Below are 1,153,433 nucleotides of genomic sequence, written 5' to 3' on the forward strand. Positions count from 1 at the left end.
GGGTCGAGGGAGGCCCCGAGCCACAAGCTCCCCGCCTCCCTGCTCCCGGGCTGCGGCTCCTGCAGGCCCAGCGCAGCTGCACAACCCATCGTCCCCAGACACCGGCGGGTCCCTGGAGGGGAAACGATTGATACAGCTGCCTGCACTGCGCCCCCCGCCCACCCTCGCGGCACCTGCGTCTCCCGGCGGGGCTGGGAGCTGCACGCGGCTCCCGAGCCCGGGCGGGCCAGGCCCGCGGCCACCTCGCCGCCCGCCGCCCTGTCCCCCGCCAGGTTCTCAGCACCGCGACCTCGAGGACCAGGACTACAACTCCCGTCGGGCCCCGCGGCCGGGCCAATGGCGGGCGCCGGAGCATGCGGGGCGCGGCGCCTGCGCGGCGGTTTGAGTAAGCGGCCGCGCGATTGGCTGCGGGGTCGGGCGGTCGCGCGGGGCCTGTGGGAAGCGAAGTGACGGAGCGAGCGGCTGTTGGAGGAAGGAGGTGGGGGCCGGGAGCGCAAATGGCGTTGAGATGGTTCAGGGCCCTGTTCAAACTCCAGCGCTGACCATTCACTGGCGGAAGCGGCGGCGCAGGAGGCGGTGGCGGCCCAGTGGGGGCACGTAGCGGGCTCCGGCACCAGCTCCGGCGGCGGCGGCGGCCAGGGAGGGCTAGGCCTGGGCCCGGCCGGCGGTGTTTGAGGCGGGGAGGGAAGTTGCGGGGCCGCCGCTCCTCCCCCCCTCCACCGGGCTTCCTATTTACCGAAAGCGGAGCCCCTTGCCTCCTTTGGCGCACCCGCCGGCCCTGCTCTCCCGCGCGGGGCTCCCGCGTCCGCCCGTGGGCCGTTGGGAGCGGGAGAGGCGGAGGCGGCCCGTGGCCAAAGCACCCGCCAGGCGCCGAGGGTAAGTGAGGTGTCGGGCGGCCGCCTAGGCCGGGAGGGAGCCAAGGAGGGTAGGGGAGCCAGGGGGCTGGAGGGGGCGCTGGAAGTCTCTCTGCCTTGCCCACCCGGCTTCTGAGGAAGTTGGGAAGGGGGACGAACCGAAGAACTCTTTTTCCTCTTTTATTTTCCTTTTTTTGAGTTTTTTTTCGGGTGGCTACTGATTGACTTCCCTCCCCAAACCCAGTCAAGTGTGTTGATTTCAGCCCTGAGTCCTTTCCCGTGGTTTCCTCCGCCCCTGGCCGCCACCGAGGCCTTGCGCTGCCCTAGGGATTCGGTGGCAGAGGCTTCCGGGGCGTCGAAAGCAACATCCCTTTCCTGGGCGGTGGGGGTAGGGAGGAGAAAAGTTGCGTGAGCTTCCAGCCCGGGGGGGCGTCCTCTTCCACTGCCTCCTGGCTCACCGGCCGTCCCCAGGTGAGAATTTCTGGGTGGTTAAGTTTCGCCCTTAAAGCCCCTGGAAACTGGGAAGACGGTAGATTTGGGTGGAAGTTAAGTGCGAAGACTTTTTTTTTTGGTCTGTAATAACCCCAGCTCACTTTCCTCAAAAATTCGACCTGACTTTGGGCTGAGGCAAAGGCCTAACGACTGAAAAGATCTAGTCGTGAATCATTCTTTCCTTTTTAGTTAGGACGGTTTTTGGAGTTCGAAGCCCGATGAGGCAAGATAGCTTGTGTACTTAAAATATAATGTAAAATATGTCTGCACACTTACTTTCGAGTTTATTAGTACTTTACGCTTAGATAATGCCATTTTAAAAGTCTGCTGACTTTTTAAAACAGACATTTTATTATGGGAAACGATAAAGACAATCAAAAGTAGGGAATATTATATAATGAACTCCCATGTACCCATCGTTTGGATTCAGCAGTTATTAACTCCTAACCAAACTTATTTCATCTGTACACTTCCCATTCCTTGATGTTGGAAAATTGCTGACGTTATTTTCCATATTTCAGTATATATTTGTAAAAGACATGGACTCTTTTTTAAAAAACTACAATTTTCTTATCATACTTAAAACAGTTAACTCCTTAGTATCAGATATTCATCTGCATTCTTTAAACTTTTAACAGTGAATGCTTTGTGATTCTAGGACCATTTTTACGAGTTTTTCTGATGATGGCTTAAAGGATCTCAAGTCTAGATTTTTGGTTTGGCTTTTAGTCAGCATTTTTAGATGATTACCACGTAAATGTATCCAAAACATTCCAGCTTTGTTGGTGTATATGTAAATGTAGGTCTGCAGATCTCTACTTTACATCCTTGAAGGAATGAAGAGAAATGACTTTATTTTGTTGTCCTGGTAGCTGCCCAGTGTGGTTTTGTTTAGGTTATACTTGACAAGAAAGACATTAAGATTCGTTAAATCTACAGTCGAAGGGGAAATAAATCTCCCTCAGGAAAACTATTTTTTTTGTAGCACAGATGTGTATGATGACTATATATTTTTGTCAAATCAAAATTGGCTTTTTACTGAACATTGGGGGGGGGAATTCTCCACTGAGTATACATAAAGCTAACTTGGACAATGATTCATTGTAAGTTGTAAGAATTTAAGTTAATAAAGGGAAAACATTAAAAGTATAGATGAAAACATATTCAAAAGTATAGGTCAAATATCATTTCAATTGTTAAGTTTCAAAGTAATGAAGTTTTTCAGGCACTAGACTATTGTTCATGTTTTTCAGTTGTATTTGATGTATTGATATTTAAACTGTAGGTCAAAGTGTAAGAAATGGATAAGGATTGATAGTGTTTAAAAAGTACTGTAACTTGTTTTTAAAAATGTTTGACTCTTGATTTACTGCCCTGAAAATTTTTTTTGTCTTGCCTGATTATGTGGTAATAATCAGATAAATCAGATGAATTGATTTGTCATTTATAAATTGGAGAGGAAAATAAAGGTTGCTTGTTTCTATTCTGTAGTAATCCATGGAATTGGGTAATATGCTGGAGTTTACCAGCTCCAGAAAATGTAACTCGGCAAATGAGCACAGCACTATAGGGACAAGGAAGATAGAATAAGGATGGTTTTTTTGTGCTTGAGGGAGATGACCACCTAAGGAATATTTTTTAAATCACAGTCCAGATTATATTACACCAAGAATCAGAATCTTCAAGGTTGGGTTAAGAAAATAGCACCATTTTTCTGACCTTTTTTCTCATATGAATAAGTGCTGTGAAATTTCAAAGAGCTAAATGTAGTGAACTATTTGACATTTCTGCAATCCTGAAAAAAATTAACATTCTGTGTTTAAAATTTTATATTGGGGTAATTACCCAATTCAAATTATTTTTTTAAGGTGAAAATGTTTATTAGAATAGTTAGTTGATTCATTTGGAACTTAAAAAAAATGTTTCATTATAAGTTGGTTTTAGGGATGTTGTTTTAAAGTTGGCTAATCGTTAAGTTTTTTTACTTTGTAAGGAGCCTATGAATATGTGCTCATTGTAAAAAAAAAAGTTGACATATAGAGTAAAAAATGAGCCTCTTTATCCCCTTCCTCGTATTTATATAATCATTTTTAAAGGTTTGTATAGTGAATGTCAAAAAGTGATATGGGAGAGAATCCCTAGTTTCTTATTTTTATATGCAGTGTTTAACACTTGTTAAGTATTTATGATTATGTATTTCCTTAAATTTTTTTTCACAGAGAATATGAAACAGGTGTCAAAATGACATCCAGATTTGGGAAAACATACAGTAGGAAAGGAGGAAATGGCAGTTCAAAATTTGATGAAGTCTTTTCCAACAAACGGACAACCCTTAGCACAAAATGGGGAGAGACTACATTTATGGCTAAATTAGGGCAGAAGCGGCCCAATTTCAAACCAGATATCCAAGAAATTCCGAAAAAACCTAAAGTGGAAGAAGAAAATACTGGAGATCCTTTTGGATTTGATAGTGATGATGAGTCTCTACCAGTTTCTTCAAAGAATTTAGCCCAGGTTAAGGGTTCCTCTTATTCAGAATCTAGTGAAGCTGCTCAGCTGGAAGAAGTCACTTCAGTACTTGAAGCTAATAGCAAAAGCAGTCATGCGGTGGGTGAAGACAGTGTTGTATCTGATAAATGCTTACCGTTGGAGGATACTTTGGTTGGGAAAGAAAAGAGCACAAACCGAATCTTAGAAGATGATGCAAGCATAAGTAGCTGTGCTAAATTAATGACTTCAGGTAAGTTTTGATTTTCTTTATTCTGAGCCAAGAGAGCTTTGTACAAGCAATTTATTTGAATGATTTGAATTCTAAAATACATATAACTTGTGTTTTCTTTCTGCATTTATGATTGAGGACTATTGATAGTTTTGTAAAAGGTTTAAAAATTTTAAAGAACCAATTGAGTGTTGAAATTTAAACAACTTGGATATTAATATTTCTAGATTATTACCCAGGGTACATTTTGGGAACAGTCTTTCATAAATCACTAACCTCCATTCCAATAAAAAAACATTTCTTTTTGTTGTGTTGGGATTACACAGTATCTCATTTCTATTACTGTTGAGATTTGGATGCTTACTGATAATGAAAATGAGATCAGCATTTACAGTGAGGATTAGGTAGGAATGTTAGACCTTTCCTCCAAAACTGTTTCAGAAAGATTAAGGAAGTATTGAGTGGAGATGGTAAAGAATTGAACTTACCGCAAATTGAGATTAGTTTGAAATCTGGGGCCAATACCAACTTGTATTGATAGATTTTAATCCACAAAACTTGTATGTAAATTTGTAAATATGAGGTCTGGTATCCTTGCCTAAAACAATATTTTGTTAGTTAATACCCCCCACTCACTTTTGTAAGGGGTTTGATAAATGATAATGGTGAAGGTGCAATTAACTAAAAGACTGAAGAACTAAGATTGAAGGTGGCAGGGTAGAGGTGGGGCAGGAAAGCCACCCTATCAGCAGTAGGATTAGGATGGCACTGTACTGTAATTGAAAATAAACCTTGGTTTTTGATGACTTGGCAAAGTTTAGCAATAATGAAAGGTTATATAGATCTCATGTTTTGAAAGGAAGTAAAGAAACTTTCCTAGTACTTAAGAGGAATTTGTCCTTTGGAGGCTTAATATGAGGCACATCAAACAGTACAATGGGATGTGCCTTGCATAGTTTTACTAAAAATGCTGAGCATTTTTTAACTTTTTTCTCACCCTTGGATGAGAGGATGAGCCAGCTGTTATTGTCATTCCCTTGATCCTCTGGGTTAATTCTAATTTGGCTGTCCTTACTGCTTTGCCGACATTTCTCCTAAAGCATTGTTTATGAGTTTAGGTTAAATTTTCATTAAAAAGAACACCATAAAACTGATTCCAGGTCAGCTCCTAAAAATGTATTACAGTTGTAGGACTTTTGAGTTAAAATGAATTTTAACTTAGCTCTCCTCATTTTATAGATGAGGCTCACAGAGGTTAAGTGACTGTCCAAGGTCAGCTAGTGGCAGAATTGGAACAAGATTCATTTATTGATTTTCAGTGTTATTGGGCACCTACTGTTTGTCAAACCACTGTGTGTGACTCTGGGAATGCGGTTCCACTTGAGTTATCTAGTATTTTTACTGCCATTTCTTGTTGTTTCCAGGCAGTTAATCTACAGTGTGGGGCAAGTAGGCTGGAGGAAGGTGAAGCTGGGCAGGTGGTGGAGGTGCTCAAGGAAGGCTGACACTGGCTTCCCTAAGTGTGCTGTCTTTTGGGGAATCGGGTTTCATTGGCAGGCAGAGGACCTGGTGGCAGAGGGTATTAATAAGAATGAATGTTTAGGTAAGGAGGAACAGGGCTGTAGAAGTTAAAAATATGCAGCAAAAAAATTGCTGATGGTATTTCTCTGTGTCCAGACTGCTGTTGGAAGTTGGTTGGTGGGGAACTGGAAAAACAGTTTTTTGTAGAATGAAATAATAACTTTCTAGTCTAATGTAACCAGAATGTAGTTCTGGTACTGATGCTGTGGACTGACTGTGAATCCAAACTTCATTATCATGGGTTTGTGAGGAGAAAATGGATACTAAAATACAGAAAAATAGGTGGTTCCCTCTTGCTTCTTTACAAAGGGACCCTTAGTGGGAAGGGAATGGTGTAGCACTATGAATATTTCTTGTTTTCCTCCTCTCCCTTGGCCACCCAGAGCTGCAACAACCCTGACAGGGCAGTTCCCTGTAGGATAAGAAGCAAACTTTGAGGAAGTGCATATACTAATTTTTATTTATTTATTTATTTGTCCTCCTGTTAGTGGTAGGAGTGTATTTAATTTTCATAGCAGTCTTATTCTTTCCCTAATGTGTGCATATTAGTTGTTCTTAATGAAACATTTATAAATTTGTATGTTGGTTATATTTGTGGGAATGTTTTTGTATTTTATGACTTTTTTTTTTTGGCCTCCTTTAAACTTTGGATACTTCCCTTGTGCCTACTTTTCTTACATTATGTCTATCAGATTGTGATTGCCTTTTCTCTCTTGGAAAACCGTGTAATTTTAGTTGAAATTTAGAAACCTAAACCTAAGTTTTTGATAAAAGGGGTCTGTAAATCTTAAGTGGTTCCTAACTTTTTTGCTTTAAGGGTCTTTCTGAGAATGGTAAAGTTTTGAACTTTTTTCTCCAGATACAAGCACTTGTGTGCTTACTTGGGTCTGAGAAACCTAGCAGTCTTTAGCAAGTCATGTTCAGGCATTTTATTTAAGAATCTGTTAGCAGTTTTATCAATGACTTGTTTAAAGTGCACAGGTTAAGTTGCGTTGTATCCTTCCAGTAGAATGTCCCTGTTCTTTCATACCATTGTTTGCTGTAGAATTATATCACATCAGTGAAAAGGGCTTATCCAAGCTCAGAATCACTGTATCATTTGTCGTGGCATTATGTTTTTAAGTGCATCTCTTTCTCTATAGGGAACTATATGGTAAATCCTTTGACACTGTTAAAATTCTTTGTTTTTAGTACTTTTAAAAAAAATTGTGGCTTATTTGAAGAGGAAACTTAGGATGAGGTCATGATGAAAGTAATGGTTGCCATTTTGCAAACAGACGCTTGATGGATAAGGGAACCAGAAGCAAGATTATAGACTGAATAAGTACTACAGGGAAGGGTTGAGTTACAAAAATGTCTTAATCCTTAATTTAAACAATAACAGGAAAACTTTTATAATGAAACTTTTATAATGAAACTTTTCAGACGTACAAAAATATTCAGTATAAAAACCTCATGTACTCAACAGTTGTTAGTATATGGCAAATCTTATTTCATCTGTTTCACACTCTGCTCTCTCCACCTCCAATCCTTTACCCCCAGATTATTTTAAAGCAAGTCCAGGATTTTTATTTTTGTCTGCAAACACTTCCCTATTTAATCTTTAATTTTAAAAACAAAGGATTCTGATTGCAGTTGCTATTAAAGCCATTGAATTCTTGGCCAGACTGTTAGCAGGAACTAAAAGTTCACCCTTCTAAGAGATCTTTTATTCTTTAAAGTTTGGAATCCAGGGCAGTGTGTATTAGGTGTAAAAGAAGCCTTTTCTTGCCCTTTATGTGAGGCTACTTCCATTTTCTGTCTTTTTACTGTCTGCTACAGGTTTTTAATTTGGACTCTAGAATAAAGTGTGCAAAGACTTATATTTCTGCTTGTCACACCTTGCCAGCCAGCTAGGATTCCGTCTACATACCCTGCCAAATATTGAAATAACTACAGCATAGGCTGTTAATTTGCGTGACTGGTTTTGTAGCCAATGAATTTTTTTCATTTGCTTAAAGCTGTAATGAGTATTTATGTAAGTTAGAGGGATGATTTTGTCAGGAAATTATGAACTTTGATTAGAACTGAAGGTGATTTTTAGAAAGGGAAATGAATTGTTCTATTACTGAAAGGTTAAAGTAGGCCAAGAACTTGTGACCTGAGATGAGATTGTCATCTACTCATTGGATAAAGTACAGGTGATTAAGGAGGATTATTTTTAAGAACCCTGAAAGGATAATAGCAGCAAGAGTTACTTGCCTTTATTTGCTGAATATATTTGTTGTATAGAATATATTTAAGTTATACCTAAAATCAGCTGCTTTTTAAGGGAAGTGGATAAGCGACCTATTTAAGTTCCTACTTTTACATCAGTTGATCCTTAATGACAACCCAGTAAAGTGAACTTTATTCCCATTATATAGAGGGTAAAGCACAGTTCAGAGGTTGAATAACTTGAACTATTAAGTGAAAGCTCTGTGAAACATCCAAAGTGTTCTTATTCATACAATGCAGCTGTATTCTTATATGAATGAGATTAATTTTGTCATATTCAAAGCTATATGTTTAAAACACTGTCAGCATAAGATCAGTTTTCTGTTGATGTTGGAAATAAGTTATTTTGACAAGGGGCAAATTACGGATTCCCTCTTGTCTTTAAGTTATTTTCTTTTTAATAAGAATGATGGCCAAACTATTCTTAATAGTACCTAATGAAGCTGACTTTAATTTTATAGATAATATCTTCCACTTTTTAATTTTTGTGTGTGTGTATACAAATGGAAATTAAACAATATGCAAATTCTGAAAGGGGCACTATAATTCTAAATAAATTCATTTTGTTTTAAAGCAGAACTTTCACTTATAAAAGATTTTCTGAGTAAAAGAATGATCATTCTCAAGGTGTGAACATTAATAAAAGCATGGGAGACCACTAGCGGGTTTTTCTTCAGATCCAGGTTGAATACCAGCCATGGGTTAATATATGAAAACTATAAATATAGTCACTGCCCTCTAGGAATAGAGCTGTTGACTTCTACTGGTCATGATGAATAACCAGCTTTAAACACAATGACAGTACATTTATATAAGATTTTATGCTTTTCAGAGCATTTTCCACATGTATACTTTTAGAATCTAGGGCCAGATGATGATACTTCATGAATTTTTCTGGTCCAGCCCTTGTTCCTTTAGGAAATGGTCCTCAACTTTCCTAGACTCTTGATGGTAGAGGAGAGTGAATTTGTTCATAGGAAGGTCTGGGGGATACTTTGTGTCCAACCATCCACTTATTATTTTAGTGTCTATGAACAAGATGGACTCAGTTCTTGCCTTTTTCACACTCTAGTGGGGAAGACAAAATAAAGAATAACAAATGTGCTGAAAATTTGGAAAAATACAGAGTCTGTGGGAATGTGTAACAGGCTTATTCACCTGGTCTGGGGGTGGGGGTTTGTAGGCAAGGCTGACATTGTAGGCAAGGGTAACCTGAGACATGTTGGTGCATTGAGAAAGGATAAAAGTGGCAGAGCTTGGTGACACGAATGATGAGGAAGACGGAGACATCAAGAGTGATTCCAGGGCTGGGGTGTGGTGGCTCATGCCTGTAGTCCTAGCACTCTGAGAGACCAAGGTGGGAGGATCACTTGAGCTCAGGAGTTCAAGACCAGCCTGAGCAAGAGCAAGACCCAGACCCCATCTCTACTAAAAGTAGAAAAAATTAGCCAGGCAACTAAAAATAGAAACAAAAAGATTAGCTGGGGATGGTGGTGAGCAGGGAGTGCCTGTAGTTCCAGCTACTTGGGAGGCTGAGGCAAGATGGTCGCTTGAGCCCAGCAGTTTGAGGTTGCTGTGAGCTAGGCTGATGCCACTGCACTCTAGCCCGGGCAACAGAGCAAGACTCTGTCTCAAAAAAAAAAAAAAAGGAAAATGTAAAATTAGATGAAGTCATTAAGGAAGAGTGTAGGAGGACAAAAGTACTAGGACTGTGCTGTGAAGAACTTCCAATGCACTAATGGATGGAGAGAAGAGGAAAAAACTAGAATAGGAAATTAAATAGGAGTAGCTAGAGCTGCTAGAGGGAAATCAAGGAAGTGATTTGTTATAGAAGCCAGCAGAAAAGTGTTACAGAAAAGATCAACTGAATCAAAATGCTGCTGCAATGTCAACTAAAAGGAGGACTGAAAAGCAGGCATTGGATTTGCATCTTGGATTAGAGTGGTCTGAGGAGTGAGGAAATGGGGGTAGCAAGTGTTTACAAATTGTTAGAAGTTTGAAGTAGAGAAGAAAAAGGGCAGCTAGAGGGATATGAGGGGTTCTGGAAGGTTTAATGCCTGGAAGGGTCTTGAAGCATGAGATCCAAAACACAGGAGAGAATGGTCTTGAAAGAAGAGATGCTGCATTTCCTGGATAGGAGGAAAGGTGGAGAAAAATGTGAGCTTAGTGGGAGGAAGGAAGATAAAGTGGTTTATGGCTGAAAGCTTTTTAAATTTTTTTCATAAAGTGACAGAAGAGGTTATTTCTGAACGAGAGAAAGAAGGGCAGGGTAACTTGGGGGATTGAAGGGAGCAGGAAAGGGTTCAGACAGATGTTACCTAATTTGGAAGAGCAGGCTGTCTAGAGAGAAAGTAGAATTTCTGGACACTACGGAGGCCTTAGTTGAAGTTGATGTTACTAAAAACTCATAGTCACTAATCTATCCATTGTGACTATGGTTTTCCCCCCACCTTTAGTAGGCTCCATTATCCAAAACCTGCACAGAATATAGAATAGGATAATTAGAATTATGCTCAATTGGCATTTTGTCAGCATGTGGAATGAAGAGAAAGAGATGGAAGAGAATTTAGGATATTGCCCAGAAAGTGAAGTGATGGATTGTGGAATTTAAACAGTTTAGCACCCAGACAAGGCTGATGGATAGTAGAAAAGAGAGAAGAAGGGCAGTATACTGAGAGTCTTGTTAAATAAAAGTCAAGAATAGGAGTACCAGAACAAGCAAATTGGATGGTTGATAGGCAGTGGGTTATCTGATTTTAATATTTAAGAGGTGAAGTATTTTAGGGCGTAACAGATTTCTAGATGAAACTGAAAACTGGTATATAAGGTGGAATGTGGGTGGGAGAAGATTGTCGATGATGAGATAAGGTTAAAGAACTGGGAGGTCAGAGGGTTGGAATTTGTATGATAGCAAAACTGGTGAGTAGATTATAAATCTAGTGTAAAATCCTTTAATAAATGAAGGGTGAATAACAGGTTGTTGGATGATAGATATTAGGAAGATGGTAACTGCTAGATGGGACAAGCCACAAAAGAAGGGGCTTTTATAATAGTTTTATAAAGGGGCTCTGAGATGGTAGGGAGGGCTGCAGGAGAAGAGGCACCTTTAGTCGAGTGTCAGCTAGGGCAGGGAAGTCGTAGAGAGAATGAACTCCAAGTATATGCGTGTTGGGATATGCTGATGACAGACCTGGGTACTCATGTGGTTGGTGGTAGTGGGTTGGATTAGGAGTTGGGAAAGAAGTACAGATATATTATGAGAATTACAGTGTAGGAGAAGGTAGGTGACAAGCTGTGTTTTATATTTTGGATCATGATGAGCATTAGAGTGAATGAGAAGGTAATCCATAGTATAGGACAAGCTGTGTTTACATGTTGGATCATGACCCAGAGAAGCAGATGAAAGTCGTGGCTTTGGCACCACATTTTCCTGAAGTTGTGGTTATAAATCTTTTTTGTTCACACATCACCTAAAAAGTTTTAAAAAACTGTCTGCCATTTCATACATTTTACCCTCTGTCGTATATATTTAAAGCTCATGGTTGTATCAGTCATGGTCCCAACTGGAAACAGGTGGCATGCCCAAATTAGAGTGATGTGAGGATTGATTTATAAAGGGGCTATTTACAAAGGGGTGGGATGAATGTAGGAAAACCACACTGGTGGTGCCCTAGCCTTGGTTAGTTGAAGTGAACCTGTTATCACCCAGGCCCAAAGGGCAAGGGATTACCTGGGCTGTGCAGGGGAGGTCACCTGAAGAGGAGCAGTGTCCTTCTGTTGAACAGCCTGGAGGGATAAAATGCTGGAGCCTAACTCTCCTCCTTTTCTTTGTCCTGCTGGAACTCCTCCTGGGTAGAACCCAATGGAAGCCTGAGAGTAAGGAAACATTTTGATACAGATCAGCCTCCTGGGGCTGAGGTCAAGGTGGAGAGAGGATCTGGAAGGACAAATGGAAGATACCTGGTACAATATCTGAGAAAAAACATAGTAAGGTTCTATGGGAATGTCTACAGTTATGTAATCACTGCACCACCCTCGAGATACAGACTATTTCCATCTCCATCACCTTAAAAAGTTCTCTTACGCTTCTTCACAGTCAGTCCTTTCTTTCCGCCTCTAACCCCTGGCTTCCTCTGATCTATTTTCTGTCCCTGTAGTTTTGTCTTTTCATAATGTCATATACATGGGATCACACAATGTGTAGACTTTTAAAATCTGGTTTCTTTCATTTAGCATAATTTTTTTAAGAGTGTCAGATGCTTTGCATGTCAGCAGTTCATTCCTTTTCATTGCTGAGTAGTATTCCATCGTATGTATGTACCATGATCCGTTTGCTAGTTGGCCATTTGGGTTGTTTCCAGTCTTTGACAATTGTGAACAAAGCCGCTATTATAAACATTCACATTTAGGTATTTGTGTAGATATATGTTATCATTTCTCTTGACTAGCTACCTAGGTGTGAGATTGCTGGTCATGAAAATATTCATCTTAAATTTAAATACTTGCAGAGGGTATAATTTCCTGTAAATATTGACATTTTAAAATAAAACATGCAATTTTGGTATCATAGTGATTTCTTTTAACTTTTATATTGTAGAATAAAACAGACACAGAGCAGCATTCCTGTAACCACCATCAAGGTTATGAAATAGAACTCTGCCAGCCAATTCAGAAGCTCTTGCGTGTATCCCTTCCCTCTTCTTCACCCTTAAAGTAGCTGTTGTCCTGTCTTCTATCATAATAACTTTCTTGCTTGCAAATGCCGTAATTACTTGCTGTTCACTTTCATACATTAAAAAATACAAGAACAAGCACTTATTTAATAGCCAGAAGATTTACAACGCTCCTTTTTCTTTTTGAAATTGTATTTCTATCCAACTTCCCCTTTAGAATTTTATTCTAATGAATATAGTATTTGTTTAGTCTTTAGTGGCCATCCTTTTCATAATTTTGGCATAAAAATATGTATATGGATTTAGATTTGCATTTAGATTTAAACTCTTAAGAATTTTCTGTCACTATAATGCTCTAAACTATTTAAAAAATTATTTGGGCCTACATTGTGACCACAATTAGTGCATAGTTGATCAAGCAATATAAATGCAATGCCTATTAAAGGTAAAATTTATTGGAAATGTACCTTTTAAGAGATGGTTGGGGGTTTTTCAGTTAGTTTATGTATATGTGGATAAATATTGCTAGAATAAGAAAAGGTTTTGGAACAAAGGTTTTGTCATCACTTCTATTCTTATTTTATAATAATACATGTAAATATTGAGAAATCATAAATTGACAAAATAAGAATGGAAAGAGTTTTGTTATAGCAGTTCCTTTCCTTTTTTTTTTTTTTTTTTGAGACAAAGTCTTGCTCTGTTGCCCCAGGCTGGAGTGCAGTGGCATGATCATAGCTCACAGCAGCCTCAAACTCCTGGGCTCAAGTGATTCTCCTCCCTCAGCCTCCCAAGTAGCTGGGACCACAGGCACACCCCCCCATGCCTGGCTAATTTTTCTATTTTTAGTAGAGATACGGGATCTTACCCTTGCTCAGGCTGGTCTCGAACTCCTGAGCTCAAGTGATCCTCTTGCCTTGGCCTTCTAGAGTGCTAGCAGTTTCTATTTGAATTCTTAAGTGCCACAAATCATGAGGTAATAAAAAATTAGTTTTAATAATGAACCAGTTTGTTGGGTCTTTTCAATTTTGTGGAAAACAATTAATGGAAACCACCTGACATGAAAGGATTTGTTACCCAGACATGAGTTACTTAATTATGAAGCACAGAAACCAGCAGTCTGTTGCATTCTTTATAGGTCCTGCCAGAGTTGTAGAAATGTACCATAATAAGATTAGGGATAGGTAAGTGATATGGCATTATTTGTAATGTAGGAGTGATTGATCCCAGGTGTGTTGGCAAATCAGTTTTTGGACCAGACTACATGAGGAGATTGGGGATCTAGAAATGAATTTCCTTAAAATATAATTATACGTATATGTTTTGGAACATCTATGTGTACCTCCAGGGGTATGTGTATCTAGTTTTTTTATTTTATTTTATTTTAAGAGACAGGGTCTTGCTGTGTTGCCCAGGCTGGCCTTCTGGGCTCAAGCAGTCCTCCTGCCTCAGCCTCCTGAGTAGCTGGGACTAAAGGCATGCACCACTGGGCATCTCCATGCCCTGCATATGTGTAACTAGTTTGAAGAGTTAATTGCCACCTGGAAGGGAGGCCCAAGGCCCATTGGTTGAGGAGTGGCTGGGGTGTGTGGTGTGTTTCCTGTTTTCCTACTGCTGCAAGAATGGAGTAGAGGTGAGGCGGCTTCAGCTGGAAGCCATAGGGAGCAAACAAGCACCTCCATGTTCCTATAAGCTGTGGCAGTTGTCAGTTAGGCTCTCCACAGACTGTGTTGATGTGGGTGAGGGGAGGTTACATTAACTTGGACTGCAGTGTGTAAAGGGCCCAGCTAAGTAGTACTTTTGAAATTGTTTTTAGTTTACTGTTTTATTTTTAAAATTGCATGTAAATCATCTTTAAAATTGCATGTAAATCTTGTGCTTTATAGGTATGCTTTATAAAATACAAAAATATTTTAGATTACCAATGGAAATGTTTAAAACTTTTAAATACTTTTTACTTTTCAAATCTCTTTTTTTTTTTTTAATTTAAAAAAAAATCATTTTTCCTTTTTTTTGGAGACAGTCTCACTCTGTTGTCCTGGATAGGATACCGTGGCTTCAGCCTAGCTCACAGTAACCTCAAAACACCTGGGCTCAAGGCATCCTCCTGCTTCAGCCTCCCCAGTACAGACACGTGCCACCACACCTGGCTAATTTCTCTATTTTTAGTAGAGATGGAGTCTTGTTCTTGCTCAGGCTGGTCTCAAACTCCTGAGCTCAAGCAGTTCTCCCTCCTCAGCCTCCCAGAGTGCTAGGATTACAAGTATGAGCCACTGTGCCCAGCATTTTTCAAATCTTTTAGTAAAATTGATCCACTGAGGAAGATGTGCCATGTTTTTCCTGTGGCTTTTAGGTGCCTCTGATAAACAGCTGTATGCTCTTGTTGACAGTGAAAAGTCAGTTCCCTACCACTGAAACTAATGCTGTTAACAATTTCTTACACATCTTTTCACAATCTTTAATATGCAGAACATGCATATCTATGTATGTACCCTTAAAAACACACAAATGTAGACACACACTGTGTATTATGCCTTTATAAGGATTAAGGAATAATCTTTAAGATGTATGCCTGTCAGTATTTATATTATAGATCTACCTGAGGTTTTTTTTTTTTTTTTTTTTTTTAGCAGTTTTATCGTTTTTCTGTTGTATTGATTTACCACACTTTAGTCTTTTATGGATATTTTGGCTATTTCTAGTCTTTTGCTATTACAAATAAATGTTACATTGAACATCATTTTACTTAGGTCTTTGAGCATCATGTCATGTGTCCTCACATATTGGTAGGAGATGTTTCTAGAAGTGGTACTGATGGGGCATTTACATTTAAATTTAAAGTTGATGTTGCCAAATCTCCCACTGTGTGGCTTTTCTTTTTTTTTTTCTTTTTCTTTTTTTTTTTTTGGTGTCATCTTCCTACTACCAAACTTTGAACTTTGCCTAGCCTGAAAGATAGAAAAATGACTGTGTTTATTTTTGGTGTTTAATTTTTTTCACTTTAGATTATGTACCATTTTTACTTTTAAGAAATTTTATTTACACATGGTTCAAAATGATATTGGTTAAAAGCTTCCCTCCCAGCCCTTTTCCCCAGCCAGCCCAGTTCTCCTTGGAATGTTAGTAGTTTTAGCCTTTCTGATATATGCTGTGCACATACAAGCAATATAAGCAGTTACATATGTGTTTATGGATATGTGTGCATGTATGTGTATCTAAATCCATAGACTGTTGTTTTGTACTTTACTCTTTGACTTCATATTTCTTGGGGACAATTCCATATCAGTATCTAACAGTTTTGTTTTTGGTCCTTTCCCTCTACTTTGAAAAAATACTGCTATATGTTGTGTCAATTTGTATATGTCTTATAAATTACTTAACCAGTTCCTTGTTAATATCAGACTTTTGGGTTGCTTCCATTGGTTTTTTTTTTTTTTTTTAGTTGCTTTATTTTTCAGAGAATAAATACCATTTAATAACTGTGTAACTGTCAACCAATAACATAAGCCCACTGTCCGTCATCTGTCAAATGAGATACAGGTTCACATTTCCTTATCTGAAACCTTTAGGGCCAAATGTATTTTGGAATTTAGAATTATTTTGGATTTTGGAAAGTTTACATTATCACCCCATCAGGATCTGAGGTGGTGCTCTCAATCAAAGACAGTGTTTCTTCAGAAAAAGAAAATACCATCCTTAAGTAGGGTAAATATTATAAATAGCCTCACTTCAGGTGGGGTCAGGTTTTGCTTCTAAATGTATTATGAGAAATCTTAGTTTTTAGAGCTTTTTGAGTGTAGGAATGGGGGAATAAAGAATTACGAACTTGAAGTATAATAGTACCTGCCTAACTCAGATGATTGGCTAAGAGATCAAATAAATTAATACATAGAAAGTATTTAGAACAGTACCAGGTACATACTCAGGGCTTAATAAGTATAAATATAGTTCAACTTTGTTTTACTTTGAGTTTTAATTGTGAATGAAATCAAATATCTTTTTGTAACTTAATTCTTTTGTATTTTGTTTTTTATGAATTGCCTCTGTGTTCCTAGCTTCATTTTCTACTGGGACATTGGACTTAATGACATCTAAAGATTCTTTTTTCTTTTTCTCTTTTTTAAGACAGGGTCTTGCTTTGTTACCCTGGCTGGAGCACAGTGCTGTCATCACAGCTTAGTACAGCCTCAAACTCCTGGGCTTAAGTGATCCTCTCACCTCAGCCTCCAAGTAGCTAGGACTGCAGGTGTGTGCCTCCACACCCACCTAATTTTTTTTTTTTTTTTTTGTGGAGATGGAGTCTCTCTTTCCCAGGCTGGTCTCAAACTTCTGGCCTCAAGCAATTCTCCTACCTTGGTCTCCCAAAGTGCTGGGATTACAGACATGAGCCACTGCACCTGGCCTGTTCATTTTTAATTCAATTATTTTCTTATTGAAATCTGAGTTCTTTTTATATTCTGGATGTAGCTTCTTTTTTTTTTCTTTTTTCTTTTTTTTTTTGAGACAGTCTCTCACTCCGTTGCCTGGGCTAGAGTGAGTGCCATGGCGTCAGCCTCTCTCACGGCAACCTCAAACTCCTGGGCTCAAGCAATTCTCCTGCCTCAGCCTCCTGAGTAGCTAGGACTACAGGCATGCGCCACCATGCCCGGCTAATTTTTTTCTATATATATTTTTAGCTGTCCGTGTAATTTCTTTCTATTTTTAGTAGAGATGGGGTCTCACTCTTGCTCAGGCTGGTCACGAACTCCTGAGCTCAAAACAATCTGCCCGCCTCTGCCTCCCAGAGTGCTAGGATTACAGGCGTGAGCCACCGTGCCCAGCCTGGATGTAGCTTCTTTATCTGATATATTTATTGTAGATATTTTTTCAAGTCTGTAGCTTGTCACTGCATTCTCTTAATGGTGTTTTTTGTTGAGCTGAAGTTATTCTCATTTTATCAAATATTTATTTTATGACAAGGGAGCATACCCTCTTCGTAGGCATCATCTTTGTTGGACAGATGTAGTTGATCTTTAATACGTTTGTTCATCAGTCCTTATAGTTTCTTTGAATTTCAATGATTTCCTCACATTGAATAAGTTTGTTCCTTCTTCTCATGACAGCCACTCAGATAAAGGCAGCATTTATATAATGGCAGCTCCTGCCACCCCCATTAAACCTTTCTAGTTACCTCAACTATTTCAAGGGTTTGATCTCTGAAGCCACGTTGTCATCTGTACAGACTTCTTAGAAGTAAAAGGCTTTGTTTAAATTTAGAATATCATGGGTAAATATTTGCCATTTGATACATTAGATTTTTAACTTCTTCATCCAGATCTCTTTTGTTAATGTGGATTAAGATGGGTTTATCTGCTTTAGTATTTCAGTTTTTAAGCACTATCACTAGAGATAGTGTACTATAATATAACCCAGTATGGATCTTTTTATGAGGTCTCTTTTGACCATTGGTTTAATTAGCAACCTTTTTTATAAGAAAGTGAAGTCAGTATTTACAGACTAGCATACAGTTATACAGAAGTATACATCTTTGTGTGTAAGTCTCTCTCTCTGTATTCTGCTTTAATAAACATAAATTTGTAGTCAATCTTTTTTTTTTTTTTGGGTGAGGGGAGACAGACTCTTGCTCTGTTGCCCAGGCTAGAGTGCCGTGGCATCAACCTATCTGACAGCAACCTTAAACTCCTGGGCTCAAGCGATCCTCCTGCCTCAGCCTCCCCAGTAGCTGGGACTACAGGCATGTGCCACCACACCTGGCTAATTTTTCTATTTTTAGTAGAGAATGGGTCTCACTCTTGCTAAGGCTGTTCTCAAACTCCTGAGTTCTAGTGATCCTCCCACCTCAGCCTCCCAGAGTGCTAGGATTACAGGTGTGAGCCCCCACGCCCACTTGGCTAGTCAATTTTGTTTTCATTTTTATCAATACCAAAGCAAATTCCAGACACTGTATTTCATCCATAAGTATAATTCTTTAACTGATAAGGACTCCAAAAAAGGTAACTGCATACCATTGTTACATTTTAAGGTACTTAATATGTAACTTTGGCATTTTTTTGTTTTAGTTTTTGACTAGACAACTTATATATGGTGTAAAACTCAAGAAGGATGAAAGTAAGTCTTTTCCCTTATCTTTCAGTTATTTAAATTCATAAGGGCAGCAGTCTCCAACCTTTTTGGCACCAGGGACCGGTTTCATGGAAGACAATTTTTCTATAGGCAGTGATGGTGGGGAGGCAGAGCGTGCAGGCTGCTGTAAATACAGATGAAGCTTCCTTGCTCAGCTGCCTTTCACCTCCTGCTGTGTACCCCCACCCCCAAGTTTCATGGAAGGCAGTTTTTCCACAGATGGGATGGGGATGGAGGGGAGGTGGTGGAGCTCTGTGGATGGGGATTGGGGATCAAAGCCTAAGGGCATCTATATCTGTATGTAATATAGAGATGCCTCATTCTTTGTAAAAACTACACAATGCTCAGGTGTGTGGCTGTATGATAGCTTAATTAGTTCTTTTTTTATTGGTGTTCGTATTTTTTATGAAAGTGAAAATCAGGAAACAGTGTTGTAGTGAGTTTCCTTGTTATTTCATGCTTATGGAAAGTTATTTGTAGAGCAAATACTTGTAAATGAAATTGCTAGCTTTCAAGGATAAGTCCATTTCTTTGACCATGCGTATTTTAAATTTTAAAATATATCATCAAATTGCTCTTCAAAGAGGTTATTTATACTAAGATATGCTCCCACAGAAATGTAGTTTTGTTTATTTTTATTGCTCTGTAGTATTTCTTTGTATGAGCAGACCACAGTTGATTATACTTTTAATGGATATATGGGTTTCATTTATTGGGAATGATGTTATGAGCATACTTCTATTATGTTGAACCATGTGAAATTGCTGATACTCAAAAATTTTAAAAATGAAAGTTTCATATGGTTGAATTTAATAATGCTTTTTGTTTTGCATATGCTTGCATTTCTGTTAGGTAAGTATACCTTGAAGTGGAATTGCTGGGTCATAGGATAAGCATTATGTTTAGCTTTGTGGATAATGCCAAAGTGTTCCAGTTTCCACTCCCACAGTTGAATTGATTACTTCCTCTATAACACTTGGCATGTCTTTCATTTTTAGCTTTTTTAGTGATTGTGTAACGATACCTCATTATGGTTTTAATTTGTATCCGTCTAATGATTAGTGGATATAAGCACCTTATCATATGTTTATTGGCTATTTGAATGTCCTTTTTAAAATTCCTTTTCATTTTCTAATATGTATCTAGTTTCCTTTTCCATGTGTAAGTCTATTCATCTAGAATGTGTTTTCATGTTTGAGGTACAGAACTAAATTTTTCCCCAGATGTTCCAATATTGTTTGTGAATAATCTGTCTTTTCTGTAGAGATTTGAAATATCCACAATCAACATACACTGATTTCCTGTGTATATTTTTCTCCTTCTCTTGTCTTTGAAACCAATAAAAAAATTTTCTTAGAGTATTTGAAAACCTGATAAAACTTAATATTCTCCCAGAAAAATGTGCGCACATTTTTTTCAGACAGTTTCACAAGATTTGCAGAACCTATGAAACTCATTCATATATCCCAGATCAAATCTCTCTCCCTACTTTTTGATTACTTCAAAGAATTCACTTCATTTGAGGAAGCCACAAATAATCCCATTTTTGCAGTCTGGTTCCTTTATAAAACTATGTATACTCATATCATTGTAAGTGCTGATATAGCTTGGGTGTTTATTTTTAAAGGAATCATCTATGTTCTTACAAAATTAAGTGTACTTCAGGAAATAATAGGCATTTAGTTAATCTTTTATTTAAGGTTGGTTATTGTTTTTTAGATAAGCAAAATGAGGCTTAGAGGCTTATATCACTTGCCAAAGTTTCTTTTTTTTGGGAGACAGAGTCTCTGTTGTCCTGAGTAGAGTGCCATGGCATCAGCCTAGGTCACAGCAACCTCAAACTCCTGGGCTCAAGTGATCCTCCTGCCTCAGCCTCCCAAGTAGCTTGGACTACAGGCATGTGCCACCACACCTGGCTAATTTTTCTATTTTTAGTAGAGACGGGATCTTACTCTTGCTCAGGTTTGCTCAGTCTGGTCTCAAACTCCTGAGCTCAAGTGATCCTGCCACCTCGGCCTCCCAGAGTGCTAGGATTATAGGTGTGAGCCACCGTGCCCAGCCACTTGCCAAATTTTCATACATCCAATTATGGCCTTAGCTATGGTTCTGCCCCATCCATGCTTCTCAATTTCTAAGTTCCATGTAGTCAGTCTTCTTCATTATGCTGAATTACCTCCTTTACATGATACCTCATATACAAAAGATTGAGTACTAATCTAGTGATTCTAAAAATTAAAAGAATTTAATAAGTATCTGATTGCAGATGGTGCTGAGTTCTAAGTCTTGTACTGAGAGCTTTCTGCGTGTCCAGTCTTCAGTCTGTAGCTTGAGTGAGAACAGTAAGCCCTAGAATGTGGCTTTAGCTTCCCTGCTTGAAGCTGTAGCACACAGGACATGAGGGACTATTGATGAATTTACAGATTAAGATTCCAGTAAGAAGAGTCTTACTAAAAGACTTGTTAAAAATATGTCCTGTATTGTGACAAATTTGTAATAACTATAATAATTTGCATTCCTGTGATGATCTATAACCTGCAAAACATCCTTAAATGTATTATCTTTTTCTCTGTTCAACCTGCCCGTGAGGCAGATTTTATCTAATTTTTTTCAGGTGAGAATATCTGAACTGTTGTTTTTTGTTTTTTACCCAGACCTTTTCTGCTCATGAACTGCTTTTTTTTTTTTTTTTTTTTTTTTTTTTTTGAGACAGAGTCTCGCTCTATTGCGCCTGGTAGAGTACAGTGGTGTCATCATAGCTCACTGCAACCTCGAACTCCTGGGCTCAAGCAGTCCTCCTACCTCAGCCTCCTGAATAGCTGAGACTACAGGCTCACACCTTGACGCCTGGCTAATTTTTCTATTTTTAGTAGAGATGGGGTCTCACTCTTGCTCTCGCTGGTCTCTTGAGCCTCCTGCCTCACCCTCCCAGAGTATAGGAGTGTTAGGAAGATTACAGGCATGAGCCACTGCCCTGCCTGGCATGAACTTCTTAAGGTGACTTGCCCCAAGGTCATTTTAGCCAGGAAGTGTCAGAGCTGGGACTCAGTCCATTTAACCCCTGATCTGTTAGTTTTGCTAGAAATATGCTTCTTTTATATAGCCGATTTTTAAACTGAGTAGATACTTAGCCTCTCTGTAAGAAAAGAAAAACTTATCTTTGGTTCTTTCTCTTTATGTACTTGATGTTTTGAGATGTTAAGTGGTTTTATCTGACAGAAAAGCTGGGTGGTTGAAGGTAGTTGGTATTCTGCATTTTAGGATAAGATAGCTCTTGCTCTATTCTGAGAGTGTAGTTCAGAATTTTTGTTGGGATGTTAAATGATGGAGGACTATAGAAAGAATTTGTTTTATATATTAAAATATTGTTATGGAGAACTTGGACAGCTTTTCTTACGTAGAACTCTTTGTTGACTAAATTAGATTTTATCTACGTAATATGTTTCAGAAGTTAAAAAAATATGTACTTTAGTTATTCACCTGTAGGATTGTTTATGTTTTATATAGTTGAATACATGGATAGATTACGTTTGCTAATGACACAACTCCTTCAGTGAGAATACTTTCTATAGGGCTCCTTATTATTCTTTGTACTTAAAATGAATTTATAAGATAGGCTCTTAGAAGTTAGATTGTTATCACATGAGAGGTAACCTATTGATAAAGATAATGACTGTTGAAATGCACAAACACAACACACTCAGAATTTAGGGGAAATAGCAGTAATAAATAAAACTTGGCAGTAGTAATTTTTAAAACCATGGACAATAAAGTTTATTGTTCTCATAAATTTTTTTAGTCAGAAGGATGTTTATTACATACAACAATTAGAAACAGTCTAAATAAATTTTGCGATATTAAGACAGTGGAATGCTTTACAACTGTAGAAATTATTTAGTTGAACATTTAGTGATATAGACTTTTATGTATCATCCCAAGCATTTATTAAGCATTTCCATAGGTATTTATTCCCAGTATTTCATTCTGAAATGCTGTAAAGTAGACTAGATTAGTCTTGTGAAACATGAGGAAATTGAAACTCTTAGGAAAACTTACAAAGTTAAGGGGTCTTGCCTGAGATCTGCAGAGGTAGTTTAACCAGGGCAATACAAGGGTCCAGACTCAGCTACCAGTGCTCTTTCTACTTGCTACGAAGTAGTAGTATTATTTCTTTAGGTTTGTTTTTATAATTGATTTTGCTTGTACCCCTTTTAAAGTGTCAAATACCAGAGTCACCTTTTAATTTTTAGCTTTTCAGTATCTTATGATTAGTGATTGGTGCAATTATGAAAACTGTAGTTCCTTGCCTTTAGCTAGGAAATATCTATGAATAAAACAGATATATTTTGTTTACAAATGTACTTACCTTCCAAATTCCAAAGGTAAGTAAATACAAATCTTAACAAGTTAAATTATATTTAAACCCATTGAGTAGCATTAAAAATTATACAGTGAATTAGTCCATGTAAGCATTCCTCTTCCCTGTATTTGATGATTTGTCAGTTGAGATTTGTAAATAACTTTTCATAAATGTGGGTGCTTTTTTTAATAAATTAATTTTATTATTTGGCATAGAGTAAACAATTTGCCAGTGTTTTTCTGTAAATATGTGTTGAGGGAATTAATCATAACACCAGTTTGAATCATACTTCCATCTTTTATTTGGAAGGTCAAAAAAGTTTCTGATGGTAAAAATTGAAGGCGACAAAAATGAATTGTCCAAGTAAAAATTGAATAGGCAGATTAAGATTTACTACTGGCTAATATGTTTAAATATCCACTGTAGTCACTTAGCTACCAGAACTACTGTTAAAAATTCCTTGAGGTTATTTGGCTTTTAGGATTAGAAAAAAGAACAGAAATAGCTAGAGAAACCTGATCCTGTGGGCAGGTTTCTAGATAGAACTAGTATGCCTTATGGACAGCTCTAACCTGTATAAATGCAAACACTGCTGGAAGTTTTTCTTTAATTGTGTTAAACTGGCTTAGGTTCTACTAAATAATTTTTTTTTTTTTTAAAAGACATGGAGTCTTGCTCCGTCACGCATACTGGAGCCCAGGCTGGAGTGGAGTGGCACGATCATAGCTCACTGCAGCCTCAAATTCCTGGGTTCAAGTGATCCTTCCCCTTCAGCCTCCTGAGTAGCTGGAGACTGTCCACTATGCCCAGCTAATTTTTAATTTTTTTTTCCCTCCCAGAGACAAGATCTCTCTCTATTGCCCTGGCTGGACTCAAGCAATCCACCTGCCTTGGCTTCCCAAAGTGCTGGGATTACAGGTGTCAGCCATTGCGTCCTGGCCTTAATTTTTTTTTTTTTTTTTTGAGACAGAGTCTCACTCTGTTGCCCGGGCTAGAGTGAGTGCCGTGGCATTAGCCTAGCTCACAGCAACCTCAAACTCCTGGGCTTAATTGATCCTACTGCCTCAGCCTCCCAAGTAGCTGGGACTACAGGCATACGCCACCATGCCCAGCCTTTTTTCTATGTATATTTTTAGTTAGCTAGATAATTTCTTTCTATTTTTAGTAGAGACGGGGTCTCGCTCTTGCTCAGGCTGGTCTCGAACTCCTGACCTCGAGCTATCCTCCCGCCTCAGCCTGCCAGATTGCTAGGATTACAGGCGTGAGCCACCACGCCCGGCCTGGCCTTAATTTTTAATTTAAGCATCTTTATATGGGAAACCCATAATACCCCTGAGAAGGTTGGGCTAAGTCATTTGCATGTCACTCTGAATTGATTCAGTTCTTTTGAGGAGTTCAGGGTGACAATTACAAGGGACTCAGATGCCTGGAGAAAGGTCCCACTAGAAGACATGAGAGCTATATCCTGGAAGGGTAGGACGAGAAATGTCTGATGTGTAAACATTAATTTATTGCAATTATTTCAAGATTAATTGATTCTATATTAATTTGCCAGTGTCCCTGTTATTTGTTAACTTTATATTGATGCCACTCATGTTTTTATCCTTTCATTTATTTTTATAGAGAAGATGGAGAATTTTCATGAAGAACATGAAAAGAATAGTCACCACATTCACAAAAATGCTGAAGACAGTACTAAGAAACCCAGTGCAGAAACTACAGCGGCTTCTGGATGTAAAGCTGATGAAATCAAGGAAACAAATGACACTTGGAACTCCCAGTTTGGGAAAAGGTCTGAATCTCCATCAGAAACATCTCCAGTCAAGGGATCTGTCAGAACTGGTTTGTATGAATGGGACAATGATTTCGAAGATATCAGATCAGAAGATTGTATTTTAAGTTTGGATAGCGATTCCCTTTTGGAGATGAAGGATGAGGATTTAAAAAATCGATTGGAAAATCTAAATGAAGCCATTGACGAAGACATTGTGCAAAGTGTTCTTAGGCCAAGCAACTGTAGGACGTACTGTAGGGCCAATAAAGCAAAACCCTCACAAGGAGCATCAAATTTTGATAAGCTAATGGATGGCACCAGTCAGGCCTTAGCCAAAGCAAACAGTGAATCAAGTAAAGATGGCCTGAATCAGGCAAAGAAAGGTGGTGTAAGTTGTGGGACCAGTTTTAGAGGGACTGTTGGACGGACTAGAGATTACACTGTTTTACATCCATCTTGCTTGTCAGTTTGTAATGTTACCATACAGGATACTATGGAACGCAGCATGGATGAGTTCACTGCAGCCACTCCTGCAGATTTGGGAGAAGCTGGTCGTCTCAGAAAAAAGGCAGATATTGCAACTTCTAAGACCACTACTAGATTTCGACCTAGTAATACTAAATCCAAAAAGGATGTTAAACTTGAATTTTTTGGTTTTGAAGATCATGATGAGACAGGAGGTGATGAAGGAGGTTCTGGAAGTTCTAATTACAAAATTAAATATTTTGGCTTTGATGATCTCAGTGAAAGTGAAGATGATGAAGATGATGACTGTCAAGTGGAAAGAAAGACAAGCAAAAAAAGAACTAAAACAGCTCCGTCACCCTCCTTGCAGCCTCCCCCAGAAAGCAATGATAATTCCCAGGACAGTCAGTCTAGTACTAATAATGCAGGTAAGAATTTTTAGAAAATTATAATAAGTACAGTAATCTCCCTTATCTGCAGTTTTTCTTTCCACAGTTTCAGTTACCCCTAGTCAACTGCAGTCTGAAAATGGGTGAATACAATACAATAAGATATTGACAGAGACCACACTCTGCATAAATTTTATTATGGTATATTGTTATAATTGTTATATTTTATTCTTAGTTATTGTTGTTAATCTCTTACTGTGCCTAATTTATAAATTAAACTTTATCATAGACATGTATATATAGGAAAAAATGTACTCTATACTTCTGTGTACTGTCTGTGGTTTCAGTCATCCACTAGGAGTCTTAGAATGTGTCCCCTGAGAATAAAGAGGGGGACCTTACTGTAAATGTGTTTTTCAGGCTCAGATCAACAGCTATTTAGTATCTTCCTAGATACTAATTTTAGCTTGCTATATTTAGTTTTAATAAAGTACCTGTTTAGAACCACAAATTACCTTATTCAAAGGTACATCATTTTAGATGTTAATGATCAAGTTTCAAGTTGTATGGGACCAGTTTATAGATTGGAAAGTCTTTATATTTGTGTTTTAATTCAGCCATTAGCACTTGAGAATTTTAAAGTATATGTGGGGCAGGGATACCAAACATCTTGATATTTGAAAATCCAAATGCTGAGGAGACATAAGGATAGTTTTGGACATTCAGAACTGTACTGATAACAGATGGTTGTAATGAAGGAAATACCAGATGATTAAAATTAATAAAAACCTTTTGTAGTTGGTTTAAAACCAATAAACATTTAAAACATTGTTAAATCCTCTCACGTTGGTTTAATAAAATTGAACAGTGCTAGGTAAGTATTTCACTCTTAACCGTGAAAATTTAATTTGTCTCAAGATAGTAGACCCAGTAATGACTAGAGGTCCTCAAAGAGTTCAGTCGTCACTATGAGAGACAAACAAAAGAAACAGGTTAGCACTGCTGTAATTAAGTCATTACCTGACAAGGGCTTTGTGAAGTAGATGGACTGTCTAGTGAGGAAGAATACGTGAAAGCCTCTGGATACAGGGTTTCGTAACCAAATATAGTTTTTCTGGATCAGTTTACATGTTAAATAAAGCTTTTGTCCTGGTAGGGTCATAGAAAAAGTGTCGTTATGGTGAATTAGAATTATAACAGTATTCTTAAATATAGATTCTTTTGTAGAGTACAAATCATGCCTGAGACTACCTACCATTTTCCATATTTGGCCTAAAAATAGCCTTGTTACATTAGAATCATTAGAATGATTCTTATCTTCAAAACTAGAATTATATAGGAGTAGCCCTTAGGAGTTTAGGGGCTTAACCCCTACTCCCTGCTGCCAAAACAAAAACAAAAAAGAGTATTGTCAGTATTCATACAGTGTCATCTTGAATCCTTTCTGAAGAATGGAAGTTTGCAGCACCCTTATTAGTCACTTGAGATCTCACTGGGCAGAAAGCTTTGTAGTTGCTTTCTTAGGAGGATGATAAGTAACATTGTACAATAACTGAGCTCTTGTCCTGCTGTAGTTTACTTGGTTGTTACACTAACCTGGATAGCAAGTTATCTTAATCTGCACTTGAAAATCTGTGGCTGAAATTTGCATCTTGGAGTAATGAAACCTTTTAAACTTTAAAATGTGAAATTCGGTTCCCTTTCAGAAACTTGAAGTAGACACTAAATAACATTTGACTATTAGAGACCAATTTAGTTGATATACCCAAAGTTGGAATTTGAATCTGTAAATAACGTGTGAAATATCACACATGTGAAACAGCAAGTATTTTTAAGGCTTGGGATAGAGAAAAGTCTTCCTATTTTTCTTTTTTTGTTTAGGTTAGGAAAAAAATATTTTTAACCATTTAAGAAGAAATCTAATTCTTTGGTTAGTTTGTATGAAGACCCACAAATCACTGAACTGTGTTTTATTAGGCCATTTTATATCTTTTGCCAAGGATAACTATCCTTTTTTTTGTTTTGTTATGTGGCCTTGGTAATAAATGCAAACAAGCATTTTTTTTTTTGGAGATGGTCTCCCTCTATCGCTCTGGCTACAGTGCAGTGGTGTCATCATAGTTCACTGCAACCTCAAACTCCTGGGCTCAAGCCATCCTTCTGCCTCACCCTCCCTAGTAGCTGGGACTACAGGTGGGCACCAACACATTGGCTAATTTTTCTATTTTTAATAGAGATGGGGTCCTGTTTTTGCTTAAGCTGGTCTCCAACTCCTGAGCTCAAGTGATCCTCCTGTCTTGGCCTCCCAGAGTGGTAGGATGACAGGCGTGAGCCACTGCACCTGGCCAAGCAAGCATTCTTTGAAGGCCAAAAAAATTCAGTGGATTTAAAGTCCAGAAAAATATTAAAGGTAGATACCACCTGATGTTTTGTGTGTGTGTGTGTGTGTGTGTGTGTGTGTGTAAACTAGACTATACAAGTGTCATTATCCACAGATTTCCAGCAGTTATATGACCTATGAATTAAGAACATTATTTTGGAAAAGATTTTGTCATTTACACAAAATAAGACTATTGCGCATACACAGCAACCAGGTTTCTCTCAGGGGGAGGGACAAGCAGGGAGTAAGAAAGGGAGAATGAAACAGTGTTTTGGGGAGTATTTTGTCAACTCTGTGGTGCTTTTATTCCTTCATTCTTTTCTCCCCAGAATATGTCAAAAAAAAAGCTTCATAGGTTATCTAGTAGATAATTTGGAATATTAGTAAGCTAGCTAGTTTTGATTACCATTTCAGAAAACTTGGATTTTACAGAGGACTTGCCTGGTGTGCCTGAAAGTGTGAAGAAGCCCGTAAATAAACAAGGAGATAAATCAAAGGAAAATACCAGAAAGATTTTTAGTGGCCCCAAACGGGTAAGTAAAGTACTACCAGTGGTTTTTATTATTGGAGGGCTCAACTGTTAACTTTTTATTTGAAAGTTACCAGTAAGCATCGTAGCAAATGTCTTTCAAAGGATATTTGTAAGTCATTTTTTCAAACATTATAACCATTTTTTAAAATTTGTGGTAAAATATACATTATATTTATTATTTTAATCATTCTCAAGTGTGCAAGTCAGTAGCACTAAATACTTTCACAGTGTTTTGTAACCATCACCGTTATCTATACCCAAAACCTTTTCATCATCCCCAACAAAAACTCTGTACTCACTAACTAATAAATCCCTTCTCTCCTTCCCTCACCTCTAGTAAACACTATTCTACTTTCTGTTTCTATGCATGTACCTATTTTAAGTACCTTATATAAATAGAGTCATATGTTCTTCTGTGTCTGGCTTATTTCTCTAAGATAATGTTTCCAAGGCTTATCCATATTTCATTGCTTTTTATGGCTGAATAATATTCCATTGTGTGATACACACACGTACATATACATACACATTTACCACATTTTGTTCATCTATTGATGGATGCTTAGATTTTTTTTTTCTCCTTCTGGCTATTGTGAATACCGCTGCTATGAACATTGGTGTATAAATATATTTGTGTCTCTGCTTTTGATTCTTTTGGATATATACCTAGGAATGGATTTCCTGGGTCATATGATAGGTCTAGAACTGTTTGAGGAACTGCCAAACTGTTTTGCACAGTGACTGTACCATATTGCATTCCTACTAGCAATGCACAAGGGCTCCAGTTTTTCCATTTTCTCGCCAATATTTTCTGTTTTTTTGATAATAGCTATCCTAATGCACGTGAAGTGGTATCTCATTGTGGTTTGATTTCCATTTGCCAATGATTAATGATATTGAGCATATTTTCATGTGCTTATTGGCTATTGTATATTATCTTTGGAGAAATGTCTGTTTAAATATTTTGCTCATTTTTGAATTGGGTCTCTCTTTTTTGTTGTTGCTTGTTGAGTTGTAGGAGTTGTTTGTATATTCTGGATGTAATTCCTTATTAGTTATATGATTTGCAAATATTTTCTCACATTTTGTTAGTTGTCTTTTCACTTTCTTTCTTTCTTTCTTCTTTTTTTTTTTTGAGACAGGGTCTCGCTCTGTCACCCTGGCTAAAGTGTAGTGGTGTCATTGTAGTTCACTGCAACCTCAGACTTCTGGGCTCAAGCGGTCCACCTACCTCAGCCTCCTGAGTAGCTGGGACTACAGGCACATGCCATCACACCTGGCTAATTTTTCTATTTTTTGTAGTGACAAGGTCTCACTGTCTTGCTCAGGCTAGTCTCAAGTTCCTGGCCTCAAGTGATCCTTCTGCCTCAGCTTCTCAAAGTGCTAAGATTATGGGAGTGAGCCACTGTTCCCAGACTCACTTTCTTGATACTGTCCTTTGATGCAAAAAAGTTTATATTTAGGTATTTGATCTGTTTTGAGTTAATTTTTGTATATGGTGTAAGGTTAGGGTCCAGTTTCATTCTTATGCATTAATATGTCCAGCATTTAATACGGTCCAGCACACATATTGGGAATAATTTGCTTGATGTTACCTTTTTTAAAAAAATTAATTCTTTTATTTAAATAGCTTATTACATTGTTTTGTTATTGAAAGTTACAATTAGAGGTTATCAGTACATTTTATTCTTGTAAATTGAATTACTTTTAAGTAACTAAAGACTGAGTCCACCTATTCTTTCTGTTCTTAATTTTTTTTCTCCTTTTACCTATGTGAAGAGTCCTTTGGTGATCTTTTCAAAGTGGTTGTGCTGTACTGTTGCACTCCCAGGTGCTTGAGTGAGGCTTTTAGTGTCTATAAAATTGTGTATGACATGTGTTAATTTTCAGAGCATTATCTATCAACTTTCTTTGTAAAATAATAAACCCATTGCATGTTAATATTATGTTTTTATGCAAAATTAATTCAAAACAAAAAAATTAGAAGAGTAGCATTGTTTTACCTTTTTTGGGGGCAAATCTCTTTGAAAGCTGACTTAAAAGGCATCTGGGCCAGCATGGTGGCCTGTCCCTGTAATTCTAGTACTCTGGGAGGTCCAGCTGGGAGGATCGTTTGATGTCAGGAGTTTGAGACCAGCCTAAGCAAGAGCGAGACCCCGTTTCTGCAAAAAATAGAAAAATTAGCCAGACATGGTGGTGCACGCCTGTGGTCCCGGCTACTTGGGAGACTATGGCAGGAGGATCACTGAGCCCGGGAGTTTAAAGTTGCAGTGAGCTATGATGATGCTGGGGTGACAGAGTGAGACTCTGTCTCAGAAAAAAAAAAAAGACACCTGGATTCTCATATCTTCTGTATTCAATATGTATTGTATGAAGAAAATCAGACCTCACAGATATTTTATTTTATTATTATTTTTTTCTTGCCCTGAAGTCTGAATTGACTGACAGATATTTTAAATACTTGTATTTTAAATAGCCTTTTCTGGTAATTCTGGTTATTCTTCTTTGATAGTACTCCAAAATTCAGCAAGTGGGAGTTTCTTAAAGATCAGTTACAATTTGTAATCTAAAACCATGCTAGTGAACCTTTCTTACTGTTACATTAAAATCTGTTACTCTGTCCTGCATTTTGAATGGGTATTTTACCCATGCATGCTTTCTGATACTATACTTTGGTCATTTGGAAAATACTGGTTCCGCTGAGTTATGCAGATCTGTCAAATGATGACTTATTTCATTATCCAGTATCAAAAAATCACACTAATATCACTGTCAAACTCATTAGAGAAGTTTGTAAGTGTTGGGAAACTATCTAGTTCACAGTGGTAGGTAGAAACCTTTTAAAATTTTAGATTTTACTTGAAAGTTCAAAGTTTTTCATTGGAAGCAAGTACTTCAAGGAAAACAGCTGGTAAAGCGACAGACCTGTTTTGTTCGTTTTTGAGAAAATGTCTGCCAAATACCCAAGTCTGAATATGCATAGTTTGTCAATCTTTCAAGTAAAGAATGATGTTCCAGAAAAAAGTGGCTAGTTTAGCTTGTAACTCAAGCAGTGGTGTTTTTTTCCCCCTTGATATAATCACCATATTTTATATGCAACAGAAGTGTTTTATGCATACTTGTATTTAAGGCATAGAGATTTAATAAAATTAACAGTTTTTATTCCTTCATCATGGGGTTTAAGTGAAATTGGCATTTCGTTTTTTAATTGGCATAGTATGTGGCAGTGAAGGAAGGATATGACTGCTAGTATAGTTCGGAGGCCTTGCCTTGATTCATGCTAAGGTACTAATAGTTTTACCCACCGTTACTTTTGTACCATCCATATAAATGTCAACAGTGAAAAAAGGAAGTAACATTTTATTGTATTTGTGGAATTAGTTTTGACTTATAGACATACAGTTTATAGACTTACAGACTTATAGTTTTGACTTATAAACAAAGGGTTTTTTGAATCCCTAGGGGTCAATGAACCACACTTTGAGAACTGCTGATTTATAGCATTCTACTCTTATTCTACCCCCCCCAACATTTTATTATGAAAAGTTGAACTACATAGAAAATGTGAAAGAGCAGTACAATGAATACCCCATATCTCTCTGCCTACATTGATTTCCAGTTAACATTTTGTCATAATTGCACATACATGGTCCCCTCCCTCCCCCTCTCTATATAACATATACTTTATAATACATAAGTGTATACTTATTAAAAATATATGCTTTCTTATTTGAGAGTAAGCTGTAGTAAGTTGCATGCATTTCTTAAGAAAGAAGATATGAGACATTCTCATACCTAACTGGTTATATGATTACAACACTTAAGAAAATTAATAGCAATTCTTTGATATAATCTGATATCCTGTTTATGCTCAGTTTTTCCGCAATTGTCTTCAAAATGTCTTCTAGTGTGTTTTTTCCAAACCGTAATCATTAGTTGTTATGTCTCTTTTAGTTTTGAACAGTCCCCTCATTTTTTTTTTTTTTTTTTTGAAACAGAGTCTCACTCTGTTGCCCGGGCTAGAGTGAGTGCCGTGGCGTCAGCCCAGCTCACAGCAACCTCAAACTCCTGGGCTTAAGCGATCCTACTGCCTCAGCCTCCCAAGTAGCCGGGACTACAGGCATGCACCACCATGCCCGGCCAATCTCCCCTATATATATATATTTTAGTTGGCCAGATAATTTCTTTCTATTTTTTTTTTTTTTTTTTTTTTTAGTAGAGATGGGGTTTCGCTCTTGCTGAGGCTGGTCTCAAACTCCTGACCTTGAGCAATCCACCCACCTCGGCCTCCCAGAGTGCTAGGATTACAGGTGTGAGCCACCGTGCCCGGCCAGTCCCCTCATTTTTAAAAAATTCCCTTTGGCAGTGATTTTTTTAAGAGCTCAGGATATTTGTTTTATAGAATGTTCTACATTCAGAATTTATCTGATTGTTTCCTCGTGATGTCATTTAACTTGTTTCTCTACTATATTATAGTAGTATAGTGTCAGAAGCCTGATCAGATTTAGGCTGAACATTTTTTGGCAAGAATACTTAAGTGGTGATATTGTGTATGTTGCTTTATATCAGAAGCTAGGTAATACCTGGTTATCCCACTCTTAATATTATTTGTCCACCTAATAAAGTTGTAATCACCAGCTCTCACCAAAATAAAGGTACATTGTTCCTTTTATAATTTAATTAGTGAATAAGCTTCAGGGTGCTAGTCTGGTACCATGCAAATGTCCTATTCCCCATTACTGTCTCACCTCATCATTGTTGAGCTTTGCTTACATCCTATACACTGAGAGTTGTGGAATGGTGGGTTTTCTGATTGTTATTTCTTCCACATTTAATGGCTGGAATTCTGTAAAGAGGAGCCTTCATCCTTCCCCTCCCTCCCTCCCTCCCTCCCTCCCTCCCTTCCTCTTCCTCCTCCTTCTCCTCCTCCTCCTCCTCTTTCTCCTCTTTTCTTTTTTCGCCCTCCCTTGTCACTATAGAATCAGTAATTTCTACTTATTGCCTAACATTAAATTATGCCAAGTGAAATAAGCCAGACAGAATATTACTTTGTGATCTCACTTGTATGTCAAATCTAAAAAAATGTTGAGAACATAGAAACAGAATAGAATGGTGGTTACCGGGTATGGGAAGGCGGGGAGGAGATAGAAGTTGGTCAAAGCGTACAAACTTGCAGTTATGCAGGATGAATAGATCTAGAGGTCTGATGTACAGCAGGACTATAGTTAATAATATCGTAATGTGTATTGAAAATTTGCTAAGAGAGTAGATTTTAGGTGCTCTTACACACAAAAAAAGGCAACTATGGAAGGTGATATATATATGAATTTGCTTACCTTTAGTAATCATTTCATTATGTGTATGTCAAAACATTACCTTTTGTACCTTAAATATACATAATAAAGAATAAGTAATTTTTACTTATTAAATGTATTACAATAGATTTTTGCTTTTTAAAAAAATGTTAAAAGTTGTTTTAGATTTGGCCAGTGTGAACCATTTCATGCGCTCTCTTGTGTACTTTTGATAAAACCTATCATCTTTGAGCATGTTCCTTGCCTTCTGTGTGATAAGATGGCTCAGGCTCATCTTGCAGTTTACCTGTTTCAGTCATGAAATCACTCATTTCTCCTGTGACGTTGGTTCTTTTTGTGGAGATGAGTGCTTAGAAACCAAATCTGAGTGCTGGATGTACTCGTTGCTTCTAGGCACTTTCATTGGACAGAGCTAAGAAATATGTTGAAAAATAAGCCATGAGTTTATATTGATTGTTTCATTTAAAATTTGACATTACAGAATTTTGTAGTTATTTTGCCTGCTTTATCATAGCATACATAAATATCAAAATTATAATACCAATATTACTATGAATAGTAAATATACTGAGTGAAGTGTAAGATTTCTTTGCAATTCTTTTTGTCCTTAGATTATAGTTCACTAAGCAGCCATAATAATGTTTCAAAGATGCTTGAAATAATTTTTCTCTTGTCTGCTTATGTTAATTTTCAGTTGAATTCACTTCTATCTATTTGTGTTCAATTTTTTAACTTAGTTTTAAACTTAATATTGGAGCCAATTCTTTGCTGCTAACATAGCTTAGAAGGCTGCAGTGTGCATGTACTTGACCTGATTATGAAGGAATCTATCTGGCCTAAAGTAAATCAGGTCATGGCAACCGAGTTGGCAGCAGACCTATTTACCGTTGATGGATGCAACATGATAATGTCAGTGGAAAATTAAGAAAATTATTGCTAGTTTATAAATCTAAGCTATGGAATTGAACTCATTTGAAAGATGTAATATGGGTTAAAGTTGTGTCTTAACATAGTAGTGCTAACATTTTATTCTCTGAAGAGACTTATACTTAAGTAAATGTCACAGATTTTTTTGATGTATGACAGATTTGGATTCATGGAAAGCTCAATTTGCCAACAAATTTTTACATAGGTTATCCCCCAAATACCAAGAGAAAAAAAGAGATGGGATAGGTAGGAAATATTCTCACAGTCATTCTAGAAACACCCTCATATAGCTGATAGGCCAGTGGAAGTATCTGGGTTTTCTGGAATTCGTTCTCGAATCTGATTAGATTTAAAGGCACCAATGACCCAGTTTCCCAGGTGGTAAGGAGGTGGCTAATGACTTGTAGTGGCAAGAGTTTTCCTCCTTCTCTATCAGGGTTTGTCAGCCTGAGCATTATTGACATTTTGGACTGAATAATTCTTGTTTGTGGAGAGTGACTCTGTACATTGCAGGATATTCCTCTGGCCTCTATCCACCAGTTGCCAGCAGCACCCGCCTCTTCCCCAGTTGTTACAACCAAAAATATCTGAAGACATTGCCTAATGTCTCCTGGGGGGTGAAATGCACCCCTTTCCTATTGATGTGTATGTGAGGGAGTGAGTGAGTGAGAGAGAGAGAGAGAGAGAGAGAGAGAGAGAGAGAGAGAGAGAGAGAGAGAGAGAGAGACTTGAGAATAAATCAGACATGATGCCCGTTACTTCTGGATACCTCAGTTTGCACTTTCTATAAAAAGAGGAGCACTTGACTATATTGCTACAGGATGCTCATCATAAACTAGGGAGTTAACATTGATGTCATCCATTGTCTAATCCAAAGATCCCACTCAGATTTCACCAGTTATCCTAGTAAGGTTCTTTATAGCAAAACAAATAAACCACACCCCCATATCTCCTAAATAAAGAGCCCATGATCCAATCCAGAATCACATGTTGCATTTAGTTGTCACAAGTTTCTACTCTCCTGCAATCTGCCATGTTATCTGTGTTTCCTAGTCTTTTCATAGCTTTGACATCTTTGAAGAGTTAAGGCCAGTTAATTTCGTGGAGTGTACCTCAGTTTGAATTTGATACTTTCTCATGATTAGATTCAGGCCACCCATTTTTTGGTGGAAATATCACAGAGGAGATGCTATGTTCTCACTGTGTCATATCAGGTGGTATACAATATCAATTTGTACTGTTGATGGTAAGTGATTACTTAGCTAAGGTGATGTCTATCAGGTTCATCAACTTTTCTCATCACACTTTCATCCACTGGTTTTAGCATTGATTCTTGCCTGAATCAGTTTTTACTGTGATGCTTGCCAACTGTGATTTCCTAACTACAGCATTCCTTTTACAGTTATTAGTATTTGGCCTTCTATCGTAAGGTAGATCTTCTTCCTCTCCATGTATTTAAGAATGTATGTATGTATTTATATATTATTCATTCCTTATGTCAGTGCAAACATGACTACTTTATCCAGTCATTTGTTACTGCTATTATATTTTTTTCCTTTTTTGAAATTTTTTACTGAGCCATATATTTCCTATTTTTTCTTTTCTTAATCTTTTTTTCTTTTTAAAAATTTTGTTGCTCTTATATATTTACATGGTAAGTCTATTCATGAATTTGATATTCAGATTTTCTTAGATTCAGTCTAAGAAGTCTAAGATTTGGTCTAGATTTGGTGAGATTTGGTAGATGTTCTTTCACACTGGCTTTTAACATCTCCCACCATTTTGGATTTCCCTGCTTACTGACACCCTAAGATGTTCCAGGCTTATCCTATACTTTCCCAGTCCTAGAATCAGCCTTTTTTCTAAGAATTCCTGTTTGTATTTAGTGGAGAATGATATTTAGAAATAAAGATCTGGTCACTAGGTATGATTATTTCTTCTGAGGTATCATTGCTGCTAGGCTGTCTTCTAGTAGACAGAGCTAGAAAACATGTAAAAATCTGCCTGTACTCTTTCACATGCACATGGGCACATACCTATTTCTTAATCATTCTATGTATATATAGAACCATGAGTTCACACTGATACTTCCAGTTCTAGCCTAATACCGTGTTTTATCCTGGCCTTCCCATTTTCCATATTTTACTTCCTTTGCTAACAGTGAGAAAGAAATCTGGTTCCCATTATCCTCCACATGTTTACTTATTGGCTCAATCCCTACATATGTAATCAATTTCCTGACCACACAGGTCATCTTTCTCATCTTAGTGCCGTGCCACTGACATAGTCTGACCAAGAGTTCCCCTTCCCTTTCCCCACCTTCTTATTAGAAAGCATTAGCTTCTAAAGCATGCTATCTGTGAGAATTTTCTTTAACACCTCATCAGGGATATAGAGAAGGGTTGTTTATATATATCAGGATCGAGGGCTGGCTGCAGGAATACATACAGCAGAAAGAAGAGGAGGGTGAAGAAAACTTCTGGTAAGAACAAAGTTGAAGTGATGACTCAGAAAAGTTGTCACTTGCTAGTGAGAAAAGTAAAGATAGAATTTGGTTGGAACATATGTGGATTTAAGTACTGTCATTTCTAGGTAAAGTTTTACTGATCATTTGGGAATTCTAGTGCTTTTATTGTTAAAATGTCATCCTGTTTCTGATTTCTGGCTATGGTTTCCCTACATTCCATTATTTGCAGCTGGTCATGTATGTGCTGATATATTTAGATAATATCTTCTGCCTGTCCTGCTTGTGGTTTAATTTCTCCGTTTTCATTCAACTACTGCCTGTTTTTCCTGCTTATAAGGCACTCACTACCTGTATATGATCAGCCTAACTTCAGTACTTAGAAGCTTGTGTTTTACCTGGGATGTTGGCCATCTTGTTCTGCAGTTAAGACCGCTGCGGGGTCATTGATGGAACTAATCATAACGTCAGTCTCAGTTTCAATTCTCAAATATTTATACCTTTACTTTCATCATTTCCCTAGGGTTTAATGCTAGGCCCTTCTGGCATTATCTTTTTATCTGACTCGTTAAGGAACATTCTGGACTTAATTCTTTATTCCCATCTGTCCTTCAATATGACAGTGGATAATGTGCTTTTGGGCAATTGAATTAAAATGTATTTGTCAGTATAAATCATGATTACATATTTAGTTATATTAGAATGTTGTAATTACGTACACCTGTAGTTTTAAAGTTGTATGTAACTTTACAGTTTTATAGACTCATTTTTTTTGTTTCATAAAATGAGTGCATGTAGGTTGTCAGCTTAAAAGCAGAATCTTACAATTGAAGAGACTTTAAAGGACAAGTACTCCCACATCTCACCCAAGAACAAATGTTCCTTCCAACAGTATCTTCCTTTAGCAGTTAGAACCCACTCTCATGAAACAGCTTATTTTTCTGTGCAACAGTTTTACCCAGTGTTACCTTTGTTCTTTGAATGGAGATTCACTGACCATCTTGGGATCTAGTCATCAAGATGGTATTATGATATCCACCATATTCTCAAGGACTAGAAAAACCTGAGATACTAATTGATATGAAGCCTGAGAAAAGAAGAGAGACTCTAGTCATTGATCTGGTGATTAGGGAAACTGGCCAAAGTGTAAAAGTTAAAAGCCACGGCCATTCATCGCCTAGATTGGCAATCTAAAAAGTTGTTGAAACTGAGCAGGTTCTGGCTGAGCCTGGTAGGGAAGACAGAGGCAGTCTTAGTTGTCATTTCTTTGTCATTATTTTTGTTTGGTATACATGCTGCATGACCTTCAACGTGTTAAGTGGTAGGTATACAAAAAGGACTAAGAAGAGCATCTTTAACAGGCTGTCTGGTGAGGTAGAATGTTTTTCCCCTTTGGAATTTTGAGTTAGTATTTCCTCAGTGTTTTGTTTTCTCCCCCAAATCAGAAGTATCTGTCTTCCTTTTATATAGGTAGCAGGTAGTTAACTTAAATATCAAACCAGGCATATAAACCATTGATTTAGGAAAATGGAAATTGTTTTCTCTATGTGATCTCATTCTGGTGTTTTTTCCTTTAATATTTTATTCCAGAAGGATTTTAATAAGGAATGAAAGTACTGTTACCAAAGGTGCCTTTCAAGTTTGAAAGTTCACAATATTCCACTATAATTGATAGGCCTGAAATGAAAAAAATGTAGCCATAGGTTAATCAAGAGCCTGAGAACGGACATCCATTTGACACTTAGCCAGAGAGAGAGAGAAAAAGAGAGAGAATGTGTGTGTGTGTTAGGGTGTTTATAGTTTGGAATTTCATTTGCTTCTCCATTTTGTAATACAGTCATGCATTGCTTAACGATGAGGATATGTTCTGAGAAATGCATTGTTAGGTTATTTCATTGTTGTGCAAACATCATAGAGTGTACTTACACAAACTTAGGTGGTATAGCCTACTACATACCTAGACCATATGGTTATAGCCTAGGCTGTATTACTCCTAAGCTACGGATTTGTACAGCATGCTACTGTAGTGAATACTATAGGCAGTTCTAACACAATGGTGGTAAATATTTTTACATAGAAAAGGTCCAGTAAAATAGAATATAAAAGATAAAAAATGGAACCTGTCTATGGGGTACTTACCATAAAGTGAGCTTGCAGGACTGAAAGCTGATTGCTCTAGGTGAGTCAGTGAGTGAGTGGTGAGTGAATGTGAAGGTCTAGGACATTACTGTATACTACTATACACTTAGGCTACACTAAATTTATAAAGAAGTATTCTTCAGTAATAAATTAGCTTTAGCTTACTGTAACATTTTAACTTTATAAAAATGTTTTAATTTTTTAAAACCTTTTGACTCTTTTGTAATAACACAGCTTAAAACACAAACATGCGGTTCAAAAATGTTTTCATTTTTCATCTTTATTCTTTAAGCTTTTTTTGTATTAAAACATTTTTTTTTCTCTTTAAAACTTTTTTGTTAGAAACTAAGACATAAATACACACATTAGCTTAGGCCTACACAGGGTCAGGACCATCAATATCACTGTCTTCCACCTCCACATCTTATCCCACTGGAAGGGCTTATGGGGCAATAACAATAACATGCATGGATCATCTCTCTTGATAACAATGCTGCCTTCTAGAATACTTCCTCAAGGACCTGCCTGAGGCTGTTATACAATGAACTTTTTTTTTTTGCTTTTATATGTAGAAGGAGTACACTCTAAAATAACCATAAAAAGTATAGTATAGTAGGCTGGGTGTGGTGGATCACACCATAATCCTAGCACTCTGGGAGGCCGAGGTGGGAGGATTGCTTGAGGACAGAAGTTCAAGTCTAGCCTGAGCAAGAGCAAGATCCTGTCTCTACCAAAAATAGAAAAATTAGCTGGGCATGGTGGTGCGTGCCTGTAGTCCCAGCTACTGGGAGACTGAGGCAGGAGGGTCGCTTGAGCTCCAGGAGTTTGAGATTGCAGTGAGCTCTAATGACACCACTGAACTCTAGCCTGGGAGATAGAGCAAGACCTGTCTCAAAAAAAAAAGTATAGTAAATACATAAACCAGTAATATAGTCATTTATTATTGTTATCAAATATTAGGTACTGTACATAATTTTATGTGCTGTGTACCCTTATATCACTGGCAGCCCAGGTTTGTTTACATCAGCATCACCATAAATACAAGAGTAATGTGTTGCACTAGGATGTCTGTCACTAGGTGGTAGGTATTTTTCAGCTCCATTAGAATCATGGGACCACCATAATATATGCAGTCTGTCATTGACAGAAACCTTGTTATATGGTGCATTACTGTATATATTATTAAAGTCACCATGTTATAAGTCAGATCTCCAGAACCTAATCATAACTGTAGGTTTGTACCCTTTGACCAAAATCCCATTCCCGCTACCCTCCAATCCCTGGCAGCCATCTTTCTACTCTTTGTTCCTGTGAGTTTGACTTCTTTAGTGAATCTCTCCCTATTTTTTTCATCAATGGTTTATAATCCATTACTGTACTTAATTATTTTGGAGCTAAATTTGTTCTGATTTGGCTAGTAGATCCTCTTCAACCTGGCCATTTTGTTCCTGTGCCATGCCCATATCATTCTATAAACACTTTACTTTCTGGCATAACACAGTGTTCCAGATATACCTTCCTTGTACCTGCTCAACTCTTCCAGGTTTGAGGCTTGTTCTCTGAGGAGTACTGATTCCCTTTAGTGGAGAATGGTATTAGAGATCAAGATCTGGGCCCTAGATGTGCTCATTGCTTCTTGGCCCTTTTAGCAGACAGAGATAGGAAATGTGCATGCATATGTATATGCGTTCACATACATACAAATATACATTAACATAGGTATAAAGACTCATGCATATCACATATTTGATTTAGAAAGCATGAGTTCATACTGATATCTTCAGTATTAACTCATCCCCACAGAATTATTTCTTGCTTTATGTTTTTTTCACAGTACACAATAGCATCATACTAACTCAAACCTATTAATGTAATACATTAAAGTAGGTACAGAATTGTTTTGCCCATTCTGTTACAATAAGTAAATACATTAAAGTGTTCAGGATTTGTTTGGAATCCTGCACTTGCTCCCTGCCTAAGATTGAGGGTATAAAGTCAAATACTGTGTTTACAAATTACTTGGATTAGTTCTGCCTGCCTACCTCTTGATTGGTAGGTCTGTCTTTTATTTTTTCCCTCCCTTTCCTATGTTTGCTCTTCCATTTGAAGTACAGTAGGTTTCTTCATTCTGCTTTGCTTTACGTTTTAGGGTTTTTCCTCTTCCATTCTTATTGATGTTAGTTTTTTTTTTAATTTGAATATGTATAACATTACCATGCTTCCAGAAGTCAAAACTGTACAAAAAGGGAAGTTCAGTGAAGGATTGCTTCATCTGAAATCTGTTCCAGTCTATCACCTACCTCTTGCAGGGTATAAGTTTTATTGCTTTCTGGATTTTCTTATCTGTACTTCTTTTTATAAAAATAAACAGATGTTTTCTATTTTCTTTCTTACATAAAAAGTAGCATGTAAATGTGTTCTTTTGCACTTCATTTTTTTTTTTTTTTTGGAGACAGCTTTGCTCTGTTGCCTGGGGTAGAGTTCCATGGCATCAGCCTAGCTCACAGCAACCTCAAACTCCTGGGCTAAAGCGATCCTCCTGCCTCAGCCTCCTGAGTAGCTGGAACTATAGGTGTGTTCTGTCATGCCCAGCTAATTTTTTCTATTTTTAGTTGCCTGGCTAATTTTTTTTCTATTTTTCCTTAGAGACAGGGTCTGGCTCTTGCTCAGGCTGGTCTCGAACTCCTGACTTCAAGTGATCCTCCCACCTCGGCCTCCCAGAGTGCTAGGATTACAGGCATGAGCCACTGCGCCCGGCCTTGCACTTCACTTTTTAAATTTAGTTATGGCTCTTGCAAATCATTCTATTGGTTCATAATAGATCTTCCTCAGAGTGTATATTTTTATAATTTAAAAAGTTTGCTTTAGATTTTATTTTTTCTTTAGTTTCTATCTTCTTCCATTTTCTTACAGGCTGGTTGTTTATATTTTTTAAATTGTTTCTTTTTAATGTTATATGTGCATTGTTTACTCACATCCAGCATTGGCAACATTTTATATATTCTGCACGTCTCCCTATTGTTACTTGTTTCTGATCTCAATTGAACATTGTTCAAAGGTGGTGTCTTAGTTAACTTTTGGTGCAGTTGTAAAAGGAATCCCAAATTAGTTTTAAATAGGTAGCTTATTTTCCTCTGTCTTGCCAGTGTCTGGCTGTTTATCTGTGGACTGTTTTCAAATTGCTGCAGTGTAGGGGGACCCAGGCTTCCTTTGTGTGGTGGTGATCTACCACTTTAGACTATTGACTAGTATTAACCAGGAGAGGAGGCAGTGAACCATCCCTAGAAGGCCAGGATCCAGAATGTGTACGCTACTTCTGTTCACACTTCATTGACTAGAGTTTAGTCATGTGCCCACACAAGCAAGCATTAAGAGATGTTGAGAAATCTGGGTGAGCATGTGTCCAACTTAACCTTCTTAAAGGAAAACGAAGGGGAGAATGTATATTTTCTAATCACAGGTGTTGTCTCAAAATATTTACAGCTTCTGATTTCTTATTTCTAAATTTGGTAATCATCTCCCTGATATAACTGGTCCATATATACTTAATGGTATTTTTAACATACTAACTGTCATGTGAGTTGTATTTAACCATTAATATTTGACAAATTAATTCTAAAAATGAGGATTAAATGAATAGAAGTTAATAAATTTTTTTGTTAAATTTTTCATTAAAATAGAAAGGATCATTTTGTTTTCTAAGTTTTTATTCTATTTTTGTAATAAAATACTGTATCCCCAGGGGACAGTGTGGCAGTCAACGTGTCAGTTACAAGAACTGCTTATTTTAGCTGATTGATGATTATGGCATATTCCAGTATCTTTTATTTTATAATTGTTGAGTTATAGGCTGAGTTGTACTCTGTCAAAGTACCAACTACTGAACTTTATGTTTTTTACGTGGACTTTTTAGAGTTTGTAACCAAATTATACTATTTCCAGGTGATATTCTGAAGTGAAAGTGATCTGTTTTTATAAAACCATGGCTGTCAATTATTCTTTTGAAGTTATGCTCACAAACAGCTGTTGTATTATGTATTATTTGTTCATAAAAATAGCAGCTGTCTCTTTAAAAGACATTACTACCTGATTCAGGCAGAGAAGAAAGATTTTCCAGCTTTATTTCTCCCCCTGAGCTGTGGATTAGATTCTCTACTCAGTGCTCAGTATTATATATCACAATGTTTAGTTCTTAGTATAGGCATAGTTGGTTTTAATTTCGGGATTTCTGTAGTTTTACCTCAAATAAATTAATATTTTGAATATTTAACATGTTATGTTTTTCGTAGTTTAGGACAATTTGAGATTATATGATTATGCTTGGAAGGAATATCTAAAGTACTAAAAGATACCCTAATCACTGTAAAACTTTTTTACTACTTCCTCTGATTCCACCACTTATCTTTTATAAAAAGCCTTTAAAGAAAAATTTAAAAAAACAAGTGCAGATTTTTTTTTTATTAAAAATTCATTTAATACTTTTTTTAAAATTTCAGTTTATTATGGGGGTACAAAAGTTCAGGCCACATACACTGCCCATGTCCCGCCCATCCCCCTGAGTCAGAACTTCAAGCGTGTCCATTCCCCTTACAGTGCGCATTGCACTCATCATTTAGTTATATCCCCATCCCCCCCACCCCCCCCAGTCAGAACTTCAAGCGTGTCCATTCCCCAGACAGTGCGCATTGCACTCATCATGTAGTTATACTCCCATCCCCTCCCCCCACCCCTCAAGTCAGAACATTCAAGCGAGACCATTCCCGAGACAATGCCCACGCACTCATCACGTAGGTATACACCCATCCCCTCTCCCCACCCCCCACCTCAGTCCGATACCCAACTGGTGTTATTCCCCAATGTGCATTTAGGTGATGATCAGGGAAACCAATTTGCTGGTGAGTACATGTGGTGCTTATTTTTTCATTTTTGGGATACTTCACTTAATAGAATGGGTTCCAACTCTCTCCAGGAGAACAAAAGAGATACCATATTACCATTATTTCTTATAGCTGAGTAATCCTCCATGGTATACATATACCACAATTTACTAATCCATTCATGAATTGGTGGGCATTTGGGTTGTTTCCACATCTTCGCAATTGTGAATTGTGCTGCTATAAACATTCGGGTACAGGTGTCTTTGTCATAGAATGACTTTTGTTCCTTTGGGTAGATGCCCAATAATGGGATTGCTGGATCGAATGGTAGGTCTACTTGAATCTGTTTAAGGTATCTCCATAATGTTTTCCACAGGGGTTGCACTAGTTTGCAGTCCCACCAGCAGTGTATGAGTGTTCCTGTCTCTCCGCATCCACGCCAACATGTGTTGTTTTGGAACTTTTTGATAAAGGCCATTTGAGACAGGGCCTCACTCTGTTGCTTGGGCAGGAGTGCAGTGTCACAATCATAGCTCACTGCAACCTCAAACTCAAGGGATCCTCCAGTCTCAGCCTCCTGAATAGCTGGGACTGCAGGCAGACACCATCACACTCAGCTAATTTTTTATAGTTTTTTAATAGAGATGGGGTCCTCAGTCTCACTCAGACTGGTCTTGAACTCCTGACCTCAGGTGATCCTCCCACCTCAGTCTCCCAGAGTGCTAGGATTACAGCCTGGTCCATTTTTCTTTCTTTCTTTTTTGTTTTTTTTTTAAGAGACAGATTGTCACCCAGAGTGCAGATCACAGCTCACTGCAACTTTAAATTCCTGGGTTCCAGGGATCCTCCTACCTCATCCTCCCACAGTAGCTAGGACTACAGACAGGCACATGCCACCACACCTGGCTAATTTTTCTTACTTTTTGTAGAGACAGGGTCTTGCTATATTGCCTAGGCTGGTCTCAAACTCCTGGGCTCAAGTGATCCTCCCTCCTCAGCCTTCCAGAGTGCTGGGATTAAAGGTGTGAGCCACTGTGTCTGGCCCAGATTGTGGTTTTTTTCCCTGTTTAAATTGCCAGTAAAATACTATGCACAGACACAAACAGTTATGTGGCATACTTTACTTCTTCAGAGTTCATTTAGTTGTACTGCATGCTGACTAAATTTCTGGTGAGAGTGTAATTCTGTTTTCATGATATCCTTGTGTGGGTAAGGCTGGGTGAATTCTAATCAGTTTACTATTTTGTCCTCATTTAGTACATAGTCTTCTGTAAAACTCATAAATAAATTTGGTCCTGTTTAAAAAGGTTATGTGGTTTAAAAAACAGTTATTCTGATTTTTTTCCCCCTTTTGGGAGCCAGATCAATGGAGAATAGTAAAATATTGTCATTTCTTTTTAGCTTTTCAGGAAGGAACTCTTTTCTCTGGTTTATAGTTGTGATTCAGCAAGCCAATCTGTTAACCACAGCCGTGGCATTGTGATTGTAAAAACCAATTTTTATCCGTTTTCATAGAAACTAGATTATCTTTTGTGGATAAACACCCCATTGGTCTGTCATTGGCATATTTTTTCCTTAGCTGTAATAGAGTGTTACATTTGAGGCTTTTCTTGTTTGTTATGGCCCTGGAGAACTGAATAAAAAAGAATAGTATATTTAAGTACTGAAATATGCTAAAATGGTCAGTATTCTTAAGAGCTTTCTAATTATTTTTTTCTAAGTATTCTCACTAGCTTACAGAGCAAACAGAATCCACAAATTCTTTAACACAGAGAAAAGTTAAGGAATCTGGTTAATATGACTATATCTGCTTTTTAAACCAGAATAAAATTAACAAGATTAAAGGCAAGCCTGGTGGTACAATCAGAATGACCTAGTTAAAGCTTAGCTTAGATTGCAAAGTGGTGAGGGTAATTTGATTTTCCATAAAAAGTTGATTGCTATATGGTATTTTTACAGATACTGTACACAGTCACTTTCACAGAGTGAAATTAGCATGTGACATACCATCTTTGTGTGTTTTACATACACAAATTTTTTTATCACCTTGTCATTATCAAGCATACACACACAATTTACTTAGCTTGGGAAATTATTGTACCATTTTCGAATAATGTAAAGAGCTCAGAGTCAGTGTTCCTTCTTTTTCTCCTTCCCTGTTTCTTCCTCCCCTCCACCCCGTGTGTATATTAGCCACATACAGATATTATTAATTTTAATTTTTAGATCGTAGGCTGCTTCAACAGCCCCCTTCTCTCCATAATAAACACTATATTAACCTTGTAAGACATCGAAATGAGTCAAGGAAAAGTTAATTATATCTGCTTTTAGATTACTTATTAGCATTAAAATCATAAAAAACTTTAAAAATAATAGTGTTACTGACTTGCCTATTCAACAGAGTATAAATAAGTTTACTCAATATAAGTTATTCGATGATTCTGCATATAGCTTCAGTGGCTTTTTCAGAAACTTTATTTACTTTTAAATATTTTATGACATTTATTTACTTTTTATTGTGATTTATCTTTTAAGATTTGCACATCCTATTCAGTGGCTTTTAAGATGACTAGAACAGTGTGTTCCAAGTCTGCTTATTTATAATAATAATAATACTTGTTAACGGAGTATTTTCATGTCAGTTATTCCATGTGCTTATCATAGTCCCTGTTAGGTAGGTAGACCATGTATTCTGATATTTTTATAAAGGTATTAGAATCAAACAGTGGCACACCATCACAACAATTATTATCAATAATATTTAATACTTACATAGTGATATTGTTTCAAGTACTCTTCTAGTGTTTTAATTTAGAACTTTGATCTGCCCTGCTATTTTGTTACCTGTGGAACTAGGTAACTTGGATTGTTCATTACCTGTAATCAGTGCTTTTTAAAAAGAAGTAAAATGCTTGACCATTGAGGCACTTTTTCTTACTAAAAGGCTATTATTATAGCCTGGGCTCTGACTATTCTTAGAGTACTAAAGGCTGCTCAGATCAGTGATCTAATAACTAGCAGAGGAATGTAAGGAATAGAGAGCTAAGTTTTAAAATTTATGTTGAGTCCATCCTATTGCGTGTGCCTCAGGAAGCCAGATCAAGTCATTGCATGAGCACATAATTTGTTTTAGATTACTAATGCATCATCATTTTATGAAAACCTGGAGTATAACAATAATGAGTTTGTATATACAACACAAATGAGGGTTTTTCTACTTTATTTTTTGGCCAGTCTTGAAGGTAGTCTCTTATTTTTTGTGCACAGTGCTGAAAATATGAAGATTATAGTTTTATAAACAAAGAAAATCTCTAATTAGGTCAAACCATTTATTTGAAATTTAAAGGACATAATTTAACATCACTTTTTTAGAGGATGGAGAAGATGAGGTGTTCCTTTTCCATGTTTTCAGTCTTTGTTTAATCAATTTCCTCTTGAAAGTGAAGGGTTTTGTTTTGTTTTGTTTTTTTGAGACAGTCTCACTTTGTTGCCCTGAGTAGAGTGCTGTGGCGTCAGCCTATCTCACAGCAACCTCAGACTCTTGGGCTCAAGCAATCCTCCTGCCTCAGCCTCCTGAGTAGCTGGGACAGGTGTGCATCACCCTGCCCGGCTAATTTTTCTATTTTTAGTAGAGATGGGGTCTCGCTCTTGCTTAGGCTGATCTCGAACTCCTGAACTCAAGTGATCCTCCTGCCTTGGCCTCCCAGAGTCCTAGGATTACAGGTGTCAGCCACTGCACCCGGCCAAAAGTGAAGGTTTTGTTACTTTACTTTCACACAGATTAAATCCTATGAATTTGATTTTGCAGGTTGACAGTTATTTATTTTCAGTTCTGAAATTTAGAGTATTAAAACTGAAAGGTTTTTTTCCTTTGTCAGTTTAAGTAAATTGATTTGGTAGCACAATATCCTGAATTGATGTGAGGCACTTTACATCTTTGTCCCACTTACTGTGAACATTTATACATTTTGCTGCAGAAATCGTGTATGTATTACCTGATACTCCTTTAGACCCTGCTGTATCTTGTAATATATGGTAAATACATCCCATTGACCTTTGTAAAGTTTGAAAGCTTCTGAATGACGGCACATATCTGGCCCCAGTGGTTTTGCTTAAGTGAGCATGGTCCCGTGTTTACCTGTCATAAGGAACCTGATTCTGATTGTTGGAAGATTATGGGACATGAATCAGTAGTATGAAGAATAAAGTTTTGCCAAAGAACATGTTGCATTAAATATATTGATTACTAAGTTAAATTGCAAATCTGGCAAGAGGTTTACTTTCAAGCGCCATCTTTCCTTTTTTTTTTTTTTTTTTTTTTGAGACAGAGTCTCATTCTGTCACCCCATCTAGAGTGCAGTGGCATCATTATAGCTCACTGCAACCTCAAACTCCTGGGCTCAAGCAGTCTTCCTGCCTCAGCTTCCTGAGTGTCTGGACTGTAGGCTCATGCCACCATACCTGGTTAATTTTTTCTATTTTTGGTAGAGCGGGGGTCTCTTTCTAGCTCAGGCTGGTGTTGAACTGCTGACCTCAATCAAGTGATCTTCCAGGCTTGCCCTTCCAGAGTGCTAGGATTACAGGCGTGAGCCACTGTACCTGGTCGCCATCCTCTCTTGGTTGGTCATAGTTGCACAGAGCACTAATTGCTGATTTTGTGGCTGAGTACCACAGTGACTATGTCTGTCATAGGCATTGGAGAATGATAGGAATACACCCAGATAGCATCTGTCCTTATCCATCTAGGATATGTGTTTATGCCTTATTGTTATTGTCATTATTTTATTTATTTTTGAGACAGTCTCACTCTGTCACCCAGGCTAGAGTGCAGTGTGTCATCATAGCTCACTGCAGCTTCAAACTCCTGGGCTCAGGCAATCCTCCTGCCTTAGTCTCCCAAGTAACAGGGACTATAGGTACGTGCCACCACTCCTGGCTAATTTTTCTATTTTTTGCAGAGATGAGGTCTTGCTCTTGCTTAGGCTGGTCACGAACTCCTGGCCTCAAGTGATCCTCCCACCTTGGCCTCCCAGAGTGCTAGGATTACAGGCGTGAGCTGTTGTACTCAGCCATTATATTATTCTTTATGATTTGTAGTTTATTAAGTGAGACACTTACACAAGGATGGAAGCAGTTGATCTTTTTCTCATTTCTCCAGTCGCCTACAAAAGCTGTATATAATGCCAGACATTGGAACCATCCCGATTCAGAAGAACTGCCTGGACCACCAGTAGTAAAACCTCAGAGTGTCACAGTAAGTGAACTGTATTTCATTATTTTGTGTTTAATAAGTTATAAATTAGTTAAGCAGTTACTATCTTAATTCATAATTTATAAGTCTTAGACTTTTCTATTTAACTGTTTATCTTCACTGAAATTTAGTGTTATTAGTTTAATTCATTGGAAAAGTGGGGATTTTCGGTAGGATAGCAGAAATTCTAGTGCTGGTAGGTTAAAAATTAAAGCTTTAAAAAATCAGGCTTTTTTTCCCTCATGACCCACATTTTATGGAACTTTAGTGTTTAAGAGCAAATTAGTCCTTATTTGATGTTTGTATCAACCATTAAGAGGATTATTGTAAATTACATCCTACATGGATCTCCAAGTGCCTTTCAGTGCTTAATTTGCTTTCCACAGACAAACCTCTTCTTACATTCCAATAGCACTTTTCAATTGAAAAACACATTTGAGAAAAATTTTTTTATTTTTTTTTTTTGAGACAGAGTCTCGCTTTGTTGCCTGGGCTAGAGTGAGTGCCGTGGCGTCAGCCTAGCTCACAGCAACCTCAAACTCCTGGGCTTAAGCGATCCTACTGCCTCAGCCTCCCGAGTAGCTGGGACTACAGGCATGCGCCACCATGCCCGGCTAATTTTTTCTCTATATATTTTAGTTGGCCAGATAATTTGTTTCTATTTTTAGTAGAGACGGGGTCTCGCTCTTGCTCAGGCTAGTCTTGAACTCCTGAGCTCAAACGATCCACCCGCCTCGGCCTCCCAGAGTGCTAGGATTACAGGCGTGAGCTACCGCGCCCGGCCTTGAGAAAAGATTTTTAGCAAATTATTTGCTTCAGAAGGACTAGTAGTATCATACATTAATACTTGCAGGTTAACTGTAAAGCCTCAGTTATCTGGAGCTGTCAAATGAGTTCTTTGTAACAACATAAAAATGGAGATAGAGGTATTTCTAAAACATAATGTACAGTTAGTTCCCTGTCTTCTTAGATTGATTATATTAAACTCCTTTTGATAGTATAAAATCATCATTGTGTATATTAGGAATTATGTATTGTGAGGTGCATACCATGATCTTCTTATAGCTATTTCTGCCCTAAACTACTAACTAGTTTAGACTCCTGTGCTATTTAAATTCTTTTGTCTGTCTGTTTATAGTCCCCACCTCTGCTCTTGTTCTGTTGCCAGGGCTAGAGTGCTGTGGCAGTGGTGTCATCGTAGCTTACTACAACCTCAAACTCCTAGGCTCAAGTGATCCTTCTGCCTCAGCCTCCTGAGTAGCTGAGACTATAGGCATGTGACACCACACCCAGCTAATTTTTCTATTTTGTTGTAGAAATGAGATCTTGCTATGTTGCTTAGGCTGGTCTGGAACTCCTGGCCTCAAGTAATTCTTCTGCCTCTATTATGGTTTTACTTTTCCATTCCTAGCTGCTTATGAAAGCTATTTTATGCTTGCAGTTGTGGTTCTTTAGTCTTTCCAATGGTACTGGAGACACAAAACAAATTGTGTGTAATATAAGTTTGAAGAAGACCAGAAGAAATATGTCTTAACCTACTAGTGCATGGAATATAAAGTATCTCTGAAGACCTTTCAGAGGCTTCCTCCTCCTCCTTACTTTTTTTAAAGCTAAATTTACTAGATAGACAAAATTTTCCTATTTTTATATATGTATTTAAAACAACTAATTTAATACCTTTATTAATAGGTGAGGCTGTCTTCAAAGGAACCAAATCAAAAAGATGATGGAGTTTTTAAGGCTCCTGCACCACCATCGAAAGTGATAAAAACTGTGACAATACCTACCCAGCCCTACCAAGATATAGTTACTGCACTGAAATGCAGAAGAGAAGACAAAGAAGTAAGCAGCCATATACAGTTTTACAGCACGTGGATAGATTTTTGTATGTAAGATTTAGCCTTTTGGTGTCTTGAACAAATAGCAGTACACTGATAATCACAATTTTGAACCACAAACGTCCTACCACTGTCATTGTTTTAAACATATTTTTTGTTGCCATCCAATAAAGTATTTTATATATTTTTATATAAAATATGATGAGCCCATAGATTTAAATATGCTAATTCAGAGTTACAAAAGAGGTGGACTTATTTTTTTCTTGGCAGTTATATACAGTTGTTCAGCATGTGAAGCATTTCAATGATGTAGTGGAATTTGGTGAAAATCAAGAGTTCACTGATGACATTGAGTACTTGTTAAGTGGCTTAAAGAGCACTCAGCCTCTAAACACACGTTGCCTTAGGTAAGATATTTTATATTTTATAATTATGTATATGCTGCGTGTTATTTTTCCAACTAGGTAAAGCCAAACATTTTTTATTTTGTTATCATGGGTGTAGTATATAGCCAGTGATATGTTAAAATATGCTCAGTCTCTTCATAAAGGACTTGATTCTGTATGATGGAGGGAAAGGAGGGTGATCAGAGCCTTGTTAGCATAGTATAGGCTTTAATTTCCAGGTGCTTAAAAGGAAAAACATTATGCTGAAGAATCTAAGTTCTTTTTGAGCTCAGAATTTCAAACATTCAAATGATAAATTAGATTAATTAAGCATGTTGGGATCTGAGTCATCTTTTTCGTATTATAATGGATTGATTGTCTTATAATGGATTGATTGAATACTATAATTTGATTGAACTGTCCTGTTAGAGTATATCCAATCAAATATAGTTATTTATATTTGTAATTTTTATATATCAGAAACATCATGAAAGGTAGCTAAGACTTTATGCTTTTAATGGTGTAGTGGTGATTTAAGGAATGCACTAAAGGTGATCATGTGTTATTTATATTTTTAAATATAACATACCTAATCATATACTAGGCATCAGTATGTTTTTATTAATTTGGTTTGCCCATGGTTTTTGCATTGTAATCTGTATGGACAGTGCTTTGACCCTTCTACCCCATCCCTATTTGCTTGCTTGATATTCCAAAAAGTAATGTACTAGCTGTTTTCAGTCCTTCTAACTTAGTCTTACTTTCTTTTAGTGTTATTAGCTTGGCTACTAAATGTGCCATGCCCAGTTTTCGAATGCACCTGAGAGCACATGGAATGGTAGCAATGGTCTTTAAAACCTTGGATGATTGCCAGCACCATCAGGTATTTTTAAGTTTCTGGGATTGAGAAATTCTGCTGAAAAATTCTTGTCTATTGGGCTACCAAAAACTACCTTTGCTGAATAGTCTGTAAATATATCCTAATTATAGATTGGGTTCATTTTATTTGCTGAATATGTAGAGTTTGATGCCACAGATTTTTGGTTAATAAGTTATTTGATTATTTTCTTATGACAACTTTTTTTTTCTAAATTTGTCAATTTATACTATCAAACTTTTATTCAGTTATCATAGCTAACATAAGCATAGTTGAATATTTGATTCTTTTAGTATGATTTCCTCTAATCAGAAAGTACTGAGAAGGATCTTCTAACATAATTTAACATTAATAGCATGGCAAAAAACTGGTTCTGAAATATAGTCCAAATTTTTAAAAAATGTTGTGGAAAGTATATAAATTCTTCATTTTCGTTGCCTTTGACACTTTACCTTAATAATAAAGCATATATGACAAAAGGTAGATTTAACGTTGTCCACAGTTAGAAGAAAGTAATCATTATTGCTCATCATTATCAATAGTGGTGTTTTTAGATGTCGTAAGTATATTTTTGCTGTGGCCTTTACTATGGCATCCTAATTTCCAAAAATAATTTGCTATGTAAACATTTAACCAGACACCTAGTCTGAAGTGGTTCTACTTTTGGGGGCACAAAGTTTAAATCTTTAGATAGTTGTGTTTTTGTTCATTGAAATAAGTACAGAAAATCTCAAATGTTGGAATATCCCAAACATAAGCCCTTTTTGTTATATTAGCATTTATCTGAAGGTACTTGTAGTTACTTGGTTCAACTAGACTTCATTGGTTTATTTTAAAGAAATGAATGCAAATATGTTCATTTCAGCATCCTAGGTTATATACTGATGTAAATATATGCTAAATTTTTAATGCAGATTTTAAAACAAATTTATATTATGGGTTTTAAACTAAAATTTGACTACTATATCATGAAGTATATGATAATAGGGTTTGTGTGTGTGTGTATAAGCATAGCGAGAGCGTGCACGCACGCATGAGCGGTAAAACATTTCTATAAACTCTTCATTTAGCACAAAATGGCCAAAGAAATATGCAATTAAGCTTATATTCTTTCAGCTTTGGGATATTCATGTAGCGAAGGTCCATAGAAAGGAAAATTTTAAGCAATAGCTATTTATCTATTAATCAATTAACCATGTTGTCCTAGAATATTTTAAGGGGACCTCTGACTAAAACATTTTCAAGGTTTCCAACATGGTCAGCGATAACAGTTTTAGGTGTTTTAACTTGTAAACAAAAGTCAGTAACAGGCTGGGCACAGTGGCTCCACGCCTTTAATCCTACCACTCTGTGAGGCTGAGGCGGGAGGTTCACTTGAGCTCAGGAGTTCAAGACCAGCCTGAGCAAGAATGAGACCTCATCTCTACTAAAAATAGAAAAATTAGCTGGTTGTGGTGGTGAGAGCTTGTAGTCCTGGCTACTGGGGAGGCTGAAGCAGGAGGATCACCTGAGCCCAGGAGCTTGAGGTTTCAGTGAGCTACAATGACACCATTGCACTCTAGCCAGGGCAAAAAAACAAGACTCTGTTGCCAAAAAAATAAAAAGTTAATAACAATCTTATTTCCTAAGATTGTCAGTAATCGCTTACATGAACTTTTTCCCTTTTCTTTTTTGGTCTTTTGAAGAATCTATCCCTCTGTACAGCTGCCCTTATGTACATACTGAGTAGAGATCGCTTGAACATGGATCTTGATAGAGCTAGCTTAGATCTAATGATTCGACTTTTAGAACTGGAACAAGATGCTTCATCAGCAAAGCTACTGAATGAAAAAGACATGAACAAAATTAAAGAAAAAATCCGAAGACTCTGTGAAACTGTACACAACAAGCATCTTGATCTAGAAAATATAACGGTAGGTTCCTTCTTCTTCCTTCCATTGTAAGATGAAAATTACTTTCATGCCTTGATTAGTCACAACAGCTGTGTGACTTGGGATAAATCATTTAACTTTTCATAGCCTTGGTTTACAATTTGGCAAGTTCTTGTAAGGTGTAGTTGTGAACATATTTTCATTCCCCACCTGAAATTCCTAAACTAGCTCCTCTGTATTTAGGTTTTTGGCCAATATGTAAATTTTCTATTGTGTTTTGCCTAATCTTTGTCTAGAGTTTTTTTCGTTTAAAATGTAGAAACTACATTTAGGCTATTAGGAATTTGAATTCTTATTCTCTGTGGGTTTCAGGAATAAAAATTCCAAAGGATTTGCAAGGGCCATTTTCAATGAGCAAGCTTTTGTTTATTCCACAGTATCTCAGGGTGTCTGACTAAGTGCTTCAAGGGACCTGAACAACCCCAAAGAATCGGAGGGAAGAGTCCTGGTTACCTCCTTTCCTGGGTGCAGTGTCCATCCTAATAGGGACATGGCCAGTGGCTACCCTTATGCTCAACACAACTCCCCAGTTTAAGGTGGTCGTGCTGCTTGTGCTTGATTCCAGTTCTGCTTTCTTCTGGCCTTTTTACTTGTGGAATCAATAATCCATTGTTTACTAGGTTTTGAAAAAATAAGATTATTCATCATATAATAACTTGGTTTTCAGACATTTCCAACATCAAAACTAATATAAACATTTTTTTTATTGCCTACTTAAGAGGGTAGCGTTTGCTGCAAAAATTGATGGAATGCTTGTGCTAGCCAGATATGACTTAAGGCTATTGCTTTATTGAATTAAGGTAGATTTGTAATAGATTCTGGGAGGTAGGGAAAGCAAGTTAACTTTAAAAAAGGCAAGATATAAAACTGATATATATTTAGTACTTTTCCCTTTATAAAATTGAGGGAAATAGCTATTGTGCTCAGATGACACAGTGATCTCTCCATGTTACCATACTTCCTGTGTACTACCTTTAAAACATATCTGTGGCTGAGCAAGGTGGCTCATGGCTGTAATCCTAACACTAAGTGTGAGGATCACTTGAAGTCTGGAGTTTGAGACCAGCTTGAGCAAGAGCAAGACCCTGTCTCTACTAAAAATAGAAAAAATTAGCCGGGTGTGGTTGCGCACGCCTGTAGTCCCAGCTACTTAGTAGGCTGAGGCAGGAGGATGGCTTGAGCCTAGGTGTTTGAGGTTGCAGTGAGCTATGATGATGCTATTGCACTCTAGTCAGGGGGACAGAGTGAGACTCTGTCTCCAAACAAACAAACCCATATTTGTAATTTTTTACTTTCAACATTTTATGATGCTTACTAATTTTTTCATGAGAGTAAATCTGAGCCTGTAATTTTTATTTGCTGCATAATTGAATGAATGTACTTCTATTATTTGTCTTGTATATTGTTCAACTTTGAGATTCATTTCAGGTGTTCACTGTTAAAGAACATGGTGATAAATCTGATCACTGAATTTGCTCTATGTTCTGTTGAATTTATTAGGAGGTAAATACCAGTATAAAAACTTTCCTACATTGTGTTAGTTTACTCACATAATTAAAACCAGAGCACTCTAGCACTCTGGGAGGCTGAGGCAGGAGGATTGCTTGAGTTTAGGAGTTCCATACCAGCCTCAGCCAAGAGTGAGACCCTGTCTCTACTAAAGATAGAAAAATTAGCTGGGTGTGGTGCCACGAGCCTGTAGACCCAGCTACTTGGGAGGCTGAGGCAGGAGGATCGCTTGAGCCCAAGAGTTTGAGGTTGCAGTGAGCTAAGATGATACCATTGTATTATACCCTGGGCAACAGAGTGAGAGACTCTGTCTCTAAAATAAAATAAAATAGAATGGAATAGAATAGAATAACTAGAGTACTACTGCTCATTTTAGAATGCCTCTTTTGTTCTCACTAATATTAGTTATTCTTGCATATTATATTTGTTTTAAATTATACAGTAAATTTAGCACATTATTTTGTACAGCGAATATGCCCTACACATTAGTTTTGTTTGTTATATTAGTTACTTTTTCCTTGAAATACGTTGGTACTGCTGATGTGCCATGGAGAGATAATTTAAAATAGTAATACATTCATGTGTCACTTAATGATAGGGATATGTTTTGAAAATGCATTGTTGGGTGATTTCATCGTTGTGCAACATCATAGTGTGCATTTACACAGATTTAGATGGTATATCTTACTACACACCTAGACTATATGGTATAGCAGCTATAAACCTGGACAGCCTGTTAGTGTACTGAATAATGTAGGCAGTTGTAACACAGTGCTGGTAAGTATTTGTGTATTTAAACATAGAAAAAGTTTAGCAAAAATACAGTATTAAGGATAAAAAATGGTACACCTGTAGAGGTACTTATCATGAATGGAACTTGCAAGACTGGAAGTTGCTCTGGGTGAGTCAGTAAGTGGGGAGTGGCCTAGGCCATTACTACAGACTACTGCAGACTTTATGAACACTGTATATACTCAATGCTACACTAAATTTAACTTTTTTACTCTTTTGTAGTAACACTTAGCTTAAAACACAAATGTGTACAGCTGCATAAACATGTTTTCTTTATATGCTTATTCTAAAAGCTTTTTTGTATTTTTAAAATTATTTACTTATTTTCCTGTTTAGACTTTTTAGTTACAATTAGCCTAGGCCCATACAGGGTCAAGATTATCAATATCACTGTCGTCACCTCCACATTTTGTTTCACAGGAAGGTTCTCAGGGGCATAACACGCATGGAGCTCTCATCTTTTATGATAACAGTGCATTCTGAAATACCCCCTGAAGGGACCTGCCTGAGGCTATTTAACAATGAACTTTTTTTCTAGTATATGTAGGAGTACACTCTGTCATAATCATAAAAAGTGTAGTATAGTAAACACATAAACCTGTAATATAGTTGTTTATCATTATCAAGTATTAGGTACTGTACATAATTGTATGTGCTATACTTGCATATGAGCGGCAGCACAGTAGGTTTGTTTTTCCCTGCATCATCACAAACACATGAGTAATACATTACACTCCGATGTTGTTAGACTAAGAATTTTTCATCTCCATTATAGTCTTATGGGATCACTGTTAAATGTCGTTTGTTGTTGACCAAAGCATCATCATGTGGAGTATGACTGGATTATAATTAAGACAGAATTTTTAGATAGAATTAAAATATCTGAGAGCTAATAATTGCAGTGTAATGTTCTGATTAATGAATTGTACTTTAACTCTTGGAAGACTTTTCAAGTTTTCATATAATGTGCTTGAATAGTAGACTGTTTTTAAATGCTAGCTTATAGTATACTGAATAAAGACTAAAATATATCAAAGATTCCTTTTTATACCGATAGAAACAAACAATAACATCCCTTTTTATCATAAAATGTATGAGTTTTTACTATGTTAATATCAGATTTCTGTCACCTTTCTTTCTAAACAAAGATTGCCCTATCAGGTTTCAGCTTTACTGCTATGACTCATGAGCTGATACACCTGAACCAGTCTAATTAAATTACTCGTTGAGGGACAGAATGAATCTGTTCTTGAAATATTGGATTCTGGTTCTGTATTTGTCACCTTGGATAAAATAGACTGAAATCTTCTAGATCTCTTCTAAATCTGTAATACTAAGATTTTCACTGGTAATATCTGTTGTTTATATTTTTAAATATCTAAATTATATGCAGGAGGACTTAATGTAAACTAGCTTCTTTCTTTGGGGTGGGGTGCAGCAGGGACAGAGTCTCACTCTGTTGCCTGGGCTAGAGTGCGGTGGCATCAGCCTATCTCACAGCAACCTCAAACTCCTGGGCTCAAGCAATCCTCCCACCTCAGCCTCCCAGAGTGCTGGGATTACAGGCCTGAGCCACTGCACTGGCCATAAATTAGCATATTTTGAAGGGCAGAAGCTTTGGGAAGAAAAAGGGGTCTTTCCCATCTTTGCTAATTAAAGCATTTCTTTTGTCATGCTGAAGTTCCACAGGAGCCAGATTGCTCTTTATTGGGAGATGGCCGTATGCTTTCAAAAAGAAAAACAATAGAATGTCAAAGGGAAAAGAAAAACTAATCTGGTTATAAATATGGCTCTTTTGGGCTCCCTCTAGTGGTGGGCCTGAAGCCTTATTTATATATAATTCTGTCACCATTGGTTACCGCCCCATGTTGAATATCCAAGCTGCCAACCCTACAGTAGAAAGTTTTAAGGCCGGTCAATATGCAACACTAAAATGAACAAAAGATTTGCATGCAGAATAGATGAGAAAATATACTGAACAATAAGAAAAGACAACCTTTTAGGAAAATAAGGAAAGAATAGTGAACAGGGGTCTTGTAGTATAAGAAATACAGCTAACTAATAAATCTGTGAAAAAATTTTCAGGTTTACTGTACTCAGAAAAATATAAGCAATAACTTACCATTTTGTACCCTTGGGCAAAAATTTAAAGTGGTAACACGTGCTTTTGAAGATTCAGGGCAACTGTCACTCCCGCACTTTGTTCCTGGGAATGTTACTTGTTACATCTTTTGTCTTAAATTAATCCTATATGTATAGAATTTATTTATTTATTCATTGATTGAATGACAGGTCTCGCTTTGTCATCCAGGCTGGAGTGTAGTGGGGCAATCATAGCTCACAACAGCCTTGAACTCCTCCTAGGCTCAAGAGATCCAGCCACTATGTGTGGCTGATTTTTTGTTGTTAATTTTTTTGTGGAGATGGGAACTTGCTTTGTTGCCCTGGTCTTGAACCCCTGGCTTTACATAGTCCTCCTCCCAAAGTGCTGGGATTACAGGCGAGAGCCACTGTAGCTGGCCCCGATATATTGATTTACAGTTTAAATTTGTGTACACTTTGATACAATAGTGTCCCACTTGAGCCTCTGTACTGTGGAAATAATAGTACCTGTATATATTATATTGAACTGACAAATGGTAAACTACTTTTTTTTTTGTTTGTTTTTGAGACAGAGTCTCGCTTTGTTGCCCGGGCTAGAGTGAGTGCCGTGGCATCAGCCTAGCTCACAGCAACCTCAAACTCCTGGACTCAAGCCATCCTACTGCCTCAGCCTCCCAAGTAGCTGGGACTACAGGCATGCGCCACCATGCCCGGCTGATTTTTTTTTTTTTCTATATATATTTTAGTTGGCCAGATAATTTCTTTCTATTTTTAGTAGAGACGGGGTCTCACTTTTGCTCAGGCTGGTCTCGAACTCCTGACCTCGAGCGATCACCCGCTTCGGCCTCCCAGAGTGCTAGGATTACAGACGTGGGCCACCATGCCCGGCCTAAACTACTTTTAATAACAAGTTTTCTCTATGAAAACAAGCTGTGTGGTTAAAATCATTTGTTCAACATAGACTATTCTGATAAGATTAAATTAGTTTAAATTTTTTTTTTTTTTTGGTGACAGAGTTTTGCTCTGTTGCCTGGGCTAGAGTGCTGTGGCATCATCATAGCTCACAGCAACCTCAAACTTTGGCTGAAGTGATCTTCCTGCCTCAGCCTCCTGAGTAGCTGGGACTAGAGGTGTGCTAATTTTTTTCTATTTTTAGTTGCCTAGTTAATTTGTTTTTATTTTTAGTAGAGACTGGGTCTCTGTCTTGCTGAGGCTGGTCTTGAACTCCTGACCTCAAGCGATCCTCTTGCTTTGGCCTCTCAGAGTGCTAGCATTACAGGCGTGAGCCACCACTCCTGGCCAAGTTCAATTTTACTTGTAACACTATTCTATTAAAAAAAAAAAAACCTGTGTTTTGATAGTATATAGTAAATATTTGTAAAGAGAAAATCTCTAGAATTGCCTCAGAATTATTGCTAAGAGTAAATATTCATTAATGATGCTTCTGATTTTTAGACTGGGCATTTAGCTATGGAGACATTACTGTCTCTCACTTCCAAACGAGCAGGAGACTGGTTTAAAGAAGAACTCCGGCTTTTGGGTGGTCTGGATCATATTGTAGATAAAGGTATGATATGCACACGTTTAACATTTTTATATATTATTTAAAGCCTGAAAAAATATCCACACACTTCAAAAAATAATTACATAAGGTTGAAAAGGTCTGTTCTTCTAGTAGCATCCTGCAAATCTCTCACTTTAAAGAAGAGGTTATTAACACTTTGGTATTGGGGGTTATGGAAATAAATTATATATAGAGTATGATACATTGCAAAGTCTCACAGTATGAAACCTAGAATAATGTTCAGAGATGCTCTATTCATATTATGTGTACAGATGGCTTTTAATGTTAGCTAAGGGGTAAGTATTGAGGTGCTAGATACTAACTCGTGTCCGTTTTTTTCCACCTAGTTAAAGAATGTGTGGATCATTTAAGTAGAGATGAGGATGAAGAGAAACTAGTAGCCTCCTTATGGGGAGCAGAGAGATGTTTACGAGTTTTAGAAAGTGTAAGTATGGACAGCTATTTGGAGAAAATTATTCAGTCGTAATTGTGATAGTGTGTATGTGAGAGAGATAGTGCCAAATATTGTATATAGGGTTTCACCTTTGTTTTTCCAAATTGAATTTGCAGTGCATTGAACAACCAGTTGTTAATGAACGAGTTAAATGAGGTTTATATTTTAAGACTACCTATATTATTGTTGCAAATAAAATGTCAAGTTTGCTTATATGTGCCAAACTTTATTATTCTTTCTTTAATGTGGATTTCTGCTTAAATACTTTAACTTGTTTGCAGAAGACAATGGTTAAATAAAGTCAGCTTTTGTTTGTTTTTTAATTAATGAGCATTTTCTTTATTTAGCAGATTGTAGGCATAGCTTGTTATAATATTTTGCTTTAGAGAATGATACTGTTGGATTGCATTAAGTATATTTTGTTCTTTGGCTTTTATGAATAACTTAACCCAGTTCAGTATAGATTAGAATTTATATTGCCAGTGAATTTCAGAATGCATAGGTTGTTGACCAGGTTAGATTAGTAACAACATCTGTGGTGAAAATAATGTAGTGTCAGTTAAATGCTGCTGGCATAGATGAAATTGTTCCTTATTTTAGAGTGCTTCAGGTACATTACATAATAGATACTACTCTTTTGTAAAAATATATTCTAAGTGAATTCACTTACGAACTTTAACATATTTGTTTGTTTATACGTTGAGGACTGCTCTTTTCTGACATTGAAAGTAATGTCAGAATTACTTTCAGTAATGCGTTACAGTGAATCTAGAGTATAGAGTACATTAATTATGAATGAGCAATTATAATAGTGGTCTTAATTTTGTACTAAAGCTCTCTTATTTTACATCCTGGAACACATGGGTTGTGAAGTCATTCCATTAGAGAACAAGGGCTATTATTTCCTCATCTTTGTATCTTTTAGGCCACCAGCAGTGTTCCCCAACCTTTTTTGGCACCAGGGACCGTTTTCATGGAAGACAATTTTTCCATAGACCAGGGACTGGGTGGGGGAATGGTTTGGGGATGTTTCAAGCGCATTACATTTATTGTGTACTTTATTTCTATTATTATTACAGTGTAATACATAATGAAGTAATTATGCAACTCACCATAGGTTGGGGACCCCTGTTTTAGGGCACCGGGCAGAATGTGGTATTATATGAGTGAATGAAAGTTACGGATTGCCACAATTATATTTTTCCCTTTTAGGTAACAGTGCATAATCCAGAGAATCAAAGCTACTTGATAGCATATAAAGATTCACAACTCATTGTTTCATCAGCTAGGTAAGTTTTTCTAAAATTTAACATATTATTTATTTAAAACACTTGGATTGACCATAACAGAAGTAAACTTGCATTACCTTTCTCCAGAAAATGCTCTGTTGAGTTCCGTGAATCAGAGTACATTATGGAGCAAAAGTTAAAGATTACAGATTTTGGTTGCCAAAATGATTGGGTGTGGATTCTAGTTTTTTAACTTAAGCTGTATAACTATGGACAAGTCACTTATTGCTACAAGTTCTTTACAAGGGGTTTAATAATTATATCTGAGCCACTTACAATTGTTGCTACAATAAAATGACTTAATGTATATTTACATATTATATATAATAGATTTTAAAATAGTATATATTAAATATATGTATATAAAACATTTTAGAATTTTAAATGATTTTAAAGTATCTCTTGTATATTATGGATATTATGTTAATGACTTAAATTAGTTAATATGTAAAGCCTAGAACAATGCTTGATATATAGTAAACAAAAAGCATTAATCTTTTTTTTTGTTATAAGTGGACTTCTCTAGCCTTCTTCTTCTGCCCTTTATTTATATTAATACTTGTTTTTCCAGATCTGTATGTAGTTTCTCCCATTCCACTTTTCTCCTTGCCCAATTTTCATCACAATTAGGCTAATATTATCACCTCAGTGCATGTAAAATTCCCAAGTACGTCTCTAGTCCTGGTTCTACCTTATTACAGCAGCCTCTTCCTGATATCTCTGTCCTAGTTCTTGGTATCCCTGCCCTAGTTCTCTGGCCTTTAGCCTATCCAGCACAATACCACATGGAATTAACTTTCGCCAAATCTCTACTTTGGAAAAATAATCATTTACTCCAAATCTCTTTGATCCCTTACTATCTTTGGATATATGTGCAATTTTCTTAAGAAGTGGGCCTTATGAAAGGCCCACAGCAGTCTGACTCCATTTTATCTATTTTTTTAACCTCTTATTTTGGAGAATTTCAAAAATAGACAAAGTAGTATAATAAACCCTTATACACACTTTACTCAGCTTAATTGTCAATTTTGGGCCTGGTGCTGTGGCTCATGCCTGTAATACTAGCACTCTGGGCGGCCAAGGTGGAAGGATTGCTTTAGCTCAGGAGTTCAAGACCAGCCTGAGCAAGAGTGAGACCTCATCTCTACTAAAAATAGAAAACTTAGCTGGTCATTGTGGCACGCACCTGTAGTCCCAGCTACTTGGGAGGCTGTGGCAGGAAGATCGTTTAATCCAGGAGTTTGAGGTTGCAGTGAGCTCTGATGATACCACTGCATTCTACCCAGGGTGACAGACTGAGATTCTGTCTTAATTAAAAAAAAAAAAGAGGAAATTAAACCCCCTTCTTCACTCTCCCCATTATAAAAAAATGTTATTATGGCCAGTTTTATTTCTGTCTATAACCCTGTGCATTCTGTGCACTTCCCCTCCTGTATTATTTTGAAGCAAATCCAGATGTCATTATCATTTCATCTATAAATACTTGAGTATATGTTGTAAAAGGACTCTTTTAAAAAATATAAGCACAATACCATTTTCACAGGATATAAATTATTAATTGCTTAATATGTTTAGTCAGTATTCAGATTTCTGATAATCTTAAATTACCAGTAGTCTCAAACTTACCAGTAGATTTTTTTAATTTGTAGATTTCTTCTCCATCTCTTCATTTACCTTTCATGTGAAAATTTTATATCACAATTAGTACTCTTAATGCATACATTCTACTTGTTTTATTACCACATTTTATTCTGCCTTTCCAAAGAATGTTCTTAAAAATTAAATCTGTTTCTGATTTTATATTATTTTTTATTTTTTAAATTGACAAATAATTGTATATATTGTTTCTGATTTTAAAAGGTCTCTTGTATACTTCAGAAACCATGACAGGTGCCTTGTAAAAGGAGGTATTCAATATGACAGTTTTAGCTCTTTGATTGTGATTAGGAAATTTAGGTCAAATGTCTTGGAAGTGGCAGGAGAGGTCAGAATTGGATATTTGTGAAAGAGCATTCATCTAGCTATTTGAGCTTTTCAGTAGAACCACAATTTATGCATAGATAGCATATTGATAGATTAAATAGTGTATGCTGGACGTCCCCCTACCTTCGAAGCCACAGTTTAGCTCAGTATTAAAGACAGTGAGTTATCAATAACAGCATGGTAATTCTGGCCAACATTCCCAAACATTAGAACAAATTATTTTAGGTTAGTCATGAGGAACACCTTCCTAAACAAAGGGTTAGGAACCTTATAGAATTTTCTCAGTGTTCTAAAGGACACCTAGCGGTGGATTAGATATGGTGTGGATTTCTTTAATGGTTTTGTATGGCATATAATATTAATACATGAAGAATCAACTTGACAGAGTCAGCTTACTTGATTTTCATTAGACTTAAATTAGTGGTCTTGGTGATTTAAAGAGATTCTTTAGAAATACTAGACTGGTTTAAGGGTTATATTTTCTTGTTATTTGGGGTAGTATCTTGAGAGTCCTTGGATGCAGCTCAGTATATACCCTTGGATGGCTGCCAGGAGACATGTCGGTTTGAGTGACTTCTAGTTCAAAAATAATGATTTGTAGGCTGGGCGCGGTGGCTCACGCCTGTAATCCTAGGACTCTGGAAGGCCGAGGCGGGTGGATCGCTCGAGGTCAGGAGTTCGAGACTAGCCTGAGCGAGACCCCGTCTCTACTAAAAAAAATAGAAAGAAATTATATGGACAACTAAAAAAATATATGCAGAAAAAATTAGCCGGGCATGGTGGCACATGTCTGTAGTCCCAGCTACTTGGGAGGCTGAGGCAGTAGGATCGCTTAAGCCCAGGAGTTTGAGGTTGCTGTGAGCTAGGCTGACGCCACGGCACTCACTCTAGCCCGGGCAACAAAGTGACACTCTGTCTCAAAAAAAAATAAAATAAAATAAATAATGATTTGCTCTAATGCATATGAAGTATTTAATACCTATCTTTACAAGGTTATTTATCATGTAATATTAGTATATATAACAATCCCTACCTGCTAAGAACTTGCTTTCTAAATGAAAAATATCTAAATGAGAGCCAGAGGTGTTCAGCATTAGCTCTTAAAGGTTTACCTATTTGGGGAAGGGTTGTGGTCTGTCTGTTGTATTGGAGAGATCAGTAAAATGGAGGACAATTCCTGGGAAGTACAGATATAAACTATTGCCATGAGTTTTAATTTTACCTTTTGTTAGAGAAATTTTTAAAATTATCGTATTTTGCAAAATAAAATGAGATTTAATCAGACAGCATTTAGGTTCAAGTAAGTAGAAATTTATTGTGTACTATTATTATTTACCATAATAGTCCACATTTTATTTTCTTTTAAGAGCATTACAGCATTGTGAAGAATTGATTCAGCAGTATAACCGTGCTGAAGATAGCATATGCTTAGCTGACAGTAAGCCTCTGCCTCACCAGAATGTAACTAACCATGTGGGCAAAGCAGTGGAGGACTGCATGAGAGCCATCATTGGGGTGTTGCTCAATTTAACTAATGATAATGGTAAGTAGTATTTTCTTCATATTTTCTCATTGAAAGATTGTATATTACATATAAAAACAAATTAGTCCCCTTTATTTCTTTTCTTGACGTAGTAATATTTTTATTTTTATTTTTATTTTTTTGAGACAGAGTCTCACTCTATTGCCTGGGCTAGAGTGCCATGGCGTCAGCCTAGCTCACAGCAACCTCAAATTCCTGGGCTCAAGCAATCCTCCTGCCTCAGCCTTCCCAGTGGCTGGGACTATAGGTGTGCACCACCAGGCCTGGCTAAGTTTTCTGGTTTTGTAGAGACGGGGGTCTGGCTCTTGCTCAGCCTGGTCTTGAACTCCTGACCTTAAGTGATTCTCCCATGTTGGCCTCCCAGAGTGCTAGGATTACAGGCATGAGCCACTGGGCCTGCCCAATGTAGTGATTTTTTTAACTACCATAATGTACTTGACTTACCCGTATGTAGGTTCAAACTGCTTTTAGGAGTTGATGATTTTAACTTTGTTGTTGTTTTTTTTGTTGTTTGTTTGTTTTGGTTTTTGAGACAGTCTTGCTCTGTCTCTGGGCTAGAGTGCAGTGGGTCCCTGTAACCTCACACTTCTGGGCTCAAGTGATCCTCCTGCCTCAGCCTCCCATGTAGCTGGGACTATTAGGCACACACCACCATGCCCAGCTAATTTTTCTATTTACGGTAGAGATGGGGTCTTGCCCTTGCTCAGGCTGGACTCAAACTCCTGGCCTCAAGTGATCCTCCCACCTCAGCCTCCTAAAGTGGTAGGATTACAGGCATGAGGCCCTACACCCGGCCAGGAGTTGGTAATTTTAGAACTAGCCTAGTAGCTTGGCCCATAAGTATAACTGTGTATTTCCATAAAAGAATAACTATATAATCCTAAGTTAATATCCATTTTAATAAATACTGACTTATTATTTTCATAAGAAAGAATCAGTAACAATTTTTGTATTTCCATTTCTTATGTCAGAGTGGGGCAGCACCAAAACAGGAGAACAGGATGGCCTCATAGGCACAGCAATGAACTGTGTGCTTCAGGTTCCAAAGTACCTACCTCAGGAGCAGAGATTTGATATTCGAGTGCTGGTAAGTTGAAATGACTGTTTCAAAAATGTGTATTTTATCTAGTATGATGAAAACATTCATCTTAGTTTAAGAACCAGTTGTTTAATATGTTATGGGATTGTACTGATAGATTCTGTATGAATGTACCTCTTATTGTACAAAAGACAGTGGTGAAGGACTCTATGTAAAAATAAAAAGTATGGAAACTAACAGTGGTGATTAAAAACCAAAGGAATGGTTCTTTTGGAATCTTTCTTATGTTACATAATGGTTTTTAGCCATATTTCAGACGATAAAACACTGATTAACAGGTTTTTGTAAGCTGCCAATAAAAATTACATATATTGTGTTCATTTGTTTTAAGTTCTACCTGTGATAATATGTATCTTTTAAAATTTTTGTAGGGCTTAGGTCTACTGATAAATCTAGTGGAGTATAGTGCTCGGAATCGGCACTGTCTTGTCAACATGGAAACATCGTGTTCTTTTGATTCTTCTTTCTGTAGTGGAGAAGGAGATGATAGTTTAAGGATAGCTGGACAAGTTCATGCCGTTCAGGCTTTGGTGCAGGTAAGCAACAACTTAAAAAAACAAACTGACACCTATAATTTGTTGCATCTTCCAATTCCTTTAGCAATTGCACCCTTTTATCTCCTTTCCCTTATTTTGTTTTATTTTTTTAATTTAGAACTTCTGAAGTATATCTTTGCTGGGATAGGGAGGGAATGTCTTTTAGACCTGACCAATTCTTAAATATTCATAGTTTCCAGGATGAAACTTTATTTTAACCAGTATTCTTAACCAATTAAAAATGTGGTACAATTTCTCTGTAGACCAGTAAGAGGTACACTGGCTTTACTCAGCTATTGTAATCATTCCTCAAGAAGTGTTCACAAGGCTCATTTGTTTTATGAATCAAATTGGAAATGAAACAAATTGGGAATCCAGCCCCATCCCATCCAGTCCTCCAGTATTTACTTACTGGTCTGGTCTGTGTCCAGAACACTGTTAGTGCTTTGTCACCCGTTCTTTAACCAGTACGGAAAGTGACAAAGTGACTGAGCATGAGAAATCCTGGGAAGAGACTGTTTTCTTTGAGCCATTCAAAGTCTTAATTTTTCATTATCCTCTTATTCTTCTCTGTTATGTGCAATTGAGTGTTGACCCGTAGATGAGATGTAATCCCTAGGCTTTTTTCCTAGGATTCAGAATAATCAGTCTTGAATAGCCTTGAAATTGTAGTTCTTAGTTATTAAAAATTATATGTGAAACCAGTGATAAATTATTATGGTACTTAATAATAGCTAAACAGTAGTAGTAATTTACTAACAATAATTGGTAATAATAGACTATTTTTTCTTTTGTAAACCTCATTTACTCATGGATTTATATTTCTGCTAAAAGAAACATTTTTTTCTTGTGTAATTTATTCAGTTTTTAAGCTTTTTATTTTGAGATGAGTATAGACTCACAGGAAGTTGCAAAAAAATAGTACAAAGATTCCCATTTACTCTTTACCTAGCTTCGTCTAATGGTGATGATATCTTATATTACATAGTACAATATCAAAACCAATAACTTGACATTCTTACATTTCCATTAACTAAACTTCAGACCTTATTCAGTTTCACCATTTTAATCTGCATTCATTTATGTGTGTGTGTAACATACATACTTTCATGCAGTTTTATTCCATGTTTAGATTCATAAACTCACCACTACACTAAGGTACAGAACTATCACCACAAAAGGATTCCCTTGTGCTACCCACTACCAAGCCTGCTGGCCCTCTCTGTCTCCTAGCTACCACTAATCTGTTCTCCATCTCCAGTCTTATCTTTTCAAGAATGTTATGTAAATGGAATCCTATGTAACCTTTTGAGTTTGACTTTTTTTCATTAATCATATGTCCTTGAGTTCTATCCAGATTCTTGCACATGTCATTATTGCTGAGTAGGTATTCCCTTGTATGGTTGTACTAGAGTTTTTTCAGCCATTCTTGCGCCTGCCTAATGGAACCTAAAATGAATAAAAATATACCATCAATGGCTTCAGGAGTTGTTTTTGAAGAAATAGATGATTGATCTGCATTATTCACATAGTAGGGGTTAATCTGCAGAAAGTATTCCCACACTCCAGGAGACCCCTGTTTGTGGGTTTAGGAATAGTCTCAAATTTTCCTACTCTGTCTGACCTGGGAATGTTTGGTATATGCAGCCCAGTATTCCTCTTTTATACTACATGTTGTAGAAGTGGCTTGTTCTTCAGGGTAACACTGTATATCATGCCTGGCTTTCTTTTACCTGCTAGGATCTGTCAGTTTTTGGTTTTCTTTTCTTTTTCTTTGTTTTTTTTTTTTGAGACAGAGTCTCTCACTCTGTTGTCTGGGCTAGAGTGCCGTGGCGTTAGCCTAGCTCACAGCAACCTCAAAGTCCTGAGCTCAAGCAATCCTGCTGCCTCAGCCTCCTCAGTAGTTGAGACTACAGGCATGTGCCACCATGCCAAGCTAATTTTTTCTATATATTTTTAGTCGTCTGGTTAATTTCTTTCTGTTTTTTAGTAGAGACGGGGTCTTGGTCTTGTTCAGGCTGGTCTCGAACTCCTGAGCTCAAACGATCCGCCTGCCTCGGCCTCCCAGAGTGCTAGGATTACAGACATGAGCCACTGCGCCCGGCCTGACCTCTTAGTATTAGGTCATTAAATGTGAAATGTCCAATTTTGAATCAAAAGTTATAGTTTATTATATCTCAAACAAGAAGTAGTACAATTAATCAAAATATGTGCCTAAACTATCAGCGTAGTTTTGCCATCTTAACAGTAGCTTGTTTATGCCAGTAGTGAAGAAGCCTGGAGAGTGAGTGGCAGTGAAATCATAAAAGGTGTTTTCCACAGTTTGTTGAGAATTGAAGATTTTTCCTTGCAAGAAGTGGTCCAAAGCTTGGAGGTAGTGGCAGTCAGTTGATGCAAGGTCTGGTAAATAACGGTGGATAACAGAGAGTTTCCAAGTTCGGCATCTATAGTTTGAGCAGCATTGTTTTTTGCAACATGTGGTCTTGCAAGAGGATTGGCCTGTCTCTGTTGACCAGTCTAGTCTCACTGCTTAATCGCAAACATCCTAATCATTTCATCCAATTGGTTGCAGTAGACATCCACTGTAATGGATTGACCAGGTTTCATGAAACTGTAGTGGATAATACCAGTGCTGGACCACCAACCAGACACCATTAGCTTTTTTCTCGATGAATATTCAGTTTTTGACTGTATTTTAGCACTTCATCTTTATTGAACTATTGTGCCAAATGCATGTTATTATCAAAAATAATCCGTTTTTCATCACACATAATGATACAGTATAGTACTGGTTCACCTTTATGTCATGACAGCAAAGAAAGGCAAGCTTGGAGATGATTTCTCTTTTGATACTTGTTTAATTCATGGGTACCCATCTATCCAGTTTCTTTACCTTGTCCATTTGTTTCAAATGGTCCAATATTATTGGGATAGTAACATCAAGCCTTGCTGCTAATTCATGCATAGGTTGAGATGGATTCGCTACCACTGTAGCTTTCAGCTCATCATTATCTGCCTTTATCTCAGGTTGCTCACATGGCTCATTTCAAGATTAAAATCACTAGAACAGGCCGGGCATGGTGGCTCACGCCTGTAATCCTAGCACTCTGGGAGGCCGAGGCGGGTGGATCGCTCGAGGTCAGGAGTTCGAGACCAGACTGAGCAAGAGCGAGACCCCGTCTCTACTAAAAATAGAAAGAAATTATCTGGCCAACTAAAATATATATAGAAAAAAAAAAATTAGCCGGGCATGGTGGCACATGCCTGTAATCCCAGCTACTTGGGAGGCTGAGGCAGTAGGATCGCTTGAGCCCAGGAGTTTGAGGTTGCTGTGAGCTAGGCTGACGCCATGGCACTCACTCTAGCCTGGGCAACAAAGCAAGACTCTGTCTCAAAAAAAAAAAAAAAATCACCAGAACAGAACTCCTGGAGCCATCGACATACTGTGTGTTCATTAGCCTCATCCTTCCCAAACAGTGCTGATATTTTGAGCTGTCTGTGCAGCATTGGTTCCATGATGGAACTCATATTAAAAATAATACGAATTTTTAACTTATCCATGGTTTCAGACAGAAATTGCTCTAAAATTTTTTTTGAAAGATAATCACAAGCGAGAAACCATGCATTTGAAAGAATGAAGATGTACCTTCACAATAAAAATAAAACAAGAAGTGTCAAAGTGAAAATGTCAGAGATACCAGCTGTCAAATTTAATACTTAAGGAAATAAGACATTTCATATTTAATGATCTGATACTATTATGAATGTAAGTTTGACTTCCCAGAGTCTTTGATAGGGTCCTGGGGACTCCCAGAGATTCCTGGACCAATTTTGAGAATTGCTTTTCTATATAAAGCTTAAACTTTATTTTCTCAAGGGTATTATCTTGTACTAGCTGTCTTTGAAGTTTATATACCATTCTTCTATATATTCAGCAAATTTTTGAGGTCTGCTTGGCATTTGATCTTCAGGTAGTTCTTTCTAATAATTCAGAGCTTTTCCCAAACCATGAAAGTGAGTATATTCAATGCTTTCTATGTGTTCAGCACTGTACCAGCATAGAGAAAATAAAGTAAGTGAAGGGAAGGAATTTGGTGTGCTCCCCCACCCACCGGCTAGAGTGCTGTGGCTTCAGCCTAGCTGACAGCAACCTCAAACTCCTGGGCTCAAGTACTCCTCCTGCCTCAGCCTCCTGAGTAGCTGGGACTATAGGCGAGTACCACCATGCCCAGCTAATTTTTCTCTTTCTAGTAGGGACAGGGTCTCTTGCTCAGGCTGTTCTCAGACTCCTGATCTTAAGCAATCTTCCTACGGTGGTCTCCCAGAGTGCTAGGATTACAGGTGTGAGCTACCACATCTGGTCTGGTGTGTTCCTTTTTGTTGTACAACTTTTCCTATGTACTTCACTTGGTAAAAATGCTAATAATGTTAGTTGAGATCCAGTTCTTTCTGAGATCTTTTGCTTTTGACTTTTGCTGATTGTTTATCTCTTAAATTCTTTAAAAGAACCCATGTTTCTTCTCCCCCCCCCCCAACATCATGTTGTTTAATTCAGTGTCCTTCCTTTCTCGTTAACTCATCTAGTCTGCCTGGGCTAAAAAAAATTTTTTTTTTAATTAAGTCCTTTTTTTTTTTTTTTTTTTTTTTTTTACTTGAAGTTGTTAGTATTATCCAAATTAAAGGAAATTGAAACTTTCATTCTTGCAAACAATACCTCCATCATTTAATAGATTACTTGATTAAGTCTTAGCAGCATATAGTTTTGTTTTGGCTTTCAGTAAGATATAGACTAAAACCTTTTACTTATACTCACTCTTTTTACCAGACAGCCTTCTTGAGAGTTAGCGATATATTTAAAATCAATTCAGAACCTTGAATTTAGGTGTATATATGTTAGTTGATGATCTCTTTTTAATGATCTTCAAAAATAATTTTTATTAGCTATTCCTTGAACGAGAACGAGCAGCCCAGTTGGCCGAAAGTAAAACAGATGAGTTGATCAAAGATGCTCCCACCACTCAGCATGATAAGAGTGGAGAGTGGCAAGAAACAAGTGGAGAAATACAGTGGGTATCAACTGAGAAGACTGATGGTACAGAAGAGATACATAAGAAGGAGGAGGATGATGAAGAACTTGACCTCAATAAAGGTATATTTATTTTGAATAGTCAAATTGAGCATAATGGTTTGATTTTGTTTTCTTCAAAATATTTTAATCCACAGATTGTCATAATCTAGCTATTACTTTAAGGGCCTTTCTAGTTCAGTCCAGACAGGCTTTGATACTTTAGTATTGTAGTAGTTCTTCCTAGCAGTGAGGAAGGTGGATGTCAGTGGCACACATGCTAGCAACAGCAAAGATCGAGTCACTTTTCCTTCCTGGGCTCTTCTTTCTTTTACTCATCTTTTTAAAAAGCAGCTACAAAAAATGGTTTTTCCAGTTTTGAATTTTTGAGATTGTTTTGTCAGGTTCACTTTAAACTGAACTCTATTGTCATAAATTCTAGGAATAATTCTCAAAGGGTAAGTCCTAGGTGGTAAACACAGTAAGGATTACTTTGGAAGTAATATCTTCACTAATCAAATCTTTGAGTATCTACTATTGTCAGTAATTTTGGTATTTGTTTTACCATTCATACAAGTTCTGCAGAATAGCCATTTGTAATCTCCTGTCATTAAGGTTAGGAAATTTAAATTGTCAGCTCTCTCTATATTACATGGATTCCACATCCTCAGAGTCAGCCAACCTGAGTGAATCAAAAATATTTGGGAAAAAAAAACCCAATAAAAATAATACGGATAACAAGTATAGTATAACACCTATTTGCATCACATTTACATTGTATTGGGTACTATAAGTAATCTAGAGATGATGTAAAGTATACATATAGAGGCTGTGCATAGGTTACATATAAACACTATGCCAGTTTTTATCAGAGACTTGAGCATTCTCAGATTTTGGTATGGGAGGGTGTCCTGGAGCCAGTCTCCTGTGGATTCCGAAGGACAGCTGTAGTATGTTCAGCTTCACCTAGCTAGGAAAACCCAGCAATGTCTCATTCTGAGCTCCTCCTCAAATCTAATGCCTTTAGTTCTGATGTTGTAAGACATTTCTGTTTGTTTTTCTCAGTTACTAGGTTTTGATATTTTGGGGGGACATAATGATATTTGTGGTTGTTTAGCAATCTTTTAAAAACTGTAAACAGCTTATTGAAATATAATTCAGTAGTGTTTAGTACATTCACAAGACTGTGCAGCCATCACCCCCATTTTCCCTTCCCCCAGCCACTAGCAACCACTAATCCACTTTCTAATTCTATGAGTTTGTCTATTCTGGACATTTCATATAAAAGGAGTCATACAATATATGTGGCCTTTTGTGACTGGCTTCTTTCAAACAGAATGTTTTTAAGGTTTATCAATGATAATACCATATGTTAGTACTGCATTCCTTATTATAGCCAAATAATATTCCATAGTATGATTGTACCACATTTTGTTTATCCCTTTGTCCATTGATAGGCATTTGGATTGTTTCTACTTTTTAGCTCTTATGAATAATGCTACTGTGAACAATTGTATACATTTTTTGTAGACATACTTACATTCCTTTTGGGTATATACCTAGGAGTTGCAATTATTGTGTTACATATTAACTCTGTATTTAACATTTTAAAAACTGCCAAGCTGTTTTCCATTGTGGCTGCACTATTTTACATTCCCTCAGCAATGGATGAAGGTTCCGTTATTTGTCTTAGGTCATCCCGGTGGGTGTGAGATGATACCAAGTTGTGGTTTGATTTGCAGTTCCCTGACTACTAGTGATATTGAACATCTTTTCATGTGCTCATTGGCCATTTGTATGTTTTCTTTGAAGAAATGTCTATTCACTTCCTTTGCCCAGTTTTTAATTGGGTTGTCTTTTTGTTGTTGAGTTGTAAGAATTCTTTGTATATTCTAGGTACTTGATCCTTGCCAGATACATGATTTACAAATATATTCTCCCATTCAGTGGGTTGTCTTTTCACCTTGTTAATGGTGTCCTTTGTAACACAAAAGGTTTATGGTTTTTAGCCCTTATATTTGGGACCCTATTCAATTTTGAGTTAATTTTTATTAATTTGTGGATATCCAGTTGTCTTAGCACCATTTGTTGATGTTTAGTAGTTTTGAAGAAAAGATAACTAATAGAAATAGTTGATTCTGTGAGATGGCTATTAATTGATAGACTGATATAATTCTTTATTCAAACATTTTCAGCCCTTCAGCATGCTGGCAAACACATGGAGGATTGCATCGTGGCCTCTTACACGGCACTACTTCTCGGGTGTCTCTGCCAGGAAAGTCCAGTGAGTAAATAGTTCAGTAATGTTTTATCTTTCTATCTTTAAAGTCTTTTATTTAAAAAATTCCGGTGGACCAGTTTCATACCAACCCATTTCAATTATTTACTTCTTTAATTCTTCCCCATTTATGTCCACATTATTCCAGAAAGACTATTGGTTGGCTATCGGGTTGTTTAAACAATTTTTAAATTATTTTCCTATGGAAAAAAAATGTCAAGAAAATGTCTTAATATTTCTTTCGAACAGTTTTCTTTAATTTGGTTTTAAGTAGAAACCAAAGTAGAATCTATGTTAGAAAGGGAATAAACTTACATTCTAGACAAGTTTATTCCCTTTCCAATATAAGTTTTACTAATTGAGGTTTGGAGTGAAATAAATTGATTTTCAAGTTTTAAAAGTAATTTGTTGATCTTTATGGCTTTTTTAGAACTGATGTGCCTGTCAGAGTTAGGCTGTTTGAGGTTTAATAAAAAGCAGATGTCAAAAACAAGCTGGTCTCATGAAGTAAAGGAAGAAAAAATTAAGATAGCATATAATGTTAAAAACTTTTAAATATTTGTTGAACTTTTAAAGGTAGTTGGGGAGTACATTAGTCTAATGAAAAAGTTCTTATTTGGTGGATGACTCCGTTCAAGATGCCTTTGGCTGAAATAAAAGAAGAGATAGTATAAAACCTGTACTTAGCTGGCTTAACCAAGATGGCAAAATCTAATTTGGGTTATTTCAGTGCCTCAGCAAGGTCATTAGGAACGCAGATAATTTGTCTTTAAACTACTGTCCTTCACATGTTGTCTTGTCCTCTGCTAGTTCTCATGGCCCTGTGCTGACTATAGCTAGATCTCTCATTATGGCCAGCAGTAATAGCTGCCTCTTCCTCTACGTTTCTTTTTAAGACAACAGTTTTTCCCCCCTAGGACCTTACCCCACCCCACCCCTCACCAAGTAGACTTCCTCTTGTCTGGGCCAGCACTGGGTCACATTACCTATGAGAAATATGAGTGTCTAGATAACCTGAGCATCACAGAAGTGGAAGGTTATGGCTATTGGGACATCTGCTGCCATGGGAAAAAACAAAGATGAGGAGTAAATCAGTCTGTAAAGGGGGTGGCGGAATCATTGTGAGTGTTCCCTTTAAAATGGGGGGTTCACATGGATATTTCTAAATGGAAGGTCCGGTATGGTAAAGCCAGATTTTAAAGAGAGTTTTCTTTCCCTCCCTCCTGCCCTCCCTCCCTCTTTCTTTCTTGTAAGAGCATTCAGGAGGCAAGAAAAAGTTTAGCAAGAGAGTTGGCTTTACTAGGAAGTCAGGGCTATCTCTCTTTTTGAAGCTAGAGGATTAGAAGAAAAGATGATGTTACATGAATAGCTTCATTTAGGGAGTAACTCATGCAGGCTTCTTGTGCCTGGGACTGTCTGCCCACTCACATTTCCGCCATCTAGTTCTCTGTGTTGTCTTTTTTTCACTTTTTGTATCTATTTGTGTAAGTCTTGTGTAGTTTTACAAATCAGTCTTAATTCATCTCTTCCATGCTTATATTCAATGTATTCATGTATTCATGTATTCATGTATTCAATCTAAGTGCATACCATCCTGCTCCGTGAGCCCCCTCCGGACACCACCGCTTTCAGGATTAAGACCAAGGTTCGAGTCATGGCTCTGGAGAGGCCCTTTCCTGTAGCCTCTTCAGTTCCGTCCTTTTCCTTATTTCCAATGTCAAGATTTTAAGAACAAATGAGACACATTAAAAAGAAAAAAAAAAAAAAAAAAAAAAAAACAAAGAGGAAGAGGCAGGCCTCAAATAATGTAATATTTAAATCTTTTTATGTATTCTTTTTTGCACACACTAGGTTTAATCATACTCAGTCATGTTCTTCCTTATTAATGGTTTTTGAAATTGTGTTATTACAACATGTGATTGATCTTGGGCCATCTTTTCCATGTTAAATCCTATTTATGTTTGTATCTTATCTGTAATGAGATAAGGTTCTTCTATTGTGGGCAGTGTTGTGAATTCAGAAAGCTAGCTGATTGCACAAAATGTAAAGGAGATTGGTTTGCCCAGTGTGTTAGTGGAAGAAATAGACAGGAAAGCAGGTGGTTGTATGTAGCAAGCACTGCTTTGTGGTCAAGGGTAACATACTTAGGAAGCCTAGGAGAATCTGGTCTCATTTTCAGTTGTCCACCTTGACTTCTTACCACTTTGCATCTGGTGCACTGCAGTGGTCAGTCTTCTTCCAGCTCTTCTGCTCTCTTGCCTCTCTCCATTCCTGGGTCTTGTACACTGCCCCCAGGGCCGTCTGTCTGCAGAGTACTTGCTGATCACATCGCTCAGGACAGCAAACTTAAGACTGCTTCCCAATTTCCAAACCAGGCATACCCTTTGGATATTTAAAAAATTTTTCAAATAGTCCATGCTCTATCAAGCCTTTTCTTTTTGTACCTGCTGTGCTATTTAAAATAAATGCTATAACTGTCCTTCCTCTTGCCTCAGCCATTGTATGTATTGCATTCTGTAATGTGTTGACAGAGAAGGGTTTGATATAGATTAATGAAGGGCTATTGGCTGGGACTGGTGGCTCATGCCTGTAATCCTAGCACTCTGGGAGGCCAAGGCAGGAGGATCACTTGAGGTAAGGAGTTCCAGACCAACCTGAACAAGACTGATACCCCATCTCTACTAAAAATAGAAAAATTAGCCAGGTATAGTGGCACGTGCCTATAGTCCCAGCTACTAGGAGACTGAGGCAGGAGGGTCACTTGAGCCCAGGAATTGGAGGCTGCATTGAGCTATGATGATGCCACTGTACTCTAGCCTGGGCGACAGAACAAGACTCTGTCTCAAAAAAGAAAAAAAAAAAAGCTGGAATGAGGGACTTCCATCCAAAACATAGGAGCACTTTATTTTGCTTCTTTATAATTTCATAAGTGCCCTGGTGAAGGAATAGAAAAAAGGGAGGGAGGGGCTGATGGCAGATTGCTAAAGAGTAATATGTAGTTTCTTCTTCCTTGCCCCCACTAACAAAAGTCAAATTGGAAGCCATCTCACACTTTTTTTTTTTTTTTGGCCCATTACTTTGCGTCCTCAAACTTGGGATAACATTGTTTTGTGCCCTTTATTATAGGTGCACCTTACTAGAGGAGCTTTTCTTTTTATTCTTCCTGAAGCTTTAAAACATTTTTTAATGTAATGAAATAGAACAGTGTTTTAAGCAGGTCATATAATATTTACCTTCTAATAGATTTTTATATATATTAATAGTTTAGCTGTTTCTTGCTTATAATGAAGGGAAACACTTTAACTCTTGTCTGCTGGCATTGTTCGAGACTCTTTATCAAAGATCCTTTAGTTAATTCCTGTCCTACATAATTGGCTTTGTAGGCTTTGCCAGCTGTGCCTTTTCCTTTCTTTCTGAGGGTGGGCTGGGAGGTAGGGAATGGATGCTAGCGCAGAGTGAGTGAGTGTGGAAAGGGAATAACCTAGGTGTTCCAAGGACCTTGTAGAAGTTTGTTTTGCAACAGAGTGTGTGCCAGAACCAACAACACAGGGTGCAATCTCATGTCTTCTGCCCGCTGACCAATATTTCTTTGATTTATTTCCTCAGATCAATGTAACCACTGTGCGAGAATATCTGCCAGAAGGAGACTTTTCAATAATGACAGAGATGCTCAAAAAATTTTTGAGCTTCATGAATCTTACTGTAAGTAGCTTTTATTGTAGCGTATGTGGTTTTTACTTTTAAGAGTAATACATTGACACTAGAAATAAAAATACTATGGCCATAGTGAGTGGAAGCAAAAAGGGATTGTCTTTTAATTTTAATAATTTTATTTTAGTTCTTCAAGTTATTAATAATTATTGCATGTTATGGCAAAACACTTTATTATCAAAGCCACAATTTAATATCGGTGTACTTTTGATTTGTGGTGATTTCATTTTAGTAACTAAAAAGGAGTTAAACTTTGATTTAATACTTTTTAATGTTTGTTAAATATTAACTATTACTTCCTTCCCTCCTTCACCCCCCGTTTCAGTGTGCTGTTGGAACAACAGGCCAGAAATCTATCTCTAGAGTGATTGAATATTTGGAACATTGCTAGCTGCTTTACCTTTGCTTCAGGTGCTCAGTAATGCTGGAGCTATCCTTAGACAAAGAAAAGTCATGAAAGAAGTCCTTGAAGATATACCAAGAACATTCATCAGTATCATTTGTGTTTGGATTTTAAGACCACCTGATTTCTTCGTCATGCATTCTGCATTTGCTAAATGACAGTTACTACATCAATCTGCAACTATCAAAAATGAGGGAAAAGGTTCAGGCTGTTAACAATTCCATGCAGTATTTAAATACATTTACTTTGGCAGAGTTTATACCCTCCCCTTGTTTTCTTGCTTTATTCTGGGCAAGATTTCAGGGGAAGATTTGTGCTGCTGTTAGTGCAACTGCTGTGTATGTTGAGCCACTGTTGTCATGCCAGCCAGGTGCAAAGGCAGCTTAGCTACTGAGGTATCGAATGTTCTGAGGACATTCTAGACAACAGCTTAGTTCCTTTTTCAGGCTCATTTGCTTTTGCTTTTTTGTTGAATGATTCCAATCGTAAATAAAGCTTTTAATAATTTTGTGAATTTTTTGGTTGTTGTTCCCTGAACTACTGTCTATATTTAAAATTAGATGGAATCCAAAGACACAAGGGATTAATAGTATATTTTTTTATTCTGATTAGGTTTGGGTTATTGAACTGTTTTTCACTTTTGTGACCACAACCATATTCAATATCATACCATAATGTGTCATAGCTGTAGACACAAGAAAACAAATCACAGTTGAGGGAATATTATATAAGATGATGTGCCCTGTTAAAGGAGTAAGCAAAATAAACAAACCCAGGGTAGTTTACACTTAATGCTAGGGAGGCTCTTGAAACATTAAGTTATGAGGGAGGATTCTCTAGATATATTTTCTAATGTTCAATACAATAAATATAAGGAAGCTAAAACACCAATGTGGAATTCATGTTTCCAGATAACATGTATATTCTTCTATAGAATGACAGGATCAATTGCATAAGCGCAAAGCCTTAAATTGCTGGTTTAGAGAAGACCCTTTTTTCATTCAGATTCTTTGTTCATAGAACAGTTGTTTGAAAAAGCAGTTATGGAACACACAAAACATTTTATAGATTTGGTTTTATGACATTGCAAATTTTTCTTTTATTAATTATTGTTCAGACCACTGGTTATACAGTTTTTTTTTTTTTAATTGATTGGGCCTGAATGCAGGCTTTTTAGAGATATGTTTCATGAATACTCTTAAATACCTTTCAGGTAGTTACATCATGTTTCTTCATTGGATTTGTAAAACTTAAAGCCATAAAAATATTAGTTTGGTGTGTATTGGGGAAAATAGCTTAAAGTCTAATTTTTACCCATTTAGACTTTGTTATTTCCTTGTATAAAGTGACAAATCGGGGCTCTTGTATCAGTGCCAGCTGTAATGTTTTTTAATGCAGTGGCTGCCTTCTATTGTCTTCCTATTTTTGATAATGCAGATTGTTGGGAAATCTATAAGGAAGTAACTGATTCCAGGCAAATTGTTTTCTTCTTCCTTCAGCCCACCCCAACCCCTACCCCGTCACCTTTTAAGAACATAGTATACCAGTGTAACGTGGGAAAGATTGAGATTGTATTTGCCCTGAGTATAAAAGATAGCTTAGCAAACTATTTTAAAAGCATATTGGTAAATGATACCCGTAAAATTAAATTAGTTAGATGTTTTAATTATTTTAAAGTACATTGATATTTATTAATCATTGGCTTTAGGAAAAGGAACAGACTTGGTAAAACTGACTTGTGGCAAATGGTGAGAATATTATGAAACATTTGGATGAGAACAATCAGGGTGAACTACATTTTTCTGTTACACTGGTAATCATTTGAGAATTGATTTACCTCAGTGTTTAACAGTTTTTTTGTTTTATTTTGTTTCTTTAATAATAACTAATTGTCAAGCACTGATAGAGATGCAGATTTTGGTGGGGGGAGGCGGTGGCAGAGATCCCACCTCACCAACTGTAGTGCATTTGTGTGTTTTTAACCCTCAGAGAACTCTGCATTTTAGGGTACTTGAGGCTGACTTGCAAATTAACTAAAGTTTTAAAGTAACCTTTTTTTTCCATTGTAAATATTTCTGTAAATACTATCAATTGGAAATTAGAACAGTAGAGTACTTTTCTGAATCCAATCCTATTTTTATTTTATACAGTATTTCTCAGCTGTGATCTTTGGAGCAAAAGCCAACGGCAGGAAAAAAATAGTTTGTACCAGTTTCATGAAGTATGTCTTTGGGTTTTTGTAAATAATTTTAACTCAAATAAAATTGCTACTTTCAATACACATGTTGTCTTTAACATAAGTCTATTGACCAATTTTGGAAGAAGAAGTCTCTCACAAACCTGATATAGTCAGCTCCAGTGGGAAGCATGACTCATGGGAAACACACTGTCACTTGTGAATTTCCACCTGACTACATGGGCATAAACATTTAACCAATTTTAAAAAAATATTGTGTGGTCATGTTTTTAATAATACGCATCCGAATACTCTGCAACTCTGGCCAGTTAGGAATAGCGGATTTTCAGTTGTATAGTTAGGCCTTTGGTACACTTACTATGTTGCTTTAGGTCTTTTTGCCCCTCTGAATATGACCTAAGATGATTTTCCTTCTGAGGTTTTACAACTGCTTTTAAGTTTTCCAGTTTTCTTCTTAGTTGTCAGCCTTTAAGCCCCCTGCCTTTACCACAAGTAGATTCCTCAAAATCTCCTTTCTGTTCTTAATCAGCAAAACTAGTCTCCTGGCAGTTCCCCTCTACTCTCCCCATGTACAGGCAGTGTATAAGAGTGGTTTAAAGCTGCAGGATTTGGATATAGAAAGCCCTAAATTACACATAAATTTTGATTTCTATCTTTGATACGTGTTCATTGACTTTGAGCAAATTCTTGAACTTGTTTCCTCAACTAAGTAATGGGCTTAGTACCTACCTTATGTGAAGGTTAAATAAGTGTATATGAAGCATTAGCACAATGTTCTAAACCTGGTTAAGGTGTGGTAAATGGTAGCTTTTACCATTTTACTGTTTTCACTCTGTGGGGAAATCAAAATGTTCTGGACAGTGGAGTAGAATACTGTAACTGTTAGGGATGCCTGTGATGCTGCTGCTTCATACCACTGAGGTCATTAGGGTTTGGGTTACTTCAGCTCTAAAATTGCTGTTTCCAAAATTGGTTTTGTTAGTATCTTGGTAATGACTAATAAAGCAGGGGGAAATGGAACAGACTTCAGCAATCATTAACATGGTTCAAATATGTCCTTCAGTTTTTTTGTTTGTTTTAACATTAGACGAAAGGATTTTTTTTTTTCTTTTTTGAGCCAGAGTCTCGCTCCGTAGCTGGGCTAGAATGCTGTGGTGTCAGCCTAGCTCACAGCAACCTCAAACTCTTGGGCTCAAGCGATCCTCCTGCCTTGGCCTCCCGGAGTGCTAGGATTACAGGCATGAGCCACCACACCCAGCCTAGAAGAAAGGACTGAAAGAGGTTTGCACAATTCACTGTCAGTTAATGGTCTTCTGATATTGGGTGTGTAGGTGAATAACTTCATGTATAATGTCTTTGAACAAAGAATTTGAATAATACTGAGTGTTTTGGGCAAACCTTTGTCTCCCTCTCTAAGCTTTGTGTGTGTGCAGTCTGAACACTCCAAATGTCATGTACTGGCTAAAGAGCAAATATATAAAACCTCATCTCTATACTGCCTAGTTTTTAGTTACCTATAAGAACCTGTCTGCTATCCAGAATTGTTTTACAAGAGGTATAGGTAAATGGAACTGTACTATTACGAGATTCAATAATATTAAGTAGAATTGTCGTAAGTTAAAAGTGCAATTATAATCCCTTGAGCAACCAGTAAAAAATTCAAAGAGATACAGCTAGAACTGCTGGAGCAATCAAAATGGAACACTGAAAAATGGTTTGATTAACCAGAAGGAGGCAGGGAAGGAGTAACAGTAAGAAAAACCAATAACAAAAGTAACAAATAGCAAGGACAAATAGATAAAAAGCAAAAAATACTTTCCCTTTAAGACAGGAAACAAGCCAATGATGTCCACTAAATCTTTTGATAACAATAGTTTTATTAAATGTAAGTGCACTCCAGTCAAAGATCATCAAACTGAATAACCAAGAGACAACACTAAATAACAAATATACAAATACGGTGAAAGTAAAAGGATGAGAAAAGATAGACCATGCAAACACTAATCAGAGCTGGAGAGGCTGTGTTAACGTCAGACAAGATAGACTTAGGAAGACAAGGGCATATTACCAGATCTATTAGGGGGATGGAAGTCTCTATCATGAAGAAATAACAATTATGTCTATGTATCTAATACCTGATAGGACTTCTACAATACCTGTGGCAAGAACTGGAAAAAAATGAAAGGGTGAAATAGACAAAGTCACAATTATAGTTTGATAATACTTTCTTAGGAATTAATAGGATATATTTTTAAAAATCAGGATAGAAAAGATATGAATGACAGTATCAGCTATCTTGACCTGGTTGATATTTACACGATGCTACACTCAACAAATTTTTCAAATGCACATGAAATTTTCACTAAGATAGACCATCTGATATATCATAAAATAAGTCTCAATGAATTTCAGATGATTGAAATCTTACGGAGGATATACTCACCACAAGGAATTAAACCAGAAATCAGTAACTACAATATCTAGGAAGCAATATTTGAAAATTAATGCACTTCAATGTAGCCTGTGAATCAAAGAAAAAAATCAGGAGGGGAATTAGAAAATAGTATGATCTGAATGACAAGTGCAAGATATCAAAATTTGTGGGATGCATCCATAGCAGTGTTTAAAGGGAATTGAGAAAAAGGCTTAAAGTCACTTATCTTAGTTTCTACCTGAAGAAGCTAGAAAAAGATGAATAATGAAACTTGGAAAGAAAAATAAGAGCAGAAATCAATGTAATAAAAAAGACAAGCAGTATAGAAGTTTTATCAAAGCTAAAAATTGGTTCTTTGCAAAGTTAAAATTGACAAACCCTTAGCAAGACTAATCAAGGAAAAAGAAATTACCAATGTCAGAAAAGAAAGATGGACTATCACTACAGAATCTATAGACATTAAAAGAATAATAAAGAATTTTATGAGTAAGTTTTACAACTTAAATGAGCAAATTCCGTGAAAAACAAAACTTAACAAAACTGACTCAAGAAATAGGAACCCTAATTAATAGCCCTATATCTATAAAAAACAAATCAATTTATATTTTAAAATCTTCCTACAAATAAAAGTCTTGTTCCAGAAGACTTTATTGGTGCATAATATAAAACATTTAAAGAAGAATTAATATCAATCTTACATAGACATTTAGAAAGCAGAGAAGGGAATACTTTTAAAATCAATGTATGTATGGATTTGAACCTACCTGTATATCCCCAATGCAAAAAACAGATGAGGCTATCACAAGAAAAAAAAAAAAAAGCAAAAAACAACTACAGACCAACATTTTATAAATATAAATGCAAAATCTTTAACAAAGTATTAGAAAATCAAATCCATTTATATAACAAGTATCATACAACAAAGTGGAGTTTATCAAAGAATGTTGAACTTTCAAAAATCGATATAGTCAACCATATTAACAAAGTAATCATATAGTCCTCTCTTTAGATAGAGAAAAAGCATTTTCCAAAATGCAATACTCTGATGACTAAAAAAAAAAAACCTCTGAGCAAGCTAGAAATAGATGGCAACTAACCTTGATCAGAGCATATAATTAATCAAGATGAGTCAGTGAATACTTTCCTCTGAAGATCAAGAACAAGGCAGAGATATCCAATAAAACACACATAACACAAAGTTCATAGTTTTGAAAGTTATTTCTACTAATTTTTTAAGAAATAAATAATTCCAAACTTATACAAATTCTTCTGGAGCATTGAAAAAGAGGGAACCCCCTCTAAATATTCAATGAAGTCTTATTATATAACATTGATAACAAAATAAGAAAAGTACAAAAAAAGAAAGAAAAATTTCAGGGTAATTCCATTTATAGCCATATGAAAATCCTTTACAGTATGTTAGCAAATAAAGTTGAAAAGTTTATAAAAAGATAATACATGTTCAAGTCGAATTTCTTAAAGGAATGCAATGGTAAATTAACATTAGAAAAATTAACGTGACTCATCACATAAGGAGGAAAACCATGAGATCTCAATGGATGTACAAAAAGCATTTAATTAAATTTAAATAACATTCAAAGATAAATGTTCCAAATAGGCTGGGTGCAGTGGCTCATGCCTGTAATCCTAGCACTGTGGGAGGCTGAGGCAGGAGGATCGCTTGAGGTCAGAAGTTTGAGACCAGCCTTGAGCAAGAGTGAGACCCCGTCTCTACTAAAAATAGAAAAAATTAGCCAGGTGTCATGATGTGTGCCTGTAGTCCCAGCTACTCAGAAGTCTGAGACAGGAAGATTGCTTGAGCCTAAGAGTTTGAGGTTGCAGTGAGTTATGCTGATGCCACTGCATTCCAGCCTGGGCGACGGCAGAGCAAGACTCTGTCTCAAAAAAAAAAAAAAAAAAAAAAAAAGTTTGAAAGAAACAAGGACTAAATAAAAGAAAGCTTTTATTTAAAGATATGACATCAATTAAACAAATTCCAAGATATTCAGAGAAAAATCTTTTAGCAAAAGAAAAATAGAAGGGAACTTCCTTGAAATGATTGAAAGTATTTATTTAAAACCTACAGAAATATTCTATCTTAATAGTAAAATCCTAGAAGTATTTGTTTGAAAATCAGGAACAAAGAAAAGATTTTCAATGTTAGTAATTCTGTTTCACACTATGTTAGAAGTACTAGCTAATGTGATAAGGCAAGACAAATTATTACAGATATAAAAGTTTGAAAGGATGAAACACAACCTAAAACTATTTACAGATGATATGATTATCTACATAGAAAATCCAAATAAGTTCATAGAGAATTTGTTAGAAATAAAAAGAGTTTGGCAATATGGCTAGATATTTTTTCAGAAAACAGACACAAAGAGTTCAGACTAACCATCTTGCTGAAAAGAAGACAAAATACTGGAGGAAATATTTTTTTAAAAATCTTCTTTAAAATGCACTGAAGAGCTAACAGGATAAGAAGACATTTCTCTAATTGGAAGAAAGTATTAATCAGTAGGAAGAACCCAGCACTCACAGTCACTTTTGTCTGGAGGGATTTGCTGATCCAGAAAAAACATCAGTGAAACTTTAAGGCAAAAAGTATTGCTAGTCATAAGCATTGTCATTCCTAACACTAAAATGGCAAATTCATCAGGCAGATATAAAAATTAAAAATGTTTTTCACCCAATAATATAGTCTCGAGATATATGAAGCAATAAATTCCAAAGGCCTAATGACAAATAAATTGACAAGCTTGACCTTACCAAAATTAAGAACTTAAATTCTTAGAAGGACACTGCTCAGTGAATAAACACCCAAGCCATAGACTGGGAAAAAATATTTGCAAATCTCCTATCAGGTTAAGGACTTGTACCCAGAATATATAAAGAGCTCTCAAAACTCAATAAGAAAACACAACTCAATAAAAAGTGGGCAGAAAATTTCAACAGTTACTCCACCAAAGAAAATATAAACACGATCAATGAATATAAGAAAAAATCCTGAATATCTTAATCTTTAGGGAAATACACATTAAAATTACAGTTGGGCACAATGTATACCTATTAGAATGTCCAAAATTAAAAGACTGAGCATACCAAGTGTTGACAAGGAGGTGAAGCAACAGGAACTTTCTTTTTTATTTTTAATTTTTATGGGTACATAATAGTTTTACATATTTATGGGGTACCTGTGATATTTTGATACAGCATGTGATGTGTAATGATCACATCAAGGTAATTGGGATGCCCATCACCTCAAACATTTAGCATTTCTTTTTTTTTTTTTTTACTTTTTTTTTTTTGTTTGTTTGTTGAGACAGAGTCTCGCTCTGTTGCCTGGGCTAGAGTTGTCCGGGCACAGTGGAAACCTGGCCTTTGTGGGGCAGGTGGTTCTTTCCTGCCAGAGGTAGGCCGTGAATATCATGACTGTGTTATCTGCAGCTCGGTTCCTGAGGGGTTAACAGGTAATGTACATTTCAACAGGCATCATGTAAATAGACAGATTAATGCTACCATGAGCCCACTGCTTCCTTCTTCGGGAATATGAGCAACATTAGAAATGGTTCTTAGATCTTTTTACCAAATGTCTTGATCCAACAATCCCGGAAAAGAGTGAACACTAATGAAAACAGAGTTGCTGTCTAAATCGGTCTGTTTAAGGGATTTAAAGGGGTTTAAAAACATCAGGAGCAAAGGTGTAACTCAAAATAACTCTGTGCAAAGACACTGCGAGACCGTGGCCTCCACCTGCTGGCAAATCTCCGAGACCCCGGGCAGCCGGCGGCAGCTCCAGCGCCCCTGGAGGGCGCCGAGGGCCGGGGTCACGCTGTCCCTGCGGCTTTCCGGTGACGCTAACTCGCAGCCTGGTGGAAAACTTACGCTTCTCTTAGGATATGAAACATCAGAACTTTTACTGGGGGGATTTTTCTCACAAAGGCGACGAGGAATTTCTGACACGCAAAACTAAAGGGTCGAAGTCTGCAATGGGCAGGTCCTGAAATGAGGTTAGCACCTTCCAGTAAAATCGCGCTTTCACTCTCCTGATCACAAACCTGTGGGAGTGCTAAAAAAAATTTTTTTTTGGTGGTGATTTTTGGGAGGACGGTTGCAATATGAAATTAAAATGGGCACAGATCCTAAGGTACGTGGCTCTTTGGGTTTTATTTGGAGAGCTTTTTCCTGGACTCGACTGCTGAGGTTGGAGAGGACTTGGCCATTTCAAGTGGCGGACAGGTGCCAAGTGCTTTCGTGTCTGTCTTCTGGTGCAATCTCTGCAGCCCCCCGGGAGGATGAGTGGGGTCTGCGTCTCGCAGAGCAGTCAGTCCAGGCGCCGCAAGCTCAGGGCAGCCACCTGGGGTCACGCAGGGGCAGCCCCAGGGTGCAGGGTCGGGTGTCCAAGCCAGGGCTGCCCGACTCCCCAGGCAGGCGGGGCCACCGCCCCCTGCTCTCGTGGCCCTGTCTCTGAACGTGTCCCCGCGTCTTTCTGGTTCATGGATTGCCCTGTCCGGACCGAGTTTTTTCATGTTTGAATATTCAGCGCCCTAATGAAACTAGCTTAAGATAACTTTTTATTTTTGTCTCGACCTGTTACTAAAATAAATGCTGATTCCTCAGAGCAAGGGGGAAACCATTTAAAGTTTTAAGGAAGAGAGACATTAGAGCCAGGAGGGTTCCAAAAGGGACCATAGTAAAGAGAAAAAAAGTCAACCTTAAGAGGGTAGGTTATGGGTTTGAGTGTTGGAGAAGCGATTTACTACTCAGTTGGCACTTTATGGTGGAGTAGAGCTAGGTGCTTACAAAACTAAGCAAATCATGAACTCAGAGGAAACAAAGTTCCATGAGAAAATAAACATAACCACAGTCTAGTATCAGTATCTATGGCTCAGCCGGGGTGATATTTACACTGGTGTAATAATGAGCATTGAATACTGAATATTGATCTCATCAACACTTGTGATAGAGCTGTAGTGGGGGCATAAGCATGTGTGGGCCTTGGAGAGTGAAATCCTAGTCTTCAGGGTAGACACTCAAGGGAAAAAAATCAAGAAATAGCAGTATAAGCATATTGCGTAGAAATACGGAGTTATTATAAATTAACTGGCAGAAGAAACAGCTGCCAGAGCTGGAAGCCGGTGCTACTGGGCATCCGGGGAGAAGGGGATCCAAGTGACCCCCTTGTTTCCATTGTGAGCCCTTTCACTGTAAACTTTTTTACTCTTTAAGGTATGCGTACGTATTTTTTTGATAGCGACAAAACTCAAGTTATAAAAGTAAAGTGAGAGGCAGCTGGGACTGGCTTTGGGGTAGAAACCACATCCTGAGTTGAATCTTTAGACCATGGGACAGTTTCTGAGGCACTTAAGCATGAATTCTTGCATGATCAGCCACATGATGCACCAAATAATTTTTGGTGACTAAACTGAAATAATGAATAATAAACTTGTATGGTTACCATGCTATTACATAGCACCCCAAGGAAAATAAAACAAGACAAACCAAATATTCCGTAAGCACATATTGCTACTCCAACTTCTGTTTTATGTTGCTGTCATCCAAGGTGAAAATTTAAGCATAGCTTTTTCATAAAGAATAGCTCACTTGAACTGAACATTCGCTATATATATGCCAGACCCTGTGGAAACCACATCCTGCGTTTGACCTTTGGGTCACTGAGCAGTTTCTGAAGCAGTAAGCATGACTTACTGTACAATCTACCATGTCCAGACACAAATAGTTTAAGTGGACTAATATGAAATATAGCATTTATTTTTAGGGTTTTAGGTGTAAGTGATGTAGCGAAGTTATACACAAGAGAAACTAGAATGTAGTAAAGTCACCATCTTATTTAAGCACCAGTCATTGTTCCAACTACTACCCGATCTTGCTGTCCACCCCAGGATGACATTTTGACGAATGTTTCATTATTAATTGCTAACATTTAATGAGCATCTAGAATGTGCCTGGCACAGCCTTCAATTTTTAGATACTTCCAGAATAATTTGTTTCAGTTCTGGGGTTCTAGGTCTATGCTTGAAAGTTCACAAAGTGTGAACAAGCTAACTCTTACCTAATTTTCAAGGCAGTGTGAAGTTGAAAAAACAAATTGAGGTTTACTCTGAGCCTTGCCTGGAAGTTTATGAATTGTTTATGTATAGCATATAGGTGTCTCATACACATCAAATTAGTACAATGGCATTTTAATCAAATCTTCTTCTATCTTGTCAAATGATCTGGCAGTGATATAACATACTGGGGGTGAGCCACACACGTGTACAGCCTTGTGTGGTAGAAAATAGAACAACTCCATTACAAGGCACAGTGTCGGACAAGAACAGCCCACAAGGGTGTGGTTTAATGAAGAAGGTGGCTGGGTCGGCTTTCTGCAGGGCTGGGTGTCTCCAGTTGTCCCAGTGGAAGCCAGCATCTGTTGAACACCTGCTGGGTGGCATGTGCAGAGCTGGGGGCTTTAGGTGCACTGTCTCATTCATTGGCATGCCTCTCCCGCAGCTGTGGGAACTGTGGCCTAAGGTCACAGCTAGCAGACAAGGGCTGAATCATCCCTTTACCCCAATTCTCCAAGTCTGGGCTAGAACAGCGATGCTTCCTGCATCTTGGAGCTGACAGCTCTGGAGCACACAGAATTTCCTTTCTGAGCACTGTGGCTGTTTCCCTGAATAATCTGCTGGGTCCCAGGCTGATGTATGTCATCTGTGAAGTCTTTGACATTCATTTCTGTTCTGCTCCACCTACATTTGTACGGATGCTTTGGATTCATGAAGATCTAGCCTGAATGGGAAATCCAGGAAGAAGGTGGGTGTAGTGGCGGACAGTGCCAAGAGAAGGGACTGATTTATCTGTCTAATCTGGGGTTTACACAAGATGAGGTTTCTTTTCCTTCCTTAGCAGAAAGAAAATAAAATATTTTTAGACCATCCTTAGTCTCCTAATCATAGACTGCACAGTATCCTTACGCCTGGTTTCTTAGAAACACAGAGGACACTTGATGCTAGTGAAAGCCCAGAGTCCTGGGTTGGCATTTGTTTGTGTTTGTTGCAGGGACTGTGGAAGCCATCATCTGAAGGTTCCACAGGAACTCAGTGGGAAAGGAGAGGATGTGTTACCGCAATTCTTTATGAGTTGTCATTGTTAAGAAGAGGGCGGAGTCAAGTTATTATTCCCCTTTCATCCCAAAATTGCTGTATAGTTAGACAGATGACAGCCATTTCAAGGCCCACACAGGGAGCCTTCAGCCCTTGTTAGACAACCCCAGCTGATACCACGTGGAGAAGGACAAGCCATGGCCACTGAGCCCTGCCCAGATTCCTCACCCACACAATCATGAGCGACAAAATGACTGTTGTTTTGAGCTATTGAGTTTTGGTGTACTTTGTTACACAGCTATAGCTGACTGAGACAGACATTTGTTAGGAAGAGCCAAAGCTGGAAAGATTCATGGACGATGGTTGAATCCAAGTAAGTCAAACTCATGGGACAGAAAAGGTCCGCAGAAGGGAGGGTGAGAGGGTGAGGTAGGTGCAGAGGGAAACTGAGTCAATACGAAGGGGAAGGTCAAGCCAGTTTTGCTGCTGAAAAGTCAGTAAGCTGGCCTGATCCTTAGAGGAGTACTTGGCATGTGGCAGAAGTTCAAAAAGTATTTGTTGAATACACATATGAATTCGTGAGGCAGCCAGCTTTCCTGTTGTACTCATCTCCATTCCGTCAGCAGAATGCATTCCTCTCAGCTGTGCCTGCTGGCTTCTTGTTTATCTTGGGAGCCATTTTATGCTCCTAATAATACTCACTTTCTTTGCCGTGTTTGTTCACTGTGATTCAAGTGGCTTTCCTCAGGACAGATGTCAAGGGGTCCAGAATTCTTATGCAGGGCATGCTGGGGAATGGAAACCTGGGCGAAAGACACCACAAGGGGACCTTTTTTTCCAAAAACAGATATAACCTACATATATTAGAATACACAAGTCCTAACTGTACAACTTGATAAAATTTTTCACATGTATACACAATGTAACCACCACTCAGATCAAGATCTAGAACATTTCTCTCATCCCAGAAGGTTCTTTCATGCTTCTTTCCGGGAGAGACCTTCCCCCACAAAGAGACAACTACACTGACTTCTACCATCATTGATTAATTTTTTAAAAATAATTCTCTTACTTGTTTTTATTAATCTTTCTTAAATGTACATATATTTCAGTGTTTAATATTAGAAGTTTTTTATTTTTTATTTTATTATTATTATTTTTTGAGACAGAGTCTCACTCTGTTGCCTAGGCTAGAGTGCTGTGGCATCAGCCTAGCTCACAGCAACCTCAAACTCCTGGGCTCAAGCGATCCTCCTGCCTCAGCCTCCCAAGTAGCTGGGACTACAGGCATGCGCCACCATGCCCGGCTAATTTTTTCTATGTTTTTTTAGTTGTCCAGCTAATTTCTTTCTATTTTTAGTAGAGACAGGGTCTTGCTCTTGCTCAGGCTGGTCTCCTCAAACTCGTGAACTCAAACGATCCTCCCGCCTTGGCCTCCAGGTATATGTTTTGAGAATATATCTTCCTAGTTGCTGGCTTGCCTGTTAATGATGTCTTTTGCTTAACACAAGTACTTAATTATAATGAACTAGGAATTATCTTTTAAAACATGTATATATGTAAGTTATAATGATAATACAATGAATACTACAATCCCACCCCAAACTTCAGCTCTAGAACATGACCCCTACTTTGTGGCAGTATGCACCTCCTTAAGCCAACAACTGCCTCCCTCTCTACTCCCTCAGAAGTGACTACTACCTTAAATTTTGTTTTTATCATTCTCCTGCTTTTAAAAATAGTGTTAGCTAACGTGAATATGTGTCAGCTATGGTCTCACTCACTGTGTCCCCCAAAATTCATATGTTGGAAACTTAAACCACAATTCAACAGTGTTGGGAAGTGGGGCCTAATGGAAGTTGTTTAGGTTGTGAGGGCTCTGCTATAATGGATGGATTAATGCTGCTATATAAAAGGGCTTTCCAGAGTAGGTTTGCCCCCTTCTGCCTCTGCCACATGAGGACACAGTGTTCTTCCTCTCTGGGGAACTCAACAACAAGGTGCCATCTTGGAACCAGAGACTGAACCTGCCCGTGCCTTGATTTTGGACTTCCCAGTCTCTAGAACTATAAGAAACTGAGCAACTATAATATGTTGCTCAGTTTTGCTTATTTTTGACATTTATAAAAATAGTACCTTATGTGTTATCTTCTGAAGCTTTCTTTTTTTATTATTCACCTTTATGTTTCCAAGGCTCATCTTTATTGCTTGCATGTAGCCATAGGCCACCCACTTCCAAAGCTGGAAAATATTCCATTACATGAATTGTCTACAGTTTATTTATGCATGAGCCCATCTTTGGGAATATGGAATGTTCTCAGTATTTTTTATTTCAAAAAATCCTGTTATGATCTGTTTTATAACATGAACATGTATAAGAGTCTCTCTAGATAGATACCTAAGGATGGAATATTTATCTCATAGGATATGTGATATTTAGTTTTACAAAATACTGTCAAGTTGTTTTCCAAAGTGATTGCACCAATTTATACTTCATATGCAGTTAAAGGCACTGTTCCCTGCTCCCACTGACACTTTTAACAATAAGATTTAAAAATTTTTGCCAATTTGGTGGGCATAAAATAGCATCTCAATTGTCATCTTAATTTCCATTTTCCTGATTACTGATGAGGTTGAGTATATTTACAGTCCACTGGTCTCTTGTCCATTTTCTATCAAGTTGTTTATCTTTTTCTTATTGATTTTTATATTTATGTATTCTGAATATGATTTCTTTGTTGATTTTGTGTGTTGTGAATATCTCCTTCCAGTTTGTAGGGTGGACTTCATTTTCTTTACAGTATTTTTTAAGAAATAGAAGTTTTAAATTTTAATGTAATCACATTTATTAATCTTTTCTTTTATGACTGGAATTTTAATATATTATTTAATAAATCCTTCTCTACCCAAGTTGATAAAAAGATTCTCCTATATTATCTTCTAAAATTACTAAACTTTGATTTTCACATTTAATTGACCTATTTGAAAATTTTTTTTGTATTACAAATATCAATTTTATTGTTTTCCATATGAACAAACAATTGTCCCAGCACCAGCTCTGTCTATTCCCTTTTGGTCTTTGTGGGAGGCTAAATAATGGCTCCCCAAAGATGTCCACTTACCGATCCCTGGAACCTGTGACTATGTTACCTTATATGGAGAAAAAGAATTTGCAGGTATGATCAAATTAAGGATCTTGAGAAGGAAGATTATCTCGGATTATGTGGGTGAGCCCAGTGTAATCAGAAGGGTCCTCATCAGAGGCAGGCAGGAGAGTCAGAAGCAGAGAGACGTAAAGACAGAAGCAACTCAGGGATGGAGGTGATGCACTTTGGGGTGGAGGAAGGGGCCACGAGCTAATGAATGTAGGCTGCCTCTGGCAGCTGGAAAGGGGATCAAAAAGGATTCTTCCTGAAGAGCCTCCAAAAGCAATACACTCCACAGACATTTTAGAATTCTGACCTCCAGAACTGCCTGATAATAAAGGTGTGTGGTTGTAAGCCACAAAACTGGTGGTAATTTGTTGCAGTAGCAACAGGGGATGAATACAGTCTTCAACACCACCTTTGTTGGCTATCAAGTTTTCATATTCTTTTGAGGCTGTTCCTGGGCTCCCTTTTCTGTTCCATTAGTTTATTATGTATCCTTCTGCCAACATCACAATATTTTAATTACAGTGGCTTTATAATAAATACTGACCTGGTAAAGCAGCTCTTTATTCTCCTACTCCTACCTTGGCTACTTTGACTCTTCTTGGGCCTTTGCTTTTCCAGATAAATTCCTGCAACTGCTTATCAAGTTCCTCAAAAAGACCCTGTTAGGGTTTTAGTTTAGAATTACATAGACTCTATAAATCTATTTGGGAAAAATTCACCTCTTTTAATATTGAGTTTTCTAAGAACACATTATACTCCTGTATTTAAGTTTTTCATGTATTGTATTAATAGTAGGGTCTTTTAAATTTTTTCCTTATACATCTTTTGCATGAGTTTTTTCCATAGATACCTTATTTTTTTTGTTACTAATGGAAATGGTGTTATTTTAAAAATTATACATAACAGTAAAAAATTATGTTTTCTAACCACTGTTGATATATAAAAATGCAATTGATTTTTGTATAAGCTTTTATTACTATAATAATTTGTCTACATATTTCTTTGGTTTTCTACTATATTAGACATTCATATCACCTACACAATGATAGTTTCATTTCTGCCTTTCCGTTTTTTTATATACCCATTTTCTTTTTCTTCTTTGACTGCTCAGGCTACCTACCACTGCCAGCACAATATTGAATAGAGGTGGTGATAGTAGTCACTCTATACATATTTCTGGTTTAAAAGGAATTTTAACATTTCCCATTGAGAATAATGTCTGATGTAGATTTTTAAAAATTGTAACATAGTGTTGAGTTCATCAAATGTGCCCCTCATGTTTTCCTCTCTGTGAATAACAGCAGCATTTTCCAGTAAGAATGAATTGTCCCCACTGTTGTCTTTGACTGCTTCTCCTTGGCATCGCTACCAGATGTCAGTCAACTTCTGAACTAATCTGCTTTGCCATAGCACCAGGAGGGGGCAGCCGTGGGTGACCTCACCTAAGAGTGAACACATGACCCAATGCTGGCCCATTATTTCAATGCCAAGACCCTAAATTGTGACCAGAAGTGTGGATAGTGGGAACATCCAGGTCACAGAGATGAGAGGCCAGAATTGGCTCCATGGCAATTGATGACCACTGCAGGGTGGAGTCTCAGGGAGCAGAAACCTGGAGCCACAGAGCACAGGGTGGAGTCACAGATGGAAGAGACCCACACATGGAGGAGAGAGGGGCTTCCTCCAATCTTAATGGTTCCCAGATCTCTGCCTGGCACTCACCAGGCCTGGCTCTGCTCCGTTTCTGTCCTCATCAAACATGCCCTTCCTGGGAGTGCCTGAGTGGGCTTCTCCACGTGATTAAACAAGCCTGACCCATGTCCCCTGAGGCTGGCCTGCACGGCACCTGTCACAGCGACCTCTGCTTCTCCATCTTCATCACCTCATTTGGGTCCTTCTCATGTCGCACTGGGGCTCTCAGACTAGTGCCAAACCAGTCTCTGGGTTTGCCCTTAGGTAAACCATCTTCCACCAGATGTCCCTCTCCAGCCTAGCTCTGAAACCGCCCCTACCCTAGGAGCAACCGGCCAGGGCTGCCAGTCCCTTTGGAAGTCTCACCATCTCATCCCAGCACTCAAGGACACATGTGATTTATTCTTACTGCCTCTCAGACTTCTTGCTCCTCTTGGCTACAGGTGACCTAAACTGCACCCACGCTGTCCTGCTTTGGGCCTCGGTGTGCTCACACTCTTGTCAGCACTATTCTTTGCTTCTGCGATCACTCCATCTGCCTCGTCATGCTCCTTGGGGACTCTCAGCCTGCACAGAACGACCCTTTCAGGTACGTTAGGGGTGGAGACTCAGGGACATCAGGACACATCTCAGCGGTGGTGACCAGCCCTCCGAAGTTGGTGTGCCTCGGTTCCCTGTCAGCGGTCCTGCCCTTCCTTCTGTGGCTTTTGAAGGCCCCGGTGAGCCCCCAGGGATTCTGCCCACGCCCCTTTCCTTAAAAGGGCCGGTGGGCTGCTGCACGCCCACGGTTCTCAGGGATTCCTCCCCCTCACCCCAGGATAAATGCCTTTCCTTTTTTCCTTCAGATTTCCCTAGCAGATATCATTATCAGCATATGTTCAGGCTCATGAATAATGCATAAAACACATTCTTTTTTTAGTAAAAATTAAAAGCACAGTAATAAAGCTGAAGTTTCATTGATCTCCCTGTCCCCAAATCTGGAACCGCGCCCCGGGGTAACCTCAACCATTTGGGATGTCTTTGGCTTTAGATGACAGAAATACATTTTTGCTACTTTTTGGCCATAAAATTGTTAATGTTTTAAGTATAGATGACCCCTACTATCTGATTTTTGTTGTTTATTTGGGAATATTTTCTCTTTGAAATATTTTCAGTAGAAACAGTTGACACTCAAAAGGTAGAAATGGATCAACAAGGAAAAGTCTCCACTTCCGTCATTTGACAGAGGCCTTCTCTGTATGATGACATCCCCCGTCCCGTAACTTGTTCTCAGGGCACTTGTCGCCAGCTGACATAAGTAGACGTGCCAGTTTCTGCTGTCTCCCCACTGACTGGAAGCCCCCAGAGAGAACAGACCTAGTTTGTCCCGTCCCGGGCCTCTGCGCAGCTCACCAGCGCCCGGCGCCGGGTGGGGGATCTGCCGGGCGGCGGTGGGGTGGGCGCGCTGGGAGGCGGCCCGAGGGGCCCGCAGCGGCAGTTCTGGGAGTGGAGAGGTGTCCTTCGAGGAAAGGGACAGAAGACAGTTGGGGACAGAGGTCCATGGGGAGGAACGAGGGAACGGATCGGCGTCAGGACGACGTCCGGGGTGGGGTGGGGAGAACCCCGCGGTCGGCCCTGCGGGTTTTCTAGGGCACTCCGCTGCTCAGGGCCACTGCTGTGTTCTCCGTCCCGACCCGCCGCCAGGGTGCAGTAACCTCTTCCGAGGCCAGTGGAGCCGGGCAGGCTGGCCCTTCTGCCCCGAGACCAGCTCGAAACCGGCACGGGGCAGAGGGGAGGGCGGGACACTGCCCTTAGTGGACTCCAAGTCCAGCGCCTGTGCCTGCGCGCGTCTCCACTGGCTGGATCGCGGAGGAAACTGCGTCGCGGTCCCGGGTCAGCCCAGGCTCCCGCCTCGGCTTAGCTCAGCCGTGGAATCCAGGACCCGGGAGGGGCACGCCCACCTGCTCCCGGGAGAGGAGGCTGCGGCAGGCGGGCGCGGAGGGTGGCCTTGGGCCCGCGTCTGTCCTCTGTCCTGTTCTCTCCTGCACCCTGGAGCCGGAGGCGCGGGCCGGGGCTCGTGGGTGTCACCTGCTTGGGTAAGTAGATGGGCAAGTGACGCACACGGAGTGAGCGCCGCCTTCCAGGCGCTCTCGCGGCCTCCAGAGGCGCGGGCACCGCGGAGGCCCCAGTCATGCCCGCGGGCTCATTCTCCCACGCCGAGAAGTGGGCGGGCAGAGAAGGGAAGGCGGGCCAAGCTGCCGCTCTCACTCGCCACGGTCCCCTGGGGGAACTCACCAGCCCTAGTCTTGACCTCCTCTATCCCCGCGCCACCGACCCTAGCCGCCTTGGGGACCCTGATGTCCGGGAGCGGCGGAGCACCCTGTCCTCGAGCGTTCGGGCGGCCGAGGCGCTGCCGCCGGGGACGCTGGGGACGGCGAGCGGAGCCCAGAGCCAGGCCGGAGAAGGCCCAGAAAGTTTCGCGGAGGCGGCGGCGAGCCGAAGCCTGGGAAGAGACAGAGTCCGACCGACCCCCAGGAGTGGGCGGGCCACGCTGGCCCGGCAGGGGTGCGGCCTGCCCCGGAATTGCAGGCGTCCTGCGCCCCGCCCGCCGCCCCCGCCCTCCGCGTCCGGCTGCCTGTCGGGCTGGCCCTGCGGCTCCCTGGCCGTGCGCCCGGGGCCCGCGCCCACCCGCGGCGAGGCCCAGATTTCTGGCTCGTCCTGGTCCTGCACCACGCGGCTCCCGCAGGGCCAAAGCCGAAGGTCACCGCTGACCGCAGCCCTGCCCCGACTGCTCCGCTGCGCAGCCGCCGAGGGAGCGCGCCGTGCCGGTGCCGCCCGGGCCCTCCACTGGGCGGGATGTGCCCGCTCCTCCCTCGCTCTCGCCTTCCGTATTGGACGGGAAAGAGGCCTCTGGGCGTCTCCGGGGCCAGGTTCGGGAACTGCCGTCCTCCCTTGTGTCCCGGGCGCGTCCCGGGCACAGGAGCCCGAGACGCATTTCCCAACCCAGCCGTGCCTCTGGGCTGCGGCCTAGGTGCTGACGTTAGTAGTTCTTGGTTTGAATTAAATCCGCAATATACAGAAAGCCACACAGCTGTGAAACTTAATGAATTATTATAAAATGAACACCTTCGTAACCACCGCCCAGGCTAAGAAACATTAAGTACTTTTCCCGCCAGCCCAGAGTGCCTTTCCTGTGCCTCAATTTCACCTGCCTCCCTCCTCCCCAAAGTAGCCACTGTCCTGACTTTTATAGTAATGACTTCCTTGAGTTTTAAAAGATTGTTATTACCTAAGTGTGCTTCTCTAGAGGCTGTAAATTAGACTTGCTCCTTTTGTTAGTATCTTCTAAGTCTCTTAATAAGTAGGTTCTCTCTCCATCTCTTTCTTTTCGTTCCCACGTGTCCACGGAAGAGCCTGCAGCGTTCCCCTGCAGAGATTGCCAGTCTGATCTCTCTGGTTGTTTCCTCATGAAATTCAACACGTGTCTCTGTTCTCTGCACTTTCTGCAAATTGACAACTGGATCAAGAGGCTTGATCATACTCAGAGTCACTCAAGGTTTTCGGTGAGACTCAGGTGATGGGGTGCTCTTTTATCAGAAGGCCCATAATGTCTGGTTTTCCCTCTTTTGAGATGTGAGCAGAGATGATGCTCAATGTTTACATTCACTACTTCACTGGAGGATGAAAATGGTGATATTCTAATTATGCAATTTATTTTTCATTTATCAACTTATTAATTTTATAGACACACTTTCCTCATCTATTTGATTATCCAGTGGAACAATTCACAGAAGGAAGGCAGAACAAATGCTTGTTTCTTTGCATTTATTTATCCACTTTCAAGATAATGAATTGCTACCTTGTCATTCTCCCAAGATGATGAATTAGTTTTAAAAAATACCATCATGAAGTCAAGGATTTAAACATATTACATAGATTTCAATACACTGCAGTTACTATCATTACTGATGTACAAACTGTCCCATCTTTGGCCAGTTGGAGACTCTTCAGGTTAACTCTCAAGCCCTTTACACGTGACCCTAGTAGTCTTTGACTGTTTCCTTGTTATCCAGTATGACAAAAAGTCTTACCCGTTTGGGGTGCTGGGAATCCTCTTCATTTCTTGGTTGATCATTGTTTCTAGGTCTTTTCAGTGGAAGCAGCTAGAAATTATATATATGATATTATAAAATAACCTGGGAATTTATACTGATATATCTAATTTCAGTTGAGGACTGCAGGGTTTTTACTTTTACCTGTTATACCTGTATCTCTTTTCTTTCACACTGGGGATCTTGGTTCTTAGGACACAGGGAATAACTGAATTAGAATACCCAATTAGTCATTTGTTTTATCTCAATTTATGTACACACAGGTTCAGAATAACAATATATATATATATTTGAGACAGGGTCTTGCTCTGTCACTTAGGCTGGAGTATAGTGGCATGATCACAGCTCACTGCAGCCTTGAACTCCTGGGCTCCAGTAATCCTCCTGCATCAACATCCTGAGTAGCTGGGACTACAGACTCATGCCACCACACCCAGCTAATTGTTCTTATTTTTTGTAGAGATGGGGTCTTGCTATGTTGCTCAGGCTGATCTTGAACTCCTGGCCACAAGTGATCTTCCCACCTTGGCCTCCCAAAGTGCTGGGATTATAGGCATGAGACAATACACCCAGCGTAGAATAATATTAATACTACCGTAACTAGTTATGACTTCTGAAAACACTTAAAAATTTTTTGCCTCTATTATTTCTACCCATTCACCATTTTTTTTTGTTTGTACCATACCTACATTCTCAGATCATAAAGCCATCATATACTATAATCTATCCTTTTAAACCCTCATTTAGTCTTAATTCTACAAGTATTAATTAATACATATATTAATCATCACCGATCCTTAGTGTGGCAGCTCTCTAGTTGTTGGTTTCTGAAGCTGATTCTCTAGTAGATCCTCAGGAAGCGCTGGTGGAACACGCGGCGGTGACGCTGTAATAAAGACGGATCGGTGCTACTAATTATCCCTTTGGCCCCAGGCTGCAGTATGGCTCAGTACAACACTGTTAATGATCCTATCTTTATTTCACCTTTCGATATTTGTTCCTCATGGATTTTGGGGTATTAAAATTGGTTTAAAAATTATTGCATTAAAATCTCATTTATCTCCGTACCTGAATTCTTTGGTGCCACCTGACATTCTGGAGGCCAGCGACTTTCTCTCCTCACCTGCCCTCACCTGGTCCCCGCCCTGAGCTGGAGCTCCTGTCTCCTTTGTCTTTATCGTTCTTTGTTGGTCAACTTTGATTCCGCTCCTAGCTGTCCAATTTTGGGTGCAGTCTGGGAAAGGAACCCTGGCAGGTCAGTGTGAGAATTCACAGAGCTTCGGATACCATCACAGACCCCAGCGTCACTCGATGGTGGAGAGAACAAAGCTCTTCCCAGACCCTCTGGTCCTCACTGGGCCCTGCACCGTACACGCACGGAGCTCTCCCGGTCCTCACCTGGCTCCCGGATTGGGCATGCGCAGGACCCCCAGGTGCCCGGGTGGCCTGTTCTTTCCGTTTCCCCCTACTCTCAAGCTGTTACCGCGCAGGTCTCAGGGCTGTTGCCCACCCACTTGTATTCTGCAGTGGCAGGCGGATACTTTGTTACCTAGTTTTGTAGCAAATATTGTCCATGAGATTCGGTTTTAATATCTTGCTGCCCTGACTGTGTTTATGTGGGGATCCAGAAAGCACAAACTATGGTTCCCCCACCACTGCCGTCTGCCTAGATTAAATTGATTTTAAAAACGATACTTTCATTTTTATTGACATATCATAGTTGTACATATTTTTGGGGTACAGGTAATATTTTGATACGAGCACACAATATGTAAGGATCAAATTAGGGTAATTGGGATAGCTATCACCTCAAACATTTGTCCTTTCTTTGTGTTGGAAACATTCCATTTCTCTTCTAGATATTTTAAAATATACAATAAGTTATTGTTAACCACAGTCACCCTACTGTACTATCAAACACTAGAACTTCTTCCTTTTATGTAACTGCAGTTTTGTACGCTTCACAAACTTCTCATCATCTACCCTCCCCACCACCCTTCCCAACCTGTGGTATCTATTGTTCTACTCTCTACTTCCATGAGATCCACTTTTTTAGCTCCCACATATGAGTGAGAACATGCAATATTTGTCTTTCTGTGCCTGGCTTATGTCATTTAACATAATGACCTCCAGTACCATCCATGTTGCTGCAAATGACAGGATTTCTTTCTTTTTTTATGGCTGAATAATATTCCATTGTGTGTACGTACCACATTTTCTTTATTCATTCATCTGGTGATGGACACTTAGGTTGATTCCATACCTTGGCTATTATGAATAGTGCTGCAGTAAACATGGGAATGCAGATATATCTTTGACATACTGATTTCATTTCCATTGGATATATATACCCAGTAGTGGGATTGCTGGATCATATGGTAGTTTTATTTTTAGTTTTTTGAGTAAGCTCCTTACTGTTTTCCACAGTGGCTGCACTATTTTACATCCCCACCAACAGTGTATGAGTGTTCCTCTTTCTCCGCATCCTCACTGAAATTTATTTTTTTTTAAGGCAAGCACAAGGTGAAATTTGTTGAGGGGGAGCAAGATAGGATTATAGAGCAAGAGCAAGACATAGGTTTACAGAGCAAGATACATATGCCACAGATGATGACTGGATTCCTTGTCATAATAAAAGAGCCAGAATTATTTATTTTTATCTTTCTAATAAAAGCCATTTTAACTGGGGTGAGATGGTATCTCCTTGTGGTTTTGATTTGCATTTCCCTGATGATTAGTGATGTAGAGCATTTTTTCATATACCTGTATGCCATTTATACATCTTCTTTTGAGAACTATCTATTATTTCCAGTCTTTTGCCAATTTTTAAACTGGATTGTTTGTTTTAAAAGGATATTTAGAATTAATATATGTACAGAAGACATTAGCAAGTAACTACTCAAAAACAAAGTGACATCAGAGTCTGCAGTCTGTGCAAAGCCCTGCCTGGGTCTGCTCTTGTTAACCAGGGAGATTGGCACCTGCTAGGGACTCAGCAGTGCTGGTCCGGGCCAGATGGCAGCCAGACAGCCTAAACACCCTCACGCTACAAACACCCAGATGTGATGGCCTGGCTAAGCTAAGAGGAGAACAAGGCAAAGGTTCTGAGTGAAGCGGGAACAGAAAGCCAGGGTGTATGCCTGTGATCCAGCCCTACACTGCCAGGGTAGGGGTCTTGCTATTGGTGCATGGAGCGACTGAGTTTCACTGTCTTCTTGTGACAGGAGAGGAGGCAGGGATTAGGGATGGCAGTACACACACATAAAGCCAGGTCCCTGGGTGGCCTATACAACTAATAGAAAGTGGACTAGAAAATATTTCATATTCCAATAAGGCTTTATTGTCTGGGCTCTGGGAAAGGAAATAAGAGACTCCTCTGAGGGGAAAAAAATCCTAGGTCCCATAATTCTAGAAGGTTTGGGATCAAAATTTGGTTTTGAAAACACCCAAGAAATTACTGTAGATTTTTCCAAGTCTGGTGATGTGATGTTTCTAGAGCATCTCACAGAAGCAAACATAAAACCACTGTAGGGATCCACTGCCATCACCCAGGTGCATCACAGTCCGTCAGATAATGTTCCATGAAAGAGAAGCTGGCAGGCTCGCACCAAGGGCATGAAGGCTTCTAGGCTTAAGATGGAGGAATAAGATCACACTCTGCCTCCTCTCCCCCTGGAAGTCCCCTATGGGCAACAAGGGGAACAAGAAACAGAAATACAGACTCTGTCTTACGTGTATATTGGATAGGAAGCAGCTAAAATTCTTGCCTACACAAATTAGGTGAGAAGACTGGCAAAGGCAGTGGGGATTGAGTCAGAAGGAGACAGTGGAGACAGGATCGCAGGGACTGCAGAGCTAGCAAAGCAACAGCTTCAGTGCAAGGGGCACACTCTGAGGCTCAGAATCTCGTGTACAAGTAGCAACAAGGAACCCAGACTGTGGGCAGAATCTTCCCTGGATCTGGTGTGGTTCTACAAAGCAGAAGAGGTTAAGTCAAGTGAAGAACCACACAGAGAGCTGCCATATTTGCAGGGAGCAGTCCCTCTGTGTGGAGGAGAGAAGGACTTTTGCATTGAGAGGAACCCTAAAACATCTGGTTCCCCTCCACTGGCTGGGGGGAAGTAAAGGCTAAAATAATTCACAGACAAAACTCTGGGTCTTAAAGATAATGTAATTTTTGCCAGCCTGGAACATGGCCCTAACCGCTCCTCAAGACAGGGCTCCTGCAAAAAAGCTGGTTCAACAAAGATAGCTCCCTAAAAGAAAACTGCCAATCAATCTCCTTATGAAAATTATGTAAAATTCTAACTAAAATGTCAGGGAATGTTTTAGCCACCCAGGATACATCAGTGAAAAAACCCTTATCAGTTCTTAGTGTCAGAATGTGATAACTGTTATGGAGATAAATCAGAGGAAGGGGGTTAGGGAGTGGGGCCATTTTATTTTAATTAGGGTGACAAGTGAAGTCTTTGTATCAAGAGGAGAGTGAAGAAAATGATATTTAAGAAGAATTCCTTCTGATCATCTTTATAGGGCCAGAAAATTCACTATACTTTTCTGATTAAAAACCAAAATAACACTTACAAAATGGGAGTACATAGAAATTTCTTTAGCATGATTAAAAAAAAAATACACACACCTCAGTCCCAAAGCTAACAAGAATTCACTGTCACCAAAACATACCCCGAAATGATCCACCATGAACAAGTGAGAATTAGAATCCCAAGAAGTTCAAAAAATAGATTAATCTGATGAAACTATAAAATAAATTCCTACAAATTAAAATTCCTTTAAATTTGGTTAAAGACCAAAGAGACTCCACTGAAACCATAAGAGAATAAAATACTATGAAAAAGGAAAAATTAGAAAAACAAAACAAAATAAGGTAAAAAGAAGTTCTAGAACTAAAAAAAAAAAAAAAAACAACAACAGTGCCATGGAAATTAGAACTCCATTGGATGGGTTAAATAGCAGATTAACCACAGTTGAAGAGAGAATTTGTGAATCCCAATGCTGCAAAGAGATAAAGTGATAAAAAATAAAAAAGAGGATGAGTACAATAAGAAATATGAAGCATAGAAAGAGAGTCTAATATACATCAGAATTTTAGGATGAGAAAATGCAAGGAATGGTGAAGAGGCAATATTTGAAGAATTTTAGAATTATTGAAAGACATGAATCTGCAGATTCTGGTCCTCAGCAGGAAAAAATTAAAAACTCAAACCTTGACATATGGTAATGAACTTGTAGAATGTTAAAGACAAAAGAAAACATAATCACAACAGGGGAGGAAAGGCAGACTACACAAAAGAACAATGAGACTAAATGGCAGACTACTTATTAGCAACAATTAAGGGCAGAATGCAATGGAATAATATCTCCTCAGTGCTAAGGAATAATCACAGAAATGGTTCAGACTTGTTTCATTCTAAACCATTGTTCAGGAGTAGGGTCAAAATAAGATTTTCAGATAGGGAACTATTGAGAAAGTTTGCCACTTTCAGTTTTGAAAAGATATATTTAAGGAAGAAGTAAATTGTTCCCAGAAAGAGGAGGGTAAAAGAAAGAGAGGGCAAGAAACAGGAAAATTCATGGCTAAGTCCAGCTACTGACTATGGAAAGCAACAACGATAGAAGTAGGAATAAAAATAACTATTTTAGGGGCCGGGGATGGTGGCTCATGCTTGTAATCCTAGCACTCCGGGAGGCTGAGGTGGGAGGATCCCCTGAGGTCAGGAGTTTGAGACCAGCCTGAGCAAGAGTGAGATTCCGTCTCTACTGCAAAAATAGAAAGAAATTAGCTGGGCAACTAAAAATAGAAAAAATTAGCCAGGCGTGGTGGTACATGCCCGTAGTTCCAGCTACTTGGGAGGCTGAGGCAGGAGGATTACTTGAGCCTAAGAGTTTGAGGTTGCTTTGAGCTATGATGGCATCATGGCATTCTAGCCCAGGCAACAGAGCAAGACTCTGTCTAAAAACAACAACAACAACAACAACAACAACAAAATCTACTCTAGAAGGCATTAACATGAAGCATAACCAAGAATGCTAGACAAAGATAATATGTAAGATGAGTGAGGGGTGATTGACACTAAAGCTTTCTCAAGTCTTTGTATTGTGTGGGAGGAAGAAATACTGATTAATTTTAGACTTTGCTAAGTGAGCATATTAAAAATTCAAGGACAACCATTACAAAATAGAAATATATGACCCATATGAGACACAGAAATTCATCACATACTAGGCAACCAAGCAAGTCTCAACAAACCCCAAAGTTAATACCATGAAGATTATATAATTGCTATTAAAAATAAAAAACAAAAAGTAGAAAAAATTCTCACTCATTTGGAAATTTAAAACATACTTTTAAATGATCTAGGATTCAAAAAAAGAAATCCTAATGGATGTTACAAAACATTTAAAAGTAAATTCCAGTGAAAACACTGTGTATCAAAATGTGTGTCATGCCGCTAAAGCCCTGGTTTCAGGGAAATTTCCAGGTGGATTAAACATGGGAAGCAAAATTGTAAAATGTTTAATCTAGGAAACTACGTTATGATATCAGAGGTAGGGAGGAACAATATATAAAAAGGAAAACTGGTAAAATAAAAGTAGGATAAATTTGACCATATTAAATTTAAAAACCAAAAATAATCAAAGAGAAAAGGCAGACACTTAGAATGCCTCTATCACAAGGTATGCAAAAAGCTACGTGGGATGACGAAATTGCTCTCCACGGTAGGCAGCTATTCATACTCCAATGAGCAGAGTGTACAATTTTGTTTCCGCCACGTTCTCACCAGCTTCCCTATCTGGAAATCTTGTTTTACCCTTATTCTTGAATGATCATTTATAATGAAAGTATCCCTAGTGCATATAACTGATAATTAATATACAGATTTATAACAAACTTTATAGTAAAAAAAGATAAGCAACCCAATTAAAAATGCGTGCAGGACAAGAGTAAGCAATCTGCAAGAGAAAACTCGGCTGGCGATGGAGAAGCTCACCTTCACTAATAATAACAGGAAGTGCCCTTTTGAAAAAATGAGATATAAAAAGTCTGATAATACTTTTCATTCTAAACTATCATTCAAGAATAAGGGCAAAACAGATTTTCAGGGATATTTGTAAGTGTCTGCTCTAGAGAAGCCCATTCACGTGTTCATAAGGGCACATGTACCAAGATGTCCACTGTGGCACGGTGGATCAGTCTAGAGAAGTGAAAACAACCCTTGGTAGGGGAATGGGTGAGTGAACTGTGGCATTGCCATGTCATTAAATACTCTCAAGTAGTAAAGCCAGGAAGTAAGAAGCTCCATCTGCCGGAGCATCTACACATCAGAAACATGATGCAAGAAAAAAGCTAGTTGCCACACGATGTGCACAGTATTATAATAATTTATGCAAAGTGAAAAACACACTGAAACTAATATATATGGTCAATAGAAACATACACATAAATCGAAGTGTAGAAAAGCCAATTAGACCTTGCACCCGATTACCTAACACAAAACCCGACACTACACATCAACAGCAGGGCTGAGGGATGGGGGGAAGGAAGGGCCTCAGCTATCTCTGTAATGGTTTTCTCTGGTGTATGGACAGAGTGAGAGCTCTAAAGCAAAGGGATATCATGGCGTATTTCTGCACGGTGGGTATGGGTGTCTGTTACATCATTAATTTTCTGCATGTTTAAAAAATTTATAATTAAAATATATTAGCTTTGTATGGATACTTTTTTCCCCTGTGAATTAATCAGAGAGTTGGAAAAGAAATAAGAAAGAAATAACTTTATCACGCAGCAGTTCAGTGTAATTCAAAGTTGTCTCCTTGACTATCTGAAAATCACCTCCCCCGACCAGTGCTGAGAGGAGGTGAGAGGCCTGGCCCAGCAGGTGTTTTCCCTGGTGTTCCTCTCCCACCACCCCTGGATGTCCTGCTCTGAGGCAGTGCTGTCCCCACCCTGTGTACCACAGCCTCACCCCTGGCTTACCCTTTGCTCCTCCACCCCCCGCCTGCCCCAGCACATCCTCACTTCATGTCCTAAGCAGTCCTGCAAATACACGTGTGATGTCACTGTGGATCTCACTGTGGAATACAATAACAAACTGTATGTGTTAAAAAGATCAGCCCCCTGCCCCCACCCCAACAGCCATGTCCACATTCCTGGTCCAGCATTTCAGTGCTTGGATGGGTCTGTGCTCACTGACCTTATATCACTTGCACACTTACCTGCCGCTTCAGTCTGCCTGAGCAGAGTGACAGTGCCCGTTGCTTCCCCCCGTCCCTGGCCCCCACCACAAAGGAGATGAGCAGAGGCAGCCAGGGTCAGGATTTGGTCTTCCCTTTTCATTTGATGCTAAAGTTCTTGCTGCTTTATTCAGCTCAGCAGGCTCCCTGAGACACTCAAATATTATTTCTTCTTTTTTTTTTATTTTTTGAGACAGGGTCTTGCTCTGTTGCCTGGGCTAGAGTGCAGTGGTGTCATCATAGCTCACTGCAACCTCAAACTCTGGGGCTCAAGAGATTCTCCTGCCTCAGCCTCCCAAGTAGCTGAGACTACAGGTGCACACCACCACGCCTGGCTAATTAAAAAAAAAAAATTGTAGAGAGGGGGTCTTGCTGTGTTGCCCAGGCTGGTCTCAAACTCCTGACCTCAAGTGATCCTCCCACCTCTGCCTCCCAAAGTGCTAGGACTACAAGTCAAATATTATTTCTTAAGCATCATTCATCCACCCATCCCAGCCTCGCTGGGCCATGTCTGACCTGGGCTACATGATGGTGACTCAGTGGGAATATTTCACAGGGCTCTACCTGAGGTGGGCTCAGGTTATGGGGGACACCGGGGAAGGAGAACCTAAGCTCTTCTGGGAGGGTGTGGAAAGACTTCCAGGAGGAAGGGGGTGCCTGGCTGGGCCTGGCAGGCCATGCTGGAGGCTGGAGGCTGGAGGCTAGGTTTGGGGGGAGGTGGGCTGCAGTGTCCGGACCCAGCCGCAGCGGTGACGCATGCTCAGTGGCACAGTCTCAGGCTGTCCTCTCTTCCCACCTGCCCCTGCTCCCCACTTGCCCTGCCACCAGCCTCCCCGTCCTCCGCTTCTATTCCAGGACCCCTAAAAGGCCCAAACTCCCCTCCCTCCGCGTTCTTCTCTGAGCATCCTGCCCCATGCCTTGACACACACAGGCTGGTCTGGGCCCTGCCCCCTCCAGCGTGGGGGTGCTGTTTGCTCTCCCCACCAGCAACTTGGGCCCTGTCTTCAAGGAGACATGGAGTCGGTCCTCCCTGCCACCTCTAGAGCACTTCTTTCCTTCTCTTTTACCCCTGACCCCTGACTCTGGTCTCAGGAGGACCAAGAAGCCACGGTGGAGCGCCTCGCCCCATGTGTGTAAGCGCCTCTGGGCACCTGTGGCGGCCACCTCCCGCCTCTCTCCACAGGGCTGGGTGGGGTGGGGGGCACGTCTTCTCCATCTTCGGTTCTCAGCAGCCTGCTCCACGCCTTCTCCCTCCCCTTTCCCAGAGGCTTCCCCAGCCTCCCAACATGCCCAGGCAGCCCTGCCCTAAAAACCCCAAACTAAACCTCCCTGGGCTCCACCACTCCCTCCAACCACCAGCGCCCCTCCCCACCTGTTTGCACCTGCAAGCTGCTCCCAATCTCGCTGGGTGCCCCTACCGTCTCACCCAGGGTCCTGTCTCCTAAGGTCACCAGGGACCTCTGGGCCTCATAGAATCACCACATCTCACTTCCACAGTCCTGTGCCCTGCCCCTCCCCTGACTGTGAAGCTCCAGGGTTTGCTCCTACCTTGTCTCCCTGCTCGCTCCGCCTCCTCAGGTGGCCTCTGAAATGGCACTCCTGCCCTCCTCGCCACGGTAGCTCCTGCCCTCTTCTCCCTCCGCCTGACCTCCCTAGACTGGAGGGTCTCAACCCTAGCCTTGCACTAGAGTCACCCGGGCAGCTCTGTCAAATGCTGATGCCCAGGCCGACTGGGTTCCATCCCCAGGGGAGTGGCAAGGTCACTGGTGTTTTACAAAGCTCCCAGGTCCTGCTTGCTGCCTCCACTCCCAAGGCACCAACACTCTGTCCCACAAGGATGCCCCGTTTGCCTCCCCGCCTGACCCCTCTGCTGAGTGCCAGCTGCCAGTGTCACGCCTCCATCTGGCATGGGAAGAGCAGAAAATGTTACTCAGAAATCTGATGGCTGCAGTTCGAGCTGGTCCAAGGGACCTGCTGCCCCCATAGACTTGTGTCGTCCCCTAATCAAATAGTAAATCCTTTATAATGTGGTGAGTGCCTCACCACAATCCTACGACATAGGTATTATTATTTCCATTTTACAGATAAGGAAACCAGAGACACAGAAACTTGCTCAAGGCCATGAAGTAGCAGGAGGCTGTAGCATTACAAAGCCCACAGTGCAGGCTCATAACCACAGTGCTGGCTGCAGCAAGGCCTGCTGTGGCACACAGGGCAACAGGGACAGGCAGGCAGATGACGCATGCCATCTCGAGGTACACTTGACAATCTCACTTGCTGCTGCCTTTATTATGTTCCTGTCCTTAAATACCTCCTCCCAGGATTGAGGCTGGCTGGAACATTTTATCCAGGCCCAGCCGCAGCCTAGACAGAGTGTGGCTTCACCCGGCACAACAGCCTTTTTTGTCATCTGGACTAAGATCCTCTATGGGCAACTTCACTGGAAATTCCCTGGTAAGCGGTTTCTCCCTGTGACTTAAGTGTGAACCTGGATCAGATTTGCTCTAATCTCACAAGTGTCTCAGGTTTAATGGCCCCAAACTACCTTCAGGAAGTACCTACCCCCCTTCCCCAGGCGCTCAAGCCAGAACCCTGGCGATGTGGCTCTCTCCAAGCGCAGTTAGCCACCCCCAGTCCATGTATTCTGGCTCCAAAGTATACTGACCCTCCCACAGCCCCTCCGCCCCAGTCCAGGCCACCCCTGGCGCTGCCCCTGCCTCGTGCTCTTTGCTTCCGTTTCTCTCCCATCCAAGAGCGAGATGTTTGAGACAAATCCGACCCCGCTACTCTGCTGACCGACAAGTAAAAATATTAGCGGCACTTTGGGGAAAAGCCCAACTCCTCAGCCGGGCCTCGGGCCCCTCCTCCCCGAGGTAGCCCACCTGGCGGTGCTCCCCCAAGTCCAGCCTCAAATCGAGGGTCGTCTGACGGCCCTTCCAAGGAACGCCCCCCGCCCAGCCTTCGAAGGCCAGGCCCGGACTCCCGCTCGCTCTGCCTGGACCCTAACTCATTCTTCAGCTTTCAGCTCAAACGCCCCAGGGCCCTTCGCCCTGGGCCCGCGGTTCCTCCCCGACGCCTCGGCCCGCGTCCCGGGCGCTGTCAGTCCGGTGGCGCGGCCGCCGTGGTCGGTCCCACCCGGAAGGGGCGCGAGGCCGGGACGCGCGGGGCCCTCTGGCGCCAGCACCGGGTGCGCCCGGCGGGCTCTGTCGCCCCCTGGCGGCGGCGGCGCTCTGGTCCTCTGGTCCTTCCAGCGGCGGCGAGGCCTGGCGCCGCCCAACCCCGGGAGAAGAGACCCGCCGCGCTCCTGCAGCCGGCCACCTGGCTACGTTCCTCACCCCTCGGGAAATTAAGTGACTCCCAACGCCCAGGACCCGGAGGCCAGGAGCCTGGGGCGGGGCGGGGCTTCCAGCAGGGCCCCGCCCACTGCAGGCCCCGCCTCCTCCCTTTTCCTCACGGCGACCAGGTGGGTCTTCGCAGAATCCGCGGTCGGACACCTGGGTGCAAATCCTCGCCTCTGCTGCCTTACTGTGCAGCTCGCGCAAGTCACCTTCATTCCTTTATTAACGTCGACCGAGCCCTCCCACGTGCCAGGCACTACTCCAGGCGTGGGGCGCACTGCCTGGAGCTTGCAGTCTCGTGTGGGGAGACCGATAAACTAAAGAGGTTTTTAAAAAATAGAATATTAGATAATGACATACCTGTAAGGGAAAACACAACAGGAAAGGGGGCTAGGGGTCGTGGGAGAGAGGAGTAAAGTTTTAAGTGGGGTGGCCTGGAAGTCTTCCCTGAAGGGGCCTATGAGTAAAAACTTGAAGAAGCAGGGGTCCGTCTGGGGGAGGAGCTTTCCAGGAAGCGCCACAGGCAGGTGCGAAGGTGAGTCCGAGGGCTGCAGGTGACAGGCCAGTGTGCTGGAGCAGCCGGGGATGAGGCCGGAGAGGGAGCCCTGGGTGGGGGGCACCCCTGGACTGGAGTCCCGGCTGCCGAGAGCAGACTGCGGGGGCGTCCGGGTAGGAGCCGCTGCCCCGAGGCTGCAGCCCTGGGGGGCGATGGAGGGGCTAAGGGGTCTGCGTCCAAGCGGGCGCAGATAGGATCTGCTGTGGGCTTGGATGTGGGGTTGGAGGGAAGGAGCGGATCAGGGATGAGTCGCAGGTGTTTGACCTGAGCACCAGGAAGGATGGAGGAGCCTGAGGGGGGAAGGCCGCGGGAGGAGCAGGTTTGAGGGCTGGGAGGTGAGTGGCGACGCTGGTTAGATGCTGATTGGGTAAATGAGACGGGATTTCACAGGAGGGCTGGAAATCAAGATTTGGGAGTCATGAGGGTGGAAACGGCATTTTAAAGCGTTGGAACCGGATGAGATCCAAAGAGTGGCTGAGAGAAGGTGGATGGGGGTATCGGGCAGGGGAGAGGAGGAGACTGAGCGGCAGCAGCCTGGAAGGCGGGAGAGAAGCCAGGAGGGTGGGGAGGGGTGGTCCCTAAGGCCAAGCGGAGAGAGAGTTCCTAAGAGGAGCTGGTCACCTGTCCCAAATGCTGCTGACAAGGCAAGAGGAGGATTGAGAGGGGAACATGGATTAGCAACATGGAGGTCATGGGTTACCTTGATCGGGCAGTGTGGGCGAATGGTGGGGAAGAGAACAGTTGGAGACAGCAAGTCTAGAAAAGCCTTCCTACATTGTTTGCTTTAAAGGGACGGTGGGGAGTATCTGGAGGGAGATGGGAGGCCAGATCCGGCAGAGAGGTAAACACGCAGGGGCAGGAGAGGAGGACAGCTGGAGCACGGCCTCATGCCGGAGACCGTGGCTGTCAAGGAGCCAGTGGCCTTGCCCACAGCGGCAGGCTGCCCGGCGCAGATTATGTGCGTGCAGTGCAGATGCAGCCGGCTGGGGGCTCGTGGAGGTTCCCCCCTTTCCCCCTTAAACTTGTAAACTATAACAGAGTTACCGAAAAGCACATAAAATACATATGTACCATTTTATGAATAGTAGGTGCCGACTATCACCCAGGTTAAAAAAAAAATAGGGCACTGTTAACACCCCAAGTATCTTCCCTATGCTCCTTTGTAATCACAATCCTTTCCTTCTGCCCTAAATGCAACCACCATTCTGGCTTCACTGGTTTTATATATATATATGTACATATATATATACACACATGTGTGTGTGTGTGTGTGTGTGTGGGTATGCACACATATATATATTTCAAAATATTACAGGGTTCACTGGTAATATTTTAAAAAATAGTTTTACCATCCAAATGCATTCCTTAACTGTTTTGTTTGTTATTTGATGTCATTGAGTAGAAGCCTAGTGCATACAGTCTTTTTGTTTTGTTTTTTTTTGTCTTTTGTTCAACATTATGCTTGTTAACATCATTCATGTTTTCTATAGTTTTAGGTTGTTCATTTTCAGGACTGCATAGTGTTCCATTGTAGAAATGGATGGCACATTATTTACCCATTCCACTCAGGTGGAAATTGGGGTTGTTTGCAGGTTTTAGCCCTCACAAACAGTGCTGCAGTGAATGTTTGTGGGTCTGTCACGTGTGCTCATGCGTGAAGTCTTATTGGGGTAGACTGGAAATGCTAAGTCAGAGGGTGTGTGTATCTGAAGCTTGAATAGATGATGCCAAACTTTTTCAAAAGTGGGTGTATGAATTTATACTCTTCTATTTTGATGCATTTGTAACGGCACCCCATTCTAGTTTTAATTTGCATTTCCTTAATCATGAATGGATTTTTTCTTTTGAAAAGTGCCTATTCAAGTCTTTTGGCCATTTTTCTGTTCGGTGGTTATTTATTGCTGCATAACCAACCACCCCAAAATTTAAAGAGGTGAAATAGCTGCACTCACTTCTTTTGCTCATGGATTTTCAACTTGGGCAGGACTTGTCCTTCGCTTGATGACTCCATGGCTGGGGGCTGGCATAGCTGGAGAATGGCTTCCTCACAACAGGGCAGTTTGGAGGCAGCTGGTGTACCGAGAACAAGCGTTGCAGGAGGTCTGGGCAGAAGCTGCAGGGCTTCTTCTGACCTAATCTTGAATGTCCTAGATGTGTTTTTTGGGTCAAGGAGTTCACTAAGGCCAGCCCAGATTCAAGGGAAGGGAAATTAGATTCCACCCTTCAATGAGAGGAATAGTAAAGAATTTGTAGCCATCTTTCATCCCCATGATTGTGTAGCTTTTTTCATACTGATTTGTATAAGTTCTTTATATATTATCTCTCTCTCTCTCTGTTTTTTGAGGCAGAGTGTCACTGTGTTACCCAGGCTAGAGTGCCATGATGTCATCATAGCTCACAGCAACCTCAAACTCCTGGGCGCAAGTGATCCTCCTGCTTCAGCCTCCCTAGTAACTGGAACTACACGTGCACAACCACTCCCAGCCAATTTTTCTATTTTTGGTAGAGATGGGGTCTCATTCTTGCGCAGGCTGGTCTCGAAGGAACTCCTGGCCTCAAGTGATCCTCTGGCCTGGCCTCCCAGAGTGCTGGGATTATAGGCGTGACCTACTGTGCCCAGCCTGTATAATCTTTTAGTCTATTGTCAGTTACATAGTTTGGAAATACCTTCTCCCATCATGGCTTTGTTTTCACTCTTTCTAGCTTTTTCCCCCTTTGTGGTTAATGTTTTTTGAATCTTAAGTTTTCCTCTCCCTCAAGGTCATAGGAGCTTTCTAACTTTCTAATCTTCTGAAGATTTATGACTTTTGTCTTTTCTATTTAGGTCTTTAATCCACCGAGAATTTAGTGTGTGGTGTGAAGTAGGGATCCATTTTAATGTTTTTCCTCATATGGACATCTAAGTGCCATTTATCAAGAAGATGTCCTTTCCCCTCTGCTCTGCAGTGCCACTTCTGCCAGATAGCAACTGTTTGCATATGCAAGGGTCCTTTCTGGGCACTCTCTCTCTGTTCTATTCTATTTTTCTATCCCTGGGTCAATACTGCACTGTCTGAATTTCTGTTGCATTGTAATAGGTCTTGATATCTGGTAGAATAAGTCTGCCCATCTTGTTCTTCTTTAAAAGTGTTCTAGGTATCTTGGTCATTTATACTTCCCTACAGATTTTAGAATCACTTGACAAGTTCCACAAAACATCTGTTGGGTTTTTTATTGAAATTGACATCTGTACCACATTACTCTTCCAATATTTATTCATAGTATATCTCTCCAGCAATTTGTTTCGTACTTCTCAATAAACTTTTATAATTTTTTCCATGCACATTTTTGTTCCATATAAGCCATAGGTTTTCATATATATGTAAAGTGTATACATATATATTTTAGAGACAGGGTCTCATTCTGTTGCCCAAACTGTAGGGCAGTGTGGCACAGTCAGAACTCACTGCAACCTCGAACTCCTGGGCTCAAGCGATCCTCCCACTTCAGCCTCTGGAGTAGCTGGGACTACAGGCATGTGCCACCACACCTGCATAATTGTTTTTTGCAGACATAGGGTCTTGCTATGTTGGTCTCAAACTCCTGGCCTCAAGTGATCTCCCGCATCCCAAAATGCTGAGATTATAGGCGTGAGCCACTCTGCCTGTCCTGGTTTTCATTATTTTGATGCTACTGTAAATGTTATCTCATTTATTCCTTCAATTCATTACAATATAGTGAATATCACTGATTTTTTAAAAATGTTAAACCAACTTTCATTACTAGAACAAATAAAACTAGGTCATGGTGGATTATGTAGTATATAGTATATATTTGTATTTTGTTTATATATTATTTGATTTAGTTGGCTAATGTTTGGTTTAGAATTTTTTCATTTACTTTCATGAAAGTGATTTGGCTTGTAATTTTCATTTATCTAATGTCTCTGTCGATTTTTTTAGCTTCATAAACAAGTTGGGAAGTGTTTCCTCTTTCTCTGTTCTCTGGAAGAATTTGTATAGTACTGACATCATTTCTTCCTTATATGTTTGGTAGAATTCACCAATGAAGCCATCTGGGCTTGGAGGATTTATATTTCTTTAATAATTATAGGACTGTTCAGATTTTCCATTTCTTCTGGTATAAGTTTTGGTAAATGATATTTTAGAAAGAAATTTCCATTTCATCTGAAATTTTAAATATATGTTCATAATATCTTCTTATTATTTTTGATGTCTGTAGGATCTTTAGGTAACTTCTCTTTTTCTTACTCTTGGTTAGTTATTTTTGTTTTCTCTCTCTCTCTCATTTTGATCAGTCTTGTCAGGAGTTTTCAATTTTGTTAATCCTTTCAAAGAAATAACTTTTGCTTTGATCTCTCTATTGCATTATTTTAAGTTTGTTTTATATTTTATTAATTTATACTCTTTATTTTTTATTTTACTTTTTTGGGTTATATTACTTTTTCTGATGTCTGAAATGGATGCTTTCTCATTAATTTTCCACCTTTCTCTCTTCAAGACTATACATTTCCTTCCAAGTACCCTAAGAGTTACTTAGAGGGAAGCACAGGTTTTGTTTGTTTGTTTGTTTATTTATTTATTCATTCATTCCTTATAAATGTTTTTACTAGCGTTTAATCACATCATTTATAATGGCATAGGTTTATAAAAGATATTTAAGACTGGTAATTTAGTCTTATCTTGGGTTTTTGTTTAGAATTGAGAATAGGGGAAGTACTTATGAGTTCACAAAGAATATTTCAAGTTCCTATGTTAGCTATAAACTCAAAAGGTATACTGATACCAATCCTACAAACATCACATGTGAATGTAAGTTATTTAAGCCTATTGGTTCACATGTTTAAAAAGCACCCTCATTTCTTTAAAGTCAAGTACTATAAATGGCTCTTGAAAATCTACTGTAGACATGATATATTCAGTTAAACTTGCTGGAGGCTAAGGTGTGATTTTATGTGACCATCCAATTCAGAGTCTGATTTATAGTTAAAATCAAACAGCATTTCCAAACAGTTGCTGTCATGGGCAGCATAATCAATTCCTAAGACAATACAGCTTCCAAAGCTCTCATCATCCTAGTTGCCCTTCTTTTCGCTTTCACTTACATATTGCTCTATTTTAAAGAAGCAAAAAATATAAAAGTTCACTGAAATTCTGAAAGTCAGTGTATAGCATTGAATGATAATAGCTTTGGTATTTGATATTACAAAGTCACATACATCACAAATATTTCCTTCATTCTGGGTCAAACCTAGGTAAAGCAGGAAGAATAAGATTCCCAAATGCAGAGTCTTGAGTTAGGAAGTATCCAGATGAATGTGCATCAGCGTGCTGCAAAGCTGCCTTCTGCTGGTCTGCAATGTGCTGCTGCTTGGCATGATCCCGGAAGTCCTTATTCAGAGAAGATCTGGAGAGTGCAGTGCCAGCTCCAGGATGATTCGTTGAACATTGGTTCTGCACAAATAATTTTCTTTTCTCTTTGTCTTTGTCCAGTTCTGCCAAGATTGCAACTCTATTTTTGTTTTGAAAACCTTGTCCTGAAGGATTTGCTGCCATCTTCCTATTCTGGTTCAATTATGTCCAGTGGCAACCGATCAGCACTTTACAATCACCTGGGATGCAAGGGCACTCAGGAGTGCCTAGCCTGCTCACTGCAGCTCGCAAGGGGGCCCAACCACTCAGAGACAGGCAAAAGGAGAGCTACCCGTGGCACTGCAACCTTCCCACCCCCAGCACATGTTTTGATATGTGACATTTTTGTTAGTCGTCTGTTCTCAATATTTGTAATTTCCATTTATCACTTTCTTTTTTCACAGAGTTGTTTAGGAATGTATTTCTTGATTTTCAAATATATATGGCGATTTTCTAATTATCCTGTCATTATCAATTGCCAAGTTAATTACATTGTTGTCAGGAATCATGTTTACTACTGTTTCACTGAAGCATGGTCTTTTTGTAAATGTTCATGTATGCTTGAAAAGAACGTATGGTCTGCCCTTGTTGAGTGCAGAATTCTATATGTGTCCAGTGATCAAATGTGTTAATAATATTGTAGAAATTATTTCTTTCTTCACTGAACGGTGACTGGTTTTGACTGCTTTTTCCATCTATACTGACAGACTTGTGTTAAATTCCCCACTGTGATTTTAGATTTGTCAATTTCTTTTTGTCGCTCTATAATTTGGAGCTTTATATATTTTGAGAGTATGTTATTAAGTGCATACAGATTTTAAATTGTTATATCTCCTTGGTAAACTGAACCTTTTATCATCATATTTATCCTCTTTATCTCTAATAATACTTTTTTGCTTTAAGATCTATTTTGTCTGATGTTAGCTCCTTTTTGGTTAGTGTTCACATAGCACATTACTCTTATATTACTCTCATTCCTTTTACTCTCAATCTTTCCTTATCTTTATGTTCTCGAGGTGACTTTCATAAATGATGTGTAGTTGGATTTTTTAAAAAATCCGGTTTATTACCATTTGCCATTTAACTAACGCAGTTATTTCTCTTGCATTTGCTATACTTAATGTATTTGTGTTTAAAAAATACCATTTTATTTTGTGCAGTTTATCACTCTGTTCTGTATTTCTTTTTTCTTGTTTTCTTGGGTTTAACTATATTTTCTTGGGTTTAACTATATTTTATCATACCATTTTCCCTCAGAAGTTATCCTGTCTCCCTTTGTGTGTGTGTTTTCCCTCAAAATTAAAAGTTGCATAATAAATTTACCAAAGTTTATAGTTAATCAACACTTTTACCATATTCCTAGATATACATATAATGTCTGATATTTTAATTCCGATTTGTTTTTACTCCATAGGCACTACTATTCTAGACAGTGTTCATCTATATTTACCTGCATATTTAAATAAATGGTCCTTGCCTTTCATTTCTTCTTGTGTATGGGCCCTTCCATCTGGGATCACTTTCCTTCTGCGAGAAGTATCTCCTTTATCATCTCCTTTAGTGCAGCGGTCCCCAACTTTTTTGGCACCAGGGACTGTTTTCATGGAAGACAAATTTTCCATGGACTGGGGAGGGGTGGGGATGGTTTCAGGATGATTCAAGTGCATTACATTTATTGTGTACTTTATTTCTATTATTGTTAGATAGTAATATATAATGAAACAATTATACAACTCACTATAGGTTGAGGACCCCTGCTTCAGTGAATATTTGCTTCTAATTGAATTCTCTGAGCTTCTGTTTGCCTGAAAAATCTTTATTTCCTCTTTATTCCTGAAAGGTATTTTTTTCCTCTGTGTGGAGTTCTAGGGTATAAATGTTCTTTCAGCTCATTGAAGCTATCATTCTATTATATTATCTTCTGCTTTTTTGTGCATATGCTGTTGAGCAGTTAGCTGTCAGTCTAAGAAATCTGTCTTTATTTTTCTCCAGCTGCTTTTACAATTTTTCTCTGTGTCTTTGGTTTTCCACTGTTCCACTGTGAATTTCTTACCAACCAGGAGTTGAAAGGGCACATTGGGTGGGCTTCAGGGGTTGGAGAGGGCCGGGGTTTAGGATCAGACAAGAAGATGCTTAGAGTTTGTAGAGGGCTGACCTGGGATTCCACATCTTTGAGCCTCAGTTGTCTGTTCTGTACAAGAGGGTTGATGATATTTGTTTGCATTTATGTATTCATTCAGCAAGCGTTTATTGAGCACACACTAGGTGTCAGACCCTGTCCTGGGTAGTGGGGACACAAAGATGAGCCTCAGTTTTTCAGACTCTTTCAGCTGGGTGGGGAGGCAGATGTGGAAGCAGATGTGTGTGACGGTGGGTGCTACAGCCACAGGTGGCACAAGGATGGGTCACTTCCACGTGGGATTGTGGGTAATAAAGGCTTCCTGGTTGGTGGAGCTTGAACTTTGTCTTAAAAGCGAGTAGATTTTTATTGGACTACTCAGGAGAGAAGGCATTCCTAGGAGAGGGAACAGCAGAGGCTGGGAGGAGGGAGATAGAGTGGCTCATTACTGTTACTGAATTGTTTTACATAGGGGAGTTGGGAGCCCTTTGGAGGGTCTCTATTCTGGGCAGTGATCTTTTGATTGCTAGTGATGAGAGCACGTGGCAGAAACTCACACTGCAAAGGCAGGGAGGGCAGGGGAACAGCCACCACCTCTTGTCTCTGCTTCTCTGGTTCCCTCCACTTAACAGGGACCATGTCTGCCCACTTGGCCTGAGTTCACATCTTACACTCCCATTGCCTGAGAGGGCCTGATTCTCTTTATTCTAGTTAAAAGCATTCCAGAGGAGGGCACTGCTTGGCTTACTTGGAGTTGATGGCCATCTCCAGACCAATCGGGCATAGTCAGGGGCAGGGTCTTATAAGAACTTGGCTACTCCTGCTACAGCCCTGTGTGTTTTTGGTGGTGCAGGTACCAGGGGAGGGGACCCTGCTGGGTGCCAATCCTGCAGATGTCCACTACAGTGTAAATGCCGAGGAGTCTGCAGAGAGGCCAGTAAAGACTGTGTTTTATTTTATATTATTTTTATTTTTAATTGTGAATAAAATATCCATAACATAAAACTTACCATCTTAACTGTATGTAAGTGAACAATTCAGGGGCATTAAGTACATTCACATTGTTGTGTAATTATCACCACCATCCATCTCCTGAACTTTCATCTTCCCAAACCGAAACTCTGTCCCCATTAAACACCAGCTCCCATTCCTCCTTCCTCCTGACAACCCCCATTCTACTTTCTTTCTCTTTGAATTTGACCACTCTAGGTACCTCACATGCGTAAATCATACAGTATTTGTCTTTTTGTGACTGGCTTACTTCACTTAGCATGATTTCCTCAAGGTTCATCCATGTTGGAGCATGTGTCAGAACTTCCTTTCTTTAAGACTGAATAATACATTGTGTGTATAGACCACATTTTGTCCATTCCTCTCTTGATGGACACCTGGGTTGCTTCCACACTTTAACTTGTGAATAGCATTGCTGTGATAGTTGTACATGGGTGTACAAGTATCTCTGTGAGGTCCTGCTTTCCATTCTTTTGGATATATACCCAATAGTGGAATTGCTGTATCATATGGTAGTTCTATTTTTGTTTGAGGAATGTCATACTGTTTTCTATAGTGGCTGCACCATTTTACAATCCCACCAATATCTCACAAAGTTTCGAGTTTGTCCACATCCTTGTTTTATTTGTTTGTTTATTCATTTTTGACAGTACTCATCCCAGTGGGTGTGGGGTGGTATCTCATTGTGGTTTTCATTGGCATTTCCCCAATGACTAGTGACTTTAGAGCATCTTTTCATGTGCTTATTGACCATTCATATACCTTCTTTGGAGAAATGTCTGTTCAAGTCCTTTGCCTAATTTTTAATTTGTTTGTTTGTTTTTTTGTTGTTGAGTTGTAGTAGAGGGTTTTAAACAGGACTGCAGTAATTGGAAGTACGGTTTTGAGAGGGCTGAGCCTGAATTTTTTGCAGTAATCAGGATGAGAGGGGAAGAGGCAAGAACTTGAGGCTTGTGGGACAGGCACTTCACACAGTGAGCTCTTCACAGAGGCTGAGGCCCGCCCAGGCCCTCTTCCTGCTTGGGACCTTGGGTGGCCCATGAAGAGGATATTGGAGTCATTACTTTGTATTCTGGCGTCTCCTGGGATCCTGGTCTTTTAAAGCTCCCAGGGAAGGCTCAAGGGCGGTCCCCAACAGACCCAGCCCATCCATGTGGCCCAAGCAGAGGGCGGTTGACAGTCCAGGCTACAGGACACCTGCCTGCTGTGGTTCAGCAGCGGCCTGGCCACGGGGTAGGGCTCTGGAAACCAGCGGGAAGTGACTCGGTGTTCGGGTATGTAAAGGCGGGCTCCTCGGGGCCTTTCTGACTAACGGTTCAAAGACGCAGGGCTGTGGAGCCAGAATGCCTGGGTTCAAATCCCATTCTGCCACTTACCAGCGGGAAAGTTACATAACCTCTGCCCCTCGTTTCTGCCTGTGAAATGGGAAACATCGGAGTGTCTGCCTGAGAGGCATTGAGGATTTAATGAGTCAATAATGTGTCTAAAGCGTTAGAACAGTGCCCGGCTCACAGTAAATGCTATGTAAAGGTTGGCTGTTGTTATTTTCACTGAGACCAGGCCCTGTTCGGCGTTGCACCGCCCAGCGGCCTTCCGCTCTCCCTGCCCAAGTCTAGACACAGGTGTCCTCGCCCTGGCCCTCCCCTCCCGAGAGATTCGCGCGCCGCAGCGGCCCGTTCCCACGGCCGCCGGCAGGGGGCAGCATGGCACCGCGGCTGCCCTGGGCGGCGCCGGGGCTCAGCCGGGGAAGCCGCGTCCGGCCGCGCCCTCGCTGCGCGCCTCGCGGAGCCGCCCGCGGAGCCCCGGGTCCCGCGCGGTGGGCACGGGAGCCAGACCGCTGTCTCTGTCCAGCCCGGGGCGCTCTAGGGACATGGCGCCCCGCCTCCTCCTCCGCGTGGCTCTTTCTCGGCCCGCTGCGCGGCCTGGAGGCCCTTGACCTTGCCCATCGCGCGGTGCACAACCCTCCCGTCTGTGAAGTGGGGTAACTGCGCGGCGTCTCAGGGCCTGGCCCAGGCCAGCCACAGAGTGAGAGTCCGATGTTTTCACAACCCGCATTTGGCCTTCATTAGGAAGTTTCTGGGCCAGCCGGGTGGGGCGTGTCTGGGCGCGGGACTGATGGAGCAGGAGTGTGGCAGCCCGATGCACCGGCTTGCCGGAGGCGGTGGCTGGCTGTGTGGTCCTGATCCAAGCTTGACCCTGCTCAGTGCTTTTGCTTGTGCAGCTTGTGCAGGGCCTGCTTCCCGGAATGTCTCCACCACCCCTCCGCCCCCCAACAGCCCTTACTTCCCAAGCTCTCTTCCCCTCCACCTCGCCTTCCTCCTTCTTAGTCAAACCTAGCTTGGGTATATCAGAAGCCCTTAACAGACTTCTAGGTTTCTCAGGGCCTGGCATCAGCTTCCCTTCTCTGCCAGGCCCCAATAGCCTGGGCCTCCCCAAGGTCTCCTCCCACCCCAAACCCCACGCCCAGGCTCAGAGCGTCACATTAGGACACGTGTCTGTCTCATCCACCATGGCTCTTACCAGGGGACCAGGGCCGTCGATCCAGCTTCCTGTCATGATTGCAGCCCGGGAATGTCATGGACTTCAGGGGTCTAGGCCTTGGCTGCCCTCCCCCACATTTCCTGGAGGGGCTTGGACACAGGTCAACACTGCTAGGTAGGCCAACGGGACCCAACCTTCTGTGGTCACACATTTGCAGCAGATGATGGCCGATGCAGGCCACCTACCTTAAGTGACCTGCTGAAGATCCACAAACTGGCAAAAGAATGCTCAGTGTTCCCATGAGCAGGAAATGCGTATTAAAACAACTTTGAGATACAATTTTTCACTTACCAGAATGAACAATTAATAATGCTTAACGTTGGTGAAGGTGCAGAGAAGCAAACACTTTCATGAATTGCTCATGGAAGTGTAAATTGGTTTAAAAAACAGCTTTTTGGGACAATTTTGGAAATATCTATTAAGAGAATTAAATTAGGTATAACCTTTGACCTAGAAATTCCACTTCTAGACATTTATTCTAAGAAGTAATTACATAAAAGCTGAAAATGCATGTATAAGTATTTTTACGGTTGCATCATGTAGAATGGTGAAAATTGGGAAAATTGTCCAATAGCAAATGAATGGTTAAATAAAGTATGCTAGATCCATGGACTAGACATGTAATCAGCCATTAAAAATTATATTTTTAGAAGAGAATTCCATAGCAGGGGGAAGTGCTCGCATTAAAATGTTCATTCACTCACTAATTAATTAATTGATTTAACACTTATTGAACATGTATTAGACATGCTAGGTATTCTCCTGGGTGCTGGTACTAAAATTGTAAACAAGACAAATACTATCCCTCTCTTTATTGGGCTTCCCTTCTTTAGATGGAGATAGGCAAGAAAGAAGTGAAAAATAAATTAATTTTAGGTAGTGACACTTTTGTCTGTTTCTATTTCAAAATAATAGGTGAATAGAGAAAAGGACAGGAAGAACATCACAGTGTCAACGGCGGCTATTTCTGGTTGGTGGTATCAGTTAGCATTTGTGTTCAGTTACAGATAACTGGGAACGTCACTGCAGAAGCTGACGTGGATGGGGGTTTAGCTGGCTCATGTGTCCGGGGCTGGTAAAGCGAGCTCCTGCTCTGCCATCCTGGAAGTCTGTGCGTCCCACGCTTGGCTTCTCAAGGTCACAAGATGGCAGCCTGTCTACTTTCCAGGTGGGAGGAAGGGTGAGGCGGAGGGAGGCGCAAAGTCTTTCTCCTGAGGCTCTGCCTTCATCGTCAGGGAGCAGAGCTTCAGCCAACGACTCACTGGTCTGAAAGGGCCACACGGGAAGAACATGGAGGTGGTGTTATGGGTTATCATAATTTTCTTCTCCACATTTTCTGGCATTTTCTAAATTGAACCAGACATTAAAAGAAGCTTTTGTATATAGGAAACAAAGGACTTTTTGTGTTTTAAGAAATAGGGCTGGGGTGGATTGCTATGTGGGAATGGAGTGTAGAGTGGAGGCCACTGCAGCTGGACTTGGACACACGTGCTCTGGTCCCAGAGGCTTCTGCCACTAATTCCCACCCTCTGCGTCTTGTGGGCCCCCTCAGGCTGGCGCAGCACCATGGCCTCCAGGAGGCGGTGTGGCTGCCAAGGTGGGTGTGCAAGGCCTGAGCTGATGCAGGGCTGGGCCCGCTGGCCTTGGGTCTCTCTCCCCAGATGAGCTGGAGTTTGTCCCCACACACAGGCCCTCGTGGCCCACACCAGGCTGATCTGGGCTCGTGCCTGATTTCTTCACTCTGTTCATTTCCTATGACTGTTGTATCAATTTACGGGGGTACCCCCTTATGCTTGGAGGATACACACCAAGACCCCCAGTGGATGGCTGAAACTGAAGATGGTACCAAACCGTACATACACTGTGTTTTCGATTTGATAGCTGAGATGGCTGCGAGTGAGTAACGGGCAGGTGGCATCTGCTGTGTGGTTACACTGGACAAAAGGAGGATTCACGTCCCAGGAAGGATGGAGTGTGACGGCAGGAGATTTCATCGTGCTACTCAGACCAGTGCACAATTTAAAGCCTGTAATTGATTATTTCTGGAATTTTCCATTTAATATTTTCAGGCCACAGCTGACCATGGGTAACTGAAACTGAGGAGAGAGAAATTGCGGATAAGGGGGCCTACTGTGTGGCACACGGTGCTGTCAAACAGCAGGTGTGCCTTCTCTCACAGTTCTGGAGGCCTGGAGTCTGAATCTGCCAGGACCGCGCTCCACTCAGGGGCTTCAGGGTGGAATCTGCTCCTTGCCTCTTTTGGCTGCCAGTGGCTGACGGCATTCCTTGGCTTGTGGCTGTGCCACTCCAGTCTGTCTCTGCAGTCACACCGCCTCCCCCTGCAGTGTCCCTCTGCCTCTCTCCTATGGACATACATGATGGCGTGTAGGGCCCACCCGGACACTCCAGGAAAATCCCCTCATCTCTAAATTCTTCACTTAATCAAATCTGCAGATGCTTCCTCCAAAGGTCACAGTTACAAGTAACAGGGATCAGGACATGGACATCTTTTGGGGGCATTTTTCAGCCTTCCACATTCATTAAGTATCCTATGACTTTACTGCTGTGAGGCTCGATGTTCTCATCTGTAGAGTGGGGATAAGAACCCCATTCTCACAGAGTCCTGTGTAGATCACCTACAGGAGGGGAACAGGTGAGGAGTGGGTGGCAGGAGGACAGCACATGTGCCTCTTTGGTTGGGCTCGGCCCCTCCCCTCTGACCTCGGAGGCCCCTTCTCCCTCCCTCCCCTCTGTCACTGATCTGTCCTGATCCTGGGTGGCATGCACCCTGTGGGCCTCTGATCTTCAGGCCCTTGTCCCCGACTCCACCTCCCTCTCTTTCCACTGTCTGCCCCCCCAGTAAGGTGTGTGCAGTGCTGTGGTGCACAGGCCTGGTGCTTGGCAACAGTTAGGCACATGCAAGTCCCCTTGCTCCTCTGCAGGCCTCCGCTTGGGGCTTCTGCTCCATCCCACTCCCTCTCCTGTCCCCCCACATCGAAGTCCTGAGTCCCTCTCTATTCTCCAGATGAATCTCTGGGAAGTTAGGGACCTTGCCCAAGGTTGCCCAGCACATGGGCAGTGGATCCAGGGCCCTTGCTGTGTCCCTGCTTCATCTGAAGGACCCCTGGGCAGCCTTTGCACCAAGCCCAGTCTCCAGGAGCATCCTGGGAGGTAGCACCTCCTCTCTTTGGGTTTACAGGGTGCTAAATGCACCGTGACGCCCAGACAGAGAAAATCAATCATAATTTCATTTCATTGCTGGGTAAGGGAAGAAGTTTACAGGCCAGAAAACCTGCTCTTGGAAATGGGTGTGTCTGTGAGCAGGGTGTTCACATCTGCTAGGGGCTGCATCTGGCTGGAGGGCTGGGTCTGGGGAAGGGGCTCTCTGCTGGATGAGCGAGGGCTCCAGGTGAATGCAGCTCCCCGTAGCCCGAGTCCCCTGAGGGGGTGGGGGCTTGGATCTGAGAGACTGCAAGCCTGCATTGGTGGGAGCTCCGGGGCTGCACCTGACTTAGGATGGGATGAGGAGGGGTGTGGTGGGGTGGGCCTCTCACATTCATTTATCAAATGTCTGGGGCCTCCGCTGTGCAGCTCCTGGCCCTCTGTGCAGGCTGACACTCAGGTACCGCATCATAGACAAGGAGCACGCTGGGGCTGGGGTCTGGTGAGCTCTAGGGCTCTACCCCATGTGTGGACACCTGCAGCCTCATTCCCGGGGAGGGTAGAGGACATATGACTGGCAAAGAGTATCGCATGCAAAACCAGGGCGGGACAGCCTCCCATGAGCTCCCTAGTAACCAGGGCACAAGGGCCTCTCACTCCTCTGTTTGGATTCCCTTTTGCGGGTCAGTGGCCCTCTGGCTTCCCCAGGATGCCCACTGAAAACACAATAGTTGACGTGTCTCTGGCTGACATGGAGCCACCCCAGACCCCTGCTCTGTAGAGATGTGTCTGGGAAGGAGCATGTCTGGCCTTAGCATCTCCCACCAGGACCATTCTGGCAACTTCGACCCTGGCCCATTGTTGACTCCTACTTCCCATCTTGCTGCTGTCCCCTCTGCCTTCCTGCACTTGCTTCTGCCTCCATACCTTCCCTTCTGTTGTCCTTGTTGCCTGGAATGCACACCCCTCCCTAACTCAGCTTGAGGTCTTAGCTCAGCCCACGTGGAGCCCTGGGACACACTGCGGTAGAAGGCAGGGGCAGCAGGAGCTCTGGGCAGTGGTGGGCGGCGGGTGGGCTCTGTGGCACTCCATGTCCTGGGTCAGCTGGGCTCTGGCTGATGAGATCATGGGGGCCTGAGTTTGGCTTTGGGGGCAGACAGGCCAGGGTTCAGGTCCTGTCAGTCAGCTGGGGAATTGGGTGCTCCCCAAAGTACAAAAATGGCAGAGTTGCAGAGCCCTGTGGTGGGGGAGAGAGGAGAGGAGTCACCCGAGGCAGGCCTTGTGGCTGGGAAGCAGGGGACCTAGGAAGCAAGCTGGGAGGGGACTGGGCCAACCTTAGGGCTCAGAGAGAACCTCTTCAGGGCTGTGGTGTCAAACATTTGAATTGCAGTAGCAGAAGCCTTTTTTGTCACACACTTGGACTTACAGCACCCATATGCAAGGCTGACTGTGGAAGTGGGGTGGGGTCCACAGCCCCAGAAATCCTGAGCGTCCTCTGAAGAATCTCCTAGATCCAGGCTGTGGGGCACACACTTGGAGAATCTCTGGTTTAGGAGGCAGTTGAGATGTGGGCTGTCCTAGGAGGCCTGGAACTGAGATGAAATCTCTTAGGGGTTGTCCCTGGGACCCAAGCCTTACTTCCCTATTGCTGTTCTCTTGGCCTTTGGTGATGCTTTTGTGCCAACTCCAGCTTGCCTCATCTGACCTTCGGAGGGCACTAAGGAAGGGATGGATCTTGCTGGACTCCCAGGGGCCAAGGGGAGTTCTGGATGTCAGCATGAGAGCCCCAGACGGGCCCAAGCTGTTGTTTGGTCCTGCCACCACCCTTGCCTGGAGAGCCTGGGTCCAGGGGCCAGACCTCTGGGGTTCCTTGCTTTTGTGAAGGAAGCAATGTTTCACACAGGTAACTTTTTGAATTCATTGGTTCTAAGCCGACTGAGCACCCTGTCCCGAGCCCCAGTTTCCTGGCTGTATAATGGGGACAAAAAGAGGTCCTTGCCCTGGAAAGATGAGGTGTTCCTATGCAGGGAGAACACACGGTGTGTGAATTTCTTCCTCCTCACTGGCCCGTGGGGTATGGCTCCAGTGGGGAGTGGCTCCAGGCAGCCGAAGCCCTCCCCCACCCAGGCTGCCACCCGTGGGTGTCTGCACTGTGCCATTGGCAGTGCCACGGGAAGGGTGCCGAGGGTGTGGGCAGGGGGCACGACAGTGGGTCCTACCCTGGTAGCTCAGGCAAGCTGGTGCAGCGATGCCACCTCCCCCCCCCACTCCAACCTCAGGAAAACCAAGGATTAAATCCATAGAAGGCTCAAATAATAGAATGGGTGATGCAAAAGATTGCTGGCCTGGGAAATTTAAAGTGAAAACCCACGAGGGTACCAAGAGTAAAAATAAACAAAAAATACAGTAATATCAAAGAAAATCAGATAAAATAAATACAAGCTGAGAAAACAGTAAAAATGAGATCACAGAGGTTGGCAAGAAGGGGTAGGGAGGACAAAATAGAGAGGGACAATTATCACTCAACAGGAGAGCCAATGGCAACACTGAGGGAGCAGGTGAGATAAGCAATAAATAAGGGTTTTTTTAAGAAAGGAAAGGAAAAATTCAGTGGGTTAAGACAGGAAGGTAGCAGTGGGATTTTCTGAGCTTGGACCCTGGCAGAGGATGGATTCCCTGGAGTCTGTGGGTAGGGCTGAGCCTGGCACTCAAACTCCTTCCAAGATGCCAACTGACCCCTCCCTGGGGACTTGGCCCCAGGACTCGGGTTAGCCTCTCCCAGTGCACACAGGAGAGCCTGTCCTCCATGCCAAAGCTTGCAGAGGGTCCCCCAGGCTGGGCCGTGGTTTCTTTTTGTCTGCAGTCCCATTCATGCAGGGCCTGGGCTGAACTGCCTTAGAAATCCCAGGTGGGATCTGTACTGAGGCGGGAGGGGGGAAGACAGAGTCCAGGGGTGGGGGATGCTAGGAGAGGCATGATTCAGGAGGGGCACTGGTGCAGGAGGTGGCAGTGTTGTTTCTACATTGGGCTGTGCCAGGATGACAGGCTGCTAGGAGGCGGGGACTCCAGCTGGCCCTTCCTCAGTGCAGTTCTTGGCTGGGGTGAGAAAGGTGATGTGGAGAAAGGAGAAGTCTGTACTTCTGAAACGACAAAGCTTTAAGCACAGTGACTGTGTCTTCCAAGTGGACTACTGAGGCCTCTTTCTTTGCCTTGACATTTTGCCTGCAGCTTCAGTGGCAAACTTCTAGCTTCCAATGGTGTTTTTGTTGACATTCGTGATGGGCGGGGTTTCTCTTTTTGCACCATCAGTTTCCTTGTGTGTAAAATGGGAAGCCCATGTCCTGGGTAAGATGTTAGGTGGTGAGAACAGTGCCTGCATGTGGTGAGTGCTAAAGAAATGTAGTTAGAATCAGTATAATTGAAGAACTCTTTAGAAGAGGCAATCACCTGTGCTGGCTGAACTCCATGTAAAGGAAGGATTTACCGACTCCGCTTTAATGTCTGTGAACACAACTTTATGTAGTGAGGAGCAAACCAGGAGGACTGAGTCCTAGGTCTGCTAGCAGCTTACCTGAGGCCTCTCTCTGAGCCTCAGTTTTTCCCTCTCTGAACTGGGTATGCACCATATGACCCAGAGATTGCTATCTATGTTCTCCAGCCAGGTTATTGCAGTGGGGGTGAACTCGCTCATTGGGTAGAGTTGCCTCCCCTGGTTGGGTTGGTGGTGGGGGGAGGGGGAGGAGGGGACAGGTTTTAGGGAGGCAGATTTTGTAGCCCCAGAGGCTATCAGGGATTAAGGGGGCTGGGCCAGGCCAGGAGCACTAAGTAATGAAGGGCTAGGTGAATCTGACCAAGCCCCCAATATTGGCCAATGCCCCTGGAACCTGGCAATCCTGACTTCAGATATAAGAGGATTAAAAACATCTTGCCTTGAGGTGGATCTGTATAGGCCCCAGTGGTTTCTGGGCCTGCCTTCCAGCTCTGGGAGAAACACCTCTGGGAGAAACACCTCTGGGAGAAGGCATCCACAGTGACCACACAAGGGGTGTCCAGGGCATTCTAGTATGGCTGGGAAAACTAGCCTGGCTGGGTGGAGTGAGCATCTGGCGATGGTGAGTGACCACATGCCCTGGCAGCAGGGGCAGGGGAGCACCTGAGACAGAAGGTGAGGTTGCTCCAGGCCAGCAGATTCCAGAGGGGATCCACCTTGAGTTGTGACCTTCAGATGCCAAACCACAGGGACCCCATCATCTCCCTCATCATCCAAACTAGAATTTGTTCTAAAACTGTGCATGTGTATTGGTGGGTTGTCTTCTTAATATTTGGAAGGAGGTCTTAAGGCTTGTCTCACTGCAATCATGCTACCTCCCCCTAGCAAAATATACACGAAGAACAACTTCTGAGTGTATTACATGCCCATTCTCCAAACACACTGCAGGAGCCCAAACAACAGGAGCCCTCCAGCAAGGGGTATCCTGACCCTGTGGCTCTTGACCTCAGGTCAAGACCACACCACCAACCTTCCAAGGTGGAGACAGTCCCCATAGGAACCAAATTGTTATATTAAAAAATCCCTCCTTTATTTCCCTTCTCCCCACAACTCTGCAGCTAGTGAATGGTAGAATTTTGCAAGAATGAGAACTGGAGGCATGGGAGGTTTGGAGAAGCTGGGTGGGGCATGTTTTACCATTCAAGGCCTCTAAGGTTTCTTGAAGAAGAGGTGTGGTTTTGCATGTGTGTGTGTGTGTGTGTGTGTGTGTGTGTGTGTGTGTGTGACCACACTCAGCCCAGAAGCCCAGTCTGCCATGGGCGTGGCCATTGCTCTTTGCTTGCCCACTGGCCACCTTATCCTGGAACTTACCTTGCTACCTCTGGGATTCCTTGATATTTCTGCAACTCAGCTCCTCCCTCGCAGGTTGCCCCTGCCCACGACTCAGCCCCATCAGGGCTTCCTCACAGCTCTCACGCCTCCACTGGTTCCCACTGCACAGCCTCCTCCCCAACCTTTCCAAAGGAAATTTGCCAGTGACTACTCTGTGGCTGGCAGCTTGGGACACTCTCTCTCTCTCTCTCTCTCTCTCTCTAACACATACAATTCTTTCTTCTCTTCCTGCCTTGGCTCACTCACCAGTGCTCAACGCCTGGAAGCCTCTCTTCCTCCCTTGGTAACCTCCACTTACTAGCATTTAGAACTGTCACCTCCTCCAGGAAGCCATCCCTAGCTCTTCCTCCCAGGATGGGTCAGGGTCCAGGCGCCTGTGCATACACAGCTTATTCATAGTCCTCCCTACATCGTTTAATGAACTGTTTAGGTGTCTTGTCTCTCCCACTGCGCACGGAGCTCTAGGCAATGGTTCTAGTTGAGCCTCTCCTCGGGCCCAGTGCACTGCCTGGTGCGCGGTAGGAATCCTGGGGCCCAGCAGACGACAAGGCCAGCGGGGCAATCCCAGGCTCGCTGAAGGGGCAGCCCTCGAATGAGGCTCTGCCAGGAGGGATCAGACCCAACTTCCACGGAATACGGCCTGTGAGGGCTCAGCTGTTTCCCTGGAACTTGGGTGGGCCACGTGGAGCTCAGTCCGTCTGGGACTTGGGGTGTGTGGGGTGGGTACTGCGCGTCTGGCTCGCCTCCCCTTTGCAGGCAGGAGCCCACAACAGCCTAACGCTGTTTGGTGGTGGCCGGCCGGAGGCATGCACGCACGGCAGAGGACCCCCGCTCGGCTCCGGCCGCGGGGAGCCGGCCCTCCGCTCAGGCTCGCGCGTGAAAGCTCCGCGTAGGGTCGGAGTCTGAGCCTGCCGGCCGCTTGGAAGGCTCCTCACGTCCAGGCGCCGCGGTCACGGCTGCGCTGGTTTCCGGCCATGAATTGGGCTTCAGAGTCCGAGCGCGCTGCCCGCGGGGCGGGGGATGGGCGCCTGCCGAGGTGCTAGCGAGCTGCCAGGGTTCGAGCCCGCAGCCCGGGCTCTGCTCCGCGACGCTCAGCCGCGGCCGGCCCCCCTTTGGCTCCCCTTGCATCCCGGTGACTGGCCCGGCGGCGGCTCTCTCAGGGCTAGGCGGGTCCGGCTCCGCGAGGGGCTGTCTGTTCCGGCCGGGGCACGACCCGCGACGCTCCGCGGCTGAGGTCGGCCCGCGCCTGGGCGCTCCAGGAGCCCCCCGAGGGCAGTCAGTAGCAGTCCCTCCTCCATCCTCCCGCCCCCAGCGAACCGGGAGGGGAACGAGGCCCCGACCGCCAAGTCTCCGCGCGGTGCAGCCTAGGCCAGTCCCTGCCGCCGTGGCGGCCTCCGAGTGTCCCCCGGGCCAGGAGCGCGGAGCACCCGGCGCCCCCTCCGAGCCGCGAGCGGGCTAGCGCCGCGCGGCGAGGCTGAGGCTCCGCAGTCACGTGGTCGAGAGGAGGGCGGAGGGGAGGGAGGCGGGCAGGGAGGGGAGGGGGAGCGGAGCCGAGGGGGAGGGGGAGGGGAGGGGGCGTCCTCCGCAGTTCGCTCCTCGCCGGGGCTCAGACACACAGCCAGCCCGGAGCCGCCACGCCGGCCCGGACGCCGCCGCCACCGCCTCAGCCGCCCCCGAAGCCGCTCTAGCCGCGGGAAGCGCCGCTGCCACCGCCGCGGGCCGCCCCCGCCGCGCCGGCCTGGGCTCAAGCTGCCAGCGCCGCCGCAGCCGCCACCGGAGCGGGAGCGGGAGCCCGACCGCGCTGGGCTGGGCTGGGCTGGGCTGGGGCGGGCGCAGGGCGCAGGGGCGGGCGCGCGGGGGAAGACGCACGGGCGGGCTCGGCTCTCCCGGGGAGCGGCCCGGGACTGCACCGGGACCAGCGCCTCCCCGCTCCGCGCTGCCCTCGGCCTCGCCCCGGGCCCGGGCGGATGAGCCGCGCGCCCGGGGGACATGGAAGCGCTGACGCTGTGGCTTCTCCCCTGGATATGCCAGTGCGTGTCGGTGCGGGCCGACTCCATCATCCACATCGGTGAGCGCGGCGGGCGGCCGGGCTGGGGCTGGGCGGGGGCCCCAGCGGCGCAGGGGGTGCGCGGCGTCCAAACTTGGCGGTTCCCAGGGCCGAGGGGCTCCGCGGGCGGTGCTCCCCCGAAGGGCCGCGCCGCGCCGCCCGGCGGAGGAGCTGTGCACGGGCCGCGCCGCGCTCCCGCTGGCTGCTCGCGGCTCCCCGGGGCTCTGATCTCCGCGCGGGGCCCCGCGGCCTCTGCCGACACTTAGGGCCGCGGCTTCGGGGAACACCGGGATGGACGCCCGTCGAGACCCGCGCCGCTAGCCGGGCCGTCGGCGGGCTCCGGAGGGCCCTTCAGCACATCTCAGAGCAGCGGGGGGCCGGCGGCGGGCACGGCCCGGGGGTTCGCCAAGTTGGCAGAGCAAGATCAAAGAGGCCGGACTGGAACCGTGTGTGAATATGGATGGGTGGGTGTTGTCAGCGTGTGTCGCTGTGTGTGCGCCTGGCACAGTGTTGGTGTTACTGCGAGAGGGCGTTGGGGTGTGTGGGGCCATCTGAGCGTGTGTTGGAGCGTGCACGACTGTCAGCCTGTTAGAGTGGACACAGTGTCTGCCTGTTTCCCCAGTGTGTGTCTGTGTAGCTCTCGGTGTATGTGTGGGTGTGTGTGTATCTGGTTGTGGTGACTGCAGCCCAATCCTGGACAGTCCCAGAGTTTTGCGTGGTCCAAGTCTTGGGGCCAGCAGACGGTCTGGGTGGTGGGAGCCGAGGGAAGAAGCGTGGGCAGCGGGGGTGGGGGCACGCTGAGCGGGAAGAGATGGATAGAGAGAACCGGGAGAGAAGATGGGAGAGCAGAGGAGGAGGGGCCGCGCGGAGGAGGAGCGGGTGGGAGTTGGGAGCAGCATGGGAGGAATCTCGGGAAGTTGGGCCGTGTTGGGGGGCTCACAGTTGTCGCTTTGGGGGAGCCCCTCCGCAGTCGCCTTTCCGGAAGTTGGAAAAGACCAGCGAGCTCGGAGAAACTGGGGGTTGGGAGGTGTGAGAAGGCGGGGATGAAGGGACTGGCGGGGTGGGGAGTGGAGTCGGGTGGTGAGGGATTAGGCCCGGGCTCCGAGAGCGCAACGATCCCCGCAGAGCCCCGGGGCCAAACCTGCTTCCCGCCCTGGAGAGGGCGCGAGTCTCGCGGTCAGCATTGCGGCTCCGGATGTAGCGAGGAACCGGGGCCTCCCTCCTCCTACCCAGCCCGCAGCTCGGGGGATCACTGGGCTTAGCCCTGGGATCTCGGGGTCCTTCAGGGCCTGGTGAGGCGGGGTGCGGGTGGAGACTCCAGAGCTCCCCAGGTCGCGGGACTAGGCGCAGGTGAGCCCGCTGGATCTCGGATGGAAGCGCAGGGTCCGCCGAAGCGGTGCTGCCCGCGCAAAGCGCCAGCCGGAGGGCGCCCTGGAGGAGCTGTCCGCTGTTCTAGAAGGCCCTTTCAAGAGCAGCTCCTTCTGGGACCCTAAGCCCTGCTAGAGCTGAACCGTGGTGGGGTCTAGCAGACAGTCCCTTCCTCCCACTCATTTCGGCATACACCCAGGAAGAGGGAGTGGGAAGGCATGGAGAGTAGGAGGCTGAGCCCAGGGCGCCAGGCCGGGCAGCGTCGCAGCCTTCCAAGCTGCAGGCCATCCAAGGCCCCTGCCTGAAGAAGCAAGCCCTTTCTGCGCAGGAAAGCCAACTGTAGACCTGCTTCGCTCAGCTCCACTCAGCAGGGGACGCGCATGGCAGAAAGGAGTCATTATTCCATGCTGAGATTGCGGTGGGGGACATTGCCCTCCCAGGGGACTTTCTGGCCCCTGGGATGGGATTTATGGGACCCTGTCAGGGAACTGGGTGCTGCCTGAGGCCACCTCAGCTTGGCTCAGTCCCTTGTGTGGGGCATGGCTGGGACATGTGGTGCTTTGGTTGTGAGACACGTGTGTGACCTGGTGGCAGCATGTGGGATGTGCATGTGTAACTCATGTCAACTGTGTGCCCGTGTGCGCTTGGGGGAGGGGAAGAGAGCCTATTCCTGTGCAGGTTGAGCTGAGAGTGCTTTAAACTACTCTGCCAAGCTGAAATCCCAGCCTAGACCTCCCACCACTTTGCTATCTGCGGTCCTGCCGGTGACCTGACCCGAGGGCCAAGGGAAGTGGGGGAGAGTTCCTGTCCAGGCCCCAGTCATGACCGCTGCTCTCCTGCAGGTGCCATCTTTGAGGAGAACGCAGCCAAGGACGACAGGGTGTTCCAACTGGCCGTATCCGACTTGAGCCTCAACGATGATATCCTGCAGAGCGAGAAGATCACCTACTCCATCAAGGTCATCGAGGCCAACAACCCGTTCCAGGCGGTGCAGGAAGGTGAGTGGCCGCTGCGCCCGGGGCCCACGGGGCCACGGCCTGCGAGGCAGAGCAGCAGTGGGTACCAGCCGGGTAGTGACATCCTTCCGGGCCCACCCAGGCAGCGGCGCCGGGACTGCTCTGCGCTGAGAGTCGGGCGGAGAGCCGCTAGCGCGGCCAGCTGGGCGCCCTGCGGGTCGTGCGCCTCCTTTCCAGCGTGGTGGGCGCCAGTGTGCGCCGCGGCGGCGGCGCAGGCGTGTGCGGCTCACGGCGTCTTTGTTTCTCCGGTGTCTGTGGGTGGGCGTGTCTGCGCGCCGGGGACCCGTGTGGGGCGCACCTCGCCTGATCTCTGAGGGCTGGTGTCTTCCTCGCCTGGAGCCGGGGAGCGCCCCGCGGCCCGAGCCCCCCTGCCTGCTCTCGGAGCACAGCCCGGCGGGCGCCGCGTTTCGCAGCCCGTGGCCCCTCGGTGCCTCAGCCCGCGCTGCTCGGCCGCGCTCGTCCTCCAGCTTTGGAGGCGCCGGTTTCTCTCGCACTGTCCGAGCAGCGGGCGGAAGCGCCGCCGCCTGGGCCGGAGGTGGGCGCTGTTTGCCCAGGAAAGGAGCGGAGCTGGGCCGGTCGGGCTACGGGGAAATCCTAGCCCACGCCTGGGCCGCCTTCGTCCGCAGCCGCCGCCTCGGGTCGGGCCCCGCGGCGGGGGCAACAGGTGCGCGGCGAGGGCGTTCCCAACAGCAGCACCCCCTGCTTTCCCCTCCTCTGCTAGTCCCTCCCCTCCCACCTGGCTCGCGACTTTGGAACCCGGTTCCTTCTTCACTCCTCCGGCTTCCTGGTCAGGGCCTAAGGCTCCGCCTCTGACACCTGCCTAGCTTCGGTCCCTTTTCCTTTTCTTTTCTTTGCTCGCCACAACCACGGGTTCCACCCTGAGGCCAGCGCTCGGAGTGCTGAGAATACAGGGGCACAGCTGGTGGCACAGGATGCAGGGATTCCTTGCAGGAGGAACTGGCAGGGCAGGCGGTGTAGGGGGGAGGTGGGCTGGCTAAGGGCTCTGGGGCAGTGCTCCCTCCCACAGCAGGGCCCAGAATCCTCCTGCTGTCTTGGCATACACTGCCTGCCAGTCTCCTGGGTACCTGCAAGGATAGAGTGACTTATTAATGGCTCTGGTCTGGGTTCAGAAGGTCAGAGCTGGTGCTGGGGAGGTCTTTGTGCTGGAGGGAGGCCTTTTGGGGTTCTCCTCTCCTTGGGTGCAGCAGAAGAGGGAAAAGGGTCTGTTCTAAGGGAAGGGGCTGCCTAGCTCTGGCATCTGAAAGTCCAAGGATATCTTGAGGTGGTTGTACAAACCTGGAGTCCTGAGTGTTTTTTGGGGTGATGGCGAGTGGGATAAGGCTGGCATTGCTTATAATGGGAACTACTGTGTCCAGCCTTGGCAGATGTCCACTGTCTGATACTAATTGAAGTACAGAGAGGAGGAATTCCTGCTCGTCTTTGGTGACTGGTCATGTCCCACCAGCAGTCTCTGTCTCCCGATGCCCTCTGCCCCCTTTCTGTGTACTCTTGTCACAGGTCCTGGCAGGTGCTTGGGGTGGGCTCCAGCAAGGGGATGGCAAGGCCTCCTTAGCAAGAGTGACCCTAATGAGGGTGGGGATCTGGGGTGACATAGGCTTCTCCAGTGACGTACCATAATTTTCACAGCATATCTTGTTCCCCTGACACTATCTCTGTACACCCTGTGTCTGTGGACATTCATTCTTTGTGCTTGGAAGCTGGGGACACACTCTGGAAGCACGTATTTCCTGTATCCAGGAGCTTACAGTGTGATGAGGACCCTGCCTGTGTTCCACATCTGGTGACATACCTCTGTTGACATACCTTGCTTTCGTTGTCTCCCCTCTGCAGTGTTGAGTATCCCATGCTCATTCATTTTGCCCCTGAATGATGATCAGAAAGTTCCCATCAGCAGTTCCCAGGGACTGAAGATAATGCTCTTGCAGGGGTTACAACCTAAGGCAGGTAACACACGTGGATGAACCGGGCAGCTGGTCTCTGTGGGACCTGGACTGCAGAGTCTGAAGAGGTCACCTGTGTTAAAAGGAGCAGCTGTCACACAGTTTTTGCAGATTTCGACATTGGGGAGTGAAAATCCTAGTGTTGTAGATGTGCTGGATTTTTTTTTAAGAGGAGACCCAAATCTGGACTTTAATGTAAAATCTGATTTTGAATGATTGTCAGCTAATGAAACAATTTAAACACCACAATATAAGCCAAACAAAACCTAGCTCTGGGTCATTCAACCTTCCAGCCCCAAGTGCAACTTTGTCCTGGAGACAAAGGCTCCACCCAGGGGCCTTTCCTGATTGAGACTCTGCTTTTCTGGGTCTCAATTTCTCTATTGTATAACTGGAAAAATGTCTTGGGCTCCAAGGATGGCAGGCGGACACAGTCGAAGGGTAAGAGATTGAGTGTTTCTACATGTCTGGAACTAGGGAGTTATATTCTGATGGCTGACAGTTGTCTACGTAGAGGGACACTGGCCAGGTGTTGCGGGGCTGCCTGCTGCCCAGAGAGTGTGTGCTGGTTAAAGTGGCATGTGCCTTCACCTTGTGAGTCCTGTGGGCAGAAATCCACATGGCTGTCGTGTGACCTTGCGTAGTCCTTGGATGGGCTATAATATAGGGGATGGGAGGAGCTAGCCCCTGGAGGGCTTCTGGGAGGAGCAGAGCAGTGCTCAGCAGCCTCCTTCTCCCTTGCCTGGTGGTCACCTGAGCAGGTGCTCAGCTCTCTGGGTGTCCTTCCTTGGCTGTGTTCTGTAGGGTGCTTTTCCATCACACAGCTTGACCCCTGCTTGATGGGTACTTGGTCTCTCACTCCTGGGCCTGGACATTCATTGCAGCAGGACATGGGTAGTAGACACAGTTTGGTTGGGAAGAAAAAGACTTCTAGTGGGGGAGTGGCCAGGAATGGACAACAAAGGCAGCTGGCGGCTCAGTCTCCATCATAAACTGTACAAGCCCCCATTGGCCTCCCAGTGGGGTGATGCTACCCCCTTTTGTTCTGAGTGGCAGCACCATATAGGGATAAGAGCCTGGTGGAGCCCCAGAGTTCTAGTTCATATCCTGCTGCTTCACTTGCTGTGTGACCCTGGGGCCCTGCTCTGAGCCTCTGTTTCCAGATCTCCTAAAAGGGAATAATCGTAGTATCTGCCTTATGGGATTATTGTGAGGATTAAATGAGATGAGACATGTATAAATTGTCTTCATGAGGCCTGCGGTAGGTGTTCAGTAAACACGAATTCCCTTTCCATTCTTTGACCCAACTGTGAATTCATTTCAGCTTCTCTTGAGGCTGTTGATATTTTCAGCTACATCATTTTTAAACTAGTGAATTCCTTGAGAGAGGACCCAAACTGACCTTTTCATTTTTAGCTTCTACATTTTTCCCCGATTATAAAAGAAATGCATTGCTACAATGAGCATGTATTAATTTAAAAATGTAAAAAGGAAAAAGGGCAATGCATGCTCATTACGTAAAATGGGGAAGGTACCGGAAAGCATCAGGAGGCAGAACAGAACTGTCCTGAATTCTACTACTGTTATTATTTCCTTCTAGTCTTTTTTCCCCCACTGTATTTTTTAAATGTCGAGGGCTCCCATTCTGTTCAGTTTTATATCCTACTTTTTCCATTTAGCACATCATTGGCCTTTTCTGAAAGCACTATGAACTGTTTGTAAACATTACTTTTAGTGGCTGCATATATGTCCCAATATTCAAAATATTTTTCTAAAAAAGGGAATCATTTTTGCTGACATATGCAGAATTCAGCATGACTACAGAAAACAACTCTACTTGAATATGGTGGTCCTAAGATTTATACCTATAATTTCTTCAGGCTGATTTTGTACAAGATCCTTACGAACATTGCCTTTTAGGACAGTTGGTCAGTGTGTGTAAAAGAATGGATCACTCTTAATAAAATATGCATTTAATGAGGATTTAAAGCTAGCAAATAATAAATAACACAGAAAGGACATTTAAATCTCTAAAATGTTGCATCTTAGATTTAGCTGGCAAAGTCAATATTAATAATAAGTGTGAAAATTTGTCTTCTAGATACTGGAAGAGATATTAATTTTTTAAATAAAAATTCCATACTGTTTTAAAGTGCCTGCTCAGGTAAAGATTATATAAATGCATATAATTTATATAAAGAACTGGCTGGACACAGTCTTCTTTCATATATCATCTTTTACTGTGAGTAGAAAATGTGAGTTACTGGATATGTTGTAGATACATCTGTCATAGCGTGGAAGGATAATAGTTTAGGGAAGAGGCAGCAAAAAAGAATGTACGTGAGGCAGTATTCCTTTTAGTTATCATAAGCACAAAAGTGTTTTACTAAGACAGGGCAAAAAATTACCCAAGTATAGCTTGTTGTTCATAGAATGAAACAATGAAATAAAATAAAAATGAAACACAGTGAGCTCATTGATGCCCATCTGAAGGTCTTGGTCAGTTTCTATTGGTTGCCTCCTGGGCAGCCACCCTGCCTCCCACTTGCCACGCCAGAATCTAGACATTCTGCTAGAGGGTCTCCCTCCCTGTACTCTGATGTCCCCTGGTGGCTTCCTTGGCTTCCATTCAGAGTTATAGGTCCCGCTGAGGCCACAGCCTTGCAGCCTGCTGGCAGCCTCCCAAGACACTGTCAGGATCTCTCTGAGGCTGATGTTGGTGTCATCATGAAGATGCCTGTAGGCCCAGCACCATCATTCCCATCCACGCAGCTGCACTGGTTTTTTATTTTTGGTGCTGAAACAAATTTTACCCTAGTTAGTTAAAACAACACAAATGTATTATCTTACAGTTCTGCAGGTCAGAAGCCTGACATGGGTCTCACTAGGCTAAAATCAAGGTGTTGGCAGGGCTAGTTCCTTCTGCAGGCTGTAGGGGAGGATAGTTTGCTTGTCTCTTCCAAGTTCCAGAGGCTGCTGGATTCCTCGGCTCCCGGCCCCTTCCTCCATCTTCAAGGCCAGCAGTGGTGGGTCCGGTCCTTCTCACACTGTACCACTCTGACCTGGTTTCTGTCATCACATCTCCTTCTCCGACTCTTCTGCCTCCCTCTTCCAAGGACCCTTGTGATTCTATTGGGCCCACCTGGATAATCCAGGATACTCTTCTGATCTGCAAGCTTCATTCTATCTGCAACCTGTGCCATGTAGCCTGACATAGTCACAGGTCTGGGGATTAGGTTGTGAATGTCTTTGTGGGCCATGATTCTGCTACCATGCTGGTGCACCTTTCTGTGCCCATTATAGCCAAGGCACATTGCCCACCTTCCATTTGCTTTGCACCTTGATAGTCTTCTGCATGGTGGGCTGCACTCTTGCTTGCTGGAGGGCATCCTCTTGTCTTAGCCAGACCTGCTAAGACACTTGGGGTGGATGGCTGTGTTTCCATTTCTATAAAGTTCACTCTGGAGGTATCACACTGTAAGCCTGCAGGGCCTCTGCAGACTTACCTGTGTTCTCCAATGACACACAGACTTCCTTCTCTGGGCCTGGATGCTGCTTGTACACGAGGAAGTTCCTGGTGGAATCTGCTGTTTGAATAACCAGACTACACGTTTGTGCTGCCATGTGGAACCCCTCGCCTCCGCTGCCTGGGTAGGTTCTTCTTCAGAACCTCACCTTCTGTGTCCTGTCCTCCACTCTGTGCCCACCGAGAGCCCATGGAAGGGCCCTTGTTGAAGTCAGTCTTGCTTTGCTGCCCCGCCCTGTGTCCCACAGAGAGCTGCTCATCCTGGCCCCCTCAGGGGCTGCTGCCAGTGATGTCTGAAGCCTGAAAGTAGCTGTGGATGGGGCTTCCCTCTCTGGATTCTCGCAAGCCTGTGGCCATGGAGGGCAATGGCTGTGGTCCCCCCTCAGCTGAACTCCCAGGCTTCAGCATTCTCCTTCATTCCAGGGTCACTGCTGTGCAGGTACATACGCACATGCAAAACACACATGTACACACATACACGTGAGCACACCCACTTTCTCATTTTATAGCCTACACTCCTGCCCCACCCACATCCTCTTACTTGGGTTCAAGAGGCTCTCTTTCTGTTTTCCCTACTGCCCCAACCCTGGCCCACAGATTGGAAGGTTGGGCTTAACTGGCAGGGAGCAGATGGGCACCTCACACCAAGTGTGTGTGTAGAGGCCATGGGTCTGGTGAGACACTTGTCTGCCACACTGCCTTTGAGCTACTGCTGTTCCCCTTTCTGGTGACATGCGGACTTTGACAATTCTCCTGCTGGGGCCATTTCCCTTGGGAAGGCCAGTTAAGGCTATCCCTCAGCACCTACAGCCATTTCTTGCAGGGGCAGACAGACTCTCTTTCCCCATTCTTGTAGCTGCCAGGTTGAAATCCCTAGCCATGCCCCCCAGCAGCTGTCTTCCCTTCTCACTTAGCCTTCCCCTGCCCAGGAAGTGCTGCTGTCACCTAAAAGCTCAGAGCATGCAGTCTGCACTGCTTCTTCCCAAGTCATTTCCAACCCAGTTTGACCCCCGGATGTGATTCTTTTTAGACTGGGCTACCCAGGGCACTGCCTGTTGGTCCCTACCCTTTGGTTTCGTTCTGTGTTTCCAGTTGTAGCAGTCAGGGTAGACGAAGTTATACTGCAGTAACAAACAATCCCCAAAATCTCAGTGGTTTAATGTGACAACAGTTTATTTCCTGCTCTTGCTGTATGGCCATCCTTGGTCAGCTGGGAGCTGGGCTCCTCAGGGTCACTCAACTTGAATGTTGCCAGTTGCTATGTCAGAGGGAAAGAGAGCTCTGGGGGCACTTGGCCTGGATGTTACCCAACCCACATCACTTATGCTTATGACTTGTTGGCCAAACTAGCCATGTGGCTCTAGCCAGTCATAAGGGATCCAGGAAGCACAGTCCTACTATGTGCCTGGAAGCAGGGAGAACTGGAAATATTGGTGAACCACACAAGTGCCTAGTCCCCATTCACGTCAAAATATCCCTCCTATTTCCTTGGTGACTCCTTAAAACAACAGCAACAAAGACCAAAAAGCAATGGTAGGCATTGGATGCTGTTTGGGCCAAGTCCATGGCTCCCATCAGTTCCCCTTTGGACACTCACTGACTTGTCCCTCCTCTGTGGCCCTCTGGGCAGCCCTGCGGTGTGGTGGGATGTCAGGAAGCCTGGGTCCCCAGCCCTGGAAGACTCTCCCCTATACTTTTCTCTGTGTCTGCCAATCTTGTGCTCTGTAAACGAGGGGCTGCCAGGCCCAGCTCTCAGAAGTCTTGAGCGAGATGTCCCCCAAGTAATGAGGCAAAGGTTGGGTTCCTGGCCCAGCCACTGATGGGGCCAGCACCAGGGACCTCCCAACCCATTGCAGCTGGACTCTGGCAAGTCTGCACTTCCTATGGCCTCAGCCCTATGGCCCTGTGCCTCCTGCAGACTGCCCCTGCCTCCACCCGTTTCCTTCTTACCTGCTTCCCCACCCAGCGGCAATGCTCTCTTGCTAAGGGCAGTGGGCTGGGGCAGAGACCACTCTTCTTTCTGCTGAGGCTGGCCTGTGACAGGCCCTTGCTCTGGGGTGCTGCCCTCTCTGATAGGCACTGGGCTGGGGAGGCAGCTGGGTCTGTGTCCAACGTCCCCTCCCCTGGGTTCTCCAAGCTTTTCCTCCCAGCCCATAAACAGCCAGTTTCCTGGCCAATGGCCATGGTTGGGAAGAAAAAGACCCAAAATTCTCCCTTCTGGACCTGAGGCACAGGCAGGGTGGCTGGGAGGTGGTTAGATGGCCCCCTTCTATCTGTGTCTTGGTGCGAGCTGTGAGCAGGCTCCCAGTGGGTGAGAGTGGGGGCTGCCAGCTGGGGCCCAGGGTGGCTCTCAGGCTGTACCCCCTCCTCCTGCCAAGTCAGGGTCATGTGGCCCTGCTGACCCCATCTTTCCAGTTCACCTTCCTCATATCAGTTCTTCCAGACCCCAGCTGAGGCAGACAGACACCGCACTGCAACTCCACCTGCCCTGCACCTGTCCCCAGCCTGTGCCCTCCTGGCCCTTCCCCACACCTCTACCCGAGAACAGACAGCTGTCCAGGAGCTGAGTGGGGGCAGGTGCTCTCCCTCAGACAAACTGGGGCGCCGATCTCTGCTCTGCTGTCTGACTCTGGGTAGGTTGCCTCAGTTTCCTTGACTGTGCAGTGGGACAGAGGACAGCCGAGAGGGTCGGTTGAGAAGTACACTAAAGTGCCTAGACAAGAGCCGCGCCCTGGGCAGGTGCCGGGCACAGAGGTAGAGATGGTGGTTATATTACTGGCCCGGGTGGTCCCCAGAGGAGTTCTCGGCCTCATCCTGCTTCCTGCCCTGGGCGGGCTGTGTGAGCAGGTTTAGGGCAGCTGAGGTTTGTGGCTTGGAGTTGTGTCCCAGGAGAGCAGGGAAGGAGGTTGGGATTGACAACGTTGCTCACGTGGAGGCTGCTCGGACTATCTGTGCGGGCTGGGGCTCTGGGAACCCGCAGCCTGTCGCTGTACACTGTTCCAGTCCTGCTGCAGCCTTGCCTGCTCTGAGCGCACAGAGTGGGGGTCTGGCCGTCCTGGCCACAGGGCAGGCCGGTCTCGCTCTGTTTGGTGGAAAGGGGTCAGGCGGGTCTGGGCTCAGATCCCAGCTCTGTGACTGATTAGCTGTGTGGTCTTAAAAAGGTCACTTCCCCTCTCCCAGCCTTAGTCTCAATGTCTGTGAAGTGGGGCTGCCTTGGGGCTGTGGTGGTGGATCTGGAGAGGTGACGTGTGCTGGTGGGAGGTGGGCTGTGGGCCAGCAGCAGTCCACTGGCATCCAGTAGAGGCCTGCCTGGCACCCTGGGGCTCATGCTTGGGTCAAGGGTGAGGGGACAGGCTCATAGTATGCTCTGTGGGCATTCGTTCTCCCTGTGTCCTGGCACCCATTTTTTCTGTCCTTCTGGGTCTCTGTGAAGGGTACATGATACCTCTTGGTCTCTGGGCCCTGCCTGGGTGCTAGCAACTCCCAGGTCAGGACGGAGACATGAGTGCCACTGGCTAGACACCATCCTTGCCCCACTTGTGGCGGGAGCCCTTGGCTGAGCCTGCCCGTGGTCTGCCCCTGGCATGGCCTGAGCCCTTGTGAATTGGGCCATGCCTGGTCTGAGGGGCTGTCTCTGTGCTCTGTGCTACCTACGGTGCTCCTCCTGCTTGGGATAAGCTGATAAGCTAGAGATTAGGTCTTTTCTTGGCTCTGTTCCTGGACGGAGTCTGCAGGCTTTCTCCCACCTTTTCCTCTGAGCACCCAGAGCCATGGTGAACGAGGGAGGGCGCTGCTCTGGCCTCTGATCTGGGCTCTGGGCCCAAAGCTCCGGGACCTGACCTGAGCTCTGGGCTGGGCTTGTCGTAGAGGTGGCCCTCTTGGGCAGCCAGCACCAGAGGCCAAGGCAGCCCTGCCGTGGCTGGGCTCTCGGGCTCAGGCCATCTTCCCAGTCATGGTGGCTCCTTCTTAGTCCTGGGAGGCTCCCAGGGTACCCGCCCTCACTCACCTCTCCCACAGGGCTCTAGTAGCCCAGATAACGCAATGGGCTGCCCCCAAGTCCTACAGGTTGCCAGCTGGGGCCTGGAGTGCTGAGGGTGGGTCTCTCCTTATTCCAGAGCCCCAAACTAGAGCAGCCCAGGGCCTGCTGATGGGGGCCCAGCTCTGCGTGGGCCCCTGAGCCTCAGCTCAGGGTTTCTCCTAGGCCCCTGATACAGGCTTTGAGGGCTGAGGCACACTGCTGCATGGTGCACGTTGCTGAGCTGGGGCTGCACAGGGCACCGACGGCCGTTCCTCCTCTTTGGACAGGCAGGCTGGGTGGCGGGCAGTGCTGAGGAGGGGGAACCGTCTAGGAGGGATGGATCAAGTCTTCAGACGTTCCATGGAATAATCTGGGCAGAGTTCCCCTGCCCTGTCTGTGCCTGCGTGTGTGTGCGTGTGCATGTGCATGTGCATGTGTGTGTGCACGGGTGAGGAGGCTGTTGCAGACACCCAGGCTGCCTGGGCACATGTAGTGGAAAGAGCCAGGAGTTCCAGCTGCTGCTTAAGCCCCACGAGCCCCTCGTGCTTTGCCCCTTCCTGCACTTCCTTGGATTCTGTCTTAGTTCAGGCGTGGGCTCCCCAGGGGTCCTCCCGGTGCTCACAGGAGGCTGGCCCTGCGATCTGCTTCCGTCATCTTCCTTTGACCTATTTGGTGGTGTCTCTGGGAGACTGTGGGCTGTGGGGAGGGAGAGACTCAGTCTCTCATTTCCTAAGGTGTCCCCAGCCCTAAGACAGGGCAGTTCATGATGCACACTCAATAAATACCATTTTCCTCTTCCTTCTGGGGCACATTCCTTGCCCCAGATATGTGGCCCTGACTCTGAGCCCCTCAGGGACCACCTGATGGGATGGTCGTTGTAGTGGTGGTCACTCCACTTGGCCAAGGTCAGGAGGAGGCTGTGGACAGCACCCCGGGTCTTTCCTCATTGTCACCGACCCCTGTGGCATTGTGGCATCGCACCAGCGGGATGAGGGTGGGAGCCACCCTAGCGAGTGGCCCTCTCAGGGTCTCAGCTGTGCAGGTTAGCAGATGTCCCAGAGTTCTGGTGTCCAGAGCTGAGAGGGCCTTGCAAAGCCAAGACCAGCCTGAGGGAAGGTCCAAAGTGTTATGGACTGAATGTTTGTTTTCCCCAATTTTGCATGTTGAAGCCTCAACTCCTAATATGATGGTATTTGGAGATAGAGCCTGGGGAGGTAATTAGGCTTAGATGAGGTCCGGAGGGTGGGGCCCTCATGATGAGATTGGTGGCCTCATAAAAGAGTCACCAGAGAGTGTGCTCTCTCTCTCTCTCTGTCTCCCTCTCTGCCACGTGAGGACACAGTGAGAAGGTGGCTGTCTGCAAGCCAGGAAAAGAGCCCTCACCAGGGACTCACCATGCTGGCACCCCGCTCTCAGACTTCCAGCCTCTAGGACTGTCTGTTGAGAAAATACATGTCTGTTGTTTAAGCCACCCAGCTGGTGGTATTTTGTTATAGCAGCCCACGCAGAGTAAGACAGGAGGGGGAGGGCTGTGGGCAGACGCTGGCCTGGGTCTCTACCTGGCTGGGCACAGACTGCCTGCGGGAGCGTGGGCCAGCCCTGCCCTCCTAGAGCCACAGTGCCCAAATCTCTCAAACCAGGCGCGCGGACCAGATGTGCTGAAGATCAGTGTACCTCTGAGGATGGGTGATTGTCATCTCTGACCAGACTTCATGCTGAGCCGAGGTCGTCTCTACCCCCAGCCCTATAAACATTTACAGACAGTCACCATGCCCCTCCAGCAATGTTCGGGCTACACTGGTTACTTCTCAACTGATTTTCTTTCGGATATGTTCCATTTTGTCACTGCCCCTCTTAATACACAGCATCCCCGATGTAACTGAACAGGGACTTGACTTGCTGAGCCTCAGCTGTCCTGCCTGTAAAGTGGGGATAATGGTGCCTCCCTTAATGGGTTGTTTTATGGAACAGATGAGGTCATGGCTACAGAGAGCTTAGCCCGTGCCTGGCCCCAAGGAGGTGCCCAGTAAAGAGGAGCCACTGTGATGGTCCTCACAATGTCGTCTGAGCAGCGCAGAGGGATGGGGATGGTCACTGCTTGTTCTGGATGCTCTGCTGACATTAATGAAGCCCGAGTGGACACTGGCTCCCAGCATCACCTCCTGTGGTGGCTCAGAGTGAGCCTCTGGTCCTCAGGCCCTGGGAGCTTTTCCCAAGAAAGAGGGGACATGAGACGCCCCTGCGGGTGCTTGTGCCATTGGTTATTTGACTTGAGTGGAATGTGCACCAACTCTAGAGAGTCCCGTGTGCTCAGAGCTCTGTGAATCTCATGCCGACCTTCTAGAGGGCCGGCTCTCCTTCCCAGCCCTGAGCCACCTTGCAGGGGACCTGTGCTGCCTTCACCGGCCTCCCAGATGCCCAGCAATCTGGGCCCAGGGTTCTGCAGCACCCACAGGGTTTCATCAGCGAGAATCATGCACTCACCATTAGCTGGTGCATGTCTGTACCTGACTTGGTCCTACACGTGGTTTCTCTCCATGGACACTGTCTTGTGTATGTTTCATGGAGTCACAGGACAGCAGAGTCTGCTCAGGCCTGGAGCCATTTCAGTGGATCTTCCCTTCATTGTAGTAGCCTTGTGGATGGTCACCTGGGTGGTGCTTGGAGCCAGTCCAGGAATCTCACTGGAGAAAGGGACGCGGTGGGCTTGGCAGCACTGGTCCTGCCGCAGGCTCCTGGTGATCTGTTAAAAGCAGAGGTATCACCTGGCGTGGTCTCACTCACACGTGGGAGCCAAGCAAGTTGATCCCATATAAGTAAACAGTAGAACGGTGGTTGCCAGACACTGGGAAGGGTGGGAGCTTCGGGTAGGGAGAGGGTAGTTAACAGCTACAAAATTACAGCTAGGGAGGAGTAAGTTCCAGTGTTCTATAGCACTGTAGGGTGACTACAGTTAGCAATAATACATAGTTTCAAGTAGCCTTGTGTCCAACACAAAGAAATGATAAATGTTTGAGGGGATGGATATGCTAATTACCCTGATTAGATCCTCACACATTGTACACATGTATGGAAATATCACTCCGTACCCCTAAATATGTACAATTACGTGTCAATTAAAAAAGCAGAGGTATCTGTCAGTACCCTGTGTCTGCTGACACATCATGCCCGGGGCTGTATGTGCATCCTCTCAGGACAAGTCTGGCAGCTCAGGGAATGACACAGGGCACGGGGAAGCTCGGATTGTGAAGGAAACCTGAAGGCTCGGCGGCCAGGGCAGCACTCTCCGCGTCCCTGCCTGGCCTCCCACTGTGCACCTGGCCTTTGTCCAGGTCTCTCCACCTCCACTGCCATCGCCACAGCCCCCTGAAGTCACTTCCTCAGGGCTCTCTGCCTCCACCCTCCCCTCCCGGCCACGTTCGTGCAGCAGCCAGAGTTATCTGAAAAATCAATCTGATCACCTCCCTGTCCTGCTGAAACCCTTCGGTGGCTCCCACTGCATGAAAAGTAACATCCAGACCCCTTGCCAGGGCCTGCCAACCCCTAAGTACCCTGACAGAGGCTGACCTCACCTGCTGCTTTGCTGCCTGTCCAGTGACACCACTGCCCTGGCCACCTTGGGCTTTTTCCCGTCTCTCCAACAAGCGGAGCGTGCACCTGCCCAGGGCCTATGCACATGTGGATCGTACGGTCTGGAAGCCTCTGCACGAGGTGCTCCTTCCCAGCCTTCAGCTGCCTTAGCTCTTACCTCCTCAGAGAAGCTCCCCCGGCTCCAGAGGGCCCCGCTGTTCTCTTTCCAAGCATTCTTTTTCTTCCTGCGTGCTTCCCCATCTGCAGCTTTGCAGTTAACTTATCTGTGAAGATCACCAGGTCTGTGAGGGCAGAGAAGTGTCTGTCTTGTTCATTGTTAAGTCCCCAGAGCCAAGCCTGGTGTGCAGCCGGTTGTAGGTGCTCAGTAAAGGTCTGTGGGTGGGTGGCAGGCTGGCCAGACCCAGCCTGGGGCTGTGCTCTCTGCAGCCTCTGCGTGCTGCTGCTCCTGGTCCTGCCTTCTTGCTCAGGACCTCCTGGGGTCCCTTGCACAGCTGCCTCTACAGCAGCCCTGCCCTGCCACCCACGGGCCGGCCCCACTTGGCCTGCCCTTCCCTCCCGGTCAGCTTCTGGGTTTGAACACCCTCCAGGAAGGAAGAGATGGGAGTCGCTAGCACTGCCTCTCCCTGGCAGCGGCTGCTTATGTGGGGCCTTCCTAGGCCCCGTGCAAAGGGTAGAGATGCAAAGGAGATGTCTCCAATGCTCACTGGCTGGAGGGGGAGAGTTTTGGCGGCCCCATGCCTCTGTGTGCCTGAGGGTGCCTATGTGGGTGGGATTGGGTGGGTGGGGAGGCCCTGAAGGGGAAACAGACCCTTGCCCTAGGCTCCAGGTGCTGGCTGGGTGGGGTTGTGTGCCAGGACCTGGGTTTTCATTCTCCTCTCCCACCCAGGGATCCTCTGGTATGTGAAATGGGGCTGACATGGTCCCAGCCACTGCCTCGTCCAGGCTAGGGTGGGAGGAGGGGCCCTGGCTGGAGAGGGCAGGACAAACTGCAGGTCCAGGGTGGCGAACCTGTCAGCTCTGAGCTTGGCAGGGAGGGGCACTGGCAACATGCCCCCGCCAGTCCCTCCCTCAGCATGCCAAGAGCTGATGAGCATCACCTGTTTGCAAGGATGTAGCCAGCAGTACTGCCACCACCCTGTTGGCCTCTGAGGAAGCAGGAGCTAGAACCCCCCTGGTGAGCAGGGGCCGGTGGGGCTTTGAAGCTCTGTTGCTGTTCATGATCAAAACTTCATCAGGAGAAGCCAGCTGAGCATGGCTGGGTTGGGGGTTCAACTGTGTCAGGCTACTTAGCTCCTGCCAAGAAAATTAATGTCATCGAAGGGAAGACAGTGAGGTCTCAGCACCCACCCATCAGTACCAGTGCGTGCCCCAGGGGAGCTCCTGGGGTGCTGCCCTGGCCTCGCCTCCGGGACACTGTGGCATGGACATGTTATGTGCATGGACGTGTCTAGGCCCACACATGCCAGTCTAGGCACCTGCACATGGCAGATGGGCCCACACCCAGCCTTGCCCCTCTGAGTCCCCCAGGGTATCTTCTTGACACTGTGCCAGGCCAGGCCCCCGAGGCTCCTAGCCTGCAGGACAACTCCTGGGCCTAGCATTGGAGCCCTTAGGGCCTTGCCCCTGGCCAGGCGTCCATTCTCATCCCTGCTCTCCCCTGGCTGCCTCCACGTACCCTGCACCTCAGAGCCCCGTCTCTTCCCAGTCTGAGCTTGGTCTGCTCCTCAGGAGGCTTTCCCTGGTCACTCTACTCTCTCTGCCTAGGCCAGGGCCACCTTGTTGCTGCCATGCCATTCCATCGTGTCTCAGTTGGTGTCTGGCTCCCACACCCACCTTTGAGGTCTCTGAGCTCTGGCACCAGGAACTCTGCATCTCAGGACTCCCAGGTCTGTACAGGCCTGGGCACGTGCAGGGGTGTTTGCTGAGTGGCTGTCTGACTGTACCTCTGACGTGTGCACAAGTGGACTTGCACACTCACACTGCGTGCATGCTTGTGTGTTCCGGCAAGCTCACGGCACACATCTGCAGATGGACTGAGACCCCCGTGACAGGTCATCCAGGGGTCATCTCCCGAGAGGGCCCTGCCTGGTGGAGCCTGTCTGGTGGGCAGCTGGGGATGCACTTGGGGGACCCCTGAGACCATGGGGAAGGTGGCTGAGCCCTGGCACCCTGCGTTATGTGTGGGGTGCCTGCCTGTCATGGCCTGTGAGGAGGTTGTGACCCACATGTTTATCTGAACACTAAGTCAGACCATCTGAGAATTCCACCCCAAGCCCCACATCGGGGAACCTGCTGTGGTCTGAACCCACTCTCCGTGTCAGTCATGGCGATCATGCAGGCGTCAGAAACCCGAATACTGGCCTAACTGAAACAGCGACATTTATCAGGCCACGTAAAGGACAGGACTGGAGGTTGTGCAACTTCAGACGTGGCTGGGTGCAGGGTCCCAGGTGGCACCCACGGACTCTGTCTATCTCCACACCCCTCGTCCTGGCTCTTCCCGGGCTGGGCCTCCTTCCCAGGCGGCCCCGGCTGCTGCAGGCTGATGTGTAATCAGCCCAGCCCTCTGGTCCTTCCCGATGGGAAGAGGGGGATTATTTAACTAAAGTCTCACAAGGTCCCAGGATTGATGCTCATTGCCCTGGTTTGGGGCCAAATCAGTTGCCCCCTGAATTAATCCTGGTGCCAGAGGAGTGGAATACCCTGACTGGCCGTGCCTGGGGGCTGCCCCAGCCCCTGAGGGTGAACGGGGTGTCACCTGAGGAGGAGAAGGGCGGCCCGGCCCCCAGAACAGCAGCACGCCCTCACCCGGGGCGGCCCAGCATGGGGCTTCTCTGCCACGGGCACTCGGGACATGGCCTGTCACCTTAAGGGGGGATTGGACTGGGATCCTGGGGTCATATCCAGTGACAAGACGTTCCGGTGGGTTCTTGGAGACCCAGACAATGTGGAATTGAAACCTCTTTTTGGGGCAGGCAGGGTTAGGAGGGGAAGGGCTTGGCTTTGAGTTCAGGGGTATGCCTGCAGGTGTGCAGGGGCAGGAGGGTGGGGGCTGGGCAGTTAGGGGTGGCTCTCTGGGGGAGGGACACTTGTGCTAGGCTGCAGGCCAGGAGGCTTGAGAGGGGGCAACGTGCACTTCAGGGTAGAGGCAGCTGAACTATGGGGGTGTTGGGAGCAGTGAGGAAAGAGGGGGCCAGCCTGGTGGGGCAGGAGTGAGGGAGTAGGAAGAGGGGACGGGGACCTGGAGCCTTGAGCCCCCATCCTGAGGGTCCCCCTGGGCATGTTATGACCTGACCTCTCTTTGCACCCCCAAGTCCTGACGGGAGATGGGGCCTAATGCCGGGGAGGTGGACCTGCCGCTCCCTGGGCTCCTTCAGCTTCCAGGGTGGCTGTAGAGCCTCGCCCCGCTGGGCTTTGGCAGGGACAGCCCCCTGACCTGCCACTGTGGGTGACATGCGCTCCCCCTTGCAGGAGAGGTGCAGGCACAGGGTCTGGGCCTCACACACTGGCCGTCACTTTGTATGTAGCTGTGAGCTGTGCCCTTGGCCCTTGTCTCAGCCTGACCCCCCTGGGTGAGTCTTTCCTATCCCCATGCTACTGCGCGTGGGGATCTCTGCTTTCTTCTCCCATTGGGCACATTTGTGGGGGGCCCTGAGAGCTCCCTCCAGGTTCCAAGGGACAGAGAGGGGTCCTCAGCTGGTAGCCTTGCCCTGTGCCCTGGGTCATCCTCTTTCTATCCTTCTGCCCAGCGGGGACGGCCTGGGCTGCTTTGGCCCACAGAACGCTGGGCCCCTGCCGGGTGTGGCTGCCTTAGAGTCAAGGGCCCTGGCTCAGCTGCCTCCTCCCGGGCAGCGCCTGCCCCACTCTGAACGACTAATTGAATACCACGCGTGAGACAGAGCTCAGGCCCTGCCTAATCTCATTAAGAAGTCCCCTGACAGTCTCATTAGGCGGCTGGCTGCTCAGAGAGGTTTATCTCTGCCACAGGATGGTCCGGCTTCTGGGGGCTGGACCTGGGGCCAGGCCTTGCCCAGCTGCCTTCCAAACCCAGGCCTGGGCAGAGGCGAGGCTACAGCAGCTCCACGGCCACGACCAGTTCTTACTTAATCAGTTATGCTTTGCTAGACTTAATTACTTTAAAATTATTAACTTTAGCTGGAGAAAGCAGGTGGTGGTGGGCCAGGAAGAAATGGGAACCTCCTGGTGGGGCTTAAGGGAGGCTGGGGCTGAGAGGGTGGCTGCCGGCTGGCAGAGGCCGTGCCCTGGGGTTGTGCTGCAGGCCGCTTCCCCGGTGGGCAAGGGCCTGGCCTCCTGGCTGCTCACATGCTGTGGCCGCAGAGCTGGGTGTGGCAGGGACAGACGAGTGGGCTAAGAGCGTGACCGTGCTACGAGAGAACAAAGGGCGCACAGAGGTGGTGCCTGGCCCAGCCTGGGCTTGGGGGCAGCCAGGGGGCGCTTTCCTGGAAGATGTGACTCTTGAGCTGAGTCTTAAGTGTGGAGTGGGGGTTGGTCAGGTGAAAAAGGGAGGCAGGCACTGCAGGGGGTGGGACAGCTGCAGCAAAGGCTCAGTGTGCAGTAGCAGGATCTGTAGTGCCTGGGAGCTGTCCAGGGTCTCTGGGCCCAGGTGGAGGAGGATGCCGACTGCTCTGTGAGGACTGTAGGGGCCTTAGGGCTTCCCCTTTGGTCCTAGAAGTGGGACTTCAGAGCCCAGAGCCATGCGCCTCCACCTAGGCCCTTGAGTGGTGAGGAGAGAGCCCCATGGGATGGGGAAACGTCAGCTCCCTTGACCGCTGCCTCTGGTAGGGCTGATGTCTGAGGATCCCAGGTCCAGAGCAAGCCATTCTGGGAGGCTTTGGGATTTCTGCATGGCTGTGGCCCATGTTTCCAGCCCGTCCTTACCTCCCACGGCCACAGCTGCCCAGTCCCCATGGAGGGGGAGGGGAGGAGCAGACTGCCAGGCTAGGCAGCCCCTCTCTGGTTGGGGAGCAGGGCTCAGAGCCCCAAATTTGCCCAAGGCCTGGTGGTAGGTCTGGTAGCCCCAGACCACTCTCTCTTCCCCACCCCAGGGGCCCCTGCTTCTGCCCACCCCAGCAGGGCCCCTTTCAGAGTGACATTATTACATGGACTGCTGCGACGGTGCTGGCTACGACAGGAGTACCTGCACTTGATAAGATATTGCAGCCCGAGGCCCCCTCCACCTAGACCAGAGCCAGAGACAAAGGCTCATGGGTGCATGTGCCGGCAGTGTGCTTTGGAACAGGTTCCGAATGAACAGGAAGCCTGAATCAGGGCAGGAGGGAAAGCCAGTTTGAGCCGGTCACTGCCATGGGCCACGGGGGCTCATTCCTGCTGTGGCCCTCCAAGGAGCCATGGAGAATGACTCTTGGGTCATCCATCTGTGTGAAGAAAGGGGGGTATTTATCCATAAGCCCACTCCCCACGGGTCAGAGGGGCCTGGTGGCGCCCCTCCCCAGCTGTTCCAGGTCTGTACCGCAGCTTGGCTGGCAGGCGCCCACCTAGTGCTAGCAGACAGGCCCCTGTGAGTGCAGGTGAGGTGCTGCCCTGCTATACCTGCATGCAGCCAGTCGCCACAGCAGCAGGCCACAAGGTGGGCTGAGAGGATGTGATGTGAGCTACAGAAGTGGTCTAGAGACCCCAATTCTGCCAGACTTACAGATGAAGCTAATGGTGGAATTTCAGGCATCAGGACAGGCCCCTTCCCAGTGTGTGGAAATCATATCCTACAAGTGTGCTTTGGCTCACACAGAGGCTGGTGTAGGAGGGGCTGGTGCCCTGATCTCTCCCCAGGCCTCGCTGGACCACTGGAGCTTCCGAGGCAGCAACTGGCTCTTGCTTGTCCCTGTTCCTCCCACAGCTTCTGGTCCGGTGTGGGTGGATACAGCCTTGGCCAGTTCTGGCTGAGGTGGGGGTGGGGTGGGGCAGTGGAAAGTCCCTGAATGGCCTTTGGCACTAGACAGTGCTGTGGCTGGGCTGAATCCCTCCTCTGCCTCTTATTGATTCAGTGTAAATTCCTTTACATCTCTGAGCCTCAGTTTCCTTATCTATAAAATGGGGATACTCACATCTACCTTGAAGAATTGTTTTGAGAGTCCAAAGGAATGGTTATGTATACAGGGCATGCATACGGTAGGGTCCATTCATTCCCGTCCACATGTCTGCCAAGGGTTGACCCTGTGCCAGCCACCGTGTTAGGCATGTGTGGGCATAGCAGACCCAGGCCCCAGCCCAGAGAGCCTGATTTCACAAGCCCGGCATGGGCCCAGGCACCGGTATTCGCAGGAGCTTCCTGAGCGGTGCCAGTGTGCAGCCCTTTGTGATGGAGAGATGGGACGCTGAGCACTGGGTGTGGCCACATGTCCTCCTTCCCTGGCTCCCAGTCGGTGCTGCCACTTTGCTTTCCTTCAACACAGCTCCAGTTGTGCTCCCCCAGTTCAGATTGAAATGCACACTTTTGCACCACAAAGAGGGGTACCTGGCAGGGCCATGAACATGTATTTGGTCCATCCCCCTGCACAAAGCCATTCTCCCTCCTCAGACACAGGACGCTGTGGGTCAGCAGAGAGAGGTGGGGGAGCCAGGCATCACTGACTCCAACACTGGGGTCTCCAGACAGAACACCCCTCACACTGGCACCTCCTTTCCCGACTTGGGGCCTCAGCCACTAGATGCTGTGTACACCCAGCAGAGCTCCGAGCTGAAGATGGCTTGTGCTCTCTCTAAGGAATGATTCTCTGCAAAGAATATTTCATCTCATCTTATCAGTCACACAGAGCAGTGGAGCGATGGTATGTGCACGTTCTAATTCATAATTTTACAGTAATTTAAAAAAAAAAGCTCAAGATATTGGTTTTCTTTCCATTAGTGAGATGGTGGCAGGCAGTAAAGCTCACTGTCTTTTTATAATCGGATTTAAATTGTTTTAATTATACAGCCCATATTCTCCCAGTAACATACCATCTCTGTGAGTTAATGGGCTTTGAAATCTTCTTTTGTTTCATACATTGTAGATACAGATTTTTTGTTAAATGATTTATTTTATATATAGAAATCCAGAAAATTGGCTATGAGGTAGCTTAAGATGAGCACCGGGAGGTTGTGTCGTGTTAGAGGAAGGAGAATAAACGTTTGCAGAAAACCCAACCCAAATGCCTGGATGGAATTCTGAGCATCTTGTCTCCAAAACAGGGATTTAGGAGTACAAGTGATGTACAGCGCTATCAGCAGGGAGAACATTCGTGTGGCTGAAAGGCTGCTGCAGAAAGTCCTCTGTTGATCCTTCAGTGAGGATATTAGAAAGGAAATGTCCATTCATTCATTCATTCGTTCATTTCCTGAGTTCCTGCTGTGGGCTTGGCCCTGACCTTGGGCATGCACAGCAAGGAAGGCCCTGATCTTTATCCTTAAAGAGCTCATGCTTTCAAGAGGAACAAATGTTTATACACATGACTGTCAAATAAGACCTCTTCAGTGGCCGGTGCTTCCCTGGCCTGGGCTGCCAGGGAGGGCACACAGCACCCAGGGCTGGCCTGCTGTGGATGCTCCCTCAGCGCTGGAGGGTGCCCTGCCCCCCGACTCAGGCTGCCTGGGGCAGGGAAGCAGCGTGGGCTCCCTAGGACTTCCTAGAGGGTGGGCTGGGCCTGTTGAATGTCCTGTCCTCTAGACATCCCTCAGGCCTGGCCTCTCCACTGTGCCCTGGGAGCCTGGCCCAGCCTGGCTGAGCCATAGGACCAGCCCCTGGCCTCCCTGCCTGCTGCCTGTAGGTCTCAGCCCCCCTGGGTACCTAAAAGGGCCCAGCCGGTCTCTTAACTGAGTTGGGCTGTCCCAACCAGTTGGCCAATTTCCCAAAAAGACTCCTGGGTCCTGATGGCCACTGGGTGAAGACCCAATGGTGGGGTGGGAGGTGTTGGGGAAGAGGGTGGGATTCAGTCTTCACTTCTACCCCGCTTCTGCCTTGGTTCCCCTGGCCCCGGGTTGAAGCGTCACTGGGATCAGGACGTGGACCTGCTGGCTGACCCAGCAGTGCTATGTGGCCTTTGTGAGCTGGTGCCCCTGGTCTCTGCCGCCAGCTGCCGCAGTGTATGCAGTGGTGCCTCCACGGCAGTTCCCAGGGGGACACACCCTCCAGTGTGGGTGGGGGCCGTGTGACCCCTGCCTTCCCCAGCACTCCCTTCTGCCTGCTCCTGGATACCTGGGACGCTGGGTTTGGAGCCCCCATGGACTAAGGGTCTCTTAACAGCGGGGCGGGGACTCTCCCTAGGGGTTCAGGAGTAAGCAGAGGTGGGCAAGGCCCAGAAGGTCACACGCGCTGCTTGGTGTGACCCAGAGTCACTCTTCTTTAGAAGCCCTCCCAGACGAGAACCTCAAACTTAGGACCCACTCCCCACCCCATGATCAAACTTCTAGAATTATTGCTCCCTAAAATCTGGACCCCTGGGCTGGGTTCAGAATCTCTGGCATAGAATCCCAGGCAAAGACGCTCTATGGCACAACCCCAGGGGACAAATCTCTAAATCTAGCCACTCCACAAGTAAGAAATGCAGGTTCTGAGCCCTTGAGCCTAGAAACCCTATTTGGAAGCCACCCAGTCTGGACCACAAAGCCCCAGTCCCCTCTCTGAGCGAGCACAGGTAGGAAGAGGCGCAGGATCTACCCTAACTCAAGGCTGTGTCCCCACTGGGCCTGAGGCCCTGCTGCGGGGGCACCGGCTCCACAGATATAAATGCTGGGCCCTCAGTGAGAGACCTTGTGCTGTGAAATGTGACCGAGGTTCACAACACGTGGTCTTTCACAGTGTGTCTGGTATTTACAGCTGTTGAGGAGTCTCGTAGCTCCGGGAGCTATAAGAGGAGATGCTCAGGCTGGGGGAGGGTCATGGGTTGGGAGCCCTGCAGGGGATGCTGCCCACCCCTGCTGGCTGCAGAAAAGCCACCTTTAAGGGCCTTCAGGTTAAGCTGGTCCTTTTGGAAATGTGGAGGGGGCAGAGTGGGGCCCTGTGTGAGTGCCCACAGGCCCATGCAGGCGTCATCCCAGTCCCAATCTTCTTCGCCATCTTTCTGGCTTGTTCAGTGTGCAGGGGAAGTCCTGGGGCATCCGCCAGCGTTTCATATCTAGAGCTCAGAGTCGGGTACTGGCTCCCTTTGTCTTTGCATTCAACAGGGGACCTGTTGAAAGGACAGATTTGGGGGAATCAGGGACAGTCCCTGGAGCAGGTGATTTCTTAAGTGAAGCCTGAAGGATAAGAAGGACCTTGCCAGGGGAGGTGGAGGGGGACACAGCTTATGCAAAGGCCAGAGGCAAAAGGGCATGTGCCCAGGAGGAAATAAAGGCAGGAGCGTGTGCGAGTGCGTGTGTGCATGGGGAGGGGACCCTGAGAGCCCAGTAAACCTCCCTCTGAGAGTGGGAGGATTGCAGTAGCTGGCCTGGATCTGTCTGCTGTAGGGACTGGACAGAGAGGCCAGAGTCGATGTGGGTAGGGGGTTGTCTCCGGCCTGGCTAGGAGGAGGCCTGAGCTGGGTGGGCTCCCGCAGGCAAAGAGTGCAGGCTTTTCCCTTCCTCCTCGACACCCTGCAGGTGTTCCTCCAGGGCCACCCCTCCAGTCCTCAGCCCAGCTGCTCTGCTCGGCCCCTGCAGGCCCTGGCTGCCCTCATGGCCTCAGCACGCAGGGAGCCCTAGACCCCGTTTTTCTTCTTCTCTCCTCTTTTTTCCTCCGTCTCCTAGTTTTTGGTTTTGTCAAAGTTATACATGCAGATGGTTTCAAGAGTCCATGACTTTCACAAGGTCTAGAAAAACAGTGACCCTTCTCTGCCTTCTCCCCCTGGAGATGTCCCTGTGCCGTTTCTTAGGGGACGTTGTGTGTTTGCCAGCGTAGTTCCCAAGAGCATGGTTGGCCTCCACCTTCGATTTTCCAGGTGTGGACATCTGCATTGGCTTCTCACTTTGGAGGGGGCCATCGTGGGCTCTCCCTCCCTCTCATCTTGCGTCCTCTGGGCGGTGGTGTCATTGTGGTGCTTTGTACTTTGGTCAGATCAGTGCATGTTTTCTGGATGAGGCCCGTGTCACCGCAGCACAAGCTGAGCTGGGGAAGCGTTGCCTTTGCCTTTCCTGTCCCACATTGTGTTTCCCCTGGGGTTAATGACTGACTCTCTGGTGGTCTAGTGCTTTGTTTTCTGTGTATTTCTCACTAGTTCATCCCTGTGCTCTCAGCTGGTCGTACGGTATTCCCTTGGCACTGCTCTGTACTGTGCAACTTGTGCGGTTTCCATTCCACTGCTTGACTGTTTGACCCTTTCCGCTGGAGCCTTCGCCTGCTGCAGGGGTGCCTGCCACACATGCTTGTGAGGTGCACGCTCCCCTCCTCCAGTCCCCGCCGCCGGGAGCTCTTCCCTGGTCCCGGAGTAGGGGAACCTGGCTCCCCACCTCACCCTTGGCCCTCCCCATGCTGCCGTCTTTCTTTCTCCCTGACTCATCGGCTTCTAACAGGCCCCTTGGCTAGATGATCAGGTAACCTTGTTTGTTACTGCTTGTGCACCCCGCTCCCAAGTGGAAGCTCTAGGAGGCAGGGATTGCTGTGGTTTGAGTCCCCATCTCTAGCACCGTGCCTGGCACACACCGTGCCTGGCACACAGCAGGTGCTCAGTCGATGTGGGTTGCATGGACCACTGAATATCTCTGAACTGGTTGCCAGACCCCAGACCTTGGTGCCTCCTCCTGAGCTCACCTCCTACCTGAGGTCACCTGTGGTTGCTGACTCCTGGCCTTCCTCCTCTGCTCATTCTCTTTTGTTCTCATGGGCTCCTCAGCAAGATGCAGCTGGCCTCACCACTCCCCACCAGGGTGCTCGAGTGGCCGTCCCTGAGGGATGGCTCTAGGTTCTCCTCCCCGACAGGAGGCACAGGCTGAGCTTGCTTCCTCGGTGTGCATCCTGCAGTGCAGTTCTGCCCGCCTGGCCCAGCCACCGGGTGCAGTGGGAACTACTGCACCCCTGGGAGCAGCAAGTTAATTAGTGTGGCTGGAGCCAGCACTGGGTAATCACCGAATCCACTCCCCCAGGGCAGGCACGTGCCCACCCCCAGTCCTCAACTGTGGGGCTGTTAGGTGTCCTGGCCTGGCCTCTGCCAGCCTCGGCAGGTTTTCCTCACCCCACGCTTCCCTGTCCTCCTCCCCTGCCTGCCCCTGTGGCTCAGGAGATGTTTCTCTCCAGGGCAGGTCTCTTGAGAGTTTCCTGGACGATGCCCAGGTGTGGTACTGCAGGGAGCATTTGTTCACGTCCACGGATGTTCACTGGTGTCTCTCCTGGGCCAAGCGCTGTGTTGAGTGTTGGGGTGGGCGGTGGCCATGGCAGGTTCATGGAGCTCACCTTCAAACGGAGAGAGGACTGTGAGACAGCACTTTAGGGGCAGACCAGCTGGATCTGAACCCCAGCTCTGCCGCTTACCAGCTTTTGATCTTGAGTAACTTATGGAAGCTCCCTGAGCTTTACTTTCCTCATCTATAAAATGGGGATAAACGTAGAACCTGCCATCCAGAGTGTTTGTGTGGATTAAAATGGGAACAGCATATACCATGCAAGGAGCTGCTCACTGTGGGTGGCCTCAACCCCACCCCTAGTAACAGAAAGCTCATGCCAAGCACCTACTATGTGCTGGGCACTTTGAGGTATGCAGGAGTGACTGTGACCAGGCCTCAGAGTTCCTCGGAACTCACAGTGGGGGGGGGGGGAGGGCAAGGTGAGAGCTGTGAGGGACAAAACAATAATGGAGGAGGGCAGAGTTGAGGGGTCCCAGGGTCAGTTGAAGCCTCGAGGGTCCCTCCTGACAGGGACACCTGTTGTGCTGGACTTTGAGGGTTGAGATGGGCTTGAGAAAGGAGAGTGGGGGTGGGCATAATCATGGTGCTGATGGCGTCTGTTCTGGGGGGGCTGGTGCTGTGGACCCCGATGTGGGAGGGACCAGCAAGCTTCCTAAATGAATGCCAGCCAGGGCTCCTCCAGTTGTACGGGGCAAGGATCCAACTGACCCTGCCCTTTGCCATAAGGGCATTCAGGAAAGGCTGGATCCTGGGCTGTGGAGTATCTCTTTGTGACTCTGCATGACTTCATGTTTTGCCAGGCTCCTTCCACATGATAGTCACTCTTCCTGCTTAGCAAAAATGGCAAAAGAAAGAGAGGTCCTTGGAGGAGGACTCTGATTGGCCCAGCCCAGGTCATGTGCCTGTCCATGATCTGGGTGGTCAGTGCTACCGAGGACAGGGGGATCCTTATTGGCTCAGCCTGGGCCACATGTCCATCCAAGAGCCAATGAATGCTACCAGGGCTGGAGGTATCCTGATTGGCTCAGCCTGGGTCATGTGTCCATCCAAGAACCAACCAATCAGTGTTATCAGGGAGTCAGGGAGGGGTATTTTCTTTTTTCTTTTGAGACAGAGCCTTGTTCTATTGCCCAGGTTAGAGTGCTGTGGTGTTATCATAGCTCACAGCAACCTCAAACTCCTGGGCTCAAGCAATCCTCCTGCCTCAGCCTACCAAATAGCTGGGACTACAGGCACGCACTATGAGGCCTGGCTAGTTTTTCTATTTTTAGTAGAGACGGGGTCTCTACTCTTGCTCAGGCTGGTCTTGAACTACTGACCTCAAGCGATCCTCCTGCCTCAGCCTCCCAGAGTGCTAGGATTACAGGCGTGAGCCAGCCACCCGGCCAGGGAGGGCTATTTTCATTGACCAGCCTGAGCCACGTGCCTGACTCTGGTCTGAGACTCAGTGGAGTTGGAGAAAAGTTACCAAAGGGGAAGAGAAAGGCTGTTAGCAGAATAAGGTGACTGAGTAAATGTGCTGGTCACTCAAAACCATAACTGCCAGTCCCCTCCAGGAAAAGTTCCTCCTCGAAGGCTCTAAGACATTGGCCTCTGTTGTCCTCCCACGCTGTTTTCAGGGCAGGCTGGGCCCACCCCAATGATGGGGAGTTCCCTGATTTCAGGACAGCACCTGTCATCTTTTCAGCCCAGTCTCAAAGTTGGGTCAGTGTCGCCTCCAGTCATGGTCCTCTGGGCTGGGAACCAGTGTGGTCGGGAGCTGCCTGTCTCTGACAAGCCTGTGGGAACACCCTGGCCACAGACTCCTTGGCACAGAAGGTCAAGAATCAGAGCCTCCCAGCTCCTGTCTGGGACAGCACAGCCACACCCCGAGGCAGGCTTCGGTCCTTTCCTGTCCACACTCAGGTTGGAGGGGATAGTGGCTTGGTGGTGGCCTCTCTCGCAGGGGACAGGCTGATTTCCTGCTGGCTGGCTTGTGGTTAGTCAGTGCTGGTCAATCAGTCAGTCAGATAGAAAGTGGGCCAGGCAGTCAGCAGGGATGTGTGTCAGGGTCTTTCTAGAAATGTGTACGGATGAGTGGGCGATGCTTACATGAAATAACACAACTGTCAGAAACAATTTATAGCCGTGTTCCCATGGAGCCAGGCCTGGTTATGACTCTGCATGTTGCCTCCTGGCAAATGAGGTTTGTCACCTAATCATTGCGCTTTAGTACCTGATATGAAAACCAGCTCTAGAGCCAGCTGGCTGGAGGCACCACGGGGCTCCAGGCACTCAGGGGACGTTTGGGTGGGAAGCAGCCTTACTTTTCACAGTGGAGGAGGCCAGGCTGGGGACACCTGCTCGGACTTCTCTGGCTGCCTGCGTGAGCTCTAGAAGAGCCCTGGAGCCAGCGGTACTGCTGTGCCACTGCTGCCAAGAGCTTTGGTGTTCCTGGAGGCCCCCACTCCTGGCCTTCCTGTTTCTTGGAAGTCATGGTTCTTTCATCCAATCAGCAAGGCCTGTCCAGTGCCTAAATGTGTGCTTGGCCTGGGGGTAAGGGCTGGGGATTAGAGTGGAGACCCGCCTTTAGTATCTGCCTCTGCCACTGTGCACCCCATTAGTGTTTCTGTGTGTCATGTGTACATTTTATTGGGAATGCACTGACAAAAATCTCCTTCTTAGACACAACATTGGACTAATAAGTCCAATGATCAAACTCCTAGGGGGGAACCTAGGGTTGTCTGTGACAGACACAGGCTCCAGAAAGGTGGAACCGCTACTGCCACCTTCCTGTCTTTGATGTTTGGGATCAACTGGTGACCCCTGGATTCCTGCCCCTTCATTGGCTGGTGAGGCCCTGCGGAAACCATGCCCAGCTGAGCCTGGGGGAGGCCCCTTAAGGGTTTGCCTTGAGCCAGGACTAGGTCAGGGTCCTGCATATCCAGTCCCTTCACAGTCCGCTGGGAGTGGGGTTGGGAGGGGCCCTGTCCTCATTTTTGGAGAAGTAGCCGTGGAAAGTTTAAAATGTTTGGAGTCAGATAGTTCCAGAGTGTCGTCCCAGGTCTTCCCTGCATGGCCAGTCACTTGGCATCTTTTCATATAGCTCCCAACCATTTGTCGAGGGCCTGCCGTGTGTTGGTCTCCATGCTGGGCACTGGGGATGTAGCAGTGAATGGGAGAGACCTCAGGAGCCTGTTTCCTCATTTCTAAGATGAGGGGAATGAGACAGCATGTCTCAAATTGAATTCTGCACACCTAGTTCTACAGAATGGTGTGGGAGAAACAGGCTCTGTGGCAGAATACATAGGACCCAGCTAGATGCTTCTCTTGGAGACATCACTACATGCATCAGCAGCATATTTAAGGCTCTGAGAAGTCCTGCAGTAACGAAGCCCATTAACTTTTGTGAACTCAGCATTTGCAGGCTTACTAGAACATGGAACTTTCTTTGGCAGAGCACCTGTTAACATCCTGTGTAATTACTGCTTTGCAAAACCCTTTTTGGAAATGCCAAGGCAGCATATGTAAAATAGCCCGCAGAGTGCCCAGCACTCAATAACTGTGAGTCGTCCCCCACTTGGCATCCTGGAGGAGGCACAGGGACAAGGCAGCCCCGGCTGGCTGCAAATCAGCTTGGTGGAGCTGACAGTAGCTAACACACTGCGGTTTTAATGGTTTACAGCAACAAAAGTCAAAGTGAGTTTAATTTTAAAAGGCAAGGAAGGATTTCCCCCATGCTCTGCCAAAATGGGACTTCATAAATATTGCAGCAGGATGTGCTAGGTGCTGGGCACATCTCTTGGTTGGGCAAAATCTCTGCAAAGCACCATAAAGTAGCAAATGGTTCCTCCCAAGCCATCCTCCTGTTCTGATTAGCAGGACATGCCACTTGACAGGTTTACCTGCCAGCACCACAGGCTGATGAGGAGATGGCAGCAGATTTAACAGGCCTGTATTCTGGAAGAGGTACCTGTGCAGCCACCAAAGTGAAGCGACTGAGGCCATAGGAGGGTTCTGCAGACCCACCCACATCCTCAGCCTCCCAGCCATGGTGCATACATAATCAGGGAGCCTCCATTCCTCCTTTGGAAGATGGGTACCATTGTGCCCTGCATGGTGTGTGCCTTGAGGTAGGGACTACTCTTTCTCCCCTGTGTCCCCAGAACCCAGCACAGGTGAACATCAGAATTGGGTTTTGAAGGATGAATAGGAGTTTCTTAGGCATACAGTAAGAGCAGGGCATTCTAGGAAGATAGTACTCCATGTACAAAGGTATGGAGGCTTAAAAAAGTCTGAGATATGACATGAACCATAACCAGGTAAGGAGTGTGTTAGTCATAACTGAGCAAGTGACACACAGCCCTTTTCACTCGGGTTGGTTAGGGCAACCTTGGGGATCTGCTTCCTGTGCTGGAGGAGATACCTGGAAGGGAAGCATGGTGCATGCGGAGACAAGGGCAGTGCCTCCCCCCTCCCTGCTCTGGAGCACTGGTTCACTTCATCTAGACAGCCAGCAGCAGCAGTAAGTGAGGGAGATGGAACGTGTTATTTTAATTATATACTCTCACCGCCTAATTATAATTTTAATTGATATGTGAGCAGGTGCTGTGCTCTTCAAAGCAGTTTAAGGCAGGCATATTTCCCCTGAAAAGGAGCGCAGGTTGTTCTATTCATTAGTCAAGCAGGTGGGTAGGCCAGAGGGCCAGGGGCAACGGGGAGGGGAAGCAGCCTTTGCCCTGAGCGATGTGGGAGGTGAGGGGCTTCCCCTGGGCATGGGCCAGAGCAGGGAGGGAGGGGTGGCACTGGCCTCAGTGCTAGGTGGATCTCGTCGTTTATTCATTCAGCTGGGTGGTTGACCCTTGAACAACGTGGGTTTGAACCGTGTGGGTCCACTTACATGTGGATTTTCTTTCACCTTTGCCACCTGACACAGCAAAACCAACCCCTCCGCTTCCTCCTCCTCCTCCTCTGCCTGCTCAATGAGAAGATGACAAGGATGACGACCGTTATGATGATCCACTTCCACTTAATGAATAGTAGATATATTTTCTCTTCCTTATGATTTTCTTAATAGCATTTTGTGTTCTCTAGCTTACTTTGTTGTAAGAATATAATATATAACATATAATGTACAAAAATGTGTTAATGGCCGGGCGCGGTGGCTCACGCCTGTAATCCTAGCACTCTGGGAGGCCGAAGCAGATGGATCGCTCGAGGTCAGGAGTTCGAGACCAGCCTGAGCAAGAGTGAGACCCCGTCTCTACCAAAAATAGAAAGAAATGATTTGGACAGCTAAAAATCTATATAGAAAAAATTAGCTGGGCATGGTGGCGCATGCCTGTAGTCCCAGCTACTCGGGAGGCTGAGGCAGAAGGATTGCTTAAGCTCAGGAGTTTCAGGTTGCTGTGAGCTAGGCTGAGGCCACGGCACTCACTCTAGCCCGGGCAACAAAGCGAGACTCTGTCTCAAAAAAAAAAAAAAAAAAAAAAGAAATGTGTTAATCAACCATTTACGTTATCAGTGAGGCTTCTGGTCAACAGCAGGCTGTTAGTAGTTAAGTTTGGGGGAGTAAGAAGTTATATTCAGATTTTTGATTGCATGGGGGGGGGTCAGTGCTGCTAACCCAGCATCATTCGCATCAGCTGTACTCTCAACAGTTACTGAGCGTTTGCTGCAGAGCAGGCTCTGTGCTAAATGCAGGGGATTTCAGAATGACCCCAGCACTACTCCTTCCCTCAGAATGCTCCCGTTTTAGTGGGGGTGGGGGAGTATAAATGTGGAAACAAATAATCATAATTCATGAGATAAATGGGAAGTTATTCTAGAAGCAGCATAGACTAAGAGAAAAGTTTTGCTTTCTAGTGAAGTCAGGGAAGGCTTCCTGGAGGACACTTAAGTTGGGGTTTTGAAGTGTGAATAGGAGTTGATTAGCTTGCTTAGGATGAGGGATAAGAGATGGTGGTGGGAGATAGCATTTTAAGCGGAAGTGGGAAGCCTGTGTGTGGGGGGTGTGCAGGGAGTGTGGGTGGTTTTCTGGAGTGCTGGCCTGAGGGAGGATCTTATAGGAGATAAGGCTAGAGATTTGAGTGGTGGGCAGGTCTCCCAAGGGCCGGAGCTGGACCTCATCCCCATGGCAGAGAGGAGCTGGAGAGGATTTGAAGCTGGGGGTGGAGTAATGAGGTTTGTGTTTCTGGGAGGTCATCCTGCTGGAGGGTGGGCTGGAGAGGCTGACGATGCAGCCAGGGGGAAGCGAGGAGGGCTGCGTGAAGGTGGGGCAGAGGTGGAGGTTGGCTTCTTGGAGTGAGGGAAGGTAAAGGCCAGGCTGAAGGTCAAGTCTGGGCTTGGGCCATCTCATCCTTGAGACATGAGGTTGGTGTAGAGCATGGGGTTTGGGGTGCCTGGGGGACCTTCTGGGTGAGCTGTCAGGAGGAGAGGACTGTGCTGGCAGCAGCACTCGGGAGTCATTGAGCAGATGTCCCTCCAGTCAGCAGGGATGAGGCAGGGACCTGGGAACCAGTGTCCCAGGGAGTTTGGCTTTCAGGAGGCTTACTGGGGGTGCCCTTGGGATCTCACCTGGAGGAGGCAGGGAAGGCAGTCAGGCTGGGCAGCCACAGGTCACAGGGTGAGGCCATCTCAGAGGTGGCCCTGGCAGACCCCTGGGAACGCTGCAGATGACATGCCATGGCCCGTTATGAGTTGGGGGGATGGAGGGGGTCAGGCCCTTCATGCCGTGGCTGCTCAGTGCTGGGAGGTGGCTGCCTTGGGATTGGGAAGTGGCTTGGGTGTGGGGTTTTCTTATCAGATGGGGCGACCCTTTTGGGGGCTGAGGGCAGAGGCCTGTCACTTGGCATTTGAGGAGGCGGAAGAGGACACCCAGTCCGGCTTCCCAGCCCCTCACCACCCCGTTCCTGCTGTTTCCTGGCCCATCAGTCCTGTGTTCTCCTCCTGAATGCTCCTTCTCCTCTGCGGGGCCCCTTCTTACCCTGCTTCGCCCCCCTGGGGCAGCCTCTCTCCTCTGGCAGGAGGCCGCTCTTGATTCCAGGGGTGGGGGAGGGCCTCGGAAGAGCCAGTGCAACTGTGGGGGAGGGAAGGCAGGGACACCCACTCTGTGCCCTACCTGCCACCAGCCAGTGGCACGACCTCAGGGAGGCCACTCCTTCTCCGAGCTCCAGGTTTTCCTTCTCTGAAGTGGACGGTCTGGACCAGTGTGTCCTCCCATTGCAGGTGCTGGGTATTTGGTCTGCCCTGAGCTCCCGGCATCCGTCTGGTTGACCCCTGACTGTCCATTTCTGCTCTCTCTGTCATCCCTATCTAAAAGTGTGGCACTGGTTCAGGCAGTGGACCCGTGTCCGGTACATCTCTGCCTACCGCACGGCCCAGCCCGATCCAGCAGGGACCGTGGCCTGACACCTGTTGCTCCGGAGAAGAGGTTTTACTCAGCACCTATTTTGTGTCTGGCCCGTTACAAGCACTAGGCATTCATTTCCCAGGACCGTCTGCAGGTGAGGAGACTGAGACTCAGAGACTCTTGGTACCTGGCCCAGAGAATGGGGCTGGGATAGAAGTGACTGCTGAGTTGGGAACTCAGGCCTGGCTACCCCAAAGTCTGTGCCTTTTCTGTTGTCCCTGCTCCCCGAGTTCTGAGTCAGCACTTCGCAGAGCCCAGGGGTCTATCCCTTCCTCCAGCCCTGCCTGGAGTTTCCAGTGGGGCTGTGGGCCCCTTGTACCCCTCACGGAGATGCTGGGGGCATCGCCGTGGCAACCAGGCTCACACGCTGCTCCTGGCCACCCCTCCTGGCTGGGTGGGCTGGGGAGTCTGCAGCGCAGGAGACCCCACCCTGGTGGCTCTGGGTGTGCCCCCTGCCCCAGCCAGGGGTGTCCAGCATGGGAGCCCGAGGCCAGAATGCCCAGTGGGAATTTAGGGGGGCGCTTACAGAGGCCACACTGAGGGGAAAGGTGGAGTTTGTAGCGCATCCCACACACTAAGCCAGCAGCTCTGCACTGGTGACAATGATTGGGGCTTCCGGGCCCCTCCCGCATGTGCCGGCCCTGCCACAGCCGCCCTGGGCGGTTTACAGCAGGGCCTGACTGGTCCTCCTGTCACAGGTGCCTCTGGGGAGGCTGAGGGCACACAGCCTGAGCCCCTCCTGCCACCTGCCCTGCCCTTTTCCTCCCTTGCTGACCGGGAGCACTGGGTTGCAGGTCACCAGTGCCACCCTCAGCCCTTCTAGTCTGCCCCTGGCTGTGGGCCTTGTGCTGTGATGACTGTCACCTGCCAGGGTGGTGGTTCTGGTTCCATGGGCGTGCCCAGCACGCAGTGGGCTCCTCTGATATGGTTTATATTTGCCAGGAAACCTGCTTCTCCCTGTGTCTGGCCTCATCTGGACTTTGCCACGAGCCACACCAGGATAATTCCCAGTTTCTTTTCTTCCTCGCTGTGTGGTTTTTTTCTTGCCGCTTGGCCAAGTGGGACCCTGATGGTGGCCGCCTCATGTGGTTGGGGGAGGAGGGGGTGACATGCTGTGTGAGGCACCCGTCAGGGCTGGGAAGTGGGTGCGGCCACGGTTGTTGTGCCCGTGCGGTCTCCAGGGGCCTGTCCCTGGCTGCTGTCCTGAGCCCCAGGCTGTGGTGGGACTTGAGGGGGGCGGAGCTGGAACAGGGAGACCTGTCCCGCCCCGGTGGTGCCACCAGGCTGCTGCACCCAGGGCGCAGGCTCATGGGGGGGGGCAGGACCTCCTGCCCTCTGCAGGGGCCTCCTGTGCCTGCCCGAGGAGCCCTGAGGGAAGGGACCCTGAGCCCCTAGGAGGGCTGGCGAGGGGTGAGGGAGGGAGGGAAAACCGGCGCCCTCCAAGAGGGAAGGGTGTGTGCCACCCCCAGGTGGGAATGGTGAGCCTGGGGTCAGAGGGAAGGGCTGAGCCCCTCTCCAGGTGGGGACTCAGAGGACACAGAGGAGGTCCTGCCCTGGGAAGTCACGGTCACACCCGTGATCCAGGCCCTGATGCTGGAAGTGCTGCTGGGACCGCGTAGGGCAGCGGAAGGGGCAGGGCTGCTGCTGAGCTCAGCGTCAGGGGAGGGGCCTGGGCAGGAGCCGCGGAGAAGGCCGTGGTGGTCAGGCCCGGGGCCGGGTCGGGGAGGTTGGCCACGCAGGCTGGTTACGGGGGTGCCGTTTGCGGCTGCCAAGCTGTGATGCAGCCTGCCTTGCTTTGTAGCAGTTTCCCTCCAGCTTCTCTGGAAGATGCAGCCTCCAGGTCCTCGGGGTTGAACCCTGAGTTGTCCGGAGCGTGGGCAGGGCTACCCTGGAAGACCAGGCTGAGCAGAGACCTCCCCAGCAGGGCCTCTCCTCTGAGACTGCGCGGTTAGGACTCCAGGTCCTGCCAGCTGGTCGGGGGTCAGTGGTCAGTCAGTCAGTGTAGAGTAGGGGATGGTCACAGAAGGTGGCATGTAGGTGCTGAAGGGTCATTTGGGTCACTCTCTCTTTGCCAGATGAGGGAATCTGCTGCCCTGGCCCACCCCATCCTCTGACCAGGAGGCAGGGTCCTTGCCAGAGCCTGTCCCAGGGCAGAGCCGCAGGCTCCTAGACGCCGGCTGTCTGCCTTCACCCTGGCTTGCATGGTGACACGGTGGGGTGCTCAACCTCCAACCACGTGGGCCACAGACCCCTGGCTAGTTGGGGGTTGGCTGCCATTTGTAACCACGGTACATTCACTTGCCTCGGAGGGCCCTGGAGAAGGTAGGAGGGTCCCTGAAGTCCTGCCATGGTTGGGGGCTCAGGGCCACGGTGAGACTACAGCTGGGGACAGAGGCAGCACAGCCTTGGCAACCCAGCAGCCCCTGCAGTGGGCAGCGTGCATGTCTGTGGCCAGTGGGGCTGGCCAGGGCAGGTGAACTAGGCATCCGCTTTATCATGTCACTTCAGAGGGGTCCAGAGAGGGTGGCCTGCAGCCATCCCTGCACGTGGGAGGGGACACCCATGCTTCTTTCCCGAGCTGGGGCTTTACTTTCCTCTTGGGCTTCTTAAATTCGTCCACCCATCCCATCATGATGGGGCTTGTGGGAGTGGAGGACACTGAATCCTCGTACCCTTGGGGTCCCCAGTTCAGTCCCCCAAAGCCAGGTCCTAAACTCATTCCCTTGCCAAGTGCTGGGTGGTACAGGTGAGGCTGCCTGGGAGTCCTGCTGAGGGACATAAACAGCTGAGAGTCTCACGCAGAGTCCCTGGGCCCAGGGAGTCTCCCAGCCCACGGGAAGGGTGAGTCTGAGTGTGTCCGCGAGGGCGGCGGGGTCTTGCCAGGTGCACAGAGTTCCGGGCTCCCTCCCCACCTCTGAGTCAATTCTGAGGATGTGTGGGAGTCTGTAGGGAATCTCTCCCAATGGAAGAGTGGGTCACCAGCCATCTGCACATAAAAATGCCTCCCAAAGGGTCCTGATTGGAAAAGCAATATGTAGGCATCACAGAAAAATTAGGACACGCTGAAAAGCACAAGAAAGTGCTTTCAGGACCTGGCAAGATAAACGTTGCCAGGAATCCAGCCACGCTGCTGCTCACACCTGCCAGCCTCCTCTTAGCAGCCTTCCCCTCGTGGCTGAGCACAGACTGTTCACTCGGGTTTGCCTTCAACCTTCCACCTTAACACTTTAATTCCTTTAAATGTCACAAACAATACACAAACACCTCTCATTATAAAAGATTTACGCAATAATTAAAGTCCCATTTCCCTCCTTACAGGAAAAACTGAAATCATCTTGCTCTATATTCCTGCAGAACTTTCCCTCTGTGTTTACATTTATCTACACACGTAGTGCGGAACACAGTTTTACTTTATTATTGTGTCTTGAAAATATAAACAATGCTGACACATATTATACTGCACCTTGCTTATTTTCACTTACCAATTTGTCTTGGTGAGCTCGCTGTATTATTTCATATAGAGCCACTGCGTTTGAAACAGAATCTCATGTTTCCGTGTTAATAGATATTTAACAGATCCCCCTCTTAATAGATATTTAGGTTATTTGTAATTTTTCACAATAACAGACCATAATGGAAATTCTTATACATGCCTGTGAGTTTGTATCTAGGTAGATTCCCAGATGTGGAAGTGCATGGCTGATGAGCCTGCACATTTAAATTTTTAAATAGTTTCTGCCAAATCACCTTCCAGAAAGCTGAATCAATTTGCACTCCCACAGACAGGGTAAGAAGAGCACCCACATTCTCACGTTCTTGCCAACACTTGATATTATCAGCCTTTTAATTTTTGTCAATCTGATGGCCAATAGGTGGTACCTCATTGTTTTTTTAATTTGCATTTCCCTAATTGCTGTGGTCTTTTCTTCTACCTACTTAGCATATGCCATTCTAGCAGGTCTTAATTGTTAATAAAAAATATTATCTTGTTTAATTTATTTATCCAAAGAGTTCATTGCAAACACAATTAACAATGGCATTCTCCTCTATTAAGACACAACATTTAATGAGCCCAATGATGAAGCTTTCGAAAGAGCAGTATATAGTTGTCCATGACTCAATATTGGTATTGACTGATTGTGAGTGCTGTTGTTCTCATGGATTTTCTGTGTTTTTTGGCTGCTTGTGTAAATTCTTTAAGATGCTGTTGTCCAAGGCCAGGGTTTCTGGCGTTGGGCAGTATAAAGTCTGCCATTCTTGCAGGAGTACGCTGGGCGTAGATAACTAGCGTCTAAACAGGGTTGCAGCAAGACCCTCGGATCCTCTGAACACTGGCATTTTTAGGCTGCCCTACCTCTGATTCTAATTCATAATACCAACAGCACCAAACTATGGCATAAATGGAAGACTGTCCAATAAAGGAGTTAGTTTTCTTAGGACTTACTTTGAAATAAAATTCTTTTAAAAACAGTTCTTGTTTTAGGGCCCCACTTTGCCGGGGCCTCCCGGGTAACCTGGCACCTGCTCCGCTCTTGCCTGCAATTTAACCTGTGACTTGTCCACAGTGGTGGCCCACACCTCATGTGTTGTGTGCACCCACAGGACTTTCAACTAACTGATTAATGGGGCCTGGCACCATGTGCTTGGTCCCATCCTACTCTATTACTTCTCTTCCAATAGCCAATTGTTATTCTTTTTCTTTTATGCCCTTTGATGTCTCTGTGACCCTAGATTTTAATTTTGGTCTCATGGACTATTTGAACTACCTTCTACTATTTCATTAAAGTTTTCCCTCTGATTTCTCAGAGTTTGTCCATGTGGTTCAGATCTTTTTACCCTTCTTAAAACTTTCAAACATTTGATTAAGTAAATAAGTGCTCAGAAAATGCCTACAGTTCTCATGAATAATCATTAGCTACTTGTCACCCACCAGTATCAGCAATTATAAATGAAAAGGAGTGTCTGTCACTGGATGCTTTGAATACGTAGATTAGTAAGGCAAGAGCTGTCATCTTCATGATACTGACAGTTACCATCCAGGGACATAGTGAGTCTCCCCATTTATTTGGGGTCCTTTTAATGTTTTTAGTGAAGTTTTACATTTTTCTTTATATATAGGACTTGCACATTTCTTATTAGGTTTATCCCCAGGGATTTTATAGATTTTATTTCTAATATGAATGAGCTTTCTTTTGGATTACATTTTCTAATTGGGAGTGCTGGCATATACGAAAGCTATTGATTTTTTCGTATGGATTTTATATCCAGGAGTTTTGCTAAACTCTCTTATGAGTTCGAATAGTTTATTGGTTGATTCTCTTGGAACTCATAGGTAAATACTCATATTTTCTACAAATTATGGCAATTTTGTCTCTTCCTTTTCAACATTTATTCTTTTTTTATTTTTATTTATTTATTTATTTTGAGACAGAGTCTCACTCTGTTGCCTGGGCTAGAGTGCCGTGGCATCAGCCTAGCTCATAGCAACCTCAAACTCCTGGGCTCAAGCGATCCTCCTGCCTCAGCCTCCCGAGTAGCTGGGACTACAGGCATGTACCACCATGCCCGGCTAATTTTTTCTATATATTTTTAGATGTCAGTATAATTTGTTTCTTTTTTTTAGTAGAGACGGGGTCTCACTTTTGCTCAGGCTGGTATTGAATACCCGACCTCAAGTGACCCACCTGCCTTGGCCTCCCAGAGTGCTAGAATTACAGGCATGAGCCACCGCGCCCAGGCTTTAACATTTATTCTTATTTCTTTTTCAGGTGTTATCACATTGTCTAGGATAATGTTAAATATTGATAGTGGTAGAAAATTCTAAAGTTTCACGGTTAAGTGTGATGCTAACTCTAGGTTTCTAGGAGATGTCCTTCATCAGGTTAGGGTAGTTACTTTCGATCCCTAGTTTACCAGGAGTTACTAAAGGTTTTACTAAAAGTATGATTTTAGTCAAATCCAATATGTGCTCAATTCGAATTAATTTCTAAATAGTTTGGAATTTCTGTTGCCATATTCTCTTAAGCCAGCAGTTATAAAAAAGAAGGTTTTAAGTGTCCTAAGGTAGATAGATTGGGAGGCGGGTTCCTTTTATTGTTAACTCCTAGTCTTACTGCATCGGACTTGGTTACTGTGCAGTGAAGTTTGAATACTTTTTTCTTGAGGATTTTACTGCTGATTCCACTGTGGAAAGCTGTGTGTGCTTGGGAAACACTGTGCTGCCTCTGCTGGGTTTCATGAGAGGGAGAAGTGGAGGTTGAGAGCACAGACTCTGAGGCCAGCTCCCGACCTGGACCCTGGCCCTGCCTCCTGCTGGCTGCGGGAATGTGGGCCTTGTCCCAAGGACCAGTTTCATCCTGCGTAAATGGGCACAATAGTGGTGCCTACTTACAGCATCATGTAAGAATGACGTTGGCTAATATATGCAAAACTTAAACCAGAACTTGGAACATAGTAAGTATTTAATAAAAGAAACATTACTAGGTAAACATATGAAGGTGAGATGTGCAAAATTTTCATATTATTATTTTTTGCCTACTGAATCTGGAAGAAAAATGTTGAAATCATCTTTGTGATTGTGGACCGGTTGGTTTCTTCAATTATTGTCAGTTTTGCTTTATCTATTTTGAAGTTGTGTTGTAAGGTGCATAGTCTCACAACTGTCATATTTTTGGTGTGGGCTGTGTCTTTTATCAATATGAAATCTTTCTGTTGCTTTGAGCACTTTCCACCTTGAATTCTATTTTGTCTGATAAACACCTTCTTTTTCTGGGTTATCTTTTGCTTGGTGTTGCTTTTCTCATCCTATTATTTTTAACCTTGTTGGGTGTTTATCTTTGTATCTTATGTAAAAAGTTATGCCATGATGGAAAAAACCATCAGTTTATTGATGATTTTATTAGGGGAATTTAACCTATTGACATTTATTGAGATTCCTGTGATGCTTGGATTTTTTTTCTTGCCATTTTATTTTGCGTTTTTTATTTACTATGCTTTCTTATGCTGTTTTTGCCCTTTCTTGCCTTTTATTGGATTGATTGGGTTTTCTTTGTCTCAGGTTTTGTTCCTTAAAGAGGTTTTCTCAAGGGGCATTGCTCTCCTTTTGGATGGGACTGGTGCCTGGGGTGTGCCGCTCTCTGCTGCATCACAGGGCATTTAGCATCCTTGGCCCTGGACACTAAGTTACGGCAGATCCCTCTGACCATGGGACAACCAAAAACGTCCCCTCCCCTCTTCTCCCAGTGGAGAACCATCTACTAAGGGTTCAAAGTGAATACGTTATTTTTTTGTTTCCTAGTGATTACTTATATTTCAAAGATACATAAGCTGACATTTGTCTCTCGCCATATACTCAGTGTTTACATTGTCTCCCTGAGCCAATCAAGGCCTTTCTGTACCTTAAACTGCTTTCTACACCCGAACCTTGTCACTGCCTAGCATGAGACCAACTGGGATTTTAGTTCCAAATTTTAATCCTTAATAAGAGTCAGTAAATAGTTTTAACCATAGTTTAAGTTTTTTCTCACTTCTGCTTTTGTATTCCACAGCCTGTTCTTTGATTCTCTGATTTTTTAACTATGGTAAAATTCACTTCATATGATTTTAACCATTTTAAAGTATACACTTCATCAACTTCCAGTACATTCACAGTGCTGTGCAACCGTGACCACCATCTAATTGCAGAACATTTTCATCACCCCAAAAAGAAACCCCACACCCGCTGAGCAGTCGCTCCCCGTTTCACCTCCCCCCGCCCTGGGCAGCCACTCATCTGCTGGCTCTCTGGATTCTCTTTTGTGGTTGCTGGAGCACACCATTTGGTAATTCTTTCCAAGAGGGTTTGTGGGTGGTGAGTTTTCTGTGTCCTCACATTTCTGAAAATGCCTGTCTCCATCCCGAAGGCTGCGTAGAGAATTTAAGGTTTCTACCGTGTCCCTCCTAAGCCCTTTTGAGGAATGGTTTCATTGACTTGCGTGCATCCCACGTTCTCAGGAGCAGTAACAGCTAAGTCTAATGTAGCGAGTGCTCTGCGCCAGGGCTTTACACATATCCACTCGTTTAAGTCTGCTGACAGCGCTAAGAGGAAGGTACTGTTCCCCACATAGTAGGCAGGAAAGCGAGGCAGAGCGAAGAGAAGCCCTGCAGCTAGGAAGGAGGCTGCGCTCCACACCCAGGCCGCCCGGCTCTCGAGCAGTCGACATCCATCCACCTCTTTGACTTCTGTCCCTCTGTAGACAGTCTGTGTTGTTTTCTCCCTGGAAGAATTTCACATTTTTCCTTTTCCCATTGGGTTCTGACATTTCACCATTCTGTTCCAAAAAAAAAAAAATATATATATATATTTTAAAACATAATTCTGCTTTGCACATGATGGGTTCTGCCAATCTGAGGATTTGTGTCTTTCCACAGTTATGTATGTATGTATTTGTTTTACTGATTTCCTATGTTCTCTCAGGTCTCCTTTTGGAATTTCATTTAGGTGGTGGTGGGAGCTTATATCCTCCATGTCCTTTTAATTTACTTTCATCCTTTCCATTTCTGGGTTTTTGTGCCACCATCTGGGAGAATTCCTGTCTCAGCCCTCCAGGCCACTAATTTGATCTTCATCTGTTCCGAGCTGCTATTCAGCCCCTTTTTAAACTTTAATGATAAAATGTTTGGTTCCTTGATCTAGTTCATTTTTTTTTATACAAATGCAATAGCCTCTCTCCTCTCTCTGAGTTTTCTTGTTCAAAGTGCCATTCTGTTTGTCCTAGTCCACTAAATCCTCAGGTGTCAGTTCTTTTAGTGCCTGAGTTTCGCACATCTCTTTCAAGGTGTAGAGCTTCCGAATAAGGTGGGTGATTCTGAGTGGCGTACCTGTCTTTGTGTTTGAAAGTTTCTGCTGGCCTGTGTGTGAGGCTGAACTGTCCCCAGCAATACCTTGGGGTGGGAATGTCCCTGGGCTGTTGCACTGGTTGGACCAGACTCAGCGTTTTGGGTGTGGGGGTTCCACTTTCCTCCTGAGTGTTGGTGCCCCGACAGGGTTGCCTTGCCCTGGAAACCAAGTGGCTCTACTCCTTGCTCCTGCCCACATTGCTGTTGCGGTTCATTGCTGAGTGTCACGGCCACACCCTCACCACTCTCACGTTTGTTCTGGGGCTTCCAGCTTGGAGCTGCCAGCTTCGTGGCGGCCTCTCCTGGGTGTGCTTTGGTCTGGGCGCCATTTCCAATCCAAGCCCATCAGCCTCCACCTTCCACGTGTTCCTCACGGCTTCTGCCCTACTGAGAGCCTCATTCTTGTTTTCCAGCACTGCTATGGATTTTTAAAAAATTATTTATTGTTTATGTCACTTTTAGGGTTTTGTGTTGGGAGGAAGAGGCTGATTGTGTCCTTAGGCCACCATTTGGGTCCAGTCTCTCTCCATTTTTATGTACAACCTTGTTCTAGAAGAGATTTATAATGTGATTCTTCACTCTGTGTATTCACCATGGTATGGTAACTATCTCCTGGGTCATTGCAATTTCTTTATAATTGTATTTTAATGACTGCATAATATTTCTTCTGGTGGCTATACCTTAATTGATGTAGCCATTTCCTTTTCCTTCCCATGATTTTACTATAACAAAAAATGCTGCAGTGAACATCTTGTGCCTGAAATGTCCACATTTACGACTATTTTTCTGAGATAGAGTCCTAAAGAAGGAGGTAAGTGTGTGTTTGTGTGTGTTTATTGTGGTAAAATATACATAACTTAACATTGACCATTTTAGCCATTTTTAAGAGTGCAGCTTGGTAGCATTCATGCTCATTGTTTTGCAACTATTACCACCATCCATCTGCGGGACTTTTTCTTCTTCCCAAACAGGAACACTATACCCCTTAAACAATAACTCCCCATTCCTTCTGCCCTCACCCCCAGCGACTACTGTTCTCCTGTCTGACCCTATGAATTTGACCCTTCTAGGTACTTCATGTGATTGGAATCCTATAGCACTTCTGTGACGGGCTTATTCCCTTTAGCATGATGTTTTCCAGGTTCATCGTGTTGTAAACGTGTGTTTGAAATGCCCGTGCTGTCCTCCTCCTTCCCTGGCTGCCCTCCCTCTGACACTCCCCTCCCCACCCCAAATTCGGGAATCCACAGTGATCTCTTAGGAGGTGGCCTGGGTATCTCTCTTCATTCGTGTGCAGAAGGGTTCTTCCTGGAGACTCTGCCATCCTCATTCGCTCAGTGATTCATCTCAGAGCCAGAGCCAAATGAAATAGGATTTCATTCCCAGCAGGGCTGGTTTGAAAGTTTGTGCTCATAAACTTGCTTTACAGTAATCTATAAATTGAGTTTTTGCACTCTGCCTGCTCTGCTTCTCCTGCCTCTGCCAGATGTATTGCCACATTGGGCCACAGGGCCCAGGCATGAGGGGAGGCCCCAGGACGCCATGTGCCTATGGGGTGGCGGGAAATGGTGATGGTGAGGGGGTGCGGTTTCAATGTGTAATTGCATTTATTACTTGATTACTGCTGCTGCTGTCACCGAGGGAGCTGGGGAGCTCCTGGTACAGCTGCTTCGCACTGCAGTTTGTGCTGTAATAACTGATCCTAGGAGGGAACTTGGCAGAGGAGGAGGAGGAGGAGGAGGAGGAGGAGGAAGGGACTCCCCTGAAAACATCCTGGGCACCAGACCCAGCAAATCCTCCTTCGAGCCCTCAGTGGCATCTTTGCCACACTCTCTTTGTCGTCCTCATCAGTCACTTCTGCAGATGCCAAGATTGCCCCCGTCCCCAATTATCTCATGGCACCCTCTGAGGGAGCTGTTACCGTGACCATTTTATAGATGGGTAAATGGAGCTTCTTTGCCCAGAGTCACAGCTCGTGTTTGCTCCTCATGGCAGGGTGTGCTTATCCACAGGAGTGAGAAGAGGGGAGAGGGCAGTGGGATTTCCTTGGGCAGGAGCATCGGAGGGAGGGGGACTCCAGCCCTGTGACTTCCCGTGAACTTCCAGTGCTAGCTCTTCGGGGCTCACCCAGAGCAGGAGTGGAAGGGATGGCTGGACTGGTTGGTTCGGGCTCCTGCCTTCCCTGCTGCCCACTGCAGCAGCTGCCTGGGGAGTGTGCTGGCTGGGCCTGCCGGGTGGGGGTGGAAGGAGCCTTTGCAGGGCCCGCGAGGCAACAAGCTGGGGACCTGGATTGGATTCCTGGCTCTGCAATCCTGGCTGAGTGACCTGGGATCAGCTACTTAACCTTTCTGAGCCTCAGCCCCAGTCACTGAAAGAGCTCTGGGATGCAGCCAGGTTGGGTGAGGCTGGTGTGTTGGGCTCATCTCCACCCTTCTGTTCCCAGCACAGGCTGTCAGAGTGGCCTTTGAAAACCAAGGGAGACTGTCACTCTTCTGCTTATCACAGCCCTGGCTCCCCATTTCCCTTGGAGTGGAGGCCCACAAGGCCCCGATGATCTTGTCCTCTCTTGGGCCTTGTCCCCTTCCTCTCTCCCTGGGGTTCCTCTGCTCCAGCCATGGTGACCTCGTCCCTGCTCCTCCAGCACCAGGCATGGTCCAGCCTCAGGGCCTTTGCACTCCCTGTTCCCTCTGCCTGCAGCAGCCTTTCCAACACCCACATGGCTTCCCTTCTACCTTCTCTGAGTGTTCGCCAGGTGTCACTGTCTCCATGATACCTACATTGACCCCCTATCTTAAAGCCCACTGGCCAACCCCAATTTCTTATTCCTTGCTCTATTTTTCCCATAGAGCTTCTCACCTAGCACACACGATGTATGTATATTTACCTGGCTATTGTTTTATGTTCTTCTCCTGCAAGAAGCTCCATGAGTATGGATTCTAAATCTGGTTCTTAGGTGAATCCCAAGTGCCTGTTGTACCAGTAGGTGCTCAGTTGAATCAATGAATAAATGAATGGGGGAGTAAATGAATGAATGAATGTCTAGCAGATTGTCCTGCCTATGGTAGGGTCTTAGCAAGTAAGTTCTTTCTTCTTCCATGTTCCTTCCCTCTGCCCTGTCCTTAGGCCCAGCCCCTGGCTCAGCCGTGTCCCAGCAGGGGGTAGACAGGTAGGATGCTAGGCCTGGCCTGCTCTGTTCTCTTGTCCTCCAGCCCCAGAGCATTTCCAGGATATCAGGAAGAGCGGGCTTTTCATAGCAGGAGAGGGCAGCATCTGAGCTTCCCCAGCCTGTCAGCATTTGTGGACTGGCGCTGGCGGGCGGAGGGGCAGGCGGCTTGGAGGAGCCGATGCAGCAGAGCACAGAGCTTGACCAGTGACAGAGCGGGCATTTTCCAGTCCTGGCACCACTTCTGTGTGGCAGTGGTGGCCATGAGCATATCCAGGTTTAATGCACAATGCAGAATTAAAGCCAGAGTGGGGACAAGACTTCTGGGGCCAGCTGTGTTCCAGCAGTGGGGGTGGATGGGCAGCCACACCCAGCGCCAGCACCCAGGTATGGAGTCGTTGCCTATACCTGCCCACCTTGGCCTTCCTCATGCCTCTGAAGAGCAGGCAGGCAATGGGGTGAGGTGCCCCAAGCACCTGGGTCTTTTCTTTTTACTTGGGAGCCCCACCCAGCCCTTCAGACTGCATGAGCCAAAGGGCACGACTTGCGGGGGAGGATCCCTTGGCCTCCTGCTCTCTGGCTCAGAGCCAGGGGTGGGACCCCCTTGCCCTTAGGACTCAGCCAGGAGTGCTGACTGAGATAATGGGGTGCAGGGCCCCTGCTGCCCACGGCCTGCCCACCTCTTCCTGCCATCCCAGCAGAGGCAAGGGTGTGAGGATGCCAGATGGGTGCTCACAAGAAAAACGACAGTGTGGAGAATCCATTTTTAGAAGGTGAGATGTAATTGTGGGTAATTGAAGAACACCATCAAAGCTATTTGTTATAATTTTAACAAGTGCTTTCTTCCTGGGTCATTCATAACACTCCCAGAAACTCACAGTCCATGGAGCACCCACTCAAGTGCTTTCCTCTACTCTGCAGGAGTCTGTCTTGTTCAGAGTAGGGGCAGGGGGCTTGTGGGTGGGCAGGCCTAGCAGGCAGGAGCAGCCTGGCCTGGAGGTGTAGCCGCCACAGCTGCAAGCCCAGGGTATGAGGAGGTCAGGACACGGGCAGCTCTGCAGCCCTGGACTGAGCCCTGAGCCCCTGAGCAAGTGCCCACGGTGGGCTGAATGGGCACAGGGGTCTGCCTCTTACAGGGAGGTGAGGAGTGGGGGCCCAGGTGGTTCTCTTCTGAGGAGAATCAGATGTGGCCTTGGGGGCACCTGGATCAGAATTGCCAAGGCTATATACTTTTATACTAATACTAATTGCTGTCCCCACACCCCCACCAGCCCCACTGAATCTCCTGGGGAAGGGCCTGGGAATGTGCATTTTAGCAGGAGGGACTCTTGTGATTTTGAGTACACTCAAGGGTGAGAAGCACTAGCTTGGAATAAGGTACTTCTGAACTCTAGCTTGTCCCTGTCTCATGGAGAACTCCATAAAACCAAGATAAGCATCTCATCTGGAAGCTGAATAGGTCAGTTTGGGGTTCATGTTTGAGTGACACCAGAAGGAATGACCTCAGAAGGATCAAGGCTGGTGCTCAGGAGCATTTGGGATTCAAGCTCACAGCGCTGGGTTGTTCTAGGCTAGGCGCCCCTTGCCGTTGTGGGAGTTGGCTCTGGCTCCACCCCATGTGTCCATCTTCCATTGGGTCCCACCTTCCAAGCCCGGAGGCTTTGCCTGTGCTGCGCCAACTTGGCTGGGCAGCTCTGGGTCCAGCCGGCTCTGGGGAGAGGTTCTTCCGTCTGGTTTCAGGAGTATGCAGAGCTTCAGGGGCCAGGCTGTGCCGCGGGCAGGGGGATGTTGCAGGTCTGGAGGCTCTGGAGGGCACCAGCTTATGCTGGATTCACTGTAAGTCAGGGCTGCAAGGTCCCTGACAAAAGGAGCACAGTCCTGGCTGTGGAGCAAGCTGGGAGTGTGGAGAGTGAGCACCGTGTGATCCCTGCTTCAGTGGTCACATGTGCAGCTCTGAATCTGCCAGGGGACTGGAGAGGACTTCCAGAGTGTAGCACCTGAAGGTTGTGGGGAGTGTTGGCTGAGTGGAGGTCCCCAGTGTAACCAGAGTGGGCAGGGCTGCCATGGCTGCATCTGTGGCCAGTGCCAGCTCCAGGGTGCGAGGAAGTGTGTCATGTTGTATTTTGTGATGCTTTTGCTCAGTCTCACCACAGGAGCAGGGAATAGAGTTGGCTGGCTGTGTAGGTGGGTGGATAGGTGACGGATGGGTGCATTGTAGATGGATGGATGGATGGATGGATGGGTGGATGGGGTTGACAGATAGGAGTTAGGAAGATGGGTCGAAGGATGGATGGGTGAAAACTTGTCTGAGTTTATGGCTGGCTGGGTGGGTGGGTGGCCAGTGGGAGGATGTGTAGATGGATGGATTGATGGGATTGGAGTCGGATTAGTGGATGGATGGATTGGCGGACGGGGATGGTTGGATAGATGGTTGGGTTGATAGAGTATGAGTGGGAGTAGATGGATGGATGGGCGGATGGTTGGAGGGAGATATTTATGGGGTATATGAGTGGGTGGGTGGGAGGATGGATGGAAGAAGATGGGAGTGAGTGCATGGATGGATCTACAAATGGGTGGCTTAATGGGGGTGGAAGGGAGTGTTGTGGGGTAGGACGCAGATTGGGTGGGTGAACAGGGTCTGTGATATAAAGTTAAGCTGTGTTGTATATGCAAAAGTCCAGTTCCTTGTGTGATCAGAGACTGTCATGCTTCTGAGAGGAGTCACCCAGCCTCAGAGTTGTTAGAGGAAGCAGCCCCAACCCTCTCCCTGGGCCACACAGACCATGTTCTTTCCCATGCGCCCATGCCTCAGTTATCCTCACCTGGTGGGTGTGGCTGTCTGGGGTCAGGGAGTGCTGGCAGGATGTGGCTGTGCCTGGCCTGGGTGACAAGTTGAGAGAGCCATGCCAGAGGGGCCTGGAGGACCGAGGCTGAGGGGAGAGAGTGGGCCCTCGCCTTACGGAGTCCCCACCAGACAGTGTGCAAAGTGCTTTGAGTCCATTGCTGTTTCATCCTCGCGACACTGAGGAGGCATGGGCCCCACAGGTGAGGAGGCTGAAGGTGACTTGCCCAAGTTCATGGCACTTGGCGGAGGCAGATCCTGGCGACCCGGTGGAAGTGGGGCCTCTGAAGTAGGCCTGTCCCAAGAACAGAGTCAGGTGCCGGCAGAGGGTCTGGGGCAAGAGGTCAATCCCGGGAAGGCCACGTTGGGTGGAGGGTCCTGACTGCAGGCCCAGGGAGGGCTCCTATGTGATGTAGGGGACTCGGTGGCTTAGTGATGGGGTCCTGGGTCCTCTGATGCTCTGGCAGTAGGTCTTAGGGCACAGAGAAGGGCCCGAATGGCAGCCTCAGATCCCAGCATTCAGCATGGGGGGCCGGGGCAGCTGTAGCCCATAAGGAGTGCGGGGAGAGGGGACTGTGGCCCAAGAGAACTACCTCCTCAGGGGGCCTTCTCCTGGTGAGCAGCGGGTGCCTCTCGCAGCCTGTTGACCCTTTCCTTCCAAGCCACCCCTGCCTCGATTTCCAGAACACCTGAAGCTTTTCTGCCCATCTCTGGGCCAGGCTGGGCCTCTAGGTGTGGCTGATCCAGCCCTGAGGGGTTGGGAAGCAGATGGCCACCAGCAACAGGAGCCCAAGAGGTGGGAGGAGCCCTCCTGCCAGGGACCTGAGCCGCCATCATGCCACCTGCCTTCATCTGGAGTTCCTGACACCATGGCTGGGACAACCCTTAGCCCCATCCTGTCCACATTCATTCGAGGCTTATTTCATGGTGGGCTTCAGGCCAGGGGCGTCAGCCCTCCACTGTTCAGACCCTGAGCAGCAGGGAAAGGCAGCAGCCTCACTCACCTCCTGGCTGTGGAGCCCGAGGGGCAGGGAGGTGGAGCCTTAGGAGTGAAGAGCCACGAGCCTCTGGTTCGGGAGGAAGGAGAGAGGAAGCTGGACCTGAGCTGTCTGTCCTTAGCAAAGAAAGATAAAGCAGGAAAAACCAAAAAGTAATTTTAGTGCATTAGGCTTGAGAAGGGAGAGCGTTTACGGATCATTTAGTTTACGGATGGTGATAGGTTAGTGGTTAGATTAGCAGGAAGCCAGTCAGCTCGAAAGGAGGGAATTAATTTATGAGATTGCAAAGGAGAAAATTGTTTGCAGGAAATACAGGGGTTTTGTTGTAATAGCATGGAGTTTAGCAGAAACAACAAGTGCTGGCAGGCCCAGCTGTCCATCAGGGAGCCAGTTACCAGGAGCGCCAAGCCAGGGGGTGGGGACACGCAGGAAGAGTGGGACGCCCCAGCTGGGGCTGCAGGACAGCTCTCACCTGCCCCCCAGCCAGGGAGGAGGCTCTTCCTATTCTATGAATTTCCTGGGCTTCGGCATTGAGGTTCTGTATTGGGGGAGGCCTTGGTGACAGGCGGCCAAGTCCTGGGACATCATTCATCTTGTGCCAAGGTCACGGGCATAAGACTTGTGCCCGTGACCAAGGCTCTTCCTTCCCCTGTGCCACACTGTGAGATCTGGGGAAGGGGCACCTAAGCGGGGAAGCCAGAGCCTGGGGGGTCCTCTGTTCATTGTACCAACATTCCTGTGCCCAGCCCCTGTGCCCAAGAGGTGGCATGGCAGGGCCACAGAGACTGGGTTCCAATTCTCACCTTATAAATTAGTGGCTGAGTGACTTGGGCAAGTTGTTGAGGCTCTTGGAACCCCTGTATCCTCATCTGTCAACGTCTCGGGGTTGTTGTGAGGATGACCTGGGAAGACGTGTGTGAGGAACTTGGCCCGGTGCGCAGCGCATGGTTAGTGCCGGGAAAGGGTAACTGTTAGTATTATTGTGCTTATTATTAAAGGCAGGCGAGTTAAGCAGAGCCTGCCAAGTCCCAGCTTCTGGTGCTGCCTCAAGCCCCAACCCCCACTGCCCAGCCCCCATCCTGGTCCCCTCCACAGGATGTGCCTCTTGTCTGGACTCCTCCTCCCCATGTTGTCCCCAACCCCAATCCCTGACTGGCTGCTCCCTCAGCCCCAAAGCCCGGGCTGTAGCTGAGCCTGGGGCTGAGGGCCTGGGGCCTCCTGACACTTGTCTGTGCTCTGCCCCGGGGTTTCATTGCCACAGCCCCACGTGGCGCTGGGGAAAGAGCCCCTGAGCTTGATGTCCCCTGCGCTGGTTTCCCACCCTGCAGAGCTGCTGTGGTGCTACGTCACTGCTCCCTTGGCAGGTGGCCCCTGCGAATGCTGCCATTGGGTTTGTCTGCTGACATCCCCGTGCTGCAGGGGACACACTCCAGGGCCCTGTTTACTGTAGTCACTGCATCCTCGGGTGGCACAGGTAGCAGCCCTGACAGCATGTAATAGTTCACAAAGGGCCCGATTTCCCTCATCACCTTGTGAGATGTGATCCATGTGATTTCTAGAACATCGGAGCATCGTGCCCAAGTTGCAGGGCTGGTACGTGGTGGAGCCAAGACTGGAACCTTCCTCCCATGGCCCTGCGTATGTCCCCAGCTCCTACCTGTTCCGTGGCCTAGAACAGTGCCAGGAGGGGTCTGCGGTCTGTGGGGAGGCAGGACCAAGGCTCTGCATCCAGTGCCAGAGGTGATGGGAGAAATCCTTCCCCCGGAGCGGCTGGAGGGAAAGGGAGCAATCGCTTCCGCTTTGCTGACTAATGAGGGGTGGGCTTGCTCCTTGGGAGGCAGTGAGCAAGCCCTCTCTCGTCATTAGCTCCTGCAGAGAAGGGACAATGTGTTTGGGGCGGTGCGGGGGCCAAAGGGTGCTCTTCCTCCTGTCACTTCTCAGCACCACCAACGAAAGTCATTTTTCCAGGTTGGGGGAATTTCTGTTTTGAAAGTGAAATGGCTCTGATGTCATCTGGGCTTGAAGGAGCTAAGCCATCTGGAAACATTTGGAGATAGGTTTGCCTTGTTTTCACCCACATTTAACTTAACAGTAGCCAAGGCGGTCTGAACTTTGCAAAAGTGTCCTGTCAGCAGAAAGAGCCTGTGTGGTGGCAGGCAGCCACGAGGCACTTTGCACAAATTGCAAGTGCTGGGAAATGGAGGCCGGCCCCAGGGAGAAGTGGGCTCCCCGGTTCTGCTTATGTGGGTGGGTACCCTGGTTTCAATCATCTGGGTCTGAGGTCCCCAAACCCCGGGGCTGTGGACAGGTGCTGGGTCCATGGCCTGCTGGGGGCCGGGCCTCGGGGCGGGAGGTGGGCGGTGGGCGGGTGAGTGAGGCTTCATCTGTGTTTGCGGCTCCCTGTCGCCTGCATATCAGCCCATAGGCTCTGCCTCCTGTCAGATCAGCCGCGGCATTGGATTCTCACGGGAGCGCGAACCCTACTGTGGACTGTGTACGCAGGGATCCGGGTTGCCGCTCCGGGTGAGTCTGGCGCCCGATGATCTGGGGTGGAGCTGAGGTGGCAGTGCTGGCGCTGGGGAGTGGCTGCAAGTGCAGATGGTCTTTGGCAGAGAGGTTTGACTGCACAGGGAATGTGGTGCGCTTGGGTCATCCCTGGACCACCCCCTCCCCGCCCATCTGTGGAAGGATTGTCTTCCACGACGCTGGTCCCTGGTGCCAAAAAGTTTGGGGACTGATGATTTGAGGGACCCTCAGACCTGTAGACCCAGGGGTTTCTAGACAAGCCAATTAAAACAGATTGTGGTGCTGCCAGGAGATTTTTGACTTAACTTTTGAACCCCACGCTCAGGTTGGTTGGATGGAAAGACAGAGAGAACATTTCTTTACTCTGGTAGCCCAAGTGCTCTCAGAAGTTGGGAAGCCCCTGCACCTCTCTAGGTGTTGGGTCACACAGGTATGGTTTGGGTATTTGCCCTGCCTGGCTCACAGGGCCTGCATGAGAACCAGTAAGACCCTTGGGCTTTGATGAAGGCGTATTTTGTTGTGGGGTCACACCTGTGGCACAATGAAGTCTTGTGAGAGCATGCATGTGGCTGACACCCATCTGCTGTCCCCACTGGGTCTCCCAGGGTTTTCTCCCAGTGCCTGCTGGAAGCTGCATGATACAGTGGAAAGAGCATAGTCTTTCATGTCCTGCAGTCTGAGTTTGTATGTACTGGCTGTGTGATTTTAAGGATGTTTCTTAACCTTTCTGAGCCCCAGTTTCCTCATTGATAAGGAGGAGATAAGGATTGAACAAGGTATCACCATGGGATGTCTTATTTCCCTGGCTGGCACAGAGGACGTGCCTAGAAAACCTTGGCCTGCCCCTCCTCCCTCTCTTCCTCCTCGGTGTCCTCAGCTGCCCCCTCCTCTTCCTCCTGCCGGGTCCTCCTTGCCCTGCTCCTCCACTGTCTTGACCCACGAAGCTCTTTCAGGATGGATTGGCTGGAAATCTGTCATGCTCACCTTCCCGTACCCTCTGCTGTCTGGGACGGAGAGATCTGAGCCTGGAGATAGCAGGCTGTTACTGAGCAGACTGCTGCACGGTGTTAGCAAAGCCAGCCAAGCTGTAAATTCCTCTGACTCTGGCTTTTTGGAAGCTCCAAACATAAATGTGGGGACATTTCAGTCTCCAGCAGACTGGGACAGTCCAGCAGACATGGAGTCTCCGGGCCAAGACAACAGAGGGCAGCAGGCATGTCTGGCTGGGTCTGAGCAGGATCAGCTGCCTTTTCTGGCGTTTTCATCCTCTTTGCAGAGACCACAGGTGGGCAGTGGGAAGCCTGGAGACGGGACTGGTCTATGCCTCTCCCCCAACACCCAGACACCTGGGTCCCCAGCAAAGCCACTGACAGGCTGATGTGCCAAGCTGTGATTGGGATCCTGGGGGCTCAAGGCATGTTGGTGGTGTCAGGTGTAGGTTGAAAGCTGATGGAGCCCTGACCCTCACCCTTTGCCCACCCAGGGCTGGGGAGCACCATGGCAGATGGCCCTGGTGAAAGTGCTGGGGATGGGGAGGCACCGTGGCCAAGTGTACAAAAAACCCCAGGGTGGCTCTGTCCTGTGCAGCCCCTTGGGGTACAGTCCACTGGGAAGGGCGTGGTGGGGGAAGACTTGGGGGCTTTGGGTGTGTTCACAGTGGGACCCACTAGTGGCTGTGTGTCTGGCTAGAAGGATATGGGCTTGGGGGTGTGGCCATGAGGGTGTGAGGGCTGCTCTGAAATTGCTCTGGGTCAGGGCAGAGCCAGCAGGGGAGCTGGGTGAGGGTGGGGGCTCCGCCCTGTGCACCAGGTTCGGGCTCAGCAAACAGTGCAGTGACTTCAAGATGTGCAGAGCTGAGCTGAGGCTGCTGACCCGGCCAGCTTGGACCGGAGGGGGTGGTGGTGGGCTTGAGCAGAGCTGGCTGTGAGTTCTGCAGAGGTGGCAGTGGAGAGGCAGAGAGAAGTCAGCTCTGTCTTGGGTGGAGGCCAAGCGCGCGGAGGCACTGCTTCCGGGCCTCTCTTAGGGTGTTTTTCCCAGCAGGGGCGCTTTGTAGGAGGAGGGACTTGAGTGCAACCTTTGTGTGCTGATGTCACAAGTACATTTGAGAAGGAAGCATATTGAAGGTCATCGACCCCGTTCCACTTATTAGATGTCACCTGGGTGGTTCTTTGATGGCAGTAACCGTGGAGGCCAGAGGCCACACTGTTAGCAATTCAAGTCCCTCATGAGAGTCGTTGAGAACAAACACAGCCACCTCCAGTCCGGGGCTCCTTCCACCTGGGGATGCTGCCCGGGAGAGTAGGGGCGGCAGTGTGGACTCCTGCTGTTCTTTACTGCAGTTGAGTCAGTGCCCAGGGGAGACGCGCCAGGCAGGTGCTGCGCCCAGGACACCTGAGTCGACCCCTTTTCTGTATGTGCTCTTTCCTTGTGGCCCACGCAGCCCCCTCCAGACTACATCAGTACTCCCCCCCGCCCCCGGTAGTTCTTACAAGACCCAGTGTGGCTCGGTTACTTCATCTACCACGATTTTGTTAATTATCATGTCATTAGCATGAGGAGGGCCCCTCTGCGGATGACTGAGAGTGGTGTCCGTAGGCTCTTCTCTCATCTGGACTCTGCTTTCACTTTGTCAGACTCCAACTGTGTGTCTTTAAGACTCGCCTCACTCTTGTGGTCTCAAGAAAATTAATGCTCTGCGGCTTCCTATCCTTTTATCTCTACAGTGACTTTATAAATTCTAAGTACTGAGACAAGTTCTTCTAAATCCACTAATTTACAGTATCACCTTGCTATCGACATGGAGTACAGGCTGTTCTCAAACATAAATACTGAATAAATATATCTTTAGCAACCCTCTGTTATAGTTTGAATGTTTCCTCCAAAACTCGTGTTCAGACTTAATTGCCATTGTGATGATATTAAGAAGTGGGACCATTAAGAGGTCACGAGGGCTGTGCTGTCCTGGGTCATTATTGTCATTATAGAGGATGTGGGTTTGCTATGGAGAGTGGGTTGTTACAAAGCAAGCTTGGCTCTCTCTTGCCCTTCTGCCTTCTGCCATGGGAGGAGGCCACAAGAAGGCCCTCGCCAGAGGTGGGCTCCTCAGCTTTGAACTTCTCAGCCTCTAGAACTGCAAGAAATACATCTCTGTTCTTTACCCAGTCTCAGGTATTTTATTATAGCAACATGAAGTGGGTTAAAACACCCTATAACCAAGTGTATTTTATATACTTGCTGTTGGACCATATACATTTTCTTTCTGTAGCACAGTAGATTTCTCTTTTGATCAGTGCCACTCCACTGGAGAGCCTATGGCTTGTGAACAGTGACCCAAGGTTGCTCTGAGGCTAGGTGTTTGGTGTTCTGATTCCAGTGGGCGTAAAGTCCCCTCCCCTCCAACTTGCCAGGATGTGCAGGGGTATCGGCCTGTTTCCACCAAATGTTCTGTAAGTGGCTCTGGGGCCGGGGCCAAGGGTTAGGGCCTCATCCCAAAGCCTGGTGGTTCCTGGTTCAGGTCTGGAGGTGGGGGGACCCAGCATGGCACTCAGAGGTGGGCTCAGTTTGTTTGTCCATGGATGTAAAGAGAGAGGAGCAACTTCTCGGGGCGGGGGCAGGCTGGAAAGTGGGTGTCTGGGGTAGCACAGCCAAGAGGGGCAGCAACACAGTGGCAGGAACGAGGGCGGAACTCTGGACAGTGGAATTCACGCTGAAGTGGCAGCAGGGAGCGGGAATGAAGGGTGGTGGTCCTGGGGGAGGGGACGGGGAGCTGATGTTGGATGGGTGTAAAGTTAGTGACACAAGATGGGTGAGTACCGCACGGCGCTGTGGTTAACAGCAAGGCATTGCATACTACGACTTTGTTGGGAGGGTAGGTCTCACGTGTAGTGTTCTTACCACACATACACACAAAACAGAAGCCACCCAAAAACCCACAAAGGGACAAAGGAAATTTTTGTCTTTACTTTTTTCTAGCTTTATTAGATAAAAATATTTTGACAAATGAAAATTATATATATTTAAGGTATGCAACCTGGTGTTTTGATATATTAATGCATATATATTGTGAAGTGTTCTGCACAATCAAGCTAATTAACATATCCATCATCTCATATAGTTCACTTTTTGTGTGTGTTGAGAACACGTAAGACCTACTTTCTCAGCAAACTGCAAGTATGTAATACAGTATTATTAACTACAATTACCATGCTGTACACTGGAGCTTCAGAACTGATTCATCTTATTACTGAAAGTTTGTATCCTTTGACCAAAATCTCCCCATTCCCTCCACCCGAATCCCTGGAAGCCGCCTTTCTGTGCTGTGCTTGTATGAGTTTGACTTCTTGAGATTCCACATATGAGTGACATCACATAGTATTTGTCTTTCTGTGTCTGGCTTATTTTACCAAGCGTAATGTTCTCTAGGTTCATCCATGTTCAAATGGCAGGATTTCCTTCTTTTTTAAGGCAGAATAATATTCTATTGTCTATAGAGCACATTTTCTCTATCCACTCATCTGCTGATGGACATTTAGGTTGTTTTCATAGCTTGACTGTTGTGAGTAGAGCTGCAGTGAACATGAGAGTGCAGTCATCTCTTCAAGGTACTGATTGCATTTCCTGTAGATATATATACTCAGAAGTGGGATTGCTCAATTATATGGTAGGTCTATTTTAAGTTTTTTATAGACCCTTCATAGTGTTTTCCATAATGGCTGTACCAATTTGCAATCTCACTAACAATGTGCAAAGGTTCCCTTTTCTCCACATCTTTGCCGAAGCTCATTATCATCTGGGGACACAGGGAAATTTTGGGAGGTGACGGATATGTTGAATACCTGGGCTGTCATGATGGTAACACAAATATGCATGTCCAGACTCGCCACATTGTATGCAATGATTATGTGCAGATTTTTGTTATACCAATTATACCTCAAAAGAGGTGGAAAAAAAGAAAAGAAAGAAGAATGTCGGTCCTCCCTCTTCCCTGCTCAAGTCCAAGCACACTGTGGGCAGGTCAGTTGGGGCAGCACTATAATCCTAAGCACTTCTGAGGCAGAACTGTCTGGCTCTGGAGTTCAGACTGCCATGGGTGCTCTGCCCTCTCTCTGGAACTTTTAGTTGTTAGAGGACCTTACATCTCTTAACGTCAACATGGTTTCCAAGGACTTTGGATCTCTGTGTGTGGGGGAGTCCCTTGTTTCCTGGCCTGGGTGTTGGACCTCCTTCCTCCCTCTCCCTCTCTTCCCCCTCCTCTTTTTCTTCACTGCTCTGACTGTTGGCTTCTGGAAGCCAGATTCACAGCAAGGACAGGAGGGAGAGAATGGAGGGACTTGAGCCCAATACGGGAGACCTTACCAGCTTGGAGACCTTTTGTTTTCTGAGCCCAGGTTACCACAGGTTTGTATTTGGGAGTTCCTAGATAATTTCTTCCGTCTCTCCCTGGGATCTGGAAGTCTTGATGAGATAAGGGAGCATCACATGTGATTAGGAACAATTTTAAATCAGGGAGAGGAAAGTGATTGGGGAAGGTTATCTGAGCAAAGAGACTTCTCCATTGGCCTTGGCTTGGGGAAGCCCTAGATAAGCCACTAGGGCTCATTAGCACTCACAGTTCTTGTGGGAGCCAGGGCCACAGCAAGGGACCAGGTGGGGCCTGGGGCTCTAGCATGAGGGACCCCCAAGCTAGGCATCCAAGCTAGGAGGAGGGCTCTTCCTTTCAAGTTTTGGAGAAGAGGCTGGTACCCACTTTCTGAAGGGCCTAGATGGCATGATCCCTGAAGGCGATTCCTCTTCTCTGCATCCCCATGTCAGGTGGAGTCATCACTTCCCATGGCTGGGAAACAGGAGGAAGTGTTCCCAAATGTAGTCAGGGTAGGTGTTAGGGCACTGATCCCTACCCAAGTTATGGTGGCAGGACTTGGGCTGGAACATAAGAGCATGCATTTTGAAGTCTACAGTACCCGTTTGTAAATGCCTTGTTGCAAGGTCTTCGGAAAGAGGGCTTTTGACTAACGCCTTGGGCCTCAGCTTCTTCAACTGTAAAATGGGGACAATGTTGCCTACCTTATAGAATTGTTGTGAAAATTGGAGACAAAGTACAGAAAGTGCTCAGTGGAAGTCTCAGCCCTTCCCTTCTTCCGAGAAGACCCAAGGCGCCCTGCGATCCTCCTTTCTACAATCCCCAGGGGAACCACCTGTTCTGACCCTGGGGGGGACCTTCTGAATGCCCAATTTCCATTGCTTCTGAGAGCCAGTGCTCCCACCCTTCCCTGCATGGAGGGCTCTCTATGCAGAGGCTCTCCCCTGCCTTGTTCCTGCCCTGTAGCCTTTGGGGCCTCTGATGTGGACTTAGATACTCCACTGCTTCCGAGGGCACAAGGGAACAACGGTGGTCAGTGAGGTCTGAGAATCACAGGGTTACACACTAACAGCTCTTTCCTTTGAGTTTTACACAATCATAAAGCCAGGATCAATGCTCAGCCATGTCACTTCCAGTCACTTTAACAGAAATAAAGAAAGGTTTATGGGACATACCTAGAGCAGGCACAGACCCTGCCTCTCAGCATCCACATGCTCCTGCCCAGTGATGGGAGATGGAGGGAGGGCTTCTCCCGGGAGATCCCGTGTGTCAGTCTGGGGGAGAGAGGGTGGGGACCAGGGTGGGGTAGAGAGAGGGAGAGAGAGAGATAGTTATTGACTGATTGGTTGGTTAATTTTAAGGAATTAGCTAACATGATTGTGGGCTCTCCAAATCCAAAATCTGCAGAGCAGGCTGGCAGATAGGCCAGCAGGCTGGAGGCCTGGCGGGAGTTGATGTTGCAGCCTTGAGTCTGAAGGCCGTCTCGGGGCAGAATTCTTTCTTCCTCAGGGGACATAGTCTTTTTTCTTAAGCCTTTCAGCTGGATAGATAGGACCCACCCACATTGTGGAGGCTAATCAGCTTTCCTCAGAGTCTACTGATTTAAATGTTAATCATATCTGAAAAATACCTGCATAGCAACCTCTAGACTAGTGCTTGACCGAGCAACTGGCCACCATAGCCTAGCCAAATTGACACATAAAATTAACCATCACAGATGGGCACACTGCCATCAATGGTTTTAAAATGCTCTTCTAGCCCAGGTTTAGGTCCCAGAGGCTCGGATCTGAGAACACCCCACACCCTGACCATGAAAAGATTGTGGCTTTGGAGTCTGCCAGCCTGGGTTCTGACCCCTGCTTCCCCAGTTCCCTGGCAAAGGCAAGTTACCTTGTCCCTTTTGGAGCCTTCATTTTTCCATCTGTAAAATGGAGATAATAGCTTGTATCTTACCGGGGTGTTGGAGGTTGGCTGAGATGATAGATGTGACAGGATCAGGCACAGTGCCAGACCATGAGTTGTGCCCTAAGTATGTTAGTTTCCTCCCAGTTTCTCCTTCTGCATTTGCAGGGCTCAGCCCTGGTACCTGCCATGCCTTCTGGACTCGGGGTAGTGGACAGAAGCATAGTTCTGTGGGACTTAGCAGGTTCCTATGGATCCTGGTCAGGGACCCTTTGTGGAATCCCAGCAGCAGAAGTGGGAGTGAGCAAGGGCCCGGATCCACAGGGAACCAAGTGGCGCAGCTGAGGACAGGACACGTGGAGCATGTGTTCAGGGCAGGCAGGGGAGGGAGCCTTTCTGCCAGATGTTTTCCTCATCGCAATCAGGCCGCTGGCTCCTGCCCTCCCTTTGTCTTGGTGCATCTTAAACACGCAGCTTCTGGGTTGGACAGATCCCATGGCGTGCCAAGGTGCAGAGTACAGTTTGAAGCAGCTGTGGAGGAGGCAGGGCAGGTGGGAGGGTCAGAGAAGTGCAGTGGCGTGAGCTGGGGACTGGACCCTTGGGACTCTCCTGATGCTTCCTCTGAGCAACGTGAGAGCAGAAAGGGTCACTCCCAGGGCCAGGCGCTCCACAGCTACATGACACAGCCAGTGGATGCGCTGCACGAGCATCCAGCTGGAGGGGGAGGAAATGTTGGAGATGTAAAAGGGCAGTGGAACAACAAGTAATGACATGAAACTGAAAAGGGAAAATCTATTGGGTCTTTAAAAGGTCAGAGTGGTCAGTGAAGTCAATTAAGCCCAGAAATAACTTGTGGAGACAGGTCTCAGAGGGAGTTTCAGGAATGCCCCAGGAAAGGTAGGGATGGCTCAGGATGAGCCTTGGTGCCGTCCCTGCTAGCATTTGGGTGCCCAGAAGAGAGGTCGGGTGACACTTCTCCAATAGCTCCCTGTGAAACCAGGTGAGCTGCTAGTGTGTTGCAGAGAACTTGGGCTGGCACCAAAATTCCACCCATAACCCTTAACAGCTGTGTGATGTGGGGCAATGCAGTATCCATTAGATGGCTCAGTTTGCTCATCTGTAGAATGGGGCTAATAAGACCTGCTTCATGGAAGGTTGTGGGGATAAATGAGGAATACGTAAATGTCAGTTGCTGTCATGCCTACCTGGTAGGTATTAGGTGCTCAGAAAAGGCATGCTGTCCTTCCCTACTCACGGCCCGCCTGCTGGGCCTAATCCCTGCCAAGTGGGGAAATAACCTGTCTGAATCCTACCTGAGCAATGCTCTACTCTTTATTCACAAAAACTCTTTAATGAAGTAAGAGATTCTTTCCTCATATTTCTAATTTTTATTATTGAAAGTTTTTTTGTACATACAGAGAAGTAGTAGACTAGTCTAATGGGCACCACATATCCATCATCTGGGTTTAATAGTTGTTAACATTTTGCCATATGTCTTCTTCATCTATTTTTTTGGTTGAAATATTTATAAGTAAATTACAGACATTGTGACATTTCACTCCTAAATACTTAATTACGCATTGCTAAAAATTGGAGGACATTTTCCTACGTATCATGTTTAGCAGGACAATCCTAATTTCTTAATATAATGAATGACACTTCATCCGTATTCAAATTTCCCTAGCTGCCGCCGACGTATCTCTTACAGCTGATTGGGTCAAGCTGGGATTCCATTCGGGAAACACGTGATTAGTTGTTATTTCTCCTAAATCTCTTCTCATTTAGACTCGTGTTTGTCAGACTGTCCTGTGTGCACACAGGTCACCTGGAGGTCTTGCTAAAGTGCAGATTCTGATTCGGGGTCTGGGGCAGAGGCTGAGAGTCAGCATTGCTAACAAGCTCTTCACTGATGCTGCTGTTGGTCCACGGCATACACTCTGAGTAACAAAGGTCTAACAAAATTGCCCCATCCACCTTTTTTTCCTATGACATTGACCTGCTGTATAGCACGAGCCACTTGTCCCGTGGAAGGTTCCTGCTACTGGGTCCAGGCAGTTGCTTTCTCATGGTGACGTTTAACCTGTCCCTCTACCCCCTGTATTGCATAACTGGAAGTTGGGTCTGGAGGCGAGTGTGATCCAGGTGGGATGTGTGTGGCCAGAACACAAGGTCGATGCTGGGTGTTTCCTATTGCATCGTATCAGGAAGCACGTCAAAGGTCAACGTGATTCATGACTGTGTGTCTTTGGCTACTTGGGACTGCAGCAGATGCTGTGTGGATGTGGGCGTATACATTTTGGGGAGGCGGGAAAAGGAGTCATTGGTTCCATCAGATTCTCAAAGAGGTGTTAGGAGTTTTCACTCACAACAGGCACCCGCAGTGTTTCTCAAACCCTCATCAGAGCTGTCCCTGTCTCCTCTCTCTGTCCCTACCTCCTTGCCCACAGAAACACTTTGGCTGGGCGAAGACCATCACCTCTTGCTGCAGAGGTAACTCCCAAGGAGGTGGGTTCGCCCCTGTGGATGAGTCCCCGGGAGGGGCTGCTGTTTGCATCCGGGACGTGCCTGCCATCTGGGCCAAATCCTTCAGGGACCCCACCTTGGTGTGGCTAGATCCTGTGCCGGGGTGAGGAAGGAAGCTGAGGGCCAAAGACATGGAGCCATGTGAGCCAGGCAAGGCTTTTGACAGGGAAGTAAGTGGCGGGTCAGAAGCCAGGGAGGGTGGGAGGTAGCGTGCAGGCCAGTCAGGTGCCCGGGGAGATGGGCAGCAGGCCTGTGTCTGAGCCCATTTTTGGGGTGTAAATATAGCCTTGATGGCTTAGGAGGCTCTTTCAAATACAAAGCCACCTAAGACCCAAGAAATATGTTTGCTCTATTGAATCAGAATAGCTGCTATCCAAGGGTAGTGAATATCCACTTTCTTTAATTGCAGTGAGGGGCTGGTTGTGGTGGCTCAGGCCTGTGATCCTAGCACCATGGGAGGCTGAGGCAGGAGCATCATTTGAGCCCAGGAGTTTAAGGCCAGCTTCGGCAACATAGCGAGGCCCTGTCTCTACAAAAAATAACAAAATTAGCTGGATGTGGTAGCACGCACCTATAGTTCCAGCTACTCGGGAGGCTGAGGCAGGAGGATCACTTGAGATCAGGAGTCTGGGGTTGCTGTGAGCTATGATCATGCCACTGCACTGCAGCCTGGGGACAGAGTAAGATGCTGTCTCAAAAACAAACAAACAAACAAACAAACAAACAGTAGTGAGTCCTTAAGAAGGGTAAAGAAACTGATTGGAGAAGGGGGCCCTGGGTTCTATTATCAGTGACAATTGTCAGCCCAATGGTGACAATGGTTCAGGCAAACACTGCTCAGAGCCAAGGGGCTGCATGGGTTGGCGCTCACCTTTTCAGGCCTCTGGTCCCTGCTGCCCTTTCCTTGCAAAGGTTGGGACACAGGGTTGGAAAGGTACTCTGAGGGGTCCGTCTGCTGGGTGGTGGCCCCTTGGAAGTGGGTCTAGATCTGGGTGCGATGTGTCCTGCTCCCTTTTTTAAAGACTTGGCAGGGATGGAGAGAACAGCACATGTGTGCAGGCTCAGGGGAAAGATAATGCTGTATAATTTTATATCGTCTTTTATGCTGTGGCTTAGCCACACACCATTAGCACAACAGGAAGGAAAATGAACGGAAATGAAGGGTGTCGGTGGCAGAGATAGATTAGATGGAGCTGATTGATTTTGGGCTTTTCTTCAGTGTAACCCAAAGCAGACAGTCAATGAGGCCCCGTGAGCCAGCATCTGCCAGGGCCCGCAGGGCAGATCCAAGGTGGGGTGCAGAGGCCCCTGGGTCACAGGCCAGGGCACCTCCCAGCCTGTCTGTGGCCTGTGGCTTGGTTCCCTGCTGAGCCGGCCCCACTGTCTCTTTTCTGCTCCCATGGGGATGGGGGTGTGCTGTTTTACTTCTCAAATAAAGGTCTGTTCCCTCAGCCTTCCTTGGAGGCAGGAGGACCCTCCAGGGCCTGTACATGTTTGATCTGTACAGAATGGACCAGCAGTAGAGGGGAGTGCACAGCTTTGCTTAATTTCGGTGGCTTTCCCAAGACCACCCACTGCGTAAAGGGTGGAGGAGGAATTTGAACCCAGTCTTTCTGCCTCCAAAGCTCCCGCTCTGTGTTCTTCCCACTGCCCCAGGATGCTGTGGGGCTGCCTTCTCTTTGTCTTACCTTCCTGGCCCAGGCTCCCGGCCACGCTCTGGACTCCTAGGACATTCTGTAAGCCGTGGTGGGGAAGGGCTGACCGTGGGGGTGGAGCCCAGGGGAATGCTGTGCTTGGAGGCCCAGGCCCAGGCTCAGGAGGGCTCTGCCCCTGCTGCCCCACAGTGACCATAGCTTCATTCCTCATGTAGGCTGGCACCGTGGAACCTTGCAGGATCAGGCTGGAGGGTGGAGGCTCCAGGGAGCTCCATGTAAGACAAGGCTCTTCCCAGGCATCCTGTTTTAGTTTTCTAGAGCTGCCGTATTAAATGTCCACAAACTGGTTGGCCTACAATAACAGAAATTTATTCTTCTCCCAGTTTGGGAGGAACCTTCCTTGTTTCTTCTTAGCTTCTGGTGGCTTCCGGCATTCCTTAGCATTCTTTGGCTTGTAGGTGCATCACCCCAGTCTCTGTCTCTGTCCTCAGATGGTCTTCTTCCCTCTGTGTGCCTTCATGTGTCCTCTCCTCTTCTTATAAGGACACCAGGATTTAGGTCCCAGCCTAATCTACTATGACCTCATCTTAACTAATTACGTCTGCAAATACCCTATTTCCATATAAGGTGACATTCTGAGGTCTGGGTAGACCTGACTTTTTTGGGGACACTATTCAGCCCAGGACATATCCCATCTGGCCAGGCCCAGGTGGGGGCATGGAAAGCCCTGACAGAGAGGGTCAGTGGTGCCCGCACTTCACCATCCTCAAGACCAGGGCTGGGGACCTGCGGCCTTGTGGCCACATGTGGCCTTCTCGGTCCTTAAGTTCAGCCTTTTGACTGAATCAAAATTTTGCAGAATGAATCCTTTCATTCTTATTAATACATCTTTGTTTGTCTTTTGTATTTTTATTTTATTTTTAAAATGAATGTATTTAAAATACCAAAGGATACTTATAACTTTGACTCAAACTGTACAAAAGTAATATATGTAACGAAAACATTTGTACCCCCACAATACTCTGAAATACAATAAAAATACCAAAGAACAAAGTAAGTTTAAACAAATAATCATCCCAGATTGACTGGCAAAAGTAGAACATTGGTAAGCCATAAGGGCTAAAGTGATGGCTGCTATGCTCATGATTTAGTTCTAGCTTCCCCCGCCTGACTGGCACTATTACCGCACGAGGCTGGTTGGTGAGAGTTTATGGGGGTGGAGTACGCCAATCTGTTTGCAGCTTTTGACAACGGTGTGCTGTGTTTCTGTTTGAAGTGGAATTTGTGAATAGTTGCACAGCTCAAACTATTTTTTAAAAATTCTGTCTGCTTAACAGCCCATCATGTCAAAGAAGACCAAGAGAATGCTGAAGGAAGGAAACAGATTTTTAAATGAGGATTGGGAGTTACAATATTATCTTGTTTCTGCTAAAAATAAGATGATTTGCTTGCTTTGTGATACTGTGGTATCAACATTAAAGAAATTAATGCTCATCAGCATTATAACACTCATGAGGACCACAGATCTTTCAAGCAACAATAAGATCCAGAAATAATGCCACTGAAGCAACTTATAAAGTAGCTTATATACATGGGAAAAAAGGGAAGCCATTCAGTGATGTAGAAATTGTGAAAGAATGCATTGTGGAACTTGTAGGATGCTTAAACACCGGTAACATTTCAAAGTACAAACAACTGCCTCTTTTAAGAATCATAAATGATCAGCAGCATGAATCAGCCTTCGACTTAACAACTTCATGAAATACTTCAAAAGGAAAATATATATTATCCAGTTGCTTTGGATGCATCAGCTGATACTACTAACTCGGTGCAGGTTTTATATTTCATTTGGTTTATAACGGAAGATTTTCTTTGCAATGAAGAGTTACTCACTTTGGGCACTTTTGGGAACAGAACACATGGAAGAGATATCTTCAACAACTTTCAAGATAAATGTGAAGTTGGACTGAATTTGGCAAATTTAGTAAGTGTAGGTACAGGTGGTGCACCTTCCATGACAGGAAAACATGAAGGGTTTATTGCACAGATAAAAAAACGTATTAACAGATCCAGAAGGTCTCATTTCTTTTCCTTGTATCTTGCATCAGCAAAATCTCTGTGCTAAAGCTACTATTTTAAGTGACACTTTGCAACAAGTTATAAGTATTGTTAACCATATTTGTACAAATGCAACATGGCATCATCAGTTTTGTAACATGCTGAAGTTGAATGATGAGGTATTCAGTGTGGAATGAGGTATTCAGTGTAGAATGCATTTGCTAAATGCATTCTAAAGTGCATTGGCTATTGTGGGGACAGGTGTTAGCCAAAATTTTATCTCTGCAAGAACAGATAGTTAAATTTTATGAAGAACAGAATCAGCAATGTGAATTATTGAAAGAACATTAGTAAGACATAAGGGCCAAATTGATGGCTGCTATGCTCATGATTTGGTTTTAACTTCTCCCATCTGACTGGTGCTACTAGCACATGAGGCTGGTTGGTGAGAGTTTATGGGGCCATGCACACCAATCTATTACCAGCTTTTGACAATGGTGTACTGTGTTTCTGTTTGAAGTGGAATTTGTGAATAGTTGCACAGCTCGACAGCCTTTTTTTTTTTTAAAATTCTGTCTGCTTAACAGCCCATCATGTCAAAGAAGACCAAGAGAATGCTTCAGCAACATGCCTGAAAAATGCTTTCTTGCTTTTCAACCACTTATTGCTGCAAATATACAGTCTCCTACTTACCCTAAATCAAGATGCCTTAAGGTCACAAACGACTGATACCCATCTGGAGGATCAACTGACACTGTGGACCTCCATGCCGCAACCAAGTATTCAAATGCTTCCCAACAAAAAGCAGATACAACAAAGTCATTAAAAGGTTAGTTAACTTTACAACTAACAAATAGTTTCCATTTTTTGAAATTATTAAGTACATAGTAGTTAGATGTCTGCAAAGTAATGTACATTTTTAAGTATTGAAGTTTCTTGAATTCAGCCTTATTTGATTACAGCTAAATTAATGGGGTCTTACAACATGAGAAGCTTCCTCACCCCTGCTCAAGATCGTCTCCATAGGTCTGTCCCGTTGTCCAGCTGGGTTGGCCATTGCTGCTGTGAGAGTGTCAGTGGGAAGCAGGGAGTGTGACTGGTGGGCTCTGACTCTGCACAGGCATTGGTGGGGCAGGCGCAGCCCTGGAGTTTTTGCTGGCTTTCCCCTAAGCCCTCACAGGCAGCATTAGCAAAGTGTTGCTGAATTCTTATTGCCCACATGGAAAGTCAGTCCCTGTCCTGCAGGGACCAGGAGGAACAGACAGGCTCAACTGGTTGTGTGTGACTTTACCTCCCTGATCCTGTGAAGGCGTCTATAAAGTGGAGGTGGTGAGAGTCCTCCCTTACAGGGACAATACCCCACAATGCCTCAGAAATGTGAGCTAGCTTTTCTTTCCAGCTAATCTGTGAGCTTCTAGAAGGAAGGATGCTGCCCTTCCTCCTTTTCTGTGCTCCACTCAGAGTTTGGCATAAAGGTGGGGCCAAGAATGCATGAATGATGAACAGACCTTTATTGATGTCCACTCCATTCCGGGCTGGAGCTCAGCGTTGGATGTACAAAGGCAAACTGGACAGAACTACTGCCCTCAAGGAGTCCCCTAAGCTGGGAGCAGGACATGGGACATATGACAACCCTGTGTCCTGTAGAGTTGTAGGTGCTATGATGGTGAAGTTGGTCCGAGGTACAGGGAGGGAGGTGAGGATGCCTTAGCATGTTAATTTAAGCTCCAGGATGAGTCCTAAAAGATGGGAGCTTTCCAGAGGGGAGTGGGGGGTGTTTCAGGCACCCCAGGAGAGGCACGATAGAGGTCTGGGCCTCCCACGGAGCCTGGGCAAGCTGAGTCTGGGTGGCTCCTGAGAACAGCCAGTGGCTGCCCATGGCCCTGCAGCCCCAGCCCAGGGTTTCTGGAGCTCAGGGAGCATGCGTTAGGTGAGGCTGACCTCACAGCCAAAGAGACTCCTTTATCTGAGATTTTATGCCATGCACAAAAATGCTTTACATTAGAATGGAATAATAGAACCAGACTTCATGGTTCTATTTTCATTTTCTATATTCCCTTCCAGTCCTTGGTCCATAGACATATTTTTAATCACCGCACAACTACACCTTTGGTTATCGCTTTCTTTATTATACTGTAAACATTTTTCACCGTTGCTACAGAGTTTTCATAATTATCATTTCAATGGTTGCATAAATTGGCCATTAAGTTGATGTTCTTTAATTTATTTAAACATCCCCTTTTGTTAGAGGTTTAGATTGTTTTCTCTTTCTGGATATTATAAATCATGTAACGTCGAACATCTTTTTGAAGTAGTCTTTTCCTTCTAATGAATTATTTTTCCAGAAAAGGTGAGATTATTGGGTCAAAGAGTATGAGCATTTTTATAGTTCTTACAATGGTAATGCCAAGTTGCTTCCAAAAAAGATCATTTCCCATCAGTATGCAAGAAGATCAATTTTTACCACAACTCAACAAGCATTTTGGGTTGCAATTGCAAACCTTTGGTTTTATTTTTGCTATTGTAATAGATATGAAGTGACCTCCCAGAGAGATGGTGCCCTTCTCACGTGTTTACTGACGGTCCCTTCCCATGGGTGGATTTTCTGTTCAGCCCATTCTTCTGTTAGCATCTTGGAGTTTTTCATAACGATTTGTGTGAACTCTTCATGTTATAGAGTTATCAGCGTTCTGCCTGACACGTTGCTACAAATATTTTTCATGGACTAGTTTTATTTTAGTTATCTTGTTTCTTTTCTACAAAGCTTTTGTACTTTTTACGTTGTTGAATTTGTTATGTTTTTATTTGTACCATTCTTTTATCAGTATGAAACTTGAAAAGTTATCACTTTCTCCAAAGAACAGATAAATATTTCCTTCTATTTCCTACTAGGCTTTTCTTTCATTTGACTTCTCTGTTTGACTTTTTAATCTCTCCAGAGTTTATTTTTTTGGTGTGTGAGGTTAGGTGTGTTTCTGAATTAATTACTTTCCCTGAAAACTACCAGCACAATTTATTAATCAAGAATTCCCTTCCCCCATCCATTGCTTTCTTTCTTTCTTTCTTTTTTTTTTTTTTTGAGACAGAGTCTCACTTTGTCATCCTGGCTAGAGTGCAATGGTGTAATCGTGGCTCACAGCAACCTCAAACTTCTAGGCTCAAGTGATCCTCCTACCTCAGCCTCCCAAGTAGCTGGGACTACAGGCACGTGCTACCATGCCCTGCTAAATTTTCCTATTTTTAGTAGAGAAAGGGTCTTGCTCTTGCTCAGGCTGGCCTCAAACTCCTGAGCTCAGGCAATCCTCTTGCCTCAGTCTGGGATTAGAGGTGTGAGCCACTGCACCCAGCCCTCACTGCTTGTTGATATCTACTTTGTAACACATTAAATTCTTATGTGCAATTAGGTCTATTCTGGATTTTTAAATTATGATCCATATTTCCATTTTTGTGCTAGTTCTACATTACTTTAGTTATTACTGCTTTATAATATATTTTTTACATGGTTTCCTCCTCAAGGTAATATAATATGTTTTATATCTAGTTTCTTCTCATTTCTCTTCCTTTACTGAATTTTATTTACTATTCTCATCTATTTATTTTCAACATGATTTTAGAATAATTTTAATTCCTTGAAGAAGTCTTTTTGAGATTGAATTAAATTTATAAATTACTTTTGGGAAAATTAACACCTTTACAACATAAAGTCCCCATCTGGGAACAGTTATTTTCTCTGTTTATTCAAGTCATCTTTTATAACTCCCAATAAAGTTTGGTAGTTTTCTTTATGTAGGTCATGCACATCTCTGGTGAAGTTTATTTCTAAGTAGTTATACTCTTTGTTGCTTCTGTGAATGAGATCTCCTTGTTCATTTTATTTTATATTTTTGCCTATCTAGAATACAGTAGTAGAATAATTAATTTTTAAAAATCATACATTCTATTTATTATATAATGAAGATGGCAACAATTGAGGACTTTAAAAAGAAAACAAAGAAGTAACCGCAATCTCACCACTTTAACAAGCACATAGTTTTAATTTTTCTGTGGTTCCTTCCTGAGCTTGTCCTCAGACAGACAGACGCTGGGCACAGCTATAATCACAGGGGTGATCTGTTTTGTATCCTGTGGCTTCTCTTATACGATATCATAGCATTTTCCTCTGTGCCACAGAGTTTCATTCATGGTCCCATTTAATGGTGAACCAAGGGGCCTGAGCGTTGGTTCTCAGGTGTCCCAAGGAGTGTGTGGGGACACTGGAGACAGGGATAACTCAGGGCAGGTGGAGTGGGTGCCAGGGGAGTCTGGCCACTTCCCGGAGGCTTGCCAGGGCTTGGCTGGGCCCAGCTCTGCAAACCTCCCTGGCAGCAGGAGGAACAAGAAAGCAGGATTACTGTCTGAGGAGACATGGGCGAGGTGACTTTGGAATCAGCTGGCAGAAGTTGCCCCTCTACACCCCAGGTGCTTTCCAGATCTCTTTGGCTTTGGTACCAGGTGGGCACAATGTCATTTGTCGTCTCCCTCCCTGGTCATTATTTCTCTCAAATGCTTGTGGAGCATCTGTAGAGTGTTGTTAAGTACTGAGGGTACAGGTGACCAAGCTAAGCTCAGGTGTGACCTGCAATAGCATCGAGTCAAACCCCAACCTGCTGCTACTGGTGGAGAAAAATGAACATACACGCTGATTGACCAGTGTCACGTCGTGATTCTCTAGTGCATTCACCCTCCACTCCCTCAGACCTTGTCCCCACTTGTCACATCTCCAACACCGCCTGTCACCTCCATGCCGCCCACCCCCACGAGCAGCAGACTCTGCTCCCTGTGTATTTCACTGAGCAGAGAGAAGGCGACAGCAGAGAACTGTCTCATGCTCCTCTGGCACACCCGCCTGCCCGTGCCCTGGAAGGCACTCTGGGTCCCTGCTCACCTGCCACGTCCGGTCTGAGGCAGCGCCTCCCTCGGGCACTACCTCCCGTCCGTCTCCTTTCACCTGGTCAAGGCCATCGCCCCAGCAACTCTCTCCCTCCTCCCCTCTGCCGTGGAGTTTCTTTCTCTAGGAGACCATTCCCACCTGCCCGAAAGATTGCTGCACTTGGCCCTCCTCCTCTGCAGCTGCTGCCCGTCTCCCTCCCCTTTGGGGAAGCACCTCAAGAGAACGCCCTGTGCTCTGCGTCCAGAGCCTTCCCTCCCTGCCCGTGTCCGCTGCGGCCGGGCGTTTGCCGTCGTGCCTGTCGGAACTGCTCCTCTGCGCGGCCTCCCGACTGTCCCCTGGCTCGGTCCGGGGGCCCAGTCTCAGTCCTTTGCTTACCTGACCTTCCCCTTCTCCGTGGGGCTCAGGGACAGCAGGCTCCTTTCTCCCAGCCTTCCAGCCGCTTCTCCTTCCCAGGACCCTGCCTCAGGGTCCTTCTTGTCTTCGAGCCCCAGACACTGGAGTGTCCCCCCGGCTCTGACCTCAAGCCCTTCTCTTCTGTTGCTCTCCTTCGCTGGGTGGTTTGCCTGGGGGTCCCCGCACTCTCTGCCCATCCTTCCAGCTCACCCCACTGACCACCCCCCGCTGGGCAGCTGCCTCCCCACCCCCTCAATGCTGGGACGGCCTGACCCGTCACCCCTTGGTCTGTTCCCCTCACAGAGTGCTGCTGACCAGGGGACTCACATCTCACCACTCCTCTGAGCAGCCCCGACGGGTCCCCATCTGACCGGGACTAAAGCCAGAGTCCTCACAGAGGCTGCTGGGCCCCACCCTGCCAGGTCCCTCCCTGGCTGCTGGCACCGCCCTGCTCCTGCTCTCCGCCAGGTGCCTCCCTCAGGGACTCTGCCCCGTGCTCTGCCCAGGGCTCCACGGCCCCCTCATCTCCTCACCGCCTGGACCAGGCTTGCCTGGCCTCCCTTCACACCCCCCTGCCCTGTCCTCGGCTCTCCCCATCCCTGCCCTGGTTTAGTTGTATCCAACACAGAGATCACCCACTGATATACTCTGCCATCTATTTAGCCATTTTAAAAATTGATTTAAAATTTTTTATTTGACTTCACTGGTTTTTCAAACTTTATTTATCATTTTATTTTTATTTCTTATTCATCAGCCATGTAAAAAATTTTATTGATACTAGAACGTTTGCTCCAAGATGACAGAGATCTTCGTCTCGTGCACACGGCAGGCACCCAGGGCAGTGCCCGGGCCGGAGCGAGCGCTGTGGTGTGTCTGGGATGGAAGAGCGAGGAACGAATGAATGTGTCCCGCTCCACCTGCTGCACCCCTCTCCTCCCCATCACGGTGACATCCTCGCAGGGCAGTGTCTTTGGTGTGGACCCAGGTCGGCATCTGCTGTCCCCCTCCCCTGATGCCACACCCCCAAGCCCGGGGCTGGAAGGAACAGGTTGCTTTGTGGAGAATACAAAAGGGTTTTGCTCTGAGCACTGGTTTGGAGTTTTTGTTTGAAATGTAATATAGAGAATAATAACAATAAAAGAAAAGTCTTTAACATGTAAATTGCTCTGTTTGGCAGAGCTAAGTAATCAAGTCAAATGGCTCTTCTTTTTTGTCCGTCCCTTCCCCAAGGCATTGCTGGCACCGAGGAGTTCCTCTGGGGCTTTGTTGCCAGCGAGCTAGCGGAGCCAGTGGGTGGTTGTGGGGCCTGGGCAGTGCGGGGGGGCCCTCCTCCCCGGGCCTCAGGAGTGGGCACCGTGGGCTGGGGAAGGGTGTGGGGAGGAGGCGACTGCTCCTCGCCCTGCCTGGCACTGGAGCGTGGGGCCCCCAGAGACTCCAGCAGCCCTGCAGGGGACCCGAGTGAAGGAGGGGGTGATGGCAGGCATGTCTGGGAAAAGGCCAGAGCTTCATGGGACTGTCCCACAACAACCGGCAAAGGCACATGGGGTGGCAGGAGGCAGCGCATGTGCAGCTGGGGTGCAGGACCCGGTTCTGGGCTGGCGCGGTGCAGGTGCGGGCGCAGATCGGAGGCTGGTGGCAGCAGGGCTCTGGGGTCTGTGGCTTTCATAGGGCCCAGGCACTCTCTGCTTCCTTCCCACAAGGGCCCCATCCCCACGCGTCTGTCCCCATCCCTCACTTAACACAGATACCCTCACTGACACCCACACAGCTGCACTTACACACAGTCACACCTGCCACACTCGCACCCCCTACACACCCTCTCACACACACAAAAACACCTTGTCCCTCCCCACAGGGGGAGGCAGGTGGGGTGAAGGGAGGCTGAGCACAGGTGGCCTCCTCCCTGGCCCCGGGGCAGCAGATCGCTGTTTGCTGTGGGGGGCCCAGAGGAGGTCCCTGGGCAGACACTCATCTCTGGGCCGTCAACTCAAGTTTACCAACAAATGCGGAAGGAGCCGCTGTTCCTGAGAACTGAGCCTTTCTTCCCAGTATGGTGACGCTCCCTGGGGTGTGTGGCTGCAGGGTGACACAGGAATCCATTTTCCCTGTCACGCTGTCACCCTGTGCTTCTTGGCTGCTGTCAGTCCTGACAGACTCTGGAAATGGAGCTTGCAGAGGAGCAGAGAAGGGCCCCCTGCAGCTCGGAACCAGTGGATGGGTGACCCTCCCCCAAGTGGGACACTGGGCCTGTGGGCGGCGCCTCCCCTTGGGCAGGTTCCCCAAGTCTCTGCTGGGGTCCGGTCTCCTTTCTTGCCCCGTGTGCCCTGGGCCTGCCCTGCGGGGGCTTCCCCATCTCTGTGTGCCAGCCCCACAGCCTCCCTCTCTGTCCTGGTTTCCAGGGTTGGCAGCTCCGGACCCCAAGTGACAGTGACACTGAAGGAGGAAAACAGTCTTGGCTTTCAAGTCGGACTGGTCTGGGTTTGAGCCCTAGTTGTGGGCCCCGGCTGGGAGACTTGCCCTTGGCTTCCTCTGTCAGGTGGGGAAGGTGACCCCTATGTCAGGGCTGCATGATGAATTGCTGCCCCTGCTCCCAGGACCTCGGTCGTGTGCTGCGTCTGTGTGCCCTGGGTTGGGCTATGAATGGTTACTTTGCGCTGGCCTTGGGGAGCCTGGTTCTCATCCCCTTCTGCCCCCTTCAGTGTGAGCTGCGCACTGCGCTGTGGCCCCGGAGGCTCTCTGGGCACCGCTTCCCACCTTCTGCCAGGGCCCCCTTCTCTGCTCCATCACAGGGCCCGTGCACGTGGCCCAGTGTGGACACACTGCTGGTGGGCTGTGAGCTGCAGGGAGCAGAGCGGCCGTGACACCCGTGATCTTTTCCAGCTGTCCTGGTCCTATGAGACTCGCGGGGCCTGGAGCCTTTGCTGCTCCCCCCTTTGATCTGTGCAGGGCCTGGGACTGGACTGTCGGGATCTCACTGCCCACCCCGGGAAGCTTCCCCTCCAGGGCCGCTCTCTCTGGCCTGGGCCTCGGGGAGGCCGTGGGGCCTGAGGGTGTGCTCCCTCCTGAGGCCTGGGAAGTAAAGCACAAGTTCATTCGCAGATGGAAAGACCCTACTTCAGGGTCCAGTTCATTGTTCACTTCCCACAACTGCCTCTTGCCTCACCCTGCATGCGACTTCCTATTCCTGCCCTCTCCAATACATCGCAGCCTTTCACACTTTGTCTTTGCTGTTCCCTCACCTGGAACGTCCTTTAAGAGACAGCTTTAGTGCTTCCTGCCCAGGGCTGAGCCCCCTGCTCTCAGGCAGAGTCGGGCACTGCCCCTTCAGTGCTCTCAAGAGCAATTTGCAGCTCCCTTTGTTCTGTCAGGCACCAAGCTCTAGGATAATTACTTGTTTATCTATGCTTGAGTCCACTTCTTTTTGTAGGCAGGGAGAGCTGTATTAATCAGCACTCTGTGTTGTAGGTGACAGAAATCCAAGTTAAACTGGTATAAGTAAAAGAGGGAATTTTTTTTTTTTAGCTTATACAACAAGGTGGTCCAAGGATATGTCTGGCTTCAGGCATGGCTGGATCTAGCAGTTACATATTATCATCCAGCTTCTTGCTCTTGCTTTTTCTTTCTTGCTCCTTCTGGGTGTCTTACGTCTCCTCTTCTCTCAATTGGCTTCATGCTTAGGAAAGACTTCCCCAACTGGTGACAAAGGTGACCACCAGAAGCGCCAGCTTATCTAGTCTTTGCTGTCCACAATCTCAGGGTCCCTGTTTGTAAAGCTCTAGCAAAGGCTTTAGGGATATCGTGTTGGCCCAGCTTGGTTCACCAGCCCATCCCTGAACCAGCCAGGGTAGGTAGGACACTCTGTGTGTTTGGGGTTGGCTGCCACTGGGGTAGGGGTGTGGGCCAGCCCGCCGGGGGTCATGGACTAGCAGTAGAGCCAGGAGGCTCTGCCGAAGAAAATGGGGTGGGAGGCTGGGCAGGGCAGAGCAGGGGATGGCCCCACAAGAGCCATTAGAGCTCGTAGGCAGGAAGTAGGGGGACCAGAGCAGTGTTTTGGAAAGATTAGGCCAGTGGCAGTTAGGAGGGAGGGTGGCCCTGGGCCCTTGAGAGTTAGCATCGTGGGTTCCCGGGAGCAGGGGAGGAACGGGCTGAGGCAGGAGAGCTGGACTTGCCTGTCCTTAATCACCAAGGGCAGCAAAGTGGTCCGAAGGGATCGGAAGTTATGGCAGGTTCCTCTCGCCGACGTTCTGCTTCTCAGGGATTCACAACTGGGAAGACGACAGCATCGCCAGCAATGGTCTCATGGGCCCTTCGGGGAGCTCTCTGTTTCTCACGGCTGGGGCTGATGTTCCTGGGCATTGTTTCGTCTTCACCAGGCAGTCTGAGACTTGAGGATGCTTTGGGCCTCACCTTGCCTCTCCCAGTCAGCGTGGTGGGACGCTGGTCTGTCTGTGGACCTCGAGTGACAGGGATCTTCTGAGCCCACCCACCGAGCTTGCAGTTCTAGTGAGCATGCTCCTGGGGTCCAGTGAGACGAGAGTGGTGGGGGGCAGAGGGGTGGTGTCCACGCATATTCTTGTTCACATGGGAGCCTGGCAGACACAGCAGGGGAGGGGCATGCAGGGCTGAGCAGGGAGGCGCTGAGCCAGGCCTGCTGCCCTCCGGCAGCTTTCGCCCCATGCCTGTCCTGTGCTCCGGTGCCTGCGCTGCCTGGTGTGCTCATGAGGCCGGCACAGCCCGTGGGCCACGCTCGGGGAAGGGCCCTCTCTGAGCCGTCGCTGCACACTTGAGCAAAGGTGACAGCCACCCACCGTCAGATTGACATTATCTGGCAATCTGTGTGCTGCTGTCTGGGCTTGGGTGCTGATGGCTGCAGTGGAGTTTGAGAGGGAACCCGAAGACCAAGGTGCCACTTTGGGGAGTGTCCAACAAAACTAAGGCGCTTTTCTCCCAGAGCACACCCGCGAGGCCAGTAGAGGCTGTTCAGCAGGACTCCTTGGTCCTCACAAAGTTCCACCTTGTTTCTGAGTCAGTTGAAGATCAAATTGCTAAAGTGGATGTTGATCCCATTTTAGAATAACAGGGTGGTTGCCCCATAAAAGCCTCACTTGTGGGCATTTTCCCCGTGTGTGGAACTGAATATTGCTAGAGAGAACCTCCTACCGCAAAAATGTAACTGATCACATGCTCTGCAAATGACAGGACGCGACTGTCCTTATGAAGTCCTGACTGGAGCCTGTGGGCTCTCCTGGTCGCCTTGAGTGCGTTCTTGGCTGGCAGGGCCTGGTCACTCTGGCTGAGGGGTCACTGTGTTTCCTTCGGCTCTGGCACGGCGAGCAGGCGCTGCGGTGAGAGCGGCCGGTGGGCAGAGCATCCTCACTGTGTGCACAGACTTGGCTCAGCCACGTGAGCTGGCGTCTCCAGGTGCTGTGGCACAGACACCGGCAATGAGCACCTTTGATGGAGGCAGAACGTGGCAGGGCTGGGCAGCCACGGAGGGTGGCGCTCGGCCCGCAGAAGCAGGTGGAGCTGGGGGAGGAACCCTGTGGACTAAGAAGGAATTTCCTGGAGTCTTGCTGGTGCCTCTCCTGTCGATCCTGACTGCAGCTACCTTCTGACGTGGGTGTCTAGGAAACCTCAGAAAATCCCTGGACAACAGGAATTCTGGCTGAAAACATGTGGCTCAGAATTTAGGTTGACCACTGAGATACCATCCAAACTGGGGGCACTTTTAGAGTGAAAGGCGATGCTGGTAATAATTATGCCAAACAACAGGTGCAACCAGGCTGTGCTGGGCAAACTGGACCTGCTCAGGGCAGGCTCTGCAGAGGGGGACGGCCGGCTTTCTCCTGTGGTCTCTTGGGTGGCCCAGCTGGTTGTGGTCAGGGGCCGGGAGGTAGGGACCCCATGTGCCAGGTCGGCCTGATCTCTAGTGCTCAGGACTTTGGTCCTGGCACATATAGCCCATTGAACCAGGGCGCTGGCTCAAGCACTGTGCATTCATTTTCATTTTTCTCCTCTGTTGCAAAAGGCACTTGATAAAACAATAGCAGCAGCTGCCTTTAGTTGGGTGAAAAATTACTGGGGCCAGGAACTTTGCTCAGGGCTCTCCCTTGATTATCTCTTGCTTTGAGGTGGGCACCCAACTTCTAGTTAGGGGTGCATTAGTTACTGATCTGACCCAGTCCCTCAGGGATACTGTGGGGAACTTCGGGACCCTTTGCAATTCAAGCTTCTTGTGTGGTGGGTTTGCTGTCTGTGTGATCTGTTTCCTCCCAGCCTCACTTGCAGCTCCTTCCCCACCAGGCATTCCAGCTACTTCCACGCCTCCAGGGCCGGCCATGCATCCTTCTGGACCTCACCTGCTCAGCCTTTTGGGTCCTGCTCTGTGTAGCCTTCCAGTCCCAGGCAGAGCTGCGATTCTCTTGTGTTCCCAAAGCCCCTGCTGCACAGCCAGGAGTTGTGTGTCTGCCTCCCACACTAGCCCGTAAGAGCATGGCCTACAGGAGCAAACACCAGGTGGCCGTTTCTGTGTTCTGGGGCCTGGGACCTTACAGGTGCCCCAGCAGTGGTGGCTGAACCCCAGTGGGCTTCCTGCTGGGAGGGGTCCCAAGGGTCCTCATTCTTCCCCTCTGGTTCTCCGCATGGGCACTGATTCCCTCCCAGTCACAGTGGAAGCTGGTCAGCCCTGATGGGGCATGCGGGGTGCCAGGCCCTGAGTGAGACAGCTGTTAGGCTCTGCCTCTGGGGTAGGCACTGTCATCACCCCACTTTACAGAGGAGGAAGCCAGGTGCAGAAGGCAGGAAACTCTCTTGTGGTCGGAGCCTGGCAGGGCTGCGGAGAATCCTGCCTCTACCTGGCCCCATTCCAGGATCTTAACCGTGTGCTGAGCTGCCGGGAGGCACCTCCTCCCTGCCTCGCTGTGCCGGGATAGGCCCTTTGTGCAGGGCACCCGTGCTGCAGGTTCCTGCCTGGCTTCCTGTGGCCTCGCTCGTGGGAGGATGTGGGGCATCATGACACCCATGGTGGTGTCCACAACCTGGTGAGGAGGCAGGGGAGGGAAAGATGCCCCGGCCTGGAATCCTTCCACTGAGGACGAGGTCATGGTGACGGCGCTGTCTCCATGCTGGGGACACAGGCTGCCCCCAGCCTTCCTGCCTAGGTCCTCAATGGAGGCCCAGCTCCCAGGACAGCACTGGGGGTGGTCCAGGCTCACCGCCGCCCTTGCTTCCTCATCTGTAAGAGGGAGAATGAATATCTGTCCCCTCACAGGGTTGTGGTGAGGATCGAGGTGACCCCACATCTCTACGTCTATACTTCCATGTATGTACACGCCTGTATCTATGTCTCGTTTATACCCCATCTATCTGCCTACCTGTACCTGTGCCTCCATCTGATCTAAATCTGTACCTGTTTCTGTATGTATGCCTACATCTACGGTGAGTCCTCACTTAACCTTGCCGACAGGTTCTGGGAACTTTCCTTGAATAATGTTTCATTCAATGTCTTTTGTTATAACGTTGAGGAGAAAAAAATGGGTTTTGCTGTATGTTGTTTTGCTTAAAGTCGCAGTTTCTAAAAACCTCTCAGTGACGTTAGGTGGAGGCTTACTGTCTACTTATCCATGCTTATCCCTGCTTCCTTTGCTGTTCCTATACCTACACCTAACCCACACCCGGCCCTAGACCTGCGCCGGCACCGGCAGCAGCACCTGTGCCCACAGCGCACCTGCGTCTGGCTGCCTCACGTGCAGGAATGGCTGACCGGGGCCGGCTGGTGGGGTGCAGCCCTGTCTCTCAGGGCTGGAAGCACACTTGCGATCCACTGCCCGTGCCATGTGTCCCCCTACACGGCCGCCTGCCCGCTGGCCCTGTCTCCTCCTTGGCCTGTACTGCCCTGAGGCCTAACCCGCAGACCGAGCGGCGCAGGTTCTGTTGACCCCGTCGGCAGGGGCCCTGGGTCTGAGCATTGAAACAGCGCGTTGATTAGCAGCTGGTCCCTTTGTTTCTGTGACACACGGTGGCTGAAGTCTCCCTGGCTGCATCCTCTTTGTGGGTCATTAAGAATGTCACATTTGGTTTAGGCGAGCACGTCACCGCAGGGCTGCACTGTGAGTGTCGTGTACAGGGTGATCCTGAGCACGCCATTCAGGAACTCCCCCGCTGGCAGCTCGAGACAGGCAGGGAGATGGTGTCTGGCTTCAGAGCTGTTACTGTCAGCTGATGTCGGCAGTGCCCTGGCTTCAGGGAAGCAGGGCCTCTCTGGGTTGAGCTGCGGAGCCTGACCATGTGGGTGCTGAGGGGTGGCGTTTGCAGCAACAGTCTGGACCCTTCCCTTGGGCTGGGGAGAGGCAGAGGCAAAGGTCCCTGGCCACCAGGGCAGCCCCGCTCCTCTCCCCTCCTGACCTTGCATCACTGCAGCAGAACTGTTGACATGCAGGCTGTGAAGCCAGCTGAGCAACCACGGGGCTTGGAGCAGGCCCGGGCCTGGCCTCGTTGCACCCTCCAGCGAGCCCACTGTTGTTGTCCCTATGGTGTGGGCATAACACTGAGGCCCGAGAGGTGACAAAGCTGTCCCAGGCCACCCTATGGGTCAGGGCAGAGCCAGAGCTGAGTGACCACAGGTCCATGTTCTTCCCCTGTTCCACAGTGCCCACGGGCCTGCTCTGCCGTGGCTCTCAGCCCCCGCTGCTGTGACCCTACCCCTTCCTAAGACCCTGACCCCAGGATGTGGGTACCTGACAGCGACGGCATCCTGGCCTTCTCCACGGCATCTGCTCCTGCTGGGGGGAGCTCGCTAGAGCCTATGGCAGGGAGGTCCCATGTTTGTCACTTCAGGGTCTGCTCCGAATGGCCTGGGCATGTGATAGCGTGTGGTGGCCTTCTGGGCCCCAACTGGGGAGCTGGCAGAAGAAGGGCTGGTCCATCCCCGTGGCAGGGGACGTGGGTGCTGTCCTGCAGCTGGTGCTCCGGTTTTGTCCAAAGAGGAGCATTTGTAGTCTCCTCAGATTGGAGATGGGGCCTCCAAATTCCTGGGTGCGTCAGTGAAGCACAGCCTGACTAGGAGGTGGCTGAGCTGCTGGAGGAGCCTCTGTCTGCACCTGAAAATGTGGCAGTGACCAGCCGGGGCAGGCTGTGTGCACAGGTGTGTGTGAGGGCAGGCGAATGCATTTATGTGCAGGTGTGAGTGTGAGGGTAGGTATGTGTATACACAGGTGTGTACATAAGCAGGTGTGTGTGTGTGCAGGTGTGTGCATGCAGGTATGATGTGCAGGTGTGTGTGTGCATGCAGGTGTGTGTGAGGGCATATGTGCACATATGTATGTATCATGTGGGCAAACTACACAGCCATAGCTTGTTCAACCAAGTGCCTGAGCCAGGCTGTCCTCTAAGCAGCCCGGTTCTGCTAAAATCTGCTCGGCTCTGCTGAACCCTTCCCTCCAGCCAGGCAGTGGGCCGGACCCTGGGGCCCTCACCACATGTGAAAGTTCTGCGCCCCACCTCGAGGGGGTCTGATTCCTCCCCTGCGCAAAGGAAGGGTTGGCATAGGGACCAGGGTGGCCTAGAGAGCTCCTGACCCCAGCCCGGAGGGGCTCCAGGGAAGGCTTCCTGTAGGGGTGGTGCTAACGCAGGGCCTTGGTGGATGAGCTGGGGGAGGTGGCCAGGCACACAGCGGGGAAGGGAGGGCATTCCAGGCCACGAGGGCAGCATGGACAGGCACAGAGGTGTCCAGGGGACAGGAGCTGGTGTCTCAGAAGAGTGTGAGCAGTTCGGCACATTTGAGGCCTCCCTGGTAGGCAGGGGCCTGACCTTGACCATGAGGGTCTCTTATGCTCCCTGGAGGAGCTTGGCCTTGACTGCCAGCTGAATGGGTTGCTGCTGAGTGGTTTCAGGCAGGACTGACACGGGCAGACTTGACTCCTTAGCAGGGTCCCTCTGCTGAGGGTGGAGAATGGGGTGGATGTGGTGCTGGTGTGGACATCCAGGAGAGACACGATGGCTGATCTGGGGCCATGGCAGTGGGGGAGGGGAAACTCAAGGGAGGGCTTGGGGACTGCTGCAATGAGGTGGGAGACAGAGGGGGCCAAGATGCCTGGATTGGGGTGTGTCTGGGGGTAGGGGGTCAGCAGCCCTGCAAATCCCTGAGAAGAGCCCTCTGTGCCCACCCTTGGGCACCACTGTACCTAAATCGTCTTGTGCTGCTCATGGTGATGCTTTGATTATGCATCGATCTCTTGCATTGCCTCCTCTCTTCTCCCTGGGCTGGTGGGGATTCAAGAGCTTGCTGAGGGGACTCCACTCCTGGACCTGCTCCCTGAGATGGCCCACAGCTCCCCTGTGAGGACAGGCCCAGCCAGCACCTGGGACCCCATGGAAGGACTGTGCTCTGGTGGCTTTGGTCTCTGATCTCCCCAGTGGATTGAAGGAAAGAAGGGCTTGGCTCCTGCTGTGCTTTCTCCATTTTACAGATGAGGCAACTGAGGCCCTGGGAGGTCCAGTGACTCACTAAAGTCACCAGGGAGAGAGGGGGACACCCAAGCCTCTTGCTTCTGCCTTTAGAGGACAGGAGGGTGAGGGCATTGCTTGAACATCTGCTGTGAGCTAGGACCTGTGTGATTCTTGAAGTCACCTTCCTGTTTCCTTCTTCCAGCAGCCATGCATGGTGAGGATGGTCTTCCCAATTTTCAGATGAGCAAGCCAAGGCTTTAAGTAGTGGAGTCACTTGTTCGAGGTCCTACTCTGTGGGGTAGGGATGAAAATCTAGGTGACTACATGCTAGGGTCTGTTTGCACCTAGCCATTGGGCTATTCCGAAGAGTCCAGGGAGGAGTGGCATTTAAGCAGGCCTGGCAGATAGCAGCAGGCTCCTCCCTGAGCAGTGCTCCACCCCCATCCCAGAGCACCTGTGGGCTGGAAGGGAGGAGCCCTTCCCAGGCCCAGGGTCTCAAGCCCAGCAGAATCATCTGGGGAGCTTTTAAAATGTTCTCAAGCTCTGATCAATTGAAATTGCATTTCTGGCAGCGGGGCATGGGAGTCTATATCTTTAAAAACCTTCACAGCTGATTCTGATGCCCAGTGGAGGTGTAGGACCACTATCCCAGGCCTCAGGCCGTGGGTACGTGGGCAGCGGGGAGTCTAGGTCCCCTGCTCCGTCCCCCTGGCTGCTGGACGTGGCTCTCCCGCATCTGAAAGTTCTCATGAACAACAAAGTTCCTTTTGGCCATAGTTCCCCATGCTGAATTTTCAGATGAACTCTGAATAGGCCTGGATTAGGCCCAACCACCTGACCAGTGGGCAGCAGAGGAGGGTAGATGAGACAGCAGAAATGCCACAGTTTCCCTCCAGCCCAGGACAGCCCTGGTGAGAAATTCTCCCTGAAGAGCTGGCCCACCTTGCTGCTCCTCATAACCCCTTGGCAGCCTCTGGCTCCACTGTGCACCGCCCCTTCCTCTGCAATCCCAGCAGCTCAGTGTCAGGCACAAAATAAATGACAGACCCCTCCCCCTCACCATGTCCTACCACTCTTTATCCAAGGATTCCATTCTCTTCCTCCTTCCAGAAGAAGCCATTTCCTCCCCTCCCTTCCTTCCAACACTTACCGATGGCTTGTTCTGTCTGTGCTGGGCCGTGTTGGAGATGCTTTGGGCTGTACAGACGAGCCACATATAGGCTCCGCCCCCCATCTATTGCATTCTCCGTGGTACGTGGGTCAGATGAGAAACACATTCCAAAGAGAAAATGCCCCTGGCTCCAGTTGAGGCTGAGGTGGTCCCCCTGGCTGGTAGAGTCAGGGAGGGCTTCTTGGAGGAAGAGGCATTTTTGGCTCGTCTCTGAGGGCTGGGGAGGATTTGGATGTGAGCAAAAGGAAGAGTAATTAGGCTGGGGAATGAGCCATAAAGGGAGGAAGAAGGATGGGGGAGAGAAAATACTTGGATGTTTTATGCCCTGAGAAGGGCAACTGGAGGGTGGTTGGGGAACAGTGAATCAGTTCAGCTGGTGGAAAGGTCCATGCATGGAGGGCACAGCAGAACACTGGAAAGGCAGGTAGGGGCCAGGTAGTGGCCTTGGAGCCTGCGCGAGAGAGTCTGGGCATGATTCCGTGGAGAGAGGCGTGGTGAGAGCTTTTGTGAGGCACATGCAGATAGGAGAGGTGGGAAGCGGGGAGGGCGGCTCAGCCCGTGCAGTGCAGGTGACACGGACGTAGACGGGAGAGCCTTGCGCCCCCAGCTTTCACACAGCGTTCTCACCACAGCGAGTGACCCCAGCTTGACGGTTAAAGCTCTGTGTGCACGGACACCACTGCTGTTCTGAGTCTGCTGGTCATACCGAGGGGCTTGCTGCGTTTGACCTTGACTCTGCTCCTGAGATGAAAGAGCAACGATCATCGATCATCGAAGGAGCAGCATGCAGAGGAAGGAGGAGGAGGAGAAGGAAGAGGAGGAAAAGGTTGTCACGGTGGAAATTTTGTCAGACTTGTCCCTAAAGACTTCCTATTTTTGATGCTATCGTGAATCATATTGTATTTTTAAATATTTCAATGTGTGGTGTACAATTGAGTTTTGTATATTGATCTTGTACCTAGCAATGTTGCTCAACTCACTTATTGGTTTTAATGCCTTTTAAGGGGTAGATTCCATCCAATTTTCTAAATAAATGATCATGCCATCTGTGAAGAAAGATTTACTTTTCCCCGATCTGGATGACTTTAATTTCTTTGCCTTATTGTAATGGCCAGAACTTTCTGTAAAATGTTAGAAGTGATGACAGTGAACATCTGTTTTCCTGATCTTAGGGGGAAACTTCTTTTGCCAGTAAGTATGATGGTAGCTGTAGGTTTTTTCTAAATGTTCTTTATCAAATCAAGAAGTTCCCATCTATGCCTAGTTTGCTGAAAATTTTTATTAGGGTTGATTTTGGAGTTAGTCAAATGTTTTTTCTGTGTTTACTGAGATGATCATTTATGCTTTTTTTGTTTATATGATGATTTACATTAATTGATTTTCAAATGTTAAGTTAAACTTGCATTCCTGGAATTAAATCTTACTTAGTCATAATGTGTTATCATTTTATATATTTTTGGATTTGATTTGCTAAAGCTTTTGCATCTATATTCATGAGAGATATTACATGTTGTCTTACTCAGTTTGGGCTGCTATAACAAAGTACCATAAACTAGATAGCTTATCAACAACAGAAATTTATTTCTCACAGTTCTGGAGGCTGGAAGTCTGAGATCAAGGTGCCAGCATGGTCCAGGACTGGTGAAGGCCCGCTTCTGGGTTGCAGACTGCTGACTTCTTGTCGTAACCTCTCATGGTAGAAAGAGGGCAAGAGAGCTCTCTGGGGTTCCTTTTGTAAGGACACTAATCCTATTCATGAGGGCTTCATCCTCATGACCTAATTTCCTCCCAAAGGCCCCACCTCCTAATACTATAACATTAATGGTTAGAATTTCAACATGTGAGTTTTGTGGGGACACAAACATTCAGTCCATTGCACATGAAGTTTATTTTTTTAAATAACATCTTTGCTTTTGTTATCAGGGTAATTTTGTTCTAATAGAATGAATTGGGAAATATTCATTCCTTTACAGTTTTCTGGAAGAATTTATGTAGAATTGGTATTATTTCTCTCTTAAATGTTTGGTAGAATTCATCAATGAAGCTATCTGCACCTGCAGTTTTCCTTGTTGGAAAGTTTTAAACTTCAAATTCCATTTCTTTGGTAGATATTAAGGGTAGTCAATTATCTGTTCTTCTTGAGTAAGCATTGGTAGTTTGTATATTTCAAGGAATTGGTCCATTGCATCTATATTGATTAATTTATCATTGTTCATAATATACCCTTAGTATCTGCTTAATATCTGTAGAATCTGTAGAGATATCACTTCTTTTATTCCTGATATTGGTAATTTGTATCTTCTGGTTTTATCGTGATTAGTGTGGCTAGACGTTTATCAAGATTATTGATCTTCTAAGAAAGCCAACTTTTGGTTTCATTGATTTTCTTATTTTTCTGTTTTATTAATTTTTTCTCTGTTCTTTGTTATTTTCTTTCTTCTACTAAGATTGGCCTTAATTTGCTCTTCTTCTTAAAACAAATTCTTAAAGTAGAAACTCATGTCATTGAATTGACTAAATTTGTAAATACATAATGTCTTTCTTTGTCTTTTCTTACGTTTTTGACTTAAAGTCTATTTTTTTTTTTTTGAGACAGGGTCTTGCTCTGTTGTCCAGGGTAGAGTGCAGTGGCAGCATCATAGCTCACTGCAACCTCAAACTCCTGGGCTCATGAGATCCTCCTACCTCAGCCTCCCAAGTAGCTGGGACTATGGGTGGGTGCCACCACACCCAGCTAATTTTTAAATCTTTAGTAGAGGCAGGGTCTTGAGATTGCCCAGGCAGGTCTTGAACTCGTGGCCTCAAGCAGTCTTCTCACCACCCCAGTTATCTTTTGGTTACAATTTATACGAAATATCTTTTTCTAATCTTTCACTTTCAACCTACTTATGTCCCATGTAAAGTGATACTTTTATAGACAGCATAAAGTTAGATCATGTTTTCTAAAATTTATTATCCCAGCCTCTGCCTTTGATTGGAGAGTTTAACCCATTTACATTTAAAGTGATTATTGTTAAGAATGGGCTTACTTCTGCCATTTTGCTATTTGTTTTCTGTGTGACTAGTAGCTTTTTTGCCCTTCATTATCTTCATTACTGCCTTTTTTGTGTGTGTGTGTGTGTTTTTTTTTTTGTAGCAAGCCACTTTGATTCCCTTTTCATTTCTTTTTGGTATATTATTTAGACATTTTCTTTGTGGTTACCATGGGAATTACACTTAACATCCTAAGTTTATAAGTCTAATTTGAATTAATACCATCTTCAATAGCATGCACAACTATGCTCCTATGTAGCTCCATTTCCTCATTTATATTATTGTTATCACAAATCACATCTTTATTGATTGTGTGCCTATTAAAATTGATTTATAACTTTAAAAATGTATTTGTCTTTTAAATCATGTAAAAAATAAAAAGTGGAGTTAGAAACCAAAAATATAATAATGACTTTTATGTTTGCTCATGTAGTTACCTTTACTTTTATTCCTTCATACATCTTTGAGTTACTGTCTAGTGTCCTTTCATTTTAACCTGAAAGACTCCTTCTAGCTTTTCTTATAGAGAAGATCTAGTAGTAACACTGTCAGATTTTGTTTATCTGAGAATGTCTTAATTTCTCTTTCATTGTTTTATTGTGGTAAAATGTACATAACATAATCTTTACATTTTTAACCATTTTAAGTGTATAGTTCAGTGACATTAAGTACTTTCACATTGTTGTGCCACCATCACCATCCTCCAACTCTGGAACATTTTTGTCTTCCCAGACTGAAACTCTGTATCTATTAGACAATATCTCTCCTTTCTTCCCTTCCCCTAGCCCATGGCAACCACCATTCTGGTTTATGTCCCTGTGACTTTGACCACTCTAGATACCGCATGTAAGTGGAATCATATAGTATTTGGTGACTGACTTATTTCATTTAGCCAGTCTTTCTAACCTTTGAAGCAGAGTTTTGCTGGATATAGAATTCTTAGTTGAGTTTTTTAGTGTTTTTTTTTTCCCTCCCCCCAGCACTCTAAATGTCATGTTACTGCCTCCTTGATTTCTGGTGGGAAATTGGCTGTTAAATCTTATTGAGTGTTATAGGTTGAATTATGTCTAAAAAAATTCATATGTTGAAGTCCTAACCTACAGTACCTGAGAATGTGACCCTATTTGGATATAGTGTCATTGCTGATATAATTAGTTACAATGAGTTCATTAGGGTGGGCCATAATCCAATATGGCTGGTGTTTTTATGCAATGGGGAAATTTGGCCACAGAGATAGGCATGCACAGAGGGGAGACAGTGTGAAGAGAGGAGAAGGTGGCAATTTACAAGCCAAAGAGACCCGTAACAGAGCCTTCCTCACAGTCCTTGCAAGGAACCAACCAACCCTGCTAACACCTCAATTTCAGACTTCTATCTTCCAGACTGTAAGACAATAAATTTCTGTCATTCATGCCACTCAGTGTGTGATAATCTGTTACAGCATCCCCAGTAAACCAACAGACTGAGGATCCCTTACATATGACATGTTGCTTCTTTCTTGGTGCCTTTAAGATTCTCTCTTTGTCTTCAACACTTTGATTATAATGGGTTTCTGTATGAGTCGCTGAGTTTATCCTACTTGGGGCTCATTGAACTTCTTGGATTTTATTTTTTTTATGATTTTATTTTTTTATGATTTTATTTTTTATTTCAGAATATTATAGGGGTACAAATGCTTTGGTTACATGGATTGTTTTTTGGGTACATGGATAGCTATAAGTGCTTGAGACAGTTATAAGTGTTCCCATTTCCCAGATAGTGTACATTGTACCCATTAGGTATGATTTCACACATTGTCTCCTCCCCCCTCGACCTGCTTGATTTCCGTTGAGTTTTACTTCCATCTGTGTACATGAGTGCTCATTGGAATTCTAATGTAATGGTGAGTACATGTGGTGTTTGTTTTTCTATTCTTGGGATACTTCACTTAGGAGAATGGTCTCCAGTTCCACCCAGATTGTTACAAGAGGTATTAATTAACTTTTTATGGCTGAGTGGTACTCCATGGTACATACACCACAATGTATTAATCCACTTATGCATTGATGGGCACTTGGGTTGATTCCACATCTTCACGATTGTAAATTGTGCCACAATAAACATTCGAGTGCAAATGTCTTGATAACATGACTTTTTTTCCTTTGTGTAAATATCCAGTAGTCAGATTGCTGGATCAAATGGTAGATCTACTTTTAGTTTTCTGAGGAATCTCCATACTGTTTTCCATATGGGTTGTACTAGTTTGCAGTCCCACCAACAGTGTGTAAGTGTTCCTTTCTCTCCGCATCCACGCCAGCATCTATTGTTTTGGGACTTTTTGATAAAAGCCATTTTCACTGGGGTTTGATGATATCTCATTGAGGTTTTGATTTGCATTTCCCCGATGATTAGCAATGTTGAGCATTTTTTAATAAGTTTGTTGGCTATTTGTTTGTCTTCTTTTCAAAAGCTTCTTTTCATGTCTTTTGCCCACTTTATAATGGGGTTACTTGATTTTTCTTGTTGGTTTGCTGGAGTTCTTTGTAGATTATGGTTATTAGCCCTTTATTGGATGTATAGCATACAAATATTTTCTCCCATTCTGTACACTGTCTGTTCACTCTATTGATTGTTTCCTTGGCTGTGCAGAAGCTTTTTAATTTAATCAAGTCCCATTTATTTATTTTTGTTGTTGCTATGATTGCCATTGGCATCTTCTTCATAAATTCTTTGCATAGGCCAATATAGAGTTTTTCTAACATTTTCTTCTAGAATTGTTATGGTTTCATGTCTTGGATTTAATTCTGTTATCCATCTTGAATTAATTTTAGTGAGTGGTGAGAGAGACGGATCCTGTTTCAATCTTTTGCATGTGGCTATCCAAATTTTCCAGCACCATTTAATGAATAGGGATTCTTTTCCCCAGTGTACATTGTTGTCTGCTTTGTCAAAGATCAGTTGGCTATATGTGGATGGTTTTTTATCTGGGTTCTTTGTTCTGTTCTATTGCTTTATATCTCCATTTTTGTGCCAGTACCACACTGTTTTGGTTACTATAGCCTTGGGGTATAGCTTAAAGTCTGGTATAGTGGTGCCTCCAGATTTGTTCTCTTTGCATAAGGTTGATTTAGATATTTGGGCTCTTTTCTGGTTCCGTATGAAGTGTAGAATTATTTTTTCTAGATCTGTGAAAAATGACATTGGTATTTTGATGGGGATTACATTGAATCTGTAAATCACTTTGGGTAGTACAGACATTTTAACAAAAGATTTCCATGGAGGGAACTTCTTGGATTTTAAATTCATGTATTTTATCAAATTTTGGAAGTTTTCAGCCACTATTTCTTTAAACATTCTTCTTTTTTCTTTCTTTCTTCTTCTAGAGCACTCATAATGAATGCCTACATTGGTCTGCTTGATGGTTTCTTACAAATTATTTAGGCTCTGTTCACTTTTCATCTTTCTCTTTTTTTCTGCTTCTCAGACTTGATAATTTCAATTGTCCTATCTTCAAGTCACTGAGTTTCTGTCTATCCAAATCTGCTCTTTAACCCTTCTATTGAATTTTTCATTGTGTTTTTATACTTTTTAGCTCCTGAATTTCTGTTTGGTTCTTTTTAAAAAAATAATTTTTATCTTTTTATTGTTCTCATTTTGTTCATATATGATTTTCCTGATTTCCTTTAGTTCTTTGTCCATGTCTTCCTTTACCTCTTTGAGTATATTTAAGACAGTTATTTTAAAGTTGTTGTCTAATAATTCTAATGTCCAGGCTTCCTTGAGATGGCTTCTGTAAATTTATTTTTTTCCTTTGAATAGGCCATATTTTCCAAGTTCTCTGTATTTTTTTTTAAAGTGGGACATTTAAATATTATAATGTGGTAACTCTGGAAATTAGATTCTTCCCCCTTCCCCAGGGTTTGCTGTTTTATTTAAATCTTTGAGGGGTGTATACTCCATTGTTTAGTAACTTTTGCAAACTATTTTTGCAAAGACTGTATTTCTTTTTTTGTGTGATCACCAAAGTCTCTGTTCCTTTAGCTTGTGTTTAGGTAAGGTTTTTGCAGATAGTTCCTTGAATGCCATGAGCTAAAAACAAAACAAAACAACACAACAATAAAAACCTACCAAACAAAAAAACCCCCAAACATCTTTCTTAGTCTTTGAAGATTGGATCTATACTGGGGAACTCCTTCAACACTTAGCCAGGCTTGCATTGAGCCTTGGTATTAGCCTAAGGTGAAAGCTTAGGGTGTTCTTAGAGTATGCATCTTGCCTTATGCATGATGTAGCTTTCTAAATTTCCTAGGATAAATGGGTACTTTTGTCCTAATTTCTCAAAGAATCTTCCCCAACTTTTCCTCCAGCAGTCAATTGTATGTCTCGACTGTGTCTTTTGTTCCGGGTGTCTGTCAGTTGTCAGTTTGCCGTGCAATGTTTTGAGTAATGCCTGCCCCTTTTTGGTCTAAGTTCAAAGTTAGGAGAAACAGAGAAGAGTGCTGTGAATCAATCCTTCAGGTAGCCCTCAGACAGGCTGTCACATGTAGACACAATAATTTGTGAATAATATCTACTCTGCTTCCTCTGGAACCAGGGATGTGGGTCTTACACTGGGAACATGGGATACAACCACTTCAAGACACCACCATGCTGGGGGTGAGGTGGGGCAAGGGCAAATAAAAATGCCACAGTGCCTCTCTACTGTTTTTAAGTTGCCTTTTTCTTGCTTAAGTGTTCTCTTGGTTGTTGTAAATCTTTGGCTGTTTTCTAGAGTCCTGACAAAGTTGGCTGTGACAGTTTTATGTTTCTGTAGGGAGATGGAAACTTGAAGCTGCCTACTCATTTTGCTCCACCATCATTTTTGAAAGGCATTTTTTGTTAGGTATAAAAATCTAGGTTGATGGTTTTTCTCTTTCAGTACATTAAAGATGTTTCTCCATTGTTTCTGCTAAGAAATTTGCTGTCATTCTTATCCTTGTTCCTCTGAATATAACATGTCATTTCTCTGTCATTTTCTCTTTATCTTGGTTTTGAACATTTTAATTATGATGCACCTTGATGTAGTTTTCTTCTTCGTGTTTCTTGGGCTTGAGATTTCTTGAAATTCTTGGATCTGTGCATTCAGTTTTTGTCAAATTTGACATTTTTCATGAATTATTTTTATAAATATTTTTCCTTTTCCCTCCCTGTCTCCTCTCCTCTGGGACTCTAGTTACAGATATATTAGGCCCCCTAAAGTTGTCTCATAGCTTACTAATGTTCTTTTCTTTCTTTTTTTTTGAGACAGGGTCTTGCTCTGTTGCCCGGGCTCGAGTGCCATGGCATCAGCCTAGCTCACATCAACCTCAAACTTCCGGGCTCAAGTAATCCTTCTGCCTCAGCCTCCTGAGAAGCTGGGACTACAGGCATGCGCCACCATGCCCGGCTAATTTTTTCTGTATATATTTTTAGTTGTCCAGATAATTTCTTTCTATTTTTTTAGTAGAGATGGGTCTTGCTCTTGCTCAGGCTGATCTCAAACTCCTGACCTTGAGTGATCCTACTGCCTCGGCCTCCCAGAGTGCCAGGATTACAGGCGTGAGCCACTGCACCTGGCCATCTTTTCTTTCTTGCTTGCTCTTTTTGATTCTCTTATTTTTTCTGTTTAGTTTTGGATAGTTTATTTTTCCATGTCTTTAAATTTGCTAATCTTTGTTTCCTGCTATATCTAATGACATTAATCTCATTCAGTTTATTTTTTTAATCTCACACACACATTGTAGTTTTCATCTCTAGAAGTTTGATTTGCATCTTATCTTAAATCTTCCGTGTCTCTACTTAACTTTTGACCAGACGGTATGTAGTTATAATGACTGTTTAAATATCTTTGCTAATTCTGACATCTGTGTCAGTTCTGGTTTGATTTTGATTGATTGACTTTTTTCCTTCATATGGCTAGATGTTTTTCATGCCTCTTTTCATAACCAGTGAGTTTTGATTGGATTTCAGACATTGTGATGGATACTTTTGCATTCCTAGAAATATCCTTGAGCTTTATTCTGGGATGCAGTTAAATTACATGGAAATAGTTTGATGTTTTTGAGTCTTGCTTTTACTATTTTTCAGGCAGGACAGAGCTATTACTGCTGAGGCAGGACCTTTTTATGCACTGTACCCCGTGCCCTGCAAATCATGAAGTTTGCCCATCTGGTTGGAAACAGGCACTGTTTGCTCAGATTTTCAGGTGATTCTTTCCCTGGCTTTGGGTGGTTTTCTCACACTCCACTGAATACTTGAGTGGGACCTTCTGAAAACTTAGTAGATTTCTGTCTGTGTGTGCATGTCTCCCTTCCCTGGTACTCTGTCCCATGGACTGTGGCTGCCTTGGTCTCCCTGGACACTCAGCTTCAAATCCACAGCTCAGGGCATCTGCTGGACTCTGCCTGCACCCACTGTCCCTGTGTCACCCTGGGAAGTCCCTTAAGAAAGCTGAAGCAATTGTAGGGCTCACCTTGTTTGGTTTTAGTCATTCTAGAATCATCGTCCTCACTGCCTCACGTCCAATGTCTTCATATATTTTACACCTTTTTTTGGTTGTTTCAGGAGTGAGGGTAAATCTGGTCCCTGTTACTTGGTCAGAAGGAGATGTAAAAATGATTATTATTTTTAATGTTGGTAATTTGAGCTCATTTAATAGTGGGGGAATAGAGAGGGTGAAGGTGTGGGGGTGGTAGAGAGGAAGCATTTGTTGGAGTGAGGTGGGTAGAGACAGTTTAATTCTTTAATCTGCTATTTATTGATCAATTTGGTGCCAGGCTTCAGTGAGCATTGAGTGGAGTGATTCACAGCCCTGCCCTCAAGGAGCACACAGGCTGGGGGGTAAAGGGGGGTGCGAGGGAAATGGTTTATAGTTGTTTGAATCAGGAGATACAGCTGCTCAGACAAAACAGATGTTCCATGTTTCCAAACTATGAAGAATTAGATTCATTTAAAACATTTTTCATTGAATGCAATTATAAACACTGTTCCAGGAAGACCTACAAATCAAGATAGATTTGTTTAGTTGTTAAGGGAAGAGGATGGTTAATTTTGTGAGGAAGCTGTAGGAAGGAGCTTGAGATACAGAGTCAGAAGACTCACCTGTGAGCCCCGTCAGTGCTTCCCCACTGGGAGCCTGCGTGCCCACGTGCATGGTAGCAGAGGGTACTGGTGGACATCTGCTCCAGAAGAGCCAGAGATGGCGTCTCTCAGAATGTGTGTGGCGGGGGACAGGGAAGTGGCGGAACATGACTTGGAGCATTGGTTTGGTGACCTCAGTGAGCCTGGCACACCAGGATCCAGAGGCCTCTCTATGACCCACGTGGGTGAGGATGGCGTTGTCTCAGATATAGGCTGTCCTAAGTGAGCTGGACGGTGCTTGAGCCTGCCCATGCCAGGGCTTGGGGTTCGGGCTGGCTCCTCCCCACCCCTCCAGGCATCTTGGAGCTAATCAAAGCTACTAGCAACCCTGAGCAGTAGAGGGTTCCCAGTGTGCCAGGTACTTTACATGCAGTGTTTGTGCTCCTGTTATTTTATGTGTGCCTTGGGAGGTAGGTCTTGTAGCTCTCATTTTTGGATAAGGAGGCTAAGGTTTGCAGAGGTGAAGGGACTTGTCCAAGGTCACAGACATGGCTTAGCCTGTATTTGCATCTGTCTGTCTGCCCTCCAAACTCTTTCTTACATGCCCCATGGTTTCTCTTCCGCTTTCAGACTTCATCATGTGGTTGTCATAGGAACACATCTGGCACTAGGCCTATGCAGAAAGCCAGCTGGGTGTGTTAGTGCCTCCCATTGGAGTCCCTGACCCCTGTGCTTGTCTGGATGCCTCAGGAAGCATTGTCCTCTCACCCCTTGCATTGGTCAGAATAGGTAGCCCATGTGGCAGCAAGAAACAGCCTCCATGTTTCAGTGGTTGATCTCTTACTGGGGCTGCATGCCCACCGTGGGCTGTCCTGATGCTCCCTGTCATCGTCTTCCTCCTCCCAGAACCAGGTTGACCAGATACTGTTGATGATACTGGTAGAGGGGAGAGAAGAGGGAAGCAGGAACCAGCTCCGAAACTTCTGCCGGGAGCAAATGCTTATCACAACCGCTTCCATTTCATTGGCCAGAGCAGGTCACTGGCCAGGCCTGGCTCTGTGGCCTGGGGGAGTGTGTCGGGCATTGGTAACAGTGGCAGTCAACAGTGGACGCCTTGTGCACTCCTGTCATTGACACTTTCAGAGCCCCTGAGTGTGTCCCTCTCTGCTGGAACTGGGGCTGCTCAGCAAAGAGGGGCCCTGTCCCCTGCCTCCAGGACCTTACCATCTAGTGGAGGGGCAGAGGGACAGTCATAACCCAAGAAAGGGGCACTTCTGGGTGAGAGGAGTGTGTGTGACAGGGCTGTGGGGTACCCAGGGAGACCTGCAGAGCGGGGGCAGTGTCTGAGCCCCCAGTCCAAAGATAAGAAATCCCCAGTGAGGGACAAGAAGGAAGGGGCTCTGCAGGCCGAGGGAGAGTGTGCAGGGGCATGGGGAGCAGAGAGCACGGTGCCGGGTGCTTGCCAGGACCTGTGTCTCTGGAGCCTGGGGACCTATGGGGGGCGTGGGGAGGGGAGGTTGCTGGAGATGTGGGCAGGGCCAGGAGCCAGGCTTTCTTCACTGTGGGCAGGATGTCACGTCCCTTTTGCTGTCTGCCAGCTGAGCTATGGCGGTGGAGTTCTGGCCAGTAGGTGTGGTGGGCACTGGGCACTGCCTTCCCAGAAACTCTGGCAAAGACCCTGTCCCGGCATGCACCAGTCCAGCCTGGATTGCTCCAGGCAGCAGTCAGAGTCTAGACCCTGCTCCCCTGCCGGCAGCCCCTGCTGTTCACCCTGGGGGCATGAATCAGCTCCATTCTTCATGAACAAAAGCTTCTGGGTTGCCAGGGAGATGCAGGGGCTGCTGCCTGCACTTCCTGGAGCTGCAGTTTGGTGTCAGGAAGAGACGGGCACTCAGCAGCCCCCGGTGGAGCTGTCCTGAGGAGGGCGGGCTGTGCTGAACTGTCATTGCCGAGGTCCTCTTTGCTGAATGGGGCTCTATGTGGATCAGAGACAGCGGAGGCTCCGGGTTTGGACAGACTTGGGTTTGAACGTGGCTCTGCCAGTGGATGGCTGCGTGACTTTAGGCCCGGATCTGCCCTCTTAGAGCCTGTTAGGATAATAATACCCAGCTTGCAGGGGGCTGAGATATTTCATGAGGTAATAGGGGGAAAGCACTCCGTCCCTTCATTTATTCATAAACGTCTGCTGCTGTCTGCCATGCGCCTAGCACTGGCCTGGCGCTGGGGATCCATGCTGGGTTGTGAGGCTGCTGTGGCCCTGTGCTGAGTGGGGCCTGGCTGGCACCGTGCTAGGCACACAGGCAGGCTCACTAATTATTATAGTAGCTACTGATGTTCTTGAGGACAGGGCCTCTGTGGGGGCTGGGGGAGCAGGCCCCCCACTCCCAGGTCTTGAGCATTTCTGGGAAGTGGAGGGTAGGGGGAGTCCTGTTCCCCATCCCATAGCCCAGCTGGAAATGGGTGGGGCTCAGGGGAAGACCCTGTGGACTGAAGCTGCACCCAGGCTGTGAGTCCCACGGTGCAGGGGTCCACGAGGGTTTCCTGAGCCAGTGAAAGCTGCTGCACTTGGCTTTGGGGCCACCATGGAGCCACAGCCCAGGTGCTGGGTGGGCCTTTTCCTCATCTCTCCTAGCAGGTCACAGAGTAGGCTCTGGAGAATTGGGCCTGCATGACAGTCATCAGGGACCTGGGATCTTGTGAGTGGGGCAGAAGGGCCCTCCCCTGGGAAAGGCTGTTGTGTTATGGAGGTGGCAGCCTTGGGCCAGATTTGGGCCGGGCTGGAGACAGGTGCAGAGCCCAGGTGGTCCCCAGCTGCGTGGAATTACTGGGAATTTGTGACATGCATCGGGGGTCAGACGTGGTGGGTTTGGAGTTACTGGTGGCACAGGGACGCTGTGTGTGAATGCTCCATGAGGAGTCAGGGGAGTTAGAGGGGTTTGCTGGGGGAGCTTTCTGACGGGGTCTTGGTGCTGTGCATTGGGGGCTGGTGGCTGGTCCTGGGGTCATAGCTGGGGTCATCGGTGTGTTTGGGAGGCAGTGGTCATGGGATACTCATGAGGAGAGGATCGTCGATGAGGCGGGGTGGGGCCGGCGAGGATCGGCTGTGCTGCTGGCCAGCGCATCCTCGGCGATGCCCTGGTGGGGCAGCTTCAGGTTTGAGCTCTGGTGCGTCTGTTTCTTGTCTCGGTGCCCTGGGGGAGCTTGGGCCTGAGCCTCTGTGAGGGGTCCCTGGGCAGAAACGAGGGTCTGAGGGCTGGGGCTGGGGCGAGGGGGACTGAGTGGTGGGTGCGGGGGGGCGAGGCAGCTGGGGTATGGGAGGCTGGGCTGCTGATCAGCGACTTTGCAGATCCTCAGGGTCATTACTTGCTGTTGTTGCCAGGGAAAGTTGCAAAATGAAAATGAACTGTCGGAGAAGATTGATTCGTTTGATGTCTAACCAGGAGCAGCCTTTTATTGCTGTAAAATGTTGATTTCCTCTCGCTGCCAGTGACAGGTGAGTCTCAGTGGCATGGAAGGAAGACAGACCCCCGATCAGAGCCCACAGAAAACGTCACCTGCAGGGCCCAGCTCTTCCTCCTCCCTGCTCCACGGCTGCAGCAGCAGTGGGACTCAGCATCTGATTTTATTCCTGGGGCTAGAGCAGATCTGTGGGTGTGCCAGCCCCGTGGCAGGGCTGTGGTAAGACTCGAGGCTGTGGATTCAGACACATCTGGATTCAAATCCAGGCTGGGCCACTTAAAAGCTGTGTGCCTGTGGGCAAGCCCCAGTGTCCTCATCTGTGAAATGCAAGGGCTGTACCTCACTGAGTCCTAGATTTTCAAACACTTGGCACAGTGCCTGGCACAGGTTATCAGGGTTGGGTCCAGCTGAAATGACCCGAAGCCGACATATCCAGGACTTGGTCACTTTCGCAGTAGCAGGTGGGGCAGGGCTGGGGGGAGGTGACAGTGAGGGCAGGACAGGCATCAAAAGAGAGGGAATGGCCAGGGAAGTAGAGTGGGAGGCGAGGGAGGACGATTCTTTAAGGTGGGACTGTGCCCTTGGCAGGGCTGTGGGGGTTGGGCAGGGAAGGCCACTCGGTCCCCAAAGGTTCGGGAGGGATGAGCTGCCCACCTCTGCCGCAGGTGCAGGTGTGTGGCCAGCGGAGCCTCTCCCTGCCTGGGACGCTTCCCTTGCTTAAATGTGCTAGTAAGAAAAGGGCTGGGCAAGTGCAGGTCCTGCCTGGCTGCCCCAGGCCTTGGTGGCAGATGACAACGTTCAGGGGGTTTCCTGGGGGCCAGGGAGCAGCCCTTCTACCCTGGGAGCCTCTGTTCAGCAAAAGTACAGTGGGCTGCAGGTTGGAGGGGCATCCTCGACTGTGGGGCCCAGCAGGAAGGGCGGTGGTGGCGCGGACGAGCGTGTGGGAGGTCTCTGTGTTGGGCGTCTGTCTGCCCGCATGCCTGCCTCTCTGTTGCTCTGAAGGAGGCAGGGGCTGGGCCTGCAGCTGCCTGGGCAGAGCGGCTCCTGCGTGGGACACAGCTCTCCTCTCTGGTTACAGACTCACCGCTTCGCTCCCAACCCGCCTCCACGGTCGACGTAGGGCATCGGGCCAGGCTCTCCTGAACGAGATGATTGTGGAAGTCTTCTCCGGGTGGAACGGCCAGCCTCTGGGAGGTGTTCAGGGAATGGGCCTCTAGAGAGCTGGGCAAAGCTGCATCCAGGGCTGTGTGGTGGGAGGGCGGCAGGGCCCAGTGTCTCCCAGGCCCTGGCTGGTCTCCAGCCTGTGGGGCAGGGTGCAGACTCCAGCCTGGGGGCAGGGGTACAGGGTGCAGGGGCAGACAAGATACAGGAGGAGAGGCAGGGAGTTCCAGCAAGTTTCCAAGTCGAGAAGACATGGCAGAGAACGAGAGGGTGAAAGCAAAAGACAAATGAAGGACAAATGAGCAAGGGGTTGCAGACTTTGGAGTAGGGGTGGGTGTTAAGTTTGAGGGTTGTGGGATCCCACCTGCTGATGGGCTGGGCCCGCAGCTCCAGGGTGGGGCGGTGCTGTAGCTGCTCAGGTGGGAGAGGAGGGTGCCCAGCCCGTATCTTCCCTGGGTCAGCATGACCTGGCAATGGGTGGAGAGTTTGGGAAGACTCTCAACGATAATGAGGTGAACGAGCACCCCAAGATCTCATGCTGCAAAAAATCACTTGACCCCGCAACTAGGAGGCCTGGATCCTGCTCCCAGCTCTGCTGCAAACTTGCTGGGGCTCCTGGAATGTGAGCCAAACATTTTCAAGCAGAGGGACCCTTTGTTCAAATGAAATATTCCACGATACCCACGTTTTTAAACTGAGTCAAGTGGGTTGGGGTTGGTGGGGGGACCCAGCGGTCTAGCCCATCTCCAGAGCCCCACTTGCAAGCACAAACACTCATCCTGGATTTTAAAAGTTAACATTTTTAAACCAACTCTCATTGAGCACTTGATATGTGCCAGGCACTGTTCCAAGCACTTTACAAATATTGACTCAGTTCTCATAACAACCCTAGGAAGGAGGTGGGGAAACTGAGGCACTGAGAGGCAAGGTGACACCCCAGGGTCACACAGCTAGTGAGTGGCACAGCCAGGATCCCATCCCAGGCAGGGGTGTCTAGGATCCGGTGTGCCCACTGTCCCTGCTGGCTGTAGGTGCTGGTGAAGAAGGCGGCTTGTGCTGCAGGAGAAAGGCCATGTGCCCACGTCACTCGGGCCGCGGCTGCTTGCTGGGACCCCAGACAGTCAGTCTCTGGGGAGCCATCCTGTGGCGTCTGGATCTGGACGGGCCTTTCCCAGCTGGCCCCGGAGGCCCGCCGACGTCAAAGGCGTGTTGGTGCGTAGGAAATTGGACGCGGGAGTTTCTCCGCGCCAGGCACACGTTCTAACCACCAAATTTCTTTAAGCAGATAAAATGCAGAGGGTGTAATGTCAGATTAATGGATAAATAACTGTTCTGGTTTTTGGCACGATGGCGGGGAGCGGCAGTGAGAAGCCTCATTATGTGCCGCTCTGCCTCGAAGAACAAGCCTCGTGCTGCAACCCCAGCACCCGGGCCCGCGAACAGAGCATTAAATTGTGGGAAATGGCTCCCCCTCACTCGCAGAACAAAGATGTTTTCTCCAGAATAAATCGACTCCCTCTCAGCACGCTGAGCCCTGGTTTCCCACAAATGCAGCCTATGCTGGGCTCGGCTTGCCGGGGAGGGCGGACGGTGCGGGCCTGGGAACCCAGCTTGGGGGCTTCCTGCTGGGCGGGCGAGGGGCTGGCCCTGGGGGCTTCTGGCTCCTGGGCTGCCTGGCGCTGGGACAAAGGGGCGAACCTGCAGTTGTGTGGACGATGCAGGAGCCTCTGGAGCAATTGTGGTTGGAATTAGGGTGCGTGGAGAGGCAGTGATCCTTGTGATAGGGCTTTGCATTGAGCATGTCTGGGTTTGCATGTCACTGACCAGCTGTGCCATCTTCAGGCAAGTTATTTAGCCTCTCTGAGCTCAGTTTGTTAACAGTGAGTTGGGACAGGGCCCCTCCCAACAAGGCTGCAGTGAGGAGCCTGTAATGAGATAGCTGATGAGGGAAGGGGCTCAGACAGTGCTGGCTGCAGCCCCCTCTGGAGGCACAGCCCTGCCAGGCTCTCTTCTTTCTCTGCCAACATCGATGCCCACGTGGAGGGTGGGGTGTGGGGACCCTACAGGCTGCTGCGCTAGGGGAACAAGGCACCCCTCCTGGATCCCCAGGGTCTGACCAGTGCCTGGAAGGCCCCTGGGTGGCTGGGACAAGAATCTCAGAGGAGAGCTGGGTCTTGCCCTGGGCCAAATTTAAAGACAGTGATTGCCTCCTGAGCCATTGTGCTTGGCTGCTGCCTGGGTGTCCTGGCCACAGTAGCAACAGGGCTCGAGGGGCTGCTCACAGACAGACTAACTGCTGTCTGCTCCAGGTCAGCCCTCTCCCACCCCTCCTTCCTCCTCCTCGGAGGAGGCTCAGGCAGTGGAAAGAGTACAGGCTTTGGGGCCAGATTCACCACTGTCACCTCCTGGCTGTGTTACGCCAGGAAAATTGCTTCACCTGTCTGAGCCTTAATTTTGCTACCTGCAGATGCCAGAATAATACTTCTGCTTTGCAATGCTGGTTATGAGGAGTGACGCTCCTGGACCAATGTCTGGCACATGGTAGGATCGCTGAGCAGTAATGTCCTATAACAAGTGCGTATAGAGCACCCACTCTGTGCTCACCCTGAGATACAGTGGTGAGCGGGGCCGCCATGTGTGACCTCTGTGGGTTAGCTGGGAAGCAGGATGACCTGCTTCACACGCCACCTATGTGCACCTGCCCAGGACCTGTGAGGGTGGGACCTGGGGTTCTGCGGCATCTGGCAGGATCTGTCCTTTGGGATCGTGGGCTGCCTCTGTCTTGTTCTGCCTTTTCCTTCCTCCTTCTCCTCCTCCTCACTTGTTGCACCAGAGTTTCTCACTCACTGATTTAGCCCAGAGGTTGGAAAAGGAAAGTGAAAGGGTGTGAAATTTGTACATGGGCAGAGAAAGATTTCTCATAGGGTGATTAGGATATACAGAAGCAAAAGTGTATTTATTTCTCAGAGAGAGAGAGAGAGAGAGAGAGAGAGAGAGAGAGAGAGAGAGAGAGAGAGAGAGAGAAACCATGACACACGAATGAAGGAGTGAAAATGCAGACAGCTGAGGGAAAGTTGCTTGGAGTTTTAAAGGGTAAAAATGGCCTTCCCCCCTTCTGTTTTAGTAGACTGATAACAGAAGCAGCGTTGAAGCTGTTGCAGGTGTTCTTTTTTTTGTGAGGCAAGGTGATCAGAGTCCTTCAAATTTGTTTCCGACAGGAACTGAGGCAGAGAGCAGGAGTGGGGGGCATTGCACCCCTGCTGTCTATTTGGGGCTCTTTAAGGCTGAGAAAACGAAACTCCTAGAGGTAACAAGTTAGGCCACAGGTGTTTTAATTAAACAAAACAGAGGGGGTAGTTGTGAGTTTTCAAAGGGGCAATTATGTGCTGTGCATTTCTTTCTTTTACTTTCTGTGTGATAGTTTAATTTCCTCTGTTAGATAGGTTATTAGTAAGGCCACCTTTCGGAAAGTTTGGAAAATGGCCTGGGCCTTGGTCGGACGAAGCCTGGAGCAGGAACATGGGCCCTAATCATTGATGGAGCATCTCCTAGCTGGTACGTCAGGTGCTATCCGGGCCCTGGGGGTTCAGGTGAGCAGTGATGAGGTTTCTGTCCTTGTGGAGCTTAGAGTCGTCTGAGTAATGACAATTACCGAGCACTTGCCCAATGCCGGGCTCAGTGCTAAATGCCTTTCACATCTAATCCTCACCACAAAACGGACAGTCCGTGGCCAGGTTTGAACCCCACCCTTCCATGCTGGCAGGTCCTGTATGCCCTTTCTCTACCCCAGCTGTCTTGTTCTGGGCTCAGACGGGGTGGCTTCAAGCTTGGCCCCATCCAATTATCTTGCAAGTCACACACTTTGAGCCTCAGTTTCCACATCCACAAAACTGGGATAATCATTTTACTACATCCCAGAGTTGTGAGGAGGAAGCCACCAAGCACAGAGCCTGCAATGTTGTGGGGGCTCACCCAGGCCCAGCGGGGCTGGGTGTTTTGCTCCCTGTGGAGTGGGCGCAGACGCCTCCCCGGTCTTGGCAGCCCCCTCCCGGCTATTCCTTTTGTTTGGGGATCATGTTTAGGAGCGTGGAGCGGGGCCCCCAGCGGCACTCCATCTCCCACCCGCCGGGTCTGCGTTTAGCTCCAAATTAAAGCCAAAGTAGAAAACACAAAACATTTCCTCCATCACGGGTGAAGGAACTGTCTTGTCAAGCCGGAGCGAGCGGTTGGGCGAGTGTGTGGATGGTAATTGCGGAGTCCGACTGGGGGCCTCCCTGGGGGCTGCGCTTTCTATCACTGTCCGTGCCTGTCATCATGGTTCTCTCATTCCCAACCGGACACGGGAGAAGTGCAGCTGGCTGGGGATTTTCCATTTTCTGGAGGCTCAGATCCGACCTCCACCTGCTCACTCATTTCAATGGCCCAGCTCCTAGCAGCCACCCTGGGCCTGCTGCAGTGTCACCTAGCATTCGCATCTGTTCATTCCAGTGTGTCTATCTGTGTCCCCATTAAGACCAGGAGCTCCTGAAGACCCCGTTGGAGTCCAGGGCCCATTAAAGAAGCTCCAATTAGAAAGGCAGAGTGGGGCACGTGGGAGTGGGAGTAGAGCAGGTCTTAGAAGTGGACCTGGCTTCTGAATCTAGCTCTGTCACTTGCTGTGTGACCTTGGGAAAGTTACCTAACTTCGCTGAGCTTGGCTTTCCTCATTTCTAAAATAAGGGTGATACTGGTACCGTTGGCTGTAAGGATTACTATAAGTATTATCATGAGGTGGTTTCCACAGTGTGTAGCTTAGTGCCTGGCATGTAGTCGGTGCTTGGCAATGCTGGCTCCAAAGTGGCAAGTAGCCATGTGGGTGATACTCAGGTCTCCCTGTTAAAGGTAGAGCACAGAACAGGGTATAGGAGAGGAAGGGTGGTTGTTGCCCTGACCACTCTGCACAGGTATCCCGTGGGGTGGAGGTTGGCTCTGCCAGCTGACGGGTGGGGCAGACTCACTGGTATCTCAGCACTGGTGGGAACCAACTCACATTGACCAAGCTCATGAGAGACTGCTTTTGGTTGGACACATGCCAGAGTATTAATTCACGGGGTTCACACCTGCCTGGGCTCTCACGTGCTCCCCCATTGGGAACTCCCAGTGAACCGGGTGATTAGGTGCTTCCCACGGGAGGGAGGGACACACCTAAAGGGTCTTAGGAGGCCTCTTGATCACCATGTGGAGGCTGCTGTGGAAGGAGGTCGTGGTGTGGCCTCCGACTGGCCTCTTCCTCTCGCTTCACTTTCCTCACTGGACTCTCCCCCCTCTGCCTCCCGCTCTTGCTGTTGTCTGTCCACCGCCCATTTGTGCATGCTTGTGCACACACACACACACACACACACACACACACAGATGTGCGTTGTTAGGCATACAACTAGCTGGACTCTGATTATCTCTGATTTGAAACTTACAGATTTCCCTCCCTATGTTAGTGGTGCCCAAGTTTCCCAGTTTTTCCTTGATAATGTATATTTTTAAATGAATATATTTATACAATTTCATATATAATTATATATGTATTTATATAATTTAATAATAGTCTTTAATAATTCAGGGATGATTAGTTTTCTGCACACAAATAGTTTGCATACACGTATAAGGGAGGACAGTCATTAGACTGTCATCAGTGAACCTGGGCAGATGCAGATTAATGAGAGAGAGAAAGAGAGAGAGATTGCAGAGGTTTGGAAACAGTTTTGTCTCTGCGCTTTTGGGGTGAATTGCAAGAGCTGACAGTTGCAAAGAGGCCAGGCTAGGCCGCCTGCCCTGGGGCCGGAGCCGGGTCATCAAAGGAAACAACCCCATGTTGCAGTGGATTCCCCCAAGCTTTGAGAGCAACTGTGAGAATACAGCTCTCTGTTTTCCTCATTAGAGTATCTCACTCTCTTTTTCCTTGAAATTTAAGCATTGCTCAGTCCTGAAACTTAGCATTAACTTCTTTGCATACACTTTGCCTTAGGCTGATTGTTTCCTTTTGATTTCTAATCTCAGTTCTTTGTTCAGTTCCAGGAACTGCTGAGTTTGTGCAGATCAGATATGATCAATTTCTTACATCTGCTTTGGGGATCCTGACCCTGTAATCGGGTTCTTCCTACATTTTCCTGTTTCTGTGTCATCTTTCCCATTTAAAAAAGCCTCCACTCACTTATTCTGTAGTCTAGATATATGTCTTATTGTTCGAAACAGCCCCTGCTTCTCTCTGTGAAGGATTGACAGGCTGCCCTGATGATGTCATCCTTGGCCATGTGACGTGCCTGAGCCAATGGAGTGGAGGAACAGTGACAGAGGCCTCTTCTGAACAGAAGCGCTAAGAGCCCTGGCATAATTCTGCCATGCTTGTTTTTCCCTCTGCCGTGAGAGATAGGGGCTGCTCCTTCAGCCCGGATCTTGGAATAAAGATGCCACAGGACAGAGCTGCAGCCAACCTGCAAAAACATGGAGTGTGGGGGGAAAATAATTTTTGTTGATTTAAGCCACTGAGATTTGGGGCCTGCTCGTTACGACAGCATATCTTGTCTTAAACTGACAAAGTACATTTCTCAAATGTATTTTTTGTTTTACTGGTACAATTTTTTTTGCAGTACCAATTCTATTTGTACAGTCTCTAACAGTGGCTCCATTGGAATTATGGAGATACTAATTTTGTTTTGAACTCTATTATTCAGTTGATGTGTTTCTTTTTACTTTGAAAATAACTCGTAGTATTTTTTGAAAATCTTATGCTCTATGTGTGAGTCTATTTTATCATTGGCTATTCCTCTGAAATTGTGCTGCTTTTTAAATAATTGGACTGTAGGGGTTTTTATTTCTTTTACCTCTTTATTCTTCTTTGAGTTTTCTCTGTTGTTCCTTCCTGTTTTGCTGAGGGGTTCAATAGCCTCATTGGGGTAGAAAGCTAAGTTGTGGGGCCGGAGAGGGTACCCCAACCAGCACCCCAGGTGGTGGCAGGAGGCTTGCGGTTGGAGACTTGGCACGTGTTTTGCTCATTGCTGTCAGTGCTGCTGAGGGTGTCTGTTTCAGTGGATTGCAGACTGCTTTAATTGGATTAGAGGGAGAAGGTCCTTGGCATTGCTCCCTGTTCTTTATCTTCCTGGAGCTAATTCTTTTAGGTGTCTGGAGCTGGCTCTCATGTCGTCTTCACACTTAGCTTGCCTCCTCTCTGGCCCTCTCTGGTTCCCTCACCCATACTCTGTGATGGGTTCTGGGTCCTGTACCCCCAGCCTGGCTGTCCTACTGAACGCAGAGCCCAGAATGGAACTCAAATCCCAGCTGACATCTGGCCTTTTCAGCAGAGATTTCTCCCTCCTGATCCTGGGTGTCATACTGTTAGTTCACCCCGTGGTGGCCATATCAGCCTGTTGGTTCACAGTAAGCTTAAAGGTGGCAGCACCCAAGTCTGTCTCCCACAAGCCTCTTGATGAGTCTTTCCCACCTGTTCCACGTCTGTGACTTCCCGTCTATCTCTGTGGAGCTCTGTTTTGCTCAATGTGGCCCATTGTTCCAAATGGCCGAGATCTTTCTGGATTCCAAACGCTGTATTAACTGTCTCTGAAGTGGGATCCGTAGCAGTCAGTGTCCTCTGCGAAGTCATTCATGAAACTGTTGAACAGACAGGTCTGAGGATGCAGCCCTGAGGCATAACACCGGATACTCTGCCGGTTGTTATGAATTATTTGACTTCAAATCCAGTTAACTCAATCTTTGAATCCACCTAATTATGCTAGCACCCAGCCCACCTGAGGGAGGATTGTGTGAACACCTTGTTGAAATCCAACTCTATATCAAAGCCCAAAGGTGCTGACTTTTCAGGTGAGTTAGCTAATGTTTGAGCAAGAAACAAATGACACATTCCAAAGGGTCATTGGACAGAGTTGAATAAAGACGAGCCCACTGGGGACAGGGAAGCACTCAGGGGCTGGCAGTCGCAGGGAGCTGCACCATCCCTGACCCTGAAGGGGCTGAGCTGGGGGTGCTGTCGCTGGGCTTGAGAGGGGTATGCAGCAGGCAGGGAGGGGCTGCCCGATGGGAGCTGTGCCCTCGGATGGGGGACACAGCTGCTGTAAAACGAGGCCCAGCTCAGCCTCCTCGGTCTCCCTCTGATGCTTTCCAGTGGCTGCAGCCACACAGAAGCCAGGGGAGGGGAGCCCAGGGGCTGAGTCCCTAGGGGCCTGCAGGACATGCAACAAGTGGATTGGGAAGTGCCCGCAGAATGGGCAGCTCACCAGGTCAGGCTGTGATCCTGTCGCTTCTCTAAAAGTGCTGCCTGACCTCTGTGTGGTGCTGCACTCGGTTACTTATTAAGGTCCCAAACCAGTCTAGTGAATTAAATATTTTTTCGGGGTACTGATCCCCCAGAGTGGAGAGAAGGCTTCTCTGTTGTCACTTTTGGATCCTTTTGCAAATGGGGTGAGTTTAATTGTAGTCATGGGGATGTGATGACATTTGCATGATCTTTGTGAACTCAGTGCCCGTGGGAGCTGGCTGGGCTGTTTGTGGTGGGAGCAGAGCCCCTGTCCTGGCCAGTTGGGTGGAGGCCCGTGAAGTCACTCCACTGCCCAGGGCTGTCCTGCGCAAGACAGACAAAATTCACACAGACACACCTGTGGGGCTGGAAGAGCCGTGTCAACTACTGCAGAGCTGGGCAGTTTCTGTTTCACCCCTGCTTTTGAAGGGGAGGGGACAGCTGTGATCCACATGACTCCGGGAGCCTGGCTCCTGGCTGTCATTTGCACCACCTTGGTGGGCGGAGTGGTGGGTGGGTGCAGGGATGGTAGTTTTCAAGTTTTATGTTCATCAGAATCACCTGGAAGTCTTGTTTGAAAACACAGGATTACGAGGCTGCACCTCAAAACTTTCTGATTCAGTAGGTTTGTCTGAGAAATTGTAAGAAATTGAATCCTAAGCTTCCAGGAGAAGCTGGTGCTATTTGTCTGGGGACCCCACTTTGAGAAGCACCGGCCTAGAGGAAGATGATGTGGGAAATCCCTGTGCTTCCAGGTGGTGAGGGCAGGTGCCAGCTCCCCAGTGGTGAGGGCAGGTGTTGGTGTTACTCGGTGGTGAGGAAGGCTGTTGCCAGTCACACAGAGGTGGCGAGGGCAGGTGCTGGCTGTCACACAGAGGTGGCGAGGGCAGGTGCTGGCTGTCACACAGTGGGGGTGAGGGCAGGTGCTGGCTGTCACACAGTGGGGGTGAGGGCAGATGCTGGCTGTCACGCAGAGGTGGCGAGGGCAGGTGCTGGCTGTCACACAGGTGGCGAGGGAAGAGGTTCGTTGCTGCCCAGTGGTAAGCAAAGGCGTTTGCTGTTGTACCATAGGTGGTGTGGGAAGGTGTTGGCTGGTATCAGGTAATGAGGAAAGCTGTTGGCTGTGGGTTTAGGTGTCAAGGGACGGTGCTGGCTGCGACAGGTGATAAGGCAAGGTGTTAATGTTGGTGGGCGGTGAGGAAGCTGTTGGCTGTATGTGCAGATGGTGAGGGCAGGTGCTGGCTGTCCCAGATGGAGAGGGAAGCTGCTGGCAGGCGCACGCTGGAGATGAGGGATGGCTGTGAGGGTAGGTGTCGACCGTTACAGGTGGAGAGGGAAGGTGCTGATGGCTGCAGGTGGAGGGAAGGGGCTGGCCCTTCTAGTTGGCTAAGAGGAGCAGCGGCCCCATTGCCCACTGAGGCTAAGCTATGTCCAACTCCCAAGTTCTCTTGCGTGTCTGCCCAGTTCCGCTTTCTGGGTCCGGCCTGTTTGTCCTCCTATGCTGCAGTGTAGACAGGTCGGAGAAGGCCAGTGGAGCTTCACGGGCTGGTCCTCCGCTGCTGTGTCTCTTGGCCTGGGAGGGAGGGGTGTTGGTAGGGAGGAGTGTTGGGGTGGGCCAGGAAGCAGCAGCGTGGAGCTCCGTGGTGGGGAAGTGCTTTGCACAATGCCGTGCTGGCCATAAATAATGCATCCGCCACAGAAGGATGGCCCCGGGAAGCCTACCTTCCTCGCACACATTTAGGAGGCACATTTCAATGCAGAAGCTGCAGGAAGAGCGTTCTCACTTCTGGCTTTTATCATCAGTTTCCAATCAAGAATCACAGCAGCCTGTGTCCTGGGGCTCCGGCCTCGTGCCTGTGGGGCAAACAGTTCTCCCAAGAGCAGGCCTCCGATGTCGGGATCCCAGGACCTGGAGCCCCGTCTTTGGAGATGGCAACATGTAGATGAGCCGTTGTTGGGGGAAAAGACAGAGCTGTCAGCCAGGCTGAGTCTGATCTCCATCGTTTCTATAGCTACAGTAAATGTAATTACCGAAGAGTAACCCTTTTCGGATTTCATTGTAACCTCAGAGAGCTAATGACATTTACTGGGTTTCTAGCAATCTGGGACAAAATGCTCATTTTGAATTTAACATGAGTAATGCCATTTTCCATCTTAGTTAAGTACTTTGTGTCATAAAAGAGTTATCTGCACAGAGCCCCTGGTTCTGTCAGTAAACATATTACAAATATTATCGCCACTTATTTTCTGGGTGAGAGATGTGGTGGAGGCCCAGGGAAATGCTCCTTCTTTGCATTTATGACTTTGCTTGGAGACTCAGCAAATTCAGCATGAAATCATCGAGGAGGTAATCCAGACTTGCGCCAATATCTCACGCCCGGCCGCAGGCCCCCGGAGACGGTAATGTTATCTCCGGGAGCACAAACTATGTAAATACATCCTTCCACCACCCGACCACAGTAGGTGTCAGGCCGTGTCACTTGGCTACCAACAAAGGTGACAGATGCTGAGCGTCTTTGGTGTAGAAAAATGGAAGTCATTGACTGCAGCTTGTTAGGGGGAAGATGAGTTTTCTCGCTGTTTCTGGAGACATATAGAATTTGCACACCAAAGTAGAGTTGGTGTCAAACTACATATTTATTCATCCATCCATTTATTCATGCACCTTGTGGCGGAGGCATTCACACAGAGCCGTAAATAATCATTTCAGTGCAGCGCAGTGGCTGTTCTAATGGAAGGATGTGCCAGGCTCGCTGGCGCGGGGGAAGCGGGGTGTGGCGGGGTGGGTATGTACTGCCTGGGGAGTCCCAGAGGCTCTCAGGGAAGGTGATGGTGGACCAGGCCTGGGTCTGTGTGACAGGGTTGGGTGGCCTGAGGCTGAAGGAAGATGCTCCAGGTGGGCGTGATGTGAGAGCTCTTCTTGGCCACGCCCAGGGCCTGCTGCCGTGAGGACTGACTTGGCCTGCCTCCCCTGGAACCCACCACTGCTTCAGAGGTCCGAGGTGGGGGAAGAGCATCAGTAGACCCTGGGCTTGGCGGGATCTGGGCTCTGGATCTGGCTCTGCTACTTAGTAGTGGAGCGACTTCAGGTAAGGTCAGAGCCTCAGTTTCCTCGTGTGTTAAATAGAGACACCCATATCGACCTCCTCCAAAGTAGTAGTGAGGATGAGACAAAACAAGGCCCCAGGATGCAGGTGCTGCTCCAGGTCCCTGTGAGCACCAATCGGGATATGTCTCTGGGAGAGTTGTGCTCACAGAGCTTTCTAAGACAGCCCTTGGCCTAGGTGGACCCAGAGAACCTCAGCAGGTGCCCAGCACTGAGCTGCTCTGAGCCAGGCAGAAGTGTTTTGGGTGTGACTGTCACATTGCGTGGGAGCTGGGAGTCTGTGCTCCCTGACCCGGGTCATGGCTGTTTCACTCTGCCCGATCCTGGGTCCTGGCTCTGACACGAGTCCGCAGTGATTGGCAGACACATTCTGAAGTGAGAACTTGGGAGGAGCAGCGTCTATGCTTCCCTTCCTGGCAATGGATCACTGCACAGTGCTGACTCCAGACCCGCAGGCCACTCCTGTCTGGGGCCTGCCGTTCTGGGGAGCCAAGTAGAAGGATACAAACCTAGGCTTTTTCAGGAAAAGCTGGGGTGGAGGCCCTGCAGGGCTTGGGGGACCAGTTCCTGGGAGAGGTGAGGGGCCTGTGAGCCTTGGGTGCAGGGATTGGTCGTAGCCCCAAGGCTGTGAGTAATTTGGCATAATTTTTTCATATTGCATATAAAAATACATGCAATTTTAAAATGTTCCTTGGACCAGCCTCCTGAGTGCCCTGTTGGGAAGTTGAGACACAGCACACTACACATGCTCCTGCTGTTCAACAAGACCATTTCTCTTGGCTGATGAATACATCCAATGCCCAGGCCACTCAAATAGGCTCTTCTTCCAGGAAGGCCTGTGCACCGGGAAGGTGACTGTGGAAGCACCGGGCTGCTTGAAGATGGCAGAAGGGGAAAGCTTAGTGTTGAGGGGATGCTGGAGAGGTCACCTTAACCATCCCTCTGCCTCTGCTTGGGGCTACCTGAATGCCCTGAACAGAGGGGAACCTGCCCTATTCATGCTTTGGGGGAGACTGCATGGAGGGGATCTTGGCTACTGGAGTCACTGTCCCCACTGGCTCCCAACTTTGCCTCTTCTTCATGTGGTCTTCCTATTGGACCCATTCATGCATACATGTATGAATGCATCCATCCATTTATCCCTCTATCCATCCATCCATCCATCCACTTATCCATCCATTCATCCATCCACCCACCTATCCATCTATCCATCCACCCACCCATCCATCCACCTATCCATCCATCCATCCATCCATCCAACATTGATGAGTCTCTTCTGTTAATATGAGTCAGACCCTGTACAGGTAGCTGGGAATTGGAAGGGTCTATTGTGGGGAGACATACACACAAGCAGACATGCGTTAGAGGACCTGGAGGCCCAGTGATGGGGGTGGCAGTCAGAGGCTCTCTCAAGGTGGGCCATCTGGGCTGAGTCTGCAATTAAAGAAGGCATTATGTCAGCAAGGCAGTAGTTGAGGGAAAGGAGTTCCAGGCAGAGGGGCTTCCTGGGCAGAGGCATAGAGGCCTGAAACAGCTCTCTGCCCAAGGGGGTGGTGTGGGGGGAGGAATGGAGGTGAGTTGGGCTCAGTGGAGGACAAATGGGTGCTGGGAGAGGAGCCTTAAGGAAGGTGCTGACGGTCATCCTGCTGGGCTGAGGGCCAGGCAGGGGTAGAGTCGTCTGATGTCGGAGGCTGGAGAGGATGAGGTGCTGGGTAGGGAGAGTCCTAGGGTAGATCCAAGGGAGGCCCTGACTCGACTCTAGAGAAGCCCTTTAAGGTAGGTGACTTTGGGGCCAGCTGGCCTGTGGGTGGCCAAATGCTGAGCCCTTTCTGGTCTCAGCCCCAACCCTAGGACATAGGTCCTGCTGCCAAGGAAGGGGCACCTTGGGAGCCCCTGCCCTCTAAGAACAGGGAGGCCTCAGCATGGGAGCCTCTCTCTAGACATCATGGCAGTCAGAAGGGGAAAAGACTTGGGGGCAGGAGGGTTTTCTGGGAGCCCTTGTGGACTGCCTTGCACCAAACTTAAGTGCCAGCCTCAGCCCCCTGGTGGTCTTGGCTTTTACTGCAGAGAGGGGGCAGCTACCGGGGAGGCAGCCCCTTCTCCCTGGCATGTGAGGGTGGGTGTGGCCCGTGTCCTGTGCCCATGCTGGCCAGGGCGCTGTGAGCTGATTTGCTTCCTCAGCTCCTTCCATCCTGACGACAATCCGGAGCAGGGCTTGCCACGCCCATTTCACAGACAGGGAGCAGAGGTCGAGACAGGTCGGGATTTATCCAGGGTCACGCAGTCGGCGTGGAACGAAGAGATTTCTTCCAAGTCTGCTAATTCTGAAGCTCAGGGTTATTTTTTGTTGATTTCTGTTATCCTTGTTGTTGTTTTAACGTCCCCAGGCTGCAGCCCCCTGCCCCTCCCCTCCCCGTTTGGCTCTGCAGCTCTGTCTGAACTGACCACCTGCTGGGGTGGGGCCCACGGGTGGGGTCTCATCGCCCAGGCGCGTGAGGCAGTGAAGGCAGGTGAAGGTGCCTCGCTGCTGGCGGGAGCTGCCTGGTTCGACAGTCCTGTGCCATCCGGAGCCACTGGGCACCGCTTGCCTGCCCTGCAGAAGTGGCTGTGGGTTATTGGGAGGAATTTAATAAGCAAGGACAGGGATTCTCTACATTGTGGAGGGCGTGGGAGGCACTTTGAGGGGCGGGCGGCACACTCTATCAGGTTCCTGGGCCTAAGAACTCATTTCTCAGGCTCCAGAAATGGCATCCGGATTGAGGCCAGGCCCCCAGGGCCTGTGGCCCCCCCGTTCTGTGCAAAGGAGGGCTCCAGCTCTGGGTGCACCACCCACTCCGCTGGCCAGGCTGGTGCTGACTTCATCTGGGTCCTCGGGCAGTGCCCCTCGACTGCCCAGCCACGCGGGGCCCCTGGGGCGGCACGTGTCGATGACCTGTCTCTATGGAGGTTGTGGTGGGCTCTGGGTGTCGGAGTGGTCCCAACCACATTCTGGGCTGCCTGGAGATGGGTGGACGCAACTATCAACTCATGCTGGGTGTTCACAGGGCCTGACACTGGCCCCAACTTGGTCCTTTCAGACACTGCCTTGGCCTTGTGTGCTGTGCCAGGCCTCTCAAGGGTGGAGTTCTGGGCCACCCCTCTCTCCCGCTCATGGGCCGGTGCTCCCTGGGCCTCTGGGCCCAGCCCATGCTAGTCTCTGCTCTGCCTAGTGTCACTTGTTCCCTCGCTCCTCAGTCACTTCCCCTTCCCAATTGCAGACTCTAGTTCTTGCCTCTCTTATCTTGGTTCCCCCTCTTTGGAAAGACTCTTAGTGGCAGACCTGCCAATCATTGCCCCTTATTGGAAGCCCCGGGGCCTTTTCTTCTGGCCTGCTGGCCTTGGAGATAGTGCCGAGCCAAACTTTCAGTTTTATGAGGCTGGTTTGGTCTCTTTTTGGTGATTAGTTTGAAAATCCATCCATCCATCCCTCCATCCCTCCATCCATCCATCCATCCATCCACTTGCCCATCTGTCCATCTTCTGAGTGTCAGCCCATCCAGTCATTCAACCAATAAGTATTTATTGACACCTATAGTGTTCTAGGCACGGTGCAGGCACCAGGGACCCAAAAATAGATGAGGCCTATTTCTAGTTGAAGAGGTGATGTGCAGAGGGGACATCAGTCACTCTCGTGGGAGTGTGGCATGGCTTATTTAGTGATCCAAGGCTGCCACAGGGCTCGGTGAGCTGCCTGCGGGCTCTCAACAGTGGGCCTCATCGCCATGATTGTAATGAAGGTGGTGTGAGCTGGGTGTGGAGGGGCAGGTAGGAGTTGGCACTAGCTGGGGAGGCCCTGTGCCATTGGAGAGACAGCTGCGGTGAGGACTCCAGGCCTGGAATAAGCTGGGGGTTTAAGCTGTGTCATTTTGTGTGGCTGTCAGGGTGTCAGGAAGACAAGGGGTGTTCTTGTGCAGGGTGCATGAGGGTGGGGCAGGGGTCCTGGGCAGGGAAGGAGGAGAGAGGGACCTGGGGGAGTCAGGGGCTTTAAGGTGCATGTGAGGGTGTGCCAGGATGATAGTCAGGGATGCCAGGGAGTCAAGATAGCTGGGAAGACCCTCAGCCTCTTCCTCTTCTTCCGCTCTGTGAGCTGGCCCAGGTGCAGCTGGGTTTGCGCTGGCCGAGAGCCCGCTGGAGTTATTGTCAGGAGCTCTCCTTGCTTGTTCCTTCTGTTGGTGGCCGGTGCCCAGCCGTGGCCCGGCCTGGCCTTCGCTCAGGTACCAGACACACCGTCCTGGTCAGTAGAGAGAGGCCACAGGAGAGCAAGGAGAGGTGTCCACATTGGGCCCTCAGGGAGTTCAAGTGTCGGGACGTGGCAGGGCCAGTGAGGCAGATGAGGGCAGAGAATCCTTTGCTCTCTAGGTCAGCTCTCAGCCAAGGCCAGAGGGTCACCAGGGTGGCACAGGCCCTAGTCCCCAGATTATGGTGGCATTGCCCTTTCAGCCATGTGGCTCTTGGGGAGGCGCAGAGCTGGGAAGGACCACAGAATTCTGTTTCTTTCCCACCCTCCATCTTCTTGGCCGCTGGGCATGTTGGCGCCTGTGCCAGCTTTGGTTCATGTCGCTGTGCTGTGCACGTCCCGGGGCCTTGGTGGTCTGTGAGGCCGCACGTCAGTGCTCGTGGCGTCTACGTCAGCAAGGCTGCAGTGCTGAGGCCGGGAGGGGAACCACGACGGGGTCCTCAGGCCCCTTCCCGCCTTCCCTGGGCTGCCGTGCCCGGCACCTGCCTTCTCCTGCTGACTTCTGACCTGGGGCTTCCTGGGCGCCGTGGCCGGCACGCTGTGGGGCAGGGCCTGCCCTTCCGGCTAGGCCTCTCAGGGGAAAGGGAACTTGATTCCTATTATCCACCTATCCGTGGGGAAGGGTGGTAGGAACAGCTTTCGGGCGGGTGGGCAGTGGCTGCTCACTCGTGTGGCTTCAAGGACCATGCCAAGGTGCCGACTTGGGGACAGCACTGTCAGGGGTGGTTCCTCTGGGTTGAGGCCTTCTCTGTTTTGTAGAGGCCACCACAAAGAGAGGGTGCCGTGAGCACTGGATATAAGTTAGTTACGAGTACTGGGGTAGAGCTGATGCTGGTGGGAGTTGTGGAATGCTCCCTGGCAACAGCTGACCAGCTGAGGGGAGGACGCCCCCACCCTGTCCCCCCAGGCAGGGGTGCATGCTGGGATGTGAGCCCCTGGATGGGCAGTGTCCTGACTTCTCCAGGGTACCCAGTGACCAGGCAGTGTCTTGGGCCCCTTGCCCTAAGGGATGCCTGTGCCAACCCCCAGGACCAGCGGGTGGGTAGTGTCTCCCATTCCCTCCCCTGGGTTGAACCAGCCCCTGGGAGCCCAGGGGAGGAGCTTCCAGGTAGTGGGAGGTGGACACAGGCCTGTCAGTCTGCAAGGAGCCCCAGGCTCTGTGGCAGGCCAGGTTCCTAGAGTCTAAGGTCCCTGCCATCTCCTTGGGAGGAGAAAGGGAAAAATGAAAACACTGAATCAGTGAGACGGGGGTCTAATTACCCTGGGTAACATCAAGCCTCCAATTTTGGGCCCTGGTGCTCCCTTTAATTTGGGGTGTTTAAATATTTACCTGCAATGGAGGGGAAAAAATCTTTTGGGCTGCAAGGCTATTCTGGCAGCAGTGCACTGAGAAATTCATTAAACCACAGTTAATTAGGGGATGAAAGATACATATATAGCTCATTAGTTCAACCCACATAATTTACATCTCTGAGGATATTCGAGGACTAGCTCAGCTAAGGCTGTCGGAAATGATGTCTTAAAATACAGTCTCTCACTGTGGCGGTTTCTCTGGGTCTGTGGGGCTGGGGAGGGGGGGCAAGGGCTGCCCTGCGTCTGTCTGTGCATCTGTCTGTCCAAGAGAGGGCAAAGGGGCGGAGGCCTGGCTGCCCCTCCTGTTCCCCACCAGGGGCCGGGGTGGGGCCTGCTGGCCGTGCCTCTGCTGCCAGGCGTGATTAACGAGCGGTCAGCCGCCTCCCAGGTGCGCTGCTTAGCATGATGGTGCGGTGTCTGAGCAGGTTTTAAGCTGCATCAAATCCGGTTCCTAGATCAGAGACGTCATCCCCAATTTAATCTGTAGCAGTCAGAAAAGTCAGGGCTGGAGCATCAGATTCACGTGTTTCTTAGCAGACAATAGTTTCTGCCCTGGCGCCTGCCTGGGCCTCGGAGCAGGGGAGGGAGTGCCTTGGCTCTGCTGAGCCCCTGGCCTGGCCTTGCACACCCAGCGGGCCCCCGACTCAGCTCCCTTGACGGGCCTGCTCCTCTGGGCAACCGCTGCCACCAACTTGGGCCTATGGCGGGATTGCTGACTTTGCTGAGGGTTGCTGTGTAGTTGTCACTCTCTTGGCGGGTTTGGTAGGAAGTGGGGTTGGCTTAAAAAGTTCCCTAAGTCCCACCATCAACCTTCACCCTGATTATGGCCCCAACTGGGCGAGAGAGATGAGAGGGGCTGTGTGCACGTGTGCACATGTATATGCACATACATGTGTGCATGGGTATATGTGTGCACACGTGTGTATAGGAGTAAACGTGTACAAGCATGCATGTGTGTATATATGCGTGTGTGTAGCACGTGTGTGTGGAGGGATGGCAGTCAGGGCCGGGGAAGGCTGGATTAAATGTCCTGAAGGATCAGCGGGGCCCCTGCTCGGCCCCGGCGTTTGCTGGTGTCGGGCTGGGGGCTGTGGGTTATTGGAGAGTGGCCGGAGTCAGACGCACAGGTGTGATTCCCACGTCTGCTAACGGGAAGCTGTGGCACTTTGGGCAAGTGAGTTTCATCTCCAGGCCTCAGTTTCCTCATCTGTAAAGTGGCAGCCATAATTCCTAACTCTAGGCTATTTTTTAAAATTAAGGAAGGTGACGATACAATTGCCGCTCTTTCTCCAGGGTCTGTCACAGAGGAACTGCTCACCACTGTTACCTCTTTTCACTATTGTTTTTTGTTCTTTACCACTCTGAGCCTCAGTTTTCTCACCTGTTCAGCAGAGTCGCCTAGCTCACAGGGTGGTATGAGGAGCTGAGTGCCATCGGCACCTGGCACACAGGACCCAGCTGGCCCAGTGGCGTTGGGCTCTGTGGAAGACTGGGGAAGGGTGGGCACAGCCTGGTGGCGTTTGGTTCCCCAGGCCTGTGGTAGGGCTCAGGAGTAACTGAGCCCCCAGCGCCTCCATCTGAGGGTCCCCAAGCCCCATCCCAGCCTCCCCCAGTGGAGACCTGCCCCATTGAGCACCCGTCGATAGAGCCAGCCCCCGGGCACTGGTGGCACTGCCTCCTGGCAGGTCCTGTCTTCTTCCTCTGTGCTGGTACCTGTTCCTGCTGGTGTCCACACCTGGACCAGGTTCCTTGCTACAAACCAACACTGCCGCCATGATAGCAGCATCGAAGCACCAAGAGTTATAGTCAATGTGCACTGTGCTCATACCACGTGCTGGACACTGTCCCTGGAATTTACATCTTGACCCCCACCTTGGGAAGTGGTCACTATTATGACGTTCCTTTTACAGACGAGGAAGCTGAAGCACAGGGAGCTGGAGTCTGGTTCTAGGCCATGCCTACCGGAGGGGGCTTATGGTGGGGCTGGTGGGGCTGGCGGGGCTGTGGGTTGGGGCTGGAGGAGGGGCTGATGGAGAGACAGTGTCCATAGCTGTCAGCATCAGATCCCTGGCCTGCCACTTGTTACTGGGACTGTGGGCACGTCACCTCTCTGTGCCTGGGTTTCCTCATCTGTGGCCTGGGACGTCATCATGTGGAGAGGACAGAATGAGTTCACCATGCAAAACACCTAGACAGGTATCTGGCACATGGAGAGCTCTGATTATTGAGAGTGGGGCAGGGAGAATGTGCTCCTGGAGAGGCCCTCTTGGAAGAGGTGGCCTGGAGCTTGTGCCGAGGCCTTGGGGGAGGGTGTGGATAGGGCCTCCAGCTTGGCCTCTTCCCTTACTGTGTGGCCTCCTAAGCTCGGGCCTTTGCATCAAGCTGGCTGCCTTCCCCACATCAACCTGCAGAAGTGCTCCACGTGGGGCCGAGCCAGGGCTTGTCAGGGTGAGGCTTCCCGTGGGGCATCCCTCCACCGGCTGGCAGCTCGCCAGGGGCCCCTGCTCTCTCCTGGATGTCCTGGGAGTGAGGTGTGGCAGCCCTCAGCCTGGCTCCCTGAGGCTGTCAGGTACAGGTGCAGTGCGGGGAGGCCGTCTCCCTGTCCCGCAGGCCCTTCCCAGTATCATGTGGAGCCTTGTGCCTCACACACGCCATGATCCAAAAACTCAGCACAGTCCTCTGGACTGCCATTGTCCTCCTGTCTCAGGATCTTTGTATGTGCTGTTCCCTCTGCTTGGAACACTGGCCCTATTCTTTACTCGGTGAATCCGGCTCAGCCTTCGAAGGCTCAGTTCATGATTTAGAAACCACACACCTCCACCAGGTGGGGTTGTTGTTTCCATCAGACTCCACTGTGTCACCAGAACATAGCACAGGGCTTGGCACATAGTAGATGCTCAATAAAAATCGTGTGATTGAATTAGTGCACATTATTATAGTCTGTTTTGGATCTCTATTGCCTCCTCCATGTGAGCCCCTGAGAGTGGGGGCCATTTGATCCCCATGTCGAGGGGTCCCACATGGGCACTGGCATGCAGGAGATGCTTCCTGAAGATCTGTTGAACTCAGCAAAATATCCCAGGGCTCTGACCAGGTGGGGTCAGGTGGGGGGTCTCCTGCCCCATCGGGGCAGGCTGGGCCACATGCCCTCAAGCTCTTGCTGGCAAAGGCCTCTTGGGGGCAGTGGTTGGGAGTCTGTCCCAGCAGGACTTTTGAGCAGGAACTTGCATTTGATCACTCAAAACTAATTAATTATATTGTGGAGTTGAGACTCAATCCTATTACTCACTGATGAGAGAATTAAAGGTCTATTGATATCGCAATAATTAATTGAACAAAAATGTGGAAATAACTATGCAAACTCTGTCTGGGATTAAGTCAGTGGTATTAACTCCCTGATGGTCGGATAGTGGTGAGGAAGATTCCTGCTTAAGGGAGCATGGCCTGCTCAGGCCTGGAGTCCCTGCTTGTCTGTCACCGAGGTAGTGTGGGCCGATGGGTGGCACTTCTCCAGCAGGGGTGTTGCCCAGAGGGGCTGGGCCTGCACCTGGGCAGTGGGGGCCCCATACAGAAGCCTCACTCCTAACCTGCCGGGGACGGAGGGGTCCCGATGGCCAGAGGGCAGGACCTTTCCCTGGAAGGCCTGGAGGCCCAAGTTACTGAGAGGAGCCAAAGTCACTGCAGGGAACACACAGCCCAGATGAGGCGACATGAGGGGCTGAGAGGTCGCGGTGAGGTGGGATTCAAGAGCCAAGGCTGAGAATGGTGAAAAGGCAGGTGATGGCGCATCTCGTGGGCAGTGGCCACCCTCTCCTGGACTTTAGCCTGAGACTGTCTCCTTGAGTGGGTGAAGAGGCAGCGTCCACTCAGGGGCGCCTCCCACACCTCTCCTCACGGCCCCCTCCTGCCGCTCTGTGCTTTGAGGCTGGTCTGGGGCTCCGTCCTGCTGCCTGTGGAGGGTGGGACCTGCAGGGGCACAGGTGTGGCCACTGGTGGGCAGCAGCCTTGATGCCACGTCTGGCATGCTGTGCATTCCTATATTCACCCTGGTGTGCTCGGCGGTCGCTTCACCGCGTGAGGGCAGGCAGGGGGTCCCCACTCGGCACAGCCCCAGAGCCAGAGGCTGCCCTGAGAGCGCCGGCTCCGCTCCCAGCCGGGTGGGGCCCTGCACGGTGCTGCGGCTGCTGCTCGGACTTGCACCCGGGCAGCACATGCCACCGTGAGCTCCTGGCCTTTCCGCCTCTGGGGCTAAAACACTTTTCTGGGGTCCTGGCTCTGCCTCAGGGCCCACAACACACTCAGGACCCAAAGTCTTGCCTGGAACCTGCTCCCAAGCTGCTCGCCGACCTGCCGCTTCTCTGCTCCTCCCTCGGGTGCTCCAGGCCCTCCAGCACGGAGCTGCGCTCTCCTTCCCGTGCTCTCATGCCCGCACAGCCCCGGCCAGTCCGGCTCCCAGGAGCCCGGGTCCTGCGGCGGGTGCTGGGTGAAGTGGGCCGGGCAGGGTGGAGGCCCAGTGCCTGAAGCAGACGGTGGCCCTGCCTGTCCCCAGCTGGGGGCCTCATGCCCCCTTTTGAGCCCCAATTTCCTTGTCTGGAAATGGGGTGTATTGGTGTCCTGCGGCTGCCACAACAGAGTTAAGCTTGGGGCTTAAACAACAGAAATTTGTTGTCTCACAGTCCTGGAGGCCGGAAGTATGAGATCAAGGTGTCAGCGGGGGTGGCTTCTCCTGAGGCCTCTCTCCTCGGCTTGCAGATGTCCGTCTTCTCCCTGTGTCCTCACGCGGTCTTCTCGCTGTGAGTGTCTGTGTCTAGTCTCTTCGTCTTATAAGGACACCAGCCATATCGGATTAGGGCCCAACTTCATGGCTCATTTTAACTTGGTGATTGGGTCTGTGAGGATCCTCTCTTCAAATAAGGTCACATTCTGAGCTAGTGGGGGTTAGGACTTCAACATAGGAATGTTTTGGGGGGCACAGTTCAGCCCTAAACACGGGAGGTAATGCCACCTTCCCCAGGATTGCAGGGAGGAATAAACACAGTGTGTGTGACACAGCCCCGGACACAGGGTTCTCCCCAGTTCTCCTGGGCTACGGGGCCCCGGGGCCCCGGGGGAAGGAGTGCTGAGGCAGAGGCAGGGACTGTGCCGTCCGGCAGCATGCGTGTCTCGCCATTTCACCATCTCAGCGGCAGCGCCGGGCGCTCCAGCATGGTGTGGCCTGCAGAGCCAGGCCTGGCTGTGCTCACGGGCTCAGGTGCTCAGCTCTTCCCCAGCTCCCCGAATGTTGCCATGCACCTTGTCCTTCCCTGTGCCGCTGCTCATGCTGCCCCTTCTGCCATCTTGTCATCCCCCCACTGGTACCTGTCACCTTTGAGATTATGTTCCCTTCTCGGTGCTCCCATAGTGGGTCCTGCCCACTGCCCGTGCACCTTGCTGTGTGAGGACTAGGGCTAGTGCCGCTGACGGTGGGTGGGGGCCCTAGAGGGAACACACTGGGGTGCGGGCATGGCCGAGGGCCTAAGCTGGCCTAGGTCCTCCTCTGCACCAGGCCCTGCACTGGGTGCTTCAAGTTGGAGGAAAGACCTCGCAGACCCTGACTTCCAGGAGTGAGATGGGGATGGCGATGATGCTGGCGGCTCCATTTGTTGGTGGCCTACGTGCCCGGTCTGGTGTGAGGCACTTAATACCCATCTTCCCAGTTCTTCACTCCAACGTGGCAAAGTGTTATGGTAGCCTCATTTTGCAGGTGAAGAAATTGAGAGGTTGAAATATCGCCTCAGAGAAAAAAATTACAAATCACGTATCTGATAATGGATTTGTATCCAGAACACATAAATGATTCTTACAACGCAATAACAGGACAAATCACCCAATACAAAATGGGAAAAGATTTGCATAGGTACCTCACCAAAAGAGATACACAGATTGCAAATAAACCTATGAAAATATGCTCAGCAACATTAGTCATTAGGGAACATGCAAATAAAAACACACTCAGGTACCACTTCACACCCACTAGGATAGAGATAGTCAAAGAAGCAGTAACAAGTGTTTTGAGGATATGGAGCAACTGGAACCCTCATACTCTGCTGGTGGGAATGCAAAATGGTACAGTTGCTGTGGAAAACACTTTGACAGTTTCTTAGAAGGATGAACATGCACTTCAGTCTATTATCCAGCAATTCTGCTCCTAGGAATTTACACAAGAGAAGCAGAAGCATGTGTCCATGCAAAGACTTGTATGTGAATGAATGAATGTTCATGGCAGCCTTATTTATGATGGCTCCAAACTGGCTCCAACCAAATGTCCACCCACTGGTGAATAGATACACAAGATTGGGTATATGTGTTCAGTGGAATACTGCTCAGAAATGTAAGAGGACAAAACACTGACACATGCTTGACAGGGATGAACCTTATTCTAAGTGAAAGAAGCCAGGCACAAAAGACTTCATACTGTATATCCCACTTATGTTAAATTTCCAGAAAAGGCAAAATTGTAGAGGCAGAAAGCAGAGGAGTGGCTGCCTGGAGCTGGTGGTGGGAGCAGGGAGTGACCGTAAACAGGTATGAGAGGACTTTTTCGAGGTGATGGAAATATTTGAAAGCCAGACAGTTGGTGATGATTGCACAACTGTAGAAATTTGCTAAAACTCAAAAGAACTGCACAGTGGGTGAATTTCATAGTATGAAATTTATGCCTCAATAAAACTGTTTAAAAGAAAATCTTGCTGAAGACTGTAACTGGTAAATAAATGGCCAAGGCAGGATTTAAACCAAAGCCAGCCTTCTCCAGGCCTGGGTCTCTGGTCCACACTGCTGGAGAGGTCAGCCTTGGGCAGGAGTTGAGAGGCCTCTGCCCTCTGCAAAACGGGAGTCCCAGAGGGTGTCACAGTTACATTTGGTGTTGAGTGGAGGACTGGAAAGTTGGGACTGGGCCTTCTCAAGGGCCTGAATATTCGGGGAGGGTATGCGTGTGCATGTTCAGGGCCTGAGGAGCTGTCAAGGCTCTGGCTAGGGGAGCATGGAGGCCGAGAGTGCTGCCCCTCACAGCCCCAGCTCCTTTGGGAAGTCTGTTCACCTGTCGAGCTCTTTCTCCTCTACCCTGCATCTCCCTCCCTGCCTGGTTTCTCCACTGCTATTGATTGGGCCGGTGGTTCCACCATCAATGCGCCCCGCAGGTGGCGATTTTCCCGGTGAACTGCATCTCGGCTCATTAAGGAAGCGCCAGGCTCCCTGGGTCTCCAGTGTGCCTGTTGTATTTTGCTGATCAGCCCAGAGCCTGCTGGACCACGGGGGCTGCTTTTTCACCCTCCCGTTCTCATCATTAACATTCCAAAGTGGAAAACAAGCCTAGGGCTTGCTGCCTAAATATTTATGGAATGCTGCTGGGGTCAGAGGACCAGATGAAATTAAAGATTTACACCGCAACACCAACCTGGGAGTGCTTGGACCACGGTTTGCTTTCTGTGTTGCTTGGAGAAAAGGGTTTTCTGTTTTCTTCCAGGAAACTTAGTTTTTTTTTTTTTATAGGTTTTTGAAGCAAAATACATGAAATTTTAATCTATTGTTTCACATTGCGTCTTCCTAGGTTGTTAGTGACTCAGGAGCTGGTGAGTGAGGGGTGCACACACTGGCGCGTGTCGGGATGCACATCTGGGCATTTGGGGAAACCAGTGCCTTCGTTTGGCGTTCCCTCTTTTGGCACCAGAGGAGAAGAGGGGCTGTTTGATAGTGTGGGGAGCTTCCACCTGCGTAGGGTATTAGCTGGGAGCAGAAGTGCCCGGTGTTTGTGTCTCCATAACCCTGACAGTCACCTACTCCTCTCTTTCTGGGGTGGCTCTGATGAGACCCCCCTGTTATACTGAGGAGGGAGGGGAGGCTGGAGCATTGCTTCTGGGCCAGTCAAGATCTGGCAGAAAACAGACCCTAAAAAGAGTTTTTACAAAAGTGTGGGCAAGATTAAGGAAACCAAGTAAGATATCTTGGAGCACCCTGGGGCCAGGGATACGGGGGAGCTGTTCCCATCCCTAGTCATGCAGGGACGTGGGGGATGTGACCACTGGAGCAGGGGATGCAGGCATGGCCACCCCAGCCAGGAGGGGCCGGGGAGGAGCACCCCTTCCTCTCTCTCCTCCCACCCCCTCATTTCCTGCCTCTGCCTCCCATTGGCCAAATCCCAAAGCGGGGACAGGAGAGTCCAGAGACTGGGAGTGGATCTGGAGGGCCAGGCTGTCTCTGGTCAGGGTCCCTGGAGGCAGAGCCTGGGTCAGGGGTTGGTGTCTGTGACTTATTGAGGGAAGCAGGTTAGACAAGGAGAAAGGGCCAAGCAAGGACGTGGTGTCATGTGAGTCTAGCCTGTCCTGATCTGGGGACGCTAGAACATGGAGTTGCACCTTCTGGAGGGCAGGAGGGGCAGCCTTCTCTGCCACCACCGTCTGACACTGGCTGTGAGCTGCCCTTGGGTGGGAGTGGGCCATAGCCTCAGGGAGCAAGGTGGCTGGAGAAGGGGGCAGCCGTGACCTTGGCCACCCACATGCAGGGCAGGGGGCTGGGAGCACCACCTGTACAGGCCTGGCTGGGACACGGACAGCGTCGGCCGCCCCATCAGGAACGGCCTCCGCACCACAGCCTGGTTTGGGGGAGGACTGAGGGGCCTCCCCGTAATAGAAACCTGCCCCTCACTTCCCAGCCACCACACCTGAGCCTGCATCTTCTCAGAAGCGGCTCTGAACCCGGATGAGGCTGTCAGATGGCAGCAGTAGACTCTCCGCTGCTGACGGGTTTCCCTCTTGAGGTGGCCGAGGCCCGCTCTCCCCCAGCACTCCAGCCGGCCACTTGTGGGGGGGGCCTGCTTCCTGTCCCCCTGCCACGGACAGACACACCTCGGCCCCCATGGAGGTCTGGCTGGAGTGCTCCCTTTGGTTATCCTGAGAAATTACCCTGAAGGGTTCCTGTGAGTGAAGAATTTTAGATGAGGGTATTTATCAGAGCTGAGCATTAATAATGAATGCTGCATGATTTTTTTATTAGAGGAGCCACATAAATGTGGCCGCTTCAACTTTTTAACTCTCTGGAAAGCTCGAAGTTGCAGGCTACTCTGCTGTGGGAAAGTGCCAGCTAATCAGGCCCCATTCATATGCAAAGCGCTTGCTTAGCCGAGTTCATCAAAATGCAGTCGTTTCTTAAAAAAAAAAATATTTATAGACTTCCCCTCCCTGCAAAGGATTGCAAGGAAGATGGATAGTGAAAAATACAAATTGTTAATACCCCGAAAAGGAAGCCTCGTTCTGAGCCTTGCTAAAGTATTCCCTATTCTTCGAGAAAAACTTAAAAATGAGCATTTGTACTATAATGTGCATTCTCAACTTCCCTTTGCTAAACTCTCTCCCTCCTCTTACTGCAACTGCTTCTCAGCCTCTCGCTCCTTAGGAGTCTGCTCTTCTCTGGCAGGTGGTGGTGGCAGTAGTCATTGCAGTGTGGGTGGGAAATAGAGCCGGAGAGGAAGCCTTGACTGTGCCTGACACTGCGCAGGACCCAGGCTTGTGAAACCTCACGGCATCTTTGCCTCAACTGTGTGCCCATTATAGAGACCGGAAAACTGAGGCTCTGAGAGATACCCAGTGACTGCTGGCCAGTGTGGCAGTTCCTGAAGGAGCAGCATTCCAGAGCATGCTCAGCTGTCCTTTTCTCCTGGCCCCCAGTACAATGGCTGTGCTGTTACCCTGGGGTCCTTTCTGGCCGTCCAATTGCTCCCAGTTTTCTCCCTCCTGAGGACTGGGGTGCTCTGTTCTCACTGCACTTGGGGATGAGACAGGAGAAAATAGGGAAAGGGGAGCTGGGATTTAGGGCTCCCCTGGCCCCCTTCCCTACTCTTGGGCACCCAGTCCTTGGGAGGGAAAAGAAACGTCAGCACAGATACGCAGGAGGGTTTTTAGCACGGGACCGAGCTTCACTGCATCCCCCACCCACAGCGTTTGTCCAGCGTGTTCTGCGTGCCAGCCTTGGGGAACCACGGTCACACTGAGGTCCGGGGCCACCTGCTTCCTTGGGGAGACGGACTGTAAATGCAGGAGGGGTTTGCCGGTGAGTAAATGAAGACGCTGGGTCTTCACTCACAGTGGGAGGCACAGAATAGATGCTGGTTGACGTCAGTATCTAATGCCCCCCGTGGGGGTTAGTGATAGTGACTCACTCTCTGCTCCTTCCTGGTACAAATGCCCTTTCAAGACACAGTTGGACAGGCCATTCTTCCCATTTATCGAGTGGGAATACTGAGGCCTGCTGAGATACCACAACCCCGATTCTGCTCTTCTCACAAAGGTTCAGATGTGGCATTGCTTGGACACTTGTCGAGTGAGAGAATGGTTGACAACAGGGCCCTGGACCTGCCTGGCTCAGGCCCACTGGCTCAGGGCATGAGGGTCCACTTAGTGGGGCCACAGTAGGGTTACCTATGGCCTGCTGGGCCGGGGCTGTCAGAGCCAGAGCCTCTGTCCTGGGTGCAGAGTGACTGGGCCCTGGCCTCCCAGGCACAGGGCTGTGTCCTGAGTGTGCAGAGATGGTGGGGGGTCAAGAGGGCATCTCTGGCCTCCCGGGAACCTGCTTGGGCCCTCTGCCCACCTCCCAGGAGACACTCTCTTCAGATTTCCAGGCAAATTAGCAGCAAACCAACCGTTTCCTTTTGGAATTTGAAATTGATTGTGGACAATTTTGTGACACACATGTCTCCTGCCATTTGCAAAATGTGCATCACAGGCCCCTTCTGGAAGCCTAGCTGGGCAGGCAGTGCTTTCTCCGTCCCTGGCCATCACCACAGATGTCTGGATTTGCTGGAGCCAGGGTCGCGCTTAGAGACCCTGGAAACAGCCCAGCCCTGAAAGGCTCAGTCCTCGGGAAGGTCTCAGGGAACCTGGGATGGCAGCTTGGGCAGATGCATGGCCACCTGGGCCTGTCACTGCCCACACTGCAGGGCAGAGAGGTGGGTGTGCATTATTCACGCAGCCATCTGTGGAAGGAACTCATCTGCCTGGGCTCCTTCCTGCCAGCCCTGGATTGGGGATGAATAGATGGCTCAGACATGGCCCTGCCTGGGGGAACTCATAGACCAGAGGGTGAGGCAGCTCTGGGAACACAGAAGACAGACCTGGGATAAATCAGGGGAGACTCCCTGGAGGAGGCGGCAACTGAACAAACTCCTGAAATATGAGTAGGAGTTTATAGTGGCCAGTGGAGAGTTCTGCAGGTGGATGAAACAGGACATGAAAAAGTATAAAATCTTGAAAGGTGAGGTGGTTCAGGGGCCAGTGAGAAGTTCAGATGTGGAGACAGAAGGGAATGAATATTTTTTTGCACTGGGCTCAGTGTTGAGCAGGGTACAAGGAGTTGACCAGGAAAAACCATATGAGCTGTGTCTGCAGTTCTTTTGTTGTGTGTGATGCTACCCCTCCCGAGTAGCTTCTGGGAGGGGTGAGGCTCCCACCTCCAAGGGAAGCCAAATGTGGCACAGGAGTTTCTGGTGCTCTTGTCCCCACTGGAGACTCATTTCCTCATCTGTGAAGTGGAGATTGTGATAAAAACTCCCCCAGATGGTTGTGAGCATGACCAGAGACAAGCAGGGCCCGTGGTGGCCTCTCTCCCCATCATTCTTGTTATTGCCCAGCCCCGGGTGGGCTGGGGGGAGGTGAACGGTGGTCCTGGGTTGGGCAGGAACTGTACCGAGAGGCCGGGCTGGGCCTGGAGCCAGGTTCAGGGAGCAGGGACAGGGCGGGCTTGGCGGAGGCTGTGAGGGCTGGCTGGTCACGATAGGCAGGCAGGCCGGGACGGGGGCTTGGGATGCCTGGAGGGTGTTGCTCCCTCACTTACTGACAGCCACTTGTTCCGGGCTGCTCTGTGCCAGGCTCCAGGGACCCCTCAGTGAGCCAGACAGGTGTGGCCAAATAGTTGGAAGAGTGCCCCGAGGGTCGGGTTACAGGGGGACACAGCCCAGTTGGGGAGCCAGGGCACGTCACCTGAAGAAGGGGTGTCTGGGTGAGACTCAGCGAAGAGAGGGTGTGGAGGAGGCCACGGCAGGTGCCAGGGCTGAGACGGGGACTGGCCTGGCTCACACCCGCTGCCGTCTGCCCTGGCCGTGCCCTCAGACAGGGCTTAAGGGCACCGTGTCCCCCGTGCTGCCCTGCCCGGGCAGCCATCCTTGAGGTTTGGGGAAGGGGTGGGGGTGCCTGAGAGAACGGGGTGCTCTCAGAGAAGAGCCCATCGGCAGAGAGAGCTCAGAGGCTCCTGGAGCCCCCACAGTGAAGCAGAACACAGGACAATCCCGTGACCCCGCGCTGGGTGTCGAGAGCCGCTCTGGATAATCCTCCGTGGCAGCCCCAGGAACCTGCTTAAGAATGAAGCTTCCGTGGCTCCCGCGATGGCTGGAGCCTGTGCACTCCCGGCAGTGCCCCGCCGCCACCCCCGCATCGTGATCACAGCCGAGACTCGCGGAGGGTGGCCTGTGAGTCAGGCTGGTTCTCAGCACTCAGCACTGTTTACTCACCCTGGGAGGTGGGGCTATTATTAGCCCATTTTGCCAGTGAGGAAATTGGGCACAGAGAAGTTAGGTGTCTTGCCCAAGGTCACACAGCTAGTTAAGTGGCAGAGCTTGGCTTTGACCTTGGCAGCCTGGCTCCTACATCCTTACTCTGAACCTCGCACTCTGCTTGCAGTAATGCCCGGTGTTGTGGGGGCCTCAGGCCCCAGCAGGTGCCTTAGCTGCTCCTCGGCCCTGGGGAGGGGGGAGACTGGCCATGCTGGAGGGTGGGGTGGCCTGGGAGGCACGGAGGTATATGGCTGGAGAGATGGGGGGGCAGGGGGAGGGGAGGGCGGCACAAAGCTAAGGCCCAGAGGAGTCACAGGGGGACCCTTTCCTGAGCTTCAAGCAGCCCCTGTGTGAGGACACGGAGCCCCCTCTGGACCAAGGCAGCCCCTCCCCAATGGGGTGCCAGCTGTCTCTGTGCTGCCCGCCCTTGTTCGGGGTGCCTCTGGGCAAGTGGGGGCTTTGGAGGGGACACACTGCTCTCGCTCTCTGGCAGAGTGAGATTCTTTGTGTCGAAGAGACCACCCTATTCCAGTGCGAGAAGCCCTTAACGGTCCCTCCTTGAGGTACCAGCTCTTTAGAGCAATGAATTTATTGTCAGGTGAGTACAAGGGGAGAGTGGCCCAGGCAGACATGTCCAAGGGGACCCACATGTCCACTTCCTGGGGTTCGCCCAGCTCCCTGGGGGTGGTGGTCTCCCGGTATCTCCGTGCTCTGCTCTGGGCTGCCGCTCCTGGGACACCATTGTCCCCACTGGGTATCGGGGATCCAGGAGGGTGATTTTGCTGCTGGCCATCCCCTCCGATCCCTCATATGGGGCTGACACCTGGTGGCTCTGGGGTTCCTGACCAGGGTGTCAGGTGGGATTACCCGGCAGCAGGGCCAGGTGGGTGTTGATTGAGGCTGATTGCTGGGAGGTGGCGGCTGCAGGCTGCACAGAGCTATTTCCAGCTGCTCCGATTGTACGAAGGAGGCTTAATCCTTCTGAGTGCCTCTGTGTGGGGCGTGGGTGGGGACCAAGGCCGGAGCAAGGTCAGACTTCCTCTGATTGTCTACATTTCCTCTCCTTCCACCACCCTCCCCATCCTTCCGTCCATCCATACACTTTTCCTTCCATCCACCCATCCACTACCCACCCACCCATCCGTCCGTCCTTCTGTGGTCATCATTCACTTTACATCTAGCACGTCCCAGGTGCCATGCTTAGACGTGGGACCGGGGACCCAGCACTGTGAGGAGTGGCCTAGGTCCTGCAGGGGCGCGCAGCCGAGCAGTGGGGCAGTGCACAGAGGGCCCGTGGTGGGGGGAGACGGCCACTGTGGGAGCGCTGGCCTTGGTGGGGAGCCACGTTCGACCTGTGTCGAGCAGGTCCACAGGTGGGGGCTGGGCAGAGTGTCCTCCAGGCAGAGGGCCGGCATGGGCCGGGGCTCGGGGGTGTGAGGAAGGGTGGGCCGGGCAGGTATTGGGAAGGGCCTGGAGAGCTGGGCTGTGCTGAGCTCAAGAGGGTCTTGGGCCGGGCCGCTGAGTGCCCGTCCTGTGGGATGGGAGAGGGTGGCCTCAGCTGCCACTGTTCTCTGTTCTCTTTTTCCTGACCCCACCTTCCCTCAAGCTTCTCCTTTTCCTGGGCTCAGTCCCCCCTCTCAGTCCTCTTCCCCACGTGGAGGCTGCACCCAGGCCCGGGGGAGCCGGGGAGGCGCGTCATGGAGACGCTCCCATTCTCTTCGGTGGCTCTGTGCATCGGGGCCTCCTCTTGGCACCAGCTGCACACACACGGCATAGGGGGCTCCTCCTCCGGAGGATGCAGGATGATGCAGGGAAGGCTAAGCCGCAGGGCGCGAGGCCTGTGCCAAATCAGAGAAAAGGCGAGGCCGAAGCCTGATAACCCCCCAGTTGTCTCCAGGCGGCCTCTGCGGTTCAGTTTCCTAGTTAATGTGTGCAAGCTGGCTAAGCTTAGGAAGGGACGGGTTTGGTCTGGGGTCAGGTAGGGCCTGGCCGCTTCTCTGCTGGGACTGCTCCCTGAGCTGCTGACCGGGGTGGCTCCTGCTGCTGCAGACACCCCGACCCGCTCTGGGAACCACAGGGAGTGGGAGGGTGTGCCCCCTGCTCCAGGGGTGTCAGCTCAGGAAGGTGGCTCTTCAGTAGCTTTGCATGTGAGTGAGTCGTGTGTGTGCGTGTGCGTGTGTGTGTGTGTGTGTGTGTGGGGTGGCCAGGGATGGCAGGTAGGAGGCCCAGTAGGTCCATGCAGGGGCAGGCAGGTGCCCTTTCCAGGTGTGTGGCTCTGAGGGTCTACTGGGATGCCCTTCCTCCCTTCCCGCTCTTAGCCTCTTCTTGCTCCTCACACCTCTGCCCTGTGCCCCCTTAGCCCACCTGCCTACCTACAGGGTCACGTCTCGTTCATCAGGCAACTATTAACTGAATCAGGCCATGGAATCCCAGAGCCCCAGCGAGTGACCCCCACCCCCGGGGCCATGAGTCCTTGAGTGCCAGCAGCTTTGACAGTGGCCTGACCCTCACACACACGGTCGTGATGTTGTCACGGTTGATATAATAACATGCAAGTTCATTCGCTGAAGGCACATCAGCTCGAGGTCATGACGAATGTTCTCTGCCAGTGGGTACTAAAGTACAACTGCCTCGTGCAGGAGCCATTTTTGAACTTTTCAGAAGAGACAGGGGGACCTCTAAGCCATGTGGACCGTGTCTCAGCAGGTCTTTCTGCTCGTCTCCCTGGCAGCTTGGGGCCCCTCAGCCTCTGGGTCCCCCTCCAGGGCAGGGTGCCTGGGCAGGTGCCATCTTTCAGGCCCAGGTGGGGCTGGAGCTGGGACACCAGCGCCTGTCATGTGCCTTCCAGACCCTCCAGGTCCACTTCCAGTGACCAGCCGCCCTTTCCTGCAGAAATACGTGCTTCGAGAAGAGAGCAAATTGCAGTGAGCAATATATAGTCCTCATCGGAATACGATTATGCTCAAACACTATAAATATTCGTAATTCTCAGCCTTGAGTACCGCTTCCCTTGGTGTTATATCCTCTTACAAACCACTAGAGAAGTCAACCATTTAAGGCAAAAAAGTGCTGAGCTCACTCTGGGCAGCTGCCTTTGCTGGTGTCACGGCTGGAGAAATGCAGGTAGTGACGCCTGGATCTTAGTCTGTGATTGACCTCGGCCCCCTGATGAGTCGCTGAGCATTCCAGCCCACTGCCCTGCTCCTGGGAGGGACTGGAGAATGGCGCACCCCACCCTCCTCCCCTCTGTCTTCACACCAGGGTCCTCAGCTGGGAAGCTGGAGGCAGACTTCTGCAGGCAGAATCCATACTTTCTGTGTGAATCCAGTCCCCTGCACCTGCACTTGATCTAACTCAACAGTTTCATTCGCTCCTTCAATAAACATTCGTCCGGCACCTGTGCCTTGAGGACCCTGAAGTGGCCTAACTTGGTTCCTGACCTCCAACAGCTCACAGCCTGGGGTGGAGACAGGGAGGTTGCTCAGAGTGTTAAGGCATGGGCTGAGCTGAGCTCTGGTGTTGTGGGGCTGGGAAGGTCCCGGGGGCTTCTTGGAGGGGGGGATCCTTGAGCTAAGCTTTGAGGGGGGAGGAGAAGGGACAGGGAGCCATGGGCTTGGGTGGTGGTGTGACAATGGCCAGGCTTATTTTGGTGGCCAGTGCTCTGGATGGCAGTGTGGAGGGAGGTGTAGCCTGTGCACTAAGGATATCAGCTGTTTGTCTCCCCAGGTGGGGTCAGGGTCCTGGGGGCCAGTGGAGCTGCAGGAGGGTGCCATCTGGGGGTGGGGTCTTTAGGAAGAATTGAGCGTGTCTCCCTTGTTTGAGTTTGATTCCCCCTCTCTGATAAGGCTCTGCCCAGATAGGTGCCATGGATGGGCTCACTCAGCCAGTCAGCACACCTTCCTTCAACCAATGCAATTATGCTTTATGGAGGTGCAGAAAATAGGTCTGTGAGTCTGTATGCTGGGCGTGTTGTGGGCGGGGCTTGGGAGGATGGGGATTCTGGGGGTTCAGGAGGAGGTTGGAGGGGGGAAAACTCGAGTCCTGTTAGTGGGGACATGTGCCTGGGATGAGAGCAGAAAGGAGTTCCTTCTTTCATCTGACTTGGACTGTCAGTCTATCACCTGCGGGTCCCTGGTCATCATCTGCTGGTCCTTAGTCTTCACCTGCCACTTCTTGGTCTTCAATTGCTGGTTCTTGGTCGTCGCCTGTACCACTTGGGAGAGTGGGAAGAGAAGGATCTATGAAGTTGGACTTACTTGTGTTTGAAATCAGGTTCCATTGCCTTCTTGTTGTGTGATCTTGGGCAAGTGATGTTGCCTCTCTAAGCCTCAGTGTCCTCATCTGAAAAATGGGATTACTTCATAATTGTCAGGTGGGTCGAATGAGATGAGGAAGGGGAACTGCCAGGCACAGGGCAGTTTGCCTAGTAAGTTAGGTTTTTCTCACCATTATCACTGTGTCCCTGTGATGAGACACAGCATGTGGTTGTCACTTGCTGCCTGTGCCACCCCAGTCACATCCTGGAGAACGGACTCGAGCTGGGCTGGGGACTTCCCAGTCTCGTGGGCTAAGGGAGGGAGTGCAGCTGCCTGCAGGGCTGAGCTGGGCTGCCCTCCCCTGGGCTGGAGGCCCCTGTGGAGAGGGGAGACAGCACCCAGGCAGGCCACAGAGCCCTGCTCCGTGTCTCCAGAACTGCCTGGAATCATCCCACCAAATCCCTGTGCGGCTTGGTGGCCCGGGGTGTGACTAGTGCAGCTTCCTGCACTGCCGTGGGAGCTCCTCAGTGCAGAGCAGCCTGCGTGTGTGTGTGTGGGGCCATGTGTGCAGCTGGTGGGTGTGCATGTGTGCCAGGCGGCATTTGGAGGGGCTGAGCCCCCAGCCCTGCAGCTGCCCTGAGCCTCCTCTGATATGGGCCCTGGCACCGGGTCCTCCAGCCTCCTTGTCCCTTTTTCTCTCTCCAGGGAAGGCATCTAGGCAGGGGGCAAGGAGGGGGCACTGCCTTCCATGCCCAGGGCAGGCCTAGCCACCAGCATGGTGCCTCTTTCCCAGCAGGAAAGTGGGACTGCGAATCACAATGAGCAGCATGTTATGTTTTTTGGGGGCTTCTCAGAGCCTCCCTGCCCTGGTTTCATACACCATGGTGCCTTCAGAAGCAGGCCTGCCACGTGGCATTGTGCATCCCCAGGCCCCTCTACTGTTCACAGTGGGGCAGGGACCCTGTGACTCCAGCTGGGCTTGCCCTGGGTGGGGAGGCAGCCTCCTCTGTGCACCCCATCCCTAGTGATGGTGCTGTTTTGGGTGTGCACGTGGCACTCTCATCTCCTGCGTAGCTGTGGCCCTGGTGCCCTGGTGGTGAGAACGGGAGTGCCTGCCCCTGTAGAGCTGGGCCCCAGGGATGGGCTCAGGCTGTGGGGCTCATGCCCCCGGCAATTTGGAGAGTTTTGTGGCACAGTTCTGCCCATGCTCACACCCCTGCCCCCTTGAGGGTCTTGGATGTGCTCAGTCCCAGCGATGGGACCCTGCACTCAGGGTCCCCTGCAGCTCTGATGTCCTACACTGTCAGGCCATCTCTCTTGGGGTGCATGGTCTTTCAGAGGCCCCTGTTTTCCTCCTGACCTGAACCACTCCCTCCCCTCCCCCACCCAGGGCATTCAGATTGCACCGAGTCTCTCAAGCCTCTGGGGGCAGCTCAGGTGCTGCCAAGGGTTGAGGCTGACCATGCTCCCCCCAGGGCTGGGATGCTCCTGGCCGCCATCCTGCCCTGTCCTTTGGGCCTTTGGTCTGGCCTGAGGCAGGGAGCCCAGGCTTTGTGGTGGGCAGTGTGTGCCCCTTGAAAGGCCTGTTCTCTTGGCATAGCTCACCCTCTACTAGCCATGGGGTGGTCATGCCTGGCGAGAGAGCTCACTGCACTCAGCTTCAGCTGCCCCTCTCTGCAAAGGGGGACCCCTGTGAGGTCCAGGAAGATGCCATGAGATGGAGTGTAGGGTAGCACGAGCTGCCAAGCAGTAGGTGCCCTGCCCCAGTCCTGCCGGCTTTGGGGTGGGCTCTTGGAGCTTGGTGTCTGCTCCTTGGCCTGCCAATCTGCCCCCCACCCTGGGGCTCTGGCTGACCCTGTCCCCTGTTTCTGTGGTGGCCCTGACTCTGTCCTTGCTGCCTTCTGCCCCCTGCACTCCCTGTCCCTGTTCTTGGCAGGGTGAGGAAGAGGAGTAGCTCAGGCCTCCAGCCCTTTGGCTGCATTCTCCCTGGGGCCACCTGCCCAAAGTCCAGCTCTGAGCAGGCCCTGCCTCTGCTAAGAAACCTTTCAAGGCTTCCTGCTGCTCCTGGGATCAAAACAAAGCCCCTCAGCTGAGCATCCAAGGCCTCTCTGTGGGCCCCACCTTCCCCTCCTTCCTAACGGCCACTGGCTGCCCACTCACCCCAGTGTAAGGGGGCCATTCCTGGCAGATCCACAAAGGCCATGGTGCCGTGCCTTGGCTCACGCCAGCCACTGGCCTCGGTTGTCCTCTTTCTCTGCCCAGCATCAGCTGCTGTGCTCTGTGAAGCCCTCTTGCCACCCTGAGTCCCCTGACCACCCATCCCGACTCCTCCTGCTGGACCTCTCCCACCCCCAGCCCACAGCCCGGTTCCCTCTCCAGACAGCGCCTGCCGGGCCTGGGCCGGGGGCTGCGTCACTTCTGTGTCTTCAGCATGGGGCCCCCAGCGGGGTGCGTGGTAGGTGCTTACCGAGATTTGTGGCAGGCCCCGGGGAGGCGACTCATTACCTGCTGGGGAGGACGTGGCTCTCAATCTGTCTTCTTGTGTCTGGAAAGGTGCTGATGGGAAAACCGAGCCTCACCGACCGGGTTTCTCTGAAGTTCCTGTCTGATTTGTGAGTTTTGTTGTATTATTTTTTCAATTTTCTCCGAGCATCTGCTACTGTGAAAATTTTCATTATCACTGGCAAAGGTTCCCTCTCATCACCGCTGGCTGCAGGAGATTTCTGATTTCTCTCCCCGTCTGCTCCGAAGCACCTGGGGGCTGAAATGGGTAATGTCCCTGGGCCAGCTGGGCTTTTTCTCAGAAGATCTCAGGAGTGAGCCATCCCTGGCTGGGGCTCCGCGAGGCTGGGAGGCGTTAGCCATGGCGTGTGTCTTGAGGGCTTTGGCTCCTCTCCCTGGGATGCAGGACTGGGCAAGCTGAGAAAGCTAGCTTTGGGGGCTGGACCAGTTGCCTGCACCCCCTTTTCTGTCTGGCTCCCGGGTGTTCCCCTCAGATGCAGGTGCTGGGCGCAAGTGCAGAGGTGCCCCCTCCCCCTGACTCATTCTCTGACAGAGGCACCATCTCAACTTGAGAGGCTGTGTGTTGTCACAACGGCCTTTAGGACGATGATGTGTTGGAAAACAAGGCCCATGCAAAATGTGGGGTGAATGAGAACAGCTGCAGCAGGTAGGACCGGGCTAGGTGTGGCCTCCTCTGGGAGGTGTCCTGCTCGGGGACAGCACCGATGAGCTGAGGGTGGCCTTGGACATGCCCACCTGGCTAACCATCAGCTCAGGCCTCACGCCCCTGGCTTGGGTTTGAGTTGCCCTGTGGTTCTGCACCTGGCTGGGCTGCTTTCTTCTCTGGTCGTAGCTCACTCCTCCTGTAATGGAAATAGGTTAGCTGCACTTACCCGTGTGGTCCAAGTGCTTCTGCAGTACTAACTCCATTCTCATTGCTGACCTATGAGGTCAGGGCTGTCCGAAACCCATTTATAGAGTGGTGCACAGAGAGGGTGTGACTGGCCCAAAAGCCACACGCAGAGTAGGGACTACAGCCCAGGTAGTGTGGTGCCAGAACCCGTCTTCTTACTGCTGGGCCAGCCCACGTCTCCTCATTACTTTCTGTTTCGGTCCCGAAAGGGCTGGACAGTGGCCTGCCACCTTCCCTGTGTCATTGAATGTCCCCTGCACGAAGGTGGCTTTCAGTTTCAAAGGGGCCAGGAAGGAGGGTGCTCAGCACTTGGTCCATGAATGAATAGCCACTTCCCAAGGGAAGGAGTCAGCATTTTAGAACTTATCCAAGACACATTTTATGCCGGAGGCTGTGTTTTCCTGTCTTGTGTGTGATGCAGGCGCCATGATCTGTTCTTCCCTGCCTTCCCCCAATTTTACAAAATAAGACACGTGGCGTGGAGTGACCGGCCCAGGCTCCAGGCTGCTAAGTGACAGAGCGGGGATGGGGCTCGGATCCGTGACTGCCAAGTCTGCGCTCTTCGCATGGTCCGGGCTGCCTCCCAGGGGCTCCCATGGGCTGGCTGGACACAGTGTGCTTTAAGGGACACCTCCAGCAACTTCGCCCTCTGCCGTTTTGTTCACAGTCCCCCGCAGTGGGGGTTTTGGCTAGTAGGTGTGGACAACAGCCAACTTGGACTTAGCCACACAGGACCATGACAAGGAGGATGTAAGGAATAGAAGGGACCTGGGGTGGCAGAACCAGCTCCTGCCACCCCTGCCACCACCGCTGCTCTCTCCCTCCTGCCCTGGGGTTGTGTGACAAGGACTGCAGGGCAGCAGTGTGTGGAGCAGTGAGGGGCGTGTGGGGCTGTCCCTCCCTGGTCATCTCCCTGGGCTTGGCTGCAAGGCATGCTGGGGCTTGACGGCAGCTAAGTGGGGCGGCTGGTCTGGGCCAAGTGCAGGAGGGGCTGAGCCTGTGGAGGGCTGGCCCTGAACCTGTGGAGGGCTGGCCCTGAGGAGGGATCTGCAGCCCAAACGCCTTGCTTAAGGGATGTCATGCAATTGGCAATGTTGAGCTCATGGCTTGCTTCTGGAGGGTGGGCGTAGCTCTCCCAGTCTTGGGATCAGGGAAGGTGGAGGTTGGATTGGGGACTCTTTTGGATCAAGAGCCTATCAGGTGCAGGGATGCCGCCCTCCTCTGGAGAGAGTGGGCTAGCCCTGCCCACTGGAAGGCTTCAGGTCAGTGCTCTGGTCCCGGCCCCCACCAGGTGACAGGCCAGGGAGTGGCACAGAGGGCTGCATCCACACACACCTGGCCCACCCAGGCGGTCAGCGAGGGAGCGAGTGGGTGTGGGTGTCCCTGAGGATGGTCACCCCAGAGACACACCCACAGGGTGGTGACCAGCATTGCCTAAGGTTTGCCTGGTGAGCGCAGCCATCTCGGGCTGCCCCAGTGATGCCAGGTGGGCCAGGGCCGAGGTTATGTTCACCTCGCGTTGTTCTGTCATTTGCTGCTCAGAGACATCTGGGTGCCCAGCTCCATGCTGGGTGCTGGGGACAGAGAGGTCCTCAGGGAGCTCAGTGCAGTTGGTGACAGAGACCCATGAACAGTTGATGACACTGTTAGAGCTGCAATTGTGTCTAAAGCAGGGGATGACATCAGAGGAAGAGCCTGTATTGTTCTGGGTGTGGGCTGAGGAAGGGGCTTCCCAGGTAGACAAGGACCCAGGAGGGGACAGAGGTGTGAGTTTCTAGCAGAGGAACAGCAGGTGCAGAGACCAGGAAGCCTGACACAGCACAGCCTCCAACCCCCCATGCTGTGCCTGCAGGTTGCCCCCTGGAAGTCTGCCGGCCAAGCTGCGGGACCAGTGCAGGGCTTTGGAGCTGGGGCTGGGGGCTGGTGGGGCTGGCAGGATGGGTCACTCCAGCCTTCCGTGGAGGGGCCACTGGCCAAGAGGTGAAGTGTCCTGCTGCACTAATCCCCTGGGATGGGAGGGACTGGACCGCCGGGGCCTAGCAGGTGGGCATCCTGGGTTAGCTTCTGAACCAGGGCAGAGACGTGAGCCAAGAAACAGACAGGGGCCCTGTCCCTCTGGAGCAATCAGCCCACCAAGGGGAGAGGGCACAGGCTGGGGCGAGTGAGGTTCCCACCTACACACATGCACACACCTGTGTTGGTGCACACACACACACTCACGCATGCACAGAGCTGACACTCGGGAGGTAAGAAGCCGTGACAAGGAGGATGGGAGAGAGCCAGAGAAGACTAGAAACAGCCAGACGTGGGCTGGGATGGGAAGGGAGAACAAGAGACCTCACTGAGCCTCAGTGCCCCATCTGGGCGGGCCACTGGGGCTTGGGAAGGAGCGTACAGGCTGGGGTGGGGGCCTGGTGTCTTGTTTTTTGGGAGAGAATTGCAGGCGGGGGAGGAGAAAGGAGGATACTCGATCTGGCCCGGGTGGCCTGGGGTGCAGGCAGGCTCCGTGGTTCGGCCCGTCCCTGTATGTGTAACTGTGGGCTCTGGTTCCTCAGTCCTGGTCCAGGGGCCTCTGAGCAGCCTGTTGCTAGGAGACCAGGCTGGCCTGAGGACGGCTGGGAGGAGATGGCCTGGCTGCTTCCTCCTGGAGCCTGTTCTGGAGGGCAGTGGCTGTTCTCTGTCCCCATGGCCCAGCGGCTTCTGTAGAGGTGGCACCTACAAAGGCACCAACCCCACAGGCATGTGGGTTTCAGCGAGGCTGCCCTGCTTCTTCCCCAGGGCCAGACCACGCTTGGTGTCTGGCCGAGAGGGACCCGGGCTTTTCTGCTCAACAGGGCTGAGCCCGCCACCGGCTGAGACACCCTGAATGAGGAGTTGGCCCCAAACTCCCCTCACCCCTACTTGGCCAGGACTCCCAAAGGCAGGGTCCCATCTGAGAGGGCTGGGTACTAACAACAGAAGTTACTCCTTTTTTGAGCATTTACCATGTACCAGATGTTCTAAACTTTTTACATAAATGAGCTCATTTAATCCTTATGACAACCCTAGGAGGTGGGAGCTATTGTCCATTTACGCGTGAGGGGCTGAGGCTGGGGAGGCTGAGTGGCTGCTGAGTGTGCACAGCTGTAACCGTGGGTCCGCCTGTCCCGGGCCATGCTCTTACCTGTGGGGTCAGAGGCAGCTCAGGGTTTGAACCCAGGGTCCCCTGTGATTTTAGGCAATGGGTCTCTGCTCTTGTTCCTCCTGTCTAGAGTGTGGTAGCAGCACCCACTTCGCAGGGAGGCCATGGGGTTCAGCGATTAGGTGGGGGGCCCTGGCATGGCACCTGGTGGCGTTCTGTGAAAGGGGCTCCCTTTGTCCTCACCCACTGCCCGGGGCAGAGGGGCCGTGTCCTCACCCCCACCCTAAGCACTGCCACCACCTTTTCTTCTTTTTCAGTCTTTCTCTTAACAGAGCTGGGAGCACCATCTTGGTTACCCGGGATCCTTTTCTGAACCCAGCCTACCCAGGCTGTGGCCACACAAGGGTGTCCCATGTCTCTCTTGTACCCCTTCCTCCTTTAGTCATGTCCTGGGTACAGCTGAGTGCCCCTGGGGCTCCCTGTGCTGTGCCCGGGGTCTCCAGGCCTGTCCTTCCTGAGCTGCTTCTGCATCACGGTCTTGGGCCCTGGAACCAGCAGTTCTCAGGTCGGTCACTTGTCTCCCCTCGCTGCCAGCTCCAGGACAGCACTGTCACTTTCTCTGAAGCTTCTCATTGTCCTTTGCTCACCCCTAAGCGATCCCTCCTTCCTGCGCAGAATTAGATGAAGTGAGTTATTGAGGGTCCCCCCTCCCCCACCCCTGGCTTATCCCTTCAGAGGTTGGCTTATGGGCTAAGGTCTAGGAGGCCCCAAAGTCCGAGATCTTTCTTCTCATTGTGCTGCCCAAGGCTAGCGCTGTTCTTGGACAAGGCGGAGTTGCCACTGCCTCATTCCTAAAATAAGCCCCATCCCATTGATTCTCCGGGTTACTCATGTAGCACTGATATTTCAAATGACCTCCTTAGTGTGTACGCATCTGTGCTTTCGCTTAACTCAGTCCATCACCCAGCATCCTCTGCACGTCTCTGCGTCAATCCCTGAGCCTGGAGATACAGAAAGCCGTGAGCCTAAGTCCCTCTTCTTGGGACCTTAGGAATTAAGCATGAGATGGTATAATAGATACTCAACAGACGTGTGCTAGGATAAAGTGTTCCTGCACCTGCAGGAAAAGGGTGGTTAACTTTGCCTAGCAAGGAGGGAAGTCAAAGAAATTTCCATAGAGGAGGAGGCATTTGGGGTGTGTTTTGGGGGATGAGTAGGAGTTTGAGAGGCAGAGTAGAGGAGGGAGAGCATTCAGGGAAATGGAAGCAGCTTGCACAAATTCAGAGATTAGGGATGGGCATGTCAGCAGGAGAATAGGCAGCACTGGCGCGTGAAGGCTGAAATAGGCGGCACATCCTGATGTGGGGAGCAGGGGTGACGGGGGTCTCACAAGCTGCACTTGGCTCACGGGCAGTGGGAGCGTGGCAGGTGTTTGAGGGGCGCTCGGTGCTGAACTGCAGTGTGTACAGTGGGTTGGAGAGAGAAGGGCCGGAGGCAGGGAGACTGGTTGGCGTAGACGTTCAGAGGTGGGGTGAGGGGGTGGCCTCTTGTGGGCTGGCCGAGGGGCTGGTGGGGAGCCCAGGAGGAGCCGTCTGGGCTCAGGTGCCGAGAGTCTTGCAGGAGGCCGATGCCTAGCTGCTTTCGAGGTTTTCCGCGGTGTTCCTCCGTGGTCTCAGCACTGCCCTGATTTAACTTTCGCAGTGTCGGCTTCTGTGCGAATCTCGGCTGGGGAGCCTGGCGTTCCATTGGCGGAGCAGTAAAAGTCATTAACGAGGAGCTGGAGAGCTATAAATAAGCGAGCATGATCCCACCCAGTGTTCCCTGTGTTTCCAATCCGCGGGAGCAGGGAATTGGTTTTGATTCATTAATTGGCACAGGAATGAGGCCCCAGAGATCCCATGGTGCTGCCGGTTCTTCTCCACCCTCAGGCTTCGCACGTCCCGACACCAACTGTCCACCTGTCCCGGGCTACAGTTCGTCACCCGGTGGGACTGCTCCCCACAGCCTCCCTGGGCTGGGCTGAGACGGAGGCCAGGGAGTCGTGGGGGCTGCCAGCCTGGTGGGGCTCCCAGTGAGACACCCACCCGGGTCCTGCTGCCCAGGCAAGGCCTCGGGCCCAGCCCCCCTTCCTCCTCACAGTCCCCTTGACCCCCTGGAAGCTCTCAGTGAACTCCTTAAAATGGAGTGTTGGCCTGAAGAAACTAACTCCCCTTCTCCAAAGTGTGGGATATGGCTTTGCCTTTTGGTGAACACGGGCATCATGGGACCTTGGCAAGTTTGCAAACTGTGTCTCACCCGTGAAATCTGGACCTAGTAGTATCTTCGAGGGTTGTTAGGAGCATGAAATAGATCGTTGCTCTGCTCTGCCACGCCAGGCACTGGGCCGGCCAGGGGCCGGGAGGGTGAGCAGTGCAGGTGCTCCTGCTCGTGGGCTCATCGGCCAGAGAATGAGCCCACTGGCAGTGGCCGCACACAATATTCCACACTGAAGGTCCCACAACCCTCCCCTGAGCTCCTGACCCCAGCCACCCCCCCATCTGAGATCTCCGCTTGGCAGCTCACACTTGCTGTGTGAACACTGAGCTCCCTGGGCAGCGAGCCTACGCCCAGTCTCAGGGAAGCGGCACCCCGGCCACCCACTTGTTCTGAACACTTCCCTCTGACCGGCCCTCTGCACCCAAGCCATCGCCAGCCCTGGAGGCTTTACTTCCCGAATGTATCTTGACTCCATCAGCTTTCCCCCACGCCACTGCCATCACGTTGTCCAAACCACCGTCACCTCCCAGTGGACCCACACTCGTCCAGCCTCCCCACTCCAATCCACACACCCTCCATTCTACACACCACAGTGGACTATGCGCTCACCCTCCTGGCACCTGGCCGGCCCAGTGCCTGGCGTGGTGGAGCAGAGCAACAAACTATTTAGACTCTGGAGGATAAGCCCTACTAGGTCCAGACTTCACAGGGGAGACACAGTTTGCAAACTTGCCAAGGTCCCATGATGCTCATGTTCACCAAAAGGCAAACCAAAAGCCCAGGGTTTATTGTTCAAAAGGAGGGGTCAAATATGCAAGAGAGGTTGGTGATTCCAAAGAGAGGGTATAAATAATTGATGTGGGTGTGGGGAAAGGCCAGAGGAGGAGCACCCAGAGCTCAGAAGCGGGGAGAAGCCTTAGAGAAGCTTTCTTCCGCAAAGGCCAGCACAAACACAGAGAGGTGTGAAGATCTGGTGGGAGGAGGTCCGGTGAGTTGACTTGGGGTGATGGCTTCTAATTTATGAAGAATGAAGCAAGGTCATTTGTCGAGCTTGGGGAGAAACCTGAGTGGTTTGAGGAGAATGGGAAGAAGGTGGCAGAGAGGGGCAGTGAGGGGGGTGCAGGGTGGGGGGCCCTGCTGAGGTTGGTGACCAGATGTGGCCAGGCTACCACGTTGCCAGGTGCATGGCGCTCTCTGCGGCTCTCTGCTGTTTGCTTGCAGGTGTGGGGAGGGTGGTGGGCAGGTGGACCCACCGTGGGTTGACCTCGGGTTAGGATTTCACTGGCTGAGCTAGATAAGCAAAGAGAGGGTGGCAAGAGAGTCTGCGAGGGAGTGACTGAGGAAACCAGTGAGCGTGCGTGAGGGCGGGTGGGGGGGACTGCAGGTCCCTAGCAGGCTGGAGAGCAGGCTGGAGAGTCGCTGAGGGGCACGGGCTGCAGGAAGGATGGACGCCTGTCGAGGCGTGTCCTGTGCTCTGGAGGGAGGCGCGGGAGTGGCAGGGAGCAGCGGCACACGCCAGGGCCCGAGCTCGAGCACGGGCTTCTTGCGGCCCCGTCACCCACTCCCCCCACTTGATGGTTTTGGTTACCTTTTAAATGTCTTAACAAAAGATGAAAAATATTTACTCTCCATAGATCAATAATTTACTGTGAGTTATGACAATACTAAATTTGGTCAATTATTCATTAGCTATAAAGTATTTATAAATGCTACCTTAATTTAAAGCATTAGCCAATGGAATTCAAATATTAATAAGGCTGGTGCCTGTTGGAAGGAGGAAAGGAAGGCACAGGTAATGAGACTGGCTGGGAGGAGGGAGGGGGCTCGTGGTGGGTAAGATTGTTGCAGGAAAGACGTGGCCCCAGCAGTCCTGCCTGTGGGAGCAGCCGCGGGCTGGCAGCGGTGCTGGACCCCACTGGAGAGACGGTTCCTTCTGGGGAGGCAGGGCTGAGCCCAGGCCCGCCCAGAGCCTGGCTGTGCTTTCTGCTGCCTGCAGAGACCAGCTGAGCCTTGCCAGGCTTCTCTGAGGTGAGGACACCTGTACCCGGCTGCCTCTACCCGGGTGGACGCCCTCTCTTGCCTTGTCTACCTGGAAACCTCCTGTCGTTCTTTAAGGTGGCACCCAGAGGCCAGTTAACACACAGCTGCCAGACGAGGGGCTTGTGACCTCAGAGAGGCAGGGGCTACACGGGCAGATCTCGGCTATTTGGGGACTAGGTGTGGTCTTCTGAGGGGAGCAAGCCCAGGGAACGGGGCATCCGGGGTGTCTGACAGAGGGGAGGGCTGTGCTGGCAGTGGCCGGCGTCATGACCAGAGGTGGCACCAGAAATGGTGGGTCTCTCCTAGCACAAGCATTCTGTGGTATTGCTTCCCCCAGCCTTGGCCTGAGAATTTTCCAGAAATCCCCATGGGGATGGAGAAGAGTGGGCATGGATCAGTGGCAGTGCCCAGAGTGACCTGTGTCTTTCATCTCCAGGGGCCCCTTGCAGCCCCAGTGACTCAGGCCTGCGCCGAGCCTGCAGCTGCCCTGGGAATTCCCATGCAGGGACGGGCTGGGTGGATCCAGCCTGGAATCCTGGTTGTCCCCCCTGCTGGCCACTGTCTCTTCCCAGCACTGGCCACAGAGCTTCCTGGGGTCTGGTTCTGCTGCTCTCTGGCTGTGGCCCTGGGCAAGTGACCAGCACTCTGTGCTCCGATTGATTTTCTCCCCAGGGGATCAGGAAGCTCAGCTGGGGCGAGAGTTGTTGAGTGTGTCCCGTGCAGTGGCCAGTACTGCACCTGGCAGGTCCTGTGTCTGGAGAAGCCCAGGTGGGTGGGATGCTGACACCTCGGGGACAGGGGTGAGAATGTGACTGGATTGTGGAGCTGTGTCTGGGAAGCCTGGCTGAGCCCCCAGGGCTCCTCTCCTCTGGGCCCATCCTGAGCTTTGGGCAGCCTCTCTCCTTTGCGGAGACGCTCCGCTTTCCCGGGACACAGAGCTCGGGTAGGGGGCTTGGAGCTGCTCATTACCGTTCATCTTGATTTCCTTGCTTTCCCAGGGAGCCCTTATCAATCTGTCAAGCCTGCATTGTAATCAAGAGAGAAATCAGCTTTATGACCACATGGTATTGGAGGCAAAGAATTATAACAAAAGCTGTTATCCTCCAGAGAGTTGCAAAAACACCTCTAAGCATGAAGCTGGAGGTTGATGACTTCCAACTTCCTGCTGTGCACCGGGCAGTGCGAATGGCTCTTCACGTACAGCGACCTTCCATGGGACACGCACAGCAATCCTGGGAAGTGGGAGCCATCATCTTTATTTGCCGGGGGGAAAACCCAAACCAACCAGAAGCCCAGAGGGGACCAGCCCTGTGCCCACAGTCCCACACTGTGGCCCTGGCAGGGCCCAGACTCGGACCCCTGCACGGGGGCTCAGCATCTGTCACCACAACCAGGGCAGGAGTTGTGTAACGTCCCATCTCACACAACCTTGATTAAGCTAATAGCTGATTTGGCTTTGATCTGATGTATTTTGATCTTATTATTTTTATGTTAGAAGCCTCCAAATAACCATCATTTCAACAGTGCCCCAATTAGCAGGCCATTCACAGTGGATTGGAAATTGACTCGCATCGGGCCTCTCCATTAGCGCCTGGGAGAGTCTTCCAGCCTTAATTACCCACCCTGCTCCCGTTCCCGGAACGGAGGCCCGACCGCTTATGGCGCTGCAGGTGGCTGCACGAGGGGTGGGTCAGCAGTGCCCACCACCATGGGGAGGGCTGGCAGCACTGGGGCTGTGGCCACTAATGCCTCTGAAGACCCTGGATATGACTTTGATGGTGAGATGGGGATGTCCAAGGAAGCGGGCAGGAAACTGACATCTGTTTAGCATCTTTCTTGTGCACAGCGTGGTATTGGCACTCGCTGCCCACGTCTAAGTCAGGGCGCCCACAGGCTGTGCTGGTGCAGAGTCTTATCTCTACTTAATAGAAAACAGAGACTAAGAAAGGGGGGTGTCCACGACCACACTGCTACTGACCAGAGGCGCCAAGACTGGCACTTAGGCCTGTGGGATTCTAATGCTCTTTCTGCTGCCCCTGGTGAGGTGGCAGCTGGTGGGGGGGCTGCCTGGTCCTGTGTCACTGTTACTTTGTCCTTTGTGCTGCTCTCCCTGTGGCGGGCCCTGAAAGGGGTCAAAACGCTTTCTTTCCGCCGAGGCTAACCCCACATGAGGTCACCCCTCCTGTGTGCCCCAGGCAGCTTCCTCTCTCTTTGCTGAATCATGGGGTCTGTCTCCTCTGCGGGTCCTAAGCTCCTCAAAGGTGGGACCTGTGGTCATACTGCTCTTCCTGCCACCGTGCTCAGGGCCGGGGCTCGCGTGTTGTGGGGGTGCCGAGCATATGTACGAAAACTACAGGTGGGCAGGAGCCAGTCTGCAGTGCGCAGCGGCATGTGTGCCCAGATGGGGAAACTGAGGCTCAGAGAGGTTCTGCGACTTCAGAACCTGGTGTATATGGAGTGGGAACAGGACTTACCATTATAAGTCAGGTGATGACTTGGGAGGGAGCCAGGCAGGTGGGGCAACAAGAGCCAGGAGTGACTGATGGCTACAGGCAGGACTGTCCCTTGCGGGTCCTGGGATAGGACCATCCCTCCACAATGAAGGGCGGGGGCTCCTGGGCAACTTATGCCTGAGTGATGTGCAGTTTATTTTATAAGATTCTTTTTAAAACTGTGAATGCAATGCGTTGGCATTGAAGAGGGCACGCACAAGAGAAGAAAAAAAATTATTCATCGTCATAGCACCTTAGTTTTTGGTGTTTTCTCCTGCCTTTTGCGTAAGTGTGCTTTCTATCTAGCTGTAATCATGGTGAGCATACAATTTTGTGCCCTGGTTTTCTTACTGGGCCAGCGCTCAGAAGCACTTTCCCCATGTGTGTGGCAACATGCATTGTGCAGCCTCCCGTCTCATTTTCTGGAAAATGGACGCAGTGATCCCTGCTCTACATGGGAGTCCTGAGAGTAATGTGAATTCCCATGTATAAGGGACAGAGAATTTGACACAGAGCAAATTCTTGCACAACAGTCCTTCCTCCTTCATCGCTTTCCTACTTATCCATTATTAGAGGATTATTTTCTTTTTCTGAAGGAACTATCTGTTCATGTCACGAAATTTTGGCAAATAGAGAAAAGAAAGAAAACCATTTCTAGGCTTCTTCTAAATTGCAGTCACTTTTAACATTGTGCAATATTTCCTTCTGGTCTTTCTTTTATGCATGTTGATGTTTTCTTTAATTGATATCATAAAATATGTACAATTTTGTATTATTTTCACATACCTTTTTATGACAAGCACTTTTCTGAGTTACTGTCGTATCTTCATGAAGCGTTTTAAGGGCTGCTTACACGTTCAGCAAACAGAGCACTTTTATAACCACGCGCCAATTTGCATCTTTTAGGTTATTAGCAATATTCCAAGAGTATGGATAAGTGTCTTCTGAATGGTTTTGGATCTGGTGCTGCTCCCCTGGTTTGGACAGGTGCCCAGAGAGGGATTATTGATCAGGGACATGGAAATGTCAAGGCTCCTGGTCTCCTTGCACGAGTCTTTACGGCCTGCCGTGCCCAGGGCTTGGCATGTGCCTGGGGAGGGACCCTTGTCCTCCCGGAGCTTCGGGGCCAGTGGGAGAGCCAGACGGCTACCAGGCAACATGTGGTGCCATGATAGGGGAAGTTCGGTGAAGGGGTGTCACACCATGAGGGTCGGAGCCAGGCTGGGGCTGTGGAGTCTGCGTCCTGAAGCAAGCGTGAGCGTGAAAGGTGAAGAGGTGAGTCGGAGGGGCCGGGTGGGCAGCTGGTTGGAGCACAGCAGCGGTGGGTGGTGAGGAGCTGGGCTGCAGGCCTGGGAGCCTGCAGGACCACCGTGAGGAGGAGTCTGACTTCATCTCCAAGGACCGTGGGAGGGACTGCAGGGCTTTAAACAGGGCGTGACACAACTGGGTTTCTGTTTAGGAGACAACTCGGCCACGTTCCACCCGGCTGGGGGGTGTGCAGAGCGTCTGGGGCGGGCGGGGGGGGGGGAGGCTGTGAGATTCCCAAGAGAGACTTCACTGTCCATTGTTTGACCACCCCTGCCCCTGGCCTTGTGTTTGGAGGCCGAGGGTTCAGCAGGGAGGACTGTGGCGTGTGAGTTATCGTCCTGCTAATGCTGGTGACAGCGCCAGGTGAGCGCCCTCCTGTGGGGAGCCGCCGGCCTTTGGGCCCCGCAGAGTGTGGGGGGCCCTCCCCTTCCCAAACCTCCCCCAGCCGCCCCCTGCCTTGCTCCTTGGGTTTGGTCGCCCTGTTCTTCTCCCCTTCTCCTGGCCCTGTCTGAGGCGTTGCATAAACCCAAGGGCTCTCGGCGGAAAGGACTGCATTGTCAAAGTTGTTCAGAGTCTGCCGTGTGCAGCAGATGGCCGGCTGCCACTCACAGGCTGTGTTTTGAAGCTGCATCTGCTTCCCCACATTGCTGCCCTCACAGAAGCCATTAGTAAGAAATGTTTGCCTCCAAACTGGTGTGGTGGGTTGCGGCGCTGGGAGGGGCATCTCTCTGTTAGCCGGTGTGATGCCCCAAGAAGGCGCGGGCGGGTGGCTAAAAGGGGATGCCCCTCGTGGTCACGGGAGGACTTCCCAAGATGAGCTCCTTGGTGCGTCAACCCTACACACGCCATGTGCCTTTGTTGTGCTCCTCCTCCACACCAAGGTGACCGCTCGAGCGGCGGGGGCATCCTCCTCTGTTACTGTCAAGTGGCTTTTCAATAATCCTGGGCTTCTGGGACAGCTGCCTCATCTGGGGTTTGACCCAGAATTTTTATGATGTGAATCAAGTGGACTTGGCCAGAAGACCTAGGGTTTCTGCCTTTTTTTTTTTTTTTTGCCTACAACCTGTGTCCTCTGGGGTAAGTGTCTGCCTGACTTTCTGGTGTCGTTTGGTCCCTTCATCCCCAATCAGTTCAGTTGAGCCAACTATCGTGGAGCACGAGGCATATTCTCCACCCCTGGCCAGGCCACGCGGGGAACAGATCAGCACAATGCGTTTTTGGCCCATAAACGGCTCCTGGTCCCAGGTGGGAAATGGGATGGCTAATTTCACAGCTCTGTTGGGAGGTGGGTCATGCAGACTTGGGATGGATCCCCGTTTTGCCGTCCCTCCTGGAGTAGCCTGGGGCAAATGACTCTGCCCCTTCTGACCTCCATTTTGTCATCTGTTAAATGGGCACAGAAATGTCTAGCTTGCATTTTCACCAAGGATGTCAACGAGGCTGTGCTCATGAGAGCAGATGGCCTCGCCGGGGCTGGGTTCTTGGTCCCTGGGGGGAGGGGAGTTTCAGGTGGCACCAGGGTGAGGTGCTGGGCGTGGGCCACGCGAGTGGAAGCTGGTGCAGCATCACCCGATGCTGACCCGTGTTTCTCTCTCTCCCCCCTCTCTTCCAGCCTGTGATCTCATGACCCAGGGGATTTTGGCCTTGGTCACGTCCACCGGCTGTGCATCCGCCAACGCCCTGCAGTCCCTCACGGACGCCATGCACATCCCCCACCTCTTTGTCCAGCGCAACCCGGGGGGGTCACCGCGCACCGCCTGCCACCTGAACCCCAGCCCCGATGGCGAGGCCTACACACTGGCCTCGAGGCCGCCAGTCCGCCTCAACGACGTCATGCTCAGGCTGGTGACAGAGCTCCGCTGGCAGAAGTTCGTCATGTTCTATGACAGCGAGTACGGTGAGTGGGTGGGCGGGCGGAGGTGCAGGGACAGGCCAGGGGTGGGGAGGCCCAAGAGTGGCTGGGGCCGTGGCGGGCGGCAGGTGGGCAGAGCTGAGTGGGTCTCGGGGTGGTAGGGCCCGGCTTGAGCCTCAGGAGTGGGGGGAGGTGCCAAACGGATCCACAGACAGGCACTAAAGTTGCCTAGCAACCACCTTATCATGACAGCTGAAGTTTGAGTCATTGTGGAGGTTTCGATAAAATATTAATAAACTGCTGGCAGGGATCTGAAGGGCGCATGCTGGCGGTGGTGGAGGCCGGCCAGCACGGCCCTCCCGGAGGCCTCCGCTCCGGCGGCTGCCCTTCACCCTGGGCCGTCGCCGGCCTTCTCTGCCCTGGCCCCATCGCCTGATCTGCCCTCGGCTTCAGGGTCGCAGGCCGGGCAAAGGTCAGGGGGAGGGAGGGTGTGGGGACGCTGGGCATGGCTTCTTTGAAGACCTCTCCTAAGAAGAAAATCATAATTTGCTCGTTAGGAAACCTCAGAAATGGGCTTTGGAGGAATGGCTTCAGGTTTTCTTATGGCTGCTCTGTAAAAACAGACCTAGTCCTGAGATGAAATGGTGTCCTTGTTTTGTGCTTTTTGGAAAAAAAATTTTAAAAACCATTCTGAGAAAAGTTAGACTCACGTGCAATTGTAAGAAGCAATACGGGAAGATCCCGCGTGCCCAGGTTCCCCGGTGGTAAGATCCTGTGTAAGCGCAGTGTAGGGTCACAACCAGGGTTTGATACGGAGCACACCCTTGTCCATGTGTCACCTGCTCCCATGCGCCACACTGCCATGCAGATCTGCTCCTGTGCAGTGTTATCACATGTGTGGGCTCCTGGGACCACCGGTCAGGATGCAGACACTCCCTCACGAGGACCCGCCCCACCCCCAGCCTGTGTTAGAGGGTGTGGGGCACACTTGAGGGTTAGCAGCCCCGTGGCCAGGGCCAGGGTGGAATGGGCGGACCTTCAAAAGTTCCATTTTTGTCTCTTGGTGAAATAATTCCTTTGCCAAGAATGTAACTAAGAAAAGAAATCAGCATATGTTTGCATTTGCCTAAATACTCTGCTGCTCTAAGACCGGAATGTTGTCCTCAGCTCTTGAGCAAATATGCTATTTGGAGTCTTCCAGGAAGAATTGAAAGAGCAAACAGTCACAGTGCTGAAATAATGATGAGGTGGTGATGGGGACAAGGGTGGCCCGAGGCTCTGGAGAGCTGAAACTGGACTCTGTCCTGGACCTGGCCTCTCCCTCCGACCCTCCCACCCCTGCTCGGTCCCTGGCCCCTGGGGAGGAGTTGAAGACCTTGTAACTGCTCTGAGGTGCACACAGGCATCTCTTAGGGGCCAAGCCTTCCCCTGAGACCCCCTGGGCTGCAGGCTCAACCCCAAAGTCCAGTCTGCTTTGAGGCTGGGTCCTGTGGGGAGGGGTGGACATGTCCAGGGCTGGGGATACAGTGGTCCAGTGTGCCCAGGACCTTCCCACCCCACCTCTCCCCTTGTGCTCTGGCCTGCAGACATAGTTCTCCCCAGGGCCTGGGAGGGGCCTTGGTGGGAGCCTCGGCCACTGGGGGGTAGATGATCCGCTTTCCAGCCTGCCCACCACGTCTGGGCTCCTGTGACTCCTGCAGACGAATGAGGCCTGGTGACACTTGCCTAAACCCTGTGTTTTCTCATTGCACCCCTTTCCCCCACTCCGCTCAAGAAGCAATTCCTCAAAGGTCATCCCTGAACCCCGCCTGTCCCACAGAGCTGGCACCATGGTTACACCCTCTCGCAGACACGCTTCTGCCCTCACCTCTTGGCTAGTCTTAACACTCACGAGGGCTGGTTCTCAATGAACCCTGGACTCCAGGCCAGGCAGTAAGCTCCAGGAAAGGGGCTCTGTGCTTTTTCCCTGCTGCACAGAGTAGCCCCTCAAGAAATAGTCACCGTGTGAATGAACATGGATGACATGGAGTTTTCAAACAATTTTGCACAAGACAAAGGAGAAATGGGGGAAAGACGGGGTACCTGATAGCCTGACCCCTGAGTCCGAGTTGGGGTGGTGGGCTGGGAGACAGACGTTTCATTCTGCAGACACCCTCCCCCGCCGCTCCTCTCTCTCCTACTCAGAACCTCCAACCAGAATGAAACGTGTGCCCCCTCTTTTCTGATGGGCACCTTTGCTACCTTGGGTGGGGTTGAAGTTGGTTTCTAATCAGACTGCCTTTTTTCAGTAATTCCATAAGGATGCAGGGGGACCAGTAGCTTGCATCCGGTGGGCCACTGTGGGGGGTTGGTGAGGCTTCCCTAGGTACCGTGTGGGAAGGATTCTGAGGCTGTACATGGGCTCAGCAAGAGAAGGCACCATGATCACTCCGTGAGGCTTCCATGGCGGAAGCGGGAGCCTGTCGGAGATCTGCAGGTTGGTGGATGCTGACCTGGGAGGTGGAGGTGAGTGGGGCACCTTGGAGCTGCCATCCGCAGTCGGAAGACTGGCAGAGCCTGGGCACCCACAGCGCTGTCCAGGGTGCTGACCCATTGGCTTCCAGCTTTCTGGAGGCCAGAGAGCTCTTTTATTGGATTGTGCAGGACCTCCCGCCTTTGCCTGCCCTGGTCGTTGGCCTCCTGATTTGGCAACACTTGAGGCTGGGTTTCTGCCCCTACACATTCTCTGTAGAATTGTAGCTACCCCAACACCCACTGCTCGTCCCGGCTTTTCCCTTCACGCACAGCCCAGCCTCTGGCCCGCTTTCCAGCACAGCTCGTGTTAGGTGAGCCAAGGCAGTTGCAGCCTACATGCCGTTCAATGCAGCACATCTGGCCCTTAGAATGCTGGGGTGGCCGCTCCCTCAGCACGCTGGCACAGGCCTGTCCCAGCAGCACTCGGGGGTGAATGTACATTGCCCGGACGGCCAAGACAAACCCTGCCTCCTGACCTCCTCAGGGCCCCTCTTCCACCCCAGGCACTGCAGCGCTGGCTGCAGATGAGCCCAATTAACAAGCAAATTGAGTGTAAGGACTGTTTCATTTCTTCCAAAGTCAAACAGAAGTGGTTTAGGGACATAGTGACTCTTTGATGCTGATCTGCAAGTCTCTTTACACATATTTCATGCTAGCCACCCAACAACACTCTGAGGGGGGATTATTGCTGTGTTTTACAGATGAGGAAAATGAGGCTGGGAGAAGTTTTCTTTGACTTTCAGACCCGTGTATTCAAGGCATCATCTTAATTCTGTAATTTGGGGCTTGCTAGGCTCTAGCTTTTCTCTCCTGATGCCGAGAGGGAGGGAGGGGTGGTCTGGAAGGGACTTGGCAGGCCTTAGGCTGGTGCAGTCAGTTGCTTTAGTGAACATGGTACGTAGGCTCCCACCTTTGCAGGGCGAGGCCTGATTCTTCCTCATTTTCCCATCAGCTCTTTTTGAACCCCGGAGTGTCCTGCCCCAGGTGGAGCCTGGGCACTGTGCGTGCAGGTTGGGAGGTGGAAATCAGAGACAGAATTTGGCAGAGGGGTGAGAGAGGAGTTGGTGTGTGTGTGGTTTACAAAATGTAAGATGTGCCATTTGGTAAAATTCCATTGAAAATACTTGTATGCTTGTTGTGACAGCGAAAGGAAATGAAAGAGAAACTGACATTTTTGGAGAGAAAATTTGTAAGATTAAAATACCAAAAGTTTGGATCAAACAGAACAGAGAACTTTCTGACTTGCCACTTCAAATGCTGGGATATTCGTGTGTGTGTGTGTGTGTGTGTGTGTGTGGTGGGGGTGGTGCTGGTAGCCGTAGCCACGATTTCCCTCTACTGAAACAATTTGGATGAGGGTTGTAATTATGATGGGATCTTAGATATGTTTGACTCATTCATTCAACAGATACTCACTGAGTCCCTCCCGGGTGCCGTGTATTTCGCTAGGCACTCATTTTAGGTGAAGACACAGACTGGTGAAGTAGCTTGGCTCGTGTTGCACAGGGCTGGGACTGGAAGCCAGGACCCGGGCGCTCTTCCCTCCCCGGCATCTCCAGGGTGTGGTGGACCCCTCTGGGCCTCTGGGCCAACTCTCAGGCCTGGAATGGGTTGGGAACTGAGATTCTGCAGAAACAAAATATCAGGGCTCTGTATGAGTGAGTGCTGTCTGTTTGTTCTAGTTTTAATTTTTTGTTTTTTAAATTGAAAGTTATACATGGTTACAATTTTATGTCCAATAAAGAGAATAAGAATAAAGCGAATACTCATGAACCCACAATCAGTTTAAAAAATATCAGGGAGCCCTGTGTGCTTCACCCTGATTTTGTCTTCCCCTGGCAGGGGACGTAACCACTGTCCTGCGTGCTGACCAGTCCCTTGCTTTCCTTGATAGTTTTACTATACTAGTATAGATTCTAAAATACACAATGTTTAGTTGGTTTTTTTGTGAATCTTATATAACACTTCTGTATGCTTCTGTGATTGCTTTTTTCACTCAATATGAGGTTTTCAGGATGTGGGTAGGTATATTAACCATTTTTATTACTATAGAGTATGCCATGATTGATTTATTCATTTCATTGTCAATGGACATTTGGGTGGTTTCTGGGTGTTTGCTATTACAGATAATGCAGATAAGAACATTTTCATATCTGTTTGTTGGTGTTTGTGTGCAAGAGTTTTTGAGGGGCAGAACTGCCGGACTCTTGGGTAGATGCACATTTCCCTTTATTAGGTTAGACCAAATTGTCTTCCAAAGCATCCCTACCTATTCACACTACCATCTGCAGTACAGGAGAGTTCTCCAAGTCCCCCAACCCCACCAACACTTTGTATTGCTTTCCCTGTTAAGTTTCTAGTGTAAAATGTTATCCTACTCTGATTTTAATTTATGTTTTCTTGATGATAGATGAAGTGGAGCACCTTTTCATGTCTTTATGGGCTATTTTTGGTTTTTCTTCTATCAAACACCTGTTTGTAATTGTTATTTTCTTTTGCCCATTTTAAATTTGAGCCTTTTCTTTTGTAAGTTAAGTGTGGCAAATATCTTATTTCAGCTAATTGCTTGTCTTAATGAACAGAAGTTCTTTATTGTATCGTTGTCAAATGTATTCATCTGTTTTATGATTAGCTCTTTCACTTGTCTTATTTAAGAAGTCCTTCCCTACCCAAATGCCATAAAGTTATTTTCCTCCTGAAACCTCCCTCTTTGCATGGGGAACAGATGTCATCCACCTGGCTGGGTGTCCACAGCTAGGCCCTGGCGTCAGCTGTGCCTGGGCCCTGCTGTGAGCCCACCTCTCCTTGCAGCTTGGCCTGATCTTCCTCCCACCCTGACACTACTCTGCGCTGCCGTGCTCCTGGGGCCCATCTTGTTCTTGGTGGTAACTGAAGCAGACTGTGTCAGGGTGTAGGGAGGGCTTCCTGGAGGAGGTGATGTTTGAGCAGGTGCATAAAGGACAAGTAGGAGTTAGGCAAGCAAGGGGCACTGGGGGCGTGGGAAGAGTGTTCCAAGCAGAGGGAAGAGCTTGCTTCCCTCTTCCCAGAGGGAAGGCCTAGGGGCAAAGGAGAGGAGGAAGATCATATGGCTGAATTACGGGCAGTGGCTGGGGATGAGGCTGGAGAGATGGGTCGGAGTAGGCCTTAAAGGCCTCACGGATGAGCTCAGAATCCCCAGGAGTCCCTGAGAGCCATACCTTGCCACTGTGGGTGGTGTCCTTAGGTCCTGTTCCCCATGCTCGGTCCAGAGATCTGAGGGCAGACAGAGGAGACGAGGTCTTCGTGTCCAGAAGGCTCTGGCTCTTTCACCACCTCCTGTCTAGACTCACTGGCTGCAAACAAAAGAGAAGAAACTAACACATGCACAGGAGCCATGATCTGACTGAGGACAAACCACAGGCAGAGTCCGAGCCAGAGGCAAGGCCTGAACTTCTCAGATGCCCCAGGCCTTGTGCCAGCGAGTGACAGCTGTTGTCTCTGTAGCCTGTCTCCATGCTGGGCACCACATGAGAGTGTCAGCTGTCCTACTCATGTCATCCCAACAGCAAGTCTGTGCAGTGGGCTTGTACCATCCCTGTGTTACTCAGGAGGAACAGAGGCTCCGAGAAGTAAAGGGGTTTGCTCTAGCTCCTATGGCTGGTGAGTGGGGCGCTGGGCAGGTCTGATTCCCAAGGCCTGGGTTCACAGCTCTGCTCGTGGCCTCATGGCAAAGCTGTGGGGAGCAAACCTCCCATGCATAAAGTTTTTTCCTAATGTATCTTAAAGACTTACTGTGGCACTGTTGGTAACAGCAGAAATTGATGAGAACCTAAATGTCCACCTTCAGCAAATTGGTTAAATATATTATGATATGTGCATTTAATAGAAAACGATAGTTCTTTATATACTAAGAGGCAATAGTTCCCAAACGTGGTGCTGTTAGCTGACAATAGCAGAGCGAGGCAGTGGTGCGGGTGCTGCTCTGTGCAGAAGCAAGCTCACGTGCCTGTCTCTGAGAGGGCACACATGGCCACTATAAGGAAATTCCGTTTTAGGGAGGGAAACCTAGTGGCTTGGGACAGGGGTGGGAGATACAGTTTTCACTGCGTAATTTCTTGTGCCTTTTGAGTTTTGTATCGAGTGGAAAAAATAAGTGAATAAGAAAGCAAGCATGATTGCCACCCCTCTCTCCCTACTCCTTACCGCCCATGGTGACTTCTCTGAGCTTCAGCTTCCTCCTCCGTGGAACTGGGAGGATAATTTCTGCGCTGTAAGGGTCGAGCACCCAGCAGAGTGCCTGACACGTGGTAAGTGGTCCATACGATCACAGCGAACCATGTGTGGGGACCAGGAGTGGCAGGAACCAGCATTCTTTCCTCACAGCGGTGGGTGCGGGCACTGGGCAGCCTCGGCAGAGTCTTGGGGCAAGAGACTTGGCTGTTTTCCCCTCCACCACTGGCTCAGGATAACCGTTGAGTTTAGTACTTAGGGGCATGGGCTCTGGAGCCGCCTTCTTGGGTTGAATCACACCTCTGCCTCCATAGCTGTGTGACATTGGGCAAGTCACTCAACCTCTCTGTGCAACAGTCTCCTCAGTTGTAACATTGGGATAAGCTAATCATCCTTGCCCGATGTGGTCAATGTCTGGATTAAATGAGTTAATACCTGTGAAGGGTGTAGCCCAGTGCCTGGCACACACCAACTGCTCTGGAACTGTGCCCAGTGGTGGCTCATTCTTTCTTGGCCTCCCAAGGGAGGCCTGATGAAGCTCAGTCCGGCTTGTTCAGCAGCCCAGAATACAACTGTATCGTGGGCGTGTTCTTGGTGCCTGGGGAAGCAGAGAGAGCTCAGGGGTCAGCTCCGTCACCTGCGGGTGCTCTCCATGTGGGTGGGGTTGAGCTGCCTGGGCCCCCCTGATCCTGCCTGCACAGTCACAGGCGGCCCTTTGAGCCTTCTAACCTGGACAGCCCGACTGGGTTTCATAGCAAATGTCTGTCAGCTGTTGGACCTCACCCCCAGAGTCTTCCTGAAGCGAAACCCCCTGGAAGAAGGAGAATTATTGGACAATGTTATTTTAATCAGAGCTCCTTGCTGGCGACGCCTCCTTCCCAGCCCCTGGCAAAGCAGGCCAGGCGACCTATCTTATTAATAACCCACTTCCTGTCATTATGGCATTAGTTTAAATTGAAGTAATAAATACTTTTTCCAGATGAAATGAGTAAATGAGTTTAATTGCTAGGAAACCTCCGGAAGAAGTTTGACAATAACTTTATCCGGACGAGCGTTTTGGGTTTTGTTCTTCAATCTAATTACAAAGTAACTATACTTTGGGGCACGTTAATTGTAGCGTGTGCTAGAAGATTAAGGTTCATTAACGCTGAAGTTCTCTCACCCTGCATCAGATTCCAGAGACGGGAGGGGACGCCTGTCGCAGGCGGGGATAACGGACAGCAAAGCAGGGCTGCACCGGCTCCCACGCCTGCCCCTTCGAGTCGCTGGGTTCTGTGGGCGTCACGGGAGCGAGGACTTGGCCAGACCCTCTGTGCTTTCCTCTTCCCTCCACATGCTGCAGTGCCCTTGCAGGACAGGGGTGGGTTCCTGGTGACATCCTCCTCCTGCCAGACCCTCCCTCCTCAGGTCTCCTTGGCCCCACACACCCAAGGGAACAGGGAAGAGGTTGTGTTGTTAAATACCAGAATTCCAGGAAGGGTACCAATGAGATGTGGCTCCAAACTTCTGGAAGGATCATTGGTCCAAATGGGACCCTCCCCCGACCTGGTCTCACCCCTGCAGCTCCGTGCTGCTCTGTGAACGTGCTGGGCGCAGTCCTCCTGAGAGCTGTCGTGCTGGCTGTTCCCCCTGCCTGGGATGCTCTTCCTGCAGATGTCTGCAAGCTCCTTCCTCACCTGCAGGGCTTTGCTTCAGTTCTGCCCATCTCGGGAGGCCTTCCTTTACCATGTCGCTTAGAAATGGAACTCTGTTTCTTTTTGGCACTCCTTTCCCCCTTTTTGCTTTATTTTTTCCATTGAATTTATTCCCCTTTACTCAGTTATTTTTTCCTTTTATGTAAGTTCCACCATGGTGCGTTTACTCAGTGTTTGATATCTGTCTTTCCTCAACTGGAATGTGAGTTCCATGCAGACGGGCAGTTTTGTTTGCTTTGCTGGATGATGCTGGATCTTTAGCATTTAGAACTACACTGAAAACCTAGTCAGTGCTCACTGAATATTTGATGAGTAAATGAATGACTTGGTATTTGGATGATTCCTTGCACATTTATTCTCCCAGGAAGCAGTTGTTTCTTTGTTTGCGATTTCTAATTACAACAGTCATAGGTGCTTCCTGTGGAGTGGAGGGTGGATGAAGGCAGCGGCTGCCCTCCGTTTCCAGCAGAGAATTGGCTTGTTCAGCCTGCAGTGTTTCTGTCTACACCCTCCTCCTTGGCAAGCATGTAGGGTGTACCTGTGTGCACCAGAGGTCAGGGCTTGGTGGTAGTTCAGACGCACCCAGCTTCATGCAAGAATGAACATGAACTGCACGTTTATGTCACAGTGCGATGGCGCAGCGCCACCAGGTTTGGTAGGTGAGCCTGGCTTCTGTTGGAGCACTTGGTTCCATTCCTGACTCGGTCATTTTCTAACGTGCTTCTGGGCACACTGACAACTCCTTCTGATCCTTTGTTTTTCCATTTTGGTAGTGGGGGTAATAAAAACGCCTAACTCAGAGGGTTCTTGCGAGGCTGAAAAGGAATGAAATGAAATGATGGATGTGAGAGCAATTGCACTCCCTGCGGCCCAAGACCATTTCTCATTCCTCTTACTCCTCCTCAGTGCCCAGGACAACGTGTGATTGAGCTGAGCGCTGAGCAAACTGCCCTGGGAGTCCTGGAGCCTAGAGCCCCAGCTCTGTCCCTGGAGGCAGTGGGTTTTGAATGACAGCTGGGAGCAGGAGGGCTTCAGCAAGAGGAAACCCACGACACCAGCATGGCGTGTTCGAGAGCGGAGGTTTGGGGAGGGTCAGGAGCTTATGGCGCAGCTGCGACGGGGATGGAGGGCATTGGTGGAAAGGGGGACTGAGCCGTGTCGTGTAGACTCAGGTGTGTCTGTGCTTTCCCTCTTCTGATGTGAGCCTTGTGCTGTGACATCCAGGCTTGTCCCACCGTGCGAACTCTCTCCTGTCCAGTAAGGGTGCTCCAGAAAGGACCCCTGTCCTCTCGGGGTGCATTGCCCTGGAATGTTAAAAGGATGAAATTGCCTGTGCGTTGTGTGGCTAGTTGTCCCCTGCATGGAGCCTGATGGTTTTGATTTTGCTGGCATCTCCCCACCCATATTTCCCACTGGAGGCTCTGGGAGTGGTGACAAGGCCATTTAGAACGAGAGGTGAGGGTCGTGCCTAGACAGCATTTTCCATGCATGAAGCATTATGTCTCCTCTGCAGGCCTGTGTGTATCCGATTCTCTGCTGGAAATTCTCCTCCAGCCCACCTGAGGGGGTGGCTGTGGGTGCTCAGCTGCTGCCAACTGTCCGGCCAGGGAGGAAGCTCTGCGAGAGCCCGGCACGCTGTCTTTTGACTCGACAGTGACCGTCATAGCAAGATGAGGGCTGCGCCGGAGGCTGTGCTGTGCAGCGCCCCCCCGTGGGAGCCATGAAAGGGCCTGGGAGGGCCTTTGTGAGCACTGGCGGCCCAGTCGGGTCCTGACGGGGTGAAGGAGGGCTGAGCAGAGGGGAGGGCAATGCAGAGAGTTCTAGAAGGGGCAGAGGTGCTGCCTCGTGTTCTAGGGGTAGTGGGAATATGTGAAAAGGTAGTCCACTCTGCTTTCTTTGCTTTGTGAGTTTTGCTTTGAAATTATTGTTATCATATAGATAAGTAATACATGAATATCCTGTTGTGGAAAAAATTAAAACAGCATAGACATTTACAGTGAGGAGCCCTCTCCGTCCGTCTTCTCCCTAATCCCCGCCCACCTTCTTTCACCTGGCTGTGCCACGATGTGCACAGACGTTCCCATTGCCATACGCAGGCTTTTCAGAAGCAAAAGTGGGACCGTGCCTCGTGCATTATATTGTGAGGTGAATTTTACCGGGTGGGCTTTGGAGCTTTCTCTCCATGCTAGCTGCTTGGTTCTGCCTCGTTATCTTTACCTGCCGCACGACATCAGTGGGGTGGATGCCTGTGGGCTTTATTTACCTGTTTCCTGACTCGAGTGGTTTCTAGTTCGTTGCTGTTACACAGTGCCGTGGTGCACACCCTGGAACATACCTCTTGGAGCATGGATCTGAGTACTTCCCTGGGGGGCGTTGCTGGAAAGCAGAGCTTCTGGGCTGCAGGGGAATCCGTGTTGTCAAACTGGGAAGCTAGAGGATGGTGGTGAGATGCCAGTTACCAAAATAGGGCAGGAGGAGGGGAGGTGTTTGGAGAACAGACCCTGTTCTGGCCCCTGCTTGTTTCAGTGACTTGGAGGAAGAGAAATTCTTGGGTGCCATGTTGCTGAGAAGTGTGATTAGGCAGAAAGTCAGGGACAAAATCCAAAAACCAGAGAACCAGAGATGCAGTACGGGCCCTCCTAGGTCTGCAGCAGCTCTTGTGAGAAACGCCTGGGGAATTGAGTTCCCTGCAGCTTAGTGGGAGTGAACATTGGAGGGAGGTGGGGATAGTCCCTGGGGTGTCCTGCCCCGAGGGACCACACCTCTCTGGTGGGATGGAGCCAAGCTGACCTGAGTTCAGAGGGGAGGGACCCTGAGGTCTCAGGAGGAGTTGCTGACTTGCCTGGGGTTGGGGACGGGCTGATGTGAGCTGAGAGGTCGCATGACCAGACTAAGGGGGAGGTGGTACACAGGACAGGGCTCAATATGGGAAGGAACTTTCCAGGTGTCTGAGCTGGAAGGGGCTGCCTGCATCCCCTAGGGAGCCCCTGGGTCACTGTGGCAGGAAGGGTCCTTGGCTGTGGCCCCCACACAAGCATCTTTGGCTGCATAGTCCTTCCTTGTCATTACGAACTAGAGGTCCTCCCAGCATGGTCTCCCCGGGCGTGCAGGCTTAGGTTCTGAGCTTTGCTAACGGATCGTAAAGAGAATGATGTGCCCTGCATTGCTTCTCCCGAAGGAAGGGAATGAAACAGTTATTGTGTAGTTGTGTTGTGCCTGGCATAGCCACAGTCCTTTTCCCAGGCTTACAGGTACCTTGGCAAGGTAAGCATCTGCCACCAGCTGGAGTAGGGAGCAGGCTGGGGCAGGGCTCCAGCTGCAAGTGGCTGTTTAGATCTCAAGCCCTCCCTCTCCTGGCTGCCTGAGCTACAGGTGAGTGTGCTGCAGGCGCAGTGCCCTGGGCACAAGGAGGCAGGTGGGGGGCGGGGTAGGGCAGCAACCCGAGGGCTCTGAATCCTGAGATGCTGGAGCTGGATGAGGCTCTGGGGACCCAGAGGCATTTTTGGGTGGCCCACCTGTCTCTTCTGTTCTCCCTGCATCCCATCCTCCTCCAGGGCTCACCTGGCACCCACCCTCTGGCCCCGCGCACGAGCCGTTCTCACAGGGACATGCACACGGCAGAGCCCTAGGCCCGGGGACTTGGGCTCTGGGAGGCTGCACCCTCAGCGTGGGGTTTTCAGGCTTTTGTTGCTGGAGACTCTCATGGCTCCGTGGAATTGCCACAGACATAGATATGAATGTCACCTCTTGGCCCTCATCCCATGCATTGGACTCTGCCCGTGCTCTGGGAAATTCCCACTTCACTTTTTTAGTATTTTTATTGTGGAAAAAATACATACACAATACAAAATTTACCATCGTAACTGTTTTTCAGTAAAGAATTCAGTAGCATTAAGAACATCCACATTGTTATGTAACCACACCATCTATCTCTAGAACTTTCTCATCTTCCCAAACTGACTCTCAGTGCCCGGTTCTTCCTGCTGTCCCTCATCAGCCACCACCCTCCTTTCTGTCCCTGCGGCTTTGACCATGCTGGGTGCCCGTATGAGTGGAATCACTCAGTGTTTGTCCTTTTGAGACTGGTTATTTCACTTAGCGTGACGTCCTCAAGTTTCATCGCACCGTTCATCTGCTGACAGACACTTGGGTTGCTTCCGCCTTTTGTCCACTGGGTTTCTGAGGATTGTAGGAGGGGTGTGCCATTGCTTGGCAGTCTGTGTGTGTGTGTGTGTGTGTGTGTGTGTGTGCATGTGTGTGCTGCAGGTCTGTGTGTGTGTGTAGGAGGTGTGTATTTGCATGTTATCCCTTTTGGAAGACATCCATTCATTTCTTCACTCTTCCATCAAAGTCACCTTCCTTAACTCACTGCCCTGCCCAGACCCCTCAATGGCTCCCCCTCTCTTTAAGGATCAAGTTCAGGTCCCTTTGTGTAGCTCATGGGGCCTCTGAGGTCTGTCCCTCACCTCCCTTCCTGGCCTTCTCTCTCATTACCCTCAAAACCCCTGTGTCCCAGCTACACAGGATGTGTCACCTGGGGCCCAGTCAGGGGAACCTGGCCCTCTCCAGGTGGTTCAGAGACGGGGATTTAACACGGGGAGCTGCTGGCAGGTGTGAGCAGAGGTGCAAACAGCGGCAGCAGCCCAGACTAACAGCTGCAGGGACTGAAACCCCGGGGCTGGAGGGACAAATGGAAGAGATGGTCCCAGAGCCAGGACTGCCCAGTGGGAATGGGGACCTCCCAGACTGGCCACCCTGAGGGGGCTGGGAGTGTGGGGGAGACCCAGCCATGGCCAGAGACAGCTGGGGCAGAGAGAGGGTGAAATACCTGGCTTCCACCATCCCCTGTTCCCCCTAGGCTCCTGATGATGCCCCTGACCCACCAGTTGCAACCGCAAGGTCACAGAGTCTGGGAAGGGAAGTTTTTTTGGGGGGTGGTTGGCACTCCATAGGCGAGGGCAGGGTGGATGTGAGTGCAAACTGGCCACCTCGGTGCAGGGACCCACCTTCTTGAATGTGTCCTGTCCCCACCCCACCACGTCTCCCCAGTCCTCCCCAGTGCCTCCTGCCTGAGCTAGTCATCCATCCCCAAGCCTCCTTCCAGTGTCTCCTTGACTTGGGCACCTTTCTCTGCTCCCCTTGTCCCCCTGCCAGACAAGCTGTCCCTCCTCTGGGCTCCACAGCCCTCTGCGTCTCATGCTAGGTCACTGGGCCGTAATTACTGACTTCCTTTCCTCGTTCCCCCTGCGCAGTGAGCTCCTCCAGTGAAAATCCTGCTTTACTTGAGTTTGAACCCCTGGCACCAAAGGCCTGGCTTTGCACGTAACAGGCCTAAGCTGACGCTTATCGTGTGATTTAGCAAATGGGTTGGAGGTAACAGAAATAATAAGCCCAGGGATCTGGAGCTTTAAATACACGCTCACACACACATTCACACACGGCTGTTGTACGCACACTCACACATGCACGTGCACCCACGCACACACGTGCGCATGGCTGTATGCACCTGCAAACACCCACACATCTCAGGTGCCTGTGGTAATTACAGTCAGAGGCTCAGAGGAATGTCGTCTGTGGCCAGCTATGAATCTTGCTAACAGTCACTAAGGAAGATCAATCAACTTGCCTCCTTCCTTCTGTGTTAGCACAAGGTTTTGCTGGAGGGCATAGGGCAGCTCAAGGTGAAATTCTTATGGACTTCCTGTTAGCCCGGCCTGTGTGGGGAGGGGAGAGCAGGGTGCACGTCAGGTGCCCTGCAGACCTGCAGGATGGGGATGGGCACGCTGGGTCACCCTGGTCCACCTGGGACCTCCTGGGCCTTGGCTACGGCCACTGCGGTCGGAGCACCCGGCTACGGACCAGGCTGTGGCCATCGGGTGCTGTGCCAGCTCCTCCCTGACACTGCCGAGGGCCAGGCACCAGCACAGCGAGGCTTTGGGGGCCCCCACACCTGTTGTGGGGCTGGGAACAGTGAGGGGAGGAGGCGTGTGGGGTGCCCTGGAGTGTGCGCACAGGGGCCAGTTCTTCACAACGCCACGTTTGGTGACCTCCCTTTGGTGCCCAGAAACTGGTCATGGTGGCAGTATTTGCACCATGGAAATCAGCAAGTGGCACACGTGAGGCTTCTCATTCTGGAGGGCCAGGTTAGCACCACTCCATGTGTCCCACTTGCAGGGTGTTTGTGACCAGCTTGGGGGTGGAGGACCAGATGGTGACTCGGGATAATCAATTGTACAACGTATGACAAAGGGGAGGTGGGGAGCCGGGCCCGGTCACGGAAGGGGTGCTGCGGCCCTGCGCCAGGTGCCGGGAGGCAGGGAGGGTTCAGGCAGAGAGAGACAGAGGCGCCCAGGAGGGGAGCAGCCTGAGCACAGAGCAGCACAGGGCTCTGTGACTGGGGAGTGGTGCGAGGAAGGTGAGGTGGGTTTGCAGGCACGAGTGAAGGGCCTGGAACGCCAGGTTAGGAGTGCCAGTGGCCCTGGTGGTTGGGGGGCAGGGGTGCTGCTAAACCCCACACAGCCTCTCCTGCTTCGGATAGCCTCTGAGAATGAATAATTTTTCTGGCCCAAAATGTGAACAGTAGGTGATGAGAAATAGGTAGTTGGGAGCCCGCCATAGGCGATAGGGAGAGTTACAGGTTCAAGGTCAAGGATGTATAAAGTCATATTTTTGGTGCAGTTTGTGGAGTGGAAGTGACTGTATGTCTGTGTGCATGCATGGTGTGAGTGTGTGTGTGCAGGGGATGGGGACATGAGGGGCAGGGAGACCACAGGCAGGGGAGTATGAGGAGGCCTTGCCAGGACTTCTGGGGGTGGTGATGAGGCCTGGCTGAGGGTGGTGGCAGTGAGACCACAGCAGAGGAGAAATGGGGGGCCACGTGGCAGCAGGAAGTGACAGCAGTGGGAAGCAGAATGGTTAGGGCAGGCGGAGTGGGGAGGTGGCATCAGAGGCTCCCTGGGGTCCCATCCACAGCAAGAAGGCCAGCGGTTGCATCACCCTGAAGAGTGGCGGGAGAGCCGAGAGGAGAGGTGATGAGTCTGGTTGGAGTGATGGATTTCCAGGGTAGCAGAATGAGCCCATGCACCACCCTTCCCTCAGAGAAGGGGAGTAAATAGATCCTTGAAAAGTGCCAGAAGGTACCTGTGGGTTTTGAGACAGCAGGAGGTGTCAGAGGGAGGTGCCTTTGGATAGTTGAAAATGGGCGTTTCAGAAATGAGTCTACCTGCTGCATCCCTGGCAGGTGTCAGGAGAGTCCTGGGCCTGGAAAAATGTGGCTTTGGCTGCAGCCTCCCTCCACAGAGGTTCCCCCTGTGGCTCCCTGTGGCTCATTGTGCCGCTTGCCCAGCCAGACCACTCTGACCTTCTGTTTCCTCATCTGTCAAACAGAGATAACGCTGGTACTTATACCATAGCATGGCCAGTGAATTCAGTGAGATCATGGATGTGCCTAGCACAGGGCCCGGCACATTTGGGGAAGTGTTATGATTATTTTTTTTAACATAATAAAATAATTGCAGTGGTGGGCGATGGATAGCGGGTAGACTGGATGTGTGTCCCACAGCCACAGGGCAGCTCTGCCAGCCTGCTGGTGCCCCAAGGGAGAGGGAGGTGCTTGAACACTCGTCTCCACCCCCCCAGCCCTCTGGTACCCTCGTGTGGGCCTCGGCACAGAGGCTTCTGTATTCCTCAGGGAGTGGGTCTTGGCAAAGGAACCTGTTAGGCTTAGGCAGTGTCTGGGGAGGGGGCCGGACAGCTTGGCAGGGTGGGAGGTGTGGGCATGCCAGGCCCAGTAAGGAGCTGTTCTCTTGGGGGGCTGTGGCTCCCATTTTCCCTCTTGGCTGGTTTATAGGGGACAGAACTTGTTTTCCCTGAAGGAAGCAGGGGCCTGAACCCCTGCCAGCCTGGGGATGGCCATCGGCATAACTGCGCAGAGTTCTAACCACATGGGGGCCCTCTGCCCTTAGCCCCAGTAGGGGACCTCAGCCTGGTGCTGGGGGAGGAGTGAAGTTCAAACCCATGCAGCTTTTCTGCTCACTCTCTAGGTGCCCTTGGATTAATTTATCCTCCCATCTGTGCAATGAAGAACCAGTGCCCAACTTGCTGCAGCCCACGTAGGGGCCACACACGGTCACACCTCCGTTCACTTTGCCATGTGTGTCACTTTGAGTGTGTGTGTCACTCATCAGTGCTAATTGAAGGTCTGCTCTGCCAGGGGCTGTGGAGGATCGATGGGCAGGAAAGAGCAAAGGCCTGGAGTTCTCCTGGAGTCTCCACCCAGCTCTGCCATTGCCAACCAGCAGGCCTTGGGTGGGTCTCTTCCTCTGAGACTCATTTCCCATCCACCAGTTAGCATGGGGGGGTGGGGTGTTGGTCCCTGTGGCTCTGACATCTCTAGTCATGTGTCTTAGGAGCAGCTGCAAAGTAAAAGCTCCTTAGGAGATGGGTGTTGGGGGCTTCTCCTTGAATTATTCCTCCCATGTAGCTGCCATATGGAAATGAGCCGATAATGGCCAATTCCATGTGCAAATCAGCTCCAGGCTCAGCTCAGCCTGAGCAGGCGTGATGCCTCCTGCACTATAAATACCTCCCCTGGAACTAGGGCAGCCCCAAGAGTGGCCCCAGAGCTTCTCAGCATGCACAGATGCCAGAAACATCACCTGTTCTTCCTGGGGCTCCCCAGTGCTCTGCCTGCTCCTGGGGATCTCACATTACCTGGTCTAGTTCAGTGCTGGGTCCCTTGGGTATATTCGTTAATTTTCACCAAACCCTGGGAGGATAGTATAATTAGCAGCCGGGGATGGGGGTGTAGCGCTCAGGCTCTGGTGCAGACTGTCTGAATTCAGATCTCACCTCCAACCTTTCTAGCTAATGTGCACTTGAGTAGGGTGCTCAGTCTGTCTCAAATTGCCCACAGACGTCTACATCATAGCCTTCTTGTGAGGTTTAGAAGAGCTGGCACTAGGATGACATTTAGTGCCTGGCACGTAGAAAGTGCTTATCAGATGCTTGGCATTATTATCAACCCCATTTTGCCAATGATGAAATCGAGCCTCAGGGAGGTTAAGTAACTTTTATGAGGTCACGAGCCAGCAAGTGGCAGCACAGGTCTGACGGCAGTGACCCTGCTTTCCTGTTACAACCCACTTGGATCTGTGTCTTCTGGGGATGCTCAAATGATAAGGTAAAAGCTAACAGGGACCTGGGGATGCCTTTTCATTGTTATTCTTTGGGATGTCCTCCACGCCCTTGAGTGTCATGGAAAACCCATTCCTGGTTTCCTGTTTTTCCCAGCTTGAACCTCTAAAGCTGATCTAAAGGAATAGGCGATTCTGCTTGGGAGTTAGTCTCTGTACCTCAGTTTGCTTCTCTTGAAATGACTAGATCAAATCTGCTGGACTCTTGTAGTTTCATCAGCCTCTGTGTTTTGTGGATGTGTGGGGTACTTTTATGTGCCCTTGGGTGTCACCCAAGGAGGTGATGGAGGTGGTTGCTTGTAATGGGGATAGGAAGGACAGAAGCACTTATTGAGCAATTACTGTATGCCAGCATCGGGCTGTTTAAAAATGTATGTCATTGAATTTTCATAATAGTCTTATAAGTTAGGTACTTTCAGCCCCATTTTCCAAATGGGAAAACTGAGGTTCAGGCAGGTCATTAAACTAGATTAAGGTCATCCAACAGGAAAGAGAAAAACTGATGGCTGTGTGTGTGACTTCAAGTTCCATTGCCTCTTAAAAACACAGGAAGTCCTCAACTTAATTATTTCAGCATCTAAGAAGCTAGAAAATGAGAGCAAATGAAATCCAAAATAAGTAGAGGAAAAGAAAAATATAAAGATTAGAGTGGAAAATGATAAAATAGAAGACAGAAAAACAAAAGAGAAAATAAAACTAAAAGCTGGTTCTTCATGAAGATAAAATTGATAAACCTCTAGATAGACTGATTAGGAAAAAAAAAACCAGAGAAGACACAAATTACCAACTTCAGGAATGCTAAAAGTGACATCACTATATAGATGCTACAGACATTAAAAAAATAATACGGGAATATTTTGAAAAACTTTATGCCAAAAAATTTCACAACTAAATGGAAATGGACAAATTCCTTGAAATATACAAATTACTAAAGCATGCTCAAGAAGAAATAGAAAGTCTGAATAGTCATATACTTACTAAGGAAATTGAATTTGTAGTTGAAAAACCTCTGAAAAAGAAAACTACAGATCCAGATGGCATCATGTTGATTTCTGCCAAATATTTAGGGGAGAAATATTACTAATTTTATGCAAACTCTTCCAGAAAATTGAAGAAAAGAGAATAGTTCCCAACTCATACTATAAGACCAGTGTTACTAGGGTATTAAAACTGACCAAAACATTATAAGCAAACTGAACTGATATCCTTCCTAAACACAGACACGTGTAGACTTCACAAAAGATTAGCAACAGGGTGCTTCATTATGAGCAGGCGGGGCTTAGTCCAGTGATGCAAGACTGGTTAAACATTAAAAAACTAGTTGAGGAAATTCACCACGATTACAGACTGAAAAAGAAAATGTATGATTATGTTGCAGCAAAAAGCATTTGACAAGATCCAACATCCAATTATGTTAAAACTGTCAGCACACCAGGAATATAAGGGGACCTGCTAACTTTGTAAAGCGCATTTATGAACAACCTACAACTAACACTGTGGTTAGTGGTGAAAGCCTGTACGCTTTCCCCTGGAGATCAGGAGTAACACAGGATGTTCACTCTTACCACATCTATTCAACCTTTTACCTGAGGTTTTAGCCAGTGCAATTGGCAATAAGTAAATAAATGACTGACACCCAGATTGGAAAGGAAAAATTAAACCTTTTAATTTACTGATTATAAGATCATCTATGGGCAAAGTTCAGTGAGACCTACAAAAAAGCTTCTAGCATTAACAAGTGAGTTTAGCAACAACGAAATCAAAATAAAAAAGAATACTATTCACAATAGAATAAAAAATGTGAACTATTTAGGGATCAATCTGACAAAAATAAGCAAGACCTGTACACTGAAAACTACAAAACGTTGCTGAAAGAAATTGAAGATGACCAAAGTAAGTGGAGAGATATACTATGTTCATGGAAGGGAAGACTCATTATTGTTAAAATATCAGCCCCCCCCCAATTAATCTATAGATTCATTGTGATCCCAATAAAAATCCCAGCATGCTTTTTTTAAAAATAGAAATTGATGAGCGAGCTGCTTTTAAAATTCATATGGAAATGTAAAGTATCTATAATAGTCAAAACAACTTTGGAAAGGAAGAATTCACTTAGAGGACTAACACTACATGACTTAAATTTAAATTGATTTCAGTTATCCGTTGCCAGTATATAGATACAATAGATTTTTGTATATTGATATTTTTATACTGCAATGTTGATGAACTCACTTGTTAGTGCTTGTAGCTTTTTTGTAGACCCCTTGAATTTTGTGCATAGATCATATGATCAGTAAAACAAAAGTTTTTAGTTTTTCAAAGTTTTAGGTTCAAAACATTAAAAAGCAACAGTAATCGAGACAGTGTGCATCTATAGACAAATAGATCAGTAGCACAGAATAGACCATCCCAAAATGGACTGCCACTTAAATGGATGATTGATTGTTAACAAAGATGCAAAAGCAATTCAGTGAAGAAAGAAAAAAAAATCATCTTTTCAACAAATGGTGCAGGAACAATTAAATATCTATGTGCAAACAAAAGAAGTATACGTCAATTACCTTGCACTATATTTAAAAATTAGTCAAAATGTATCACAGATGTAAGTGTAAAACTTAAAAATATAAAACTAGTAGTAGAAAACACAGTAGAAAATGGTTGTGGCCTTAGATTAGGCAAAGATTTCTTTGATATAAGCACAATTCATAAAAGAAAAAAATGATAAACTGGATTTCATTAAAATTAAGAACTTCTGCTTTTTGAAAGATACTGAGAATAAAAAGCCACAGACTGAGAAAAAATATTTATAAATCACATATCTGATAAAGGGATCACATATAGAATATAAAGAACTCTTAAAACTAAAAAATAATGACACAATGAAAAATGGGCAAAATATTTGAATAGATGCTTTACCAGAAAGGATATATAGATGGCAAATAAGCACATGAAAAGATGCTTCTTATTGATTAGGGAAATGTAAGTTAGAACCACAGTGAAATGCTATTTCAGAATAGCAGTTAGAATGGCTAAAATTAAAGGTGACCAACACACCAAGTGTTAGTGAGGTTCTGGAGCAACTGGAATTCTCACACCACCAGTGGGAAGGTCAAATGGCACCACCACCTTGGAGAACAGTTTGGCAGTGTCTTAAAAAGCTAAGCATCCACCTACACCACATCAGCCATTCTACTCCTAGGTATTTACCCCAGGGAAATGAAAGCGTATGTCCACACAAAGACTTATGTAGCAGCTTTATTCATAGTAGCCACAAACTGAAATATCCATCAACAGGCGAATGGATAAGTAAATTGTGGTACATTTATGTGATGAAATACCACCCAGCAATAAAACGGAATCAGTTAGTACAAGCAACAACGTGGATGAATTTCAAAATAATTAGGCTGAGTGAAAGAAGACAGACGAAAAGACACACTGTGATTTCATGTATATAAAACTCTAGAACTGCAGTCCCCAACTCCCAGGCTGTGGAGCGGTACTGGTCCGTGGCCTGTTGGGGACCAGGTGTCGCAGCAGGAGGTGAGAGGCGGGCAAAGGAGGGAAGCTTCATCTGTAGAGCCTCTTCCTGTCACTCGCCATCCCCTGGCCCTGTCCTCCCCACATCCGTGGAAAAATTGTCTTCCATGGAGCTGGTCCCTGGTGCCAAAAAGGTTGGGGATCGCTGCTCTAGGACAGGCAAACTAATCTGTAGTGACAGATTGCAGATGAGTGGTTGCCTGGGGACTGGGGTAGGGGCCAGGGAGAGGTGGGTGAGAAAGACCACAAACAGCATAAGGAAACTTTGGGGGTGGTGACTGTGTTCATGGTCCTGATCATGGTGACGCATATGTCAAAAGTGTGTTGAAAATTTTATGTTGTAATGTGTGCAATTTACTGTATGCCAATTATACCTCAGTAAAGCTGTTAAACAAATCCTATTGCCTTTTCCTGATACGATGCTGCCTGCCATAGGGGCTCTGTGACCACGCCAAAGAAACCATCATGCCTGAACTCATTCAAACAGTTGCACAGCCCTTGTGGTTTCCAAAGGCTTATTAGTTTGAGCATGCATTTGCATAACCTCCACCACGTAAGCGAGCTGTGCGGCCTGCTGGAATTCCTGTCAGACACGAGAGAGGGGGTGGAGCAGTCAAAATTATTTTATAGCAGAGGCCCTGAATGCAATGAGTGATTTCAACTAATAGTCCTTGAAACGCACTACAAAAGGAGCTAAGTGCATTGCGATCTTCCAGAAGCTGACAACACAGTTTTTAATCTCCATGTTATAATTTTCTTCCTTTATCACCAGTCTGCATTAGGGTTTATTAGTAAGTCTCTGTCCTGCTTGGACGACATCAGGTGGGGACAGATTAGCGTGTCGGCTAAGGAACAGTGGTCGGGAGAGGCCGATCCGATGAACTCAGATAGCACGGTAATTAGCATGCCTGAGACACCAGGCTGCCGCTCTGGGGCGGCCTTGGCTGGTCTCACTGTGGAGCGGTTTGTTCCTTTCCACAAAGAAATTCATTACTGACGATCAATGGCACACAGTGTGGAGGCTCCCCACCGCGGCCTCGAGTCTCCACGGCCTGGAGTCGCCCCCTGCTTGGGGCTGGGAGACAGAGGTATCGGGTCAGCTCCCGGCTGCTCACCAGGGCTGCGGGCACAGACCCTGGGGTTCTGTTCGCAGCCATTGTCTCCCTCTCGCTCCCAGCGGGGACGGCCGAGCACCCAGCTGCAGGCTCTCTGTGCCGGTGGAGACTGGCGTGGAATTGCTGCTGCAGTCGCCCCGCCAAGCTCTTAAAGAAGCCCACTTGATTTTTTTGTGGTTTGCCCCATGCCAGCCACTTCTGAGCGCTGAAGCACTAAGTCGTGAACCCGGGTATTCACCCAATAAGCGTTTGTCGTGTGCCTCGTGCATGCTAGGCTCTGTTCCAGGCTCTGGGGATTCACGGGGAATGAGAGTTAAGCTCCCTGCCCTCCTGGAGCCCATCGTCTGGCACAGGAGACAGAGAATAAATACACGAGGAAGCCAACAAGATAAGTACCACGAAGTCATTCATATTACTTGTTATCACTTAATGCCCCAAATACACATGACTCTCTTAGAGGTTCTTTCCCTGGGTTCATAGACTCTGTAAGGTCCTTGCAATAGTTTGGAAAAGATGTTTCTGTTTTTTTCTCTAGGGAAAGTCCCTACGTTTCACCAGATTCCTGAAACGTCCATGTTCCAAGGAAGGGTGGACAATGACTCTAGTTCAGCAGCCGTCATGTGTCCATGGCACAGGTGTGCATTCCTGACCCTTTCCTCGACCCCCCGTGACCGTCTCCTCCTTGTCTAAGTCAGCTCACTCCCAGGGAAGTCTGGGGTCCCTAACCCTAGCTGGGCTCCGAAACGTTGCTTCCCTCTCTGGGTTCACGGTGATGTCTCCTGGAAGGTGCATCTTACCTGTGTTCTGCCAGCATCTGCCTGCGACCATGAGAATGGCGGCTCCATTTCCCACGGGAGGGCAAGGTCCCGGGTGCCACGGCTCTAGCGGCAGCCAGATGGGGGACTGTTCAGCCCCAACCTCCAGCCTGGCCTCCTGGACCCGTAAGGCAATGGCTGTAGTGGGAGGCCTTGGCTGGGTGCAGGTTACTAAGTTCACCTGTGGGGGTCATCGTGAGGGGTTTGAGGCCTGGGGCACATCAGGGAACGTGCCCTGCCACTGGCACCTGTGCTGAGGGTGGCTGTGGCTCTGTGCTGGGGGGCCAGGTACAGCCAGGTGGCTGTGTCCTGCCCATGGACTGCATCTGTGGGCCTGGCTGCTCTCACGGCCCCATCCAAGCCAGGGCCCCCGCCTGCCCACGCCAGTCCTCAGCGCCACCTGGCTCCTCCGGGTTAGCTTGCCCCGAGCTCAGAGCTCACCTGGTCCCTGATGGAGCCTGTGGCCTCTCTGGTCTGGCCCTGGGTTCCCGCGGCCCCAACATAGGAGGGTGCTGCAGGGACCTTGTTAGTGTTTCTGTCACAGTCTCAGAGGACTTTCACAGCCCGGTTCCGGGGCCTGACCTCAGCTGGTGGCGCAGCCCCTGGTGGCGCCTTGTTCCTGCCTGTGGCCCACATGGAGATGGGGCCCCTGGAAGAGGAGCCCCTGGGGCATGTGGGGAGGCCTGGGGGTGGGTGCACTTGGGCTTTGTCCTGTGAGGCTCCCAGGCGCCCAGCTGGGGACGAGGGCACATGGGGCTGGCGACCTTGGGCCCTCACAGGATCGTTGCCCTGGGCTCCAAGACCTGCCCTGCGCTCAGCAGAACACAGGTTCTAACCGTGGCTGGGTCATAGTCAGTGTGGGCCGCTCTGAGGACAAGCTGTGGGTTCCAGAGTCACTTTCCCCACAGAGAGCATGGCCCTGGGCAGCTGCTTTGTCGCTTCTGTCCTCCGTGCTGTGTGTTAGCAAGTAGGGAGGGGCACCTGCCTGCAGTGCCAGGACAGGAGTAGCTGAGCACTCTCTGCAGCCCGGGCGTGGTGCCTGCCCACGGGGTTCTCTGGGCGTCCCTCTCGCGCACCAGCGGGAACCTCCCGTCACAGGCTTGCTGTTGGGCCACTGGCCTGCGGCCACAGCCTGGCTGCCCCTCCCTTTGTCCGGCCTGCTCCTGCTTCGCCCCACCTGCTGGGTCCCAGACTCTGGGCTTTTCCCCTGCTGTGGGCTGCAGGAGCTCCGTTTCTCAGGGGTACCCCAGGCTCTGAGAGTGGTCGGAGCCCTCTGCGAGGGTCTCTGCACCAGCCCTGGCCCCCTGCCCGGCTGTGAGCAGCGCGGGATTCCGACTGCGGTGGGTGTGTAGTAAGTGCAGGGGGAGATGGGCGTCCTCTTGATCCCCTGGCTGCCCCTGGGGAGGATCATGTTGCAGCTTTTCGTGGTCAGACCTCTCTTGGCTAAAGTGGCTGAAATCCCGGCGAACGTGTATTCAGACGTGAATCGCTGATTTGGGCTGGGAGGGCCATTTGTGGTTGATGGGCCTGGGGCAGGGCAGGGTCTGTGTGAGCTGTGGCCCTGCGTTCATAAAGCTGGTCTCACAGATGGAAGGACGCTGTCCTGTGGCCAGTTGGAGCAGTGACTGGGGGACCCACAAAATCTATCAGGGAAGTGAAACACCAAGTTACACGTACCTCTCCTCTTGCAAGTTGTGTGACCTTGGACTGGTAAGTGACACTAAGCCACGGCTTCCTCCCTTGGATGCTGGGATGGAAGTGACCCCCTGCTGGGGTCATGGCGAGGACCAGAGAGGTCCCCTCAGCAAAGCTGTCTGGCACGCCGTCAGGGAGAGCCTGGGAGGAGGTGGAATCAATACGTGTCCACAGACCCCAGGAGCGCGAGGAGCAGGGGGCAGAGCTGCAGCTGGGCCCAGGCCGGGCGGAGAGCCCCTGGAGGGCCAGTTTGCTGGGCGACTTGGTGTCACCCCAGCCTTTGCCTCCCTGCCCCCTGCTGTTCCCCCTTTTATGTATAGGGGGTCAGGCAGGGGAAATTCAGGGCGGTGTCAAGGGGAAGGGGCAAGATGAATGTGAAATGTAAGAAAAACCCTACAGTAATTTGGCAATTTGGAAAATCAGCCACAGAGCATTTGGGAAGCAAAAGATTTTGTGACTTGGCTTCTGGTGAGCTGGCTGCTAGGAGAGCCAGTCACTGGAAGATTTGTCACTTGGGGCACTGACTTCGGAGACTTGTTTTTTGTTGAGTGGAGCTGATTTCTGGTGTGAAGCTTCAGCTCAGAGGTTTACAGGAAGTGGAGTCCTCCTCGTTTGAAGTGTCACACCTCATCCACTGTGCCCTTCACGGCTGGGACTCACTGTCTCCTCCGAGGGGAGTGTGGCCCATTCTTTTTTTTTTAATTTCAGGATATTATGGGGGTACAAACATTTTGGTTACGTGTTATGACTTTGCCACACCCAAGCTATGATTTGAGGCGTGCCCTTTCCCCCCGTAACGCTCATCGCTCCATTAGTAGTGAGTTTACCCGCCCCCAAGCCCCCAATCCATAAAGAATATTACTACTGTGGAATACGACTCAATTATAAAAAACGACGGTGATCTAGCACCTCTTACATTTTCCTGGATAGAGCTTGAGCCCATCCTGCAAAGTGAGGTATCACAAGGATGGAAGAATAGGCACCACGTGGCTCTTTCTTCACCATGGCAGGCTGGGGGCTCACTCTCCGGCTCTCTCACATACTGGAACCTCTGCTTCCGTCTCTGTGTCATTCACACACACACACACACACACACACACACTAAAATCTCTCTCACATGTGCACACACACGTGTTGCCCTCTGTCCTTCTCTCAGCACATACACGCACACACTGGAAACTCTCTCTGTGTGTGTCTCTGTCTCATACAGATAGACACACACACACACACACACACACACACACACACACACACACACACACACACACACACACACACACGCTTCCGCCTGAGGCTGCCAGAGCAGTAAGTTGGATGTTGGGCAGAGTTTTCCCACGGGCTGCTTCAGAAAACAGTGTAATTGGAGGGAGTAGGGAAAAGACAATGTGCTGTAATTGGTCTAAATAACCCTTCTTGCTGAGTGTTAAAGGCAAATAAGTTCTCAGGAGCAGACACGGCTTTTTCCTCCCTTGGATTTTCTTACTGTTTTGGAAGTGCTTATTTCTGGAGGACGTAGCTGTCTCCCTCTCCTCAGGGCAGGTGGGGGACTCTGGGCGTTGCTGTCGGGGCATGGGGAGGACTCCGGACGATGTGATGGAAGCTGGATGCATATGCCTGGGGCTGTCTATGGGCTCTGTGTCTGGACTCACCACTTCTGCAGATCTGGTCCCCTCCTGTCTCAGCTGATGGCACTACTGTCACCGGGTGACATTCGTTACTTGTGCCACTGCCACTGAGAAAGCCACCACTTTTTCACAGCTCTCAGCCAGTTGACCACCATCTCCTTCTGAGCATGCTTGAGTCCACTCCTTCTCCATTCCCATCACGACAGACCCTCACCATTTCTCACCTAGATTAGTGAGACACGACCTATCAGGGTCTTTGGCCCTGAGTGTTTTCTTTCTCTAATCCATCCCACAGTCACCAGAGGGACTTGGGGGCATGAATCTGATTAGTGAATTCCAGCCCAGAAACCTTGGGTGGCTCTCTACAGCCTCAGGGTCAAGTTCAAGCAGCGTGGCATCCAAGACCCCTCCCAGCCGGGCCCCTCCCTTCTGCAATGTCGTCTTTTCCCCTTCTCTTTACCTTGGTTCTCCAGCGATGCCAGACGGCTCTAGTTCTCAGAACAGGCACGGACTGCTCCCTGCTAGGGCCTCACTTGCCCAGGCCTCAGTGCCTTTGCACATGCTGATGTTCCTGCCTGGGAATGCCGTCCTTTCACCTTGTGCCCCTGTGAATTTAATAGGCCATCAAGTCCCATCCCAGAGAGCATCGTCTCTGTTCTTTTAGGTAATGTTAGATATACTCTCCCTGTGCTATTTGTGTTGTTCTTTTTTTGATGACTGTTATGCTTCTAACACCGTGCTATTATTCGTTTGTTTCCATATCCTACTCTCCTCCTCCTCCCGTCCCAGGCTGTGATGTTCAAAGGCAGGAACTATGCTTTGTTTATTTCTGTGTCACCGGCATCTGGCCCAGGACTCGTCCCAATAACTGGCCTTCACAAATGCTGGTTCATTTCCCCCAGAGGAATTCATTCCACAAATGTTTACCTAGGCGCGGGCGTGAATGTTGACCACGGGTTCGCGGCGGAGAGTCTGCCGTGTCCTTGGCAGCAGCTGTGCAGCAGGGCAGTGGGCCCAAAGCCGACAGGAGCAGGATCAAGAGAGAGTGGGAAGGAGGGAAGTGGGGCCAGCAGGCACAGGCAACCTCCCCCATATGAAGTCTCTTTGTCACAGGGCGCAGAGACATGGTGGCAGTTGCCAGAGGGGTCGTGGTGTCAAGAGAGAGATGTTACTGTAAAGATGGGAGGTGAGGCAGTGTGTGTGTGTCCTGCTGGAGTGACCCTGCAGACAGCAGGCTACGTGAAAGAGAGAAGGGACAACTGGTGGACTGACGTCCTTGAGTTGGTGCTCCCACATGTGCCACTCATTGAAGGAAGCGAGACGAGCCTCGTCTGGCTTCTCCTGGCACCGTTAACCAGCTGGCTGCCGGGGAGCTCAGCACATTTGAGGGCTGTCCTTCCCCCTGTGTCTGAGTGTTGTGGTTCTGATCGCCAGGGCTCCTGGTAGGAGCAGGTGCAGGGCAGAGCCACGCTGGTCCCCGTGGATGTGGCAGGCACAGCCCTGGTGACAGGACGATCAGGGCAGGGTGGGACTGGGGGCAGGTTTGACTGGTTTGCTTGCGGAGAAGTGTGCACAAGGTGTCTGGGTGATGGTAGCGGTTGGGGTAGGGTCCACGTGGATGGCTGGTGAGGACACTAGGAGGTCAAGGTCACATTCAGGCCACCAGCTCACATTGAGCAAGGGTGGAAGAATCTGAACAAGTCAGAGCCAGAGCTGTCCTGGAGCCAGGCGGAGCGCGGGCCAGGGTGGGAGTGGGTGGAAAGTCTAGGGTGGTGGAAGTGCTGTTGTGGGAAGTGGGGACCAGCATGGGGGGCAGGCCCGGGCTCACTCAGCAGCATTGTCACACAGTATCTGCGCCAGATCAGCACGGGGAAGGGACTCACAGGCATGGATTTTGTGTGCCAGGCTCTTTGATGGATTGCTTATTCATATGCCCATTTGTTCAGCAAGTGCTTGTCCGTCTAGTCTGTTACTTCTTGGGGCAGATATTATTGTCCCCATCTCACAGATGAGGAACTGGGGCTTAGAGCAGTTAAAGAACATTCCTAAAGAACCTTTCCACGGGGGCAAAACAACTCAGGCTCCAGCGGTTGCCGGATGCCCCACATTGGAGGGGGTGATGCAGAGGCTCCGGGTGGGCTGAGGTTCCTTGAATCCCTGCAGCTGGGGCACGCTGGGTCCTGGATCCTGCAGAGGGTGCGTGTGCACGTGTGCGTGTGTGAGAGGAGAGAGGTGCAAAGGCCAGGAGCCAGGGAGGGCCAGAGCTGCAGCTCTGTCTTGCCTCAGCACGTCGCGGCATGCAAGTCCGACCTGGCGGGCGACTGGACGCACGTGTTGTGGGTCATGGGTTCTACCGCAGCCCTCCCCTGGCCTGTCTGCCTTGAAGGCCTCTGGGGCCTCCCACCCCTGTCCTGAGCCCACTCCCCAGGCAAAAATAAGGAGGCAGCTCCTGGGCCAAACCAGCAGCCATGTGCCTGCCTGTGGGGTGCTGAGCCGCCCTCCTCCCCGGCTACCCCACTTCTGCTGCAGGGACTGCAGCGTCACTGTGTGCTGTTGCCTCTCCCAGAGGCCTTGCTGCCTTTGAGGCTGAAGGCCAGAGCTCGCAGGGCCATTCAGAGCAGCAAGGTTTGTGCTCCTGTGGCTGCATTTCTCTGAGGCTGCATCTCTCTGAGGCTGCATCTCTCTGAGGCTGCATCTCTCCGGCACGACAGCTGCCAGCAGAGGAGGGTCCCTGGTGGATTGGATGCGGGATTGCTCTTCAGGAACCATTTATTGAGCATCTACTCTGTGGAACACACTGTGCCAAAAAGCTCACATTCTTCATCTTACGTCATTCTCTTGGCAATCCTTAGGTAGGAGTCATCAGCTCATGTTCCAGGTGAGTCAACTGAGGCACAGGAAGGCCAAGCAACTTGTCCAGGGCCACACAGCTTGTGAGAGGCAGCACTGTATGGGAGTCAGGTCTGCCTGACCCCAGGGCCCACAGAATTTCCAGGACCTTCACTGCTGACCATTAAGCCATTGGCTGTCATTAGGGTGTCCTGAACTGGCATGTCCAAAGCCATTAAAGTGTCACTTGTGAAGGAAGCAAAGACCACTCCAATGGCTCCAGTCAGTGCAGCGGGAGGACAGCTGGAGGGAAGCGCAGGGTCTGGAAACGTGTCCTGGAGTCTGAGGTGGAGAGGGCTGGGGTGGGGGCGGGCTCCCTGGACAGGAAATGGCTACACCCCCACCCTGGCCCAGAGTATGGCGTCTGCTCCTAGTTCCAGCTATAGCTGTTTGCTGGCTGGCGTGTGCAGGCATGTGTATACGTGTGCACGTGAAGGCCCACACGGGTGCATGTGTGTGTGTGTACATGTGTGTGTGTGCATGTGTGTGTGTGTGTGTGCATGGGCAGCAACCTGGAAAGTGTCTGTGTCTGTATCTTGGTGTATGGATCTGTCCATCTGTGCCTATCATTTACTCATCTTCACGTCTCCAGTGCTTGGCAGAGAAGGGGCTTCCCGAGTGTGTGGGAAGAGGCCAATCCCACTCATATATATGACGGGCTGGTGTGGCCACCGCTGCGCCTGTTGACAAGCAAGTGCCCCTCAGGTGCAGTTCATTTCTACTTGGGCTGGGCCAAGGGCCCCCTGTTCCCCATCTCCACACAGGGTATCCGTGACCCTTGCCCTCAGGTCGGGGTCTTTTGAGGGTGCAGGATAGCTAAGGGGTGGTGGCCTGTGGGCGTGAGTTGGTGGGGAGGGGATTCCTTTGTCGGCACCTCAGGGTCTCTCCTCTCTGCTCCTGGACCTTTCTGGTGGAGAGTTTTGCCTGATCCTCTCTCCTTCCCTCCCTCCCTCCCTTCCTCTCTCCCTCCCTCCCTCCCTCCCTTCCTCTCTCCCTCCCTCTGTCCCGCCCCCTCTCCCTCCCTCTTTGCCTCCCTCCTTCCCTCCCTCCCTCTCTCCCCCTCTCCCAGTTTGCTTTTCTGGTCTCATTCTGCCTTCACTTTCGTCTTCCCCCAGGCCAGACCTATCTGGGATCTCGGAAGTCAAAGATGAGAAACTGGCCGAGTCTGCTCTAACTTGGGTCAGCACTTTCTTTGGGTCTCCTTTTGGTTTTCTGCTTTAGTGAGGACAGGGAAGTGGAGGCAATGGCCCTTGGGGAGCAAGAGAGGGAGAGATACAGGAGAATGGCCAGGTCAACACTGGAGACATGGCACCTGCCCTGTGGCCTCTCCCTGCCCGCGTAGCTACAGCCCCGGCTCCCGCACTGTCTGTGCATACACACACCCCCGTGTGCACACATACCCCCCGTGTGCACACATACCCCCCCGTGCGCACACATACACCCCCGTGCGCACACATACACCCCCGTGTGCACACATACCCCCCGTGTGCACACATACCCCGTGTGCACACATACACCCCCGTGTGCACACACACCCCCCGTGTGCACACATACACCCCGTGTGCACACACACCCCCCATGTGCACACATACACCCCCGTGTGCACACACACCCCCCGTGTGCACACACTCTCACACACATCGTATAGCTTTCCACAGTTTCCACAGGTCCCGAGGAACACTGGTGCGCTGCCCGGGGCGGGGGTGGGGGGGAAGGACACAGAGGGGCAAAGTGTAGACCCACAGTGACTTAAGAGATATATCAAACAATTGGCCATATGTATGGACTTTGTCGGGATTCTGATTTGAAAAATGCTAAAAAAAGATTTATGAGACCATGGGGAAATTTGAATACTGACTGGATATTGGACAATATTAAGGGATTGTTCGCCTTCTTAAGGTATACGCATGGCATTGTGTTTATGTTAAAAAAAATCCTTGTCTTTTGGAGATACCACGGAGGCGTGTACATGTGACAGATATGTTGGGGATTTTCTTCAGCTTACTTGGGGGTGGCGGGGTGTAGGTGGTAGCAGTTGAAGCTGGGTGAGAGATGCATGTGGCCTTCACCCTTTTTTCAGTGTTTGAGGTTTTCCATAAGGAAAAGTAAAATAAAATCATTAATAGCAGTTTTTTTTCTCAGTTATATGAGGAATATTGTTTGTTTTTGTATTTTAGGTTTTATGCCTTAACTTTTCCAGAATCTTAGGTGCAGTTTCCACTCGCTAGCTGGAGGGAGGAGCAGATGGCAGGCTGGCTGGATAAGTAACGAGCAAATATTAACGAGAACAGGAAACGATCAATCGGGTTTCCTGGACAGATTGCTTTTATCCCTGGATACTTCTGCAAAATTACATGCATATAATATAGTCATATTATTTTTTGCTAGAAAATGATTCATACCATGGGATTAAGTAGGACAGTACTTTGCAGGGGGAGGTTTATAGAGGCTTAAATGTGGGCTCTGGAGGCAGACCGACTGGCTCTGCTCTTCGTAATCCTCTGACCCTGGGCAGTAACTCCTCATCTGCAAAATGAGGATAAAGATAGCACCTACTGTATACGCATGCTATGGAGTATTATTTGGCCACAAAAAGGAATGAAATACTGATACATGCTGCAGTGGGGGTGAACTTTGAAACTGTTAGGCTGAGTGAAAGAAGCCAGCCACAAAAGGCCACACATTGTATGTTTCCATTCACACAAAATGTCCGGGACAGCCAAGTCCACAGAGACAGAAAGCGGCTGCCGGGGACAGGGGAGGGAAGGGGGTGGGGGTGGGGGAGGGATCGCTGATGGACAGGAGGTTTCTTTTGGAGATGATGAGAATGTTCTAAAATTAAATTGTGGTGATGGTTGTGCAACTCTGAATATAATAAAAACCATTGAATTGTACACTTAAAACAGGTGACTTTTGTGGCATATAAATTACATGTCAATAAAACTCTTTGAAAAAATATCTGCCACCCCCATCACAGAGATAAGGATTAAATGAAATACTGCGTGTGAAGTATTTGTCAGCACATCACGGAGGGTTTCTAATTCCGGGCGCTTTGCGGGAGTCATTAGGGAAGAGCACGTTCCTCCAGCATTTTCTTTCTGAAATGCTCAGTGTGCATCATGCTATGAAAACTCTGGAAGTAAGTGGTTTAGGTAGAATTACTGTTTCAAGATTTTAATGACCACACACTGGTCTGGAATTAAAAGCCTTCTCAACTGCCCTAAAGTAGATTATTCACATTGCTCCACATTTTTGGTCTATTAAAGAAAAAAAAAAACCTCTCTTGAAGCTTGAAAATCCTCTGGACAGCCTACAAGGTGGCCTTTTGCTATACAGCCATCGCCATCCCTCCCGCCTTAGGCCCTCTTCTTCCCCCAGGGGACTTACGTCTGTGTCTGTCTCGGTGACAACATCACCCTTTGGGTTCCCACCGTCATTAATAGACACAAAGCTAATTAGTAGCTAATCTAATTGACTCCCCATCTCCTAATCTGTCTTTCTTCTTTCAATAATCCTTCACTGTCTAAGATGTGAGGGAGACAGAGCTAGCTGACCGCCAGAAGAGACTGAGACTTGGCCTTGAAGTTGGGGATTTTTTTGTCCTTTCAGCTTTCAGGCTTGCAGACCAAGTCCCTGGGCGGCAGGCAGAAACACCTTCTGCTGCTCCAGGCCCCCTCCCCAGGAGCTCCTCTGAGTAGAATGAGTACTCTCCCTTTAATTTCAGCTCTTACGCCCGGCGGGGCTAAAGCGTGGTTCCCATCGGGCTGCACGTTGGAATCACTTGGGAAGTTTGGAAAAAGATGAATGCCTGAGTCCTGCCTCTGCCTGCTCTCATGTAACTGTTTTAGGGTCCAGAGACTATTACAAGCTTCTGGGTGATTCTAACATACCATGGTGTTTGGGAGCCACAGCCTCAGAGGAAAGATGGGCTGAACTGGAGGGAGGTGGTGGTCTGAGGGCGGGAAATCAAGAGTGTTTAATTAGTTGGGGGAGGAAGTGTGAAGGGTAAGCATTTTTCTTGACTTGAGTGTAGAGGAAAACCTGTGAGTAAACCTGCTATTTTAAAGGGTTTGGCTTTAGGCTGAGAATAGACAAGAAGCATGGGTCCAGTAATCCATTCAGTTTTTAGCACGTGGACTGAAATAGCTTCATTTCTGCTCCGGCACATCCCTGAGAAGGACTCTTCCTCCTTTGTCAGCCAGACATGTCAGCAGTTGTCCTCTGGCACTTGGAGTGTGTGTGTGTGCATACCTGTGACAGCAGGAAGGTTGTGCAAAGCTGTGGCAGGCTCTTTGTGCGTGCTTCCCTGTGGTTCGCCTGTCCCTGGGGGAAGAAAGGGCCACGAGGGAGCAGAACAGGTTTGTTCATTAAAGAACAGGGTGTCGGCCTCTCTCCGAGAAGCTTGCATGTTTGGAGGGGCCTCTGGAGGCAGGTGCTGTGCTAGGCCATTATCTCCTGCAGGTGGGCTGCAGTAGCCCCACCACTTTACAGGGAAGTCAACTGCGGCTGCAGGGCATGTGTCCAAGGACACACCGTTGGTGGGTGGTAGAGCCCAGATTGGAACTGGTGTCTGCTGGACTGTGCCACACGCCCACTGGGCACAGGAGGTGGGCTTGGTGCACACAGAGGTGACTGCTGCAGAGCTAACACCCCAGCTGTTCTGAGTGAGCTGGTGCAGAAACCCAACCCTGTGGGTCAGGCCAGAGCAACATGGGCTCCAGGTGCCACCTTGGGCATCGTCATTGCCCCCTTTGGCTCCTTGATTCCCTTAAGTCCTAGGCTTATGGAGACTGTGGCTCATGGATGCCTCCCCTGCCTCCCTTAGGCCCCTGCCAGCTCCCACTGTGTCCTGAGCAGCAGGACAAAGGAGGTGATGGTACCTCAAGGAAGAGGGATCCTCAGAAGCCCCAGCAGAGCTGTGTGGGTGGCCACTGGGCTCTCGGAGCAGCAAATCTCCCAGGATGGGGCACCCTCAGGGGTTCCTCCTGTAGGATGTAGGTGGCTTTGCCTCTAGCACCAGGGCCATACTCTGGGGACTCCTAAGCTGAGCTGTCTGGTGGGGGCTGCCTTTTGCTGCGGGTCTGGTCTTGGCTTGAGAGTGACCACATTCGAGACATCCCAGCCTGGACTGCTGCTGGGAACTGGCTGGAGGAATTTTGTGCTCCTCTGACTCACCGGGCCTCATGGGTTGCCCTGTGGCCATTCTGTGCAGTCTCTGGCTTTGGTTCCCACCCCTGCTTTCTCCTTGGCAGCGTCCCCTTCACATCCCCTTCTCCCTGGAGCTGGGCGCAGGTGGGTGTCCCCTGGGCACAGGTGTGCTGGAAGCTGGCTTCCTAACTCCATGCTCAGAAATGTCACTGAAATCTACCATAGTGGGAGTATTTACACCAAGGAAATTGGCAAATGCTACAAATCGGGGCATTGTCTATTTATTTATTTACTTCTAGAGAGCCTGTTAAACCTTTCCTAGCACACCACCTCCCCTGGGGCTGCAGGATGATCTGAGAAGCCCAGCAGCACTCGGGTCATTGCAGGACTGGGCCCTTTGCTATCTCAGAGCAGTGTTTCCAGAGGTCACCTGTGGTCACATTTTGGTCTGCTGTGACTGAAGCCCTATGTCTGACTCAAGGGCTTCTTGCTGCTACCAGGCCTAGCCCTTGCCCTGGAGTTGGCCTGGACCAGGCACTAGAGCACCTCCCCTGTCAGACCCACTGTCCTGCAGCCTCCTTGCAATGCCTGGGCACCTTGCCAGCGCCATGCACCCAGGCGGGCAGCACGTGAGCAGGGGCAAGGCCCGGCTGGAGCTGCGGGCCTGCACTCCCCTCTCTAGCTTGAATTCCTTTCCCCACGGGCTGAGCCGAACTCACAAAGTCTAGCTCATACTCTGGGCCCACGGAGTCTCTCTGAGTGGTGCTGCCTCCCATGTCCCTTCCCTCTGATGCACACCTTCCTGGGTCCCTTTCCCTGTCCCACAGGGTAAGTGGATGGGTTAGAAGAAGGTCTTGCAGAGGCAGATATTTAATGTCACACGCATGTGTCTTTGAATATGTGAGTATTTCTGTGTGTTCAAAGTGTGTGTGTGTTCTTTCCCTACCAGAAGCTCCTACCTTGCTGCTCTGCCCAGGGCTTGCAGGGGCGTGTAAGGACGGGCAGGTTCCCAGGGCACAGTGGGCACTTGGCTCAGAACCCCTCTCACCTTGCAGCGGAGATTCCGCACCAGCAGGTGCTGTTTGAACGGCAGGCTCATTGGGTACTGGAGGTTGTCTTGGGGCCCCAGTTTCTGAGGGCTTCCCAGGGCTCGGCTGCACCCTCGGTGAACACAGCCCACAGCCAAGGCAGGGTGCGCCTGGCTCAGGGCAGTGGACGAGGGCAGAGACAGCTTGCTGTACCCTGCTGTGGCTGGGCCCCTGCCCGCTTTGTCTCACTGGCACCACACACAGCCCAGTGAAGTAGTGTGCCTGTTTTTCAGTGGTGGAGACTAAGGCCATGCCCACATCTTCATCCTCTTGCCCTTGGAGCCCCAGGGGAGGGGTGGGTAAGTGCAGGATCAAGTGGATTTGAGGGAAGGCGTCCATCAGGTCCTTGGGGAAACCAAGCCCCCAGGCTTTCGTCATGCTGTTCCATCTGCCTTAATGCTGTTCCCCCCCACACCCCTGCAGACTCTTCCTCTTTGCCTTTGCTTACAGTCATTTTCTTGGAAAGCTCTCCCTGACCCTTCTGACAAGCCATGTTTTGTCTTTGTCTTTTGGTTAAGTCCCTGTGCAAGGTCACACAGCTCACAAATATCAGGGGAAAGATTTGCCTCACACCTGAATGTCTATGCTCAGTGTCACCATCACCACACTGCCTGAGGCAGGGGAAGAAAGGTCCCCCAAGGTGCAGGCTTGCCTTGTCCCTGGGTGCCTCTTGTATAGTCTGGACCTCTTTGTCTTGCATGTACGTCTGCATTCATTTCACACCACTGACGCCCACTCTGCCTCCTCCAGGCAGCCTGCCCTGCCTGCTTCCTGTCTCTCTGGCCCTCACCACACACAGCCAGCTCTTGAGCCTGTACTGTGTGCTTGCGTGATGGGGTCCGTGTGGCTCCTGGTAACTCCGTCCTTCCTTGAGAACCCGCCATGGATATGGCCTGGTGCTTCCTGCCACCCCACCCATTCATTGGCCCCGTGTCCTCCCTGCTTGAGCACAGTGTCCTCCACCTCACAGGTGTCTCTGAGAGGCCCAGGCGGGACGCCCGGGCGACAGTGGGCCCAAAGTGAGCCCAGTGCCTCAGTGAGAAAGGCAGAGTCAGCCCTGCGTTTGTGTCCCAAGGCCAGAGGCTCAGGACTGGGCTGGGGAGGGCTGACCCTGCCGCAGCTGTGAGGCGGAGAAGACAGAACCTCAGTTTCCTCGTCTGTAGAACAAGGATGGCATTACGGACCCACCCAGTGTGGTGAGGACTAACTGAGATGGTGCACACCTCGACCGGTGCCCGAGGCTGCTCCTGGGAAGCTGCCACGCCCGGCACCGCCTCTCTCCCCGCAGGGCCTCGGCTCCGTTTGCCTGATTCTGGTGTCCTTGGGAACAGCAAGGTGTGGGGTGCATGTGCCCTCTGGGGTCCATCCTCCACTTCCCGGGGAGAGGCTTGGTTCTCCAGAGGGGGCGAGCACTCCCTGGGGCTGGCTCTGTGGCTCCTTCTGGGAGGCGGGCACTCTTTCTTGGGGGCCCTCACAGGCCTTCAGGCTGCCTCTGTGCCCCAGCCCCATCCTCCAACAGGCAGGAAGGTTCTGAGCCTGAGATTTGGGACTTTGGGTTTGGGGCCTGGCTCGGGCTTAACTGTTTGGGAGGTGAAGAGGTGCAGGGTACAGGGCGGGGCATGCCCGTCTCAGGGCCTTGGACAGATAATGTGGAAATAGAGATTGTCCAGCAAAAACTTAGAGAGGGCTGTGGGGACCGATGGAAACTGCATGCTGGTCACATAAAACCTGCTGGTTTAGGAAAGAAGAGAGAGAGTGTTTGGTCCCACCTAAGTTTAAATGCCCGGCAGGCCAGTTCTACTGTGGGACTAGGAATTGGGCTGTCCTGGCTGTAGGTCCTGGTTCGACACTTGCCAGCTGTGGGTCTGCCCTGAGTTACTCATCCTCCCCTGGCCTCAGTGTGCTCCTCTGCAAAGTGGGACAGTAACACGAGCCTCGCAGAGTTCTCCTGAGGCCTGAGTGAGCAAACATCTGCAAAGCCTGGGTACAGCTGGACCCCAGGGCTCAGGAAATGGTGCTAAAGTGACAGAAAGGACTGCTGAGGATGGCAGAGCTCATATCAGGGAGGCCAACTGGCAGGTCACACTTACTCCGTAGTTAGCTTAGGCATAATGGACCGTGAAACGGTCCCGTGTCTCCAGCATTCTGGGATCTCCCTTTGCGCTAATGTCCAATCCACGTGACTCGAGCCTCATCTGAGCGTGGTGGGAGCCACTGCCCTGCACGGGGTTTCTGGGGGTGTGAACAAGGAGGTGAGTCTCACCTCTTCAATCCCAGGCCCTGCTGAACGCCAGTTCCCGCTTCTGAGCTGCTTCCGGAGCCTGCCCGCAGCTCCCAGCCCTGCGCTGCCCTCCCCTCACTGCCCTGTGTGTCCTCCCCTGAGCCCCCTCCTGCGAGGCAATCTGTGGGGCAGACCGCACTTCACGCTGGAGTTCCGGAAGGGGTGGCCACTTGCGATCTCAGCACCAATGATCCTAACCCCTGGCCCCGGCCCCAGTCCTAACCTTAAACCCAGCCCAGAGCTGGACCCCCCCTTCCGTCCATACCGGATCTCCCTCTCTGTGCATTGGTCCAGCCGCACACAGCCTCTTTGGCCCTGGGGCTTCAGCAGGGACTGCGTCTCCCCTCGTCACCCAGGCCACCAGCTCCGGGATGGCGGCAGACAGTGCTGCAGATCTGCCTGCTGGTCCTGCAGAGCCCGTGCGCTCTCCTTCCCCTCCTGCTTGGCCCGGCCTGGGCCTGGGCCTTCACACGGAAAACGGGCTGTTCAGGCATTTTCCTCCAGAAAGCCTGAGCCACACAGCACCCTGCTCATGCTTCGACACCGTTCCTCTCGACCTTGTCTCAGACCCGGCTCTTCTCCAGGGCTCCCTGCCCACCCAGCACCCCTCGCACCCCCTCCCACTCCCAGGAAGTGATAAAAGGGAGTAGGAAATTTGCACTGAGAGCAAGCTTCTAGGATCACAGAATTTTTTTCCTTCTATTGGACACAGCTGGGACTGATCGAAACCCCGAATGGCTGGTCTGTGGCTGTTAGTCCTGCCAGGCACGGTCTGCCTCTGGAGCACACGGTAGGGCAGCTGCAGGCACCTCTGCCATGGCGGGACCCCTGGATGTCTTCCCCCCCACTGCACATTTGCTTCCGTCCACTGCTCTGTGCTCCCTCTCCCTTTTGCACGCCACAGACATGCTGTATCATGCCCACACTGCCTCCTCCGTGCTGCTGATGTGCAGGGAGGAAGGCCATGCCCACGTCTTCATCCTCTTGCCCTTGGAGCCCCAGGGGAGGGGTGGGTAAGTGCAGGATCAAGTGGATTTGAGGGAAGGGCGTCCATCAGGGCCTTGGGGAAACCAAGCCCCCAGGCTTTCGTCATGCTGTTCCATCTGCCTTAATGCTGTTCCCCCCCCCACCCCTGCAGACTCTTCCTCCTTGCCTTTGCTTACAGTCATTTTCTTGGAAAGCTCTCCCTGACCCTTCTGACAAGCCATGTTTTGTCTTTGTTTAACTGTAACTAAACTATTTGGTTGTGTGATAGTTGGTTTCATTACACTCCTGTCTCCCCCAGTGTGCTGGATGAGGGCAGGGACTGTCCCTCTAGGACTATGCTGAGCAGGCTGCCTGAACACAGCGTCACTTAGTAGGTATTTATTCCATTCATGGTTCAGGCTGGGCCTCAGCACTGAGCTCTTTTACTCTCTGCACCAGGGTGCTGCCGGGGGTGGGGTAGGGGGTCGGGGCCCCACGAGGCTCTAGAATCCTGGGAGTCTCCATCACCCACTGGTTCTGAGCCTCTTTCCTCCTGCTTCCCACGCTGCTGTTCCAGGTCGCTGGGCTGGAGCCTCCCCCAGATTTTGTCCTTTAAAACTCATTGATTTTTGTGCTGACTTTTACAGTACAAATGTCATCGTTAGATAAAATAATTGAAGCGGGTAATCTATTTGCTGAGCTTACACAGCCCCTCCCACTCTCCCTGGCCTCGTGCACCTGCGAAAGCGCTGCCGGGTTTGTCGTGCCCGCTGGTCCCCACCTGGGCTGCAGGGCCTGGGGCCAGCCAGAGTGAGCAGCACCAGGGGGTGCAGGGCCTCAGGCTGGAGACCCTTCCCTGCCACACCGGCAGTTTCTGATAGGGACAGTGTGATGCTGGGGGACAGGCCGGGCTGAGCAGACAGCCACACACCAGCTGGTGGCCCTGCCTGGGGCCACTCTCCATCCTCTCTGCTCTTCATTCTCTCAGCCATTCAGTCGGGATAATCATACTTCCCTGGAAAGACGATTATATAAGAGACCACAGATGGGCGGCCCCCACTGTCCCTGCCACTGAGCACAGACTCTACAGGCGCTGTCTGACCCAGGCTCCCCGCTCCGAGTCCCTGCTCGTGGCTCTGGGCCAGAGAGGCAGCCAGAGTCCGACAGCAGGGCCAGGGCGCAGTCTCAGCTTCCGACTGCTCCTCTGCGTCCGCCAGTCGGCCACTAACGTGTCCGTCCAGAATCTCATACTCGCTGTCTTTGTCGCTGGCTTAATGGCTGAACTATCAACAGGGGATCTTCAAGAATGTTCCAAAAGGAGCTGCTCTGGGGCCGGTGCTCAGGAGTGGCTTGCCCTGCAGCCCCCTAACCGCCTCTGCTGTGGGCCTCTAGGGCAGGAAAGGCCACGGAGAGCCTCAGCTCAGCCAGATGGGGCCAGGGTGCAGCACGCTGGCCCAGGGCAGCCACGGGACTCAGGCCAGCGCCAGGCCAGGCTCTGCGGCTCCCACCCCGTCGCCCCGAGTGGCTGCAGCCTGCGCCATAGCAGCCTGGGAGGCATAAAGGCTGCGGGGCCCTGACCCCTCTTGGATGCACAGTCACCCCCTCCTCCGCTCCCCCAGCCTCCTGGGCCTCCGGTCCCGAATCTCAGCCCCTGCGTTTCCTCTGATGAGCTACTTCGAATAGGCCTCTCCAACCCCGCAGCCTCGAGAGACTGGCTTCCTGAAGCCCCCCTTAGGCTCACACCCATCATGGGGGGTCAGAGGTGTGCCCCCTGCCAGGCTGCACCCGGGACAGAAATCTGCAGCCCCCAGGACCCTGCCTGTGGCAGCCCATCTCCGCTCTGGGCACGGGGGTGTAGCTCGGAAGGTCCCCTCTGGGGGCCGGGACAGATGCCCAAAGGCCACTTCTGGAGAATGATAATAAAACCAGGAGGAGTGATGTTTTCTCCGTGCAGTGGGCCAGGCTGCTCTGTGGGGTGGGGGGGCGAGGGGGGAGAAGGATTCTTGCTCTACTGCCACAGGTTTGAGGCCTGTCCCCGGGGCCCCTCTCCAGAGTGAATGTGGAGTGTGGACCAGGTGGGCCTCTCTGCGTCGGGAGGGAGACGCCTGTGGGATGGGGCGTCTGGTCGGCCCACAGGCCGAGGCCTCCCTCTGGGGCCCTGGGCTCCCCGCTCTGCTCTTCCCGCCCCAGCCCCAGCCCGGCTGCAGCTCGGCCAGTGTCTCCACGTCTCCCTTCACACCGCTCAGTCTGCCTTTGGGGGTGAGGCGGCCTTCCCCTCCTGCAGACAGACCCCGTCTCTAGCATCTGCTCTTCCACACGCTCCTGCGTGCAGGCGCCTGAGGGTCTGAGGCTGCCAGGCCCTGACCTCACCAGGAAAACCAGCGGGGCAGCTGGGGTCCTGCTTCCCGAGCCAGCACCTGTTTGCCCCATGGGTGTCTCATGCTTTCCCTACTCCACACCTCTCACCCTGTGCCACCACCCCACGAACAGTGAAGTGACAGGCCCTGGGCCCCTCAGCCTGGAACCCAGGCAGGCAGGCAGGCGCTGACGCGGTGCTTTCCCTGGATCCCCTGGTAGGACCGCTGCACATTGGTGCCCCTGACCCCGGGAAAGCCAGCCAGGTGCGGGGAGGTCTGTCCTACCTTTCTCCTGCCCCAATAGCATCTCAGCAAGGGCCCTTCTCTGCCCCTCACCCACACCCGACCTTGCCCTTTCCAGCACCCAGGGGAGCCAGCAGTCAGGCCGGAGCCTCCCTTCTGCACAGCCGCCAGCCTGGGCCTCCCGTGCCCGCGGCAGGACAGACCACACCCTCGCCTGCCCGCCAACGTGTACCCGCCGGCTCCAGATCCAAACAGACTCTATGCCTCTTCTGCCTGTGAAAAGATGGCCCCAAGGCCCTTTTCATGCACAGGAATCCCCCTGTTTGTGAGGATTGGATTTGCAGCATTGCAAATGGAAACAGGATCTGAACCACTATGAGCCTTACCCATAGAAAGCTCTGAAAACAAACAAGATTGGCTCCCTCCGGGTTCAGGTGATGGAGAATCTGCAGTTTGCCAGTTACCTGGCCCCAGTGGGCTCAGGAAAGGAAGAGTTGCTTGGCTGGGCTTTGGGTGGTGGGGGTGGGGCTGCAGGGACACCACCATGGCTCTTCCTCCCGGCCCCAGCCCCACTGCTGGTTCTGTCTTGCTGTCCCCTGCACGGCCAGCCGCCATGAGCTCTTCCTGGGTGACCGCCAGCGTTTTCCTCCTATGAGCAGAGAGTAACAATTGGAAGTTGGTACAAAATAAAACACACTTGTTTTTCTGCCTTCTCTATTGATTTGGTTTTAGCAGGAAGAAGCTGGATATAAGTTTTCTTTGATTTCCTCTCGGTTTCGAGTGGATAGAGATGTCGTTATCAATTCTCCCACCTCTGGCCTTCTCAGTGATGTGGGTCCTCCGCGATCCCCATCATCCACTCGCAGGCCTTGTGGCTCAGGCAAATCAGCCAGCCGGTCATCGCCGCCGCCTGGCCAAAAGTCCGGGGGCTCAGAACCAGGGTGCTGTGGCTGAGGGTGAGTTCTGCACCATTTTTGGGAAGGCAGATTCTGACTGATGAGACATAAGCCCTCCTGGAGACCCCCTTAAGCACTCACGCCCTAGAGGGACCCTGTCTCAGGTCCCCAGCCTCAGCTTCTGAGATTATTTCCTGCCCTGGGGTACTCTCAAGCCTCAGTGTTCTCATCTGTGTAATGGGGTTAGGGCCTTTCTCATGGGGGAATCAGAGGTGACCCGTCAACCACCTGCCAGAGCCCGGCACCCAGTGAGAGTGTCATAAGTGCTGTTCCCTTCCTGCAACTGCCTGTCCCAGCTCAGCTTCTCAGACTGAGTCCCTCCTCTGGGTGTCCCAGCTTCCCTCTTAGGCCACCCACCCCACGAAGCTTCAGAGGTGCCAAGCCACCTGAGCGTGCCAGGATGCCAGAGCCTGGCTTTGCTGACATCTTTGCTATACACCTTATTTTTTTTTTTTTGGTGCCATTTTTTATTCTTAAAAACATGGCTCACACCCTGGTTCTTTGGGTCACTGGGGTCAGGTGGCCAGGGTGAGGGGCTATTCCTGGGCTGTGGCTTTGTGGGGGTTTTACGTGGTACATGCTGTCTGTCATCGCCGGCACCGTCAGCTGAGAGGTGGGAGGCCCGGACGATGCACGGCTTTCCCTAGAGCTGGCTGGGCAGCACTTCTTAACAAGAACACCCTCATTCTTGAGTATTGAGGGGGACGCCCAAGCAGATGTCGAGAGATTGATGCAAGCAGTCAGCCTTTAAGAATGAGGGTGCTTTGTTTCCGATGTGCTGAGTGTGTGCTCTGACAGTGGGCTATACCGTTCTAAGAGAACAGCTTTTGGGCGGGACCCCACCCCCCCCCCCGGACTCCATTCCCTGCTTCACCACTTACACCCTGTGCAACCCTGGGCAAGTCACTGCACCTCTCTGAGCCTCAGGCTACTGATCTATAAAGACAGGGAAACCTATTCCCACCTGGAAGGATTGTTGTATGGGCTAAATGATGCTACGCGTGGTTCTTGGCACATAGTGGGTCCTCAGTGCGTGCCAGTGGCCTTCTTCCTATAGCAGTGGGGGTTGCTGGTGATGAGCTCTGCTCAGCATATCTGGGCAGGCACCTGGGCCTGAGAATGGTGACCACCAGCAGGTTGCTACCTCCTGGCCACTCTGCCTCTCTTTGCTGACGATGCCTCCTCCCCCCGACCCCATGAATGCCGGAAGATACGCACTGAACTTTCTGTTGGCGTGACTGTGTAAACTTTTGATGTCATTGGTCCTGGAGAGTTACTTGAGAGTGGCAGTCTAGCGTTGGTCAGCAGGAGGCATGGTGGCAGGCGGGAAAGGGGCAGTGTAGGTGGTCTGGACTAAGCAGGGAATTCCATGCCACTGAGACGGAATCTGTGCTTCGGAGAAGTGTGCTCAGCAGGGATGGAGGACAGGCACATGGTGGGCACTTGCAGGGCGCCTTGGGACTCAGCCATGGCTTTGGCATGACTGAGCCTAGTATGCACTGTGGATGGTCCCTCTGTAGAAACCAGGCCCTCCCTGGCCTAATCCCCCAGTTTAGGGATCTGTGTCCTGGAGGCATGGGATGGGCAGCTGTGTTTTGGCTCACACGATGATGATGATGATGGTGATGATGATGGTGATAACAATAATGGTGGTGGTGGTGGTGACGACAGAGACAGCTCAGCTCTTACCACGTGATAGCGATCTACCTGCTTTGCATGGGTTAATTCATTTAATTCTCATAAAAATCTACTGGAACTATATTATTGATACTATTATTCTGTTGGAACTATATTATTGGTACTATTATACTGTTGGTACTATATTGGTACGATACGATAAGAATCCTGTTGGTACTAGTATCATTTGCATTTTATAGATGAGGAACCAAGGCAGAGAGAGGCTCAGCAAATTGTCCATTGTCAAATTGTTGCTGAGGGGTGGAGCTGGATGTTGGATCCCAGCTGATTTAACCACTGTGCCACCCTGCCTCTCTCCCACGCACGATGCGTAGCCATGCTGACAGAGCCTGTGTTCTGTGGGGCAGGTGAGGCTCTGGCCTGGCTCTAACCGTCATGCGTTGCTTAACAACGAGGATACATTCTGCGAAATGTGTCGTTAGGTGATTTCAACATGGTGCAAACATCACAGAGCGGACTTGCACGCCGAGGCTCTCTGGCGTGGCCTGGTACTCCTAGGCTACGAACCCGGACAGCATGTTACTGTACGCAGTACTGTAGGCAGTCGGAACAGTGGTAAAGATTTGTGTATCTAAGCATAGAAAAGGTCATGGGAGGTTATGATGGCTGTGTCGTCACTAGGCAATAGGAATTTCTCAGCTTCGTTATATAATCTTACGGTCCCATTGTATGTATGGTCTGTCTTTGGCAACGTTGTTATGTGGTGCATGGCTGTGTAGTGTGACCCACAAATGTAAGTTAACATTTAAAAAGTAAAAAGAAACAGGTGACATTAATTTAGTATATGTCATTTAGCCCCTTATTGTCACTTCAACACATAATTATTTAATACTATAAAATAATGAAACATTTTGCATTCTTTGTTTTGTACTAAGTCTGTGAAATTTGACCTCTAATTTGCACTTAAAGCCTGTCTCCATTGGATTAGCCACGTTTTATGTGCTCCAGAGGCCCCCTGTGGCTCGTGGGCACTGTGGGCCCACCCATCCTCTGTCCTCTCAGGGTGCACAGGGTGCACGTGACAGGGGACATCTACCCATCTGTTTGCTTCCCTTCAGTCCCACAAACTCCTCAGCTACATCTCCAGCGTCTCCCGACCTGCCCCGTGGACCTCCAGCTTGTCCCCTCTGAAGGGCTTCTCTCTTGTACCTGTGCAACGGCACACAGCTGCTTCCTTCTGCCTGGGAGTCCTTTCGGGTGGGGCTGGAGCTGAGTCCTAGGGAACAGCGAGGATCTGGAAGGGCCAGGAGTCAGGGTGCGGGGCAGAGCCCGTGTGGGCTGGGGCACGTCCGCCGCTGCCTGCGTGGGTGCGAGTCCAGGACGGGCAGTTTCTGATTGTGGTCACCGTGGCTGCTATTCACTGGGCACCTGTGTGAAATGCCTGACATGGTTCACTAAATTCTCACAACCCTCTGATGTAGATATAAATCCCCTTTTAATTTTAATCAGCGTTTTCATCGGTGGGGAAATGGAGGCGCAGAGAGGTTAGAGATGTCATAGCCCGTGCGGGTGAAGCCAAGACTGGGGCCCAGGGCTGTCTGACGGCCAAGGCCAGGCCCCTTCTGTATCAGAGAGCTCAGTCTGTGGCTGATGAATGGGACTTCTCTGTAGGGACCAGGGAGGCCTGGGGTTGGTGAGCAGGGGTGTGTCAGGGCAGAAACACGGGGCTAGGGGGACAAGTCTGGTTGAGGGAAGATTGGTGGGCAGCAGTCTGGCGTGAGAAGAAATCCCGAGAACACTTGCTGTTTCTATGGGGCTCCTTGGGGTGACTGTTACTGGTAGGCTATGCTGCTCCTGTGCTTCAGGGGCCCCGGCATCCTTTCAGGGGAGACCCCAGCTGGCCTGCGGGGACAGCTGGATTCAGACCCCACACAGCTTCCCTTACGGTTAGATGCAATGGCCCCGTCAGTGGTGGGCAGTCCTGGGGATGCCACCACTAATGACTGATACTTACGGAGAGGATGATGATGATACCTTCGTTGACAGCTCGCTGTCAGCTTGCATTTACAAGCAGATTCCAGGTTATCCCTAGGTTACCTCACTGTCGCTCCCTGGACTCCCCAGCTGCTTTCTTCCATGGGGACCACAGAGGTGGCCTAAGGACTTAGGTCACTGGGAAATGCCCATTGGAGGGGGTCCTGCAGGTGACCCTCCTGCAGGAGAAAAAAGATCATGTTTTGAGAGAGAAAAGGTTGAACATGACATACAACTCCTTTGTGTTTCTTCATTTGTCACCCCACTGAAGTTCTCTGGGGGCCTTGTCAGTGCACGTGGCGCAGGCAGCACCTTTGGGGGCTCATCACCCTTGATCCCTCCAACACTCAGTGGTCTTGGACACCCTGCTTTCTTGAAGTGCCTACTTCTCCTGCTTTGGGGGCATTTGCCTTCTGGGTCTCACCCCCTGTCCTCAGCCCTCATCGCTCTTGCTGTTTTTCTTCCTGGGCCAGCATCCACATTTGTAGCTTCAGTTTTTCTTCTGTGCTGAGGACACCACAAACCACATCTTCCCTTGACCTTTTTCAGACCCAAGTTTTCAAGCCTCTGATTAGGATGTGCTCCAACACCTGACGGTCAACAGGCCCCAGTAGAACTCATGGCTTCCTTCCTAAACTTGTTCCTTCTCCTCTCTTTTGTGGATTCACTTTCAGGAATCTGTGAAATTGCCACTCTTATGTTTCTCGAGATCCAGTTTAGAAGCCTCTGAGTCACCCTGGCCTCCTCCTTCCCCACTTGCCATCCAGTGGGTCAGCTTGTCCACCCTGCCCCCAAGCACCTCTCCTCCTTCCCCGTGTCCATTCCCAGTGCCCCTACCTGGGCCCTGGCTGCCATCCCCTCTTGCTCTCAATCACAGCAGCTTCTACTCCTCGCTGCAGCCCTCTCCAGTCTACGGCTGCTGGCCCCACCCGGTGTTTGTGCTTCTGCAACTCTGGGGCCCCTCTCATCTGAGGAACCTGGTACAGACCCGTCATCCTGGCCTTTGAGACTTTAGGTCATCTGGGCTTGACTTCAGACATCCCTCCCACATTTCCTTCCCCATCTGCTGTCACATGACACCACTTGTCATAAGTTACACATTTTCCAGCTCCTGTGCTCTTGTTCTTGTGGTTCTCTTTTGGCAGATGGGTGCCAGAAACCCAGCTGGGGCCACCTTAGCCAAAGGGCAGGAGGGCGTCTGGGCCTCCGGCTCTGTGGAGTCAGGGACTCACATGTGGCCAAGGCTTTCTCCCCCTTTATTTCCCCATCTGCATATTGGCTAATTCCCTCAGCCTGGCTTCCTCCATAGGGCAAGCAACACGGTGGCTGTCATTTCCTGGGCCTCATATTGTGAGACTTCTCTTCATTCCAGTTTGAAAAAAATCAGGGAAGGGCTCTGATTGGCCTGGTCTGAATCATGTGACCTCTCCTGGACCAATGAGAGGTAGCCAGGGCATGGGGGACAGAATGCTGTGGCTGGCAGCCCCCACTAGAACCGCAGATTGGATTGGAGCAGGCTAAGGCAGCATTCCCCCAATGAGAGCCGGAGTTGTTCCTAGAGGAAGAGGAACATGCTGGGCAGACAACAAGCTCTGCATCCGTTGCCTCTCTCTCCTTACTTTGCTCACACTTCCACAGAGGCGAGGCATCCTCTTGTGTTCACATAGCACCTATATGTGCTCTTAACTTTACCACTTGACACAGCCATCTCCATGTCTGACGCTACCCCCAGCCTGCTAGCTGGGCAGTGCTCAGCTGGGAAGGTCAGAGCAGGGCCTGGGCCATGCCCTGGGTGTCTGGGGAGCTCGGTCCTCCCTGTCAGCAGGCTTGATTGCCCTTGAGTGCCTCGCACCCACCCTACTGCCCGAGGTCTCCCTGCCTTCCTCTCCTCAGCCCAGCAACCTGCCCTGGATCTGCAGACCTTCTTGCAGGGAGCACACAGCTCAGGCCAGGCGGAGATTCACGGCTCCCTGCTCTTGCCGTCCCCCCACCTCCACCGGAGAGTCCTGAGGGCTGTCAACCTGCCGGCGCTTAGGGTTGATGTATACAGTCAGTGGAAAGGGCAAGGAAGTGGAGGTGGGAGGGAGGGACTTCCACTGGAGCTTTTGACACCTCCGACGGACCCGGGAACCTGTGCCGACCAACAGACAATCGGGTCTCTCTTCTCTCCTGGCAACAGGCTTGTGATGAACTGCTCATGTTTTATTCCTACAGAGTTTTATTGCCACTCTAGAATGGTAGGATTAATTCTAAATGATTTCTGGGGTGCTCATTTCCTCCTAAACTGGAAATCACTATAATTGCAGTGAAAACTCTGACTCAGAATCAGAATCTGCATCTCCAATTGCTCTTGCGGAGTTGGTGAAAAAGGCAGCTGTGGGTTATGAAAGAGCCATTTGGTGTCCCGAGAGGAGGCTGCGTGGTCGGTGCCTTGAAGAATGGCAGGTTGGCCGCTGACCGGCCCTGGCTGAGCCTGACAAAGTGGTCACCGAGCTGTAGGGCCCCCATTGGCCTTCAGCAAACTGTATGGCCCACGGTGCCGGCCTGGGCACGGGGCACCTGGCAGAGTGTGGATTTATTTTTATTATTGGTTTTCCCGGAAGGCGAATGGGCTGCCAGTAATGAGGGCTTCTGTATAGCAGACGTGTTCCTAAATGCCAGAGAGGCTAAGGACAGGTGCTTTGGAGTCAGACTGACATGGACTTGATCATGGCATTGGCACTTACCTTTCCAAGACTCAGTTTTGCTATCTATACAATGGGGATTACAAATAGAACTGCCCTCCTGGAGTTGCTCGGGTGAGTAAACAAGACAGCGAGCACACAGGGCTTGGCACGGTGCCTGGTGCACTGCCAGGGTGTCTCCATGGCTGCTGCTCCTGGAGAGGTTGCAGTGGGCAGAGCAGGTGTGTGCTCCTGGCCGGCTCACCATGGCAGCTCTGCCAGTCCCTCCTCTTCAGTTTGCACAGCTCAGCCCTGGCGTGCTCTTCTGCATCAATCCAGTGGCTCCTGTTAGATCTGAGCTTCCACCTGGACAGAGAATTGCCTTTCGTTAGTTAATTCAAACATTTTCCCCATGTGACTTTATTGAGCTGCTACTATGTGCTAGGCTCTGTGCTTGGAGCTAGGGATAAGCAGTGGTGAATAAAACACTCAGGATCCTGGGCCACTCTCCAGAGACACCTGCTGCTGCTGGTGGACGCCCTTGGATGTGGAGGCTGGCCTGGAAGTCAGGGGCCCTCCTGGAGACCAGGATGTGGACTGTGGTCCTGGGGGCTTGACATTCTGTTGCGTTCACTCTCCTGGAGGCAGCAGAGCTGGGCAGAGTTAGACGACATGGCTCAACCACTGTTACTTGAGTTCCTGAAGCTCTTTGGGCCCCAGTTTTCCCATCTGTAAGGAAGGAGTAAAAATCCTGCCTTCATAGGCTTGCTGTGAGGAGGCAATGAAGGAGAGTGTGGGACACAGACGGTGTTCCATAAGTGGGGGCACACTTCCCTGCTCCCCTGGCCTCTAGCTCCTGCTAGGAAGGACATCTGCCCTTGGGAGGAGGAGGAGGAGGAGGAGGAGGAGGAGGAGGAGGAGGAGGAGGAGGAGGAGGAGGAGGAGGAGGAGGAATGGTGTTGGTCCTGGTAGCTGTGTTCCCATTGCTGTGGCCCCACCACACTGACATGGGTCACACTATTAGTCCTGTTGTCTGAGCCTTCCTTGAAGCCCACGAGCAGCCCTGGCATTTCCAGGCCCTCCGGCGGCCGGTGATGGATGGCCCCACCGTCCAGCCCTCGTTTGTGCTGGGCCTGGGTGGGTGCGGGCGTGTGATGGATCGGCTCGAGGATGGTATTTTGGAAGGAAAGTTCAAATTATATTTCAGGATAATACCCTGGTTCTCCGGCCCCCACCATGCGTCCCATTTGTAATCTGGCCCAAGAGGTTCTGGCGGGAGGTAAGGAGTGCTTGATGGATGGGCAGGCAGCCCCATTAAGCCTGCAGATCCTGGCTGTTAATTAATATAGATGTGGGTTTAATTTGGGGACTTAGCAGGGATGTTTTGAAGGCTGAGGTATGTGGGGCTGCAGAGGCCCTTGGCCACCTATGTTGCTCCCAGACCGGCCTGGCTGTGTGGGCCGGGCGTCCAGCCTCGTCACCCCGTTCTTCCTCCAGCCCCATTACGACTGACTTCTGCTGTCCGTCATCTTGCTTTCTAACCACCGAGGTGAGGCGCGGAGGCTCCACTGCCACTGTCCCACCACAGCGTGGGGAGGCAGCAGCAGGCACAGCTTTGGAGAAATCAGCTCTTTGGGGCCAGCGGAGGGTGCAGGGCCAAGGGCGAGCCGGGGCACCTCAGGCCCACAGCAGCCTCCGTCCTCCCTCCCTGTGGGTGGATGTGGGATATGGCTTCGGATGATCTGGGTGATGTCAGGGAGGTAAAAGGCTGGTGCATGTGTAAGAGAGTGTGAGTGTGTGCATGTGAGTGTGTGCATGTGTGTGTGTACGTGTGAGTTGAGTGCTGACGTATGTGAGTGTGTGTGCACGCATGTATATGCATGTGGGGGTATGAACATGTGTGAATATGTGGGCTGTGACGTGCTAGTAAATATTCGACAACCAACTCTCCAAGAAAAACAAAAGCCCTGATTTGTCGTGTTGCTGATTTCGGTGGTGAAATCCTCCCGCCGTGGCTGCTTCTGAGCGACGTGATGTCCCTGGACGCAGAGTTGGGAAGAGACGACGCACCCTCATGTCGTCGTGTATTTCAGCTGGGATGGACATTAACAGCCTCCAGGACACAGATGTAGTAAAATACAGTGAAATAATTAGGGAGTGATGAGTTTGTGTATTTATCAATTTTGTTTGTAATATAATTTGTTTAATTATAGGTTTATATAATTTAATTTATAGTGGCTGTGTTTAATAGCCGGCGCACAAATTCCTGAAAATGTAAGACTAGGCTCTCATGAGGCGGTACAGGGGCTCCAGCACGCTGGCGTGAGTGTGTGCGTGAGTGCGGGTGAGTCGGGAGGCCTTGCTCTGCGCCAGCATCGGGCGGAGGGCCCCGTCCCCTGCGCCCCGTGCCCCCCCCGTCACGGGCCTCCCACCCTCTGGCCCTGGCAGGCATGGCCCCGCATACGTCACCCCTGCTCCTTGCTCTTCCTCCTTCTCTGCAGCCAAGGGCGCCTCCTGTTCCCCATGGCGCTTCTGCCCACCTGTGCTCAGGCTCTGCTGGGTCCTGCCTGGGCCACGGCCCTGGCTTCCCACAGCCTCCAGGCCTTTGTCCTTGCAGGACCGCCAAATGGAATTTTCCGAATCAAACCCTTTCTTCCACCCCAGGGCATGTCCACACTGCCCCGGCCTCCTTCAGTCCTTCCACGGTCTGCCCTGCCTTGGACTCTAGTCCACCCCTGGGGCCCCTCTCTGCTGCCACAAGGAGGGCCCTGGCAATGCCATCTTCACACCCACTGCCCTCTGAGGGAAGGCTTCTTTGGCCAGCCAGACTCCAGCACAGCCCGATGTCGCTCGGCCCGTTCCCCGCCATGCCCTGGGCAGAGGGCTTCTGGCCTGCCCCCTCCTGGCACTGCCCACACTTCCTCCTGGGCAGAGGAGTTGTCCCTTGGGCAGGTGTTTACCTGCCTCTTCCTCCTACTGTAAGCTCTGTGAGGGCCGTGATGCCACCTGACCTGGCACCCACCTGGCCCTGGAGCTCAGGCAGAGTGGGCCCTTCTGCAGAGGAAGCATCTGGGAGGCCCCCAGCCTGGGGTGGTGGCATCTGCAGGCCGCTGGCCACGGCTTCCCTCCAGCCCTGGTTGGCACTGCCTCTTCAGAGGCAGGTTCCAGAGGAAACAAATTAAACCTGAGTAAATATCAGAGAGTAATTATGTGAATTAAATACGTAATTTAAAGAACACTTGTCATGAGGTCAGTGGGAAGCTGTGAAGACAGAAGCCTCCTGGGCCAGGGCCGGCGAGACACAGGAGGCTGAGGTGCCACCGGGGACGACGGCCTGTTGTTCCGAGCCCACCCCACATGCCGGCTCCGTCCCAGGTGCTCTATGTCCATCTTCCTGTTTGCTGTCCTATCGCTAGGAGGCCTCTCTCTGCCCATTTTACAGAGGTAACCACTGAGGCTCAGGGCACTCGAGACATGCCTAAGCCAGAGACAGCCATGGGTGAGCCCATCTCCCGTGTGTCTGTCCCCAGAGCCCACGCCCTGGGAGCCACAGCCCTGCCCTGAAATGGCCTCTGTAAGAGCCCGGCAGCCGCTGCTCAGGCTGTGGCAGGTGCTCAGGCTCAGAGTGGACGGCAGGGCACCCTCCAGGGCAGTGACTCTGCTGTCATCTGTCCTTCCTCTGAGACTTGACCTGTAGTGGGCGGGAGAGTGGGCTTGGCCTGGCTGGGGCCACAGGCCCTGGTGTCAGGTAACAGGCAAGGTGTCCTGACACCCCTCCTGTGCAGAAATGCCACCGTGGCCATCCTCCTAGGGGGGCACGCCCGGTCCCATTCCCCTCATACCCGAACAGAACCATCCAAAGTTTCCTCAGACGGGCCCTTGGGGTCTATCATATGAGCCTTTGATCCTAACGTCCTCTTAGTCTGGAATACTCTTCCCTCTCTTGTCTTTGCAGAAAATGACTTCATCCCACAAAGCCCAACTCCCTGCCCCGTGAAGGCTCTCTTGAGACCTTCCTCTCCTGACACTGCCTGGGTGACCAGACCCTTTCCATGCACTTCCCGCATGTCTCAAGTATGGCTTGCTGGTCTCTTTCCTGCTGGGCTCCTGTGAGGTGGGGACAGTGTCTCATCTGTCTCTCTAGCATCCACCACGAGGCCTGGCCTGGCTAGGCACAGACATGGGCTTGGAGAAAGCCGGAGTGAGGGGGTGAATGTGGGCCCGTCCCATAACCTTGTCACTGGGGAGGAGGGAGGTGTGGGCAGTAACCAGGGCAGCCCCTCACACACCTGGGCCACTGCTGGTCCCGGGCATCAGGAGGGGCTGCTTGGTGGGTGGTTGACAGCTCCTGGCAGCCCTTGGGCAGATCTGCGACGTGGAGCCCGGCCCCGGGTTGCTTCCAAGTCAACTCAGCTGGGGCTGCTGTTTCTAATATTATGAGCTTTTCCTTAGAGTGATGCTACAGTTCACTGTGTAATGTCAGTTATTAATACTGATTGCAAATTAACAGCTGATAATGGCATGCGTCACATTTTCATCTTCTTGCCATTCTTAAAAGCTAGACCACGGTGCTTGACCAGGGTGCCGCATGGTCTCTCTGGAGCTCTATGTGCCTGGGACGGCCGTTCTGCAGGCCTGGGGTGGGGATGGGCTTCCCTTGCCTTGGTGGGCAGAGAGCAGACAGACCTGAGGTTGGATCGCAGCTCTGTTATGAGCTGGTGATTTGTCTGCGAAATGGGCATAGTCTGGTAATTCCCTAGGGGTACGCAGGCTCAGGTGAAGTGTGTGTGCCAGGCTCCCAGCTCAGCACCTGCATGCGGTCAGGTTTGCAGACCTGCCTCCTTGCTACCCTTCCCAGGTGCCTTTGGCTTGTTGGTGAATGTGGCTAAAGAGCTCAGGCTCTGAAGTAAAGGCCCTGGGTTTGAACCCCAGCCCTACTTCTTGCTGGCTGGATGAGTGAGGGCAAGACATGAGGGTGTTGTGGGGATTAAATGAGACAGTGTATGCTAATCACTTAGTGTAGTGCCGGGCACAAAGTGAGACCTTAATAAGCACGTGCTGTGTACTAGCCAGCGTGGTCTGTCATAACAAGATAGCTTATGCTGGGTGGCTTCAGCAACACACGTTTATTTCTCACGGTCTGGGGGCTGAGAATCCTGAGATCAAGGTGCCGGATCTGATGTCTGGTGAGGGCTCCCTTCCTGGTTTGCAGATGGCCGTCTTCTTGCTGTATCCTCACTGGGTGGAGAGAGAAAGATCTCGAATCTCTCTCTTTCTTATAAGTCCACTGATCTCAATTAGGAGCATTCTGCCCTCACAGCCTAATTGCCTCCCAAAAGGCCACGTCTCCTAACACCATCATGCTGGTAGTTCGGATTTCAACATGTGGATTTTGGGGGAGCACAAACATTCAACCCATAACATGCCATTGTGTTTATTCTGTCGTTGGTCCCGCCACACCACGGAGAGAGGTCATCTGGCTGTGGCAGTAACAAAAACCAAAGACGTTCACTTTGGGGCCCCTCGGAAGTTCAAAGGTGGCTATTTTGGGTAAATACTTCCAAGTTTCCCAATTCCTCATCTAGATTTGCTCTGGGATTTTATCTCTATGAGAGCGAAGTCCAGGAAAACGTCCAGCGTTCCCTCAGAGCAGTGGCGTGGCTCGTCGCTGTCTGGTGTTGACGGAGGGCTTGACTTCTCTGGCCTTTAGTTTTCTCATGTCAAATGGGACGGCAAGCCTTCCTCGCAGGCTGAGAGAGGAGGAGGGAAATGGCAGTGAAGCATCTGAGCACCCAGCAGCCAGGGGAGAGGAGCTTTGGCTCCAGGCTTGGGGCACCGGGCACCTCAGCTGAGGAGTGTTCTCCTGAGGCTGGGGCCGTTCTCCTGGGGGGCTGTTCCCAGCCCCCTGCTGGGGCGTCCAGCCAGCGTCCCACTCCTGCACTGAGGGGCCTGTTGGGAAACACTGTGCCAATTCCCCATCCTGAAGAAATGGCATCAAAACAGCAGGACTTCGGAAACCATCCTTACAACTCTTAGAAGAAGAACTGCTAAAATCAATGCCAAATACTGCTTAAGTGAAAGGTGACAGGGACATCAAATTTTATTTGTGAAAATTCTAAAAATCATTAGCATATTATGGATCCTTTTAAAATATGATCTCACTCAGTTGACAGAAGGGAATTGCAAATCAAAGGGACTATTTATTGCAGTGGGAATAAGGGACCTGCCAGATTAAAAGAAAATATTGAAGGAGCCAGAGATTTGAAACATGAAAGACAGTAGCAGATAAACACCACAGAATTTTAGCCAAATACTGGAACCCAGCTTGGAACAGAATTTGGTGAAGAATTATTTTATAAACCCATTTTCATCATAACATGTGTAAAATGCAAATCTTGATCATTATGTAAATTAGTTACTTGGTGTAATTTACTTAATTCAAAGCACTTAATGCAGCGTGGTATGTTTTTTCCAAAGTGCCAGAGTAGACGTTTATTTTAAATTGTTTTTAATCTCGATCTTCCAGCCTGATTATTTAACATGTTTTTCCCTTCTGTTTGTTTTTTCAAATGGGAAGGAATAGGGCTTGGTGAGAAACGGAAAACGTTCTGATCAATCCATGCCCTCCCTTGCCAGGGCCCCAGGCAGGGGGCGTGGGTACGGCTTATGCAGAGCATGTTCATGTTCATGTCTGAAGTGGCATATGTGTGAACACACGGTGTGAATGTGACCACCAGGATCCATCCAGATGGCCCACTCCCCTGTCCTGTGTCTGCCCCCGCCCAGCTTTGCGGGGGGTTCTGAAACCCATCTGAGCGGAAGGCTCCTGGGTACCCTCAGCCCTTACTAGAGGCAGAAACTTGTTTCGTTTCTCAGGGAGTTTTCAGTGACAGACCTTCCCCTTCAGCCACTTTACCACTTTGGAATTTCCATTATCACAGACGGAGAGACGACCTTTTTAGTCTTCTTTTGTGTCAGGACGGCACCTCCCTTCTTGATGAGCCTCCAGAACAAGAGAGATGATTTGCTCATTTGGGAGCCCTTTTGGGGGCGTTCCCTGTGCTGATGAGCAGGCTGGGAGGGAGCTGACAGCGCTGAGCATCTATCTCGCGCTGCGCCAGCTGTGCTGTCTGCCCGTCACCCGAGAATCCGAGGGCTCCTGCGAGGAGGGTGGGGTTAGCTCTGTTTTGCAGAAGAAGAAATGGGCTCAGAGAGGTGGTTGCCTAGCTAGTGAGGGGTGGGATTCCAACCCAGGCCTGTGCCTATTCCATACACCCCTGGGGGGTGGCCAGTGGGGCTGCTTCTCTGTGCCCTTTTCCCAGCTCTGCATCCCAGGCCATCATGGAAGAGGGTGGGTTTTTTGGGGTTTTCTTTGGACAAGCAAAAGTTGTGTATATTTATGGTATACAACGTGATGTTTTGATATGTATATACATTGTGCAATGGCTAATTCAAGCTATTTAACATACTCATTATCTCACTTTTTTGTGGTGAGGACACTTAAAGCCTACTCTTTTGCCAATTTTCAAATACGCAATATATTATTATTAACTGTAGTCATCATTTGTGCAATAGATCTCTTGAACTTATGCTTCCTGTCTTACTGAAATTTTGCATCCTTTGACGAACAATCTCAACACCCTGCCCCCCAGCTCCTGGTAACCACCATTTTATTCTCTATTCTGAGTTCAGCTTCTTCACACTCCATACGTAAGTGAGATCATGCGGTATTTGTCTTTCTGTGCCGGGCTTATCGCACTTCACATAATGTCTCCAGTCTTGTCCACGCCGTTGCAAATGGCAGGATTTCCTTCTTTTTTAAGGCTGAATAGCATTCCATCGTGTACATATTCATCCATCTGGTGGTGAACACTTAGGTTGCTTCCTTAACTTGGCTATTGTGAATAGTGATGTAGTGAGCATGGGAGTTTTAATATAGGTTTTATTATTATTTAGGGATGGCAAGGCCCACAGAGCAAGAGATGATTAGTGTTGAAAAGATGGTCTGGTATACTCACAGGTCCCCAGAGAGGAGGGCATGCCTTGCTATTGGGCCACCAGGAATGGGCGGCGGAGGGAGAGGGAGCTGTGGGTGACAGCCTTTGCCATGGTTTCTGGGGGAAGGAAGAGGCGGGCAGGATAAGCAGGCTTGGGATTGGCTGGTTTGAATAATTTCAGCAGGCTCTGATGTCCCTGGTTGTCTGGTTCCTGGCCTTGGGGTATTAGGGCAGGTGTGTAGCGGCCCTGAGAATGAGACCCCAGTAAGAATGGTGGTTAGGAGTCTGGGCTCAGGATTGGTTGGTCTGCATGTAAAAGGAGAGCTCTGGGGCAAGTTGTTTACTGCCTCTAGGAATTGGCTAACATGCTGGGAGCAACAGGCCCTCCAGGGTCAGCAAGTCCCCAGATGTCAGAGCATCAGAAAAGCAAAGATATGGTTAATACAGAGGGCAGGGATGTTTTGGGGTGGAGGATGGGGTATCGCTCTGGGGGACCCTCAGGGCCAGGCCTGCCTAACTTCTTATCTGGGCAGCTGGAATTATAACCAGGACAGGGGAGGCCTCCCTCCGAGATGAGACCCTCGGCAGGAAGACTTAGAGCAGTGGCCCAGTGCTGCTGAGGATGGCAGGACGCTACCATTCTCACTTGGACACAGCCCCTGCCTGGGCTCTGGGGGTCCTTGTCACCCCATGACAGGGAGAGGCCTGCTTCCAATTTTACTGAGCACCACCTTGTGTGCCGCATGTATACGTCGTCACTCCTCCTTCTGCTGAATTGCCCCTGGGCCTGCTCGGTGCCCGCCTGACTCCCATAGAGTGTCGCCAACATGGATTGATGGCAAGGAATTAATTTAGTCATGAATTGCAGTCTGCAAACAGAACACATGCTGGCATATAGGAGGTGCACAGTAAGTGGCAGAAGGGAGCCGCTCCTTTCTTAGGGTCAGTCTTACCCTTAGGACCAAGAGCTCCTTGAGCACAAGGCTGTGAAGTTTTAAAATTCTGCCGCTCTAGTGCCCAGTGTAGGGCCTGGCCCAGAACAGTGCTCAGGAAATACTGGAGGAAGGATGTAAGAAAGGATGGAAGGAAGGAAGAGAGGGAGGGAGGGAGGAAGGGGAGAGAAAGAGGGAGGGAGGGAGGAAGGGAGGGTGAGCGTGCACAGTGGAGAAGCTGCGGTGGGAGGTGAAGCACCCAGTGGATTCTGGGCAGAGGGCAGCTGGGCACCTGTGAGTGGAGCCACAGCAGGTAGGTCTTTGTGATCCTGTCTTGGGAGGTGGATGCTTCCTCCCCTGCGGACCCAGCCCGTGTCACACCCACTGCCGTAGCGGCTCCCTGCCTGTGACAGTGATGGTGGCCTTTGGAGTTGGTGGTGGGGAGGGGTGGGCAGTAGAGGAGGAGAGAAGCCTGGGCAGGGCTGCGAGGAATGAACTTGAATGGTGGGTCGACTACATCTGGGGAGGAATTCACAGCCTATCACTGGGGGCCCAGATAGGAAAGAAGTTAAAAAAAAAGTCTACATATCAAAGTTGTTCCTCAGCCTTTGGAAAATTTGCCGATAATCCAAAAACACTTCTAACTATGAACTTCTTCTGAGTGTGAGGTGGCAGCCTCATGCATGTATATATATATATATATGCATTACAGATGGTAAAATATTCTTCATAAGTACTCTGAGTGCTCAGGCCTTTCTCGGAAATTGAAAATAGTAGGGGAAGGAATTTGAAATGTGTTCTTTCGCTTCAATTACTTTTAAGAAAGAAAGTATTTAAAATATCCAGTTACTCTCCAATTTTTTTTTTTTTTCAGAAAAAGTGGAGCGATAGTCACAGCTATAACCTTAGATTTAAAAAAATTCTTCGCAACCTCAGTTCCTTGCCTAGTGGGGCTTTTCCTCCACAAGATGCGTGGTTGTCGTGTGGGTGTCGAAGTCATGCTGGCTTTGGGCTGGATCTTCCTTTGGTGCAATTGATTCTGCAGACTCTTACTGCCCTGTGCTAGGCACTGAGCTTCGGGGTTGGGTAGAGAAGTGAGGAAGGCCTAGTTCCTGCTTCCCGTAGGTTGTTGTCTAATATTATTACTACTATTTCTTAATATTATTTCATAATGTTAAATTTGAGGGAGGCATGAATTCTGCCTTGAGCATCTGAGATGGCGTTGGAGGGGAAGTATGATTGAATTGTGTCTTGATGGAGGAGCAGGGCTCTGTAAATTCCCAACTGGGAGAATCCAGGTGGAGAGACAGAGAGAGAGAGAGAGTATTTGGGGAGGGCAAAGAGCTTCTTTTCCTGCAGCCCAGGGTCTGTGGTTTGGGTGATGGTGGTGGAAGTAGGTGAGGGTCACACGAACAGAAACAGAAAAAGCTGTTAGGACCAGAGTTTCTCACATACCAAGCTAAGATGTCTGGAGTTTATTTTGTGCACAACCATAAAGTCTCTAGAAGGTTTTTTCTTTGTTTGCAATCTGATTGATTGATGCTTTTGAGGATATTAATTTCTTGGAAACTTTTTTTTTTTCCCGGGACAAAGTCTTACACTGTTGCCCAGACTGGAGTGCGGTGGCACAATAATAGCTCCCACTGCTGCCTCGAACTCCTGGGCTCAAGAGATCCGCCTGCCTCACCCTCCTGAGCAGCTGGGACTACAGGCGCACACCACCATGTCTGGATGATTTTTCTTATTATTTGTAGAGACGGGGTCTCACTATGTTGTGCAGACTGGTCTCAAACTCGTGGCCTCAAGTGATCCTCCTACCTCACCCTCCCAAAGTGCTGGGATTATGGGTGTGAGCCACCAAGCCTGACCTTCTGGGCAACTTTTAAATAAATTGTGTTATTTGTTGAAGGTTTAGAAGAGGGTTATGTTATGGGCAGATATGACTTCGAGAGAACATTCTGGCGGAGTACATTGGAGGGCACATGCCAGGGTCAGGGACCCTTGCGGGACACTGTTGCAGAAGTCCCAGGGAACAGGTGGTGCTTGGACCTCAGAAGGGATAGTGGGGATGGACTCAGGAGATGTGTAGGAGGCAAAGTTGAGAGGCCTCAGCCGGCCCAGGATGTGGGCCTTGTTAGTGCCTGTTACATCTTGCGGACGTGAGTATAGACGTGGCTGGTGATACCGGAGGGAAGCCCAGGTGAGTGGGAACGTGATGGGGACGTGTGACGGGAGGAGGTAGGGAAATGGGGGAGAGGAGGGGCGAGAGGAGGGGCACACAGTGCTGGGAGCCCAGGAAGGAGAGGGCTTCAAGGAGGGCCGGGCACAGGCCGGGCACTCTGGATCCTCCTGCCTCGGCCTCCCAGAGTGCTAGGATTACAGGTGTGAGCCACCACGCCTGGCCTCATTCAGGAACTTTCTATGTGCTGTCTCTTCTGTCTGAAATGTTCTTTCCTGCGAGGTTTCCAGAGCTGCCTCCTCCTTGTGGATACGTCCTCGCAGGGCCTTTCTTACTTCCACCCCCACGGTCCCCTCCAGCCCAACATCTATTTTCTTCGGAGTTCTTGTCACTGTTGGAAATTATCTATTTATCCCACCGTTTATTTGTTCTGGCCTGTTCTCAGCTCCTGAATGTAAGTTCCCCGACAGCAGGAACACTGTGGGCTCATTCAGTTTTGTTTTCCAGCGCCCGGGGAGGGACTGGCACAGAGCGCTCTTGGCGAATGTCAGAGAGGGATGGGGGAGCGTCGGCGGGAGGACTTGGTCAGGTTTGGGTCTTGGAAAGACCTCTGGTGACCAGGCCCCTGAGGGCCCGAGGAGGCGCAGGGTGGCTGGGAGGGAAGAAGTGACCCCGGGGCCTGTCCTGGGGCACTGTCCCAACACATTCTTGCGGGCACGGACTTGCCCACGTTCCCTGAGCTGCCTCCTTTCTCCGGGCAGAAGGACCCCTCTCCTGGGAGCCTCTCCCTGCTGTGGGGTGGCCAGTGCCTTTTCCACAGTTCACGCCTCTCCTCCTGTCTCAGAGAGCCGGTGGCCGTGGGCCTCTGTCACGGGGAGGGCTGACGTGAGGCCCGATGTGGCCCCAGTCAGCAGCCCTCCCAGGGGGTGCGCCGGGCGGGGGCAGCCGCGTCCATGAGGACGGTCGGTCTGCACGGGGAGCTTGCTGGGGAGGGCCCGGGGCCAGGTCCAGAATGCTGCGGGAGCCGGGGGACTCCGGGGAGCCCGCTCTGCTGCCCAGGGGAGCAGCCCAGCTCTGTCCCTGCTCTACCCTCTTGGGGGATTCTCTGGAGCAACAGCGGATAGTGGCTCTTTTCAGGGATGGGGCAGGGAGGTGTTGCAATCCTGAAATCTTACAGGGAGGAAAGGACTTTTGTGGGCGGAGTGGGACTCCGTGGCCCATTCCCGGGCCTGAGCAGGAGGGCTGGGAAGTTGGGCTGTGCTCTGCGCCGCTCCCTGCCACCCGCGCCCACCCCGTGAAGCTGACCAAGAGCTTCAGGGAAAGGGGGCTGAGAGCTGCAAGTGGGAGCAGGTGGCTGTGGCCAGCGACCGCAGTCCCTGGGGAGTGCCGCCCTCAGCCTGCATCACTAATTTCCAGTGAGAGAAGCCAGCGCTGACGGGAGCTTAAACTCTCGCTGACGGCTCTGTCCCGTCAGGAGCTGCCCGAACGGATGCCAGAAATACGGTAGCCAAGGCTGTGCGGGGGTTCTGAGGGCTTGTGTTCTCTGTGTGTGCGTGTCCTTATGTGTACTTGTGGGTCCCAAGACAGTTGCCACCTGCCCGTGGCACCTGCTATTCCCTGAGGACATGAAATGTTTCTGTCTATTGCTTTGGTTTTAGGCACAGGGATGTCAGGGAGGAGGCTGAAAGGGACTTTGTCCCCATCCTGAGGGGACTGGCCATGCTGGCATGGTGTGTGAGGTCCCCAGGGCCCCACAAGTGGCCCTGCCAGACTTGCAGGCCTGTGCAAGCCCTCAGGTGCACACACTCATGTAAATGTGCAGAGAGGCCCACTCTGCAGACATGGTCAGTCTGTCCCATTAGAGACTCACGGTGGCCTTCAAAGGTGGGGGGAGAAGCAGGAGCTGGTGCATGGTGGGGCCTGGGTCCCACCTTCATGTCCTGTCAGCTGTGCTTAGATCTGGGTCCTAGCCAAGGCCACTGGGCAGTAAGGACCGTTGGTGTCCTGGGGAAGGGACAGAGCTGCACAAGCGGCCTGTGGACACGTGGCCTCGCCCTGGCTGGCCTGTACACGGCCCCATGTGGACGGCGTCATGGGTGAGCTGTGGTGTGGTGACTTTCTACCACACAGGCCCTGCCCTTTCACTTAGGCTTTCAGGAACTACACCAGATACAACGCATCCAGTGACCTTGGTCTATCAGTTATTGCTGGGAAACAAACCATCCCAAAACTTGGTGGCTTAGAACAGCAGTCATTTGTTATTTTTTATGAGTCTACAGGTCAACTGGGCTGTGCTGGTCTGGGCTCACTCGTGCGTCTGAGTTTGGCCGGCACGTGGCTGGGGTGGCTGCCTGGGCCCGGCCCGACTCTTCTCCGTGTGTCTGCACATCCCTTCAGGGGCCGGCCCGGGCTGTGCTCATGGCAGTGACAGGGCCCAAGAGCAGAAAGGAAAGTGCACAAACACTTATTCAAACCTCTCTGTCTGCAACAAGTGTATTACTGTCCCATAGGCAAAGCAGGTCACGTGGCCCAGGCAGGGTCTTCAAAGAGACAAAGAGCCTGGGAGTAGGGAGGCCATTGCGAGGAGCCTGAAGGAAGTCAGTTGGCCTTTTTTGAGAACATTGTTTACACCATGCTGGGTGCAACAGGACTTTCACAATGATCCCTTGTGTATAATCTACCCCTGCACTGTCCAACGTGCTAGCCACCAGCCCGATGTGGCTCTTGGGTAGTTGAAGTGTGGCTAGTGGATCTGAGGAACTAAATGTGTATTGTGTTTCATTTTAATCAATTGAAGTTTAAATCTGAATAGGCATGTCTGGCTAGTGGCTGGATTATTGGACAGCCCAGATCTAGGGGCGAGTCCTCACTGGCGCCGTGGAGGGCTGTTTTGTTCCTGGCACTGCAGCCCACTGCTGGTTCGGGTTCGGGCAGCTGCTTGGTGCTGAGCCTTCCCCAGTTTAGTGTGTCGTGATGGGAGCAGGGCCTGGGGCTGATGCCAGCGCTGGGTGTTTCTAGGTGGGTCTCCTGAGCCCTCTGCACATTTGCCCTGCCTCTCCTTCTGATCGGTTCAGAGGGGGTCTTTAACCTCTTCACCTTTTCTTTCAAGAGGCTTTGGGGCTACAGATCTCCAGGATTCTGAGCAGGATGAGGGGGCGACTGAATGGCCTCTCTGGGAACCCAAGAGTTTTGGGTGTTGACATTCTGGGACCCGGGTGCTGGGGCAGGTGTAGGGCACTGTGTGGTCCTCAGCTGGTTACCTTTCCTCATTTTGGGGGAGCCCTGTGCAAGGCCACCTTGTCCTAGCCCTGGGGCTGGGTAGAGATGGCCCTTCCTGCTACCTGGCATCTCCTTCCTGTCTGACTTGGTGGGCAGAGCAACACCGAGACCCCTGTGATTTGCTGAGCAAGTGGGTTTGGGTGCCTGGCTGTGCTCCAGGGGCCAGGCTGCGGACCGACAAGGGCAGGCCGAGGTCATGGCTAGCTTGCAACACGGAGGCCGTGGGCTTGAATGTCAGTCACACATCTGCCATCTCTAGAAGGGCTCCCAAGGTTCTTATTTGGACACTGCCGTGCCTTTGCTGTGGACCATCAGGAGGTTGGCTCCCTGAGACACAAGCAGGTGGCTGTCACGGGAACTCTGGTTCCTCAGAGTCCTACGAAAATGGTAGTTGGTGAATTTTATCCCCATTTTACAGAGGAGCCCTTCAGGCTCCAAGGGGATGGGTGATTTGCCACAGTGTTTAAAGGACTGTACTAAGTCCTGAGTGTCAGAGTTCATGGCAGGTGCTCGGGCTTCCCCCTGTGTGGGGACCAGGAGCCCCCAGTGCCAGCAGTGACTGCCGTGGTGCTCTGCTGTCTTCCCTGCCACCGTGTGTGGTTCTCCATGGTGGCTCCAATCACATAGTCCTGCTGGAACTAGACTTGCTGGTGAGCCTGTCCTCCTGCAAGACAGGTGGCCTGGGGACCCCGGCAGCAGCTTGCGCGGTCCCTGCTCAGGGAGTCTGTGGAATGGACACAGAGAGAAAGTTCTGGAGAGGAACTGGTTGGGAACAAAATCTGGTTGAATCAGCAGTTGGCTTTGATTTGGATTCTCTGTGCCTAGATGGGCTGGACTCTGCCTTTGGGCACCCAGGTTGTGTGCGGGGGGTACAGGCTCGTGGAATCTGGGCAGACCCAGAGCATCCTTTGGAGGGTGTGACTCAGGTACGGGTCTTGCTTTCGGGAGGTGCAATGCAAGGATGGGTCACATGAAGGAAACACCCGAGCTTTGAAAAAGTGGCCTATGGGTGGAGACTTTGGGCTGCCAATGCCCCAGCTTAGGCAAGAAAGGGAATTCATTGGCTCATGGAACTGAAACGTTCAGGAGAAACAGGCTTTAGACACAGATGGACACAGAGGCTTCAATGACGTCATCAGAACTGTGTCTTGCTCTTAGACCTGCTCGCCTCTGCTGGTTCCATTCATAGGCATCTCTCCCTTTGGTGAAGCCAGATGGCTTTGTAGGGCTGCTGCTAAGAAAAGATTTGGGCCCTGGTTAAAAAAAATTCAGTCCCCCCCACCCGCCCTCACAAGGATAGGTCTGTACCAGTGAGCAGTAAAGTTGGGCTCCAGGTTCCCCTCCGACCTCCATCCCCTGGTAGTTGGTTCTGGCAAGCCTCTGACCCAGGGGTGCCACCAAAGTGCCAGAGTGGAGTCTTAGTGGGCCACCGTGGGCCCCCCGCCCATCCCTGAACCAATCAGCGTGTGAGCTTCTGATTGGACAGGAGGTGAGAGTCACCCCAGCTGGGAAGAGGTGGGAGGAATGTTTCATCAAGGAAAATCAGGTCCCCGAAGCAAGACAGCATCCCAAGCCTCAGGGCAGGGGTGCTGTGGTGCAGGCTGTGCGGTCATAGGATTGGCACAGGGGGTTCCTGAGGCTGGGCCGGCCCCATCAGGACAGTCCGTGGCCTCATGTCACCCTCGAGGGTCAAGAAGCCTCAGCTGTGTGGAGCAGCCGGGCGCCGGGGCCAGGGCCCACCAGCACACATAGGCTGGAGGACAGAATTGCGGGCACTGGGCCCGCACGGGGAGAGAAGGGGGGCTCATCGTGAACGGCACGTTCTGGCCACACGACTTGTCGGATGGCAGAGTGGGCTCGCAGTGGTGGGAGGTGGTCACTCAGGCCGGGCACTGGTGAGGACTGTTGGGTCTAAATGGACATCCCACACCCTCTGTTCAGGGGACTGCTGAGGCAGGCTGGAGCCCTCGTTTCTGGCGGTGGCCGCATGGGTGGGGAGCGTGACAGGCAGACACCTTCCTCGGCGCCCTTCCCACTTACGGAAGATTCTCTCCTCCTCCTCTTCTCCCGCCGCTCAGATATCCGTGGGCTCCAGAGCTTCCTGGACCAGGCCTCGCGGCTGGGCCTTGACGTCTCTTTGCAGAAGGTGGACAAGAACATCAGCCACGTGTTCACCAGCCTCTTCACCACTATGAAGACGGAGGAGCTGAACCGCTACAGGGACACGCTGCGCCGCGCCATCCTGCTGCTCAGCCCCCAGGGAGCTCACTCCTTCATCAACGAGGTAGGTCGGGGGGCCCGGGCTGCAGGGCCTGGTGCCCAGGGCGCCACAGGGCATGGCCCAGGTGGGCTGCAGGGCACCGCCCTCTTGCGCAAAGCTGAAACGGACACGGGGCCCACGGGTGCTCGGCCCACAGCACACCACCATGACGGGGGAAACGCTGAGCATGACTTGGCTCCTGCCTGGTTCCCGCCAGGTGACCCAGGGCCTGCCCAGACTCCGAGAGGCTGAGGGACGGCCGGAGGGAAGCCTGCCTACAAGGCACCGCCAGAGACTTCTGAGGCAAAACTCAGGCTGGTTCTTTTTTTTCTTTTTAATTTTCCTCTCTTTGTCGACAGGTGTAAGTTCTAGGGATAAAATACATTTCCAGCTCTCTGCAGAGGTGGGCAGGTCTGCCTGGGGATTTGTTAGCACCTGGAGGAGGTGTCTGTTGCATACTGTCGCAGGATACATTCTGCATGCTTATATTTTTGGTGCTTGGACTAATCAGTGTTTGTTTCTTTTAAAAACATCTCTGTTAGGGATTGGGACCTTCTAATGAAGACAGGGCCCTCTAGTTCAACAGAGAATCCATTAATTTGAGAACATACAAACTGGAAGTACTCTATGAGCTGGCTGCTTGGTGCCGCCCCAGTGGTCTAATGGCAGAGAGGTGACAAGCTGGGGTTGGCAGGTCTCTCTCTGGCCTCGGTGGCCGTGTGGCGGGGGCGGTGAGCTGGGGGTGTGGCGTTCCTGGGAGCAGGGTGGACCGAACGGGTCACGGGGCAGCCGAGTGCTCCCTGCAGATTGTCTGAAAGACCGAACCACCTTGTTGTCCTCTCTGATCGAAAGTAGAATGAAGCATTATACTAATTTCATCTGCTGTAGTTTGCCTGCTTACTCTGCTCCCCTCTAATTGATTATTACTCAACATGCTGCCTCATGCATCAGGAGCCAGCACGAAGCCCACTGCTGGAGAACTGAAAATTCGGAACGCTTAATTTGGTGCAGTTGGCTGGCAGCCCCGATGCGCTTGGCCAGTCGGGCCCCGGCTCACATTGGTGGTCAGCCAGGCTGTGAGGTCCCCTCGGCCCCAGGCACTTTCACCAGAACACGTCTCCCTGGATGAAGTGACTGAGGCCAGTAATGGGCAGCCTGGGATCAGCAGCACCAGCGTGTCCTTCTCTGAATGTGCCTGTGAGCACGTTTGCCAAAGTCTGCTCACGCGGCTGCTTTTCTTCTTGCCAAACGCCCCCAGCTGGGGTCCGCTCTAGTGATGGTGTCCGCTCGGGTATCGCCAGCCTCCTTGCTTCTCTCCTCTTTCTTCCTCCCCTCCTTGCCACCACTCTGCTGTGGGGGTCGGGAGTGGAAAGGAGTGAACAGATTTGGGATCAAGTCCCAGCTCCCCCACTTAGTATTTGTGTGACCTTGGGCAATTTGCCTCACCGTCTTAGCCTCAGTTTCTTCATCTGTAGCATAGGGATGAAGGAGACGACAGCCAGGACAAAGCATTTGGCACACAGCTTCTCGAGAAGCATTGGTTTTCTTTTCACTGCACATATTCATGCATTTCCCTTCCAGAGGAATCCAGCCCCTGCCTGTTTCTGGGCCCTGTGAAGATTTAACACATAACTAAGACTGGCCTAAAGATGTTATTTCCTAGTGGTTAATTATGCAAACTCCTGCGGTGCTGGATACGCTTGGCTCGGCTCCGCCTGCCTTCCCGGGGTCCCCCCTGGCTGTGTTTGCAAAGCCTTCGGCTTGCTGGGTGCTTTGGGGCTGGGGATGGCTCCAGAGTGGCCACTCTTAGAGTCAATGAGCCAGTCCCTGGGGGTGGTGGTGGGAGACCGAGGGGAAAGATGATATCTGGACCGCGGCCAACTGCCCCCACTGTTGTCCTCAGTTCCAGTCGATGAGAGTCTTGGTCTCTGGTCCCATGTGCCTGCTGGTGGGAGGGGAGGAAGCCTGTGGTGGGTGGGCCTGTCTCTTTGTGTGCATTTTCCAATCCTCACACTTTGTAGATGAGGAAATGGAAAAGCTAAAGAAGTTAAGTGACTTGCTTAAGGTTACACAAATAGCCACTAAGGGACTGAAAAGGATTCAAGTCCAGGCCTGACCCTCCCGAGCCCTGTCCCCCAGAGAACACGATGTGCAGCGCTGCGCTTGCTGGAGTCGGGGGGATGTGGCTCCGCTGCCTCTGGCAGAGTCTGCAGAGGTTTTCAGGGTGCTTATGCGCAAAGAGTTCTAGTGTATCTCCTAAGTGTGGTGGGGAAGGACCCTGGACTTTGGAGGTGACGATGACCTGTCTGAGTGGCTAGCCCAGCAGGTCCCCTTAGGAGACACCCGGGAATGCCGTCCCTGCACGAAGGCTTAGTCGGTGCCTGGAGGCGTTGCTTGGGTTTCTTGAGCAGACTGGACCAACTTCCTCTTTGTTGTGACAAGGATGGACAATACTCACAAGGGTAACCCACTGCCAGAACATGTCCTGAATTTTCTGAAACTCAAAACACCGTTATGAGAGAAGTAAATGGCCTCTCAGCCCCCACTGCCATTAGTTATATTTAATAAGTCAATATCGTGCTGGATCGGGGATGGCACGGATGAGCTGCGGTGGGTGCGGGTTGCGTGGCCTTCCCAGCAGTAACTTCTCCCCTGCCCTGCTTGAAAGGCCTGGCCAGATGGCAGCCAGTGAGGAAGACGGATCTGCCTGAATCTTTGACATTTTGCTAAATGGCATCCATTCTCTGGTGGCTCTTGGCCTGGAGGGTGCACGGCACCCTCTGAGATCCTGCTTCAGAAGGGGCCGCAGGTTTGGGGATCCTGGCCTTGGCAGTGGGTGGGGGTAGGGGCTGCAACAGGCTGAGGCTCTGGGGCCTCTCTAGGGCCCTGTGGGCTGGTGTGACAGGCCCCACCTCAAGACCCATCACCAACTGTCACTCTGTCTTGACTCCACGCGCCCTCCTCTGGGAGCTTCCCCACAGTAGGGCGTCATCTTACAAAGGTGCTGAGAGGCCACCCATGGGGAGGCTGGGACTGGGGGTGACAGCACTCACATCTCCTGGTCCCAGGCCTGGGCCCACCATGGGGGTTGCTGAGGGTGCAGGCCATGGAGGGACCCCCTGCTCCAGTGGGGCTCGTTTCTCTCTGGGCTTGGCCTTAGAGCTCTCTGTGAGGGTGGGTGGCTCTTTGCAGTCACTGGGGAGTGGACTGGACTCATGGTGTCTTCAGCTGGGCCTCGCTTCTCCTCTGGGCCGCTGGCTGCCCAGGTGTGGCTTCAGTGGGCAGTGACAACCACCTGTGACGTTCTCTCATGCAAGCCTATTAGCGGAGTCACCAGCCTGGAGGTGGAGTCGCCTCTGCATTCCAGGGCCGTGGGATTCCTGAAGGGACCAAGGCAGCGGCTGCTGCAAGGGGCCAAGGGCAGAGGCCTTGATCTGGGAGTCCTGTGGTGGCTGCCGGAGCCTTCTCCCTCCTGCTCTTGGTTTCTCCGGCCACTTCTCCAGCATTTGATGAGTCCTGGCCTGTGCCAAGTTCTGTGCTATCATAGGGCTCCCTGCTTGGTGAGGCAGGCAGAGGTGTGGACAAACCCCTTTACCTGCCATGCAGAGGTGTGGGCTGGGACTTGTGAGGGCATCGAGGATGCAGGAGTTTCTCTCTGGCCAGGAAGAGCTGGGGTGGGCAGAGGGACAAACTTCCTGGAGTAGGTGGCACTAGGGCTGGGTCTACAGGAATGCACTTGCACTAACCCTGTGGACAAGGAGGGATGGGGGAAGGGGGCTCAGGAGACCCCCGTGTATTCAGGGACGTGTGTGCATGCAGTTGCAGCCATGGGTGTGCAGGCAGGGAGTGTCTGGAGCCGACTCTGGGATGTCAGCAGGAAGGGCTCCCTAGTTTGTGGTGAGGAATCCAAACTTCAGGACTGGTTTATTCTTGGGGTCCTTTTCAGGGTGTCAGAGATTAACAGCCTACAGTTTATGTGTCTTACTGTGCTTGTTCTTCTCTAGGTCAGGTTTGAGGGAGAGACTCCAGTGCACAGTCTATTTTGGCCCTGGGCTTGGGATTCGATCCATCTGTCCATCTGTCCATCTGTTCATCCATCCTTCCATCCATCCATCTTCCACCCACCTAGCAAGTGCCACTTGGGAGCCTCCTATGAACGAGGAGCCATGTTAAATACTGAGTGGATCACCAAGTGCACTGGCGGTGCCTCCCCGAGACTAGCCATGACATCAAAGGTTATGGCACACGCCATGGCCACGGTTCTGCTAGGCATTCCGAGGGGCTGGCAGAGAGCCTGTGCCCCAGGGCTCTCGTCCACTCGGGCCTCTTCTGAGGGTGTGTGGGCATTCGGGGGACACCAGGACTTTGTCTTTTCACCTCTCATTCATGGTTCCCGCGCCTCTGTCTCTACTGTGCAGAGGCCTCTGTCTTTCTTTTGGTTTCCTCAGTGTTTCTCTCCCTCCCAGCCTTTTGTTTCACTGGAAAGAGTAAAAAAGTTAAACTATCTGAAGCCGTTTGTGTACCTTATGGGGAGGAGTTGCTGCTCCTTTCCCCCAGGTCATGAGGAGACAGGTGCAGCCTGGTCAGCCCCGGCGCCCCGGGCACCGTCCGTTTCTGTGTGTCCTGCAGATGTTGGGCCATCTGTGCCTCCCACTAGAATGTGACACCCTCAGGGCCAGGAACTCTGAGGCGTTCACCATTTTATCTTCCAAGAGCAGCATGAGGCCTGGTCCACAGCAGCTGTTGAGGGAATAAATGAATGGATATTGTATATTTCATATCTTCAATAGAAAGGGCCTAAGGGCTAGGTTTTTTTGTGTGTGTGCCTTGGTTGTCTTGTTGGCTGGTCAAAAGGCCAGCCTGTCAGCAAGGGTTTTGGTCTTAAAACTTTGGCTATTGGGAAGGCTCAAGTTTGCCTAAGAACTGTGTCTTAGGCCTGGGTGGATCAGCGTCCTCCTGCAGGTGGGACGATCCTTAGCCCAGCTGCAGCATGTGGCAGGGAGCACAGGGTGCCGAGATGAGTGCACTGGGGCGGGGGGTTTGCGGAAGGCAGTGCAGGCAGGTGTGGGAGCCCGGGCATGCACGTGTGCACACGCACAGACACGGCTGATCCAGTGATGCAACCAAACAGTCACATCCACTGGTACAACCAGACCCTCAGACCAGCACAGCCCAATAGCTCGGACACACACACACACACCTGTACCCGTGTAGGTCCTTACATCAGTATGCACACACTCGTCTACCAGGATGATGGCGTTGCTGGTGGCAGAGTGGTCTGGGGAGGGCATTATGTCTCTGGGAAAGAAATGGCAGTTACCCAGTGACAATTGCAGCAGGTGGCATTGACCTCTGCACTTAGATACCAACAACCTCTTTCTGTAGAGAGGAGAATGGGAGAAAGAACAGAACAGCTGGCTGGCAGGACAGCTTCCCATTGCTCTGGGAGTGGACGTCACCTTTCACTGGAGTATGTGAGAATGACGGGACAAAGACGGAAGCGGCCACTCACAGTACTGCGCCTGCTCAGATCACCTTCCCGGGTGTGGAGTGTGGCTGGAGGCCAATTTAACCCTTTGTAGAAGCACCGGCTGGGTTAACTCCCAGCTGCAAATCAACCACTGCTCAGAGTTTGCTGCAGTGAGTTAACCTGTGCACAGGTTCCACAATTTGAATACAAAGACTGTGCTTTTCAATACATTTATAGCAAAGGTAAATGAAGTAATGGCAATGTTCTGTTGTCCCACATGATATATGCAAATATTTCTGACTCCAACATGGTAAATCTTTAGCAGATGACTTTATCACTCAGAGCTAGGATAATTCTGTGCCATTTAAGTATCATTTACCGGAATATTTTAAATTACTAATTAATTATAGAAGATTAATTTTTAAATATGGCCCTACATTTGCATTTAATTATATCCTACTGTTTACAGATTTTAAAGCCTTAGCACTTTAGCAAAAGTGCTTCCAGTCTGAGAAATTCATATTTTCTTTTAGAAATTCTTAGAAATGAGATCACAAGGAAGAGATGTTTTCTAGAATTAGTTCTGGTGGGTTTGGAACTCAGTGGCTGCAAGACGCAGCCAGAATTGGGGCCTGGCTGAGATGGGGAATGAAACAGAGAGCTGTCCTGTTGGGCCTGTGTCCAAGACTCCATATGGCCACTGTCCCCTTCCGTTTCTGTCCCCACCGTCTTGCTCATCCTTTCAAATCCCTCTCGTGCTGGGGAAGGTGCTGTGAGCTCCCTTCCTGAGCACCAGCCAGCACTGGTCTTGCAGGCCTCTGGCGTCCCAGCCCGCTGCCCACCCTCTGTGACAGCCCTGTCGCCTCCCACAGTGCCTGCAGCAGCCTGAATGCACCTCCATCGCCACCTCGTCCCAGAGCCAGCCCTGCACCCATTGCTTATACTGTGACCTGGGAGTGTTGAGGGCAGGAACTGGGTCCTGCTCGTCTTTGTTAGTCACCTTTCCAAGGCCTGAGCGTGATGCTTGGCAAATGGACAGATGGCGGGTGGGGCCCCAGGAGCACTGGCTTCTGCCCCCAGGCCAACGTTGTCTAGAACTTGAGCCCAGTGGGCAGATGAAATACATCCTTAATGCTCCAGCCAAGCAGGGACACCTGAAACATTGTTTTGAAAGAATTTAATGTCTGGTTTTTGATATTTCAAAGGAGCGTCCCAGCAATCATTGAGGGAAAACTCCCGAGTGCCGCTAGGCTTTCTGCGGCTGAGTGTCGTTCTGTTCTGAGTTACATCTTGCATCATGCCATCCCGTTCCCGGTGCCCAGGGCTGCTGGGAGGCCTGTCTGCTCCTTCCTGGGGTCACAGAGAGGGGCCGTGAGCCTGAAGCGTGGGCCTGGAGACACCTGGTGTTCCTTCCTTCCTTCGTGGGTCATTAAATAGCTGAGCAAAGCATCAGCTCCTCCCTGCAGAGGCTCTGTGGCTTATTAGCAGGTAGCCCCTTCGGCATGAGAAATAGGCACGTACAAAGGGAGGCAGCCTGCAGCAGCTGAAACAACTCAATTACCCTTTCTGCTCCCCAGATCCCCAAGGGCATTCAGCTTGGGGGGCCTCCCCTGAGGTGGTGAGTCAGCCTGCTGTTGACTGAAGGGCTGGATGGGGGTCCCCCCCTGCGAGGAAGCCACAGGAAGGTGGGGGTGGTGGTGTCGGGAGAGGCAGAGGTGAGAAGAGGTTATCCCAACTGGTGTGAATTCATCTCGGAGAAGCTGTGCCGTGCAGCCCACATCTGGTGCCATCCTCTGCATGGCGCGTCCCCCAGACAGAGCCCTCACTGGGTGCTGGCCATCTGTGCCCGAGCTGCCAGTCCCCCTGGAGAGGAGAAGGCCCCTGCATCAGTGAGCTGCTGTAGGATAACAAGGCAGCCTGAAACGCAGTGTCGTGAAGCAGTTGGGCGTGTGTTATTCTTCAGCCTCCTGGTCAGCAGCCCTGGGTCAGACTCGGTGGATCTCAGCTGGGCTGGCTCATCCAACTGGGCTGGCCAGCTGTCAGCTGAGGGGACGGGTGACCAGGCCATGGGTGATGCCTTGTCAGGCTCGCTAGCTCAGCCTTCTTCATATGGCAGCAGCGGAGCTCCACGACAGCAAGTATGAGTGTTCAGGGCTGCTTGAGGCCCAGGCCCAGACTTGGTGCACTGTGGCTTCCGCTGCAATCTCTTGGCCACCGGAGCAAGCCACAAGGTCAGCCTGACAGGTAGGGGAAAGAGACTCCTCTGTGGATAGAAGAGTCCCCTTGAGGGGGAAACCACACAGTCACCTTGCAGAGGGACTGGTTGCAGCAGGGGTGGGGAATTGGGACCATTCTGTAACCCCTCCGCCATCATCCCAGGGTGCAGGTGGGCTTCCCAGGAGGAAGCAGGTGGCTGCCAGGTCTGCAATTGACCTGGGGTATAGTGTTGCTCAACCTTGGGGTGAGGGTGGCGGGGGATGTGGAACAGAGTGAGGGATGGCCTCTGTTTATCAAATTTGCCTCCTTCACACCCATAAACTTAGCTAATCTCAATAGTGCTGGAGGGAAGGGCTGGGACGGAGCTTGGAGACTGCCGGGATTCTGGGATTTGCTCAAGGTCCCACAGCTGAAAGTCACAGAGCTGGGCTGTGGATTCAGAGCCCCTGACTCAAAGCTCAGCTCTTTTCTACTTCGTGCCATGGGTAGGAGGCTTGTTGCCCTGACAGGCCAAGGGAAAGCCCATTTTCATCCTAGAATGTCACACGGAGCAGATTTGGTGGACATTGCCCTGGAGGAGCAGGTGGGCCATGGGAAAGGGGGCCGGACCACTCTGGGTTCACCTGGGGATTAGGGACACCCGTGGACTCTGTCTGCCAACACACCTGCAGAGAGCACAGGGGATGGGTGGGCTGCCTCTGCCTCCCATCGACAACCAGAAGAGCGGCTTCCATGGGACCCCGGGCACCAGAGAGCACGAGAGCATTTTACTGAGGCCTGTCTGCGGGCAGGGAAGGGCGGAGTTCCAGACAGACCTGGCCCCACTCCTGCCCTCCGCCTCCCCTTGCAGCTTTCTGGGCGGTGGTTCCCAGCTGCACACTGGAGGTAATAATACTCGACTCCTGGGGATCTTCTAAGAATTAAACACAGGGTATTAGGGGTGCAGGGCTCCCTCTTTCCTCTCTCACTGTGCATGACATGGCGCAGGCTCTAAGAAGGTGCCCACTGTCTGGTGTGAGTGGGAGGTGGAAGAGTCTCAGAGGCATTGAGAAAAACTAAACATCCTCTGTGACCCTGCGCAAGGTCAACATTCCAGATTTTGGGATATGCTATTGGTTGACACCAGGCATTGAGCGGGTGACCTGTGGCTGAGTCGGTCACCTCAGTCGGCCTAGGAGAGAAGTGGCAAGGCTGGTGGCTGTTACCACGTGTGTCCGCTCCTCATCTCTGGCTGTAGCCGTGCAGGGTGTGGTGTGGCATCGCCCTCTCCATGGTGTGTTACCCTCACATCTGCAGTGTCGCCTGTGTGTGCTGTGAGTGACGTCAGGGAGAAGGCAAGGAACAGGGGTTGTGGTCCACAGCTGGAGCTCACAGTGTGAGCAGGGGAAGCACACGCACCCCAGCCCCATCCGGGAAGCACTGGGTACACTGGGGGTGGGGAGGGCAGGTGATGGGTTTCCTACCACAGGTGGGTGCAGGACTTGAACCATTTTAATTTAAATAAGGAGAGACAGGGCAGCGCACCCAAGGGTGTCCTCTCCTCTCCTTCCTTCCTCACCCACCCCGCCTGTTCTCTTCTTCATGGAGGAAATGTGAGCTTCTAGATGCTCAGCTGGGGACACAGTGATGCTTCTTCCAGGGCTGGGGCTGCTGGTGGCACACAGGAAGGGGCATTGTCTTTGGAGCAAATACACACCGGCAGCCCCCAGCTCTGCTGTTGGTGCCGTCTTGCCGAGCCTGTTTCCTGGCCTGTGAGTGGGATATGAATACCTTCCCGGGGTTGCCGTGGGAATTCAATGAGATAAAGCTCATGAGAGGGCTCTGCCAGTGGCACTTTCATTGTTGTGTCCGCGGATGGTGTTTAGAGCTAACCTGGGGCGGTTGGGGTCAAGGGCAGAAGTGTCAGTGTCTCCGAGAAGGGGAGCAGCGGCTGGGCTGGCAGTAGGGCGGCTCCCCACTCCCTCTGTGTCAGAAGCACAGCGTCCAGGGCCGAGTGACGGAACCAGGCCTGGGGATCACCTAGGGGTGGGGAAGGGACGGGGCTTGCAAAAGGTGACAGCGCTCACGGCCCTCAGCCGGCCCAGCTGGGCTTGGGGACCAGACCGCTGTCTGCCCTCAGCTGGAGAGGACGTTAGTCCATGGGGACATGGTGGGGAGGGTGCCCAGTGCCCCTGGGGCTCCGGACGCTGGCTGGGTGCTGGCTGGGCGCTGATGCTCAGGAGCAGGGTGGGAGTTCGGAGGGCACTGCCCGTCTGGGCTCTCTTGGGCCATCTGAGCAGGCACAGCTGCTGGTGGCTCTCAGGGTTGCTGGGTGTAGAAGAGGGACAGACACTGGCGCTTTCTGCCTGTAGAGTTACTCTCCGGACGAGAAGGCATTTCCCAGCAGCCTGTCGGTGGCCAGCCCGCCGCTGACACAGAATGGGCCGTCCCTGGACTTCTTGGACTGGGTGCTTTGAGGGGGAAAGTGGTCCCTTCCCCTAAAGAACTGCCAGGCTACACTAGAGAGAGGAAGAACTGTGAGCTGTGAGGACCCAGCTGGAGACAGCTCCGGGCCTAGCAGAGCAGGGTAGGGAGGGGCTGGATATCTGCTGTTCTCTCTGCTCCGGGAGGCCAAGGGGGCCCATCAAGCCCCCCGGGCAACTGCACGAACTACTCTTGGAGAATTCTGTAACGTGGGGCTTTTGAAGACAACCAAAGCGTCAGAGAAGAATGGCTAAAGCCATCCTTTGGAGTGACAGCCAGGTCATAAATTCAAATGCCTGCAGCCTGCAGACAGGGATGTTAAGGTAGAGAGCAGGTGAGCTCTAAGCAGCTGCGGGCACCAGGGTTCCCGTGAGAGGGCTTGGTGTGGTCACTGCTTCTGGTGTCTCAAGAGGAGCCAGAAATCTAGACTTCCTGTGAATGTCTTAATTTTTAAATGTTTGTAACGAATTACAAAAATTTTAAACTCTTTTTTGGCCAGCTCTGCCTGTGGCAGGGCTGATAAGGCTTGTGCACTGCCAAGTGGCAGCGTCTGATTCATTGCTTACACACTGTCAACTTAAGCTTATTAAATATGGAAACAGTGTGACGCGAACCCCGTTCTCTAAGGACCAGCGATCATCCTTAGCACGGTGGTCCTAAGAGTTCCTGTTTCTTTCCTTGGGTCTTCAAGGTACCAGCTGCCTTCTGTGATTCCGACACTTTTCTCATTTTCGGTGATCAGTGCGGGACATTGCTGAGCTGCCTTAGGTTCTCCTTTGCAAGTGACCTTGGACAATGTGGGGTTTAGGGGCGCTGACCCCTGTGCAGTTGAAAATCCACGTATAACTTTTGACTGCTCTGAAACTCATCTACTAGTAGCCTGTTTTTGACTAGCAGCCTTACTGGCAAGATAAACAGTCAATTAACACATATTGAGTATGTTTATTTGTACTATATACTGTATTCTTACAGCTAGGTAAGCTAGAGAAAAGGACATGTTATGGAGAAAGTCAGAAGGAAGAGAAAATACAGTTACTATTCGTTTAGTGGAAGTGGATCATCATAAAGGCCTTCATCCTCCTCATCTACAGATTGAGTAGGCTGAGGAGGAGGAGGAGGAGAGGGAGGGTTGGTCTTGCCGTCTAAGGGGTGGCAGAGGCGGAAGGGGGAGCAGGGGAGGCAGGCACACTCGGGGTAACTTGTATTGAAAAAATCCACTTGTAAGTGGACCTGTGCAGTTCAAATCTGTGTTGTTCAAGGGTCAACTGTATTTGCAGGAATTCTTGTTCTTATTATCCGTCATTGCTCAAAGTCCACGCTAAATGCTAACTAAGCTCTTTAATAATTACAGGCATCTTTGGTCTTTCCTGTGTCAAGGTCAGCTCTTTAGATAGATGTGTTCATTGGTGTTGGTTTGCGCCCTCTGACAATACTGCTGCTAGTTTGTTATCCTGGGACTGGCAGCTTTCTGTTCATGGGTCTTGTAGCTTTCTCCTTTCTGCATTTGGAGCACACGGCTCTGTCAGTTCCCTCTCTGTTCTGGGCCGGTTTTGGCCTGCCTGATCTTTAGCACGAGAAGTACCTTCCTGTTTAAGGTCTACGTGGCACAGGGCTTGCCCAGTGGGAAAGCCAGCCCTTTGGCACTTAGGCGGTTCTATTAATATGTTCTACCACCAGACTTTATTCCCCCAGTTCCTGCTGTGGGTGCAGCATCTCAGAGAGCCTGACTAGGGCAGGGCTTGGGCATCACTGCCGTGGGCTGTGGCCTCAATTTTTATGTTTTTCTAAAACCATATCTCATTTGCAGGGAGGGACCAACCTCGCCTCTCACCATGCAGAGTAGGTGCTCAGCAAGTCACCGAGTGCACCAGCCAGGCCTTTAAGGAATTGTCCAGTTCCCCGTGTCGTACTCAGCAGCTCTCCAGAGCCCTGAGCTAAGGTTTGCACAAGCTCCTGACCGGACTCTGTCCCATTCCCTGTGTGACTGTAGGCCACTGCCTTGCCCCTCTGGGTCTCAGTGTACCTGTCTTGAATGGATCAGATATTAATTGAGCAGCTAATATGGACCAGGCCCTGTTCTAGATCCTGAGGCTGTAAAGGGATTGAGCCAGACAAGTTCCTGGTCCTCAAGAGGCAATGTCTTAGTGGAGATGGGGGTCAGGCACTAAACAAACAAATGAATAAACCAAAAGTAATTCAGGCATTAATAACTTCCATGAAGAAAAATATGACAAGTTAAGAAGAGAATGGTTTAGGGTGGTGGTCAGGGATGACGATGCCAGTGAGGAGGCATTTATGGAAAGAATGGAAGAATGTGATGGGGCCCACCAGGCAAGATCCGGCTGCCGAGATTTTAGCACCTGGCATAGCATGTGCAAAGGTCCTGAGGCTGGAATGAGCTCAGCATGCTGGGGGATGCGTGAGGAGGAGGGTGTGCCTGGTGCTAGGTGATCTAGGGTGAGGGTGGTGGCATGGGAAGGTGGGGAAATGTCCCGGGTCAGAGCACTGGGGGCCTCTCCGGCAGTGGTAGGATTTTGGACTTGGTTTCAATCTAATGGGAAGTCACTAAAGCTTTGTGAGCAGGTGAGTGGCATGATGTGGAAAAGGACCAGGATGAAGGTGTTGTCTCTGCCATTCTCTGACACCACAGCAAGTAGCTTGGGGACACGGAAATTCTAAGAGAGTGGCAATTCATAGCTGCTAGTCCACAGGGAGCTGATACTTGTGGAGCTGAGCATGGCTACCCGGGAGGTGCTGCCTCTGCTCTCTCTGCTCCCTCTGCTTGCTGGGACCAGAGGGAGGGCACAGGTCCCGGATGGGCAGCCCTCCTGCACTCAGGCTGCCTGCCTGGGCCCTCGGTGTGGGCAATCAGACTGGGCCCTGCTTTGTGTCTTGCTGGGCGCGTTCGCGGGCGTGAGCTCAGCCTGCTGGCAGCCACCATGGCGGCTTCCTGCGAGCAGCAAGTAATCAGCCTAAAGAGCTTTGCACGTTATTAATGTGTGTGCAAATGGGCCTGCCTGGCTGCTCCAAGGACTCTCCTCCTGGCAGGGCCGCGAGAGGACATGCCCTTTGCAGGTGCATCTTCCCTCTTTCCTTCCGCAGGGGATTCTGGGAAGCAGATCGACAGTGACCAGTCCCAGCCACGACGCACCTTTCCTCAGTCTCCCCAGGGGTTCTGTTTGTTTGCACTTGTGCCGATAGGTAACAAAGCAGCCCCGCCGCGTGTGCTTGCCTGTGCACACGTGTGTGTGGGGTGCAGAGTTTGCGCGTGTGTCCCGTCTCTGGGAGCCTGCTTCCACACTGGCCTCTGAACCTGTGGGGGGTACCCCACCCCACCATAGAGGACTCCCCGGCATGGTGGAGACGGTGAGGCAGGACCCCACCCCCAGCCCATCCCACCCTTCATTGCTCCCAGCTGTTTCCCCTCCACAGTCAGCGTCACCTAGAGGTTCCAGGCCGTGGCCCTGTGGCTGCAGCTCTGACCGGCTGCTCCTTGGGTCTGGGCTGCAGCTTTTCCTTTAGGCTAGGGTGGTCCCCCTTCCCCTCCTGTGTCCCGGTAGACACTAGTCCTAACCGCCCTCACTTATTCCAGTGCCCCCGGGACACTTGCAGTATTGGGGTGGAGGAGTAGGCAGGCCTGGCTTTGCACGGGGCTAAAAGCATCACACGACTGGATTCCTAACTCGAGCAGCTGCCTGGCACCTCCTCAGAGCTGGGCGCCTCTCAGAGCCTTTCCAGTGATGCCTGGGTCTCTTGACTCTCCCGCCATGGCTCTGAAGACCTGGGTCTCTGGACTCTGGACTTGACCCCTGTCCAGGCCAAAGGAGGGCACTAACAAGATGCAGTAGGTGAGTTCCAGACCCCACTCCCCGTCTCCAGCCTGCCCTCACCCCCCTTCCATGGCCAGCTGGGGTGCTCAGGTGCTCAGACCCTGGGGGTGCCCCTAGGGTTAGTCCCGTTAGGGATAGCAGTGGTGGTCCAGGAACAGGGAGAGGCCTCAGAGCAAATTAAAAGATGAGAAAAAGACTTTTATCTGTGTAATGGGGAACACTATTTGCACATTTAATTCAGTGGTCAGTTTAAAAATATCATGACTTTTTTTTTCCCCTGTGAGAGGCAGTGTCCTTTCACATCCGGCTGGTTTAGCTTCCAAAGGCAGGGAGGCAAAGGGAAGCTGTCCAGGCTGTCCAGGCACCCGGCAGGGCTCCAGAGCCCCAGGGAGAGGCTGAGCAGGGAGATTTTGGCCCCAGGGCTGTGCATCCCTCTTCCAGCCCTTGGGTGTTTCTTCCCACGAGGAGGGAGCCGTGCCCAGGGTGGCTGTTTGCCCTTGGGACACAAAGCACACGCAGCCCTGGCTCATTAACTGCTCTAAGTGACTGTGCAGGGAGGATCCTGCTTCTCTGACAGGGTCAGGCAGAGGGGTCTTGGCCCTGGCTCAGCATGGGGACACCTGTCCTCAGGTGGGGGGCAGTGGGGATAGCAGAAAGAACAGGGGTTTGGTACATAGTAAGTGCTCAGTAAATGTCCCTGGTATTACTGTGCTGGTAGTGACGATACTGATGATGGCGATGATGCTGTGGTGGTGGTGGTGATGATGGTGATGAAGATGAGGATGATGATGACGTGGCTTTCCATCAGAAACACTCTGCCTCTGGCGTCACCTTTGTCTTGCTTGGAAACACAAGTAACCCAGAGGTCTCAGCTCAATCCTATAGGGCCCAAAGACTATGGGTGGGCAGGAGGTAGGGGTGAGGACTCCTTGCTGTGTGAGGTCAGCAGGGGTCAGGGGATCCCAGGCTCTGTGGTTGCGGGGTCTGAATGAATATTTCAGGAAGATGTTTGAGCCAGGAACGCCAGCACCTTGGGGAAGGGACAGAACATCCTTCTCTGCCCGCTGTGGGATCAGGGCTATGTGGGAAGCTGAAGTTTGCTGCCAGAAGAAGGATCTGAGAGCTGTTTGTTTACTGCAGCGGCTCTATGGTGGACCTTTGTTCTGGTTGCCGGTTGCTGGGTGAGAAACCATGTCAAAACGTAGTGGCTTGAAACCATCATTTTATTATCTCTCATATTTTCCTTGAGTCAGAAACTTGTTAAGGGTTCAGCTGGGTGGTTTTGGCTCAGAATCTGTCATGTGATTCCAGTGAGACCTGGAAGGGCTGGAGAAGCTGCAGGATGGCTGGGCAGTCTTCCTCCTGGTCTGTCTGAACATGCTAGTTTGGGCTTCCTCACAGCATGGCTGCTCAGGGATGCTGGGACTTCTCACAGCCTACACTGAAGCTCAGGCCTTCAGCACAGGGGCTCTAGCAAGTCAGGAGGCATCGTGGGCCTGTGTGTTCCAGAATCCTGGCAGGGTCCATGGGTGGGAAGAGTGGCCAGGGTGGGGGTACTGTGTCCAGTGCTAGGCTTCTGTCTTATGAACATTCATAATCCTGCCATTTGAGAATGGCCTGAAGGCAACTGACAGGAAGCGATGTTTTTGTTAAGATGCAGAATGAAATTGCAATCTACAGGGACAGGGCCAAAGCAGGGCTTGTGAGGTGTCTAGAGCGGAGGGTGTGGTAGGGAGTGGGGGCCAGGCTGGCCTTCCTGGTCCACAGCAGCTCAGTGTGCCCTCCCTGACTTGCAGTGGTGTCTCCACCTTGGCGTGGCTCCTTGTGCTTCTGGAGGGAAATGGAGGTCGAGTAGAGATGTGTGACTCAGGGACCTCCCAAGGGACCTGGGCAGATCCCTCCAGAAACTCTCAGGGCCATGCGTGGTGGTCTGCAGTAGGACATGTGAGCGGCAGCCCATGCCAGGGCCAGGTGTGTTGGGAGCCCAGCCCCAGGCCAGAGAGGAGGCGGGCTACCTGCAGGACGGTGGCAGCCAGCAAACCCGATGTTCTCCTTGGCATTGCTTCCCCCATGACAAAGGCACTTCTCATCAAAAATTGGTAATTCTAAGCCCGGTAGTCACAGAGTTAGAGAATAGTTACATTGAAGGTGATATTTAATATTTATGTTCAAACTGGCAATACCTTGACATTAATTATCCTGTTATAATTGAATCTAGTAATCCATTACATTGCCAGATAATGGATGTGGTTATATAGGACTCTAGTGAGGATAATGGAGTTCTGAGAAGCAGAATTTGTAATTTAAAACCCGGGAACAAAGGCCCTGGATTGTTGGTCATGATTTTTCACGCCACCTTTTTTCCCCAAGTCATTTACTCATCATTAAATAAACATTTGTTGAGGATTGGCACTAGAGAGACATAGGGGAGAGCATTGTCTGTCCTTAGGGAAAGTAAGCCATCAGTGACAATACAGGATAGATGTCAGTGCCGGGACTATGGGGGCGTCCCCGAAGCCAACACATCCATCCTGGGGTGAAGAAGAGCTTTCTGTAGGAAGCAGTGTCTGAGCTGTGTCCTGAAGGACAGGCAAGAGCCAGGCAGGGGAACCACTGGGGCAGCAGGTGGCAGAGTGGACGGTCAGAGCATGGACGCTAGAGGAAGAGCTTCCGGGAGAAGGAGCAGTAGGTGTTTGAATATGGCAGCATCCAGAGAGGCATGTGGAGAAGGAGTGGGAGGATGGGCTGCGAAAGGACCCCGTATGCCATGCTAGAGGCTGGCATCCATCTATAGGCAGTGGGAGCCATCACAACATGGTGTGCCTGTCACATCTGTGTTCCTGAAAGCTCTGGGTGGCCTCAGCAAACAGGATGGACTGGATGGGGCCCCTGGGGCCAGGGAGGAAGGGCGGTGCCAATACTGGGTGAGTGTCGACATAGTGTTGAGTGAGGCAGGGGTAGCTGGGGAGGAGGAGACACACTTGAGGACTATTTTAGATGTGTATTCTATTGACCTTAGAGTGAGACTCCAGTTTATTTTGAATAAACTTTAAATTTTAGAATTATTTTAGATTTATAGAAAAATCATGAGCATAGTACGAAGTTTTCATATACTCTGTACCTCAGTTTTGTCTATTATTAGCTTTTTACATTAGTACATTTGTCACAATTAATAAATCAATGTGGACACATTATTAACTAAAGTCCATTTTTATTTTCTTACTTTCTACTCAATGTCCTTTTGTTTTGTTTCTGTTGTTTTTTGTTTCCGTATTCTATCCAGGATAGCACATCACATTAGTTGTCCTGTCTCCTTAGGCACCTCTTGGATGTGATCATTTCTCAGACTTTTTCTTAGCTTTTGATGACCTTGACAGTTTTGAGGAGTGCTATTCAGGTATTTTGTAGAATTCCTCTCAGTAGGGAGTTATCAGATGTTTTTCTCCTGATCAGACTGAGTTGATGGGTTTGGGAAGGAAGGCCGTAGAGGTAAAGTGGTGTTCTCGTCACATCATGTCGAGAGGACATGCTGTCAACATGACTTATCACTGTTGATGTTGACCTTGACGATCTGGCTGAAGTAGTGTTTGTCGGTTTTCTCCACCATGAAGCTAATCTTTGTTTCCCCGTTTCCATACTGTACTCTTTGGAAAGATCTTACCATGTGAGATCACTTAGAGAGTGATCACGTAAAGAGTGGACAGTTATGTTCCGCCTCCTCGAGGGTGGAGGGTGGAGTATCTACACTCATTGTTTGGAATTCTTCAGCATGGGAGATTCTAATTCACTTTTTGAAGGGCAAATTAGTTGTGGTCTGTGGGCTTAATGGTGGTGGTGATGGTGATGGTGGTAGTGGGGGTAGTGATGTCAGTGGTGGTGGTGGTGATTGTGGTGTTGGTGGTAATAGTGGTGATGATACTGGTGAGGTTGGTGATGCTGCTGCTGCTGTTGGTGATTGTGGGGATGATAATGGCGGGCATGGTGGTGATCGTGGTGTTGGTGTTGGGGATTATAGGGATGGTGATTGTGGTTATGGTGGTGGTGGTCAGGCTGACAGGGGAGGACTCAAAGTTTCCTTGAGAATCGTTTTTTGGGCCACCTCTACCCCTCTGAACCTCACTCCAAGGGACAGTCCACTTGGTGGTAGATTGAAGACTTAGGCTGCATCCTGGGCTCCCAGGTGAGTAAGGCTCAGCCTCCTCTTTGGTGAGCCTTAGCCCCTGGCCACACAGTCTGTCCTGAGGCTTCTGGTGCTCCTGTCCTCATGAATAGAAGACCATTTGATTCAAATTAATTGGATTCAAGGCAAACCTGCAAGCATTTTTGCATGTTGCCTTCTGACCTCGATGAGTCAGATACATTCTCAGCCCTTGAGAAGCCCACTGCTTGTGGGTGACCATCTTCCTCCTATAATCAGTCTCCAGCCCCTTGGCCTCTCTCTAAGACAAGCTAAATTTGGCCAGCTGCTTGGAGAGGGCAGCTTCTCACTCCTGGACTCTTCCCTGAGTGATCTTTTGAGGAGTTGGGGGAGAGAGCAGCATCGTAGCTGTTTAGGTGTTTGCCTGACAGATAGTAGGGGTAGAGACATTGCAGGCTTGGCCTCAACATTCCTCAACTCCTTTCCAAATAACTATTCTTCATGTTGTTTTATTGTGTTTCTGTGAAATAATTTTTTTTTTTGAGACATAGTCACCCCAGGTAAAGTACAGTGGCGTCAGTCTAGCTCACAGCAACTTCAAACTCCTGGGCTCAAGCGATCCTCCTGCCTCAGCCTCCTGAGTAGTTGGTACTATAGGTGCGCACCACCACACCCGGCTAATTTATTCTGTTTTTAGTAGAGATGGCGTCTTCCCCTTGCTCAGGCTGGTCTCGTACTCCTGACCTCAAGCAATCCTCCCACTTTGGCCTCCCAGAGTGCTAGGATTACAGGTGTGAGCCACTGTGCCTGGGCAAAATAAAATTTTATATGCACTTATTGACTATAGTCAAGAAGGTGACAACTGCATTTGGTTGATTTTTCTGCTCCTTATTCCTAACGTGTTAGAAGATAGACAGTGTGTATTGCTTAAGGACAGGGATACCTTCTGAGAAATGTGTAGTTAGGCAATTTTGTTGTACAAACATCATAGAGTATATTTGCACAGACCTAGATGGTGTAACCCACTACACATCTAGGCTATATGGTATAGCTTATTATTCGTAGGCTACAAACCTGTACAGTATGTTACTGTACAAATACTATATGCAGTTGTAACATAATGGTAAGTGTTTGTATATCTAAATATGTCTAACTGGAAAAGGTACAGTAAAAGTTAAGTATTATAATCTTATGGGACCACTCATGTATGCGATCTGTTGACTGAAACATCATCACGCAGTGCATGACTGTACACGTTTTGGCCTCTGAGGGTAACAGCCTGTCAGGCTGCTTCCAACAGGAGCAGCTAGGAGCGGGCTGGCCTGGTGTGGTGGGGTAGCTGGCTCTGTTAGTCCTTTTCAGCAAGGAGATCACTGCGAAGATTAGTAGAATGGCTAAGCAAATGGGTCTGGAATTAACCTCAAGTTGGAATCCTGGCTTACCACCACTTACTAACTATAGAAACTTAGCTGAATGCCTCACTTTTCTAACCTGCAAAATGGGGATAATGATATAACCTACCTCATAGGTTGCAGATTAAAGGAGTTAGTATGTATAAAAGTTAGTACACTTAAAAAGATGCCTAGCACAGGGAAAGCCTTTACTACTAAGCCTAGGTAGTGTTTGCTGTTATCATTTCTAGCATAGGCAGAGACTTTGGGAGCTGAACAGTGGATTTCAAGTTTTCATTCACTTGTTCATTCATTCATTCATTCATTGTTTCATTAATTTGTAATCCACATGTAAGTAGTGGTGCCTTATGTCCCAGTGTCTATGTAGAGTCACATTAGGAAAAAAGTGATGACACGCAAAGCAGTTCTTTACTAGTATCCTTTGAAGAATGTCAAAGAGGATCCTTTTCATAACTCTCAGTGACGCTTCTTTTTTTATTTTATTTTATTTTATTTTATTTTATTTTATTTTATTTTATTTTATTTTATTTTATTTTATTTTATTTTATGTTATGTTATGTTATGTTATGTTATGTTATGTTATTTTATTTTATTTATTTCAGCTCTTCATGGGGGTAAAAAAGCTCAGGTTATATATATTGTCTGTGTTCCGCCCATCCTCCCAAGTCAGAGCCTCAGGCGTGTCCATTCTCCAGACAGTGCGCCTGGCACTCACCATGTAGTCATACCTCCATCCCCTCCCCCCCCACCTCCCCAGGTTAAATACTCTCTCTGTCTTCCTCTTGTCTCTCACGAGCCACTGTCTCCCCAAAGTCCCCAGATATGTCACCCTTCACAGCCCACGTGAGCTCTTGCTTATCTCCCTCCTCCTCTTTCTTTCTGTCCCTGTTTTTTTCCCCCACGAAAGCCCAGGATGCCTGGGGAAATGGAGAAGACACCTGGGCCAACACTGGGGCCCTGGAGGTGGGCAGGGAGAGGCCCGTCCTCCCTGCTGGGTGCCGCCCACAGGAGCATCCCCACTGGGTGATGGCCGTGCAGACTGCTGGGGGAGACTGCAGTACCACAGCTCTGCGTCTGCACACGGCTGGGAGGAGGGAGCCCGCCCATGCACTTGTCCCACCAGCTTCCCTCCAAAAAAGCCCTGGGTCAAATGGTAGAGTGGGGAACCGAGCTTGGCCTGGGAGATTGAAGGTTCCTCATTTTCAAGGGAGACAGTGGAGAGGAAAAGGCAGGAGGAGTTGAGAAAGGTCCAGCCGGACGGGTCTGAAATTGGGGTCAAGCTGCCAAGAGCACAGGCCGCGGCCTCCGTCAGATCGGAGCCCCACTCCCAGCGTCACCCCAGACTCGCTGCAGGACTTGGACAAGCAACTGGACCTCCCGACCCTCGGGTTCCTCGTCCGTGGGGGAGGAGTCATGCTCCCTTCGTGGGGCTGTGGGGCCTGAGCAGGACTGCCTGAGATGACCAGTCAGCGTGCAGGCTGGTGTTCTGTGGCTGCCACCTCTCTTCACCGCCTTCACTCTCCAGGCTTGTGTCCCTGGTGGAAGGTCAGGGTCGCAGGCTCAGTCCCTCCAGGAAGGTGCCCATCTCCACACCAGGCTCCATGGCAGTAACCCTGCCTGGAGCCTCCAACTTGCACCTTGAAAGGAATCAGGCAGTTACTCCACTCCAGGTCTGGTGGACACACTCGCTCCACCCAACACCCCAGCCCCACCCTGCACGAGGTGCCCCGTGCTGGAGAATGAGTCTCTGCCCTTCCTCAGAGGGTTATGATCTGAGACAGCAGAAACCACGGTGAAGGTCATGGACTCTGGAACTTAGAAGGATGCTCACCTGTCCACTACACAGCTCCAGCAGTGGCCTCTGCTTGCACACCTCTGCAGGTGGGGAGCTCACCATCTACTGAGGAAACCCATTGTATTGTGGAGTGAGAAAGCTCCTAACTTCTGTTAGGCAAAGGCTGTCCCATGGCTTCTACCCTTTAGATCTGGGTCAATGTTCTGGGGCCACACTTGCAAGTTTACTTTCGTTTCCCCATATCAGCTCCTCAGTAATCTGAAGACAGATGCAGGCACCTTGTGGTCCTCTTGGTAAGCCAAACCCCACCGGCTCCCCCGCCAGCCTTCCGTCCATCAGTAGTTATTGAGCACCCGCCTGCATCAGATGCCTTGAAGCTCTGCGAGGTGTGGGGTGTAAAACAGGTGAGAGCTCCACACCTGTGGAATTTACATTTTAGATGACAGAAAAGAGGCAAAAAGCAAGATAATATCTATGGTGAGGAGTTCCATAAGGAACCGAGAGTAGGACCCATGGTGGGGACCCATGGTGGGCTTCTGTCGGCTGTGTGGCCAGCCTCTTTGACGTTTGAGCTGACACCTGATTGCCAGAATCAGGCCAGAGAAGGGAGATCTTTGCCATTGCCAGGGTCCTAAAGTGGGAATAAAAACTGTCACGTTAGAAACGTTAGAGGATGCCTGTGTGAGCAGGGGAGGTGGTGGGATGGTGGGGTGAGAGAGGTGGGCAGGGGAATACCACCTGGGCTCTGTGGCCCACGTAAGGAGTGGGGATTTTATTTTAAATGTGAGGGCAAGTCATTGGAGAGTTTTTACAGGGCGATGACATGACCCGATTCCTACTTAACAAACCCTCTGACTGCTCTGTGACGAGCCTTTAAGAAGGCAAGTGTGGAAGCAGAACAAATATCACTGCATGCATCACATGAGTGAGGTCCTTGCAGACTTGTCTTGACAAGTATTGGACAGATCAGAGGCTAAATAAAGGTCTAGTCTCTGGCAAGGGCTGGAGTCAATGAGAGCATCTGAATCTCAATACTTCAAATACCCAACTTCTAGAGGTATTGTCTCCAATTCTGGACAATCCTGCCAGTGCAAAACCTGCATGCCTCAGCCAACGCCCCAGGCTTTGGCAGTGGCCAGGCTCATGGGAGAAGAGCCCTGCATGACCTCACCTCATCAGCAGTCCCTGTGGGCTCTGGTGATATAGCATTAGCAAACATCTCAGTGGGAAATGGTCTTTCATCTTCATCAGCGTCACTTCTGTGCTGTGGAGAAGGCCCACCCTCATTAGGAGGTGAGATTTGCAGCAGGAGCTCCGTGGCAGATGCCACCATCACAAGCCCCCACGCCCAGCCGCAGTTGTCATTAATCTGTATTTCACTCTTGCTTTCATCCTTCACTTGCTGTTGTCATTTTTGGAGAAGGATCCTCTCTGTTAGCACATTTGGAACCTATTTCATTGCTGAGGAGAAGGGAACAATACAGGTTTTCATCTCAGACTAATTATGCCTCCAATACACTGATGCTAAATAAAACCAAGGGGAAGGTAATTGGAAATTCTTGACGTGACATTCACAGCTTTGAGAAAAACAGATGTTCACTTGAGGCGCTGGGAAGAGGGTACATATCCCTGAAATTGGCCAATGAGGTGGCTCCAGGAGGTTGTGAGGGAGACTTGGGCTTCTCCTCACCTGCAGATATGGCGTGAGGGTTCTGTGCTGAGTTCATCCACTCCTTGGTGGCCTGGCCTAGCCTGGGGCCTCAGATCCCAGCACTTTGTCCCCTTTCCCTAGTGCTTGGCATCTGGTGGGTGCTGTGTCCTCACCTGGGCTGACACAGACAACTCCCATGTGAAGTCATCTGAGACCCTTCATGGCAGCTGAGGTCTTGCACCTGGAAGCGCCACCTGCAGCCTTGCCTCTGCCGCCCACAGCTGGGGCCTCCGGGCCAGAACCGCAGTCTCCTCGTCACCAGGTCCTCATCCCTCAGATGGACAGAGCACCTCACCGGGATCTGGGGAGACTTGGGCAAGACAGTGTCTGGAATATGCTCAGAATATGGAATGTCATCCAGAAGTTTCCATTTTTTCCCTAAGAGATGGTACCTTCCTGTAGATTAAGGCTATGTTTAACCCTCAGTGCTCCTTCCCATCAGTTTGAGTTCTTCGACCTCCTTAAATAGCGTGACTGAGTGGACCAGCCAGACTTTGGCATCTGTGAGCTTGGGAAGCCATGAACCCCCATCTGCTTCCTCTCACGTGAACACTTGCACCGAGTGCAGATGGTAACTGAGGCAGCTGAGTGTGTTGTGGGCAAACACCTTTGTCCCCTCTCTACCTAGCACATGAGTGAAAACTCCTGTGCAGTCTAATTCCTAAGACATGTATATTGAGGAAATGAAGGGACAGGTATCCTCCAGGCTAGAAAGACTCTGGGTCCCAAATAACCTCAGTGATTGGGGCAGACCTGCATTGTGCTGCAGTTATTTTTGGTATGTTGCTCTTCCTGTCCTAGCCAGGAGGGGTTCTGTAAGGACAGAGGCTGGGTGTGGTTCATCCAATGGTTACCCCCGATTCTTCATGCAGCCCTTCATGCCGGTGCTTCCTGGGCTCTCCTGTTGGTTGGAGTATAGTTCCCTGCCCTTTGGCTCTGGGTTTGGCCACGTGACTACTTGCTTTGGCCAATGGCATGTAGGCAGAAATGACACCTACCAGTTCTGAGCCTGGGCCTTAAGAGACACTGGAAGTTTCCACCTGTCCTCTTGAGTGTCTACCACCTTCACCTTCATGAGGAGAAAGAACAAGCCCTTGAAATCCCTGCTCCAAGGTGGATGAGAAACATAATGGCAGACCAGAGCCACTGAGCTGAGCTGCAAACCCTCAGTCAGGAGAAGATCTGCCCAGCCAATCCACACATCTGTGCAAATAGATGATGGTTGTTTTAACCACTGAGTTTAGAGTGGGTTGTTACACAGCATTATTTTGGCATTAACTGACCGATACATTGGGCTGTATTTGTTTCTGTGTTCTCCATGTCCATCCTGGCACAGAGGAAGCTCTTAGAACTGTTTACTGAATGAGCAAGTCAATGAATGAGTGAAGAATTTTATTTGGTTGTTAAACCTTATTGTGTTGATTCTTTAAGTTGACACACATAGACACTGTGAGCCTGCCAGAGGCTGCACTTGGGAGTTCCCACCTCATCTGGTTGACTCTTTCCATGTTTTGTTAGGGTGGAAGGTTTGCAGCTACCCCCTTTCCCAGGTCACAGCTGGGGAAAGGAGGAAGAAGAGTGGCCTTTAGAGCAGATGTGGAGCTCTAGCCTGGTCCTGGCACGGCTGTCCCAGCAGTGGCCTGAGGTGGGCAGCACTGACCCAGGCTCTGGGTGGTGCAGCAGGAAGCCCCCTTGGTGCCCCTTTCCCCATCGCCCGGGCAATGGCACCCTTCTTCCCAATAGGTGGTTGCCCTAGTGGGGTGTTTGAGGGGCCTGTCAGGCATTCTGCCCCAAACCACCTTCCCCTCTACCTGGGCCAATCCACCCCGCACAGGCAGACCCAGGAGGCCTTTCCATTTCTCTCTGAAAAGCAGAGGCCACGTGGTGGAGTGGGGAGGGAAGCAGAGCTGGGATTGGGTGATCCGGGTGAGTAGAGAATGGTCGCAGTGAAGACTCACTGAGTGTGGACGTTGCGCTAGGCTTTTCACACGCATTTTCTTCTTTACCTGTGAGGAGTGCAATTTTGAGTCTCCTTTTTATACCTGAAGGCAGTAACGCCTAGTGAGGCCGGGTAACTTGCCGGGTACAGTCGGGCTGTAGAAGCAGGATTTGGATTCCAGCCATCCTGCTCTGGAGTTCCAGCTCCCGAAAGCCCCGTGGTCTCAGCCTGGCCCGCACATCAGCATCACCTGGGGAGCGTCCAGATTGGATGAAGGCCTGGAGCCCTCGGAGGGAGGCCAGTCAGTGGTTTGCCTACACATCTCCCCAGGTGAGCTGGTGACCACCAGGGCGAGGCCCTCTGGGACCCCACCGTTGTGCCGTGTCCAGTAGCAGGCCCGGCTCGCAGCTGGGGAGCAGCTGCTCTGCCCATCTGGTCATAGGACCCAAAGCAGTGTGTGGTTGTCCTTGTGCGGAGTCATGGCATGAGAGGAAGCTGGCGTGGGCTTGGGGAGAGGCTTCAGCCTGTGTGGCCACTTTGACCTTGGGGCAGCCATGGTCCCTGGGCCTGATGACAGTGGCTCCTGGAGCTGGTAACCAAGTCCTGTCTTGTTGGGGGCTCAACCCTTTGCTGAGAGCTTTGTGAGCCCACTCAGGCCAAGCAGGCGGGGTGAATGTGTCATCCACGGGACACACAGAGTCTCCTTGTTTTAGCGCCGTGGGCTGCCCCCTTTCTCCGGTTGGGCACCGTGTCCTGTTCCTGCCGGGCAGAGGCCCTCACCGAAGCTAAGGGAGTGCTCGCTTTGAGTTACAGGGCAGGGAAACCACCTTGAAGCAAGACAAACAGGAGGGTGAGTACGTGTTGTGAAAGATATTCACTCCACAACCACGGCTGGAAGAACGTTTGCTTAGAACAGGGCACGGAGAGAAGCAGAAGGAAAGGATGACGAGTGGAAAGTGGAACGCGTGTGGGGTTTCTTCAACGTGGGAGGCCGTCGGGCCGGGCAGAGGTGGCTCGGCTAAGGCAGCGCACGGGGGGTGGGGAGGGACCCAGAGAGGGGAGCTGGCCAGGGTGGGCCCTGGTGGAAGCCCACTGTGGCAAAGCAGCCCCGAGACAACTCGGGGACACCGAGTGATCAAAATGCAGCAGCTGCCAGACTCCCAGGCACTGGTGGGCCCTCTGATGCCTGGGCCTTTTCCAAAAAGGGATCAAAGACCTCTCCTGTTAAACACAGGACCGGCGAATCAAAGAACACGGGAAATCAGAAAGAAGAGAAGTGAGGCATAAGGAAATGCAAACAACCCCGGGGGAAAGGCTCCGAGAGCCTGTGGCTGCTCCACCCTGGGGCGCTGAGCCTTTGAGGAGAGGGAGCTGGGTCCCCAGTATCATGTGCACGTGTGTGTGTGTGTGTGTGTGTGTGTGTGTGTGTACTTTTTGTGGCTTGTCCTCTAAATTCCACAGAGTAGTTTGTTTTAAATGTCCATTTTATCTGGGGCAACTGAGATACAAAGAGGTTGAGTAACCAGGCGGAGGTGGGGTCCAGCAGTCTGGGTCAGGGCTGCCCTGCCGGACTTGCCACTGATGGTTGTGTAGCTGGTGCCTTGTACACATCAAGGGACACTTTTCAGATTGTGGTCCTTGTGGCTGTGCATTGCTATGAGGACACACTTCTGGCAGTCAAGGGCCCTGAGTAGAATAGCTGTTTGGGCTGGGGCAGGGCTGTGGGGCTCCGGCCCACTCCTGCGTCCCTCCCCGAAGAGCCAGCAGGAGTGGGAGGTGCCGCCCTGGAGAGGACGCAGGATGCAGGTGCGCCAGCTCCCCGCGGCCTCCCTGGAAGCTTGAGGAGCTGCCCCTCCAATTCGGTGTGCTGGCTGCCTGGAGGAGAGAGCTGCCCGCCAGACTGGGGGAGGAGTCGGCCCCTGGCTATGTCAACACTAGAAGACTCTGGTGCGACCTAAAGCAAAGCACTAATACTCAGCCAGCCGTCATCAGGCCAACGTCTGGGTTCCAGGCCTGGGAATTGCTGCTGTGCCGCCACTGGGAAACCTTTTCCTAGACTCGCAGAGCAATATTTATGCCGTTTGGGGTTTCCTATGGGCAGGTTTGGTCCCAGCCCGCTGCACATGTCTGGATTCTCCCATCTCAAAGACTTGTCTAGGCTTTTGACCTAAAAACCTTCTCTCCTAAAACGTCACCTTTCTCCTAACCTCCTTCTGGCTGTCATCAGTTCATTTCTTCTTCACCTCGGGGCTCCATCACCTCCTCACCTCCATTCTGCATCCCATTTTAGCTGCCAACTCCAACTGCCTCATCCTGGAGCAAGGCCCAGTCCTGAAACTGCTGCACCTCCCACTGCCACTCTGCTCCCTTGCTCCCTAGCTGTGCCCTGGGACCTCGCAGGGACCCCTGTCCTCACTTGACCCATGAGCAGGAATCAGAGAGGTGAAGGACATGGCCCCAGTGCACAGTCCAGGAAGAGAGCTTTAACTTGAACCCAAGGCTCTGTCCTCCCACCCCACACCTGAACAGGGGTTGCTCCTCCCACCCCACACCTGAACACAGGCCCCTCCTCCCACCCCACACCCGAGCACATGTCCCTCCTCTGACCCCACACCCGAACACGGGCCCCTCCTCCCACCCCACACCTGAGCACAGGTCCCTCCTCCCACCCCACCTGAACATGGGGTCCCTCCTCCCACCCACACCTATTTTGGTTGTTTTGAAAGCATACGACAATGCTAGGAGGAATTTCATAACTAGCCCAGTCATCATTTTTGTCTTCTGTGTTCTTCTCTGGCCACATGTGCACTGATTTTATACGGGGGCACTCATAATCCAGGTGCAATTTTGTGTTCTGCTTTTTTGACCTAGCGTCCCGGCACAAACATTTCCTGTGTAGTTGTAAAGCCTTCATAACAATTATTTTTAATGATTTCATCAAGATGAAGAATTGATGTTCCATAACCTACCTAATGTTTCCTGTTATTGGACGTTGTGACTGTTTCCAATCTTCAATTTTTTTTGACAGCGTTCAGTGAAAACCTTCATGTGTCTTGTTTTGTTTTTTTCCTGGGATTGTTGCTGGTGGCAAGTTTTCTGGAGTGAGGTCAAAGGGTCAGGAAGGAACGGACGCCTGGTGGATGCCGGCTCCTGGCCGGCATCACTGTGGTCTTGGCTACCATGCTGAGTGGTGAGCAGTGGGTACTGCCACCCTCCTTTTACAACTTGCAACACTGGCCTTTCCAGAAGCTTCTCTTCAAGGCCTCCTCTCCCTGAATGTGTCCCCACTGCTCCTGCCCCTTCTTGTGCACTTTCCTAACGCTATCATCCTTTTCATCTTCTCTGAGTGGCGGCTCCTCAGGCACGCAGGAGTGTCAGACACATGCACGGCACCCCGTGCTTTTGCTTTGGAGCGTAGACTTCACTCTGCAGAGATCTAGCTGACAGATGCTTATTTGACTAATGTCGGTCTCCCCCATTAGATTCCAATCTTTGCTGGAGAGGGAGTGTGGCCACCTTCCTCCCCCAGTGCCAGCCCCAGCGCTGGGCACACGGAGGGGGCATACTCGTGCTTGCTGGGTGAGCCCAGGGCCCCCTGAGCTCTGCTGTCCTTGAAGAACATGTTCCCCACCTGAGTGTGCTGTGGGCCAGGACACAAGGCTGGGAGCCGTGTGAGAGCCGCAGGAGGCAGGAGCAGTGAGCAGGGCTGCAGGGGTGTTAGGAGGCGGCGTGCGGGGACAATCAGGGCCTCTGTGACAGAGACACGTGCTTCTGACCGCCTGTGTGCTCCTCACTGTGGGGCCTGGGTCAGAGCGCCGCACCCCTGGGCCTCGTTTTCTCACCTGTGTGATGGGCACATGCTGGCACTGGATGTAGGGATGGCCTTGTCTCCCCGGGCGTGTTAAAGCTACCCCGGTGCCCATTTCATTCGGCTTTCTCCTCAGGTGTTGGGGGTAACAATTCTGGAGAAAACTCAGCCCATTAATCGAAAGCGCTCCTTCAACTTCCCGGGAAAGAAGATGCCAATAGCCTGACGCCAATTCAGAGCAACTGGAAATCGCTTCTTTAAAAAAAACCCCAAACTCGGGTATAATTGTGTGAATAAATAATGAAGTTAGAAGTGGGTAGGATTGATTTGTCAGGTAAATTGATCTCAGCAGCAAGTGCAGGCACGTGGGGGCACGGGACCCGTCACAGCCTTGTCACCTGCTGCAAGCTTCTGTTTCACACCCGACACCTGCTTTCCAATATGCCGCCTGACCTTCGGCCACATGGCAAGGTCCATGCAAGGTGTAGCGCCCCAGACCCTGGGGCGTCGTGGGAACAGGATATCAGGCTGAATTCAGCTGGACCTGAATATGGTGCATGCCTGGTGCAGGTATGTATCCAAAATTGAAGGTCCCAAGGGCCTGGGGACTTTAGGGGCATCTGGGCCAGGTCCCACTGAGGAAGGTGTGAGTGGCTGGCTCTTGGCATTCAGTCTGCGAGGGACTGCCCCTGGTGTGTGGTGTGGAGTTTTCCTCTGGCCACAGAGACGCTGGTGTTCCCTGTGTGTCACGCTGCCTGTCTGCTGCCATCTAGGGCCGGGCCTGGTGGGCATGTGCCTGTTGGGGCCGTCCTCAGAGCAGGGACCTACACCCTGGGAGGGAGCCCCAGTCCTGGCCATGCAAGTGGGGTATGAGTTGTGCGCCTCACAGGTTAGAGGATACAGGTGTGGGAGGCCCGAATTGGGCCTTCTCAGGAGGGTCCGGCCACCTCTGTCCCTGCTGAGGCCTTGGCCCCAGAGCCGAGGAGATTCACAGAGCAGGTGTGGTTGGGCACAGGTGCACCCTGGGTTCTGAGCAGGGCTGGATGGCTTTGCAAGAGGAGTTAGCTCCTCCTACCTGCCAGGTTTGCATTTGAACCCTGGTCCATATGTTTCCAAGCCAGTTCTTGTAAACGCTGTGATACTGAAAACAGTGGGGCAGGCAGGCGATGGGATGGTGCCCTACCTCACACGCACCTCTCCGGCAGGCTGGAGTGTGTGTGGCTGAGTACGCTCTGAGGGCCACGAGAGAGCCGTGCTCATGAGGGATGTGCAGAAGGGGAAGGTGTCTGTCTGAGCCCCAGCATGAACAATTGGGAGGTCTGTCTGGAGATGGGGTGGGGACGCCGTGAAGGATGTGCCCTGTACCCGTCACTGCATGACGGATTGATTTCCCTGTGTGCAGGGCTCAGCCCAGTGGTATTTAGTAATGACTCTCTCTCTGTCTCCAGTGACACAGTTTGGGGGGGAGGTAGGTAGTGTACCAGGGTGGCTCTGCCCTCTGTCCTTGCTGCCCTTGGGGAGCAGGGCACATGCCTTTCCTAGGGGCTCCGTGCTGTCGCAAACATTTAAGAGCTGTGGCCAGGCAGAATGTGAGATGCTGCGGAATGGAGGGAGCCCATTCCTGCCCCCCACAAAGGTGTTGCATGAATCAGCAGCGGGAGTCCCCCTCCTTGGAGTCCTGTCTGCAGCATCACTGCTTGTCAACATGGGCTCCAGCTCCCATGGCTGACACTTGCTCGGGGGAGCCTGGGCCCATGGACTAGGGGTACAGAAGAGGAGGCTTCTTAGTGGCATATTGTGAATCCAGCCCTGGGCGCTGAGCCAAAGCCCAGTGGGTAGCAGGGGGCTATGACCTCCATCACAGGCTCACATGGACCTGCTGAGGGCCTTAGAATTCCCCATCTGTACCCCATGGGAGATCGACCACCAGGTCTGCTCTCTGACCTCAGAAGGTCAGCCCCAGATAGCAAAGTGGCAGCCGACTCTGGCACTGTCCTCCTTCCTGGTCTCCACCTCTGTGCTGCACGCAGGGGCTCAGCAGGCTCAGCGAGGGGTCAGCCAGGGCTGCCAGCCCCTGCTGCCTGCCTTGCCCACTCTGTCCTCTTGCTCCCCTGCTCTGCCCCAGGCCTCACAGTCTGTCTGGTCATGAACAGTCCCATGGGAAGGCCCAGCTCCTGCCCTCTGAGCCTCTTGGCAGTGCCCTGGGCAGGCCCTTTCTGGGACTGGGCATATTTATGTTGTTGAGATCAGGTTAGGGTTCCTTCTTAGTAGGGGAACAACTGTTCTCTCTTTGACATAAGGCAAACGTGCAGCGGTGCCAGGCAGAGGCTCTGGAATGCCAGTCCCAGCTCTGCCTCTCAATGGGTGGCCACGAGCAAGTGCCTTGTCCTCTCCAGACCTGTTCTGTGACATGGGCTAATCACTCTTTCTTCGGTTGCTCAGGTCCAATATCTTGGCCTCGGCTTTGACGCTTCTTTCTCACACCCGTCGTCATTAGCCCTATGACAGTTCTGCCAGCTCTGCCTCCAGTGCGTCCAGAATCCCATTACTCCTCCACTCCAGCGACCACCCCGGGTAACTGGCCTTCCCGCCTGGGGCCCTGCCTCCTGCAGCTTGCCGTTCCGGGGCAGCCGGAGCAATCCTGTTAAATTGCCAGCCGATCACGTCATTCCCCTGCTCAGAATCTTCCCGTTACCTCCCGTCTCACCAGGGTAACAGCCAGAGTCCCTGCTTTTACCCAAGTCGGCGAACACACTTCCTGGTCTGCATGGGATGGTCCCCACTTATGCCTCTTGTCCCCGAAGAATTGTTCACGCTCAAAGTCGTCTTGGTTTTCTGTATGTGAATGATGATAGTGGCTTTATTTATAATAGCCCCAAATTAGAAATGACCCCGATGTCCTTCAGCCAGCGAATGGGTAACACACTGTGGGACGTCCATACAGTGAGGTATTACTCAGTGCTCAACAGGAACACACTACCGATGCACAGGGCAACATGAGGTGACTCCCAAACGCATACGCCAAGTGAAAGGAGCCCCACCCCAAGGCCTCCTGTTCCGTAATTTCAACCACGTGATGTTCCTGAATAGGCACAGCTACAGGGGCGGGAACCTCACCAGAGTTAGTCAGGGATGGGGTGGGGGATCCACTACAAAGAGCCGTAACGGAATTTTTGTGGGCGATAGAACTGTTCTATGTCTTGATTATGATGTCAGTTACATGACTGCCTAAATTTGTCAAACTCATAGAATTATACACTGAAAATAATGCATTTTACTGTCTGTAAATTATACTTTGATTTTAAAAACGTGTCCTGGTTTAGATGATAACTTATACGGTTACCCCCCCTCTAAAGTCTTACCTGATCTGGTCACGCTGGCTTTCTTTGACCTTGTCTGCTGCTGCGCTCCTACTGGGTCTCTCCATTCCAGCCACCAGCCCTCCTTGCTGTCCCCTGAATATGCCAGCTGGGCCCCTGCATACGCATCCTACCCTTGCTTCCCTCTCTGTGTGGACCAGTCTAGGTAGTCACAAGCTCCTTCTCTCACTCCCAGCAGTCCCCCATCAGTCACTGATGACCACATAATGCTGCATAACAAACAGCCCAAGTCTCACTGGCGTCCAGTGTCTCACACACCCCTGCAGGTTGGTGGGGCTCCCTCACCCAGGCTGGGCTTGGTGGGCTCTGCTTTCAGCTGTGGGTCTGTTCCCCAGTATCTCAGTAGGGCCAAGGTTGGAGGAGCAGCAGCTGCCCAGGACTGTGCAGACCCAAGGGACCATGGCTTTTGGCTGTGGCAGAAGCACAAGAAGATAATTCCCTGTACGTGACATAAACAAAATATGCACATGCAGGGACTTTTCTTGTGCTTCTCCCACAGCCAAAAGCCATGGCCCCTTGGGTCTGCACGGTCCCTTGTCAGGATCCCATTGGCTACAGTGAGTTGAGCTGTGCAGTCTACTCCACCCATGGGGAGAGGAGGGACTGTGACCAATAATCTAAACATTCCCCGTCACCTTCCCAGGCCAACCTGCTAAAACTTCAGCTCCCAGCTTGCCATTTTATATCCCTCCTCTCTGCTTTATTGTTTCCCTTAACACATGACTGTATAACTTATTATACATTTTATTTATTAATCTTGTTTAGTTTCTGTCTTCCTCACTGGAGTGTAAGTTTTACCAGAGCAGGGACATTCATCTGTTTTGTTCACTCCTGTATCTCTAGCACCTAAGAAAAATGCTCAATAAATATTTGGCTAAATGATTGAATAGGGTTGTGCTAAGAATTTGTTGAGATGATATATAAGATGTGTTTAAAATACAGCCCTGCACACAGGAAGTGCTCAGTAATTGGTGGCTCTCATTACCCTGCAGCCTGAATGCTGTTGGGAGAGTCAGGGCCTCAGTTATTTATGTGATTACAGTACTTTGCACAGTGAGACATTCGAAGCCAGATCTGCTTTGATTCTGGCTTCAGAGATCAGGTGTTGAGACCATCGCTTGCCCAGAGTCACCCTGCAAGCCAGGATCTCTGACCTGGAGCCTGCACATTTCCTGCCCGTGCTGTGCTGCCTGGGCACCTTCTTGCACACCAGTTGCCGGCCTCTGGCCTCTTTATCTACACAAGCATCCCTGCGGAGTCAGAACAGCTGATAAGATTAGAGCCCCTGTCCCACGGGGCTGCTGAAGGTCAGCCCCAAACACCACTCCCAGCTCCCTGGGAGCCAGTTGCAGTGCAGCACCTCTGGGATACTGAGGGCTCCAGCCACTAGTGGCTCCTGTGTGTGGAGACCCCAGGGGGCCGCTCTCTGCAGACCCTGAAGGTCAGACCCTGAGGAGGGATGGCGGGGCTCTGGGCAGAGACGGCCTCAGACACACATGCTCAGGAACAGCATAGGCTCCTCCTGCCAAGGGGAGAGTCATGGAGGGAGGGCTTGATGGATGGGGTGCCAGAAAATTTATGAGAGTCATTCCATTTGGTCTGTGACCCTCGTGGATGACACTGGGTCAGAAAAGCTGGACTTTGCTCAAATGTGAAACTTTAGAAAGATGAATTTGACCCTGAGTGGCAGATTCTGCCCTGGAAGAGGGACAAGGGGCCTGGGTCGTGGCTTCTCAGTGCCTGGTACAGGCTTCTGCGAGAGCCCTGCCATGGTGATTGGCCATTAGTGGCTTGTCTGTCTGTTTTCTCTGCCAGACTCTGAACTCCCTGCTCATCTCTGTATTCCCAGGGCCCGGCAGGGTGCTTGGCCCCAACGGCATCAGCAAGTGCTTACGAAATGTAGGATTGATAGAGCAGTTGCCATGGGCGGGGCACTGTGCTCAGCTTCCCATGTCCATTATCTCAGGGGACTCCTCACCTGCCCCAGGGGGAAATTGCTCTCACTATCCCTGTGGAAGGCAGAGCTGGGTAACAGACCTGGACTCGTAACCACTGCACTACTTTGCCTCCTGAAACTGAAGGACACATTCTGGTCCCAGCCCTGCTGGTTTGCGGTTTTGTGACCCTGGATGAGCCAGTCTAACCACTTTGGACCTTCGCTTTCTGCTCTGTGAAAGGGGGATTGCAGATCCCATCAGTCCTACAAAGAGGAGGGTTATGAAAATCAAACCAGAGTGTACTTGTGTTGAGTGCTTTATAGGTCTAAAATTTTATTACTAGTATTATTTCAAGTGGGCACCAATGGCAGTTGATAAATAGGAAAGTCGTAGCAGAAGTGTGACAAAACTGAGGGCTTCGAGAAGCTTAAATATAATACTGATCATTCCCAGTAGGTAGATGTGCAAAGAACATGATCTAACAAATCACAAGAGGAAATGCGGCTTGTTAACAAACATATGGAAAACCACTAAAACTTCAGTTGTAATCAAAGCAATGCAAATGAAAGCAGGATGCCATTTTTCACCACTCAGTTAACGAATGTACTGTGCTGGGCGGACTGGGAAAATGAGCAGTCGCCTTTTCTGTTGGACCCTGGTAGAGACGTTCTGGAAGTTAATTTAGTAATGAGTGTCTGGAACTATAAATGTTCTGTGTACCCTTTGACCTGGTAATTCTATTTCTAGGAATCTCTCCTTAGGGATTATCCTAACTACCCAGGAAGCTTTCTGCATGAAGTTGTTCAAAACAGCTGAATAAAAAAATGGGTGATAATCTGCAGAGTCAGCATCAGGAGTTGTGGTTAAGGAAAGCACAGCATGGCCACGTGAGGGGCATTCTGCAGTGACCTGCGAGTGTTCGCCAGGTTGCATCAGATGACTGTGTAGGTTATAAGGGAAAACGCAAGGCACGAGATTACACAGTATTTTATTACAACTGTGTAAGATTCCGTAGGGATCCTTGCATAGAACGAAATCTGGGAGGAAGTCAAACAACAAATGTTAGCAATACTTGTGTGAGGGTGGAATGAACATAGGTGATTTTAAATCGTCATTTTAATAGTGAGCGTGCACTTCTTCCAGTCGGAATGGTAGCGGAGTGACCACACTGACCGGAGGATGTGAAAGGAGACGCAGATGCGGCCAGAGCAGGCAGAGGGGCCGTAGTTAGCAAAGCTGAGTCAGGAAGTTACTTATCCCGTGTAGTATTTTCATCTGCGGCTCATTTTGTGGAAAACAGAGGGATGGTTTCTGAAGATAAGCCATGCTGGAAAATAACGCTTCAACGGCACTTTCTTCACATTTATTGTTACTGATTACCGTCTCTTTTTCTTAAGAAGGAACTGGAATGTTTTTCTTCTGTTTGCAAACTTAAGAGAAAGTTATATGAACTTCACCTGTGACAGACCCGCACGCAGTTGAAGGTGGACGCGCCGGGTCTCCACCCTGCAGAGATGACCACTCTCGACAGTCGAGTGTGTGTCTGTCCGTCTTTCCCCACATGTGTGGTGTCCTGTAATTATTGTTTATTCTTTTTTTTTAATAAAGGTTGGCTCATAGTATGCATACGCTTTTTTTTTAGAATTTTCATTTAGCAACATATCTTGGGCATTTTTCTATTTAAGTCTTTATTAGTCAGGGTTCTCTGGAAAAACAGCACTAAGAGGAGACAGATAGAGATGAGGGGAGAACTATTAGGGGAGTTGGGTCATGTGATTAGGAGGCTGAGAAGTCCCACGACAGGCTGGCTGCGAGCTGGAGACCCCGGGACGCTGGGAGTGTGACTCTCAGTCCAGGACCAACATCCTGAGAGTCTGGGAGCTGCTGGTGTAAGTCCTGGGGTCCAGCGTCTGGGAACTCTGGAGTTGTTGTCCAAGGACAGGACAGGAAGAGGGTGTCCCTCTGCGCAGATGAATGACATATTTGCCTTTTTTCCATCTTTGTTCTCTGCAAGCCCCTGGCAGCTTAGATGGTGCCTGCTCACATTAAGGGCTGATCCTCCCCTCATCCGCTCAGATTCACGTGCCGGTCTCCTCTGGAAACACCCTCCCAGACATACCCCAAGTAACGCTTTGACGGGTTTCTAGGTATTCCTTAATCCAGTCAAGTCGGCGTCTATAATTAACCATCATAAGTCCACCCCTTGTCAGCTTGGCACCCACGTGCATCTCCTTAAACCATACTTAATCTTCAGATAAGACAGTGACAAAGTCACAGTTCTGCCTCATGTGATGCAACTATCCTGTGTACGACCGAAAATGCACTAATCCCTTCCCCAGAAGAAAAGGTAGTTCGTGGGTGATGTTTGCTCTTCTGATAGTCCATGACTTAAATACCATGGCGTAAAATTAACAATACTTAAATACTTATGTAAATTCAATCAATTTTATGTTAACTGATAAAGGAATAAGAGAGAAATGAAAACAAAGATATTTATTATACTTAACATATATATATGTATATATATAAATGCAGATGTATTCTTAAGAAAATAGGGAGGAAATCTCATAACAGTTACTTGTCTGCTGCTTGTCGTGTGGTCATAGCTGGTGTTTATAACTGCCTTCTACTACCCATCTGAATGGCCTTTGCCTCCAGCAAGACCTTGGCTGGTCATGGTTCTTTATCTGACGGGGTGACCGATACCTTCATCCCTGAAGCGTCTTGCGTGGATTGGGTTGTTGTAATTTCCCACTGACCGTAATCACAGAGTATGGTAATACTAAGAGACAACCTACGGGACCTTCTATATTCCAAACATACTCTTCGTTTCCTCCACTGTGGAGCAGTAGTCCAAGTTCCCCTTGGCTTGATCACCCAGCCAGCACTGTAACTCCTTTCTTAGCCTGTTGACTCAGAGGCATAAGGAGCCCAAAGTAGCCAGGTAGCATCCTTAACTTCCAGTTCAATGCGATCATTATTGTGTCTCCTGGTGGCAGCATTCCTCCATTTGGACCTAAGACCTCTAGGCCAGCAAAACATAAAGTTGCGGGAACAGGAAGCAAAAAGTTTTGCTAGTGGGTCACTAAGGGTAATGGTGAGTGGCACCACTCCCATTTACACCCCTTAATTTCTGGACCCATGAACTCTGGCTGTGGGAGAAACAGCACCATATACTGGGTGCTGATTCAGAGCATACACAGCCTCCTGGAGAACCTTGCCCCAGCCCTGCAGGGTCACTTAGCTGGTGCTATAACGATGACTTCAAAAGGCCATTCCATCATTCTGTCAAACCAGCTACTTCAGGATGGTGGGGAGTGTGATAAGACCAGTGAATTCCCTGTGCACGGCCCATTGCTGTACTTCTTTGGCTCTGAAGTGAGTTCCCTGGTCAGAAGCAGTGCTGTGCGGAATACCGTGATGGTGAGTAAGGTGTTCTGGAGTCTATGGATGGTACTTCTGGCAGAAGCATGGTGTGCAGGGAAGGCAAATCCAAATCCAGAGTAAGTGGCTATTCCAGTAAGGACAAAAGGCTGCCCCTTCTGTGATGGAAATGGTCCAATATAATGGTTGGGCAAGACTGTGTCTTTGAAGTCATGGAAATGTTTGTGGGGCTGGAACAGTCTGTAGTTGTCAGCAACCTCTTTTAGCCATTATTTCTTCACGTACCTTTTCAGCCCCACCCTCTTTCTCCTCTCCTTCTAAGCCCCCGCTGGCGCAAGTGATAGATCTTTTTTTCTTTTTCATAGTCCCACAGGTCCCTGAGGCCATATTCAGTTCAAAAATTTTCGGTCTATTTTGTCTCTGTTGTTTAGACAGGGTAATTTATATTGTTATGTCTTTCAGCTCCCTGATTCTTTCCTCTGTCCCCTCCTTCCACTGAACTTTATTTTTAGTTATTGTATTTCCTAGTTCTAAAATTTCTGTTTGGTTCTTCTTTCTGTCTTGTATTTCTATGCTGACATTCTCTCTTTTTTCATTTGTTTCAAATATATTTGCAATTGCTCCTTGAAGCATTTTTATGAAAGCTGTTTAAACATTGTTGCCAGATTGTTCTTCATGCTTCCATCGTCTCAGTGTGGGCACTGTTGGTTATCTCGTTTCATTCAGTTTGGGTTCTTTCTGGTCCTTGGCATGAAGAGTGATTTTTATTTGAAACCTGGACATCTTTGGGTACTAGGTTATGGGGCTGTAGATCTTACTTGCACCTTCTGTTTTAGCTGGTTTCCTCTGATACTGCCCTGAGGAGGGGTTGCTGTCTCCTTATTGCCACGTGAGGGTGGAAGTCCAGGTTGCCTTCTTGGTTTCTGTTGAAACTGGAGGTGGGGGTTCTTTGTTGCTGCTGGGCAGATGTGGGAGTTCTAGGTCCCCACTAAGGCCACCACTGACCACCCCCTGCCACCCGGCTGGGAGAAGTCGGGATGCACCATTACTACTCCCCACATGTCCTCCAGTGACACCACGGTGGGGTGTGTTTGTGTGAGTGTGCCCTGTTTGTCTCTGGCTGGTGGTAAAAGTTCTGACGCTACACTAGGCCTTTTCTGACAACACTGGGTGGCAGGAACGGGGACCTTGTTCCAGCCTGGTGCAGATGGAGTGTAGGGTCTCCACTCAGGCTTTGCTGGCACGGGTGCGGTGGGACACACTCACTTTCCTCCTGCAGTGTTTGGCTAGAGCTGGGTGGTTATTATCTAAAAATTTTCTGTCTTTGTAGGCTACTCCTTTCCTGGACCTTTGACTAGAGGGAACAGGCTTTTTGTTGAGACTTTTCTTTTTCTTCTTTTTTTTGCTTGCACCTGTTGGTGTTTCTGGGTTGCAGAGTCTCCAGCTCCAAGTCTGGGATAGATGAGGCAAAAAGGAAACCTGGGATCTCATCACTATGTCACTCCTTGGGTCCAGAGGTGCCTAGCTGCTCTGCCTACTTCTCTCCGCTGTTCAGATTCTTCTCGTGTTTGTTTTCTATGTAACATTTGGGGGTTTCAGTTGCACTTAGTGGGAAGAAGAGGGAAAAATATGTCTACTCCATTTCCCCAGAAGCAGAAGTCCTCCCTCTGGCCTGCCCTCAACCATGAAAGCCTCATTTTTGGAGCCGCAATTCCTCCCAGCAATCCCTAATTTGCCCTGGAGAAGCGGAGTCCCTGCCTCAGGCCCGGGATCCCCGTGTTCTCTGGGACATGACAGCTGTTCTTTAAGCAGGGAGATACAAAATTAGTCAAAGTACGGTTGCTCATTTTTCAAACGTGTTTAATGATAGAATTCATTTGCATGCTTAACAAGTGTATCTGGCTTCTAAGAAAGTATTTAAGGAATCTCAAGTGGAAGATATTTATTTAGTTCTGAATTAACAAATGTGATCTTCTCTCTCTCTCTCTTTCTCTCCCCTCCCCCTCCCCCCCTTTTATTTGCCTTTTATCCCATTGTTGTCTTTTAATTAAACAATCCCTTCACAGGGTGTTCCTTCATTGAGAATTATTAAAGATATAGGCCATCCTTTATCAAACAGTGACTGTGTAATTATTGTATAGACTTTACATTTGGCTCTGGGGAAATTTAAGAATTGCAGGAGAGAAGGTGCTTCATTAATTGGTTGAGCAAGATTGTGCCTTTAATGGAGACAAAGGCACGGAAGCGTTTGTGGGGCTGGAACAGTCCGCGGTTGTTGGCGAGGACAGAGGCGGCTAGTGTTGGGGGCTCTGCAGACAGTTCCTCCTTCTGCGCTGATGGCAGGACGTGCCCTGCATGAGCGGATGGAGGGTGAAGGGGGTGGGGAGGCACTAGCCTCTGTAGGCACCTGGACCAGAGCTGGTGGCTGCACCACCATCCTGAGCAGACCCATGGAAACCTGGGCTGCCTTTTCACGGGGTGTCAGCGGTCTGGGGGTGGGAGGGTGGGGCAGGCGGGTGTGTGGTGGGAGCAGGGGGGCTTCCCCTTGTGTGTCTGGGCAGGGCTGCTCATCCCTGTGCTGCCGGGAGGCCATGTGGACGGATGGACGGGGATCTGGGGAAGGGTGAATTCTGAGCTCCCCTGCTGTTCATGAACCAATGAGTCAGTTGTTCTTATCGGACACCTAGGAGTGGCCGGTGAGGGAAAGCAGAAAGAGCTGGCCTGGCCTCTGTCCTGTCAGGAGTTTACAGTCCGGAGGGGAGGCAGAAAACACATGTGCACACACAAACACACACACACACACACACTCACATCCGCACATACATTCATAGACATAAACAGTCCCGACAACACATAACACAGGGTCTGCATGCACACACGCGCACGCACGGACTCACACACAGACTCCACCTGCCCAGGTGCCACTCACTCACTCACACACACCCTCAGATCCACGTGGACATTCATAGCCACGTGAGACGCTGACATATGACACCCAGACACACAGACCCTGACACAAAGACACACAATCCATCTTCTAGTACAGGAGTGACCACAGTAGGCAGGATGGAGATGGCCCAGGCAGGAAGTACGAGCATATGTCCAGCCATTGAAAAGAAATCAAAAGCTTGTGTTGGATCCAGGCCCCATGCCCTCCATGCAAGTAAATTTTTTAACCCTAAACTATTGCTGATTTAATCTCTGGAGACTCAGGTGTGTTCATTCCCTTGACACGCACATGCAAGAAAGTGAAGGGACTTGAAACAGTGATAGCTCACGTGCGCTCAGCTCTTGAGTTTGCAATCAGTTCAGCAGATTTTCACTGATGCCCATTTGCAGAGCCTGTGGAATGGCCTGGGCACAAAAATATGCAAGAGACGAGGTCCCTCTGTTCCAAGAGCTCCTGGACCTGTGAGGTGGAGTCACGTTCAGGAGCCTGGGAGCGCTGGTACACACACCCGTGTGCACACACACCCATGCACGCACTTGCACACATCTGTGCACGTAGGCACCCGCCCACCCACGCTGTGCACAGGCGCACACTTTCACATGCCCCGTGCACACATGCTTTTGCACGTGATTGCACACTTGTACACACACACTTTCACACACCTTGTTTCATTTGCTTCTTGTACCCCTTGGTGGGCTCTACAGGACGCTGAGACAGACATGGCTTAGAATTCCCGCCCTGCCACTGCCTCCTTGTGTGACCATGATGTGCAGTCTCCTGGAGCTCACTTTCCTCACAGTGATTCCTATTTCAAAGCAATTTCCTGATAGATCCAATAAGACAATGGGTGCAAAAGTGCTTGGCAGATAATATTCATTTCTTCATCCATTCTACAGATATTTTTGACTCTTTGCTGCCTAGTGCCAAATCTGGATGTCAGGCAAAAATAACGGACAAGACCCCAGCCTTCATGGAACCGTACAGTGGCAGGAGGAGGGACAGTAAACAGATAAGCACATAAACAGAGAAAGTATAAGTGGAGTATGTAACTGTGGAAGGAAGAAGCAGAGGGATGTGACAGAGAATACCTAGGTGATCAGGGAGGGCTTCTTGGAGGCATTGGCATTTGGGCTGAGGTCTGAAGGATGATCAGGCCAGCCCTGGGGAGACAGGGGAACAGCACACCAGGGGAAAGTGACAGCGAGTGCAAAGGCCCTGGGGCTCTGACGGGCTTGGCAAGCTCGAGGAACAGAAAGAAGCCCAGTGGGGCTGGGGTGTGGAGACCTGAGCAGAGTGGGCTGAAGTGAGGTTGGGGTGCTGGGCAGTGCCCGGGCGGGCTGGAGGCCCTGATGGCAGTGGGAGAGCCCGGGGTCTGCTCTCAGGGGACGGTCGCCATGAGAACCTTCCCGTTCCCTGGCTGGTGTCTGCCTTGATGCCACAGACACGGGACCAGCAGGGAGCTTGGGGCTGATGTCCCCTACCTGCCAGTCGTGTGTGCCCCTGGGACTCCCAGGGGCATGAAGGCTGTCAGGTGGAGGTGACAGCTTCCAGCTGGCGGCCAGGCAATGAAGGAGACTGTCGCTGTGGTTTTCCATTTTGTTCTGTGAGAAGACTCAACTCCCATCTACTTTGCCCAGGGGTCGGGCAGGGGTTACCTGTGAAAGGACTCATCTTCCCCGCCCCAGGTCCCTAGACCACCAGGGCTCCTGGAGGGCATCACTGGGAGGGTATGCATGTCTCCCCCAGCCCACCCGGCCATCCTCTCTCCACCTTTCCTACCTTTACTCTCAGCCCAGCATCTCCTCCCGGTTGCCTGCGCCTGCCAGTCCCATCCCGAAGTCTTGCCCTTGGGAGCCTGCACCGTCCTTCTGGGGCCGGCGTGGCGGGGCTGTGCTGCGGCAGCGTGAGGCAGGGCCTCGGCGGGCAGGCAGCTGTGCGTGGCCGGAGCACATCCCCGGGGACAAGCTGAGGACCCTGGGGGCTCTGGGCTGCCTCTCCAGCTTCCCTGGAGGGGTTTTCCTGCCCTTAGAAGCAGCGAGAGGCTTATTACAGGGTTTCTTCCTGGGATGCTCTCCCCTGGAGACTCCTCTTCATATTCATTTATGTAGATAAATAAATACGTATCACATGTGTGTTGGTAAAATACATGTCACATAAACGTTTACCATCTTAACCATTTTGTGGCATTTAGTACATTCACAGTGCTGTACAGCCATCACCACCATCCATTTCTAGAACTTTTTCATCATCCCACACTGAAACTTTGTCCCCATGAAACAGTAACTCCCCGTTGCCCTCCCCCCAGCCTCTGGCAACCACGGTTTTTTCTTTCTGTCTCTATGAATTTGACTCCTCTCGGCACCTCGTGTAAGAGGGATCACACAGTGTGTGTCCTTTCCTGACTTAGCACAGTGTCCTCAAGGTCCATCCAGGTCTTAGCACGGTCAGAATTTCCTTCCTTCTTAGGCTGAATAATATTCCATTGTCTGGACAGACCGCATTTTGGGTTGCTTCCGCGTTTTCGCTGTCGTGACTGATGCTGCAGTGAGCACGGTGTGCGAGCATCTCTTTGAAACCTTGCTTTTGCTTCTTTGGAGTGCACACCCAGAAGTGGAACTCCGCGTCGTATCGCAGTCCTGTTTTTGACTTTTTGAGGACTCGCCACACCGTTTTCCACAGCAGCTGCAGCACTTTATGTTCTCACCAATAGCGCACAGGATTCCAGCTTTTTCACATCTTCACCAACGCTTATTTTCTTTCTTTTTCTTCCTTCCCCCCTCCTTTCCTTTCTCTTGATAGTAGCTATCCTAATGCATGTAAGGCCTCTTGATTTTTTAAGACACAGGTCAGCCATCACCTCTTCCAGGAAGTCCTCCTTGGTGCTTGCAGCCAGGCCAGGGGCCTGTGCTTTGTGCTTCCTCAGTCCCCCAGGCGTCCCTCGATCACATCAGTGTGGGCACACACCTCCTCCCTCGCTGCTCTGTGAGTGTCCAGAGGGACACACTGGATATTCAGTGCTTGTGCCCCAGCCATGCCAGGGTCGGTCCACAGGAGGTGCGCGGGACTCCTTTGTAGAACAAATGCATGATGTGCAGACCCAGGCTGGCCTCCGGGTTCTGACGGCAGGGACTCCAGGCGCAGGGAGAGGAGCCTTGCCCCTTCCCTGGGACTGCTGGTCTGAGGACACCTGGAGAGGGTTTTGTGGGTGCAGGCACACCCTAGAAAGCAGCCTAAGGTTGCTGCAGGGTCTTATGGCTGAAAACACAGAAGCACAACTTCGTATGAGCTGACCTGGAGTTCGGTCGGCACTGGAGTAGGGTGTTCAAGTAGACAGCTGTGTGTGAGGTGCGTGCTGAGTGGAGGTCATTGGCCATGTTGGCCAAGGTGACCTGATTCCTAAAGCTAATGGTGGCAGATTTATCATTCTTCTTCCCCGAGATGAAGATAACGACATAACTTATATTCCTTGTGATTTAGTGACAGCCCCTTCATTTCTCAGAACTGCCAAGAGACTCGGATCTGAAGGTAGGATGGCCTTTTACCATTGCTTGAAAAAGCAATATAAGTTGTAGCTGTCCTCATCACCTGGGGAAATGTCTGCTTCGGAAACAAGATTGAAGGAGCAGACTTCTTGGCAGCAATTGTCCCCTTATGGGGAGGAAGGGAATTAACTTGCAGCAACTGAGACCTACTGTGTGTCATCACTGTGCAAACCTTCTATGCACCTCACCCAACTGCATCGTACGGCAGCACAGAAGTTGGAGGTGCAGCACCACACTGGACTTGTGAAGGCAGAAATGGCAGCACAGAGCTCCCTGGTGGCGACACACTCAGGGACGAGGCCTTCCTGGCAGTCCCCAGCCCCCATGACAGCCCCTGTGCCCTTCTCAGAGAGAGAAGCTCCCAATAGTGATGCTTTAGAGACGACTGCATGAGAATATGGCTTTCAAGGGAGAAGAGAATGCTGCTTTAAATCCCAGGTTCAGGTGGGAGCTGGGCCAGGTGACATTTTGGTCCCCTTACATCACCCATTCACGCAGTCATTTCGCAGACTTTCCTGAGCCCCCACTGTGTGTCTGGCTTTGTGCCAGGTGTGGTGACAAAGATGAATAATGTAACATCTTCCATCCTCCAGAAACTCCTGGTCTAGCGGAGCGAAAAGGCAGATAAGTCCTTGCGGAAATAGAACTAGGAACCCTGGGCTGTGAGGTCACCAACTGCCTGCCCTTGCTCTGCCTGGCGGGCTCGGGAGGGCCCCACGAGGAGGAAACGTGAGCCGGGTTTGGGAGAATGGGCGCAGACAGTGCAGGCAGAGGGGATGGTACGTACCTAGGGGCAGGGTCGTGGTGTGGGCAGCACCACATGGTGGGCCGAGGGAGAGGGATGATGGGGACATGAGGCCAGAGAGCCAGGCTGGGCCTGGGTGGCTAGAAGGTTCTTGTGGGTGTGTGAAGGAGCCTGGGCTTCATCCTGCAGGCAAGCGGGCACCTTCAGAACTTGAGAAGAGAGGCAGTGGCCCTCCTCAATGTGCTTTCTTTGAAGCTCCCTCTGGCAGCAACGTGGGGCAGGCTGGAGTCCGGGGGACCAGGTAGAAGCTACTGCAGTGGTCCAGGTGAGGGAGGATGAGGATGGGGCAAAGGAGAATCTCTGAAGAAGCGTATTTTTCCAGAGTGAGCCCAACCCGGGCTACCTCCCCCTCCCCCCCTGCTCTGCACCTGGGCCACGGCATGTGGTTGGAGGAAAACAGCACCAGGAACTCCTGGCTGCACAAGTCCAGTGGGTCTCCCGTGCCGCCTGGTGACCCTACTACGTTCCCCTGAGTCGCTCATATCACGTTTCCTCCCCTCAAACCTCCAAAACTTCTTCTGTAATTACATTTTGCTAATTTTTTTTTCTTTTTTAAAAAAAGTAATAGCCTTTACTTTTTTGGGCAGTTTAGGTTTACAGAAAAAATAGAGCAGGAAGTCCAGAGAGATCCATATACCTCCTCACTCTTCCCTCCAATTTCCCATTGTTAATATCCTGACATGGCGTGGCACGTTTGCTGCAGCTGATGAACCAGCGTTGTACCTCATCATTGACTGGAGCCCTAGTTTACATCGGGTTCACTCTTGCTGCTCTGCATTCTAGGGGGTTGGACAGATGCAGAATGCCACGTTCCCACCACTGTAGTGTCATCACAATGATTTCACTGCCCTAAAAGTCCTCCGTGCTCTGCCTGTTCATGTGTCTTTTCCCCTTAAACCCCTGGCACTGTCATACGTTGGAATCGTACAGTACACGGCATTTCACTGGCTTCTTTTACTTAGTAATGTGCATTTAAGGTTCCTGCATGTTTTTTCATGCTGTGATAGCTCATTTCTTTTTGGTGATGAATAATACTCCCTTTTCTGGCTGTACCACGGTTTATCCGTTCACCTAGTCAAGGTCTGGCTTCCAAGTGTTGGCGTTTGGCTGCTGTCATGGCCTACATCGGCCTATCGGTGCCCACGGCCTTTCCTGGAACCTCAAAGGCTGTGCTGAGCTTGCACTCTTAGTTGGCTGGAAGTGCCAGGGAATTATTAATAGCACCTAAGGGAGTGGCCCTCAAATGAAGGTGGGGTGGAGTTGGTGTATAGATACCTGTCCCCTGTCCCTTGGGTGGCAATCCTGAGGCCCACGCTCCCCACCATTTCCCCGTAGGAGGAAGCGCCAGTCGTCTACGTGGAAGCTTCCCAATAGCACCCATTGTTGGCCGCCCTCTGTCCCCTGCATCACTCGCCTACTCCCTGCCAGTTTCTCTTTGCCTCACAAATGAACCTCTTGCTCTTAAATCCTTGCCTCAGAGTTTGCTTCTGGGGACCCAAATTCAGACACTTTCCAATCAGGAGGACACCGGTAGGTGTCCTATAGATACTGCCTCCAGGCAGTCACCAGGGAGCTCCACGGGGCCAAACCTTGTGCTCATTCTCTGGGCTTTATTTTATTCCCTCTCGGAACAGCCTTTGGCCCTGGTGGACTCGTCCTTGCACTTGGACTTTGGGACTCGGTTCCCTTTTGAGTTTCCTCCTCCCTTACAGTGGGTCCCTCAGACTTCTTTGCCAGCTACGTCTCATCTTCCCGCTCCCAGCACCCATACCAGGGAGAGTAGCCAAAGTGCTTGCACAGAAAGGAAATGACCCCTACTTTACAAAGAATGGGAGTTAATTTTCTCTGTCACTGCTGGGTTGAGGGGGAAAGTGACTCCGTTTATCAAGTACCTGACATGCCAGGTACTTTGCACCTGCTAACTTGTTTGATCCTGATAATTGCCCCACAGTGGAGGTGCTTTTTTTATCACTGTGGACAGAGGAGGACACAGAGGCTCAGAGAGGTTGGACGGCTTGGCCGGGGCTTGGCCGGGGCTCCCGGGGCTCCCGGGGCTGGCGCTAGGAGTTGAAGCCTGGCTGTCCCACTTTTCCGCTTTCTAGAGCTGCTGACTGAGGCAGCTGTGCACAAGGTGGACCCTGGTTTCTTTCCCATCCTCTTTCCCCCTCACTTCCTGGTCTGATGGATGCCTTATTTCCTCCAACACTGCGCCCCAGGCCTTGGATTTGGCTGAGCCGGAGCCCTGGAGATAAGCGGATGATTAAATCATCAATAGCGTGGAGCCCCAGTGACTCTTAGGCAGCCCTCGCCCCCACCAGCCTGGAGCATTCAGCCTTCGTCAGGGACAGCCAGGCCAACTTCAGAAATTCCTTCTTGGAACTGTGTTCAAAGGGTAATCCGCCCTCGCCCAGGCCGTTTGCTATAGCAGGGCTGAGTAATTCACCAGGCTGCTGCGGACGGCGCCCTGCGATTTGGCTGGCGCTGTTGAGGCTGATGATGGGGCTTCCTGTGGGTGATGGGCCCCCTGTTCCTGCACTCGCCTCTCTGAAACCTGTGCTTCCTCAGCGCCAGGCGCTGCGACCCAGGGGTCGTCCCTGCATGCTGTGTGAAGGGGATGAGCAGCAGCTGCTCTGTTAACTGGTTTCCTGGCACTGCTGTGCCGTCTGGGGTAGCTCTGTCCTGGGCGGGGCGGGGGTCTCCCTTGTGCCTGTTGAGCCCCCTTGGGGGTGGACCTGAGTCTATACAGCTCCTGAGGAGGGGCCTGGTCCAGGGAGGCTACCAGTCCTATTTGCACCCATTGCAACCAGCCTTGCTGGTTCCCTTCGCGACCACTGATGCTGGGGCGCTGGGGGAAGGCAAAGGCGGAGCTAGGGGTCTAGCTGCAAGGCCAGGGGCCAGGGGGCCAGGGGGCCTGCGCTCTGTGGAGAAGGCTGGGGCCGGATGCCTTCCTGCCTCTCCTGAGCCTCACGTGTGGCTCCTGCTGCCCAGACATCCCTGCGCCCTGTGTCATGCGGGGACTCTGTGAGTAGGGGGGAGGCTGCTGTGGAAGGCAGGACCACGCCTCCCACTACCCGTGTCCTGTTCCTTGCCCAGGGGAGACGAGGGGCATGGGGCAAGTCTTTTGAGAACACGAAAGCTTTTGAGAAGGAAGGCTCGAGCCCCTGGATTACGTGACAGAGAGAAGAGGAGGGCGTGAGAGGGAGGCAGGGAAGGGCTGGCACGTGGAGAAGCTGCCGCAGGCCACGGACGCCCACTCCACCCCCGTGTGTGCCCAGGGCGGCCAGATGCTGACCATCCGCAAGAGGACATTTCTAATTTACAGATTTTACGCTTTGGGGTCTCTGCAATGAAGAAGCAGCTGTGCGTTTTAGCAGGAAACTAGAAGGAGGCAAAAAGCCCAGGCAGAAATGGATCGATTGTGTCGTCCATTAAAATCATTCCAGGGCTTTGCTGAGCATATCTTTGGAGTTGTCGCTGTCTCCTGGCCTTTGGGAAAGACACGCTGTGTGATCACAGCCCTTTTCTCACTGTGGAGTTGAAAATCAATCCCTGCACATTTCCTCGGAGATGGCCTGTGGGTGCTCGGGGCCAGGCCTGCCAGGGGGGGGTGTGCCGGCCCTGGCACCGCCGGGGCCTAGCTAAGCCCGGGTCTTGGAGAACCCTCGAGCACCAAAGCGGCCAGGCCAGCCACATGCCGGGATGCTGCCTCGCAGAAGCCCCCCGGCGGCCTCAGGAACCTTCCCAGTGGGCTTGCTTTGCAGGCCAGGTCATGTGAGCCATTTTCCTCGTCATTTGCGTCACTTACTGTCCACGTCTTGTTTCATGTAGGCTGTGTGGGCCTGAGGCCGAGGTTTTCCCATTGTGATTTGTCTGCCTTCCATCCACCTGGTAATTACCTGCCCTTGCTCTTTAAATCGATTCACTTCTTAGATATTGCCTCCTCCTCACCAATAATTTCCATGAAATCATGGCTTGGATACGGTATTGGGGAATGTTTTCCCAATTAGAATTAATTAATTAAAGTAAATAAATAACTATTAAAAATGTTTAGCCATGTACCATCCAAAGTCATCTCTCACGGAACTCGCTGAGGCTGATAACATGTTGGGAAGAAAAGCTGGACCTTCCCTGGGAACTGGGAGCCGTTTTGGTTTAGATTTCGTGGGTCTTTCCTCCCTGTTTCCCTCTCACCTTCAAAACTTTATTGAGCACCTCCTAGATGCCAGGCCTGGAGCAGGACCTGGGGATTCCCGCATGAGTCTGGGCTCCGCCTTGTACGGCTCTGTGGGGACAGTGAGGACAGCAGCAGTGACAGTGATGGGGGAACCCCGGGGAAGGCTGATTCCCACCTGCCTGACGTGCCTCTCCCAGTCCAGGTCCAGCCTCACCGTGTGGATGTTCTGCTCTGCCTCTGAGCAAAGGGGTCCTCTGTGTTTTCCCTGGGAACTGCCATGTGCCTGACTCCCCTTTGGGCATCTGGTTCCAAACACGCCCTCCCCCCGTGGCTGGAGTCGTGGCAGCTGTCAGCAGCACCTGGCTACCTTGAGCACCTGGGGGAACCTCACTGTGGCTGCAGGATGCTTTGCTAGGGCGCTGTAACAAAGTACCGCAAATGGGGTGGCTTGTACCAGCGGTCCCCAGCCTTTCTGCACCAGAGACCGGTTTCATGGAGGACAATTTTTCCATGGACCAGGGGTGGTGGGGAGGGATGGTTTCAGGCTGATTCAAGCGCATTACATTTATTGTGCAGTCAAACCTCATGATAATCTGTATTTGCAGCTGCTCCCCAACACTAGCATCGCCACCTCAGCTCCACCTCAGATCATCAGGCATCAGATTCTCGTAAGGAGCGCACAACCTCGATCCCTGGCACGTGCAGTTTATAGCAGGGTTCGCGCTCCTATGACAATCTAGTGCCGCCACTGATCCGACAGGAGCCGGGGCTCAGGCTGTGATGTGAGGCTGGGGTGGGGAGTGGCTGTAGATACAGATGCAGCTTCCTTCGCCCACCCACCGCCCACCTCCTATTGTCTGGCCCGGTTCCTAACAGGCCACCGACCGATACTGGTCCCCGGCCTGGGCATTGGGGACTGCAGGCTTACACAAGAGATATCTGTCATCTCACAGTACTGGAGGCTGGAAGCCCAGGATGAAGGTGGTGTCGGCAGCACTGGTGGCTTCTGCGGGCTGTGACGGGGGGTTTGTCCATGCCTCTCTGCTGGCCTTGGGGGTTTGCTGGCAATCTTTGGCTTTCCTGGGCTTGTGGCAGCGTCACCTCCATCTCTGGCTTCTTTCTGCTTTACGTGGTGTTCTCCCTGCGTCTGTATCCAAATCGCCCCTTCTTATAAGGACACCAGTCATACTGGATTAGGGCCCCTCATAATGACCTCATTTTACCTTGACTGTCTTTATAAAGACCCTATTTCCAAATAAGGTCACAGTCACAGGCTCTGGGGGTTAGGACTCCAGCATACAAATTTAGGGGGGAGGCACGATTCAATCCATATGGGCTATAATCTCTGTCACTGAGTCAAAGTGGCAGGGGAGGGTGGTGACAAGTGAGGAGTCCCGCGTGAGGACCCTGGTGGGTGAGCTGAGTCTGGCCTGCTCGTGTCTCTCACGGCGGGGTGCTGTGCGCAGGCTGAAGCTTACTGTTCATTTTGTGCATTCAGTCATTCACTCAACGTGCAGAAATACTCACTCCCACAGGAATTTGTTCATTCATACACTCATGCACTTCCTTCCTTCCTTCCTTCCTTCCTTCCTTCCTTCCTTCCTTCCTTCCTTCCTTCCTTCCTTCCTTCCTTCCTTCCTTCCTTCCGCAGCTACAATAGCATTCTGTGGTTCCCTCCTTCCGTCCATCGCTCGCACATCAATGCCCATTCCATCATTTGTTCATTCATTCATTCGATCCCCCCTCAAAGGCAGGTGGAGCCGTCTCCTGCACCGTCTCTGTGCTGGGGGCGGAGGTCAGATTTTAGTAACACCCATCCCCTTCCCTCAGGCTGCTTCCCTGGACTCAGAGGTGGGGAGAGGCTTTTTTCTCTACTGTTTTTTTGAACTGTTGAGCTGTCTCCATTTCTCCAAAGTCGTGTGGTTTTCCAGGACTGAAGGAAAATACTGACTTGGTGAGGAGCAGATGTACAGGCTGGCTGGATGCTTGATTTCTTGGCTCCTTCTGCTCAGAAGAATGGGGATGTTCCCCTCCTTCCCCCTACCTGGCAGGGACGACAGCTCTGTCCTGGGCGCACTTGTTTGTTACCAGAGCACCCGTCTGCAGCTGTCCGACTGTCCACACTGCTCTGAGCAAAAAGAGAGCCGGGTGTGCGTGCTGGTCACTGGGCAGGCGCATGTCTCCTCCCCCCGACCTTCTGCTCTGCCCAGGTCCTGAGTCTTGCTCTGAGCATTCCAGCCCAGTGACGGTGTTTCCTGGCATGTGGTGTGGCCTCAAGCTGGCGTTTGAGTACTACTCACCTTGTCACCTAGAGCTCGATAGAACTTGAGAGTGTCCTCAGTTGTCCCTGGAAGGCAGGTGTGCACTTCGGCTTCCTGCCAGCAGGGCAGGGCCCCGGCCTCCTTTTCCCCCTGGGTGATTGCAGTAGGAGGCAGGGACACATCACCACGAGCAAACCCTGTTCCCAGGCCACATAACCACATCCCTGTGCAACCCACCAGACAAACGTCTACCACTGGGGAGGACATAGGAAACAAAAATGTCCTGTGAAGGCAGTGGCTCCTGTCTGGTCAATATGCTCCCAGGACACGGATAGCGTCTTGCTTCACTCTGCCGCAGTGTGTAACGGGGAACAAACACTGGTCTTCCCAAGGCACAGAGCTGGAGTTTAACTCAGAGTAAGTTGTGCTGAATGAGTTGGTTCCACCCTCAGGGTTGCTCTGATGGAGAGAAGGTCTGTGTGATGAGCATGTGTGTGAGTCTGTTTAGATGTTCCTGGAGTCTCTATTTCGCTAATCATTTTAATCGGAATTTATTTCACTTACTGAAATATCTGGGAGTATTCGTGTCTCCTCCTAAGTCCCTTCAACAAGCAGAGTGTTTTTCGTGACTAATAAGTTACAAACTGGAAACGTGAATGGTCCCTGTCCATTCCTCATTCTCAGGACTCCCAAAGCCACACATCTGGACTAGAATTTCTGGGAGAATTCTATCAGCCTGATGTTTCCAAATATCATGACTTCGGCATTGGGTAGATGATGTAATAGAATTAAAAAACATTTCATCCCACTTCCGTGCCATGTAGACACCGATGTGCGTCATTCCCAGGTAGCGAGTGTGAAACGGGGACAGGTAAGTCACTTGTCTTCTTACACTAGCAAGGGGGCTAAAATAGCTCCCTGGTGTAGAGTGAGGTCTGAGACCATGGACACGTGTGGGATGCGATGAAAACACAGTAACAAAAACACGCATTAAAAAGGTTAAGAAACTCACTGTGCTGATCAGACCTGAGCCACTTTTTTAGGCACGGCTCCTAATGCTGGCTTGGGCTGGGTTTTATTTCTTGACCCGACTTGAGATCTTATTTATATTTATCATCCTAAAAGATATGTTAAGTCTTATTTCTGACATTTCATTTGACATTTTTGTTTTCTTGCCACGTCTTTTGGTTTTATATTTTGTGAGGCCATTTGAGCTCTCACAGGTAGTTATTTTCCCTACTAATTTGGAATGACTTCATCTCACTCTATTTCTATACTGCTGTGTTTAATTACCTCTGCTACTTAAAACATACCCGTATTTCCTGAGACAAGTTTACATTTCTTTACCCAATAGAATAAAAAGATATTGAAAGAGGCTAGGGATTCCTCTGGGTAAGATGAGGAAATAACTTGTTATTGTCTGAGAAAAAAAAAATCTACTGGTCTGAAAAATGGCCATGTGGTGCCTCGCCTATGAGTCTCCTTTTAGCTCCTTAGGTGTTACAAATTGCAGAAGTTTCTCCTGGCATCTGGCCCTTGGTTAGCGATAAATCTTAGTTCACCATTTTCATCTTTGTCTGAGTTGTGAGAGATTTGTTTTGGAGGGAAGTTGGCTGAGGTATGGGTTGTTGACAGACACTATGTTAAACTTGAAAGTCTGAAATATAAAACTTACCTTGTCATTCCTCTGCATAAAACCCTTCCACGGTTCCCCAATGGTCACAGAATAATGTCCTGCTCCTGTAGCACCCATGGGACCCTTGAAGACCCGATCCCCTTTCCTCCACCACCCCCTGTTCCTCTGGCCTTCCCCTGACAGTGACATGAGATGGCCCACGGGTCCTGTCCTTGCCACCACCAGCCCCCTCCTTGGCCTCTACTGGTGCAGATGCCTCTGTCTCCCATTGTTCAACTCTCTCTTCCCTCCCATCCTTTGACAGTCACTCAGGTGCTGTCTCCTCCTCCAGGAAGCTCTCCCTTACCACCTCTCCCACTGCTCCCATCGTGGCGATCTGGGTCTCCCTCTCGTTTACCCACCCCCATCTTACATTAATGTTACGGATCCTTTGTGGATCTCTAAGTGGACTGTGAACCCCTCAAGGGCGGCCCCTCACCCCGCCTCCCCACCACCTCCCTCAGTACACATGTGGCACAGAACCTAGCACATAATTGGTGTTCCGAAGATGTTTGTTGTCATCTGTAGGATGTAAATCCTGGTTTAGTCAAATGGAAGGCGTAAGAGTTTAATGGAGTGAGGGTAAAACTAGAAAAACGAAATGGCTTGTATTTGAAGAAAAATGTTGCTTTTAGAGGCTGTCATCTGAGCTGCTGTTTGCTGAGCATCTAACACACAGTCACAGTACACCTGAGGGATTATTACGGGCCCAGTTCTGTGGATGAGGGACCGGAGACTCCAAGAGGTTGAGGAAGCTGCTGAGCTTCCAAAGCACGGTGGGCAGTGCCAGGACCCAAGTCCGTGTGCCACCAGCCGGTGACATTTGAGCTCTGGACAGTTGTGCCAGGCAGGGCGGACATTCTGAGTGGCACTAGGATTCCACTCAGTCTTCCCAAGATGACAAGTCCATTTCCCTGCTGGCCCCGTGAGCTCTCTCTGCCCAGGCCGGCGTGGGTTGTGCCTGTGTGCACCTGTTGTGGAGGGCAGATTCTCCAGCTGAGTATTCCTGAGCCATTCTTCTTGCTGGAAATTTAAAATCAGCCAAAGCAATTAAAGACATTCTCTTGAGTTGCCTCAATACATGAAACAGATAAGCTGAGGGTTGCACACCCAGGGACCGCCTTGGGTTTTCAAATTTCCCTGCAATGTGTCAGCTTGAAGTCAGGGTGAGGCAGACAGTGGCCCCTGGGGGTGGAGGGTCCCAGGCCAGCGCTTCCGCCGGCTTTAGGGAGGGGATGTGCCTGTGGCGGTTCTCCTCCCAGACACTTCCCTCTTTACTGCTTCCTGTCTGTTAGCCCGAGAGCTCCTCCAGGGTGAGAACAAAATCTGATTAATCCTGTTAGTCTCTGTATTAGCTGGGCCTAGTTCAGTGCCTGGCACAGTCAGTGAACGTTTGTGGAAAGACAACTTGCTGCACAAATGAGTGGGTGGGTCTGGGCGCGCGTGCAGCAGTGGGTCTGGGCCAGATCACAGAGACGCTTTCTTTCGTTGCTGCCCTCGGGGATCTGAGAAGGCTGATGGGTACTTCCCAGCGTCCACTGTGGAGAGAAGGGGGCCCGGGCACCCTGCAGGTTCCCTTCACTGTGCTCTGGTCCAGACACTGATAGGGGTGAGGCTTCCTGGGGAGGGACCCTGGGAGCAGTTAGGGCGGATGTGCAGCCAGTGCCCATCCCAGGTGGGCTGGGGCGGTGTTTGAGAAAACTATCTTGATTTAAGCAGCAAGAATCCTGGGGGCTATGCCAGGAGGAAACAGCCTCCCCTGTGGAAAATTTGATTCTGGAAGGAGACTGTCCGGTAGAGGTGAAGACCACACTGCCCGACTGCCCCCAATGGGGTGCGCACTCCCACTGGGCGGACACTTCCCACACCCCAGTGCCCTCCCCAAGCCTGGATGCCTGCTACCCCTCCGGCTAGCCCAGCCTGGAGGAACTGAACTTCCAAAAACCCTTCTGAACTCTTGAGGAGGAAAAACAGGTAAACGGGGAGGTAAGTACAGGACGCAGGCAGCGTAAATAGAGATGCTGGTGCACCCAGGGCACATAGCCAGCTTTCGATTCCACACGGCTTCTGCGAGACTGTCTCTCTAGCTGCAGAGGGCTGACGGCCACGGCACCTCCTCACGCAGGCTTCTGCACGTTCACTGGCCGTGGCAGGAACCATGTCAGGACCCGCAGACACCCAGGGGTTTCCTCTTGGCACCCCTGTCTCTCCATGGTCAGGAATAGTGGCTCCATTCCCGTCACCCACCCACCACGCACTCTGGGCTTTCTGGGTCTTCTGCTCCAGGAGTGAGTTTCTCTCTCCGTCAGACCTCAGCCGGGGCATAGAGGAGTGCTCTGGCCAATGAGAAATGAAGATGCCGCCCAGAGGACTACTGGCCTTGTAACGTCCCAGCACGTTCCCAGGGTGGTCTGACTGATCAAGATTCTTGGGTGTTTAGGATGTTGGGGAGGGAGGTGCTCCCGACTGCAGTCCTCCCAGGGCCTGGCTCTGTGGTCTGAGCAGCCCCAGCCCCAGCCCCCCTGCCCCTGAAAGCTGGGGTCTGCTTATAATTCTTCTCACATCGGGGCTGAGCCCCGCGGCAGCTGTCATGTCACCGTGTCGGCAGCAGCAGGTGTGCTGCAGTCCTGGCCCAGGTGAGCCGAGCCCCCTCCTACCGGCAGCTCTCACTAGGGAGCCCTAAGTACATAAACACCTGCACCCCCATACTCCGTACCCCCTTCCCTGGTCCTTGGTCTCCACAACCCAACTTCCCCCAGCTGTCCGCACACACTCCCCCTCCCCACGGCTTCCCCAGGAAATTGTCAGGTCAGACCCAGCCATTGGCCAAAGGTCTGCAGACCAGACTGGAGTTTCTGATTGTGGCCACGTGAGGCAGGACTTGCAGGACACGGGAGGGCATGAGCGGAGGTAAAACGAGGAGCCCGTGAGAAAGGGGCTCCTGCTCACGGCGCGCTGCCTGTCGGCCGAGGGGGCGCTTGGACAGTCATTAGCACCTACACAAGGTGGCACATTTCACTGTTGGTCATGTTTTGATTGGAATTAGGCTGTCTGCCTTCTTAGGAATGGCAATGTCCTCGAGTGACACCATCTGAGCGAGTCGCCTCCCTAGACGTTCATCACAGAGCACATGTCAGCCCAGCTGGGGCATGTGTGACAGTGCGGGAGGGACTGTCGCCGGCAGGAGGCTTCTGTACCTTTATTGAAGCTGTTGGTCCCTTGAGGCAGGAGCCCGAATGGGAACGTTTGCCTCAGTCTATTGGCTGGTGAAATATACCTTCTGAATTAAAATGCAGGGTGTGCTTTGTAACTGGGAGTCGGGGAGGTGGCAAGCGGTTAGTCTCTTGCCAAGCATTGTGTGTGGGTTCCACTGGGGGAAGGCACAGAGTGGTTATTTGAGCTCCTCCATGTGGGGAGGTTTTCCTTCTCCCTGCTGGTCTTTCAGCTTTCAGCCCGATGTGTCTTTTCAGGTCTTTTTTAAGCTCCATTCTGTCCCCTCCTGACTACACATGGCTCATGGGAAACACGGGGAAGGAGCCTGGCGCCGCGGAAACTTACCTGCGTTGACTTCAGCATCAACCAGACCTGGGGGGGCTCTCGCCTTTGCTATTTACTTCGCTATGTACGAGCCACGTGACCTAGCCCAGTCACTTTCCCATTCAGAGCCTCGGTTTCCTCATCTGCTGATGGTGACCTCTTCCCCAGACCCCGCGAGTTTGCTGAGGGAGTTGGTGAAATGGTAAACGGGAGTGGCTGACACAGGGCCTGGCACAGGACAGCGTCAAGAACAGTCGTTCTCATCCCCTCCCCGCTCCCCCTAGTTTACGTCTGATTCCCTGGAAGCAGAGCCGGCATCGCACTCGTGGTTTGTCCAGGGACAGCTGGCAGGTAAAAGCCTGGGGGATGTGGAGGTGGCAGGACGGGGCAGGAAGGCGCTCGGCACAGCTGGGTGCAGCTGAGGCCTGGCGGTGGTCTCATGCCAGGGAGCTCAGCATTAGGAGACACCACAGGGTTGTTCCGACTTGAGACAAAAGGGCTGTGCTTTTTGTCCCACAGCAGTGGTTCCTTGGCTGTGGGCCACCCTGGGGAGGGTATAGCCTCCCGGGCCTTTCCAGGTGGGCAGAAGCCCTGGCAGTTCTCGGGCCCGCAGCACGGCACCTGCTGGTAGAGTGGATCTGGGTGGGAACCACAGCACCTGCTGCCTTCCCTGTGCCTGTTTTGAAACTTCTTATCCCAAGAACTTTTTTTTTTTTAGATCAGCTATAAATACATGTATGTTCAGGAAACTTTTAACTACATTTCCAAATATCTGATGCCTAAAGGTTATCTGGGGCATTGAGGGATGTTTGCAGATTCCCTGGCTTGAGGGGTGAGGTCTGTGAAGCACTCCTTGCTCACGCTGTCCCTTGACACCCTGGGCCAGCCTTGGAGCGAACCTAGCCTGTGGGCAGCTCTAGGGCCCTGGAGACGCATTCTGGGGCTGTCGGTCTCGGGATCGGTTCCAAATCGAGAAGCTCCCCAGGTTTAATTGGCCAGCCCTCCAGCGCGTATGCAGAGCACAGCTCTGTGCTGCTGGAGCCGCCTCTAATCAGCATTTGCTAAGGTTTATTAACACCTTATCAGTGCTTGGGATGGCTCAGTGTACACTCCCTCGTCAGCGGCATTATCTCACCCCAGGAAATCTGAGAACATTGGATGGTGGAGCCATCCTGCATGCCTCATTAGCTGTTCAAAGCGTGCATGGTTTGAGGGCCATCGGGGGGAATCCATCAGCTCCACGAGGTATCGAAGGAGGGGTGATTGATAGGTGAGTCCTGTCTGGATGCTCCGCAGCTCCAAGGGCTTCAGGGCGGGTGTGAAAACAGCCCATGGAAAGGCGGGTGCCATGCCAGCACCTGGGGGTCGCTCGAGCCTGGTGGCCTCTATCAGGGGCTCTGGGCTGTGGCTCAGGGTGATTGCCAACTGAGCCCATTGCCACTCTGCTGTCCTGTCAAGGCACATTTTCTTAAAGGGGAGGAAGAGCACACAGAGCCTCAAGAGTTAGGCAAACTTGGGTTTGATCAGAGCTCGACCACTTACAAGCTGCATCAACTTGGGTACATTTCTCAGTCTCCTCATCTGGAAAATGGGGACAAATCTCCCCTTTCAGGGATAAAAAGTGCAACCCCCCTGGTACACAGCCTATCGGAAAGTTCTGGTCACATATCAGCTGCTCAATAATCAGTAACGATTTTTATTCTTGCTACTGGATCTCGGTTCTTAGCTGGGCTTTGAGCTTGTGGGAGGGTACAGTCCCTCTCGGTGGGTCCTCAGGTTGGAGCCACCATGGAGGGACATCTCTGAGTTCCTCTCTCTGGGAAGGGGCTGTGGGGCTGGGGGGTGTGATTAAGTAACTTCTCTTCCGAATTGAATCTAACATTTCAGTCAACTTAGCCTCCTGCTGTGTGTGGGCAACTGCACCATCTTAATACCACTCTTCCCCCTCTTTAATCTGTCTTTTCAGAATGTTCTGTCAATTAGAAAATGCTTGTCAGCTAAGTGACTATTCGGGAAAACAACCTACATGACTTCTCTAGCACTTGAAGAATTTAAAATAATGTCAAGGGATTAACTTGCAGGGAAAGGCATTGTTAGGAAGGAGAGCTGCTATTCAGAACTGCCTTCCAGTCTGCACGGTTTCATTAATAACACCTTTCATTCTATAGCCTCTCGCATCTAGAAGGATCTTGAGTGATTAACAGATGCTGTGAATAGGAATTACTTCATCTTCTGCTGAAATATCACTTCTCCTTGGAGCTGCAAGCATTTGATCCTCCCCATCCTTGTCATGCCAGAGGACGGCGAGGGCTGCCTCATGGTCACCCTTGCTTCTCCAAATTAGAGGGACATATAATCACCAAGGGAGTTGATTTTAGTCTGCAGAAGGTCCTGAGCTGACTGAGGGCCTGGCTCTCTGCTGGGTGCTGGGGAGGAAGGACTCAGAGCTTCTTCCTGTCCCGGAAGATCCTCCCAGCTAGGAAGACAGTTGGAAAGGTAAAAAGCAGCTGGCCACAGGGCAGGGGGTTCATGCAACAGAAGAGCAATGCCAGTGGCCATGAGCTGGCACGGGACCGGGCTGTGCTGGGAAAGGATGCATGGAAGGACGAGGACACGAGATAGAAAAGGCTGGCAGAGGGCACAGGCTGGCCTGCTGCTTGGGCCAGGGCCAGATCAGAAGTTCTCAAACTTGAGTGGGCATCAGAGTCCCCTAGAGGGCCTATTACGACACAGACTGCTGGGCCCTGGCCCTGGAGTTCCTGACTCAGTAGGTCTGGCACAGGCCTGAGGATTTTCATTTCTAACAAGTTTCCAGGTGATGCTGATGCTGCTGGCCCAGGAGCACACTCCGGGAACCACTGTGCTGGAGGGTTTAGCAGAGCCTGCAGTCTCAGATAGACATGTACAGGGGCTGGCACGGAAGGCTGGGTGTTGGCACTCGTGGGGTCTGTGCACGCACCCCACGAAAAGAGAACAGCTGCTCCCGAGCTGCAGCCTGTGGTTGCCACGTGGGCATGTGGGATGAGTGTTACTAGATCTTCCACTTGGTCTGGAAAGACTGGGAATCTCGAATTTTTTGTATAAAATGTTTTTATTTTTACAATGCCACATGGGTCTAAGAAAATCCGTTTGCTGGCTTCCTGTGGCCAGTGAGGTTTCAGTTTGTGGCCTTTCTTCTAAAGAATGACGAGGAACTTGTCATGAAAGGACTTTTCATGCAAAGGAACACACAAGCGCAAATGCCCGAATGCATAAAACGCCCGAGTGGGGAAGTGCCAGGCCTTCTGACGGGGGCATCGTGGGTGCTGGGGAGGGCAGAGGAGAAGCTGCAGGAGATGGTGAGGCTGGCAGGGAAGGGCCTGCTGGGGCGTGGAGAGGCTGAGATTTGATCTCTGACTCCAGCATGACCCACTTTCCCGCCAGCCTCAGTTCTTCTGTGTCCTGGGATAGAAGAAGCAGTCTGATAGCCATTTCAGGGGCTCAGCAGGCTGGGGGGACACTGTGGACTCAGGGGTCCACATGCAGAGTTCGGATGCCACATGCCTTTGGTGACATGTGTCCCATCCAGGCCAGCTGTGGGTTATGGAAGTGCCTTTCCTTGGGGAGGGTCTTCTTGTCCCTGTCTATTCAGGAGAGGAGCCAGGGGGCCTTTGCCCACTGCAGACTTTGTGCTCAACATACTGTCCCGAGAAGGTCTTTGGGTCAGACAGACCCAGGTTGGGGTCTCACGTGCACTTTGGGCAAGTTGCTAGAACTTTCTCAAACTCTATTCCTCAGTTATAAAATGGAGAGAACTTTTGTGAACATTAACAAAATTATTCTTAATGTAAAGAAGCTGATTATTTTTTAAGCTATGTGCTTTTTTAGGAGGTTATGCATTATCATGGCAGAGAGAATATAAATATATAAACAGGCATAAAGAAAGAAACCAAAAAATTAAAATTGCCCAACTTCCCACAACTTCGTAATAAGCATCATGAATAGTTTTGTATCTGTTCTTGTAGACAAGATGCTGACAAACTCTTTCTTAAAGGCCACACAGTAAATATTGTTGGTTTTCAGCATGTATAGTCTCTGTCACAACTACTCTTCTCTATTCTTGTAGCCTGACAGCAGGCGTAGACAATTTATAAATGAATGGATGTGGACATGTTCTAATAAAACTTTATTTATAAAAATAGGCCCGTGAGTTGTAGTTTGCTGACCCCGTTCTAGACTTTATACAAAGTTATATGTAGTCTATATTTTATAAATATGGAAACATTCGTACTTTTTCTTCTTTGATCTGAACTTTCACATCACAATATGTCAGGATGTCTTTCATATAAATATATATTCATTTATATTTTCATTTCTAAAATGCAAAGTGTTTTTTACAGTAGCAGATTGGTTAAATACATTATGGCTCGATTCATAATTTATTTAACCAGTCTGGCACTGTTGGATGCTTTTCCAATTTATTTTTATTGAAACATGATACCAAAGGTAAGATGTGTATTGCCCTTTTGCACACTTGCCCGTTTTGAAGTAACCTGTCTGGAGTCTGGGCGCTGCAGGTACTCAGGAGGTGGGAGTTGCTTTCTGGTCCCGCTGGGTTCCCATTCTGGCGTTTCAGACCAGCATCAGCCCTGTGCTGTCCTTTGTCCAGCTCACTGCAAGCCTCTTTATACTTCCCAGGGACTGGCATGTGCTTCCCTAGGACCCACGGGTTTTCCACTATTATTTTATCTGTTGCATGTAAATCACGTGTACTCACCATTTCCACTTGCGCACGAGCACTCGGGCTTCAGGCTTTATTTGCTCCTTGCTTTGGAAGAGTCTGTCATAGGGCAGTTGCCTCAGTTGTGCTGCTTGGACAAGTGTGGGTGGTGTTGCCCCTCAGCACTGAAGACACGTGGGCGCTGGGCTGGGTGGAGGTGGGGGCTCTGGTCTTTCTTCCTGGGCCAGGGCTTGTGACATCCTCTTGACTAGACCCTTGTACTTACCCCAGGGTGGGTCCCTTCCAGGTTCTGAAGACCTGAAGACCTCGGAGAGGCTCGGGAGAGAGGAGAGCGATCTTGCTGATCTGTCCCTGGTGGGCAACAGTGAAGGAAAGCCTTGGGCACCAAAGGGGAGGCCACCGATGGCCCTGGGCACGTGGTCAGCACAGCAGGGTCAAGACCAGACTCTGTGGCCACAGGACCTGTCTGTGCCAGAGGGGTGCTGGGCGCGGGGTACACAGATGTGGAAGGCCCCACCTCCGAGGAGCTTATGGTCTGGGTAGGGGGAGGAGAAACACAGGACTGCCAGGATAGGAGCAAAGCTTGGTGACTGGAATAGTGACGATGGCTCTGGGAACACATTTTCACGGTGGGCACTGTGCCAGGTGCTTCGCATGGATACACGGACTCCTCATGACAATTCTGCGAGGCAGGCGTTTGTCTGAGGGCGGGCTCCCCCGAAGCAGACCTGGAAATGAGGATTCCGGTACAAGTGATTTCCTGAGGAGGTGCTCACAGTGGAGCCTGGGAAAGAGGTAGGAGGCAGGACGGGGAAGGAGGGAAGCAACTTGGGTGAGAGCTCAGAAGTCTCACGGGTGTCAGCCTGACCTCAGGAGCTCTGGAGGGCAAGTCCCTCCCTGGAGTGTCCCTGAGGCAAAGGGAGCTGGGCTGTCAGGCCCACACCTGGTGTCGCATGTGTGTATGTGTGTGGGGGTGGGGGGGTGGTGGGGGAGGGTGATTCTCAGGCCCTTCTGTGCCCGCAGGCAAAATGGCTCTAGCAGCCCGAGGGCCATTCTCTGAACAGGAGCCCCAGGTAGGTGCTCGGTGGTGAAGGAGGAAAGCACAAAGTTCCATCCTCCTGTGATGAGAATGTTACTGTCCCCATTTTATAGATGGAGAAACTAAGGCAGGGAAAAGTGGAATAACTCATCTGCAGCATGTGGAAAAGCCAGGGTTGCTGCTCAGCCTGTCGGGCTCTCTCTCTAAAGCTGCAGGGAAGGAGGGTGGGCATCTGGCTTTGGGGAAATAGGAGCATTCAGGGAGGGACGCCTGGAGGAGGTGCTTGGTGAGCTGGGGGTGCAGCAATGGCCCTCAGAACCCTGAAGCCGGCAGGGCTTGTGGGAGGCAGGTGCGTCCTCCTGTATGACGAAGCTTAGGGCCTGGGGGATTGGTAAGCATCTGGAATAATGACAGAGGGCTTTGCTGCTTCTTGCTAGGCGGAGGGGGCTGTGACCACGTCTTGCTGGAGTTGTGGTGACTATGCTTTGAGGAATGTGAAGCTGGCAGTGGGGAGCAGGACAGAAGGGAGAGGGTTAAGCCAGATGGCAGGGCTGCCATTTCAAAGGCTGATGTCCAGTGTTCAGTGGCTGCTCTCAGAACGGAGAGAGGAGTCCTGGACAGAGACAGTCCTGTGACAGGGCATCCTTCTCGGGAAGGGGGCAGGAGAGGGAGGGGTCAGAGGAGTTGCTGAGGCCTCCTGCCCAAGGGGTCTTTGCATGGCCCTGCCACGATGGACCACGGAACAGAAGGGAGCTGGGAGCTGGCACTTGGTTCTCTTGAGCTGCCTTTTGGGACCTGCCTGAAGGCATTCGGGCTGGAAGGTCCAGAGCCCTGTGGGGAGAGAGGCCAGTGCTGTGGATGCATGTGGTGAGGGAAGCCCTTGGAGCCCACACTCGGGAGGGTGGGAGGGAGAAGCGGGTGGCCAGGTGCCAGGAAGGGCCAGTGCCATGTGGCTGGGGGGGATCCAGAAAAATGGTGCAGGCAGCTGGGGAGGTGTGGGGGCCCTTTGGGAAGGGGTGCTCTGTGGAGTCGACTGATCTGCTGGTGCCCAAGAGGTGAGCTCTCAGATCACTTACCTCCCGGCTCTGTTGGGAGGTGGCTGCACAGAGGCTTCGATGTCTGTAAGGAAGGAGCTGGCTGTGGAAAGGGCACAGGTTCAAACGCCAGTCTGTGGGGGACACAAGGCATCTAAGGAGCTTGCCGGTCATGCAGGCAGTGGCCTGTGGCCTGGTGGCTGGAGTCTCGAGCCTCACCTGGGTGCTGTGTTCTCTGGGGGTGCTGAGTGACACACTGCCCGGGGTTCTGTTCTTCATGTGCTGAGACGGGGCAGCAGGGACATTGTTAAGCGACCCGGTCTTTTGTGGCTACAGTGCTGGCTGTGCCCTTTGTGCCTATGCCCGGAGCTGGTCAGCCTCCAGGGCCCTCTGGACTTGATCTGTCACCAATACAGTGGGGATACGCTGACCCCAAAGTGTGGGTGCTTGGGCTGGTGGCCAGATCTAGCTGGTGGGTAGAACCGGGCACGTTTCCACTCCACCCCCTGCAGCTAGTACTCATAAAAGCTCCAGAGAGAAAGCGCTTTTTGCATGTTCCTACTGGGAAAATCCTGTATTTAGGGGAGGGGGTCAACTTGTAGTTGAACATGTAAACTCTTAGGGAAGTAGATGAAAGACTCCAATGTCTATTTGTAGCATTTGATTTATTAATTTATACATACACATTTAAATTTCCATGTTATGTAAAATAGCATGTTAATTTTGAAATACTGCTTTTTCCCCCTTCTTGCATTTGTGGAGCAATTTTATTGAAAGCTTTCCATGGGCCTCTGTCATTGCCAGAGCCACGGTGTGGAGCGTGTCACCCGTTTTCCAGGGCACATGATCTGCACGTCCATCGTAGTTGCCTGAGATCCAGCAGCCGTGGATCTATGAAAAACGCCCTCCCTGGAGAACTTAGCTCAAGCTCCCCCTGCTCGTTTGCATAGTATTAGGAGAGTGGTTTCTTCCATTTGTTCTGTACGTGTGTATATTCATGATCTCCACAGTGGAGCTACTGATGATATTGCTGCTTAAAGTGATTTGTAAAAGACTTGTTTAGAACAACATCCCCAGCTTGTAATCTGAAGGTCAGACCTAGGAATAATTATTAAGTATAGGTTAAATATCTTTGCCTCCTCTTTTAACGATTCTATCAGGCAACCTCTTAGAACCATCCACAACTAGCATTGATTGAGGTCATTTCAGGCTAATATCTTTTCCCCAAATGGCACTTTGTTGGTTAAAATAAAGTAAATGAGAGAACTGCCCTTTAATAGGAGAGCGTTTGTCAGGAATTTGAATATAAGTTCACTTGCTCTTCTTTTTGAAGGATGTTGTTGGAAAAAAATTACCTTTGCCTTTCGCTGGGTCATAGAGAGTAGCAGTGGCTCCGCAGATAATTGTTGGATTGAATAAATCTGAGGATTTCATAAATACCTGCGTATGGCAGAGTGCCCGGCACATAGTAGGTGCTCAGTAAAGACCAGTTCTTTTCTCCTGCCTGAGTCCCACTGCATCTTTCCCACCTTTCTGCTTGAGGGGTGACCAGCAGGTGACCTTGACCTGCTCACTCATGGTGGTGTCAGGCCCCCTGGCACAAGACACCCTGACATCCTCCTGCACAGTGGGACTCGGGGCCTGCCTGGACCGGCCACCCTTCATTCCCTTGCCTGCCTCCTCTGTCAGTCCACTCTGTCACGCTTTTTCCTTTGCTGGGAGTGCTTCCCCTGCCCCCCACTCCTCCTCCTCTCTGAACTCATATCCGTGTCTGGCGTCTCTTCCTCAGCGAGGCCTCCCTGGTCCCTAGATGAGATCAGCCATCTGCCCCCTCAGATGTTATGTTTTCGCCCGGCTGAGGACCTCTCCTTCCCAGCATTTACCCGGGCTGTAGTTCAGCAGGCATTTGGGTGGTTATTGGACTGATGCCTGTGTCCTCTCCTGGACTATAAACTCCAAGAGGGCGGGGACCCGGTCTGCCTTGACAGCTGAACTCCCAGTTCTGAGCACGGTGCCAGAGACCCTGCAGGTGCTTAGGAAAACATGTGCTACGTGTTTGTGAGTGGTACCTACACACTGAGAAGTTCGACGGAAGATGAGGGGAGCCATTCGTACATAACATCTTGACCTGCCTGGATCTGGAGCCCCCTCCCCCTGGTCTCTGGAAGATGTCGGTTTCTGTCATTTTGCATCAATATGACGGGCTCAGGAAAATAAGGCACGCGGATGCCCGGAACTTCTAGCCATGAGTCATCGTGTCCATACAAGGTGCCACTTATTCTTCTGGAGGGAATGAGTTGGACCTTTCAGTTTAATCAGACAGTTTTGGTATTCCCAGGAGCTGCTGGTCGGGGCTGAGAGTTATCTAAAAAGATCCCCGTACTGGAGGAGTTGAAATTGTGGGCCAACAGGCAACCAGTAGTAGCAAACACGGAGACGCTGGACTTGATAACTCTCATCTCAGCAAGCCTAGAACCTGGGGCTGGAGCCACCACAAACCAACTAGAAACGGGCCAAGTGCTCCCTTGCTCCTGCCTGACTGTCGTGCACATAGGTGTCCACCCAGCCGCTCACTCTCTTTCCTCCTCCCCCTTCCTCCCTGCCCTCTAGTCCAGGGGTCTCCTTTACGCACCCCCAGAGTCATTTCTTCCTTCCTTCCCTCCTTCCTTACTTCCCTCCCTCCCTGTCTCTTCCTCTTCCCCACTTCCCTATCAACTTTTTCTGGTTTCACTTTCCATATACTCAAAGTTTGATCCCAAGATCTTCTTCTGGGGACACCTAACCTACAACACTATGGGTCTTCCATTCCCCAAGGCAAAGCTCCTAGTTAGAATTCTTGCAATTTGCATTCATCTGCTCCTTTGTTCCACGAATATTTCTGGCATGCTCGCTCCTGCGTGGCTGGAATGAGGTTAGATAGTGCACATCCAAATGTAAGCAAGAGCACACACGGCTCCGACTCACATGGGGTTTACTGACTCGTGGAAAAGACAGACATTACTGAGACAATTCCATCAACAGGAGTCTAAAGTCACGATGCATTAAGTGAGGTGAAAGAAAGAGATGTGGTTCCGGGAAGGAGTACATTTGCGGAAGCTGTGCCAACCTGGGGGGTCAGGGGAGCTGCTCCTGAGGAAGTGACCTTTGAGGGGAGGCCTAAGGGCAGGACTGGGAGAGGTTGCTTGAGGGACTGAAGGGACGCCAAGGTGCCTGGGACCCAGCCAGGGAGTGAACACCCAAAAAGCAGATGGAGCGGGCGAAGGCCAATCCTGCAGGACCTCGTGGACCATGTTGAGGGCTGTCATCTCCATTTAAGAAGAAAGGAAAGGCACAGCTTAGTTTAAGCAGCGTCGTGGCACTAAGTAGGACAGGGGCCCAGGCCATGTTGTTGGTCACTGAAGGACAGACCAGACGCTGCAGAATCTGAAACACCTAGGAGGTTGGTACCGCAGGAGGCAAATTTCTCATCTGCTTCATTCCTGACTTGAGTCCTGGATAACTCCCGGCAACCTCCAGAGTTGCCGATCCTATGACAGGGCATCCTTCTCGGGAAGGGGGCAGGACAGGGCAGGGTCAGAGGCGTTGCTGAGGCCTCCTGCCCGAGCAGTCTTTGCATGGTCCTGCCACGATGGACCACGGAACAGAAGGGAGCTGGGAGCTGGCACTTGGTTCTCTTGAGCTGCCTTTTGGGATGTCATGGTGTCTGACAAATAGTGAAAACACTCCAAGTGATAGCTGCTATTGTATTGTGATTAGACTGACCAAAGATTCAGAAGATTCAGAGCTAGATAAAGTGGGGTCAGCCACTTTATGCAGCCAGGGGCCAAAATGAGACGTCCATCTGTCCTGAGTCTTTGCAGGGCACACTGTCCCCTCCTTCACACTCATGGGGAGACAAGCTGTGGGTAGGTGAGGGACCCTCACCTGGACGGTGGAGTCAGTAGGGTGCTGGTCTTGACCTTCTTTTAGAGTTGGGAGAAGACCAGCCCAAGTTGGAATCTCTGGCAACAAGTCATCTTTGGCGAGAGATGTGCCTGAGCACAGTCACAAAGACCAACCCACATTGTGCTGTGGCACCCCCTGGATGGGGCTGTGGTCCCCCTTGCTCAGTATCCCTTTGCTTCTCTGGGGCCCACTCTGGTTTCACCTTGCCTGCTAGGGGACTTTCCCTAGCCCCCTGTCCCTAGCCCCAACTCTAGTAGACAGAAAAGCCCCCCTGCTGCCTCCCAGAGAGTCCTGTTGAATCACACCTCTGGGCCTTCGGAGATGTTCTTTCACCTGCCTGGGATGATGCTAGCCCTCTGGGTTTTCTACCTGAGTTCTGAGAAGGCATTTTTGGGGGTAAGGAGAGTTAAGTGCCTGGATTAGGCATAAGGACAGAGCTTCATGGCAGAGTATTCCTGTGCTTTTTTTTTTTTCCCATCTGTATGCCCACTTATTAAAGTTACATCTTAGGCAAAAGACCAATTTGCATAATACAGAAAAGCAGAGCTACTCTAGCTGAGTATGTGAGTGTGAGCGAGTATGTGTGTCTCTGTGTGTGTGTGCAGGGATGCGTGGGCTGGCAGGTAGAGCAGAGGATGCAGTCCTGAATGCCCTCCTCTTCCCCATCCCTCTTGCCCTCAGCACCCCTGAGGAAAGCTTTCTCATTTCAACACAGCAGAGTTTTAAAAATTTTGGTGTGAAGAATCTAGGCAAGCTGATGTACTTTAGGGCAATTCTCTTGGATATCCATCAATTAAGCTGGGCTTTTTCTTTTCCCTTTTTAATAACTTTTATTTTTTTATTATACAAGTACTACATGTTCATTGTAGAAAAATTAGAAAATATTCATATGCAAAAAGAATTAAAGTCGACCATTTTCCTACTCCCAAAGATAACTGCAGGGAATATGTTAGTGTATAACTTGGCAGCAGAGAGTAATATCTTTTGGTATCATTAAATATTCTGTAGCATAAATTTGGTGTCTGCTTGACATTTCATTGTATGGAAGACCATGACTTATTTAATTAGTCATCTATTTTTTTTTTTTTTTGAGACAGAGTCTCACTTTGTTGCCCGGGCTAGAGTGAGTGCCATGGCATCAGCCTAGCTCACAGCAACCTCAAACTCCTGGGCTTAAGCGATCCTACTGCCTCAGCCTCCCGAGTAGCTGGGACTACAGGCATGCGCCACCATGCCCGGCTAATTTTTTCTATATATATATTTTAGTTGGCCAGATAATTTCTTTCTATTTTTTAGTAGAGACGGGGTCTCGCTCTTGCTCAGGCTGGTCTCGAACTCCTGACCTTGAGCGATCCACCCGCCTCGGCCTCCCAGAGTGCTAGGATTACAGGCGTGAGCCACCGCTCCTGGCCAGTCATCTATTTTTTAGTATTTGCATGTGAGGGTACAGCCTTGTACCTTAATCTCTGAGTGCATTCTTAATGATTTTCTAGAAAAAGATTTCTAGCTGTACAATTGCTGGGACAAAGGGCATTCATTGCCTATTGAAATGTTTTAAATTATGAGATATGTACATATGTACACACATATGAGTTTATATAATGTGTATGAGTAGTTCAAACACATTCTGGTGTATATGTGTATGTTTTATTCCTTCACAATCCCAATTATTTGCATCTCATTATTATTATTATTTTTTTTGGAGAGGGGTGTTTGCTATTTTGCTTGGGCTGAACTTGAACTCCAGGCCTCAAGCAATCTGATCCTCCTGCCTCAGCCTCCCGGAGTAGCTGGGACTGAGTAGCGCATGCCACCAGCATCTGACAGTTTGCTTTAGTCCCCCAAATGGCCCTTCCCCTTTTTCATCTTTCTCTTTGTTCTCTATTTCTGTAGCTCTAGAATGTCATTTTTTATGATCTCTATGATCTATTCTATTAGCATTTATTTTTATTTTAAGAAATAACTTTAACATTTAAGTTTTGAATAGGTAATGTGTTCACATCGTTCAAAAATTAACAGTGTAAAAAGGTATAGGATGGAAATTCTTCCAAGCTCTACTCAGCTTCACCCCTTCCCAATCCCTCAGATAAACAAACACATTATTAATCTTCAGGGGTTCTTCTGGATTTTAAAAAGTCAGTTATAAGCAGATATGAGTATAAATTCACATTCCTTCAACTCTGTATATAAACGGGGGCACACTATATACACTTGTTCTGCACTTTGCTTTTTTTTAATTCCGTAACACGTCTTCGAGACATTTCCATATTAGTATATGAAGGGCTTGCCCATTCTTTTTTCCCAGCTGCACAGTATTTTATTGTATAGATGTGCCGTAGCCAATGTAGCCAACTTTCTAATTATAACATGTAGATTCTATCCAATCTTTTGCTATGAAAAACAGTGCTGCATAGAATAATCTTGTAATTAGGTCAGTTTGCATTTTTGCAACTATATCTATAAGATAAATTCCTAAAAATGGAATTGCAGAGTAAAAGGATTTTTGCATTTGTAATTTTGATAGATACTGCAGAATTCTCATCCAAAAGGATTGTGCCAATTTAGACTCCCACCAGCAATGTATAAGCGTGCCTGTTTTTCCATAGTTTTGTCAACAGAATTCGTTATCAAACTTCTGGATTTTTGCCAATGTGATGGATTAAAAATAGTACGAGAGCACAGTTTTAATTTGCATTTCTCTTTTGAGTGAAATTAAGCATCTTCTCACATGCTCAGGAGTTATTTGTATTTTATTTTCTGTGAGCCATGTGTTCATGTACTTTGCTTGTTTTTCTGCTGATCTTTGTGAGCTCTTTATAATAGGGATTTTATACCTTCATCTTTGTGGCATGCTTTGAAAATATTGAACTCAATTTGTTGTTGTTTTTTACTTTACTTCTTTCCATGAAAAAGTTTTTGATTCATATATGGTAAAATTATTGATTTTTTTATGTTTATGGCTTCTGAATTTTAGTGTATAGGAAAACGTTCCCCAGTACAAAGTTATAAAAGATTTTCTTCATTTTTCTTTCAGATACTTTTATGGTTCCATTTTAAATGTTTAAATCTGAGGTCCCTTTAGAATTTTTTTGTGTATAGTTATTACAATATTGTTTATTGAACATTTTATCTTTTCTTCATTGATTTTCAATGCCATTTTTAAAATACATGCTAAAATCTTGCATATATTTGAGCCTATTTCTAGAATTTCTATTGGGTTTCATCGATCTTTCTGATGATCTCTCATATGTCTGTACCATACTGTTTTAATTATTGAAGCTTTAAAATATGTATATTTTAATACCTGGTAGGATTAGCTTTCACTCCCTACTATTTCTTTTTCTTTTTTTTTTTCTTTTTTCCTGGCTCTTCTGATTATATTTCCTTTTGAACTTTAAAATCAGCTCATCTGATGCCCCCAAAATAGCCTGTTGACATTTCATTGGAATTGCTTCAAATTTATAGGTTAATTTAGGGGAAACCAAAGTCTTTGTGATGTTGAGTTCTACCCAAGAAATTGGTATGCCTTTCCATGTTTTTCATTACTTTCTTTGCATCCTTTGCGACCATTTAAGAGTATTCTTCATATAGATTTATGCATCCTAGGTCAGTTTATTCCTAAGTATTTTATCTTGCTATGTGTGTTGTGAATTTTTTCCCTCCCATTAAATCTTCTAATTAGCCATTGTTTGTATATATAAGAATTACTGACCTTTTTGTATTGATTTTGTACTGCATTCTCATTAAATTTTCTGGTTTTTGCTTACCAGAAGTGGGTCAGCATTTCTTCATTTGTTTTTCAGAGTTCTTACCCAAGTTCAGCCATAGTTACACATCTAAAAACTTTCCCAATCATTATTGAATAAATGCTCAAAATGTATAAAATCATTTATTAATTAAATACTAAATACTATGTATATATACACACACTTCTTATGAATACTTTTGAGCATTGTATGTTGCAAACAGGTTTTGCCAATAGAGAAATTCTGCCCTCATTCTTAAAAGCTTAAGTAACTAAATATCAGCAATATAGACATTTCTTACCAAGTGTCACTGTGAATCTGTCTTCTCAGTCATCCCTCAGAAATGCATTGACTTGATTTCCCGGTGATCCCCGGTGTGTGCTATTTGTGGAATCCTGCCTGGCTGAGTCTTGCAGGAGCACACCTGGGTTTTTGTGTGCACGCGGATCCTGTAATTTCTCCATTGCCTGCCACGTTTTGACAGAGGTGGATCCGCAGATGATCTGCGCTTGAGCTCTTTGGCAGGTGCTTACCATGCACACACGTGTCCCTGTGAATGGTGGGAGGAGAATCTCACCTTTTAAAGCCGACTCTGGAAGAGGCAACATGGACATTCTGTTAAAGAAAAACTGACAACAGCTTGCAGGGCTCTCATGATGATAAGGAGAAGGGAAAGACTGGGTTGTAGGCCGAGCCCAAATATGTTTCCAAGAGGAGGTTATGTGTTTCTCAAAGGCTTGGACAATTAAGGCTCATGGGTGGAGTCTGGTCCCAAAGGTAGTCAAAACCAAGCAGTGCAGCCATACCCACCAACAGACCCAGTGTTCAGGAAAATGCATGTCATCCAGAGTTATGCTGGTGGGGTCCCCAATGCTGAATACTGGCTGGATTTTCCCAGTGCCGCTGAGAAGCAGCCTTTGCCCTGTTCCTGGTGTGTCCTGGCCAGACTCACTTTCCTGCTCAGTCCCACAATCTCACTATCAGGCCAGGTTTTTCCTGGGCCACACAATAGCCCCATCTCCACCAGTTCTTTCTAATTCAGGACATAATGTCTTTAAGAAGGAAATTTCATGGGTCAAAAATATCCACATTGCTGGAATGTTGGGGCAAATCTGATGGGACAATATTTGATATGGATCGATACAATGTGTACTGAGATCCTCCCCCATTGTGATCATCAAATCCAAGTCGGTTGGTGGGGGTCGGGGAGGAGGCTGCTGTGGGGCTGGCGGATTGCTCACGTGCTGCCATCACATGGTGGTGTCGCTTCTCAGTTCTGCCTTTTACTAGAAGATGGCTTTAGGACCAAGTTGCTTCACTTCCCTGAACCTCAACTTCTCATCTGTAAAACGGGGTTAACAGTAGTGCCAGGCTTATGCAATGACGGAGAACAAGGCAGCGTATCCAAGATACTTGGCGTGAGGCTGGGTACATAGAAGGGCTCTTTCTTTCTGTTTTCAACTCTTGTGCTAATTCTGTGGGAGAGGTGAATTACCATGGCCGTTTTATAGGGAAGGAATCAAAGAGCCCTGGTCTGTAGGGATCTAGAGCTTGAAACTTCCCAGCGTGTCCTACAGTGTCCCATATGTGATTATTATTATTTTTTAACGTTATGAACAAAGTGAGTCTTCAGTGTGATGTGTCGTGAGTAAAAACAAATGGGGCTTTATTCCACATGGATCCACGATGTTTAGCTTCCCCTCCCCGCTTCACGTGACGTGTCTAAGCACAAGTGCTCACCCAGAATCCTGGCTCTGGAGGGGAAGGCCCGTTAGCAGCAGCAGGGAGCTCTGCCATGGGCCCCCCTGGCACTGGGGCTAGAGCCCGGGCTGCTGGCCTAGACACCCTTGTCCTTGAAATGTTTGCGTTTCCAAGTCTTACTGCACGCCCTGCCTCTGGGCCTGAAAAGCCACCCTGGCCCCCCGACAGGTCTCTCTAACTTAGAGTATTAGGTTGCAGGGGTTGGAGTTTGAGTGCCTTCTCTTTCAGGGGCCTCCACAAGGCTTTGAAGGCTCCAAGGGAAGTGATTATATTAATAAACTCATAGTCCCAAGGCAGTGGCTGCCTCTCTGCCCTGCTTTTGCCTAAGATGGACACTCAAGTGATCCTTTAGAGGTTAAATAAGTCAGTGTCTTCTATTCTTTATTAAAAAAATATGGTATTCTGTTTCATATGCCTATGAACTTGAAATGAAATGAATGCAAATTAGAGCCCCTGACTGGTGATCTTTGATCCTGGAGACTTGAAACTGTTTGCTTTCTTCACTCATCATTTGGAATTTGCTTCCCAAAGTGAGGAAAATGTATACATGTGTTCCTCTGTGTGCAAGGATGGTGAGTTTGAGGTCAGGGCCAGGAGAGCAAAACACGGGAGCTGACAACGCGAACGCGACCACTGTGCTGCCACGTGGGGCGTTTCCAATGAGAACAAAGCAAGGATTATTTTCCTCCTGGGAAGTTCCAGTCCACCAGAGAATGAAACTCCAAATGCTTTCATCAGCATAGTTTACGCTAAGTTCTCACTAGCCTCTAAGAATGGAAGCTCAATATTACAGTGAGCTCCCTGGCTTGTGGTTTTGTGGCTGTTTCTATCTAATTACACATGTAATTCCATTTCCCAGTCTTGATTAAAAGTCATTTTTTTCCCTAGAAACCAAGCCTCCAAGTGCTTCTGCTGCACGACGGAGGGCATCGAGGTGGCTCGAGTATGGATGAAGGGCCGTCTGGAGTTGGCTCGTCCAAGATTACCCCAAAATCATCTCCAGCAATCATTGCTGGGCTCCAATTAACCCCGAGCTCCCTTGATTTCCTCAATCCTTAATGTTTACTTCATAAAAACTTGAAATCAAGGAGAGGGCAGGGTTAGGAACTCCGTTTAGGCTGCATAATGTAGCAGCGTTCCCCCCAAAAGTCCTAATTAACCATGAAATTGTACATACCACCCTGTTAGCAACAAGTCCCTTAATGTCCCCATTCACTGGGAATAATTGCATCATTTCTCACAGCTGCTGCTACGTCCCTGGAAAAAGCCAACTCTATTAATCACCTAAAGCAGAATAAGTGATTTTCAGCTTATGTTTTAATAACATGCACCCGGCTCGGGTCCGCGTGAGCAGGGTTTGGCTCTGCCGCACGCTTGCGGATTGCTGTTCTGCCATCGCCAGACACCCTTCTCCCACCAGGGCCCGGGTATGGCAGGAGGCTGAGTGATTTAGACGAGTGTGTTTCCTGCTGGGGAGCTGTCTTTGATGATGAGCCTGGGTTTGGTATTTTCAATCACTGAGGGAGAGGCTTCAGTGAGCTTAACGAAGATTAATTGGTTTTGATTATGAGCGGCTAATTAGTTCCAAGGCAATCATTTGTTCTGCTGTGCGGAGAACACGGTACCGAGCCGTGGAGAAGTTCTGCGACCTCTGGTGTGGCCCTCGTTCTGCCTGACTCGAGAGACGTGCTCGGGGAGAGGACGTGGCCTTTTCGCTGCCGGGTGGATCTTGGTGGTGTCCCCACGTGACCGCTTGCTAACCAGGTGGCCTCAGGAAGGGTTCGACCTCTCCGAGTTTCTGTGTCTTTTTAATGAAATGGGTTTAACAATTTGTAGCATTACTGCAGGGATTGAAAGCACTTACAGATGTAAAGAGACTGCATGCAAGCGATGAATAATTGGGAGTTTTACAGGGATAATTGTCCAGAGATGAGCAAATGGCATTTCTTTCCTTGACAGTTTCACTTGTCAAGATAATAACCCCTTTCTTCCTCTGCTGGCATGGGGTGACCAACCCAGATGATCAAGGTGAGTTTAGGGTTTAACTATTATACATAATCTTTATCAAATCAACTCTTTAGGGGAATAAACTTTAAGAAGAGAAGGAAGAGAGAAATTCTTAATTGTCTGCCTGATGTGGTCATGCTGGCTGGGACCCAGAACTCAGCCACAGGCCACCGTGTGCCTTGCGAGGTAGGCGAAATTGTCCTAAAGTGCCCTCACGTCCGCGCCAGCGCAAGTCCGAAGCCCACCCAGAGCTATCGCTAAGGTTTACGATCCACGGCCTCCTTTCTCCCTGAGCTGTGGCGTCAGCATGTGCAGTCTCTGTCCTGTAAGATTCCCAGTGGGAACCTCAGCCCTCCTCTGGTTCCAGCAATAACAGCAGCCCTCACACAGTGAACGACCATCCCCATCACAGCAGTTGGTCGTGGGACCGGGAGACCTTCCTCAAGATGCAGGGTGGAGTGTCCAGAGATGGCAGCTCGCCTTGCTCCTGCCATCTTGCTCTCTCTCCCTCTGTCTCTGCTTCTTATCTTCTCCCTCCCAGGCTGTGGCAGGGGCCCCACATGCTTCTGCTTTGTTACATTGCTGCACTTCCCTCGGTAGCACCGGGGCCGGTCAGCACTCAGGACTCATGTGGCTCATCTGGTGCTCTAATTGTCTAGGGAAGTAGACAATTTTCTTCCTAAGAAAAGCCCCAGTCTTACTTGTCAAAATAGCCTCCCCCTGTCATGACTCTATTGATCCGCCGCCTGGCTACTGCAGTGGCTGCCAGAGAGAATCAGAGTCAGGGTTCACATCCCAACTTTGCCATGGACAGTTGCATGCTCTAGGCAAGTGACTTAACCTCCCCATGCCTCAGTTTTCTCATGTGAAAAATGAAGATAACGATGGAATCTACCGCGTCGGGTTGTTGTGTGGATTAAATGAGTCGATATAAATAAAGCTCCCAGAACAGTATCTGGCTCATGATGAGTCTGCAGTGCATGCTGTCCATGTGTGAACAAGCCCCACTAGACTATAGTCTCCCCTGGGGCGAGGCTCTGTATCTGGGGAACAAATATGTAATACATGTGTGTGATTCTGCCTGATGGTGACACAGGGCCTGACACAAGATGAGGCTCTTGCGCTGGACCGAGCTCTGTGCTATAGCGCCCAGCTCAGCAGTCTAAATAGAATGTACTTTCGGCCTGTAGGAGATAACTTGTCAAAATGAGCTGCCAAATTCCATCCAAGAACAAAGACTCTTGGCTTCTCCTTTCGCAGAGACGTGTGTGGTTCCATGAGGCCCCCTGAAAGTCTGGGCCTCACCCCTGTTGCTCGCTTCCCCTGCCGCATGCCAGTTGTGCACATCCCGAAGAGTTAGGACCTCTGTGGTATGATTAGTAGATGTCCCTCCTTTGAGTAAAGTGAGCTAGGGGAGGGGCGGTCTCGGGACCCCTGGGAAGCCGGGTGGTCTGTAATTAACCCTCAGTGGATGTGCAGATGGAGAGAGAGGTTGCTTTTACGAATGCCTAGTTCTTCTTTTCTAAGCAAATCAGGTATTTTCTGTTGATCAGCAACATCTCAGGCCTTCCTGGCTCTGCAGAGAGACTGATAATTAACCTATAACCAAGGTAAAACCAACTGATGTGTCAAAAACCATTAGACCAATGCTGGTTTATAAGCTTGTGCACTACAATTAGAAAGTAGGGAAAGAAAGTCTTTGTCTGGGATTTTAAAAATAAACTCTCAATGCAGCGGAAAGCCATGAGTTCCTTTACCCCGTCATTCAGCACACATTTACATGGCACTCATTCTGTGCCTGGCACTTGCTAGACACTGGGGACAGAGCTTAACACAGTGCTAAGTTCACTCCCTGACCTTGACACACCACTCTCTTGAGCAGTGTTTCTGTACTGAGGCTTGGTGAAATATCTGACATTTCTTTAGGGGACTATTATAAATGTAAAGCTGCTATTATATAATAATATGTAGCTTGCTTTCTTACTATTGAGTACATGTTGTAGGTGATGTTTATTAAGTCTTTCAATAATCGTGTTAAAAGATCTTTATTTTCATTTTCTATTGGTGTGCATTAATCATCACTGAAGTTTAAAATCTCACAGGCTCACATCACATAGGGATAATTCACCTTGTAGGTAAAGATCCAGTTATTTAAAGTTCTAGAAAGTACAAGTTTTTGTAGGTTTGTGAAATTCAGTATAAAGGCTGACATTTGAGAGAGAGAAATTGGATGATGTGAGAAGAAAACATTTGTAAGAGTGGTCAAAAGTTTGGCAATTGGGTTATTTATGATGCAGTGTGTAGTTCCAGGGGGGGTTTTATTGAGTTCAGTTGAGCTGTGAATTTGCCAGAGATCAAACTGAAGCTCTGGCAGGAAGCAGAGTCCAGGTAGGTCACCTGTAGCCTGCGGCCTGCCCTCCTGTGCCCTTCCCTGCACCTCTGTGCCCCTCCACACAGTCAGGAGGGCAGGGGTCACCTGGCCAATGGCAGGACGCATGCGGAAGAGCTGCTGGCTGGGGCCTGCTGGACGCACCCCAAGGGGAGGACTGCCCCCCTCCCCGATGTCCTCCGTGCACTGCCCACCCTCCGGCCGTTGGGAAGGTCTCCGTATGCTGATCTGATTCCGTCAGGATAAAGAGGAAGCTCTTTTCTCATTTTTGCTCCTCAGATTCTTGAGGTCTTCTTCGGAGGGCCCTGGGGATATGGGGGGCCAAGGGCAAGTAGAGAGAAGAGAGTCAGGGGGAGAGAGGCCCTGCTGGGGCTCAGGGAGGAGTGTCAGGAATGCCTGCGTGTGGGTGAAGGGTATGTAACTCCACTCTCCACTGGGGGACATTCTGATGGCTTCTCAAGAAGTCTTTTCTCTGTGCTGGTGTCTTGGGCTTTCAGTGATGCTCAGAGACAAAGAAGCAGCTCAGAGTGTAGCTCGGCCAGTCCAGAAGCAGGGCCTCTGCCTCCTCCTGGCAGGTCCCCTGCTCCCGTGGAGTCCCTTGGTGGTGCCCTGTTCATCTGGGGTTTGCCATTAGCCTGCTGCTCGGGTGTTGGCAGCACTACCCTCTCCTCCCCGCTCCACTACTTTCAAGCCTCCAGGCTCCTAGAAACTTCTTGGACCACTGAGCTTTCAGCTGATGCTCCCAGGGTCCTGAGCTCTCTCCCAGCCGAGGAGACACTCCAGGCACACAGACAAACCTCTTGTCCCAGGGGCCTTGAGACAGCCGTCTAGAGGACAGGGGCTTAGGGACCAGCTAGACATCTTTATAGGGTTTGGCCAAGCCCTCGTAAGCCCTCTCTGGGCATCTTCCCAGTTCCCCCTTGCATGCAGGGGCTGTCTGAGAGGTTGGGGATCTGCTCCTCCTTCAGGGCAGAGACTGCCTGGAGGGATGCGCACTAGGCAGGATGGTTGGCTTTGGCTGGTCCTTTGAAGAGGTCCCCAGGATAAGGCTGGAACCCCGAGAGGAAGGTTTGCCTACCCAGGTGGGAGGGCCTGAGGCCAGATACCTGCAGTGAGGACAGCAAGTGAACCTCCCAGGTGAGAAGTGATGGAAATAGTCGGGGCCTCCTCCAGGCTCCAGCAGGCAGCTCCGCTCTCAGGCTTTCCTTGGATGACAAAGCTGATGACCCTGGGGTTTACATGGTGGCTCAGGGGGCCACAAACTTTATGTGAGTGCTCTCTGTGACACCCTGCAGTAGCTCTGAGCAATACAGTGATTTTGCAGGTTAGGAAACTGAGGCTTGAGGGTCAGGGGACCTGTCCCAGGCTACCTGGCGAGGGCGAAGCGTGACCCCAGAGCCCAGCTCCGCCTGGCTGGCCCCACCGGGGAAAGCCATCAATCAGGCCCCCTCCTACCTCATTTCAGGTCACCACCCATAGACAGCGCAGGCCAGGGAGGTTTCTAGATAAGCTCAGCTTCTTTTCTGTGGGTCACAGTTCACGGTGTGGCTCACGGACTTGCAGCTCAGAGACGCTTGCGTTTCTCCCGAGGCCTGGTGTGGCAATGGCACCAGCGGAGCTGTGTTCTCTCTGCTGCTGCGGTGTTTGCACGGTTTCAGGCCTTGCAGGAGGCCCCACTAGGGCTCAAGAACTTGCCCCGCCACGCACATCCCGGGTTGGTTTGTGGGAAACAGATGTCAGCAGACCTGCCCCGAACACCGCTGGTCCGAGGTGTTCTGGAAGGATCTCTGTGTGGATGAGTGGGCGGAGTGGAGTGTCAGCACCCAGTACCAGTGGACAGTCACATCACAGATGACGCGTGCCAGCGAGCCAGCGAGCGAGAGGCAGAGAGAGAATGAGGACCAGTGACAGGAACCGAGCCGGAGAGGAGAGCCTGAGGGAGGCAGAGCCCAGAGAGTGATCCCACTGTTCTGGGTGCACTCCCGAGCTGAGCTGCGGGGGCTTGGATCCCGCAACCCAGAGACCGTCTTTCTTTAAATTGACACATAATAATTGTACATATTTTTGGGGTATGATGTGATGTTTTGGTACATGTATACATTGCGTGTTGATCAAATCAGGGTAATTAGCCCATCCATTCATCCCCTTAAACACTTGCCATTTCTTTGTTGTGAGAACATTCAAAATCCTCTCTTTTAGTTATTTGAAATACACAATACTGTGAGTTACAGTTGCCCTACTGTGTAATAAAGTACAAGACTTATTCCTCCTACCTAGCGTCCCATCGTACCTGTTGACTAACCCCTCCTCACACACCTTCACCCCTATTTTCCTCAGTCTCTGGTAACTACTCTTCTACTCCCAACTGCTGTGAGATCAATTTTTTTTTTAGATTCTACGTATAAGTGGGATCACACAGATTTGTGTTTCTGTGTCTGGCTTATTTCACTTAATATAATGTCCTCCAGGCTCATCCATGTTGTCCAGATGACAGATCCCATCATTTTTTAGGGCCGTGTAGTATTCCACTGTGTGTGCACCACATTTCCTTACCCAGTCATCGGTGATGGGCACCCGGGCTGATTCGGTGTCTGGCTGTTGTGATAGTGCTGCAGTAAACACAGGGCAGACATCTCCCCAGTATCCTGACTTTATCTGCTTTGGATATGTACCCAATAGTGGGATTGCTGGTCATATGGTAGTTCTGTTTTTAATTTTTGGAGGAACTTTCATACTGTTTTCCATAATGGCTGTACTAATTTACATTTCTATCAACAGTGTATGAGTTCCGCTTTCCACAGATCATCTTTACTCTGCTTTTTCTAAGTGCTTGGATCCCACGGTAGTGCATGTCCACCCTGAAATGGGGTGGGCACTTGGTGCTTCTTAGGGGGCTTTCTGTTCAGTGGGGAAAAGACTGAGCCCTCCCCTCCAGGGGCTCCTGATCCAGGGGACGAGTGACAAGTTAGCAGATCATGACCAGTCTGTGTACTAGTCTCTTCTTGTCACACAAGTTCTGGCTGCCAGGGGCTAAATATTCATACCCAACTCTTCTGTGAGTTCTGTACCAATTTGGAAACATACGTAAGAGTCAGAGAGAGAGAAACGTTTCTGCTTTATTGCTAGATTAAAGACCTGTTTTGGAGCTGATACTAAAACGGACTTTCAACTGTTTCCCCTCAAGTGTGTTGCTTGGGCCCTGCACGTGGAGACAGTTGGTCCGTAGATTCAACCTTTGCTCCATCACCTCCTGGAAGAGCCCAGCGTGGGCCTCTCCACTCACTCTTGCTGGCCACTAGGGTCAGGCGAACCAATGGCTGTCAAACTCTCTCCCTCCCACCAAGCAGGTAAAGCCTTCCTCTTCCCAGGGGAAGAAGCTGCAAAAGGTAAGAGGAAGGGTGGCAGCTTTTTCTTTACTACATCTAGGGGATGAAATTTCTTCTTTAACATCTGGGATAGAACATGGGGAAAGGGAGTAAGCAGTTTCTCATAATGATTCATTAATGTTTTCTGGAAAAACTCAGAAAGGGTTTTTGAAGAGTGAAGAGGAGTTGGCCAGGTAGTCCAATGGGGATGGGAAAGGTAATCTTAGAGGGAAGGAACTGCATATGCAAAGACACAGAATTGGCATGGGGGTCTATCATATAATCCAGAATTGCCAAGGCTGAGGCTAGGTGTTAGAGGATCAGGGGAAAATGCCTTTAGTGAGGTTAGGAGTGAGGAATGACAGGGTCAGATTTACATTTTTTTGTTTTGAGACAGAGTCTTGCTCTGTTGCCTGGGCTGGACTGCTGTGGCATCACCCTAGCTCACAGCAACCTCAAACTCTTGGGTTCAGGTAATCCTCCTGCCTCATCCTCCCCAGTAGCTGGGACTACAGGCACACACCACCAAATCAGGCTGTTTTTTTTCTATTTTTAGTTGCCCAGCTAATTTTTCTTCTATTTTTTTTTTTTTTGTAGAGGTGGGGGGTCTCACTCTTGCTCAGGCTGGTCTCAAACTCCTGAGCTCAAGTGATCCTCCCGCCTCGGCCTCCCTGAGTGCTAGGATTACAGGCATGAGCCACCCCACCTGGCCCAGATTTGCATTTTGAATTCTCTTTCTGGTTGAGTGGAGGAGGGAAGGAAGGGAGGGAGTGAGATGAAAGAAAAGTCATGCGCTAGGAGACAGCTGGAGAGTCTTGGCAGAAGATGACGAGGCCCTAAGAAGAGGCAGTGGTAGTAGGATGGAGAGCAGGGACGGATGTAAGAACTGTCCCGAAAGCATAGTTGGCAGGACTTGCTTATTGCTTGGTTTGTTCACCGCAAAGATAACATTGACTTGGGGAGGAGGATTTGGGGTCACAAATTTAGCCTACTGAAGAGAAGGGTGGGGGCTGTTACAAGGTGACTCTCCTACTCTGAGAACCAGAATATAAGAGTGATAAGACCATCTTCTGAGGGTCACCATTTTAGCCAATATGAAATAGATCTGCAGAGATGTGCACAAAGTTGTCTTAAAGAGAAAGGACGAAATGGGATATTTAGGAGTGAGAAGTGGAGGTTGGTCTGGCCAGAGGCAAAGGCAAAGGCAAGTCACAGAGGCCAATGTTGGCCATGTCTGTCCAAACACAGAGCCGGGGTGGGGGTGGGGGCGACCCCCAGACTTCAGGGGCATGGCTTCCCTGGCAGCACCAGTGCCTGTGCCAGCCAGGGCACGGTGCCTGAAGGCAACAACCGCAGCTCTGCGGATGCTGTGCGTTTGCCCAACTCCCCTTGTTCCTTAGTCACTTCTGGCCTCTGACTCAGCAGCCCAGGAGGTTGCCTCCAAGGAGGGACTGGGCATGTCCGTGGATGCGAGATTCCAGCCCCAGACTCCGTTTCAGCTGGCCTTTGTGCCGGCCTGGCTTTACCTGCTCGTGAGAGCCGATTCCCAACCTGTTTCATTTAGAGACATCATTTGGTAGCTTGAAATTGGCCACGGCGGGAGGATCGGTTTGCTAGAGCGGCCTTCTCGGATGACCCCAGTCTGGGTGGCTTAAACAGCAGAAATGTATCCCCTCACAGTTCTGGAGGGTAGGAGTCGAACATCAAGATGTCAGCAGGGTCGGTTTCCCCTGAGGCCTCTCTCCTTGGCTTGTAGGTGTCTGTCTTCTCCCTGTGTCCTCACGTGGTCTTCTCCCTGTGCCTGTCTGTGTCCTAATCTCCTTTTCTTATGAGGACATCAGCCATCATGGATTAAGGCCCACCCTAATGACCTCATTTTAACGCAATCACCTCTTTACAGATCCTGTCTCCAAATACAGTCATGTTCTGAGGTCCTGGGGGTTGGGGCTTCAACATAGGAATTCTGGGGGGACAGAGTTCAGCCCATAACAGTGGGAGTATTTATATCGAGGAAACATAAAAATGCACAACTCAGGGTTCCCCACCGCACCCCGCCCGGGAGCTGGATGTTAGCGCTTACAGCACAGCACTGGCCGCAGCGCTCGCGCTGGCTCTGTGGTGTGCACGTCTGGTTCTGAGAACTTGGTTAGTCCTCACAGAGAAACAGTTTCGGAGTTTCAGAACTAATAAGGCCAGGAGAAGGCCCGTCCCTGGAGGAGTGGATGTCTCTGTGGGGCATCTAGGCCCCCAACTCGAGGCTTCCTAAGACAATATCCTCTCGAGCCTTCCGTGGAAGTGCATCTTGGAGTAATAATAGTGACTTTCATTGACTTCTTCCCATGGACCGGGCCCGGCTCTAGGACTTTGCATGCAGTAGCACACCCACCCTTCCGGTAACCCCGAGAGGTGGGTGCTGTTATTACCATACGCAGTTCTGGATGAGAAGCTTGACACCGCGGCTGATGGATGGTGGTCGGGATCCCGCCCTGCGGTTCTTCATCATGAGGCCTCCTGCTCCCCGGGCCCAGATTCCCTGTCGCTTCACACCGCCCCAAGTAACTCAGCGTTATTAACTCCTTCCGGAGGCCAGAGCTCGGTCCTTGACAGCCTTTGTTCCCCTTCCAGGAGAGGAAGTACATCGCTGCAAACACCTTTGTAGCCTGAAGCTGGGATGGGAGGTTTGATGATATTTCTAGCTGCCTCGAGCCCCTTGTTCTGTCCCAGAAAATGCTATCCAAAGGGCACCTTTAGAATTCACTCTGATTGCATAAGTAGTTTGAATAATACATCTGTAATTTGTGACATATATTCTCTAAGCAAAATATAGTAAGCCATGCTTCAGGGAACACACTGTGCTGTTGTACTAATTAATTTGTCAAGTTATGCCTAATTATAAAATGCAGTGTTGCTTATTTTGATTTGTAATGTAGCCTACATTGTTTTAAGCACTAAACGGGAAGCGGCAGAGCGTGGGGGAGCAGAGCGTTCCCTCCGGGCTGCAGACGCCGTGGGCTGGGAGCGCGTGTTCCAGTCGATCCTCACCGTGCCCCGTGAGGCCAGAAGGCCCAGCCTGTTCCTGTCCCTCTGACAGGGCAGCCGTGGGCCTCTCTGCCTGTCGGCTGGTGGACACTCCCGCCCAGGTTGTGGTGAGAGTGAACCATGAGGTGGGACAGAGCCCACCAGGGACTAAGAGGCAGCACAGGGTCACTCCCTGTTGGCTGCTTCTGGCCACAGGAGATTGTCCTGGCTCTCTGGAGTAACTGGCTCTGGCTGGTCCTCCTTGGGGCGAGGGGTGACAGGCTCAGGATGAACATGACTGTGGTCAGAGTGTGAGAACCTGGCTTCTAAGACTTCTCAGGTGGTGGCATTCCTTGGAAATCTGCCAAAGTGCGGTGTTGGGCATTTGGATTGACAGCCTCGAAGCTCAATTTTGTCAGCACATTTTAGAGGGACTCCTTTCCCAGGGACGAACTCGCAGTAGCCAGCCAAGGAAACCCACGGGTGACCCCTGGCCAGAATTCCCGGGACAGCACCGGCTGGCCTCACAGAGAGTCTGCCCAGTCCAGGGAGCAGTGTCTCAGAGTGGGAATGTCACTTGTCGGGGCTGGCAGGCCGGAGCCTGGGGTCCTGCTCGCCCTCCCCTGACAGCAGTGTGCGTGCTGCCGACCCCTGCCTCTTTGGGTTTCCCTCTCCGTACTCCCGGCGGATCACGTCCCTCTTTTTCCCCAGACTGACTGTAATACATCTGCTGAGGTGCCCCCAAGCCCTGCCTTTTGAGGACACACCCAGGTGCGCTAGAGGTGGCTGCAGGAGGCTCTCTGAAGCTGTAGCCTGAGGCTTCCACCCAAAGTGTCTGATGATGTCAGTGTTCTGATATTGTCCCACATTCTCCCAGCCCCATGTTATTCCCGCAGAGCACCTGCTATTTTCATTACACATGTGCATCTCACCTTATAAATATCTATTTATTCATATTTATAGATTTATGTCTTATGTTATAAACATATTTATTTATTTACTTTATGCTTATTACCTACCCCCCACCCCCGGGCCACACTGTTTCGTTCCCCAGGGAAAACCCCTTGCTCAGCCCAAGGCCTGGCCCCAGTGGTGCTCAAGAAAGTATCTGTTGAGTGAACAAGAAGTTCAGCACTGAGAAGGAACCTCGGGAGCACTTCACAGACCTACCTGTGCTTCGAGGCGCTTCAAATCTGGACATGGTGCGTGGCACTTGCCTGGCTGGTGCTTCTGCGCTGGGACCCGAGGGCACCTGGCTGGGCCGGATCCCACACTGCACACTCACCACCATCCATGCTGCTGTAGTCAGAGGGGCACTTGATGAAATTAAAAGGCTGAAAATTTAAAATAGACACATGGGAACTCTTTTTTTGGCAATATGTAATTAATCAACTTTTGGAACTCAGTTCTGCAGGATATCACTGAGGCAAATAATTCAGCATGACTAAGGAGGGGATTAGAAAGCTCTGTGAATAAGAATAGCATCTGTTGGTGTGGAGCTTCCTTTTCCAGAGAAATCTACCCCAGAGCTGTTAGGTAAAATCTCCCCATCAGTTATGATGGAAGGATAACAGGCCTATTAGAACAGAGTAGGTAAAATAAAGGCTGCCAGTGAGATGGTGGTTACAGACACTGCCTTTTGACAGGGAAAGAGGCCTTGACCCAAGGCAGCTCAGTCCCAAGAAGTTCCTCCCCAAATAACCATGCTCCCTGAAGGCTAGGATCTAGATTCAGTAAGATTCCTGTGATTTCATGCACTTATCCATCCATCCACCCATCCATCCCAAACATCCATGTACCCATCCATCCATCTGTTCATCTCTCCATCCATGCACCCATCCATCCATCTGTTCATCTGTCCATCCACGCACCCATCCATCCATCTGTTCATCTCTCCATCCATCCATTTGTTCATCTCTCCATCCATCCATTTGTTCATCTCTCCATCCATGCACCCTTCCATCCATCTGTTCATCTCTCCATCCATGCACCCATCCATCCGTTCATTTGTCCATCCATGCACCCATCCATCCATCTGTTCATCTCTCCATCCATGCACCCATCCATCCATCTGTTCATCTCTCCATCCATGCACTTATCCATCAATGCACCCATCTATCTGTTCATCCATCCATCCATCCATCCATCCATCCATCCATCCATCCATCCATCAAGAAAACAGACAACTGTAATTGTAATCACACAGTAAGTATGATTACAGAGGACCTTCCAGATGCCAGGGGAACCCGAGGGGAGGGTTGGAGTGGTGCCTTACCAGGAAGTGAAGCCTCAGCAGGGTGGTGTTGTGGAAGGAATGTCTGCTTTGGAATTAGAAATGGATTTGAATCTTTGCTGTGCCGTTTATGGTCTGAGTGACTGCGAGCAAGTCACAGAACTGCTCAGAGCCTTCATTTTCCTCTCCTATAAAATGGAGACAACAGTATCCACCTGGGTTCTGTGAAGGTTTGGTGAGATGATGTCTGTGAAGGCTGGTCAGATACCTGCCATTAGTAGCTGGTGGGTAAATTTCGGTGTCTTTTCTTCCATTTGTCCTGTGCTAGGCCTCTCTGGTCAATTTATTTATATCCTGTTTAGAGATATTTATATATTCCATATTCTACACATATACAGTCACACACAGACATAGAATTTAAAACTCTCAATTCAGTGTTAAATTTCTCCCCTTTTCTGGGAACTCACAAGGACATCTGTTACCTCAATGCCATTAGCTGCGTTAGCACACCTATAAGTACCTTGTTAAAAAAAAAATCAAGTATTAACAACATAGCAGGAGCTTTGGGCTTCTTTTTAATTGCTCTGAAGGGTAAGTTTACTTAAAATAAGCTAATTTATAATTCTGAAGTTGTAAATTTGGATAACTGTCCCTTGATGACGTTTTTTAATGAATCTAAGTGTAGACATAGAATCCTCATTTTCTGTAGGGAATGTCTCAGGGTAAATGGGGATAAGGTCATATGGGGTGACACCCTCTGACACCCCCTCTTCCTCCCTACCTCAGAGGGAACGCAGTCAGCACCTTAACACTGGAGCCAGTTGAGGGGCATTGGGTGCCTGTTGCCCTGGTCGGGGATGGTTACCATTTCCATCGTGTGGGACCCCCACCAGGCCGTTGGTTCTGTGGGTGTGAGGGGAGAAAGCTCACATTCCTGCTTGTCTAGAGGTCTGTCCAGCCTGCAGACCAGCTGCCAACTGAGAGGGCTCAGGGGTGGCCCACCAGCCTGGGACTGTGGGCGACGCAGTGGTGCCTGCTGGCCTGGGTGTTCCTCAGGCTGTCTTGTGGTCCACGCTTCTGCAGGGCAAGGCCACTGTCCTCCTACGAGGAATCTGGGTGGTCTCTGCACAGGCCTGGATTGGGATTTTGAAAAAGAAGTCCACTTTTCATCTCATCTACACCAATTCCTGGCCCTCTCTGACTGTTTTCTTCCCCACCCCTTGGACGGCACAGAAGGCTGAAGCATCGTTCATTGTCGTGGTCTGCCCGTGCTCTGCTGTTCTCATTTCTCTCTCCCTCTGAGGACTGTGCCAAGCAGGGCACCAAGTGCTCGTGGGCCCTTAATATAAATGTTTGATGATGATAATTAGATCATGGGCAATTTGTTACCATAACATTTACTTTTCACATTTTTCTTGGAAATGGTATCTGTCTTCAGCTCTTTTGCTTGACTCAGGGCAGTGATTTCAATTTCTGCAAAGAAATGTGGCCCAAAAAGGCGATTTGTTGTTGAAGAAAGAGCAAAGGCCTTGGAGCTGAGCGGGCTGGGCTTCTATTCTGGCTTCTCTGCCTTCTAGTTGTTTGAATTCGGGCAACCTTGAATTTCTGGTCTTAAATTTCCATGTTTGTAAAATTCCTTCTCCCTCCCTCCCACAAATATTTAATGAGTGCCTATTATATGCCACCCAGGGAGATACGGGCACGAGCCAGGCCAAGCCCCCTTCACCGTGGAGCTCACCTCGTGGATAAGTGAGGCAGGTAACAACCAGATAAGCACGTCGATACATGATATATCTGGCGGGATACATGCTGTGAGGGAAGACAGAGCTGAAATGGGAAAAGAGAGGAGTGAGGAAGTGCAGTTACAGAAGGAGGGGAGGACCCTCTGGCAGAGGCATTTGGGAGGCATGCAGGGGTGAGCGTGTGAGCTGTTGAAACATGGGAGGAAGAGCATCCAAGCAGAGGGAAAAGCCAGTGCCAAGACTCTGAGCGGAGGTGTATTTGGCATGTTTGAGAAACACCCTGGCAGCAGGTCAGGTAGGGCGTTGTGGGGCTTTGTAAGGAAGGATTTTACTCCAGGATGGAAGCTGTTAGAGAGTTTGAGCAGATCTGCTGTGAAGAACAGACCACGGTAGGAGAGGAGGAAGGAGGGAGCCTTTGAGAACACTGTGGAAACAACCCAGGCGAGAGCTGGTTGGGGCTTTGGTGGCAGGGGCACGGGGTGGGGCATGAGCAAAGGTGGATAACCTGAAAAGTGGTCAGATTCCAGATGTATTTTGAAGGCAGATGGACAGAATCTGCTGGATGTGGGTCTTGAGAGAAGAGGAGTCAAGGATGGTGCTGTCATTTTAGCCTGAGTGACAAGAATGGTGTGGCCATTTACTGGGGTTAGGAGGACTACAGAGGAGAGAGTTTTGGGGGGAAATTTTGGTTTTGGAGATGTTCAGTCTGAAATACTCCTTACACATCTATTTGGAAGCTTGGAGGAGGCAGCTGGATCTGCCACGCTGGAAATGGGAGAAGTTGGTGCTGCAGCTACAACCTGGAGACTCACCATTGCACGGATGCCGTGGAGAGCCTCAGTGTTAGAGAAGGTTGCTGGGGGAGGGGGTGAAGGCCAGGGAGGTCTGGGGACTGGTCTCAGAAGGGCTGCTGCAAGGGCTGAAGGGGGGAGTGTAAAGCAGTCGCCTTTCCTGCCTCCCACCCCTCAGAATGCATGGGGAATTTCTGACCAATTTGGAAGTCCAATGGAAGACCTGGGACTTTTTTAAAAAAACTATGAATATTTTGCTCATGATGATGCAGTGCAACTTTATTTAGTTACAAACCCATCATTCGAAATGGAAATGCCCCTTCCCCACAGCCCCTGGATCTCTGCTATGACGTTGCTTCTCAGAGACAAGGTTGGACACCCAGGGCCCCTGGGTGGTGGCTCTGGGGCGTGCCGAGGGGAGCCCCGGCTGTCCTGAGCCTGCTGTCTCTGGAAATACCGAACATCACATGCTCTCCCCTTCTCTGGGTTTGAGCCCAGGTCTTCCATGTGCATATGCACATACAATCTCATCACATTCCTAGAACGTTCCAGGGCAGTCAACAGATACCTGTTTTGAAGGCAGGAAGGTCAGGGCCAGTTCAGTGGACTGGCTCATCTGAAGTCAGACAGTAAATCAGAGCATGCGAGAGATGCTGGCTTCAAATCCTGTGGCCCAGGACCCCAATTCTGTAGCCTCCCTGAGTGTGTAAAGTCCCATAACCTTCCTAGGATGAAGGGGGCAGAGTTGCCCTGTCACGCAGCGTGCAAGGCTGGGAGCTTTGTTTATCCGTAGGGTGGCTGTGGTATGGGCTAGACGGGGCAGAAGCAGATGCGATGGGAGCAGGCTGGGATGGCTCGTTGTCGGTAATTATTCTATCAAGGAGGTATTGGGTTGTGATGCACAAGGCAGCTCCGGAGCCAAGCACACCTGGGGGTTGAATGCCAGCTCAGCCTCTCATTAGCCGTGTGATCTGAGCCAAGTCACTTCACCTCTTTGAGCCTGAATTTTCTCATCCATAAGACAGGGGAAATTAACTCCTACCTCCAAAGGCGGTTAGGAGGATCAAGTCAGCTAAGGATCATAACGGAGCCAGGGCAGAGCCTGGTACGAACCTGGCATTCACACAATGTTTATTCTTTTTCCTTGTCTCTGTGCAGCCAACGAGAAATTCGTGATGACAATAGTTACGGGTTAATGATTAACAGCTTCCGTATGACTATTGTGATAATGTGAGGGTTGATTTTATGTCAATAAATCAATTAGGAAACCTGAGCTGGGGACACACAAGGCAACATCTGATGTGTAGGCAAACAGGGGCAGTGCGTATGCACTGGGATGCCATCAGCGGCCGGCTTTACCTGCAGAGACCTTGGTCTCAGAGGGACGTTGGGAGGAGCAGCTCCAGACTCCCTGCAAGTGATACGATGATGAGTATCCAAGTGATATTCATGAGTTCATGAGCACAACGCTTGGAAAATAAAAGCAGTCTTTGTCCCATCCATTAAAATTAAATAAAGGTTTCATAACAGCACTGTTCACAATAGCCAAAAAGTGGAAGCAATCCAGACGTGCGTCCGCTGTGGAAGGGGTGAACGGAGTGTGGCACATCCATGCAATGGAATATTATTCAGCCACGAAAAGAAATGGAATCCTGACACATGCTACAGCTTGGTTACAACTTGAAAACATTATTCTAGGCCGGGCGCGGTGGCTCACGCCTGTAATCCTAGCTCTGGGAGGCCGAGGCGGGTGGATCGCTCGAGGTCAGGAGTTCGAGACCAGCCTGAGCAAGAGTGAGACCCCGTCTCTACCAAAAATAGAAAGAAATTATCTGGCCAACTAAAAATATATATACAAAAAAATTAGCCGGGCATGGTGGCTCATGCCTGTAGTCCCAGCTACTCGGGAGGCTGAGGCAGGAGGATCGCTTAAGCCCAGGAGTCTGAGGTTGCTGTGAGCTAGGCTGATGCCACGGCACTCACTCTAGCCTGGGCAACAAAGTGAGACTCTGTCTCAAAAAAAAAAAAAAAAAAAAGAAAACATTATTCTAACTGAAAGAAACCAGACAAAGAAAGAACAAATATTGGATGATTCCATTTATAGGAAATGTGTAGAACAGGCAAATTCACAGAGACAGAAAGCAGGTGAGAGAGGGGAGTGGAGAGGAACTGTTAGTAGCTACGTGGTTTTCTTTTGGAGTGATAAAAATATTGTAGAACTAGTAGAGGTGATGGTTGCACAACACTGTGAATGTAAGAAATGCCATGGAATTGTACACTTTAAAATGGAAAGCAGTGAATTTTATGTACGTTATGTGTATTTTACTACAATTAGAAAATAATCAGATAAGGGAACCTGGGATCTTCCCCAGGGAGACCCTCAAAGCAGCTGCTCTCTCTTCGTGGACCTCTTTTTCCTGTCTCCATCTGCCCCACCATGGACTGGACCGCACGGCATGCTGTGGACAATTTGTCTCTTCATTTTCACAGCAGCTGGTCTTCTTTAAAGACCAGGAGTGGAGGCTGAGAGCCTGTTGTACACTTTCTCCAGCCCCAGAGCCGTGTGTGCTGAGCTGAGATTCACACCCATGCTTGTGTACATCTCCACATGAGGGCTGGACCTGCCACCACAAATGCCAGTCTCTGGTCACTCATCATAGTCAGCTGCCATTTATTGAGCATTTACTATGTGCCAGCCCCAGGCTAGGTCTGGGCAGCCTTCTCACCATTTAGGTTCACTTCTGGGTTGCCTATGCCTGGCACAGTGTCTATCCAGTGAAGAGTAGGAGCTGAGTGTGTGTTTGTTAAATAGATGTCAGGTTTCTGTCATTGAGGTTGTTGACTTTGTTGTAGGTGGGGAACTGGATTAAGGGAACAGCTTTCTCTTTGACAACTGTCAATAGGAGCGATTTCAGCAAGAGTGAGTCAGACTCCTGACTTCTCTGAAGGAAAGCGGCTCGAAGCCCTCAGCCTCGTCTCTCCTGATACTTGGCAGCCACAGCTCATCAAGCAGTTGCAAATCACTTGTATGCTCAGAAATGGACAATTCAGCATTGTAAATTTTAAAAATTAACAGACTGTTAAAGGATCAACGTACGCTGGAAGTCGCTGCGGAAAGCAAGCATCTCGGCACTTGTAAGAGCAATGTGCGTGCGTGTGTATTTCAGATATTACTCATCGAATACAAGCATATGTTTATAACCCGCCATCTAGATGCAAATAGTTTGTGGTGTGGTGCTTATATCCCCCGCAAACAGTGTGAAATTTATATAAATTATGCAATAATATAGATGTTGCACATATGTTAGTTTGAGCTAATTGTCGTCAAAACTCTGGGCTTGCATGGGTTTGTGTTGGGTGTGTTAGCAGCACCCTGGCAGGCCTAGGGGGTGGTGCTGGTGTGGGTCTCACTGTATTTGCAAGCCAGAGAGCAGGGTGGCTCTGGGCACAGAGGGACTATATACTGAGGCAGAGGGCTTAGAAGTTTATAGTCTCAAAATTCAATTTTATTGGGGTGCTAGGGAGCTATCGGGCTAGAGGCACTATTCCAAGTCCCAAGACCAGGTTATTCATTCATAGTGAGAAGTCTGGCTGTCTGCCAGGCTGGGGTCTCACCCCAGCTGAGTTGCATGATCTCCCCTCACAGACACAGGGCAGGGCACAGATATCAGGCTCTGTCCCAGGTTCAAGCCCAGCCCCACTACTTCCTAGCTGTGTGACACCTGAGGAAAACACCCAACCTCTCTAAGAATCTGTTTCCTCCTTTGTAAAATGAGGAGATATTGGCTCCTCTCTTAAGGTTGTGGTCGGAGCAAAAGTGATACCATTTGTAAAGAACTTAGTACATATGATGTGTTTCCAGCTGGTGGAACCCCTTACTTGTGACTACCTTGTAGCTTACCTTGCAGGAAAGCTACAAGGGAGCCAATTCTATTAAGGCTGCTTGTTCTAGTTATAACTCACCCCTGTGGAAATCACTCAAATCATGGTCTGTGCATTCGAGTCAGGTGATGTCAGCAGCAGGGCAGTGTAGCCGATGCGGCCTCCTCCCCTCTAGGGCTGTCCCTGTCCCTACACAGCCCAGATACTGGCAAATTACCGTAATCACTATTTTTGAGTACCTACTATGTGCCAGGCGCTAAGTGCTTCAGTATGCATTCTGTTACGTAGTGCTCCCGGAAGGAAGAGGTGGCACCGTTCCTATTCCTGGTGTACAGCTAAGAGGCTGCAGCTCAGCCAGGGGAAGCCACGTGTCACAGAGCTGGTGACGAGGAGGCCAGGATTTGAGTCCGGCCCTGCCTGGGCCCAGAGCACACTGCACTGTGGCTGACTCCTCCAGCAGGGCAGCCTCTGCCCAAACAGTGCTGGCCATGTGGGGACATGCTTCTGCATTTTGAGCCCGTCTCATCATGTGCTTTCTGTTTAAAGCAGTTTCAAACCACTGGTCCTGTTTTGAGACTGACTTTGGGACCGACCTTGCAAACTCCCCAGGCTTGCTTGCCTGGAATTAGCCTGGTGTAAAGACCCCTGGACCTCAGATGACGTCTTAGGACGCCCAAGCTCACCTCACCTACTCTTCCGGTGTCTTCCTGGGTTACGTCTTGGCAGGTGGGGGTGGGAATACCCATCCACTGTCCCCCTGTGCTGGGGTGCAGGCAGCCCCCTGCACGCCTGGACCAGCAGTGACTCGGCCCAGCTGGATCCCGGGGAGGCTGCTGGGAGGCAGAGTGGTGGCCAGGAGGAAGTCTGGATGGCAGCCAGCCAGGGAAGATGGAACTCAGAACCAGGGACACTGAGTTCTGGGAGGAGCCCACACCTGTCTCAGATCTTCTCATCTCGTGGAGCCCCGGCCCCTACCACGTCATGGTGAGGCTTCTCGCAATGGCTTCTTACGGATCACCGTGTACCATTTACAGCATCTCACAAGCAAATTTAGCCAAGCTTATTTTGGGCCAATTGAAGTTGTAGGCATGCTGCCTGGGGAAAAAATAGATCTTTTCTCACTTGATGTGTGACAGATGAGAGCGACAGGGAGGCCCGCGCACTCTATCCTGCACACGGTGATCGCTGCTTGGGGGCCTGGGGGCTGGGCCACCTTATTATCCTGCTTCTCATCATGTCACTTCTGAGATGTTTAAATGGGTCGTTTGCACCAGACAGCTGGGGGGATAGTGGAAGAGGAGTGGCCGAGAGAAAGTGGGCAGGTCTTTCTGCAAGACGCTGATTGGGTCTAGCTGTCTCTGTGCACCCTCTGGGAACTGGGTGGTCTCATCCGGGACTGCTCGTTCCAGTCCTGTGGGTGGCTTATGGGCTGTCAGAGTGTGGAGACCCACCTCCTCCTCCCACCTGCGATGGAGGGTGGGGCCCTTGACTAGGGAAATCTGAAAGCTCTCATTTCATCTTCACCGCCTGGAGACATAAGTGGCTGGCCTTCCTTCAGGGGTGTGGTAGAGGATGGAATGAAGAGGAAGAAGAGGAAGGCATTAATGCGACCCAATTAAGTGCTCATTATGTACTGGGCACACACACATGGTTGTGATTCTTGTTATCATTTTTTGTGTACTTGTTCGTTCACTTGCTAAGTGAGAGATGGTGAGGCCCTTGTCATAGGTAGCAGGGGGGCGGGAAGGGAACTTCCTTGAGTGATGTTCAGGGAAGAGATGTAATTGAACTTAGAGAGGTAGGAGACAGATGAGCTAAGACAGAGTCTGGGAGGAGGCCTGGGTCCTTGCTCGCACGGTTGTGTAAATTGTATATGATTCAGGGATCATAAGAAGTCAGGAGGAGGAATGTGTTTGGTTGGGGGAGATGGTGAGTCTGGCCTTGAACATTTAGTGTTTGTGTGGTTTATGCATGCAGGCCCTGTAGCAAGCAGCTGGCAACAAAGTAATGGTGCTCAGGAGAGGGGTCTGGACAGAGACTTAGAGAAGCAGTGGGGATGGAGCAGGTGGCTGAAAGTCTACACGGAACGTAGGGCTCAAGGACTGAGCCAGCGTAGTTGGGGTGGGCAAAGGCAGCAGGTGGTCAAGGACGCCCTTGGAAAGTGGGATCGTAATAGTCCCTAGCTTGTGGGGTTGTGGGGTTCAGTGAGGGGATCCACACTGAGGTGCTGACAGTGAGCACAGAGCCAGTGGGTCCACAGGCCGTGTGAGTTGCTGGTGTACATTGCGATGGTGACTGTTACTCTCCCTTGGTGAGTTTTCCCAGTCTTCCTCGGGGCACATATTTCACCTTTGGACTCGATCAGACACTCGTGGCGAAGGGAGCTGGGACTCTGGGCTGCATCCCTCGGCTGGGCAGAGAGGCCCTGAGGACAGAGTGGGAGGTGGCAGTGCAAGGAAGCAGGACCTCTGTGCACCCTGGGCAGGGCAGAGGACTGGGGAGAGGGACACCTCAGTCTGCCCAGAAGGAGGTGATTGAAATATCCTGTGGGCCTCTCCAGTGTGACCCCAGTTTGGGCTCAACCATCTCTTGGGTCTTAAAAACATAAAGGAGTTTTTATTCTCCAGTAGACTTGTGACCTTGAACTAGCCCCTCACAGAGACCTCCAGGAAAAAAGAGCTTCAGAACTGCCCTTGTTTGTCCACCCTTGAACTGACTGTGGGTGATGGGGTTCCTGGGCAGAAGGCCGCATGGCCGACCCGTGGCCCTGCCTGGCCTTGCTGGCCCTGTGGCCCTGCACTGTCCCATACGGAAGCCACCGGATGCCGGTGGCAGCTGAGGACTTGAAATGCGGCTGGTGCTACTGAGGACCTGAATTTTTAATAATATCTAATTGAAATTAATTTAAATTTAAAAAGTGATACTTGATGTAAGTATTAGAAAAACGTGAAGTACGTTTGAAACAACTTTATGTGAATCTACTTTGCTAAAGATAAATTTATAAAATCTAAAAGCAGATGAAGTATTTCTGATGAAAATTTAGCATTTAGATTGAGATGTGCTGCAAATGTGCAATACACACTGGTCTAGAAGACTTCGTATGAATGTGAAATATCTTAATAATTTTTATATTGATTACATGTTGAAATGATAATATTTTGGATATATTGGGCTAAATAAAATGTAATATTAAAATTAATTTTAACTGTTTCTTTTTACCTTTTTACAGTGGCTACTAGAACATTTTAAATAATTGAATATGTGTTCTGTTTCTTTTGGACAGGGCTGCTCTAGGGAGCCCAGGGCCAAGGCTCACCCTCAGGTATCTCGGAGCCAGAAAGCCCGGAGCAGCTATACTTCCCATCAGAGACACCTGAGGGGGAAGCTCTCCAAATCTTCTGGGGAGGCCTGGTTCAGCCTCTAGTCGGGGAAACTGATGGCTCTGGGCTTCTCTTATAGAATATATATGTAGGAGAAGGGAAAGTTTTACAGGTTTAAACTAGACACCAACCTTACTACAAACTATGGACATAGGCTGAGGACGCTGTGTCAGTGTAGGCTCATCAATTGTAACAAAAGTACCACTGCAGTGCAGATGGTAATGATGGGTGAGGCCGTGCTTGTGTGGGAGTCTGGGGGCATGTGGAAAATCTCTTTACTTCTGTTCCATTTTGCTGTGAACCTAAAACTATTCTTAAAAAATGAAGTCCATTAATAAAACAAAAAACTTCAAGCAGAAGAGTAAGGAAAACAAACAAAATCCCCCCAAACAGACATCTCAGGGTGTCATCAATGTCTTTATTTGGGAGGAAAAATTTGCTGAATTAATCCCTGCTAATCAGGGAAGGTGTGAGCCGACCAGGCCAGATCGGAGCTTGCCTGAGCGCATCGCAGCACAAGGCTCCGCCGCAGGGAGCAGCTGCCTGGCCGCCAGGAAGTCTTTCCTGAGGTTCTCACCAGGAAACCCAGAGAAGCCCAGAAGGGGACAGAGGCCTTTTCTTAATTTGGCCGGCTTCCATTTGGGAGATCAAGGTCTCAACTCACACCCTGCGAGGACAAGCGACTCCTCCCAAGCTTTGATCATGGCCGTGGTCCTTGCATTGCAGAGTGGCTGCAGACACTTTCATCCTCCTCCCAGGCAGGCAGGCCAGGGTGAATGAACCATGGATGAGAATCAGAAAGGACAAGAACACCTTGCAAAGTGGTCCCCAAGAGATCTGGTGCTAATATTCTATTTTCTCATCTCTGTGTGCTCACCAGTTTTAGGATTTTTGCACTTTCTGCCTGTGTAGGAAACTTCAGTAAACATAGTTTGACAAAAGGCCCCAGTGGTAGCTGTCACTGTCATCAAACCCAGGAGAGCCAGCACGCTGCTGCTCACAGAGGGGCTTCCCTCCTCCCCAGGGGGGCCTCATTCAGCCGGGCCGGGCTGTCCTTGCGGCCTCTGCACGCTGAGGGCCCAAGTGCTGGCTGACACCACGAGATGCCTTAGGATTTTGCAAACGATGAGGATGGAACTAATGATGATGAATTACAAGCACTTCTTATGTTCACCTCCCCCACCATCTGTTACTTCCTCTGACCCACGGTCACCTTCACAGCCTGGACCTCATTCTCACAGGCAGGAAACTGAGGCTCAGAGAGGCCAAGGCCTTTAACAAGGTCACTGAGCAAATAAGCCGCCGGATTCCCCTGGGCCCTGCAGGCTGTGCTGGGGCTGTGACCGGGGCACCCGGAAGCAGGCTGGAGCTGAGAGGGGTGGGCTCGACTCCTGTGCAGCCCCCAGGGACGGCTGTCCGTCCGCCAGCGCCCTGGAGCTGTCCTGTCTGTTATGGGGGGCTGGGCTGCCAGCTCAGTTTTTTCTCCCCACCCTGTGCCAGGATCCATCCTCGCTTCCGTCTGGCACTTCGCAAATGTGTGAGGGGTCTCCCCTCGCCACCTACAGTAAGCAGATTTTTCTCCCACGTTGGAACAAGTTTGCTCCTAAGTGGCTGTGCGCCGGGCCTAGGTGGCCCTCTGAGGGCAGCGTGTGCGATGCTGAGTGAGCGCGTTCGTGTTCCACCTGGGGCATGTTTGTGTTGTAAATGGGTACAGATTGAATTCGGCTTTAGGTGATATTTGACGTTTGTCACGTTTTTCCCCCACGGTAGGACAGTTAGAGGAGAGCTAATTTATTTCAGGCTGAGCGTCCCGAGCCCCCGGTGTGTGTGGGATGGCTGTTTCCCCTCCTCAGTCACTAGGATGAAGCTGTGCACCAGGGCTGCCAGCGTGCTGGCCACAGCTGCCCTGACCCTGGGCATGCCCGACCGGGAGCCCACGGGGCCCTGACCACGTGTGCTTTTGCCTTCTCTTGGCCCCTGAAGACCTGGCTTGGAGTCAGACAGACCACTGTATGGATCTTAATCTGCCGCTCATTAGCTCCTCGCCAGCTGTGTGGCTCAGCAAGTCGCGTGCCTCTCCGGACCTCTGCTTCTTTATCCGTGAGAGAGAATGCTGACTTCTGCCCAGGGGCTTCTGGGAGGATTAAATGGGCACTCCGAACAGGGCCTAGCACGGGTGTGCACACGTGAACTGCTTTTCCTCATGCCTGAGTTGAGCGCACGGGCTCCGCCTGCTTCCCTGGCCAGCCCTGGTGTAGCTGGAATGGGGTAGGGTCGAGGGCAGGAAAGGGGAAGTGCCCTGCGTCCTGAAGCCCTTCCACCCCGCAGGAGCCCACAGATGCTGCCCGCTCCCTGATGGGAACGCTGTGGGCATCCTGCTGAGAACAGGCACTGGGGGGCTTGTAGAGAGGTGCCCAGGTGAGCACTGCCACACCGAGGGGGTGTGTGTCAGTGCAGGGGGCAGCTGGGGTGGCGGGGGCAGCTGGGGGGCAGGGCTTGCAGTTGTCAGCGCTGGTGGGCGGGGGCGTGCAGGGGTTGGTGGCCCCTCTGCGGAGCAGATGCCAGGCCTGGTCTGGGTGTGTTTCTGAGTGGGCTTTGAGGTGGCTGCCAGGCATCTGGTTCAGGCTGCCCCTTTGTCTTCCCCTGTGCTCCCCCAGGAGAGAGAAGGCTCCACCTTGATCACAGGCACCTTCTTGTCCAATAATAGCCACTGCTGTCCTGGACGCTTCCTATAGCATCCAGCATTAGGGATCCTGACAGTGTGTCCTGATTTGGGGATTGCACACTCCTCACCCCCATCTCACGTATCATTTGGAGGAGGTCTGTCAGGAACTGGATGTGCATGCTCTCTTAGCGTTACCCAAGTGCAGAAAAATGTTTGGTTGCATCGTGAAGAAAGAGAGGACAATATGGTGTGGATGGTGTCAGGACCCTGGGTCTGCAGCTGGTGGAAACATCGAACACGTGGCAGCCTCCCTCTTACCAGGCAGCCTCTGGGGGGCTGGGCAGGCCGGAGCCCCTGAGAAGCGAGTCTTCATGAGGGGTGTGTGTCTGTAGCCTCAACATTCCAGCTGTCTAGGGCTGGAGGACTCCAGAGGTGCTCACGGGAGGTTTGGAAGAAACAGCCTCAGCAGCAGCATTAGCAGCATCAGCAGCTTGCAAGGCAGAGGCCCGGCCCAGCAGAGGCGTGGGCACCTGCAGTCACGTGCATGTACCGAAGCCAGCTGTTTGCGTTTGGCATCGAAGCTGCAATAAAGAACCTAGGACTTGTTGGAGTGAGAGACGGGCTGTCATGCTGTGTGAGAACGCTGCATATGTAACTCAATAGAGTTCCCCAGACGTTTTGGCACGGGGCTCCGTCTGTCTTGGAGCATTTGCTGATGCTTCATGTAGCCTGTCTTCTCTCTCCTCGCAGGGTCATGGGAGGCCAGAGAGCCAGTCTGCTTCCCCCGCATCTGTCACAAGAGCTTGCAGAATTCTGACCCAGCTGGGTAGTTTTGGTGTTTCAGGGAGAGGTTTCTGATGCCACGGTTTGGTTATGGCTCATGGCATGAAGGAGCTCACGAGAAGTCTGTGTCCCCATGGCCGAGGGCTGGATCACCCCTGAATTGAAACAGAGGCGAGCAGATGGCCTTGCTGGGATGTGACCACTGGTTCCAGATTCTTCTCTTTTTTCTGGAGCTGTGGGCAAGCGAGCCACCTTGCAGCTGGGAGTGAGGCTCCAGGGAGAGGCTGCAGGAAGAGCAGGGAGGTGGTGCAGGAAGTGCATGGCAAGGTGGATGGGACGGCTCCGTGGTGCTGAGTCTGAGCACAGGAGGAGCATGTGCCGACCTCCTCTTTCTCCCCCTCCCTCTCCCTCTCCCTCCTTCTTTCCCGGGAGCTTTGCACAGCCCAGGTAGGACTTGGATCTTCTCCACCTCTTCCTTCTCTTTCCTGCTTAGAATCCCCACAACTGTTTTTCTTGCTTCAACATGCTGAGAACTACCAAATCATTTGCCATGGTCAGGACTGGCTACTTTGATTCACACAGATGACTCAAGGGTGGGAGGACATTTGAGTTGTCCACCGGATGGCACAGCTCTCTAGATTAGATGTCTGCCATCCATGCCTGCCTTCGTCCTGGAGACATTGGGGCCAATACAGCCAAATGGATTGTGACATTGGGCAGTGGCCCAGCTGTGCCTGCTCAAGGGTTTGAGGGCAGTGGCTGGAGAACCCCTGCTCCTGCAGGCCAGGCGGGGGCAAAGGGTAACCTGGTCCCCAGTCCTGCCTCCGAGGCCGACGGCTGCAAGTCTACAGCAGAAGTCAGCACTTCCTAGAGTGGGGTCTGTGCTTACTGAAGTCTAACACTCAACCCTGTAGTCCACCTTTCCCCGACAATCCAAATTTTGAGCACTTGCTCTGTGTTCAGTTGCATATTAGGCTCTGTCGGCGATGCAGAGAAAGGAGAAGGAGAGTCAGGAAAGGTGATAGACGTCTCTTGATAATAACCCACGTCCCAGGAATTTTATTTTTAGTTGTTATTACCATAGATAAAATGAGAGAACTAAGCCTCAGAGGGGTGTGGGTTATTTTCTCAAATAAACGTTTCACTGCACATAAATAAGTGGTTGGGGTAGAACTGGAGCCCAGGAACACCTGTCAGCAAGTCTAGTCCTTTTTCTCTGTATCCTCTAATCTCTGCAGTCACCTGTGCATAACCTCCTGCTGGGGTTTCAGACCACGTCCACCTCGGGGCCGAGCATATTAGGGGCACAGAGCGGCACTCAGTAAAGGTTTATTGAATGCATGGATTATCCAGTGTTAGACTCAAGACCGCTGTTGTCCCTCATCGGAGCACCCTTACCCTGTGGGTGCTGAGTATGAGCAATGTCATCTCTGACTCTGAAGTCCACAATCTCCCAGCCACATGGCTGTGGCCACCAAGGTGCTCGTCATTTTGTGGGGAGACAGAACTGCACACAGGAAAGGGGGGGTGGGTTTACAATGGGAGCCTGAGATCCAAGAGAGGCTGACCGATCTTCAGATTTATTGGAAATACGTCATCACAGAAGTAGGAAAGGTGGGAAATGGACAAACTCGAGACTTAAGCTCCCTCATCTCTGTTTTATTCTGTTAGTATTTATCGAGGACCTGCTTCATTCTGGGCACTGTTCTCGGCTTCCGGGAGATAATCGTGAAGAAGACAGAAAAAGCCTGTGTCCGCCTTACAGAGGAGTCACCGAAACAAGCTCTTATTCAGGACTCTCACTTCCGTGTTTGCTCCATTTGGTTCCTCAGCAAACACTTGCCATTCTAGGCCCTGGGGACTCAGAACCAGAGATCCCCGACACTCCTGTAAGGGACGGTGCTCTTTGGGGTCCGTCTGTTTAATGCAGCCTTCTGTTCACTTCCCATCATTCAGCTGAGACTTTGGCCCCTCGTAAGTGTCTTCCTCACCAGCGGAGCCCAGACATAATTCTGGGTAACGTCACTGTCCACGTGTGACCCTTCAACACCACGACCTCTCATTCCCTTGACCTCTTCATTCCAGTGACCTCCACGACCCCTCAGCTTTCTACCTCCATGGCCACACCATGATCCTTAGCATCATCCGAAATGACTCCAGCTCCCGGCTCCTGCTTTCTGATCATGTCCTTAATATTAATCCCCCCTTACCTGCTGTACCTCGACGGTTTTGACTGCAAACAACAGAAGTTAGTTCCCACTAACTTAACCAGTTAAAATGATGAATTGTTAGGATATTGGGCTGCTCACAGAATCAATGGGAATTCTGGGGAATCAGATTAAGAAAATGAGCAGCAACCAAGGGAATCTGGGCCCCAGAGAGCCCAGTTAAATCCCCCCGCCCACCCCAGCTGCAGTCTGGGTAGGCAGCAGGGCCGGCGCTCAACTCAGCCGCCACTTTCACTGCACCTGCCACTGCCACTGCAGCCGGACTCTGGACAGCACTGCCATGATGTCAGTCCTCTCTTAGCTTTCTTGCATCTTTGTATCCCTTTCACCAGATTTAGAGAGTGGGTAAGCTTATCCAGTTTCTGCTTTCTGCTGTAGCAGCCAGGGTGTTGGGAGAAATAATATGTTACCCCGTTCAGCATCCTTAGGAATAAGCTTTTCTTCTATGAAGACTAATGCTGTGGTTGGATTTCCCCCAAACTGGAAGGGAGTTTGGATGGTGGACAGTTAAAAGAAAGCCAAATGGTCACTACATTCTCCTCTTTTTCCTGACCAACACCCATGTGCATTGATTTCATTCAGTGTTTTTGAGCACCTACTATGTGACTGGCATAGTTCTTGGGGCTGAGTGAGTGAGCCAAACAAAAATCCCTGTTCGGATGAGACTTTGAGGAGATGGACAAGAAACACAATGAATAAGTATATGACATGTTATGTCGTGATAAGTGCCATGGAAAAATTACAGGACAAGGAGCTGTGAGGCGTTGAGAAGGGCTCAGTGTTAGCTATGGTGGTAAGAAAGGCTGGGAAGCTGGCATTGGAGCAGACCTAAAAGATGAAGAAATGAGCAGATGAGCTATCTGAATAACTGTTCTGGGTACAGAGGACAGTAAACGTGAAGACCTTGGTGTGGGGGCTTCAGTGGGTGTGGGAGCTTGAGTGGGTGTGGATTGTGAATGGAATGCCCTGAAAAGAGGCGAGAAGCCAATGTGGCTGGGGTCACATGAGCCAGGAGAGTTTTAGGAGGAGATGAAGTTGAGGAGGTAACAGCATTAAGCCTGAAAACTTGCTCCTTGTAGGTCTGTGACAGTCCGGCCAGGAAGTTAGCCATTGACTGAGTGTGACTGGAGTGCCATAGCAGTGCGCTTCCAGATGGCATCTGTATTTTGCCAAGTGGTCTTTGTGCTATGCCCAACTCTTTTCCTCCTGCCCCAGCTGAAGGCAGTCCTGTATGGGTTGATGTGGGTTGAGAGAGAGGCTGCAGAGCCAGGGTATGTAGCCAGTGAGACACCTTCATGGCTTTCCTGTGGCTTTGGGACCTGACCACACATGACCACGTATGCACCACTTCCACCTGACGCTACGGTGCTGACGCACATGCCCAGACTGTTCACTCTCAGTCTGTAAACACCCAGTCGACGCTGGGCCAGCTCAGCCCACGCCTTGACAGAGTTTCCATTGTAAGGCATTTCTTCTTTCCTAAACCTGTTAGAGAGTCAGGAGCTGCTCTGCAGAATGAGAATAGTTACTTGCCAAAGAGGGCATAACTTGGCTCCCAAGCCCTGGGAGGCTCCAGCATGATTCAGCCGCGTGGGCTCCACACAGCATCCTGACTCAGTGTGGCCACTCTGAGTTGGAGTTAAGGGAGCTGAGTGTCAGGGCTGTTGCACCGCAGCCCAGACAGAGCAGGGAGCCTGCTCTTTACGTGGGCTGAGCTGGCCCAGTGTAGACTGGGTGTTTACAGACTGAGAGTGAACAGTCTGGGCATGTGCGTCAGCATCACATCGTCAGGTGGAAGTGGTGCCTACGTGGTCATGTGTGGTCAGGTCGGAAAGCCACGAAGGTGTCTCACTGCTTGCATACCTGGCCCCGCAGCAGCCCCTCTCTCAGCCCACCTCAACCCATACAGGACTGCCTTTAGTCGATGTGGAGGAAAGGACGTAGGCATACCATAAGCTGTCAGAGTTTCAACACATCCTGTGAGTGCACTGGAGCCGCACACCCAGTATGCTGTCTGCTGCTTCCCAATCCAGAAAGTCTCACCTAGTGTTGCGCCTCTTCGTGAATGACGTGGGGTGCAGGGAGCAGCATCTCATTCTTTATATTGCAGAGTATATTCTGACAAACCCCCACAGCACTGAGACTCCAACAAATTGAGCCATGTTTGGCAGGTTCCTCTACTTTCATGGAAGCTATTTTCTGCCATATACACTTGTCTCTTACCAAGGCACTCCCGACCTGCTAACTTATGCTCTCCACGTCTTATCAGTATGATGTTCTGTTAGATAGTTGGACAAATTCTTATGAACTGTGTGGGTCAGAGCCAGGAAGTAGATACGGACCTCAGGCAGGGCAGTGAAGGTTTACTGCCACATGCACCTGGAGGAAGCGAGCTGCTTCTAGTAGTTGTTGTTGTTGTTGTTGTTGGGCTAGAGGAAGAATATACTGACGGATCAATAACTGTGTACCAGTTGCCAGGGTCTACATTGATTTGATCCAATACAGAGACCATATCAGGAACAGCAGATGCAGTTGGAGTTGCCCCTTGATTAAGTTTATGATAATCCACTGTCACTCTGTGTGACTCATTATCTTTTGCATCTGCCAACCTAGAAGGTTACACAGGAGAGTTACTGCAGTCCTCTGCTTTGCACCTTTCACGTAGTTAATGATTAGCTGAGCACATGTAGTAATGAAAAACAAAGTAAAAAAAAATTAATGATGGGGTTAATGTATCTGATTTCCCTAGGGGTGTAGTAGTGCTTTTGTTTGTTATTTTGGTAGGAAGATGGAAATGGTTTACATTTTGCCCTTTTGGCCTTATTAGCCCTTGCTCAATTTCTACAGAGTCACTTGGGAAGTTCCTTATATTGCTGAAAATATCTATTCCAGACATAAACTCAGGATATGGGAAAACACCATTGAGTAGATCTGAGGTCCCGCTGGGCTTACTATGAGACTCACTAGGACTGAAACTCTGTTTTTCACTTGACCTCCATTACCCCTGCTCTGACCCTTGGGCAGATTTAGGTGTCCAGCAATTAGGATTACTCAGGATTCAGCAGTCAATGATGCCTAAAAGGTGATAGTATTTCTTTTCCTCTGGTGCGAAGTTATCCTGATAAACAGGGTCTTAGGCTGTTCAGGCTGCTATTACGAAATACCATAACCTTGGTAGCTTAAAAACAGCAGTAATTTATTTCTCACGCTCTGGAGACTGTGAGGTCTGAGATCAAGGGGCCAGCAGACTGGTGTCTGGCGAGGGCCCCTTCCTCGTTCACAGAGGGTGTTTCTCACTGAGTCCGCACAGGGCAGGAGGGGCAGAAATGCTCTCTTGAACGTCTTTTGTAGAGCACTGGTCTCATTCACGAGGGCTCTGCCTTCATGCTCTAGTCACCTTCCAAAGGTGCCATCTTTTAATACCATCACCGTGGGGGTTAGGATCTCAGCACATGAAACTTTAGGGGGACACAAACATTGAGCCCATAGCAAAGAGCTTCAGGTCCCTTTGAAGAAGGCTAAGAAGAGTGTTCGTGATACTTAACCGGGATGCTTTATGGTGAGCTGAGGGCTTCCTTTCTTCCAAAGGGTTCAGGGTCATTCAGAGGACTCAGCGTTTGGACGTTGATTGAAAACAGGCTATGCCCCATTATTTAGCTTTAATAAGGCCCCTTTCCCCCAGTTAAACAAACTAAATGGGACCTTGTGACTCATCTTTGGTTTTGGAGACCTCATGGCCAGTTAGCCTCTGCCAGTGATCCCTGGGGGTCAGAACATTCTGCTGACCCTGCCGCTCCACTGGTCCTTGCAGGTGCCAGGCCTGCTCCACCGCTGGTGTCTGGGTGAGTGCTGCCCTCGGCCTCTGCCCTGGGGCCAAGTTCAACTGCAGCTGAACGGCACTTTACAGCCTTTGGACACCCGGCACTAAAACGTTTTTCGGAAACGTTTTGTGTTTATCAGCACTTGGCGAAGGGGGTGGCATTGGGAGTGTGGTTATGGGTGAGCAGGGCAGGGTAAGTCTACTTTAGTATTCCTTTGGTCTTTGGATTATTTCCTCTATGTTATGTCCAAGAAGTTCTGGCATCTCAACTTCACATAGGGTTCATCACTGTTGCGTTTAGATTTCTGTTAAATAGCTGAGCAAACAATTAGAACCACTCTCAGCTCCTTGAGCTAGGACATTGAATTTAGAATTCTGGCTCGTGCCTCCGTATCAGTGAACTTGGTCTGATCTGAAATTATGTTCTTCCCTCTTTGGTGCCGTCCTTTCAGGTTCATTCCTACGTGTATATTCCTGTATAAATGAGCTAAGACCCGCTATGTTTTTTTGTGTGAACAATCCTTCTCTAAGGTTTCCTTTGTAATTGGCCCTCCAAGACATGTCGGCATGATACTCTAGTTACAGATATAGAGACAGTGAAGTGCGTGCGTGTGTGTGTGTGTGTGTGTGTGTGTGAGAGAGAGAGAGAGAGAGAGAGAGAGAGAGAGAGAGAGAGAGTTGAGATTGGGGTAGTGTCAGGGCGTGATGAGAACTAGCTTTTGTTTCAAAGTAGAAGCCTCAGTCAAGGCAGTGCTGGGGTCTTCAAACAATGGAGAAGAGAGAGGATTAGCTGAAGACCCTCAGCTGGGGTCTTCAAACAGAAGAGAGAGGAGAGGCTGCTCTGGCTGATACGAGAGGCTGATTGGGGTTGGGACAGTGAGGCCGCCTGTCCTCTTAAATCCTCCCATTTATATTTATTTCAACTCTCAGCCTCCTCCTTGCTCTCAGGCAATGCCCCAACTTCAACATAAGAGACTTAGAGAGGTTATAAATGCAACTAATGTTATAATTCAGCGCCCATAGGGTCATACCTTTGGATATTGGCTACCTAAAGTGTAAGAGAATTTGATTATTTTAGCAGAGTAACAGAAAGTCCTTTATGTTCAGTTCATACATTGGGCCTAGAATTTAGAGATTTGAGGGTTTTTTTCCCTTTCATTTATACAGAACGGTTAGAAGCTGCCACCCTAACTCACTCCACTGTCATTAGTCTCTTCATGCCTTTCATACTGTTCTTTGGGAGTGAAGCCTTAGTGTCCCAAAGCCTTGCCTTCAGTTCCTTCATTCATTCCTTCAACAAATATTTAATATGCATTCATAATTTGCTAGGTATTGTTCTGGGTGTTAGGATATAGCAGAGATAAAAAAACTGACAAAAATCCCTGCCCTCATGGAGTAACCAATCTAGCAGACGTTTTATTTCAGATGATCACAGGTGATAATGTAATGATTTATTTCATCACTGCAAATTATTGGCTTCCCTATTCTCATTTCCTAATCCCAATAAGATTTTCATTACTTTACCCTCCAGTAGGGGCCAGGACATCAGCCTCAGATTCCTCCCATTTTTTATTGCAATTGGCTATTACATTGTCCTCACATACTCACCTTGACCACCCCTCATCTTCATCCAGTGTGATTTTTTTCAAAATGCAAAATGTGAAAGTCATCCCTTGCACTGACTCTCCACTACCCCAAATTCCTTTCAGAATTTCTATTGAATTTAAGGTAAAGACCAGCATCTTTTTTCTTTCTTTCTTTTTTTTTTTTTTTTGATTTAACATTTTCCTTTTTTTTTTTAATTTTTTTTTTTTTTTTTTTTTTAGACAGAGTCTTGCTTTGTTGCCCAGGCTAGAGTGCCATGGCATCAGCCTAGCTCTACTTCACAGCAACCTCAAACTCCTGGGCTCAAGGGATTCTCCTGCCTCAGCCCCCCGAGTAGCTGGGACTACAGGCACGCGCCACCATGCTTGGCTAATTTCTTCTATATATATTTTTAGTTGGCCAGATAATTTCTTTCTATTTTTAGTAGAGAAGGGGTCTCACTCTTGCTCAGGCTGGTCTCGAACTCCTGATCTCGAGCGATCCACCCACCTCAGCCTCCCAGAGTGCCAGGATTACAGGCGTGAGCCACCGCACCTGGCCAAGACCTGCGTCTTGAACGTGGTCTTCATGTTCCATCCACCACCTAACTCTGAGCATATTTCCTCTGCCTTATTTGTTCCTCCGCCCACACACCCTTTAACTCATTGCTTATTTTTTATATTTGAGAAATTAATTGAGACATGACTTCCTGATCCCTACTCCCACTCCTGCCAACATAAGCCGGTCCGTCAGCACCCTGCCAGCCCTCCATAGCCCTTCCTTTGATTTGTCATCAAACATACAGTACTATCTCTGACAGTCTGATGAAGGGCTTGCCTTCCTAATAAGTAGGCCCCGGGTACCTTGTCTGTGCTTGTTGTGCCATATCCTCAGTGCTCAGCACACTGTTCAGCATGTGGTGGTATTCAATGCATATTTGTCTAATGAATTAATAACGTCATACCCATCCTAACAGTTGCTCAGGCTTTAAGTGCCAGAGTAAGAGTAGGTTCTGATACTGCTGTCAGTTGGGAAAGAGGCCCTTCAAGGATTCCAGGGGTAGCCAGGGGTGGCTTCCTGGAGGAGAAAGAGTTTGAGCTAAGAAGTGAACTGTGCTTGTCTTTAAATGGGTGTTTTACAGTTGCCTGGGTCTTTTTGTTCTGGATCCTATTCTGTGACTGCTATTCACACCTGGAAAAGGTAGTCGTTGGTTTTAAATCACTGTTTGGAGTCAAGGAAGCGGAGAGGTGAGGTTTTTGAATCAGCCCTTCGGAGATCGTTGAGACAAAGCTTTTCAGCCTTGGAACCCTCCTGCCTATTTATCTGCTCATGATTAAGACCCATCTTCTCAGGCTGATCCTCCTTTTTCTCCATTCTGTTGTCTGATGCAGAGAATTTAGGCAGTTTACAGACCTCAGCTTAGGTTGGGTTAGGAAAATTCCAGACAATATGTCCATGTCCCTGCTTTTCTGAAGTTCTTGTGGGAGAGATGAGAAAGCCTTTGCAGGGGAAGAACATGAACAGTGTTTGGAAAACTGAAATCTAATAGCTTTTTCTGTTGTTCTGGGTATATTTACCTTCCTTCTTGGCAACGACATTACCTCTTTTATCACTGTTATTCCATTTGTCCCCAAAACTCCCGATTATCCGTCTTTAAGAGCATGGCCTGGCTTTATCTCAGGTGATCAGTTCCAGCAGACGGACTGATTTAAGCCATTTCCTTCCCAGATTCCATAGCCTGGTGTTCCCGTTAACTTTTATCATCAGGACTGCAGAATTCTCTCTTAGCTCTGCCTGAATTCATGCATAAATAAAAATGGCTGCAGCTAAAGCCCCAGCCTCTGCCATTTAAATCCCAATTTATCTCGCTCTGGGATGCTGGTTCGGAAATTTCATTTATGGTATTGGTTTGAGAAATGTCAGGAGGAGTTGTTGCTAAACAATTCTTCAGCAATAAATGTTTATGCCACTTGCAAGGATGAGATCAGACCATTTGTCTGACCAGGGAATGATAGATGTCGTTTTGGAAAAAAATTCTCTTCTTTTTCTTCACTCATATTTTGGACCTCAGAATTGGATTATTCATGATCCTTAGTTCATGACACACTCTTATCATTACTGTGTGTGGCCAGAGTTCATTATATAGCATTTTGAGTACTATATAATACTACAATGGGATGCTGTTGTGAATGGTGTTTCCTTTTTAATTCACTCTCCCATTGACGCGCATTAGGCGTGATGCCAAGATTTTGCTATTATGAACTGTGCTTCTGTGGACATTCTTGTTCATGCTTCTTGCTATCAATGTACAAGACTTTCTCTTGGAGTGCTGTTGTTGAATTGTTGGGGACATGAATGATGATGTCAAACCGAAAACCTGTTTTCTAAATTGAAAATTGTATCAATTCATCCTCCTACCAGCAAAGTATGGGAGATGCTCTTGATTTACATACTCTGAAACATATGGAGGCTTCTTAATCTGTGTCCACGGAATGTGTATAAAATGGTATTTTAATGTGGTCTTAATTTGCATGTCTCTGATCACCAAGGAGAGTAAAGGTCTTACAATTTTATTTTTCATGGATATTTCCTTTTCTGTGAACGGGGTCATTTACGTCTTTGCTCATTTTTCTATTGGATTGGACATCCTTTCTTATTGATTTGTATAAGTTGTTTATGTATTTGATATTAATCGATGATCAGTTGTAACCGTTACAAATATTATTTTTCCATTTGTCTTTTTTACTTTCTTGAACGTTTCCATTGATAAATAGAAGTTCTTAATTTGGAGAGAGTAAGCCAAGATGGCTGACTAGAGACATAGGTTGTTGGACTGTCCCAGCTGAAGCGTAGAAGGTTGGACCGAGGAGAGTAGAGAACAATTGCCCCTGGGGTGTGGTCACAGGGAGAGATAGCAGAGGCATCTGAGGATCCCACTGAGAAGAGCTGTGAAGCTGAGAAAGAGGAAGAGAGAAAAGAGAGGACAGTGGTGGACCAAATCCAGAGAGGCCAGTAGCCTAGTGAAAGAGTAAAGGGGGCTCCATTCCCCCATATGGTTGACTCCAGTGAGCAGCAGGACATAAAGCTCTCACCCCCGGGAAAGCACCATGAGAGACCAGAGAGCTGGCATTCTTATACCTAGATGCCTCTTTCTGTGCACCACCTCCATTTTTGGCACCATAGAAAGTAATTTTGGCTCAAACTGGCCTATAGCTATGGTCCCTACCCTGCGTAGCAACCGCAAGAGTGCTTGGTGCTGAGAAGCCTGTTTCTCTGCAGCAGGGGCATGTTCCTGGCCAAGCCAGTCACTGAGGGCAGAGTGGCCACAATGGCATTTCATGGGATTGCCTGAGGGTGGCTTGGATAGGTGGGCAGGACCTGGTGCACCCCCAGACATGAGAGCACTGCTGGGAGACTGTGGCCCCTCACCCCCATAGCAACCGCGAGAGTGCTCGGTGCTGAGAAGCCTGTTTTTCAAGGGTGGGGGTGTGCTCCTGCCTGAGCATGCCACTGAGAGCGGAGCTGCCACAGTGGCATAACCTGAGAGGTTCATCGTACCTGCTAAAGCACCCCAAAGGCAACTCAGGACCAGCACTTCTCTCCCTGGCACAGCCAGAAACTGATCTTCGGTGACTAAGAGAAGGTCCATAAGCCAGCCCTAGTACACTCAGTTCTTAATTGAGAGGCCTGATGAGAAGGAACCAGCGAAAAAACTCCAGAAATATAAAAAATCAAAGTGAAATTACACTCCAAAAGAAAAACAATAACTCTTTACCAATGGATGCCAACCTAAAGGAAAAGATTACAATGACAGATGAAGAATTTCAAATATGGATTGTAAGGAGGCTCAATGAAATATAAGAGAATATAGAAACCCTACACAAAGAAGGCATAAAAACAATGCAAGAAATAAGTGAAAAATTCTCTAAAGAAATTGAATTATAAAAGAAAAATCAAACAGAACTTGTGGAAAGGAAAATTCATTCAAGGATTTACAAAACACAGTGGAAACCCTTAAGAATAGGCTAGATCAGGCAGAAGAAAGAATCTGAGAGATTGAAGACAATACCTTTGAGCTAAACAAGTGAGTTGAAGAGAAAGAACAGAGAAATAAGAGGAACAAACAAAGCCTACAAGAAATGTGGGATTATGTAAAGAGGCCAAACGTGAGAATCATAGGCATCCCTGAGGGTGAAGAAGAAAATACACAAGGGATGGAAAATCTATATGAAGGAATAATTGAGGAAAATTTCCCTGGCCTTGCTAGAAATCTGGAAACCCAGATACAAGAAGCACAAAAGACTCCTGGGAGAGTCACCGCAAAGAGGCAATCACCATGACACATACTTGCCAAAGTAGACATGACATGACTTGGCAAAGTAAACATGAAAAAGACACTCCTACAAGCAGCAAGGTGAAAAGATCAGGTAACTTATAGAGGAAAGCCAATCAGACTAACTGCAGACTTCTCAACTAAGACCTTACAAGCCAGAAGGGATTGGGGCCCCATTCTCGGTCTTCTCAAACAGAATACCAACCAGCGTAGAATTTTGTATCCTACAAAACTAAGTTTCTTATATAAGGGAGAAACAAAGACCTCAGACCATCAAACAATGAGAGAATTTGTCAAGAACAGACCTGCCCTGCAAGAAGTCCTAAGAACTGCATTATATATGGATGAACATAATAGATGCCCATCAGTGTAAAATCACCAAAAAGATAAAGGTCAGAGCCCAGATACCAAAATGGCTCAAGATGTAAAACAGAGCAATAAAATTCTACTCAATAGGATGAACAGAAATCCACCCCACTTATCAATTTTTTCAAAAAATGTGAATGGCTTGAACTCCCCACTGAAGAGACATAGGCTGGTTGAAAGGATAAAAAAACACAGGCAAGTGTCTGCTGTCTCTCATTCAGACTCAAGGTGAAGAGATGGAAAACAACATTTCATGTAAATAGAAACCAAAAGAAAGCTGGTGTAGCTATTCTCATATCAGATAACATAGACTTCAAATCAACAAAAGTGAAGAAACACAAAGATGGTCATTATATAATGGTAAAGGGAACCATTCAGTAAGAAGAAATAGCAATTATACATATTTATGCACCTAACATAGGAAAACCAAGATTCATAAAGCAAACCCTACTTGACAACAAAATGATAAACGGCAGCACTGTAATAGCTGAGACTTCAACACCCCATTAACAGAACAGGACAGATCCTTCAAACAGAAAATAAACAAAGAAATAATGGACTTAAACATAATTCTAGAACAAATGAGCCTAACAGACTCTATAGAATATTCTACCCAAAAACCACTATGTTCTTCTCATCAGCTCCTGGAACATTCTCTAAGATTGATCACATACTAGGCCACAAAACATGTCTCAACAAATTTCTAAAAAATAGAAATTATATACCATGTATCTTGTCAGACCACAGTGGAATAAAATTAGAAATCACCTCCAACAGAAACACTCATCTACACACAGAGTCCTGGAAACTAAACAAACTACCACTGAATGATAGCTGGGTCAAGAAGGAAATTAAGATTGAAATCAAAAGATTCTTCAAACCAAATGATAAAAGGGACACAAGTTATCAAAATCCATGGCATACAGCTAAAGCAGTCCTGAGAGGAAAATTCACAGCCCTAAATGCTTCCATCCAAAAACCAGAAAGATCACAAATCAACAATTTAATGAATCATTTCAAGGATCTGGAAAAGGAAATATAAACCAATCCCAAACACAGCAGAAGTAAAGAAATAACTAAGATCAGAGTAGAGCTAAATGAAATCAATAATAAAGAAATTATACAGAAGATTAATGAAACAAAAAGTTGGTTTGAAAAGATAAACATTATTGATAGACCTCTCACTAGATTACCCAGAAGCAGAAAAGAAACAACTCTAATAAGCTCAATCAGAAATGAAAAAGGAAAAATCAGAACTGATACCACAGAAATGCAAAATATCACTTCAGAATGCTGTAAAAATCTCTATGCACATAAACTTGTGTGGAGAAAATGGATAAATTCTTGGAAGCACACAGCCTCCCTAGGCTCAATCAGGAAGAAATAGAATTTCTGAACAGTCCAATATCAAGTATCGAAAGTGAAGCAGCAATAAAAAATCTTCCAACAAAAAGAGTCCAGGATCAGATAATTTCACATCCAAATTTTACCAGACCTTCAAAGAAGAACTGGTCCCTATACTACAGAAATTATTCTATAACATTGAGAAGGAAGGAATCCTCCCAACTCATTTTACAAAGCCAATATCACCCTGATACCAAAGCCAGGAAAGGACACAACAAAAAAAGAAAATTATAGACCAATATCACTTAGGAATATAGATGCAAAAATTCTAAAAAAAAAATCCTAGCAAGCTGAATTTAGCTTCATATCAAAAAAATAATCCACCCCAACCAAGTCAGCTTCCTACCAGAGATGTAAGGATCGGTCAACGTATACAAATCTATAAATGTAATTCACCACATAAATAGAAGCAAAAACAAAGACCACATGATCCTATCAATAGTCACAGAAAAAGCATTTGACAAAATCCAGCATCCTTTCATGACAAGAATGCTTAACAAAATAGGCATAGATGAGACTTACCTCAAAATTGCAAAAGCTGTATATGACAAACCCATAGCCACCATCATACTGAATGGGAAAAAAATTGAAAGCATTTCCACTTAGAACTGGAACCAGACAAGCTTGCCCTTTATCACCGCTTCTATTCAACATAGTGCTGGAACTCCTAGAGCAATAAGACAAGAGAAGGAAATCAAGGAAATCCAAATGGGGGCAGAAGATTTCAAACTATTGATCTTTGCTAATGATATGATTTTATACCTAGAAAACCCCAAAGAGTCTGCCAAGAGATTACTGGAATTGATAAATAAATTCAGCTTACAAAATCAATGTACACACATCAGTAGCAGTCATATATGCCAACAGCAGTCAAGCTGAGAACCAAATCAAAGACTCAATACCTTTCACAATAGCAACAAAGAAAATAAAATACCTAGAAATATATTTAACAGGGAGGTAAAAGACCTTAACAGGGAGAATTATGAAACACTGAGGAAAGAAATTGCAGAGGACATAAACAGATAGAAAACCATACCATGCTCATGGATCAGCAGAATAAACATTGTTAAAACATCTCTATTACCCAAAGTGATCTATACATTCAATGCAATACTCGCTAAAATACCAATGTCATTTTTTGTGGATCTAGGAAAAATAGTTCTTTGCTTTGTGTAGAACCAGAAAAGACCCCAAAATAGCCAAAGTGACCCTAAGCCAAAAGAACAAATTGGGAAGCATCACTTTATCAGACTTCAAGCTATGCCACAAGGCTATAATAACCAAAACAGCATGGTACTGACACAGAAACAGAGACATAGACTTATGGATCAGAACAGAGAACGCTGATATTAAACCATCCTCATATAGCCATCTGATCTTTGACAAAGCAGACAAACACATACATTGGGGAAAAGAATCCATAATCAATAAATGATGCTCGGAAAATTGGATAGTCACACATAGAAGACTGAAACAGGATCCGCACCTCTCATCACTCACAAAAATTAATTCACCATGGATAACAGACTTAAACCTAAGGCAAGAAACTATATGAATTCTAGAAGAAAATGTTGGAAAAACTCTTCTGGATATTGGCCTAGGCAAAGAATTTGTGAAGAAGACCCCAAAGGCAATCACTGCAGCAAGAAAAATGAACAAATGGGACTTGATTAAATTAAAAAGCTTCTGAACAGCCAAGGAAACAATCAATAGAGTGAATGGACAATGTATAGAATGGGAGAAAATATTTGCATGCTAAGTATCCAATAAAGGGCTCATAACCAGAATCTACAAAGAACTTAAATCAGCAAGAAAAAAATCAAAGGACCCCATTAAAAAGCGGGCAAAAGACATGAACAGAAGCTTTTCAAAAGAAGATAAATGGCCAATAAACATATGAACAAATGCTTAAAGTCTCTAATCATCAGGGAAATAGAAATCAAAACCACATTGAGATATCAGCTAACTCCAGTGAGAAAGGCGTTTATCAAGAAGTCCCAAAACAACAGATGCTGACGTGGATACAGAGAGAAAAGAACATTTATACATTGTTGGTGGGACTGCAAACTAGTACAACCTCTATGGAAAGCAGTATGGAGATACCTCAAAGAACTAAAAGTAGAACTACCATTTGATCCAGCAATCCCACTATTGGGTGTTTACCTATAGGGAAAAAATTATTTTATCAAAAGACACTTGCACTAGAAAGTTTATTGCAGCATAATTCATCATCGCAAAGATATGGAATCAACCCAAGTGCCCATCAATACATAATGGATCAATAAAATGTGGTATATGTTTACTATGGGGTATACTCAGGCCTAAAAAAATTGTGAACTAATACATTTTGTAATAACCTGGATGAAACTGGAGACCATTCTTCTAAGCGAAGTATCACAAGAATGAAGAAACAAATACCACATGTACTCACCATTAAATTGGAACTAATTGATCAATACTCATGTGCACATATAGTAGTAAAACTCAATGGAAATCAAGCAGGTGGGAGAGGGAGGAGGGAACAGGTAAATTTACACCTAATGGGTGCAATGCATGCTATCTTGGTGATGGGCACACACATATCTTTGATTCAAACTGCAGAAAAACAAATCATGTAACAAAAACATTTGTACTCCTATAGTCTTCTGAAGCTTAAAAAAAAAAGAAATTCTTAATTTGGATGTTGTAAAACTTATCAACTGTTTATTTTATATAGTTTTTTTTGATTTAAGAAATCCTTTTCTTCTAGATCAGAAAGATATTCATCCATGTAAATGTCTTAAAGTTAGGGTCAGTATTTAAATTCTTAATCCAACTATAGTTAATTTTTATGTTTTGGAGTGATTTAGGTCTGAAATTAAATTTTGTTCCCAAGATGATAATCGTATTTTCTGGTTCCATTTATTGAATATTCCTCATGTGTCCAGTGACCTGATCTGCCACTTCTGATACCTAGAAAACTTCCATATACCTGCAATATCTGTTTCAGGGATTGCTTTGTATTTTATTCTGCTGGTTAATTTATTAATTCCAGCACTAGTACCACCATTTCTTCATTGCTATAGCTTCATAATAATTCTCAACATCTGGTAAAACAAGCCTCTTTACTCTTCTGTCTTAGAATTGTACTGGCTATTCTTTGTTTTTATTCTTCCATGTAATTTTAGAATTATCATCCATGAAAATCTTAATGGAATATTGGATAGAAATTCATTAAATGTACAGATCAATTTGGGAAGAATTTACATCTACATAAGATTATATATTCCTATCCATGATTACGGTATATGTCTTCATTTATTTTTTTGGAGAACAGATAGGGCCTTGTGTTTCAATAGTTCTGTTGCCTGCTATCATACAAAGCCTTGTCACTTACCCCGTGATAGTCATACCACGAGCTATGCACTATGTATGATATTATACATTCCTGTAAATTGTCTTAATTCAGTGCCTGCTCTTACCTAAGATTATGGTGATGTTTGTCTGATGTGGCTGAGTCTTGATGTGTGAATGGAGCCTTCGCTGTGACCCCCATCAGAATCTGATCACACTGTGGGATCCCGTATCTGAGCCTGGCAGTACATTTATCAGTGATTTTTACAGGTGGTTGCTTTCACGTTTTGGTAGTCCAGGTGTCCTGTGCTTTGTTATTAGATATTCTAGTTTCAATCACACCACACCCTCTTCACCTGCTTCCTAATCTACATGATTAACCAGTACTCTCCCCACAACATTCACCCTTGCCTTTGGTCTTTCTCTTTACTGTCTCCGGGTAGCCTCGTATGAGGGGGCTATGAGTTTTGCCTTTGTTTACCTTTCATTTGACAAGTCCTTTTTGAGTGGAGCAGTCACTGTGAAACATTAGAAGTGTGTTCCCTGTGGGCACAGGGCAGGAGCCATTGTAGTGGCTGGCTGGACCTGTGGGTCAACCATAGGGTCATCCCTTGAACTGTTCAAACCAGTGACCCTAGTACCAACACTGACCAGCTCTCAGGATTCATGGCATTTGCCCATGTGTGTTTGAAGGCTGGCAGGGACAAAGCATGTCCACCCTCTAGGCCCTTGTCACATGCTTTCAAGGGAAAGAAGTGGAGTTTGAGCCTGAAAGTATTTCATCACTTGCCTGACATGAGACCTTGGTAAGTTATTCAGCTTCTCTAAGTCTTAGTTTCCTCCTTATAAGATGGGATCGATGACAGCTACCTCAGAGTGTGATGTTATGGTAATTCATGACTTTTTTGTGGTTCCTTCTCTCAGGACTCCAGATAGGAGGCAGCAGGAGCAACATGGACAGGCCCCTTTCCGTCTCACATCGGCAGCTGCAGTGCCTGCCAAGGACAGAGGGGAGCGGGCAGTAGTCAGGGCTCTCCAGGGAAACAGAGCCAATAGGGGGTGTGTGTGAACAGGATGTGTGTGTGCGTGTGTGTGCATGTGTGTGTGGAGAGAGAGAGAGAGAAAGAGAGAGAATAAATTTAAAGAATTGGCTCATGCAATTACAGAGTCTAAAATCTCCAGGGTGGGCCAGCAGGTTGGAGACCCAGGAGAGAGCCAGTGATGCAGATGGAGTCCCGAGGCCATCTGCCGGAAGATTCCCTCTTGCTGGGGGAGGGTCAGGCTTTTGTTCTAGCGAGGCCTTCAGCTGATTGGATGAGGCCCACTCACATTATGGAGGGCAATCAGCTTTACTCAAAGTCAGTGGATTTAAATATAAACCTCATCCAAAAACCACCTCACAGAAACATCCAGAATGACCAAATATTTGGGCATTGTGGCCCAGCCGAGTTGACACATAAAGTGAATCATTACAGAGGGGCTTTGGGAAGCTCTTTTTTTTTGCAGTGCTTCTAGCTCTTCTGTGGTAATTAGGTCATTTTTCAGACATACATAAACATGAGGGAGAATTGCAATATACCTCCATGTCCATCCTGCACATTTTTGCAGAGGCAGGTTTGTAGAGTAGGTAAGAGCCCAAATTTGGAGAAGTGGCCTGGGTTGAACCCTGGTTCTGCCTTGCTGTGTAAACCTGGGCAAGTTACTTACCCTCTCTGTTCTTCAATTTCCTCACTGGGAAATGAGGGTAAATAGTACATCTTCCTCACAGGGTTGCAGTGAGCATTAGCTGTTGATTGGATTCCTCTGTATGAACAGTTTACCTTCCTGTTCCTCTACTGCTCGACACTGGGGAGTTCCTGACGTTTTGCTGTGACAGGCAGTGCTGGGTGGACGCCATTCTATCATTCTCCTCATGCCTGTGTAGGGCAGACAAGCTGGCAGTTTCCCTGGGTGTTGCCAAAGGGATCTCCAAATTAGTTATACTTTATTTTCCACATCTTGGCAAATACTTGGTTGATAGTGTTACACTTTAAAATCTCTGTCAGATGGGTATAAGTGGTGTCTTGTTATAAACATGCATTTACCCATTTATAGATGATTGAATGTCTTTTTGGATACTCATTAGCCATTGGCTCCCAAAGCCTTATAGAAAGAGAGCCACCCTCACATTTGGTGTCTGTTACTGGCAACCTCTTCACATACTGGGGCTGGGAACAGATGGGAAGTGGTCAGGCCCACCTGGGGCTCCATGGGCTGGCTGCCCTGTGTCCTGCTGGTCTCTGGTGGCCTTGGTAGCTTTAAGAACCCACCTGAGATCTCAGGAGTCTGGACTAGTTGGGCTTCCCTGATTAGTGACTGAAGTAATATTCTAAATGGGGCGCAAGTGCCAGAGAATTAAAAATAAACTTCTTGTTTTTGAATAAGAAGCTGACATGTTCTCAGGACAGCAGGGCTATATATGGATGAGCAGCTGTCAGCTGCCTCCCGGGCTCTCCCAGCCAGCTGATGTGCCAAGGGCTCCCTGTTCTCCGAGCTCCCTGGCTTCCCAAGTGCAGGTCTCAGCTGATACAGGCTCCGTGAGGACAGCTACGTGGCTCTGCACCCTCACTCTGCCACCACCGCCCAGCACCGTGCTTGGCACTTTGTAGGTGTGCACTTGCATTTGTTAAATGCGTGTGTCAGGTGCCTCCTAGTGTTCCTGAAGTTCTGGATTGGTCTGGTTCTGGGATGCACTGGGTCGGGGAGACAGAAGGAGGCGAAGACATCTTTGTCCTTGTGGGTCTGCCATGGATTTGGTGAAATGACTCAAGCTAGTTGGAGGGCAGTCATCCCTTGCTCTGCAGGATGAGTTAGGGACAACCACAAGATCTTAACGTATTTTGTGCTAACCTTTTGACAACACTTAAAACATTGAATTTTCATCAGTTTTTATGGCTTTGTTCTATTCATCTTTGTATCCCCAGCATAATACATGGGTTGTGGACATAGTATGTGCTCAGGGAATATTTACTGAGTGAATAAATAAGCCAGTGGAGGAAGGTATGATGATTCTCACCAACCATGGTGTTGAAATGCCACTTTAGTATCTGTATACTGAAAGTTTTAATTCCACAATCTTTTTATGTATGCGTAGTTCATCGCAGTCCCTTTAAACAAAAGAACACAGGAATCTGTATGGCTTCATTCTCCTGTAGAACACAGAGCTGAGTCTGGGGGGTTGTGAGTGGAGAGACATTTGTTTATACTCCTCCCAGGCCCAGTAACTGCCATGATAATTTTGTGAAAAGGCCAGGCGGTTAAACAAGGATTTTGCTGAGACTTGCAAGATTGAAACACAGGAGAATGCAAGTGCAGAAAAACCATTAGATTTTACATCTGTGAGTGCTGGTTTGAAAACTGTAAAAAGAGGTGCCACCTGTATTATGTAAAAACATACAACTCAAGGGAGGCTTTATTTTTCAGAGCAATTAAAAAATGCAATTCAGGGTAAGGAAAGAAGGGACTTAATGTCAATGAACTTCTTTAGGATCAATTGCTATTAGTACATTAAACAGATTAATGCCAGCATTACTGTTTTACCTTTAATTTTCTATAAAATCTTGATGTTTTATGTTGAATTGTATCCCTCCAAAAGATATGTTGAAGACCTAACTGCTAGTACCTGTGAATGTGACCTTATTTGGAAATAGGGTCTTTGCTGATGTAATCAAGTTAAAATGAGTTCATAAGGATGACTGTAATCCATTATGACTAGTATCCTCATAAACAGAGGAAAATTTGAAGACAGACACGTACACATAAGAGAACATCAGGTCATGGTACATACACAGGTAGAAGACGCCACGTGAAGAGGGAGGCAGAGACTGGAGTTATGCTGCCATAAGCCAAGGGATGCCTGGTGCCCCAGAAACTGAAAGTGGCAAGGCAGGACCCTCTCCTAGAGCTGCAGTCCCCAACCCCTGGGCTGCAGACCAGTACTGGTCTGTAGCCTGTTAGGAACCGGGCCACACAGCGGGAGGTGAGCGGCAGGTGAGTGAGTGAAGCTTCATCTGTATTTACAGCCGCTCCCCATTCCTCACATCACTGCCTGAGCTCTACCACTTGTGAGAGGCTTTAGATTCTGCATTATGGTGAGTTGTATAATTATTTAATTATGTGTATATTACAATGTAATAATAATAGAAATAAAGTGCACAATAAATGTAATGTGCTTGAATCATCCCAAAACCATCCCCCCTACCCCGGCCCTTAGAAGAACTGTCTTCCGTGAAACTGGTCCCTGGTGCCAAAAAGGTTGGGGACCGCTGTCCTAGAGGCTTTGAATGGAGCATGGCCCTGCTGACACCTTGACTTCAGACTTCCAGCCTCCAGAGCTGTGAGAGAATAATTTTTTTTTGTTTTGTTTTAAGCCACCCAGTTTGTGATACTTTGTTACAGCAGCCATAGCAAACTAATACACATGACGTAGCTGATCAGTTTCAACAATCAAGTTAATTGTCAGGCATATCCCACAAATGATAAGGGGACTTTCTGGATCATTGGATACTAAGCTGTGTGGCAGAATCACACATGCCACTGAACCTGAATCTACAGGTTCAGGTTGTAACAGATGCCCTTCCTCTGTAAGGCCAAATTTGTTTAGGAAATCTTCGGCAAACTCTTGACATACAAGCAAATTGGAGGACCAGCACTTTAAGGCTCTCCAAGTTCAGGGAATGTGGCTGAATAGTGGTCTGGGCTCAGGAGGAATTTGGACGTGAAGTCAAGTGAGGTCCTCAAGGATCTACCTCTGCCCTTTCAATCTTCCTTCCGTGTCTTCTAGTTTCCAATGTGTTTTTGTCTCATTTGTAAGTTTTTAACCTGAAAAGCTCTTACTTAGGGCCTTAGAGACTGATTGAGGTCGATGTGGTGCCCTGTGTGGTTTATTTCACGTTTTTGTTTGTTTGCTTACCTGCTTGTTTTGCTGTTGTTTGCAGTTCTCTGAATATTAACACATAAAAATTCGTGGAATCACCACTTCAATAAGAATATCGATCAGTTCCATCAAAAAATTCCCTCGTGCTATTCTTTTATAGTCACACCACTTTTCCCACCCGAACCCCTGGCAACCGCTGATCTGTGCTCCATCATGATAGTTTCTTCATTTTGAGACTGTCATATAAATATAAGTGGACAGTATGTGCCTTTTGGGACTGGCTTCTTTCACTTAGAATAATGACTTTCAGATTCAACTGAGTTGATGTGTGTGTCAATAGTTCATTTTTTATTGCAGAGTAGTATTTCATTGGATGCATCATAGTAGATTTATCCATTCACCAACAAAAGGTCAATCGGGTTGTTTCCAGTTTTCGGTGATTATGAATAGTGCCACTAAAAACATTCTCTTATGTCATTTTCTTATTCCTCTAGGGTAAACCCCCAGGAGTGGGTTTGCTTAGTCATAGGATAAATATGTGCACGTATTTAACTTTATTAAAACTGCCAAACTTTTACAGAATCCATTTGGAATTAACTTTTGGGTAAGGTGTGAGTTTTAATTCAAGGTTTTTATTTGTTTGTCTGTTCCTTTCATATATGGATGCCTAGTTGTTCCTACACTATTGAAAAGACCATCCTTTCTGCATTGAAATGCTTTTGCACTGTTATTAAGATCAATTGGCCATATTTGGGTGGGTCTATTTCTAGATTTTTTATTCTGTTCCATTGATATATTTATCTATCCCTTTACTAATACCATGCTGTCTTGATTACTGTAGCTCTAAAGTAAGTGTGAAAATTGGTTAGAGTGATTCTTTCAACTTCTTTTTCAAAATTGTAGTTCCTTTGCCTTTACATACATATTTTAGAAACAACTTGTCTGTATTTTGAAAAATCCTCTTGGGACTTTAGTCAGAATTGCCTCAAATCTATAGACCAATTTGGAGGAAATTAACATCATTGCTACTTTTAATCTTCTAATCTGCGAACAAAATTTGTCTTTTCATTTACGTAGGTCTTTGATTTCCTGCCTCAGTGTTTTGTACATATTCTGTAAAGTTATGTGATTTTTATAATTTATTTCTTTCCTTTTGGCACTATTAGGAATAGTATTGTTTTTAAATTTTTGATTTCCAGTTCTACATTGCTAGTACATGGAAATACAACTGAGTTTTGCATATGGATCTATTATCTTTCAACCTTGCTAAATTAAATTTTTGGTTCTAGCAATGGTTTTGTAGTTTATTTGGAGTTTTTTTTCTACAGGGACAATATTGTTAATTGTGAATAAGGAGAGTTTTATTTCTTTCTTTCCAATCTGTATGCTTTGATTTTTTTTTCTTGCCTTATTGCACTGGTTTGGGCTTCTAATAAGATGTGAAATAGGAATAGCGAAAGTGGACATCTTTGCTTTTTCCTGTTCTTAGTGAGAAAAGCTTTCAGTCTTTTGCTAAGTATAATGCTAGCCATAGGTTTTTTTTTTCTTTATAGATATGCTTTATCAAGTTAGGAAGTTCTCTTTTCATTTGCTGAGAATTTTTTTTTATTATGAATGAAAGCTGAATTTTGTCAAATGCCCTTTCTGTACCTATTGATATTGATTGTGTGGTTTTCTTCTTCCTACTTTTAATATAGTATATTATATTGCTTGATTTTTAAACATTGAATTAGTCTTGTATTTCTGAGATAAATCCCACATGGCCATGGCATAGAGTTACTTTTATATGTTACTAGATTCAATTTGCTAATATTTAATATCTTAAAGATTTTTTTGTGCCTATGTTCATGAGGGCTATTAATCTGCAGTTTTCTGCTTTTGTACTGTCTTTGTTTTGGTAAAAGGTAATGCTGGCCTCATAAAATGAGTGGTGAGTGTACACTTCTCTTTTATTTTCTGGAAGAGATTGTGTAGAATTGGTGCTATTTCTTTTTTTAAAATGTTTAGTATTTTTAGTAAATTTTAGTATTTTAAAATGTTTAGAAGATCCCCTAGGACTGGAGATTTCTTTGTTTGGAAGGACTTTACCATGCATAAAATTTATTTAGTTCTTTTAGGACTATTCAGGTTATTGATTTCATGTTGGGTAAATTTGGTACTTAAGTTTGAATGAACTTAATGAATTGGTGGTCTATGGCCCCTAAGCTGTTGGGTTTATGTATATAGAGTTGTTTGTAGTATTATCTTATTATCCTTTTAATGTGTGTGAAGTCTGCTGTGATGTACCATTTTACTTTTCTGACATTGGTAATTTGTGTCTTCTCTCTCTTTTTTCTTTATTAATTTTGCTAGAGGTTTGTCAATTTTGTTGATGTTTGCAAAGAACCAGTTTTGGTTCCATTTATTTTATCTGTTGTTTTCAGGTTTTCAATTTCTTTGATTTCTAATCTTATCTTTATTATTTCATTTCTTCTGCTTGCTTTGGGTTTAATAATATGCTTTTCTTTTTTTAGTCTTTTAAGATGAAAACTTAGAGTATTGCCTTGAAATCTTTCTTCTTTTTTAAAAATAAATATTTCAATACTACAAATATCCCTCTAAGCACTGTTTTACCTGCATTTCACCAATTTTGAAATGTGCATTTTCCTTTTTTGTATAGTTCAAAATATTTTCTAACTTTCCTTTAGATTTTCTTTTTGATGGATTATTTGTGTGTATTTTCAAGTATTTGGAGATTTCTTATTATCTTTCTATGATCTAATTCTAGTTTAAGTCCATTTTGGTCAGAAAACCTACTTTGTATGATTCATTTGTTTTAAATTTATTAAGATTTGTTTTATGATACAGGATATGGACTTTCATGGGGAATGTTTCATGTGCACTTGATAATAAAGTGTATTTTTCTGTTGTTGTGTGAAGTATTCTATAAATAAGATTTAATAGGTTGATGAGGTTATTTTGTTCATCTATATCCTTGTAATTTTCTGTCTACTGCTTCTATCCATTAATGAGAAAATTGTGTTGGAGTCTCTATAATTATGAATTTGTTTATTTCTTATTTCAGTTCTTCCAGTTTTGCTTCACATATTTGAACTTCTGTTTTTATTAATAGGTGCATACACATTTAATATTTTTATATTTTGCTAGGGAATTGGACCTTTTGTCATTATGCAATATTCTTATTTATCCATGGTAATTCTCTTTGCCTAATGTCTTATTTTTTTGATATTAATAGAGCTACTGCAGCTCTCCTTTGATTAGTATTTACATGATCTGTTTTTTCATCCTTATATCTTTAATCTACCTATGTCATTATATTTGATGTAAGTTTCTTGTAGGCAGCATAAAATTGGTTCAAGGGTTTTTTTCAAAATTTATTCTAACCATCTGTTTTTTGATTGTTAAATTTAGACTATTTATATTGAATACATTTATTAATTTGTTTAGATTTAGGTCTTCCATTTTCTTATTTTCTGTTTCTTCTGTCTGTTTTTTTTTTTTCCCTTCTGTTAACTCTTTCCTGCCTTCTTTTAGGTTCTTAGAACATTTTAATATTCCTTTTGGATTTATATATTGTGATTTTAACTCTATTTGATTATTTTTTATTATGGTTGCCTTGGAGATAAGATAATAATATACATACTTACCTTTTCGAAGTGTGCCGAGAATTGACAATTTACCATTGCAAGTGGAATGTAGAATCTTACCACCATGTATTTTCCTTTACTCTGCACATGTTGAAACCTTATCAGACTGTGTTATGATTTTTACTTTTAGTTATCAAATATATTTTAGACAACTCAATAGAACAGTCTATTATATATAGACTTGATTGTGTTTGAGATTTTTTTTCTTTGTCTCTAGTTTTTGGAAGTTTAATAGTAATGTTTCTGAACATGGGTTTCTTTGGGTTTATTTTGTTTGGGGTTTGCAGAGCTTCTTAGATATATAAGTTTTTGTCTTTCACCAAATTTGTGAAATTTTTGGTCATTATTTCTTCAAATATTTTTTCTTTCTCTTTTCCTTCTAGGACTCTGATAACAGAAATGTTAGACCTTTTATTTTGTCCCACAGTTCCCTGAGGCTCTGTTCATATTTATGAAAAAATATTTCTTTCCCATATTCTGATTGGATCATTATATTGATGTGCCTTTAAGTTTATTGATTCTTTCCTCTGTCATCACTGTTCTTCTACTGAGCCCATTCAATGAGGGCTTTGTTGGTTGTTGTTAAATTTTACTTATTGAATACTTCAACATAAAATTCCTGTTTTTTTTTTTTTTTTTCTTTTTGGAGACAGAGTCTTGCTCTGTTGCCCAGGCTAGAGTGCCGTGGCATCATCCTAGCTCATAGTAACCTCAAACTCCTGGGCTCAAGCAATCCTCCTGCCTCAGCCTCCTGAGTAGCTGAGACTGCAGGCATGTGCCACCTGTAGTAATTTTTCTATATATTTGTAGTTGTCCAGCTAATTTATTTCTATTTTTAGTAGAGATGGGGTCTTGCTATTGCTCAGGCTGGTCTCAAACTCCTGACCTAGAATGATCCTCCTGTCTCGGCCTCCCAGAGTGCTAGGATTACAGGCGTGAGCCACCATGTCCAACCCTGTTTGATTTTTAAAATCTCTTCTATTTCTTTGTCTAGACTTTTAACTCTTCCATTTCTTTTAAGAATATTCGCAACTGCCTGTTGGAACATTTTTTTTTTTTTTTTGAGACAGAGTCTCACTCTGTTGCCCGGGCTAGAGTGAGTGCTGTGGCGTCAGCCTAGCTCACAGCAACCTCAGACTCCTGGCTCGAGCAATCCTCCTGCCTCAGCCTCCCAAGTAGCTGGGACTACAGGCATGAGCCACCATGCCCGGCTAATTTTTTCTATATATATATATATATATATATGTTTTTAGCTGTCCGTATAATTTCTTTTCTATTTTTAGTAGAGACGGGGTCTCGCTCTTGCTCAGGCTGGTCTCGAACTCCTGAGCTCAAACAATCTGCCCACCTTGGCCTCCCAGAGTGCTAGGATTACAGGCGTGAGCCACTGCGCCCGGGAACATTTTTATAACAGTTGTTTTAAACCCTTTGCCAGAAAATTACAACATCTATGTTATCTCTGAGTTGATGTTTGTTCATTATCTTTTCCCATGTGAGTAGAGATTTTGCTAGCTCTTATTCTGAGCAATTTTGGATTTTATCCTGAAAACTTTTAATATTATGAGACTCTTGGTTTCATTTATATCCTGTGGATTTTGTTGATATTATCTTTTAGCAGGTTGGATTCAGGCCACAAGTTCCAGCATGTTGTCTATGAGCTGTTTCCAATGTCAGTTCAGGTTTCAGAGCATTTGCAGGGCTCTTGTAGTGTTTCCTTGTGTGTGCCACCCAGTGGCCAGTCTGAAACCTAATGGTAATCTGTCTTCAGATTTTATTCTCAGTTTTTTATATGCCGATTAGGATCCTCTCCAACTATGAGCATCTCATGGGTGTGCCCGGGAGCTCAGAAGCAACTTGGTAACTTGGTGGAGCTGCTGTCCTGAGATCCTCCCTCTCTGTGCTATCCTCACTTTTTTCCCATTTCCGGGCACTCCCCTTTGACGGTCCTGCCAGATATCTGTGGCTTTTGAGATCTTGCTCTGCTATATGTTTTTGTGCATGCACCTGCCTTCAGGCCCAAGGGGTAAGAAGATCAGAGGATAAAAACTTGATAAACTTATAGCCAGTTTGGTGTAGTTTGAATTCTTGTTCTCTTCCCCTATTGGCCTGCCACTATTTACTTGTCAAATTCCTTGAATGCTCCATGCATTCTGTCCAGACTTTGTGACTGCATTCGGGGTGAAGGTCATGGTGGTGTGTTATTGCTCCATCATACCTGTCCAGTGCTTCTTAACCGGATGTGCACATCTAAATCAGCTAAAGAACATTTTTTCCCTTGCATAGTTTTTATGGAGCCCTAGTGGGGTTCACAACTCTTCCTCACCCTGTAGGCTGGAGACCCTTGAACAGGGTAGCCATGGTGGGAAAGTCTCTGAAAACTAAGACACAGCCAACAAATGGGGAGGAGGGACATCCACCTGCTCACTAGTTGGGGACTCGTCATCTAGCCCGGATATTTATAGGATACTTGGTCTACCCAGAAATGAAATACAGGATAGCTGATCGATGGTCATTCCATCGAAGTTCCACGACTAGTGATCTATTATTGAAAATCACTTTCTTCCTCAAAGATGCCTCTAAGTTGAATTTATAAGAGAAGCTTCAATTTTCTATGGGTGCAGTATTGTTCTCTATAGGTGTAGGGTTTTGCTTCTGGAAAATCACTTTTAAAATAAAAATCTCTAAGCCTAACATGAAAATAAATGAAAAGAACATAAAACACAAATATATGTCTTTAAAAACATTTATAGTAAGAATGTGAAGCCAAACAAGGTCTATGAAGGTTAATTTTATATTTGCAGTTGTTTCAGCCAGGTCTGGGCTGGTGGAAATGTTTAAAAATATAAGCCCAGTGGCATTTGGACTGAAGATACTGTCTTCTCTTCTTAACAAATCTCATAGAATAGGTACTTTTTATTGCTGCAAGAACCTTTAAACTGAATTCTAAAGTAGGGAATTCTGGTTCATTGAAGGATCTCTCTTTAAAATCACAGGCCACCTTGCCTACTCTTGCATGGGCAGCTGGACAGAAGGTTCCAGTCGTGGTTCACAGACCATCAGGTGACCCTTGGGGTGACCCAGCATTCTGTCCATTGCCACAATTACACAATCATGTGCTGAGTATCTAACAGTTCACCAATAAGTGGCAGGGCGTGTGTACCCGGTGTTCTGACCAGAATGGACCTCTGTGTCTTCATCTCAGGGCCTCCCAGTCTCTCCTGGGTTTGGTCAGTTGTATGTTATCACAGGAGTGGGCAGTGGGGCTCTGTGTGGTCCCCAGCATCTGACTCCAGGTGTGTGACTAAGGGCAGGGATGTTGGGTGCTGAGATTGCGGTTATTGGCTATTACTGGCTGGATTTTAGACAATTTCAATCTTGAGTCTACCTGATGCCAGGCCAGCTGTGTCCCCTAGAAACCCCCTCCCTTGCCTCTGTCTGCTCTTGGATGCTGACACTGTGGGAGCCTCACGACAGCCCCAGTGGGCCAGGCCGCCAGGCTGTGGGTCCTCACGCAGCATCTGTGAGCCCAGACAGAGGGGCCGTTTCCTTGAGCCGGAAGAGCTATTTGGGGGCATTGGGTCGAGCCTCCTTCTGGGTCCAGTTTGCTCATTTTTCTTTCTTGTTGTTTGGTGTGGTTGAAAAATGGAAACAGCTTGCAGCTCCTGGCTCGGGAAGTGTTTGATTAGCTGGTTCATCATGGAAGCTGGCCCAGCAGGTGAGAGTCCAGTGAGGTTAAAAGTTGTGGCGTCCATCTCTATGGCGGGGCACCTGCTCTCTATCTGGACTGGCCACTGGATGGGGCAGCTGCCTGGCAGGGCTGGGAACACGACTTCCGTGTCAGGATGCCACACAGGGTGACATCGTCTGTGGACATGCTCAACAGTGGAAAGGGGTCCCTGGCTTTGACTTTGGGTGAGTCTCTTTACTCCCCAAGCCACAAGTCCCTTGTTTTTAAGATGGTACATAAATCCTCTCTCAGGATCTGTTTTCTGTCTCTGTCTTTGCACATATCATTTGATTATTTGTTGGATTCCTTGTTTTACTGTCTATTGTCTCCTTTAGTGAGTCATCAGGACAGATGATTTCTGCCCTGGTCACAGTTGTCCCTCCTGAGCCTAACACAAGCCTGCGTGTGTTAGGCCACTAATGAATATCTGTTGAGGGTAAGAATAAAATTCACTTTATATACTGACTTAAGGATGCCACTGTGAAGGGATATTTCTTCCTGGGTTTAGGCACCAAGTAGCGAGATATTTTGACTTCTCTGCTGAGCAGAGGTGAGGTTGTAACGCTAATGACACCTAAGAGGCAGGGCCATTTGTTTCATGGGTTCCTTCTAAGGCAGTGTGATCCACAAGGTCATGCGTTTTTGAAAAATTTGCAAAAGTAAGTGTCGCCTTATGTTGGAGCTGCTATAATAAAATACCATAGACTGGGTGCCTTATAAACAACAGGAATTTATTTCTCACAGTTTGGAGGCTGGGAAGTCCTAGATCAAAGCACTGACAGATTTTGCCTCTGGTGAGGGGCCTATTTCTTGGTTCATAGGAGACTGTCCTTTTGCTGTAACCTCACAGAGCCTAAGGGCTATGAGCTCTTCGGCACTCTTTTATAAGAGCACTAATCTCATTATGAGAACTCCGTCCTCATGACCTTACATCCTGATAGCATCGTTTTGGAGGTTAGGATTTCAACCTATGAATGTTGCATAGACACAGTCAAACCTTAGCAGTGAGATTAAAACAATGTTTTCTTTTCTCTTCCAATAGAACATCTCTGTATTAATCATGTTTTTTATCTCCCATATTTTCTGGCACTTTGACATCTTGGGGCACTGCCAACCAGGGAGAGATTGCCTCTACCTAGGAGGGCTCATTCCTAGAGACAGCAACTAACTCCCCTGTGAGTACAGCTTCCATATGCAAACCAACCGATCCAGAGCCCACACCCAACTACCTCCTCTAGAGCCACTATTCCATGGCCCTAACCACCCCAGGGCCAGGCACTTGCCAACTCAGACAGCCCCAAACTCCCCAAAGCCCAGAGCCCCCTGGAATTATTCACACCAGTTGGTCCTAAGCCTGCTCACTCTGCCTCACCCATTTCTTCCCTCAAAAACCACAACAAAGGCTCCATGACCACAGCCTCCTCTTGCTGCTTCTGCCCGACTGACTGACCCTGGGGCTTCCCCGAGTGGCCCTGCAAGGAGTGTGGTACCTCCTGCCTCTAGCGATCTGTGAGTGCAGCAAACTTCTTCCTTGAGAGTCATTTCTGTGTCTGTGTGTCTTACTACACCTCATTAACAATTTGAAATCCCAGTTACACATTTACAAAACCTTCCAAGTTGTATAAACAGTAGCCCATGGACAGAGTGACCTCTGCCATGGAGCCCCCACAGAGCCTCTTTACCCACATCCACATGTGTCCTGGGGACACAGCCAAGGCCCAGGGCGTCCTCAGCATGGGAGCCATCCAGCCCCTGTGGGACCCTGAGTGGATCACACTTTCTCTGCTGATGTCATTGTCATTCCCCGGCCCCCCAGCCCCAGGAATGCAGGAAGGCCCAGCTGGGGAGCAGATCTCCAGAAAGTGTGACAATGTCACTTCCCTTCTTGTAGATGGTTTACTGGATAATGGAGCCTCTGCCAGTAGTATCAGAACTTCTAGGCTGAAGAGCCTGAGGAAAGCCTCCCTGCATGTTACTTCATTCATTCATCCTTATATTTCATTCATGCAACATTTACTGAACTTTTGCCAGGCTCTGTGTGAAGGGCAGGGGACACTAGCCAGGTTAAGCCGCCTCTGCCCTCCATCCTCAGACAGGTGAGTCCGTGATTGGGCCTCCGTGTGGCAGCTGTGGCCGCTGAGGGAGAGTAGTGGTGGTTGGGAGGGGGGGGTCACCCAAATCTGGCAGGATGGTGAGGAGGTCAGAAGAGGAGGGGTACTTGAGCTGAGTTTTGGAGAATGAGCAGGAATCAGTGAATAACTGGGGTGGAGGGAACATGCCAGATCTCTTCTTCATTCCTGTTCAGCAGCTGTGTTGTTTCCTGAGCCCCAGTCTCATGCCAATGTCTGCGTTAGGGCAGGGGATTTGGCGGTGAGCAAACCTGATGTCTCACCCTCCTTGGTGGAGTTCTCGGTTAGGAGGGAGGTAGACGTTAAACAAGTCATCGCTCAGGCACACGAGAGTCACAAAGTATGATGTCTGTGAGGGAACCGTCCAGGCGTTAAGGAGTGGCGTGGCATTGCCGGGGGACCTGATTTGGGTGTGGGCTCTGGGAAAGCCCCCAGGAAGTGCCTCTTAAACTGGGTCCTGAAGGTGAGAATGTGTGAGAAAGGCAGGGCTGGGGGAGAGCGTCCTGGATCCCAGGCGGAAGGAACCGCAGTGCAGGGGCCCAGAGACGGGGTGGGAGGGTGGGAGAGGCAGCTATGGCTGGGGTGGGGGTGGGGGTGGGGCAAGGCCTCTAAGCCTGGTGAGGACCAGACCTGATCCTTGTAGTAGTGGCCTTTAGAAGGTGGGGACAGTGTCCCAATCCAGGGTGGGTTTCAGAAAGAGCACTGAGCTGCCGGGCTGGTGAACCGGGGCAACTCTGAGGCCTGGGCACGGAGCCGTGGCCCTGGGGCCTGCCGGGTGCCTGCACACCCCCCACCACCCCAGACTGGCCCTAGGTGAGGAGGAGCCGGTTAGCGTGGGGCAGGGCAGGGAGGTCCTGACGCTTTCTGGAGCTCGGGCTGGAAAAGCTCACTTAAGAACCAGCACCCGAGGCCGGGAGATGCAGCCGGGTGGGTTGTGGCTGCCCCTCTGGGAGTGAGAGCCAAATGGAAGAATCTCGGTGGAATGAATCGAGCAAATGGACTCTGCGGTTACTTTTTCCCACTCCGTGGGAGAAGGAAGCTTTATCTGCGCTGTCCTTTGCGGAATCTTCAGTGCCTAGAACAATCCTTTGGCCTTAATCAGTGCTCAGCAAACACCTGTGGAATAAATGAACATTGCACCCATGTTAGACACAGCTGCCACCTTGGCTCGGCGGACCCGAGGAGCCAGGCCAGGCTTCAGGAGCCGGGCATCTGGGCCTGCTTTCCCTGCGCTGTGGGCCTGGCACGGACTGGCCTTCGCTTGCTCAGACCTTCCCAGCGTGGCTGGAGGGAGGGGCGGCTGGCAGGGAGGCTGGAGGTGATGCTGAGCTTCTTCATGCTGCTGCTGTACCCGGTTGCCATGCGCGCCGCTCCCCGGCTGGCCCCCGGCAGCCTGTCTCTGCAGCTAATGCTATTTCCCCAACAGAATGCGCAGACAAATGTCTCAGACAACAACCTGTATTTTTGTTATTTTTCTTCTCTCAGACTAACTGCTTCGGTGCCCACCAAGGGCTCACCCAGGGCATTTCATTTGGAAATGTTCTGAGCTTGCTCTCTGCAGGCAGTTGCCTTTAAGACAGAGGCAGTCTGAGACAACTTCATTACCTTGCAGGGTTTTCTAGGTTAAGTTTGGGCTGCCTCAAATATGGGAGACTGACTTACTGTGGATGTCTTAGCATACATCTATGTATCCGCCCAATCCATCTGTAAGTTAAAAACACCTGGGAGGCACACAAAACTTTTCTCCACCTCTGCTTAGTGTTTCATAATTTTATTAGACGAATGATTTGCTGAGCAGCTTGAATGCAATAGACCTTGCGCCAGGCGTTCAGCCTCCAACACCTCCCTTTATTTCTACCACGTCCCTGTGAGACGGGTATTACTGTTTTTCTTCTTTGGGGGAGTAAATTAATGCTTTAAGAAATGAAACCATGCATTTTGAATTTGTCTGGATTTGTACCAAGAGACCAGGCCTTGCTCTTATCCCCATGTGAACCTGGCCTTGGGGGAGGCAGAGGCAGCCAACAGCTGAGTTGTTCTTTTGCGTCTCCCTGGGGGTCAGGCAGCCAGACCCGGGATACTGGACCTCCCCTACCAGAGCTGTGTCTGCAGATGGGACGTCCCCCCTGTGCTTGTTGAAGCCCTGTGGATGGAAAGATGGAGTGAACAGAGGAGCTTGCAGTGAGTGGGGTCCCCGGGGGAGACAGACACAAACGAATGCCCAACCCGGTGGGTCACTGTGGGTGGGGTGGCATTTCAGGGGCCTCTCAGGCACTGAGCAGCCATTGTGGGACACTGAGTGTTGGTCCTGTGCTCGCAGTGGCTCCTACAAGGAGGGCATAGCCCATGAGCTCCAGGTACCATGCGGTGAGCCCTGCCTTTGGCCTCTGAAGGCCACAGTCTTGTTAGATTCACGGGGGCTATTTCCATTTTATTGATCCAATCCAGATATCTTCCTCTAGCTTACAGCTGGGGGAGACAGAGGTAGGCAGAAACGTGGTGTTGATCGTGGTGCCAGAAACGTGGCAATAGAGTCGTATAGTGGAAAATGCCCTAGACTTTGAATCAGAAAGCCCTGGGTTCAGACATGAGTCTGCTACTTGCTTAGTGACCTTGGGCAAGTCATTGAACCCTCTCTGAGTCTCAGTTTTCTCACTTGCAGCTCGAGATAGAAATATCTATTGCTATTGTGAGGATTAAGTAGTGTCTGCTACTGGTTGTCACCTGGGAGCAGTTTTGTCTCTCAGGCAACATTTGGCAATGTTTGGAGACATTTTTCGTTGTTACAACTGGGATGAGTTGCTACTGGCATCTCGTGGGTAGAGCCCAGAGATGCTGCTAAAAATCCTACAATGCAAAGGTCAGCTGTCCACAACAAAGAATTGTCCAACCCCAAATGCCAGCCGTGCTAGGTTGAGAAACCCTGGTGTAAATGATTAAGCATCACATAGTGCTTGGCACTCAAGAGGGTGTTAATCAAGGCAAATTGAATTCAATGCAGAGTGTTAAGAGCCAGAGGACTCCTTGCTGGGGCTCCCAGCAGGCACTCTGGTGCCCCCTGGCTTGCCCCTGGGACCCAGGTTGGGGGCTGCAGATGTGCCTGTGTGCAGCTGTCGGGAGGCGTCCCGGTCTGTCTGGAGGGGGACACTGCCTTCCCCTTTCTGGGCCTTGCTTTCCCTGCCTGCCTCGTGATGGTGTCCAGCAGAGCTTCCAAGGCCCATCTGGCTCTGACGTTTCCTCCCAGGTGCTGGCATGTGCTGGGATTTGGCCAGGGCCAAGGTCCTTCACACCTGCACGTGTTGGCACGTGTGTCCTGCCCACCCTCCCGGCTCCACGTCCACCCTGCTGGCCTGCCGTGGCTCGGGAGCAGGCCCAGGAGTTGGGAGAGGACTTTCCTCCCCAGACCTCTTGGCACCTGGGCTTCTTTCTTGGCATAGGCAGCTCGTGCCCTGGGCCCAGGTGGCCAGGTGGTAGATGGATATTAGAACCTCCCAGGTGTAGGCTTGAAAGAGACCTTTGGACTTAGGCTGGGCATGGTGCATCCACAGGAAGGAGGAGAACCCTTGTGTCTCTCCCTTGCCCCATGTTAACTGGTTCCAGGTCCTCTCTGAGGCCACTGGCCTGGAGTCTCAGGGGCAAAGGTCATCTGTTAGGAGCCTGTGAGAGTCATTGGCAGCAAGAACAAAGGGAGCTTAGCGGGGCAGGGATGAAGCCAGGGAGATGGGTTAGAGCCTCTCTCTGTGGTCCAGGAAGAGGTGAAGGGGCTGCTGGAAGGTTGTGGAGGGGCAGAAAGGAGAGCTGGGTCCAGGTCACATTCCTGAGGTCCAGGGGCCAGGTGTGGAGGAGACAGGCTGACACCCACCTGTCCAGAGGGGACAGAGGAGGGGAGAGTGGAGAGGTGTGAGGAGGACCTCAGTTGGCCATGAGGAGGGTGAGGGTCCCATGGGCATGGGGAGGACGGTATTGTGCAGTGAAGGGTGGAAAGAGGAGACCCTTTCAGCAGTCCCCAGGGCTGTCACCCTACTGGTGAGTCTTGGTCCTCCCTCCCTTGAGCAAGACTCGAGCAAGGGAGCGTGCCCTTGAGGAGAGCTGGGGGCTGCCTCAGAGTCCCCAGGGAGCTCCCATGGCCTGTGATTTCCTGCTGAGCATCCACAGGGCTCATGGGCTCAGTCCGGCCTGGATACCCTGGATGTGACACATGGCCCTGGGAGAGGATGGGCCACGGGGCCTTGTGGGTGGTCTCGGAGGGAGGCCCATCCTGTGCAAGTCTTCACTCCCCATCTTTTCTCTTTAAAATGGGACAATCATTTCCACCTTGTCCATTTCACAGGGAAGTTGTAAAAATTAACTGGGCTTGTGCCTGGGAACGTGCAGTGCTGTGACTGCAGGAGCTACCGCAGAGGGAGGCTGAGGCTGCTCGGGGCTGGGAAGCCGGCAGGGGGCACACGGCCCGGTCTCACCGGGTGGATTTGCTCAGGTGCCACCCCAGTCTGCCCTCCCTGCCTTCTGCCCACGGCTTCCTAGCCTTCCTGGTTGAACTGGCTCCTACCCCAGGCCCAGGGCTAACTGCTGTGGCAGGGCCTCCATTTCCTTAACCCCGACCTCAGCAGAGGTTGTCACGTCACCTGCCCCCCGACAGAGACCCGTGTCCAGGGTGTGGCCAGTGCCTGCTCCCCACTCCCAGGGGCCTGCAGTTTCTGGAAGTCTGTGTTGCTTGCGGGCCCCAGATTGGCTAACTGGATCGACAACAGAGGGCCTTGGGAGGAAACACCACATGGATTTCTAAAGCGTTTTCAGGGAGTCATAAAAGTGCCAGGTTGTCTTTTTTTATGATGGTTTTTACAGTCCTGATTTAAGAGGTTCTTGAGTTTTCTTGTTTTTGCCTGTGGGTTGCTCTTGCTGAGAAACTTGCGAGGGAGGGAGTCCCTATTCCAGGGACAACAGCCACTGTAGGGAGAACTTCTCCCTAGAATGTAGAGATGATAGCAGAAGGGCAAGGAAAGTCCCCTTTGCTGGGTCCCCGTATGAGCCAGGCGCAAAGCTGTTTGCATACATGAGCTAGGATGCTCCTTCTAGAGACCCATGTGATGCTGGGATTGCTGTCACTGCACAGAGGGAAACTGGGGCTCAGAGAGGCCCCAGACTGGGCCGACTCACACAGCTGCCAAGGGCCGGGCTCACCGCAGGGCCCTTCTTTTCCTCGCCAGCCCACACCACCTCCCATCTGCCCTCAGCTCTCGCCCGGTGGACCACGACTGCAGGAGTCCTCGGGGGGCTGCACTTCACCCTTGACCCCTGGGGTCAACTTTCCATAGGGCACCTACGCTAATGAACCCTCTTATATATGTCACATCATTTTGCTCTAAAATATTTCCAGTAGTTTTTGTTCTCACAGAATAAAATTGACAGTCCTTTCATTTAAAAAGAAGTATTGTGTATGTTTAAGGTGTACAGCTAGAAGTTTTGATGTACGTACAGATAGTGAAGTGGCTACCGTAGTCTAGCCAATTGACATGCCCACCGTCTCACATAGTTACCTGTCGTGTTTCGTGGCAAGAGTCCTTTTCATGGCCTTCAAGGCCCCCATAAAAGGCCATCGCTCCCTCTGGCCTTATCCCCAACTTCTATCCTCCAAACTCATTGCCGCCTCCTGTTTGGTTCTCAAACAGGCCGAGCAAGCTCCCACCCCAGGGCCTTTGCACTGGCTGTCCCCTCTAATTGGATCACTCTTTTCCCAGATTCCCATCTGGCCAGCTTCCTCACCCTTGTGATGCCTCTGCATGATGCTGCCTTATCAGAGAGGCCTTCCCTGCCCACCCTTCCTAAAATAGCACCCCCTCTGCTCTGGCCCTTGCCCCGCCTTACTCTGAAGCATTTGTCATGACCTGACATTGTATCATATGTCAATTGGATGGCGATTGTCTCCTCACCACCAGGCTATAATAAAAGGGGCTGTGTGCATCTTGTCCCTGTTGTACCCTCAGTGCCTGCAACAGTGCTTGGCACATGGTGGGCACTCATGGGGGTGGGGAGACACAAAGAACAATGGTGACAGAAAGGGAAAGCTATGTCCTTTAGACAAAGCTTCCAGATGTGGGCATGTGGGGGTAAGGACACTGAGTGGCCAGGGAGCCTGGGGCAAGAAGGCAGAGCTGGAGGAGCTTTGGAACCGTTTGAAGGGGGCCAGCATGAGGCCCTTTGCCAAAGTTCCTAGTGGCCACTGGGCTTCTGTCAAAAGAGCAATGTGATTCTTGTGAAGTTCACGTTCTTGGCAGTTGCTGCTTCCAGATTCCCTTCTACAAAGCCTGACAATCTGCGAGGGCTTTTCCCTGGAGTCGCTGTGGTTCACGTCCTTTGTCTGCGTGTTTCAAGACATAAAAAACAGCAAAACCAAGCAGATCTTGTCCTTACAGCTTGTGTCTGACTGAGGCTGTGTGCTTGAAGAGGTGTGGGTGAGACCCCCAGGGTGGGGAGGGGCACGTTCACCACTGTTGGCTGTGGGTGGTTCATTTCTTCCAGTGCCTGGGCCAGAACACGCAGCCTGCTGGTCAGTTCTCGATTCTCTGTGCTCACGGGGTGCCATCCAGCAGCAGACTACCAGGATTCATCCTCACACATAACCCCGTCCCATAGCTTCACTGGGGGCTAGCGGCCCCTCCACGCTGCAGCTGCCCGAGCGCTGGTTCGGCTGGTGGAAGGGAAGAGACAACTGACATTCCCCGGGTGCCCACAGTGGCTGGCGTCAGGCTAGGCATTTACACAGTCGTGGTTTCTTGAGTTCTCACTGTGGGATGGGCTTCAGTATTCTTTCACATACTGCAGAGCAGGAAAGTGGGGCTCAGAGAAGCCACCGGACTTTCCCACGGTCCTGTGCCTATTAAGGAGCAGAAGCTGAAGTCTCACTTTGGGCCTCCAAGTTCAGCGCTTGACTCATCACACTGCATCCAGGAGGCACATCCCTCTTCCTGCCCCACCTGGGGACAGCCAGCACGCCCTGTCCTTTACCCCAGGGCCTTGGGTGGGAACATGAGTGTGTTTTCCATGGGGAAGAAGGAGCAGGGAGGTTCGTCTGCTGCCCAGACACCCCAGAGAGGAGCTGAGGAAGGGGCGCTGGATCTGTGTGGGATGGTAATGCCCAGCTCAGGGAGCCAGAAGTTTGTGGCCGAGAACTCAGGGTGAGGAATCAGGCAGGCTTGGCTGTGTGACCGTGGACTAGTCATTTCTGGCCTTAGACCCTCTGCTCCTCATCTGTTACGTGGAAATAGACGTTGTCCTTGTATCTAAAGCTCCCAATGTGGGGCCTTCATGCACAGTAAGTTCACAGGGAGAGGAAAAGCCACCCAGGATGATGCAGCTAGCACCACTGTCCCACTTTGTCTTCACTTCACTGCACTGAGCACCTGCCACGTGCCGGGCGCTGTTCTGGGAGCTGGGCGTCCAGTGGTGAGCAAGGCAGCCCCAACGCGCTCCCGTGGGGGCCCTGGGGGGCAGGGGGGCAGGTGTGCAGGAATCACACCCTAGGACAAGCCCTCTGAGCTGGGACTCTGTCGTCACTAGGTCTAGTATCATAATGCCAGTCATCGAGGGCTTCTAAGCAGTGACTGCTATTATGGAATTTTTGTGTTGGTTGAAATTTCATTCTGGCTGCCGTGTGGCACCTGGGTGGGAGGTAGCAATGGTACGGGGTGAGTGAAGACCAGCTGGGAGGCTGCTGAAATTGCTCTGGCAGCAGATGAAGGTGGCTTGGAGTAGGGCGCTGGGTAGAACCGCTCTCTCTCTGGCCCCTTCCTGAGCCCTGTGCACCGGTGTCTGCCCCCACCGAGGGTCCCAGTGCTGCAGCCCTCTGTTATCAATTGGTCCCCTGCAAAAAGGATACATGGGAGTCCTAACCCCAGTACCTTAGCACGTACTAAATTCCCCTTATTTGGAAATGGGGTCTTTGCAGATGATCAGGTTAAAATGAGGCCATTGGTAGGCCCTAATCCAATATGACTGGTGTCCTTATAAAAGGGAGAATTTGGACACAGGCTGATGTGTACGGAGGGAAGATGATGTGAAGACGTCGATGAGAGGATGGCCATCTACCAGCCAGGATGGTAGGCCTGGGACAGTCCTTCTCCGGGCCCCCAGAGGAACCAACCCTGCCAACACCTTGATCTCAGACTCCCAGCTTCCAGAACTGCGAGATACTGTAGTTGTCTGAGCCACCCAGGCTGTGGTGCTTTGTTACGGCAGACCTCGCACAACACACCCGCTTCCTGCGGAAATCTCGGGGACCTCCAAAATCCCAGCACACCTGAGACCCACTCGTGGCGATGACCAGATGCAGAGGTGACGGTGAGGGCTCTCCAGGTGACGCAGATGGGCGCCTGGCTGTGGAGGGCGGGCCGAGAGCACAGGTCTCGTGCGGGGCCTCCCCGGCGCGTTTGTGCCCCTGGGCCTCAGCTCTATCCTTGGCAGAAGCCAGACCACCAGACAGCTCTGCACTCGGCCTTCATTGTGTCCCCAGACCCCTTTTATTTAGAGTCACCCACACAAAGTGCAGCTCTTGTCAAGGATCCTACAAGAAACGAGTCGTATGGAATCAGAGAATGGGGTCTGTCACTTACTGGCTTTGCGAACTTGGGCGAGACACTTATGCTTTCTGAGCCCCAGTTTCTTTATCTGTAAAGTGGAACCATTGTCCTCAGAGGGTTACTGTAAGGGTGCTGGGAGAATGTGTGTAACCAAGGTGGCCACATGTGGCTGGGGCTGGTTGTGTCCGGCACCAGGATGGCTGGGGCGGTCTGCACGTCATCAGCAAGCGGCCACCAGGCCTTCCACGCTGCGCCTGTGCTTCTAGTTTGAGTAAAAGCTCCTGTGAGCGAGGAGGAGCCTGTATGCCAAGCGTCCCACAGTGTTCCCAGCACACAGTGTTTGCTTTTCCCCTTGAAATGATTGTCCATTGATTTGGATGATTCAGAGAAGCATCTTTCAGAATTTAGGAAGTGTCTGCCTCCTCCTTCCTGGGGTGATCGATGTGGCAATGTGCTTCCCTTTTTGCTCTTGCTGCTGGGAAGGTCAAGTCCATTAATTCTTATGTTTGTACAATTTAATTCCACTTTTCCCTGGTTCTAATTTATTATGTTTTATTTATGTTGTGCAAGTCGATTAAATATGTTCTGTGTGGTAAGCTGCCCAGTGCCTTTGGAGGAAATGTTTCTATGGAGATGCAATAGGTTTTTAGACTTTGGGCAACACAGCTTCTGGCTGTCCTGGGTCCTTTGGTGTGGCAGATGGCTGGAGGGGAGAGGAACAGCTCTGGCATCTGCATGGACCCCAAGGATGTGGCTTTAGGGGATATATATATATATTTTTTTGATCACAGGTTCAGGAGGGAAGATGTTGCAGGGATTGGAAAAACGTTCTCCATGGGGTTACTCATTGATGGCTTTGTACAGTGAGCAAGAACTTTAAGGATAACTGGGTATGTGGGGAGCCTTGGAAGGTTAGCAGTATGGTTTCAGAGAGCTGGATACATCCCCGGCTCTGTGGGCCCTCTGGGCCAAATTCACCTGGGTGCTCTTCTATCTATTATCGCATCTGCCACCATGCCTGTCCTTCCGGGCATTGGCTAGACCAGGCATGTGCCAGGCTCCTAAGCGTGGCCCATGAGGGCACAGTCAGGTCAGACTTGGCATCTTGCTCAAATAGCAGGTTAGGATTTTACACTGACTCTTTGCTACATGATGACTGGCCGGGCATTTCTGGATGTGAACTGGGGCCTTGTGATCCAACCCAGGGCAGTGAGGGAGACAAGCCCATTGCGTTGTGTTCTGAGAGGGGCAGCCTTGAGTGTGTGTGTGCAAGGGGAGAGCTCCCAGGCTGTGCAGGGGTGCGTGGGGCCTTGCTCCAATCTGAGCACGGGGCTTGACTCCTCACTTTCTGTAGCTATGATCATGTCCTTTTTTCTCCGGACTCTTCTCTCCTCCAGAATTGAAAACTTGCTCAGAGATGTGTTTGTGCAGCTGGCACGGTGTTTTCTACAACACTGGGGGGCTTTTAGGTGGGGTCTGCACCCTTGGGTCAGGCACAGGCCTCAACTCTCCTACAGGCTCGTCCCTGCCTATTCTGCCCACTCCTCGCCCACTCCTCACCACGTGACCTGCCTGGGACAGAGTCTGGGCTGCCTCCAGCATCTGCATTCTGACTGCGATCAGCTTTAGGATGGAAGGAAAAGATTCCTTGGGCATCTATCATGTGCCGTCCACTTTTCTGAGCATTTTTATGACTCTAGTCTTCTTCACACTTTATATCAACCCTATAGTGTAGACATTAATCACATCTACAGTGGAGGGGACTGAACCCTGAATCAAATGCATGAGGAGAGTTTGTCCCAAGATCCAAGCAGCCCTGGCTTCTATTTAGGCTTCCCGGGCTTTGCCTCTCCCCAGGAGCTAAGGGGAGAAGACTGTGCTGGAGCCCATGGGCCAGCCGCTTAGACCTACCTCCTCCTAAGTGCCTTCCACGTGGGGCGGGAGAAGGAAAACAGTCCCTTTGGTGATTGCAGATCACTTATGATCCCACAGCTTGCAGATCAGTCCTCACTGTGACTGGAGCAAACCTGTACCTACGTGCTACATTTTTCTGGGGCCTTAGAAACACTGTGCTTCTGTTTTTGCCTGTTATGTGGGGCTTTTGAAGACCGTCAGCCCTGAAGGCAGAATGTTGCAAAGAGCATACACAGAGGGAAGGAGTTAAGCCTGCTCAGGGCTGTGGCCAAGAGCAGCTGTCGCTTCTCAGGCGGCTTCAGGAATGTGGGGGTGGGAGGGGTCGGGGTTGGGGGGCACAAGAGGGCTGTCCTGATGTGTATCAGCCTGCAGTGTGGGGGCCCTTCTATTGGTACACACACACGGGGATGCCATGGGGTGGCAAGGGGTGGAGAAGCTAGATGGGTGGGTCAGGTTTTCTAAGACAAGACAAGGAGGCAGTAGCTTGCCCCCTCCAGCTAGAATCTGGAGCCTTCCTTCAAGTCAGTGCGAGCTGGGAAGGAGCTGTCAATCTCTGGAGAGAGCCAGGCATGTGTCTGGTGAGTGATAGGTCAGCCTGCCTTCTTCACCCAGTCTGGAAGCATCCCTGCTCCTTGGGGACAGTGACTCCCAATCATTTGACCGCAAGCCACACCAGTAATTGTGATGTATTGATGGAGTATCCTCAGAGTCCTGATTAACTTGGATCAAAGTGCCCAGCAGAACACAGCCTTGCAGATAGATTAATTGCTGCAGGAAATGATCACAGTTTGATCGCTGGTCATTTCGTTGTTACTTGAAAACAGAACAAAAAAACCCGAAAATCAAATTAGAGAAAATAAATGCTTTTATATTTAATGAGGGGAAAAAAGAGAAGAGAACAGCACAAACATTGTTTGGATCATGAGAAAGACAAAGCACACTACGCAGAGGCGTCGGCGTCTGTTAGACAGCACTGGCCAGCCCTGCGGTCAGCTGGTAACACGGACAGAGGGCTCCTGAGCCGCGGGTGAGCTCTCAGGCTGTTGGTGATCTCACACGGCACAGTTTCTCAAGGACAGGTTTTGGAAGAATAATAAAGGAAAACCATATAAATATGTTAATAATTTTCATGTAGGTGAAATATTTTTTATAGCAAAGACATCACTATGGTCTATTTGGGGGAGGATGAATTAGGTTTTTGGGAAAGATGGCCGATGAGAGGGCTTGGCCTTGGGGGTTGATTCTCTTGATCATCTTCTGGGCAGTCTCCTGCCTCCTGGGAGTTTAGGTGAAGGAGAGCTACTTGGAGACCCACTGGCCATAGGCCTGGACCAAGGAACATCAGTGCCTGGAATCTGGGGTTCCAGGGTAGCCTGCTATATAAACTGGACCCCACTCATCATCCACAGAGAAGCCATTTGGCTTCCCCTGTTTGCTAACTCTAGCCAATCCCAGTCACAGACGGGCCACCTGCAAGGTCTTGTTAAGCATCTTACAGCTTTCTGATGTTACTTTGTTTCTTGCATGCCAGAAGATCCGATGGGGACAATTGCTACCTTGGCCCTAAGTGTGGATGGCCTGGGGGAGCCACTTGGTCAGGTAGAGGTGAGAGGGGTGTAGTGGCAGGCTGCCCCAATCTGTGACCCTTCAGTTTACCAGGATCAGGAAGGAAGGATTTGCAAGCACTGCTCACCCTAGATCTTGGCAGGGAGGGTTTCAAAAAGCTCCAAGAAATCTCAGAGTTTTTGTAAAAATAAGGGAAGACGGATCTTCAGGCTGTAGAGATTTGGAACTGAATGTGAGCAAATAATTATGAATGCCCCTGGTGGAGACAGGGAAGGTTGGGACAGCCCAACAGAGCTACACACAGAGATTTTTGGAAAAATTCATACTTAGGGGATGGGCAAAAGATGGGAATGGCGATGAGGCAGCATATTTAGATTTGTACGAGGCCCAGATGAAGCCCTTGTAGAGAAAATAGAGAAACATGGAATTTTAAACCGGACAATTAGGTTGACATCTAACTTTAAACACATGTACTCGGAGGTTATTAATTCACTGATTGCTATCAATCAAAAGAAGGCTTCAGTGTTGGCCTTGTCCCTTTCAACACGTCTGTCATGGAAGTGGTGGAGCACTGATTGAACATGCAGGTTGCAGGAAGTCAAGAGGGTCGCTGTGTCATTGGTGCCCCGCAACCACCAGGAAATACACGGAAACCTACCCAGTGTAGTGCTCTCAGAATTCGTTTATTTGCTTGACAGATAAGGATCCCAAATATCTCTCATGACTGGAACAATGTGTCAGAGATAACAAGGTAAATCTGACATGGAAAAATTGAAAGTCTTCTACTTGGGTTCAAAAGGTCAATTGTAGTGCTCGGTTTATAATTAAAAACAGTTAACAGTACCTGAGCTCAGGTCCTCACAACTGAGCCCAAGAATGAGGCGTGTGGAGTGTGGCTGTCTAGCTGACCCAGTGACCTTTGAGTGTGGGAAACGCACCCTCAATATTGTGTGCCACTGAGATTTTGTGGTTGTTTGTCACTTAGTAGCCCTACCGATATATATTGCCAGTTTGCAGCTGAGCTGTGATCCAAATCCAGCTAATCTGACCCCAGGGCCTAGGCGCTTTGGCTCTTTACCATATTTCATTGAAAGAAGTAAGAGGGGAGCACTGAAGAGACCTGCTGTGTTCCCCACTGTAGTCGTATTTAAAAATAATCTATTGTCTATTTGTAATTGTAGTCCAAACTTTCCAAAAATTCCAATCAAATGTTTATTGGATGTTTACAAAATGATTAGGAAGTAAAGCTGGAAAAGGAAGATGGTTTATATAGAAATACTCGGAAATAGGAAATAATGAAGGGGGCCAGTATTAACAGACTTTAGAACATGTAAACCAATGGTAATTAAATCAGGGAGATACTGGTACAGAAAAAAGGCGAAGTCTGATCCTAAAACTGATCCTAAAACATAAAATAAGAGACTTAAGAGAAGATGAAGAAGAATCAAATACCATGTAGAAAGGAAGTATTATGTAATAAAGGATGTTGGAAACGCATTAGTTATTTGGGAAAAAATAATAGCTACGCATCTCATGAACCAAAAATAAATAATAGTTCTATTAAGGAGTTAAATATTAAAAAATCATCAAAAAACTAGCAAAAATAGACTCTGTGATTTTTCAAGATAATGTCCTAAATTTTAGTCATAAAAATATTAAAAAGGTAAATGATACCACTTTATAAAAATTAGAAATTTCTTTATAAAGATAAAAATGAAAGAAAAAATGATGGAGGGAAAGGTATTTGTTACAAATGTAACAAGATGGGGAATATTTAACTTGCCTCATTCAAATTTGCGAGGCCAACATCACAACCCTGATTTAAAAATAGACGAAATGTGTGAATGAACAGCTAACATCAGAAGAATTAAAGTTTGGTTCACTTCAAAAGATGTGTAGCACACTCCTGCTCTCTGCCTAGCCCTGTGCCAAATACCAAGATTTCAAAACAAATGTGGCAAAATGGACATCGTCAGGAATAATCAACAAATTGCAAAATAAAATGAAATCCATGCAGTCATCTTATATCTACTGTACATGATTAAAAGTTATAATAATGCTGCCAAGGTGTGATAAAAGTGGTATCTTTATACATTGCTGGTGGCTGCCATCAATTGGAAAAACCATTTTGCCAAACATACCTGGAATCATTAATATGTTCTACGTTTGACTTAATAATCTCTCTGGTAAGAAGTTATCCTAATAGTATAATTTAAATGAGAAATACGTGACTATATAAGGATTTTATTGCAGTGATATCTGCCATGCTGAAAAATTGGAAACAACCCAAATGTTCAGTGCAGGGATAGCTAAATAAATTATGGGATAGCCACACAATAGACTATTCTGTAGCTGATAAAGACAATGATTGCAAAGACTGTGGGAAAATATTTATATTACAGTAAGTATTAAAATAGCAAAATGGTATCTGTGAGGTGATTATAAGTACATAAAAATTAAATATGTAAGTGGCCTGGGACTGGAAGGGCCTGGAACTTGACAATTCATGGGATAGTAGATCTGTGGGAAATTGTCCCCTTCCCAGTTGCCTTTGATTTCCAATTAGGGTTGTTACAGTTTACAGTAACAAGTAATAATAATAACATTAAATTAAAAAAAGATGCAAAAGGACAGAATGGGGACGATGGGTTGTAGCTCTGCGTGGGAAAAAGAGACTCGGGAGTGTTAGCTGACTTCAAGTTCACTATGAGCCATCAAAATTATGTGTCAGTAAAAAATAGGATCAGAAAATCCTTGAATGCCTTTGTTGGGACACGGCATGAGACCCACAGGATGTGTCTGGCTTCTGTCATGCAACGTAATATCTTCGAGATTTTGTTGTGTCTATCAGGTGTTCCTTACTTGTTGCCATGTGGAATTCCATTGTATGAATATATTGCAGTTTATTCATTCTCTTGTTGATAGACATTTGAGTTATTTCCAGTTTTAGGCTGTGATGAACAAAGCTGTTATTAATATTCTTGTTCATGTTTTTTGGTGGGCATATGCATCCATTTCTCTCAGATATATATTTAGGAATGGATTGTAGGATTATAAAGTAGTTTAGTCTTGAGAAGATGTGTTTAGTCCTAGAAGATGCTGACATTGTCCCAAAATGGTTGCAGCAATTTTATCACCACCAGAAACGCATGAAAGTTTCAGATACTCTACATCCTCGACAACACTTAGTGTGGTTAGTCTTTTAATTTTAGTTATTCTGAAAGGAGTAGAGTGGAGTTTTAATTTAAAATCACTGTAGTTTTAATTCACATTTCCCTGATGACTAAAGATGTTGAGCATTTTTTCACATTCTTACTGGCCAAGTGGGTATCCTCTTTTGTAAAACAGCTGTTCAGATTCTTTTTCCCACTTTAATTTTCAATTGGGGTGTTGGTCTTTTTCTTTTTGACTTATAGGAGAATTTTTAAAAATATATATTCTAAATATGAGTCTTTTGGGGACATATGTATTATGAATATCTTGTCATTTTTTTCTCTTACCTTTACTGTGTGGCATCTTTTGATGAGCAATAGTTATTACTTTTCAATAAAGTGCAATTGATATTTTGTATGGTTGCTGCTTTTTCTGTTCTATTTAAGAAATCTTTGCCTCGCTTAAGGTCATGAAGCTATCTTCCTGTATTTTCTTTTAGAAGCTTTATTGTTTTACCTTTTACATTTAGTTCTGAAGCTGAATGACTTCTGGGAAAAGGTTGTCACCTGAGAATCTCTGCACCTGTTTTCATTTAGATTTGTTAATTTTATTCCTACATTTTAATTCTTTTTCATGCTATTGTAAATGAATTTGTTTTATTAATTTTATTTTCATTTTCATGTTTGCATGTAGAAATATAGTTGATTTTTATATACTGATCCCATATCCTGCAATCTGGCAGAGTTCATTTATTAGTCCTGATAGTTTTTTTTGTGGATACCTTAGGATTTTTTTTTTAAATTTTTTCCATATAAGCTCATGTCATCTACAAATGGAGACAGTTTTACTTCATCCTTTCTTCCTACTTCTTTCTGTATGTCTTTTATTTCTTTTTCTTGCTTAATTGGCATGATTAGAACTTACAATGATTAGAACTACTCAACTTACAATGTTGAGTAGAAGTTGCAAGAGTGGATATCCTTGTCTTGTTTTTGATCCTAGGGGAAAAGCATTGAGTTTTTCATCAAGTGTGATGATAACTGCAGGTGATTTGCAGATGTCCTTTATCAGGTTGAAGGAGTTTGCTTTTATTCCTAACTTGATATGTACGTGTGTGTGTGTGTGTGTGTGTGTGTGTGTGTTTTGTTTGTCATGAAAATGGGTGTTGGATTTTGTCAAATGATTTTTCTGCATCTATAGAAATAATCATGTAGTTTTTTTGTCCTTTATTCTGTTAATATGGTGTATTACATCGACTGGTTTTCAGATGTTAAACAAATCCTGCATTCCTAGGGTAAATCTCACTTGTTCATCGTGTATAATCTTTTTCATATGCTGCTGGATTTAGTTTGCTAGTATTTTGTTAAAAATTTTTGTGTCTAAACTGATGATAAAGGAGATTGGTCTATAGTTTTCTTTGCTTATGATACCTTTGTCTGATTTTAGTATCAGGGTAATACTAGCCTCACTGAATGAGTTTGGAAGAGTCTATGAAAGCATGGAATAAATTTTCTATTTTTTGGAAGAGTTTATGAGGGCATGGAATTTTTTTTTAATATGACAATTTCAGAAACAATTTTATTGACTAAGAAGATAAAGGGACGCAAATTAGTTGTGCAGGTTTCAGTTCCAGCTAACAGAATAATGGCCATTAACAAAATATAATAATAAATCAGAAAGTATTCTACACATGTTCAATTTGAATATTCAGGCAGGGGGTTTTCACTGGAAATATGGATCTAGAGCTAGTGGAAGAAATTATATTTGGGAGTTACCTACAAAGAGACTAGAGGCTTGGGAAACAAAAGAATATATTGAGAAATATGTGGAGAACAGTTTTAAGGGTGTTGAGGAGAAAAACATCTAGAAGATAACTGTGACAGAAGTCATGGAGGAAGAGCAGTACAATCTCATTTTTCCCCCAGAGTGAAAGCAAAATCAATTTAATACTACAGAATTAAGAATTTTTTTATGACTTCTTAATGATAATGCCATTTTTTCAATCCCACCAATCAACATCACACGCTAGAGCCACCCCATGACAGGAGCTTCCTTAATATTACTTGTTTGAGTACTGAAAAAAATTAATATCTGATATTAAGGTATAACTTACTTTGCCATTTAAAAAAGGGAGGTTTTCTGTTCTTGAAATATTCAAAGTAGACAGGACAATTTTAACTGAGGCGACTCTTACAACCCTATTTTTCAGCTGTTATAAATTTGTAACAGACAATACATGCTCATAACAGAAAGGTTTAAATTAGAATTTAAAAGTATAATTTTATAACCTGAAGAACTAATATTTGGTACATTTTTCCTAGTCTTTTCCATGCCTAGTTTTTAATACATATATGTAAATATCATTCACTGAAGGCTTACTCAATACCAAACCCTTTAACACTACCATTTCGTCCTTCCAACCATCCTGACACCCAGAAGTTAAGTGACTTGCTCAGGGTCACAGCTAAGATTTAAAACCTGCTACTCACATCTCAGGTAGGACTCGGAAGCCCAGTATTAACTACAAAACTGCAATACCTACCTGTTTCTCCTCTCCCCCTCTTAGTAAACATCACCATTTCCCAGAACATTAACAGTAACAATGTATTAGCAACTTGATCTCTTATTGTATAAATGCAACATGATTTATTTTCCTATTTGCCAGATGTGTATATGTATTGCTATTATAAATAAGCCTGTGATTAATATCTTTGTATCAAGATCTGTCCCAACTTCATGCAATTACCTTATTGTCAATAGTTATTTTTAAATAAATAATGAAATTGACACACACAACACACACAAAACTGGCAAGTAGCAAGTAAGTGCTCCTCTAATTTCAGTTTCTTAGCTTTCATGTGGAGTGAACAATTCCAATAATACAGACCAAAGGAGAACAAAGGTATTGCTGAGCTGCATCGGAAGCCGAGCATGGCAGCACACACCTGTAGTCCCAGCTACTCGGGAGGCTGAGGCGAGGATCACTTGAGCCCAGCAGTTTACAGCTAGCGGGGCAACATACTGCACAGTGAGACCGCATCTCCAAAATAATTAATTAGAACAAGAAATGCAACAGGGAAAGTCTAAAATAGCATTTGAAAGCAAGCTCATGATACTCAACATTAGCAGGCAGAAGAAATAGGGAAAAAAATAAAAGCGAGTCCTCTTGGCACATCCAGGGCATTACATAAATAAATATAAAAATAAATACATAAATGTATGTGAAGCTATCACAGAAAAGCCAGCTAGGTTTTGTGGGTGGTTACACGTCATCTGTTAGCGTAACCGACCCCCCCATTGACTCCTATATAATCCTTTCCTTAACTACCTCCTTGACCCTTCAAGTTGTTTCTTAGAAATGGTAGATTCTCCACAAGACAATGGAGCTGAGATTCCGAAGGCCCTGGGCAGACTTCCTGATGCCAAGACTCACCATCCCTTACAACCTGCCCCCAGGGTGTGTAGCCCCTTGTGAGGGTCCCCAGGAGCAGCCCCCAGGCACGCAGCTCCTCCTTTGAAAGCCCACGATCCCCTTAGTCTGAGAGACGGATAGAGGGATTTGAGGCAGCTCCTCCCCTTTCTCCCAACAAGACAGCAAGGTGTCTGTCATAGTAAAAATTCCTTTCTTCCTTGGCGGTCCTCGGTCCTCGTTGACTCAATAATTGGATCTTTGTGCAACGAGCAAATGGACCTAGACCGAAACTCCCGTGTGGTTTTGACAACATTATCAGTCTCGCCAATAATGAGACCACATCTGCAATCAACATTTTCAAAAATGGAATTATATATGATGTACAATACAAACATTTGCCCATCCTTTAGTTTCCAAAGCATGCGCATTCACATGTTGACTGACTGAAACTCTTTATGAGAGGCCAGGACATCTATATTTTCCCAAACACACAAAAGGAAAACAGATACAAACTAGTGTCAAGGGACTTCCTTGCCTAAAATTACTAGTCTCTCTCACTCATGTATATATCCACCCTTCTTCTATTCTCTCTTTTCAAAGGCATCATTATCCAGTCATTCAAGCCAAACCTCCCTCTCCTTCACCAGCCCCCCACCTCTAGTCATCAAGTGTTAAGAGACATCTTCCTGAGTTTTTCAGGAATTGATCTCTTCTCCACTAGAGTTCCCTTTCGAAAGTCCATTTCTTCCTAAGTCTGGCATGCGAGATTTTAATTGCTCGGCTGCAGTTTTCTCTTCTTCAGCCAGTGGTGACAGCTCCAGGTCTGTTTGCTTTTGTGGGTTTTGTGTCATGTTCATAGGCTTATTCACAGTGGCACACATGCAGCTCTTAGTCTCTTTGTGCTCAACAGCAACTGGTTTAAAGCATGCATACAAAGTGTGATATCGAGATGTTATCACTGATAATTCCTTTAAGAGTGCAACTGGATTTTTCTTGCCTGCTGAATCAGGATGATTAATCTTGATTTCGTATTCCAGCCTATACTGAATGTATTCCAGATGAGAGTCAGCTTTCTGGAATTTTTCTGGGGTGAGGAATAGGGGTGAGGATGGTACTCAGTTTCTTCCAGGATCACCACACGTGCTTTCCAAGGCAGAAGTGAGAGACCCAAGATTCAGCTCGAAGAGGGCAGCACAGGCACAAACGATACCCAAGGTTTGCCAGCTCTGGGCTGAATAGAAGTGGGGCCAGGGCTTCCCTGGCAGCTAGGAAGTCGTGGACCCAAGTCTAGCATCCTTTCTCAGACTTTCTCCGAGGGCATGACATTAATTCTTCTTTAGATATTTGAAAGAATTCATCAGTGAAGACATCTGAACTTTGACTTTTCTTTGTGTGAAGTTTTAAAATTACGAATTCAATTTCTTTACTTGTCTTAGGTATATTTAGACATTCTTTTCCTTCTTTAGACAGTTTGAGTAGTTCGTGTCTTTCTAGAAATTTATTCATTTCATCTAAATTATTTAATTTGTCACCATACAGTTATTCATTTTTATTTTTGTAAGATGGGCAATGAAGTTCTCTCTTTCAGTCCTGATTCTAGTAATTTGAATCTTGTCTCCTTTTTTCTTGGTAAATCTAGATAAAGGTTTGTCAATTTTATTGATTTTATCAAAGAGCCAACTTTTTATTTATTGATTTTCTCTATTGTTTTTCTATTCTCTATTTCATTTATTTTCACTCCATTATTTCCATCCTTTTTCTTATTTTGGGATTAGTTTGATCTTCATCTTTTTAGTTTCTTAAGGTATAAGAAACTAAATTTGAGATCTTTCTTCTTTTTCAGTATGGGTGTTGATAGCTACAAATATCCTTCTAAGTACTGCTTTCGCTGCATCCTATGAGTTTTGGTATGCTGTGGGTTTTTTTTCATTCATATCAAAGTAATTTTTTAATTATCTTTTTGCTTTCTGTTTTTAAAATTATTTTTCACAAGTATTTTGTAATCTTAACATCAAAGTATTTTTAAATTTCTTTTGTAATTTCTTCTTTCTTTTTTATTTCAGGATATTATGGGGGTACAAACATTTTGGTTACATGTTATGACTTTGCCACACCCAAGCCATGATTTGAGGCTTTCTCCCTTATAACGCTCACTGTGTCCATTAGTTGTGAGTTTACTCATCCCCAACCCCCAAAGCATATTACTACAGGGTGAGCACCTTAATGTTGATCAGTTAGTGCCAATTTGATGGCGAGTACATGTGGTGCCTATTCTTCCATTCTCGTGATACCTCACTTTGGAGGATGGGCTCTAGCTCTATCCAGGAAAATATAAGAGGTGCTAGATCACCATCATTTTTTGTAATTGAGTAGTATTCCATCATATACATATACCATATTTTATTAATCCACTCATGGATTGATGGGCACTTGGGTTGTTTCCATATCCTTGCAATAGTGAATCGTGCTGCCATAAGCATTCGAGGGCAGATGTATTTGTTATAGAATGTCTTTTGTTCCTTTGAGTAGATGCCTAATAGTGCTATTGCTGGATCAAATGGTATTTCTATTTTTAGCTCTTTAAGATATCTCCAAATTCTTTTCCACAGCAGTTGTACTAATTTGCAGTCCCACCTACAGTGTAACAGTGTTTGTATCTCTCCACATCCTCACCAGCATTTGTTGTTTTGGTATTTTTTGATAAAGGCCACCACCCTGAACATGCCTGATCTCATCTGTAATTTCTTCTTTGACCCAGCGATTACTGAGGAGTTCATTGTCTAATCTCCCCATATTCATGAATTTCCAAAATATCCATCTGTTATAGATTTATAATTTAATTCTCTTATGGTAAAAAACATACTTTGTATGGTTTTAATAATTTTAATTTTATTGAGGCTTGTTTTATGGCATAGCACATGGTCTATCCTAAGCAAAGGTTCCATGTGCACATGAGAAGAATGAATATTCTCATTGAATGGAGTGTTTAATAGATGTCCATTAGGTCTAGTTGGTTTATAGTGTTGTTCAAGCTGCTTCATTGTTGAACTTTTATCTACTTGTTCTATCAATTATTAAAAGTGAGATATTATAGTCTCCAATTATTTTTGTTGAATTACTATTTCTGCCTTCAATTCTGTCACTTTTTGCTTCCTGTGTTTTTGGGGTAATGTTATCAGCATATATGTTTATAACAGTTATATCTTCTTGATGGATGGAGCCTTTATCATCATAAAATATTCCTTTTTGTTTTCAATAACACTTTTTATCTTAAAGTCTATTTTGTCTGATGTTAGTATAGCCACTCCACCTGTCTTTTGGTTACTGTTTGGATGGTACATCTTTTTCTATTTGTTTATTTTCAACCTATTGTATCTTTGAATCTAAAGTGTTTTGCTTTTGTAGATTGCCTCTGGTTGGATCTTCTAAAAAAATCGCTTTGTCAATCTTTGCCTTTTGATTGGAGTGTTTAATACATTTACAGTTAATGTAATTACTGATAGAGTAGAATGTGCACCTTCTGTTTCATTGTGTGTTTTATAAATGCCTTATATCTTTGTTCTTCTTTTTTCCATTACTGCCTTATTTTGCATTAAATGCATATTTTCTAGCATAACATTTTAATTCCCTTATTTCTTTTACTCTATATTTTTTGTTATTTCTTTAGTGATTGCTCTGGGGATTACAATTAACATCTTAGCTTAAAACAAACTAGAACAGATTAATAGTAGCTAAATTTAAATGCTACACAAAAATTTTAATATAGCTGTTTCCTCCTCCTTCTTTATACTATTATTGCCATACAAATTGCATATTTATACATTTTAAGCCTGTCAACACAGTTTTATAAGCATTATTTTAGGCAGTTGTCTTTTAATCAAATAGGGTAAGGAGAAATTTACAAATACATTTATACTTTTATCAGTGCTTCTTATTTTTCATATTGATTATTGTCTATTATCCTTTCATTTCAGCCTAAAAGACTTCTTTTAGTATCTTTTGTAAGGCAAATATGGTAACAACAGATTCTCTCCATTCTTGTTTATCTAGGAATGTCTTAATTTCTCCTTCATTTTTTTCCTGGTAGTTTTGCTGAATATACAATTCTTGGTGACAGTCTTTTTCTTTCAGCACTTTGAATATGTCGTCTCACTGCCTTCTGGCCTCCATGGTGTCTAATGAGAACTCAGATGACAATCTTATCCCTGTGAGTGATGAGTCAGTTTTTGCTTGGTACTTTCAAGAGTCTCTCTTTACCTTTGGTTCATGATATATCTACATTTAGGCCTCCCTGAGTTAATCCTCCATGGTATTGATCAAGCTTCTCAGATGTGTAGATTAATCCTCTTCATCACATTTGGAAAGTTTTTGGCCATCCTTTTTTCAAAATTCTTTCTTTCTCTTTCTCTCTTTTCTTTCCTCCAGGGAGCCCTACTATGCATGTTGATGTGCTTGATGATATCCTGCAGGTATCTGGGGCTGTGTTCATTTTTCTTTATTTTTTTTTTCTTTCTGTTGCTCAGGATGTATAATCTCCATTGATCTGTATTCAAGTTCACTGATTCATTCTTAAGCCAGTTCAAATCTGGCGTTCAGCCCTTCTAGAGTACTTTTCATTTCAGCTTTTATGCTTTTCAACTTTAGAATTTTTATTTAGTTTTTTTAAAAATAATTTCTATTCTTTATTAATATTCTCCATTTGGTGAAATAATGTCATTATACTTTTCTTTAATTCCTTAGACATGATTTTCTTTAGTTCTTTGAAAATATTTTAAATAGCTTATTTAAAGTCTTTGTGTACTAATTTCAATATCTGGGCCCCCTCAGGGACAATTTATATTGAATACATTTTTCCTGCTTTTCTGAATGTTGTATAAATTTTGTTGAAAACTGGACATTTTAAATACTTTAGTGTGATAACAACTCTGAAAATCGGTCCCCCTTTCTCAAGGTTTGTTGCCTTTTTCTTCGTTTGTGGTGGTGTTGCTGTTGCTGTATGTTTGTTTTGTGACTTTGATGGACAAGTTTTGTGATGTCTGCATTCCATATAGTATATGTCCTTGAAGTCTCTGCTCAGTTTTTTTGATAGTTAGCTAATAATTGGTCAGATATTTCTTTAAATACTTTTAGCCAATAAGGTTTTTACCCTTTCCCAGGTGGTTCTGTTGGTGGTTTGAGTCATGCTTTAGATGCTCATGTAGGCACTTTACAACTCTGTATTATTTTTCACTTTCTGCTTGTGTAGGGTCTCAAGGTCAGCCAGAGGTAAGATATTGGGGCTTTCTCAGATCATTCCCTCATATAGCCTTCTAAAGTTCCAGGAATGTATCAGAGATTTCAAACCTCCCAGTGGGTATCTCATTCTCTCTGTCTTCCCTTTAAGTTTTTGGCCAGGCTGTTGTTTGCCCCAGCTGTTGTTACAGCCTCAGGCACTTGTGATGCTAAACAATGACTGCTTGTTGTTTTTAACAAATGCCTTGGGAATAGGGCCTTTCCCACAGAGTGAGCTGTAAGCCAGGTCAAATCATGACAACACCTGTGAATAAGGATCTTCCACAGAGCTACAGAATGTATCAAATTATGACAGTGCTCTGGAGAGTGAAACTTTTTGTGGAGCTCCACACTCAGTTTTCCCCCTCTTACAGCTACAAGAATGGTGGTCTTCATAACTATCTGGGTTGAGAGACTGCTTTTTTTTAAGGCTACCCTGGAGCTGGGGAAAGGTGATGGAGATCAAGTTAAAACATCCCAAATCCTGATGTTCTTACCAAAGTTCAGCAGTTTTTCTTGCATAAACACTCCTTAGGTTGTTATACAACATTGGTTAATTTCCAGAGTTCTGAAAAAGTGGTTTCTGACAGTTGTTGCCAGTGTTTTCATTGCTTTTATGGAGGGGCTTATTTATGGAACCCCTCAGTCTGCCTCCCAGAAGTCCTCTTTCAGTTGGATACAATGGCCTTTTAAGTAGTTTCTGCATGCCCTGTGCCAGGTGCTGCTGGAGTGAGAAATAAGATGCAGGGCTCGTTTTCATCTCACAACATGAAAAGATAGAGAGGCAAGTTGCATATAAGAGCAATAAACTGTTATGTGTATGGAAGGATGTTCACGGTGAAGCAATGGCTCAAGGGATGTGGTTACTTCTACCGTGGAGGCAAAGTATGACCAGGAGAGACATGGTGAAGGAATAGACTTATGCATAAACACACGAAATAGCCCTAGGGATTTGGGGAGATTTGCTTTGGAATAAAGGTTAGGAGTGGTAAGAGATGCAGATGGGTAGATCACCAGGGGCCTGGTGTCATGAGTTTAGAGCTTCTTTGAAAAGCTAACAGAGCCTGGGCAGGTATTCAAGCAGATGTCTGACTTGTTCAGATGGAAATTAGGGGAATTCACTCTTGGCAGTGGTGTGGAGGACACATCGGAGGGTAAGGGAGAAAAGGGATGGGGGTCCTAGGAAAGAGGACTGTTTTCCTGATTTGGCAGAGAGGTGACGGCCAGCCCCTGGGAGCAAGGCAGTGGCAGTGGATGATGGAAGGGAGGGATGGAGTGGAGAGAGAATTTAGTAGTGGAATCCATGGGGTCTGGGACCCAGTTGCATGTGGAGGAAAAGGGCAGAAGAATCATTTTTGTGTCTGAAAGATGTAGCTTGCTCCCATGAAGAAGGCCATGGACTCTGAGCTTCAGCTGCCTTTAGGAACATGTCCTGGAATCCATGATATAGTTGCAGCAAGGGAAAAGAAGAAGCAACCTTCAGGTCAGGCATCAGCAGCACAGATCATTCGTCCACACTCCCCAGGCTGGGTTGGGCATCTCTTCTTAGGCTCACATGAAACCTGCTTCTTATCCCCAGTGGAGCACTTGGCCTATTATTTTAAAATGGACTGCTTATATGCCTATCTTTGTCTATAAATTGTGAGTGCTTTAAGCACAGGAACCAAGTCTCACTCCTCACTGTATCTCCAGCTTGTCCAGAGTAGGGGCTTAACAGTTGTGTGTCAGACTAGCGGTGGGTGTAGGGTTGGGAGGAAAGGGAACCTGGCAGGCTAGTACTGAGTGGTTCCATCACCTCCTGAATCTCTCTCCAAACTCAGCACCTCCCAAGCCTGAGTGATGTGTTCAGGGTCCCTACCCCGATGAGCTGAGAGTCCACAGACTGTGACCCTGGTGCCAGGGTCAGTGTGCCAAGAGTATGCAGTGTCCTGAACACACACTGTGCAGGGACCCTCTGCCTCCCAACTGGAGATGGCCGCTTCTGACTTGACCACTCCTTGAAGTGCATCCGCCAGTCCTTGCGCTGCTGAGCTGCTGAAGCCATGCGAGAGTATAATCCCTCTCCCAGCCTCTCTTGTCTTTTCCTCAGGTGCTTACAAGGCCCCCAAAAAGATTATATTTTTGGCGGGGGGAGTGTATAGATACTGGACTAAGGCTCCCATACTTGTTAGCATGACCGTGGCCACCTTCTGGGACCGGGCCTTTTCGTCCTGATAGGGCATAAGGTCATCATAGCCCTGCTTGGTGCTTGAGACGCCCCGGCCTCCCTGGGTCAAGGACGGCCACTTGATGCACATTGGTTTCTCTGGAGATGACATCTTGTGCTCAAGGAGTCCCTCTGAGAGCTCTCAGTGTGCACTGAGGCCTGGGTTGTGCTGGATACAACATCTGTGATGATGTATTTTTCCCTCTCTCTATTTAGGGAGCTGATATGGATCTGGGAGATATAAAATTATTCCATGAGAGTAATTTTCAAGTAGAGCTTTTGGGCAGTCATGACATTTTTCCAGGTACTTGGCAGTGCCACTTAGCTGAGTTGGGGCTTGTTCTGATTGTAGGGACTAGCAGCTTCTGGTTGTTTTGTTAAGTAGGGAAGCAAAGTGGAAATTGGGGGAGAGGGCTGTAGGGGAGGACCCTCTCAGTCCAGCTGGACTAAGCAACTCTGTAGGTGAGAGCAGTGCCCCAGGGGATGCTGGGAAAGAACACTGGGGGAAAAGGGGGGAAGGAAAGGAGGAGGGAGGGAGGGAGGGAAGGAGGGGAGGAAGAAAGGGAGGAAGGACGGAAGGGAGGGGCGACAGATGGTGGCCCATGGCTTTGGGCCACATTCTTCCCTTTGCTCAGGGCCCAAGTGGCAGGAGGGCTCCTGACTGGTCCGGGCTTCACTGTGCTCATGGTACGAGGTCACCGGTGGGGTCCTGCGGTGGCTCTGACGGGTGTAGGGGCCTGTCGGGCACAGCTCATGCGCCTGGCAGTGCCGGCCGTGAAGGGAGGCAGGGCAGGCTGCTGAGGAGAACCAAGCGCCGCATGATTACAGGACCTTATGTTTGGGGGGCAATTTAGTGTTTTCAAAGCCCTTTCATGTACGTAATCTCATTCTGTCCTCAGAGCGCGATACTGTGACTGTGTTATTGCCACACTGCTCCATTCAGAGGAGAAAATCTGGGCTTAGAACCGTCCTGCCATTCAACCATGGCAGGGCCCACTTCTGAGGTTTGTAAGGCCGGGCCTGGGGCCCTTCCATGCAAGACCGGACAGCCACACAGGGGGCTGTCGGCCAGCCCGTGTGCAGAAAGAGCGACTCCACCATGGAGCCTCCCCGGTCGGTCCTCAGCATGAAGGCTCGGGTTAACAGTGGCTCTGCGGAAGCCCTCCTCCCTCCCCAAGCCACCAATAGTAGGCATGGCAGGTTCTCCTCAAAGATGGAAAGAAATGTTTTCCCTGAGAGGTCAGCGCTCACAGTTGGGCACTCAAGGGGAGAAAGCAGTCTCCGATCCAGTTGAGGCCAGTGTGGCAGCAGAAGTGATTAAAGCAGGCTCCATCCATCCATTCTTCCCTTTGGTGGTTCACTCACATGTATCAGCAATTGGCAATGCCAGGCGTGGGGTGAGATTCTCAGGGGTGGGGGCCAGGGAAGAGACACACAGGTCAGTGAGACGAGGCCCTGCCCTGGAGCCCTTGGCTGGTGAAAACATACAGTGCTCTCTCTGCCTTGGTGTGGCCAGTGCTGTGTGGATACGTGTCCCCCGACACACGGAGGCACAGAGGGGAGTTCAGAGTTGAGGGCCAGAGAAGGTTTCTGCAAAGAGAGGGCTGCAGACCTGGCCGGGAAGGCCGGCTGCACAGTGGTACAGTCACAGCTGCCCCCACGGCCTGTAGGCAGCACCTGTGCACCTGCCCACCTGTCTGTGCCGGCAGAGTGACATCCCCACTTTGCTGGTGGAGATGGAAGACAGTGCAACTACTTGGGAGGACAGTTTGTCTGCTTCTTAGAAAGTTAAGCATGACTTAACTTATGACCCAGCTCTTCTGCTCCTAAATATTTACCCAGAAGAAATGAAAACATATACCCACACAAAGACTTGGACATGAATGTTTAGCTCAGCTTTAATCATAACAGCAAAACCCTGGGAAAGATCCAAATGCGCACTGACAGGCGAATGGTAAACAAGTTGTGGTGTGCTCAGGTAATAGGAAAGTACACAGCCAGGAAGGACAACAGCCCGGGGATACACACAGGACACGGACGCATCTCAAAAATGTTATGCTGAGCAAAAGAAACCAGACAAAAAAGAGTGCATTGTGTGCCATTCCACGCCTACGAAGCCCTAGAAAAGACTAGCCTGATCTATAGGGATGGAGAACAGATCAGTGGTTGCTGGGGTGGGGGTGGGTGGGAGACTGACCGGGCAGGGCACAGGGGACTTCGTGGGTGATGGACATGTGCCACGTCATGTCATGATTGGCGTGGTGGGCGTGCGGGTGTAGGCACTTGTCAGTTCATTGCTCTGCACACCTCAGAGCAGATACTGGCGGGGCTTTGGGCCACATCCTGGAGTCCCCAGCTATTTGCCAGAGCATGGAGAGGACCAAGGTTTCCCAGGGGAGGGTCCAGTGTGGCCAGGACAGGGGATGGGTGTCACTGAGGGGAATTGTATTAGTCAGGGTTCTCCAGAGAAGCAGAACCAGTGTGTATATATGCAGAGAAAGAGATTTATCGTAAGGAATTGGCTCACACAAATTTGGAGGTTGGTAAGTTCCAAGATCTGTAGTCAACAAACTGGTGACCCAGGAGAGCCAATGGTGTAATTTCCAGTGTGAATGTTTCAGTTTGAGGTGACAGTTGGAGAAGACTGATGTCCTAGTGCAACAGTTGGGCAGCCAGTTCAGAAAACGGCTAGCTCAGCCATTTTGTTCTACTCAGGCCTTCAACTGATTGGGCCAGGCCCACCCACATGGAGGATTGGGGGCATCTGCTCTGCTCAGTCCACCAGTTCAAATGCTAATCTCATCCAGAAACACCCTCACGGACACACCCAGATGAGCGGGTCTGGACACCCTGTGGCCCAGTCAAGTAGACGCAGAAAATTAACTATCACAAGTGTCGCCAGGGGCCTCGAGGCAACAGATGGGTATGGTATTACCTGGTGTGTTCATGCAGGGCCAGTGTGCCAGGGCACCTGTGGGCGAGGGGAGAGTAGTTTGTAACTAGCCTCTGGGGTCCCGTGTCTGTGAGGAGATTTCATTCCAGCGAGGGAGACCACTGTCAGTCAAAAGTCACCCATGGAAGTAAAATTCAAACGACGGTCACATTCACAGGGGAGCCATGTGGGGTCCTGGAGAGCCCGGGTGATCTGGCCCACCAGGAGGCCAGAAGGGGCTTCTGAGGACAGTGGCACCGGGTCTGTGAGGTTTGCCTTTGCTGAGTGCATCTGTGTTTTGCCCTCGTCAGCCTGACTGGCCAGCAGGTCTCCCAGCCTCCCTCAGGGGTAGTTTCACACTCTCCGTTCTTGCTTTGATTCAAAGTGGCTCACTGTGGGGGAAGGTCCTGCTTCCAGCTGGCCTCGCTGTTGCAGGTGACAGGCAGGTCTGCAAAGGCTGCCTCTCAGGGGCAAGTTCATTCTGATAAGCCAGGCGAGGCAGACAGGCACCCCACCCTGCTGCCTTGCCAGGAGCCCCTCATCGCCCACGTGGGGACAGGACTCGTTAGGGGGGTGTGTCTGACTTTCAGCATGACTGCACGGGGGCGAGTGGCCTGCACTGTCCTTCCACGCCAAGCCTGGTAGAAACCTGTTCTGGGTGGGGTGCAGCCCGCCAGGTGGCCTTGGGGTGTCAAGATGCTCTCACCTTCATTTTCACTGGGGAGCACATCCATCCTTTCTTCCTTCCCACAGCTCTCTGATTTCTTTTTGGGGAGCCCCCTCCTGCCCCTGTGGATAATCTGGGGGATTATGCTGTCTACAGAAGCCAGAGGGGCCAGATATTTCTTCTTAACTGCCTTGTACAACCAGAGGGGTCACCTAGACCTAACCTGGCTGGTCAAATGCTTTCTCGTGGGGCTTTGAAAACATGATGATGAGAGACCCTGGTGGAATTCATTCACGGGGCGTGTGAAGCAGGGGAACATTCTGGCCACACCGTTCCTGCTCCAGTTATTTTTGTAGTTTGTTCTCCAAAGCCCCCGCGGAGCTGTCTCTCATATCCCAGCTTCATTCTCTAACTTTGGCAGTGATTCTGTGAGTTCCCAGAGTCCTTCCAATAATTCCCCAACTTTAATTAGAATCAATTTCTGTTGCTTGCACTAAAGAGCCCAGTGGTTCTTGCTGGATCCATTTCAAATTGAGGCTTCCCATTCCTGCCCTGTTCTGTGCTGCTCGATGAGAGAGAGGGCAGTTTCAATTAGGTACAGGGGACCTTTTTTGATTAGAGTTTGTAGAGTGCTGGGATAGGTAGGGGCTGTTCTCGTGCTACTGCTGAATGTTCAGGCAGCTTAGGGTAATCAGACCATGTGCATGAGCCTAAACCAGGCTAAGATGGTCCATTGGGGTTAAAACTGCACTTAATCCCCACCTGCCCCCATTTGGAAAGAGAAATCCTGAGCACTTATTTTACACTTTTTGAAAATATGACCTTTCTGAAACTCATCTCTTTGAAGTTGGAAATATCCTCACAAACTTTGAGAGTAATGAGCACGGGCAGCTTCCAAGTTTCCAGCGAAGAGTGCTGGGGGGCTGGGCTAGCAGGAGCCTGCTGGCGTAGAGAGTGTTCTGGAAGGGAGTTGATACAGGCAATTAGAGACTCCTGTGGCCAGCGGTGCCCAGCTGTAAGGAACTTCCTCTGGACTGCCAGAGTCCAGGACTTGCCCAGCAGATGCAGAACATTTGAGGCAGTCGTTTATAGTCTGATTCAGGAAATTATTTTCGTTAACATTAAAGTAAGAATAAGTATTTAGATAACAAAACATGAGCATAATGGGTGTTGGAAGTTAAGAGGTGAACCGGTGAGACCAGGAGCTTGGGCATCGTGTGTCCTGAGTAACCGTGTCAGGACTGCCGCCCTCCACTTCCAGGACCTGCAATCAGTGCTGCCCGGGCACCTGGCGGTGACTCCAGCGGGTCGAGCTCACACGAAACTGCTGTGCATATTGCATCCTCATTTCCTCCCCACACTGAGAATGAGCGAGGGCCTGGGGGTGCACAGTGGGTGGCTCCCCTCTTATGGAGGCTGAGCTGGAGGAGCTTCAGCCGGTGGGGGGGGGGTCTGGCAGTGGGTGGGTGCTGGGGAGCCAGCAGGGGAGGAGTCCCCCTCCAGGATGGCAGGGACGGGTCAGCCGCACTGTCCACTGTGCCTCTGGCAGACGGCGCAAGGTGTCTGGCACGTAAGGAGCTCAGGGAAGCTGCTGGCTGACTGTCTGACTCACTGAATGAATAATGGGGAAAGGGCAGCCTGAAGTCGCCACCTGCTCTAGGGCCAGGAAGCACTTTCTCTCCTTCACTGGCCCCGCATCTTTGGAGAGAACAATACCCTTAATGAGGCTGTGCTCATGTTCCCTGGCCCCGCTGTTTCTGCTTTGGCTGCAGAGACCCTTCTAGGCAGGGGGCTGGGGCAGGGGCCAGCCAGACCCTCCACCATTGATTTCACTGGTTTTACTCCCAAAGGCAGCCACTGCGTGCAGGTCGTTGGTTCTTCCCTAGGTTGCCTCTCACAGTGGAGATTGGCAACCGGGATGCAGGTTCTGAGGGCCTCTTGGTGTCCCCACGTGTTGCCTGCTCGTGGCTAGAGGTTCGCCCCCTGGGTGCTGCCCATGAGTCCCTGTGGGCTGGGACTCTGGGGCAAGGGCAGAAAAGCTTCTTTGTCCCAGTTTCTGTTGCGTGGGCAAGGGACAGGGAGATGGAGTCTCTCCTTCAGACCCCGGAAGCTCATCATCTGAAGCCAGGAGACACTGAGGGGGGATCTGGTGGTCTCCTCTCCGTGATGTGCGTGCTCTGCCCAGCAGTGGGAAGGGGCTGAGAGCCAACAACGACGTGTGACAGCATTTTGTATACTTGTACCTATAGATTCCAAACTTTTTAAGGCCTATTTCAATGTATGTACTAGAAAAGGAGAAAAAACCAAGTTCAACAAGTGTCTGCAGTAGGTTTGACACTTTGTAGCCACGATTGCATTTACATTTCCCAACAACACTGTGGGGAACTGAACTGTGGCTCAGAGGGACTAAGTGACTTACTCTAGATCGCAGGATCAGTAAGTGTTCACACTACTTCAACACTTACTAGTGTAATTTACTGCCTTCATCTTCATTTGGGGGGTTTAACACAGTTCCGCAAGCTTGTGAGGACCTGCGAGGCTGTGTAGGGACAAGTATCACCTGATTTTGGTATTTTCTGCATATCCTAGAGGACACAGTTTATGAGGAACCACAGGACACAGTAATGTCACCAAATTTGGGGATGGCTTTTTCAAATATATGGTGGGCCAACTGTCAGCATTTCAGAAGATAATTTCCTTTTATAATAAAGAAGGTATAAAGTTTTTTTTTGCATGTCTATAGTGCTAATAAAAGGACCATTTGTATTTCCTGTATTTATGACTTAAGCTTTCATGTAGACTTAATTTCTGAAGATTCCCCATCTCTGTCGATTACTCTCAGTCCATTAACTAGTTAGGGCATGGGATAAGAAGAGACAGTGTTCAGAACCACTTGGCATGCTTGTTTGATGCAATAACTGGCAGCCATTGATTTGCAGTGGAAGTGATGGTTAGATTTTATATTTAGTGGAATATCCTCCTTCTGTTGCCACCCACCTGCCATCCAATTGTTATCTTCATTAATGGCCTTTCGTGACATGGTTTTTGGAGGCCAGAGATTCCCACTGGGTCCCTTTCTTTCCACCATTTTGTATGTTTGTTAATTTCAAGTCCGTTTCAGGGACTGCTGTAAATTGCAGAGCAGTCCTGGGCTCCCCTCCTCCTAGCTGCCTTGATTGTGAAGTGCCAAATTCCAAGTTCAGAAGGATTTGTTATTTGGAGATTATTTTGGCCTCTTTTGTAAATTAATTTCCTTTCCTGCTAAGACAGCCAAAGCACGGCAATGATTTTCTACCACAGAGAGGTAATGAGGCTTAGGGGAAAATGCTTAATAGGAAAACATTGTCCCACACTGAGAATTAGGAACTCAGGGTGGAGAAGAAGCTGATGAATATTAAAACCAGACTGTGATGTTTCTGCATGAGGATTCTGTGAGACTGTGCTTGTGCTGTCCTGGGAAGGAACTATGCCGGGACCTTCATGCGCATTAGGGGTGGACACACACAGACAGACTGTGTGGTTAAACACTTCATTGGTCAGGGGCTGAGGCAAGGGAGAGGGATTCACCGTGGAGTTGATGGAGGGAAGCTAGGAATACCCCGGAGGCCACGGATTCTGCACAGTGGGGAAGCCTTGTTCAGTTACACATGATCTGGGAGTTTCTTCTCACAAAATAATCTAGAAACTACTGTTAACCATTGAAACAATGTGGGAGTTAGGGGTGCCAACCTCCTATGTGCTTGAACATTCGTGTATAACTTTTAACTCTAAAACTTAACTGCTAATAGCCTACTCTTGCCGGGTAGCCTTACTGACGACATCAATATCTGATTAACACATTTATGTTGTGTGCATTATATACTGTATTCTTACAATAAAGCAAGCTACAGAAAAGAAAATGTTATCGATAAAATCATACGGAACAGAAAATATATTTACTATTCATTAAGTGGAAGTGGATCATCATAAAGGTCTTCATCCTTGTCATTTTCACATTGAGTAAGCTGAGGAGGAGGAGGAGGAAGAGGAGGAGTGGGTCTTGCTGTCTCAGGGTAGCAGAGGCGGAAGAAAATCTGTGTATAGGTGGACCCGTGCAGTTCAATCCCTTGCTGTTCAAGGGTCAATTACATACAATTCTCCCAAGGTCCAGATCAGCGGGGAAAAAAAGACATGTATACCAGGGAGATGCCACAGAATACAGATGTAGTTCAATTTGCAAGGCCCTGTTCTGTTTCTTTTTCTTTCTTTCTTTTTTTTTTCTCTCTCTCTTGGTAGAAGGCTTTATTTAGAGAGGGAGCCAAGTTTTGGAGGAAAACAAACCTCCTTAAAAAATAGATTTGTTTGCAGATCCTGCACTTAAACCCGAAGTCATTGCAGTAATAGTGGGATGGATATCAACGTGCCCATTTCATCATCGATGATTTGGGGGATTTAGAAAACATCAAAGGGGATCAATAAAAGAAAAGAAGAATTTCTAAAACATGGATTTTCTAAATTTCCATGTCTAGCTTTTCCTCTGGATAGAGCTATAAAAAAATAGGCCTTTTTTTTTGTTGTTGTCCTCTGAATTGTTTTGAAGTTTTAGCCTGTTCTAGGAGTTTGCTTCCCGATGCTGTGTCTCCAGGTTTGTGTCCTAACATTTGTGCCTTCTTGTTTACTAAAAATGATTAACTCCATTCAATTGCTCTTTCATTCCTTCATCCACGGACTGCCCTCCTGTTTGGTTTTTCGGGGATGCTCCTCCCTGTGCTACAGGAGGCAGAAGGGGGAGTCGACATGCAGTTTGTTTTTAAGAGGTTTCTTAGGAAGATGGGATGTTTGTTACCTTAGATACTGTTCCTTAGAAGCAGCACCTGGCATGGAGATTCAAGAGCACTATTGAGGGAGGGGGAAACTCGCAAAGGCGGGGGGTGGGATAGAAAAATTATCCTAGAATCTGCAGTGGACCGTTGAAACAGCATGGGAGTTAGGGGTGCTGACCCCTGTGTATTTGAAAATCCATGTATAACTTTTGACTCCCAGAACTTAATTGCTAATAGCCTAATATTGACAGAAAGCCTTACTGATAACATAAAGAATTGATTAACACATGTTTCGTTTGTTATGTGTATTATACACTGTATTCTTACAATAAAGTAAGCTGAGAAAAGAAAATGCTATTAAGAAAATCATAAGAAAAAAAAATAGTTACTATTTATTAAGGTGTTGGCCTGACCCCAGGAGCATGACTGGCACTGCAGTGCCCTCTGCCCCCAGGTGAGGGCCGGGCTTGTGCTCGCCAGCAGCACTGGCCATGGGCTGGGGCCCTCTGGGTGCCTCTGGGCTTCAGTTGCTCTGGGGGAGGTTGCAGGTGTGAGCCTTTAGCTGGCACCTGGAGCCACAGGGGAAGGGCCAGGGACAGGATCCTGGGGTGTGTGTAACGTGGGACAGCAGAGGTGTCTGCTGTAGCTGCAAAAATATTATAAGTAACCTTAAATAAAGGCAAAACAATTAAATGTGTTACTAGGATGAGATAATGTGCAATGGGGGTTCTGGAGGCTCAGAGACTAGCTTGATCTGGGAGCGTCTGGGAAGATTGCATGAGAGAACCAGCGTGCGACACAAACCTGGGGAGATGGGAGCTTCGGAGCGTGGGTAGGGAAGGGTCTTTTGGATCTGTGTGACAGAAACCCAACTCGAGCTAGTATAAGCAGAAATGGAACATGTGAGCCCACTTAAGTGGGAGGTCCTGAGGGTACATGCTTAGAACTCTGTCTCTCTTTCTGTCAGCACCCCAGCTCGGTTTGTCCTTTTATTTGCCTGTGGAGCTGACTCCATCCTATCACTTTCACTTATTCATTCAACAAACATGCATGCACTATATGCCAGACAGAAACCCCCTACACTCATGGAGCCCAGAGTCTGGTTCTCCTCTTGGTAGGCAGGGTGGTGGCTGTCACTCCCAGCCCAAGGGATGTAGTGACCCAGTCTGACCTTGCCTGGGTTATGTTCCCATCGTGTGGGCTGGTCACTGTGAACTGGAGGATGGAAACATCCCGTGGCCAGGGGTGGGAGTGGGATCTGCGAATGGTATCCAAGCAGAGCCAGATGGGGTCCTGTAGGGGCTGTTTCTTAATGGAATTGAGGTGCCAGACAGGCCCCCAACTCCAGGCCCAGCATACAAGTCAGGTGACAGTGCCTTGCTACTCACAGAAGAAGATTCTCTCGGGATCAGTGATCGTGTGGTCAGAGTGCAGGCTGTGTGGAGAGGAACGGTGCGAATCAGGCCGGGACCAGATTCGACAGGACTCTGAATGCTGGACCAGGACTGCAGACTCCATTCTGTGAGCCACAGAGGACGGTGGGTCCTGGCATGACCGACCATGGGGTTTCGGAAGATCACTATGGCAGGATGTCTGTACAGGGCATACGGTTTTCTGGATTTGAGAACTGATTGAGTTAAAGGATAAATCAAAGGCGACTGCAAGGCTGTGCTCCTGCTTTGAAATATTTTGTTACCTCCTAGGCCTCTGTGGTCTCCTCTCCCTCCGCTCCTCGCCAGGACCATTCATTATAGTCTGGTCAGGCCGGGATGCTCGGAGCCTCCCACATCTCTAGCTGTGTCATTTGTGAGTCTTAAGACCACGGAGTTATATCTTGCTTGCTCTGGGTATTTTACTCTCTCTCTGGCTACAGTCTGGGCTATGCTTGTGCTTATCCTGAGCTTTATCCTCTCTCGCTAACACATGCTATTAAAATGACAGGACCACTCTCTGTCAGTGCTCTTGCCACTGTGTTTCCTGAGCCCTGTCTCCTCAGGTCCAGAACAGTGGCATTTCCTCTGTCGCTTCTGAGCTGGGCAACTGTCACTCCAGGTGTGCTGCTCCGAATTTAATGGTTCTCCAAGCAGATACCTTAGCTGATCTAAATTTCCTCTTGCTGCTGTGTTTTGTCTGCTCCCTATTTCTGTGCGAGGAAAGGGGAAGAACTTAAGTTTATTGATCATTAATTTGTAAAATTCCACCCATGCCCTGTTGGTGAAGAATAAATACCACTAGGCTTTCTTACCCACCAGGTATCTCTCTTTCTGTCATGTCTATTCATGTGTCAATCCATCCATCCATCCATCCATCCTTGCCTATATCCCTCTTTGTCTCTTCTTAGCTGTTTTTCTATAGACAGAGAGACACATACACACAGGTATCAGGGAAAGTCAGGGAAACAAATAGACATTTTTGTTTATTTTATTTCAGTCATTATTATAAACTCATTTAATCCATACAATATCTCTATAAGGTAGACAATCTTATCTCCAATTCACTGAGTTGCAGGAAGGTTAAATAATCTGTCCAGAAATACAGAGTTAGTCTTTGGAGGTGCCCAGGGAAAGCCCAGAGGGTTTGATGAAAAGACTGTGCTCATCAGAGCACAAACACTGTGGCAGCACCATCTACAACGGCAAAAACCTGGAAACACTGCAAATGAAAATCAATAGGAGTTTGGATAAATAATTTAAGATTTATCCATAATATGAAATACAATGCAGCTTCTCAAAAGAATGAATTTAGACCTGTATGCACAAAGGGTAGGAACATGTTCATGATCTATTATTTCATGACAAAAAGAAGAAAATTATACAGTAGTCTGTATAATATGATCCTATTTCTGTTAAAGTTGTACTTACATACGCATAGCGTCTGGAAGGATGCCCAAAAGTGTGCAGTTACCAGTGGTTACTTCTGGGAAGTGAGGTTGGGGAATAGAAAGGAGTTTTAAATGAAAACTGTTTTGAGATGTATACAAATATCATTATTTTAATAATAGGTATTGTTTTTATCCAGATGTAAAGCCCTGTTTCTGGCTAGCACATCTGGATGCCAAGGAAGGGTTGATGCCTTCGGTCTCCCTCCCCCTGCCGCACCTGTCAGAGCACCCCTGGGACAAGCACCTCTCCTGCTTCCACAGGGAAAGCTCCCTTTGTCCTCACTGCTCAAACCTCACAATCTTGTCCAGATGGTTTCTCGCCTCTCCAGTTTGTGTATTTCCCGTGTGGGCTTAAAGCATCTTTTTGTATACCTGTTTCTGATTATCAAGTAATATTTCACAATTAAAAAATGTAAATTAAGACAACAATGAAATATATTACCTTTCAGAATGGTCAAGATATGTAGGGGAAAAATTACATATATCTATTTTTTCCTTAAAGTACATGTTTTTCTTTAAAATTTTAAAAAGGTTGTACATACTTAGAAGCACTCAGAGTGAGGACAAAATAGCTGCACATTTTTTTCCTTGCGATTATAAACTGGTAGTCACTTAACAGAAGAATTATTTGATATAAGCTGTATCAAAAACAAAACTATCATGCCATATATAATTTGTGTTTTGCGTGACCTGCTTTAAATTTCTATGTCAATTTCCAGTCTGTACTGTATTATACAAGGTCGATGGCTATTGCAAATACCACTAAAAGACAGGTTAATGTCTTAATCTTAATACTAGGTTTACTGTATGAAAAATTATCCTACACAACCTTATGATTTCAATTAAAAAAAACAAATGAGATGGGTAAAGGGCAGTTAATTCCTCTGCAGAAGAGCAGATCTTGCTCTAGAACTACCTAAGGCCTCAATGTCATCTTCAACCACCTCATCCTCATCTTCTTCTTCCTTGTTCTTGCTCTTTTTATCCTTGGAAACACTGTCTCTCCTTTTAAAAAATAAACCTTTCATTTGGAATAATTTTAGATTATTAAATACAGGACAGGGTTTTCATCTGTCCCCTTACTTAGTTTCTCTTGATATTAATTATCTAATCAAATCTTACATTGCCATGGTACATTTGTCAAAACTAAGACACTAACAATAACACATAATCATTAATTAAACCCCAGACTTTATTTGAATTTCACCAGGTTGTTCTACTAATGTCCTTTTGCTGCTCTCAGATTCAATCCAAGATACCACATTGCATTTAGGACAACTTTCTGTTCTTCTTTGCCAGGCTTTAATCCAGGAAAGCAATATGATTTTCAGAAATATCCCCAGCTTCGTAGACTTATTATAAGGTTGCTTATCACCTGCAGTGTTATTCAGTATTCTCTCAATTCTTTCGCAGCATCTCCAAGATGCTCTCCTTTGATTTCTGGGCAATCGACAGAACAAAACAAGAACAAGGTCGAAGGAGGCTATTCAGTGGCTATTGGGATTCTTGAACCTCTTTTCTTTCTCCTTCAGAAGGGAATGAGGCTTTCCTAACGAGGCTTTATCCTTTCATGGCGTCTTCGGTTTCTCTCTCCTTAGCAGACTTGGTGTTGTTCTTTACTAAGCATTTTTCACAAAATTCAGTGAAGTTGACTGAAGCATCTGGGTGCTGCTTCTCGTGCACCTTCCTGTGGTACCGCATCCTGTGGAAAAGTCAAAACACTTTCTGTGTAGGACCTGTCTGTGCCCGTGGGGGTGGGGCTGCCACAATGCCCCCAGTACAACTGGTGCTTCTAGGGCAATCTGTAGTCACAGCTTCATTTGCAAAACTAGCTGCCTTGCTGGTAAAATGCTCTGAATCCATATTTTAAAATTATATTTTATCTGAGTTACAGAAGTTATAAATGGCCATGATAACAAGGAAAAAAATGCAGAGATGCATAAATCAGTGATTGTCCCCACCCCAAGCCACCCTCCAACTTCAGGCTGCTGAACTAACCTGTGTTCACAACTTGGAATGTAACCTTGTACACCTCTGTGTAGGTAAAAAGATATAAACATGAATAATAGGTACTTATCTCAAACCACAAATTGACAAGCAAAAACATGTAACTTTCTATGTCTACAGCCGACAGTGTTCACCTTGCCCTTTGTGTGGTGGCAGAGAATGCAGTCCTGGCCATGCTGAGTTTCCCCTCTTCCCTTCCCCTGGGGTAGCCTCTCTGATGTGGTGATGGAAATAGTGGTGGGGGCAGGGTAGTGATGGTGGGACTGCTTTGGTATGGTGTCATCGTCTGTCCCCCTTCTGAGCTATATGCACTGAACTTGCTGTCATCTCTCCAGGTCGTCCTCATTTCCATGTCTTTAGTCACTGGAGCTTGTGACTGTGTCCTCATCCTCACCTACGAATCTTCTTTCCAGGACTCTCAAGTCACCAAGCAGCTCCAGGGACCCCACTGGGGATTGTGGATGGAGTTGTGGAAACAGCTTGTGTCTGTCTTCCTGGATGCCTAGGAACACTAGGTTTGTTGGCATCATAAGTACCTGATGAAATTAAAGACCATGCTCCTTTCTCAGAGCCACTCAAGACTGCCTGGGAGGGTCCCTCAATACCCACTCCCCGGCCTCAGGGCCAGGGCCCAGGGAGCGGGGACAGCACCCCTTTCTAAGACACCACTGGACTCTATTACTCAAATCTTTCATGCTGTCTCTTCTTGCCCATGCATTTTTATTTAGGTTATTAAGTATGAAACGTCCAATTTCCTTAAGTACTAAGTTTGACAGTTGATATCTCTGACATTTCACTTTGACACTTCTTGTTTTATTTTATTGCAAAGGTATATCCTCATTCTTTCAAACACATGGCTTGGCTTGTAATTATCTTTCAAATTTTTTTTAGAGCAATTTTTGTGAAACCATGAATAAGTCAAAAATTAGTGCTATTTTAGTATATGAGTTCTGTCATGGAACTAATGCTGCACAGACAGCTGGAAATATCAACCGAGTGTTTGGAAAGGGTGTGGCTAATGAACGCACAGTACATTGATGGTTTGAGAAGTCCCATTCTGGTGATTTTAAACTTGAAATTGAGCCATGTGGGCGACCTGAGATCAAGGTGGATAATGATGAGCTGAAAGCTGTAGTGGAAGCGAATCTATCCCAACCTGAATTAGCAGCAAGGTTTGACGTACTATTCCAACAATATTGGACCATTTGAAACAAATCTGCAAGGCAAAGAAGCTGGATAGATGGGTTCTGCATAAATTAAACGAGCGTGAGAAGAGAAATCGTCTTGAAACTTGCCTTTCTTTGCTGTCACGACATAAAGGTGAAAAATTTCTACACCAAATTGTTATGTGTTTTGAAAAATGGATTCTTTTTGACAATTGCAAGTGTTCAGCACAATGGTTGGATAAAGAGTAAGTGCGAAAACACAGTCCAAAACAGAATATTAATCAAAAAAGCTAATGGTGTCTGTTTGGTGGTCCAGCGCTGGTATCATCCACTACAGCTTCATGAAACCTGGTCAGTCGATGACAGTGGATGTCTACTGCAACCAGTTAGATGAAATGATGATGATGCTTGCAATTAAGCACTGAGACTTGTTAATAGAGACAGGCTGATCCTCTTTCAAGACAACCAACCACATGTTGCATAAACAATGCCGCTCAAACTACAGAGGCTGGACTTGGAAACGCTCTGTCATCCCCTGTATTCACCAGACCTTGCATCAACTGACTACCACTTCTTCCAGGCTTTGGACCACTTCTTGAAAGGAAAAATATTCAATTCTCAACAAGCTGTAGAAAACACCCTTCATGATTTCATTACCACTTACTCTCCAGGCTTCTTCGCTGCTGGCATAAACAAGCTACTGTAAAGATGGCAAACCTGTGTCGATAGCCTAGGCACATAGTCTGATTAACTGTACTGCTTGTTGTTTGAGATATAATAAACTACACTTTTGATTTGAAATCGGACACTTCATATTTAATGATCTGTATCTCCTTGTGGCATAAAAATTATTTTCCCAAATGAGTTTATCGAGAGCAATGATCTCCAAAGTGGCTTACACAGTTGATTCTCTGGGGGTGTAAAAGGAAAATATTAACACTTCTATTTCCATTTTTTAAGTCAAAAAACAAAGGAGTGAAGCTTTTTGTCTTAGTATTTCACTTGCACTGGCACTCAGAGCGCGTGGCATGGATGCCGAGGGGGAGGGTGTGCAGTGGGACCTCACCTGCCTGTTTATCTTCTTAGTGTATCGAGCGCATCCCATTTAATCTGCCGTGGGATGCCATTAGCTGATCGCTTTGTACAAAATAAGACCTTTCAGTGGTAAACTCTACACTACCTTCTAATGAAATGGGGAGGACATTTTTAAGTCTTTTGTACTATCCAGAGCGTCATCAATGACCTTATGGCAAAGTGTTTAGATAGCTGGAACTTCATGCTGAGATATTGTTCTTTCATAAAAAGATAGACTTTCAAGAATGCTGACTTTTTTTGTGATAATAAGATAATATCAGTTGACTGCCACCTGGCAGATATTTTTAAAAAATTAAACATATTTTAATCTGTCCCTTCAGTGTTTTAACAATGCATGAGAAAGTATTTACTTTTTGAAAGAAACTCTTGCTCTGAGTGAAGATTTTGAAAATGAATATTTGGAAATATTTCCATTATTATTTTGTTGTTGCTAAAAACAGTAAGAGTTACTCATAAATAATAATTTAAAAACCCTTATGTCTGCCTATAAAAAAGAAAACCCCTGGAAACAGAATTTTCTAACTTATATAGAAAAATCTGCCACAGTGAACAGTTTCAATGTGTTTTGTAACCACATATTAAAACTATGAAAATTTCAGCATCTCCAAATCCTAGGAAACAGAATTTTCTGACCCATGTATAAGAATCTTTTAGAGTAAAGAGTGTCAGTGTGCTTCAAAATGACTTCCTAAAAATATGAAATTTCAGTGTGTTTGAAGGCCTTTGCAAGAAGAACTGATTAATATCTAGGAAGATAGAAATGTGTTAGCCAACTTTTTGACAGAATCTTTGGTGGCAGAGATTGAGAAAGCAACGCCACCAAAGGACTTCTTCAATTTGGACATATGAGACTCTGAGAGTTATCTCTTTCAGCTACAATAACTATTAAAATCAAATATTGAAATAAATAGAAACTGGAAGCGTGCTTTGAATTACTGTATAACAAGTGAAGATTTTTTTAAAAATAAAGCATTTCAGTTACGTTGCTGGACTTAAATTTTTTATGATGGAGGATATATGTTTTTAGTAATAGAAAAATATTTTGTACTATTAATCATATATAACTATTTAAAATAGTTTATTTCCTCTTTTGGATCTCCTTTAATACTTGTATTTTTGTATATGTTTTGTAATCTGTCATAATTCATGTATGTAATTTTTAAGTAGGTAAGTACACATACAATGGGGCACCTGCCTCAAAAGTTTTACTGATCGGTGTACATGGTTAGGATGTTTGGTAGTCATGGTTAGTGTGAAGACCTCAGCATCCGAAACTCAAAAGCCATGAATTAGCCTCTGTTTCTTTAATCTGCTGTGTTATTTCCATGTCTTTAGGAGGGCCATAAGATAAAAGAAGTTAGTGAAATGAAAACATATCAATATTATTTTACTAAAACACGTATACCTATATCATCTTTTTTATTTTAGAAAAATGGAATATACTATATCCATTACATCGTAACTTGCTTTAAAATTTTCAGCAGTAAATCATATTTATCATTCCAAATTAGCAGATATAGCTGTACTCCTTTAGTATTTATTGGTGTTCCATGATATGCGCATACCACATTTTAGCAAGCATTTTGTTGTTGAGAGATAGACACGTCTGTCTCAGGGTTTCTCTCCCACCCTTTCCTGCCTCTCTCTCTCCCTCCCTTCCTTTCTTATTTCCTTCTTTCTTTGATGCTCCAATAAATATCTTCATACATTTTTATTTCTGTAAGATAAGTTCCCCAAAGGGGGTCAAAGGCTATATGCATTTTCAATTTTAATAAGTATTGTCATATTACTTCTCAGATTAAGTTTGCAGCAACTTACACACAGCCATGAATGAAAATCTTTATATCTTCTCATCCTTGCCTGAACTGAAGTTATCTTTCTTCTTCATTTTCATCAATTTCATCGGAAAAAAAAGGATGCTGTGCTTAAATTTTCTGCTTGTGAGCTTGAGCATATTTTTACTTATTAGCTGTTTCAGGTAGCTTTTGCTGCATAACAAACCACCCCAAAACTTGGTGGCCTAAAGCCACGATTAGCTCATGATTCTGCGGGTCACCAGTTTGGGCTAGGCTCCACTGGGCAGTTCTGCTACTGGTCTTGGTCCAGCTCCCTGAGTGGTCTAGAGTCAGCTAGTGGCCAGTTAGGCGGCTCTGGCTGGCTGTTGGCTAGGGCGAGGGAGGCGAGTTTGCCATGTGTCTCTCGTCATCCACCAGGCTAGCCTGAGCCTGTTCACAGGGTGGCTGTGTCTGGGTTTCTCAGAGCAGCAAGACAGGGCAAGCCCCAGTGCCAAGAACTTTTCAATTCTCTGCTCAGCTATATTTGTTAATTTCCCTTTGGCCACGCGAGCCACATGGAAAGTGCAGACTCAGGGGCTGGAGAAATAGACACCCCTCCTGATGGGAGGGGAAATTGTGTAGCCATTGTTTACAATCTACTGCATTACCCTTTTCAATTTCTTTTTCTCTGCATTGCTTTTTCAATCCTTTGTTCTTTTTTTCCTTACCAACTCTAAAGGAGCTCTTAACTGTTATTAACTAGTTGCCTGCCACCTACTGCTGACCCTTGAACAACATGGGTTTGCGCTACAGCAGTTGGCTTTTTCTATGTGTGGTTTCCTCAGGGCTGACTGCTGGTCTTAAGTATGCACAGATTTTGGTATTTGTGGGGTCCTAGAACCAATCCCCAGCGTATACCAAGGGACAACTGTACATTGCAAATATTTTCTTTAAGACTTCCTTTATCTTTTGGCTTTGTGGTATCTTTTACTATGTTAAAAATGATCTGACTACATGGTGAGTGCCAGGCGAACTGTCTGGTGAATAGACACGCTTGAGGCTCTGACTCGGGGGGATGGGCAGGACATGGACATTGTATATAACTTGAACTTATGTACCCCCATGATGAGCTGAAATAAAAATAAATAAATAAAAAATAAAATAAAATAATCCCTCCAAAAAAAAAAAATGATCTGGCTGAAGAAATTCTTCCTAGTTCCAAGGTGAAATAATACTTTTGTTTCTGTTAATTTTTTTGTCAGAGTATAGCTATTTTATTATTTCTATTTATTCTGACAGGTAGTTTTTAAAAATACTACATATATCTTGTATATCTTTGATTTATTCTAGCATTCTTTATTAAACTTACTTATTAAAGAAAGCATCATTTTTTCCCCATGGAAGTGAAATGTTACTTTTGATATCTGTAAAGTTCCCATAAATAATTTTTTGGTAGTGGTGGGGGGGCTATTTGGCAATATCCATTGACATAACAAAAGACATTCTGTAAAAAAGACATCTGCACTAGAATGTTTATAGCAGCACAATTCACAATTGCAAAGATGTGGAAACAACCCAAGTGCCCATCAATACATGAGTGGATTAATAAAATGTGGTATATATACCATGGAGTTCTACTCAGGCACAAAAAACAACGGTGATCTAGTACCTCTTGTATTATCCTACATAGAGCTGGAGCCCATTCTACTAAGTGAAGTACCCCAAGAATGAAAAAACAAGCACCACATGTACTCACCATCAAATTGGTATTAACTGATCAACACTTAAGTGCACACATAGTAATAACATTTATTGGGTGTCAGGCAAGTAGGAGCGGGGGATGGGTATATACACACTCGATAGGTGTAGTGCACACCGTCTGGGGGACGGACAGGCTTGAAGCTCTGACTCTGGTTGGGCAAAGGCAATATATGTAACCCAAACATTTGTACGCCATCATATGCTGAAAAAAAATTCCCCCTCTAAGAATTTGTCTTCCAGAAACAATTGATCAAGAGATATGTACAAAAATGTTTACTGCAGCATTAAATAAAAAAAATTGGAAACAACTCTATTTTTGAAAAAAATGATTAGATAACCAAATAGGATAATATTGTTCAGCTTTTATAAAGAATTTATTAGCCTAGTAAGTCAAAGATGTTTGTTCAGTGAAGAACACTGTAGAAGGTATGTATGATATGATTCCACTGTTACACTGCAAGTAAATGATCTGTGTGTCTTTATATCACACAACCAAAAGCACATATATAGTATTTGATATTTTTAAATATTAATAGTTTCCTTTTTCTGTTCTTTCTATGCCTGACTTCCTCTCCCCAACCCAGTCTTCAGGGAGCACATGTGATCACAGAACAAAAGTTAATTTTCAGTATTCAGCGATGAATGAAAATATTTTCTTCCCATCCTTGCCTGAAGTTATCATTACCATTGGCCAAAGCAAGTCACATGGGCAATCTAGACTTTTTAATTCCACAATAGACTTCTATAATCTATGATAGAGATGCTGGTTTGAGGAGTTTGAGGGGAAGGCTTGCGTAGTCTTCAAGGTAGAGTAAAGGACTCCGGCATCTGGTTCACGTCCTAAACCTTGGACACCCAGGCTCACTGTCTGCCAGATCCATGCGGAGGCGGCTGCAGGACAGAGAAGAATCTGAGTGGAGAGTGTTGGATGGGCACCAGAGAAGGGCTGTGTCTTTGAGGTCCTCCTAAGGTGGGGAAGGAATGTCTGGACCACAGGCCCCAGACAGTGGGACATGAGAGAGTCTCTGCCCCATCCAAACTCTGTGGAGGCCGCCACCCTCACTCACATCCCCTGAGTCAGGGTCTGTAGCATCAGAAGAGGAGAAATCGACAGGTGGGGGTAGGAGGTATGTCCAGGCAGAGAGAGCCTGGGAATGCCCTGCCCTGGGAAGCATGAGAGAGCATCCAGCAGTTTCCATGCATTCCCATGGGGGGGCTTTGAGAAACGGAGGGCCCACAGCTGAGAAACGAGTGCTCCAGAGTGTGGACCCAGCATGGACTGATAAGTAGATTTGGAAACTTGGGTATCTCAGAGTCTGTTAATTAGGATAGATCCTGAAGACCACAGGCAGAGAAAAGTAGATCTTGGCTCCAAATAGCATGGATAGGTGGTGAGTGAGCTCTGGGGGATCCTCATGCACCTGCTTCACACTTTGCTGCAACGTGAGGTCCCTGGGATGAAGATGCAATTCTGGGTGGAGAAGGAGGGGGCAGGGAGTTCGATCCACAGGGAAAATTCTTATTTGACTGAGAAAATTCTTACTTGCCTGAGATTACTCTCCATTGCTTAAAAGTAAGTTTCTACCTCTATGTGGAATGGGGTGTGGGATAGAAATAAAATTCAGTAATGAAAAACTAAAGATGCCATCTTTCGCGCACTGCCTGAGTTTGTGGCCTGTGAAATTCATGCCTTCTACATATATGTATTTAGATAGGTACAGAAAAACATCCGGAAGGATTCATAAAGCTGTTCCCGTGGTAACAAAGTTTAATTTCCTACACTGAACATGGATCGCTTTTGCAATAAAAATGCAAATCTAGAAAAATATTTCAAAGTATGTCACGTTCATTATAGGCAATTTGCAAAATACAAAAAGCACATTTAAAAATTAAATCATCTGAATTCCCACCATGTAGAAATAACCATTGTTAATATTTTATTTTCTTTCATCTATGTATGTATATATCTCCAAAGGATATAAATATGCATATATTCCAAATGTGTATATTCTTACAAAATGAGAATTATATTTTTTTCTATCATGTTTTTGTTTCTTTTAATGCTGTTAATGGGCTTTTTCCCATGCTACATGCTATTAAATACTCTTTGAAAACACCCTTTAAAAGGTACGTACCCTGTGAAGTATCTACTGTAATTTCTAAATACAGATGAGAAAATGAGGGTCAGAAGGGTAAGTATGTTGCCCAAGGACACCCAGCTGGCATATGGTGCAGCTGGGATTTGAACCTATGTCCTTCTGGTCACTAAGACCAACCCTCCCAAGGTTGGAAGAATAAATGAATAAATGTCACAGGTTGATGTAAAGCACCTGACTTATGTGGGTCCTTAATAAATACAATTCTTCTCTACTCTCCCCACCCTTAAGCTTGTCTTCCCCAAACAGGACAATTGTTATGCTCTACCAGGGTTTCCACCTCTTGGCAGTCAGTCTTAGTCTATAACAGCCCTTCTATTGGAGCTGCTCCTTTGGCATCCTGCGTCTCTGCCTTGGTCATCTCCTCTCCAAGGTCCTGGCTGAGACGTCCAGCCAGCCTCTGGCTCCATCCCTTTGTGTTTCCCACCCCACTGGCACCATGTTGTCACTGTGGGTCTACAATGCTTTTGTCCAGGCCATCTGGAAGTGTAACAGATTCTCCACAGAGGACAAGATTTAAACCGTGCAGGCAAAGTTCTCCCAGAACCCTTTTAAATTTAAAGCAATCCATCCAGTGAGTTATTGTGGAGGCGGTAACTGGGTTTCGGCTGAGAGAAGTATAGGGTCTATAAAATTCAGATAAATCATTCCAGAGATATATATCTGGAGTTGTAAGTCACCCAGATGTCAATAGACACCGCTGTTTCTCCAATTTCTTTGTCAGAAGCCACATCAGTGTGTACCCCAGAATCTGCATTCATTACTCACCCCAGTAGCTTTGGAGAGAATTGCAGCCGGCATGGTACCGGGAGTGCTCAAGGTCTGCGTACAAGGTCACTCCTCTGAGCTCAGCTTCCTAAGAGAAGAGCTGAAGCTAAGCAAGACTGGCCTTTCTTGAAGATTCACTACGCCTGGGTCAGAAAACTCAGAGGCCTCTTTGGGCCAGGCAGATAATGTAAATGAAGGCAGAGGGTTGAGGAAAGGTGACAGAGAGGGGTAGGGACGTGGCAAACTGCAGAGGGCATGTCCCATTAAAGGACATTCAAATTGAATCAAGAAAGTACTGTGATGATTCCTCTGACAATCTGCTACCCCATCCAAGAAGTGTGATAGGTGGAATACTGACTCCCCCACCCCCAGCAGTCCCTGTCCTAACCCTGGGAACCTGCGGCTGTTATGATACATGGCAAAAGAGAACAGAAGTAAGGTTGCAAGTATTAAGGTCGCTAATCAGCTGACCTTAAATAGGGGGCTTAGCTTGGGTTATCAGGGGGACCCAACGTGATCCCAAGTGACTGTCAGAGTGCAAGAGGGAGGCAGAAGAGAAGCGTCTTGGCTGCTGGGGAAAGGCACAGAGAGATGCTTTGCTGCTGGTTTTGAGACGGAGGAAAGGGCCAAGGAACGTGAGCGGCTTCCAGGAGCTGGAAAAGACAAGGAAACGGACTCTGTCTTAGGGCCCCCAGAGAGGAATACCGCGTAGAGCCCTGCCAGCACCTTCATTTTAGCTCCGTGAGACCCATATCAGACTTCTAACCTACAGACGTCTAATCTGTGTTGTTTAAGCCACTAAATTTGTGGTAATTTGCTGCAGCATCAATGGAGAACTGACACAGGTAGGATCCTTTCCATGTACTGAGAAGAACATCTCTGTCTGCATCATGGGGCCCAGCAAGGCCTACTTGAGTAGGGGGAGCTGGGAATGACCTTGACCTTGTTGTTGGCCCAGGTGAGAGGCAGCTCAGGTGGGCTGGCAGAGAGGCATCCCACAGACCAGGCACCAGGTGGGGCTGGGACTGGGCAACCACCTGTCTGTGAAGGGTTGGCTTTAGGGGACAGCCACTTGGCAAGGCCCAGTTTTCCAGGGGGCTACCAGTGTCATAATCCACTTTTTAAGTCATCAGCTATTGGCAGATTTGAACAACTATGCTCAAATTCACTTAATTAATTTTTTTTTAATAAATTAACTTTAAAAAGGGATTTTACTTAATGAATTTCTGTGTGATTTCTTTGGGCTGATATGAGAGATTTTATTGCTGGCATGAGGAAGTTTTAATTTTTTAAAGCTTTTTGACTCAAGGGTTAAGTGGCTGCCTGCCGTGATCCAGCTAAGGGCTGGCAGAATTGTCTTCTGGCCTGTTTCCAATCTGCTGTTTTCGGTGATGCCCCACAGGGGCTGGGGCTGTTAATTGTTTGGCCCTCGGAATACTGCTGATCGGAACTGGAGAGCCATCCGTACGTTTGCAGCATGTTGACTTACATCCCTGAGGTCCAGTCCTGGCTGTGTTGTGTCTTGGCATTCCATGATGTCTCTGGGCCTCATTGTCCTCCTTTGTCTAATGGGCACCATGGTAGGAACTACCCCACAGGGCTGCTGTGAGAATTGCAGGAGCTAAGCTTCATCAAACTCTGCAAAGAGTAAGTGCGCAAATAAAAATAATGATTTCGCTCATTGTTGTTCTAGTTTTAGAATGTGTAATATGAAAATTGGAGAATGCTGTGTTGAAGGGCGGGCGGGAGTTTAACCCCAGCTGCATGTTTAGACACTGGTGATGCAGCAGTGAGGAATGGGTGTGGCTGAACCTCTCCTGCAGTACTGGGTCTTACCGATAGATAAATGTGTATGGATATTTTCCTCCTGAATTCAGGTGGATTTTCCTGGAGAACTTGTCCTAAAGAGCCAGGCTCTCCCACCCAGATTCCCCCTGGCAAGATCTTTGGGATTATCATCGGAATGGAGGCATTGAGACTTCCTGAGGGAACACTGCTGGGGGATGGCTTTGTAGAATATATTAATACTAAGTTCAAACGCTGGTCACATTGAGACCAGACAGACAGCAGATCTGGCATGAAGAGCCTGGGTGTTGATAGGTCATGTTGGACCTTATCTGGATGATGAATAAGTGTGGGAAGAAGGAAGTTCTTGGTGTGAACTAAACAGCCTTCTGATATGCAGCGTCTACTCTGTGTTGAGTACTGGGCCAGCCTTGGGTTTCTCGACCCTGGCACTATTGCAGTTTTGGGCTAGATAATTCTTTGTGGTGGGAGCTGTCCTGTGCATAGTAGGGTGTTTAGCAGCTTTCCTGACCTCCGCCCACTAGATTCCCCCTCGGCCTCCTCCCCTCAAGTTATGGCAACCAAAAATCTCTCCAGACATTGCCAAATGCTCCTTGGGTTGTGGGGGAGTAAAATTGTCCCCAGCTAAGAACCGCTGGTGTAGACATTGCAGTTACAAAAATTAGTCAGACTCAGCTCCTTGCATCAGGAATCTCACAGTTCAGCAGGGGAGACGCCTGAGAGCGACGGACCATGGTCACGCAGCCAGGGCAGACACGGGGCTGACCCTGACAGGAGCTAAGAAAGACCAAGATGAGATGGGGAGGGAGTGGGCAGGACCTTCTCCACAGCTTCTTTGCAGGATACAAAGAGAAACGGTCCTTTTCTTGTGCATATGGGTCAGTTCTGATTTCCTGATACCCACAGAAGCCAATCAGAGAGTGTTGCTTTTTGCCCCTGCAGCAAATGACCCCAGGCTGCTCGACATTTGGAACCTCCTTTGTTGGTTTTTTCTATGTTGGATTGGCAGTTTTCACATCTTGCTGCTCCTGGCTGTCTCTATCTCTGGCGTCCTGGCTCTTCCCTAGAAGGGCTGATGCTTGTCTAGGCCCCACCCAGATGAATTAGGCCAGAATTGCTGGGGTTGGGGCCTGGACACAGGGATGTTTTAAAGCTGCCTGGGTGAATCAGATGTGCAGGGTTGAGAACCACTGGTCTCAAGTAAGAGAGAACAGCCTGAGTGAGGATTTGGGGAAGGGACCAAGATTTACACTGTGGCACCTCCGGGGGGCTGCTTTCTAGGTCTGGGCTGGGTTCACATCAGCAAAGTTGGGTAATGGCCTCCACTAGGAATCAGAGCATTGTTTTCATTTATAAAATTAAACTCCATTGATTTGAAAAACAAGTGTGAATTAAAATTAACTTACTAAACTGATCTTTAAACTTAGGGCCAGAAGAGATTGTATTAATATCATTTTAAAATTCACTATCTTTTAATCAAATATTTTTTTAATTGAACATCAAAATAATTCAATATAAATATTGCAAGTTCACTTCTCTCAAGGTAGGGTCAAGTTCTTCTCTTGTATATGTTCTATAAGCTAGTTTTTTAAAACTGCAGTGTCTCCAGTTTTCCTCAGCATGGGAATAAGGAGTGATCCATGTCCACTTCAAACAATTCTGTTGCGTTTCATTCAGCGCAGCTCACTTCTATTTAACAAACCTTCACGGGCCTGCCAGGTGCCCAGCTCATAGAAGGTGAGAGGCAGGTAGGTGAACAACAGTGCCTTGAGGAAATAATATGTGGCACAAGGAGTATACATGTGTGCCTTCAGTCTGTCCATCCACCCACCCATCCATCCAGGCCAGGAAGTAGGGAAAACGGGTAAGGAATCTGAATGTTCTCACATGTCCCCGAGAGAAGGCAGAAGGAAGCTGGGTCAGAACCCACCATGGAGAAGGATGAAATGTCCTTCCTACAGGGACCTTGGGGAGGACAGTGCAAGCTGTATTCCAAGAGAGAATACAATAGAAATTCAAGAGGGGTCTGAGAATCATGGGGTCCAAGTCACCAAGGCAGGGCCCCCAGTCCTGACCCAGCCAGGAAGCCAGCCACCACCCCTGTAGTGAGAACAGCACAAGCAGGGCAGGACCAGACCAGAGAAGCAGCGTCAGACGACAGCGATGGGCTCCGAGGCCCCTCCACGCACACACTGGGTCAGGAAACCCCACCGTTCACTCAGACCCCATGGGGGAAGGGTGCATCAGGCACTGGGATGACAACAGTCAGTGGGACAGACCAAGTCCTCACCTCATGGGCTTTGCAGTCTAGCATGGAAAGGACAAACGAAGAGATCATCTTTAAATGCCAGCTGTATGCCAGGTGCTTCACAGGCGTCATCTTTGTTAACGCTTCATGGCGACTTTATTTTGTGTATAAGGATTAAAAAGTCACCGGTCAGGCCAAGATGGAGCATCAGAGTTTGGGTGATACAGAGACATTCACACACATTCTGACAGGTGGCCACGAACCCGCTTTCAACAAAGTGATCTCAAATGCCTTTCAGCAGCTGGCCCTGATGCTTGGAGTTCCTGAGGAATGTGTCTTCAGAGCAGTCCTAAAGTCCTGGAGTCGGCAGGGTCACACCTGGAGAGGGGTGAGGGCTAAGTCTGTCTTCTGTTTTGGGGAGATACCTCGGCATAGATCCCACAGGCTGCAGATAGGGATAGTTGCCCATGGACCTTTTATGTTTGACTGTAGATCTGGGCTCATCGCTTCAGGTTATAAAGGGACACTCAAGTTTGAAGAAAATAAAGACTGGGAAGTGGTAGGTATCGATGAGCTGGGGAGCAGGGTGTGCTTTGAGTGTTAAGACGTCCTGCCGGGCTGTTTTCCACCTGCCGAACCGTGCCACAACAGTATTGCTAACTGGAAGCCTAGTTACAAAAAGATATAAAACCATAAATTCATTAAAACACAGTTACAATGTTAAGAGCCAAATAACTAAGGGCAAAGGGATCCTTATACCAGGAAAAATAGGTTAAAGGAAGCTCTTAACATTGAACTGTGCCCTGAGCTTCCTGGTAGGCAAGGCAACAAGCAGAATTGGACAGAATGCATAGCCCTCAGTGCTTACTACAAAGACAAATACCAGTCCATTGGGAGAGAGGCTTCTATTTTTTATCTTCTTCTTCTTTTTTTTTCTTTTTTTCTTTTTTTAGTTTTGTGCTTTTTTAGGAGGCATTTATCACATGAGTTTCTAGATAAGGGACACAGAACAACATAATGGATAGTGTCTTTGCTTGCAGTTTTACAAACAATGCAAATATGATTCAAATGGCTGCTTCTTATATCAGCCCTGGCTGAAAGCCAAAGGCATAAGCAGTGTGATATTCTAGTTCAGCGTGAGTTTTTCTGTGGAAAGCCAAAATGATAACATCCAGACTTGGAGCTTCCTAGGGATTTGACTTGGCACAAAGTAGAGCTTAAGAGCTTTAGAAGAATTAAAATTTGGTGTTTCTTAGGCTGTCTTTCTGGCTAACTTCCACCTAATTTTTAAGATGTAGCTCTAGTGTCATCCATTCCAAGAAACCTTCCCTGACACTCTGAGATCGAGCTGGGGGCCCTACTATGTGCTGTCATAGTGCTCTGTACACCCCTTCTCTCCTCAGAGCCCCCACTTCATTCCACCTGTTTATATGTCTGTATTGAAGACAACAGATCCTGAAAGGTAGGCAGGATCTCAGTTATGTTTGTATTCTCAGCTTACACACTGGCTCTGGCACATAGTAGGCCTTCATAGATATTTACCAGGCATGCCCAAAGTAGAATAGTTTCTGGTATAAGGCAAGGTAGTTTGCAGAGAGGTTAGATTCTGAGCTTTGGCTCCAGATTTCCAGGTTCAAATTTAAGCCTCTACCACTATCTAGCTCTGCTGGCTTGGACAAGTAAAAGAGTCAGTCTGTGCCTCTGTTTACTCATCTGTAATATGGGGCTAGCAACAGTGTGTACCTCAAAGACTTGCTGAGGGGATTAAGGGAATTGACACAGAGAACCCACTGTGTGCACATGGAAATTGCTATGCAATTGGCTATGATAACTGGCTCTTTTGCCAGGGTTAGTGGACAGAGGTGCTGAGCTGTGGTCTTGGCTAGGCCTGGCTCACAGCCACTTTTTGGTCACTCAAAAGCAGCTCCGGTGCTCAGGCTGTCGGGTGTGCTGAGGACAGGGCTGACACTCTGTGCATACTGGCCCTAGAGGCCCCCTCTATCTGGAGGTTGGGCACCCCCAGGCTTCCTTCTCAGAGCTCTGTGTCCAGCCACACTGGGGTGGGTTTGTGGGAGGACATTCGTAATCCTTGGGTCAGGACTTCATCTCTGAGGCTTTCCAGCCTTCAGGTGGCGTCTCACCCTGCCGTGCTGTCCCTTGGAAGTCAGTCAAGGAGTCTTTGGGCACTAGCAGACTTGACATCCTCTCCCAGCTCAGCCTCTGATTTCCTGCGAGACCCCCGGTGAGTGATGTAACACCTCCGGCATCAGCTGTCTCGTCTTTCATAACAGAGATGATGGTGGTACCCGTGATGGGATGGCTCTGTGGATTCAGTGAGGCAATCTATGTAGAGTAGTTAGCTGGGACCCGTACGTGGTCAGCACACAGTCAACGTTAAGTGCTTTTGCTCTTGACTTTGCAAACCCACTTCTCTGCAGTCTACACCTGGCATTTTTATCCATGATATGAACTCTCTTTAGAATTCATCTTTGTAGAAATAGCCAGGAAAACTCTGGAGGCTTTAAAGTTACAAAGTGGCTTTTTCTTAACCAAGGTCCCCAGGACTTACCACGGGCAAGGCAGGGATTGGTGCTCACTGACCTGCCCCCGCAGTGATGGCAGTTCCCTGCACAGCCCCCTCCCACCTGGCCCTCCTGTAGCAGTGGGCTGCCTGGCACTTGGGCCGTGCCTGGCCAGTGACCCCAGCTGGTTGGACTGACCTTCTGCCTGCCCGTGGCTTCTCACTGCCCTTTTCACACTAACTGCATTTTCTGCTCTGAAAGACACATATATATTCAACAAAGAAGGGATTAGGAAAGCAAAGTTAAGTACTTTTCATCATATTTGTACAGATAGTGATGTGTAAAGTGGTTTTGTTGAGAAGAATATATGATTCGTGCTGGGGCAATAAATGAGAATCTGGACTCTTGGAGTATGGCCCAGACCCTAGCTCTGATCCACAGCCGGCCTGGTGGTGTGTCACTGGATGAGCTGTTTATCTTTGTTGCATTTTTTTTTTGTGTTTCTAATCTCTGCAGGTTGGGGTTCTTCCAGTCCCTATTTTGGGGCACCCTATGGGCACATTGGACTCAGAGTAATTTATCCACATATGTATTGTTATTTTTGAGGGCAGGGAGATGTTTTGTTCTTTCTTGGCTTCACAGGATTTCAATGACTTCCTTCCTCCTTGACATCTATCCGAACCTCCTCACTCTTCCAGACCCTCCGTGAAGCTGCTCCTCCTCTTCCAGCCTGCTCTCACTTCTCCAGCAGAGGCCCCTTGAGGCAGCTCACCCACCCACAGACTGCACGCACCATCTGTCCCCCCTCCCCCTCATCTGATTGAGGAAAGAGACAGCGTCCCTTGTGCCCCCACACTCACCGTCACTGAGGACAGCATGCCTAGGAAACACCCAGCCTGTATTTATGCTGAAGGAGCTCAGATCTCTGTTCTGTACATTTTTAAGTCATTCATCCTTCTACAAAGATGTGTTGATCAAAGTGAGCCAGTATGTTTGAACTATTTCTTTGAACAGGCTATTATAAATCCCCAGCCCGCGTGCACATCCTGTTGATATAATGTCAATCCTGAGGTTACTGATGGGTCCTCCCCTTTCCTTACCTTGGGTTGCCTGATGGATGTTCATTTAAATGGGCTGTGGAATGAAGTTGTAGGATAAGAATCTGACATCCTTCCCCTGTACGAGTGATAAACAGAGCCAGAGCTCAAGACGGACTTGTGGGCTTGATCAAGAATTCTCTATGAAGTCGTGCCTGTTCCACTGCTCGATTCCAAAGAACACACAGTTCTGAACAGCCTCCAAGGCCTGCAGATTGGAGTGGAGAAGAGAGCTGTCCTCCTCTCATCCCAAAGCCTGGCCACAAGTTCCCCCCTTCCCAAAGCTTATGAAAATAAGTTCTGTTCTAGTCAATTTTGTGCTTCTACCACAGGATACCTGAGACTGGGTAGTTTATAAAGAGCAGAGATTTAATTCTTATAATTCTGGAGGCTGGGAAGCCCAAGGTCGAGGGGCCCACATGTGGAGAGGGTCTTCGTGCTTCATCATCCCATGGCTGAAGGCAGGAGAGCCAGAGAGCGTGAGAGACAGAGCAAAAGAGAGAGAGCAAGGGGCTTTGAATGCATCCTTTTATAAGGAAACTGCTCTTGCAGTAAATACAGCATTAACCCTCTCCTGAGGGCTGTTCTCTCATGACCCGGGCAGCTCCTGTTAGGCCCCCACCCCCAACACGGTTGCATTGGGGATTAAGTTTCCAACACGTGCTTTTGGGGGACACACTCAAACTGTTGCAAGTTCTGTATAAGAAGTTTTGGAGTTTGGGTTCTCAGCTAGTTTTCCAGGCTCAGTGCAGAAAACCAATATTCCTTTTACTTCTAGTTTGGCCACTGACTTGCCCTCTTCTGTCAGTGCCAGCCCCTGCTGTGGCCCCTCCAGCCTCCTTCTATTAGTTAGCTCCAGTTAACTTAAGCAAGTCTGCTCTAGTTAGCTTGAGCAAAAAGAAAATTTATTCCCCGTTGGTTGACCTTGGATTTATGGACTTCTGATTGGTTAGACAGTTCTCATTGGTTGTCCATGTTTATCTCTCTGTCCTATAAACTATGCTGAAATGACAGTAAAGGGTTAAGATGTTACAAACCCACAAGATCAAAGAGTTCATGAGAAGAGTCCACAGTGGATGAGAGATTAGGGCCAGTTTTTGCAAAATGGAAAGTGGATGAAGGATGGATAACTGGTTCAGCAGATGTGAGGATGTTACAGCTTCAGTGGTTGATAATGAAGATGCTTTGGGAAGTGAGCTGGTTCCACCTTCAAGCTTCTGAGAGCCTCAACACCAGAGAGCTCAGGAAGTGGGGGTGAGGCAGGTGGCAGAAATCAGGAGAAATGACAGAGACTTATGTGTTAGGTAGTGTGACCTTCGGCTTCTGTTTCTTATCTGCTCCCAGAATGCCAGGGGCTGGAGTTCACCCTTCAGACAGGACACTGGAGGAATCTTTTCTGGAGAAAGTGAACAACTCTGGAGAAAAGACTTCCCAGTGTTGGCATTGTGGAAGAGAGGGCTGTCTTCCAGTGCAAAGGCAAGAAAGCCCACCAACCCACAAGCTATACCCTACCCTTCAGTGAGCTTTGTCATGCCCCACTTTATGAAAGGACGTTTAGGAATCAGTATGCCTTTGAGGAATGTCTCTTGTATGAAAGAGAAAGGCCAAAGTAAACATACAAAAGGTTCCCAGACAAACTGAACAATGTAGGAAAAAGGAGAAAACTTCAAAACCCTCTTGTTGATAGTCTTAAAGAGATAAAAACGTACTGTACCCTTAAGACATGAACAAGATCCTATGAAAAAGAACAGAGAGCACAAAGTAGCAACTGAAGATAAACATGATAACTGAAATTTTAAAAACCCAGTTGAAATAAAGCAAAAAGGCAAAGAGGTATATAATAGGAGAGAAAAGTTGATAAAATGCATGGCACAATTCAGGAAGTTCAATATTCTTCTAATAGAAATTCTAGGAAGAGAACAGAAAAAAATGGAAAAAGGCAAATATCAAAGAAATAAATAGGAAAATGTCTCAGAGCTAAAAGACATGTGTCTCCAGACTAAACAGTCCTATAACCATTTAGCTCTTAGTCGAAGTGACTGGAAAGAACACCCGCACCAAGGCCTCAGGTTGGAGCGGGGAGCAAAGGGAGAGAGAAAGGAGGAGGAGGAGGGGAGGAGGAGGAAGGGCAGATGATGTGAAAAGAACAAGAATCAGCATGGCGTCAGGATGTTTAGGAGTAACACCAATGCTAGAAGATACTGGGAAAGTGCTATTTCTGTGGGAAAATTAATATTAACCTATTCTGCACTAAGTGAAACTATCAATCAACATAATATCAAAATAAAAATAATCCATACATACAAGACTCAAAAATGTATACCCGATGCACCTTTTCTTAGGATGAGCTTCAGAAAAATAAAGCCCCAAACCCCAAAATGATAAAGGTAAGCCACAGCGGGTACGGAGAATCCGACCACTGGAGCAGAAAGACAGGTCTCAGGACAGCCCCTGTCATCCGAGCAGGGACCCGTGGGTCTAGACTGCAGCGGTGGGAGCTGTGATGGGCGCTCTCCAGGGCAGAAGGAAACTGAAAGCCTATTAACATGGGCGAGAATTTGCAAAAATGTATTATAGAACTTGTACAAATAACTACGAATCAAGGCAACTTTTAATGCAAGAAAAGCAAAAGTTGTATAAGCAAAGAAATGATGTAATCATAGTCCGCTATTTGGCTTAGTAATGGACAGTATCATAACCGCAATAGAGTCAACACTTTTGATTTAATTTAAAAATTGTGATGCAACCAAATTGGAAATATTGGGAAGGGAAACGAAAGGGTGAGTGATTGGATGAGCCATTTAAATTGCTTGTACCATATCAGGAAGATAATAGATAGTGCTAATGTTTAAAATTGATCAACCAAGTATAGCAGAGTGAACGTGATTAATTATGATGAAGAAACATGGAAGTAAATCTCAAAGAAATAGATGAAAGAGTTACAAGCGTTTGCCTCTGGGAAGCAGGACCAGGGACTGCCATTTGTCAACAGAAGGCTTTTAATACTGCCTTTTAAAAATTATGATTGAGCATAGAATAATAGGTTTATAAACTATTGTCTCTAATTGTCACATTGTGCTTTGAAATTACTCAGTTTATTTTCCCTTTTAAAACATTTGATTATACCCTTATTCAGCACGTTGGTCTTACTAGTGTTTGATATTCAAATTTAAAAAACAAATGTTATTTTCCCTATTGTTTGTATAAAGTTTTAAAACAGAGTTAATAAGAAATAAAAGGAATTTATTCAAATGATCCTGGGCAACTCACAGAGGTAGGCAGAATGCTGGAGAACTAGGCCCAGAGAACTGTGGGAGGCTGGATGGGCACAGACACGGCCAAGGTCACCCCCAGGTGACACTGTTTAAGACACCGTCGTTGGACACAAGACTGCCTTTCTCACTGTGAATGATTCAGTTCCCTGGGGCACTTTCTCAAGATTCCAGGGATCCACTGTGCTAAGCCTAGGTTCTGTGCTGGCCTCTGAGGGCTGGAGAGAGGGACCTTGTCCCCTCTTTGCAACCTCCAGCCAAGATGCACACAATGCGCATCTCCACAAATCAAGGACTCTCTGATGTTGGGTAACCAAAATCCTGCAAGTGTCTCTCACGCTCTCCATGTGGGACACCCTTTCCCTCCCTCCCAAACCACTGAGTTCCCCAAACCACTGGGAACCTGCCCACATGGCCTACCCCACCCTAACCCCCTCTCCTGGGCCCCCAAGGCCTGGAGCTCCCTTGCCCTGCTCTATTCCTGTGTAACCTTAGTGTCTTGTGAAATTTTAATGTATGCCTTGAACAAAGAAACCTAATATTCCGGGGAGATGAATTTGATAAACACTGGGTTCAACCAAGTTTGTTAAGTTTCTGTGAAAAGAGGACTTTGTTTTAGTGGGCTTTATGATTCTGGAGGTGGGGTATAAATGTGCTGTATCTCAAAGTTTCTGACCACAGATTTCCTTTTTATTATAAGAAACTTTTAGCATTTTCTAAGACCCATCCATTCCATGGAGCACAATCTGGGGATTCCCGATTTGCAGGGTGAGCACCAGGCTCCGCTGCCTGGCAGAAGGCGCTGGGTATTGGGGCCTGGCGGCGTTTCAGGGAATAACTCCCGCCTTGTGCTGTGGATCCTCCCACCTTGGATTTTAAGCCACAGCAGGACCAAGGGTGGAGATGCCTCATGTGCACATTGAACTCACAGCCGAGTGGTTCTCAGCCCAGACAATGCCATGTCTGCCCCAGCAGGTGGTGGGCGGAGTGCAGCCTGACACAGTTTGAGCACAAGAAACCCGCGGAGAAGAAAGTGTGCGTGGTCTCAAGGGCGTCTCCACAGGGCCAGGCTGCCCTGAAGGCAGCTCAGACCACGCACTTCTGTCTTAACTTGCAAGGCAGGAAGAAGTTCCAGAGTGGTCTGACCGTTTGCATAGAGCAGTGGCCTGAGAGGACAGGGCTGGGCAAGTGGGTGATGGTTTAGTCAATATCCTCAGGGAATAAAGTGAAGTTCTAATTGAGGGCAGTAGAGAAATAGTCATTGCTGCAGGTTAGGGGAACAGAAACAGGTGTCTTTATATTATGCAAATTATGTTTTTGGTACCATCCATTATCTGTGAGTTTAGAAATATTCATGGCTAATTCTGCCTAACCGATTTTTGCCTCGTGTGAAATCCTCATTCACAGGATGTGAAGATGTGAATCCACCCCCGTCCCTACAGACCTAACACCCTTTCTCACCTCCAGCCTTCTGCAAACTGTCTCCTTAGAAGCCCTGTGTTCACAGTTTCTCTCCAAGCAATGCCAGGTGCTTTGTGCTGGCAGTAGGGTGGGGTGGGGCAGGTGGGTGACACGCAGAGGACTAAGCTCGTGCACATTTGGTTCCTGATTCTGTTTCTACCTCCTCTGGGGGCAAATGCAGTGTGTGTGGCTTTACTGTGGGGCCCAGAAAGCTCTGGGCAAAAACTAAGCTCCTGGCCATTCCCAGGTCTGGAACTCAGCTGCATGGGGCTTTGTACTTGTGGAGAGGCAGCGTTACTGGTTGTCAAGCAATTTATACTGTGGACTCTAAAGAAAATAGATTTCTTCTCCCATACTCTCTTTTTGCTGAATTTGTAATATCCTCTCCTCCTTTCTGCCAAGACCTCAGAGCCCCACTGTGGGCTCTTAGTCAGTTTCACCGGGGCCAGAGTCCTAAGCTAAGCATCAAGGTGGCTCAGGTGAGCAGCTATTTATACCCCAGCTGTCCCCTTTGCCCACCTCCTATCCCCGCTTTCCCATGTCACAAATCAGGGACTTGTTTCCTGACAGTTCCTGGGCCAGGGAGCTCCTCCCCAGCACCCCGAGGAGGAAGAAGCTCTTGTCTCCAGAACTGAATAGCAGATATTTTTCTTTCTGTTTCATTCTCTAAAAAGTCAGGCTCATAAAAAAAGAATACAAATTACACTCAGCAGCTCTTATCAGCTTGGTAAAGAATAGCTACTTTCAACTTTATTGCTTTAAAAAGAATTCACATCTTCCATCTTTTAAAAACAATTTGGGTTGAGGAAAGGAATTAGACCCATGTGCAGAAACGGCTTGCCCAAGCGCTGTTTGAGGGGGTTGTGGAATCAACCTTGAACACTGATGCTTTAGTTGAGCAGCGAGGCAGTGTAGTTCTTCTCCCAGTGGACATCCCTGCGGGTCAGTCCCTGGGCTGACAGCTGCACCAGGAGGGGAGGGGCCTTCTGTCCCAAATGGCTCCCACACCTCCCTTCAGCAGCATCTGATGCTGTGGTTTCCTGAAGCTAGCCTTTCCATGCCGGCAGCGGCTTCTCAGGCTCCAGCATGAATGTGGAAATACTCGTGGGAGGGAGAAGAAAACATTTCTAATCAGTTTTGGACTTAGCTTTGCTTGTATATGAAAATCGCTTGAAGCTGGAGCTGAACAGCAAAGGGTATGAGAAACGGCTCGGCAACCGCCACCTGCCACCCAAGGGCCGTGTCTCCTGCCCTTGGGGGACCGAGTCATGTGATTGTTCACGGCCCACACTGCAGAGGCTGGCAGCTGCTTTCGCCAAAGCAGAGTGGTCATAAATAATCTGAGAGGTGATTTGTTCTACTGAACATCTAGGTCCTCGAAAGGAATTGTGTGGCGGCATCCACGTGGCCAAGGGCCTGAGTGCCTTGCTCCTCCGTGAGACAAAATCGGGCAGAAAAGCCGGCTGCACTTGTCTCCCATCAGGACCCAGCCTGAGTGTCTGCAAGAGTGAGAACACCGAGGGCCTTATTTGGCTTCTGCGCCCTCCAGGTGGCAGGGAAATTATGGACCATTGATTAAAATCCAAGTATCCATCAGCCAATACTCATCGGCACTGCCTGGCTTCACTTCTCCAAGTTGATCTTATTAAACAGATTGTGCCTGCGAGCAGACTCCATTTCATTTTTCTGCTGATATTAACGTTTCTTCATAAATTGTCCACATGTAGCATATTCTCACTTTTTATTACAGTAAATTGCACTTCCTGCACAGCCCTGGAACCCGCCTCTATTTCATCTAAAGGATCCACAAATGATCTGTAATGAATCTTCATCCCCCGGAGGCTGTGAGCTGGCACTTCTGCCATCAGTGCACACGCGAGGAAGGCAGTTTGGACTCACTGTTTATCTCAGGCTTGGTCAACAGCGAGGACCGAGGCCTGGGGGGTCTAATGATGGACTAGGAATTGTTCACATCTGTCAGATTTTTACATGAATTAGAAAGCATAATGCTTGCTTTCTTGCTTTTTTTCCCATAGCAACATAATAGTTTTTCTGAGATCCTAGCCAATGTGAAAAAACAAAAAATCTAATGCCGAACACTCTTTCTCTAGTGTTACAGCAATATCTTTTTAAATGCCATTAATTGACCAAACTAGTCTAGAACTTACTGTGTTGTTAAGCATGATGTATGGGAATTTGCACCAGGAGGATTGGCACACGGCACAAAAGACGAAAATTATGTCCCGGTGGAAAAGCTCTGAATTTGATCATGTTTCCATCAGCTCCCAAATGTCATGACGTCTTGCATTCATCCACTTTCAAGTTCACTTTGTTTTATTCTCAGGTTCTCTCAGATGTGTAGAAAAAGGGCGTTATTTTCAAATACAGGCAGTGTTCACTTTGCATGGCATAGTGTTAATCAAAAATCAAGTGCATAGTCAAGTCCACGCAAAGTGAGGACACAGGTCCTGTGCGCACAGGTTTTGGTTAACATGGTTCCGTGCAAAGCAAAGACTGTCTGTGAGTCAATATCCCTTTTCACTGTACTAGGGCTCCACTCATGTGCCCAGCCTTCCTCCTACTCAGCACCAGGGAAATATGCAGGATGTGAATCACCCATTCATTCATGCCATAGCCACATTTTGAACATCGCTGTCTGCTAGGCCTTGTGTTTGACAAGTGGCTTGTGGTAATTAGAGCAGACTTTGGACCTCCAGGAGGTCACTTCCTAGTGAGGGACAGGAGGCTACTTACCGTATGTAGAAATCCTTTGGCAACCCGAGATCTACCTGACCCAGGAGCTCTGGAGGCGGGTGGCAGGAAACTCTGGAGGCCAGGGCCACACTCTGCAGAGGACCCTGCAGCTCCCCAGGCCCCCACCCTGCGAGCATGCCATCATCTGCACTGCCTGCTGTGTCAGCTGTTGCTTTCGCACTGAACACCTATGGCAAGTGCTGAGCATGAGCCTTGTCTTCTCTCTGTCCCCACGTTGGTGGGATGTAGTAGGAAGCACATGGGTTATACGTCTGAAAGGCCCGCTTACACGGACTTGCTGGGGGTCTTTGGGCAACTCATTCAATCTTTCTGAGCCTTGGTTTCCCCATCTGCAGGTGGCAAATCAGAGTCTCTTTCGGCAGGCTGTTGTAAGGGCTCAGGGAGGGAGTATGTGTAGAGGGCTTGCTTAGCTCAGGGTCTGGGCTGGAGGAGGTGTTTTTTAAGGGCCAGTGCTTGTCCCCAGCCTACAACCAGCCCACAACCAGCCCAGAGCTCTAGCCTTTCCCAGCCAGCACCTTCCCTGAGCTCCCAGGCACAGGCTCAGTTTTCCCTCAACAGAAAGGACCCTCAGAGCTGTGTTTTAGAGCTACATTCTGCCCCCCCTTCCCAGATGGCCTTGCTGGAGCTGGGATTGATTGGCTGGTATCCACCAGCCTTCAGTGACCAACACTCTGCCCTCCCCACCCCATGCTAAGCTACCTTTTCCTGTGCCCAAGTTTTGTGCTTCCTGTTCCTACCAAGGGTGGGGGCTCTGGGCTTCAAGAGAGCTCCAGAAGAGAGATGGGTGAGGTGGGAACAGATGACTCATACTTGGTCAGGAGGGCCTGGCTCCTGGGAAGGGCCTGAGAGGAGATGCTGGGAAAGAGATCTGCTTGGGTCCAGGATTTCCAAGTGGGATCTGGGAGCAAGGATGGAGCTGAAGTGGGAGCCGTGGGAGACTTGGAGCTTCAGGACAGGACAGTTTTCCAGGGGAAAGCCAGGCCCAGAGAGCCTCCAGGGACAAGGCAGGGGGACACAGGGGAAGCAGCTGGGCCAGGATCTTGGGCTCTTTTCCCTAGGAAGCACAGAGTGGCCCAAGATGGTTCACTGCTAACTGCTCTTGACGTTTCCTAGTGGCTTTGGACAAAGCTTCTGAACCTCGGGCCTCCTGGTGGGTGCGTGGTTGATCTCCTTGTCAACGGGCTCCTCAAATCATCCGCCGTCTTGCAGTGCAGCCAGCTACTCCCTTTCTTTGCAAATGGAGAGTGTTGTGCTCCCTCATGCTTCGGAGGGGTGACATTGCACAGAGAGCATTGTTCCTAAATAGCGTTTTGTTGCAAAGGCAGCAGTGGGCCTTTAAAGTTAGCTCAGTATCTGTCCTTGGGAAAATGCCAGGCCCTGGGCTCCATGGGGGGAATGTTCTCAAATGTTAGAATTGGGGTTTTAAAAAGATGCTAATTGCCGACAAGCTTTCATTATCTCCAGCTCCCAGTGTTGGGGGGGGGTGCCTAGATAAGTGGCCAACAATTAACACATACATAAATAATCAGTGGCATTTGCACTTTGTAAAATAAATCCTCAACAGTGTTGCTGGAAGGCTTCCATGTGGAGGTTTTTTCCACTCCATGTGCTGTTCCTTTAGGCCAAGATAAAGTGAAGCAGGCTCCTACTTTAGAAATGCAAGTGGAAAAATGGTCTCAGGCTTATGAGAAGTTAACCTGGAGAAGGAAGGCACTCACGCTCACTACGCTGTTTTCTCAGGTATGAGCAAAGAGACCATTTTGTTCCCATTGTCAGGGGCCAGGGTCAGGCCCAGAGGCGCATACACTTTCTTGGACTGTCATTTGGGCCTTTGGGGAGCAGCATGACTGAGGGAAAAAACACAGGCTTTGGGGAGAGTTGGACTTGGGTTCAAATCTAGCCTCTGCTGAATACTGGCTAACGTACCTACTTACTGTAAGATACGCATCTAGATCAAGGTCTCAGGTCCCTGTCTGGGGAGCAGGAGTGAGAACAGTGCCTGACTTGTTAGGTTCTTGGGAGTAAATGAGGCCTGTGGGCTGTGAAGTGGAGGCGACGTATCTAAGCATCCACAGGTGCTCGAGGAGGGTGCTTAGTAAAAGCAGGCTGTTGTCACCCTTGGCAATGGCTCCAGCTTGGTCCTTCATGAGAGGCTGTGAACACAGAGGAAAGGGGCCCAGGCTGGAGGTGATTCCTGTGATGCACTCGGTACCCCTGTCCTCTTGGCTTCCTTCTAGGGGGACCCTGGAGCTGATCCTCACCACCACATGGTCCCAAGCCCACATCCAGGCGAGCGGCCCTCCCACCTGGCATTCTCATCAGCGTTCAGCGGCTGCTTTCTGTCCAAAGCCTGTCTGGGAGCTGGGAGCTGGTGCTTGGCCTGTATCTATTTCCCTATGAAAACCGTGAGGCTAGGGTGGCCAGAGCAGAGCCCAGATGTCCTCTGGCATGCAGGGGGCCCACAGGATGGCATAGGGGTGTCCTGTGTCACTCACACCCCAGCTCTGTGGATGCCAGTGGGAAAAGGCTCCTGAGGTTCAGACTGGGGCTGCTGCTCACAGACTAGAAGACACATTCCCTTCCATGCCTGGCCTCCCAGGCCTGGGAGCGTCAGCCGTCCTCATCTGCCTATGACAGCACGCTTTTCTCTCCAGAGGGCAGAATGCGGACGTCAGTATGTGTATGCACACGAGTCAATACAGGCGTGGACATGCAGCCTTTCACTGCTGGCTGCCTGTGTCCACCCTCCCACCAGGTTCATGGGCCAGTTACCACCATCAGCTTCTGCCACCTCCTCTGTTCAAAAGGGCCTAGAAGAGAAGTCAGCTTGACCCTTTGGAAGTTCCCACTTTTTCAGCTCTTCTCCCAAGTTCTCTGTTTGCCAATTTACGGCAGGGCACAGGAGCCGGCAGACTTGCTCTGATGGTTTGGCGAGGCCTTGCAGGATTCACAGCAACTTAGCAGGGCTGTTGGCATCGGGCCACCAGAGCCAACCCTTTGGGCTGATTGAGACCTAGTTCCCAGCATGGGGAGCCTCCACCACCCGCCTCACTTTACTTTGAGGGTTGTCCCCTAGCCACGGTGCCCAGCTCCAGGAGAGAAGCCCGGCTGCAGGGAACCAGTCGCCCCACCTGCTGAGGGCGGGTGACTGGGACCCACAGGACACAGGACCTGCCCTTGCTTGTCTGGTTGGGTCAGCACTTCCCTGAAGACACCCACAGTCTGTCGACCCACTTTGTGGCCAGGATAGTGGAAGTGCCACGTTATGCTGCCTTGAAGGGTCTCTGGGCTCATGGAGGAGGTGGTCTTACCATTTGGCAAGGCTGCATTCACACTTGGTCACTGGTGACTCCGTAGTGGCACAGACGAGGCTCATGGTCACTCCCCATCTAGGAGAGTTAGGACGCTTCTCAGGGCGGGGCGGGCCCTGTCTACAGGAGGAAGGAAGGAAGGAAGGAAGGAAGGAAGGAAGGAAGGAAGGAAGGAAGGAAGGAAGGAAAGATGGAAGGAAGGAAGGAAGGAAGGAAGGAAGGAAAGATGGAAGGAAGGAAGGAAGGGAGGAAGGAAGGAAGGAAGGAAGGAAGGAAGGAAGGAAGGAAGGAAGGAAGGAAGAAAGGATGGATGGATTGTGTGCTGGGCCACATTCACAGGAGACTTGTGGAGAAGAGTGGGGAGGAGCTCCGCATGAACCGATCGTCTCTAGTTACCTTCTTCCTGGCTGGAAGCGTCACACGTCATTTCATTTAATTTTAACAAAAGCCCCAGGTGGGAGGTGTTTGTCTCAAGTTGGGTTCCAGGAAGCAAACTTTGAGATGAGGATTTGGGTGACAATGATTTATTAAGAATTAGGGGAATCAAAAAAAGAAAGACAGCAGAGGAGTGCAGATTTGGAACAGGAAGACAAGCGAGGTGATTTTGGCTCTGTCCTGCTGAGGAATTCTGGAAACAGCTGAGAGCGCACTGGGAGAAGTCCCCATCAGGGAGCAAGGCAGCTGGGACCTGTGTTCATGGCACCCTCCGTCCTCGGTTAGGGTGGAAATTCCCACGTGCCGTGACTGCCAAGCAGGGATCCGGCAGCCCGAGTCAGGGTGTTGGCTGCTGGGCGTGAACACACATGGGGCATCATCGCAATGGAAAATGCTCCCGGGGTTTGCGGGGTGTGGGCAGAGCGTCCATGGCACTGCTGCTATTCAAATGCCTTATGGGCCTGGAAACTGCAGCTCAGAGAAGTGGTCCAGCTCACCCAGGAGCACTCAGCTGAAAAGTGGCAGGGCTGGGATTCGAAAGCACTCTGCCTGCCTGCGGGGCTCTGCATACTGTCCTCACCCTGCAGACAAAAGGGGGCACTTGCCTCCACCTAGGGATGCGGCTGGGAGGAGAGGGGAAGAAGGGACGTCACCGCTGGACTCTGAACATTTAGGGCTCTTCCTGCAGAGCTGGCAGCTCTCCAGTAATTGTGGGGTGGAGAAGGGTGGTGTTCTTACTAAGTCTGCTGTAGCTTCTCCTTCTCCCCATCTATCTCAGCCTCTGTGTGAGTTGCATCCTCTGGAAAAGGCTGCAGCCAAGTCTATTTATCTCCATGTGGTGGAAAGAGGCTTAACACATTAGCTGATGCTTAATTGGTAGGAAAAGTAGGACAGGAGAGTTGGCCAGTTGTCCCGTGGGGTTTTCTGATCAGTTCTCTCCACCAATGTCTTCCCTGCGTGTGTCCGACAAGAGGTGGGAAGACGCCTTAGGGTAGCCAGGGCTCCCACCTGCTCCCTCGGATCTCCTGGCAACCGAGGTCATCTGCAGTGCTGGCTTCTGCAGGGACAAGTGGAGGACCTCTCACATGCACAAGTGTACCTGCACCTTCAGGTGCACAACATGGCCCTGAAACAGGGCTCCCAGACCCTGAGGCCAAGAGTCAGGGACAGAGCTCTGAAACAACACAAGATCTAAGGCACATTGCCATTGAGGGTAGATGAGGATCCATGGAGGTGGGGGGCCTGGGAGTAAAAGCTCGCTGGGAGGTTCTTATCTGCAGCCAGACTTGAGAATGCCAGTGCATGACGGAGTCGTACCCCTCACCTGGGGTCAGCCTGCATGCTGATACTTAGGTACCCATGTGGCACTGTGAACAAGGCACTGCCCACCCTCTGCTCAGGCACTTCCTGTGATGGGACCTCCCTATTCCTGAGGCAGCCTGTTCCATCCTGAACTACGTGGAAATTCAGAAAGTTCTTTCCTGCACTGAGGTGGTATCTGTCTCCCTGATTATTGGAGCCATTGGTTCTAAATCAACTCTCAGAGGCTGTACAGAGAAATTTCAACCTCTCTTGCACATGACAGTGCTTCTTGTGTTTAAAGACACCTGTCCTGTCCCAGCCTCTATGCACCCTTGGGTCACTCTAACTGGCAGTCGGTTTGGGCTGCCCCACTCCATGACTGGGCTCCTTCATCAAGTGGGGTGACCCAGTTACATCAACGCCTTCCTTTCCATGAGTCTTTAGTCTTTACTCAAGGGTGCTGTTTCAAATTTTCTTTCCCTGTTTGCCCTTCTGCTACTGGAAACCAAGCATAGGGCTTTGAGTTCAGCCTTGTTAAATTGCATCTCTTTAGATTCAATTCAGTGTTCCAGCATTCTGAGATGTTATGACGTCCTCCCAGTTCCGTGTTATGTGCAGATTTGTAAGAGGTCACTAGTGTCCTCCACGTGAGTGTCAAGGAAATGCTGAGCTGCTGGGAGTCAAGGTGAGCCGGAGCCCAGCGCTGTGCTCAGAGCATTCTCAGACCACCCGGTCTCCACCCCCGACCCCCCCGGGTGCTTCTGGGCTTCTGAAGTCCTCTGTGAAAGTCTGCGTGTGGAGAGGAGCGAGGCTCTGGGCTGGTGGCCGAGACTCCACCCCGAGGTGCCTCCCATCTCCACCCGGACTGAGGGCTCCTCCGGGAGCCTCTGGCTCTTGAGTCCTTGCAGCTTCTCTGGAGAGAGCCAGGTTAACAGTGTGTAGACTGGGGCAGAAGCGTCTTCAGGACACGGCTCCCGGGCACACAGGGGAGAACACCATGGCTGCTTCCTGAGGTGGGAGGGAGGGCCAAGCAGTTTCAGCCTTAAGGCATTTATCCTGGGGAAGAGAGGATTCCTGCCGGTGGCGGGCTCAGGAAGCACGTGGGAGGGCCTGTGGGGCTAGAGGAGTGTCCGCAGATGCTAGCTAGGATGGGAGTGAAGCTAGAACCCCGACAGGGTGGAAACAGCCAACTTCCCATCACTGCTTCCTGGGAAAAGCTTGGCACGTGCATGGGTGTATCGGTGTTTTCCTCTTCCTGAGACCCAGAACTTAAAACATGTCACAAACCTTGGCAGACAGGAAGGGGCAAGAGCTGTCTTCAATCTACAGATGTGGTTAAACAACAGCTGGGTGGAGGCAGTCCTTGTCCAGTCCAGACTCCTGCCCATTTGTCTTTGCAGGGACTGGGGCCCTATCCCTAGGCTGGAGAGGACAGTCTGTGTCCTTCGGCCCTGACAAGGCCCAGGAATGCCCCTGTGTCCACCCTTGGTGTCCGGTGGGGTGTTGTCTGTGAAGGATTTGGGGGCTAGAGCTCACCGGTGCACCCCCACAGGCTCCGTTTGCACGTGCTTGTTGTGTTCGCCAGCAAACCTGTCCCTCTGGATGTAGTGCGGTTCTAACGGAACCCTGAGCGATGCCAGCCTGCCGGCCTCACTCTGCGCGGGCCTGGGGCCCTGCTCGGCCACGTGTTGCCTGGGCCTCGGGTGCAGGCCCTGGCACCTCTATGCTTCGTGTTAGGAACGAGTCAGAGCTCTGTGTACCGATGAGGAAAGATATTCTGATATATTGATAAATCAAAAATGAGCGTTTTAACTTGATGTGTATGTCATGGTCTGATTTTAATAAAAACAGCTGTGTGATATCCATTTGCAGGCATGTACTTGCAGATGTCACTGTAAATGCTCTTGGAAGGGGACACCTCACAAACCCCCCCGGGGGGGGCATGGATTTGAAGGGATACGTGGGAAATTTTTTAAATGGGTTTGGATTATGGGATGGTTTTGAGCATTTTTATTTTTCTGTATTTTTTTCCAATGAAAAGAGTAAGAAAGATTACATTATAAAATACGAGGAAAAAAACAGGACTATAATCTGATAGCGCTCTGCTGTCTCTCAGGTTTGTAGGTGGCCTGGCACGGAGCCTCGGGCTTAGCAAGCGCTTGGCACATGCTCGCTGGGCGTATTCTTACGGGACATGCTTGAAAACCATCAGTCTCTTCCAATTCTTCCAATCTATTGCCTTTCCAATTAAAGGAGGGACAAAACACTCAAAAACACATACAGGAGACAAAATAATTAACTGGGTCCTGTCTGCCTTGGCCTTCTACTTCATATATTCAACAATATGCATTGAACACCTGCTATGTGCTGGTTATTGTGTGAGGTTATGAGTCACAGCTGTGACCTAAGCGATGTGGCCCCTGACCTCAAGGAGCCCCCAGCCCGGTAGAGGAGATAGACAATAAGAAATAAATAAACTGATAACAATTGCAGCACGAGCATGGCAAGTGCTGGAAACAAACAGAGCAAAGCAGAGAGAACGGGAGGGTGGAACCACTGCCCGGGAGCTGAAAGAGCCCAGGTCTGTGCATCCTCAAGACCTGCAAGCAGCTCCCAGTCCCAGCTGTGAGCTGCTGTCTTCCTGGGTGTCACGCAGCATGGCTGGCCTGGAGAAGCCACCATAAATCCCTTGTTCCAGTTTGCTGATTCTGCAGCCCCAGGCAATGAGGAGCCTCCTCCCAGAAGCGCACCTGCAGAAAGGGGTTTGCCGGCGTTCTTGGGGAGGGGAGGCTGTGGCCGCACCTGTGGCTCCGTGAAGCCTGAAGGAGCTGCAGCGTCCAACCTTGCTCCGGGCTGGTGCAGGAGAGCACGCGGTACGGCGGGAAATCAGCTGTCTGTGTTCAGATGATGCTTCTTGTGGCTCAGGCAGCCAGAGCAGGCCCCAGGGGGACGGCATGTTTTGTGAGGAAAAAATTCTCCTAGAACAATGTTTATAAAGCCCTGTCTTGGCATCATCCTGTGTTTCTGCCAGCTTCTGTCTTGCTTCCGTTCATGTTCATTCTTTTTCTCTCCGCAGGCTGTGGAGACCAACCTGGCTTCCAAGGACAGCCACTGGGTCTTTGTGAATGAGGTAAGAGCCCCAGCATGGTGAGGGGCACGGCCTGGAGTGAGCCCCTGCCCCTGGGGAAGCTCAGAGTGACCCTCTCAGGCCCTGTTCTGACGTGGGGGCTGGAGGGAACCCAGGGGCTGCATCCTGCCCAGGCACGAGGTCAGGGTGTTGGACTTGACTTGCCAGGATGCTCACCTGGAGCAGATGGGAAGCAGGGGAAGGGACCCAGATCTGAGTGCACGAGGAAGTCCCAAGGCAAGGGCAGTGGTGTCAGGTGTGAGATGCGTGGAGCGAGGCAGCCACTGGGAGCCAGGGGCTGAAGAGGTCAGAGCAAGTGACAAATTGGGCTGCAGAGGGGCTGGGCCAATGGAGAGACCGCATTTCATGCAGGCTGTTAAGGGTGTGTGTGAGGGTTATGTGTGTGAGTGTAAGCAGGCATGCGTGTGTGGAGGGTGTGCACATGTGTGAGTGTATCAGTGTGTGTGTGTGAGTGTGTGGATGAGTTGTATGTGTCAGAGTGTGCATGTGTGGGTGTGCATGCATATGTGTGAGTGTGTATACCAGTTTGATTATTTGTGTGTGTGATTATTTTATGTGTGTGAGTATATGTGTGTGGGTATGCATGTGAGTGTGTATGTATGTGTGTGTGAGTATGGGTATGGGTTTGCATGTGTGAGTGAACCTGTGAGTGTACACGTATGAGTGTGTGGGATTGTGTATGTGTGAGTTGAATGTGCATGTGTGTGAGAGTACGTGTGTGTGTGTGTGTGTGTGTGTGTGTGTAGCCAGTGCGGGTGAGGTTCAGTGCACCCATTCAAAGGGGGTGAATAGGAAGTCTCCCCCAAGACTGGCCATCCCACGGGTTTGGCCCCAGGGAGGAGCGGGAACACAAGGTGTCCTGGGGGCCTGGTCTACTCCTTAGTACTTGCACCCTGCCTCGCCCTGGCCTCCTCCACGCTGCAGGCGTTGCACAGGAGTGGCTGTGACCATGTGCCCCACTTTCCTGAAGAATCCCCTCTGCCTACACGTCCATTCAGGGAGCACCAGCCAGGCCAGGCACTGTGACCCCAGTGCCAGCACTGAGAGCTGACTCGGAGGCATTTCCTGGCACATGCTTTCATCAGGGCTGTGGCCTGCAGCTGCTCCAAATTACCTGATCAATTTCTAATGGCTTCATTCCGGGCGATGCAAAGTTTATCATGTAGGTAATTTATTCTTTTATGATGTATGTTTCTTCATTAGTTCAGCGCTTAATATGGCTGAAATAGTCCTGGGTGGCTTATTTTAATAATTGTACAGGTAATGTCAGTAACCACTTGCAAAGTCCATTTTTCATGGTTTTCTTCCATGAATTCACATCTTATTAGCTCCATGTCCACAGAGGCCAGTTGGATCGTACGTGGTAACCATCCATTTACCGTGCGGTATGATGGTTGTGGTGGTGATTAGAAGGGACACAACCGCCTCCTCCCTGTTCTTTGGAGCCTGCTCGAGGCCCCCTTGATCCTTAGAAAGTTTTCATTTCTCTGGGGTTTGCTGACTTCTTTACAGTTTCTTCAAAGTCCAGTTTCCTTTGTTCCAGAGAAAGCATGCATTCCATGTGTCCCTTAAGTCAAATATCTGGTGTTGGTTTTACTTTTTTGATGACTCATCCAAATTGGATAGCCAGTGTTTCTCTGTTGCTAGTCTTCAAACAAGTGCTCTGTTTTCACATTCCTAATCGGTTTCCTTTTCTGAATCCCTGCCCACACCAGGGCCCCTTGTCTGTTTCTCCTGACTCCTTCTTCAGGACTGGAGTTAATTCAGACTGACCAGAGGGAGATGCCCAGGGCATTCCACACTTGTGGGGTACACTGGCATTTTGGGGCAGCTGGAGCCCAGGATTCAGTGTCACCAGAGGAGTCAGATGTGAGGTGCACCTGACAGAGCCACCCAGGAGCAGCCTCACCCGCGAGGGTGGCTCTGTGCCACCACGAGCGGCAGGGACCCCTGAGCTGTCAGGGCAGCCCACACTGACCGTGCGAGCATCCTGACCTCTAGGAAGCGCTGGCCGCCTGCTTTCCTGGTTTCCTTTTCTGTGAGGAGGATCTTCCCCTTGAGAGGCAAAGGACGACAGCTAACATTTCTTAGCCACCTGTTCTATGCCAGGCACTTGTCAGTGCATTTGCTGCCTGGCTTAGTCCTCATCAACAGCCCTGTAGACAGTTATCGTTATCCTCATTTTGCAGATAGGAAAAACGGAGGCTCCAGAAGTTAAATCACTTGCCCAAGGTCCTGCAGCTATGAAATGGTGCATCTGGGATTCTATGTGAAGACTGCCTGGCTCCAAAACCCTCTTTACCAAATGACACCATAATGCACGTGACCTTGGCAAAGATCCTTAACTCACGAACACTGTCTGATTCAGTAAAGGCAGTCCGTGGGGCTCAGGCACGCACACTGACGGGAACACTGTTGGATTGGCCCTCAGTGCCAGCTCACGAACATTCTTGAAGTCTGCAGTTGAACATAGGGCCTCCTATCAAGGTCCTGCCCATGCACTCAGTGCAGCCTGGTGATGACTGAGGTGTTCTCCAAGTCACACGTGGGCCCATCCTTAGGAGCCAGCTGCATTCGGGGCCAGTGTTGCAGCCTGCGCCACTGAGAACAGAAGCCCTGACACTCTCGTTACAGTGTGGCATCATTTCAGGCTCTGCACATTTCTTAAGCTATGCAAGTATGGAGCTACAGACAAATATCAATAGTTTCTCAGTTACTTTTGGTTGGTTGTATGTGATGACTAGGGATGAAATAAAGAAAAAAATTAAGAGTCTGGAGCAGACATTTGATGGCTCACTTTCCAGTGTGGCCTCCAGAATCCAGCTGCTAGACTGAGTCCTTGTCTTCCTACTTGTTGAAAGAGCTCTCTGCTTCTCTGAGTTAGTTCAGCCCCTCAACGGAGCTCAAGCCGTGCCTCCTCCCCAGCCCACCACGTTCATCTTTGGGCCTCCAGGTGGCCCCTGGCCGTGCCCTCTGCTCCCTCCTTCCTCACAGCCTCTGCCCTTCGGTGTCCCCCCCTGTATTTGACTTGCATAATGCATTTCCCTGGATTCCAGATAAACACTGAAGGGCACATGTTTTTGTCTGCTTTCCCCATGCCGTGGTTTTCTGGGTGAGTACCAGTGTTGCATACTCCAGACCTGTGTTATTTGGAGAAGTAATTGGATACAGAGGGTGGCTGGTGAGTCTGTGGGCCTCACGGACAGCCCTACGGGTCTCTGGGCACCATGGTGGGGACACGGGCAAGCAGATCCATTTTCGGGTATAAAGTATATTCTCATTGATTGATTAAGTTACAAGTTACATTAGAGGAAGGTGGGGAATTCAAAAGAACTTGTGGAAAACCAAGTGAGCCATTAGTCATGGTGGTCACTAGACTGCGAGTCCCTTGAGGGCACGGTCAGCTCCAGCTCATCACCGAACCCTCAATGCCGTGTGCAAAGAACAGATTCTTAACAGGCGTGGTTGAAGGCCGGTCGATGGACACAGTGTAGAGCAAATTGCCTTGACAAGCACTTCCCGGCCTGCTCAGAGAAAAGACAAAGGCAACTATTAAGACCACAGTTCCAGAGACGGAGGGGACTGCTCTGGGTCGTTCATCAGGAGCTGCCAGTTCAAGGCCAGTCAGACTTAACTCTGGGTGAGCTGGGTGGCTTTGGGAACATCTTTATCGGCTGGGGTACAGTGCGTCCTCCCTGTGCGGCCTTCAGCACCTCCCGGGGGAGCCATGACCCGGCTGGTCCAGCGATTCACAGGTGTCCTCGCGTTGGGCAGGATCTGGATGCGGAGGACGATGCTCTCCCCACGAGGCCCCACGTCTGGGCGAGAGACATATGCCTCATTGTCTGAGTCTGGCCTCTCGGGAATTCTTTTATGGAATATGCAGTGTGACTCTCCAGCCTCTTGAAGAACCAACAGTGACAGGGACTGAAAGTGCTCTGTTTGTTGCTGGGCAGCTCTCGTTGTTACGTGAATTCTTCCAGACAGAGAACCAAAGCACACTGTGACGGAAGTGGTTTAAAAGGCTTAACAAGCGACGTGGAAATGCACATATAAGCTGTGCACGTGGGTTTTCTCGGCGAGCGAGGCTCTGAGTGGTGATCTGTGGTCAGCAGGGCTAGGAGGAGGTGGGCTCCAGGGAGGGGCACTGTCGGCAGGCCCTTGGCTCTCTGCCCCCATTGTCAGTGTACACCAGCGACTGCATGTCCCATGTTCATTCCAGACCTTGCCCTTGAGCTCCAGACCCAGAGATCAAGCTTCACTCGGGATCCTTCTTGACTTGGCTGCTGGGAAGCCCCATCACCACCTCAAACTCACCATCCTCCCCCAAACCTGGTTCTCACTTAGTGCTCCCCAATCTCAGAGACCACCATCTGTGTCCTTCTGGTTGGCTCCCCAGCCAGAGAGAAAAGCCCCCATCATGCAGCCCATCCCAGCCCGCTGCAGGTGGACCCTGACCCCATCTTTGCACCCTTACTTACTTACTGTTCTGCTCACTGTCTCACAGCTCATCCCTGCAAGTGGATTAGCAACTTCTTATTTTCCTTATTTATTTTCCCCTCCTGGCTCTGGGCTTTTGCCAAGATTTTTCTTTCCACCTGGTGTGTCCTTTTGAATCTGTGATTGTCCAGGACTTACCTTTCCTGCAGGGACCTGCTTAATATCTTCTCTGCCTAAAAGACTTCCGGATTTCCCCAGTAGAGTTATTCTCATGCCATCTTGTGCTCCTCACTCCAGCCCTGCTGTGTTGGGGAATTGTCGCATGTGCCTGATTCCCTGAACAACCTGTTGGTGAGGGCTTAGATCTCCTCTCTCTCAGGTTCCCTAAAGTTCCCAGCATGAGGGGTTCACACACGGAGGACTTTCCCGGGGTAAAGTGGCCTGACTGTATCCTAAGGGGGATCATTCCAGTGCACCCCAAGCATGGGGCCCTCCCTGGGGGGCCTCTGCAGGCCCCTCTGCCTGGAATGCTCTCCTGTTCTTGCCTCCAGGTTGCAGCCCCCGGCCCCCACCTTATCACTTTCACTGGTTTGTCACCAGCCAGTACTCAGTGAGGCTCCTGCAGCCGGCCAGACCTTGCTCTGCCCCAGAGCGGGCTCTGTGTACAGTCCAAACCTTCACAGCTCCCCTACCCCAGAATATACGCTGAGTAAAACAAATGAAAATGAGAGTAGGTGGCACATGTGTAATGTGGAGGAAGAAGATGCTAAAGCTCTAATTGAAGAAAACAAAGAGAAACACTATGATGTGAATGTGGAATCACATAGCTTTAAGATTCTCTATTTGGGATACAGAGGAAGAGAGGCAGGGAAAGAGAGTTGATTTTCTTTTCCTTCCTTTCATTTTGAAGATTCCAATTCAGTTTGAATATTCAGTCCCTGTACCATTTACCGTCTTCAAATTTAATTTAGTAACACTCAAAAACAATTAGGTTTGTTGTAATCTATTCACTTGTTTCTCTCCCCAGCCCCACTGAGGAGTCTTTGAGGACAGGGACCACATTTTACCCACTTCTGTAGCCCCAGAACCCTTGAATGAAGAACGGGAACTGCCATTTATCAGACATTAGAGCCAGACACTGTTTGCGAGTATCACCTTCATTATCTATTTTTTATTTTAAAATTCACAGCTTTAGTGCACATGTAGTAATAACATTCATCGGGTGTCAGGCAGATGGGGGGGAGGAGGGGATGGGTATATACACACCTCATAGGTGTGGTGTGCACTATCTGGGGGATGGACATGCTTGAAGCTCTGACTCGGGTGGGGCAAAGGCAATATATGTAACCTAAACATTTGTACTCCCATAATATGCTGAAATAAAAAAAGAAAAAAAAAGAAATATAACAAAACAATTTCCATGGCAATAGATAATAATCTAATAAATGTGAATTTCTGACTTAGCAACAGAATAAAATAAGAGGAAATTAAAAAATAAAATTAACAGCACTATTGAAGTTTAACTGACATATAATAAATGCACATATTTTAGTGTACAAGTTGTTAAATTTGACATGTATATACACCCATGAAACCATAACCACAATGAAGATAGCGAACATACCCATCACCTGAAAAATGTTCTCACGCCACTTGGTGATCCCACTCTCCTGCCCCATCCTCTCCCACTCCCTAGTCAAGCACTGATCTATTTCTGGCATTGTAGATTATTGGTGTCTTTTAGAATTTTATACAAGTGGAATCATATAGTTTGTACTCTTTTTTTCTTTTTGGTACAGGTTATTTTACTCAAGGTAGTTATTTTGAGATTCATCTCTATTGCAATGTGTAGCAACAGTTCTTTCCTTTTTATTGATGAAGAGTATTCAGTGGTGTGGATATACCACAATTTGGTTATTCATTCACCTGTTGAAGGGCCATTTGACTTCTTTTAGATTTTTGGCTATGACAAAGCTACTATGAATATTTGTGTATAAGCCTTTGTATGGACATGTGCTTTCATTTTTCTGGGGCTTATACTTACAAGTGGAATTGCTGGGTCATATGGTAGATGTATGTTTAATTTTTTAAGAAACTGCCAAGTTGATGAGACTTGCAGTTGCTCCACATCCTCTTCAGTACTTGGTATGGTCAACCATTTTGATTTTAGTCATTGTAATGGGTGTGCAATGGTCCTCATTGTTGTGATTTTAATGTTCATTTTCCTGATGACTAGTGGTACTGAGCATCTTTCCATGTGATTATTTGCTGTCTATATCTATATATCTTCTTTGGTGAGGCATCTGTCTAAATGTCTTGCCCATTTTTATTGGATTATTTGTTTTCTTATTATTGAGTTCTGAAAGTTCTTTATATAGTTGGGATACAAGTCCTTTATCAGATAAATACTCAGCAAATATTTTCTTCCAGTCTGTGGCTTGTCTTTTTTCATTCAAACCCTGTCTTTTGAAGAGCAGACATTTTTAATTTTGATGAAGTCCAGTTTATCAGTTTTTAAATGGATTGTGCTTTTAGAGTAGTACCTGAAAAATTTCTGAACTCTCTATTCTGTTCCATTGATCAATTTTTCTCCTATCTTTATGCCAGTCCTACACTCTTTGGACTACCATAGCTTTATAATAAGATTTGAAATTAGATTTTGTTAGTCTTACACTTTTGTTCTTCATTTTCAAAGTTGTTTTGGCTATCCTAGGTCCTTGGAATTTTCATATGAATTTTAAAATTGTCTCCTCCATTTCTACGAAAAGAAGCTGACTGGGATTTTATTTGGGATTACATTGAATCTATCGTCCAATTTGGGGATAATTGATATCTTAACAACAGTGGTCTTCTTATCCACAGACAAGGTATCTCTTCAATTATTTAGGTCTTTTTAAATTTCTCTCAGTGATGTTTCATAGTTTTCAGTGTATGGATATTTCACATTTTCTTGTCAGATTTATCTCTCAGTATTTTATATTATTGATTGCTATTGTAAATGGCACTTTTAAAAAAAATTTGATTTCCAATTGTTTGTTGGTAGCATATAGGAATGCAATTGATTTTGTATATTGATCTTGTATCCTGGAACCTTGTTAAACTCACTAATTCTAGTAATTTTTCATAGATTTCATGATATTTTCTTTGAAAATATTTTCGTGACTGTTATGTTCTCTGGGAATATGACAGTTATATTTCTTCCTTTCCATCTGGATACTTTTTGTTTCTTTTTCTTGCCTGATAGCACTGATTAGTGCCTCCAGTACAATGTTGAGTACAAACAGTGAGACCAGACAACCTTGTCGGTGATATTAGGGAGAAGACACAGTGTTTCACCATTAAGTATCAAGTTAGCTGTAAGTTGTTTACAGAGGACTTTTTGTTCAGATTGGGGAAGTTCTCTTCTATTGCTATTTGGTGAGACTTTTTATCAGGAATTGATAATGGATTTTGTTTAATGCTTTTTCTGCATCTATTGAGGTGATCATATGGTTTTTCTTTTTTCAGTTTGTAAATATGCTAAATTACATTGACTGATTTTCTAACATTAAATAAGCCCGTGCAACAACCCTGGAATAAAACCTACTTGCCACGCTATATTATCCTTTGTATGTATTTTTGCACTTGATTTGCTAAAAGTTTGATTAGAATTTTTCTCCTATGTTCATGAGGGAAATTGGTCCTTACATATTTTTTTCCTTTTAGTGTCTTTCTCTAATTTTGGTATTGGTGTAATGCTGATTTCAAAAAATAAGTTGGGACGTATTCTCTCCTTTTCAATTTCTGGAAGAGTTTGTACAGAAAATTGTTATTATATTTTCCTTGAGTGTTTGTTAGAATCTAGCGATAAAGCCATGTGGGGCTGGGGTTTTCTTTGGAGGAATGTTTTAGCTACAAATTAAATTTCTTTAATAGACAGAGCTATCTATTTGTGCTTGAGTGAGTTTTGGTAATTTGTGTCTTTCAAGGAATTTTTTTCATTTCCTCTAAGTTGTCATATTTGTAGGTATAAAGTTCATAACATTGCATTATTGTCCTTTTAATATTTGCTGAAACTGTGGATATATGATCTTTCTAATTCCTAATATTTATAACTGTGTCTCCTTCCTTTCTTGATCAGTCTGATTAGAGGTTTATTGCTATTATTGATTTCAAAGAACCAGTTTTTTGTTTCATTGATTTTTTCTACAGTTTTTCTATTTCCTTTTATATCAATTTACAGTTTTGTCTTCATTATTTCCTTTTTTTCTGTTTACTTTGGCTTTAATTTACTCTTCTTTCTTCTACTTCCTTAGGGGGAAGCTGAAATCATTGATTTAAGACCTTTCTTTTGCTTTAGTGCTGTTTCCCCTTAAGTGATTTAGTAGCATCCCACAAATTTTGATATGTTGTGTTTTCATTAGTTTGAAATACTTTCTATATTACTTTTTGATTTCTTCTTTGACCCATGGGTTTTAGAAGTGTGTTATTTAGTTTCCAAATATTAGGGGATTTTTTTTTCAGGCATCTTTCTGCTATTGATTTCTAATTTAATTCCATTGTGGTCAGAGAACATAATTTCTATCACTTAAATCCTTTTAAATTTATTGAGACCAATTTGATAGTCCAGTATATTGTTTTCCTTGGTAGATGTTTTATGTGCACTTGAAAACGACATATTATCTGTTGTTATGTGGAATGTTCTATAAATGTGAATCAGGCCAATTTAGTTGACGTGTTTTTTGTATCTTCTGTACCCTTTATGATTTTCTGTCTCCTTTTTCTATCAATTATTAAAATATTTAATTTTAGTTGTGAGTTTTTGCATTCCTCTTGCAGTCTTTTCAGTTGTTGCTTAATGTATTTTGAAGCTTTGCTACAAGTGGCACAAATGTTTAGGACTTTTACATCCTCTTGATTTATTGACCCTTTCTTATTATGAAAAGACCTCCTTTATCCCTGGCAACTTCTTCTTTTCTAAACTATATTTCATCTGATATTAGCACAGCCACTCCAGGTTTCTTTTGACTAGTGTTAGCATAGTACGTTTTTATTCATTCTGTTACTTTTAACCTACTTCTTTCTGTATGTTTAAAGTATATTTCCTACAGGCAGCACATGCTTTGGTCTTGCTATTTTATCCATTATAACAACTCTGTTTTTTAATTAAGGATCTTAAATAATTTACATTTAATGTGATCATTGATACGGGTTAGATTTAAATTTGTCTTTTTGATTTCTCTTTGTTCCATCCCGTTTGGTTTCCTTTTTCTCTTTTTTAACTTTCTTTGGAATTGAGAACTTTTTATGACTCCGTTTTAACTCTTTTACTGGCATATTAGCTATGACTCTTAAAAATTTTTTGTTAAGGCTGGGCACAGTGGCTCATGCCTGTAATCCTAGCACTCTGGGAGGCCAAAGCAGGAGGATCGCTCGAGGTCAGGAGTTCAAGACCAGCCTGAGCAAGAATGAGACCCTATCTCTACTAAAAATAGAAAGAAATTAGCTGGACAACTAAAAATATATAGAAAAAATTAGCTGGGCATGGTAGCGCATGCCTGTAGTCCCAGCTACTGGTGAGGCTGAGGCAGAAGGATTGCTTGAGCCCAGGAGTTTGAGGTTGCTGTGAGCTAGGCTGACGCCACGGCACTCTAGCCTGGGTAACAGAGTGAGAGACTCTGTCTTCAAAAAAAAAAAAAAATTTGTAATTGCTTTAGGATTTATAGTCTATACGTTTAATTAACTACAGTCTGCTTTTAAGTGATAATATACCCCTGCACATATAGTACAGTATATAGTATGCTTCCATTTCTCCTTTTTTGGTCTTTATGTAATTATTGTCATAAATATTACTTTGATATATATTATATATGTTACAATACATTGCTGTTATATTTATTTAAACAGTCAATTATCTTCTAAAGATATTTGAATAATAAAATAATCACTTTCCTGTGTAGTTACCATTTCAGATGCTCTTTTTTTTGTGTGAAGATTCATATTTTGATCTGGTATAATTTCTCTTTTGTCTGAAGGACTTTCTTTGATATTTTTTATAATGCAGCTCTGTTAGTGATAAATCCTTTTAGCTTTTGATATCTTTCAGCTTTTGTATGTCTGAAAATGACTTAATTTCACCTTCATTATTGAAAGATATTTTTGCTGGGTACAGAATTCTAGGTTGACAGTCTGTTTTTCTCTTTCATTAATTTTAAAATGTCACCTCAGTCTTCTTATTTATATTATTACTGAAAAAAATCTGATGTTATCCTTACTTTTGTTTTTCTGTACAAAGCAGCTTCTTTATCTCTGGTTTCTTTTAATATTTCCTCTCTCTGGGTTTGATCAAGTTGATTTTGATGTTCGTGGGTGTAGTTTTTTTCTCTCTCTCTTTTTCTCTGTTTTTTTTTTTTTAATTTTATTTATTTATTTATTTTTTTGGTGCTTGAAGTTTGTTAAGCTTCTTGAACTTGTAGGTTTATACTTTTTATCAAAAATTTCATCCATTATTAGCTAGATATATGAAAATTTCCATGTTTTATTTTTTCAAATATTTTTTCTGCCTCCCATCCTCTTATTTGAGAATGCCAATTACACATATATTCAGCTGTTTGAAGTTGTCCCACCTATCACTGATGTTCTTTTTCTTCTCTTTTTTTCCCTTCCTGTGTTTCATTTGCATATTTTTTTTATTGTTTTGTGTTCAGGTTCACTGATATTTTCTTCTTCAATGTCTAATCTGCCAATAATCCTGTCCAGTGTGTTTTTCACCTCATACATTGTAATTTTGATCTCTAGAAGTTGAGTCTTTTCTTTAAATGTTCAATGGCTTTATTATATTTTTGAATATGTAAAATACAGTTATAATAATGATTTAAGGTCATTGTCTACTAATTCTAATTTCTGTTTCAGTTCTGGGTCAGCTTTAATGAATTGGTTACTCTTCTCCTATGGCTTCTGATTCTCTGTTTATTGAGTACCCAGTAATCTTTGATTTAAGACCAAATTTTGTGAATTTTACCTTCTTGGATTCTGGATATTTTTGGATTCTTGAGATTTTCCCTAGGATGCAGTTATTTGGAAACACTTTGCCCCTCTTGCTTTTGTGATTTATTAGGTGTTTCTCAAGTAGGCCTCACTCTGGGGCTGATCATTCCACACCACTGGGGATAGACTTCCAGAGTATTTTACTCAATGCACATGAAGTGTGAGGTTTTCCAGTCTGGATGGTGGGAAGAGGCACTTTTCCCTGCCCTGTGTGAGCTCCAAACACTGATTCCTCTAATCCTTTTGGTTGGTATTTTTTCCAGCTTCAGGTAATGTCCTTCCCTGCATGCCCAGTCAGAACCCTGCTGAGGATCCAGGGCACCTGATGGAAATGACCACATTTTTCTCTCTCTGTGCAACTCTCTCCTCCTTGGTGTTCTGTCCTGTGAACTCTAACTGCCTTGGCCTTCCAGTCTCTCATATCCATGTCCTTAATGGATGGGGTCCAAGGGCTTCTGGGTGTTTCCTTCCCCCTACACTGTGGCATGGAAACCCTCTCAAGATGGTAATTTAGTTCAGTCACAGGGCTCACCTGGTTTCCTGTCTTGAGGGGTCACTATCCTTTGTTGCTTGTTGTCCAGTGTCTTGAAAACTGTCATTTGATATATTTTGTCTAGTCTTTTGGTTATTTCAGGCAGGTAGGTAAATCCAATCCTTCTTATTCCATCTTGGTCAACTATGGAAGTTATCTTTCTTATTTAATTCACAAAAACCCTTGGTTTTGTTGAGTATATTTTAACTGGGGCAAGACAGATGATCAGATAATAATTAGATATATAATTTGATGGATTTGACAGATTCCATATACAATGATAAGATCATGTAAGGAGGAAGGAGGAAAAAGGAATGGGTTCTACTTTATACAGGGTGGCCGTGGAAGACCTCTCCAGTGAGGTAACCTTTGAACTGGGACTTGAAGAAGCAAGGGAGTGAGGAAGCTGTGCATATATCTGAAGGGAGAACATTCCAGGCAAAGGAGAGAACAGGTGTGAAGTCTCTGAGTGGGAGCCTGGTGGGCGGGTTCTAGAGATGACACAGAGGCCAGTGTGGCTGGAGTAGAGCAAGGGATGGGAGAGACGGGAGAGGAGGTTGGAGGCGCTGTAGGAGCCCAGGTCATGTAGGACTTCGCTCACCATTGTAAGACATGGGACTCTTACTCTGCATGAAGTGGGAATCAAGTGGAGGGTTTTGAGCAAAAGATTGCCAAGATAGGGTTTATTTAGTTTTTTTAAATATACTCTGGCAGCTTCCTTAAGAATAGTTGGGGGTGTAAGGCGGTAGGGAGGGGAGAAACCATTTTCAGGCTATTGTGATTATCCAGAAGAGGGAGGGTGGTGGTTTGGACCATGGGGGTAAAACTGAGGTTGTAAGAAGTAGCTGGAGTCTGGATATACTTGGGAGGTGGAGCAGATAAGATTTACTATTAGATTAGATGCAGGTTATGAAAGAAGGAGAGACATCAGGATGACTCTAGGGTTTTTATTTATTTGTTTTTAGCTTGAGGAACTGGAAGGAGAAGACATTTCTTGAGATGAGGAGACTGCAGTGATGGATATTTGAGGGATGAAATAAAAAATTTGGTTTTAATGTGTTAATCTTGAGGTGATTATTGAACTGTCAAATGGAGAAGCTGAGTAGTTGCATGGCTATGCAAGTCTGGAGTTCAGAGGGAGGGTGACAGTGGTGAATTTGGGAGCCGTCTGCATATAGGGGGTACTTAGCATCCTGCAACTGGATGAGATCACCAAGGGGGTGCCTTGCTAAAAATGAGAATCCCAAACCCTGACACCTGGGGAGCACATCAAGCCCAAGGAAGGAGAAGAAACCTGCCTTGGAGACTGAGAAGGAGCAGCTTGAGGTGGAGGAGGAAAACAAGGAGGAGGTGGAGTCCCAGGAGCCAAGGGAAGAAACCGTTTCAAAAGGCTGGGAGAGATCGTTGATGTCAAGTGTTGATGTCAGGTGCTGCTGCCAGGAGGGTGTGTGACCTGGAGGGGGAGCACTGGGAAAGGTTGGAGGACTCAGCCCGCGGGAACTGCAACTTATACTACTCCATCCTACAGAGAGGGAAATAAAGGCTCAGAGAGACAGATTCACTTTTCAATATCACACAATCAGTCAGGGCAGAATCAGGATTTGAACTGGGATCTGAGCTGTTCTGAATTTACAAAGTGTACAACTGATGCCACATTGCCCCTCTCTCACCTTCCCTCCACACCCAGCACTAACTGAATGCTGCATAAGTGACTGAATCCGAACAACATTAGACACTTTCATAATCTGGAAAGAGTAATATAGTTCTTATTATGAAAAGTCTTACTATGAAACTTTTGTTATTTATTACAGTCATCCCCCCGTATCTGTGGTTTCACTTTTTGTGGTTTCAGTTACCTGTGGTCAACTGATAGATCAAAAATATTAAATGGAAAATTCCAGAAATAAATAATTCGCAAGTCTTAAATTGGGGCGCTGTCCTGCATAACCTGATGAAATCTCGCCCTGTCCCGCTCTGTGCCTCCCAGGGCCATGAATCATCCCTTCGTGCAGTGTGTTCACATTGTAGACACTCCCCTCCCATTAGTCACTTAGCAGTGTCAGTTATCAGATAGAACAACCACAGTGTATGTACGGTTTGGTACTGTCTGCAGTTTCAGGCATCCACTGGGGGTCTCAAAACGTATTGACTGAGGATAAGGTGGGGAAAGACTGTTGTATTAGATCTCTTCCTTAAAAGATTTTTTTAGTTTATTCTTTTATTTCAGAATATTATGGCGGTACAAATGTTTTGGTTACATAAGTTGCTTTTATACCATTTGATTCAAAGTGTGCTCATCTCCCAGATAGTGTGCATCCTACTTGTTTACTCATCTTCTCTTCCCCTCTCCCACCTGTTTGATTTCTGATGAATGTTGTTTCCATATGTGCATATAAGTGTTGATCAATTATTACCAATTTAATGGTGAGTACATGTGATGTTTGTTTTTCCATTCTTGTGATACTGCACCTAGAAGCATAGGCTCTACTTCCGTCCAGGTTAACATAAGAGGTGCCAGTTCACCATTTTTTATGGCTGAGTAGAATTCCATGGTATACATAAACCACATTTCATTAATTCACCCATGTATTGATGGGCACCTGGGTTGTTTCTACATCTTTGCAATTGTGAATTGTGCTGCCATAAACGTTTGAGTGCAGGTGTCTTTTTTATAGAATGTCTTTTTTTCCTTTGTATAAATACCCAGTAGTGGGTTTGCTGGATCAAATGGTGGATCTACTTTTAGTTCTTTGAGGTATCTCCCTACTACTTTCCACAGAGGTTGTACTACTTTCCAATCCACCCCCCTAGCAGTGTATGAGTGTTCCTTTCTCTCTGCATCCATGCCAACATTATTGTTTTACGACTTTTTGATAAAAGACATTCTCACTGGAGTTAAGTGATACCTCATTGTGGTTTTGGTTATATTTCCTCCTTTTATGTATTTTTTATATTAGCACTTTATTTTTAAAATCTCTCATGCAAAAGGTGAAAAGAATCTTGTAAAAGCCCACAAAAACAAGCTACATGTCACATGAGGAGTACCTGAAGGAAAGAAACTGTATTTACTAGAAATACACTACCATTCGTTAACCAGAGTAGATCTGTTTTCCTTTCTCAGCCCTAAAGGAGCCTATGAGATTTAACATTTATGCTAACAGATCTATGAGGACATTGTTGTTCCATAACATCATTCATTAGCTCTTTTCAGAGCTCCGTGGAGAGGGTGTTTACAGCTGCGCAGACAGTGGATTTGGGGAGCAGATCTGAGAAGAGGTGGTGTGCCATTGTGTTTTAGATCACAGCCTTTGGGAACACGCCATGGACGGGCTTCCGACTCCAGCATTTTACCACTTCTCTGACTCTGGCCAAGCTGTTTTATTTCCCTCCTTGACACTTATTTTCCTCATCTGTTCAGTAGGGTTTGTAGCAGCCACCTCCCAGGACAGTCGTGAAGATTAAATGAGCTGACACGCAGGAAGTGGCCCAGGACAGCACCTGGCAGATAGCAAGCACTCTTAAAAGGTAGCTCTTCTCAATGGGAAGTAGCTGATTTCCTGTGGGAAAATTAGTCTTTGGATCTTAATCAGGAAAACACAGAGACTTAAGGAAGTGATGCCTTTTAGTATTTGTCATGAATTCGAATTGCTGCATTTCTGTCTGTGTTCTGGGCTTGCTTGGACCCTAGTTCCCCCTGGCCTCGCCTACCAAACTCCTGTGCACCCTTTAAGGCTCAGCTCCAATTACTGCCCCCTCACCCTTTTTGCAGCATCTACTGATGTCTTCCGTGGCCTTCCCTCCTTCCCACACACCCCCCAGAGGACTGAGGCTGAGAATTCTTCAGTGGTCCTTAACTTTTTCCTTCATGTCCTGTCTCCTTACCATGACATATAACTCTTGACACGCTGTCATTCATTCATCATACATGTACTGAATGCCTGTGAGGCACCGGGGATGCTCATAAGAATTTGAAATGTGTTCCCCACCGTCAGAGAACTCGTAGTATCATGGGTGAAAAACACGTGTCTATGGATCACTAAATCATTAACACACCCGAGCAAGGGCTGTGGGAGCCTCTCCTGATCCTCTGAGATTCAAGTTCAAATTCCCTGTTGACAGGCAACCTGCCACTGCTGTGGAATTGGACGCCATGTTTTTAGAGATGAGTCAGTGGGTCACAACAGGTGTGTTGATGTTCCACAGAGTTTTGACAGAAGAACGTTTGGGAAAGAGAGTGCTGACACTTAGGGAGTTTTAAAAATAGCTTTAATTACCACATGCAGCAAATGCATCTGAAAACTCAAGGTTAGTATCTACCTTTCAGCGTTTTCCTGTCCATCGCTCTTCCCACAAATGGGTTCTGGTGGATTCAGATGAACCTGCTGCGTATGCCAGAAGAGCTCTATTATCTGTGCCTTCTACCCTGTTATTACACCTCCTTTGCCAGGCTGGATAATCATTATGCACCATGCGGAGAAGGAGAGGCCAGCACGCCTGCAGGCACACGCACGCACGCGCGGCTGCTGCCTTCTCATGGCGTGGGGGACTGCAGACCTCTGGTGGGGCTCCCCAGGGACAGTCCTTTCAAAGCCAGAACACAGAAACAGAAGTAGAGGCAGGAGACAATTCAAACCACCAGAACTTCTTCATGTAAAGTGTCTTAAAAGATGTTTGAGGGCTCGCAGAGACAGTAGTCTCAGCTTTGGCTGTCTTTTCTACCACCGCAAACTAGGGAATGTTATGTGCACCGGGGCAGCTTGTCTCTAGAGCTGGTTGGAGAATCCCAAATGAATACCATGCAGTTTCAGAAAGGGGAGTGAGAAAACCATCTAACTGCTGTGATCAGAGCTAGCGTGCAGTTTCCAGCAGCCCCGGAGACCAGCTTGTTGGCTTCTGAAGCAAGGAGGGGCTGAGTCTTCTCAAGCGGTGGAGGAGTGACTGCTGCCACTCTCACACCTCACCTTCCTCCTGGTCAAGAATTGCTGAGAGCCACCTTGTGAGGCCAGTGGGTTCTGAAGGGACCTTCTGCTTGCCATTAGGTTTCTGCTTGCTTGCTGTGGGCATTACAAGAACAGCCAGCTGAGTGGCTGCCCTCAAAAGCAAGGGAACACACGTTGCTGAATACCTGCTGGGTGCTGGGCCTTGCTTTGGATGCTTTGTAGAATTTTTTTTTTTTTTTTTTTTTGAGACAGAGTCTCACTCTGTTGCTTCAGTAGAGCGCAGTGGCATCATCATAACTTGCTGCAACCTCAAACTCCTGGGCTCAAGCGATCCTCCTGCCTCAGCCTCCAGAGTAGGTGGGACAATAGGTATGCTCCACGATGCCTGGCTAATTTTTTTTATTTTTAGTAGAGACAGGGTCTCGCTCTTGCTCAGGCTGGTCTTGAACTTCTGAGCTCGAGCAATCCTCCCACCTCGGCCTCCCAGAGTGCTAGGATTACAGGCATGAGCCACTGTGCCCAGGCTACAGACATTATTTTAAAACAAATTTTATCTGTCCATGAACTCAATTAAAGAGATGGTGAGAAATTGTATCCCAGTTATAATAGGATTGTTTCTTCTCTGCTCTCCTGAAGGTTGTGCAAAGGTGCCTGGATTTTACACTAACAAGATCAATCATAGGAAGATCTATATAGATCCAGCGATCCCACTACTGGGTATATATCCAAAAGAAATAGGTATGTTGAAGAGATACCTGCAGTCCTATGTTCATTGCAGCACTATTCAGAGTAGCCAATACATGGAATCAACTGAAGTGTCCAAGAATGGATGAAGGGATAAAGAAAATGTGGTATATATACACAACGGAATGCTCTTTAGCCTTAAAAAAAAAGAAGGTGGTCTTGTCATTTGCAACAACTTGGATGAACATGGAGACATTATGTTAGGTGAAATAAGCCAGGCACGAAAGAGAAATACTGCATGATCTCACTTACATAGTCACGTGCTGCCCAGCAACATTTTGGTCAACAGCAGACAGGGTATACAATGCTGGTCCCATAAGATTATAATGGAGTTGAAAAATTCCTGTCACTTAGTGATATTGTAAATGTTCTAACGTCATGGTGTGTTTTGGGAAAAACTCAAACTGCTTTTTCCTCTGCTTTCACACCATAGCAATCCTCAACACAGAAGAAGACTTCTGGGACCAAATGTGTGCGTGTGTGTGTGTGTGTGTGTGTGTGTGTGTGTGTGTGTCTTCTCCCTGTCACCAAGCCAGCAATAATTCTGCAGTGGACCCCAGCTCGGTGGCCTCCACCTCAGTGCTGCCACTGTCTACCTGGACATAGCATCAGATCCCACAGGTAGAGAGCTCAGTCCCCAAGACTGTCCCCTGCTTCAGACACCAGTCACAAGTCTGAGCCTCCAGAACTGACTGACCAGCTTCAAGTTGGGGTTCCCAGGACCCCCTCTTTGGGTTTGGTTAATTTGCTAGAGTGGCTCACAGAACTGAGGGAGACACTTATGTTTACTAGTTTATCATAAGGGATGTTACAAAGGATACTGATGAAGAGATACACAGGGAGAGGCGGGGGGAAGCGGTGCGGAGCTTCCATGCCCTCCCGGGTACACCACCCTCCGGGAACCTCCTTGTGTTCAGCTGTCCGGAAGCTCCAAACCCAGAACTTTTGGGGTTTTTGTGGAGGCTTCATTACATAGGTGTGATTGATAACCGTGTAGAAATGTGACTGGACAAAAAGTGCATGATCTAAACCCAGCAAGGCCCGTCTGTCCAGATTTTTCTTGGCCTCTCTGTGCAGCATCCCTTCCTCCAGGGTGTGGGGCAGGGCCTTCTCTGGAATGAGGGGCTTTTGACCCATGATCAGATGAGAGTCGCAGGTGTAAGAAGGACAGTAGAATGCAGAGAGAGATATTCTGTTTGCTGAGGCCAGGTCCCTCAACATTATAACAAAAGACTGTAACAAGGGCCATGGGAGTTACATTGTGCTACATAGCACAATGCGTCGCTCATGCATGTGGTGATGCTGGTGTAAACAAACCTACTGCATGGCTGATTTGTATAAAAGTATAACACGCACCATTATGTACAGTACATAGTACTTAATAATGATAATAAATGACTATATTACTGGTTTACGTACAGTACATAATCCCTAATAATGATAATAAATGGCTGCATTCCTGGTTTATGTATTTACTGTACCATACTTTTTATCATTATTTTAGAGTGTACTCCTTCCACTTACAAAAAATCATAACTGTAAAACAGCCTCAGGCAGGTCCTTCAGGAGGTTCCAGAAGAAGGGATTGTTGTCACAGGCGATGACAGCTCCATGCCTGTGACTGCCCCTGAAGACCTTCCAGCGGGACAAGATGTAGAGGTGGAAGACAGTGGTATTAATGATCCCGACCCTGTATTGGCCTGGGTGTCTTAGTTTTTAGCAAAAAAGTTTAAATTTTCTTTTTTTAAAAGTTAGGTAACTTTTATTTATTAATTTTTTAACAGATTCAACTCTTGACTTCAGCTAGCCTTTTTTCTTTTCCTTTTTTTTTCTTTTTTCTTTATTTATTTTTATTTCAGCATATTATGGGGGTACAAAAGTTTAGGTTACATATAGTGCCCTTGCCCCCCGCCCCCAAATCAGAGCTTCAAGCGTGTCCATCCCCTAGACAGTGTGTATCTTTTTTTAAAATAGAAAAAAGTTTATAGGATATGTAAAGTATTTTTGTATAGCTATACAATGTGTTTGTGTTGTAGGCTAAGTGTTAATACAAAAGAATCAAGTTTAAAACATTTAAAAGTTTATAAAGTAAAAAAGTTGCAGTAAGTCACGCTCACTCATGCCTCACTCTTGGACTCGCGCGCAGCAAAACTTCCAGTCCTGCAAGCTCCATTCACGGTAAGAACCATATATAAGTGCACCATTTCTTATCTTTTATACTGCATTTTTACTGTGTTTTTTCTGTGTTTAGATATGTTTAGCTACACAAATACTTACCATTACATTATAACTGCCTGTCGTATTCAGAGCAGTAACATGCAGTACAGGTTTTTAGCTTAAGAGTAATAGGTCATACCATACAGCCTAGTTGTGTAGCAGGCTACCCCAGGTGGGTTTGTCTAAGTATACCTTGTGATGTTTGCACAAGGATGAAACCTTCTGAGAATGCATTTCTCAGAAGTTATCTCTGTCATTAAGTAACGCATGACTGTGTGTAGAATCCAAAAAAGCCAAACTCACAGAAGCAGAGAGTAGAATAATGGTTACCAGGGGCCAGGGATGGGGGTGGGGGTTGGGGAGATATTAGTCAAAAGACACAAAATTTCAATAAGATAGGAGGAATAGTTCAGGGGATCTATCATACGACATGGTTACTATAGTTGATAACAATGCATCGCATGCTCGAAATTTGCTGAGAGAGTAGATTTTAAGTATTCTCAGCACAAAAAAAGATAAGTATGTGAAGTAATGGATATATTAATTAGCCATTGCACAATGTATTCATATTTCAAAACATCATGTTATACACCATAAATATATACAATTTTATTTGTCAATTAAAAATAAATAAAAATAATACAAAGAAAAGCCTCTGTAGACACTCAATAATATCAACTCCAACCCACTTTGGGCCTCAGGTTGGGCACGGTGATTTCTTTTTCCGAGGTTGAAAGACCCACGCCTAAGGCCCAGCCTTCCTAAGTGGCCATCAGCCACCCTTCTCTGACATCCCACCCTGGGGACCCGTGTGTATCAGGGGTTGTGTAGACCCATAAGCTTCTCCTCTGTCTCCCTCCTCATCTCTACTAGAAGTTTCCTGGGTCAGGACTCCTTGACTTCCCCCCATCTCCAGGGCTCATGGGACTTCCCAGCCAACCATCACTGTCAGTTCTCTGCTTTGAAATAGAATATCTTGGGAGAAAGAAGAGCACAAACTTTCTAGAGCGCAAAATGTCACTTACCACTGTGTGGGTGTGTGCATAATGGAGGGGGAGGGACACGGATAGGAGCAATGCACACAAATACTGCTCTTATTCTTTCTGATTCTTCTATAATAGTAAAACAAAATGTAAATTAATATACCAGTGAATTATCTTTTCAAACAGCCTTATAGATGTGCTTTGTTTTGCCAAATTGAGATTTTACTGTTATGTTCTGTTTTGTGTCCTACTGTTTTCAATTAATAATATATTATTAACATTTTATCATGTCAGTAAATCACATTTGAGATAATATTTAATGACCTTGTAGTATTCTGTCATTTGAGGGAGGAATCATAATTTGTTCAAATCTTCTCCATTGTTGGAAACTTAGATTGTTCAATGCCCTTATAAATAATGTTGCAATCAACATCTTTATACCTAAATCTGTTGGTATCTCCTTATGATGGTGCTATGATAACAATGTGATGGTAATAATATTGTTTCCAAGTATGGGAACTCTCAAAGAGCCTAGACTGCTTTTATCAGAGTACCTGTCTCATCTCACTCTTGTGTCCTGTGAACATGAATATGATCAATTGTTCTTCATTTTTACCAACATGATAGATGAAAAAGGTATATTTTTAAAATTTATATTTCTTTGCTTATTAGTCAAGTCAAACACTGTTAATATTTATTGATCAGCATGTTTACTTCTGATTTTGTGACTTGTTTTTCCATCTCCTTTGTGTAGATGTATTAGGCTTATATTATATAACTTGGTCCTTGCAACAACCTTATAAAAGAGGTATTATTAACAGTTAAGTACAGACAATGAAGATGAGGCTCTGAAAAAGTCTCAGGTATCACAACTATGTAAAGCCAAGCTGGCCTTTTAAGCCCAGGCTGGTATGATTCCATAGCCTGGGTTATCTTCAGGTACTAGTGCCTTGGAACCAGTCCAGTCCTACCTCAATGGGAGATACATGTTGATTTATGTCTTTTAAGGGTCAAAATTTCTACGTCAAGCCAAGTAAGTCTCCTGATTCTTATTTTGGAGTAGATCATTTTAATTTCTGAATCAAAACTTGGCCTTTGTAACTTAAAGGGACAGAACTTTCTATTAACTAAGAATAGACAGAAACATCACTAAATGTGCCCAAATTTTCACCCAATAGAAGGGAATGAATGAGCAGGTTCAGAGGGCCAATGGAAGACAACATGAAATAGCTTTTATGGTTAAGCCGAAAGAATCCTGCTCGTTTCAAGCCTGGCTGTGTTGTGTGGGGCCCTTCAGTGGCCTTGGTGCTGTCCCAGCTCGGAGGCCTGCAGGGAGGAGAAGGCCCCCCCACCATCCCAGGAGTGGAATCCTGTCCACGTTCTCTTTGCACCCCAAACAAATGTGCCTCACTAAATCCTTTTTCCCACAGTTTTTACTCTTCTGGACTTTTCACATCCTCCTTGCGGGTGAGGATTTTTGAAGTCAAGAAATTGATTCTTAGTCGTTTCCTTTGGATGATCTGCATTTGGGTCAGGCACTTCACTATGAAATTTCATATCACTGAATACCTCAAAGGAAATTTTCAGCTTAACACAGTGGTTCAGTTTAATATGAAATGCCATTTTCCCCCAAATATTGGCTCGAGGGGGAAGGGCTCTATAACCATTAGGTTTCTATACATCAGCTCACACTGTACTGTTTGGGGGGACGTCCCCCAGATGAGAAGCAATCACAGCTGGGAGCCACATGGACTGGGAAATGTGATGAAATTATGGGCAGACATCTAAGAATGGGACAGTGACTGGAAGCACAAGGTGATAACGTGGGAAAAGGTGAGAGGAGACCCTCTAGCAGCTGCTCCCACAAGGACTTCGGCTTGTATCCTGATTGGGCTGAGGAGCCACTGGAGCTTGCTGCATTGAGGAGTGATGTGCTCGGAATTGTGTTTTAGAAGGACCCTCCTCCCCCAACTTCTGTGTGGCAAATACACCACAGGGGTTGGGGTGGGAGAGGGTGGAAATGGGAAAAACAGTTAAAAAGTTAGGGCCTTTAATTAGAGATGATGGTGGCATGGACCAGGATGGTCCAAGCAGAGGGGATGAGATTTACGCAGATTCTGGAGTTGCTGACAGTGGGTCAGACTGATGCACAGGGAGGGCAAACGGCCAAAGGGCAAGCACCTTGCACGTGTTTAAAGCAGAAGAAAGGAGATGGAGGTTTGGGGTGTGGGGGGGGAAGGTGGTATTTTTTGTAGGTAGAGAGCTCTGGATTTGAACCCAGGTCGTCTGACTCCAGTGCCTACACTGCTATTATTTTACAAACTCTTTGACGTATAATGACATTTAAAAAACCTACACAATCTAATGAGTACAACTTGGAGTTTTGACAGAGACACTAGTGAAACTATCACCGCAATCATGATAATGAACATTTGTATCACCCACAAAAGTTTCCTGACGCCCCACGTAATCAATTTCTCCCTCCACCCACTCCCCAGGCGTCCTCGGTCTGCTTTCTGTCACTATAGATTACTTTGCATTTTCTAGAATTTTATATCAGTGGAATCATACACTATGTACACTTTTTTGTTGAGCTTATTTCACGCAGCATAATGACTTTGAGGTTCATTCATGTTGTGTATATTGATGGTTAATTTTGATAGATGATGTGAAGTAAGGGTTGAGGTTAATTTTTATTTAATTTATTACATAGTTATTTAATTGTTCCAGAACCGATTGTTGAAAATATTATCCTTTCTTCTTTGGCTACTTAGCCAAAACTCCATTGGCCTTCAGCATGGGGATCTATTCTTGGACTTTCTGTTCTGTTCTGTTGAGCTATAGGTTTGTGTTCCCACCGCTGCCACTCTGTCTTAGTAACTATAGCACTGTAGTTAGTCTGAAATCAAGTGGGACGATTTCTCCACTTTTCCTTTTTTTTTTTTAGCTTTGTTTTGACCCTTCTAGGTCCTTCATATTTTCACAGGGCTGGGACCAGGGTGAGGCAGGTGAGGCACCTGGATCACAGCACTGAAGATGAATTTACTTGCAAGTTTGTGGTAGTGACTTACCCTAGTTGTGACACTGCATTTCCATACAAATGTTAGGATTAATTTGTCAGTTTGTAGAAAAATCCTGCTAGGGTTTTAATTTCAATTGTGTTTAGAGATAATTTGGGGGAGAATTGACATCTGAACATTTAGTCTTCTAATCCACGAGCAAGGTGTGTCTTTCTGTTTATTTAGGTCCTCTCCAATTAGTTTTAGCAATGTGTTGCAGTGTTAAGTGTACAGGTCTTGCTGTTAAACCCATCTCAAGTATTTAATATATTTGATACAATTATAAATGGTGTTGCTTTTTCAATTTAAATTTGCAATTGTTTGTTGCCAGCATGTAGAAATACAGTCGATTTCTGAATCATTGTATCCCTAAACTTGCTCAACAGATTTCCTGGGATTTGTCTATGTAGACTACCATACTGTCTGTGAATATGGAGAACTGAACTTTCTTTCCAATACGGGCCCCTTTCATTTCTCTGTCTGGTCCCGCTGTTCTGGCTGGAACCTCTAGCACAGTTTTCAGTAGAAGTTATAGGTGTGGACATCTTTGCCTTTTGTTTGATCTTAAGGGAAAACATTCAGCCTTTTACCATTAATTATGATGTTAGATGTAGATTGATCATAGATGTCTTTTACCAGTTTGAAGAAGTTTTCTTTTATTCCTGGTTTGCGGAGAGTTTTTAGCATAATTCGATGTTGGATTCTGTCAGATGCTTTTTATGTATGTATTGAGATGACTATTTGTTTTTTCTTTTTTATTCTTTTAGTATGGAGAACTAAATTGGCTAATTTTCAAATGTAAAACCAATTTTGCAGTCCTGGGATGAACTCCACTTGATCATGATGTTTTATCCTTTTTATTTTTTTCATTATTAGATTCAACATTAGCTGAAGTTTTTTAGCTGAAGTATTTGCTAACGTATTTTAAAGAAACTTTGTATATATGTCATGAGAGATATTGGTCTGTAGTGTTCTTATCTTGAAAACCCTTTGTCTGGTTTTGTTATCAGGATAATTCTGGCCTCCTGAAATGAGTTGCAATGTGTTTCCTCCTCTTTAACTTTCTGAAAGAATGTGTGTAGAATTGGGTATTATTTCTTCCATAATTGCATGTAGAATTCACCAAGAAGTTATTTGGACCTGAAAGGTTCCCCTACGGACCCTTGATGAAAAGATTTTTAACAACAAATCCAATTTCTTTAGTAGATATAGGACTATTCAGGTAATCTATATTTTTTGATGAATTTTCTACCTTTTTTTATGAAAACATCTTTCTTTTTCCTTGTTATTGCTGTGTATAGAAATCTAGGCAAATTTTTTTTTCTTTCTGTACTTGAGAGATGCCACTTCACTGACTTCAGGCTTGCCTTGTTTTTGTTGAAAAGTCAGCTGTCATTCTTATTTTTATTTCTCTTTGCATATTGGATTTTTTTCCTCTAGTTGCTTTTAAGATTTTTTCTGTCTCTCTTTGATTATGTGCTTGTGTGTTGTTTTCATGAAATTTGGAAAAATTTTGCCATTATGTTTTCAAAATTTGTTTTGGTTCTTCTCTCTTTCTCTTCTCCCTCATGGACTTAAATGGTATGTACATTAGGTTGCTTGAAATTGTCCCCTTCTCACTAATGCTATGTTGATTTTTTTAGTCTTTTTTTATTTCTTTGACTCATTCTGGACAGTTTCTGTTGGCATATTTTCCAGTCCACTGATTATGCTTCTACAGTATCTAATCTGCTGTTAATTTTATCCAGTGTATTTTTCATCTCAGATATTGTGTATTTTATTTGTAGAAATTCAATTTCTGTCTTTTATTTCTCTCCCTATCATGTGCATGTTTTTCTTTATCGTCTTGAACATATGGTTTGTATTTATAATATTCACAATATCTGTTTTAGTGTCCTGTTTTACTAATTCTTCCATCTGTATTACTTCTGGGTCTATTTCTATTTCTTGATTTTTCTACTCTTTATGGATCGCATTTTCCTGCTTCTGTGCATGCTTGGTAATTTTTGATTAGATGCCAGACATTATGATTTTACATGGTTCAGTGTTTTATTCATTTTTATTCCTTTAAGTACTTTTTTTCTTCCCTTGGGACACAGTTAAGTTACTTAGGAATATTTTGATTTTCAAGACTTGCTTTGAAGCTGTCCTGGGCACATCTGTTTAGTCTGTTGCTGATTGGAGCCAGTACTGAGGATGCCGCACCTGCGCCTCCCAGGTGTCCTTTCCCTGGAATCAGGGTTTCCTCACGCACATGCTAATCAATACTCAGTTAAAGACTCGAAGAGAATGCTCAGCAGAGCTCTGGAGAACTTTTTTGTGTAGCTCTCTTTTCTCTGGAGGTTTGGCTTGTGAATTCTAACTGCCTCGGCCTCCTGAAACCTCAAACTTCTCTCTTCAACTCAAGGGGACCATTGGGCTCTTCCTGAGTTTATCCTTCCTGTGCTACCAAAGAGAAAGTCTCTCTAAGCAGTAAGCTCAGGCTCACCTCATTTGTTTCTCTTCTCTCGAGCATCACTGTCGTCCAATTATGCTTGTCGTCCAATGTCTGAAAACTGTTGTTTCATATATTTTGTTTGGTTCTAGTTATTTAAGGTGACAGGTAAAATCAGCTCCTATTAATCCATCATGGTCAGCATTTACACTCTTCATCACCATGCTACATGTCCTTCTGAATTTATATTCTCAGATCCTTACACTTGGGTCTACACAATTGGTTCTCATTCAGATGGAAGGACTTTGATATGTTAAACACAGGGCTGAAAACCTCAGAACCCTGGCACTTCAGGGTTCTCAGCTATGCAATTTTATTTTCAAATCATCCTTGGAAATTTTATGGGTAATTTTTCAGCATTTAAAGTTGTATATGAAATTAAAATTATAATTTTCTGTCAGTTCCTTGGGGACAAAAAACCATGAGGTGCTAATGTGAAACATAAGGTCTCATTTTCCTAGTGGTAGGGACAGTGGTGCACAAATAGAAACAGATTTAAATATTCCCCTGAGATAAACAAATAGGTATTACAAACAAAATAATTAAAGTGGTTTGTAACAAGCAAGCAAATGAGTGCTGTGAAGGATCAGCCGCTATTATATTTATTTTTCTGTTTGAATATCTGCCTGGGGAGTAAGCTACAGATTAAATGGCCCAACTGGCTTTTAAAAATTTAACAACAGAATGAAAAGCATTTGGCTTTGTGTTATGGAGATAGTTACTTAGGTCAAGTTTTAAATATTAAAATTTTTGAGGTTTCCTTTGTGTGTGTGTGTGTGTGTGTGTGTGTGTGTGTAATCCTGAAGAGCTCCTTCCCTCCTCCCCTCTCCCTTCCTCCCTCCCTCTCTTCTTTCTTCCCTCGTTCTTCCCTTCTTCCTTTCTCTTCTTCCTTCACCGTTACTTTCCAGACCTGGTGCTCAGCGCTGGGAAAATAGCAGAATATGAAACATGTGCCCAGTCCTGGAGGAGCAGTTTCTGGTTTTAACTTCAGCATAGATGGAGCAATGGATTCACACCCGCAGTTTCCTTTTGTGGGGGGCACTGAGAATTTACAATAGCCCTGAACTGAATCAGAGTTATGGGCTGTACAGTAAAGGACCAGAGGATCTTCATGCAATTTGGATCTGAGTAAATGGAATTTCCGTATGTGAATCTTGAAACTATTTCATTTTTTTTATTGACACATAGTAATTGTACATATTTTGTGGGAACAATGTGATATTTGGGTACATATATACATTGTCATCTCCTATATTTATAATTTCTTTGTGGTGAGAACATTAAGAAACCTCTCCAATTGCTCTTTTGAAATATACAATACATTATTAACTATAGTTGCCCTACTGTGCAATGGAAAACCAGAACTCGTGCCTACTGTCTAACATCACTAATCATCGGGGAAATGCAAATCAAAATCTCAGTGACTCACTAGATAGGGTGAATAAGTTCTAAACTTCTGTAGCACTGTAGGATGACTATAGTTAACAATAATAAATTGTGTAGTTTTGAATAGGTAGAAGGAAGATATTGAAAACAAAGAAATGAAAAATGCTTGAGATGATGGGTATACTAATCACTCTGATCTGATCGCTGTACATTGTGTTTATTACAACATCACTGTTTACCCCATAAATATGTACAATTATCATGTGTCAATTGAAAACATTTTTAAAAAACCACAATGAGATACCACCTCACTCATTATCAAAACGGCTATTTATCAAAGAGACAAAAGATAACAAGAATTGGTGAAGATGTGGAGAAAAGGGAACCCTTAGACACTGTTGCTGAGAATGTAAATCAGTGCAGCCATTATGGAAAACCGTATGGAGGCTCCTCAAAAAATTGAAAGTAGAGCTACCATGTGATCCAGCAGTCCCACTTCCACATATACATCCAAAGGAAATGAAATCGGTATGTTGAAGAGTTATCTGCATTCCCATGTTTACAATGCAGCTCTATTCACAATATCCCAGATACAGAATCAACCTAGGGGTCCAAGAACAGATGTACATATAAAGAAAATGTAGTGTATGTACGGACAGGAATACCATTGAACCATAAAAAAGAATGTGATCCTGTCATTTGAGACAACATTGAACCTAGAAGACATTACTTTAAGTGAAATAATCCAGGCACAGAAAGACAAATATCACAGTGAAATCTAAAAAAAGTTGATCTCAGAGAAGTAGAGAGTAGAACAGCGGTTACCAGAAACTGGGGAGGAGACGAAAGGGAGGGAATGAGGAGAAGTTGGTCAATGGGTACAAAAATGAAACCCTTTTTATGGGCTTATTTCCATACAGCTCTGCTGGGGGCAGGGGACAGGAAGGTTTACTTCTCTACCTGTGACTGCAGAGTCCTGTTACCTGAATAACTTCTACTCAGACTCTGTCCTGAGTTGTTGAACTGCAGGGACTCTAGATGTACCCTGTTCTCCAAATGCCAGGCTATTTTTAGCTTGTCCCTACAGTTATTTTAGTGCTTTTAAAAACCCTGGTTTAGACTTGGAGAAGTTTGCATTTCAGATGCAACTTAGAGCATATTTCAGGAGTATCACATCTGAAAAAGTGAGGGTAAGGTTAGTGATTGCTAAACCACTTTTGGGAATTGCTTTGACCTACCTTGGATGTGTGGGTCCATTGGAATTAAGGGAAACTGCATGAGCATGGAGGGGTGAAATGGATTTACAAAAATTTAGAAATTGCTAGGCTAATGGAAGCAGGAATCCCATGGAAGACAGAGGAAAAAGAGAGGGAAGGAAAAAGAGGGAGAGGGAGGAGAGTGAGAAACAAATAGTAAACACAACGGAAAAAGGAGAAAGTGAAAATGAGAAAGAAGGGAAGGGGAGAGAGCTGCGGAGAATGGGGGGTAAATCTTACAGCCGGCCCTCCCAAGTCTGCTCATCATCTATAACTAACAGCCAGATGGGGGAGCTTCAGTCACTGTCCCCAGGAAATGCTGGGGACGCATGCAGTTCTCTTGGCTTATTATGGGACAGATACCCACCTTGTGCTCATGGACAAATATAATAGAGGAAAAGGGAAGAAACTACGTTGAAAAACAAGCTCAACTCAATGAAGTAGAATCAATGCAAAGCTCTCAGGACTTTATCTGGACTCCTCTGGCTGGGATAGCAGATTCTCCCAGTAAGCCAGCAGACCTGGAACAGAGAGCCTGGGGGGATATCTGTCCCACTAGGTGTTGGTCTTTAGGGAACAAGGTCCGCTGCCTATTGCTGGCAGGGCTGACAGGGCCCGCTCATGGCAAGGACTGTGACGGAGGAGGCGGGATGGGGGAAAGCCCTGCCACCTGCACACTGGGCACCCCAGGGTATGAGGGGCAGGCAGAGTGCTGGCTCTACTGTGAGCAGAAGTCATTTGTGTCATTTATACAAACAAAGGGAGCTGTACTACTTTTCAAAGAATGGCCCATTTTTTTCAACGGCATGATGGTTGAGTCCTGATTTGATGTCTTGGCAGGGAGTCTACGGTGCCTGGGATCTCTTGGAGGTGAGGAGCAAGAAAGAGCTAAATGCAAATTGGGGTGGTCTCCTGTGGGCTCCCTTGGGGTGTGCAGGAGGCTGCAGGAGCAACAGGGTGACAGAAGGGGCAGAAAAAGGGCTGCTATGGCTTGCATGGCAGCTAGGTGGAGGCAGGTCTTCGCTGGCTTTCAAAGGTTGAAGAGAGAGCTTTAGCTTTTGAGTTAGAAGGATAAGGAGCACTGGCTGCTGTTCTAGCCACATTGTACTCTGTTGAATTAAAGTCACTGAACTATGTCAGAACCCTCGGAAGTACTGTTATCCCATTTGTAGATGATACTCAAAGAAATTAAGTGCCTTGTCCAAGTTACACAGCCAAGAAGAGAAGCCAGGATTGGAACCCAAATCCACCAGACGGTAGATCCTACAGTCTCATCACTTTACTGCCTGACAGCTAAGACCAGGGCTTCTCAAATTTGAAGATGCCTATGAATCACCTGGGGGTCTTGTTAAAATTCTAATTAGCTAGGTGTGAGGTGGGGCCTGACACTCTGCGTTTCTGACAAGCTACCAGATGTTGCTGATGCCGTGGGCCCACGGATCACAGCTTGCAAAGCAGGGGATCCTCTTAGGTGATTTTCTGCAGCCTGCGTAAATTAGGGAGACTCATATATGCTCCTGAGTTTTTAGGGGACAACTAATGAGACAGGGTGTGTGTCTGGTCAGAAGAACCCCACAGAGGATGGCCCTCTGTCTGCCATCCTCTGTCCTGGAAATGTGACCGACACCAAGCTCTGGCAGCATTCTCCTTCCCTCTGTTTCTCACCAAGACGTCCCCATCTCCACGGAGCCTTGGCCTGCCTCACCCTGGATGCTCGGTAGGGGTCTGAGTGCAACAGACATTCTGAAAATCCTGTTGACTTCAGTGGGAGTTATTTTCTCATCATGACTTTATTGAATTTTCCTTCTATTTTCTCAACTTTTCTCAAGCCGGCCTTGTCTGTGAAGTTTCTCTACCATCATCAACTTTTGATTACTGATGCCATGGTTTAGAGGAGGAAAATAAACTTTATTACTTCTCCAGAGATGGAATAATGCTGGTATCACACAGATGTTTGATAGATCTAGGTCTTTCTAAGAAATAACAGGGAATGATTAATAATGTGATTGTGTAGCCCTATATAAGTTTAGAAATCTACATAAATGTTTAATAATATTTTCCCCTGATACCAAAAATTTTTACTGAAGTCTTACAGATCAGACAAAACTTCTTTGTGCTTGAGTTTTGCATGAGGTTTGCCAAAATGTATATTTAGATAAAAGATATCCTTACCACTTTAATTATCATTTTGAAATTTTTTTCCTAATTATAAAAATTTATCCTCTTTGCTACTCAACCCAGCTTGCAGTGAGACCTTTGGAATAATTTTCTGTTTTTAATAAAATATTTCTAAGAAGCTTAAAAGGTACAGAGATATAAAAAACACCCACATATCCATCATTCAAATTTTGCCACATTTGAGATCTCATATTTTAAGAAATTGACAATTTTAGATACAATGGAAATCTGTTCTGTACCTGATTACAAGCCTCATAAATTCAGTATCAGTCCAGTTGTTTTTGATTACAGTAACAGAAACTTCTGAATCAAATTTCCTTGAATGATCTCAGAATTTATTATTTCACTTTACGGAAAGCTCAGAGATAGGTCACGATGTTTCAGGGCAGGATGGTTCAGAGTCCAGACAGCATTCTCAGGAGCCCTGTTTTTTGCAGTGTGGCCTGTCCTCGGGAGAATCTGCCCATGACCCGAAACTCCAGAGGCAGATAGGCGCTGTCTCTTTCAGGTCTTCTTAGGAATGAGCAAACCTTCTCAGACTCTATCATGGAGAGACTCCTCACATATCAACAACCAGAAATGGCATCTACTTAATTCACTGATCGAAAACAAAATTGTCCTTCTTGTAGAGGACACGAAGGAAGAGAATGAGATGTGATTGCCCCTTTTCAGGGGGAACATGTGTCTTGAGCTAGAGTCTTGTACTGGAATGACAGACAATCAAAGGTGGGGAAATTGGAAAATGTCCACAGCTCAGGACCAGCAGATGGAAGGGCCCAGAGCACAGGTGGGCTTCTGGCGGGAAGCCTGGGTGCAGCCGAGCCTGGAGCTGCACACTCAGCTCTGCTCTCAGTTCCATGGTGACCAAGGCCCCGCCCGAGCACAGGGTATGGATAAGAGAAATCACATTCTAGCTCATCAGGAAGCAGGAATATAAGAAAAAGCAATGAGCATATCACTTAGCTCTGCCTTGGAAAAGGAATATAAAGGAAATTTTTTGTCTAGAAAAAGATGTGCACCCTTGTGGTGCCGAAGGGACCCTGCAGGACCACAGGACAGGAGCAGGGCCTGGCACAGAGCTGCTGGAACTGACTGGTCACACAGTTTGGAGTTGAGGCGAGGAGGAGAGGTGACCCTTTTCATCGTCCCCAAGGAACAGGGAAGTTGCTGCCGTGGATTCTTAGGTTCTGACTGCAGACATCTCCGGACTGGACGGGAAGGAGAGTCCCAGAGTGCGAAGAGCATTGGCAGGCAGTGCTTGTGCTCTGACCCGGAGCGAGTGGATGAGAGCTGGCCCAGGGGACACAGGAAGGTCCACAAGGCTCCAGCAGACCCTCACTGTGAGGAGGGAACATGGCAGCTAAAAGGATGGCAGAGGGCTGTGCCAAGCCTTTAAGGGGTGCTGGGTGGGCAGAAGGGCAGCTTGGGGCAGGGGCCGAGCCCCTGATGTTGTGGCTGCCCTTGGTGCACTTAGCCCCTCACCCCAGGGGCTGTGGCAGGGTGGTGGCCAGGGAAGGTGATGGTTGCACTTACAGAAAGGTACCGTGCCACCCTGGGAGTCAGCTCCCTTACAGATTTGCAGGGAAATCCGATTTCCATGGTCCTGCTTGGGGTGTGGTGGGGAGAGCTCAGTGCTACTGATTCTCCACCAGAACGCTGAGGAAGCAGGTGAGGCTTAACACAAGGCCTTCTAGGGAGGTGGCTGGTTGCTCCTACAGGGACCTCTGCCATCAAGAGAATGTGGGAAAAACAAAAAGCAAGAGTATGTCCATTTTCTCGCGTAGGTGTGCTGGCTCTGATTCATCCCTTTATGCATAATTCAAATTATGTTCTTCATGATCTCTTTATTTTTTTCTAGATAAAAAATTTCCTCTCCAAATCCTATATATTCCTTCTCCGAGGCATAGCTAAGTAATCCTCTCATTGCTTTTTCTAATATTCCTACTTCCTGTTAGATTGGAATGTGATTTCTCTCATCTGCATCCTGTGCTCGGGGCAGGGCCTCGGTCACCATGGCAACCGAGAACGGAGCTGAGCATGCACCTCCAGGCTTGGCTGCACCCTCTGTCCCCCTCCCGAAGCCCACCTGTGTTCTGGGCCCTTCCATCTGCTGGTCCTGAGCTGTGGACATTTTCCAACTTGCCCACGTTGGATTGTCTGTCGGTTCTGATACAAGATCATCTTCCTTTGAACAGACTTTTGTCTGAAATACAAAGTTTAGTAATTGAAGCCCAAATTCGATATGTCATAGCACTTTAATTCTTGCAATCCTTGTAATTCAGTGTACTCAGGAACGATTGATCATCCTAAAAGGACACAATCCTTAACTTTTACTTTCTCCCAGAGCCAGCACGTGGTTTCAACTGACCAGGAGTCACACAGTCAGCTTCCTAAGACAGTTCCTGAATGCTTTCTTCACTATCATATCCTTTAAAATGTTACTTTCTCGTTTAAATGATTTTGAAACCACTGTTCACTAATGTCTAACCTCGTTAGTTCCCTGTGTACCATCACAGTGTCTCAAAGCTAGGAAGTGTCATCTGGAAGGAGAAGGATTTAAGACCTATTTTAAAACATAGTTATTCACGGTTAAAATCTGTTCTTGCAACCAACCACTGATCTAATCACTTCTTAGAGACAGGCCATGAACCAGAGCTAAAAAAGCCCTGAGTCAAAAAATGACCTGACTATCCCTCTCTCCCCACTGAAACCCTTGGTTTAGATAAATGGTCCCCAACTTATAATGGGTTGACTTACAATTTTTTGACTTTATGTTAGTGCCAATAGGCATTCTGTAGAAACCGTACCGTGAGCACCTATAAAACCACTGTTTTTCACTTTAAGTACATTATTCAATAAATTACATGAGATATTCAACCCTTTACTGTAAAACGGGCTTCGTGTTAGGTGATTTTGCCCCCCTGCAGCTAATGTCAGTGTTCTGAGCGTGCTTAAGGCAGGCGGGGCTGAGCTGTGATGTTTGGTGGGTTAGGGGTATCGAATGCATTTCGACTTAACGGTATTTTCAACGTATGACAGGTTTGTCAGGGCATAACCCCGTTGTAAGTGCAGGAGCATCTGTAGGCACCGGTTTCCACTGTTTCCTAGTCCTGCGTGCGCCTCGCTGTGGAGCTGGCGCTCTCCTCTGCCCTCTCTTCCTCTAGTTTTCCTCCTCTCTGATTCTCCATATCACAGCCAGAGGTTTTCAAAAATGTAAAGCTGATTGCGGCTCATTTGTGCCCCACACCTTTCAAGGGCTCCGCATCTCCCTCGCTGAGGGCATGCTGGCTGGGGGTGCGGACCCCTGTCCCCACATCTGGCCTTGAGTCTGGCTCTAGTCCTGCTCTGAGCGCCCCTCCTCTGCCCCTCACAGGGACCCACTGAGGACAGCCAGCCGCCCTGCCCCTTCCCGGGTTGGTGAGGCCTGTGGCATTGCACACCCCCTGCTGCTGCTACCCAGAACAGGTGCCACCCACTCCTCACCTTCTGCAGCACCACCAGCTCCTCAACTGCACCCCCGACACACACGAGCACTCTGCCTGACAAGTCATCCTCCGGGTTCAGCCTAAGTCCTCACGGGAGCCTCGTCCTGCGGCCCCTTTGCTATTTCCATGCTTGACGGTGCTCATTTTCAGTGGGAGGACACCAGCGTCTGCCTCACAGAATTCCAGGGGATGTCGTGAGGGCTAAATAAGTGAGCTAATGTGTGCAAAGAGCTTGGTGCGTGTCTGCTGTGGAAAGCATGGGGTTGCCTTCTCCCTGGGACACTAGCACATCCAGTGACATTCACGGGATGGGATCAGACCTGACGTGCTCACCGCTGCATCCCCAGTGCTCAGTGTGGAGCAAGCCTCAGAGATTTGGGTGGATTTTGTGGAATGAAGGAGTGGACGGATGTATTTTCAGAATTTGTATACAAATAGTTTTATAAAACAAATGTAATTATGAAAGAATTCAGGGAAGCTCGTTGCATTTTTATCAGCTATTTCAGAGAAACCCAGCGTTCCCTGAGTCAGGTGGACGACTCCCAAAGGGAAATGCAGGTGGCCTTCGTGTCTGGCTGACGCCTGCCATGGCATCGACAGTGGTGGCTCCTAAAAGCTTGACACCGTGGAAACCAGTGTGTCAGTGGCTTAGCCTTAGCCGTCTTTCTCTGGCCTTCAGGGAAAATGTTGACTAATCCTGTTTGCACCTTAAGGATAGCAAGTATTATTCGTAAATAAGCAACTGATGAACTGTGTGACCTGGGCCCAACCCCTTAACCTCTCAGGCATTAGACCCACAGGCCCTGGGTCTGGACGTTTCCTGACAGGCCTTTTGCAGAGACAGTTCCGGAGTTGATGGTAAGCCTGGGTCTGGTTATTTTTCTAGGAAATCAGTGACCCGGAGATCCTGGACCTGGTGCACAGTGCCCTTGGCAGGATGACCGTGGTCCGGCAAATCTTCCCGTCTGCAAAGGACAATCAGAAATGCATGAGGAACAACCACCGCATCTCCTCCCTGCTCTGCGACCCCCAGGAAGGCTACCTCCAGATGCTGCAGGTCAGTGGGCTCCCCCCGCGCGGTCGTCTCACCCACGCCCCCAGCCTGCTGCGGGAGACACGCAGGGGCCTCCCGGTGCCCACCGACTTTAATTACCGGAACTCTGTCATTTGCTGAAATTAAAACGGTCGACTGGGCAGCGTCTCGAGCGGCATCAGCAGGCAATTATGCCTGTTGTCAGCAGACAGGGACTGTTGGCTCACCAGGTGCCTCCGGTATTTAAAACTTACATACGTAGGGGGTAGAGAGATTCCTGTCGCTGAAGCCTTCGTGATGCCTGCTTTGTGGGGATGGATTCACCTGGCAGGGCTGGGGATGGAGTCTTCCTTAGGGAAGTCATCGTTCTGAACCTCTTTTAGGCTCTTCCTAACACAGACATGGCTCTTGCAAAGCAAGTAGGGACTGGTCCACACATCTGCTGAGTGCTGAGGCTTCAGTCACCCAGGACACTGCTGGATTCCTAGCTGGACAGGGAGGGGTGGGAGAGCAAGACCATGACCTGCCCACCTGCCCTGTTCCTTCCAAGTCAGATGCCAAGTGTTTATGGTCAGTCCTTCGACCACTCCCCCAGCCTGTGTGCAATCTCTATCAGCTTGCCTTGGGGCCTTGGGGTTAGGTTGGGGAGCTACGAGTCTGTTGTGACAGGTGGTTTTCTCTCTGGATGTTTGGGAGCAGTGAGGAAGAGTGTGGAGAGTGCTTCTCCATGAGGAACATTGTGCATAAGAAAACTTTCACTGATGCTCGGTGGGAATCACAGGACAGAAGGACATTTATCCCACTTAGGTTTGTGGGAATTGCCCAGAAGCTTGTACCTGGGGTGTGCTTGCCATTCAGCATTTGAAACTAGTTGCACCTTCTTTACTCAGCCAACCACGAGGAGTAGAAACCAGGGTTTCAGGACAGAGACGGCTGTATCTGCCCCCTGAGCATCAGCCCCCCCCCCCCCAGAACATTGGGCAAAACCATATCAGGGCCCGTGCATTCTGGGGAGGGGATTGTTGGAATCTTGAGCAGGCTGTGGACATGGGAATATGGCAAAGTATTGACTCTACTCTATATTCTTATGTTTGAGGGAAAAAAATGAAACATGCCTCAGTAGAACGTAAACATGAAAACTATGTTCTTGGTTGATGGGGAAACACAGCAGGCACTGATTTTAGCCATAATATTCCCACCCTGCCATGCCCACTCCTCCAGGGGGCCCCTCAGAATGTCTGGAGTCTTTCTGAAGTGCTGGAGGGTCGGCCAAGAGAGTGGACCTGAGGCCTCTGCAGGACCCAGGGACTGGAGTGCCCAGAGCACGTGGGTCAGAGTGAAAGGCCCTCGATGCAGACTTCGTGCTTTGCGATGCTGCTGTCTGTTCTGCCCTCCTGCTCTGTGGAGTCTGGAAGAAGTGGCGAGGGCCAGGCAAGTCCCCTGACTGGGCCTTTGTATCTATAGCTCCTACACTTTACGTGGACAGAAGTAGCATAGACAACAGGGCTCAGGCAGTGTGTGCCCTCCCCCACCCAGTGCAGGAGGGGAGGGGAAAGTGTTTCTCTTCAAGGGCTGTGATGCATCCTTCTGCTGTGGACCGTGAGGTGCAGATGGGCTCTTCGATTGCACGTCAGACACGCTGGATGCAAAGAATCTGTCCTCTGGAGGGGAGAAAGAGAGGGAGATGGAGGGCACTGCTGGGGGGCCCAGCTGAGGGCCTACTCAGTGACACACACCCATGAAGGGGAGAAACAAAGGCACAGCTCTCAGGTGTGTGGCTGGACATCGTTGCATGGGACAACTGAGGCGTCAGACCTAGGAGCCCTGGGACACCCTACCTCTCTCTGTGCCGGCTGAGACCCAGGTGCTGCGTAAAGAGCAAAGTTTAAGAGCAACACCACAGGGATCTTGTAGTGACAGCAGCAGCAGAACAAGAGCCAGATTGCCAGGGTTCAAATCCCAGTAACTCTAATTACTAATTATTTCATCATTATTATTTATTTGTCATTCTGTGCCTCAGTTTCCTCCTCTGTAAATTGGACATTAGAATATTACCTACCCCCTCGAGTCATAATGACACTTAAATGAGAGAACACATAGAAAGCATTCGGTACAGGGCTGAGCTATTAGTGGTACAGGTCGAGTATCTCTAATCTGAAAATCCAAAATCCGAAATGCTCCAAAATTCAAAAGTTTTTGAGCATCGACATGATGCTCAAAGGAAATACTCCTGGGAGCATTTTGGATTTTGGGTTTTTGGATTAGGCATGCTCAACCAGTACAAGGCAAATATTCCAAAATCTGAAACAAAACCCCAAATCTGAAACACTTCAGGTCCCAAGCATTTCAGATAAGGGACATTCAACCTGTTACTATCATTACTGACAAGATGGCCAGGTTCCTTCCTGTGGAAAGCCTGAGCATAGCCTCATTTATTTATTATTTATTTGGTATGATATAGTCCCCCTTTCTTCCTGAGCATGCTTTTTAAAAGCACCACCGCTGGTGGGAGAGCACTTCCCCTCTGTCTAGCGCCTCATCACAGGCTTTGTGCACCACGTGCTGTCCACACCACTCCCGTGGGCACTCGGGCACAGCCGCCTTGCGTGGGAGAAGAGAGGCCGTGCCTTTTAGACCCACGCAGCTCTGCATGTAAGATCCTGCTCCTTGAAGATCTTCAGTGAGGGCTTACGGGGTGGAACTGTTAAGAATGCAGGTCTTAACACAAGCTAAACTGACGCTAGATGCCTCTTTATATATATAAACATAAATGAAACGCTTTATTAAAGGAATCTCTATCTCCATTTGTTGCATGTGCACCCTTGTGAGGTGGGGATGATGAGAGGGAAATGTGGATTTATTTACTCATCCTGCCCAACGAACACTCGGGCGGGCGGCTTGTAGATCCATCTCATTTACAAGCCATTCTCTTCCAGTTTCCTCGGGAGCTATTACCACTTCTTTCTTCCTAATGACAGCGTGGAAGGCAAACTAATTTCTACTAGCCTCTAGCTGTGAGATTTATCGAGAAGGCGCTAACATGTTTAGAACAAGTAACTCAAGGAAAAAAAAACCATTTATGTCATGGATTATTAACTTCGTCTTGATGAAATTAATGAAAATCTTTTTGGAAATGGAGCTCTCCAGTTCATCTTTAGTTCTTCTCCCCCACACACAGGATGATGGTTCTGGTTTAGAAGTTTCTGGGAGGACCTTGAAGACCAGGGACTTTTTGCAAGATCATCTGTCTCTTGGCTTCTCCACTGAGCTGGCCTCAGAAACTCCATCTTCCTCTATTAGGCCTGTGGTTAGGGCTTTCTGTGCTCTAGTGCCAACCAGGAGCTATTATAGCAAATCAATTTGGTTCCTATTTAGCAGATAGAAAGTGCCTTGGAAGAAAAATACCTAAATACGTGGCTTCTTAGTGGCTCCAAAAGCATTGCATTTGCCGGCATTCAGTGCTGTTGTTTATTTTTCCCTACAAAGCGCTGTCTTATGTGGGTGTTTCTCACTCTTGTTTTCTTGACAAGTTAGTTTAGGGCTTGTCTGACTTAGCCAGTAATAAAAGTGATAACCAGTCCCTCGGAACCTGGAGACTTTGCTAAGATTTCACGGACATCTTTGCTCAGAGGAGAATCTGCAATGTACTCTGTCTTTGGAACTGCATTGCCTGGCGACTTCAGGGCTGCAATTGAAGTAACAGACATATTATCACATTGCCACCCCGTTTATATTCAAATGTGTTTTCCAAGGGTGACAGGCAAAATGATATAAAATGTGTTGTCTGGTCACTGTGGAGCCTGATCCCTGAATTAAGCTGCGAGGGCTAATGTGGTATTATTATAAAATGCTCCCTCAGGTTGGAATTTCTCTTCTTTGTGCATTTTAAAATTGTTGAATGGCTTTGTGGAATCACTTCTCCCCCGAGCTCGATCTATTAAAGCATTTCAACCCCCTTGCCCACAATGTCCCTATTTCTTTAGGGCTTTCATACTCTTCCCTGGCTGCAAGTTCTTTATCAACCTGTCAGGGGAAGCATTTCTTCTGGAGCTCACTGAGCCTCCCCACACCAGCTACCTTCAATTTCATGTCACTTTCAATGTTTTACTTAACCCTAAAGATTCAGACAGGAGCGTTTAACCAGGAGGGTGGGGAAGGCTTTGTCAGAGACAGGTGCACGGGTGTTCTCCTTGGGTGTAGCTGGTGCTGTCCTGGCAACAGGTGGCTATGTGTGCATTTGCAGCCCAGAGAGTCGTGGTGTGGACAGATGTCCCCTCTCCACTCTCCACACCATTCACTCAGATTCAGCCCTGAGCAGAGCTCCCTGCGTCCCCTTTGCCCTCTGCCACCATCTGCTCCCTCCTGAGGCTTGGCCATGGTGCCCTCTCTCAGGACAGGTGGGTCGGCAGCAGTTTGGCAGAGAGACCTCGCCTGGGGATGGATTCCTCAAGCTGTGACATCTGGGCGTCAGCTTGTCCGCCCAGCTGGACCCTCTGTCGCTGCTTGTCTGAGGTTGCCGGCCAACCAGAGCCTGTCTGAGGGCTGGTCAGGGGTCAGCTCCTGCTGTTTGCCTGTATGGTGCCCCCTGAACAGTCAGTCCACTTGGCTTGATTAACAACGGAGGGAAGAGAAAACTGAACTCTGTAGACCTCGGGAGGAAATGCAGCTTGTCCTAATGAAAACATTTCCCGCACTTCCAGCTTTGGTGTTGGGAGGATAATGGTCTGGTCTGACCTGGCCTTCGATTCATCTTCCTTTGCCTTCAAGGATGATTTTTTTACCGTGCTAATGTGGATGCACAACAATTCCCCGGGCCCCAGAGCACAGCAGATACAAGGCTGCAGGACCCTAATATGACTTGACTGGGGTCTCAGATGTGCTACGGAGAAGACTCGCGCTGAGCGCCAGGAAGGCAGACAGCCAGCGGCAAGGCAGGTGCATGCTCCTGTCCTCCGGGGCCCCCTCCCTTCCAGTGTGGTGGGGGCAGAGATCGCAGCGTGCTGACAGCCAGCTGGGCTTGGGGGCTCTCAGCTCTCCTGAAGAGCTCAGCACATCTCATGAGGGGCTTGTATGTTCTTTACCTCTGGTCCTAACCCTGCTCTGAGGACCCAGTAAGCGACCGGAAGATCTGGGCTTCAGGTGGGGCTGCCTCTGCCCCACCCTGTGCTTGCCCAGGTGGAAAATCAGCGCCTTCCTGGTGTCAACAGGGCAACAAATCCCCACCACACAAGACATCCACTGTGGCCTGAATGTTTGTGTCCCTCCAAAATTCATATGTTGAAACCTAATCCCCAAGGTGATGGTATTAGGGAGGTGGGGTCTTTGGGAGGAGACTGGACCGTGAGGGTGGAGCCCCCCTCAGTGGGATGAGCGCCTTTCTAAGGGGCTGAAGAGACCAGATCGTCCCCTTTCACCTTGTGAGAACACAGAGAGAAGGAGCCACGTGGGAACCAGGAAGCGGGCCCTCCCCGTTCACTGAATCTGCAGGCCCGTGGAGCTTACTCTCCAGCCTCCATAAATGTGAGAAATAAGTCTGTGCTGTCTGTAAGCCAGCAGCCAGTCTACAGTGTTGTCACAGTGGCCTGCGCAGAGTAAGGCAGCCTGTGAGTCTCAGAGATAGTGCTGGGTGGGGCATTGGCACTGTGGCTGCACGAACCGCCTCTGATGTTCCAAGCGCCCTCCTGCCGGGGAACGCTCAGTGACCCCGGACACTGCTCCCCTGGCCCCGGTGCTCCCTCATCCCTCCATCTGCCGGCTTCCCTGTCCTCCCTCTATGTTCTCCCTCGGGGTCTTGACTCCAAAGTAAATTCTTCTTATTTTCTCACGAAGATAAATTTAACCATCTTACCGGTAGCCTTTGCTCCTGCTGACACAAGGTATTTTCCTAAATAAAATATAGCTTCTGACGTAATGGGCATTCTGAGGCTAACTTTAAAAAGAAAAATAAAGCCTATTTTTCCATCCCTGGCCCTCAGTTGATTCCTGTGCTTGGTCTCTAGTTGCTCTGCAGCCAAGAACGTGTGCCTGGATTTCTCAAGTGCTGCAAGCCCCCATCACGAACGAGCTCATGGCTGGCTGAATTCTCTCTTCTGCCTCCCAGAGATGCATCCTACCTTTCCCATTGCCTTTCTGAGGACTCGCCTCCTGCATGGGTAATTGACCTTGAAAATTCATGCCTTGCCAGGATCCTCCCATCTCGTGGAAATGCATAGCCTTGAGTTCTGATGGAAGATGAACAATTCCACATGGACTATATCTGCACAGAGCTGCTGTCTCTGTCCCCAGCGTGGCCTCCATCAGCCATCATGCTTCTTCTAAGAGGCATCCTCTTTGCAAATGCCTTGACATCTCTTTGCCTTAGTGTTTCTAAGAACATGTTTAGAACTATTCACCCAACTTCCATTAATTCTACAAATACCCATTTATGCACTTATTATGGCCAGTGCTTAGGTAGAGAGTTCACAAATATTCTCTCTTCATTCTCACAAACGCTTCAGAATAGGGAGTTTTAATTTCCATTGTGTAGCCTGTCCTGATTAGGGAGATGGGCATGTGCAAAGGCCCAGAGGCCCAGGAGAGCAGGGGAAGAGTTCAGTGTGCCCGAGGCAAGGGGCGAGAGGTGAGAAGTGTTGGGAGGTGACTTGGGGAGACGGGCAGCCAGCAGGGTGTGGCCCTTGGCGATGTGATATGTCAGGATGTGGGTTCCAGAAAGAAAGCTCTGTGCAGTGTGGAAGGGGAGGGCCTGGGGCTGGAGACAGGGAACCAGCGGTTACCATCTCCCTCGTGGGTGATGAGGGCGCCTGAACCACGGTGTGGTAGTGGGAGGCGACCATTTAGTGAGGACATCAGGGAGGCTTCGCTGGAGCCAAAACCTCTGAGCTGGGAGGGGATGGGTTCAGAAGGCAGAGTGCAGAGCACGTGCCTTCCATGGCGCTGGGCTGTAGCCGACCCTCCTTACAGCCACGTCCTGCCCACCTTCCCCACCCCTCCTGCACATCTGGGTGGTCTCATTGCAGGATCTGCTGTGCCAAAGGCTCCTGTGCTGAGCCAGCCCCACAGTGCAAGTGCCTGGCCTTTGAATGCAGTGGGCCCCACCGCCTCCTTCTCGGGAAGCAGGGTCAGGGTATTACAGTTTCACCTGACCCCGCTCTGGGCCTTCCTGTATCGCTACTTTTTAGGAAGCATCCCAGGGGCCAAAGAAGTGGCCTTTCCCTCAAAGGGTAGCCCTGTGACACCTCCGGGCAGGCAGCCCTGCAAGGCCAGGCTCGGGCCTTGGGGGTGGCGGCAGCTGTGGCTGTGCTTCTGCGGCCAGAGGCCAAGGCCATGTGCCCAGGTGCCCAGGTGAGCAGATTTCAAGTGGGGCTGGGGATTAATTCTCAGCACTGATTCTTGCTCAATCCTTTATCCACAAACTGCAGAAGCCAGACGTGACCCCTGCAAGCCTTTGGAAGGCGTCAGGACGACGGGGCCTTGGCGGGGAGGACGAATGATGTTGGCAGATACAAATTCATTTTCCCCGTAGACCCCATGTTCTGTGTGCCGGATCCGTGTTGGGCTCCAGGTACTGGGGACACCCCAGGAGGAGCCCTCAGCTCCCCCACATTGAAGTCAGGGGCCAGCTTAGGTCCTTTATTTGTCCCTTCTATTCCTTTCTGTCCCTGTTCCCTCCAAAAATGAAAATGCATGCAAAGGGCTTAGGAGAGTCCTTGGCAATCAGGGGTATTACCATGTGCATTTTACAGGCGAGTAAATCAAAGCCACCACACTGCACCTCTCCAGGGGCTCAGGTCACATTGTATTTTATATTTATCCCGATAAGCCTAACGGTGTTAAATGGCTTGTTCAACATCACTCAGCAAGTGAGTGTGAGTGGAGATTTACTTCACCCATTCAGGGAACATTTATTGAGTGCTTGCTATGTCCGTGCGCTGCTGTAGACACTGGGGTCCAGCAGTGAGCAGAGGTGGCCCAGGTTGTGATGACTCCAAAGCTCTTGCTGATCCTACAAGGCCACCCGCCTAAGCTGCACACGGTAGGCTGAGGGTCGTACTATATGACAATGAGTGAAAGAAGAACTTGGCTTAAATCTCTAGGGTGGCTAAATGGACCAGCCAGTCCTGCTTCCAGCTCTCTCTCACTTAGAGTAGCACCCACAGCTCCTGGGAAAGCCAGGGGCTACTCTCCTGGCCCTGGCTCTTCTCTGCCCCTGGTTTCCCTCCCTCTGGTGTCTCTGATCTGGTTCCAGATCTTTTGCTTTGCAGCCAGGTCTCTCCTCTGCCACACCCTTGGCCTTGATAATTTGACCCCTCTTTTGTTTCTCAAATTCACCCTCGCCTGGAATGCTTTCTTGGTTCCTGTAACTTTATGCTGTGCTGTTCCTGGGCCAGCCAGAGCCCTGGGCTCCCACATCTGCGCCGGCGTGGGAATGAGCATTTAAATAGTGATAACGTCTGCTCTGCTGGTCTTACCTTTGTTAATGAACTCTGCCATGCCTTACCTGAGATGTGAGGAGGGAGGCAAGGACTCCTTCAGACCAGGCCTCCCTCTCCACCCCGGTGGCCTGTGGCTCCAGCTTGAGCTGGTGGCCCCTGGGTGGTCGATGGTGAGTGAGTGTCCATAGAGCTGGGAGCCTCTGTCCTTCCAGACCTCTCCTCCAGGCTCACAGGCTTGGCATGATCAACCCTGGCCCTGGCACCCACCCTGAGAAAAGGCTTCTCTCAAGTTTATCAGGATCTGGTGGATCTGCCTTCCTACCAACTCCTCTTGATCTTTTCCTCCAATGATCCCTTCTCTGGCCAACCAGACTGTGAGGGGAGGGCCTTCCCCACCCTCTGCGTCCCCACCAGTGCACACCAGCTGGTCTGTTCGCACCATGTGGGTCACCTAAGCGAGGATGCTGAGGTTGAGGAGCAGATAGCGGATCCACAGATCAATACTGGAGTGTCAGCTTCTGCCCCAGGCTGGGGGAGTATGGAGATGGCATCTCACCAGGGGACAAGTGGATGGAAACAGCTCCCAGGGAGGATCAAGAAGACATTTTGAACAGGCTATAAATGAGAAGCAAAGTGCTGTTTGAACAAAGGAGGCTTCCTCCCAAATCAAAGTTGGGGGCAGCAAATCTCTTTTTTCTGCTGTTTTCAATATTTTCTCTTGTTGCAAAACACAATTATTATGCACCTTCTTAGAAGAAGATCCACCCATCTATCCATCACTCCGTCCTGTACCCATGCATACATGTATCTGCCATGCATCCATCCAGCACGCATACATTAAGCACCAGCCATACGCCTTGGTAGGTGCTGGATTCTAGAGGTAACACTTAGGAGCTCAAAGTTTGGTGAAGCAAGTGCATCTGTGAACTGACAGCATGTAGAATATCATGGAAGAGGGCGCCCGCAGGGTGATGTGAGGGCAGGGGGAGGGCACACCTGGGCCTGGGAAAGAGCATTACTCAGTCTTGTTCCTGTGACTGGCAGTGCCCTCTCCCTCCAAGCAGACATGCTTGTGGGAGGATCGAGGGCTTCCTTGGCCTTTCTGAGTCACATCCTGTTCTTTCCTCCCCATCGCAGGCCTCCCTGCATTCATGTGTTTGTTGAGTACCTTAATTCATTGTGAACAGAAGTGCCGGAGGGAAAAAGGAAATTCCTTTAGGTGCTGGCCAGGGCTGGCCACAGAGGCTGTGCGTGGGCTCTGCCGATGTGAGAGTGTGCGTAGGTGGGCGTGTGGGCCAGAGGCTCCCGGCTGGCTGAATAGCGTCAGCTCTGAGTGGGTGGCCGGGAGACCCATGAATGTCTTGAGAAGAGACATTTTCACATCATCAAGGACTCTCAGCTTCCAGTTATCCTTTTTTGGGGGAAAAAAAAAGAACAAAAACCAAGCCAATTCCCAGTGGCTTACCTTAGACACTTGTAACAACAGCTCCATATTGGGTTTGTTTTCCAGAGGGGAGGAAGACGTGTCCAAGCAGTTTTGCAGTGGTGGGTGCTGCCGGGGGCTGGGGAGCTGGCAGGAACAGGGTGTGGCTTGGTCCTGTTCACTGAGGAAATGCTCCTCCAGGCCTTAGTGGGCCAAGGACACAGTTCTGTCATGGCGTTCTCTGCAGGACAGGGGACGAGTTCCCGGTGGTGGGAGTCACTCTTCTCTCTGCTGTCAGGTGAGACAGCAGAGGGGCAGCCCAAGGCCCTTGTGTTAGCTCATCCTGCTGCCTCTGCAGCGTCTGGCCACCCTCCACCCATTCACACACCTCCAGCATGGGGAGGCACAGGGCACAAGGCCCACAGTGGTCATAGCAGGGACACAGGACAATGGCAGACAGAGTAGTGTTCCTCAGCAATGGCCCATGCACGAGGAGACCTACAGGGAAACGGTCAGCTCTGCTTGAGCATGACAGCGTGGGAATGACCCTCGAGGGCCAGCATGGGTGGCTGGACAGGCACGTCACAGCAGATGTCCCGGACGTCAGCTCCAGTTGCTGGGGAGAATTCCCACCATCCTCCAAGCAGAGTTCTTGTCTGGGCTTCTGCTTTTGGGGCACCCAGAGTAAGACGCGTGAGGAAAGTGGGTGCGTGCAGAGAACAAGGCATGGAGATCTGGGGTGTGGGGACATGCTGGGGAGGTGGGTGGTGCGGCTGGGGGCAGAGGGGTTCTTCCTGCATCCCAAGGAGCCTGTTTGATCTTCCCAGGAGGCCTGTGAGGCCGACATAGTTTCCTATTTTTATCTGGTGATTTTGTTTTTCTGCAATATTTTTAGCAGGCTACTTGCTGCTCAGGTGTTCAGAGCATGGTCCCCTTGACCCACTTTGGCAGATGGTTGTTCGTGCAACAGTTATCAGCGGGGGCCACACACCTGGCCGGGGGTGCACGTTCCCTCTCCCTCACCCCTTCCCTCCTCCTCTGCTGCGTGCCCCCCTTGCCCCACAGAGGCCTGGGCTGCCTCCTCCCTGCAGAGAGCTACTGCTGGGTCCCCGACAGGGCAGGTGCTGGCCTTTCTGCTCCTCCAGACAGGCTCTGTAGTCACAGTCGGGAGGGTGAGCCGGGCCTGTCCAACCCTGGATCCCGTGGCCCACGCGTGGTCTGACTCTCCAGAGCTCCGGGATGGGCTGTGTCTCCTCCATGGTGCAGCCTCGCTGCAGACAGCTAAGCAGAGGGGTGGTTCTCAGATGGGCACAGTTACAGATCCCAAACGTGTTCCCCTGGGTGGCTGTGACTCCACTGCACGGCAGACACCGGAATCTCTACCGGCTGTTACCACCTTCCTCGTTGCCAGGGGGTCACTCAGGCCACCATCACCCTGGGCTCGTCCAGCCGCAAGAGCCGTCTTCTTGAGGCCCAGGTCTGATCGCCAGCTTTCTGTGCACTGATGCACACGTGGCGGCCTTCTCCCTGAAGTCACCTCTGTTGTTTTCCTTCTTAGCACAGCCCGCAGGCTCTGCACGGCCCAATCCCTGCCTCCTCCTCAGTCTTGCCCTTCCCCACCGAACCGGGGACACAGTCACCTTGAATTGTTTTCAGTTCCTCTGTCCAAGGGGTCAGCCGGCAGTGGCCCACGGGGTGAATTCAGCACATTGCCTGTTTCTGCAAACAATGTTTGTTGGCACGTGGCTGCACCCGCTTGCGTATATATTGCCTATGGCTGCGTTCAGGTTATAACAGCAGGCTGAGCAGTTGCAAACGATCACAAAGCCTAAATCTCTACTATCTGGTCCTTTACGTAAAGCTCTGGTGAATCTTGCCCTAAGCGGCCCTGCTCCTTGATACCTTCGTGCCTTGCAAATGCCGTGCCCTCCCTTTATCCTGCTAGTCCTTCTACCTGAGCTTCCCACCCTTGCTTCCCTCCAGCCTTCTTACCTGACCGGGTAACTGGTCTGCGTGCACGGCTCAGTCAGGTGCTAATCATGCTGGTTCTCCTTGCTGACGTGTGGATGTGCCTCTCGGTTCCCGAAACAGGGCGAGGTCTCATCCTACCCAGGACTCCAGCACCAGGCTGGGTTTTCGAATGAACGCCTGGAAGCCAGAGGATCTGGCACGGATATTGGGCACCCCACATCTCCCCAGCTCTCTGTAGGTTTCTCCAGCTCTCTCTGGAAATGCTGTGGAAAGGGCTTTACCACCTCTGTCTTTGCAGATCTCCAACCTCTACCTGTACGACAGCGTTCTGATGCTGGCCAACGCCTTCCACAGGAAGTTGGAGGACCGGAAGTGGCACAGCATGGCGAGCCTCAACTGCATACGGAAGTCCACCAAGCCGTGGAATGGAGGGCGGTCCATGCTGGACACCATCAAAAAGGTGAGCGTGAGGGGCCCCCTGCCCGGGCCACGGCCAAAGACAGGCCCCACTCACAGCCCCCACTCCCTGCCCCCAGTGGCAGCTGGCCTGAGGCTGGGCCCGTTGTGTGGCCGCCCTGGCAGGCCCCCCAGGCCTCTCTTCTTGCCGCTCTTCCTGTCCCAGCATTTGAAGGCTGTTATATGTGCTATTATTATTCTCATTTTAATATGAGGAGATTGGGTGTCAGAGAGGTTAAGTAACTTGTCCTAGGTCACAAGTAAGTAAAAAAGGGGGCAGCTGCCTATCCCACGTCTGCGATACCCCACCAGGCGGGACGCCACGCTCCAAGAGCGGCGTGTGGTCTCAGTGGGCACCGCCACATGCTGATCGGCTAGGTCGCGGCGCGTGTGTACGTGTGCTTGCGTGTGCATGTACACGGGTGTTCATGTGTGCGCACACACACTCTGTACTTGTGATGTGTCCCACGTGCTGAGGAGTGACACCAAGTTAGAAGGCTGGATTTGAAGTGAATTGAATAATCCACGGAGGACTTGTTAGAGTGAATTGGCTTTTGGAGGCTTCCAAAGAGCACTTAGGGAGCTCTGTAATGTTAAGAATTTTAGTCACGATAAGCTGCGTGTGGTTTCAGTGGCAGTGAACATGTCCTGGGGTTGGTGTGGATCTACTGCAGCCCCCGGGAGGGGCGGGCCCCCTGATTCCCAGAGACTATGGGAGACAAGGCTGGTGAGACCCCCCCAGGCTTGAGAGGGAAGGGGCTCACCAGTGCGCCCTCAGCCCCCTGGCCCTGTTGCTTCTCTGATGCCCACTGCGCTGGCAAGGAGAGGTGCGGGGACCTCAGCCAGGCTGTGCCAGATGCCGTGCTTTGCACACATTTTCTCCTTCAGTCCTTGCAGGCTCCATGATGTGGAGCTAATTAACTCGGGCTGAAGCTGGGAGGTGGGCATGTGCCCAAGGTGGCACAGGTGGCAAAGCCAGAACTCGGGCTGCGTTTGGCCTCCAGTGCTCATGCTTGCTGCCCTGCGACTCTTTGCCACGTGTCTGATATGGCTTTCATTGACCTTTGACTTCACTTCTGGGTCAGGCTAAGGTGACCCCTGGAGCAGGTTGCAAGGGGAAGAGTAAGCTGCAGGAGGGTGGGGTGAAAGCTGTCACTCATTACTCTCGTGGCTAGCACAGTGCCTGGAACATAGCAGGGCCTCTCAACATGCTGACTGCAGGCCTCAGGGATTTCGTCTGTAAGCAAAGGGTGTGGGAAGCAGGACCCTGCTCCGAGGCTCTAGGACTGCCAGCCACTCTGTCTTCATTACAGCCTTTGGGACTCTGTCCTTTACCCCAGCCATATTTTTCCAACCTCAGTTGGTTTTTCCTCCTGTCCTGCAGGGCCACATCACCGGCCTCACTGGCGTGATGGAGTTTCGGGAGGACAGCTCGAATCCCTACGTCCAGTTTGAAATCCTTGGCACGACCTATAGCGAGACCTTTGGCAAAGACATGCGCAAGGTAAGCCTCAGGGTCCCCACCTCCCGATCTTCCTGCTGTGATGCCACTGAAAACAGCAGGGGCCCGAGGGACTCCTAGATGCCCCGGGACTGCAACTGTGTGGAAATCCCCAGTCCCGGTCTCTCTCTGTGTCGGTGCTGCCGTTGGCTGGTGTTTGTCGGGCATGCTAGGGAAGAGGCACAGAGAGGTTTCCAAACAGAAATTGCCACTGATGTAGTCTCTTTGTGTACAACAGGAGCCCCAGCCACACCTGGGTCCTACTGCTTGTACCAGGAGGGGCCACCTGGAGGCTAGAAGGGGCAGCGTGTTTTCCCACAGCAGTAAAATCGGCCCGACCATGGGGACAGGTGTTAATTGTGGCTGAGGCAGGAGAGAGACATTGCAGCCAGGTGTCCACCAGATCCAGGCATGAAACAAGACCCCGAACAGAAAAATGAGCCACAAGGAGGGTGGGAAGTGGGGACGCCGGAGCCCAGTGGAGAGAGAAGAGAGAGGCAGATGAGCCGATTAACTCGGGCTGAGGTTTGGCTTTTGTGTTTGATGCTGGTGCAGGTGGCAGGCCTGAGTGTCTTTCCAGTGATGCTTTGCCTCTTCTTCCTCCTCTAATGCAGGGTGGAGAACAGTTTTGCAGGATTAAAGATAGCAGGGAAGTAGCTTTTTATCCAGATTGGGGACCCCCAAAGTTAAGGTGACCTGTGAAGCCAAGAGGTCACTATGGCAAGCGAGGGGTCAGTTATCCAAGTGAGGGACCCAGATGGGGTCACTGTGTGCACTGGAGAGATGGTGAGGTCTGGGCGGTCAGTGGCTGGCTGCCAAGGGCTGTGCCAACCTGGCTGGCTTGGGTGCACTACCAGAAATGGCCTGTACAGGAGGCCCATGTGCTCATGGTGTCAGGGGCCACAGGGCTCAGGTGTCCCAGGAAAGAATGAGCACATTAGTTGGTAGGTATACGCTCAGGCATGGGCTGGTGTAATCTCACACACACTCTTCTTTTTTTTTTTTTTTTTTTTTGGTGAATTTTTTTTTATTTCAGCTCATCATGGGGGTGCATAAGTTCAGGTTATATACAATGTCCATGTCCTGCCCATCCCCCCGAGGCAGAGCCTCAAGCGTGTCCGTTCACCAGACAGTGCGCCTGGCACTCACCATGTAGTCATACCTCCATCCCCTCCCCCCACCTCCCACCTCCCCGAGTCAGCAGATGTATCCAAAGAATGGAAAAACAAGCATCACATGTACTCACCAGAAAACTGGTTTCCCTGATCATCACCTAAATGCACATCGGGGAAGGGTACCAATTAGATATCAGACTGAGATGGGGGGTGGGGGGAGGGGATGGGTGTATGCCTACACACACTCTTCTTTACACTCGGGAGGAAGCTGTCCCTACTAATGACAGTGCCTGGGAGATGAAGGAAAGTCCTTGCAAGTACCCTCCTCAAAGAGCCTCTACCCTGGTCTCTGGCATGGCTAGGGGTGGGGGACAGGTAGCAGGGGTTAAGTGACGTTGGGTACTGAGAGTCTGGGTGGGGGCTTCTTTGCAGGGCCAGGGTAGAAGGAAACATGTGTGGAGGGTGGAGTGGGGGAGGCTGGGGAGCAAGGAGGGGGTGGCACAGGGCTCACCAGTGACAGACTGGGAGGAGGACTGCCCCGCAGGGAGAGGCCAGGTGTTCTGGGCCTGTGTGTGATGGGGAGGGCGGGAGCTCCCAGCTAGTCCTGCGATGGAGATGGAAGATAGAGGCATGGGCTGCTCCTGTAAATGATAAGAGGTTCAGTAATCGTTCGTGACACAATGGTTGACACACGTGGCTTGATGACACACGTGGCTTGGAGCTCAGAGGTTTGTTGGTGGCCTCCTAGAGGGGATCAGCCTGTGACTATCCTGTGACCCCCTGGAGAGCCAGGGTGTGGCCTATTTGTCAAGGGCGTCAGGGCTGGCCTCTATTGTCTGCTAGGCAGGCCCAAAGCTGGGAGGCTTGGTGGGGGGTTGGGGCTGGGGGTCAGCATTGGTCTGGGTCATGACTGCAAGAGAAATTGGCTTGCGCTGGGACTCCCACGTGGCAAGGGGAGCTCTTTCAGTCCCACTGACTTGAAGGAGCTTGCGGAGTGTGGCTGCCTGCAGAAGCGACATTCCCATCTGCCAGGGTCCTGGGGTACTCGCCTTCATCCCCAGTGTTCCTCCGAGGTGAGTGACAATCAGGTCCAGCCTGCTGGCTCCTTCGCTACCTCCCACCCGCCTTCTTTCTGCTCAGCTCTAACCCCAAAGTCCACGTGGTAGACGGGACTGTTGGTCGTGGGGCTCAGTCTTAGGCGGCTGACTCTGGAGCCCTCTGCAGGGTGCCTGGCTGGCCACTCCAGGTCCCTGAGAGAGGAGGAGGCACTGTGTCCTGCACTTCCTGTTTCAGGTGTCTGGGCCTTCCCGTGTTGCCAAGGCAACGCTACTCAAAAACCCTGAAGCCAGTGGGAGCTGGAATCTCTGAGTATAAGGAGCTTCCGAGCAGGAGGCCTGAACATAATTGAGTTGGAAGGGAAACTGATTTTCAAGTGGGCTTTATTTTAAAATGTATCCTTTTGTCATTTGAAAATCTTCCCCTAATAACTGCATATCCCAGTTGTTATCTGTCTGCCTAGCAGCTTATCGCTGTTAAAGACAAGTTATCTGGAAAGCAGGGAATGGGATTTACCTTAGCAAATGTTTGTTATTCAGACCCAGGATGCATTAAAGCAAGGTCTGGAAGGTTTCAGATGAAGCAAGGCGAGGGGATTAGGACGGTGCCGCAGGGAAGGGTGGCATTTGAAGGCAGGGCTGAGCCGTGGCTCCTGGTGGAAGATGGGGCTGTGAGGGGTGGGGCTGGGGAATCAGGGTGACTTAAAAATAAAGGACACTTGCATAGAGGGGAAATGACTGAGGTCGGTGGCAGATTTGAGGGTAGGGTCCTGAGCCACACAAAGGCAGATCGGCCCTCTGAGGACTCCTGAGATGGCAGCTCTCTTGGCTACGCACAGGGCACAGCTGTGAGAGGGGCCAGCAGGGCAGACCCTGCATGCTTTACTCTGGGCAGGGCGGGGCGTTCCCTGCAAAGATTGTATATATCATATACATTTAATATATATTGCAAAACAATGCAGGAAACAGAGCCAAAGACCCAGTAGTTTCTTTAAGATTTAAACAAATAGAACTCATTTAAATTAGAGAGCAAATAGATATTTTCTTAAACTAAATACCCTGGGGGAAAGCTCAGGGAGGGTGAGTCACCCAGACGTTTTAGATTAAGTGGCATCAAGAGACTGTGGATTACTCAGCCCCTTCATCAGAGGGAAGGAGTGGGTGATCGTCTTGCACTGCAGGGTGCTGGGCAAATACTAATTCAATTATCTCATCCAGGAAGTGTGTTTTCATTGAGGGAGCGCTGGATGGCAAAATCAAAGGTCCATGTCACCGGCTTGCTGTGTAACTCAAAGCAAAATATTAATTGTCTGTGTTGTACTTGGAGCTGTCTGGCATGGGTCTGCCACCAGGGGCAGGGGTTGCTGGAAAGTCACTTCCAGCTCACAGAGGAGTTGGCCTGACATTTATCTTGGGGGTACAGGGGGCTGTCCCTGCTTCTTCCTATTGGAGGCATGCTTTTTCAGGACTCAGAGCTGTAACAGGTGCTCCACAAATTTCTACTTGGCTTTGTTTCTCTTTGCTCAGACGGAAATCACCAAAGGAGGGTCCCATGAGCTTGTCCATGCAAATGTCCTTAGCTCCTGACGTGAGTTCTGACAGATCTACTGGAGGGCACCTGTAGTAAAGTTTCCAAAGGCGGGGTGTGTGGAAAGCTGTCTGATGTAGGACAAGAGGGGGTGAAGCAGGAACTAGCGGGCATATGCTATGTACAAAGGTGCATTTATACGTACGTTGTGTTGTTGACTGGGGGCCTTCATGTCGCTCCTAGACCTAACTCTCCTGAGTGTTTGCAGTTTCCTCAGATGGAAGGTGCAGGTAACCTGAGCCTACCTGTTGACTAGAGGGGTCAGTCAGGGTAATGGCCCCGTGCAGGACTTGACAGTGAGAGCTCTTCCACATGGCACGGGGCAGCAGCTTCGGCACAAGGGGCTGTATGCCTTCTCTGAGCATGTTTACCCCAGCCCCGTGGAGCAGAGAGGCAGCGCCGGCCTAGCGCACAGCCGTCTGCCTCGCAGTGCCCTGGGCTGCTGCTCCTCCCACCGTGTGCCAAAGCCTGAGGCCAGAGATGGCAGCCGCCTGCGCAGCCCTGAGCAGGCGCAGCTGGGACCACGAAGCTTTGTGCGCTGGGACAGTGCCCAGCTCCCCTTCTGTGCCTGCAAGCAGATGTCCACTCCTCACAGAGACCAAGGGCTGAGAGGGACCTGTGGAGCTTCACTTCTGATGTGACTGTATGTTCAGGGCTGTTCCAGTGTTGGTGTGATGAACGGGAGGGGGGAAAACACGGCTGTCTTTTTGTTTCCCCACAAGCATGACTTGCCTGGATGGCAGCACCAGTTACGGCCCTGAGGAAGCATTTTCCATGACCTGATCGCTGAGGCTGCCTGTCCTTCTCCATCCTGGTGGTGTGGGGAACTTATTCCCTCCCATTAACCCTGGGTCCCTGGTGCAGCAAAACCCTGGGAAAATTGCCAACTGCCTGTAGGCTGTTGGACCCTAATTTTCCATGGGTGGCATCCACCCGAGTCACTGGGTTGATGGAGGCAGTGGTCTCCTTGGGCAGGAGGTGGGGAGTGGGTGGGTACACCTGGAAAGGCTGTGGGTTTGCTTTCTGCCTTGCACCCCAGGATGGCAGAGACTCTGATGTGGTATGAGAGAACACAGCTGTTTTCTGTCCCTTTCTGTAGAGAAGAATTAAGTTAGGACCAAGAGAGGCTGAGGAAGTATTTAGTCCTTTGGGGTTCAAGCTTTTCTCTGGCCCAGGTCTGGCCAAGCGGAAACTTACCGGGAGCCAAATACATGAAGCAGTAGTGGAAGCACAAATGTGGCGGTTGCAGTAGGAGGGCGCTGGGGTGGGGAGCACTGAGGCTCACCTCACAGCCTCTGGATCTCTGTGGTTTTCTGCTCAGCTCCATTTGGGCCCAGAGATTGGAGAGACTTGATTATGTAGCCCCAGGAAGACAGATTTCTTGGGGTGGGGCCGGGGGCGGGCGGAGTTCGCAGAGGACCCAGGACATCTTTTCTGAATTTGAGGTGGTGCAGTTCCTCCCCTTCAGCTCACTTTCTGCTCCACCCTCCCACTCCTCCTCCTCCCCCAGAGCCAGCATCAGGTGTCACAGTCCCTTCCCCTTGAAGCCTGGTGACTTAAAGTTTCTCTACCGCCCTTCGCTTGGCCTCCCCGTTCCAGCAATTTCCCTGGGAAATGGAAGAGCCTCATTCTCCTTTACTCGTTTAAGACGCTTCTTCTATCTTCTCTGTCAATTTTGATTCTTCATAAAAGCTGGCTTTGGAGGGGAATCAAATGCCCCCCTTGATGTCATGTCCCTGAGAGAGCCTTGTGGCTGCTGATAATTCACAGAGTAATAATTGCTCATCACGCCGCGATTGCCACGCCGTAGGACCCCAGGCCTCCCGAGCTTGAAAGCACATCATTAACATTCCCGCCCAGACCCGCTACGCTGTGTTACAAATTGTCCCACATTCTCCGGGTTCAGAAGTTGCAAGAGGTGAGGCCACATTGAAAAGGCGAACTCTGGTAATGAAGCAGATGCTGCCTTTACCTGGTGGCGGCGGCAGCTGGTGGCAGCAGCCTGGCAGTGGGCGAGTCGTGGGGAGGGGGCTGTGGGTGGAGGGGGGCTGGGAGGACCCAGCCTGAGAACTGCACGGTGTCTCAATTAAGCTGCCCACGGAGAGACTGGCTGTGCACGCTGGGTCGCACTAGAGAAAAAAGCTTAAGTCCCTTCGTGGATTAACATTCTTCCAGCGTATATCCCGAGTAAAATGTCAACTGTTCTGAACCCTTGTGCAGAACTGCTTTTGACAGAGCTGAGAACCAAAACAAACACTGCTGCTTCATCTGAGTAAAGGGATAAGGAAAAGATGCAATTAAGTATTTCATTTTAAGTGACATTTCATCAATACGTGCTCATTTAGGGTAGAATGTTTAGAAAATATAGATAAATGAAAAGAAGAATATAAAAGTCAGCTATAATCTTTAAACCAAGAAATAAATACTGTTAGCATTTCTGGTGCATTTTTCTTTATATTTTTCCTCCCTCCATACATAGAGATAGAGGTAGTGATATGTACACTTATCAAATTGCTATTTATGGTAGATATAGTTTATATCCTGACTTTTCCACTAAATGCTATATTGAGAGTATTTTCTCATTTCTATAACTATTCTTTACAACTAATTTTTTTTTAATGGAAACACATTAGTCAACTTTCAGGCAGCCATCATTTATTTTATCTTCCTATATGGTAAGTATTTGGACATTTTACCATATCATTATAGAATAGTGTAATCATGAACATCTAAAATATAGATAATTTTAATTATATCTATACTTATTCTCTTATTATATTTTTTAGAAGTATAATTGCCAGACCAAGAATAATAATTCTTTTAGGCTCTTGATGTACTTGATACATATTTTCAAATTGATAGAAAGGCTTAATAGTTTTCACATCCAGAGAAGTACTATGTCTCTGTTGCATCCTATGTTGAAGAAACTGATTGATATGTATGCAACATTTTTGCTAATTTGGTGGCAGTAGGAAAAAAACAATGTGCTAAAGTTTGAATTTCTTGAGAGATTATACATTTAAAAATATAATTATCGATCATTTGCATTTTGCATGTTGTAAATTAGACCTCAAGTCCTTTGCATGTTTATATTGGGGTGAAATTTTTCTTGTATGCTCATATAACCTCTCTTTCAGGAGGGAATTGACAGTTATTTGTGTCAAATATTTTGTTGCAATAAATTGTCTTTGAATTAAAAAATATTTTTACATAGAGGCATTTAAAAATTTATGTGGTCAAATGATCAGATTATTCATTTGCAATATTTTTCTGTTTGTATTTCTTAGAAAGTCATAACCAGTTCAAAAAGTGAATACTACTTACTCATACCTTCTAGTTATTTTTGTGGTTTGATTTTTTTTTTTTCCAACAAAATCTAGGATGGATTTGGAGTAAACTGTGACATGGCCTAGGTTTTACATTTTTTCACTAAATGGTTCCCATTACCACTTACATAGTAAACCTTCCTTACCTCATTGCCTTAAATGTCACACTTCCTTATACATACTATACTAAAATTTGCATATCTTATTGATTTTTTAAAATTGTTAGTCTTGTTTCTCTCCTTTTTTTATGCCAGCTTAAATTTAATTCATTTTTGTACATTATTAGAATGTGCTTGCCTGCAGGTAACAATGTCCACCTCAAAGGGATTAAACAATGAGGAAGACTTACTCTCTCACATTAAAGAGGGCTGGAGCAAGGGTGGCTTCAAAGTTGGCCAATTCAGCCATTCATTGCCAAGATCAAAGGCTCAGGGCTTTTTCATCTTTCTACTTGGCTATTCTCAGGGCATAGTCTTAATTTCCTTAGTTTCAGAATGACTATGACAATCCCAGCTGTCATACCCAGAAAGATAGCTGTAAATGGAAGAAAAAAGTTCTTCTTTTCTGTGTATCTCCTTTCCATCAGGAGGGGCCCTTTCCTAGAAGTGGTCCTGGATTCCCTTTCCTCTGTCATGCACACTGGCTTTTATGTTGCTGCAGTTGAGGTCTTCCTCCTTGGTCAATGTCACAGTGCCACAATTTCTCTCCCAGATGCTTGTCTCTGAGTATAAGCTTGTGCTCTTTGGATAAGCTGGCTAAGGAAATGCTCGTTCTTCTGCACTTGTATGGACAGAACTCTTGAAAGTTGGAAAGAATTTGACTGCAGAATTATCTGGGCTAGTTGCTGGTTTTGGAGCTATTACTTTGATATCTTGGAAACTTCCTTTCTTGGTTTCTGCATTTCACTGCATCATTTTTAGTAATCAGCTTCACTGAAAATCTTGCCTTTCGCTGGCATCTTCAAAGTCATTACTAACAAACAGGTCTACATAGTATTTGAAAATGATTTCTAAAATATCTAGCTGTTAAAATATCTCCCTTTTCATCCTACTATCAGGTATCTGTGTTGTCTCCCTTTATTTCTTTATTAGACTTGACAGAAGGTTTTTAAATTGATTTTTCTCAAATAACTAGGTCTAATTTGTTTAATTAATGTTTTTGTATTTTATGTTACTCTAATTAATTGATTTATGTTTTCCTGTCTGCCTGCTACCTAGCATTTGTTTCATTGTTATTTTTTAAAACTTCTAATATGAGGTGTTAGTGAATTTAGTTTTATTCTTTCTGGTTTTGGCATGCTCTATATTTTATTCTGAATATAGTTGGCACTGAATTCTTAGTGGTTTTCCTAATGTAAAGTGTAACACTTTCACAGAAAAAATGCCTAAATCTTAAGTGAATCATAGTGGGTTTTCAAAAGTAAACACACCCATGCAATCCACACTTGCATCAAGACACATCACCAGCACCCCCAGAGGTCTCTCTTGTGCCCTCTTTTCATCCCTGCACTCACCAAGTGGATGGAACCAGTTTTGATGTCTAATGCCCTTGATTAATTTTTCCTGTTTCTAACTTGATATCAATGATATAAGATACTCTGTACTCTTTTGCTCAACACTGTGCTCTAAGATTCATTATTATTGTTCTATAGAGTTTTAGATCACTTATTCTTGTTGTGTTTTAAATATGAGGCTTTATTATTATTCAGGTATGGAGAAGCCAACGAATCAGAAGACAATTGTCATTGAAAAGATAGTTTGTTACTCACAGTCTCCACAAGGAGGGGGCACGCCACACCACACAGGGCCACACAGGGACATACCGGGGTCAGGCAGGAGGCAGAGGAAAAGATGGGCAAGTTTTATACGGATTTTTCAAGACTGACTTCTTGGCTCTTTGCATTTCCTTATAAATTTTAAAATTAGACTTTCATTTTTCACAAAAAAACTGGGATTTTGACTGACTTTAGATCAATTTAGAGAGCATTAACATCTTACCAATATCAATCTAATTCATGAATATAGTATACCCCTCAATTAATTTATGGTTTCTTCAATTTCTTTCAGGAAAGTTTTATAGCTTCTACTGTGAAGATTTGAATAACTTTTGATTTATTCCTAGATATTGATATTTATGATTATAGTGTGTAGAGTACATTTCAAATTGATTTTTCTACTTGTTTATTGTGTGTCTATAGAAATATAATTCATTTTATATATTGAACGTATTTCTAGTGAACAAACTATATTTGCTGATTTATTCTACTAGTTTACCTGTAGATTCTTTTTGATTTTCTATATACATAATCATGTCATCTATGAATAATAAAAGTTTTATATTTTCTTTTCTAATTATTATTCCTTTTATTTTTTTCTTGTGTCTCATTGTACTGGTTAGAATCTTTAGTTCAAATTAAATAGATCTAGTGATAATTGGGCATCTTTATCTTGTTGTTAGTACAAGGTAGCTTTTAATAATTCATTCTTTAATATTATACTTACTACATAATTTTGGTTGGTGTTCTTTTTTCAGATTAAGAAAATTCCCTTGAATTTCTAGTTTGCTAATATTTTTGTCAAGAATGAGTATTGTATTTAGTCCAAGGCTATTTAGCATCTATCCAGATAATTATGTAATTTTTATTTTTCTTCTTAATATGATAAATTAATGCTGATTGATTTTTTCTTTTTGATGCTGCTCATTTGTTTCTTTGTATCAACACCATGTCCTACTATTTTGATTAATATTTTATAATATATTTTAATATTTGCTAAGGTTACCTTCTGGTTTCTCTTCCTTTTCAGAATGTTTTTAATTAGATTTTTACTTTGAGATTACCATAGACTCACATGCAGATGTAATAGATAATACAGAGAGATTCTGCCCTTTACTTGGTTTCTCCCAATGGTAAGATCTTGTAATACTGTTGTACAATAACACAAGGATACCAACATTGATGCAACCCATGGATCTGATTCGGATCCACATCTTCCCAGTTGTATTTGTACCTGTGTGTCTGTGTGCATTTAGTTCTGTTCGGTGTTACCATATGTAAGTTGGCATATCCACCACCACTCAAGACACAGAATAGTTTTGTTTCCAAAAAGATTCCCCATTTGCTCTTTTATAGCCACATGTACCTCCCTCATGTCTCCCTGACCTTCATATTCCTAATTCCTGACAACAATTAATCTATTCTCTTCCCTATTAAAATGTTATATAAATGGAATCATATAGTATTTTAATTTTATCAGGTTTTTTCGCTCAGCATAATTTCCTAGAGATCCATGTAGGTTTTTGCATGTATCAATAATTTCTTCCTTTTATTGCTAAGTGATATGTTAGAGAATGGATGTCCCACTGTTTCACCATTCACCCAATGAAGCGCATCTGAATTGTTTGCAGTTTTGGGCTATTATGAATAAAGCTGCTATAAGCATTTGTCTACAGGTTTTCTGGGATAAATGCCCAGGATTACAATTGCTGGGTCATATGATAATTGCATGTTTAGTGTTATTTAAAACAAACAAACAAACAAACAAACAAACAACTGCCCAACTGTTTGCCAGAGTAGTATACCATTTTGTACTTCTGCCATGAAATTCATAAGAGAAAGTTCCTTCACATCCTCACCAGTATTTTTGTCTTATCATTATTTTTGATTTAAGAATTGTGTAGAGATATCTTATTGTGGTTTTAATTTGTGCTTCCTAATGGCCGATGCTGTTGAACATTTTTCATGTGCTTATTTGCCTATTTGCCACCTGAGTATCCTCTTCAATCAAATATCTGTCCACGTCTTTTGCCTGTTTTTCTAGTTGGATTACTTATTTTGTACTGTTGAGTTTTGAGAGTCCTATATATATTCCAGATATAAGTCCTTTATTGAATATGTGGCTTGCAAATATTTCATTGCACTCTCTAGTTGTCTTTTCATTCTCTGTTAAGGATCTTTTAAAAAGCTAATGTTTTAAATTTTGATGAAGTTAGCTTATCATTTTTTCTTTTTATAGAATATGCATTTGATGTCCAGTCTGCAAATTCTTTGCCTATCCCTACATTCCAAAGATTTTTCTCCTATGTTTCTTCTAAAAGTTTTATGTGTTTACATTTTACATTTAGGTCCATGATCCATTTTGAATTAATTATTTTATAAATTGTGAAGTTCAGGTTGAAGTTCATTTTTTAGCCTATGTGTGTCCTATTGCATTATCACCATTTGCTTAGAACGCTATCCATTCTCCACTGAATTGCTTTTGGACCTTTGCTGTAAATCATTTGAACATATTTATGTGGGTCTATACCTGGGTTCTCTAGTGTGTTCCGCTGATCAATGTGCCTGCTCTCTGCCAATACCACATTCTCTTGATTACTGTAACTTTTTATACATCATTGGACTGTATTTGCTCAAACATTATTGAAGACGTTTGTATTCAACTCTCATGAGAATACTGAGATGTTTTCCTTTATTGTACTATCTTTGCCTACTTTAGGCATCAGGGAAGTACTAGCCTCATAAAATATGTAGGAAAACACTTCTTTGTCTTCCATTTTAGGGAAGAGATTATGTAGAATTGGTTTTAATTCTTTAGATGTTTGATAGAATTTTCTGGTGAAATCCTTATGGCCTGGGGATTTCTTTTCTAGGAGCTTTTTAATTACAAATCCAATTTCTTTAATGGTTATTGGACTATTCAGATTATCTATTTCATGATGGTTATATTTTGGTAGTTTGTGAGTTTCAAGGAATTGGTCCATTTTTTCTAACTTGTCTAATTTATGAGTGTAAAGTTGTTTATATTATTCCCTTTTATCCTTTAAATTGATACAGTATCTATAATAATATCTCCTGTGTTATTTCTGACTTCGGTGCTCTGTCTCCTCTTTTTCATTATTTTTGTTAGTCTTGATAGGGGTTTATCAATTTTATTGATTTTTTTTTAAAGAATCAACTTTTTGTTTCATTCATTTTCTTTTTTATTTTTTTCCTATTTTCAATCTTAATAATTTCTGTTGTTATCTTTGTTATTTCTTTATTTCTGCTAGGTTTGGATTTATTTTGCTCTTCCTTTTTATAATTTCTTGAGGCAGAACCTTAGATTATTTGAGAAGTTTACCCTTTTCTAATGTGAGCTTTTTGTGCTATAAATTTTCCTATTGGAAACTGTTTTGGCTACATTCCACATATTTTTATATGTTATATTTCATTTTCATTAAGTTCTATGTATTTTCTAAAAATTTCTTTTGAGATTTACTGTTTGATCAATGGATTAGTTAAAAGTGTGTTGTTAATTTCCACAAGCCTAGAGGTTTTCTTCTTATTTTTCTATTATTAAATTCTAGTCTGATTCCATTATGATCAGAGCACAGACTCTGTATAAGATATCAATTTTTAAAAATTTATTGGGGCTTTTCTTTTTATGTTTATGATCTACCATGGTGAATGTTCAGTGGACACTTGAAAAATGTGTTTTCTGCTGCTATTTGGTGGAATGTTCTGCATGGGTTGGTTAGATATTATTGGTTGATTGTGTTGTTCAGAGTTGCAATATCCTTGTTAATCTTCTATTAGTTCTACCAGATGCTGCGATGAGATTGTTGATTTCCCCTACTATAATTGTAGATTTCCCTGCTCTATCAATTTTTGCTTCATGCATTTTGAGGATCTGTTGTTTGGAGTATATATACTTAGAATCACTGTGTCTTCCTAGTGGATTGCTCCTTTTAACATTATTTAATGTCTTTCTTTATCTCTGGTGATTATATTTATCTGATATTAATATAGTTACTCCTGCTTTTCAAATATTAATGTTTGTGTGAAATATCTTTATATTCTTTGACTTTAAACCCATGTTATTGCCTTTGAAGTAAGTTTCTTGCAGGCAGCCTATACCTGAATCATTTTTAATCCATTCTTTTAATCTCTCCATTTTACATTATATACATTCTTAAAACTTATGTTATGAAATTTTAATTTAATAATGGTATATTTACATTATTAAAATCTAAAGTAATTATTTTTGTTTTAGCACTCAGGTAAGTGCTAAATCATAATTGCATTGTTTGTTTCCTCTGTTTTTCATTTCTAGGTTTCTCTTTTTTTACCTTCCTATAGGTTACTTGAATATTTTAAGGATTCAATCTTGATTTATTTATAGTGTTCCTTAGTGTATATCATTGTATAGTTTCTTAGTAGTTGCTCTGGTTATTATAATATATATTTGTGACTTATCACAGTCTATTGGTATCAACATTTTACGACTTTGAGTAAAGTACAGAAATCTTACTTCCATTAGATCTCTTTACCTTCCCCACTATTAAATGTCATTTTCTTCAGCATCAGATAGTGTTATTGTTTCAGGAATAACTTTCCCTAAATTGAGATGGAATCAAGAGACCAAAGACTGACTCAGACAACTCCAGCTTGGCACATTAGATGAGTTTATTAGAGGTTACTTACAAGGGCACTTGCTCCTGGGAAGCACAGGAACTTTTTCCATAGGAGCCTTCTTGCTAACAAAATTCACATCTGCCCATCCTGTATTGTTGCCTCAAATCCCTTCCTAATGAGTGACACAGAGCTCTTACATTGTTTCATTGCATGTTCACATTGAAACAAATCAAGCATGTGCAGTACAATCATCATGTGCTATCATACAACCCATGCTATGTTAATGATATAATTCTACACTAGGTGAAGATTTTAGTATTGCAATTAGTGAACGGGTATTATAAGACAACTAAAGCAGTCCTAAAGCAGTCAGGGCTGGTTTAAGCCAGCTACCTCTAGCAAGAAAGTGTCACATCTGTTGTGCCTGGTGGCTATCTTAATTTATTTTGCAAAAATCTTGTTAAACACTCACAACCAGCACAGTGTTTCTGTCTGTGTGGTGGGAAACTTGCATTTTTCCCTTAGATATAATTTCTCTTTCAATCTTCAAATCTAATTTATGAAACTCACAGGGAGAAGAATAATATATACTTATATTTCTGCTCTTCTGTTGTTCTTTCTTGCTTCTTGATGCTCCAGGAATCCTGCTGTTATCATTTCCTTTCTGCTTAGTAAACTTTCTTAACTAATCTTGAAGGACTGGTCTGCTAGCCACATATTCTTTTAGTTTTTCTTCATCTGAGAATGTCTGTCTTTCCCCTTATATCAGAAGGATGTTTTGCCAGATGTACAGGTTATGGTTGAGAGTTCTTCTCCTTCAGGACTTTAAAAATGTTGTGCCATTTTCTACTGATTGCCATAGTTTCATATTAGGAATCTACAGTAACATAAATTGGTATTCCTCTGGGTAGCTTTTCTCTAGGTAGTTTCAAGATTTTTTGTGTTGTATTAGCGTTCAGAGGTTTTATGTCTTAATCTGGCTTTCATTGGGCCTATATTGTTTGGGATCTCTGTCTTCTTCAGTTTATAGATTTGTATCTTTCACTAAATTTGGTAAACTGCTAATCATTAATTATTTGAATAGTCTTTTAGTCCCACTCTATTTCTCTTCTCTTTCTGGTATTCCAGTGGAATGAATGTTGGTTGTTAGATCCTTTGTTATTGTCCCACAGAAACCTGAGGCTCTGTTCACTTCTTTTTAAATCTATTTTTTCTGTTTTTCACATTGAGTAAATTTTATTGATCTGTTTTCCAGTTGATTGACTCTATCCTCTGTCATCTAAATGCTATGATTGATTTCATCCCATGAGTGTTTTTTTAAATTATTTTTCCCAGCTCCATGATTTCTATTTAATTCTATTTTATACCTTCTTGTTCTTTGCTAAGATTTTCTACATTTTTATTTGTTTCAAGACAATTTATACTTTCTTATTGAAGCATGTTTATAATGATTAATTTAAAATTCTCACCAAATAATTAAAATGTCTGATTCATCTTGGTTTTAGCATCCATTGATTGTCTCTTCTTACTCAAGTTGTGATTTTCCTGGTTTTTGGTATGATAGGCAATTCTTGATTATATCTTGAACATTTTGGTAATTGTCTTAGAAGACTGTGTTCTATTTAAATCTTTTGTTGTAATAGGGAGTTATCCTGGCTAGTCCTAGCACACAGGTATGGCCCACTTTTGTCTGCTCTGCTTTCAATGACTACTTAATTTTAAGAGCTAGTGTTATTTTTGTGGTGCTATTTTGGTCTGCTTAGTTTATCTGATGCTGTTGGGGCTCCCACTGCTCCTTCTTCATGATTCTTGAAGAGCATGAAAGGAGTTTTCTCAAGATGGGCCACCTGGCACCTCTAGTTGAAAAGGGAGTCTCTGGTCTATGAGGACAAGAAGCACTTCTTGGGCTGGGCACTTGTGGCCAGACTCTCCTGTCTATAGGGAAAGGATTGCATTTCCTTGGCTGGAGCTTAGTTGTGGCAGGATCCCCCTTGCCAGTGCCACCTTCTGATTCTCCTTGGAGGAGGAGAGACTCAGGCCCACAGGGATGAAGAGTTTCCATGCACTGAGCACTTTCAGTGGAATCACCCTTGCTTGTTCGGCCCAGCTGCCTGAGTGTCTCTCAGTGGGGGATTGGAGTCTCAGACCCACAATGACAAGGAGTATTCCTGAGCTATGTGCTTATAAAGGTGAGATCTCCTTGCCAATGCTGCTCAGCTGCATAGTGTCTCTGCATGGGTCAGGGGAATCTCAGGTTGGTGTGGAAAGACAGTGTTTCTCCATTCCCAGGGCTGTACCATCTCTTTTTTAATGGAACTTCTAATCATCCTTATTGGTGCTGTTGGGCTGGCCTGGCTGGTGGAAGCATGAGCCTACTTGAGTCATCTGTTGCTAGATTGGAATTTAGAAAATTCTAGGCCTGAGTTCCTTTTTTTCAGTTGGTTGGAGTCCACAAGACATCCTGTCACTATGTTTTTCCTCCAGTGTTGTATTCCTTTATTGGTTTGTCTTTCTCTTTCCATCTTTCAGAGTTCTTCCTTGATTGCCTTGTGCATTATTTCCAGTGGTTGTAGTTGTACTTAGCAGGGAGGAGCAGAGAGAAATCATTCTACACCATCTTGTTCAGAAACTCTCACATTCATGGACTTTTGAAAATTAAGCCATTTATCATTACTTAAATTATGCTTGATCATAATTTCTTATTCTTGTAATAATATCACCACATTTAATTTTATAATATTTTGTTGATAATTTTTTTATGTGCATGGAGAATTTATTTGTTTCCTATGTGGTAATATCCTTGTAAGTTTCAGCATCAAGACTGTCAGGCACTGAGGCCCTTAAAATGACATAGAAAGTGTGTCCTATTTCTCTATTTCTTGGAGCTTTTGTGTGAAGTTGGTGCAGCTTCTTCCCTAAATGTTTGGAAGAATTTACTAGTGAATCAAGCTCACATTGAATATATATATTTACACACACATACACACGTTACTATGTGTATTTAGATTTTATATCATTTCTTGAGTCACTTTTGTTAAGTTGTGATTTTGAAGGAATCTATCCACTTTATCTGAATTGTCAAATATCATAGCACAAAATACATTGTCCTTTTTATTCCTGATTTTTGTTATTTATACTTTATATCCTTGTTCTTTTCAAAAACAAAGTTTGGCTTTGTTTATTACTTTATGTTTAAACAATTTTTCTGATCTTTGTTCTTATTTATTCCATTTTCTACTTTCTTTCACTATGATTTACTATTCTTTTCCAAGCTTCCTGATATCTATTGTTAGATCATGTATTTTTTTGTTTTTCTTCTGTTAATTTAAAACTATGAATTTCTTCACAGTATTGTTTTAGCTGCATTTTGTATAGTTAAGACACATTGTACTTTCAATGTTATCCAACTGAAACATTATTTCATTTTTAAAAATTTCTTTTTGACCCAGAGTTTATTTAGAAGTGTATTGCTTATTTTCTGAACAGTCATTTTTTTGTTAGTGGTTTCTAAGCTATTTCCACCATGATCTGAGAACTTGTGAATGATATTAGCTCTTGGAAAGCTATTGTGGCTTACTTTATGGCCACCATATGCTTGTCTTGGGTAAATATTCCATGTGCCCTTGAAAACACTGTGTTTTGTCTCAATGTCTCCTATTGTGACTGTGGATTGGTCAATTTCTCCTTCGTTTTGGTCTAGTTTGAATGCTATTCTTTGAAGCTATCTTATTGGGGACACACATGTTTAGAATCTTGGTCTATTTTTCTTGTGAACTAACTTTTTATTATTATGAAATGTCTTTTCTTACGTCTAGTAATACTTATTGCTTAATTTCTATTTTGTCTGATATATTAAATAGCTAGCATAATTTGATTTATTATACATAATATTTGCATGGTCTATCATTTTTCATATTTTAATTTTTAAATATTTTTCTCATATTGAAAGCATATTTTGTTTAAGCAGCATCTAATTACTGTTATTTTTGATTTTTTAAATCTACTCTGACAATTCTAGACTTTTGCTTATAGTATTTTGCCTGTTTACATTCAGTGTAGTGACTGATTTATTTGGCCTTATGATGATCATTTTCCTATACTTTTTCTATTTGATATTCTATTTTCTCTCTTATAACTATTAAATCTACTATATTTTAAACCCTGCAAGTTATTAATATTTAGTTTATACAATCCATATCCCACCAATATTCTTTGCATTGCATATGTATTTTTCTGTCCAGTTGTCCTTTACTTAATCCCTTTTGGATTACGTTTTCTGTTGCATTTCTCTTTTGCCATATTTTTGATGAATCATTTTTTCAAATGAGCAATTTTCCCCTTCTATTAACTTGTTATTCACATTAACTTTCACTATTCTCTTGGTGAATACCCCAAAGATTAAAACTTACATTTTAACTCATTACAGTCTAATGTTAATTATTTCTTTTACCTCCGCCCCACTAACACTAGCACCTTTCAACATTAATCTCTTTTAAATTCTTTCCTCATTTGCCTTATTGTTGTCATTTAGTTTAATTGTGCATATTTTAAACCCCTTGAGATATTGCTATTATTTATTGAACAATCATTATTTAATCACTATTTAATTACATTTTTCCAGATATTACTCTTTCAGTTATTCTTATTCCTTCCTGTTTTCCTTTAGGATCATTTTCTACTCAAAGAACTTCCTTCACTGTTTCTTTCGATGCAGATTTGCTGGTGACCAACGGGTTCTCTCAGTTTCTGTTCTTTTGAAAATAACTTTATCCAGTACTCATTGGTGAAGGTTATTTTCACTGGGTGCAGACTTTTAAGTTAGTAGTTATTTTTCTTTCAGAATTTTAAAAGTATCGTTCTACTTTCTTCTTGATTCCATTATTTCTGTCAGTCTTGCTGTTTTCGGTGTTTTCTTTTTTTTTTTCAGACATAGGATCTCACTCTCACCCAGGCTGGAGTGCAGTGACACAATCATAGCTCCCTGTAACCTACAAGTGATCCTCCCACCTCAGCCTCTCGAATAGCTGGGACCACAGGCATGTGCCACCATACCTGGCTAATTTTTTTTTCATGTTTATAGATACAGAGTCTCACTATGTTGCCCAGGCTGTTATCAGTCTCATTGTTTCTCATTTAAAGGGACAGTGTCTTTTCCTTCTGGCTGTTTTTAAGTTTTCAATAGTCTTACTGTACCTAGACATAGTTTTTCTTTTTCATTTCTCAAACTTGAGATTTATAGAATTGCTTGGTTCTTTGGATTCAAATATATTGTCAGTTTTAGATAGTTCTCAGTTTTTATCTAATCTTATTGCTTTTAGTACATTCTCTCTCTTCTCTCTGGAACGCTGATTACACACATTAGAGCTTTTGAGCATAACCCACATGCTAATGTTTCCCCCCCTTCTCTTTGTTTTTAGTCATTATGCATGATTTTATTTTCTATTTATTTTAACTTTGTTTATGTATCTTTCAACTAGATTCCAATTCTCTTTCAAATTACCTATATTGCTCTCTACTTTTCTGTAATTTTTCTATTATTTACTTGAACAGATTATCATGGTTTTTTTCACTAACTTTATTGAGGCCTATTTTATACATTGTATCATACACCCATTTTAACTGTATACTTCAATGACTTTTAGCAACTCTACTGAGGGATAATTGAAGTAAAATAATGGAGAATATTGAAAGCTGTACATTTTAATGAGTTTTGGGATATATATGCATACATGTATATATATATACACATACCCATACACATAAGAAATTTTCATTACAATTGAGAGATCAAACATTTGCATGACCCTGGCATTTGCCTCCGCTCATTTGTAATCCATTTCTCCGTCTCACACCACCACTGGTCAGCCACTGACCTGTTTTCTGTTACAGCAGTTATTTTGGTATTTTCTAGAATTTCATATAAATATTATAGAATTATAGATGATGTGCTGTTTGTACTCTTTTTCCTAGAATAAGGATTTTGAGGCTCATCTGTGCTGTTGTGTTTGTTAAAAGGTCCTTTCTTTTTATTGTTGAATCATTTTGTTATATGGGAAAACTGTAATTTCTTTATCAGCTTATCTGTTGATAGGCGTTTGAGTTGTTTCTAGATTTTGGCTATTTTCAATAAAGCTGATTCAAGCATTTGTGTAAAAAATGTCTTTGTGTAAACATATATTTTTATTTCTCTTGGATAAATACCAAAGAGGGAGAATGGCTGGGTCATATGGTAGGCTCACATGTAATTCTTAAAGAAAATTCCAAGTTGTTTTTCAAACTGCTAATTCCATTTTTATTTTCTTCAACCAGTGTATTAGAATTTTAGCTTTTTCACGTCCTTGGATACACTTGGTATAGGCCGGTTTAAACATTTTTAGCCATGATAATTGAAATATGATAGTATAATATCGTGATTTTAAATTTTTTTTTTTGAAATAATTTTAGATTTTCAAAAAAGTTGCAGAGATGGCACAGATAATTCTTGCATATACTTCCCCAGCTTCCCCTAATTTTAACATCTTACATGATAATTGTACATACATCAAATGTAAGAAATTAACCTTGGAACAATATTATTAAGTAAACTATGGACTTTATTCTGATTTTGCCTGTTTTCCTACCAATGTTATTTTTCTGCTTCAGAATCTTTTCCAGGAGGGCCACCCAGCATTTAGCCATTGTGTCTCCTTCCTTCTCCAATCTATGACAGTTTCTCAATTTTTCATTGTTTTAATGACTTTGACAATTTTGAAAGAGTATTGTTCATTTATTTTATAGAATGTCCTGTAATTTTCGTTTATCAGAAGTTTTCTTCTTCTTATGCTAGACAGGTGTCATGGGTTTTTGGGAAGAACACCACTGAGTTGAAGTGCCCTCTAACTGCATCATTCTGGGGGGTGTGTTATATCCATGCATTACTGGTGATGTTGACCATAACCACTTGTTTAAAGTGGTGTCCGTGAGGTTTCTCCAACATAAAGTTACTATTTTTCTTTTTCATACAATGTTCATTAGGAGCAAGTCACTAAGTCCAGACTGTGCTTGCGGGGAGCGGAGTTAAGCTCCATCACTTGGCATGAAGAGTATTAAAAATTTGTGGATATTTGTCAAAATCATCACAATAATAAACATCTGGGGGAAGATATTTGAAACTGTACAAATAACCTATTTCTCTTTAAAGTTTTTCCCACTCATTTTAGCATTTATCTGTAGATCCTGCCCACAGCAATTATTACCATTGTGCTTCCTGTGGTGATTTTTCAATTTCCTCCGTGCCTCTTACTTTACTTTTTTATAAGGAAGATTTCTCTCTCCCTTGGCCCCATTTATTTATTTGTTCAAACATGCATTATATCAGCATGAACTCATGGATATTTATGTGAATCTTTGGGTTGTAAGCAAATACTGTTGCTATACTGTTCAGCTTTGGTTTCTGGGAGCTGTTCCAAGTAGCCTCCTGTCTCCTTTGTACATGCAGCCCCCACCTCCTTTTTGAGGACTTTCTTTCTTTCTGATGCTATAACATGCTCTTGGCTCACTTTATATTATATTTTCCCTGCCTTTGACCTAGAATTAGATATTTATCTAAGGAACTCTGGCTCATTTTATTGGGGAATGGTATTTAGAACTAAAATCTGAGGGATTAATGTATTTGCTTTTACTGAGATACCACTACTTCTAGGACTTTTCAGTGGACAGAGTGAGGAAATACATGCATGTATATTAACCCGAGTATATACACGTCTATATTTCAGTATATCTATCTAGCTATCATCTACCTATCTATTCATCCATCTCTCTGTGTGTGTAGATGTACATCTACACACAGATACAAACAGATGAAAATTTACAGATAGATACAAACACACACACACACACATTTAAAAATAGTCATGATTTCTAACAACTCCATCATGAAGGGTTCATTCTAGTCTTGTCTCCTTGCGTATTTATTACTTCATTCTCTGGCAGTGAGAAACCTGGCTCCCATTATCTGTGAATTATTTACTTATTTGTCCAACCCTTGGATTCATGGAGTGTCAGAATTGCTAATCAGTATGCTTGTGAGAAACAAATTTACCAACTAAAGAGCAGTGTTTAAATGCAACTCTTTTTGTATTTAGCTTCACAGTATCCAAGCACAACACTGTTTCCAAAGCTGTTTAGGTCAACTGCCTTTTCCCACACCACCTTCAATGATGGTGTGGCATACATTTGTAATACAAGGAAATTCATATTTTTACAGCCCACTTTCATCCTGGAATCTACTGACATTCTGGCTATAAATATTTTTTAAAAATTTATACAATAAAGTTACCTTGTGGTATACATACGGTTCTACGAATTTTGATAAATACGTAGCATCATGTATCCAACATGTTAACATAAAGAACAGTTTCATCACCTAAAAATTGTCTTGTGTGGCCTCTTTCCATTTGACTCCCCACCCTTAGAAAACCCAGGCAACCAAACACTAGTCAATTTTTGTCTTTTAGTTTGACATTATAAGAATTCATATTAAATGAGTTATGTCATATGTAGCCTTTGAGGTCTATCTTCTTCCTTTCTTGAATTTATCAAGATCCATTTAAGATTCATCCAGGCTGTTCTGAAATTTCATGTTTACTCCTTTTATTGTTGAATAGTATTCCATCGTCTAGATGCACCAGAGTTTGTTAATCCAGAAGACACTAGAAGGACATCTTTATCATTTCTAGCTTTTGGCAATTCTTTTCTTGTAAAGCCAGTTCAGTTATAATGGATTCCCTATTTTTTGTTGTCTGGAGAGACTTTATTTCTCCTTCATTTCTAAGGGTTGGCTTTGCTAGGTGTAGTATTCTTGGCTGCTGGGTTTTCCCCCTGCTTTTCAGCACTTCGAATGCACTACTCTATTCTCTCCTGGCCTGTAAGATTTCTGCTGAGAATCTCCTCTTAGTCTAATGGAGATTGCCTTGTGTGGGACTCGATGCTTTTCTCTTGCTGTTTTTAGAATTCTCTCTTTGTCTTTAATTTTGACAATTTGACTATAATATACCTTGGAGAGGACCTCTTTGGGTTGAATCTATTTGGGGATTTTTGAGCTTCCTGGATCTGGATGTTAGTCTTTCTCCCAAGACTTGAAAAGTTTTCAGCTATCATTTCATTAAATGAGTTTTTGTGACTTTTCCCTTCTTTTTTCCTCCTGGAATTCCCATAACATGAATATTTATTTGCTTACTGGTGTCCTACAGGCTTTCTTCTTCATTCCTTTTTATTCTTTTTTTCTATTTCTCTTTCTCTCTTTCTTTCTTTCTTTCTTTTTTAGATTTGCCTATTTCAAAAGGCCTCTCTTTGAGTTCAGAAACTCTTTCTTTTGCTTGGTATAGCCTATCTTTGAAGCTCTCCGTTGTATTTTTATTTCATTCACTAAAGTTTTCAGCTCTAAGATTTATGTTTGGCTTTTTTAATGGTTTCTATATCTTTGTTGAATTTCTCATTCAGGTCATGAATTGTTTACCTGATTTTGTTGAATTGTTTATTTGTACTCTCTTTTATCTTGCTGAGTTTCCTTAAGATTGTTATTTTGAATTCATTTTCTGGAATTTTGTGTATTTTCTTTGATTTGGGGTCTGTTACTAGAGAATTATTGTTTCTTTGGAGGTGTTATGTTTCCTTGCTTTTTCATGTTTGCTGTGTCCCTACATTGTTATTTATGCATCTTGTGGAATAGTTGCTTCATCAAATTTTATGGAGTAGGTTTTGTAGAGAAAGCCTTATTTCTACAGATGAGTCGTAGGGTGTCAATTGGGTGCAGTACATTAGCTTTGGTTCTGGGTAGACACATTTGTAATCTCCCTGCAGTTTCTCCAGCTGCAATCCAGGTTAGCAATATTTGTGCATGCCTCAGTAGCCTTAGGCTATGAGAAGTTTTGACAGTAGTGGCATTGATTCACCAGCCGTGTGCCTACTAGGCTGTTTCTCAGGCCAGGGGCATGCACATGTATACAGTGGATTGGCCAACTCAGGCATTAATTCACTGAGATCAGGACCACTGGACTCTTTCTCAAGCTGGTGGCACAGGTGCCCAGGATGAGCCAGCTGGCTCACTGGGATCAGGGCCTCTGGGCTATTACTACAGTCAGAAATGTGAGCCATGACTGTGGCTGGCTTGGCGACAGGTCCTCCAGAGTTGGGTTCACTCTGCTTTTTCTCTAGTCAGGGTCATGGACCTGCAGCTACTTAGCAGGCCTGGGGGCATGTTTGCTGGGGAAGGTCTGCTAGACTATGTGTCTGGCTAGGGGTGAGGTTATGGGGTGGCTCAGCTGACTAAAGGATGAGTCTGCCCTAGGTGAGTCCACTGGGCTGTTTCTCTGTCTGGGGGCTCAGGTACATGGCTGCTTGGCTGGCTCAAGGGCTTGTCTTCTGGTGTTGGGTCCACGGATTTGTTTCTCCAGCTGGGTGCATGGCAGCAGCTGCTCAGAAGCTCAGAGCATGTCTGTTGGGAGCAGGTCCACCACACTGCCTCTCCAGCCAGGGTTGAGGGCACACAGTAGTTCTGCTGGATTAAGGGTGGGTTTTCCTGGGTGGGGCTGCTGGTCTCTTTTTCTGGCCTGGGGTGTGGGCACACAGAATTTGTGGGCATGGTGAAATCACAGCAGAGCTCCAAAGCTGGAAGGGTGCTGTTGCTAATAGCCCCAAGGCCAGTGCACACTCCACTAGTGGCTCTGGTTTCAAGATGGCCCAACACTACAGCAGCTTGGGTCATGGAGTGTCCTGGGGGTGGGGAATGTACAACTTGTGTTCTTAATCAAGAGCATTACAGCCATGTGAATTCCAGGCAACTCCCCAAACTAGGTTTATAGCTTGTGAGGACTATGGGATTGTCCTGTAGTAAGGACTGCCCGTGTCTGTAGTGCCAATGGGGAAGCGGAGGGGTCTTCTGCTTACCTTCTCCCTGCAAAGGGAAGTCCTTTTTTTCACTCCAAGTTAGTCCTAGTGAAGGAGAGAGGGTGGCAGAGGTAAGACATCTCATTCTCTATATATGCTGTCTTTCTGAGATTCAAAGCACAACAAGGACCTCACCACTCCCTTGTTGAGTTTCAGAGCTCTTCTGACACTATTGCCAAATTTTAATTACTTATTTGTTGCCTTGGTTCTTTCCTGTTGGGTGGATAAGTGCCAGGTGCCTCTAGTCAGCCATCTTGCTGATGTCAGTCTTCTTGTCTAGCTAGATTTTTTTGTTGAAAAGTCAGTTATCAGTCTTAATATTGCTCATTTCAAGAGAGCATATTTTTTTGGTCTAGATTAATCAATATAAATAAAACTTATTTGATTTTACATTTTCATTTTATAGTTCTCAACTGCATTCATAATCCTTTTTTTTTTGTGGATTCAAATTTTTTATCTTTTCATTCAGGTTGTCCATCATGTTCTCTTACATATAGGCATTAACATATAAACATTATATAGACATATTATTTATTTTCAAATGCTGGTCTGTTAACTCAAATATAATATCTTCTAAGCGTTTAATTCTATTGACTATTTTATCTCTTGACTATCAGTCATTTTTCTGTTTGTTTCACATGTATACTGGTTAGTTTTTAATTACTGGACATTTTGGGAGATATAGAGTTTTTGGCTTATGTTATTTTTTTCTAATGATTTTAAAATGCTGTACTAAAAGAAATTTATGTTATCGACTAACTGTCTTTATCCTACTGATACTTGGTGTTAGAATTTGTTATGGTGATTTATATTCTTTTCTGTGCTCTTAGAATGTGCTTACACTGAGGGCATTGCCTCCCTCAAGTCTCATTTGAATGTCAGTGGTATTTATCAAGATGTTTATGCTTTGCCTGGGCCTAAAGCTTAATATATCTCCATGATTCTGTGACCTTGGGAATATCTACTTATTTCTCCATTCTCCTAACAGTCAGTTACATCATCTTAGACTCTGCAAATAGGATACACAACTTAGGAGTCATCTAAGAACTTGAGTGCAATTTTTACAGAGATATTTTGGAATTATTTCAGCTGGTTCTCTCTTAATATACTTTACAATTTTTTCTCACTTTGATACCATAAACTCTTATCTCTTTTCCCTCTGCCTAGTGAGACTGCCATTCCTTGCTCATGTTTGTTTTCCATGCAAAATTGATTGAAAAATGTCCTCAGGTAAGAATATTTGGTATGACTTTGAGGCTCTTGTCATGTTATTTTCATTATCTCAAAAGTAGCCTTGTATTGCTTGATACCTAAGGCCTAAAATCAGTTATTTTACACATTTTAATAGATTTTATGGTTGTTTACTATGGGAACTTCTTTTATTTTTAATATTCTAGTATACTTTTATTTATGCTCTCCCTCAAAGCATTGTTCAGGTTAGATAGTTTGAATTTTCAAATAAGGGTATCATGTTGTAAATATTCTCGTAAGACTTAATTTAAATTCAATATTGTTATGTTAATGAAGCTTATTATGTGTGTAGCTAAGTTTTTTAATTTAAATTGCCATAGCTACATAGCATTTTGTTTTCTGAGTATATATTAATAATTTATATATTTCTCTGGACATGGCCACTTTATTTATAGTTGTTCTTTTTCTATAATAAACATTACTATTATTAACATTATTTGTCTTGAATATATGCTCATATACAAGAGGTATTCTTGACTATGTACAGAGATGAAATTGCTGCGTCTTGTGAAAAATCAACTTAATAATCAACTTATAATATCAATTTGTTTTCCAATGGGGTTATGTTAATTATACTTTCAGCAATATATATGATATCCCATTGATCCACATCTTCTTCACCCCTTTACTCTCTTTTAGACTTCTTATTTAGGCCAGTCAAGAGAGTGTTAAATGGTATCACATTTTGATCACGCTTTGCATATCCCTGATCACTATGAAAATTGAGCATCTCTTCATATGTTAATTTAGCATATGTTTTTCCAGTTAATATTCATTTCCTTTGCTTGGTTTCTTTTCTGCTGGATTATTTCTCTCTTTCATATTGATTAATGAGAGTTCTTCATGTGTGTCTGGAGCTTGTAACTTTTTGGATTTAAGTCATGCAATTATCTCCTGTGAAGTTGTATCAGTTGTTTTCCTCCCATCTTTTTAAGCCATCTTTAAAATAACAAATTATTAATCTTAATAAAGTAAGATTTTTTTTTACTTTTAATATTAGTACTGTTTGTCTGAATCCAAGGTAAAAAAGATATTTCTTTATATTTTCTAATAAAGGTTTTTTTCTAAAAAAAGAACTTTGTTAAGATATAATTTACAAATACTAAAATGCACCCATTTTAATTGCTCAATTGGATTAGTAATGATAAATGTATTCATCCAGGTAACTGTCACCCTATTTGAGGAATAGAACTTTTTCATGAAACTAAAACGTTTTCCCATTCCCCCTTTGAATTCAGTGCCCCTTTCCATTATAGGAAAATGATGATTTGATTTCTGTTGCTATAGATAAGTATTATCTATGTTAGAATATACAAATAAAGTTCAGTCATCTTTTGTATCAACTTTCTTTTACTTTGCTTAATGTTTTTGAGGTTTTCATGTTATATTGTGTATGAGTATTTTGTTCATTTTTTTTTTTTTTTTTTGAGATGGAGTCTCACTCTTTTGCCCAGACTAAAGTGCCATGGCTTCAGCTTCACTCACAGCAACCTCAAACTCCTGGGCTCAAGCAATCCTCCTGCCTCAGCCTCCCGAGTAGCTGGGACTACAGGCATGTACCACCATGCCTGGCTAATTTTTCTATATATTTTTAGCTGTCCATATACTTTCTTTCTATTTTTAGTAGAGACAGGGTCTCGCTCTTGCTCAGGCTGGTCTCGAACTCCCGAGCTCAAACAATCTGCCCACCTTGGCCTCCCAGAGTGCTAGGATTACAGGCGTGAGCCACCGCGCCCCGCCTTTTGTTCATTTTTATGCATGGTATTCCATTATATTATTGGCACAATTTTATGAACATTTGGTTTTTTTTCCAATTTTGGTTTATCATGAATATAGCTGGTGAGAACATTCACATACAATTGTTTGTGTGGATGTGAACTTATGCTTTAATTTCTCTTGGTTAAATAACTGGACTCTTGACAAGTATGCGTCTAGCCATAGTTCAAGAACACAGTCTAAGAAATTGCCAAACTGTTTTCCAAATTTTGCATTCCCACCAGAAATGTATGAAAGTTCCAGTTGTTTCACATTCTCATTAAGATTTGATATGACCATGTTTTTAATTTTTGTCATTCTAGTGGGTATGTAGGTATTTCTTTGTGTTTTCAAATTCCTCTTCTATAATGATTAATGATGTTAAGTATCATTTTATGTGCTTATTGGAAATTCCCAATATGTTCTTTCGTAAGGTGTTTATTCAAATCTTTTGTCTATTTAAAACACTGGGTTGCTTGTCTTCTTTTTTTGAATTGTATGATTTCTTTAATATTCTGGATAATAGTCATTAGTTGCACGTATGTGTTAATATTATGAATATTTTCTCCCAGTCCATGGCTTTCTTGTCTTCCATTTCTTTAATGGTTTTTTTTTAAAGAGCATAATAGTCATAGAGTCCAATTTATCAATTTTTCTTTTATGGCCAGTGCTTTTTGTTTCCTATTAAAAAAAATCTTTGCCCATCCCCAAATCACAAATATTTCTTCTAGAATTTTGTAGTTTTACCTTTTACTTTTCTGGCTGTGATTAATTTTGAATTGTTTTTGTATATGGTGTGAGATAGGCATCAGATTTTTATTAATCCATTTATCTATTTATTTATTTTACATGTGATATTTAATTATTGAAAAGGCTTTTCTTGCTGTAATGAATTACTTTGGGATCTTTGTTGAAAATCAGTTGAGCATGTATATGTGGATCTTTTTCTGGACTCCCTAGTCTATTCCCTTTTTCTATACATTTATCCTTATGCTAATACCACACTTTTTTCATTACTGAAGCTTTATAGTAAATATTAAAAGCACATGATGTAAATTCTCTACTTTTGCTGCCTTGGTAAAAATTATTTTGATTATTCTAGGTCTCTGAAATTTTTAGAATCACATAATTTCTTAGAGTCAGGTTGGCAATTTCTCAAAACAACTTCTGGGATATTTTTTTTTTTCCTGATTGCTAAATGTTTGACCAGTTTGGGATTTATTGGACATCTTAACAATATTAAGTCTTCTAATCATGAATATGGCAAAGTTTCCATTTATTTAGGTTTCCTTTCAATTTTTCTCATCAATATTGTGTAGATTTTAGTATACAGGTCTTGCATATATTTTATTAAATCTATTCTTGCGTACACTGTTTCAAACATTATTTTAAATTTCATTTTTCAATTGTTGGTTGCTGGTATGTAGACATATACTAGATTTTTCTATATTGACATTGTATCTTGTTACTTTGTTAAATTCATGTGTTAGTTCTAGTAGTTTTTTCCTGTATATTCTATGAATTTTCTACATACATTACTAAAAAGGCAATCAACTTCTTCTCTTCCTTTCTCCCTCCTTCCTTCCCTTCCTACCTTGTTCTTTCCTTCCTTCTTTTCTTTTTGCATCTTTTATACAATGGTGAGGGTTGACATCTTTGCCTTGTTCCCAATATTAACCAGAAAGTATTCAGACTTTTACTATTAAGTATGATGTGAAATGAGGTTTTTTGAACTTGTTCTTTACCTGGTTCCTACTTTGCTGAGACTTTTTGTCATAAATGAGCTTTGAATGTTAAAAAAAAATTCTGCATTTTATCATAATTATTGTTAATTTGTTGCTTTATTCTATTAGTGTGGTGAATTATATGGATTGATTTTTTGAAAGCTAAAACAACCTTGCACTTCTCGGATAAATACTGATATAGTCATGATGCTGTATCTTTTATATATATATATATATATATATATATATATATTTATATAAATTTGATTTATTAACATAAGAGGTATTGATTAATTTTTTTTTCTTGTAATACCTTTGGTTTTGAATGAGCATTTTGCTGACCATATAAAATGAATTAGGAAGTACCACTCCCCCTGCTTTGTCTGAAATTGTTTGTGTGAAATTGATATTGTTTGTTCTGCAAATGGTTGTTTGAATAAAGCCATGTAGATCTGCAGTTTTCTCTGTGGAAAGCTTTTAAATTATTAATTCAATTTCTATAATGGTTATAGGTCTATTCAGAATTCTAATTTCTTCTAGTATCAGTTTGGTCATTTGGATCTCAAAATAATATTTTCCATTTTATTTTTTAAAATTCATTGGCATATTATTATTTGTAATAATCCTTTAATTATCATTTTCATGTCTGTATAATCTGTAGTGATGCCTTCTCTTTTACTCCATAGAAGGGTAATTTATGCTTTTTCTCATTTTTTCTCTCTTAATTAGCTGAAATAGGGTTTTATCAATTTTTATTGATGTTTTCAAGAAACAATTTTTGTCATCAGTGATTTTCTCTCTTTTTTTTTTCATTTCTATTGACTTTCCCTCTTTATATTTCATTAATTCTAACTATTTTGTGTTTAATTTGCTGTTCTTCTAAGCACCTTATTTGGAAGCTTTGGTTAGTGATTTTATACCTTTCTCTTTGTGAAAATGTATAAATATTTAGAAATATAATTTTTAAAACAGGTACTGCTTTAACTGTGTTTCACAAACTTTGATATTTGAGTGTGCATTAACTTTTGGCTCAAAATAATTTCTAATTTTTATTGTAATTTTTTGACCCATTGGTTATTTATACATATGTTGTTTCAATTTCATTATTTAGAGCTTTTGTGAAAATGCTTTTGTTTTTGATTTCTGAATTATTCTCTGTGTGATTTTAGTTGTTTTAAAGTTAATGAGACTTGTTTGATAGAAAAACAGCTACTGGTTGATCCAGGTGAGAAGTCTGTTTGTGCTGCAGTTGTTAGATGTAGTGTTCCATAAATGGCAGTTAGGTTACATTTGTATATGGTGTTGTTCAAGTCTTCTGTATTCTTACTGATATTTTGGTCTTTTAAAAATACCAATTAGTGAAAGAAGAGTGTTTGAATCTGCCTTTTTTTTTTTTTGCTTCATGTATTAATATTTTAATGTTTTTATTTAGGTACATACCATAAATAGATTATTATTGCTTCTTGGTGAATTATTACTTCCATTGTCATGAAAATTCTTATTCATTACTGTGAGGTGTACTTGCTCAGGTATTAGTATAGCCACTACATCTTTTTCTGTGGCTAACATTTAAATGGTATCTCTTTTTCTTTCCTTTTATTGTTAGCCTGTTCCTTTACGTGTAAACAGCATTTCTTGTAGACAAGACGTTTGGCTTTAAAATTATCCATCCTGACAGTCTTGACCTTTTGCTTGTGTGTTTATTTTATTTACATTTAATGTAATTATTTATATGGTTAGGTTTAGGTCTGTCACCTTGTTATTTGTCTTCTATTTGCACCATATGGGTTTTTTATTATAGTTGTTTCTTTTCTCTTTTACTATCTTCTTTTGCATTATATTTTGGTATTTCATTTTAATTTCTCTATTGGTTTGTTATATATGTATCTTTGATTTTTAAATTTATTTTTGTGGTTGTTCTAGGATTTATCTTATGCATCTTTCATTTATAACCTCCTATTTTGACATGATATTGTACCAATTCACATATAATGTAAGTATCTTACAACTGTATACTTTCAATTTCCAGTATCCCATACTTTATTATTATATTAATTTTATTTCCACTTATGTTTTAAACCAAAAGTTTATTATTTCAAATTTTGCTTTGCACACTCAAACATTTTTTAAATGGGAAAAGACATTTTATGTATACATTTTCCTTCACTCTTTATTGATCTATGTGATCCACATTTCCATGTGATATTATTTTTCATCAGTCTGAAAAACTTCCTGTAACAATTTTCATGGGCATTTGTTTGTCTGGAAATGTTTTTTACCTTTCCATAGTTTTTGAGGAATTTTGTTTTCACTTCATATAGAATTCTACTTTGATAATTAAATTTATTTTTCTCATTTTGTTTCTTTATTTTCTGGCTTGTAACTGGAAAGAAGTCTACAGTAATTTTTATATTTTTACTCCTTTAAATAATATTTCTTTTTTCTCTGTCTGATTTTTAACATTTTTTCTTCTTTTAAGCAACTTGATTTTAATGTGCTGTGTGTAATGATGTAATGATTGGTAATGTGTGTGCAGGTGTGTGTGTGCGTGCATGTATGTGTGTGTGTTCACCCTGCTTGGGATTCTGGTGAGATTGCAGGACTCTCCTAATCTGTCTCTGTTTTCTCCTGGTCACAGTCTTGTGCTACCTCTTGACCAATGCTTGAAAATAATCATTTTATATATTTAGTACAGCTTTTTAGTCATTTGTGCTGGAAGGACTGGTGTGGTACCAATTACTCTGTTGTGGCTAGAATTAGGAGTCCTTTTTATTACAATTTAAACTTTTTCATTTTAAATGTAAAGTCTCAATCCATCTGGAGGTCATTTTTGTGCATAATATGAATGAGGATATAATTTTATTTTTAAAAGTTATGGATAACCATTTTACCCCTGTTGTGTTTATCAAGTCATCCTTTCCCTAATGACTTATTGTGCCTTCTCTTTTCCATAGGCAAATTTCCATGTACATAGACATATGGGTCTGCTTCTGGGTGCTGTGTTCTATTATGTTGGTAAATTAATCTATCATTGTACCAATACTGAGCTATCTTAATTTCTATGGTTTAATAATAAATCATATAAATCATACTCTCTGTTAAGTTTGGTTCCGTCTCCCAATTCGTCTTCGGGAATGTCTTAGTTATTCTTAGGTCTTTATTTTTCCAAGTTCCTAATAAGATGTTACTTCTTTGGTTATCATTTTTTTTGCCTGTAAAGATAAATTTAGAGAGAATTGATATCCTTACCATATTATGTCTTTCTTTCTTTGATCATGGATTAACTGTTTTTAAAAAAATTCTTTAATGACCTTCAGTAATATTTCTAATTTTCCCCGTACAGATCTTGCACATACTTTATGAGATTTATTTGCTATTGTAAATGCTGTCCTTTAAAGATATTTTTTCTAATTGGTACATAGAAATAAAATCAACTTTTATATAAAGATTTTATATTCACTAATTTAGCTAAATTCATCTCATAGCTAATATAAAATTTTTCTCAAGATTTTTTTCTGTTGCATACATAGATAATCATGTAATCTGAAAATAATAACTTGTATTTTCTTATTTCTAACTCTTAGATCTTTCTTTTCCCACTGCCTATTATATATTCTAGAACATCTAATATAATGTTGCATATATTTGGTTATAGTCAGCATTATTTCATATTTCTGACTTTAAAGTAATGGCTTCACTATTTCCCCATTTAGGATTATGTTTATTAAATGTACTTTGTAGATCCCTTATATCGAAATAAAGAACTTCCTTTCTATTCCTAATATATTATGATTTTTCTCATAAATAGGTATTAAATATTATGAAAAGCTTCCTCTGCCTGTGACATGGATTTTCTCCATTAATTTCTTTAATCCAATTTATATGCTTATATTTAGTTTTTTAGATTTTTTATACCTATTTTATGTCTCTATTTCCAAATAAATGAATGGTCCTGTAAAATTTGCTTCTTGTACTATTTTTGTTTCTTTTGGGATCAAAGTTATAGTGGATGCATAATACAAGTTAGGATTTGCTCACTTTTCTTAAAATTTCTAAAAGTACATATTCTTTGTAAATTTAGTAAAAATTGCCTATAAAACTATTAAGAACTTCTTTATGGGAAAGTTTTTAATTTTATTAAAGGCTATAGTAATTATCATGTTTTATTTCTTCTTGAGTTATTTTTATATTAGTTTTACAAATATATATACATTTCTAACTTCTAAAAGTTATTAGCATAAAGGAATTGATAATATTCTCTCATTTTAAATTTGTGTTGTTTTGATAATTGTGTCACTTTTTCATTTATAATATTATTTGTTTGTTCTCTTTCTTTTGCTTTGTTACTTGACAAATCAGTAACCACAGGTTTGTCTATTTTGTTGTTCTTTTTTTAAAAAAATGGCTTGGCATAATGGCTCATGCCTGTAATCTCAGTACTTTGGGAGACCAAGGTGAGAGAATTGCTTGAGGCCAGGAGTTTGAGATGAGCCTGAGCAACATAATGAGTGCCTATCTTTAAAAAAAGAAAAAGAAAAAAATAACTTTTAGCTCTTTTTGAGTCTCTCTATTTTAATAAAGCAAAATGTCCAAACTTTGTAGCCATATCCTAGCTCCAGCAATTAAAAGCTGCTCTGCCTTGTATAAATTTCTTAAACTCTCTGTGCCTTACTTTCTATTTCTATAAAATGGAAGCAGTAATTGTATCCACATGATAGGTTGTTATGACAATTAGAAGAGTTAATAATTGTAAAACATTTATGTGCCTGGCACATAGACAGTGATATATAAATATTTTTGAGTAAATAAATAATTTCGTTAATTTCTGTTCTTATCTTTTCTTATATATTTTTGGAATTAATATTATTCCTCTTATAAATTCTTAGATCTTTCTTCTTGTCTAATATAAGAATTGGAAGCTACATATTTTCCTCAATTTACTACTCATGCTATATTCTATAAATTTTGCTATGTGGTGGTTGTTTTTGATGTTTTTATTATCATTATTAAGTTCTAGGTGGTTGTGAACTATCCATTATGAATTTTTCCATTATTTCTGAGTTACTTAGATGTACTTTAACTTTTTTTTACAAATATAGGAATATCTTATTTATGTTTTTGTTATTAACTTGTAACCTTTGGCCAAGAACATAATTTGTTCTGGTTTAGAATGTAATCGGTTTTGGAAATGTAGGTGGTGTGTCTGAGGTGAATGTGTGTTTTTATATTTATTTATTTATTTAATGAATGGATAGTTTTTATTTATTTATTTAATTTTATTTTTCTTTTTTATTTCAGCATATTATGGGGTGCAAAGGTTTAGGTTATGTATATTGCCCTTGCCCCACCTGATTCAGAGCTTCAAGCGTGCCCATTCCCCAGACAGTGCTCACTGCACCCATTAGGTGTGTATGTACCGATCCTCTCCTCCCCTCTCCCAACTTCCCAACACCCAATGAATGTTATTACTATATGTGCACTTAAGTGTTGATCAGTTAATACCAATTTGATAATGAGTACATGTGGTGCTTGTTTTTCCATTCTTGGGATACTTCACTTAGTAGAATGGGTTCCAGCTCTCTCCAGGATAATACAAGAGGTGCTAGATCACCATTGTTTTTTGTGGCTGAATAGAACTCCATGGTATACATATACCAAATTTTATTAATCCACTTATGTATTGATAGGCACTTGGGTTGTTTCCACATCTTTGCAATTGTGAATTGTGCTGCTGTAAACATTCGGGTGCAGATGTCTTTTTTTACAGAATGTCTTTTGTTCTTTTGGGTAGATGCCCAGTAATGGGATTGCTGGATCAAATGGTAGTTCTACTTGTATCTCTTTGAATTATCTCCATATTGCTTTCCACAGAGGTTGTACTAGTTTGCAGTCCCACCAGCAGTGTATGAGTGTTTCTATCTCTCTGCAACCATGCTAACATTTATTGTTTTGGGACTTTTTCATAAAGGCCATTCTCACTGGAGATAAAGGATATCTCATTGTGGTTTTGATTTGCATTTCCCTGATGATTAGAGATGTTGAGCATTTTTTCATATGTTTGTTATCCATTAGTCTATCTTCTTTTGAAAAGTTTCTGTTCATGTCCTTTGCCCACTTTTTGATAGAGCTGTTTGATTTTTTTCTTGCTGATTTTCCTGAGTTCTATGTAGATTCTGGTTATCAGCCCTGTATCAAATATGTAACATGTGAATATTTTCTCCCATTCTGTAGGTTGTCTGTTTCTTGTCATGATAGTTTCCTTGACTATGTAGAAGCTTTTTAATTTGATGAGGTCCCATTTATTTATTTTTGTTGTTGCTGTGATTGCGTTTGGGGTCTTCTTCATAAATTCTTTGCCTAGGCCAACGTCTATAAGAGTTTTCCCAACATTTTCTTCTACAATTCTTATAGTTTCCTGCCATAGGTTTAAGTCTGTTATCCACCATGAGTTGATTTTTGTGAGAGATGAAAGGTGCAGATCCTGTTTCGGTCTTCTATATATGGCTACTGAGTTTTCCTAGCACCATTTATTGAATATGTATTCTTTTCCCCAGTGTATGTTTTTGTCTGCTTTTTCAAAGATTAGATGGCTGTATGAGGATGGTTCTATATCTGGGTTCTCAGTTCTGTTCCATTGGTCTGTGTCTCTGTTCTTGTGCCAGTACCATGCTGTTTTAGTTACTATAGCCTTGTGGTATAGCTTGAAGTCTGGTAAATTAATGCCTCCCAATTTGTTCTTTTTGCTTAAGATTGCTTTTGCTATATGGGGTCTTTTCTGTTTCCATATGAAGTGTAGAATTATTTTTTCAAGATCTGTAAAAGATGATGTTGGTATTTTAATAGGAATTGCATTGAATCTGTAGATTACTTTGGGTAGTATAGACATTTTAACAATGTTGATTCTGTCGACCTATGAACATGGTATGGTTTTCCACCTGTTTACGTCCTCTTCTATTTCCTTCCTCAGTGTTTTATAGTTCTCCCTGTAGATGTCTTTTACTTCATTAGTTAAATATATTCCTAGGTACTTTATTTGCTTTGTTGCTATTGTGAAGGATATTGAGTCTTTGATTTGGTTCTCAATTTGACTGTTGTTGGCATATAGGAATGCTACTGATTTCTGTACATTGATTTTGTAACCTGAGACTCTGCTGAATTTGTTTATCAATTCCTATAGTCTCCTGGCAGAATCTTTGGGGTTTTCTAGATATAAGATCATATCATCAGCAAAAAGAGAAAGTTTGACCTCTTCTGCCCCCATTTGTATGCCCTTGATTTGCTTCTCTTGTCTGATTGCTCTGTCTGGGACTTCTAGCACTATGTTGAATTGAAGCGGTGATAGAGGTCCACCTTGTCTGGTTCCAGTTCTAAGTGGGAAATGCTTTCAGTTTTTCCCCATTCAGTATGATGTTGGCTGTGGGTTTGTCATATATGGGTTTTATCATTTTTAGATAAGTCTTGTCTATGCCTATTTTGTTCAGTGTTGTTATCATAAAAGGGTGTTGAATTTTGTCAAATACTTTTTCTGTGTCTATTGAGAGGATCATATGGTCTTGGTTTTTGCTTCTATTTATGTGGTGAATTACATTCTCTGGCTAGATTAATGAGAGGAAGAAAAGAAAGAGCTCTAATAAACTCCATCAGGAGTGAAAAAGGAGAAATTACAACTGATGCCATGTAAATACAAAATATCATCTATAAATATTATAAAAACCTATATGAACATAAACTGGAAAATGTGGAGGAAATGGACAAATTCTTGGAAACAGACAGTCTCCCTTGGCTCAATCAGGAAGAAACAGAATTTCTGAACAGACCAATATCAAGTACTGAAATTGAAACAGCAATAAAAATCCTTCCTAAAAAGAAAAGTCCCGGACCAGATGGTTTCACACCCAATTTTTACCAGACCTACAAAGAACTGGTGCCTATCTTGCAGAAATTGTTCCACAACATTGAGAAGGAAGGACTCCTCCCCACACATTTTATGAAGCCAACATCACCCTGATACCAAAACCAGGAAAGGATCCAACAAAAAAAGAAAACTATAGACTAATATCCCTTATGAATATAGATGTGAAAATTCTCAAGAAAATCCTAACAAATGGAATTCAGGTGCTTATCAAAAAAAAAAAATCCATCACAACCAAATGGGCTTCATCCCAGAGATGCAGGGATGGTTCAACATACACAAATCTATAAATGAATGTGTATTTTTAAAATTGTCCAATAATAACTATATGTTAATTAAATTGTGTTGTTCACATCTTGTATATCTTTGGTGATTATTTGGTTTGCTTGAGGAAGTTCCTTAGAAATTACTGAGTTGCTAGGTTTTTGAAAAGTTTCTCTTTGTAATTCCATACATGTTTACTTTATAAATTTTGAGGCTAATTTATTAGGTAAATAATTGTTTTGACATGTTATATCTTTTTGGATTCATTAAACCCTTCAGCATTTGTAATGACTATTCACTATACTTTTTAAGTTTTATTTTGTTTTTAATTGACACAATAATTATGCATATTTATGAGGAACAGTATGATGTTTTGATACATGTATACTTTGTGTAATGATCATATCAGGATAATTAGCATATTCATCACTTAAACACTTGTCGTTTCTTTGTAGTGAAAACATTAAAAATCCTCTCTTCCAGTTATTTTGAAATATATAATACATTATTACTAATCATAGCCATCCTACTGTGCAGTAGAACATCAGAAGTTATTCCTCCTCTCTAACTGTAACTTTGTACCCATTCACCAACCTCTCCGCATTCCTTCCTCCCCTCTCCCTGCTCTACCCACTCACTGTTCTAATCTTCTATGAGATAAACTTTTTTTGATTCTACATATGAGTGAGATTATACAGTATGTGTCCTTCTGTGCTTGGCTTATTTCACTTAACATAATATTCTGTAAGTTCATCCATGTTGTTGTAAATGACAGGATTTATTCTTTTGTATGGCTGAATAATATTCTGTTATACACACACACACACACACACACACACAGATATATACATACACACATATATACCACATTTTTTATCCATTCATTTTTTGTTGGACACTTAGATTGATTCTGTATCTTGGCTATCATGTATTGTACTGTAGTAAACATGGGAGTGCAGATATCTCTTCATTGTAATCATTTTTCACAGAAATAGAAAGAAAGAATTCTAAAATTTGTATGGAACCACAAAAGACCCTAATTAGCCAAAGCAATCTTGAGCAAAAAGAATAAAGATGGGACTATCTCTACAAAAAATATTTAGAAAAATTATCTCGGTGTGGTGGTCCATTCCTATAGTCCTAGCTATTTGGGAGGCTGAGGCAGGAGGATTACTTGAACCCAGGAGTTTGAGGTTGCAGTGAGCTGTGATGACACCACTGGACTCCAGCCTGGGTGACAGAGAGAGACCCTGTCTCAAAAAAAAAAAAAAAAAGACAGAGAGAGAGAATAAAGGTGGATACATTACAATTATTGATTTCAAACTAATACTCCAAGGCTGTGGTAACCAAAACAGCATGGTACTGACATAAAAGCAGATACACAGACCAATGGAACAGAATAGAGAAACAAGAAATAAATCCACATGTTTATAGCCAACTGATTTTTGATATAGGTGCCAAGAGCAGACATTAAGGAAAGGACAGTCTCCTCGATAAATGCTGCTGGAAAAACTAATGTTCACATACAGGGGAATGAAACTAGACCTCTCCCTCTCATCACTTTCAAAAATCAACTAAAAATGAATTAAGGACTTAAATGTAAAACCCAAAACTATAAAACTACTAGAAGAAAGCATAAGGGAAACACTTCATGACATTGGCCTGGGCAAGGATTTTTTGTGTAAGACCTCAAAAGCACAGGCAACAAAAGGAATAATAAACTAATGGGATTATGCCAAACTAAAAAGCTTCTGCTCTGCAAAGGAATCAATCAACAGAGTGAAGAGGCAACCTTCAGAACTGGAGAAAATGTTCACAAACTATGCATCTGCAAGGGGTTAATATCCAGAATATATAAGGAACTCAATAATAGGAAAAAAACCCAAATAATCTGATTTAAAAGTGGGCAAAAGATCTGAACAGACATTTCTCAAAAGAAGACATGCAAAAGGCCAACAGGTATATTAGAAAACTGTGCAATGTCACTAATTGTGAAGGAAATGCAAATCTAACCCACAATTAGACAGCAGCTCACTCCAGTTAGATTGGCTTTACCAAACAGACAAGAATTACAAATGCTGGCAAGGCTGTGGAGAAAGGGGAGTTTGTACATGCTTTTGATGAGAATATAGATTAGTACAGCTGCTATGGAAAAAATTATAGAGGTTCCTCAAAAAATTAAAAGTAGAACTACTATATGATCCAACAATCCCACCACTGGGTATATATCCTCTGTGTTGTTTTGCCTTAACATCTGTCTTGTCTGATACTGACTTAGTTTTTCTTTTTATTAGTATTGCTTTGATATTATCTTTTCTTATCTTTTTTATTTTGAAAATTTCTGTGTCTTTATAGCACAATTTGAAAACAGCATATGGCAGATATTTTTCCCAATCATTGCCTTTAAACTGGAAATAATAATAATTATTATTATTTAAAAATTGAAATTTTCTATCATTTGAACTGTTGATTTAAATTATTCAACTTTTTCTATTTTTAATTTTTTTTTTTGTCTTTTTCAAATGATAAGAAATTTAGCAGCTTCATACCATTAGTGTTCTCCACATCACCTGGCTATTATATATAATTTTCATTTTGGTTTGCTTTGGATACACTTTTTGTTCTCTGTTTGAGGGTGCTTTTGGTCTTTTAAAAGACAAAAGCAAATTTTCAAGGTATTTTATCCCCTGTACTTCATATGTCTCCTAATCTGCTAGGTTTGCTTCTTTTCTCACTTGACTACTTTCTTACAAAGTCTTTCTGAAATGGGTCTTTATGAGACAAATCTAATGAAGTCTTGTTATGTCTGAAAATATTTTTATGGCATTTGAAAGGCAATTTGGCTGGTTATAAAATTCCAGGTTTAATGTTCCTTCACTTAAAATGCTTTAAAATACATGATTCCACTGTTTTATGGAACCTAATGTTGTTGTTGAGAAGTCTGATGTCAACTTGTCCTGAAAAGTTATTTGCTCTTTCTTTCTGGAAGTTTTTAGAACTTTTCCTTTGTCTTGGATATTCTTAAATTTCACTATGATATCAATGCTTACATTTTATTATTTCCATATATTTTATCCTTGGGCAATTTCTATCCAAGACCATTTATCTTTCTTGAGGTCTTTGAAGCTTTATCTCCAGGGTTTCCCCTTTCTCCTTTCTCCCCCTCCTTGCTTCAGGCCCTTGCCCAGAAACCACTTGTCTGTTTCCTTCCTCCCCATCCTCCTCTGCTTCCGGTGCCGCCTGCTTCTGTTACTATCTTATGCCTTGCGTCCCTGTGTTGCAAACGAGGGTAGTTAGCATTGCTTCCTGATATTCTATCTACTTTTAAGCAAAAAGTGGCAGATTGGTGTCTGATTATCAGAAATCAAAAATTTCAGTTGAAACATTAACTGTGTGCTTAAATTATTTCACTATTCAGTGTCATTGCTTTCCTCCTGTGATTTGTCCATCTAGATATCTTAATTCCGTTCTCTTTTTTGGGTGGCTCGATTATATATTTATGCTATTTTTCCAAGTATGCCACTTTTTATTCATTCCTGAGTCTTTGCAATGTCCTTCTTAATCTAGAATAAGCTTTTTGTGCCATTACATAAGCTGGAAACATTTACTCCTTTTTTCTCCCTGTTTGTAGTGTGAAAAAGGGAAAGCCTGGAATCCTGCAGATTATCAAGTGGATTTGTAGCCAACACCATTTTTTTTTCTGCATAAGCATTTGTTACTTACGTAGCCTTTGTTCAATTCCAGTATTTTTACCAGAGTACGTTTAGATTTATTTTTAATGTTTGGTTTAGAGCATTGGTATGTCCCTTTGGTTTACAATTGATTCTTTTAGAATTCAAAAAATATTTCTTCACTTGAATCTTCTTTGGTCCTGTCAAAGTTGTGTGTTTTCTGGTTTGTGCATTTGTTTTCCCAGAATCTTCCATAATTCTGGCTTTGATCTACATTTTCTGCTCCCTCCATGTCTTTTACTTTAGTCCTGGTCCTTGCTGTCTGTGACCATTCCTTTCAAATTGTCAGGGAGAGGAGGCTTCCAATCACCCTTTCCCTCTTTTCTTTGTCAATTCCAATGTGGACTGTACTGCTGAGATTGGAAGTTTGTTTTTATTTGCAATCCTTCTTTCCTTAATTTACCAATTACCCTTTTAAACTCAGCTTGTTATTTTTCTACTTTTTCCCATGACTTTCCATTTTAGCTTGCTTTATTCTTTTAGTTCGTTGTAACAGTTTCATACAAAACATGTTCTCTGAATTATATTGAAGCTGTTGTTTACTACACTGTTCGTTGTCCTATCCATGGTCACTTTCTCTGGATTTCTCAGCCAGCAACTGCAAGCCCTGCTGTAAGATGCTGAGATTCTTTCTAAGTCTGTCTGGGCCAAATGTGCTTTGCTGGTGGGGATTGCATTTCCCAGGATTCAATGAGCCATTGCCTATTCCTTTCTCCTCCTATTCCTGTCTTATAGTTTCCTGGAAATTGTTTTCTCTAAATGGATTTAGAGCATTTTCTGAAAATATGTTTCAGGGAACACTAGTTCTTTAGGATGTATATAGAAGTTAAGTAAAAATAAAAATGCCGTGTATTCAACTGCATTTAAGACATATTGAATCAAACAAAACCATAACAGGATTGTTTGCTGAATGGCTTTCCAGACCCTTTGATGGCGCTGTAGCTCCTTGACATAGACAAAGCTCTCTGGGGTGCATCTGGGAAGACTGATAGATTCTGCAGAGCACCTTTTGGTTACCTTTGCTGTCACATGTTTGGGGAGATGCAGAAAATGTCTGTCGCAGGAGGGAAAGCACACAGTAGGGGAAGTGCTGTGCATTATTCAATTTGGCACGAACCCTGGGCCTCCAATCTTGAGAACAAGCAAAGAGGGAATGAGTGGTGTTAGACTGTCCTCCTGTGGGGTTTCAGAGTGGTGAGGCTACCCTGTCTTTTGTGAGAAGCATAGATCATCCAATGATTGCATTTCTCAACCCATATCCATCCACTTTATTTTCAAGGGAAATTCTCAATATTGACAATAGGATGACTATTAGTATTGTCTTTATCCTCTTTCCCCCTATCTTTTCATCATGTCTGTGACTTTATAAATATTTTAGTTAGAAGTTGGGGGAGAATGTGTCATCTGCCATTTTAAACCAGAGACCTTTGGAAACAGTGCAAGAGATTGGTGCATAATCCACATTGAACTTGCTATCTCACTTGGGCAGGAGAAGCAATCACTTGGAAGTATGCGGCTCTACACTTCTCCATGTGTTTGACCTCAAGGGCATGGCTGTGTTGTCTCATGATTACTGCCTGCAAACACAGGGTGTATCTCTGTGTCCGCTGCCTTTGCAGCACTGGGCTCTGTTGCACCCAGTGGTAACTACTACCGGCTATAGCCCAGGCACTAGTTTAGTAGTAAAACTTTGAACTGGCCACTACTTAATCCCCATCAAAGGTAGGTTGAAAGAAACAATACTTTTAGTAGATTACCTGAAAGCTATTCAATCCATCAATCCTTTGGATGCAATATTTATAATCAAGTAAAGGTGGGCATTCAGCAAGCTTCCTCTGGTGAGAATTGCTTTCCTCCTTGGAGACCCATTTCATCAAATATTTTTGGTGTGATGTCATTGGTGGCCACTCAGGGACCTGGCTAGAAATGTGCCTGTGAGACTCATCATTGGCTTTATTGTGAGCATGATGCTGCAAACACTGGCTGCCTGACACCTGTTTTCTCTGTAAGCACTGATGCTCTGGTATTCATTTCATTCAGGGATGGAAATAGCTATGCTTGTTTTTGTCCTATGATGTTATAAATCATACGAATGATTAGGTTACTGATCATACTAAGTAGCTAAAATGATGGGTGACAGAGTTGATATTTAAATCATTATGGCAGGCTGGGTAGAGGCTAACCAAATAACCTCAGCCGTGGAAAATCTACAGCCTTTATTTGGATAAAAACAGTCCATTGAAACACCTGTTCTGACAGAAAGATTAATTCGGCATTTCCAAAAGTGTGTTCTGAGCTGCAGTACTTCAAGAAGACGCTTCCAGAAGGAAAGGCCTTGGGGAGAACTCAGGGTGGGAAACACGATATGTCAAACCTATGTCATCATGATTCATAACACACATCAGCATATTAAAAATCCGTAGTGAAAAAAATCTGTTTAATTTTTGTTGTATCCATTTTTTTCTTCCAAAGTTCATTGACCTCAGGGCTTTTGTTGTTGCTACTGCTGCTGTTGTTAACCCTCATCCCAGTGCTATCCCAGGAACGCTCTGTGGAGTTCACTTTAGAAAATATCAGGTTTGATCGTCCCACCTAACACCAGTGAGTTTTCCTTCCCACCGTTGGTTGACTCCCATTATAATAATGCTTTTGTTTTTTCATATACTCCCTATGATCCGTCTGGAATGTTGTTTTTTTTTACAATGGTAGCTGTGGCAGGTGTGGTTTGTGCTGTGTCATGTAAAGGTTAGTGCTGTCCATGAGCATAACAGCAGTGCAGGGTGGGGTGCTGAGGAGGTTGGAGTGCTCGAGTGACAGCTGTCGGTCGGTGCCAGAGCAGGACTTGATTCCCCCACTGTACACCTTTCCCGACCTCCTCCTAGCTTGTGCTGGAGTCTGTGGGTAAAGGTACGAGTAAGGTATAGAGACTTCGTCTCCAGGGGCTTCAGATCGAGAGGAGTGACAGACAAGTGAAGAAACAAGGGCCCCAGCATGTCACAGGAGCTGAGTGAAAGTGACTGACTGGTGGAGGTTTGGTCCGGCTTGGCTGGGGCGACCACACCTGTGCTGCCGGTGGGCAGCCAAGAGCCTGGCAGGGGCAGCACAGCCGCGTCCCCTGCGTGTCACCCCTGGGGTGCTGCAGAAGTGCCGGTGGTCGCTGCCTGCTGAGGCGCTGGGTTCTGTACGGCCGGATCATGGAACCCCTTGGAAAAGGAGGGTGGAAGACATGCCCGGAGAGGCGGCCAAGGCCCGTCCTCGGGTGCTGAACTCCAGAGAGCAGGTGCGATGAGGGTGTGGCAGAGTCCCGGAGCCGGCGCCCAGGACGGTGGTCAGAGTGGGCGTGTGACATAATCCGGGATGTTGCTGCCTTGTCGCCGCCTTTCTGCTGGGCAAGTGCCTCTGTGGCCCTGTCCCCCCTCCGCTCTGCTGGCCACGTCCTCAGCAGCTCAGCACTCTGGCGCAGCCGTGTTGGAAAAGGACTTGGCATCGGGACCCCTGTGGCTTCCTCGCTGCAGGACTCAGGGGTGTCATTTCCATCGTTCCACTGGAGCAGCAGGAGGGAGCGCCTTCATCGTCAAGGGGAAGAAGACAGCTTCCTGTGAGGTCTGCCATGGCCCTGTCTTTGAACCTGTGGATCTTGGTGCTTGGACAGAGGCGCAGCTATGGCTTCATCTCACCAGCATTGGGAGGAGTGGAGAGAGAGAGACACAGAGAGAGAGAGCCAGAGAGAGAGACACGAGGGTCGTGAGGCCTTGAGAAAGTCTCAGCTTCGCTTGTGAGCTGGATTCCAGAGTCGTAAACCTGCACCCTGCCAGAGAACAAATCGTTCCAGCAAGTCTGATGACTTATGAAGTACAGCCAAGAGGAAAAATCATTTTAGAGATATTGAAAAGCGCCTTGCCAGGGCTCCCCCCATGGTGGAAATATCAATACAAGATTTATCTGGGTCCCCAAGCCCTGCGGCACCATCCAGCGATGGGACAACACTGTCCTCATTTAAGAGCTGGCAGCTACAGCTTGCTTCTTTCTGCTGCAGCTTCCACTGCCATCGGGAGCTTCGTGTGTCGAGACAGCTCTCTGGCGGCACTGGCGGTTGGGGCGTGATTGTCCGGTGGGGTAGACAGTGGTTCCAGGGAGGCCGGGATTCTGGGCCTGTGGGAGAAGGACTTGGGGACAGAACTGAACTTATGCCCTAGCTCATGAGTGCACTTCAGCGTCCAGAACCAGAGGCAGGGTTGCTTTCAGGCCAGCTCCCTGGCCTCCTGCCCGGGCTCCAGGGGCTCCGCTGCCCCTTCTCCTCTCAGTGCTGCATCCGCGCCGCTGGACCACGGCCCGGCCCTCCCTCTGTGACCCCCACACAGAAGCCCAGGGTCCCCTGCCTGTGTCTCTTTTCTTTCTTTCTTTCTTTTTTTTTTTTTTTTGAGACAGAGTCTCCCTCTGTTGCCCGGGCTAGAGTGAGTGCCGTGGCATCAGCCCAGCTCACAGCAACCTCAAACTCCTGGGCTTGAGCAATCCTCCTGCCTCAGCCTCCCCAGTAGCTGGGACTACAGACATGCACCACCATGCCTGGCTAATTTTTTATATATATTTTTAGTTGTCCATATAATTTCTTTCTATTTTTAGTGGAGATGGGGTCTCGCTCTTGCTCAGGCTGGTCTTGAACTCCTGACCTCGAGCAATCCACCCGCCTCGGCCACCCAGAGTGCTAGGATTACAGGCGTGAGCCACCGCGCCCGGCCTAGTGTGTCTCTTTTCTGAGTTCAACTGTTTGCATTTCATCTCTGTCTATTGTTTTATAATCTCTTCTTTGAACTCTTGTATCACTTCTTAGATTTCTTTTTCCTTCGGGAGACCGTGTTATCTGTTACTTCTTAGGGACTAGGGAGGATATTTGTCTGAGCTCTGAATCTTTTGTCCTCCCCCTGAGAGATAATTCCGTGTGAGGGATTTTATATTACCAGCTTTTTCTGCTGTTCCCTTCCTCCCCATGCCAGCTTCTCCCTCTCCTCTACCCATTTTTTTTGGAAATTCTGTTCATATATTTACTGTTGCTCCCAGGCAGAGAGGGCTAGCTCCCCGTTAGTGAGAGCGTGGGGAGGGATTGGCGGCCGGGTGGGAGCCGGCTGGGGCAACCCTCCACCTCTGTGGGGGTCAGAGATGCTCTCTCCCAGTTTGCAATTCACTTTGTCCTGGGTGTGTATCACCCCATAACTTTCAGGATTCAAAACTTGAGGGAACTTCCAGAAAATTCTTAGGAGATCCACATGCTCCATGTCATGACTTGAGCTCTCTGCCCTCAGCTTCCCTGTCCACTTCAACTCAGGACGTCTCTCAGGGCCTGTGGCCGGAGGCCATGACATGGTCTCTGCTTTACACGTGGGGGCAGACCCGGCCTCTTCAGGGGTATCACTCACTTATTCTATGGGCTCCTGCTACACTATCGGGGGCCATCTGTGTTCTGCTCGGTGCCTGAGCTGCCAGGGTGAGCGTCAGCGTCCGTCTTGTCACTCAGGTGTCACCACCTGGCAGGTGTGCTTCCTTCACTGTGATTTGGAATCTCTGGGGGTGAACATCCCTCATTGTCTCCGGGAAAGGCATGATTAGAAGGGGAACAGATTATGGCTGGGGGCAGTAGAGTGTGTCACCCCCGGGCCCTCAGGAGGACAAAGGCAAAAGCCCAGCAAGTTTCTCTTCTCTGCCTCAGGTAGAGTATGGACGTATCAGGTGTCATGACAAGCTTATCTCCCAGGAGAGCAGGAGCCTGGGTGGCAGAGGGCTCTGTGTAGCCCATGACGAGGGCTTGGTCGGGGTGCTGTGGGGGCGTTGTGGGGAAGGGGGTGGTGGAGAAGGAGGAATGCAAGCTGGGAAGCCTTGCCCGGCATGGCCATGTCCTGTTCTCTGCCTCGGATGCCGCTTACAGAGCAGCACGGTGACAACCCCCATGTGACCAGACCGAGGCAGGAGGCTGATGGGACCAGGGGCCTGGCCACCCCCTGCCAGGCGGCTTCTGGTCTGACTCAAGACAGGGCCCACCCCAAACCCAGTGACCTCAGCATGTCCTCATCCCCCACACTGATGGGGCTTGAACCCCCCAGCCCCCAACCCCTCTGCCCAGCCAGGCCACTCCTGTGACAAAACATTCTTTCTGTCCAGTTCTGAACCTCCCCCATGATCTGTCTTTCCTGCATCTCCTAAGAGATGCAGACCTTGTTTGTTTCTTGCCAGTTTCCCTTTTTCAAGGCCTGAAATGGCCCCTGGGTATAGAGCCAGGTCCCCTGAGGACAATTGCCTAGTGACAAACTGCTGGTGGGCAGACTGTGTCGTCTCATTTAATCATTCTTCTGTTCAATCTATATTTATTGAGTTCCTGGTATCTGCCAGTCATGGGGTTAGGTGCTAGGAAACGACAGGGGACAAAGGGAGACACAGCCTTGCCCCCACGTTCAGAGCCTGGGGGACGGCGCTCGCCTCCTTCGGTAGACAGGCTCAGTGATGCTCACGCGCTGTGGTGGGGCAGCGGGCCCCACCTGGCTGGCGGTCGCACGTCAGGCTTCTGGACCAAGTACGGAGCCCTGCAGCAAAGCCAGAAGTGGGAGAGGGCTCCCTGCAGGGGGAGGAGCAGGTGTGATGCCTGGAGGCATGAGAGAGGGGCTCCGCTGTCACAGAACTCAGGGCCCTTCATTCAGCGTGGCGGAAATGAGAGGGTCGCAGGGCCCAGTCACGCAGACTCCTATGGACTGTGCTTGTGTTTGGACCGTACGTTTGTGTTTTACGAGATCACACAGCCGCGGTGCCGGGGCAATCAGGGCTGGCTGAGGCTGGAGCTTGGAGCATTGCTCGCCTCCTGCTCTGGCCTCTGCCACCCCGACCATGTGGCCCCCAAATCCCATGCGTGCCTGGGGGACTGTCCCACCCCATGGGCAGGTCTGAAGCTAGCCTGGTCCCTTCCTCTCCATTCTGGACCCTGAGAGTGTTTGTTGCTTTTGTTGCTGCCCGTGTAACTCCATGGGTTGTTTGCTAACAGGAACCACACGTGGCCCCAGGCACTGCGCCAGGGGCTTTGTGACACCCACTTTTGCCCTCAGAGATGGTCTTTGTCCCAAACCCCCATTTTTCATAAATTCAGGCTGAGACCCAGAGGGAGATACAGCTCTGGGCTCCCAGTGCTGCCCCGGGCCTGGAGTGCCGGAGGGCCCTGTGCCCTGTGGATGAGCCGGCACCGTCCCCGGGGCCTCTGGGCACGCAGTGGTGGCGCTCAGTGGAGCGTCCGCTTTGGCAGGTGTTTCGGCCCCAGAGCCAGCTCCGCGGTTCCTGCTTACACTGTCAGAATCCTGAAATTTGAAAATAGATCATAAATACACATGTGGATGACCTAAATCCAAACGGAGTGGGGCACCCTGGGGAAGACGAAGCTTGCTTATTTATTTATATTTATAAATTCCCAAAAAGGATTAATGGCAGCTTACAGAAATACTTAGTGTACAATTGGAGGTTTTTTTTTTTCTTAATTTATTTTTCTCCTAATCAAGAAATGAGGGAAATTGGAGCAAAGAGAAAATGAGGGGAGGGATGCAAGATGAAGCTGGTGGGAAGATAAATAGACAGTGCATGTCCCACCCTACCTCCCCCACTCCTCCCCCCCAGTTTTATTTCCCAGGCAAGTCTTGACTCAGGCTGAAGGCTCCAAGGCAGCCCAGAGCCTGCCTGGTGGGTGCGGCTTGGTGCCCAGCAACTTGCGTGCCAAGGACTCGATCAGTTGCTAGAGGTCAACACCAGATGTTGCTTTAGTGCCTATGCACCTCCTACTAGCCACAGTGAAGAGGGAAACAGGTCCTGTTCAGAGTGCCAGGCTCTCCTAAGGCAATAATAAATCAGTGACCCAGGAGAAGATTAGCCTTCCCACATATTCGGGCCTGAAGAAGTATTTGGGTGATGATTTATGTGTGGAAATAATTAGCTTTTGCCTCCACTGAAGAATAAATTCATGTGTTTGGCCAACCAATCTTCACCGACCCTACAGTGGGCCAGCCACCAGGCTCAGTGTTACAGACAGGACAACGGGCAGACAGACTCATCCCTGCATTCATGGGGTCCCCATTGTTCAGGGGAGATAGACATAAGCAAGAACACACCTGAACATGATAATTAAAGGCCGTGGGAGGTGCTAAGTAGGAGTAGGGGGACTCTGACAGAGACATGGGTGGGGCCGTGCCGGTGGCTGGGGCATCTCATGTGGAGCGAGCCACAGAGTTCTTTCTGGGGAATTAAGACACACATTTAAATCTAAATGCTGTGAGAGAGAGAGTGCCACATAAAGAGCCAGGGGACCTGTGCTCCAGGCAGAGAGTCAAGAAGGGGCGAGTTGCCCGAGGTGTGACAAACCTTGGAGAGCTCTAAAGGTTGATGGAGTTCTGCCTGGAAACTGTGCCTCTGACCTCACAATCCCTCTCTGCCCTGGGGCTCCCAGGGCCTCTGCCTGAGAGCCCGACTCTGAGACCGGCCCAGACGAGAGGCTGCACACTCTTGGAGGGGTTTGATGGTTCTGCCTCCGAAGGCAGAGGCTGCTCACCGGGCCCAGGAGGGATGCTTAGGGCGGCTGAGTTTCAGGGGCGGACTTCATCTTTCCCTGTCCAGATTGGCCTCTCCTGCTGGGAGGAGGGGCTGGAATAGGAGCCAGCAGGCTGAGGGAGCCCTTGAGGATTTGGGGGATAAGCATTGGTAGAGAGAACTGAGGGCAGGAAGCCAGGCATCCTCTAGGAGCTGCCCTCTGGCCAGGCATCCTCAGACTCCCGGCTCCGGCCGCTCCTCTAAGAAGTGTGGCTAGTACTTTGTAACTCATGGGCCCTCTGAGGGTTGCACGGTGAGTAACTGTATGCAGCGCCCATCCAGCAATTGCCTCAATTTACCCATTAGTGGGAAGCGTGAGTCCCCAAGACAGAGGACAGGAGGCCAAAGCAGGCAGTGCTTTTAGGACATGAGGGAATAACTTTGCCTGCCCCATTCCCCATGAGCTCTGACTGTGGGCCTTGCATGAGACACGAAGACCCAGATAGGACTTATTCTACTTCTCTTATCAGATGCTGGCTTTGGGAGAGAGCAACGGGGACATTACGCCACAACGGTGGATGTGGCGGGCAGACAGACAGGCCACCTTTGGTGGGACCTGTCCCATGGGAGGCAGGATCCTGAGATTGTCCACCAAGCAGTCATCTTTCCGAGGTTCTACATTGCTGCAGGTGGCCCCAGGTCAAGTTGGGTCGGGTGTGTTGGGTGTGTCGGGTGTGCTGGCCTGCAGACGCCTGTGGTGGGGTGTGGGCTGGGGGCTTGGCTGCTGGGGCTACCTGGCAGCATTGCCAACGCTCCTGGGTCACAGACACGTCATGCTCTGATTCGCTATCCAGGGGCCAAGGGGCAAACCTTTGAGCCTGAAAACAAAAACGAGCCCAGTAGCAACTTGGAGATTTTCAGGAAAGCATTTAGGCTGGTTCTCGGTGAGTGCCAGGAGCAGAGATGACAGTCCAACCTCACAAACCAAGCTGTGCAAACCCCACGTCAAGCCTTGGGGTTTCGCCTTGCAGGAACGGCTGCCAGGGAGGAGAGGAGACCATCTGGAAATAAAAAATCTGCTAGTTTACCTGCATCGACAAAGACCGTATCTCCAGGGGGTACAATAAGAGCCAAGGGTTTCCTGTGCTTTCAGGATCCATTCGGATGTTTCATTTCCAGCTCAGGAGTCTCCCCAGAGAGAACTGGGGGCACCTGTGCTGTGGGCCGGGCCCTCCTTCGTTCCTAGCACCACGCCCCTGTCCGGGCAGCACTGCAGGGAATGTGTGCCGCTTCCCGCCTCCGACCATATTCCATGAGGAAAGTTTCCCCCACAGAGAAAGAGTAAATCAAGAAAGGAAAAGGCTGGCAAGCTTCTAGGCAGTCGATAATTCCTGATTTTTTTTCACTCATTCATCAACTCTTAATTGGTGTCTACTGTGTGTCAGACACTCTGCTAAGGGGTAATTAAAAGGCAAAATAATTTTTTTTTTCATGAAGTTTATAGTCTCCAGAGGGTGACCGATGAGTAAGCAGATCCTGTGATGTGGTAAGCGCTCTGCAGGGATGACAGGAGATCGGAACGGGGCAGGGAGCCAGGGCCAAACCCGGGGACTGAGATGGGACAGGATTCTGTGGGCCCTGGGCCCTTCTCAGACCCAGAGGCAGAAGCATCCTGAGTAGGAAGAATCTTCAGGGGGGGATGGCAGGCACCGTGGGGGGTCCCTGCCTGTCTGGTGTCAGCGGGACACAGCAGCAGAGAGGGGCCAGGTGGGAGGGCCTTGGCAGCGGACCCTCCTGTTCAGGCTGGCTGGGGGGCGGGTTGGCCTGGGGGTGCGGAGTGCTGGGCTGGGCACACGCCTGGCTCACACACGTGGGTGGCCCCGGACAGTGGGTGTCACAGAAGCTGGGCAGGCTCCTGGAAGGGAACTGGGGCTCGTTGGGCAGGAGATCTCCATGACAGTAGCCGTGTTTACCCCACCCCAGCATTCCTGTAGGAGGGACGGGTGAGAGGAACGAGGCCGAGACGTTTGGAGCCCAGCGGGGAGGCGGTGCCCAGCCCATGGACAGGCAGGGGCTGCTCAATTCGGTGGCCTCACCCACGGGGCCCCAGTGGACAGTAGACTCATAGAATGTGCAGATTTCATGGCAAGACTCAGGCCTTCCACCCGAGGACAGATTGCTCAGACCTGGGCAGTGAGGATGGGCCCCGGGAGCAGCCAGGGCAGGGGCAGGAGAGGCACGTTTCCCAGACCCTTCCTCCTCGCCAGGCACGCCCGTCCTGCACGCCGTGTGTCTGTGATCTCACCGCACGCTGCATGAATGGGAATGGTCTCTCCAGCTACCAGCAAGGAGAAGGAGGCTCAGAGAGAGTCTAGGTAACTTGCTCAATGTCACAGTCGTCCTTGGTAGTTGCTTCGCTCCAGCCAGGCCTGCAAGGCACCGAAGGCAGATGGCTGACTGCAGCTGGGGGACAGAGGGCAGAGCCTGTCCACACCACCAGACCTGGGCCCTGGGCAAGCCCCGCCACAGCTCTGCCCCTCACGAGGGCGTGACCCCGGCAGGCTGGTGAGAGGCCCCGCTCCCTAATGGCTGGTTTATTTTCAGGTCAAACGCCTCTCCCTCCCACCTCCCCTCCTCCTGTCCTGCCCTTTGCAGCCTGGGCCCTGGGAGGCCATAGTGACATCCAACGCTCACAGCGGGCTCATCTCCTTCTGCACAAATCTCCTTCACGTCAGCCGGGGGTGGGGCGTGCTAATCTAATCGGCCCTTTCCCCATCTGTAATTACTGTAATCTATAACAATAATTACAGTCCATTTTATTTTAGTGCCACTTATCTAAATGTGGATGTGCACTACTGAGATTGCCAATAGAAATAAGCCCTTGGGTGAGGAGCAGGGTGGAGAGGGATGTGGGGAGAGCAGCCGCCGCACAGGCCCGAGCTGTTCCAACATGCCCCTTGTGCCCCTCGCAAGCCCTTGCTGTCCTCTGGGACGCCCCACTGTGCTGTGGGGCTCAGCAGACCTGCAGGGGGTGGGCTGCTGAGCCACTGGGAAAGAGGAGGCCTTGTCACATCGACCCAGGGTTCAGGGGCTCCCCATGGAGGGGTTGCCTTGAGCCCCAAAGCAAGAGTGGCAGCTGTTACTGTGCCAGGGAAGGGCCTTTCTGGGGCCAGCACCAGCCGCAGCAGGGCAGTCTGGCCGCAAAGCACTTCAGGAATGGGGAGAGTGTCCTCGGCACCTCGTCTCTCAAATGCCAAATGCAGGGTCTGGCACATGGTAGGTGCCTAATGAGTGTTTGGTGAATGACATGGAAACGGCATGAGAAAAATATCATGTCACTTAGGCTGGCTATGGATTTAGGAAGCTTTCCATCCACGAATCAGCACTCACGCCACTGTAATTTGGGAAAGATAATTGCTTGGGCGAATAATTTATGGAAAAACATTTCATTTTACACAGCATGAAGTAGCTGGGCTGGAGATTGTGTGTCTGTTCATGTATGTGTGTGGTATATGTAGTGTGTGTATATGTGGGAGTGTGTGTATGTATGTGTGGTGTGTGTATATGTGTGTGTGTTATGTGTGTGCTGTGTGTATGTGTGTATAGTGTGTGTGCATGTGAATGTGCACGTGTGTATGGCATGTTGTGTGTATATGCCTTTGTTTGGTTCATTTTGGGGCCATTTTTTCTTTTTCTTCTGTTGGAAGAGAGCTAATCTGTCCTCAGTCTTATCCTGAGCCACACAATTTTCCTGATTCCAAGGTTGGAAGCGTGGGGACGGTGATGGTTGTGGTGCAGTGTTGGTCCAAACCATTACTGAGGGCTTCACGGTGAGTCTGCCGGGGCTCCTTCACTAGACAGCAGGACACAGAGAAAGGAAGTCAGCGTCCCTGTCCTTGGGGACTGGGAGGGACAAACAGTTTCAGTCTAGCCTGTGAGCCTTAGTCTCCAGAAGTCACGCTCCCTTCAATATTTAAAAATGGTTTGAGTCTTCACCCAGTTTATGACATGGAACCCCAGACCCCTCTGCCCCCTAAAGAGCTCCAGTAATGCCCAGGGGAGCTTCCCCCAGTCCCTGCCTTTCTCGTTTCTTTCTTCCTCCATGGAATTCACGTCACGATCGTTCTTCCTCCTGCTGTGGATCTCTTTCCTCTGCCTTGCTCGGAACCACTGTGGCACCAGATTCTTTTGCTTTGATTCACAAAAGTGCTCCCAACACAGAGTTGTTGTGACCCCAGAATTTCAGGGAAGGTGTGGGGCTGTTCAGAGACCAGCATAGTGAATTCCTTACCTGAATATTTAGCCTCTGATTTTAAAAGCATCTCCATCCTATTCCAGTTTATTTCTCATTCCTATAGAATCTATAAGGATTGTTCCTGACTGCTGGGGTGCGCGAGTGAGTGTGTGTGTGTCACTCAGTCATTCTGGCCCCCAGATCAAATGACTGTTCCGAAGTCACACTGGGTGAGTGTCTTGTCTGCAGACAAGGGACAGCATCAGGGATCTCCTGTGCGATTGTGTAGCCAGGCTTAGAAGTGTCACCTGTCACATGTCATTGAGCAGAACTCAGTCAGATGGCCTGGCAGAAGTGGAAGTGAGGCTGGAAATGCAGTCTAAGTGTGTGCTCAGACAGAAAAGAGCAAGAACTTGATGATCACCTGAAACATTGCCACAGTTAGCCCTCCATTCACTAATGTTTCCTCCTTTTCCCCTTATATAGAGCATGTGCACCCCATCCTTAAAGCAGATAACCCCCAAATCCCACCCAGCCTCTGGATCCAGTGGAAAGGCCAGAACGTCTGGACTCCATTAGCCTAAGGGGGGCTCTTTACTGTTACATGACCTGGGAACTAAAACCAGGAACTGATGCTCCTGGTTGTCTGCAGCCCTCCCCACAAAACCATCCCAGACCCAGTCCTGGAATTGACAGGATAAATGCTGCAAATGCTCCTGCTGGGGAGGGAGAAGGAGGGAGGAGCACAGCATTGGTTCAGAGTGATCAAGAGTTCCTGGGAGGGCCCCATGAGCTGGCAGTGGGCAAAGCTCCCTGGGCAGACTCTGGTTCTGCTCTCTGGGAGACACTTTCCTGACCCGTGTCCTCCATGGCCCTGGATCCTCTCTCTAGCGGGGTGTCCTTCCCCGTTGGCCTCCAGGGACACATCTGAGGTGGGCACTGTGAAGTGGGCATGTATGCTTATGGGCCTGTGCATTGGTTTATATAGTCAGAGCTTGTGATACACACATGCAAATATTAATAGATGCACAGGCACACTGCTATTGACATGAGGGTAAAAATGCTCTAATGGATTATATATCTAACATGCTGTTAACATCTTGAGCTGGAAGTTTCCTGGTTAGGCAATAAACCCCCCGAAATAATTCTTCCATGAGAAAGTCCATATTTCAACTTTCTTAAAATTTACGTTATTCTCTTTGTTAGATATTTCCCGGGTCCTTTTTTGTCAGTACCAGATTTTACTGGAAGTTTGACATGTAACTGGAGAGCAGTTACATGACAGCCCCATCTAGGAAACCACACAGACATTGAACATCACATGCTCTTGGTCTTAAAAGGCCCTGGGCCTGTCCCTGATGTCAGGGGCATCTTTTGACCCTGCACTGGCCAATGACCCCTGCATGACATGTGGCGTCCTGGGAGTGACCAGCCTTCTCTCAAAGGCTGCTCTCCTCTGGGTCTCTTGGGAGGTTTTATTTTGTCTCAAGTGTTGGGTGACAATGGCTCTATATGTTTTCAGAGTAAAACAATACTGGCCCTGCTGGAAGAAAGAGAGTGTTGGGCAGGTTCCTGATTTCTCATTTGTTAGTGCACTGAAGCAGATTCGCTGCCGTTTTCTGAGGTGACCCCTGTCCCCACTTGTGGCAGTCCTCAGCTCACCTCGTGACACAAGTGAGATGTGTTCCCAGCAGGACCCTTGGCTTCTACAAAAGCGTGTCGTCTCTACCCCGGCTCTATTTCCTGCTAAGACACAAAGGTTGCTCTTCACCCAGCAAACACAAGAGCTATACCCCAGCGGTGTTTGGGAAGTGCCGGGCCAGTGCTGCGCTCACTGTCACGCTTCCTGCCCGTAAGTAAGCTGCAAGAACTTCATTCAGTCAGGGTACATGAAGGATGGGAGGCCTCACCTCTCTTCTTGATATTATAGACATTTTTTATAGTCAGTCCACCTGTCTGAGGTGACACCCTCACATGCCCAGCCCTCCCTGTCCCCTTGGCAGAACTGGTTTGAGTGACTTGCCCTTTGCCGAGTAAGAAACAGGGCCTGGGAAGCTTCTCGTCGCATTCATTGCGAAGATGCTGCTAGTGACACCATTGTCCACTTTGTTTTAGAGTCCGGGTTTACGATGCCCCAGGAGACAGTTTTTGTCTGATTACAATGCCCAACACAGTTGCAATTCCCCAGAGTGAGCTGTTGTCACGTATCTTCTGGGTATGGTGAATTTGGTGACTAACAGGGTTTCCCCGTTCCTGCAGGTTCTGACCCTTAGGAAGTTGGGAGGAGAGGTGAGGCCCCCCTGCTGGAGGTGTGGAGGTCACCTCTGTAGGCATTCCTAGTGAGGTTCTGGCTCAAGTTTATTGCCATCCTTATTTATCTTATGTCTTCTTTTGATCTCGAGTCAATGGATGCTCTTTTATTGCAATTAACTTGGTCAACTGCCCCAAATCCCTCCTGGAAGATGGTTTAGACACACACATGTACTAATGTGTACAGAAATCTTTTCTAGAAGCCCCTGAGGCCAGTATGACCTGGTTGCTCATGACCCCCCCTGACTCTACTGCAGCTGCTCTGGCCTTCCTGCTGTTCCTTATGCCCACCAGGCATGTGCCCACCTCAGGGCCTTTGCACTTGCTGTTCCCTAAGCCTGCAATGCCCTTCTCCTGATATTCACTTGGCTTACTGCCTCAAATATGTCAGGTTTCTATTCAAATATCACCTGTTCAGTGAGGATTTTTTTGTCTACTTTAGTTAAAATTTCAACCCTCTAACACGCCCCATCACTCTTCCCATGTAACATCTGAATTGGTCTCCCTCCACTAGACTGTGGCATACAGGAGAGCAACAATTGTTGCTTGTTTTGATTATTGCTGGGTCCCCAAGGTTTAGAACAGGCCCTGACATGCTCAATAAACATTTGTTGAATGAATGAAGAAATTCTGTTTTCAAGCTGTCAATAGACAGTAATACTGCCCATCCCGCAGAGATCATCTGAAAAGGATTGATCGTCAACATTCCAAGCTCTGCCTTGGCATGATGTTATGATGTAGACTCAGACTATCATGTGTGAATGTGTGTGTGCATGTGCGCACACACATTTCTGGTTCAACGGTTAATTGTTACGTGGTGTAATTAATATTTTCGCTGTCATTGTCATTTTGTGCTAACTGTATGGCTCCTAGACCTGGCTGGCTTTTCCACTTAGGAATGTTATAAAATTCTTATGAGAACATTAATTTGTATGTATTATAATTAAACTTTTAAGTTATGCCTTTAGGAAGATTAATTTTGAGACAAAAGACTAACAAAAATAGGTCAAACCAATGTTAAACTATTGAGAATTCCTGACCTCCTAAATAAACATTGAAGTCTCTCAGGGGCAAGTGATTAAGATCATGGCTTCTAAGACCAGACATTTCTGGGTACTAATCTAGGCCCAGACAGTTACTGACTGTGTGACCTTGAACTAGGATTTTTTTTTTGTTTTTGTTTTTAATGTGTAATAAATCTTGATTTCTTTGCTGGAGAATGGAGACATTGATATTTACTTCATGGGCTTATATACACATGATCTTTTGTGTAAAATATCCCAAACAAGGCCAGGCATGTAGTAGGTGTTCATTATACACAAGTTTTACTCAAGATACTTGAAGGAATAATTTAGCATTTCCTGAGCTGAACCCTCTGGTTGGGGAGTTTGTACCCTCAAAACCCAGCTATTAGCTACTATCCAGCATCAGACAGGATTTTGTCATCTGAACTACATGTTTGCAACTGGCCAAGCATTGCCATATTGCAGCTTATGTGATCAGTAATGTCATATTTTACAAAAGTTAAGATGATTAATTTGTCAGAGACACACTATAAAAAACAACAGAGAACAAAGGATTAATTTCTGGCGATGCTAATAGTGCTTATGTAGTGTAGTGAGAGCATACAAAGGTGTCTCAGTATTTGAAGGGAAATATTCTTCCCCAAATGATATTATGACTCAGGAGTCCAGGGGAATTAGCTTTTATTTCTTTTGAGCAGAGGAAAAATTATCCTTGATTCGATATTGATTTTTTTAAATTGGGTTCTGCTACCTTTACACTCAATCTGAGAGCAGAGATTCAAATGATGGCTCTCAATTCTATAAGCACCTACTTTTTCATTTTCCCCTCTGGATGGGGAGCCCACATGAGGCCCCCAAAGCTCTGCAATGATTGGAGGAAACTTCTGTGACAAAGAGAATCACTCATTCTGGTGAATGAGCTCCCGAAGCAGGCGGTTCCTTGACCTCCTTTGCCGACTGAGTTTGCAGGCATGTGTCTACCACGGAACCACCTGCTGGGCCAAGCAGGGTCCCTGGTTTCCTGGAAATCATGATAGCAAGAAATATTTATAAGGCACTTACACTTATTATGTGCCAGGAATTCTTTGAACTACCTTATATTGAATAAGTAATTTAATACTCCCAATACCACTGTGACTTGGCTTCCATTATTTAGACCGATGTTGGCCTCTACGACAAAAGGGAGCTATAGCTCCCCAAGGCTACACAGTGTGGTGGGGGTGGAGACTGGATCTGACCCTCGACATCTGCCTCCAGACTGGATGTTCACAAAGTTGGCTCACGGGTGCCGCTGATGTATCTGATCGTATCAGGTCTGCCGTGAGCCAGGCACTCTGTACACATTGACTCTTAGTGCTGGCAACTACCCCACTGGAGGGATTATTGTCCACATTTTACAGATGGAGGAACTGAGGCCTATTTAGTCATGTAATGTGTGCCCCAGGTCACATGAATAGTAATCGGGAGAAACAGGGCTTTCACCCAGTGGTGCAGGATGAGAAACCAGGCTCTCTGTAACACTAGGTCCCATTGGCTCTCCCCACCCCAGTTTCTCTTCCTCCCCAACCTCCTCTAAGCAGGCCTGGGTTTGTGGCAGTGTGGAGATCTGGTGGCAGTTGAAGCCGGGAATGTTCCAGAATCCCAGCTGCTGGTGGCTATGGCTCTGGTCCGTCTGGGCTGCTGTGCTCACTGCAGCAAGGTGCTGAGTGGACAGACCCTCCTTTCCTGCCTAGCAAAGGGCTCTGAGGCCCTGGGGCTGGGTGTAGACGAGGGGCCTAAGACGTCCTCCCAGCCCTGAGCATGACATGAGGGAGAGCTGCTTTGCTCTTTCTGTTTGCTCCAGTCTTGCCTGAGCTGTAAGGGAGCTCACGAGCCGGGCCAGTGCCTGGAGAGCAGACGGAATGGCGAATCTGCACAGGGCTGCACCTGCCCTAGGCGTCACCCCTTCCGGCTCCCCAGCAGGCATCTTCCCATCATCCCACAGACCCCACTAGCGTGCAAAGCTAACCACTCCCCGATGCACAGGACCACCTCCCTGCACACGGTGCCATCACGTAAGCCACCCACCACTTCCACGTCTAACTTCCCTTTCCCTTTCCACCCTCGTCTCCGCGTGGCTGTGCTGCCAGTGCCTGTTGTGTGAGATTAGCAGGAATTACTGAGGGCTCACTCAGGGGCACGCGGATAGGAGAACACGCCTGGAAGGGGCAGTTAGGACCTCTTTAGACGGTGTAATTAACCTCGTCACATTTCTGCTTGTAGAGTGGATGACGCTGTCAGACGCTGTCCAATCTTTCTGGTATTCAACAGATTTTGATTAAAACAGAAAAGCCTGGGCTGGGCAGGGAGAGGAGCGGTTGAGCCTGTCCTTTCCGATTTGCAAGGGAGTTTATCGTTCTCTTGGTCTCCGTTCTTCTGAAACATCTGGGGGTGGTGGCGTGTGCTGGGAGCACAGGGGCTGGCGCGGCAGCGGGTGCTGCGGAGCGTGGGACGGCTGGGCCGCACGGCGGGGACGGAGCCCCGGCAGGAGGACTGAGAGGCCCCCCAGTTACTGGGCTACAGGGATTTCACTCTCCCGAGGCAGGTTTTGGATTTTTCCAACAGAGTGAAGCAGGGGAACAGAAATCGAATCTTGTTTCCATTTGATGTGTTTTATGTGCTTTGCCTGGAGGCCTCGTAGAGCGAGAAACGCCAGCGAATGAGACAGGCCGGTCCCGGCCGGAGCTGGCGCCGCCGTTCCCCGTCCCCGCTCTTCTCCAGCGGCGACTGGGGAGGCGAACGGCGGGAAGAAACAAAGGTGTTTTATTTCACTGAAGATACTTTGAAAAATGACAACAGACAGCATTTCTAGAACAATTCTGGGCTTAAGCAGTTGGTGGCGGCTTCTCAGCCTTCGTAGGTGCCTTCTTCCTCTTCATCCTCCTTTGAATATTAATATTACTATTTCCTGGAGGTGTCGTCTTCGCTCCACGCTCTTCCCCGTCCATGTCTCTCAGGCCCCAGCTCTGGGGGCCTTTCGTTTCATCTCCACCTTGGATGTTCTTCTAAATCACCTGCTGAGGTCATTTTTCTGCTGGGAATTCCTGGTTTCCCATTGACTGTAAGTTAAAATCCAAACCATTGGCACAGCGTACGTGGTGTACTTGACCTGTTGCCCTGAAGGTATTTCTTATCCCCCCCCCCAAACACTGGCAATTGAGCTTTTCTGAAGTCAGGAACTACATCTTTTTGCTCATCACAGTGGCCTGAGGACCTACGATGATGAGCAGGAAAGAGAAGTTATATATGTATATGAACACTACACGGTTCCTACCAACCTGGCCCTGGAGTGACATTGCCAGGTGTCATTCACTGCCGTACCCCGCCCTGGCCTCTTACCTGGCTGAGGCGCCTTCTCCTAACCTCGTTGCAGCCCTGCTCCCTGCCCACAGCACTCACTGGAATTCCCTCCTGCTTCACCGGTGTGTCAGGCGTGGGCTCATCCCAGGAGCCTGGACTCTCACAGCTGCTCCGACACCCAGGGCCCCACCAGAGCAGGTGCTCCCTGTGTGTGCTCCTCAGAACCCCTTTCCTCCTCCGTGACAGCCCAGATCCCATTCTTGACTCTTCCCTTGAATCCTACCCAGGGCACGACCTCTTCCTGGAGATCCCAAAGACAACAGAACCTGGCACTGAGGAGCCCAAGAATTGGTTAAATGAATGTGTCATGAGATGATGGACCATGCACAGAAATGCATTTGGGACATGGATTTGTTCTTTCCTCAATATGTTCCCCATGATTTCAATTAGGGTTAACCTTCTGCACACAAGGGTGTCCAGTGATTGCTAAGTATCTGCCTACCACTGCTGAGTGACCCAATATCCTAAGCTTCGGTGACCAACACTACGGGTTTGCCTGGGACTGAGCAATTTCCCACAAGGTGGGACTTTCAGGGCTAAAACTAGGAGAGTCCCAGGGTCAGTGCATCCTCCAATCCTGAGCTACGGACAGTTGAAAAGTCTCTTTAGTAGAGGAAAGGCAAGTAAAGTCAGGTATTTACTGCTGTACAAATCATGACTGCCATTAGATTATGATTAGATTAGATTATCATTTCCATGAAGACAGATGATATGAACTTCAAAGAAACAGAATGAGACAGCAATAAGACGTAGGCCCGTAGTCATTGCTGTACATCAGAATCACTGGAGAGCTCTTAGAAATCCCAATGCCCAGGTCCTACCCAACCCACTTACATCATAAGCCTGTACCTGGGAACCAGGCATCAGACTATCTGAAAGTCTTCTGGGGGATTCCAAAGTTCAGCAGAGCTGGGACCCACTGTGAATGGAGCTGTGGGGGCTCCTCCCAGGTGTGAATGGATTTGTCGAGTAGACAGGAGGCTGGAGGTAGGGAAAGGAGGTGGCAAGATTGCAGGCCAGCTGGGAGAGAGGAGGGCCTAGGACAGATTGCAGATGCAAGTTTCTGTTGCAAGTTGGCCTCTGCCCCATCTGCCTGGTTTAGAGGCCCACATATTAGGGGAGAGGGCAGCTTGGCAGGCCAGAGGAGACAGTGCCCAGCTGTGATTATATGAAGGGGAGAAGGAGGGAGGTGGAGGTTTGTGCTAACACTAGCCCCTTCCTTTTTACAGTGGACAGTGGTGAATTTTATTGATATAGGCTTTCAAGGTGGTTTTTTTTTTTTTTTTTTTTTTTTTTGAGACATGGTCTCACTCTGTTGCCCTGGCTAGAGTGCAGTGGCGTCATCATAGCTCACAGCAACCTCAAACTCCCAGGCTCACGCAATCATCCTGCCTCAGCCTCCCGAGTAGCTGGGACTACAGGTGCACACCACCCTGCCCGGGTTATTTTTCTATTTTTTTGTAAAGACGGGGTCTCTCTTGCTCTTTCTCAGGCTGTGTTGTTTGTTTCTATCTGGATAATGATTTTAGCTCCCGATACCACAACCTATTTTAACTAAGGCTAACAAATGTACTTCTCTTGCTGGAATCTCACTGCGGTGTGCCTTCCTCCTCCCTCCGTCCCTAGAAGTCTTGGCTAGTGAGCAGGCCATGCAGGGACAAGTGGACTTGGGGTTAAGGTGACACTGCAGAGATGTGAGGACCATGCTAGAATGTGGCTGTCAATTTCATCTCTGCCTTTCTTTACTAAGTTCAGAGATCCACCTACCTTGCAGGGTGATCTCCTCTGCCCTGGGAGGGGATGCTGGGCACTTGGATGCCCTGTCGTATTTATCTGTTGCCATTGGAGAGTCCAGGCATGACAACCTGAGTTGGGGTTGTGGGCAGTGTGCTTGGTAGAGCTCTCCATCTCGGGGTCTGGCTTGTGAGCAGCAGCCTCCCCTCCTGCTGCCTCCTGCAGCTACTTGGTGCTGCGTGGAGGGCTCTGCACGGGCCACTACGCCTCATGACTGCTCTCTGCAGAGGTGGCCTCAGCTCTGCCCCAGCCAGGACCCTGGTGCTGCCTTGTACACGTGTGTTTCTATTTCTATCGTTCCTGGAGGGAGGGAGGAAGAGTTTTTATTTATTTAGTAACCTTTTATATTTTATCTTCTATCAATTGTCTGTTCCATGTCTTTGTTGTGGAAATCACGAAATTGATCTGAGCCTCACTCTTCTCATTTATTAAACAGGGTTGCTTTGAGGATTAATTTTTATTTCATCTCGCATATGTGAAGTGCTTATTTTTGGGCCTCTCACATCAAGGGCTGCTTCCTAAATCTCAGAGCGGCAGAGACCTCACTTACCATCTCCTTCAACATGCAGGGCCAAGGGTGTTGGCGATGTGCCTAGGATCGTGGAGTGGGTCGGTTCCCAGGCCGGGGTACACACCTGTCTCCCGTGCGTGGTGTCTAACTGGAGCACCATGCTAAGGAGACCACCAACAGAGAACATTGGACTTTGTTATGATCATGTGATTTTCAGATCTCAGGCAAATATTATCTGAAAAAAGTCCATCAGGTTAAAATTGTTTTAGTTTTTAAATTATTTGATTGTATAATACATTCACATGGTTCAAAAAAGTTTTTTAAAAGTATTACATAGGGAAAATCCTGCTCCCTACCCACAAATAGAGTCACTCCTGTGTGTCCAGTTCTCACTTCCTCCCTGTCTGAATAGATACCCTAAGGTGGTAAGTTTCTCATGTACCGTTCTTTAAACCACACATAAATAAATTGGAATATATATTCCTTAACTTTCACATTTTCACCAATATCCTTGTGGTTTATTTTTGTATTAGTTCAAAAAGAATTTGTTCCTTTTTTATGGGTACAGTACCACAGCTTTTTGTCTCCTTGTTTATGGGTATAACCTTTTCCCTTGAGTGAACGGGGCATGATTTCTTTTACCAGCACCCAGTCAATGGACATTTCAGCTGTTTCCAACCTTCTGTTATTAAAAACATTATTGAATGAATAACTTTGACCACATATTAATTCCCAAGTATGTGAGAATGACTTTAAGATAAATACCTACAAATAGAATTGCTGGTTGAAAGGGTGTGTGTGTGTGTGTGTGTGTGTGTGTGTGTGTGTGTGTGATTTTGCTAAATATTGCCGAGTTGCCCTCCACAGGAGTTGAGTTCATTTCCGTATTGGTCAGCAATGTGTGGGAGTACCAGTTTTCCTAGAATCTTGTTAACATAGCGTTTTACCAAACTTTGGGATTTTTGCTAACCCGATAGGTGAAAAAGGTAACATAGAATAATTGAAAATTGTACTTTTCTTATCCTGTGTGAGGTTGTGTATCCTTTTCAAATATTTTAGAGCCATTTTTCATTTCCTGTTAACTGGTAGTCCTATAATTTTTCCATGTTAAAAATTGGATTGTTGATCTGTCTTTTTCTCATTGATTTGTAGGAGTTTTATACATCAAGGAGATGACCCTTTGTGTTGTACATTGCCAATATTTTCATCAGAATATTGTTGGTCTTTTGACTTTTCTTCTTATTATGATCATTTTTATTATTATTTTTTTTTACCACATGGAAGGTTTTTATGTAGTCCAATTATTTTTTTTTCTTTTGTGGACCCTAAATTTTAAATAATTTTTCCAAGTTATGTTCCAGTATTTTTATAGTTTCAATTTGATGCTTTAAATTCTTGATCCTTTTGTAATTCATCCTGGTGTATTGTGTGCCATGTGTGAAAAATGGATCCCACTTAATATTCTTTCTAGATGGTCACCCAGTTACGCCAACACTATTTATTGAATACTTTATATATTCCACACTTCCTTACGAGTTGGCTGAGGAAAAACATTCTCAGTTTTATTCTGTCTGAATGGAGTTTAGCCTGAGATTTCCTGGGAAGGTAGTAAAACTTTTCATGGCAGTTCCTAGTGTTGCATTTCCTGTTCTGTTTGAGATCACTATGCATGTCTTAACTTTGCCACTCTGCTTTCCAAACTTTTGTGGTTAGCTTCCCTTGCCAACAGGATTCTGTTTTTGCAAACAGCAATGTAAAAACTCAATATGTCTGATGTGTGTTAACATAGTCACTATGTACTGCACCACCCATAGCCATTTGCAAACAGAGAGCTCCCAACAAATATCTCATGCTTTGCAATTTCCACCAAATGATTCTGCATCAGGACAGGGTGGGTGCTGCCAGCCTACAGAAATACCAAAGGTGGCACAAGGACCACATTTGGGAAGTGAGTGCATAAAGCCAGAAGAAATTGCCAGCTGTCAAGCATGTGAAAAGATAACTGAAGAAATGTCCACTCCTTCCCCTTGAATTACACATTGCCCCTTTTTCATCTTCCCCACCAAACAGCTCCTGCAGATGGAATGATTAACAAGAAGGTAAAAGCTCCAGCAAAGTGAAAATGACTCAGGACTTTTGGGTCCTCTTTCCCTATTTATGCATTTCTACATAAAGTCCTTTTTCCCCTTATAAATATAAGCATGCTCATTGTGTATTAGATATGCTATTTAACTTATTTGCATTTTTAATGAATCTGATTCAATAAAAAATTTGAGTCAGCTAACAAAACCAAAAAAGGATCAGAAAAAAATAACTGGTGGGATTGGAGCCTAGATAATGAAGGACAAGAAATTAATGAAGCTGGCAGGGGCATTGCTGGTGTGAGAGGAGGACAGGCTCATAGAAGGGGAAATTATGTGAGTTTGTGCAATGGCTACGTTGCTCACAAATTTGGTTCTACATTTCCTACCAGGCAAAGCAAAAAGGGAAATGTTACTTATGACCTTTATAGGACAAAAAGCTGCACGGCAGAAGCTCTGCTTGTCCCGACACAGAGTTCTGGGGCTTAGTTCTGCCAAAGGTTCAAATGCTCAGTACAAAGAAATTCTAGACCTCACTGGGATTTAACAATCACAGATGTGGAGTTGACTACAGGAAACAGGAGGGGCATAGATATATCTTTACCATATGGAGGACAAGGTTCTTCCTTTCCAGTCAGCCCCATAGGCAAGGGCAAATCCAGATTTTCATGAAGTGTATGCACAATTTCAGAGATTTTTTTTTTTAAGGAAAAAAACCATAAAATTTTGAATGTAAAATCAGGTGTTAAAGTGAATATTTATTTAGTGGGAAAACAAATTATAGTAAAAAAAATCATTAAAAACATGAAAAAGTTGACAGATATTTAAAAAAACTGCTTTGGACAGAGCTCTATAATACTTTCCTCCTTACATTTTTGGGCTACTCTTTGATCCTCCCTTCATATGACAGTCCTTTTGAATTTAATGTTTTATAGAGAGAATGAAAAGATTACTACATCTTTCCTTGGGTATGGCTGATTGAAAGTTTTTATTATTAATAGTTATTTAGAAAAGTTTTAGTTAGCTTCTCATCATTGTTAGTGTGTTGTGAATTTAAAAGTATTGTCAAATTTAAGAAAATCTTTCCAAGTTTCTTTTGGGTACATAAGTTGGAAGATTTGCAAGATTTTTCCATGGCTAGCTTCCAACTTTGTTTATTTCAAACCTTGTTTGTCCTCCACTACCACATGCTTCTGATGCCGGCACTGCAGCACATGTACTGCCATGACACTACCTCACCTGTGCACCTCTGTGGTATGAGGACAGGTGAGTCAGCACACGGAGCGGTTAAATAATGCCTGGATTTCTACCTTGGGGCAGCCAGCAATTAGCTACCTATGCACAGAACTGACGTTAGACCATGGGAATGTATCCTACTAACGTCAAACCAAACATATTCAAAACTCAACTTCCTAAAATTTCTAACAGCTGCTACAAAAGCAGTAAATATGAAAATGTGACTAAAGGGAACTTAGGTGGAAGAGTGGTCTTAATTGATTCAGTTAAGTATAGGTTGATAATCGTTTATCTGAAATGCCTGGGACCAGAAGTGTTTTCGATTTGGGATTTTTTTTCTGATTTTGAAATATTTGCATATATATAATGAAATATCTTGGGGATGGAACCCAAGTCTAAACATAAAATTCATTTATATTTCATATACACCTTATACACATAGCCTTCATTTATATTTCATATATACCTTATACACATAGCCTGAAGGTAATTTCACAGAATATTTTAATAATTGGATACAAAAACAAAGTTTTGATTGCATCACATGAGGTCAGGTGTGGAATTTTCCACTTGTGGCGTCATATCGGTACTCAAAAAGTTTCAGATTTTGGAGTATTTTGGATTTTGAATTTTCAGATTAGAGATATTCAAACTGCATCTTGCTTTTGCAAATTTTACAAAACTGAAGACACCTAGGAACACACTGCTAAGGCTCTTTCCTAGCAACTGGCAGGGCCAGAGTAACGGATGAGGCCTAACTCATCCCCTTTAGTTGAATCTCACGCTGGCTGCAGAGCTCTTGAGCGGTAGCCGTGCGCACTCCCGTGCCTTCTGAGAGGCTTAAACGCTTGGGATTTAGAGGCAGAACTTCAGGACCTATTTGAGCTATTTTCTTGCTGTGTGACTGTGGGCTAGTTGTTCAACTTCTATGAGCCTCAGTTTCATCTGCTTGGAGACTGACATATTAGTAGCATAAAGTTATGGGGTTGTTCTGAGGATTAAATGACATATACATCAATTGCCATGTTCAATGCCAGGAACATCCTAAATTCTGTATAAATGCCAGGTATAAAGATGCATTGGGAATCCTCCAAGAGACCATTTAACCACAAGCTTTGTCCTCCTTTGGGAAAAAGAAAAATCCCTGCTGCATTTATGCTGTATAGTCTGATGACCGTTCATATTTTCAGACAAGTAGAATTTTGAATTAAGTGACCCTCAATTTTGTTTTCAATTTTCCCCTTCACTTTTGCTTGACTTGTACCTGGGTCTGTGCCGTGGCTGATGTGCAACATTACCCAGACGTGCAAGCTCCAAGGAGAGCAAACTGTGGCTTCAATAACACCTGTTTTTTATGAGTGGCACGAAGGTACTAACTTAGCATAGAGGAGGGTGAACTTGAGGCCACAAGCTTACTGACTTAGAGTAGCTTCAGGAATAAAGCCCAGGGATGTTTGTGAGGGGTTGGATGGCTCCTCAGCACATGTTGGACATTCATCTGCCTCTGTTTAACCCATCATTTCCTGGTCCCTGCTTTGTGCTGGACCCTGTGGGGCTTGGGGATCACCTGGAGCAGCCCAGGTGGCTGGTTTTCCCCACACCAAGAAGGCTGGCTCTTATAGGGACCATGGAAGACTCGTTCACCCTGGGCTTGTTCTCTCTGTCCCCATGGGATCTCACTGAGGGCTTGCAAACGCTGCCAAAAAGTGCCATGCAGAGCTACACAAAGGCCCCACATATACTCTGGAGGTGGGTTCACTTGCCAGATGTGTCCCTACTAAAAATGCCCTCACCAGGGCGATTCTGTGCTGCCGTTGTAGTGCTAGAACCAGCACTTTGTGGGACGGCGCTCAGCAGCGTAGAACGAAACCGTGTCTCTCTGATTAGGAAACATGGCTGCCGCTTGGCCTGGAAGGATTTATGGAGCATCCTGTCCACCTCCCGTCACCCTTCATGGGAAGACTCACTGTCTCAGAGGCTCATTGTCCTGTCCCTGAACAAACTGGATTTCTACAGCACAAAACACATCTATTTAACTTTTATTAAGAACTAATGTTGAAACATTCAGCAGTCTCCAGAGTGTTCTTTCTCTGTGGCCTCATCTGTAATTTATGTATTATTTAATCTTTAAATGTGGTCTCCCAGAGAAGTGGCTGGATTTGTCTCATCTGCCTCCCCTAACGGAGACGAAATTATTCCCTGAGCGTCTTAGATCAGAAATGGTACCTTTTGGAAACAAAAAGATAATACTGTTTATGTATGAGTACAAGAGAATTACTTTACTTGTCTGTAGTAACACTGATTAAGCTGAAATGTCAGAGCTAATGTTACAGTTAATAAATGTTATACATATTCAAATTCATCTAAATACTGAAGATTATAAGGAATGCAGAGGATGCTGTTCAAAATAGCCAGAATACCCACGCCCCCATGTGAATGCCACTTGTTCCATCCACTGCTAGTGAATAAGGTAAAAATGTGTGTTATATATGAGAGTCATATTGGTGACATCCACAGGTGCTGTTTTGTCACTTGGAGTTTTCTAAGCTAGATAAGTTGGTACTGTTGTGAGAAACTGGCTTATGATTTGGAAAACATTTTGTGATCTGTAGTTGCTTTTTGTAAATCAGAAAGGGGCTAGGGGTGTATTGTCAGGGTGTGATGAGAAAATGCAGAGTCAGACATCAGTGTGCCAGTGGCATTAGTGACGGGGCGAGGGAGGGTAAATGGGTCCCCCCCAACCCCGTCCTTCCCTCCCACAGCCTCACAAAGGTTGATGGTAGGATGTGCTCTTCTTCATAAGAGAAAATGTAGCCGAGACCTGTTTTCTTGGTGGGCACCCTCCGGCAGATGGCTGTAACTCCCTTTCTCCCAAGAAGCAGAATGCAGAGAACACAGCAGGTGGGAACACAGAGGAAACACGATGAGGGCTGCAGGGTGTGCAGCTGGCTCGGGGTCACGGACAGCTTGCCCTGCCTGTCCTTGTGGAAGTCAAGTCTCCATTTCCAAGGGAGGACAGCACCCTTGCTCTGGCCACAGGAGGCCCTTGCCCCAGAAGCTGTGCTCTGCATTGATTTCCTACTTTCCAGAAAGAGCGTGGGGATCTGTAGTCCTATACAGACAGCTGCAAGTCCTAGCCCTGCCACATGCTGCGTGTGTGACTGTGGGCTAGCTTTTTTTTTTTTTTAATTCAGGATATTTTGGTTACACGAAATGCATTTGCCTCGCCCAAGCCAGGGCTACAAGCGTGTCTTTCCCCCATACAGTGTACCCCATTTCACCCTGAGGCTGCTCAAGGACCTGCCATCTATCTCCTAGGGTGATTGTGCTTAATCAGTGAGCTAATAATGTCTATCAGGCACCTGGCAAGTCACCTGGCTCATAGCAGGCACTCACTTCTCCCCATCCTCCAAGCTGGCGGGCCGTGCATTTTTACATCAAGAAGGGGGTTTCTCTTCTCTTCCCCACTGCTTTGCCTCTGTCCTGGTGTCTCATGACTGTCAAAGCCCCAGTCCCTTTTCAGGTCAGCAGGTAGAGAGCAAGCAGTTCATTTCCTTTCCCCCTGATACATGGAGCAGTGCAGGGCTTAGCTAGAAAGGAGGATGCCGGGTGAGGCACAGTTCCCAGATCGGAGCTGATCAGGAAATGACTCTTGCACGTTCCAGCTCCATGGTGGAATGTCTGTGATAGCCCAGCTGGCCCCTCCAGACAGGTCGCTCGTCGCCCTAAGAGAATTCTAATTCGGCTGGATTTTACCAGCAAATGACTGTAACAAAGAAAGGATATATTAAAGTGTGTGTTAGAGATCGTGGTTATTATAAATCGCATTCTTTGAAATCTCATTTAGATCCAGGAACTTCCAGATTGCATTTGGAAGGCCCTGAGGATTAATCCTTTTGGAACAATGGAGTGCCAGTGATCATTTGGGAAAGTGATTATGCCAAATTTAATTATCGTACATGTACATTTCATTGGCATCACCATGCACACCCAAGAGACGGTGGGGAAAGGACTTCTCCAGCACAGGCCCTTAATTGAGGAGCATGGTGCAAAATTATACAGGTTGTAATTGAACGTCACTTAATATGAGGCACGGTGGATGCAGAGATTGTGGGTGGAGCAAATGGAGGGGGCGTTTGGCCCACTCAGCAGATGTTTGAGATATTTGGAAAGGCTTTTCAATGTTTTCAACATATTGGAGAGGAACAAACTACATTTCAAGTAGGCTGATAAAAATGTTTTTCTGTCTTAAGCATTTCTTTTGTTCTCTGTTCTTGTGGTATCTTCACCTCTTCTGAATTGCAGGGTTCAGATTCAGTTTGGAATACTCAAGGAAGCTGCTGAACAGGGACTTTGAAAGTGTGTGTGTTTTGGGGGGAGGTGGAGGGCATGGCACAGGGACTGAATGGTGAACAGATGGACCATGGCAATTTGGACCTCAAGGTGTTCAGAGCTTGTTCTGTTGGACACTGACCTACCGGGGACCCACATCGGGTTTGTCTGCCTCCTGGCCCTGGCTGGCTAACACCTGTTGGAACTCAACTGTCCTTGCTACTTCCTTAGGGGCCTCCTCCATGACCAGGGTTGGGTCGGCTGCCCTGCACTTGCTTGCACAGCACAACAGCGTAATTGCTAATTTATACGCTTGTTACCTCTGCACGCCATGGGCACTGTGAGAGCAGTGACCTTGTCCTCGGGCTCAGCACTGGCTCTGCAGCCCCCAGCATGGCACCTGCATAGAAAGGGCTCAGTAAATACTCATTTTAATGGGCAATCAAACCCTGGAAAGAACAGGAGTCAATTCCCCCTCGCTACACATTCCTAGCTATGCTGAAGCCCAAATAAGTTGCCTCCAAAGCTGCCATCATTGGCTTGGGGATGTGATAAAACCATTATTGTTTAACACATGACTCTTCCACTTGATGTGTGCCCAGGAGCTAACTGGTTAGTTTCTCTGGGGCACAGTGAGGATTGTAAAACTGGATGCAGGCATCCTTGAGAGGACAAAGTGAAATTGTGTATGGTTGAGGCTTGGCACATGGCAGGTGCTCCATTCTTCCTGGGATACCCACGAAAAGTTATTTTGTATTTGCTCAGCTGAGCTCAGAGTCTCTTGATCTTTTGAAGAGTTGGCCAAGAATTTAAGGACCCAAAAGCCTAAGCCTTTAACTTCAGGTTTGGGGTGTTATTATTGGGTTCTCAATGCCATGGTGCTGAAGCCACATCCATAGGTATGCATGCTTAGTGGGCAAATCTGCCCACCTTGAAGAAATGCCTTCTGACTTGTGCTTTCAACTGAGAACCCCACTGCTTCAGGTGGAGTTCAGCAGCCCTGTTGTGGTTTGGTATCCAAGAGATGCACTTTTCCTTGGTGGGGGCATCTTACCAAAGCCCAGGACCCTCAAATTGCTACAGTTGAGCAGAGTGGCTACTGGACAGGAAATTCAGGCATAAGTCCTACCTTGTGGAGCTCTTAGGGGAGATAAAACAGGAAAATTAGGGAGGTCATGCCTGAGAAACCATGGAATGTGTTGCAGATATACACTTGTTGACTTCTACCTCACAAGCTAATTCAGTGGCCATGAGCAGTCTCGGATGCTTTTCCAAGACACGGCAGGCTTGAGGATCAAGGGGTGCAGGGCTCCTTGCGACTTCTGCTGAGTTGCTCTAGTTTACCTGGCAGTAAAGGAATGGGGCAAACCCGAAATGGGCAAAGGAAGTGAACTAAATTGTTTTGAAAGTGGCCAGTGTGCCAGGCGGAGTGCTAAGCACATTCTCTCTCCTTCCTTCATCTCATTTCCCCAACCACCTGGGAAGTAGGCAGTGTACTATCTCCATTTACAACTGTGTTGCCCAAATCATGCCAATAATAATAATAATAATAATAATAATAATAATAATAATAATAATAACTACTAAAATCTATTGAGTGCTTGCCATATGTCAGACATTTAATAAACCTGAATGATACAACGTTGCCATCTGTACAGGTCAAAAACAATTGAAGCTCAACACTTCCCATGTATCTCATTTGTGGCTGAATTAACTTAGGTCAGACAGAGCAGTCTGACTCCAAGTTTCCTGTTGGAACACCACCTCTCAAAGAGGTAAAATAGAGTGCTACTAGCCAAAATGCTGTTTTATATATTCATAACAACAATTGTTACTACCAAGGGCCCCACGGAGAAAGCTCGGGCCTGGAGACTTGAGCACGTGGCGGTGATGTGGGCAAAGAGAGGGCAGGTCCCCAGGTGCCATGCTTTGGGGACTCTTTCTTTCTTGCATTAATTCTTTACCTTGCATGGCACGGTGCCCTCAGAGGTGGGAGACACTTTTGCTGTATTAGGTTTAAAATGTCATCACTAATTAGCTAGGATTGTAGGCTGGGGCACTGCAGTACCAATCCTGGGGATTTAACTTTATAGACATGGAACTGAAGGGAAAAATATATTTTCCAAACTCATTTTAAAAATAGTTTCCCTTGGAAATTAAAACCATTAAATGTACATCATTATGCAGATCAGTATTCATGCTTTAAAGAAACATAATTTTGCCTTCACTTAATTTGTTTCTTCAAGACCTAATTATGGGTTAGATAAAAAATGTTATTTTTCTATCACTGTGCAAAATCGCCTTTTACCACCCAGGAAGACAGTTTTCTCTGGTTAGTGAAGGTTGTTTCCACGCAATGATCAGTCAAAGGAAAAGTCAGGGAGACGTATTCCGAGCGGGAGTTGGTTGTTGATGAAGACAAAGAAACACAAGAAGTGTGATTCTTTTCAGTAAGACAGAGTGGGGGGGCGGGGACTGAGCTGGGTGTGGCTGCAGGTCTTCCCACAAGAGCAGATGCATTCAGCTCCCTGCCCAGGCCCTGGGGTGGCCAAGGGCTGTTCCAGGACCCAGTAGCAAATGTCAGTGGTGCATCAGACTGGGCTGCCCGGCAGGGAGCACCAGGGTGGCAGGGAGAGGAAAAGGCACTGAGGGACATCCAGAAGCAGAGGGGAAGGCAATGTGTCTTTAGACATCGGGGCTAAGACTCTGAGATCGGAGCTGGCTCTGCCTAGGAGTATAACAGCAGACACTTCCATCCTGTTTGCTAAGTCCAAGGCATGGTTTTCAGCACTTTACAAACATCAACTCATTTAGTCCTCACAACAGTTCCACAAGGCAAGTGCAGTTATTATCTCCATTTATAGATGAAGAATTTGAAGCACATGAGGGTGAAGCAGCTTGTCTCCGAGTAAGTGGTGAGAGTGGAGCAGTTTGGCTGGAGTCTCCCCCACCAGCTTCGACCACTCCACTGTCCTGCCCTTCAGCACCAGCAGGGCACTCACAACTCGACAAGGGACATAGATGTCTGGACACGTTTAATCCTGTCCACAGTCCTATGAAGGAAATGCACCTGTATGAGCTGCTGTTCTGATGGTCCCTAATGCGTCACACCTCCTAGTAGTCACACAATTTTGTAGTATCCTCCTCCTGAATCTGGGCTGACCTGTGACCTGCTTGAATCAGTAGTATGTGGCAGAATTGATATGGTGACAGTGCTGTGCCTCAACCTTAAGACCCCTGGCAGCCTTCAATTTGCCCTCTGGGGAAAGCCAGCTGCCACTTACACAGTCTGAATACCCTGAGGCCACCATGCTCAGTAGTGAGGAGAAGCTATTATATGTCGAGGGAAACTGAGGCCCCAGACAATACCCCTGCTGGGCACTTAGCTGATAGCCCCACCAACCTGCTAGCCATGTGAGGGAAGGAGATTCTTGGAAGGAGATTGCCCACCCCCAGTGGTCCCTGCTGGCTGATGGCTCACGGAGCAGAGAAAAGCTATCACCAAACTCTGTCCAAATTGCAAAAGCGTGAGCAAATAAATAAAATGTTTGAAAATGATTGTTGGTTTAAGCTACTAAGTTTTGAAATTGTTTGATAATGTAGCAAAAGATAATTGAAATAGTTGTTAACTTCACTTTCCAGAGGAAAAAATCTAAGGTACAAAGAGGCTATGGGACTTGCCCCAAATGATATAGCTAAGAAGTGGCGGATGCACAGATTGAATCAAGGAGTGGGAGCGCAGAGGTGCACGCTAACCACCATTCTCTGCTTCCTCTGTTGGTGCGTTTGCAAGGATTTCCTCACTGTCCAAGCAGGGGCAGCCCGCGTGAGGATGCACAAGGAGTGCTATGACATGGAAGCAGTTTTTAGTAGGCTAATCATATAATCTTATAGCAAGTAAGGATGGTGTCTCCCACCTTGCAGGTAGGAAAACTGAAGCTTGGAGATTTAAGTAATTTGCTCAGGTTCATACAGCATGTTCAGAGAGCTAGAGTTTGCACCTGGTTCAGCTCAGCCATCATGCACAGTACATGACCAGTCTAGTCTCCTGTACCCACTCTTTAGCACCCCCCAGCAGGCTCTGTCACACTATTCCAGCTGTTGCTGAACTCTGTTCAAATTGAGCTGCCTCCTACCCTTCCTTCAACATCAATGCCAGCTGCTGTCCTGGAGATGCTTTGAACATTCGTGTGACCACTGAGACCTGGTAGCCTCTCATCATCTCCCCGATCAGAGACCATTACCTCTGTTTTCCTGTGCATGCCAACTCCCATAGTGGACAGAGAGATGGGGGATTTTATGCCCTCACCCCACCCCTGTGCAGATTGGGAAGCAGCTCCTCCCAGATCCTGGATGCTGTGCAGCTGCAGGTCCAACGGGCTATCTCACAGCCATGTGAAGATTCAGCTTCAGCTGGCCCATGGGGACGTCTTTTCTTCTCACGCACAGAAAATGAGCAGGCAGGTGTTCCTAAGTGAGAGACTAGTTCTTCCTGGGCAGAGGAGGTGGCAGCACCTGAAAGGGAGGTGGAAGCATTGGGGCTGTGCCCGAGGCCAGTGGAGAAGCACCTGGAGCCCCCGGATTCCCCCTGTGTTGGCTTGATCTGTTTCTCAGACCTTAGATCCTGCACTTAACTCAGGGCACATCGCAGAAGCTAGATCCTCGGTGGGGCTGTATGAAAGTAGCTGACAGACTATGTCATTTTGATCAAAAAAGGCTATCAGCCCTTAAGCTTAAAAACTACTCCATTGCCTCAGTCTCCTCATTGTACATGGAGTCCATAATGACGCTACCTCTGGTTGTCACAGGACTAGGGCTGTTATATATCTGACGGTGGTCAGAGCAGCACCTGGCGTAACCTATGTAGGTGTGAGCTCGGGGTAAATGAAATATGGACAAATGACAGAATGCCTGTGTGTATGCAATAGCCCCCTCTTATCCACAGTTTCATGGTTTCAGTTTCCCATGGTTAACCATGGTCTGAAAATATTAAATGGTAAATTCCAGAAATAAACAATTCATAGGTTTTAAATTACACACTATTCTGAATAGTGTGATGAACTCTCGTACCATACTACTCCGTCCTGCCCAGGACATGAATCCTCCCTTTGCCCAGTGCATCCCACTACTTGCCCAGTTGGTCACTTAGTAGCAGTCTCAGTTTTCAGATCAGTGGTCTCGGGATTGCAGTGCTTGTGTTCAAGTAACCATTACTTGACTTACTGATGGCCCCAAAGTGCAAGAATAGCAACGCTGGCAATTTGGATACGCCAAGGAGAAGCCATAAAGTGCTTCCCTTAAGTGCAAAGGTGAAAACTCTAAACAAGGAAAGAAAACAAATTCCTATACTGAGGTTGCTAAGATCCGTGGTGAGAATGAATCTTTTATCTGTGAAATTGTAACGAAGGAAGAAGAAATTCATGCTAGTTTTGCTGTCACACCTCAAGCTGCAAAAGTTATGGCCACGGTATGTGATAAGTGCTTAGTTAAGATGAAAAAGCTATTACATTTATGGAAGGAAAACATGAACAGAAACATGTTCCAATTGACAGCGATTAGGTTCAGTGCTATCTGTGACTTCAGGCATCCACTGGGGGTCTTGGAGCATAATGTATCCCCCTTGAATAAGGGGGGACTGTTGCATGCAGGTGTGGAAAGGGTGGGAGAGAGATCACCACAGTGAGGGCAGGTTCTGAGCTACTTCCAGTGGTGTCCAGTGCATGGCAGGGTCTCAGGGTCTCAGTGTGTCCTTGTGTCTGTGGGAGGGACTCTGAGACGTCGAGGTACCACCCCTTTGTTGGATGCCCGAGGCCCAGGGCCAGGGGAGAGGCTTGTGTTATTCACAGAGGAAGTTCATCCCAGAACTTTTCCATCTAGGTCACCAGAAAACAGGGTCTTTGGACACTGGGTGTCAAGCCCCCCATGTGTGTTTTTGAGTCTGCTTTGCCTTCTGCGCTCCCTACAGAGGCGCCCAGGTGTGTCTAAGCAGATGTGCCACTTCAGAACCTGAGAAATGAGAGTGGCACCATCTCCTGCTGTGTTAGGGTCTCTAAGCAGCAGCAGACCCCTCATTGCACCATGTGTGCCCTGTGGCAGTGTGAAGGTATGAGATCAACAGTCTCCAGAAGAGGGACTTTGGCTCTACTCTGGGAATCGGTGCTGGCCGTGACTTGCTTTGACCAATAAAACATGGTGGAAGTGATGTTGCAGATGTTCTAGAACCTCAGGAGACCCTGCAGCTTCTGCTTTGCTCTTTTGGACGCTGCCCTGCACTGAGGAGCCCAGGATGGAAACCAGGTGGAGAGAAACGTCAAGGCATCTCGGCCGACTCAGCTGACCCCCCCGCCCACACTCCTGATCTGCCAGCTGAATGAAATCCCAAGAGGAAGCCCCATTGGTCACTGAATTGTTAGAAATAATAAGTTCTAGTTGTTGTAAGCCACCAGGTTTTTTGGGGTGGTTTGTTTTGCTGCAATAGGTGACTGAAACACTTGCCCAGGTCCAAGAAGATCTGGAGTTCTAGGCCCCTTTCTAGCTGCCTTTTTACCAGCTTAAGAAAACGGGTGACTCAAAAGCTGCTTCATAAGGAAGTGGGAAGAGCTGGTGAGAAGAAAAGGCTGAATACTCAGAGGCACACGATTAGGCTGCTTCACATACCAAGAGGGCTGTCACATGCCAGAGAGACTAGGTTGACTCAAAAGCTTCCCAAGATCTCTAAGAAAAATGTAACGATGATAAAAATAAATTTAGTACCTGCAATATGCCAGTCATTTTATATGCAGCCTACTCTAATCCTGTAAATAACTTTTAAAGGTAAGTAGGCATTAATTTCATTATTTTTGCAGGTGAAGAAATAGAAACGAAGAGGATAAGTCATTTGCTCAAGGTCACACTGTCTGTAAGGGGAGGAAATAGAACTTGAGTGAATGTTTGACTCCCAATCCCAGCTTCTATCTGTTGTGCCTTGTTGTGTCTGTCTTGACCCACTGGCTATGTCTTGAGGGAAGGGGGATTGGGGATTGGGGGAGGGAGTATCTCTAGGCATAGCATGCTCTCTTTACCACCAGTGCTTTGCATGTGTTGTTTCTTTGACCAGCAGTGGCCTGTATGTCATCCTCTATTTGGGGAAACCCTATTCATTCTTTAATGTTAATATCATCTCTCACTCTCTTCGTCATGCACTTCCCTGGTCCCCTAGGCTCGGAGGATCACTCTTTTCTCTGTTTCCCCTCAGTGTCCTCTACAAACCCTCTTCTTATGTGTAACCCACGATTTTAACTTCTTCCTTTCATTTACCTTTCTCCCTCCGACACCACACATTTCTCTAGGACAGGGTCTATGCTTCATTCATTTTTGTGACCTGTGCCTGTCAGATTCTGGCAGGTGACAGACTTCAGTAAGTGTTTGTTTAATTAGTGAGTATGTTGGCTATTGGATGGAAGGAACAACTCTGTGAACCATTGCCCAGATTTAAAAAATGACACCTCTGATGGAGGAGAGTCCCCTTCCCCTCACTGGTTGAATGTCTGTGTTGTCCTTCAGGCTGGTGGCATGTGGATTCTGGCTTCAGATGGAGATTTCACGAGATCAGTGACGTCATGAATGGGATGGTCACATCATTGGGTTATGAAGGATAAAATTAGAACATTTATTTACAGATATTTTCCCCTAAAGCTTGAGAAGGAAATTAGGCTTTGCAATATTTTACTATATGGGTCGACAATGGTGCTGGCAGGGGCTCTGCCACGGAGCCCTGCTGACCTCGCATGTGTCCCGATGGGCCACACAGGCAAAAGCCTGAGTTGTGCTAACGAAGTCCTGGTGCATGACCGTGGGATCCTCCTGGCACGTGAGAGGGGGACAGGCCTGCGAGGAGCTGCTGTGAGGCATCTCCCACTGTCCCCTTGGCCACTGGGCGGCCGTCCTTATTGCTCCTCAGGGTCTGATGAGGCACGAGCATCCTGCCCTGCCCCTCTCAGGCCACAAAACCTCGCAGGGGAAGTCTGGAGTTGGCGCCTCTGCAATGGGGTGTCCCACAACTCAAGCCACAGTCATCCACCCTTTTGTTTCAGTGTCATCTTTTTTAGTGTGTGAGTGAGGGACTCAGGGAGCTGGCACATTGGCTGCTCTTCCTTTCTCTGTCCACAAGTCATCGACTGCCTGAATCTGAGCGTGGAGTGTCATCTCTCCACCAGCCCAGTCCTTCCCTGATACAAGCTGAACACAAGCCTCCCTTTTATAGTTAAATGTGATCACGCAGTATCATCTGTCAAATTTTTAAATGTTTACAAACATTTACTTTTGATTTCTTCACTTACCTCACTGAGGACTGCAAACAGTTTGAAGGCTGACTCTGGTCCATGGACTGCACTCCAAGCGGCACTGCAGCGTGGACTGTGGGGTACCCAAGGGAAAAGCAGGGATTCCAGCACACAGACGGTTTGCCAGAATGCCCTAAGTTTTGACTTCAATAAATTGTAATGTCTTGTAATTCACATTTACCTGGAAAAGGATTCATGGATAATATTGAGTTTTAAGTAAAATAACCCTTAGAGGATGGGGAAAAGGGTTACCTGTGAATAATGGGCAGACTGAAGATGATCCCAGGGAGGCAAACGCCACTAACAACGTGACAACGGAGTGTGAGGGGACATTTCTCCAGGCCTCGGTCTGAGCTCCTTGTCAGCCATATTATGAGGCAAAAACAGTGACAATATAGGAAGTTGGTTAAAAAATTTCCAAGTTATCAATAAAACTATTTAAAATAGCAAATTAAATTTGTAGTGGTTAATAATGAACCTTGTGTTAAATATATACTGCTGGTTCTTAAATTATCATTAATGACAATATGATCTCTCAATAAAAACAATTTATTTTATCTCTATCTCCACTTGTAAAAATATCTTCTGTATATATTTTATAGTATATGCAATATGTTAGTATATGCAGGTATATCATTTGTAAATAAGCATCCATATATTGGTTTGAGGTGTAATGTTTTCTCACCTTTCTCAGGAAAGGTTCTGACCATGGCGGGAAATCACCTCCAAGGCCTTCCAAGCTCCAGAGGTGGTCAGTCACGTCTCAGCATTTACCCTGCAAGGGCGCGTCAAGATTTCTGGGCTTTCTCCAGTTGGAGTGTGTGTCTCCACGGGTGTGAGCTCAGTGCCAGCCCTGAAATGTGTGTCCCACCAATTCTGACTCATAAAGGGCCTGAGGGCTGGGATTGTGTGTGCTTTGGTCTTGTACCAATTACCAGGATCATAAAGACACACTCAGGAGGCACATCAGCTCTTTCTACAGTTTGTCTATTGCAAGCTTCATTAAAGAATGTGGATTAAAGAAAAACCATTTGGGGCAGGTGGAGGTGGCTCTGTCCTGACTATCAGAGCAGGCCGACTAGCACAGACGTGAGGATGATTACTGTCAGCTAGTCATTGACTTGGCGGTACAAGTCCGCATCCCCGGGCTTGCATAAAATTATTTGATATCATACTTTATTTAAAATTAGACTTTATTTTTCTCATTATAAAAGTAAGTCAAGCTCATTATAGAAATTTCAAAAAATGTGTTGAATTCTAAAGAAAAAATTCAGCAATAAATTTATTACTTAAATTATTATTAAATTTTGGATTTATCCATCTATCTGTGTATTATATACCCCCATACCACATATATAATAAATATGTGAATACATATATAATATTATATATGCACATGGTTTTAATAAGAATATATATTTATCATTTTGAGGTTTTTTTAATTATATAATCTCAATTCCCCACCTTTTACGTATACTGACTCCCAAAACCACTAAAGAGATTGAGCTCTATTAATTTTTGGTCCTGGGGTTTCCTCTTCTGTGTAACAAAAGAGACCAGACTGAGCAGGTAGAGCCCTGTGGACTCACTGGTGCTGTGGGGACCACGTGGGATGGCAGCAGAGCTGATGTTCTCAAGCTTGCAGCAGCCATCTATTCTTATTTTCAGTGTGATACTCTCTTTCTAAGGTCATCTTTGTCTCCTGTACAGACGCTTCCCAAACTCTTCCTCAGACCCACCCCCAAGGCAGAGCTTCTCGGAGCCAACCTGGCTCTACCCCAATGTCTGCTTTCTTTGTTTGCATGTGACTTGTCTCATTTATAATATCACTACCAAGAGAAGGGGGCCTGTAACCAGGGCAACGGAAGAGGTGCCTTTGCAATTCAGACTCAGCCAGTCTTTCTGCTCCACTTGGTTGGATTCTCATACACTCTTGGCTCTCTTCTCTCTTGAGATTGCAAGAATGTAAACATCCAGAATCTCCCTCTTCAGCTCCTGTCCTTTCCTCCCAGGGCCTCCCCTCAACTCGCCAACACAACACATTGTATTTCCACCAACTAAACATTTCTTTAGCAGTTACAAGAGTCTACCCAACATTACTACTACTGCTCAGCATTAAGAGTCATGACATTTTCTAATGTTAATACAATCTCTAATAATCCTTTTTAATGCTGCCTAATGTTATATCCAGGAGGTGCATTATAACTACTTAGCATTTCTTATATAATTGGATTTCAGGTGATTTTCCTGTTTGTTTTTGCCACTATGTTTAGTCCTCTAATGATCACCTTTGTGCATAAGTTTTGTTTTTGCCATTAACATGTAGAAGCTCTTCCTTAGAAAAGTTCCCTAGAATTACTGGTCAGGAGGTATATTTGAGCTGGGCACGGTGGTGCCTGCCTGTAGTCCCAGCTGCTCAGAAGGGTTAGGTGGGAGGATCACTTGAGGCCAGGAGTTAGAGATCAGCCTGGGCAACATAGTGAGACTCCATCTCTAAAAAATAAAAATCAACAAATAAATGTATTAATTAATAAGAAGTATATTTGTTATGCTCTTGGTGCATACTGCTAAGTTGCCCTCCACAGAGTATCAGTTTGCCCTTATTAATATCGTGCTCATTTCACAGTGTTATCACTAGATATTTCATTTTAAAAAAATTTTATAAGCAAGAAATAGTGTATCACTACAACTTGCCTTTTCTATGTTATTAGATTGAGCATATGTCCTTGCTTGTTAGGCAATTGCATATTCTCTTTTGCAGATGCATTTCTTCTGGTTTCCTTTCTTTCAGTGTTCCCACATGTTTTATGTTGCAAGCAAATTGTTCTGCCTATGAGGCTGGGGCAAAAGCCTTGTTCTTAAATCAAGAGTATCACACCTCTCAACTAATCATAGCTGATGATCAGATGCTCAATTTCTTACCTGATAATGTGTCAGGAGAGTCTTGCGATTCTGAGCACACCTGAATCTTCTCTGAATTGTGGTTGAGGGAGAACTCCATGAAATCTTATTTTAGGTTCTCCCAGACCTCAGTTACCTGTCCAAGGACAGATGCTCCTGCTGGGATTCAGCTAGCTATAAAAATAGATATGCACATCTTTATTGTTTGTGATAACGATAACAATAATGGTCAGCATTTATCGAGTGCCAGCTCTGTGCCAGGCGTTTTACTAAGTTCTAAGGGTGCTGGATCAAAAAGTACTCTGTCCTCAGACAGCTTATATTCCAGTGGGGGGGCAGATAGAGAATAAATCTATAAAAATTTTAGCAATTAAGTGCCCCTTTGAAGAAAATGAAGACTGACTGATGCAAGAAGCCAACTAAGAGTAGTTCTGGGTTAAAAATGTTTCTAGGGGAAGAGCATGTACAAAGACTCTAAACTGGGAATAGTTTTGGGATATCAGAGGAACAGAAAGAGGGCCAGTGTGGCCGCTATATGTAACTAGGAGGAAGTGGTAGGATGTCATCTAGGCATAGGTCAGATCATGTAGAACGTTGTAGGTCATGCTTAGGAATTTGGATCTTATTTTAAATGGATGCCAATGGAACATTTTAAGGGAAGGAGCGATATGAAATGGTTCACGTTTCTGAAATGTTACTCTTCCTCCTATGTGAGGGATGGATTATGGTCAAGAAAGGCTAGACTATATTATTTTCAGAGGCTTAATACAAGAAATATTTAGTTCTTGTTTACACAAAGCCTGGTATGGTTAGGTATTTCTTTAGGGAATATCTTCATCATGGTGGTCTCAGGCTATTGAATCTCTTATGTGGTAGCTGGCTTTCCCAGAGCAAAGGTGACAAGAGAACCAAGTGGACGTTGCACAGCTATTTAGAATATAGCCTCTGAAGTCACGAAGCATTACTTCCACCACAATTTGTAAATTACAAGTGAAACCAGTCAAGGTTCAAGGAGGAGTGGAGGGGGTTGACTCTGTATGCTGATGGAGGAGTAACACGGTCACAGTGTAGAAGACCACATGAGATAGATGATGATGCCACTCTTGGAAGATACCACCTGCGATACCTGCAATACTGCTTCTTGTGGCCACAATGATTCACACCTCTCTCGAATGAAAACTAATCTTCCTCCCTCCCTCAAGAACCCTTAAGTCTCATTTCACTATGGCATCGACTGAAAACCTGGCATCTTTTCATCTAAGTCAGGTTGAGGTAAAAATGAAGCTCCTTGAATACAGATTCTTTGATACAGCTCCCCATGTATAGTTCTCCATCTGAAGACCTGAATCTAAAAAACAAGTTATATGACTCCCCTACATTCAATATACAAAGGAAAGTCAGTAATAGGATGACTGCAATAAATACTCCCACCCATAAGGAGGGAGGGGCTGGGAAGCACATGGTGATCACTGGTCTATAGTGATTCTCACATCCAGCTGGACTCAGGTCGTTAACTCCTCCATTAGGACCTGTTACTGCTTCCGGGCAATGACTCTCTGTTTCTTGACTCCACCCTTTGAGCTCTTGATTCCTTCTAAGTGATCCTTAATTTTCCATAAAGAAAAAAAGAAGTGGACTGTTTGTAGCTGAATATTTTTCCCAGCTGCTTCCTGCCCATAGAAGTTCAGGGATCTAAAAGTCTCTTTCATTCTGCATTGTCTCTGAACCATTTAGTCTAACCTGGCTGGGCTTTAGCCACTACACTTATTTTAAAAACTGTGGGTTTTTAAATGAAGTGTATTGGTTTTTGACCACGTTAGATGAAAGCCATACCTACACGTTTCTTTGAGATGGGCTCTTCTTTACCTTGAATTTCCAAACAGGCTGCCCTGGATTCTTGGAAGTTCTACTGTCTGACAGATAGGATCTGCGATAGTCACTTTTAAGATTGTGGGAAGCCTTTTGTCTTTCTGAAAGGTCTCCAAGGTACAACATTAAATATTTATGAGGTCTTAAGAAAGGGTTTTACACTCAGACTCTTCATTTCATGGGTCTGCATTTTCTGAGTAGTCTGCAAGAGTTGATCTTTGCACTGAGCACCTCTCTTATTTTGGAATTTTTCTGCTTGAAGAGACTGAGGATGAGAAATAGTTTTATGTTTGAATTCAACAAACCCTGGCTTCTATTTATTTTCTCTAAATTCCGCTTGAAAGCAGAATTTCTTCTTCAGTTAATTTATGAACTGTCTGTGCATCCATGCATGCATTGTCATATGCAGCTAAGAGAAAGCAAGGACTGTCCAAAATTCTGCCTGATTAGATTCACCTTTATATACATCTCCTTAGTTAGATTCATCAGTTTATTAAGAAATTTTCTACTTCCCATATTACTGCAGGTTGAAAGTTTTCCTACATTTTCTGTCACTGTGTAACCAAGGTAGCTTTTTTTCTAGCTTCTAGTATTTCTGACTAAACTCTTACAGTAAGTTTTCTTGAGTTTTGCTTCCACCAAAAGTCTCCTTAAGGTTCTCCTAGCCTCCTCCTCTACATAGTCCCAAAGCTAATCCCATGTATTTCATTTTCTTTAATAGTAACTCCATATTTCCAGGTAACAAATTCCATTCAAGTTTCTATTACTGCATAACAAATGACCCAACCTTTAGTATAATAAACAATAATTTTATTGTATCTCATGGATTCTGTGTGTCAGAAATTTGGTCAGGCTTATCTTGGTGATTATTCTGATGTTAGCTGAAGTCACTCGTTGACACTCAACTGGCTAACGCACTGGTCTGAAGGTTCTAAGGTGGTTTCGCTCACATGTCCAGCACTTTGGCAGAGGTGCTGGGAAGGCTGGACTCATCATATAGGACTATTGACTAGAACATCCACATGTGGTTGGTCTCACCAGCATGGTGGTCTCTCCAGCATGGTGGTCTCAGGGTGGTTGTACTTTTTGCAGGGCAGCTGGATTCTCCTAGATGAGTGGTTCTCAATGAGTGGTGGTGTGGGTAGGCTGTGTAATTCTCCCCTTCAGGGGATTTTTGGCAACGTCTGGAGATATTTTTGGTTATCACACTGGCAGTGGTGGGGGTGTTGAGCTACTGGCATCTAGTTGGCAGAGGTCAGGGATGCTGCTCAACATCCTATAATGCACAGAACTTCCCTCTGACCCTCAAATAATTGTCTGGGCCCAAATATCAATGGTGTCAAGGTTGAAAAGCTTTGTCCTAGGTGAACATCCCAAGAGAATGAGGTAGAAGCTGCATGGCCTTTTCTGACCTAGCCTGAAAGACATGCAGCATCAGATTCAGGCCAGATTTAAAGTGAGGGGAATTAGACTTCACTTCCTGCTAGGAGGTGGAGAAGTCACATTATAGAAGAGCACGTGGGATGGGGAATATTGTCACAACCATCTTTCGAAAATACAATCTGCAGCAGGAACTGTCAGGGAAATGTGAAGGTGCTCAGTGCCCTGAGAAAGGGTAAGCATAATGCCTTAAAGATGCAGGAGGATCTGTCACTTCTGTTTGGAGAGATGAAATGGGGTTTCCTGAAAACATGGCAATTAAACAATTTTTAAAAATGACAAATTAAACTTTGAAAGAAGGGTAGTGCTTTAGCAAGTGCAACTGGAGACAGAATATTCTACGCAGAGGGAACAATAGAAATGAAGGTATTAACATTCATGGATCAGCAAACTGCGACTCTCGGGCCCAATCCAGCCTGCCACTTAGTCTGTAAGAAAAGTTTATTAGAACCCAGCTGCCCCCATTGTGTAGTTGACCACAGCGACTATATGGCCCAAAAAACCTAAAATGTTTACTGTTTTGTCCTTTACAGAAGAGTTTGCTGATCTCTGGATTAATCCTTTAATTTATCTGCTTATTCAACAAATATTCATTAAGTGCATGCGGTGGGCCAGAAATTGTGTCAGATGATTATGATGGTGAACAAAACAGACACTATCTCTGTCATGCAAGGTGCTTTTAACAATTACAGTATTTGAGAGCTGTTAAGAACACAGCAAAGTCCTGTGTTTGAGAATATTAAAACTTAAGAGTGACCTGGGAAAGCTTTATCAAGAGTAAAACTCATCAGACAAGACCCACCAGATCAGGAGGAGCTAAGCGTGGGATATGAATGGTAGAAATGTGATTTACTGGGAAAGTGAAGAGTATGCACAAAGTTCCTGTGCAGGAGGGACCTTGGTGTGAGAGAGAAAGTGAAAGGTGGCCAGTGCTGGTGTCGTGAGCAAGGTGGGAAGTGTGAGGAGTGGGATGAGTTTGAAGGGCAGACTCGGTGAGTCTTATAGGCCATGGAAAGGATAATCCAAGTGTAACAGAAAGCCAGTTGAGAATTCTAAGGAGGGTGAAATAAAGCAATTTTCTTAAAGAAAAAGAAAAAGCAAGAAAGAAAACGGGGTGCTAGGGATGGGGGTTAGAAAGGAGGTGAATAAGAGAGAAACTGAGAGATAGGTAAGAAATAATGGTATGATCTAGGAACTGTGCTTCTCAGCTTAGCTGTGCCTGTGCATTCCCTGGGAACCTTGCTCAAATGCAGACCCTGGTTCAGCAGATGTGGGATGGATCCCAGATACGATGCTCTGGGTCTGCAGACCACACACTCACCAGGACCTAGAGGTAAAGACTTACAAGGTGGGGTTTTAAAAATCACTCATTTTCATAACACTTTTCCATGACTAGAAGTCTTAATGTGAGTTTTCAACACAAAATCATGCAAAGAGAAAATCTCCCCAGGAACTTCCAACCGCTGTAAATAAATATGCACCAAGCGAGAAAGCCTTTTATAGAGCTTCAGATATGAGGCATAACTGGGGATCTAGAATTTGAGAAAAGCATGAAATTCCAGCCAGTTAATGAGGAAGTGGCCAGGAGATGATCAATTTTATAAATCTTTCTAATAAGATTGTATTGAGTGAATAAAAATGAAGAAGAGATAGTCTCTGCCTTTATAGAGACGCAGTTTATTTGTGAACAGATAGAAAAAGAGTCTTAATATATTGTGAAAAGCATTTCCATGGGGCTATGGTTGGGGCATTGTGGGCTCACCAAAGGGAGACATTTACTCTTGGATGTGCAAGGAAAGATCTCTAGAATGATAATCAAAGGATGACCAGGAGTCAGAGAACAAGGGAAGAGGAGGGTGTTTCAGGGAGAGGAGATGGCCCGAAGTTTGAACAGAATATAATGGAAGAGACCTGACACATTTTTCAATGTAAGAACTCATAGAACTGTCTGTTGTACATGTCTTGTCAGACTTCAGACTGATGCATGGTGTATGTAGGGCCATTAATTCTAGTCAGTTCAATCTAACAAGAATTTCTTAAACTGTTAGTATGGGCCTTAGCATAGCAGAGACCTGAGAGAAAAAAAATGTATTGTTAATAACAATAGCTAGTATTTAGTGGAACCTATAGATGAAGACACTTGAGCCTAGAGGAAAAATATGACCAGTTCAAGTAATTTGCTAGAGGTCCCCTCGCTCATGAGTGGAAGAAACAGAATTCCGGCCTGGCTTGTTCTGCTGCCGAGACTGCCTTTGCTAGAACTTGCAGTTGATTCAGAGAGTCAAAACTAATACACCTAAAACAATTAAAGAGGGACACAAAGTCAACATTACAGTCATAAGCTAGATTGAAATGCAGTTTCAGAATGAAAATTGCTCCATTGTTTTTCTTCTGATTATAAAAGCGATGCTTCCTGTCTGTAAAACAATTCAAACATTACAGGATTGTACCATGCAAGAGATGAACATTCCCTGTAATCCCATTGCTCCACTCGATTCCAGAAACAGCCACTTTTGTGTCTTAGGCATATACATGCACCATCTCACAAAGAAATAAGCATTAAAAAGTTTGGATTATACCATATATAATGTTATGTAACCTATTTTTTTCCACACACCATGGAACTATTTGCAGGTAAAACTGCACTTACGTTCTTTCTAAAACCTTATAAAGATGCATCTAGTTCTTCAAGATTGGTAGATAATTTCTTGGCTGTTTGAGACCACAAGCTCCATGTAGTTAAAGCACAGTTACTTGAGGGTACCAATGTCGGTCATAATGTTATTTTGGGAGTCTTAATCATCCTTGCCAGAGGGTTATAGTTGGGTCATATGACATGTTAGTACCACTACCTACCACTCCAGCACATGGCTCTATCATTTTCAAAATCATTATATACATATCAGGTTTATTTAGATGCAATTATGTGTAGTAAATCCACCCATTTGAGCTGTACAGCATTTGATCATCTTTGACAAACAAACATATATGGTAGTATGTATACAGAACATTCAAAATATAAGAACATTTCCATTTCCCCAAATCCCCCTGCTTTGTCTTTGCATTCGATACTCTCCTCCCGTCCCACCTCCAGGCAGCCACTGATCTATTTTCAGTGGTTTAACACGGCCTTTGTGAGAATGCCTTATCCATAGAATCATTGAGTGTGTGGTCTCTTGTGTCTGGCCTCATTCACTTGGCCTCAAAGGTCATCCATATTGTTGCCTGTGTCAGTAGTTTGTTGCTTTCCTTGCTGAATAGTATTCTTTTGGATAAATATACCACAATTTGTTGATCTATGCACCAGATGATCCACATTTGGAGAGTTGCTGTTTTTGGCCATTGTGAATAAAGCTTCTGTGAACATTCACATACAGATCTTTGTAGGGACGTAGTTTATATTGGCCTCATGTAAATGCCTAGGAGTGGAATTGCTGGGTTGCATGGCAGGGATATATTTACCTTTATAAGAAATTGTCCAGCTGTCTCCCAGTGTGGCTGCACATTTTGCATTCCGGATCCTTAACAATACTTAGTAGTGTCAGTCTTTGATTTTTAGCCATCCTAGTGACGTCTAGAGGCATAATACCTCCTTGTTATCTCATTTTGCATTTCCCTGATGATTCATGATGTGGAACATATATATTTTCATGTGCATATTGGCCTTTCACATGTCTTTTTTTTTGGAAAAAATAAGTCATTTCTCTATTTTTAAAAATTGGGCTGTTTTTCTTATAGTTGAGTTGTGAGTTTTCTTCACATGTACCTCATACAAGTGCTGTATTGGATATACATATATTTTCCATTGCCTGGTAACTTAGTTGCTGTTATGTCTTTCTTTCTCCCACTCCCCCCAGTGCAGGTTTGGAGGAGGAGAGCTGATGACAGGGTGGGACCTCCCTTGAGTCTGATGCTCCCAGGGGCTTCGTTCTCCTGCTGGCACACACTTGGCCTTTACGACTGTTAAATTTCAGTTTTCTCTTCTTACTCACTTTTAAAACTACCACCTCTTTTGTCCCACGCTGTGCCATAGATGCTATGTCCTGTCTTTGGAGAGGCTTCTTACCCTGTGAAATTCAGTTCACCAGGTGGTCTTATGACTACAGGTTTCTTATAGGCTAAATTAAAAAAATATATGTATATATGTGGTTTTGTAGGTTATCTGGCTTTTATTGTTGTTGTTGTTACAATGAGAGCAACATTCTCTTTCTGCTTTATATATCTTAATCAGAAGTGGAGTTTTCCCCATCCTCGCTCTTAATGTGACAGAAAGACTCTGGCACTATCAGAGCTGGTCCGTCCTTCTATCCCTCTGTGAGCCCAGCAAGCCCCTCCCGCCCTGGAGTTTCAGGTAGCAGAGACTGGGCTTGGGCATTTTCACTGCCTCCATCACCAATGACATGTTGCCAGGGCCAAAGGCATTTCTGCCAGTTTTCATTACCTTCCTCTCCAACACCACTGGGGAAGCATCTTTTTCTCATCCTTGCCAAAGGTTTTTCATAAGCCCTCGTGTATGATAGCCCTCCTGCCTATTTTGCACTTTTTCCAGTTTCTTCCAACTCTATTCTCTGGACATTTAGCATAAGTTCTTGTGAGGCTTGTTTTAAGATAGTGCAACTTTCACCAAAGGCTCAATTCCCTGTGCAAGTGGTCCTGACTGAGACGAGACTTTCCTCTCTCCCATCTCAGAGTGAGAACCGCCCCTTCCTGCACAGCATGTCTGGGGGCATCAGGAGAGGTCCTAGCCCCTTCCTCAGGGGGTGTATGAACCTGATAGTGGCTGCCAACTCCTGTGATACCTGCCCTCCGACGCCCAGCCTTAGCGACCCTGATGTGCTGGAGTTCCCAAAATGAACTGTAACATTATCCCATACGGCAGGAATCCTGACTATTAATAATATTCTACCCTCAGATAATATTATAAGATAATGATATTCTACGCACAGATTCTACACTCTCCTTCTGAAATGTTGTGTTTGTGTCTAACCATGTTGTTCCTGCATTTAGCCAGAGCTTAAGACTTGTAAACAACTGTCTGGAAATTAGTGCTGGCCAAATGTCCAATTCAAGCTGATTCAAGAAAGTGGGTTCCCCTTCACCCCACCCCCATCCAAGGCTGTGATCCTTTAAAACATACATTGAGCCCAATTATTTTCCAATACAAGTAGGCAAAGGGAAAAAAAAACAACAACTAATAGATGACTTATTGTTTTAGAAAAGTCCATGGCACTGATATGAGGATAAACCCAGTACGGCCATCATTCCTGAACCCAGGGCCATCTGCCCTCAGTGGATGGCAGTCACTAGTTGATAAGGGGACAGCTCTCATGGGGCTTCAGCTGTGGTTGTGAGGCTGGATAAACATGGTCATAAAATCTTCACCTCTTGTTTCTAGTACTGTCTTGAGACAAGCTTACCAACAAACTATTCCTTACTTAGCTGTGAGAGTGTGACAATATGGGCTATTGATTTATTGTCTTGTTGGATATTGTTAAACCTGAGATTTGGGGTTAAGGCCTTCTTTCCTTTCTTCCTTCTCTCCCTTCTTCTCTCCCTCCCCCACTTCCTTGCCTCCCCAGGAATGGGCAAGGCTCTCTGTTTGAAATTGGTCATGTTCTGTCTCTGGGCTATAAAACAGTTGGATTTCTTCTTCTTTCCTTCCTCCCTCCCTATGAAAAGAGACGACACCTTAAGACACCTCTATAACTAGGTTGCAGATCACAAAGCCCAATCTTCCAAAGGAGGCCTGTCCCGTTTAGGGTTAATAGCCCTGCATTTATTAAGAACAGGGCCACAAAGTCCCAAATCCCCACATCTTACAACTCAGAAACACTAACATGGAGAATACCCCGATTGACTCAGGAAATACATTTTCCTGAGACCAGTGGTTTATGAAATATACTCTCCAACTGGCTGATCTCTTGAACAGTTGTTTGTCATAATCAGATTTTGAGACCATATATCTCCATTCAAGTGATGATTGTGCTGTAACCTCTGGCTCCATCCACATTTCTGGGCAGAGCAGATCTCGGCGATGAACGGAAACCAAAGCTGTCTTATCAAATAGCAGCAGTACTTGTTTTGTTTAATAGTGCTGGAAATTAGTTTTTCAGGCACTGATCTGGACAGGTCAGCTGTCAAAAGTGGGTGTCTGTGGCCATAAATTCATCGATCCCATAAAAAACATTGTGTCTGCAAAATACAAGAGGAAGTGAGAGTAGACACACTCATGTACAAATGAAATGGTCTGCAGCCGTACGACTAAGTGTCAGGACTTCTTTGGGTAAAAGGTTTCTCTGGCTTCCCACTTATGAAGCCTATCAGCCTCATTTGGCTTTTATTGACTGAAACATTTTCCTCGGCATGCTGGACGGGGCGCGGAGCACCGGGCACCCTCAGGGTGGAGTGGGAGGCAGTCTTTCCTAATCCGGGCTGGGTGCAAGCCTGCGAATCCATTTAAAGGTGTCATTTTACTTTTTTTAAAAAAATGACACCGGAATCTTTCATTTGGACTGTGCATTCCTGTGTTCTGGTCTCATATATCAGGAGCTCAGAAGGATGGTCTCACCTGGAAATGGTGAAAGTTTACCGCTCTGGCCTTGGCATTTGGGCCAGAGCACATAGCCTTGTGGAAATAGGAAGATTCGCTCTGCCTGGAGCACGGGCTTCAGCCCGACGTGAGGGAATGACAAACCTTCCTGCCCCACACGGACGGTCCTGGATCCCGGACCACGGTTGCACTCCGATGTGTTTGAAAGGCAGCTTTTTGGTTTCTCTTTGAAGTCTTTTTTCTTTCTTTGTCCAGGAACAGGATGCCTAAAGGCCGGGGAGAGAGAAGTCTGTATTAAAACAAAAACAAACAAACAAAACCTTTAAGTTCTAAACACTTTGAGACAAAAAGATAAGGATGAGAACAAGTTTTGAGGAATTTTATTTTTCTTTTCATGGAGTTTCACTTTGATTTAAAGGGCCTTCTGGCATTAAGGTTGTCTGACTATTAGGTAAGATGAGCTGGTGCTGTTCCTCTTTTTTAGTGGAGAAAAATTGCTTATCTCCAGGGATCTGTGCCTCAGCCGTGGCCACTTCCCGTCTTCCCACCCTGCAGGTGTGTGGAGCCCTGTGCCCTCTCCGAGAGGCCTCAGAACAGGAAGTGCTGTGGGGGTGAAGCCAGCAACATGCCGCGTCTAGGAGATGAGCCACTCCCGGGCCAGAGTTCCTTAGAGCCACAGCGCTGGTTTAATGGTTTCTGACTCTCAGATTGGCCTTGACATACTGACAGATAATTTCACTTCAATTATTTCCCCGACATTCCATTTTCAGTCATATAACGACATGTGATGGGACATTGCTTAATCATCTATGCTAGTTATTTTTATCAAAATCCTATTTTCCTTCCTATCAAAGTAGTGAAAAACCTGTTAAAAAAATGAAGAGCATAGAGAAGGTAATAGTGATTATTTATGATTCCACTGCCTATTTGTAACACATATAGGCATGTATCACATTTTAATGTCTCTCCTCCCATATTTACCCCTGCTTAAAAAATCATTAAGGTTATATAATACACACGGTTTCATATCCTGATTATTTTTGTGATTCTTAATTAAGATATTTTATAGTAGATTATTTCAAGATTATTTTCTCTTCTGAACATCCTCTCACTGGTAGGCAGGAGAGAGATTTTTATAGATAAGAAAATGAAATCTCAGTGAAGTTTAATTTACTGAACAAATATTTGTTGACTGCCTCCTACATTTCAAACACTGTGTTGTCACTCAGGTAAGCGGTAAGAACAGCTATAACCTAGGTCTACTGACTCATAAACATCTGCTAATTTCATGCTTCCAATTTCCCATGTTCTAGATCAGTTATAGAAGTTGATCTTGGAGAGGAGAACCTGGTGTTTGAGGGAAGGTTGGAGACCCTGAGACAGGAGTGAGCAAGACAAGGTCCAGCCCAAGAGCCCGAGGTTCTAGACAGCTTATGAAAACAGATTTTGACTCCAGAAAACAGAGTGAGAAACCCAAATCCCACCTCTGGCTCACAGACATAGGCCCAGAGTAGAAGGCCCTGGGAATCATTTCTATTGCAGCTTTGCAAAAGTCACCGATGTTGGGCTAAAGCTGTGTTAGTTGTGATGACTGTATCACACTAATGTAACATCTTAACAATAGGGAAACTGGTTGTGAGGTACATGGACATAATCTGCACAACCTCTACACCTTTTCTATAAATCTAAAGCTATTCTAAAGTGAAAGTTTATTTTTAAAAATGACGTGCCTGAGATGAGGGTGAGGGATTTGGTGGGGATTGTAGTGTACTTTGGCTACGTAAACTGAAATGAGGCTGAGAGTCAGGGTTAGTTCTAGATTAGGAAGGCGTTTGTTTTAAGCCAAACACAAAAATGTTAGGATTTATTCTGTAGGGAGTAGAAATTCATTAGCAGATTTTCATTGCCATAGTTCATGTTTATTCATTGTAAAGGTGCATAACAGCATGTTGGAGGATGGGCCAGAAGAGAGAGGGGTCGGGGGTAACAAGACCAGTGAGGAGGCTGTGGCAAAGGTCTGGGCAGAGGTGGTGCTGTCTGAAGCCAGGCAGGGGGCTAGCAGCAGAGGGGGCTGTGCAGAGCCACGGAGAGGCAGAGTCCATCTTAGAGCTGAGCTGACACCCTAGCAGGACAGGGCTTAACCCCAACTGCTTCTTCCTGCCTCCGTTCTCCATTCTCACTCCCGATCACAATCCCAATAGAAAGACAGGTGAAGTCTGGTTGACCAAGGCTGAGCTGAGCCCCATTCTAGGTGCTCATCCAAGCCAGGCAGCAAAGAGTCAAGATGCCCCTTCACCATGCCAGCAAGGTTTGACACCAGAAGTTAGGAATTCAAGTCTTGGTGCAGGATAGAATATTCAGTTTCTGGTACTGACACATCATCATTTTGATAAAATTGCCTCCATTATGACTCTATGAGCATTGAGATGCTCAAGAGGAACTTTGTAGTGCCCCCCTACACCCAGGAGGAGTAGCAGACCACGCATCAGGGTTAAGTAGCTCCATGCCTGGGCCGAGCAGTCATGGGATGCAGGCAGCCCACGTACACGCCCATTCCTGCTTCCTGAGTTCACGTCGGAGCATCCAAAGAATGCAGGCAGTCAACTCTGTGACTCCGTCCATCCCAGTTTGTCCTCTTCCCTTTGACCAGCATTTTAGTCTAGAGGCAGGAATAGATTCTGTGTCTCAGCACTATTTCTTGAGACCCAAGGGGAAACAGCCATGATATTTCCTTCTTGTCGTAGCAACTCCTAGAGTGCGGTATGTTTGGCATCTTTGATGTCCTTGAGCAGAATTCTGGGTAGATCTTCACTTGTTCTTTGCTGCAATGCCATTCCCTCCAAATTAATTAGTGGTGGTGGTGGGGGCTCTTCAGAGTACATGATGATGCTCTTAACTAAATTGCTCATTTATCACTGCCAAGCATCCTGTTTAGAATGGAGTGCGCGCTGGTGGGTATCATGTCCAAAGTGACAGCAAGAGCCTCCAGGTTCCTTTCCAACTGGCTGTAGAACTCCATACCTTATTCCGATGGTTTTGCTTCAGGCCTCAGATTGTAGCATCTTCTGGGAGGAATGAGCCTTCAGGTCCTGGAACTGTGGCCTTACAGCCAGGGCGCAGCATGCAAACCCTGCCGTAGATGTCAGGACTATGGGAAATGCCGAGGGAGTAGAAGCATCCTTAAAGGGAGCAACTGGTGACTCCTTTGGGGCCCCCAATGGCACATCTCCACAGCGGGTACTTCTTCTGTTTGGGTTAAGTAGGGGTCTTATGGATTTTCTTTGACAAACAGGAGATGCTGCCTGTGGCAGTTTGATCCTTTAACCCCTTGCTATTTAAATGGTGGTGCACAGGCCAGCAGCAGTGGCATCACCTGGGAGCTTGTTAGATGTGAATAACCTCAGGCCTCCCGAGTGAGTATGCAAAATCCCCAGGTGACTGGTGGGCACGTCATGGTTTGGGAATTACTGCTTTAATCTACAGCAGTGGCTCATAGTCTGGGTGTGCATTCAGATCACCCAGGGAGCTAAAATATCCATTTCTAGCCCACTACAGACCAAATAAATAAGAATCTCTGGAGGTGGGGTCCAGCCTCCAGTATATTTTAAAAGCCCCCTTAAGAAATCCTGATCTGCAGCCAAATTAGTGGCCCAGAGACCTAGATGAGAAGGGGCCCTCAACCTTGGTCTGGATATTACCATCACTCGGGAAGCATTATCACTCCCCACGCCCAGGCCCTGACTTAGCTGGCTTGAGATGGGCCTGGCTGTCTGCATTTTTTTTGTCTGTCTCCCCAATTAACAGTTGAGAATCATTGACTGGACAAAAGCCTCGTAGTTGTCATACAAATGCTGCAGGGATGCAGGGAGGAGAAGCAGTCCCAAGGACAGCTGTGTCTCCATTGTTTCTGAGTCAGGCTAGGGTCTCCTTGGCCACTTTAGGGTGGCATTCAGAGATGCATCTGGCTGTTGGACACACCCTGCAGGCTTAGGAGAATCTAGCAGATCCAAAGCACATTTGTTCTGTTACTATCCTCTACCTGCATGTCAGGGAAAATGATGGAGCTCGTATCACGGTGAAAACAGGCAGGCGGCTCTTGGCCCTGCTTGTGATAGTCACCGGGGTGCAAGGCGAGCTGAGCACTTGGGGCCTCATCCTACTCTCGGACACAGCGGTGGCTAAACCCAAGTGCCCTGTGGCCCGGGTAAGTCACAGGAGTAAGTTAAACAAAGAGGGTACTTTCTGGGGTACACAGTGACATGGCCTCCATGGGGGGACAAAATAAAACTGGACATAAAAATTCCTTCTAGAGACGTTCTCACCAACAGGTTTCATTTCAGGGGTGCCAAGTTCTAGAGATCCAGGAAGGCTGATGGAGTAGTGGCCACCTTTGTCTGTTCCGTCTCTGTCCTCTTTAGGGTTTAAGATGGCTTTGGTCCTCTGGGAAACCAGAGCGCTGCTGCCCACCTCCCTGCCTGATTCAGGACCCAGTTTAAGGAGACGAGGTCCTAAGGTGTGCACGGTGCCTGTTCCGTCCCTCACACTCCCTTTTTTCCTTCGCAGCTGGCTACGTGGGACTCGGAGAAGGGCCTGAACGGCAGCCTGCAAGAGAGGCCCATGGGCAGCCGCCTCCAAGGACTGACTCTCAAAGTGGTGACTGTCTTGGTAGGATCATGGGGATATTCTGGAAGCTTCGCCGTCCAGGCCTTTGAGTCAGTGGCTGCTTTCTGTGTAATGCAGGGTTTGGAGAGAAGGGGGTCTTGAGGAGTGGTTGGTGCTTTCATTAAAGCCTTTCCTTTAAGTAATAGTGAGGATGATGAGGGGAGAGTGAGATTGGAGATTCTGCCCCAGGGTCTCTGAGGCCTTCCACAAGGGGTCCCAGAGCTGCTCTAGAGAAGGCCCTGTCATCCAGATCCACTCTGAGGGCTAGAGGGGCCCAGCTGCTCCACTCGTTCCTGTATGTAAACTGGTCTTGACCTGCTGCTAGTCCTTAGGAGGGCTGTGCTGGTGGCCAGGTCTCTAGAAAGGTGCTGGAGGAGGACATTCTTCTAGCACTCAGCACCACTGACATGGCACAAGTTCAGAATGAAGACCATTGGGTAGGTGCAATTTTTCTGCATAGCTGTCCTGGAATCATAGACCTTTCCATTTGTAAGAGACCCTAGAAGCATCTTCCTTTCAATTTCTGTTTTTCACATTCTTAAAAGAACTGTAGGAAAAATTTTAGATTTACCTCTTATTGCCTGGGTCAGACATGTCCAAATGTTCCCTTCTGTCACAACAGGTACTAGTGTCTCCTTGGCTCAGAAGCCTTTGAGAGCAGTGTTTGTGCATTCTCCGTGTGCACACCACGGAGAAGGCTTATATTTCCCCAACAAACCTAGATTAATGAGATATATCCGTATTCTCTGTGGCTGTTTGCCAAAAAGCCCCTTCTTGCTTAGCTTCACACAAGAAAGCAGGGAAATGCTGGGGAAGGCCGGGTTGTTTTCTAGATGGTCACCTGCCCTGCATGTGATACAGTACAGCACGTGTGGGTGTGAACACAGCATGGCTTTGGACTCAGGAGCTGTGGGTTTGAATCCTGTCCTATCCTTTGACTTCTGGCCTGGCCTTGGCCCGTTAATCAGTATTCATTTTCTAGTACAACCTGATAGATATAATACTTCCCTCAATCTAAAATCACAGGGCTCTATTGGCATTTATTATCCTGGATGGGAAGTGTCATTTCTTTTGTGGGTCTCATTGAATTATGGCATTTCCTAAGGACAGAGTCCTAGTTCTTCATGAATGCTGCAAATGAATGAATGGAAACAAACCATGTTATTCTAGGAGCTGGGGTTTTGGGCAGAGTTTGGGCTAACGTAACACAGGACAAGTAAATCTCCATTCCTCCATATCAATCTGCTGCTCGCAGAGATCGTCCTGCGCACAGTACCTTGAGTGTCCATAAACTGCTTTTAGAAAAAGGCAGTGGAATTTAGTATTTGTCCTAAATTTAGTCCTAAATTGAGTGAATACAAATGTTCTAAAGTTAGGATTCATCAGATTGTTCTCTCTAACAATACCCTGGAAATATGCATTAATGAACTTGTTATTTAATTGAAGAACATTCATTCTGTTGTCCTCAGGAAGAGCCTTTCGTGATGGTGGCTGAGAACATCCTTGGACAGCCCAAGCGCTACAAAGGGTTCTCCATAGATGTCCTGGATGCACTGGCCAAGGCTCTGGGCTTCAAATATGAGATTTACCAGGCCCCCGACGGCAGGTATGGTCACCAGCTCCATAACACCTCCTGGAACGGGATGATCGGGGAGCTCATCAGTAAGGTAGGTCCCCAAAGCAGGTCCACAGGGAGGGGCACCCTAGTGTGTGGGGTGATATCTGAACTTGGCCCATTATGCAGCTGGAACCATGGGGCCAGCTCAATAGACTGCAGCCACCATTCTCTGCACCCTGGGGCCTCTTTTCCCCAAACTCTCTGCTATACCCATTTCTGCCCTTTGACCTTCCTGTTCCCTGGTGTGCTGTTTTCCCGCCCTGCCCATTGCTCTCACTCCTTCAAAGCCACCCCCTGGGCCTGCTCTATAATACACCCCTCAAGAGACCCATCCCCACAGTCGGCTGAAACAGGGACCCACGGGGGTACTGGTGAGCAGTTATTCTTCCATCCCTGGCAGACCACAGTGCGTGTGAACACGTGTGTGTGTGTGTGTGTGTGAATGAGCGTGTGAACACGTGTGTCTGCATCACTCTGCATGGGTGGAGTGGCCTCCCCAGCTCCTCACACTCATTTCAAATCACCACTCTTCCTCCCTCCTGCAGAATCTGCATCCTCATTGCAACACACGGCAGGAAGCCAACTCACCATGCCCCATCCCTGTCCTTGTCATGTCATGACCTCTGGGTCATTTCCCCATGATCCTTTATGACAGTGGCACCTGACTCAAACCCTCCCTCTTCAGTATTTCTGCTGCCACCATCCTGACCATTTCTGCCATCCCTAGGGACATCCCTGGCTCCCAGTGCATGGACCTCCTCACCTGTGGAGACCTTCTCCCTGCTCTGCTCCGGGGTCCATGACGTGCATCTTAACAGTGTCTTACCTGGCACCGTCACTAGCCCGCTCCGTGACCACAGCTTCTTGTCCTTCTGACTCCTTTGAGCCTTTCCTCCTATAACACAGGCCCTTTGCCTTATAACCTATAACGGCAGACACTAGGCCCATCATCCTTCCAAATTTCTCTTAATCTTTTTTTCAAAACAACTTTATGGTGATGAAATTTACATACTACAAAATTCACCCATTTTAGATGTACAATTCAATGATTTTTAGTAAATGTATGAAGTTGTGCAACTGTCATCGTAATCTAGGTTTGGAATATTTCCAGCACCCCACTGAGATCTCTCATTCCCATGTGCAGTTAATGCCATTCCCACCCCCAGCCCTGGGCGGCCGTCAGTCTCTTTCTACAGAGTTGCTTTAGTGAACATTTCCTGTAGATGGAGTCATGCAAGATGTGATCTCCTGCGTCTGGTTCTTTCTGTGTAGTGTCTGTATTTGAGGCTCACCCTTCGCCCATATTTCTGTGCCTTTCTGATGCTGCATCCTTTCCTGCTGGTGTGCCCTCCGTGGTTAACCAGACAAACTCCTGTCCCCTTCATCCCATGTGATTCCCTGTGTTCTTGCACCCAAACCCCAAATTGATTCTATTATCTAACCTCTTGACTCTGATGTCCAAGTTGCTGCATGCAATTAGAGAAGAAAATTACAAATCTGTCCAGATTGATGTAGAAAATATGTGAGGTCTCCAATGTCAGCTGGACCTTCGGTAGAGCCTGAGTCTCTTGTCTTTTGTTGGTCCTCTTTGCTACATCTCTCAGAGACTATTTAAGTTTACCTTTCTCCTTGAGCTACCTGATAATCCTCTATCCTTCTCAATTAAAAAACAAAAAAATATTGTACTTCTGTATCGGGGAAAGAAATTGAGACTTCTGAGCATGAAATTCTACTTCTGCTTCCTATGAAATTCACATCTGCAGGCACCTGCGCCCCCTCCAGAAGGGAGGGTCACCTGCCCCCTTCCCCCATCAGCCTCTCCCACTGTCACAGGCCGAGCCCTCCACCTGTGTCATGAGTCAATTCCCTTGTGCCTCTTTTGGGCCTTGCTGTATAAATCGATTTCCTTCCACCCTGTATTGTATACCTATCTTGCTCCATTAAATCTCTTTCTCAGCCCTTCAATATGTTCCAAACTGCCATAATCCTAAAAATGAACCCAGAGGCAAGAACCAGAGATGCAGATGTAGCTAATGTAAGAGGAGAGCTGTGATGTAGTCACCTGCAACAATTCTTTTCTCTTTACTCTAGATATGTTGTTGGATTTCAGTTTAGTACATCAGTCTATCTGCCCCTAGCCCATATATTAAACCTTACAAAATCCTTCTATGTGTGTTTCCCCAATTTGAGCAAGTGGGTTGGATCCATTGTCACAATGGGTCATTCTAAAGCAAACCTGGTTCTGCTGATGCCTCCTACTTGGGGACCCAAGAGCCAAGATCAGGACGATGACTGTGCCTTTCAGTGTTCTTGTGGCTGAAGGGGGACTCCAGGCCCCATTATTACCTGGCACCCACCCACCTAGGCATGACCCTCTCAACCTCATCCCACAGTCTAGATCCATCTTACTGGGGTCTCTGTTTTTAAAATAAAGCCCATTTTGGAAAGCAAAAGTTTTGGGACATAATTTTGAGGTCACAGTATAGCATGTCATGGGAGACTGTTTTTTTATTTTATTCTATTTTTCTGAGACAGGATCTAGCTCTGTTGCCAGGGCTAGAGTGCAGTGGTGTCATCACAGCTCACTGCAATTTCAAACTCCTGGGCTTAGGTGATCCTCCTGCCTCAGCCTCCCAAAGCAGCTGGCATTACCGATGCATGCCACCATAACTGGCTAATTTTTTAAAAAAAAATTTTTCATAGAGACAGGGTTTCACTATTCCCCAGGCTGGTCTCTAACTTCTGCCCTCAAGTGGTCCTCCTGCCTTGGTCTCCCAAAGTGCTAGCATTACAGGCATGAGCCACTGCGTCTGGCCAGAGAGACTCTTGTCAACATGGTTTTACTACAGGCAGAATCAACCCATGTGTCTGAAGCCATGAGTTAAGGGTGGTGGAAGACAGAAATATGTAGATGACCCCTTTATTCTTGGATTACTTTTCTCTCTGGCATAGAGGCTGCTGATAAAACCATCAGGGACTGATATGTTAATGAGATTCAACGCAGTCATTACAGCTCACCATCCAGCTTCTGAAGTCTTTAAGAAAAGAGAGAGGTGTTGTGGGCTAATGGAGTCTGGAGAGGCTCTGGGGGGGAACCGGAGTGTGTCTGTGCCTTGATGTGTAGGAAGGACGCAGAGAGGCCAGAAGAAGATCAAGGGCCTTCATGGTGACAGGCGGAGGGTAGGGAAGAGAAGGAGGAAGCTCAAGTTTGGTAAGGGGGAACAGTAAGAAAGTGAACAAAAGCTACAATTCATAGAGGAATGAAGACGCCCTACTAGACTCTTTCCTCCAGAAGCGGTTTCCAGGACTGTTACGGCTGGGAGAGAAATCTGTAGGGTGATGGAGGGAGTAACAGCTTAGTATTGGGTTTTCCTCACAATATTCAGAGTCACAGGGTGTCAGCTCTCAAATCCATTTCCCCTGCACAGTTCGAAGGGCAGAGTGTAGACCTTGACCCAGGCTGGAAGCCAGCAGGAAGCTGAGGATCCCCGTAGCTGATGACGTGTTTGCCTTTCAGAGAGCAGACTTGGCCATCTCTGCCATCACCATCACCCCGGAGCGGGAGAGCGTCGTGGACTTCAGCAAGCGGTACATGGACTATTCGGTGGGGATTCTAATCAGGAAGCCCGAGGAGAAAATCAGCATCTTCTCCCTTTTTGCCCCGTTTGATTTCGCCGTGTGGGCCTGCATCGCAGCGGCTATCCCTGTGGTCGGTGTGCTGATATTCGTGCTGAACAGGATACAGGCCGTGAGGGCTCAGAGTGCTGCCCAGCCCCGGCCGTCCGCTTCTGCCACCCTGCACAGCGCCATCTGGATCGTCTACGGAGCCTTCGTGCAGCAAGGTACCTTCCCGGTTTCCCGATGTTTGAATAGCGCCAGGGGCCTGGAAGGCTTATCCACTGGCAAAGTTCTCAGACGTGTTTTGCCGAAGTCATTTTGCATGCAATCTTATCTAATCTCTAGGATAGCACTAATATCATGTTGCACCCAAATTCTCGGAGTAATACTAGACAGAAATTAAATGAAACGACAACAGGGAACTCAACTTTAAATCCTGATTCTCCACTTTAGATAAAATTAACTTTGGAGTTCTGCTTTGCACCTTTCTCCCCTCCCACATCAGAGTGGTTGCTATGCACATGAGATTGTCAAATGAAACTCTGAACCTTTTTAAATTTGAAGACTTAATGGGGGAAAAAAATCGCAATTGTATTGCAATCCTCTAAGCAGTACTCCAGCCATGCTTGAGATACAAACTCTCCTGCCTCTGAGAGGTCTGGATAGCTCTTTTACCCAGTGGTGAGTTAGAGGATTGTGCAATTTTGACTGGAAACAGCAAATTGCAAAGTTCCTAATGAGAGTCTTGGCCCTATTTGCACTGTGCCAAAGGCTTTGCATGGTTATGTAAGGAGAATAGGTACTGAGAAGCTTTCTTCTGCTACCACCTAAGGGAGCAGGGAGAAATAACTGGCCTCAAAGAGGCCGCTTCTGACCAAAAGCCACATGCAATGATTTCTGAAAATCCTGGGGGGGAAAGCTGTCTAGTGAGAACTGAATATTAATAAAAGTGATATAGTACATCTCATTTCAAGGTTTAAAAGAAAGTTAGGGCTCCGTCCTGGTAGGAGGTAATTCTATATTTACGGAATTCCTAAGTCCATTCTATGTGAATTTGAGTTGCAGCCCTAGAAGTTCTTACCACTGTGCGGTAGAATCTTCTAATCAGAAGATTTTGATCTTCAGAACTCTATCCGTGGTGCATTAACAAACTTCATATAGCTAGAAGTCCTAACTTTTCTGTATTTTGTGGTCCTCCATCCCTTTCCAAGATTGGTGGTTTTAGGGTCCTTTCCCAGAATTGGCACAGTCCCCCAGACCAGCTGGCAGTCACTTCCAGGTCCCCAGCCCATCACCAGTGGTGGCCTGAGTGACTGAGCACAGGGTGGAGCATCGCCATGGGGGTGGGAAAGTAGAAGCCCTGGGCAATCTGCCTTGCCTGCCTCCTACAGGTGGTGAATCGTCCGTGAACTCTGTGGCCATGCGCATCGTGATGGGCAGCTGGTGGCTCTTCACCCTCATCGTGTGCTCCTCCTACACAGCCAATCTTGCTGCCTTCCTCACCGTGTCCAGGATGGACAACCCCATAAGGTAAGCCTAGTCCTCCTTCTAGATCTGGAATCATCAGAGGTGTTCAAGAGGATATAAAGCTGTCCAGGGCAGCCTGATGTCATGGAGAGAGCCCGGGGGGCAGAGACAGACTCAGATCCTGGATCTGCAGTTGGATGATCTCCCAGAATCTTTAGTGCATGGAGAAGAGCTTCACTCCTGTTGTGTTTTATCTCTTGCATAATTACATAAATGTATAAATTCATTAAATATTTCTCTAAAATTGAAATGCTGCCTACAAAACTAATAAATCAAGGCATTAAAATTAAATTATATTTTCTCAGACATTTAAACATTGATTACAAACTCATTTAATAAAAATTTTATAAACAGTTAGTTAAAATTAATTAAAACCAGAAGTCTAATGTATTTTTCCAATCTTCAAATACCTTAAAATGATTTTAAGAATATGCCAGTCATCATAATGATTAGAAAATATATTTCACTTACATTTATAAAATTATTGAAACCAAAGACTAAAAATTGTTTTCATTTTTACAGAATGTTAAAATTATGGCATAATAGAATTAGTTCAATGTAGTGAAATGACTGTTGGAAATACCTTTATTTTATTATCAGATTCCCAAATATAGTGTAAATTACAAAAGAACTTGAACAAAGTGAACGTGTGCTGGATACGCAGTTGCTGAAGTGGCTGCAGGAATGGATCTATTCTGAACTTCATTGGGTACATTATTGGCTTCAATATTAACTCTCACTTGAGCTCTCATCATGGTTTTCTGACATCCTGCCTTTAGTAACTTCTCCTTCAGGCCATGATGTTCACTATGATCATATTGGTTCTTTTGGTCCACAGCTCTAATCAAGTCATCCAACTCAACAAGCTTCTATGCTTCCCAACTGCCTATTTAAAAGAGTTCAAACTCCTTGACTAGGATTCCAGATTCAGTATGATATTAGCTAGTATCTTTATTAAATTGACATTTTTATTGAGATAATTATAGAGTCACATACAGTTAGGAGAAATATTGCAGAGAGATCTCCTAGGATCCTTTCCCCAGTTTTCCTGAGGGAAACATTTTGCAAAATTCTGGTATCATATCACAACCAGGGTATTGACATTGATACAGTTGATTGATTTTATTCAGATTTCTCTTCTTGTGCTCATCTCTCTGTGTAAGTATGTGTGTAAGTGTGCACTTCATTCTATATAATTTTGTCACATGTGGATTTGTGTGTCTATCACCACAGTAAAGTTACTGAACAGGTCCATCCCACAAGGGTCCCTTGCATTGCCCTCTTATAACCACCCCCACCTCCATCACATTTCTTCCCCTGCCACCCTGTCCCCAACCCCTGGGGACAATTAATTGTCCCCCATTTCTGAAATTTTTGCTGTTTCAAGTGTTATATAAATGGAATCATATCTTTTGACTTTGGCTTCTTCACTCAGCACAATTCCTTCAAGATTCATCCAGGTTTTTGTGCGTATCAACAGTTCATTGCTTTTTATGGATGAGTAGTATCCCAGGTACCTCAGTTTGTTTAACCATTTGCCCACTGGAGGACATCTGGGTTGTTTCCAGTTCTTGGCAACCATGAATAAAGCTGCTACTAACATTTGTGTGTACATTTTTGTATAAACATTAAGTTTTCATTTACATGTGATAAATATCCAAAAGTGCAATTGCTAGGTCATGTGACAGTTGCCTGTTGAGTTTTATAAGAAACTGCCAAACTACTTTCCAGAGTGACGGTACCACTTTACCTTTGTGCTAGAGATGTAGGTATTATCCAGTTTTTCTGTGTCTTTCCCAACATTTGGCGTTCTCACTATTTTTCATTTTACCATTCTGATAGGTGTAGAGTGATATCATATTGTGGTTTTAATTTGCATTTCCCTAATGACTAATAATATTGGACACTTTTTCACATACTTATTTGCTATCTATCTATCTTCAGTGAAATATCTGTTCTTATCTTTTGCACATTTTCTAAATGGATTATTTGATTATTACTGTTGAGTTGTTAAAGTTCTTTATATATTTTAGATACTAGTTCTTTGTCAGATGTATGGTCTACAAATATTCTTTCCCACTCTGTAACTTATTTTTTCAACCTCCTACCAGGGTCTTTCACAGAGAAAAATTTTTAATTTTTGAAGAGGTTCAATTTAGAAACTTACTCTTTCATGGAGTATACTTTTGATGTCAAGACTTTTCCAAGGCTGGGACCCTGAAGATTTTTGCTTGTGTTTTTTTTACCTAAAACATTTACAGTTTTACATTTTATATTTCAGCCCACAATAAACTTTGCATTAACTTTTATATAAACTTTGAGGTTTAGGTTTTGCCTCCCACCACCATATTTTTGTCTGTGGATATACAATTGCTCCAGCACTATCTGTTGAAAAGACTATCCTTCTTCCATTGACTACATATACATATGCTTATATACTATAATATATATATTGTGAAATGTTTATCACAATCAAGCTAAGTAAGATGTCTTATCACCTCACATAGTTATCACTTTTTTTGTGTGTGTGATGAGAACAGTTAAAATCTATCTTAGCAAATTTCAAGTATATGATGGAGTATTATTAACTATAGTCACCATACTATACATTAGATCTCCAGAACTTATTCATCATACCTAACTGGAAATCCATACTCATTGACCCTAAGCTCCTCATGTCTCCAATCCCACAGTCCCTGGCAAGCACCATTCTACCCTCTGTGTCTATGAGTTTGACTGTTTAGATTCCAAATGCAAGCGAGATCATGCAGTATTTGTCTTTCTCTGCCTGGCTTATTTGACTTAACATTATGTCCTCTAGATTTATCTGCTTTTGCCACAAATGAGAGTTTCCTTCTTTTTTAAGGCTGAATAATATTCTGTTGTATATACACATACATACACATATCCATTTATCTATCTCACATTTTCTTTATTCAATTATCTGTGGATGGAAACAGGTTGATTCTACATCTTATTCATTGTGAATAATGCTTCAGCGAACATGGGAGTGCAGATATCTCTTCAAGATACTGATTTCATTTGCTTTGGATGTATACCAAGAAGTAGGATTGCTGGATCATATAGTAGTTCTATATGTAAGTTTTTGAGAAGCTCCATACTATTATATTTTTCCATAATGGCTGTACCAATTTGCATTCCCACCAGCAGTGTACAGGTTTCCCTTTTCTCCACAACCATGACATCACTTGTTATCTTTTGTCTTTTTTGTAGTGGCCATTCTAACAGGTGTGAGGTGATACCTCATTGTGGTTTTGATTTGTATTTCCCTGATGATTAGTGATGAATGTCTTTTCATATACCTGTTTGCCATTTGTATGTCATGTTTTGAGAAATATTTTTCAGATCCTTTGCCCATTTTTGAATTGAGCTATTTGTTTTTTTGCTATTGAGTTGTTTGATTTTCTTATATATTTTGAATATGAACACATTATCAGATGTATGCTTGGCAAATATTTTGTCCCATTTTGTAGTTGTCTTTTCACTCTGTAGATTGTTTCCTTTGCTGTGCATAGGACTTTTAGTTTGATGCAAACTCATTTGTCTGTTTTGCTTTTGTTGCCCATGCTTTTGAGGTCCAAATCCAAAAAAAGCATTGCCCAGACCACCGACGTTAAATGTATAATTGTTCATAGTAGTCTTTTATGTCCCTTTGTACTTATTTCTGTGATATGATTTGTCTCCTCTTTTATTTACAATTTTATTTATTTGAGCCTTTTCTTTTTTATCTTAGTCTAACTAAAGGTTCATCAATTTTGTTTATCCTTTCAAAAAGCTAATTCTTGGTTTCTTTGATCTTTTCTATTGTTTTACCAGTCTTTATTTTATTTATTTCTGCTCTGATCTTTATTATTTCTTTCTTTCTGCTAACTTTGGGCTTAACTTCTTCTTTTTTTAAGTTCCTTGAGGTATAAAGTTAGGTTATTTATCCAAGATTTTTCTTTATTCTTAATGTAGTGTTAACTTCCTTCTTAGAACTGCTCTTGCTGCATACCATAACTTGGTTATGTTGTGTTTCCATTTTCGTTTGTCTCAGGATATTTTTTGATATTCCTTTGATTTCTTCTTTGACCTACTGGTTGTTCAGGAGTGTATTGTTTGATTTCCAATTTTTCTCCTGTTATTGATTGCTAGTTTCATAGCATTGTGGATGGTAAAGATATTTTATATTATTTCAATCTTCTTAAATTTGTTAAACTCACTTTGTGGTCTAACATTAGATTCTCAAAGGAGCGCAAACCCTACTGTAAACTGCACATGCAAGCAAATTAGATCTAATGCCTGATGATCTGAGATGGAGCTGAGGTGGTGATGCTAGCACTGGGGTGAGGCTGCAAGTACAGATTATCATTAGCAGAGAGGTTGGACTGCACAATAAATGTAATGTGCTTGAATCATCCCTAAACATCTCCCACCCCCAACACTAGTTCTGTAGAAAAATACAGTTTTTTTCTTATGTTCACCTCAAGGCTTGAGTATATGATTTCCTTCTCAACCCCTTCTGTTGCTTCTTACTTTTAGCCTACTCACAGTTTGCACAGTTAATTGTACAGCCTAAAAACTGTAGACTGTCAGGGTCCAAACTGTTGTTCTGTCCATTAAGAAGTAATTAATCTCATCATGTCTCATTTTTATAATTAAATGATAACACCTTACCTCACAAAAGATGTTAGGAGGATCAGAAGACAAAATACATGCTAAGCACAAAATATGACATGTGGCACATGAAAGCACCTGATATAATCACTTATTAATTTTTAAGTGCACTTTTCAGTTTACTTTTACTTTCAATAATTCCTCTGCTTTCATCCATCACTGTTTAGTTACTTTTTAGTTACTAAAAAGTTACACTGATTTTAGTTACTTTTATGTCTTTTGTTTAATATTATTTAACTTTCTTTCCTTTTGATAAATGGTTAATTCATTTATCAAAAGGATAAATATGCCTGTCTATATGCCTTTGAATCCAACTTTTCTCTCTCATTTCTATCAAGTTTTGCTTTATGCACTTTTGTAACCTACTTCATTAAGATTCTTCCCTTTACCAATATAAAATTGTCGTTTTACAATTTAATGCTGTATAGCTTAAATCCTACTTTGTTGAATATTGATAGAACTCGATTACTATTTCAAATATTGACCATATTTGAGTCACTGTGCTTTAGGTATTTCTCTTACAATTAGCATGCATTAGATTTCTAACCCAATTTTATTAATCTTGTCTTTTAAAGGAGAATATTTAAGTGTTGACAGTTATTAAAATATAATTATATTTGATCTTCTGTCATGTCTACTTGTGCATTTAAATTGTTTTCATGGTGTTTAGCATTTTATTACTATTATTATTACTATGGTCCTTCTCCCATATTTTAAGTATTTTATCTTAAGTACTTAAAGAAAATATTTAACTTTTAAGTTAAGTATTTTAAAAGTTAAGTACTTTCTTTAACCCTCCAGAGGTTTCCTTTAGGCTTAAAAATATACACACACCTCTATTTCTCCTTTAGAATCAACAGTAAAACCATATATTCATCTCTCTCCTTATGGAAGATAATGCTAAAATATCTTTATTTTTTCTCTTTTTTCCACCTGCTTAATAATTTTTGTTCATAGAATTTCAGGCCCAGTTTATTGTGGTTCTTTCTTTTCTTAGTTATATCATTTATGGATGGTTTTTCTAAGATATATTTGGCATTCACATTCTTTTGCTTTATTCCATCCATATTTGCAGTCATTATTTGAACTGAATTCTGTGTTACAATGGTTCTTACACTTGTTGAATGAATCTTTATTCTATGATGTAGCCGTTGTTCATTTCTTTATTTTGATGAATTTTTGATCAGGTAGGGTAGCTTGTTGAGCAATATATCTAATAAGAGTAGTATAATTTCTAAGACACAATATCTGAGAATCTTTGTTTAGTTGCCTTTACACATGAAATAAAACTCATCTGGGTATAATACTCTTGTGTCACAACTTTCCTCCTTAATAATCTGTAGAATTTGCTCCACTATCTTCTTCCCGTGTGTAATACAGGTGGAGTAGCATTCACCTCTTCCTTCCCTCTCTTCTTTCCTTTCTTCCCCCTCACATCTTTCTTTCTTTTCCCCCCTCTTTTTCTTCTTTTCCTCTCCCTTCTCTCCCTTCTTTCTCCTTCCTCTTCCTCTACTTTCTTTCTCCTCCTTTTCCTCCTCCCCTTCTTCCTCTCTCCCTCTTTTCTTCACCTTCCTTGTTCTCTTCTTTTACTTCTCTTTTTTCTCCTCCCTTTCTTCCTTCACACTTCCCTCCTCCCTGTTTTCTCCTCTTCCTTCTCCTCCTTCTCTTCCTCCCCTGCTTTTCTACCTTCTTCCTTATATCCCCTTCTCCCCCTACTTCTCTCTCATCCTGCTACTTTTTCTTTTTCTTCCTTGTTTGTTCTCTGTTTCCCCTTATTTTTCCCCTATTCCTTTTCCACTTCTTTCTTGTGCTTTCTCCTTTGTAATTAACCTTACTAATATCTTTGAATTTAAAAGCTTCCACCAGTATTTATTAGAGTTAGTCTATGTGCCATTAATTATGCTTAGAATTCTGTGAGTCCCTCTCATATGCAAAAAGAAACTTGTACCTTAGGTCAGTAATTTTGTCATCTGTCAAGTCTTTCCTTATTATTTATATCCCATTGTCCTTATCTTGTTTCCAGGAACATTAGCTTTTCATATGTTGGCACTATGAGTCCTCCATATCTATTGTGCTCTTAGATCATTTTCAATCCATCTCCCTTTTGGGGAAGTTCCTCAGTTTGTCTTCCACATTTCTACTAGATTTTCTTTAGTTTTCATATGCCTTTCAGCAATGATAATGGCTATATAAGTTCTACTTGCATATTTTTATTTCCCTTTATCTTTTTCCTCTCACTCTGCTAATACTTCTTTTATTCCTCAGCCAATGTTTTATGGTTTATGTTTTTTAGTTTTGGCATGAAGAGTCCTTTCTGTAATGAATTATACCTACAAAAAAACCAATCCATTTAAAATTTCATTTCCCTTAGCATATGGTTTTCAACAATATATTTTGCAGTATCTTTAATGCAATACTGTATAAACGTATTTATGTATTATTTCTTTCACATTACAGCCTTTCTTTATGCTTCAATGTTGTTTTTGTTCTTTATTTTACTTTCTTGAACGTGGATAACTCTTTTCATAAACAGGTAAACAGGTTCTCTTTGGATCTCCTAATATTACATCTGGCTGCAGTTAGAATCATCCTCTCAAATCTTAACACAGGCTTGTGAGTGCGGGGTGCGGGGGGGCTGTGATGTAAATTGCCATCACCAGTACTGTACCTTAGTGGAAAATTTTCTCTTTTGAGCTTTTTACTCCAATGACAAAGTTTCTATTTCCAGCATTTTTATTCATACAGTCCCTACAACAGTAAGAAAAGCCACAGTGTAGCTTTTTGTAACATTTTTTCCCCTGGCATTACTATTCTTTACTATTTACTGACAAATTACTGTTTGTCAGAGACAAATGCCAATGAACTGTGGTTTCTGCATACTGTACCCTGCAGAGTGGAAGGAGCCCAGGTGCTTTACATTGTTGTTACTTTCAGCTTCTTTGTCTATGTAGATACAAAAGGAAATCCATTGAGACCATGCTTTTTCAAAGGAAGATGAATTTGAGTCTTCCATTGCTGTCTTCCATTAATTTTCTTTCCTTACCCTAGAAACCCCCTGGAGAGTCTGATAAGTGGGTAGTATCCTTTCCTGGTTCATGATACATGATTCCCTGTATTTAAAAAAATTGCCTGTTCATTTAGTGGGTATCTAGAAAGATTAATGATGAATATCTGTTTTCTCTTTGTAAACATCTTTATTATTAAAAATCTAAATAATCTTCAACCTGTACATTTTCAAACTAACATAAAACCATTCAGTAATGATTGTAATCTACCCATTCCACGTAAATGTTCATAGTTACTATCTTTGTCTCTGAAACCTATAAATTCCTTAAAAGACATAGAAAATGCTAGTGTCCAAGATAGACTTAAGTATTCTAGAGAACAAGGATGTACTTATCAATTAAGTAATTTTTACTTTTTTCATTTGGAGTGGGTTTGAGGTACATTCATTAAAGAGGGCATATATTGTTTGTGTCTCACTAAAAAGTCTCAAAATGCTGTAATTACTTTCATCTCCATTACGATTACTAATACGTTTATCTGTTATAATAGTAATAACAGATTCATTTGAAAAAGGTGGCATTGGCAAGAGGTTGGATGCTACAAGCACCTTATTTCATCAGTGTCTTTATTTAGGAAATATTTTGGTTAAAAATCCTACCTATCAGGTACAACAAACACTATTTGGGTGATGGGCACACTAATATCCCTGACTTAAGCATTATAAAAGCTATTCATGTAACAAAATATTTGTACCCTGTTAATGTTTTGAAATAAAAAAAATCCTTTGTGAATCCTTCGTATGTTTGGAAGGATCACATGTGGCCTAGAGGCTCATGTTGGAAGGCAGGGACACAGTGGCACAACTCAGAGAGACAGCAAGGTGTAGTTGTCATGCTCATAGATATTGCAGCTTAACTGCTTGGGTTTAGATCCTCTTTCCCCCACTTATTAGCTGTGTGATTTTAGGAAAATCACCTAATCTCTCTGTATTTCTCTTTTTTCATCTCTATATAGGGGTAAGAATAGCATCGATCTCACAGAGTTATTGGGGAGGGGGTGGGGATTAGCCAACATATGTTAGAGTTTACAAAGTTACCTGGTACCTAGCTTTGGCCATATAAATGTTAGATGCTATTGTTGTTAATTATTGTTGTTGACAGTGACCTTGGTAGTTAAAGGAACAGCTTTGAGATTTGGAGTCCTGGACTGAGGGCAGGAAGCATGATTGGGAGATGTAAGAGAGAAGATGGTAGCCTAGGAGTTAGGCAGGTCCATTTTGCAATTACCAGTGATTGGCTACATGGCATTAGTCACCGACCATTCTGATTTTCTATCTCTGTAAAATGGAGAGCTGGGTACAAATAGCAATTAAGATTGTGTTCATCTGTTCATTGGAAACATCAAATTTGTAAATTAAAATGAGCAAATGCTTCCTACAGATAAATTGTTGTGCTAAGCCTAAAGAAAGACAGGCAATCTATAATGAAAGTTTTGTCTTGTGCCCACAAATCTACATAATTTCAGAGGAGGAAATAAAAAGACTGAATTCATCAGAAGCCTAATTTATCCCAAGGTGTTTTTTCTTCTAATCATCTTGATGTAAAGAAATAATCTTTACTCACACAAAATTTGCTGTAAACTTTTGATTTTAAATGTTGTATCATTATTTGTAATAGGCTTATGATAAATTGAAAATATGGATGACTTTGGATTTGGTGATCCCTTCTTTGATACAAGACCAAAAGCATGATCCATAAAAGAAAAAAAATGATTAGGTTGAGATTTACTAAAATTTTAAACTTCTGTGACAGACATTGTTAAGGGAATTAGAAGATAAGTCACAGACTGGCAGAAAATCATTGCAAAACACTTATAAGATAAATGACCAGCATCCAAAATATGCAAAGAACTCTTAAAACTCAACAATAAGAAAACAAACAGACCATTTAAAAAAGTGGGTAAAAGATCTAAACAGACACCTCAACAAAGATTTACAAATGACAAACAAGTATATGAAAAGATGCTCAACACCATATGTTGTTAGAGAAATGCCAGTTAAAACAACATTGGAATACTACTACACACCTATTAGAATGGCCAGACTCCAAGACACTGACACCAACCACCAAATGTTGGTGAGGATGTGTGAAGCAACAGGAGCTCTCATTCATTCTTGGTGATATAGCACTTTGGAAGACAGTTTGGCAGGTTTTATAAAACCGCACATATTCTTAACATATGATCCAGCAATTACACTTATTGGTACTTACCCAAATGAGTGAAAAACATAGCCACACAAAAACCTGTTTATAGCGGCATTATTAATAATTTTCAAAATTTGGAAGCAACCAAGAGGTCCTTCAAGAGGTGAATGGAGGACAGGTGTGGTGGCTAATGCCTGTAATTCCAGCATTCTGGGAGGGTGAGGCAAGAGAATTGCTTGAGGCCAGAAGTTCAAGACCAGCCTGGACAACATAGCAAGACTCCATCTCTAAAAAAAATGAAAAACAGAATTAGCCAGGCATGGCGGTGTGTCTCAGATACTTGGGAGGCTGGGGCGGCAGAGTGGCTTGAGTCCAGGAGTTTGGGGCTGTAGTGAGCTATGATGATTTCACTGCACTCCAGTCTGGGCAACAGAGTGAGACCCTGTCTCTTAAAAAAAAAAAAAAAAAAAAGGTAGATGAATGGATAAATCAACGGTGGTACATCCAGACTATGGAATATTATTGTGTGTTGAAAAGATATGAGCTATCAAAATTCAAAAAAACATGGTGGAAACTTAAATGCATATTAATAAGTGAATGTTTTATGATAAATAGAAATATATATGGGTTTTAATAGCCTCTATGTCAAGGCTTTAAAAAATGTGTTTGTGGATAAATTTGGGAGAATGTGAACTGGGCAAGGCTATGATGGATCAATTGCTCTTTGGAGACTGAGCATAAGTTCTGGTTACACATGGATCATTGCCAGTTCAGACGTGAGGATTCCATTTTTTAAATGAATATATGGACAAAGGCATTGAACAGGAATCATAAACAGTTGGATATGATGCGAATTTGTCTCACATGCTTTGTCTTTTGGCAGCACAATTGTTTTAAATGTTTTAATTTGGTGTTTTGAGTGGTGCTTACACTCTTCAGATTGCCCTTGGTTTCATCTTTTTTTGTTTTTTTGACATCCAATGGCTTCATACCCTCACATACCCACCTCACACCATCCAACCGTTCAAATTTGTAACCTCTCACACAGAAGACCTGAACGACTCTTGGCAAGTTAACAAGCACTATAAATCCTTGCTATTCAAAGTGGGACACATAAACCAGCATTACTGGTATGAATTGGAATCTTAGGCCTCATCTCAGATATAAATCAAAATTTGTATATAACTAAATCTACAAGTGATTTTATTTTATTTTTATTTTTTTATTTCAACATATTACAGGGGTACAAATGTTTAGGTTATGTATATATATTGCCCTTGCCCCACCTGAGTCAGAGCTTCAAGTGTGTCCATCCCCCAGATGGTGCACACCACACCCATTAGGTGTGCATATATGCATCCCCTCCTCCCTGCTCCCATCGGCCCAACACGTGATAAATGTTATTACTATATATGCACTTAAGTGTTGAAAGTCCCCAAACAATAAATGTTGGTGTGGATACAGAGAGTTAGGAACACTCATATACTGCTGGTGGGACTGCCAACTAGTATAACCTCTGTGGAAAGCAATATGGAGATACCTCAAAGAGATACAAGTAGAACTATCATTTGATCCAGCAATCCCATTATTGGACATCTCCCCAAAAGAACAAAAGACATTGTATAAAAGAAAGATATCTGCACTTGAATGTTTACAAGTGATTTTAATTTACATTAAAGTTTGGAAAGCAGTGCCTCAGGTTAGAAAAAAAAAGATCTATAAAATTCTGATGGCCTGAAGTATTATCTAACAAAATATTTTTTAACGGAGCTACATACTAGTTCCTGCCTTTAGGGCACCACCGACTGGAAAAGGAAGGTGGTTTAGAGTAGTGATACTCATGAAAAAGATACTGTGTGAATTCTTCTGCATGCCATGATGGAGTAGCATGTATGGAACTAGACTTCCCACTGTTATCAACTATTAAAACTGGAAATTAGTGCTCAATATCTCTAATCATCAGGGAAATGCAAATCAAAAACCACAATGAGATATCATTTAACTCCAGTGAAAATGGCTTTTATCAAAAAGTCCCTAAACAAGAAATACTGGTGTGGATGTGGAGAGATAGGAACACTCTTACACTGTTGGTGAGACTGCAAACTAGTACAACCTCTGTGGAAAGTAATTTGGAGATAACTCAAAGAACTAAAAATAGAACTACCATTTGATCCAGCAATCCCACTACTAAGCATCTACCCAAAGGAAAAAAAGACATTTTACAATAAAGACATCTCCACTTGAATGTTTCTGGCAGCACAATTCACCATTGTAAAGATATGGAAACAACCCAAGTGCCTATCAACACGTGAGTGGATTAATAAAATGTGGTATACCTATACCATGGAATACTACTCAACCATGAAAAACAATGGTGAACTAGCACCTCTTATATTATCCTGGGTGGAGCTAGAGCCCATCCTTCTAAGTGAAGTATCACAAGAATGGAAAAACAGGCACCATATGCACTTCCCATCAAATTGGTACTAACTGATCAACACTTAGGTGCTCACATGGTAGTAATATTTATCAGGTGCTGGGTGTGTGGGGGGTGATGGTGGGGATGGGTAAACTCACAACTAATGGGTTGCAGAGCTCACTGTATGGGGGATGGGCATGCTTGTAGCTCTGGCTTGGGTGAGGCAAAGGCAATATATGTAACCAAAATGTTATACCCCATAATATTCTGAAATTTAAAAAAAAGAAAATAAATAAATTGGAAAAAAAAGATAAAAACTGGAAAAAATATTCTATGTACAAGCATTTTAAACACAAAAACCACAGATGGATTGAGAGGGAAGGAAAAGTTATGCCATATAAACCGTAGGCATAAGGAAGCTGGTAAGGCTAGTTAATATCTGACAGAGTGGACTGTATACCACAGAGTGCTACTGTGGGTAAAGAAGGTCATTGCATAAAGGCAAAAGAAGCAATTTCACCAGAAAGACACCACTTCTAAATACGTTTGCATCTAATAACAGGGCATCAAAGTTTATGAGGTGAAATCTGACAAATCTAACGTGAAAATGGAAAAATCTAAAATTTTAACTTTATTCTCTTAGATGCTGACATAACAAGTAAACAAAAAGCCATTAAGGCTAGAGAAGAGCTAAATAATGCTATCAGCTAACTTGACTTAATTGGCATTTATAGAACAAACAGTATACCCAAAAATTACAGAATGCACATTTTTTAAGCAAGTACAAAACATTTACCAGGAAAAACAATTTGTTGAGCCATTGAGTTAAATCTCAATAAATGTCAAAAGAGCAAAGTCTTACAGAGTAGGTTCTATCACTACAATTAAGTTAAATTAGAAATGAATAAAAATAAACAACCTAGAAAATCCAGAGTAAAATTTAAATACAGAATTCAGGTAAAATAGTGCTAAAGCATTAGCTAAATACTATTAATAAGTATTTAGAAAAAGCATTAGTTAATTTTTAAATATTTAGCTAATACAGCTCAAATAGTGCTTAAAGGAAAGTTTATAGCTTTAAATGCCTATATGAGAAACAACAAAAATAAATTTGCTTAAAGATTCTTAGTTTCCCCCTTCTTTAAGAAGAGAAAAAATAAGAACAAGCCTAACTCAATAATCTGAAAGAAAGAAATAGACTATGTACAACAACACAGAAAATTAGGAAAGCTAAAGGTGGTTGATTGATAAGTTTAATAAAGTTGATAAACTCTAAGAAGACTAATAAAGAAAAATAAATGATAGAAAACTGAAATTACTAATATCAGGAATGAGAGTAGGGATTTTAATACATACTTTTTAAACATTAAAAGGCTAATAAGACAATATTATGAACAACTATATGCCAATAAAGGCAAGAACTTAGAGGAAATGGACAAATTGCTTCAAAAGCAAGATCCTGGGTTTGTAAGCAAACACTTTGCCACCTGTGAAATTTCAGGTCCAGATGGCTTGACTGGTGAGTTTTATCCAATGTCCAAAGAAATAGTACCAATCGGAAACTCTTTTATAAAATAGAGGAGAAAATGCTTGTTTTAATACATTTAATAAAACTGGGATAACCCTGATTCCAAAAAACGTAAAACAATAGTACAAGAAATGAAAAGTAGAGACCAATATCTTCTATGAACTTACATGTAAAAATCCTCTATTAACAGATTAAATCCAGCAATATATAAAGAAGATAATACATTATATTCAAGTGAAGTTTTATCTCTGAGATACAAGCTTGTTTCAGCATTTGAGAACCAATCAGTATAATTTACCACATTAACAAAATAGTGGAGAAATGTCATGTGATCATCTCCATCGATGCAGAAAAGCATCTGACAAACTTCAGCACCTATTCATGATTAGAAATAAATAATCAAAAAGAAATAAAAAGAAACTCCTTCAACTTGATAAAGTGAATAAACTGAGAACTGCCTACTAATAATATACTTACTGATGAAATCCTGACTGTTTCCCCTGACACGCACCCCAAGATCAGGAACAGCATTGCAGCAGAGCTCCTTGCCTGAACAACAAGCGAGGAAAGTAATGACAGACAGACTGACTTGAAAGGAAGAAAGTAAAACTGTAGTTCATGGTGACATAATGGTCTTTGTGGAAAATCCTAATAACCTTCTAATAAAATTAAATCTAATAAATACATCTTCATAAGTTGCAGGAAACAAAGTCACTATACAAGAAACAATTGTATTTTTACATACTAACAACCAATAGCTGGAAAACAAAACAAAAATAAAAACCCAATAATTATAATACATCAAAGGTATACAATTCTTAAGAATCCATTTAAAAATATGTGTAACAATCAATTTGATTAATTAAATATGTGTAAAAAGTATAAAATGTTGCTGAGAAAAATTGAAGAAGATCTAAATAAATGGAGAGCTATCCAATATTCATGGATTGGAAAACTCAATATTGTTGAGATGGCAAATCTCTCTACCTGAGCTATAGATTCAGTGCAATCCCTATCAAAATGTTGGTAGATTTTTTTAGAAAATAGAAGTAATAAGATTATTGAAAAAATTTATATGTAAATGCAAAGGATCTAGAATATATAAAAGAATTTTTAAGAAGAGAAACAAAGTTGGAAAACAAGCACTGTCTGATTTCAAGACTTTCTATAAAGTAATGGGGGCATTCTCCATGCCCTGTCTCTAGGCTTATCTAATCTCATCTCCCAGTGCTCTGGTTTCCCTGACTTGTGTCTGCTCCTTGAACATCATCGGTAGTTTTCTGCTCTGTGGCCTCCACATAAGTTAGTTCATATTTTTGGAACACTCTTTTCTCTCTCTACTTTTTGCCTTGCCAACTCTGACTCATCCTACAAGTCTCTGCTCAGATGTCACCTCCTTAGAATGGCCTTTTTGGATATAATCTCAATTGAGATCACTCTTGTCTTTTTTCTCTTTCATAGGCCCTAGTGCTTTTATTTCTTAGCAATTTTTATAGTGTGCAACTGTGTCGTGTATTTATATGCTTACTTCCTGTTTAATATGCACTTACACCTCTAGATAATAAACTTCATGGATTCAGGGACTGAGTTTGTTTTCTCCTTGTATACCCAGTGCTTAGAGCAATGCCTAACACAGTGTATATGCCCTATATATATAGTAATTGGATAAATGAATTATCGAAAGCAGACTTGTACTTTTTGGTCTATATAACGAGAATTAAGAACTTTGGGCCATTCCCCAGAGGGTGTGCAATGCTTGAAGGTGCAGACCCGGGGAGGTGGGGGGGGGAGGGGATGGAGGTATGACTACATGATGAGTGCCAGGTGCACTGTCTGGAGAATGAGAACGGACGCGCTTGGGACTCTGACTCGGGGGGATGGGTGGGACATGGAAAATGTATATAACCTAAACTTATGTACCCCCATGATGAGCTGAAATAAAAAAAAAAAAAAGAACTTTGGGTAGGATCGTTCAAGATTAGGTTTAGCTCGGAGGGGAAATATAAACTCTGATCTTGGCTTCAGAACTGTCTAAAGTTGAGTAAACACCCTTGAGAGGTGATGAATTTCATATCCCTAAGGTATGTCTGCAATAGCTGGGAAATCATGAAAGTCTCTTGTAAACTCTAAGTTATGTATTCTGTGCTCCCTATTCCCTGGGCCACATGTCGTTTATAGCGCTGCATGTAAGGAGGAGCAGGAGTGGGGTTTTTGTTTGTCTTTGGTTTTTCCCATTTATTAATTATTTATTTTGAGCTTGAGGACAAATGCTTATGTCAGGTATACACATCAGTGTCCTGCTGGGGAAAGTGTTGACAGGGCGCCTTTTTCTAAAGGTCAAATTGGAGATTTTCCACCTCTTTTGATTTTTTTTACTTTTCATTCTTGTGTTGTTCCTGTATTCAGAGATCCATTAGAATTGTGTGAAATGCAGTCTGCAGTTTATGTACTGTTTCACATTTGAAAAGTGAGATGCATGAATTGATAGCTTGCACATTTTATAGCCGTGATAAGTCATTCACATGCACAACCTGGATATAGAATTTGTATTCCTGTTCAGGCTTCTGAATGCACATATATTGGTAAGAATTATATAAATCAGGAAAGCTAGGTTCCTAAGGGGCAAGTGTGTTGTACAACTCCTGTGATGGGTGCATGCTCACTTCTCTCATGTCACATGCAGCATCCCGTTGTCAAAGTCACATCAAAGCCATCGAGTCCAGCCCTCTGAAGCAGATGCCGAGTTCTTATGGAAGTGTAGAGACAGCACTTCCACAGGCTCACTCTGCAGGCTGTGTTCAAAAGATTGCCCTCCCCTATGGCTAACCCAAAGTTGATATGTTCAACGTGCTGGGAAACCCCAAATGGGTATTTCTCCCACCTCCTATTTTTTAAAAAATTGGCAAATTTTATTTTTTTGAGAAGTTTTAGGTTTGCAGAAAAATTCAATGGGAAGTACAGAGTTCCTGTATATCTTTCTTCCCCCCATTTTTCCCTGTTGTTAACATCCTAGTGTGGTGCACTTGTTACAGTTGATGAGCCAATTTACTTAGGATTCACTCTTTGTGGTGTACATTCCGTGGGTGTTGACAAATGTGTAACAATACGTACCCATCGTTATAGTATCACACCACATAGATTCACTGCACAGAAGTCCCTGTGCTCCCTCCATTCATCCTGCTCTCTCTCTTCCCAAATATTTTTTAACTAAGCAGAAACTGGGATCATTCTAAACACCTACTTGCTCCATACTCCCCAGAAGTACTCTGTCGATAGAGTCAATCCATTCTACCTCCTAAATCTCTCAAACACATGTCATTTCTACATTCTGGGTCATACTCAGGTCCTGATGACCACTCAGTTTATTGCACTAGCCTCCTGACTTACCTGTGTCCTTTCTCTTTTGACTCCTTCGAATCTGTCCATATTGTCAGTATCAGTTGAAAAATCTTTGTAAATAAATTCCGATCCAGTCAGTCCTTGCGTGTAAACCTCCAGGGGTTCCCCTAATGTTCATGTTGAGGTTGAGGTTTCCTAGCGTAGCATCTTCTCTGGTCCACGGCCACCTTGCCAGCCTCACTTTTATAGCTACACGCGCTATCCGTGATGCCACGAATGCTGAGCCTTGGTGAATATCTCAATGAACAGGTACTTCCTGCACTGTGTTAGCTCAACAGTTTGAATTTTTCAGGATGCTGTTTTTGTTTTCTTTTGATTTTTTTTTTATCTTAAGATTTTCTTTTCCTTATTATTTTTCTATGGCAGCTCCTATATAGACTGTCTTACATTGAATGTTATCTGTTTATTTATTTGTTCTCTTTGTGTTTCTATCACTGAACTTATTAAATTGAATTTTATTGTTCATTTATAAGTTCTCTCTTTCATTAAACTGTGACTTCTTTTTGGGTAGAAACCGTGTCCCATTTGTATTAGAATTGTCCATGTTAAACAGAGGGCTTGACACTTAGCATAGCACTTAGTAGGGGTTGGGTAAATTCATGAATGAATGGACAACAGAGCTTGAGAGACTCAGGTCACCAAGAGTCAGCAGGTAAATGATAGTAAAAATAGGCTTTGCAAGCCGGGAGAAGAACAGGGTAGGTGTGGAGAGCAGGTAGCATAAACGGAGCTGATGGTGGAACCGGGGAGAAGCACAGCAGCTGTTGAGGATGAGCTGCCTCAAAAGCAGCTCACTGCACAGTGTGATGTGGAACTGTTGAAAGGGACACAGGGACAACTGGAAATGAGCACTCCCAGTTGCAATGGGACTCCTTTTTCAGAATCCTCTGAAGTGGAAACAAGGTGGTTTAGGTGACCTGGTCATTGCTTTTGGTATTTAGTAACTGTGGCCCCATCTATCTTTTACCAAGCCCTGGGCAAGTGTCTTGGAAAACAGCCAGAATATTTATGGCGCATTTGGGGCTATGTGGAGCTGTTTACATTTTAAAAATGAGGTAAAGAAAATAATTTGTTTATAATGCAAGTAATGGGAAGTTTGGGAGAAAGAGACTGTCTTATTGAAATTTAATCTAGTAGACATTAAATTTAATGTAAAAATAGAAGGCAGAGCAGGGCATAACCTGACAGCTCAGCCTACAGGAAAACAGAGTTCCAAAAATTTCAGAAAAAGGAACATTATAAGTCCCAGGCTATGGTTCCAGAGGGGAAAGTCTTTTTTGTTTTATATATGAAGGGGTGGGGGGTTGTGAGGAGGGGTGCTCAGTTGCCTTGTTTGTTTTTTTTTTTTTGTTGTTGTTAAGACAGAGTCTCACTCTGTTGCCCTGGGTAGAGCATAGTGGCCTCATTGTAGCTCACTGCAGCCTCAACTCCTGGGCTCAAGTGATTCTTCTGCCTTCCAGGTAGCTGGGACTACAAGTGCGTACTGTCAACACCCGGCTGGTTTTTTTCCTTTCTTTTTGGTAAGAGATGGGGTTTCACTGTTGCTCAGGCTGGTCTGGAACTCCTGAGCTCAAGCAATCCTCCCACCTCGGCCTCCCAGAGTGCTAGGATTACAGGCATGAGTCACCACACTGACCAGGAAAGTCTTTAAATAATGAAATGGTAGCAGTCTAATTACAAATGGTAGGGAGGAGGGGACAGCAGGCAGATGCCCAGGGGCTCTCCATGGGGGAGGGGGGTTCAGAGGGCTAAAAGACAAGCTCAGAAGTTAGAAGGTTAGTGCACAGGGTACTAAGACAAATCAGGGGTATTCCCTCAAAAGCGCATGCTAGTAGGGCCAGTGACAGAATGAGCTTCAATTGGGGAAAAGTGCTGAAGAAGGCAAAAGTAAAGTTTTGGCAGAATTGATTTTTAAACCCTAGTAGAAGAGAAGGTCAATGCTTAAGTAATACTGGGTGGCGTTATCAGGCAATAAACTAAAGCAGAATCACTGCTGCCATAAAAATTATTGGGTTCTATCTTTGTCCTAGCACAGTGGCCTGCTGGCTGTGTGATTTTAGATGGTCACTTTATGAATCTGAGTCCTAGCTTTCTCACCTCCAAAATAGACATAATCCTACCAGCTCAATAGTGGATTATGTCAGTTCATTAAATTAGGTATCATAAGAGCCAACATGGTGTTGGCATTCAATTGGTCCTCCATAAATAAATAAATCTATCAGTCCCTTGATGACTTTTAAAAGCTGCTTTGAGATTCAGTTAGAAAACTATTCCAAGACATTGGAATAATTTGCAGATATAATGTATACCTACAAACTACTGGTATTTGAAAATCAAACTGGTATCAGAGTATTGGAGATGGTGAAATATCTAACTTTTTGAAAAACACTTGAATTATTGAATTTTTGATTTGATATGCCAGTGAATTTGATGTGCAACTGTGGCAACATTTATAAATGATTTATTTGAAAGGAGATGTGTGAATACTTAGAAAAGAAAAAGTGATCCCTAGGAGATAGTACCAATTCCCCAAGAACAAATCATGTTGGGTTACGCTAACCTCTTTCAATTTGTTTTTCTTTGTTTTTGATAGACTTACTAGGTTGACAAATCAGAATAACTCTATATACACGGTGTATCCTGATTTCAGCAGTGCATTTGATGGTCTTACATAGTAATCTTGTCAATAAGAAGGAAAATGTGGTACATGATTAAATAGATTTACAATTGGTTAAACTGTCCCAGAACATTAATAAAATAAAATTTGGATTAACTTGGCAGATGGTTGCTTAGCTGAATGTCATAGAGTTCTGACCTTGGAACCATTGTTTTCAACAATAATCAAAGACTTATATATTAAGATAGCAAAGACATACTAATCAATTTCACAGATAATATAAGATTTGAAAGACATGTATGTTTTATGTAAAGTTTATTGTTACAGTGTATACTCATTAAAAACAATTAAATATAGACAAATAAATAAAATAAAAATGCACAAATAAAAGTACAAAGATATGAGATTATATTTCAATGTATAACTATTTTATTACAAATTTAATTCATGTTCAGTTCAAATAGGTGTGATGTGCTAAAACCTTTCTCCTTAAAGTAATTTTGATAAGATGGGTGTTGTTCCTGCTGATAATGTTTTTGGAAAATCTGAGAATCATTTTATATACAGTTTCTCTGTGTTTCGGTTCTTGCTATCAATTTTACTCTTGACCGGTTGAACTGTGTTTTCAATAGCTATGTCAACAAGAGAGTATAGGCATTTTCTTTTCCAAACTCCTACATTTCTGCAGCTTTGTTTCATTTCTAGTTCTTCACATATGAAGGATAACTTGACTGGTTGAATCTAAGTGTATATTCTCTAGCATATAGGACTTCACATGAGAGAAATGTTTTGCTTTATTTTTCTTCCTTTGAATCTCTCCCCCCTCCATTTTCGTTAATATTCCTGTAGGATATTTTTGACAGATTTCTGTTAGCATGGGTACAAATAATATACATCTCTTTCTATTGGATTTCCTTGGAATGTAGTGAATTCTTTCCATTTTCATGCTCATGTCTTTTGGGGTTTTTTGTTGTATTTGAGGATTTGCTTTTAATTATAACTTTGGTTATGACATCTACTATAGTCATTTGTGTGTATCTCTACAACTCCTATATTCTAAGGGTGGCACTCTGCTCCCTAGCCTCTGTAACTATTGTCTTTTTATTTTCACTTTCATTTCATTTCTTTGTTCTCTTACTGTGGATTCAGAGCCAGCTTTTGAAGTATATCCTTTATACAATTTATCCTATTTTCTCTGCTGTCCATGTGGATTTCACTTGAGCAATTTCAATTTTTCCCCTGCAATTCTTCATTTTATTAACCATTTCCCTTCACGTATTATCCTGTTGACTTTTCATATCTGGTTCTTTTCTTCTTAGCCTTTCTGAACCAGTTCCAAAAAAATGCTTGTAAGGAAATGGCACATTTGCTATTTTACAAAGTTGTAATTTTTGAGTGATGGTGTGATATGTTATCTTTTTTTATGGTTATTTTATCAGGAAGTTGGGAGAGTAGTGGGTGCTAGACAGAAACCATTTTAAACTGGAAAGCCTGGGATGGCTAATATGTTGACTGATAGAATCAAAATTCAAAATGATATCAACAAGGTGGAACAAAGTGCTGAAACCAGCAAACGGATAAATGAAATATGACAGGCTGCCTAAAAATGATCAGCCACTTAAGGACAGGGTAGGGGATGCCTGACTTGGTGTATTTCGAGGCTGATCCATCCCTCTCACTGTTAAGCTCACTCCCTGCCCTTCCTGGGCAGTGTCACCCAGGGGGAAGACTTCAATTACTGCCAAATGCTGAGGGTATGACATCTGGGGCTCTAGTCCAGGCCAGGCACCTAAACTACACTTGTCAACACTGAGCTCATTAGGTGGACCCAAAACCATTCTACCAACATTAGTTGAGGAGCATCACTATTGTGGCCATTCAGTCACCCTTAACCCCAGCCTGGCCTCATTTCCCACTGGGCTTCACTTGTCACCTAGAGATTCAGAATGCCTCATAAATCTTCCTCAAAATCTTCCCCTTCTCCCTTTACTTTTGGAGCAGGTGCTCACACCTTGGACAGCTTCCTCCCTGCTTTTGAATGTGTCTAAATCTATCCTTTTCTGCTTTTATTTCATCCAGTACCTTCTGAGTACCTTTGTAAAAGACTGGTCTGAACCCCATGATTTCCCAGCACCCACTCCTCCTCCCCAAGAAAAAGTGTGTCCGTCATCCCTACCGAAGGAGCCCAAGCGCTTCAGCAGCCACCAGAAGCCCTGGGCTGCCTTGGAGCTTCCCCCTTCTCCAGCCCTCACTCACCTGATGTGTGAATCGCAACAGGTTGTCTCCTTTCTGTGCTTTTGTTGTTTTATTTTTCTGCCCTGGAATACTTTACTCCCTTCATCTTCCTGGAAAACTCTCGTTTTCCATTCAGGAATCTACTCTGATGCTCCATCCTCTGTGAATCCTTTGTGACCTGCCAGCCTCCGAACAATCCCATGTCTTTGTGCTTCCACAACACTTGTCTCATATCAGCATTAATGGCCAGCTCCCTCTATTGAAATCATGTCATTAATGTGCTCTATTCCCGACACTGTTAAACACAGTCATGTCACTGTCTGCAAACCAAGTATTGCAGGTTAGTTCCCCGTGCCCCGCCCCTCAACATGCATTCAGTCCATCAGTTCTTTTTAAAATTTCACATCTCAACGTTTGCTTGGGATCTGGTTAAAGCCTGCTCTTCCTCGAGTTGTTGTTGAACTTTTCCAACTTTGTGCTCTCTTTAAAATCCCTTGTCACAAACTGTCTGTTTCTGACATGTTGTAGTTTATTCTTATTGCCTTGTACATTTTACAGTAATAGTTGTATTAATTTTTTTTCTAACATGTTGTAGTTTATTCTTATTGCCTTGTACATTTTACAGTAATAGTTGTATTAATTTTTGTGATTTATAATATTTCTTATTCTTACTATAAAAATTTAAATTCAAAAAAATAAAAAATAATCACCAACGTTTATTCCCTCTCCCCAAATAATCAATGTTTTCTATTTGGAGAAAACCATTTTAGGTTTCTGGATCTGCCTATTTATGGATGGATAGAGAGAGGCAATCTAGGAAAAAAAAGAAATCATATGATAAACCTATTTTTAGTAAAAATCATTACATTCCTTTTTACTTGACTTTGAAGAAAAATGACTATAAGTAAAAGTAAAGACTGCCAAATTTTGATAGTTATTTCTTTAATACAGGAAATATTAGTTCCTAAATTATCCTTCTGTAGTTACAAAGTCAAATCTAAAAAACTGAAGAAGTTGGAGGACTTTTATCTACTTGCTTCAAGTATTTGAATGTCTACTATGGGAGATAAGGAGATTATCACAAGCAAATACCCTCCTATTTTCCTAACCACTACTTTTCATTTTTTGTTAGACATATTTACATCGCAAAAAATTATGAATTTATATTCCTTTTCCATGACCATAGTTACCCAGAGTTGCTAAATATTAGTTCTATATAAAAATGAATTCAAGGCATGCTTAATACTTGTATTTTTATCATAGTTTACATCTCATCAACTATCTTAGTTTTTGTACCAGACATTTAAACATGCGAAAAATTTTTTAAAAATAATATAACAAACACTTATGCATCACCATCCACAAGTAAGAAATGTTACTAAACCAATTTGCTTCAAATTATGTTTTGTGAAATAAAGTCTTATATTAAATAGATACAGTTAAATATGTATTTGAATTTATACCCAGTTTTATTTTTTTCTATTCTGCCTTCAGGCATGTATTGACATGAATTCAGAGTATATTGAGTTTCTCTCTCTCTCTCTCTCAATTTTACTATATATAATATGCAACTGTAAATAAAATATAGGATTATTTTTAACATTTTAATCTTTTTAATATCTTATTATCTTTGATATCCTTATATCTCTTATATATTTAACATATTCATTATGTTTTATTGTCTTAAAAATATATAAATAGTATTGAACTGTATCTAATATACATAGAGTAGAAAATGATCTATATGTTGCTTTTTACAATTTATGTTTGATACATATAGGTCTAGTGTATTTATTTAGATGCCATATAGTGAAGTATATTTTAACTATACAACCATATTATGTTTATCTATCCCCCTACTGACATTTGGATTGATTCAGTATTTTGTCGGGATGCCAATATGGACAGTGCCATGGTGTGGATTCCTATATATGTCTTGTGGACATGTGGATGCGTTCCTTGGGATACGTACCTTGAAATAGAATGCTGGCTCATTGGTGTGGGCCTACTGAATTTTATTAGATATTGCCAAATTGCTCTCTAATGTGGTTTTCAAATTTTACATTGCCAACAGCTGTATATAAGAGTACACATTGTTTATCAGTGTTGTGACTATTTGACGATTTCACACTTTTCAGTTATGAAAATCTGATGGGTATCACATGCTATCTTATATTAATTTGCAGTTTCCTGATTGCAAGTGAGGCTAACCATTTTTTCATAAGTTTATTTCCATTTGGGCTTCTTTTGCACATTTCCTATTCATATTTTTATGCTGCTGTTCAATTGTATTATTTGTTTTAATCTTATCAGTCTTACATTTGCATGCACATAAACATTTTCTTCCTGTCTGTGGCTAATTATTTTGTTTTCTTTGCAGTGTATTTATTGTGAGAAGATTTTAATATTAATAGAGTCAACTCTATAAATTATTCCCTTTAGGGTTTGTTCTATTTGTGTGTTCTTTAAAAATATCATCCCTAACTCCAGGTCATATAATTTATTTAAAAAAATTGTGCAGTATTGATTTTCACATGTTGGTCTTTTATCCATCTTGAATTTAATTTGGAGAATATCATGTAAACTATATGGATAAACAATTTTTACAGTGCCATTTATTGAAGAGTCCATGGTTTCTACTCTGAGTTTTTAAATAAACATTTTATTTTAGAATGTGGCAGTTTACATTTACAGAGAGGTTGCACAGAACATACAGAAAGTTCCCACATACTCCTCACTCAGTTTCCCCTGTTGTTAACGTCTTATATTATGATGGCAAATTTGTCGTGACTACAATCCAGATTAGTATATTACTGTTAACTAACCTCCATAGTTTATGTGGATTTCACCAGTCCCCATCCTTCTGTTCCAGGACCATCCAGGATACCACGTTACATGTAGCCATCATGTCTCCTTTCTTTCCTATGGTCTGTGACAGTTTCTCTAACTTTCCTTGTTTTTCATGACTTTGGCATTTTTGAAGAATATTGGTCAGGTATTAATGTAGAATGTCCCTGAATTTGGGTTTACCTATTTTTTTTTTCATGGTTAGACTGGGTTTATGGGTTTTGGGGAGGAAGACCATAGAGAAGAGATACTGTTCTCACCACAAACAATCGGGGTTTGCACACTGTGGACGTTACTTAACCATGGGTCGTGTTAACCTTGTTCTCTTAGTCAGGTAGTGTTTGCCAGGTTTCTCCAATGTGAAAGTCCTTACACCTCCTTCCCATATTCTACTTTTTAGAAGCAGCTCAGTTAAGCATGGCCCACATTCAGGGTTGAGGGGGTATTAAGTTTCACTTCTTGGAGGAGGGAGTATCTACATAAGTTATTTGAAATTCTTCTCTAAGAGAGTTTTCTGTCTCCTGTCCCCATGTATTTGTTGTCATTATTTGTAATAGTATAGCCTTGTGGATATTTTATTCTTCAAATTATAATCCAGTACTGCCATAGTTATTTTGTTGCTCCAATTGTTTCAGCTTTGGCCACCTGGAGCTCTTCTGGGTTGGCTCCTGAGTCCCTCTGACACATCCCCATTCTTTTCTTCCCCTTCCTCCCTTTTCACTTCCTCACCTCTTGGCACCGTAAGATGCTCCAAACCTATCTTGTCTACTCCACGTTGCAGCCCAAGGGTCAACTGTGTCTCCAAGGAGCTTGGTCCTGTTATTTAGAGTGGTATCAGAATCCAAGACATTGGGCTCTGGTTGTGCTTCTTGCCATGGGGCATCACAGCTTGTCACTCCTCTCAGAGGTTAGAGCCAGGAAGTAGCTGTGTGTATTTTAACCCGTGAATACACATGTATCTATGATTGTTTCTTTATCTATTCATGTGGATCTTTACTAAACTACACATGAATTCATACTGTTGTCTCTGACTCCAATCCAGGACTATGTATTTCATTCTAGCTTTCTCCTCTTGCTTATCTGTAACTTCCCTCTGCAACAGCCAGAAACCTGGATCCCACCAGCCACCATCCATTTACATATTTATTCAAACCTAGTGTATATGGACACCAATTTTGGAATAATAAACTTTCCTTTCATGAGAAACAAATTTACCAACTAGAACAATTTTATGAACAGTTCTTTTTGTCTTTAGCCTTAAAATTTCCAGTGAAAACACTGTTTTCCAATGTTACTTAGGTTAGCTCATTTTCCCCATCCCTTTAGTGGTTATGTCATGAATTTATACTGTAGTTAGATTCCTGTGACACCATCTACATTCCATCCTGGGTTCCCCTGAATTCCTGACTGGTTTTAAAACATTTGTATGTATGCATTAAGGTTCCCTCTTTGTGCTGTCTGTGGGTTTTGACAATGGCTACTGACTTCTATGGCCTCCTAAACCACACAAGCAGGCTTTGCAGGCACCTGAGATGCTTTCTGCCTTCCTTTTCTCCTCCAGCGATCCATTTGTTTCTCCCTATGCACTGTCATACTTTTGCACTTGTCACACCCATCTTTGTTTTTCCTTTCCAGAACTACTTGGAAGCATTATTCTTTCATATATATTAACATTCAAAAGTCAGCTTTTTAGATTTCACAAAAGCAAAATCACAAAATACTTGGGGATAATTGGCACCTTTATGACATGAGTTTCCTATTCATGAACATAGTATATCTATGTTTCCATTTAGTTTTTTCCTTCAATAATGTTTTATATTTTTTTAACATGTCTTGCATGTCTTTTATTAGACATATCACTACATAACATCTGTATTATCATGACTAGTACATTTTTTTTCTGCTACATTTCCTAAACACTTTTGCTTGCCTATCAGAAAATTATAGCCCTTTTCTCAGTACAATGGTATTTTGTCATAAAGTGTGTGGGGATATTTCTAGGCTTCCTATTTCTTTCCCTTTGGTCTATTTAACCATCTTTGTAAAATACTACACTGTTTTAAATCCTGTTACTTTTTAATAAACCTATTATATCCACTTCTCCAACTTCATTCATCTTCAAGAGTATTTTGGTTACTCTTCACTCTTTTCATTTCCATATTAATTTTTGGATCAGTGTTTTAAATTTTACAAAATATTACTGCAGGTAGTTTGTGTTGAATTTGCAGATTAACTTAGAAAGAAATTACATCTTTATCATATTGAGTCTTCCAATCCATGTAAATGAGTCTCTTCATTTACTTGTTTTCTTTTTCTCAATTTATTTCAATAATGTTTTTATTGGAAAGCCACAGTCACCTTTTGTTAGATTTATTACTAGGTGCTTGACATTTTAATAATATTTTAGATGATATCTTATAAATTTTTGTTTTATACCTTTATGTTGCTCATATATAGAAATTGATTTTGTATATTGATTTTAAATCCAGTTATATTTCTGAGTTTTATTAATTCTAATAATTTAAGCATAGATTCTCTTGAAATTTCTATGTACACAATCATATCATTTGTGAAAAATCAGAATTTTGTTTATTTGTTACAATCTTTAGGATGTTTTCCTCCCTCTTAAAGCATTCAAAAATACTTCCAAGTATAATTGGAATAAAAGCAATGTTAGATGGTACTATGGACTGAATTGTGTCCCCCCAAAATGTATAGGTTGAAGCTGTAACCCCCAGGGTGGTAGGTATCTGGAGGTAGGGTCTTTAGGAGGTAATTGAGACTAACTGAAGTCATAAGTGTGAGCCCTAATTTGAAAGAATTGTGGCCTTAGAAGAAGAGGAAAAGAGAGAGAGAGATTTGTGCCTCGCTCTCTCTCTCTCTCCCCACCATTTGAAAAGGTAGCAGTCTGCAAGGTGGCAGTCTGCAAGCCAGAGTGAGCCCTCCCCAGAACCTGACCCTGTGGGCAACCTGACCTTGGACTTCCAGCCTCCAGAACAGTAAGAGAATAAATTCCTGTTATTAGCCACCCAACCTATGGTATTTTGTTATGGCAACCTGAGCTGACTAATACAGTGGCCCTGTTCATCTTGTTTCTTGCCTCAGACGGAAATCTTTCAATATTTTTCCATTTAGAATGATGTTTGACATTTTTCTTAGATGTCCTTTATTAAGTTAAGAAATTCTTTCATTCCTATTAAGCTGAGGGTTTTCTTTTTCCTTAAGGTGAATAAATATTATATTTTATTAAATGCTTTTTCTACATCTATGAAAATGATCATAGTTTTTTTCTACTTTAATATGCTAATATGGAAAATTACATTGATACTTCTAATGCTAAACCAACTTTGCATTTCTTAAAGAAACCCAGTTAGGTTACAATGTTTATCTTTTAAAAATATTGCTATATGTTCATTTTCTTAATATTTTATTTAGAATTTTTATGTCTACATTTATGAGCAAATTTGGCTTGTAATTTTCCATTCTCCTACTATTTTATCCGGTTTCAAAGTTTTGCTAATATCATAAATTGTGTTGGGGTATGTATATTTGTCTAGGCTGTGTTTGGTAACAAGTATAACAAAATGTCTTCACACAATTCACTCTGGCTTGCTTCACGGTCCAATATATTAATAGCTGAGGCGGCTTCTCTTGGCATAGGGGTGACTAAGAGATCCAGAATATGTATAATACATTTGTGAGGTTCCCACATGAAATGGGAAGTTCCAGAGATTGCCATGGAAGGGGAAAGAATACACGGACTCAGGTTTTATGGCCTGGTCTTGAATTTTTGTATATAATTTGTGCCCATATCCCATTAATTTGAATGTAGTCCCATGGCTCCAACCAAACTAGTGGGAAGGCTGCAGAATGGATGTAGTATTCCTTTGTGTTCAGTGAGAAGAAGCAGGTTTAATGAGCATTGAAGGTCTTCGTCACAGGGAAAATCATCATTGTCTATCATCTGCAAGGGTCTGTTGAAGAACGGAAAGATTTAGTTCTTAAATATTGGGTAGAACACTACATGCTCCCTGGGCCAAAAGTTTTCAATGTCTGAAGGGTTCAAAATATGTATTTAGTTTTTTTAGTACTTATAGGACTATTCTTGTTTTTATATTTTTTATGTCAGATTTTACTAGAGATCTTCAATGAAATTTTAAATGTTTGTTCATAGTCAGTGAGCATGAAAAGCTAGAGTCACAAGGATTGTGTGGCAATTTTCTTTGTCTCTGCTACTTCTAATGAGGAAAGCAGAAAACATGTTTGCTTTAGAGATGATTTCATGACCTTTGTGTGGTCCACAGGGCCATGTCTTAGCTCACGAGTCCTGAGGACACTGCCCATGTTCCACGCCAAGTCTAGGAGCTCTAAAACAATACTGTGAAGATCTGTTCATATTTTCATTGTCAGACCAATACTTCCAAAAATTCCTCTTGTAAAGCCTAGAGAGCTTCTCTTCAATTGGATTGGCGTATTGTCGTTGAGAGACGTGGAGCTCAGCCTGCCCACTCTGACACTCACAAGTCTCTCAAAACGTATCTGTAGGAGAAGATCACCTTTTGGTTTTGTCCAGTGAAATTTTGTGTTTCTATTGTTTCTCTGCATGCCTACCACAAGCCTCTAGAACTTTCGAGAAAGGTCGGTCTCTCTTGGTGGGTAAGTTTCAGGCTGTGGTAGAAGGAAGCTCTGTTATAATTGCTGTGTGTCTCGGGGTGGTGGTGAGCTGGGTGGAGGGCTCCTGGCCTCTAGCCTGTTGCCATGGGAATCAGATATCACTTAAGTGACTGATTGTAAGAAAAAAGGCTGCTCTGCCATGCTGGCTGAAGCAAGCAGAGAAACAAAGCAGAAATGAATCATGAGGAGAAATGTAGGATGTTCCTCACATCCTTGGAAAGTGAAAACTGACCAAAATTGAAAGGCTGTCTAGCCATGAGTAATCTTCCCTGGGGAAGGATGCCAGAAGGCGGATCTTCTCACACCTCTGAAGAGGATTCTCAGAACAGGCAGGCTTGTGATTCTTTCCAAGCACCTCCATGCCGGGAGCTTGGCTGTCCCCCAGCACAGTGACTCAACCCGCCCGACGCTGTGACGCTGTGTTGCAGAGGCCACTGCAGGCAGGCTCACGGGAGGCCTCCGCCTTGCTGGACGGGGGCCTGCGGTCTCTGTCTCCCCTGTACGCCTCTATTGGAAGTCACAGTTGTTAATCTGTTTTCCCACCAGAAAGTAAGTCTGTCTGTTTACAGGGAGGTGGAGAGAGTGGCAAAGTTCTTCCTGTATTTTGTGATCCACAAGCAGGGGTGTGCTGGAGCCAGCTGGCGCAAACTCAGTGACATCACATTGCCAGCTTAAAACTGGCTGTGGTGGGAGTATTTATACCCTAGAAATCAGCAAACTCTGCAGCACAGGGCATTTTATTCATTTACTCACTTATTTTTGGAGAGCCTGTTGCTGAACATTCACCCTGCTGACCGTAGACCGTGCTTGCTGCGCACATCGTGCTAGACTGTGGTGTCTTAAAAACACAATCTCGTGTCATCTTCCCAGCTCTCTGGGAGGCGGGTACTGTCTTATTCCCCTTTCGCTGAGGAGGAAACAGAAGATCTGGGAAACGAAGACTTGCTCACGGCTACCTGACAGCTCTCCGAAGACCTGGTCCCTGGGCTTGTCCTGTGCCCACTCCTCATACAAGTGCATCGCCTGTTCCCTGCCTGGGCCCCTTGTCCCTTGCTGCAGAGGAGCCGCTGGTTCTGAGAGGGCAAGTCTGTCTTTTCTGTCCTCATCATCCAGAATCTGCTGCCCTCTGCTGCTTCCCCCCCTAAAGAACGCTCCAAGCCGGGAGAGAGGGGACGGGGGCTCTCCTGGTGTTCGATGGCACCTGACATTCATTCAACTCTGGTTGGACATCTGTTCTGCGCAGACATAGTGCCTAGCACATGTGGGGAGAGCAGGCCACATACGGTGGTCCTTGGAAAGGGCCCCGTGTCAGGGAACGTGCTGTCTGACATGGGCAAGGAAGAAGAAACAGAAGCGCCAGCGGAACGACCCAGAGCTACGAGTCAGGTGCGTGGGTCGCAGGCAGCGTGGAGGGAATAATTACCCGCAGCTGAGGCGGCAGGCGAGGCGCCGGGCCGTGAAGGAGGTGCAGATTTAGCAAGCGACGGTGCACAGGGCGTTCCAGGTAAAGAGGCAGAGCATGCCCGGTGAAACGCTGCAGAAGTCTCGGGCTGTGGGGAGAGAAGCGAGTCCCTCCCCTGCAGATGAAAATCACCTGGGGCAACCTAACTTTTCCAAGCCTGTTTCTTTTCTTTATTTCTTCTGTGGTTTTTTTGGTCCAAAAATAAAGAAAATGCTAATATTTGCTTCATGAGGGTTGTTTAGATTAGGAAAAAAAAAATCGAATACATTTTAAAAAGATGGTGCCGTGTTGGACATGAGGAGGTGCAAGAGAACACATTCAGTGCTCCTTTGCTCTCTTCCTGGGCTCGGATTAGGGGGAGAACAGGCTCAGAGGGGCCCCGCTTGGACATGAGGTTGGGCCACGTCACAGGGGGCCTTGAGTACGAGATCAAGGCTTTGCACACTGAATGGCAGCTGAGTGAGCGTTTCCATCAGGAGTTGGCTGTGATCATGGTGGCACATTTGGGAGATGAATTGTGTGAACAAGCCGGAGAGGGAAGCCGTAGACTCTTGGACTGGGGAAGGGGTGAGGGCATGGTCTCCAGGAGGCAGCCCAAGTGAGGAGGCACTGTGGAAGCAGATGCAGCAGAGAATGACTGATAGAGTTGGGGTGCGGGTGGGATGTGACCTGGAAGGAGGAGAGTTAAGGGTCCCAAGCTTGGCCTTGCTGGATCTGCCTGGGGGCCTAGTTCCCTGGCCTCATTCTGCACCCTCTTTCCACCCCACACACACTTACCCTATCCTCATGTTTACCTTTACCCTTCAGTATTCTCAGGACCTCTGGGACCTCCCTAGAGCGGCTGGAGGCACAGTCTTGGGCACTGAAAGGAGGAGCGGGTTGGTAGTGCAGGCCTGGCATGCCCGGGTGATAGCGTATGCAGTGGAGCTTGAGCTGCCCTCCCAGGGCCACTGGACTCCTTCTGTGACCACCATGCCAACCCACTACCTCGCCCTAAGCCCATCACCGTCGTCACCTGCCCCACGCTGTCATGCCGTGTCTTGCCGGGAGTGGGGCTGCCCTAGTGGCAGGCGCTGGAGCATGTTAACATCCCCACGGGGACTCTTACAGACAGTTTGCCATTGGGTCCAGATGTTAGTCTGTGGACATTTTCTGCCTTGGTCACATCACTAGATCCCCTTGTGGCTACTTCTTAGTTGGCGGGGTGGCATTTTCTCTGGCAACATTCTTTCCTCACCCACTTCCTTACCCCATCGTCACACAGTTTGCCTAACACACCAGGGGCTCCCTGCCTCTGCGTCCTATGTTATGTATGCACCTTGCGCCTTCTGCCTGAAGACCCTGCCCTCGTCTTCTCCAGGGCGCTGATATCTGTGTCTGTCCCACAAGACTCAGTTCGGTTGTTCTGTCTTTAAGAGGCCTTCACAGATCCCTTATGGTTGGGTTGAGGAACAGCTGGAAACATGCACCTATTGGTCTGGGAAAAGTCAGGGCTACTAAACCCAGAGCCTTTAGGGTCCCCTGCAAAGACATACGCTCATCACTGTGGACGTTAATGGATTCCCAGTGGAGATACTGTGGACTAAAACCCAGGAGGGCTTGGACAGGAGTCACGTAGAAATTACGGCAGAAGGTGAGGGCGGCCTGTGGTCAGGGAGGTGGGGCCGAGGCCTGGGGAGCTGGGATGCTGTGGTGTCCCAGGGAGCAGGTCTTGCAGGATGTAGCAGAGACAAGGGTGTAGTCTGGGGTTGGCATCAGAATCCCCTGGGGCTTCTGAAACAAATCCTCCCTGCTACCACTGAGAATCACTGCCATGACAGTCACAGCAGGAGGATGTTCTACCCCTAGATGTGACGGGGCATGCAAGGCTAGAAAGACTACTGGATTAAATGACAAATTAAGTCACCGGCATTTTTTGAGAGCCTGTTTTATGTCAGGTGTAGATTACCTATAATGATGCGTGTTAAGCAGCAGCGTGGGACTTGGCTGAGTGTAGTTCCCTCTCCTTTATCCATTGAGAGAGAGATTTAGTTGCATGCTAAGGGTGTAATTTAAATTTCAAGGCATATAAACTGAAGTTGAAAAAGTGAGGACATATCATTATTGAGAGGAGGGAGAGAGAAGGCAGTAGCTCACGGAGGTGATGGCGGCAGGGTTGGGGGAGGTGCCCAGGGAGAACTGGCTGTGTAGGTCCTATGTTAGAAGGAGGCAGATCTTATCATCACAGCCAGAAACAAGGTGAAGAGGGATTGATCATGGGACAAAGCTTCTAAACTGACCAGAGGAAATGAAAATGAGGTTGAGACTCCAGTGGAGAAGGGAACCAGGAATACAGGTGCAGAGGCCACCTGGGGCGTGAGACCTCTCTGCAGGCCACCAACCACAGAAGGAGCTAAGCTTCAGACCCTGTCTCTGGGCACTGGACCTTCTAGAAGTCTACTCTTCTCAGTTAACCGTTTCTATTCCTGGGCCTGAGAAAAGGCCATAGGGAAGCACAGCCTGGGGCCGTAATTCTCCTTGAATGTGTTTGAAGGAGGCTAGTGGGGGAGAAAGTAGAGCCTATGTCCAGCCTTTGATCTTTTCCTTTAGGATATATTAAGAAAACAATCACTTCTCCCTGAATCATGCCAGTTGAGGTTTTCTCCTGGGGCATTTTGGCCAGCAGGAAGGTGATCGGTCCTCTCCGTGCCCAGCAGGGCCCCAGGCTTCCTGCCCCACTGCAGCCTCGGCTGAAGAGCCCCTTACAGCTGATTCCATTCTTCCCAGGAAGCCCACTCTGGCCTGGCGCAGCTCAGACCAACTCAGAGTGTGGGTGTGGGTGCAGGGCCCAGTGCTGGTGGGGGAGAAATGGGATTCTTGACCTTGAAGTTCCAAGTAACTAAAGAATAGGAAACAGCGTCCTGCCCGCACGTGTCCTAGTTAAATCCTTTCTTCTGCAGACTCGAGTGCTCTCTTGGTGGCGGAGGAGGCCCTGGCACCACCACTCTCTCAGGCGTCTTGTGTTTTGTGTCTCAACAAACAGCTCTATCAACCCACTTCTCTTTACTCTCAACATACTAAATATGGATCGTGTCTGTTTCCCCGTCGTTGCTCCTGCTGGTCTTACTCCCTGGAAAGTTCCTTGTAGTTTATTTACCTTCGGCATTCTACTTTTCATCCACAGCTCCATTCCTAAACGCTTCCTAGGGGAGACGCAGGTTCAGTCCCATGACTCTGTTCTCTCCAGGGGAGGCCCCATCCAGCTAAGATTCCAGAAGAGTATTGAGAGTAAAACCCAGGTGGGGGAAAGTCATGTGGACTTTGGTACTCAAGTGGTGTGGGTTTGTATCTCCTCAGCTTTGCTTTCTTTGGCTTTCAGATGGGAATGTGAATCCCTTCTGTGCAATGCTGCCGAAAGGTTAATAGAGACAGACAACTCGTGAATGCATCTAGCACATGGTGCGTGCTCCGTTAGAGTCACTGCCTCTGTTTCCTTTCCCTCTTCCTAATTCCTACTTCTTGCTGTACTCAGGAACTTACTGAGCCCCAATCTCAATGTCCCGCTCAACTGAATCACAGGGGTGACTCGTGCCAGCCCCCAGCCCCTGTTTGCTGGCCTCAGTGCTGGGCATGCTGGCTGGGTGGCCATTCTTGGCCCTCCGGCAGCCATCACACCAGGACTCTGGTCTTGTTAAAACTCACCTGCCGTAATCCCACTTTATCTCCTGTCCTGTTGAACACTATGGCACTTGAGATTTTGTTTTTGAAGTAGATTCCAGGTTTAGCACTTAAGAGGCTCTGGCTGTTTCAGGGGCCATATTGCCCGATGCTGAGTTTATCAGAGGAGATCTGTCACGCATTCCAAACTCACCAGGACAGCTTAGAATCTGCAGTCCAAACACAGGGGCTGACAAATTGGTGTCTCGGCTCAGATGCAAACAGCAGCCACCAAGGGTTCAGATTTTCTCCTAAGGCTTTATTTATTTTATTCCTACCCCAAAGGTAAAATGATGGTTCTGATAGCTCTGCCTGCCATTAACCTGCCATTAGTGAACCCAGTGACTAATTGTGCTTGAATCTGGTAAGCAAGTGAAATTAACTGTCCTTGCAGAGACTGGCTCCTGAGGACTTAGGGGAGAGCAGAAATGCAGGCGTGCTAAGAACCAAGCACGTGAAAATGTGGAGCTTTATCAATCAAGTCCAACCTCCAGGATTTAATGGGTGCTATGACATGCTCAGTTCTGTGCCTCATAGCTTTCTGCCTTCCCAGCTTCCAACGGCCAGCCTGGGGCTAGGAGAGGCTCATCGGAAGCTACATCTCCATGTGTTGGGTGTGACCACAAAGCTCCAGGCCTCTTCCTCTGGTTGGGATTCCTGCGGGTGGAACCTGAGCCGAGGATTCTTGCACAAACGGGTTATTGGGTGGAGGGGAGAATCTCAAAAGAAGCAGAATGAGGGAAATAGGGTAAGGCAGGGAAAAAATACTAAGCAAGAATGTGGTGTCAGCTGGAAACTAACAGCTCCAGCCTGATCCCACAAGAGCTCCTGAGTGCAAGTTGCCTCAAAGAGTTGGTCCTACCCTCAGGGAAGGGGTCTGCCTTTAACAGTCCCCTGTCATTCAGTGGCTAACTGTGGGCTGCCTCCTGCAGAAGAGATGAGTGGGGGGATCATTTCTAGGGGCGGCAGCTGCCCTTGGTGGAGGGCAATGCTCCTGTGCCATCAGTAGTCAACACTCACAGGGCACGTCCATGCAGAGGGGGCTCTAGGCTGGGCACCAACAGTATCCCCTGCAAGTTGGGCTCACGTCCCTTCCTCCTGCTGGGGCTGATCCCTAGGGCACTGCACAGCCTTTCTGGTGACAGTCACTTGGTCACAGGCAGGACAAGAGGCAGAATTTTCCAAATGCCCTTTAACAAGCCCAGATTCTGAACTCAGGGCCTGACTACAGGCTTCAGTTCCCGATCACAGCTTCACACGCAGGTCCCAGCCTCCACGGGGTGCTTAGAACACTCAGCACCTCCCTGCGGTTCCTACATGGACTCCACCCCGGCCCCTGACTTTGCCTAACAGGTGAGAACCAAACCTGTCCTTCTCGCGAACAGCTGAAGCTGATGCCTCCAGTTTTGTTTGTCGGGTTAATGTCATACGGAGCTCCGCAGCACTTCTGTACCAGGGGTGCCTCTGGACGCTGGAAGGGCTCTATTCCTCTCCCTGAAGTTTGAACGCTGAACTCGTTGCATTTATGGGCTCCCTCTATGTGACAGGGACACAGATGAGAAGAGAGGTAGAGGCTCATTCCCCACCATATAAACACCTTTTAAGTAACCTTTTTAGTCATTTTCTCAGACATCTTCCTTAAGGAACTTGTGGCATAGTCTGCAGGATTGGATCAGGGAACCCCCTCAAGTGAGACACACACACACACACACACACACACACACACACACACACAATGTCATTCCTCACAGCAGCCTTCCCCATCGATGGTCGTCCTGGATATTAAAGGTGACTCCCAGGTAGGGCAAGGCATAGAAGCAGGTGACAGGACCAGATCCATGTAGGGACGGAAGCCGGCGTGCTCGCCTCGTCAGTCTGGCCTAGCGATGGGTCACATCAGGACCCACGGAGCAGGGCGGGCCGTGAGGAGTAGGGCCGGGAGGCAGACTGGAGCCTTGCGGAAGCTCGGCATGGAGCTCGGGCCATGAGCAGGGACAGAGGTGTGGCTGCAGAAAGCGTGAACGCTGCTTTATGTTACGTGCTGTTTGTTGTCCCCAGCCAAATTGTCCATGTTGGAAATCATCAGTCTTTTATGCTTATCCCCATGAACCCTCGGGGGAGCCCTTGCAGCCTGCTCAGACCCCCGGTTTGCTCCCCTGTGATGTAACGACGACTTCCCGCTGGTGGTGGCTGTGGAAAGGGCTGCTCTCTGCGAAGTGCTGTGCACAGTGGCTGGCTCACCCGGCCCTCGCTAAACAGGAGAGTCCCCTCCTTCCCCCGCCTCTGCTCGCCTCACTGTCCCACCTGGAGTGGAGGTGGTGGGGTCAAGGGAGGAGACACTGCCCTGGATTTGGGGAATGGCCGTGGAACAGCCCTGGGACACGAAAGTCAAGCCAGGCTGGGTCAGGCACATGCTCATTCAGGCCATGCGTAGGGGATCCTGTGATTAGTGAGCCGCATGCCATCCTCTCGCAGGCCAGCGGGATTCCTCATTTGGGTGATGCTTTCAAAACCCCTGGCTTTGCCGTGCTAATCCACCGTGGTTGCTGATGTGTCCTGCGGGTGACTTACTTGCTCTCTGGCTTTCTGAGATCTGAGCCACTTAGACCACACTCCACCGTCCTGGCTTAGTTGCTAGACTCATGGGAGGGAGCATGAGCCATTGAGAACACAGCCAGGGTGACTCTTTGATGTGCCACTTCTAGCCTGAATATCGGTGGCTTTCCTTCAGAAGTGGTGTCTTACTGCCATTGCTGAAGAGTGAGACAGAGCCTGCCTATAAGCAGCAGTAGGTCGTGCAGCGATTCCTCGGGTGTCGTGCAAAGTCCACCAACCATGGCCCAGAGCCCTGGCCTGCTCATTAGCTGTGTGTCCTTGGAAAGTGACTGTCTCTTCTGGGCCTTGTTTTCCTGGTCTATAAAATAAGGAGGTTTTATAATGCAGGAAGATTTCTAAACTTGCCTCTTGCTTTGACAGTTTATGAGCTTATCAGTAACTTAGATCCAACTCTGGTCTTACACAGTTGGTTAGAACATCTCAGACCTGGCTTCCCTTGGCTCAGCCCACTCGGAAAACAGGCTTCAGACTAGGGTCAAGAATAAGCACATGTCCTTCCTTCTACTTCAGATTCCACACTGAGGGGACACACGCCAGCCCACAGATGCCTACTCAGGGGTAGCCACACACACACACACACACACACACACACACACACACACACACACAATGTCACAGCCATGGGCTCTGCTGCTGATGCACAGAGGGAATCTCTGCTTTGCTCTCTTGTACTCTGGTCTCTGTTTCTGGCTATGCTGAGGCTGCGGTTCCTTCCCTGGGTTTCCCCCCCTGGAGCCTCCCGGTGAGAGCATTCCCTGACCTGTGTCTGACGGCTGTGGGGCATGCATGCCCCATGCCTTCCCACCGGTAATGCACCTTATCTCATGATGACGACAGTCACAGCACACGGCAGGTCAGCAGGGGGATATTCCTCTGAAAATGGAGAGAACTCAGCTGTCGAGATGGTGCGTGGAGCTCTGCACGGCTGGCCTGTGTTCAAGGCTCAGGGAGGGTGGGGTGTGGGTGCTCCCCCAGCGAGAGCACTGGCTCAACGTGAGTCCGTGGAGAAGCAGGAAGGGAAGAGGTGCCTTTCCCTGTGGAGGGGGAAGCTGGGTCAGACAGCCTGATCCAGTTGTCAGGGTTTACAGTAACGACACGCAGAGCAACGGGACAGGCTGGACTCATCCACTCATTCATTCGCAAAGTCTTTGTTGACCACCCTGCCCCCGTGCCAGGCTCTGTGCTCAGTTCCGGGGGCACAGTGGGGAAGAGCCAGACCTGTCGCCTGTCTTCACGAGCTCACAGCACAGGAGCGTGCACATGAGTGCGTGGTTGGAGACAGACTGTCTGAGCGCACACCCTGGGTCCAACATTTAACGGACGTGTGACTTTGGGCAAGTTAATTAACCTTCCACGCTCCAGAGTCCTCTTCTGTAGCTTGAGAATAGTAATAGGCCCTACTTAAGAGGGTTGTTCTGTAAATACTCAGAGCCATGCCCCATACATAGTAAGCACTCAATAATAATCTCCTCTTACTTGTCTTTATTCTTTTTTCAAGAAATGAAAGCTTATTAGGGGAGCAAGCAAATAAAAGACATAACGTGTGCATGTGGCTTTGGTAAGGAAGGGGCTGCTACCTTTCAGGAGGCCTCCCCCGACCTGGGCTTCACAGAGGATGCCGGGGAAAGTTCTCCCAGGAAGAACAGCCGATGAAGGATAGGCCCCCTAGGTGCTAGATGTGGGCGCTTATTTACACCCAAGACAGCCGTGCGGATTGCGTAGCCACACTGTCCCTTTGGCAGCCAGGAGCTGGAGGGAGGGGTCTACTCTATTTTTCTACTGTTAATGAGACTCGGATCTTCTCTACCTCTGTGCAGTTCTCTCTTTCTCTACAGCCTAATGAATATTCTCTGCATTTTCCTGAACAAGGGCAGTAGCACCGATGTTGGAGGAGGAGGGAGATCTGAGCAAGATTGAGGGGCTCAACTGGATCGCGCCTGCTGGGACATGGCACAAGGGAGAAAGGGTGCAGTGAGGGGCCGGGTAGCCCAGGTCCTGGCTCGGGGGCCGGGTTGATGGGGAAGCCCACGCCTAGCATGCACCTGACATGAGGTGTAAAGGGGAGGAGCAGCTTGGGTGGGCACATGAAGTCTAGTTGGGACCAGGTGAGTATTAGGTGCCAGGGATGTCCAGGTGGAGGTGCCCAACAGGTGATGACAGCGAGGGAGCCACAGTATCTGAAATCAGGGCACAAAGCACAGTTGGCTGTTGAAACCGATTTATCGATTACAGTTAAGTTGACCTACATAAAACAATGCAAATGTCTAGAAAATCATCCAACATCCCTTGACGCCTTACAAGCTAACCCCAGCTAAATCTCTTACTTCTCCACCCAAGGCTTCCAGGACCTGCCTCTTCCTGGGGTGAGGAGTCTCCCTGGCTGGGAAGTCAGAGTCCCAGTTCACCGTCTGCTGTGGGGAGAGGCAGCAGCAGGGGTAGCTCTGCAGAGGGACATGCTGACCCCGGAGGAAGGTCCCCAACCTCAGCCACCAGGAGAACTGTTCCAGGACTGGGCCCCCGGGAAATGCCTGCTCACTGTATCCTGGCCTCCCATGCCTCCTGTTTGATCAGAACCATGTCAGGGAGTGGTTTTAGTGAAACCTGGTTCTGAATTCTGGCTGAGCCATTGACTAACCATACTGGGCCTGAGTTTCCTCGCCTACCGAATGGCACCGCACTATCTCTGCCAGTATATTCTGGAGATTGAGTGCATAATAAATACTCAGTAAATATTAGCTCCTCCCAGACTGTGTCAGGGGATGTCACAAAAGTGATGGTGCAGTTCTTTACAAGACAGCTGGACTATCAGAGAGTTGCTCTTTGCCTAGTTTCCTTTTTGCGTTTGGGAGGCGTTTGCCAGAACCAGAGCCTTGACCTCTGGGGGCGAGCTGTGCATACCCGTCTCCACCCTCCCCTGGGTGGAATTATGCTGATCTTGCCTGGCAACGTGCCTTCCTTCCCGAGGCAGCCTGGAGATGCATATTTATGTATTTCCAGTCATCACCCCAAGAGCTCAGATTTTCCTGTCCTTAGTGTCACTTTAATTAATACACTCCCATGTGCTGGGTGACAAAATTAGGTTGCAGGGGTGGCAGGCGTTTACATCACAGAGGGAGAGAAAAAAGGTGTTTTGCACCATTTTCCTTCTTAAGCTCTGTTATTAATCTTTGCAATCAATACTCCTTTATTTTTGGCTCCAGAAGGTGGTGGGGTAGAATCAGACTGTCAAGCAATCTGAGACCACATCTGCATAAGTAATAGAGATGGTTTGTTCCTTTCACTCTAGGTGAAAGCATGTGTTCCTGGCCAGATGTGACAGGCCCAGGCTCTGTGATTCTCATGCCAACTTGATAATATGTTTGATTTAGGTAAAGTGCCTGGAACCTACTGGGACTAAGTTGTTATTAAACACCATCTGCAGTTTTCACTTTAATTAATATCACAAGAATTAGGATCCCATGCTTTAATTACCACGTTAACCCTTTAGGACCATGGGAAGAGAGGAAAGTTGGGGAGTGTGTGTTGGAGTGGTTCTTTAAAAGGGTTTGGGTCTGCATGGTGACGTCCTTGGTCCTGAGCCCCACTGCTTTGAGTCTGTGTGGGGGTGGTCACTGTCCAGGTGTGACCCTGGGCCTGCTGGGGTTTGCTCATGTGGAAAGGAAACTGGAGTGTATTTGCCCAGCAGAGAGAGAGTCTACTAACACATCAGTCATACCTGTTTTCCTGACCCTGTAAGGGAAATTGCCTCAATTATAGTAGCAGCACTAACAATAATAGTTATAATAATGACATGAACAGTGAGTATCATTTATTGAGGAATTAGTATTATTTTACTGCATTCTTCAATGTACTATATACTGTGTGTGTGTATGTGTGTGTATATTCAATGTTGTACCATACAGTTATGTGCTAGGAACTGCCTAAGTGCTCTCTGCTTAATTACATCATTTAATTTTTACCACATTAGGCTATTATTGCAAATGAGGAAACTGAGGCAGAGAACCAGTCCACACAGTTGGCATGTAGCAGAACCTGGATTCAAATGTAAGCTTGTTTGAATCAAAGTCAATGCTCCAATACTTTGCAGTAACACACATCACTTAATACAATATTCATGCTGAAAAGTTGAAAGGAAATTCTCTAAGTAGAGAGGGGACCTATCGTGCCCTCCTACATTTCATTTCCTCCGAGGGAAATGAAACCTCAGATTTTGATATCGCTGCCACTGCCACCTCCAAGGTACTCATGCCTGTGGCTTCGAGCTCGGCTCTCAGTGGAGAGACTGAGCTCATCGCTTGGGACCCCCAAGTGCAGCTAAGGTTGGCTGGGACTTTGAGAATGTCTCGTCAAACCACGCAGGGTAATAAGACATGAATACATTCAGACATTACAAGAGATAAGGAACTGAAAACATGGATTGTGAAGTCTGAGATGTAAGGTTAGCCTCAAAGTAATGTTCTAATTCCAGGGGAAGAGAGCTTTGAAGTTAGGCACTGCTAGGTAGAAAGCTTTGCTTACACCCTTACCAGCTACCAGACCACAAATAATTTACCAACCTGTATGCTTTGGCTTCCTCCTGGGAAAGTGCAGATGTTCATACTTGCCGTCTTGGGTTTCATGAGGGTTTTACAGTGCCTGATACGTAGCAGGGATTCTTTAAACAGCATGGCTCCTCTTGTTGGAGGCTCTTACATGTTGGCTGTCAGACTAGTTGCTCACAGAAGATGTGACCTTGAACTACCAGTGAGGAGCTCCCTCCTGGGCCTCCTGACACCTCTGCGTTCATCCTCTGCTGCATGTCAGGATTGAGTGACTGTTCCAGTGGCAGGAGCATGGCACCAGGAGCGAACTCACACTAGAGGGACACTGTCAGACAGTTAGAATGAGCCCTGTGCCTTTTACACTCCTGGAGGTGTCTCTTCATCTCTTCACAGGTTAACTGACTCATTTATTCACTCATCATGCAGTCACTGAGCCGGTTTGGTGCCCAGATTAGGCTGGGGATTGGTGGGGTACCAGTACTGCAGTGACATCACCTTAATGTAACCAACATAATGACCATATGGCAAGGGTGGCCCATGATAGAAGTTATCTCATTCATTCATTCACTCATTCTTTTATACATTTCCACACTAAAGAGATCCTTTGCTCCTATTACGTGGCTGGCATTGTGTCAGGCCCTAGAGACATAGAGGTGAGCGAGCAAACATGGTCTGCACCTTCATGAAGTGGCAGCTGACAATGCAGAGGGACAGAGTGACTCAATATGGTGCAGTGAGACAAGTGCTGTGATTATGGAGGTCTCTGTGATTGCTGGAGCACGTAGGGGCTGCATTAGTTTCCTGGAACGACCGTAACAAAGTACCACAAACTCAGTGGCTTGGACAACAGAAATTTATTGTCTCACAGCTCTGGAGGCAGAAAGTCCAAGGTTAAGGTACCAGCAGAGCTGCACCCTCCTGAGGGCTGTGGGGGAGAGTCTGTCCCTGGCCTTCCCTAACTTCTGGTGGTGGCCAGCAACTTTCAGCATTCCTTGGCTTGTAGTTGTGTTACCCTGCCTCTTCCTTCATTTTCACATGACATTCTCCCTGTGTAGTTAGTTGTCTGTGTCCAAATTCCCCCTTTTGTAAAAAACTTTTTATTTTTAATTATTACAGGCATATAATAGTTGTATATATCTATAGGTCACATGTGATGTTTTGATACAGGCATACAATGTGAATTAATCAAATCAGGGTAATTGGGGTATCCATCACTTCAGGCATTCATCATTTCTTTGTGTTAAGGACATTCCAATTCTCTTCTTTTAGTTATTTTAAAGCATACCCTAACTTTTTGTTGATTATAGTCACTTTGCTAGGCTATCAAATATTGCTCATTCTAACTTTTTATAAGGAAACCAGTGGTATTGGAATAGAGCCCACTCTGATGACCTTATGTGACTTGATTACCTCTGATAAAGACCCTCCAAATAAGGTCCTGTTTACAGGCACCAGGGGTTAGGACTCCAGCACACCTGTTTTGGGGGGATGCCATTCAACCCGTACTGGGGACCGTCTACAACAGGGTGCTGCAGGTAGGGAAACACAGCATGAGACCTGGAATATGAGGCGTTGGCTGCGTGTTTCAGAAGGAGAACTGTTCCAGGAGGCAGACGAGAAGGAGCAGAGGCAAGAGAAAGCGCTGTGGGCTTGGAGAACAAAAGCTTTCCTTGGCAAGCAAGGAATATGGGGGTGGTGGCCTGGGGACTAAGTGGGGAGAAACCCTGCAAGGCCTAGAGTGATATTTGGAGGGTCTCTTCTTCCTGGAGTGAACGGGGAACAGTGAAGGTTTGTCCAGACAGTGTCATGGTCAGAATCCATCACAACCTCCCACAGAGAGTCTTGTCACTGCCGTGTGGCCAGTTGTTGTGCCTCCTACAACACGCACAGCTCTGTTCTGCTCAGCCACGTTTCCCTGTTATGCCTTAACATCAGGAAAAGACTGTACAGGGCTCAGTTTAGGCATGGGGTGGGGGGATGCGGCCTCTTCCCCGGGAGAGGCATCATGTGGTTTGGAAGGAGAAGGGAGCCTGTCTCTGGTTGGCACTGGCTGCGTGGGGCGGGAGGAGTGATGGAAATATGGGGTGCAGGGCTGGAGAGAGGGGGGCTCCCTTGGGATGGGCCTGCCCTGGCCACGGCTCCCTGGCTGGCTCCCTGGCTAATCTCATTGCGGTCACCTGGCCCGTGAAGCATCCCATCCTTGCATCCAAGCCCTCTCCTACCTGCTGGCCAAGTGCCTTCTGGCCATTTTGCCTTTACTTTTCCAGGCTGACTGGCCGAGCTCATGAAGGGAGTTTCCAGAAATGCCTTTACAGACAACTGTAAGCATCCCCGCTTATCTACCAGACTGGAGCCTTGGAAATAAAAGAGAAGGGAGGAAAGCTTGGCCGAGGCAGTGAGCTGCATGGCTCACACATCGCTCATCTGCTCAGTCCCAGTGCAATGCCCGCGTGCGGCTCTTGGGACCTGGGCATAAACGCCCAGGTGTGGCCTGGTCCCGCTGCTCCAGGCCCTGAACCCCTGTCCTGCCTCCCCAGATGCCCTGTGAGCGTGGCAGAGGGGACATTTCAGAGAGATGCATGTGTCTGGCAGACACAGCGGTCTGCAGAGACGGCAAGCTCAGAGAGCACCGTCTTTGCATACAGTCCTTTGAGGTTGCCGTGGAATGCCTATTTCTCCTGAAGAGCGGCAGGTAGCTTCGCTCTAAAATCACCACCAGCTCCGCCTGCTGAAAGTCATCCTTGCTTCAGTGAGAAGGAGTTGGCTTTGCTTTGAGTTTGTGGCTGTTTTTTGTGCATTATCTTTCATCCCAAGGCACAGTGGGGACAATATTATGTTGCAGGGACACCTGCAGTGGCCTGAGCTGATGCCTTTGAAGGTGGTTAATTTGCTTTGCCCCATTGGGTGCTGTGTGGCTGCAGCCTTGGGGTGACTTGGGGACAAGCTCCCTGGAGCCCTGCTTCTGGGGAGGTGGCTGCTAACGCCCTGCAGGGGCAAAGCTCCTGGTAACTGAAAAACTGGGTTTTAATCATGAGAGGTCTGTTCTTTGTGAGATCCTCCCCGTGGTAGCTGTGAGTCCCAGCAGACACTGCAAAATGAGATTCCAGTTCTCAGAGAAAACGGTCCATGGTGCTGCTTTGCTGGAAGAGAGAATAGTAAACAAGATAAGGTTTCTAGTTCCAGCCCAGTTTTAGTTTCAGTTCCATGATTCATAGAATCATGAAATAGCACAGCTAGGAAGACCTGACAGATCATGTTGTCCAGAGGTTTCCATTGCAAATGTTTGCAGGGATAAGCAGAGAATATAAATGTTGGTCTCAGACCAAAGAGAGTGCTAAGCCTGTGATGCCCCAGAAATCAAATGCCCAGGCTAAAAAATGCAAATTCAAAACAGACAAACGGTGTGCGAGCCAAACCAGCCACTTCTGAGCCACTCACGCGGACCGGCAGTTTACAACCACTGACATAGCTCAATTTTCTCGTTTAATAGTTGCGATAACTGAGGCTAGTGACAATAGCTAACACTTACTGAATATTTGTCACAGGCTATGCTCAGTGCTTTGCCTGAATTCACTCGATCCGTGAATACCCCTGTTGTGTGGATGTGAACGCTCATGCACAGAGACGTTAAGTAGCTGTCCAAGGCCACAGAGCTAGCAAGTGGTAGAGTGATATTCAAAGCCACATTCGGACCCCACTGCTCAAGCTCTGAACCCCTACCCTGCACTGCGACTCCAGTATGGGTGCTCTTCAGAGCAGGGGAGTGCCGTGTCCCCTGGGCAGGGCCCAGAACCCAGGCCCTGGGCTCCCAGTAAGATAGCGTCTGAGCCGGGCCGTGCTTCTTCCCTCGTTTTCTCCTGCTTCTCAAGAGGTTCAAGGTGCGGAGCCAGGCTTTGCAGCCAGAACAGCTGGCGTACATGCTCAGCTCCGGTGCTGATCAGCTGTCGGGTCCTGGGTAAGTTGGTGTGAGTCTCCAGTTCCTAGGGAATTTGGTTTACCTCTCAGGGTCCTGTGAGAACCTCCTCTCAGGGCTGTTATGAGGATCCTGTGGAAGACGGACTGGCACCAGGTCTGGGTGTATTTGGATGCCCCCAGATGCTTGTGTCCTTCTGTGTACTTTCCCGTCAGTCTTTCCATGGTTTTATCCTGTGTTCTGTAGCTGGGCGTTCTGCCCCCCTGAGACAGCCTATTGTTGGACACTGGCAGAGTCGTCCTGAGTGTCTTGCCCAAGCCCTAAAAAGTTAATGGGATGAATAATTACCTCGAAGAGCAAGAAGCAGGGCCACGCTCTGTCCTGCCAGCATCCCGGCGCTGCAGCTGTAGATAATGTTGTTCTGATTGGGGCACAGGCGGCTCCCGCTGATGCCGCCCGGGGAGTGCAGGCACCTGCAGCAGCCAGTCTCCGCCACTGGCCAGAGAGAGTGCCAGGTCGACACTACGTGGCTTGTGGAGCCCCTGGGGTGGTGTGGCTGGCAGCTGGCATTGCTAATAGTGCCACAAGAGCCTTTTGTCTAAGAGAAAACCAGCTGTAACTGAACGGCCATGGCATGGACAGCATCCCCACTTGGAGCTGGTTTGGGAAGATGTCTCGGGCACCTTGGAGATCCAGGCCTGGAAAAGCTTAGCACCAGACAGCCCAGCAAGCTTATCTTGGTGCTGGCATGGACCAGCTCCAAAAAAGCTCGTCATTTCCTCATCTGTAAGGTGGGAAGAATAACTTATCACAAAGGGCGGTTCTGAAGGTGAGATGAGCCAATTCATGGAACAGCACTTGGCCCAAAGTAGGACTCCTTCCATCTGCTGAATGCAGACCAGACCCCTCAGCGACAGAACATGCCTTTGTCCTCCCAACTCCCCTTTCTGATCTTTCCAGCAGAGTCTGTAGCCTTGGTAAAGTGATCTTTCTGCAAACGGCTAGCATCTTGTAGCTTCGTATTTAATTACAGCTGTTTTTGCATTGTTCGATAACTGGCCCCTCTGTGCTAGTCATAGCGTTTTCCCTCCAGCTGGGTCTGTTTTCTTGTGCCATGAGTGCTGACTGCTTAGACCCATAGACAAGCTTGGGCAGGCAGATGTCTTATGTGCCATGATCTCTGCACCGGCTGTTGTGGTTGGGTTCTCTGTCACACACATCTGCCTCCTATGAGGTCCCCATCCCACCGCTGAGGAACTCACAGTCATGGCAGATGACATCCCTCTGTCAGAGTGTCCTGTCCCTCTTGCAATACCCCCTGCTGTCTCCTCTCCACCTCCTGCCCCAGGGCCCTTGAGTGCACACCCACACCCACACCCACACACACACACACACACACACACCCCCACAACCACACACACACACCCCCACACCCACACACACACCCCCACACACACACACCCACACCCACCCACACACACACACACACACACACCCACACACACACACACCCACACACACACACACGCACACGCACACCCACACCCACACACCCACACACCCACACACACACACCCCCACACACACCCACACACACACACACCCACACACACACACCCCCACACACACCCACACACACACACACCCCCACACACCCCCACACACACCCACACCCCCACACACCCCCACACACCCCCACACACACCCACACACACACACACACCCACACACCCACACACACACACCCACACACACACCCACACACACACACACCCACACACACACACCCCCACACACACCCACACACACACACACCCCCACACACCCCCACACACACCCACACACACACACACACCCACACACACCCACACACACACCCACACACACACACGCACACACACGCACACTCAGGCCTGAACACGTGCACTCGCATGTGTGCCTGCACACTGTACTCACTGCCACTCTTCAGCTCTGCCGCCTAAAACACACGGAACATGCTTCCTGCGGTGGCTTCCCCGCCGTCCAGAGTGCAGGATGTGCCAGCCTGCTGAGCTCACACATTCTGCAGCTTCCTAATTGTCTGGGGAAGGCTGGCAGTTTCTCTTTTTCCCAATATCTTTGCACTTCTACACAACTTCGGTTATAATTATGCTCTAAGTATTTTATGGGCAATTGTCCCTCAATCCCGTTCTCGGTGTTTAGTTATGTGCCATTTCTGCTCCCTACTCGTAAACTGTTAGTAGTTCCCAGAAGGTTTCTCTGTCTCACACACATCGGCAATTTTATGTTACCTTTTCCCAGAACATCTTCCATCCCTTTCCTCTACATGTCAGTTCCCTCTTTCTCCTTAAGTCCCAACCTGGCCTCACCTTCCCCAGGAAGCCTCCCTCTTTGCCTGTGCCCCCATTGGCTCATCCGCCAAGTGGGCACAGGTTCAATGTCATGTGCCCAGGACTCTGCTTAATGCTGAAAATGCATTTTGCATGATGTTTCTAATCATCCATGGACTTGTTTGTTCATCCCTCTCGCTTAGCTATGAGCTACTTGACATCACCGTACGATGACGCTAAAGCATACAGGATTTTGTATGGAGCACTCCTGAGTGTGAAGACAGCTTTTCTACTTGCTACTTCTGTGAACTCCCATAATTTCTCCCAGAGCCTTGGTTTCTTTATCTGTGAAATGGGAGAGAGTGATAATTACCCTCCAATAACTTTAGGAAAAGGTATTGCCAAGGTTAAGTAAAGCAAAACAAAGGGAGTGTTAGCACGGGGTCCTGAAGTTAGTCCTGTTGTGTCTTCCAGCACGTCCAGTGACTGCCGGGCAACTGACACAGCAGAGGGCTCAGGCAGACATCTGCAAAGGAGGAGAGGAGGGACGGAGGGGTGGTGAAAACAAACCCACACAGGGAGACCGGGGACTCGGGCTGTTTCCCTGGAGCAGAGAGGGATGCAGGCTGTGCAGGAGGGAGGGAAGGCACCTTCACAGCCTCCCGAAGGGTTGCTGCTCTGATTTGCATTTCAGTGACATTTATGACAGCCTCATAATGGATTAAGAGCCCCCGCACTGATATATTAAAGGTTAATGGTGCATCCTGCTTTTGTATTGATTTGTGGCAGCAAATATTTGCGGGTGTGGAGAGCTGGGAGCCAGCCATGTTCTTGGCATGGAGGAGCTGCCGGCTGGCGGGGCTGCTTGTGCAGGGCTCCCACGGAGTGGCGGGGACACAGGAGCCCGGGAGGCAGGCAGCGGCTGCATCCTGGGAGAACTCTCTCAGCCTGTGGATGCTGATCCGTGAGGAAGCTGGGTCTGGAAGTTTCAACACCCTGAGGCTGGAGGCTGTGAAGAACCAGACCTGATTCCCGGGCTCCTTGGTGATCTGCTCCTGGGCTGACTCTAAACCACACAACTTTGTGCTGCGCCTCCTGGCTCAGGGCCAGGAAACCAAGGGCAAGAAGGGCTCTTCGACTCAAGCGCTTCTCAGCACATGATAACACACAGTTATCCTGAAAGGAGACTGGTCAATCTAGGATGAAGACTTTTCCAACAGACTATCTAACCTAGGTGTTTTAAAGGCAAGAAAAAGGCTAATCATTCCTATATAATTCATGCGTATAACCCCTGTTCATGAGAGTGTCTACTATGAGCTGGGCACTGTGGTGGGTAGGGAGAAATTATCCCAATTTGCCTGATGCTTGTCTGATTTTAGCACCATGAAAGTACAGCATCCCAGGAAATTGCTCAGTCCCAGGCAAACTGGGATCGTCAGTCACCCAAGTTGTAGGTGCTGGTGATAGAGCAACAAAGCAAACAGCCAAGTCCCATTCTGGGGGGAGAACTGACATGACGTGTCAGCCTGTGATATGTTTATTTGTGCAGTGTATTTCAGGAGGGTTGTGTTTTATATAGGGTTGTCATGGAGAAGATAACATCTGACTGGAGACCCAAGACACTGGGAGAGGGAGCCAACCAGAGGTCTTAGGGAAGACTGTACCAGGATGAGGATGAAAAACAGCTGCAGAAACCCCAAGGTGAAAAGTCAGGGAGGCCAGCGCAGTGAGAGCAGAGATTTGGGGTCCAGACCACGTGGGACCTTTCAGGCAGTGCGAGGACTTTGGATGTTCCTCTGAGAGACCAGAAGTCATTGGAGGGTTTTGAACAATGGGGTGACACCATCTGACATAGATTTAAAAAGGATCATTTTGTCTGCCCTCCAGGGGATAGACTCGGGCGGTTAAAGGTGGAATCAGGGAGACCCTTAGAGAGACAATCTCAATATCTAGGTGAGAACCAGAGGGGTGAGGATAAGATGAGGGTTTGGGTTAGAGTGAGGGTTAGGGTTAGGGTGATGAGGATGGTGATGAGAAGTGATCAGATTCTAGAACTACCTCGGTAGAAGAGATTGGATGTGCTGAAATTATATGTGAGATAGTGTAAGAAAGAGAGAAGCCCGTAGTGATTCCAAGGCTTATGGCCACAGCGTCTCAAAGAATGGAGCAATGTCTGACTGAGATGGGAGAACTAGAGGAAGAGCAGCCTTGGTGATAGGTTTGGGGCTTTGCAGTTGAAGAGCTAAAGTCTGAACATGTTCAGTCTGAGGACCTGCTGGCCATCTGACTGGAACTGTCAGGTGGGCAGTTGCCTGGAGGGGAAGGGGTGGGTCAGGCTGGGGTGGCCCACTGGGGTCACTGGTGTATAGATGTATCTACAGCCCACTGACTCGATAAAATCCCAGCAAAGGGGCTGTCACCACAGAAGAGAAAAGATCCATGTGCCAAGCCCTGGGGCACCCCAAGAGTCAGAGTTTGGGAAGAGAAAGAAGAACTAGGAATGGAGATGGGCTTGGAGGTGCCTGCGAGATGGGAGAAGAACTGTGCCCTGGTGATGTCCTCGAAACGGAGGGAGGGGTGGACGTCTAGAAGGGGAGAGTGATCAGCTCGTCAAGTGCTGCTGGGGGGAAAGTGAAGACGGGACATTGGCCACCGAATTTGGGAGATGATTGATGACTTTGGCAGAAGCAGTTTCCTTTCAGTGGTGGGATGGAGGCTGTTTCTGAGAAATGGGGAGAGGGTAATGGGGACAGTGACCACAGAGCTCTCCAGAGGGAGGGCTGGAAGGGTGGGGGTGGGGATTGAATTTCGTCAAGAGTTTTGGAGGGGACAGATATTCAAACCATGGCGCCTGTGTGTACCCCAGCAGCCCCTCCTCCAGGCTTCCTGGAAGGTCCTGGGCAAATGTTACGAGCTGGGAGAGGCTGGGAGCCGACTCCCCAGCTGCACCCGCCTCTGTGGGGCCCAGTTCTGCCTCTGCGCACTCACACCTCACGGCTCTTCTCAGAGCAAGGAAAGGAACTGGACAAACACATCAACCCCGGTGGCTAAACATCCACTGGTCTAACCTCTCCTCCGTCTTATTCATCTTCACAGCATGTTCACCGCTCGCTCCGTGATAGCAGGTGGCAGCCGCCTACCCCCCTGCAGGCCACGCTGAGCCAGCGGTCTGTTTCCCTACAGCCTGCGAGCTAAGACTGCTCTTGTAGGTTTACACATTTTGAAGTGTTGGAAAAAAACAAAAACACAAAAACAAAGAGTATGTCACAGAACCTTTTGCGGCCCTCAGAACCCACATAGGTACTGTCTGTCCCTTTCCAGGAAATCTGCTGACCGTGGCATTACCTAGTGATTGTGCTGTGGTTGTCATTGATGTTTCTGTCCCCTCTCCTCCACCGTGTACGCTCCACAGGAGCGGGGACTTTGTGCTGTTCACGCCCTGTCCCTGGACCTAGAGCGGTGTTTGACACAGCAGATGCACAGGAAATAGGGTTGTTTGAGTGGTGACTGAATGAAGGAGGGAGACACCTGGAAGCCTGGTTGATGCTGCTTGGGAGAAAGATCAGAGAGGTTGGAGATGTGGGGGAGCCCCGGGAAAGAAACCTGGGAGGGGCATGGCAGCAGGCTTGGGGGGCAGGGGTGCATCATGGAGCCTTCGGGAAGCAGGTTGTGGAACCCCAGCCAGGCACCCCCGATGGCTTTGTGCAGCACTGTCACCTGTGGTGCCAGACATCAGCCAGAAAGCTGAGACTGCCGGAGTGAGAGTGGAGGCATCTGTGGGCTGCAGCCAAGGCAGCTTTGCATTAGCAGGATGAGCATCCCCTCCCGCCCGCGTCTTTTGGGCCACCCCACGACTCTCGTTCTCCGCAAGGAAGAATAATAGGGCTGCGGGCTTTAGATGAGTCAGGCCATGATGATGGCATCCCCGCCATCGTTGAAATCTGTTTTCCATGTGCTGTGTATTGATTCTGCTCTTGTTGCGAGCGTATTTATCTCCATTGCCAATGTAAATATTTCTGTAACATGCAAAAATGTATTTATAAGTTCTGTATTATTGATTTTTCTCATACTGCAAACACATTTATCTCTTTGTTAGTGAAAATGTATCTAGAAAGCAGTAAGATTGATTTATGGAGCAAGGGGAGCATGGGAGGTGGTGCCGGGCTGGGGACACTGTCCTTGGCCACAGCTGAAGGGGGCCTCGTGGTTCTTCCAGGAGGTGCATGTTTAATGGGAGGAAACTGCCCTCAGAGGCAAGGGATGCTTAAAAAGTCCTTTGTGCAAGACAGTCTGATGTGCTCGTAAGTGTCAGCTATGCTTTCAGCTTGGGGAGAACCCACAAACCAGTAACCCAGGCCAGGAGATAGAAGCAGCTTCTGTTGGTCCTAAACCCAGTTTTGGGAGAGTACAGTTTAGTGGAAGATACTGGTTCAAAAGTAAGACTGTATGAGAGAGTGGGTTTTCCCAGGGGAAGATTCCAATGCAAAACATTATCCAAAGGTAAAGTAAGAAAATAGGCAGCGAACAGAGGTGGGCTAAGCCTCCAGGTACACACGCTTCTGCTGTGATACTTCATCAGCCAATCCAGGCCCCGGTGGGCAGCCTGGGGCTGATGCCCTCGAAGCCAGTCTCCCCGAGACGCTCCTTCCCAGGTGCTCACTACTTCCCCAGGGAGGCCTCTGCTAGGCCATTACCATCATGGTCCTCGAAGCAAGGGTCCAGATTGCCCGCCAGAGGAGTGTTGGTGTCTGTAGGCTCATCCTGGGTTCAGACTTCCCTAGGTCGTCAGTTCAGGTACCCTGGGGCCTGGGGTGTGGCTGTGGACAAGGCAGCAGATTGCAGGCTGAGGGAAGCATTTGCATGTACCCTGGAAGCGAGGCGGAAACCACAGGAAGGGCTACAGGCTTCTCCCTGGGGAGACAGAGGGCCGCAGTTACATGGACCTTGAAGCTTAGGCGTGCCGCCTGCCCACGCTGGCTTCCATCCAGGTGTGACCACCCTGGCCCGTTACCCATGACTCCTTCGCATGGGCCCCTTGCTTCAACCGTTTGAACTACGAATAGTCAGTCTCACAGAAGAGCTAGCATTTATTAAACATTGGCTATGCTTCGGGTATATGTTTGTGATTCTTAATCTTCACCAACCCTGCAGGATAGGTATGAGTTATGAAAACTGAGCCTTCAGACATTAAATGACTTGCCTTCGTCATCGGTTCTGGAACTTGTGCCAGAATCACCTGGGGGTTGTAAACACACAGACTGCCGAGCACCACCCCCAGAGTCTCTGATTCACCACGCCTGGGATGGGGATCAGGAATTTGCATTTCTCATAAGGTCCCAGGTGCCACCAATGCTGCAGCTCTGAGGACCGCACTTCGAGAGCTACTGGTCTATGTCAAATGGCTATGGCTTTCAGAGGCAGGATGCACAGCCAGGGCTGCCAGGTTCCATAAGCTGCGTCTTTTTGGCTGATAGGAATTGCCCGTGGTCTGTGTCCCGCATGAGCTGCGTCTTTTCACGCATCAGTGCCTTCTCAGGCAATACCTTCTCTTCCCGCAACGTCCTAGGCCTCGGTTCTCCATGTGGCCGCCCCTACCTGTCCTTCATGACTCAGCTGTGTAGTTCCTCTTCTAGGAAGCCTCTCCTTGGTTCCTGCCCGTGGTTAACTGTTTCTCCTCTGTGCTTCCGGGATCCCCCATACAGACCTGTATTTGCATCCCTCTCATGCTGCATAGTCCTTGTTGGTTTACTCCTCTGAGCATTCACTCACCCCCAACTATAGACCTCCTGAGGGCACCCACCGTGCATTCCTTGCTCTAGCACCACTGGGCCTCACCTAGTAGACTTTCCGGAACTGTCGGTGAAAGAGCTGGGTGAATGACTCCAGGGTGTCGCATCATGCATTTGAGATTAACAGAGACCCCACCTGTGATGGAGGCGTCACCTACATCTCTCTGGTGGGAGTGCCCGGACACTTTCCGGCAGTGGTGGCTAAAGAGACTGACTTCAGAAAAGTGCTCAGTTGAGTCTGCTGCTAGCACAGCCTCCTCCCGGCAAAGCTTCTCTCACTTGCTTGGCGAGTGTCCTGTCTGACTTCAACATCTGTCTTCTGCTGACGGCCTGTCCCTGTCCTGCTCTATTCCTCTCCGGGTGTCCCTACCAAAACTGTGCACCTGACAAGAGGATGACTGCCCCAGGGAGATGATGGCTTTGGGGTATGCATCGTTGGGCCCTCGTGTGCAAACTTCCAGATAGCCTTTTATAAGCTTATTCACCCTAAAGTAGGATGGTACAATTTACCGTGTGCTGGGCATGCTAGTGAGCTTGGAAGCCTTGGCTGAAAGAGAGCGCGGGTATCTGAGACGGGAGGGTTCCCTCTGCGCAGATTTGTAGCTGTGAGGGTTGATGGATGGAGGGAGGCGCTGGCTCTGAGCAGTCAGGGACAGAGAAGACAGGGGTGGCGTTTTGGGGTGGGAGCTATGAGCTATGCTGGGGCAGAAACGGATGTGGAGCCATAAACATTCGGGCTGCCTGCTTGTTATCCAGAGATGTTTCCTGAGCCTCTGGCCGTGGGCACCATCATGAATAAATACCAAGAGGAAAGAGGAAATCTCCATTTCAAATGTGGGGATGAAACAGTCATGCCCTAGCTCCCTGGCAGTTACCCATTCATTCCGCACTCATAGAAACTGCAGTAATTTAGAGCAGTTCAGTATTTAGACTCCACTGTGTAATTCATCCTGATGTTTCCCATTCATCAAAGCCTTGTGTGTGTTTGTATTACCATGAGAAAAATAAGAAATGCAGAAAAAGAAAGATCCCCCCTTCTTTCATTACAGGCAAATTACGACAGAGTTACCACCCTTGGGGCCCTTCAAGCGAAGGAACATCTTGCTTCAATTAGATATAAATAATGAACAATAATTACAAAGATTTCTTCATTGAATTTATTATTTCATGTTTCCTTTCATCTGTAATGTATTGAAACGAATGCTGAGCTCTGTTTGTGGGCCACATCGCAGGGACCAAAGGAGTGCTGTGGAGTGTGTCCCCCAAGCGGGGGGAAGCGTGCCATGCTGGCCCTTCTGTGTGCTTCTGTGGACGCCGCTGTCAGCCTGGGTCCCGGGTCATGGGTGCAATGACGGGGCTGCAGCTCTGGTTCTCCACATCCTTGTGGTCTACTGGGGCCCCGGACGCACAATCCTAGCTCAGAACTGTTGCTACCAGCTATCGGACACTGACCTTGCATCAGACGCTGCTCTAAGAGCTGAACACAGAGCCCACGTAATCCTAACAGTAACCCCCTGCTGCGGGCTCTGCTTCTCCCCCTATTTTTAACAGATTAGGAAACTGAGGCACAGAGAAGTCAGCCAACATGCCCGGACCCACAGTGTTAGGGTGCTGGGGCTGGGAGGCAGGGCGGGCAGCTGGGTTCTGGCGTCCCTGCTTGTCCTTGCTCTGGGACGCTGCCCTCTGCAGTCCCAAAGAGATCATGCTGCCATGGAACCCGCACACTGCAGAGGGGGCACCGGGAGGCCGAGACGGGCGGGGCTCCCACAGGGAGAGGCGGCAGCTGGTCTTCCTGGGGCTCGGAGAGGTGTGAGGGTGGCTGAGCGAGATGAAGGGGTTCCAGGCAGAGGGAGCGCCCTGGCCTGCTGCCATGGATGGGGAGTGGGGGCATTTCTCATTTCAGGACTGGCCACCGTGCTCTGGGGGTGGGGACAACAGTCTGGGATGAGACCAGAGGTGGAGGGTCGTGCAGAGCCAGTTGGGGAGATCTGCTCTTCTCGTGGGAATGTGACTCAGTGAGAGGCAATGATGATGACGCAGGTTGATAGAAGAGACTGAGATGTCCACAAGAGAAATGAGTGAAGAACGAGCATGTAGGAGGAGTCTGGAGAGACAGCCTGGCTCCCCACTGGGCTTTTCTTATTTTTCAATTCTGTCTGGTATGCGACATTCTCTCAACACTCTGAGCCCGGTAGTGCCCTTCTGGGGCAAGTAAGAACTTTGTAGCAATTAATCAGTTCTTCCTGCTCTGACTGTTCTTCCTTCTGCAAAGAAGTCTCCTCCTCCACTCCCAGCTGGGCAGTCTGCTCCCGGGATGCGACGCCTGTAGACCCAAGGCCCCCCGAAGTGCTTCTTAAAATCTTCATCATCTTTTAAATAGTTGTCAACATTTGAAAATCAGGAGATATCATATAAAAATCCAGTTTTCTTTATATTTTTGAAAACCAAGTTGGTTGGGGGAAGGAGTGACGAGTGCTCAAAGTCAGTAATCGGCAGGCGCCCCAGCAGCTGCAAGCTCTGGAGGCGGATGCCTCTGAGCTGCCCCGTGTCTGAGTGGGTTTCTCCCCATGCCAGCTCTGAGTGTCCGGGGTCAGCCAGGGTCTTCGCACATCTTGCCAGCGTGAGTCTCTTTCCCACCTGCCTCTGCAGGTGTCTGACTTGGAGATCTCTGCCTACAGCTTCTCGTGTTGCCCTGACTCTCTGATATTGCGATTCTCTCTTTGTGCGTTTGTTTCTATAGCTGGACTGTAAGCTCCGCGAGGGCAGGAATCATGTCTTATTCATCCTGATTCCCTTGATTGCAGCATAGAACCTAGTTTTAGGTGTTCGGTAACCTTGTTGAATTAATCTAACCCTGAGGAAATGTACTGGGACAGAATGAGATTCCGGCAAGTCTCACTGGGGCTGAGGGACTCGTGCAGCTGGGCGTCTGGAGTGGAGAACATGGACAGTGGGCCATGGCGGGGCTTGACATCCGCAGGGCTTTGCCGCCCATTCGTATCCCTGCAATGTGTGGTGCGCGACACGTACCCATGCCTCGCTGCCTCTCTGCATTTCAGGACGTTCCAGGACCTGTCCAAACAAGTGGAGATGTCTTACGGCACCGTCCGGGATTCAGCTGTCTATGAGTACTTCCGAGCCAAGGGCACCAACCCCCTGGAGCAGGACAGCACGTTTGCTGAGCTCTGGAGAACCATCAGCAAGAACGGAGGGGCCGACAACTGCGTGTCCAGTCCTTCGGAGGGCATCAGGAAGGTAGGCAGGAGCTGGCACTCAGGCGTGTGCACTGTGGCAGGGCCATGGGCGTGGTCATCCTCTAGGTGGGAGACAGCTCTCCGTAGGCATCTGCCTTTGGGTCGCCTGTCACCTGCAGGGTAATCCTTCTTCACACATTCTCTAGGTGGGTGCCCATTTGCCCATTCTGGGCAGCAGGATCAGAGTCTGTGCTCATTAGGAACTTTCTGAGTTTCCAGAGGGTGCTGACTGCAGAAGAACAGGCAGATAAGCCCGAGCCTCAGACCTCCCTCCTTATGGGCTCAGAGGTTGGTGGCACAGGGGGTCTGCCCACCCCAGTGAGAGCACTGGGCAAGAGCAGCGTGCGGAAGGGGTGTGCTTCCAAGAGTGTGGTGAGGACAGCAGCCTGGACAGGGCCTGTACTAGGCAACACCGCAGGAGGGCACTTGGACAGAGGGAGGAAGGGCAGAGAAAGGCCGTGACACTCTTCAGCAGTGGGCTAGACGTTGCTCATTTATTTCACTCCATTTCCCACAGTGACCAGAATTAAGCATATTATCCCATTGTATAGCTGAGGACCAGTCACACCCCAAGTTAGGATCTGGCTCCTTGGCTCCTTGAGTTCCAGGCTGAGGATGTGGCACTTATCCAGCAGGTGCTGCTGCACAGCCCTATCAGTGAGGAGGAATGTGGTGGGATAAAGGCGAGTGTCATGATGCTGTTGCTGGAGAGGTCCTTCTGTCCAGTGACCCCCATGTGTGGTGGCTGCTCTCCCTGAGCTCATTAGTGAGCGGTGCGAGAGAGATGTGCAGCCCCTGGCCGGCACTGCCGCACTCTGAGCAGACTGGCTGCCTCAGTGTCTCTTCCCAGCCTTTTCTTACTCTGCTCACCCCACCACCTCTGTGGAACCTTCTCACACACTCGCACACGCATGGTCATGCACAGTCTCTCTCACATACACACACACACACACACACCTGCACTCCCTTCCCCATCCACCTGGTGACTGCCTGGCCTTCCTGCAGAGGGCAGTGGATGTCATGACAGTTTGGAGCAAGCTTTGGGGACACCAGGGGACACCAGGGCCCACCGCCCTGCTCTTCATGGTGTGTAAGGTGCTCAGCAATTGGCCAGCTCCTCCCAGGAGTGCCCCAAGGGGGTCCCGGGAGAGAGGCCTGAGTCCCTCGTGCATTGGGAGCATGTGGGCATATGGACAGAGTGTGGCCTTTGTCACCCAGCTGCCGTGCTCTGTGGAGTGAGTGCCTGCTGGGAACATGTTCTCCGGCAGCCCTTGTCTCCAGGTGACTTTTCCTTGCCATTTAGCTACACTGAACAGCAGAAAGTGTCTAGGCTCTGGATCCCGACACCTCGGGGTGTGAATTCCAGCTTCACAGTTCACCAACAGTGTGAAATGGAGCACATCTCTCTCCCCATGTGGAACCTCTCCGAGTTGAGAAAGACCTGGGCAACTTTCTATTTGGGGGTCCCGTTAGAGACTTAAACTATTCAAAAAATACATATTGTGGTAGATTTTGAATGTCTACATTGAACCAAGTGATATTTTAACAAAAATAATAGAATGCAGTGTAGCTGTGTTATTCTCATGTGTACAAGATTTATTAGAACCTCTTAATTGGAGCACCGCAAAGGGTGGCGCTCTAACCCTGAGCTGCAGGGTCTTCTTTCATCCTGACAGTGAATCTCTGTGGCTGTGGAGTGACCTCATTTGGAGATAATGAATACAAGGTTGATTTAAGGCCTCTTGCGAATGTAAGGCCTGGGCCAAATGGCCTTGGAGTTCTCTCCCCCGGCTTTCTTTGACGCTCAGAAAGCGCCAGCAGACCCATCCACACCGGATCTCATGAAGATTCATGGCAAAATGCTACCAAAAGTGCTGCTTATAAAAGAAAAGATAGTTACTTTTGACTTTATTAAACTTCTTCTCATTACAAGACACTTTAAAGAATGAGGAGGGGATACTTATAACGCCTATAGACAATATAGGATTAATATTAAGAATATATCAAGAAGTTTTACAAATCAATAAGAAAAGGTCAAACAGTTTAATAGAAAAGTGGGCAAAAGACTTGCACAGGCCTTTCACAGAAGAGGCAACACGAATGACCAATAATCAAATGAAGAGATGTTCAAAATTATTAGTGATCTCTGAAATTCAAATCAAGACCATAAGGATGTATCGTTCTACACCAGTTAGATTGGTAAAAATGAGAGGTGGTGGAGAGGGTGTGGAGTAACAGGTGGTTAATTGCCGGTGGGAGTGTACTCAGTGCAATCACGTTGGAAAAGAGTTTACCGTTCTCTTGAAAAATGGAACATTCACATACCTTATGGCTCAGCAATTTCACTCCAGTGTATCCACCCCAAATAAATGTCCATTTGCACTTTAGACACAAGAAGGGCCATGACAGCATTTCTTATAGAACCGTAACCCTGGAAACAATCCAATGATCCTTAACAGTATGAGAAAATATTTTCTGCAATGAAATGGATGGACTACATCTTCATCCAATAGTATGGATGAATCTTAGCAGAATAACATTGCATGAAAAACCAAGTCAATTTCATATGGATCAACTAATAGAAAATAAACTAGAACAGTATACCCTTTCTAAAATATATAAGATGCACTCATACACACATCCAAAGTAATGACAAAATACAAGATTTTCCATAGTGTTTGCTGCAGATGGAAGAGGCAGAGCAGCAGGAAGAAGCACGTTGTTGGATATAAGTCAGGGCTGGTGTTAAGTTTAGATTAGCATGAGAGTTTTTAATATTTTAAATTTCTTATTATAATAACAAATGAGTTAATTAAAACAGAGGCCCATGCCTGGACAAATGGGTGGGTGTCCTGAGGCAGGCGTTGTTAGAAACCCTGTTCTGTTCACCTACCTGCTCTTCCAAATACGTAAGTTGAGACGGAGCCAGGCAGAGTTTGGCTTGTCACAGGTGCCAGCCCCTTCCCTCCACAGACCCGCTTGTTCCTCGAGCCTGGTGTGCCTGAGCAAAGCGAGCACATGCGCTTCAAGCCCTCTGGAGGGTGATCACGCTGGAAATGGGTCATTAGAGAAATGCCTCCTTGTCATCCTATTTAGTCAATTGGTGGCACATAAGACACTGTTCACCCTCTGGTGATATCTAGGCTCTTACTCATGAATAAAAGAATGTAAGGAAATTATGAAGGATGCAAATGTTTCCTTATCAATGCCTATTGCTTCATGGTGCAGAATCTAATCTATTCTTCAGTACATAGGATGTGTTACTTTTATGACACCTTCATTTTATAACTCCCACACTGCCTTTGTGATCACAAATCTCTCTCTTGCATTTGTATCTCTAAGAAAAAAAAAAACACAAAAAACAACAAGCAAAACTGACTGCCAGCACTAGACAAATGTTAAGGGTTTTATAACTAGTGTCATAAAAGTGAGTTTATAGTATTGTCAGAAAATGAAGTGCGCTGCATTTTTTACTGGAAGAAAAGCTCAGGTTCACTCTCAGATCTTCCTTCCTCTGTGTCTGCCTGGATGGCTGTTGCACCCAAGTGCTTGTCTGGAATTCTTCCCCTCCCCTACTCCTGCCGAGCTGCCCTCTCGTCCCTGCCCCCAGGCTATGGCTTCGGTAACCTTGTGAATTCCTGGGCCCATGTCAGGGGCAGACCAGGCTGGAGATGGCTGAACCATAAGTGAGGTCAACAGCTTGAATCCAGAAACCACAGGAAAAATCCAGCAACTAGGGAATTATGGGCCTGCGAATAATATTCAGGGAGGAGCAACCTCTCCGGATCCCAAACAGAGCCTACTTCTGTGCAGTGCAGGGAGCCCAGCAAAGGTGAGAAGATGTCCACTGAGTGGCTTCTCCTGGAAGCTTCTTTGGAGTTAGATAGACAATCACACTTCTAATTTCCAGTTGCTCTTTGGTGAGTTGTCTCAGTTTTCAGAGAGAGAGAGCTCAGTAGGGGAGCGATGTCTAATTGCTTCAAAAGTCAGTAGCCTGGTGTCAAGGGTAACCCTGGAGAGCTGCTATTAGTTTTTCCTTGGGAGTACTAAGGCTTTTAATGACTTGAAACCAATTCAGGTGGGGAATTGCCTAACAAGAGTGATCACTTTTCTGCAGTGTCAGAACCGAAGTGATGTCATGGTTGTCCCACCTCTGAGACCCACTCCTTTGTGCCAATGGCCACTTAGAAGGACAAGGGGAGAACTTCCTGGGCTCCAGTGGAAAGACTGTGAAAGAATTTGGAAGGGGAGGGAATGGGAATTTTTATTTCTTAAGAGATTACAAGAAGCAATTTTTATGACAAACCTGCCTGGCACTCAATAAGTCTCAATAAATACAGGATTGTTCCTGAGTGAGTCATCTGTTTGCTGGGTGACTGCGCAGAGGCAGATAAATCGGGGGCATGGTTCCTGTCATCACGTAGCAGATCACCTTCCTTAGATCCCATGATGGCAGGGATGAGAGTAATAGCTCTGGGGTTCCTGTCAGGTTTGTCTCTTAAAAACCTCTTGGGGAGGAAATCCTCCCAGTGGGTCCTGAAAGATGTGTCACAGAGACAGCCCTTCATCCCTCTCAGCCACCTGCACCTATCAGGCCTGGGGAAAGACTAGACGAAGTATTGACAAACTGTGGTTCATGGCCAAATCTGGCCCACAGCTTGTTTTTGTTAATAAAGTTTTATTGGATAATAGCCCAACCCATTAATTTACATACTATTTACAGCTGCTTTCTTACTACTTCAACAGAGTTGAGTAGTTGTGACAGAGACCTTATGGCCTGCAAAAGCTAAAATATTCATTATCTGGCCATTTACAGAGCAAGTTTGAGGACTTCAGGTCTAGACAGGGAGGCAATCTAGGGACACTGCCCCAAGCTGCACATCATCGTCACAGGCACTGTTAGTAACAGCACAGCCTCTGAGGCTGCATCATCTCATGGTGCACAGGCAGCCCCAGTAAGTAGCTCATGTCCTAGCTGCACCATGTAATAGCATATGGGCTCTGCCCTTTCTTGTCCGTTGAGTCTAACTCTGGTGGCCTAGAAACTTCTCTGTCACTGCACAGGGACCCAGCTTTACTCCTGGCCTGGCCTGGCTGCCCTCTGAAATCTATTAGGTAGTCTCTGTGTCCCAGGCACTGTGCCAGATGATTTACATACATTCGTGCTTTCCTCCTAAATATGCTACTTGATTATCATTGTCCCCATAATGTAGAACCTGGACCTGAGCCTCAGAGAAAGGCAGTAACTTGCCCAAGGTCACACAGACACAAGTAAGTAGTGACATGGTCATCAAAACCTTGCTCCAACTGTGCCTCTTTCCACAAGGTGGCATTGTCTTTTCTATACCTCAATATGTCCCCTCCCCCTTGTGTACTCTTGTGCTTTTATTTCCTTTCTTCTTTGCCACCAAAGTGGCAAGATATATGCTCTAATTTTTAAAAGCCTTACTCCTCCTTCCATGTGTCATAGCAAAGGTTATTTAAGTCTATGACTTTATCTTTTGATTTTTCAAACTATTAAAATATCAATTAGAGAAACTTTGAGATGCAGAATTGAGCTGGCAAGTGGTTCAAATTTATATGGTAATAACTTTGTCACAAGAAGTCAGACTTTAATGTTGCTGGTGGGATTTTTTTTTTTTCTTTAGCCTGATCAACTTCATCATGCAACATCCAGCATAACCCAATTTCTGCGCAGTGCCAGGGCTGACCTGGACCACCAATTGATTAAGCCTTTCCATAAATCAGACCCAATATTTAATAACACTGTCACATAGAATATAGTGTTAATAGTTTAAATGTCAGTCTTCACAGCTCATTGAGTTCTTTGAATAAATAAGTGAGTAGCTTGTTTCAGACCCTGTGGCCGGAGATAGTATTTTTCAGAGGGAAGTAGCTCTGGAGGCCAGCAGTTATAGCAGAAGGTGGTGTTTTCCACTCAGTGAATACAGCTGAGGTCATAAAGTGTGCATGCAAATGTAGGAAGAAAACAGGTCCACAATTCTTATTTATTTTTATCCCTGATCTAATGCTTGCCCTGGCTTCAGATTGTATGTGGGCATAACCTGTCAGCACCTGCATTGGTTCCCGTCTTTCCGCTCTGTGACAGGGCTGCTCTCCTTGCAGGCAGTCCCTGCTCAGTATTAGGGAACATGCTCTGTGGCAGAAAATGTGGTCCCCAGAAAGGACGGCAATCTTTCACAGAAGGATCAGGAACTTTGGCACCCCACAGCACCCTCCATTTGGAAGGCGCAAGGTGAGGAAGGTGACCATGTATGGGGCAGCGTCCTGGTTCCATGGAATGTGGAAGTTCCTGCTGAGGAATGGGGAGAGGCTTGTATGGGATGACATTTCTCTGTACTTTTGGGATGCCAGATTTGAAGGTCAAGAGAGTTTGGAAGGGATGCAGATCTGGCCCTCCTGAAAAGGGACTAGTAAGAACTAGGTAGCTCTGTGCAGTGAAAGGCAAGAGCACAGTTCTCAGTGACAGCAGGGGCCTTGTAGGCATGATCCGAGACACAAGTTTTGTCCTTTCTCTGCTTCCAAGACAATGCGGACTGGGGATTCTATAAACCTCCTTCCTTCTCAGCCACTCATCTCTATACCTTTTCTACTCACTCAAAAGGCACTATATCCACTTTGCAAGTTGGAAGGTATCTTCTCTTTCTTCATTCACTCATGACCTTCTTCATCCTTTCAAGAAATGCAGTTTGAGTGGCTTCTTCTTTCTAGCAGTTAGGATATGTTAGTTTAAATTCCACTTTCAACCTAATTTAATCTGTGGCTTTGAACAAGTGAATTCACCTTGCCAGACCATCTGCAACCCTGGAGAAAGCCTTCCCGGATTAGCTGTGAGTTTACAAATGTGTAAGGGCAGAAGCATCTGGTGTAGCACAGGAATACATTCAGTAGATGTCAGCAAACTTTCCTAGCATCACTATATGTTAGAAAAATAATATTAAAAAAATAAAGACAAATAGCAGTTAGTCTTTTATGGGGTGTAATTGACTTACAGTAAAATCCACGTGTCTATCTCATGAGTTCAGTTATGTAATAACCACGCAAAACAGGATACAGAACATTTCCATCACCTTCAAAAGTTTTCTCCTGTCACTTTCTAGACTCTTTTACTCTTCCCCAGAGACAACGACTTGCAGATTTTTAGCACCACAGATTAAATTTACCTTCTCTTGTAGTTCATATAGATAGAACCATATAGAATATATGTGTTTGTGTTTGGCTTCCTTCACCAACAAAATGTCTATGATATTTACCCATGAAGTTGTGGATTTCAGGACTTTGTTCTTTTCTTTTTCTTTTTGAGATATATTCCATTGTATGAATAAGCTCCAATTTTTATCCATTTTCCAATTGACATACGTTTCTGCAGTTGCCAATTCAGGGCGATCATGAATACAATATTATGAACATTCTCATACAAGTCTTTTGTGGAGATATGTTTCCATTTTTCTTTGCTAAATATGAAAGGGTGGAATTCCTGGGTCCTAAGGTAGTGTGTTCACTGCTGTATGCATTGCCTAACCACCTCCAATGTGATCATGCTATTTTACACACCCACTAGGAACTACTACTTGCATACTTGTAAGTTCCAGTTGCTGCACATTCTAACCAACATTAGTGTTGCCAGACACTTCTCCTCTTCCCCAGAGACAACTGTTCGCAGATTTTTAGCACCACAGATTAAATTTACCTGTTCATATAAATAGAACCACATAGAATATGTGTCTTTGTGTTTGGCTTCCTTCACCCAACGCAATGTCTATGAGATTTACCCATGACATTGTGAGCACACATCTACCTTAGGACCCAGGAGTTCTCCCCTTTCATATTTAAAATTTATATATATAAAATTATATATATATGTATTTATATATATACACACACACACAGTGAACCTGGGCCACTTCCTTATTCCATACACAAAATATTAATTTGAGATGCAACATAGAACTAAATGTAAAAACTTCTAGAAGAAACTTTGCAACTTTGGAGTAGAGAAGACTTTTTTAGGCAGGATACAAAAAACGATAACCCTAAAAAAATTGATAAATGATATTTTAAGTCTAAAAATGTCTGCTCCTCAAAACGCACCATTAAGAAAATGAATGGGCAAGTTACAGACTGAGAATTATATTTGTAGCACTTATATTTGGTCAAGAACTTAAATTCAAAATATTTAAAAAACTAATATAAATCAGCAATGAAAAGATGAAGACTCCAATAAAAATTTACAGAAGACTTGAGCACACATTTCATGAGGGAAGATACATGGATGACCAATAAGGATGTGAAAAAGTGCTCAACTCACTCGTCACCAAAGGAATGCAAATTAAAACAATAATGAGATATCTGTTCACACCCACTAAATTGTCTACAATCAAAAAGATTTTTATTGTATTATCGTATTGTAAATATTTGTATTGTATTGTGTTATTTTATATACATAATATATATACACATACACATATATATACACACATGTATATCAAATTGACTCAGTACCATTTGTTAAAAAGACTTATATTTACTCAAGAAATTGGCTAGATACCTAGATTAAAAATCAACTGGCCATGGATGCATTGGTCTATTTCTGGATTGTCTGTTCTGTTCCATTTATCTATATGTCTATTCTTATGCCAATATAAAAATGTCTTGATCACTTTAGTGTTATAATAATTCCTTAGATCAGGTAGTTTGAGTTCTCCAACTTTGTTCTTCTACAAGATTGTTTGGACAATTCCAGATCCCTCGAATTTCCATATAAATTTTAAAATCATCTTGTCAATTTCTTCAAAATATCATCTTGAGATTTTGGTAGCTATTACATTTAATATGTGGATCATTTTGGGGGAAATTTATATTTTTACAATACTAAATCTTCCAGTCTGTGAAAATGGTTTTTCTCTTAAAAAAAAAAAAAAAGCTAAACTTTGATTTCATTGATTTTCACTGTTGTTTTTATATTTTATTGATTTCAGCTCTTTTGTAAAAAAAAAATTTTTTACTTCTATTTTACCTTGGTTATAATTTGCTCTTGCCTATTCTGTAATAGCTTTGCAATGTTAAAACTTAGATCATTAATTCTGCACTTGTTTTCTTTCCTAATATAAGCATTAAAGCTATAAGTTTCCTTCTAAGCACTGTTTTAGCTGCATCCCCTGAATTTTTATATCTTGTGTATTCGTTATCATTTAGTTCAAAATATGAAGCTTCAGGCTTAATCCTTTTCTCAGGGTATCCCTGCTGAATTATGGAGGGCAGCACGTGGCTGTGATGTGCTGTAGAAAAGTCTGTGGATGCCCAGAGCAGGGATATATTCTGTTTAGTGGTTGGAGGAAGCTTCCTAAGATAGTGCTGTTATGGACACACATTTTATAATCCACATGCCTTAATTTGTTTTCTGTTTTGAAGATAAAAGTGTGGAATGTGGGAGAAAACTGGCAAGCAGAAAATAAAATAGAGAGTTAATGGAAATCAGAGAGGCAGAGAGTTGAACGGCATGTGAACCAAATGCACTTTTATTTCTACTAAATGTGTAACTCCTTGTAGGAGAATGAGGGCAGTGGTATTTTCCCTGCATGACAGTTGCTGTCTTCAAAGTCCCTTCCTGGTCTTGGGCTTCAGCCTCCTGAGTCCTAGATGCCTTGGTCAAGTAAAATGTACCTGATTTTTCTTCACATGCATAACTCTGTGATCCACCCAACTCCAAATGCACTTAAACATCCCCCAGTTCATGTCAACCTTTAAAATAATAACCAGTTTTGAAAGGAAATCTTTAAGTTATGTGTTTATAATTTACATGTAATATGTTGCCACTAAGAAAAGTGTAAAATATTCCGGGACATAAGAAATAAAAATAAGCAGAAGAAAACCAATCAAACATCTTTGTTCACCACCTAAATACAGTTCTAAGAATTATTTTGTGTATTCCTGTCTAGTCTTTTTTGAATTTCTAAAAAACAATTTATATAATTATATAGCATTGCAGAAAATATACTTTAACTTGCATTTTTATAACATTGTAAAAATTTATAAAAATCATTTAGTGACTAATGAATATTTCATCAAATAGATATAAAACTATTTGAGGTAAAAAAATTGTTCAAACATTCCCTTTGCAATTGTCATTTGAGTTCAATTTTTTACCCATAACATTGTCATGAACATCTTCATGCCTAATGTTTTTCTAGTTACTATATTCATTTTGTAGGTCTAATTCTCAAAAGTAGAATTATGGTGTCAAAATATATATAAACATTTAAAGCTCTTGGCAAAATATTACTGAGTATTGCCAAAAGTAGGGCTTTGGATAAATTATATTATTAGTTTTGGAATGGAATCATAAGAATATTTATGTTTCAGTTGATTCTTTAAATCAAATTCTTGTGATTTATCTTATATAGAAGTCTTTATATAAATTGGTATTTTTCTATTTTTCTCATATTATTCATTGTGACTTTTTTCTTTCTCTTTCTCTTTACAAATGTACTTTATGCATTTGTGTGTGCATGCATTTTTGCTTTATTTTGCTTTATTATTCTGGGGACTGGTGTGAAGCAGCAAACATTTTCTTTTCAATGCTTTTTTTCCTAGACCCACATTAGATATTGCCACCATAAATGGTGATAAAAAAATTATGGTGATTTTGGGGATATTGAATAAGATCACGGTTAGAGGTCTATAGTAGTTTACTATTCACAAGTGATGCATATATAAACCCTTTTCCCAAATATGTCTTTCTGCAATGATTTACTATTTAAAGTATTTGGTTTTTTATACATTTATTAATTCATTTATCCATCAACTTATTTACTAGTGCTGAGCTCAGTTGATATGTCAAAGTGGACATGATACTTTATTCCTAAAAGTGAGTTGTAAGAGAAGACAAAGGCCAATTTGGGACAGTATATTATTTCAAAAATAAAAGATTTTTGCTTCTTTTCTTACTTTACCCTGGCCTTCCTCCGACAGGGCCTCCTGTCAATGTTTGGACAAGTAGGAGATTAATTTAATCATAACGGTTACCATTAGAGAGGCCTGGGATTGCCCGGGTTCGGGGTTAAGTTTCTCCCACGCACCCACGCAACTGTGCTTCAGCATAACCAGCTCATTCGTGAGGAAGCTAAAGTCCCAAGAGGGCAAGGGACTCGCTGACAATCAAGCTGGAGTCAGTGTTAAGCTTTTCTCACTCGGGCGCCCTTGTCCTTACCCTGTGAATTTCTGCAGCAACGGACGAGCCTCCTGATCAGAATGAAGCCGCAGCTCCCCCTGCCAGTGACCCTCCCGTGTTCCAGTCCCCCGAGCCCCAGCAGTTTCCTCCCCACTTCACACCTTTGTGCACTGCGGTGCACACCACACTGCTTGGAGCACACCACTGTTCCCTTTCTTTGTCTACCAGACTGCTTCCTGGCTAACCCTGGAGCCTTAATGGAAGCATTCACTTCTCCTGAGCCTTCCATGGGTGCCTTTGTGCCCCTCACCACTTTGGGCATCCCAGCGTGCAGCCTCGCCAGAGGCCATCCAATCCCCAGGGCCTGGCTCTGTTGCAATCCTGCCAGACTTGGAGCTTCTCTGTGGTGGGGCCTGGCTCTTATTCATTTGTCTGTCCCCAGGGCCAGCCTCAGGCAGAGGCAGGCACAGGGGTATAGCACATGGACATTCAAAGCCTCTGACCCTTTCCAAAATCAAACAAAACAAATGTTCAATGACTAAGCAATGTAAGTGGGTGGAAATGCAGTTATATGCGTCTTTCTTAAACAAGATGAGCAGCAGAATTGCTGGGGTCCAGTTGCAGGGAGAGCAAGGAGAAATGAGGGGTGTCCGGGAGGGGAGGGGTCGTCTACCCCGGGCCTGGGGGGCATAGTCAGTGTTGCTGATGCCAATCACCACACATTAACCAAGTTGGCCTCTTCATAACTCCTTGCTGCTTAAATCTGCCTGATGATGATTGGTTTGGGATAATACAGTCCAAAGATCAAGGAAAGCCCCCACCGTGCTCCCTTATTAAATTCCTTTGCTTTGGGTTTTCAGCATTGCCAAGCAAATCTCATTATGAATTCTTCAATTACTTTCTTTTATGATTTTTATAATTTGGTACGGTAAGCTCTGGAATCAAACCAATATCCGTGCCATCATGCTAACTTTGATTATTTTCAAACTCCTCATTAGAGGGAGTGGGAGGATTTTGACTCCCCTTAAATCTGATTTTATTTTTCAGATTTGCTCTGCCCTATAATTGCTTTGTACCCAGGTCTGATGTGCTTCACCTTAGCGCTGGCTGTAAATGTGGGCCAATTCCATTCTGTTTGTTCCGCTGAGCATTATTGCTTTGGGTTTTATGACTTATGTTTTTGCATTTTGAATTGAATTGTTTTGTTATTTGATTACATCAAAATGAAGATGCAATTGCTGGCGAAAACAATTTTGATTTATTACGTCAGCCACATTGTTGGCAATTTTTGTTTAGCTCATTTTTATTTTCACTTTTTTAGTATGATGTTGTTTGTCCAGGAACAAAGAGGGAGAAACGGAGGCAGGAAAATGACATTTATAAAGAAATAATTAGGTGTGGAGGTGTGCTCATGCACTCTGTCTTCACTGAGGACATTTTGTGGTATTTCCATTTTGTAACAATGAATGCAAAACTCAGAAAAGTTAAACCCTTTGCCCTAAAATTATCTGACTCTTTCTATTATCCTTGTGTTTTATCATGATTACTATTATTAATACCATCATCACCATCAACAAGATAAAACGTATTTTAGTGGAAGTTGTAGTTTCCACTGGGATGGGCTCTCTGACAGAGTTGATAGTTCTCTCTACTCTCCAACTTAGGGATATTAAGATTTGCTCTGGGCCCTGCATCTTAAAACTGGGGTGTGTGTGTGTGTGTGTGTGTGTGTGTGTGTGTGTGTGTGTGTGTGTGTGTGAGACAGAGAGAGAGGGAGACAGAGAAAGGTGGTAAGAGGCAGATTCACTCAAACCAGGAGGAGTGCTAGGAACGTGAGGAGAAGAAGCCTGCTGAGGACCAGAAAGAGGACACAGCAATGCTGGGCTTAATAAAGAGCATCCTGGGCAGCAGAATCTGGAGTCCCCAATATTTGAAGAGTCTGCACATAGGAGGGGACTTGGGCCCAGGGAGTGCAGCCCAGACACCGGACCTCAGCCAGTTACGTGAGAACGTGATAAGAGGACTCTCCGGCGAGGACAGAGATGGCGTCATCCCTGGGCCACCCAGCAGGGCCGTGCAGGGGTCTGACCCACCACCCCTGGCAGGCCCCTCTAGTGGTAAATTTTATGATGCTTTTGACTTTATAAAGCTATAAACCCTGACAGATGGAGCCCGGAGCTTGTTCGGCCATGAGAGATGGGAGTCCATTTGGATCTTTTGGGTCAGAGTGTGACCTCTTTTATAGCTCTTCCAAGTGCTCTAAGGCTGCGGTGTGAGCTCTGACATTTTAGCAAAGGCCATAAAGGAATACTTAGCCACAAATGGAGTTAGAGAATGAGGCTGTTCCACATCAACCCCCAGGGATGGTTTCCCAACACATTAAGGGATATTCTTTCACATTCAGTATACTCACATGAAACTTTGCTGCTTCTCCCACCTTCCAGCATAGTCCAAGTCGCCAGTTCCCAACAACTCTTTATGGCCAAAGGGACATTAAAAGAAAGTTGCTTCAGATGGCAAGGCCACCCTCGCCTCAGGGTGCAGTTTCATGAGTCTCACTTTCACTGATCTCCGCGAAGTCAAATGCTCAGTTAAGATGTCGTAGTACGGTGAATAGAGCATGGGTTTGCATCAGTGAGAACGGGTTTGACTCTTGCATTCATCTTTTGCCAACCGTGAGATCTTGGGCAAATTAACTGACTCCTGAAAAATAGTAATAATAACACTGGGTCTGACCAGAGCTGCTGTAAAGAGCGTATTTTAACATGGCAGTTATTAAAGGGTGGGCCTTGTTGCAGCCACAGCAGCAGCGTCTGGGAGCTTGTTAGAAATGTGAATTCTTGGGCTGTACTCCAGACCTCGTGAGTCCGAAGCTGGGTGATGGGAGGTTAGTGATCTGTGTTCCAGCCTGCCCTCCAGGGGATGCTCGTCTTTCTCGACTTTGAGAACATCTGCTTGAATAAACAGCACTTACTGTTACCATGGTTGTTTTATGAGTACTTGATTTTTTTCTTGAATTTTAGAAAGTGACTCTTAGAGGCCAAGGGTACCCGTTGATGCTGTCCATGAAGATGAGGCTCTGGGGGAGACTTTAGGATGGAGGAAGGAGGAGAGGAGACCCAGAGGGGCAAATGGCACGTGACCAGCCCAGCCTGACTTCCCAGATCATAGTTTTCATCCCTCCAGCTTTTGATTCAATCACTTTACACATATTTTTCCATCATCAACTCTATGCCAACATCTTGCTAGGGGAGTGAACAGGACATGCATGGTCAAGGAGCCTACATTCTTCCCTGTAGGGGTGTGTGTGTGCATGTGTGTGTGCATGTGCATGTGTGTGCATGGGTATGTGTGCATGTGTGTGCGTGCATGTGCATGTGTGTGTGCGTGTGCATGTGTGTGTGCCTGGCACACAGAGAGTATCCACACAGCCCTAGCTCTGTGTTTTATGGGATGTTTGACCACAGGTATGTCTGTCCTCTGTGTACTCTGAATTTATGTGTTCTTAGGTTTTTTTATTTTCCTGAGATGGTATTTTTCATTCTGTGTTCTTTCCCCTTTGTAATCTATTTTTTATCTAGGCAAACCAAATTACTCTTTCTTTTAAATCATTCTTAATTTTTCCCAGGGAATAACTCAGGTTAGATTATTGTTTATCATAGTCTTTGGACAATTTAAAATTTTGACAACTCATTGAAAATCGATGTGTCCCTTTGCCCTGCTGAGAAGGTTGTTTATGGCCTCTAGTTTTGCTGATGGTGTACAATTTCAGATTTTGAGAAAGGAGCCATTGATTCTTCCAAGTTAGGACTTTTCTTTTTTCTTTGTACAAAACCAGCTTCTTTTCCCTTGGAGATGTGAGAATCCGTCTCCCACTAGGATACTTCTTGGTTTACTAAAAAGAGTGTTTCTCCCCAGAGTGCCAGAGGCCCCAAAAGGCATAATGCCTCCATAGGGTCAGGTGCTGGAGGCAGATGTCATTAGCAAAAGCTCAGCCAGAATCTGGAAGCAGAAGAGGAAAAAACAGCATGAGAACAGAGCCGGTTGCTAAGGAGGCTCTATGCGGTTCTTTGCGGGTATTGACATTGAACTTTTGATGCGGCAGGGAGGAAGGCCATTTGAAGTCACGGAGACCTGGGGAGAAATTCAAGCTCTGCCAATAGCTAATTCTGTGGCCTTGGGCACAGCTCTTTCTAAGCCTCAATTTCCTTGGGTAGAAAATGGACACAATTTGTACCATGGAAGTTTATCCTGAACTTTCTAAGAAGAGAATGGGTGGGGAAGTACCAAGTAGAGTACTTCTGGGGCAGAAAACGTTCAGTGTGATTTTCCCTTAAAGTTTGTTTTCAGTAGCCTTGATCTTTCAACTCTATGGCTTCTCTTCTACCATTTAGTGCCCCAGTCCAAGACCCCAGAGCTTTAGTCCTTTTTCCCTTTCTAAATATGCTTTCAAGAGAAGATCAGAAATTAATTGGCCCAGAGGTCTGTATCATTACATGTCAACTTTAGCATGCATCAGGGTCACCTGGAGAGTTATTAAAACATACACTGTTAGGTCCTACTTCCAGATCCTCTTATTCAGTGGATCCAGGTGGGACCTGAGGATTTACCTCTCTAGTAAATTCTCTAGGAAGCTTCTGCTGCTGATCCAGGGAACATACTTTGAGAACCACTAGTCATAGCATAGACTTTGAGAGTGTCACCCCTGGAGAAGACCTTATGGACCATCTGGCTCCTCTTTCACTTTTATAAATTGACAGTGAGTCAGTAATTGGGCCACGACTATGACAGTCTAACAGTCTTTCTAATTTACCAGGCTGATGACTGAAGACAATTTGAAGTGTTATTTATTCCAAGGCAATTGCATTTTAATCAGGATCCAAACTTTAAGCTATAAGATGATATTGGTGATGATTATTATGACCATGAGGATAATGTATTATTGTTTGAGTTTCTTCAATGCACCAGGCACTTCCCACACTGTCTCTCCTTGTGATGAGCATGTGAGGTGGGCATGCTATTTCTGTCTTCCCGGTGAGGACACTCAGCTCACAGGGCTCAGGTGGCTGGCCAAGGACAAGGGGAAGGCTTGGTCTGCCTGTCTCCAAACCCTTGTTGTCACCAACACACTATGCCATGCTCTCTATAAAGTGGTGTGAAAATTATATAAAGGAAGTTAAGAAATCAAAGAGCAGATAATATAAAAGAAAAGGCATTGGTGGCCTTTTGAGATACAAAATTACCATCATTCTCTCTAGTCCCTGCTGTGCTCCTCACTACTGATTGTGTTACTCCAGGGCACAGGAACACCAGAATGGCCAGCAGGAGCTACTTTCCACTGCTGTAGCCGTGGGCTGTCTCTGCCACCTCAGTCCTCCTGTCCAGGAGGTGGGTGGCCTCACTGGGACCCCCATGACAAGGCTGCAGGGCTGCCCTCGTGCCCGTGCTCTATGTGGCCGCACATACCCACTGGACATCTCTCTCCCAGATGGCCTTGCCGCCCCTTTGGCTGCATCCTCTCATTGTCCAGCTCCACCCTGTTCTCTGCGGCCTGGAGCCAGGAGCCAAATTGACTTTGCACCCCATGGCCACTTCAGGAGAGCAGCTTTTTCAGTAATTGTGGAGAGTCGGGCTGCAATCTATCTCCCTCCCACCGAGCCTGTGCTGAGTTGCCTCCTTTGCTGGGCCAGGGACTGATCCGGATAAAGGGTCATTATCCTTCACTCCATGCACAGCAGGTTTCCTGGCAGCCTCCTGGTTGGTCTCTGTGAACAGCCTCTGAGTGTCTCGCTGATGGCCTGCTTTATATTATCATTGTCATTTTGGGCCACCACCTTCCATTGTTCTGAGAGCCCAGGGAAAGGTGAGCTCCTTATCTCCAGCTGTAGGTCACATTTTCTGAACCCTTCGTGGCTCCCCAGGTGCTTGGTACCTGAGTCCATGTCTCTGTTGTCTCTTGGGGGGCAGCGTGGCTCACAGGCTCACACGTCCACATATGTACACTCACACATCAACACACAAAGCTACACACACTCACATTTTCACATGCATACACGTTCACACAATTCTCAGATGCGTACATACTTATATACTCACACACTCACACACATTCCCTCACACATTCACGCACTCACATAATTCTCACTCACATGCATTCACACACACTCACACATTTACACGTGCATACACACCACCCCACATGTGTATACACCAACACATCCCTGCACACTTACACACACGCACACACACATAAACACACACTGACATGCATTCTCACATGCATACACACTCACATACCCATACGCACACCCGTTCTCACATGTCCACACTTACACACCTATATATGCACATTCTCCCATGCTTACGCACATGTACACACACAATTCTCATGCACATAAACTCTCACACATGCACACACACTCACACACAGACTCTGCACACTCACACAGAGTGTGCTGTTGACTTCAAGGGGGAGAGTGACAGGCGGGAGAGCAGTGGAGGGAAGGAAAGTGCTTCAGGAACAGCCGACAGATCGGTCTCTTGGGTCCAGATGGACACTGAGGAAGGAGAAGGAAACGGAGATTGCATTGAGCCCTCACTCTGTGCCAGGAAGAGTGCTTGGCATTCTGGAATTTCCCACCCACAATCGTCCTCCTAGGAAGGGATTCTCAGCCCCTGAGACTCTAGGTTCCCGAAAGAGCTGGGATGAGACTGTGGGCTCGGCTGCCTCTGTCACTCTGCTGTCTGCAGTGCGCTGTGCGCAGAGTGAGATTGAATCTCTGCAATCACCGTCTTGGGCACCGCAGTCGCAGGTGTTTGCCGATGGAAACACGGGCAACACAGAGATTCTAAAACACCAACAAAGGTCACCCATGATGGCACTGCCCCAAAATGATCCTTGTTTGTGTTTGGTACTTGCTTTTGATTCTTCATGAACACAAAACTTTCCTATACTAATTTTAAAAAGATATCCCAGTGTCAATACTCTATTCTAACAGGTTTTTTTTTCACTGAATAGTATAATATTGGTTGTCATGTTTAGACTTACCATATGCCAAGCAAGATCCAAAGCATGTCACGTACATTGAGGGGTTTAATCCTCATCAGAACTCTGTGAGGTATGGACCAGTTTACACCCAGTGGAACTGAGGCCCAGAGATGTTAAAGAGCATGCCCACATTCCCGCAGGCGGCAGGCAGTGGAGCTGGATTCAAACCGATATAGTCAGACTCCAGAACCCAGGCTAGGGCTGCCTCTTTTTTACCATGGGACTTTTTCTTAGCAATCAATGCTCTTTTAAAACACCATATTAACGGTAACGTAATATTCCATCGTCTAATACTCTCATTTACCTAACTGATTCTCAATTATTGAGAATTTAGGTTGTTTCCATTTTCTGGCTATCTTAAAAAGTGTTGCCCTGAAAAATCTTTATACCAACATTTTTTCAAAAATTGAATAATTCCTTAGGATAACTCTCAAGGGGTGGAATTGCTGCATATGCACATTTTAAAAGCATTCAATTTTCCCTACCAAATTGCCATTCCAGAAATATCATGCCAGCCCACACTCCCACCAGTAGACTGCAAAATTGGCCTTTTATCTGCAGATGGTCTGGGTCTTTACCGTTGCATCTTGCAATTTGGCACAGTGCATATGTAATACAGGTATCAGTGTAGCCAGGTTTCAGGCTGTGTACGACAACGTGTTGCCATTGTAGGAACATAACTAGGAGCTGAGACTTGGGATGCTTGAAAAGGCTGAGCTCTGCTTTTCTGGGATGAAGAGTGGTGGCAAGGGGAGGCAGTGAGTGTGCCACACAGACAGGGAAAGCACATGAAGATGCATCAGGTTTCCAAGGAGTCCCCGACGTCCAGAAAATGTGCAGACCCTGTGTCCTCCCATCTTCCAGGGTTTCAGTGGTTCCATGAACCACTCTTGTTTTTAAGGCTGGGGAAAAACAGGCACTGCCATTCCTGTGTGATCTGTCACCAGCAATGTCCGGTGGGAAGTGGTCCACGAGAGAAGACAGTAGGTGCATTTTCCCCAGCTTTTCCTTCTTGACTCCCAGCAGGGCAGAGGGGATGGCACAGACTTCTCTGGAGCCAGACAGAACTCAGGTTGATGTGACTCCACTGTTCGTTATCTGGCCTTGTTTGGAACAAGTCACTTTATTTTTCTGAGCCTCAGTTTCTTTATGTGCAAAAGGGGATGAATCTTCTGTCCTTGAGAATTATTCCATGGATGAAAAAGGCATCAGGTTTCTAAAGGTCCTGGCACCCAGCAGGTGCCTCACTCCTCCCCTGCACCTGCACTGCGGATGGCTGGCTTCCTTCAGTGCTTTTTTCCCGGTAGCATTTGTGACTGATATTTGTAGCACCAGCATTCTCGTTTGGGGGAGCAATGTGGTTGCTTGTCCCTTTCCAAAGCAATTAGGATGGAGTAGAAGAGTGTAATGAGGTTCTTGCCTCAGAGGCTGATGTCTCTGAAAGTTTGTACTCCAAGTGAGTTCTGAAAGGCATGGAGTCAGTGGAGCAATGAGAGGCAGTGCAGTCTCATTTTATTACCAGAGTGGGATGATGGAAAGCGAGCAAGCCATCCAATATCCCAGCTTACTCGTGGATTTGTGTGGGGAGAACAACAACAACTTTCCTGCAGCCATATAGGCCACTCATGTTCCCCCAAATGTTAGGAGGGATGCTCTAAGTGCTGAACCCAGACCTCCTCACTGTCTCAATTCCTTTCCTTTTAGCATGCGCCAGGGCTCAGGTGGACGGGGGAGGGAGTGGATGTCAGGGATGGGGTGGGATTCTGTTTCCTAAGATGCTTGCTGGGAGACAGGCCAGGGGTGGTCCCTCTGGCCACTGTTGTCTTGGCATACTGCAGATGGATGTCCACATGCCCTTGACTGTTTTCAATGCCACAGGTAGATGTTCTTCCTCCTTTCCCTAAAGTCCTTGAATCTATTGTTTTTATGTCTGGACCAAAGCCTTTGTTTTTTTTTTTTTTCTTTTAAGGAAAGAGGAAAATGAAATGAAGCAAAATGTTTAGAAGCAGGCCAAGGATGTCAGGGAGCGTTTCCCGAGTGCTTGGGTGCTATCGGGAGCCAGCGTCCTGGAGAGGTTTGAGAGCTCTGCCAGGGCTTTGTGTCCTGTCGATGGGCCAGGGCACAGCTCCAGTGGAGCCAGGAGCACCCAGGGGGATGCAGATAGGATTTGGTAGCCATGTAGTGTGTGATGGTATAGACTGTAAAACAGGATTAAAGAAAACGTTTTAATCAACTTGTCCTAAGGATCATCACTTATGCCACTCCCCACTTAGGGAATGATACTGCCCCTCTTTGGGCACATTACATTTCACATGTACACAGAGCAACAATAGTACGGTATCCATCAATGATAGTGTGTCCATCCCATTATTTTCTGCTACTTTCCATTCAGTGTGTGTATGTGTGTGTGTGTGTGTGTGTGTGTGTGTGTGTATAGTGATCAAATATATATATAGTGTTTCTGCAAAGTCTTTATAATTACTATCTGTTACATATAATGCTATCACATTCATGAACCATAATTTATGAAATTATTTCTCTACTTGGCATGTTTACTTAAGAATCAACTCTAGATTTAGAATATTTGTCATATGTTTTGGATCCATTTAGGTTACTTTTTAGGTCAAACTCTCAGTTTTCCAGGGAGAAGACATGAGCAGGTGTAACCATCCACGTTCTGTATTACTGCATTACTTTCTGAAGGCTTGTATCATTTTGTGATTTCCATAGCCAGGAAGGATCATGCCCATTTTGCCACAATTTCTTCACCACTGAATATTATCAATTAAAAATAAATAGCACCATGTAAGTAGCCAGATTACATTTCTAGACCATACTAACTTTCACACTTCTACTTTCTTGCATGATCTGCAAATACATTATTGCTCGTGGAGGAAACCTAGGCTAGAGAACCAGAACTGGTCCCGAAGGGCTCTCCAGGGTCAAAGGGGCTGGACAGTGGTGTTTCTGTGCCCGCCCAGGCTCTGCACCGAGCTGAGGGCTCGAGGGAGGCTCGGCTGTCTGCACAGCTTATCTCCAGCCTAGCTTTCCAACAGCCACATTCCAGTGCATTGATCCCTGGTGAGTCAGTGACTGGAAATTCAGAATGCATTTAATATTATAAATGGGCTAGCCAGCTAAAGGTAATTCAACCCACTGAAAGACCAAGTACAGTGTTTGCTTTTGTCTTGTTTAAGTATCGCAATCTAAATCTGTGGCCTCCCTGTATCTCTCAGACATTATGAAATAAAACGCCAACAATCTATTTGTAAGCAGCTCACCACCTACCTGCCAGCTCTCAGACCTCTCCTCCCTGACCCGCCACCGCCGCCTGGGGGGTAGGAACAGGGCAGCGCTGGGACACACGAGGAAGAAGGGGCTGCTATGGACAGGCATAACTGCAAACGTAGCAAATCGAAAGATCTGTCGTGACGCTTGCAGGAGGTGGCTAGGCTCACCATTCTCCCTCCACGAGTACCAGCCCGTGGCACAAGGTTGAGAGGAGACTGGATTCCTGCCTGTGTTCTGTCTTCCCAAGAGCCTGGAAACAATCCTTAACGGAAAAGAGTCAGTATGAATAGGGAATGGCAAACGTCTCCTGGTGTGAGAGGTCTCAGAAATGGAGTTGAAGGGGTGGAGGACGGAGGGAGAGGGATAGGCGTGCTGTCTGGTGAAACTGGACGCTAGATAAGAGACCAGGAGCAGAAGGGGGGAAATGCTGATGACCAAGGAAGAGGAGGGTGAGCTTGTGATGGGAGGGACAGGGAAGGGAGGACACGCTTGGATCTCCAGGGCTCAGGTGCTTGGTGTATTCCATGTCCCTCCACTTATGAGGGAGTCAGGCCTGTGGATAAGTAGCACCCAGTAAAGAGCTGAATTCATAGTTATTAGGGGCTACATGGAAAACTAGTTCTGACCCTACAAGGAAGAAACAAATCTTAGAGGTTTTTTCTGTTGTTTTTTTTTATTATTTATTTATTTAAATGGGAGAGGGATAGAGCTTATTCTTCAAAAGGGCAAGCAGAGGGTCTCTATGAAGGTGACAGAGCCATGATGAGTGGGGCTGTTTTGACTTCTTACCGCTGGCAGCCAAAATGTTCCTGGCAGCAGGGTCAGACCTCAGAAGCCTGATGTCTGGTACAGGCTCTGCGCCCCAGTGGAAGGACTGGGGAGGTGTTTGCAATGTATGGGAAGTTCTCGTGGAAACTGATGGGCATAGGTACCCCAGGGGAGACACGTAACGGTAGCCTGGCATGATAGCACGCCCCTGTAGTCCCAGCAACTCAGGAGGCTGAGGCAGGAGGATCACTTGAACCCAGGAGTTTGAGAGCAGCCTGGGCAACATAGCAAGACTCTGTATCTTAAAAAAAGAAAAAGAAATATAATGTTACATTTAGTACCTGGTTTTCAAATGGAGAGATTGAGTGTCTGGGGTCATCCCAGCAGGTCAAGGAGACCCCTACTTTCTCCTGTTTTCTTGATCGTCTTCCCGGTTAGCAGGGATTGGAGGCTGAATGTTTGCCAGCATCCCTTCCGCACGTTTCCTCTTGCAGGACTATAAGTGCAGCTTCCTTCACGCAGCGGTGCTCACCTGTCTCTGAGCCCAGACTGTGCCTTGCGGGAAGCCAAGTGCCCCATTGCTGCGCCAGGCTTTCCTCAAAGGGTCAGTTTCTACTCGGTCTGAACCAGCTTATGTTGATTTCCTTCGTGGAACATCACTTGAAAGGTAGAAATGAACCTGATCTTAATTCTTCCTTCAACATGACATGCCCTTTTGAAATTGTACAAATAACAATGTCTGATTGTCATGTTGAATTGCGAGCATGGCTGTGAAATGCTCCAAAATCTGACTGAAGCCAAATATTAGGTCGTAAGTCAACATTTTGCTGAGAAACTTGGTTACTGAGAGGTTGAAAATTTATATCTTTTGGTGAGAAAACTTGTTTGCCAGCAGGAAAAAATTTCAAAGACTGTTATCTTCCTACATGGCGGGAGGAGATGTGTGTAATTTTGCAGCCTGGGTCGAAGTCCTTTAGGACTGCTGAATTGGACTGGTGGAGGAGCGAGGCTGTGGTGCAGTACTGGGATTGCTCCCTGAGCTGCAAGTCAGTGGTTGGCACGGGCGTGTGTCAGTCCTCACTAGGTCATTGGGCAAAATTGTGTGAGTGGCTAGGAGCAGCCTCTTCCACTTAGGGAGGTCACACTTTGCCCACAAATCCTTCTGGTGGAGGCCTGACAAGAAAATGAGCCATCTCATGGGCACTGAGGATCTTGAGAGAAATAAAATCCTAACCAGCTTCACGGGAGAAGATGTGGCACTCCTTGGAAAGTCTCAGAGGACATGAAGAGTCAACCAAACCGAGGCAGGAGCTGGGGACAATGCCCTTGACAATGCCAAGAAGCCATAGCTTGCTGATTTGGCCTATTGCTGTCTGTGATACATCAGCCCCATCACCAACCCCTACTGAGGTCCTCCAGCGTCTCACGTGGCCATGGTAGGAGAGCCGGGGAAGGCAAAGAGGTGTCTGTGTCCTCGCTATAGAATTAAAACCAGGCACTCTGCTACATTAAAAACATTATGCTCTATTTTAAGATGGTCAAGTGACAATGTCTAGTTTGCATCTCCTCCCAGAAAGTAAAGTAGCTTGCATTCCCTCTGAGTACCCAAACTCCAGGCAAAGTTAGAATTGAGGCTCAAGATAGAATCGAGCGCTGCTGTGGATGGGTGTGATGGTGTAGGACTTTAACTGTGGCCTCAGGCAAACTCCTCATGGAATAATCTGCAACCAATGCACTGATATGGAGACGCTGACCCTGGAAACCGCTCCTCTGTGTGTGTGTGCGTGTGCATGTGCGTGTATGTGTGCGAACATGCACGTGTGTGTGCATGTGTGCATGACTGTGTGTACGTGTGTGCAGGCACAGGCACACCCTCAGTGAGGGCAGTGAAAGGCAAGTGGCGGAAGCCTGGCCTGGCTCACAGTAGGCGGGGCCCTGTCCTGAGTGGGCTCTTCCCAAAGCACAGGAGCTCTAGACATGTGCTTGTGCTTGATATTAAGTCACTACGACGTGGGGGCACTGAACTCACGGCCACTTCCCACGTTCACCCTAAGCAGGCCTCAGTCAAGTCCTAAGTATAAATATTAAATGAATGAGAATTATCACCGTCCTATTCTTCCCTCCCTCTAGGGGCAGTGCTCTCCTGGGAGCATCTTCTTCCTCACCGTCACTCTATTATGCTCCTCTATGTTCTGGTCTGAGAATCTCAATCCCCCGGGGTTGGATTTGCTGCTCTCTCCACGGGCGAACCCCCCAGTCTGGGACACAGGCCCACGCCACTGTGACCAGGAATCTGGTCTTAGAGCCTGGCTCCAGCTCACCTGCCCTTGCCCTCTCCGTGAGCTGTGCTGTGGCTGGAGCCTGCCCGTCTTTTATGTCTCACCACAGTGAGGGCATCAGCCAGCGGTGGCAGCTGGAGGCCAGCAGATGGCAGGAGAGCTGGCTGTGCTGTCTGATGGCAGGAGGACCCTGAGACGGGGCCCTCGGATCCCACCAGGGAGCGGCCTGGCTGCTCAGCACTAACACGGCAGGCCAGGCCTGCCTGACTTCGTGGTGGTTTTGGTCTTTCAGGCAAAGAAGGGGAACTACGCCTTTCTGTGGGACGTGGCTGTGGTGGAGTACGCAGCCTTAACGGACGACGACTGCTCAGTGACTGTCATCAGCAACAGCGTCAGCAGCAAGGGCTACGGCATCGCCCTGCAGCACGGCAGCCCCTACAGGGACCTCTTCTCCCAGAGGTAGGCGTGGGCAGCCTGGGGACTCCGGCACTTGGGGTAGGAGAATAACTTCCTCTTAGGAGAGAGGAGCCAACAAAGCTCATTTATTCATCCCACTTTCTTAAGCACCAACTGTGTACCACTGCATACTCCCCCCACCCCCAGCTAGGCCCTGTGCTAGGTGCTGGCATATAAAGAGGAAGCATATGGTCCCTTCCCATGAGGGCACATGGTCTCTGTGGGGACTGTGATGTGAGCATGCAGTGCCAGCCCAGGGCATACATGGGATGGTGAGGACATTGCCAGGGTGCAGGACACCTAGGAGGACTTCCCAGAAGAGGTGACACCTGAGGCCCAAAGGATGAGTAGCAGCCAGAAAAATGAATAATGAATAGGATATAATAAGGACCTCCTAATCACTTCTAAGGTAAATGTATCTGCAGAGTGGCAATAGCCAATGTGGAGACTTAAACAAACAAACAAAAAAAATAGGGTCAGAGAAGCAGAAAGTCTCCATATTCACCTGGTCATGGTGGGCGGGGGCTGCTGATTTCAAGGCAGGAGGTTCCTGGTCCCAGGAGGGTGGTCTGCTGGGGCGGGGAAGGGGCCTGTCATTAGCCAGAGAGGGTGGAAGTGAAGGGCGTGGGCAGCTCAGAGGCCTTTTCTCAGTAGTCAGCCCCAGCAGGGGTCCTGTCCCTAAGGCGGTCTGAGCCTTGGGCCCTCTTCTTGCACTCATCTGTTAGGTGGCGTCCTGCTGGGTGGTGGGAGTGGAACTGCAGAGCCCAGTGAGGGACCCCCAAGGACCAGCTCTGCCTTGGTTCACCTAAATGCAAAATGAGGCAGGAGCACCCAAGTGAAGCGGCCTGCGCAGTGGCAGGCTTAGAGGCAACCCTAACTGCCTGATTTACACATGAATTCCACACTAAGGGGCATCTATTTATGGGGGGAGAGCACTTAGAAACCATTCCTCCAATACGCTGTAGTTCAGAGAGAGTAGCTGACACCAGGGGTCGCTCAGCCAGCTGCTGGCAGAGCTGGGAGTAGAATCAGGTGTCCTGAGCCCCGGCGCTGTGCCTATGTTCCTGCTGGGTCTCCAAGCCCTTCCACCTGCCTTCTCCTACCCCCAGATGTCCATATTGTGTCCTTCTGCTCGTGAGCACCTGAGCCTTGGCCCCAGCAGGGGAAGGCCTAGGAGGAAGGCTCCGGCCAGTCCATTCAGTGGTTTGTTTGCAAAACTGAAAAAAAGAGTAGGACTAATTAAGGTAAATGAGGCTTTTGGGTTTTCTCTTGGATTTAATCAAGTATACATTCTGTTCCTCCCTCTGCTCCTTGGAGCAGAGAGAGATGACAAGAGGGAAGGAGGAGTGGTGATTTATCAATCGCTCAGATTAAAGGCATGAAGAAACAATAGCTTCTCTCCAGGATTTATAACACGTTGGCGTTCTTGAGGTTTACACCAGTTGGTTTTCCAAGATGGGAGGCTCAGGGCGATTCCACAGACCATCAACCCGTGAGCATCTCCCTAGAACAGACGGTAAGGAAGCCCCTGGGGCCAAAACAACAGCAACACCCAGACGGCTAATGCGCCCCAAGACAGCGCTCACGGAAGTACAGGGGCCCCAGGGAGGGAAGGTTAGAGTCCCCGTGGGCCCACCCTGCTCAGATATGCCCTGTAAGTCTGCCGAAGTGCACATTGACACGCTGGAGAGAGGACAGAGCAGACACTGGCCAGGGAGTATGGGTCTCTGCTGGGTCACTAAGTGGAGTCAGGACAGAGGGGGCTCACACCAGGTCAAAGGAGGACTTGAAAATACTCCACCTGGAGAAGGCAGAGGAGAGTGGGGAGGGGTGAGCTGTCCACCTCCAGTATTGTAAGGCTTGCTGGGTGCCGAAGGAATGACGTGTCCTTTGCATATGGCTCCAGAGGGCAACGGGCCAGGGGCAGCGTCGGGGGCGGGATCCCAGACAGCAGGCTGCTCTGGACCAGGCCTGCCCACTGCCTGTCCGCTTGCCGGCCGTGAGGTCTCCATGCAAAATTTCTCCCAACAGAGACCCTGTGGGCTGCTCTACCCACCCCAGTGATCACCATGATCAAAAGTGGCTAGTCCAGTTTCCATGTCGTCTGAAGAGAAGCGGTTTATCACTATTTGCTTTCATCAGAAGGCCATGTGCTCTGTGACTATAAGAAAATGTCCCCAGTGGGCTGTGCTGGCCTCCCACAGTGTCCTCATCTTCCTCCGTGGTGCATCTCCTCCTGGGCTGGGATCATCCCTGCTCCTGGCAGGCAATGTCTACTGCTGTGGGAACCCTCAGACCTCAGGTTGCCCACTGACTGCTGCCAGTGGTTCTTTAAGAAGCTCTGTGTGTGGCGTGTGCGGAACTGTGGGCCTCGGAGGACTGAGAGGGAGGTCGGGGGAGCAGTGCTCCCTGCCATTTGTAGGAAATGGGGCCTGGGATAAATAGCTCTCAGCCTTATCTGGAACTGCTGTGACTGTCTTTCCCTTCATCCTGGGAACTAAACTATTCCCTTGAATATAGATACACTCCTTTGCTTTGGCAGAGAACAGGTTGTAGGGGCGTGTGTGTGTGTGTGTGTGTGTGTGTGTGTGTGTGTGTGGCAGGGGTTATGTGCTGTAACAGGCTTGCAGACCACGGCATGCGGAGTGGGCATTCAATAAATGTTTAGCAACTTAATAGCCGCTTATTGAGCACCTACTGTGTAGCAGGCTCCACAACTATTGAACCAAGATAAGCACCTGCAATTATATCTGTCTGAAAAATAGAACAACTGGCTTTAGGAAGTGGCTATTATCGCTCCGGCTTACGCATAAGCAGGAGTATGGAATTAGCATGTACATTAGTGTAGCCTCATTCTCAAAGTCATTTTGTACCCGTGACTTGTTTACCTTTCCTCTGTCACTTCCATATTTAAATTTCCTTATTTGTTTGTTTGTTTTTGTTTTATACTATTTTCAGATTATTTCTGGAGTAAGCTTGGGCATAATAAATGCATTGATTGTGGGGAGCAGGAAGAAGAGAAGTGAGTGAAATTAAGCAGCCCGCCTGATGCTGCGCAGGAGCTGCCTAAGGAGCAGAGGGGTGGGGATCTGACCCCAAGTCATGGAGTGGCTGGAGCCTCACCGTCCCCTAGGCCAGAGCCTGACCCTCGAGGACAGCTTGCTGTTCTGGAAAGTGCATGTCCACTTGGGTCAGAACAATCCAGTTCTGACGATCCGTGTTGCCACCTTCTAATTGCAACTGTGGGCAACTCATCTAGACTCTGAGCCTTGGGTCTTCAAGATATAAAACAGACTTAATGAGAACCGCTTTGCAGGCTGTTAAGAGGATTCAAACAGTGTAAAATGATCAGTCCCTACTGTGTTCTCAGTACACAGCTGCTCATGTCCACACTGGCCTGATGGGGCTGCCGGTCTATATGGCCATCAGACTGTACGGCTGCTGACCCACTTTTATGGAGCTCCTATTACCTGCCTGATCTTGAGCTAATGGTCTGCATGTGTTCCCTCTTTTCATTTTGTCCCAATAATCTTGTGAGGTAGGTGCATTTATTATAACGTCACATTTTAGTGATGAGAGAGCTGAAATCGAGAGGTTCTCAGCCTGGATTTAGGCTGATACCCATAAACACGAATCTCTGCTGTTTCTCCGTAGTCTGCTAGTCATTCAGCCCCTGGCCTTCTCAGAGGCCCTGGTGCCAGAAGGCCCAACCTACTCACCCCACCAGCAAACCAAAGGCTGAGTAAGGCCAGCGCACATCCAGGCATGCAGCTTCCCCAGCACGCTCTGAGCCACAGAGGTGGTGCAGCACTGCAGCTGCCCGCCTGACCATGCGATGTGGCATGTGAGAGAGCTCTGGTGCTCAGGAGCATTCTAAACATGACCCAAAACCACACAGATGCACCGTCAGTCATGCATTGATCTCAACAACCAAGTCTCTGCACGCGCAGCCACGTTCTACCTCTTTCATGACGATCAGTGCCCTGAGCACTTAGTGGACATCATATCAATATCTCACCACAGCCATTTTTGTCAACTTTTCATCATTCGAGTAATACATTCATGCATTTATTGACACAACAAACATCTATCAATAACCTCAGTGGTGCCAGCCACTGTGCTTGCTCAGGGGGAAACACGGAGAGTAACAGGCAGCCCCTGTCCTGAGGGGGACAAAAGCACCGAGGGTTAGCAGGGGTGAGTCCTCAGTCCAGGGAGACACAGCTGAGGTCTGGTGCTCCCAAAGCCAGATCTTTGCACCAAACCAGGCCATTCTCAGCTAGCAAGAAGCCTTCCATGCTGGGTCCACAATGCTGACAGGTCAGGGGACCCCCATAGGGCTGTGACCCTTTGCCTCCACCAGACACAAGCTCATGCATGAGAATTAGCCCAGTCACAGGCCTGTGGTCACAACTTGTCTGCATGGCAGGTGCAGGGTGGGCACTGCTCAACCATGCAATTGTCAGTGCACTTCTCCTGGCTACGAAGAACTGCCTCTAACTGTGCATGCTCAGAGGGTTAAAGAGGTCGCTACAGATGTCGTTAGCTGAATATATCACCACGGACCAGGAGTTGAGAGCTCCACTCCCCAAATGGAAAAGGTTGGAGATTTGGAGTCTGGGTGCTACCAGCTCCCACTGGCTCACTGTTGAGACTCCTGGGTTACAAAGGGAAACCCCAAGATACCCCAGTAGAAGAAAACCACCTCGGGGAATATATGAGCAGCAGGGGTTGCCCCACCACTTCATGCAGTATAAAACCCAGACTCCCCTCTTGCCCTCTGGAGCCCACGTTCTGGGCTCTGCTTGCCTCGCTGTCTTCCCCTTAACACTGCGCTCCTCCTCATGGACACTCTGTGGTCTCGCCAGCCACATTGTGGCTTCTTTAGCCTGCTGAGCTCTGCCCCGGACGAGAATCTTGCACAGGGTTTCAGTCTCAGGAAGATTCTTCCTCCCCTAGGTGAATGCTGACCCCACCATCCGCAGAGAGGTTTGGCAAGATATGTCACCTCTGTTTCCTCTGATTTCTAGCTCTGCAAAAATGGGAAAATAGAAATAAGCATCTCAAAGTGTGGACATGAGGATTTGACACTATTTTCTAAGGATGTAGATTATTCCCTAACGCATAGAACATGCTAGACCAGTGTGAGCTGTTTTACGATGAGTCACCTTCATGTTTCTGCTTACCTGTCGCCTCCTCAGGGAGGTCTCCCCTAGTCCTCCAGTCTACGCCACCCTCCCCAAGGTGCCATCTCCTAGAACCTCTGGTTTCTTTTTGCTGTATTTATCACCGCTTCTGTCTGCACACTGATTGCTCTAATAGTTTTTAGGGTCAGTGTTTGTGTGTCTGCAGTAGTGAACATTGCACTTGGCACAATGTGGAAGCTCCTCAAATCCAATGAATGAATGAATGGTTTGGTTAATCCTAGTGGGAGAGACTTAGAATATAGTTAGTTACTAGGCCGGGCGCGGTGGCTCACGCCTGTAATCCTAGCCCTCTGGGAGGCCGAGGCGGGTGGATCGCTCAAGGTCAGGAGTTCGAGACCAGCCTGAGTGAGACCCCGTCTCTACTAAAAATAGAAACAAATTATCTGGCCAACTAAAAATATATATAGCAAAAAAGAATTAGCCGGGCATGGTGGCACATGCCTGTAGTCCCAGCTACTCGGGAGGCTGAGGCAGTAGGATCGCTTAAGCCCAGGAGTCTGAGGTTGCTGTGAGCTAGGCTGACGCCACGGCACTCACTCTAGCCTGGGCAACAAAGTGAGACTCTGTCTCAAAAAAAAAAAAAAAAAAAAGAATATAGTTAGTTACTGAAGTTTGAAAGAATGTGTGTTTGCCATGATGAACATCCTAAATCCACAGTCTGAGTGTTTGCCTCCATCATTTCTGTCTTTTCTGGTTTTACCCTGAGCTCTTGCCACAGAATCCCTGTGATGTGCTTTGCTGTGGGGCGTGAGGGAGGGCAGGGGGTTGCGAGAAAACCTGATGTTCTGGGACGAGCACTCTGCTTGCAGTGGGAAGGGAAGAGCCAAGGCAGAAAGCTGCTGGGACTGTTCGGTGTTGCCCATGGTGGGGCCAGCAGGGCAGGGCAGGGCCAGGGCCCCATGGCTGAGTTGACGAGGCCAGTGGCTGTAGCTCACCTGGATTGTGTCTTGCAGGATTCTGGAGCTGCAGGACACAGGGGACCTGGATGTGCTCAAGCAGAAGTGGTGGCCGCACACGGGCCGCTGTGACCTCACCAGCCACGCCAGCGCCCAGGCCGATGGCAAATCCCTCAAGCTGCACAGCTTCGCCGGGGTCTTCTGCATCCTGGCCATTGGCCTCCTCCTGGCCTGCCTGGTGGCTGCCCTGGAGTTGTGGTGGAACAGCAACCGGTGCCACCAGGAGACCCCCAAAGAGGTCTGTACCCTGGGTCCTGCCTCTCCTTTCTGCAGCCTAGAGGCAGGAGAGTCACACTGGGCCATTTGGAGGGCGGTTTTTTCCCAGTTAGTGTTGACTTGAGTTGTCTTGTCTGGAGACAGCAGTTTTTATATTGGGGTACTGTGTTATGATTTTATTTTGTGTTTAAAGCAAGAGAAAAAATGTAGGGGATGTTTTCATGCTTGAACAAAGTGCCAAGGTGCCAGCCATGGCCACTAAAGTCCTGTATTTATCTGTAGAGCAGATACAGCGTGGGCAGCGCCAGAGAGCCCTTCCCCACCCTGGCCCGCCCATGTGCCTCCACCCTGACCTGGAGAGACCACCTGTAGGGTAAGAGAGGAGCCCCATTCCCTCTGCCTTCCCGATTCTCTTTGACTTCTCACCAAGGACCGTGGGCTCTGCTCGCCCACGTGTAGGGGGATCCCCATCCCTTCCTCCCTCTGTCCCTCTTCCTTGCAGGGCCCAGCCTTGCCCATGTCCCTCCTGGGCTCACCTAGCTCAGGGGACACTGTCACTCTGCCCAGACTCCAGGCTCTGGGTACTGTCCTCCCCTTTGTGTGTACCAACTACAAGCTGATCTGCCCCTTGAAGCTTCCTTCTCATTGGGATTTTGTTCTTCAAGCTCATATTGTTTTTCTTAAAGCCTTCACCAAGGTCTCTTTTCCCCAAGGGAGGGCGGTAAGGAGTGTCATTTGGGGGGATTCTCTGCCAGCAGAAAGCTGCACATAGGCATCAGCCCAGCCACGCCACGTGTGGAGTGTCACTTCCTGCCATATAGACCTCAGTGACATCTAGATTTGCCCCTCTACTTAGAGATCCTTTCCGTGCAAACAGATGTCAGTCTCAAACAGGAAGCAGGGAAGCAAACAGCGTCAAATCCAAAGTCACTTCTGTTTTGTTTTTGTCTTTGATGGAGGCTCAGGTAACACATGGCAGTTGATGAAACGGTTTCAGCGGTAGGGGATCAGGAGAGGAGACAGCAGTAAGGATGGGGCCACACGGCCACCATCTCTGGCCGGGCCACACCCCATTCTTCAGGCTGTGGTGGTTCCTGGTGGGTTGGAGGGGAGGACAGTGGTGGTGTCCCCTGGCTCCTGTCTGGCTCTCCAGGCAGTGAGCTCTCTGCAGTTACACTCTCTTTTCCCTGGAAGGAGGGCAGTGCTTGACTCAGCGCATCTGAATTGCTCCTGGGACATCCATCTTCCTCTCCTGCCTTCTGTGTTCCTCCGTGTAAGGGAATGTGAGGCTGGGACCTACCACAGCCTCAGTGGCTCTCCTGGCACCCCTGGAGCTCAGGAGAGAAGGAAGGAATTTGAGGGAACCCTACTGAAAGGAACAGTTGATGATTCTGCCCTAAACTTCTTTGGCTATTGGAAAATTTTGTGTGAAGAAGTCACCAGGAGGGACAGGGAATTATTCTGACGAGTAGTTAAGGAAGAGCCACACACATCTCCCCTCTCCAGCCCACTCAGTCATGGCAGCCCCTCCATGCTGTGGCCAGGGCACCCTCCCCTGCTTGTCACCACCCAGGGCTATATGCACAGAGGCATCAGCGGGCAGCCAGGGTGTGGTGGTCCCAGAGCTGTCCTATAGGACCAGGGAGGACAGGGAGGATGGGAGAAACAGGCCCGCTAGGTGACCCATGTTGCACCTGCTGCCCACGTTGTTTATTTGGAGGTTTGTTTATTTCCCTAAGTCTTTGGCCTGACCTCCTCTGTGCAAATGCCCCTGGGGTCAGGGGGGCAGGGGAGGGTCTCCAGGTAGAGGAGTATTGCACTGTCACAAAGGTGCTACCTTGGGCAGGTGTGGGCAGGATGGGAGCCTGGGACACAGGCTCAGCCTCAGCCTCTCGCACATCCTCTGTGAGCCTCGTGCAGGGAGAGGTTGTCCTTTGGGTTAGAAGTCCTTGTCTGCCTTGTAGTCATGTCCCTCGGAACCCTTAGTGAGAGTTTCAGCCTGGACCACCCAGAGTTAATTGTCTTGGGGTGTGGGAGGGGGAGGAAGAAAGAGAGAGATTGTTGGAGAGACATGGACAGGAAGGCAGAGGCGAAGGAGAGAGAGACTGGGAGACCAGGAGATGACCCAGCTGGGAGGAGCAGCTCCTTTCTGGGTAGTAAAACATCCCGTCCTTTCTTCCGGCTTTTGCATAAGTCCAAGATCTCGGGTTTGAGAGGATGGACACGTTGGTCCTACCTTCACGATGTGGGATTCCTGCCCGGCTGCCAGCCTGCTTCTAGACGGGAATGGGGACGCCTGGAGGGGCAGGTTGGAAAAGCGGGGTGCCGCCTGTCCTCCAGCCCCTTCTGGTGTTGCTAGGCAGGGTCGCAGGGAGATATTGCATCTTTTTCCCGTCTGTGTGGGTTTCTGGTTTTCAAATGAAATTTCTCCCTCCCTCCTTCCCCTTCTTCCTTTAATAAGCATGCCTGCGGGGACCCGGCCTGCTCTCAGAGAACTCACCTCCTCAGGGGCAGAGACCCTGGTGTCCGGAGGTCTCCCCCCAGCCAGGGCGTGGTGGGGGCAGAGGGGTTGGGGTGCTGCTTAGTGAGGACTTCTTGGGACTTAGGGCCGTTGGGATCGAGTGTTGAAGGATTGGTACAAATCCTGGAGCTGGAGATGAGATGGATCAGAAGTTGCATTTTGGGCAGGGTGAGCAGCATTGGGGGTAAAGCAAGTCATCACACCTGCTGGCTGGAGTGTGGAAGGAGATGCTAGCAGAGGCGGCTGGGAAAGCGGACAGGACCTACTCCAAGGGGCTTAAATGCCAGGCCAAGGAGTTTGGACCTAATCACGTAGGGAAAAGGAACCAGGAAAGGGGGCGAAACACCAGTATTTCAGAAGCACATTTTAAAACCTTCAAAACATGATGATGGCGTTCAATCCAGAACTGCTTGGTGCTACTGGTTGCCTATATTTTATGGAGCAGCATTTGCAATTAGGCGAGAGTGACTGGTTAATCTTAGAATGCTGCGTTTGGGGGCACTGGCCGTATTTCTTAAGAGCCGAGAAAACCTGTCTTAGGGTGGAGCCAAGCTGTGTTTAATGGCTCGCACTGGGATGTCTTCAGAGTTTAGACACCTACTTGAGGAAGAGTAGTAATGTGCATTCAACCCCTTAATATTCATGTGGATTTGAACTCATATTTTTTCTAAGGAATCAGACGATTATGTAGTTACCCAATGCAGGTGAATACAGCAAGCTCTGCGTGTGCAGTAAAGAGCCACCCGCTAGATTTATGGGGGATGTGGAGCCATTGCTCTGAGAATAAAATATTCATGAAATAAAGATGAGAACAGCACAAATGGGAGACGGCATGAGGGGTGAGGGATGAGTCATCCATCACTGGGCCGGGAGTTGGAATTCTTCTTGCTTCCTGCCTTGCCCGCCCTCCCCTGGCCCTGTGTCTGTCACAGACAGGAGCTGATAGAGGCCAGCGTGGCCAGGAGGCCTCTCTGCTCCAGGCCGTGGGCCAGCATCTGTAGGCGTGGCCCCAGGCACGGCTCTCCATGGAGGACTGGACCTGGGGCCCCTCCACTCCACACCTTTCTTTGCCTCTACTCCATTGACACCTTCTTCAACTGCATGTAAAGATTTTTCTCTTCTACACTTTTCCCTTCTTCATTTATGCCAATCCCACAGTGCGGCACTGCAGATTCAACAAGGGATGGTGTGTAAAGTGACTTAAGGAGGTATCTGGCCCAGGGATTGCTTGGGGAGTGGTAGCCCAGGGGCCGCTCCTGCCCAAAGCCCTGAGGAATACGGGGAGGCAAAGCGCACCTTAGGGCTCCTTCCCTGAGCCGGGCAGATTGTGTGTTATCTTCTCGTCCCTCTTCAACAGCATTCAAAGAAGGCGTCCTTAGCCATGGAGAAAGGGGACTCAGAGTGGCAAGGGCAGAGCTGGGGTGGGAATGATGTGTCTGCCTCTGCTCACCTGCTGCCTCCCAGATGCAGGCTCGTCTAAGGGCCGGGGCACCCTACTTTCCACTAGGTGTGTGCATGAGCATTTGTTCCTATGTAGCATTTTCCAGAGGGTTTGGGGAATGAAGAATGTGACACAGTGTTCTTCCCTGGGCCAGCCTCCTGGCTCCTGGCTAGACATTCACATGCTCTGAACTGCAGTCTCTCTCTTGTGTCGGAAAGTGGGCCTGGCCTGACAGCTGAGCTGCCGAGATCGGACGCCTTGGCATGAGGGTGAGGGTAGTGAGCATGCGTATCTCACCCCTCTGCCCAGGGCCTTCCAGCAAGAAGGCACGGAACATTTATCACAGGCCACTGTCCATCTCAAAAGCAGCTCACTGGCAAAGCCTTCCCTGCCTGCCGCCGCCGGCTGCCTCCCTAACTGGGTGTGATTCCACGTGGCAGTAATTGTTTACCTGCCTGTCTCTGCATCCAGGCTGCCTGAGCCTCCTTACCCCTGCATGCCCATCAATTTGCCCACTCTTCGGAACAGTGGAAGCTCTCGTTAAGGGGTGATGAATATAATTGAAGTATTGAGCACCTTCTGTGTGCCAGGGACCAAGATGGATGCTTTACCAAGAACATTAGTTCATCTGGTAGCAGTAGCTCAAAAGTGTTTATTGAATGAATGAACCAGTCTGGGCTCCGATAAAGAAAACGTTATTAATGTTAAACTGTTGTGCAATCATTGCAGCTGGATCAATGGCTTTCAATTCTGGCTGCACATCAGAGGTGATTAATTCTGGAGCCTTTTAGAAGTACATATGCTTGGGTCCCAACGGGTCAAATTAGGGAGATCTGGGCTATATCATTTCTAAAATCTCCACTTGTGCTTCTGATATCCTCCCAAGGAGGAAAACTGCTGATCTCCACCAACCTTCCAAGGTGAGAAAGCTACTGGGAGTAATGGAATTTGAATAGCATGAGGCACCTGTGTTGTCGGCCACATTGGTGTAGTGGGAAAGAGCCCAGGCTTTGGAGCCTGGGAGATGTGAGCTCTGGTCCTGATGCTCCACTTACTGTGGCATCATGTGACCTTGAGCAAGTCACTTTAGCCCTAGCCTCAACTCAGTCTGTATACCTGCTGCTCCCGCCTATGAGGCGAGGCGATGTTGGGCCCCCTCGTTGCCCCCTCCTACACAGTCTATAACTGAGCTGAGCAGAACTCTTTCTGCTGCTGCTTTGGGAAACTGTCCACCCTCTCCCAAGATCACTGCACTGACTTAGCGTCCGGCTCCTTCGCTCTCACCTGGCCATTGCACTCAGACTCCCAGCCCAGCCCACTGGGGTCGGGCAAGTATTTGGAGCATCACTTAAAAAGATCATGTTGGTGGCATCTCTCCCAGCCACTGGGTCTCATTTACCACCTGGTTGATCTCGGTGGTAACAGGAGAATGCTGCCAACAGCCGTCCCCATCAGGTGGGAAGTCTCTCATCTCTAGTTTTGTTTCTGCCCAACTTAAAGTAGGAGCCGTTGGACTCCAAACAAAATCAGTTCTAATGAGTCCCACGTGTCACAGGCTGTTACAGAGATGATAGTTTAGTTAATTACCGTTTTCCAATACACTGTATTATTTCCACATTGGTGAACAGAGGCTTAATTACAGAACTTTATCTCTCTGCAAGACAATGCCTGGAAGAGGTTCCCCAGTAACCTCTGCTGGTGCATCTGTCTTCGTGTTTAACACGGGGTGAGAAACACAGAGCCGGGATGCAGCCGGATTCCTGGGTAAACACAGTCAGTGAATTTTATGTCATATTCAGGGATGTTTGACTAGGTCAGTTACCTATGGCAAATTAATGAAGGCAGCAATAAGTTTCCAAGTCTCCTTCCACAGCTGTCATTAACTGGCTGAACACTGAACCTGGGGATAATGAGGCTGTAAACTGATGTAGTTCACATTAAAAGAAAGCCCATTTGAATTTGCATGACATAATAGAATACACCATTTTGTCTAAAAGATAGATAATTACTCAAACCACTCCTGCCTCTTTCCTTGAGTAGGCTGATTACTCCTGCCTCCTCTTTCCCCGGCTGGACTCGCAGAGGCGCAGCTAGACATCACTTTACGTGCGCTAAATCTGTGGCCCCAATTCATACAAGAAGACCATGCTTGTCTTCCAAACAAGGTGGTCTTCTCCGGTCCCCTGCATCTCACCTCTGGCCCCCATAGGCAGCAGCAGGAGCAGGGAGCCAAGAGCACACCTTGTGAGACTTAGCATCCAGCTGCGTTGTTTTTCCAGAACAGATAGGGAGGTATTTGCTGTAGTTCTACTCATTTTCTTGTCCAGTTAAACAGCTAACGGAGGAGGCTTGTGATGGCGCCTTCTCCCTGGGTTTGTGTTAGTGTTGTAGCTACCAGGAGTAATGGAGTTTGAATAGAATGAGGCCCCACTGGTATGGGGAGGATAGAATTCTTGGCAGTCATTTGGGGTGGGAAGCTCTCCCTGGAAATTTGTTCATTGGGCGTGGACATTTTCTGTGCGTCCTGACGTGGAGAGTGTAGAGACTAATGAGTCACTGTGATCAGGACTTGATTCACAGTGCATCGCTTTGCAGTCCTTGGAGCTGCTTCCTCTGTTCTTTATTGGAAGCAAAGAAAACGAATATATGGGTTAAAGAAACTGTTCACTCATTCGAGCTCATCCTTTAGAGATACCGACTCGAAGGTAACTGGCCATCTCCACACACTGTCCCATTCCACATGCTTTGGTACTGCCTGAGCCACTCCTTCCAGCTGCACGTGTTCAGCCTGGTGCCTGAGCCCGTCCACGTGCAGCCCACCACCCTCAGCCTCCTGTCCCCTGCACCCCAGTGGCGAAGGCATCCAGCACAGGGACCACCCTTGCTCACAGTTTCCTTCAGAGGACTCTCACTTGTCTGTCTTCCCCGAACCTTTCCATACGCTTGTTTCTCTGGCATTAGGTAGGGAGGGATCCTTTCTCTGCCCCCCACTTTCAACTTCCTGCCTCCCTGTGGCCTTCTTGGGCAGGATGTTAACCTTCCCCTCTCTCCAAACACTGGCAAAAAGAGGAGTGGCTGCTGAACACCTGCCCTGGCCCAGCCCTCGGTTGGCTCTTAACAAAAGGCCAGGCCCTCTCTTCCACCCTCCAGGATCCAGAATGTGTATAGCTGCAACCAAGACACTTGTTCCCCACTTCAAATTAGTCCACTCTTAATCTTTATTTCTTTCCATCCCTAAACAGGTCCTTAAAGTCTTATAGGGAAGGTAGAAGTGAGGAAAAGGCAAGATTATGCAACTAACTAGTTCTTCCAATGAGCCCCAGGAACACCTGCTCCTAAGTTTTCCTTCCCTGGAAATGACAGTCTGCCGGTGAGGACGCCTGGCCTGTCCAGCCTTCTCCAAGCTTTGCTGGCTGCAAAGAGAAGGGAAGGTTATATTATTAAACCTTAAAAGTATCTGAAATTCTCCCTGAACTTCTCCAGCTTTCAGGGTCTCTGGTACCAGTCTTGGGCCTTTCATATATTTTGAAATGAAAATCCCCTGTAGATGCAAATATTTACCAGAATGGTTGTGGCACTGACTTTGGCTGATGCAGACAAAGGAGCTATATCAGGGCCCATAGCAGCACTGAAGGGGCTGGGGACTCAGGCTTGGTGACGAACAGGTGTCGGGGCTTGTCCAGAAGCCTAGGACCCAGGCACCAAGACCATAGCCGTGGACAAGAAAGTTTGGTGGGAAAATTTCTATTCATGTCCTTTGGCCACTTTTTTATAGGGTTGTTTGATTTTTTTCTTGCTGATTTTCTTGAGTTCTAAATAGATTCTAGTTATCAGTCCTTTATTGGATGTGTAGTACGCAAAAATTCTTTCCCATTCTGTAGGTTGTCTGTTTACTCTCGTGACAGTTTCTTTGGCTGTGCGGAAGCTTTTTAATTTAATCAGGTCCCATTTATTTATTTTTGTTGTTGCTGTGATTGCCTTTGGGGTCTTCCTCATAAATTCTTTGCCTAGGCCAATGTCTATAAGAGCCTTTCCCACATTTTCTTCTAGAATTCTAATAGTTTCACACCTAAGGTTTAAGTCTGTTATCCACCGTGATTTGATTTTTGTGAGAGGTGAAAGGTGTGGGTCCTGTTTCAGTCTTCTACATGTGGCTGTCCAGTTTTCCCAGCACCATTTATTGAACAAGGATTCTTTCCCCCAGAGTATGTTTTTGTCTGCTTTGGAAAAATGCTCAACATCTCTAATCATCAGGGGAATGCAAATCAAAACCACAATGAGATATCATTTAACTCCAGTGAGAATGGCCTTTATCAAAAACTCCCAAAACAATAAATGTTGGTGCAGATGCAGAGAACAGGAACATTCATACACTGCTGGTGGGATTGCAGACTAGTGCAACCTCTGTGGAAAACAATGTGGAGATACCTTAAACAGATACAAGTAGACCTACCATTTGATCCAGCAATCCCATTATTGGGCATCTACCCAAAAGAACAAAAGACGTTCTATAAAAAAGACATCTGCACCCGAATGTTTATAGCAGCACAATTCACAATTGCACAGATATGGAAGCAACCCAAGTGCCCATCACTACATGAGTGGATTAATAAAATGTGGTATATGTATACCATGGAGTATTACTCAGCTGTAAGAAATAATGGGGATATAGAATCTCTTATGTTCTCCTGGATAGAGCTTGAACCCATTCTACTAAGTGAAGTATCCCAATAACGGAAAAATAAGCACCACATGTACTCACCATCAAATTGGTTTCACTGATCATCACCTAAGAGCACATTTAGGAATAACATTGATCGAGTGTCAGGCAGATGTGGGGGGGAGGGGATGGGTGTATACATACATAATGAGTGCGATGCGCACTGTCTGGGGGATGGACACACTTGAAGCTCTGACTCGGTGGGGTGTGGGGGGCAAGGGCAATATATGTAACCTAAACTTATGTACCCCCATAATATGCTGAAATAGTAAAAAAGAAAAGAGAAAGTTTGGTGGGGCACTGCTGCTGGAACAGATGAAGCACCAGTCATTTTCTGTCTTTTTTTCTCTTTGTTCAGGATTCAGATTTAATTCTACTGTCCTTGTTTGGGTCATGATTCTGTTTCTTGGCTAGGTAGGGAGGTCACCTGCCAAACTGTTACCCCGCAGGAATAGTCGTTCCCTAAAAGCAAATAAGCCACGGACTTCTTTAGGAAGAAGTCCAAGCCACTCAAAATAATAGTTATAAAATACTAGTAAAAATAGTTTCGCATGCAAAAATGAAAACAAAACAAATAAAACACACAAAAAGGGGCAAAGTTACCCAGAGCCAGCTTAACCATGGTGTAAGGTAATTAGGAAAAGAACTTGAATCTGATTTGTTACATATTTTACAAACTTTTGAAGGAGTCAGTGAAAGCACTGTGTGAACAATATTTAGCCGACCAAGGTAGAGGCATGGTATTCTCCAGCCGTGTCCCTCAATTTCACCCCTGACGCTTGCCGCCCAGCGGTGCCCTCAACTCAGAGAGGGGCTCCCAGCACCAATGGGCTGAGCCCTGCTTGTGTGGGGCTTCAGGTCACTGGGATCTTGGCTCTGCCTCTGAGGCTGTGCCGGTGGTTCCTGCTGTCCTCCCCACCTGTGACACAGAGCCACATCCCGTAGTCTGCTCCTCCCTCAATCCAGCCGGCTCTCCTATGCTCAGATGTCCCCCTGCCCAGAATGAGTTCTCCATCGCCATATGGGAGTTGTCAGTTTTCTTGTCCTGGGGAAGTTTCTGGGAACAACAGGAGGTGTTCCTCCCAAAACCACGCTCTGTGTGCCAGCCATGAACTCACACAGGTGTGGAGAGCAGTGGTCCCGCCTTCTCCATGCCAGGGGGCACCGTGGCAAGGCGTGAATTGCAGAGCACCTCACCTGCTTGCCTGAGAAACTCTGGGTTCAGCCTTCATGGGGTGAGCCCTGTGGCTGGTGCCTTCATCTGGGGGACACATGCCCATCCCTCAGGTGACCTCCTAGGGGAAATCCCCTCCCTCCAGCCCCACAGGAGCTCAGAGCGGTCACTGGAATGGCCTTCAACTCACATGGCTCCTTCTTTTCCTTATGAAATCATATTCAGGGCTTCTAAATTTCCCGGTGTTTTTCATTCACTTACAAGGTTGGCAGGGGGTAGGTTCCTTTCTCCAACATGTGATGTCAACATCAGACCGCCTATGGGGCTGCGTCTTAGGGCTGAGCTTTGATGCTGTCTTTCTCTTGGAGTCTGACCTGAGGGAGGGATGGGCTGCAGTCACCCCCATGCCGGGCATGGCAGCACCCATGCTGCCCACTGCAGGACTGCAGCTTCGGCCTCACCGGGAGCTTACACGGCTCCTCTGCTGGGCACCTGGGCCTGTGTCCCACCTCACTGGGGGGAAACCAAGGAAGGAGATGCATCATGTTTCTTGATTTATTCGGACATTATAGGCAACTCATAAAGTATTTGGAAGGAATATTCTGTTTTATTTTCTTTCTTAAGCAAATAAATAAATGAACAAAGCAAACAGTTTCCTGTGATGCCACCCACGATGGTGGGGTTTGAGGAACACCCACTTAGGGACCCTCAAACCCCCAGGACACAGGAGTCAGCTGACCCTGGGGAAGTCCCTTCCTTCACCCTCCCCATCCGTCCTCCTCAGCCTGAAACCTCTGTCCCACTAGCCTTCCAGACAGGGACATGTCCCCCTCCCTGCATGTCTGAAGAGGTGCACACAGGTGAGGCAGGACTCTCTCCTGCTCCAGGCTTCTGGGCTGCCTCTAACAACACTGTGGGGCTTGTGACTCTCAGGAGATCACCGGACCTGCCCAAACCTAAGCCTCCTTTTGTGTAAGGCAGGAATGATCACCCCGAGTCTTTCAGACTTGTGACTCAAAGGGCCAATGCATGGGGCATGCCAAGGGCTCAAGGACCAGTCCCTGTATTCCCGTGGGACTCTTTCTTTCCCTTCTGTTTCTTCCAGCTCTTCAAAGCATCTTGTCCCAAGGTCACCTCTGCGTGTGCGGAGGCGGGATGCACCAGGGCCTGCTGGCAGGGCCTTTGCTCCGGGGGTTAGGTCCTAGCCTGTGGCTCCCCAGACAGCTGCGGGCAGGCCGTGCCGTTGAGGGGAGCTGTGAGCATGGGGGGTGCAGGGTGCTCACCCACAATCCCACAGGCTGAACAGGCCTGGGGTCTTCAGACAGCCGGAGTTTGTGGCACGCCAGCCTGGGCCCACCGTTCGGGGTTGACCTGACCTCTCTGCTCTCCCTCCAGGACAAAGAGGTGAATCTGGAGCAGGTCCACCGGCGCATGAACAGCCTGATGGATGAAGACATTGCTCACAAGCAGATTTCCCCCGCGTCCATCGAGCTCTCGGCCCTGGAGATGGGGGGCCTGGCCCCCAGCCAGGCCTTGGAGCCGACGCGGGAGTACCAGAACACCCAGCTGTCGGTCAGCACCTTCCTGCCGGAGCAGAGCAGCCATGCCACGAGCCGGACACTCTCGGCAGGGCCCAGCAGCAACCTGCCACTGCCGCTGAGCAGCTCGGCCACCATGCCCTCCATGCAGTGCAAACACAGGTCGCCCAACGGGGGGCTGTTCCGGCAGAGCCCGGTGAAGACCCCCATCCCCATGTCCTTCCAGCCCGTGCCTGGAGGCGTCCTTCCAGAGGCTCTGGACACCTCCCACGGCACCTCCATCTGACCGCGCGCCTGCCCTCCCGCCCGCCCCCACCCACCCACCCGACCAGCAGAGCTTTTTAATACAAGAAAATGACAACACAGACCACACACACGCACACACACACACAGAGACTCTTTCATTTTTCTTGTACATATGTGTAAATAATGACAGAATGGAGTGGGGTAAAAGTGTATTTTGAATATTCCCAATTTTCGAAGTCAGTAAAAAAAAAACAAAACACAAAAACTGTATGAATGACTTTGTAAATTTTGTTCTATATGAATAAAAAGGCAAATTCCTTGTGATCATTCTGAAGTGCCAAAGGAGCCCCCGTTCCGGGCCTTTCTGAGGGCAGGAAGGGTGAGCAGATAAGGAGCCCCCTTCCCGCTGGGGGAGAAGGAAGATGCGCCCCACATGCCGTCTGCTGCCTTGTCCCCCGGCTTCCTGACCCCGTCCTTTGCTCCTGGCCCCCGTTCTAGGTAAAGACTGAGTCTGGGCCGGCGTGGGCTGGCCGGTTGGGTCGCTGTGCTGTAGGGTGGTCAGCTGCTCCTGGTAGCCTGAGACTGCAGAGGTGTCCTGGACAGTCCCGGGCAATCTGGGACGAGATGGTGACCTCACTGTGTGTCACAGTGTACTGCAGTGTGCACCTGCCCCATGGGCCTGAGAGAAGCTGCCCATATTGAGGTAACAGTCTCTGAGGGCCAGTGTGTTCTAGCGTCATCCTGTTGGCCTTGTTTTTTACTTTCTTTCCCACATTAGAAGAATCAACAGGTGGTAGAATAAGGGGGAGGAGGGCAGGCCCCATCACTGCCTCAGGGAGGCGGGGCAGAGGAGGGCTCGGCCTGGTGGAAGGTCCGTGGGACAGAGAGATGCGAGGTGTGGCTGGTTGTGTGGTCCAGGTGTGGCCGTGGGACAAGAAGCCGGCTAGGGGAAGACTTTTCCCTTGGATTTGGGCCCGTGGGCCCGAGTGAGAGGGAAGTGTGGTCACAGACGCAGGGAGTAAAGGCTCTGCTGTTTCAAGGGAAAGGATCTTGTTGGAAGGAGTTGGGACAGTTGTCCCAGCTGAGTGGATTAGTTGATGGGGAGAGAAAGGGGACACTGTTTGTTCAGGTAGGAAAAGGCCTTGGCCATTAGGAGAGAAACATGACTGTGTGTGATGTGAAACAGGTAACTCCCACCCCCACCCCTGCAGGGAAGTTGCTTGTGGCCCCAAAAGCAAAGGCGCGTCTCTGGGCTGAGAATCCTGCAGCTGTTCTGCCAGACATCACCCCGCAGACCCTCTCTCCGCATTTCACCACGTTCTCCAGACCAGGAGGCCTCAAGCAGTGATCCGGCCCCAAAGCAAGGACCTTCTCCACTGAGAGATCCCATATACTCTGCGATTCCCAGGCCTGTCCCTGTGCTGGTAAACCTGCCAGGAAACCCAGTGTCATAAGGTTAGGACAATCTAACAGCCCCACCTTCGGCCAGTGCCCTTTCTGGGGCAACCGAACTGTAGGACCAGGAAAGAGCCATCAGGAGTGGAATTGGAGGAATCTGAGCCGTATCACTTCCGTTGCTCTCCTAAAGGCAAAGGTGATTCTGTCAGGATGGAGCATGAAGCCCACTTTGGCACAGAGGTTCTGGGGCTCCCACCTCCGCCCCCAGCAGCAATCAGGGAGCTGAGAGCCTGGTGTGTGGTCATGGAGAAATACAAAGCCCTATCGATCGCCTCTCTTACAGCTTTGTAGAGGTACTCGAGAGAGGTATTTATGAGGGTGATAACTAGCCCAGGATTGATTTCTTTCCTAAAGTCCTGAGTGACATGATTGAGCAGTAAGGAATGGCCACATCACACAGTCAGCTGAAAGCACCCTGGGGAAGAGAGTGTTTATAATTATGTTATTTATCTCTGGGTGCTGAGAATGGCTTGATGTTCGTGCTACCAAGGTAATCCATTGACATCTTACCAATCATGATGTGTGGAGCTTGGAGCCAGGCGTGCCTGGTAGTCTGCCATCACCCCGAAAAAGAGGAGGCTTTGTTTTCCATCAGCACTTTGGGGGCCCTGCCCTGGATGGTCAATCTTTCATATATATCTCTCTCTATTTTTTTAATCAAACTCTGGTTTCATTGCCTTATCTCACACCTAAGTCTGCTTTGTTTTCCCTTGAGATGACCTGTCTTCTGGGGTATAGCATGTTGTCCTCTTGGATGGCTTTGCTTAGAACAGGTGCCAGGGAGAAGAAAGAAAGAGATGCAGAGTGTGTGTGTGTGTGTGTGTGTGTGTGTGTGTGTGTGTGTGTCTGAAAGAGAGAGAGAGAGAGAGATAGCATCTTCTAGAGGAAAGTATTCTGCTTATACAAATCCTCAACCCTTCATGGTATTATTCTTCACCATGTTTGTGTTATTATTATTTTTTTAATTTTCTACCCTTGGCGTGAGGGGAAATGATTGATATTCAAGCAAGTTCTCTAGAAAAAAAAAAAAATCTTCCCAACTCAGATTTCTGTGTCAGCTCAGAATGTATCTTTTTTTCATGCTTTGCTCTTTGGATTTATAACTCTGTTTAGACTATTCCATACATTTTAGGTATATTTTGTGCCTTCAGACACTGCAAATAATAATCAGCATTTGGATTAAAGTTGTTTAATAATAAATCTTGTCTTTGCTCCCTACGCTCTTATTCTCTGGGATGGAGAAATGCTGTCTGCTCGTATCCGGGCAAGCTGAGGTCACCAGCTGAAATCTGTCCCCTTGGCGTGGACAGCATGAGGGAAACTCCTCTCACCAAGTGGGTCTCAGATATGCCTGGAGCTGGGGCACGTCCTCCTCCCCCAGTGTGTGTGCGTCCAGAGTCCCCTGACACCAAGCAGGGGACCGGGTGAGAGACAGGCCATGCAACAGTTCTACATTTTGGTTAACACAATAATTTTCTTTGAAATGCTAAGTTCTTGGAACACTTGAGAATTGTGCCATGAGACATAGAGAAGTGTCCCCGTGGCCTGATAGAGTGAACATCCTTGTAATTGTCGGCTGGCTTTGTTTCTTCTCTCATCTCTATACTCACTCCGATGTCAGATAAGTCGCTTCCAAGCGCTTAGGTCCCTGGGCTAAGGGATTGTCCTTCTTAGAGGACCCACAGCTTAGCTTTTCAATATCTGGCCCTCATGGGGTCTGTGGGTGCCTTTTCCCATTGGACATCCCACATTCTCTGTCATCTCACAGGCCTGGAGTCACCAGCCTGGGTCTGGCCCCCGGACGCCTCTGACATCGCAGAGTCCCCCTCTGACTTTTGGGACTTCGAGGGGGAACCGACCCCTCAGCAGGGCTGACCTGAGGAGGAGGCTGGTTTCCATGAGCAAGATCTCATCTCCCGGGAACCGAGAGGGGAACGGCCCTAGTTCTTCTGCCCCTGAGCCAACGAGGGGCTTCTCAGACTGGGGGTGGGGATCAGGGGACAGGCCCCCCGGACTATCTAAGCAGACAGATGGAGCTGGGAAGGAGCAGCTGCAGGGTTGCCCAAAGGTCTCTATTTTCTTAAGAAATCTACCCAGTTCCTAAGTTCGAAAACCCCCAAATCATGCCCAGGCGAAACTAATTTCCTACCTAAAATTTGTGTTTTCAAGCTCTCGAATCTTCTTTAAAGCTCAGGACGCATTGAAGAAGAAAAGAGCACCGGACCCAAAGCCCATGATGACAAAGAGGAATGTGGGGTTCATTTACTAACCACTCCATTTAAAAATAAATGACAGTAATGTTATTAAATATTTTAAAATATTAAATTTAATCATATTTTAAATATAATTAAATGTTTTATTTAATAATAGAGATGGACAGTGTCTAATGGATAACTCCAGTCTCTGCATGACTTTCTGTTTCCAAGGCTAAGGGGTGACTTAAAAGTGCCTCTGCCCTATGTTTTCAGGCACCCTTCACTCCCACAGGTAATGCTCACGAATTCGCATCTATGTCTGAACTAAAGCCTTGTTTTGTGCTCCTAGCTTTGGCAACAGAAGATGAGATAAAAGATCAAAAAACTTTTAGCTGACCTTTCAATGCTATGGACATAATAAAAGAGATAATGCTTTTGTTCCTAGTGTAACATTTTTTATATCCAAAACATTCTTTTATTTCATGCCATTAGCTGTTTTGAATGCACAAAACTATGTCTGATTCTTATCATACTCATCCTTCATACCAAGAAACTTCAGATTAAGTCACACTTTTCTGTGCCAGTAACTTTAATCATTGCTTATTTATTTATTTTGTCTCTCAGTGTTTAGTCAGAAGAGATTTTTTTTTATGAAAGAAGAGAACCTATTTCAGATAAATCAGGTGAGCTACTAGTCACCTCCTACAAAAGAAGAAGGAACATTTTTCTGTAATCTCTGCTCACCCCCTTAGATTTTATCTTGTCACCTCTGAACTTGATATTGAGCACTGAGCTCCAAGGATAGCAGAAATTCTCTCTCGCTCCAAAACAACAAAAACAGAAATGAAACGCCAGCTACAGAAGTCTGCAAAGGCCAGTGCGGGATCTGGAAGTGGGGGCAACAGACAGGCCTGGATCACTTAGGTTGAGCGATCAAATGTGACCCCAGGAGAGCTCAGTTGCTGGCAGGTTCAAGCATACAGTTGCCAGGGGCAACTCAGAGGTGTACAAACTCAGAGGAAAACAAAATATTTGCCAACACATTGAGACTTATCGACACTCAAAATAAATATACACAGACACAGATACACACAGGCACATGCCTGTGCACAAACACTCAGGTCCTTGCAGATACACTAACCATATCAGGCACATGCATGAAGAGTTTAAAAAGCACACAGCAATGCACTTTGGTGACACAAGCAGGTGGAAACCTGCTCATCAGAGCTCAAAAACAGAGAAAAGAGGCTGTTTCAGAGCTTCCCTGTCCAGTGCACAGTCTCAATGCAATAATCAGCCAAGCAGTTCTCTGCAATCAGCCACCGCGCAGGGAGGCACACCTCCTGCAAAGTGGCCTCTCTCCTGCCAGGCCGCCTGGCGTGCACAGCGAACCCTCCTCTGTCATCAGTCTCTTGCTCTAACATCCTGATTTTCAACCAGAATCCCTGAAATATGCAAAGAAGTCCCAAACATTTTCTAAGTCATCCTAACTCCTTTGAAATGAGAATGCCTGTGTATCATATCCATATCAGCAACCATGTATTGATTAGGTATCATGTTCCAGGGATTGTACTGTACCCTGTAAATATAAATGCTCTCTTATTCTCAAATCAGCAGTGCAAGGTAGAAATTATTATCCAAATTTATAGATAGGGAACCTGAAACTCAAAAAGACATGGTCCTCAAAAGCCGGTGAGAGATAGTGCTGGGATTCACGCTTTCCTGTCTGTCTGACTCCTTAGCGCGTGCTCCCGCCCCGCAGCTGGCTCTCCTTCCCAGGGAGTACGCCCCGCTCTGCCTCCGCCACCGCACCTGTGACCTTCACTGTCGCCAGCCCACCAGGTCTCTCAGCCTCCACTTCTGCTGTCTCCTCTCTGGTGGCCTCAGGGCGGTTGGTGAGTATCTGTTTGCACACCCCTGTGGTGGCTGTGGCTAGCCTGAGCTAACAGAGACCACAGAGACGGGCTGGGTTGCTACTGCCTGGAGCTGCCTCAGCCAGGCGGGGCCTCAGGTGGGCCCGGTTTGCTCAGAGGAGGGGCTATTCCTCCGAGGCTACCTCTTCCCCTTGACGGCCCAAGGAGTATCCCCTCCTTCTGCAGAAGGTAGACTGTGTATTGGACCAATGGAAGCACTAAGTTAAGGCTACTTAGTGCTTTAAAGAGCTTTGGGATTCTCCCCATGAGCAGAGATTCCTCCCCCCAAATCCCTTCAAAGACCTCAGAGTTGGCTGAGAACCTCCTAAAATTATTTGGCAAATTGCTGAGTGCATGTACATGTGTGTATTTTTTCCAGAAATCGGGTTTATATCTTCAAAATATTCTTAAAATTCTCTTACAAAAGGTCGAAGCCACGGCCCTTAAGAGCTGGAAGTCAGGCAGGCCTCCACACCGCACTCTCCCAATATTGGTGCTTAGGTGTCATCCTGTTTGGGTGCCCATGTGAGGTGGAAAACAAAAGAGTAGCTAGAAAGAGGGAGTGTGGGAAATGCATTGCAGATAGGGCCCTTGGAGATCCGACTCGGAGGTGGAAAAGTCCCTCTAGCCCCTGGGGTCTGCAAGGTGCATGGGTGATGCTGCTGCCCTGATCCCGGCATGTAGGAAGGTGGGCAAGACAGGGCAAAGGAAAGTATATTGAACTTGGCCAGGTCCCGACTGGAATCCTACTTCTGGCCCTTACTGGTAGTGACATCTTAAGCACATTCTTTTTTACTTCTTTGAGTCTTACTGCTTCATTCATGTATTTGTGACAACAGTATCTATCCCTTTGTGTTTTGTGAGGATTCCATGGTAATCATAATGACTGCTGCAAGCCAGTGAATCTTACTCTGTGCCGGAGCTTTTCCTGTATCATCTCGTGTCATTTGTTCCTGCTATTTTGGTACACAGTTGCCAGTGAGGAAAATGAGGCTCAGAGAAGTTCAGAGGTGTGCTTGCATGATGTCCCAGCTTGGGCTGCTGTATGACAAAATAATATAGACTGGGTGGTTTATAAACAATTCTGAAGTCTGAGAAGTCCAAGATCAAGGCGCTGGCAGATGTGGAGTCTGGCGAGGGTCCCCTCTGTGGTTCACAGATGGCACCTTCTTGCTGTGTCCTCACATGGTGGAAGGGGCAAGGAGTCTCTCCAGGTCTCTTTATTAAGGGCACTAATCCTAGTCATGAGACCCTGTCCTCATGACCTAATCACCTCCCAAAGGCCGCACCTCCTAAGACCATCACCTTGGGAGTTAGGGTTTCAACATATGCATTTTGAGGGGACACAAACATTCAGATCATAGCACATGTGAAGAGGTGTGATGCCCGGGCAGCCTGAGTGCAGAGCTGTTGTATTCCTGCTTTACATATGCAGGCGTCAGCACTGAGCCTGGGACATGTTGGCACTTGCTCCGTTCTCCTAGGCCTGGCTTCCTGGGCGAGGGGTCCAGAAAGAAGAAATCTGCATTTCTCGGACTAAGACAGATGCTAAACAAATGCTGAATGTCAATAAAATAAGTGAGACCTGGTTTTGCATTTTGGCTCTGGACTTCCCAGCTGTGTGATCTTGGATTTGAAGTGATCAGAATGAATTCACAGAGCGATCTGTGATTCACGGCCACTGGAATGACGCTTTCCCAGTTCATAAACTTTCCTCTTCTGCCAGCTGAGCCTCTTGCAGAGCCTATGCAGATCCGGAAGCGCAGAGCTGGCTCCTGACAAGCTAGACCCTGCTTGCCTTTGCTAAATGGCAAATTGATTTTTCCACATAGCCTTCGTGGAAGGCAGTTGGCCCAGTGAGTGCTCACTCAGTAAGTCAGACTGGGGTCAGACAATCTGGCTTAAAATCTGATCTTTCCCACTCACGAGATGGGCATCCTTGGTCCTGTCACTATTGTCTCTGAGCCTCCATTCTATCCCCTCACCTGTAGAGTGGATCCTGAGTCCTGAGCTGGTTCAGGGATCAGGGACAATGCAGGTAAAGTGACCGTGCACCTGTGCTCTCATCAACAGTAGCTCTTGTGGTCTGCGCACCCGTGGCATCTCACATCTGGGTGTGAACTGCTCAGGCTCGGAGCTTAGTCAACCGTGTCATCCGTAACACTGGCACACAGACCACTTCCAGCTGGTCTGCCGGGACAGAGGAAGGTGGCACTTCCATTTCCACCCCGATTTAACTGGGATGTGTGCCATGGACCTCGTTCTTATCTCGCTTGGCGCTGACAGTGACGCAAGCCCTCCCCTCTGTTCCTGAGACCCTCTCAGGTAATAATTCTTATTGTTCCCAGAAAGCAAATGAAAAGCCACTTGGCTCATCTGGCGAGGATGGTTGGATTGTGAGCTGCCTGGCCAGGGCCCTCCAGCGTCTTCCGGGATGCTCAAGAGGAAATGTGGATGGGAAGGTGGCTCCTGGGGACAGCATCGCTACAGCTGGTGGAGGCATTGATGAGTCCCCTAGAGCATGGTCGGAGGAGCGAGGTTCATGGCCACATATTCTGCAAAACATCAGACTTTAGGGGCTTCCTGGGGTGATGGCCCTTTGCTTCTGAGGCCAGACCCAAGTCCTTCAGTTTTACGGGAATTTTAGAGCTGTGAGGAGTGTGCACGCTGAGCTTATTTTACCTCTACTCTCTGTGTCTGTCTTTTAGCTCCTGCCTCTGCCTTAGACCCAAAGCCACAGTGGGGGCCGAATCTTCCTCAGTTGGCTGCTTGTCATGTGGTCAGGCTATTATGTCATGTGGAAGGTGCTTGTTGCATTCCAGAGCAAGTGACAGAGTGAGCTGCTGTGTCAGTAAGGACCCTGCACGGTAAGAGAGAGACGGTACGTGGACACTGAGGAGTGTGAGCAGAGGGACTATTTGGGCGATGTGGCAGGTGGAGGGAAGTCACGAGAACCGTGGGAAGCCTGGGGCTGGAGACTGCCGTGCACCCTGTCCACCTTGAAGGCCCAGAAAAGGAGGAAGGAGGAGCACATGTTCTAACTATGCTAACTGCCCGACAGGAGCCAAGCACAGATCCAGGGACGAACCATTCCACAGTGACCCCACCAGCAACCAGCTGGGGAAACACACACTCTGGCTTCACTGGTCTCTTGCCCCCTAACCTCCTGCCAATCTCAAGAGCAGAGGGCAAGGGGCCCACTGAGGCAGTTCATGGTGACCAGTCCCTGGAGCACAGAGCAGGGCATACAAAGATGGAGAATGGGCATGGGGCAAGGCAGAAATAAGACATTTAACAGAGCAGGGCCCAGGGGAGAAAGAAAAGGGATTCACATGGATTATATGCCTGCCATGTCCTAGGAGAATTAACTCATTCTTCCCCCACTGGAAAATTAAGAAATCTCATTTTGACAAATACAGAAAATGAGACTTAGGCAGTGTTTTGCCAGTGTTTTGCTTAAGGGGATCCAACCAGTTGGTCAGTCTAAATAAAGCCCATGCCCTTTTCCGCCCTGGATTGCCCGAGTATTCAGAAGACATAGACACAAGACACGTCAGGCAGAGGGTCACCTCCCCAGACTTGGGTCTCAGCCACCAAGGACTACAAGCTTATGGGTAAGAGTGGGAAGAGTGGAGGATGTGGCATTCGTGGAGAAAACACTGTCTGCCTTTTCGCAGTTGGGGTAGCATGATTGTACCCTGCAAAACCCTAATTTGGTTGTGGGAGGTCACTCTTCTGAATGGATCCCTAAAAATACTAAGGCCTGGAGCTACATGGGAGCCAGTATGTTGGAATCAGAAAGGTGCTTTTGAAGTTACATTCTGCTATTTCTTAGTTCCATGGCCATGAGTAAGTCACTTAATCTCTCTGAGCATCAGCTTCCACATTTATGAAATCTACACAATGAGAACAACAATTTTATCTCAAAAGTCCAACTAAGAAAACTTGGAATAGAGCATCTCGTGCCAGCATCAGTGACTGATAAATCGCAAGTGCTCGATCAATGATGGCAATTATTAGTATTGGAAATACGGTCACAAGAGGCCAAATACAAGGCCACAGTTTTAAAGTATATTTTATAAAAAATATATAAAATACACACAGAAAGGTACATAAACCATAAGTGCAGAGTTCAATTCATTCTCGCAGTGTGAGTGCTCTTCTGACGTCCCAAACTCAGAACAAGAATGGAACATTGCCAGCCCTCCTGAGGCCCTTCTGTGTTCCTTCCCAGTTGACACCCCTGGAAGTCCAAAGGTAACCAGTACTATAAGTTCTAGAACCATTGATTAAGTTTATCTATTTTTTAAATATGTAGATAGAATTCATTACACTTCTTTGGTCTGTTTTTTTTTTTTTCTTCAACATTGGCTTTAGAGATTTATCTGTATTTTTGCATGAAGTCCACTTTCATTACTGTATAGGATTTCATTGCATGAATACGCCACAATTTATGCATTCTACTGTTGATAGACTTTTGGTTTGCTTTAGTTTTAGGTTATAACGAACAGTGTCCCAGTGAACATCTTTTGTACATGTGTTGGGTGAATTTATGTATGCTTTTCTGTTGAATTGCTGGCCATAGGTGTGCCTATGTTCAACTGTATGTAGATACTGCTAAAACGTTTTCAGAAATAGTCATACTGATTTATGCACTTTATCACCAATGTTTGGGGATTGTAGTTGTTCCACATCCTCACTAACCCTGGTGCTATGATATATTTTAATCTTCAGCCTTTTGAGTGGGAATATGATATACATAACTGTGGTTTTAATTTGCATTTAATGATGATTAATGAGATTGATGCTTTTACAAATGTTTATTTGCATATCACTTTTGTGAGATATCTTTTTTCTTCCAGACCATGGCTTGACATTTCATTCTCTTTCTGATATCTGTTGATGAACAGAAGTTGTTAATTAAACTGTAAGTTCATGTGTAAACTTTTTCTTTATCCTTGCTGCTATAGATGTGTTTTGTTTCTAAATGCTTTGCCTGGCCCAGGCCATAGAGGTAGTCTCCTGTTTTCTTACGGATATTTTGTTGTTGATGTGTGTTTTGCCTTTACATTGCATCAGCAATCTGCTTGGAATTGATTTTTGAGTAGGATGTGAGAATAAGGTTATAATACATTTTAAAATATGGATATTTGATGATTCCAGGACATTTATAGAACAATCCCTTTCTCATTACATTGTGGTGTGAGGTTTATCACAAATCAAGTGATGTTATATATATTGGCCTGTTTTCACATCATGCTCTGATGATCTAATTGTTTATTTTTACACTAATACCACATTGTCTTAGTTACTGTAGCTTTGTAATCAATCTTCATATCTGGCTATATAAGCTGGTCCTTTGCATTTACACATAAATTTTAGAATTTACCATCCTATCTTCCACAAAAATCCTCTTGAAATTTTAATTAAAACTGCATCGAATCTACAGATAAATTTGGAGAAAATTAACACCTTTCTATTTCTTACTTTCAACTTTTCTGTGTTCTTATATTTAAGGTGTGACATTTGTAAGCAGATTGAAGTTGTGTGTGTGTCTTTAATATGGTCTTTTAAAATCTTTAATTAAAGTAATTGGTTCATCCCAATTCAATATAATTACTAATGTATTTGGGTTTAGATCTATAATCATTATTTTTTCTATTTGTCCTTCTTGTTCTATGTTAATTATCTTCCTTTTTTGCCTTCTTCTCACTTTTTTCTTATTTCAGCATATTATGGGGCTATAAATGTTTAGGTTACATATATTGCCTTTGCCTCACCCAAGTCAGAGGTTCAAGCATGTCCATCCCCCAGACAGTGCACACCAAACCCATTAGGTGTGAATATACCCATCCCCTCCTCCCCGCCCCCACCTGCCCAGCACTCAGTGAATGTTACTACTATATGTACACATAAGTGTTGATCAGTTAATACCAATTTGGTGGTGAGTACATGTGGCGCTTGTTTTTCCATTCTTGGGATACTTCACTTAGTAGAATGGCTTCCAACTCTATCCAGGATAATACAAGAGGTGCTAGATCACCATGGTTTTTTGGCTGAGTAGAACACCATGGTATACTTTTTTTGCCTTCTTAATAGTTAAAATGATGCTTTATTATTTAATAGCCTCTCTCTGTTAGCTTGTTGATTGTGCATTTTTATGTTCTCTGAATTCTTAAAGGAATTACCCCAGATATATAAATATATATCTTTACCATGTTCAAGACAAAATCAGTATCTTAAAACACTTTGACTCCATTTAACCCCCTTCCATCTTTTATACTTTTAATTTTACATAATTTTCAACAAAACAAGAAATTGTTATTGTTTTATACAGTAAGGAATCATTTGAGCTTTTCAATATATTTATTTTTTCTCTGTCTCTTCATTTCTTCCTCTGTGTCTTGGTTTCTTTCCTGAGATATTTCTTTTTCTGCCTGAAGAACCCTCTTAAGAATTTTGGTAGCTGTTGGTCTGCTGGTGACAAGTATCACACCTTCTTGTGGGGAAGAAGACCAAAAATATATTTTAATTTTTCTTTCAAAGGACATTTTCACTAGATACACAATTCTAGGTCAGCATTTTATTTTCTTTCAGCACCTTAAAAATATGATTTTTTGTCTTGTGGCTTCCAGAGTTTCTTCTGAAGTTCCTTCTTGGTGCAATTATTTTTCCTTTGAAGATAATATGTCTTTTTTTTCTGGCTGACTTTAGGATTTCTTTTGTCTTTGGTGTTCAGCAATTTACTATGATGTGCTTAGGTGTTATTTTCTTTAAATTTCTCATGCTTGAGTCTTTAGAATCTCCGAATTATTGTCATTTTTCAGTTTTGGTAAAATTTTAGCCATTCTTTTTCTTCTGTGCCTCTATGTGTATTTAAGCTTTTTTTGAAAAACAAAAATCATGGTACATAGTTCTCATAGGTTCTTTGCTGTATTTTCTATTCTTTTCTTTTTATCTACCTTCTTCAGCCTAGCTATTTTTTACAGACTGATTGCATCTTTTATTTATCCAATGCCTAGATCACCCATGTGTCTGTTTTTTTTAATTATGTTTATATTGATTTTTTATTTTTGTGAATGTTTTCACATTTTATGTATATTCATAGTTATTATAATAAAGTTATTATTAATAAGCTATATTTTAGGGCACTTTTAAGTTCAAAACATAACTGAGTGTAAAGTACAGAGAATTCTCATTATCTACTGTCCTCACATAGGCCATAGTCTCCACAGCTATCAACATCCAGCACCAAAGTGGTACATTTGTAACAATAGATGAAACTACATTGATGCATCATTATCACCTAAAGTCCATTGTTTACATTAGGGTTCACTTCTGGTGTCATACATTCTATGGTTTGATAAATGCATAATGACACGTGTCTTAGTTCATTTGTGCTGCTATAACAAAAATACCGAAGACTCAGTAATTTACAAGGAACAGAAAATTTATCTTATCACGGTTCTTGGGGCTAGGAAAGCCAAGGTCAAGGCACTGGCAGGTGCAGTTTTCTGGTGAGGGTTGCTGTCTGCTTCCAAGATGGTACCTTGTTTTTCTGCATCCTCCTGCAGGGAGGAGCTCTGTGTCCTATACAGGGCAAAAAGTGGAAGGCAAGAGGGGCAAACATTGCATGAAACCTCTTTCATAAGGGCCTTAATTTCATTTACAAGGGAAGGAGCCCTCATGATCTAATCACCTCTTAAAGGCACCACCTGTTAATACTGTCACATTGGCCATTAAATTTCAACATGTAACTTTTAAAGGAGACACATTCAAACCATAGCAACAATTAGAGTATCATACAGAATAGTTGCACTGCTCTAAAAATACTCTGGTCTGATTATTCAGCCAACCCACAAGCCCTGGAAACCACTGATCTATTTAGTCTCTGTAGTCTTACCTTTTTCAGAATGTCATATAGATAGAATCATGCAGTATGTAACCCTTTCAGATTGGCTTCTTTCACTTGTCAATATGCACTTAAGATTCCTCCATGATTTTCCTTGGCCTGATAGCTCATTTATTTTTAACTTTGAATAATATTCCATTCTCTGGATGTGCCACAGTTTTATGCACCTACTAAAGAATATCTTGTTGCTAAGTTTTGGCAATTATGAAAAAGTTGCCATAAATATCCACATGCAGATTTTTTTGGTAGATGTTATATTTTCACCTCATTCAAGTAAATATCAAAAAGTGTAATTTCCGGATTATATGATAAGAGTGTATTTAGGTTTGTCAGAAATTGCCAAACTATCTTCCAAAGTGGCTGCATCTGCCATAACGAATAGGAATTCTTATTGCTCCATATGTGGTGTTGTCAAATGTTTTGGGTTTTGGTCATTCTAAAAGGCATGTGGTGATATCTCATTATTGTTTTAATTTGTAATTGCCTAATGGCATGTGATGTGGAGCATCTTTTCATATGCTTATTTGCCATCTGTATATTTCCTTTGGTGAAGTGTATGTTCAGGTGTTTTGGCCATTTTTTAATTGAGTTGTTTGTTTCTTATTATTGAGTTAAAGGGTTCTCTGTATATTTTCAATGCAAGTCTTTATCGGATATGTCTGTTGCAAGTATTTTCTCCCAATGTGGCTTGTCTTCTTATTCCCTTTACAGTGTCTTTAGCAGAGCAGAAATTTTTAATTTTAATAAAGCCAACTTATTAGTTTTTTCTTTCATAGATTTTTCCTTTGGTGTTGTATCTAGAAAGTCATCATATGCAAGTTCATCTAGATTTTCTCTTGTAGTATTTTGTAGGAGTTTTATAGTTTTGCATCTTGCACTAAGATCTATGATTCATTTTGAGTTAATTGTTTGGAGGGTACACTAGACACTTTTTTATTTTTTTGCATATGGATGTCCAGTTGTTCCAGCACCATTTGTTGAAAAGATTATATCTTGTCCATTATATTGCCTTTGCTCCTATATCAAAGTTTAGTTGACTACATTTATGTGGGTCTACTTCTGGGCTCTCTATTCTGTTCCATTGATCTATTTGTCTATTCTTTTGCTAATACCAAACTGTAGCTTTATAGTAAGTGTTGAAGTCTGATAATATCAGTTCTCTGGCTTTTCTCATCTTCACACATTGTTTTGGCTATTCTGGGTCTTTTGCCTCTCCATATAGACTTTAGAATCAGTTTTTCAATATTCACAAAATAACTATGGGAATGCTGACTGGGATTGTGTTTAGCCTATTGATCAAGTTGGGAAGGACTGATACTGTGACAATATTGAGTCTCTCTATCCATGAACATACAATAACTCACTATTTATTCAGTTCTTTGATTTCTTTCATCAGAGTTCTGTAGTTTTCCTCATATACATCTTGTACATATTTTGCTAGATTTATGCCTAAGAAATTTTTTGGCACTGGTGTAGATGATATCGTGTTTTTAATGTCAAATTCTACTTGATTATTGTTGTTATACAGGAAATTGATTGAATTTGTTTATTAACCTTGTATCTGAAAACTTCCTATAATTACTTATAAATTTTAGGAGTTCTTCTGTGATCCTTTCAGATTTTCTTCATAGAGAAATATGTCATTTGTGAACAAAGATAGTTTTATATCTTCTTTCCTAATCTGTATAGTTTTTATTTCCTATTCTTGTCTTAGTGCACTACCTTGCTTATTGCACAGTTTTAACGATGCTGAAAAGGAGTAGTGAGAGGGGACATCCTTACCTGTTTCCTGTTCTTAGCAGTAAAACTTCTAGTTTATCACCACCAAGTATAATGTTAGCTGTATAAGTTGCCGTAGGTGTTGTTTATCAAGTTGAGAAAGTTCCCCTCTATTTGTAGTGTGCCATGAATTTTAATCATGAGTCAGTGTTGAATTTTGTCAAATATTTTTCCTGCATTTATTGATATGTTCATGTGCTTTTTATTTGTTTGTTTAGCCTGTTGATAGAGTGGATTACTTAATTGATTTTTGATACTTTAACCAGACTTCATAAATGCCACTTGGTCAAGGGGTATAATTATTTTTTTTACATTATTGGCTTTAATTTGCTTATTTTTTGAGGATTTTTACATGTATGTTCATGAGAGATATTGATCTGTAGTTTTATTTTCTTGTAATGTCTTTGGTTTTGGTATTAGGGTAATGATGGCCTCATAGAATAAATCAGGAATTATTTTTTTTCTGCTTTTTGTTTCTGAAAGAGATTGTGGAGGATTATTATAATTTTTTCTTTAAATGTTTAAATGTTTGGTAGACACAGTGGACACATGTGGGCTTGATCCTTTCAATTTTGGAAGGTTATTAAATATTGATTTGAATTCTTTAGTAGATATAGGACTATTCAGATTGTCTACTTTTTCTTGTATGAGTTTTGGCATATGTGTCTTTTAAGAATTTGGTCTATTTTCACCTAGATTTTCAAATTTGAGAGCATAGAATTGTTTGTAATATTCTTTTACTATTCTTTAAGTGTACATGAAATCTGTAGTGATGTCTCCCCTTTCGTTTCTGATGTTAGTAATTTGTGTCTCCTCTCTTTTTTTTTCTTAGTCTGACTAGAAGCTTATCAATTTTATTCATCTTTTCAAAGAACCATCTTTTGGGTTTTTTTTATTTTTATTTTCTCTATTGATTTCCTGTTTTTAACTTCATTGATTTCTGCTTTAATTTTTATTTCTTTCTTCTGCTTATGTTGTATTTTATTTGCTCTTCTTTTCCTAGTTTCCTAAAGTAGAAACATAGATTATTTATTTAGATCTGTTTTATTTTATAATATATGTATTCAATACTACAAATTTCTCTGAAAGCAATGGTTTTGTTGCATCTTGCAAATTTTATAAGTTACATTTTTATTTTAATTTAGTTTAAAATATTTTTCAATTTATCTTCAGATTTTCTCTTGGAGTTCTGTCATGTTTTACCTCACATATTTTGATGCTCTGTTTTTAGATGCACACATCTTAAGGATTGTTATATATTCGTACAAATCTATCCTTTTATCATTATTCAATGCCACTCTTGATCCCTGATCATTTTTCTTTCTCCGATGTCTGCTCTGCTGAAATTAATGTATAATCACTTCTCCTTTTTCTTTTGATTAGTTCCAGCAGAATATATCTTTCTCCATTCCTTTACTTCTAATCCATATTTGTCTGTATATTTAAAGTGGGTTTCTTGTGAGCTTTTGACCCACTCTGACAATCTCTGTCTTTTAATTAGGTTTTTTAGATCTTTGATGTTTCAAGTTATTATTGATATAGTTGGATTAATATCTACCATATTTGTTACTTTATCCTATTCATTCTTTGTTCTTACTTTTAACTTCCACTCTTTTCTGACTTTTGTGGCTTTAATTAAACATTTTATATAATTTCAATTTATCTTTTTTCTTAGTATATCATTTATATTTCCTTTTTTCTTTTTTAATGATTGTCCCAGAGTTTGCAATATATGTTTACAACTAATTCAATTCCTCTTTCAAATAACATTATACCACTTCACAGGTAGTGCAAGTACCTTATCATAACAAATATTCTTGATTGCTCCTGCTTGTTCTTTGAATCATTGCTGTCATTCATTTCATTTATATATAAGCTAGGATCATTTAAAACATTGTTGCTATTATTATTTTGAACAAATTGTTTTGTTAGATTATTTAAGAAAAAGAAAAAAAGAAGCTTTTATTTTACCTTTGCTTATTCTTTCTCTAGTGATCTTCCTTTGTTTATGTAGGTCTGAGTTTCTGACCTGTATCATTTTCTTCTCCCTGAAGACCTTCTTTTAACATTTCTTGCAAGGCAGGTCTATGGGCACCAAATTTCCTCAATGTTTTTTTTTTTTTTTTTGTCTGAGAAAGTTTTTATTTTTCCTTCTTTTTAAAAGATAATTTTGTAGTACACAGAATTCTAGATTGGGAGAATCTCTCAACATTTTAAATATTTTGCTCCACTCTCTTGCTTGAATAGTTTCTGAGAAATCATATGTAATTTTTATATTTGCTCCTCTATCTATAGATAAGGTGTTTTTTCCTCTGACTTCTTTTAGGAATTTTTTCTTTATCTTTGATTTTCCACAGTTTGAATGTGAAATTTCTAGGTGTAGTTTTTTTGGTTTTTTTGGAGGGTGGGGGTTGGGGAGGATGTTATTCTGTTTGGTGTTCTCTGAATTTCCTGGATTTGTGATCAGTTGTTATTGCTTCAAATATTTCTTCTGTTTCCTTCTCTATTTCTTCTTATGATATTCCAATTATTGATTCATTATACCTTTTGTAGTTGTCCTACAGTTCTTAGATATTATGTTCCATTTTTTCAGTACTTTTTCTCTTTGCTTTTCAGTTTTGGAAGTTTCTGTCGATATGTCCTCAAGCTCAGAGATTCATTCCTCAGCCATGTCCAGTCTACAAATGAACCTACAAAGGTATTTATTTCTGTTACAATATTTTTGATTTCTATCATTCCTTTTTGAGTGCTTCTTAAAAATTTCCATCTCTCTGCTTGCATTATCCCTCTGTTCTTCCATGTTGTCTAGTTTTCCATTAGAGCCTTTAGCATATTAATCATAGTTGTTTTAAATTCCTGGTCCTAGAAGTCCAACACCCCTGACGTATGTGAGTATGGTTCTGATGTTTGCTCTATCTCTTCAAATTGTGCTTCTGGCCTTTAGTATACTTTGTAACACTGACATGAAGTATTCAGTAAAAGCGGCTCTGGTAAATAGGCCTTTAGTAATGTGCTGGGAAGGTGTGGGGAAGGGGCAGCATTCCATAGGCCTAGGATTAGGTTTATACCTTTTTGTAAGCTTATGCCCTTGGCTATGAACTTCACAAGTGCTTTTCAGTTCCCCCCACTCCTGCCCCAGATGTGACAGGGTGGTCAGAGGGGGTTAAAGTTGGGTGTTTCTTCTCCTCTGGGTTGGTTAGGCTTTAAATAAAGCCCCAGTAGATTAGGCTTTGGTAAGACAGTTTCTCTTGACTGCAGGCCTTTTTAAGGACAACAGGATGCTTTGGCTGAGCCTATTTCAAAATGGTCACCTTTCTCTTCTTTTGTTCAGAAGTATGGGGGGAATTTCTTTAATACTCACTTTCAGAACCTGACAGAGCTACTGGAGGTAAAACTCGTGAACAGTGAGGGGCCTCCCCATGTCTGGCCTCCTGGAGTTTCTAACACTCAGACTTGGCCACACTGTGCCTTCAGCAATTCAGCAGTTACAGCTATTCATCCCAATCCTAGACGTTGCCCTCCAGGGGTCACAGCTGAACACCTGGTATGTCGCCCAGTACCCTTTCTAATGGCTTGTTCTCATCTTCCATTTTGTCTCTCCAGTGTAGTGAGATGGCCAAAACCTCTCCTTACCTTTTGTGTTGTTTCTTTTTTCCTCCTCTTCTTGGTCTCTTTTCCTACACAACTTAAAAATAACCTCATGTCTCCACAGGAAAACTGGCACACAGTGAGGTTCTCCTTTCACTACGCCCTCTGGGATTCTAGTTCCTCAAAATCTGGATGCCTTGTTTGGCCCAAACTCCAACTCTTGCTTCCCCTCTTCTGTGATATATGGGAAGCCCTGCTTAGTTAATGACCTTTCCCTGGGTCTGCCCCATTTCCTGGCTGGCTCTTGGCTCTGTGCTGCACACCTCAGTGGCATCTGCCAATGGGAAAAACCTCATGCAGTTCCCCACGGGATCATGGCCCTCGAATCGACTCTTGGCTGTTACTGCAGCTCTCTAAGACCTGTGAGCAGATCTTTCTTTTATTTTAATCAGCTTTCCTAGTCATTACTCTTGGAAGTATTGATCTCAATAGACAGAATGGAAGCTCTGGGGCCACTTACTCACAAGAAGGAAAAGTCACAGGCCGGTGTTCATAGCAAGTGTGAGATAAGCAGAGGTGATATAGAGAGCTGTGGGAAGCTCCCAGAGGGCAGTCTTTACTGTCAAAATCACGAGCTGACCTGTGGCCACATTGGAAGAGGTTAGGTTTCTCTGAAGATCAGAATCATCTGTAGTATCTTATTTGGAGAGATGAGACTACCACATACTTTATCCAGAGTTACTCTCACGGGAAGGAAGGTGGCAGCCCTCTAACACGGAGATCATGGAGAGGCAGCTTTTTGGGTATGGACCAGAAAGAAATTCCTTGTAAAAGGAAATAACCAGGGCATAGCCACTGGCCCAGGGTAGCACCAGTGTCAGTGGTGTGCTGGCGCCTGCTCTTACCAGCTCACAGGAGCCTTTTTTCAACTCTGTGTTCAGTAATGTTACATTAGTGCCACAAAATTGGCTGTGATCGGAGTATTTACACCATGGAAATCAGCAAGCATTATAAATCAGAGCTTTGTTTTATTCAGAGAGCTGGTTGTAAAACATTAACCAACATACTACCACCCGGAGGATATGTATGGCAGAAAACTGGGGCAGATTTCAAGCCATTTAGGTTATAGATATGAGGGCTGACTCAGTAATAAGCTTTATGTTAAATTCTTTGCATATGTTCCATCGTTTAATTCTCACAGTAACACTGTGAGATCAGATCATGGTGGCTAGGAGATTTTATGCAACCTACTTAAGACCACATAGCAACCCAAGTCAGTCTAACCCCTAAATCTTTGTTCTTAAATCTTTGTACTAAATATCCTCTCTTCAGCAGCACAAAATGGGAGGACAGATCTAGAGTAAATGGATTGACAGGTTTTCAGTTACTGAGAGCAGAAAACGTAGTGTGGTGGAGTCCAAGAACTGGTGCTGGAACTGGTCACACAGTGGGTCCACATAAGACATGCAAACAGACCCTGTCATGGCCCTACAGGTGCCCAGTCTGCAGAAGAGCAAGCCCTAGGAAGCTGGGGGTGGTGGCTCATCTTAAGTGCCTCTCCGACTACTGGACACAGCACAGTGACATAAGAGTCTAGAACTGGCAATATGGCAGTGCCGTTATCAGAAACGTGCCCCTGGGCTTGGTAGCTGCACTTAACAATGAGTGACATTCAAGAGCCAGGGCTAAGTCTCAGAGGAATTGGTGTTCTAGGCAGGCTTTTGAGTCTGGAACTTGGGGATGATCCAGATCTCCTGCTTTCAGGAAGAGGCAATTTGATCAGAATAGAACTAGCAGTCAGGACATTTGTTGTGTCATAGTGATTTCAGGATTATACAGGGCTCTGAAAGGCCGAGGGACAGAGAATCCCAGCTTTGGAGAGGCCCATGTCAAGACCTGAGAGCTGGGAGAGGAAGAACACCTGGAATTCCCCAGAGAATGAGAACCAATAGGATGTGTGTATAGGTAGAGAGATAGAGAGCAATATCGAGAGAGAGAGAGAGAGAGATTGATAGATTGATTTTAAGGAATTGGTTCCCATGGTTATGGAGTGCTGGGAAGCAAGCAGGCCTAGCAGCAAGGCCCAGGTAGGGCACTCAGACCCCAAGTTAAGGGTCTACGGGGCTGAGTGGGATTCTCAGGCCTCAATGCTGTGGCCATCAGCCCAAATGGCAGCTACTCTGGAGCCTGAGGACATGTCCTGTGTACATTTAAGTTGAAGATAATGGTTTTTTCTATCTTTGTTTTTGAGTAATGTTCCTTTGGAGGCATTTCAGATGTGTCAGTGGAGCCTCAGGAAATGAATCTATCCTCTTTTGGATGAGCCTGGGAGATCTCAGATGGATGGAGCTGCCTGGAATGGACTTTGAGGTGAGAATAGACCACAGACATAAATAAAAAACAAGAAGGGCCAGGAGGTGTAGTCATTATTTATAAAACACAAAAATGCATAAGGCATCTAGGGACACAGAGAAGCACAGAAGCTCCCATGGAGAAATCAAAACACATTGTGATGAGACTATAATAATGAAGGAAGTCCTATGTCCTGGTTTGCCAGAGACAGTCCAAATGTATGCCCATTGTTCTAGCAGTTATTAATAGTTTCTGTTAGAATAAGTTGTGTGGTCACTTTAGCTATTAATGGATGTGAAGGTTAATTTTATGTGTCAACTTGGATAGGATTATGACACCCAGATATCTATCTGGTCAAACACTAGTCTAGATGTCACCGTGGAAGTACTATTTTTAGATGAGATTAACATTTAAATCAATAGATTTTGAGGAAAGCCAATTAACCTCTGTAATGTGGATTGGCTTCATCTAACCAGTTGAAGACCTTAAGAGAAAAACCCTGAGGTTCCCAGAAAAAAGGGAATTTTGCCTCCAGACTGCTTTCAGACTCAAGCTGCAATATGGTGTCCAGCATGGTCTCTAACATCTTTCCTGGGTCTCCAGGCTCCCGCCTGACCTGCAGAGTGTGGACTTGCCAGCCTCCATAGCCATGTGAACCAACTCCTTATAGTCAATCAATTAACCAATCTCTGTCTCTCGATACTGCTATCTGTCTGTCTACCTACACACACATCCTACTGGGTCTCATTCTGTGGGGAACCCTGACAAATACAACAGAGTTATCTACACATGGCTATGAGGACATAGTTGCAGAAGATGTTGTTTCTTCTGGGCACAGAAATTTGAAGGGCAGGATGGTTAAATTACAAGGCTGATGCAGGAGTAGCCAGCCCAGGGAAGAGCATGAGGAGACATGAAAACACAATTCTGAGCCAACGCAACAGCAGGGAGGATGGAAAGGACAGAGATGGATTTGAGAAAAACTGTCCTTGATTTCTTGTTTTTGTTGTCGCACCTGTTTGATACACCTGTATCCTGAACGACTCAACCACCTGCTTTCTCTATTCCTGTACCCAGACAGCGGAGCACAGGTAACAAAAGCACCACAGAGCAGATTGCTGCCGTTATAAATTCATGGTCACCTATCTCAAAGAGACCTGGAAATTCTACCAGGACTTTCTGGCCAATTCATTGTTTACTTTCCCTACAAACTGTTCACACTTGTTAAATGCATAAACATGCCTCCTCTCCCTCACTCAACATTTTTAAATAAAACATTTTTATTTTGAGCTAATTGTCAATTCACATGCAATTGTAAGAAATAATACAGAGTGATTCTTCGTACCCTTTACCGAGCTTCTGCCAATGATAACATCTTGCAAAATTATAGCACAATATCAAAACCAGGATTTTACCTCGATACAGTCACGATAATGTTTTCATGACTTTAGGATTCTTCCTGGTGCCCTCTTATGGTCACGTCCACTTCCCTCTGCTGCTCTTTGACCGCTGGCAGCCACTAATCTGGTCTCCATTTCCACAGTGTTGTCATTTCAAGAATTTGGTACGTGTGAAACCATACACAGCATGTACCTTTTTAGGATTGGTTTTCATCAGACAGCATAATTATGTGGATATTCTTCCAGGTCATCGTGCATTAACAGTTCGATCCTTTTCATTGCGGGGTTACATTTCACCGTGTGGATGTACTGCTGTGACTTTAACCATTCACCCATGGAAGGGTGTGTGGGTTGTTTTCAGGTTTTGACTATTAAAAATAAAGCTCCTGTAAACATACAGTTTTTTATGTGAACATAAATATATTAATTTTTTTCTAGAATAAAAGCCCAGGAGTGCAATTTGCTGGGTAGCAATGGCTGTGGTAGTTAACATGTTGGTATTGTAAGAAATTGCCAAAGTGTTTTCCAGAGTGGCTGTACCGTTTTCTACTTCCGCCAGCAGTGTAGAGTTGATCTAGTTTCTCTGCATCCTTGCTAGAATTTAGTTTTATCACTATTTTTTATTTTAACCATTCTGATAGGTTTGTAATAATAGCTTGTTGTGGTTTTCATTTGTATTCCCTAATGGCTAATGATGTTCAACATCTTTTCCTCTGTTTATTTTCCATTTGCATATCCTCTTTGGTGAAATGTCTATTTTTGTCTCTTGCCTGTTTTTTAATTGGGTTATTATTTCACTGTTCAATTTTGTGTTCTTGACATATCCTAGATACTAGTCATTTATCAAATGTGTGGTTTACAAATATGTTCTCTCAGTCTGCGACTTCTCTTTTTGCCCTCTTCACAGGAACTTTCACAGAAAAAACGTTTTAAAATTTGATAAAGTCCAATTTATCAACTTTTCCTTTTATAGATGGAACTTTTGGTGTCATGTTTAAGAAAGCTTTACCTAGCCTTATGTCTCCCACATTTTCTATTATATTTTATATGTTTTATAGTTTTATAGAAGTTTTATAGTTTTACATTTTACATTGCAGTTTGTGTTCCATTTTGAGTTACTTTTTATATAAGATGTGAGACTTAGGTCAAGTTTTATTTTTTTCCCTAAGGATATCCACTTGATCCAGCACCATTTGTTAAAAAAGTTACCTCTTCTCTAAGGTTACCTATGTCTGTTGACTTACTTTTGAACCTTTGCCAAAATCAGTTGGGCATATTGGTTTAAGTCTACTTCTGGGTTCCTTATTTCTTTCCATTAGTCTGTGTGCACATCCCTCCACCAAGACAGTGTGTACCATGTATCTCAAAATCAGACAAATTGATTTCTTGCATTTTGTTCTTCTTCAGAATTGTTTTAGCTATTCTAGTTCTTTGCCATTTCATATATGTTCTACAATAATCTTGCTATATCTACAGAATTCTTGCAGTAAATTGATAGAAATTGCATTGCACTTGTATCTCAATTTGAGAATTGACATTTTACTAATTCATGAACATATATCTCTCCATTTATTTAAATGTTATTTGATTTCTTTCATGAACATTTTGTAGTTTTAGCATGCAGAAGTATCTCATTTTAAAAAATCAATGGTATTATATTTTAACTTTTGGTATCCATGTGTTCATTGCTAGTATATGCAAAACAATTGATTTTTGTCGGTTGATCTTATGTCCTACAATCTTACTGAAGTCATGTTTTACATCTGGGAAGATTTTATTAGATTTCCTAGAATTTTCTATGTAGACAATTGTGTCATCTGTAAATAGAGGCAGTCAGTTTATTTCTTCCTATCCAATCAAAATGCCTTTTCATGTCTTTTCTTGTCTTGTTATACTAGCTACAACAGCCAAGACTGTGTTGAATAAGATTGCGGAGAGTGCACAGTCTTTCTTTGTTCTTGGTTCAGTCTTTCACCACGAAGTTTAATGTTAGCTGTAGATTTTTTTGTGTATGCTTTTTATCAAGTTGAAGTTTTTCTCTATCCCTATTTTTCTGAAAGTTTTGTCATGAGTGGGTATTGAATTTAGTCAAATGCCTTTTCTGCATTAATTGATACAATCATGTGACATTTCCCCCTTCAGCTTTTTAATGTGGTGAGTTACATTGTTTGGTTTTCAAATATTAAGGCATCTTTGGACTAAACCCCAGTAAGTCACATTGTATAATTACTTTTATACATTGCTGAATTCTATTTACTAATATAATGTTTATAATTTCAGATCTATATTTATTGGGGATCTAGGTCTGTAGGTTTCTTTTTTTGTTCTGTCTTTGTCTTGTTTTGGTATCAGGTAGTACGAGCTTTGTACAATGAGTTGGGGAGTGTTCCCTGCTCTTCTGGTTTCTCAGAGAGATTGTGTAGAATTGGTAGTAATTCTGCTTTTGTATTTGGTAGAATTCATCAGTGAAAGTTTCTGGGACTTCATATTTCTGAGGTGGTGCATAAATAATCAATTCAATTTCTTAATAGTTATAAAGTTATTAAAATTATTTTATATTGAATGAATTATTAAAATTTGTGTTTTTTGGGGAATTGGCACATTTCACTTAGTTGTCAAATACATGTCTGTGGAGTTGTTTGTAGTATTTTCTTCTTATCCTTTTGATGTCTGCAAGACCTGTAATGATATCTTCTGTTTCATTCCACGTATTAGTAATTTATATCTTTGTCAGTATTGCTAGGGGTTTGTAAATTTTATTGCTATCTCAAAGAATCAGATCTTTGTTTCGTTGATTTTCTTTATTGTTTTTCTGTAAGCAATTTTATTGATTTCTGCTCTTATCTGTTCCTTCCTGTTGCTTGCTTTGGATTTATTTTGTTTTCTCCCTACACTAGGGTCTCAAGGAGGAGGCTTATTTTATTGTTTTGGTACTTTCCTCTTTTCTAATGTATGTATTTAGTACAGCATATTTTCCTCTTAGCATTGCTTTAGTGTGTCCCACAAATTTTGATTTTTCAATTAATGATTTTTTCTTTTTACTTCCCTAGAGATTTTCTCTTTAATCTATGGGCCATTTTGAAGTGTACTGTTTAGTTTCCAAGTGTTTGGAGATTCTTTCTATTCTATTTCTGTAATTGATTTCTAGTTTGATTTCATTGTGGTAGAAGATGTACTTTTATAATTTTAATTCATTTAAATTTGTTGAGGATTATTTCATGGCCCAGGAAATTGTCTATCTTCATATACATTTTGTGAGCACTTAAGAAGAACGTATGTTCTGCTATTGCTGGATGAGCAGTTCTATAAATGTTGATTGGATCTTGTTGATTGGTGATGTTTTAGAGATCTTCTGTATTTTTGCTGATTTTTAATCTGGTTGTTCTATTGATTTTTTGGTGGGGGTTGGAGTCTCCTCTCCACCTATAATTGTGGATTTATCTGTTTCCCCTTTTGGTTTTATTAGTTTCTGCTTCATGTATTTTGCAACTCTGTTGTTTGATGGATACAGGTCCATGTTTAGAATTGCTGTGTCTTCTTGACAGATTGACCCTTTTTGAATTATATAATGTCCCTCTCTGTGTCAAATGATAATTTTCTTTGCCCTAAAGTCTACTTTATCTGATATTAAGATAGCCACTCATTTGATTAATGTTTGCATGATATAATTTTTCTACCCTTTTACTCTCAAACTGCTTATATTGTTATTATGTTTTTAAATAAACAGTATGTAGTTGGGTCATATTTTTAATCCACTCTGCAAATATCTGTTCTTTATTTTGGTTATTAATTTGCTAGAGCTTAAGTCTGCCATTTTATGAGGTGCTATTTCTCTCTTGCTGCTTTTAAGATATTTTCTGTGTTTAGTTTTCATAAGTTGGACTATGATGTGTCTTTGTGTGGATTTCCTTGGGTTTATCTTATTTTGGTTTCATTCAGTTTCTTTAATCTGTAGATTATGTCTTTTGTGAAACTTGGAAAGTTTTCAGCCATTATTTTTTGGGTACTTTCAAATCCTCTTTTCTTTCTCTTCTTCTGTGCACTCTGGTGACATGAATGCTGGATCATTTTATATTGTCCCACTGATCACTGAGCCTCTGCTCATCTTTTTTAGTATATTTTCTCTCTCTTTTTACATTGTCTAATTTGTATTGTTCTATCTTTAATTTTGCTGATTTTTTCCTGTCCCCTTCAATATGCTGTTGAGCCCATTCAGTGTTTTATTTTATTTTTGCCTTTGTTATTGTACTTTTCAGTTCCAAAATTTCCATTTGGTTTTTATTTATATCTTCTATTTCTTAGCAGAGACTTTCTAGTTCTTTGTTTATCCTATCTTTCTTTGCTTTTTTCTTCCTTCTTTCTTTCTTTCCTTTTTCTCTTCTTTCCTTTCTTGTTTCTTTAGGCTTTGTTTCAAGCATGTTCCTAATTGCTCATTGAAAGATATTTTATGATAGCTGCCATAAAATCTTTGCCAGATAATTCTAACATCTCTGTTATCTCAATGTTGGCATCCATTTATTATCTTATTTCGTATAGTTTTTGATCTTCCTGGTTCTTAGTGTGATGAATGATTTTCAATGAAAACCTGGACATTTGGGTATTATGCCATGAGGCTCCGGATCTTACTTAAACCCTCCGTTTTAGCTGGTTTCCTCTCTCTGATTGGAGAAAGTGTAGGTGCCTGGTTACTGTCACAAAGGCATAGAAGTCTAGGTTCACCACCTGGCCTCCATTGACACATGAGACTGGAGAATTCTTTGTCACTTCTGAATAGGGGAAGAAGTTTCAGCACCCCACAAGGTCTCCACTGATGCTGTGTGAAGGGAGCCTCTGTATTATTGGGTAGTCATAAATAACATGACTCCACCACGTCACCTACGTCAGTGGTTGGGGAGAGAAGGGACTTTTATCTTCTGGCTCCCTACTCGCCCTTCTCTGGTAGCACCCCAGGTGGGAGAGAGACGCCTTATCACAGCTTGACAAGGGTGGAAGTCTAAACTCCCCATTTGACTTTTGTTCATGTGGGTCACAGTTTTTTCTGTGATGTTTCACTGTAGTAGAGCAGTTACTGTCTAAAGTTTTCTATCTTGCCAGGCTGCCTGTTTCCTGGTTCTTTGGGTAAAGAGAACAGTCCTTTTGGAAGCTATTTTTGTCTGTGTCCATTGCTGTTTCCCAGTTGCTTCCTCAGCTCCAAGTCTGGGCTGTGAGTCAAAAAAAAAACCCAGTGAACTTACCGCCATGGTGTTACTCACATCCCAAGGCCTCGACTGGTCTGCTATCTTCTCTCCGTCTTTCAGAGTCTTCTTCTGTTTGTTTTACATATATGATATCCAGGGATTTTAGTTGTAGTTAGAAAGAGGAATAGGGAAAAGTACATCTATTCCATCTTCCTGGATGTATAAATCCTTGCTCAATTTAGTTTACTCTGTAATCACTGCACAGAAAAAATAAAATAAAATAGAACCTACCAAATAAGAATTTGCTTATTGTGCTAATTACAAATTTATGCATGGTCCCCCAATCTCTCCCCTTTTCCCCTATTATAATAGAGGAGGGGTCTTTCCTGGGGGCTAAGGACATACCTCATCCTGCACGTTATGTGCCATCCACTCTTGCTTCCCCAGGAGCATGAAAGCACAGGTTAATTATCTTTCCATTGCCTTATACATAGATTCATCCTGTCACCTAGATTTGTCTACTAGTTTTTGATTGTGTTTAAGCCCTTTCCATTAAATACAAGTCAAACCTTAGCCTCATTCTGTCCCCCCTTCTCTTCTTAAAAGAAACTGTTCTTATTTCTTCAATCTTCCATTTATCTCTCAACCACTCCAATGTGGCTTTGGTTCCCATAATCCCACCTCCAGGTAGCTCTACTGCATACAGGTATTTCCGTGTGCCTTTTTGAACTCCCAGCACCTTTTGGCTCAGATGATCATTCCCTGCTTCTTACAATACTCTGTCCTTGGCTTCCATGAGACAGGAGTCTCCTTATTGTTCTCGTACTTCCCATGCCACTTTTTTGATTCATTTTCTGGACTCATCCTCTTCTCCCCAACCAGTGAATGCTGGAGGTCTCAGAGTTTGGTCACCATCTCTCTTCTCAACTCAATTGAGTTTCTCCCTGGACATTGTCATCTACACTGTGACTTCAGTTGTCATCTATATGCAGACAGCACACACATTTATATGCAGCCTCATCTCTCCGAGTTTCAGACTTGTGGTTTGCATCTCCTCTCAGAAGGCTGAAAGTCCCTGCAAACTGATATGTCCAGAATTGAAATCAAGATCTCCCTAACAGTCTCCCAGCATGCTGCTCCATCACGTAATCTGCTTCCTCTGTTCTCTGAGTCAGTGAATGGCACCATCACCCACCCAATTATAAAAACCAGGAAGCCATCTTGCCAGGAGCCTGACATAACGTCGTCTTCTCCTTTATCTCCTGTGTTCAACACACCACTGTGTCCTGTTGATTTTACCTCCTACATAACTGATGAACCTATCCCCTTGTCTCCCATCCCACTGCCTTCACACTGATTCAAGAGACTGTCACCCCTCCTGCCATAGATGCTGCCACAGCTGCCTAAACATTCTCCCGCATCTACCTTTCCTCCTCGTCAAGCTTGTTGCACCCGGTAGCCAGAGTAATTTTTTCAAAATCCAAATTTCTCTCTCCCTCCCTCCCCCTCCCCTCTCGCTCATGTTTAATATCCCTTAACTGCTTTCGTAGTCTTGCCAGTGCTGTTAGACCAGACAGAGACATAGCTCCTTTATGTGGTCTGGGTTCTGCATGGTCTGCTTCTTCCCTAATTTCCAGTCTCATTTTGCACAATTTTCCCCCAATTTCTGCTTCAGCCGCCTGGTCATTTGGTGGCAGTTATGTCCCCCGATGCACTTGCCCCAGGGCATTTGCCTACAGCACTCTCTGCCTGAGCCCATTTATCTTCTTCTATTCCACTTTTTATCTTTTTCCCCATAGCCTTCAATTCTTGGCTCGATCATCATTTCCTGATGTCTCCCTGCAATTTGTCACTTATTTGATGCTGACCATTTATGTTTATGCTACTCTGTTAGATGTTAAGAGCCACAAGGGCAGGGAATGTCATTTATTACTTATTCTCATCCCCCCACATGTATCACCAGGACTCACTGAGTCCTTATGTTGCACACAATGCATGAAGCCACTGGAGTTATACATCACTGCAGCTGGGATTATTTTCTTCACATGGAGGGTATTTCAAATAAATATTTTGGAGTACATGATTCAACGAGATCAAATCAGTGGGATTTAATATCAGTTAGGCATAGGTATGGGAGTAATTGATAAGAAAAAGTTAGATGTGATTTTTGTTTCTGCCTTGGGTGATTTGATTGATGTTAATGCTTTTAACAAAAACAGAGATCACAAAAAACTAGATTTAAGAGGAGGAGGTTGGGTTTATTTTTTGACATGTAATTTTTGCTATGTAAGTGCTGATCACTAGTCTTCAGTGGAGGTCTGGGCTTGGGAAACTGATTTGGAGTCATCAGCATATGGATGGTCTTTGCATTCATGTATGCGAATAAAATCTACTAGGTGCTGGTGGGGGACTGAGTAGAGCGAGAAGAGAAGAGGGTCACAAAGGAGACCCTGGGTAGCCAACCAGAGATGAAGAGTGTGGCCTCACAGAGGTCGGGGAGAGGCAGTGGCAGAGGAGAATGTGATAAGGGTTATGAGGAACTTCACCTCTCCACTAAGATGAGGAGTGGAGTGGAACTCAGTCTTTCCACAGGGGACTCAGGAAAGCACGGAGTGATCGAGCAGCGATAAACATAAAAATGCAGTGGACACTGAACGGCAAGACGGAGTTGGAGGAGGATTTGACAAAGTGAGGTCCTGCTGAAGACCAGGACATTTGACATCTGAGTAACAGGTGGGGCAGAATGAGAGAAGGTAAAGGGATTTTCAGAGGAGAGTTGAAGGAGTTCGTGCTTAAGGATCTCATTTTCCCAGTGACATAGAGCACTTACTCACTGGCTGAGAGAATGAGGGCAGGGGCCTGGTGGGGAGCCGGAAGGCAAAGACAGGGCTGAGAGGCATCGCTGCAGGGAAAAGGGAAGAGAGACAGCTTGAGCAGGATAATGGATTTTCAGTGATACTGAAAGCTCAACGAAGACTGAATTCAAACACATATAGTGGATTTTATCCTCCGCACTCCCAGGGCAGCAATGGGGAAAAACAGGTGATTGTATTAATCCAGACCTGAACATCATCACAGCCTGTGCAGGAAAAGATTAAGGGATCAGGGGAGTTGAGCGAGTTGGTAAACACACCATTGGAATGATTGACAGCAGCACCCAGGATGACAGGAAGGAAGTGAAGCTGGGCAAGGTGGATGGGCCGGGAAGACAAAGCAGAACTGGCAGACTGGAGCACCCCGTGAGCTCACACTGGGGCAGTTTTGTTGGAGTAGGGGAAGGGACAAACTTTAATCAAACACTGGAAGATTAAATTAGAGATTGTCGAAAAGAAACAGTAATGTGGAACCGATAAAAACACATACTTGGATGCTAGACACATCTGTGTATGAGTCTTGTCTCTCAGTTATTAGCTGTGTGAACTTGGAACTCAGTTGCTTCATCTATAAAGTAGAGATAATAATAGTTCCTATGTCAAAAGCTCGTAGCAAGTATTAAATGTGATAATGCACAGAAAGCGCTTAGCACACGGTAGTATACGCTAAGCTCTCTGGGAGCAGGTGGGTATTTACATTCTTACTTTTGTGATCATCGTGATATGACCTCAAGGTGTGGCTGTGACTGTGAGTGGGTGAAAGTGTGAAGTGCAAAATTCTGGCATGAAGAAAGTTTGGAATGAGACCAGAGTATAGGAAGGGCCATTCACATGGCTGTTTAGGTGGGTAACAGTATCCTTGCTCTGTCTTCATTATTGATGTGGGTGCCATGGTTGTAGGCTGGAGATGGTGCTGCTGGCCTCCCCTGCTCCACAAAAGGCGCATAGCAAAGGCAGCCCAAGGCTCTCCCAGTTGGGTACTTCCTTCTACTGGAAGTACACGTGCATCCAACTTCAGCTTTGTTTGTTCACAGTAAATCCTTGTATATCACAGCGATTCATTTGCATAAAAGGATGCCCAGGTTTTAGTAATGAGGCATTTTTAATTGTTTGGTTTCTGCACATAAATTGGTTCTGAGTCGGCCAAATATGCTTGTAATTAGGAAACAAATAGCAGAGGCCAGTAAGTAGCATTTCCTTTTGCTTATTTAAATAGTAGGCTTCCTTGGAGTCAAGCCATATTGATTCTGAGGAAGCTTTATTCAATTAGTATCCGCGTGTGCATCCAGCACTGTGTGGTCAGGGAGGACACAGGTGGACTTAGGAGTGACTCTGGTTACTTCCCAGGGGTGTCTGGTCACTGTGTGTCCTGCACGGGAGATTGAGAGACTCTGCCCCTAAAAGACAGCATTCAAGCTGCCCCTGAAGGCACCAACCACATCTGCACCTACAGGACCCCTCCAGTTCTGTTAGCAGCTCAGAGTGCCCACCATAGCCTGAAAGGCCTGGGGAAGAAGAGTCTTGGTTCCTAGCTTAAGAAAGGAAGCTCACCGTTAGTAAGCACCTACAGTGTACCGAGTACTGCAGTACTGCAGTACTCAGTACTACTGAACGAAACCATTACTGATAGCAAATCATTTAATCATCACACCATCTTACAGCAATGAAAACTTGACTCAAAGAAGTAAATGCCTTGTCTAAAATCACACAAAGTGATATGAACCCAGGGGTTATGGAATCTAAGGCCCACACACTCCACAGACTGCTAGTGTGTTTTTTTTTTCCTGGCATGAAGAAGGTTTGGAATTGAGACCAGAGTATAGGAAGGGCCATTCGCATGGCTGTTTTGGTGGGTAGCAGTATCCCTGCTCTGTCTTCATTACTGATGTGGGTGCCATGGCTGTAAGTTGCAGATGGTGCTGTTGGACTCCTCACTCCACAAAAGGTGCAAAGCAAAGGCATACATATGTGTGTGTGTGTGTGTGTGTGTGTGTGTGTTCTTTCAGGTTTTTTTCAGAACTTATTGGAAAGTTTGAACAAATTACATAAAGGATTATATATCTGTAGCTTGAGAGACCACCTATGTGTGGAATATTGAGGACCAAGGTGGGATTGTGGCGTGTCTGAACAGAGCACTGGGAGCTCGTGGGCCCAAGGCCTATTGGGAAAGTGATGATGCATATTGTTAGGGCTGATGGATTCTCCTGGGCTTGAAACCCACAATTTCAAGATTGCGTATATAGGTGAGATCATGTGGTATTTACCTCTTTGTGTCCAGGTTCATCCATGTTGTCACAAATGACAGGATTTCCTTCCTTTTTAAGGCTGAATAGTATTCTGTTGCGTATATATACCACATTTTGTTTACCCCTTAATATGTCATTTATACCTTAATAAGGCTGGGGAAAAAATTCCAAGCAGATCAAAGAGCAAGGTCTATCAGTCTTGAATCTAACAGGAGATTGTTGCATGGCAGGGGAAGCAGCTGGCCATCTACCTCTTTGGTTTAAACAACCCAAAATTAAATGAGAAGATAGCTGAGGACTAGCAAGACAGGGATGGCATCAGGGTGGGATGTATGAGGGTAGCAGAGATGCTCTCTGGGCAGAATAAGGATTTTTTTGGGTTAACTGGTAGAGTCAATGGGATGCCCCCTCAGCAAGAAAAAAATAAACAAACAAGGAAGGAGAGTTAAGTGCAGGAGTGGAAATCTAGGGTGAAAGCCATCCCACTTTGCCCAGGACTGTCTGGTTTTAGCACTGAAAGTCCTACTTCCGGGAAGTACTTCAGTATGGAGTGAGTTGGGTGGGAAGGAGTCATCAATGCAGCTGTCACGAGAGGCTCATGACAAGGGTTAGGAGAGAGCTCAGTGCTTGTCACTGCAGTCAGTTCATTCTTCCAGCCAGTGTCCTTAAGCATGAAGCAGGAAGAGGGATTTCTCTTTTGTGTGGTAACTGTGACGCCAGGTGTGTAATGAGCCTTGGAGGAAAAGGAACAAGGAACTAAAATCAAGGAACATTCTCTCAGAACTTGTTTGCACCATAGTGTCTCCTTTAATACTCACTTCAAGTATTCTTACTATTTTCCTTGTTTTAGAAATAAGAAAAAAGTAAATTATTGAGACACTAGGTCGTTTGTCACAAGTTACATGACTGAGGGTAGTGAGTCACGTTTGAAAACCGGGGAGTAGGGACAAGGAGTTAGACATAGCCAAAGAACTTCTTTGCCAGTGCGGTTGTGAGAAGTCTGGAGTTGGGTTCCGCACTGCCCCACTGGGACCCTCCCGCCGGGAAGAATGGCTGGGATGACATTTCTCTGGTCTGAAGTGCCTGAGACACAGCGTGCTGAATAATTCTCAGAAGAGCTAATCTTTTTACCTGAAATTTTATTATTTTTTTGTTTTTGTTTTAAAAAGGAAAGTAACCACTCCAAGTTTCTGTCAAGGGAGGAATGACTGTTCCAAGCCAATAAGGCAGAGGTAAAATGGAGTAGGACCGGCTGCAGTCATGTTCAAGAGTCCGTGTCAGGTATTAGTTCTTCTTGGCCTTGACAGAGAATAATCAGCCCAGAAAGGAGAAGGAGCCCTTGGGTATGAAATCTATTTTTACAGAAGTTGGTTGGCAAGCATTTACTCAGGTGGGAATACACACACCTTAGTATCCACTGCCACCCAGAAGCCCGCATGTCCCCATGGAAAAATTAGGCATTTCTAACAAGGAAAGGCACTTTTCAGAACCAGCTCCATGGCAACTGAAGAGCCCCATGGGAGAGCCCTTGGGGAATGGCTCCTGGAATTTCGCGGAGCCTGGAGTTACCATCTTGCCTGCAATGAAGGACACTCCAGCCAGACTGCCCTTAACACCCGGCAGTCCAGCTTTATATAGGACACCCCAACAAGGACAAGTGACCTGCAGATGCTGATTTTTAAAGTGATAAATTCTTATTCATTAGCTCTCAGTTTCTCTAAGTATCACAATTATAGGGAATAGGGGAAAATATGTATTTATAAAAATGTTAGCTATAATCAGAAAATCACCAATTTATAACCCCTAATAAAAACTTATTCAAGCAAATACTAGCAGTGGCTGCAAAAACCTTTCAGTAAAATATTTTTTGGGGAAAAAAAAAGAAATTTACACAGTGACAAATATTACTTTTCAGTTATTTACTAATTATAAAGGGAAAAATATTTTCTTAAAGTGAAGAGATGGCGTTAACTAAATGATCAAAACTAACATCATTTAAAGTGGAATTTCACAGCATTTGCCTCCTGATAAGATGTTATATGTGGTTACAATATCATCTATAAAGCGTTCTTGACAAAAATATTTAATCTTCATCTAGCCAAATCATAGCTCTAAGGGTCAGTGTAATTGAAATTCAGAAATAGAGGCACACTTTAAACAATACCATTGGTAAGCAATTACAAAAATTCAGATTGTAGAAAATTCAACAAGAAAAATGGTGACCTGACTCTTTAAAAAGGAAACAAACAAACAAACAAACAAAAAACAGGATTGCTATTCTAGATTAAAGGATACTGCAAAAATATATGAAACAAATGCATGGTAATGTGTGCACCTTGATTGGACCCTGGATCTAGAATAAATAATTAAATAAGCAAACAAAACAGACAAATAAGTCACCCATTTCAAAGGCAAATAGGTAAATTTGAATAAGAATGGATATTAGATGTTATCATGGGATTATAAATAAAGTGTAATAATGGCATATTATATTGGAGAAGGCCCTTATTCAGAGGAAATGTATGAAGCGTTCATGAGTGAAGTATTATTATGTTTGAAAATATTTAAAATGTCTTTGTAAAGAAATACATAAAATTAATTTTTAAAAAGTAGCAAAATGCTAACTATTAACATTCTTTCACAACTTCTAGATGTTTGAAAACTTGAAAAACAAAATTTTGTGAAGTTCTGCCTCTGCCAGTATAGATCAGTTAGTACCAGATAATTCCTCTTGCTGTAAACAAATACAAAGAGTTGCAAAGAAGTATCCGAGGCAAAGCTTCTAGATTACGGAATCACATTGCAACGCAGCAATGTGCTTCCTGAGATATGTGGGAACACATGAGTTAAGCCCTGTGACGGCTCCAGCATTTTGCCTGGGGACGCTCTGAACTGCCATGCAGGGAGACAGAAACCAAGGGAAGCTCAGGGGCTTAGAGGAACTGAGATGTCAGAAATCAGAGACTCTGACAGGCTGAGGCAGGTTATAAAGATCAGGGCAGGGTGCCGGAGAAGAGGGAGCTGTCTAGAGAAGGAGTTTCAAAAATCTGCAGCAGGCCTCTTGAAGTGTTGGCTAAACAGTAAGTTGTTGGTATGTTGACACTCAGGTAGACAAAAGTCGCTGAGGAACTGTGGGTTGAATAGAGATTTCTGAGGCTGCAAAATGGCCGGTCATAGGTAGTTCGAACAGCCCAGAGTGACAAGGCCTTGTTGAAAATCCTGGGCTTTCAGTTGATCAGTTGACACCCTAGAGTGACAACTTCTTAGGAGCAGGACAAATATACCACATCTGTTTGGATCATTGTCAAGCTTTGAGGCAGGGGCAGGGAGAATCCGTAAAGCAGTTAGAGAAAAATATATATTACACAAAAGGGAGCAATAATTTGAATGACAGCTAACTTGTGAGAAGAGACAATGGAGGCCAGCAGACAGGGGCACGCGTATACACACACACACACACACACACACACACACACACACACACGTATATAACCAGAAAAACGATTCATTCTTCATAAGAACATCATAAAAATATTGTCAGAGAAAGAAATTGATAAAATTTATTTCCACATCTCTTCCCTACAAAAAGCTAAAGAAATTGCTTCAGGCTGCAGGGAATTAACATCATATGGAAATTCAGATTAATACGAAGAGATGAAGATCCCAGGAAGTAATAAGTATATGGAGAAATGGGAAAGGTCATATAATTTTTCTTCTGTTAATTTCTTTAAAAGACATAACTTCCTAAAGCAAAAAATTATACATGTACATATATATTATATACATAGACAATAATGGTTCAAAGGACAAGGATAAACAAAGCTATCACAGTGTTTTTCAAATTCATGATCAACTGGTATAACATTAACTTTTAAGTTAAAGATTCTTTCTGTAATTCTTAGAACAATTACTAAATGCAATATTTTAGTCTTCAATGTACAAGACTTGCATATTATTTGTTAATTTTTTCCTAAATATTTTTTATGTTATTGTTGATTATATTATTGTTTTATACATTTTTTTTGCCAATTCCTAATTTCAAATTAGAAATATTTGCTACTATTAGAAATATACTTGGTTTTTGTATATGGACATTGCCCCCTGTGAACTTAATAAATTTCATTTTTACTTCTAGTAGTTTTTTAGTAGATTTCATTGGGTTTTCTGCATACACAATCATTATTACAAATACTATCAGTCAACAGTTTTACCTCTTTTGTCCAACCAATCTTTATTTTTCCTTTTTCCTTCCCTGCCTCGCTTCCTCCCTTCCTCCCTTGTTTTTCACTAGTTCAGACTTTCAGTACAATGTTGAATACAAATTAGGAGAACAGATATTTTTACCTTCTTTTTGCTCTTAGTGAAAAATCATTCAATATTTCACCATTAAGCATGATGTTAGCTGTAGTGGTTTTTTGTTTTTGTTTTTGTTTTGTAAATGTCCTTTTTCAGAATGAGGAATTTTTTTCGACGTTCCTAGTTTCTTGAGAGTTATTAGCATGAAGAGGTTGTAAATTTAAAGTGGTTTTCTATATTTACTAAGATGATCATTTTTTTTTCCTTTTCATTCTGTTGATGTGGTACATTGCATTGCTTGATTTTCAAATGTTAAAACAACCTTGCATTCCTGAGATAAATTCTACTTGGTCATGATTTATTGTTCTTTTTATATATCTCTGGGAAAGATTTACTAACACTTTATAAAGGATTTCTGTCCATGTTCATGAGAGGTATGGATCTCTAACTTTTTTATTTTAATGTCTTTTCCGGGTAATATTATCAGTATTTTATCAGTTTTATAAAATGTGTTAGGAATAGCCCTTTTTTAATACTGAAAAAATTTGTGAAGAATTATTCTCATTTATTCTGAAAAAATTTGTGTAGAACTTGCATTATCTCTATTAAGGTTTCATATTATTATTATGAATTCATCTGGAACTGGAATTTTCATTGTGGAAAGAATTTTTTTTTATTATGAGTTCCATTTTTAATAGATATTGGTTTTTTGATTTTCTATTTCTTCTTGCATGACCTATGGTAAGTCTTATTTTCAAGGGTTTATTCATTTAATTTATGTTAAAGAATTTATTGTCATAAAATTCTTCATACTAGTCCCTTATCATCCTTTCAAAGTTTATAAACTTATAATTATGTCCCTTCTTTTGTTCCTGTTGGAAATTTGTTTTCTCTCTCTATCTTAAACCATCTTGCTAGATTTTAATCAATTTTATTATTGCTTTCAAAGGTCTACATTATTAATATTTTGTATGTTTCAGTTTTCTATTTTATTGATTTATAACATTTATTAATTTTTTCTACTTATTTTTGGTGTAATTTGCTTTATTTCTAGTTTCTTATGTTGGAAGCTAAGAAAATTGGTGTCAGACATTTCTTCTTTTCTAATACAAGCATTGTGAACTAAAAATCTTAAGGCTTCCCCCCACCCGCTGACTGAATGGACCCCCTCCTGGCCAAGAGGATGTGTCTTAAAACTAAATTGCCTGCCAAGAGGAGGGAGGTCAGACATGTCTCATTATGCCCCTCTCCTTTGCAGATATCCTTTGTAACTCATTAACAGGCCTCAACCTATGCAAGACAAACCTGCAGGTCCTCAATTTATACAACAAATATATGTCTGGTGGCTTGTCTCTGACTTACAGACTTACTTACCTTAACATTCCAAGCCTTTAGACAAAAGTTTCATGTCTTTAACCAATTACAAAGTCAAAGAGTCTTTAAACCCACCTATAACCTGTAAGGCCCCGCTTCTAGATGGCCCAGCTTTTTGGGCCAAACCAACATATATGCCTTCCATGTATTGATTTATGACTTTACCTGTAATCCCCGTCTCCCTGAAACGTATAAAACCAAACTCTAACCCAACCACAGTGAGTCCACTTGCTTAAGGCTTCTTGGGAGTGGCTCTGGGTCATGGTCCTCAAATTTGGCTCAGAATAAATCTCTTTAAAATTATTTTACAGACTTTGGCTTCTTTTCCATTGAAAGCACTTAAAGTTATTTAATTCCCTCTAAGCACGTTAGCTATAATCCACACTTTTAGTTATGTTGTGTTTTCATTATCACTCAGTTTGAAATACTTTTCAATTTTCTTTCTTATTCCTTGTTTGACTAATGGGATATTTAAAATGGTATTTCTAACTTGTCATATATTTAGGGATTTTTCTGGATATCTTAATGCTATTGATTTCTAATTTAAAATCTGTGTGGTTGGAGAATATATTCTGCATAATTTCACTCTTTTACATTGATTGAAACTTTCTTGACTCAGAATGTTGGTCTGTCTTGGTGACTTCTCCATGTGCAATTGAAAATAACAGGTATTCTGTGGTTTTGAGGTGAGGTGTTCTATAAATACCAATTAGGTCAAGTGGTGTGATTTTTTTTTCAAATTCTGTATTTTACCTATTTTTGTATACTTATTCTATCAATTCATCAGAGAGGAGTATAAAAATATCCAACTATAGTTTCTCTTAGCTCTTCTGAGCTTCCCTCAGCTATTCAGCTGTTGAAAGCCTGTCTTGCCTTGGCAGAACCACATCTCTCCGTTCCCTTCCTGCCTCTGCTAGTGGAGTGGTGGAGTGTGCTGCCCTGCACTGGGGGAGGGGCCACACACTTCAGTGGCATCCCCCTCCACAATTGTCCTGCATCCTGCCTTTTTCATGCTACCCAGGAGCACTCAGTGGGGACCCACCAGAAAGGGTAGGTGGATGGTACAGTCTTATTCTGCAGGTGAGGTGCCTTGGAGTTCCACACTGGCATGCAGGCCCACGCTTGGCCATGGCAAGTTTGTTAAGAGTTTACGTACTCTCTCCTAAAACCCAGCTATCATAAATTTTTCCTCTTCACACCAGGAGCCATCGGTCTCTTTATCCTATGATGTGTTTATCCCTTTCTGGAATTTAGTTCATTTGCATCCTTAAGTTTCTGAGAGGCTTTGGGAAAAAAACCCTTTCTCTCTCTCTCTCTCTCTCTCTCTCTATATATATATATATATATATAGATATAGATATATATGTGTGTGCGTGTGTGTGTGTGCGTGTGTGTGTGTGTTCACTTAACCAGCTTGTTCTGGTTGATAGTATACAAACAATGGTTTTGTTCAACTTTCTAAACACAGACCAAAAAGATCTGTTTCAGTTGATTTTTCATTTTAGGAATTACTTTTTAAAGTCTATTTTTAAATATGTAAAATATTTACTTGGTTTCAAATCAAAAGTGTATAAAAAGCATACAGTGAGAATTTTAATTCTTAAAAATAACAACTGTGCATTGCTTCTTGTTTAGTGCGTGCACTTGTGTGTGTGTGTGTGTGTGTGTGTGTGTGCGTGCGCACGTGCACGTGTGCAGACAGATGATACAGATAGGTAGGTATTAATTTCTCATCCTTCCCTACACAAAAGGTCATATTCTAAACCCTGTTCTTTGCCCTGTTTGATTATAAGCTTAAAAAAAACATATCATTTAATACAGAAAAGTTCACAGATGATAATAAGAATATAGCCAAGTGAATAATTATACAGGAACACATTGGTATGAGTACTATGACTTCCAAGAAATGAAATGTTGTTCTAGAAACCCATAATCCTCCCTCATGTCCCCTCTCAATCACTACATTCTTCTTTTTTCCCAAATAAAACCACTATCCAGACTTTTACCATTATGATTAGTCCTTCCAGCTATTAAAATTTTATAGGTAAAGTTATACAGACTTTTTTTATGTCTGGCTTATTTACTCAAAAATATATATGTAAGAATCAAGCACGTTTTTATGTGACATCTTAGTTCATCCATTTTTTTTGTAGCTGTATAATACTCATTGTAAGAATATCTTGAAATTTATTTTCCCATTCTATTCTTCATGAATATTTGCCATGGGAAATTATTTTTAAATTCCATATCATCTACAAATATAGTTTTATTTATTATTTCTTGATCCTTATACATTTGCTTTCTTTTTCTTGCCTTTATTTCTATGTGATAAAACCAGTACAAAGTTAAATAGAAGTATGAAAGTTAACATTCTGATTGCTAAATATGAATATCAGAAGGGTTTTTGTTTGTTTTTGTTTTTGCTTTTTTGAAGGGCATTTCATTCTATGCCATAGAATGAGTGTTCCCCAGAAGATTTTTTTAACAGATTAATAAAAATATTTATATTCTAGGTTTGCAAATAGTTCTTAATTTTTGCCATCAATAAAGTTTGAAATGTATCAATTGACACCTGAACATCTATTGAGATAATATAATTTTTCTCCTTAATTTTGTTAATAAGATATATTAATATTATGTTGATTATTTTTCAATGTTAAACCAACTTTTTAATAACCAAATAAATCTAAATTGGACATAATATGTTGTAATTTTTATGTATTATTGGATTTGTAAAACATTATCTTTAGAAGTTTTCATTTATGTTTATAAGTAGGACTAACCAGTAATTTTCCTTTCTTCTAATCCCTTTATTATATTTTAATACCAAGTTAATTCTGGTTTCTTAAAATAAAACGGTCAATGTTCCACTTTTTTCTTTCTCTGGAAAGATTTCTATAAGGTTGGTGTTAGTCTTTCATTAAAGTTTGCCAGGCTTGTCCTGTGAAGTCATGTGGAACGACTTTTTTATTTGTGAGTTTGTTGGTTTCTTTGCTTAAGGATACAATTTCCTTTACAGAGAAAGGACTATTTGTATTTTTCTTGTTCTTATGTCAGTTTTAATGAATTACCATTTTTTAAAGAATCTATTCACTTCATCTAAATTTTCAAATTTATTGTCAAAAAGTTGGTCATGATATCTTGAATTTTTAAATGTGATGTCTTCCATTTTGTATTTGATTTTGCAAATTTGTGCTTTTCTTTTTCTCTTCAACATTAAAATTTTTTAAATAATATTTTTACTCTTTTTAAGGAATCAATTTTTGTGTTGTCATTCCTCTTGATTATATTTTGGCTTTTCCTTAATTAAGTTTGTCTCTCATCGTGTTGATTTTCTTTATATATTTCCTTCATGCTTCTTTTTGGGGTTAAATTTGCTGTTTGTTGTATCTTTTGATTCTTGCTCCTGGTAGATCATTTTCGTATTTTATGTAAGCACATCTTCAGCAGAGACTATTATTGCCTATAGGCATCCTATACATCTTAATTTGCATAATAGTTAATATGGATTGCTTTGCATTTAGTTTTACTAGAAAGCCCGAGTTTCAACAGCTTGGAAATAGATTTTTCTCCCCATTTGTGAGTTATTTTTCATTCATATGAGTAGAGTGAATTTTGACTTGATTCTCATACATGAAATAGGTTTATGAGTTCAATTTCCATAGGAAATTTAGAAGACATTTTTCCTCAGACAAAGCCCCAGGCAGAGGCACGTTCAGTTTTCAGTTCCTAGTGTCACGAGGAGAGTGTGCAGGCATCTCTTCTTTCTGTCATTCAGGTACAGCCCTTCCATGATTCTGGTTCTGAGCAGGGCCTCATTCCACCCTCCCTGATTAATTTGGACCCAAAGCTAAGTGTTCTGTTTCTGAGACAGCACTGAGACCCCAGCCCTTTCCTCTGAGACCTTGCTCTGCCATGCCATCACATGGAGCTTCTGCAGTGACATCTCGGGGGTTTAGCAGTCCATTAACTTCACTCTTTGTTCCTAGACTTCCTTTTCTTTTAAACATTAGAATAGATACTCTATTGGGATAGAGATTTTGCTAACTCCTTCCACCATATTGCTGAACTCCTGACTCTAGGCTACTTTATAAAAGTTAGACTGAGTCTTACTTGCTTGTTTCAAATGAGGTAGTGAGGGTGACAGTATTAATCTGGATGTTACAGTATGGTAACAATGCACTTGGCTGATCAGGAAACAAAACAAAATGGCTGAACTGTGCAACATAAATGTTATTCTGTTATTATGCAAGATAGCCAGCATAGAAAAATACTACTCCTGAGACATCTTGGCTCTCATACAAGTCTTAGCAAAGAACGCGCCTGTGGAGTTAAGCTTCAATAAATTGGAGCACAAAAACTATTCCTCTTCATATGCAAAAACGTGCAAGAGTTGAGGTTGAAAATAAGTCCACACTGGGGAAAAAAATTAAGCTCATCAGCCTGTATTGGGTTTTAGTGAATTTGGCTTTATTCACCCCTAATTTAGAGTGTCCCAAAGTTTGCAATTAAAAGCTACGACTGAACAGTGGCTGAACACTGACTCATTAGTAGAGAGTTACAAAAGTTCAACAAAAACCACCTAAATTATAGACCTCAGCTGTTCACAAGGCTTCCTCGGTTTTGGCAAAGCAATGCTTGTAAAGGGTAATCGTGTGTTTGGGGACGGGATTGTGTATTTATTGATCATTGTGTATTCATTTATATCAGTCATTTATTGTATCACAGATACAGAGATGTACATTAATGGGACTTCACCATTCAACCACCGAGTACAAAAACCTTTCGGCATTTTTTTTTTCAATCATCCCTAACTCCATGTCTTTTTCCCATCACACAAACCTTAATGTGTAAAATCTGCATGTTTTGCAATATATATTCTTTCTCAAAAAAATAATACTACAGATTAGAGTGGACAATGTTGGTGCCTCACCACATCCCCTGACTGCCGTGAATGTTGACTGATAAGACCCCCAGCTGCCCTTCACCGGAGCATCGCCCTGGGCTGCGTGGGAGACTGCTCTCCTACACACCTTGCTGCTTGCGTCTCTCATTCTTCTTTTTTCAAGAGAAGCACTTTCACGAGATTCCGTCTCTCAGGCTCTGTTTTTTGAGATCCCAACATAAGACATAGTCTTGTTATAGAAATTACAATTTGATTCATATATATGAGTAATATATATGAGATAGAAGGATCAAGAATAATCAGAATAATTGGAAAAGGAGGAATAAGGGGAGGGGAGCTTCTTGAGTAGATAGTATGACTAAATAAACATAATCATTAAAAGAGTGAGGTTTTAGGCACAGAGATAGCAACTTAAATAAAGCAACAGAATGGGAACCCAGAATGAGATTCAGACATAATTATTTTATCACTGTTATATAACTAATGCTTAGAACAGAGCTGAATACATGGTGGATGATAAAAACATGATGTATGAATAGAAAATTGATCTGTGACAGAGCTGGCACTACAAACTGGCTGGGAAGAAGGGATTTTTCAGCAAATGGTTCTGGAGCAATAGCTTACCCATACGAAAAAAATATTGGAACTTATCTTCATACTATAAAAACAAATCAATTCCAGTCAGTTAAAGATCTAACTGTAAAAAGTAAAATTTTAAAATGATTAGTAGAAAATGTAGCAAAATGTCTTTATAACTTTGATGTTGGAGAGTGTTTTTTAAATACATCAAGAAAAATGTGAACAATAAAGGAAAAGATGCATTAAAAATTTTTAATTAAAAAAGTTTCTGTATCAAAAAACACAAACATATTGAAAAGGCACAGATCAGCAGAGATATTTGCAATGTACAAAACTGACAAAGTATTATCATTCAGTGTATATAAAAATACTATAAATCAATAAGTAAATAGAAGAAAATTCAAAAAATACAAAAGATATCAGCAAGCAAACCCAAAAAGTAAACAAATATATGTTAAGATTTTCAACCTCAGAAGACTTTTCATATTCATCAGATAAACAGAATTTAAAAACAGCTAGCAATCCCTAAATGTGCCATCTGTAGACAAGGAGTCAACAAGGAACAAGGAACAGGTACATCCATGCAACACCAATGAGCATGTAAATTGGAATTACCACCTTGGAGAATCATTTGCCAGTATCTAGTAAAATGCAAACACCAATGCCATAGTTTTATACTATAGTTTTTATTTTTATACCATAGATGAACTCATACACATACTAACAAGGAGATGTATAAAAATTGCTCATTTTAAAATTATTTGTAATGTCAAAAGATTGAAACAATCTATCAGTAAGACAAGGGAAATAATATATAGTATATGCATAAAATGAAATACTCTACAGTCAAAATAAACAAACTATAATAGATATATAAGAGAAGACAGAAATAAATCTCAAAAACACAATGTTAAATAAATCAAGCTAGTTGCAAAAGGATATCTGCAGTATGATGTCTTTTTTTAGAAAACTTTAAACTTATAAAATAATACTATCTATTATTTCTGCATGAATATATAAATCACAAGAGTATAAAAGTATAAATAATCAACAAGGGTGGACTAATTTTATACTCTGGTAAGAGATGGGGGAATATATTTTTGGAGGTTTAATTTACACTTACATGTGGGGTTGAATTTTATTTGAAATATTTTATTTTTTAAGCTGTATGGAAGGTATATGGTTTTTTGGTTAAATTATGTATACTTTTGTATGCCTGAAAATGCTCTTGCTAAAAAAGAAAAAATAATTTTATACTGTTTTGTATGTATTTAAATGTACATTATATACATATATATCATTCACACTAGATATATATAAAAGCTTTGTTTTATACTTTATTCCCTCAAGGATTTGTTTATTTGTTTTATAATATTTAACAGTGCTGCACTATGAGATCTTCAATGTTTCTGAGTGCTGCATTGTATTCCTATATTTATCCCTCCCCTTTTACTTTTATTTTTCTAGCCATGGACAAATAAATGCCTTCTGTTCTTTTACCTGACCTCTTGAAGATCTATGCAGGAATTTTCTTTGTGTGTTGTAGGCTCCTAGGGTGTGTGCATATGTAACTTCCCCGGGCACTCCCAAATAGCTCTAAATCAGATAACTCCAAATGGCATCTCATTTTATGCTTCTACTAGAAATGGATGAGGAATTACATTTTTTCAACAATCTTTTCCTAGTCTGTCATTGGTTAACAAACTCTATGGCATCCTTAATTGAACAGAAATTCTTAAATATGCCATAACACAATTAATTCATTTTCACCTCATACTATATGCTTTTTCCACATCTGGCTTGGGAAGCTCATTCTCAGCCCACGGTTGCAAGAACATTCTGGGCTGAGGGCTTATTGTTCTAAAGGTTCTAGCAGGAAATTTCAGCTCCTTGAATGTTCTTGGTCAAGAAACCATTCCTCTCTGAGAAGATGATCGTCCTCAAGCACGCAGGCAGTTTCAGGAGGAGGGCCCAAGAGGGACCGCCCAAGGGGGAGCAGGGACAAGGTTGCCTCAAGGCTGCCAGAGCACATGTACTGCGAGTTGTCCCAGACAAGGCATTCTAACGTGTGAGCTGGGAGAGTTGGAAACAAGACATGACTCAGCAACATTTGACTCCATCCTTCTCCTCCTGCACCTCAGAGTTCTCATGTGTAATGTGGAGCGATGGGCAGTGTTATTCCTATATCCCCTTCAACTCAAACAGTACATGATAGAATTATTTTTACTAATTTATAAATTCTATCATTCCAGGGCTATAGGAATCGGGTTTGGTGATATCAGTTTCTCACGTGCCCTACAACAAACGATTTATAAATCAAGGTGATCCCAGACTCTAGTTGGGGCCATATTAACTGTTTACCAAGTGTATTACTTCAGCTTAAGTGCCATGTAGACAAATTCTCAAACCTCAATGATTTCACTCAGTCGAAACTGATTTCTCACACAGGTAAAGTCCAGTCAAGTGTGTATGGCGAGGTGGCTCTCCAAGCAACCGCTCAAAGGCCTGGGCTTCTTCCATTTCATATTCTTTCCCTTCGTTAGGCTCTTGGTGTTCTCTCTAGTCACCTTCCACACAGGAAGATAGAACAGAGGATCACTGTGAGAGGACTTTGGGGACCAAGTCCTGAAGTGGCACATACCACCATTATTCATGTTCTCTTTGCTGGAATTTGGTCCCAGGGCTATACTTACAGAGAGGAAGGCCATGAAATCCAGTCAGGTGTGTGCCTAGAAGAACACAGAACAGCCTCTGCCATACAAGGAGTACCAGTCACATACCTGTAGAACATGAATCAGTTTTGTTTTAATTATAGAAAAAATATAATAACATTTTTAAAAAAGTTTTTTAACTGGGGAAGAATCACCCATAATCCTATGCAAAGAAAAAAAAGTATCTGTTATTATTTATGCAACTTTACCTAGATGTAATTAAGGACATGTACTTGGTTAGCCTGCCCTTCCTTCCTTCCTTCCTTCCTTCCTTCCTTCCTTCCTTCCTTCCTTCCTTCCTTCTTCCTTCCTTCCTTCCTTCCTTCCTTCCTTCCTTCCTTCCTTCCTTCCTTCCTTCCTTCCTTCCTTCCTTCCTTCCTTCCTTCCTGATTTTCTAACTTCCTTCCTAAACATTTCTTGATTGTCTACTGGGCTAGACAGCAAGAATACAGAGATCAATAAGACATAACATTTTAAATTTGCCCTCAAGAAGTTCATTTAGCATGAGAGCAGGCAAGTAACCAATCCTTATGACATAGTGTGACCAGGACTGTGAAAGAAATGAATACAGAGTATCGTAACAGACTTTACCCAGAAAATGATGTCTAGAGAAGGTGGTATCTGAACTCAGCAGGAAAGGATAAATAGAAGCTAGGGAGGTTTAAAAAAATAAAAAAGAGTTCAAGAGTATTCCATTCTTTCACAATGGTGCACCATTCTCAAAGGCCTGCAGGCATGAGATAGAACTGTGAGTCTGGAACCTGCACCTATTTCAGATTGTTTGGGAAATAGAGTGTGAACAGGATGTGCTGAGAGCAAAGTCAGGGGAGTTCTGATGGGGTCAAATTGTGAAAGATTGTGAGCTCCATTAAGGTGATAAAATTTTAGCTGAAAGACAAGAGTATCCATTGAATTGTTTTAGGCAGAGGAGTGAGTGAGATGATTAGAACCCTGCTTGAGAAAGATAACCCTGGTTGCTGTGTGAAAAAATATGCCCTAGGCAAATGGACTTAAAAGCAAGAGACCAGTTAAGGGATAAGATGCATAATTCGTATGAGATATTATGATGCTTTGACCGAGGGTGTGATTGACACTGGGGAGTAACAGATAGTATTCAAGAGATATTTAGGAGGTAAAAGCAAGAGGCCTTGGGAATTGATTGGATATGAGGCATTTTAGGAATATGTTAGGAATATCTCCCAGGATTCTGATTTAGATAATTGGATAGACAATTAAAGCAGAAACTATTGGAGAAGGAGAAAGGATAAAGAGTTCAGATTTTAATTTTAATTTATTCTTGGAAACAGGAAGTTGGTTATAAAACAAATTCAGGAGAGAGATTTACACTGAAATGAAGATACTTAATTGGATCTATAGGAGTCAAAGAGATTGTTCGGAGATCATGTGTAGAGTATGAAGACCAACATTTAAGTGAAAGATAAAAGAATAAAAAATTGACCTTGGAGTCTCTGAAGGAGCAAACAAAAAAAAAATGAGGAATAGGACAAGAGTATGAAGTCACATAAACTAAGGGAAGAAAAATTTAAGTGCTGACAGAAGATCAAGGAAAATAAAGATGAAAAACTGTCCACTAGATCATCATTAAACAGTTTATTAGTCTCTTTTTGAAAAGAGTTTTATGGAGAAATGGAAAAGATTGAGATGACTTGGTGGAGAATTTAATGGCAAGTGAGAAATGAGAGATGATGACAGTAGGTGGCTATCAGTAAGAGAAAAGATAGGACAGAAGCACTGGTGTTTATTTGAAGGGGAAGTTTTTTTTTTTTTTTCCCTCAAAACTGGGAAAGTGTAAATGCTTTGGGGGAAAAGCTTGCAGAGAGGAATCCTTTGACAATAATAGAGTGATAATGGAGAGAGAAGTGACTGGTAGGATGAAGTCTGCAGGAGGCAAGAGCAGCCCTGGAGGAATAAGCCCCCATTTTAACAGGCAGTGACAAGTAGACATGCTTCTGGATGAGGCTACCTGTGTCAGCTTAGTCATGGGAATTTTGGGTAGGTCTCATGCGATGACTCCTATTTCAGCTGTGATAAAGATCTTAACTGCTAAGAGCAAGCAGGGTATTATGGTCAGAGTTCTTTTAAAAATGGAGAATTTTTAAAATCGCCATTGTGGAGGATAATCTCACAAGGATAATGTCACAGGATTCTGAGTAGTACTATGCACCGCCTTGAAATCAGAGAAGATGTAATGACCACCTCGCCAAGGATCTGCTCCAGGGGCTTTCTCCAGCGATGTTCAGTGTGCAGCATGTGAAGGTGAAGAAGGAAGATAGTGGAATGGCTGCAGGTGGGTTTGGCAAACGGACAAGCAAGGCAAGGGTAAATGACAAGGGAGCAGAGAAAACACTTAGTGGGAAAACCTGAGCTGGCTATGGAAGAATGAAAACAGTTCCACAGGACTGTAGGGTCTCATGAGATGGGGATTAAGTGACAGTAATTAATTGACTGAAAGGAGAAAAAAAAATTATGATACCCTGAGAGTAGATGTTTTACTTTAATATGTCATAAATAGTCCATGGAGATCTAAGTGAATATTTGTTGAATGATGAATGAGTGGATTTTCCTGAAAATGCATATAAACTTTCCCCTATTGTTGTACCTCTATGTTGCTTTTGATTTCAATTTGATTTTGAATCAATGAAGTAACATAGATTTTTTTTCTTTTCGTATACAGTTCTATGTGATTGAAATTAATAGACATTATTTTTTAAAGCAGTTTTAGGTTTACAAAAATTGAACAGAAAGTAGAAATCCCATATATCACTCCTCTCCCCATACCCTGCACACAGTTACCATCTTACACTAATGTGGTACATTTGTTGTCATTGATGAGTTAATGTTGATTACTAATTTAATAATTAGTAATTCAATTCCATACTTTATATTAGGATGCATTCATTGTATTATGCAGTTCTGTGGGCATTGACAAATGCAAATGGTATGTATCTGGCATTACAGTGTCATACAGAAGAGTTTCACTGCCTTAAAAATCCCGTGCTCCACGTACGCATCCCTGCCCTCTTTGCATGGCCCCAATTTCTAGCAACCATTGATCTTTTTATTGTCTCTGTAGTTTGCCTAATTCAGAAAGTCATATAGTTGAAATCATACAGTATGTGGCCTTTGCAAACTGACTTGTTTTACTTACTAATATGCATTTAAAGTTCCTCCCTATCTTTTTGTGGCTTGATAGCTCATTTTTTGCTAATAGTCTAAATAATATTCCATTGTACAGATGCACCCTAGTTTATATGTCCATGTACCTATTGAAGAACATCTTGGTTGCTTCTAAGGTTTGGCAGTTGTGAATATAGCTGCTGCAAATATTCATGTGCAGGCTGTGTTTAGCTTTGTAAGAAATTGCCAGACTATTTTCCAAAGTGGCTGTACATGCCCATTGTCAAGGAATGAGAGTTCCTGTTGCTCCATATCCTTGCCAGCATTTGATGTTGTCAGAGTTTTGGATTGCAGCTATTATTCTAAAAGATGTGTAGTTGTTTATAATTGTTATTTTAATTTTCGATTACCTAATGACATATGTTGTTAAGTATCTTTTCAAATACTTATTTGCCACCTGCATATCTTCCTGGTGAATTATCTTTACAGGCATTTTGATCATTTAAATTAAATTCAATTCTGCTTTCTTATTTTTGAATTTTAAGAGTTCTTTCGTATATTTTGGATACTAGCTATTGAATATCTTCTAGGCATCTATTTTCTCCCAGTCTGTGCTTTGTCTTTTCATTCTCTTAACAGTGCCTTTTACAGAGAAGAAATTTTTAATTTTAATGAACTCCAGCTTGTCAAATTTTTTGCCTATGGATTGTGCTTTTGTGTTGTATCTAAGAAGTCATCATCAAATTCAAGGCCACCTAGATTTTCTCCCATGTTATCTTCCAAATGTTTTATAGTTTTACATTTACATTTAGGTCTATGATCCATTTGAGGTAATGTTTGTGAAAAGTGTAATGTCTATGGCTAGATTTATTTATTTATTTCTGTATGTGGATGTCAGTTGTTTTAACACCATTTGTTGAACAGACAATCCTTTCTCCATGGAATTGCCTTTGTTTCTTGATCAGATAACTATATTTATGTGGGTTATTTCTGAGCTTTCTTTTTTGCTCCATTTATCTATTTGTCTATTTTTTGATAATACTCCACTGGCTTTATTATTATTATTTCTATGAATTTTAATACATGTACAGATTTATGTAACCACTACCTTAATCAGCATACAGAACCATTCTATCACTCTAAAAAAAACTCCCTCATACAATCTCTTTATACTTAACTTCCCGCTCACTCAAAAGTTTTGTTTTATGGAGGTATGCCATAAGAATGAAACCACATAATATGCAACCTTTTGATATTGGCCACTATCACTTAGCATAATGCTTTTGAGATTCATCCATGTTCTTGTGTGTATCAATACTTGTTCCTTATTATGGCTGAGGGACACTCCCATTGTATGGATGTACCACTGTTTGTTTATCCATTCCCTGATTAAGAGACATTTGTGTTATTTCTGGGTTTTGGCATTAAGAAGTAAAGATGCTATAAATATCCACGAATACATTTTTGTGTGAACATAAGTTTTTATTTCTCTAGGGTAAATACCCAGGAGGGAGATGCTGGGCTATATAAGTATATGATTACTTTAGAAGAAGCCACTTAACCCTTTTCTCATGTGGCTGCATCATTTTACATTCCTACCAGCAATGTGTAAGAGATCCAGATGCTCCACATCTTTCCTAGGACTTGATATTATCAGTCATTTTTAGTTTAGGCATTCAATAGGTCACAATGGTAGTTTATCATGATTTTAATTTTCATTTAGTGGCCAATAATGTTGAACATTTTTTTGTGTAATTCTTTGCCATCCATGTTACTGTCTTTGATGAAGTGTCTGTCAACATCTTTTGCCCATTTGGGGAAAAAATTGTTTTTTACTGCTGAATTTTGAGAATTTTTTGTTTATTATGAATGGAAGTCCTTTGTCAGACATACAATTTATAAATATGTTCTCCCAATCTGTAGCTTGCCTTTCATCCTTCTGAAAGTGTCTTGTGTACAGAAACACTTGTTAAATTTGATGAAGAAGTACAATTTATCTTTTTTTTTCCTTTTATGTCTCAGGCTTTTGTTGTTATGTATAAGAATTCTAATTCTTTGCAGAGCCCCAGGTTGTGAAGATTTTCTCCTAAAATTTTTATAGTTTTGCACTTTGCATTTGGATGTATGATTAATTCTGAATTAATTTTTGTATAAGGTGTGAGTTGTAGGTTAAGGTTTATTTTTTCATCTATGTATGTCAATTTGTTCTATCACCATTTGTTGAAAAGAGTACTTTTTTCCATTGGATTGCTGTTGTCATTTTATCTATATCAATTGGCCATATCTGTGTGGGGCTATTTCTGGACACTATTCTGCCCCGTTGTTTATTCCTTCACCAATACCACACTGTCCAGATTAATATAGACCCAAAGTAATATTTAAAATTGCACAGTGTGATTTCTCAGAATTTATTCTTCTATTCAAAATTGCTCTAGCTATTTAGTTTTCTTTGCATATTCATATAAATTTTAGAATCACCTTGTATACTTCTACAAAATGTTTTGCTGGAATTTCAGTCAGTATTGCATTCATTTACAGATTGAGGTGGGAAGAATTAGTGTCTTTACTATATCAAATTTTATAATCCACGAACATGGTAGGCCCCTCCATTTATTGAGATCTTCTTTGATTTCTTTCATCAGTACTTTGTAGTTTTCAGCATACAGATTCTGTACTTGATTTTTTAAAATTTATATCACAATATTTCAGTTTTTGTTGGAATTATTATAAATGGTACTGTTTTTTAGTCTCTGGTTTTAATTATACTTTATTAGTATATAGAAAAAAGGCTGATTTTTTTCTTATTGACTAACCTCCTGCAAACTTGGTAAACTTATTCATATTACTTTTGGAAGTTTTTAAGGGCTTTTCTGTTATTCTCTGGGATTTTCTGTGCAGACAATCATGTCACCTGTGAATAGAGATAGTTTTATTTTTTCATTTCTAATCTACTTTTCTTCACTTAGAAGAATGATCTCCAACTCCATCCAGGATAATACAAGTAGTAGGTTGCCATCTTTTTTATGGCTGAATAGTACTCCATTGTATACATATACCACATTTTATTAATCCACTTATGTATTGATGGGCACTTGGGTTGTTTCCACATCTTTGAGATTATGAATTATGCTGCTATAAACATTCAAGTGCAGATGTCTTTTTTGTAGAATGCCTTTTTGTTTTACTTTGGGTAAGTATTCAGTAGTGGGGTTGATGGATCAAATGATAGTTCTACTTTTAGTTCTTTGAGGTATGTCCATACTACTTTCCATAGAGATTATACTAATTTGCAGTTCCACCAGCAGTGTATGAATGTTCCCATCTCTCCACATCCATGCCAACATTTGTTGTTTTGGGAATTTTGATAAAATCTGTTCTCACTGGAGTTAAGTGAATCTCATTGTGGTTTTTATTTTGCATAGCCAAAGCAAGCTTAAGCAAAAGAACAAATTGGGAAGCATCAATTTACCAGACTTCAAGCTATACTACAAGGGCATAGTAACCAAAACAGCATGGTACTGGCATAAGAAGAGAGACATAGACCAATGGAATAGGACTAAGAACCCAGGTATAAAACCATCCTCATATTGTCATCTGATTTTTCACAAAGCAGACAAAAACTGGGGAAAAAAAATTCCTATTCAATACATGGTGCTGGGAAAATGGGATAGCCACATGCAGAAGACTGAAATAGGATCCATACCTCTCACCTTTCACAAAAATCAACTGACAATGGATAACAGACTTAAACCTAAGGCATGAAGCCAGAAGAGTTCTTGAAGAAAATGTTGGAAAAACTCTTACAGACATCAGTGTAGGCAAAGAATTTATGAGGAAGACCCCAAAGGCAATCACAGCAACAACAAAAATAAATAAATGGGACCTGATCAAATTAAAAAGCTTCTGCACAGCCAAGCAAACTGTCATTACAGCAAATAAACCACCTATAGAATGGGAGAAAATATTTCCATACTACACATCTGATAAAGGGCTGATAATTAAACTTTATATAAAACTCAGGAAAATCAGCAAAAACCCCTAATCTACATGTAAAATAATAATTGTTTTTGCTTATTGCTCTGGCTAAAACTTCCAGCACTATGTTGACTAGGAATAGTGACAATAGGATACTTATCTTTCCCAGTTTTAAGAAGAAAACATTAAGTCTTTCACTATTAAGTATGATATTAGTTGCAGATTTTATTTGTACATGCCCCTTAGTATATTGAGGGAGTTCCCTTCTGTTCCTAGTTTGTAAAGCATTTTTATTATGAATAGATGTTAAATTTTGCCAAACACTTTTCCATTATCAATTGATTTGATAATGTATTTTTTTCTTCTTTGGACTCTGAAAATGGCAGATCACATTCATTGCTTTTCAGACATTGAACCAGCCTTACTCTCCTGGGATAAATCCCAGTTGGTCATGGTATATTATGATTATGATGACTTTTATATAGCTTCATGCCATTCGATATTATTTTGTTGATGATACTTGCACCTATTAATGAAGGATATGGTCTGTAGTATTCCTTTTTTTACACTGTCCTTGTTCAGTTTTGGTACAGAGTGATGCAGGCATCATAAAATGGTTTAGAAAATGTTTGTTTTTATTCTATTATCTGAAAGACATTTTGTACAACTGGTGTTATGCCTTTAAATATTTGGTACAATTCACCTATGAAATCATCAGGGATTGAGGATTCTTTTTCAGAAGATTTTTTTAACTACAAATTTCCTTTCTTTAATATTTATGAACATACTTAATTTATCTATTTCATCTTGCATGAATTTAGTTTACAGTTTTCAAGGAATTGCATCATTTCAGATAGTTGGTTGAATAGAGTGATTAGAGTTGGGCAGAATATTCACATATTAGTGTTTTAATATGTATGACAGACATCTTTAGTGACAGCACTTCTTTCATTTCTACTATTGATAGTTCGTGTCTTTTCTCTTTTTTCTTTATCAGTCTTGATAGGGGGTTGTTTTTTTTTTTTTTTTTTTTTTTTGAGACAGAGTCTCACTTTGTTGCCCGGGCTAGAGTGAGTGCCGTGGCATCAGCCTAGCTCACAGCAACCTCAGACTCCTGGGCTTAAGCGATCCTACTGCCTCAGCCTCCTGAGTAGCTGGGACTACAGGCATGAGCCACCATGCCCAGCTAATTTTTTTGTATATATATTTTTAGTTGGCCAGATAATTTCTTTCTATTTTTAGTAGAGACGGGGTCTCACTCTTGCTCAGGCTGGTCTCGAACTCCTGACCTCGAGCGATCCACCCGCCTCGGCCTCCCAGAGCTAGGATTACAGGCGTGAGCCACCGCGCCCGGCCAAGTGGGGGGGGTTGTTGATTATATTGACCTCTTCAAGAAACTAGCTTTTGATTTCATTGGTTTTTAATTTTTTTGTTTTCAACTTTCTTGAATTTTATCTTGATTATTTTCTCCCTTATGCTTGTTTTGAGATTATCTTGTACTTTGCTCTTTTTTTCGCTTATTTTTTAAGTTAGAAACATAGGTTCTTGATTTGAGAACTTTTTTCTTTTCTAATAAAAGCATTTATTTTTATGAATTTCACTCTAAGCATTGTGTAAGCTACATCTGACAACTGTTAATATCTTTCTATTTTAATTTTCTTTAAGTTCTAATTTATCTTGGGACTTCTTTGACGTACGGATTATTTAGAAGTGTGGTGTTTGATATCCAGGTGTTTGGAGATTTGCCAGTTATCTTTCTATTATTAATATTTACCTTAATTCTATTAAGGTCTGAAAATATACTTTGTAGAATTTAATTATTTCAAATTTCTTAAAGTTTTTTTTTTAATGACCCAGAATATGGACTGTCTTGATGAAGGTTCCATGTGGACTTAAAAAGAATGGATATTCTGCTATTTTGGGGTGTAGTGTTCTATAAACACCAATTATATACAGTTGGTTGGCAGTTTTATTTATCTCTTTAATATCTTTGCTGATTGTTGTCTAGCTGTATCTATTACTAAGTGATGTTTTGAAGTCTCCAAATATAATTGTGAATATTTCTATTTCTCCTTTAATTTTTATCAGTTTTTGCCTATTGAAGCTCTGTTGTTAAGTACATATGCATGTAGGATAATTATTTCTTTTGGTAAATTGAGACTTTGATCAATATACAATGACACTTGTAATAAATCCCTAGTAATTTTCTCTGCTCTCAAGTGTTCTTATGCTGATGTTAATATAGCCACTCTAGCTTTTCTGGATTAACATTTCCATGGGACATAATTGTCTGTCCTTTTATTTTTAATTTACCTACTTTGTCATCTTTGCAGTGAGTTTGTTGTAAAAGCATGTAGTTTGGTTATTTTTTAAAAAGAATCCATTCTGAAAATTTCTTTCATTTATTTAATATGTTTAGACCAGTTGCATTTAAGATAATCATTGACAGGTTTGGATTTAGGTCTGCTTTTTTATTATCTTTTTTCTGACTGATTTCTCTATTGATCATTCCTGTTTCTCCTTTCTTGCCCTCATTGAGTGACTTTTATGTTTTTTAATTCCATTTTTAATTTATCTGTTGTGATTTTTACTTTATATGTTTGTTAGTGGCTGCTCTCAAAATTACAATATGCATACTTTCTTGTTCATGGACACCTACGAATTTTACCATATAAAGTGTAATATAGAAAATTTACCACCACACAGGTCCTCATACCTTCCCTCCATTATGTTATAGTTTTCTGACATTACAACAACCTACATTAACAACTTCATCAGATGAATGTTGTAATTTTTGTTTTAACCATTGAATATATTCTATTTTTAAAAATTTTTGTTTCAGAATATTACGGGGGTACAAATATTTAGGTTACATATATTGCCCTTGCCCCACCCGAGTGAGAGCTTCAAGCATGTTCATCCCCCAGACAGTTCACACCACACCCATTAGGTGTGTATATACCCAATCCCTTCTCCCCACTCCCACTTGCCTGACACCTGATGAATGTTATAACTACATATGCACTTAAGTGTTGATCGGTTAATACCAATTTGATGGTGAGTACATGTGGTGCTTGTTTTTCCATTCTAGGGATACTTCACTTAGTAGAATGGGCTCCAGCTCTATGCAGGATAATACAAGAGGTGCTAGATCACAATTGTTTTTTGCGGCTGAGTAGTACTCCATGGTATACATATACCACATTTTATTAATCCACTCATGTATTGATGGGCACTTGGGTTGTTTCCACATCTTTGCAATTGTGAATTGTGCTGCTATAAACATTCTAGTGCAGATGTCCTTTTTATAGAATGTCTTTTGTTCTTTTGGTAAATGCCGAGTAATGGGATTGCTGGATCAAATGGTAGTTCTACTTGTATCCCTTTGAAGTGTCTCCATATTGCTTTCCACAGAGGTTGTACTAGTTTGCAGCCCCACCAGCAGTGTATGAGTGTTTCTATCTCTCCGCATCCATGCCAACATTTATTGTTTTGGGACTTTTTGATAAAGGCCATTCTCACTGGAGATAAGTGATATCTCATTGTGGTTTTGATTTGCATTTCCCTGATTAGAGATGTCGACCATTTTTTCATATGTTTGTTGGCCATACTTCTGTCTTCTTTTGAAAAATTGCTATTCATGTCCTTTGCCCAATTTTTGACAGGGTTGTTGGACTTTTTTCTTGCTGATTTTCCTGTGTTCTAAATAGATTATAGTTATCAGCCCTTTATAGGATGTGTAGCATATGAATATTTTCTCCCATACTGTAGGTTGTCTGTTTGCTCTCGTGATAGTTTCCTTGGCTGTGCAGAAGCTTTTTAATTTGATGAGGTCCCATTTATTTATTTTTGTTGTTGCTGTGATTGCCTTTGGGTCTTCTTCATAAATTCTTTGCCTTGACCAATGTCTATAAGAGTTTTTCCAACATTTTCTTCTAGAATTCTTATAGTTTCACACCTTAGGTTTAAGTCTGTTATCCATCATCAGTTGATTTTCTGAGAGGTGAAAGGTGCAGATCCTGTTTCAGTCTTCTACATGTGGTTATCCAGTTTTCCCAGCACCATTTACTGAATAAGGATTCTTTTCCCCAGTATATGTTTTTGTCTGCTTTGCCAAAGATCAGATGGTTATATAAGGATGGTTTTATATCTGGGTTCTCAGTTTTGTTCCATTCGTCTATGTCTCTGTTCTTGTGCAAGTACCATGCTGTATTAGTTACTATAGCTTTGTAGTATAGCTTGAAATATGGTAAATTGATGCCTACCAATTTGTTCTTTTTGCTTAAAATTGCTTTTGCTATATGGGGTATTCTCTGGTTCCACATGAGGTGTAGAATTATTTTTTTCTACATCTGTGAAAAATGATGTTGGTATTTTAATAGGGATTACATTGAATCTGTAGATCACTTTTGGTAGTATAAACATTTTAACAGTGTTGATTCTGCTGACCCATGGGCACCTGTTTACATCCTCTGCTATTTCCTTTCTCAGTGTTTCATAGTTCTCTCTGTAGAGGTATTTTACCTCCTTAGTTATATATATTCCTAGGTATGTTCCTAGGTACTTTATTTTCTTTGCTGCTATTGTGAAGGGTATTTAGTCTTTAATTTGGTTCTCAGTTTGACTGTTATAGGCATATATGAATGCTTCTGATTTGTGTATATTGATTTTATATCCTGAGACTTTACTGAATTCATTTATCAATTCCAGGAGTCTTTTGGTTGAATCCTTGGGGTTTTTTACATATAATATCATATCATCAGCAAATAGTGAAAGTTTGATTTCTTCTGCCCCCATTTGGATACCCTTAATTCTACTCTCTTGCCTACTTGCTCTCACAAGGACTTCCAGCACTACGTTGAATAGAAGTGGAGATAGTGGGCAACCTTGTCTGGTTCCAGTTCTAAGTGGGAAGGCTTTCAATTTTTTGCCATTCAGTATGATGTTGGCTGTGGGTTTGTCATATATGGCTTGTATCATTTTTAGGTAGGCACCATCTATGCCTATTTTGTTAAGCGTTCTTATCATAAAAGGGTGTTGAATTTTGTTGAATGCTTTTTCTGCATCTATTGAGATGATCACATGGTCTTTGTTTTTGCTTCTATTTATGTGGTGAATTACATTTATAGATTTGCATATGTTGAACCATCCTTGCATCTGTAGGATGAAGCCCACTTGGTCATGATGGATTATTTTTTTGATAAGCACCTGAATTCGGTTTGGTAAGATTTTGTTGAGAATTTTTGCATCTATATTCATAAGGGATATTCGTCTTTAGTTTTCTTTTTTTGTTGCATCCTTTCCTGGTTTTGGTATCAGGGTGATGCTGGCTTCATAAAATGTGTTGGGGAGGATTCTTTCCTTCTCAATGTTGTGGAATAATTTCTGCGAAATAGGCACCAGTTATTCTTTGTAGGCCTGTATAAAATTCAGATGTGAAACCATCTTGTCCAAGACTTTTCTTTTTAAAAAGGTTTTTTATTGTTATTTCAATTTCAGTATTTGATATTGGTCTGTTCAGGAATTCTATTTCTTCCTGATTGAGCCTAGGGAGGCTGTGTGTTTCCAAGAATTTGTCCATTTCCTCCACATTTTCCAGTTTATGTGCATAGAGGTTTTTATGGTATTCATAGATGATATTTTGTATTTTCATGGCATCAGTTGTAATTTCTCTTTTTTCATTCCTGATGTAGCTCATTAGAATTATTTCATTTCTGCTTCTTGTTAATCTAGCCAGAGATGTGTCAATTTTGTTTATTTTTTCAAAGAGCCAACTTTTTTTTAATTAATCTGTATAGTTTTTTATTATAAATTTCATTTAGTTATGCTCTTATCTTTGTCATTTCTTTTCTTCTTCTGGGTTTGGGTTCAGTTTCCTCATCCTTTTCCAGTTCTCTGAGATGATTTATTAGATTTTTTATTTGTATCTTTCTGTCTTTTGGATGTCGGCATTTATGGATATAAATTTTCCTCTCAGGACTGCTTTAGCTGTGTCCCACAGATTTTGATAACTTGTGTCTCCTTTATCATTTAGTTCAAATTATCCTTTTTATTTTCATCTTGATTTCCTCCTTAACGCAATAATCATTCAGCAGAATGTTGTTTAGTTTCCATGACTTTATTTAGAGATGAGAGTTTCTGTTGGAATTGATTTCTAATTTTATTCCTCTGTGCTCTGAGAAGATGTATGGTATAATTTATGCTTTTTAAATTTTCTGAGACATGCTTTGTGGCCTAGGATATGGTCAATCTTAGAGAATGTCCCATAAACTGATGAGAAAAATGTATATTCAGTGATTTTTGGGTAGAATGTTCTGTAAATGTCAGTCAGGCCCATTTGTTCTAGAGTTCTGTTGAAGTCCATTGTTTCTTTTTTTATTTTCTGTTTGGAAGATCTGTCCTGTTCTGTCAGAGGAGTGTTGAAGTCTCTGGCTATTATCATTTTACTGTTTATCACATGGTTTAGATCAAGTAGAATTTGCTTTATGAATATTGATGCACCTGAGTTAAGTGCATAAATATTTAGAATTGTTATGTCTTCTTGTTGAACTGTACCCTTCACCATTATATAGTGACCATCTTTGTCATTCATTACTTTTGTTGATTTGAAGACTAAGTTATCTGAAATCAGAACCACCATGCCAGCTTTCTTTTGGCTTCCGTTTGCTGGAAATATTGTTTTCCATCCCTTTGCCTTGAGCCTGAATGCATCCTTGTGGGTTAGATGTGTTTCCTGAAGATAGCAGATACTTGGCTTTTGTATATTTATCCATTTGGCCAGGCTATGTCTCTTTAGTGGACAGTTCAAGCCATTCACATTTATTGAGAGAATTGATAAATTGGGTAGATTTCTGTTCATCCTGTTGAGTTGAACTTTGTTGCTTTGTTTTCTCTTCTAACCATTGTGGTATGTGGCCTTTGATCTTTAGCTTTTGGATGATTTTACATTCATGAATGTTTATTATGCTGATCTGTGTGTAACACTGTTGTGAGTATTTCCTGGAGGGCAGGTCTTGTCTTGATGAATTCCCTTAGTCTTTGCTTGTCTGAGAAGGTCTTTATTTCTCCATCATATACAAAACTTAGTTTTGCGGGGTACAGGATTCTAGGCTGGGCATTATTCTGTCTGAGAAGTTTGAGAATGGGGCCAACCATTGAATATATTCCAAAAACTTGAGAAGAGGAGAACAGTTGATTATATTTACCAATATTCTCCTTTATTTCTAAAATTCCAATGGCACAAATGTTAAGTTTTTAGATACTGTCACACAGATCTTTGGGATCAGTTCATTTTTTTCCCCTAATCTTTATTCTCTTTGTTGCTCCTATTGAGTCCATCTAAAGAGTTGCAAATTTTGGTTAATATATTTTTCAGTTCTAAAATTTCTATTTGTGTCTTCTTTATATATTCTATTTCTTTGTTGATCTGTTTTGCCAGTTTTTAAAGAATGTTTACATTGCTTGTTGGAGTATTTGTGTAACACATGCTATATAGTCTTTATGAGATAATTCCAACGTGAGAGTTATCTTGACATGTGGGTCTGTTAATTGTCTTTTTCCATGAAAGTTGAACATTTCTTGTATTTTATTTTCCTCCGGTGACAAGTAATTTTGGATTGCTTCCTGGACATTTTGAATATTATGTTTTGTACTCTTGGTCTTATTTAAATTCTATGGCAAATGTTGATATTGTTTTTTGGCAGCCAGTTGTCCTGGTGACATTCATACCGCAAGTTTCATTTTTCCGTCTGCAGGCTGTGAATCCCATCTCAGTTCATTGTTCGATGCCTCACAGTGCTATTCAGATTTGTCCCACTTGTGTGCCACCCTGCGGTCAATGTGAGACTTGGACAATGATGTATTTGTTAGTTCTGTTCTCTAAATCTTTTGCATGCTCAGTAGAATCATTTCCATTCATGTGCAGTTTGAAAGTGAGCCCAGGAGATCTCACACAATGTTATAGGGGTGTTTTCTTGATCTTCTCCCTTGTCATGCCCCCCAGGTACTGTACATCCATCAGTTGCTAAGACTCCAAAGGGTCCCTGGCATTCCTCTTTTTTGTCCTCCAGACAGAGTGCTTTGGCTTTATTTTCTCTGCCCTGCCATGAACTTCCACGATTGTACTTTTGTCTGGGGTAAAGTAGAAGGGGGATACATGAGGAAAGAGGCAATGGTAGTTTTCCCCACACCCCTGGAATCCCAACACCACTGACTAGAGAGGCCTCTGCCCCCAGTGTTGTGCTATTGCTTAGGGCTGGACATGAGAGGCCAGAAGAAAAGGATAAATAATGACACAGGATTTTTCACATTCTCTTTGAGATTCTAGAGTTTACTTTCCAGCTCCTGAAGCCAGAGCTGGAGGACTTTTCCTGGAGGTCTCTTGGATTGTGCTGACATCCATCTCTGGGTTTCAGTTTGAATTATGTTCAGGCCAGAGGATCCTGGAGGAAAAACCCATAAATGCAGCACCACTTTGGTGATGCTTTGAATTCTGGTATTCTTTTCCAATCCACCTGCTACTGTTTACTTTTCACTGTCCCCAAATAACTCCCCCACGTATTCTGTCCTGGCTTACTAGTCATGGCATGGGAGAGACAACAGAAGCATAGTTACTCCAAAGAACACAGAACTGGAATATATCCATCAGGGTTTTCTTTTTTTCTGTTTTTGCATTTTTTTCAACTTTTTATTTTGAACTAATTTAAGACTCATAGAAGTTACAAAAATAGTACAGGAATATATATGCTTCACCCAGCTTTTCCCAACAATAGCATCCTATGTACCAGAGTACATTTTCAAAACCAGGAAAGTGGCAGTGGTACAGCACTATTAATTAAACTATAGATCTTATTTGGTTTTCATCAGTGTTTGTTGTTCTTGGTAGTGGTGATGGTGGTGGTGTTGTATAGTACCATGGAATTTCACCACATGTATAAATTTGTGTTGACACCACCACAATCAAGATATAGAACTCTTCCATTGCTGCAAAGAAACTTCCTCATGCTACCTCTATATAATCACACTCTGCTCCCAATCTTAACCCCTGGCAATGATTGATATGTTCTCCATCACTGTAATTTTGTCATTTCAAGGTTGTTCTACAAATGGAATCATACAGTATATCCATTAGTTTTTAATAGAATCCGATCTTTGGCACTATGTGTTTTGTTGCTATTAGACATTCAGACATCCAGCAATATACCTTTACTGGGACAAAAACTATAAAATAATGCCCCTTACCCAAGTCTCTCTGACAAGTACAAGAGTTTGAAAAGAAGGAATTATAGCACAGGATATATTTATTCACTAGGGTCTGTTAAAGGACCACATACCCCATTATTGTCCATTGCTGAACACCTGACTTTTGGCCTGCTGGAGTCAGAGTGAAGCCTGCTTCGAGCTGACTCATGGCTTCAGGCCACAAATTGCAACTAGGGGACCGAGTCTACCTCCTCCCCACCCCCAGTGCAGCCCCTCTCCCTCCACGTGGCTGTGAGGGTGGGAGAACAGTGTGCTGGCATGGCACGGAGAAACTGTGTGGAACAAAGCACATTTAAACACACCTATTATTCCTGTGGCTTTGTCAACAAAATATTTCAATCCCTGATGAATCTCTCTCTGTTCCTAGATTTATTTTTAGGTGCAGCACAACAGATTGTTTCTTTGTTTGCTTTTCTATTTGCTCATGGTTATTACTTCCTCCTGAATGGTTCATCATAGCAGCAGTCATCGAGTAATCATCTGGCAGTATATTATTATTTATTATGGACTGAGTGCCATAGAGGCTCATAAAGCTTACCAGGTGCCTACAAGGACACCAGCCACTGGCTGCAGAGCACACGGCTACACTCAGGCACTCACTGGGGAGCTGCAGCTGGAGGCCCAAAGATGAGGCAGGCAGTTGTGTGAAGCAATCTATTACTTCCAGCCTCCTCCTAGCAGGGGATAAATTGCGGTGCTCAGGAAGCTTCATGTGGTAAGGACACAGTGGAGGACAGAGCATGTCCTTCTAGATATGGGTTTAACAGGCCTGCGATCACTGTGCTCCTTTAGTTATGAGAACGCAGCTCCGATTCTCCTGTCTTCTGAAATGAGACTCTGTGGCTGGGAGGGAGGACGGGGAGTGGAAAAGGAGGGCGACGGTAACTTGCGTTTCTTGATTATCTCTGAGTGCCGGCACTGAGCTGGCATGGGGACAGAGAGGACTGGAACCCACAGTATGTTACAAATAACAGACAATAGATGAATAACTAAATGTATAATGTAATGTCTAAGAAGGGGACTAAAGCTGGGTATGGAGACCAAGCATTAACAGATTTTTTTTGACAGGTCATTCAGGGAAGTGTGCTCTGAGATGTGGCTTTTCAGCAGAGCCCTAGGGAAACTGAGCGAGTGAGCCATGTGAACATCTGGGGGAGAGGTCTGAGTGAGAGGGAACGGCATGTGCAAAGGCCCTGAGTAGGCGCACTCTTGGCAAGTAGGGGCAGTGATGCCACCAGCGGGACTGGAGCCCCGTGGGCAAAGGGGAGGCTGGTGAGATGAGGTTGGGACAGCAGCCATGGGTGGACTGTGCGCACTGGCTGGGGCGGGGGGGTTGCTCTCAGGGAGATGGCAGGCCAGGGAAGGGCTGAAGTAGAGAAACTGCGTGATTCTGTTCAAGATTTAAAAGGTTTACTTTGGGTGCCCTGCTAGTGTGCAGAGAATGAGCTGGAGTGAGCGAGCTTAGGAATGAGTCTGCGTGCGTGCGTGGCAAGCACTTGCCGTGCTGCCTTGCCACACCCACGGCACGTTATTCCCACACCGACAGAGGACACGGGTAAGTATGGTCTTCATGTGGCAGAATAGTCTGCGATTTGAGCCACTGCTCTGGCTCGCTCCTGCATGAACAGGAAGCAGGCATTTGGCCCCAGGGCTGTTTCACTCCAGATCTCTCCTTTCATTCCTGAAACAGCCTGGCCGTGGATACTTTGCTTTCAAGAGCCAGGAAGGGTCATTGCTTGTGTATTCTTGTCTCCATCCATTCCATTTCCTTTCTTGAGCAACAGAGACCAGGTACCTTTCTCTCACCCTCAGGGCTAAAGCTGCCAGCGGCTTTTTTCTCTCCACATCTGCATACGCCAGCTCCCTCCCAGGTGGCTTCAGAGAAGGAGAACATGCTGCAGTGACCCGGTGAGCGTGGCTGATGGGGACCACTTCCTGCCCTCCTGGGTTTGCTGCTTTCCTGGTTAAGACACCGGTCAGAAGGTGGAGATTCTCTCCCTCCTGATCCTCCAGTGCTGTCTTCCCGAGAAGCGTGGTTTCCCGAGGTTTGTTCACCCTTAAAACCCCAATCCTGCCATTAGCCAGTATTGTCTGCCAGTGAAATAGGAGCTGATACGGGCTCTGTTAGGAAATTATGATTATCTCTAACCAAATCCTCCCAGTCCACACAAGGAGGGGAAAGAAATTCATGTCCCAGTAATTGACAAAACAAATCCAGCAATTTTGTAGCCCCAGCAGAGTGGGGAGGGAGCTATGACCGTGGGAAATCCTTTAGGGTTGTATCCTCTCTGCAGCTCTTCTTCTTGTAGGGGAGGAAAAAAACAACTTCGCTCTCTTAGGATTAGTAACTGAGGTCTGCAAATGAAACTGACAGAAGACAAATTAATAGGAGAAAAGTATACAAATTTTATTGATGTTAATTTTTACACGAATGGGGGTTTTACAAAAAGGAAGGGAAAACCCAAAGAACTGAATGGTATATAACTTGGAAGGTTATATGCCATTTCGATAAAGGGCAATAAATTACAGAGAAGTGACTACAGAAAGGAAAGGAAGGGGGGTTGGGCTTCTAGGGGCAGTAAATTGTGTGAAGGTAAATATATGGGGAAACAAATGGAAGGTAGGGGTTATTTTAGTAAGTTTGTTTTGTGTAGAATCATCTTGGTGCTGAGTTTCCATCTTCTTTGTGGCCATAAAACTCCACTAGAGAGAGGATTTATAGCAGCTCATTTCTCAAAAGTTTCTGCTTTTAGTCAGATAAGGGAAGCTCCAAAAAGGTTTGTTTGTGCAACTGTTGGTTCTCAATGGCCTTTGTATCACAGTTATCCATATGCCAAAGTGGAATATTTTGGGGTAGCATACCCTGGCCACCTTCATTATCTTTGTTTGGGGAGGTAGCACCAGGGCCAGCTCTTTGTAAAGGCCTCCTCTTAGACATGGCTGTAAGTCACAGCAGGGCCCAGTGTTCTTCCTGAAAGGAGCAACTGGATGTAGTCAGTCCAAGAGTTTGGCCTCTGCAACCTAATTGTCATTGTTAGACTCCTCGCTCTATAACTCACTAACTGTGTATTACTAGGAAGATTTTTTGTGTGTGAATGTGACTCGGTTTCCTTATCTGTAAAATGGAGCGATTGTGGTCCCCATGTAGTGTGTGCTGGGTGAGAGCTTCTGTTGCCATTGTTGTCATTGCATCAGGGACGAATCCAGGCTGGCTGCACTGGCTGCTTTCTCGGAGCTCAGAGCCTGGGGGCACTTGGTACAGCTGCTTTTAAACACCACCTGCCCATGTGAAAAAGGAATGAAGGAAGAGAGCTGCCCAGATCCTGCCACCCAGCCTCACCCCTCTCTATTGTGGAGGCTTTCTCACCTCCCTGGTGGGGACACACTGCTCTCAGAAGCGCGGCTGTGCTTTCTCCCTGGGTGCAGGGGGCTGTCTTTACTGCTAGGCTCAGGATAGCATTTTGCAACGTCATGGGTGCTTTCTCTTGGCCTCTGCAAATCCCAATCAGCGAAGATTTTGTCAAATTCGCTTTCTGAAGTTTGTTTAGGGACCAATGCTCTTTTTGACTGTGCTTGTCAGCCTACTTGATGCTGCTCTGGAGAGTCAGGCATGCCTCTTTATCTTCCCCTGGATGAAAATAAAGTGTGATTTAAAAATCCTTCAAATTTACTTTTCACTTTTGATTACAGCACAGGCCTGATGATAATTTTTCCTGGTTTTATTACCTATCAATCCTTCTAATGGAATTAATCGAGAGAAAGGCAGTTAGAAGCCTGTGTTCAACTTGCTATCTCAGCCAAAGTCTTATGCAAGGCAAAATTTTGTTTTATGTATTAAATGATACGATGTCTGTAGGTTAAGTCTTCCTGTTTGAATGTATCTACTTCCCGGAGCAGACACCGGTAAGCTCTGGAGTTGGCAGGAGGTGATAGAGTACGTCTCACGTGTAACAGGGACAGTAGCTCAGCTCTAAGTTCACCAGACCAAACCCTGAGCCTGACATGATCTCCAGCACGACACACGTCCTTGGGCCCTGCTCTGGCAGCGTCACTATTCTGCAGGACTCAGCTTTGCTTCTCATGCCCAGGTGCATCTGGTGTGCAACGTCTCACTTTCCAGGGCCCTAGAATGTAAATTCTGTGAGGACAGGGACTGGGCACCTCTTGTTCCTTGCTTTCTCTCCCATACCCACACCAGTGTCTGGCACATGGCAAACACCCAGCATTTCTGGAAAAATGAATGAGGACGATCTGGAATGACGACCTGTACACTTTCCATCCTGTGTCTTGTGAAGGCTTTGTCTGCCCACAGCACGTGGAATATTTTAATGAATTATTTCAGCTTTAGCTACAACACACTGTGTAATATATTCAAATGTAAATGGATAATTCAGATAAATGTATAAATGAATACCGAAAGAAATAAACATCTAGTTTTAATGAAGAAGTTTCTTACCTATCAGTCTTCTCAGTTAACTGTGTACTCTAGTCCTTATTAATCTAATAGTACACAAACGGTGAGTGCTCAGTTCAATCGGAGGGGATTGTCAGGAAATATTATATTATATAATCTAGGACCTCAATGATGTAAACTAAAAATAATACCCTAAGCTCCCCCACCAAGTGAACAGACCCCCTTCTTGGCCAAGGGGCTCCCCGAAAAATCCTAAAACTGAGTTCCTGGCCATAAAGGGAAGGGTTGTCAGATCCGCCTGATCGCACCCCCTCCTTTTTGGAGTTTGGAACCAACAAATGACCAGCATTAATGTTAAAACGGAGATCATAAGACTGACGAAACAGACTATTTGCAGCAATAAGACACTACATTTTAAACAGGACCTAAGGCCATGCAGGACAAAGTTTATGTCATGCCTGCAGGCCATGGATTTGCTTAACAGATCACTTTGAGTCCCTATATTGTGGCTTGATGCATGATTAGCAAAATTCCTTATTTTTGCTTAGACATTCCTTCCTACTGACTCTAAATTTTTAGACAAAGCTTAACTTGCTCAACCAAATACCAGCTGGAGAATCTCTAAATCCACTTAGGAGTTGTATGTCCCTGTTTTGAGATGTCTCATCTTTTGGGGCTGGACCAGTGTGTACCTTCCATGTATTGATTCATAATTTTACCTGCAATCCTGTCTCCCTAGAATGTATAGAACCAAACTGTAATTCTACCACCTCAGGACCACTTACTCAAGGCTTCTTGGGTGTGTGTGTCTCTGGGCTGTAGTCCCTCATATTGGCTTAGAATAAACCTCTTTAAATTATTTTACAGAGTTTGTTTTTTTTTCTTTAACAATGAACTTACTCTTTCTAATACAAGGAAACTTTAAGTCTGTGCATATTGCTCCTCAGTCTTTGGAGATATTTCATTACTTTGGCTCAATCTTAGAAGGTCCTAGTTTTCAATAATGTTAGCTCAAGAAAATTATTGAGAAATACCTGCTGTTATTCGATTTCTTCTTCTACCACTGGTGCTCTTTAATTCGCCTCCCCAGTCTTTCTTGCCAGGGATGTCAGTACCCTCCTCGAGAACATGAGAAGGGAGATGGAGGAGGAGGCAGAACATGAAGCCATTTCTCTGTAGAGAGCTACCTGTGGTGGATGGAATTTCTAAAAATGGCAGCCAAGATTCCATGCTGGAACCTGCAATCAGGAAGTGATATTATTCCCATGGCTATGTTATGTTATATGGCACAGTTGACCTTGAAAAAGGAAATTATTTGGGTTGAACTAATCTTATAAGTCCTTAAATACATACATATTTCTCTGCCTGGTGTGAAAGAGATTCTCTGCTTGACCAAACTTTATTCAGGCTCCTAGGCCTACCTGAGTACTTCCTTGTAAACTCCAATTTTAGTAAGAACTCCCCATCTTATCATCGTCTATATCCCATTAGATTCATCATCTTCCATCATCTCCCAGGAGATGTCTGATTATTCTGTCTGTGTTCAGCAAGAATTCTGTTAGGTCAGTTTAACCAGAATCTCCTGTACTCCTGCTGTTTCCTCTTAGCAATTTTCCATCTACTGACCTCCTACTCTGCTTCCTGGCTATGCAATTTCCACTTGCCCAGGGTGTGTTCAGAGTGAAGTCCAATCTCTCCCCACTCCAAAATTCCATCACTGTGGTCCCCACACCTACCATGATGGTCCTGAATAAAGTCTGCCTTACTGTGCTTTAACAAATGTCACTGAGTAATTTGTTCTTGGACAGGTGGAAGAAGAGGAAAGCAGAGGAGAAGTCAGATGTGAAAAGAAAGACAGACTGAATGCACTGCTGCTGGTGGGAAGACAGAGAGAACCACAGGAGAAGGAATGTGAGCTGTTTCTAGGAGCACAGGGCAGCCCCCAGCTGCACCTGTAGCCTCAAAGAGCTGAATTCTGCCAACAATCTGAATGCAATTGAAAATAGATTCTCTCCCAGAGCCTCTAAGAAAGGGCCCAGTATGGCCACACTTTGATTTCTGACCTGTGAGACCTGAGCATAGAACCTAGCTGAGCCCCTCTTGAACTGGACTTCTGATCTACAAAAGTGTGAGCTAAGGAAAAAAATATGTATTTGTTTTATGCTGCTAAGTCTATAGTAATTTATTACTATATTACTACTGTTCTCTATTACCAGCAATAGAGAAATAATACATCTCTTTCATGTGTAATTAAGGTCTAAACAGAATAATAGGTAAGTGGAATCCCTGAATATCCTATTTGCAAAAACTAAATTAGAGGGTGGACTCATTTGCACCATAAAAGGAGTCTTTACATTACAAAAGGATGAAAAGGTCCCTTTAAGTAGCTCTCAGTGAAGTGTTTGTTTACAGATCATTACTTGCTCAACAGAGGAAGAAACTAAAAATTGAAGTGTTCTAAGCTATTGCTGACTAAACAGCAATCAGAAATGAAGATAAAGTATGAGATTATAATAATAAAAAATGGACATTTTCACATCCATTTCAAATATTTTCATTTTTTACATAACTGAAAGCAAAAATTCCAGAATCTCCAGTTCTCTTCCTTTTTCAAGCTGCAAGAAAACATGCAACTCAGCAGACCTTAGAAGTGCAAAGAGGAGACAAGGACTTCTTGACTTTGGGTTCTTTGCTCCAAACTGTTTTGCCTCTTAATTCTTCCTTACCTTGAACTTTTGTCCAGAGGAGTGGGAGGCAGCAGAAATAGCAAGAATCTCAGAAGTCAGAATGCCTATAGAAGGGCTCCTTAAGGAGAAAGGAGGAACCTTTTGTCATTCTCTGGCCACTGCTTTTAGAAACCTCACCAGGCCTGCTTGACTGTGACCTCATTTGATTCTGCAAAAGATGCAATTTTACTCTCATGTTTCAAGTAAATAAACCAAGATTCAATGACAAAACCAATGTGTTCAAGTTTACAAAACAAACATTTAAATAAAGGGCAGTCTCATTTTGGTTTCCAAGCCCTTGACATTTCTGTTACAAAACCTGCCTCTCTAGACATTTGCAGAGGTGGACCAGTGAGGAAGAGAGCTAACAAAACCAATACTACAGCAACAGCAATTCTACCTTTGTAACAGTGACCTCAGGGCTCAGATTACTTAGCAACAAATTCAAGATTTTGCCTAAAAGATTCCTAAGTGCTTTGACACTTCCTCCTCCTATATACATCAACAAAACTGGCATTAGTTCTAATAATTAATTTTCACAATTATCCTTAATGGTTAGACTCAGGCTTCAGTTGAAGCAGAAACATCAGGTGCAAGCAGCCTGTTGTCACCAAAACCTAAGATGGAACTAGGGACCATTCAGTGCTAGGATCTCCAGTTGCCCTGAACTCCAATTTTACCTTCAGGATACTAAAGGTTTTAAAATTTATTCAAATCAAGTAAACATTATTTTACTTTCAAAGTAATTACAGCTTGGTGAATACTGAGCCATTCATCATATAAGCTCAGTCTTATTATACACTTCAGCTGGCATTAACTAGGCACAACGTAAGTATTTCTTGAATTAATAATATTGGTCTCTAGCTAACTCTGGCCTTTTCCCATAACGCTGTGGGTTCTATGAAGCAATCAGTCATGCACTCACCCATTCTCAGACCCATTAAATAATTAAAACCCTTATGGTCAGGTTTGTTGTATTTATATGCCTTTCCCTCACTCTCTTGGGTAATTTTTTTTTTTTTTTGTAGTTCAAATAAGGGTTTAGCATTTATCGAATGATTTCTATGTGGCAAATAAATTCCCAAGAAGTATTTACTAATTTTGATCCTGGTTGGTGCCAGTAGGATTCTGAGCATAACTGCACGTCCTGCATTTATTCATTCATTTATTCATTCTCCAAATATTTACTTAGTGCTAGCTGTTTTTCACATACTAGGAATGCAAACACAGAGATGATTGAAAATTCCTTTACAGAGCTTCCAATATATGTGGGAAAGAAAGAAAAATTATTGATAATGAAGGAAACCAAACTATCCTCTCTAAAATATTGGGGATTTCAGTTAAAGTTAACAGGTTAACACACAGGAGCACATTCATCTTTCCTCTCTGCCTTTCCTACCTAAAGATAGTCCCTTTATAACACTTGCTTATCAGCTCAGAAACAGAGTCCAGAGATTGCAGTGCCAGAAGAGCCAGGAGCAGACTTTACTCTTTCCATAAGTTTACCTACCCCCACTTTCCTGCCTTTTGGAAGCCCGAAGATAATCTCTTCCTTGTCTTGTCACCATATAGGATTTATGACTCTTTGTTTAAATACTATTTAAGCAAGACCCCTAAGCCACTACCTTGAGAGAGAAATACTGGTGCACTGAGGCCTCTCCCCTGTGATGGGAACAGCATGTGTTAATAAACTTCTGCTTACTTTTCTCTTGTTAATCTGACTTTTGTTTTCAGGAGAGTGTCTCAGTCAAGAACCTAATATGGGAAAGAAAAGAAATTTTGTTTCTTCCCCTACAATTTGGTGACCAATGTGGGTCTAAGAGAGACACTCCACTCACTCGGGTACCTAGAGATGGATCCTGGGACAACTGGCAGAAACCAGCAGAAAAAAGTAAGATGGTTTTAAGCAAAGTCAGCTTCTCCCAGACTTCCATCTGCGGTACCTGGTTGAGAGACGGAGGTAAATATTTTTCCTTTTCCAGATTCAAGTTGGCAGGAGAAAAATATTTATAAGTAATAAAAGTTTAAAAATCAAATTAATTGTTTGACTATGTGACTCTTGTGGATTTGTTTCAGGTACCTCTTTGGTTATTATCTTTGGTTTTCCAAGGTTAGTCTCTGTCCTTTGTATGGTTTGCCATAAAGTGGAAAATCATAATAAGATTCTTTTTTCATCTTGTTTTATTTCTGGAGAAGCTTGGCTTTGTTACCAGCAGATGTATTCTCTGGACTCTCCCACTCTAGAGGGATAAGATGTCAGGCTATGTCAGGCAGCCAGCTGACAGTCCAGTTGGGGGCCCAAATGTCTGTTGTCCAAATGTGCTGGCTCTTGGGGATTTGCCTTAACTGTCTCAATCTTCATTGCTTTGCTAATAATTAGATCTTGACTTTCTTAGGCTGTCTTTGGAAGAAACTTCAGACATTGAGGGGGACTGCATTTTCGTACCCTTTTTGGGGACTTATTTCTTGCATCTGGTTATAAACCATAAAAAAGCTTACTGCTTTTGAGTTGTAATTAAAGTAGATATACCTTAGGAAATTTGGTCTTTTTAATCTAAAAGTATTTTTTTAGAGGGCACTTGCAGTCCCTTAGAGATGTAAATCTTACCCTGACTTTGAAATGTTAACATCCAGGGAATTAGCTAAGCAGCATTCCAGCTGAGACAGAATTTGAAACAGCATCAAAGTCCTTTGAACTGACCACAAAATTCCTTTCATAAGTGGATACTTTTAGCTCAGGAGAGAAATATTTATAAGAATTATTTGTTTTAAATAATCAAGGTATATCTTTGATTTGAATTTGGTTTATATTTACAGTGTGATAAGAACTTTTTTGTTTATTTGTTTAGCCTTCTTTCCTAAACTAAGTGGAACCATATACTCAGGAAAAAAACAAAACAAAACAAAAAACATGAAAACATTTCAAAGACAGAGAGCTTTAAATAGTGATTACACTAACTTCTAGTAAATAAATATGCCCCACCTCCAAGACTCCTTGTTGATGTAAATTTCAGAAAGGAAAAGTCAAGAAACAGGATGTTTGCTATTGTCCAACTAAAATCTGGTAAAAAGATTTTTTAAAGAGCTCTATCGTCAAAAGTTGACTTAATTAAAAGCTGATATTTAGGCTATATATGCATACATATTTTTAAGGCCTCGGTTCCCTCTCTATAAAAGCTTCTCAGTTGACTGAATTCCTCTCCTCTTAACCCCCTGCTAACCATATGTGCTCCCTCTGTCTCTTTCTTTTGTTGACATTTTTGCCTCTAAGATTTATTCTTCTATTTAATTCTATCTGTCCTTCCTTCCCCTTGCCTCCCTCCATGCCATAGGAGGGGAGCTAAAGACGATTCATAACTGCCCTGAAACCCCTTGAGGAAAACCGAAAAGGTGCCCCAGGCTCCCCTTTTTGGGGGGAACCTCTGTTTTTCCTCATGGAACCCCAAGAGTTGTGGATAGACAGATTCCTCTCGGGTTGAAAGCTTTACTTTCTTTTACATTAAACTCCTTGATGTCTTTGGCTTTTAGATACATACATGTGTACATGTGCATGTTTATATGTTGTGTCAATATGTATATATATGTTTATACATATGTTTGCATATTGTCTACATGGTACCAAATTAACTTAAAGATAGATGAGTGCTCATAAATTAAATACATAAATCCAAATATTTTTCATGCTCATGTGACTTGAGCAAATCTTTTGGTAAATAAGACTAGTTTAATATTGTTGGCTGAATAAAAGTGACTATGCCTTTTGAGTTATCACCAAAATATACATGTGTTTAACTTTAAGGTTCTTGCTTTTATGATACTTGCCTAACATACAATCATACAAAAATGGTTAATTGCAAATTTAACTTGGGATGATGGTTAGATTTGTCTAATGTCTTATAAAGTTTTCCAAACATAATTATTAAAATTAAATAAATAAAACAGATGTAAATGAGATAAAAGTTTATATATGAACTTTTAATAATAATTATGTTTTCTAATAAGTTTTACTTTAAAAAGTTTCTCAATTCTTTTTGGTAACTATACTCTTAGAGTTTTGCCAAGGTAAGTTAAATGAATGATGTTCATTGAATATCTAGATCATTTTTCAAATAGAATATAATGTTAAAATATTAATTACTAAATATGAGTTTAAGCTTGCATACTTGTGGCTTCTTATTTCAGAGAAACAAAAGATATTTAGCTCTGTTAGTAAATATGTCCTGTTCTACAGTAAAAAAAAGCTCTATTAGAAAGCCTATGTTTCTAAAAGTTAAAAAATGTGTATTCATCAGTTGCTAGTACGTGACTGACAGTTGAAAATTATATACTTCTTAGGTTTTCACTATGAATTAAGGTCACTAAGTATTTAAATTCTGCCTAATACATAGTAACTAAAACTAGAAGCTTAAAAGGGAAAGAAAAGAAATTATGTTCTCTCCTCCACAATTATAAAAAAAAATGGTAACTACTTCTATGTTGGCAAGATTCAGAGAAGAATACAAACACAGTGAAAGGACCTAACGCAGATGGAAGAAGGGGTCAGGGGGATGAAAAAAGGCTTTTTATAGGAGCTAAAAAATGAATGTAATTGTGAAAAATAAATAGAAATGAGCCAGGTGGACAGGGAAGAAGTGAAGGACAAAGCACATGTGTTTGAGTGGGGTACACTAAGGGACAGATTGAGATGCTCAGACATGGCTGGCCGACATGTGAGAACAAAGCACAAGATAGAGACAGAAAGGTTGGTCTAATTCCCAGGTACTTCTGGCTGTGCTCACGCACGGGCTGAGCAGATAACCATGGTGTCTGACAAGGTCCTTGCAGAGAAGCAAAGCTGATAGATGCCTGGCTCCTGCTTGAAATGGTGCATCGTCCCTGCAAGGTGAGGTTCAGCTTGCATAAAACCAACCACTGCAGCGGGCCTGAATTGAGAGGTGCTGGAGGCATCTGTCACACGTGGTTCACGCATGGGACTTTGGGACTAGGTTTTCTTTGATTGCCAGGCATTGCCAGGAAGCCCAGGAGACCCAGCTGAGATCAAGATAAAATTGAGAGGGGGCCTGAAATAGTCCAGCTAATGGGCCAAAGAAAATGGAGGAAAATCGATCAAATGACTGCACCTCAGGTCCTGTGGAAACTGCTGGCCTCCTGGGACCTCACTGACCTCAGCAGAAATCCAAACTTGGCTTTCTTTTTGAGACAGGGTGAGGATCTTGACTCAAACACTGAGGATGGACATTCAAAAGAGACAATGGCCAGACATTGGAGATGGACAAATCTGGCGGGGACAATGATTTCAGAAAAGGAAACCTGAATCCTTTTCAGCAGATCATACCATTTCCAGTCTTCCCCACTCCCTGTTCCATTCTGATCCTTCAACACATCCATCTTCCTTCCCTGCCCCTCACGGTGTTGGCTTTACCCCCTCTGTGAGAGCATAGACCGTGGAGCTCCAGGAGATATCAGGTCAGTTGGGGAAGACTAAATAAACAGGATCGGAGGAAGAGCAGTCAGAGGGGCATGAGTGAGGCCAGGAGAAAGCATGGTTGCTCAGCAGAGAGAGGAAAGTGTGAACGGCGAGTCCAATGTCAGAGACAGATCAGGCAGGATGTACATTTAAAGCATTTGTTGGGTGCAGCACTGAACAAAAGCAAATCATGTCCTGCCTAGTGCCTGCACCAGAAAAGCAATCCCTATGGCATGGGCAGGAATTCAGAATTTTAAGGACCAAGTTCATTAGAGTGAATTTGCTTTATTGACTTCTCCAACCAGGACTCTGATTAATAGAATTGAGATCCTGTTTACTTGGTCAACAACCAGGTCTGAAGGGAGAACACTAGTTACCTACTTTCTCTGGATTTCCATCCCTGATCCTCTAATGTCAAACGTCACATCCACTTTGCCCCAGGTGGGCCCGTTCTGTTACCTCAAGAACTCCATTCCCCTGCCTGGGACATCTGCTTGCTGCTTTTGTTCAAAGCTGAGGGGATATGAACCATTTCTGAAAACTTTTCTTTTATCCATTTTTCCCCATTGACATGGTTTGTGTAAAGCACAGATTTTCCTCCCTTTTAGTTCAAGGTTCCAGTTCAGCACCTCCTAACTCCCCCAAATGGGGAAAATTTGCAAAGATTACTCACCAGCAGCCTGAGGGCCGAGGGGCTGTCTAGTGATGGTGCCTGGGGGAGTGAGAAGGCGGCTCCCTGAAACGTCCTTTAACTCTCCTAATCAGGGCGTCTTTCTTCTCCTCCCTGAGTGGGGGGGAACTGAGACTAATGCAGGAGGCCACGAGCCTGTGAAGCCTTCACTGCACCCCGTCTGCCTCTGCGGATTCTTCCTGTGGGATCAGGCCCACGGAATCCAAACTCTCCTGTGAGAGCCTGTATTTTCAGTGTCTTTTTCCCAACTACCATTTCACAGTTGGCTTTCTGGATGTGAACGATTCCTAACATTTGTAAAATAATTTCTCTCCACATCTGTGTAAGAATCTCTTACATCTGTAGCAGCTGTGAGTATTCATTGTCTCATTTGATCCTTACAACTGTCATGTCTAATCATAATAATGATGATAAAAATCATTCCATTCTTACTCTGTTCCAGGTAGTATCCTAGAGGTTTTACATGAACCATCCAAACTTTATAATGGAGACGTTGTATTAGCCCCATTTTTCAGATATGGAAACTAGAATCCAGATGTGTACACATATCCCTCAGGTGAGGGCATCTGGCTTTGCAAGGTCATGCAGGTTTTGATTACGGAGCTGGTACCAATGATCAGGTGACCTGTCTCATCATCTCCTGTTTGTTGTATTTGCTATAAACCTGTCTTATAGAACAGCATTTCCCAAACTTTTATGTGTACAAGATTTACCTGCAGATCTTGTTAAATGCAGATTCCAAATCGGGAAGTCTAGGGTGGGCCCACACACTGGCATCTCTAACCCGCTCCTAGGTGATGCTGATGCTGAGGACTCAGATCATACTTTGTGTAAAAAGGTTTTAGGAGATTGGGGCTGTGACCCTGGTCTCTCCAGTCCCCATTTTGAGATTGAAAAACGTTTTCAAAAGGTTTTTGCTACCTGGTCCTCACCTTGCTGGCTCTAACCACCCTGCCCCAACTTGAATGCGCAGGCGAGCTGGCCTTGTGAAGGCAAAGAACCCTGAGCTGGGGCCTGGAGAACCTCAGAGAACCTGCATCTGGGGCATCAGAATTTCTCTTTCTGGGAGCTGAGGAAGGCATTGGTTGTAAGAAAAAGTCTAGGTTCCTTGATCTTGTAAAGGAAAAATAAACATTTCAGGACCCCCAAAAGCCCAAAAGTCCTTACGCCAAAAGTGAGAACCGAGCCTGAGAACTGAGTCTCAGGAGCACTGCTATCCTCTCCCCAGTGAGGTACAGGCTTCTCGTTTAAGAAATGGGGGACTTAGATAATGACTACACACGGTTTGTTTTTTTTTTTTTTTTTTTTGGTGGACCTGGTAAGGGAGGGAGAAAAGCCTGGCTGGGAAGGTGGTCTTGTTATGCAGATACGCCTCACAACACTCCTCAGGGAAATATTGTTACTTAGACTTTTAAGGGGGTCAGACTCTCAGCAAACCTGTCCCAGAGCAAATAGGCAGGGCCGGGTGCATTTAACAGAGATTCTCTACAGATGCACATTTCTCCCCAGCCTCCCCACCTAGACAGCCTCACCACATTATTTCTGTGTGCCCGTAGCCATGTCAAGATAGGACAAAGAAATATATTTGGGGTTAAAATATTTCTTATTTCCTTCAGCCCTGTGGGTGCGGACTTCAAGATATACAGCCCCTATACAACAGTGCATGCGAATTATAACCTTAGGACTGCAGCCTAAACAAACTCTTAAATATTGATTACAAGTTTATCTCCACAGTTGCAAATCAAGGAAGAGATGTGATCACTCTTCCACCCACTCTGAGAAGGTTCACAGCATTGACTATTTCCTCTTCCCCTTTTTTTGAATATTCATCGTAGCTTAGGTGGATTTACTGAGCACCAAATAGAACTTCACAAGAATATCATCAACTGCCCCACTGCTCACCTCTGTCACCCCTTCCTTCCTCCTGTGCACCCCCTTTTTCCTTTAAATGAGAAGTTCTCCACCTCTTCTACGGAGAGGTCCATCCACAAGAGATACTTGGTGGGCTGTGCTTTTCCAGGGCACGTCCTTAAAATCTTGGCTTAATAAACCTCAATTGAGTATGACTCTCTAGTTTTCAGTCACTTATTATTTAAGTTAACAATCTCAATGGCAGCCTTACTTAGTATGGGAGGAGGATGAGGCAGAGGAGGAGATGCATTTTTTAATTCCAAAGGATGCATGTTTTTCTCAGATTATCAAGGCATTGCTTATGCTTTATGAACCATTTGCAAGATACTTAAAATAACAAAAAAACTATTTAACTTACCCAAGAGCTCAAAATCTAGCAATAACCACTATTTACGATTTTTATGTATTTACAATGAGATTTCAAACTAGATGAAGACATCAACCGGTAGATAAAACAGCTGAGATCACACTGCACTTTTAGATTTATGTGCTGTGATTGGTGTGAAATTCTGTCAGAAGCATCTCCCTGTGTTATTAAGGATTCTTGGTAAACACCATTTTTGATGGTGACATAATTTTCCTGTGTTTATCCCCATTATAATTTCTTCAGCTATTCCCATATTGCTGTTCCTCAAGTTATTTTCAAGTTTTCACTGTTATGATCGATGTTGAAATAAATCTCAGTTGTTTACATTTTTTTGTTGTTTCTTACAATAAACCCTTAGGAGTGAAGTTTGTGGAGCAATGGTCTTAAACATTTTTAAGACTTTTGGGCCGGGCGCGGTGGCTCACGCCTGTAATCCTAGCACTCTGGGAGGCCCCGGTGGATGGATTGCTTGAGGTCGGAGTTCGAGACCAGCCTGAGCCACAGCAAGACCCCGTCTCTACTAAAAATAGAAAGAAATTATTTGGCCAACTAAAATATATATAGAAAAAATTAGCCGGGCATGGTGGCACGTGCCTGTAGTCCCAGCTACTCGGGAGGCTGAGGCAGTAGGATCGCTTGAGCCCAGGAGTTTGAGGTTGCTGTGAGCTAGGCTGACGCCACGGCACTCACTCTAGCCAGGGCAACAAAGCGACACTGTCTCAAAAAAAAAAATAAAAAAAGACTTTTGTTACACATTGCCAAATTTCTTTCCAGAAATGCTGTTTTCTGGAAAGAAAGTTTCACAAGTTTTCTTCCTCAAGAAGTGGCCCTGGGTCCTGAGACTGAGCCCAGCCTCAGGGCCTGCTTCCTTGGAGAAGTTCACGCCTTGTCCCAGCTAGTGCTTTGCAATTGCTCTCCTAGTCTTGCCTCCCTCTCATTATCAGAAAAGTGGCAGTAGAGGACCAATTTGGTTCTTAATGCACTTGTACTAATTGCACCGTATATTACACATTTGGGTCACGGTAGTTTTGGATTCCGTTTGTGTGTCTTTAGGGAAGGAAACGAGAAAGAGCCAGCAGAGGAGGAACCAGTGCTGTGGGAAGCCACCTCCCCAGGCCTCCTGCTGCACCCTCTGTCCCTGCAGGCCACCAGGAGACGCGCAGAAGGGGACTGCGAAAGAGATCCACTCAAGATTGCTTTTTCGGTCCATTTTGTCCATTTTGTTAAATTTAACTGCAATTAAATTGCTAGTGATTTAATGGTGGGTTCTTTTCCATCCCCAGGTTGTGTTTTGTTGCTATTCAAAGTCACACGTCTTTACACGTGGAAGGTATAAATGGGCTGTCCAGGAGGCAGTGTCTTGTATCACCCAGGTGTTGCCACTGTGGAGTGGAGTCTCATCTGTATTGAGCATGTGTCAGGGCACAGGGCTGAGGACCCCAGGCCACTGTGGTCTGCAATGGGGGAGGACGCATGTGGGAGAAGTGGGCTTGGTGATAGAGACGCCAACTCCCAGGTGAGCAAGGAGGAGCCACAGGTAGGAAACGAGACCCAGATCTGCAGGACAGACTCCAAGGGGTGGGAGGAAGATGCTGAAACACAAAGCTGATGAGCCCCAGTTTGACCTGAGCTTTGCCTCAGACAGAGCCCAGATCCTCGTCCAAGTCTTGCTCTTGGTCACAAACTGGACTTGCTCCTGGGCTCACTAAGCCCTGACAAGCCTGTGTCAACTCTGACTCCTGCCATGGAGTAAGATGCTACCTGGCAACTATCTGATCCTGAATCGCAACTGAGAATAATCCTATTTATCCATTTAAAGAATGTTTACCCAGTGCCTACAGAATGCCTGATTCTGGGTCAGTCCCTGACCTTGAAGCCTCATCACCTCTTCCCAGTATTAGTGTGAGATTTAAGGAGATGACACACGTGAAGGTGAGTCATCTCCATTAGGCACCCTCACTGCAGCCTGAGCCCTCTTGACCCCAGGCGTGGCTGGGGGACAGCAGTCTTCTCAGGGGCTCTGCAGGGCTTCCCAGCTGTCCTGGTGAGGGCTTGCAGCTGCCCGCCCTGCACGCACCATTCTGCGGGGCTCACAGCTGACACAGCCTGAGTGGTCCCCAGCTCACCTCCCTCTCTCTTCACTCCCGTCTCAGTGGAAGCACTCCAAAAGGAGAAGACTTCCGGAGGTGATGTGTCCTTCCTCATCTTCTCCCTCCACACAAAGCCACCTCCTCTTGTAAGGAAGGAAATGGAATCTATTTTCTTTCCTTCAGAGGGTCTTAGTTGAGACACTCTGCTGAAAATAAAAGTCAGATTAGCAAGAAAAAACCAAGCAGCAGTTTATGCTCTCATGCTGTGTGCATTATACTCATTACCCAGAAAAGGCCGCCGTGCAAAAGTATTTCTCTCTCAAGGCAATGGTTTGGGGACCTTGCTTAAACAGTATTTTAACAAAGAGCCATAAATCCTACCTAGTGACAAGGCAAAGAAGAGAGCACCTTCAGGCTTCCAAAGGGCAGGGGACTGTGGGAAGGTACATCTGTGGGAAGGTACATCTATGGGAAGAGTAAAGTCCTCTGGCATGGCTGTCCCTGAACTACGCGTACGTGCTGGTGAACAAGCATTGAAGAGGGGCCCATTTTCAGGCGGGAAAGGCGGGGAGGAGGGCGGGAAGACCTGTGCCTTTGTAAACTGGTGTCCGGCCATCAGGCGAGTAGCGGGAGGGGCAGAGGGCCCCCTTGTGTACCAACCTTCAGCTCAACAATCCCTAGTATTTTCGAGAGGAATACTTTGGTTTCCTTCACTCAAACTCAGATGTTCTGAGCACAGAGAGGATGGCCCCCCTAGGGCCTAGATTGGACATCCTATGGCCTCGTACAAATGCAGTGATGTTCTCCTTTGACACTGGACATACCTCTGTGTCCCCAGCCTTGGGCAGAACATGGTGCGGGTTGCCACCTGTCAGAGACTCCAAATGAGCAGTACTGATTCACTCAGCCAGTCGTGCTCGGCTCTCGGTGGCACATGAGGGCCTGAGTGTCACCAGCCTGGGCATTCTGAGGCATTCTGAAACATTCTGAACATTTCTGCTCTGTACAAATCCCGCCAATCTGGCACCCTCGCACCAGACACCCTCCTTCAGACTGCACGGGCATTGCCCAGTAACCCAGAGGTGATGCTGAGTTCTGAACGAGCTCTCGGTCATCGGATCTCACTAGCAGGGCATCTGCAGGAACTGCTCAGCCCTGTCCTGCAGATGCAAGGGTCTGCAGACACGGATATACCCTTCTCACTTCGCAGAGAACTGGGCCAGCAGAGTCCACCAGAATGGGGCCCTTCTTTGTTAATGTTTGGGTGCAGAAAATGATTCCTCAACATATAGTGGTTGGGCATGCTGAGTGCTTTTGAAAATGAAAGGTCTCAGAAATAAGCCTCAGATCCGTGGTCTCTCTCTGACCTCTCCCCCCACCTTCTTGTCTCTCTGGTTCTCTTTCCTGAAGCACCAGGAAGGACCGTCTCTCTGGAATTTTCTTACCTACTTCAGAAAGTTTCTTTCCAAAAGAAATGCAATTGTCTTAAGACTCCCTCCCCAGGAATCTCGTCAAATAGCCAGGAAAGATCAAACTCCTGAGAAGAGACTGGGAGTAACCACCAGGCCCAGATGGCATCTGTTCTGGGAGCAGCTCCTAGAGTTTAACTGGGGACTTTCTCTGCATAATAAGACAATCTTACACCTTCCCCTGTGCAGCCCTACCTTACACCTTCCCCTAGTGTCTGCCTCCCCCGTGCAGGGCCCATTCATTCTCCCCCCTGATTTGCTGCACCTCAAAAGAACCGTCTACATTTCCCACCTCCACCCTTCCCTGTGAGGAAGGGTGGAAGAGCTTCTGTGCCACACTGGCTTTTTCCGGTAATCACTCTGTGATTTTACCCACCGTGCACGTTAACACAGTTTCTGTGCCTTTGCTCTCATTAAGCTGCCTTTTGTCAGTTGGTGTTTCCGTGCACCCTCTATTAGCAATGACTGACCCAGGTGCATGGAGATCGGCCATTGGAAGGGAAGGACGGTTGTCTTCTTTATGCAAAGAAAAGGGAGGGCCGTTTCAGTCGGTGCTCATGCAGCTGTTTTAAGTCAGTACAATTATCCCCCTTTGCCTGATTAAGCAACTGAAGCTCAGAGACGTTAAACAAACTGCACAAGCTCACACAGTTACTAACACAGCTGGGATTTGAAGGGACAATTTCTGCACTCAAATGACCATGCTCTAGCACACAGAAAACCACAAATCAGTGTTTATGGAATACAAGAATGAGCTTCAATTTTTATATGTTTTAGTGATACATTTTAACTGGGTCCCCACCTGGGAAGCCTAGAACTTTAGAGCAAGATGGGATTTACAGTCACCCCGGGTCAGTATTCACGCTTCCTCGTCAGGGGAACCAGAGGAGAGATTCTCCAAGACAGAGGTAATGTGATAGAAGAAAAAAAACACAACAACAACACCACAAAATCACACAGGCTTTGGCGTACACCATAGACTTATTTCTTAACCTCCTTCAAACTTTTCTGTTTCTTTATTTGTAAAATGGGAATAATAACACCTCCCATCCAGAGCTATGAAAAGAATTAAATGAAAGCATATTTCTGAAACATTGGTCACTGTGCCATAAGGTTTAAAAGAAAAATGTTCCAACTTGTAGAGTGAGTCTTAAATCTAAAAGTTTGGAACCCAGATCAAGTCCCTTTATGCTCTGTCCCCCGTCTCCCAGCCTCTCCTTACCTGTCCTCCTTCTGCTGCCCCTGCCGGGGGCTCTGCTGCAGCCCCCCACCCCGCCCCTTCAGTCTGCCCATTCCTCACCGCGCCCGGCTCACGTTCCACTTCCAGGTGCGCTCTCCTTTCCACTGCTTCCTGCTTGTCCAAACTGTTCCCAGTCTCAGAAAGCATCCGTTTGACCAGTTCAATATCCACAGACCTCTGAATTCATCTTCTTTATTTTTTTCTTGTGTTGTTAATATTTATTCTCACCAATAGCTCTAAACCATGCTTGATATATTCCAACAGTTCTGGAGTTCTTTCATCTGAGGGGCTGTCTGTCCCTCAGGGGCAGAGCTCTCATTCCCAGCACAGCTGAGCACAGGCCTCAACTCACGAGAGTAACAGCATGTCCTTCTCCTCTGACAGATCCCCTTCCAGAATATTCTAGAACAGTACATAGAACACGGAAGAAAAAGGGAGGGAGAGACTTAGCATCTTCTGCTGCTATCTTATTATTCTTATTGTTCTCCCAACCCCTCACACGTGCTCTGACTCACACTCAGCACACATAAGCCTCACACACTTGTGGGTGCACACACGTACACACTCACACTCATTCACGTTTATGCTGTAGCAGCTCAGCACAAGGCTGGATCCATTTCTCAAGAGCAAAGTGTTATGACTGGGTTCTTCTAAGTACCTTCTTGGGAGTTTCTGTTGTTATGAACTCAGATTTTGCCTATGCCTTAATTTATCCAAACAATTCAGGACAATTTTGTCATTGGCTACTTATAGACTTTTACTGATGTGCTAAGGGTTCTCATTTCTGGTGGAAGGTCCTTCTTCAGCCTCGTGAGGTGCACATAATGCAGAAGGGGGAGGAAGCACCTGCCTGCTGAAGGATGGCTCTCCTGCTGTTGGATGGTTGAGAGGACATTTGAGACCAACTGCTCCCCAGAAACTTCGACAAGGCTTGCCTTAAACATGGCCCGGTCCCAAGCCACATGCTGCTCTAGCAGCGCACACTCAATTTCCCCCACTTGGGACAGTCTCGGTTGCTCCCAGTTGCCTCACAGAAGACAGAAAGGGAGTCCAGGGAAAAGCAGATCACCACTGACTTCATTTCCTTCTTAGTTTCATGGATCATGGGTTTTGGTTATTTTAAGAATTGCTGCCAAACAAGAAAGGGTGAGGAATTCAATATAATAATAACACTAGTAACATGACCGAGTAGGTCTGTGCAAACTTCTTCCACTTGCCACTCCTCCCTCCTTCTTTGTTCGTGTGCACCCTTCCCGCCTTCCTTTTAAGCCACAAACTAGGTACTAAGGACAAGGTACTGAGGATAACAAGAAAAACAAGGACAACACCCCTCCGTAGTTCACAGGCCAGTTGGCAGAGGGGACAGCCTAGAAGAGACCCAGTGTCGGATCACAGCTCTGCCAGTAGCTGCAGGGCGACACTAGCATGCCCGCCCCCTCGCCCTGCCGTGGTTTCTCCCTCACAATTACTGCCAAGGTGTCTTTCATACTCAGTGCTAGTAACGAGTGAAACTCTGATAGAAAAAGGATGTTTAAGCAAGAGATAGCAGATTGCAGCAGACAGGGTTATCACCAGTTATCCTGAATTTTAAGATTCTTTAGTCTTCATTCTTTGTTGTGTCATATCTGTTTTAGTAGGCTTTCTTCTTATATACAAAGTAAAAGCTCTTCCTAGAAACAGTATTAAAAAAGATAAACGATACTAAGTTCCTACTTGATTGCTAGGCCCTGAGCACAGGGAATTAATCACATGTTTCATTGCCGCTGAGACTCAGAGTGACTGTTACCAGTGTGGCAGAGCAAGTAAGTGGCACACTTGTAGGCACACACACTCACTCACTCACACTCACTTATGCCTTACATATACACTTCTAACCAATGTGTGTTAACTTCAGGGTATAGGATCTTGGCTATTAACCTACTCTGCCAAGAAAAAAATGGGCTAGTTAATCCCATTGTAAGGTCATTTTGGGTAGCATGCTTCCTTCTTTCTAACATCTGCAACTCTTATTTTCACCCAAATCACACTGGGTTCAACTTCCAGATCAATATTCAGTAACATTGACATCATTTTACTTTGTTTCAGATTTCTAAGTTTTACCAAGTGTAGATGCTTAATTTTGAAAGTCTTTATCAGGAGCTTTTGAGATTACTTTTGACCTACAAAGATGGTTAATGATATGAACAAATTTGTGAATATTGAAGCTTCTGTGCTTTTCTACTCAAGGGGACAACAGAGTGAGTGAGACAGGTTCAGTTCTTTACTCATGCAGCACACACCGCAGTGAGGGAAGTAGGTATCTCCCCTCCTAGCGGGAGAAATAGATAATACAGTAGTAAGTAAGCACAATATTTAGAACTGTGATTGCCATCACAAAAAGGATAAGCCAGATCTTGTGATAAATAACAATGGAGTTGGGGGAGGAGTTGTTACTTTTATAAAGTGATCAGTGGAGGGCCTTTGAGAAGCTTACGTTTCAGCTGAAATCTAGAAAGTGAGAAAGAGTTGGTGACATGGAAACCTGCAGCAGTTGGAATGCAGGAATCTGGCAGGTGCAAATATTTGGAGGTAAAAAAGTTTCCAAGGAGGCATTATAAGATTCCTTAGCTAGAGAGGCAGGTAGGGGCCTGACAATGACATGATGGGCAATGGCCAATTCTTCATGCTATACACAGGAAAACCTCTAAAGAGTTTTAAGCAATGGAGGGGCAGGATATAATTGACATATTTAAAACGTTCATTTGGTTACTATGTAAAAGTAGGACTTCTTCCAATAAGATTAATAACCAGAATATACAAAGAACTCCTACAACTCAACAACAGCAACAACACAAAACAACTCAATTAAAAATCAGCAATACTTGAATAGATATTTAGCCAAAGAAGATATACAAATGGTCAATAACTTATGAAAAGATGTGCAACATCCTTAATTATTAAGGAAGTGCAAATCAAAACCACAGTATGATAGCACTTCATAGCCACTAGGGTGGCTATTATCATAAAAATGGAAAATAAGTGTTGGCAAGTCATGTGGCAAATTAGAAGCTTTGTTCACTGCCAGTGGGGATGTGAAATGGTGCAACCACTGCTAAAAACAGTATGGTGGCTACTGGAAAAGAAGGGTAATTCATTAGACTAACCCCACCATGGCCTCAGCTTTCTACCTGGGGGACACTTTCCAGAACACAGTGCAGTGAGCTGGAGTCCAAGCAAACAGCAGTATCACTGATTACAGGGGCCAGATATTAGGGTCTGAGGAAACTAAAGGGGTTGGAATGTAAGAGGCAGGCTCTAGGGCTAGGGAGCTGAGCAGGGGTTTCCTCATTAGTCCCCGTGAATCCTTAATGGAGAGCTAAGATGTGCCAGTTTAAAGTGAGACTTAGAAGATGTAGTTGCTGTAGGGTGGAGGATGGAAGAGATATCGGTGTTCACACAGTGCTCAGGGATGCTGCAGTCATCCATCTGAGACACTTTTAGGCTTTCCCTCACAAGGGAGGATTAAATTCTCAAGTAAGGCACACTTTAGATCTCTAACAAAACCTGAAAGCAAACAAGATTCTGAATAGAGACAGCATTTGGAGGTTGAGTATTGCCAAGTTAGAGAGGCTAGGGAAAGAAATTTGGTTTTCAACAGATCTTCCATAATAAAATCAACCAAACCTACTCAATTCCAAGGTCAGCAAGGCAGTTCTCAAACTATCTACTAGAATAAGAGCCGGCATTCTTCAGAGGGAGATAACAGAATTCAAAGTTCATACAACTTACCACAACAATGTCGAGTACAAAATCAAAAACTGCTGAACATGGACATAACTAGTCATGGGGGAAGAAAAGTCAACGGAGATGGACCATAAGACAGCCCTTAATATGAATTTAGCAGAAATGCAAGCACACATGTGCACACACACATAAACATACAAACTGTAAAGCAGCAATCATAAAAGTGTTAGGAGAACTCAAGGAAATCTATTTAAAAAATTAAAGAAAATATAATATTAATGTGAAGAGATCAGGAATTACCACAGAAAAATGGAAACTACAAAAAATAATCAAATACAAATTTTGGAATTTACTTAAGTGAAACAATTCATTGAATGGTTATATCAGCAGGTTGGAGACAGGAAAAAAATGAGATATTGAACTTGACTACAGATCTGAATAAATCATCTAATCTGAAGAAAAGATCAAATAAAGGTAGAAAAAATGCAATATGGCCTCAGGGCTATGTGAATCAATATCATAAGGTCTAAAATATGTGCAAATAGGATTTCCAGAAGAATAGACAAATACAGATATAGAAAAAAGTGAAATATATTAGTCATAACTGAAAAGTTACAAAATTTGATGAAAAACATTGACTTACAGATACAAGAAGCTTAAAAACTCCAAGAAGAACAAATACAAGGAAAACCACTTCTAGATATATCATAGTCAAACCACCAAAAACCAAAAAGAAAGAGAAAATCTTGAAAGTTATCTGGTAGGAAAAAAGTCACATTATGTACATGGGAGCAAAGGTGAGAATGACCACTGACCTCTCTATCAGGAAGAGAGAAGGTCAAAATACCATGGAATGACATCTTTAATGTGCTGGGGGTGGGGTAGGGTTGGTCAATCCAGAATCTATACATATTAAAGACATCATTCAAAAATGAGGGGTTAATAAAGACATCTTCTAATAAACAAAATGGGAGAATTTGTCACCAGCAGACCTGCAATCAAAGAAATTCAAAATAGTGTCCTTAAAGCCACAGGGAAGTGATATCAGAAGGAAATTCAGATACACAGAAAGTAAAGAAAGGCAACAGAAATTGAAAAGAAGTGGTTAACATATAAAAGACTAAGCATTTTTTTCTGCTTATAATTTTTATAAATAATAACTGATCGCTTAGAACAATAATAATGGTATCACAAGATAGATTTTATTATGTGTGTAGAAATACAAAATGGCATGATAACACTAAAGAAAAGGGTGGTGTACATAAAATTTTGCTGTTCTTTAGTTATTGCCTTGGACAAGTGGTGAGAAGAGTGCAGTGGAGAGCTGAAGCTTCAGAAGTGGCAAGTGTCAGGTGTGGAGCGGTACACCATTAATCTAACTAGATATTGAAAGTTTAATACTCATTATTAACCCTAGAGCAACTACTAAAAAAAAAAACAGTAAAAGAGGTATTGCTGAAACATTAATAGAGGAAATAAACGAGATTATTGGTTTTGAGTATCGCCCTCCTCCAAAAACTAAAAGGCAAGAAAACAACAACGTAAGAACAGAAACAGAAGACATAAGAAAACAAATGCGAGATTGTGGACTTAAACCCAACTGTCAGAATAATCACACACTATGTAAATGGACTAGTCTAACTAAATGTCAGAATGTCACAGATTGAAAACAAGCCAAATCCAACTCTTCTCTTTACAAGAGACACAAAGAAATTCCAGGCCTATGTGGTTTCACCAATGAATTCTACCAAACATTCAAGGAAGAAAGAATTCCACTTATAGACAAGTCTTCCAGCAAACAGAGGGAGAGCAAATGGTGCTTGTATCATTTATGAATGTAGCAACGGCCTGATTCCAAAACCAGACACATAAATAAGAAAACTACAGGCCAGTATTCCCCATGAACATATGTTTATCATCCAAAAGTTTTCTTTTTTTAGCTCATTAGTTAAAACTATCAGAATTTTATTTGTTTTAGTTTTGTTTACGAAGACTCATAAAGGTATTAATTCGAATTTGTGTTTTAGTTTAATATAATTTCAGCTTTTAGATTGAATTAAGGGTCTGTGTGTGTGTGTGTGTGTGTGTGTGTGTGTGTAGAATGCAATCTTCTGTTTTAGTGTTTTCAATATTCCACAATCATTTAAAAAGATTGTGGAGTATAAAATATACACATCCAGCAAATTAACTTTATTTACTGTACTGTTGTTTTCCTAAAACCCATTTATGATTGCCTATTTGATCTGTTAAAGATTTGGAGAATTGGCTTAGTTTCCTAACTTGGTTATGGTTCCATTAATTTCTCCTGGTATTATAGCGGTTGTCACATTTGCGTTGATGTGGTATTATTCAGCATAAACACTTCATGACGTGTCTGTTGAGAGCAGTTGTCATTATCAACAATGTCATTAATACTAAAAATACTTCCCACTTATCTTTCAGTATACAACTCGGGAAGCATCTGCCCTGAGCAGCCGTGCCTGGTTCCCGAGGTTCCTGTGCTCACATCCCTCAGCCTCCCAGACTGCATTCTTTTGTTGCACTTACGGTATTTTATTTGTATGTTGCATTGAGTCATGTTCTTCCTCTTTAGATCGGGAGTCCCACGAGAGTGGAGTTCGTGCCTTATTGTCTTTTGAGTTCTGATTCTCAGCATAGCTCCTGGGTTTGGGAAGGGGCTGGGTAAATGTTTGTTGAACTGGACTGAAAGAAAAATGACACATACACCAAACAGGTATTTAGAAATAGCCACAGCAGGCCTTGGAGGCTGTGTTGGCTATGAAGTCAGATAATGTGAAGAATTTGAAAGAAAACAGAAAACTAAAAGAAAGATGCATCTTTCTCACCCTGCCCCCCCCCCCCCGAATCCCTTCCTAAATCTTTCTGCCAGGTGCTTCTTTCAGCGCCTGTGTCAGTCGAGTCCCCCCACGCATGTCCTCACTTTACCTTTTGCCCCAGACTGAAACAGAGTGAGAGGGCAGGTGCTTGTGTGGCAAGGCTCTGGGGTAAAGCACTGTGGTTTGACAAATCTCTGGTGTGAAATCATTTCTTACGAGCCACCTCTTCCCGGTTCTGCTTATGTGGGATGAGGAAAACAAGGCGTGAGCAGTTGGAGAATGAGTGTTCTCGTTTCTGTGTCAGACCCACGCACACATACACGCAGCTCAGGGAGTGCTCTTGGATGAGCCCAGCAACCTGCCTGGGGCCAACCGGAGAGAGCAGCATCATGGTACCTTCAGCCACAGTACCCTCGTCCCCCTGCTTCCGACCTGTGGATGTAGTGGCTTCAGCTGGGGCTCGGTCTGTGGGGAGACAAGCCCCAAACTACTCCTCCAGCCTGAGCTGGTTCCTTTTCCTCTCTACCCCGGCTCAGTCTTTGCACCTGGGCAGGAGGGGGTGACAGAAAGGATCTGACCTATAAGGACCCTTGCAATTCCAGTCTGTTTCACACCTTCGGCCTTTGCACTTGCTGTTCCCTGAGCCCACATCCTGTGCACCTCTCGCAACTCTATACATCTTTTGGGAACCAGCTCAAATGTTGACTTCTCTATGAAGACTTTCCTTTTATTTACAGAGTATTGATAGTGTCCTTCTCTGTGCTTATAACATATTCTGGTCATTTGGCTATCATAATTATTTTTAACATATAGGCAGTAGTGAAGAACCGTTTTGTTAAGATATCTTTTTCTCTTATCAGTCTGTGGGAACATTACAGACAGGACAAAGTCTAATCATCTTCAGCATTCTCAGTGCCTAGTGGCTGGCAGGTAGTAATACTCAATACAAGTTGTGAATTTATTGGAGTTGACAGGGTAGACACCTTAGCCTACTGACGACTGGAGGGATGGATGCTTCCGTTTGGAGACCTGGTCTTTTTTGGAAATATATCTGGTATTTCTGATATCCAGAACTTTTCACATATAAGTTCACACTGTCTGAACAACTGCCATCCCCTACTCATTTCTCACAGACTAGTAAGATCCTCGTGCACGTGGCTGGGTAAAGCCTCGCTCTCCTAACGCGCTACAGCAACGTCATCCACAGGCTCTGGAGCCCAGCAGGTGTGAGTCAAGTTTCTGATCTTACCTTGGGAGAGGCATGGTCTTGGTCAGGTTTTAATTTTTTCAGCAAATTTATTCATTGGTAAAATACAGATATTAACTCCTGCTTCTTTCGACCTAACCAACTGCCTGTGAATTGTTTCATTCTAATAATTTTTATATGAAATCTAGTCTATGATTTATGGCATTCCTGGCCTCCCCAGAGAATCGAGGAGATTAAACGACATGACACAGACCACTGATCAGAATGGCACTGGGAGCTCACGCCGTGAACCTCCCTGTGCGCTAAACACAGCGATGATGGATGAGCTGCGCTCACAAGGAAGAGGGACCTCTCGGGGTCCCGAGCGTCACTGAAGCTTCCATGGTGAGCAGAGCGGAAGTCGCAGGCCTGCTGGGCTCCGCTTCTGGAAGCAGCCAGCGGCAGCTTGGAGCGTGACGTCTGTGGGGTCGTGGGAGCCAAACGCACCCCGCTGCCTGGGGTGGGTCCTAAGCCAGCACGTTGCAGGAAGCAAGGGTAAAGGCGGGGTTCTTGCGCTTGGGCAAGAAGGCTGACAAAGGTGCTCTGGACCCTGTCCTGTGGCTGTGGCTTATATAAACCTGTCCATGCCGTGGCTGAAGAAAGATTTTAAAAGCTCATTTAGGGCTGGATCTGATTGATCTCTTGCTAACACAGTCTGGGTCTGCTGGGTGATGTTTGCAGTATCACTTCACGGTGAAGCCGCGAGCACCAGCGTAAGATCTGATTATGGCCTGGCCGATGCTGGGTCCCACGGATGCAGTGGGGAAGCCACCAGATGCAAGCGGCGAGTGCGGAGGGAGGACAAACGCAAACGCAACGTGAGACGGAGAAATCAGCCTCTCAAGCTGGATCTGCAAAGGGTAGTTCCGGGCAGTCTGAGATGTACGAGGAGCTCGAAAAATAATCCATTTCCCTTGTCTGCAGTGGCCTTACCTCTTTCTACTTTTCCTTATACATATTTAAGTACTTGTCACATTTTCCTTTCAATCAGTGTGTTCCTTGAGTACAGTGACTTTCTCTGTCTCTCCTCCTCCCTGCAGGGGGATATGGGACCAGGCAAATAGCAGGTACTCAGGGACTATTTGCTTTTGGGAGCAATTTGTGTATGTATATGCCAAATGCTGTCGTTTTGCATTGAAATCATTCCAGAGAGCACAGTGGGTGTGATCCATGTCTGTGTGAAAGGGAGCCTGAAATACTTTCTTTTCATTTGGTCATTTTTAAAGACTAGGTAGTTGCGCTGGGGAGTTTTCCTATTTCGTAGAGCTAATAACATTCTCTGCAAACGCAAACTCAGTGCCCAGGAACCCTTCTGGCCATGGATGTAGCCACCACCGCAGAGCAGGGACCGTCCCAGGCCAGCAGCTGCCCTGTGCTCAAGGCTCACCAAGTGCATTTCATCTGTCTGTCTGGGCAGTCCTACTGAGTTTTACTCACCCAATTGCCTTTTTGGGTCTCTCCACCCCCCCCAATCCATTTCACTTGCTTGGGCAGGCAGCTATGTGCTCTACGGTATGAGAAATTCAGTTTTCTTTTTTTTTTTTCTTATTCCAAGTGTTTAGTTTGGTATTTTCTGTGAATTTGTATCATTTGGTAGCACTCTATCTGTGCACACCCTTTACATGAAACTGACTTTGCCCCTGAAATTCTATCCGTTAGTTCTTGCTATTTTGACCCTGGTCTGTGAACTCATGTCTGTTTCTCAGCATCTCTTTTTCACCTCTAGTGCCCCACCCTTCTGTCACTGTTCTTAAGTGCCTGGATTTGCAGAGGAAGAGTCCTGAGTCTTGCTAAGGCAGTCCTACCATTGCCACCCCTCATGGAGCCAATTCTCATCTGTATTTTAATTTCACAAGCCAGCAGTTGCACAGTGTTCATATCCAATACTTGGTTTGAGCTGACACAGCATTGAACTCACCTGATTGTGAATAAGTCAAATGCAAACAAGTAAGGTAAGCATGTGCAGAGTGGCTGTTTCTAGCTTCAGTTGAGACCTACCTGACTCCCAGGTCCATGCTTTCCCCATTCCACATAGTGACACCCTTTCTACAGCCACACCTGCTGTGCCAAGCCTTCTGTGTCTCACCCCATCGTGCACCATGCTTCTTGCTTAGAGTGTCAGTCACAGTTGTCTTGAAAGAGGGATCTGAATCTCCTGCCTGGGCTGAAATACTCACTCATGGCTCAGTTGCCAGCAGTCTGATTCTGCCCTGATAACATCACTGAAATTACAATACTGGCTCTTTCTCCTCAGCCTAGCTCCTATTTATGAAAACTTTCCTCTTGTCTATCCTTAATCCTGCTGCCACATTGCTCACATTTCTTCCTTTCTGGACTCTGGGCAGGAAATGAAAACAGATAAGACTGGGCACAGTCCACCTTTGTGCCTCAGCAACAATTCTCGCACTTCTGCCTTTATTTAGCTTGCATACAATGGCAATGTCATGAGGCAAAAGAGGAAACAAAATGACCTGTCATTGACTGTCTCTGTTGGATTGTTGTTGCCTTCTATTAACTTTTACTCTTAGACGTGGGCACTCTAGTCAGTCCCCAGGTTTCCAGACATACACCTTAACTGTTCCATACATAGTTTTCCTTCTACCATTTTATTTAGTGGAAGCATCCCAATTCTTATTTGCTAATTGGTATAAATAATCCAGTTAGGACAGCACCTTATTTTCCACCTAGTGGTCCAGTGGCCTGAAGAGCATAGGACATCCAGGAGGCAACCTCAACTTTCAGTTTGATGGAATTGTTGGTAAGTACCATGTGGAAGCATGTTTTCTTAGGGAATCAAGACCTCTACACCCAGAGAACCCAAGTCACAAGAATTGAAAGTCAGAAGGTTTTGAATGGCTTGTTAGGCCGTGCCCCTGGGGTACTGCACCCATGTAATGTGCCGATATATGTTGGCCACTGGTTCGGAGTGTATACCACATCCTACAGGCAGCAGTCCTAACTCTCAGGCTGTTGGCACCTTCAGTCAGACATTCTACCATTTTATCAGACTGGCTGTTTCTGGATGATGGATTATGTGATATTATCAGAGAATTTCCTGGGCATGAGTTCACTGGCAAACCTATATTGCTACAATAAAAAAAAGTCCTTGGTCAGAAATAATGCTATGAAGGGACCATAAGACACTGTGAAAGGTGGTATTGGAAGAAGCATTTCAAACAGAGAAAGCAAATACAACCAGAATAAATGTCTGTTCTTGTGAAGATAAATCACTATTGCCCTGCTCCTTCCGTAACGGAAGGGATCCAATGAACTTGCTAACTGGTAGTGAAAGGTGCTATATCAGGGGCTCAGCACTGGGCAGTGCTGTTGGCAGGGTGGGCACTCCGTGCAAGGATGAGCCAGATCAAGGCTGGTGAGGGAAATCCAAGTTGTCAAACCTGTACTTAGCCCCATCAGTGGCACCATAGCCACTCTACTCATGGACCCATTGATCAGGTAAAAAGGATGGCTAAGGAAAGAGGCATGTTATCCATGCAATGAGCTGCCTCACATACCTGTTTATTTGCAAGCTTCTTTTGCAGTGGATAGTCCGCATTTAGGGAGCAGGTAGCCTCACATATCCTAGCCAGTTGGCCAAATAATTAGCCACTGCCCTTGAATTAGTACCTATTTACACATTTAGCTGTGTAACCTTAAGTGAAGGTAGATTAAAAAATGCATCTCTTGAAGATCTGACACTTCCCACTATCTTTCAATGCCATGTGCATCTATAATTGATATAATTTGCAGCACACAGAGCACCCAATTTGTGAAGTTCACACAGTCACTCTGTGCCCTGTTGTCAGGTACTCATTCTTTATCAAGAACCAGTTATAAGCCAGAAATTGACAGCTGGTGCTATCAGGTTTTCCTGGTGTTGTCAGAGGGATCCCCACTGAATCCAGCAGAGGAATGATATTACCTGGGCTGTTTTCTGTTTCTGCGTTAGAGGTTGGAAGAAGCTGGCCCTGAAATGCTTTCCTTTACTGGGTAGGCTGGAGGGACCTCAGATGTCCTCCCATTAGGTTGCTCCTCCAGCACTGGGTTCCCTCACCAGTTTCCTTCTCTTTCCATCCTTTAGAGTTCTCACTGATTGTCTTTTGCATTATTTTCGGTTGTTCTTAGTGGGGAGAATGAGGGAGACACTGGTCTATGACATCTCACCTGGATAAGAAATCCTCAAGAGAAGAAAATTTCAGAATAAGATTGTCTACTGTTTTGCATTGTTACTAGGTTAACTCTTTTCTTAACCTCCCTATTCTCATCTACAACCAACTCTCATAAATTTCACCACACATTCAAATAGACACAATTGTTAATGTGTTGACAATTGTCATGTAACAATAAAGGTGTATGTGTACAAGTGTGTGCATGTGTGTGTGAGAGAGAAAGACAGATGAGAGAAATAGAAAATAAAAGTCAAGTGAACGATTTTAACAGTATCATACTATGGAACTAGAAATGACATTTATAGAAAGCAGAAGCAATCTAGAAATTATATGACATCAGTAGTAGCTGAAACCAGAGCTAAAGGCCATCATAAGTACCTCAGACTCCTATATATTTAAAAATAATCTCTGAAAAAGCTAGACATTCCACAGAATGTGAAATAGGGTTAGAGGTGATCTTAACAAGGTATCAAAAGGCCAGGAGATGCCAGTTGAAGTGTGAATCACATGTGCTTTTCTTACCATGGGATTAGGACTTATGCTGATTCAAATTATAAGATGTTTGGAAATAAGTTAGAGATTTAGGTAAAGTGGCTCTAGATTCATTATCAGCCCCCATGTGGAGTCTGTATTTAGGTTGCAAGATGGCCAGTTAGCTGACGTAGGGCATCCCTTTGATGCTCTGAGCTATGAAGAGAATAAAACCCATGCTCATTTGTCTATTCATGACCTGTGCATGTCTGTGAACTATGAGGTGGCACAAGTGTTTCTACCAGAAAAAGTGTTTAGCATTTGGTAGACAGTTGGTTCCATGGTTATGGTTGGGTTGCCAGGAGGAGCATGCAAAAAAAATGGACGAGACTCAAACTTAGTCTCAGGAGACCAACGTATCTAAGGGTGAGTTAAAAGCAAAGATATAGAAATGGTATAGAAGAGAGAAACAGTGGCAAGAAAATGATATTTTGTTTATCACATTATCCACAGGAAAGGAAGATGGTAAGAATGTCAAGAACTTGCCCTTGTAGGTGCTGGAGATGCAGACAACACACTGGCATTAGGGAGGCCAGTTTCAGTGAGTGGTGGGAATGGAAGATAGATTGTATTGGCTGAGCAGTGATCATGAGATGAGGAAATCTGAACTTGAAGGAAAGACAGCATTTCTTGATGAATTTTGCATTCCTGACAGTCCCCTGCGGAGGATCTGACAAATGACAGATGTTTAATAACACTCCCATTTGCCCCCGCAGAGTCTGGGTTTCTCTGGCTTCTCTAGGGAACTGCTCTGGGCACTCCTCCTAGGCATGGCTGTTAAGTTTCCTGCAGCTGGCCTTGTGACTGTGCCTCCTGATGGTGCTTGACATGCAACATTGTGAGTGCTTGGTATTAGGCCATTAGTGCAGCTCCACTGTGGCTGACCTCAGCCTGCTCACCAGGAAGGGTTTGCTGCTTGCTATCCCAGAGAGACTAGGAGGGCATCGCAACATATACAAGGTTGTGCTCAGATAATTTGAGAGTGATGGCAATTCATCCATTATAAGTGCAAATGTTAGAATAAAGGAAACACACTGTTAAACAGCTGTAGGCTTAAGAGATGGTTGTTGTCAATCATGGTATCTCACTGGGTGAAGACATTTTTAATTAGCTGGTTTGGGAAAATAATCAATGGAAGGACGTTGTTCTTAATGGGTGAATTAGAGCTGGATGATGTCCAAATTATACTTTTTTCCTCTGTGCTGCTGCCTACTTGATCAGCACAACCACTATTTTCCATTCAGCATTTTTCATCTCAGAGCTCTCTCTCCTTGAGTGGAGATGTTTCCCAGCCACAACTGACTGCCGTCTAACCTCACAGTCAATCTCCTCTCTCAGCGGTGAATGGATTGCAACTCCCCCTGGGTCTTCTTCTCTGACTCCACTCCCCTCTCTCCCTTGAGTCTTTTAGGAGGGTGTCTTTGAAATAAGGAATTATGCCAGAATAAGCATTATGTGCCTTCTCTTCAAAGGAAAAAAGTCTACACTGCGTTGAGTTCTCCACTGTATGCTACGCACTTCCACAAATATCATCTAATTTAGTCTTTACCACAACTCAATGGAGTATGTTTAATCATCCCATTTTAAAGATAAAGAAATTTAGTCTGAGGCAAGTAACTTGCTTATGATCACATATTCTTTTGTAATACAACTGTCATTTATCTGCCTGTCTTGCTCAGTGTGTTGCATTCTGTAGTGCAGATCCAATCCATGTGACCACACAGTGCCCTGTGGAGCTTGTTATTCCCTCTACTCGAAATGCTCTTTCCTGTGGCTGGATTTTTCTTTTCATTCAGGCATAAACTTTTATCTCCTCAGAGATCCTCTTATGACCACTCTAGACCTCCGGTACTCTCTACCACAATATGGCCATTGTCACTACTTGGCAGTTTGTTATTTATTTTGTGTCTTTATTATCTGCCTGCTCCTTCTAGAATGAAAATTCTGTGAAAATATAACTCTGGTCTTTCCTAGTCAATTCTATGTCCATTCTCTTTAGAAGTGTCTGGCACATCCTAGTCACTTAATAATTTCTTGGTAAATGAATGAGTGAATAAGTAAATTATGGATTAAATGAATGACTTAATAAATTAATAAAAATTTCTCTATTCCATGAACTACAGTTTTTTAACTGTTGTTCTACCCTATACATAAATTATACATCAATGGTTCTATAAAGGAATAAAACATTCTGTCAAAGTGAAATGTGCTGAGTTGATGTAGAGTAATGTACACAGGTTCAGTACATAAAAGACAGTAGAAAACAAGAAGCGCCGATGGCATTTGAGTAGCTGTGGCTTCTACTGCAACATGGCAATGCCTGGCTATGAGTCAAGGTAAGTAACTCTTGTGGAATCAGATTTTTCAGTCTTTCTTGGCTTAAAAACCTAGATTTATGTGTAAAAATTTGCCTGTATTGTCTTCAGAGGAACATCCCCAGTTAGCATTCAGAAACCTGGGTACTTGGAAAGTGTTCCCTGGAAAGGAGTCATTGTTATAATTTCAGAGCATGACGAAGTATGTATCAGCTTGCATTCCTAGGTGTGTGGATATATTAATATTAGTTTCCTATTGCTGAAGTACTAAATTATGACAAATTTAGTGACTTAAAACAGCACAAATTTATTCTCAAACTTCTCTGGAGTCAGAATCTCTGGAGTCTCTGGGTCATACCGGGCTAAAACCATGGTGTCATTTCAGGATGTGTTTCCTTTGGAGGCTCTAGGGGAGAATTCCTTTCCTCACCTTCTCCAGCTTCTAGATGCTGCTTGTGTCCCCTGGCTCATGGTCCCTTCATCCATCCTCAAAGCCAGCTGACTAGCATCTTTAAATCTCTCTATAACATTCCTCCTGCCCTGTTGTAAATATTCTTGTGATTATAACGGGAGCACTTGGATAACCCAGAGTAATCTTTCCATCTTAAGGTTCTTAATCACTTACACAAAGTTCCATTTTCCATGTAAGGTAACATATTCACAGCTTGGGAATGTAGTATGTAGGCATCTTTGAGGGTCAGAAAACAGGAATATTTTGATCTGCTTTTCCCCAATTTGAATACCATTTTCTCCTTTCTTTTGCCTGATTGCTCTGGCTAGGACTTCCAGTACTACACTGAATAGAAGTGGTGACAGTGGGCACCCTTGTCTTGTTTTAATTCTTAGGGGGAATGCTTTCAACTTTTTCCCATTCAGTATGGTATTGCCTGTGGATTTGTCATATATGGCTTTTAAAATTTTTAGGTGTGTTCCTTATGTGTCTAGTTTGTTGAAGGATTTTATGTGCTGGATTTTATTGAGTGCATTTTCTGCATCTATTGAGATGATCATACAGTCTTTGCCTTTGCTTCTGTTTATTTGGTGAATCATGTTTATTGATTTATGTATGTTAAACCATCCTTCTATTACTAGAGTGAAACCAACTTGATCTTGGTGAATAACATTTTTAATGTGCTGTTGGATTCAGTTTACTAGTATTTTGTTGAGAATTTTGGATTTTTACATCAATGTTCCTGAAGGATATTGGTCTGTAGTGTTATTTTTTGGCTGTGTCCTTTCCTGACTTTGGTATCAAAGTGATACTGGATTCATAGAATGAGTTAGGGAGAATTCCTTCCTTCTTGATGCTATGGAACAATTTCAGTAGGAAAGGTGCCAGTTCTTCTTTGAAAGTCTGGTAGAATTTGACTGTGAATTCATCTGGTCCTGGGCTTTTGTTGGTGGGGTTTTTTTTCTTACTCTTTCAATCTCACTACTTTTTACCATTCTGTTAAGATTTCTATTTCCTCCTGATTCAGGCTTGGGAGGTTGTGTATTTCCAAAAATTCATCCATTTTGTCTAGATTTTCTAGTTTGTGTGTGTAGAGGTTTTCATAGTGCTCTTGGATAATATTTTCTATTTCTGTGGTATCAGTTGTACTGTGTCTTTTTTCATTTCATTTTTATTTGAATCCTTTTTCTTCTATTTCTGATTAATCTAGCTAGTGGTCTATCAATTTCATTTATCTTTTCAAAGAACAAACTCTTCATTTCATTGATCCTTTTTATGCTTTTTCTTTTCCATTTTATTCAGTTCTGCTCTGAGTTCCATCACTTATCTTCTTTTGTTAACTTTAGTTTGTCCTTCTTTTTCTAGTTCCTTGAAGTGTGATATTGAGATATTAATTTATAATCTTTCTATCCTTTTGATCTAGACATTTAGTGCTATGAAATTCTGTCTTTTGTTGTATCCCAGAAATTTTGATAACTTGTGTCACGTTTGTCATTCAATTAAAAAAATTTTTTTATTTCCATCTTGATCTCATCATTGACATAATGATTGTTCAGCAACAGGTTGTTTAAATTCCATGTTTTTGTGTAGTTTTGAGAGTTCCTCTTGAAACTGATTTCTAGTTTTATTCCACTGTGATCTGAATATGGTAGAATGTTCTGTAAATGTCTGTTAGGCCTATTTGTTCTAGAATCCTGTTTATGTCCAGTGTTTCCTTCTTGATTTTCTACTTCAGTGATCTGTTAGTTCTGTCAGTGGAGTGTTGAAGTCCTCAGCTATTATGATGTTGCTGTTTATTTATTTCCTTAAGTCTAGCTGTATTTGTTTTATGATTCTGGGAACTCATGTGTTAGATGAACATATAATGACTATCTTTGTCTTTTTTTAGTGTTGTTTGTTTAAAGTCCATTTTATCTGATATAAAAATAGCTACTCCTACTTGCTTTTGGGTTCCATTTGAGTGGAATATTTTTTTCCCCACCTTTTTACCTTGAGTATATGAGAATCTTTATGAGTTAAATGGGCTTCCTGGAGATAGCATATATTTGGGTTGTGATTTTTTAATCCATTCCATCAATCTACATCTTTTAAGTGGGATATTTAGACTGTTTACAGTCAATGTTAATATTGGTATATGAGATACTGTATCAGCATCATGTTGTTTTCTGTCTAGTTTATTTGTTTTCTCCCTTGTCTTACTGTTTTGTAAGAGCTGTGAGTTTTTACTTTCACCTGTTTTTGCACTGGTAGGTATTGATATGTACTTTTAAGGATTTCTTATAGACTAGTCTATTGGTGACAAATTCCCTTAGTGTTTACTTTTCTGGGAAAGGATGTATTTCTCTTTTATTTATGAAGTTTAGGTTTGCAGGATACAAAATTCTTGGCTGACAATTATTCTGTTTAAGAAGACTAAAGATAGGACCCCATTCCCTTTTGGCTTGTAATATTTTCTCTGAGAAATCTGCTATTAGTTTGGTGGGGTTTCCTGTGTATGTTACTTGGTGCTTTCATCTCATAGCTTGCAGTATTTTCTTCTTCACTTTGAATTTGGTAAATCTTATGACTATGTGCCTTGGAGATGTCCTATGTGCAATGAATCTTGGAGGAGTTTGATGACTTTCTTACATTTGTATGTCACAATCTTTAGGAAGATCAGAGAAGTTTTCCTACATTATTCTCTCAAGTATGTTTTTCATGCTTTTTGTTTTTCCTTCTTCTCATTCAGAGATACTCATAATTCTTAAGTTTGATCATCTTACATAGTTTTGTACTTCTCGAAGACTTTGTTCATTCTTCCTTCTCTTTTCTTTGTTTTTGACTGACTGGGTTAATTGAAAAGACTTGTCTTCAAGTTCTGACATTCTTTCTTGTGCTTGGTCTAGATTGTTGTTAAAATTTTCTATTGTATTTTGTACTTCTCTAAATGATTCTTTCATTTCCATAAGTTCTGTTACTTCATAAAACTACCTTTTTAGTAAATTTTGCATTCATGTTCCGAATTGTTTTTTTAGTTTCTTTGTGTTGGTTTTTGACTTTCTCATCAGTTCCATTGAGCTTACCTATGATCCATATTTTGAATTTCATGTCTGACATGTCATAAATTTCTTTTTGGTTGCAGCCCATTGCTGAAGAAGTAGTGTGATCCTATGGCATTGTGAAAATGCCATCTTTTTTCATGTTGCCAGAGTTTTTATGCTTGCTCCTTCTCATCTTGTGTCTCTTCCCACAGTGCAAAACAGATAGTTATGTGTTTCACCTGGTCTCCTCTGCTGAGCACTCTGTTGTTCCGTGAAGAGAGGGAGAGGTACGCTGCCTTTTGGTTCATGTCAATAGGTACCCACTGTGGTTTTGCTGGCAATTTGAGTGATCTGGAACTCAGAACCCTTGTAGGGTGTTCAGGTGCCAGTGGTAGTGGACTAGGTTACGTAGTCTCTAGTTTCCAGGCCTTTGGATGGCATACTTGAGTCCCATTCTGCAATATTGATCAGGCAGTAGGGGGCAGATGCACATAGCTTTCCTGTGTCTCCCCTTTCCCCTGTTATTGTCACAGTCCAAGCAGGTGCCAGGGGATATTTGTGTGGAGCGGTGGGCTCATCCTCAGGCCAGTGCTTACAACTTGGCTAGGGGCAGGGTGGGTCCCTCTTTGTAGAGGTGAGCTACAGTAGGGGTTTGCTCCACTCTGGCAGTGGCAGCCATGGTGCCTGGGGCTAAGCTACCTCAGTGGTGGTAGTGGGTGCCAGCAGCTGTGAGCATTTGCTCTGCCCATGTCCTGCAGTGATGGCAGTGGTGGTGGCAGCCGCAGTGATGGTGGCTCTAGGCTGCAGCTATAGGTAGTGGCTTGCAGCAGTGGCAGAGGGTGTAAGACATCTGCTATGTCCAGGTTCCCCAATGGTGGCATTGGCATGCAGCACCTGCTCCTGAGATACACAAGAGCACACAGCCTCCCAGATCCCTCCCTGGCCTGGCAGCAGTGATGATGAGGTTACAGCAATGGAGCTGACCCCTGGGCAGATGCAGGATTCTGGGTCTGGTCCCTCAGAATGGCACCAGCTGTGGCACTGAGGTTTCAGAGGCCAGTGGGGCCCTGCTCTGCAATGCTGTTGCACAGTCTCTAGGCAGCTCCCTGTATCAGTCCAGAGGCCTGTCGGGGGTGGAGAGACTTTCCTGTAGCTCAGACTGCAATGTGCACAGGGGGAGTGTGGAGCCCTGGGGTTCTCTTTTCCTGCCCCTTTCACATGTTTGGTCTCCTCCCTCAGCTACCTCCAATTCTGCCAAGCAGGTCACCCTATTTCCCTCTCCTTCACTTTCTATTTCCCTCTCCTTCACTTTGGGTGCCTCCTATTGCTTCTCTGTTGATTTCTTTTCTTTTTTTTTTTTTTTTTTTGAGACAGAGTCTTGCTGTGTTGCCTGGGCTAGAGTGAGTGCCATGGCGTCAGCCTAGCTCACAGCAACCTCAAACACCTGGGCTTAAGTGATCCTCCTGCCTCAGCCTCCCTAGTAGCTGGGACTACAGGCATGCGCCACCATGCCCGGCTAATTTTTTCTATATATATATTTTAGTTGGCCAGATAATTTCTTTCTATTTTTAGTAGAGACAGGGTCTCGCTCTTGCTCAGGCTGGTCTCGAACTCCTGACCTCGAGCAATCCACCCGCCTCGGCCTCACAGAGTGCTAGGATTACAGGCGTGAGCCACCGCGCCTGGCCTTCTCTGTTGATTTCTAATGCTCTGTCTTAATGATCCATCCCAAAGGTGAATATTCACTTGTCACTTTCAGTCCTGTCCATAAAAACAGCGTGTGCAGGCAGCTTCTAGTTCTCCATCTTGGACTGCTCTTTTCAGCTGTGGGTCTTGATCCTTTTCTTTTCTCACTCTATGTTCTCTCTTAAGCAACAACATCCATCCCAAGTACTTTAATTTAGATGCAGAAAACTACCACATGTGTCTTCAACTCTGACCAAACTCTGATGCCATATACCTACAGTGAAGAACTATTTTTGAGAGGGGAAGAAGGCATTATGAATTATAGCATTGAAAAAATTGATATGAACTCAGCTGTCCAAGGCAAACTCAAACCTGTTGTCACCCAAGGTATAACCAATATCTTATTTGATTTCTTCCCTTGGATGTCTCTTAGATACCTCATGCTCAGTATCTCTAAGTTTAAACCTATAGCTAACTCTGCCAATATGCAGTCTCTTCCAGTGTTCCCTAACTCAAGAAATGGCATAAACATTCAGTTGCATAGAGAAGAAATGTAATTGTCATTCTCCACACCTATTTCTCCCTGAAACCAAAGTTCCTGTCATCTTCACTCTTATGCCAAAAAGATAAGATTGAGCGGGCACCTGGTCCTATGTGGACTGGCCTTCATGTGTCCATTCTTGCTTTCCTCTGAACCATTCTTAACACATCAGCCCTGTCAAACTCTCCTCAATTTTGTTCCCTTTAAAATATTACTCATTATTAGAATAAAAACCAAAGTTTTTAAAGGCCTTTGAACCATTTGTTGGTACATTCTCTTAACAGGTATCTGTTGACAGTTTGCCCCATACTAAGCACTATTCAAGCCACTAGGGTTACAGAAAAGAGCAAGGCAAGCACAATTCCTCTTTTTAAGAAGCTATTTTCTACTGAGAGAAACAAAACCCAAGAAAAAGACATAAAATAATTGCAAGGTATAATAACAATAATGGGCACAGACAAGATAATGAGAGTTTAAGGAAATGAGTGGACAAGAAAGTCCATCCTGCAAACTTTCCTTTAATGAAAAGGAATAACTAACTAGTAGAATAGGGGCAAGAGAAGTCTAAGGAAAGGGAGAGTGTGTGCAAATACCCTGTGTTGGAAAAGACCACAGGGAGCCGAAAGAAGCAATGTAGTATAATACAGTGCACAAAGGAGAGTGATGCAAAGCAAGGTAGGAGACACGAAGATCGGGTCATGCATAGCTTTGCCTGCCATGGTATTAATACAAAGACTTGAAAGCTTTAGGGAAAGGGGGAAATCATGAAGTATTTCTATGCTTACCGTTTGAGTAACAGGAGGACTGGTAGTGCTATTTATTTAAAGAGGGAAATTTGGAGGAAGAGTGAGTTAAAGAGGGAAAATCAGGACTTCCGTTTCATATATGTAGTATTTTAAAAGCTCATTAGACCATCAAGTGGAGCCATTGAATGAGCAATTGGACTTAGGAGTCTAGAGTTCAAGGGAGTGGTCGGATCTGGAGATATTCAATTAAAGAGAGACATTTCATAATGCTAAAAGCTCAATTATAAATTCTAATGTATGTGCTCATAATGTCAAAGTTTCAAATTTAATGCAAGACTGACAGAAGAGAGAAAAACACTAATCCAAATCATATCTGAGAATTTTAACACTTCTCTCTCAGTAACTGATAAAACAAGCAAGCAAAATAATCAGTAAGGATATGAAAGATTTGAACAAAATGATTAGCAAATCTGACAAAATAGGCAATACATAGAACACAAATACAGAATAAACATTATTTTCAAGTACACATAGAACATTTACCAACATGGACCACATGCTGGGCCATAAAGGAAATCTCAACAGATTTCAAAGGATTGAAATTCTACAGACTAGCTTCATTGACCACACTGATATTAAGCTAGAATTCAATAACAAAAGGATAACTAGGAAATTCCCATTTGTCTGAAAAATTGAGAAACACAGTTCTAAATGACATGTATCGATATATATCAAATATAGTTAGAAAATATTGGAACTGCATGACAATGAAACTACTATATATAAAAATACTTGGAATGTAAGTAAACACATAATTAAAGAGAAATTTATAACCTTAAATGTAAATATTATGAATGAATAAAACCTTAAAAATTAGTGGCCTAAGCATCCATCTCAGAAAGCTAGAAAAAATAAAGCAAGTGACACTCACATGCAGCTTAGTGGTGGAAACCAGACAGACACAAGTGAAAATAAGTGAAATGGAAAACATGCAGGGAGGGGATTAAAAAGTTAAAAGTAGTTCTTTGAAAAGACTAATAAAATTGTTAAGATCCTACCAAGAAAAAAAAAAGACTCAAATATTCACTTTTAGGAATAAAAGGAACTGGTAATATAGATGCTAAAGTTATGGGATAGATAATGAGAATATATGATTACTCATTATGACAATAAATTTGACAATGTAGACTCAATTTAAAAATACCTAGAAAAATAAAATACTAAAATTGATTAAAGGAGAAAATCAGGAGTTCTTTAAATGTTAAGGAAGGTGAATTTGTGATTTAAAATATTTCAACGAAGAAAAGTGCATATCCAGATGGACAAGTCCTTAGAAAAGTCTACCAATTTTTAGGTAAAAATAATGGCAAAAATTGAAGCTTTTTTTTCTGTAATTTGGACTAAAACAAAATTTTTCAGCTAAAGAGAACTATAAAGATTGCTACTCTCTTTGTTGTGTGTGTCCAGAATAACCTAAATATCACAATCTGATGAGTATGTCAATGAAAACTACAAGATGATCTCACTCTTGAAGAAAGACCCAGAGAGCCTAACATAGTTTTGCAAATATAGCTCATAATATACATAAAAAGTATGAAGCTTGATGATCATGTTGAGTTAATTCCAGGCAGTTTAAACATTAGAAAATCAAATAATGTAATTTACCACACTAATAGAATAAGGCAGAAAAATTATATGATCATTGCAAAAGATGCAAATATGTTGATAAAATTTAATATCCTTTTCATCTTTGATGTCTTAGAAAACTAGGAATAGAAGAGAATTGCCTTGATCTAATAAAGTATATCTATAAAGAATCTTAGTCCCAAATGTCATATCTAGTGTAGTATGTGATATTATTATAAAGGTATACAAGTAGGCCAAAGAAATAATAAACAGCCCAGATTTATGCCTACTTATAAATGGTCATTTGTTTTAAACAAAGGAGGAACTAGACAACAATAGGAAAAGAAAGGATTTTTCAGTAAAGAGTGCTGGGTCAATTGGATATTTGGATGAACAAATATGAGATTTGACCCCTATCTTGTACCAAACACAAAAATAAATTTCACAGGAGGTGCAAATCTATATATGAATTATAAACCAATAAAGCTCCTCGAAGATAATACATAAAAATATGCTTATAACCTTGGTGTAGGAGAAGCTGTTTAAAAGAAGACATAAATATCTGTAAGTAAAAATGAAAATATTGAAAAATGGTACTACATTAAAATTAAACACTTTTGTTCATAAAATACAATATTAGGAAAGGAAAAAAGTGAGCTACGGAGTGGGAGAAGATATTTGCAGCCATATAATAAATACTGAGCTCATGTACAGAATGTATAACTACCTCTAACAAAAATAGATTAGCCAATAGAAAAATGTACAAGAGATCTGAAGAAGCACTTGACCAAAATGTTTGTCCAGCAGGCCAATAAATGTATTTTTAAAAATGCACAATTTTATGATAGTAATCAGAGAAATGCAAATTTAAATTATACACAGTACAGCATTCCACCCATCCAAATGCCTAAGAGAAAAGGAAAAAGACTAATGATTCTAAGTGCTGGAAAATAAGATGTGAAACAACAGATGCTTTTCATATCCTACTAGTAGGAGTGTAAGTTAGCATAAATATTTTTAAAAATGACTATCATTATCTACTAAAGTTGAAGATATGTAAAGTCTATGACCCCTCACTTATACACTGACCTACATCTAGAATGAATGTTGACAGTTACCAATAGAAGTGTGCAAGGATGTTCATAGCAGCATTATTCATAAGAACTCTAAGTTGGAAACAATCCAATGTTCATCAGAAATAGAATGGAGAAAGAGGTATGTTTGCATAATGGAAGATTTTCATCAGAAAAAAATGTATAAATTATAGCTTTGTGTAACAACATGAATGACTTTTGCAAACATGGCATTGATGGAAAGAGGCTAAGTAAAATTCCATGCTTATGGCTATATTTATATAAATTTAAAACCTTAGGCAGTGCCAGACAAGGTAAACCATAGTATTTAAGAATATATACAGAGGTGGTAAAACTACAAAGCAAAGTAAGAAATTGTACAAGTAAAATTAAGAATAGTGATTAACTTTGGAGTGGAGAAAGAGAAGAATTGGGGAGGGAAGAGGGCCAGCTTCTCAGGGGCTAACATTTTTCTGTTGTATTTTTGTCCTGGGTGGCAATTAGTTAGTACCTTTTTCTAAATGTGTGTCATATTTCTCAATTTTAAAAAGTGTGTGTGTGAGAGAGAGAGACACACACACACATACAGAGAGAAGAAGAGAGAGGAAGAGAGAGAGAGAGAGAGAGAGAGGAGGTGAGAAATTGCTTGTGAAGACAACTTTATAATGAATTTTATCTATAAAAAAGAGAAAAGCAGTTTGGAATATGTTAAGGGAATGTGGGCAATGGCAGAATTTCTTTTCTTCTGTGTTTAGGTAGGATGCATTAGGGTATGTTTATATGCTATGGTAATTCTGTAAAGAGAAAGGGACATCAGTGAGGCTAAATCCGGGGAAAACTACAAAGATGTTAAATTCTTGAAGATGGTGGGAGTGAGCTTCAGACCATGAATAGAGTGATTGGCCTTTAAAAGAAGGAGATCCGCACAGAATGTGTGCTTGAGAAAGGTCCACATGAGTGTGCGTGCGAGGTCTGCAGGTGTGAGTATCACAAGGCCATCTTTGTCCTCAGTGAGGTGTGGGCATCAGCGCTCTCTCAGGCTCATCTCAGCCTCCGCAGCCTTCTCTCTGTTCCTGCGGTGGACCACGGTCCTTCCTGCCAAACACTCCTGGATATGCCGTCTGCTGCACAGGGTGATACACTCTCAGCCTCCCTTACTTGGTTGATACCTGCATATCCTGCAAATCTCAGTGGAATTGCCAAGCAAGCAGGAAAGCACACTCTGACTGTCCAGGGCACATTCCAGCTCCCAGGGCAGCTTTCCCTCTCAGCACGTATCCATGTTTTAATTGAACATTCATTTCATTTAGGCTGTCTTCCCACGAGACAGTGTGTGCTGTGTATTCTGAAAGTGTTTCTTCTTTGAACCAACCCCTGGCACAGTGCCTTTAGTGTCTTTCTTGTAGGTGCCATTTTTCTGAATGCATGAATACATGAATAAATGAAGGTTGTGCAGAAGTATTCTCAGAAATATTATTTGAAGAAGTCAGAATTTGTTGGCAAGAAATGTTGTAAGCAATAATGCTTCTTCTCACTGATCAAATGCTCTAATATACTGAACCTAATAAATCATGTATTAATTTGGACAGCCTTTCATTAAAACGTGTATTTAGGAACGACGTTATGCCAGGTACTGAAAAAGCACCATGGGATAGGGAATCGTCACAGAAGCAATTCACGTTTTGTGTGAGTGGAATAGTTCTGTGGAAACTGCCTCTGGCTGTGGAGTTGTATAGTTTAAATTTACACTTCAGCTCTTTTTCTTACAAATTTGTTGGCATTAGTCAAGTCCCCTAAAACCTTTGAGATGTTATCTCCTTGTTAGGAGACTCACCATTCATGGCTTACAATATTTTGCGTGTGGTAACCTGTGTGAAGACGCGGAGGGTGGCTGGTGCATGGCCCCGTTCCACCCTTGGCTAATATCCAAGTGGGAAGTGAGGCAGGAGGCTTGGGCCCTGAATAGATAGATTCTGCACACGAATGGGGCTGGGACTGATGCTGAAGGAGGTCTTGAGTTGATTTTCAGACCATTAGACGACCATGGTGTCACAGCTGGATGGAACTTAGCATTCGCGTGGTCAAATACCTACTTTACAGGTGAGTCCTGGAGGGCTCTGGGAAGGGAAGGGCCACTGCAGGTCCAGGGCTTCCTCTCGGAGCAGACGGCTGCCTGTATCTTAGAGACGGCACACATTTTCCTTCCTTGCCTGTGGGGCCTCTCAGCTGGGGTGATAACAGGAAAACTATTTTGAGCCAGGAGTTGTATAAAGAAAGGCTCACAGCAGTTCCCAGCCTTGGTCTTGCCACTGCCTTGGCCTCCCGTGTTGCCTCCCTCCTTACAAGACACTTTGTGTCAGCAGGAATGTGAGGCAAGTTGTGAAATTCAATTAACTCTGCAGCCAGCCCACATACTCCCTCCAGGGCTGGCCCAGCCAGGACAAGGCAGCACTACGCTAGCTAAAAATGAGGTTTCCTCACCCACTCCCTCCTTTCCAGCAGCTCCTTCTATGTTTTCCCTTGCTCTCCCTCCATGTCTTCACAGAAGACAAAGCTCATCCATGGGGATATGTTTCTATATTAAAATACTGTTGCATGCCTAAGTTTTTTTAGACTATCTGAAAGCTTGAATTGTACAATTGCTTTTGTTGAAGTTGAGGAGTGACTAATATGCCCCCTCCTTCTGTCTTGAGTTCTAACAGAGTAAAAGCAAAATGCATGGATGTCTATCTGACCAATGTGTTTCCAGGACACACTTGTCCTGAAATATAGGAGTTCCAGTTAACTGAAACCAAAATAGGACCACCAGTTCTCTCTCCTATGAAGGAGAGGGCAAGGGGGCAAAGGCTGGCCCTGGGTTTAGTGCACAGAGTGAGAAAACAGAGTCCAAAGTCCTTACACTAGATCTAAACAATCAGAAAGTGAAAAAGGGGGAAATCAGAAATCTGATTCCAATTTTGATGCAAATTATTTCTTCAAACCTAGCGAGTATCCTGGACTATCGGTATGGCAAGAGAAAATATGAGAGTGCAGACAGGAGCTGAAATTATTCACTCCAATATTTTCTTCTTCTGGGAATGGAATAAAAAATCCCCTTTCTATGGACAGAGTGAACACAGGGAAATACTGGATCTCCCTGGCATCGTCCCAAATATTTAAACTTGTTATATTGGCTTTGACAGTTAAGATCCACCAGAACTCCAGGTGTCCTTTTAGAGACTGAAGATCCATGACTTTCTGGGGACAATCCTGTTTTTCTTTTCATTAAACCCCTCCTCATTAGAGATAGGAAGCTCAGGTATGAGTCCCTTGCACCCAGAAAACCCTGGAATGAGTTAGTCTATTACTTAAATTAGATTTTAAAGTCAGTTTTGTTCCTTATCAAACAGTGTACCTATGATTCCTTTTTACATCCCATATCAAGTCCACCCATGTTGCCCAACAGAGGATACCAGGAAAGGTGGTGTAATGAACAGTGTGTGATGCCAGCATCTTCGAAGCTGAGTTATCCATCTTCAAACCTCTTATGTGTCCCACATTTGTGAAGAGCCCGCAAGAACACATAAGAATCGCAGTTTCTGTCTAACAAGAACAAAACAGAAAATACAAGGAAATCTGTAATTTTTCTGATAAAATGTTGTTCCTGGAACACAGTACAGGTATAATTTAGACTCACATTGCTAATGTTAATCAAAGATCATGGTGGAGAATTATTGCTATCTAGAGGCTCATAGGTAGAGGAGAAAAAAAAGAAAAAGAAAAGAAAAATATATTCTTGATGTCAGCATCATCAAGATGTCAATCCATCTAGTGAGTCTATTCTGGTTATGTGTGGTATATGATCCATGAACTTCCCTGCAATGGGAGAAATTTCCCAACAAGAATTTAACTGTGGCTTACTTTGTTCTTCTTTTTCTACCTCTTTGGGATGTAAAATTAACTGTTTATTTGAGATCTTTCTATTCTTTTAACGTAAGTGTTTATTGCTATCAACCTTGCTTTTAGTACTGCTTTTGTTAGATCTCACCAATTTTGGTATGCTGTGTTTAATTTTCATTTGTCCTGAAGTATTTTCTAATTTTCTTTTTTATTTCTTCTTTGACCCGATTGTTGTTCAAGAGTATGTTGTTTAATTTCCACTTATTTGTGAATTTTCCAGTTTGCCTTCCGTTATTAATTTCTAATTTCATCCCATTGTGGTCAGAAAAGATATTTGGTATGATTTCAGTCTTCTTAAATTTGTTAAGACTTGCTTTGTGCCCTAACATGTGATTTATGCTGGAGAAAGATCCATGTGCACCTGAGCATATGTATTCTGCTGCTGTTGGCTGGAAGGTTCTGTATGTGTCTGTTAGGCTCATTTGGTCTATAGAGTTATTCAAGTCCTCTGTTTCCTTATTGCTCTGTCTAGATGTTCTGTGCATTATTGAAAGTGGGATTTTGAAGTCTCTTGTTATTATTGTATTGCTTTGCATAATTATGTGCTCTCACATTTGGTGTATATATATTTATAATCATTACATCTTCCTGGTGATTGACCCTGTTATTATACAATGTCCTTTTTTGTCTCTTGTGACAGTTTTTGATTTAAAGTCTATTTTGTCTGAAATAATGATAGCCACCTTTGTTCTTTTTTTGGTTACCATTTATATGGAATATCTTTTTCCATACCTTCACTTTCAGCCTATGTGTATCCTTAAATCTAAAGTGAGTATCTTGTAGATAGTATATAGTTGGGCCTTGTCTGTTTTTTGTTTGTTTGTTTTTTATCCATTCAGCCATTCTGTCTTTTGAAGGAGTTTAATAGATTTACACTTAAAGTAATTGTTGATAGAAAAGAATTTACTTGTGTCATTTTGTGTGTATCTTATTTTGTGTAACGAGTTTTTCTTCATATTTGTTGAGATAAGATTGATAAATAAATATTGTATATATTTAAAGTGTACAACATGATATTTTAATATATGTATACATTGTGAAATGATGGTCACTATTCAGGTAGTTAACATGTGCATCATGTCACATAGTTACCATTTTTGTTTTTGTGGGGAGACTATTTGAGATCTACACTCAGCAAATCTCAAGTATATGATACATTATTATTCACTATATTCACCATGCTGTACGTTAGATCTCAGGCACTTACTCATCTTATAACTGAATGTTTCTACCCTTTGACCAATATATCCCCTTTTCTCCATCCCCTATCCCCTGCTAACCACTATTCTACTCTCTGTTACTATGAGTTTAACTTTGTTTTAGATTTCACATAAATGAGATAAGGTAGTATTTTTCTTTCTGTGTCTGGCTTATTTCACTTAGAATAATATCCTCCATGTTTACCTTTGTTGTTACAAATGGCACAATTTCCTTCTTTTTGAAGCTGAATGATGTTGGTATACACACACACACACACATACACATGCACACATATACACATATACATATAATGATGAATACTTCTTATCTGATGACTTTTTTGATAAGGGGAGTCCTAACAGGTGTGAGGCGATATCTCATTGTGGTTTTGATTTGCATTTTCCTGTTGAATAGTTATGTTGAACATCTTTTCATATATCTGTTGACAATTTGTTTGTCTTCTTTGGAAAAACGTTATTTATTTTAACTGGACATTTTAAAATCCAGTTATACAGACTGGGCACAGTGGCTCACGCCTGTAATCCTAACACTCTGAGAGGCCGAGGTGGGTGGATTGCTCGAGGTCAGGAGTTCAAAACCAGCCTGGGCAAGAGCGAGACCCTGTCTCTACTAAAAATAGAAAGAAATTATCTGGCCAACTAAAATATATATAGAAAAAAAAAATTAGCCGGGCATGGTGGCACATGCCTGTAGTCCCAGCTACTTGGGAGGCTGAGGCAGAAGGATCGCTTAAGCCCAGGAGTTTGAGGTTGCTGTGAGCTAGGCTGACGCCATGGCACTCACTCTAGCCTGGGCAACAAAGCGAGACTCTGTCTCACAAAAAAAAAAAAAAAAAAAAAATCCAGTTATACATATATTTTGTCATTGAGTTATATATTTCGGATATTAACTCTTTATAAAATTTATGGTATACAAATATGTTCTGTCATTTCCAAGGGTTGTCTTTTCATTTTGTAAACTGTTTTCTTTGCTGTGCAAAAACTTTTTGGTTTGATGTAGCTCCACTTGTTTATTTTTGCTTTTGCTGCCTGTACTTTTAGTGTAAAATTAAAAAAATCATTGCCAAGATCAATTTAAAGGAGTTTTTCTCTATGTATTCTTCTTAGTGTTTTATGGTTTCAGGTCTCTCATTTAAGTCTTTAATCCATTTTGAGTTAGTTTTTGTGTTTTATTGAAGAAACTATTCTCTTTCCATTGGGTATTCTTGGCATCTTTGTTAAAAATTAGTTGACTATTTATGTAAGGGTTTATTTCTGGGTTATCTATTCTGTTCCATTGGTCTCTGTGTCTGTTTTTATCCAGAAACATACTGTTTTGGTTACTATAACTTTGTGATATATTTTGAAATCAGAACATGTAATGCCTCTTGCTCTATTTATCTTGCTCAAGATTGCTTTTGCTATTTGGGGTCTTTGGTGATTCCAAATGAAGTTTAGGATTGTTTTATATATTTATGTGAAAAATACCATTGGAATTTTGATAGGATTGTATTGCATTTATGGATTGATTTGGGAAGTATGGATGTTTTGACAATGTTAATTCTTCTACTCCACAAACAGAATAGCTTTCAATTTTTTTGTATCTTCTTCAATTTCTTTCATTAATGTTTTTGAGGGCTTTTTTAGTTTTTTGTTATTTCAAAATATGAAGGTACAAATGTTTTTGTTACATGGATAGCTATTGTAATGCTTAAGTCAGAGCTTTTAATGTGCTTATCATCAGAATAGCATTCATTGTACCCAATAGGTATTTTTTTACCCCTCACAACCTCTCATGCTCCCGCCTTCTTGGTTTCCAATGAACTTTATATCTCTCTGTGCCTGTATGTGCTCATAATTTAACTCCCAGTTATTACAGAGTACATGTGGTGTCTGTTTTTCCATTCCTGAGATACTTCATTTATTATAATGGTCTCTAATTCCATCCAAGTTACTGCCAAAGATAATATTTCATTCCTTTTTATGGCTGAGTAGTAATCTATGGTGTATGTGTGTGTGTGTGTGTGTGTGTGTGTGTGTGTATACCCCCCATAATTTCTTAATCCACTCAAGAATTGATGAGCACTTAGTTTGATTCCACATTGTTGCAATTTGTGAATTGTGCTCCGATAAACATTTTAGTGCAGGTATTTTTTTGATAAAATGACTTATTTTCCTTTGAGTAGATACCCAGTAGTGGGATTGTTGGCTCAAATAGCAAGTCTACATTTATTTATTTGAGGAATCTCCATACTGTTTTCCATAGAGGTGGTACTAATTTGTAGTCCCACCAACAGTGTATAAGTGCTCCTTTCTCTCTGAATCCACATCAGCATCTATTGTTTTTTTGACTTTTTAATAATCACTATTCTGGTAGGGGTAAGGTGGTATCTCATTGTTGTTTTAATTTGCATTTCCTTGATCATTAGCGATGGTGAGCATTTTTTCATATCTTTGTTGGCCATTTGTCTATCTTCTTTTGAGAAACTTCTGTTTGTCTTTTGCCCACTTTTTAATGAGTTGTTTTATTTTTTTCTTGCTGATTTATTTGAGTTCATTGTATACTCTCAATATTAGCCTTTTATCAAATGTATAGTTTGCAAATATTTTCTCCCATTCTGTAGATTGTTTATTTGCTCTGTTGATTATTTCCTTTGCTATGCAGAAGCTTTTTAATTTAATTAAGTCTTATTTATTTATTTTTGTTGTTGCTGTATTTGCCTTTGGGCTCTTAGTCAAAAATTCCTTTCCAAGGCTAATTAATGTCAGAAGAATTTTCCTCTGTTTTCTTCTAGGATTTTTATGGTTTCATGCCTTGCAGTTTAAGTCTTTTATCCATCTTGAATTGATTTTTGTATATGGTAAGAGAAAAAAGTCCTGTTTCATTTCTTCTGCATGTAGCTATCCAGTTTTCCTAGCACCATTTATTGAATAGGGCTTTCTTTCCCCAGTGTATGTTATTGTCTGCTTTGTCAAAGATCGGCTGGTTGTAGGTAGATGGTTTTATTTCTGAGTTCTCTATTTTGTCTGTACTTTGATATGTCTCTAATTTTATACCAGTACCATGCTGTTTTGGTTACTATAGCCTCATAGTATATTTTGAAGTCAGGTGATGTGATGCCTCAGGATTTATTCTTTTTGCTTAAGACTGTTTTGGCTATTTGGGCTTCTTTATGGTTCCAAATGAAACACAGAATTATTTCTTCTAGATCTGTGAAATATGGCATATTTTGATGGGGATTATGTTGAATATGTACATCATTTGGAGGCAGTATGGACATTTTAATGATGTTGATTCTACCAGTCCATGAGCATGGATATTTTTTCATTTGTTTGTGTCATCTATGATTTCTTCCATGAGTGTTTTGCAGTTCTCCTTGTAGAAATATTTCATCTCCTTGATTTAGTACATTCTTAGGTATTTTATTTTCTTGGTAACTATAGTAAATGGTATTGAGTTTTTGATTTGACTCTCAGCTTGATCACTATTAGTATGTAAAAATACTACCAATTTGTGTACATTGATTTTGTAATATGAGACTTTGCTGAATTTGTTTATCAATTCTAGTAGTCTTTTGGGTTTTCTAGATAGAAGATCATATATAATCAGCAAATAGGGATAGTTTGACCTCCTCTTTCCTTATTTGGATACTCTTTATTTCTCTCTTGCCTGATTGCTCTGGCTAGGACTTCTAGTACTATATTGAATAGAAGTGGTGACAGTGGTCACCCTTGGCTTGTTCCACTACTTTAGGGCAATGCTTTCATCTTTTTCCCATTTGGTATGTTGTGGCTGTGGGTTTGTCATATATGGCTTTTATAATTTTGAGGTATGTTCCTAGTTTATTGAGGAATGTTTAATCATGAAACAGTGTTGGATTTTATTGAATGCTTTTTCTGCATCTATTGAGATGACCATATAAAGACATTTTTGCTTCTGTGTGGTGAATCATGTTTATTGATTTGCATATGTTTAACCATCCTTGAATTCCTGGGATGCAACCAACTTGATCGTGGTGAATTCTTTTTAATGTGCTATTGAATTTGGTTTGCTAGTATTTTGTTGAGGATTTTTGCATCTGTGTTCATAAGAAATATTTATGTGTAGTTTTCTTTTTGTTGTTATTGTTATTTCCTTTCCTGGCTTTGGTATCAAGCCAGGAAATTGATATTGATATTAGCTTCATAGAATGAGTTGGGGAGGATTCCTGTCTTCTCAATGTTATAGAATAATTCCTATAGGATAGGTACTGTTCTTCTTTGTAGGTCTGGCAGAATTTGGCTGTGAATCTGTCTGAGGGGAGGATGCACTATGAGCCTGTAATGCAGCTGTTCTGTGTTGTCCCATTCCCCTGTGATTGTCACTGTCCTAGCTGGTCATGGGTGATCTTTGTGTGAAGTGGTGCTTTTTTCCCCAGAATGCTGTAGGGGCTGGGTGAGTCTCTCTCCACAGAGGCTTACATTGCTGGAAATTGCTCTGACCAGGTCTCCCTATGGCAGTGATAGGGGCAGCTGGGAAAGGCTATCTAAGTGGTGGGCATCTGGGCTGGGAGTGTTCATTCCAACTCGGTCCAGGTGCTATGGCAGCTTGAGGCTAGAGGGTCCCTGGTGGAGTGTTGGACCACATGAGCAGTTGCCACCAGGTGGCCAGTAGGAGCCTTAGGGGCAGTACCATGTGTTCTGGTGGTAGCATGACAGCCTTGGGGGCAGAGCCACAGGGATGGGCAATAGCATAGAAACCATGAGGGTAGAGCTTTAGGGCCCAGAAGCAGCACTGGAGCCTCTGGGATAGAGCTAAGGGGCTGCGGGACTTCCCAAGTGGCATCTACAAAGCCCATTCTGCTCAAATCCTCCCATGGGGAAAGGGGTTGCCTGCTCCTAGTCCACTCTACCTGCTCCCTCCTTGACCTGGCCAGGGTGATGTAGAGGCATCTGCAGCAAAGCCAAGCCCTGTGTAGACCTGGTGCTTTGGACCTGAGAGCTCAGAATGGCATCAGTCACAGCTGCCCAGGAACCGAAGCTACCAGGTCCATGCTGTGCCCATTCTCTGGTGCAATGTCTCCAAGCAGATGCCAAGCAGATCTCTGATCAGTCTGGAGGTCTATGGTGGCAGAGGGGCCCCCTCAGAGCTTCAGCCACAGAGTCTATGAGTAGAGCATGAAACCCCAGTGTTCTCTTCTGTCCTTCCCCACTTGTGGATGCCTCCTCTAGGTACTTTCTGATCTTGCTGAGCGGGTTGCCCCCTCACCTTCTCCTTCACTCTGAATGTCCCCAGTTGCTTCTCTGATGATTCACAATTATCTTTCCAAGAAGGCCCATCAGTAGATTGGCATCCATCTGCAATTTTCTATTCTCTCCTTGAGAGTGGCATGCATAGACTGCTTCTAGTTCCCCATCTTGCCCTGTATTTTTCATTGTTGTTTTATATTTTTCAGTCTGCAGATCTTTTACCTTCTTGGTTAAAATTGGTCCTAAGTATTTTACTGTTTTTGATTCAGTTGTAAATGTGATTCTTTTCTTTCTTTTTTTTTTGAGACAGAGTCTTGCTCTGTTGCCCGGGCTAGAGTGAGTGCCGTGGCGTCAGCCTAGCTCACAGCAACCTCAAACTCCTGGGCTTAAGCGATCCTACTGCCTCAGCCTCCCGAGTAGCTGGGACTACAGGTATGCGCCACCATGCCCGGCTAATTTTGTCTATATATATTTTTAGTTGGCCAGATAATTTCTTTCTATTTTTAGTAGAGATGGGGTCTCACTCTTGCTCAGGCTGGTCTCGAACTCCTGACCTCGAGGGATCCACCCGCCTCGGCCTCCCAGAGTGCTAGGATAACAGGCATGAGCCACCGCGCCCGGCCTGATTCTTTTCTTAATTTATTTTTTGGGTAGTTACTCTTAGTGTATAAAACTGCAACTATTTTTGTTGGTTTATTTGCTATTCTGCAACATTACTGAATTCATTTATTAGTTTTCTTTTTTAATGAAGTCTTTGGGGCTTTCTATATGTAAAATAATATCATCAACTAATGGGGATAATTTTGCTTCTTCCTTTCTGTTTTAGATGCCTTTTATTTCTTTGTCTTACCTAACTGCCCTGGCTGAGACTTTCAGTACTACGTTACTAGGTTGAATAGAAGTGGTGAAAGGGAATGCCCTGATCTTAGAGGAAAAGCTTGTAGCTTTTCATAATTGAATATGATGTAAGCTGTGGGATGTCATATATGGCCTTTATTATGTTGAGGTAGTTTCCTTCTATGCCCAATTTGTTGAAAGTTTTAATCATGAAATGATAATGCTTTTCTTGAATCTATTGAGATGATTATATGGTTTTCGTCTTTCATTTAGTTAATGTGATATACAATTGCTAATTTGCGTATGTTGAACCATTCTTACATCCCAGAAATAAATCTCACTTGATCATGGTATAGGATCCTTTAAATATGCTTTTTAATTCAGTTGCTAGCATTTTGTTGAGAATTTTTACATCTATGCTTATCAAGGATATTGGCCTGTAATTTTCTTTTCTTATGATGTCCTTGTATGGCTTTGGTGTCAAGGTAATGCTGACCTAATGAAATAAGTTGGGAGATGTTTCCTCCTTCTCAGTTTTTTGGAGATGTATGGGAAGGGCTGGTGCTAATTTTTCTTTAAATATTTGGCAGAATTTACCTGTGAAGTTATCTAGCCCTAGAATTTTCTTTATTTGGAGATTATTTTTTATTACTTTACTCATTATGGATCTTTTAGACTTCTATTTCTTCACGATTTAGTCTTGGTAGGTTGCGTGCTTTTAGGAATTTCTTCTAGGTTATTTAATTTATTCATAATAGTTTCTTATGACCCTTTGTATTTCTGTGGCATCATTTGTAATGTCTCCCTTTCATTTCTGATTTTATTTATCAGACTCTTTTTTTTGTGTAGTCTAGCTAAGAGTTTGTCAATTTATGTTTTAAAAAATGAACCCTTAGTTTCATAGATCTTTTCTATTGTTTTTCCAGTCTCTATTTTATTTATTTCTTCTCTGATTATTGTTTTTTTCTTTTTTTGTACTAACTTTAGGCTTAGTTTGTTCTTTCTCTAATTCTTTGATGCGTAAAGTTAGGTTGTTTATTTGAGATCTTCCTTTTTTTAATGTAGGGATTAATTACTAAAAACTTTCCTTTTACACTGCTTTTGCTGCAGCCTATTAAGTTTTGGCATGTTTTCTTTCCATTTTCATTTGTCTAGGATATTTTTTGATTTCTCTTTTAATTTCTTCTTTGATCCATTGGCTGTCTAGTAAGGTGCTGTTTAATTTCCACATATTTGTAAATTTTCTGATTTTCTTGTTATTTATTTCTAGTTCCAAACTATTGTGGTCAAAAAAGATGCTTGATATGATTTCAATTTTCCTAAATTTGTTAAGACTTGTTTTCTGACCTAATGTATGAGCTATCCTGGAGAATGTCCCATGTATCTTTGAGAAGAATGTGTGTTTTGCTGCTATTGAATGGATTGTTCTGTATACAGTAAGTTCTCATATAATGTCAATTGGTTCTTAAAAAACTGTGACGTTAAGCAAAACAACATACTGTGTAATGAAACTAACTTTACCATAGGCAAATTAATATAAACAAGAGTTAACTTTCTACAACATATAGTATGTCATTTTGCTTAAAATTGCCATTTTCAAGAACCTTTCAACAACATTAAATGAGGACTTATTATATCTCTGTTGGGTCTATTTGGTTTAAAGTGTAGTTTAAGTTGTTTATTTGCTGTCTGGATAACCCCTCCATTATTTAAAGTGAGGTATTAAGTCATCAACTATTATTATACTGCTCTCTATTTCTCCCTTCAGATCTGTTAATATTTACTTTATACATTTAGTTTCTCCAGCATTAGATGCATACACACACACACACACACACACACACACACACACACACATATACATATAAATAAATGTGTTGTATCCTCTGGATGAATTGATTCCTTTATTACTACATAATAATGTTCTTTGTCTCTTCTAAGTTATTGATTCATAGTGTGTTTTGCCTGATATAAATAAAGCCAACTCTATTTTTGTTTCCATTTGCATGGGATATTTTCTTCCATCCATTCACTTTAGTCTATGCATGTCCTTAAATGTGAAGTGAGCAAAGGCTGTAGACAGCATATATTTGGGTCTTATTTTTTAATTCATTTATCCATTCTATGTCTTTTGATTGAGTAGTTTAATCCATTGACATTTAAAGTAATTATTGAAAGGGAAGGATTACCATTGCCATTTTGTTAGCTGTTTCCCTTTAGTCTTGTAGTCCTTTTGTATGTCTTTTCCTGTCACTGTCTTCTTTGTGTTTTATATAATGATCTGCTTTGATTCTTTTCTCTTATTTTGTATGCCACTTCTATAGGTAATTTTTTTCACGTGTGGTTACCTTACAGCTTACATAAAATGTCTTATATTTATAACAGACTATTTCAAGCTGCTAACAACTTAAATTCAATCACATACAAAAATTCTACACTTTAACTTCTCTCTTCCCCATTCTTTATGTTATTATTGTCACAATTTACATCTATTCATGTTGTGTATCTTTTAACATGTTTTTGTAATACTTATTTTTAATATTTTGTCTTTTAACTTGTATACTGAATTAAAAGTGAGTTAACACCATTATAGTAGTATGCCATATTTGCCTATATTTTACCTTTACCAATGAGTTTCATATGTTCTTATGTTATCTTGAAGGAAATAACAAAAGTTACAGTAGAAATAAATGAAATAAGAAATAGAAAAATAATAGAAAAAAACAAATGAAACTAAGAGTTGTCTTTTTAAAGATAAATAAAATTGATAAACTTTTAGACTAACTAAAATAACAGAATATAGGAAAAGATAAAAATCACATGAACATCTCAATAGTTGCAGAAAAAGCATTTGACAAAATTTAACAGGGTTTTATGATAAAAAAATCTCAACAAATTGGTTTAGAAGGAAATTACATCAACATAATACAGGCCATATATGAAAAGTTCATAAGTAATAAGCTAATATTATTCAACATTGAAAAACTGAAAGCTTTTTCTCTAAGATTAGCAACAAAGAAAAGATGTTCACTCTTGCAATATATACTAGAAGTCTTAACCAGAGAAATTAGACAAGAAAAAGAAATAAAAGACATCCAAATTGGAAAGGAAGGAGTAAAACTGTCCCTGTTTGCAGATGTCATGTTATTATATATAGATACACACACACACATTTCTGAAGACTTTACAAAAATCTGTTGGAACTTATGAACAAATTCAGTAAAGTTGCAGGATACAAAATCAACATAAAAATTCTTGTGTTTTATATACTAATAATGAATTATCTCAAAATAAAATTAGGAAAAATATCATTTACAATAGCATCAAAAGAATAAAATACCTGGGAATAAACTTAACTAAGGAGAAGAAAGACATGTATAGTTAGAACTATAAAACATTGATGAAAGAAATTAAACAAGACACAAACAAGTGGAAAGACATATCATGTTTATGGATTGAAAAACTTAATATTGTTAAAATGTCCACACTTACCAAAGCCACTGACAGATTTCATACAATCCCTATCAGAATTCTAATGACATCTTTTACAGAAGTAGAGAAACGATTCTACAATTCATATGGATTCCAAAAGATCACAGATAGCCGAATCAATCTTGAAAAAGAAGAGAACAAAAGTCATTATATCTACTTATTTAAAAAATATATATTACAAAGATATAGTAATCAACACAACATGGTACTGGCATAAAAGCAGACATGTAGACCAAGAAACAAAATAGAGAGCCCATAAATAAATTTGTGTATATAATCAGCTGATCTTTGATGAAGATAATAGCAATATACTATGGGGAAAATTAATCTTATCAAGTAATGATGTTGACAAAACTGGATGCCAACATGCAAAAGAATGAAATTCAATCTTATTTTACACCATACACAAAAAAATCAACTCAACATGGATTAAAGACTTAAACATAAGACCTGAAACTGTAAAACTACTAGAAAAAACAGAAGGAAAAAACTTCATGTCCTTGGTCTTGGCAATGATTTCATGGGTATAACAACAAAAGCATAGGCAGTAAAAAAACAAAAATAAATAAATGGGACTATATCAAAAACTTAAAAGCTTCTGTACAGAAAAGGAATCATCAATAGAGTGAAAAAGCAACCTGCAGAATGGAAGAAAACATTTAAAAACCATATATCTGGTAAGGGACTAATATCCAAAATATACAAGGAACTCCTGTAACTCAGTAGTAAAACACCTCACAATCAGGTTAAAAAATGGGCAATGGAAGTTGAATAGACATTTTTCCAGTGAAGTCCTACAAATGGTCAACAGGAATATGAAAAGATGCTAACATTGCTAATAATCAGAGAAATGAACATCAAAACCACAATGAGATATCACCCCACACCTGTTGGGATAGCTATTATCAAAGAAACAAAAGACAACAAGTATCAGTAAGGGTATGGAGAAATTGGAACTCTTGAACACTATTGGTGGGAATGCAAAAGAGTGAAAACGGTATGAAGGTTTCTCAAAAAATTAAAAACAGAACTACCATAGGATCCAGCAATCCCACTTCTGGGTATTTATCCAAAACAACTGAAATCAGGATCTTGCAGAGATAGTGACACATCTTTGTTTATTGCAGTACTATTCACAATAGCCAAGATATGGAAACAACTTTACTGCATATTGACAGATAAATGGATAAAGAAAATGTGGTATATACATACAATGGAGTACTATTCAGTCTTAAAAAAGAAGGCAATTTTGCAATATGTGACAACATGGATGAACCTTGAAGCCATATTCCAATTGAAATGAGCCAGTCACAGAAAGACAGATACTGCATGGTTATACTTCTATAATGTACCTAAAGTAGTCACATTCATAGAATCAAAGAATGGATTGGTGATTGTTAGAGACTGGGGGAAGGATAAATAGGAAGTTATTAATCAATAGGCATAAGGTTTCAGTTAAGAAGGATGCTGCACAACATTGTACCCAGAGGCAAAAATATGATGGGTGTATGCCTACATGATGAGTGCGTTGCACACCGTCTGGGGAATGGCCATGTTTGAAGGTGCTGACTCAGGGAGGTGGGGGGTGGGGGGAGGGCGCACTGTCTGGAGAATGGACATGCTTGAGGCTCTGACTCAGGGGGATGGGCGGGACACGGGCAATATATATAACCTGAGCTTTTGTACCCCTATAATAAGCTGAAATAAAAAAAAAAAAAGATACTGTAAACTAAAAATATTTTTAAGCAGATAGATCTGACATTAACAGTTCTTACCACATATATTTTTTAAGTTTAATTTTGAAATTGTGAATGAGAGTTTCTTTGGCATGAAAAAATTAGCATGTTCATACTTTTCTTTATTACATTTAAGATAATGCTCTTTTTGAAATATTTAGAAAATTACTGCAGTGACATTCTAAATCATTAGGTTTAATTTGACACTCACTTCTTCCCCTTGCAGTCATTTAAAATCACTGTATTTCTATTTTTCTTTTATCTCTAGCATCTGAATAGGAACTCTGTCTAGTGGTCCCATTTTTCCATGTAACAAGGTAATTCACCTTTTTAAAGCAAAAAGCTGTCTGGAAACGTTTCATTTTCTTATGTTTGCCACATTTCTACTCATAATTCCTTATCTCCAATAAGATATTTATCTTTTTAATTTTACATAAACTCATTAATTCTTGAGTCTCTATTTGTGAAACCCAGTTTGAGAAATACTGATTAACCCGATGAACGTCCATGAATTTCCACTTTGGTCCACAGTGGCTGCTGTATGTGTGGCATGCAGGCCTCATCAAAGGAAGTACAAAGGCACCTACCAAGACGTGATAAAAATTCATTCATTCACAAATATTTATTATTGGGTATCTATAAAGTATCAGGTCTGTTCTAGATGGTGGAGATATATTAGTGAAAAAACAGACAAAAAAATTCTTCCCACATTCAAGTGATGGGGAGACAAAAAATCTCCAAAACAATTAAATATCTAAAATACGTTAAAGAATAAATATTAGGAAAAATAAAGAAGTGTAGAGATTTCTGAGTGGCAGTAGCTTTCCATCTTATATGTAGTCAGAGAAAATATTACTAAGAAAGTGACATTTTTTCCCTTATAAACATAGATGCAAAAATCCTCAACAAAATACAAGCAAACCAAATTCAACAGCACATCAAAAAATAATTCACCATGATCAAGTGCCTTTCATCCCAGGGATGCAAGGATAGTTCCACATACACAAATCAATAAATGTGATTCACCACATAAACAGAAGCAAAAACAAAGACCATATGATCACTTCAATAGATACAGAAAAAGTATTCAATAAAATCTTTACCCTTTCATGATAAAAAAAAAAAAAACCTTCAACAAACTAGGCATAGAAAGAACATACCTCAAAGTAATAAAAGCCATAAATGACAAACCCATAGTTAACATCATATTGGATAAGAAAATGTTGAAACCATCCCCCCTAAGAGCTGGAATAAGACAAGTTTCACTGTCACCACTTCTATTCAACATAGTACTGGAAATCCTAGCCAAAAAAATCAGGCAAGAGAAAGAAATAAAGGCATCCAAATTGGGATAGAGGAGATCAAACTATCTCTGTTTGCTGATGGCATGATCTTGTATCTATTGTAGAATACTCTAAAGACTCCTCAAAAAATCTCCTAGCATTGATAAATTCAGCAGTCTTAGGGTACAAAATTAATGTACTCAAATCAGTAGCATTGCTATATACTAATAACAGTCAAGCTGAGAGTCAAATTAAAAACTCAATACCATTTACAATAGCTACCAAGAAAATAAAATACCTCGGTATATACTTAACCAAGGACATGAAAAATTTCTACAAGGAGAACTTCAAAACACTCATGAAAGAAATCATAGATGACACAAACAAATGGAAAAAACATCCCGTGCCCATGGATTTGTAGAATCAACAGTGTTAAAATGTCCATGCTGTCCAAAGTAATTTACAGATTCAACATAATACTCATCAAAATATGCTATATTTTACAGATTGAGAACAAATAATTCTACGCTTTATTTGGAACCAAAAAAGGGCCAGAATAGCCAAAGCAATCTTAAGCAAAAAGAACAAATCTGGAGGTATCAGATTGCCTGACTTCAAAGTATACTACAAGGCTATAGTAACCAAAACAGCATGATATTGGTATAAAAGTAGAGATAGCTCAATGGAACAGAATAAGGAACCCAGAAATAAAACCATCTACCTATAATCAAGTGATCTTTGACAAAGCAGACAACAGCATACACTGGGGAAAGGAAGCCCTGTTCCTCAGTGGTGCTAGGAAAACTGGATACCCACTTGAAGAACAATGGAATAGGACTTTTATCTCTCATCATACACAAAATTAATTCAAGATGGGTAAAAGACTTAAATGTAAGGCATGAAACCATAAAAACTCTAGAAAAAAATGTAGGAAAAACTCTTCTAGACATAGGGCCAGGCAAGGGATTTTTGACTAAGAGCCCAAAGGCAAATACAGCAATAACAAGCATAAATAAATAGGACTTATTTAAATTAAAAGCTTCTGCATAGAGAAGGAAATAATCAACAGAGCAAGTAGACAACCTACAGAATGGGAGAAATTATTCTCAAACTATACATTTGATAAAAGGCTAATATTGAGAATCTACAATGCACTCAAACAAATCATCAAGAAAAGGAAACAACCCCATTAAAAAGTGGGCAAAAGACACGAACAGAAGCTTTTCAAAGGAAGATGGACAAATGAGTAGAAAGTTTGATAATATCAGGAGGGAAGGCTGAGACACTCAGACATGGACACTGTAGGTAGGTGGGAGAAGTAAGCAAAGGCCAGAAGCTAAGTTATCACCACCTGACATTGGGCAGGACAGTTGCAAAAGTGACCCTACAGTTAAGTGGTTAATATAAATTAAATTGGCAGAATGAGCCCAACCACAAAGTAAAAATAAATTATAGTGTGGAGAAAGAGGGCTGTAGTGAATAAGGAAACTATCAGTGAACATATGTTAGATATTTACTATGCTCAGACCTGTACAACATACTTTACAAAGATACTTCATTTCATGCACTAATAACTTCTGGAGATGAAAGGGTTTACCCACATTTGACAGTTTAGGAAAAGTGAGACACAGAATGGTTAAGTTTCTTGTTCAATTGTCTCATAATGTCCTTGGTCTAGTTATTTTCTCAGTTTAATAATCCAATATTAAATGCATTGTATTTAATTGTCATGAATCATCAGTCAATATGGAATCATGCCCCAGATTTCCTTGTTTCTTTTTCTTGATATTTTTTGAAAAGTACAAGCACAGTGTAGAGTGCCTATCAATTTGCGCTTATTAGATGTCTTCTCATGATTATATTTATTATTATTTGTCAGTAATGGAACAGGAGAGCTGTTGTATCCTTCTCAATGCATCATATCAAAAGTCACATGATTCCACATTTCCCAATATTAGTGATATTAACTTTAATCTCTTGGTTAACATGGTGTTCACCAGGTTTCTCAACTGTGAAATTACCCTTTTTCCCTTTTGTAAAAAATAATTTGCGGGAAGATACTTTGAGACTACATAAATATCCTTTTCCCCATGAAAGATTCATTCACTAGTTTTAATATCTGTGAAGATTTTCTAACTTTTTATTCCTTCTGTAGTAAGCATGCTAAGGATTTCCCTTCTCTTGCATTAGACCTTATCAATCACTTTTCTTGCATGTGTGTGTGGGTGTGTGCGTGTGCACTTACGTACATATGTGCATGTGTATATGTATGCACAGTTGTAGCCAAGCCTGCATAGCCTGGCAGATGGTGCGTTTGTCTGTGTCTTAGCTTGCCTTGAATGTCTGTTTATATTTGAGTTTTTGCCTGTGTAAGGGTTTTGGACATTTTGATTTTATAATATTATCATCAGATTATTCACTGGAATCTGATGTGAAAAACCATGCTCTGTTTGGACAAGAATGTGATAATTACCAGAAATCTCAGTAATCTAGCATATCACTTGTTTGAGTCTCCTCTCTTTGAATTCATACCAGACCTGCCTCCTTGCATCTATTTAATGGATAAGGTCTGGGTTGCCATGGCACCGAATGGCAGCTTGGAGGATGATCCCAGGCCTCCTTAAGTCTCAGCTACTTGCAAGCTGGGTATGTGCTTTCCATAGCCAAGCTTAGCTTATCAGCCAATGACAAAGACAAAGAATGACCAGACCAGGCTACAAGTAGCCTTGAAGTGGAGTACAGCCTTACCTTTTCTTTAATTTTACCTACAGCCCAGAGAGAATCTAAACTGAGCTTTATTATGACTATAAATATACCATAGCAACGCTGACAGCATAAAGAACGCAACAGAGAAAGTCTCAATGTGATGGCTTGTCTAGTGGCATCATCAAGCCTCTGATGGCTCACTGGGCTACAGTCCATGTTGGTAGTAAACAGCGCTACTCATGGTCTTTTGTGAAATCTTAAAACTAGCCCAAACTTCCTGCCTCACATCCCTGCAACTATTTATTCTGTCATAAAACATACACATTCTCTTAACCCCATGTTGTTTTAGTTTCTCTGTTTCCAAAATCCACCCTTACACTGTTGAACTTCCTCTATCATTGGAACCTTTAATGTCTTGCTGTGTGTTTTTGCCCATCGTCAAAGTCCTCACTCAATTTTCCCTCTACATGATAAAATTAAGATTCCACATACTCTGTTGACATTCATTTATAGCAGTCTTCTTCAGCAGACACTCATTTCAAAGAGCATCCTCAGTGCCTCTTCCAAATGATTTCTCTGCACCCAAATAAACCAGGCCCCTTATTTAAGGCAGTGGTTAAGTGTGCATGATGAGGAGTCAGATGCCTGAATCAAAATGCTGCTCTACCACTTGCTAAATATTTATTTGACCTGTTTCTATAGTGCTAATCTGTAACTTGGGGAAAATAACAGTAGATACTCATAGGGACATTTTGATGATTAAATTATTATATGTATCAGTCCTAGCTTACAGAAAGCACTTAAAAATGTTAGCAGTTATGGTGGTTATTGAAGCTCATGGCATCCAACTTTGTAACTTTCTGCTTCTCTCTTTCTACCACCTGGTTGGTCAGTTGCCACAATTTAAGGAACTTGGATACCCGGTCTAGTCTTCTGCTCTCCTCTAAGACCTGATTTTATACCAGGTCACATGCAGAAATACCCATCCAACCTTCTGACACCTAGAATCTCTCAACTTTTGGATCTTACTTACTCTATGAACTTAAAGTTCTGTGCCTCCTGACATCTAGATGCTTGTTTTAATCCTTTGATTTATTAAGACAGCAGACCCTGACTTTTTATGTTCTCCTATCTGCCAATGTTTTCTCAGGTTCAGTTCTTTTTTTTCTATGCAGTATTATCACCAGTACCCTCACCCCCTTCTCCCTCTGGCCCTCCATGGCATCATCAGCCTGGATAAGTACAAACACATTCCTTTATTTCTCTCGCTTCAGGACTGCTTGGTATACCTAGGGAACATTAGACAAACCTAAAAATTGGTGCTACTTGAGATGCATGATCTCCAGCATCTATTAATAGGGGCATTGATATTTCCTGGTAACCATCTGTATGCCCCTGCCTTATCTGATTTCTATTTATTTTTCCACCCTCGTTTAAGAGCATACTTTTCAGGGGAGATTTTCCCTAATCCCAAGCTAGTTGGGTGTCCCTCCTTCATGTTTCTGTGGCAAACTCGCCTGTCTTTCTCAAATCTCACATCAAACTTGGGGGGGGGAGGTAATTTATTCCTTAATTTCTCTATCTACCGCTAAACTGTGGACTCCTTAACAAAAGGAATGCTTTGTTGAATAGTGTTACCCATGTCCACCCTGAACCCCAGAATGTGACCTTATTTAGAAAAGGGTCTTTGGAGATGTAGTTAACCTAAGATGAGGTCATGCCGGGTAAGGGTAGATCCTAAATCCAGTGACTAGTGTCCTTATAAGAAGACCATATGAAGACACAGAGACACACAAGGGAAAAGATTACATGACAAAAAAGGCAAAGATTGCAGTGATGTATTTATGAGTCAAGGAATGCTGAGGACTGCCAGCAACCACCAGAAGCTAGGAGAGAGGCTTATCCCTCATAGCTTTCAGAATAAACTCATATTGCTGACATCTTAATTTTGAATTTATGACCTCCAGCACTGTGAGACGACAAATTTCTGTTGTTTTAAGCCTTCCACTTTGTGGTATCTTTTAAATAGCAGCCTCGGAAGCTGCTATTTAATACAAACATGGACAGTATCTTTCATATCCATGCATTTAGCCTCTAACTCAGTATGGCACAAGGTGAATTCTAAGGAAATGAGTGTTGAATGAATGGCCAAAGCAAAAGGAAGACATCGCATACAAGCTTGGTACTGGGACAAAAGTAGATTATGGGAGGAAAGGGGCAATTTTTAGGTTAGTTTGCTGAGTGTAATGCAGATTGAGTTCCAAAGATTAGACTAGAAAGAGCACATGGCAGCCCTGCTTGTGGCCTAGTAGGAGCCTTCTGCTCAAGGCAAACTCTGGGGGGTAAGAGAAGAGATTTTCCCTACTTTGGTGTCACGGAGAGAGTTAGGTAGATGCATAAATGTGGGAGATAAAAGAGCATCACAACTGGAAACCAGGAAGTAATGTGGCCGGTGTCGGTGGTTGGGAGAAGACCGCAGAGTCACAGTGTCAAGCCACGTATTAGGAGGAAAAAGTAAGAGGGTCGTGTCCATTAGGGAGTGAGGACCCAGCATCAGAAGGAGCAAAGGAGAAAGATGCCAATTAGCCTACAGTGAATATACTGAACACAGATAAAACAAGCATGGCAAGAACCTGTACGAAGAGAGGAGAAAAAAATTGTTACTGGATTTCCCGTAATTCTGTGGTGAGAGATAATAATCTCTGCTTCTGTTATTAGGACTTTACCTTTATAAAATTAGATTTCATTTGTGATTCAGTTACCTACATCCAGAGGTAACACTTAGCCACACTCTTTCCATGAGATCATTGCAGTCATCCTATTCCGTGTTTGTTTCACCAGTAAGTGTTCTTAAAGGGAAGAGTTTGTTTAAATCTTCTGGCCAGTCATTTCCTGCCCTTTTTGTTTGCTTTGCCTTTTTGCAAATGCATCCCTGGGCTAGAAGCCATTTTTGCTTCCCTTTTGCTAGAATCCTAAATCCAAACAAATAAAGATGCTGTTTGGCATAATGATACATGAAGCCATCTCAGTAATTAGTACAGCCAACGGATTCAAACCAAACAAGAGAACTGCTAGACTGTGACCCAGGGGACGTGTGAATCATGACACTATCCATAAATCTGCTGTTTCTACCTTAGGGATGAGTGGCAGGAGAAACCCATCATAGTTTCCCTTTGAGCCTTCAAAACTCTCATCTGGAAATTTTGATTTCTCTGCATTACCTCCTACGCCGTGGGTGGACTGCATTCAGGAGCGTCCTTACTGCTGATGTGCTGTGTTTGAGGCAAAGAAAAAGTTGGCAATTGAGGTTGGTTTGCCACACGACAGGATGAAATATGGAAGGAATCAGAGTGACCCAAACAAACAAAGAGACAAACAAAACTGCCCCAAACAAACAAAAAAACAACTCCCCCCCCCCAAAAAAAACCCCTCAGGGATACAGGGAAGGGAAGATGGTTAGTAGAATTCAAGCTGGTAAATAGTGGCAACTCTTAAGTTGCACAAAACGAGAAACTTGAGGAAATTGTCAATAGTGAGAACTCTAGTAAATTGTAATTCTTAGATTACAAAAGGAAGATCGACAGCAGTATTATGTTCTAATAGTACTGGGTCCTACACTGCTCTAAGTGCTTTGCATGTGTTGACTCATTTGATTGTCATGACAAGGCTAGGACTATTACTTTCATTTACAGATGAGGACATTGAAGTAAGATAGCACAGAGGGTGGCAGTTCTGGGGACACAAATCTAATGTGGCTCCAGAATCCATTCTCTTAACCCCCAAGTTATATTCCTTCTCATACTGTATGTTTACTTATTTGCTTTTTTGTTTCATGGGTCTGGGAGATAACATGGTGATCCATCTTTGGCACCCTATGACTGCTAGCTCAAGGTCAAGAATTAAGGAGGGCAATTAATAGCTAGGCTCACCATATAATTTATTGAATTATAATGACATCATTTTGAAATATTTATATATCAATTAACAAGATGGATATATTTTGTTGGTAGATGTATAAGTTAACAAGGTTCTTTGAAAAAAATATTTTCCACAATTATTTCTAAAACAAAATAATGATATTTTTGTGCATATTAAAGAAAAAAATAGGCATACTTTATATTATCTAAAATAAATAACATTAAATAAAGTAATTTAGTCTTGGCACACATTCATGTATCTTCATCAGTTTTGTAGCTTACCTGTATTACTAGACTTTCCTTGAAGATTTTATTTTTAGTATGAGCTTATTAATTTTTTTTAAAGTTGTCTGAAAAGTTTTCAAACTTGTATTTTATGGATAATGACTTTCAAACTTGACGTTTCAATTAATCTTTCCCTGTAGAGCATAATTTTTCTAAATGAAAAAGTACTGTCTTTACAAGTGCTGAGATACTTTATAATTTCAGAGAAAATACTGCTAACTGGAAGTTATTTATAATTCTATTTTTTGTATTAAAATCAGTATATATTGTGGATCATATATTTTCACAAGACTGTCATTTTTTGCCTCAGTCAAGTGTACCTTTCTTTGAAAAATATTTTTGCAACCAAAATGTCATCAAATAAGTTATCTGTATTTATTTTCTTGACTGTTTCATAAAATGCAGATGCTGCAAAACCAGTGTTCATCTCAATTTTATTCTGCTCTGTCACTGAATATCAATTTATTGAAATAAAAATAGAATCTCCACCAAAAGATTATTCTCACAAGTTGAGATATTTGAAAAAGTAATTATAGAATTTTTAAAAAAATCTTGAAAACTATTCTAAGTCTTCCTGTTTAATTTGTTCAGTTTCATTTTTGCTTCTGTAGAATTAAATTTAAATGTCTTTCTATTTGCAAGCTTTGCTTTCAACAGTCTCAATTTGCTAAAATCTCAAAAGCTGATTTTTTTTGGTACTCCATTTGTTGAATATGCTGATTGAAGATTTACAGCTGATTTTCATAAAACACATGCCCAATTTAGAGAACTCATTTAAACAATGTTCAATACCATTGTAGGACATTTAAGCTGATTTACAAAGTACTTCTTCAAAGGCTCAAACATTTCTAAAATTTGACTGATGTCAAACAACAAAGAGTGAAAACATGTGCTGCCAAGCTGAGTTTTTGTAGTCAACATTTTTGTCATGCTAATTGTCACTCAGTTACTCTGTATATGTAAACATTCATATATTTTGACTATAATTTTTAATGTAAATCATCAGAATAGTGATGCTTGTTTGAAAGTAATTAGGAATTATGTGTGTACTACCAAACAATTCCAATTACATTTTTATTATATCGGTCCATTAATTTAGAAAAAATCTTCTTTTTACTAAAGAATGTAAGATTCTGCTTCAGTAAAATTTTTATTCGTATTTTTATTACACAATAAGTTAATTCAAAAATAGATTTTTAGATGAATTTAGAATTACATTTACAATAACATCACGTTTCTCTCTCTCAATAAAATGAACTTCTGACCACTTTAATTAGATTCTCTAAGTGGACTGAAATTTGATCCATTATTGGGATTAACTTGACTAGTATTCTGTTTGAAACACCTGATAGTACTCATAAAATTGTCACCTCATGTAACTATTTGCAAAATCTTCATTTTGTTATCGAAGACAACTTATTAGCAAATTTTCTACATTCTTGGTATATTCATAAGAAAATTTGGAATCAAATATAAGTGAAATTCAATTGAAAAGCAGTCATTTGATCTAAATGAAAAATCATGTTTTATTTTATATAAGTGTAACTCCTGCAGTAAATGCATTAAATCATCGTATGGCATCACTTAAAAAATTCGTAACTTTTGAGGTTGTTTCTGAAGTTCATTTAGATTTTTTTCTTCTCACTTTTATTTGACCAGTAGTACCTCTAGTACCCATTGTGAAATATAAATAAAGGCCAGTAAGTAGGAAGCAAAACCACTGGAAATGGTTAAAATTTTCAGAGATCCAGTAGTCTGTGGTATTGTTTTCTCCATGTGGAAGGTTATGTTATTCAAGTCCAAAAACAGACACAAAGACTAGGCTATTTGTAGGCTATTTTGGTGGGCCATTTTGAATTATGGAGGCCGCATTTCAGTATCTGTTTAAAACTGTTTACTAAGTAATTCATAAATCCATTGTTTTTTTAGAGGAACACAGAGCAAAGGAAGTTCTGTAGCAGGACTGGGGTCCTGTTTTGCAACTTGTCTCTTACAATGCAGCAAATCCAATGGAACTTGAAGTGTCTTTGATCCCTAAGAATACTGTATGGAGCTCTGGGAAGACCATGATAGGAGAAGAATAGCACAAAATTATTAGGATTTTAGAGCAAAAACGTGTCTTCTACAGACAACTATCCTCCATTCCCTTCATAGTTTTATGCTTTCCCATAACAGAATTCGCCATTTTAAAGTGAGCAATTCAGTGGCATCTAGTACATTCACAATATTGTGAAGCCACCATCTCTCTTCTGTTCTAAAACATTTCCATTGTTGCAGAACAAAACCCCTTATCCATTAAACAGTTTCTTCTCTCTCTCCTCCCCGCAGCCACTGGAAACCACCTACTTGCATTCTGTCTCTATGGATTGATCTATTAAGGAAATTTCATAGTTATATAGTATTCCAGAACTTTTGTGTCTGGCTTCCTCACTTAGCATAATATTTTCAGGATTCATTTTCATTATATTTTCAAATTGGCTTTGTGTTGAGGTATTCCTTCAACACTATGCCAGGCTGCTTTCTGTGAGCCTGCATCCCACCCTGGGCATGTACATGGTGCTTTTGAATGTCCTAACACTCCCCCACCCTGCAAAAACCAAAAACCTAACCAAAACAAAAAACCAAAACAAAACAAAACAAAACTCCCTCTCCAGCTTTTCCTCTAGACTTTAGATGATTTATTGTGTGTCTTAATTGTAATCTTTTGTCCAGGGTGAGGTCCTTCATTCACCTTATGACATTTTCTAGCACTGCTTCCTGTTTTTCTACCCTGTGTGAGTTCTGAGTTAGGACAGACAGAGATAAGTGCCTGTCACAAGTCCTTCAGGTAGTCCCCAGACATCTTGGAACACACAAACACAATAAGTTGTGAGAATATCTGCTGTTCTCCTTCTAGAAGCAAAACCAGGGTCCCCTTTCATAAATGCAGGCTGTCGTCTTCAAGATCACCCTTATCCTGGGAGAGTATAGAGCAATGGAAAGTAAAAATTCTATTATATAATGTTTTCTTACTACTTTGAAGTTGCCTTCTTCTTTATCTGGTATTTGCTTGATTATTACAATGTTTTGACTGTTCCTCAGAGTTCTGGCAAATTTTTACATTATAGTTTCTGCTTGATTTTTAATCTTTCTGTGGAGGCACAGGACCTTATAACTATGAACTCTACCATTTTGCTAATGTCCCTTATCAAATATTTCCTTTTGAAAAAATCATTTCTGGTTTCTTACTGGAACCTGGTAGCAGTTGTGTAAGTTGCTATATAATCCATCACACTGTAATGCCTGTCATGTTATGATTAGCACCTGGAAGTAGTTTATGTGAGATCCGGCTTAAGCAGATCCTGAAAGGACAAGATTCCCATGGCATCCACTTGTGTTGCATTGGCATCCCTCTTTCAACACACATTTTCAAGCTACTGAGGAGTCCCCTGTGAACAAATATTTCTGTCTTGATTTATATGTGGTTTTGACAATATGCTCACATGGGCCGGTTTTATGGCCACAATCAGGGGAAGCCATCATTTGCAGTTGGGAAAGTGTATTATATCATTGGGAAAGTCTTTGGTCAGTAAATGTGTTTGCTCATTTTGCTTGAAAGAAGAAATAATCAGAGGTATAGATATACACTGATTCACGTGCAATGGCTAATGGTTATGCCTAATGGTCAGGGACTTGGAATGACAAGATTTGAGAAACAGTGACAAAGAGATCTGGAAAAGAGATGTATGGGTGAATCTATCAATATGGACCCAAATTGGAGGATAGTTGTTTTCTTTGTGTGAATGCACAACAAAAGAAATCCACTATAGAACAGTCTTTCAATAATCAGGTGGATGCAATGACAAAATTGGGGATATAGTCAACATCTTACCATAGCCACTAAAGTACCTGTTTAGAGTTGAGGTGACCAGAGCAGCAGGGATGAGTAGTATATATGGGCTAAACAACATAGGTTCCCCCTGGCCAACACTAACCTAGACATGTTTTCTTTTGCGTGTCTACCTGACAATGGCAGAGACAAATGTTGAGCTTCCAATACAGCCACATTCCACAGGGGAAACAACCAGCTACCTAGTGGCAGGTTAATTGCAATGATGTCTTCTGTCATGAATAGGCCTTTCATTATGGATGTGTTTGTGCTCACTGGAGAGCCTTTTGTCTTGGATATGGATTTGCCTTAATATCCTAATGCTTCTTCCAGCGTAACCATCCAACGATTTTTAGAATGACTTATTAATTATTCTTTTGTCCCAAATAACATTGTTCTGACTATGGGACTCATTTATACACCGTTTCCCAAAGTGCTTTTATCAATATATGCTCCCACTGGAAGTAGAAGAGAGTCTCCATTGCTACGTATCCTCACCAATACCGCTTATTTTCCAATCTCATTTATGGGTAAACATTTTGTCATTCTCTAGTGAAACTGAAAGGGAGACTGTCCTGTAAATTAGCAATTTATTTCAACAGTTTATACCCTAAAATGCTTTTGTTAAAGTTCATGAGAAGATACATATACAAATGTTCATAGTAGCATTATTCAAGTTAGCAAACAAATGGAAACAACCTACATGTACATAAACAGTAGAATGGATAAATAAATATTGGCAAATCACACACTACAATACTAGTCATCAGTTAAAATAAATGAATTAAAGTCGCACATTTCAGTGTGAATAAATCTCAAAAACATAATATCGAGCCAAGAAGCAGCCATGGCAAAAATATATAAACTATGATTCTGTTTATATAAAGTTCAAGAACAGAAAATCTATACATATTTCTTAAGGAAATTCAGGCAAGTGTTAGAATCTATTGCAAAGAGAAGAGAATGGTTAACACAAAATTTAAGATAGAGTTTTCCTATGAGAGGCTGATGTGGTGGGTAAGGCACACGTGGGCTTCCCTGATATGGGTAAGGGACACATGGGCTTCCATGATACGGCAGAAGTCTATTTGTCAAGCTGAGTGGCAGGTATGTATATTCATTTTATTATTTTCTTTAAGCCAAGTTTGCCAGAAAATATACTGTGTGTTCACCAAAACTTTTGCTCTTGTAGGGCACATAGAGCTGCACCTTTCCCAGCCCCCTTGCCTTTAGGGGACCTTATAACATCAGTTGTAGTCAATGCAACGTGAGGGGATGTGATGTGCATCACCTCCAGGCTAAGACAGTAAAAGTTACCACATGACCTCTCTGGCATTCTTTTCTTTCTCGTGTTGGTTGTGTCAGAAGATGGAGACAACCTGGACCTCTTGAGTCAGTGCTGGAAGGGGGTTCCCTGGAGAACCTCTGGACTTATATAAACTTTGTGTGAGCATTGTGCGCTAAGCACCGAGACATAGGCGTTTCTTATTACAGCATGAACTCATCTTTCTTGTCTAATGCAATGGACTTAAATGATTTGTTTATTTGCTCTGTGTACACAGTAAACTTCCCAATATATATATTAAAAAAAAGCTCATGGTTAGGAGACAGACTTGGAGAGGGAACTTGTAGGTGGTAGCATCACACAGGGTTCCATCAAAATTCCCCAAAACAAAAAAATCAGTCAAAGGGAAAACCCAAGTAAACCTCAGGGCTGGGATGGTTGGGATTGTCCATTTTTCCCTCCTATCCTCTGGTTAATGTACTGTTGAGAACACGAGGGTCATCACAAGGCTGAGATTGGGTCATGATTCCTTATCCCCAAAACGCTTATAGAACCACCTGAATGCCAAGGAATTCATTGTGACTTGGAGCCAGGCTGTGAGAGTTTCTCCTTTCTAGGGCCTTTCTGGGTCGACTGCAACTAGTGGGCTTCAGGCAGGGTCAGCCAGCTGACCTGTCTTGGGTCGGCCAGTTGTCAATCACCGCAAACGGGTCTTATCCTTCACTGCGTGTCCTTCCCTCCTTAGCTTTCCTCTTTGCCTACACCAGGGATCCCCCAGATTCCTGGTGACTTTGCAAAGAGCTAGGATTTCTAGGCTAGTGGGTGCACATATGTGTTACTGTTGGAGTGAAAGCTTTGTGCCGAAAAATCATTAACCTGCCATTCTGCTTCTGTAAAACCTGCTTGCTCCTGCTTGCCCAAGATAGTACCCCCAACACAGAAATTCCTAAGTGACTACAGCACCCATGTTCTGCATAAAATGATTATAGCACCCATGTTCTGCGTGAAGCGATTACAACACCCACATTTTATGTAAACAAAACATGGCCTGGAGCCCAAACTGCCCAGATCCTGTTACACCAAAGATAAGAAAATGATGTAATGCTCGCTTAAGGCTTTTTGTACACGTGCTTGCTCTATCTTAGTAATTTTCCACCCACAAATTTACAGTATAAAAACTTTCCGTTTCAAAGGCTCCCTGCTGCTTTCTGTGCAGCCTTTGGCAGTGCAGAGGATGGTCACTGGCCAGCTAATAAAGACTGCTGATTTGGCTCAGTTCTGTCTTTAGGTGGTCATTTCTCGCGTCTCAGACCATGACATTACCTGGATGGCTTACTAAAACACAGAGGGCTCGGCTTCTCCCTCAGAACTTTGGATCCTGTAGGTGAGACTGGGGCCCAAGAATTTGCGTTTCTACCAAGCTCTCCAATGATTCTGAGGCTACTGGTCTGAGAACTCAACTTTAAGAATTATCTTGGATTTTCTCCAGTGCGCAGAAAGGTGGCAGGAAGCAGAAGTTCTCTCCATATTAGAGAGTCAGAGAGATTCTCCAGGGGCACCAGCCACTTGGATGTGCGTTTTGCTGGGCTCTGTGGTCTGGGGCTGGCCGGCTACCTTCATAACTCAGAAATGGTCCCACATCTGCACTGGCCTTTTTCAGGTGGCTCAGTTAAACAGCAGAAAGTGATAGAAGAAAGCACAGAAGGGGACTGGAGCTGGGCTCCTTTAAAAGGACTTTTTCATGAAAAAATGTTATTCTTTAAGAAGCTATTGCTGTTGGCTGACTGTGGGGGTGACCCTCTTCAGGACAGGAGAGGAGACAGTTCTAGGCACCCTGTGGGACCTTCCCAGCTCTAATTTCTCTTGTTGTAATGAAGACTGGTGGGTAATGGGATTAGAGTTTCGCCCCAGGGCTGGCGTGGTTCTGCAGGAACGGTTCCCACTGCGGCACATTTGGTCTGTGGGGAGAGGATGGATGCTGGAGGCAGACTCGCTGACGGGAAGCAAAGCCAGGCTGGCCTCACATCATCTGATTCCCTGTGTACTTGGCTGGCCCGAGGGAGCCTTATGTCGTTTCTTCTATCCAAGGTCAAGAGGAACAGGGAGTGCTGATGGCCACCCCACTACAGCCCCGCAGGGCAGGCTCTGTAGAGGAATGTGGTTCCATTAAAACAGTCATCCCCCTGGGATGGCTGAAGGAGACAATAATAATCTTTAGATCTGACCCTGAAGTTTAAAGAAATTACTGAGAATAAAAGCATGTCAGCACACTTTGCAAAAAAACTAGACCTGGTCTAGGCCAGCTAGGGAAGCAGTCAGGAAGGGGAGGACTGAGATTTCTTTAGCACTCTCTAAATACCTGGACATTTAAATACCTCCTCTAATTTGTACATTTAGGGAAATGATGGAAACCAGAATTTATCATCTTAATTATATGAGGAAATAAACTGGGATCAGGGAGGGTAACTGACTTGCTGAAGTTTGGAAAGTGGCAAAGTCTGGCTGTGATGTTCAAGCTGGCCTAGCTCCAGAACTGTGCCCTCCACCATAGACCCTGCTGTCTGAGATGTCAGGTCTCACGCAGACTAGAACCAAATAGGCCATCAGGGAACAAAATGTACACATCGACATGTGTCTTTCATTTCTCCAAAGGGCCCACACATTTGCCAAGCTGTGCACTTTGTCCTGGTGCAAAGTGGATATTTACTCCCAATCTTACTTTGAAAACCACCCCAAGTGCCAACTCATCCCTAATGGTTCCTCCTCTCCAGCACATGTTTCCTGGAATCTTGCCCTCTTAACATTCCTGTATCATTATTGTAGCTCATATTTCATTCATTCATTCAATAGACATTGATTGAGACGTATCTTTTCTAGGCTAGGTATTTTTAGGCTCTAGGGATACAGATATTCACAAGATAGATCAAGTCTGTGCCTTCTTAGGCCTTTATATTAAAAAAAAATTACTTGATTTCAGCTAGTGAAAAGTGTTATGATGAAAAACATACAAGAACAAGGATTTTGAGAGTGTTTTTGGAGGAAGAAAAAAAAGAATGGTCATAAGAGGCCATACTGGTGAGATGACATTTGATCAGACACCGAGATCTACGGAGCAAGTGATGTGACAATGTGGAGAGAATATTCTGGCAGAGTGAGCAGCAAGCATGCAGGTGCTGTGACGGGAATGAGGGATGTGTTTACAGGACGGCCCACTGTCCAGCCCGGCTCAGGTGGAGTAGTGCAGGGGATAACGGTGGACAATGGGGCAGTGAAAGCCAGACAGCCTGCAGGTCCCAGCTCCCCAGCACAACCTGGGACAAGGCAGTGCTCTTTTCCGAGTCCCAGTCTGCTCAGGAGTAAAATATGGATTATAATGCTTGCCACGCTGCATTGTGTGGGAGTCAAACCCAAAATGATGTAGAAAAGGCCTGACTCTAATACAATCACCACTTTCACTTCCCTTCCTATTTTTCTCTCTACCCCCATTAGCTCTTCTGTTTTTTCCCTTCCTTCTTATCTTCCTAAAGAAAAACCAAAAAATCTATCCTTCCTACAAACCAAACCTGTGCAGGTCCCTGAGCATATGGAAGTGACTTGACCAGGTTTCTTGCTCTGGCTCTAGGAGGGGAAGGTCGTGGTGACAGTAGCGTCAGCTTGACAATCTCCCGAGGCCTGGATCCCATCCTGCGGGAGCAGGGTGGAGGAGGGAGGAGCTGCCTGGGGGTGTCAGTAAATGAGTCCCAAGGAGGTGCTATGTGAGCTGCATTTTAAAGGATTTCTGGAATATTCTAGGACATTCCAAGTAGGGCAAAGTGTATTTCCTATGATAGGCAGAATAATGGCTCCCCACAATGTCCGTGTGCTAATCCTTAGAACTTGTGAATATGTTACCTCACATGGTGAACCAAGAATAGAAGATGTGACAAAGTTAAGGATCTTGAAATAGGGAGATCATCTTGGCTCATCCAGGTAGGACCAGTGTAATTACAAGTATCCTTATATACGACAGCAGGAGGTAGGTGGGTCAGAATCTGAAGACATTAGTCTGTTGGCTTTGAAGATGGAGGAACGGTGCCAGGAGTTGAGGATTGCCAACAGCCTCTGCAAGCTGGAAAAGGCACGGAAATGGCTTCTCTTCTAGAACCTCTAGAGAGAATGTAGCCTGGCCAACACCTTGGATTCGGCCCCACCAGACCCATAACAGACTTCTGACCTCCAGAATTGAAAGATAATACATTTCTGTTGTTTTAAGTCACCACGTTTGTGGTGATTTGTTACAGCAGCCATAGGAAACTAATACTTTCCAAAGAGAGGAAACTGGGAGCTGGTCCACAGAGGTGAGTGGACTCTGAACTGGAAAGGGTCTGGTCTTCCATGCACTTTATTCCGTAACCAGGACACGTACCTGTTCTCTGCTGCTTTTATCTCAGAGCTTTTCAATATCTAGTGAATGATGCTGCTAAAACCCGGCTGCCTAATTCTAAACCCTCTTTCGTCACCACTGGACCCCTCCTTCCTAGTCCCCTTCAGCATTCACCATTGAGCTCATCAGACAATCTGTAGACGCATTCCCAGGCCAGAGCTGCCTATGTCAGACCTGTCACAATCTTAAATGGTCCCTGACTCTGCCCTCCTTGCCTCAGTTTGCACCGCCTTAAAACCCATCACCTCATTGCAGTTTCCCACATCAGATCCATACCTCAGCTACCAAATTTAGCATTTCAACTTGGATGTCATACAGTAACTTACTTCTACAACTGAATTCCACCTCCCACCTCACCCCACATGATCATGATGAATGGCATAAACATTTTCATGGAAAGATACTCAAGAAACTTCACAGGCAAAATTGGTTTCTTCCTCTCTACTGCCCTGTGACGTCTAGGGACCCATGTGCTTTGCTGCTAACCTAGGGACATTTTTGCAGCTTTCCCTTCCCCCCATGCCCACTGTCCATAGTCATTTTCCCTCTTCACTGTTTGCCTCTTGGCTGACCTTCTACATCTAGCCTCAGTGTCCTCTAATCTGTCCTACACTCGAGTTACCTGGCAGGTTGGTGTCACAGCACATTTCAGACTGAGCAAGTCACTCCCCGCTCAAACATGCTGCATTGCATACATCACGAAGTCTGTTCTTCTTTGTCTGTCATTCCCAAATCTTCTCAATTTGGCAGCAGTTTGCTTTTTCATATGAATTTCACTACATTCCCCTTTCAGTGTACTGTGCATTCTTGGCAAGTCACCAATCCTTGAATACACCTTTATTCTTCTGATTTCATGCCTTTATTCAAACTATGGCCTGCATGCTATGAACTTCCTCCTACTGAAGTGCTTTCCCTTCCTTCCAGACTCAAAGAAAATATTAACAACCTTCTAAACCCTTCTGAGGTCCCTGTCTACCTTCTTATTAATGTGCCCTCTCCTATTTTCCATTTTTTTTTTTTTTGGCCTGGCTTCCTTTATTTAGTGTAGTATTTTTTTTTATTTCAGCTCATTATGGGGGTACAAAAGTTCAGATTATATATATTGCCCATGCCCCCCCATCCCCCTGAGTCTGAGCTTCAAGCGTGTCCATTCCCCAGACAGTGCGCATCGCACTAATCAAGTAGGTATACACCCATCCCTTCCCCCCAGCCCCCACCTCTGTCCGATACCCAATTGGTGTTATTCCCAAATGTGCACTTAGGTGATGATCAGGGAAACCAGTTTGCTGGTGAGTACATGTGGTGCTTATTTTTCCATTTTGGGGATACTTCACTTAATAGAATGGGTTCCACCTCTCTCCAGGAGAACCAAAGAGATGCCATATCACCGTTATTTCTTATAGCTGAGTAATATTCCATGGTATACATATACCTCATTTTGCTAATCCATTCATGCATTGATGGGCATTTGGGTTGTTTCCACATCTTTGCAATTGTGAATTGTGCTGCTATAAACATTCGGGTGCAGGTGCCTTTTTTATAGAATGACTTTTGTTCTTATGGGTAGATGCCCAATAATAGGATTGCTGGATCGAATGGTAGGTCTACTTGAATCTGTTTAAGGTATCTCCATATTGTTTTCCACAGGGGTTGCACTAGTTTACAGTCCCACCAGCAGTGTATGAGTGTTCCTGTCTCTCTGCATCCACGCCAACATGTATTGTTTTGGGACTTTTTGATAAAGGCCATTCTCACTGGAGTTAAGTGATATCTCACTGTGGTTTTGATTTGCATTTCCCTGATGATTAGAGATGTTGAACATTTTTTCATATGTTTGTTAGCCATTTTTATATCTTCTTTTGAAAAATTTCTATTCATGTCCTTTGCCCACTTTTTGATAGGGTTGTTTGATTTTTTCTTACTGATTTTCCTGAGTTCTAAATAGATTCTTGTTATCAGTCCTTTATCTGATGTGTAGTATGCAAAAATTTTTTCCCATTCTGTAGGTTGTCTGTTTACTTTCATGACTGTTTCTTCGGCTGTGCAGAAGCTTTTTAATTTGATCAGGTCCCATTTATTTATTTATTTTTGTTGCTGTGATTGCCTTAGGGGTCTTCTTCATAAATTCTTTGCCTAGGCCAATGTCTGTAAGAGTCTTTCCTACATTTTCTTCTAGAATTCTAATAGTTTCCCACCTAAGGTTTAAGTCTGTTATCCACCGTGATTTGATTTTTGTGAAAGGTGAAAGCTGTGGGTCCTGTTTTAGTCTTCTACATGTGGCTATTCAGTTTTCCCAGCACCATTTATTAAATAAGGAATCTGTCCCCAGAGTATGTTTTTGTCTGCTTTGTCAAAGATTAGATGGCTATATGAGGATGGTTTTATATTTGGATTTTTTGTTCTGATCCACTGGTCTGTTTCCCTGCACTTGTGCCAATACCAAGCAGTTTTAATAATCACAGCCTTGGAGTATAGTTTGAAGTCTGGCAAATTAATACCTCCAATTTTGTTTTTGTTGCTTAAAATTGCTTTTGCTAAATGAAGTCTTCTCTGGTTCCATACAAAGTGTAAAACCATACCATGCTCGTGGATCAGAAGAATCAACATTGTTAAAATGTCTATACTGCCCAAAGTTATCTACAGATTCAATACAATCCCTATTAAATTACCAACATAATTTTTCACAGATATATTTTCCAATTTTGAATACGGGAGTGGAGCTTCTGTTGTAGCAAGAGTTGAGTCATTTGGTATAATTTTGTGTCTTGTAATCCTTAAGGTTTGTAGCCCTATCTTTTTTCATCTGAAAAAGTATTTGGGACACCAAGTGGAGTGGCCATTTTTAGAGTCTTTTGATTTTTTTGTATGAGCCAGCTCTCCCTACCTTCCCATCTGAGAGTAAATGTCCATCCTCAGGGCTCCCTTCCTCTCAAATGTGGTTTCAGTCTTTGGGAAATGTGCCAGGCATATTCCATTTCTCTCTCTCACTCTGTTACCCACCCTCCTGCACCCTGCCCCATGTCCCTGGAGGCTGAAGTGTGTGGATTACATTGATGGGATCCTTTGCTATCTGCCTTTCGTTTGAGTGAATCCAATGGGCAGCCCCAGTAGGAGACTGGAGAGAAGGAGAGCTATTTGTTCTGGCCTCTCCTTCCAGTGCCTCCATTGCAGGCTGTCTGCATCCTTTATCCAAAGCCACAGCTCCTTTCAGGCACCCACCGTCTCCTCCCTACCCTCTACTCACTGTACCACGACGATGGAAGCTACAGGCTCATCCTGCTGCTACTGACCAGACAGGACGTTACACCATTCTTTGTTTTCCTTTTCCTAAACCCTGTCTACATCTTTGCAAATAGTTCTGTTATTATGTGCTTCTAAAAAGTATCTGATTGGAGGGTGCCATTTCTTTCCTACCAGGACTCTGAGACAGTGCAATCTTCCACTATTCCTTGAGCTCGTGTTCTTCTCTCCCCAGATTCACAGTGCCCAGGGCAGGGCCTGGCGCAAGACTCCAGCCAGCATTTGTGATGGGAGGGGAAGGTGGGCTACATGCAAACGTGTTTGCTGCTGATCCCTGCAGTAATAGTAATGCCAGACTTCATTATGGCCATTCTCATGAACTTCTGGGGCAGTGGTTACCAGGCATCTCTGGGACATATCAGTGCTCAGCATATGGGGATTTCTCGGTAGAGGATGGTGGGATCGAGTTGAATCAGACCCACTGCTGTGCCCCTCTTCTTCTGCAACTGTTGGAACTCAGAAACGTCTACAGCTAGTGGCAGAATAATATACCTGGGTCGCATAGGCTCATTTGTGCCTAAACTTCACTGTTTTCCTATATGTGATAAAATTCCCCAAAGGCTATTCTGATTCTTTCTTGGCCTGAGAGGCATGGAGATGTTTGACTGGCAGTCTGGAAAAGGCAGCTTCTCTGGGAAACCGGGGTAGAGGCTGCTGAATGAGTGACACAGACAGATCTGTGGGGACGTGGAACCCAGCTCCTGGCTGAGACAGAATTCTGGATGAGCAACTCCCCAGGAGGAGCCCCCACCCCACCTGGCACTCTATTCCAGCCTCTCCCCCATGCTGTGTTATTCCTGGGGAAGGGAGGGGTAGTTGAGAGAGCTCCAAGGACACCCAGGACTTGGCCTTAGGGCAAGTGAGCAGCATTTCTATGGGAGCTGGTGCAATGGAAGGCCAGTCTCTGGGAAGAAGCACAGTGAACAAGTCTGCAATGGAGAGGGACAGATTTGCCCTGGTGTGGCTTCCAATAGGCAGCACAACTCTACCCTGAAGTGAGTTCCAACTGTGGTTCTCAAAGTATGGGCCTGGACCGTAGCTTCAGGGTCACCTGGAAATTTTAAGAGATGCAAATTCTCATGTGCAACCCAGAATGTGGAATAAGGCTCACTTACGGAGGTGTCCCACAATCTGCGTTTGAGCAGGCCCACTTGTGATTCTGAGTCTTGCTAATGTCTGAGAGCAACTGAGTTAGAGGAATCTGTGCTTACAGGTCCCACTGGTACCCAGGGTCTACTAGTGGGTGTCATAGGCCACTGTGGAAATGACGTACCCCCTTCACTGCCTCTGCAGGAAGACAGCACAGTGCAGAGACTTGGAACCTTGGTGTAGGGACAGAGAAGATATTTACATATATAAAGCTCTGACTTCTCTCTTTGAATTTCACCTAAACCTTTTGAGTTTGAGTCCCGGATGGCTGGAGGGCTGGGGGTTCTCAGCAGGGAGACAGAGGTAGATGACGGTTCTGCAGGAACCTCAGGCCCCCATTTTAAGATGAGCCTCTAGTACTCTGCCAGTACCTTGGCTGAGGACTACACAAGGAACTCTAGGTCATGCTTCATTTCTGAGACCAAGGAACTGGAGGAACCTGCCACCGCTTTGGTCTCCAGCCACTGCTGAATGGAACAGACAAGAGGGAGATGCTCAGGCAGAGGGGTCTCAGTGCAGGCACCAGGACACCAGCCCAATGGCCACGGCCAAGGGCAAGTAAATTAAAGACAAGAGGCCCAAGGGCACATCACCAGCCAGATGCTCCTAGCTCTTGGTCTCATTAGGTGGATGTGGCTCTGCTTCTATCTACTGACGTCTGGTGTGGGACAGATGACAATTAAGGCAGAGACCAGGCAAAGGTCAGTTCTGCATCCTCAGAACCTCAGAACAGCTTGGTGGGTGGCCCTTTTATTGGGGGTTTTGAATAGATGCAAAATGTTGGTCATATGACAGCTGGCACTATGCTGGCTGTCACAGCTATTTGGAGATATCCAGCTGATATTCTGGTGATATTTGACAAGAGGATCCAGCAACAACCAAATTCGTTGTAGATGCCATTGACAAGTCACCTTTACCTGCAAGGGCCTCCTGGGAAATATGTGTACAGAGAACAAAGCCAAGCAAAGCAGCCGCGTTGTATTCCTAGCACAGCTCTGATCAGCCACAGTGAACACGTGCAGAACGCTCGCCTGGACCCGCAGAGACCTTGACCTCAGGCAGATCACCTGCTCTGACCACGTCCACCTGAAAACCCACCTCTGTGTCTCAGGACTCTATTCCAGAGTCCTGGGGAGGCCACACATGCAGGAAGAAGCAGAGAAGAACTGCAGACATAGGAAGCGTTTGTCACATGAGGCAAAGGACAGGAAAGGGAGTCAGGGGGCCACTCTCACTCCTGCAGAACCACTGAGGGACTGAGAGAGACAGACCCAAGACACGTCCATCTTTGAGACTCCTGATATGTTACAAAACATGAAGAAATTGAAAAGATGGTCATAGAAATTATAGAAATTAAATGCTTACTTTAAAGAAATTAGTATTTTTAACAAAAATAAAGCAAAGATAAAATTGTGCAATATAATCCCACAACTGAAATAAACAAAAAACAAAATACCTCATGTAGTCAGTATTATGGGATAGTGGTTCAGGAAAAGAGTGCACATTTAAATTTGTGTGATGGGTTGTCTCCTTCCTTCAATCAGTCGAGTTGGCTCTAGGACTTGGGGTGTCATTGTATTGAATACATGTGCATGAGTCGGAGGGTGCACACTGGGAGCCCCTCATCCTGGGAGGCATTGACTGAATGGTTTTCCTGCTTCTCCAAGCTCAGGGTGACTCAGAGCTGTCGTAGCCATGGCCTTCCTTGCAGTGCAGCAGAGAAGGTGGCATCCGAAACAGAGGCACATTTGCTAGCCCTCAGCTCAGGACATGATGTGCACATACCAGGCAGGCCGGTCCTACCAGATGGTAAGTGATTCCCACCCCCCGCCACCCAAGTGGGAGAAATAGGACACAGGAAGAGGCACCTCCATTTTCTTTCCTGAAAGCAGCAGACGCCTTATGGTGACCCTTGCCTCATCTTCACTACCAGGAAGCACAGAGATGTAGTAGCATCTTGCTCCAGGCCACAAAAGCAAAAGCAACATGGCTGAACTCAGGACTCCCGTGCGTGTGATTGCTCCAAGCAAGGGCTGCATCACTGACATCGCTGGAAATGGCTACATCCTATTTGAGCAGCTTGAGTTTACCTGGTGTTCAATGCACACACAACTTTTTTGATGATTTGTTTGCTGCAAGACACCATTTGCTGTGCCCTCAGTTCTTTTCTGGCTTCCGCAAGAGCTCTAACCGCTGTGGGCTGTCACCCAAGATGCGGGGAGAGGTAGGGGGATGACAGAGACCTGGCTGTTCCCTCCTTGCCCGTGTGCCCAGCACTCCTGGAGCCGACTGAAACATGTGACTGCTCCCTGGAGGATCCAAGGCCTTGCTGGCAGCCTCGTGGGAGCGTTTCACCGGGAGAGGTGGGAGACAGGCGGGGTGAGACTTCCTTTCTTCCGTGTGTTTCAGCTCAGGCGCTGGCCCGTTTATCTGCCGCAGTGAAGCTCTAACGCTAACGCACGAGGAATACACTCAGCACACAGAGCCCTGGAGAGCGGCAGGGATAATAATGCCACTATTCATTATTTTAAAACAAACACAATTTGGAGTGTGGATCTATCTGGAAGTGTGAAATTGGTTCCTCTTAAAGAGCAACCGGCAAGGGAGGAGCACGTGACCAGCCCAAGGGCAGGGGATGCCACCTGGGGCCAGCGGCGCAGTGTCTCCGGCTCCAGGCTGGCGCTGCTGGCTCAGCCGCAGTCACAGTTAGGGCTGGGACATGATAGGAGATTCCTGTCATGCATTAGAACCCACTGTGTGCTCTGTATGCTCCATCTCCCTGAGTCCTCGCAGCTCCTCTGGGCGATATTGTTCCCATTTTCTATAGGAAGAGTCCGAAGGTCAGAGAAGGTAAGTAAGACATTTGCTCAAGGTCACATCCTCAGCCTTGGCAGAGATGAATTGGTCCAGAGTGATCTAACTTCAAAGCCATACTCCTTCCACAGTACCTCGTTATAGGTGCAGGGTTCACACCTGAACTGTTGGACAAGACACTCTAGGCTTGAGCCAGAGCTAAGAAATGTCATAAGAAGTTAAGGCCAGCAAAAAGGAAAAGGCCCTTCCCACCAGGCACATCACGCCGGATCTGCCTTCCGGCTGAGCCCAGTGCAGGCACAAAAAAATAGGGTTTAATATAGAGTAGGTCATTTGCCAGGCCTGCCCCAATTCTCTCTTCTGTGAAATGGGGACTTGAAGGGGGTAGAAACTATGCCCTTCATGTTGCCTTTGCTAAAATCTTACGCCAGCAGGAACATTATTCACTCATCCATCCAGGCAGTTAGGGGTTCCGAAAGAACCCACAGTGTGTGGGAACCCAATTTAGAACCTCAGGCCTGGAAGAGACCTTTAAGGAGAGGGAAGCCTCCAAGCCCTACCTGACTGTGAAATTTCATGCACAGAAGCTTCAAAAGAAGAATCTGCTCTGGAATCCTTGTTTCCCAGGAGCTCTTCTCTTGCAGTCGTTTGTAGTTTTCTGTCCTTGCTTGATGGAAGAGGGTGTTGAATTGAATTCACAATGTTGCTCTGGAAAAGTCTTGTCAGAGTTCGTGTGGACGGCACGGGGCTGGCCTGTCTGGACCTGACGTGTTCACGTGGCCCCACCATGAGGATCACTCCGCGGTGCTGGTGACTTGAAAGAATCGCTGTGAGGAAGTGGAGAGAGCATGGCTTGGAACAGGACAACTTTGGGTCCAAATCTGCCACAGTATGTGTCCATCCTGGCCAACCAACTCAACCGTTTGGAGTTTTGGTTCTCTTGTCTGTAAATTGGGGAAACGGAGGCAGGCTTGCCACTTACTGCGGATGAGTACATTAGACATGGGGTGTGAAGCCGTCGACACAGTGCCGGGACCGGGCACAGTTTCCCTTGCCTGTGTGCCCAGCACTTCCTGTCCCTCTGTAGAAAGACTCTTCTCCTGAGAGGTGGTCCATGGGCTCTGGATACCACCTGGCACAGTGAGCTGTGACAGCTCTGTCTCTTAACATTATTTGGGGCCACAGGTGCTTTTGAGACTGAGTGAAATTTGTGCACGTTTTCTCCAGAAAAGAATAGCACTGAGCCATACATGTGGGTGCACACTTTTAGGATTCTCCTTCCCGGCATCTTAGCCAGGCATTTCAGGGGCTTCCCTGCCCTCCGAGCTGCCTCTGGTTCAGTCCACAGGGAACAGGACGGCTTTTCCCAGGTCCCAGGAAGGCGCTGAAAGCTGAGGTTGAAGGCCAGGTGGATCATGGTCACCTGCCAGCCTTTCCTACTTGCTTTTCCTGTGCCTGCATGCAGACTGCCCTTGTGAACCTGCACGTCCTGTGCCCCGTGGCCTTGGCCCTGGCTCTCTGATCCATGACACCAGCAGGAGTGCAATTAGTGAAGAAGAACAAGAACTCCGAGGCGTGTGAGCTCGGCCCTGACCTGCCAGATGCTCTGCCTGGCTGTTTTCATGTCACTTCCCAGAGCATCCTGGAGACTGCCGGCTGCTCCTCTCCAGAGCCCCCTCTGGCCCTTGGAGGGGCTTCGCTCCTCTGTGTTCAGTTATCCTGCATAGTCACAATCTTCTGTCCTCAGGTACCCACTCACACCAAAGCCAGAGATGCCATTTTATGAGATCAATGTGCCTTTATTTATGACATGACAGGAGAACAGAATAGACCACGATGCTTTAATGAGAGAAAGGCCTCTTGGTTCCCAGCCAGCTACACGCAAGAGAAACCTGGCAGCTCAGGCAGCAGCGACTCTGAATGCAGGGGACGGCCACCGGCAGTTTGTCGCAGGGCCCTCCCCTGGGAAGAGGTGCCTCCAACTTGGCTTCTTATCTGGCCCTTTTTCCCCAGAGTCCAGAAGCTCTGTACCTGGGTCACCCTTGGTGACATCCAGTATATTCGAACACAACACCTATTGTATGTTGAGCTCCTTCTCGGTGCCAGCACACGTCACTTTGTCCTTCCTCCACACTACCCTGCTTTGTGTGTCCTTGTCCCGTGCACACATAATTTGGATAATTTGGATTGCAAGCATTGTCATCTTCCCCATGGCCACATGCAGCCCCCTCTAACCTTCTCTATCTCGTCACTCTGCTGTATTTAATCTGTCGATCTTACCACCTTCCGAAGCTCTATTGCTCATTTATGTCTTTCTCAGTTCACTGTCTATCTCTCTCGCTAAAGGTTGAGGCGGTGAGAGCAGAGCCCTTGTCTCCCTTGTTCACGGTCTATCCCCAGGGCAAGTAGTAAGCGCACAAAATTTGTTCTGTTGAATCAAGAGTTTGTGGCAAATGCAGTGATATATTATTATATGGATTCAAAACTTTCCCCTGGGTCTTGTTTTACCGGGAAATGTATTCATCCAAAAGAGAAGGATTCGGGAAGCTTTGCAGACAGAGGGGCTGAGATCAGTCGCATCTCTGAGATAACATGTGGTGACACAAAAGGAGACTACACATCGCAGACGCTGCGGAGGCGTGTGCAGGTGTTCTGGCTGTCCTCTGTCTGTGCACTAGATCTTGTCACTGATATCTGCTTGCAGGACCCACCTCTCAAACTCACCTTCATTCACGGACACAGGATTTCTGACTTCTCAGCAATGGTGCTCTGTGCCATGCTGTGCCACCCAATGTCCAGCATTGCTGTGAACTGTGACTGTGTCTAACACGCTGGTCACAGTCTCAGGGGCTGACATGCCAGTGTGGGTCCTGTGAGCAGGAGCTTGGAGCAAGAACACCTCCTTTCTAGAGGTGTGGTGCCTGAAGCCATGGAGATTCATGCTGTTCTCTGCCCAATTAGCATGAGAAGCTGGGCCAGTTCTGAGCATAGAGGATCTGCAGTGGTGACGGTGATGATAACGACAGGTAAAATATACGGAACACGTGCACTTTGGCAGGAACCGTGGTAGGTGCTCTGCACACTATTGCATTTACCAGTCACAACAAATGAACGAGATAGGTCTGGTGATTATGTGTCCTTTGCAGATTGGAAGGCCCAAGGAAGTGAAATACCCAGGACTCGAGAGGACGCAGAAGCCTGCCCCTTTACCCGCTGTGTTCTGTGCTTCAGTTCTAGCTGAGCTCTGGAGAATAGATTGGAAGGAGCATGCCAGGATGTGGACAGGCTGGTTCAGAGGTTCCTGCAGCGATTTGGGTTTGAGTGGCGTAGAGCCTGGGCGGGGCAGGAGCATGGTGTGGTTCCCCCAGGGCACTGGTTTTGACCTGAGGAGCCAAAGAGAGGAAGAAAAGCTGTAGTGACAGAATGAAATGACTGTGCAGAAAAGAAGGAAGGAGATGCCCTAAGATATGAGGCCAAGGATCCAAAGGGGATTCAGGCCAGGAGAGAGCATGTGTACCCCAGAGACTGGCAGCTGGAGACCAAAGCCTTGAGTCTAGGAGGGGCCAGACTGCTCTACAGAAACCAGCAAAAAAACTGGTGGGTAATGTTGGTACCACTGATAGGGTGTGGGGGTCGGGGCTGCAGGGCTGAGCAGACTCGGGTCCAGCTGGGAAGTGAATCAGAGGAGCCACGGCCTCATGCTGTAGCCAAGGATTCCAGCTGGAGATGCCTGTTGCGGGATTCAGGGAAGGTAAGATGATTTCTGGGCAGTTGGAGGTACCAAGTTAGGAAACTGGGTTTTTCAAGCTGTTACCAAGTTTGTCTTTGGGGGATTTTTCAGGATAGGATCATTCTTTTCACTGTCCTGCATGCCCTTCTCCACATGTGGCATTTCCTTGACGTAGACTTGTTTCCTTGCTCTTCTGAGGGTCTGTGAACACAAAATAGAATATTTTGTTTTTGTTCATTTCTTATGCAAACACATATGGTCCTTCCCTAATTAATTATCAGGGCAAATTGCTTTACAGAAGGTCGAGACAGAAAGGATCCCAAAACATTTATTCAGAGCACACTGTCCTGGTATGCTCAGAACATATGGCTGTGATCCAACAAATCAAACCATTTGCATTTTCCTAAACAAACTGCGGACGAGACAGCCAGTGTTCACTTCGATACGCCTCTGCTCTCTTTCTTGAGTTCTTGAAGGAAAAGACTTCCCAGTGCCCTTGCAGTTAGGTGGGGTCTACTGGCTAGTTCTAGCCAATGAAATGGAAATGGGAATAAAGTTGTCACTCCTGGACTGAGTTCTTAGCAGCCAGTGTTTCTCCTCCTGCTGTGGCATCCCCTGCCTGAGGACCGTGGAGGCTGTCCGTTCAGCCGAGGTCCCGTAGTCACTGTGTGGAGCAGTATCCACGCTCCCAGCTCCCAGCCCCACTCCAGACCCTCATTAGGTGTGTGGAGTAGACCGACATAAATCTTTGTTGTCATAAGCCACTGACATTGTTGTTACTCAAACATAAACTGTTCATTTTCATGCTCTTTCCTTTGCTTGGAATGTCTCCCTTTTTCTTTTCTGCACAGTAAGCAGCTACATTTTTTTTTTCAATACCCAGCTATCATATCACCACCACACACGGAATTTTCATCACTTTTAGGCACAATTACTTGTTCTCTTCACCCCCTTCAGCACTTTGCTGATACCTTGTTGTTACTTCGTGTTGCACGTATCATCGTCTCATGAGGCTGTGGACTTTTTGGAGACCAGGACCAGGGGCGATGCATCTTTCTATCTCTAGCACCAGCAAGGCCTGGCATTCAGCTGATTGAGAAGATTTATTGAGACTTTCCCCCAAGGTCACTCTCAGTTTCATTCATTCAGATTTTTGCCCCCGGAGTCTTTGTGGCCACTGAGGCCTCACACCTTTTGCCTTAACACTGCGTCCTCTGGATATGTCTCTGGATATGTAGGACAGCACTCATGAGGATGAGTTGCTCCTTCCTTCTCCTTGGTTAGCATCCTAATTTTATTATTAGGTCGCTGAGTCTTAGAACAGGCCCCAGTCTGGTTTGGACTAAACTGCTCTGGAATATGAAAACACAGGCTTTGGGTGTGGATTTGGCTCCTGACTCTTATTCATTCTCATTAATGTCACCTTGATCAAGTCACATCCCTTCCTGGGCTCTCACATACATAGTCTGGAAAAAATAAATTTGCTCAGAGTTGTTGTGGGGATTAAATAATACAGTCACTTAAACAAGGTAGTTACTTTGCATTTTCCCTGACTATTTGACGACCTGACGAATGAGCAAAAGAGAGAGCATGAGAGGTCCCTGCACACCTTTCCCTCCTCCCCAGGCAGAATGCTCCATCCAGCCTGGCTGATGGAGAAGGGCAGTCACCTCTGCCAAGCTCACATGGGCACTACCATTCACGCTGTGGGCTGAGGCCCTACAATTCGGCTGTGGCTAATGAACACACTGCTGCCACGGAAGGGTGCGTTTGGGTGTAAAACATCAACTGTGGAAGAGGCAGGGCCTGGATTTACCTGGTGCCCACCACTTTCCAGATCCGGCCCTCAACTGACTTCCAAGGATGGGTTCCACCTGGGGTGTCTGTGACACCAACACTGCATGGGCATAATAATGACATGCTTTTGTATTTATCACTTCTCTGAGGTAAGGCTACAAAATATTCACCAGTTTCTCAAGGAGCTCTGTGATCCAGAAAAAAGTGCAGGGGTGCCGAGTCCTAGAGGGCATCCCAGGACACAGAGGGAGCCGCTTGGTGCCTGGGATACTGTGGGCTCCGGTAAACCTGGGGAGGGGGAGGAAAGGGGGCAAGGAGGTGGGACATGTGGGAAACTCCTCAGGCTCTGGTGTTTTCTGTTTCTCAAGATGTGCTGGGACAGGCCCACCATGGGCCATCTGGAGGCAGGAACAACGGAGGAAGTCAGCATGGGCTCGTCTGTGCTGCATCCTCTGGGGCAGCCCTTTGTCCCCATAATCCTGGTGAAGCCCCGTGGCTGGCCTCTAAGGGTGATGCTGTTAGTCACATTTTATAGCTGGGAAGAACGACCCCAGAGGTGCTAGATAGTTTTTCCAAGGAAAACCAGCTAATAAGTGAAAGATCATGGATTTGAAATTCAAATTCTCCTGACTCCCATGCCAGAACTTTTAAAAGTCCCATGCCAGGGCCACCGAAGAACAGCCATCATCAGTACAGGCAGACCTCCCCATCCAACCTTAATGGACATGAAGGCTATGATACAGTCAGGGCTAACCATCTCAGGAAATACAGAAAAAATATATTTTTTTCTAAAGGATTAGAAGCACATTGTTATCTTTCCATCCTTCTTTTCAACTTGACTTTCTTTCTTCTCTCTTTTTTTCCTTCTCTCCCTCCCTCCCTCCCTTCCTTCTCTTCCTTTCTTTATTCAATCTTTTCTCCTTCTTTCTTCAACAAATATTTCCTGAGCCTTCTTATGTGAGATGTCGAGTGCAGACATCAAGGACGATATGGATGTGTGAACATGCCTAATGTCTACGTGCTATCAAAAACATCTTAAACTCTTAGAATACTTATTTCTAAAGCCATAGACCAGCAGAAAAATTACCTGAAAAATGAAAATTCTGAATGAAAATTCAGGAGAATAACTGTAGAATTGTCGGAAATGGGCATATTTTAGGGAGAAAACTCAGATTTTAAAATAAAAAATTCTAAGAAAAACAGCCAGGTCTCTTGCAAGTGAAAGAATACAAGTAAAACTAGGTTAAGTTGAAAGAAAATTTAGGGGCATTCATAGGTAGCTGGAAATCCAAATTTCATATGGCATGTGTGGTCAATTTCCTGAATATATCAAGGTTTCCTGCATCTTGATACGTTGTCTGGCTGGATAATATCTGAATGAGTTAAGGTGTGGGGATCACTTTGCTGATAAACTATAAATTGCTGTAAATTTTTAGGAAAATAAGGCCATTGTACAGAGTGCAACTGAAAATGTATCTGTTGACCTTTTGGAAGTTGATAGTACAAGCATAAGAGTACAAGAATGTTTATCACAGTAATGTTTGTAGTATTCAAAACAAAAAAAGCATAAAGACAAAATAACCCAAATATCCACCAGAAGGGGAATGGTTGATTATACCCCAGAACACTCATACTATCAAATTTTGTGCTATAGTTAAAAAGGAAAAAAGAGGTGCATGTGTGTGGGTCAGAGGGATGGCCTTGTGGGGTCACTGAGTGAAAAACTCAAGTGCACTGTTATGTGGGTAGCAGCCTCACAGTTCCGTAAAACAGTAAGAAATGGAAGACAACATGATCAGAGAGAAAGGAGAGATGGATACACACAGACCGAGCTTGCTAATGCCATGTAACTCAATTAACTCAAGTAGGTGGGATTAGGAGGTGGGGAGAAGACGCAACACTAATATTTTTAGAATCCTACACTTAAAAATATGTTAAAACTACTGTACATCATTAGTTTTTTAAAAAACTAAAACAATTTTAAAAAGGAAAAAAAGTAGAAAATCAAATAGGGAAGCAAAATTCAGCATAGCCCTCTGCATTAAGAAATAGCAGGTCGGAAGCTGAAGCCCAACATACAGAGTTGGTCTTCGATAGAAGTCAGTTTGGGGTTTTGATTTTCAGTTTTTGGCTGCATTGACTCAGGACCCGTCTTGCAAATAGGAAAGGGCCTGGCAGAAGTGGGAAGATGTGCAAGGAGATTGCAAACTTCACAGCCTCTTGAAATTAAGAAGAAATGAGAAAATTGATGACACACAACTTGTAGCACTGTTGAAAAGTTCCCAATTTTAATTGTGATTGGTGCAAAAAATGGATGATTTTTATGTTTGTTATAAATTAGCATAATTTCCCTATGTTGTCCATTGTAGCCATTCCCTGTCGAGCTATTTATTTGTACTCTTCAATTTCAGCAAGCCCTTGCTCACCTTCAGCAGTGGCAACAAGTTGAGTCATGAAGTACATCATTTTAAAAAACCACAAGACACTTGCAGAAATAACAAGACTTGGGGAAATTTTTTCAAAGTGCAAATTAGCTGGAGTACATGGATCCTAGATGGTTGCACTGGTGCCAAAGGACGAGTTAGTCTTCTTGGATGCTACTGAGCACCATAATAAAGGTTGTTTCACAGGCTTCCAGTTTGATTTCAAACCCCTCCTGTCTTATAAGCAACTGGATCATTAACCTTAAAAATGTCAACTTGTTCATGTTAATGTGAAGTGAGTTACAAGCCAAGGGGCCTTGCAGAATCAGCAGGTATTATGGATGTGCACGTAATGCTCGGTCCTTACACTTTATCACCCCAAAGTGGGGGGATGTGCTGAGAGCAGGGGTGGCAGGCAGGAGTCTCCCTGTCAGGGCTGCCTGTGTCTAGTGGGAAAAAGGGGGGAAGGCAGGTTTGGGAGGAGCAGGATGCCACGGTGGAAAATCCAGGCCATGGGCTGAGGCCAAAGCTGGCCATGACCACAGACTGGGGAGGATCCGACCAGGAGCGGAGGGTCCTGTCCGAAGGGCTTCACGTGGCGAGGGGGATGGGAGTGTGCCTCCAGCTCAGCCCTTTCCCCGCAGCTCTGTGGGCCAGACCCTCCAGCCCTCTTGTCAAGAATCCACAGCTCCAGAGAAATGGTGAATGCTCCTGGTGATGGACAGCCTCAGTACCCTGACCTGATCATACACATTCCATGCATGTAACAAAATTATCACACGTACCCCATAAATATACACAGTTATTATGTAACTATTAAAAAAAAATCCACAGCTGTCCTGACCTGGGGAAAGCAGACTGGGTCTGGGAGTCCCAGATTCTTTTACTGAAATTTGACACAAAGTTAATGGCCAATGAATCTGCCATAATGAAGGACCACAGACCGGGTGGCTTAAGCAACAGAAATTTATTGTCTCACAGTTCTGGAGGCTGGAAGGTGTCAGCATGTGTAACCTCTCCCAAGGCCTCTCTCCTTGGCTTGCAGATGACTGTGTTTTCCCTGTGTCCTCACTGTGTGTATGTGTCTGTGTCCTAATTTCCTCTTCTTATAGGACGCCAGTCACATTGGACAAGCCCCACACATATGAACTCACTTTAATTTGATTATCTCCTTAAAGGCCTTATCTCCAAATACAGTCATTTCTGAGGTACTGCGAGTTAGGATTTCAGCACAGGAATTTTGGGGGGCACAGTTTAGCTTATAACATTGATTTTATTCAGTATATTTTCACCTCAAATACTGCCAACTACCCAGTTAGAAATGTGAGTGTCTGTATGCATGTATATGTGTGTCAGTGTATGTGTGCATGTGTGTGCATGTGTGTATATGCATGTGTGTATGTGCATATGTGTGCACCTGGATATGCGTGCATGTGAATGCATATGTGCACGTGTATGCATGTGCATACACGTGCACATATGCATATGCATATGTGTATGCACATATGTACACATGTGTTCATATGCACACATGTGTATGCAGGTACATATCTGTGTATGTGCATATGTGAACATATATGTTTGTGTGTGCAGGTATGTGCTCATGTGTTCATACATATGTGCATATGGGCATGTGTGTGCAAACGTGTGTATGCACATGCTTGTGTGTATGCAGAAATGTGAAATGACTAGTTTGCTCCCTGATAATATTTTCCCCCTACTTTTCAATAACTACACATGAGCAGCCCCCAATCTGTGTACCTCCATGGAGCATGACGATTATTTCCCTGAAGGAGCAAAATATCTCCAAGTACTTGCACATAAAATGACTTTGAAATCCCTCTACACCACTGCTCTTGAGTTGGGCAGAAGCAATGACTCCTCAAACAGGGCTTGAAGTCAAGGTGTGTCTCCAGCTCTGATTTTAACTGTCAGACCCCTCAGTGCCTAAATGTGTAGGCACAAGTGATCCCTGTGCCTGGCCCGTCACCAGGTCCTCTATAAGGCTTAGCACATTGGCCTTGTATGACCCATCTAACCCTGTGGCCCTGTTGGTATATATGCATATTTGCACGTTGGTTGTTATAGACCACTAGGGGCCAAGTACTCTAAGAGCTCTGCAGAAATTAATTCATTTAGTCCTCACAACTATGAGACAAGGACCCTTGTTATACCCATTCTACAGATGAGAAAACCAAGGCACAAGGTGGCAGAGTAACCTGTCTGGGGTCAAACACACAGCCAGTAGCAGACTGCACATCGGAAACCAGGTGGTCCAGAGCATATTTAATCTTCACACAGCCTTGTGAAGAAGGGTCCGTTATCACCATCTTGCAGATGAGGAAAAAGATTTATAGCTGTGTAGACCCAGGAGTGTCTAACTCCAAAGCCATTTTTCTTTCTATTGTGCCAGCCTGTTTGCCCGGACACTGCTTATTCCCCGGAGCCTAGGCTAATCCTCCCTCCTGTCACACGTACCTGGTGAAGGACGTGACCCAGAGTCAAGCACGCTTGCTTCTTCACGTCAATACTGAAGAGCGTAGAAAGCTGTCAGGCCTGTTTGGTGAAGTGGAAAAGGCACAGGCTTGAGAGTCAAGTGCAGCTCGTGTCAAACCCCAGTGCTCCCACTCTCCAGCTTCTGGTCTTGGTCAGATTACTTCTCTGAGTTTTGGTTTCCTCATCATAAAAGTGGGGATAATAATAACTAAGTAATGGTGAGTCTTAAATGTTCAACAGATGTGAGTGAACCCATCAACCTATTACTGTTGAGCAGTGTAGAAAATGGGTTGCACAGTGACTGCGTCTCCTCCCACCAAGAGATGACGTTTACTTCCCCACCCCTGGAATCTGGGCTGGCCTGCTGGCTTGTTTTAGATAAAAGAGAGTGACAGAAGTGACAGTCCAAAAAGCCTTTTACACGTTCACTTTTACAGTCACCATGAGGACAAGCCTGGACTAACCTGCTAGAAAATGAAAAGCAACATGGAGCAGAAGAGTCGTCCCTGCTGGGATCATTGTAAACCAGTGAGCCCAGACGACTGGCCAACTTACCACAGATGCATGAACTGGGATCAGCTGACCACCCAGCCATCCTGTTGACTTCTGAGAAATAAAACATAGTTGTTATTTAAGTTTTTAATTTTGGTGTGCTTTGTTATTCAGCAATAGCTAACTGATACAGTCAGCTATTAACGTATCATCAGTACTACTTACAGAAAGCAGAAAAACATGATCAGCAATATCCAGAGTAGTGCCCTGTTCCCTCTCTTATGCACACTCTCACCTGCTCACTCATATTGTCCCCACGCGTTCATGGAGGAAAGTCCCTGCAGGCTGCTGCTGCTGATTCTAACAAGTGAGAGTAGGAAATATTTGTTCCCATGGGCTCAAATGAACTCTTTACACATGTTGCTCATTGTCCTTGTGTCAATATTGGCTTATGGCACTGGAATCTTTTTTATGAGAGCTTCAGAGTTTGATTTTAGCAAAGAGACGGACACTTCTTTTGGTAAAGAGAACACAATTCAAATGACATTAAAATGTTAGGGAAAGGCTCAGTTCCCTCCCAACCTGGCCAGCTCCACAGGGCCAGAGGCCCACAGTCATGGTCTGGGCTCTTGTCCTTCTGTTCCTCAGCTTCAGCCAGAGAACCAGGGGCATTTGTCTGGATGGCCAAGGAGCATCCTAGGTTCCTGTAACAACCGGAGCCTCAGATTAGTCTGCAGGGCTTGTATCATTTGGCAGGACTGCTGTAATGTGTGTGTGTGTGTGTGTGTGTGTGTGTGTGTTTCTCCCTCATTCTATTATACAACAGTGAGATTAAAGATTAAAAATGGCTGTCCCTTATGGAGTCCTGAGTATTTATGACAGATGCTTCCTACACCAGTTCAAAGACAGGCTAGGAATTCCCACTAAAGCTGCTTGACTCCAGAGTACGTAACAGCCACAGCCACAGTAAAGCACAGATGTCTTTGTATGTTTTTATTCTAGATCAACACAGCCCCCTAGTAGATGTCTGTTGCATGACTGAGTGAACTTAAAATCATGGTCCGTAAAGAATCCGTCTATTGCCCCCCCTTAAAAATTTCATTTATTAGGGTCCAGTATAATAGTTAGGAGTCTAGGTGGGTTCAGGTTTCGGTTCCAGTCCTTTCTGCCTGGGTGATCCTGTTTAAGTTCTTCAACGTTGATGAGCTTCAGGGCACACGGGTGTAAGACACCCAATACCATTTCCTGCCTCATAGGGTTGTGGGGAGGAAGTACACGTGGGTAGTTAAATGTTAGTACATGCTGGATGCTTAGAATACTGACCAAAAAACTGTCACCTACTCATCATTCATACATCTGTTTTCAGAGCAGTAATTATTTGTCAGCCGCAATGACAGAGACAGAGGGATGGAAAAGTCCTGGTCCCTGCGTGGAAAGTCTCCTAGGTGGGAAGGGGAAGGTGGCAGTACACGAGTATGTTAGAGACACAGGGGCCATTGTTCCTGAGATGAATTCAAAGGTCTGAGAAAACTCAGGGACAACAGCACTTATTAATAATGCTCCCTCGGTGCAGGGAATTGGGGGGGGAGTCTCAGAGAAGGCGATATTTGAGTTGAGTTTAGGAGGATGACGGGGAATTTGACAGTTGAAAAGGTCAGATATTCCAGACAGAGGGAAAGGCCCGTGGGAAGGAGCCGGGCCATCCGAGGCCTGCTTTTTGTTCTGGGGAGCGGGAGGAACCTGAGCAGGAAGGCAGGCAGGCTGTCAGGAGAGAGGTGTCGGGGGACAGAGCTGGGAAGGAGACTGGGGACAGAAAGAGGTCCCTGAGCGCTTCAAGAGGGCCTTGTTTCCTTCAGTCGCCTGCATAAGGGGGAGGGAAATAATGTTGTTTTGGATGTGGGGAGTAGAATTCCACTCAGGGAGAGAATTGTGCTTGTTTAAAAACAAGCCTTAATGGGCCTCTTTGGGTATGATTGGAGGCCCCGGGGGGATTGTCTGAGTGGGTTGGGGGATGTGGAGGAGAGATGAACGTCTGTGCGTAGAGGAATTAAGGGGAAGAGTGGGTAGGAGAGAAGCAGGGCGGTGCAGAGCCGGGTGAGGGGGTGAGGGCCAGGGCAGCACCAGCGGACCCAGAGAGAGGGCTTGGTGTTGGGGCTGGGGTGGTGCTTGCGGGCGGCTGATTTTGAATGTGAAAGCCTTAAGCGTATCATTAATTTTCAGGGCCATCTTTCTTGCTCCGTGATATTAGGATGTCCTGATCTTTCACGTTTTCTACAGCCTCATTGTTACTGGGACTGTAAACTCGATGGGACCAGATCGTAAGGCTGCCAGAATCGGTGTGTCTTCACCAACAGCAGAAGAGGGTTCTAGGAAAGTTCTAGAACTCTCAGTGTCTCAGAAATAGCTGGGCATTTTTTATTCAGGAACCACTGAATAGCAAGCAACAGAGACCCACCAAAAATATCATGAGCAAAAAGGAGGCTTTTTTGAAAGGACGTGGTTCCCAAGGAACCTGGGGTGAGACCTTATAGCCAGGTCTGGGAATGAACGCCGACAGGAAAAGTCAAGAATCAAGGCCATTGCCTGTCCTCTAGGGGCCACACAGTCTCTTTATTCTGTTTCTTCCAGTTGCATTTTTTGTTTTCCTTTACATATAACTTTCTCTGCCCCTGCCTCAGCCCTGCCCTAGCTGGACTCTCCATTCCAATGGGCCACAGAGGCCGGCAGGACCCCTCAACTTCAGTTTAGATTCCTGGGGCCCGAATGTCACTGGTGTCACAGTGGGACTCTCCCCTCTCTCTAATCATCTGTCTCCGAGAGTGGAGGCAGGTCTAATGGTGCCAACATGGCTGCAGGGGCTCCCTGCTCACAGGGACAGTTCTCAGAAAGAGAGATGCAGGCTGGAAGTGGACTCACATACAAAATGTACCAGTTTCAAAGAAAGAAAATAAATAGTAAAATATCCTGTTGGGCAGCACTGCTGCAGTTTACTGTGTCTCCACAGCAAGGAGAGGACACTGGCTTTCAGAGCACCATGTCTGCATGGCCTTATGCCAGACGCTTTTATCTGGCTTTCTTCTATCTGCCATTTCAGGCAGGAGACATGGCGGCCCCATCTTATGATTAGTGGCTAGCTCAGAGTCGTGTGACAACTTTCAACCTGAAGGTGCCCCCTTTCTTCATGAACTGGGGCAAGCTGGCAGGCCTACTCTGTGGCCAGAGCTCACCCCGTGGCATCCAGGTTTTCTTAGCCCCTGGCTCTGCAGGCCCCTGGAATGTGATAGACAAATTGGGGTGGCCCTGCAAAAGTGGCTGGTACCACATCTGACTGTTGCTTTTGCTGCTGCTCCTGCTGCTGCACATAAAAGGGCCAAGGGACCACAGACCGACAATCATCCTGTGAAGAGACACTGGGTGAAGGAAAGGCTTTTAGGAAAACAAACGGATCACTTAGAGGAGGCGGCTTAGACTACGAGAAGATGCAGGTGAATCCTGTTTGCATGCAATTGTCTAGGTCTCTCTACTCACAGAAAACTCTGTGCAGGGCACCCCTTTTGTACACATGTGCATATGCACCCATCCACACACAAAAACACACCCCTGCACAACATGCATGTGTGTGTCTAGACAAACACACACACACACACACACATTATGAATTGGATCTATTTATAGTGTGTCAGACCAGGGATTTAATCCCAACTTTACCTTTTGCTACTTGTGTGTGACCCTGAACAGATCATTCTATCTCTGATGTTCACTGTCTGCATCAGTAAAGTGAAAGTAATTACAGACTTTCAAAGATGATGTGAGAATAAACTGAGATAATATCTGTAAAAAGCAGTGCCTGCCACATATTTAACCATAGATAAATTCAAACTAAATATAAACCATTATTTATTAAACTACATATACATAGACCCACAGGCACTCATTCATATGCACACCTGCATGCATTCCTGTACACACATACCTCTTTGCATATGTACAAGCACATACACAGCCATAAATACCAGTATATACAATGATTCTATATGTATCCATGGATAGCATTAACATTTACACTCATTCATATATATGACATAAATATATACTTAAACATACACCTACATGAACATACATCAACTTAAACACACAATATTAGACACATACATACATACACATATATATAGCTTATGTATGTCTGTGTGCATGCGTTTATATAAAATATGCTTTTTACATGGTAAGAATCCATCTCTACTACTGAGACAAGTCAAGAGAATTCACCACATACCTCTGAAAATAACTCTCTGGTAGGCCAACCTTATCGTCGCATGTATGGAAAACTACCGCTATTACTTCTTTCGGGGGGAAAAACACCTAAGCTGTGGCCATGCAGCCTTTGTCATCTTCATTAACCTCTTGGTGGCAAAGAAAGTGATTGTTTCATGTCAGGCATGTCAGGCATGCCCCATCCGGGCAGAGGAGCGGAGTCCTTTCCCAGCCTGGCCTGAGGAGCCGGCCTGTGCCTGGGATGTCACCTGCAACGTGAGATGGGCTTTTCCTATGCAGAAGCTCCGTCCTCAGCGCTGGCTCGTGGCAGGCCGGGCTCGGTTCATACAAGGTGTTTCCCTCTCAGAGATGCGCTCGCAGGTATGGAGCGGAAGTGCTGCTGTTTTTAATCTGGAGCCTGTGTGGGCAGCAGGAGGGTGGGCAGGGGTGGGCGCAAGGCCTTGGCCCTCTCAATTCACCTGCAGAGCCCCAGAGTCCTTGGGCAGCTGACTCGGGTTCCGTGGCTCCGGGGCTGGAGCACCCCCTGTGACCGAGGCTGCCTTCGCTGCCTGGGCGCCCGCGCCTGCGCGGGGTCTGTGGGGAAGGCAGGAGGCACGGAGGCCGGAGCTGCAGGCAGAGCCGGCAGGAGCCAGGCCTCTTCCGAGGGACTGTCGCGCTCCGTGGGGAAGGCCCGCGAGCCGCCTCGTTTACGTGGTCTCACTTACGTTTGTAAATTATGAAGGGATGAAGAGGGAAGACTCTGATCCATCAAATTTATGGATTCAATAACCGTTGCCATTTCAGACAGCAGGGTCCCTGGGAATTACTTTTCCATGTATGCTTAGGTAGCGGAGAGGGAGAGACAAATGCTAAATATTCCGCTGTATTTATGAAATGTCAAATGTGCTTTCCGGGGTAATTACATGAATATTGAATAGGCTTGCTGAAATTTACAACCTTGCGACTGAGCGTTTGGGGCTGCTGCTTGCCAGCGGTCCCTCTGTAGACAGGGCAGGAGCCCTGGCACAAGGGACCCAGGTGGAATGGGGTCCAGCCTGGCCCTGCCTGGCCGGCCACTTGCCAGTGCAGCTGGCTGACGTGGCCTAACTTTGTAAATACTGACCACGCAGAGTCCAGGCCAGGCCAGTGCACATCTTCAGTGTAAGGCGGGGACTTGGTTAACTAAATATCTCATGACAATTCTCAAAAAAAAAAAAAAAAAAAAGAGGTTTTACGTAATTTACCCAGATCTGGTGGAATAGCATATAGCACATCAAAATCCAGGACTACTCTGTGGGGATATGAATTGTTTCTCTGTTGGTTTTTCCAAAATCCTGGCATCTTCTTTGACCAAGCAGAATATTCTTGACTCTGGCAGGCAAAGAGCCTTAGCATCAACTAAAGCAAAAGCACGTGGACTTTCCCAGGCACAGACCCGGGGTATTAAAACGTGGTGGGGGCAGTGCAGTTGGTGTTCCCTTTTTTGATAAATTTCAGTTAAATCAGTTTAATAGTCTCATGGGACACTCTCAAGTTCTCTTTCTCTTTAACCGCTGTTAACCATCCCATCATAGATTTGGCTGCTTTAATCTCAGGAGTGTCTCTTACAGCCCTAGCTGCTTTGCTCCCGGAGTGGCTTTTCTTTATGATGTCATAACTTTTCTTTATGATGTCATAACTATACTTTACAATGTATCACCCACTGTCTCCTTATAGGCCCTGAGCTGTATCCCCTCAGCTCCGCTCACTGCTGCTTCAGTCCCCTCACCCTCTCTGTCCCTCTGAGCCTTGCACAAGCTGCTTCCTCTGCCTGGAGGCCTTTCCTCCTTTTTTCCACCCAACACATCCCTCCTTACCCATTAACGTGCGGTTCAAATGCTAAAGGACACCTGATCTTCTCAGCAAACTTGGCCCCAAATATGAAATCTTCTCCATCTGGGTCCACCAGTTATGGATGAAAATCGAGATGTGCATGAGGACTTCAGTGATTGTGTTATGCTGCTAGGAGTTCTGGGCAGAGGTAACAGATAAGAGGACAGTCCTAAGAGGGATGATCACAGGATGGGCAGAGGAGGAAGTGACTGGCCCCAGGGATGTGGGGATTAGTCCAGCACTGCTCATGCTGCAGTAGGTGAGCTGGGAGCCTCCAAGGGAAGGCCCGTGTGGAAGCGAGAGTGGGATGAAGCTGGGGAAACTGAGGAAAGAATGACTGCATTATAGGGTTTGGGCCATCTGAGGACACCAGAGGAGAATTGAAGGGAAAGGGTTAGCAACATCTACTTTCATAATTTTTAGGTCCAGGCAACCTGAAATCTGCCTTTGCTTTTACTGGGTAATCAGTTCTAGCAGTCATTTACAGGGGTCACAGCCCCTAGCTGTAAATGTCACCTCTTTCGAGGCATAATTATAGGACTCCTCAGTCACTCCATTCTTCCCTCTCATCCCGCTGCACTTATCCATGCTGAGAGGGCCCTGATAGACGTGCGGAAGCTCTGCTGGTCTCTGTGCTGGCGCACGCAATGCCTGGCATATACCTGCCTTTGATTAGGCCGTGTCATAGCTCCGCATCCGCCTTGGTTTGCCCGTCCGTTACAGAATGCCACCTGCGGTCATCGAAGCTTCCCACCTTAGAAGACTTTGCCTGCACCTCTCTGTGCCTAGGTTCCAGGCTCAGTTTTGGACTTTTATCTCCTTCTCAGCTACTGAACTTTGGGGGAGTTCCTCTACTTGAGACCCAGAAAACAGTTCTTATTTCACTGAAAAATTCTGATTTCTTTTGGCCACATGCTGCATTTCAAAAATGCCTAAAGCCTTCAGGTTGGCAAATTAGATCCCAGATGAGGCTTCTGAGTACAGATATCTTGTCAAGGAGTGGGGAAAAGTTAATATTTCAGGCTCACCTCTCCCACCGATCTGGATAGCACCCCAGTGACTCGTCATGGGATGTGGGTATTAAAATAATGGCAGAAATCTGAACCAGGAGGGGCTTGTACAATATGCAAGGGTATATACGTGTACACACACATATACAAAAATATGTATATTTTTCCATTATTAATAGCTACAGACCATGATGAGTGCATGTTATATAATATACACATACATATGTGTGCATATATGCACATATATATCATGGGATGTGAACACACCAATTATATACCCATACACACAAACTATATAAATATGTATATATGTGCACACACATATATAAAAATAGATGCACACACACTTTGCTAAAATGTATTAAACTTGAGCCATGACTTACTAACTGTTCCCATGATGGCAGTGAAGATCATAAAGTTAAAACAAAGAGAAAGGAACAAAACAAATAAGACTTTCAAATGACTGCAGTACAGACTGGTCTTTATCATCTCTCTGTGACCAAAGACTCTCCAAAGCCCTGACCACCAAAATGTATGGTTGAGGATGGAGAGCTCCTGGTGCCAGTGACGCCTCTGCACCTCCATGACAGCACAGAGCATGCGTCAGAATGGACATATCCCATTGCTGTCTTCCCCATGATATCATATCCCCTCCAGATGAAAGTGTGACTTTCTCACCTTTACATTCTTAATGCTAAGTACAGAACCCTGGCACGTAGGTACCCAGTGTTTTTTGTTTTGACTAAAAGAATGTCCTTGGCCAATTGTCATTAATCATCATGAAATTTGATCTTGCTAAATTGCACATGCACCATGCACAGATTTCACTGGGCCTTAGGAAGAAAATTACAACATCATTTCTTCTCCCTGAATTTCGAGGAAGGGCAATGAAAGCTTCACCAGTCTAAATCAGCAATTGAAAAACGGAGACATTATTGATTCTTTTAATGGACTTTCAACTTGGGGTACAGCAATTAATTTTACAAGCTTTCTTTCTCCGTTTATGAGATGCTGTTATATAATACAGACCCATTATGAAATACATAATATCGTATTTATATGTAAAATCATGGCTCACTGTGCATACTCATGTCTGTCCAGGCACAGTACTACAGAGAACAGGCAAGAGTACGTGAGCTAATACCATTGGATGATCATGGGGTGGGTTTGTTCTCCCATTCTGAGAAATGTCTCTTCCTTCTATCTTGGAGTGCAAACATACTTAACCCAGAAGGGAAGTCAAGTCAGTCTTGACTAGAAGGTGCAGGAAGTGAACTGTGTTCAAGGCCATGCAAGGGGAATATTATCTCTTTGTGCATGAGTAGAAGGCTCATGGCTCCTAGTGTCTCTCCCTCTTGGCCTTGAACTTCCTAAGGGGCAAAAATCTTTACCACCATCACCACAAAATGCTTCTTCTCCTCCACTGGATCTTTCTATTTTCTCTTCTCTTTGCGTATTCCTCTTCCATTCAGCACTCCTTGTCTAGTGATTCTGGCTCCGAGTTTCCTGGAACACATTATCCCTCCCTCTTCATGACAGGAGTTCGGTCCAGTCCTCAGGGGCTCTTATGTCTTGTGAGTTTATAGCTTCAGTTCATTCTCTACTCAGTTTCTGCTGGTGGCCGGGAGGGAATGGGCTCTAGCCACAGCTCTGCTGGCCCCGAATGATCTCTGGACAGGTAAATTGGTGGTGGTGGTAGGGGGTGGGAGGACTTCCAACATGGGCTGTGCCTGGAAATATTAATTTTTGTGAGAATTAATTGCATTCTAAAGACCATCTGCTCTAGTTTTCATCCTTAATTCTCACAGAATAATAACACTGGCCTTATGCTGCTAAGGGCACAGTTCCCTCCTCCTTGTTCCACATTTCATTTTAAAAATATTCTCACATTAATAGACAGTGAATGTACCACGCTTAAATGGTTTTTAGCAAATTATTGGTAGAGAAAAAGGAATAACCCTGATTTCCAAATCTAAACCCTCCCCAGTACTCTTTTATCGAGAGCATTGTGCGATGGGCTACAGTGACTCAGACAGTCACTCACCTTAGGGTTACTGGCTGGCCCTTATTGTGCATTTCAAGTAAAGCAACAGAGGGATTGAAAGTCAAGATTCCCTTCCCATGAAGTGGGATTCTGTGCAGATGCAGCGAATCCGGGTTGTGTTCTTAGAAATGTATGGACTGTGAACTTTAGCTGAAGTCAGAGAAAAGCAGAGAAATATCCGTGTCCAGCCCCTGAGATACATTCTGGGCATCAAGGAAAGTGGAAGCACAGGATGGGCTTTCCAGCTGGCAATTCAGGCTCTGTGCACCCCATACCTCCAGTGCTCTGCACAATGAACTTCCTCAGCAAGCATTAATAAATAATGAATAGATGAGCTGATTAAAGCCCATTGCCCTACTTGCCCTAACCCAGAGGATTAGCTTTTTAAAAAAATATTGTGGCTCTTTTTGTTTAAGATTGCTTTGGCTATTCTGACTCAAAGAGAGTTTAAAAAATTATGATCTTTCAATGCACTAGTTTTTTTTTTTTTTTTTTTGGCTTTCACTCCCAGAAACTGAATTTGTCTGGAAAAATTTGTGGGAAACAACTGTGATCACAAGATACCATGTAATAGTACCTTCAAACTTGAATGTGCACACAGATCACCTTGGAGATCTTGTTAAAAAGGCAAATTCTGATTCAGTTAGACTGAGAAGAGGTGTGAGATTCTGCATCTTTCACAAGCTCTGGGGTGATGCTGTTGTTGGAGCTGCTGGTCCCTGGACCACACTTTGAGTAGCAAATCTTCAAAGGTGGTCTGCTATAATGCAGACCACTCTTTCCCAGACAAATTCCATCCCTTCCTGTTGGCTCTGAATGATCTCTGGACAGGTAAATTGGTGGTGGTGGTAGAGGGTGGGAGGACTTCCAACATAGGCTGTGCCTGGAAATATTAATTTTTATGAGAATTAATTGCATTCTAAAGACCATCTGCTCTAGTTTTCATCCTTAATTCTCATGGAATAATAACACTGGCCTTATGCTGCTAAGGGCACACATGGAAATTCTGATTCAATAGGACTGAGAAGAGGTGTAGGATTCTGCATCTTTCATAAGCTCTGGGGTCATACTGTTGCTGGAGCTGCTGGTCCCTGGACCACACTTTGAGTAGCAAATCTTCAAAGGTGGTTTGCTATAGTGCAGTGGTTCTCAGCACAGGGTGGGAGCTAGGAGGATGGGAGATTTTCCATCCCTTGCTGAGGATATGTGGTAATGTCTAAAAGTCTCTTTGGCTATCATAACTAGAGGGGGTACTACTGGCATGCAGTGCATAGAGGCCAGGGAGGCTGCTACAGATCCTACAAGGCACAGGACAATCCCCACCGCAATGAATTATCTGGCCTACAATGTCAATAGGGCTGAGATGAAGAAATCCTGCTTTAGGGGAAAGGACACAGGTTTGAAGTCAAATGGACCTAGGGTTAAACTGCGATCATTCCACTTACTTGCTGTAACCCTTACAAGACTTTCTGAATGTCTGTTCTTTGGAGAACTGCCTAATGAGGACCAGCAGAAGGTCTGGATATGCAGTAAAAGTTCAGTAATACTTGATACCAATCGAGCAATTGTAGAAGAACTGCCTTCCTTGGAGACCTACAGAAAAGCAGTAAGCATTATTGAGTATCTGTTATTATATATCCAGACAAATATTTTGGATATTTCAGAGATAGTTCAGATATATGGGCAAAGTCAGGGAGATAGTCTCTTGAATCCATAGTATTAGATTTCTAAGAAAAAAATGGTTCCTCAGTCCCCAGTGTGCAAGGCACATATTGACAGCAGGTATGCTTACACAGTAACAAATTATAATGGCCAGCTGATTGTGAGAGTTGGGTACCATGTTTTTGACCATTCCAAGGTCAGCAATGTTTCTCATCAGCACAGCACCCAGTTTTGACTTGCAAAGTCACAGGTGCAGCTCTTCCTACTGCTAGCCCCATGGGGACGTCCGAAAAGGGGTGGTAGGGTGGGAAGAGGCTGCCACTGATCAGCCCCTGGCACTAGTACCTGTGTACCTCAGGGACATCTGAGGCTTCATCTTTCCCATGTATCTCAGAATACTTGTCCTGTGTGTTCCCTGCTATGCCCACCCTGAGACTCCTCTGCCCAACATATAAAGAGATGAGCACACACACACACACACACACACACACACACACACAAACACACAACTCTGTCTACGTCTCAACAGATGAGTCTTTCTGCTGACTGCCTGTAGAAAGAAAAGCAACCAGATGGCACAGCTGGAAAAAAATGTCTGTGTTTTAGAGGGTCTATAAAGCTCTTTATCATCCCAGCAGGAGTGGGCAAAGACCTGGCAGGACACTGGGGTGCTGGGGAAGAATGTGGAGCGTCTGCTTGACAAGTTGTTGAAGCATTTGAGAATCATCCCCAGGCCCCTCTCTTGCCAAAGATGTCTGCACAAGAGTCTTGGGACCCGGAGGTTGCCTCTTCCTGGCTCCTCCATTTCTTAACACGCTGGTCTCCAGTTTGTCTGCCCATAGAATTTCATGGAGACATTTGCTCTAAAAGGTTATTATATTTGCCTAGATGGAGACAATTAGAATAGTCTGTTGGTACAGTGGTAAAATAAAAAGTGTAGTGATTTGGGATTGAATCCACTAGGAGGACTAAAAGAAGCCAACACATACTCAGCTATAATTTACTGCAACAAAAGGATACGAACAATCAACAAAGGGAAGAAGCTCATAGGATGGAATCTGGGGGAAACCATCCTCAAGCTTCCAGAATCTTTTCCCAATGGCATCACAAAGGACGTGCCTAATTCCTCCAGCAACAGGCAAGACATGTTGCTAATCAGGAGAGCTCATTAGAGACTGGCAGGGTTTTTATTGGGGGCTGATCATGTAGGCAGCCTCTGCCCAGAGTGTAGCAAAATTCCAGACTCCAGAAGGAAAGCAGATGTTCAGTGTAAACCACATTGCTTGCACAAACACTTTAGGCACAGTGAGACACTCTTATCAGGGAATTATGGGAATGCTCTGAAGTCTAAGTTCCTAGACACCAGCCAAGAGGCCACCTTGCAAGCAGGCCTTTCCAAGGACAGCAGTTCAGACCTGCAGTGTTAAACTCTTCTGCACAGCTGTGGATCCTGTGCTGTGTGGGACAGTTAGTGGCTCAGTGGGAGCCCAGAGCGCTAGGGCTGTGACAAGGTACCCTGGAGCCACATTCCCCTAGAGAGGCAGAGACAGCTGGTTCTTAGCCACGCTGGCTGGAGCCTTTGACGACAGTCCTGTGGAGGGGTCCCACTCCTCCTGGGGATAACAGGTTTGCCAAAATAAAGACAATCTCTTCTCAAAACCTTCCCTGCCTGTAACATCAGCTGCTCCATTTTCTTCTATTTTGATTCAGAAACACTCAGGGTTTTATTCTCAGAAGTCAAAGAATCTTTTTGAAGGATAGCATGTAAGATTTTTTTTCTTTTTGGCTTTTTGGCTTGAAAGCTTGAAGGAGTCTTTATCTTTGAAATTGAAAGCTTTCCCCCCTACCTCTAGGATATGCCTTGGCATATTTTCTTATTATTAACTCTATCGAGTGTGTGCTAATCCCTCTCAATTTCTTATCTCACATCCCTTTAATATTTTCTTTTCCATTCTGATAAGTTTTCTTCTATTAGATCTTTAATGATCAATGCCTGTCCTTGGGAATACTGACCATCTGGGGCTGAATCTCCATGTTCTGTCTTGTCGTTCATTGCCTAATCCATTCATTTCTTTATTTGGGAATTTGCTCATTCACTCGATAAATTGTCCCCAAACATCCCTACCCATTAGAGACGCTACCAGACACTGGAGATTCAAAGGTAACCGAGGTGTAGTGTTGGTCACCCAGGATCTCAGTCGTGAAAAGACACACACGTCTCCAGGTAAAGAAGGGCTTGAACAGAGACCTGTCCACTGTGCTGGGAACACAAAGGATGGGGGCTTCAGGGTGTTGTGAGGGCTTTTTATAGACTGTTTTTCCTAAATTTATCTTTTGTCACCAATTTGGTTCTCTGAAGAGTCACATTTTACTTATTCCAACATTGCTTTCATTTGGTTGGCTGTGGTGTCTGTGCTTCCAAGTTTGTTTATAAGCAGCAGGACTTTGTCCTCTGTGTGATGTGCTGATACTCATTTTTCCCTAGTTGGCTTCAGGAGGTGCTTTTACAGCTCGTTCCTAGCAGACGTGGATCTAGTCTTAAAGAAGAAGTCAATGGGAGAGGTCATAGTTTTCTCTTCCTCCTACACTTTGGGGTGATGAAGATCCCATCCTGATGCAGGAGCAGACAGTAGAACAGGTTGAGCTATCTCTGAAGGCGCAGGCCCTTTTGTGCCTCCATCTACATGTCGAGTGTTACTCAGACGGGGGCTGCAGAACAAGGCTTGGGAAGCCTCAAGGAGAATCAGAGATGTCATCACTGTCTGGTTGCACCAAAGGACTCTACTTGGAGGCCAGCTGGATGAGAGGTGGCAGCTGCCCCTGACATCTGCCCAGGGGCCCAGGTGCTCTTAGATAGTCTCCTAGATCCTTGACTGTAGCACATATAAGGAGAAGGAGCAGATCACTGCTACCAAAGAGGAGGGCTGGCCGGACAGAGGCAGCTCTCCAGAGGGGGGAGTGGAGTGGCTGAAAGGAAAAGATGTTATCTGCCTTCCATTCCTGGGAGCCCTCGTTACTCCCTGTAACTGCTGCTGCTGCTGCTGTTGCTGCTAAAAGCTCCTTGAGTTAGATGATTTAACAGTAATAACGATGAGCATTAAGGGGAACAGATTCCTTGTTATTCATCTTATTCTGCCATCTCTTTGGAATTCTTTTAGCTAGTTTATCTTCAAATAGAAGCAATTGAAAATTAATTTTTGTCACAAAAAATAAAAACCCTCTTAACATAATTGGAGCCACCAGAGGGTCTGCCTTGTACAAATAGCAATCCATCTAAAACCCTGGTCTAAGGGTGTTTAGGGGATCATTGCAGGATAAATAGGTAGAGAAAGAGATGGACTGCCCTCTAGTAAGTACTTGACACCCATTGGGTGATGGAATCAAGCCTCTACCTGTATTGTTTATTTGGTCCACAAACAGACCAACAAATGAAATGACAGTATTCGCATCTAACAAGTGACAAAACTGAAGTAGAAGTGAAGTTGAGTGAATGTTAGAAATTTCACTGGTTTCTCATCCCCTGTAACAGGTAATATATTCATCTCTCAAAAGCAAATTTACCTCTCACCTGCACAGGTGACAGAATGTCCTTCCCAAAGCTTCTCTCTATTTCCTTCTCCTAGTTTGTGTCTTCATTAGAATTTGATGACTGACACAGGGGCATGTGAGTAAGGGCTGTCACCTATAAGCCAAAGCTCTGTATTGGCTGTCCCATCCTCCTCATCGCCATACTGGGCCATAACGGGGAGGCTTGGTTTAGGATGTGGCTCTTTGTCATAAGGGCTTAATGTGAGTTGCCAGTTTTTGTTCACTTCCATTTTAATTACTTATCTGGAATTTTTTTCTAGATTGCTTTCAGATGGATTAACACTGTGAAAAATGTCTTTTCAAGACATTATTTGGTAATTTTGGGGAAGAAAACATCTTTGATGAGGTCAGCTCAAAAGATTGCACCAATAGTCTTTCACCCTTTTGTTTACCTGGACTCTCCCAGTCACAGTGGGAAAAATGCCCTGTGGACAAGAGTATTTTCACACGGCATCCATGGTGTGATGGTATGCAAAACCACATCCCTATCTCTAATTTGTTTATTTGCCATTTTGCTTTCCCTTTGTTTTTTCATTTAAATTTTCCTGTAAAATACATTGTAGATGTTTAGTTTCACGGTCTCCATCCCCTTTTTATTTTTTATTTTTTTTTATTTCAGCATATTACAGGGTACAAATGTTTAGGTTACATATATTGCCTTTGCCCCCCTGAGTCAGAGCTTCAAGCATGCCCATCCCCCAGACGGTGCACACTGCACACATTAGGTGTGAATATACCCAACCCCTCCTCCCCCCTCCCATCTGCTCAACACCTGATGAATGTTATTACTACATGTGCACATAAGTGTTGATCAATTAATACCAATTTGATGGTGGGTACATTCGGTGCTGGTTTTTCCATTCTTGGGATACTTCCCTTAGTAGAATGGGTTCCAGCTCTATCCAGGATAATACAAGAGGTACTAGATCACCATGTTTTTTGTGGCTGAGTAGAACTCTGTGGTATACATACACCACATTTTATTAACCTACTCATGTATTGGTGGGCACTTGGGTTGTTTCCACATCTTTGCAATTGTGAATTGTGCTGCTATAAACATTCTAGTGCAGTGTCCTTTTTTCCTTTGGGTAGATGTCCAGTAATGGGATTGCTGGATCAAATGGTAGTTCTACTTATAGCTCTTTGAGGTATCTCCATATTACTTTCCAGAGGTTGCACTAGTTTGCAATCCTACCAGCAGTGTATGAGTGTTCCTATCTCTCTGCATCCATGCATCCATGCCAACACTTATTATTTTGGGACTTTTTGATAAAAACCATTCTCACTGGAGATAAGTGATATTTCATTGTGGTTTTGATTTTCATTTCCCTGATGATTAGATATGTTGAACATTTTTTCATCTGCTTATTGGCCCTTAGTCTGTCTTCTTTTGAAAGTTTCTGTTCATGTCCTTTGCCCACTTTTTAATGGGGTTGTTTGGTTTTTCTCTTGCTGATTTTCCTGAGTTCTTTATAGATTCTAGTTATGAGCCCTTTATTGGATGTGTAATGTGTGAATATTTTCTCCCATTCTGTAGATTGTTTGCTCTCATGATAGTTTCCTTGGCTGTACAGAAGTTTTTTAATTTGATCAGGTCCCATGTATTTATTTTTGTTGCTGGTGTGATTGCTTTGGGGGTCTTCATCATAATATTTTTTTGCCTAGGCCAATGTCTATAAGACTGTTTCCAGCATTTTCTTCTAGAATTCTTATAGTTTCATGCCTTAGGTTTAAGTCTGTTATCCACCATGAGTTGATTTTTGTGAGAGATGAAAGGTGCAGATCCTGTTTCAGTCTTCTACATGTGGCTATCTAGTTTTGCCGGCACCATTTCTGTCTGATGGGGAAAAATTGAGACAATACTACAGAGACAAGCGTATTAGGAGGACTAATTTGTTCAGCCTTAATCACACAGTTTTAGGTATTCAGTCATCCAACCGTTCCTAAATGGGGCCACCTGTTTGTACTAGATGTTACAGCAATAGTTCTTCCTTTCATTTTTATTTTTAATATTATGGATCCATTTTAGCTTCTGATGTCAGCAATTGGCAACATCCTACTTTTCAAGGTGTTTCTCATTACCTTGACACTAATATATGGGCCCTAAATTAAGAAATCACAGGCTAGATAAATTCTAATATCCTTCTGGTTCTTAGCTCCTGTGATTCCTTTTTAATTTTAATTATGAAGACATAAGTTACGAGATTTCTAAGGAGAGAGTTAAAAAGAAAAGCTACTCTTCTCTCCCTTTCTGCTATTTTATTCAACTCTAAAAACCCAGCCTCTTCAACTGGACTCTATAACTGCACTAAAGTGGCCAGCTTCAATATGTGAAATTTAAAATGCAGGTTTAATAATGTAAGGAAGCCACAAAAGGGCCAAGGTCTTCCTTGGCAAAGGCCTGAAGGGAAGCAAGGACCACACCTGTGCAGCGGCGGGGAGCGTGGGGTGTGGGGGTGGGAGCCACTCTGCGGAAAGCTGTTCTCTCTGCAATCACAGTCTCTTCCACTCAGAGCCAAGTGCCCCTCATTAGGTGCGTAGGCGTAAAAAAGCAATGAAACCCAAATTAAGGAGCTGCTGACTTTTTCAAGTACAGCCACATGGGCCTAGCCTGCTGCCATTTCAGACCTAATTCAGACCAATCATCTGGAGGGGTGCGCGTCGCTGAAGTTTTAATTCCCAGCCAAAATATGCGCTGATTGGACCCTCTCCTCCACTTCTGCTTGGGCTTATTGAGAAGAACCTTCTGATTGCTTTGGGAGAGTACTGGGGGCCTGAGGAGGCTAGTTGGGGTGCCTGGGGGGCTCCCTCAGGCACTGGGCTGAGCACCAGGGCCTAGTAATTGAGGAGCCCACATGGGTGCTCAGTCCAAGGAACAAGTCTGAGGAGAAATGAATGGAAGAGAAAATTTCCCTTTCAAACATATTGATTCTTTGGCAACAACATGAAAATTGAAGTCCATGCAATTCCAGCTCACGAAAGGTTCCAGTGAGAACTCGGGAGAAGATAGGAGATACCTGCTAATGAGAAGAGGTTTAACACCATTGCAAGCCTGAATTTTTAGTATTTAAAAAAAAAAACCCAAAACTAGAATGACAATTTCCAAAATTGGAGGGGACAATAGAAAACGTTGAAGTTTTTTAAAGACAAAATTTCTTGCTGAGACAAACTGTCAAATTTTTATTACATCTATTTCAAGGCAGGCATTTATTACCTTTCCAGTGACTGTATATCTCCCGTAATGCTCTTACTGTGGTTTGCCTCTTAATTACCCTCAGAATTTGCATTTAAACTGAGTTAAAGGATTCCATCTACTCTTTGGCTACCCACAGTTGTTTCCATGGTAACCTCAGGGGTCTCCTGGTGGCTGGCTGGGCGGAAACGTCTGCTGCAGGCCTGGAAGCATCTCCCTGCCGGCCCCTAGTTAATGTCTCCTTCACTTCGCTGAGGAAAGTGAGTGGAGAGCGTCAAAGGATCCACTGACCTCTGTCGGATTTGTCTGGAAATTACTCTCAGCAGGTAAGATTTCCTTTCTTTGCCGAGCTCTTCAGAATGGGGGATTGGGGTTGATTTCTCCCCCTGCAGGCCCACTCAGACTGCTCCCCTCAACAACAGGCACATGAACTCCGTGGGCCTGATTCCAGTCCCCTCTCTTGACCCTGAAGCCTTCAGCACAGGTCCCGAGTGTGGGCAAGTCCTTGCCTTGAGAGCATGAGTGGTCACTTCCCAGTGGGGAAGCAGCACGCCCCTCTTGTGATGTGAAGGGACAACAAGGCACGACTGTTAGAGACAGTTGCAGCAGGAGGTCACGGCAGCAAGGTGCAAGTTGCACTGAGTTAATGGCACTAAGCACCCGGCCCCCAGGCCGAGCTCTGCAGCCCAGGACAAAGCCGATCCAGCAGCCCCAAGCTGAACAGACGTGGAAGGTCATTTTCCTAGATCCCTTTGGTACTGAACACTCATGTTCCTAGGGTCACTTTTTCTCAAAGAGAAATGGATTAAAAACAACCGAAGGTGCAGCATAATAATTCTGAAAAAGTGCAGGTTGCTTGGTCTTGTACTCACCACAAGGAGACACACAGACCTCTTACTCATGGCACAGTGCAACATGGGACCCCAAAACTGGAAGGTGAGAATGGAAACTGCAGAGCTCCCTGCATGGCTCCTGCCCTCAGCTCTCCGAAAAAGCTAAACAGAGACTGTGCTCCCACCTCCGAGGACAAGCGAAGCCCTTAACCACCCTCAATCCTCCCTGCTGACCATTCCCTGGGGTTGGACTGAGAAAAAGTGCACATCAGAGTCTGCTATATACTGGTAATACATACCACCACCTTGTAAGGGAAGAAGAAACCAGTTGGGGGTGGTAAGGAGACCCCCAAATTATGTGGGCAATAGTTAGTGGCCAAAGTCCAGGATTCCAACTAGTTCTGCTTGATTATCCTGACAGTCAACTCTCCAACAGAACCAAATTTCAGAAGGTAAAAGCATGAGGGAGGCCAGTCATTGTGTCTCAGTATCTATTAGAGTCCTTTAAAATAATCTCCTTTGTTGGATTAGGACACTTAATCCTCAAGATTGGCCATAACTGAGCATGTAATTCCATTGCTTTTTACTGTACAGTTTTGTTTTCTCCCATTGGATGCTACAGTGAACGTATTTCAACTATCTCCACTGCAAATTTATCTGTGCTTCAGTCTGGATGTTTATGGCACATGGGGGAGTTGCGTGTCTCCTCAGTGTAATTCCTCTGCGGGTTCCTGGCTGAATTCCCGGGCGGAAATAGGATCCCTGCACTCATCTTGTCCTGTTTTCACTGGGTTCAGAGTGGCCCACAAAATAATACGCACCTGTCTTCCAGGGCCTGCTAGGGCAGTAACGATGGAGCTACAGCTTCCCTCATTAGGATTTTGAAGGAGGCCTGCCTGGCGAGCCCCACTTCAGCAAATGGATGTGCAGGGGCAAGTCTGGGGACCCCTGGGGCCTGGTGGGCATGGAGGCTGTGACTCCTCATGGAAACTGAGAACTGAACCACAGACTTGTATCTGCCACTCTCAGTTCTTCTCTCTTTATATAACTACTTGGATATAAAGCTTTCACCAGGGTTTTCTGCTCGCTAAGCTTTAGGCTTCGGTGTTCTTGAGCCTGACCTTAGTGGCTTCCATTTTGGTCCTACTCTAAGGGCATCCAAAGCAATGCAAGCTCACTGAAGACTGGCGGATACAGCCGGAGGCTAGCATCTTGCAGTTTACTTTTTTCTCATGGAGTCACTTACTGCTCTAGCCTCTGTAGGTATGTAGCCTGAGTCCCAGGATACAAGCGAATTTATGTATGACTCATGTCTGAATGATATGAAAGAAAAAATTTCCAGCCAGTAATAGAGGCATTCTCATGGTCTTACAGTGATAGTCAATTCCATATTAGGGTTTGTAACTTTTCATATCCCACTCCTGAGTCCAATTAATTTAATGGTTCCTTTTTTGTTGTTTGCAGTTAAGAGAAATCAAACTCAAAACATTTTTTTTTTTTTGAGACAGAATCTTACCCTGTCACCCAGGCTAGAGGGCCTTGGCATCACCCTAACTCACAGCAACCTCAAACTCCTGGGCTCAAGTGGTCCTTCTACTTCAGCCTCCCAAGTAGCTGGGACTACAGGCATGCGCCACGATTCCCGGGTAATTTTTCTCTTTTTTGTAGGAGATGGGGTCTTGCTGTTGCTCAGGCTGGTCTTGAACTCCTGACCTCAAGCAATTCTTCCGCCTCAGCCTCCTGGAGGGCTAGGATTACAGGCGTGAGCCACTATGCCCTCAAAACATCTTAAAAAGGAAGGAAGCAATTTATTGGTCCATGTAACTGAAATGCCAGCAAAGAGCTGACTCTTAGAATGGCTGGATCTACAGGCTCAGATGAAGTCATTTGGAACAAATGTGTCCTTATCTCCAGCTCTGCTTCCCTGACTACTCTTACTGTCTCTGTACCAGGCAGGCTCTCCACTTGAGGTGGTGAGATGGAGGTGCAGTTTCACACCTAGAGAGCATCTTCCTCCTCTAAGCAACAGAAAGAAGAAGGGAGGGTATCTTTATCATGGAAAGTTTGGGTTAAGCTACTATTGGATCAGGGTAGGTTGTATATCCATATTTAATCCAATCATTATGGCCAAAGATGTGAGGAGCAGTGACTGGTTGAGGGTTGCTCTGACTGACCATCTCCTGTATACAGGCTGGGAATAGCCCAATCCAATCTACATGGGCAAGAAAACTCAGGGCACATAACAAGAGATATGACTATTCCAGTTTTATATCTTTATATCACCATTATGAGAAAATAGCTATTTTCTTTACATAAATAGGCAACTGTTGCAAAGTGTAATAACATTGCACTACTGCACAGCTAATAGATCATGACTTGAACCCCTGTCTAATTCCAAAGTCCATGTTCCTGATACTAAATTCTCATGCTCAGTTTTCCTCTGTGCTACATTGTGAAGATGGGACTCAGAAATCTTTATATTTGGTTCCTCAAAGCACACTGATTTTAACATTCTGAAACTGGCATGATAATGATAATAGTTCTTTTAGCTGATATTATGCATTTCTCACTATGTTCCTTTCCATTATTTTCTCACTTACTGGTGATTTAAGCAAGGCAAGTATGTATTTCCCCATTTCCTTGAAGCTAAGAGAGATGAAGATAATTTCCAAGGTGTCATTGACTGAATGTTTGAATCACCCCCTCCTTCATGTGTTGAAGCCCTATTTGGAGATGGACCCTCTAAATAAATGATTAAGGTTAAATAAGGTCATAAAGTTGGGGCCCCGAACTAATAGGATTAGTGTTTTCAAAAGAAGAGACACCAGTGATCTCTCCCTCTCCCTATCCCTCCCCCCTCCCTGCCTCCCACCTCCCACCTCCCAAGAGAGGACACAGGGAGAGGAGAGAAGGGAAGCCATAAGAGCCTTCCCGAGAAACCAGCTGCTGCTGGACGTTGATGTGGGACCTCTAGCTGACATACCGTGAGAAATAAATTTCTGTTGTTTAAGCCAATAAGTCTGTGTGGTTGTGTGGTAGCAGGCGGAGCTGATAAATACACATGGGCACCCAGTGAGTGGGAAAGCCAGGATTAGAGACTGGGTCTCCTTTCTTTTATTCGAGTCCTTTCAATCTCCTTATCTCCTTCAGTTCTGTTGTTATGTGTGTGTGTGTTTTGTCTTTTGCCAAGCACAGCCCCCCCCCGGGGGGGGGGAAGAGTGAAACCCTAAGTATCCCTATTGCAGAATCCTTTATTGGTCCTGATGGAAAAAGTCATGTGAAATTGTCCAGAAGTAAATAGATGAACACCTGTCCAGGTTTGAAAACCACTATATTAACTGAGAAACCACATTTGCTATCACAGCAAGAAGTCCAGGTCCCACTAGGCACCTCTCTTGGCCATAATTGTTTTTCTTTTTCTGAAGGGTCTCTATAGTGCTGTAGGGAAGAGGAGCTGTTAGCTCCCTGCTTGTTCAAGGGACACATCTCTTGTTGCAGTTCCCCATTGTCCAAGCCTCAGAGCAGAGAGATGCCAATCTGATTGGTCTGATCCTAAGACGGTGATTGGCTGCATTCACTAGTGTGCAATGTCACCGATACCCAGGTGCACAGCACTGCAGCAAGGGTCCAGCAGTAGGCAGTGGAGAAGTCTGTCCTGGATGCATACCATTAGAGTATGCATTGTCTGCAGGGAACTGAGAAACAACAGTAAAATCAACTAAAAGTTGGTCTGCTTTGTTTTACCATAATGCTCTGGCAATTGAAAACCTAATGTCAGTGACAAAGCCCTTCTCCCCATAGAAGTGCCTACTCCTGTGCCCCCACTGTTTATATGCCACTGTAGGCAGGTCACAATAGATGGAGAGGCCAGGGGGAGTTGGATAGAAATTCCCAATGCATAGCATCTACCGAAGCTAAAATCTTGTCTCTTCCCACCTGCCAGCCCTGCCCCAGCTTGCCCACAGGTGTTCTGCAGAAGCACACTCAGCAGGGAGATTTCTACTGATCTATAACTGAAAACCGTCTGAGCTCCCTTTGGGGTGTTTGCCTCTCCCAAGCAACTGCCAGCCAGAATGAGCTCAGCAGTGGGATCCCCAGGGGCAGCGTAATGACCCAGACTGTAAATGCAATTATTACCACGGCACTGGGAAGTGAGAGAGAGTGAGAGGGGCTCTGAGTCGGGGATGGGGAGAGGGAGCAGGTGGGTGGGGTGTGGATGGCTGTGCCAGTGGGGGAGGGAGGGGGAGGGTCACGGAGGGTGTGAGCCCCTGTGGGCCAGCTAGCACCTGCTGGGTAAACCACGCCTTCACTGTTGTCCTTTGCCTTTCTCACTGGTCAGTCCTCACTTGGGTCAGTGTGTAAGATTCCCAATCCCATTCCATGTTAGAGAAGTACTAACTTGCTTAGAAAAAAAGCGGAGAATAGTGTTGGAGGCTTCAGAGAAAACATCTCTGGCCCTTGTACCCTGGTGCAGGGTGTCCAGAGCGTTATCTGTCCTTGGCAAACTTTTACCTTATGAAATGTCTCAACTCCAAGGCCTGTGACAATGGCTTCCCCTCTTGTGACATACACCAAGGAGCAAAAGGACAGCATCCTCAAACAGACTCAGAAATTGTGCCTGCACCCTGAGGACAGAGAGATAAGCAGCTATGTAGTCAGCGGGAGTGTAGGCAGAGGGACAGTCGTGTAAGAGGGAGGCCTGCTGTCCGGGCCTTCCTGCTCCTTTCCCTGACCATAGGATGTCGTTGTCCTGAGCATTGCGGATCATCTCTGAGGGGTATCTTTGATCTTCAGGCTAGAGTGTGTTTCCTGAAATACCTACTGGTGTCCGAAGGTCACTGGTGTCATGAGTGGCCCCTGCTCCAGGGCTGGATCTGAGATCAATTCCTGGCTGAGTGTGTGACCGCAGATAGGGGCATTTTCTCTGCACCATCTGTCGCCACATGTAAGGCTGTGTTTAGGGAACATCTCTATAGACAGTTCTGCCTTTGCTTCTGTGACCTCCTGTGTGGCAGCAGGCATGTGAAGCGTCTGCCTGTGGTCCTGGGGTCCCTGCAACGAGCGTCTCCCACGGAACAGCCTCCCGAGCTACTGCTGTCCCTGCACAGCTATCTCCTGAGATGTGTCTTTGCCTCTGTGACTGGGGTGGATTTCTTCCATGGAACATTGCACGATCCAGCTATCTGTTAGGATTTTTCAGGGAATCACTGTGTCCCTAACGAGGGGATCGGCATTGCCTGGCACTAGAGCTGCCAGCCAGGCTGTAGGGCTCCTGGACAGTCCCACAGAGAGCAGAGGGTCAGCAGCATCTGGCGGCCAAGCAGAAGGCAGAGTCCACCCCGGGCTGCATTGTCCATGGAGAATAAAAGGAATTCTGCAACATTCTGCAAGTCAATCTGCTTCATATCTGTGTCAGTTTGCTCAGGCTGCCATAACAAAACACCGCAGACTGGGTGGCTTCAATGACAGAAATTGATTTGCTCACAGGTCTGGAGGCTGGAAGTCCAAGGTCAAGGTGTGGGCAGGTTGGTTTCCTCTGCGGCCTCTCTCTGGGGCGTGCAGATGGCTTGTTTCTCACTGTGTCTCCACCTGGTCCTGCCTCTGTGGTCACATATCCCTGGTGTCTCTCTGTGTGTTCAAACTGCATCCTCCTATAAGAGCACTGGTCATACTGAACTACAGTCTGCTCTAACAGTCTCCTTTTACCTAAATTAACCACATATAGTCACATTCTAAGGTACTAGGGGTTAGGGCTTCAACTTACCAATTTGGGAGGACACAATTCAGCCCAGAACTATATTGTTCCCATGCTCCACCAACTCTCAACAATTTCAGTAATAACCCCCCTCTAAATTTTTTTGTGATCTAAGTTATAAATGATGGCTCCAGCTGTTACTGAGTTTTTCTACTTGCCCTTCAATAAACATTATATTTAACAACATCGACTTTAATTAGAGAAACACCAGTTATCTGTGTGCCCCCAGCATACCGTAAACTCAGCTGCACATTGTCATTTTTGAAAGAAAGTTCTTAAAAGTTTGGAGTCATCTGAGCTAATTTCGGGCACAGTCCATGTCTCCCAGCCCTGTGCTACTCTGAGCACCTCTGCTTAAATGGTAGATTAGAAATTAACAGTAATTTTGGAGACAAGCAAATAAAATGGAAGTTGATGGATTTGAAGACAGAGAAACAGTCATTTTATACTTATCTCCAAAAATCTGTAATTAATCGATATTTAAATAGGGAATTTTCACCATCCATGGTTATTTTTTTAATTTCTGGCCATTATTATTATCATGATTAATACTGAAAATAATTTTGTTTTATAAAGGATAGGAATGTTAATAAAAAGTCACTCCACAGTGCTCATTAGCTCCAGGGAAACCGTAACATTGGTGATTTAAAGGGACAAGTGAGGGGACAACCCACAGGTGGGTCCAGATTAAAGTGCAGGCAGCCAATAATCAGAGTCTAGGCAGGAGGCCAGGATTCGGTAATTCAGTAGTCAGGTGGCATCGTTCACACACACACACACACACACACACACACACACACAAGCACACAAGCACACACACAAGCACACAGCATGATGGATGGGATCTTAGCACCAGGACCAAGACAGAGGTCCTCTTCTGTGGCTACAAAAAAGCTCCCTACTCTACATGGTCACAGAGATGAGATGGAGCTGACAATGTCCCCTCAGGGACGGTGGAGCCCACAGGTCTATGCTGGGATGAGGGGTCCGCCTCTGTGCTGCATGGAGGACCAATTAGGACCATGAACTCCCTTTCTGTCCTCGATGTAGCCAAATCCTCCCTAGCCTTCTGCCACCAGCTACTGAATGCTCTGCCAGGCATGGATCACACACACAGAAGGGGGACAGGTCTTCGGCCTCAGGGAGCTGTGTACCCTGGGGGAATCGGAAATGTAAACAGACACACCTCACCTGTGGCTAAATTTCCCTTCCCCTGGTGGAGAGGAGGAGAATGTGTGTAGTTTTAACAGACAGTGTCTGTCACTTAGAGAAATTCCAAACTCTGGAGGGCAAACGACTCTGAGGGTCTAGCTGGGAGTGGTATTCCTCAAGTCCAAACAAGACTTGAGTCCCTAATCTGATGGGCCAAAGCTGATGCTGCAAATGGGAAACTCCAGATAATGGAAGGAAAGTGGAGAGTTAGGGAGGGGAGTTCCAGGGAGACGATAGAGGATCCTTACGTTGAAGAAGAATCTTACATGATACCAGGAGTGCATGCTCTTTCCCTAGTAGTTGGTAGCTGGTTTGTATGTGCAAGTTGCTAGCGTGGTCTGTGAGAACCCAGCTGCTTCCACCCATCCAGGACGGAGTGAATTACTCCACTGGGCATACAAAGGGACATGGAGGACACAGAAAGGAGCACACGGGATGCGTCTCTGGGGGATGGTTCTAGAGATGAGCCGTTAAGGATGAATAGAATTTAATTTGGACAAGGGCAGGGAAAAGTTATGCATATTACAGGAAGAAGCATTCAGAAAAGTAACGTAATGACATGAGGTAACCTGAGCTAACTTGCAGAGGACGTCACACATTCCCGGTGTAATTAATATGGGGTAAGTGCTGATAAATGAAAATGGAAACAGAACGCTTGGGCTGGCCTGGAGCGGCATTCCATGCTTCCCACTGAAAGACGGGGAGCCCAGGCCTTCAGTGCCAGTCAGTGCTGGAACTCTGCGTTCTAGGTCAGTCCCCAGGGAGGGTGACTCAGGGCCCTGCCACCTGACTGCCCTGGGAATTGGGGCAGGACAGCTCCTGCAGGTGGAGAGATGAGAGGCTCGGTGGGAGGGAGCGAGGCAGGGAGGCAGCTTCTGTAATCGCCTCTGTGGGGTGTATCCTGTGAAACCAGAAGGCAGCTTGTTAAAATGCAGGCTGAATTAAGCTCCAGGCGTTATCTCCTTTCTGTCCTCTGATCTGGGGTTAACGTTCTTCAATTACTGCAAGAGATAAGAAAAAGCCCAGGTGAGAGAGAAGCAGGAGGAAGCCAGGGACTCTTCACCTCACTAAGAAGGAAATGTAGGGGGAAGAAATCAGGTCTCAGGAAAGCGGATTCACTCCTGAGCAAATCAAAATCAACAAATTGGCCAGACTCAAGGATGTGCTCATTATGTCTGCATGAGACACGGATTCTCAGGAACCAGAGCATTTACCAGCGACCTCCAGAGATCGGCCAGGTCACCTGAGCCTACTGAAAGCTTTCACTTAAAATTGCTGTCTTTTTAAAACCAACCTTTCCCTTTATTTTCAAGATATATATGCATTGCAGAATCTTTGCAAAATAGAAAAAATTAAATCACTTTTAAATAATATGTGACTCATCAATTACCAATGTGAAGATTTGGGTTTCAATCTTTTCAATCTTTTTACACACACATGCACACAATCCTTCCCTCCATACCTCTCTTTTCACTACGTGATCTAAGAGACCCCAACAGAAGCCTCTCTATCGACAAGTTACCTGGTTTGAGAATGGCGCAGCCAGGAGAAGAATGTCCCAGGCAAAGGGACAGCAACCTGGAGACCTCGGTGTGAACAGGAACTTGTTCTGCATGAGAGGTAGGCAGGGGCAGAAACAGAGAGAATGAAGAAGTCAGGTTGGATGGGGAGGATAGGGCTACACAAGCCACAGGATGATTTTTACTTTAAATAAAGCAGGAAGCCATGAGTGGATTTTAAGCAACACAATGTGCTACTTAATCTTATATTAATACATTTTTTAAAAACATCTCTCTGACTGACGTGTGGAGGACACACAATAAGGGGACACATCAGAGGCAGAGAGAACAAGTAGGAAGCTACTGCCGTCATTCAATCAACATGTGATGGTGGCTCGTCGTGGGCTGTGGGCGTCAGAGGCCAAGAAAGATACAAACCTCTGAGATGTCCTTTGGACATAGACAACTGTCTATGATAATGGCTGGGTATGGGAGGTCAGTTACATCTTCAAGATTTTTTAAAAGGTGGTGATATTTACTGGTATGGATCAGGCTGGGGGAGGACTAAGTTTGAATTGATTCCTGTTGAGGGGAGGTAGACGTGGGGTAACCGAGAGACTCATGTTGGGTTTGGGCCTGTGCTGTCTGTGAGGCTGTCAAACAGCCAAGCGGGAGTTTTTAGTAAGCGATTTGATCTGCTCCCCTGGAGCTCAGAGGACAGGTCTAGACGGGAGGTATGCAGGTGGGACCTTGACCTCAGCACTGGTGTTGGCCCTGAACTTGGAGAACAGGGTCTGAGGAGACCCTGGGAGGAGTTCTGCAGTTGGCAGGAGAAGGAAAAGTCAACGAAGGAGACGGAAACAGGAGCAGCCAGCTAAGTCACTGTCGCGGGCAGTATGAGAACACGGCTTCGCAGAGGTGTAAACAGGACAGTGCCTTACCTTTCCTGGGAATACGTATTCTAAACCTTAAATGTTAATGTCCGCACAATATTTTATTAGATGGACCATAAATTATTGAAATCCCTCCCCCCGCCCCCCAATCTGGGCTGGAGGATATTAGGACTGTTTACAACCTTTCTGCAGTTGAGATGAATACCATGACAGTAAATCTTTGGGCACATATGTGATTAATTTTAATGGTGGATTTTTAGAAGCAGGATTATAGAGTAAAAATTAATATTAATAAAGACTTTAACACCTAATGTGTGATATCTTTTCTGCTGTTTATGAAGACATTGGGGAAATTAAATGCCATAATTTCCATTGATAACATGCTCATGGTCTAACAAAGCCAATTAAGAAAGAACCAAAAAAGCTCTTATTAAATACCTATTGTTCTAGATGTTGTAAGATCAATTTAGATCTCCTGCTTTTCAAGTATGTTGCTGAGATTCGGGGAGCTCTCTCCACCCCAAATTACTTATTTCATTATATAGTTGTAAACATTTGAATCAATGTTTGTCTCCACATTGCTTATTTAGCTCACCTAAATTTCTCTAGTAATTTCTTTCTGTCAGTTTTTCTTTATCCATTCCAAACTCTCTGCATTGTCCCTTTCTGTGGTGGATATACTCACACTTCAGTATCTTCTTTTCAACATTGGGCAGCTCCTTTTTGTCCTTATTAATTTCCTGTCCTCACCTGCTTTTACCGATGACTGCAATTCTCACCAATTCTTCCACTGGGTCCCCTTTCTGCATGCATCTTAAACCAACATCACTTAAAAGGGAGATCCTAAGTGCCCCCAAACCACATCTGATTCACCTCTGTAAGGCTTCATCAATAGCGGGAATGAATACATGTTTATTGAAACCAGTCATGAGGATCTTACATATAAATGCAGTAACCATAATGTAATAACAATTGTTTCTTTAATGCACCATGCTCTGTGTTAATCAGTTTACATATATAAATACTAATCCTAGTGTCAACACTGATAAGTGAAGCCAACCCTGTAATATAAAAACCATTTTCATTTTGCATGAGAAAAGTTAGGAGAGATGAAGTATATTATCTGAGGTATCACTGGCTATCTAGGAAAAGAATTCAATTCTGCCTAATTTTGAAATCCATGTGTTTTATTGTCACACACACATGCTTGCATGTATAGTGTGCACTCATAGACCTACTCTGAAATTGTTAAAATGAAATAAATCTTGAAATTTTCAATTAATGCAACCTCATTGCACATCTTTCAAAGGCTGGGATATTTTCTTAAGTGTGGCGAAATGCCTCATTGCCTACCACAGAAACTGAGAAAGAGAGACTATCCCAAATCAACGCTTTGTAAATGAATGACTCCAGCCACGGGGAAGCTATCGCCTCACAGGGAATACTTCGGACTCCACCCAAAATAACCTTTCTTTTTCCCATCATTGTGCAGTGCCCTATACCGCACTCTCTCTTTTGGGGACTTACGATCCTGGGATATTTTCGAGGGTAAATTAGCAGTATCTCATAGGGCCAATAGACTTAACTCCTGCATGAAAATCAGTAGGCAATTTGCTGGCCACTGTCCATGACAGGTCCTCATGGACTGCAATCAGCACCTCCATGTAGATGAAGTTAACGTTTCCCCTAAAGGAAACTGAATCCAGCGGGCTCTGGATGTGCTTCCACGGTGCTCATTCAAGTGAGGCCGGGCTACTTCTGGATGCTGCCTGGGGTTTCCTCAGTGCTGCCCATAGACAGCCACTTCTCTCCTCTTTCCAGGCATGTATAGGATGGCTCCTCTGGACCTTGGAGGCTGGGTGGGACCACATGGCCAGCTCTGTTCAGTGAGGTTTTTTTTTTTTTTTTTTTTTTTTGAGACAGAGTCTTGCTCTGTTGCCTGGACTAGAGTCCAGGGCCATCATCATAGCTCACTGCCACCTCAAACTCCTGGGCTCAAGTGATCCTCCTGTCTCAGCCTCCTGAGTAGCTGGAACTACAGGTGTGTGCTGACACACCTGGCTAATTTTTCTATTTTTTGTAGAGACAGGGTCTCACTATGTTGCTCAAACAGGCTAATTTCAAACTCCTGGCCTCAAGTGATCTTCCTGCCTCGGCCTTCCAAAGTGTTGGGATTACAGGTGTGAGTCACCGCGCCTCGCTATCCAGTGAGTTTTGATCAGATGGGATATGTATCTTCTTGGCTGGAGCATTTAATTCCCAGTTTGAGAACAGTGATTTCTCTTTCTCTGACATGGTAACTGACAGCACTCACTATAATAGCTGCCCTGCCTACTGATTTTCATGCAGGAGTTAAGTCTATTGGCCCTATGAGATACTGCTGATTTACCTTCAAAAATATCCCAGTATTGTAAGTCCCTAAAAGAGAGAGTGCGGTATAGGGCACTGCAGCAATGATGGGAAAGAGAAGGGTTATTCTGAGTGGAGTCCGAAGTATTCCCCGTGAAGCGATAGCTACACCGTGGCTGTAGTCATTCATTTACAAAACGTTGATTTCAGATAGTCTCTCTCTCTCTCTGCTTCTAGAGTGAACTGAGTCCTGCCAAGGACTCTTACGGGCATGTACAAAAGCTAAGATATAAACTCTGGTATTGGAAGCCTCTGACGTTTGGGGGTTATTGTTACTGCAGCCTGTGCTTAACTGTTCCAACTGACTGGTTTCCTCTTCTGCCTGTTTGTCCCCTTCAGCTCTAGTCATCTCAGCCCTGCCTTTGCCAACCTCTGCTCCCCACCATGTCCCTGCTAGCCTCTCTCCTCTTCATAACGTGGGGACCTTGGGGGACATATGCCTGGAGCTGGGAGCCATATTCTGCCCCAACACACTTTTTTTTATTGAATGACCTTGGTCCTCTAAGGATTCGACTTTTTAAACTTTAAAAGGCTCTAATAACCCTCTTGTGAAGCTTAACCGGGTAAGGACAGGGAATAAAAGACAGTATGAGAAAGACAGAAGCACACTGTTTAATGTATTAAAATGTTGTTCTGGCTCAGCTACAACATCCTGGGCCCCTGTAAACCACTTTATTAAACTGCGCTTTTGTGTGGTTCTTGTTGATTAAATTGAAGGGCACTGCATGGAGTAGCCCCGCGAAACTGATTATGGTGAGGACTGTCAGAATGTTGCGGAGGACACTACTTATGTGCTCACTCATGGTCCTCTGTGTGACCATACCCAGGGAAAACTCTCGACACTAGTAAGAGTCATAATTTTGATCAATTATCTTGTTTTTATATTGTGGACGCTGTCAGCTATGCACGTAGTTAGATGTGAGCCAATCCATTCCATTCACCACCTATAATTAATCAGTAAAGTCATTGCAGAGCACATACAGGAAAGCAAAGCCTAGAGGTACGATTAGACTTGGCTATGCCTGTCCCACAGGGTTTGGAGCACTGGGTCATCTTCTGAGCAAGGGCCCTCAGGCTTTCAATTCTTTCCTTTTTGAGGAAGGGCTCTGTCAGATTTGACCTTGATCCCGCCTGTCTGCAGCTCAAAGGCATTAATAGAGGCTGTGATGTCTGAGGCTCGAGATCTTGAGTGTTGTTTATTAGAGTGATGGAGGGACCGCAGAATTAACAAATAATGTGTTCATGAGACTGTCGCAGGAAATCTAATGTCTTTTTGATGCATCAGGTATCCAGATCCCGTGAGAGTAATTGAGCCTCAGAGCTTCCAGGACTCCCTTCTTTAACTCCAGCATCAACATTCCTGGGTGCGGTGGCTTTGTCAACTTGGTTATGCTAAACTACACTTCCAAGAATTCCCTTTCCTCTGTGTGTCTGCTTAGCATAGGCCACAGGGAGATGCTTGGGAGATCTAGATGGAGACAGGAAGAAGTGGCCATCTCAGAGCTCGACACTTGCTGATCAACTGAGGCTGCAGCTGGCCTGCACCTGCCTCACCTTGGCCTGGATCCTCCTTCAGCTTCTCTGACTCCTGGACCAGGTGTGTGTTTAGTCCCCTAACCAGGGTCCCAGGATTCTGCGGGACATTCACACCACCAGTGTTCTACAGCTCCGACTGAGCCGTGCCTGGTACACTGGGATCCACATAACACAGGAGAAGGAATCTGTACAGAATGGCTGCAGTGAGAGCCTCTTCTAAGAACTCCTTGGGCAGCTTCATTCCCATGATGTTCTATTTCTGTGAACTGTGTTGTTCCAATTGTGATGTTTCATTTCTCCTGATGACCTTGCCTGCTAGTGAATAGATTTGCATGCATCTAATCATTCAGCAAATAGGTACTGAGGACCTAACATCTAATATATCTCACTTGTCATATTCTGTGACTACAGGGATGAAGGATTCAGGTGGAAATAGTCTACAGATAGTTGTTAACACGTGTTGAAAGGTAAAAAGAGATACAAGTTACATGATAGGGAATAGAACAGAATGACTGCTACTTCCAAGAAAAGACCCGAGATCAGGGAGGACTTACAGGGAGATAAGCAATTCTGAGCTTTGAATGACAAGTTCATTAGACATTAACATTCTTGGAAATAGCAGAAAAACCTAGCAGTGCAAGAAGACCGTGTTAAATGAAGTAAGGTGTATAGGCGTAGCTGTTGGGAGCAAGGCAATAGAAGATGCTAATTCTCTTTTATACATGTAGATTATCAAATGCCAGCAGAAGACTCAGATAAAAGTGGCCAGGAGAACACTGTCCACTGTGACCCAGAGTATTTGGAGGGAGTTCTGGGGTAGAGGTGCAGATTTGGAAGCTTATAACACTAAGGTGGGAGATGGCGTCTAGACAAGGACCTTAATCTGGGGACAACTTGCCTCAATCTCTGTCTCTGCTCACTGTAGCAGGAAGCAAAACAACAGCAACAAAAAGTGTGCAGCTGCTTCTTCAAAGCTCAAAGAATCCATGGTCCTCCTATTCACGCTGGGCTTCCACTCTCCCATTCCAGACTCCATTAGTTTTGTGTCTTGGTTCATGCTTCTCATCATACGCTTTCTGAATACAGCTCCCTAGATACAGATTGTCTGTGCATTTCATTTGGAGATCACGTGGACTCACTCACTAGTGCCGTCGTTTAGACCCCAGGCTCTATACCTACAGTGAAGTAGCAGGACACACTCCTGGGATCTGGCCTTGGCAGCAATTCTCCTGCTCCATCTTGAACCCATTTATGTGTCCTATCAATGCTACCTCCACACTCTGCTCTGAGTGCCATCACCACCTGCTCTGCTGCTCTGAGTGCCATTGCCACTGCCCTTGCCTCAGCCACCATCATATTATGCTGGAACAGTACTGTGGCATCCTCACTGTTGCACCTGCTTCCAAACTTGGGTCCTATAATCCAGTCACTGCCTGCACAGCCGCAAGAGTGATCTCACTAAAACATAAATCTGATGATTTCCTCCCTCTGTCCATTTAGTGGTTTCCATTACATTTCATATAAATTCAGTTATTTCCTGTGGCACGATGTGGCTCCAGGCTCCTAGAAAGCCACGGTGTGCCCCTGCTACCCTGGGCAGCACATGCTTTTCTTTAGAACATGCTAAGGTCTTCCCCACCTCAGTTCATCCCATTCATTGATGGCCCTACATAAAATCTCTTCTCTTAGTTCTTTGAAAATCTTCTTTTCATCATTCAAATCTCAAATCTCAGCTTAAATATCTTCTCCTCAGACAAACTGTATTTTTAGCCACCCAATCCAAAGAAATCTGGGTTGCTGTAACAAAATACCAGAGATTGGGTGGCTTCAACAACAGAAATCTATTTCTCGCAGTTCTGGATGCTGGGAAGTCCAAGATAAAGGTGCTGGCAGATTTGGTTCCTGGTGAGGGCTCTCTTTCTGCCTTGCATGTGGCCGTCTTCCTGGTGTGTCCTCACGTGGAGGAGAAGAGCGAGCTCCAGTCTCCTCTTCTCAAAGGATGCTAATCCCATTATGGAGGTCCCATCCTTATGACCTCTTCTAAACCTAATTTCCTTCCCAAAGCCCCACTTCCAAATAACATCACATTAGAAGATATGGCTTTGACATATGAAGTTTGTCAAGGGGACGCATTTAATCTGTAACAGAATCCAACCACAGTCACCCAGTTACACACTCCCACTACCATAGTACCACCAAACTTATCACAACTTGTGACTACCTTGTTCATTCCTGTGATTTCTTGATCATCTGTTGTGCTCCATACTCCACGGCGAATTCATGAAGACACATATTTATCTTTTTTTCCCTTTGTGTCTCCATTGCTTAGCTAAGTGCCTGGATCAAAATTGCTGCTGTTGTGTCTGTTGCTGAGGGCTAGGGTGAAAGAGAGAGAGAGAGAGAGAGAGAGAGAGAGAGAGAGAAAGAGAGAAAGAGTGTGTGTGTATGTGTGTGTGTGTGTTTATAGGATAGTAACCTTCCCCTACCTCTGTGGAAGTTGATTTGATTAGGTAATTTATGAGCACACAAACAGAGGCTGATGTCCTAGTGAATAATATGTTCTTACTATTTTGTGTTCTGCTGTTTTCATTTAGCTTTATTTCATATTCATTCCAAATTGGACATAGTTCCAATATATATATTTTTAAATCTGGAAAGGCAACATAGATTTTCTTTGTATTGATTTATCATCCTCCCAATTTCCTTGTTAATTGGGTTATTTACCAGTTTTTTTTTCTATTTTCCATTGTATTTCTATGAGTACCAAAAATTTTATTTATTTTTATTCAGAAGACTTTCTTGGGAATATAATCACAGAAGTGGAATTTCTGGGTCAAAACTGAAAAATTTTAAAGGTTTTATTGCATAGCAACATATTTTTCCTTAGAAAGATTGAACCAATTTGCTATGCCAAAAACAATGTGCACTGTTCATGTTTCTCCACAGTCTTGTCAACATTGACTTTAAACATTTTTTATCACTCCTGCCCTGTTATTCTAATTTAGGTATGTTGAGAGGCACCCCTTGAAAATTGTACAAGGAAGAAGCCCGCAGTAGTCACTCTGTTCTAGAGACAGGCTCTCATTTCCACAATTCTAGAAACTTGATTTTGTCAGAGCCTATACAAGTTGAAATGATTTAAGTCACAAGAAACAGATGACTCAATTCAAACTGGCTAAAACCATGAAGTGTATTTATGGAGTCAGGTGGCTGCTCTGTTCCTCAGCACCTGGCTCCATGTTTCTGCCATTCTCTCCGCAAGAGCAGGCATCTATGTGTGGTTGTGGATCTTAGGGAGACAATATTCAGTTTTTTATCACTGAGTGTGATGTTGGCTGTAGGTTTTTCATAGATGCCCTTTATCATCTTGAAGACATTCTTATCTCTTCTTAGTTTGTTGAGAAGTTTTTATCATAACTAGATGTTGGATTTTTGTCAAATGCCTTTTCTGCATCTATTGATATGATCATGTTTGGTCCTTTATTTTATTAATGTGTTTTATTTCTTTAACTGCTTTTTGGATGTGAAACTAACCTTGTATTTCTAGTATAAATCCCATTTGGTTTGGCATGTCATTATTTTTATGTGTCATTGGTAATATGTTTGCTAATATGTAGTTGAGGATTTTTGCATCTATTTGTCACTTTCTTTTATTCTCATGTTTTTAGCTTTGGTAGCTGAGTAGTAGCCTGGCAGAATAAATGGGGACTGTTCCTTGTATCTCCATTTTCTGGAACAATTTGTGAAATGTTTGTATTATTCTTGTAATATTTGATAGATTTCGCAAGTGAAGTCATCTGGCCTGAACTTATTTTTGTGCGAATATTTTAAATTACTAATATAATTTATATACTTGTTCTATGCCCATTTAGATTTTCTGTTTCTTCTTGAGTCATCTGTGATAATTTGTGTCTAAGAAGTTATATTTCAGCCAAATTGTCTAATTTGTTGATATATTTATTTACAGTATTTCCTTTAAACACTTTTTATTTCTATAGAATTGGCAGTGATGCTCCTGATTTTGTCTGATTTTGATAATTTGTGTTTTGTCTATCTTTTTTGTGTGTGTTCTCTCTCTCTCTCTCTCTTTTTTTTTTTTTTTTTTGAGGCAGGGTCTTGCTTTGTTTCTGGGGCTAGAGTGCAGTGGCATCATCATAGCTCACTGCAACCTCAAACTCCTGGGCTCAAGTGATCCTCCTGCCTCAGCCTCCCAAGTAGCTGGGACTACAGGCATGCATGCCACTGTTCCTGGCTAATATTTTTCTTTTCCTTTTTCTGTATTCCATTCCACTGACTTCCAGTATATTATTATTTCCTTCCTTCTGCTTGCTTTGTGTTTGCTTTTATCCTCTTTCTCTAAGTTCATAAGGTCAAAGTTTAGGTCAATGATTTGAGACCTTTCTTATTCTCTAAAATGGGCCTTTAAAGATTTATCTGTATTCCACAAATTTTAATGTGTTTGCATAGTCATTCAAGTAAAAATATTTTCTAATGTTCCTTTTTTGTCTGTTTTGTTTTTCTTGTTTTGTTTTGATCAATGGGCTACTTAGAAATGTATTGTTTAATTTTCTCTCATACTGGAATTTCCTATATTCTGAACATTGTCTTTTGATGAGCAGAGTTTTTAAAAATAATAGTAAAGTCGAATTTATCAATTTTTCATTTAGGGGTATTGTTTCTTTAACCTTTCTAAGAATATTTCTAAATTATAAATGTGTCCTTGTATGTTTTCCACTAAAATCTCTTTAATTTTAACCTTTATGTTTAGGCCTATGATCTAACTTAATTACGTTTATAGTGTGAGATAGGGGTTTAGATTTATCTTTTTTCCCTAAAGGGACATTTAGTTATTCAAGCACTATTTGTTGAAAATAATTTCCTTTCCCATTGGATATTTCTGGGACCTTTGTTAAAAAGCAAGTGACTGTGGGTGTATTTCTGGATGCCCTAGTCTATTTCACTTATCTATTTGTCAATTCTTATGTCAGAACTACACTGTCATGAATATTATAACTTAATGATACACAACATTTGCACTCTTGACCTTTTGGACTGGATGATTCTTTGTTTTGGGGACTGTCACTGTCCTGTGCTTTCTAGGATGTTTAACAGCATCTGTATTCCGAACTCCAAATGTTGATAGCGTTCTCCAAGTTGTGGCATTTCTTGTAGTTTGGGTCCAGTGCCAGTGGATTTTCTTATTCTCTTTTATCTAAAAATAAATTTATTTCACACTTAGTCTTGAAGATATAGAGTTCTGGATTATTTTTATCTCAATTCTAAGATGTCTTTCCAAGATGTCTTCTAAATTCCATAGTTATTGATAAATATGTAATGGTAATTCAGATCAATATATCTCTGTATGCATAGTTTTTTTCTGGTTGCCTTTAAATTTTTCTTTTTCTTTATGGTTTCAGTATAACTGGTGTTCCTAGGAATATGTGTGTTTGTGTGCGTGTGTGTGTGTGTTTTCTTAATGTAGAATTATATTATTATTATTGTTTTGAAATGATACAAAGTATATTTTCTAACCACATGTAATGGAATTAGAAATACAAAAGAAAGAAATCTGGGAAATAAATATGTGGAATTTTTTTAACTTCAGAATATTATGGGGGTGTGTGTTGTATTTTATGCCTGCTTCAAGTTATATGAGCTTCTTAAATCTGTAAATTTATGATGTCATGTTTTGGTCAGCCCACAAAAGTATGATGGAAATCTCTCCCATTTGAAATAAAATTGGTGCAAATGTCAGGGCTAATAATGCCATACACACACACAAAGGGAGTATGAAAATATTTATTACTCACATAATGAAAGTTTCTGGGGAGAGTAGAGTAGGCTTTCCAAGTAGATCCAAAATGGTGTGAGAGAGCCGAACAAGAGGATTGACTTGGAGCGTTCATGGTGGTTAGGGCTTAAGGCTGGGATGAGTGTTCCTGCACGCAAGCCAGGGCTGCATGGTTTGAACTTCCCACTCGTGCAAAGGGAGGGCACACTTGGGCTTTCTTATTTGCTTACTGGTTGTGGGCATAAGGAAAAATAAGCAGTGTGGGGCTTAAAAGCAGTCAGCAATGAAACATCGAAAATTGATTTGGACTCTTTATTACATGTCACAAAAATTGGAAACATTGAGAAATTAAATCTTTAAATATTTTTTACTACTCTAGTCTCTTTCTGTCCTTTTTTTCTCTCTCTCCTTCGAATTGTTCCCCCACCACCTATAATTAATAAATCCTATTGTTCTATCTTCAAGTTCACTAACTTTTCCCTTTGTCATCTCTATTCTGATGTCAAATTCATGTATGAACTCTTCCCTCTCCTTTCCCCAAGTGGAAGAAGACACTGAACTGCACTGCCTGGACTTGGGAGAGGGTTGACACAGGAACTGGCTTGGCCACCAATGCTGGTGTCTCAGTGGGTCACGTGCACCCCAAGTCCACTGGCTCTGAGCCAGTACAGCCACAGAACTTGTCCAAAGACTGCAGCCTTTGTGGCCTGACTGCCTTAGGAATTTATTCTAAGCCTCAGGCCACTTTTGTCAACCAGTGATGGGGCTAACGGAACTCAGTTTCAGGATGGAGGATTTCCCTCTGGCTGGGCAGATCTAAATGCTCTTTCTTTATAGTTTGCATTTTTCAGTTTTAGAATTTCCATATGAATCTTTTTTGTAGTTTCTATTACTCTGCTTAGATTTCCTAACTTTTAAATTGTGTGATTATATTTCCTTTATTTATAAAATATAGGTATAATATTTGATTTAGGACCTTCATTTACTAATTTCAGCAACTAGATCACGTCAGAATTGGTTTCAGTTGATTGTTTTTTCTCTTGAGTCTAGGTTACAATGCATGATGGTTCTTTGTATGTTGCATTTGTTTTTTCATTGCATCCTGTGCAGTGTGGTCATGCTTATGTGCATACTCTGGATTCTGTATATTCCTCTGAAGAGTGTTCACTTGATTGGACTCAAATTGGTAACTCTGTTTCTTTTTCTGGCAGCTGCAATGTAAGTTCATATTTAAAAAAAATCTCTAACTGTATGGCTTTAAATCTCCCCTATATGTGTGTGGTTGAGGGATCAGCTGGAGATTTAGCCTGTGTTTAAACTGCTTCTTTCTAGCTTTTCCTTTGTGTAACTGCTCCCTTTTCTAGCTTTCTTTTGCTGGTTTCTCCAATCAGATTTGAGTAGCTGTGGGTGTTTCAGACTCTGTCCTGGGCTTTCAGGTCATGTAAACTCTTTTTTTTCCTGGTAGTATTTTAGCTGTCCCACAACACTCTGACCTTCTCTGTCATTGTATTGTTCCATTCTCCCAGGTTTTAAGTCCCCTCCAGATGTAGCATGCTTTTCTTCACTCTCCAGTGCCTTCATGTAATTTTATTTTTGTATTTTTTGTTGGGTATATGTTTTGCATATATTTTCTTACACTTGAGTCTTATCTTTTCACTGTCTTAACTCTGTCTTTTTGCAATCTCTGGAAAACATCATTACTTACTCCAAGTCATGAAGATATTTATTTTTTTCTAATTTATAATATTAATAACATCTTCTTTTGAGGTTTAGTTGACATATGATAAACTGCACCTATTTAAAGTGCACAGTTTGATACATTTTGACATAGGTATACACTTGTGAAGCCATTACCACAATCAAAGTAACAAACATATTAATTACTTTCAGAAGTTTCCTCATGCCCCTTAGTAATCCCTCCCTATTGCTCCTCCTGGATCCACTCACATTTTTAAACTTTCTGTCACCATTTATTTCTACCCCTGATCTGCTTCCTGTCATTATTTTTAGCTTATTTATTTAATATTTACTATATTTTATATAAATGGAATAATACAAAATGTGGGAATCTTTTGGAGGGAGCATCTGCCTCCTTTTCCTCAGTATAATTATTTTGAAATCTACCCATGTTATTACTTGTTTCAATAATTAATTCCTTCTTATTGCTGAGTACTATTCCATTGCATGGATATACAGCAATTAATCTGTTAATCTCTTAAAGACGTTTGGATTTTTTTTTTTGGCTATTACAAATAAAGGTTCTATAAATGTTTGTATAAAAATATGCTTTCATTTCTTTTGTGTAAATGCTTAGGATGAGAATGGCTGGGTCATGTGGTAGGTGAATGTATAATTTTTTAAGAAACTGCCAAATTTTACTCTGCTTATTTTGGGCTTTGTTTCTTCTTCTTTTTGCAGTTTCCTAAAGTGGAAGTTGAGGTCATTGATTTGAGACTTTTCTTATTTTTCTTATATAAATGTTTAGTGTCATAAATTTCCCACTAAGCACTGCTTTGTCAGTGCCTTATAAATTCTAATGTTTTGCATTTTTGCTCCCATTAAGTTCAAAATGGTTACTAGCTTTCCTTTTGATTTACATTTTGACTCATTCACTATTTAGAAGTATGTTACTTAATTTCCAAATATTTGAGAATTTTCCAAAAAGTTTTTTGTTATTTTTTTTCCAAATTTAATTACATTTTGGTCAGAGAAGATACCTTGGATGTCTTGAATCATTTTAAATTTATTGATATCAGCTTTATGACCCAGAATATGATCTATCCTGGTAACTGTTCCATGTGCACTTGAAACAAATACCTGTTTTACTGTTCTAAGATGGAGTCTCATGAAGGTCAAATTTTGCTAGGGTTGCTCAAATCTTCTATATCCTTACAGAATTTCTGTCTAATTTTTCCATCAGTTATCAAAAAGAAGACATTGAAGTGTCTGACTATAATTGTGGATTTGTCTATTTTTAGTTAGATTAGTTTTTGCTTCATATGTTTTGAAGCTTTTTTATTAGGTGCCTAAATATTTAGAATTATAATTGTTTCTTAATGAATTGATTCCTTTATCATTATGATATAAACTTATTTATCCTAGTAACATTCTTTTCTCTGAAATCTACTTTGTCTAATATTAATACAGCTACTCCACCTTTCTTTTATTTAGTTATAGCATGGTATATTTTTTCATCCCTTTACTTTTTAACCAATCTGTGTTATTATTTTTAAAGTAAGTTTTTTTGTAGGCAGCATATATTTTGATCTTGCTTTTTCACTCAATCTCACTTTGTGTTTGTGAGGGAGAGCAGTAGACCCTTCACACTGAACGTGTTTATTGATGTTTCAGTTTAAATTTACCATCTTATTTGTGTCTGTTTTTTCATCTGCTTTTTTCTACTTTGTTTCTTCTTTCTGTTCCCTTTCCTGGATAAATTGAATATTATTTATGATTCTGTTTATCTCCTTGTTGGCTTACTGGCTATAATTTTTTGTTTTGTTATTTTACTGGCTGCTGTAGAGTGTAGAGTATACATCTTTGCTTTATTGCTGTCTGCCTTTAAGTGGCCTGCCATTTCATGTGTGGTATGGCAACCTAAAAACAGTACACTTCCATCTTCCCACTCTCTGCTCTTTTTCTAATTCTGTCATTCAGTTTACTCCATATATATTATAAACTCCAAACTACTTTGTTATCGTATTTGCTCAAATAGTGAATTATCCTTTAAAAATATGTAAATAACAACAAAAAAATTCTTCTGTATTTATCCACGTAGAAGCCATTTCTGGATTTATTTTGTCCTTTATGTAAATCCTTATTTTCATCTTATATTATTTGCCTTTTATTTTTTGGAAGGACTTCCTTTAACATTTTTTGTACGGATAGTATAGGTCTGCTGGTGATTAATTCTTTCACATGTATGTCTGAAGAGAGATTTTATTTTTCTTTTATTTTTGACAGATATTTTTCAAAAGATATAAGATTCTTGCTCAATAATTTTTTTCTTTTAGTGTTTTAAAGATGATGAGAAATCTGCTGTCATCTTTATCTTTTTAGTTCTGTCCTTAGCCTGCTTCTCCCCACCTTTTTTTTCCTGTCTCCTTTTATGATTTCTCTCTTTATCACTACTTTTGAGTCGTGATTCCATCATCCATCCATCTCTGATAATCTTCCTGCTTTCAGTATCTATCACTTTGTCTCTCATCGTTTTTACTTCTTTATGTAATTTTTCTGTTCTTGGATATTTTCATACTTTTCTTCAGTGTTCCCTTTATTACATAAATTAATTCTCCTTTAGGCACCATGTAATTTAGTCTCCGATGCTGAGATAACACCTCTTATTTCACTTTCTCTTCTGGATCTAATCAGCTCTTTATTCATACTTTCCTCTTTTTGGAACATTTTTAATTTGAATTTTATCTCAACAAATTATTTTATATCATTTAGTTTATAATTTTAATTTATTCCTTTCCATTGTATATTTTTTACACATAATTTTTAAAAACTCTGTATTTATATCTAAATCAATTAACTTCTTTCTAATATTCTGTCTTTTTAATAGGCATAAATATTAAGTCTCTCAATAGCTGGAACTTATATTTCTTTTACTATAATTTAGGTATTTGGCATACTTGCATCTATATAGCATAAAAATTTTGTCAAAATCACTTCAATATTCAATTAATCTAATAAAATATATCCAGTGCCTATTCTTTGCCTGTTGCATATCTTCTGATGTGCTGTTTCTAAAATTATTTCTAAAATTTTAAAATTATTTTTAAATTTCTAAAATTGTTTTAAAATTGTGTTTCTAAATAAAACATATATCTAGACTTGTTTTTAAATTCTATATTGCTTAATTATATTAATTTTTATGTTTAAGTTAAAATGTGGCATAGCTTGTATTTTACATTAAAGAAATTGTATGTTATAAAAATTTGATAAAGAAAGGCATTTATTCTTAATATTTACAGTTTTATTGTTTTACTGTTAATAAAAAAGCTCTTGGTTCCTATAATGTATGTCTTTCTTTTCTTTTCACTTTCTTTTCTATTTTTCTTTTCTTTTACTTTTCTGTCATACCCATTTAACTTTACTAAAATTTTGTTTTTGAACACCTGTAAATAAACAAAAATATTAAATATTTTCACTAATTGTCATAGAGAGAACTAAGGGGACAAAAAATCCTTTTCCTTCTGATCTTATTTAGGTGAAAATATAATGATATAGGCTAGAGAATTTTTCAGAGCAGTAAATTGGTGCCTTTTATTCATTTTTTACTATAGTTTATATTTAAACAATGTTTACATGGATATAGGCTAATTATTAGACATTACATTAATCATATAATAAATTTGACTTGTTTTTATTATTTAGATTCTTTTCTTCTCTTATACTGAATTGCTTTCACATATATGAAGACTATATTTGTAAGTCATTATAGTATTTTTATATGTTTTAATATTAGCATTTTATAGAGTTTTTTTATGTTTTTAAGATCAACATTTTTATTTTTCATTTTAAAAAATATATTGTGAGATTAGGACAGAGCAAGATGGCCAAATATTTAGTAGAAACCTCTGGCAATTGTCCCTCTGCATGAACTCCAAAGTCAATAACTATCCAAGCGAGTAAGCACCTTAAGAAGATGAGCACCAAAAATCAGATGAGTGATCACAGTACCTGGTTTTAACATTATATCAAGAAAAGAGACACTGAAGAGAGCAGAAGAGAGTTTTGCATTGCCTATGACCCCTATCCTTCATCCTCTGGCAGTGCTACCACAGTATGTTGAGTGGAGAGTACTCAGGGAGGGAGAGTGAAGTGATTGTAGGACTTTGCCTTGGAACTCAGGACTGCCCTGTCATAGGGAAACAGAGCAAGGACAGGATACTGCCAGCTTCCACAGAAGGAGCATTTAGACCTGCCCTGCCAGAGGGAAATCCTCTATTCCCAAAACTGAGTTCCAGCTAGCCCCACCACCTGTTGACAAAAAGTGGCCTGGGGCTTGAAATAAATTTGTAAGGCAGTCAGGCCACAAAGGCTGCAGTCCTTAGGCAATTCCTGTGTCTGTGCTGGCTGAGAGCCAGTGGACCCACTAAGATACCAGCATTGGTGGTCAAGCCAGTTCCTGTGTCAACCTTCCCCTAACTCCAGGCAGTGCGGTTAGGTGATTTCTTCCACTTCGGGAAAGGAAACAAAAGAGATCAGAGGTCTTTGTTTTGCAACTTAGATACCAGCTCAGCCACAGTAAAATAAAGCAGGAAGCAGACTCCTGAAGCCCTGGATTCTAGGACATAGTTCCTAGATGGCATCTCTAGATGCACCTTGAGCCAGAAGGAAACATGACACCCTGAAGGGAAGGACCCAATCCTGGCAGGATTCACCACCTGTTGACTAAAGATCCCTGGGGCTTTAAACAAACATCAGAGGCAGCCAGGCAGCAGTACCGTGGGCTTTGGGTGAGACTGGGCTGGCTTAACCTGTGACCCAGCACACAGTCCTAGCTGCAGTGGCCAGGAGGCAGTGCTTATGTCACCCCTCCCTAACTCTAGCAGCGCAGCACAGAGAGTGAGGGAAAAGAGTGAGATAATTTGCCTGATAATCCAGGGAATTCTCCCATATCTTACCGAAGTCTACCAAAGTCGTACCACCAGGGGTCTGTAAGAGTCACAGTATTATTAGGCTTGGGGCACCCACTGTGCTGATATGGCTGCAATGACCAAGGACTTAGATCACAGCACTCAATTCCCTTTGAATAGCTGGAAAGCCTTCTCAAGAAGGATGGGTTCAAACAAGCCCTAACTGTGAACATTAAAATAAATACCTAACTCTTCAATGCCCAGACATCAGTGAACATCCACAAGCATCAAGAACATCCAGGAAAACATGACCTCACCAAATGAACTAAATGAGGTACCAGTGACCAGTCTTGGAGGGATAGAGGTATGTGACCTTTCAGAAAAAGAATTTAAAATAGCTGAAGTTCAATGAACTTCAAGACAATACAGAAGGAATTCAAAAGCCTATCAGAGAAATTGAACATAAAGATTGGAATAATAATTAAAAAACAATAGAATCTCTGGAGCTGAAAAAATCAATTGATAAACTGAGAAATACATCAGAGTCTCTCAACAGCAGAATTGATCAAATAGAAGAATTAGTGAGCTTGAAGACAGGCTATTCAAAAACACAGAGTCAGAAGAGAAAAAAGAAAAAAAAGAATAAAAAAGAATGAAGCATGCCTACAAGATCTAGATAATAGCCTAAAAAGGGCAAATCTAAGAGTTTTTGGCCTTCAAGAGGAGGTAGAGAGAGATATTGGGGTAGAAAATTTATTCAAAGAAAAATAATAACAAAGAAATTTCTGTACCTAGAGAAAGATATCAATATTCAGGAAACAAGAAAGTCATAGAACCACAGAGAGATTTAACTAAACAAGACTACCTCAAGGAATTTAATAATCAAGGTCCCAAAGGATAAAGAAAAGCTCCTAGGAGAAGCAAGAAAAAAGAAAAAAATAACATATAAAGGAGCTCCAATATGTCTGGCAGAAGTCTTCCTAGTTGAAATCTTATAGGCCAGGAGAGAGAGGCATGACATATTCAAAGTGCTAAAGTAAAAAACCTTGACCCTAGAATATTATGTCCTGCAAAAATATCCTTCAAACATGAAGGATAAATAAAGACTTTCCCAGAGTAACAAAAGCTGAGGGATTTCATCAACACCAGATATGTCCTATAAGAAATGCTAAAAGGAGTTCTTCAAAATGAAAGAAAAGGACATTAATAAGAAATGAGAAATCAGCTCAAGGTATAAAACTCACTGGTAAAAGTAAGTACACAAATACAGAATACTCTATTGCTGTAATTATGGTGTATAAACCACTTGTATCTTGAGTAGGGAGGCTAACAGAAAAACCTATCAAAAATAAATATAACAACTTTTTGAGCTATAGTACAAAAAGATATAGATGGAAATAACAAAAAGTTAAAAAGTGGGATGGGAATGGAGTTAAAGTGTAAAAATTCTTTTAGTTTTTCTTTGCTTTTTTATTTGTTTGTAAGCAGAGTTATCATATGTTTCAAATAATTGGTTATAAAATCTTTTCTTACAATCCTCATGGGAATCTCAAATCAAAAACCTATAGCACATAAACAAAAAATAAAAAATAAATTAAAACACATACCAGAGAAAATCACTTTTAACAAAGGAACATAGGAAGGAATGAAGAAAGAAAGAGAAGACCAGGAAACAACCAGAAATCACATAATAACATGGCAGCACTTAGTCCTTACCTATCAATAATAACATTAAATGTAAATGAACTAAACTCTCCAATCAAAAGACATAGAGTGGCACAATGGATAAAAAAACAAGACCCAAATATATGTTGTCCACAAGAGACACACTTCACCTATAAATGCACACATAGACTGAAAATAAAGGGATAGAAAAAGATACTCCATGCAAATGGAAACCAAAAATTAGCAGGAATAACTATACTTCTATCAGATAAAATAGATTTCAAGGCAAAAACTGTATAAAGAGACAAGGGCATTATATAATGATAAAGGGGTGAATTCAGCAAGAGGATATAATAAAGCTTTACATATATGGACCCAACACTGGAACACTTAGATATATAATGAAAAGAGAAAGTTCTCTATGATAATTGTTAGAGACCTCAACACTCCACTGTCAGCATTGGACAGATCATCCAAACAGAAAATCAACAAAGAAACATTGGATTTAATCTGTACTGTAGACCAAACAGACATAATAGATATTGACAAAAGGTGTCATCCAACAGCTGTGGAATGCAAATTCTTCTCAGCTCATGGATAGACCATATGTTAGGCCACAACACAAGCCTTAAAAATATTCAAAAAAATTGAAATCTTATCAAGTATTTCCTCTGACCACAATGGAATAAAGCTAGAAATCAATAACAAGAGGAACATTGGAAATTATATAAACACATGGAAATTAAAAAAATATGCTTTGGAATGACCTGTGGGTCAATGAAGAGATTAAGAAGTAAATTTAAAAATTTCTCCAAACAAATGAACATTAAAACACAACACATCAAAACCTATGATTATTGTTGAGGGTTTTATCATAAAAGAGTGCTGCTGAATTTTATCAAATGCTTTTTTATGTCTATTGAGAAAATCATATGGTCTTTGTTCTTGCTTTTATTTATGTGGTGAATTACATTTGTAGATTTGTCTATGTTGAACCAGCCTTGCATCCCTGGGATAAAGCCCACCTGGTTGTGGTGAATTATTTTTTTGATGTGGTGTTGGATTCTGTTTGCTAAAATTTTGTTGAGAATTTTTGCATCTATATTCATAAGGGATATTGGTCTGTAGTTTTCTGTTTTTGCTACATCCTTTTCTGGCTTTGGTATCAAGGTGATATTGGCTTTGTAGAATGAGCTGGGGAGGATACCATCCTTCTCAATATTTTGGAATAATTTCTGCAGTATATGTATGAGTTCTTCTTTGCATGTTTGGTAAAATTTGAGTGTGAAGCTGTCTGATCCAGGACTTTTTTTTTTTTGGAAGATTTTTTTATTGCTGCTCCAATTTCTGTGCTTGATATTGGTCTGTTCAGGCATTCTATTTCTTCCTGACTGAGCTTAGGGAGGTTACGTGTTTCCAAGAATTTGTCCATTTCCTCCACATTTTGTAGCTTTTGGGCATATAGATTTTTATAGTGTTCAAAGATAATGTTTTTTATTTCCATGATGTCTGTAGTGACCTCTCCTTTTTAATTTCTGATTGAGTTTATTAAAGTCCTTTCCTTTCTAGTTCTTGTCAATCTAGCAAGAGGGCTATCAATTATTGTTTATCTTTTAAAAAAAACAGATTTTGTTTTATTGATCTTCTGTACAGTTTTTTTATTCTCAATTTCATTTAGTTCTGCTCTAATCTTAGATATTTAATTTATTCTGCCAGGTTTAGAATTAATTTGCTCTTCCTTTTCCAGGTCCTTGAGACAGTTTATTAGTTTGTTGATTTGTGAGCTTTCTGTCTTTTGGATGTTAGCATTTAATGCTATTAGTTTTCCTCTCAGGAATGCTTTTGCTGTATCCCACAGGTTTTGATTGCTTGTGTCCCCATTATCATTTAATTCAAAGAATTTTTTGATCTCCATCTGAATCTCTTTCTTCACCCAGCAGTTACTTAGCAACAGATTGTGTGATTTCCATGACTTTGTGAAGCAGTGAGCATTTCTGTTGGAACTGATCTCTAGTTTTATACCACTATTGTCTGAGAAGATACAGACTAGGAGAAAATATTTGCTTTCTACACATCTGATAAAGAGCTGATAACAAGAATCTGTATAGAATTTAAGAAAATCAATAAGAAAAAATCAAACAATCCCATCAGTAAATGGTCAAAGGACATGAACAGAAACTTTTCAAAAGAAGACAGAATAATGACCAGAAAACATATAACAAATGCTCAACATCTCTAATCATTAGAGAAATGCAAATCAAAACTACAATGGGATATCACTTAACTCCAGTGAGAATGGCCTCTATCAAAAAGTCCCAAGACAAAAAATGTTGGCGTGGATGTGGAGAAATTGGAACACTCTTACACTGCTGGTGAAACGGCAAATTAGTAGAACGATTGTGGAAAATAATTTGGAGATACCTCAAAGAGCTAAAAATAGAAATACAATTTGATCCAGCAACCCCACTACTAGACATCTATCCAAAGGGAAAAAAGACATTCTATGATAAAGACATCTGCACTCGGATGTTTATAGCAGCACAATTTACAGTTGGAAAGATGTAGAAACAACCCAAATGCCCATCAATACATGAGTGGATTAATAAAATGTGGTATATATATACCGTGGAATACTACTCAACTACAAAAAACAATGGTGCTCTAGTATCTCTTATATTATCCTTGATAGAGCTTGAGCCCATCCTTCAAAGTGAGGTATCACAAGAATGGAAAAACATGCACCACATGTACTCACCATCAAACTGCTACTAATTGATCAACACCTAAGGTGCTCACATGATAGTAATATTCACTGGGTGCCGGTGAGGTGTGGGGCTGAAGGGGTGTGGGGTCGAGTGGGTGGGGTAGGTAAACCTACAGCTAGTGGAGATAGGGCACACTGTGTGGGGGAAGGACATGTTGTGGTCCTGGCTTGAGCAAGGGAAATGCATTTCATGTAACCAAAATATTTGTACCCCCATAATATCCTGAATTTAAAAAAAAGTAGGTAAATATATAAAAAGAAAAAAAAAACTATGGTATACAGTAAAAGCAGTACTAAGAGGAAAGTTTATAGCAATAAGTGCCTACATTAAAAAAGTAGAAAAGCTTCAAATAAACAACCTAATGATACATCTCAAAGAACTAGAAAAACAAGAGCAAACCAAGCCACAAATTAGAAGAAAATAAATACTAAAGATAAGAGCAGAAATAAATGAAATTGAAACAAAAAATGTAAAAGATGGAAAAAATGAAAAGTTGATCTTTTGAAAAGATAAACAAAATTGAAATGCCTTTAGCCAGACTAAGGAAAAAAGAGAGAAGTCCCAAATACATAAAATCAGAAATGAAAAAGAAGACATTATAACAGATACTGCAGAAATTCAGGGAATCATCAGAGACTGCCATGAGCAACTATATGCCAATAAATTGGAAAACCTAGAAGAAATGAATAAATACCTAGACACATAAAACTTAACTAAGATTGAACCAGGAAGAAATCCAAAACATGACTGACTATACCACTAACAAGTAAGGAGATAGAAGCAGTAATAAAATCTCTCCCATCAAAGAAAGGCCCAGGACCAGATGGCTTCGCTGCTGGATTCTACCAAGCATTCAAAGAACTAATATTAATCCTACTAAAACTATTCCAAAAAGTCAAGGAGGAGGGAATACTTCCAAACTGATTCTTTGAGGCCTATATCACCCTGATTCCAAAACCAAACACACAACAAAAAAAGAAAACCATAGGACAGTATCTCTGATGAACACAGATACAAAATCCTTAACAAAATACTAGCAAATCAAATTCAACAATACATTAAAAAGATTGTTCATCATGATCAAGTAGGATTCATCCCAGGGATGCAAGGATGTTTCCACATATGGAAATCAATCAGTATGATACATCATATCAACAGAATGAAGGCCAGAAACCATATGATCATTTCAATTGATGCTGAAAAGTATTTGATAAAATTCAACATCCTTTCATGATAAAAATTCTCAAAAAACTGGGTATAGAAGGAGCTTACTTCAACATGATTAAAGCTGTATCACAGCTAGTATCATATGGAATGGGGAAAAACTGAAAGCTTTTTTTCTAAGATCTGGAACAAGACAAGCATTCCCACTTCCACTTTCACCGCTGTTATTCAATATAGCACTGGAAATTCTAGTTATAGCAGTCATACAAGAGAAGGAAAGGGCATCCAGACTGGAAAGGAAGAAGTCAAATTAGCCTTCTTGGCAGAGAATTTGATCTTATATCTATAGAATCTGAAGAACTACACACATCTCCCCCCACACACACTATTAGAACTGATAAACAAATTCAGTAAAGCGGCAGGATAAAAAATCAATATACAAAAATCAGTAGCATTTTTATATGCCAATAGCAAACAATCTGAAAAAGAAATCAAGAAAGTAATCCCATTAACAATAGCTATAAATAAACTAAAATACCTAGGAATAAACTTAATGATAGAAATGAAAGATCTCTATAATAAAGCTATAAAGCATTGATGAAAGAAATTGACGAAGACACACAAAAAATAGAAAGATATATCATGCTCATGGATTGGAAGAATCAATATTGTTAAAATGTCCATACTACCCAAATCAACCTACAGATTCAATGTAATCCCCATCAAAATGCCAATGGTACATTTCAAAGAAATAGAAAAAATAATCCTAAACTTTATATAGAACTGCAAAAGACCTAAAGTAGCCAAAGCCATCTTTAGCAAAAAGAACAAAACTGGAGGAATCACATTTCCTGACTTCAAATTATGCTACATAGCTGTGATTAACAAAGCAGCATCATAATGGCTTAAAAACAGACATATAGACCAATGGAATAAAATAGTGAACTCAGGAAAATCTCCACACGTCTATAGTGAACTTATCTTTGACAAAGTTGCCAAGTCCTACAGTGGGGAAAGGCCAGTGGCTTCAATATATGGTGCCAGGAAAACTGGATATCCATATGCAGAAGAATGAAACTAGACCCTTAACTCTAACAATATATAAAAATCAAATAAAAATGGATTAAAGATGTAAATCTAAGACCTGACACTATGACTACTAAAAGATAACATTGGGGAAATGGTTAAGGACATTGGTCTTGGCAAGAACGTCTTGAGTAATACCCCTAAAGCACAGGCAACCAAACCAAAATTAAACAAATGGGATCACATCAAGCTAAAAAGCATCTGCAGAGCAAAGGAAACAGTCACAGAAGCGAAAAGGACAACTCACAGAGTGGAAGAAGATATTTGCAAACTACCCATCTGATAAGGGATTAATAACTAGAATATATAAGGGGCTCGAACAACTCAATAGGCAAAAAATCAAATAATCCAATTAAAAATGGGCAAAGGATCTAAATAGATTTCTGAAAACAAGACATACAAATGGCCAACAGGTATATGAAAGATGCTCAGCATCAATAGCCACCAAAGAAATGCAAATCAAAACTACAATGAACTATCATCTCACCCCTGTTAAGATGGCTTTTATCAAAAAAAACAAGCAATAATGAATGCTGGCAAGGATGTGGAGAAAGAGGAACCCTTGTACACTGTTGGTGGGAATGTAAATTAGTGCAACCACTATGGAGAATAGTATAGAGATTCATCAAAAAACTAAAAATAAAGCTACCATATGACCCTGAAATCCCATGGCAAGGTATATATCCAAAAGAAGAGAATTTGGTATGTTAAAAAGCTATCTGCACTCCCATGTTTATTGGAGCATTATTCACAATAGCCAAGATTTGGAATCAACCTAACTGTCCATCAATGGATGAATGGTTAAATAAAATGCATTACATAACATAATGGAATATAATATAGCCATAAAATAATGAAATCCTGTCATTTGCAACAACATGGATGGAACTGGAGAACATTACATTAAGTCAAATAAGCCAAGCGCAGAAAGACACATCTTGCATGTTTTCACTCATATGTGGGAACTAAATATTAAAAACAATCTATCTCATGGAGATAGAGAGTAGAATGATGGTTCCCAGAGGATGGGAAGGGTAGCAGGGAAGGGAGATAAAGTGGGAATGATTAATGGGTAAAAAGTAAAATTAGGTAGTTAGAATGAACAATATTTGATAGCACAACAAAGTGACTATAATCAACAATAAGTTAGGGTATACTTTAAAAGAACTAAAAGAATGGAATTAGAATGTTTCTAACACAAAAAAATGATAAATGCCTGAGGTGATGGATGCCCCAAATACTCTGATTTGATTAATTCACATTGTATGTCTGTATCAAAACATCATTTTGGGATTTCATCTTTTTTTTTTTTTTAAAAAAAGCTTTATCTTTGTACAACTCAATAAATGCATCAATTTTAATTGTACAATTTGATGTTTTCATAAATGCAAATAGGTATTTAACAATCACCACAGTCAAGTTAATAAACATTTCCATTGCTTACCAGGTTTTTCTCATGTTTCTTTGTAGTCAATATCTTCTCCTTATTTCAGACCTAGTTAATCCTGATCTGCTTTCTGTCACCATAGTTTAGAGTTTTCTGGAATTTAATATAAATGGAATCATACAGAATGCAATATTTTGTGTCTGATTTCTTCCATTTGTTTATTTATTTTTCTTTTAAATTGACAGATAGCTGGTATGTTTCTATGGTGTCCAGTGCTTTGAGATTTACTCATGTGGTTCATGCATCATTAGTCCATTCTTTCTTGTTGTGTGTATATGCCACAAGTGATTTACTCATCCACTTTTTGAGTGGAAATTTGAATTATTTCCAGTTTTGTGTTACTTTTGCAAAAGCTTCTATAAACTTTTGCATGCAAGCTTTTGTGCAGATATAATTTTTCATTTTCTTTGGGCCAATACTTGAGGGTAGGATTCTTGGGTCAAATATTGCAAGTGCATACTTCACTTTATAAGAAACAATCAAATTGCATTCCCATTAACAACATCAGGGAGTGCCAGTTACTCCATACCATTGCCAATATGTGATTTTGTGAGTCTTTTTGATTTTAGCCTTCCTAGTGACTGTGTAGTAGCAGTTTTTTATTGTGGTCATAATTTGCATTTTCCCAGTGTTGAATGATGTTAATCTTCTCTCTTGTTTATTTGCTATTTATATAGTTTTGTCAAATTTCCACTTACATTTTTGCCTGTTTTTTAGTTGCTTTTTTTTCTTTAATTTGTAATTTTTTCTTTATTGATACATGATATTTTATATATTTATAGGGTACATGCTATATTTTGTTGAATGCATAGAATGTATACTGATCAGGTCAGGGTATTCGAGTTATCTATCATTTTGAGTATTTATCATTTCTATGTGTTGGGAACAGTTAAAGTCCTCTCTTCTAGCTACTTTGAAATATACAATACATTTTTAATCTATAATCATTCTATCTGTTGTTGAAAAATAGAGCTTTTACCTTTAATTTAACTATATGTTTGTATCCGTTAACCTATCTCTCTTCATCCCCCTCCCACCTACCCACCGCTTCTCAGCTTCTGGTATCTATCAATTCTACTCTCAAATGATTTAGCTCCTACGTATGAGTGGGAACGGGCAATATTTGTCTTTTTATGCCTGGCTTATTCCACTTAGCATAATGGCCTCCAGTTCCATTTGTGTTGCTGCAAATGATAAGACTTTATTTTTTATGGACAAATAGTATTCCATTGTGCATATATACCACATAGTTGCTTTTTTAATACTAGTTTTTATTTAGATTTAAATGTTCTTTTTATATTCTGGTTAAAGATATTTGTGTTACTCATGTTTTCTCCTAATCTGTGGCTTATCTTTTTATTTTTTGACTAGTAGTGACTTAAAAGACAAAAAATAAATAAATAAATAAATAAAAATAGAAACAAAACAAAGCAAAAACAAACCCAGGTCCCAAAAGTGTCTCCTATATTTTCTTGTAAAAGGTTTATACGCTTAGGTTTTGCATTCAGATTTTAGTAGTCTAGATTAGGCAAAGATTTTTTAGGTAAGATATAGAAACATGAACAACAAAAAAGGAAAAGGATACATTAGACTTTTCCTTAGAAACAATGTAAGGTAGGAGACAGTGGAGAAATATCTTTAAAGTATTGAAAGAAACAAAATAAAACTATCCATCGAGAATTCTATACCCAATAAGACATTTGCAATAATGAAGGTAAAAAAGAAGCTGAAAGAATTTATCCCCAGCAGACCTGCACTACAGGAAATGTTGAACTCCTTATGACAGAAGGAAAAATATATGACATAGAAATTGGATCTACATAAAATGATGGAAACCACTGGAAATGGTTAAATATGTGGGTAAATATAAAATATTTTTTCTTGTTTTATATTATAAGAAAATTAATTATTTAAAGCAAAAAATGTATTATGTGGTTTATAACTTGTATAAAAGAACCAGAAAGGCCAAGAGAGGGGAAATGGAAGGACGTTGCTGTTTGGTTCTTTGCTGTATTACTCAAAGCAAGACTGTGCAAAGTTAATGACACATGTTGTAAACCCAAAAGTGACCACTAAAACCACAAAATAAGTCAGTATACCTAATAAACCAATTAAATAAATTAAATAAAATCATAAAATCTATTTGTCTGCACATGGACACATATACTCACAAAACTTGGAATTGGAATTTTATGTGTTCAGAAATTTTTCTGAATATAGAGTTTCAATGAGTGCAGAATCAATTTGTTAAAATATCAAAATTAAATTACCTTCTCAGTGTGTAAGAACTGCTGATTGATTTCAGGAATCATGGAAATATACAAGTTTAATTTCTGCAAATACCATTGCATAATGGGGATGAAAAATGGCACTATGATTAATTACACACATCCTATGATGACATTCTTCATTTGGATTTGTGAACTTTTGTGAGCCACATATTTCATATACTATAAACATTAAACCAAAAATCAAAATAAACTGAACTTAGTACTAGATTTTTGAATCTCTACATCACCAAGAGTTAAACAGATATTATTTAAAAATAATGATGCACATTCAAACACATTGTTATTGAAATTTTATTATTAATAAGAATATTTACCTTTGAAAAGTTTTGATGTATACTTAATTTGTAAAATAAATTTTAAAATATAAACATTGGTTATTTCCTCTTCATGTCATTGTTTTCCCTTTGTATATTTATATGATCTATAATGTACATAATGCAATATCTATTTACGTACTTTTACAACTACAATTTATTCTTTTATTTATTATAAAAATGTTTTACATAGTAATATATGAACATATATAATATAAAATACATGTAAAATATGTAAAATACATATACTTTATACTATTACATTTCACTAAATATAGGAATTTATATTATACAATAATAGTTATTTGGAGAATAAAACAAATAAACATAGTGAGATTTTAATGAATAGAAGGCTCAGTTTTAAAAAGTCCATCCTTTCTGTTCTGAGAAGCAATATAACTAGATGTTCAAGCATGAGCATTCAGAAAGAGACTTGCACAAATTCAGATCTAGTTTTAGCACTTTCTAACAATGATACCTTAGGAAAATTAAAGCCTTTTAGCCTTAATTGCCCTTTTATAAAAGGGAGCATCATACATAACCTACCTCAATGAGTTGTTGAAAGGATTAAATTAATATGTGAAAAATATTTAGAATAATGTATGAGACACATTAATGCTTATGACTATCAATAACATTACCACTACCCATAATGATTGCTAACATTTTTTAGCATTTGGTAATTGCCAGGCACTATTTTAAAGGACTCTACATATATTAACTCACTTAGTCCTTATAAAGTACCCAAGATGGGCATGCATGAGATATTATTCCCACTTTGGAGGTAAGCAAACTGGCACTCAAGGAATCAAATTTTATTACTGTAGTATGCTTGTGCTAAAGCTGCTTTCTATTTAAAAGGCAAGCCATTTTGGTCTTGATAGATAAACAGAGTGATAGGTTGGTTAAGATAAGTTTGAGAAAATAGTTCTATATTGTCGTAAGTCAGTCTGTTATGATATTTTTTACCCCTTCATCATATTTGACAATCAAAGTCACATTTGCTTCATAATATGAGTTGAGCAAATTATCTCTAATATTTTAAATCTACTTTGAAATGGTTTTTGTAGTAGAGATATCATTTGGTCTTTGATATTAAAAAATTCCAGAATATATCAGGGTCAGGGGTGTGTGTGTGTGTGTGTGTGTGTATTTACTAACATTAACACAAACTAATCTTCACATGTCCTGACCCACATTTCATTGGTTTCACATGATGATGGGAAAAGTATGACCAATCCATTTATATAAGCACTGTACAGGGAAGATTTTCAAGGCACTTTTGGGCATGCTGTGTGACTGATTATTTTGATTTCTATTAGGTCTTAATAACTAGCGTTTCTCTAGTCAATGATTTATTAAAAGTATCGATCCACTGGATCAATATCTATAATCATTATTTTTAGAAATGAAGTAGCAGAAAGCTCATGTTATCTCTTCAATTAGCATTTATTGAGCATCTACTTTTGTGCCTACCACTGCCATAAATATTGGGTAGCTGGTAATGTGAGGAATCAAACTTCTTACCTAAAGCATTTGGTAATGAGTGAGATGGCACAATGGCAATACACAACTGCTGGTGCTACAATATCTAGTGATGTGGGAATACAGTTATGGATTCCTGGAAGTCTCCATAAAGGGGATGATATTTCAGCTGCATCCTTTAGATGAGAGTTGTTTTTTTGTTGTTGTTGTTTGTTTGTTTTTCCAGATGAACTAGGCATTCACAATAGCAGGTGTGAAAATACGTTGGGTTGTGAAGGAGCAGAGCACGCATAGGAAATGGTCAATTCAGAGTGATTAGAGGTGAAGATGGATGGGCAATCTGGGGTTTCCTCATGAAGGGTTTAGCTTTTATCCTGTAGAAAACAGGAAACAAATTAAGATATTTTCCATAATCAGATGTGTTCTTTGGGTCAATAAGAAGATATGTTGGAGCCTACCCTGTGTTAGGGACCATGGAAGACACTGGAGGCTCAGTGGTGAAGAATCTGGAAATACTTCCTGACCTGGGCATGCTTACAGGGGACTAAGGACATAGCAAGGTGCTGGTGTCTTATGTCCTGACAATAGATGTTGAGGACTGCTGAGATATTTTGGAGGTAGACTCAAGAGTATTCAGCAGACAATTAAAAGGTTATAGATAAAGAAAAGGGAGGAATGGAAGATTTTTGGTTTGGAGGTGAACTATTAATAGATAGTGACATTATTGAGACCTATAAGAAGAGAATTTGAGGTAGCAAGGAGGATGCTGCCCAGGTGAATTTTTGAAATGAGGGTGATAACTCTTTACTTTGGCTGAACACACAGTAGAGGCAGTTAAAATAATATCTCTCATCACTAAGGTGTCAATTCAAGTGTCACATCCTTAAAGAGGGTTCCTCTGATCACCTTAGCCGTGGGAAATGCTCTCTGTAGTCACTTTCTATCCCATTACCCTGACTTAATTTTCAATGCTTTTTGCCACCTGGACTTATTTTATTTATCTATTCATTGACTTTCTGTTTTCCACAACTAGAATGCAAACTGCATAAGGGCAGAGAAATGGTCTGTTCTGTTTTTGTTCACCACTTTATCCAGGAATGGAAGCATAATAGGCTCTCGAAACATTTTTGTCCAATGTTGAATTGACGGGCATAGGAGAGGGATCAGGTTAACTCGGAGGTCATCGATGTTTAAGCACAAGCGACTGTGAGTGTGGGTGAGTGTGAAGTGAGTCTCTTTGGAATACGTTTCCAGTCTTTCTGGTATCTTTCACTACCTCCCCTTCCTCTCCAAAGGGCAACTGGATGTTACAGAGAAGGGAGCATCCGAGGTGTCATGGAGCTGGGATGCAAGAACCTTGGTGCCAGCGCAGGTCTGTGTTGTTCCTGATTCTCTTGCTCTGTCTCCATATCTGCCCTCTCTGCCTCTCCAGGACACATTGTGAAAAGCAAGACCTCTGAGAGGTTGGCGTTCAATAGCTTTATACATCAGAAAGAGGACAGTCCTACTTACTACCGATTCTAAGATCCCTTTGATTGGCCCTGCTTAGATCTGGGCCCTTGACCCTGGCCACTGTGATCAGTGTAGAAAGCATCATGAGTAGAGTGACTATGCATTGCTGTCTGCCTCAGACAGTCCTGTTCATGGCTGTCATATGAACTTAATCATTAACAGCACCTTCTCTCACTCTCAAAGTGCCCTGGTTTAGATAATAAATTATATGTTTCCTCCATATGAACAAAACAGCTTCCCCCTGTGGTGACCATGTGGTTGACAATCAGCTCCTAGAAATATGCTTGGGATGAACAGAATTAGAAGCTGGCTGGAAATATAAGATGACCGAGAGGTGGGAGAAGCCCTCAGGAAGGCCAATTGCCTGCATGTGTCCCTCTGTCCAGGCCATCCCCAGTGTGCAGTCAGACAGCAAAGCTCTGGCATGTTTCACGATTCACCGTAGGCATGTCGGTCTCCTCTCATGATGCCATGGGGCGGGGTTGGGGGTTGGGGGGATGGCAGCAGTGTTGGATCAATGATAAATTGCAGAATGAATATCCAACTGAGGTCTGCTGCTGATAAGTGTCCCCTCTACTTCAAGAATTTCCCTTCTCTGGGGCAGCTTTGTGCTTGGATCTCTCGTGAGTGAAGTGCTTGGTCAGGATTTTCCCAACAAGCTTCCTCTTGGGCCACAGGATGGTCTTAAAATTCCTGGGGAAAAACTGAGAAGTAAATTTAAGGCATCATCTAGGTCACCTCTTACTCTTTCATCGAATCTTTTACTCCAAATGTGTGGACCTGAAGGTAACTGAGAATTTTAAGTGAATTCCCAAATTTTCCCCAGAAGTGACAAAAAAGACAAAATGAACAAGGCCACCGCCCAACCCTGGGGGAGAGAAGCAGGAATCCTGAGACATTTGCAGCTACCCCCGTTCATTGCTTTGTTTTCTTAAATGTTATTCAACCCTCATTTTTCATTTTATATTCCTGATTTCTCATCTCTCTCATCTCATTCTTTTTGTCTTTTTTTCTGTCTGCCTCTTTGCTGTCACACCTTCATCCTTCCTCCCCTTATTCCTTTACTACTTCTCTTCCTCCCTCATTCTCTCTTGTCCTTTATCCTTGATGGATAGACAGTTGTCTAAGTGTTAGGTAGACTTGTCCCTGGACATAACTGATACTTGTTTAGGGAACACTTTTCTGGCTCTGAAGCTGCTCTGCTTCAATGCTTAGGGCCAGGGCCTCAGCCCTGGTATAAGTTAAGTAGAATGGTGGCTTGTGAAGGAGCATTATCCCCCTAAATTACTTTAGAAAGAACTCTCATGAATTGTGCAATACTAGAGCCTTTCTACACAGCTGTGCTTGAAGGTCCAGAACTGATTGCCAGCGTGTCTTTGGGGCATGCATTCTCTGCTGCCTGTTCCTTTCCAGAGAGCCTGCTCCCTGAGCTGGATACAAGGTCTGACTTCTTGATATTTCTTTGTATGATTTGCCCACTGTCCAGATGAATATAGACTTGTACCAGGCCAATGCAATGCTGAAGCTGCCACTCCATAATTTCAGCAAAGCACAAAGAAGCAAGCAGAGAAGGGAGCACAGAAACCCATAAACATCTGTGGGAATCAGCAAAGAGGTTCATTTGGAAAACGAAAAAGAAACTGTAAAGGGATATTTGCATTATCCTGAAGAAAAAAGGCTACATTCACAGACTTTATGGTTATATTTTAAAGATAAGTCATAATATATTTCCCTCTGGTGTTGCAGTAAAATTCTATATTCAAGACTTTGGATGTATGCCTTGTGTTTTAGCTGCTGGCCATGGTAAGTGCCATATTGCAGGTCTTTGTTCATTCATTCATTCAACAAATATGTCTTTAGCATGTGTAATGTGTTAGCCACTCTAGCATACATGGGCCATACTGAGGTGACAAAGACAGGCAGGTTCCTGCCTGCAAAGAGCTTATATTCTATTGATTGTAGATACAAAGAATTGAATCAAAGAGTGATTTATGATTACTGAGCTATTGAAACATAAAGGAGGCCACTACTGTGGCTGAAGTATGATGAACAGGGTCTGAATGGTATAGTGTGAAGCTAGAGGAACAGACAGAGACCAGGGGCATGATGAGGAGTATGGATTTTATTCTAAGGGGAAATCATGATTCACAATCATGGCTTCCTCTTCAAGACCAGAGCTAAAGACCAGAAATTCCTCATGGCTGGCTAGATTCTAGGTAGTTGGCTCCACACTCCCAGTGATTCCCCCAAACTCTCCCTATGGGAATCACCAATGCCACTTTCAACAAAATGTAACTCAAAAAACACAGAGTTAGGGAAACCTTTCAGCAGGATTAATTCCAGTTTTCCCTCAATCCCTGACTAGCTGTCACAAATCTTAGCTTCCTTCTTGAATGTCTACTTTTAACATCAGCCTGCTGGGGTTGGACCTGATTTTCTGTGAGAAGGGCTCTCTCTCAGTCTCTGTGAATATGGGCAAAATCTATCATATATATCTGTGTAGCTCCTCTCCCATCTAGTACTTGGGTCACAAAACATGAATTAAAATATAAGCCATTTTCATATTGTCCTCTGCTAACTTTATAAACAGTTGGGGGATGTACATGTCAAGCATTTTGCTTAGGGTCTTCTCAAGCATGAAACTTCTGCAATTCTTCAAACTGCTGGGGATTAGCAACAATAAAAGGACAGGAAAAAGTAGGTGAGCACTTATTTCATACCTCTTATACCCAGATTGACCCTTTGGCCAAACTCTGAATGTTGTTTAAAATTAAATAACATTTTATAATTAAAGTTTAAACTTGGCTGCAATTTCCCTATAGTCAGCATCCCGTGTAGCATATCTGTTTTTTTTTAATCTCTCCTGTTTAGTTTCTTGTAGAATTTTAATTGTAATTTTTTTTAATTAAAGGAAACTTGCAGAATTTCAATCTTGTGTATCCAATTTTTTTGAACAGACAGAACCTTTGGATAGAAATCTTTGCATTTTAAGAGCTCCACTCTGAGAAACTCCTAAACGGATTAGCACTTTCCAGTAAGATCAAGAGTTGCAGATAGGAAAAAATTGCAACTGAACTCATTCTTTCATGTGGTTGGGTTACCAGGAGCAAGCCATGCATTGTTCCTATTATGCTGTGGATCTTTGCTGGAATGTTTATATTCACTGATTTCTCAAGGCAAGCACTGAAACTCAGTGAAATTCTTTTCTAAAAGGAAAAGTATGTTTCTAAGAATTTGTCCATTTCCTCCATGTTTTGTAGTTTTGGGGCTTATAGATTTTTTATGGTATTCAAATATAATGTTTTGTATTTCCATGATGTCTGCAGGGGCCTCTCCTTTTTATTTCTAATTGAGTTTATTAGAGTCTTTTCCTTTCAAGTTCTTGTCAATCTAACTAAAGGGCTGTCAATTTTGTTTATCTTTTCAAAAAACCAACTTTTGGTTTTATTAATCTTCTGTTTAGTTCTTTTATTCTCAATTTGATTTAGTTCTGCTCTGATCTTAGTTATTTCTTTTCTTCTGCTGGGTTCAGGATTGATTTGCTCTTATTTTTCCAGTTCCTTGAGATGGTTTATTAGTTTGTTAATTTGTGAACTTTCTGTCTTTTGGATGTGAGCATTTAATGCTATTAGTTTTCCTCTCAGGAATGCTTTTGCTGTACCCCAGAGATTTTCATAACTTGTGTCCCCATTATCATTTAGTTCGAAGATTCTTTTGATTTCTATCTGGGTCTCCTCTTTGACCTAATAGTCATTCAGCAATAGATTGTTTAATTTCCATGACTTTTTGAAGTGGCAAGTGTTTCTGTTGGAATTGATTTCTAATTTTATTCCACTGTGGTCTGAGGAGATGCATGGTATAATTTCTATTTTTTTCACTTTGGTGAGATGTGATTTGTGGCCTACTATGTGATTGATTTTAGAGAAAATTCCATGAGATGATGATAAGAATGTATATTTGGCTTTATTTGGGTGAAATTTTCTTTGTGAAACCGTAAGAATTCTGGAATAAAATGTTGGGAAAATTCTTATAGACATCGGCTTAGGCAAAGAATTCATGAAGAAGACCCCAAAAGCAATCTCAGCAGCAACAAAAATAAATAAATGGGACCTGATCAAATTAAAAAGCTTCTGCACAGCCAAGGAAACTATCATTAGAGTAAATAGACAACTTACAAAATGGGTGAAAATATTTGCTTTCTATACATAAAGGGCTGCTAATAAGAATCTACATAGAACTTAAGAAAATTAACAATAAAAAATCAAACAACCCCATCAAAAAGTGGGCAAAATTCATGAACCAAAATTTTTCACGAGAAGACAGAATAATGGCCAGCAAACATAAAAAAGTGCTCAACATCTCTAATCATTAGGAAAATGCAAATCAAAACCACAATGAGATATCACCTAACTCCAGTAAGATTGGCCTTCATCAAAAAATCCCAAAGCAACAAATGCTGGAGAGGATGTGGAGAGATGCAAACACTCTTACACTGCTGCTGGGACTGCAAATTAGTGCAACCTCTGTGGAAAAGAATTTGGAGATATCACAAAGAACTAAAAATAGAACTACCATTTGATCATGCAATCCCATTACTAGGCATCTACTCACAGGAACAAAAGACATTCTATAATAAAGATATCTGTACTCAGATGTTTAGGGCAGCATGATTCACAATTGCAAAGATGTTGAAATAACCCAAATGCTCATCAATACATGAGTGGATTAATAAAATGTTGTATATGTATACCATGGAACATTACTCAACTACAAAAAACAACGATGATCTAGCACCCCTTATATTATCCTGGATAGAGCTTGAGCCCACCCTTCAAAGTGAGGTATCACAAGAATGGAAAAACAAGCACCACATGTACTCGCCATCAAATTGGTACTAACTGAACAATACTAAGGTGCTCCCATGGTAGTAATACTCACTGGGTACCCTTCAAGTGGGAGCAGGGTGGTGGGGGTGGGTAAACTTAAAATTAATTGGTACAGAGCACACTGTATGGGGGAAGGGCACCCTTGTAGCTCTGGGTTGGGCAAGGCTAAGGCATTATATGTAACCAAAATGTTTGTACTCCTATAATATTCTGAATTAGAAAATAAATAAATAAAAAGAAAAGTATACAATGGGTACTCAGATATCCTCATGCTGCCTTCTTTTCAACACTGACTTTTACTTTCCCCCAATAAAGGAGAAGTATGTGGGAAACAGGAAATATGGAATATGGGTAAAAATGGGAGAAGGAAAAAAGAGAAAAGAGAAACTGGGGGATAGTCCAATGGAGAGGGAGAAAGTGGGGAAGAAATGAGATAAAAGAGGGACAAATTGGGAGAGAAAGAGTATAGAGTCACCTTCAAAGTAGAAGTTAGGGGAAAGAGCTGAGGGAAGTAAGAGAGGAAGAAAATGGAGGCAGGAGACTTAAGAGTTAGTGGAGAAAGAGGATGCAATTTTTCAGAAAAGTGATTCCACATTCGTATTCATTTCCTATGGCTACTGTAACAAATTACCACAAACTTGGTGACTTAAATAACACAAATACCGTTTTTCAGGTTAGTGGTCTGAAATTGGTCTCACTAGGCTAAAACCAAAAAATGTCAGCCAGACCATCTTCCTTTCTGCAGCCTCTAAGAGAGAATTTGTTTCCTTGTCTTTCAACTTTCCTGAGATTCCCCACAATGCTTGGTTCATGACTCCCTGTATCAGCAAAGCCAGCAAAGGCAGATTCAGTCTTTCGCACACTAAATGACTCTCAATTCTGCTTCCACTGTCACATTTCCATCTCTGCCCCTGCTTCCCTCTTCTACTTATAAAGACGATTGTGATTACATTGAGCCCATCTTGACAATCCAGGATAATTTCCCCATTTCAAAGGCAGCAGATTGGCAACCTTAATTCCATCTTAAACCTTAATTCTTTTTGCCATGTAACATACAGTATTCATAAGATTCCAGGGATTGGTATGTGCACGTCTTTATAGGAGCATTATTTTACCTATAGCAATCCTGGTAGTATAATAAGGATTTGCCAATCCCTGGTCCTTGGACTGCTCAGACTACAAACCCCACTATCACTTTAATTTTTGTCACATCTTTATGGAGGATGAGGCTTCATGCAAGGTCTAATATTCAATAGCTTTCTTATAGGGGCCATAGGGAGTCACTCTTCCTCTACAACTAGTATCCGGAACACATTTTACAAATTCTACCTCTGCTTATGGTCTCCATCCATTGTGATTCAGTTTTTCAAGCAAGACCAGACTTTGATTAGCAAACTCAATCCTGGGAAGTCTGAATAGTGTACAAATATGAAAATGGATGTGGACTTTTGTTCTTCCTCATACTGGCTTCCGTGGCTTAGAGAAAGAAAGTCCCTGTGATACATTTTATATGAGCAATGCCAGATGGAGGAAGAACTGGCCAGTGAGGTTGAGGGACTGGGGTGAGGGTTAGAGATGGTCAGAAACTTGAGATTTAAAAGCCTTTGAATGGCTTCACTTTTATGAAGGTGGGGAGAATAGGAATAGGTGAGCAAAATTTTTATTAGAAATATATAATTATTATTTAACATTATATGTTGACTGATAAAGTGAGACAAATTAATATTTTTATGGTTGAGAGGATATTTGAAGTAATTTGAAAATATAGAAGGTTTAAAAATTAATGGTGGATGCTGAAGAGACATTGATCTAAGCTAGCAAGAATAAGGATTAGAAAAGAAACAAACAGGCAGGGTGTGGTGGCTCACGCCTGTAATCCTAGCACTGTGGGAGACTGAAGCGGGTGGATCGCTCGAGGTCAGGAGTTTGAGACCAGCCTGAGCAAGAGCGAGACCCCGTCTCTACTAAAAATAGAAAGAAATAACCTGGACAGCTAAAAATATATAGAAAAAATTAGCCGGGCATGGTGGCGCATGCTTGTAGTTTCAGCTACTCAGGAGGCTGAGGCAGTTGGATTGCTTGAGCCCAGGAGTTTGAGGTTGCTGTGAGCTAGGCTGATGCCACGGCACTCTAGTCCAGGTAACACAGTGAGACTCTGTCTCAAAAAAAAAAAAAAAAAAAAAGAAAAAGAAAAGAAACAATGAAAATAAATAGTAGACAGTTCAATAAATAGCAAATATGAATTAGGATAGAAAGAATAAAACCAAATATTTTAGTCAACACAATAAATCAGAATGAATTAGAATTCTCTTTCATGATGTTGATTTTCAGAGTACTATACATAAATACACATACACATGCATAATGTGTTTGATATTTTCAAGTAATACCCAATGAAAGTACCAAAGAAAATTTTGAAATAGTCTAACAAAGATAAATCAAGCAAATATAATAAAATGAAAGTAGGACGAATGGCCAAACCCAAGGCTAAATGCAAAGCCAAATGGATCACATAGGAATAAGAATATTATGTGTAAAGAATTATTAAATATATACTTCTTTATGCACAAACAAAATGGAGCCAAGTAAAGTAAAAACTGCAGGAGATAGAACTTGATAACATAAAATTATAGTGAAAGATGCTAATAAAACTTTTCTCAGAAAGAACAAATTAAGTAGATAATAAATGTACATAAAGGAAATTTGTATTATCAAATAAAATAATTTGATTTGATACATTTATATAGAGATAATTTTATTTCTTACATTGAATATATATTGTTTTGCATTTATAAAATTAAATAACATTCAAAATTTCAGAAAGTTATTAGTAGATTCCTTCATTGTTCATAAATTTATGAAGTAAAACAACCATAAAATTAAACAAAAATTAATATGGTAATTAAAACACTATTTTTAAGTAATCTCTGAAGCAAAATTGGTATCAGAATTAAAATTAAAACTATATGAAAATGAGAAAACTACATGCTAAAATATATGTGACAGCAAATTTATAACTATAAAAATGTGTAATGGTGCTTTTTTATTATTAAAAATCCAGAAAAATGCATTGAGTAAACTAAATGGAAACTAAAAAGGAGGGAATTAATCAAGATTAAGAACTAAAATTGAAGGAATAGAAAACAATCATATGAGCAGATGGGATTATTAATAAAACACTTTTCCTATCAAAATAGTAAGATAAATATAATTTTAACAATCTCAACTTATGAGAAAAAGAAAAAATGGAACAACACAAAATCTTAGGAAAGGCACAGGAGGCATAAGCACAAATACAAATAAACTAGATTTTTAGAAGATTATTAAGTTTAACACTATGAATATGACAAACTGTAGACATGGGTAATTTTCCAGCACAAAAAAGAATTTTCATATTTCAAGATGGCAGGATGAGCTTTATGCCAACTACTTCCTCCTCCAAAGTGGCTTCACAGAGTGGACAATATTAAATAAAAAAACCCAGCTAAACTAAACCATAACAACAACAGTAACACACTAACAAAAAAAAAAGTGAAAAAGAAATGCAATAAATCCAAAAAGTCACTAAAAACATAAAAGGTTATTTTTGGTAGAAAGGTAACTTTACGTAATTCCTGAAGCCCATAAAATAGATACTTTTAGATGAAAAGAAAATGAAACTACAGGCAAAAAAACAACCACAGAATGAGACAGCTAAAATGGTAGAGGTATTTCCAGAGAGTTTCCAAGGCTGAGCATGGAAGATGCTAGGAGAAGATAGGGCCCAATGTACCGAAGTAGTATGGCCAGATAGGACACACAATTAGGCCAGCTTTTTGACACGGGTACAACAATTTATCTCTCCTATGCAGTGTATGCAAAGCCACGAGACATCCTAGCTCATGGCAGGAGCAGTGAGTTTGGGCACTTGTGTCAAAATGGTGGAATTATGCTAGAAATGCACAGGGAGAGGTGGTACATCCCAGCTCTCTCTTTAAGCATATGGCATAGACTACAAAGTGCTCCCAAGCAGGTCAAAGAACACTCAGATACAAAAATACACTCAGCAATAATCACCAGTCATTAAAAAGATAACCTACACTATAATAAATGGAAGCCATATTCAAACAAAGGAAAATCTTATACCCAGTAGAGGAAATAAAATGAATAAATAGCTATATTTCTTTGTCTTGTTGGGTAAGAAATCCAAAATAGAAGGAGAGTGATATAGATATGGATTGATGCTAGCAAGACTTTGACAAATGAATAAATGCATGGCATGTGAAACTCAAAAAAAAAAAAATAAGTACATGTGTTAACATCTTAAGTATAATCACTTGAAAAATGGGAAAAAAATAAAAAAATAAAAATGATAGAAATAAATTCCATATCATGAGATGAACAACAACAACAAAAAGTCCTTAAAGACAATGTTATAAATTAATAACTATGTAACAACTCAAAATGTCAGGGAAAGAGTAATAAGGACTCAGGACAAAAATAAATCACTAAATAGAATGTAAAATGTAAAAAATATTAATGGGTAGCATTCATCTACTAAAAGCAAGCAGGATCAACTAGAATTCAAGACAAAAAGTTCCAAAAGCTTTAAAATGGAATTTTTCATATTGATGAAAGGACTAATCAACCATGAAAATATTATAGTCAATAATATTTATGCACCAGAAACATAGCTTGATATATATAGTATAGATATTACATGTATAATATATATTATATATATTTATATATATATAAAGGGAATGTGATTAGCCACAGAGGACAAATTGACAAAGCTAGGAACCTAGGGAGAAAATTTATTAAACCTCTTTCAGAAATGACAGAACAGAGAAGTAGACCAAAATAAGTGTAAGCATATTGAATAATAAAATGTTTGAACAAATAGAATTTGAATTTAATAGAAATTGTACATTGTTTTTTATTTTGAATAAGAAAACAATTTTATTTGAGCAAATAAATATTACTTTGAATTTAACAAAACTGTATATTTTCAATAACACACACAAAACATTTGCAAATATTGATGATGAATTAGGACCCAAAGAAAACCTCAACAAGTTACAAAAAACTGATTTTTTATAATTTATATCCATTAAACAAAACACAATGCAATTAAGAATGAACAACAAAAAAGGAGTAAAATATCACACTCACTAAAATGTAAAACATATGCATACATGAAACCCACATTTATAGAAAACCATTGAGTTAGATAAAATATTAAAATGGAAATTACTATGTAAAATCTATCGCAAAGATAACACTTAGATATAAAAAAAATTGTGGTAGTTAATTTTATGTATGAACTTGACTGGGCCACGGGATGCCCAGATAGCTGGTTAAACATCATTTCTGGGAGTGTCTGTGAGGCTGTTTGTGGAAGAGATTAGCATTTGTACAGGTGGACTGAGTCTAGCAGATGGCCCTCCCCAGTGCAGGTGGGCCTCATCTCATCCTTTGAGGGCCTGAATAGAATAAAAGGTGGAGGAAAGTTGAATTTCTTCTCTACTGCTTCCTTGAGCTGGGACATCAATGTCGTGCTCTTGGTTCTTAGGCTCTAAGACACAGACTCGGATTGTGTCCTAGTCTTTTTTTCTGTTGTTTTTAATATTTAATAGAATACTTTAAACTGCAGATTTTACAAAGAAATCATTTCTTACAATTATGAAGGCTGAGAAGTCCAAGATTGAGAAGTTGCATCTGACGAGAGCCTTCTTGCTGCTGGGGACTTGCTGCAGAGTCCTGAGGCAGCACAGGGTATCTCATGGTGAGGAGGCTGAGCATGGTAGCTAAATTCTCTCTTTATCTTCTTATAAAGTTGCTATTCCCATTCCATAATAACCCATTAATTTATTAACCAACTAATCCATTGATCCATGAATGGATGAATCCGTTGATAAGGGCAGAGCCCTCATGACCCAATCACCTCTTAAAGACCCCACCTCTTAATACTGTCACACTGAGGATTAAATTTTAACATAAGTTTTGGAGAAGACAAACCTTCACACTACAGCAGACTGGAATCTACACCATAGGCTCTCTGGATCATGGACCTTCAAACCTCATCATAGACTTTCCTGGGTCTTCAGCTTGCTGACAGCAGATCATGGAACTTCTTAGCCTCCATAATCATTTGAGCCAAGATCTCATAATAAATCTCTCTCTCTCTCTCTCTCCCCCCATGTATATGTACACACATACACACTCAGACACTCACACACACATACAACTCTCCAATCTCCTACTGGCTCTTTTCTCTGGAGAACGCTGGCTAATACAACAGTAAACATTGACTAATTTATGGCCTTAACATAAAGCATTAGAAAAAATAAGAAATTTTGTGAATAAATGAACTTTTGATTTAAAAAGCTAGAGTGGGACAAGTCAGTGATTAAGGAAAAGCAGAAAGAAGAAATTAATAAAGACAATAGACAAAAATAATAACATAAAAAGGTAAAACATGGAGTTAACCAAAAACCCCAGAGAATTCTTAAATATATGTTTATAAAATTTACGTCAAAGTGTTTGAATTAGGAAAATAATTTTGGGTTATTTCTTAGTACTCTGACATTTGGGGAAGTGAGTGGATTACACAATCTTGGGCAGAAGTTGGCTGCTTTATAGTGAGCAGTCCCAGCAGTCTGACCAGCCTTACCTTATAGGTCTTGCCTGCTGAATTACCCTGGCCCTTTTAGAGAAGGGGCAGAGAAAATGAGCTCCAGTGAAGCTCCATTCCCCTGCTGAAAATTCCAAATGATCAGACACAAAGCAAGACTAGAGGGGGAGCATTGGGCCAGATGACCAACTGCATTTCATACAGCCCAAAATAGTCTGTGCCCATTTACCACCTTTCAGGGCCTTCATCCGGACAAAGGACCTCTGCTAGGATGCGAACACTCTAAAATGGGTGACCTTGAATCTTGGCTGGTTGATAATGGACCAGAAAGAATTGACAAAATCCAACTGCTTCCTGGAAGATACATGGTTTTCTTCAGCAGACAGGTAAAAGATGAAATAGGTTGGCTTAAAAAAAAAAAAAAGAAGAGCATTGGACTTATTGATTTTTATAAACAAAACCCTTTGGGTGCCCTACAAGTAGACGCTATGACAATCTGTCTTCTTGGAATAAAAATAGAGACTTGTAAAAATTAAATGTGCTTTACTTCTGAAACGTATGCTAAAGTAGGAGTAAACTACTACTGAAACTTTTTCTTTTCTTTTTTTTTTTTTCTTTTAGTCATAAAGAAGGTTGCTTAGCTTGTTCTTTCTAAAAGCAGTGCCACGAGCCCTCCTCAAATCTCTGACTACACAGGATTCAGGAGCGGGGTTGAGGGCAGAGGCTTCGGGCCGGAGGCCCACCCTCACCTAGCCTCATTCTTCACTAGACAAACTCACTATGCATTCAGTGAGCTTCAACTTAAGTGGACAGTTTTTGTACTATTCTGAGTAATTAAAATTTTCTCCACTTCTGGGTTTATAAGCTTTTTGTTCATTTCTCCATGATATCATTTTCTAGATTATATCATCTGTTTACCAACTCACCCCCGACTCTTCTCCGGGGAACAAATTGAAAGTCACGGTGTGCTCCCAAAGCTGGAAAATCACATCGTATTTGTGTTTTCGGAGCAGGGAGGAAGAGAACAAAGAAGGCAGGGAAGCAGCCATGTAGCTAACTTTTACCGAGTGATCACTCTGTGAAGGAATTCTCTAGGTTATTTCATGTTTTATTGCATTTAATCCACACACCAACTATTCTATATTGACAGAGATCTTCAGAGTATATACGAAGCTTACAAAAATTTAAGGAATTTGATTATGGTCACAAAGCTGGTTCACATTGTGACCTTGATCTAATTCCAAAGTACGTGCTTTCTTGGTTACTACATAATTATGTCAAATTAAAAGCAAAATAGATTGCCTGCAATATTGCTATTCCCTACAAAAGACAAGCCTCAAAAATGTCCAGTGGACCTTTCAATTGCCGAAAAATCAGAGCGGGTGATATGGTGCCCTAGGAGTGGAACATGCCTAATTTTGACACACAGCTGAGGGCTGATAGAGGAAGCTTCCCTGGGGATGAATGGAGTTGTCAAGGAAAATGCACAATTCAACCTTTGTTCACTCAATAGCAACGGGAGGATGAATCCATGAAAGGCATTTCTAGGCCTGATTTGATATCCAAAGTTATAGCAACATCATTCACTTTGTCAGTAAGTTAATTTGATAACTCCATATCCTTTAAATAATAATAAAATTCCTTGTACATGCATTTTTTTCTGGTCATAATAAGGTTCTGGTTGCTCTATTTTAATTATACATCTGTATTTTTATGTTATTCTCTCTCTCTCTCTCCGTGTGTGTCTGTGTGTGTATGTATCTGTACATACACAATAATGTGTTGCTTCCTATAGTGAGAACTTCCCATGTTGTATTTCCCAGGTGTAGCTGATTAGTGTATATCCCATCTCACAGACGCTTCTTACAAAGAGGGGTTAACACGGCTGCACTGGCAGTGTTAGTCTATGTTCCTTTCTCTTAAACCTGGGTAGAACTTTGTAACTGCTATGACCAATAGAATTGGTGGGAGTGACAATTCATGGTAATCAAGGACATGTCACAAAAGGCAAAACAATTTCTTCCTGGTTCTTAGCTCTCTCTTTGGGATGCTTGTCTTGGGGGAAGCCAGTCACCATGCTGTGCGAGAAACTGAGGCCCCGGCTGACAACATCAAATGTCAGACATGTGAGTGAACAAGCCTGTTGTAGATCCCAGCCTCCAAGCCTAGAGCCACCCAGGTAACACGGAGTGGAGGCAGCCTTCCTTTGTTGAGCCACGCGGAGATTGCAGGTTCATGACCCATGGAAATGTTATTACGTTAAGCCTCTATGCTTTGGGTTGGTTTGTTATGCAGCACAAACTAATTGGTACAGGTATTAGTAGCTGGGTGTTGGATGTGGCCATAAGCAAAAGCTGAAATTGTGGTAATAGACTTGAGACAAAGTGACAGGCAATAGTTGGAAGGACCTACAGGAAGCCTCATGGCCCTTTTGGAGGCCATTGGTGAGAGCTTAGAGTGGAAAGGTTCTCCTGGAAAGAGGTGGAACCCATTCTACTAAGTGAAGTATCCCAAGAATGGAAAAATAAGCACCACATGTACTCACCATCTAATTGGTTTCACTGAACATCACCTAAGAGTACATTCAGGAATAACATTGATCAGGTGTCGGGCAGATGTCAGGGGGGAGGGGATGGGTGTGTACATACATAATGAGTGCAGTGTGCACTATCTAGGGGATGGACAGGTTTGAAGCTCTGACTCAGGGGGGTGGGGGGGCAAGGGCCACATATGTAACCTAAACTTTTGTACCCCCACAATATGCTGAAATAATAATAATAATAAAAAAAGAAAACCGAGGGAAATGTGATCCTCTAGTACTTTCAGGTAGTTTAGCAACACTGTCAAGTGTCATAATGTGGAAGGTAGAATATGAGCCTAATGAACTGGATGGTCTCACTAAAGAAATTTCCAGGAAAAGTGCTGAAGGTGTTAGCTGGCTCTTATAATAAAATACAAGAAGAGAGAGACAAGCTGAAGAAATAACTGTTAAATATAAAAGAGCCAGTACTTAGGGGTTTGAAAATAAACTTTTTCATTCCCAGTTTACTAATTTCAAATTAAGAAAGGGCTTAAAAGAAAAGATAAATTCCAGGTGGGAATATAAGGTGCTTTATTAAGACTTCAGAAAACTCTAAGTACTGTCTCAGAGAGCCGTTTAGTCGGATAAAAGTCATGCCTTCTAGATCCTTTCCATTCAACAAAAGGCCCTGTGAGGGTCATGCCCCACGGCTGGTATAGATAGAAAGCCTAAAGCAGAGAAAAGCTTTTCTTGAATAGATTTCTAAATGTGGCTCTTCCTCTATTAAAATTTATTATACATTAATTCATAAAAAACCCACAAAGTTTAAAAAGAATTTTATCAGTTTAAACTGAAAAGATAAAGACAATATAAAATGAAGATAGGCCTTTGTATCTCCAAGTTACCACTATTAGAAAACAGTCTGAAAAAAGTACACAGCTATAAATACCAGCCATTTGTTATGGGTAAAAGGGATGACTTAGGAAGCAAAACGAGGAGGTCGATGGGTGGACGTGAGAACCAGGGAGAATCATTTCCAGGCACTAGAATTCAATTCTAATCAGGTAACCAGCATTGTTGTCCAGCTGGATTTCGAAGTTGCTATGGAGAAGTAACTGCCATAAACCTCCCATTTTCTCCTCTTTGAACAGGCAGGTCCATAGCAGTTAACCAGTGGCTGTTTCGAGGGGCACATAACTTGTCTTTTTAGTTTGCAAGTCTTTGGATCTAAAGAAACTCTACTTGAAGAGATATCCTTGGGGTATTTCCCTCAGGGAATCTCACTGGCAACTGGACATAATTTGGATGCTATAAACCTGGATTTTGAAGTAGTGCCTTTTGTCAAATGAGACTTGAGGGTTTTGGGGGAGACAAATGAGTGTATTGTGGATGTGAGAGAGTAGGATTGTTGTTGCCAGAGAATGGACTGTAGCAGATCGTATTTTCCAAAGGTGGAAGCACTGATATGTATCTGATTCAACACATTTTCCTTACAGTGTGAACTTTATACTCCTCCACCAAGAGTTTATGTTTCATTTTCAAGAAGCAGGTGTACTTTTGTAACTGCCTGGGTTAATAGAAGTAATATAGAATTAATAATGACAGAGTGACCAGTGTGACTTTCTAAGCTAGGTCTAGGAAGGCAATATGACCTCTACCTGATTGTCTCTCTCTCTCTCTGTCTCTCTCTCCCCCCACCCTCCTGCCCCGCTTCTGGGACACTTGCTCTCTGGTCAAGTAAAAGTCCGACATTGTGTGAGGAGGAAGTCCAAACTAGCCTATGGGCAGAGACCACATGGAGATGCCACATGTAGAGAAAATTAAGATCTTCAGCCTTCACCAGTTACCAGGATATGAATACACAGGCTTTCAGATGTTTACAGCTCTCAGCCTTGGGGCCACTTCAGGTGATGCTATTATGGGAGCCAGACTTTCTCAACCCAGACTCAAATTATAGATCTATGAGCAAATCAATGTTACTGTTCTAAGCCACTGCATGTTGAGGTATTTACTATGAAGCAGTAGCCAACTGGAACAAAAACTACATATGTTGGAATTCTAACTTTTGAAATGAATATGCTCACATGTTACCAACTCTTTTTTTTTTTTTTTTTTTTTGAGACAGAGTGTCACTTTGTTGCCCTGGCTAGAGTGAGTGCCATGGTGTCAGCCTATTTCACAGCAACCTCAAACTCCTGGACTTAAGAGATCCTACTGCCTCAGCCTCCCAAGTAGCTGGGACTACAGGCATGCGCCACCATGCCCGGCTAATTTTTTTTTGTATATATATTTTTAGTTGGTCAGATCATTTCTTTCTCTTTTTAGTAGAGACGGGGTCTTGCTCTTGCTCAGGCTGATCTCGAACTACTGACCTTGAGCGATCCACCCGCCTCGGCCTCCCAGAGTGCTAGGATTACAGGCGTGAGCCACCGCGCCTGGCGTTTTACCAACTCTTGACTAAAAACTGGTGTCACATGAACGTTCATGCCAAAACACAGTGGCTCTAATCCTCGACTTTCTCAAGCAGAAACTCATTCTTCATCAAATGCCCATCTTGGTCTTCTGTGTTCTGCTTAAAAAGAAGATAACATGTGCACATGTACACAAATACATGTGCATAGGCAACAGTGCTTCCCTATGTATACAACTCAAATCACCTCCATCCAGAAGATGCCAAATTCTTTCACTCCAGGAAATTCAGTCTGCAGAGATGCACCTCTACTTATATTTACCTGTAGGTTCAGTCCTCAGGTTCCAGCCTCATTGTCACTACGGAACTGTTATTAACTCTCAATCAGTTAACTAATGCAAAATTTTGTTTCATCTGGATTCATCTTCTATGTAATGAAGACCTTCTTTGGGGCCCCATATTGGAAATGTACTTTTACTTGAACTTCTTTTTTTCTTTTTGAATTTATTTATTTTCTTTTTTTAAAATTTCAGAGTATTACGAGGGTACAAACATTTTGGTTACATATATTGCCTTTGCATTGCCCAAGCCAGAACTATAAGCACGCCCATCCCCCATACAGTGTGCTCCACACCCATTATTTCTGAGTTTAGCCATCCCCTCCACCCTCCTCCCACCTGCCTGGAACCTGATGAATATTACTTCCATGTGAGCACCTAATTGTCCATCAGTTAGTACCAATTTGATGGTGAGTACATGTGGTACTTGTTTTTCCATTCTTGTGATTCCTCACTTTGAAGAATGGGCTCCAGCTCCACCCAGGATAACATAAGAGGTTTACTTCAAGGATTTATCCTTCAGTTCTTAATCTTTGCTCAACCTTCAGCCTCTTTTTCCCCTCCTTCCATCGCTCCCTCCCTCCCTGCCTCCCTTTCTTCCTTCTTTCTTTCTGTCACAGCATGCCCACAAGGCTTGGCTTCCCTACAATTTGCCTGCTGGCTTTCTGCTCTTCTTATTAATGGCTGCATGAAACTGCAGACCTCTTTCGTGTTAAAGTGAGAGAACTATCTCTGAGTCGTCTCTGGCATCGTCAGTATTCTGCTACAGCTCTGGCAATGGACGCAATGATTTACAACATTGTGGGCAGAGGCTGATATGAAAACAGATTTCCACTGTGGAGAGCACTCATGCTTTTTGCACTCCACCATTGCACAGCCCTCCAGAAGCCATGGCTCAAGGGCATCACTGGTTAATTGTTTTATGCCCAATGTAATGGTAGAATTCATGTACAAATATCTTTGTTATAATCACAGTGTTCATTTTCTCTTGTACCTGTTTTTTCAGTTAAAATTAATGTATATCAGTGTTCCTACATGATTTTGAAAATATAATTTTAACAGTTGCATATGGAATTCAATTTGGTGGATCAACCGTAACTTACTCAACCATTCCACTATTTCCAAAACAGTAGATTGCTTTGTATCTTTTGCCACTTGAATACCACATATGAAGGAACCTATTTAATAGAATAGTTTTCTTCCCATATAATGGACAATTTCTTTAATCCTGTCAAGAACTAAAAGGCTATTTATGCTTCCTAACACATACTGCCATTGTTATTCCCTGAAGTGTTCTGTTCTCATTTTCATCACCATATTCATTACACAAGAGAAAACATTTTCCTTATTCTTCCTAGGATCAGGTATTTATCTTATTTATATTTTGCCAGTTCCATAAATGAAAAACAAATACTGGTTGTGTTAGTGTATATTTCTTTGGCAAGATTAACTTGTTTTCATTGCTTGCTTATAATGTTTAATAGTTACTATTTTTCTTATGAATTATCTGTTTTTTGTTCATTTACCTTTGCCAAAATCATAGAACTAGTTCCCTGCAAAGCTGGTGTTTGAAGCCAGGATGAACAGATTTTGGGCCCGTCTTGCCATCTCTTTTTTCATTTATAAATCTCATAAATACACGACATTTTAATGACATATTAGTATTAAGAACTAAAATTGGAAAGTAGTAAATATTCAAGAAATAGTTCAAAATCAGAGTGTTGTTATTTCTGTTGTTATTACATAAGTAACTTGATTATCCATTAAGAGTATTAGGTAGCAAAAATGATAATAGCCATTCTTATTTGATTCCTGATGTTTATGGAAACAATGTTATTGTTTCACTCTTAAATATCATCTTGAATTTTGGTTCTTACTAGATACCGCCTGTTAGAAAGAGTTTTATAATATAATAAGGCTTGTTGGTTTCTATTGAGATGAGTTTTATTTTGCTTTGTTTTTCTAATTTGACATATTGATTTGGTGTTTTGTTATAGGGAAATTTCCAATATTTAACCATTTTTGTGTTTAAATGATCAACCTTATTTGGTCATAGTGGAAATGTTTTATTAATAGTGAGCCATTGACTTAAATGAAGAAAGAATTGAAGGTTTTTAAATCTATATTGATTGATCTATAATTTTCTGTTTGCATTATCCTGGTATATTTTAATATCAGGGTTATATTTTCCTTATAAATTAAACTGGTTTACTTTATTTGATCTGTGTTTTAGTTTGTTTTCTCTTGTATGGAAATGCTCTACTGCTGAATGTTTGCAAGAACTAGTTTTTAGAATGACAAGACCTAGGACTTCACTTGGGTCATTGTTTAACTAATTATCAGCTACTTTTCATATTATCTACTTACCAGTTTTTCTACTTCATTTAGTAATAATTTTGGTAATTTGGATTTTTAACATTTTATTAAAATTCTTTTACATAAAAAGTTCAGATTAATCAATATATGCTATCAGTTGTATTTCATTATAAATTAAGCATTTTTTTCTGAAATTACTGTTGCATTTCCTTTCTTCCTTCTTCCTTTTATTTTCAGGTAATCCCCTCTTTTTCAGATTTATTTTGTTGGATGTTTATTTTTTCAAAACATATTAATATTGTGGACTTATCATTCATTTTTTAATGACTTTTATTGTCATTATTTTCTTTAAAAAACTCAGGGTTTTTTCTTTTGTAAGCATTTCCACTGCATAATATTATTATTATTATTATTATTAAAAATTTTTCCCTAAACTTACCTCTTTATGCACATTTGCTATAAAACTTAACTCTAGGTAGGGTGCTTCTATAAATTTGATTGATTTAAGCCTTATTTATTGATTGGCAACTCTATGCTAGATAATTACTAGTTACCCATGATATAATTATGAATATGACGTTGTTACTACTTGGAGCTCACGAGTGCAGAAGAGATATTGGTAAATAAATGTTCATAAAGAATGGGATAAACATAATAATAATCATAGGATCCTATAGAAATACAGAAAAGGAAGCATATATGAGAAATACCATATCATTTTATACAAATATTAAATATTGCTTTAGTTTTTCTTTTTTCCCTCGTCCTCTTTAAGACATTACCCCAAATACTTGACTCTACTCTTTTGTATCTTCCTTCAAGTATTCTCTCACTCCCCATGTGATAGGATACTGCTGGGATATGTTCAAACATTAGCTGTTTTCTTTCTTCCTGCCTTTCTTTCTTTTCTCTTTCCTCCCTCCCTCCCCTTCTTCCTTCCTTTCTCCCTCCCTCCCTCTATCATCATTTATCTATCTATCTAATCTGGTTGTCTACCCAGCTTCAGGGTCAGAAATCTCCTTTCATGCCTGTACTGGCCACCAAGTGCTATAAATCAGCTTAAAATAGTAGCATTCCAGTTTAGCCTTTAGGATATATTGTGTTTATTAAAGCAAAATGACTTCCACAATTATTGAGAATTACATGAGAAAGTAATTTGGGCATCATCTGTTTGTTAAACAATTGTCTTTTTAATTGGTATTTTCAGAGACTTTAATGTACTTTGAAATATCCAGGAAAGGAATATAGAATGTAACATTTTTTGTATTAATTTGATCATGGTTCCTTTGATCTGAAACCTTCATAAGAGAACAATTTTCCTGCAACAGATTTTGGGAAGAGCTCTTTTCTACTACCATGAATATATGGGGTTTGAGATCCTGCCAGACTCAGAAAATGAGTCACAGAAAGACCACAGAATTTGTCTACATGTATTGGGAAATGTTAATTGTAGGGTAAATCATAAGTAAAACGAAAAGCAAACACACAATAAAGTATACAATTCAGTATGTAAATATATATACACACACATATATATATATACACACACTATTTAAACCATAAATCATACAGGGCCTTGCAGTAATATAAAACAAAACTGTTTTAGTGAGACTTGTTTCTCATGTGTCGCATGTGTGTGATTGATGACACAGAGAATGGCTATTAGAAGATTTAGGAGAAAAAAAGTTACTCTGTTTTGTGAGACAGTCAGCAAAATGGCATGAAAAATGTAATAAATGATTGTGAGACTGACTTTTTTATTTTTAAATTGGTGAGACTTATGATTCACATTTACAGGCACCAAACTATATCCAGCCAGGTAAAAGATATAACAAATTGAATCTCTCTCAACTTTGTTGTCACTGAAGAGGAACTGACGGTGAGGAGAGAATTTCTGTCCTCCGAGGACATCTACACCACTAGGACTGACCGATGATGAAACAGGCCATTTACTCGGAGGATATTTATTTCCATGATAGAATATTATTAGACTCTGTATTGTTTTTTTCTGCAATTTATTTTGAAATAATTTCAGACTTACAGAAAACTTGCGAAGATCCTTGCAACATACCCTGAACCTGGCTTCTTCTAATTGTTAACATCTCAACGTAACCATGGTACAATGTTTGAAACTAAGAAATTAACATGGGGAAAATACTGATTATTAAACTACAGACTATTTAGATTTCCTAAATTTTTTGACTAATGTTATTTTTTTATTGTTCTTGTTCCAGGTTTGTGCATTGCATTTAATTATCATATGTCTTAGTATCATCTATAATTCCTCAGTTATTTCTTGTCCTGGTGACTTTAACACTTTGGAAATGTGCTCATCAGATATTTTGTAAAATGTTCCCTGATTTATGTTTGTTGTTTTCTTGTGATTTGACTGAGGTTATACATTGGAGAAAGAATACCTCAGAGGCATGGCCCTTTACACTGCATCCTTACCGGGGGCACGTGGTGTCCACGTGACTGGTGATGTTAACCTCAATCGCTTGGTTAAGGTCATGTTTGCCACGTTTCTCTACTGTAAACATGATATTTTCCCCTTTCCTTACTCTATTTGTTAGATGTGATTCACTAAGTCCAACTCACACCTAAGGGGTGACGAATTAAGCTCCACCTACTGGAGGAAGTATTAAAGAAATTGTGAACACATGTTAAAACTGCCATAGTAATTAATAAATATATTGGGGAGTATACTTTGAAGGTATACAAATATTTCATCCACTAAATCCAGCATTTATCAACGGATCTTGTGTGTAGCATTTATTATTGTGGTGTTCTAGTGGTGATTTTCCATTTCCCTCATTCTTCTATGTGCATTAATTGAAATTCTCTGTAAGAAATAGCTGCCCTTTCTCCTTTATTTATTTATTCAGTTAAGTATTTCTATCAGTATGGACTTCTAGATATTTATTTTATTCTTTGGGTTATTATCCAAAACTATAATTTTTTATTTCGTTGCTCAAACGATTCCAACTTTGGTCACTGGGCACTCTTGTAGATTGGCTCCTGTGATGTAGACATGCCCCACGCTGATATTTTTCTGTTTTTTCAAGCATTTCCTTCTATGCTGGCATCAAAAGATGTTCCAGGTTTATCTTTTATTCTTCCTGTCCCTGGAATCCTCTATTTCTCCAAGAAGCCCAGAATGGTTTTAGAGATCAAGAGTGATCTCTCTCTAGAAACATACAAAATATACACACTGTATCTATGTATCTGTATATTCATTTTAAAAAGTATAAGTTCATACTGATATACTCAACTTCAATCCAGCATCACGGGTTCATTCTCACATTCCCCTATTGCTTATTTATAAAATCTTTCAATGGAAGTGAGAACCTGGCTTTTATTGTCTAAATATGTATTATTTTGTCAAAACCTAGGTTATATGTAACATAATTTCAGAATGGCTATCCTGTACTCTTATGAGAAACACATTTATCAATTAAAATAAAGTGTTTATGTATTGTTCTTTTTGTCTTTAGCTTCATGAAATTTGGTTGAAATCACTACATTCCAGATATAATTATGCCGGTTACTTTCTTTCCCACAGCCTGTAGTGAGGTTATGTTATACATTTGTAATACAGTTAGGTCCATTAGTCAAAGCCTACATTATATCTTAGGTTGCTGAGAAACACTGATTTTCTGCCTTCTTGCACTATCAGTTGGAAGAGGAGTGTTGAAACCTCCAAGTTGAATCATAAATTTTTCTCTCATTTCAGTTCCACCAATTTTTGCTTAAGTAGTTTGAACCTCTCTCATGCACATACACTTTTAGGATTAATATATCTTCTCTGAGAATTAAAGTCTTTTATCATTAATTAATGTCCATCTTTGTTCCTGATGATATTCCTTGTTTTGAAGTCCACTTTGTGTGAAATTGCTATAGTGACTCCAGCTTTCTTTTGGTTAGTGTTTCCATAGTATATTTTTAATACTTTTACTTTAATGTATCTATCTTTCTTTATTTTTGCAATTTAAAGTGAATTTTTTATAGATAGCAATAGTTGGGTCTTGCTTGGTATCCAATTTGACAATTTGGTATCCAATTTGACAATTTAAATCTTTAAACAATTCGTATATACCATTCATCTACAGTGTGATTATAAATGTGATTGGATTATATTAAACATATTAAACTGGTTGTTTTCTATTTGTTCCATCTGTTCTTTATTTATTTTTCCTGTTTTTCTGACTACTTTTGAGTTATTAGAGAACTTTGTTTTCTCCATTTACTTATTATTTATACAATTTAAAACATTTTAGGGGTTATCCAAAAGTTTATTGTACATTTTTAATTAGTATGAGTCTACCTTCAAATAGCAGACTACTGCTTCACATCTGAGGATCTTATAAGAAAGAGTATATTCCCACTTCCTTCATGTCCTTTGTAATATTGTTCTCATGTATTTTACTTTTATACATTTTATAAACATAATATATTGATGCTATTTTTACCTCAGAAAATCAATTATCTTCTGCAATTAAAAATAAATGAAAACTATAAATTATATTTTATCATTATTTATTCCATTTCCAGTGATCTTCATTTATTTTTCTACATCCGAGGCAGGCGGATCATTTGAGCTCAGAAGTTCGAGACCAGCCTAAGCAAGAGCGAGACCCCATCTCTACTAAAAATAGAAAGAAATTATCTGGACAACTAAAAATATATAGAAAAAATTAGCTGGGCATGGTGGTGCACACCTGTAGTCCCAGCTACTTGGGAGGCTGAGGCAGTAGGATTGCTTGAGCCCAGGAGTTTGAGGTTGCTGTGAGCTAGGCTGATGCCACGGCACTCTAGCCCGGGCAACAGAGCGAGACTCTGTCTCAAAAAACAAAAACAAAAACAAAACAAAACAAAAACAAACAAACAAACAAAAACCACAAATTTCCAAATGATGTGTTACCTTTGCCTCAAGACTTTCCATTAATATTTATCATTGAGTAGGTCTGTTACCAATGTCTTATCTCAGGTTTTGTTTGTGTGAGATCATTTTTATTTCCCGTTCATTTCAAAATTTTATGTTTTTAGTTACTATACAGGAAAATTGACCTTGTCATCATACATTTTGATGTATAGGCTTTTGCAGCAACCAATGCAAAAAGTAAATATAGTAGTTTTGCCCCCAAACACTCCCTTGTGCCATTGTGAACATATCCTTAACTCCTCCAGTAATTCCTTGCACCTGCTGATGTATTCTCTGTCATTTGAACTTTTCCATTGGGAATACCATAGAGATTCAACCATGCAATATGTATCCTTTTGTGACTGACTTAATTCACTCAGTATAGTATAATACCTTTGAGTTTAATCCAAGTTGTTGAGTATATCAATAGTTTTCTCCTTTTTATTGTTGAATAGCATTCTACTATTCACATAGTAGATGTATTGTAGTTTCTTTTTAATCCATTGAAGAACATTTGTATTATTTTAAGTTTTTGGCAATTGTGAATAGAGCTGCTATGAATATTCATAAAATGATTTTTGTATGAACATTAATTTTTGTTTCTCTTAGAATGCACATTCTCAATGAGAAGACTATTACATCCCCAAGGGGGAAAATTATTTGGAGGGCCCTAATATATCCTATTCCTTTTATGCATAAAGCACAGATATGCATATAACACATAAACAGCTAAATAGTATACCTATAGTATTAAAATTTCATGGTGAGGTAGTTACAAAAACATTCAAAAAGATTTTCTACTGGTGTAATGAATAACATGTTTAGAAACAAGGCTAATAGAGTAGAAAAATAGAAGCGAGGTTGTTGGATCAGACTTTGTGTGTTATCTACATAACAAACTGTGAAACTGTTTTGCAGAATGTCTGAAACACTTACCTTCCACCAGCAATGTATGGATTTCCCAGTTGTTTCACATCCTTGTTAACACCTGGTATTGCCCATACTTTTCTTAAAGCCATTTTTATAGGTGTGCATTCATACCTTATTATTGTTTTATTTTACATTTACCTAAAGGGTAATATCAATGAACATGTTTTTATAAGCTTATTTGTCAGCCTTATATCATTTTTGAAGTGTTTGTTCAAGTCTTTTGTTTTTTTTTTTAAGACTATTTTTCACAGTGGTTTTAGGTTTACAGAAAAATTGTTCTGAAAGAACAGAGTTCCCACATACTCCCTCTACCTCTAACCCTCAATTTTCCCCATTATTAACATTTGCATTAGTGTGGTATGTGTTGTAATTGGTGGACCAATCTTGATACCTTTTTATTAACTAAAACCCATAGTTTACATCAGAATTAACTCTTTGTACAGTTTTGTGGGTTTTGACAATGCGTGTTATAGACCCACCATTACAATATCCTTAAGAATAATTTCACTGCCTGAAAACTTCCCTATGCAACACCTGCGTATCCACCCCCTTACCCCAAACCCATGGCAACCACTGATCCTTTTACTGTTGCTATAGTTTTCCCTTTTCCAGAATGCCATAGGTGGAATCACATACTATGCAAACTTTTAGACTGTCTTTTCTCACTTAGAAATATGCATTTAAAGTTTCTTTTTTTTGTTTCAGGATATTATGGGGGTACAAACATTTTGGATACATGTATGGCTTTGTCACACCCCAACCATGATTTGAAATGTGCCCTTTCCCCCTCTACAATGCTCACCACATCCACTAGTTGTCAGTCTACTCACCCCCAACCCCCAATCCCCAATGACTATTACTACTGTGTGAGCACCTTAGTATTGATCAGTTAGTGCCAATTTGATGGCGAGTACATGTGGTGCTTATTCTTCCATTCTTGTGATACCTCACTTCGGAGGGTGGGCTCAAGCTGTATCCAGGAAAATATAAGAGGTGCTAGATCACCATCATTTTTTATAATTCAGTAGTATTCCATTGTATACATATACCATATTTTATTAATCCACTCATGGATTGATGGGCACCTGGGTTGTTTCCACATCCTTGCTATAGTGAATTGTGCTGCCACAAACATTCAAGGGCAGATGTCTTTATTATAGAATGAATGTCTTTTGTTCCTTTGGGTAGATGCCTAATAGTGTTATTGCTAGATCAAATGGTAGTTCTCTTTTTAGCTCTTTGAGATATCTCCAAATTCTTTTCCACAGAGGTTGCACTAATTTGCAGTCCCACCAGCAGTGTAAGAGTGTTCGCATATCTCCATGTCCTCTCCAGCATTTGTTGCCTTGGGATTTTTTGATGGAGGCCAATCTTACTAGAGTTAGGTGATATCTCATTGTGGTTTTGATTTGCATTTCCCTAATGATTAGAGATGTTGAGCACTTTTTTATATGTTTGTTGTCCATTATTCTGTCTTCTTTTGAAAAGTTTCTGTTCATTGACCATTTATTGATGGGGTTGTTTGATTTTTTTCTTGTTGATTTTTTTGAATTCTAGATAGATTCATGTTATCAGCCCTTTATCAGATGTGTAGAGAGCAAATGCTTTCTCCCATTCTGTAGACTGTCTATTTGCTCTGACGATAGTTTCCTTGGCTATACAAAAGCTTTTTAATTTGATCAGGTCCCATTTATTTATTTTTGTAGCTGTTGTGATTATAAATTCTTTGCCTAGGCCAATGTCTGAAAGAGTCTTCCCTACATTTTCTTTGTCTTTTCACTACTTGATAGCTCATTTCTTTTTATTGCTAAATAATATTCCAAACTGTGTGTACTACAGTTTGTTTATCTGCTGAACTATTGAAAGATGGCTTGGTTGCTTCCAAGTTTTGGAAATTATGAATGAAGCTGCTAGAAACCTTTGTGTGTAGGCTTTTGTGTGAACATAAGTTTTCAACTCATTTCGGTGAATCTCTAGGAGCACAACTGCTGAATCCTATGGTAAGCCTATGTTTAGCTTTCTAAGAAGCTGACAAACTATCTCCTAAAGTGGACGTACCATTTTGGGTTCCCTTGAGTGGCGCATGAGAGTTTCTGTTGCTCCATATCCTCGTAGCATTCGGTGTTATCAGCGTTTTGGATTTTTGCCATTCTAATAAGTGTGTCATATCTTATTGCTTTTATAAAATTTTTAATTAGGTTGATTGGCTCCTTATTGCTCAGTTTTGAGGGTTTTTAAAAAATATTCTGGATATAAGCCCTTTTATTCATCTTTTTTTTGAAACATATTTTAACTTTCTTTGGAATTGGGAAGGAGAAGGTTTTTATGTTAGACTCTGGAAATCTTTCTCTGTTGTCTTCTTGCCTGCATGATTCTGGCAAGTCTGAAATTTTTATTCTGTTCCTCTCTAGGTAATGTGTCTTTTCTCTCTAGTGCCTTCAGGATTTTCTCCTTCTCTTTGGTTTTCTGCAGCTTGGATAAAATAAGACTAGATGTTGTTGTTATTATTTTATTTTATTTACTATGCTTAGTGAGCTCTGAGTGTCTGGGATCTCTATTTCTGTGTCTGTAATCAATTTGGAACATTCTTGGCCATTATTTCTCACACATTTCTTCTGGCCCTTCTCTCTACTGGAACACCAGTAACGCGCGGGGCAGATGATTTGCTACTGTCCCACAGCTCTCAGGTGTTCTGTTCTCTTTTTCCCCACCATTCTGTTTTTCTTTATATTTAATTTTGGGTAATTCCTATGGCTCTATATCCAAGTTCACTGATTCTTCTCTCAGCTGTGTTGTGTTATGAGACTGTTGAAGGCATTTTTCATCTCTCTTGCTATGTTTTTCATTCCTAGCATTTCCACTTGATTATTTCTTATAGCTTGCATTCCTTTGTTGAAATACTTATCTCATCTAGATACATTATAGATTTTAGCATAGTAATCAATTGTTTAATTCTGTCTAATACTTTCAACATTTAACACCTAATTTTTTTTCTAGTGATTGCTTTGTCTCTTAGGAATCTGTTTTTTGCTTTTTAATAGGCTGTAATTTTTTGTTTTTGCTGTTAAAAGCCAGGCATATTGTGAAGGACAGTAGATACTTGAGAAAATATTTTTTATGCTTGAAGGTGATCAAAACCTTCCTTCTGATAGAGCTTCACTGCATAGGTTTATGTTAATCTAGCCAGGATATGATCAGGCTTCAAAGTTACCCTCAGTGCAAAACAGGCTTCAAATTCCTCTAGCGAGACTGTGGGTTTAGGTTGTGGGCTAATTTTCCAGAGTTATTTTTTCAATGTCTGCTTCCTCCTTGAATTTTGGATATTCCCTTTGCTCTGTGCCCCAGAAGGATTTTGTGTCCTGCAGCTCTTCAATTAGTGCTTTCGTGATATTTTACTCTACGGTACTTGCCTGTTCGTGGGTGGCAGGTGAGGTGAGTGTTCCCTGATGCTCTGACCAAGCATTAATCTTAGGTAGGCATTATATCCCCACCTTCCTAGTGTGTGGCCTTCCTAGTGTCTGTGCCTCTTGTCCAGCCTTTGTGCTGTACTAAGCACACACTCCTGCCCCTCCTGCAGGGTTAATTTTTTTCTATCTGCTTCACCAACTGCAATGGATGCCCATCAGAGCCTCTAGGTATCAGTTTGTGATCACTTTCCACTGCAGATTAAAGTTTTTAATCTCTATCTGTGATAGAAGAGATAAAAGTTATTTTTAATGAAAAGCCTAGAACTTAAATAGACAACTGAATTTAAAATTCATATTTGGGTGCAGATGTCTTTTTTAGAGAATGTCAAATGTTTATATCAGTACAATTCACAATTGCAAAGATGTGGAAACAACTCAAGTGCCCATCAGTACATGAGTGGATTAATAAAATGTGGTGTATATATATATATACCATGGAGTACTACTCAGCTATAAAAAAATGGTGCACTGCCTCTTGTATTATCCTGGCTGGAGCTGGAGCCCATTCTTCTAAGTGAAGTATCACAAGAATGGAAAAACAAACATCACAGGTACTCACCAAAAATTGGTACTAATCAATCAACACTATCTGCACATATGGGAAGTAACATTTATTAAGTGTCAGGCAGGTGGGAGGGAGGAGGAGGGAATGGGTAAATTCACACCTAATAGGTGTGCTGCCACTGTCTGGGGGATGGGCACGATTGTAGCTCTGACTCAGGTGGTGCAAAGGCAATTTATGTAACCAAAGTGTTCGTACCTCCATAATATTCTGAAATTTAAAAAAAAATCATGTTTGGGTTTACAGCAAATTGATTACAAGTGAAGATAGAATTTATGAATGAAACATAGATCAGAAGAAAATATTCACACTGAAGAATGAAGAGGAAAAAAGAAAATACAAAAAACAGAATAAAAGGCATATGAAATATGGTGAAAAGATATAAAATTTGTGTAATTGGACTCCCATGAGGAGAGGAGAAAAAGATAAAATGTGGGAGAGCAATATTTTCTTAGATAATGACTTAGAATTTTCCACAAACTGGCAAGTAATATAAAGCCACAGATCCAAGAAACTGAAAAACCAACAGGAGAGGCATTTTGAAGACCATATCTAGGCACATAACAGTAAAACAGCAATTCTAAGACAAAGAGAAATATCTTAAAAGCAGCCTGGAGTGGGTGTTGCAGAGATGTATTAATTTAAAGGAGCAATAATAAGGCTAGCAGATGATTTCTCAACATGAAATCAAATGGAAGATAGAAGACAATGAAATTCTGTATTCAGAGTACTGAAAGAAAATAAAAATTCTGTCAACTTAAAATTCTACATCCAATGTAAATAGCCCTCAGATATTGCTAAGTTTGAAAATATATATCCCTCCAGAATTCATATGTTGGAACTTAAGACCCAGTGTGATTGTTTTAAAAGGGTGATTAAATTGCCATAGATGATTAAATCATGAGGGCTCTGCCTTCACAAGTGGGATTAGTACCCTTACAAAAGGGCTCCAGAAAACTATCTAGGCACATTTTTTGCCCTTCCATGCAGCACCTGGTATGGACACGTGGTTCACTCCTTCTGCCACGTGAGTACATAGCATCAAGACACCATCTTGCAAGTAGAGAAAGGCCCTGACCAGGTACTGAATCTGCTGGTGTCTTTATCTTGGGCTTCCCAGGATTCAGAACTATGAGAGATAAATTTATGCACTTTATAAATTGTCTAGTCTCAGGTATTTTGCTACAGCAGTACAGATGAACAAAGGCAGAAGTTGGTACCGAGAAGTAGGTTGTTGCTATAACAAATATCTGAAAATGTACAAAGCGCTTTGGAACTGGTAGTGGAGAGAGGCTGGAAGAGTCTAGAGCTGCATGCGAGAAACAGCCTAGATTGTTGTGAAGGGAGCATGCAGGGAAATTCTGGTGAAAGCTTGGAAAAGAGAAAAGCTGCACAGAAAGTCAGTCTTCTTGGAGATTATCTAAGTGGTCATGGTCAGGATGCTGGTAGAAATATGGATGAGGACTTGGATTGAAATGAGGCATGTCTCATTAGAAACTGAAGGCAAGGACATTGTTGTTACAAAATGACAAATAACCTGGCTAGATTCTGTACTTTGTGGAAGGCAGAACTTAAGAGCAATGAAACAGGATATTAGGTAGAAGAAATCTCTAAGTGAAGTGTTGAGAGCGCTGCATGGCTTCTCTTGACTCCTTGTAGTAAATTGTGAGAAGAGAGATTGAATCAAAGATAGAATTTATGATATAATTACAAACTTAATATCAAACAGAACTTAAAGACTTGAAAAATTTTCAGCTTGGCCCATATATAAAGATTAAAAAGGTATGTTTAGGAGACAATACCAAGGGTATGGCCAAGTGCGGTTTGCTGAGGAGATTAGTATGGACAGAAGGAAGCCAGGTGCTGTTCATCAAGACAATGGAAGCATGACTGTAAAGGTATTTTGGAAGCCTTCGAGACTGCCACACCTGTCACAGGACCAGCGTGCCAGGGCCCTGAAGGCAGAACAGTTTCAATGTAGGGCACTGGTGAGATCTGCTTCACACCACCTCAAGTCTCTGTTGTCTGCATTCTGGCCACCCCAGATGCTGTGTGACTTGAGCTGGCACTCCAGAGGATGTAAGTGGTAAACCTTGGAAGTTCCTGCATGGTGCCAATTCTGCAGGTGTGCAGAGTGTACGAGCTGTGAAGGCATGGCTACCTCCACCTAGATTTCAAAGGATGCCTCAATGAGCCTTGGGGCCCAGGCAGAGAACTGCAACAGGAGCGGAGCTGCCACAGACAGCCTATATTAGAGCAAAGCATAGAGGAGCCATGGGAGCCAGGCTCCTCTGAGACCTCAGATCTGGAGAGCCACGAGCAGGCAACTCCAGCCTGGGAGAGCTCATGTACCTGACTCCAACCCCTGAGAACAGCTGTGAGTGCTTCCCCCAGCATAGCCATGGGGCCGGGCAGCCCAGGGCCTTAGGGGTCTAATCCCTACTCCAGTGTGTGGAAGGTGGGACTTAAAGTCAAATTATATTATTCTGGAAACTTAGATTTAATGTTTGCCCTGTTGGGTTTTGGATTTGGTCAAGCTCTATTACCACTTTCTTCTTTCCTATTTCTCCCTCATGAAATGGGAATGTCTATCCTATGTCTGTCCAGCCAATATATTTTGGAATCATAATTTGTTTGATTTCATAGGATTACAGCTGGAGGGTATTTGTCTCAGAATGAATTATACCTTGAATCTCATCCTTATCAGATTTAGATGATATTTAGAAGAAACTTTGGATTTAGACTTTAAAGTTGATGTAGAACATGTCAGATGCTGGAAAAACTTAAGACTTTGGGGTTATTGGGATGAAGTGAATGTATTTTGCATGTAAAAAGGACAGGAATTTTAGGGGGCAGGGATAGTATGCTATGATTTGAATATATGTGTCTCCTCCCAAATTCATATGTTGAACCTAAGGCCCAGTGTGATAGTATTAAGAGGTGGGGGCTTTATGGTGTGATTAAATCATGAGGGCTCTGCCTTTATGAATGGGATTAATACCTTATAAAAGGCTTCACAGAACTAGCTATGCCCGTTTTTATGCCTTCTACCTTCCACCATGTGCGGACACAGTGTTTGCCCTTTCTGCCTTGTGAGGATGCAGCAAACAGGCTCTATTTGGGAAGAAAATAGTGATCCTTTGCCAGACACTGAATCTGCTGATACCTGGATTTGGGGCTTTCTGGACTCCAAACCTGTGAGAAATAAATTTCTGTGTTTTATAATTATCCCATTTTAGATCTTTTGTTATAGCAGCAAACATGGACTAAGACAAAATGAAGTAAAAATAAAGATATTCTCGAGTACACCCCCCCACACACACACACACGAGAGAGAGAGAGAGAGAGAGAGAGAGAGAGAGAGAGAGAGAGATTGTCTCTGTATTGCTGGCAGGCCCACACTAAACCAAATGTTAAGGCAAGTGGGCAAGTGTTTCAAGTAGAAGGAAAAAATAATCCCAGATAGAGGCTCAAGAAAGCACAAAGATATAATAAGAAGCAATGGCAAGGTTAAGGTTAAAGATGTAGATACATTTAGATGAACGCTAAACGTTTAAAAACAGTAAAAATGTATTATGGTGGCTAAAACTATACAGAATTCAAATAATTAAAATGTATATGTTAGAAGGTGATTAAATATAGGTATGGTGTTCTAATGTCCTTGTTTTGGCTAATAAAAGATAAAAGTACTGATTTATATTGGACTTTAATTAGTCAGGGATTCATGATGGATTTTCTGAGATAACAAGCTGATAACAAGCTAATGAGAGGAATAGTTACTAATAATGATAATTCCTAAGAAAGGAAGAAGGGAGAGAAGAAATAAGATAGGAAGATGAGACGAATAGAAAGCAATCAAGAAAATGGTAGATTTAAACACAAAAACTTGATACTCAGTATAAGAAAATGAAATAATCCAAATAAATGACAGATTATTAGCCTAATTAAAACAATTCTTGAAAACAAACACCACATGTACTCTCTAATAAATTGGAACTAATGGGCACACATATGCACAGAGGAAAGGAAAAGTCATTGGAAATCAGGCAGGGTCTAGGGGAGGAGAGGAGGGGCAAAAACCCACCTAATGGGTACAATGACCACTATTCAGGTGATTGGCATGCTTATAGCCGTGACTCAAGCCATGTAACAAAAACATTGGTACCCCGTTAATATTTTGAAATAAAAGTAAATAAATAAATAACCATAAAATATAAGAGACAAATAGATACAGAGTCTAAAAATTAATAAATGTAAAAAGATATAGTGTGCAAACACTGAAAATGGAGATGGGGTAGTAACATTAATATTAAAGTAGAATTTAAGGCAAAAATCATGGATAAACAGGAGCATGTAATAACTATGAAAGTTTCAATGCACCAGAAAATTACACAAACTTTAAACTTTCATGCTCCTAATAACTTACCTTCTCCATTAATTTCCAAAGACTACTGTAACAAAGCGAGTGGCTTAAAACAAGAGAAATTTGTTCTCTGACAGTTCTGGATGCTAGAAGTCTGAAATGGAGAGGTCAGCAGGCCATGCACCTTCTGAAACTCTGGGTAGAATCTTCCGTGGCCTCTTCCCAGCATCTGGTTGTGGCTGTCCATCCTTGGCATTCCTTGGGTTGCAACTGCATTATTCTCATGTCTAATGCCAGTGTCACATGGCATTCTCCTCCAGGAATCCCTGTTTTCTCTTCTTATAAGGACAATCATTTTGGATTAGGAAATACCCTAAGCCAGTATGATCTCATCTTAACTTGATTACATCTGCCAAGACCCTATTTCCAAATAAGGTCATGTTCGCAGGTCAGGATTTCAACATATCCTTCTGGGAAACACAAATCAACCTACAACAGCTTCAAAATATATAAAGCAAATATTGGCAGAACTAAAACAAAAAATAAAAACAGGCAATAAAAAGATGAAGGCATGGTCAATGTGGGAGACTACATACTGCTCTGTTACTGATAAGAATGAGAAGGTAAAAAATCGTCAAGAATCTTGATTAAAATAATGGTAAAATCAAGCATTCAATAACAAAAATGTGTGTGTGTGTGTGTATTTTTTTTTAGAGGCAGGGTGTCACTCTGTTGCCCAGGCTGGAGTGCAGTGGCCCAGTCACTGTATCCTTAAATTTCTGGGCTCAAGTCACCCTCCTGCCTCAGCCTACTGAGTAGCTGGAACTACAGGCATGAGCCACGATGCCCGGCTAAGAATATATACATTTTTTGAGAGCACATAAAACATTTACCAAATTTACCAATTACTGGATAAATGCAATTCTCATCAAATTCCAAATGAAATTTTCAAAGCCCTTAATGGAAAGAAGGTTTAGATGCTGATATTCATTGGAATGCCTTTGGAAACAATGATTTTTAATGATGCAGTAGCAAAGAAAATACAAATACAAAAAAAGGAGAGATTATAAAATATTTTCTCTGGGCTGACAGAAGTTATGATTGAAGTCAGTAGCAAAAAGACAATTGGAATATCCCATATGTTTGAAAATTGGCAGTGTATTTCTAAATAATCCATGAGTAGAAGACATGAATATGGGAATTAGAACAAAAAAGGAACTGAATAATAATAAAAATATTATGTATTTAAATTTGTGACACATGCCTAGAGCTGTGATTAAAGGGAAATTTATAACCTTAAACACATAGAATATAGGTAAGGCCTTTCTTTCAAGAAGTTCAAAGAAAGCATCAAAGTAAACCCAAGGAAGGTAGAAGGTAGAGCACAATGAGCACTAGAGTAAACATACTACAGTCAAAAATAAGCCCATTATACAGAGAATAAACAAAGGCAAATGTTATTTGAAAAGACTAAAAGAACTGATAAACTCCTAGACAGAATGAATAAGCAAAAAAGGATGAATAGCATAAACTCCACCATGAGAAGCGAAAATCTAATTACAGAATCTACAAACACTTTAAAAAGATCCTAAGAGGGCACTATCAACGATTTTTGACAAATAATTTTTAAAATTTTGCTGAAATAAATTTCTGGAGAATATAATTTAGCCAAACCTGACACAAAGAGGCATAAATAATCTGAATAGCCCTATACCTATTGAAGAAATTAAACCTCCTCACTGAATAACACAGCAGTAACTTCAGCCTGTTACACTCTGACCAATGAAATCTACCAAACACTTACGAAAGAAATAACACAAATCTTAAACAAACTTTCTACCTGATAAAATCAGAGGGAATCCTTCCCAACTCATTTTATTAGATCAGTATAACTTGATACCAAAATCTGATGAGGAATTTGCAAAGAAGGACAATCTCTCTGAGGAACATAGGTGCAAAAATTCCTGAACGCTTATTATGAAACCAAACTAAGTTGGGTTTTTTTATTCCAGAAATTGACATTTGAAAATTAGTCATATAATTTACCACATTAATAGAATAAAACAAATAAATCATATAATCATCTCGATTGATAAAGGTAAAAGATTGGTTAAGATAGAGATAAGATTTTATTAGCAAATTATAAAACAGTGTGTATGTGTGCATGTGTGTGTGCATGTACACACACACACACAGACACACACACATCCCATCCATCAATTCCTGATTTCACATGTGAATTTTCAAAGTCTCAACAGAACGAGGGTTTAGATTCTAAGACTCATTGGGATGACTTCGGAAACAATGATGTCAAAGATGGAGTAGAAAGGAGAATTCACTTGCCAGAACAAAGCAGATGTTGGGGATATATTTAGTTAAACTTTTGGGTAAAAATGCTACTTCTAGTAGGATTAAAACGAAAATTTCAAGTGCGGCCCTGCCTGTTTCCTCAGATGGAGCTCAGGAAAGTGATCAAATCTGGGACAGAAATGGCTACAGGAGTGTCTATGCAGACAGCCCTGAAAGAGTCTCAGAGTTCAATCTAGCACTTTCTGGCCAAGAAAAGCATCCTTTTGCACCAGGAGTAACGTGGTCATCGTGGTGAAGGCCCGGGTTTCCCGAGGCTGCGGTGATGAGGTTACAGCCAAAATATCTACCATCCAGGGAGAAGCAGCAGAGGGAGAGCTGCAGGGTGAGGAGCCTGACGGGGGACACAGAGACTGCAGTTACCCGTGTGGACTGACAGCCAGAATCGAACACGAGCCGCTGAGTCTGAGTGTTTGCAGCATGTTGTAGACAACCACCTGCACACCTTGCTTCCCGCTCCACTCTAAAATCATGACACACGCAAGACTTTGGAAGCCCAGTGACAACTCGGAGTGAGGTGGCGGGTAGTCCTGAGTTGAATATTATGTTTTTAAGCCCAAGCTGCTAATATGTCATGTCTAATTAGAGAAAAAAAAATTAGAAGTAAAGATACACCTGCACACACCTAAGTGTGTGAACTACACAAAGAGCATTCTGGGGGCCAAAGATGTAGGGATGGTGAAGGGCCAGGCCAAAATCATTGTGGAACTGCAATCAGCAAACTTAATTAGAGACATGATCCAGGCCAACGGTGGCCAGGGGTAAGGAGTAGGGATGCAGTTTAAGAGCAGAGAAAGGCTATAGCCCGGGTCTTGGAAGTTGGATCCTGGTGCTGTTAGCACCGTGTGATATGGACTGTGAGGCCTCGCCCACTCTCATTCGTGGGAAAGAAGTAGAGAGTTTGTTTCATCTGACTTTTGAAATGTGTTTTTCATTAGCCCGACAAATAGAAATGGTCCAGTGGTCTGCCCAGGGTTGAGTTCCGCCCACACAGAACACTGCTCCGGTCCTGGGGGTCAGGTTCCCCCACCACCACCCTTCAGAAGCCTTTGCCTCTCAGCCCAGCATGCAAAGGGGCCTCTCACTAACCCTGGATCTTGGCAGGTTTCATCTTAGGGATGCGCCACGTTGTCAAAAGTTGATCCCAGATAATGAGTTTCATTAGGAGAAACAAGGTCACGTGCTTAACTCATTTGTACTCTGCTTTGCTGGGTGATCTTGGGCAATGCCAACTGATTTTTTCAAATCTGATCTACAAAATGGGCATATGGTCCCCAAACTACTGATACTGGGATAGTATACTGGGACCTCAAAAGTAGTTTAGCTCCTCTTTGTATATCATTAATTATCAAAATATGGAAGTCAGTATTTGTCATCCTAAAATAGGAATAGCCCATATGTTGGGATTTAAACATAGAATATAGTTTGCATGTTTCACTCCCCTTCCCACCCAATCCATTCCCTCTGGGCTGACATATTTTTTGTTTGCTCTGAACTTGGAAATAGAACGTTTGTGGCTCTGAGACTCCTCTTGTTTCCTTCTTTAATGGAAACAGTGTAACATTCACTTCTATTTTGGACAGAGACCTTCTGCTTTGAAAGTTTTGGGGAGAGAAAGGCCTGCGGCCCTTTGTCAATACAGCATATGTCAGTGCGAAGCAGAATTATTATAATTTTCTGAATAAAAAAAGGATATACTTGTCTTTAACCTTTTAAGGTGCTATATAGCTAAGGACAGATTGTGTTGCCAGGAAGCTCAGGGAAGGTGGTTCTGTGCAAGAGTAAGCCAGTGGCACAGAAAGAATCTAGGTTGAGGTTTCTTTATCAGAGGTCTGAGTGTGGAGGAGGACTTGGCAGTTCTGGGGGTGCAGAGTAATCGCGGGGGAAGGCAGGCTGCAGAGCTGGGGGCTCCTGTGCCAAAGAGGACAGAATGCTGCAGACTCAGAGATGGGCAGAGGTGATCCATTACCAAAAATTTTGCCATCTCCTTTATAGGGCCACATTACCTGAAAAATAATTTGGCATGAAATTATGAGAGCAAATACCATTTTAACTCATTGGGTGCTGGTATCTCTGATTATCCCTGGGCAGAGCTCAGTAGAAAGAGCAAGGACTCACTAGCCTGGAATCACTAGCTGTGGGGTCATGGGCACACCATCTCTCTTATGCAAACTTTATTTTCTTCTGTTTGTGTCATGGGAATAATAACTATTTGTGGTAATTTGTTGTGCAGATTAAATGCGGGAAACACGTAGCACACACATGAAAAGCATTAACAGAAAGCACAAAGTGGCCGTCTTTGTAATGGTCATCTTTATTATATAGTGGCAATTTTTACTGTGAAAATAAGAGGCATCCTCCAAGGAAAACTCAGAACACCAGCTCTGAAAGTCATTCTTCATTGTTATTTTTGATCAGTCTAAATAGTGTAATGCTTTTCTTCTCTTTTCTCTTATCCATTGTTTTTTTTTTAATTAATCAACCAATCACTGCTTGGGAAATACAATCTATTTATCCTTTCTTCTAATAACATGTGGCTAGCTTGCTGAATACAGCTGTGTAATGTGGCATCTTCACAAGCTATACTTAAGTGTAGGCTTCATCTCAGGACACACACATACACACATATATAGCTATAAAATTTGAATCATTTATTTGGACTTTTTTTTTGAGACAGAGTCTCACTCTGTCACTCAGGCTGGAGTGTGGTAGCATGATCATAGCTCACAGTAGCCTTGAACTCCTGGACTCAGATGATCCTCCTGCCTCAGCCTCCCAAGTACCTGGGACTACAGGCAGGCACCATCAAGCCTGGCTAATTTTTTTTTTAATTTTTTGTAGAGATGGGGTCTTGCTATGTTGCCCAGACTGATCTCGAACTCTTAGTCTCATATGATCCCCCTGCCTCAGTCTTTCAAAGTGCTAGGATTACAGGCCTGAACCACTACTCTCAGCCATTTTTTTAGGCTTTAATTCAACTTCTCTAATTTTGAAGATAAGGAAAATAAGATGTTGGGAGTTAAACACAGAGTCAGAGGACCTCAGGTTTGGAAATGACCTCAAGAGACACAGTTACCTGACTGTAGATTGCATTTCTCCTACAACATCCCTGATGAGACCATTTATTCCTTATGTTCATTCATCTCCACAAAGACAACTCCTGAAGAAGCCAACCCACTGTCTACAAGAGCACAGAAGGTCCAGCAGTTTCCTTTTATCTGTGAATGGAAAACCAGTCCCTGGAAGCTTTCAGTGTCATTCCTGCTGTGGGTTCCACGAGGAACAAGTCTGATCCTTCTCCCACAAGCCGGTGCCTCTGTGATCTCCTGACAGTACTGTTCTCTGCTGGGCCTTTCCTTTGTCAAGGCCTTTCACCGACGTCTTCCCCTTCCTGGGCTGATGCTCTCACCTGGGCCACTGTGTGGGGAACAGAAGTAGACCTTGCGGATTTGGCATCGGATCGAACCTATGAACTCAGATTTCTGATTTGTGAAATGGGGATGAGAGTCCCACTTCACAGGCATGTGGTGAGAAGACGTAGCAAACTTGCCTATTTCTTTGTCTCCTTTCTGAACCCACATGATTTACCAGAAATGTATTTTTAACTGAATTATGGCGGGACGATTGGTGGAGATCCAGGAGTTAGGTATTTTTCCATGGTTAAGGATAAAGGCCAATATTAAGACATGAGTAAGAGAGAGAGAGAAAAATCTGTTATGTTGCATTCATATTTTTTTTCAAAAATCATTGCATAATTACCTTGCCTCAAAGCCATATAATTAGAACTTATAATTCTTATTCCACTATAGTAGCTTTGAGCTTTAACAAATTTTAAATTTAAATAATATGTATATGGCCTATTATGCATAAGTAAGGAAAAAGATAAAAACACAATAAAACCTCGATTTAAGTAGGGACTGTAAGAAATCCTTTTGAGTGATCTGCCCTTCTCCCACCCCAGGCTGCAAGGTAAAAGGGAGATCTCACAGTTGTAGATACTCTTTATTGTCTGGATATGTGTTTCCCATTCTCTGAAAGTCACAAAAAATAAGCTGTTAGCAAATGATTTGAATATTTTAATTTTTTAAACAAACTTTGTTGAAGATCTAACAAGCACCAAACACAATGATGACTGTGTTGGATTTTTTTCTTTCTTTTGTGATACTAACATGATCCCAATGTCTGAGGACAGGTCTCTGAAGCTGCAGGGAGGGCTGTAGTTAGGGAGACAGGGCACACTTGCCTTCCCCTTGGCCTGTACCCTGAGTCCTGGTCTGGGTCAGACTCCTGCCCTCGCTGGCATGGGCCAGGGTCATCAAACCCCGATCTATTCAAGCCTATTGTGTCTGTTTAAAGCGTCTGATCTCAGGTGCAGGGACTCTCAATGAGGCCACAAGATTTGAAGGCAAAGAAGTTTCTGGTATCTGGTGAAGACGGAAGTCACAGACCTTATTGGGACTTCCAAGTGGACACGAGTGATGCTAGGATTTGGATCCCACCACAGGACAAAGGAAACGCCGAGCAGAGCAATTGAACATCAAGCCAGGCACTGGGCAGAAAGTCCATCAGCCGGCTGCAGGGGCCCAGCGGGGCTCGCCTGGAGGCCACTCCTGCCCCAGCTGGGAGCCCGTGCACTCCACTCTCTCAGGGCCACCACTGGCCTCGCCCATGGCGGGAAGAGGAGTCTGGCTACACAGCTGGGCAGGCTCCGTGGGCTCTGGGACTTAATGGTGGACTTCTCCCTGCAGCCGGCAGAGCCCTGGACCAGCTGAGGTAGACAGATGTTCCCGAGCACCCAGGTCCTGGGCCAGGGGACTGGAACACGTGGAACAGCTTTTGCTTAAAGATAAGGGCAGGTCTCTGCACATTGCCCTGATCCGCTCTCCTCTAACCTCATGGCCTTTCTGCTCAGATAAGACGCTCACAACAGGGTGCCAAAGATTAATTATTTAGTGTCAGTGGAGTGTGGTATTTTTGGTGATAAAGAGTTTCACATAACTGATAAGTATTATTATAATTAGCAAGCTAAGCAGATACATTTATCCTGCATCTACTAATTAGGCAGGGAAGTAAATTAATTTTTCCCTATCCGTGCTCATTTTGCTTGTTGGTTATTTTTATATCAAGTATAAGGAGAAAGCCTTATCTGTTTCAGTATGGATTATATATGCTGCCCTCCTCTGTCCAACCAATTTAGATAAAAGTGGATCCGCCCTAGAGAAATTTCATTTGGGGGAGTGTGGTAGGAGGAGGAGATAAGGCCTCCTTGTCTAAGTGAGTTATAAATAGCGAGCAAATAAATAGAAAGTCCCAGCTGCTGTTGGGGAAAAAAAATGTGTGTTTTTTTTCCCTCCTGTTACTGTATAATTAGCATGAGTCACTGTCCCCTTGGCTGGGCGTGCATGAGGCAGAAAAGGAGGAGGTACAGAGATGACAACGGGTAGGCCTCTAGCTGGCGGGGAAGGCAGCCAGGCCTGGGGCTGAGGAAGGTGCTGTTCTTCACTGAGCTTCCCAGGGACAGGAAGCTCACCACAAATCGCGCACAAACAGCTTGTGGGGTGAGCCAGGAGGAAACGAACATCATTGTCCAACGTGTCCCGTGGACGAGATGTTGTGGATGCAGGTACGAGATGTGTCATGCCTGCATTTCATTGCATTGCCTTTTTGAGGCCCCATCCTGCAGGAGGTTCAGTTGCCAATCCATGGTCTTCTCGTCACTTTTCCCTGATGCATGTACCTCCCAGGGGGAGCTCACCGAGAGTCCTTGGCGGGATCCATGCTGGCAATCTCTGAGACAACTTCATTTCTTATCTGGCCTGTGGTCACACTCCCAGCGAAAGGCAAAGGCTCTCCAAGTCTGCCTCTGTCTGAGCAAAACCAGCTCTACTCTGTGGTGTTACTAGAGAGGGGTGCTGCTCCTGTGCTGTTGGGAAGTCATTCTCCTGCTCTATACCACCCTCCCTGTCTGCCACTCTACGTCCCCACTCATGCAGAAGCAGCCCAGCTCCTGGAACCAGCAGAAACCCCACTTGCCTGTCTCAAGCCTGCTACCCAGACATGTCCCCACCCATTTCTGCTTGACCACTGTTTTGCCATGTTGGGACACTGAGCCACTCCAAGACAGGGCCTGGAGTAAGGGGGGATGAGAGAGGCACCTAGTATACAAAATTTAAGGAGGTTCTCATTCTCAGGTGCTGAACTTGCACTTGTACGTCCCCGATTGTGAGGGCTGCCTTAAATCATGTGTTCTAGGTATCTGGGACTTGCCTTACCCCATTCCTCTGTCTGCTCCAGGGCTTCCCAGGCTTAACTCATTAAAGGAGATATGGTTGGCCAGATAATGGCCCCCAAAGATGTCCAGGTACTAATCTTAGCAACCTGTAAATATGTTACCTTACATGGCAAAGGGGGTTTTGTAGATATTGATCAGGTTATGGATTTTGAGATGGAGAAATTCCCTGGATTATCTGGGTGGGGCCTAAATGTAATCATGAGTATCCTTACAAGAGGGAGGCAGAAGAACCTTTGCAGGAACACAAGAGAAAAGGCACTGTCATGACCTGGGCAGGATGTGCAGACTGTGTGGCTTTAAAGATGGAGAGAGCCTCCAGCCCAGGGACGTGGCCGGCCTCCTGAGCCGCCAAAGGCAGGGGTGTGGATTCTCCCCCTGGAGCCTCTGGAGAGAGTCGGGCCTTGCCGACACTTTGATTTTGGCCCACTGAAACCCATTCCGGAAACCAGAACTATAACAGAACAAATATGTATTTCTTAAGCCACCACTTTTGTGGTACGTTATTACAGCAGCCATAGGAAGTAAATACAGGAGCCCAGCTCCCCTGTACACCTGACATCCCTCATGCTGTCTGGGTGCTTGTGATCACACATCAAGAGCTGGGAATAGGTCAGAAGGTCACAGACCACCCAGCCACACACAGCAGAGTGTAATTCTTGGCTTCCTCTCAGGCTCAGACTTCCAAATCTTTAGTCTATTGCCAGAGTTTTGGCCTTTGCAGACTCCAAAGCTGGGGACCGTCACAGGTGGTGAAGGAGGAAAGCCTGGGGCAGGGGGCAAAGGGGGGTGGGCTTGGTAAATATCAAACGTGCTTTATCTCCACAAGAGCAGTACAGAAAACATTTTATACACTAAGATATTTACCTAATCAAGCCAGCCCAGTTCATCTTCAATATGCAAATAAGTAAACACAGTACGAGAGGGTTAATTTATTTTTCCTAGTCATAGTTAATAAATAGCATGGCAGGAATTTTCTTTTCTCCTGATGCTGATTTTCTCCTTCAAAACAGAAATTTAGAGCCGCCTCCTGGAGCTTGCAGGATATGGAATTGAGCATCTGCCACCTACAATCAGCCCTGGACAACCACCTGCAGGGCAGCCTCCTTTGCATTGCCCCACAGTTAGTTACAGGCAGGGCAAAGTCAAACCTTTGCCCAAGCCTAGGAGGTCCTCTGTGACGGAGCCCTGGTCCCTGGCCTCGCTGGGCATGGCTGGTCTCCTCTAACCCATCATGCTACTCCCCACCCCCACCCAGTGTCCTGCACTAGCCCTTGTCACATTGAAAGACTCATGCACTCCCATTTCCCCTAGTTCTGATAGACACACATGCTTTCCTCATTTATTCTGCAAGCACTGAATCAAAAGTGCACTCCATGACTAAACTTCTTCTTTAACCCTTTGGGCAGAGTGGGGATGCCCATTTTGGTCTTCCAGAAGCCTGTCTCACTGCTCTGTGATTGTTTCCTTTCTTTCTTCCCACAACAGACAGAATCTGTTGAAAAGACACTAATTCTGTATCTTTTCCCTAAGCAACTGGCACTGTGCCCAGTATATAAAGGTCACTCAATAAATGTTTGTTCAATGAGTGAATGAATTAACATAATATAAATATTATAACATAAATATAATAAATTAGAATGTTATTATTGATAGAGAAGTAATCCTGGTATCTCCAAACAGCACCGCCTAAGACTTGCCCCAGGGTGAGATAAAACCTAAGACAATACTTCGGAGGATAAATTCCAGCCTGACCCCTCGGAAGTGGGGTGACAGAGGGCTGCAATGATTTTTTTCTTTTTAGTTTTTACATTTCATTTCAGTAACTACATTCATCTCACCCACAGTGGAGCTGTATGTCTCGTAGAGCACATCGACATAGAATGAGTGTGCCTGGGAGATTATGCGGGGAATTGAAGATGAACATCAATTTACTTGGGCCTGAAAAGAAAAGTTTCATGGTGAGAAAATTCCGTAATGTGAATCTTGCCCTGAACTCAGAGGCAGACGAATGGATGAATCTAAGTAGTGATACTTTAAAAACATTCACCAGAATCGGGGAAAGCAGAAGAATAATTTTGACCAGTACCTGTGGGAGGCAGGGGCAGGGAGGGAAGTCTGAACGCGGAAACAATTTGCAAAGCTCCTTTTTCTTTCCTTCTTCTACTTTATTGTTCTCACTTTCACCAAGAGCTTGACCTAAGGTGTACCTGGTTCAGGAAACTCATATTCTAGGAGTCTTGTTCCTTCTGCCTTTTATCTTACTGATTATATATGTTAGTCCAAAAATTCTGCAATTGTAAAAGCTAGGAAGTCTTGGAGGGGGTGAGTTTAGGGGATGATGGCAAATGACTGGAGAACAGGTTTCAATCCTTGATCATGGAAACACAAGCCCTATAAAATGTGTTTGTCTTAAAGACAAGCCAATACCACAAGGACAGGAGCAGTTTCTGTTTCCTGGATTAGTGGAAATAAAAATGTGTGTAAATCAGATAGGAGGGGAAGAGCATGACCTCTGGGGTCAGAGGGGCACTGAGCTCATATCTCAGATCTGTCATTTACTCACAGAGGGGATGCCCCAGCCCTGACTCGGTGGAATCACAACCGTTAAGTCCCTCTTTCCCCATAATCACTTGTCTGCTAGTTCAGATGCAGAATTACTATTGTGTAGTATGTTTATTATATGCTTTATTATTTTAATGTTATGGCATCACCTTCTTTGACCATTTCCCTGGAAGCTAATTGTAAATTTCTCTAGGTTAATTTATAGATTCCCTACAAATAGCTGCATTCTTCACACCGTTTCCTAAGGTTAAATTATAGGTTTGCTTTTTCATATACTTCTTTGCTTGGGTTCCAGGACATCAGAGGAGAGCATTTAGTGGTGCTTGCAGGTAACCATCATTTGTCTTCAAATCTTTGCTGAGTCCTTCCATCATAAACCGTAGTCATGATGTGTGTATGTGTATACACACATATGTGGATATATGTATATGAATGTATGTAAATTCATATATGTATATGCATGTATGTATTTTTATGCATAGAGATCCTATAAATGGCTCTTCGGTTGTCGTCAGCCCCTAAGCAGTGATCATGTATGTCCATGACCTATGGCTTTTCTGGAAGTCTTGAGAATTTTGAAATAGTTGTATACAAAAAGCTACTATTTTTGGCACCGGCATGTGCTTTGTCAGTAATCTTCTGTTGCAAGGAGCATAAATGTACTCAGAGTAGCTTAAGGGAACAGGAGGTTGATTGTAAGAGGCATGCATCTTGGAAAGTGCAGCTGGTCTTATAGGATTGTCAACCATTTAGGCTGACTTGATTTTCTATCACAAGCTCCCCCTGTTCCTGGGACCATGTGGCCTCTTGTCCCAGTGCAAACTGGCTTCTTCTGCAAGGCTCATAATTTCTCCTATGGGTTCTGTGTTTTTGCCCTCGCCTCTTTGGTTTACATGTGATATGATTTCAACTCTGACACCACCTCTTGTCCCAACTCCACATATTTTGCAGAGAAAAAGTCCTCCATGTTTTTGGTTTCACAGAAAAAATAATTTTTTTAAAAAGGAGAGAGTTTTCTCAGGTTGGCCCAGGACCTGTCTGCTATGGACCAGGGTAATTTCAGGGTGAGGATGGTGGCATATTTTCTGTAAGAGATAGTATAGAAAGTCCAAATGCATGGTCCAGGCTTTTAAAAAAATTGGAAAGTTTGAAAAAGGACTTTAAAAATTGTTCTGAGTCTTTGATCCATAAATTCTACTGTCTAGACTGTAGAATAAGAATATTATACTGAGTTCAGAAACAAACAGCCATAATAATATTCAATGAAGCATTGATAAAAGTGCAAAGGAAAGATAAGTTCTAAATTTTCAGCAATAAAGACCAATTAAGTGACTACTGAATACAATCTGCTTCTTATGTATTTTTATATATAATAATTTTATTTTTTGATACATAATAGGTATACATATTTTGGGGTACATGTGATAAATTAATGCATTCAAATAATATATAAAATCAAAGCAATGTAGTTGGGGTATCTATCCCCTTAAATATTTGTATTTTCGTTATGATAGAAACATTTGAGTCATTCTCTTCTAGCTATTTTGAAATATATTATACAATAGATTATTGTGTGATGTATTATTTCACCATTAAATACTAAAACGTGCCGACCATCCCTTAAGTTAGTTAAAAAAAAAATAAGATTCAAAACTGTATGTACAATAAATCTAAGATATACTTAATGGTAAGCATAAATTTAAAAATTTATGACAGCAAAATATTTGCACCTGATAACTTTAGTATATGCATCTATGTTTTCCTTCATCTTTTCCTCTAAATTTTCTATATGTTACAGATTTTGTATTAACAGGTTAAGTTATTTTATACTAAAAATGAACCCTAAGTCCTGTAACCCTCTGGCTTCCTCTTGCATTTTAGTTCCTGCATTAGGACTAGAAACATGAACTGAGATGTGTGAACATAAGAGGCAGCAAGCAGAATTATGCTGATATGAGGTTCAAGAAGTAAACCAGTGTACTCCAATTTGTGGCAAGAAAAATACTCCAAACAGAGCTTTCATTTTGCCAAATATCAATTAGCCTTAGGCCCTTTTAGATATGTTAACACTTTTTTTGTCAGCCAGAGATAAATGATGATTACTCAGTCTGCATGTTTCCAAACCCTCATTAAGTCTTCTATTGAAGTCCTCACAAATGACAGCGTTTGAGAGATGCGTTCCACTACACAATTAAAAGAAACCTTAGAAAATGTCATTGATCACTTTTTTCTTCTTGGGAAGAAAAAACTTAATTATAGCTATTGGAGCTCCATCAATATAGTCTAAAATAGCAACCAATCTGGCAGAATTTTTAAGCTGGTGTCTGAGAAAGCCTGGTAATTATTTTGCATTATAATAATGTCCTCCTCCTCTTTTCCTGTCTTGTACACATTATCCTGAAAACTCAGGCTTCTTCATGAAATGAATAAATGCCTCTACTTGCATTTGTTACCTGAATACCCCATTTGGAAACTGATGGTTAATAAAGTAAATTTGAATATCACTGGGAAGAAAGAAATGCCAACATAGCATTGTTACATAATAAGTAGTCCTTTTGTCTTTTCCTGAAGCACACATATCTATGCAACTGTAATTTGCAAAGTCTTATTTTAATTAATCCACATATTAGTGGATTAATTCATGTTTTTATTCATTCACTCAACAAATGTTTGTAGAAAGGCCTAGAAAAGGTATGGATAACACCTAGAAAACAATAAAATTATTAGATGATCCATACAGAACCCCCTTCAGACTGGTCCAGATAGTCCTCTAGGTGCTGAAGATATAACAAGCTAGAGTCATGCTAGAGTTAACAAGCTAGAGTTAGTCAAGAGTTAACATGCTAGAGTTAGTCAAGCTAGAGTCATGCTAGAGTTAACAAGCTAGAGTTAGTCAAGAGTTAACATGCTAGAGTTAGTCAAGCTAGAGTCATGCTAGAGTTAACAAGCTAGAGTTAACAAGCTAGAGTCATGCTAGAGTTAACAAGCTAGAGTTAGTCAAGAGTTAACATGCTAGAGTTAGTCAAGCTAGAGTCATGCTAGAGTTAACAAGCTAGAGTTAACAAGCTAGAGTCATGCCCACATGCAGCGTACATTTCAGTGAGGAACATACAATAAAGAAGCATATACATAATAATACACATAACATATATACATATGTGTTATATATAAATATGATATATACATACATGGGTATGACATATATACATAATAAATCATAATATATAATATATAGTTGACATAATATGTATATATGTGTGCACGCACACACTCATATATGTTATATATGCTTGTGAATATGCTCCTATTGGGCCACTCACCCTCGAATGGGTTTGAGAGTCACATATACTTGAATTTGAACCTTGGCTCTGTTATATACCAGCTTCATAAACTTAAGCAAGTGACTTAACTTCTCTGAACCTCAGTTTCTCATATGGAAAAAAGAAATATCTGGTCTGGGTCCACAGTAAGACCACATAAATATTGGCTATTATTGCATTATAATAGTATTATAATAGTATTATAATAGTATGGGATGTCAACTATTGTGTGTGTGTATGTGTATATCATATATATGTTTATGCTTATATATCACACATAAACACATACTTAAACACATATATTATGCCATAAAAGCAAATGAAGTAGGCTAAGAAGATAAAAGAGCTTTAGAACTGCTATTTTACAAAGGCTTTCTCTCTGAAAAGCTGATATTTGAGCAGATACCTAAATAAAGTGAGAATAGTAAGGTATGCAAATAACTGAGGAAAGGAATTCTGGGTAAGTAGAATAGCAAGTGCAAATAGATTGAGGTAGAAGAGGGTTAGGAACTAGAAAGAGTGTTCTATTTACGTACACTATTTGCTCTAATTTATTACCAATATGGCAGAGCTCACATTCCATGTTCTACCTGGGTGAAAAATGTTTCTGAGGGACCAGAAAAACTTCAAGAGAGAATTGCCCAGGAACACAAAACTGGTCCAAGACATGACTCTTCAAGAAAGAAGTGATGTATGGAGAAAAATGATGATCATTGACCCCTCCTTTGTGGTCCATCAAGATAAGAGAGCTTAGAAGTTACATCAATTGAGAGAACACTAAGCAGTATAAATGCAAACAAACAAACAAACAAACACCTAGACATCTAATAAAGACATGAACAGAAGCTTTTCAAAAGAAGATAGAGTAATGAACAATAAAAATAGGAAAAATTTCTCAACATCACTGATCATCAGAGAATTGCAAATCAAAACCGCAATGACATATCACCTAACCCCGGTAATAATGGCTTTTATCAAAAAGTCTCGAAACACTAGATGCTGGCATGGATGTGGAGAGAAAGGAATGCTTATACAGTGTTGGTGGGACTTCAAACTAGTGTAACCTCTATGGAAAACAGTATTAATATGAAGATTCCTCAAAGAACTAAACGTAGACCTACCATTTGATCGAGCAATCCTACTACTGGGTATTTAACCAAAGGAAAAAAGTCATTTTATCAAAAAGACACTTGCACCAGAATGTTTACTGCAGCACAATTCACAATCATGAAGATGTAGAATCAACCCAAGTGCCCATCAATTCATGAGTGGATTAATAAAATGTGGTATATGTATACTGTAGTGTACTACTCAGCCATACAAAATGAATTGATACCTCTTGCAACAATCTGGATGGAATTGGAGACCATTCTCCCAAGTGAATTATCACAAGAATGAAAAAACAAACACCACATGTACTCACTATTAAATTGGAACTAAGCAATCAGCACTCATGTGCACAAATAGAAGTAAAACTCAGCAGAAATCATGCAGGTGGGGGGGAAGGAAGATGGGTGATATCATACTTAACAGGTACAATGTACTCTATCTGGGTGATGGGCACATTTATAACTTTGACTCAAGCAGTACAAAAGCAATCCGTGTAACCAAAATATTTGTATCCCCATAATATTCTGAAATTTAAAATATCTAATTCTACATAAACAAACATAAAGAAAAAAATCTTTAAAGAAGCTGTGGGGAGGGATTTACCTGTAGAGAAGTAAAGACAAAAATTACATGTGACCTCTCCCCAGAAATCATGCAAGCAAGATTATGGAGTGACATATTTAAAATATAAAGAGAAAAAAAGAGCCACCAGCCTAAAATTCTGTACCCTACAATATTATCTTTCAAAAGTGAAGGAGAAATAAAAACTTTCACAAACAGATATTGAGAGAATTTGCTGACAATAAACCTGCCTTGCAAGAAATATTAAAATATGTTTGGGAAATAAAAATAAAGTCTCAAGCACCCCAATCAACTTAATGGACCCCCTGTTGGCCAAAGGGACCCCAGAAAAATCTTAAAACTGAGTTCTTGGCCATGACAGGAAGGGAAGTAAGACACACATTGATATACCCACTCCCTCATTTACTACCATTAGGCTTTCTTCCTTAAGGGCTAAAAAGAAACAGCCTTTTGGAAAGACTGGCTCCACCACTGATTTCAACCACCTAATGCTACTCCTCCCTTTTTGCAGTTTCAGCACAATAACTGAGCAGAATTTCTTCTTGATAAGAAGCCATAGGTCGTAGAGTGGTTCTGACAAGTCTACAGAGAGTTTTCATATTCTCTGCTTCACATTTTGACATCAGAGAGCCATAAACTCCACCCTTAGATTATGCTAAGGCTGCCATTTTCTGAACATAGATCTCTGAAGCTACATAAAGTGCAATTGCTCATGCATGTATTTCTCCTTTATCACTATTCATGATTCCTATAGCTTATTAAATATGTATTTTTGATCACCCTACTCAGCATAAATTCCTATAACTTTACCCCTCTGTCAAAGTGCTGGTTTTTGGTTTTGGACAGAGGCTCCATGTCCCACCTGCAAGTTGTGGTATACTCTTTTAAGCCTCCTATCCAAGTTTATAGATTTTGTGACTTTTTTGGTTGACAAGTTCTGCAGAAAGAAGGAAGATGATAGAGTCAGAAATTCATACATGCATAAAGAAAGGAAGAACATGGGAAAATGAATAAAGGGAGTTACAAATACATTTATTTTCACTCTTAATTGATATAACAGATAAACTTGTTCAAAATAGTAATAGCAACAACGTATTAAATTATATATGCTATATAATATCTATATCTATATCTATATATTATGGATAAGTGAATAAATGACATGAATGATACAAGAAATGGGAAAGAGGAATTAAGAACATTTTGTTATTATGAGGTATTTGTACTACCTATGAAGCAACATAGTGTGATTTGAAAGTGGATTTGGATTAGTTGTAAATGTATATTACAAACTCAAGGACAACCACGAAAAAATCTAATTGATATGCAAAGAAAAGAAAAGAAAATGGAATCATAAAGCACTGAATAAAAACCACAAAAGGTGGAAAAAGAGAGGAAGACAAAAATAGGAACATAGAACAAGAGAAACAAATAGAACACATAACAAATATGGTAGATATTAATCTACTTGTATCAGTAATCACCTTAAACATCAGTAGTTGAAGTACACCAAATAAAAGACAGAGATTGTTAGAGTGGATGAAAACATAAGACCCAACTATATGCTGTCTACAAGAAACCTATGCATACATTAAAAGTAAAGGAATGATGAAAAATATACCATGCTCACATCAATCAAAAGAAAGTGCGATTATCCATATTATTTTCAGAAAGACCAGACTTCAGAGGAAGGAAAGTTATCAGGGATAGAGAAGGGCAATACATAATGATAAAGAGATCAAATCTCCAAGAAGACATAGCAATCCTTAATGTATATGTCACATTATGGGAAAACACATGAATCACAAATAGATAGGACTACAAAGAAAAATAGATGAATCCATTATTATAGTTAGAGGTTTCAAACCCTTGGAATCAGAAATGCACAGATCTAACAGTCAGAAAATTAGTAAGAAAACAGTTGAAATCAACAACACCTCCAATCAAGTGAATATAATTGACATCTTTAGACAACTTTATCCAATAACAGCAGAGTACACATTCTTCTCAAGCTCACATGAAACATTCACCAAGATAGATGGCATTCTGGACCATAAAACACACTTCAAAATTTAAAAGAATAGAATCACACAAGGTCCTCTCTAAGACCACAATGGAATCAAAACAGAAATCATAGCAGAAAGATAGATGTAAAATTTCCAAGTTATTGGAAATTAAACCACACACTTATAAATAATATGTGAGTTAAAGAACAAATCTCAAGAGAAGTTTAAAAATATTTTAAAGTAACTGGAAATGAAAACATACTTTATAAAAATTTGTGTGATCCAGCAAAAGCAGTGCTTAGAGGGAAATTCATAACATTGAATGTGTATATTACAAAAGAAGAAAAGTCTAAAATTAATCATCTAGGTTTCCACCTTTGGAGACTACAAATAAAAAGAGCAAATTAAATCCAAAGTAAGCCAAAGAATAAAATTTCTATAGAAATCATTGAAATTGAAAATAGAAAATCAGAAAAGAAAACCAATGAAATCAAATCTTGTTCTTTGAAATGATCAATAAAGTCAATAATCTTCTAAGAATAAAAGGCAGAAGACACAAATTACTAATATCAGAAATGAAAGAGGACACAAGATCTTATAGATCACATGGACATTAAAAGGATAATAAAAGAATACTATGAATAACCCATGCTCAATAAATCTGATAACCTAAATGAAATAGACCAATTCCTAGTAAGAAACTATAAAACTGTCTTCCAAAGTGGCTCTATTATTTTGCATTTCCATCATCAATGAGTGAGAGTTTCTGTTACTCCACATCTTCCCCAGTACTTGGTATTTCCAGTGTTTGGATTTTGGCCATTCTACTGGCATGGAGTTATATCTTGTTTTGCAATTCCCTAATGACATATGATGTTGAGCATCTATTCATATGCTTATTTGCCATATTTATGTAATCTTTGGTAAGATATCTGTTCAGATATTTTGCCTATTTCTTAATGAGGTTGTTTATTGTCTTATTGTTGAGTTTAAAGATGGGTTTTTGTGTGTGTGTATTTGGATGACAATCTTTTAAAGATGTGTCTTTCTCAAGCATAATAGTTTTTCCCAGTATGTAGCTTGTTTTCTTATTCTCTTGACCTTGTCTTTCATAGGGCAGAAATTGTTAATTTTAATGAAATCCAGCTTAGCAATTATTTCTTTCATGGATCACATCTTTTGTGTTGAATCTAAAAAGTCATCATCATACCTAAGGCCATCTAGATTTTCTCCTATGTTATCTTCTAGGACTTTCATAGTTTTGCATTTTCTAAATATACTTGTGATCCACTTTAAGATGATATTTGTGAAAGGTGTAAAGTCTTTGTCTAGATTTTTTTTTTTTGCATGCTCTGTCCAATTGTTTCAGCATCATTTATTGAAAAACCTATGTTTTCCCCATTGAATTACATTTGTTTCTTTGTCACAGATAAGTTGACCAAATTTATGTGACTCTTTGTCTGAGGTCTCTATTCTGTTCCATTGATGTATGTGCCTACACTAAAATTGTATGTGTACTTTACCAATTAAAACATTACCAGACACTTGTCCAAGGTACAAAGAAGCAGAGGACATTTTTCAAGGAGGCTAAACGCTCAGCTACAAAATGAAATAAATAAGCCAAATGAACAGAATTCACAAGTAGCAGAAAATTCCCAGTACTTAAGCACCTGGATCACGCTTGTTTTTCTAGACCCCCCTTGTGCTAGCTTAGGTGCTCTTGGGCATTTAATGGGACAGGCCACCTGGGTTTTCAACAAGACCCCAGACTACTCACTCCTTTTATGAATAGCCTATGTTGTGGTTTCTTTCAAATGGGGAAGCTAATTGTAATTATTATTTTAAAAGAATATGTGTCTTGGTAACTCTTTTCATTCATGGAAGCCAGACTACCTCACTGCAAGACTGACACGTCAATGAATGAAGAAATGGGAGTGTTTCATAAAGCGCTTCAGCTTTTAAGCTGTTCTTGAAAAACACTGCTAGGCTTCTGTTGAAAGAAGCTTTAGTCCTGAATACCAGGTGGTCAATATCACCACAAAGAGATGTGATAAAGAAGAGGATTTGCTGAAAGGTGAAGGAGAAGCAAGCCTCTTTGGAGTCCATGACATTGATAGTAACTTCCAGGCAATTTCACATTATTGCAGAAGACTCACAAGTGCTTTTTAGATTTTAACCTATGTACCAGTCCTTATAAGTGGGAAGGACTTTTCAAGAACACTCCTAACACCAACATTTCATGTTTCTATCTTTCAATATTTGTTATTGGGATTTCCGGTACTCACTATTTTTATAAGCATTATTTCTGATATTCTGTATTTCCATTTTAGGGTATTTCTCTACTCAATATTTTATTAATTGATATTTCTCTTATTTGGGATTTCTAGTTGTGAAACTCAGTTTTTTAGGGTTTCTTTTGTTCTTAAGGTCTCTGTACTTTAGGATAACACTCAGGTCAAATGTACCTTACCCTGGTGCCCTCCAAGTCACTAGTTTAGACAGATCACCTTTCCAGGAATACTTCTTCCTAGAACTCCTAGAAACATCTACAAACCAGAGCAAGTGTGAGTCTCACTGACATTTTTAGTAGGTAGCATTGAAAAAAAGTATCAATAAACTGATTATAACCTCAAATATGTCACCCATGTTTACATGTGAAGGGTAGAATTCTCACCACATCTATATTCTTGTCTGAGGACATACAATGGAAGAAGAGGGCAGATGTCCCGGGCACCAGCTCCTCTCAGCTTCACAGTGAAACTTTTCTCTTTTACCAGAACTGCATAATTGCCTAAGGCCTCCCTTATTCTGTATCCAGATCACCAAAGCCAAGGGGCCTTCCCTTAGTGTTGCCCGTGTGAATGGTATAATATTAATACAATATATTGAGTTTATTGTTATCGTCATCTTTATTTTCATGATGGTATGATACTGGCACATATGTAGTTATTCCTGCTCAGTCTTTGACCTTGATTATAGATTAAAAGGCTGACTTGCAGTTCACTTAGAAGAGTTTGAGACTTTCTCAAGCAGAAGAGTAGGTAGTTTTATATTCAGGCCAGACCACACAACCAAAGTGAAAATTTTAAGACAATTGTGTCTCTGTGTGGCTTACTTTCGTCTTTCTTGACTTTCGTCTTTCTTTGACTGGCTAGGTCAAATATGGTGTAACTCATACCATGGAGGGTTATGCCACAGTTAAAAAAAATGAATCAAATATAGTAAAATTTATAGAAAATGGAATATTGAATGAAAAAAAAAATTGAGATATATTGTGAACTATTATCAGTATAAATTGAAAGTACATGCATATAAAATAGCAGTATACATTTTACATGACAAACGACTACTTTGCAAAGATACAGCCATTCATATAAACAGAAGGATATATAATTATAACAAATAATATATATATGAAAATAAAATTTGCCTAATGTGGGAGAGGGAAATGGGAGCAGACTGTGAAAATAAGGAATGAATAAATGAATTAATTAAACAAATAAGAGGGGAGCTATGCATAGACCAATGGAAATAATGCCAACAGCTGATTAGTATGATTAACTCAACCCTCTGCACCTAAGGAGGATGAAGGAAATCTGATATTATCTAATATTTAAGTAGATTACTTTAAATAAAATAACTAAAAGAAAAAGTCAAGCTTTCCAGGATCAGAGATTGACGATTCTTAGAGTTGGCAAGGTCTCCTCAGGCCATGAGTCCAGTGTGCCAGGTGATACTGAATCACTCCCAGTTGCTCCAGGAAGTGACTGTGCACCTGTGACAGAGTATTCTGATGGCGAAGAACTGAGAGCCACATGCAACAGAAACTATTTTATCATTGGTAACTGTGTCTGTTAGAAAGATTTTGAAAACATGATTGAAAATATGTCTCCCCAAGGTTCCTGGCTGGCTCTAGGCCTTGGGACTCAGAGCTGCTTGGTTTCCTTTTTCCTAATGTCCTTTACCTAATTGTGTTCTCTACATATCATCATATCATCACAGATGTAAAAAATTTTCTCTGTATTTAAATCTTCATTGTCATGATGCTGTGTTAGAAACACTGTAATAAAAGATCTTTTCTCAACCTCCTAGCCTCATGCTACAACATGAAAACACATTTTTGTAGCTCACAAAAGCCCTGTGAGACATAGAATTACCCTTAATTTCTTCCTAATTGGACAGGAATATAATTAAAACCCCATAGCTGATTGGAATTTAATATCAACATTGAAATAGTTGTTAGATAAAATACAAAAAATCCACTCTTAAATTTACAATAATGATTTATTAATTATTATCTATTCAGAATGGTCATGGTGTCTAGTGGGTGGAAATGAAGGTACATGTGTACTCAGAACTACTGAACAGCATATGACATCTAATCAATTATGGATGTTGTTGCATTCCCTATCATTGGTGTCCATTCACTTAAAAATAAGAATGACACAACCTTGCTCTTAGAGTCAATTTAGATAAAATAGTATGCAATACTTGGAGAGGAAAATACCAAAGAGCTTAAACACCATCAAAACAGGGCTACACAATGGTATCACAACGGGTGTTTTAAACCAATCCTCTCACTAAAAACGACTAAAAATGCTGGGAAAACACAGAAAACTTTGTTTTGATAGCATCAGAGACCTAACATGATACTGAAGATTACTGGAACAAGTCACTGGCTGAAAATAGAAGCACCAGATGTAGAACAGAATGCTCTGCCTACAGATGTCTTCCCAGGATTCAGGAGGAAGGCGGCTGGGAGGTGACATGAAGCAAGGATGCAGGATGCAGTGTCATGTTGAGCCACGGGCAAGACAGGGGTTATAGAGACCTCCCCTGTCTCTCTCACTTTCTCTCACATGCACACATATATAAACATGCACACACACACACACACACACACACACACACACACACACACACACCACACATCCTGGCCCCTGTCTGTGAATCTCTGAGAAACAGCCAGCTGAGAGGTGATCAGTCTTTGGATGACACTGGGGATTGACAGGATTAGAGCTCGGATCCACCAAAGATAGAAGCCAAGGACAGTGCCATGTTCTGCAGAGATTTTTAATTTTTTTTTCTCATGGACCACTTTGATGCCTTGGTGAAGCTTATAGACCACTTATTAGGATAATTTTTTTTGTATGCATGCAAGAAAATATGTAGGATTACAAAGAATGCAACTATATTTTAAAACGGTTATCAAAATGTGTTTGATATTAAAAATTATTCTTCATAGTATAAAATTCTTTGATTTTTGACAAATACATCCAGTCCAGTAACCACCTCCAAAAACAAAATATAAAATAGTTCTATTGCCTCAAAAAATCCCCTGTCTTTTTGTACTCAACCCCTCCTCTAACTTCTACTGATCCAGTTTCTCCACCTATAATTTTGCCTTTTCTGTGATGTCATCTTTTGAGTCAGTCTTCTTCCACCCAGCACAATGCATTTGAGATCTGTCCACACTGCTGTATTAATATCTATCAATAGTCTGTTTCTTTCCATTTCTGGGTAGTATTCCAATGTGCTGAGATACCACAGTTTGTTCACCCCTTGCAGATCATTTTGGTTATGTCTATACTTTTTTGTGATTAGAAATAAAGATGCTATAAAGAGTCAAGCCCAGATTTTTGTGTGTGTGTGTGAATATCAGTTATTTCTTCTCTTGGGTAAATAAGGATTTCCGGGACTATTTGTTTCATTCAAAACTCTAAGTTTTAGCATATTCTTGAAGAAATACGAACCATTTCTTTTAAATCCATAACAAATGCTACCATGTATTGTTTTAAAAGGTGAAACTATTTTATTCCTTGGGGGATTTTTCTCTGTGTTTCAATCCTTTGGAGGAGTGGTTTGTAAATTACTGAAGTCACTGCAGGCTTATAGTGGCCCATGGTCTTATCCAGGCTAAGGAGCTGACCACTCTGTCTTTAGGGCATTTCCTTGGAGCAGTGGCAAGGATGAAGGCAGCCTAGTGTAGGGAGAAGTTTCCAGATCCACATTAGAGAACTTGTACTAGTCCTACCTCTGTCACCAATGAGCCACGTAAACTGATCGAGCACTTTGTCTCTGTGGTCATCAGTTTCAGAGCTGGCACTAAGGCTCAGTGAATGAGGTACTCAGGGCACAAAACTCCAGGAGGTACATACTTAATCTCTCTCCAGGCGGGCCCCGTACCTACAGGACCTTGCTAGCAGTGCTCCCTCAAATTTGCACCCTATGTGGCTCACTTGCTCAACCAGAGTTCACATTGTGCTCAGTTTTCTCGTGTGTATAAAAAGGAGGTAGGCTCTATAATGTTTCCTAGTATTAAAAATTTATGTCCCAACCTAAAGTTTGGGACAAAATAGAACCAGTCAAAGTAAGACATAATTATTTAACTGGGTTGGGTTAATATAGCCAAGTTCAATAATTCAGAACAAAAATACCTTCTTTACCTCTAATAAGAGGGGAGTTTTGCTTTGCTCTCCACTTCAGAAAGGCTGTGTGAGTGCTGTTCAGTCACCCTATAATTTAATTATAGCCACAGTCCTCAACTCACCGGCTGCAGCACTTTTTTAGGATGTTTAACCCAGGCCATGCCTTCTCTTGACCCATGATGATATATTTCCTTGTGCAGTCTAAAAATTCTCAAAATACATGTGTGTGAGTGTGTGTGCCTCTGTTGGTGGGGGAAGAGAGTGTGTGTGCCTCTGTTGGTGGGGGAAGAGAGTGTTAAAAGGTCCAGTAACTGTGCCCATAGGAGTAATATTTATCTTATTTTAAATTTCAAATAATGTGAAAGGAAGGTATCATTTTTAAAAAGTTAATTTACAATACAATAGCATGTTTGCTTTCATATTTGGCCATTCAATAACAAGCTCAAGTCTTAAGTTTTAAAACTGTGAAAATGGTAAAGTAATGACAAGCATAAATGAGAAATTTGAGATCACTATAATGTGTATCTTCTGGAGACATTATAGAAGTGGAATTTCTGGGTCCAAGGGTAAATATGAATATGTAATTTTCCCAGTTGTTGCCAAATTCCCATCCAAAGAGATTTTATCCTTTGCATTCCACCAGCAATGTGTGAGAATGCCCGTTTCCTCACAGCTCCATCATGTACTGTATTGGCCAAGTGGGTTCTTGCCATTTTGATGGGTGAAAAATAATATAATTTTAGTTTACATTTCTCTAACTGTATAAACAACCTTGAATATCAAATTTTGTGTCTACTTAACTATCATTATAGCTGGGAAAGAAAATAGGAATATTATAGGAAGGATAGAGTTAGAACCTAAACACGTTTGAATCAACTTTGTTTTATACATTTGATTTTGGAATAAGATCCTTGAAAAATTGAACAGTTATGTGGAAAAATAAACCTAAGTGTTTTTCTTTTTGGTGGCATCTTCAGAGTGGAATTATTACAACTGACTCTAAAATCCCAATCATTTGACTGTACATCCCTAGTGGAATACACCCTCAGGGGGAGAAATACAACAAAAAAATTCTCAAACTGTTTGCAATAAACATATGGTTGGTGATAGTGTTGTTACTTATTTGTTATTTGTTTTTGAGACTGTTGGGTATGTGTATTTTGGGATCCATTAAGTAAATAATTACATGGTGTTCTAAATCTATCATCCTTTCTAGAGGCCTTGAATTCTGTACACGTGTGTGTGTGTGTGTGTGTGTGCGTGTGTGTGTTTGTGTGTCTCTGTGTGGGTGTGTTTTCTAGATTTGTTAAAACAAAATACCTTGGAAATATCACATGATAGACTAGTGGCTAAGAGCTCCCACAGCTTACAGATTGTAATCTGAAAACACTGTTTTTCACCAAAAGGAACCAAAGCTCTCTTCAGAACAACCAATTCCAAGTCTGGGACAGGAAATATATGAGGTTATTTTGGAATATCTTGTTATATTAGATAACAAGAACTCTGTCAAAGAATAGTAGGGTCATGTCTAAACAAATTTGAAGTCAACACAAGTAAGTTTTTATTGGCCAAATGTGGTGAAATTTGACCATCACTAAAATTGTTTTCTTCAATGAATTTAAACACAACAAATATGTATAAAATGAAAGAGTACAATATGGAACTAAAAATCACTTTAATCACCATTGTAAACTTAAAAAGAAAGGAAAGAATTAAGAATTTTATCACATCTTTTCACACTCCTAAGTCACCAAAAAGTAGATGAGTCAAAATTTCTCTTTATGGAAGTATCCTAGCTAATAAATGAAGAAGAAATAATAGAATTAGAATCTCATCATTTTGTAAAACCTAATGAATTAGTACATATACACACTGATCATTAACCATTGCTTCCATTACAAAAAGCAGCAAGCAAGCATTACATATCTTCTGATGAAATTTAAAAATCTATGTATAAATGCATCTTGTGCCCACTCAAATCAAGTCCGAATCCAATCAATTCTCCATATTCAATTTAGCAAAGATATAGAAGACACAATGACATGTAGAACAACATATTATATGTTGAACAACAGATGTTCAACAGCAACCAATGGGTTGTAATCAGCAAAATTCAGCTTATGGAAAGATCTACAGGACAAATGACACATTTTCTTTAACAAATACATTGCGAGAGGGATGGAGAGAGATGGAGAGGAATCTAAAGTCTAAAAGAAGACTTAAGAGACATATTAACTAATTCAAATGCGTGGCTTATTTGAATATTCATTCAAACAAATTGTTAAAATGCTATTTATGTGACAATCAGAAATCTGAACACATGTTTTTCAAGTTTGATTTTATTTTAAAGGGTAAATAATAATCATATATATTTAGAGAGTACAATGTTATGTTTTGATACATATATACATTGTAGAATGATCAAATCAGGCTAATTAACATATCCATCATCCCAAATACTTATCATTTCTTTGTGGTTAGAATATTTAAAATTCTTTCTTTTAGTTATTTTGAAATATACAATACATCATTATTAATTGTAATCACCACACTGTGCAATAGAACACCAGAACTTATTTCTCCAATCTAACTGTAACTTCCTACTCATTAACCCAAGTCTCCATCCACTCCCTCCCCTCCAGTCCCTGGCAAACACCATTCTACTCTCTACCTCTACGAGTTTGATATTTTTAGATTCTACCTATAAGTGAGATCATATGGTAATTGTCTCTCTGTTCCTGGCTTATTTAACTTAACATTTTTTCCTTTAGGGTCATCCATGTTGTTGCAAATGACAGAATTTCTTTTTTTTTTTAAGGCTGAATAATATCCCACTGTGTATGTACATCACATTTCTAAAATCCATTCATCTGTTTATAGAAACTTAGGGACATTTCCATATCTTGCCTATCGTGAATAATGCTGCAATGAACATGAGCGTGCATACATCTTGATGGTATACTGCTTTTAATTTCTCTTAGTATAGACCCAGCAGTAGGATTGCTGGATTATATGGCAATTCTATTTTTAGTGGGTTTTTTTTGGAGAATCTCCATAGTGTTTATCAAAATGTCCACACTAATTTACAATACTACCATTGGGGTATAAATATTTCCTTTTCTTCACATACTCACCAACACTAGTTATCTTTCATCTTTTTGAAAATAGCCAGGCTAAGAGGTGTGAGGTTATATCTGTGTGCCTTTAATTTCCATTTTTCTGATAGAAATATTGATTATTTTTTTATTTATCTGTCAGCTGTTTGTATGTCTTCTTTTGAGAAACGTCTATTAAAGTTCTTTGCCCATTTTTAATAGGGCTATTTGTTTTCTCATTATTAAGTAATTTCAATTCCTTGTATTTTCAATATTAGCCCCTTATCAAAAGTAGAGTTTGCAAATATTTTATCCCAATTTGTGGATTGTCTTTTCACTCTATTACTTGTGACATTTGCTGTACAACAGCTTTTTAGTTTTATGAAATCTCATTTGTCTATTATTGATTTCATTACCTGTGTTTTAGGGGTCATATTCAAGAAATATCTGCTCAGACTAACATCATGAAGCTTTTACCCTAAATTTTCTTCTGGTAGTTTTACAGTTTTAGGTCTTATGTTTAAGTCTTAAATCTAGTTTGAGCTGACTCTTGTATAAGTTGTGAGATAAGGGTCCATTTTCATTTTTCTGTATATGAGTATTCAGTTTTCCCAACACCATTTATTGAAAAGACTGTCATTTTTCCAAAGTGTATTCTGGGCACCTTCATTGAAAATTAATTGACCATAGATGTGTGGCTATATTTCTGAGCTCTATTCTGTTCCATTGTGTGTTGTGTCTTTTTTTTTTTTATGTCAGTATCATCCTTTTTTGATTACTATAGCTTTGTAATATATTTTGAAATCTGGTAGTGTTGATGCTTCCAGATAAGCTCTTTCTGTTCAAGATTGTTTTTCCTAGTAGGTGTTTTTTGTGGAATTTTAAGATTGGTTTTCTATTTCTTTGAGTAATGACATTGAAATTTTGATAGTGATTGCATTGAAAATGTAGATTGCTTTTTATAGTGTAGACATTTTAACATTAATTCTTTGAATCCATGAACATGGGATGTCTTTCCATTTACACCATCTTCAATTTATTTCAATGTTCTTTTTAGTTTTTAGTATACAGATCTTTCACTTCCTTGGTTAAATTTACTCCTAAGTGTTTTTGTTGTTGTTGTTGTTTTGTTTTTTTGTTTTTTTGTTTTTGTTTTTGAGCACAAAATATCATCTTTATTACAGATAAAGCAAGGCTGAAAGGAAAATGGCCCAGCTAACTCCCTCACAATCCACTTGGACAAGCCACCAAGGGAAAAATAAAGCTCATCAGGGCATTTACCCCCACTGGCAGAGGTGGAGGAGGAAGGAGGAATCCCCTGATCTCTAGACCTTGGTTAAATAGATTAACTCCCTGTTCGAAAAACACAGCCAAAGGTTGTTGCCAGTCAACCAGTAACTCATTTTGTCCATCTGGGAGGTTTGTCTGTTTAGGGATGTCACTCTGTTTGTGATTTTTCTCATTAGGGTCTTTGAGTCCAACTGCATTGCCTTAAGTGGGAGAGGGGCTTCCCCTGAAGGGAATGGATGTTACCACTGTCAATGATCGGGGAAAAGGTTGACCTAGGCAGGAAATTAGGATTCAAGGAGACAAGCTCTAGATTGAGAGGAGGACAAAATCCCTTTTCTCTATAGTTAGAGGCATACTCCTAAGTGTTTTTTATGCTCTTATAAATGGAATTATTTTGTTATATTTTTTCAAACAGATTATTGTTAGTGTATAGAAATGCTACTGATTTTTGTAAAGTGGTTTTGGGTCCTTAAAGAGCTCACTTATCAATTCTTACAGTTTTTTGATGGAGTCTTTAAAGTTTTTTTAATGTATAAGTTCATGTCTTCAGTAAAGAGAGACAATTTCACTTCATCCTTCCCTGTTTGGATGCCTTTTATTTCTTTCTATTGTCTGATTGCTCTGGCTGGGACTTTCAATGCTATGTTGAACAGAAGTGGTAATAGTGGGCATGTTTGTTTTTTTTCTAATCTTAGAGGAAAAGCCTTCATTTTTCAACGTTGTATATGATCTTAGCTGTGGGCTTGTCATATATGGCCTTTATTGTGTTGGGGAACATTCCCTCTATACCTAATTTTTTGAGAGTTTTTATTATGAATGGATGTTGAATTTTGTCAAATGCTTTTTATGCATCTTTTGAGATGATTATATGAGTTTTGTCCTTCATTCTATTAATATGGTGAATCACACATTGATTTGCATATGCCAAACCAATTTTGCATCTCAGGGATAAATCCCACTTGATCATGATGAGTGAAACTTAAAATGTACTGTTTTATATGGTTTTCCAGTATTTTGTTAAGAATTTTTGAATCTATGTTCATTAGTGATATTAGCCTATTACTTTCCTTTCTTTTGTCCTGACTTTGATATCTGGGTGCTGTTGGATTCATAAAATCAGTTTGGAAGTGCTTCCTCATTTTCAGTTTTTGTAAGAGTTCCAGAAGGATTGGTATTAGCTCTGCTTTAAGTGTTTAGTATTAATAGAATTAAGCCATGAAGCCATCTGGTGTTGGTTTTCCTTTGATGAGATACTTTTAATTACTGATTATATCTCCTAATTTGTTGTTGGTCTTCTCAGATTTCCAATATCTTCATGATTCAATCTTGGTAGGTTATATGTTTCTAGAAATTTACCCATTTCTTTTAGCTTGTCCAATTTGTCCATAGTAGTCTCTTATGATCCTTTGTATGTCTATGTTATCAATGCTGATGCCCCCTCTTTCATCTTTGATTTTAATTATTTGAGTCTTCTCTGTTTTTTTTCTTAGTCTAGCTAAATTTTCTCAATTTTGTTTAGATTTTCAAAACACCTATTCTTAGTTTTGTTCATCTTTTCTATTGTTTTTCTAACTTCAACTCTATTTTTGCTCTGACCTTCATTATTACATTTCTTTTGATAACTTTGGGCTTAGTTTGTTCTTCTATTTCTATTTCCTTGAAGTGTAATGCTAGATTATTTACCTGAGCTCTTTTGATGTAGGTGTTTATTTCTATAAGCTTTCCTCTTAGAACTGCTTTTGATACATTCACTAAATTTAGGTATGTTGTGTTTCTACTTGACTTGTCTCAAGATTTTTTAAAAATTACCTTTTAATTTCTTCATTGACCAAGTAGTTGTTCAGGAGCATACTGTTTAATTTTCACATATTTGTTAGTATTTTTTTCCATAATTCCTCCTGTTATTGATTTCTAGTTTCATACCATTTTAGTTGGAAAAGATGGTGGATATGATTTCAATCTTCTTAAATTTATTAAGACATGTTTTGTGGCCTAACATATGATCTATTCTAGGTAATGTTCCACATGCACTTGAGAAAAATCTGTACTCTGTTGCTCTTGAGTGAAATGTTCTGTATATGTCTGTTAGGTCCATTTGTCTAAAGTATAGTTTAAGTCCCATGTCTCTACATTGATTTTTTTATCTGGGTGATGTGCCCAATGTTGAAAGTGAGGTATTGAAATACCTTTCTATTACTGTGCTGCAGTCTATGTCTCCTTTCAAATCTCTTAATGTTTGCATTATATATTTAGGTGTTGTGATGTTCAGTGCATATATATTTACAGTTGTTATATCCATTTAATAATTTTACCCCTTTATCACTATATAATGACAGTCTTTGTCTCTTTTGTCAGTTATAGACCTAAAATCTATTTTGTCTGAAATAAGTGTAGCAACCTCTGCTCTATTTTTGTTTTTATTTGCATGGAATATTTTTCCATCCCTTCATTTTCAGTCTATGAATGTCCCTGCAGGTAAAGTAAGTCTCTTCTAGGTTACATATAGTTAGGTCTTGTTTTCTTATCTATTCACCCACTCTATGTCTGGATTGAAGAATTTAATCCATTTATCTTTAAAGTAACTATTGATAGGTGAGGACTTACTGGTGCCATTTTGATTTTTTTTTCGTTGTTGTTGTTGCCTGGTTGTTTTGTAGATCCTTTGTTTCTTTCTTCCCCTATTGCCTTCTTCCTTTGTTGTTTAATGGCTTTCTGTCCTGGTATGCTTTGGATCTTTTCTTTTCATGTTTCCTGTATAAGCTTTTGCTTTGTTACTACCCTGAGGCTTACATAAAACATATTATACTTATAAATGGACATATTAAGCTGATAACAACTTAACTTTGATTGCATACACAAACTCTACACTTTTACTCACCCTCCTTCCATGTTTTGCTGTTGATATTACCATTTAAATTGTTTAAAATAATTCATATCCCTAACAAATTATTGTAGCTTTTTTTTTTAATGGTTTTCTCTTTTAACCTTTATACTAGCAATAAAATTGACTTATTCACCACCATTACAGTTTTAGAGTGCTCTGGATTTGACAATGTACCTACTTTCACCAGTGAGTTTTATAGTTTCATATATTTTCATGTTACTAATTAGTGTCTTCTTCCTTTAGCTTGAAGAATTCTCTTTAGCATTTCTTATAAGGCAGGTCTAGTGGTGATAAACTTTCAGATTTTGTTTTTCTGAGAAAGTCTATCACTCCTTCATTTTTGAAAAACAGAAGTGCTAGGTACAGTATTCTTGGTAGGCAATACTTTTTCAGGATGTTTTTTCAGGCTATATCATCTCACTCCCTATGGCCTGTAAAGTTCCCACTGGAAAAAAACACTGATATTCTTTTTGGTGTTCCCTTGTTTGTGACAATTCACTTTTCCCTTGTTGCTTTCAAAATTTTTTCTTTGTCTTCAACACAGACAATTTGGTTATGATGTTTCTCAGTGTGGGCCTCATTGCATTCATATTGGTGTCCTTTGAACTTCTTGGATTTAGATTTCTATTTCCTTTCCCAGGCTTGGGAAGTTTCCTGCCATTTTTTAAAATATGTTTTTTGTCCCTTTCCTTCTTTCTTCTCCTTTTGATACATCAGTAATGTTTGTGCTGTAGTGCTTGATGGCATTCCATAAGTCTCTTAAATCTCAGTATTTTTTATTCTTTTTTCTACTCAGGTTGTATGATTTCCAGTGACTTATTTTTGAGTTCACTGATCCTTTTTTTCTGCTTTATCTAGTCTGCTCTTGAAACTTGATTTAGATTTTTTCAATTCAAAGTATTCTTTAGCTCTATGGTTTTGTTTAGTATTTTTTAAAACTTTCTGTCTGTTTAAATTAACACTTTGCTCTTACATTGGTCTCCTAACCTTGGTGAGAATCTTTATCACCATTATTTTTAATTTCCTATCAGGTAAGTTACATATCTCCACTTCACTTGGTTTTATTTCTGGAAATTTAATTTGTTATTTTATTTGGAATATATTACCCTGTTTTTTCATTTTCCTTGACTCACTGTGTTGGTTTCTGCATATTAGATAAGACAGTTACCCCTCCATGTCTTGTCATATTGGACTTGTGTAGGAGAAGGATCTCACCAATCCATCCAGCCAAAGATTTTAAGGTGCCTCTCAAATCTTTGGTTGTCCATAATACTGTCTATGTTTTGGTGGCCCCCTGGAGCTTAGGATGTGCCACATTTTGTCAATACCCCAGGACTAGTAAGGTACTGCAGGACTAGCAGTTAAAAAGCTTGGGGTATTCAATGTGTATTTCAATTCCTTCTATCTTCATGGTGAAGTTGAGCATGTGTGTTTATCTCCCACTGTCTCTGCGCTAAGAAGGAGAAAGGATGTGTGGCTCATGCTTGTACTCACATTCAGGCTGTACCCTCTGGCAATGGGGCAATAGCTGCTGACTGTGGGCTCATTGTATGTATACTTTTTTTTGTGGTCTAGGGCCACTCAGGAATTAAAAGCCCAGTTAACTCCCAGGGGTAGGTTGTTAAGGAGACAGTTCCTTGAGTGGGAGCTATGGAATGTGTGGCACTCATTGTGTGGCCAAACTTCTTCCAGGAAGAATGTGCACGCCTGGAGTTTTCATTGGAGCAAGATATAGGGAAGGCTTGTGAAATCCTGAGCTCTGGCTCTGGCTGCCTGAGGGATATTGTTTGTTTGCCCCATTAGCTCCCTGATGCAACTTCCTTAGAAGCCAAGCTGTCAAGCAGCCACTGACAGTGTGTGCCAAATGCCCCCTCCAGAGAGAAAATGAGAGCTGCATTTTTCTATTCCTTTTGTGCACTGCTCCAAAGGGCTGTTGCCCCTGAAAGTATTTGCACATCCACCTAAAACCACCTCCTTTACTTTGTGGTCTAAGTAGACTTGCATGTCTAATCCCTTTTGCTTTCAGAGATAAGAAGTTTAGGATGGAGTCCTTTTCAAAAGTAGCTGTAAAAAATTGGAACATTTGATGTATGGCGTAAACCTCTTGCATGGAGAAACAGGGATCTGTGTTTTTAAAGCCTCTCTGTACACTGCTCTGGGGAAGTGAAGCCCCTGGAAGTGGTTATGCACCCATATAAAATGGCCACTATTTTAGGTTGTGTAGAGAGACTCACATATACTTGGTCCCCACTGTTTCCAGACTAGAAGGTTTAGGACACAGTTCCTCAGTGGAAGATTTAAAAGTGTCAGTGTTTAATCTGTAGATAACTCCTTCCTGGAGAAATTAATAGACCTGGAGTTACCGGTGGGGCAAGCTAGGGGAGTAGGTTCAAGAATTGCCAATGTGCTTCCTAGGCTGCCAGCAGGCTAATGTTTTTCAGCCCTTTAATTTCCTAATGAAGATTAGAAGCCAGGCTGCCGAGTGCCCACAGGAAGAGTGTGCTATAACCCCCTTCCAGGGAGAAATGGGGCTATATTTGTTAAGCCCTCCCTCTGTACTGCTCCCAGATTGAAGCTTCTGAATGTGCTTGCAAGCTCATATAAAACCTACACTTTTTTCCTATGGTCTAGAGAGACTTGCATGTGTCCAATTTCCTTCACCCCCAAGAGTTGGTAAATTAAAATCCAGACCATAGGGAACCTTAGAGTTAGGGCACTATATGTGAGGTCCTAACCCTCCTCTCCACAGGGAGAAACTTGGTGTTGAGAATTTCTTTCCTGACTTTATGACACAATGCCTGGGGTAGAGTCTGTGCCCAAGTGAGTCTCTGCTTTTTCCACCCATTTGATGTGAATGTTTTCTTAGTTTTCTGGTGGGTAGGTGTCTCCCAATTGGCCTCTGACTTTTTCTGAGAGGAAATTGATCCATGAATGGATGCTTATTTGGTGTGTATGTGAGTAGAGAGAGGGTAAGGAGCATCCTATTTCATCATTTTGCTAAGATTATTCCTCTGCTTTTTAATTTTTGACTTTTAGTATTGGCTACTCAACTCTATACTTTTTTATTTACAAAAGACTTGATGAGTTAAATCAACTCTATATATTTGTCAAAACTCATAGAAGTGTATACAAAGTAGAGTGAATTTTCATGTATAAAAAATTTTAAAAAGTGTTAAGCAGTAGTGGCAAATCAAATTCATAAATAAATAAAAAGAAATCATGCCCAAATTAAGTATATCCTATGAACACAAGTTTTTTAAATGTTAGAAAAATTAAACAATTTAATGTACACATCAATAAATTAATAAAGAGAAATCCATTATCACCTCAATAATGTTTGATGAAATTTAACATTATAACCAGTACATTATCTAAAACATAAAATAGAATATAATGGAAATTATTGGAGTTTTGTGGCACTTAATGAAGTCAAATATTATTTCATGAAACTTTTGTTTCAACTGTGTCTACTGGGTTATGATGTAAACCTATTTCTTGGTGTAGTTTACATCACAAAATTATTAATATGAGACACACCACACAGAGAATAGAGTTTGGGCACCTAAGTTACATAAGGCTCTCCTTAACCCTGAATTTGCCTACCACCTCCCTCACTTCCCTATTTTCCCTGTTCCATCCTCCTTAATTTTTCTTTATTTCTTTTTTTTTTTTTTTGAGACAGAGTCTCACTTGGTTGCCCAGGCTAGAGTGAGTGCCGTGGCATCAGCCTAGCTCACAGCAACCTCAGATTCCTGGGCTCGAGCAATCCTCCTGCCTCAGCCTCCCGAGTAGCTGGGACTACAGGCATGTGCCACCATGCCCGGCTAATTTTATATATATATATATATATATATATATATATATATATATATATATATATATATATATATATATGTTTTTAGCTGTCCGTATAATTTCTTTTCTATTTTTAGTAGAGACGGGATCTCTCTCTTGCTCAGGCTGGTCTCAAACTCCTGACCTTGAGCAATCCACCCGCCTTAGCCTCCCAGAGTGCTAGGATTACAGGCGCGAGCCATCGCGCCCAGCCCATTTTTCTTTCTAGAATTGTTTAACTGCTTGTTCCTCTCTGCTCCCTTGAGTATACATTCACTAAAGTACTTAGCTAAACATGTTTAAATTGTTTGCCTACAAGCCTCTTTATCACTGCACACGGTGCTGTTTGAGGGCATGATTGTGCTTCAACTATCTTTTTAATAGTTGAATAGTTATGATAGATATTTGAGAAAAGTGGAAAAGAGAAGAGAGAAGGGAAGAAGGAACTGAGCCCAGAGTAGCAGAAGAACATTTCCAGTACTATGTCTTTATTCGGGCTTGAACACAGTATGTGGATTTGGAGAGTCTTTGAATAGGGAATCCTCCAACACCTCCTGTCACTCATTGCCTGCCAAGCCCAGAAGCAAACATGCTGAGCTGTACTTTCCCACATGGATCCCTGTCACCCAGACAAAGTGACATCCCTCCCCCACAGGACCACTTTTCATAATGAGAAATGGGCCATGGAAGTATTTTGGCAAATAGTGGGTATTGAACTGTCAAATTATCCTCTGCTCTGGGGTAGCAGGAGAAGGCTGGCTTCTGTTGCCATTTGCTTCTCATTACTCGGTTAGCTTTATTAGTGTCATGATGCTATTTAAATCCTGATGTGGAAAATCTACAGATAGCTGAGCTTGTACTCTAGCATTTTCTCCATCAAAGCCTTGAAGGTGGTTTATTAATGAATTGGAGAAAGAAGGCATGCTTTAGAAATTGTAGAAATTACTCCATTTCTCTACTCATTATGAAAATATTTTCTGAGGAAGAATGGGAGCCCAGACTGTGCATGTGAGGATATACTGATATATGAAACAGACTTACTACCCCCAAGAAGCTTAGTGGTATGGCGTCCATACAGAGAAGTAAAGAGAAAGATATGATACTGTAAGTATAAAAATAGAGCTCTGCATTGTGTGCTTCCCAAATTTTAATGTGCATACTAATCATCTAAAATTCTTAATAAAATACAAAGTCTGATTCAGTAGATCTGCAATGGGTCTTGACAGTCTGCATTTGTAACAAGCTCTTATGTGATGATGCTGCTGGTCCAGGAACCATCCTTTGAATAATTAGGATCTGAGAACACAGAAGTGGTAGTTTATTCCCTCTGTTGGTATGTGAATAGAATAGTCTTCCCAAAGGAGCCAAGGCTTTAATCAAACCTTGACAGCTATGTAACTGTTCCCATGCTGGTGTAGGGGTTACGAACATTCAAGGTAGAGACATGAGCATGCCCCAAATCCATTATATTTAGGTAACTACTGTGGAGTCTTGTGACTGAAGCAGAACCATGACTGGCGAATGACAAATGCCAGCCAGGGGTGGCATACACCAGGCATTAAAGAACATAGTAAGGAACATATACTGTATCTTGTAGATATTGAGGAACCATAAAAAAGATAATATTTGGAAATATTTTTGCCTTTTTTTCCTCTGGATAAAATGAGTAATCAATGTCTCCTGCTACACCAATGAAGTAATTTGTGAATAGGATGCAAGAAATACTATAAACCCATTGGTTCTGTGTATATTAATATATATGTGGTTGTATGATGTGTGCAGAGTATTTTGTGCTTCTCAAAATGTTTTAGCCCAAATGTATGCAGAAATAAACTAACTCAATATTAAGAGTTAAAGTTTATGAATTGGGGGAAGTGTAATGCTATTTTTTTAATTGAAGTAAAATTCATACAACATAAATTTTACCATTTTAAAGTGAACAGTTCAGTAGAATTTATTATATTCACAATGTTGTGCAATAACCACCTCTATGTAGTTCCAAAATATTTTTATAATTTCAAGGGAAATCCCATATCCATTGAGTAGTCACTCTCCATTCCTCTTTCCTCCAAGGCTCTAGCAAACACTAATCTATTTCTTTTTCTGTGGATTATCTTATTTGAGATATTTAATATTATATGGATTAAAAGTTTGTGTCCCCCCTAAATTTCACATGTTGAAAGCCCAACAGCCAATGTGATGATATTAGGATATGGGCTCTGGGAAGTACATGTTAAGTGGTGGGGCTTTTTGGAAGTCATGAGGGTGGATCCCTCATGAATGGGATTAGTGCCCTTTAAGAAGAGACATGAGAGCCTGTACTCTCTCTCTGTTCTCCACCATGTGAGAATACAACAGAAGATACCCACTTGCAAACCAAGAATTGGGCCTTTACCAAGCGCTGAATCTACTGGCACTTTGATCTTGGACTTTCCATCCTCCAGAACTTGTTTAAGCCACCAGACTATGGTAATCTGTTATAGCAGCCTAACTAACCTAAGAAAAACACATATAAATGAAATCAAAATATGTGACATTTTGTGACTGGCTTTTATCTAGTAAAATTCAAGTTTCATTCATGTTTTAGTATGCATCAGTACTTCATTCTTGATTGAACAATATGGCATTATATATGTATATCTCCTTTTTAAAAACTCAATTTATCAGTAGATGGACATTTGGGTTGTTTTCACTTTTTGGCTATTGTGGATAGTGCTGCTACGGACATACAAGTTTTGTTTAAATACCTGTTTTCAATTATTTTGAGTATATTCCTTAGATTGGAATTGATGGGTTATATTTTAACTCTATATTTAACTTTTGAGGAACCATTAAACTCACTTATTCACACTGGATATACTATTGAACATCCCCAGCATCAATGTATAAACGTTTCAGTTTCTTCACATTCTTTTCAATGCTTATTATCCATTTAAAAATATATACAAAGTATAAATTTTTTGTATATTATTTATTTATATAAATATAAAAATTATATCTATATCTCTCTATAAAAGCATCCTAGTGAGTGTGAACTGGTATCTCATGATTTTGATTTGCTTTTCCTTAATGACTAATGCTATTAAACATCTATTCATGTTAGTGCAGGGCATTTGAGTTTCTCTTAAATGTCCTTTCATTTCAACCTAATGGACTCCTTTTTAGCACTTTTAGTTGCACATCTCTACTAGTAATAAATTCTTTAATTATTTTTCTTATTTTAATCAGGGGATATTTTAATTCCTCTTTAAATTTTTAAGGATAGATTTGGTGGATATGGGCTTCTTATTTTGTAGCTTTTTCTTTCAGTGCTCTGTATATGTCATCCTACTGCCTCATGGCCTTATGGCTACTAAAGAGAAATCAGCTGTTAATCTCATTTTTCCAGTTTGTGACACATTGCTTCTCTCTTGCCACCTCTAAGAATTTATCTTTGTCATTGGTTTTGAAAAGTTGACAACAATTTTTAATATCTTTGGGTTCATCTTATTTGAAATTCATTGAGCTTTTGGATATGTAGATTCATGTCTTTTGTCAAATTTTTGGACAGTATTGGATACAGGGAGGGTAAGAGGCTTCCTATTTCACTATTTTACCAAGATAATTCCACTGCCTATTATTATTCTTTGGAGAAATGTTTGTTCAAGTATTTTCCCAGTTTTTAAAAAATTGAGTTGTTTGTCTTTGTTGACTTATAAGACTTTTTATCATATTCTGAACCCTGAACTCTTCTCAGATATATAATTTGTGAATATTTTCTCTCCTTCTCTAGGTTGTTTTTTTATTTCTTGATAATGTCTTTTGATGAATGAAAGTTTTAATTTTTCTTTTGTTACTTGTGCTTTGGATATCACACATATGAATCCATTGCCAAATTCAAAGTCATGAAGATTTACCCATATGTTTTATTCCATAACTTTTTTTAACCTCTTATATTTAGTACTTTGATACATTTTGATTTATCATTTTCATATAGTATAAGTTAAGGTCCAATTTCCCTTTTTTGCATGCAGATATCCAGTTGTTCCAATACCATTTGTTGAAAAGCCTAGTTTTACCCCTATTGAATTGTCTTGGCACCATTGTCAAAAATCAGCTGGCCGTAGATACATGGGTTTATTTCTGGACTCCAGTGTACATGGGAGCTTTTATAAAACCCTTAATTTCCCATGTATTTAATTTCCCAGCCTCATCTTTCCCAGGCTTTTTGGTCTATATATTGCTTGTTCTGACTGTTCTCTCTTGCCAAAAGCTTATACAAGCCAGTACTTTTTCCCTTAAATGTTTTATTAAGAGTATCCCAGGAAAACATCCCTGCCCTTTGAATTAGGCAAACTCAACACTGGCTCTTGTATAAGTCTTGGAGGAATCCACAGATAGTTTAATGCACACAACCATAAACTTTTCTTGAGAATGAGGTCTGTATTGATCCCTATGGCACTTGCAACCTGCAACAGGAGTTCAGACTGTCATTTACTTGGATCCTGATATTCTGAAGTGTGGAGGGTGGTAGGCAGGTGATTGAAAATGCCATAACGCTGTCTTACTGTAATGCAGCCCCTTTCTTCTTTATTAAACTTTCCCCTGGCTATTGTAAGTTTTTGACTATATTCCAGAGTTCAGCAAATGTTAATTATAATGGTTTTTTTCTCAGCTTATTAGTTGTTTTTCTAGATGAACAGAGTCCTGAAGCTCCCTACTCCACTATGTTTGTTAAATTCACCGTAATGTTTTACAGCTCATAGTGTAATTAATCCATTTTTCTGCTCAATTTGAGCAGTGAAAGGAGCCATGTTAAGTTGGGTGTTAAGGACCATGTTACTTGTGGAGCAATTCCTTTTGCTTATAAAAAGGAATGAAATAATATCATTTGTAGCAACTTGGATGGAACTAGAGACCATTATCCTAAGTGAAGCAGCTCAGGAATGGAAAACCAAACACCATATGTTCTCACTAATAAGTAGGGGCTCATAGATGGGTACACATGGGCACAAAGTGACATAAAGGAGATGAGAAACCAAGAAGTGGGGAGAGGGAGGTGAAGTGTGGGATAAAACCTTACCTACTGGTTACTAGGAACACTATGCTGGTGATGGGCACACCAAAAGCCCTGAGTTAAGCATTATATCCATGTAACAAAACATTTTTACCCCAATAATTAATATTTTGAAATAAGAAAAAAGGTGTCAGAAATGGTTAAGCTTAGTGAGGAAGGCATAAAAAGCTGAGATAGGCCAAAACTAGGCCTCTTGTGCAAATCAGTTAGTCAAGTTGTGAATGTAAAGGAAGAGTTCTTGAACGAAATGAAATGTGCTACTCCAGTGAACACATGAATTTTAAGAAAGTAAAACAGCCTATTGCTGACCTGGAGAAAGTTTGAGTGGTCTGGATATGAGATCAAACCAGCCACAACATTCCCTTAAGACAAATCTTAATCCAGAGCAAGATCCTAACTCCCTTCAACTCTATGAAGGCTGAGAGAGATGAGGACACTGCAAAGAAAAGGTTGAAGCTTGCAGAGGTTGGTTCATGAGGTTTAAGGAAAGAAGCCATTTCTGTCACATGAAAGTGCAAGGTGAATCAACAAGTTCTGATGGAGAAACTGCAGCAAGTTATCTAGAAGATCTAGCTAAGATAACTGATGATGGTGGCTACACTAAACAACAGATTTTCAATGTAGATGAAGCAGGTTTCTATTGGAAGATGATGCTATCTAGAACTTTATTAGCTAAAGAAGAAAAGTCAAGGACCAGTTTCAAAACTTCAAAGGACAGGCTGATTCTCTTTTTAGAGGCTAACACTGCTGGTGACTTTAAGTTTAAGCCAATGCTCATTTACCATTCCAAAAATCCTAAGGGCCTTAATAATTATGCTAAATCTACTCCTTATGCTCTATAAATAAAACTTCAAAGCCTGGATGACAGCATATCTGTTTACAGGATGCTTATTGATTATTTTAAGCCCACTGTTGAGATCTTCTGCTTGGAGAAAAAGATTCTTTCTAAGTATCACTGCTCACTATCAATGTACTTGGGCTCACAAGAGCTCTGATGGAGATGTACAAGATGAATATTGTTTTCATGCCCACAAACACAGATCAATTTTGCAGTTCATGGATCAAAGAGTAATTTCAACTTTCAAGTCTTATTATTTAAGAAACACATTTTGAAAAGCTATACCTATAATAGATCGTGATTCCATTGATGGATCTGGGAAAAGTACATTGAAAATCTTCTGAAAAGGATTCGCCATTCTAGATGCCAGTAACAACATCTGTGATTCATGACAGGAGATCAAAATATCAACAACATTAACAGGAGTTTAGAAGAAGTTGCTTATAACTCTCATGGATGACTATGAGGGGTTCAAGACATCAGTGGAGAAAGTAAATGCAGATGTGGCTGAAATAGCAAGAGACCTAGAATTAGAGGTGGAGACCGAAGATGTGACTGAATTGCTGAAATCTTATGATAAAACTTGAATAGATGAGGAGTTTCTTCTTTTGGATGAGCAAAGAAAGTTGTTTCTTGACATGGAATCTGCTCCTGGTGAAAATGCTGCAAACGTTGAAATGACAGAACAGATTTAGAAAATTCTATAAACCTATTTCATAAAGCTGCAGCAGAGTTTGAGAGGATTGACTCCAATTTTGAACGAAGTTGTACCATGGATAAAACACTATTAAATAGCATCACATGCTACAGAGAAGTCTTTCCTCAAAGGAAGAGTAAATCAATGGGGCAAACATCACTGTTGTGTTACATTAAGAAATTGCCAGTCACCCCAGCCTTCTGCAATCACCACCACAGTCAGTCAGCAGCCATCAATATCAAGGCAAAACCCTCTGTGAGCAAAAATATGATGATTCCCTAAAAACTCAGATGATTGTTAGCCTCTTTTAGCAATAAAGTATTTTTAAATTAAGATATGTACTTTTTCTTAGAGTCAATGGTATTGCACACTTAATGAACTACAGTATAGTGTAAACATAATGTTTATATGCACTGAGAAACCAAAAAATTTGGGTAACTCACTTTATTGCTTAATTATATCTGCTTTAATGTGATGGTCTGGAACCAAACCCTCAATATCTCTGAAGCATGCCTGTATCCTTTTGTTATGAAATCATGGGGAAAGGGTGCACACTAAAAAGTAATATGGACTAGAAATCTATAATTCTGACTTTTGATTGCTAGTAGGAGAGTTTTAGTAATTTCAGCAGAATACATTTCTGCCTTTCCCCAATAAACTCATGGAAAAATTTTTTGGCCTGTGTGCTTATTATCTAAGTAAAAGCAGACAGCTCTGAAACTCAAACGGAGACCTAAAAGTCAGAGCAGCTCTTTCACAGTGTTTGATCAAACTTCTTTACCCCATGTTCACGTGAAAATCAATCACTACACAGTGAAATCCATTTGGGGACGTAGGGTTAAAAAAACAAATTAATGTATTTGGCCAAGGTTGAATAAATACTGGATTTATTCCCCTTCCATAAACAAGCAGAAACTGAATAAAATATATGAAAGAACTGTTTTACAGGAGAAGGAGAGGACAAGAGAAACAAATGAGGTGAGCTCCATAATCACCCCAGATTTCTGAGTTACTTTTTAGAGAAAGGCTCTCCAGTGGGGCGGAAGGAGAGCCCAATCATAGAACTGTGGTCCCGCTGAGTTGATGATACAGAGACCACAGTTTGCGGAAGCTGAGGCAGCTAGAGTTTCCAGGGTAGATACCATGGCGGAAAAAGCTACACAGAGTAAAAGCAATAGAAATATTCATAGGTTTCCCTTTGAGTCTGTGCGTGTGCATATATAGGGCAACTCTCCCCGTGCCCAAGGCCAGGTAAAGAATGATTGAAGATCTGTAAGCTAAACAATGATCGGAGCTCACACAGGGATGAGAGATTTTCCAGCTCCAACCAACAAGAGTGGAGAATCTTCATTCAGGACATTTAGAAAATAACCCAGTAGGGAACCCTACTAGTAGGGCTTTACTATTTAAAAATAAGCCTTGAAGAAAAATATTCAATACTTTTTAGTATGGTTTTATTGAGATACAATTCACATATCATATATTTCACACATTTAGATTGTGCAGCTTGGCAGTTCCTCAAAAGGAATAACAGAGTGTCACCATACAACCAGCAATTCCATGCCTGGGTATACATCCAAGAGAAATGAAAACGCGTATCCACACAAAAACTTGAACACAGGTGTTTATAGCACCATTATTCATAATGACTAAAAAGTATCCAAACAATCCAAATGTCCTTGAGCTAATAATGAATAGACAAAATGTGGTATGTTCATAAAATAGAATATTATTTGTTGGCAATAAAAAGACATGAAGTACCAATATACATTACAACAAAGACAATCCTTGAAAACAACATGCTAAGAGAAAAAAGCAAACCACAAAAGACCCTATATTGTATGATTTCGTTTATATACAATGTCCAGAATGGGCAAATGTCTAGAAATAGAAAGGAGCCTGGGGCCATGGAGGGCCAGGTGGGGAATGGGGAGTGACTGACAATTTGGGAGTGATAAATATATTCTAAAATCAGATTGTTGTGATGGTTACATTACTCTGTAAATATATTAAGAAACACTGAACTTTAAATCGGCAAATTATATGCTGTGTGAATTATCACAACAATGGTGAGTTTTTTCCCATGAGTTTTAAAGGGCATAAAAATAGATATCAATACAATAACTGGCCCTATATTAAATGCTTATAGACAAATAAATGAATTGTTAAAGATGATTACAGAAATTTGAATGGGCATTATTGAGATTAAAAAATATTGAGTATTGACATGGAAACATGGAAATGTAGAGATTGCTCCTCCTAAATAATAACATAAAGATGGTAGCAACAGATAATAAAAAAATACTTTAATCTAATTTTGGTTAAATAAAAAACAAAAAAAAATTATATATGAGTGTGTGTGTCTGCACATATATAAACATTTAGAAGGCGATGTACACTTAACTGCAGTAAACTCTGAGTAATAGGAATATGATGTTTTCATTTTCTTATGTTGTCTTTCCTATGTTCTTCAATTCTTGACATTATACACATATTCATTTTACAATAAAATTTTATTTTATTTTATTTTCATATGTTTTACATACGTCAAACATATGCAAAAGTAGAGAGAATAGTGATGTATCTCCACATATCCATCGCACTGCTTCAGTAGTAGTCAGGATAGCTTATTCTGTTTCATCTGAACCCACCAATTACCATCCCCATATGCTCCTTGGATTATTTTGAGGCAAATTAAAATTTTATTTTTAACTCAAAGATTACCATCAACTTGATACTTAATTAACTTTATATAAATGCATAGAAAAATCTATTAGGACATATAGCAAACGACGATTGAGAATGGAATGGGGTGTGGTGGAGCGGGTGGATCTCTCATGATGAGAAAGTATTCATGAATAGCTTGTAGAATTTTTAAAATCATAAAAAATAGAAAGATAATTTTAAAAAAGGAAACATTCCTCCTTATATATCAGAGGTGTAGTCTTTTCTAATATTGGTAAAAGTCATGTAATCAAGGAGCAATGAACTAGAAATCAAGAGGTGTGAGTCTACTTCTATTTCTGCATCATTGCTTGTAATGGCTTGGAAGGATCAAGCATATCGTTCATTCATTCCAATAACATCTTTGAGCATCTACTGCATGCCCGGCATTATCCTCATTGCTGGAGATACAGCAGGAACTCATTTCCGTAATAGTCAGGACTCTTTGGGTTGTAAGTAAAGGTATCTCCTACTGAAACTAGTTAAACCTAAGAAAAAATGTAATGGCTTCCTTCGACAAGCACAGAATCCAGGAGGGACCTGACTTCAGGTGTACCTGGATTCAGGTGTTATAATACTATCATCAGTACTTGGGTTTTCCTATCTCTTCCCCATCCTCACCTTGCTTTCTTCTCTGTGGTCTCCCCTTTCTTGAAGGCTCTCTCAATATGGCACCCCCTGGGAAGCTCTGTGAATACATACTGCATCAAGACCAAGTATTCTAGGCAATGCCTTTGCTTCTCTAGATCCATTATGATCCTAGCTCAATATTATCTTGCTTAAGCCTCAATCAGTATGCGGAAAACAACGAGCACAATATCTGGCACATTAAAGTAAATATTGTTTTCCCCCACCTTCTATCTTCAAAGACACATTCCTTATGCTTGAAAACTGAGTTGTTTCTTTCTTGGTTTCATTTCTTAATTAAAAATTTTTCTGATATTTTATCTATGATCTATGTTGTGAGGTCACAGTTTAGAAAATGTCCACGGTACATTAACTCATAAAGATATTCTGGGCTAATTTCCAATGAATCATCATTGGATGCTTCTCCGTTGTAGCCATCAAGATCTTGCATGATCTTTGCCATGTTATTCACACCCAGCACTGATAAGAGAAGCGTGCTTCTGTTTTCACAGTTAACATTTCAGGAAAAAAAAAATGCCCATTATTTCCACCTCTCTTTTGCAAAATTACTTTTGGTTTATCTATTATCCAGTGAAAAATGGCAGAAAGAGCATGTCAGTTTTTCAAGGGGAAATGCAAACAACTTTTCTCTTTACCTTTTCTCTCCTTAGAGTCAATGAGATATTCCAGAAAGAGAAGAACTTAAGAGTCAGGCAGACAGTTTTAAATTCTGTTCATTGTCTACTAGTCAGTGATACTTGGAAAGTCATTTGGTCCTTCAGAGCCTCAGTTTGCAACTGTTAAAAGGGGATAGTAATGGAACCTATCCCACAATATAGTTGGGAGGATTATGGAACATAAGCTTTGTAAGTTTCTAACATAATACCTGGGACAAAATAGACACTTGGTAAACTCAAGTCATCTTTCCTCCTCCAAAGGCACAGTGTTTTTAGATGTCTTTGTCTAGGTTTTGCTTTATTTCTCATGTGAACATTGTTTCCCTTCTCTCTCCTAGTCATCCATAAATCCCTTGATCTTGTGAGTCATGCCTTTTTTTAAATTGTTCATGGAGCTCAACACAGTATCTTTTCATGGACAAGGGCCCTAACATGATTTGTGGATGTATAATATAATTTGGATCCATACCCCTATCCCAAAATCTATAAGTAAAAATATATTTATGATGCAAACATCTAAAAATCCTATTATATCTCAGATAGTGTTATGTGATATCCATTTATTTTCTCACTTAATCTAACACTGTGAACATAAGTATGGCTCCTACCTTATTTCACAAATAAGGAAAAAGGGTTTGCGGATGCTAAGAACTAACTGCAAAATCATTCAGCTGGTGTGTGGTGGAGTTTGTCTCAAGTCCGAATCTGGTCATCAAGCCCCTCTGAGCCAACTGTATCACTGCATATCATCCATCCTCCAGAGAAGCCAGTGCCTGGGACATTTGCATCTCTCAACTGGCTGTGGTCTAGCAGCATAAAAGGATCAGGCTAAGCCATGAAGAGACTTCAAGAGCCCATACTTCCTGGTGAAGGTGTGCATCACTGTAGGAATGGAGACATGAGCACTCGCAAAGGCACACTGAGGAGAAGCCCAGGCTGCAAGGATTCCTCTCCAGCTGCAGAGCTCAGCCATCTATGTAAAAAATAACCTCCTTCCCCAAGGCTCAGTAGTGCTTATGCCCAGCTTTGTTTCCTCCTCTGAGGATCTTCTCCATGTTGTGGCTCCCAGATTTAGTCTAGATTCTCTGCAGATATTTTGCTTTGAGTTTTCAGGACTGTGCCCCAGAAGGACACCTCCTTCTCTGCCCTCCTGCTGCACTCTGATATCTCAGCTCCTGCCTTGCTGGGTGGCCTAGGCAAACCCAAAGTTGTTGTGGGAGTCCAGGAGAAGCAGACTTCCCTACCTTTCTTCTGCAGAGTAGCATCATGCTTCATTCTTATGACCTAAGATGGAACAGCTTGCATATTCCCACCGCAGGAAAATATTTTAACTCCTTTTCCAGTGTTTTTTTTTTTTTTCTTCTTTAACCCTGAAATTTTTCTTTTCACAATACCAAATTGGGTCATTTCATGCCAAGTGCAGTTGCAGGTGGGTAGAGTCAGATCAAGGGTTGCAAAACAAGAGCGAGCTTCAAAATTCTAGGTGCAGATGGCAGAACTTTCAAGCACAGAAGATACACATTTAGAAGAAAATAGCAAAACTGCACCTAGCTACAGCCACCAGAATGAGGATGGAACACAGTGAAACAAGAATGTGAATCCAAATAATGTGACTGGAGAACCAAGTAAGAGCATATGGCTCTGGGAGGCAGTGATGGACAAACCCTACAGATGTATGCAAAAGGGGTTGGACTAGGAAAGGTCTAGCCCGCCATGTAATACTAATGACAATATTAGATATAATCTTACATGTATTACTTCTTTTCATCTTCCATAAACAGGTCTGTGTTTCATATACCCATTTTAAGATGGGAAATTTGAGATGCAAGGAGGTTAGGTAATTTGTCCAATGTCCTCGAGGTAATGAGAGGCAGAAATTTTAATGAGTGGTAGATTTGTTTTATTCCAGGACTCATGTTGATATTCCAAAGATACGCAGTGGGCCACACTTCAATATTATCCCTAGAAGCTGAGAGGATTTCCAAATGCAATGAACTGATGGGCAGAAGATTATTGACGTACTGCCAAGTCCGATTCATTTGCAATGATGCTGTTCAAGTGACTAAGGCCCTGTATGGCCAGAGGAGATCAGCTAGAATCTCTAGGAGCTCACACACACAAAGAAAGGTGGCACCAGTGGTCTTAACCTGGGCTTAGATGTTCCAAGCAAGGCCCTTGGGGCCTGGCAAATGGCCTTCACCTTCCTTATATGCCCTCTTTGGCATTTCACTCCCCTTGCAAGCTTCTTCTCTCATCCTCCCATAACGTGTGTGCAGCAGTTTAAGAAAGTTCATGTGCTTTCGCATGTCCCTCAAAGCTTATAATTCCACAGGGCATGTTCTAAAAATAAATTGAAGCTACTCCGAAGTAGGAACATTCCTGTGCTCAGAGCTCAGCTTCTAGGGAGCTCCAGGCAGCCACCGACACATTTGCAGATCCTGCCCCTCTCTCTTATCAGCCCTGGGGTCTGCTCCCCTAACCTGGAAAGGCTGCCACCTGGTTTTGTAGCACTGCATGACTCATGCAGGCTCACTCAGCCTCCATTTCATTAAAGATAAAATATAGAGTTAGTGAGGATCAAATAAAATCATGCTGGAAGCATCCACAGAGCTATTGTGGTGACTTGGGAGCCATCAGTGAATACTTTGGGGTCGGGGGTTGTAGAGAAGGCAGGATAAACGGGCCTACAGAGCCAGGAGCCATGGAAGACGTGATGGAGAAGGAGAGTGTGCTCAGACGAGGACATTCTAATAGCCAGGAGCTGTTCAGAGATGGCATGGACCACTTTGGGAGGTAGTGAGTCTCTTGTCACTGGGGGTGAAGTTGGAGGAGCACTTAAAGTTAGGGAAAGGCTCACCTCTGGAAAACCCTGCCCCTGGGCAGGCTAAGACTTCAGTGCCAAGCCTGCAGTGCCAGGGAGCAGCTGAACACAGGTGGTGACAGGGTTCCGGGAAATAACTAGTTCCCGTGTCTGACTGTGAGGGCAGTTAGCCATTAGCTCGATCCCATTTCTCCAGAGGACACTGGCCTTCACAGGGGTTAACAGTGTCAGGAATCTGGGTGATGGTATTTACCAGCTTATCGGGGAGCAGGAGAGCAAATGAAGCAAAGCAGGAAGGACCTTAGCGCCTAAAGGAGCAGGGCCAACTTCACAGTCTCACCGAGGATGAGTTTGAGGTGCAGGTAGGGAGCCAGGACTCTGGGAACACAAATGATGTGCCCTAGACACGAATGGTGTGGGGGAGACTGGGAGGAGTGTCACAGGTGGGGACAGCTCCTTTGCACAGGGCTCCTGCCACGGGCACGAGGTTCTTACAGGAGGCCAGCCAGACCCTGCACAGTGAAGGGCTTGTGTGAGTGTGCCCAGGGAGGCAGGCCGACTGCTTCAGGAGGAACTGGGAGAGTGCACCTTGCAGCGCCTTCCACAACATCCCATGGCCTGAGGGAATCTGGGAGCCAGCCAGGATTAAGTTTGCTTAGTGGTGTCAGTCTTCTGCCTAAGGCAGCTGTTCTCAAAGTTCAGCAAGCATCAGAATCACCTGGAGGGGTTTTGAAAATGCAGATGGCTGGGCCACACTCCCAGTTTCTGATTCAGTACATCTGGAAGGGGCTTGAGAATCTGCATTTATAACAAGTTCCCAGGGGCGGCTGCCGCTGCTGCTGGCCCAGGAACCCCGTATGCTAAGCCCAGGAGTGCTTGGGAGAGGGAAGCTTGCTTTCCTCCATACTCACTCAACAAAGATATCACCCTCCAGGTTTCAGTGACCATGGCAAGAGCTAGAGATACCAGAGAATGAGATACCATCCCTGATATCAAGTGGCTCGCAGTCTAGAGATCCATGAAAGGGCAGTTACAAGACAGGGTTAGCACTAAGATGCAGTCCCTAAAGAGGGCAGTGAGCATGTGAGTTCATGGGTTCTGGGACATGCTGTCTTGGTGACACTAGAGAAAGTTTTCTGCACCGTGTGATCTTAAGATCAGAAGCTGGTTTTAGGGTCAGCAAACCCCGAGTCAACAGTTGGCTTTACCCCGTGGCAGCTGGTTGACCTTAATTATGTTAATTATGTTCTTTAAGCCTCAGGTTGCCAAATGGTCCTGACTCATTCAATTCCATGACCATGGGCACGTTCTAGGCGTGTTCTAGGCATGGGGCCTGAGAGCAAACAATGTGTGAGTCAGAGTTGTCCAGAGAAACAGAACCAAAGGACACATGAAAATCTGTGGAATGAGATGAATTACGAGGGGCTGGCTTTGTGATTATGGAGGCTGATAAGCCCCAGGATCTGCTGTCTGCAAGCTGGAGACCCGGGAAAGCAGTGGTGTAATTCAGTCTGAGTCTGAAAGCCTAAAAACTAGGAGTGCTGATGTTCAAGGGCAGGAGAAGGTGGAAGTCCTAGCTCAAGCAGAAAGCAAATTCCTCCTTCTCCTGCCTGTTTGTTCTAATTGGGCCACTGACTGGTCAGGTGGTGTCTCCCCACCCTGGTGAGGCTGGATCTTCTTTTCTCAGTCTGCTGATTTGAATGCTAATCTTTTCCAGAAACACCCTCACAGATGCACCCAGAAATAATGTTTTATCGGCTATCTGGTTATCCCCTAGCTCAGTCAAGGCGATATCTGAAATTAACCGGTGCACCTGACATGCACTCTCTGCTCTCAAGTAGCTCACACTCTGCTAGTGGCAGTGGGATTGGAGACAGCACATTACCACGCAGACACAAGACGAGGTGCCCAGACAGGGAGCCATGGGGTGGGCGGTAGGTCATTCTAGGGAGGGTTGTTGGAAAAAGTCTCTCTGAGGAGGGCACATTTGAACTGAGACCTGCCCAATGAGGAGGAGGCTGTATTTTACAACACCTTCTATGCTGTGGGGTGGATACTTGAGTAGACCTGTGAATTAAATAACTCTGATAGTAAACCATCAATCAAATGTGTTATAATTATTACCCTGTTATAATTATTACGATGACTACAATGGTTACAATGCCAGGAAGACAAATGTATGAGCAGGGCCCCAGAGAAGAGAGGCTGTAGGTCAGTGGCATGAAGCACGGGGCATTCGGGGAGACGTGACTGACACCACACGAGAGCCCAGTGACAGATCCTGTGGGTCAGGCCAGATCCGGGATGTTGTCTGTGGGAGCTACTGGAACAATCTGGGTAGCAATGGGGCCATGGTTGTTTTTGTGTTTTAAGAAGAGCATGTGTCAGTTGTCTCACTGTCTCCTGCAGGCAGCACTGGGGAGCAGGGCGAGTGAGCAAGACTGGGGGGAAAGGGAAAGTGTCCACCGTCTGCACCAGGATAGAAGCGCTGGTGATGGCCGAGAGATTAGGACTAACGACGAGCAGAGTGCAGCTATCCACTGGATGTGGAGGGGAGAGGGCCGGGGCTTCTCCCATTGAGCTACGCCTGAGGAAGAAAGACCACTGGGCAGCCGGGGGAGAACCTCCCGCAGGCTGTCTGCCAGGTGACTTTGCCATGCAATGCTCTTTTCTGTCAAATGAGATATTTTCCTGCCTCGCGGAGAAGGATATTCTGAGGACTGAGTCAGATGACAGGTATGAAAAGCACTTTGGAAATTATAAAATATTTTTGAAATGCGAGGTGCTATTTTTGTTACCCTTGGTTTCCCTCTATAGAATGTGACCCAATAACTGAATGACTGCGTCTGGCTGCTCCAGAGGGACCGTCAAAGGAGGAGATGGAAGGCCGGGAGCTGCATCTGCCCCGGGCTCTGCAGAAGGCCTGGGTGAGCCTCCCGGGGGACCACCCTTCCCAACAATGCCCTTAATGTGTCTCTCATTTAAGGTGATTTGCCAGGCAAAGCTGTGTTCCTCATCGGAGGAAGGGGTGGGGGTACCTCGGATGATTCCGTGGCTGGAAGGAAATAATCCCCATGGATTCTAATGGGAGCTAAAATGGCGATGACGAGATTGCCACCCGCCCTCCCATCACTAAGCCGAGCAGGGCAGCTGTCTCCTGGTGCACACAAGAGCTCCCAGCAGGAGCATTCCTGTTAAGAGCATAAACAACAACTTAAGATAAATTCCTTTTCACTGAGCTTTGGGAATGGAAGCCTACGGAGGGCTCAGCTGGGCACACCAGTCATTTTCCTTATAGCTGATTCCCTCCCTCTTTCCTTTCCTCTCCTTATTCCTCCTTCCCATTTCTATTTCCCTGCCTACTCCTGTGCCTTCATCCCCTACTCAGAAATCTGAAAGGAATCCCTGAGGCAGGTACCCAGAGGCATTTGGAGCCCAGCAATTGATGGTGGGTGCTGGGGTGAGGGTGGCGGGAACCCTGCATTCACACTCCCACCTGTTTCTGCCCTTTGGAGTGCGATTGATTGTGCAGGTTGTTGTGTGGCTCCTCTTGTCATTGGAATAATGGTGGATCTGTGTGTGTGTGTGTGTGTGTGCACTGTGGCCCTGCAAAGCCTCCTGGTCTTTCACCCCAGCCAGGCCTCTGGAGGACTTGTTCCAAGTGCAGCAACTCCCTGTGCTGTGAATGCCCTGAGGTTACAGAGGAATCCAAAAGCACTGGCATTTGCTATGAAGGACTTTATATCAAGATTCCTACAAGGGCCACAGCAAAACAGCTCAATGCTTGATTGCATAAGTCATCATGGGTCTGTGCAGTGTCTTCTCCTTCCTTCCCCCAGGGAAGAGCAGAGTTTTGTAGGTCCCGTACCAGCAAGTTGGAGCTCAGCTCTCATATTCTCTCAGACTGAAACTGTGAACCCTCGAGGAAGACCCAGATCTCTATGGGAACCTACCCAGGCTAGTTCCCCTCTGCTCAGAGCTGCTTTGACCCTCTCCCAGGGTCTAGGTTAGGTTAGGTTAGGTTATTGCTCTCCTCCCAGGCTCATGCCCTTTCCTAGGTAAGGCAGTATCCATTCTAGGCTGGACTGTTTCCTGTAATAGGGACCACTGTCCCTGATCCTGTCTCTATACACAGATGGCATTTGCATTATTTCAACAAATGTTTACTAATCACTGATTACTGGGTATACAAATGAAAATAAAACTCTGCTCCTGGTCATAAGAAAGCCACAATCTAAAGGCAAGAGAGATGCAAACAAATAAGTACAGTAAAGGGTTTAAGCATCCTTTGTACGTGGGGGATGTTTGCATTTACTGGTGCTTGTCCACCTATGGAGAAGGGCAGGACAGACCATCTGACACCTAATTCCTATAAACTCACATTATTACTGATAATGGCAGTAATATCACAATCCTTACCACAATCTCACAATGTCTGTAGACACTAGCTTCATTTCACAGCCGAGGAAACTGAGGCAGAAAGCAGTTAAATGACTTGCCCAAGCACGTCATTTCTAGACATTTAGAAAGTGGCAGAGCTATAAATCAAATCTTTGTCCACCTGGCTCCAAAATTTTCATTCTTTACCTTGCGCCAGTCCGTCCCTCTCTGATACCCTCCCCTTTTGTACTGGGGCTTGCCACCAGCCTGCAAAAGAGTGGAGAGCAAGTTTTTTGGGTCGTCACCATGCAAGACTATTCCACCTTCTGAAATCAGGCCAGCATCAGACACGTGACACGACAAGGGAACATTTCCCCATTCAGAGGGTCATTAACAGAAATGAAAGCCAACAGATCATTGTTATGCACGAGGAAGCAACATAAATGGGAAAATCTATGAACATCACCTCGGTAAGTCTCCAGGAAATTTGAGGCAGAAACAAATGCGCCAGAGGGTGAGTAGGTAATGCATTAACAGTGGGAACCTGGGAACCACAGGGCCAGGCTCACGGGAAACATGATCCATTCGGTTCAGCATGAAATGAATTCTTGGGTGAAACAGAGGAAGGGCATTTTAGCCACCTGCTCATCACACATAAGATCTATGGATCTGGGTTTTAACATCGGGAGGATGAAAGGAATGCGTAAACCTGTTCCTCTGGGCATGCAGGCAAAGGCTCAGTGGATTGCTCCACAGGTGAGTGGAAGCCCCTTGGCCATGTCCCTGCAGACTTGGCAGTGCTTGGGGACCAGAGCTCATTCCACACTCCTCAGGCTCTTGCTAATGGTGGAAACTGGGAAACAAGGACACCCTGGGGACCTGAGACTTGGCATCTACCAGAATGCCTCATAGAGCCAGGACTGCTGGACAAAGCCTTGCCTATCTGACAAAGGGACAGTTCCTAGTTGATCAATGGAATGATTTGATCACCAGGGGATGTTAGATCATCATGCTACCAACTCTGTTCTGCCCTCCTTGGGCATATGCTGAGTCCCTTTCAACTATCATTTTACTTGGGAGTTTATTCTACTTCTCCCCCGGAATACAACAACAACAACAAAAAAAAACATCTTCCTCATGCAGATTTCATTGATCCATTAGTGGCAAAACCACAACCCCTCCCCCTCCCCATCAGTGTCCTTATACATCCTGGGCAGTGTCAACTGTATGCAAAACCAGTCGAGTCTGTTTTTCTCAGCATCCATCTTCACTTTGTATAATAGCACTGTGATTTTCTGTGAAAAATCTTCTGAAGAAATATTTGTTCTCTTCATAGAATTCTGTAACTTTACAGAAGAGAGGCTCTGCACAGCTTCAGTGGAATAGTATAATCCCAACTTTAAAAAAAACTGATAATAACAAATTGAACGTTATCGAATGTATAAGTGCACACGCTGTGGTAAGCACTTTTCATATGTCATCTTATTTAATGCTTACACATAAATCTATCAAGGAAGCACTATTAGACCCATTTTGTAGATGTGGAGCCTGAGGGTCAAGAGGCCAGTTGGGGCAGAACCAGGTTTTTGCATCCAGATGTCTCTGGTTTCAAAGTCTACACTTTTTGCCACTATGGTCCTTGCTGCCGCCTAACCCCCTTTTTTGAGATTTGTGACACAGATTAGAGAATTGAATGCACAGAGAAGTACTCAGTAAAGAAATCCGATTAATTGTGTTTAACCCTTTATGAAGCTCTGTCAGGTGGATTGCCACAGCAGGCGGATGTGTCTCTTCCTAACTCATTTGCCTGGAATGGGATAATTGCATGTAGCAAGTGTAGCAGTATCAGTGTTGGTGACAGTGGTGATAATGAGGGCGACGAGAATGACATTTACTGGGAGACTACTATGTGCTAGGTACTTTCACTTTCTGTGTATTATCTCATCTGACCCTCTGAATTATCCTAAACAGTGAGTGCTTTCACTGTCCCTACTGAGTAGATGAGGATGCTGGGCATTGAGAATTATCCTGCCCAAGGTCACACCACTAGGAAATGGCAGAACAGGTACTTTAACCCATACTTCCCCAAATTCTCAGCCCCCTGGATTTGTCTGCTTTCTTCCAGCGCATTTCAGCCTGCCTTCCCTCAGGACAGGGCTACCTTCCAACCTCAGAGAGCCACACCTGCCTGGTAGCTCATTTCTACAAGAACCTGATGATTTTCTTTCAGTGTCTTAAACACATGGAAAGAACAGGTCCCGCTGTCCATCCCTCTGTCTCCTAGAATGTGAAACGTCAGGGGCTTGGTGGAAGCTCTGCCGTGGGCCAGGGAGCACTCCCACAGAACCCTGGCAAGAGGAAGGCTGGCCAGCAAGTCCCCCTGCAGCAGCACAGGCATCGCTCTATGTGGAACCCTGTAGACCAGGAGTAGATTAAGGCTCCAAAATACACGAATTTCAAAATTGAAGCAGTAAAGCACATTTTTTTCCCTCGGCTTGCAATTGCCCCTTAATTGGAGCATGAACAGCAATTACACTATAAAGCCTAACGGGAATTTGTGGGTAATTAGAGTATGTCTTGGGCAGTGGGTTTTAATGGAGGAATCCGGCTAATCATTGAGTGACTTTCATCCTCCACCAAGTGATAAAATCATCGTGAAACGCCTATCAATCACTCGGAGAGATTGCAAGTGTGATTTTAATTCCTGCTAGAGTAGGACTGAGAAGCCTGGAAAACCTCACCCTGCCCAGAAGGCTCTGCTTGTGACCTCGAAGCAGGAGAAGCAGAAGCAAAGTTGCTCTCACGGTCTGGAAACTCACAAATGTCCCCTCCGTAGCTTCTTCACATACATCGCGTGCTTCTGTCCTCAGCACAGCTTTGGGTGGAGAGTATCTTTATGCCCCTGGCACAGACAAAAGCATTGAGACTCAGTAATTTACCCAAACCCATACAGCCAGTAAGTTACAGATCTAAAATTTAAAACCAGGTGTTTTAATCTCCAAAATTCATGACCTTTCAACTCTGCTATAATCACTCTACATTTATGGAGCACCTACTGTGGACCAGCAGCTTCTCATATATCATGCTATTTAATACACTCAATGGCTATGTAAGGTAGGGATTTTTATCACATTTACAAATGAAAAAGCAGAATTCAGATAGGAGTGGTAGTTCTCATGTTAGACTATCACCCTTTTTCACCTTTCTTATCACATGTGCACGTGCACACACACACACACACACATACACCTTCTAACCCTCCATCTATTTTCCAGTAGCTGAAGCCACATGTCTTTGTGCCCTCTCAAAATCAGGCCATTAGACAATGCTAAGTTAGAGAGATGGTCTAAAAATCATCCCTAGGGGAATGGAGAAATGACACATGGAAGGGAAGTCAGTCACAAAAGGGTGTTAGCAAGCCAGCTGCCAATGTCAGAGCGAGGGCCCTGGGGACACAGGAAAACTGCAGACTAGGACGCACATCAGCACTGCCTCACCAAGGGGCAGCAGAGTGGGTGTTCATGACCACCTTCGCCAGTCGTGGCTGAGAATTCCTCGAGGTGGGCGAGTTAATTCCCCGATGCACCCAGCTTGTGGCAAGGAGAGCAAAGTGGGTTCCAGAGTCAGCGAAGGCCATCAGCAGAAGAGGGTCAGTTAGAACCTTTTTCAGCATCATGGTTCCCAGCAGCATCAGGACCACATAGGCACTGATGGCTGGTAAGGACAGGGGCGGGGCACCAGTCCAACAGCAAAGGAACAAACTGGCCTTCTGTGAGCGAAGAAGAAAAGGGAGACAACAGAATATCCAGCTTTGAACTCAGACAGACCTGGCTAGGTGTGCTTGCTGGGCCATTCGCTGGCTGTGAGTGACACGAGAGAACTTGCTCACTCGCTGTTACTCAGTGCAGGTCAACTCAAGTGTGAACCAGAGAAACCGATATCCACATCACAGAGGGATTAGAAGACTCCAGGGAATAATACCTGTCAGATCTCAACACTAGTTACCTGGCATACAGTTGCTGCTCAAGATATATTAATTCATTTGCCCCTTGAAAACTGCCTTGAAACCAAACAATAAGAGGTGGTTTCTGGTCTAGTCAAAGCATCAAATCATTCTTCATTTACAGACTCTAAATCATTGAAGTGCAATTTTTGGGTTCATGACTTCCTTTGAAAACTGATTGAAATCTACTATCTTCCATCCCGGAAATATACATAAGGTGTTTCTTGCAGAAACAGAAGAAGAACTTGTACAAGTCTCTGGGGGAATCAATATGGAAGCAGAAGTACTTTTAGTGAATTTGCTATATTTTGCCAGCTGTGAGCATTCCCCAGAGTTGTAATCCTAGTAGTGATAGAAGCCCGTGTAGACCCTGGGAAGAGAACCATCCTGAGTGGCATCTATGAGTGACTGAGGGCCACAGAACCATTTTTCTGTCTCATGGTTCCCAGCAGCTTCAACAGGGACAAAAGTATTTTGTAAGTTATTTGTTCAGTTTAACTTTGGGCCATTGGTTTCCCTTCATGTCAGCGTCCTTCCAGAAAGATGATTTAGGTCAAGCTCGAGAATAAATGCTGAGTGGTTTATTCTCAGCTCTCTAGCACAAGGAAAGAAGTGGTCAAAAATAGAAACCAGGTTTGGAATTACTTGATACTATGACCTGAATGCTCGTACTCCCCCAAATCCATATGTCAAAATCCTCACCCCCAAGGTGACAGAGTCAGGACGTGTGGCCTTTGGGCAGTGCTATAATTTGAATATGTCCCCTCCAAAATTCATGTGTTGAAACTTAATCCCCACTGTGGTGGTATTAAGAGCTGGGGGAGGAGCTGATCAGGCCATGAGGACTGTGCCCTCATGAATGAATCAGCGCCTTGCAAAGTGGCTTGAGGGGCACCATCACCTCTCTGGTCTCCATGCGAGGACACAGCGTTTCTCCCCTTTCGCTGGGGTATGAATGCCACCGAGAGAAGATGCCATCGATGGAATAGGACCTCGCCAGACACCAAACCTGCTGGCATCTCAATCTTTGATTTCCCAGCTTCCAGAACTATGAGAAATAAATTTTATAAATTGCCCAGTATCATGTATTTTGTAATAGCAGCACAGAGTAAGACAGGTGGCGATTAGGTCATGGGGCAGAACCGTCATGAATAGGATTAGTGCCTCATAAAAGAGTATGAAGAGAGACCTCTCTCCCCTCCCACTGTGTGAGGGTACAGCAAGAAGGGGCCACCTATGAATTAGAGAGCAGGCCCTCACCAGACAGCGAATCAGCCTCGATTTTAGACTTCCAGCCTCCAGGACTGTGAGAAACAAATTTGCGACGTTTAGAAGGTACCAGTTTATGGTCCCCAAGTTATGGATGAGATATGCTCCTGAGAACGCCTGTAAGTCAGATTTGTATGTAACTCGGATCCCTGATGAACAGCGCATATGTGATAACAATGATACATACTATAATGGCTTATATGTGGTAATTATAATGTATAATACTGTAATAATAATAAAAACGCCCCTACACTGTAATAATAAGTTACAGAAACTGTTGTGCTCCTTCTTTTAATTATAACAAACAGAACATAAAAACAAAAGGTTTAGATAAAAAATAGGAGAAATTTCCACAAAGAATATTAAAGGTTAACACTCACCTAGTGTTGCATTAATGTCTTGCTTACTGGAAGGGGCATTTTTGAGGCAAGAAATCAGCCTAACATTGATCAGAAGGTGATGGAGGAGATGGAGCTGGAGGGGATTGAGCTGGGGCTGGAGGATCAGGGTCTGACTCTGCTGCTGGGGGAGGGGAGCTGAGCACTGACATCAGCTTCTTGAAAAAGGTGTCTAGGGTTGTTGGCGCAGCCTCTTTCTTTTTTCAACACAAATGGCCTTGTAGTAGCTGATGTCGTCACTACACGGTAGACCTTTGTAAATGTTAGGATCTTGCTCCTCAAGCTTAGCAAATCCTGCTTCAGTGAGACAAAAGGCTGCAGCCCCTTCTTCTGTCATAACTTTCTCAGCTCCAGATCTTCTGATTCTTTGCCTTTTTGTGTTTCTATCAGCGATTTCTCCGTCCACCTATGAGACCAGCTGCTAAGGCAAAGATGCTGCACAAACCAAGCACAAGTGCCATGCGGGTTTCTTTATATGAATGGAAGAAACTAGCTCCCCAATTAATAATTTATTTAAATATAAACTATTATTATGGGGAAACTTGGGAGCCCGTTCTTAAGTGTGGAACACCGTAAGTCTAGTCGTCTATAACCGAGGGACTGCCTGTATTTTGTGATAGCTGCCCAGGGACTCAAACATTTAACCTGGCTGAGAGGTGTCAGTCTTTCATGAAAAAGAAACCAATGTGACACCATCTTGGATCTAAGACTTGGCTTGTTCCTTTTTGGAAAGGAAACCTCTGCATCGGGGTGATAGAATATTCACTGCCTTTTTATAATCAAATTCCTGTATGTCACCTGCTGAGGCTCCTCTTCCCCACCAAGTGGCACAGGTCAGAACTACACAGCACTGGGACCCATAACTTACTTGACATTGTCCTGTGTCCTCATTTTTCTTCCGTCTTCCCTCCGGCAATATGCCAAGGCAGAGAGACCTGTTCTGCACCTCCACAGGAGTAGCCCTGCTGTTTCTACTTTGTGCCAAGAGCCTTTCCCATGTAACAATAGACTTCGTTCCACTCGGACTCTAGGGATCCAAGAGGGACCACTTAACCACAAGCTTACTGCAGAGCAATCCCTCTGCTAGTCCCTTTCCGTGGAAGAGGAATCTGCTACCAGCTGTATGTGACAAGAGCAAATGGCTAAGGGACTGTTTAAGTCACTGTATAAGGATTTATTCTGCCTTCAGAGATTAAGAAAGAGGCACATTTTATGTCTTTTCTACACCTTCCCTGTTTCTCTCTTACCTTCATTTGTCCTCAATAAAGTATAGAGTTATCAACAGGCCTCTCAAATGTCATGCAATGAGGAAACACACTAGAGGTGTAGCAGTGGCAGAAAAATAGAAAGAACTGCATTCCCTCCTCGCATCCCCACTGTGCCCCCAGCTCCCTAGATGTCAGCGTGCCATGGAACTGTAAGAACGCAGGCTAGGGAGCCAGGGCGATCTGGGTCAGAGAGCTAAGTCCCAACTCACCAGCTGTGGGACCCTGACAAGCCCTTCTCTGAGTGTCTGGTCACTCATTAGCAAAGCAGTGAGCACTGCATGAAATAACATTGTGAAATATTGGTCATATCACAAGTGCCCAATAGCTGTGAAGGCTCTTCCCCTACTGCTTTGGGTTCTGGGGATTGTCTATCACCTGTTTCATACCATGGGTGAAAGATAACCACAACCCTATGGATCCCAAAGTAGTAGAGAGACACATTTTGTAAAGGGATGTATGACCACAGGACACACATATCTGGTTCTCCCTATGCCTTTTGGTAACCTGCGATAGGGTTGTCAGGTAAAATACAGGGCATCCAGATTAATGTATCTTTAGTTAAGAATGTCCAAATATTTCATAACCTAGACTTATAATAAAAAATGTATTTGTTGTTGATCTGGACTTCAAATTTAACTGGATGGCCTGTATTTTTACTTACTACATCCCGGAAAGCTATGTGTGTACCTGAATCTCAGCATTCTGTTTCTTTACCTGCTGAGGAGTGCAAGAGCTCAAGGGCACCCATCAAATTAGGTTGGCCTGATTTGGCTCCCAAGTTGTGGTGACTGTCCTGCATAATCTTAATCATGTTTTAGGGCACTTTGGAAAGCTATCAACAACCTTCAGGCAAACAGACACAAATATCCTTTTATTATATGTAGATTTGCCAAAAGCAATACAATAGCAAAATGAAAACAGAGGAGCTAGAATCACATAAATAAACCATCACTACCTTTTCATTCAGAGGCATCAATCTATAAAGGAAATTTAAAATTTTTCTTATAAGAGTGGGAAGATATACTTTTATGATATGTAGATGTGCCAGCAGCAATGTAAAAACAAAATGAAAACGAAGTGGCTAGAACCCATAGAAGGCTTGTTACTTCTCTATTCAATCTGCAAAGAAAATTTGGGTATCAATCTCCAAAGGAAATTTTAATATATATATATATATATATGTATATATATATATATTTGCTTTAAGAGTCTTTGTTTCCACTAACATAAGAAATTAGAGAAGAAAACTTCCCAAAGAAAAGACAAGAGTTGCCCAAATCCAAATAGAAGGTCCAATGTGTCCTTCTCTCTGTGCAGCAGCTGGGCTTGGAGAGTGCTCCCAGTGCACAAAACTGCACGTTTCTTAAGGTCCAGACTTGCAAGTTATGCAGGGTCAATTCTACCATGGTCTATCAGTCAAAGCAAGTCCAAAAGCCATCCCACATTCAACAGGAGGGAAATACGTCTCACCTCTAGATGAGAAGAGTGGCAGAAAAAGTTACCACCATCTTTTACTGTCCACACTTCACCCTGTGGCCATAAATTATTTACATTCCTCCCACATGCAAAATATACTCCCCCACATCCCAAGAACCACAAAAATCTTATCCAATTACAACATCAGGCTTAGGCCTGAAGGCTTGGATCTTGTCACTTAATCAGGTCCAAAAGCTTATGAGAAACTTACCTTGAGATACCTTTCCTTTAACAGAGTTCTTATTAATTTGATGGCTTATGAATTAGAGACATAATTTAGCATATAATAATGGGGCAGGTATAGGACTACTGCAGTAGAAACCCATGTTCAAAAAGGAGGGAGATTGGGGGTATATAAACATCAGGGCTCCGTGGAAATTCTGAAGTCCAGCTGGGCAGGTGTCATTACTCCCCCTGCTCTGGGGGCAAGAAGTGAATATTGATTAGAACCTAGTTTTGCTCCCTGGTGATGGTTCTCCTAAGATCTTAGTTTTGTTATCTGGGCCCTTGGCTCCACCCTCTGAGTCATCTCTCCTGTATTGACTATATTTTATTATTTACTGTATTCCTGATACTCTGGCATTTGGGGACTTGATCCTGGAGACATTGCCCCTCCCAGTGCAAGCTAATTCCTAGAGATTGCAAATTACTTCCCTGGGAGCATGCCTTCAGTGCACAAACCAAACAGCCGTCTCTTTACCAAACTCTCACAGATCAAGCCAATATTCTCCCTGCCATAAATCACCCGAGGGCCAGATTACAAACAACCAGGGCCCACTGCTGTAGCCCACGGCCCACCTGAATTTATTCAGACTACCCATGCCCACACTTACTGCAGTCTAACTGCCCTGTCTTGTCCTTTCCTTCCTGTGAAAACTCAACAAAGCTGTTAGCCATTCTTCCCTCTATGCTCTCTGACCTCCTGACTGTCCCTGGCGCTTCCTCGTGTGGCCCTGCATGGCCTGTTACTGCGCTTGCTGTTTCTAGGGATCTATGAGTAAGCTTATTCCTTCATGGCAATCATTTCTGTGCCTGCTGTCTTACCATACCTGATTTAAATAAACCCTGCGTACATTTGAATATATCTGCTTTTACATAAGAAATTAGTTCATGTTCACAGTGGAATCGTTTTCTCAGGCTATTTCCTGTCTAAAAAAGTTTGGGAGTAGAGAGGCCTCCTCATGTCCTGTTAGTTGGGGTTTAATCAAGGGAGGAGATCCACTCTGAGTCCTGTGGGATTTGGGGTTTACGGTAGGAATTGGACCTTCCGTGGCTGTGAGAAGTCTGGACACTGAGTAGGTCTAGAAGGGGAAGGGGGATGGTTAGAGCAGAGTTGTGGGCTGGCCGTCCTGGAGAAGGGGGCAAGTGGACAGGCTGGAGCTTGCTGAGAAAGCACCACAGTGGACCGTGAAGTGGGGCTGGGGGGAGATGTCTACTTATAGCAGCTGCTTTTGTGTGGCTGCTGCCTTTGAGTGACTGTGAGGAAGTGTCAGATGGTTGCCGGGACCCCTGCTGGTGGCAGAGTGGTGTCTGGCAGAAGAACTGAGCACAGAGCGCAGGAGCATGAAGACCAGTTAGAAGCCACCAGGCACTTCTGTGTTTGATTTTCACCAAATCTTTGGCCAATTTGCCTGTACATAAGACACGCGGTTTTTTCCTCCTTTGCTGCGGACAGGGCTTCCCACTGCCTCTGACGTGAGACTTTATTTCTCCTTTCCTTGACCCTCTGGGGACAGAGCTGCTTCAGAGCATCTGAATCACCCTCACTCTCCCTGTGTTACCCTCTCTTCCTTTGCCCTATGGTCCAAGAGAGAAACGTAATTGATAGGACGGTAAGATAATCTAAATTCTGACCTCCCTTGAGCTCATTCCTCCCTTCTCCTCCCCTCCCTCCCTCCATTTCTTCTTGTTTCCCTGCCTTCTCTCCTGTCTCTATCCGATGCCTGTGCACTGACCACCAATGATGCACGTCACATTTGCTAGGTACTGGGGCAGATCCCAATACGAGTTGTGTCTTCACTTATCTGTGTCTGCCCGCCTTGTTCATTCATCCAACAGTTGTAATTTGAAGTAGTATCTGCAGGACTTTGTGCTAGTGTTTGGGAGGCATCCAGCTCATTCTCTTGTAGAAGACGTAAGACAGAAACACTTACTAATAGGCAAGGCCGATATTGAAGAGGCCACAGGGGAGTTGAAGACAAACTGTTTTAAGGAATTGCAGTTGAAAAGATACATTAAAGTCAGATTACGGGAGACTTTTAATGCTTATCTAAGGACTTGGGCTTTTTTCTGGTCCTAATGGAAAGTCATTAAAGATTTTTGAGTTGGGGAAAGCTATACTAAGAGTTGAACTTTAAGAAAATTTATCAGGCAATGCCCTGGAAGCATTAGGAAACAGGGATGACTGGAGTTAGGATTGTCAGCTAGTAGTTGGGGGCTGAGGAGGGGAGAGCTCTCATTGAGTCATTTATGAAACAAACCTGAGAGCTGTGGCGTGCGTGGCCCTGGGCTGACTGCAGATGGTCTGAGCTTGCACAGCTGTGGACGTGGGAGGTACCGGGGCGTTGCTGCACCATCCTGTTGATGGCAGTGGGGCTTCAGGCGTCTAGAGCCAGGCTGCTGGGATTTAAGGCCCACTGGAAGGCAGGGGATATGTAGGACTTGGGAGTCAATATCACACAAGACAAATCTGCCTGGTCACAGGAAGGCAATAAACTGTTCTCTTGGCCATGTCCCCTCTGACAAATGAAACTTCTTTTGCAACCAGATCAATAGTCACTGGGCTAAAGATTGCTGGAGATAATTTTGAACTCAGTGGAGCCTATTTCCTATAAATCATATTTATTTTTACTTCTACTTATTCACAAATATTGGTTAAACGTGTGCAGTGCCTTGATGGTGGTGGAGGTGGGGGTGTGCTTGGGAAGGAACAAGGGTCCGTGCTGGGGAATTTATCAGGGGCAACAGGGCAGGTCTTTTCAGTACATAGGGACCCCTCATATCGGGCTGAGTGCCCAGGCCAGCCCATGGGGAAATAATGAAAATTAGGACAATTTTGTGAGCTTTTCATGAACTGAATATATAAAATGAGTCATGTAAAGGCTGTTCTTTATTTTGAGATGATGTCTTTTCTATTGTTGGTTGTTTTTTCTTTTTTAATGTCCTTTGTTTTATAAAGTGATGGTCATAGTAGATAATAGTCATTTCCTTCCTCCCTCCCTCTTTTCCTCCCTTCCTTCCTTCATTCCTTCTTTCCGTCCTTCCTTTCTTCCTGATAAAAACCATGTTCAGCCTTTTTTCCCAAAGTAGTGATTCCTACCCTAGAGTCATGGACCAGAGAGGGAGGCAGAACATTAGCGTAAGGTTGCCAATATTTTATTTTGTCACTGCTTCTGTGTCGATTTGTGCCCAGCGTGGCAGTTTCTCCCCAAATCCTTTTGAGCTCAGTCAGTATAATTGACTCACAAGTAAATATTGCCCAGGACACTAAGATCTTAACTCATATTCATTGAGGTACATGACTTTTTGGAGACCAGAAGAGCCTCTGCCTCAGTTTCTCCATATGTGTATAAAGAAATACCCAGGATTCCATGAGCCTAAAGGGTGAATACTTGGAGATATATAATGAGAGGATGTTTTGTGATACATGCCTTTCTGCCACTTATTGACATTGACATTGACTCAGCAATGATTGAGGCTTGATGGAGCTGGGCTGAAACCTCAGGAAGGCTGGAAGGTGGCTTGTGGGGGTCAGGAAAGTTTAGTAGAGGAGCTGGTATTTGTACTTAATTTGCCAGATGGGTAAAGGGTTGGGACAGGAGGTGAAAGTGGAGGGCATGGGTAGACCAACCTGGAAGTGTTAGGAACAAGGTGCTTTGGGGGGAACTAAAGACAAAAATCAATAGGATGTGAGCACAAATTTTGAAGGGAAGGGGTTGAGGTGACAGGGTAAGGGCTACACAAATAGACAAGGGATCGTGTTGGTCTTACAGGGAAGACTAAGGGGTGAGTGGCATCCTGGGGGTAATTGGGCCTCTCCCGTGGATCATAGAGACATCTAATGTATGACTTTTACATCATTAACAACCACATGTAATTAGATAATCTTCCAAGCATGATGTACCCAAAGGGGCTGACATGCAATGACTGGTGTGCGGTCTGCCACCTGGGAGACAGAACATTTCAAATCATGTTAGAAAAAGATCTTTATTTTCCCTTTTGAAACAAATGTTTTCCCACCTCTCATCTCAGCCCGTTTCTCTCATTTTGTTGACAACAGAATCACAAATTTGACAAATGAGCAGGTGAGCTTCCTTTAGCCTAACAACAAATGCAATTTTTAAAAAAATATGATTTCAGAAATGAGCTTAGCTTCAGCACATCTTTCTGCTTTCTAAATCTGTGCCATTTCAGGTGGGCTTCCATCGTGGAGAGTAAACGCTGCAAACCACGGTCCCTTCGCCTTGCAGCCTCTCAAGACTGAGACCTTTTGCATGTGAGAAGCATGTTTTGATGAATTTTTTAAAGCGAGATTCTCTTCCCCTCACACTCATCAACAAATTTTATAACTTCACGGAAAACTGGTATCAGAAATTGGGATGAGTCCTAGGGCCATCAATATAAAAGGCTTAAGGACCCCAATGGTTTGAATAAATTAATTAGAAGCCACAGCCTGAGTCCAGGATTAGACTTCTCCCCTTGTCTTTTTCAGCAGAATGCGCAAGAGAAATAATTATTCTTAAAGCCAGCAGAGCAAGAAAGGATTGTCTAGAAAGGGTGGAAGTGCTGGAGTAATGCCAAGAGGAAAATTTGCAGTCCATGTGCCTGATGAACATAGGTAGGCAGCCTGGCCCTACCGCGCATGCTGGAGTGAAGGGCTGGCTGGGCAGACAGGAACAATGTGGAATCATGATAAAGCAGAAGTGAGGATGGAGGCCCTCCACCAGGCTACCCCCAAACACACGTGAGCCCCACTAAACACGGGGCTTATAACACTTGTCGTAAGAAAATGACCTAGAGAAACAGCATGGTACACACACCACAGGAAAAAAGGTAGAAAGGGAGATACGTTCGCAAAGACTGGAGAGTGTGAGAAATACAACACGAACAGAGCGCAGTGCTGGAGGGCTGCGCCCACCTGGCCAGCCAGCAGTGCGATCTCACCCGCAGGAGGACACCCTGCTCCCCTACAGACCCCAACACCCACTGGGACAGGGAGGCGCCTGAAGTCGGTGCAAAGTTGTGGCGTGGGATGACAGACTCTGTGGAAAGGAGACAATAGAGGGAAACATTCTGAACTCCCCAGTGCTCAGTGCTGGGACTGCACTGGGCAGGGGAGGGATTGGGCTGAGTGGTCACTTCCCGTGACCGACACTGCACGAGGGAGTTGGAGACAGGCACCTCACCTCTGGTGGGCAGTGGGATCAGAGCACAGGTGGCGAATGCCGCAAAGCGGGCTCTGCCCCTGGAAGCCCTGGGCAATTTGGCCAGCTCAGCAAGGGACAAAAAGAGCATGGCCTTCTGTTAGGCAGACGGGAGACTACAGGACTGTGATGCAGAGGTGACAGCTGGTGGCCTGTTGATTCAACCCGCCAGACTGGCATCTGTCAATTCTTCAGTGCTTGCCTCCATGGTTAGCTCTCCAGAGGGGGGGCAGCCTCCATCTTTGGGGTCCTAGCCCGCAGACATGGCTGTGCGCCACGAGGCAACACCCTTCCCCCCTCCCAGGGACATTCGTGCCTGGTGTAGAGGACTCTGCCGTTGGAGTTGGAGAGAAGAAAGACAAGCTGCTTTCTCTGTGCAGCTGGTGTGAATCTGCAGGACTTTGGTGCTGAAAAATAGCCGGCAGCCTGTTGATTCTCAGCCACCACTGCCCCCCGCCCGCCCCCTCCAGACCGGTTTAGATCATTTAACAAGAACATAACTCCAGGGCTTGCTCTCCGGATCTGGGTGGCTGCCAGCATTGGGGGTTGTGGATAGGGAAGGAAAAACCTGGCCAGAGACCTCACCAATTGCACCAGTTGACCCCTCCCATCAGGAGCAGCCCTCCAAGTGTGGTGAAAGGGCCCTGAATACCATATTAGCGGCTCCCCCTAGCGGCAGATCAAGCTACCATGGAAGCACACACACCCAGGCTGTGCACCAGCTATCTATCTTGCCCCTACACCCACCTTAAGAGGGAACAGGGTCCATAACCCTTGGGAGTGGCAAAGTCCCTACCAAAGATCAGGGCATTTGTATACTCCGAGGGACAAGAGCCTACCTCAGAGACATCAGATTACCTCAATATAGGCTCCTCCACACAAACTACAATCAACAACAGAGAGTGTAACCCAATAGCTTAACACAGGGCCTTCCATCCCAACCCAGTAGAGAGCAGTGCAATCCACCAGCTTGGGGCTAAAGCTGGGGGACCAAACTCACTAGTCTCTATTGACAAAAGGTGAAGACAACAGGTAAGAGGTAACTGAACTTGCTAAAATACCCATAAGGCAATACAGGACCAGCATGCCTGTCCCCAACACTGTCAAGGAACGATCCTTGGGGACTTTGTGATAGAGCCATAAACCAGTCTTAGCACTCCCAGTTCTTCTTCTTCTTCTTTTTTTTTTTTTTTTTTTTGAGACAGAGTCTCGCTACGTTGCCCAGGCTAGAGTGAGTGCTGTGGCATCAGCCTAGCTCACAGCAACCTCAAACTCCTAGGCTTCAGCGATCCTACTGCCTCAGCCTCCCGAGTAGCTGGGACTACAGGCATGCGCCACCATGCCCAGCTAATTTTTTCTATATATATTTTTAGTTGGCCTGATAATTTCTTTCTATTTTTAGCAGAGATGGGGTCTCACTCTTGCTCAGGCTGGTCTTGAACTCCTGAGCTCCAGCGATCCGCCTGCCTCGGCCTCCCAGAGTGCTAGGATTACAGGCATGAGCCACTGCGCCTGGCCCAGCACTCCCAGTTCTTGACCAAGTAGCCTGATGAGAAAGAATCTGTGAAAGAGCACAGGAAAGATGAAAGATAACAGAGGAAAGTCACCCCCAAAAGACATTATTAGATCCTCAACAACAAACACCAACATAAACAAAATGATTAAAATGACAGAGGAAGAATTCTGAATATGGATTGTAAGAAAACACAATGGAATTGAAGGGAAAAGAGAAACCCAACAAAACAAAGCCACAAGAACAATACAGGAGATGAATAAAAAATTCTCTCATGAAATTGAAGTGTTACAAAAGAACCAAACAGAAATACTGAAAATGAAAGAGGCACTCAAGGAACTACAAAACACAGTGGAAAGCCTTAAGAATAGGTTGGATCATGCAGAGGAAAGAATCTCAGAGTTTGAAATAAGGCCTATGTGCTAAATAAATAAGATGAAGAAAAAGAACACAGAAGCAAGATACATGACCAAAACATACAAGAAATGTGGGATTATGTAAAGAAACCAAACATAAGAATTATAGATATCCCAGAGAGAGGAGAAGAAAATACATAAGGGCTGGAAAATCTATTTCTTGGAACAACGGAGGAAAACTTACATAGCCTGGCCTGAAATCTAGCTATCTAGGTACAAGAATCACACAGAACTCCTGGGGGACTTAATGTGAAAAGGCAATCACTTAACACAGTTATTAGGCTGGCCAAAGTAAACATGAAAGAAGCAATCCTTTGAGTAATAAGACGAAAACAGCAGATAATCTACAAAGGAAAATCTATCAGACTGACTGCAGACTTCTCATCTGAAACCTTACAAGCCAGAAGGAACCGGGGACCATCCTAAATCTTCTAAAATAGAATAATGGCCAATCTAGAATTCTTTGTCTGGCAAAAATAAGCTCCATGTATGAGAGAGAAAAAAGTCTTTCCCAGACAAGCATTCACTGATGGAATTTGCGAAGACCAGACCTGCTCTGCAGGAAGTAGTCAGATCTGTATTTTACACTGAACAGCACAATAGACACCCACCAAAGGGAAACAATTCAAGAGTTAAAGTCCAGAACCCTGATTCCACAATGATTCCAGAGGTAAAACAAAACAATAAGAATTTATCCAACACTATGAACAAAAATCTATTCCAAATATTAATTCTCTCAATAAATGCAAATAGCTTGAATTGTCCACTGAAGAGACATAACTGGTTTAGTGGATAAAAAAAAACACAAGCCAAGTATCTGCTGTCTCCAGAAAATGCATCTTACCCACAAAGATGCTTTCAGACTCAAGGTGAAGTGTTGGAAAACAATCTTCCAGGCAAATGGAAACCAAAAGAAAGATGAGGTAGCTATTCTTATATCAGATAACATAAACTTTAAAACAGAAAAAGTAAAGAACGACAAAGATGGTCACTATATAGTGGTGGACGGAAAAATCCAACAAGAAGACTTAACAATTATTAGTATTTATGCACCCAACACAGGAGTAGCCAGATACAAAAAGCAAACCTTGTTTGGCCTAAAAAACATGATAAACAGTAATGTCATAGAAGCTGGGGATTTTAACACCCCACTGACTGAACTGGACAGATCTTCCAAGCAGAAAATAAGCAAACAAACACTGGACTTAAACAGAGCTCTAGAAAAAATGGTGTAACAGACATCTACAGAATATTCTACACAAATAAAACTGAATATACATTCTTCTCATCAGCTCATGGAACTTTCTCTAAAATGGATCACATCCTAGGCCATAAATCACATCTCAACAAATTTAAAATAATAGAAATTATACCATGTATCTTCACAGATCACAGTAGAATAAAATTAGAGATCAATTGCAACAGAAACACTCACCACTTCACAAAGTCATGAAAATTAAACAGTCTATTGCTGAATGACTATTGGGTCAAGGTTGCCCACTATCTTCACTTGTATTCAACATAGTGCTGAAAGTCCTTGCCAGAGCAATCAGACAAGAGAGGGGAATTAAGTGTGTCCAAATGGGGGCAGAAGAGGTCAAACTCTCACTCTGCTGATGATATAATCTTATATCTAGAAAATCCCAAGGATTGAACCAAGAGACTCCTGGAATTGATAAATTAATTCAGTAAAGTCTGAGGATACAAAATCAGTGTACACAAATCAGTGGCATTCATATACGTCAATAACAATCAAGCCAAAATCAAATCAAAGATGCAACACCTTGCACAATAGCATCAAAGAAAATTAAATATTTAGGAATATATTCAATGAAGGAGGTAAGAAACCTATATAGGGAGAACTATAAAACACTGAGAAAAGAAATTGCAGAAGATTTAAACAGATGGAAAACCCTACCACGCTCATAGATTGGCAGAATAAATATTGTTAAAATGTCCATACTGCCTAAAGTGGTCTACAGAATGAATGCAATCCCTATCAAAATAGCATCATCATTCTTTATAGATCTAGAAAAAGTAAATCTGTGCTTTGTATGGAACCAGAGAAGACCTCGTATAGCCAAAGCAATCTTAAGCAAAAAGAACAAATTGAGAGTCATCAGTCTACCAGGATTCAAGCTTCACTACAAAGCTATAGTAACCCAAACAGCATGGTACTGGCACAAGAACACAGATAGTGACCTTTGGAACAGGAGCAAGAACTCAGATATAAAACCATCCTAATATTGTCATCTAATCTTTGACAAAGCAGACAAAAATATACACTAGGAAAAAGAATCTCTATTAAATAAATGGTGCTGGGCAAACTGGATAACCACATTCAGAAGATTGAAACTGGTTCCCCTCCTCTCACCTCTTACAATAATCAACTTATGATGGATAACAGACTTAGACCTAAGCCATGAAACCTTAAGAATAAATGTTGGGAAAACTCTTATAGACATTGGCCTAGGAAAGAATTTATGAGGAAGACCCCCAAAGCAATCACAGCAGCAACAAAAATAAATAAATGGGACCTGATCAAACTAAAAAGCCTCTACATAGCCAAAGACACTATCATTAAAGCAAATGGACATCCTACAGAGTGGGAGAAAATATTTGCATGCTACACATCCGATAAAGGGCTCATGACAAGAGTCTATATAGAACTTAGGAAAATTAACAAGAAAAAAATCAAACAATCCTATCAAAAAGTAGGCAAAGGACATGCACCAAAACTTTTCAAAAGAAGACAGAATAATGGCCAGCAAACATATAAAAAAGTGCCCAATGTCTCTAATCATCAGGGAAATGCAAATCAAAACCACAATGAGATATAACCTAACTCCAGTGAGAATCACCTTTATCAGCAACAAATGCTGGTGTGGATGTGGAGAGATAGGAACACTCTTACACTGCTGGTGGGACTGCAAATTAGTACAACTCCTGTGGAAAGTAATTTGGAGATATCTCAAAGAACTAAAAATACAAATACCATTTGATCCAACAATCCCACTACTAGGCATCTACCCAAAGGAAAAAATGACATACTATAATAAAGACATCTCCACTGAAATGTTTATGGCAGCACCACTCACAATTGTAAAGATGTGGAAACAACCCAAGTGCCCGTCAATACATAAGTGGATTAAGAAAATGTGGTATAGGTATGCCATGGAATACTACTCAACTACAAAAAACAATGATGATCTAGCATCTCTTATATTATCCTTGATAGAGCTGGAGCCCATCCTTCAAAGTAAAGTATCATGAGAATGGAAAAACAAGCACTGCATGTACTCGCCATCAAATTGGTACTAACTGATCAACACTAATGTGCCCATGTGTTAGTAATATTCATCGGGTGCAGGTCAGGTGGAAAGGGGGTGGAGGGGTTGGGTAAACACACAACTAATGGGTGCGAAGTGCACTCTATGGGGGAAGGGCATGCTTGTAGCTCTGGCTTGGGTGAGGCAAAGGCATTATATGAAACCAAAATGTTTGTACCCCCCATAATATTCTGAAATTAAAAAGAAAATAAAATTAAAAAATAAGAAGAGGGGTGAGGACACAGAGATACATGGGGAAGAGATGACCATGTTGAGGATGAAGGCAGAGATTGGAGTTATGCTGCCAAGAGCCAAGGAATGCTTTGAAGATGATGATGATAATAATAATAATAATAATAATAATAGAGAAATCCTCCCTTGCAGGTTTCTGGGAAGGTATGGATGGCTTGACCAATACCTGGGTTTCAGGCTTTCAGAGTTATAAGAAAATAAATTTTGTTGTTTTAGGTCATACAAAAGAAAAAAGATAATGACCTTGAGATAAGGTATCTCTTCCCCTCCTTTACCCATCATGACCATCCCAGGTGATCTGGGTGCTCATCACCTCACCCCTGGGGCCCTGCAGCCTCCTTGGAAGGTGTCCTGCCAGCCTGCCACCTGCCACCTCACATGTGGTCCCACCAGTTTCCTCAAGTTTTGCCCACCAGCTTCTATGTCTTTTGTTCCTGTTCATTTTCTTTCCTTCTCATCTCTTCCCTCCAATCATGACTCTAAACAATTACAAATAACTATGACCCTGCCAAGCAAACTGCTACAGACATTGAAATGACTGTAGGTACGAGTACTATTTATTCAACATGTACTACTGCTAAGGAATTATCCAACACACAATAAGCATGGCATTAATGTACTGAAACTGCCTCATTTTATCCTCATAAGAAACCTGGGAGGAAGCATGTTCTTATGCCCAATTCCTCATCGAGGAAATGCAAAGGCCTCCCTAGGTTGCAGGACTAGGCAGTGGCACAGCCAGGTCTGGGAGCCTGTCTGTCTGACTCCAGGACTTCTCAGGACATCGTCACCCTTGAACGCTGGCCGCGGGCAGGTAATAATCCACCCCTCCCCAGAGTCACATACCCGAGTTAGCATAACAGCCAGGATGCCTCTTTGGTCTCCTTTGAGCTTGGTCATTCTGACAAGTCTGATCCTCTGGATTTGATTTCCCTGATGCTTGATAAAAAGAATTGAGAGAGTCGCTGCCGGACCATGCCAGGTCAATGAGTCTTCTCGGGGCCCAACCTGCAGTGAACATGGGCTTTGCAAACATCTGCGGCTGGGCCCAGCTCCCAGGAAAGCCTCTCTACAGGCTGGGTAAACCCTCTGGCCTTCAGTTTCCTCATGGAAATAACATGTTGCTCATGAGAGTTTCATGAAATCTTGCATATCAAATAGTGAGCACAAAAATTGTCACAAAGGATATGCCTGGAAAGTAGAAGTATCTGTCCCCATTCCTTCTCCTCGAATCCTGCAGGTTTGCAGCCAGCAGGGCAGGCACGGCAGCAGCCCCATGTGGAATGGAAGCTCCCCGTGCCCTGGCCAGAGAGGGGCTCCCAGAGGCAGGGCACTCAGAGATGCTCCGCCTGTTGGTTTTCTCTCCTGGGAGGGTCTGGCTCCGTGCAGTCAGCTGGTGGAGTGTTCCCTCTACCTCTGCCACCATGGAGAGGAACCGGGGGTTTCACTTTCACAGAAGAAAATGCCCCTGTCATTATTTTGGAGAACAAGGTGCAAACACAGGGATGACTAACCAGATGTGACTAGTTATTCAAAACAAAAGAGAGGGGCAGGCTGAAGATCGGAGCCTCTACTGAAGGCAGCGGACTGAAATGGGGTGATTGTGATGTCACAGTGAGAAACTGAGGGTGGAGGTGACAGGGGCAAGTCACTTAAGTGTTTTCAGTTCTTTCATTTAATCATTTTCAAGCCCCTGACTCCCCGGTGTTTGGCGAGTTCCAGAGGATAGATCACGCACGAGAAGTGTGTGGTGCTAGCCTCACGGAGAGGAAATGGTTAACGTGCTAGACTCTCTCTTCTCCGCTTTATTTCCTTTTCGTGTTCGGAATCAGGCCTTTCCCAGGGACTGTGCTCTGGCCTGAAGGATTTGGAAGATTAAAAAAATGAGCCCCGACTGAGGTCAGATCCCGGGCTCCGTCCAGGTGAGAGATGCACGTCGCCCCGAGGTGAATGCCGCCCCGTGGCGCGCAGGAGGCCGGTGAAGGATGGGCCGTCTCTGCCGCAGCACCGGCGGGGCGCGAGGTCAGGGAGGCAGAAAATCACACTCACCGGGAGCCGTTCTTCATTTTCTGCAATAAAATTTAGGAGGATCATCTTCAATCAGTGTCACTCCCAGGAAGAGAAGGAGCCACTTTATATTTTCACTCTGATTTTGCACAAAGGAAAATCTTGATGAGGCTGTCCTTTCGCATCCGTCGCCCCCATGCGCACCGCCCCCACCTGAACGGCCCATCCACGGGGGTGGGGGTGCGGGGGAGCCTCACCCTAACCCTAACCACGTTTCCACCTTGTTTCTTAGAGGTGCTCCGGTTCGCCCGGCACTTGCTCTCACCCACTGGTTTCACGTGTCTGCCTCCTGCAGCACACTTCACATCTAAGGGGAGGGCTCTGTGCCACCTCCCCACCCCCACCAGCGCCACTGTAGGCAGCCGTGCTCCCGAGCCCTGCCCTCTTGTGACATCCGCTGCCCTCCTCAGTTCATCTTTGCCTCGCTTTTAGAGCTGGAGGAATTCTCTTCCCAGCCACAAGCCTGAACGCTTGTCTATGATCCCAAAGCGCCACTTCGCTACTCTGCCTTGCATTCTTGAGACTGGGAGCCTGTACGTGTCACTCAAGTTTTCAGACCACTACTTATTGTACCCTGCCCTGTAGGTGAAGCCCCAGCACAATCCATAAAGTTATTCTGTAAGCAGCCATTTCTCACGCTCGGGGCGGGGGCACCTGCGTTCCAACAACTGCTCACCTGGTCTGTGCGCTCCCGCCGAGCCCCCGCTCCCCGGGTGCCTCCGGAGTCCAGTCAGTGTCAGAGCAGCAGCAGCAGCAGCAGGGGGACTCATGAAACATAAGTGGGAGCCGCTCAGAACCTTCTGGAGGCTGTCAGTCTCTCCAGGAGGAAAAGGCCCAGCCCATGCCACCCTGCCCACTCCCTGACCTCACCTCCTATGTTCCTACCCTCCTACCCCTCCTATGCATCCCCTAATTACTCTTTGCTGTCCTCACCCAAGAGAAGCACACTTCTACTCCCAGAAGTCGACATGGATTTTATTCTCTTTTGTTTCCTTCATTTCCTTCACTTTTTCCCTTCTCAAACACCACCTTGTTTCTTGCAGACTTCAGTAATTACATTATTTTAAATTACAACCCTTACTTCCTGCCCTCTGTCATCTGTCGTTCTCATTCCCTCTCTTGATTTATTGTTTTTGTTACAGTACTTATCATTTTCGAACATACTATATATTTTACTTATTTTTTGTCTGTCTTCTCCCAGTCGATTTTAAGCTCCATAAGAATGGGGTTTTTAATCTGTATCACAGCTCCTAGAACACCTGCTGGCTCATAGTGGGTACTCAATACATGCGTGTCAATAAATGGACTGTAATAACTGCAGCCAAGCCGGGGCCTGGTCAGCTCTCCCTCCCTCCCTCACCAGTTTCATTCTTCATTCCAGTGCACATGGCCTTGTGACCAGCCCCACACACTGCACATAGCAAGACGATGATAAAGGTATGACCCTTTTCTTCAGGAAACAAATATATCCAGACTTTTTTTCCAGTCATTATTTATGCCCCAGCTCTAACTAGACTTTTTATTACCATGCGCCACTGACTTTAAGTGACTCTACGGAGTGCAGATGACCTTGGACATACCTGTTCCATTCAAGGGGCATGTTCTACTAGCTGACAGTCTGCTGTCATGGCGATGAAGGATGGCCCTGTTATTATTACCAGTTGTCAAGAAACCTCATTGGCTTGATCAATTCAGGCAACCTTTATTTAGAAGGAAGAGGAAAATCAGTCAAAACAGTTATTTGACAAGATGTCAAAGACACAATCAGTTATTTGACCTGAAATGCAATTTCCTATCGGTTCGGTTGGTTTTGTTTAGACACACACCCTCTTTCTTAGACTCTATAAAGTACACATATAGCCATTTCTTCAAACCCTTAGAGAACGAGACCAAACTTGCCTCATTTACTTAAATATCCTAAAACCAGGAACTATAATTTTTTTATGTGGACATGAAGAAAAAAACTCCTAACCACTCCCTTATACCAATATTTGCGCGGTTCAGGAGCCAACTAGACTGCACTTTACTTGGGGTTGGGAACTATGCTGGCTGAGCTCTTTAAATGCATAATATCACTTATGTCTCTGAGTAGCCCTATGAGACAGGTTTTATCGTTGCATTTAACTGATGAGAAAACTGAGGAGTAGAGAGGTTCAGCACCTCCTCAGCATCACTTGATATGCAGTGTCAGAGCTGAGATTTGAACCAAGTGCTGTCTGATTATAAGCCCAGATCCCTTTAGTATTTCACTCTGTGTCCCTTGTCCTCATTCTTCCTCTGCTAGGCCAGTTCTGTGGCCAGTTGGATACGAGCTGTGTTTAAAATAGCTAAAAGTTCAGAAGGCAAAGCAGAGTAAATATGCAACTCTGTCCCCCTTGCATGATCCTCGCAGTGTGTCTGCTCTCCAGCTGTGTACACAAGCATGGAGGAGGGCCAGCCCTTCTCTAGTTAATATCCAAGGTCAACCATTACTTATTGAATTCTGTATTAAGACTCACCCAATTACGAGAGAGAGAAATCCACTTTAAACTATCTTAAAGAATAAAGGAAATGTATTGGCTCCCTAAAAAATCCCATGGTTTAAACCAACTTCATGATGATGAAATGTAGGTTCTTAAACTGTGACATCAGGGCTATATCTCTATCTCATGTCTCTATTTTCCCTAAGGTCAGCTATTTGTCACCAAGCTCTCCCCTTGAGGTGGCGAGTTTGTCATAATCAGCTATACTTATGTTACCTGAACAACCCCAGAAGGCACAGGTAATTTCTTTCCCAACATTTCCAGGAAAATCCAGGAGCTTAGTCTCATTTGCCTAACTTGGGCCATGTGCTGGTCCCTGAACCTACATGATGGCCAAGATCATGGAAAATCTGATTATCCAGACACACATCATGGCATGGGGTTGGCCCCATTTGAAATATACATACGCAAAGTCAGGGAAGGAGATTTCGAAAGCATATCAGGTCGTTATGGCCAGTAGAATGGTAAATATTTGCTGGACACTAAGCCAGCTGTGTTGAGTGCATATCCTCTATGTATATCACTTTCCCTATCTCTAAAACAAACTTATTGTGTATCTCACAGCATTTTCAAAGGATCCAATGAGATAATGTTTGAAATTGCTTAACACAATGTGTGGTGCCTTGTAAGTACTCCAAATAGCATATTATTATTTTATATTTAATGGCTTATGCCTGTGACTCTCTTCTTATGTATTCCAAGATGCAACTTATTCTCTGCATGCCTCTGGCTCCTATTTAAATGGTTTAGAATATTTTAGACAATCTTTGGAATTTTTGATGAACAGAAGGGTCATGAGAAGCGGGAACTTTCAGAAAGGCTGCTGCAGAAGCTGTTGGCATCCCTCACTTTTCAGCAGGGGGTGTGCGTGTATGATTTGTGTAGACACAGTATGAGGGAGAGGTACACATCTCATTATCCCATTAATCCTCTAACATATTGCTATTTGGCCATAATCTCTGTTCCCCAAAGACGAGGAGGGAAACAGAAACAATAGTAACACACAAAATAGCTCATGCTCTGATGCACATGAAGGATCTGGGGAGGAAGGGGAATAAGTTCATCTGTAGAAAATACTTATTTCTTAAAATCTGGTCCCTGTAGCAATGAACTGGTTGGGGAATATCTTTGGGAGAAAGTCATATTAAATAAGCTAGGGAGATAGGCTTTAGAAACAGCTTTTCCTTTCCCTTTCTTCAAATCTATTCTGTAAATATTTCAGGATAAGTGCTGAAAGATGAGTTTGCCTCCCTGGTGGCAGATATCATTGTTTTAGGAAACACAGTTTAGAAGCAAGATTCTTTGGAATGCTTAAAAAAAAATAAAAGTCACTACATGATGAGGGGATTGCGCACCGTCTGGGGAATGGTCATGCTTGAAGGTGCTGACTCGGGGAGGTGGGGGGTGGGGGGAGGGGATGGAGGTATGACTACATGGTGAGTGCCAGGCGCACTGTCTGGAGAATGGACACGCTTGAGGCTCTGACTCAGGGGGATGGGCGGGACATGGACAATGTATATAACCTGAGCTTTTGTACCCCCATGATGAGCTGAAATAAAAAAAAAAAAAAGTCAAATCATTTTCCACCAATGAAACTTACAAATGGCACAGGAAACAGAGGAATTCGAGGAAGCAGTTGACCACAAAAGGGCGATTCAGTCTTCACCTTTCATGTTTGATACATTCTTTCCCTGAAAATAAACTTTTTTCCATTTCAAAAGGAGGAGATGTGTGGCAATACACATCCACCTGTTGAACCAGCATTTGTTCTAGAGTCTAGACATGGATCCATGAACAAAACAAACAAGTTCTCTCCTCTCAAGATGTTATACTCTAGTCAAGGTGACCAAAAATCTACAAATAGTTAAGCAAGAAAAATATTAAGCAAGAATAGGCCAGGCATGGTGGCTCACATCTATAATCTGAGCACTCTGGGAGGCCAAAGCAGAAGGATCACTTGAGGTCAGGAGTTCGAGATCAGCCTGAGCAAGAGCGAGACCCTGTCTCTACTAAAAATAGAAAAAAACTAGCTGGGTGTGGTGGTGTGTGCCTGTAGTCCCAGCTACTCACCAGGCTGAGGCAGGAGGATTAGTTGAGCTCAGGACTTTGAGGTTGCTGTGAGCGAGGCTGACACCACAGCACTCTAGCCTGGGCAACAGAGCAAGACTGTGTCTAAAAAAAAGAAAAACATTAAGCAAGAATAAATGTAAACCAAAGAGTTAAAATAAACCAAAGAGTGGAAACAGGTTTATGGGATAGCATGAGTAGATGGCGACATTGGGCCTGGTGGTCGTGTGGGTGCGTGGATACTACTTACAAGTCAGTGCATTCATCCTCCAGCTACTGGAGGATAAGTCTGTAGCCAGTGACTTAAGCCTGCAATCTTTCCTGGAGAATTGTCCTTAGTTTGGGAGATAACTAAGAGGCAGCCGGTGACTGATTGATACTCTACACAAAAGCCTGGCCCCTTCCTTCAAGACAGGCCACCTGTGAGGTATGATTTATGCTCCAGCTCCACCCACCATGGCACACCATGGATCAGTCCAAGGTTAGACATTACCTAAGACCACAACTGAGACCACGTCCTTGTTCTCTTTTTCTCTTCATCTCTCTGCTCCCCTCACCCCTTTACAGGTTTTTCCTAAGTGTACACTTCCAATAAATCATGTCCTCCTTAAACCCTCCCTCAGGCTCTGTTTCTGGGAAATCCAACCCAAGACAGCCGTCAAGAAGGCCTCTTTTGAGCTGTGATCTATAAGCCAGGAAGTTAGATGAGTGATGAGAAGTAGTGGGCATACAAACCTCTGGTGGAAAAGCTTGACGTGCTGAAAGAACTAAGTGTAAATCTCGAATGAAAGGCACAAGAAAGGGCAAAAGTGTGAGAAGAGGAGGTCTGAGAGCTGTAAGATCTGAACCTCTATCTTAGAGGATAAGGATCCTAGATGTCAGTCAAAGAGTGAGGGAATGCTGTTACGAAGTTTTGAGCAGTTGCCTGTTCTCATCTAGGTTTTAAAATATTTCCCCTGGAGAACAGATACTTCAGGGTCAGAATGGAAGCAGGGAGACCCAGTTAGAAGACCGTGTGAATTATGACTTTGGCTTGGACTAGCATCTCTTGTGTGTTTGCTGCATGCTGAACAGTTTGCATATATTATATTTCCTAAATTCTACCAACAACTGCTGAAGGTAGATACTACTCTAGCCATTTTACAGATGAAGAAATTGAGACACAGTTTACTTAAATAGCTAATATATAGTCACACAGCTACTAAGTGCTATATCTGAGGTTTAAACCAGTCTATCTGGATCTAAAACCTAAGTTTTTCTTCCTATACTGCTCTCCTCCTCTGATTTCCCCTCGGGTGTCATTTTCTCTGAAAAGAGCTCATCCACTGTGACTTGCCGTGTTTGGGTTATCAGAGGTGTTGAAGCACTGCCACCCCACTGGGGATAGGAGTCCCCACTGAGGCATCAGTCTGCTGGGCCCCTGAAAGACTGGCTGCCATTATCCAGACACATCTGCTTGTAATTATGAGGTGCCCTTACACTTCCCCTTTTTGTCAACATAATTACTTTCAATTATACGAACACTCTGCCCTGACCAGCCCAGGGACCCACTCCCTTGCCAACTGCAATAGATGATTTCCAAAGTCCCTGCCACTGCAGTCCAAACATATGGACTCTCCTCTCCGCTCCAAGCACAAGAGGGTTCAAAGAGTCCAAAAATAATGCAAATGGAAGCTACTTCTTGCTTTGTCAATGTTACTATGGCAGTACAAGAGATAATAAAATTACCTGGGACCATGTTCAGAATTGTAACAAAATCAATGATGATTTCGTCAACTAGAGGGACATTTTTAATGGACATTTAATTTGGAGGTGGTTCTCTCGCCATGAAAAGCCATGATAACCCAAAAACTCCTCCTCTTAACATGAGGCAGATTCAAAAAGAGCAGCCAAATCCATTTCCAGTGATCAGCTTAGCATCTAGGAAGAAGAGACTTCCCAGAGTTCGGGCAGAACACAAATCTGAAGAGTCACAAACTAGAAACAGCAGTAGTTGTAGCTTTGTGCATGGCTGAGGAAGATTCTGGATTAACGTCCAAACTTTGAGAAAGGGCAGGTTGAAAGCTCTCTGTAGCTAGCTTAGAACTATGAAGCAAAGGTGAAATGAGTCCAACGTGCACTTCAATACAGAAGGACAAAAGCAGGAGAATTAACATTTACTTAAGTCTCACTCCTGCCAGTTGTGGTATAAGGTGTGTTACCTCCATGATGACATTTAACTCTTATATCACCCCTGTTGGGGTGAATGTTGTTATTCCAGCTCTCTGGTGGAAGAAACAAGTCAGAAAGTTTAATGACTTGTTTGAGGCTATTCGCTTAGTAAAATGGCACAGCCAGGATCTGAGCTCTGGCGTCTGTGCTTTCAAAGGCTACATTATCTTTACAATTTGCAATAGTGAAAATGGAAAAATGAATGAACAAGGGAAAAGTAGAAAAGAGGAAGAAGACACGAATAGAACAGAGATTTTCTTTGGAGACACCTGACCAATGGAATCAAGCAGCTCTTTAATTTGGTGTTGAGGGAATGATTAGGCATAATACAGAATCCTAAAGCATATTAATTACACACTGATGAGTGTGTATATGTACAAACCAAAGTAACTGTACGTAATAATTGCCTATCATTCATTTTATAGTGTATAGTTCAGCTGCTCTCAAATATTCCTCTTTGACCCTAGGTAATACTGAAGAACCACTGAAGTCTTTACAAGCCACCGAGTATACCTGAGCTGGAGTAACATGTCGCCGCAGTTTGCAGCACAGGGTGCCATTCCTCAGTGTAAGACAGAGGGTCAACGAGTTTCGTTTCCACTGGGGTGGGCCAGAGCTTAAAGCTTAAACCTATACGGCTAAAGGGGAGGGGGGCGTTAATTGTCCTAATTCTAATTCCAGAGCTGTAGAGCTCACCTGAATTAAATCCACCTGAAGGACAGCGCTATCGATAGGAGTCTTTCCCATGTATTTCCAGCGACCTGTATGATCTCTCCCTGCTCTGCCCCACATTGTCAGAGTTTCCTTAAATATTTCCCCTTGTTCTGGCAGGATGTACGAAGATAAGGCTGACTTGGCTGACTCTGCAGACCCTCCGCCTGAGGATAAGGAGCTGCCATCAGGCTCCCTAAATGGAGACTCAGCCTCCTCTTTGTAATGTTCTTTGTGGAGAAAACTTTTGGGTGAACCTGCCTCTATTCAAGAAATCAGACACAGTCTGTCTTTGATGACAAAGTTCCTTTCTTTCTCTCTTTCCTTGCTTCCTCTCTTTTCTTTCTTACTTTCATTCCTCCCTCCCTCCCTTCCTTCTTTCTTTTTTTCCCCTTCTTTCTTTCTTTCTTGGCTTATCCTTTACAATATTTTTCCTGTCTACCTAGGTAGGACTCAAGCTGCTCTCCTATGAACTCTTTTCAGAGTAATACACGGCCAGATACAGTGGATATTTCCCTTTATCCTCTTGGATGTCCTTTGAGAATTTAGAAATGCAATTGCCAGTGTTAGCAGGGTTCAAAGAGAGCTGTATTCAGAAAAGATAAGTGGAAATATGATCGAGTGAGTATTTTCAATTCTCTGCAAAATGCATTTTGCTGAATTGACAAGGCTGAGAAGCCAACTTACAAAAGGCATTCCTCTAACCAAGAATGGGTGGCGATTCTCCCCTTGCTTTGTGGGACCTCTCTGTGGGCCAGCAGTTGGCCATCTAGCTGGTTCAACTATACAGGATGCTGATAGAATATGTAAGGTATGGCAAAGTCTGGGGCAGTCTTCATACATTCATTTTTCATGAATGTTTAATTCAGTCCCTGTGATAAATACACACATAATAACAAGAACCATCAATTCCTGAATCTCTCTTCAGGGACTGCTCTAAACACTTTTCAATGTATTATTGATGGCAACTTTATGACGTATGTATTATTAAAATCCCCTCTTTACTGGTGAGAAAAGTGAGGCTTAAGAGTGATAAAGTGTTGTCATGGCCACTCTACATGCAAATGTGACATCAAGGTCAATACTCTCAGCACTGTGCATCCATCTCCTGCAAGACTAACTGCAGATCAGAGCCCCAGGCAGGGGGAGGGCGGGGGGAGACCTCACCCCTGTTGGGCAGTGGGAAAAGAGAACAAAAGAACTTGAAGGTATGGAGTGTCACCATGTGTGCTAGGCACCATGCGAGGCCATTTATAGATGCTTCATAATTCAATCCTCACCACAGAAACCCCAGCAGGCTGCTTTCATTATCCCCATTCTACATATATGGAAATACAGGCTCAGCCTGGGGGGTTTAATGTGTTCACCAAATGCACTTGTGTATTCATTCATTCAACAACTACTCACTGGACATCTAAGAAGTATGAGGTCCTGTGTTGAGTGCTGGAGTGAATGAAATTAGTGAAGTTGTGCCACAGGGAAGGAGCAGGATACTAATCAGCCACATACATGGATATATGAATTCAGCTCTCACAAATGCAGGCCATGAGCTCTCGGAATGAGCAGCTTATGGGGGTCAGGGAAGGCTTCTCCAAGGAAGTGACGACAGAGCTGAAATCTGAAGGATACATAGTGCCACCTAACAAAGAGGAGGGGGAAGATTATTTCAGGCCGCAGGTGCTAACTCCCTGTAGGTGGAGGAGGGGGTGTGACTCATTCGAGGAGCCATCAGAGAGCATAAAGAGTGACAGGTGCCCATGGGACCAAGTGAAGCCAAGGAGTCCGAGCAGGAGCAAGGGAGGCTGAGTGGTGAACGCAGAGGCAGAGTGCAGAGCGCAGCAAGCAAGAAATGGGACAGGAGAAAGCAGCTTCCCTGTAACCCCAGCAGTAGACTGTAGGCAATGACAGAGCAAACCAAACAAGGGCTGGGGGCAGTGAGTCTAGAGCCCATCCTGAACCATGTGGTTTCTTGTGGCTCAGCCACACCTTGCTCCTGCTCGGACTCTTTGGCTTCACTTGGTCCCATGGGCACCTGTCACTCTTTATGCTCTCTGATGGCTCCTCGAATAAGTCACACCCCCTCCTCCACCTACAGGGAGTTAGCACCTGCGGCCTGAAATACTCTTCCCCCTCCTCTTTGCTAGGTGCCACTATGTATTTATCCTTCAGATTTCAGCAGTGGCTGGCTTCATGGAGGAAGGGGACAAGGGTTGGGTTAACCATACCTGGAAGGAAATACTTGCTGAGGCTAGGTGGAACAAGAGAAAGAGCGTTTCCAGAAGGGAGACAAGTGCTAATTGGGGAACAGAGGCCATGTTCCCACAGGCACAGATTGTATAAGTTTGTGGGGTGGAGTGGTGGTGAGGTTCCTGGTTTGATTCCTTCTATTGTTGAGTATGGCAAACTCGGCAAAACCAGAAGACCAGAAAATCCACTGCGGGCCTGAGGGCTTGGGTTGGCCATCCTCACATATTAGGATTTCTCTGAGCTTGTGCTGGCCAGAATGCCTTGAGGCCTGGACCACTGTGGTGGGGCCCTTACAGAAGCCACCTGGTCAGATGTGTAACTACTGTCCATCAGCGTGGGTCCATCTCAGGCTGTGTGGGAACTTCTGTAGTATGGGGAACAGTTGTGCAGGGAAATAGAGCCTTAAACGGCCACACTGACCACTGTAATGTCACTGATTGGGACATCACAGCCTGTCTGACCTGCCCATGGGGCTGAGACCTTACAAGCAAAAGCCATGTAGCTTTTATGGCAGCATTATATTCACTAGCCTGGAATTGAGGTCCTTCCTAGGCCTTTCAGTTTCAGAATAATCTACTCCAGGGAACCCAGTCTCCATTAGACTGGTTTCCTGATTTAAGAATCACTTCCTATGCAACCCTATTTGATCCTAGAGTTTGGATAGCAAAGAATTTGGATAGTGAAGGCTGCCTGTCCTTGGTGTGATCCCACAGTGCTATCCGAATGCCAGTAATCTTGGGATGTGATGCCGTTCTTCTATTCAGCTGTGCCGCTGCTGGTCTCTGTCCTCATCAGTGAGTTGCCTGGACCTCACATAGACCACAGTCACCTGTTGCCAGCTGTATTCCCACGTATACCTCTGATAATCAACAGATGCCATCTGGTTGCCCACCTATAGTGCTCTGGACACCTGATGCCACCCAGCTGCCAATGGCCTGCTCATCCTCTGCTTGAATGGCCATTCTGGATACTGGATTCCATCTCAGCCTGTTGCCAGGACCACTTGCCTGCCACCTGTTCTCTCCTCCCTGGGACAGATGGCTTGCTGTTGTGCCTACCTCTGCATACTTGTGCTGGCTTTTGACCTCAGCAATCACATCCGCCAGAGTCCTTGAGGCCTGGAACCTTCTTACTCAGACCATCCAGGCCCTGAGGAAAGCTGGCTAAGTTTCAGTCAGCCAGGCCATTTGCAGACAACTGGATTAGTCTTACTGCCCTAACCCCAGATGGCAGATTATCCTCGGGAGATTGTAGACTTTCACTAATGCCCACTACAGGTCCGCAGTGAAATATATTTGTCCTCCTGTCTCATTTCTTGCTTTTCTCTCTGGCTCTTCACACTTGTCTGAGGTCCTAAGTCCTTCCTAGTCACTGCTATGTTACTCTCCCTAGGGCAACTCCTTGGAAGGACCCCTCTCTGGCAGGGGGTGTTTTGCCAAACTGAGTGGACTGCCTTGAGCCACAAGCCACCTCCATCTAACTGTGAGTCACTGGTTTCCTGGGGATAGCAAGTCCACGTTCTTCCTCAGGACCAGCCTCCACTGGACTATGGTATTAGGACTATGGTTTTTACCACTGGGGTCAGTCCCACATTCTCCAGTTGACAGATTCTCAGGAGCCCATCCTACCTAGAGAGGCAGTGCAATACAGGAGTTGGGAATTTAGGCTCTGGGCAAAAGCTGCCTGGGTTCAAATCCTGGCTCTGCCTTTCACCAGTAGGGTGTCTTTGGGCACGTTATTTCACGAATGTATTTGAAAGAGCACCTGGTAGACAGTGTGTTCTGGCCCAGTATTAATTATGACCCCTTCACCCTATTTTTTCCCACTAGTTTGTTGTGAGTGGGTGCTTGGCTAGGTTGGTCTGACATTTCAGACCTACTGTCAGCCCTGTGGTGATTGGCCAGAGTAGCAAGCTCAGTTAAGATCCTCACTCAGTCTCCAAATCACAAACCCTTCAGGAATCAGAACATGGAAAGGGAATAAACTTGTCTCCGTCCATCCACTCATTGCTCCATTCATTGAAGAAATATGTATTAAGCCTTTATTCCACAAAGGCAGTGGGCTCAGTGCTTTGCATGTCTTGTCCCCTGTACACAGGTCCTCTGGTTGGGCATTTCCCAGGAGCTGCACTGCCTGTTTATGGGAAGCTGGATCCATCTATTATTCCCCAATAAATTCTGCTTTGTGAGCCAATAAATTCTCTGTCAGATAGTGTGGTCTACACAAGCAGAAGAAGCTGAAATGTCCCTATATGCCATGTGCTACCCGTACCTGCTGATGAGTTGGATTGGGAGAGAGGGCTTAAAGCAAATTCCCCACACAGCCACCCCTACCTGTGGTTTCCAGCCTCCAGGAGGCTCTGACACATTTACCATCCTTTTCTTCCCACAGGATGCCCGGTGACCCCCACCCTGCCACCCTCAGTCCCTGCTTGGCTGTAGCCATGCCTGTGTGTTTCCCTGCCACTAAGTCTTTCAAGGCAGGGTCCCCATCTGTCTGAATTATCCATGCCCTTCACCATCCCAATGCTCTGGATCACCATAATGCTAAGCAAGCAATCTGGGCAACTGAGAGTAGATTTTTTCCTCTTGAATATAACAGAAAACCACAGCCCAATATATCTTGGGTACCCTGATTAGATTTGGAAATATGTCCATAATTAAAACTGCCAAATTGAATTCCAGTTCTAAAAATTGGCTTCATTAGTAATGGGAAAACTATTTTAATGCATCAGATTATAGATAGTTGTGTTGCTTTTTAAAAAAAGAAATGAATTTTAAGAAGAAAGAACAGAATGAGAGGCTGGAAAATAGCCTATCTCAGTCAATGAGTAAGGAAGTTTCTCTGAAGGTTCTTGTGCCTTCCTCCTCATGCCTTTTTTTTTCAAAGGTGTCATATGGTCCTAAGTGGTAAGAATGCTAACAGGAATGATTATGGGACAAACATGCCCTTTGCAAAATTTTCTTTTCTTAATTTGCAGAAGTAGATTGATTGCCTGATTGACTGATAGAAGGATTAATGGTGTCTGGCTTAGGAGGGGTGAGGGACTCTTTAGCATGGCCTGCCAGCTGGTATGGGCTGGCAAACACCCATCTGGTGCTTAAGCAAATATTAATCTAGACCATATCTAAGTGCTGCTGAAAGGCTCAGGGACATAGTGGCTGTCATGAGCAGCCCGGGGACGAGAGTAGTGAATTATCTTCTACATGTAGACTCAGTTACAGGCTCACTGGGAATCAAAGTCAAATTGCTTCACCTCACTTGGTCTTGTTAATTCAGATGCAAAACTGAGTTAGAAGTAGATCACATACATACGGAATGGTTACTGCTACCCAGGGCAGGTTTTGCAGGGCTGTGGAGTCTCCAATGAACAGATAGTTAAGCCGAAGAGTAGACAGGAATGGGGAAGTGGGGGCAGGCTCCCTAGGGAGTAAGAATCTCTACCACAGTAAGAATCTCTACTACCATGAGAGAGCATTGTGCTGAAAAATCTCTTCCATTTTCCACCACTGTTCTTGCCAAAAGTGCCTGCCAGACCCACAATGAGGGTTGCTGCCCAAACTTGGCTTGGGCCTCTTTGGGCTGCAGAAAATGGCATCAGCATCTTGGGACTGAGCAGAGCTCCTGGGATGAGCGCCACTCAGTAGATGCCTGGCCAATGAAAGCAAAAGGAAGAGCCGTACTTAACCCTCCCTCTGTCTCACAACTCAGCTTCAGCTTGAAGCTGTGGTCCCCCTGCTATTGCTGAGTAGCTGTGGGCATCTCACATTAACTTGTGCTCCACAGTGGTTCTGCCCCTCAGATCTCAGGGCATGTCGAGCAACTGGGATTCCGTCCAATACATCCCACCAACCCCAGTCCTTGGGGCCTGACCAACCACACTTCCTGTGAGCAGCAAATGCACTGCTGGATATTTTCTGAAGGTGAATTTATTGAATCCCTTTCTGTGAAGATAGTGACGGAGGAGCCCATGCTAGGTGTGCTGGCTCTCTGCACCTCCAGTCAAGCACAGCCTCTGAAAAGAGAGATAAAGTGGTGTTCTCCACTCACCATATAAAATGAAAATTTTCTGCTGGGCACCCAGAGCCAGACAGGAAACCATTGATCATCCTGAACAAACATCCTTCAATAAATCTTTCTCTCTTCTGAAGATAATTGGGAGGACAGTGGCTTCTGAGTTTACTCTTTTCTAGCAGTTACCTCCCTTTTATTCTTCTGGGTATATTTGTTTTCAAAGCCAAAATGCACTACCTAGTCCCATCCATCAAGGCAGAGGAAGCCCAAATGATTTCCTGTTTCACCTCCAATGTGTCAAGCTTGGGAATTCTCTTAATTCACTGGCTTTGTAAGGTGCCTGGTGTTTTTTTATCACAGGTGGGCTGTCATCTTTTCTCATTCCTCACAAAGGCTGTGTCCACACTACTAATCTCATTGCTCTGCTAGATTCGAGACACCCACTCTTTCTCCTCATTTCATTCACTTACTCGTTTATTCATTTCACACATAACCCATCATACGCCCGTCATTGTGCCAGGGTGCCCTACATGAAAGCAGATCTGACGAGTGATGTGCCTGAGGAGATCTGTCCAAATGAAAGTCCTGGTCGGTGCCCCCTGAGGTGTGCAGCTAAAGCAAAGGAAGTCATTTTCATAACCACATTAATAACCAAACCTGTACCTTTTTCAGTCCTAAAAATCATTTGAGATATTCAAAGACTTAAACTTAGTATTTTTTATTTTCTAACTTCTTAATTAGCCTTGTAGCTAGTACATCAATATTTTAAAGCCCATATTTATTTTTTTTAAATCTAAGTTATTATAATGTATAACTTTTAATAAAACTTCCAACTACAGTAATGCAAATCATAGAAACCCTGAAAGGTCCATGAATCAAAGCCATCACCTCACACCCAGTGGTAGTAGTTACTTGGTATTTGCATAATAATCTTTAAATAGAAGAGTGTGTTCTTAACACATTGACTGCTATGTGAGTTGTATTTAACTCACACTAGTTTTGAGCCCAGGGCCTCAGGAAGCAGGTGTATTAATAACCCTCACACATCTCTTTATCTTGGGAGCCACGTGGTGCACAGGCAACTCATGCTGCCATGCTGTAGCATACACGCTACATGATGGGTGGCCCCCTGGGCAAAAAACCTGCAGTTGGTTTGTTAAAATCTTACTTGATGATGTTGCTATTGTTACAATTAATATTGACAATTTAATTGCACCTAACTCATTCACAGAAAACAATAAAAAATAACAAATCTTTCATTAAATTACAAAGGATTGTTCTGTTTTCTAAGTCTTTATTCTATTTTCATAACAACGCAATTGGCCCCAAGGAAAAAATGATTTTTCTAGTGTGGCTGTCAGTGTGTGAAACACACTGAGACTCTGCAAGGGGCCCACCCACATGATTAGGACGCCCAGCCTCTATGTCGCATTGTTATGTGAAAATATAATGAACAGAATTTTTCATGTGGCAGAAACAAATACAGACTCTCAAAAAAGATTTCACCAGGACCTACTGAGTTTGAAGGTCACCAATACAATACAGATGGTTCTTTTCTGTAAGTGTATAAAATGCAAAAGATAATGGCTCCTATAAACAGAGGAAGATATCAGATCTCACTATGAAGTTAGTTTGAATCAATTTGGAAATAATAAATTAAGAATGATGAACAAAGTTTTCTCTACAGTGGAGAAAACTGAAAATCCCATGTTTACTGAGTGATCAATGTTAACCTTCCCAACAATGGGATGAATTGACATCATTGCCTCCTGATGGGATGTGGTGGGAGGGCAGAATATGGTCTCTACAGCAGTGTGACCCAAAAGGTACCACCTGGATCTAATCATGAGACAACACAAATTGAAAGATGGTCTACAGTAAATCAGGTTGACTCTTCAAAAATGTCAAAGTTATGAAAGAGAAATAAAAGAGGAGAAACTCTTCCCAGTTAAAGGAGACTGAATTTAAGGTGCAGTCCTGGGTAATAGCCTGGGTCAGCAAAAAAAAAAAAAAAATTAAATTAGACAAAAACATAGGTAAGATTATCTATCATCTACCTATCCATCTATAATTTTCCCTCTGTCTCTCTATGTATATGTTATGTGTGTCTGTGTGCAAGTATGTGTGTATAATCTGCTAAGAAAGATGTTATCTTGCATGATTATCATACAGCTATCAATATTAGTAAATTTAACACTGATAAAATAAAATAAAAACCTTACCTAATCCTCAGTCCATATTCACATTTTGTCAATTGTCCCAATAATGCTCTTTAGAACAGAGGTCTGCAAACTGCAGCCCACCTTCCATCTGTTTTCATAAGTAAGGTTTTATTGGAACAAAACCAAGCCCATTTGTTTACATGTTGTCTATGGCTGCTTTCACACCATAGCCACGGTGTTGAGAGGTTGCAACGCAGACCATATGGTCCATAAAGCCTAAAATATTTACTATCTGGCTCTTTACAGAAATAGTTTGCCAACCTCTGCTTTAGAGCTATTTCACTCCCACCTCATACAGGGCTATGCTTTGCACTCACTCAATTGTCATTTCTTTTAAATCTCCTTTAATCTGGATTAGTTCCTCATCATTCCTTTGTGTTTCCTAACCTTGACATTGTTGAAGAGTATGGGCCAGTTATTTTGTAGACTTTCACTCAAATTGGGTTTGTCTGATGCTTCCTTATGATTAGATTCAGGTTATGCATTTTGGGCAGGATATCACTGAAGTGATGTTGCATCATATCAAGAGATACTTAATATGGTTTTGTCCCAACATTGATGATGTTAGCTTTGTTCAGTTGACTAAGATGGTGCCCACTAGAAGAAAAGAATATATTGTTTTTCTCTAAAGCACATTGTTGGGATAATTAGCAACATTCAGATATTGACTGTGTATTAGATAATAACAAATCTATCAATAAGAAATTTCCACTATTTGATAATTGTACTATGGCTATAGAAAAGAATATCTTTGTTCTTGAGAAACTTGGGCAAAGGATTTAGAGATGAAAGGTCATTATAATTATCACTTATTATTAAGTGATTACACACACACACACACACACACACACACACACACACACACACAGCTAATGTAGAAAATGTTACCATTAAGGCAATCTACATAAAGAGTATGTGGATGTCCATTGTACTATTCTTAAAACTTTTTGTATAGGTTTAATTTTTTAATATCAGGTTAAAAAAATAATGACTCTACATCACCTGGCACACACGACAAAATAGATTTGGCAGAAGAAAGGCAGAAAGGTGCGGCTGAGCAGGAGGCCACCATCCCCTTGGTACTGCAAGGAGCATTTGCAGTGAGTGTGGCAGATATTAAAGGGGCTCCAGCAGGGAAGGACCCAGGTCATTTGCACGTTCCCACCCCACGGCATTCACTCACTGACTGGGTAAAATTGATTTTTATTTAATTGAATGAAATTCCTCACCAGAGTTTTTAATTTACCCATGAAAGTTGCAACTTCAAAATCACTTAGAGGAAAAAAAAAATCAAGAATGAAAACAAAAAAAAAAAAAAAGAAAAAGAAAAAGCAAAGCAAGGGATTATAAGAGAAATACAGTAAGTCAGGCTAGTTCAGCTGTAAGAATAATGCAGATTATTAAAGGGTGATGTCTCACATAGAGTCAAAACACAGAAGCACACTAGAATGTAAGCTATTTGCAGACAGGCCTAAAACAGAGAATACAGAAGGGAAGAGCAGTAGTAGATTAGTCAAACGAAAAGGCAGAGCAGATGCAGCAAAAGTTAACATCAGGCAAAAGAGAATGCAAGGGAAAAATCATAAAAATATGCTGAGTGTATTTATATTTTAAAAGGAACAATCCACAATGAAAATATAATACTCATGAACTGAATAATAAATCATTGGATAGCATAAAGAAAAGGAGAAATTAATATCATAATTACAGTGAGAATCCAAAACACAAATTTCAGTCTTTGACACATTGAGAAGATAACAAGTTTTTAAAAATCATATGGAAGACTTCACTAATTAATGTTTCATTGATAGATGTATATAAAATATACACTGATAGAATATATACTTTTTGTGATGCCAACAGAATATTTACACAGAAAAATCATAACCAATACTTAAAAGAATGACCCTTACTAACTTCAAGTGTAGAAATTCTGTAAGTCACAGTTGACTAATTATAATGCAAAATGAGTACTTAATACTAAAATCACAACCTTTGATAAAATAATCACTTAATAATTATGATTATGAAATGATTAATGTATCTAAAACTAAATAACAAAGAATTACACAAAAAGCTCAAAATATTTATTTTTCAATTTTGATTGAAGCAGAGAACAAAATTATCATTATTCTTTCAAATTTAATTAGTATCAAATATCCCTATAATTCAAAAATTATCTCACACAAAGCTATAATCAAAAATTCACATGCTTATTAATTTACTATTAAATAAGAAGAAACTAATGACCAAATTTTTAATTCTAGGAACAAGAAAAAAGAACAAAAATTTCCTAGAAAAGTCATAGGAAACATAATGAAAATAAGAACAAAAACTAATGAATTAGAATAAGATGCAATAAAATTGAGAAATCCAAGACTGATTCCTAGAAAAGAAAAATAATATGGATACCTCTCTGAGTACTAAAAGATGACAAAAATAAAAATAAAAACGTATAACATTATACATGTAAAGTAGGATACATGCACAGATATAAGAATGAATGAAATAATTACAATAGAACTCAGTATGTCATTACAAGATTCATAACATACAATTAATAGTAAATGAATGATATTCTAGAAAACTATAAATTCCCTAAATTCATTCAAAAAAGTTAGAAGAGGCAAATAGATCATTAACTGCGGTAGAAAATGATAAAAATTATTAAAGAACTTCCTTGAAAATAAATGTATAAGCCAGGTAATTCTTTGAAAGAATTTTATCCAATCCTATTTAAGCTGTCAAAGTATAAGAAATCAATGCAAACTTTTCAAGTAACTACATAAAACTAGAATAAAACTGATGCAAAACTTCTGGACCATTAAATAATAAAACATGTAGTAACAAATATGGGAAAATATAACAACAAGTGATAAAGGGAACCCCAGAGATAGTCAACAAGATATCTACATAATATATACGGTAAATATTTTTTAATCACAGGGGGAAATTTTTCTTATTTTTAAAATTAAGCAATGAGTACACCACAAGAGAAAAACATGATTTAGGTGCTCACTCCACAATATACACAATAGTTTTAGAATCCTAGAGTTAACATGATAAATAAAAGCATGAATAAAATTAAGTAATGGCAAACATATGTTAATTATTAGGCCATGTAAACTTTCTAAGAATGGCATGAAAGCCAGAATCCATGAAGAAAATCATTAACAGATTTTACGAAATAACAATTGAAAAGTTTTATAGGAAGAAACTCACTATAAATTAATTACAAATGTAAGCAGAAAACTGAAGACAACATATAAATCAGGCAAAAAAAATGTCTTTAAATAACTTTACGCTTTGTATGGAACCAGAGTAGACACCATTTAGCAAAAGCAATTTTAAGCAACAAAAACAAAATGGGAGGTATTAATTTGCCAGACTTCAAACTATACTACAAGGCTGTGATTATTAAAACTGCTTGGTATTGGCACAACTGCAGGGAAACAGACTAGTGGATCAGAACAGAAAATCCAAATATAAAACCATCCTCATATAGCCATCTAATCTTTGACAAAGCAGACAAAAACATACTCTGGGGAAAAGATTCCTTATTTAATAAATGATGCTGGGAAAACTGGATAGCCCCATGTAGAAGACTAAAACAGGACCCACAGCTTTCACCTCTCAGAAAAATCAAATCATGGTGGATAACAGGCTTAAACATTAGGTGGGAAACTATTAGAATTCTAGAAGAAAATGTAGGAAAGACTCTTACAGACATTGGCCTAGGCAAAGAATTTATGAAGAAGACCCCTAAGGCAATCACAGCAACAACAAAAATAAATAAATGGGACCTGATCAAATTAAAAAGCTTTTGCACAGCCAAAGAAACAGTCATGAGAGTAAACAGACAACCTACAGAATGGGAAAAAATTTTTGCATACTATACATCAGATAAAGGACTGGTAACAAGAATCTATTTAGAACTCAGGAAAATCAGTAAGAAAAAATCAAACAACCTTATCAAAAAGTGGGCAAAGGACATGAATAGAAATTTTTCAAAAGAAGATATAAAAATGGCTAACAAACATATGAAAAAATGTTCAACATGTCTAATCATCAGGGAAATGCAAATCAAAACCACAATGAGATACCACTTAACTCCAGTGAGAATGGCCTTTGTCAAAAAGTCCCAAAACAATACATGTTGGCAAGGATGCGGAGAGACAGGAACACTCATACACTGCTGGTGGGACTGCAAACTAGTGCAACCCCTATGGAAAACAATATGGAGATACCTTAAACAGATTCAAGTAGACCTACCATTTGATCCAGCAATCCCATTATTGGGCATCTACCCAGAAGAATAAAAGTCATTCTATTAAAAAGACACCTGCACCCGAATGTTTATAGCAGCACAATTCACAATTGCAAAGATGTGGAAACAACCCAAATGCCTAGCAATTCACGAATGGGTTAGTAAATCGTGGTATATGTATACAATGGAGTATTACTCAGCTATAAGAAATAAAGGTGATACGACATCTCTTTGGTTCTCCTGGAGAGAATTGGAACCCATTATATTAAGTGAAGTATCCCAAGAATGGAAAAACAAGCATCACATGTACTCACCAGAAAATTGGTTTCCCTGATCATCACCTAAATGCTCATCAGGGAATGATACCAATTGGATATTAGACTGAGACGGGGGTGTGGGGAGAGGATGGGTGTATGCCTACAAGATGAGTGCGTTGCGCACCGTCTGGGGAATGGTCATGCTTGAAGGTGCTGACTCGGGGAGGTGGGGGGTGGGGGGAGGGGATGGAGGTATGACTACATGGTGAGTGCCAGGCGCACTGTCTGGAGAATGGACACACCTGGGGCTCTGACTCAGGGGGATGGGCGGGATATGGACAATGTATATAACCTGAGCTTTTGTACCCCCATAATAAGCTGAAATAAAAATAAATAAATAAATAAATAAATAAATAAATTTTAAAAAAGTCTTTAATCTTAAAATTAAAAAAAAAACCTCTTTCAAATTAATAAGTAAAAGATGAGTAAAAGTAATCCTGCTAACCTACTTTTAGGTATATGTGCTAGATAAAGAATTAGAAATGGATGGTTAAATATGTTAAAATATGTTTTCTGAAATATTGTTTGTATACTGCAAAATTGGAGAAGGGAGATTAACCATCTAAAAACAAACTGTACTTTAAATTATCATGTGTAAATGTCATATGGTACTAGGCAACCAATAAGAATGATACCAGATTTTGTATATTATATATAATGCACAAATATTAGGTATATATAAATACAAATAGATGATTACTAGTATTTTGTTACTAGTATATTGCTCTTGTGGAATGATGTTCACGATCTAATGCCACATCTTAAAAAATTATAAATCTTCATATTCGGTATATTTTTATCTCTGTAAGAAAAGCATCTTTGTAAGAAAAATTTCAGAAGGATTTGCACAGAAATCTTATCAGCAATTTATTTGAATACATAGGTGAATTTTCACTTTTTTTTAAATGCCTTTGGCTTTTACAATTACACTCACAATCCTCCACTTACCTGTAGTCACGTCGTCCTACTAGGTGCCAGGCCTTATAGATGTGGACGACACAGAGCTTAACAAGATGCAATCCTTGCCCTAGTGAGTTTACATTGCAGTGAGGAGGTAGCCAATAGATAAATAAACTAGTAAGTTAGGTAATTGCAAAGGGGTAAGGTTTCTGTGAAGGTGTTGGTAGAGAGTAACTGGGTACTCTTTCAGACAAAGTAGTCAGGGTAGGTGTGCTTCTCTGAGGGGGCAGATAAGACCGAACCAATCATGGAAGATATTGAGGGGGAAGTTTTGAGGTCAAGGGAATGTAGGTGTCAAACCGTATGGAGGCAGTGGTTAGGTGTGTGACAAGAACAGAATGGACACAATGGTGGCCAGGTGGTAGGCAATGTGGTGGGAGACTTAGGCCGGGACAGAGAGTTCAGTTCTCATTCTCATCTGATGCAAAGTCTTCAGGAGCAAGCTGGGACCCGACTTATCCTGGAGTGGACGAGAGGGGCCGTGCTGGCTGGGAGGCTGCGGCCATGGCCCAGTGCGAGGAGAGGCTTGGCCAACACCGTGCGCGGGGTCAGGCAGTGATGAGAATAAGATATGATCATAGGAGATGTCATTTTTGACTGCAGGAAAAAATAGTAAAGATTCTAGAATAGGAGGCGAGTTTTCCTAGAATTCTCTTTTCAACTCCACCTGGTAGATTCTGTTCCTCCTGAATACCAGTTTTAATGAGAATACAGACAAATCACAAGTTTGCAGAGGTAAGTGTCTGAGGTGAGCAAAGGGTGGAAAGGAGTGGCTGGGATGCCAGTCCTGGTCTGAAGGGAAGTCACAGGAGGGACACAGTGATCATGCCTCAGATGAGTTCTGTGCTGGACTGGGATTAGGGCCAACAGCTGGAAGCTCCAGGACCCAGATTTGAGCTGTAGATAATGAATAACGTTCTCATAGTTGGAACAGTCCAGGAGGTGGCAGGGCTGGGGAAGGCAGGCAGGTGAAGAGGGGACTTGACCATTCAGCAGCACTGTGAGAAGGTAACTGATTTCCATCCCTTGCTATTTGCTGAGTATGCGCCATCTGTGTTACTGGCCATCCTGCTACTGCAATTTTGGAGGTGAAGAATTTTGGAGCCATCCTTCCTTGTTTCTCTGTACTACTCATCCAGTCTATAAGAAAATCCAGTGAGAGTGACCTTCAGACCGTACCTGGAATTCAATGGCTTAGCACATGCATGATGCCCACCCTCACCTCGTCATCTGTCACTTGCCCTCCCCTTTCCGCCCTTGCCCTCCTGCGGTCTGCTTGTTCGTAGAGCAGCCTAAACAATCCTTGGAAAACCCAAGTAGCATCATGGGACTCCTTTGTTTAAAGTCCTCCAATAATTGTCTTCTAGAGAATAAAATCAAAACTCCTTATATTTGGCCACAGGCCTCCTGTGCTCCTGTCTGACCTTACAGCAACTCTCTCTCCCCGTATCTCCCTCCTCCGGCCACACTGGTCCCTTGCTATTTCCTGAATCATCAGATATCTGTGGGACTTATCCCCTCGCCTCTTCAGTTCTCTGCTTTGGGAGCCCTTCCTGCCACCTTCCGTGAACGTCCTTCCCTCATGGGCTAGGTGAGCTCCGTGAGGGCAGTTAGTGCTCTGGTTCACGGCTGTGTCTTCAGTACCCAGAACATTATCTGACCTAAAGCAAGCCTACATAAATAATGGTGCAATAAATGAGCTCATTGAAAACATTTTGGGAGTCATAAACCACGGAGATGCCAAGGAAGCCAATACATACTAAGAAAAAGAGCCACAGACTAGAGGAGGAGATAAACCAGTGAGGGAGAAGGGCTGGGGCCGCAGTGTCCTGGCAGCAGCGCGGGGACGCCTTGTGCTGAGGGGCATCGCATTAACCTTCACAGCAGCATGACTCGGGGATATGGGGGGCCATGGTGGGAGTTCCTTTAGGGGGCTGGCATGGTCAGTTTTGTATTTTAGAAAGATAATTCGAAGTGCTTCACGGAGTTGGTAGGGCAGTGGGTAAGACAAGAGGCTGCTGTGATAGCCCTTATGAGAAAAGGCTCATGCTTGAACTTAAACCATATATCAGTGGGGGTGGAGATAAAGAAATGGCTTTTAGACAGAGGTAGAAAGAAGAACCCTAGAATTCAGTAATGCAAAACCATAAATCAAGCATAATCTTGAGAGGCAGATATTATTCCCAGAAGCCATCTCATCTTATCTGCTAGAGTCGTTTCTTTTTATGCCTTTCAGTGAAAGCAATTAGAAATACCTTCAGAATGTCTTCTTCATGGAAACCAAGGTTGTCTTTCTATGTGCTGGAGAATAGATGTGACTCTAACAACACTCATGTGTGTATGCAGTTGCTGCTCATATTGTTCTGTGAGTGACAAAACGCTGCCAGTAAGGACCCTGCCTCTCATAGCTCAATGTCCTACTTTAAACATATTTCATGGTGGCATTCATTTGTGGCCATGGTGTCGATTTTATTGAAGCTTTGTCCTAGCATTATTAAAATATAAACCTGTTGTCAGACTGAATTGAAACTCCTCTTTCACGTCCAGTAGTATTATCACAATTTTTTGAAACGGTTGGCACCACCTGCAGCCAGACCTCTGGTCTCCAAAATTCACAACTGCCTGCTTTGACTTCTCTGCCCAGAGAAAGTGTGTAAGTCAGAGAGACCTTGGCTCTTACACAGAAAGCTAATGTCTCAGCAAAGCTAACATTGGAGCAACAATTGCATGAAAGGGAAACATTGCAAAGCATGAGAAAGATTTTTCTCAACCCAGGAATGGGCAGTAGATCCTGGGGAATGTGGTTGAAAAAATAAATATATAAATAAATAAAACCGTGTTTAGATGAACTCAGCACAGAAAAGAGAAGCAAACCAACATCATAGGGTCATAGAAACACCACGCCCACAGAGAACCAGGTAAAGTGTCGTATGCCCAGCAGTTGAGGTAACTCCATTTTCTCAGCCTCTAACCGGGCATTGAACAAGACCAGGGTAGGCTGGACAGGAGACCACTGCCTCAATATCTTTATTGCAGATTGTCTTGGAGAGAGATCAAGTCTCTGAAACTAGGGGTTTTTGGTAGCTGGGAGACTGGCAGAGCAGAGCCAACACAAGAAAAGAAGTCCACCTCAGCAGGGTGGGCTCTATGTGATGGAACACTCGGCAGAAAGATATTTGATGGTAGAATGTCAGAAGCCAGAAATCCACCCCCCCCATGCAAAAAGTGTCACCACCACACATTTATTCATACAACAAACCCCTCATGGGTATTCACTCCTGGGCAAGAAATGTGGGAAATAGAGTCTTCCTCCTCCTTCCTCCATTTCCTGTCCAGAAGACGATGTGACAGAGCTGTACAAGCAGCCTCCAGAGATGCCATTATTCATACCAAAGATCCCAGAGACCCCTTTACTGAGCCGTCCCCAGCCCTCTGTACAGCGGTGCTTTCTTCTTTGACGTGAGAAGCAGTTAGCTATGACCAGCGACAGGGCAATGCGATGCTGCTCTGATTTGATGGCGAGACCTCATCATACTGCTTATGTACACGTTATTTTCTTGCTTTTGAATTCGCAGGTCATAATAAAGCATTGCATGTCCACAGACCAGCAAGAAGAATTAATTAAGAGGAGCCTTTTAATGTAGAAAGCAGCTTACTGAGATAATGGAAAAGGCTTTGGTAAAACTTGGTTTAATTGGAATTTCAAGCAATTCCTGGCTTGTTGTACCAGGGATTTTTACTGTTACAGACAGGATGAGCAAGCTGTTTAAAGAGCTTATGGGCAGAACTGGACCCAGAGGTCTCAGCAGAGATGGATTTGACTCAAACAATTTGGGCTGCTGCAGAAAACAGCAAGCAGGCAGTGTAGACTTGCTCCCTTGTCACTGCATGGACCTTGTAGGATTATAAACCTCTATTGTCTCAGACAACCCGGAAACTGAGGATGCATTGGTAGGTCAATTTCCAATAAAGCAAACCTACTGCCTGTTTCTAGATACAAATACTGGACGTGACAAAGAGGACACAAATGCAGGGTGTGGGCTTTGGCATTTGAATGCAGGGATCCATGCCCCAATTCTACCATGTTCTTCCTGATAAACTCTAGATAATATGTTCACCTCACAGGAGCAGTGTGAATATTAACTGTTAACAGAGCACATTAAATGCATAATGCTCTACTGCAGTGTGCAGTATTCTCCGTGTAGGACACAGACGCTTCCTTAGAGAAGTTTATAATGGAATGTAGATGGCAGACAAATCATTAAACATTGGCTGGGACACAGCCTTTTTTCCATTTGAATCATGGTACATTAATTGAGCAACTAAAAGACAAAGCCAATGGAAATGAATGCCTTTCAAGGACATGAAAGAGCTTCAGGGAAGAGGAAAGTGGCTCTCTCTTTTGGTGGGCTGGCCAAGGGTGAGCAGGGGCACAAAAAGATGACTGAGAAGTTAACATCACTTTCTTGTCTCACTGCCCCCGATATAGCTCTATGGCTTTTTCCCTGGGTCCAAATGCTCCTCATCGTAAACATCTATGCCTGCAACTCAATGGGGCCATCTGAAGAGCTGTTTGTCTCAAAATTAGCTTGATTCACGTCTGAATTACCAATGATTAGTTGATTGCATCTTCACTTTGAGCTCAATTGCTATAAAGTGTTATATGTCACCCTAAAATATATTCCACTAAAGACTGATTTTGTTTGCTTCTTGTTATTTCACTGGGGCTGAACTCAAATTCCCTTAGCACATACCTCATGGATGG

General features: G+C 44.9%; 3 protein-coding genes across 4 annotated transcripts; 2 read left to right on the forward strand and 1 right to left on the reverse strand.

The window, feature by feature from the left end:
* Window positions 1–454: 454 nt before the first annotated feature.
* On the forward strand, window positions 455–81,207 carry WAPL (WAPL cohesin release factor). 2 transcript variants are annotated; one of them, XM_045569048.1, is made up of 19 exons: window positions 455–876; window positions 3,566–4,086; window positions 24,676–25,719; window positions 28,475–28,593; window positions 49,473–49,568; window positions 51,255–51,407; window positions 51,674–51,810; window positions 52,561–52,672; window positions 54,352–54,579; window positions 60,457–60,568; window positions 60,913–61,010; window positions 62,232–62,308; window positions 65,659–65,834; window positions 66,806–66,921; window positions 67,305–67,469; window positions 72,411–72,618; window positions 74,730–74,818; window positions 78,419–78,514; window positions 78,849–81,207. In XM_045569048.1, the coding sequence occupies exons 2-19, from the start codon at window positions 3,588–3,590 to the stop codon at window positions 78,912–78,914; spliced, it is 3,591 nt and encodes a 1,196-aa protein (XP_045425004.1). In that variant the 5' UTR covers window positions 455–876; window positions 3,566–3,587; the 3' UTR covers window positions 78,915–81,207. The 2 variants fall into 2 exon arrangements, with proteins under 2 accessions (XP_045425004.1, XP_045425005.1); XM_045569049.1 differs by having other exon boundaries at window positions 28,493–28,593.
* A 35,778-nt stretch (window positions 81,208–116,985) lies between these two features.
* LOC123650035 (SOSS complex subunit C-like) lies at window positions 116,986–117,362 on the reverse strand. The gene has a single exon (XM_045568421.1). It carries the CDS (start codon window positions 117,304–117,306, stop codon window positions 116,986–116,988), a length of 321 nt encoding a protein of 106 aa, XP_045424377.1. The 5' UTR covers window positions 117,307–117,362.
* A 15,101-nt stretch (window positions 117,363–132,463) lies between these two features.
* GRID1 (glutamate ionotropic receptor delta type subunit 1) lies at window positions 132,464–801,390 on the forward strand. Its single transcript, XM_045568241.1, has 16 exons — window positions 132,464–132,945; window positions 135,135–135,290; window positions 280,789–281,073; window positions 346,155–346,360; window positions 548,164–548,217; window positions 583,862–584,032; window positions 596,133–596,294; window positions 597,675–597,794; window positions 693,943–694,044; window positions 695,511–695,708; window positions 699,177–699,501; window positions 700,669–700,807; window positions 757,817–758,012; window positions 782,881–783,047; window positions 789,205–789,445; window positions 800,675–801,390. The coding sequence occupies exons 1-16, from the start codon at window positions 132,867–132,869 to the stop codon at window positions 801,101–801,103; spliced, it is 3,030 nt and encodes a 1,009-aa protein (XP_045424197.1). The 5' UTR covers window positions 132,464–132,866; the 3' UTR covers window positions 801,104–801,390.
* Window positions 801,391–1,153,433: the final 352,043 nt, after the last annotated feature.

Source organism: Lemur catta, chromosome 14 (assembly GCF_020740605.2).
Source record: "Lemur catta isolate mLemCat1 chromosome 14, mLemCat1.pri, whole genome shotgun sequence".
In the NCBI taxonomy this organism is placed as follows: domain Eukaryota; kingdom Metazoa; phylum Chordata; class Mammalia; order Primates; family Lemuridae; genus Lemur; species Lemur catta.

Excerpts from the sequence above, each read along its gene's own strand:
- GRID1 (XM_045568241.1), top strand. The coding sequence starts at position 132,867 with ATGGAAGCGCTGACGCTGTGGCTTCTCCCCTGGATATGCCAGTGCGTG. Across the intron at positions 548,218-583,861 it reads ACTGGGTCTTTGTGAATGAG|GAAATCAGTGACCCGGAGAT; the intron begins GTAAGAGCCCCA and ends TTATTTTTCTAG. Across the intron at positions 596,295-597,674 it reads TGCTGGACACCATCAAAAAG|GGCCACATCACCGGCCTCAC; the intron begins GTGAGCGTGAGG and ends CCTGTCCTGCAG.
- LOC123650035 (XM_045568421.1), bottom strand. The coding sequence starts at position 117,306 with ATGGCAGCAAATCCTTCAGGACAAGGTTTTCAAAACAAAAATAGAGTT.
- WAPL (XM_045569048.1), top strand. The coding sequence starts at position 3,588 with ATGACATCCAGATTTGGGAAAACATACAGTAGGAAAGGAGGAAATGGC. Across the intron at positions 25,720-28,474 it reads GTCTAGTACTAATAATGCAG|AAAACTTGGATTTTACAGAG; the intron begins GTAAGAATTTTT and ends TTACCATTTCAG. Across the intron at positions 72,619-74,729 it reads AGAACTTGACCTCAATAAAG|CCCTTCAGCATGCTGGCAAA; the intron begins GTATATTTATTT and ends AAACATTTTCAG.